Source organism: Rhinatrema bivittatum, chromosome 2 (assembly GCF_901001135.1).
Source record: "Rhinatrema bivittatum chromosome 2, aRhiBiv1.1, whole genome shotgun sequence".
In the NCBI taxonomy this organism is placed as follows: Eukaryota; Metazoa; Chordata; class Amphibia; order Gymnophiona; family Rhinatrematidae; genus Rhinatrema; species Rhinatrema bivittatum.
In genome coordinates, this window is record NC_042616.1 from 664,281,650 (window position 1) to 665,435,082 (window position 1,153,433).

General features: G+C 43.8%; 6 protein-coding genes across 8 annotated transcripts; 1 reads left to right on the forward strand and 5 right to left on the reverse strand.

Annotated features, from left to right (window-relative positions):
* Positions 1-8,498: 8,498 nt before the first annotated feature.
* PRDM14 (PR/SET domain 14) lies at positions 8,499-46,115 on the reverse strand. Its single transcript, XM_029587193.1, has 8 exons — positions 45,869-46,115; positions 24,458-25,039; positions 24,152-24,205; positions 23,897-24,054; positions 23,123-23,399; positions 19,830-20,032; positions 9,704-9,805; positions 8,499-9,160 (listed from the first exon to the last, which is right to left on the reverse strand). Exons 1-8 carry the CDS (start codon positions 46,113-46,115, stop codon positions 8,933-8,935), a joined length of 1,851 nt encoding a protein of 616 aa, XP_029443053.1. The 3' UTR covers positions 8,499-8,932.
* Positions 46,116-67,163: 21,048 nt separating this feature from the next.
* NCOA2 (nuclear receptor coactivator 2) lies at positions 67,164-716,622 on the reverse strand. Its single transcript, XM_029591446.1, is given in 26 exon segments — positions 67,164-70,799; positions 99,761-99,850; positions 100,189-100,387; positions 113,817-113,994; positions 138,858-139,077; positions 158,535-158,612; positions 180,927-181,205; positions 191,463-191,628; positions 193,754-193,883; positions 196,042-196,257; positions 205,908-206,093; positions 221,929-222,139; positions 270,028-270,543; positions 270,545-271,295; positions 285,950-286,097; positions 303,583-303,723; positions 303,841-303,942; positions 310,111-310,299; positions 322,202-322,379; positions 340,093-340,193; positions 412,563-412,735; positions 463,083-463,187; positions 490,703-490,823; positions 582,886-583,032; positions 613,371-613,465; positions 716,486-716,622. Coding segments are annotated over 22 exon segments (4,350 nt in total). The 5' UTR covers positions 463,169-463,187; positions 490,703-490,823; positions 582,886-583,032; positions 613,371-613,465; positions 716,486-716,622; the 3' UTR covers positions 67,164-70,787.
* Positions 716,623-869,965: 153,343 nt separating this feature from the next.
* On the reverse strand, positions 869,966-977,636 carry TRAM1 (translocation associated membrane protein 1). Its single transcript, XM_029591447.1, has 11 exons — positions 977,386-977,636; positions 944,239-944,302; positions 940,794-940,912; positions 939,159-939,275; positions 937,239-937,297; positions 934,394-934,478; positions 913,973-914,043; positions 907,010-907,114; positions 898,195-898,338; positions 883,449-883,606; positions 869,966-872,120 (listed from the first exon to the last, which is right to left on the reverse strand). Exons 1-11 carry the CDS (start codon positions 977,509-977,511, stop codon positions 872,047-872,049), a joined length of 1,122 nt encoding a protein of 373 aa, XP_029447307.1. The 5' UTR covers positions 977,512-977,636; the 3' UTR covers positions 869,966-872,046.
* Positions 977,637-1,025,606: 47,970 nt separating this feature from the next.
* Positions 1,025,607-1,082,308, reverse strand: LACTB2 (lactamase beta 2). 3 transcript variants are annotated; one of them, XR_003854841.1, is made up of 9 exons: positions 1,082,051-1,082,308; positions 1,081,618-1,081,677; positions 1,070,057-1,070,220; positions 1,061,179-1,061,305; positions 1,054,935-1,055,113; positions 1,046,668-1,046,816; positions 1,038,725-1,038,806; positions 1,025,848-1,025,967; positions 1,025,629-1,025,730 (listed from the first exon to the last, which is right to left on the reverse strand). XR_003854841.1 is itself a non-coding variant. In XM_029591448.1 (8 exons), the coding sequence occupies exons 1-8, from the start codon at positions 1,082,170-1,082,172 to the stop codon at positions 1,025,924-1,025,926; spliced, it is 927 nt and encodes a 308-aa protein (XP_029447308.1). In that variant the 5' UTR covers positions 1,082,173-1,082,308; the 3' UTR covers positions 1,025,607-1,025,923. The 3 variants fall into 3 exon arrangements, 2 of the variants coding, with proteins under 2 accessions (XP_029447308.1, XP_029447309.1); XM_029591448.1 differs by having other exon boundaries at positions 1,025,607-1,025,967; XM_029591449.1 differs by lacking the exon at positions 1,081,618-1,081,677 and having other exon boundaries at positions 1,025,610-1,025,967; positions 1,082,051-1,082,306.
* An 18,201-nt stretch (positions 1,082,309-1,100,509) lies between these two features.
* NOP10 (NOP10 ribonucleoprotein) lies at positions 1,100,510-1,102,855 on the reverse strand. Its single transcript, XM_029591450.1, has 2 exons — positions 1,102,698-1,102,855; positions 1,100,510-1,101,567 (listed from the first exon to the last, which is right to left on the reverse strand). The coding sequence occupies exons 1-2, from the start codon at positions 1,102,749-1,102,751 to the stop codon at positions 1,101,427-1,101,429; spliced, it is 195 nt and encodes a 64-aa protein (XP_029447310.1). The 5' UTR covers positions 1,102,752-1,102,855; the 3' UTR covers positions 1,100,510-1,101,426.
* A 13,888-nt stretch (positions 1,102,856-1,116,743) lies between these two features.
* Positions 1,116,744-1,149,203, forward strand: XKR9 (XK related 9). Its single transcript, XM_029591451.1, has 4 exons — positions 1,116,744-1,116,833; positions 1,138,988-1,140,012; positions 1,145,588-1,145,820; positions 1,148,372-1,149,203. Exons 2-4 carry the CDS (start codon positions 1,139,741-1,139,743, stop codon positions 1,149,004-1,149,006), a joined length of 1,140 nt encoding a protein of 379 aa, XP_029447311.1. The 5' UTR covers positions 1,116,744-1,116,833; positions 1,138,988-1,139,740; the 3' UTR covers positions 1,149,007-1,149,203.
* Positions 1,149,204-1,153,433: the final 4,230 nt, after the last annotated feature.

Genomic DNA, 1,153,433 nt, shown 5'->3' on the forward strand with positions numbered 1-1,153,433 from the left:
AGTCTCTTCCTTCTGCACGTAGGCTTCCTTTGCTTTCCACATTTTTAAACTTACCTTTTTAATCAGGTAAAAAAAAAAAAAAAAGACTCGCTCCCGAGGCAGGATCTGGCTGTTCTGCCAGTATTTTGGTTAGAAGACCCGTTTTAGGCCCTCGGCATTGGGGAGCTTGGCTGCTTTCATTCGAGTTGAAACGCGGCTTTTAAGCATAAATTGCTGCCAGCGCCGGAAAGTGAATAGGGGCGAGGATGAGCGACTTCTCACATTAGAGCAGAGGAAATCTGTCACAATAGCAGGTTAAGAACTGTAAGAAAGCCCCCTGCTAATTGATATGCAGATAGAAGAGAGAGAGAGAGAGAGAGAGCTCCCTGAAGTCCATCCATGCGGCTGAAAGATGCTTGTATCTTCCTACAAAATGCTGGCTGTTATTATTAGTATTAGTATTATTAAATTACAATGACACCCGTTAAATAGGTAGGGGTGTAAAGCAGATTAGCGTTCTGATTTGGTTTTGATGACTATAAATAGTCACCTTTGCCCTTCACTGGTAAAGCCATTAGGCGTTGACCTTTGACTGGCTCCTTGCTATAAGTCTTGGAAAGAATGCGGCCGATCAATACTAATAAAGGTAAATATCATGCAGTTAATGAGGCTGCCGAAGGACGAGATCGTTGCACCCGCCCTTCGGTTTATCTGCTCTGCAGTCAGCGCGCACTTGGCGCAGGGTGAGATGTAGGCAGCACCCTATCGCCTTAGGTACGAAGGGCCACAGTGGCGTTTAGCTAGCAGAGGCGGGGGCCGAATGCATCAGCCGTGATCCGCGGTCCACTGGGATCCAGCTTTAATCAAGAGCCACAAAAACCCCGAGTGCCAACCATCTGCCACCGGCTGAGAAGTCATCTGCTCTTAATCCTTTCAAGTAATACAAATAGATCGCTTTACTGAAGCCACGGCGGATCGCTTGATGTCTTCGGGTTTGCTGTGTTAGTTAAGTCTTTCCATTTAAATGTATTGTTATTTTATGGCGGGGGAGGGGCGGGGGAGGGGCGGGGGCGAGGGGGTTAATGATGCAATCCGCCCAGTTTGAGGTTGGGGTTTTTTTTTGTTTTGTTTTGTTTTTTGTTAGATCAGCAGAATATAAAGATGAAACAAATAGAAAGCTCTTAATAAAATACACTGTAGAGCAAATTTTGAGTCCGTGCCTTCCAATCGAGCGGTTGTATTTTCTACCACCAACATATTTCCACCCCCGCCACCCATTTGAACGTCTATCGTGACTTTTGTAGAACCTCACACCGCATCCAGCTATGCCCCTGTAGAAATGTTTAAATGATATTATGGAAGGAGAAGGAGCGTCTATCTGCGAAGTCTGTCAGTCCAGACACTGAGTGACAGCCCAACCCGTTTGGTTTTTTGGTTGTTGGTTTTTTTTAGTCGTGCTTTGGGTTATTTTGTGTTACTTCTTAGGATGCCGTGGATATTTGGGGAACAGCACGTGCTACAGTGGAAGGGAGGCGGCAGTAGACGTGCGGCTTTCTCCGGGTCCCTTCAGACCTGTGAATTTTAGAGCTGGAAAGCAGTGGCACAGATGGACCGGGCGCCCGACCTAAATCTGGGTTCGTGCTTCTTTTATCCTAGCAGAGCCTCCCATCCGCAGTATCAAATAGTTATAGTCGACCAGGTTCCTCGGGGATTTGTAATTCCAACTTAATTCTTTTTTTTTAAATATTAATTAATTTGGATATCTTAATTAATAATACAATTAAAAAAACAAACCGTGATTGTTGAAGCTCTCTCCTCCCAGCTGTAGGGAAGGATTTACCGCGGAGAGCTTCCTTGTCATCCTGAAACACCGAATTTCAGCCCAGTTGGAAGCAGTGTGGGCTTTCTGCCTGCCAGCGTGGTGCCATGTGCCCGGTTTGCTTTCTGCTGGATCATGCAGTGATGACAAAAGCACCTTCACTGTAAGATTGGTACTCGTGATTTGGTAATACTGGTGGCGCGCTATTGTTAAATATATTCTTCCAATATCGACATAACTGCGGATCTTACTCTGTTCTGTGTCAATAGATTTTTCTTATAAGTTTTAATACTATGGGAGATTAAAAAAAAAGAATGACCAAGCAGGCCTTTAAAGAGCTGCCTTGCCGCCTCCACTCTTCAGTTATTTGTGCTATATTTGTGTTAATGCGATGCTTGCCTGGGAAGTGGGCAACCAGGCGAAGCTTTTAAAAGCGATAATTCTGCTTCCGAAATAAAACAGAACTCAGAAAAGTGTGGGAATCTTAAATCATTTGTTTAAACTACGAACTGAATTATCTAAGGAAGATGTAACGAAGCCTTAAGCTGCGTTTGTTAATGACGGCTTACAGCTTTCTGGAGGACCGATTGAAAATCGGGTCGGGCAAATCGCAAGCAGAGACGGCGACGACGACGACCCCCGAGCAGCGCAAGCCGGAATGGGCCGAGGAGAGTCGTTTGGACCGGAAAGCAACCTGCGATTGTCGTTTCTCGTCTCCGCCCCACCAGAACTGTATCGTCTAACAAGGACATTCAAATCCAGAGCAATGCTGATAAACGAAGCCCAAAGTTAAAGAACGTAGGACAGAAAACGAATCTTTCTTAAAACGCTCTTCATAGGAGCAGGGCAATCAATGAACGGCTAAAGGGGCAATAGAAGCCCTGGCTACGTGAATTTAGCGTTAAGCCAAGGACTGGGGAAACCGAGCCTGCCACAATAGTAAGGACTCTCCTTAGTGGTAGGGGAAGGGTTCCCTTTACGCGCATTAACAGGTTTAAAAAGTCCTACAAATACTAAGTCAAAATTACGCTGATTTTTTCACCATTTTTCTGTTGGGAAAAGAATTGACGAAAATAAGCACAGACCACATCAACCTATACGTTCAAGTAATAATTCGACTTTTTTTTTTTTGCCTACTCTGTCTTTATTGCTGGCCAAATGCTTTGGAGAGTATTAGGCGCAGGGACTTTATAGCCAGGTAGGTAATGGTTTCACAGAGGGTGAAACCGAAAAACCTCACACATTCATTGAGGGACGTCTCAGTGGGAAATGCTGAAACCGATACGGCAGCCATAAGTCTAGTTTAATGCTGTCTTCAAGTTTTATGATGCATTAGACGGTGAAAGGGCGGAGGGGGGGGGGGGGGAGAGCGCCTGTCCATTTACTTTGGGAGAGATTGTTATTGAATGAAGCCTTTAATGGGGGCGTTTATGATCGCACTCAGCTAAGAGCTCCGAGCCCGGCTTTCTCTGCACCTTGACAGCTATTAGAGAATCGATACAGGTAATAATCTGTCCGCCAGTGCGCAGCACTCCTGCGCGCCGCGGTAAGGTAGGGCTGGAATGGAAGCTGACAGGGAGAGTCTGGGGGCCAAACACGTGGAGAAGCGAAGCGCCTCCGGGGAAGGCCCTCCTAGCCCCGTCAGCACTGGTTTCAGATCGGATCAAGAACCAAGGCCCCCGAGGAGGAGAAAAGAAAAAAAAAAAAAAAGCCATCAAACGAAAGGAGCCCACATACAGGACAGAGCAGAGGGGACATTTCTCTTACCACCTGCCGGACAATTCGTTCATCCCCCTCGGCGAAGTGTCCAATAAGTGTCCGGGAATTAAGGGCAGGGCTCGTGTCTTCTATATAGCGCTGTGATGTTGGGTTCGTTTAAAAGCGCGCACCCCCCCCCCCCCCCCCCCCCCCCCCCCCCAGTATTCAGCTAAAATGGGGAAGGAGTAATTATTATAGGATGCGGGGGGTTAGATCGATACTCAAACTTCGTAGCCCTTCCATGATTTGTAATTATTTTTTAAGATTCAGATAAATTCAGATACACAAGATTGCTCATTAATAAGGATTAGAAAAAAAAAAAAAAAGCATTACAAAAAAAAATCCACCAAATAAAGCTTTTCGTGCCGCAGTGGAGAAATGGCACCACCTTTTTGGAAGGCTGTAATGGGGCACTGGCTTCCCCCGCCCGGCCCCCTCAGGTGAGAGAGAAGGCAGGGGGGGGGGGGGCACCAGCGGACCGGGACAGGCAGCCACAAAAGGGCTGGGGAGCGAGCGCACTTTTAACTAGACGACTCCCTGTGCCCCCTTATTTTCAATAACGGATCGAAGGAGAAAGGGAAACTGGGACCTTATCGTCACCACGAATGCAAGCTTTTCCTCTTTCCAAGTACTCGTCTGCCCTGTGACGGATCCACGGTCTCCGTCCGGGATTCAGCAGCTTTTCAAATTTCATAGCTCCGGGAATACATTTGAAAGGAGAAGGGCGAACTGTTCTTTTGGTTCTTTCATCGTCTGCACGGAGAAAATCAAACGCCCTCAGCCTCGCAGCTCTGTGTGTGTGGTGCCTGGGGGACTAGAAGCAGATAAAATAAGGCAAGTCCGGCAGGCTTCGGCTTGATTTCTTTAAAAGACCTGGACTGAACCTAATTTGAAAACCTGCTTGAGTAAAGGGTGCAGGGAGTATAAGAAAGAAGGACCTTATGTTTAGATTTATGAGCCCATTAATTCAGACACGAAGGTAGCAGATACACAAACAAGGAATATTAAATACCCTTTGCACACCTATGTAAAATATAACACCCAGCCTGCATTAACATATCTACTTTCCTTTACTTTTTCTGGAAAACACAATTCCAGAGTTATCTGGAGCAGCTGCACCTTCCAGGGCCTCGGCAGTCTGTACAAGTGCACATTAAAGTAATTGGATTCCGAGTCGGTGGTTCCTGAAATCCCTGTATGCACGCGGATTTCAGGTTCTCCCCGGAATCGCTGTATGCACGCGGATTTCAGGTCCCCGTCCCCCCCCGGAATCCCTGTATGCACGCGAATTTCAGGTTCTCCCCCGGAATCGCTGTATGCACACGGGTTTCAGGTTCTCCCCCGGAATCGCTGTATGCACGCGGATTTCAGGTGTCCCCCCCCCCCCGGAATGCCTGTATGCACGCGAATTTCAGGTGTCCGCCCCCCCCCCCCCCGGAATTCCTGTATGCACGCGAATTTCAGGTTCTCCCCCGGAATCGCTGTATGCACACAGATTTCAGGTTCTCCCCCGGAATCGCTGTATGCACGCGGATTTCAGGTTCTCCCCCCCAGAATCGCTGTATGCACACAGATTTCAGGTTCTCCCCCGGAATCGCTGTATGCACGCGGATTTCAGGTTCTCCCCCCGGAATCCCTGTATGCACGCGGATTTCAGGTCCCCCCCCCCCGGAATCGCTGTATGCACGCGGATTTCAGGTTCTCCCCCGGAATCGCTGTATGCAAGCGGATTTCAGGTTCTCCCCCAGGAATCGCTGTATGCAAGCGGATTTCAGGTCCCGTCCCCCCCCCCCCCCCGGAATCGCTGTATGCACGCGGATTTCAGGTTCTCCCCCGGAATCGCTGTATGCACACGGGTTTCAGGTTCTCCCCCGGAATCGCTGTATGCAAGCGGATTTCAGGTTCTCCCCCAGGAATCCCTGTATGCACGCGGATTTCAGCCCCCCCCCCCCCGGAATCGCTGTATGCACGCGGATTTCAGGTTCTCCCCCCCCCCCCCCGGAATCGCTGTATGCACGCGGATTTCAGGTTCTCCCCCTCGGAATCGCTGTATGCACGCGGATTTCAGCCCCCCCCCCCCCCGGAATCGCTGTATGCACGCGGATTTCAGGTTCTCCCCCCCGGAATCGCTGTATGCACGCGGATTTCAGGTTCTCCCCCCGTATGTATTTTTGTTTTACCGGCGGCACGCAGCGCCTTCAGCTCGGTGCCCTGCCGTAAAAGCCAATCTGACTGAGATGTCCAGAGGTGACGGGGAGGGCCGGCTCGATCGATGAGCCGTGCTTCACTGCGGGCTGCGCGGGTGGTGCAATCGATGGAGGGGCAGCAGATGGCACCGGCGGGGGCCTTCTCATTACTGCAGCCCCATTGTCATTCACTTTCCGCCCCTTTCCCTGGTCTCCTGCCCCCCGCCGTGTAAACCTGACCACTCGCCCTGCTGCGGCTCCTGAGAGCCCCTCCCGCTTCACATGCAGGAGTCCGACGGACAGCTTTGCTTTCTTAGACGGACAAAAACCAGGCGTCTCAGCTCCCCTCCCGGGCCCTGGATGGAGCCGCGGCACTCGCAGGGCCATCGGAAGGCTTCGGACCCAAAGGATTAAAACGGGAGCAAATGCAGCGGGAGAAAGAGACCCAAGTCTGCCACAGACCGGATCTCTTTTGGCACCGATTTCGTTCGGCTCTTCCGATTTTCGGAGCTGCAGCAGAGCAGCCTGGAATGTGAGCCCGGGGCCATTACCTTATTGTGACGAGTAATTGAGCAAAGCTCGTCCCCTGTGGCCTAACAGCTGGGCCACAATCCCGGAAGGACGAGAAGAAGATGCTTTTTTTGTTTTGTTTGTTTTTTTTACAGTTAGGTCCCTCATGAATATTCTCTCTCTTTAATAAGCCAACGGCGATCCTGCTTTCATGCAAGGGACCTGTCACATTTACAGAGCTCCTTCGCCCTCTCCCCGGCAGGACCAGGCGGCCTTCCTCGGCAGATTGCTCAAAGAGCCCGCCACGAAGGCGAGGAGAGCCCTCCCCCACCTTGGCCAGGCGCACTCCCCCCCCCTCTCCATCCCACGCTGCAAAGCCCCCGCGTGATTGCACCTCGGACATAAGGGCGGCTGCAATCCCTTCCGCAGGGAGCACTCGCTTATCTTTTTCTCTTTAAGGCTGAGGGCACTGCTTCCTTATACCGCTCCCTCCCCTTTTAGGACCCCTCGGGGAGGACATAACCTTGTGGGGGAGGGGAGATTGCTGCCCTAATTGGACTGAAACTCGCCAAGAAACATTTGCCCAGCCCCGTAGAAATGCGGAAAGAGGCCATTTTAGCAGATCTGGGATTGAAGAATAGACTTAGTTTTTGGGTAATTGCCAGGTTCTTAACTTCTTATGGCCTGGATTGGCCACTGTTGGAAACAGGATGCTGGGCTTGATGGACCCTTGGTCTGACCCAGTATGGCATGTTCTTATGTTCTTAATAGAATGGAATAGGCGTTCATCAAATGCTTGCTCCGACAGCAGAGCCGGGTTGTGCGCTCTTTTAAAACACAGTTTTACAGGTCCCCTAAGAATGAGGGCTTTAAAAAAAAGGCACTTTAAGGCTCCATTTCCCACACATTTTACCCACATACACAGAAAGAGAAAAGGGGACCCTTAGGAGGGGTCCGGCAACTCTAATTATAAACCCCACCATCCCGTGGCCTTTATTTGCGCGTCCCTGGTATCTCACTACAAAGCCTTAGCAGAGAGCAGACTTCCCAGGTGCAGGGTGAAAAGGCAGGCAAATACAGAAACCAAGAGCCAGCAAACGTGGGGGAAAGCGCCTTCCACCTTCACTGCTTGGAAAAGGTTCCCAGATCAAGAGAGGTGACTTACAGAGAAACCCCACCAAAAGATAGGAAATAACCAAGAAACAGTCCGGCCCCGGGGTCCCGCCATCCATTACTGTCACTCGCAGGCTGGGCTCGGCTCCGGTTCCTTAGCTTGACCGAAAGAGACTGACTGCGGAGCAACTCCGGATACGGAGACGGCTGGCGAAGCAAGACGCGTGCGAACAGGTCTGAGAGCCCTTCCCATGCAGGTGACCTCCGACTTTCAGATCGGCATTTTACAAACATACGAGGCAAAAAACAAACAAAAACCCCACAACCAAACAATTCAGGAGAAAAAACTACTTCTGAACAGCAAATCAAGGCAGCTCCATATTATCAATCACAGAAAGTACTAAAGCTTCTGCACCGTAAACTGCCCTTTAACTATTCCAGGAACTAAACTGGAGAAGTTTGCAGTAGAAGGGATGGGATGGCCTCGACAGCGGCAACATTAGGTTTCCGCTTGCTGACCGCGCCCGAAACGTTCGCAGCTCGCATCGCCCGGAAAGATTATTATCGCCTCTCGCGTGCTCTGCGCTCTCCAGACCTGCATCTCGCTCTCCTTTTTCCTGTAATATCTCTGGTAGGTGGCGATGTGTCAGGCAGCCTGAAAGCCACAGGTGCTCGCCCAGAGCGCCTCAGTCTGTGTGGCCCTCCCTCAGCCCAGAGTCTTTTCTGATGGAGATACCCGCCGATTATTTGAATTGTAAGAACAGATTCGTGTGGCTCGGACCAGCTCCTCGCTTTATATAACTCTGAAATCGGAGGGAATGGGGGACCCTTAAGAAATAGGACTTTTAAAATCCTTCCTTTACTTCTAGCTAGAAATGAAATAGCCCCTTTGATTTTTTTTCTGGGATTTCGCGCGTGATGATTTCCCTTCTCGGTTGTGAGTAAATGTTAAATGTGGCGCTGGCTCTGCTCGCCTCCCCCCCGAAGGGCAGCTCCGAGGCTGTGGTCACTGCAGTGAGAAGTGACTTATAGGGTCAGCAAATCATTCCTGGCACCTTGCATGGGCAAAGAAAGGAGAACCAGAGAGTCTCGGCTGAATCAGCAATAAAACAAACCACAACAAACTGGAGTCCTCTCATTTTTATAGAATATTTAGGTATATATTATAGTCGAGACATTTACATTTAAAACATCCGGCGGACTTGAAAGGTAACAACTACTTTTTTTTGTTTGTTTGTTTGTTAATGATATTTAATGAAATTAGAGAGCGGGGAGACCAAAAGTGGGGATTGCTCCCACGGATTCGCTAAAATGCGGTAAAGGTTTAAGAAAGCTTGAATAATCCCCACTGAAAAAGAGAAGAGACCTGCGGTAAATGGACCTTGCAGCTTCCCGCACCTTAGCGAGTCCGGTAGGGACAATGCCGCAGAACGCTCAGATTCTCGCACAATTCTATGGCAGACTTCCTTCAAAGCCACTCAGCAGGACTGCTTCGGCACCGACTGCAGCACACTCTCAGGCGAAGGCATTCGGCGCCCGGGTGAATCCACGGGCCGAGGGAGGCCGGCTACATCCCCGCGTGGAGCTGCATGTGGTACCGGAACTCCTCCAGCTCCGGGAAGCTTTTGCAGCAGAGGCTGCAGGCCAGGCCCTGGTCCTTGGCGTGGGTGCGGCGCACGTGACTGTCGTGGGCGGCGTGGGAGGCGAAGGCTTTGCCGCAGTGCTTGCACTTGAAGGGCTTCTCCCCGGAGTGCTGGCGGATGTGAGTGCGCAGGATGCTGGAGGCGGTGAAGGCCTGCAGGGGGGGGGTGAGAAAGAGCATCTTTGCAGGCCACCTACTCCGCACCCAACAGGCACCCTCCCACCGCGTTCTGCTGCACCGAGGACGACGTGAAGAAGAGCGGACGTCTCGGCATGCAGCTTCCTGCTAACACAAATCCCTCCCTTTCGAACCTGTAGCATGCATTATTTGGAAAGGCTGATATAGGAAGACACAATAAGAAGTCAGAAGTGGTCTCTTCCGCACGTTCGCCAGTTTGTGATCATGGCAGCTTACGTGTGCATTGGATTTTTTTTGTTGTTGGTTCAACTCTAAAATGGTTGCATTCCAGTGATGATCAGAAAATATTAGGGAGCAATTTTTAGCAAACATTGTACCTGATTCACTAAGGGGTTTTTCCCATAAAAACAAAATGGGAGAGATGCCTTAATGAATCTGGCCCACTGGAAGCACTTTCATGGGTAACATATTCGAAAAGGCGGCCAAAGACATGCAAGGCAACGCATCGGGTCAGCCTGGCAGAAATGATCTTTCTTAGGGAGAGCGAGATTCACTTACCTTGTTACAGTAGACACATTTGTAAGGCCTTTCTCCGGAGTGCACTCTCATGTGTTTATTCAGACTGGAAGACTGGGAGAAGCTCTTCCCACATACCGAACACTAAAAAGAAGACATTCTTTATAGCAAATTATCAAAAAGTGTTACATTTGTACCATGACTAAACCAGCAAAGGATGATAGCAAACATGAAACAGCTCTTCATTTATATAAAGGCCTGCTACTAATTATGATGCCATGTTTTTTTTAAGTTTTTAATGTGAATGTATTTCATATTGCATAGAAAAGTACATCTACACAGTTAAAAGAAACCTTAACGTATTAGTGGAGTAATTGATAGGATTGATTCTAATCAGATTGCAAACTAGTACACATCTCTTATACAGGGACTCCACATTTCTCCTAAAAAAAAATAATAATAATAATAAGTTTTGTCCCACACTTTTGAGTAGCCAGTCAAAAACGTTGTAGGGAAAGAGGAAATCGGAAATAAAATTGCACTTTCGTATCTTGTCTTGTATTTTCATTGCTAAACAGGTTTTATTGTGAATAAATTGGTCATAGCCACAAACTGAAAGCACGTACAAAATGCAGCCCATGGAAGACTGAGGGCACGAACTCAATTCCGGGAGAATCCGGTTTCTTAGGTAGAATCAGGCAGCTTGTGGGGCGGGGCCTTTGAAAGGGGTGGGCAAGAAGGGCAACTGCCCTGAAAGCCAAGCTGGAGGAAGGGGTGACGGACTGCTCTTTTGAGTCAGCCTGTGACCAGTGAATCTGAAAGGGAATAGGAACACCTAACGCAATCCTTGCCTAGAGGACATTCTATCCAGCAGCCACCCTGCTCAAAGGGCTTATTCAGCAATAGATAGGGAGCCAGCTGCTTAGGTGCACCTGAAGTGACAGATCTAAGGTTTATTACTTTTTATATCTAATTAAACACACTTATATTTTTGACGGCCTAGATCCTCACCAAACATGAGATCAGGTCAAGCATGGACGAAACAGTAGCAGTAGTAATCATTTTTTTGCTTCAGGCCCTAATCTGTTCTAATTGGTCCCTCATGTTCTCCCATGTTGACAGGCCATGCTTGGATGTTCTTAATTTCTAAACTGAAAACAGCAAACTAGTTTGAAGGGCATCCTCTTTTAGTGATCGTCCCCTAATTTGGGCTTTCGGGTACTGTGGCCTCATGATTAGTTAAATCTCAGCAGAATGTATCTTAATTAGGTCTGGCAGCATTCAGTCTGGTGTAACAAACTGGAGGAGACCTTCTTTGCTTTTAAACTTTATTAGCTAGGGTGAGAGAACAAAGTAGCAATGTCATCTTTGTGCGACTTTCCTCACTCCAAATGACGTCAAATCTTCACCAAGGTGTATTGTGCTGTTCGTACATCTCATTCTACATGAGAAACTGGCCCCTAAACTATAAACCACCACCACCTCATCTCGACCTATTAGATGGCCCTCCTATAGAGATATAAATAGGTGCACACAGGGAGGGGCTCCCCAGAGGCTCTCTCTCTCCCTCTCTCTCCCTCCCTCTCTCTCTCTCTCCCTCTCCACACAGCCTAACACCATTTTGAAGGATGACCTGGATAGATTGTAATTAACTGCCCTTACAACATACATTCCTTTATGTGCACGATGTACTAAGCACAAAATGGGGGAAAGCCTTTATACCTGGCTGTAGGTGAGGCAACATTCCCACAAATATTCTGGTAAACAGGAGCATTTCTAGCAGGTTCTCTGGGCTTTTGTCAGGAGGCCTAGCATAGGGGGCTTAAATAAAATACTAGGGGCCTGGTTTACAATGCCTTAGCGCTGATGCTAAATTGAGTTCCAGGACCAGCTTTTTCTGCACCCCGGTCAGATATTCAGAATTAGCCCATTTCCCCCACCCCCAACTTATCAATGGCAGGTCCAGCACAGTTCTTTCTTCTGTGGCACCTTCCCTCCCTCCCTGCCGAGCAGCATTCCCTCTCCTCATCTCTCTCAGCCCCTGCTCAGAAGCATTGCCTTTGACCACATGCCTATTGCCCAGCAATCACTCCCTTTATCTCCCTCCCCAGCATCTGTACCCCTCTCCCTACAATGGCTGCTCCAATACCTCAGGACTAGTCATGATCAAGGCCTTCAGGCAGTGGCAATGCAGGAATACACTCAGAGCGGGTGCTCACTAGCCCTGCGGGCCAATGGCCCCCCTCCCCTCCTCTCAAATGGACTTCCTTTTACTAAGGAAACCTGTGCAAGAGGCAGGGCCACTGCAGGGCCCTAAGCACCCAATGGCTCAGAGGTTGGATTCTGAGTTTCTGGCATAACTCACACCTCGCACCCCTTCCCCCAGCCCGGCAGTGAATCAAGGACTCGATGTCCAGCTAATATTGTTAACCCTGGAAATCAAGCTTTATTTACAAAAGGCCACAATATTGCAATCTAATTGCACCTCTTCCTATCAAGATGCACCAAACAAGTGGGCTTCATATGCTTCATATTGCTAAAAGAGCACACGCTTGTTGAGTCTTTTTTGTGGTTCCAAATTTACTGCTTCTGAAAAGCACATGCCAAGCTGGTCACCAAGGTCAAGCAAATGCCTTTCATCTCTCTTCCATACCTGAGTTTGCACTCCACTCAGGCAGGGGGGAAGGGGGGGCCTATTTCCGAACCTATCTCCATAAGGCGAGGCTCATGACAGCACTATACATAATACCTGCTCCTTTTAAGTAGTGCTTTACTAGTGCTCTATATTAAAAAAAAAAAAGTTGTAAATAGCTGAAATATAAATTTTAGCACCGAGGCACATTGTATTTTTCACTGTGTCTTTCTTCATTTTGTTAATGAATTTCTGTGAATCTCAACATTTTTCATCCATTCTGTAACCACAGAAGAAATCTTCAGTAAATAATGTCATGGGACAGTATTTAGCAACCAACCAAGATGTGCTTCACGAATGTCGGTAAATAAAAGTTAATAAATAAATAAATAAATAAATGATGCCCTGTTCATTGTCCTAAAATGAGGAATACTCAATGAGGAAGAGAATTTGAAATGAGAGAGTAACTTTAAACTAGCTTGGCACATTGATAACATAGAGAAGAAGACAAAGCTTTACCACTACCAAACGAGTAACAAGTGTGCTCATTTCACCACGCTGCACTCTTACCTAAAGCCATCCATATATTTGGAAAAATCAGAACACTATATGCTAAATGGACCAATGTAGAGGATTCTTAAATATGAATTTAACTTTAAAAAAATGCAGTGAATTGTAGATGCACAAGGAAATATCTGAGATGTATCTGGATTCACAATTTTAAGAAATTCTGAAAAAATTATTATCAATTATTTTGTTTGCAAATATTACAGACCAGAGAAAACTATGAACCAGGAAAGAAAATTTAAAAAAATAGAATAAATAAATTCTCTGCCATTCTTTCCTAATCCCGAAAAATATGTAAGCATATATTGGGCACATGATAGCAGACACAAAAAGGGTTAGATTAGAAATGGGATTGAAACTTATTTTAAGCCAACCCTTGTTTGTGTTTGATCTTCAAAACTATTTTAAAATAATATTCCTCTCTTCACTTTTACCATTACATCATCTGTATCCCTAGGTCACTCTGTGATGATCTGCTGAAAGGAGCAGAACTCTCCAAAGCTGGTAACAAATGATTGCTATTTCAGTTGAAAGGCATCACCTACATTTTTTCTTGTATGTGTTTTAAAAAAAAAAAAAAGGCTACTACCAAATAAATTGTTTTTAGCAAGGCAACAGTCTCTCTCGCTTCTTTTTCTTCTAACAAAACTGACACTAGCCATTGTGTTCTGAAAACTGGTCCAAGCCCAGTTTAGTTTTCAAGGTAATCAAGCCATCATAGTTCTTAGATCATTATGTATGCAAATACTTATGATTAATATTCACTGTGAATATACTGAGAACCAGAGCCCTCAGTCTCACTCCTCAAAAACCCCTGAACAGAAATACACCTTCTCCCAGCCAATGTACTCTTCTTACAGCCTTTAAATCGTTTTCAAAGTAATTTCTAATTACAAGGTGAAATAAAGCTACTTACCTGCTTTTTTATTTTACAAAATAAGAATTACACAGTTGTTTGCTTCACTTTTTGCAGCCTCCCTAGAAGTACTAAACCCTTAGCTACTGCAAATTTACATAAACCCTTTATATTCTGGTAGGTTTGCATTGGAATCTATATTGCCCTGCATTCATTTGCTAATTTTAATTAAGGCACTGGGCGAGCTGACCCCATTTACCAGGTTCTGGTTACCCTTAATAATTTTAGCTTTAATTTAGATACAAATGTTATTAGCCTCCTCTTTCTGCCAGATGTACTCAAGGGTTTTTCCCATTTTGTGTCAATGAGAAAATGCATGATAGACTTGCTGCAACTTCTTGCAAATATTACTGGTGATACTGTCTGCAAATGCCAGTCCTGCTCATCCTTTGCAAGCGAAGATCTTGTTAATTGCTGAGGCCCGGGCTGCATTCAGGATATGCAATATTATCATAGGACAATCTACCTCAAGATGAAAACTTGGATCTTGCAAAATGTACTGAAAATTGCCTAGAAGTCGCCTGGCAGCTAAAATAAATAAATGCTTTGCAGACACTAGACATACGAACTTAAAATATACAAGAAAGAATGAAGCAAGCAAACCTTTTTGACGATTTCTAAAGCTAGGTGCAGGTTTGAAAATCAAATGATCCTCACAGGGCATTTCTCAGTTTTCAGCGCTGTCCCGATGTCTTCTTAGAGTTCCGCGTGATTGTTATAAAATGTGTAACTGCTCTCAAATGCAGTGTGAAAAGTCTAATGCCAATCACGTTTTCTTACAGGCAATATCGTTTAAGTCTCCAAGTATAACGAAATAGCGTTCCACACAAAACCTAGTTCCACCATCCTGATAGACTGAAATTATGCGCCGTTCCCACTATCTTAATTTATCTCATTCACTAAAATCCGCCTACTTCTGTTCAATGTAATTTCATTTTCTAATTCTTTTTTTTTTTACATTTCAGTTACGGTGTTTTGCCTTCTTTCAGTCTAACGTGCTAGATTTATCAGCGTTTCCTGTAATAACTGCATTTAGAAACAAAAACGTTCTATATTTTTCAGACGATCTTAAAACCATGAATCCAGACACAGGTTTTTACAGAGCCCATTCTCCCATGCATTCAGTCTGTCCTGCACGTTTACCTCATTCCTTCCCAGCCTACCTCCTTTCTCCTATCTAATGAGTCCCTCCCTCCCTCCTGTAACCTGCCACTGATTTCCCCCTCTCTTTCGCCAGCTCCTGGGGCTGGAGCCTGTGCGGCCCATTTTGGAGCCCTTTTTCCGTATGGAAATGAAGGCACCTAGCGCAGGAGGGGGAGGGCCGCGTTAATGCCGACGCTAAGCCCCGAGCGTGGCCACTAACAGGCTGTGAATGAGCCCCGTCAGGGCCTTTATTATACTGCGGTGCATTGTACTCCGGGTCATATGGAAAGGGCCTGCTCTCCCCGGCCCTGAAAAGCGCCAAAGCAAGAGGAGGAGGGAAAGAAAAGGGGCAGAAGTGAGGGATTAATGGAGCCTAATGTGCTCCAGGGCAGGGAGATTAGCACAAGCAAACAAAAAAAGGCCATCAGGGAAATAGTGATACAAACCACCGGGCAATTAGCTGAGAAAGATGTAAATAATGCTGCTGATATGTCTGGGAGCAGGTTCGCATCCTGCGCGCGCACGGGCTGCAGGGACTGGGAGGATTTATTTATTTGCAGGCCCTTCTGGAAGAATTCGGGAGGGGAGGATACGGGGATTTTGAAGTCATAGGGCTCCCTGCGGTTCTTCGGTGTATATATTTTGATAGCATTATATATTGTTTTGAACTTTTAGCTCAGCAAGCCATAGGGGTTTTTTTGTTTGTTTTATTTTGATAGGGGTGGGGTTTATTTATTTATTTATTGGGGGAGGGGCTGGCAATCTCCTCCTGCCTGCCAGCTCAATCAGGACCAGGGCTGGGATCCAGCACCCCCATCCCTCATTTGTAACTACCAAATAGGTTTTCCTCTCCCCACTCACTTGCAGTCCGGTGACTGGCAAGAGTCCTCCTATCGGGACCCTAAATACAGTCACTAGGTGACCCCCATGGGACAGTGACTGGGTCTGGCACAGCACTGGCACCGAGGCATCGGCTCTCCTCGGTTTTATTTACTTAGATTTAGATTTCACCGTTCAGCCACTTCAAAACGGATGACGTTCAGGTGTCCCCAGGGGGCTCACAATCTAATGGAGGATGAAGTGACCTGCCCAAGGTCACAAGGAGCGGCAGAGGGGATTCGAACCACAAGGCTACTCCTCCGCTCAGGTGCTGGTTTTAATATTCACCAGCTGATTACATCTTCAGATTTTAATTGGAGGGAGGTTCATTTTAGGCCTTTGATCAGCTATTCTTCAAATTAATGTTATTATTATAACACTCGGGGGGGGGGGGAGGGATAATATGGATTTGTTAGGACAGAGAAGCTAAAAATGCTGAAGCTGGCAACTGCTGCTTTAGCTACAAATGTGTTGCATTATATAGTTGCAGCATTTTAAGTTAAAAAAAATTTTAAGCTTAAGGCAAACAACATTTTAAAAGATAGAAAAATGTTTCAAAACAAGTCAGATGTGCACAGTCTGCTGAGGGCTCCGGGTTCACAGTGCTACCCTCGTTCTGCCAAACCTAACATTAAATCAGAACTCAGCCTCCTGGTACGGTCAGGATTCTTTGCTATATGAAAACCTGCCAGCCAGGGAAAAGAGTTCTAAAAAAAAAAAAAAAAAAAGCAATTCATTTCCAGAAATTGCGTTCGGGACAATTCAGACAAGCTGTGAATTAGATCTCTGCTGACAGGGACACATCCGGGAACGAATTTTATTCTCTGCCTCCATGGAGAATGATTCAGTCATCCAACTGACAGGTTTTACCTAAGGTTTAAAAACAGAGCCTCCCTCCAGTGAGCCACTGTGCCTGAATTGCACATCCCTCTGCTGCTAACTTATTCCCAGCCAGCAATGCACACAGGATCAAATAGTATCTTAAGATGAAAATCAGTCAGCAAAAAAAGGAGATTGAGGGGAGACGCTCACTCAAAGATCATGCAAACACAGCAAGTTTAACGTCTTACAATTAAATCATACACGAGGGGCTGTAAGGTTGACAAAAACGAATGACAAAAAAAATAAACGTAAAGATGCAACTAAAGCATGTACAAAGTGCATAGGTAGGAAATATGACAGGAGGGCAGGAAACCAAAACCACCCAGAAATATAACTGCAATTTACAACACGTAGGAATGGCAAACAACAAAAACAAAATATCAAAATGCATGATGTCGAATGCAAAACGTTGGCAATATAGATAAAGTGGGGGGAAATTCAATAAAGCCAGCCCTCCCTTGCAGCGGTAATAATAAATTAATCAGGTGCCGTAGTTTGGGGAACTCGGTAGGAAGCTCTCACACATGTTCTGCCAGCGCGCTAGCCTGGCTCCAGCGGTTTGCCCATGGGGGTCTCCATTTTGCACAGATGCCAACAGTTTGGCCCAGAGAGGAGAAGTCCCCTCATTTAAAGGAAGCAACTGGATAATGCCAGAACCAAAATACGGTAAGAAATCTTTAGCCAGCTGAACCATGGAATTGATACAACTAGCGAAAAAAGGGCAGAAAAAAATCGCTATTAGTTAGACAAGATTTGTATGAGAAATTTTTTTTCCTAAAATGATTATTTTCGGTTTGGGGCTTGATCTATACATTTTCTTTTACATTGTTTTGTTTTCTAGCGTTAATACAGCTATACCTAAACCTGAAAGCGCAGTTGCTATAGGTTGAACGTTTCTGGAGAAAATGTGTAGACAGAGAGAATACATCATTGTTTTATATAACTAGAAAACAAGGAGATACTGAGCAGTGATACAATTTAAAGTGCTCACCTCATAATAGAAAAAGAAGAGTCTCATATGAGATTCTTCTTTTTGTATATATATGAGATTCTTCTTGTATATATATGAGTTAATATTAATTGTTTTTAGGGAAAAAAACACACAAAAAAAGAGCTGCTGAAACATTTTTGTTATTTTATGTTTACAGACCATCTTACTTGATCAAGTTCAGTCTGAAGTAGTTTAAAATAAAACACATCAGTAGCAGTAGATCATCATAATAAACACAGCAATAAAAATACGAATACATCAGTTAAAATGCAATATTACATTAACAATCAAGCCCTCTCCTACTAATCAGGCTGCAAACAAGTCATATACAGAAATACTATTAACAAGAAACATCCCAGCTGTATTTTCCCTGGACACCAGTTTTTTTTGTGTTTTGTTTTTTTTTGTTTTTATCAGAGACTTAGAGCTACTCCTCCCTGCAATCTCTTATGGACCTGGGACAAACGATTCGGATCTGTGCTAAAATTCAGACCACTGGGTAAAATGTCAGCTCTGGAGCCAGGACAGTCTTCCTACAGAGTCTTCCAGACAATGGGTACATTTCGTCAGTGTATTGCCTTGAGATTTTCTACACCTTACATATATTATTGCTATGCTATTGCCCTTTTTTTTTTTTTTTTTTTACATCAGGTTTCACTAGTTTGGGGTTTTTTGCATATATTTTTTATATATTATTTGGGTTGAATCCATTTCCTATATTTTGTAAACTGCTATATGAGTCTTTTAGGTTTTTTTGTGCTGCTATCGTATTGCTTATGCACTCTTTACAAGCTTAGATGCATCTTTGCCTTATTGTATGAGTTTGTTGCAACCCGGTAAACTTGCTGTTTTTATTATCTGTGCGCAAGTGCCTGCCGCCATCTCATTTCCTGAATTCATGCCCTAGAAACACTAGATTATTTATGCCTAATACTGGGGTGATCCATCAAACCTCATGGAACTCATCTAGCAGCGGTGCTAATGGCTTAATACTGGTGCTAACTTTTTTAATGCTATTATTTATCAATAGTTGGTGCTGAGATTAGGGAAGGATTTGCTAAAATTTATAAATTACCTGCAATTTGCAACTGCTTGCCCAGAACATTCATTATATTAAGCAGGGGAAGGCAGGACACGTAGTTAATGAAGGCAGGTTTTAAATAGAAATGGGTGGAACCAGCTCTAAACATTGAATGATAGTATTTCTGAAATCTCAGAGCTGCCCCCTTTTGTGCTCCAAAATACCACTGCTACAAAGCAGGGGCAAACTCCATTCACAACTGATTTGGAAGCCTTCCTCAATTTTGAAATTAATTTATCAAAAGTGCGATGCTGGCCTCAGAGGCCTGTCCACCTGGAGACAGTTGTGCTGGAAGTTCCTGTCTATCTGTCTGTCCGCATGACCTTCCCTGGGGGCAGAGACCCAGACCTGCTCAATTTAAGCAGAGCTGAATTGCCCAGTGCTTCATTAGTGTGAGATGATACATTGATTCCAATTAAATTACGCACATGGAGGCAGTGCAGGGCTAGTTCGCGCTAGCATGAACAGCACCAATAAGAAGTATGCAGAAAATCTTAGACGCAGATGAGCATACTATCTGCCCAACAGAAAGATTTTTAAAAATGAGGTTCAAGTGTGCCAAGGACTTTCCAGCACTGAATCTTTTACAGAGGGAAAAAAATGCCCGCCCATCCGACTTTAAAAGGCAGCAGTTTACAGAGTAATTAAAGAGGTCGATGCACTAAAGTGCACAGAATTTATCAAAGTCCACTTCTGGGTGTGAGTTGGTATTAGAGATACAATTTTCACTTTTTATGTGCAAAGAAAACAGTGCACTTTTTTTTTTGTTTGCAAGTTTACTCTTGCAAAATTGTATGCAAATTCGAAGTTAATGAGCTGCTGCCCGCCATGCAAAATCAGGCAAGGCCAGCTCATTTAATTAGGTCGGCAGCATGCAAAAGGACCTTGACAGGCAGCTTTTGCAAAGGCACTCGAGCCCCTCTAGAACCCTTTGACTCGGAAAACTCACGTCTTTTGTGGGAAATTTGGGGCACTTCAGTACATCGGCCCCCTACACAACTCATTGAAAGATACAAATCTTCAATGAAAGCATTATCTAAATCACCGGAGATTGACATGAGGACAGCGTGTGATTACCTTGTGGGGCCTGTGCTTCTCGTGGACGTGCAGGATGTGAATGCGCAGCCGGTCCCTCTTTTCGAAGGAGCGATTACAGAGGTGGCAGGGGAACTTCCGGTCTCCCTGATCGACACAGCGGGTGTACTTGAGGTGTTTATCCCGGTAATACTTGTACGCAAACACTTTGCCACAGCGCTCACATTTATAACCTTCTCCCGATTCTGTGAAACACGAGGAGGGGGGAGAACACCATTAAAACGCTTCAGAGAGGAGATCGGAAAAGCGGGCACCCCCCCTGGATCTGACACCTCCTCCGGGGCTGCCCGCCGGCAGATTTAGTGCAACACATCCCAACCTTAGACCTCCTCCACACCAGGATGCACGATGGAGTCTTCCCTCTGGGAGGGTTTTCAACCAAAGCGCATACTCTTATTGAATATATACAGGGAGAGATTGTTATCTAGTGACAGGAGAATCCCAAATCACCTACACTCAGCTTCCTCAACACCTATTCTCAGGACTATTACAATATTTATTTATTTATTTATTTTTAGATTTTTATATACCGGTGTTCCTATATGAAATAAAGATCACATCGGTTTACATTGAAACAGAACATGAAAATTGCCAAAAGGCATTACATAGAACAAGGTTATGAAACTTGGAACAGTGTACATAAGTTCAAAATTTAACAATAACGTTGTAACATTGATGACCAAAAGATAAAGGAGAAAAAAAAAATTATTATTACAATAATCTTATTTAAAAAAAAATACACCTGCCCCTTACTGAACGGGGGAAACTGGTAGAAGAGCATGCACATTTTATACGCACAACTCTAGGCACCTTATTCTTCATATATATTGACATAGGGACTTTAAAAAAAAAACCAAACTAACAACCCTGTTCTGTCCTGGGATTCTCCAAAGCTTTCTTCACGAAAAGGCAACTGAAAAATACGGTGCATTCTCTCCGATGTAATACGTCTGGGAATTACAGGAACAAAAAAAGAATTCAATCAGAGCACCAGGGCGAACTACCATGCACTGAGCTGGACTGCAGGGACACAGTCCAGGTTACAATCATATTTTGAAAATAAGTTTGGGAGAAAGCTTTAGCAAAGAGAGAACATTTTAAATTCCACCTGGAAAATTAATGTTTAAGTAGCAAAATGGTTTCCATTGATATATATATATTTACATTCTTAATCATTTCATCTATCTTCACTATTTGAAAATGTTAATTGCTTGCATCTATCGTGCTGCAACACAAGCATTTCGTTCTGTTCATTAAGGAAAATTGATTGTTGTCTTAAATGAGCAGAAACAGTATATGCCCTGCAATACACATATAAAGTAAATTATAAATAAGCAATCTTTATGGCATGCCACTAAGACAAAATTTAAATACTTTACAGAATTGGAATGGATCAGCGTATACTAAGTGCTTTCCCTGAATTTTCACAAATTGCACGTAACGCGCCACCATGCTACAGTTTGCGATATTTTTTATCCATTTCGATTTTCTTGTGCAGCAAGAAATCGATTTCAAAATAGTCAATATATAAAAGGTAAGCACTGATTCTTAATTGTATCCAAAAACATTTTATAAAAACTGTACCTACAGAACTGCTGCTTGCTTACGTTGTAATTTTATAGAATGAATCCATTTTTTCAACGAGATGTATTAGAGGTTGTTCTAATTTCTTTTACACATTGGAAGAGAGAGATGCTATTTTTTTTCTATGGGGGCTGACACATTAGTTTGAATAAGCTTCCTTCTGAATACTCTCTATCAAAAGCCATATGTCAAATGGAAGGGCGAACCGATAAGAAATGAGCTGGTTTATTCCGTCACCCGGCAGTTTTCTGTTCCTTTTCTAAGCATTCCTCGCTTAAACGATCCTCATCTTCTTTACCAGCAGAACCAGATGCCTCTGCTGTTGCACATTATGGCTTTCCCGGCTGACAAAAATGATATAGCGCTTTTGTTAAGGGAGATCTTTCAATCCACCTACTGTTCTCTCCCTAGGAAAATGTACAGACCCCCCCCCCCCCCCAAAAAAAAAAAAACAAACCCCCAACACAAAACAGATAAACCCGGGACTAATGAAAGGCAAAGTGAGAACTACAGAGCAAAGATGTCGCCAAAACTTGTTTCAGAGCTGCCGTTTAAGGTACAAGTTTTTGTACTACCCTCAGGCGAAAAGTTGTTGAACTAAAACATAGGGCGCTAAAGGTTCCCAAATTTCAATTTTGGTCTATTAGGGACTTAACATTAAATAATGCTAACATCCTCATATTTTACACACCTAGAAGGTTTTAGTTTTATCTAATAAATGCATGCATGACATACAAGTGGCTTTTAGCAATCGAATCCTATAGGCGAACGGGCGAGGGCTCTAATGACAGCATCTCTGTGATCAGGGCTCGGTCTATCTCTGACACCTCTGAGATCAGGGCTCGGGCTATCTCTGACACCTCTGAGATCAGGGCTCGATCTGTCTCTCTGACATCTCTGAGATCTGGGCTCGGTCTATCTCTGACACCTCTGAGATCGGGGCTCGGTCTGTCTCTGACACCTCTGAGATCTGGGCTCGGTCTATCTCTGACCCCTCTGAGATCAGGGCTCGGTCTATCTCTCTGACATCTCTGAGATCTGGGCTCGGTCTATCTCTGACATCTCTGAGATCGGGGCTCGGTCTATCTCTGACACCTCTGAGATCGGGGCTCGGTCTATCTCTGACCCCTCTGAGATCAGGGCTCGGTCTATCTCTCTGACATCTCTGAGATCTGGGCTCGGTCTATCTCTGACATCTCTGAGATCTGGGCTCGGTCTATCTCTGACATCTCTGAGATCGGGGCTCGGTCTATCTCTGACACCTCTGAGATCGGGGCTCGGTCTATCTCTGACATCTCTGAGATCAGGGCTCGGTCTATCTCTGACCCCTCTGAGATCAGGGCTCGGTCTATCTCTCTGACATCTCTGAGATCGGGGCTCGGTCTATCTCTGACATCTGAGATCAGGGCTCGGTCTATCTCTGACCCCTCTGAGATCGGGGCTCGGGCTATCTCTGACACCTCTGAGATCGGGGCTCGGTCTATCTCTGACACCTCTGAGATCGGGGCTCGGTCTGTCTCTAACATCTCTGAGATCAGGGCTCGGTCTATCTCTGACACCTCTGAGATCGGGGCTCGGTCTGTCTCTAACATCTCTGAGATCAGGGCTCGGTCTATCTCTCCCCGGGCGGGTTTGCCCCCTGCTGCCTCCCCCCTGGCAAACTTCTCGGAGGATAGGCGAGGCGCAGGGACCACTACCTTCCGACTGGGGCTGGCTGCTCTTCCCCGCCGCCGCTCTCTTCAGGCTGATGGGGATCCCCAGAAACTGCTGGTAGCAGTCCCCGTACCACACCAGCAGCTCCTGGTTCGGCCCGATCTCTTTGCAGCTTTCGTAATAGATTTGGCCCTCGCACTGAATCGCCGTCAGGTTCTGCTCCTCCGGAAATCGGGCGCAGTTCACCAAAGCCATCCAGTTGCCCGAAGCTCCTCTGCCGTCTATGAAATGGCTCAGTTGACCATCTTCGAAAATCTTAAAAGGCAAACGGAGAGAGAGGGAGGGAAATAGTACAAAACGTTTGTTCCAGTGACTATAAAAGTGCCCTTAGGAGCGCTTCAAACCGGATGCCTCCTTGCAGATGGGCTACTTCCATCTTTCCTTTTACAGATACTTCAGATTTCAAGGGATTGGTATTTATTTTATTTATTTATTAAAGGCTTTTCTATACCGAATTTCTTGATACAAATCAAATCAACTCGGTTTACATCAAACAATTAGGAACTATAACCAGCGTTTTCAGCGTTTTTCAAGTTTTTTCAGCGTTTGCAAGTAAAGCAGAACGAAAATACGGAGTATATATGCCCTGGTATTTGTAAATTGTGGATGCTATTCTTTAATTGCTTTACAATTTTTTTTTTTTTACTTGTGGTATCAGTGTAATTATTATAATATTTGGAAAAAAAAATTATAATTTGAAAAAGAAAAAAAAATCCCACGGAAATGCGAAACGCTAGCCAGTAAGTAAGTACCTCCCACATTAAAGAATTGTCATCGTAGGTCTTAATTTCACTCGTGTTCACCACTCTGCCTCCAAACGGTCCAAAGATGACTCCCTTGGGGATGATGTTCGTGCAGAAGACGCCGGAGTGAGCGGCATCGCCGAATGAGGTCCGCACCACGGACAAACCTAAAGGGGGGGGAGAGAGAAGGCGAGGAGTCTGTGAAGCGGCTCCGTAATATTCCCCAGGGATCCCCTGCCCCCGACCCCCGGCGCCGTCACCCACCTTCCGGCAGCTGGAGCGAGTCCCTGTCCAGCAGCTGGGCCTGCGGATCGGACCCTGCAAGACACAACACTCCTCCCCGTTAGGCGCTGCCTCCTCTCCCTTTCGGAAGGGCAAAGACCTCATGACCCCAAAACGAGTAACCGAAAAGAAAAAGAAACGAAAAGGACTGAACGAGCGCAGAGGCTCCCGAACTGCCCGCATGCACATCTCTCCCTGTAACCCCCCCCCCCCCTTTCTTTCGTCTCTGTCGTTTAGGAACGAGACGTTGCCTCTGGCCCCACTCGGCCTCCCACTCCTGCCGGCGGCTGCGGGCGCTACCTGCGGGGATCCTCAGGCCCGAGACGGCGTGGCTGGCGGGGTCCCGGCCGCTCCGGGCCTGGATGGAGCCGAACAGCGCCGTGTGGAGGTCTCCCTCGGTGAAGCGGTAGGGCCGGGGGGGCGGCGCCGCCTCCAGGCTCAGGGGCCCGGCCTTGCCCTTCCGGGGAGACCTGGGGGCGCCGGCGGACCTCCCGCCGGCCGGGCTGCCGGGGGGCCCCGCGGCCGCGTCGCCCGGGCTGGGGAAGGCGAAGGGAGCCGGAGGCGGCGCCTTGCTGTACAGGGGCAGCGAGCCCGGGAAGACGCCGTAGAAGGCTTCGCTGGGGCCCAGATAGGCAGGGGCCGGGCTGGCGAAGCCGAAGGGCCCCAGAGGCGGGGAGCCGGGGAGCAGCCGTCCGAGAGGATGGAGAGGGCGCAGCACGCGGGGGCCTCCCGCCGCTTCCAGGCACTGTCCGTGGGGGAGAAGGGCCGCGTAATAGGCGGGGGTCCTCAGGGGGTCCTTGGGGCTGGCGTCGCCCGGCAGGGACAAAGCCATCGTCAGGCGCGGGGCATTCACCGGGAAGGCGGAGAAGGCTGGGGAAAAGAAAAACAACAACACACACAAGGATCAGAAAACCTGCGCCGGAGCAAAGGTATTTACAAGAAATCATTTCACCGGGGCAGTAGTGCATAGGGCAGGCTATGTTCGCAAAAGAGGGGGGTGACCAGGGAATGAAGGTCTCACCGCATGCTGATCATCTCTTCAACTCATTTTCATTCCGCGTTTTAGAAAGGCTAAGGCTGCTCTTTGGCTCCTTTTTGCACCGATCGGTATTTTCAGTAAGATCACGGGGATTCTGACTACAGAGCGCAACTTCCACGCGGGTATGAGATGATCCCCAGTGTCCTGGAGCGATATTGTGAACCCAAGCCCTTTATATGAGGTGCACGTATGTGTGTGTGTGTGTGTGTGTGTGTGTGTAAAGGCGATAGACACTTCCCCGTGCTTAGTGATCAGTTACGCGTGCCCACATCTTAAGGTGAAGCAGCTGAGGGCTGGCAGGCAGGTTCCATCAGGTCACCTCAGTCATTTCCAACGCGTTTCTGGCAGGTTTGCCAAATCAAGGTTTGCAGCGCGGGTCCCAAGCTTTATCAGTAAGTGCAAGGTGGCTTCCTGCGCCACTGCGCTCTCGGAGAAAGCTTCTCCTTGAGATGCAGCAATTAAGCGATTGAGTTTACAACACAAACAAAACGCCAGCGCCCGAGGCCATTTCGCTAAATCAGTCAAGAAGCGAAACAAAGGGGCAGAGGGGGGGAAGACAACAGCTGAAATCTCCGGGAAATGTGCAGCGATTTGCAGCTCCATCTTCCTTAAACGCTGCAGCTCGCCCTCCTCAGGAGCCCCTTCGGGCTGGGCAAGTGGCTCCCAAGCACGAAGAAGCCCCCTTGGCAAGCGGGAAAGGGCCCCCCCCCCCCCCAGGCTGTTCAGATTGAACGAGTCACCCCCAGGTATGAGATTAGGAGAAAACCGAGCCGTCCTTGGGCAACTCCGACCCTCCCAGAAATAAACCGAAGTTGCCTTTCTCGCTCCCTCTCGCTAGAAAGAGAAATCAGCATAACCCGAACGAAAAAAAAAAAAGAAAACGAATTTCCCGCAAGGGAAATATGAAAAAAAAAAGGTCCAAAATCTTCTAGGTAGCCTCGAAAACCTGCCTCCCTAGACCACAAGCAAACAAAAAAAAGTTAAGTTTAATGGATCTCAAGCCCTGCCCTTTTAAAATAACTTTTTTTCTAATGAAGCAAAACCAGTCTGAAGCATTGGGCTGGCGAGGGAGCCGCTTAAATCCCAATGAATCTGCTCTCTAATGGCCGGGATCAATAGGCAGCAGTAAGTGAAACAAAACAAGGTCGTGACACGTCGCGGGGAGAACATGGGGTCAGCGGCAAAGGTCAGCCCCGAGGAAGCCCTCGCCCCGCAGGGCCCGCTCACCCTTAGGTCCGGAGCCGCTCTCCCGATCGCTGCTGGGCTCCCCCCGTCTCCTCCATTTGGCCGGGGGCAGGATGCGGCTGGGGGGGGGGGGGGGTCTGCGCGTGTTCGCGGGCGCGCTAGGAAGCAGATGGCGCTCCAAGGAGAGTCCGCGCCGGCTGCCCTCAGAGCCGCCCTCCTCCCCTCCTCCCAGCAGCAGCTATTATTGGCCAGCGATCGGCTCGTCCCTCGGTGCCACTGGGGACCTCGCCTGCGAACCTGCTTTCCTGCTACCTGGGTGCGTGCAGTCGCCTTTCCAGGACTTGGGGAGAAACCGACTTTCCGCGCAGAACGATCCCGGACCTCCTTCCCGTTATTAAATACGACCTGGCCCTTCCTTTCAAGCCGGAGCCCAGAGCGCTCGCCAGTTCTGCGACTTTGTGTAGCCCAACCTCTGGCCCTGCCATTTCGGGGCAGGACCTGCGTGCATGGGGGTTTTTTTTTTTGCAGGACAAAGGGAAGAAAACACGATGAGGTTCTCTTTTGTAGGTTTGTTTTTTTTTGCTTATTGTTTTACTACGGTGTGATAATCCAAAGAGTTAACAATTTCCCTTTTTTTTTTTTTTGGAAAGGAACATATACACTATTTGGGAAATCTTTTGCAAATGGGTACAACAAATAAACATTACCAGTACCACTTAATACGTTTAGTCATTTGTAAGCGGCTCACTCGTATTGGGAATAGGCAAATGAAGGTGAAGATAACAAGAAAACGTGCCTTTGCCTCCCAACGTGTTACCCTTTTCCAAAGAGCATACGAAACATAACAACCGAGGCAAAAAACAAAACCCCAACCTTCAGTTTCTTTGGCCTTTATTATCCGAATATTAGCTTTACCCCCGATGTGATACGGTGCGGTTACCCCCATATGCATCAAATAACTCTTAAGATAACCCGAAAAGTGCAAGCCCCCGCCTCATTATCCAAGGGAGCCCCGGCCCGGCAGGGGGCGCTCCGGAGCCAGGGCGGCCGCGGTCACCTCCTCAGCCTCCAGCTCGTCCTTTCCTTACCCTTTCGGTGGCTTTCAGGAAGGGGGAACTGCTGAGTCCACTAAAGCAACGAAATCCAAGGGCAAGTGGGAGTCGGTCAGAAGGAAGCGCTCTGAGGAGGGGAGGAGGAGGAGGCACTGATTTCCGTTATTGTGCACTGGGGACGCTGCCAGGCGGGGCTGCCTTTTCAGTTTTACTCGCAATAATAGGTAGGCGGCCACAATTAAAGAATTTAGCACATTAAAACGTTTCGAAAGACTGTGAAAGAAAAGCTTTCAAGGGCCCAAAAAAAAAAATAGACGTTATTATTATTTGGGAGCAAAGTCCTCAAAATATTTTTCAAGATCTTGTTATCTGGGCTTGCAAACGAGTGGGAAGACTTTCGGATCTGCGGATCCCATTGATTTTCTGCCCCACATTTAAACGAAAGGAAGCTCCTTTTAACGGGTAAAGGGAGTATAATTATCTATTTGGACTTTTAAATCCGATTGTAGAAGTTTGAGAGCCCCCCAGATCACGCTTTGTACATACACTGATGCGATGGCCACACTACCGGGAGGATACAATTACCAGAGGGGGGGGGGGAATATCTTTTCTTTTAATTTCTAGGCAAGATAAAAGTGGTGCATGGTTTCCACCTCCAGCTCCAGCAGCGATGCTCGGGGCTCAGGTCCCTGGGAAGACAGTCGGGCATCGCCGGGCTGTGAAAGGGGACAGCACTGTCACACCCTGCCGGCCCCCACCTCAGACGCTGCCCCAGAACCACTGCCAGGATCTTCCTGCTCATCGATCCCACTTCTGCCATTGGAAGAAACCGATATCAGACCCTTCTTTGAAGGAAGAACGCCAGATATTTTTAATCTCTTTGGAAAACAAACACCAAAACTCGTTCATTTTTTTATTTTATTTTTTTTTACTTTCATCCTTTCTTCTGCCTTTTAACGAATTCATTAAATTAGAGGTGGTTTATATGAGAAACAAATAAACACAAAAGACCCTCTCATTGCAATTTACTTCCCTTCGTCATAGTATAAGATTCTCCTACCCTGGCTATTATTTTACACCTCCTGTTCTGGACTGCACTGCCAGATTCTTCTGTATTAAAAAGTTCATCACGCACAGAGGTGGAATATGTAAAAGGACCCCGCAGAGAAGCTGCCTGCAATCTGGCGGGGGGGTTGGGTCTTTCTTTGTTTTAATCTTAATTTTAAATTTTTTTTAAAAATGTTAAGACGTTCCAAGTCTTAATAAAGGAACAAATAAACATTGGAAAAGAGCATCTACACAGATCAAAATACAACCCGTAAAAAGAGGGTCGTGCACCATCTTGCACAGAAAAAGGGCACAAATATAAGACGGGAGAATCCAAGTCGCAACAAGAAAACAGATTATTAACCAAACAACAATATCCAGGAACCAAGCAAAGTAGAAAAAAAAACCGACCTTTTGCGCACCACGAATTCTAAATAAAACAGCAGAAGAGAAACCCTCAAAAGAGAAGAGAGTGAGCGGACTAATGCAGTAAGGGATTAACATCAGACCTCCAGCGGAGAAACAGATGGAAGTGCCGGAAATAGACTCATCACTGTCTCGAGTTTTTATTAAGCAAAAAACAACAATAACAACAACAACAAAAAAAATGAAGTATTTAACTGGTTAGGGACTACAATACGTTTAGCGGGAAATAAGTCGTCTCCATCTAGCTTTAGCGACCCTGAAACATTCGGGAATACTTTCTCCTGATATCTAAGAAAAGATTCACATTTAGTCTGAAAATATTTTTCACATATGAAATCTCATTGGACAGTTAAGGGAGAGGTGGCATTTTAGGGATTTGTGTAATATCTCTTTTTTCTTCCTTCTTTTTATTTACGGTTGAGTTGACTAAATAATCACCTTTAACACGGGAGCATAATCCCTCTTTAGCTATGTCAAAAGCTTTTTATAAATACCGATGACACATTTCCAAATGTGGGAGAAATTAATTATCTTTACGTTCTTAATTTAACATCAGTTTGTTTTTTTTTTTGCTTTAAGCATTATCATTATCTGGAATTAGAAAGTTTTACTCCTCTGGATACTCCGATTCTTCAGGCGTTGCTGATTGCTGGAGTTTCCTTCTGATTGTACATTTCAGCGTAAATACCGTAACATTTTCCAATCCAGTTATCTCCCAAGGTGTCCCATGAGGTCGCTATTGAGGGAACGAGCGCCTTGTGAGCCTGCTCCATTGCCACTCTAAAAATCTTCTTAGCTGCCCTAGCTGCTCGCAATTTTCAAAGGGATTTGTGCAGGTTAGAAGCGTTGTACTTGCGTCAGTTGCTTCGCTGATAATCATCCTCCCCGTATGTAGATAAAATAGCAAGCATAGTGCATAAAGCGCCTACTTTTACCCGGCGCGGGGTTAGGTTAGGGGTGCAGGGTTTTGGCTAGAAAGAGTATCCACCGAACAAAGCAGGTGCAAATCTTAGCCGATCTTTTCTCCTGGGACTATTTTCCAAGTGAATTTACATGCCTGATTTTCCCTTTGAATATCGGCGCAATGACCGTGGCTAAAATGTACCCGAGGACTTTGCAGGGTTGCGGGCAGTCTGAAAATACCTTCCCCAGAACAGGGAATGGCAGAGATTCCCTTGCAGAGTAAGCTGGAGATTGCAAGACCTTTCCTGGGAGCAAGCAGGATCAGAAAGAGCTACTCCCATCATTTCTGGTTTGATGAACCATGCAGAAGACTTGTTTTCAAAAGTACTTCCCCCTCCCACACCCAAACAATAAAGTTAGTAACTGGTTATATGTTTTGAAAGATTTTCCATATTGTGTTACTATGGAGTACTTTGTCCAAAATTCAAGATTCTGAAAAATAAATATCTTTTTACCCCAAGTGGAGTAGGTTAGAGTCCTAGTTTATTGAATTGCTTTGTTTAATCCCCTCCAGCCATTTACATTGATCTGTAGCATTTCTCTTCACTTGTCACTAAGGATTCTGTTCTCCTGCAGACGCTCAGGGTTATTTTCCACAAATCGGAGATGTTTGTTCTTTTTTATTTCCTTTCTTCACTGTAGTTCTATATCTTTTCCTCCCTTCTCTCTCTAAAACCTCCACTCTTTCTTCTGTCCTTCCTCCCATCCATTTGTTTCCCTTATCCCTCCCTCTACACTTCTCCTGCTCTCCTTATCCCTTCTTTCACCAACTCTACATCCTCATTTTTTCCATCTGACCTCTTCTTCCTTACTTGATCCACCTGTCCCAGTATTTCCCACATGCCCGCTTGCTCACTCAGGACCTGATTCACGAAGAGCTTTTCCTATGGACACTAGGGATGTGAATCGTTTTTTGACGATTTAAAACAATCGTCAGATTTTTTTAAATCGTCAAAAATCGTTAGAGTCGTGATACAATAGAAATTCCCCCGATTTATCGTGAAAAATCGTAAATCGGGGGAGGGGGGAGGGCGGCGTGGGCCTCACTAAAAAAAATTAGTGATGTGAATTGGAATCGGAACGATTCCAATTCACATCTCGTAACGATCAGATTTCCCCCAGCCGAACCCGATCGTTAAAACGATCGGGCACATGATTCACATCCCTAATGGACACAAAATGGGAAAAAAACCTTAATGAATCTGGCCCTCAGTTTGATCCATGTTCCCTCCCCCGACCTGTTAACTTGAACTCACAGCTCTCTACTCTATACCCTCTATTGCCAGCTCAATCTCCACTCCAGCCTCTTCCTGCCCAACCAGCTTGATCACTTGTCCCTCCCCACTCCCCCCACCGAGTCAGCTTGATCCCCATTTCCTTCTACCCTTATTTCCAATAGCAGTTCGATTCTGGCTCACTCAGGGCTAGGGTTGCCCTCTGGTTCCAGACTTTCAGGATAGCATGATCCAGTCCAGATTATGCCCCACTGCCCTGCAGAGTCCTGTATTCTTGTTTTTCATAAGAAATGCAGTAAGAAAACCAGACCATAAGAACATAAGAACTTGCCATGCTGGGTCAGACCAAGGGTCCATCAAGCCCAGCATCCTGTTTCCAACAGAGGCCAAACCAGGCCACAAGAACCTGGCAATTACCCAAACACTAAGAAGAGCCCATGCTACTGATGTAATTAATAGCAGTGGCTATTCCCTAAGTAAACTTGATTAATAGCAGTTAATGAACTTCTCCTCCTTTTTAAAACACAGCTACACTAACTGCACTAACCACATCCTCTGGCAACAAATTCCAGAGCTTAATTGTGCGTTGAGTAAAAAAGAACTTTCTCCGATTAGTTTTAAATGTGCCACATGCTAACTTCATGGAGTGCCCCCCTAGTCTTTCTATTATCTGAAAGAGTAAATAACCGATTCACATCTACCCGTTCTAGACCTCTCATGATTTTAAACATATCATATCCCCCCTCAGTCGTCTCTTCTCCAAGCTGAACAGTCCTAATTCTTTAGTCTTTCCTCATAGGGGAGCTGTTCCATCCCCTTTATCATTTTGGTCGCCCTTCTCTGTACCTTCTCCATCGCAATTATATATTTTTTGAGATGCGGTGACCAGAGTTGTACACAGTATTCAAGGTGCGGTCTCACCATGGAGCGATACAGAAGCATTATGACATTTTCCATTTTATTCACTATTCCCTTCCTAATAATTCCTAACATTCTGTTTGCTTTTTTGACTGCCGCAGCACACTGAACCGACGATTTCAATGTACAGGGTGGCCCATGGAAAAGTAGCCCGCCTCCAATACCAGTGCATTGGAGGCAGGCTACTTTACCATAGGCCACCCTATATTATCTACTATGATGCCTAGATCTCTTTCCTGGGTGGTAGCTCCTAATATGGAACCTAATATCATGTAACTATAGCATGGGTTATTTTTCCCTATCAGGCAGATTCAAAAAAACCTGCGGAAGAGCTGGCGCTCCGTGTTCAGCATTCACTCTCCTGATGCGCACCCAGGCACCTCTCCTGGGCACGCAATTCTGTATTTAAATTAGGGCCCGCACTAATAAGGAGGCACTAGGGACACTAGCACATCCCTAGTACCTCTTTATTAGCGGAAGCAGCGGCTGTCAGAAGGTCTTAATTTTACGGACATCAGCAAAATTGAGCGTCTATTTTCAAACCCACTGGCTGGTGGGCAGATTTTGTTTTTTTTTTTTTTAAGAAGTTTTGGGGGGTTTTTTTATGTTTGGGGCGTCCGACTTAATATCACTATTCTGAACACTTACCTGGTGCTGTCTATGCTTAATGCTTGCCTTTGGGCAGGGGTTAATTTCTGAGAGTAAAATGTGCAGCTTGGCCGCACATTTTACTTTCAGTATCCCGGGCGACTAACTAATAGGCTCATCAACATGCATTTGCATGTGATGAGCACTATTAGTTTTCATGAGTTTGGACGCGTGTTTTGAAGGCGCTATTACCCCTTACAGTATAAGGGGTAATAGACACGTGTCGAAAACACGTGGCTGAGCACGCCATACTGAATCGGCCTGTATATGCATTACCTTGTACTTATCCACATTAAACGTCATCTGCCATTTGGATGCCCAATTTTCCAGTCTCACAAGGTCCTCCTGCAATCTGCTTGTGATTTAACTACTCTGAATAATTTTGTATCATCTGCAAATTTGTTGATTTGTTTCGACATAGGAAAACCGAATTAAGATTGAACACCACATTGGGCAATCACCTCCCTCTCCAGGCCCTGGCAGCAGACTAAGGGCAATCATTGTGCAGCTGCCCAAGTATTGTGGACGTTAAGATACTTGAGGCCCGAGTGAGGGTCGAAGTCACCCACCTTATTAGAACCAACAGGTAATGTACATTGGGTTTTATGCAGGTTTGTATGTAGACTGCTTTTTGCTGGTGGACAATAAAGAGAAAGTACCTCATGAGAGACTCTCGAGGACATTAAAAAGTCATTTGATAGGAGGCAGTTGTGGATTGAAAACTGGTTAAAAGATAAAAGAACAGAGTAGGGCTAAATGGCCAAATGTTTCAATGGAGAAAAGTGAATAGTGGATCTGTACTTGGACCACTGCTTTTTAAACATATTCATAAATGACCTAGGTATGGGAACAACGAGTGAGGTGATCAGATTTGCTAATGATACAAAATTATTCAGAGCTGTTAAAACACAAGAGGATTGTGAGAAACTGCAACAGAACCTTGTGAGACTGGGAGACTGGGCATCGAAATGGCAGAGGACATTTAATGTAGACAAGTGCAAACTAATGCAAGTAGGGAAGAGCAACCCAAATTATAATTACACAATGCAAGGCTCCACTTTGGGAGTCACCACCCAGGAAAAGGATCTAAGTCTTATCGCGGATATATGCTGAAATGCTTTGCTCAATGTGTGGCGGTAGCCGCCAAGAAAGCAAATAGAATGCTAGAAATTATTGGGAAAGGAATGGAGAATAAAACAGAGATTATCATAATGCTTCTTTATCGCTCCATAGTGCAACCTCGTCTTGAGTATTGTGTGCAGTTCTGGTCACATCATCTCAAAAAAGATATAACAGAATTAGAAAAGGTACAGAGAAGAGCAACTAAAATGATAAAGTCACTGGCATGATTCCCCTACGAGGAAAGACTAAAGAGGTTAGGGCTCTTCAGTTTGGAGAAGAGCCAGCTGAGGGGAAAATCCACAATGAATATGCATGAAGAAATAGATTTGCATACACTGCCTCTATTGTATCCAAATCTATCTTTTGCATATTCATTATAGATGGGCCAAAAACCAGGCCTGTTTGTGGCTCTTGAGGACTGAAGTTGGCCACCCTGGACTGGTGCAAGACATTGAAGCCAGAGAGTTACAAGACTCTAGATAACATGGCATCACAAAGGGAAAATCTTGCCAAACAAACTTTAATTGATTTTTTTGGAAAAAGGCATTACTGGATATTTAAAAGAATTGGGGCATTTTGATAATAAAATTCAACAATAACAAACATAGAAACATAGAAATGACGGCAGAAGAAGACCAAACGGCCCATCCAGTCTGCCCAGCAAGCTTCACACTTTTTTTCGTCTCATACTTATCTGTTTCTCTTGGCTCTTAGTAAACTTTTGGTTCTATTTCCCTTCCACCCACACCATTAATGTAGAGAGCAGTATTGGAACTGCATCTAAGTGAAATATCTAGCTTAATTAGTTAGGGGTAGTAACCGCCGCAATAAGCAAGCTACACCCATGCTTATTTGTTTACCCAGACTATGTAATTCAATCCTTGTTGGTTGTTCTCTGTATATAGATCCACTAATCTTCATTCCCCCTGCCGTTGAAGCAGAGAGCTATGCTGGATATGCGTGAAGTATCGGACTTCCCTCTTTCACTTTCTCTCCCCCCCCCCACCCCTCCATGAACAATCCTGTAAAAACGGAGGACCCTAGTTTACTGAGTCCCTACTGACCTTATGGGAAGAAGTTTGCAAATCAGCACCAAACACACTAAAAGAGCCACTGATCAGTGATCTGCTGCCAGTGTCTTATCAAGAAGCTCTCACCAGCTCTGTTCCACTTGAGGAACGTCTTACAAAATTATTTAGCCCTCCACTACCCCTCTCAATGTAACAAAAAATAAATTGTACATAGAACATACCATAAATCAACACTGAAAATTACATACCAGTCATGGCATTCTTGGCAAATTATGAAATCTTTTGTACGTGAGCTTTTGAAACCACAGAGGTCCCTTCTTCAGATGTCTCCTCAGAGACACTCACTCTAGAAGTAGGGACATATGAGGTTGGGAAGGGGTGAGACTTGAGGGAATATAGCAGAACAGAAAACAATTGCTCTGCTCCCTTCTCAAGTCTCTTCCCTTCCTGTTTTCTCTCCAAACACTGCCTACAGAGTCTGCTCCAGTCTAACCTTTCCATCCTGTGGAGACTGGGGTGGGGGGAGGAGGGGGAATGCTGAAGCAGACACTGCAATTACTCTGCTCCCTTTTCCAGTTCCTCCCATCATGTTCCCTGCAGGCTGCCTGGCTGGAACAATTAACAGAACCGCTGTTTTCAGCTGCTTGAGATTCAGAGCATTGACCAATAGATTTAAGGCATGAGCACTATGTGCTCATAATTAACAACATCCCAGTTTTTTGGCAAGATGACCAAAGGAGGAGTTGAGAGAAGTGCAGTGACAGTCTATCTGGATTTCAGTAAACACAGAAGAGTGGTGAGCAAGGTAGCCAGAATGGAAGCTGGAAGAAATATTACAAACTAGAAGAAAAGTTGGTTAACAACCAACAGGACTCAGAGTGGTTTAATGGTGTTCCACTAGTGAAGGGAAAGTATCCAGTTGGGTGTCACAAGGATCAATGATAGACCCAGTCTTTTTCAGGTAAGTGTGTTTGTTATCAGAGATCAAAATTTGCAACAGAGTGGACTGCACAGAAGAGACAGAGAAGCTGAAAGGTTATTTTAAACAATTGGAAGAATAGTCAAAGTTTTTTTGTGTGTGGAAAAAAATGCTTCTTTACACCTTGACTGCTTCCTCAAACTGAACCCCACGAACATTAGCATGGCTGGGCTAAATAGCATGCTGCGCATCCCGTCCGAGCTCAGCCTGGGCCTGCTCACCTTGTCCATGCTCCGACGGGTCCCGGGCCATCCTCCCCCTCTGCTGCTGCTAGCTCGCCTCGGCGTCCCGCAGTGGCGACCACCGGGCCTTCCTCCGCTCACCAGGCCTCCGTGGCATTGGCCCCATCCCTAGGCACGCATGCGCGGATTGCTGGCCTCTTAAAGGGCCAAGGGTGGGTCCCAGCTCTGCGGCGTGCCCTGATTGATAGGAATACTTAAGAAGTGGTCAGACACCACTTCCTCACTTTGGCAATCAGGTCGTACACTCCGGTGTCTCTAGTTTGACTTCCAGCGTCTCTTGTTCCAGTGTCTCCTGTTCCTTCGTCTCTTCATCCCTGGTAGTACCCTTCGGACTGCTCTCACGATACTGACCTCTGCCTGACTACTCCTGATTGTTGCCCGGACCTGACCTCTGCCTGTTCTTTGACTACTCTTGCTACCTGGAACTTGACTTCTGTCTGACCACTACTCTGATCGCTGCCTGGAACTTGACCTCTACCTGTCCACTGACTTCTCCTGATCACTGCCTGGAACTTGACCTCTGCCTGACCTGACTACTTCTGGATTGACTAAAGGTACTGACCCCCTGCTTCGGTTGACTATTCTGGACTGATACTCTGGGCTTATTTATTTATTTATTTATTTAAAACATTTATATACTGTTTCACCAAATACATGAAATGACCGAAGCGGTTTACAATACATTTCTAAAAAATAAAATTAGCTATAAACTAACTTCCCCAAGTAAATTAAAATAAATTAAAAAATTATAAATTATAATAGAATAAAAATTACATTAAACTCATGATCAATTTTTTCAAAATAAAAATATAGTGACTTTAACCATTAATTTATAAACAAGATAAAAGAGAAGATAATAGTCCAACACTTTCTAAGCATAGATGATTGAGCAAAAATAATGTTTAGAAATCAAGGTCTAACTTATAATGGGATCTAGATTTCCAAAAGCTTCTTTAAAGAAGTGCGTTTTTAAAGCTTTTTTGTTCTGAATTTGTCTCAGAGGGTCAGGTAAGGCATTCCACATTAAAGGCCCTGCGACGGAAAACGCCCTTTGCCTAGTGACATTTAAGGCAGTCTTTTTTATTGCCGGAACTTCTAGCAGATTTTTTCCTGCGGACCTGAGGTCCCTAGATGGTTTATACATTCGTAGTTCTGAGCAGAGCCAAACCGAATCAATACTATTTAGTAATGAGTGAATCAATGTTAAAATTTATTCTATATTGATCCTTGCTATCCACTCGGACTCTCTGTTCGGCCTCCTGTGATCTTTGGACATTCTTCTTTAAACATCGACTGCGCACCCTTGTTCATGGTGGGCACTACCCTGCGCTTCCTCTCTAGGAGATCCTGCGAGGCCCACCTAAGACCAGGCAGCCCAGGTAACCAAAGGTTCAACCTTAGGGAACACTGGGTTGCTATTGGTGAAGCTCCAGCTAGCCTCTGTCTCCTCCTGTGCTCCGTCTCCTGGTGGCAGGCGCTCTCCGGGTTCGACTGGAGGGCCGTACCAATCCTGCACCAGGCCAAGGGTCCACCTCCAGCGCAACAGGTTGCCAAGGCCATGGACCCGGCGGACAGGTTGCCAAGGCCATGGACCCCGCCTTGCAGACCATTCCTGGTCTAGCCGTTCATGTCTGAGAACAACAGCAAACTGTGGAGAGACTACGGTCTCAGCTACAGGATTCTGTTAAGGCCAATTCAGGAGGTTGGGCTCAAGCCCCGCCTCCATGGGCATTACTGGCCCTTCCAGCTCCACCCCGTTTCAATGGGGATCTGCGCCTTTGCAAAGGCTTCATCTATCAATGCTTTATGCAATTCGCCCTGCAGCCTGCATTGTTTCCAAGTGAGACCACCAAGATTACCTTCATCCTCTCAAGCCTTGAAGGGAAGGCCCTGGCATGGGCTTCCCCACTTTGGGAGCGTTCTGATGATATCCTCTGTCATCTCTCCCACTTCATGACCATTTTTAAGCGGACCTGCTAGGATCCCAGCCGTTAGGCGGTTGCGGGTAATCAGCTTCACCACCTCCGTCAAGTCTCACATTCGCTCACCGAATTCACAGTGGAATTTAGGACACTAACCACAGAATTGGGGTGCAAGAGGACTGCCTATGGGCAATCTATCTGGATGGCTTGTCTCCTGCCCTCAAGGACGAGCTGGCTACTCGTGAGATTCCCACATTTCTGGATAACCTGATTTCCCTGGTTGGCAAGATTGATCACTGCTTATGTCAGCGACACCAGGAGGTAAAGGTCTCCCGACCACCTGCCTCTCGCCCAGTTCATGCTATGAGTCCTCAGTTGAAGGCCTTACCAGCACCTTCTCCATCACCAGAGGAGCCGATGCAGATCAATCGTGGGCGCTTGTCTCCTGAAGAACACCTTTGTTGCAAGAAGCAAGGCCTTTGCCTGTACTGTGGTGGTTCCGGACATCTTCTGCAATCCTGCCCCGTTCGTCCAGGAAACTGCAGAGCCTGAGCCTGGCGGGTGTCCCGAGCTTGGGCGCTACTGTTACTGGCCCTCAATTGTTACTCCCTGTGTCCCTCTCCAGGGAAGCACGCTCCTTTGCCGCAACCGCCTTCATTATGGACGATATCGTCACACTACTCCAGATCCCTCTTCAATCTCTGGAGATACACCTCCGCATAGCATCAATCCAGGGAGAGCACCTCCCCGGATGCATTACTCATCGCACCTTGGCTTTCACCTCTCCATGTGAACCCTCCATGAAGAGGAGATCTCTTTGTATGTCTTAAAGCGTTCTACGCATCCGGTAATCCTAGGACTTCCTTGGCTCCAGGTACATGGACCCCAATTTGACTGGCAATCCCTGCAGTTAATTCAGTGGGGACCCCAGTGCCAGAATCTCTGTCTGCAACAGGTATCCCCAGCGGTCACTGTTCTGAACTTTACAACATTTACCAGGTTACCTGCTCTGTATTCTGACTTCCAAGATGTGTTCTCCAAACAAAATGCTGACATCCTGCCTCCACTCCGTGAATTCAATTGCCCCATTGAGCTCCTACTAGGTACCACACCTCCCAAGGGCAGAACCTACCCTCTCTCCCTGCCTGAGACTCAAGCAATGTCTGAGTACACTAAGGAGAATCTGAATAAAGGTTTCATAAGACCCTCCGATTCTCCGGCAGGAGCCAGATTCTTCTTCGTGAAGAAGGATGGCAGTTTACGTCCTTGCATCAACTACCGTGGGCTAAACGCTGTGACTCACAAGGATCATTACCCTCTGCCACTCATTAGCAAACTCTTCAATCACCTACAAGGAGCTCAGATCTTTACAAAATTAGATCTCCAAGGGGCATACAATCTGGTACGGATCCAGCCAGAGGATATCTGGAAGACCGCTTTCAATACTAGGGATGGCCACTACGAGTACGTAGTTATGCCTTTTGGACTTTGTAACATCCCTGTGGTCTTTCAGCATTTGATGAATGAGATCTTCCAGTACCTACTCTATTCATTTGCGTAGTATATCTAGACGATATACTGATCTTTTCCAAAGACCTGAAGTCCCACCGCTCACATGTTCAAACAGTCCTCCAACACCTCAGAGACAATCGTCTCTATGCAAAATTAGAGAAGTGTATCTTCGAACAGCCTCATCTTCCATTTCTGGGCTATATTATCTCCAATCATGGTTTCATCATGGACCCTGAGAAACTCCAAGGCATTCAAGACTGACCTGAGCCAGTAGGCATCTGCACCTTACAAAGATTCCTTGGATTTACAAATTACTACAGGAACTTCATCGCTAACTACTCCACGCTAGCCGCTCCACTCATGGCCATGACTAGGAAAGGTAGTACTCTTCAAGTTTGGAGTCCCAAAGCTCAAGCTGCTTTCTACGCCTTGAAAGAGGCCTTCTGCACTGGATCCTGTCTACGACACCCAGATCCCAACCGCCCCTTCATCGAAGTGGACGTCTCCGCCATGGGGCAGGGGCAGTCCTGAGCCAGTATTCCTCCAAGGGGGTCTTGATACCTTGCTCCTTCTACTCACACAAATTTTCCCCCGCAGAGCAGAATTACACGATTGGGGACTGTGAACTCCTAGCTGTAAAATTGGCCCTTCAAGAATGGCACCTCTGGTTAGAAGGAGCACAGCATAAATTCATGATCTTTACAGATCCTAAGAACCTCGAACACTTAAAAAAGGCCCAGCTATTGAACCCCAGACAGGCCCGCTGGGCGCTGTTCTTTGAACGTTTTAACTTTGAACTCTGCTACCGTCCAGCAGCAAAGAACACTCAAGTGGATGCTCTCTCCCGCTCTCTCGAGCCAGAAGATATGCCCGAAACTCCTAGGCACATCATCAAACCAGCTTGCATAACCCTCGCAATTCCCAACACAGTACCAGCTGGGAAGATGATGGTCCCACGCCATCTAACGTCCTCCGCTGGGCCCATGACTCAAAGTTGGCAGGCCATCCTGGCCAGGCTTGGACCCTTGAGATGTTAAGAAGACATTACTGGTGGCCCAGCATGGTTAAGGACTCCCGCAGTTATGTAGACTCCTGCCCCATCTGTGCTCAGCAGAATCCTCCAAAGGGTCGACCTTGGGGACTCCTCCAACCTCTTCCGGCACCCACTGAACCCTGGTCAAGCATCTCTACTGACTTCATCATTGACCTGCCCCCGTCAAAGGGCAACACAGTTATCTGGGTAATTATCGACCGCTTTTTGAAAATGAGCCACTTCATTCCACTATAGAGTCTCCCCTTGGCTCCTGAATTAGCAAGACTCTTCCTAAACAATGTATTCCGCTTACACGGACTGCCAGAGAGATTGTTTCAGATCGCAGACCGCAATTTGCTGCCAAATTCTGGAAATCCTTGTGTAGAAAGTTTGATATCACCCTGAACCTGACATCGGCCTATCACCCTCAAGCGAATGGCCAAGCCGAAAGGATGAACTGCTCACTGAAGACATTCCCAAGATCCTACGTCAATGATGAACAGGATAACTGGGATGACCTCTTGCCCTGGGCTGAGTTATCCAAATACTCATGTCGCCTCTGCCACCGACATCTCGCCCTTCTCTGTGGTCTTTTGCCTCCAGCCACGCCTGCCCCTTCCTGTGCCGCTTTCAATACCCTCACCCGCGGCTCAGTCCACAGCACAGACAATACGAACTTATGGAACCAAGTCAAGGAGAGACTAACTCACGCAGCAGAAAGTGCCAAACGATTCACGGATGCTCATCGTCGCACCGCACCCTTGTTCCGACCTGGCCAGAAGGTTTGGTTTAGCACTAAGTACATAAAACTCCATCTTCCATCCCAACATTTTGCCCCCAAATACATCGGGCCATACCCGATCCTCAGATGTATAGGGGCAGTAACTTATCAACTACAGCTACCTCAAAACATGGGCATCCACAACACATTTCATGTGTCCCTCCTGAAGCCTCTGGTATTGTCGTGGCCCACCAGACGTCCACCTGCTCCATCGCAAGTCTCCGCAGATCCTGACGCTACCCTCCAGGTAAGAGAGGTCCTCGACGTCCATCAGCGTCGAGGCCGTTGGGAATATCTTTTTGCCTGGGAGGGATTTGGGGCTGAAGAGAACTCTTGGGAACCCTCACATAACATCATCGATAAGAACTTGTTGCGGGACTTCCACCAGGCACATCCAGACAAGCCACGACCGAGAAGGGGGAGGCCTAGGGGGGGGGGGGATACTGTTGCGTGTCCCATCCGCGCTTGGGTCTGCTCACCTTCTCCATGCTCCAACGGGTCCCGGGCTGTCCTCCCCCGCTGCTGCTGCCAGCTCGACTCAGACTTGGTGTCCCGCGGTGGCAACCGCCGGGCCTTCCTCCGCTCACCAGGCCTCACGGCGGGGCTCGGCATCAGCCCCGCCCCTAGGCGTGCGCGGACTGCCCGGCCTCTTAAAGGGCAAGAGCGGGTCCCAGCTCCGTGGCACGCCCTGATTGATAGGCGTACTTAAGGAAGTGGTCAGACACCACTTCTTCGCCTTGGCAAGCGGGTCGTACACTCCGGTGTCTCTAGTTTGCCTTCCAGTGCCTCTTGTTCCACTGTCTCCTGTTCCAGTATCTCCTGTTCCTTTGTCTCTTCATCCCTGGTAGTACCCTTAGGACTGATCTCACGGTACTTACCTCTGCCTGCTCTCTGACTACTTCTGATTGCTGCCCAGACCTGACCTCTGCCGTTCTCTGACTACTCCTGATCGCTGCCTGGAACTGACCTCTGCCTGACCACTGACTACTCTTGATCGCTGCCTGGAACTTGACCTCTGCCTGTCCACTGACTTCTCCTGATCGCTGCCTGGAACGTGACCTCTGCCTGACCTGACTACTTCTGGATTGACTAAAGGTACTGACCCCTGCTTCGGCTGACCATTCTGGACAGATACTCTGGGCTTCAACCTCGCTATCCACTTGGACTCTCTGTTCTGGCCTCCTGTGACCTTTGGACATTCTCCTTTGAACATTGACCACGCACCCTTGTTCATAGTGGGCACTTCCCTGTGCTTCCTCTCTAAAAGATTGTTCGAGGCCCACCTAAGACCAGGCGGCCCGGGTAACCAAAGGCTCAACCTGAGGGAACCCCGGGTTGCTATTGGTGAAGCTCCAGCTAACCTCTGTCTCCTCCTGTGCTCCACCTCCTGGTGGCAGGCACTCTCCGGGTCCGACCGGAGGGCTGTACCAACCCTGCACCGGGGCAAGGGTCCACCTCCATGCAACATAGCATTGATGCAGCCAATCTAGGACCTCCAGCTGAGAACTAAGAGGGATGGTTGGCTTCTTACCAAGTGTGTTCTAAGGACAGGGACAATGATATTTAGTGGCCAGAATGAGAGGGTCTGCCACAATCTCCCCCCGCCCCCCAAAAAAAAACAATTGATCTGAGGAAGGACCCTTAATCACGAACATTTCACAGGTTACAGAAAACATACATTAGTAAGCAGATGAAATAAATCTTGCCACTAGGAGGAACTCTTCTCCTGTGGAGGCTATGGCCTGCATAACCTGAAGACTTGGAGTCTTACTTACAGACCCAGACCCAGATAGAAACATTGGAATTTCTTGCCAGAGGATGTAGTTAGTGCAGTTAGTGTAGCTGGGTTTAAAAAAGGTTTGGATAAGTTCTTGAAGGAGAAGTCCATTAACTGCTATTAATCAAGTTGACTTAGGGAATGGTCTCTGCTATTACTGGCATCAGTAACATGGAATCTTCTTGATGTTTGGGTACTTGCCAGGTTCTTGTGGCCTGGTTTGGCCTCTGTTGGAAACAGGATGCTGTGCTTGATGGACCCTTGGTCTGACCCAGCATGGCAATTTCTTATGTTCTTCTGTTAACCATTGGGCCCAAATTTCTGTGGTTACTCTGAAATAAGGCCAGCATTGCCTCTCCTGGGGATATGTGGGTGCTGCTACTACCCAGAAGTGAGGTAGAAGGCTCTCCCCATCCTTTGGATTAAACATAAATTCAGCAAATATCATATTAATAGCTGTGTGTCTAATCACCATCCCTGCAATGAAAATCCATTAGATAATCTTTTGTTCAAAATGTCACCCAGTAATACAGGTGCATCACCAGAAGGGGACACTATTCTTCTCTTCCTAAGCTCAGATTCTATTAGCTTAGGAATTCTATGAGCTTAGGAAGAGAAGACACTATTCTTCTCTTCCTAAGCTCAGATGCCTAAGCACTTTTTCTTCCGCTGCCTAAGCTATTTAATATATGTATATTAGTTTCTTTAAATCTATGGTAACCCTCAGCTACCCTCCCCCCCCCCCCCCCCACCTTCCAACCCCCCTTCCAAACCCCTTCCAATCCCTCATTCCTACCCCCTCCCTCGGAATACCTTATTACCCCAAAAAGCCAACTCTTATCAGTTCTTACCAGTTTTGACACGTTACTCCCCATGCTTAAGCTGTATCCAAGTTTTTCTCTCCCCCTGTTCTATGTAAGAAAACTTTGTCATTGTTTTTTATGGTTGCAATGTAAACCGGAGTGATAATTAACTCAGTTATTTGAACTTCGGTATAGAAAAGTTATAAATAAATAAATAAATAAATAACTATTCAAAATAGAATACATTGGAATACCTTATCCTCAAATAGAAATTACTTTTCTTAAAGTTTTCCTCTCCTTAATCTCCTTTTCTTTAAATTCCTTTCCATCACATAGAGTGATGGGATCTGAATAAAACTGGGACACCGGTTTTTATTTCCTTTTTCCAGAGTAATTCTCTTGCAAATAAATACTTAATTAATGTGAGCGGTGTCTAAACTTATTAGGAGAGTCCACCTAAAAGGGAAAACAATGGTTAATCACAGAAGTGAAATAAATAAATCAGCCTTTTAATGAAGTTTTAAAGAGAGAGAGAGAAAAAATTAAATATGTCAGATCAGTAATGTAGAAATTGCATTCAGATTGGCATAACAATTTCTCTGATGAGAATATATGTACTTTATAAGTCCCTTTCCCCAAGGGCTGATATAGTTCATTACTGTAGAACCTTTCTTCTTGAAGGAAAAGCTGTCTCAGTAGAAGACAATCCACCTTCTCCAGAGGGAGTGGCAATCTTCACCCTCCCATGGAGGGCAAGCGAATAGTCTCTGTACACAGGATCAGCAGCAGAGGGATCTGTGACTAAAACTGCCACCTGCTGTCAGGATGCCCTGCAACAAAGCAGAAGACAAACACAGCAAAGAGAACGAAAAACAGCAGTCCCTTTGACAACTGGAACACAGGAACAGTCTTTGTTTATGTAGTTACACCCCCTCCTCTTAGGGTTATCAGATCTTCACTTGAAGCATCTTCCTTCTTGGGTAACCTTCTCCGTTCATAAGGTTTTGGGCTGGATTTTTTTTTTTTTTTTTAGCAGTCACTTTGGAAGCAAACTGTTAATTGAATAGGGTTTTTGATCCTAATTTTTCAGGGAGTAGATTACCACATGCCTGAAGATATTATGGCCAAGCTGCAGGTTGGATATCCTCTGGTCCAGAGCCCATTTGTAGACAGGGTGCTCCTGTATACCATGAGGGGTCATGGAATAATTTAAAATCGCTCTGTCAGCGAACTCGGCAATCCATGCATCCTAATTCTCGTCTACAAAGTTCGTACATATACTGGAACGTAGGGATATTGCAATCCAAAGATTCCCTGGACCCTCCGGTCAATGATTTGTTGGGTCTGTGAAAATCTGTTTATATTCGGTTATTCTCTAGGACTGGTCTTGAACTGCTAAGGGTAAAGGCTGATCCAGAAGGTCCCCTTCAGTAGATACATTGGGGGGTTCCCATGGATTTAAGCCCTCCAGCACAGTCATTCTTCTTTCCACTGAGTCCTGTGTCTCACCACTTGGGATGGACTCCGCTTCACTACTGATGCCTGAGCTGGAGGGTTGGGATGGCAACTCCATGACCATCCATCAAAACTCCCGAAAGGTTTTTGGACTCCTCACCATGAGATTATATTTTGTCATCACTATGCCATACAGCTCCTCAGCTTGATCTGGAATGATCACTGTGGCCCATTCTCTCCGCTCCATCTGGTATGCATGTGACACTAGCCACTATTGGCCTATTGATGCCGAACTGATCGAAACCATATTTATCTTATTATCATTGCCCTTAGCCAACTAGGGTGGAAGTGCTGGCCTAAGGTGGCGAGGGGTTGGCAGCCAAGCAGGTTCAGACTCCGCTGACTTAGTTATCCGCCAAACTTGCCCAATCACCAATAAGATCATGGTTTCTTCCAACTCACATTGCTCCTGGGCCTCCATTTGCTCGGCTCAAGATAGAGTACCAGGATCTCCGCTAGCCCCTCCCACTGGGAGGGTCTTCAATGATGGTTTCCACCACTACGTTTGGGGTGTCTCCACTTGCAAGGGCCTGGCCCCAAACCGTCTCAGGCTTCACAGCAGGGGCCACTTCAGTTACTGCCAACACCATAGGCGAGGGAGGCTTCTCGGATGATACCAGTTTAGGCTGCAGTTTGCTACTCCTGCTGTCTGACCCCTCCAGGGAAACTGGACCCTTCTGCTGCAGCAGTGCCAGACAGTGAAATGCACTCGGCATGGATGGCCCAGACTGCTATCCCACTGTAAAGCCAGAGCCTACCAAGATATCTTGGAACAGGGGCCCTTTTGCAGCAGTACAATGCATTAAGATATGCTCTGGATGTTGAATGGCACTGCAGTCATTGCACTTGATAGCTAGAATTGCTCCAGTACTGGTGAACGACATCCTTAGGCCGGCTCGGTATTATATGGGTCTTGCTACTTATGTCAGGTCAAAGTACTGAGCTGGCCCACATATTGGGATGACCGTTTTGCTCACCCACTGTCCACCAGCAGTCTGGATTGCATAGGCTTCCTCCATTGGAGATTGGGAGGGCTGAAATTGCTGGAAATCAAAAGCTTTTGAGTTGGCTTTTTGGCCATTCTGTTCAACGAATGTAGCTGCTTTACGCACTGCTTCGCTAATGTGTTTAACTTTGAATATTCAACTTTTGAAATTACAAATCGGAATATCCATGAGTTTCTTTACTAAATAGTGCTAGTTGTTGAGGATTGAACCTTGATCGCTCGCTTGGCTATTTGGTTGACTAGGAGTCACGGCCTTTACTTGCAATCGCATGGGACCAGGTCTGGATATTAAAATTTATTGATTAGTAATAATAAATTAAAGTCCATTATCCAGAAGTGTGATTGATGGTACATTTTTTCCACCCCATATAGGTAGGTGTCCTCAATTCAGGCTTCTGGGTAGAGCCCATGGTGATTTTAACTGAGCAAACTCTACCAGCGGCTGTGCAGGAATCCTTTGGAGTATCCCCAGATTTACTGCAAAAAATCTACCTTTAGACATCTTCTGCTTGGACACCCAGCCTGTCTTGGATCCTTGGGAGGAAATCCGGATGGGATCTCCTGATTCTTGTTCTTCCTTCCTTTATTTTAATTGTTCCTTTCATCTTTGATTGTTCTTTTTCCCTGGGGACTTTTCTTGGGGAAAAGTTGGAGGGATCAGGCAAACTCTCTGCTCTGAAATCCCAGTGGCAAAGGGGAATCAAAAAACCTCCCCACTCTGCTAAAGTCCAAAAAAATACTTTAAATCTTAAACCGGATATCTTTTCTGCCTTCACTGTCTCTCGCAGCAGGATCCATCACTGGTGCTTGCCCACCTAGAGATTAGAGTGGGCCCACCGGTCTTTGGTTCTCTGGTGAGAACCCTTTTTTCCCTGAAGGGTATCAGGCTTACAAATCTATCTCTCTACAAATTATAAGGAGGACCCTCAGGCAGGAAGTGCACTGAGAGGTATCACTTCTAAAATAAACTCCTTTGGTTGAAGCTGGGAGGCCCCACCAGAGTGTGGAAAAAATGCATCTTTACTCCTTGACTGCATCCTCAAACTGAAACCCATGTACATTAGCAAGGCTGGGCTAAATAGCATTGAGGCATCCAATCCAGATCTTCCAGATGGGACAGACTAAGAGGAATGGATGGCTTCTCTCTGACAGGTCGATGCAATAAAGTGCGTCCAGCCGAGTGCATAGGTTAACACGCAACTGGACGCATGTCTTGGATGCGCTAGACTAGCACCCGATGCAATAAGGGGATTAACTTGTCCAAAATGCACGCCCAAACAATTGCTTAGTCGATAGCGTTCATCATATGTAAATTTCATGCAGATGAAGCTATTGCTATTACCCCTCATGAAGGAAATCCTCGGCACCCAATGCACACTTGTTAACGTACCAAACTTAACTTCAGCCCTGGAACCGGCGTTAAGTCATTCTGCTAGTGACAGTATCACAGGTTTCCTTGAACCTCTCTGCATTCAGGATAAGCAATGAGGAAAATGACCCAGAGGAGAAAGGGCTGAACATTACCATCCCACTACGCCTGCTGATGCATGGCAGTATCCTAGAAAAGAAACGAGAAACAGTTAAGAGTACAGGAAGAAAACAGTGCTCAGGTCACTATCTCCAGAAGGCTCCAGCCCCAAAAGGATCACTACAATCACTGGATCTACTGATGCGGTCTTCACTGCAGGATAAAACGGATGCTTGTATTGAGCGTCCATTGCATGGGTGCACAGTCATATCTCCTGGGCAGCCGATGCATTTGAGCGCTAGGGACACACACTTTTCCCCTAGTACACCCGCTTTAATGTGGCAGCTCATTTTAATATAGCATTGGGCGCCCAGGAAAGGTGGCTGTGCATGCGTTAGGAAAATGGTTTCTCAATATAAGCGCCCATTTTATCGTGTGTCTTATTGCATCGGCCCCTTAGTGTGTTCTAAGGACAGGCACAATGACATCTAGTGGCCAGACGAGAAGGGTCTTCCACAGGATGTAGAAGTGCAAGTGATAAAAGCTAAAGGACCAGCCATGCTTAGTGTAGCAAAGGCTGCAAAAACAGTTTAGCCATCTACCTCCTCTGAATCAGAGGTAGAAGAATCTCCCTTGAAAGGATATCCTGAAGCAGAAATGGGAAAGGCGTTAGCTGAAGAGTCTGTATTAGGAGGATTAGTTAGTAGTGTGTTAACCTCCACTTCAGTGATGGAAGAAAGAGAGGCAGGAGCTAATATTCGTGAAGGAGAGCAGGCTACATTGACAGTGCAGGGACAGAGGATGAGCGCATCCTCTGCCACAGTTTCCCAGGGTCCATCTGTCTCCACCGCCACTTCAGTGCTAGCATCATCCACCCCCAAGGATGCAGATAGAGGCAAGGGATCACAACGGAAGTCTGTGATCTGGAGGCATTTTCAAATGAGGAGGGATCCATGCTTTGCTCGTTGTAACTACTGCACAAAGGAGAGCAGCTGAGGCAAGGAAGTGGCCCATTTAAGCAATTCTGGGAGGAAGCATCACATGAAGAAGCAGCCTGCCCTTCGATATGCAGCTGGGGATGGTAAGAACATAAGAACATAAGAAAATGCCATACTGGGTCAGACCAAGGGTCCATCAAGCCCAGCATCCTGTTTCCAACAGTGGCCAATCCAGGCCATAAGAACCTGGCAAGTACCTGGCAAGTACCCAGGTAGTTTGCAGTACCCCTTCTGCAAGCTAGAGGGCACTATTTGAAAAGGGGATGAGTGTCCCTCAAGCTGCCTCCAGGTCTTCGGCTCCTTCTCCCAGTCAGGTGGCAGGCCAGCAGCAGCAGCAGCCGTCCCCAGCTGTACCTAGGAAGCATTAGCCCACAATGGAGGAAATGGGGAGGTGTTCAGTGGCAAGGTCACAGGGAAAGAGGCAGGGAGGCAGCATCCAACATGGTGACCAGGAGCACTGGCGAGATGATCGCTTTAGCTGATCAGCCCCTGCAGGTAGTGGAGAACTTGGGTTTCAGGCATTTGCAGCACGTGTTAGCAGCAAACTATTGTGTGCCCTCCGGGACCACTGTCAGCAGAAAGGTCATCCCCAGTTTGTACAAGCTTTGCCGTAGTTGCCTGCAGGCGCTGCTGGCAAAGGCACAGGGGAGCAGTGTGCATTTTACAAGCGACATCTGGACATCCACAAATGCTTCACACTCCTTCCTCTCTCTGATAGCACAATTGTGGGACCTGACTGAGGGAGGAGCAGGCAGCAGCTCCAGAGGGGCTGTAGCAAAAGGGCACAGGTGGGCTTTGCTGCACACTCACCTAGCAGGCAGTGCCCATACCTCTGCCAATATTTTAAGAGCCATTAGAGAAATGCTGGAAGGCTGGAAGCTGTGTCAGAGAGCCAGAAGTCTAAATGCAGGGTTTTGTTTGTCACTGACAATGGCTCTAATATGGTAAAGGCGGTATCTAAAGGGGTATATCAGGGTGTACAATACTTGCTCAAACCCTGCACCTAGCAGTGAAGGCGGTCCTTGGGCTGGGGTCCAGGGCGCCACAGAACGTCTACATGCATGGTTTACTAGAGAATTGTAGGAAAATAGCTGGGCACTTCCACTGAAGTGTGAAAGCAGGGGAGCTTCTCCGTGAAAAGCAGGAGGAATCAGAGATGCCTCACAAGCGCCTCATTATAGATGTGGGCACCCGCTGGAATGCTACCTGCATGATGCTGCAGAGGTTAGCGGAGCAGCAGACACTCCTGCATGAGCTGTCTCGGGAAACAGAAATAGGTGTGCAGTCTCCCCCTTCCCCAAAAGTTTCTCCAATTCCTTACAAAAATGAATCCCTCTTCCCTGTACCATCGTGTCAGCCACACATTGAAACTCTGGAGCTCTGCCTGCCTCTGGGGGATGGATACGTGGAACAGGGAGCATGTCAGAGAATGCCACCCTGGAAGTTCTGGATTTCAGCTTTCTACCTAAAATCCTAAATTTGGCTTCAGAAAATCCACAATGAATAGGCATGAGATAGATTTGCATGCCTCTACAGAATGCAAATCTTTCATTCATGTTCATTGCTGATATCTTAAAAATCAAACCGGTTTGTGGGTCTTGAGGACTGGAGTTGTCCATCCCCGTTATATACATTTAATTAAAGCAACGCTACCTGGTTTTTGTTTTTTTAAATTGTTTTCTGAGTTATATGTATTATCCTCCTTTTCTAACTATTCTTCACTCAAGTAGATTATAGTAAGTGCTACAAATTGGATAATATGAGGTACAGGATAAATGGGTAAGAACTATAATACAATAACAAAGGTAAGCATGCAATAAATAAGACTTGACATACAATAATGTAGGTAGACAAGGGTACAGTCACAAATGGGGGGAAAGATATATATAGGCACTTGTCAAGGTTACAGGGACCACCTTTATGAAAAGAGTAATGTCTGTTAATTCTTCCTCAGTAAGTAGGGGAATCCAGACAGAAACCTCTGACCTAGGATTTCGCTTCTCTCTTTGACATACACAGATGTCCAATACAGAAATTAGGAGAAAAGTTCAAGTCCCCAACTTCATAAGCTGTTCAAAACGTATGCTTTATTTGCTTAAGAGAGATAACATCGCAGTGGGTGGTCTGATATGGACCATGTTTCGTTAAACTGTGTCGGACACAAATGTGGCCCAATAGACAAAACCTCAGCAAAGAACATAGTATAAAGTACATAATGGAGGCCCTCACTTGCCAAGGAAACAGCAAGCATGGGTTTACTGCCAGCAGAGAAAAACAAGAATATAAAAAGGTCTAACACATCCGTGGAGAAATTGCAAAAAGCAAGGCAGAGTAAACATTGCACACCGGAGCAGATACACAAAGAAAATGTACTGGATAGCATTCAGAAACCAAAAGAAATAACTCGGTATAATGCTGTCATAAAGGCTTATGCACAGTCTTCAATTGTTCAGAGAAAGCGGGTCTAACAAAAGCAATAAAGGCTTTAAAAGACAATCATAAATGAAAACAGATAAGTATTAATATAGGGAGAGCAGTATAGAATGTAACACTTGTATAGTAAATAGAGCAACTTAGAATATTGAAGGAGATAGAATTCTGAATTCTTATCACCACGGGCAAGAAGGAAAGAAATGAAGGATATTGCCATGTAAAACAAAGAAGCAATAACTACAAAAGGGATTAGATTATGAAAAAGAGTTTTGCCCTGGACATAAGAAAGAAGCCAAACTAACAGAGGAGTCATACTTGCCTCAGAGAAGCTTTAAAATGGTGATATCTAAATAGAAAATAATGTGGAAAAAATGTTTAATACTACGGGCACAAGCGAGTGAGTCCGAGAGAGGTTATACTGTCTGAAACAACAATACTGTAAAAGCCGGGAAAAACATGCTTACCTCAGAGAAGCCTCTCTCGGACTCACTCGCATGTGTCCAAGATAGTAAACATTTTTTCACGTTATTATGGAACATGGCATGCTGCAGGTGGAAGTGTCAGGCCACAGTAGCTGTGTTTGGAGCAAGGCAGACTTATGCATGATAAGCTCCACCATATCCACTGAGGAAGGCCTCAGTGGATATGGTGGAGCATGGCATGCCACAACTGGAAGTGTCAGGCCACTGTGGTTATCTTTAAGTGTGGCCCAACTGGCAGTGCTGGGGACACAGCAGGACTCAGCATTGATGTGTTGTGACCCTCAGAATGGCTTCTTGGGCCTGGGCGGGAGCAGCAGTGTGTTTCTGGAAGTGTGGCCTAACTGACTCTGTTGAGCACACACCAGGAGATGCAGCCTCTGGATTTTTCTGGAATCTGGATGTAGGCCTATGCCCCTTTGCTGCCTGGCAGGCAGATAGGCATAGCAGCTACAGGACCATTAAATTCATTTCATTTGTCTTGCCATTCACATGGCAAATCTGAAAACCCAAGCAAAGGCAGATTAATTTTCAGGAACAGTAGCTTTTCCATCAAATGCAGTGACAGCCTGCAGTGAGGAGGGCTTATGATGTCCCCTGTCATTGAAAACACTCTTTCGCTGGGCATACTCGGTGGACAAGAGAGATAGCGCTGAGCAACTCTTGCTAGGTCTGGCTAGACTCTGGACTTGTGGGCCCAACATGCCAGCACATCTGTGTCCATATCATCGATGGTCTCTGCAAGATGGCATGGTCACTGAGATTTGAGCTGCTGTCTCCTTTGCTTGTTTCGGATATGTGTCTTTCTTCCCAGCTGCTTTTCTGATCACCTGGGACAGAAGTGAGAAATGTTTTCGTTTTAAAGTGGAGAAGGTTGTGCTAGGTGTTGATGACAGGGTGCTGCTCTGACTTGCACTACTGTCTGACCAGCTCAAAAATGCTGTTTCTTCCTCTGCTACATCCCTCCTCTGCCTCAACCTCTGGTGCTCTGGTTGAAAGACCGCTGTCGGCATGCTCTTCATATGTGTCAGTTTGTTGGCCTGCAGTGTGAGTCTTCCTTTCACACGTGGATCATCCAATGTAGTGAGCATGTATATGGGATTTTTGGTCAGCGGTCCTAGTCTCTGTCATCTGTTTTTTCAAAGCCATTGACAGCGTAGCACCTCGGCTCTCATCCCCTCTTCCTGTTAAAAGTTCTCTAACTTTTCTAACAGGATGTTTACTATGGGGATGACACCTCCCATGCTGGGACTTGTGGCATTCAGCTCCTCTGTGGCATCCTTAAAGGGCTTCAGAATTTTCACAAGTGTCTCATGACTGAGCCATCATGATGCTTGGTGGGGGTGTGGTACTTTATGTCCGGGAGGGTATAGAGTCCAACAGGATAAAGATCGTACAAGAGACTAAATGCTCAGTAGAATCTATATGGGTAGAAATCCCATGGGTAAGAGTATAGTGATAGAAGTATACTACCGTCCACCTGGACAAAATGGTCAGACAGATGAAATGCTAAGAGAAATCAGGGAAGCTAACCAATTTGGCAGTACAGTAATAATGGGAGATTTCAATTACTCCAATATTGACTGGGTAAATGTTACATTAGGACGTGCTAGAGACAAAGTTCCTGGATGTAATAAACTACTGATTCATGGAGAAATTGGTTCAGAAACCAACAAGAGAGGGAGCTATTTTAGATTTAATTCTTAGTGGAACGCAGAATTTGGTGAGAGAGGTAACGGTGGTGGGGCCACTTGACAATAGTGATCATAACATGATCAAATTTAAACTAATAACTGGAAGGGGGGCAATAAGTAAATCTACAGTTCTAACACTAAATTTTCAAAAGGGAAACTGAAAAATGAGGAAAATAGGAAAAAACTGAAAGGTGCAGCTGCAAAGGTTAAAAATGTTCAACAGGCATGGACATTGTTTAAAAATACAATCCTAGATACGCATTCCAGAAGTATTCCACACATTAAGAAAGGTGGAAGGAAGGCAAAACGATTACCGTCATGGTTAAAAGGTGAGGTGAAAGAGGATATTTTAGCCAAAAAAAATCCTTCAAAAATTGGAAGAAGGATCTATCTGAAGAAAATAGGAAAAAGCATAAGCATTGTCAAGTTAAGTGTAAAACATTGATAAGACAGGTGAAGAGCGAATTTGAGATGAAGCTGGCCGCAGAGGCAAAAACTCATAATAAAAACTTTAAAAAATATATCTAAAGCAAGAAACGTGTGAGGGAGTCAGTTGGCCCTTTAGATGACCGAGGAGTTAAAGGGGCTCTTAGAGAAGATAAGGCCATTATAGAAAGACTAAATTAATTCTTTGCTTATGTGTTTACTACTGAGAATGGTTTTCACAGGTGATGAGTCAGATGAACTGAACCAAATCACTATGAACCTGGAAGATGTAGTAGGCCAGATTGACAAATTAAAGAGTAGCAAATCACCTGCACCAGATGGTATGCATCCTAGGGTTCTGAAGGAACTAAAAAATGAAATTTCAGATCTATTAGTTAAAATTTGTAACCTATCATTAAAATCATCCATTGTACCTGAAGACTGGAGGATAGCTAATGTAACCCCAATATTTGAAAAGGGCTCCAGGGGCGATCCGGGAAGCTATAAACCAGTGAGCCTGACTTCAGTGCCGGGAAAAATAATGGAAACTATTCTAAAGATCAAAATCACAGAGCATATAGAAAGACATGGTTTAATGGAACACAGTCAACATGGATTTACCCAAAGGAAGTCTTGCCTCCCAAATCTGCTTCATTTTTTTGAAGGGGTTAATAAACATGTGGATAAAGGTGAACCGGTAAATGTGGTGTAGTTGGATTTTCAGAGGGCATTTGACAAAGTCCCTCATGAGAGGCTTCTAAGAAAACTAAAAAGTCATGGGATAGGAGGTGATGTCTTTTTGTGGATTACAAACTGGTTAAAAGACAGGAAACAGAGAGTAGGATTAAATGGTCAATTTTCTAAGAGAAAAAGGGTAAACAGTGGAGGGCCTCAGGGATCTGTACTTGGACTGTGCTTTTCAATATATTTATAAATAATCTGGAAAGAAATATGATGAGTGAGGTCATCAAATTTGCAGATGATACAAAATTATTCAGAGTAGTTAAATCACAAGCAGATTGTGATACATTGCAAGAGGACCTTGCGAGACTGGAAGATTGGGCATCCAAATGGCAGATGAAATTTAACGTGGACAAGTGCAAGGTGTTACATATAAGGAAAAATAACCCTTGCTGTAGTTACACAATGTTAATTTCCATATTAGGAGCTACCACCCAGGAAAAAGATCTAGGCATCATAGTGGATAATACTTTGAAATAGTTCAGTGTGCTGCAGCAGTCAAAAAAATAAACAGAATGTTAGGAATTATTAGGAAGGGAATGGTTAATAAAACAGAAAATGTTCTAATGCCTCTGTATCGCTCCATGGTGAGACCGCACCTTGAATACTGTGTGCAATTCTGGTCGCAGCTCAAAAAAGATATAGTTGTGATGGAGAAGGTACAGAGAAGCGCAACCAAAATGATAGAGATGGAATAGCTCCCCTATGAGGAAAGGCTGAAGAGGTTAGGGCTGTTCAGCTTGGAGAAGAGATAGCTGTGGGGGGGATATGATAGAGGTCTTTAAAATCATGAGAGGTCTTGAATGAGTAGATGTGAATTGGTTATTTACACTTTTAGATACTAGAAGGACTGGGGGGCACTCCATGAAGTTAGCAAATAGCACATTTAAGACTAATCGAAGAAAATTCTTTCACTCAACGCAAAATTAAGCTCTGGAATTTGTTGGCAGAGGATGTGGTTAGTGCAGTTAGTGAGCGGAGTTTAAAAAAGGTTTGGATAAGTTCTTGAAGGAGAAGTCCATTAACTGCTATTAATCAAGGTGACAGGGAATGGCCTCTGCTATTATTGGCATCAGCAGCATGGGATCTTCTTAGTGTTTGGGTACTTGCCAAGTTCTTGTGGCCTACTTTGGCCTCTGTTGGAAACAGGATCCTGGGCTTGATGGACCCTTGGTCTGACCCAGCATGGCAATTTCTTAGGTTATGTTCTTGTCGCTCTTGAGGACTGGAGTTGGTTACCCCTAGTATATACCTACAAACAAAATAAATATATATGCATGTGTGGTGTCTAACATAGTAAATGACGGCCAATAAATATCATAACAGTCTAGTCAGCATAGCAAGGTGTTCAGGGTTGTAACTGCCACACTGTGCAAGTATCGCCCTCAACATTTTGCTCAGGATTATAACTGCCACTCCTTGCAGATTACTCCCATACAGAAAAGCTACCTCAGTTTCTTTAGTGCGGTGGTGTACACTGATGGTCCTTGAGGGCCACAAATGGGTCAGGTTTTCAGGATATCTCAAATGAATATACATGAAATAGATTTGCATACAACTGAGGTAGTGTGCATGCACATCTATCATGACTCTTTATTAGGGACATCTTGAAAACCTGCTTTGATTGTGGCCCTTAAGGTCTAGAAATGAATACCACTTTACTAGTGCTTTATTTCCACCCACTTGCCACATGTGCTTAACCCACGTCCTTTTGAAATCAGTCACTGTTTTTAATATTAGAGAGAGATTTATATGGTTAGGTAAAAATGAAAAAAGAACAACAAATATAATTCCACTCAGTCAAGAAACAAGTAAGCTGATATTCTGAAGAATCTAGTTGCTATTACCTTAAGGCTATTAGGGTCTGCTTATTGTAACCTGTACTTTTAATTTATCTAGTTTATGTTTTATTTGAGCAACTGTTAAGCTATTTTGGGCTTTGTTGTAATTCACATGATTAACTACTTAGTCTATTTTTATTTGATTAGTGTTTTTAACTATTGACTGTATTTACTGATTATTTACTTTGTAAACTGCTTGGTCAATTTGTTTGGACATGTGGTATATCAAATCAAATAAACAAACTTGCCATTGCCACCACTTCTTGGGTGGATAAGTAGATCTTTCACCCCCCTGACTTTTGCAATCCAATTCATCTAAAGCACAACAGAATACAAATGAAGAAAAGAAATATTTTAATCTTCCACTGAAATACATTTTAACATTGAAACTAAAAACTAAACACGGTTTTTGTATGGCATCTCTCTCCTAAGACCAAAGCACGAGTGGCAGTTTTAGACAATGCTCACAACACATTGATTTCTTCTCCTTGGTGTATAAATTGCAGCATTAACACATAACTGCAAGTGCATTGCTTGCCCTTCTTAACATATCATGGGGGGAAGTCACTTGGCCATTGGATCCATGCCACATAATGCACAAGAGACAAGTTGTTATGGCCAAGACCAGCACTACTTTCCATGGCTTAATGCACAATATAGCAATAGATTATAGAACAGGAGTAACCATTCTTGGTTCTTGATGGGATGGCTGGAAAGTTGCCACAATCCAAAGAAATCAAACATTCCCCATAACCATGATGTCAGAGCATTGCACAATGATAATCAAGTCTCATCTCAGTGCTCCATCAACATCATTTAAGAAATCTTTTTCATGAACTTTCAAGTCAGTTTCAAAATATGAATTTACAAGCAGCTTCATAGCAGTAAAATAATTATGGATTTCGCCAAACCTTTCAATATGCTGCAAAATTAAAAAAATAAAATACTCTAAACAAAAGAATAACCTCACACATCAGATAATTAAAGGCATGAAGTGAGGAGCACCTGAAGTGTACTTGCATCATGACACAAATACCCCAGAGTGCAATAAGCATTGAGATTTATTTTACTGCTATTAATGATAGATGTAATTATTTATGGCTCAGGAAAATGCATTACAAAATGCTGCACATTTTGACACTGGTCTGTCTGAAGAATAAACAAGTTTGGGCAGCAATTAAGTTTACCTGACCCAGTGAATCTCTCATAGTATGTGATCTATGATTTTGTACAGTTACATAAAATGCACCTAGTCAATCTGTGTACCCTGGCCTAAAAAATACGTATGTACACAAAAAGCAATAGTCCCCAAAACAAAATCAAGGCGTGGATAACAACCATTACAAAAAACATAATCCTCCTCAACATTACTTTAAATAAACATAGCTTAGATCTTCATAATAGGCATCAAATCAGAATAATGTAATTAAACTTTTAAATGTCGTTGGCCTTATATATAATCATCGGTCTGTGAAATTGTCCCACATTTTTAGTTTTTATCTTTGTAATTAAAATATATTGTCTTGAATCAAAAATAGTTCAGCAACTTATCTTATGTGAAGTCGGTGATATCAGGGGATAGCCACTGCAGAATAGTAGTTACTTGAAAGATGCCCGTATTCTCCTAGCCCAACATGGGTCCATGTTTTGAACCAAATTTTTTCTTCAGGGTGCTGTTTTCTTCAGGGTGCTGTTGTTCAGGGCCTGCAACATGCAAATGCATGTTGATGGCCCTATTAGTCATTCCCGCGCGATACAGTAAGTAAAATGTGTAGCCAAGCCGCACATTTTACTTTAAGAAATTAGCGCCTACCCAAAGGTAGGCGTTAATTTCTGCCAGCGCTGGGGAAGTGCACAGAAAAGCAGTAAAAACTGATTTTCTGTGCAACCTCTGACTTAATATCATGGCGATATTAAGTTGGAGGTCACAAAAGTTAAAAATAAAAAAAAAAAATTTAAAATGGGCCCGCGGCTCGCGGGTTGAAAACCGGACGCTCAATATTGCTGGCGTCCGATTTCCGAACCCGTGGCTGTCAGTGGGTTTGAGAACCAACACCAGCAAAATTGAGCATCGGCTGTCAAACTCGCTGACAGCCACCGCTCCTGTCAAAAAAGAGGCCCTAGGGACACGCTAGTGTCCCTAGCGCCTCTTTTTACCGCGGGCCCTAATTTAAATAAACTTACTGAATCGCGTGCACAGGAGAGTGGCCTGTGCGCTCGCCTGCTCTCCCGTGATTTTTACTGTATCGGCCAGTAGGATAATAGAAGGACTAGGGGCACTCCATGAAGTTAGCAAGTAGCACATTTAAAACTAATCTGAGAAAATCTTTTTTCACTCAACGCACAACTAAGTTCTGGAATTTGTTGCCAGAGGATATGGTTAGTGTAGCTGGGTTTAAAAAAAGGTTCTTGGAGGAGAAGTCCATTAACTGCTATTAATCAAGTTGACTTAGGGGTAGATTTTTTTAAAAAGCGCGTTCGCGTACTTTTGTTCGCGCACCAGGCGCAAACAAAAGTACGCTGGATTTTATAAGATACGCGCGTAGCCGCGCGTATCTTCTAAAATCCTGGATCGGCGCGCGCAAGGCTGCCGATTTTGGGCAGCCGGCGCGCGCCGAGCCCCGCAGCCTGTCTCCGTTCCCTCCGAGGCCGCTCCGAAATCGGAGCGGCCTCGGAGGGAACTCTCTTTCGCCCTCCCCTCACCATCCCCTCCCTTCCCCTACCTAACCCACCCCCCCGGCCCTATCTAACCCCCCCCCCTACCTTTATCCACGGATTTACGCCTCCCGAATGGATTTACGTGAGCAGGGCTTTTAAAATCCGCCCGATAGGGAATAGCCACTGCTATTACAGGCATCAGTAGCATGGGATCTACTTAATGGTTGGGTACTTGCCAGGTACTTGTAGCCTGGATTGGCCACTGTTGGAAACAGGATGTTGGGCTTGATGGACCCTTGGTCTGACCCAGTATGGCAATTTCTTCTGTTCTTATGTTTTAGTAACAGTCAAAATTCTGAACAGAAGGGAGTACCCAGATAGAAACTTCCTAAAATGTGATCTGAATATGCTGCTTTTTTTTTTTTTTTTTTTAGGAGGAAGCAGTTATATCTTAAAGAAAGTGTATTCAGAAGCAACTTTATTTTTAAAGACATACAGAGGAATACTGAAAGTTTATTAAAATCAGCAGTCAATCTAAATACACAGCTAAACTTATTTATGAAAATATGGTTACTTTATTATGTCAAAATTGTAGTTAAAATTGATTCCTTAAGCTTACAATTTCAGAGTAATTAACTATCACATTGTAAAGTACTAGTATTGTGATTGCTGCTTTAATATAGAGTTGACCCAGGAGAACTAAGTTTGTGATCATAAGTTCACATAGTCCTGGCAGAATTTGGAATGTGTAGCACTGTAAGAAAAGATGAGTGATCAGACAAAACACATCCGTTATTTTTAATTTTAATTTAATTTAAAAAACATTTCTATACCGTTGCTAAGTTAAATATCGTTGCAACGGTTTACATGTAGGCACATATTTAATGTAGGTAAAAGTGTACTATAGTATATTCTAACAGGTGCCGTCAAAGGTTCGGTTACAGTATATCATTAGACATAGTCATTTAGCGAAGTAGTTCATGACCAATTGTACCAAGGTACTTACACTGGTAGTTTTATCACACGTAGTATTTTTAATGTGTTTCAAATTAAACTATTATGCATCACAGAATAGCACAATCCTTAAACAAACCATAGCAATAAGGGAAATAATAGAATGGTCCTATTCAAAATTTTGCATACCCTTGAATGTTTGGGCTGATAATATACACTCACATTGACACGCACAGATTGAGGTGGCAATGAAGGATAGGTATCCACACCTGTACCTTGTTTGATTGTACTTAGTGTCTGGTATAAATAGTCAACAAGTGTCTTAGCTCTTGAGAAACCCTTGTTCATTTTATCCAGGGCTTCACTGACTTTGGTGATTACTTAAGCTTGGGGAAAGCAAAAGAACTGTCAAAAGATCTGCAAGCAAAAGTAGTTCAGCTTTATAAATCAGGAAAAGGATATAAAAAGATATCCAAAGATTTGAAAAATAAACTCTGATCAAGAAGTGGAAAATTATGGGCTCTGTTAAAAACAAGCCATAGGTCAACTAGATCAAGAAAGATTTCAGACACAACTGCCAGGAAATATTGTTGGGATGCAAAGAAACACCCACAAGCAATAGCTACTGAAATATAAGCTTTTCTGAAACAAAGTGGTGTGGATGTTTCAGCATGCACAGTAAGGAGATACTTAAACAAAAATAGACTGCATCGCAGACTTGCCAGGAAAAAATCCATTGTTGCACCAACGCCACAAAACAGTCTGCTTACAATATGCCAAACAGCACCTAGAGAAGCTCAAAACTTCTGGAACAAAATAATTTAGAGGGATGAGATCAAAATTGAACTTTATGGTGACAACGATAAGCGTTATGTTTGGAGAAGGGTCAACAAGGCAATTTAGGGCCTCATTTTCCAATATCGCATGGGTAATATGTCCTGAAAGGTGTATCGCAGTGCATGACATTTCCGGACAGCCTATTTCAGGAGAGAGAGAGAGAGAGAGAGAGAGAACCTTACTATAGTGCCTATGCCCTAGACAGGTATTTGTATCCCTATGGGAGGGCCACCTACTAACTCGGGGTGGGGATTAGGTATGAGCGTCGGGGGTTGGGGGCGACTTTCGCATTCCACATGAGACGTACAGAAAGAACAGTGGTCTCTAGTGAAGATTTGCTGGCCGGAGTGAGGACGCTCACTCCAAGAAGAGGTTTGGGCAATGTTCACTCATTGGGCAATGTTCACTCATTGCCCAAACCTCTTCTTTGAGTGAGCGTCCTCACTCCGACGGCCAGCAAATCTTCACTAGAGACCACTGTTCTTTCTGTACGTCTCATGTGGAATGCGAAAGTCGCCCCCAACCCCCGACGCTCATACCTAATCCCCACCCCGAGTTAGTAGGTGGCCCTCCCATAGGGATACAAATACCTGTCTAGGGCATAGGCACTATAGTAAGGCTCTCTCTCTCTCTCTTTCTCTCTCTCTCTCTCAATAGGCTGTCTGGAAATGTCGTGCACCACAATAAACCTTTACTGCCCGCTAGCGCAGTATGTAACGCAAATGAAACGGTTGCGCCCGTAATGTCCATTGCACCCTGAGCATGCAAAGGCAGGCCAACAGAGTGACATGGACAGGGGCAGCCCTGTGACTCAACAGATGAAGCAGCAGGCAACCAGGAACCTGTTGACCTCTACACACTGCTCTAGCCAGCGAGGACAGGGCAAAAGCCTGATCGCAGGGCAAGAACACCATGGCCTGACTTGTGTCCAATCTGACTCCTATAAAGTCCAGATGGGGAGATGGGCAGAGGTGCTTTTGACCAGTCAGTCGTCCAAGTAGGGGAACAATGTACCTCCTGAGGTCCGCAGCCACTGCTGCCAGGCACTTGAAGAACCGAGGGGCTGATGCCAAACCAAATGGCAGTACTCGATATTGGTAATGAGCCTGCCCCCACCACAAAGTGAAGATACTTCTTGTGGTTTGGGAAGATCGCAATGTGGGCGTAGGCATCCTTGAGATCGAGCGAGCAGAGCCAGTCTCTTTTTCTGAGGAGCAGGATCAGGGTTCCCAGAGAGACTATTTTGCATTTTTCCCTCTGAAGGAATTTGTTCAAGGCTCTGAGATCAAGAATGGGGCATAATGCCCTAGTTCTCTTTCGTATCAGGAAATACCTCAAGTAGAACCCTCGGCTCTGTTGGTGGAGGGGGAACGGGTTCCACTGCTCCTGCCATTAGAAGGGCGGAGAGCTCTGTCTGTCTGAAGTATTTCCAGCGGAGTGGACAAACCCCACAATGGACATGGGGGAAAGTCCGCTGGGACATCCCTGAAATTCAGCCAATACCCCTGGTGCATGATTGCAAGAATCCACCCGTCTGACGTGATGTGCGGCCAGTAGTGGGTGAAGTGAAGCAGCCTGCCTCCTACAGAGGGGCATTCTGCCAGGAGTATGGCGGACTGAATAAAGTTCCCTCCCCTCCAGTCAAAACCCCTGGTGGGGGTCTGCAAGGGGGCTGGCTGGAGCCTGGGTGTGCATAGTGGTGAGAATGACCCTGGACCAGCTCGAGGGGTCCAAGTCCAGGAGGTGGGAGGGTAATACTTCCTTTGCCAAAAGAAGATTTTCTCAAGCTTTGATGAGAGGCTTTCCTGACGGAGGATGGTGGATCGGAAGTACTAGCCAATAACTGTTGAAGGGTCTTATGGTGATCCTTCAATCGGGTTACTGCATCTCTGACCTTGTCCCCGAACAGATTCTATGCTGTCAAGGGCAAATCAGCTAGCTTCTCCTGGACTCCAGATGAAGGTTCGGAGCCAGGCCATCCTAAAGGCACCAATGCCCACTGCAGCCTCCCTAGCTGCTGTTTCAAAAACATCGTAGGTAGACCTCATTTTGTGTTTTCCCACCTCCAGACGCTGTTGTACCACAGCAGAGAACGCCTCCTGCTGCTGCAACCACTCCGCCAGTTCCTGGACCTGTTTCCACATGTTCCAATTGTATTGCATCATATACAATTGGTAGGAGGTGATGTGGGCAATAAGCATAGCGCCCTGAAACACCTTCCTACCGAGGGCATCCAGCTCCCTTTGATCTCAGCCCGGAGGGGCGGAGGCATGCGTGTGGGAGCGCTTGGCTTCTTTGAGAGCGGACTGCCTCAACACCTATTGGTGAGGGAAATGTTGCCTCTCAAATCCCAAAGCCTGTTGAACCAAATAGATGGTGTCTGCCTTCATAATGACTGAAGGAACTGACATCAGATGTTCCCAAATCCTCAAGAGATGTTCCTTGAAGATCTCATGGACTGGGACGCCACCACCTTCTTTGGTGCATTGACAAACTGGGGAACTTCCAGCATCTTGTGTCACGCATCCTCCTCCATGAGGAGTTGGAAGGGAATGGCTTCGGCCATGGCCCAGACAAATACTGCAAAGGAGAGGTCCTCTGGAGGAGACCTGCATCTCTCATCTGGTGACGAAGGCTCCAAGAGAAGGTCACCAGAGTCCTCAGGAGTCCGAAGTATCTCCCCAGGGGTCACAGGGGCTCTCTTCCTCGCTGAGGTCCCTAGGGGGCCTGCTCGGGTGGACCCTGTCAGAGCTGCTCGGTGGCTTCGAGGGCAGCAAAGGCACTGATGGTAGGGAGATTCCCAATGTCCCAGGCACAGGCTTGGGGAACCATGGCTGCAGGACCAAAGGACCCGAAGGTGCCTGTGGCTGCAGCACATCTTTCTCCTTGGAGGACCCAATAATGGGAATTGCTCTGGAAGAGGAAATTGGTAGTCGCTGGGGAACCAAGAATCCCCTGGGCACCGGCTGTGTAGGAAGGTCACTAAGGAGGACATCCAGATGCTTTAGAAGAGGCGACAACAGAGAAGGTGCAGGCTTTGGCACCGGTATAGAGGCTGGTGCTGGGGGGCAGTTCAGTCCCCTCAAGGGCTTGGATCACCACACTCTGTACCCTACAGTCCAACTCCAGAGAAGCCAGGAATGATGGAGGGGGAGGATGCAGCTTCACCGGAACCTCGAGGAGGCTCGGTGCCCGGCCCTGATATCAGTGGGGAATGCCTGGGACTCGCGGGTTTATCAGAGGATGGGGCCTCTGCACCATGGGGTTGCTTCAGTGGTGGCATGGCAGCATCCAATGCCGCACCAGATCTGGAGCCGTTGCCGACAGTGCTTTTAGGATTTCCCACGATGCTTGGCCTGCTCCTTCCCCGGCACAGAGGACGATGAAGATCCTGATGCTTTCGAGAGCATCAGTGTTGGAGAGGGCCTATCACAGGCTCCTCTTTCTTGGGACAATCCTGCTGGGGTTATAGAGAGGGACAACGTATTTATGGGCACCCTTTGGCCCCCGGGTGTCGATGTTCCCTATGCCGGTGTGGGTGGAGTAGACTTTTTAGAACCAAAAAGCTTCTCCATTTTGTCCAGCCAAGCACAACTGTCTTTGGGGGTCATCTGATCACACCGCTGACACCCTTGAACGTTGTGTTGCCCCCAGACAGAGGATATAGATCTTTTGCGGATCAGTAATCGACGTGGTCCACAGGCACCGTGGGCACCACCGAAAACCGAACGTCATGAAAAATAACCGGTGAGCAGTCGATGGCCAGTGGCCACCAAGAAGCAGCACGTCAGGAATTGACCACAAGAAGGCAAAAAGAAAAACCTACTATGCACTGATCGTAGACGGAGGACCCATCGCTGAAAAAACAAGAAATTCTAAATGAGAAAACTTTTGAAGAGCAGAGCTCCAAAATCGTGAGGCAACTAACACCATGGAAAAAAAGAAACTGAAGAGGAGACTCCCCATATGTGAGGACTACCATCCTTCTTGTCCTAGGAGAAAATTTTTTTTATGTGGGTGGGTGGACAGAAGGGCTCACTGCTCAGCCCACTGTACTCGGGAAGTTTAGCTCCTGCTCTGAACTAGGAGTTAAATTTCTTCTTGTAAAAGGAGTACAAACGTGTCTGTCTTTTAGCATGCCTTCTTGCAATACAGGGTAATAAATTCATTGCTAATAAGTTCATTACCCTGCAATCTGCATGCAGACATGCTAATCTTAGCACAGTTTACTACTCCTTTACTTCATGTTTTTTTAATGCTAAAACTGCAGTTTCATACTGGGAATGTGTTAGCGCTGAAAAGCTCAAGCTAAAATGGGAGTAAAAAGCCACACTAGAGTCAGTGCAGCATATTACGTCCCTTAGATTGAACTGGCATCACAGCTTGAGTTTGCTTTATGCACACCCAGATACTGATAATGTTCTCAGAGTGACTTTGCAAGTATGAAAAGGAATAATGAACCTCTTGCGTATTTACTTGAGAAAAATAATGCATTCCATCTCATGAAGAAGGGCCTCCCTTAAATTACTTATCACATATTCGTTATCTGCCCATCTCTGTTCAGGATCCTGAAGATCATCTTTTCAAACTAACAGGCATTTATCAAATTGCATTATGGCATTTTCACATGCGTTAACGTGTTTTCGCTTGCGAAAAATACCTTAACGCATGCGAAAATGCCTTAACGCACATGATAAGCACCATAATGCATGGCACAATGCAAATTATTAAAAGGGGAGGAGTTCAGGGTGGAATTTCCGAAAAAGTGGGCTGGCTTCGCACTTTGTGAAGCCATAACGCATAGTTTTAACGCCAAAAATAACTACACTTTTTTCAATTGTGTTAAGCTGTGCGATATTGTGTTATGCCCATAACACAATTTGTGATTTTTTTTCACAAATTCTGTTTTGGGCATTTTTAGGCGGGGGGAGGGTCAGAGATGTGGGAAGAGAGCGGGGGAAAGGAGAGAGATGAGGGAGGAGGGACAGGAGGGAGAGGGGCGGGAAAGAGATGTTACCCAGTTAGAGTACACCAAGCTAGGGTGAGAGAACATTGTACAAATCTCAACTTTATGTGAGTTTCCTCACACTGAATGACATCAAATCTTCACCAGAGTGTACTGTTCTGTTCGTATGTCTCACTCTGCATGTAAAAGTGGCCCCTAACCCCTACAGGTACCTAAACCTCACCTCAAGTTACTAGGTGGGCCTCATATAGAGATATAAATAGCTGACTACTACAAGGGCCTTGTAAGTCTCAGTCTCTCTCTCTCTCCACCCCTCCCCCCGGTGGTGAAATGAGCACTTTGCAGCTAGGAAAATGCAATTATGTAGGAATTATTGTAATGTGTGAAAAGTTAACGCACTTAGTGGTAATACTTATGCATAAGAACATAAGAAATTGCCATGCTGGGTCAGACCAAGGGCCCATCAAACCCAGTATCCTGTTTCCAACAGAGGCCAAACCAGGCCACAAGAACCTGGCAATTACCCAAACACCAAGAAGATCCCATGCTACTGATGCAATTAATAGCAGTGGCTATTCCCTAAATCAACTTGATTAATAGCAGTTAATGGAATTCTCCTCCAAGAACTTATCCAAACCTTTTTTGAACCCAGCTACACTAACAGCACTAACCACATCCTCTGGCAACAAATTCCAGAGCTTAATTGTATGTTGAGTGAAAAAGAATTTTCTACGATTAGTCTTAAATGTGCTACTTACTAACTTCATGGAATGCTCCCTACTCCTTCTATTATTCGAAAGTGTAAATAACTGATTCACATCTACTCGTTCAAGAGCTCTCATGATCTTAAAGACCTCTATCATATCCCCTCAGTTCAAGCCATTCATAATGGCTCCAACACATGCCTTGCTTCCTATGTCCCTGTTCAGATGTGCATGATCTCCCCTCAATTGGTTACTTTAATGGAAAAGTTTCCACATTTTTTCTTCCTAGATGTAAAAAAAATGTTAAACTGAAATGCCAATTTTGTCTGTCTTTATCTGTGAAACAGGAGAATCCAGAGCTCTAATACACAATTTTTCTAAAAGAGAGACTCAATTGTGGCGAGTCTAGCACACCAGTTGCTGCTAGCAGGGGAAAGAGAAATGTGAATTTGCGTGGGAGGCACTAATTACTAGATTCATCTTCCAGTTGTTCTTCATTTACAGATACTGAAAAGAAACAGAATAAACAAAGGTACCACACACAGTAAAATCTCCAAAGCCATGTAAAACCCGTAGGCATTAAATTTATTAAATGATGCAACAGAATTCTTTATTTACAATAGCATTATTTAACATCAAAGAAGCAATAGCATCAGCAAAGCAATATTAACTTGCATAAATGTATTTAAAATTTCTCTGAATATATCTACCTTTGCATAAACTGCTCACACTATAGAAATACAAACATCAATGCAGGTGAACAAGGAGATGTTCAGAATGAACTCTGTTTTGAAAATAAATCACAACCTGCAGTACTGTAAGCTTTCTCCTGAAGAACCATAGTTTATATATTGCTTAATTTTACCCTTGTATAATCTTTTCATTTACACACATTTCAGATGCAACTTCATGAGGAACAACTGTACAAATAAAACTCACAACTGATCAAAAACAAGTAAAGGACAGTTTAATGTTTAAGGAAATGTGTCCATCACCTTTATGCAACAGTAAGTTAAGTGATGGTTGCACTTATTCCAAAATTGTACACAATTCACTATACAAATATAATACATCAGACAGCTAGTAGGAATATACAAGACTTAAAAACAGATCTAAGGCATTATGCTAAGTTTTAGCATTTTGAGGTTCTTGCACATAACTTTACCTATACTAAAACTGAAAAAGGATTTTTTTTTAGTCTTCAAAGAAACACCAGGGAGAGAAATCTAATTAAAATCAATATAGGAACTCTGTGCAGAGAACGAGTATGCTCTGAGATGGCAAATTACCATACGTATATTAGAAAACTTGTTAAATTCATACCAACAAGTAATGGCTTAAAGTTGCATTTTAAAACTGATTGTGTATCTTTGGGTTCTGCAAGTGAAACTATGCCACAAGTTTCATACATTAAGCCCATATGAATTCTGTTTTTAAAATTACAGATTTTAAATTTCTATTATACAAACTGCAAAATCACTGCTTCCAGTTAACATGGATCAAAGGGACTACTGATGATGGTGGTAAAGGGGTTGGGGAAGCAAATTTCAAACTTTTGGAGTACAAATTAATGAACAGCTCATTCCATTTTTGCTTAAAGTTACCACACTATAAAAATATTAAAATGGGGGGAGGCGCCCTCAAACACAGTTTAGGTATGTATGTTTCACATTATACATCTTTCACATTTTGCAATATAATGAGAATGCTGATTATTTGTTCTAGTAACAAATCGCAATAAAAAGTTCACTAACAATTTACTGTTACAGGAGGTGGAAATTACTGACAGCAAAGGGAGCTATCTAGACTAGTTTTTGTACTGATCAATATGATCGGAAAACTCCTTCACCCCTCTTTTTGGATTCACTGGCTTGATACAATTTGCAATACGGTTGGCCCCTCTCACTCAGTGTCCCACTTATAAAACTGTTTAAAGCACTAACTGAAAACATCAGAAGAGCTTTTCCATCTTTCATATGGGATCAATGTAAAATATTTGATTTCTAATCTGGTAACACGAATATAAATATGCTATATTAGATATGAGTTGACAGACCATAAATCCAACTGGTACAAACAGTTAAAAAAACAGACACTACCTTTGTGTAAAATCAAATTCCCCTACAATGAATATAATTTTATAAATAAAATGTACAGCATGTCCAATGAAAGCAGATCATATGAAAATTGAGGTTATCAGCTGATGAGATACTTGTGGAAGTAGGATGATGATTCCACTGACTGAGTACATCCATTTGCGATACACAAGTGATGGTCGATGACAAATACTTTTTATCATCTTGTGCCACAATGTTTCTCCTTGAAGGATGCGTCTTTGTGTGGATGTCTGTGATTTTCTGCGCCAAACCCATTAAAATCAGGGGCATTTTGAGCAGTCTTTAGCACGGGTGTATGTGCACATGTCATATAAATGCCTACATCAGACACAAAGTAATTTTAAATTTAACCCTGTGGCAAACGAACAATCAAACCACAAGGGGGAAAAGTTGCTCCCTAAGATATGGCTAATAACATTTTATAAAATGGCTTGATACACAAACTTTTGACAAGAACAAGAAAATGCACTGAGCAATATAGAGAGTAATAGCCAATTAAAACTCATTCACATTTTGTATGTACTGCGCATTACTCACAAACTGATAGTAGTCAGTAAAAGACTCCAACTACAGTGGCTAAGAAGAACTACCACAAAATGACCTGCCTAGAAACATTAAGTTCTTCTACATTTCATTAAAGAGAACGCACAAAGGAAAACTTGGGTTTCTATAGTAGTAGCAGCAGCAGATCACAGAAATTAAATAAATGACTTATGAGCAGGATTGCAATATTGAGAAACAAAACTTTAAGCCTACGAATAAGGTCTACTCAAGGCATTGTGATCCTTTAAAAAACCCTGTCAGGATACATACTACTGTGAAGATATCTAACTTAATACTGAAGTACCTCATTTTGAATAATCTCCATAAACTTACCTGAAACAACAAAATGTACACAAGTAGAATGTGCATGTTGTCAACTTAAATTATTGCTTCTTTACATAGAAACTGAATTATGCCTTATAAAACTGCCTTAGATTTATACTGCCAGTAAAAAGAAAAAAAGGAGGGTGGGCAACTGTAGTGACATCTGCAATTAATCTCTCAGCAAATCAACACCTGACTATTCTGTTTTTTTTTTGTTTTTCCCAATTTGGGGGATAGGAGATGAAAGGTGAACAGAAATGACTTGCATTGAAGTAGGTGCAATTATTTTTTCTGAGAATGTCTTGATTCTGCTGCAATTTTCTGCCATTTAAGTGCATGGAGGATCAGAACCTGCACAAACTGAACAGTTTCTTCAACAGAGGATTGCCTGCAGTTTCCACCTTTACATTACACAGAAAGCCAAATGGGGAACTCCAGGGCAGCCAAATCAAATCGACTTATTGAGGCAGCCAATTTCACCAAATTGAAACTAATATAGCCTGTTCTCTAAAACCATGATTTGTGTCAACTCAGTTTTTATGAGGTAAAACAATAAATGTCTTACTTACAGGTTATCTCAGTCTGTTTTATTATTTGAAACCCACTGAAAAGTAATTTGTATAGCTTTCTACACAATAATTCTGCTTACCTGATATCACATTGATCCTTTTCAGCCCTCATTGTCTACATCGCCCCCATAACGTCCATCAACTACTCCACCCCCCCAAAAAAAACAATTATATTTATAGGTTTTTGTTTAGAACCCTGTTCATACAAAACTGAAACCTCTCAAACCAAATTTTATAGGCAAAAAACAAGGTTAGAAACCAATGTCAGTCAGCGAACAGAAACAGAACAAGAATGGGGTTTTCCTTCAATACAAACATTTAAATACATTCATCTCACATGGTTTATGAAACTGCCTGTCCGCATTTACTTTGCAGGAAAGATCTAAGTTGCACTAAGGTGAATGCAGTGAACAAACTGAACAATTGTCTCCAGACTGTCAGAAGAGGCTGCTCCCTCCAGCAAAAACTGGGTTTGCTTCTATTCTGTCAGGCAGAGAGGACTATCCACAGAGTCGGGCTTTCTGTAGCCGAGGCGTCTGCTCAAAACATGCCAGCGCACTTCTTCAGACTGGAAATGCTTCAAACTGGTAGGCATGGTCAGGTCAAGAAAGACATCAGCAATTTTCAGCATCAGCAGTATTTCTAGAAAAGCAGGGAGACAGCACACAATTAACTTCACTGAGAAGCTAAGACATATTGGTGAAAACAATACACTTGCACACCACTTCAAACAGGAAAAACTCCATGTTTGAAAATGTACAAATTACCAAAACAGAATGCTGTAAATAGGTTTCCTTTTCTTCCAAGCAAATCTATGCTTTCCTGCCCCCCCACACTTACAAAGCAACGAGGCAGAAATGATATCTCTGTAATACAAATGATTGTTTAAATATAGAAACTTTTGGGATTACAGTGGTCCTATAATTCCTGAAAAAAAGCTTACATTTTATAAAAGTATATCCATACCTAATTCATTAGCCTTTGGTTTTCCATTATTTAAAGATTTTAAAGTCAAAAAGATAATCCATTCTGATGATTCTTGCTTTTAAAAGAACTGAGTGCTCACAATTTTACTTTGCTATCCAAAGTTAGTTAAAATCAAATTTGCTGCACTAATGGCTAGGTAATTAATTATTCATCCAACTAGTTACAACAATACTGTAAGATTGTAAATCAAGGAAACTCTCTACTTAGAAAGTGACAGAAAACCTTCCATGTTCTAGTCACTCTGGAAATGAGTTTTATTGTTAAATATTTATATCATCGCCATGAGCCTTAAAAGCATCATTTCTTAACATATCAAAGCCCTGTGCAAATGTAACATGCAACACATTAAGAAATATTCAAAAGTGAGGTTAGATTTGTAAATATTCTAAGATTTTACCTATAGGAAAGTTTCAATAAAATGCAGCTTACTCCTTGGGCAGTTACTGATTACAGTTAGGCTAGAGTAATCAATCCCAGTTTTTGCTTCCTTCACAGCATGAAGGACTTCAGGTTAGTATGGAAACATCACAGCACCAGAATAGCTTACTTTCACTGTAAAAATATTTAGCTAAAATCCTAATGCCTACCTTTTCCTAAATACAAAATGTGAAAAGCTGCATTTAACATGGGCGTGGAGCTAGCAATAGATACAACCTCTTAGAAACTGAACTGCACTGAAAGTACTGAATATGTAAGCAAAGTTCTATAAATTAAGTTGCTAATTATTAATCCATTTAAAAATGTATGTGGTGGTCAGGAACTTTACCTGCTACTCACCTATGTCCTAGTAGAGAGCCACATTTTAAAATGTGTTAAAATAAGACTTGTGACATTACTGGTACTTGCAACTTTTATTAAATTACTGCACTATTTGCAATATTTTGATAAGGCAAAAAAATCCAACATTTACCTCATACATATTGCTTTAATACTCCACATGGTTTATTTATTTTTTGTCAGGCAAACATGTCTTTGTTCTATCTACAGGGATGACGAAATTTATCTTTGACAGCTTACCAACAGGCCGATACAGTACAGTGCGCTCCAACGGAGGGCACAGTTAGCCTGCTATTGGATGCGCGTTTTCCTCCCCTTACTGAATAAGGTACTGAATAAGGGGTAAGGGAAAACGCGCGTCCAACCCGCGGTACCTAATAGTGCCCTCAACATGCAAATGCATGTTGAGGGCACTAATAGGTATGCGCGCGGGATACAGAAAGTAAAATGTGCAGCCAAGCCGCACATTTTACTTTCAGAAATTAGCGCGACCCAAAGGTAGGCGCTAGCTTCTGCCGGCACCGGGAAAGTGCACAGAAAAGCAGTAAAAACTGCTTTTCTGTGCACCCTCCGACTTAATATCATGGCGATATTAAGTTGGAGGTCCCGAAGAGTAAAAAAAAAGTTAAAAAAAAAAATTTTGAATTCGGCCCGCGACTGTCGGGCCAAAAACCGGATGCTCAATTTTGCCGGCATCCAGTTTCCAAGCCCGTGGCTGTCAGCGGGCTCGAGAACCGACACCGGCAAAATTGAGCATCAGCTGTCAAACCTGCTGACAGCCGCCGCTCTGGGCTAAAAGGAGGCGCTAGGGACGCGCTAGTGTCCCTAGCGCCTCCTTTTCCCCGTTTCTACCGCACCAACTCATTTGAATACTGAATCACGCGCACCGGCGAGGGGCTGGTGCGCGCGCCGGGAGAGCGGGTGTTCATGCGCTCTCCCGCGGACTTTACTGAATCGGCCTGTAAACTGGTCTCCAGAAGAAAGTTTTGGATTTCCCACACTTGGGAGACATTGCCTGCATTTCTTATGGTACTAAATGCTGAAGCACTCTATATTAACATCCCTCAACAATACGTCCTTTCAGAAAAAGCAGAGGCTCTGGACACCAGGATTTGTCGTGGAGTTCCGACATATGCTTTGATTAAAATAGCAGACATTTCTTTTAACAAAATACTTCTTTGCTTTTGATTATAAATATTTTCAACTAATTAAGGAAATGGCTATGGGGTCAATGAAGGCTCCTGATTTAGCTAACTTAAAGATAGCAGCTTTTGAAAAGAAACATCTACAATCTAATCCTTGTGCTTCAGATCTCCGATTATGCAAAACATATATACATATCTTCATTTTATGACCAGGCTTATTTGCTGAAATACATTTTTTTGCATTGTTGATTGACTACTAGAAATACTCATTTACATTTTACAAACATGTTGTTTTTCATTGTATAAGTTGTCTTGCTTTATTGATTAGGAAAACACCAGGAATCTTTCATTTGAAGCTGTCCTAAAACATTTAAAGAAATCCTACCAACTGAACAGTTTTTATGATTCAGACACATCTGTTCCACCGATGACATTTTTTTTTAGCACAAGCCCAAACATTATACCATTATTTTCAATGGAGAGATTTCACCCTGTACTGTATTATGTGGGCTTTTAAATGTGACCTCCACATTCAATGAGAATAGAGAAATTACTTACCTGATAATTTCGTTTTCCTTAGTGTAGACAGATGGACTCAGGACCAATGGGTATAGTGTGCTCCTGTTAGCAATTGGAGACGGAGTCAGATTTCAATCTGACGTCAGCACTACATATACCCGTGCAGGAAGCTCTGCTCTTCAGTATTCTTCTTGAAAAGCAATTGTGGATATATGTGTGTTTGGATAACTTGATTAACTTGGTTAACTTGATTAACTTTGAACTGGTTGATGTGATTTTCAGCTGGAAACCGCCAGTGAACTCAACCAAGAAACACAGACACCCGGCAACTATGCCGGTGCCCAGAGGGCTCGGAGCAAGGTGTCAATTACTGCCCTTGAGTATCTGCTCTTCTTCAGGCGAGTCCTCTCAATGGCCAGACCATAAGAGAGAATCGAGTTGGGTCTTTGTGAAGGATCGGTCTTTGCTGGAGCAGGTCCCTGTGTGGAGGTAGACACAGGGGATTCCCCACCAGAGGTCTTCGCATGTCTGCGTACCACGGCCTTCTTGGCCAGTCCAGGGCCACTAGAAGTACTAGCTCTCTGTGGTGTTCTATCTTGCGGATGATCCCACCCAGTAGTGGCCATGGCGGAAAGGCGTACAGCGGGTCTTCCTGTGGCCAGTTTTGGACGAGGGCTTCGATCCCCTGGGATTGAGGGTCTTGTCTGCGACTGAAGAACTTGGGTGTTGGACCGGGTTGCCAGAAGATCCATGGCTGTGGTTCCCCAGCGGTCTGGGTCTAGACTTTCTCTGCTGAGGTAATCCGCAGTGATGTCTTTTCCCATGATGTGGGCGGCCGAGATCCCTTGCAGGTTGCTTCCGCCCATGTAATTAGGACGTCTATCTCCATGGGCACCTGTTGGCTTCTGGTTTCTCCCTGGCGGTTGATGTAGGCCACTGTTGTAGTGTTGTCCTACATGAATCTGACAGCTTCTCCTCAGAGTCTGTGATTGAATTGTAGGCAGGCTAGTCTGACTGCCCGGGTGTCCAGTCTGTTGATGTTCTATCCTGGCTCTTCCTTGTCCCATTGCCCCATGGCCATCAGTTCCTGACAGTGGGCTTCCCACCCTCGCAGGCTCGCATCCATGTCAGTGGGGATAGACTTACTCCCTTGCTCAGATGGTTTTCTTGTAGCCACCATAGGAGCTGGGTCCGTACCTCCACTGGCAACTGGAGGCGAACGGGGTAGTCCTGGGACATCGGGTTCCATCATGACAGTAGGGAGCTTTGTAGTGGTCGCATGTGGGCCCTTGCCCATGGTACGACTTCTAGGGTTGATGTCATGAGTCCGAGGACTTGTAGGTAGTCCCATACCGTGGGGCAAGCACCATTCAACAGTTTTCTTAACTGGTCCATCAATTTCCTTCTCCTTGTAGGGGGAAGAATGACCTTGTCTTGTTGGGTGTCGAATCGGACACCCAGGTATTCCAAAGATTGGGAGGGCTGCAGACAGCTTTTGGTTGCGTAGACGACCCATCCAAGGTTCTCCAGGAGGTTCTTGACTCTGGTGGTCATGTGATGACTTTCCTCTGGGGATTTTGCCCTGATCAGCCAATCGTCCAAATATGGGTGAACGAGGATTCCTTCTTTCCTCAGTGTCGCCGCCACTACGACCATGATTTTGGTGAACATCCGAGGGGCTGTAGCTAGCCCGAAGGGTAGCGCTCTGAACTGGCAGTGATGGTCCAGGATTGCGAAGCATAGGAAGCGCTGATGATCGTGATGGACCGGAATGTGCAGGTAGGCTTCTGACAGGTCTAGGAAAGTCAAAGATTTTCTCCCGGCTGTACCGCCCTTATGACCGAGCATAGGGTTTCCATGCGGGAGTGTGGTACCCTCAGGTAGCGGTTGACCGACTTGAGGTCCAGTATGGGCCGGTATGTTCCCTCTTTCTTGGGGACGATAAAATAGATGGAATAGTGTCCAGTATTCCGCTGGTGTGCGGGCACCAGTGTTATGGCCTTTAAGGCGAGTAATTTGGTTAGTGTGGTTTCCATTGCCGTCCTCTTGGAGGAGGAATGGCAGTGAGATTTCACAAATTTGTCTGAAGGGATGCTGTGGAAATCCAGAAAGTATCCCTTTCGAATGATGGTTAGGACCCATTTGTCTGACGTTTTCTCGACCCATCTTTGGTAGAATCGAGCAAGCCTGCCCCCTATGGCTTCTTCCTGTGGATGGGTCTGTTGATTCTCATTGTGGGGTGCGGCTGAGGCCTGGACCTGAGCCGGCTACCCTCTTGTTGTTTGTTCCGAAAGGACTGGCCCCTGCCTTGGGGGTAAAGGTGCTTGGTATGTATTCTTGTACGGTCTGAAACGCTGTGATCCTCTGCCCCTGGATGTCCGGGGGAGAGGGGCGCTGGCTTCTCTAGATCTTGTCCTCCGGTAACCGAGGAACTGGAGATTCGCCCCATTTGTTGGCTAACTTCTCCAGTTCGCTGCTGAACAGGAGGGTTCCTTTAAACGGCATTCTCGTGAGTTTCGTCTTGGACGTTGCGTCAGCTGACCAGCTTCGGAGCCAGAGTTGCCTTCTGGCTGCCACAATGGATGAGATTCCCCTGGCTGAAGTGCACACCAGATCGGAGGTTGCATCCGTGAGGAAGGATATTGCTGGTTCTAATGTTTCGACGGGCATAGTTGTGTTCCTGGCCTGTGACAAGCTTGCATGTGTCACTACGGCACAGCAGACAGCGATCTGCAGTGACACAGCTGCTGCCTCAAATGACTGTTTAAGGATGGACTCTTGACGTCTGTCTTGAGCATCCTTGAGTGCCTTTCCCTCCTTCGACTGGAATGGTGGTGCGCTTTGTGACTGCGCAGAACATGGTGTCCACTTTGGGGAACTCCAGGAGATCTTTGGCTGAGGGTTCCAGTGGATATAGGGCTTCTAGGGCCCTTCCTCCCTTGAAACTGGCCTCCGGGGCATTCCATTCCAGGTCGATCAGCTGTTGTACGGCTTGCAGCAATGGGAAATGGCATGAGGCCTGACAGAGCCCGACCAGAAGAGGGTTCATCTTTGGCTCCGCTGAGGCGCTTGTGTCTGGGATGGCCAGCTCCCTCAGACTCCCAGACACGAGGTCTGGTAGTTAGTCTTTGGAGAAGAAATGCATCATGGTTTCGTATAGTTCCGCTCCTGGAGGGATTTCCCCTTCCTCCAGGGAGTCTTGATCTTCCTCCGAGGTGTCCATTTCGCCTAAGGTAAGGCTTTTGTCTGGAGGAGGCACGTCTCTGGGAGGCTGAGAAGGGCCTGGGAGGTTAGGGTCCTCTAGTGGAAGCTGTGGCATCGGTGGCACCGATTATGCCTGGACGAAGGTTTGCAGACCCTTAAAGAATTCCACCTAGGAAAAGGTTCCTGGGTCTATATTGAACCCAGCGGCATTCCCGGAAGGCCCCGTCTGGAAGGTCGAGCTGGGGATAGAGAGGTCCAAGGTACTATCAGTGGATCCGGATTCCTGTACTGGCTGGGGGGGACCTTGCCCTGGTTCTCCCAGAGCCGTCTCGCACTGTAGGCACAGGGCAGTGGCCTCTTCATGCTGCGCAGCTCTTATGTGGCAGGCTGGGCAGAGGGCTTGTGCTTTGGCTTTCTTGGCTGGTGGTGCCATGGTTTGTGCATGTAGAGGCATTCAAACCCAGTCTATCCGTTTATATGCGCGCGCCGGGAGTTTAGATATGTGCTCCGGGTGTGCCGAGGGTGTGCGTGTAGGCAGCGAAGATATGCGTGCAGGCTGGTCTGTGCGCTTACGGGGATGCGTTATATGCCTGGCACCCTCGTGCGCCTCGCTGTGCGCACGGCACCTATGCGCACGGCTCAGTTAGGCAGACAGTACAGCGATCAAGGGGGGGAATGGCGCCGGTGACCAAGCGATTAAGATGGCGACCCCCCCCCGGAGGGTCTCCACGTGGGAGGATGGGCGATCTGTGCGGCTATCCGAGCCTCAGAGATCAGAGACTTAAGGTTTTCTACCTTACCTTGTCTCGGCGCTTCCCGGTCTCGTGCTGGGCGGCTCCGGCTGTGGGGGGGAAAGGAAAATAGCTTCACCGTCGCACTCGGTCTTGCACCTGCTGCCTCTCAGCCGCTCCCTCCTGGGGGCTAAGTCCACGCTGGGAACCGGCTGCCAGACCGAGGCTTACCTCTGAGGGATCTCGGAAATCACCTCAGGAATTCTGGACTGGGGAGGGTCCCTTCGGTATCACTGCAGGAGAGCAGGGCTCATCTTATAGAGGTAAGATTTTGGAATTTTCTTTCTTCTTTTTGGTTTGGATTTTCTAACGCTGTGCAAGCATGTGTAGAGTCCCAAACTGCTATGGAGACAGAGAAATACTGAAGAGCAGAGCTTCCTGCAGGGGTATATGTAGTGCTGACATCAGACTGAAATCTGACTCAGTCTCCAACTGCTATCAGGAGCACACTATACCCATTGGTCCTGAGTCCATCTGCTACACGCTAGGAAATACTGTCATATCCCCTCTCATCTCTTTTCCAAACTGAAGAGCCCTAACCTATATAGCCTCTCCTCATAGAGTTCCATCCTCTATCATTTTTCTTGCTATCCTTTGCACTTTTTCTAGTTCTGCTAAGTCTTTTTTGAGATGGGGTGACCACAACTGCATATAATATTCAAGATGTGGTCACACTACGTATCAATATAGACACAACATATTTTCCATTTTATTCTCCTTTTTGGATCACTCCTAACATTTTATATGCTTTTTTATTGCCGCCTCTGAGCTGAGAATTTCAACATATTGTCCACAATAACTCCAACAACCTTTTCCTGGGCGGAGACTCCTAATGTGGAACCCAGTACTGGGTATCTGTGGGTAGGATTATTTTTCCCTATGTGCATCACTTTGCAATTGTCCACATTAATTTCATCTGCATTAGACATCCAGTTCCCCAATCTAAAAAGGTCCTCCCAACCATCAGCTTCCATTTTGATCAATTTAAATAACTTTGTGTCATATACAAATTTGATAACCTCTCTCATTACTTTTCCAGATCATTTATGTCTATATTATACAGCTCCAGTCTCAGTACTGATTGATCCCTGGAGCATTCCACTATTCTTCTCTCTCTATAGGGAAAACTAACCATTGAGTTCCACTCTCCGTTTCCTAACTTTTAACTTAGTGATATTCACTTTTAGTCACTGAGGGCTGCAAATGACTCATGCTTTCAGGATATTTTTAGTAAATATGCATGAGATAAATTTACAAACAATTGAGGTGGGATACATGCAAATTTATCTCATACAAATTCATTAAGGAAAAAAACAGATCCATTTGCATCTCTCAAGGACTGAAATACCAGTCCTAGTTATTGTTTAACCAGTTACCTACCACAGTAGGATTCTGCCTACCTCGCAAATTTATAATTTCTTGAGTTCTCCCATAAGGGAATTTGTCAAATACTTTCTGCAAATCTAGATTCACTATATCAACCAGCTCATTTTTATCTACATTATTTTTTTATTTATTAGAGATGTGAATCGTGTGCCAGATCGTCTTAACGATCAGATTCGGCTGGGGGGGGGGGGGGGGGAAATCTGATTGTTAAGATATGTGAATTGGAATCGTTTCCGATTCCAATTCACATCGCAAATTTTTTTTTTAGGGAGGCCCGTGCCGCTAAAAAAAACCAAACCCACCCGACCCTTTAAATCGACCCCACCCTCCCGACCCCCCCAAAACCTTTTAAAATTACCTGGTGGTCCAGGGGGGCCTCGGGGAGAGATCCAGGGGGGCCTCGGAGAGAGGAGAGATCCAGGGGGGCCTCGGGGAGAGATTTCCCGTTCCCAGGCATCAGCTGTTCTAAAAAAAATGGCGCCGATGCCCCTTTGCCCTTACCATGTGACAGGGTATCTGTGCTATTGGCTGGCCCCTGTCACATGGTAGGAGCACTGGATGGCTGGCGCCATCTTTAAAGATGGCGCCGGCCAATGGCACGGATACCCTGTCACATGGTAAGGGCAAAGGGGCATCGGCGCCATTTTCTTTTAGAACAGCTGATGCCTGGGAACAGGAAATCTCTCCCAGAGGCCCCCCTGGATCTCTCCTCTCCCCGAGGCCCCCCTGGATCTCTCCCCGAGGCCCCCTAAGGCCCCCCTGGACCAGGTAATTTTAAAAGGTTTTGGGAGGGTGGGTGGGGTCGATTTAAAGGGTCGAGTGGGTTTTTTTTTTTTTTTAGCGGCGTGGGCCTCCCTAAAAAAAAAGGGTCGGGAGGGTGGGGGAGGCTAAGGGGGGTCGATTTAAAGGGTCGGGTGTTTTTTTTTTTTTTTTTTTAATCGGGCCATCGGCGCCATTTTAATTAGTGGCAGCCAAAATGGTGCCGATGGCCCGAGAGCGGGAGATGGCGCCGGGACCCCCCCACTGGACCACCAGGTAATTTAACATTTTGGGGGGGTTCGGGAGGGTAAGTAATTGGTTTTAAAGGGTCGGGGTGGGTTTAGGGGTTGTTTTGGTGTGCCGGTTTTCCCGCCCTCCCCCAAATAATTCCCGTGCCCTATTTAACGATACAATACAAATGCCCCTGACGATAAATCGGGGGCATTTGTATTGTATCGTGCACTCTAACGATTTAGGACGATTTTAAAATTATCTGATGATAATTTTAATCGTTCAAAAACGATTCACATCCCTATTATTTATACATTCAAAAAATTCTAAGAGATGCATATTTAGAGGCATTTAGCTGGATAACGATTATCCGGCTAAATGACAACTTTTTAATATTTCTTCTACTTATCTGGCTAAATTTTAGATGGATTACTCATTATCCATTTAAGATTTAGCCAGTTAATGTAAGGGCATTTCTGGAAGGAGTTAAATTAACCAGCTACATTTTATTTTAATTTTATTTATTGGTAAACTATAACTGGCTAAATTAGTTGAGTAACTTTAGGCCTGCCCCAGAGCAGGCCTAGTTATCCAAGTCTTGTGGCTGAATAGTCTGGCACTTAACCGGATATCTTAAAAAGTTATCCGGTTAAGTGGCACTCACATAGTTGCCAGCCTGATTTCTACCACCCCCCCCCCCCCCCCCCAATTACAAATGTGTAAAACCCCTGCTGGCAAAGGACCTCCCCACCAATCCCTGTGAATGAAAACAAATAAATTATTGGCACCATCCCTCCCTCTCCATCTCCAGTAAATAGTTAAAAAAAAATTATATATATATATAGCCTCCTCACCTCACCCCCAAGTCCGCCTGCCAACCCAGTACTTCACTGTAGCCTCTTTTTGAGGCTCCCCCCGTATGCTGTGATCTTGGGTACTTCCAAATTGGATTGGTGTGGAGGTGAGGCCAAACGGCAGCACTCTGTACTGAAAAAGCCTGGAGCCCACTAGGAAGCGGAGATAACTCCGATGACTTCGTGAGACCCTGATGTGTGCCTATGTATCTTTGAGATCAAGGGAGCAAAGCCAGTCTCCCCATTGCAAGGGAGACCATCTTGAGAAAACGATTGAGAGTCCTGAAATCCAAAATGAGACAGAGTCCACGGGTCTTCTTTGGAATCAGGAAATATCGGGAGTAAAACCCTGCCCCTGCTGCCCTCGAGGAACTGGCTCAACTGCTCTGGAAAGGACAAGGGCGGAGAGCTCGGAAAGAAGGACCTCCTGGTGGAGAGACTGACTCCAGGAGGAGCACGGTGGAGTGTCCTTGGGCACACTCATGAAGTTCAAGCGATACCCTCGGTGAAAGAAGGGGAGAGCCTACTGATCCAACGTGATCACTAACCAGTGATGCAGAAAGAGGTACAGACAGCCCTCCACTGATGGATACGGCTCTGAGGGCATGAAGACTAGACTTATACTCCCTCCCCACCAGTCAAAACCATGTAGCAGGGCCTGGCTGAGGCGCTGGCTAGGGTTTAGGCATCCGTAGCTGCCTGGGGCAGCCCCCTGAAGGGGACCCGCTGCAAGCATCCGCATGAAACCTGAGGCTAGTACTTCCTCTGGTGGTAAAAGGATCGTCAGATCCCTTGCCTCGCTGACCTTCTGGCCAAGGACGGAGGGTCTGATGCCCTAGCGGAAAGATGCTGGAGGGTCTCATGATGGTCCTTCAACTGACTACGGTATCTTAGACCTTATCCCCAAAGATGTTCTTTCCTGTACAGGGGAGGTCCGCAAGTCTATCTTGGACATCCGGCTGGAGATCCTAGGCTCGGAGCCAGGCCATCTGTGGGCCCTGATGCCCACTATAGCCACTCGGGCAGACATCTCAAACACATCGTATGGATTGTACCTCATGCTTCCCATATTTGAAGCCCTGTTGGACGAGTGTCAAGAATGCATCCTGCTGCTGTTGAGGGAGGCGTTCCGCCAGCTCCTGGATCTTCTTCCAGAGGTTCTGGGAGTACTGTGACATAGATAACTGGTAGGAGGCGATACGGGCTATTAACATCACCCCCTAGTACACCTTCCTACCAAGCGCGTCCCATTCGCTATGGTCGCGGCCCAGAGGGGCGGAGGCATGGATCCAGGAATGCTTTGCCTTCTTGAGGGCGAACTCTACCACCACAGACTGGTGGGGGATCTGATGATGCTCATTCCCAAGGGACTTTTGGACCAGATAAACAGCATCGGCCTTCCTGTTTACTGGGAACACAGAGATGGGGTTCTCCCAAATACAAAAGGAGCAACTCCTTGAAGATGTTGTGCACGGGCACAATGCTCCAGTTTGGAGCATCCACAAACTGGAGCAGTGTTGTTTGTAAGGTTTTGGGTGGATCCTTGGACACTGTGGCAGATGACCACGCCCACAGGGGGAAGTCCCGTGAGGGGCCACAGGTCAGGCTCAGCTTTAGGACACACAGCACAGAATTATCTTTTATTATACAGAGTTGTGAAGCCACCAGAGGTGGCAGTAGTGAGTAGAGATGAAGCCTGGCTGGGCTTGTAGTCCCTCAGGACACTGGAACAGTGATCCCTCAATGGCTGTGCTGTAGTGGAGAGAAACTGAGATAGTGAGTACAGTGGAGCATACACAGGGTTCTGGTATGGAGCCTCGTTGGTAGATTACTCACACAGCGGTTTCTCTTGAAAGATAACACAGAAGCTGGAATAGAGGCAGGCCCTCGAGGAGCGAGTACCTGGTTCCAGGGAACAGCTCTGAGAGAATCGAGATAGTAACTCACTGATGGTGTAGGCAGCGGGTTCTTCCAAGCAGAAGTGAGCTTGGGCAGCGAGTCCGGGAACATGGGCCCTCGAGGAGCGAGGACCGGTTCCAGACAGCGACCTGAAAGAAAAGAGAGGCCCCCAAGGAGCAGGTACCCCAATAGAGCAAGCCCAATTAAGGAGAGGCAGAGTAGCTAGGTACGGAGAGCGAATCCCATCCGTAAGGAGTCCCTTGCTAACTCGATTAGCTAGCAAACAAAGTAGGCTTTTGTATCTGGAATGTGTGACGACATCACAGGGGGACGCCCCTGAGGTTCGCACCAAAGAAGAAATAAGAAGCAGGGCTACGCGGTTTGCGTGCCCTATGGCAGCTGAACAACATGGCGGGATGCAGCGCCCAAGCCGGACCGGGGACGCCGGAGAGGACGGCAGGCAGACGTCCATCGACTGCGGGAGGAGTCGCCAAAGAGGTAAGGAGGGCGGAGTGGAGACGTCAAGCAGTGACGATCATAACAAGCATCTCCAGCATGTGGTGCTTAGCATCCTCTTCTGTGAGCAGCTGAAACGGAATAGACTCTGCCATGGTGCGTATGAACCCTGCAAAGGTCAGGTCCTCAGGAGGGGACCGAGGCTTCTCCTCCGGGGCAGATGGTTCCAAAAGAACATCCTCCAAAACATCAGAGGAGGACTCGGAAGTATCGTCACCCCATGGGTCGCACAAGGCTTCTTCCTCATAAGATCACTAGGGGACATGAGCGGAGGACCCGGGAACATCGGGGGAACCGAAGGCACCCAAGGCATCGACGGCAGCGAGGCACCCAAAGGGTCCAGTGCTGGAGCCGGTAGCGGCAAGATAGGTACAAGAGACCCCAAAGGCCCTGGAAGCACTGGGCCTTCCTCCTCAGAGGAGCCTGGAATCTGTATAGCCCCCGAGGGGAGAGGCACCGAAAGCTGCTGGGGACCGAGGAACCCCCGGGCACTGGCTGCATAGGGAGGATGCTGAGTAATACATCGAGGCGTTCCAGCAGCGGTGCCAGGATTGAGGGCGAGGGCATCAGAGGAGGTGCAGATGGGGCCTGCGGCTCGATGCCCTTAAGGGTGCAGAGCACTGCTGATTGCACCCTATGAGCCAGCTCCTCCTTGAAAGCCGCTGTAGGCAGGACAGGTGGAGGAGGAACAGGCACCACAGAGTCACCCTCGGAACGAGGGGAACCGGTGGCCGGCACAGACATGGGGGATCAGTGGGGAGCGTCTTGGACTCCCAGGAACACCCAAGGCCAAAGCCTGGACTCCGCGGGGCCGCTTCGGGGGCAGCACAGCCGATGCAGGCACTGACCCGAACCGGAGTCATGCTCTGATGACAATTGGTGACTGTGCTTCCTGGATCTCCTGGTGCTTGGCCCAGTCTTTTCCGGCGCCGAGGAAGGCAATTTGTCCAATGTCCTGTAGTGGGAGGACACCAACAGCGGTCAATACCTGGCTCCCCTCTTGAGAAAAGGAGCCAGAGCAGGGGTGGATACTCAAGGCTCGGTGTCCATAGATTCACCTCGACCCCATGGTGTCGACACGGCGGATGCCAGTGTGAAGGGTCCCGACTTTTTGGGGCTGAACAGCTTCTCCATTTTGTCAAGACGTGTACGACGACCCTTGGAAGTCATCTAGTTGCAGAGATGGCAACCCCGGACATTGTGTGATGCCCTCAGGCAGAGAATACAAACTTCCTGTGGATCAGTTAAAAACATGGTCTGCGGGCACTGGAGGCACTGCCGGAAACCGGAGGAAGCCAAGCTGTGCGGGCGGTGACAGACGGACACAGATGGTGAAAAACTGACGGAACCGACCGCAAAGGAGGTAACTTACCGCGCTGCCCCACTGACTGGGTGGGGGGGGGGGGGAATGGAAGAAGGGGGACCCCCATGCAAGGTGATGAAAAAAAAAATCACAAGAAACTGCAAAAAAAACCTCAGAAAACAGAGCAGAGCTCCACTACCATGAGGCAACTGCACTGCGGAAAGAAAGAGATTGAAGGGGGACCCTGCATGGATAGTGGCATGCTGGGCCTTCTCAGTGTGCCAGTCAAAGTTCCAGAAACTTTGACAGAAGTTTTCCGTGCTGGGCTCCATCTGATGATGTCACCCATATGTGAGGACTACTATCCTGCTTGTCCTAGGAGAATGTTTCTGTAGCTTGGATGTATTCCTATGTAGGTGCAGGCCTCCTTGAGGTCACGAAAAGATAGAACAGTGCCTAGTGAAATCATCAACTTTTCCTTTTTAAGGAACGTTTTGAGGTCTCTCAGATCAAGGATGGGTTTAAATCCTCTTCATTTCTTGGAAACCAGAGAATGTCTGTATTCTCTTTCTGTGTGGGATAGGTACCACTGTGCAGACTTACAAAAGGAAGGAATCTTCCAACTTACGTAGGTCCTAGTGTAGAGAGAGCCTGAATGCCATTTCAGGCAGACAATTGGGACAAATTTCTAAAACTGAAAATCTGTTAATATCCCTTACAATCTGGACCAATTTAGTGTAAACACTTCTGCTGTCTATGGGGATATGTATCTACTGTTCAACTCAATGTATGCAATAATCATATCTCTGTTTAAAGCATCACTACAGATAAAACTGTGGTGGCCCCTATAGGGGATTAAACATCCTCAAAAGCTGTGTGGAGATGTTACTCAAAGCCTTGTGCATGGCTCCTGGAAGACGAGAAGCACTTCATCAAACGATGGGAGGCCCAGGAATCCTTCAGGCATGGCTAATTTGGAACATTGGCAACCTCCACAATTGAGCCACTGGTGTGTCAAATGCATTAATGCCTCCATTTGAGGGTCTTTTTCCCATTTCAACTTATATACCATGTCCTTTGAGGTCCCTCTGGTTGCTCAAGGAGGATTGGATTTTATCCTGGCTCCTGAAAAGAGGACCACTTTGAAGAGACATGGCCACTAGCTTGACTGTGGCTGGCTCCTTGGGCTTTGCAGCAAGCTTTGAACGGAATCCACTGAGAATAAGCAAGTATGAATGCAGCAGAGGTGGGCAAACTATGGCCCAAGGGAAGTTCCAATCTGGATGGAAGTGATATCATCAGGCCAGAGGTAATGTGGCCTAGGGGTGGGGGGAGAGTACTCCCCACACTCCTGCTCCTCAGATTCTTAAGCATAGGTAGAATGTGAAGAGACTCTTATTGGACTTCAGACAGGACCAGGCCCTGTACCCAAATTTTTCCTATGTCTGGAATAGAGTCTATCCTGCCGGGGATCAAACTATTCATTATCTCTTTGCATATGCATGTTATTAAATTTAATTGGTTTATTTCTTGATTTTATCTTATTATGGTTTTTATTTTGTTCTTCTACCTTATTTTTTTATTCTAATTTGACATTAGTTTCATGTTATATGGTTTATTATGGTTTTATTTTACTATTTTTTATTGCACTCTCTTATTTGATGTGTATTTTTAATAGGAGCTCTTCACTTTGATCAATATGGAAAAGCAAGTTATATATTTGTTAAATAAAATAAATGAACCTGGCCTTGAGGTAGGAAACCTTTGAGGGCTTCTTTCTTATTGAGATATTCTTGCAAGTTTATTGTTAAGTTCAATAATGATTGTTTAGTTTTTCATGTTCTGAAATAGTTAAAAACCTTCATTTACTCTAAGAGACAAATGGTATCACTGTGGTCCCTTAAAGTGGTGCCCATTTAGTTACTTGTAGCAATCTGCATGATGATCTCTGAAGGACATCTACTGTGAGCACTCTGGATAACTTGTGAAACCAATGACTTGATTCTTGGCCAAGGTTAGAAAAACTGAAAATGTAAAATCAAAAGGAAACGAAATCTTCACAGTAGAACATGATTGTACAACAATGATAACTGCTAAAACCAGAAAGAGGGGAAAAATCAACAGCAGGAAGATCCTGGGAAGGTCCTAAGTAGGGGCATGCCAGCTTTTTAAAAATGTAGTTATACAGCTTCATTTTAACATTAAAATGGGCAGCAGCTGAAAAAGTATTGAAATATATGAAAAATCTCAGAAATTTGAAAAACAAATAAAACTAAAACATACAAGGGGTGTGTGTGTGTGTGGGGGGGAACCAACAGAAAACAATCCTAACTCTACATACCTATAACAAGTATTCTCCACAGACAGGAGAAATCAGCCACACAAGTGGGTGAGTCATCTGATCGCACAGAGATGGAAAAACTCCCTCAGAGCTTAGAAAATCCAAGGCGGCTATCTGAGCATGCAAGGGGATTCCGCATGTTAAACTTCAGCTCTAGAGGGGAAGGTGGGATTGCGTGGCTGATTTGTCCTTTGTACAAAGAACACCTATTATAAATAAGCAACTTTGATATCCTGCTTGTCCATGGAGAAAGCAATCAGTCACACAAATGAGGACTCACAAGCTGATGGTTGCATTTATTTGATATATGTTTTAAAATCAGCAGTGGAATTGCAATTCATACTTTGACAAAGGCTGGAGGGAGAGTTGAAAGAATTAGTTAAATAAGCTAACGAGAACTACTTAGCCAAAACTGCTACACAGCTCATCATTGCCATGAAGCATTTTCTAGGTAAATGAGCAATGAAAGTATGGATAGAAGAGCAGGTGTCAGCCTTGCAGATTTCTTCTAGGGAAGCAGAACCAAAATGGGCTAAAGGAACAGCTGTAATCCTTTATTAGCATGTGCTCTAGGAAAATATATTGGTAATAAAATGGACTGATTCAAGTGAAAGTGACAGACCACTTTTGATAGAAATTTAGGGTGAGTTTTCAAAACTACTCTGATGTTGAAAATTTGGTGGGGGGGATTAGTATGAGAATAGCACTTGTAACTGCAGACATAAGAACAAAACCTTCCAAGAAAGAAATGTTTAGTTCTGTTGTGGCTAGAGGCTCAAAGGATAATTTCCTAAGATGAGCAAGAACTTTATTTAGAACTCAAGGAGTAGGAGGATCTTTAACTGAAGAACAACGATGATTTAGTCCTTTCATGAATTTGGCAGCTGGTTAAGTGGTTGAGAAATAGGAATTCCTTCTGACTTTTGGTGGTTTGCTTCTATAGCACTAAAGTAAACTATGACTGACTTAGTTTTTAATCCCCGTTCAGAAAGGCCTAAAAGAAGCAGGAGGGGAAAAGGACAATGAAAGGGGTCATGAATGATGTGTGTGCACCAGATAGAAAATCTTTTTCATTTAAAGTTATAAGTTCTTCTAGTGGAGCATTTTCTTGATGCTGGAATAACCGTACTCATTTCCGGAGATAACTGCATAAAAAGAGACTAGCTGACTTAAAATCCAAGCAGTCAGAGTCAAAAGATTGAAGGTTCAGATGGAGATTTCCATTGTGCTGAATGATCAGGGAAGGGAACCAAAGTTGACATGACCAAAAAGGGCTTACATCATTAGTCCATTTTCTCTTATTTTTGGAATCATTCTGGTTATGAAAATAAATGAGGGAAACGCATAAAGTTGACCTTGATGCTACGGGTTTGAAAAAACAGTTGCTAGACTGTTTCTTGCTAGTCTTTTGGAACAATAAGTGGAAACCTTGTTCTTGAATGGGGCTACATTTGTGGAGTTCCCCAAGGCTGAAAAAATTATTTGCCTATACATTTGTCCAATGACCATTCATGGGACTGTAGCTGGCTACTTAATGTGGTGGCTATCTGGTTTTGGTTTCCAGAAGGATAGACAGCTAGCTATCAGACATCTTTTGAGAAATTGCCCATTTCCAAATCTTGCAGGTTTTTTGATAAAGATTGAGAGCGCCAGTTCCTCCTCCTTACTTGGTTGTCCATTTGAATTAATACCATATTCCCTATTAAAGCATTGACCATTGCTCTCAGCTGTAATTGTTTTATATAAAGAATCATTCCTGTGGAGACCAAGTTCCCAGAGAATGAAGGATGTTTAGATGGGCTCCCCATCCTTGATCGGAGGCATCCGTGGTTATCATAAGCTGAAACTGAAGTTAAAAAAAAACAAAAAACCCCCAAACACAAATTGGCTCCTCAACAGGTTTGAAGGATTCATCCTCCAGATTAGAGATGGGATGAGGATATTGGAAATATGTACCTTGTATGATAGCGGTTGCGAATGCTGGTTCCAATTGAATTTTAAGTGCCAATGAGCTTGTCACATGTAGAAATGTGCAAATGGTACAACTTGAACTGCTGCTGTCATATGGCTTGTCATGAAGCAGAGGGCTGAAACTTTGGTTTGTTTGGAAAGCATTAGGACTATTTTGGTTAGATCATGTATTCTCTGTGAAGGAGAAATCTCTTTCCCTGTGTGATATCCAGGCAGCTCCTATGAAATCTAGTATATATGCTGGTTGCACATTGGATTTTGGGAAACTGATGATGAATCCTATGGCTTGAAGGATGTTCATTGTACAGAGAGTAGAGGTATGTGCTTCCTGAAGGATTGTTAGACATCAATTAATTGTCCAAGTAAAGAAATACACACATTTTTCTTCCTTAAATGAGCAGTGACTACAGTGAGGCATTTTGAGAACAAATACTAGAAACTAGTAATGTTTATTGGGTATGGGGAAATATTGAAATTTCTTGTTAGCCTTGTGGATTGAAATATGAATGTACACATCTTTGAAGTACACAGTGATCAGCCAGTTATTCATTTCTAAATGAGGGAGAAAAATGGTTCCTGAACCTTTCTTTAGGTGATTACTGAGACTTCTGAGGTCCACAATGGGATGGAAACTACCCATTTTCTTCAGAATGAGAAGTACTTGGAATAGAAATCTCTGTTTCTTTGTTATATTGGGACTGGTTCCACCAAATTTGCTGCAAGGAGGGTTGACAACTCTTGTTGAGATATATCTACCTTCATGATGCGAATCCCTGAGGGATTGTTTGGAAGCAAGGTTTTGAAATTTGAATATCATCATACCTGGTACATGATTCTTAATGTTGTTATCAAAGAACATACCTGGCTGAAACATTCATGCCTTCCCCACTTAGAAGGTTGTTCACATTGTTGAAAGCTTTTGTTGAGATTAGATTTTGCTTGCATTTGCTGGAGTGGTTTGATTTGTGCTCTTTCCCTAGCACAAGGTCTGGCCTGCTTTGCTGCAGTTAGATATGAGGATATTTGTGCGGTTGCCAGCCTCGAGGCAGCCTTGAAATTTTGACTGCCCCCGGTCTGGCTCCCGTGTTTTATTCTTTTATTACTTTTCACAACTTTTTTATTTTTCTTATCTATGTTTTTTCGCCTTTTCTGTGCCTTCACAGTCCATTGCTTAGATCCCCCGTGGTGCGGATAGACCCGTGAACTATTGTATTTAATTTCACTTATCTTATTAGCAATTGCCGCTATCGCTGCCGATATTCGGGTCTACGTCCGTCTGCCTCGAGGCTGGCAACCGCACAAATATCCACATAACAAGAAGTTTCCTTGTTATGTAGCGTGTTAGAGCATTTTAGCACAAGGCAACGAGGTTGGTTATTGTGCAGTTAGATATGAGGCTGCTGAAAAGAACAGGCTTGGTACCTTCTTCGTGAATAGAAATACTGCCTCCTGTAATGTTGAGGTTGATTTTTTTCTACTTGTAGATGACTGTTCTGCTGTAATAGGGTAAAGTGTATGGCACAGTAATCTTTAATGACATCTGCTGTTTCTTTCACCTTTTCTTCCAAGAGATTATCTATTGGACATGGAGTATCAGCCAGTTTTTGTGATCATCATCATGAAGATGGATGCTTGAAAACCTGCTAGCCTTCTGGCTCCTATATCTATCACAAACGTCCTGGAGGAAGTATATCATATTAAGAAATTAAGAATTGCCATACAGGGTCAGACCAAGGTCCACTGAGCTCAAAATTCCATCTCCAACAGTGACCAATCCTAGTCGCAAGAACCTGGCAGACCCCATAAAATAGATCTAATTCTTGTGACTCACTCCCAGGAACAGCAATAGCTTTCTTTAGTCTAACTGGCTAATAATGTGTTATGGATCCAGAAAATAGCAAGGAAGGTGATCTATTGTTGTTACCCTCACGGCGTTGATAGATTCAAAAGAGTCCTTAAAATCGCTTTATTGTAATAGAGACAAGTTGCACAAAAACTGCCCGACTCTGGCTGAATTTCGCCCCCTTATAAGGGGTTGCTTCAGGGGCTGTATGCGTAAAATACTCTTCGACTAATGGATTTCTTGCTCAGTATAAAACGTTACTCAAACATATGTGCTGAACAGATGGAAAATGTGTGGTCCTTAAGCAGTGAAGCATGTGACCTTTTTATGCACGATGTTAAGATATTTTTCTCCGATCTCCAAAACATGTATCAGGAACTTGATCAAACCCCTATTTAAACCACACTATGTTAGTAACCTTGATCATGTCCTTTGGGAACAAATTTCACAGCTTGATAGTGCGCTGAATTAAAAAGTACTTTTTATCATCTGTTTGGAATCTACTGGTTGTTAGTTTCATGGAGTGTCCCCTTATTTTATTATAAATTGAATGGTTAAATAACCATCCTTTCTTTTACCCATGCCATGATTTTATAAACTTCTATCATGTCCCCTCTCAGCAGTCTCTTTTTCAGGCTGAAGAGCCCTAGCCTGCATAGCCTCTTATCATAGGAGAGATGTTCCTTCCCCTTTATCATTTTTGTTGACCTCCTCTGCACCTTTTCTATTTCATTAATGTTTTTCTTGAAATGGGTACGACCAGAACTGCACACAAGGTGTGGTCGTACAATGGCTCAATACAGAGGCAATATGGTATTTTCCATTGTGTTCTTCGTTTGTTTTCAAATCATTCATTTTGACTGCTGCCGAACATTTGAACGTATTGTCCACAAAGACTCCAAAGTCCTTTTCCAGCATCGAGTACCAATAGTTGGATTATTTTTCCCTGTGTTCATCACTTTAAACTTTTCCACATTCTGCTATTGAGTTGCCCAATCTCACAAGGTCCTTCAGCTGTTCCTCGCAATCTGCTGCTGTTTAACTTTGAATAACTTTGTCATCTGTAAATTTGATCACCTCGCTCGTTATTCCCTTTTCTAGATCATTTATGAATATGTCAAACAGCACAAGTCCCAATACCAATCTCTGTGGTACTCCTCTTGGTAAACTAACTATTTAGTCCTATCTTCTGTTTCCAACCTTTTAACCAGTTACCAGTGCACAATAGAACACTGTCTCCTACCCCATGATTTTGTAATTTCCCCGAGTAGTCTCTCATGGAAGACTTTGTCAAATGCCTTCTGAAAATCCAAATATGTTATATCAACCAGCTCACTTTTATGTATATGTTTATTCATTGTAAACTAATCAAATTGGATGCTTTCCACATAGTAACATAGTAAATGATGGCAAAAAAGACCCAATGGTCCATCCAGTCTGCTTTTCTTTTTTTTTAAGGGTAGTAACTGCTGCTGTGTGTAGGTTACCCTAGTTAATACAGATTATCTACCTTTTTCTTCATTTCCATTGTTTGCTGTGTCTTGTAATATTAGAGTAAAATGATCCACTGCATTATAGGAAGTTGATGGGTCAAATCTTCCAGCTTTTGCAAAGAACTGTACATATATTGAATTATGTATAGCTGATGGCCAACTATTCTGTATGTTAACATAGCTGACTGGAAAATCCTTTTTGCCATACTGTCTGATAATTTAGCATCCTTACTGGAAGGCGTACTGGAATGATTTTTGGTATGCTTTGCTTTCTTTAAAACTGTTTCCATCACCACCAATTGTGGGAGTGGCACTTTTTGATAACCAGAACAGGGTTGCACCTGGTACTTAAAATCTCACTTCTTTGCTACTACAGGTAATGGTGTTTGTCACATTCTAGTTTGGAGTTCCTATAAAACTCTAAGCACTGAATTACAACTACTTGTTTAGGGGCTTGGATATATTTTAGGATTCCAAATAAACCTTTTCTCGGTTTTGTTGCCTACTGTAAAGTAAATAGAATGGCCTTAGCCATCTTTCGGAGAAAAGCTGGATATGACATCTCCTTTAGTGGAGATGTACTTCTGGGAGGTTGGGGGGGGGCAGGGGTGGATGGAAGCCCATCATCATCTGATGTTGCCCTATCCTTGAAGGAGTGTGAACTTTGAGACCTAAAATGTGAATCAGGATGAATGACATCTTGTTTGGCTTGATTTGTTGGAGCAGTAGATTGCATTTCAGATTTTTGGCCCGGGTACTCCAACTGACATGAAGGAGGTAGATATCCAGCAATGCTAGTGAAATAATTTTTGACAGTCAAGCCATGTTTTTTGCACAAAAATGTGGTGTTCCACCCTAGAAGGAGGAATCCCATAACAGAGCTATGTGATTCTGGAACTAAAACTGTCATATTTTGCTTTGATTCCAAAGGAATTAAGGTTTTGATTAATCAGTGCTGATATCTTGGTCTTGGTGCTGAGAAGTTGAAGGTGCAGACAAGGATATGGTTCCTTTACTTGCCAATGGTGCCAATGAGACTTTGGCACCAAGATGCAGGGGCGTTTCGATCTTCTCTGCTGAGGCATTATCAGTGTGGACAGGGCTCGTCTTGGTAACCATCTGTTTTATAATGACGTGCGCACAGCCTCTCTCTGATAGAGGGAGAATGATACGTGCACCAAGATTTTGTCAAGTCATCGTGCTTAGCATGATCAGGCTCTGGCCTTTCTGTTTTTAGGCACTGGTACCTCAGCTGGTGATTTTTATTTTTGCTAGCCTAGGTGGTTGAGAAGAACTGAAATATTCTTGTACGTAGTTGAAGACAGAAGTAGTGGAGATCTGCCAGAGATATTTTGTAAGAACATCTGGGACATCTTTTGAAGCCTGTTTTTTTTTGTCTGCCATTGAAGAGTTTAAGCTAAATCAAATTTAATTTTTACAATTTCAGAGAAAAAGTTTTTTTTTTCCCGGCAAGAGTTGTCAAAAACAAGAAAAAAAAACCCCAAACCACCGGTTAGCAAACTTTTGATTAGTGGCTAAATAGAGAACAAAACAGGTCCTTTCATGCTAATGGAAGGAAAAAGACTGAGGAGACTTGAGTGGCAGCTGTGAGGGAATCCCTGTGCATGCTCAAAAAAACCTCAATTTTTCTGAGCTCTGAGAAAGATTTTCTGTCTGCACCACTGGATTATCTCGCCTATCTGTGTTGTTGATTACTATCCTGATTGTCCACAGAGAAAAAAACATCTCCAACTTTCAAATGATAACCCCTCCTCTCAAACCTTGGACTGGCACCAGCAGCACTTAAACACAAACGAATTTTAGTGACTCGGTATATGGCGAAAGCACATCACAAATAGATGCAGCAGTAATGAGGATGTATGCATTTCTTTTCTTCTATGTTGTTCTAAGGCTTGAGGGCTAGCTGCAGTGTAAATGTTCTGTTTGTGTTTGGTGAAGCATCATTGGACTATATATTTATTTATTTATTTATTATTTAGGGATTTTATATACCGATTTTCTTGATACAGATCAAATCAACTCGGTTTACATAGGACGATAGTACATTAACAGTAACTTGTCAAACCTCAAAAGAGGAGACAGATTAGGAGCAGAAGGTAAAAGTTACATTATAACAAGGGTGAATAACTTGGAATTGGAAATGAAGAGACAGATAATCAAAGTAGAGAGATATAACAGAGAGAAGGGGGTTGAAGCCAACCTCAGGAGAATAACTCTAGCATTATAACATAATTATATGACATTCTGCTAGTTATTGAAGTACAGCTGATTGAATAATATCTTAGTAGAATATAGTCTAGGAGACAGGAAAGGCTCTACCGAAAAGCCAAGTCTTCAGTTTCTTTTTAAAATTTATGAGGCAGGTTTCCTGTCGGAGGTCTGGGGGTAGTGTATTCCAAATGGTGGGGCCTGCTGTTGAAAAAGCCCGGTCCCTGATTGTTAATCTTTGTACCAATTTGATTGAGGGAACATGAAGGGATCCCTTATAGGCATCTCTCAAAGGTCTAGCTGAAGAGTGTAATTTGAGAGGGTGTAGTAGGTCTAGTGGAGTCTGGTGGTGGATGTTTTTATGAATAATGGTAAGGAATTTGTGAACAATTCTAAAATTAACTGGAAGCCAATGTAGGTCTTTTAGAATGGGCGTGATGTGATCTCTGCGCTTAGTGTTGGTCAAAATCCTTGCAGCTGCGTTTTGGAGTAGTTGCAAAGGTTTTAATGTAATAGCTGGTAGACCTTGCAGGATCGAGTTACAATAATCGACCTTAGAGAACAGGATTGCTTGGAGTACAGTCCTGAAGTCATGGTGATATAGGAGAGGCTTGAGTTTTTTAAGCACCTGTAACTTGTAGAAGCATTCTTTTATAGTATAATTTATAAACTTCTTCAAGCTCAGATGATTGTCAATTATAACTCCAAGATCTCTAGCATGAGTGATGTGGGAGATAGTGTGCATTTGTTGTAAGTGTAGACTATTTTCAGGGGTGATAAGCAGGAGTTCAGTCTTAGCAGTATTTAACACCAGGTTGAGGCTAGTAAGGAGATGGTTAATAGTTTGAAGGTGAGATTCCCATAATTTGATTGCTGAGTCCAAAGAGTCTGTTATAGGAATCAAAACTTGGACATCGTCTGCGTATACGTAGAATTTCAAATTTAGCGACGAGAGGAAATGGCAGAGAGGGAGGAGATAAATATTAAATAGGGTGGGAGATAAAGAGGAGCCCTGGGGGACTCCATGTGGGGAATTAGTATAAGGAGATTCCATATTATTGATTTTAACTTTATAACCTCGATTACTGAGGAATGAGTCGAACCATCTGAAGACAGATCCTGAGATTCCTATGTCAGATAGCCGGTTTAATAATATAGCATGGTTGACTGTATCGAAGGCTGCGGAGATATCAAGGAGTGCAAGCAGGAAGGAGCATCCTTTGTCAATTCCCAGGTATACTTGATCAAGGAGTGATATGATTCCGTACAATGTTCTTTCCGAAATCCATATTGTGAAGGATGAAGGATATTATTTTCCTCCAAGTAATTTGATAGTTGATTATTTACTACTTTCTCCATGATTTTGGCTATAAATGGCAAATTAGAAATTGGTCGATAATTTTTTAGATCATCTGGGTCCAAGTTTGGTTTTTTGAGGATAGGTTTGAGAGTTGCTAGTTTGAGAGTGTCTGGGAAGATACCTTGTGAAAATGAGCAGTTAATAATGTCTGCTAGGTATTTGGAGATGGAGTCTGGTATTAGAAGCAGTAATTTAGATGGGATATAATCTTGTGGATGAGAAGAGGGTTTCATTCTTTTGAGGATAGTTTCCACCTCTGTAGAATAGGTGGGTTCGAATGTTTCCAATGCTGTGAATGAGTTGGGGCGGTAGAGGGGATCTAAAGAAGTTGTGATAGGATTGGAGGGTAATCTAGCCAAGGTATTAGCAATTTTACTCTGGAAGAAGATGGCCAGTTCATTGGCCTTTGATTGGGCTACATCATCAGGAATTGGTGCTGAAGTAATCTTAGTGAGGTCTGAAAAATAAGCGAAAAGGGCCTTTGCATCGAAGAACATATCATGAATACGGTGGGCGTAAAAGTCTCTTTTGGTTCGCAGTGTCATGGTTCTGTAATGATGGAGAGCTGCTTTGTAGATGGCTAGAGATTGAGGATTGGGGGAGTTTCGCCATCTCTTTTCCTTCTGTCTTAGGCTTTGTTTTAATGTGCGAAGCTCTAAAGAGAACCATGGTTGTTTATGTTTCTGAGATGGATTGATATTCTTTGATGATAGAGGGCATAGATTATTTGCTATGGTTTCAGTGATATTTTGCCAAGAAAATATAGCTGCGTTAGGTTCGAAAGATCCAAATTGGGTAGTTCTTTGCATAAAGAATTGTCAAGGGCTTCTGAAGGACAAGATTTCCTATAGTGCAGTGTTGTTGGTGGTAGGGGTGCAAGAGATCCTGTCGTCATTTTAAAAGTGGAGGTGATCCATGGTACTGGAAGGTAGGAAGGGGATGAGAGTTGTATGAGGCTATTATTTGTAAAGATAAGATCAAGGGTGTGACCCCCTTTATGAGTGGGTTGGGTGATAATTTGGGTAAAGCCCATGGCTGAGAGTGAGGAAAGGAGAGCTTCACAATTAGATGATTGAGGCCTGACGTCAATGTGTAGATTAAAGTCCCCAAGGATAATGGAAGGAGTATCCAAGGTCAAGTATTTAGCTATGATTTCCACTAAAGGCGATACATCAAGGTTTAGCACCCCCGGAGGGGCATAAATGAGGAGGATCTGGAGAGTTTTTGATTTGAACAGGCCTGCCTCCAGTTTAGATGATGAATTGATGGGTTGTTGGGTGAGATTAAGATCTTTTTTGGCTGCTAAGAGGAGTCCTCCTTTTTTCTTTTGTCGAGGTATTGAAAAGACGTCGTATATCTGGGTGGGAAGTTGATTTATTAAGACTGTGTCTGTCGGCTTCGGCCAAGTCTCTGTGATCGCACAGATGTCTGGTTTGGAATCAAGCAGGTAGTCATGTAGGATATGGGTTTTTTTGGTAATTGATTGCGCATTGAATACAGTTAGAGAGAATAAGGCTAGCCCAAGGAATTGGGTAAGTGGGGAGATCATGACTGGAATGAGGTTTCTATATGGTTTGAATTGGTATTGCATTGGAAATTTCATCTTAGAAGAGGGACTGTGGTATAGGATAGGTATTGTGTATCTTTGCATCATAGGTAGAATGGGATTAACGTCGTCAAATGTTGGCATTTAGTGGGCGGGTCTATGTGCAGCGAATCAGGGAGGTGTGCTGGCAACACTGACTGTGCGATCGCGGTTTCAGACTCGCCGGGGGAGGGGATTAAAGGCCTTACCCCGACGGGTCTGGGCGCCGATCGCGCAGGCCTCCCTCACAAAAGCTGTAGTAGAAACGGCAGCAGCGACGGCGAAGGCTTATGGTGGAAGGACGCGGCGCCGTAGTGCAGGTCAATTTAAAAACCTTCTTGGCTCCCTAATTGGCTGGAGCTGAACTGGAGCTCAGGAGAAGCTGGCGTGATTAGCGCAGGTGTAGAGTAAGAATTGGGTGGGGCTATCTAGCAGTAGATTGAGAGGTTCTGTATCGGGTGGATAACGATTGATGTATGATGGTGGCTGTAATTTGCTGTATGAGGTCTGAGGCTTCGTAAAGTTGCTGAAGACACTGTTGTGCTGATAGAGATTAGAATAGATAGTCGGCTGAGGAGGAACCGAAGATCCTGGGGTAGACTCGGGGCTCCCTCGGGGCTGAGCCGAAGGGGCGAGACAAAGGGGCAAGCCCCTTTGTTGCGCTCCTTCGGCGCGCGGCGCCTGAGAAGGAGTAATTTAAATGTCCCTCTCAGCCTCTGATTGGGCGAGGGCAGCTTCTTTGTTTTTTTCAGGTAGGCGGGACTTAGAGCCGCGTTGAAAGGGCGGCACGGCTGGCGGCTGAGCGGCTAGGCAGCGAGATCGGTGGCCGGAATCGCCGGGGGCAAGGGGGAGATGACTGGCCTTACCCCGACGGGTCCGGGCGCCGATAGTGCAGGCCTCCCTCCTTGTAGCAACAGAAGCGGCAGCGGCAGCAGCAGTAGCAGCGATGGAAGCTGAGAATGAGATAGTCGCAGCGCCTGAGAAGCAGTAATTTAAATGTCCCTCTCAGCCTCTGATTGGGCGAGGGCAGCTTCTTTGTTTTTTTCAGGTAGGCGGGACTTAGAGCCGCGTTGAAAGGGCGGCACGGCTGGCGGCTGAGCGGCTAGGCAGCGAGATCGGTGGCCGGAATCGCCGGGGGCAAGGGGGAGATGACTGGCCTTACCCCGACGGGTCCGGGCGCCGATAGCGCAGGCCTCCCTCCTTGTAGCAACAGAAGCGGCAGCGGCAGCAGCAGTAGCAGCGATGGAAGCTGAGAATGAGATATATATACACCTATATACATGCCAGTAGTGTTTAGGACAGCTGCATTACAAGGGCAGTGGCAAGAAAGGAGGTGAGACACAAACTGCCACTAGATGGTGTATTAGGGTTTGCAAATAAAAGGTTTTTCCTGCTCTCCCTTTATATTTAAACCCTACTGCAATCTGAAGGGGAAAATGAAGGTAACAATTTTAAAGCACAAAAGCAAAAAAAACAAACCCAAAACAAAGCAAAACCCACACTAATGTAATGTAGCTTTTCAAGATTATTGCTCTATACAACTCACTATATATATAAACAATGTGGGCTAACTTCCAATGTCTGGATTTTACCATGTATAGAAAGGATTGAAGAAAAATTAATGCTATTTTAAATTGGCTACCACACATATTGAGTTTGCCAATTATAAAGACAGCCACAGACCTCTGCTTTGAAGTTCAAAAATTAAATTTGCAGTGAGAAAGCTTTGCTCTTACATTTACCCACCTTCTCAAAAACAGCCCTGCACCAAAAGTCTTAACCTGGGTTACAGGTTATAGGCAAGGAGGGTAATTCAGCTCCAAGTGGGTTCTAATTACTTCATTAGTTTTACGAATGTGTGAAGTCACCTCTGTCCCATTATTCTTCTTAGGACAACATATAAGGTAATAACCTGAATAATTTATGAGACTTTTGCTCTAAACACAAGCCAATAAAATGTGGAAAAACATTTAGAAAGCATTAAACATAAAATGGATTAAGTAAGCAGCAGCTGCCAAATAAATCACTGACAAGGCTTTGGCTTTAGCAAGACTTGCGCTACTTTCCAGCAGGAAAATAAACCATACAAATCTCACAAACTTAATTAACCTATACGGAGGTTAGAAAGAGACTATACAAAAAGGGACAATATAAAAAGTATCAGGTTTTAACACCATCACTTGAGAATTTTAACTCTTATTGTCTCATTTCAAGACTGGACCTAAAAGCCACTTTGCAGAAATGACAATGGTTTTAATAGTCCCATGCTACGGACTCAAAAATTAACAGTAATATAGTTTTCTCAAGGCACACTCAATAACGAAATGCTTTTATACAGACTGGTCTTCAAAATACACACAGCCATTAATTCTTTTTTCTTTTGTTTTCAGATTTCATGCCTACTTCTTACCCGTGATGCATCGCCCTCTTGCTTAATCATTTCCATACCAGACAGTTGGTTTGGAAAGAGGTTGCCTCCCCTTACAGCAGGATCATTAACCTAATGATGACAAAATTCAGACACAAACAAATTTAAAAGATGAACAAATACCATTTCAAATATTTACACAAAAGGTTTCCTCACTCCACTTTCAAGACAAAAACCTGTCTATGCAATTAGCATTTTTTTCCAAATCCATTTATACAGACATCATAAACCAAATAATATTTTCAATTTAGCGGCATGTAAGCATGACAGTCTTGATAAGGCAGACAACTGTATTTTAAATTTTTCTTAAGTGCCTGCTGAACATTAAGAAAGCCCCAATGGCTTGTAAGGCCATTCCTTACTGTAAGATTTGCAAATGTTTTACTTTTAGATTTTCTTCAGTCTCTCACCTGCTCAGGACCTATAGAGGACAATCCTGATGTAGGCACAGAGGTCACTGAGGTCATGCTGATCTGTCCTGCCATCTGATTCATGTTGTTCATTCCACTCGCGTTGGTTGCCATAGACACACTGATGTTCATATTGTTATTGTACATGCTGGTGCTTGCTTGCTGCCCAAAATGTGGTGGAGAGTGCTGTGAAAACATGCTGTTGGATGAAAAGATTAAGTAAAAGCATTAAAGGCACCAGCACTGAATCTTTTCTACATAAAACTTTCTTCCATATAAGAACATATGAAGTGCCATGCTGAGTCACACACAGGTCCATCGAGCCCAGCGTCCTGTCTCTGAAAGTAGCCAGGCAGGGTCATAAGTACTTGGCAGATCCCAAATAATTGATCTATTTCACTCCTAGGGATAAGTGATAGTTTTCCCAAATCTATCTAGCTAATAACTGTTTATGTACTTTTCTTTCAGGAACTCGTCCAATCCTCTTTTGAATCCCACCTACGTCATTTACCTTGACCACATCCTCTGGTGAGCACAGTGAAAAAATACTTTATGATTTGTTTTTAAATCTGCTTGTTGCTAGTTTCATGTCCTAGCATTTTTTTTTTATTTTATTTATATTAAACCTTTCAGCTATTTCAAAGCAGATTAATTCAGGTTTTGAAAGGGTAAATAACCATTCCACATCATTTAATTATATCCTCTCTTACTTGTCTCTTTCCAAACTAAAGAGCCTAATCTGTTTAGCTTTTCTCCAAAAGGGAGCTTTTCCAATCTCTATCATTTTCATCGCCCATCTCTGTATCTTTTCTATGTTTGTTATGTCTTTTTTGAGATGGGGCAACCAGTACTGCAAACAATGCTCAGTTTTGATCTCTATTCCTTTCCAAATAATTTCCAATGTTCTACTTGCCATTTTGATTGCTGTCTCACACTGAGCTGTCCACAAGGACTCCAAGGACCTTTTCCTGGATGATACACCTAATACTGAACCCAGCATTGTGTACCTGTAGTTGGGATTATTTTTCCCTATGTATATTACTTTGCATTTATCCACATTAAATTGCATCTGTCATTTAGATATCCAGTCTCACAAGGTTCTTCTGCAGATCCTCACAATCCGCTGCTGTTTAAATGACGTGAGACAATTTTTTCTCATCTACAAATATTCACTCACTGCTCCTTTTTCAAGATAATTTACGAATGTGCTAAATAGCACAGATCCGGAGGGAAGTGACATCAGCCTTCTAGTATGGACGCTTGAAGCGTTAGCTCCCTTCACACTTTATATAATCATTAAAAATCAGTGACACATTGTGGTGCTTGAAGCGGCGAAAACTGTAGCAAAACTCTATTAAAGGGTTTATCATGACCTCCAGGAAAAAAGCAATTGATTTAAAATCATTTTCTTACAAGGCCAGCGGCTCCCGATCTGCGGCCCTGCGCGAAGAACCGGATTCAGAGGCAGGCAAGATGGAGAATGCAGGCGTACTGCAACCCCATGAGGCTAGCAATGCGACCGAGACCGGAACGCCAGAGACAGACGGGGAACCCACCAAAGAGGACTTTCGATTGTGGTTTCAGGAGATTAAATGCGATATCAAATCGATCAAGACAGATATGCAGGCAGCATTAGCGGAGTTCCGATCAGAGATGGGGGACTTTGGACGCAAAGTAGAAGACGTGGAAAATATCGTGGAAGGCCAGGTCATGGAAAATTCGCGATTAAAATCTGAAATATCGACGCTTCAGAGTAAAAATGAAGAGATTTTGCTTAAAATTAGAAGATATTGAAAACCGATCACGGCGCTCTAATATTAGAATAAGGGGAGTGCTAGAGTCGGAGGCTTACGCTGATGCAGCCGAGGTGGTAAAAAACTTTGCCGTGCGGTGCTTAGTGCTGGATCTGATTGTGCAGGGGATCGGGACGAGGATATTGAGCTGGACTGGGCTCACAGGGCCTTGGGAACCCCGAGAAATAATGCACCGCGTGATATCATTGCTTGTGTCCATCATTACAGACAAAAAGAGGAGAATATGCAGAAAGCCTGCCAAATGGGCATTATCAAATGGGAAGGGCACAAAGTGGCCCTGTATAAAATGATTTAGCTGCTGCCACTCTACAAAAACGACGAGAACTTCAAACTGTGACTGCACTTCTTCGTAAAGAAAATATCATATATAGATGGCTGTATGCCAGTGGATTAGCCTTCACAGTGGAAGGTGCAACACATCGGATCAAAAAGATGGAGGATGCTGAATCCATATTGGCTGAGGTGGGATTAACATTGCCAGATGAAGAAAATATTGCGTCACAATCCACCGGGACTGATCGTCCAAGATGGCAGAGAGCGGGAAAATCGGGCTCTAGACTCTGCCGTAAATCTCTGGATCCAAATGTGACGAGAGCGGGAGTTGAGTGAAGCCTGAGGAGTACCCTCTTATCTGGCACAGATTTATCTATCTTTTGGTTGGTCGTCTAACAGATTCCTGGAAAATTGGATGTTGCATTTACTGTTTTAAAGTTACAGTTTAGACGCTGACATATGTATATGTAAACTTAGTCGCTGATATGGTTTTCACTAGTTCTGTTTGTAGTGAGGGGAGAGGGAGGTTGATGGCTTCTTGGAGAAGTACTACTGATGTATCAGAGGTGGGCTTTCAGGGCATGAGGGGTTGGGAGAGGAAGGAGGGAAATTAGGAGGCAGGGGGGAGGGAGGGAGCTGGGAACAGAGGGGAGACTCAAGTCTATTGAACTACAAGGGAGCCTAATATTACAGTCAAACGGTAAAGCGGTCGGGGGGGGGGGGGGGGGGAGAGCTACAGTATGGGAGTAATAGAGCCGCCAGGGTGAACCTTAGACGTCTGGATGTCGATTAAAGTGATTTCCCTTAATGTCAAGGGTTTAAATACGCCGCTCAAAAGGAAATTAATGTTTAAGGAAGCCCTTTTTTTAAAGGCTTCCATCATCTTTTTGCAGGAAACTCACCTGAGAAAAAAGTATGAGAGATTGTTAAACTCTTCCCATTATCCACAGGTGTTCGCAGCGAGTACACCTAAACATAAATATACTGGAGTCGGGATTTTATTCTCTAGAGATTTAATGGTGCAAGTAGACACTATTCATAGAGATGAGGAGGGGAGGTTTTTGATTGTTTCGGTGTACATTAATAAGGTTCTGTACACACTGGTAAATGTGTATAGTCCGAATACGTTACAGAGGGAGATATTTCAGAGAATGGATGTGATACTATTACAATGTAAGAGTGGTATTGTGATCATGGGGGGGGGGGGGGGAGGATTTTAACATGGTCAGAGACTCAACACTAGATTGCTCTAAAGGGGGTGGTTATTACTCAAAATTAGATAGAAGAGCTCTTAAGAGCTTCATTAACAAGTGGAATGCGGTGGACATATGGCGGGAAAGAAACCCTGCTGGTTGAGATTTCTCATTTTACTCTGCAGCTCATGACACATATACTAGAATTGATCTCCTTTTAATTGATAACACGCTGGTGAGCAGTACCTCAGATGTAGGTATAGGCAATATAGCAAGGTCTGATCATGCACCAGTCTGGGGGGAATTTAATAGCTTGAGATTAGATTGTGGGCGCAGGTTCTGGAAACTCAATGTCTCAATAATAAAAGATAAAGAGGTAGAGGTACAACTACGTACGGCTATTAGAGAATATTTAATAATACAGCAGATACGACCCCAGTGGTATTATGGGACTGTTTGAAGGCTGTCATATGGGGAAGGGCTATTGCGATAGCTGCTCACAAAAAGAAAGAGAAAGCTCAAAAACATGAGAGGCTAAGGGAGCAGTTGGCAAAAGCAGAACTGGCTCATAAACAGGCTCCCCCAGGGCCGTTGTTAAAGGAATTGGGAGATATTCGCTATCAAATTCGCATGTTGGAAGCAGAGGAGCTGGCGTATACTTTAGATTTAGCTAAACAAACATATTATGAACACGGCAACAAGGCCGGGAAATTATTAGTGCATAAGATAAAGGCTAGAACATCACAAACACAGATCACTAAAATTCGGGCGGGCGATGGGTTCCTGATTGTAGACGGTGACGGGATTAGAGCTCAATTCAATCAGTTTTTTGCTGAACTCTATGCACGAGAGGAGGGAGTAACTGAGGAGGATATAATTAAATATCTAGATGAAGTACAGCTGCCTAGTTTAGATCATGATATATCAGAAGGGATGAGTCAACCTTTTACCTCTGCAGAAGTGTTAGCAGCAATTACTGAGCTGAAGCCAGGGAAGGCCCCAGGAATCGATGGGTATACCCCGCTTTTCTATAAAAAGTTTAAAGACTTATTAGTAGTGCCACTAGTTAACATGTTCAATATGCTAAGGTGTGGTGGCCATCTGATGAGTGCCGCAAATGTTGCTGGCGTTACTATACTGCCTATACCTGGAAAGGATCCCAAACAGTGTAGTTCTTATCGCCCTATTTCACTTAATATCGACCTGAAAATATTAGCCAAAATTTTGGCTACTAGATTGAAAGTGGTAATTACATCTTTAATTCATGACGATCAGGCAGGCTTTATGCCGGGCAGAATGGCTGGGGATAATATTTGAAAGGTGATTAACATTATTCATTATGCTCGGAAGAACACTATTGTGTCCCTGTTATTTGGGGTAGACGCAGAAAAAGCATTTGATAGGGTGCATTGGCCCTTTCTTTTTCAGGTCATGCGAAAAGTTGGATTGGGGGGTGGTTTTCTTCAATGGTTACAAGAACTTTATCGAGAGCCTGCTGCTTGCATAAAGGTGAATGGGGGATATTCTGACAATTTTAGAGTGCAACAGGGAACGAGGCAAGGATGCCCATTGTCACCATTGTTTGCCATATGCTTAGAACCTTTGGCAGAAAAAATTAGGGCAGCGGGAGAGATTATGGGTGTCCGGATTCGAGATAGGAACTATAAGATCTCTCTATATGCCGATGATGTGCTTTTTACTCCGACTAAACCAGAGTATTAGGCCTATTGTAAAGTGTGTTGGGTTTGGGCTTGGAGCTTAGAAAGCCATCAATAAACAACTATAATTACAATTAGTAAGCCTCCCATATCAAAACTGCATTAACTGCCAGTTCTCAAACAGTAAAAATCCTACACATGAAAATGCAACACTGCAAATATTACACCAGGCCCTAACACACCAATGCACTTCCTATTAAGAAAACAAAACAAGGCAGGCTGCTATAGATCCCTACACAGAAACTACACAACATACCTCACTTCCATCACACATCAGAACACAGATAGGCCCTCAAAAACAGAATAAAGTGACTATAAGGTATAAAGTGCAGTTGCTTACCTGTAACAGGTGTTCTCCTAGGACAGCAGGATGTTAGACCTCACATGTGTGTGACATAATTCAATGGAGCCAGGCACGGAAAACTTTTGTCAAAGTTTCTAGAACTTTGACTGGCAGTCTGAGCATGCCCAGCCTGCTGCTATCCGTGCATCCACGCGAGGTCCCCCTTCAGTCTCGTAATATAGCAAAAAATACGAGCGAGAAAAATAACATAAACTGAAGGTGAACCCAACATCGTGGGGAGGCGGGCGGGATTCCTGAGGTCTAACATCCTGCTGTCCTAGGAGAACACTTGTTACAGGTAAGCAACTGCGCTTTCTCCTAGGACAAGCAGGATGGTAGTACTCACATGTGGGTGATTACAGAGCTCCAGACTGCCTCATAGTAGCCAAACAAGGTGCCAATAGGCCCAACACAACTGCGGCACTGTGGGAAAACAAGGGCGCTCTGGTCCCACAGAGAGCACGATGAAAGATAGTTGGATTCAGGACTGGAATAGATTGCGCAGGACAGACTGGCCAAAAGTGCTGACCTGGCGACTATCTCTATCAAGACAGTAGTGAGCCACGAAAGTGTGGAGAGAACTCCAGGTCACGGCCCTGCAGATTTCAGTGATAGGGACTGCACGCAGATGGGCCACTGACGCCGCCATAGCCCGCACAGAGTGAGCTTTCACCCTGCCAGCCAGCTGAAGGCCTGCCTGCTCGTAGCAGAAGGCAATGCAATCCACTAGTCAGTTGGACAAGGTTTGCTTCCCAATTGCTGCTCCCTGCCTATTGGGGTTAAAAGACACAAAGAGCTTGGTGGAATGCCTATGGGTCGCTGTACGGTCCAAGTAGAAAGCGAGTGCCTGCTTGCAGTCCAGGGTGTGGAGAGCACATTCTCCCGTGTGGGAATGAGGCTGTGGGAAGGATGATTGACTGGTTGATGTGGAAAGCAGTCACCACCTTCGGCAGAAGTTTTGGATGCTTGCGCAGCACCACATGATCATGGAAGAATTTTGTGTAGGGAGCGTACATAACCAGGGCCTGGATTTCACTGACCCTAGTAGCAGAAGTGATCGCCACCAGGAGGAACATGACTTTCCAGGTGAGGAACTTCATAAGAACATAAGAAATTGCCATGCTGGGTCAGACCAAGGGTCCATCAAGCCCAGCATCCTGTTTCCAACAGAGGCCAAAACCAGGCCACAAGAACCTGGCAATTACCCAAACACTAAGAAGATCCCATGCTATTGATGCAATTAATAGCAGTGGCTATTCCCAAAGTAAAATTGATTAATAGCCATTAATGGACTTCTCCTCCAAGAACTTATCCAAACCTTTTTTGAACCCAGCTACACTAACTGCACTAACCACATCCTCTGGCAACAAATTCCAGAGCTTTATTGTGCGTTGAGTGAAAAAGAATTTTCTCAGATTAGTCTTAAATGTGCTACTTGATAACTTCATGGAATGCTCCCTAGTCCTTCTATTATTCGAAACTTCAGGTTACAGGATACAGGTTACAGGATTTGAGAGGCTCGAACAGATGCCGCATGAGCCTCACCAGGACAACGTTGAGATCCCATGGGGGTTGCTGGTGGGCGAAGCGGGAGCTTCAGCTGAACCAGGCCCCGCATGAAACGCCAGACCAGCGGCTGGACTGAGATGGGCGCACCGGCAACACCCTGATGGTAGATGCTGAGGGTGCTGAGGTGTACTCGGACTGAGCTAGTTTAGAGGCCAGACTTGGACAGGTGCCAAAGGTGGGGGGAGTGGACAGGAGAAAGGGTCCAGTCCGTGGCAGCTGCACCAGGTGGAGAATGCTTCCACTTTGAGCTGAAATATTTTCGGGTGGAAAGTTTCCAGGATTTAATCAAGACCCTGGAGACACCACCCAAGAGCTGCAAGGCCTGGAGGATCATGTGCTCAACTTCCACATCGTGAGGGCCAGGGCCTAGAGGGTGCCCTGGTTCTGTGATAGGAGGTTGGGAGCCACCCCCAGCAGAACCGGTGCACTCACAGACAGGTCCTGGAGCAGAGGAAACCACATCTGCCTTGGCCAGGAGGGTGCCACCAGGATCATGGTTCCTCCGTCCTCTTGCAGTTTTGTCAGAGTCCTCGAGAGGAACAGGATAGGGGGTACGTGTACACGACACCTTGTCCCCAGCGAAGGGAGAATGTGTCGCAGGCCGAATGGCCCTTACCCGGAATCAGGGAGCAGAATATGCTCACCTTGTGATTGTGGGGAGAGGCAAACAGGTCCATGTCTGGCATGCCCCAACGAAATAAGTCGGCTGCCACTGCCGGGTTCAGGTACCACTTGTATGGCTGGAGGGACTGGCTGATGTGGTCCGCCAGCGTGTTGAAGTAACCCGGCACTTAGGTGGCCCGTAGATACATCCCTCTGGAAAGGGCCCAATCCCAGATCTGTATAGCTTCCTGGCAGAGGAGGAAGGAGCCCATGCCGCCCTGCTTGTTGATGTACCACATCCCCACTTGGGTTGTCCGTTCTGATGAGGACAACCTTGGAGGACAGCCTGTCCTGGAAGGCCCACAAGGCGTACTGTATTGCCTGCAGCTCCAGGAATTTTATCTGGCAGCGGGCTTTGGCCACAGTCCAAACGCCCTGGGCATGCAGGCCGTCCATGTGGGCTCCCCACCTGAGGTGAGGCATCGGTGGTGAGGGTTATTTGGGGCGGTGTGGGCTGAAACGAGATCCTGGTTTCCAGATTGGGCAGGGCTCCCACCAGGTCAGGGAGAGGCGCAGAGGGTCTGTGACTGCCACTAGTGCCTCTAGAGTTTGGGATGCTTGCCACCACTGGGACCGCAAGGCCCATTGAGGGTCCCTCATGCGGAGGCAGGCCAAGGGGGTTACGTCGACCAAGGCCCCCATATGGCCCAGCAGGCGGAGCAGTAGATGGGCTGGCACCCTCTTTCTGTTGCAAATGAGGGTGGCCAGCGAGGAGAGGACATCCGCTCGATCCTTGGGCAGGAAAGCCTTTGCCTGTGTTGTATCCAACCTGGTGCCGATCACGTATAGCCATGGAGATGGATTGAGTTGTGACTTGGGGAAGTTGATAACTAATCCCAATGTCTGCAAGGTCTGAACCGTCAAGGCCAGAGCATTCAGGGCCCTGGAGTGAGAGTTGTTCTGGATCAGCCAGTTGTCCAGATACAGAAAAACATGGACTGAGCAACGCCTGTGGTAGGCAGCCACCACCGCCAAGCATTTCATGAAGACGCGTGGGGCTGAAGGCAGCCCAAAGAGCAGCACTTTGTACTGAAAATGTGCCATCCCCACCAGAAAGCGGAGGTACTTCCTGCAGTTGGGGACAATTGCAATATGGGCGTAAGCCTCCTTTAAGTCGAGGGAACAGAGCCAGTCTCCTCTTCGGAGGAGTGGGATCAGCGTGCCCAGAAAGACCATTTTGAATTTCTCTTTCATGAGAAATCGGTTTAACGCCCTGAGGTCGAGGATGGGGCACAAGCCGCCATTCCTCTTCGGAGTGAGGAAGTACCTCGAGTAGAAGCCGTGGCCCCACTGATAGCGAGGGACCGGTTCTACCACGTGCGCTGCTAAGAGGGCGGAAAGTTCTGACCGAAGGACGACCTGACAGGTGGGCATACCCCACGATGGACATGGGGGAGTGGTGTCTGGGAGCCTGCTGAAGTTCAGGTGGTAGCCCTGGCGGACAATGGAGAGGACCCAACGGTCCGAAGTGATCACCTCCCAGCAGCGGGTGAAACAAAGAAGCCTGCCATCAACTGGGAGATCGACCGCCAGGGGAACTGGCGTTTGGCTCATGCCCCCTCACCGCCAATCAAAAGCTGACGGACGGGGCCTGTTGGGCTCTTGGAACTCGCTGCTGCCGGCCACGGCCTCTAGGGCTGGACAGAGGCAGCTGGAGGAAAGTACTTCCTTGGCCAGTAGAAGGTCTTCAGAGGGGCTGGTGGAGAGTTGCTGAAGAGTATCATGCTGATCTTTCAACTGCTAGACTGCATGCAGTGCAACAATGGAAAAACGGAAACATCACCATGCCTCATAAAACAATATACCGTATTTGCCGGCGTATAGGACGCACTTTTTCCCCTCAAAATAGGAGAAAAATAAGGAGTGCGTCTTATGTGCCGGTAATCAAAATTAACAGCATCTGGTGGTGGTGGGGGGAGTGATGCGGTGGCGTGGGGAGCGAGGGTGCGCTGCCCAATTGGCTGGTGCTGAGTTAAAGGCGCTTGCCGAAGCGCGGCTTCCCCAATCAAAAACAACAGCAAGCCCCTTTAACTCACCGGACGCTGTTAGTAATTTTGATTACCGGCTCAAAATTACTAACAGCGTCGGGGGGGAGGGGAGGGGAGGGGAAGTGCGCACTTCGGCAAGCCCCCTTTGCCCAGCACCGGCTAATTGGGTGGCGTGCCACCGCGACACTCCCCCCCCCTCTCTACCGGATGCTGTTAGTAATTTTGATTACCGGCTCAAAATTACTAACAGCGTCCGGTGGGGTGGGGGAGTGTTTTGCAAGAAAGACTATCAACATTTCAAGAGTGTTTTACTGGGCAACCACAATCAACTCTACCAAAGGCCGTTTCCTCGGGCATGAAGGTATATTAAAGGATGTAAAAAAACCAACACATTTTAATAGTAAGTAACTATTTTGATTACTGGCTCAAAATTACTAACAGCATCCGGTGGGAGTGTCATGGTGGCGTCGGGGAGTGTTACCGGTGCATAGGACCTGCAGAATCGCTTCCCGATTATTTTTTTCCTTAAAAATATGTATTAAAAAGGGGGTGCGTCTTATACGCCACTGCGTCCTATGCGCCGGCAAATATGGTAATCATGAAATATAACACATAACATTAAAACCATACTAATAAAAAAATATTTCAAGAAAGCTGATGAACTGAATAATATTCTATAATTAAATTCATATAAAAATTAAAAATAAACTCCCCAAAACCAATAAAATATTTCAAAACAGCAGACATATCAAACATCCAATAATCATTAAAACAAATAAGGAAACAAAATGTTCAACTTTCCATATCTGGGACCTTTTGATTTCCAGTTACCCCGAAATTGCCCTGGATTAGTGGGGGAAGGGGAGCCACAGAATAAGTTTGTCCAGTCTCTCTCATATATATATCTACATATTTACATTTATTAGGATTTGTGGATTGCCTTACACAGAAAGGCCTACGTGATGAACAGAATAACCTACATAATCATCAAAACACATATACAAAATCATGAAAACTTAAAAATAACTAAAAACATAGAATAAAAATTTAAAACATAGAAATAAATAACATTAAAACAACACACTTTCTAATACACACATGTTCATTCTCATTTCCACTCAGATACATAGAAATGGCAGAAAAGGACCAAATGATCCACCCAGTCTGCCCAGCAAGCTTATGCCAGTATCTGCTGCACTGTGCAGGTTAACCCATGTTTATCAGTTTCTCAGACCGTAAAAGTCAGGGCCCTCAGATGTTGTTTGAATCCAATTTCCCTTAACCGTTGCCATGGAAGCAAAGAGCAATGCTGGAGTTGCTTCAAAATATCAAGCTTTGTGATAAGGGTAGGTCTATTGAACAGGCTCTTTAGTGGACCCACCAGCACATCTCTGAGCTCCCTCAGTATCCTGGGATGTACGTCATCCGGCCCCCATGGCCTTGTACAGTTTCAGTTTTCCTAGCTCTTCCCATACATTCTCTTCTGTAAATGGCGTTTTGTCTACTCCATCCCCATCCACAGTCTTGTCAACTAGCTACGGTCCTTTCTCCGGGATCTTCTTTAGTGAACACCGAACTGAAGTATTGGTTTAATATTTCGGCCATTTCTTCGTCTCTCTCTACACACATTGATCTTTGTCACCTTTCAATTTCACTATACCACTTTGGACCTTTCTCTGATATATCCGAAAAATGTTTTGTCACCTCTCTTTACCTCTTTGGCAATCCTTTCTTCTGCCTGACTTTGTGGTTTCTTGATTTCTTTCTTCATCTCCCTCAGTTTCATCAGATATTCTTCCCTGTGTTCCTTTTTTTGGGATCCTTTATATTTCTTGAATGCTGTTCTTTTTGCTTTTATTTTATCAGCCACCTCCTTTGAGAACCAGATCGGTTTCTCATTTCTCTTACTTTTGTTTACTTTTCTAACATATAGATGTGTTGCCTTTGTAATTGCTCCTTTCAGTTTGGCCCACTGCTGTTCCATCTCTCTCATTTTCTCCCAGTCTTCTAGTTCTATCTCCAGGTACGTCCCCATTTTGACAAAGTCTGTATTTTTGAAATTTAAAACTCAGGATAAGGAGAGGTCACATGAAGACCCATTTGCGATATCAAACCATACCGTTTGATGATCACTGGTGCCTAGGTGGGCACCCACCCAGACATTAGAGATTATTCCCATTACAGAGCACTACTAGGTTGAGTATAACTCCCTCACTCGTGGGTTCCATTAACATTAGTTTGAACAGAACCTCTTGCACGGCATCCACTATCTCTCTACTTCTGGTCTTTCCCACTTTTTGGATGTCTTTGACCAGATCTCTCTCTAGTTCTTCCATTTGAATCGGAGGCCTGTAAACTACTCCAGTAAAAATGGATGTACCATCATCTCACGTGCTTAGTCATATGCACACTCTCACACGTGCTCTATCACACACAAACATGCCTGCTCTCACACACATGCTCACATACATTTATTTGATTTATTTAAAAGTATTTATCTCCTACTTTCCCATAGTTCGGAGTGTGTTACAAAAACAAACAATTAAACAAGCATTACATCATTAAAAATAAAACCAGCTTACATTTTCCAGTAAAAGCACAAAATATATTGCAAGAAAACAAGAAAAACAGAACCTCTACTGGGGAAGTTAATCACTGATTCTAGAGAAGTCAGGCCACTAAAATTAAACCTATGTCATGTGACCATCAAATGATAAACTTAAACACACACCTCTTTACATTTTCTTAAACATTTTTGGGTCCTTTGTACATTTTTGCTCACCCCACATATTTACTTACCCCTCTCTTCCCTTCTCACTCACTCCTTCCCTTCCATTCCATGACTTTCACTTATCCCCTTCCCCTCCCATGCTATTTCCACTTATTCCACCCACCGTGTTTCTTCTGTCTTCCTGCCTGTGGGGCATGGGATCCCTGTGGGTACATTGTAATTCTGTACTGCCAGCATGGGGTTCATCTTTATGGCTACTGAGCCAGGGATCCCCGCAGAAACATTATAATTTTGCGCCAACATCCTTAGTGTCTTTTTTTCTGCCCATGGGGCCTGGGATCCCGATGGGCATTTTATTTGCGGCCTCTTCTTTCTGCTTGTGAGCATGGATGCAGGGTGAGGTGGTCACCACAGAAGTGTTTTGGGGGGAACTTTTTGCCACCCCAAATTCTGTGGCCCAGGGCAGCCATCTCACCCTGCCTAATGATAGAATCATAGAATCACTCCTGAATAAAACAAATATAGCACATCACCTCTGCTAACACCATTCTTACCATAAAGCATATTATGGGGATACTTTATAACAGCAGGGACAACGAGGCTTGTGAAGATTGAGGGAAGGATGGATGGTGCAAAACACTGACAGATTCTGGAGGATAACCTATTCCAGTCTGCCACAGATCTGGGACTGGGGAGAAGATTATCTTTCAGCAAGACAATGATCCTAAGCACATATCAAAGTAACACTGGAGTGGCTCAGCAAGAGGAAAGTGAATGTCCAAGTGGCACAGTCAAAGCCTAGGCCTGAATCCATGGCAAGACTAGAAGACTGAAGTCCACAGATTATCCCCAGCCAAGCTGAAAGATATCGAGCTCACGTCACCATCCTGCTGTACAAAGTTGATAAGACACTTATCCCTAAACAACTCCTGGCTATTACTGCTGCAAAAGGGATTTCTACAAAGTAATGAATCAAGGTGTGTGAAGACTGATGCAATCAAGACTTTTTGTTTGATTATTCTTAATTACTTCTGGAATATTTATGTAATTGTTGGGTAGGTCAGTGAAACAAACTCTTACTTTATTTTGATTTGCATTTTTTTTTTTTAGACAGCAGTGTGAAAAATGTGCAAGAGTGTGAAGATTTTTTTTACAAGACACTGCATATATGCAGAAGAGAGAGGGAACAATTCCAGAAAAAAAAATGACAATATCAGCTGCTCAGATAATTAAAAAGTCAAAATTAATGCTATTAAATGAAAAGAAAACAAAGTTGTATTCTAAAATAATTTATACAGAACACCAGTTAATGATTTTTTTTTTTAAACACACATACCTGTTTCCACCCATATTCCCTTGTGCCCAGCCATTCATCTCTGTTGACGACTGGTAGGCAGGGTTGGCCTGAGATTGCTGTAACATGGGGCTCTGGGTAAGAGCCATTCTGGGGGACATCAGTTGCCCCTGAGGAGTTGTAGCCCCAGTAAAACCTGTGTCAGGTTGCTGACTTATTCCTACAAAATAATGAAAAAAGAAGGGTCATAACTATAAATTCACTGCATTTCAAAAAAGCAATTTCTGCTCAAAAAGTTTAAATGTAATTATTTTTTACCTATCAAAAACACAACTTTGATGAAATGTGTATAATATGACAAGATTTCAGGAGGAAAAAAAAAAAAAAAAGACAGCAGTCACAAAAGATCGACACTGAATGTCAAATTCTTAGTTTAGTATCCATGACAAATAAGCTGCACATTAAAGTATCAGAGTGGCAAAAAATTATATTACTTTAATCTACACTGAAGCAATATTCACTTTCCAGCTGTCTCCATAGAAATAAAAGTTAAAGCTGCAGGTGATACTTTTTTATTGGGACATCTTACTTCATCTGAGGTTCACTTTTGACAGCTATGCTTCATTCATCAGGACCGCTCAGTTTTTACTAAGGAAGATGTAAAATGTAGGTTGGGTTATAACACTGACAGCAATATTCAGCAATCCAGCAAGCAGACAAGTTATCTGGCTAAAGTTAGTCAGATAAATTGTCCTGCTGAATAATCTCACCTAAAGTTATCCGACTACATGTAGCATGTACATGTAGCCGGACAACTTTAAAACCTAACTGGCTATGTCTGAATATAAAAGGTAAGGTTTTAAAGTTATCCAGCTGCGTATGGCCAGATAACTTGCCAATATAACCCTAGAACTCTATTCTCATACGTAAAAGACCTGACCAGTCCTACTGAAACTCCCACATCAAACAACTCTTCTAATTGCGATACAATTGCTCAATATTTTAAAGAATAAACATAATAAAAAACATAGCTCCCCTGACTCTAACCAAATTGTACTACCAAGCAATCCTAAGGACCATTTATTTATTTATTTATTTATTTTAGAGTTTTTCTATACCGGCATTCGTGATTAAAAATCACATCATGCTGGTTTACATAAAACGAGGGGGTGTGACCTCCTTTGACACAGTTTCATCCCTTGAAATCGAAGGTATAATTAAAAAAATGAACCCAGCTGCCCACCCAAATGACCATATTCCAACTAAACTATTAAGAACAATCACCAATATAGAATCTAAACCTACTGCTGATATAATTAACTTGTCCATAACCAAAGCTAATGTCCCACACACTTTAAAATCCGCAATAGTAAAACCGATCACAAAAAACCACAAGCAAACTCATACGATCTCTCAAACCTAAGACCCATTTCTAATTTACCTTGTATATCAAAAATTCTAGAGAAAGTAATTAATAATCAACTAACAGATTATCTGGAAAAACATAGTACCCTGTACCCAGCACAACACGGATCTAGAAAATATTTTAGTACAGCCCTCCCCCTCCTGAAAACAAATACCAATAATTGCTGAGGCAGTTCCCGATCCCCTCACCCAAAATATGAGAGAGAGAGAGAAGTGGCTAGTGCCCCAAGGCCAGTCCCCCTCCCCCTTTCCCCATCTTTTTCAAAATTTAAATCGTGATTCCTCCTGTCTCCCTTTCTACCTACGCAGAAACCCTCTTTCCATCCTTCCCGCCCGCCTCCTCCCCTGGATAACCAAAACCCTAGCCAGGAGCGGGATCCCATCTTACCCATTCCTCACACTTCCAGCACAACCCTGCTAGTTTGTACCTCCAGCATTGCTGTGCCAAGAGCAGGTAAGATAAGATCTCACACCTGGCTGGGATTTTGGTGTTCTGAGGAGTTGGAAGAGAGGTTGTGGGTGGAGAGGGAAGCAGGAGGGATCACAATTTTAATAAAAAGTAGCAAGGAGAGGGGACTAGATGTTGCTATGTATTTTTTTATTTGGTGGATTTTGTGGGGGGATGGGTTGTGGAAGAGGAGAAAAATTTGGCTCTGCTACAGTAATTACTGGTACTTATCTTCTAAAGATTTCTGCCCTGTTTTGTTTTTTTTTAAATTCCCGTTCATTGTGAATTAACTGAGTATCTTTTGAATATATCCACTTATATGCTCTGAGGCAGGCTTAAAGTCATCTAGCTAACAACTTAAGACATGGCTCTTCCTCCAAGCCTTCCCCTAACTTTCAAAACCAGCAATTTCTCTACCAGATCGGACACTGCTTCCTGACTATGCGCCCCTCCAAGTTTAGGCGTTATATTTACGCCTATTTTGTCTTTGTCTTATTTGCACTATCTAGTTTATTCAGTTATGCTGTCCTTTATCTCTGACTATCTTAACTCCCAAGTTAAATCCCCCTTGTTATATGTAACTTTCACCTCTTGTTAAATGGTTGTTTAAGTTATACCCCTTGTTACATGTAAACCGATCTGATATGAATCATTTTCATGAAGGTCGGTATAGAAAAATGTTAAATAAACAAACTTATTTTCAGATGTATCCAGCTAAGTTAACCAAATAACTTTACCTGTTCCAGAAAACCCTCAGAATGCTCTTTTATCAGGCTAAAATCTACCCAGATAGGGGCCCCGATATTCAAAAAGTTGGCATTTAATCGGATAACTTGGGAGTTATCCAGCTAAATGCCTTTGAAAAATGACCCCACTATTTCTAAACTGGTGTGGTACAGCAGAGTCTGATGTGTTGCAGCAGGGGCACTCGGGTCAATGCTTTTCCCCTCCTTTCTGCCATCAGGGAGAGAGAAGCACTGCATGCCTGGTCTGTCAACTCCTCCACCAGCTTCAACCTGAAGTTTGAAAACATGAACCCCCCATCTACATTGTGTGTTAAAACACTAGAGAAGCAGGTAGAAGAGGCAGATACAGGTAAGCAGTACTACTCTTGCCCTGCTGGAAGAAGACAGGGGGACAAATGGGAGAGAAATATACAAGTGCAAGTGTGGAGGGGCGCACTCATCCCCATAAACCAGCTGGCCATGATGGTGGCACATTTGTCATTAGCAAGGAGCCAACTTTACTGAGAGCATGATAATTCCTCAAAAAAATGCAAAAGCACTGGCAATTTATTTGATGCAATTCGAACATTCCTCTCTGCTGCAACGGCAGTAGGAAAAGAGGAAGTGGATTGAAACAGCAATCAATGAGGACCTGACCTTTACTGTCTGGTGAACGGATAAGCATGGGGGTAACCTGCACGGAGGAGCAATTACTACCCTTAACAGAAGGCATGGGATTACTACCTTTAACCAATAAGCCTTGAAGCTTTGGATGTAACTGCAAAGTGTGTGTGTGTGTATAAAGAGGAATTGGATTCAGAAACAACCGTGAGCCCTGACTTTTTTTTACAGTTTTGGGGTGCTGATGCGCAGACACAAGGGAAAAAACACAGGACTGCTTCTATGGCCAAGTTCATAAGCAAAGCATATCAAGCAGCACTGTCTGAATTTTTAAGAAGGCTCATCACCCAGTAAAGCCCTTAAGAGAAACATGGGGGTAACCTGTACAGCGTGGCAGATACTAACATAAGAAGTTTGCTGGGCAGACTGGATGGGCCATTTGATCCTTTTCTGCCATCACCTATGTTACTATATATTACTGTGAATATTTAAAACTACATTTCCTGGCATTATCATAGTCAAGTAATCTGAGAGCAATGAAAATGATGCTGCAAAATATGGTTTGGGGTGCCATGAAGATCAAGCAAACTTAAAAAAGTGTGCTGTAAAACAGAAAAGGTTGAGAAGTACTGGATCACAACAATAATGTTTTCAAAGCTGTAAAAAGTTATAAAGTAATAGGATGTGTGGGGGTGATGCATCCATAGAGCTCTACTAAATATGAAAGAAGGCACTAACAAACATCCAAATACTAACTACAATAAACAGCAGAACTAGGGATGCTGCTCATTACTAGCACTTTGAAATTAAAGATCAAAGGGACACAGTTGATGCCCAATGCAGAAAGCAGAGTAGCCAACCAGTAACAGGTATTTTTCAAAGACAACAGGATAACAGTTCTCACACGAGTGATGGAACCCAGAACAGAAATTTGATTTCAAAGTTTCTAGAAACTTTGCGTGTACCTGACTGGACATATGGAGCATACCATACTGCTACACATCCATCTGAGGGCTCCTCGAGTCTATAATTTAGCTCAGACATGTAAATGGAATGACATCTGCTGTTCTTTGGATAAAGCCGACAAAGTAAAGGTCCTCTGAAGAACATTTTCTTGGAAGGGAGACCCGTTAACCCTTCCTGGTCAGAGAAGTCTTCAGATCCAAAGCCACACCCACAGGAATTTTCCAAGAACAACTGGCAGGTCAAGGTTGTGGACTTGGATCTTTGATCTTGAAAGGCTAGCAGACAAGGCCTCAGAAAGGGAAGTGCTTGTCTGTTGGGCACTAGACCCTGATGAGCTCCTGCATCTCAAGAAAATCACCAGCAATAACCAATATGAATTCCCCTTTGAGAGCCAATATTGGTGCCATTCTGCTGGGCATCAACAGGGACTCCAGTATTGGCTGAACATCTGTCTACAGGATGCTCTGCATGTTTCAGTCCAAGGCCTCCTTGATTTTCCTATCCAGCTTCTCTTCAAACACTGCCGAGGCCAACATGGTCTGGAAAGCAGGAGGGAGCTCATGTCTTTCATGGATACAAAGGTGTATTGGTGGCTGACATCTGGACCTTTGGAGATAGAAACAATTCCTGAGATTGCACTGAGGATGGGCTCTCCTTATCATGGGAATGTTTTAAGGGGATTCAAGGCTGCTGTCAGAATGTTTCCGCTCCCAGCATTGTACATAGATGGAGATGGATGTCTATGCTTCTTGGCCTTCATCCAATGTATGTTATCAGAGCTCTGCGAAACCAGAACTGAATAAGCTGAACCCTTCATTCTCTTCAGGTGGGAGAGGACAAACAATGGTCCTTCCTGGTGCTTGATGCCTTCCTGATGTTGAGACACAGTCAGTCAATCCAGCTTCTGAGCCCTTTGATGTGCTGGACTTATACATGCCAAAGTGCTTTTCCTTAAGGTCTAGACAGAATCAACGTCCCAGTAGGAGACATAATCATGCAGAAGGGACACCCCTGGATGTCATGGTCAGCCCTTAGGCAAAGGACATATCTATCATGGGGATCTGTGACAGACATGAACCTCTATTATATGGCACACTTACTAAAACCACTAGCCTTCTTCTCTGATAAGGACATTGGTCAAAAATAAGCACAGCAAAACTGACATCACCTTGATGCACTGATGCACCATGTGGCCACCAATAAAGAAAGAAAACTTCAAAACCAAGACTGAAACAAGGGAAGAATTAAGACTGAAAGATGTATATTGCACTCTCAGGAAACTGAAGGTTCCCTAACAGCAGGAGAGGCAAAAAATTGTGACCTGTGGGCTTCATAGAAAAGATTAGACTGAAGCGGCAACAACGTTTCTAGAAACTTTGAAATCAAATTTCCATGACAAGCTCCATCTTATGTCACCCATATGTGAGGACTGCCACCCTCCTTGTTCTCAGATAATTTATGCTGTTAAGCAGACAGAGCTTTAAAATCTTGACAGCATCCCATCGCTCCAGGAATGTAGTATACAGCTACCATGAATGTACCACAATAATACATCCTGTGGGTGTCTCTCAGTCCCCATATGAAATTTCTCAATGTTTAATTCCACTTGCTATTTTTAAGAATATAATCTTCCATTAATGTTCATGGAAACCTGACTTAAATGACTGACTTTTTTTATGGGTACTGTCACTGCTCGTAAAGGATGGCATCCGAAAGATGTTATAAGCTGTTTTCTACAATGCTTTTTAACCATAACACTCTACCTCACATTTATTTTATTTATTTATTTATTTATTAATTTCTATACCGGCTTTCACGACCAAAGGTTGCATCAAGTCGGTTTACATTTAACAAGTCGTGTAATAAACATAGAACTAGGGTAATTGAACTGGTGCAGAAAATAATAGTTACAATGAACAAGGAAATTACCAACTGGGATAGGAGGAAAAAAAGAGAAAAGGGACAGGAATATTTACATAGTAAAACGCATTTACAGTGAATATTTACATAGTATGCAATAAAGGATCTTTTAATTTTAAACATGCAAAGACATTCATGCCTTTATTTAAAAAGAGAACTACAATCCTTAAGACTGCAAAGCCTCCTATTCACATAGAAAGAGAAAACAGTAGGGTCATGCTTAACTCAAATTAAGTCAGAACAGACAGAATATGTCAGGCTCCCTTTTTCTCCTCCAAACTGTGCTGGCACTAAGTATGAGTAGACTAAGTAATTGCTTAGGGCACTGAGAGGTTCAAGGGTACCCTTGATTCACTTTTCATTTTCCTGTGGACCTCCACCAATGTTCCGTCTAATTTTTGACGGGCTATGTGTGCAAACATTTTCTTTTGTACAACTTTTTATAAGCCGAACTAAAATGTGTGTGCTACGAAATAAGTGTGTCCAATCAAGAATAGTTAAAAAAGATATATCAGATTTCAAATGTTTTATTTAACTGTTTTAATGAAAATAATTCTCCATTATTGATAATGAAGCAAGAACAGAATAAGTCATACTTTGCTACTGCTGCAAAATTCCTATTTTATATGGCTAGACACATTGTAAAGTACAAAACCCACTGCTACTGCCAGACATTTGGTGAATACTCTGGGAGCTGAGGAAAGGCCAAAAGGTACTGGTAGTACCTGGAATCCACCTGGAAGCACAGGAACCGCCAACATGAGGGGTAATATTGGAATATGGGTATAGGCATCTTTGAGATCTAACAAACACATCCAATCATTCTCCTGTATGAATGGGAGGACTAATTACAGGGAAGTCATCTTGAATTTCTCCTTCCGAAGGTATTTGTTTAGGGAGCATAAGTCCAGAATAGGCCGGAGACCCCCTGAGTGCTTCAGAATAAGGAAGTATTGGGAGTAGTAGCCTGAGTTGATTTAGTGTTTGGGTACCAATTGGATGGCCCGTTGAAGTAAGGTCTGAATCTCTTGTTCCAGAAGAGGTAATTGAGAAACATCCTTTAACTGGCCGATGTAATGAGGAAGGAAAGGTTGGGAGAGGAAATTCAGATGACCCACTGATCTGAAGTGATGCAGCTCCACTGTGAAGAAAAAAGCTGTATCCTGCCCCCGACTGGTAAGTGAGGCTGTGACTGGGTTTTCTTCAAAAAGACTGTGGAGGCTTTGGAAGAGATGGTTGGGAGGGCTTCTATTGTTTTCTGTCTCTCTGGCGTCCTCTAGGCTGAGCCAGCTGAGACTGTGAATGTGGCTGCTGAAAAGGCTGGAACTGTTAAGACCTGAAGGTTGAGAAACTCTTGTATGGTTTCCTTTGGTAATAAGGTTTGTGATACTGTTGGTAAAAACGCCTTGCTGTCGTCTGAGAATCTGAAGCTACCGACAAGGATAGAACTGCCACATTCTGCTCCTTTAATTGGACTACTGTGTCTTTGAGCTTGTTGCCGAACAGGTTATCCCCCACGCAGGGCAGATTGGCTAGCTTGTCATGAATGTCCTCCCTGATGGAGCTAGAATGTAGCCAGGCTATTCTTCGAGCAGCGATAGTGGAAGTCCAGAAAGATGTTTCAAAGGACTCCAATCACCCTGAATAAATGCCGCAAGTCCTTCCTCCTCGCAAAATGGTTGAGGAGTAGTTGGCCTGTCTCTGAACGTAAAAAGGACTATAATTATTGCAGGGACTTGTACAGTATTGCACCATATAAAACTGGTGCTATTGTATCCGGGAAATCAACATCGCACTCTGGAAGGTCTTTTTAGCGTAGTCATCCAGGAGCCTGTGCTCCTTTAGTGGAGGAGTGGATGCATGCAGTTTAGATTTAAACTAGTTGATGGGGGTGACAGTAAGACATTAGAATGTCACCCCCCAAATCCAATGAAAAAGAACAAAGTGGATAACAAAAGTCAGCCAAATAAGTCACAAAGAAAGTTCAAGAAAAGCATTAACCTGTACCAGAATAGCTGGAAAGCTATTAGCACAAATGCTCATAGTTTGGGCAATAAAATCCCAGACCTGCAAGCCCTAATGGTGGAGGCGGACTTGGACATTGTTGCTGTCACAGAGACATGGTTCACGGATTCACATGATTGGGATACTGCCATACCGGGATATAACTTATTAAGGAACGACAGAAAGGACAGAAAAGAGGGAGGAGTGGCTCTTTATGTCAAAAACAATATCCAAGCATCCGAACTGCAAGGAAGATGGGGCAAAGAAGAAGCTTTATGGGCCGTCCTATAAAAAGATGATGGGACATCCGTTTTTATTGGCGTGGTTTACAGGCCTCCAAATCAAATGGAAGTACTAGACAGAGATGTGGTTGAAGACATCCAAAAGATGGGTAAGAAGGGCGAAGTGGTGATTGCTGGAGATTTTAATCTGCCCGATTTAAACTGGAGAATCCCTTCTGCGGAAATTAACAATAGTAGAGAGATAGTGGATGCCCTGCAAGGGGCTCTGTTCAAACAAATGGTAATGGAGCCTACGAGGGAGGGAGCTGTGCTCACTAATGGAGATAATGTCTCTAATGTTCGGGTGGGTGCCCACCTCAGCACCAGTGATGATCAAATGGTATGGTTTCATATCACTAACAAAATACGGAGAAGTCGCACAAAGACCCGGATTTTGAGTTTCAAAAACATGGACTTTGTTGAAATGGGGAAGTACCTGGAAGAACTAGAAGGCTGGGAGAAAATGAGAGATGTGGAACAACAGTGGGCCAAACTAAAAGGAGCAATTACTGAAGCGACTAATATATATGTTAGAAAAGTAAAGAAAAGCAAGAAAAGAATGAAACCTATTTGGTTCACAAAGGAGGTGGCTGATAAAATAAAAGATAAAAGAACAGCGTTTAAGAAATATAAAAGATCCCAAAGGGAGAATCACAAGGAAGAATATCTGGTAAAACTGAGGGAGACAAAGAAAGAAATCAAGAAAGCGAAGAGTCAAGCGGAAAAAAGGATTGCCAAAGAGGTAAAGCGAGGTGACAAAACATTTTTCAGATACATCAGTGAAAGGAGAAAAGTCCAAAATGGTATAGTGAAACTGAAAGGTGAAAAAGATCAATGGTGGAAACAGATGAAGAAATGGCAGAAATATTAAATGAATACTTCGTTCAGGGCTCACTAAAGAAGACCCCGGAGAAGGACCATCACTAGTTAACAAGAAACTGTAGGGGAATGGAATGGAGAAACTCAGTTTACAGAAGAGAATGTATGGGAAGAGCTAAGAAAACTGAAAGTGGACAAAGCCATGGGGCCTGATGAGGTTCATCCCAGGATACTGAGGGAGCTCAGAGATATGCTGGCGGCTCCGCTGCGTGACCTGTTAAATAGATCCCTGGAAACGGGAGTGGTGCCAAGTGATTGGAGAAGAGCAGCGGTGGTCCCTCTTCACAAGAGTGGGAGCAGAGAGGAGGCTGGAAACTACAGGCTGGTTAGCCTCACCTCGGTGGTGGGAAAAGTATTGGCGTCACTGCTGAAGGAAAGAATAGTGAACTATCTACAAGCAGCAGAATTGCTGGACCAGAGGCAACATGGTTTCACCAAGGGAAGGTTCTGTCAGATGAATCTGATCGACTTTTTTGATTGGGTGACTAAGGAATTGGATCGAGGAAGAGTGCTCAATGTCATCTACTTGGATTTTAGCAAAGCTTTTGATATGGCCCCACACAGGAGGCTTGTGAATAAAATGAGAAGCTTGGGAGTGAGTGCCAAGGTGGTGGCCTGGATAGCAAACTGGTTGAAGGACAGAAGACAATGTGTGATGGTAAATGGAACTTACTCGGAAGAGAGAGCGGTGATGAGCGGAGTGTCGCAAGGGTCGGTGTTGGGACCGGTCCTGTTCAATATCTTTGTGAGCGACATCGCGGACAGGATAGAAGGTAAGGTTTGTCTATTTGTGGATGATACTAAGATCTGCAACAGAGTGGACACGCCGGAAGGAGTGGAGAGAATGAGACGGGATTTAAGGAAGCTGAAAGACTGATCAAAGATATGGCATCGGAGGTTCAATGCCAAAAAGTGCAGAGTCATACATATGGGGTGTGGAAATCCGAAAGAAATGTATTCGATGGGGGGTGATGGGCTGATGTGCATGGAGCAGGAGAGAGACTTTGGGGTGATAGTGTCTATCTATCACTTTCGAATAATAGAAGTACTAGGGGGCATTCCATGAGGTTAGCAAGTAACACATTTAAGACTAATCAGAGAAAATTCTTTTTCACTCAACGCACAATAAAGCTCTGGAATTTGTTGCCAGAGGATGTGGTTAGTACAGTTAGTGTAACTGGGTTCAAAAAAGGTTTGGATAAGTTCTTGGAGGAGAAATCCATTAACGGCTATTAATCGAGTTTACTTAGGGAATAGCCACTGCTATTAATTGCATCAGTAGCATGGGATCTTTAGTGTTGGGTAATTGCCAGGTTCTTGTGCCCTGGTTTGGCCTCTGTTGGAAACAGGATGCTGGGCTTGATGGACCCTTGGTCTGAGCCAGCATGGCAATTTCTTATGTTCTTATGAAGTCGGTGAAACAATGTGACAAGGCGATAGCTAAAGCCAGAAGAATGCTGGGCTGCATAGAGAGGAATATTGAGTAAGAAAAGGGAAGTGATTATCCCCTTGTACAGGTCCTTGGTGAGGCCTCACCTGGAGTACTGTGCTCAGTTCTGGAGACAGTATCTCCGAAGGGACAGAGACAGGATGGAGGTGGTCCAGAGAAGGGCAACCAAAAAGGTGGATGGTCTTCATCGAATGACTTATGAGGAGAGATTGAAGAATTTAAATATGTATATCCTGGAGGAAAGGAGGAGCAGGGGTGATATGATACAGACTTTCAGATACTTGAAAGGTTTTAATGATCCAAAGTCAACGACAAACCTTTTCCATTGGAAAAAAATCAGCAGAACCAGGGGTCATGATTTAAAACTCCAGGGAGGAAGACTCAGAGCCAATGTCAGGAAGTATTTCTTCACGGAGAGGGTGGTGGATGCCTGGAACCCCCTTCCAGAGGAAGTGGTAAAGACCAAAACTGGGAAGGATTTCAAAGGGGCGTGGGATAAACACTGTGGATCCATAAAGTCTAGAGGATGTGAATGAAGAGAAGAGGCATGGGGGTGGCTTGCGGGAATGATAGCTACTACCTGGTGATTAATACCCTTATTCAATAAACATACACACAGTTAATGCGACTCCAACATTGCTCAATGCTTCAAAGGCAAGAGGAAATGTGGAAAAAAGGATTTGCATTCACAAAAAAGCGGGGGAGTGGCTTGCTTGTTGCGGCAGTTACTACCCCAAACCAAATAAGCCTGATACTTCACTTTCAATGCATATTCAGTGTAGTTTTCTGCTTCAACAGCAGGGGGGAATGAAGATAAGAGGATTTACATTCAGACAACAACCAACAAGGACTAAATTGCATAGTCTGGGTAAACAAATAAGCGTGGGTGTAGCTTGCTTGTTACGGCGGTTACTACCCCGAACCAATTAAACTTGATACTTCACTTTGATGCAGCTCCAGCACTGCTCTCTACATCAGTGGTGGGGGTGGAAGGTAACTAGAACCAAAAAGTTACTAATAAGGGACAAGAGTAACAGATATGTATGAGAAAAAATAAGTGTGAAATCTTGCTGGGCAGATTGGATGGGCCGTTTGGTCTTCTTCTGCCGTCATTTCTATGTTTATATGATTTTTTCACCCGCTTCATTGCCAACTCTACTACCACTGATGCATGTGGGAGCTGGATGACTCCATAAGTGGCAGACTTCTATAATCTGAATTTTAAATCCAGCTTTCTAGAAACTGGTAGAATGGAATGAGGGGACTCCCACATTTTAGACTGTACGGAATCAGGCACCTTATGAGACGATAGAGCTGACAACTTGGCTGGAAGTCTAGGATTTTTAGGATGCCAAACACCACCTCCAGAGGGTCAGGCAACTTTCGGACTTCCACCCCTAACATGTTACCCTTGCTTCTCCACACACCATGAATAGGGTATTCTGGAAGAGAAGAAAGGGCCGGAGGCTCTTCTGGGGGATTGGAAGGAATACCCTGTTAGGGGAACAGTCCCGTGGAGAGTCTGGAGGAACTGACTGAGGTAACTGCAGCCAAATGTCCTACTGCTCATCCTGAGCTGGTGATGGTGGTGCCTCCAGAAAGAGGGGAGTGCTGTCTGCAATCCCATCTTCATTTGGACCTGGGAGATGCGGAGGCGAGACCTCTGGATGTAAAGGTGAAAACAGGTTCTTGATAATGGAGGAGATCTGCTCCATGGCCTGTTGGGAGCAACCGGCATGTACATCTGCAGGAGGCTTCTGATGTGGCGGTGCCACTCGAGGAGACTGAGAATATCTTCCCTGAGGGTGTACTACCACAGACAAAATGTTTGACGAGGGCTGACTATCCCAGAATCCTTCTTCCAATGCAGGACATTTATCTCTTGGAGAGAGTTCTTCCTGAAGGATGAAACAATGAAGGTGCGAATGGGAGGATAATCCTGAATAAACCGAACGGGTTTCCTAAGAGGAGGTTGACCTGGAGCTGATGGAGATAGGCTTAGGAGGAGAAACCCAAGGGGGTTGCAACAATATATCCGGGATGGGGTCTACATTGCGCGCAGAATGAGACACATGTTTTTCTTATGTTTATGTGGGCTCTGGTCCTTTGAGAGTCGCTTTTCTTAGTTGCGACAGTGGGACCAGGTGTACCTTCCCCTCTTGACGACGTATGCATCAATGAGTCTATTCGGTGCATTGAGGAGGTCCCATGTGTCACGTCTGCGTCAATGCTCCGTGCATTGTAGGGCGAAGCGTAATTTGCAACGATACTTCCCGCGTCAGCTTCTGTTTCAAGGACTGCGCCGATGTGTCATGCATCGAGGAACTAGTGCCGTGGTTTTTGTCCAACGCTTTTTTGGATGTCTGCGTGGACGCATCCTGGAGGTGCGGGTCCAGGTTTTGGGCTTCTTTGGTGCAAAAGCGACCTCAAGCCCTGTCGGAGCTGGATGCTTCGTCTTAGGTCGTGGCTCCACTGATGAAGACGTCCTGGTCATATTATGGGGAACGGTCTTAGGTCCCAGGGATGACCGTATGGAGCACCTCAGTGAGGGAGCATAACTTCCTGAGGCTGAAGAGGCCCTTTCCCTGCTCTCTGCCTCTGTGCCCTCGGAGACATGCAGCCGCAGTCTCTGCACAATGTCTGGTCGTGGTCCAAGCTGAGGTAGAGTTAGTAGTAGTTGTGATAGTCAGTAACAGACATGATATGCCTGCACTGACAATACTTAAAACTGGGCTTTTTTGATGACATCTTGGAGCACTGAAAAGTGCCATTTTGGGAATCGCTAGCATGAAAATTGAGAAAGAAGATGAAATATGAGGGAACACGGTGGAGAAAGAAAACACACATCCGTGTCTGAGCGCGGAGAAAAACGAATTGAGGAGACAGATGACCTGCTACACGTGGGAAGTGCCACACAGGTGCAGCAAAACAAAACTATTTTGGAGAAAGGAATTTCCATGAGAGCGCCATCAATGACATCACCCAAATAGCATTGCTAATTCAGCCTGCTTATCGATGGAAAAAAACAGTATCTGAATTCAAGAAAGCATAGGATAAAGACAGGGGGATCTCTAAGCAAGTGATGAGAGTTATAATGCTAAATTAAATGGATGGATAGACAGACTGGATGAGTCATATGGTCTTTTTCTGCTGTCATGTTTCTATGTAAGCATGCCACGGCTTAGCAATGTGTCTTTCAGTGAGCCAGAAAGAGGATCTGCTTCTGCTGTGGTGGGCCCAGGTGGGGAGCCTCTTACTCTGAGGCAGAAGTGGACATGGGAGGAGCTACTCCAGTGTTCCACAACCCAGGAACCCTGCCTTCCTCAGGCCTCAGCTTGCGAGCAGTTCCTGCTACTGCTGCATCCCTACCCATGGACAGAGATCACAGTTCTTGCGCTCCTGGACGAAAAGAAGTGGTGTGGTAGGGGGAGGGGAATGACCAAAATGGAGAAAGAGGATAAGGAATTGGAGGGTAGAGAGGAATGAGTTGGGTAATGGAGAATAAAGGCAAAAAGTGTATAAAAGGTAATAAGCAAATCAGAACATGAGAAAATAAAAAGGACGAGCAAACTAAGAAAAATACAAAAATAAGAAAAATTAATAAGAACAGTAAAAAAAAACCAAACCAAAAATACCCCCAAAAAAAACAACCCAAAGTTTGAGAGTAGGGTTGGATGAAATTTTTCTTAAATCCTAAAAATTTTGGTTGGCACTTAAGTTCTTTGAAAACTTTCCAGCCTTTACCATTGTGGTGTATGGCCTGTGTGTCTGGTGTGGTATGCAGTGTGTATTTCTATTTTTGTCTGGTATACTTTATTCTGTGTGTGTAGTCTTTGTCTCTGTATTTTAATGTTGTCTGCCTGCCTTTGTCTCTCTGTGTTTCAGTGTGGTGTGTCTGCCTGTGTCTATCTGTGATGTCTATCTGAGGGTGGTATGTCTTTCTATATTTTTCTGTCTAGATGTGGTATGTCTTGTCTCTGTCCCTTTCTGGTGTGTCAGTGTATTTGTCTCTTTCTGGGTATGAGGTAACTGTATGCGTGTGTGTGTGGACTCTGCATCTTTCTGGGTATCTATTTCACTTTTTGTAGGTCTGGGTGTGGCATGTCTGTGTCTGTATGGGTATGTGTATGAAGTATCTGTTTTTCTCTGGGTCTGCCTCAGTATGGGGTGTCTGCCTCTCCATGCCTGTGTATGTGTGAGCTTGTTCCTTTCAGCAACTTGAAGAGAAACAAAACAGGGGGGCTTTGAGCCACTGGTTGGTAGTGTAGCTGGCTGGTGAAAACCCTTCATGTACGGGAACCCATCTTGCGGGTCTCCAAACAATAGCATGAATAGAAAGGGAGCTGTGGCTCATAGTTTGCTCACCCCTGTCTTAGTGCACAAAGAATTTTTATTATATTGTTTCAGGACAGGCAGAAGCAGTCAACTTCTGTCACACGCAGAAAAGAAGGGATTTCCTACAATATCACAGTATCTTTTACATTTGTAATTATTTCTCTAGTCCATACACAGGTAGTCATCCTTTACCATACTAATTAGCACACCAAATCAGGTGGTACCCTCAAATACACATTACCTCTGGTGCCAACATTTAAATATGCCAGCATAACTTCAGCATGACAGCACTGCAGTGATTTATGGGAGACTGCAGTTGTTGGATTGAGATGGCCACCTTCTTGTCCCTATTCTTCTGCTCTTTCAGTTTTGGATTTGTCACACGAGGTATCAGAACATGATTAAAATACACAGGGATCCAAATTCAGCTGCGATCTAACTGAGCAAATTAGACGAATAAACTTGGTTAAGATATTCAGCGGTGTGGTCATGTCGCTGAATATACTTGGCTATCTAATAGTTACTGGATAAGTTTATCCGGCTAACATTAGACCAACTGAATAGCAGGTCTAACTTATCCAGCTAACTTAGCCGGATAATGCAAAATTTCAGCACTTAAATGGCTTAAGTTAGCTGGAAAAGAATCTCTGTCCTGCCTCTCACTTATCCAGATAACCTTTTAGCCAGACAAAGCAGACTGCTTACCTGTAACAAGTGTTCTCCTAGGACAGCAGGATGTTAGTCCTCACACATGGGCGACATCATTGGATGGAGCCAGACATGGAACTTTGATCTCAAAGAATCTAAAGCTTTCAGCATACACAACTGAGCATGTGCAGCTGTAGTCATCACCCTGCCCCCTAGGCAGAATCCCTCAGTCTCTTTTTTTTGTGTGGAGCCGTGTGATCGAGGAACCCGTGTACTCACAGTATTCAGCTTTGCTCTTTTCTCACAGTTTTTGTAAGTGATTTTCTAGAGCTGCAGCTGTTTTCTTCCCTTTTCTTTTAAAAGTAGTTTTATTCTTCTATTTTTCCACTTCTTTCCAACTGTCTGCTGGCCGCATGGTGGGTTTTCTCCCGTGCAACCTGGCAGTCTGTTGCTTTAAAAAAAAAAGAAATAAAACCTGCTCCTGCAGTTTTTGTATCTGTGTCCTCTTCTTGCTCTGTCTGTTTTTTCTCTTTTTCCATGGTGCTAACAGGACTGACTTATGCAGTCTGTTGGGGATTCGTGTAGGCCCCTGAGCCTGGGGACTTGCCTGAATTCTGCCTGGGCTGGGGTTCCATGGTGGTTCACCAATCGATTGGCATCGATGGATTCAGACGGTTGAAGGATCGAGAACCATGCCTTTCTAGTGGGGGGAGAGCTCATCCTCCCCACATCTCAAGGAGCTAGTCTCCATAAGCGGGAGCCCTAGTTCACGTTGCCTCCCCTCCTGCTCACCAGCCTTGGCAATGCAATCTCCCTGGGAGAGAGGGTGAGCGCGGAGCCTGGGCTAGCAGCTTACTGCCGCACTTCGGTGCCATGCCTATGAACGGTTGCCCATGAACAGCTATGACCAGCGCACCGTTAGTCCAACGCATAGATGTTGGGATCACATCGGCGACCAGGCTCATCTTTGGGTTCCATGGTCACCCTTGTTGCCATCGAGATGCGTGACCACCCACGATGCCATAGTGGCCTTGTATGCCATCAGCATTGGTGGAACTGGAGTCTCGCTGCACCGGCCTGGGCATCGAGGGGGCGGAGTACAGCACAAGTTGACGACTTGGTTGCCTTGAGGCTGCACTGCCATTGGTGACGTGGTGCACTCAGTGCTGCAATCCCCTGGTATGGCACACTCATGCCCTCGATGCACTAGATGTCACAGAGCCTTTGGTGCTCTCGATGCCAAGGTGCCCTCACTGAACTCAATGCTGTGGTTATCACGGTACCATTGATGCCCGTGGGGGTCCTCAATGCCATCGATGCCCTTGATCAATCAAGTTGCATGCATGGCCATCTTTGGGGCTGTCAAGGTCGAAGTGGTGGCAGGCCCTCGATGTTGTCGAGGTGCATGGCATCGATGCTGTAGCAGCACTTGATGCTGTGGCCCCCCACTAGGTTGTTGAGGTACACAGCCTGAGTGCCAGCATTACCTCAATGCCATCACAATGTGGTGCTGCTCCAATGCCATTGCTGCCCTCGAGATCATCGAGATGTCTCTACGGTGGTGCCACTTTCAGGCCACGGATGCCTCTCATTGCTGCCTCGACTATGTTGAGCTCCACTGACCAAGCACCAGGTTTCTCCACTGAGCATCCTTGTTACCCCTGAGGCCATCGACCACTAGGGCTCTCTGAAGCCCTCGTGTGAACCTTTGGTCCTCGGGTGGCAAGGTGTTTTGGCCTCTTACAGATCGAGCATAGGGGTAGCCATCTACTCACACCCTGGTGAACTGGTGCATCCATATGCACTGGTCCAGTGCCCTCAAGGCTCCTGGGTATGTCCACTATGGAGCATAGCGAAGCTCAGAGCTGTCCCTTCAGCCGATGATCCCAGCACTGGAGGCCCCACCAGGATTCGCACACCATCAATGTTAATGGGCGCTAGCGAGGCTCTCGTCAGCGCTATTTACAAGACTGACTGGCTGTGTGATCTAAATCTTCTCCATTTCAAGCTATAGGACTTTCTGGTAGAAGGTTTCCTAGAAGCCACTAGCACCTAGGAGACACTGTCCGAGAGGGCCAAGGGTTGAAGGATTAGGCGCTCAACATCCAAGCCATCATGTCCAGTGCCAGGAGGTTCAGATGGCACAAAGTGCCATGGTTCTGCTTGATCAGATCAGGCGCGGTCCCCAGCCAGATTGGGGGCCTGATCAACAGGTCCCACAGTAGAGGGAACCAGGCCTGTCGGGACCAAAAAGGTGCCACGAGGATCATGGTCCCTCTGTTCTGTTGAAGCTTCAGCAGGGTCTTCAGGAGGAGCAGGAGAGGAGGATACACATACAGCAGACCTCTTCCCCAGTGGAGGGAGAAGGCGTCACAGGCGAAATGCCGCACCCTGATGGACAGGGGGCAGAAACTGCTCACCTTGTGATTGTGTGGGGAGGCGAAGAGGTCCACATCTGGTGTCCCCCACTGACGAAACAGTTCAGTCGCTATTTCTGGGTTGACGGATCATTCGTGTGGCTGGAAGGAGTGGCTCAGCTGGTCTGCCAGCACATTCAGAGCCCAGGCAGTTACATCGCGCGCAACGACATCCCCTGCAACACGACCTAGGTCCATATTTGCACTGCCTCACGACAGAAGAGGAACGAGCCCGTGCCTCCCTGTTTGTTGATATACCACATTGCCACCTGGTTGTCTGTCTGGATCAGGAATGTTTTGTGAGACAACCAGTTTCTGAATGCCCGAAGCTCCAGAAAGTTTATTTGACAGGGGGCTTTGTGAGCGGTCCAGAGACCCTGCATGTGGAGAGCATCCACATGGGCTCCCCAACTCTGAGGAGAGGCATCGCTAGTAAGGATCACTTGAGGAGGAGCAGATTGGAAGAGAATCCCCCGCTCCAAATTGGATAGGTGTTCCCACCAGGACAGAGATGCCCGCAGAGGTTCCGTGGCTGCAATGCAAGTCTCAAGGTCATGAGAGGCCTGTTGCCACTGTGACCATAAGGTCCACTGAGCCCTCCACATACACAAATGGATGAGAGGGGGATAACATGGACGGAAGCCGCCATGTGGCCCAGCAAACGTAGCAGAAGATGAGCAGTCACCTGCTGGTTGCTGCGGACGGTGGCCACCAGCAAGGCGAGGGCAAGAGCACGATTGTGTGGCAAAAATGCCTTCGCCTGCACCATGTCCAGTCTGGTGCCTATGAAATCCAGCTGAGGAGACAGGCAGAGCTGAGACTTTGGATAGTTGATCACAAATCCCAAGGCTTGTAGAACCAGCACTGTCAGGGCTAGAGAACTTAGCGTCCCTGCGTGAGTATTGCGCTTGATTAACCAGTCGTCTAGGTACGGGAAGACATGCGCTGATCGATGCCTGAGATATGCAGCCACACCACTAGGCGTTTGGTGAAGACATGAGGGGCTGAGGCAATATCGTGTAGTGATAGTGAGCCTTCCCCACCACAAAGCAGAGGTATTTTCTGTGGCCAGGGAAATTGGCTATGTGAGCATAAGCTTCTTCAGATCGAGGGAGCAGAGCCAGTCTCCTCTTTTGAGGAGGGGAATCAATTACCCAGAGAGATCATCTTGAACTTTTCTCTTGAGAAAAACTTGTTCAATGCCCTGAGGTCGAGGATGGGGCATAAGCTGCCGTTCTTTTTCGGAATTAGGAAATATCTCGAATAGAACCCTCGGCCCTGCTGGGGGCTAGGGACTGGCCCTACCGCACCTGTAGTGAGAAGGGCGGAGAGTTCTCACTACAGGTGCATGATGGACGTGTAAGAGAGGTCCCTGGAAGCTGTCTGAACTTGAGACGATACCCCTGACAGATTATGGTAAGAATCCATCAGTGACATCCTCCCACCGATGGGCGAATCCAATGAGCCTGCCTTCCACTGGGGGATCCGGCGTCAGGGGTGTGCTCAACCGACTTGTGCTCGTGCTCCCTTGCCGCCAGTCAAAAACCCCTAGCTGGGGCTTGCTGGGGGGCCGGCTGGGGCCTGGGTGCTTGCTGCTAGTGGGGGTGGCCCCTGGAGCTAGCACGTGGCGTGGGAGCCCAGGAGACCGGAGGATAATACTTCATCTGCCTGTAGAAGGACTTCTGGGATCCTGGTGTGGAAGATCTCCTGGCCGAGGAGGGGGCGTCGGAAGCACTAGCAGAAAACTGTTGAAGGGTGTCATGGTAGTCCTTCAATTGTGCTACCACATCCCGGACCTTATCCCCAAACAGGTTGTCACCTGCGTAGGGGAGGTTGGCCAGTTTCTCTTGCACCTCTGGGTGGAGATCAGAAGCTCTGAGCCAGGCCATCCTATGGGCGCCGATACACACGGCAGCTACACAGGCTGCAGTTTCAAAGACATCATATGTGGAGCGCACCTTGTGCTTGCCAGCCTCGAAGCCCTGCAGGACAATAGCGGAGAGTGCTTCCTGCTGCTGCAAGGTCTCCGCAAGATCTTGGACTCGCTTCCATAGGTTCCGGTTGTACAGAATCATGTAAAACTGGTAGGCGGCAATCTGGGCGATAAGCATGGTGCCCTGGAAGACCTTGCAGCTGAAGGCATCGAGCTCCCTATGTTCTTGCCCTGGAGGGGCCGAGGCGCGAGTATGGGAGCACCTGGCTTTCTTGAGGATGGGGCTCTACAACCACCAACTGGTGGGGGAGGTGCTGCTTTTCGAACCCCACAGCTTGCTGCACCAAATAGTTGGCATTTGCCTTCCTATTTACAGGAGAGAGAGAGAGATCGGGTGCTCCCACAGCCGAAGGAGGAGGTCCTTAAAGATGTTGTGGATGGGAACCACCACGATCTCCTTAGGAGTGTTGACAAACTGGAGTACTTCCAGCATCTTATGTCGCGCATCCTCCTCCATGAGGAGTTGGAAGGGGATAACCTTGGCCATGGCTCTGACAAATCTTGCAGATCTTTGGGGGGAGACAGATGCCTTTCTTCCGGCAGGGAAGGCTCAGAGGGGGTCGTCTGAGTAAATGAAAGAAGATTCTGTGGAATCATCCCTCCCCATGGGTCCGTAAGGCCCTCCCTCCTCACTAGGGCCAGCGCGATGTGGGCAAGGTCTGTGGGGGATATCAGCCCTGGGCTCTGATGGCATTGAAGGCCTTGAGGGCACTGCAGGAATCGACGGTTCCCCTGGCATCAAGGGGACCGGAGGCCGCGGGAGACCGGAAGGACCCGTAGAGGCTCGGGGAACCAAAGTCTTGGGAACGCGGCACTGGTTGCATTTCCTCCTCGGAGGACCCGAGGACTGTGATCGCACTGGTGGGGAGCATCGGTGGCCATTGGGGGATTGAAGGCCCTCGGGCAATGGTTGCGTCTGTAAGGTGCCTAAAAGGACGTCTAGACGCTCAAGCAAGGGTGCTAAGATACCGGTGCCCGATGGCGGAGGCTCGGCACCAGTATGGGGGCCGGTGGCAGGGCCGGTTCGACGCTCTGAGCACTGCGGAATGAACCCTGCAGTCCAACTCCTCCTGTAAGTCCAGTGAAACCAGGACTGAAGGAGGGGGACAAGGCATCATCGGCTCTTCCTCGGGTCTCCAAGGTGGCACAGTGCCCGACACAGATATCCATGGGGAACGCCTGGCACATCAGAGGATGGGGACTCTGATGGCTGGGATCATTTCGGTGGCGGTATGGCCGCCGCTAGTACCTCACTGGCACCGGAGCCATGCGCAGACAGCGATTGGTGTCTATGCTTGCGGGAGGATCCCGATGTTAGGGACATCGGTGAGATCATAGAGGATTGGTCACCATCCCCGCGATCATTTGAGGAAGTGGAGAGAGAAGTAGCGAGGGGGAGTGTATCAAGGGGCTCTCTGCGACCTCTAGGTGTCGATGACTCCGATACAGGAGTGGATGGAGCAGATTGGAAGAACAAAAACTTTCTCCATCTTATCAAGATGTGCACGACAGCCCTTGGGGGTTAACTGATCACACAAGCGACAGCCCCAGATGTCGTGCAAGGCCCCCAGGCACAGGATATAAACCTCATGCGGATCCATGATGGACATGGTCTGCGGCCACTGGGGCCACCAGCTAAAACCAGTTGCCATAAAAATTGGCCACCAAGCAGTTGGTGACTGGAAGTCACCGAAAGGCGAGATGTCGGGAATTGACCGCAAAGAAGCAAAAAAAAAAAAAACCCGGCAATTTTACCTACCACGCCGAGAAGGCACCGACCGAAGAGGGACCCGACGCCAGAAATGGGAAATCAACACTTTTTAGCAAAAAAAAAAAAAAAAAAAAAAAAAAAAAAAAATCGAAGAAAAAGTGGAGCTCCACAAACCATGTGGCAACTGCACCATGGAAAAGAAGAGACTGAAGGGGTCCTCTCGTGGACACGCGGATAGTAGAATGCTTAGTGTGTTGATCAAAACTTCTAGAAACTTTGACAAAAGTTTTCTGTGCCAGGCTCCATCAGATGATGTCACCCATTTGTGAGGACTACCATCCTGCTTGTCCTAGGAGAATACTCTTAGCCCTAGATTCATCAAAATGCTATAAATATAGCGGAAATAGCGCTTATGATAGAAAAGGGGGCAAGGTTAGGTTAATTTCCCTGCTACTGCATCAGGAATTTCCACATCGCGCGATACATTTATCACTTCCGCATCACTAGCTGATTAATCAAGAGAAAGAGAGACACTGTCCCTCTATAGGGACCAATATGTCACACTATTTATACCACTGTAAGAGGGGGCACATTAACCCAGGGTGAGGGGTAGGTTTTGGGGGGCAGTTTTACATACACAGAGGAACAAACAGCAAAGGTGCCATCAGTGAATATTTTCTGTCATTTGCAATCAAGCTAGATAGAGAGTACAGTGTACAAATCAACTCCTCACCTTTCATCACCCCAAATGATAGAAAATCTTCACTGATGGCACCTTTGTTTTTTGTACCTCTGACTAGGTATGTAAAACTGTCCCCAAAACCTACCCCTCACCCAGAGTTAATAGTGCCCCCCTCTTACAGTGGTATAAATGGTAGAGTGACATATTGTTCCCTATAGAGTCTCTCTCTCTCCCTCTTTCGAACCACTATTTGCGATAAATCCTTTTTGGTTGGTAAGGCACAGGTGTAGTTATTTCCTGCGTTAATGCCCTAACGCGAAATGATAAATGATCCTGTTAATTTGGACACTGAAAAATCTAATGTATTTCACGTTTAGGGATTTTGCATAACTTTCCTTTTAAAATACGTATTTGCTTTGGTATTCAGTCTATATGTAATGAAAAATTCCAGTATTTACAAATGGAAAATTCTCCATAAACGAGTTGATTTTTATCCTGATCAAAATTCAAAGCCTGTCAAGAATATATATATATATATATATTAGTGAACAAAACAGCAAAAAATATGAGCAATAAATTGTTCAAAAAATAAACAAATATCAAGTATCGAAAAAAAGGAACACTAATGAAACAGTATTATATAACAGCCATTAAAAAAATATATTTGTATCAAAACATTTTTTTTTTAAACTGGTGCTAACCAGACTACATGAAACTGTTCCAATATTGTGAAAGCAGAAAAATCACAAAAAATGTTTATACATCAAAACTTTTCAAAATATCAGATACATCAGTTTAGGATCTGAATTTAAACAGCATTTTAAAGAACACAAAACACAAGACTACTAAAAGTAGGAGATCAAACAAAGTAAATCCAATATTGTGAGTCTGTCAAATGTGGATGATGAACAAGAAACAATGGCGATCTGGTTTTAGACAAAGTGACAAATCTTCAAAGAAAACTCTGACAAAGGTCTTTTTGTTTCATCAGGGGATAAGCTTTTGATCAAGTTATCCATGTCAAAAAATCTACATTGGCCAAATTAGCAGTCAAGACACGGATAATACCACATAAAAGTTGTATTCGTACTTGGAAAACTGATGCCCCTATAGTTTAATACTGGCTGGCCTGTTCCCATTCTGAAGCAGATTTAAAATTCTTTGTTATGTATCGCCTACACAATACCTGTGGCGGAAATGTTTCATTATGGTTGCGCCGTCGGGAGCAACGTTTTATTTTTGAATGGCAGACCTTAATGCCTCAAGGATTGAATTCTGTTATTGATTGAGAGGCTTTTTTTTTTTTTTTTTTATAAAGGTTTATGAAAAACAGCTTTTTATCAACCTTTACTCCATGAGCCACAGATGTCAATGTTCTGCAAGAGCTCGGTGTGAGAGTGTATATCTAGATTATCCTCCTCTCTTTAATTGTAAACATGTTATTTGGATGCTGAGGATATTTAAAAAAGCATTTGCCCAAGCCTAGTTGGCCTTGGTTTGAGTTCCCACTCAGTTTGATAGCGGGAAGACAGGTGTTTTTCCCCCCCCCCCATGGGTATTTAAAGATCAAAGAGCCCGAGCCCAGCCAGCCTCAGTTCGGGTTCCTGCATAGTTTCTACAGCAGGAGGAAGGCTGTGGTAAGCTCCGTTCTGGTAACTTTCCTTTTCCCTTCATTGTTACAAAACAATTTTGTTGAGTTATGTTTCTATTTCTATCATTCTCCAGATATATATTTAAGCAAGCCTATGTTAAAATTGCAAAAATACCTGTAATAGAGGAAGTGAATGTACTGCTTATACTGACGCTGTAAGTAACTAATTGAGATATGTTATTCTTACGTTCATTTATAATTTTCTCTCTTTTCTGCAACATGTTCTGTTTTTTTTTATATGATTCCTGTTTGGTTTTTTTTTTTTTTTTTAATAGAGGATAATGTGATCAAAAGCTTATCCCCTGATGAAGCCTCTCTGGGCGAAACAAAAATACCTTTGTCAGAGGATTTTCTTTGAAGATTTGTCACTTTGAAGTTCCGTGTTAGTGTTGCTTCTAAAACCAGATCGCCATTGTTTCTTGTTCATCGTCCACATTTGACAGACTCACAGTACTGGATTTACTTCGTTTGATCTCCTACTTTGTTTAGTAGTCTTGTGTTCTTTAAAATGCTGTTTAAACTCAGATCCTAAAGTGATATATCTGATATTCTGAAACATTTCATTGTATAAACATTTTTTTGTGATTTTTCTGCTTTCACAATATTAGAACAGTTTTCATGTAGTCTGGTTAGCATCAGTTTAAAAAATTTTTTTTTTTATAGAAATACATACATTTCTTTTAATGGTTTCATTAGTGTTCCTTTTTCTCGGTTCTTGATATTTTTTTATATATATATCTGAGTGAGGAAACTGGAAGATATTGTGCTGAATTTGGGAACTCATGACAGGCTCAAATTGTCCTCTCATATTCCCCATCATTCCCTGGTTAGTCATCTGGGAGCTGTGAGAGAGGAGCTGTGACCCAAGACTGGGAAACACTGGGGAGAAAGAATTGGTGAGAGGTGGTGAGGATGTAAGTCCAGTACCGTAGTTTGGAGGAAATGGAAACTGCTGTGCATTTGCCTGTGGAATCCGAGGGCTACTCATTGTTGCAGATATGCCACCAGAGGCCACCATGCTTGGTGACATATTCAATCCTTGTCCTTGCATCATCAGTGCTCTCTGCTGCTGCAACTGTCTCTGCCGCAGGTGCTGATTCAGAATCTCCCTCTGTCTTTGTGCCAACATCTGTGCATTGATAGGCCCCTGTTGGTTCAAAGGCAAGAGGTCAAAAGGTTCAAAAACAACAGTTTCAGAATTACATAGCCTTAAACACCAACATGGCAAAGCAATATCTGCTACACTGACAGTGTATGTGGGTTAAATTTGAAAAACTGGAAATTCTTCTAAAGAAGGATCATAAAATGTAAACAGAAATAGTGCATAAATGACATCAGGACTGTTCTTCCAATGATGTTTCTGTAGTCTCTGTTCTGCTTCTGCTATATCCTGTATTCCCTCTGTCCCTACAAAGGCCTTTGATTCACTGTCCGGGCTTCTTCAGGGAAAAATATTGCTCATAGCTATTCTTGCGTTGATACCATGGATCGTATTTCGTGACAAGAACTCGGTCTCTAATTGTTGATTCTTTATATGTCGATTTGCCAATTCAGTGTCTCAAGACTTCAACTGTTAACAGCTTGCTAAATGCAGCATAATCATCTGTGAATTTCCAATGTCTTCTTAGCGCGTTGGAAACCGTTTCAAGTCTCTTTGCTGGAATTGTCCAGCAAACATCATTGGAACAGTCCTGTGAAACTACATAGTATCCTTTCTTGTGGACTGTGATTCAACTATATTCCCTTTTTAATGAAGGTAACTTCCATGTGAGTCATTTGCAATTCACAAAGTATCTTTCTTGAAGTCCAGCTCTATTGCAAGTGTGTCATTGTTTCATTACAAGCACTCTGTATATATTTTGGCAATGTTTTATGTAGATTTCCATACATGTTATAAATTCATAACACTACAGAGAGTTTAGAAGCGGTGTGAACAAGGAATGACTGACTAGGGCAATTGATAAATATATGTGTGTGTTGTGCCAATTTTATTTTTAGAATTATTTTTTTGAATAGCTTTGATATTCTTTCCCATTGTGTAATAAAGTTTACAACATTAAGCATCTTTCAAATAATTTAACACATTAGTGATGTTATTTACCCTATTTTAGGGTTCTCTGACAGATATATCTATATATATTAAATCATACCACTTTTCCAAGCTGAAGAGCCCTAACCTGTTTAGCCTTTCTTCATAAAGGGGGCATTTCATTCCCTTTATCATTTTTGTTGCCCATCTCTGGGCCTTTTTGAGTTCTACTGTATCATTTTTGAGATGGAACAACCAGCACTACTGATTTATAAAGAGGGATTATTCTTTGTTTTATTCTACATTCCTTTTCAAATAATTCCTAACATTGTTTCCTATTTTGATCATCGCTTAGGTTTTCAACACATTTTCCACAATGATTCTAAGATCCTTTTCTTGCATGGTGACTCAATATAGAGCCCAGCCTTGTGTACTTATAGTTAAGATTATTCTTTCCTTTTGCACATCACTTTGCACTTGCCCACGTTAAATTTTTTTCTGCTATTTAGATCCACATTTTCTAGTCTGGCAAAGTCCTTCTGAAGTTCTTCTGTATTGGCTTGCATTTTAACTTTGAATAATTTTGCATCATCTGGAAATCTAACCACCTCATTCATAACTCCCTTTTCCATATCATATATGTAAATATTAAACAGCACTAGTCCCAGTACAAATCCCTGGGGCACTCCACTATTCACCTCTCTGCATTTGCAAAACAGCTCATTTAGTCCAACTCTGTGTTTTCCTGTCTTTTAACCAATAGTAGGATACTGCCTCCTAACTTTTTTGTTCCAAGATTTGTTCCATGTAAACTGCCACCCAGCAGTAGTTATCACTGTTAACTGTGAACCGGAGTGATATGTATTGTATACAGGAACTCCGGTATATAAAAACCATAAATAAATAAATAAATAAATAAATAAATAAACTTGTGACTTTTTAATTTCCCTCTTACAAGGGACTTTCTTAAATGCATCTGAAAATCCATATGCACTGTATCAACTGGCTTGCCCCTGTCTATATGTTACATCATCAAGAAATAGTAATAGATTCGTGAAGCAAAACTTCCCCCTTTACTGAATCGGTGTTGGCTCTTCCCAATTAAACCATTTCTATCCATATATCCAGAAACTGTATCATAAAGAATACCTTGATATTTTGCATAGCACCAATGTCAGACTTAGTGGCCTACAGTTTCCCACATCAACCCTAGAGTTCTTTTTAAAATTGGCATTACATTGGCCACCCTCCAGCTTTCCGGGATAGTGGCCAATTTGCTAGTAGCAGGTCTGTAATTTCTTTTAGAAATTCTTTTAGAGCTTGATGATTTGTTAATCTTCAGTTTGTCAAGTTGCTCTATTACATGTTTCAGTTACACAATTATTTGCTTAATTTCTTTGAATCATCATCTTTAAAGATCATTGCTGGGGTGGGTATCTCCCAAACATTCTCGATAAAAATGGAAGCAAAAATCTCATTTAGTTTTTCTGCTATGGTCTTGTCCTCCCTGAGTGCCCCTTTTTGTCCCAGGGTAATCAAGCAATTGACTCCCTCATAGGTTTTATGCCTTTTTTTTTTAATTTATAATTTTATTCAGATTTTAAAACAAATTTATGACATTTGCAAAAAATCAAGAAATTCACTTCAGTACAGAAAAACATAGGAAAAAAACCAGAACTCAACATATTATAATTCAGGAAATTTATAAACAAATTATATTATAGGAAAAATGTATATAAATATACCAAATGAGACTTTTATCTTTTGTTTTACAGTTACTCAACCCTGCTCTTTGTCCGTCAAAAATACCTCAAGATGGGTAGGATCTAGAAATATAAATTTATTTTTTTGAAAGACAATTAGGCACTTGCACGGGAATTTCAAATAAAAAGATGCTCCCAACGCTAGAGCCCTAGATTTTAATAGCAGAAATTGTTTTCGCCGTAACTGGGTACTCCGTGTGACATCAGGAAATATTTGGACTTTACGTCCACAAAAAAGAAAATCTTTATTTCTAAAGAATTTTTGCAAGATTAAACTCTTATCCTGTTCTCTACACAGAGATACTACCAGTGTGGCTCTGCATGGGATATCATCAATCGATGCCTCAAGGAATGAGGTTAAATTTGGTGATTCCCGTTGCATAGTGTCTAATTCTTCTACCCCCTCTTGAGGTTGAATTTTGGATTTAGGAATATAATATAACTTTGAAATACTTCTTTCATCAATATTTGTAATTGACAACATTTCATTCAGATATTTTTTCAATAACTCAAATGCTGATAGCAGTCTGGACATTGGAAAATTCAGGAACCTTAGGTTTCTTGCTCTATTTTCATTCTCTAGCAATTCTAACTGTCGGTGAATAATCAAACTATCTTTAACAAACGCATTGTTAGCTCCTTGTAAAGATGTTATCTGGGTGTTAATAACCCCAATATTTTCTTCATTCATATTCAGTCTAATTACCTGCTGTTCTATCTTGTTATTAATCACAACTATATCATCTTTAAATTGCTTAGTAGAATTATCTAAGGTTTTCTTGACTTCCATTAATACTTTCCAAATATCACTTAAAGTAATATTTTGAGGTTCTGATACTTCGTTATCAATATTTCCCCCAGGTATCTCTTCCTGAGGTATCAAGACTTCCTGACTATCCTGCATACCAGCATTCTCCATTAATCTATTATTACCCATATTCACTGAGGCTCCAGTCCCAAATACCAACCTTTGTTGGTCAGAGTCTGAAGTCTCACTGGGCTTCAGGGATGTCTGTAATATGGCAGGACTCTCTGGTGACCCTGATGAGAAAGAAATTTCTGGAATAGAATGTCTCTCAAACTGTCCCATTCTCCTTACCACATGGGAGTCCATCGGGCCTCTGGCTGTTATGACTCCTGGAGATGAAGTGACGAACTTTGTCTTTCTCTTCTTACCCATAAGGGATATCAAGTTAGACAAATAAAACTTCAGAAGGGGCGCGCCCCTTTGGCGTGCGGCTTCGGCAGCGCGTCGGCGGCTGTGCGCCGCAGCTCTTCCGGTTTTGTAGGGAGTCCCGTCGCCGCTGGATGAAGTCAGCGGGGGTCGGCTCGAGGTGAGATGTTCTCTGTGCTCCCAGGGCTCCCTGAATTCCAACAAGGTTCCCTTTGCAGTCCTTCGTGCCTCCTCTCTCACAAGAGGTTAGTCTCTCCAACTCCTCCGAGAAAACGCCGCAGCTCTTCCGGTTTTGTAGGGAGTCCCGTTGCCGCTGGATGAGGGGGTCGGCTCGAGGTGAGATGTTCTCTGCGCTCCCAGGGCTCCCTGAATTCCAACAGGGTTCCCTTTGCAGTCCTTCGTGCCTCCTCTCTCACAAGAGGTTAGTCTCTCCAACTCCTCCGAGAAAACGCCGCAGCTCTTCCGGTTTTGTAGGGAGTCCCGTTGCCGCTGGATGACGTCAGCGGGGGTCGGCTCGAGGTGAGATGTTCTCTGCGCTCCCAGGGCTCCCTGAATTTCAACAGGGTTCCCTTTGCAGTCCTTCGTGCCTCCTCTCTCACAAGAGGTTAGTCTCTCCAACTCCTCCATGGTTTTATGCTTTTGATGTACTTGAAAATGTTTTTATTATTAGTTTTTGCCTCAATGTCAAGTTTCTTTTCAAATTCTTTCTTGGCCTGCCTTATTGTTTTAAACTTACCTTGCTAATTTTTATGTTCTTTCCTATTCTCATTTGAATCTGCCTTCCATTTTTTAAAATATGCTTTTATTTAATAACCTTTCACCTCACTAGTTTACCATGTTGGCAGTCATTTAGTCTTTCTTCAACATTTTTAAATGTGTAGTATATATATTTTATCTTTGCTTCCAAGATGATTTTTTAAACAATCTCCATACCTCATACAAACCTTTAGCCTTCGAACCTGCTTTTAGGTTTGGGTTTTGTTTTTTTTTAAATAACTGCTCTCTTCATTTTACCATAGTCTTTCTTTTTAAAGTTAAGTGATACTGCAGTCATTTTACTTGATATCCCTTGCTCAGTGAATATGTAAAATCTGATTGCATTATGACCACTTTTGCCAAGCAGTTCCACTACAATTATCCTTTGCACAAAGTCCTGTTTTCCAATGAAGCGGTCATTAATGGTATTTAGAAATGTACCTCCTTATGTGTCTTGCAAAACATTTACCCAATCAATAATGGGGTTGGGGGTAACTGAAAACTCCATTATTGTGTTGCCAATTTATTAATTTGTTTAATCTGTTAGCATTTCTTAGTCTCTCTCTATTTTGGTCAGTCAGGTGATAGTATATTCCCATTGCTATATCTTCCCTGTCACACATGGAATTTCTATCCATAAAGATACCAGAGTGCAGTTTCCTCCAGAACTTGTATCTTGCTTTACTCTATGCCATCCTTAACATATGGTGCCATCCATCTACCAATTTTGTCTGCCTTGTCACTTTGATACACTGTGTAATTTCAGTATCCCATTGGTTATCCTCTTTCTATCAGATCTCTGAGATGCTAAATATCTTCATTTAGTGTCAGACATGCTAACTCTCCAATCTTTTTTAGACTTCTAGTATTTGCACACAGATAATTAAAAGTATGCTTTCGATTTCTAATGACACCCTGATTATAAGCAGTTGATACTAGTAATTTAGAATCATTTGTATTTGCTCAGGTTTAAATCCATCTGAGCAGCTTCAGCCACATCCTCTCTATATGAATACTCAACTTTCCTTTTTGACAGTATCTTTAGGAGATACATCACTCCGACCACATCTGCGCTCCCTCATAATCTAGTTTAAAGCTGCTCTATCTCCTTTCCAAATGGCTAATGCCAGCAGCCTGATTCCACCCTACTTAAGGTGGAGCCCATCCCATAGCAACAGAATTCCCCATCTCAAAATGTTCCCACTTTCTAACAAATCTAAAACCTCTTCCCAACACCACTGCCTCCATACACACATTCCAGAGGTCAGCCTGCCTCTAGGGTCCTGTGTATGGAACAGGGAACATTTCTGATACTGCAAACCTGGAGGTTCTAAATTTAAAATCTTAAATTTGGCTTCCAGAACATCCCTCCTGTACTTTCCTATGTTATTGGTATCCACATGTATCATGATGCCTGTTAAGGTGGAGCCCTCCCCAACATTTTAAAAAATCCTATGTAGGTGATGCGTAGGGGCCACCACCTTTGTACCAAGCATTTCATTTCTACAATTCTAGTGTGAAATGTGGAGAACTTAGAGGCCCCTGAGTTGCTTATATTTTTCACTACTTACATGAAATGTTTTTACTAATTCAAATCCAAAATACCACTAAATATATGACAATACAATGGAGAGGCAAAGCAGTAGCTTACATATAACAGGTGTTCTTCGAGGACATTAGGATGTCAGTCCTCAAATATGGGTGACCACCTGTGGAGCCTGGCACAAAAAACATGTCAAAGTTTCTAGAACTTTGACTAAGCCTCTCTGAGCGTGCATCATACTACGTGTCCATGCGGGGTCCCTTCAGTCTTATAACGTAGAATTCTAAGAAAAAATATCATGAAGAAGAGACCCAACTCAATGGAGAGGCGGTAAGGTCTCATGAGGACTGCTATCCTCTGAGAACAGCTGTTACAGATAAACAATATTGCTTTCTCCGAGGACAAGCAGGATAGTAGTCCTCACAAATGGGCAAATCCCTAGCTACAGATGGCCCCCCAACAAAAAAGGAACAACAATAGGTGCCAAAGGGTATCAACAATGTTTTTGTTGGCAACAGGCCGTTTTTGTATATTTATATACACCCACCTTGCAGCTGACCGCACGATATTTGGTAAGCGTGACTTGTGTTTTGCTCTGCACACCACATGGGACAGGTTGACCCTGCCGGAGCCTTTGGCGGGTCTGCTGCACCCTGTCTGTCGAGCTTGGACATGACTCCTGAAACTACTGTGGGTCCCTCATGGGTGCACGTACTTCCTACCTCTGCAGGGGAACCCTGATTTCTTTCCAGGCTCTACTTCTATAGTTTTTCAGCAGTGGGCGGCTAGGGGGATTACTCAGTTGGGTCACATCTTCGACGACACGGGACACCTCTTTACTTTTCAAAAGCTGGTTGAGCTTTATGGCATACAGAATTCACATGTGTTCTCTTATCTGCAACTTTCCCATTACGTTAAATCTTTGCCGAAGGATAGTCTGCTGCCAGCTGGGTTTCACACAATAGTCGACTGCTTCCAATTAGAAAGGGTACAAGTTCCCTCCCTCTCCTATTATTACAATAAACTGCAGAGTGTAATCTTCCAGAGTCTGTGTTCGGTCTTGGCAGAATGTTGGAACAGGGAGGGGGCATTTCATGTTACTGCCATCCAATTGGGAGCTTGTTTTAGTCGCATTGCGAGAGTCTCTCTTAATTCTTACTACCGAGAGATGCAATTTAAATTTCTCTGGCGGGCACATGTATCCACACAAGTGGCGTTTTATTCTAAATTGACACCGGTGGCAACTTGTGGGAAATGTAATAGGGAGGTGGGCACTCTTTCGCATTTGTTTTGGGGATGCCCTGTGATTCAGCGTTTCTGGAGACGCATTATATATATTTGGCTGGTCTACTAGGGACTTCTCTGACCGCCTCTCCACTTTTAATCCTGTTTGAATGTATCCCTATCCTACGTATTAGAGACGTAGGCTCACGTTTGTTTATGAAAGCTGGTCTTGTAGGAAAGAAACTGATCCTTCTGCATTGGAAAGAAATGACGACGCCTTCTTATTGGGCCTGGAGGAATCAGTTACATCGTCTGATGCAGATGGAGCAGATGTCGGCCCGTGCCTCTCCAAGTCATCGCCGCAAGTTCTTACAGATCTGGGACCCTTATATTCAGACATTACCACACAAGGCGAGGAGTTTGATTCTAAATGACTGATGACTATTACTAATCGTTATTGGCCAATGAGTCGCTGAGATTTCCGATCTTTCTTCACAGTATGTATATGTTTTCTTTGGGGTGGGTGGGGGGGGAGGGGAGGGGAGTTCTGGGGGGGAGTCGCAGCTTGTACTTTTGGGTATTGATTTGCGGTCTGTTACATCTTCCAGCTGTTGAGTGCTGAAGAATCCCTGGGCTCAATATGCTGTTTTGTATTTGTTGATATGTTTCTAAAGCAATAAAAATTGTTAAACAAAGTGCGAGGTGGAGGTTGGCTAAAAGGGAGTTAATGGTGGCAAGGCAGGATTCCCAGTATTGCAGGGAATCTTTGAGTGTAGTTTGAATGGGGATGAGAATTTGAGCATCATCAGCATACAGGAAAAAGTTCAGACCAAGGTCAGAGAGAAGGTGGCAGAGGGGCAGAAGGTAGATAGAAGGTAGAAGGTAGACCAACACCTCAATTAGATCGCCTCACGGACATTGGTATTACTGGGACGGCACACAGATGGTTCAAGTCTTTCCTTAGTAATAGATGCTTTAAGGTCAAAATTAACAACAAAGAATCCCACTCTGTCAGCTCCTCTCTGGGAGTTCCACAAGGTTCGTCCCTCTCTCCAACTCTCAACAACATTTACCTTCTTCCGCTCTGCCAGCTTCTAGCAAATCTTAATCTAACACACTAAATATACGCTGACGACGTGCAGGTACTAATCCCTATCAAGGAATCCCTTTCCAAAACCCTCAGCTTCTGGAACACTTGCCTTCAATCAATCAACCACCTCCTCTCCAGCCTTAACCTAGTCCTTAACACCAATAAGATGGAGATCCTTATCATATCACATTATGACAAGTATGGTCTAAACAAAATACCAATCTCTTCTCAAATTAATATCTCCCCACATGTCAGAGACCTTGGTGTTATTCTTGATAAACAATTCAACCTAAAAAATTTATCAATACAACCGCAAAAGACTGTTTCTTCAAACTTCAAGTACTGAAAAAGTTGAAACCCCTCCTCAATTTCCATGATTACCGCACGGTGCTTCAATCCATCATCTTTTCAAAAATCGACTACTGTAATTCGCTCCTATTAGGTCTTCCAGCAAACACTATCAGACCCCTGCAGATGGTACAGAATTCTGCCGCTAGGATCCTGTCCAATACCAACAGAAGAGAGCACATCACGCCCATACTTTGCAACCTACATTGGCTTCCCATCAAATTTAGAATTCTCTACAAAGTCTTTATGATAATCTACAAAGCCATGCACAATCTAACACCTCTTGATCTTAACTTACCTCTACGTCTCCATGAATCCTCCAGACCGATTAGATCTGCTTACAAAGGCACTCTCTATGCCCCCCCCGTAAAGAAAGTCTTAAGGAAACATGCCCTATTCATTGCTGGGCCCTCTCAATGGAATGTTCTTCCACCAGATCTCCGGCAAGAACCATGCCCACTGACATTAAAAAAAACAAACTCAAAACCTGGCTATTCAAACAAGCCTATCCAAAACCAGACGAACATTATCATTACCATACTATTTCTAACAAGCTTACCCATAACCAGACGAACATTACCATTAACATAACACTACGAACATTTCCATGACCATCCTTCACAGGCTTATTATTATTGTACATATATTTATTTATATTTATTTTAAAGTTTTCTGGTGTTGATTTATAGTTTTTTGCTTAATCGTCTCTTCGTTCGCTAAGTGTCTCTCTTGTTAACAGCTAACACTATCCCCAGTATTATCCACTGTTTTCCCAGTTCCATGTAACCCTAGTTCTATGTAATGCTTGTTGTAATATTGTGTTACACTGTAAACCGATATGATATGTATCTTGACACATGAATGTTGGCATAGAAAAGCGCAAAATAAATAAATAAATAGATATTGAAAAGCGTGGAAGATAGGGAAGATCATTGGGGGACCCCTTGTGTCAGAGGGATGTGGGAGGATTTGCATTTGTCAAGTTGTACTAAATATTTTCTGTGGGTGAGATAAGAGGAGAACCAAGATAGGGCAGTGTCAGCGATACCTATCTCTGCCAACCAGGAAAGAAGGATTTGGTGGTTGACAGAGTCAAAGGCTGCAGAAATATCAAGGATGGCAAGGAGATATGATTTCCCTTGGTCCAAGCCTATGAGGATGGTGTCAGTGATTGCTAAGAGGAGGTTTTCGGTATTTCGACCTTTCCGGAAGCCAATTTGCGATGGGTGGAGGATATTGTGGTCCTCGAGGAAGTCAGTGAGTTGCATGTTGACTACCTTCTCAAGGATCTTGGAGATGAAAGGCAGGTTGAAGATAGGCCTGTAGAGACTGCTGAAAGGGGATATGATAGAGGTCTTTAAGATCATGAGAGGTCTTGAACGAGTAGATGTGACTCGGTTATTTTCACTTTCGAATAATAGAAGGATTAGGGGGCATTCCATGAAGTTAGCAAGTAGCACATTTAAGACTAATCGGAGAAAATTTTTTTTCACTCAACGCACAATAAAGCTCTGGAATTTGTTGCCAGAGGATGTGGTTAGTGCAGTTAGTGTAGCTGGGTTCAAAAAAGGTTTGCATAAGTTCTTGGAGGAGAAGTCCATTAATGGCTATTAATCAATTTTACTTAGGGAATAGCCACTGCTATTAATTGCATCAGTAGCATGGGATCTTCTTAGTGTTTGGGTACTTGCCAGGTTCTTGTGGCCTGGTTTTGGCCTCTGTTGGAAACAGGATGCTGGGCTTGATGGACTCTTGGTCCATCAAGCCCAGCATGGCAATTTCTTATGTTCTTAAAAACGGTGAAAAACTTACCGGAGTACTGCGGCCTGAGAAAAGTTAGAGGAGGGACCCCTGTGGGGCAATCTAATTCTAATTAACTCCGTGAGGAAAATTCCTGTCAGGAATCTCTTCAGAGCTCCTAAACCGCGAGGCTACTGCTGCGCGGAAAAAAGAAGACTGAAGGGGGACCCCTGCTGGCTGCAGGGTTGGTGCCATGCTGGGCATGCCCAGTAGGGGCCAGTCAAAGTTCTGGAAACTTTGACAGAAGATTTCTGTGATTGGGCTCCATCCTGATGATGTCACCCATATGTGGGGACTACCATCCTGCTTGTCCTGTGAGAAACTATTTACCCAACACTCCCACAACCAAAAAACACTAAACTTAACTATACTGAGAACTCAGACTACCCACAGGAAACATCTCACACTCACACCCTTCTGAATAGCCATTAAACAACTCTATTTTAATTCCCCTTCTCCCAACTTCTCCCACACGTAACTTTGTGTGGAAGAAGTTGGGAGAAGAGGAATTATTCAACCTCTCGGTGGGAATAAAATTGAGATTAAAAGGTAGTCTCAACAAGACACCTTGAAACCCAAATAAGCAACCCATCCCGTCTAACCCTTCCCTGACAATACCCACCCCCTCCCCATCCCCTTACACTTAGAACTTAAGACCCCCAGCCACTTAAAAGTGCACATTCTGTCCATCTGAAAGTAAAGAAAATTGTGAAGCAGTTTAGACTTCACCAGAGGGAAAAAAGGCAGCGTCATTTTTTATATATACAATTGCCACGAAATCTGGCCATTGTTGATGGACAAACCTCTGCTAGCAGAGATGGATACAACACGCCTGCAGGTTCATCATCAGCAGGAAGAACAGCCCTAGGATCACAACTATGTTTATTTTAAGCCACTGGCTCAAACACAAACCAGAGTGTCCGAATTGCCATTCACACTGGAAATGGTGAATGGCATCTTTTGTCAATCCACCCTCTCCAATTAATCCTACTGCTCTAAAGCAGTTCTCCTCAAGCATTCCTCCAGCCTCTCCAGCATTCAGCACCCAGCATTCATCCAGCCACTCCAGAATCCAGCACCCAGCATTCAACCAGCATCCAGCACCCAGCATTCATCCAGCCACTCCAGAATCCAGCATTCAACCAGCCACTCCAGCATCCAGCTCCCAGAATCCAGCATCCAACCAGCCACTCCAGCATCCAGCACCCAGCATTCATCCAGCCACCCCAGAATCCAGCACCCAGCAGTCATCCAGCCTCGCCAGTTAATCAACATGATACAAACCTTCCCTTTCCCTATCATCCCGCACTCATCCCTCAACAGAGTTAATTCACTCTTTCCCAAGATACAACGCTCTAAGAGATCCCTGATCCCCATCATGATCTCCCCTCTAACCCAATTCCTAGGCCTATCCTTAATCACACTAACCCTCCTCAACTCCCAATCTCTATCTAAAAAATCTCACTTGCTCAACGACTACCTACTGGACACCCAACCGGACCTGTGTGCTATAACTGAAACATGGTTAAAAAACACGGACACCCCACTAATCAACCAATTACAGACACAAATTTACGACTTTTTCTCCATCTCTAGAACAAAAAAAAGAGGGGGAGGATTATTGCTAGCTGCCAAAAAAGAACTTGGACTAACCCAGCATGCAATTAAAACCTCAACTAAACTTGAAATCGGACTATTCAAATCCAATCAACACCAAATCTGCCTCATCTACGCCCCGCCTGGGCTCCTAGACTCCGACCCATCACCCCTCATAGAACTTATAGCCAAACACATCAATACCAACTCACCAGCGATCCTGCTAGGAGATTTCAACATTCATGTGGACTCTCCATCTCCCTCAGCCAACTGCGAAGCCTTCCTCTCATCCTTCATGGCCATGGGCTTTAAACAAATTATTAACAAATCCACGCACAAAGCAGGACACACACTAGATTTAATATTTACGAATGATCCGATCTCGACCACTGCTCCTCCTACTTGCACCCCCATCCCTTGGTCAGATCACTCAATTATAGAAACGGAAATATCCATAAAGAAAAAACCCACCAACATCATCACCAAATCCACGATCCAATTTAGAAAAACATGCTCCATGGAAACTCTCAGCAACACGCTCACCAAGGAACTAACTAACCTGGACCTCACAAATGCGGACACCGCCATGAACTCCTGGCTAACCATCACCCACGCAGCTGCTGATAAAATATGCCCCTTGACATAAAAAAATATCGATCCTGCCCGTAATAACAATAAACCCTGGTTCTCATCAGAATTAAGAACACAAACAAAACCTTCAACATAAAGAACAACAATGGCGGAAGAACCCCACTAATACTGCACGGGCCTCCTACAAAACCATGATGAGCTACTATAGGACCAATATTCTTCGTACAAAAAGAGACTTCTACGCCATAAAAATACACGGCTTCATATACGACCCAAAAACACTCTTCTCATATGTTGCCACACTCACCACCCCTATTCCTCCTATCATCCCGGAAGAAGAAGCACAAAACAAATCCACCGAGCTGGCAGTCTTCTTCGACAACAAAATAAAAAATCTACTTACCCCGCTAACATCCTACAACCCCATTCCTAACCCCATTCACATCTCCCAGCATCCACCGGACCAAAACCACGCCCCATCGAAACACAAACGGTCCCTAGAATCTTTTGATACCACATCATCCCTGGAAATAGAATCTATCATCAAGAAAATGAAGCCCTCATCGCACCCAATAGACCAAATCCCGACCAAACTCCTTCTTACAATTCCTAGCATCATCGCCAAACCTTTGGCCGACATCATAAACTGTTCACTCACAAACGGAACAGTCCCAGACGCTTTGAAAACAGCCTCGCTGAAACCTTTACTAAAAAAACCCAACCTGGACCCATCTAATCCCACAAATTTTCGCCCTATCGCTAACCTACCTTTCATAGCCAAGCTAATGGAAAAACTGGTCAACACTAGACTCACAGACTACCTCGAATCCCACGACATCCTATATCCATCGCAATTCGGTTTCAGGAAACGCAGAAATACAGAAACTCTCCTACTCTCATTAACTGACAACATCCTGTTGGGTCTCGACAAAGGTCAATCATACCTTCTAGCTCTGCTAGACATCTCGGCAGCGTTCGACACAGTGAACCACACAATCCTCATCAACCGTCTGATGGAAATAGGTATCTCAGGTGCTGAACTCCTCTGGTTAAAATCCTTTCTAAGCGACATACTACAAAGTAAAAAATAACCAACAAAGAGTCTCACCCTGTAGCTGCCAAACAAGGAGTTCCCCAGGGTTCCTCGCTCTCGCCGACACTATTCAACATATATCTTCTCCCCCTATGCCAACTCCTCGATAACCTCAACCTCACACACTTCATCTATGTGGACGATGTGCAGATCCTAATCCCCATCAAGGAACCCGTCTCCGACACTCTAAACTACTGGAATAGCTGCCTCCACGCCATCAACCTCCTTCTCACAAATCTCTGCCTCGTTCTCAATACCTCCAAAACCGAACTGCTAGTCATTTCCCCTAATAACATGCTAGCCATCAATAGTAACACACCCCTAGTAAATCAAGTGAGAGACCTTGAAGCCTTCCTAGACTCCAGAATGAACTTTAAAAAATTCATCAACACCACCACCAAAGAAGGCTTTTACAAACTACAGGTATTAAAACAGCTAAGACCTCTCCTTCACTTTCACGACTACCGTTCAGTCCTTCAAGCCATACTATTCTCAAAGATTGACTATTGTAATGCGCTGTTACTTGGTCTCCCGGCCTCTTCTACCAAACCTCTTCAAATGCTGCAAAACGCTGCAGCCAGGATCCTCACAAACTCCCGCCGCATGGACCACATCACCCCGATTCTAAAAATACTTCACTGGCTACCCATTCGCTACAGAATTCTCTTCAAGACACTTACTATTATCCACAAAACCTTATTTCAAGAATCCTCGCTCCAACTCACCATACCCCTCAAACCACACTCCTCGGCAAGACCCACCAGATCTGCATATAGAGATTCCCTCCAGGTTCCCCCCAAAAAATCCGTTCTTCACAACTCTATTGAAAAACGAGCACTATCAATTGCGGGTCCGCATCACTGGAACTCCCTCCCGCCAGATCTCCGCCAGGAACATTGCCATTTCACGTTCAGAAAAAAATTAAAAACTTGGCTGTTCGCCCAAGCATACCCCTGAAAAAGCCTCAGGGTCACCCACACAGTCGCATACCCCACGGGTGCATCCATTTCCGCAACTCAAAGGAACTGTTTCTCGACTAATTGCACTATCTTATAACTTGTTTAATTCATATACACTATGTAAATTTTGTACATAATTCTTACATTGTAAGCACCCTCTCCTGCTTATGCCCTTCTCTCCAGTTAGAATTTGTTTTAACCTTTCTTTTCTCTAACAGCCTAGTTCCACTTTCCCTGTTATAATGTAACTTTTTGCTTTCTCTGTTAACTGGGTTCCCCCTAGTTTATTGTAAACTGGTACGATAAGACCTGGTCTTGAGCATCGGTATATTAAAAAGAATTTAAATAAATAAAAATAAATAAATGGTGTCCGTATATAACTTCATTTGCACTGATACTCATGCAATTGTAAAATTGAGATGAGCATGACCACAAGGCATTAAAAATGGCCGTTCTTCCAAAGAAGTTGCAGCACCGCGTACATAGCGCATTTGCCTCCAGAGCATCATTATGAGCAACACTCCTGCAACAACAATCTCAATTAGCAGAAGAATTGGTGGAGCAAATGTGAGGCCAAACAATCGGATAGGGAAGAATAAACTTAGGGAAAAAAGTCAATATCCAAAACATGTCTAGCCATCTATTTGGGACCCACCCAAAAGCAAGCAGATTGGGGAGTTCCAGACAAATTTAGGCACTAGAAACAGATTGCTCTTGTAGGTAAATGTAGGCCGCTGTTTGCAGTCGTGTTACTCAAGGGTGTGCTTCAATGATGATTCTTGAGACCTCTGGTAGTATGGATTTGAGCAGTTTATCCGCATCAGTAACAGTAAGGCAGACTGTAGTTTTATTATTTATTGTGACTTGCAGATGGGCTGGGTAGATGATAGCATACCAAACTCCCAGGTTTTGGAGCTCACGTTTCACCGCATGGAATGTCTGCCACTGCCTCTGTCTTAGTAATTCTAAAGAGAACTCCTGAAAAATCATTTTTTTAAAAATTGCTTTCAAATGACAGATTTCCAGTAGATCGAGCAGCATTCAAAACACACTGCTTGTCTGGAAAATAATGCAGCTGCACTATCATTGCATGAGGTTGACCTCCTTGCACCAGAGCAGGAGCAAGTGAGCAGCGCACTCGGTCTATTTTAGGCTGTCCATTGTCACAGGCCAGACCCAGCAGCTTGGGAAGTCATTTTGAGGCAAACGAAATGGGATCATATCCTTCAGTTCTTTCAGGCAAACCAACAATCCGTATATTATTCCTCCTGGAGTGATTTTCTAGGTTATCAGTTTTGGTTGAAGCAGCTGCATGTATATGGTCCAAATTATCAAGTTTGGTTCTCACGACAGTCAATGAATCTTCAAGTTCAGAGACCCTGCTTTCTACCTTGTCAAGTCGAGACAAGCTCTCTTTTACTATTTTCACCATCTGCGCTATTTTTTCCCACTATGCCCAGCCTCGTATCAAGTCTCTTTGTTAATTTGGCCACAAAAGCCTCCAAAAGATTAGAAGCTGGGTTTGCACCATCTGCCACTTCCATGATGGAGGCATCAAGCTCTTCATCTGAAGGCATGGCGCCTGCCCTATACTCCAAATCCAGGACTCTGGATTTAAGTGCTTTTCGCATTTTAGAACTGTGTGCTGCCCATAACTCAGGAATAGAGCTTTGGCCCAGTTTTTTATTCATCAAGATATCCACTAACTGCAGCTGGAATATCAGTTCTGAAACAGGTCCAACAGGAGCTCCGCTACACACAGCCACTCTCACTCAGGGCATAACTAAGTCTACGCTTGGTCTTTTTGAAAACAGATTCGACCACTACTGATTAGTGTGGCAGCTGGAACTTGTCGAGTATTGGAGCCTTCTGGACGAGGTAGACTGTCCGCCTTCTTATTGACGAAAGCAGAGTGAGGTTTCTCCCACATCCTCATCAGTAACTTCATAAGGACCTCCTGTACTGGGACTGCCATGATATCCTTAGAAGGCTCCACGTACTGGAGAATATCAAGCATCTAGTATCAGGTATCCTCCTGTGTGTAAATTAAAAAGAATGGCTTCAGCCAATAGCTGGACAAAACCTGCAAAGAATAAGTCTTACAGAGGAGACTTCCTTCTGGCAGAGGAGAAGGGTCAATGGGGGGGGGGGGGGGAGGGTGGAGTGGGGGGCATCCAATGCCTTACCTTCCAGAGTCTCAGAGGAGTAAAGGGGTCTTCCTCACTGTCAGACAGGGAATGGATCCCATGGCCAGTGGTATAGGAATCAGAGCAACTGGCTGGGACTCTGAGGCATTCCCCATCCTCGGGGGAGCTTCTACCTCCGAGGAACCTTGGACGACCACAGGATTAGTGGGCAGTGGTGACAGTGCCCTGCTGGGTATTGGTACCACAGCAGCCATGGTGCTGGTAGGACACCGATGAGCGCCTGAAGGGCGCTGAGCAGTGGCTAAAGGAGCAACTGTGCTGGGCCTGGTACCGTCAGTGCTCCAACACCAAGACCCTGCAGCACCTTTCTCCATGGCAAGCTGTGCTCGTTTCTCCAGCTGCTTCTTGAAGATCACCGATGCCATCACTGACTGGCAGCCAGAAGGAAAGACTAGATCCACTTTGTAACCGAGAAAAAGATTGGTAGCTGACATTTGGATAACTGCAAGCTGTGGCAAACCCCTGGGAATCATGGAGGACTGGTACACCTCACCACTGGGTCACTTCGGGGGCTTTTCTGACAAAGCTGGAACATCCCCGTGCCCTGTACCATGCATTGACAGGGACAGATACCGATGCTCCTTTGGCTTTCCTTGATGCTTGGTATGGTACTTCCCCGGTGCTGATGAAGAAGATGAACCTTATGCTGACTTTGGCCTGGAGGAGCTGGCAATGGGCCTGTTTCCGGATTCCCTGACAGCCATTGGTGTGGCTCTGAGAACCCTTGATGTCAATACCTCCGATGCTGATGGATTGGTCTTCCAGAGCCTGAAGATTTGGTCCATCTACTCCAAACGTTCCAGGCGTCCTTTGGGAGTCATCTGTGCACATTTGCAGCAACCCTAGATATCATACAATTCCTCCCAGCAGAGGACACATCTATCATGGAAATCTCTGATAGACATGGTCCTTGCGCACGGAGGGCATCTCTGGAACCCGATGATATTGCATTGTGAAACAAAAGGGATATGAGATCAAAATTGATGCGGCAGCCCTTGATGGCCTGCAGGCATGAGAGCACTGCTGCCCCGGTAAAAAGAACACAAAAGGAAACATTAAAATGTTGAAAAACCTATCTAAGGATGTTTAGAAGGGAAATTGAGGGACCCTGCGTCAATGAGTGCAATCCTGATGGTACTTGATGTGCACAAATCACTCAGAAAAAAACCTCTAAAATAGGGGAAACTGAGAGACTCACAATTACCGCAAACCATTGGGCTCCGCGGAAAAAGAAAGAAAGACTGAAGGGTCCCCACATGGTAAAATGCATGCTTCGGCATGCTCAGAGAGGCTCAGTCAAAGTTCAAGAAACAGATACCATTCAGGGCTTCCCACCCCTGCACTGGGGACTCCACAGCCAGTCAAGTTTTCAGGCTATCCACAATGAATATGCATGAGATAAATTTGCATGTACTGAGACTTCATGATATGCAAATTTATCTCATGCGTATTCATTGCAGTTATCCTTAAAATCTGACTGGCTGTGGAGTCACCAGGAGAAGTTTGCGAAACCCTGACATAAGTTTTCCGTGCTGAGATCCAATGATGTCACCCATATATGAGGACTGCCATCCTGCTTGTCTTCGAAGAATAAAGTTTATTCTAACAAAGAAAAGGAGCGGCATCATTTGCCACAAATGTCTGTTACCCCTATTGAGAACAGGTACAATTTAGCTCCCTACATTCCACCAGGACTTACTTGATATAAGTATAAGGAAAATGAAAGAAAATAAATCAGAGTAGTATGACATGAAAAGCAAGGCAAAGTCTACATTATGTTCAGCTTGTTTAGCCAATTATTTCCAAAGGACTTATCTTTAACCAATCGTTAAATTTACAGCATGCTACACCAATATCTTTTAAGTCAGATGTAACCTCAGCTTTGAAGTCTACAAACCTTGAAGATGTAACCGTTAGTTCTTGTAGATTTAAACATTATTCTGAAGATGTAAACTTAGATTTTGAAGACTGTAATCTGTAAGCATTTGTATTTATTGTAAGAATTTGTATTTATTATTTAGCTATTTACATTGATCTGTTACCACTTGGTCCTGTTCTCTCCTTTACCTCAAGTTCTAAGTTCCTACAAAGTTAGCCTTGTTGTTTTATACCCACTTGTTTGATGTAATTTTCCAATATTGGTTCTGTGTAAACCGAAGTGGTATGTACTAGTACATGAACTCCGGTATATAAAAGCCTTTAAATAAATAAATAAATCTTATGGGCTTCATATTTGTAAACTTCCATTTAATTATAAATGGAGACACAGTGGTAACTGGGAGGTAAACTGCATTTCCATTTCATCCTTGTTAAGTGCAAGGGGGACTTGCACTACCATCCCTTAACGTCAGGTATTTAACAACAGCAAACTGCAAATTGATTTCAATAGTATAATGAATATAAAAAGTATTTACGGTACCTGTTCCCTCACCTGGGTTGGTACTCCAGGTCTTAGCGACAGATTCATATTTGAAACATTATTTAACTGATTTATTAGTGGCTGGCGATTCTAAAGAAAACAAGACAAATTGACATGGCATCAGGTAATCTGAAAAAGAAAGCAATGTTACTGAAAACTGATTGTTCCTCTATCAAACAGCTGATTCAAGTGAAGAGTGATCTTCTTGTGACTGTCTTCTTCTATACTAAAAAAAGGAGAAATAGTAAAGAACCCTAAATATAAATAAAATATAAGCATACAGAGGAACTACTAAAACAATAACCAAAGCAAATAAAAAAACCCTCAATTACAAGCCAGAGAACAGATCTACATTCAACATGCCCCAGAAATTAAATTATATATCTTAATCAGCAAAGACTAGGGGAATGGTACACCTGAACTTCCACACTGATCAACTAACTGGGCACTGTAGATCAGGAATGTGTATTATCAATGTTGGAATATAGACTTCCCCCAGCATATCCATCTGACTCATAAAGCAGGCCATACTCTAATTTCATTTTTGCTAATGACTGATGTTTTATTTCTCACAGTTCTATTAAAAGGATACCATTTTATTGGTCTGATGATTTTTTTTTTGTTTGTACCTCAGATGTAAAAGGTCTTTCCTTTGTGACTACTAACTGCTCCTTTAAGAGAAGAAATCTGAAGGATTTGAATCAGATAATTTAGCTGTTAATTTTCCCCACAAACTTTGCTGAGCTCCCACTGGTCTTACAGATGTTACTGTGGAATGCTGTGAAAGGGGAGGTGTTGCTGCTAGGTGATTTTAATCTTCCAAATGCTGATTGGGGCATCCCAATTACAGTATCTTCCAGAAGCAAAGAGATCCTGGATTCTCTGTAAGAAGAACTGTTCTGTCAACTGGTATCAGAACTCAAATGGGAGGGGGCTATACTAAACCTGGTGCTTGCCAACAGAGACAATATTTCTGATGTTTTATTTATTTATTTATTTTTATATGCCGACATTCGACATTAGTTGGGAACCAGATAATAGTTCAACATTAGGGCGCAAGAGATTAAGATTCATTTTAAGGCAAGGGTCCTAGACTCCAGGAAAACTACGTTTTTCAAAATAGGGGAGTACCTCCAGGAGTAGTTAGTTGGTTGGAAAATCTAGGGGAAGTAGAAAGGCAGTAGGAAAAACTAAAAGGAGATATAAGGGAAACTCTTTTTTGTTAGAAATGTAAATAAAGGGAAGAGATAAAAAAAAAAACCCCACCATATTGGTTTTCTAAAGGAGTAGCTGAAAAGGTAAGGGAGCAAAAGTTAGCATTCATAAATTATAAGAGATCACAGAAAGAGGAAGACAGGTGACAATATCCGGAAAAATTAAGAGAAACTGGGAAAGTGGTCAGGAATGCGAAAATTCAAATAGAAGAAAAAATAGCAAATATGGTAAAATAGGGGGTCAAGACTTTTTTTTTTTTTTTTAGATGTGTTAGTGGATAGAAGGAAGTGTAAAAGTGGCATTGTGAGACTCAAAGATGAAGGGAAGGAATATGTAGAGGCTGATGATGAAAATGCAAAAATTGATTAACAAATATTTCTGTTCGGTGTTCACTGTGGAAGGACCACATAAAAAAAAAAAAAACACCACACAAGACTGGATGTGAGGTAAACCTCAATCGATTTTCAGAATAGTTTGTTTATGAGGAGCTAACTAAACAATGTAGATAAAGTGATGGGGTCGGTTGGGATACATCCAAGGGGTCCTAAGAGATGTCCTAGCAGCCCTACTGGCTGACCTTTTCAATGCTTCCTTAGAGTCTGGGGTAGTTCCGGAGGACTGGAAAAGGGCGGATGTGGTTCCTATTCATAAAAGTGGAAGTAAGGAGGAGTCTGGGAGCTACAGGCCAGTTAGTCTGAGCTCTGTGGTGAGTAAACTAATGGAATTGCTGCTAAGAAAGAGGATAGTGCAATTTTTGGAATCCAATGGATAGAAAGGTTCGTGGCAGCATGGTTTTACCAGAGGTAACTCTTTTCAAATGAATCTGATCAATTTTTTTGATCAGGTGACCAGAGAATTGGATCAAGGGATAGTCCTAGATGTAGTATACTTGGATTACAGCAAGGCCCTTGACACAGTTCTGCACAGAAGACTTATAAACAAATTGTGCACCCTTAGTATGGATTCTTGAGTGACTGTGTCAGAAACTTATTGAGTGGGAGGCGACAAAGGGTAGTGGTAAATGGAGTGTTCTCTGAGGAGAGGATTGTTACTAGCGATGTGCCTCAGGAATCAGTCCTTGCACTGGTTCTTTTCAAAAGTTTTGTGAGCGACATAATGGAAGGGTTGTCTGGAAAGGTTTGTCTTTTTGCAAATGATACCAAAATCTGTAATAGGGTGGGGACAGCCAAGGAGTGGAAAACATGAGGAGGGAATCTAGCGAAGGTTGAGGAATGATCTAAGAACTGGCAGCTAAAATTTAATGCTAAAATAAAATGCAGAGTAATGCATTTAGGATGCAAAAACCCAACGGAAAGGTAACGTATTGGAGATGAAATTCTTCTAAGCACAAAGGAAGAATGGGATCTGGTGGTAACTGTATCTCATGATTTTAAGGTGGCCAAACAGGTGCACAAAGTGACAGTAAAGGCCAAACTCTTGGTTGAATAGGGAGAGGAATGGTCAGCAGAAAAAAGGGGGTGATATCGCCCCTGTATAAGTCCCTAGTGAAATCTCACTTGGAATACTATGTATAAACAGGATGGAGTTGATCCAGAGGGTGGCTGCTAAAATGGACCATAGTATTCATTCTAAAGCATATGGAGTTAGAAAAAGATCTAAACATGTATACCTTGGAAGAAAGGTGAGATATGATAGAGACATTCAAATATCTAAAGGTTTCCATGCACAGGAGATGAGTCTTTTTCAATGAAAATGAGGCTCTAGAAATAGGGGTCATGAGATAAGGTTGAAAGAGGGTAGACTCAGGAGTAATCCTTAGGAAATACGTCTTTACAGAGAGGGTGGTGGATGTGTAGAACAGCCTCCCAGTGGAAATGGTTGAGACAAAAACAGTATCTGAATTCAAGAATAATTACAGGGGATCTCTAAGGAAGTGATGAGAATTATAGTACTGAATTGACTGGACGGATGGGCAGACTTGATGGGCCATCGGTCTTTTTCTGCAATCATGTTTCTATGGCTGCCAGCATGGTTTAATGGTAAAGTTCTGGAGGTAGTTAAAGCTAAAATGACATCAGTCACAAAATGGAAAGCAGACCCAAATGATGAAAATAGGAAAGAACATATGCTCTGCAAGTTAAATATAAAACTGAACAAAGACAGGCCAAGAAAGATTTTGAGAAGTTTGCCAGTGAGGAAAAAACTAACAATAAAACCTTTTTCAAGTGCATTGAAGCAAAAAGCCCATAAGGGAGTCAGATGGTTCATTAGATAACTGAGGGACAAAAGGGGTGCTCTGGGAGGACAAGGATATAGCAGAAACACTGAATGAATTCTTTGCCTTGGTTACATATCCACACCTGAAACATTCTTTCATGATTAGGTAGGAGAGTCACAATATAAGAGGGGCCTGTTTTATTTTTATGCTTTAAATATTTAATATTGATTTTGTTGTTCTATGTTTATATTATTTTTTAAATGTTTCAGATTCTGTAAGAAGTAAAATGAATGTTTATGTTTAATTGTACTCTGCACAAGACAGGAAATTCCTGGATGTAGTGGAATATAAATTATTTAAATAAATAAATGGCAGAGATTCTGAGCAACTATTTATTTATTTATTTAAAAATATTTCTATACCGTCTTTTCAAACTAGTTTGATCAAGACGGTTTACAAGAGACAAATTATAAAGGAAAAATTAACCAGAAATTAAATTTAAATCAAATAAAATAAAAATTATAAAATAAAATAAATTAAAATCAAATTAACAACAGAAGTTAAAAAAGATAATAGAAAGAATAAAAATACATTATATCATTATAATCCCTACTCTTATAAATAAAATATACTAATTTTAACAAAAACAAGTAAAAACTAAAACAAATATCTCTGATAGTGGAGGATATAATAGTTCAGACTGACATACTAAAGAGTAACAAATCACTAGGACCAGATGGCACCCACCACCAGAATTCTAAAAGACCTAAAACATGAAACTGCTATCATGTTACAAGTAATCTGTTAAAACAGCCACAATACCTGAAACCTGGAAGGTGGCCAATGTGATACCAATTTTTAAAAAGGTCTCTAAGGGTGATCCAGGAAAAGCAAGTTTGCTTACCGTAAACGGTGTTTCCGTAGATAGCAGGATGAATTAGCCATGCTGTCATGGGATCTGTCAATCAGGTCTGGGAGGCGGAGCTTGTCAAAGCACAGATCAGAGCTTTGTTCTCTGCGGCTGTGCGTGTGTTCCCGCGCAGGAAAGTAACAGAATCTCCTCAGTCTGTGATTAAGCTGTATTGTAGTCAAAGACTTGGTGACTGCCATGGAGGAGGGTGGGTCAGCATGGCTAATTCATCCTATCTACGGAAACACCGTTTACGGTAAGAAAACTTGCTTTTTCCCGTCGATAGCAGGGCTGAATTAGCCATGCTGTCATGGGAGTCCCAAGCTCCCAATCACGTTGTTTCTGATATGTATGTTTGTATGTGATCATTAACAGTGTGGCAGTCACCATGGATAGGAGGATAGAGATTGCAGTATTGCTTGTCCTATATCTTCGCAGCAGTGGCTGCTTGTTGATCAAGGCAGTAATGAGATGTGAAGGTATGCAGCGATGACCATGTAGCTGCCTTACAAATGTCTATGGGTTGCCATTCTTTAGGTGTGCCAATGAGGCTGCTACTGCTCTGACTTGGTGAGCTTTAAGTTCTGAATATAGCTGTAAATTCTGTTTATCGTAACAGAATTTGATGCACTGTGCTATCCAGCTGGAGATGGTGCGTTTAGCCACTGGTAATCCAGGTGCCTTTGGGTCAAAGGAGACAAAGAGTTGAGAAACACGGGAGTCTGAGTTTGTCCTTTCTTTGTAGTATGCTAAAGCTCTTTTGCAATCTAGTGTGTGCAGTAGTTTTTCCCTATCATTTGCATGAGGTTAGGGAAAAAGGTGGGTAATTCCATGATCTGATTGAGATGGAATTGAGAAACCACTTTTGGTAGGAAGGATGGGTGAGTTCTGAGAACTACCTTTTGAAATTGCAAATATGGAGAATAATGGACCAAGACCTGTAATTCACTAACTCTTCGTGCCGATGTTACTGCAACAAGGAATACAACTTTCCATGTGAGGTATTTAATATGTGCCGAGTCCATGGGTTCAAACGGAAAAAGCATGAGCTGTTCCAGAACTATATTGAGGTTCCATGGAAGTGGAGGCTTAGAGATTGGAGGACGAAGGTGAGTTAGTCCCTTAATGAAACGAGATAGTAATGGGTGATTGGATATAGGAATATTGTTAACTGGTCTATGATATGCCCCTATAGCACTGAGATGAACTCTGATGGATGATGTTGCTAGACCAGCTGTGTATAGTGTACGAAGATAGTCTATAAGTAGTTCAGGTGAGCAGTCCAACGGTGGTACACCTTTGGAAATGCACCAGGTAGAGTAACGTTTCCATTTATAGCTATAATTTTTCCTCGTTGAGAGTTTCCTGGATTCTAACAAGATGAATTGTGCCGAAGTGGAAATTCTCTGTTCTGTTAGAAGGAGCCTCTCATTCTCCATGCTGTCAAGTGGAGAGATGAGTGTAGTGGGTGTAGAAGCGTCCCTTGATCTTGGCAGAGAAGATCTTGGCAATTCGGTAACCGAATTGGATCCATGATGGATAGTCGGAGAAGGAAACTGTACCATGGTTGCCTCGGCCAGGCCAATGAGTATCAGTTGAGCTTTGTCTGCTATGCACTTTTGAATTGTCCTCGTTATGAGTGGTATGGGAGGAAAGGCGTACAGGAGACCTGTCGTCCACGGGATGAGGAAGGCATCTTGAGCGATCCTGAATTGGCTTGGTCTTATCGAGCAGAAATTGGGAACTTGAGCATTGATCTCCATTGCAAAGAGATCTATCGAAGGTGTCCCCCAGTGCATGAATATGTCTTGGGCTATTTCTGTATTGAGTGCCCATTCATGAGGATGAAATATGCGGCTTAGCCTGTCCACTCTTGTGTTTGCAACTCCTGGTAGGTAAGTTGCTTGGAGATGTATGCAATTTCTGTGAGCATGTTCGAAGATTGTCAGGGTCTCCTTGCAAAGGGACCATGAACCGGACCCTCCTTGTTTGTTGATGTAAAACATCGCCACTTGATTGTCCATGTAGATCATTACCCTGCGTCCTTTCAGGTGGTCTTGGAGCACTTGTAATGCATTCCGAATTGCTCTGAGTTCCAATAAATTTATTTGCAAGTTTTGTTCCGAGATTGTCCATAACCCTTGTGTTTCGTAAATCTCGAGATGTGCACCCCAGCCCTTGTGAGACGCATCTGTGGTTAATACTGCGTTGTGAGGAGGGGAACTGAACAATGCTCCCTTGGATAGGGTGGAGTCTAGGAGCCACCATGTTAAATCTTTTCTCATTTCGGCGGTCAACGATATCTTCTGTGTCAATGGTTGCGAGTGCTGTTTCCATTGACGTTTCAAGCCCCACTGCAGTCTGTTCTTTCCTTGCATGGAAAGAACAGACTGAGGAGATTCCGTTACTTTCCTGCATGGGAACACACATGCAGCCGCAGAGAACAAAGCTCTGATCTCTGCTTTGACAAGCTCCGCCTCCCAGACCTGACTGACAGATCCCATGACAGCATGGCTAATTCAGCCCTGCTATCGACGGGAAAACTACAGACAGATATACCTGATGTTGGTGTCAGGCAAAATGGTAAAAACTATTCTTAAAACAAAATCATTGGCCATATAGAGAGACATGGCTTAATGGGGGAAGAATCAACATAGTTTTAGCAAAGGGAAGTCTTATCAGAGTTTTTTTGAAGGCATAAACAAATATGTAAAAATGAGCCAGTTATAGTGTATTTGGATTTTCAGAAGGCATTTGACAAAGCACCCCCCATGACAGACTCCATGGAAAATTAAAAAGTCATGAAATAAGAGGCAATGTCCTATAGCGGATTGGTAACTGGTTAAAAGAAACAAGAGGGTAGGACTAAATGATCAGTTTTCAAATAGAGAAAGATCATTACTCAAGTACCACAGGGATCTGTGCTAGAACCTGTGTGGTTTAACATATTCATAAATGATCTGGAAAAGGGAATGATAAATGAGGATCAAATTTGCAGATGATACAAAATTGTTCAAAGTTGTTAAAGCAGCAGCAGCAGATTGAAATGTACTACAGAGGGATCTTGTGAGATTCGCAGCCGAATAGTAGATGAAATTTAATGTGGGAAAACTGCAAAATGATACACATAAGAAAAAGTAATCCCAACTACAGGCACACAATGCTGGGTTTTGTATTAGGAAATCACCATCCAAGAAAAGGACCTTGGAGTCCTTTTCGTTAATACATTGAAATCCTTGGCTCAGTGTGCAGCAGCAGTCAAAAAAACAAATAGGAATGATCTGAAAAGGAATGGAGGATAAAAGCAAGTTTTTGTACCGTAAACGGTATTTTCTGTAGATAGCAGGATGAATTAGCCATGCTGTCTGGAAGCGCCCCTGGCGGCTTGATGAGGGAACTTCTCTCAGAACATTGAAAGACGTGCTTCTGCACACATGTGCGGTACTTTCCCGCGCATCTGCCTGCATCGCCTCAGTTTGTGAGAAAGCAGAGTTGCTTACCTGTAACAGGTGTTCTCCCAGGACAGCAGAATGTAGTCCTCACATATGGTGTGATGTCGTCAGATGGAGCCCTGTCACGGAACACTTTTGTCAAAGTTTCTAGAATTTTGACTGGCACACTGAGCATGCCCAGCATGCCATAATCCCTGTGGCCAAAATGTGCGAGCGAAAAATAAAATAATAAAACGATTTTGGACCCAACTCCGCAGGGTGGCAAGTGAGTTTCATTAGGACTTCATCCTGCTTTCCTGGGAGAACACCTGCTACAGGTAAGCAACTCTGCTTTCTCCCAGGACAAGCAGGATGGTAGTCCTCACATGTGGGTGATTAGCACGCTAAAGGCTGACTCATATTTGTTTTGACCAACAGCGTAGAACTTGTGCAACAGGCACAACTGGTGTATTGTTGGTAAAAATGAGGCAGCCTGAAAATCACAGCAGGTGGATGTGGAAGGAGTTGGGATTATACTGAAATAAGTTCTTCAAGACGGATTGGCCAAAGGCAGAGTCTTGATGTCCTTCCTTGTCCAAGCAGTAATGTCTGCAAATGTGTGTAGAGGTGTCTATGTTGCAGCTTTACAGATCTCAGCAAGTGGGACTGAATGATAGTGTGCTACTGACATTGCCATGGCCCTTACTGAGTATGCCTTCACTAGTCCCTGAAGGGGAAGGCCTGCTTTCTCATAGCGGAATTTGATATAGTCTGCTAGCCAGTAGGAGAGAGTTTGTTTGCCCACTGCAACTCCCGGTTTGTTTTTAATCGAAAGAAACAAAGAGTTGGGTGGCTTTCCTATGGACTGCAGTGCGGTCTAGGTAAAATGCAAGTGCACGTTTACAGTCCAAGGTGAGAGTGAGGCCTTGGGAAAAAGGTGGGCAAGACTATAGACTGATTCAGGTGAAAATCTGTTACCATCTTGGGAAGGAACTTAGGGAGAGCACAGAGGACCACTCGGTCATGGAGGAACCTTGTATAGGGTGAGTAGGTGACAAGGGCTTGTAACTTACTGTCCCTTCGAGCAGATGTAATGGCTACTAGGAAAAGAACTTTCCATGTAAGAAATTTAACATCGCAGGAGTGCAAAGGGAGGCGCATGAGTCTTGCAAGTACTACATTTAGGTCCCATTCAGTAACTGGTGGCCGTAGAGAGGGCTTAAGTTGAAGTAAGCCCCTCATGAACCGACTCACAAGGGGGTTGCGCTGTTATTGGGGCATCTCCTACTCCCTTGTGGTACGCTGAGATGGCACTGAGGTGTACCCTTACCGAGGAAGTCTGGAGACCAGAGTCTGAAAGGTGCCAGAGATAGTCTAATAGAGATGGAGTGGGGCAGGAAAAGGGGTCGATACCTTTTTGCGTGCACCACATGGTAAATCTATTCCACTTAGAAAGATAGGATTTTCGTTTGGAAGGTTTTTGTGAAGCTACAAGCACTTGAGAGACCTTAGTTGAAAGATTGAGCAGTTGTAGGATCAGGCTTTCAACATCCAGGCTGTGAGGGATAGGGTCTGAAGGTTCAGGTGGCGTAACATGCCATGGTTCTGAGTTATGATATTGGGCACTGTGGCCAGGGGAATTGGTTCTCGGATGGAGAGGTCGAGAAGCATGGGAAACCATACTTGTCGAGGCCAATAAGGGGCTGAGTATCATTGATCCTTTATTCTGTTGTAGCTTCATGAGAGTTTTGGCTATCAGTGGTATTGGAGGATATGTTTTCCAGGGGTGAGTGAAGGCGTCCATGGCTAACGTGTTTTGTTGCCTGTGCAGGGAGCAGAAACTGTCCACTTTGTGATTCAGTTCAGATGCAACGAGGTCGATGGTTGGTTGACCCCAGCATTGGAAGATTTTGCTCGCTACACCGGGATCCAGAGACCACTCGTGGGGATGGAAACCGACTGAGGCGATCTGCTACTACGTTCTGTATGCCCGCCAGATACGTGGCCCGGAGATGCTTGGAGTGTGCAAGGGCCCAGGCCCAGATCTGCACAGCTTCTTGGTAGAGGAGGTAAGAGCCTGTGCCTCCCTGTTTGTTCAAGTACCACATTGCAACCGTATTGTTTGTCTGTATGAGAACAGTCTTGTGTGAAAGGCAGTCCTGGAATGCATATAGAGCACAACGTATGGCTCGAAGCTCTAAGAAGTTGATTTGAAACTTTGCTTCGAGTTGTGTCCAAGTCCCTTGAGTTTGAACGTTGTTCACATGAGCTCCCCAACCCAAGTTGGATGTGGCCGTGGTTAAGGTCACTTGAGGAATTGGTTGCTGGAAGTGTAGACCTGTCTGCAATTTGGATTTGTTTGTCCACCAGAGAAGTGACAGACCAGTTGGTCAGTTACATGGATCTGGGATGAAAGAAGCTGAGTGGCTTGGAGCCACTGAGATTTCAAAGTCCATTGAGTTATTCTCATGGCTAACCTGGCCATAGGAGGGACGTGTACCATGGAAGCCATGTGGCCCAGCAATATGAGGAATTGATGGGCTGAGGCTGCTTTGTATGTGCGCAGAGATTTAGCCAACTTGGAGAGTATGTCCGCGGGGTCGTTGAGCAGGAAGGCCTTTGCAACTGTGGTGTCCAAATCTGCTCCAATGAAGGTAAGGAGGTAAGATGGATTCAGGTGGGATTTCTGGTAATTCATCAGAAATCCTAGCAAGTGTAGAAGATTCATAGTGAGCTTTAGAGAGTTGAGAGCTCCTTGCTTGGACCGACTCTTTATTAGCCAGTAATCCAGGTAAGGAAACATGTGTACGGTGTTTCTGCGTAGATGTGCGGCAGCCACTGCTAGGCACTTTGTAAACACTCGATGTGCTGAGGCCAGACCGAATGGCAGAACTCGATATTGAAAATGCTTATGACCCACTATGAAGCGCAGGTATTTGCGGTGATGGGGGAATATGGCGATATGACATCCTGAATTTTTCTTTTTGAAGAAATTTGTTGAGATTGAGGAGGTCTAGGATGGGGCGGAGACCGCCCAATATGTTTGGAATCAGAAAATAATGTGAGTAGAACCCTCTGCCCCTCTGTGTCAGGGGGATGGCTTCTATGGCCCTGGTTCGCAGAAGGGTGGAAAGTTCTGACTCTAGAAGCAATGTGTGGTCTTTTCGGGCCCACAGTGGATTGGGTGGAGAGTCCGGGGGTACTGTGAGGAAGTTTAGACGGTAACCCTGGGCTATGATGGATATTACCCATTGATCCGTTATGGAGGCACCAGTTGTTTTTGAAGTGGTGCAATCGGCCTCCTATGGGTATTTCTGGGTTTGGGTTCATGGACGAGTGGCCGCTGTTCTCTGGAAATGCATCAAATTCTGGAGGCTGGACCAGCTTGTGGGGCTGGCTGTGCTCTGGGTGCTTTGGGCTGGCGTGTATGTCTTTTCTGAGGGGCTCTGGCTGGTCTCGCTCTAGATGCAGGAGGATAGTATTTGCGTGAGCGGTAGAATGGTCTTCTGGGGTCCCTTCTCATGCTTTTGTGGGATGAGGAGGGAGCGTCTTTCGTGACTAGAAAATTGACATAGGGTCTCGTGTGGTCTTTCAACTGAGTCACTGCATCTTGTATTTTATCACCAAAGAGATTGTCTCCAGTGCACGGGAGATCAGCAAGCTTGTCTTGGACCTCAGGTCTTAAATCAGAAGCTTTTAGCCAGGCCCATCTTCTAGCACTGATTCCTGTTGCTGACAACCAGTAAGCAGTCTTGAAGGAGTCATATGCCACTTTTACTTCATACTTCGAGGCCCTTGTGGATAATGGGAGTCAGGCTTTCTTGTTGTTGTTGAGGCAAGGAGTCTGCGAAATCTTGGACTTGTTTCCAAAGGTTTCTTTGGTACTGGGTCATATATAGCTGGTAGGCGACTATATGGGATACCAACATGGAGCCTTGGAAAATTTTCCGACCCAGTCCATCTAAGAACTTCTGGCCCTTACCAGGAGGAGCTGAGGAATGCGGACATAATCGTTTTGCCTTTTTCTGTGCAGACTCCACCACAACAGACTGATGAGGCAGTTGTGGTTTTTGAAAGCCTGGAGCATGTTAAACTAGATATGTTGCATCTGTTTTCCTGTTTACTGGTGGAACAGTGCCAAGATGCTCCCATAGGCGGTGTAGGAGATTCAACAGGACTTCATGCACTGGAATGGCCATAATTTCCTTGGGGGCATCAACAAACTGCAGAACCTCCAAGGTCTTGTGACACGTGTCCTCCTCCGTCACTAGATTGAAGGGGATGTTTCAGACATTTCCTTGATAAAGTTGGCAAAAGAAAGGGTCTTCGGGAGGAGACCGCCGTCTTTCCTCTGGAGGAGAAGGCTCAGAGCAAGTCCTCTGATGTAGAGGTATCTGTATCCACATCCTCCCATGGGTCACAGGGAGTCTCATGTCGAGATCCGGAAGGAGCGAGAATGTCCAACACTCCAGAGTATGTTGGCATCGATGGAAGGGGAATGGTGGACATTTAGGGCCCGAGAGCCCCGATGGACCTTGAAAGGTTCCGGCATCGATGGACCTGGAGATGGAGTTGGACTGGAAGCAATGTCGTCATCCTCCGAGGAGCCCAGAATGGGTATCGGGAGCTGCAGAGTTCTCGATGGCAGTCTCTGTGCTGATGGAAGGGCTGAGTCGGGAAAGCACCGATGAGGGAATTGAGTCGGTCCAGCAATGGTGCAAACATCGATGGTTCTGGGGTCAGTGCCGGTATGGGGGCCGGCATCAATGGCAGTTGCAGGTTTCGGAAGGCATCGGGGACTGCCTGGCGGACAAAGTTGTCTAGTTCCTCCCTGAAAGCTGGTGTGGATAGCGCAGCTACAGGGGGAAGCAGGCTAGGTGTTACTGGCTCTTCCACAGGAGTTTATGGAGGAACAGTACCCGGCAACAATGTCAGTGGGGAACGCCTCGGGGTCTTGGGTGCAGACGAGGATGTGGGCTCCTCTTCGAAGGCGACTCGATGGCCATTGATGCCGCTGTGATGTTGGTGCCGGCACTGGCAGTGGAATTGCTTCTGTGCCAGTGGCAATGTTTCTCTCGGTGCTCGGTCCGGTCTTTCCCCGGCACAGAGGATGACGCTACTGATGCCCTGGATGGCGTCTGACAGACAGTCACAGTCTCCTTGCCACTTCCAGCAAGACTTGTCGGTGGAAGGACCTTTACTCGCCGGTGATGACTGTGCAGAAGTCGATGGAGTTAACTTTGATTTGAAGAGTGTCTCCATCTTATCCAGATGGGCACGTCTGCCTTTTGGAGTCATTTGGGCGCATTCGGGACACCGACGGACATCATGTGACGAGCCCAGGCACAGAACACACACAGTGTGAGGATCCATGATGGACGTTGTTCGCGGACACTCTGGACACATTCTAAACCCAGTTGCCATGTCGGTAAAAAGGGTGCGAAACGGTTGGTGGCCTGCGGGAACCAAATGGTAAGGCGGCAGGAACCAACCAGAGACACGGGAAAAGTACTCACTGAGCATCGGAGGAAACCTATACAATGGGAGACCCTTGCCAGGGAACTTTTAGAGAAGTAAAACTTCAAGTTTTTCCGTGAGGAAAAAAGGTGAGAGAAATCTCATAGTTCCTAACCCATGAGGCAAACTGCAGCGCGGAAAAAAAAAAAAAAAAAAAGAGTCTGAAGGGAGACCCCTGTGGCCACAGGGATTATGGCATGCTAGGCATGCTCAGTGTGCCAGTCAAAGTTCTAGAAACTTTGACAAAAGTGTTCCGTGACAGGGCTCCGTCTGATGACGTCACCCCACATGTGAGGACTATCATCCTGCTTGCCCTGGGAAAAAGCACAGGGGCGGATTTTAAAACGAGCGCGAATAGCCTACTTTTGTTTGCGCTCCAGGCGCAAACAAAAGTACGCTGGATTTTAGTAGATACGCGCGGAGCCGCGCGTATCCGCTAAAATCCTGGATCGGCGCGCGCAAGGCTATCGATTTCGTATAGCCGGTGCGCGCCGAGCCGCGCAGCCTACCCCCGTTCCCTCCAAGGCCGCTCCGAAATCGGAGCGGCCTCGGAGGGAACTTTCCTTTGCCCTCCCCTCACCTTCCCCTCCCTTCCCCTACCTAACCCACCCGCCCGGCCCTGTCTAAACCCCCCCCTTACCTTTGTCGGGGGATTTACGCCTCCCAGAGGGAGGCGTAAATCCCCGCACGCGAGCGGGCCTCCTGCGCGCCGGGCCGCGACCTGGGGGCGGGTACGGAGGGCACGGCCACTCCCCCGGACCGCCCCGGGCCGTAGCCACGCCCCCGTACCCGCCCCCAAAACGCTGCCGACACGCCCCCGAAACGCCGCAACGACCGGGCCCGCCCCCCGACACGCCCCCGACACGCCCCCCTCGGAGAACCCCGGGACTTATGCGAGTCCCGGGGCTCTGCGCGCGCCGGGAGGCCTATGTAAAATAGGCTTCCCGGCGCGCAGGGCCCTGCTCGCGTAAATCCGCCCGGTTTTGGGCGGATTTACGCGAGCAGGGCTCTGAAAATCCGCCCCATAGAGCATAGGGCAGTGGTAGTTGCTGGAAGGTAGAGCAGGCAGAAGATAGAACTGTCCAAGGAGGAGGGTGGGGACGCATGGCTAATTCATCCTGCTATCTACGGAAAACAGTTTACTGTAAGAAAACTTGTTTTTTTTCCCCATAGATAAGCAGGCTGAATTAGCCATGGTGTCTGGGAGTCCCTAGCTCAGAAATGAGCAGGTAGATTGTGGATGCTCGTAAGGGAGTAGGATCTGCTGTGCAGCGTGCCCCGGAGGTTGTGGACAGTTCAAGAGTTGGTAGAATAACGTAATATCTCCTGCCCCATAGATGCGTCGGTACTGACATATTGATGGAGGTAGTAATGAGATGTGAATGTATGCAATGAAGACCATGTAGCTGCTTTGCAGATGTCCTGAATTGGCACTTGTTGCAGATGTGCAATTGACGCAGCGACCACCCTCAGCTGATGTGCTTTGACTTTGGAAGGCAGCTTTTCGCACAGCCGAAAAGCAGAACTTGATGCACTGGGTTAACCAATTTGCTAAGGTACATTTAGTTACTGGAAGTCCCGGAACATTCAGGTTGTAGGACAGAAAGAGTTGAGAATGTCTGGTGGGTGTACTAGTCCTTTGCAAAAGAGCGTTGGCCTACTACAAGCAATCTAAGGTATGCAGCAGGGCTTATCGGCTGGAGGCATGCGGATGTGGGAAAAAAGGTTGGCAAAGTTATGGTTTGGTTGAGATGGAACGCTGAGATCACCTTCAGTAGGAGGGATGGGTGTGTTCGAAGGGTGACCTTGTCATGGCAGAATTGAAGATAGGGCGTGTGATGGACCAGCGCTTGAAGCTCACTGATCCTCCGCACCAAAGTTATTGCTCCTAGAAAGAGGACCTTCCACGTGAGAAATTTCAATGAGGATGACTGCATTGGCTCAAACGGTGGATGCATCAGCACCTCCAGGATTACGTTTAGGATCCATGGGACTGCTGGGTGTGTAACCGTAGGGCATAGTTGCAAAGCCCCTTTCATGTACTGAGAGATGAAGGGGTGCGTGGAAATACAGGCACCCTGAACAGAGGGGTGATAGGCCGTAATAGTGCTGAGGTGTAGTCTGATGGACAAGATTGCTAGTTCCAACATATACAAGGAGTGCAAGCGTTCCGGACAACACTGAAAAGGGTCCAGGGATGCAGATATACATCAGCGGCAAAATCGCGTCCACTTAGCTGCATAATTCCTCTGCGTGGACGGTCTGTGTGAGGAAATAATAATATCCTGTACCTCCAGTGAAATGGGCAGATGGCTCAATACCTCCCTTTCAATCTCCATGCCGTCAAATGGAGGGACTCCTGTTTGGGATGAAGAAGCATCCTGTCTTCTTGTGTTAGGTCATCCGGTATGCGAGGAAGAAGGATTGATGGTTGAAAGGAGAGGTGCACGAGGTAGGCATACCACGGCTGTCTGGGCCACGCCGGTGCTATGAGGATAAGATCTGACTCCTCTGCGATGCATTTTTTGTAACACCTGTGCGATAAGTGGAATCGGGGAGCACGCATACATCAACGATCCCTCCCAGTGAAACAGAAAGGCATCTTGAGCCACTTGCTGGGAGCTGGGGTACAGGGAACAGAATACCAGTAACTTCACATTTTGTTTGGTGGTGAAGAGATCTATCATCGGAAGTTCCCACCTGTGGAAGAGGGAGGACACCACTTCTGGATGCAGCTCCCACTCGTGGGGATTAAAGATTCTGCTGAGCCGGTCTGCTTCCATGTTTCTTACTCCGGGTAGATAAGTGGCTTGCAATTGATGGACTGAGTCAGCACCCACTCCAGAATGAGCACTGACTCCCTGCAAAGCAGTTTGGAACCTGACCCGCCTTCCTTGTTGATGTAGAACATGGCTACCTGATTGTCCATGTAAATCATGACGGTTTTGTGTTGAAGAAGGCGAACAAAGGCATGGACTGCATATCGAATAGCTCAGAGTTCCAACAGATTGATTTGAAAACGTTTTTCTGAGGGAGACCAAAGGCCTTGGTTCTTGAAGTGTACTACATGAGCTGCCCAACCCTTGGTGGAAACATCCATGGTTAGGACTAGCTGGTAAGATGGAGTTCAGAAAGTTGCTCCAGATTGGAGAAATTCCTGGTCGCAGCCACCAGTTGAGGTCTGACAATATCGGGCGAGTTAGATTCATCGTCCTTGACATGGGATGGGATTGTTGGGACCACTGGGACTTCAGTCCCCACTGAAGTTGGCACATATAAAGACGTATGTATGGGACCTTATACATGGCCGCTGCCAGGTGAACTAGCAACGTGAGAACTTGGCGTGCTGTGGGGCAGGAAAGGCTCTTTAAAGTCGAAACGAGCTCCCAGAAGGTGCAAATCCTGTCTTCAGGAAGGAAGGCTTTGTATAGGTTCTTACTGATGATGGCGCCTATGAGAGGGGTCCAGATGAGAATTCTCGTAATTGATGATAAATCCCAGCTGCTCCAAGCAGGTTATTGTCTGAAGTTGGTATGTGTGCAGACATTCTGGGCTTGGGGCGATGAGAAGCCAGTCATCCGGGCAGAGAAAGAGCTTTAGTCCTCTTTTCCGAAGATAGGCCATAGGCCTCAGCCTATGGCCTATCTTTTCCGAAGATAGGCCATAGGCTGAGGATAGGCCGAATGGCAGCACTCTGTATTGGAAGTGTCTAGTGTTGACCTGAAAACAAAGGTAGTGCCAGGAAGAGGGGTGCATTGGTATGTGGGCATAGGCATCCTTGAGGTCCAAGGAACACATCCAGTCATTGGGTTGCAGAAAAGGCAAAATAGTTTTGAGGGAAGTCATCTTGAACTTCTCCCGGCAAATGAAGCGATTGAGGACATGCAAGTCCAGAATAGGTCATTGTTCCACACATTTCTTGGGAATAAGAAAGAATTGGGAGCTGAACCCTTAGAATTGTTACTGCAGAGGCACCACCTGAATGGCCCACTGGTGGAGTAGTAAATGAACTTCCTGCAAGAGGAGGGGAAAGTCCTGCACACCCTTGGGGGAAGGAGCTAGGTGTGGTAACGCGAGCTTGGACTTGAAGTTTAGGTGGTAACAATTCTGGACAATGTTCAGAACCCAAACGGTCTATATGTGCCCATGCCTGAGCGCAGGAAGCTAGATGGCTGCCCAACTTCCTGTAGCTGTGGCCAGGTGCTTTTAAAAAGATTGCTGAGGCTTCTGTCCCGTGCTCTGCACCAGTTTCTGCAGGTGCTGGGTGTGACTACAATTTCTCTGCTGGGGCTGTTGTTGCTGTGGTCTTTGTGGTTGGTACGAGGGCCTATATGATGAAAAAAAGGCCTGTAGGACTGCCTGGGATAGAACGGCTTCCGGAAGGTGGAGTAGTATCGCTTTGGCAGTGACTGTTCCGTTGGAGACGTGAAAAAGGACACTACTACACTTTGCTCTTTTAACTGGGAAACCATTTCCCGAAGCTTGTCCGCCAGCTTCTTGTGAACATCCATACGAATGGCACTCACTCGCAGCCAGGCTATCCTTTTGGCTGTAATGGCTGTGGCGGAAGTCCAAGCCGACGTGTCAAAACCCTTCATAGATTGTGCGAAGCAGATGTTGGAGCCTTTCTTCCATGTCAGTAATGCCCCATCTCTGGGGTCAATTTACCTGCACCTTGGTCTTCCTCTGACTTCAGGATCTGAAGGCATTCATAGAGATACTGGGTAATGTATAATTGATGCTACTGAATTTTTGCATTCAGCATCGATCCCTGGAATACCTTTTTCCCCCCAAAGTCATCTAGGTAACGGTTATCTTTACCTGGAGGGGAGCTGGGAGTACAGTCTGGTCTTTCTGGCTCGCTTCATGGTGGATTCCACCACCACAGATCCATGCGGCAACTGGACTAGGCCATAGTGGAATGACTTTCTCTTTCTAAACTTGAGCTCTGTCGTTCTAGAAGTGACAGGCGCTGAGAACGGAGATTCCCATGCCCTGTCCATAACTGCGACCAGGACTGAATGTGCAGGCAGGGAAGTGAGCTCCGCCGGTACGTCAAAAATCTTGAGTAAGACATGAACTTTATCCCTAGGGTCCAGTAGTTTTTTGGTCTCCCAGCTGAGGACGGCGCTCACTTTCTCTACAAATCTGGAGTAGGACAGATCTTCTGGTGGTGACGTGGTTTCCGGGGGATCCTCAGGGGGATCTGAGGGTATGCCTGTCGAAGACCCAGGAGAGGGGGGAGGAATACGCAGGTTTGCATATAGCGTCCACCTCCTAGGGTCCAGAGTCCTCAACATCGGAGAGGGTCAAGAGTGTTGGTGGAGCCCTAGAATGGTGCAAGCTGCTCTCTCTCATTGAGTCATGTGGCGCATGGCGCTGATGCGTCGGGTGTGTCAAAGTGTAGTGGTAGAACTTGGCTTTTCCCGGCAGAGTCGGCGTTGAAAATGGGTGCTTCGGCGCCGGCTGCATCAAAAGCTTTGCTGCGTGCTTCGGTGCCCCTTGTGTCGATGATTTGGAGGCTCGCTTCGGCGCCACAGGATCCGATCCAGTGGCCCTATGCTTCGTACGATACTTAGCATTGAGAGACTTGCTGCGGGCAATGTGATGTGTCAGGATCAGCGGTGTGGCCCTGCATGTGTCTCTGGCCGGTGGCTCCAAGATCAACGCACTCTATGCAAGAGGGCTGGCACATGTTCCCGGTGCTGAGGCCTGACCTCTTCTCCCCTGCCCAGTCCTTCGGGGATATGGCCCAGTGCGACTTATTGGAGGAAGGTTGCAGAGAGGATGCTCGTCTCTGGCCATCTAGCCTTTTGGGCTCCCGTTCTGGAGAAGAGTGTGCCGATCTCTGGGAGGAGCCTGAAATCTGTGAATTTTTCAGCTCCATAATTCTAATAGCCCACTGACGCTTGGGCCCAGGGGGACATCCTGTTGCCAGTCCCAGCAGGATGCCTGGTCCTGGTCTGGCCCTAGGCAGCAATAGACACCGATGGACATGATTTTGCCGCATTGGCAAAATTTAAACCCAGGAGCTTTAGGAGCCATGATAGCACTGAAAAGTGCTGTTGCGGGTTTGTCTAGGTAAAGAAAAGAGAGATGAAAAAAGAAAACTATTAGAAGAGGCAAGACAGAGAAGAACCCACGACCATTTCTGCACGGGAAAGCAAAAAACTGAGGCGTTGCAGGCAGACATGTAGGAAGGTACTGCGCAGGTGTGCAGAAGCATATCTTTCAACGTTCTAAGAGAAGTTCCTGCATTGAGCCACCAGGGATCGCTCCCAGACAGCATGACTATTTCAGCCTGCTTATCTGCAGGAAAAAACAGAAAATATATTGCCTCTGTATCCAGCCATGGTGCGATCACCCCTTGAGTACTATGTGCAGTTCTGGTCACCCTCTTCTAATAGTGGAACTATAAAGATGCAAAGGAGGATGATAAAAATGATAAAGGGACTAGAACAGCTTTCCTATGATGAGCTGGCTGAGAATGGACTGAGAATGGACATGATAGCAGTTTATAAAATCATGAATGGGGTAGAATGGGTAAATAAAGGACGGTTATTTACTCTTTCAAAAAATACTAAAACAAAAGGATATGTCATGAAACTAGCAACCAGCAGATTCAAAACAAATTATAGAAAGTACTTTTTCACTCAACACAATCTAGCTATTGAATCTGCTGTCGGAAGATGTCAATGAGATCAGCACAGTGGGGTTTAAAAGAGGCTTGAGCAAGCTCCTGAAAGAAAAGTCCATAATATATTAGTCAGGAAGACTAAAAAATGCTAACACTATCCCCAGGAATAATAGGAAACAGATCTAATTTATCTACTTTATGGGCTCTGCCAGGTACTTTCTACCTGGATTGGCCACTATCAGAGAAAGGATGCTGGGCTTGATGGAACTTGGTCTGATCCAGCATGGCATTTCTTATGAGGTCAGACAGAATGCATCCGAGGGTATTAAGGGAACTCAGACAAATTCAAGTAGCTCTGCTATCTGACTTCTTCTATACTGTTTAGAGTTGGGAATGGTTCCAGAGGACTGGAGACAAGCAGAGGTGATTCCTCTTCACAAAAGTGGAAGTAAGAAAGCAGCTGGGAACCACACAACATTTAATCCAAACCCTGTGATGAGTAAATTAATGGAATTTCAGCTAATACAAAGGATAGTGCAGTTTCTGGAATACAATGAATTACAAGATCTGAGGTAGTATGGGTTTACAAGAGGCACGTGATGTCAGACAAATCTGATCAATTTCTTTGATTGGGTGACTAGAGAGTTGGATCAGAGGAGAATGCTAGATGTAATGTACTTTGATTTCGGTAAAACCAGTGACAGTTTCACATAGATGCCTTATAAATAAACTGAATGCCATCAGTATGGGCCTTAAAATGACTGACTGGGTTAGAAACTGGCTGAGTGGAAGGTAAACAAAAGTAGTGTATAAATGACGATAGAGAGTCACCAGTGGTGTGCCACAGGGATCAGTCCTCTAGATCTGTAACATTTTTATAAGTGATATTGTGGAATGATTATCAGGAAAGAGTTTTCTTCTTGCAGATGATACTAAAATATGCAACAAAGTAGAAACCCAAGGTGGTGTGGAAAACATGAAAAAGGATCTAGCGAAGCTTGATCAATGGTCTTGAGTCCAGCAGCTAAAATGTAATGCTAAAATCTGCAAAATTGTGCATTTGGGCTGCAGAAACCAAAGAGAGTGGTAAAGTAGAGGGGTGAAATTCTTCATATATACTAAAAAGAGCAGGATATATGGGTGATACATCTGATGATCTCAAGGTGGTCACACAGGAGGATAAGTTGATGACAAAAGCCAGAAAGATGCTTGGGTGGACAGGGAGAGGAATGGTCAGCAGAAAAAAAAGAAAAGATGACATTGCTCCTGTCTAAGTCCCTGGTGAGACCTCATTTGGAATACTGTGTACAATTTTGGAGACTGCATCTTCAAAAGAATATAAACCGAATGGAGTGAGTCCAGAAGAGACAACTAAATAGTCAGTGGTCTTCATTATATGGCAACAGATTTAGAGATATAAACATATATAGCTTAGAGGAAAGGTGGGATAGGGAAGATATGATGGACACATTTAAATACTTCCAAGGTGTCAATGCACAGTAGATACGCCTCTTTCAATGGGAAGATGACTCTGGAATGAGGGATCATATGAGTAAGGTCAAAGGGAGTAGACTTAGAAGCAATCTAATAAAATAGTTATGTACAGAAATGGTGATGGAATAGTCTCCCATTGAAGGGAATAGTCTCCCAGTGAAGGGGGCACTGAATCTAAATTCAAGAAAGCACGGGACAAGCAGACAGTATCTTTGACGGAGTGGCAAGGATTGCAGAGCTGAGTAGTTGGTGAGCATGGTTTATCTGCCATCATGTTTTATGTTTGCATGTAAACTATGACACTAGTTTTTAAAAATATGCTAAATATACTACATTTTTTTTTAAATAAAAGAAAAAAAGACTGAAATATGTAGCACAATATTAACTAAACATTAGCACTTTTCTTGAGAAGAACTCTTCTGGTCTATATGTCATCTCAATGACAACATATGGACAAGCCACTTCCTTTCCTTTTTTTTTCTATAACCTTCACAACATTTACTTTTACTGTCTACACATGAATTTTCAAAATATTGCTCTAAGGAGCAAAACCAAAGTATTTTTCTTAACTTACAGCATGAATTTCCTGGGATTTTGTCCAAACATCTACTTTTTTAAACTGCTTTTTAAATCTTAAATCCTGGCTCTTCCTGATCATAGTCTTGGAGATTTTAACAATCTTTTCTATATTTCCTGAAGCCTCTTGTTTTGTCTGTGTGTCTTGATTAGATTCTAAGTCCCACAGCTGAAGCACTGTTTCTTATGTGTATCTGTACAGAGCTTGTCGAGTAGTGCTATAGATATAATAAATAGTAATAATAAGATTTTGTATGTTAAAAACCTATTAGTGACACCTGTATATTCACACCCAAGAAATGTATCTGCGGCAACTCATATGTTCTACAGAAATATTTCAAATAAAAATATATTTGCTAAGACAAAACCAGATGAAACAGTGTTCAGCACGTGCCATAGTCAATGGAATACTAAGAGGTATGATACTAATAAAATAATACAGTACCTGCTGTGCTTGGAGTCTATGTTGGAGTTGCAGTCGCAGCTGATTGGGTGCATTCTGCACCATACCTGTGGGTCGGAGACCAGGCCTGGGCTGCATACGTATCATTGCATAAGTGCGGCGTTGCTCCAATGAGTGAATATTTGGATCCTGCATGGGAGGGTAACTCCCCTGCGTCATTGGAGCCTGAGATGTATATGGCTGATTAAAGACTGGTGCTTTCTGCTCCATTATAATACTGGATTCCTGACTTGGGAAAGGTTCAGGTTCTACACCTTGGCTCTGGAGGAGCAGGGGGGTAAGAAGAAAGAAAGAATAAAATTAGACACTATGCAAATTGATATACAGTATGATCTTATTAAAGGTGTTATCTCTACAGCTTACCACCTCCTACAGAGAGCTCTTTAAGCTCATTCCTTTGTGAGTATTATTTAAGAAAGCATCACATCTGTGTGACAGGCTGCTTAAGGTATAATTTGTTTTTGAGGAAAGATTATTGTATTTTAAAATGTTAAATTTTATTTTATTATGTTTCTAAAATTTTGTAATTATATGCTATTACTAATATGCTATTATTCTATGCTATTTTGTAATGCTGTTATACTTGTAAGTCACTATATTTTTATGAGAAGAGTGTTGTTTAAAACTGAATAAAACAGAATAAATACCTGGCATTTTTAGAAAGCTTAAGGGGCAGCCCTGTTACTGAAGAGCTGTTCAGTAAACCATTGCACAGAATCTGTATTGGAGTGTAATGTGCAGAGGGGAGTGGAACATTATAGCCATGACCTTTGCTGGTACTAGTGCTATGACACAAGGAAGAGAATAGATGACAGGGTCTGGGAATGCAAAATACTGCATAGGAACAGGTAGATAATTGTGCACAGAAATGGAAGAATGACTTAGTGAATGGAAGATGGTTAAATATTTGTTATGGTTGTTAGGTGGCAAACATTTGATATTTGCAATTTTACCTAAAACTGAGCTATCAGTTCACTTCCAGCCAGAGTTTAATTTGTAGATAAAAAGGAAATGGAACTGTGGAGGGGATGAGATGGATGGAGCAGAGGCCAGGTCTGACTTATGCAAAGGGACGGAACCAGGGCCAGGTGTGAAATCTCTCTTATACATCCCCCAAATCAAAGCCATGTGGCTGCTCTTGTCACAGGCTGAGCTGCTCCAACACTGTTTTTCTTTGGGTCCTCCAAGGGCTGGGGGGCCATAAATGATCCATGCAACTACTGGCTCTGTTCTGTTTCCTTAGGGGAGCCAGATCTGATGTACACTGCCGGCTCTGGTTCGCTTTCTCAGGTCCTAGAATGCCATCCAGGTTGTTCTGCCAGAAATTAAGCTCTTGGTAATGGATACAAAAAAAGGTTAAATTAGCATATGTTTGAAAGTTGTGAGCAGTACTGCCATTCATCAAGGCCAGGTTGAAGCCTTGACAATTGGCATTACTGCTCACAACTTTCAAACTTTTACTAATTCAAACCTTTTTGGTATGTTCTTTGCTCTGCAGCGTTTGTTTCAATATCACCCCTTTCCCTTCTGTTTTCTGCAATACGGGAAGAGAAGTGGAGGGGGGAGAGGGGGAATGAGAGGAGTGGCTGGATTAGAGAGGTCAGAATGGCTGCTGTCTTCTCTGTGTGCTTCATACTTAGCCCCTCCTCTTCTCTTCCCTGTAGGCTGCCCGAAGCAGAACACCTCTGCTGCTCTGCCTCTTAAGCCTGAAAAGAAGTGCTGGAACTGTGGTTCCATCTCATTCCCCCTGCTTCTAGCCCTCAGCAGCAACAAAGATACCCTGCCTTAACTTAAGACATTAGAATACTGCTAATAGGACTCATACTGAATTGTTCCTGAAATTCAGTAGAGTACAGTGAAGCACTTTTTGAACAGTATTTTAATTTTTATATAGTGATCATGTATGCAGAACAGTCATAAAAAGGCTCTTACATTATATATTAAATTCTTGCCTATAGAATACATGGTTTTCTTACATTAAAAAACTCTTTAACCCATAAAATTTCTTTGGAAATTAGCTGTTGTGCAATTTAGAAAGGTGGGATTGGTATGTGCTGAACCCAAGCAATTAAATGAAAACTTCATGGAAGCATGAAATATTGGTATATTAATTACAAACTAATTCATACTTTTCATAAAAAAAAAAAAAAGTTTTACTTCATGAGAAGAAAGTACTATTTTAATTAATCTACATTAGATTCACAGTGCATGAATATATCACTAACCAGAAGACCACAATTATCCCAAGGAGTATATCAACGATAAAGCAAAAATCGAACCCAGGAAAATCCACAATGTGTCACAACTAGTAGATGACAATCCCAGAGACCTTCATATAACAGAGACTGAAACGTTCGCTACAGGACTGTTCCAATGTATTTATGGAACTTAGGTGTCCTTTACTTTATATAGGTAGAACCTCAATACCCTTTAAAATAAGGATGCGAGAACATAGAAGCCGCTTAAAAACTAAAAGAGAAGAGGCACCTATGGTAAGACACTGTTTGGATTACCATCACACTTTTGAAAATTATCTTGGACGATAATAGACTATTGTGCAAGTTCACAATGTGGGAGACATTCCCCATTTAAATCGCTTAGAACACGGATGGATTTATAAATTTAAACACCATATCACCAAATGGTATGAATAAAGCCATCAATTGGTACTCGTTAATCTGAAGCACTTTGTATGAACATTGAAGAAATTATCAACTAAATACCACATTACCAATAATGTGTACTGTTTTAAATAATTTTGTAAGATCCATATTTTATTGCCTCAGAGTTTTGCTTGCTCTGACATATATGTACGTGTGGTTTTCTTATTGGTTAATTTTCGCATCCTTCATTTTTCAAACCTGGTTTCATGCCTTTAAAAGACGGGAGCTATGATGTCAAGATGCTCTATGCAGTCTGATGGGATATATTTTGTGAATAACCACTGGGTTATATATGTTATAATACTGCGAGTTTCTTTTGTTTAAATTTTATTGATTTATAAGATGATCATGTCTTGGGACTGACATTTTTTCGCAGTATTTACCCGATGCCCCTGATGAAGCCTCAAACGCACGGTGTATTGAGCGATTTCTCGGGTTTTAAAATATACGTTTCTTCATGCTCTCATCTCTCACAGAATTTGCAAACTTCAGTTGAAGGACTTTAAAAGATAAGTGCACACTTTTAAATTCAATGTATGTTTCTTAACTTCACAATATGGTTTGGAAAGGAAAATATTTACAAAAAATTATTTCCTAGTTATGAGACCAATGATTAAAACAGAAGAGACATCCTAAGAAACACTTAGCGTTCCATAAATACATTGGAATAGCCCTGTAGCAAACATTTCAGTCTCTGTTATATGCAAGTCACTAGGATGTCATCTACTAGGTGTGACACTGTGGATTTTCCTGGGTTCGATTTTTGCTTTATCAGTGCATGAATATATACAAGCAATTAATTTTGTCAGTGTTAAAAACTGTTGTGAAATGTGTTCATGTTACACTAACTTGTGAAATATTAAACTGCTCAAGTGAACAACAGTTTCTAATAATCATTACTAGCCAATATTAGTTTGTGTCCAAATGCCAAAAAGAAGAGCCAGATCACAATAATTTTCCATAAGCTGCTGTGCAAACAGAAAACAACTACCGGTAACTGCCAATATTCCCATCAATCTGCGCAGGGACCTCTGATTGCCTGGTAATGTTCTAACAGTCTTGCAGTTTCAACTGCACAGGACCCCTTGCCTTACTGAATCTGCTGGCCACACACGGTTCAAACTGTAAGATGGCTGGAATGGTGCCAGGACATTAGACTGCAGTTGGAGGCCCCCAAGTAGGTTAGCATGAATATTGTTAAACAAAGCCCTAACAGCATGCAACATTTACATTTGAAAGCTCAAGATAAGCATTTATGTAAGAAGCTATAGGTTAAGAGAATATGATCACTTATTTTTAACCTTAAGCATGCAAAGACCACATGTTCATTTAGTCATGCATGGACAGCAGAAAAATTACTACAAATGAATGATGAGTAATTATTTCTCTTCTCACTGCTAGGCTAGATCTGAACTGGCAGCTCTGGAAAATGAAATCATCAATTGTATTACAGTTCTATATAAGGATACAGGTGGGAGTTATGACAAAGCTATTTTAACACTCAGAAAAGGAAAAAAGAAAAGTTTCATGATTCTGCATTATTCCTTTGGTGGTTACAAATGTTAGGAATACAGAACAGATCGGGTACACTTTATCTGTTGGCAGTGGCTCGCACACAATTTTACAAATTTAAGTTTAATCAGTATGATGCCCAGAGATCCTACTGTATAAAACAATCCTAACAAAAAAAAATGTTAGGAGGAGGAAAAGTATAAAATTATTTTCTTTGTGATTTGAGGATTAATGCTAGGTTACTCTTGCCTTATCCTAAGAGGTGCTCAGAGTCCTTGAGAAGCCAGACATGGAGCTATGTCCTCCTGCAGTGACTGCCTGATGGCTTTTGTGATTTTCGGCTTGCATACCACCCAAAAGCAAGCTTTAAATCATGAAAAAAAACTCAGGTTAAAAGGATTCTTCTGTACAGGGTATAAAACACTATAGGAGTATATTCTATAATGGAGAATTGGAACCTTAGATGATAGTTTTATTGAAATGCCTTGTTAAAATTTTAACTTTTAAGGTAAACATTTCCAGAACTAACAAATGGAGAAATTACTACTTACCTGATAATTTCTTTTTCTTAGAACAGACAGGCGAATCTGAAACCAGTGGGTTGTGCACCTCTACCAGCAGATGGAGACGGAGCAAAGCTGACATCACAGTATGTATATCCCTGCAGTGACATCAGCCTGCCAGTATTTGCTCAAAAGCCAACTGTGAACAAACTAACAAAACTTGATTATTAGCAGCACTTAGCCAACAGGAAAACACTGAGCTCAGACAGAGTATAACACCACTAATCTCGGGACTGGATTGACACTTACCAGTATTCCCTGGAACACACAGCCACGTAGGAGGCTATGAAGTTGGATTCACCCGTCTTTACTAAGGAAAAGGAAATTATCAGGTAAATAGTAATTTCTCCTCTCTTAGCATACAGACAGGTGAATCCAAAACCAGTGGGATATACCAAAGCCGCTCCCGAACAGAGCGGAAGGTTGCCCGCAGCCAGTCAAAATTTCACACGTGAAGGCTGCGTCTCCTGGGCCTGCACATCCAGGTGATAATGCCTGGAAAAGGTGTGTAAAGAGGACCACGTTTCAGCTCGGCAAATGTTGACGGGAGACAACAATCTAACCTCCATCCATGACACTGTCTGAGTCCTAGTTGAATGAGTCCTAACCTGACTAGGCAACAGGTGTGAAGCATTCACATATGTAGCTGTGACTACTTTCTCAATCTAATGGGCTATTGTAGCCCGTGACGCTGGTTCACAATTCTTACTCTCACCATGGAGCATAAATAGCAGGTCCATCTACCTGAGAGGTTCAGAAACCTCTAAATACCTCACGATATGCCTCTTGAAATCCAAGGGCCATAACAGGCGATATTCCTCTGCATCTCTTTCCCTATCCAGAGACAGCAAGGAAATAGGCTGATTCAAGTGAAAATCCGAGACCACTTTTGGCAAACAAGAACGAACAGTACGTAGCTGTATCGCCCCTGGAGTCACTTGTAGAAACAGCTCCCGGCAAGACAATGCCTGTAGTTCAGCTACTCAATGAGTAGAACAAATTGCCACAAGAAACACTGTTTTTAAGGTCAGTAACCTCAAAGAAATGCTATGTATCGGTCAAAAAATAGGGCCCGCTAAAAAATCCAAAACTAGATTAAGACTCTACAAGGGCACCGGTAACCGCAAGGGAGAACAAAGGTGCTGCTCTCCATTCAAGAAATGGGCCACATCTGGATGAGCCGACAAGGACCCACCATGCAACTGACCTTGAAAATAGGCATGCGCCGCCACCTGTACCTTTAAGGAATTAAGGGCCAACGCTTTACTTAATTCATCATACAAAAATTCCAAAATGAGCGGGATCTTACACGAACGAGGAAGAACCCCTCAATCTTCACACCAAACCCACACGTAGGCTACGGAAGTGGAGAACTTTCTCGCTCGTAGCAAGGTGGCAATTACAGCAGCAGAATATCCACGCTTCAGCAACCAAGCCCTCTTAAGAGCCATACCATAATACAAAATTGATTGGATCTTTGTGAAGAACAGGCCCCTGCCTTAGCACATCCCTGTGCACCGGAAACCGGAGGTGAGATTCCAACAGAAGCCTTCGCAGATCTGCCAACGACGGTCTCCTGGGTCAATCTGGTGCTACCAGAAGCACCATCCCCCAATGACTCTCGATCCTCCGAATCATTCTGCCTAACATGGGCCACGGGGGAAAAGCAAAGTGCAGCTTGCCCTCCGGCCACTCCTGCACAAACCATTGAAGCCCACGGATTTTGGATCTCTCCTGCAACTGAAGAATCAAGGAACCTTCACATTGCGAGAAGTCACCAGCAGGTCCAGAAACGGAAGGCTCCATCGATCAACTATTAGCTGAAACGCCTTGCTTGACAATTCCCATTCTCCTGGATCCAGACTTTGTCTGCTGAGAAAGTCTGCTCTCACATTGTCTTTTCCTGCAGTGTGTGAGGCTGAGATCTCCTGAAGATGCACTTCCACTTATTCTATAAGTTGGGCTATTTCCTGCGACACTTGCTGGCTCTTGGTTCCTTACGATTAATGTATGCCACTGTTGTTGCATTTTTTGACATTAGCCGGATAGCTCAACTCTGCAATGTGTCGAACTGCAAGCATGCCAACCCGACCGCACGGGCTTACAGCCAACTGATGTTCTAGATAGACTCTTCTGCACTCCAGCGCCCTTGTGCTGTCAGTTCCTGACAGTGAGCTCCCCAACCCTGGAGACTCACATCTGTCATACCAGCCAGTCCGGTGTTCTTAGGGAACACCGGACTGGCTGGTATGATTTGCTTTTAACCACTACTGTAACTGAGAAAGACCTCCATCGGCATGTGAAGCCGAATCGAATAATCTTGAAACTGTGGGCTCCAATGAGACAGCAGTGTGCTGAAGAGGACGCATATGCACCCTTGCCCACGGCATCACCTCCAGGGTCACCGCCAGCAATTCAAGCACCTGAAGATTGGGCCACACTGTTGGGCATATTGTGTTGGTTAATAGATGCACCTGCGCCATCAGCTTCTGAATACGGCTCTCTGGCAGGAACACCCTGCCCTGTTTCACATCGAACTGAACCCTGAGATACTCCAGTGACTGTGATATCTGAAGATTGCTCTTGGCCAGGTTCATAGATCCAACCTAGCTCCTGCAACAAGGAGATCACCTTGTGTGAGACCCAGAGGCTCTCTTCCAGACTCTTGGCTTGAATCAGCCAGTCATCCCATCTTTTCTCAACTCCGCCACCACCACCATAACCTTGGAAAAGGTTCTGGACACGCTGGCCAAACCAAAGGTTGTGCTCGAAACCGATAATGATGTCCCAAAATTGCGTAACGCAGAAATCATTAATGCTCTAGCCGGATGGGAACCTGCAGGTACGCCTTGGAAAGATCCATAGTCATCAAGAACTCCCCCGACTATACTTCCATTATCACTGAGCGCAAGGTTTCCATGCGAAAATGAGTCACATGCAAATGATGGTTGACTCCTTTAAAATCCAGGTTGGGACGAAAAGAGCCCTCCTTCTTGGGCACCTCGAAATAAATAGAATATCAGCCCGTATTTTCTTGAGACGTGGGCACTGGAATCACAGCCCGCAAGCTGAAGAGTCACAACAACGTAAAATCCACTGACTGTCTTCTTCTGTGGAGAGCTGCAGGGACACACCATGAACACATCCCGTGGCACTCTGCGAAACTCCAGTGCATAGCCATCCTTTATCATCTCCGGCATCCACTGGTCTGTCATGATCTCGACCCATCTCCGATAAAAAAGAGAGGTGACCTATCTCCTGATCCGGAGATGGGTCGGCACACCTTCACTGGGAGGCTTGGGGTTCTCCACTACCTGAGCCTGTACCCCTTTTGGGCTGCCAGGGATGAAAGCACTGAGATCTATCCAATGGTCAAGTCCTTTGAAAAATCTCTTCTCTGTATGGTCGAAAACGTCTGAACCCCCAGATGACCTCTCGTGCTGAAGAATCGCAGCGCCTTTTTCTTATCATCTGGTAATCAAGGAACCGGGGACTCACCCCACTTATTGGCCATTTTCTCCAGCTCACTCCCAAACAAGAGCGAGCCTTTAAAGGGCAACTTCATAACACCAGACCTTTGAGGTTGTATCGGCCCATCAATTTCTCAGCCATAGCTGATGCCTGGCCGCTATTTCCGAAGTTACTCCTTTCGCCGAAGTGCAGACCAAATCACAGCCCACATCTACCAAAAAAGTGGCTGCTGGTTCCATAATTGCCCTGGAATTTTCACCAGATTCACCAATCTCCTGAGAGAGCAATAAACAAGAGCGAGCCACCAGGGAACAACAGGAAGCTATCTACAAATTTATTGCCATTGCTTCAAAGACTTGCATCCTTCTATCCTGTGCATCCTTCAACGCCACTCCCCCCTTCTACGGGAATAGTCATCTGCTTGGTAACAGCACACACAAGTGCATCCACCTTTGGAAAATGTAATTGCTATCTCGCAACTAGATCCAGGAGGTACAATCCTTCCAAGACTCGACCCCCTTTAAAATTAGCTTCTGGGGCACTCCATTGAAGATCAATTAATTCAAGAATGGCCTCCATAACAAGGAAGAAGCATAAGGCTTTACACAAGGAAATCAAAATGGGGTCTTTCCTTGGCTCAGACATGGATTCTGCCCTAGGTACTCCTAGCATCTTCAATGTCTGGGAAATCAGAGCCAGTAACTCATCTCTATGAAAGAACCTCAACATAGTTCTATAGGGCTCCAATCCTGGAGGAATTTCCCCATCCTCCAAGGCGTAAAGATCAGTCTCATCATCCGTGCCATCTGGGTCCCTGTTGGGAAGACTGGCTACAGGTGTATCCCGATGCTTACCTGCAGCACCCGGCATGTGGGATTTCATTGCTTGCGACCCTGACTTGTTAAGATTGGCTGGGGACTGTGCCTGAAGGTAGAAGTGCAGTCCTTGAAAAGGTTCTACCCAAGAAAAGGCAGAAGGATCCATGCCAAAACCAGGGGGCAACTGTCCTATGCCCACTGAACTAATCCGTTAGGGGAGCACCATAGTTAGGCGACCCTCCTGGCAACTTTTTTTCCATTCCTGCACCAGGCTGGGAAGAACCAGGCTTAGTAAAATTAGAAGGAGGTAATTCTCCCTGAGCCTCCAAACAGCGCTGACACAAATTCAAGGGAACGCCAGGTTGAGAATCCCGAATATGAGAAGCAAAATATAAGGCATGGTGCTTAGATTTCTTCGCTATGGGCGCCATCAGTCTGTCAATATGCCCTAACAAGCGCCTGGCAATAGTGCACCCAAAAATTAGGTGTGCACAGATAAGGTGCACAACACTGTGCCTATATAAAAGTGTCCAAACTGAGCTCCCCAGGACGCTCAGATAATGCACGCAAAAAGGTGCGTGCATGTGCACACAAATGGGCACTCTGGTAGGTGCTCCTATGCGCCCAAATATGCACACAAACAAATGCACAAAAAGCCACACAGTCAGGCACAAAAGGACAATTTGACGGAACTGAACAGTGCAGTTTGCGGTGCATTAAAAATGCTCGAAAACATTGCCACGGCCTACCATGCAGTGAACCAGACAAGCCTTGGAGTGGGGAAGGGCTGCTCAATCCGCCAGGCTGCCTCCATCCCCTGAACTCCACTGGAGGCGGGAAACAATCATCGAATCGCACGCTGAGCATGGAGACCGTGGGGGGGAGGGGAGGAAACCCTATTCAACACCTCTTTTCTTTACCTTTAATACTCTTTACTTGAGCTCAGTCCATCCCAGCTGAGTACAAGGTTGGTCTCTGGCTGCAGGGGGAGAGGGCATAAACTTCACCCCCATGCTCGGCTTCCTGCACCCATTTGGCCTTTCAGTTGTTTTTTTTTTTTTTTTTTTACAGCTAAGTCCACGCCAGTCTGAAAAAACAGCTACCGGACCAAGGCACTCATCTGAGGGACCACGGAAATCACCTCAAGAATGCTTAGCTGAGGGAGGGACCTTAAGGTATCACCATAGGAGAGCGGAGCGAATTAATTTCCTCCTTCTTTTCTCCTTCTAAAACTTGAAGCAATCCCGAGTAGGGGGATGAACGTCCATCATCTGCTGAAGATGGAGAATACCTGCAAGCTGATGTCACTGCAGGAGTATATATATACTGTGATGTCAGCTTTGCTCCGTCTCCATCTGCTGGTAGAGATGCATAACCCACTGCTTTGGAGTCACCTGTCTGTACGCTAAGAAACAGTAGCTTTCCACTTCTGAATACATTTGGCTCTGCTTTAAATAACCATTTCTTTAGAAGAACTCATTATGTGCATACCTGGCTGACAAGTTCTGGTATGCCTAGAGCTCGATCAATTTCTTCAAGGCCATCAAAGTTCCTTAGTGCCAAGTAGAGCTGATCCAGTAGAGTTCCCTCATCACTTGGGGACTCTGACTGAGGATGCTGGCAAAGCAAATCCTCTGGAGACTTGCCAAAGCCTGGCCTAAGGGAAGACAAACGTAATTCTAGTAAAAAGCACTGCATGGTTAATTTTATCTGCTCATGTTACAGTCCGAGAGAATAAGCACTAGTGAAAGGGGTTTAGAATGCGAAATTTATTTTAATATTATTAAATAATGTTATTTTCTTTCTACATAAAGAGTCAAGGAATCACTTCTGTCTAAATGCCACATCAGAACACAAATCATACTGGAGGTCATTTGATATCAACTGGACCAAAGGCATTTAGCAACTAAACCCAGCAAGGTGATTAAGCTAAGAATAGTAACATACAATAGAAAAATGAAACATTTCTGTATGTCAATTGCAAGCCAGATTTAATGGTGTTTGCTTGCGCAATTTTAGATTTTACTGCAGTGGTTTAAAAACAATTTGAAATCTATTTAAACTTTTAACATTTTTAAAAACTTCATTTAGTCCCACTTTCTGATAGTAAAATCACCCTAATAGAAAGCATTATGGAATAAATGCCCAGGCAATTTTCAGAGGATAAAGTTTGCTATCAGAGATAGTATTCTTTAAATGTATCTCTTTCTGTGTACCTAAAGGGAAATGTGGAAATTGCTGAGCAGAGGCAAGAATTGCTCTGTATCACAGGTACACACATTAAACATTTTGTGTTCGAAACTCTCCTATACTGTACAAGTGTTTCACAAGATCATTTGTCAGACAGGAAATTTATGCTTAACTGTATTAGCAATGGCTTCTAACAATGTGAACAGTCCCTGCACAAAATTCTAACAAATTTAAAAACAGATGAACAACATAATTGTAAATGTTTACTCACGTGACCTCCTAAACCCCTGAAACTCCATAAGTAATAATGGATTTCAAGACAACACTACCGTTTTTTAAAAATATTAATTACTACCAGAAAGAAGTGCTTTGGCTTGAATATTTTTGTAGCAGCAAATCCAAAGTAGTACTACAGTATGCAGAGCATTGGGAAGAGAATAAATTCTTGAAGACTGCAGCAAGGTTTCATGTACTGTTTACACGTAATTCAAATGATGTGTGTGAATGCCACCCTTTGCTAAATACATGGACTGTATCACTCAGTATTTGAAACTCTACTTGTTGACGATTTAAATATATTACTCAGTCTCACAGATGAGACTGCTTGTTTCAGATGCTGAAAGACAAAAAGAACTGAGGTGTACCAACTCACTCATCGGCAATTAAGCTCCATCTGCAAATTTGACTAGAACAGACAGAACACTAAAGAGAATCCTCCAAGGCAGATAAAAAAAAAAGAAAATCAGAATATGCAAGGCAATTCAGATCACAATAACATTAGACTTTACCGTGGGACTACATTTTTCAGCTTTTACTGTTTAAGCAGAGACTAAAATATACAGGACTCTTTGCTACTCATATTTTTGCAGTTTTTCCTTACCTCACTCCTTCCCCTCTCCTAACCAAAAAACCTGTGGCAGTTGTCAGCCACACCAAGGAAAATTACTACACCTCAACTCAACTCAATAAAGCTTAATGATCTGTAAAGTACTAACACATGGGCAGAAGACATACAAAATAACTGAATGAACTCTATTCCATCTTTCATCCTATTTGTCCACTAAAACAACCATTGCTTAACTCTGTCTTACACATGTAAAAGCATCCCAAAATGTTACATTGAAGATTTGCCTAAAGCTTCAAGCATTATTTGCTGTCTGCCATGAAATGGTCCTTCTGAGTTGGAGTATGCAACCTTTTATGGTATTCAGCAGGATTATCTAATGGCCACAAAACTTTCTGACCTACAGAGAGGGGACTGACTTTGAACTGCCTCTGTATGTAGTATAACAAAATAAGGACAGAATGGAAAAGCACACAGATACACAAACATTTATATTTTCTTCCATTCTGACTGAAGCCCCCAAAACACAGAAGCTTCTATTTGAGCACCAAGCATAAAGCGTAAAGCAGGAATTCACTTCCTAGTGAAATATATATTGTGGAACAAAATAACCTGTCTTGTGCTTGGGAATCACAGTACACCTCTCTGAAGATCAGTTGTGCTGAGAAACATCCTGATAGATTTTAGAATGCATTTTTAGTTTCTCTGCCAGTACATGCTGAACTGCTGGTGTAATGCTACAACTTACCTGCTCTGATTACCAAATGAAGCTTGGTCAATAGGCAACATACTCTCAGGCCATGGAGCAGTCTGGTTTGGTGGGGCCTGCTGCTGGTTATACTGAGGTCCTCCTAGATTTATGTCCAATTCAGATGGCCCTAGATTCAAAATAAAACAAATGCACAATGCTTGTGACAGGGCATCCTCACCAGTATGGCAGCTGAAGTATTTTTTGGGTTTGGTTTGTTTTTTTTTTAAATAATATGTTTGGGGTTTTTTTTCATAACAAAAATTTGACATTTATCAGGTTCTATGAACAGTATATTCTCTAAATCCATATTACAGTAGAGGTAAGTAAACTGTTGTTGTCTGTTAATTAATAGGGGTTTCAGTGTTACTATTACTAATTTAGCTAATGGGACATGTCCATTATCATTGCCTTTATCTCCATTCTTATAGATATCACTTGAATTTCAAAAACATTAACATTAATAGCAATAATACCTGAGGTTAAGAATGCAAAGCTTGCTAACTTACCAACAATTATAACCTGAGGTCAATCACATAAGACTAAATTTACCACACTAAAATCATCCCCAGCAACATACTATGATTCAAACTCCAATTTAACACCCCAGAAGATAAATGTCATTCAATAACCCCTCCCTCCCTTCCTCCTCTCCCCTGGCCTTTTCCTGTCGCTTGTCCATCATGAACTCCTGATGAAAGGTTATTTTCCTACTACAGCAGATCAGTACCATTTAACCAAAAACATCAATGTAACTGAAAACAGCAATATACCCAAAAACAACAGTCTGTGGGCAGACTGTACTGGGTGGACTGTTATGGATATTCTAAGCTAAATATGGATGCCCTGGATATCAATACAGAGTCCGTAAGTTAGTGTTCAATTTTTTTTTAATCTATCCTCATTAATCACAATAGCACATCAACCCTTATTTCCACCAAGCCTAGATAAAAGTATTTTCCAGAAATGGCAGAGTCTGGGTCTTACCTATATCTACCAGCTATTTGATCCCTGTACAGGCCAACTTCTAAATTTACCCTAGTTACAGAAATCTTTTCAGCTAGCTAATTGAGATTTTTTTCTCTTTATTTCAAGTACACCATTTCAGAAGGGGTAATACGCCTCAACTGATGGACTTGACCTCTACACAAAGGATCAGAACAGTTCTACAAGTGGAAAAAGCCCATACTCCCTATATTTCTGCTTTGGTAAAAGCATTGATCACGCTTACGGAAACACAACAATTGGAGACAGAATACTTAAAATGGACAGAATGGTCACTCTTTACATTTCCCTTTAATACCTTCAAAACACTTTTTACCACTATAGCTACACTTTCAGATAATGTCATTTTGAAAGAATCCTATTACAAATTTCTCTGGCAAATAATATACATCACACCACATCGGGCCTACCAGATGAAGATTGCCCCTTCCCAACTCTGTCAGAAATGCAAATTAAGTGGGAATACTTTCGTTCATTGTTTTTGGGAATGCCCAGTAATCTCAAAATTCTGGGGACAAATTCAATTACACACCAATTTTTACACACCAAATTACCGCGACATCCCCACTTGTGGTTTTTTGGGTCCAACTACTCTTTAGATCTTACCCTACCATCCGCAAAAAATGCTATTTATTCATAAGGCGGGTCTGATAGAGAGTTATTTTATCCAAATGGTTAGGAGAGCAAGCCCCAGATTATGAAAATTGGTTCCAAAAAATGCTTCATCTTTGTGCCATGGAGCATGTAATTGCTTAGAGTGCATCCTTTAAAAAATATGCGACCCACTAAGAGGTATGGGCTGCATTCTTAAAATATATCTCCCCTACAACCAATACGTTGCCCCAAGCTCTGTGAACAACATCCTTTAAGATAATGTCTCCTCTCAGAATGCTTTGCTAAGATCAACAGATGCTTAAATAAAGCCCCATTTATCTTTCTTACTATCCTTGCCCTGGTCAGTGAGCAGTGCTTCTCAACAATCTCTCTCAAAAATCTATCTTAAAAAAAAAAAAAAAAAAAGTATTTTTTGGTTTTATCCTAATTTTCTTCTTCCCCTCTTCAGTGCAAACTAGAGCCTTGATAGCATTCACACTGAATCTTTCACCTCCAGGTCCTGAGCATTCTATCTTCGCAACATGCCCATTCCTTATCGGCCCTAACACTAACAGTGCTACATCACAGCCATGTGGCCACACATCGTCATTTCAATTAACTTTTGAATGTCAAAATTATTACCCAACCAAGAGACAGCAGAGTAAGGACTACAGCTGTATGCGACTTACCCATATTCATGACCTGAGACTGTGACACCTGTCTGAGGCTCGGCTGGCTGTTGAGTCTCATGGGAATGCTGGCTGTAGGATTGCGGATCATGCCGATTTGAACAGACCTGTTCAAGGCATTGGTTGTAGTAGTGCAGGTTACTCTGACTGCAGAACCCTGGGGGCCCCAATCTCCTGTTGGCATGACAGGTCGAGGGGCATTACCACCAATCATTCCTGAACAGAAGTCAGAAAGATTTCTTTATGAACATCGCCTTATAATATTTCATCTTTCCTTTCGTCTTTAGAAATAAACTGTTTATCCGGTTTTAGAAAAGTGACTACAACTATCTAATCATGTATGTATTTTTGCAGATTCCTATTTGCTACTAACCCATGCAGGACTGATGATTATTACTAAATTTGAATTACTATGATCTGTAGCTCTCTGACAATGCAAAGAAACTGTTAGGTGTGAGCAGTCCCCTATGTAGTCTGCAACAGGTGCTGGAAGCACTCACATAACAGACTTCCTTCCTCAGGAAATGATTCATTTTTGCCAGCATATCTGTCAATGCTTTACTTTCAAAGGTTGTGGCAATTCATCTTACTAGACTGCAAAATTCTAAAGTTACAACTGTAGTAAATGTTCCATGGTTTTGTAAACATTTGTTATATAATTTCATGTTTTCTGATAACTTCTGAAAGGACTAAAGGTTCAATTATGTTGGTGGGCAACTTAGAACTATTACTAGTCAGAGGAAAATTACTCACAGGAACTTTCCAGTGTTCATTACGGTTAAAAGGGGGAAGTCCTACACATTCCACTGTAAACATCCAATTACAACAGTTCATGGACACCTAAAATGTTTTGCTACAGGTACTGAATTACACTGCTAAACTTTACAGCAGAACATTTATAAGGGGAGAGGTTAATCAAAGACCATGCCAACTTCAGATCCTTCTGATCTGAGACAGCTCCTCTCCTCCCACAACATATCATCCTGATAACTGCGCTTCTCATATTTTTGCATTAGGTCATTAATGGCAATAAACATTTGTAAAAGCACATGTACAACTATCAGCATTTTGCTATAACTGTTCAATTTTGTATAATTGCCGTATATTTTGGTACTGAGGACATGAGACACTTTTGGCTGTTGCACAATGTCTTGCTTAGCTTTTATTCATGTTACTAATTCTTAGGTCATGTAAGCATAACAACCATGCTTTTATTTTTGGGTTGCTGTTTGTGTGTCCTGTTAGGTAAAACTCTTATCGTGTATAAGCAAAGCTGTGAAGACCATAGCTAAACCTGTGTGTGACGAATTTAAGCAGTAATGATAATGGCCACTCAGAGCTACCTGTAAAACACCAACAAATTCTACATTTATAGGTGCAATATAATAAAGATTTTTTTTTAATTTTAAGAAGTATCATGGGGACAGGTTCCTCCACAGCTGCAGCAAGTAGAATAATGCAACACCTGTTCCTTTTCATATGCTGACACCGTATCAGGAAGACAGACAGGCGCCATGTGAGCTGAGCAAGTTGATCAGATGAATGACCTGATGCTTCATAATTATTAAACCTTATTAGTAGCAGGAGTAGTCACCTAGTGGTGAGGGCATTGGGCTACGAACCCAGAGAAAACAGGTTCAAATTCCACCGTCGCATCTTGTGACCTCAGACAAGTCACTTTACCCTCCATTGCCTCAGGTACAAACTTACAGGCTGATGTAAATACAGTGCGCTCAGCTGAGTGCACTGGTTAACCCATGGTTGGACGCACATTTTGGATGTGCGTCCACAACCTCTTATGCTATAAGGGGATTAGCGCGTCCAAAACGCGTGTCCACAACCCCATATGCTATAAGGGGATTAGCACGTCCAAAAGGCATGTCCAACTCCCCACGAAGCAAATAGCGCTCATTACACATTTTTACTTTCCAAAATTAACGCCTGCCCTGGAGCAGGCATTCATTTTTGAGCAGCCCAAAAAGTGTACAGAAAATACTGCTTTTCTGTATTTCCTCCAACTTCATATCATGGCGATATAAAGTTGGAGGAACAAAAAAGAGAATGTTTAAAAAAAAATTTTTTTAAACGTGTGCTGGCGGTCAGGTTAGGAATAGGGATACTCAATTAACGAGTGCACAATTTCTCCTAGTGCCTCCTTTTCCCCGTGGCAGCTGATTTAAATAGTAAATCGGGAGCCCCAGAGAAGTCGATTGGCATGCTTTAGGAGAGTGGGCACTCAATCATAAGTGCCTGTTTTCCCACACACCGATACTGCATCGGCCTGATAGACTGTAAGCCCTTTGGGAATAGGGAAATACCTACAAATAACAATGTAATCCGCTTTGAAGAACCAAGAAATCTGCAGCCAACACAGATGGCGCAGAAAGGCCAAAAATCTAAAGTAAAAAACCCCACCACAAACCATACACTAACCATCACCTAATCCTTCAAAAACAATCAGAGTATTTGTTTTTGAAAGCAAATATTGATTAGTAGAGGTAATCAGGAGCATCATTTATTTCTCTTATTTATATTGGTCTTCCCAAGAAGCACTTACGCGCAGTACAGTTGTTACAGCATGCTGCTGCACGTGTTCTATGTGGTGCCAGCCATACAGCTCACAGAACTCCGGTGCTTATAGGACTGCACTGGTTTACTATAGCCCAGAGATCTCAATTTAAGGTAGTGGTATTTGAACATAAGAAGTTACATGGAGAAAATTCTTGTACTTTGGCCAAAATATTAAAAAAAAAAAATGTTCCCAGTCAGACTCTGAGGTCATAAGATGCCAATCTTTTAGAGGTATTGCCTTTGTGGGACTATAAATTACAGAATGCATTACCTAAGAATTTGTGGTGTCTTAAGGACATTAAGATTTTCAGGAAGCAAGTTAAGACGTTTTAATACTGCTTTAATATGTAATTGATGTTTAATTGTGTATGATTGTTTTCAACTGTTTTGTTTATGAATGTTATATCGTTCTCCATGTCAATCATGTTTTGGAGATCATGATTACAAATCATGTTAAAAAAATGCTGTTTAAACAAATGGATTTATATTTTGAGATGACGTGGAATAGAGAGTGATATCAAGTGGTATACTTTTTTGTAATTTCATCTATGGTCATTGCATGAATAAAAATTTTACTAGCAAATAAGCTGTCATAACATTACTAGAATTGTTTTCTATAAGGGATGTCTCCTATTTTTTTCACTAGGAATCACATTTTTACAAATTTTCACAAAACACCGTTTTTATGATTGTATTGTGTTAGCAACTGATATAAGTGACATTTGCCAAAAAGTTTATGAGAACCCTTAAACTTCAAATTATTTTATTATAATTGGTTTTGAACGATTAGTACGTTGCTGAAGTTTTTGGTTTGTATTGTTTTTAACTTTAGAGATCTGGCTATTCATCTTTGTTTTGATTAGCAGCAGGATAATGCCTCCTGCAACAAGACTTCAACTTCTGTGAGATTATGGGAGAGGAAAATAAATGAAGGACAGCATGGAAAGTGGTACTCCTTCAAATCAGATCTATGTAGGACTTTAGGCACCAGCTCTGTGGGTGCTTGAGCACTCCCAATTAGAGATGTGAATCGGAACCGGAATCGGTTCGGATTCCGGTTCAGATTCACATGTGGGTTTTTTCCCATCGGGCCCGATCGCATTTTGTTTATCGGCTGCCCAGCTGATAAACAAAAAATCCACCCCGACAAATTAACCCCTTAGCTTCCCCCACCCTCCCGACCCCTCTAAAACCTTTTTACAGGTACCTGGTGGTCCAGTGGGGGTCCCGGGAGCGATCTCCCGCTCCGGGCCGTCCTCCGGCTACCGGGCCGTCCTTTGCCCTTGCCTTGTGACAGGGTATCCGTGCCATTGGCCGGATCCTGTCACATGGTAGGAGCACTGGATGGCCGGCGCCATCTTGTGCTCCTACCATGTGACAGGGGCTGACCAATGGCACCGGTAGCCCCTGTGACATAGTAAGGGCAAGGCTATCGGCGCCATTTTGGTTCCTGGCACCCGACGGCACGAGTGCAGGAGATCGCTCCCGGACCCCCGCTGGACCCCCAGGGACTTTTGGCCAGCTTGGGGGGGCCTCCTGACGCCCACAAGACTTGCCAAAAGTCCAGCGTAGGTCCGGGAGCGACCTCCTGCACTTGGGCCGTATTGCCAGTATTCAAAATGGCGCCGGCGCTAGCCTTTACCCTCAAAGGGTCGGGGTGGGTTTAGGGGTTATTTTTGTGTGCCGTTTTTCCCGCCCTCCCCCAAAATGATAAGGGAAGCCCCACAATCAATATCGTGGGGTTTTCCTATTGTTTTGGGAGAGCCCCCGATTTCTGACGATTTTGAAAATATCGACGATATTTTCAATCGTCCGAAGCCCGATTCACATCCCTACTCCCAATGTCTCCTGCACTCCTGCATATTGGGAGTTGAGAGCTCCATGCTGCAGTGTCATGGGGGTGGGGTGGGGAGGAGTGACAGAAAGGAAGCGCTTCAGTCTTACAGCTACTGGTCTTGACTCCCCCTGCAGCCTATTAGCTGGCTGTGGAATATCTGGAAGAGGAAGAGCAGAACTAAGGGGGGTGGAGAGGGTGGGAAGAGGAGCTGACAGTGGAGCTGTGGGAGAGGGAGAGGAATAGACAGGCAAAAAGGGGCTTGGAGATGAGCTGAGAGAGGGGACATGGGCTGTGAGAAGGGGAAAGGAGATGAGAGACTAGAGAAGGTTATACAAGCTGGGAGGACACAAGCTGTGAAAAGAGGAGCTGGAGTGAGTAGTTAAGTGAAGAGAATATAAGAGGAAAAGAAAGAGCTAAAGAGGACTAGGGAAGGAGCTACGTAGGTCAAACAGGAGTGGGATAATAGGGGAGGTAAACTAAGAGAATGGTTGTGAGAAGAGGGGGATCATGGTGGAGGGAATAGGTATGGAGGGGTGAGGGATGAAAGAGGAGGTTTGAGAAGATGAGTTGTGGAAAGACCAGCAGTGGATAGAAAGATATACTGTACATTTAGAATAAAAATAACAAAAATGATAAAGAAATGAGAGTAAGACCAGGAAAGAAATAAGGAGGCAGAGAGAAGATTAAGAAAAAGCCAAGAGCAAGCAGAGATTTGGATTTTGTAAATCCCTTAGTACCGAAATCCTTTTACTATCACTCACTGAGATGTGGACTAGATGCTGGAAACAACTATGTTCTGATTATATTAGATATTTCTTCTGTGTTCATACTGTTGACCATCAAATTCTGATATACTGGTTAAGAGGAATCAGTATATCAGGAATTGGTTCCATTAACTTCTTCATGATCGACAGCAACAGGTTGTTTCCGGCACATCTCAATCCCCCTGGGCTCTGTTATTAACCAGTGTCCCACAGAGTTCGGCCTTGTCAGCCGTACATTTTAAATTTTTATCTGACACCCATTTACAAAATAAGTTCTATACAGATATTACGTTTTGTTGTTTTTTTGGGTCACCATGATTAATATGAGATCTTGTATGTCTGCCATTCAATAAAGGCTTAAATTCAACAAATTAGCCCTAAATTTAGCAAAAACAGAGGTTCTTGTGTTGTAATGTGGGAATCAATTGTTCCTAGTTTACTGTTGATCTAAAATCAGAAGATACAAATTGCCTCGAAGCTTGGGGTGATTTTGGATCCTGAACCCAATTTCGATATGTTTATCAAATCTATTATAAAATCTGGCTTTTAAAAGTTACGGGTTTAAGCATAATTTAAATCCTGTGTTATCTTATGACTTTTGTTCTGTGGTTCAGGCATTAATTTTACTGCTCTTGGACTATTGTAATTGCCTTTATTTAGGCTTACTGAATTATAAACATAGTTACAGAATTCAGCTGCCAGACTGATATCAGGTCAGAAAATGAAAGAACATATTACACTGGTCTTGAATGTACCTATATCATCTAGGGTTTCTTACATTGTACCTATATCATCCAGGGTTTCTTACATTGACATTAGTTCGTAAGTTACTTTCAGTGGATTCATTTCCATGGGCTAATGCTCCTTCATATCTATGATCAGACACGGGCCTTGCGTTCATCACTGAGAGAACTGCTAGAGGTTCCATCTATATGGCATCTTACCTGTCTGAAACTCATGAAAAGGCATTCTCAGTTGCAGGCTCTACTATGCGGAATTCCATGCCAAAAGAATTGCAACTGACAAGCTTTACAAATCGTTGAAGGCACTGTTTAAAACATATTTGTTTAAGCTGACTTTTGATTAATTAGCAGACAGCCTTATTTTAACTGGACTTCTGCTTTCTGCCTGCTTCAGACTGTGTTCTCTCTAGTAGTTTACTAATCGCATGATTTATCCATCTCTTTTTTTGTATTTGTATATTGTTGTATCTAATTATGCATGCTCTTATTGTTCACCACCAAGGGCTCTCTCATAGATGGTATATAAATAAAGGCAAATAAATAAATAGAGGACACATTCAAACTACAGACACAAGGATTGGAAATTTAATTTGTTTGAAAATTCCTGTGCTAGCTAAGATAGGCCCAGGGTGGGAAACAGGTGGTATTTGCCTATTTCTTCAAACCCTGCAATCACCGGAATAAATAAGGTATTTTATTGGAAGGATGGGATGTGGAGGGAGGAGATCATGGTGGCATGCAATGCCATGGGTTGAAAATTTGTCATAAAAATACCTACCCCTTGGCAGCTCCAATATTCAGAGGGACTATAGTCAGGGCTTGAAATGAGGGGAAATAAAGGGGGGGAACACCATTGCCCTTGTTCACAGAAATTAAAAAGAATATTCCCCTCTTATACCCTACAGGAGAGCAGTTATTTTGGGGATTTCAAGTAGTGAATAAAAGTACTACACGAAACTGTGTCCCAAGAATTAGGGAGATGTTGACCACTGAGTTTGTCAGGGTTCTGGATATGAAGGTGCCAGAGAGTTTTATGTGGATTCTTCAGGCATGGGACTAGCTCTGGCCTGGAATCAGAGCGTGCTAAGAGAAGAACTGCAAGAGGTGGGGAAGCCGGAGCAATTCCTGAAAACAAAGATGTGCCTAGGCTCAGGAAGGGCAGAGCGAAAAAGAGATCCAAGCCTGTGGAGGAGCAGAAATCACAAATTGAAAGGCAAGCTGAACCTGTCAACGAATGGAAGCCTAACATGCTGAGGAGAGGTGAGGGGTGGGAAGCGGTGAAGGACTGAGTGAACTAAGCCTGCAGACGATCTGGCTAAGGAAGGGTGAAGAGGAATCTACTAGGGATGGGAAGAAGAATTGGGAGGGGAACAAAGAAGGATGGGTCAAAGGGAAATGGGGAACAGAGCAGCCTAAGGGGATGTAAGGAATGAATGGAGCAGGTAAAGTATTTAAACACCTTGCCAGCAAATGTAAAAGAATGTATTCCTATGCAGAAAAGGCAGAATTAAAAATGTGTAGTGGGAGTAAAGAGGGGAGGAGTAAGAGGATATGATGGGGAGAAAAGGAAGATTAGATGAATGTGAGTGAAAAAGGGGGAGGGGGAGAAACTGTGGTGTAGATGAGCTGTAAGGGGTGGAGAAGAAAATTTAGGGGAGAAGACTGGTGAGGATGAGCTGGGGATAGGGCAAAGAATGACTGATGGGACTTTGAGTGCTCTCTTAGCTTATATTTTGACCACATGAGTTTTTCCCATGTCTGCATCACCTGTTGTCTCTGGACATTTAAATACAGGCTGGCCAGTCACATTCAAGATTCACTGTTTCGTTTTTTCTTTTTTGCTGGAGGCACTCATTTTCAAAAGTTGCCTCTTATGTTAGGGACCTATGTAGTTGGAATTCCAGTACTCTCAAAATGTGGCAGAACAGAGACTTTGGGTCACATAGTCACGTTTCTAAATCTCAAATTCTTTTTAATGAATATGTGACATTGCTGAACTTTAGAAGAATAAAGAAGAGCTTCCCAAACTTTTATCCAATGTCACCCCATTTTAGTAATTGAAAATTCACATGGCCCCAAAGGATGACCAAAATAAAATTGCATGGGTCTTGTCCCCCTGCGACAATACATTTTCATCTTCACTGCATTCCAGCTAATCTTCTTTTTCAACCTTCACCCTCTCTAGTCATTCCTCGCTCTCAACTTTCATCTCCCCTCCCCTCCAGCATATACTCCCTCTCTCAACCATCATGCCTTGTTGATATCCTTCTGCTACTAAGGTAAGTATTTTTAGCCCCTGCTACACTAACTTTTGGAATGAGACCTCCTGCTTTAGGTGTAAGATACACAGCTCCTTTGTCATAATTCTTACAATTAAATCATTAGCGAACAGCTGGGAAGAGACTGGGGGAGACTCCTGAAGAGGAGTAGCACATGTACACCCACAACCCCTCCTCCACTCTTTAGCCATGTAGGGGATCCCTGTGCTCTTCAGCCATGGTAGGAAACTTCTCTTCCCCTACTGCTGAATCTGAAGTCTCCCTCCAACTCTAGTAAACATCTGGTCCATGTCAGTTTAGGATGGCAGTTAACAGGTGTGTTGGGACACACTGGTGCGATACAAGGTCCTGGGAGGAGTGTTGTGGGGCCAGCAGGAGGCTGCTCTCATCATCAGCCTGGGTAGAAGTTGGCTGATTTCTCCTTTAACAGGCATGACAGGAGACTGCTCTTGCTTCCTTCTCCTCCTAACCTAGTGGGAGGCTGTGCCCTTCTCCTTTACCCAGATTAGAATGAGACATCGCCATCTCCTGTACTTATGGGCCCAATAGGACACCAATTTGATCATTCCTCTTCACCTCGTGGTGCCTGAAAGCAGGAGTATGAGGGAGAGAGGTGTGTGCAGAGGGGCTTCTTGGGGTTTCCATTCCAGTTTTTGACTCCACATTTGCAATCCGTTCTCTTTTATTCTGTATTTGGTGAAGATCAATCTATGTGTTCTATGTCTGTGTATCAGGGATTTGTATCACTCTTATTTGTTTTCTCAATAGGATATGTATTAGTATTGCACTGCTGCCTTTTCATAGAAAGGGTTAATGCTGTTTGAGTCTTTGGAGTTAGTACTGCTATGGTGTGGCAGGTTTGCTACACAAGTGCTGAGTGTTTTTTTTCTTTTTTTTAGATTTTGTATTTTACAGTTGCCTGGTAGGAGGGAGAGTTTGTGGTACTGTTATGGAGATAACAACAAAATATCTTTTTTGTATGGAGAGTTGTATGGGGAAACGACCTAGTTCTACTCTGCCACCATAGTTAGGGGGTGGGGGATTCCTGTGGATGCAGAGTATATACACGGTGAGGCATAATTACCGGATCCTAGCACCAAATGGCGAAACTTTGTTAATATGCATGCATTCAAGCTAAAGGCGGACACTTCGAACAAACTGAGCCAGTAGTTTAGAACGTTGTTGTTGCTTATAACAGTCTACAAGGCGTTTCTGCTAAATTTGATCAATTTTTGTCTTTTTGTTCAAAGGGTATACAATAAAAACCAAAGGGGTCCGGTAATTATGCCTCACCATATAGTATGTTTATATTTAACCCTGTGATAATCATGGGTTCAATGTGTCTGGATGGTCAGCATCATCTTTCAGGTGTGTCCTGATAGAAAGTTTGAGAACCACAGATTCAAGTCAGTCAGTCAACTGGTCCCTGGCACCATAAATGTTGAGAAACACTGTTTACAGAGTTTCCTATTGCTTTGTTTTATTTTTGTTTAATCCACCAATTTTTTTCTTACATTTATTACGTCAGGTGGTGATTTTTCCCTAGAAGTGCTAAGATTTCATGTTCTGCAGCAGATCAGTTCTGTAAAGTCTCCAGGATTGGGAATTTAGAAACTTGAAACAAAGAGTTAAAAACAAATAAATAAATAAATAAAGCACTGTCATTTCTTACCCGTGCTGCCACTGCCTAAATTTCCTTGAGCTCCCATCGCTCCTGGCTGAGGTGCGGCTGAATAGGGACTGCCACTCTGTAAAGATGGAAACGGTCCTGTGCTGCTCTGGTTTTGCAAACTGATATCTAATGGTAAATTCTGGTTTGGTAATCGGCCCAGTTGCCCTACTTGAGGGCTATTAAAAGCTGATGAGAAAAAGCAAAGAAAAGGAAGAACAATGGAAATCAAAATATATTTTAAAGATATACAAATTGACTAGAGGTGCCTACATTTTTGCACACAACTGTTTATTAGAGATCATATAAATCTGTCTCAAACTTTCCTTTAAACAAGACAAGCTGAGGATATCTATGCTTGTAGCAACACAAATTAGGTACATTTCCCCTTCCTCCAATCCCCCTCCCAACATTTTCCTGTCTCCCCAAACCTCTAAACCCTTCCCAATCTCCCCTTACCCCATCCTCCAATTCCTTCTGTCCTACTCCCTTCTCCCCTATACCTACTGCCAATATTTTTGTACCAGCAAGTTGCTAGAAGTAAAGTAAGCATTTATCATAATAAACTCAGCAAAAACACACATACAAAAACAGTACAGATTCCAGGACTTACAAATATTATGAATAAATACTCCTATAAAGAGTTGTGTCAAAGCAAAAAACTGAAAAACAAGGAGCATCCCAATGCCTACCAGACCACAAAATTCAAAGGAATCTAAACATAATATACAGGAAAAACCAAGTCCATATTCAGCCACCGTGCTGCTCAGCTAGTTAGCCGAATAAACGTATCTGGTTAACAGCCTATATATTTAGCAGCACAGCTGCACATTGAATATATCTGGCTATCTGGACAAGTTTATCCGGCTAACTTTAGGACAGTTTTATAGGCCGACCGAAGTAAGCTGAATACGTTATCTGGCTCTCTCAACTCCTCCCAGTTATGCTCCCTAAAATGCATGGCTAAATTCTAGTGGGATAACTTATTATCCAGCTAGATTTTAGCCAGATAAGTGTTCAAATCTTCATTTAGCTGGATAATTTCAGAGTTATCTGGCTAATTGCTTAGGCATTTGGACCTCCTGAATATCAGAACAAAACTAGTGGAAAGAAGGGCACATAATTCAACCTCTCCAAATCAAAGGGTAGGTCTCAGAAGCAACAGAGTGGGAGGTGGGGAACTTAGTAACAGAAGCGTTTTCGATAATTTTATTACACAAAAAAGTGGTTAACTGTCAGGATTTGAAAAATCTCTTTCACAATGCAATTTCAACAAAAATAAAAATCAGAGCTCCTAAGGAAGTAATTTTCAAAAGGTTTTATGTGGGTAAATGAACTTTTGAAAATTGCTATGATATATGCTACTTTTACGTGTATAAATCCTTTTGAAAAGTTTCTTCTGAATCTCATAAAAATTATTTTTCTGTATTGATTTAGCAACATCTGGAAACATCCATATTTTACAATTCAAGAATATATCTTTATACCTGAAAACATCTTAAGAACCCATTTTTTTTATTAGGATCTAGGACTTAGGGAATAGCTACTGCTATTACTGGCATCAGTAGCATGGGATATACTTAGTGTTTGGGTATTTGCCAGGTACTTGTACCCTGGATTGGCCACTGTTGGAAAAAGGATGCTTGGCTTGATGGACCTTTAGTCTGACCCAGTATGGAAATTTATGTTCGTATCTATTACATTTTTTATTTTTTTTATTTTTTTTTATTTATATTCCACTTTTCACAGTGCTTCAAAGTGGATTACATTCAGGTACTGTAGATATTTTCCTATCCCCAGAGGGCTTACAATCTAACAGGTCGATACAGTTATGCCGCGTTAGAAAGAGTGCGGCAGTGCCAGGCGCACCCTCGTTCCCCGCACGCACAGTTCTCTTCACCTACCGCTCGATACTCTCTTCAAATTGTATGCAAATGCATGCCGCGGCTGCGAAGCGTTAGGCAAGCGTTAGGCCCGCGCAACCCATTTTACTGTATAGAGCGCCTATACAGTATCCTGGGTGCGCGGGCCTAACGCTTCATGGCCACGCTGGTATCTGTCATTTCAAATGACATTTGAAATGACAGGTACCAGGAAGTGGACAGTTATGTTCTCCGATGCTCAGCAAACTTTCCCCCAGCCCCCACTCACCTGCCCTGGCCGCGTCCGGTCTCCGGTGCAGCCCCAGTCCTGTCCCCTCCTCCCGAAGCAAAAAAAAACAAAACCGAAAAAGTAGCAAGAGAGCGAAGGGAGAGACGGGCAATTCTAGGCTCTGGCCTGCTAGTCCCTTCTCCTCTCCTCCCGAAGCAGGGCGCGAAAAGAAGCCTTGCTCCGGGAGGAGGGGGTGGGGGCAGTTTAAAGCGACGAAGCGACTTACTTTTGCAGCCCCCCCCGTACATCGGCGACGACCGCGGCTCCAGCCTCCAGCTGTCAGACAGACGCATCGCACGTGGGAAAGCGGCCCCTATGCGTGCAATTGGCTGCTCAAGACGTGACGTCACGACGTTTGGCGTCATGACGTTTGGCGTCACGGCATGTGATGTCACGTCTTGAGCAGCCAATTGCACGCATAGGGGCCGCTTTCCCACGTGCGATGAGTCTGTCTGACAGCTGGAGGCAGGAACCGCGGTCGTCGCCGATGTCCGGAGGGGGGGGCTGCGGCGCAAGGAGAGAAGGCGCAACTTACTCTAGCCAGCCCCCACTTCGGCAGCTCCCCTTCGGCAGCCCCCCTACGGCGGAGACGGCAGTGTAAAGCGAGATGGACCTTCGGCGGAGACGGCACTGTAAAGCGAGACAGACCGCGGCGCAAGGAGAGGAGGAGAGAGAAGATGCAACTTACTCCAGCCAGCCCTCCTCCGGACAGCGGCTCCTCTGCCTCGCAGCTGCCGGCAAAGATAGGCCCCTCGTGCAATTTGACCTCAAGGCGTGACGTCGCATGCTGTGACGCCAAACGTCGTGACGTCACGCCTTGAGGTCAAATTGCACGAGGGGCCTACCCATTCGGGCGTCTATCTTCGCCGGCAGCTGGGAGGCAGAGGAGCCGCTGTCCGGAGGAGGGCTGGCTGGAGTAAGTTGCGTCTTCTCTCTCCTCGCGCCGCGATCTGTCTCGCTTTACAGTGCCATCTCTGCCGAAGGTCCGTCTCGCTTTACACTGCCGTCTCCACCGAAGGGGAGCTGCCGAAGGGGAGCCGCATTGGATTTTTTTTTTCGCTTTTTTTTTGCTTCGGGAGGAGGGAGAGGACTGGGGCTACCCCGGAGACCGGCACCCATGGACGCGACCAGGGCAGGTGAGCGGGGGCTGGGGGAAAGTTTGCCGCTTACCCTTACTCCTGCCTCTAACGCAGGGGTAGGGGATAAACTAACAGGTTAAACGCGCGGCAAATCGGCAGGGAAAAAAAGCGATAGTCGGAGCGTGCGTCACAGTATCGGAGGGAATAGCTAATTCGTTCATTTACACATCATTTACATGCTGCGTGCGGGAAAGGTTACGGGTCGGTTTCAAGAAGCGCTAAGGACGCGTGAAACTGGAGACTGTATCGCAGGATCGCCTTACGTGTCCCAATTGTGCGCCCACAGCGAGTTAATCTCCAACCGCACCTTACAGTATCGAGCTGTAAGTTTGTACCTGAGGTAATGGAGGGTAAAGTGACTTGCCCAAGGTCACAAGGAGCGACAGCAGTACTCGAACGCTGGTCTCCTGGTTTGTAGCCCACTGCTCTAATCACTAGCCTACTCCTCCGCAAAATTAAAGCAAAATTTAAAATTAAAGTGGATGGCATTGATGTTCCCTCTAATTTTTGGCAGGCTATGTGCGCAAACATTTTCTTTCGTTCAACTTTTTATAAGCTGAGTTCAAATTTGAGCGCCATAAGCCAAGTGTGTCTGAGCAATAATAGTGCAAATATTGGATTTCAAAAGTTTTATTTAAACATTTCAATGAAAAACACATTCAGCTTCTCTTAACTGCATGGAAAATTTCTGTGCACATAGCAGAATACTTTTCAGCGATAAACGATTCCTTTAAGGTTGCTGTAGATTGCTACACAGAATCTATATGGTATCAGAACACTTCAGTTACATCTGCAGAACATGGCCAGATCCTCACCAAATACAGAAAAGAGAGCATAAAACAAACAGAAATGCACAGACAAAAAAATAAACTGGAAGCTGCAACAAGAAAGACACTTTATACAGTGCAGCAATGGAAAAACAAACATTACCATTCCTCATAAAACATCAAACAATAAAAGCAAGGAATACAAATCAACAATAAGAGTAAAACCATGCTATTTAAAAGAAAGCAGAGTTGCTTACCTAAAATAGGTGTTCTCTGAGGACAGCAGGATGTTAGTCCTCACACACATGGGTGACATCATCAGATGGCACCCCGATGCAGAAAACTTATGTCAAAGTTTCTAGAACTTTGACTAGGCACACTGAGCATGCCCTAAACCATGCATCCACACGGGATCCCCTCTCCTGCCTTGTATCAGAATTATAATTAAAATGAAAAATAGGAGAAACCCAACTCTGTGGGGTGGCAACTGAGTTTTGTGAGGACTAATATTATGCTGCCCTCGGAGAAACCTGTTACAGGTAAGCAACTCTACTTTCTCCGAGGACAAGCAGGATGGTAGTACTCACACATGGGTGAATCCCTAACTACAGGGCACTCCCCAACACAAAATGGGACCAGCTGACACCTAGCCAGGTGCCATCGGGCACAATAGTGCTATTGGTAACAGAGGGGGAGACAGCCTGAACCCAAACAACGGGCCCTAGGTAGGGAAAGTTGGGTTCTACACCTCAAACAGGTTCCGGAGGACAGACTGGCCGAACCTACTGTCACGTCGGCCATCCCTTTCCAGACAGTAATGAGATGCGAATGTGTGGAGAAAACTCCACGTTGCAGCCTTGCAGATCTCCTCAATGGGAACTGCTCGCAAGTGGGCCACTGAAGTTGCCATGACTCTGACACAATGAGTCTTGACATGATCCCAAAGATGCAGTCCCGACTGGGCATAACAGAAGGAGATGCAATCTGCTAGCCAACTGGACAGTATCTGTTTGGCAACTGCAACTCCCAATCTATTCCTGTCAAAAGAAATAAAAAGTTGGGTGGACTGTCTATGGGCTTCTGACCGCATGAGGTAGAAGGCTAAGACTTGCTTGCAGTCCAACTGTGCAGTGCATGTTCGCCTTGGTGCAAATGGGGTCTGGGAAAGAATTTTGGCAGGACGATGGACTGGATAAGATAGAAGTCTGTCACCACCTTAGGCAGGAACTTAGGGTGCATACATAAGACCATTCTGTGTTGATAAAATTTAGTATAAGGTGGATAAGTCACTAAGGCCTGGAGCTCACTGACCTTGTGAGGAGGAGCCTGCCACCAAAAATATGGCCTTCCAGGTCAGGTACTTCAGGTCACAGGTGCACAGCTCAAAAGGAGCTTTCAGAAGCTGAACTAACACTATGATGAGGTCCCAAGACACAGTGGGAGGCCTTAGGGGAGATTTCAATTAAAGCAGGCCTCACATGAATCGTACAACTATAGGCTGTAAAGAGGATGGGCATACAGTCTACACTTGCTAAAATGCGCCAATTGCACTCATATGAACTCTGATGGAATTGATCTTTAAGCTAGCTGGGCACCACTGCAACCTCAAGGTCCACTGGGCTCTATGCCTGTGTAAGCATGCCAAGGGAGTGACATGGACGGTTGCGGCCATATGGCCAAACAGCCTCAACATGTGGTAAGCTGATACCTGCTGACTCTGATGAATCTTTGCCACGATGGCGAGGAAGGCAGGCCTTGGGCTGAGCAGTGTCTAGCAGGGCTCCTATGAAGTCCAACTGAAGTGACAGGCTGAGATGGGACTTTGGGTAGTTGAGAAGGAACCCTAGGGACTCCAAAACCTGGATGGTCAAATGCATGGACCGGATGGCCCCTGCCCGATATGTGCTCTTGACCAGCCAACTGTCCAGATAACGGAAACATGCACTCCCAGCCTGCAGAGGTGTGCCGCTACCATGGCCAAGCATTTTGTGACGATCCATTGGGGCTGATGCTAGCCCGAATGGCAACACCTGCTACCAGAAGTGCAGGTTTCCCACCACAAGTTGGAGATACTTCCTATGACTAGGAATGATCTCGATGTGAAGGTATACATCCTTTAGATCGAGAGAGCATAGCCAGTCCCCTTTTTGTAAAGCAGGCATCAAGGTGCCCAGGGAAAACATTTTGAACTTTTCTTTTTTTAAATAAATTTGTTTAAGGCCCTCAGGTCTAAGATGTGATTTCCTCCTCTTCGCTTTGGAATCAGGAAGTACTTAGAGTAGTATCCCCGCCCTCTTTGTCCTAGTGGTATGGGCTTAACCACCCTGGCAGTTAAGAGGGAGGAGAGCTCTGCTAGTAGTAACTCCTGATGCGCTACCGGCCCCCAAAATGGGAACAGAGGGCAATTTGGTGGGACTCCCAATACATTCAACTAGGTTATACTGGGCCACTGGTCCGCAAAGAACTGCAGCCTGTCCCTGACCAGAGGGTCCACCTTCTCAGGTATTGGCAACCAGCTTACGCTCCCTACGACCTAGTCAAAAGCCCATCCCTGGAGTTGACTGAGGATCCGGTGGGGGCTTGGGGGGCTCTCTGCTGCCTGGGATGGCCACGGGAGCCCGGATGGTGTGGACAGGAGCAAGGAAGCGGAGGATAGTACTTCCTTTAGCAAAATAAAAGACTTCCTGGGTCCCTGTCCTGCCAGCTTCCTAGAAGAGGATGGGTTCGGAGTGCTGGTGGAGAGTTGGAGGGTTTCATGATGGCCCTGAAGTTAGCCCACAGTGTTTCTTATCATATTTCCAAGGAGATTCTCCCCAGTACACATCACATTAGTGAGTTGTTCTTGTATCTCTGGTCGGAGATCCAAGGCCTGCAGCCATGCCATTCTGCGGATACCGATTCCTGCTGCAGAGACTCTCGATGCTGTCTTGAAAACATCGTAGGTCACTTAGATCTTGTAGTTTCTGCTCTTCAGGCCCTTATGCAGCAGTGACATGAGGGTGTCCTGCTGCTATTGAGGCAGCTGCTCAGCCACCTCCAGCATCTGCTTACAGGTGTCCCATGAATACTGGCTCATGCAGAGCTGGTAGGCAGCAATGCGGGCAATGAGCACCACCAACTGGTGAGGCAGGTGATACTTATTGAATCCAGCAGCCTTCTGGACAAGGTAGACCTCCGTCTGCCTTCTTGTTAACAGGAGGCACTGTGAGGGGGTGTTCCCATATCCTCAGCAGCAGCTCCTTAAGGATCTCGTGAACCAGGACCACCATGATCTCCTTAGGAGGCTCCATGAAATGGAGGATCTCAAGCATTTTGTGTCTGGCATCTTCCTTCAATAAAAACTTGAAATGGGATGGCTTCTGCCATCACATTCACAAACCCTGCGAAGATCAGGTGGAGACTTCCTTCATTCTCTGGAAGAGAAAGATCTGATGGGAGACCTTCGGAGCAGGACTCCAAAGCATCATCCCCCAGGGGTCATAAGGTTCCCTCATCCTCACTGTAAGCAACAGGGGATGGGTCCCTAGGTGCTTGGCCTTCATCCAGAGGTGCAAGCAGCAGTAAATCTAGATGAGGGGCAGCAGTTCTCGGATTGTCTGCCGGTCTCAGTGGAGCTTCTTCCTTGGAGGAATTGGCGACAACCACCGTATCAGTAGGGGAAGGCTTTGGTGCCCCGACGCTGTCCTGGGAACTGACACCAGCTGGGTTGGTAATGCACCGATTAGCATGTTCAGCTTCTCCAGAAGCGGTACGAGGACCGGCGGCATCGGGTCTGGTGCAGATGCAGCACCTGTTCCACTGCTAGCTGGACTCTGTGCTCCAGCTCCTCCTCAAATGCTGCTGATACCAACACCGATTGGGAGGAAGGAGGGGTGGCCAGATCCTCTTTGTACCTACGAGATGAATCTATGACTGGCATCAGGACTGGTGGAGACTGTCTCGGATCACCGGCACCGATAGAGGACTGGCACTCCTCGCCAGGGGGTCACTTCGGGGGCATTGCGGCATGAGCCGGTGCCTCCCCATGCATCGATGGGGACCAGTGCCAATGCTTCTTTGGCTTCCCTTGTTGCTCAGCCAGATCCTTTCCCGGTGCTGATGACGAGGAACCAGACGTCCTCGGCCTGGAGGAGATCGAGGGTGGTTGGTCTCCTGCACCCCTATCCACTGATGGCATCAATGGAACTGACAGTCCTGCTGATGTTGATTGCTTAGTGTCCATCAGTTCGGTTCCTTGGTCCTTCAATGCCGATTCTGCCAATGCCTCTGACTTCTTCGACTCGAAGCAGACGTCCCTTTAGGGTCATCTGGGCGCATAAACAGCAACCCCAGATGTCATGTGATGCCTCCAGGCAGAGGACACACCTCATGCGGATCAGTGATGGACAAGGTTATCTGGCACCGGGGGCATCACCGAAAACCAGACGTGGACGGCGAGCACTGATGCACCACCGCCACAGGGAATCGACCGCAAAAGGAAACTTATCAGAAGCACCAAAACCCCTGACTAGGAGTACTACAGGAAGACACCAAGAGGGACCCGGGGACGGAACAGCTTGGAAAAAAACCCCAAAAACTACGAGAAGAAAATGTTTCCACAAGGCCAAAAAACAACCCAACTGAGCTCACTCAAACCATGGGGCTTACAGCTCTGTGGAAAGAGAGAGACTGGAGAGGGCACGTTCAGTGTACCTGGTCAAAGTTCTAGAAACTTTGGCATAGGTTCTCCACATCGGAGCTCCATCTGATGATGTCACCCATGTTTGAGAACTATTAACTTGCTTGTCCTCGGAGAACAAATATCCCCAAAAATAAATAGAATATCCAATTAAAAACTCAAAAATTTCCCCATGGAAATGCGTGGTATAATGTATGCTCGAGCAAGCTCAGAGAGGCTCAGTCAAAGCTCTAGAAACTTTGACATAAGCTTTCCGTGCCAGGCTGCATCAGATGGTGACACCCATGGTGAGGACTGCCATCCCGTTTGTCCTCAGAGAAAAAGAAAACATCATTCATAATAATAAAACCATACTAATAAAAATGTTTATACATTTCCCAAAATACCAATATAATATTTCAAAAATAGTCACATCAAATAACACCCAATAATGAAACTAATAAGGATTTAAAAATCTCCATACCTCTCCATACCTGGGAATTTTTTTTTTTTTTTTTACAGCTATTATGACTTTAGGAAGGATTGGAGAGAGCGGGGAGGCACACAAATGTTTTTTACGCACAAACACACACACACACACAACACTCTCTGATTACCTCGAAGATCACAATATACTGTACCCCATCCAATACGGGTTCTGCAAGGCATTAAGTACTGAATCCTTACTCCTTTCGCTAACAGACCACCTCATCATGGGCTTGGACAAAGGACAATCTTTTTTATTAATTCTCCTTGACCTGTCGGCGGCTTTCGACACTGTTAATCACGCCATCCTCCTCAACCGTCTATCGGACATTGGAATAACAGGCACGGCATTCACATGTTCAAAACATTCCTCTATAACAGAGGTTACAAAGTCAAAATCAATAATAAAGAATCCCCTCACTTCAGTTCTTCACTAGGAGTTCCTCAAGGTTCCTCCCTGTCCCCAACTCCCGTCAACATTTACCTCCTTCCTCTTTGCCAGCTCTTAACTAACCTTCAACTAAAACATTTCCTATATGCTGACGACGTACAAATCTTGATCCCCATCAAAGAATCAATCACTAAAACACTTAAACACTGGGAAAACTGCCTCCAAGAGATCAACCAACTTCTCACAAATTTAAACCTGATACTAAACTCTGCTAAGACTGAACTCCTTCTCATCTCCCCGGAAAACAGTACTACCCCACAAAGTGCACCAACTAACACCATTGTTAACCAAGCAAAAGACCTAGGAGTAATAATAGACAACCGCCTGAATTTAAAAACATTCATTAACAACACAACCAAGAACTGCTTCTATAAGCTGCAGGTTCTAAAAAGAATTAAACCTCTCCTCCACTTTCAAGACTTCAGAACAGTCCTCCAAGCCGTAATATTCTCCAAGATAGATTATTACAATTCTATCTTGCTAGGTCTCCCTTCCTCATCCATCAAACCTCTTCAGATGCTCCAGAATGCAGCAGCCAGAATCCTGACAAACTCCAGAAGAAGAGACCACATCTCCCCTATTCTCAGAAATTTACACTGGCTACCAATACACTTCAGAATTCTACACAAGTCCATCACCATCATCCATAAAACCATCCACTCCCAAGTCCCTCTTGACCTCCAAATCCCCCTCAGACTTCACACTTCATCAAGACCTATCAGAGAAGCCTACAAAGGTTCCTTGCCTGTTCCCCCATCTAAATGCACTCATCTTGCTTTCAGAAATCGGGCCTTTTTCACAGCGGGACCATATCTATAAAACACCTTACCCCCTGATCTCAGACTACAACCTTGTTTACTAACTTTTAGAAAAAGGCTTAAAACTTGGCTATTTAAACAAGCCTTTCCCGATTCTAACTGACTCTCCACAACAACAACTATTAAGAAAACTACTAAGAGACCTTTCAGCACTATGTAAATAGTTTTTTACTGTAAGTTACTCCTACTCGTTTCATTCCTTCTCCAGTTCCAACTACCCTGTTTTATGGTAACTTTTTGTTCCTTTCCACTTGTTATTTGCTTTAAATAAATAAATAAATAAATTAAAAAAAAAAACTTCTTTCTCCCCTGTGCGCACAACACACGCACACACACTCTCCCCCCCCCCAGGGCTTTTCTCTCTCCTGGGCCTTTTCATCTATGCCCTGCAATCCTCTGTTACTGTCCTCAGCCATCTAATTCGTGATCTTTGTCCACCTTGGGACGGACCCCACTGGGCCTCAGTTGTGGTCTTTGGCTGCTGCGAGATGGGATCTGCAGCAGGCTGCCAGGCTCTTCCCCCTGCCAACCTATCACAGTGAAGGTTTAAGAGATAGGTTATTATATGTTCCATTCTGAGCTCATATTCTGCAGTTTTACACCTTTGGAGGTCCTGGAGATACTCATGCCTCCTGCTGGCTCAAAGGACAGGACACGCCTGCATGCACAGAAGTTACAGGGACCTTTTGTGAATTTTAATTAAAAAGAAGACAGATTTCCCACTGCTTCTGCGCCTCATGTGGTTGTTTGCTTGGGAATCAGGCAGGCTACATAGCTAGTCTGTGCAGGCAGGCAGCATAATGGGCCACTGGCAGCAGGAGTGTGGATAGGTTGTGTTCATGCTGGTTTGCTGTGTGTGCTTCCTTGGCTTCCCTTGGTACTCGACCCGGGCTTTCCCCAATGCGGAGATCGAAGAAGACGAACCTGATGTCCTTGACCTGGAGTAGACCAACAAGGGTCAGTTCCCAGCGCCCCTAACCACCAACGGCACCAATGGAGGAGAGGGCCCCGCTAGCGTCTATGGCTTGGTGTCCATCCATGCGGCTCCATGGTCCTTCAGCGTTGACGTCACAGATGCAGATATCTTCAAACTCCAGACACTAAAAAAACTCAAACCCCTTCTCCAAGAGCACGATTTCCGAACAGTCCTTCAATCAATTATCTTCACAAAACTTGACTACTGCAACTCCCTCCTCCTTGGCCTACCAGAAACCCACATCAAACCCCTCCAAGTGCTACAGAACGCCGCCGCCAGAATCATCTCTAACAACAAAAAATCCCCCCACATCACACCCACTCTCAAAGAACTCCACTGGCTACCCATTACACAAAGAATCCAGTATAAAACCCTCACCCTCATGCACAAAAAAATAAACAACAACAATATGAACTGGCTAAACAACGGAATACAACCTTACCCTACTCAAAGAACTCTCAGATCCACCAACACTGGCCTCCTAGCCGTACACAATCTCAAATCTGCACACCTCAACGTCACCCGCAAACGAGCCATAACAATAGCGGGCCCCACCTTATGGAACTCCCTCCCCACCTGTCTCAGAAATGAACCTTCATTGCAAGTCTTCAAAAAACACCTCAAAACATGGCTGTTCCTAAAAGCTTTCCCACCTGACACGTAACCTACCCAAATGCAACTGCAACACACCACGCCCCCTACACAAGCATCTCGCACTACCATCTTCCCTCCCTTGCACCACCTTCCTCCCACCTATCCCCCCCTCCCCCCTTTCAACCCTCCTTGCCAACCTTAACCTTAAAATATCCTCATCAACAAGTCATTTATGTACATATGTTATATACTATATCAAATGTTCCATGTAATCCTGTTATTTCTGTTACAATTCGTTATATTTTATTACAATGTTATAATTTATTATATTTATTACAATGTTATAATGTAAAATAGGGCTGTTACTACCCTATTCTTTTAGTTATCTGGAAACCGATGTGATATCTCGATCGAACGTCGGTATATAAAATAAATAAATAAATAAATAAATAAATAAATAAATATCTCGTACTTTCTCGCCCCGAAGAGCTTCTCCATGTTGTCGAGGCAAGCGTGACATCCTTTCGGGGTCATCTGGTCGCACATGTGGCATCCCCAAACGTTGAACCATGACCTCAAGCACAAGATGCATGCCTCATGTGGGTCCATGATGGACATGGTCCTTGGGCACTGAGGGCATCGACGAAAACCCGACGAGGCCATGGCGAGACGAACTCAAAGGGGCTACGACGACACCAGAGGCGGTGGGCGACCGACACCGGTGGGCACTGAGGCACCGCCACCAAGGGGGAATGGAGAAAAAGGAAGCTTACTAAACCGATGAAAAACCTGACTGGAAGCAATGGGGAATCAAAGAGGGACCAGCTATTGAGAAAAACGTGAGATAAACTGAAACAGATTAGTGAAATGTTTTCCAACACTTTTTTTTTTTTTTTTAAAGAAACACAAGCTCAGAAACCTTGATGCAAAAGCTCCGCAGAAAAAAAAAGAGACTGAAGACGGACCCCAAGTGGGCATGTGGATTAGGGCATGCTCAGTGTGCCTAGTCAAAGTTCCAGAAACTCTGATATAAGTTTTCTGTGCTGGGCTCCATCCAATGATGTCACCCATGTGTGAGGACTACCATCCTGCTTGTTCTAGGAGAAACGCATGTATGATATAAAATGGCTGTGTCCTTTGGCTTGAGCTGGCATATGTGTGCCCGCATGCCAGTATCAAAGTTACCATCTAATGTAGATTCTTCATGTTGCTCAGATATATGATGGCAGAAAAAGACAGTATGGTCCACTGTCCATCTGTGCAATTAATTTAGCATTATAATTCTCATCACTTCCTTAGAGATCCCCTGTATTTATCCCATGTTTTCTTGATTTCAAGTACTGTTATTGACTCCACCACCTCCACTGGGAGGCTGTTCCATGCATCTACCACCTTTTCTGTAAAGAAATATTTCTATTATTCCTGAGTCTACCCCCTTTCAACCTCATAACATGACCCCTTGTTCTAGAGTTTCCTTTTCTTTGAAAAAGGCTCACCTCCTATGCATGGAAACGTTTGAGATATTTGAAAGTCACTTATCACATCTCCCCTATCACACCTTTGCTCCAGGGTGTATATGATTACATCTTAAGTCTATCCCCGTATGCTTTAGAACAAAAATCACTGACCATTTATTAGCCACCCTCTGGACGGACTCCACTCTTAATATCCTTTTGAAGGTGCAGTCTGCAGAACTGAACACAGTATTCCAATTGAGCTCTTACCATGGATATATACAGGGGCAATATCACATCCTTTTTTCTGCTATCTTTCCTCTCCCTATGCAGCCAAACATCTTTCTGGCTTTTACCATCACTTTATCCACCTGTTTGGCCACTTTAACACAAGATCCCGCTTTTCCTTTATGCTTTGAAGAATTTCACCACCAATACTGTATCTTTCCCTTGGTTTTTTGCAGCCTAAATGCATTACTCTGCATTTTTTAGCAATAAATTTTAGCTGCCAGACCTTAGACCATTCCTCGAGCTTCACTAGATCCCTTCTCATGTTTTTCACACCTTCCTGGCTGTCCACCCTGTTACAGAGTTTGGTATCACTGGCAAAAAGACAAACCTTTTCAGACAATCCTTCCACTGTATTGCTCACAAAAATATTTCAAAAGAACCAGACCAAAGGCAGATTCTTGAGGCACACCACTAGTAACAACCCCCTCCCCTCAGAGAAAACTATTTACCACTACCCTTTGTCTTCCACTCAGCCAGTTTCTAACCCAGTCAGTCACTCTAGGATTCATACCAAGGGTGCTCAATTTATTTATAAGTCTTTCGAACGGAACAGCATCAAAGGCCTTGCTGAAATCCAAGTACACTCTCCCTTGATCCAATTTTCTGGTCACCCAATCAGAGAAATTGATCAGATTCATTTGACAAGATTTACCTTTGGTAAAGCCATCCTGCCTTGGACCTTGCAATCCACTGGATTCCAAAAATTGGACTATCCTCTGTTTTAACAGCGATTCCATTAGTTTGCTCATCACAGAGGTCAGACTAACCGGTCTGTGGTTCCCAGCCTCCTCCTTATGTCCACTTTTATGAGTAGGAATATGAATCTGTTCAGAAAGGGACTTCTCAATTCCTAAAATATTTTCATACTTTTTCAAAATTACAGGCTTAAGACCTCACCAAAACTGGTAGAAAAGCTTTCTGAAGGACTTGTCTACCTCCTTCAGTGTCAAACTTGAAACACACTGGAATTCAGGAACCAATACATCAGTCCAAATACCAACCTCCTCTGCAGACACTAGTCACCATGATGCCGCCTAGCACTGTTCGATCACCAGTGGGTCCACTCTTTCCCCAAGCTTTCCACCTGGTCCCACTGCACATTCAATTCCACAATATATGCTTAAATAGGATTCTCCCTCCACCTGCTGTTCGAATTGCCATAAATCATCCAGGTGTTACAAAGCAGTGGGACTGCCAAAATCACTTACCATAGCTGGTATGGTTGGGGAAGGAGGGACAGGACTTGAATCTCCAGACTCAGAGCGATTTCAAAGTCCAGAGAGGCTGGCAGACAGCAGTTACTTACCTATAACTGGTATTCTCCAAGGACAGGAGGATGCCAGTCCTCACATGTTGGTGACATCATTTGATGAAGCCCAGCATAGAAAACTTGTCAAAGTTTCTAGAACTTTGACTGAGCCTCACTGAGCATGCTCATGGCATGCATTATACCACACAGGTACTTTGCCAACCTCAATTTTCAAAGGGAATCCTGCAAGTATTCTTTAACAAGCTACCCAGGCAGCTTAAAAATTGACCCCCGAAGAACAGAAAAGGGGGGGGGGGGGGGGGGGAGGAGATACTTTCTGTAATATTCTGCCCTGGCTAAATTAGCAGGTATCTTAGTCTAACACTTCAGAAGCAGCCTTGACAAGAAAGTTTATTCCTGTATACAGTACTACTGTCACAGAGAAAGAAAAAATTGTAAACTGGGGAAGTAATTGTTACAATATTATTTGAATGCATGTACGTTTACAATAATTACCATTAACAACATGAACTGAGACAAATGGCAAACCATTTCTTCTGTTAATAAGGTGGTGGTAGACTAACCACTCTCAAAACAGTCACACATGGTGAATGCACAACTGGCATACCCAAACATGACACCTAACTAATAATAAGCTGCCTTCTAATATGCATACAATTACTTTGGTTTACCCAGTATGTGTTTTTGTTTATACATCCATAATTTATTAATCAAGTTTAAGCAAGTATCCAACTAAGAAGGCAGGAAATAATGAATAGAACTATATTATTATCATTATGTCACCCAGAGTCTTTCAAATAGTGTCTAATCAGAAAATGTTATCCATCATTAGGCCAGCAGATGGTGCTGTACCACAAAAAAACACAACTGCGCAGCATGCACCTTTTCTTAAAACTTTTGGCTAGTCAAGGGGACATATATCTTGGATATTTTGCGACTACAAGCAACATAGATATGGGGTTACACTTACTGCTCTGTGGTATTCGCAGTGCTGGTTTCTGAGGTGCGACAGGAGGGTTGGGATTGCTTTCACCAGTGAGTTGCAGAAGGTCATTTATGATGGCTTGTTTGTCAACAGATCCAGTTGTGGCTCCTGGCCTTGTATCTGGGAAAAGCTGTGGTAACTGACTGTTTTGTAAATCATCCAGAATCTCTTCCAAGTTATCCAGTTCACTGCCAGGCTGTACTCAGCAACAACACAAATCAGAAAGGCACAATTTGTATCTTAATGCATGCATTCAACATTGCACCTTCACAGCAAGAGCCTAGAGTAAGAGACTGGTGTACAATGATTCCTTCTGTTCTCAACAAAGTGCTCAGTAAAGGGCAATAAGACACTTATGTTCGGTCCCATTACAACATGGACAATATAGGTAAGATCAAACATCTCTGGACAGTACTAAAACACAAAAGCCAGTTCTTAAGTCAAACATGCAATGTAAATGCCTGACCAAAATCTGATCACAAAATTTCCAGAAAACACAAGGAACAACTGAATAGAAAGCTGATGTAAAATCCTTTTCAATTTTAATTAGAAACCCTTGGATGAAAGGTAAACAAACAAAAATCCTTAAAGGTATATAACCCTCTGCAGCTCATATAGATTACACCAATGCTCACAATATAATTAGAAAATACCACATAATTTTTCTCTTATGGAAAAAGTAAACCATCGGCCACAGTCCTAAGTGTGTTTTCATATTTTGTGCCTGTGAGGTAAAAAAAAAAAATTAATTGGCAAATTTTGCCCTCAATATTTGAATGCCTGGGTTATTGCTTTTGCAATTGAAGTTGATTTCTCCCATTTTTAACAGTTTCATCCATTAGAATGGCATCCAGAGTTAGAAACGCCTTCACCAACTAAGGCCTGGAGAAAACTCACCTCTGAGACTAGTCTTCAGTGTTGCTGTTGTGCCATGGTAGTATAGGCATGCACTTTTCCTCCCTTGAGAGGGGAGGTAGCTACCTGTACTACCATGGCTCATCTCTGTAATACACCAAACATTTAACTGAGATAATTTATGATCAATTGTATACTCAGTGAAACAGCCCATTGTTAGGTGCTGTTTGTGTCTCCCAAAGCAGTTTTATGTAAATGTTCTGAATATGACTTCCATAGTGACTGTGTACACAGTGCTATGCAAAACTGTAACAATCATCCCTGGCCTCGCGAATTGTAGTGTCCTAGAAAGAGCCCTAATCCACAATCCCCAGGTGAGGAGTGTCAATAAAATGGTTGGGCTAAATGAGTTGAGGGGAGGATATGAAAAAAGGGAAAAAAAGCTCTGGATAGTTACGAATAAAGGTTTGTGGACCACATAGCCCAACAGAGGTTAGTTCTGACAGAGCTAGAAAGTCCAGGGAGTAGGATGAAACTGTTGGGCCAAAAATATAAAAAATAAAATGAAACTAGTAACTTGGGGGAGAAAAAATTCCCTTATGTCTGCAGAGGCAAACCTGTTGGAACAAATGCTGCTGGGATAACAAGAGGAAGAGATGTTAGCTATTAGGTAGAGAGGCCTAATGTGGGAGAGGGAAGTAGAGGAAAAAATGAATGACTCTCACCCTACAAAAACTAGCAAAGCGGAAATCAAGCCGAAAGAAACCCAACTACAGCAAAGAAATGTTTATTTGAAATTGTAAACCACTTAGTACAATATGTTTGCTTTAGGTGGTCTATACAAATTTTTAATAAATAAAAATAAACTATTTCAATTTTTCCATTCTTGTAAGAATTGTTCTTAAAATTACCACTTAAGGAAAGCACTGGGGAAAAAGGACAACCAAAGCCTGCTCCTTATTAAATCTTTCTTCTCATAGAAGAAATTACCACCAGGAAACTATTCTGATTTATTAAGAAATAAGCCAACATATCAAAAGGTAGCTTTTCTGGTATCTTCAAAACCAATTTAAACTTCAACTTGATGATAAACTTCTAACCTGGTTTAGACAATTTAATTGCACTCAAAAACTTATACCATATGGCAGGAAAGCAATTCTTTTCCACCTGTTGGACCATATATTGTTGACTGAACAGCTACTTACATCCTTGATGTGGCTATTTTTATGCTTTTATCGAGACTAAACAAAAATTTAAAGATAGATTCAAAGAGGTTTTAGTGGCAGAAATACTTTAATGGCAATTATGTCTACAGTCCCTAGATCTGGCCCTGTCTGTGGAGAACACACATGGGTCTTTGAATCTACTGAAAAACTTGAGAACCTTTCTGTTGACACAAAATACGCCCCACCATGTACTTATGGAGAAGATAACTTCCTGGTTTAAGGCCTGTTCTCATGGTTGCAGGTAGTGTTCCCTGCTGCCGGCACACTTGCAAATTCATCTTCCTTGCTAATCAACCTGTGAATAAAATTAAGAAGGTTCCTTTCAGCCCATAACAGGGTCTTCATGGTCTCCATCATGGGACTCCTCCTACTTTCTCGTTCAAGTAAATTACTGCTATAAAATTGTCTGATTTTATGCAAATGTTCATTTGGGGTCCTTTACAGGAAGGTTAGTAGAGAATTCACCACAGTTCCCACTACCACAATATTCATATGCAGGATTCTCTCTTCCTAATACTAGTCCTGAGTTAAAAGTTCTAGCATAATGGTTAATCATCTGAACAAGCTTATATGTACCAAAATAAACAGTCAATTTTTGCTGTCAAAGATCTTTTTTCTCTCCAAGTTGTCATTCCAAGAGTATCAGGAAAGAGACCAGAAAGCTTCTTAGAACAGCTGAAAACTCTGTTGTAAACCCGCTCAATGGTTTTTATCGCTTTAGCAATAGATGCGGTCAGTGAGAATGTTCTGCCAGGTAACCAAACCTGAAGCTTTTTTGAACTTGTTTCCTTTCCCTTCTAGGAAAAGTGGAAGATGGAGGCTAATGATAGACCTGATACGATACTTATTTTTTAAAATGAAATTACCATTGGATGCTATGTTTTTATACGGAGTTTGGCCCACAGTACTATCCCTATTGTTGCCACTGTTAAGTCTAATAGACATAGGCATCATTCTGCTGTTAATCTTTGATATCTTGTGTATCTGCCCTCCTTTATTGAATAAGTCACATCATCCTTAGGCAGTGTAATTATATTCCTCTGCATGACAAAACTTGTCCCAGATGAGACAGTTGGGAAAAGGATGTATCCTAATTGTTTATCCAACAAGGATTTTACCACACACGCTCTTGTCTCTACTACTGCCCCAAATAATGTTTCTTTGTATCATCCAGAAAGAATACAAAGATTCCTTGTTCCAAAAGTGCTGCCAATAGGGAAGAGCTTCCCAAACCATGGGTCGGGATCCCAAATGGGTAACAAAACCTTCAGCTGGGATTGCAAATGCTTCAAATGGCAGCACTTTAGACACCAGCCGCATTAGTAGTGGAAGTCAGCAAGGGGCCTGCGAGCAAGCACACAATCACAGGCCCTGCAGTGGCTCTGCTTTCGCAATAGTTTCTGTGGTAACAGGAAGATTTGTGCAAGGAGGGATCGAAGCAACTGCAGGACCTGTGAGTTTGCGCTGGCTCACAAACCTCATACTAACTTTCATTACTAATGCTGATGCTTACAGATCACCATTGGGCTTAGGACCAGCCATGAGGAGAGGAAAGGGCTGGTCCTAATCTCAACAATGCCACTCTTTGTACGCACATTGAACCTAGCCAAGAGAAAAATGTTGCTCTGTCATCAGCCTACCCTCTCTCTTCTCATCAGTTTTCATCCATCTTTACCACAAGGCCCAAACGAAAATATTGCCAGTGACCCTGGCCAGGGGCATGTTTAGAGAAAGGGCTGTCTGAAGGGAGGGATCAGATGCAAGATGGTTTGAAGGTTGGATCAGCTGGAGAGGGATTGGCTATGGAGGATGAGAGAGAATGAAAGACGATTGACTGGCAATGTAATAGAGGAGCTGGGGGGGGTGAGAGGGGATCAGGGGGATGTGCAAGAAGGGTTAGAAGGAAGGAAGGGAGAATGGGAGATAAGAGGAGATGGGGATGAAGTTAGAGGAAGATGACGGCAGATTATCAAATTCGGGGTTATAAAATGGTCTTGGGAGTGGTAGGATTAGCTGGGGGATAAAAAAGGGCTGAAGGAGGTAAGGAGGAGTGGGTTGGAGAGGAGAGAGAAGTTGTGGTATATGAGAGCATCAGCTGGAGGCATGGAAGTTGAGAGAATGGACGGAGGTTGAGATAGGAGATCAGCTGAAATGCAGTGAGTGTGAGAATGGAGTCATTGTTGGGGGGGGGGGGGGGGGGGGTTGCACCCATTCAAATTTGTTTTGTAGTCCTCTGGGGTCATGTGAATTTTCAAGTGCTAATATGAACATAAAACATAAGAAATTGCCATGCTAGGTCAGACCAAGGGTCCATCAAGCCAATCATCCCGTTTCCAACAGAGGCCAAACCAGGCCACAAGAACCTGGCAAGTACCCAAACACTAAGAAGATCCCATGCTACTGATGCAATTAATAGCAGTGGCTATTCCCTAAGTCAACTTGATTAATAGCAGTTAATGGACTTCTCCTCCAAGAACTTATCCAAACCTTTTTTGAACCCAGCTACACTAACTGCACTAACCACATCCTCTGGCCTCAAATTCCAGAGCTTTATTGTGCATTGAGTGAAAAAAATGTGCTACTTGCTAACTTCATGGAATGCCCCCTAGTCCTTCTATTATTCGAAAATGTAAATAACCGAGTCACATCTACTCGTTCAAGACCTCTCATGATCTTAAAGACCTCTATCATATCCCCCCTCAGCCGTCTCTTCTCCAAGCTGAACAGCCCTAACCTCTTCAGCCTTTCCTCATAGGGGAGCTGTTCCATCCCCTTTATCATTTTGGTTGCCCTTCTCTGTACCATCTCTATCGCAACTATATCTTTTTTCAAGCTGCGGTCTCACCATGGAGCGATACAGAGGCATTATGAGATTTTCTGTTTTATTAACCATTCCCTTCCTAATAATTCCTAACATTCTGTTCGCTTTTTTGACTGCTGCAGCACATTGAGGAGACGATTTTAAAGTATTATCCACTAAGATGACTAGATCTTTTCCCTGGGTGGTAGTTCCTAATATGGAACCTAACATCATGTAACTACAGCAAGGGTTATTTTTCCCTATATGCAACACCTTGCACTTGTCCACATTAAATTTCATCTGCCATTTGGATGCCCAATTTTCCAGTCTTGCAAGGTCCTCCTGTAATGTATCACAGTCCGCTTGTGATTTAACTACTCTGAATAATTTTATATCATCCGCAAATTTGATAACCTCACTTATCGTATTCCTTTCCAGATCATTTATATATATATATTGAAAAGCACCGGTCCAAGTACAGATCCCTGAGGCACTCCACTGTTTACCCTTTTCCACTGAGAAAACTGACCATTTAATTCTACTCTTTGTTTCCTGTCTTTTAACCAGTTTGTAATCCACGAAAGGACATCGCGTCCTATCCCATGACTTTTTAGTTTTCGTAGAAGCCTCTCATGAGGGACTTTGTCAAACGCCTTCTGAAAATCCAAATACACTACATCTACCGGTTCACCTTTATCCACATGTTTATTAACCCCTTCAAAAAAAAAAATGAATTAGATTTGTTAGGCAAGACTTCCCTTGGGTAAATCCATGTTGACTGTGTTCCATTAAACCATGTCTTTCTATATGCGCTACGATTTTGATCTTGAGAATAGTTTCCACTATTTTTCCCGGCACTGAAGTCAGGCTCACTGGTCTATAGTTACCCGGATCGCCTCTGGTGCCTTTTTTAAATATTGGGGTTACATAGGCCACCCTCCAGTCTTCAGGTACACTGGATGATTTTAATGATAGATTACAAATTTTAACTAATAGATCAGAAATTTCATTTTTGAGTTCCTTCAGTACCCTAGGATGCATACCATCTGGTCCAGGTAATTTGCTACTCTTTAGTTTATCAATCTGGCCTACTACATCTTCCAGGTTCACAGAGATTTCGTTCAGTTCGTCTGACTCATCACCCCTGAAAACCATCTCCGGAACTGGTATCTCCCCAACATCCTCATTAGTAAACACTGAAGCAAAGAATTCATTTAGTCTTTCTGCAATGGCCTTATCTTCCCTAAGAGCCCCTTTAACCCCTCGGTCATCTAATGGTCCAACCGACTCCCTCACAGGTTTCTTGCTTCGGATATATTTAAATAGGTTTTTGCCTCTATGGCCAACTTCATTTCAAATTCTCCCTTCGCCTGTCTTATCAATGTTTTACACTTAACTTGACAATGCTTATGTTTTATCCTATTTTCTTCAGATGGATCCTTCTTCCAATTTTTGAAGGACGTTTTTTTGGCTAAAATAGCCTCTTTCACCTCACCTTTTAACCATGACGGTAATCGTTTTGCCTTCTTTCCACCTTTCTTAATGTGTGGAATACATATGGACTTCGCCTCTAGAATTGTATTTTTAAACAATGTCCAAGCCTGTTGAACACTTTTAACCTTTGCAGCTGCACCTTTCAGTTTTTTTCTGTTTTCCTCATCTTATCAAAGTTTCCATTTTGAAAGTTTAGTGTTAGAGCTGCATACTTATTGTCCCCCTTCCAGCTATTAGTTTAAATTTGATCATGTTATGATCACTGTTGCCAAGTGGCCCCACCACCATTACCTCTCTCACCAAATCCTGCGTTCCACTAAGAATTAAATCTAAAATAGCTCCCTCTCTTGTTGGTTCCTGAACCAATTGCTCCATGAAGCAATCATTTATTACATCCAGGAACTGTATGTCTCTAGCAAGCCTGATGTTACTGTGTTCAGTTCTGGACACCGTATCTCCAAAGAGACAGAGACAAGATGGAGGTGGTCCAGAGAAGGGCGACCAAAAAGGTGGATGGTCTTCATCAAATGACTTATGAGGAGAGATTGAAGAATCTAAATATGTACACCCTGGAGGAAAGGAGGAGCAGAGATGATATGATACACACTTTCAGGTACTTGAAAGGTTTTAATGATCCAAAGACAACGACAAACCTTTTCCGTCAGAAAAAAATCAGCAGAACCAGGGGGTCATGATTTGAAGCTCCAGGGAGGAAGACTCAGAACCAATGTCAGGAAGTATTTCTTCACGGAGAGGGTGGTGGATGCCTGGAATGCCCTTCCGGAGGAAGTGAAGACCAGAACTGTGAAGGACTTCAAAGGGGCGTGGGATAAACACTGTGGATCCATCAAGTCTAGAGGACGTGAATGAAGAGTGGGTGGCTCGCGGGAATGACGGCTACTACCTGTAGATAATACCCTTATTCAATAAACACACACGGTTAATGCGACTCCAACATTGCTCTAAGCTTCAACGGCAAGAGGAAATGTGGAAAAAAGGATTTGCATTCACAAAAAAGCCTGGAGTAGCTTGCTTGTTATGGCGGTTACTACCCCAAAACAAATAAGCCTGATACTTCACTTTCAATGCATATCCAGCATAGCTCTCTGCTTCAACGGCAGGGGAGAAAGACTGATACTTCACGAATATCCAGCATTGCTTTCTGCTTCAACAGCAGGGGAGAAAGTCTGATACTTTACTTTCAATGCATATTCAGCATAGCTCTCTGCTTCAACGGCAGGGGGAATGGAGAAAAGTGGATCTATATACAGACAACAACCAACAAGGACTGAATTACATAGTCTGGGTAAACAAATAAGCATGGGTGTAGCTTGCTTATTGCGGCGGTTACTACCCCTAACTAATTAAGCTAGATATTTCACTTACATGCAGTTCCAACACTGCTCTCTACATTAATGGTGGGGGTGGAAGGGAAATAGAACCAAAAGGTTACTAAGAGCCAAGAGTAACATAAGTATGAGAAAAAAAAAGTGCGAGACTGGATGGGCCGTTTGGTCTTCTTCTGCCGTCATTTCTAATTTTCTATGTTTGTTACCCAGTCAAATTGGGGTAATTGAAATCTCCCATTATTATTGCACTGCCAAATTGGTTTGCTTCCCTGATTTCTTTTAGCATTTCATCATCTGCTGATCATTTTGTCCAGATGAACGGTAGTATACTCCTATCACTATACTCTTACCCAACACACATGGGATTTCTACCCATATAGATTCTACTGAGCATTTAGTCTCTTGTATGATCTTTATCCTGTTGGACTCTATACCCTCCCGGACATAAAGTGCCACACCCCCACCAAGTTGATCCTCCCTATCATTGCGATATAATTTATACCCTGATATAGCACTGTCCCATTGGTTATCCTCCTTCCACCAAGTCTCTGTGTGATGCCAATTATGTCAATCTCATCATTTGCTGCTATACACTCTAACTCTCCCATCTTCGACTTCTGGCATTGGCATACAGACATTTCAAAGTGTGTTCTTTGTTTGCCTGATTGACAAACTGAAGAGTAGTAAATCACCTGGACCGGATGGTATACACCCCAGAGTGCTGAAGGAACTGAAAAATGAAATTTCAGACCTATTAGTAAAAATTTGTAACTTATCACTAAAATCATCCATTGTACCTGAAGACTGGAGGATAGCAAATGTAACCCCAATATTTAAAAAGGGCTCCAGGGGTGATCCGGGAAACTACAGACCGGTTAGCCTCACTTCAGTGCCAGGAAAAATAGTGGAAAGTGTTCTAAACATCAAAATCATAGAACATATAGAAAGACATGGTTTAATGGAACAAAGTCAGCATGGCTTTACCCAAGGCAAGTCTTGCCTCACAAATCTGCTTCACTTTTTTGAAGGAGTTAATAAACATGTGGATAAAGGTGAACCGGTAGATATAGTATACTTGGATTTTCAGAAGGCGTTTGACAAAGTTCCTCATGAGAGGCTTCTAGGAAAAGTAAAAAGTCATGGGATAGGTGGCGATGTCCTTTCGTGGATTGCAAACTGGCTAAAAGACAGGAAACAGAGAGTAGGATTAAATGGACAATTTTCTCAGTGGAAGGGAGTGGACAGTGGAGTGCCTCAGGGATCTGTATTGGGACCCTTACTTTTCAATATATTTATAAATGATCTGGAAAGAAATACGACGAGTGAGATAATCAAATTTGCAGATGACACAAAATTGTTCAGAGTAGTTAAAGCACAAGCAGATTGTGATAAATTGCAGGAAGACCTTGTGAGGCTGGAAAATTGGGCATCCAAATGGCAGATGAAATTTAATGTGGATAAGTGCAAGGTAATGCATATAGGGAAAAATAACCCATGCTATAATTACACAATGTTAGGTTCCATATTAGGTGCTACAACCCAAGAAAGAGATCTAGGTGTCATAGTGGATAACAGATTGAAATCGTCGGTTCAGTGTGCTGCGGCAGTCAAAAAAGCAAACAGAATGTTGGGAATTATTAGAAAGGGAATGGTGAATAAAACGGAAAATGTCATAATGCCTCTGTATCGCTCCATGGTGAGACCACACCTTGAATACTGTGTACAGTTCTGGTCGCCGCATCTCAAAAAAGATATAATTGCGATGGAGAAGGTACAGAGAAGGGCTACCAAAATGATAAGGGGAATGGAACAGCTTCCCTACGAGGAAAGACTAAAGAGGTTAGGACTTTTCAGCTTGGAGAAGAGACAACTGAGGGGGGATATGATAGAGGTGTTTAAAATCATGAGAGGTCTAGAACGGGTAGATGTGAATCGGTTATTTACTCTTTCGGATAGTAGAAAGACCAGGGGGCATTCCATGAAGTTAGCATGGGGCACATTTAAAACTAATCGGAGAAAGTTCTTTTTTACTCAACGCACAATTAAACTCTGGAATTTGTTACCAGGGGATGTGGTCAGTGCAGTTAGTATAGCTGTGTTTAAAAAAGGATTGGATAAGTTCTTGGAGGAGAAGTCCATTACCTGCTATTAAGTTCACTTAGAGAATAGCCACTGCCATTAGCAACAGTAACATGGAATAGACTTAGTTTTTGGGTACTTGCCAGGTTCTTATGACCTGGATTGGCCACTGTTGGAAACAGGATGCTGGGCTTGATGGACCCTTGGTCTGACCCAGTATGGCATTTTCTTATGTTCTTATGTTCTTATGCTTTAACAACCTGCTTTTTGGTTGTTTGGGATAATTCGGAAATCATTAGATTTGGTGATTTTTTACATATAGGCATATGGACTATGCTTTTAATGGAACCTCTCTGTTTCATTAGTATCCTTCAAGGATACATTTCTCCGAACCATGCACTGCTGAGTGACTGTCGGCTTTCCCCCCTTGTTCTAGTTTAAAAGCTGCTCTATCTCCTTTTGAAAGTTAGTGCCAGCAGCTTGGTTCCACTCTGGTTAAGGTGGAGACCATCCTTTCGGAAAAGTCTCCCCTTTCCCCAAAAGTTTCCCCAGTTCCTTACAAAGCTGAATCCCTCTTCTCTGCACCATCATCTCATCCACGCATTGAAACTCTGGAGCTCTGCCTGCCTCTGGGGACCTGCACGTGGAACAGGAAGCATTTCAGAGAATGCTACCCTGGCGGTTTGGATTTCAGCTTCCTACCTAGAATCCTAAATTTGTTTTCCAGAACCTCTCTCCCACATTTTCCTATGTTGTTGGTGCCCACATGTACCACGTCAGCTGGCTCCTCCCCAGCACTGTCTATAATCCTATCTAGGTGACGCGTGAGGTCTGCCACCTTCGCACCAGGCAGGCAAGTTACCAGGCGGTCCTCACGTCTACCAGCCACCCTGCTATCTAGATTTCTAATAATTGAATCACTAACTATGATGGCCGGCCTAACCCTTCCCTCCATGGCAGTAGCCCTGGGAGACTTGTCCTCAGTGCGAGGGACAATACATCACCTGGAGAGCAGGTCCTTGCTATAGGATCAGTTCCTGCTACACCAGGGTGATGTTCTCCTACTGGGAAGCCCTGCACTATGGTAGAGTGACTAGCAACTTTATGAAAACCCTTGAAGCCAATGGCAGGTTAAACAATGGATCTCTACTAAAAATGCTGACTCATCCATCATAAAATACAGATACTCCTGGTGACAGCAAGTGATAGCAGTATGGAGATAAGCATTCTGTACATCCAAGCAGCACAGACAATCTTTCAATCCAATAACCTGGATAATCAAAGACAGGGATCTGATCTGAAAAATTTTCTGCATCACATATTTGTTCAGTCTCTTGATATTCAACAAAAATGAGTGAACATCCTCCTCTGGCATTCCATCTCCCACCCAGGGATTCTTTGGCACAATTAAATTATTTGAATAGACACCTGAAAACCTATTACTGGATTATAGAAATCACTGAAGCTATGTCTAACAGATGCCTTTGTCTTCTACAGGACTCTTCCTTCTAATCGCTTGGGACTCTGGAGCAAAACAATTCTTTTGGTCTGGGCAAAAGCCAAACTATTATATAAATGTGCTTTACTGAAATTAACATCCAGTTGTCTACTATTGATGCTGTCCAGACTGTTAAGTATCACTGAAGTTGTGAAGTTGTCTCCCCATCTCCAGCCTCTGCTATTGTCTCAGGATAACAATAAAAATGTTTTTTGAAAAGAGCTTTCCTAGCTCCTGTTTATTTCCTCTTCCTTTAATTCTTTGAGGATAGGAGCTATGAGGCTCAGAACTTGTAGGAGAGGGCTTCTCAAATCTCCCCTGGTGATCTCACTGTCAGTCTGGATTTCAGGTTACCTACATTAAATATGCATGAGATAAATTTGTATTTACTGAGTCTCTAATGCATGCATATTTATCTCATGCATATTCATTGTGGGTATCCTGAAAGCCAAACTGGCTGCAGGGCTCACCAGGAAAGGTTTGAGTAGCCCTGCTATAGGATTTATAGGTTGCACTGGCTCCCAATTAAATGGAAGGTCAAGTTTAAAGTTCTTACAATGATTTTTATGGTATTAAATTCTGAGGCACTTTAGTTCTTTATTACAGATGTATACACCAAACCGAGCACTGCGCTCCTGTATTAAAAACTTATTAGAATTACTATCTTTAAAGATGATGTGCCTTTGTGAACTGAGAGAAAGAATGTTCTCTGTAATAGGTCCTAAGTTATGGAATTTCCTCCCAGAGAAGCTGAAGGCCATAACATATATAAAAATTTTCAGGAAAACGTTAATGACATATTTGTTTACTGAGGGTTTTGCCTTGCTCAGAAAAAATAAAATAGTAGTGTCATGCCTAAAGTGTCAGCTATTTAGTAGATACCGATTAGAAGAATGTTAAAAGTATAAAAATGAATGCAGGTCTCTAATATTACATATCAGATTGGTATACTCGCCCAATGGGAAAAATGTAATTTGGTTTGCTTTAAATGTTTTGTGTTTGTTTTACTTGTAAGTTTTCAGCTTGTGTGTGTATGATTGTAACTCTTAAGATATTAGATAAGCGAGTCATAAATATTTTAAAATAAATACATCTTTATGTAGACCCTCAGAGGGTCTTTAAGGAAAATACTTAAGGCACCTTTCCTATGACATGTAAGCCTTACTCTGCCAGATCTTTTATGAAATTATCCAGATGCGAGCCAAATAGATGTTCCCCTTCAAGTGCACCTCAGAGGAAAAGTCAACCAGTCTCTGTTTTACCTAGAAGGCCCTCCTGGGAAAAGCATCACAAGCCAGCTCATTAGCTGACATTAGGACAAAGTTAAAGGCCATGCTTACTAAGAATATGGCTACTTGTTAGAGTCATGGAATGCCACAATGTCATTCCCTGCCACGAGGCCCTCTCTTTCCAGATGCTAAGTCCATTTCACAAAAGCTCTGGGGCTCACATTCTGACGACAGTATAACCTATGACTCCATTAAGCTCAAATTCTTTTTTTGAGCAGATTCATTTGCCTCTCCAAGCTATTTTTCAGGGATGCTGATTTATCAGTGGGAATAGCTGTATACTTTCATAATCCCGATACAGTGCTATCCACTTTAGGGACTAAATCCCTCTGGTTCATCTCTTCCTTTGATAACCTGATCAGCTTGGAAAGACATTTTGGAATGATTTCTTTGCTATTGCTTCTCTATCATCTTTCCTACTGTACAATGAATAGGGAAACATCTTCCTCAGAATAGGATCTGTCTTGTTCTCCTTTGGCATCTTTGATTCCAACACAAGGACAGATGAGATTTTTTTTTTTTTTTGCTTACAGCCTGATCTTTGATTCTGTGAATAAATAAGTCTTTTCTGTGACCACCTCCTCTTCAGAGTTGGAGGGCAGCTTCTTGGAGGATAGATTCCTTTCTAGTCAGAGTCCAAAGCTGTGAGGACTCTAGGGAAGTGAACAAAGACTTAGCTCATTAAAGGTATCATCTAGGCATCACTCTGCCTCCCCAAGAGGGGTTTCATTTGCCATCTTTCTTTCTGGCATCCAGGATTCTCTCTTCAGTCTTTGTATCTGCTCCCTCACATATCCGGCATATTGATCCAACACATCATTTTTTCACAATCTAGGAAAGAATAACTTCTATCTTCCTTTTTGTTACTTCTGATTTCTTCTTGGCAGATCAACACGGAGCTCCCTTAAAATCAGATGATGGCTGATATCCTGATATTGGATATTCTATTTCTTATTCCCTGATGGTCTTTTACCTTAGGAGGGAACTCTGCACAAGCTAGTTACCACCTGCTGTTTCAGGTCTTGAGCTTCAGTCAGTGGCCCTTTGATTTTTTCCACCTAGTTTCAAGATTATGGGAAACCCAGGTAATGAAAACTACTGAAGTCAAGCAATCATGTAGCCATTTTAAGTCTCTCATTCCAGTTTTCTCCATCAGACTGACTCATTACAAGGTCACAACTGTTCTTCAAACAGGTCTTGACTACACTGTCTCTATCATGTGAATGGTGGCAGCAGCTTGAACAAATGGCTTTTGCATGCCAGACTAGGAGAGGAGCAGCAGCAGAAGGAAACCTAAGGGGAAAGAGGTATCATTGGAACTCTAAGACTAACATTGGTCTGCTGAGCCACTGGAAAGCAGTGTACCCTACATAGGACAGACTAGCAAAGCAGCAAATACCTATATCCTAATTTTAAAAGGGTTTTGTCAGGGTGGACAAAATGGAAATGACTGACATTGTTGCACCATAGTCTGAAACCAATGAAGCAACGAAAATGTTAGTAAGGCTCAGCAACAGCTCATAAGAAACTGGCTTAGGAGGAAAATGACAAACTGGAGATTCAAACAAAGGCCTAAAACAGTAAGTGTCATTTTCCTTTGGAACATACATGGAACTTTTGGAAACCTCTTGCAAGCTTCATCTTCCTCTATGGTGCAGCAACAGAGCTGCCAGATCAGGAGTAACATAGCATATCCAGTGGAGTGGAGATCAGCGAGGCTGTCCAAGGAGGTAGGCAGGTTAGCATGGCTAGCTCAATCTGCTATCTACAGAAAACACCGTTTACAGTAAGCAAACTTGTTTTTTTCCTGTCAACAGCAGGTGAATTAGCCATGCTGTCTGGGAGTCCCCAGCTTAGGGCTGTGTCCGCACATGTACGCACACTGAAGTAGGGAGTGGCAACCCCTTGCAGTCGAAGACAATTCTTGTGTGCTCCTAGACAATTTTTGTGTGTCTTGTGGACAGTCTCGCTGTTTTGTGGAATAGGCCAACATTGCTAAACCTAGCACTGTGTCTGAAGATGCCTGCTTGTCAAGACAGTAGTGTGATGTGAAGGTATGCAGAGATGACCACATAGCTGCCTTACAAATGTCCAGCAATGGTACTATGTGGAGATGCACAACTGAAGCAGCAACTGCCTGTACTTGGTGCACTTTGACTGTGTTACGAAGTAGCAAAAAGGAATACAGAGTCCTCTTTGCCACTGGTAGGCCCATGAGCACTCAGACTGAAAGACACAGAGTTGAGAAGTTCTTTTGTCTATATGTGTCCTCTGGCTGTAGTAAGCTAAAGCTCTTTTACATCTAAGGTGTGAAGACGTCATTCCCTTTCATTGCTATGTGGCTTTGGGAAGAACGCTGGCAACATGATGGTTTAATTCAGATGGAAAGCAGAGATCACCTTAGGTATGTGGGAGGGGTGAGTAAGTAAGGTCACCTTGTCGTGGTGAAACTGCAAATTCTTTGGTTGTGAACTAGGGCCTAAAGCTCGCTGACCCATCTTGCCGAAGTTATAGCAAGCAGGAATACTACTTTCCAGGTCAGATATTTCATGTGGCTGCTGACCATGGGTTTGAAGGGTGGTAGCATGAGCTGCTCCAGAACCAGGTTAAGGTCCCAAGGGACCAGAGGTTTGGCTACTGGTAGTCTCAGTCTCAAGATTCCTTTCATGAAGTGAGAAATCAGGGGATGGTTCGATACCAGGTCACTGAATGGGTGATGATACGCTGCAATAGCGTTCACATGAACACTGGCAGAGGTCATCGCCAAGTAACGTTTCAGGCGAGCAAGAGAATGGGTCTTTCCCCTTGTTCTGACACAAGGTGGTGTAACGGTGCCACTTGCCCTGATAGTTTTTCCTTGTGGAAAACTTCTGCGATGATATTAAAATGTCTTGGATATCTATCAATTATCGTAGATGGTTCAATACTCTCCTTTCAATCTCCAAGTAGTGAGATGGAGCGAGGCGTGCATGGGGTGCAGCAATGTTCTCCCCTCCTGAGACAGTAGATCCGCACTGTTTCCTAATGATAGGAGTGATGGATAGCCCAACTAGTTATACATACCAAGGCTGTCCTGGCCATGCCGGAGCAATGAGGGTCAGGTCTGCGACATCCGCAATACATTTTTGTATGGTTCGAGAAATGAGTGGTATCAGAGGGTAAGCATATAGAAGTCTCCTTGCCAAGGGATGAGGAATGCATACTTTGCAAATCACTTGTGGAAGGTTCGAGCACAACGCTCGAACCTTCCTGTTGTGCACTGTTGCGAAGAGGTCCATGCAAGGGAGACCCCACGCTGTGAAGAGACCGTCTGCCACCCTTTGATTTAGAGCCCATTTGTCTGGGTGGAATACCTTGCTGAGTCGGTTGGCTTCAGTGTTTGCAATCCTCAGTAGATAGGTCGATTGCAGGAAGACAGAATTGCTTACCTGTAACAGGTGTTCTCCTAGGACAGCAGGATGTTAGTCTTCACACATCAGTGACATCATTGGATGGAGCCCGACAAGGCAAACTTATGTCAAAGTTTCTAGATACTTTGACCAGTACACTGAGCATGCCCAGCATGCCAATATCCACGTGTGGTCCCTCTTCAGTCTCATAAAATAGAATTACGAAAAAAATAAAACAAACATAGGAGAAACCCAACTCCGTAGGGTGGCAGACTGGTTTCATGAGAACTAACATCCTGCTGTCCTAGAACACCACCTGTTAAAGGTAAGCAACTCTGCTTTCTTCTAGGACAAGCAGGATGGTAGTCCTCACACATGGGTGAATCCCTAGCTATAGGCTGTCTCTGAAGACCAACCATCAGGCACCTAACTATGTGCCAATGGGCACAACAGTGGTGCTGCTTGAAATAGAGGGAGAGAGCCTGAACCCAAAAAAAGGGCCGCAGGTATGAAGAGTTGAGTTTTACAGCTGAAAGATTCTGGAGGACAGATTGGCCAAAGCTGCTGTCGCGTCGGCCATCTCTGTCAAGGCAGTAATGAGAGCAAAAGCGAAGACAGAACTCCACGTCGCAGTCTTGCAGATCTAGTCCATGGGAATTGCTCTCAAGTGGGCCACCGAAGTTGTCATGGCTCTGACAGAATGGCCCCCAAGCTGCAGTCCCAACTGAGCATAGTAGGAGATGCAATCTGCCAACCAGTTGCACAGTGTCTGCTTAGTAAAAGCAACTCCCAATCTGTTTTGGTCAAAAGAGATGAAGAGTTGCGCAGATTGCCTATAGCCTGCTCCAAGTAGAAGGTTAAGGCTTTCTTGCAAGCCAGACTGTGCAGAGCCCTTTCGCCTTGGTGCACATGAGGCGTGGGAAAAAAGGTGGGCAGGACGACTGACTAGTTAAGATGGCAGGAATTTAGGGTGCATATGCAGAACCATCCTATCATGGAAGAACTTTGTGTAGGGTGGGTATGTCACTAAGGCCTGAAGCTCACTGACTCTGCACACTGACGTGACCACAATCAAAAACATGACTTTCCAGGTCAGGTACTTGAGGTCATAAGAACACAGTGGCTCAAAAATAGTTTTCATGAGCTGAGCCAACACTACATTGAGGTCCCAGGACACAGTGGGAGGCCAAAGTGGAGGCTTCGGCTGAAGCAGGCCCTGCATAAAGCGTCCCACAATGAGTTGCACAGAGATGGGTGAACCATCCACACTCTGGTGATAGGCTCCGATTGCACTCAAGTGCACCCTAACAGAGTTGGTCTTTAAACAGTCAGAAAAGTGCAGGAGGTAATCAAGCAGCTTCAGTGTAGAGTAGGAGAACAGATTCAAGCTGCAGTGCTCACAGACAGAAAACCTCTTACACTTCAGGCCATAAGACTTCCTAGTGGAAGGCTTCCTGGAGGCCACCAGGATTTGAGACACAGAGAGGTCGAGGGCTGCAGAATCAACCTCTCAACAACCAGGCCATCAGGGACAAGACCTGGAGGTTGGGATGGTGCAGTGTCCCCTGATCCTGTGTGATGAGGTCTGGGGAAGTCCCCAGACTGATTTGTTTCTGGAGGGAAAGATCCCTCAAGAGCAGGAACCAGATCTGCCTCGGCCAACAAGGAGCTATAAGGATCATAATTCCTCCATCCTGTCGAAGCTTCAGTACAGTTTTCTGCACCGGGGAAGTGGAGCATACCCGTACAGAAGGCCCTTGCTCCAATGATGGGCAAAGGCATCTGAGGCTGGCTTGCTGTCCACCCTGTACAGGAGCATAACTGATCTACTTTCCTGTTACAGGGGGATGTGAACAGATCCACGTCCAGGGTCCCCCAGACGTGGAAGATCCAATCCGCCACTTCCTGATTCAGGAACCACTTGGGGTCATGGAAGGCTCGCCACATTCTCCATCCTGGCCAGGTACATGACTCAGAGCAGCATACCCTGAGACAGTGCCCAAGACCAGATCTGAAAGGCTTTCGTGAAGCCACCAGGACCCAGGCTACGTCCTCCAAAAGGTCCAGGGGCTGCAGGATCAACCTTTCAACATCCAGGCTGTGAGAATCAGGGCACGGAGGTTGGGATGTGTAGCCTGCCCTGATCCTGGGAGAGAAGGTCCAGGGCCGATCCCAGTGGACAGTTTCTGTGGAAGCGGGAACCAAATCTGCGTTGGCCAATGCGGGACAACAAGGATCACGGATCCCCGGTCCTGGTGAAGCTTCAGGACAGTCTTCGTCACCAATGGAAGAGGCGGATAGGCATATAGGAGGCCTGTCCCTCACTGGACGGCAAAGGCATCCGTGGGTGGCACGCCATCCGACCGGGACAGTCAGCAGTACCGAGGAACTTTCGCATTGCTGGGGTAGGCGAACAGGTCCATGTCCAGAGTCTCCCAGAAATGGAAGATCTGCTATCTCCTATTTCAGGGACCACTCGTGGGGCCAGAAGATGAGACTCAGCCAGTCCGCTAGGGTGTTTTCCTCGCCTGCCAAGTATACGGCCTGGAGAAACATCCCATGCGCCAGCGCCCAGCTCCAGATTTGTATTGCTTCCTGACAAAGGAGGAAGGATCTGGTACCCCACTGCTTGTTGATATACCACATGGTCACCTGATTGTCTGTTCGAACGAGGATGACCTTGTTGGCCAAGCACTCTCAGAAGGCCCACCAGGCATACCAGATCACCCTCAGTTCCAAGAGGTTTATCTGAAACTATGCCTCCTGCTCGGTCCAGAAACCCTGGGTGCAAAGGCCATCGATATAGGCTCCCCATCCCAAGTAGGATGCATCTATGGTAAGCACAACCTGAGGTGAGGGTACTCGGAAGGGAATACCCTGCTCCAGGTTGAGGGGAGATGTTCACCAAGTCAGGGAGGTCCTGAGTGAGAGGGACACCTGGATGCGAATCTGAAGGCCCTGACGCCACTGGGAACACAGGGTCCACTGGGTTCAGCGCATATTAAACTGGCAAAGGGAGTGACATGTACAGTCACGGCCATGTGTCCTAGAAGCTGCAAGATATGCCACACTGAAACCATCCGGCTCTGTTGCACAGTAGGAAGGACTTTGCCTGTGTCGCATCCAGCAAGGCCCCGATGAAAGCCAGCCATGACAATGGGTGGAGATTTGACTTTGCGTAGTTCATTAAAAACCCCAGGTGCTCCAGGAACTGAATGATACTGTGAAGTGCCCACAGCATCCTGGCTTGTGTGTCCCTTTGGACCAGCCAGTAGTCCAGATATGGAAACACCTGGACCCCTAGCTGGTGCAAGTAAACCCCCACCAAGGCTAGGCATTTTGTGAAAACCCATGGTGCAGCGGTGAGGCCGAACAGAAGCACATGGTACTGAAAATGCTAGAGCCCAACCACAAAGTGAAGGTACCTCCTGTGACTTGGGAGGATTGCGATGTGAGCGTACACATCTTTTAGGTCGAGGAAGTAAAGCCAGTCCCCCTGGTTTAACAAAGGAATTATGGTGCCCAAGGATACCATTTTAAACTTTTCCTTTTTTAGGAATCTGTTCAAGGCCCACAAATCCAGAATGAGACTGAGGCCTCCTGTTTCTTTGGAATCAGGAAGTAATGGGAGTAAAACCCCCAACCCTGCTGCTCCTGAGGAACAGGTTCCACCACTCTGGCTGTCAGAAGGGCCAAGAGCTCCTCTCGAAGCAGTTCTGGATGTGACTAGACCCCACTGCGGGCTTGGGTGAAAATCTGGTGGAGTCTCCACGAGATTCAGCCCATAGCCACGCCGGATGATGGACAGGACCCACTGATCTATCACTGCTGGTCACCAGTCCACGTAAAAGCGGAGCCGGCCCCCCCGACTGTTGGGGCCCCGAACACCAGAAGAGGAGATTGGCCCCCTTGCTGCCAGTCAAAACCCCATAGCAGAGCTGGCCTGGGGGGCTGGTTGTGGGCAGGGGTCTGAAGTGGGGAGTCGGAGGGAAATAATTCCTTGGCCTATAAAAAAGGCTTCCTTGGCCCAGTCTGGGATGATTTGTGGAAAAGGCTGGTGAGGCCGAGGCACCAGTGGACTAGTGCTGAAGGGTCTCATGGTGGTCCTTCAGCTGCGTGATTGCCTTCTTTAACGTCACCAAAAACATTATCGCCAGTGCAAGACAGATCATCCAGCTGGTCCTGTACCTCAGGGTGAAGGTCTGAGGCCCGAAGCCAGACCAGACGGCAGGCAGAAATACCCGCCCACTGCTACATGCCCCTCTGTCTCGAAGATGTCATAGGTCGCATGCACCTCATGCTTACTACATTCAAGGCCCTGCTAGACAAGCACCATAAGGATCTCCTGAGGCTGCTGATCCAGGTCATCCGCTACCTCCTGGACTTACTTCCAGAGGTTGTGGGTATATTGGGTCATTTATAGGAGGAAGAAGGCGATATGGGCTACCAACATGTAGCCCTGATACACCCTCCTACCCATGGCATCCCATGCTTGGCTGTCCTTACCCGGAGGGGCTAACGCATGGGTTTTTCATAGTTTCGCCTTCTTGAGCGGTGACTCAACCACCACCGACTGGTGGGGGAGCTGGCTCTTTTCAAAGCCCCACCCACCTGTTGCATGAGGTACACCCCATCCGCCTTCCAGTTAACCAGGGTGACGGAGAGGGGTTGTTCCCAGAGCCAGAGGAGCAAATCCCAGAAAATCTTGTGCACTGGCACCGCCAAGACCTCCCTTTGGGACGTCGATGAACTGGGGGATCTCAAGCATTTTATGGTGGGCATCCTCTTCCGTCATGAGCTGGAAATGAATAGCCTCGTCCATCGCACGGACGAACTCAGCGAAGGTCAAGTCCTCTGGTAGAGAACGCCTGTGGTCCTTCGAAGGGGAAGGATATAATGGAAGGTCATCGGAGTCCACTGATGAAGCATCAGATGTATCCTGACCCCAGAGGTCGTAAGGGACTTCAGGCACTTTGAGACCACCCGGGGGGGGGGGGGGGGTTGTGGGCCCCCAAGGACTGGGCCCTAGTCCAGGGAGCGCCGGATGTGGTGCCAAGGGTCCTTGAGGTGCAGAGGGCACTGACGAGCCCTCATCACTTGAAGAATCCCCCACGAGGACTAACTTGGACACCTTGCATTTCAGTGCCCGGTGAGTCACCAAGGGATTGCAAGGTGCTGGCATCAACTGCATTGGGAGGACACCAAGGAGAACATCAGATCTTTCAGACAATTGAAGACCAAGGTCTGAATTTTGAAACTGGCACAATATAGAGTTGGCAGCCAGTGTAGGTTTTTCTGGATTGGGGAGATATGATTAAATTTTTGTATGTTCATGATCATGCATTTGGGACCAGACCAGCATTTGGGAGTAGACATTAGCCATTTTTTTGCAGTTCTTCCTGTGAGAGGTAGATACAAGCTATCTGAAATTATTTGCTTATTTATATCCTTCAGCCTCTCCTCATAAGTCTTTCACTGCTGACCCCCTCACCATTTTGGTTGCTCTTCTTTGGACCGCTTCTATCCTGACTTTATCCTTTTTGAGATATGGGCACCAGTATTGAACACAGTATTCTAGGTGTGGCCTCATCAAGGACCTGTACAAGGGGATTATCACCTCTTCTCCAGGATCATCTTTAGTGAAAACCGAACTGAAGCATTTGTTTGATATTTTGGCCATTTCTTTGTCTCTCTCTACACATTGATCTTGTCTGATTTTTTAATATTTTGTGTCTTGCGTGTGGTGAGGGGCGGGGGGGATGGGGGGGTGGGCGCGGTATATTGGGGCTGAAAAAGAAAAAAAGTTCCCTAAATTTTATCAGTGTGTCTAGGGGGAGGGGCTCTTTGTAGATTATATTGGTCTAAAGACCAGCATTTGAGATCAAACCTTAGCCATTGTTTGCAGTTCTTCCTGTGAGAGGCAGCTACAAATTTTTTTTCCTGCAACAAATCTCAACTGATAGAACAAGACAAGTGACAAACAGAGCCCTACCTTCCCCAACTTCTCAGCATCCTGTGCATCAATCCCCACTCCCAAAAAGATGTCAGACACCCAGGATTCAAAAACCCAGGAAATATTGGATAACAGTGGGCTCTGACAGAATCAGGCCTGTGATGAAGAGACACTCACTCTCCCCCACTGTTACCCCTACATATTGCTTTTTTTTTTTTTTGGAGAATGAAGAAACCTCATCAATAGATATTGAAGTGATTTCTAAAAGTGATGTCACCCAATGCACCCAGAAGCCCTGCAACAGAATAAAATGTCAAAAGAAAGCTGCTTCTGCAGGGAGATTCAGTAATTAGAAAAACCAATTTGGGAGAACATTTTGATGATGACAACAGTTAAAGGCCTTCCAGGATCCTCAGCTAGTAGAAATGCAAAACAGATAGTCCAAGTCACTGAAGAAGAAATTAGCAACTTTGATATCAGTGTTATCATCCTGTAATATAATGTGTTATCAGCACTGTAATATAATTGTATTATACCAACAGTTAACAAAATTCATCTCATGGCAATTGTTCTTCGATTATTAATGCAATAACCCAAGATGTGGTCTCATTAGCTTAATGTGATACAATATAATATATAGCGATGTAATTTGGTAATGTAATATAGTTTTGGGTAATCTACCCACCTATCTTCTCTCTCTAGGTCTTCCTATCTTTCCTTCCTCTTTCCGGTTCCTTTGAAACCCCTGTTAGATGTAACTTTTATTTTTTCCGGTCCTTCACTTAAGTTGTTACCCCTGTTGAATGTAAACCGATGTGATATTCATTTGAATGTCGGTATATAAAAGTTATAAATAAATAAATAAATAAATAAATAAATAAATCTGGGGTCCAATGACCTCAACAGATATGGTATCCATGAAGTGCAAAAAGATTTCCAAAATCTAGGAAAGATAAGACACACTGCAAAGACTATTACCTTTTCGGAAGTATTACCTATTCATAAAAAGAGAAATGACAAGCTATGCCATATAGATAATTTCAATTCCTGGCTCAAAACCTGGTGTGCAAAAAATGGTTTAGGATATATTGAAGGCTAGGGTCGTGTATGGAGCAGTAAAAGGCTATATGGTAAGGATTGCCTCTATTTGTCTGCAGCAGGAAGGAGGATAAGTGAGAAATTCAGATCATACATTATCAGACATTTCAACTAAAGAATGCGGGTGGCAGGAGATGGCCAATGAAAGTGACATGTCACTGCCAAGCAATACAGTAAGTGGGATGAGAAAATAAAATCAATCAGCTCAAAAAAGCAGACAAGAAAAAGCAATAAATCAAGGGAGAAAAATTGGAAAGCTATGATTGAAAATGCTAGTAGTTTGGGCAATAAAATCCCAGACCTGCAGGACCTAATGGAAGAGATGGACTTGGGACACTGTTGCTGTTACAGAGACATGGTTCACAGATTCTCATGATTGGGAAATGGCCATACCGGTCTATAACTTATTAAGAAAGGACACAGAGAACAGAAAGGGCAGAGGAATAGCTCTTTATGTCAAAAACAATATCCAAGCAACTGAACTGCAAGGAAGGTGGGATAGAGAAGAAGCATTAGGGGACGGTCCTAAAAAAAAAAAAAAAAAAGAAAAAAAAAAAGATAGTACATCCATTTTTACTGGAGTGGTTTACAGGCCTCCAAATCAAACAGAAGAACTAGACAGAGATCTGGTCGAAGACATCCAAAAGGTGGGAAAGAAGAGAGAAGTGTTGATTGTTGGAGATTTTTATATGCTGGACGTAGACTGGAGAATCCCTTCTGCAAAATCTACCAGAAGTAGAGAGACAGTGGTTGCACCTGCAAGGGGCTCTGTTCAAAAAATATGGTAATGGAACCCACAAGGGAGGGAGTTATACTCGACCTAGTACACACTAATGGGGATAAAGTCTCTAATGAAAATAATATCCTCACCTCAAACCAATTTGGCTTTCGTAAGACTAAGAATACCGAATCGTTATTAACATCTTTATCAGACACTATCATCTTCAACCTTGAAAAGGGCCAACCTTGCCTCCTCGCTCTCCTGGATCTCTCATCAGCGTTTGATACCGTAAACCACACGTGCCTCCTGCAACGACTAATAGACATCGGCATTTCAGGAGCAGCTTTTAACTGGTTCAAATCATTTTTGGAGAACAGATCATACAAGGTCAAGATAAATAACAAAGAGTCCCACACCATCGAATCCAAGAGGGGGGGTACCACAAGGATCATCCCTCTCTCCGACTTTTCAATATTTATCTGCTCCCGCTATGTCAACTACTCACTAACCTTAAGCTAAGACATTACCTATACGCGGATGATATTCAAATCCTCATCCCTATAGAAGACTCCCTACACAAAGCCATATCATACTGGAATAAATGTCTGTCTGCTATCAACAATCTAACTCACCAGCCTCAACTTGGTCCTAAACAAAAACAAAACCAAAATCCTCATTATAGCACCGGAAAACTATACCCCCCCTTCACATTCTAACACTAATCAACATCCGGACACCACCGGGCACTTCATCACGCAACAAGTTAAAGACCTGGGAGTCATCATAGACAGCAGACTCAATCTCAACAAATTCGTCAACAACACAACAAAAGAATGTTTCTTTAAACTTCAAACATTAAAGAAACTTAAACCACTCCTCCTATACAGGGACTTCCGCATGGTTTTACAAGTCATCATACTCCCAAAATTAGACTACTGTAACTCTCTCCTCCTAGGCCTACCAGCATGCACCACCAAACCACTTCAGATGGTCCTGAACGCCTCAGCAAGAATTCTCTCAAATGCCAAGAAAAGAGATCATATCACCCCAATCCTCCACCACCTCCACTGGCTTCCAATTAAATACAGGATCCAATTCAAGTCTCTAACGATGATACATAAGGCCTTATACAACATCGCGCCTCTCAACTTAACATTTCAAATTCAACTACACACATCCGTGAAACCTACCAGAAGCGCTTATCAGAACAGACTAATCACACAACCAGCGAAATCCGCTCTAAGGAAACGTGCACTGTCGACAGCGGGCCCTTCACTTTGGAACTCGCTCCCTCCAGACCTGCGTCTAGAACCATGCCACACTACATTTAAAAAGAAACTTAAGACTTGGTTGTTCAAACTAGCTTTCCCCTAGAACCAAGAACAGGAAAAAAGTCTTTTCACTCCCACAATGATACTTTTCAGTTCTATTTTATTCTTCCTTATTCAATTAGAGATTCACATATTCATGCTGACTACATACAGTCTACATACATATACTCATGTGGACTTACATATCTCCATGTTATTTATTGATTTATTAACCGCATGTTTATTAACGGTTTAATAGTATTTACTATTTGCTTACTTCTATTAATTTGTTTCAAAGTAAAAACTTGTTTACTTCGTTTGTTTAAATGTAAAAACTTGTTTACGTCTTTTGCTCAATGTAAAACTTCGTTTTTTAATCCTGTTCTATGTAAACCGCTAAATGTAGCGATTGTTACTGTTCCATGTAAACCGGGGTGATATGTATATTATACAGGAACCTCCGGTATATAAATTATTTAAATAAAATAAATAAATAAATAATGTCAGGGAGAGTGCCCACCTCAGCATCAGTGATCAAACTGTATGGTTTGATATCGCAAATAGGATACACAGATGTCACATGAAGACTCAAGTTTTGAATTTCAAAATACAGAATGTTCAAATGGGGACATACCTGGAGGTAGAACTAGAAGACTGGGAGAAAATGTTAGAAAAGTAAACAAAAGTAAGAGAAATAAGAAACCGATATGGTTCTCGAAGGAGGTGTCTGATAAAATAAAAGCAAAAAGAACAGCATTCAAGAAATATAAAGGATCCCAACAAGAGGAAGAATATCTGGTGAAACTGAGGGAGATGAAAAAAAAATCAAGCAAGCAAAAAGTCAGTGGAAGAAAAGATTGCTAAAGAGGTAAACAAGGTGACAAAACATTTTTCAGATATATCAAAGTGGTATTGTGAAATAGAAAGCGGACAAAGATCAATGTGTAGAGAGAGACAAAGAAATGGCCAAAATATTAAACAAATGCTTCAGTTCGAATGGTGTAAAATTTGCCACGTTACAAGGGCGCATTGACTGCGCAGGAAATTTTTTGCATGGCGGGGGATTAGCTAATAGCCTCATCTACATGTACTTTACATGTAATGAGTACTATTAGCTATATGGTCGATTGGACGAGTTTCGCATCGCGGGTTATGGACGCGCATCCCATCGCTTCTTGAGCTGTGCGCTGGTCGCAGAACAAGGTATTGTATCGGCCTGATTGTTTGCCCTACAGGCTTTTCCAAACAGTGTGCAACTCCTGTAAAGTATTGACTTGCTTGCTTCATATAGTGTTATTCCTTAGTCTTATTTTTATTATCAAAGTGTTTATGTATATATTCACACACACGTATGTATGTATGTATGGAATATAAGGATTTATTATAATCTCACCTCCTTGTCTGAATTTCTCTCCAGCTGTCTGTGCTATCATTTTACTTAGCTAGATCGATGTGATGCATTTTGTGGGGTTTTGATAAGAATCAGCTACTTTTCTTAAAATCATAACGGTGATAATGAGGGGAAAAAAGGCTTTTTCAGAAACCCCAAACACTAACACTATCTCAGGAATGAATATTTAACATTTAAGACAGAAGAAAAATAAGGAGCTCTCAACTTAGCTGGCAGTTAATACAAAATAAATTCTTATATAAAACTAAATATTGCTAATTGTTCTGCTTTAGCCATCGGAAATGATCAAGCTGGACAGTCTGATTGAAATGTGTTTTCCCACAGTTTACATCTATATGCAACATAAGCTTAGGACAGAAAAGCAGTACTCAAATTATTTGCATTATATGGCTTCCATATGTGCAACTGCTGCCCCCCCACAGATATGTTATATTATTTGGTGTCCTTTTACAAAAGCACTATACACTACAGTTGAGCAAAGTAGCCTAGATGGTACATATCCAAGGTAATGATAGCTAGATAAAGCCAGATATGAGACAGGAGATGTTATGGAAAAGCTAAGTTAAAGAAATAAGCTTTTAGCCTAGAACAGACAACGAGGTAAGAGGGGGAGCAAATTCAGAATCTCGATAGGCAATCCATTACAGAGGATATAAGGAGAAAATAATTGTGAATGAAAGACAGTGCTCGATTAGTGCATGGAGTGTTAAGGAACATGTGATTATTTAAGTGCAGTGGGGTAGATGAACAGCAAGACAGAAACTGACAGATAAGACAGGGGGGCAAGCTATATGCTAGCATAAGGATTTTGAATTGACATGGGTATTTAACAGGTAGTAGGATGCAAAGAAGGGAGAAATAAGACTGTTGGAAAGGAAGATGAGAAGCAGAGTTTGGCAGAAATTGGAGGGGAGAAAGATAATCAGAAATATCAGCAAGAAATCCATTACAATAGTCTAATACATGAAAGCAGCAGTGAAAGTGAAAAAGGGGCAGATTTCTTGAATGATGTGGAGCTTGTACCGAAGTGCTCTGGGAATAATGGATAAGTAACTTTAGTAAGGAGAACCAGCTACCTGCTAAATGGCCTCTAGTCATGTACATAGCTTAAGGTAAAAATGTAACTGCTATCATTTTTCAGTATCAACATTTTATCTCATATTTGACTATCTGGTCCAGCTAGCACAGAAAAAGCCATCTAACATTAACAGTAATATCATGGATGACAAAAATATACTGCAGTCGGTTTTATTCTCCATCATGTACTATTTCCTCATTGGCTATCATATTTTTAAAGAAATGATTCTATGTACATTTGTCCTGATAAAGTTGTAAGCTCCGTAAAGTGGGGACTGTCCCTTATTTGTAGAACAATGTATACGTCTATTAGCACTTTAGAAATAAGTAGAAAGAAAGGGTTTCTGATCAAACCTTGCAGTCAGTCTCAAAATATCCCTTTAAAGATACATGTTACACAGCAAAACTTAAAACTATAAATAAGCAATATATGAACCTCTTCTCAGCAAACTGCTTCAGCAGTTTTTAAACATCTATGAATAATGGCATAACTAGCAAGGTTGGATTTCTATCTCCCTAAGGAGCAGGATCTTTAGTGCTTTCCACCCCTGCCGACGGGACAGATGACATGTTCGAGCTTGGGATCCCCCAAAACTTACTATGGATTACCATTTAATATGTTTATCATTGTTAAAATAAGCTTACCTACCCACATCTAATTCTTGGTGCTCCTAGGTGCATGTCTGAAGGGAATTCTGGCCCTGACACATTTAACTATTTAATCAAGATCTTTCTCCGTTGCTCAGCACTATATTTAAGTTCTGAATCTTTCATCAGATTAGCATGTGTAAATAAAATGAATTTGGAACTTTAATGAAATCAGTGATAAACTAATAATTATTTGTCAGTTTAAAAGTTGTACAGCTTCTGGGATATAATTTACAAGAAAATAAGGATTTTAATATAGCACAGTACTATTAATTCTGGTGCAACAGAACACACAGAACTGCTGCTGCCCACACAAGGCAGGATCTGTATAAAATCAAAGTTCACACAACCCTCCCCCCTTAGTAAAAATGAGGCACTAAATGGGGAGGTGAGTGGCTCTACAGAAAGTACTGTCAACAGCAAATAGCAATACTATAAATACATCTATTTATATACAGTTATATGGGGAGGGAAGCTTATTTTTAATGTGATAAGTAGTACATATTTTGATATACTCCTGTCCAGGTGACAATTTATATGCAGTGCCATTCAAAGTGAATCTCATTTATTTATAAAACGAGTAGCATCGAAAACATCTGCTTGCTTACTGTTTGCTCATTCTGTGATCATCATGTATTTTTAACACAAAGTTAATGGTATATAATTTTTCTATGTTCACTGTGTCCCTCATATAAACCCCTTCACATGAAGCAGCATATCCTAGTGACACAAATACAATGTCCATTATGCGGGATAAAGTAACATACTCAGACTAATCCTCCATGTCCACTCCGATTGGCAGGAATTGCTGCAGTAGCTATAGCTGCCTTATTTCAATTAAATCACCTCCATAGCGCCCACAATCCCTGCAAACTCAAGATAGAACTGAACTTCAGATACAGAACTGGGCCCCAATATTTTTCTTTTTAACATCTATGTATCATTGTATAGACAGTGCTATCAAGTGTAGGTCAGTTTGCCTCTAAATTGTTGGGTCATAAAAGTGTCCCAAGGATCCAAGAAGTGTGTTTAGCTTGATGTTTTGATTCCTAGAAGGAAGCAGCCACTATGGGATCCTGTCACGGATTTGTGATTTGGATTGGCCACTGTTGGAAACAGGATACTGGGCTTGATGGACCTTTGGTCTGATCCATTATGACAAATCTTATGTACTTGTGCACTGTTTAAATTTGTAGGTTACAGAAATGGTGATAGAAAGAGTAGCACATGCAGAGGATATGTAGGCTTTCAATTATAGAATTGAGTCCATTATAACCAGAACCCCTACTTTCCTGCAGAAGATTTTTTAAGATTGTCTCAAAAGTGCACAATTTGGAATAAAGATTCATATTTGACAAAATTGCAAAAACAATTATACAAAAACTTTCACATTGGTTTTAAATATTTAAACTATACACAAATACAAAATATACCAAGTATAAAATCAGCTATTTATCAAGACATAAGTTACAGACAAATGTCACATCTGTTTTGAATTGAAATACGGTGCAACCATTTCTTTTTATATTTTTCTTGACACAGTTGTGAGAATATGAGCTTATGTAAACAGAAAACGCCATCAGCATGAGTTTATTATGCTGTTAATTACACAGAAACATGTTTGTGTATATTTGGACATAAGGTAACTGATTCAAAAAGAGTTGACTTAGAACAAATGAGAAACGTGTCAGCAGCAGTGTCAGTCATCAAGGCTTCTATGAATTGAAATTAATGCCCTTTCTGCCAACTGCTAGACACCAGCATTTCCAACCAGTAACTTCCAAAACACATCTAGGTCTTTGTAGCTGGTATATGGTTAGCCACATATGCAGATGAAAGAACATTTGTAAAAATATAGAAATTCTAATAAAGGGGGGAGGGGGAGGTGTCTGATTCTGCAAAATCATGCGGCAACACCCCAGTTCCCTCCTAGTCCGCTCCTTAATTCCCAACCCCCTACCTAACCTCCTTTCCCCTATCCTGCCCTCCCCCACTCTCCATATCCTAAGTACCTCAGGTTTTTTTGTTGTACCTTTTGCTCCTGCCAAGGAGCAGGAGCAAGTTGCGTGCACTGGCACCCTGCAAATGGCCGCTGTGCCAGGCACCTCTAGCCCGCCTGGGCCCCCCCCCCGGATCGCCCCATTTTAAAGCCCCAGCATTTAAGTGTGCCGGAGTTTCAAAATCTACCCCTATATTTATAAATGTTCTGGAAAAGAATACGAGTGAGGTAATCAGATGTGCAGATGATACAAAATTATTTAGAGCAGTTAAATTATTTATTATTTTTTATATACCGACATTCGATCTGAGATATCACATCGGTTTACATTCAGGTACTGTGGATTATGCTAAATTGAGGGAGGACCTTGTGGGACTGGAAGATTGGGCATCCGAATGGCAGATGAAGTTTAATGTGGACAAGTGCAAGGTGTTGCATATAGGGAAAAATAAACCATTCTGTAGTTACACGATGTTAGGTTCCATATTAGTGGCTACCACCCAGGAAAAAGGTCTAGGCGTCATAGTGGATAATACATTGAAATCGTCTGTTCAGTGTGCTGTGGCAGTCAAAAAAGCAAACAGAATGTTAGGAATTATTAGAAAGGGAATGGTGAATAAACTGGAAAATGTCAAAGCCTTTGTATCGCTCCATGGTGAGACTGCATCTTGAGTACTGTGTACAATTCTGGTCACCGCATCTCAAAAAAGATATAGTTGCACTGGAGAAGGTACAGAGAAAGGTGACCAAAATGATAAAGGGGATGGAACGGCTCCTCTATGAGGAAAGGCTAAAGAAGTTAGGACTGTTCAGCTTGGAGAAGAGGCGGCTGAGGAGGGATATAATAGTGGTGTTTAAAATCATGAGAGGTCTAGAATGGGTAAATGTGAATCAGTTATTTATTCTTTCGGATAATAAAAGGACTAGGGGGCACTCCATGAAGTTAGCTTGTGGCACATTTAAAACTAATCGGAGAAAATTATTTCATTCAATCCACAATTAAGCTCTGGAATTTGTTGCCAAAGGATGTGGTTAGTGCAGTTAGTGTAGCTAGGTTTAAAGAAGGTTTGGATAAATTCTTGGAGAAGTCTTTAACCAAGTTGACTTAAGAAATAGCCCCTGCTATTACTGGCATCAGTAGCATGGGATTAGTGTTTGAATACTTTCCAGGTACTTGTAGCCTGGAGTGGTCACAGCTGGAAACAGGATGCTGAGCTTGATGCCCATTGGTCTGACCCAGTATGGCAATTTCTTATATTCTTATGACTTGATGGTGGAACCATGTATTAAAATGCTTAGACACATTTAACGATGTTTATTTTTTTACCATGGCAGAAGATTATAATCAATAGCCTACAAGAATGTGAAGACATAGCATAGGAGATCAGATTACAATTAGAATCAATGAAGAGAAAGTATGATAGAAAAGTGAACCAACAGGAACACAGAATCAGTATACACAACTCACCCCCCTTAAAATGAGTTGAATAAAGTTGTCAGTAAAAATTGTTAATGTACGCCTGTTTTACAAGATTTTATAAATGTGATACTGTAAACCGCTTAGAATTTTGAAGAAAAGGTAGCTAACATTTTAAATAAATCTTTCATGGTACACAATTTTTGTGTTTAAATGGACACATGGAGATTTATACAAGTATTTTATGAATTGTGAGGCAGGTGTTGCACAGTTTATAAAATATCGTGCATTTATGTCCTGAAAGTATGCAGATATATTGTAATAAACCTGTATATTTTCAATGCCAGAAAATAGTTTCTCTATGTATGAATGTAAAAACATATAATCTAATAATCCAGATTTAAATGTGGAGAGGGCATTCATTTTACTTCACAGGTATTTTATAAATTACGCATGGATACTATTCTGAAAATACTTACTTCCAAGAATATTTGAATTTAGCAATTTGCTGATACCTCCACCAGCTCACCTAGACCCTCTAGCACTTCACCCTGAACCACCAGTTCACCTAGTCCTCCCACCCAAAACCCGGAGACAAAGTCTAATTTTAAATGTGCGAGTTCAGTAGCAGGTGGAATTTTTTTTTTTTTTTTTTTTTTTTTTTAACAAGTCTGGTAATTAAGCGCCTTAATGCTTCTTACAAAAAAGCAACTTGCTTGCATACTTCTGATCTCCACTCTAGAAAGTTCCTAGTCCGTCACTTTTCTCGATCCAGTAAAATGTATGTGCCAAACTACAAAAGGGCACGCACACTCTTGAGATTTATAAAATAGCATATATGCATGTACATGCTATTGACTTGTCTACATACTATTTTTACATGTGAAACACTTTTAAAAATTCACTTCATTCTGTGTGTTGTGATCTTGCAAAGGTTCATTCTTTTGGGGTTAATGTCACCAAATGGGCTAGTCTTTGTGCATATCATGACAGAAATGAAACTCGCTCATAAGACAGGGTATATTGGATATTATCTCAATCTCTCAAATTTACTTCTATTGCCTTTCTTAACACTTGCACTGTACTAGAGATAGCCTCCTTCTGGAGTTCACACAATGTAACATGTATAATCAACACATCAAGATGCACTTGGAACTTTTTTTTTTTATCAAGCTAGTAGCACCCAATATAATTGGGACATATTTCTGTATTTTTCTGCCACATTACCTTGGTCTCAGATTGCATTTTTTGTGCTTGAGGATCTCCACATGTTTCACAGAGTAGTCACTTGATACTGATACTTCTATTATCAATGCTGTTCTTATGGTTTATTCTTTACCACAATATCTGTTTTTCCTGCTTTGAATTTTTGTCAAGTTCTGGAAATACCTCTCAGGTATTTCCAGATTTCTGGCAGGGCCAGGCCGGCACAGAATAGGAAACACCGGTCAGTAATAATTCAACTCAGATAGGAGGCCCTAATCTTGGATTCAGCAGGAACAAGTGGAACTGGAGTTTGAATGTAGGACAGGAACTGGAATCAGAAGGCAGTTTACAAGGTTAGAATAGGTACTAGAAGCAGGCTGGAAATGCAGGTCAGCAAACCAGGCTACAAGTAATAGCAGAACTAGTAAACACTAGAACCAGCAGAACTGCAGGAAAGCACTGAAAGACCTGAACAACAAGACTATAGTGATAGACTGGAACCCAAGTCTTGACACAAAGAGTCTGCAGATTTGAGGTTTAGTATGTAGCAAATCCAACAGCAAGAGGGCGAGTCGGTCTTTGGGTTGCCGTGAACAACTTCCTGTTCCTCTGCAATCTCTTTTGACTGAGCTCTAGCCAATTTCTGACACCTAGAGGTGTGACTGTGCAGGCTACCTGAAGCAATCTTCTTCTTTCCTGCTTCCCCTTGCTTCAGGTTCCCAGTTGATTTGAGGGTTAGGCCTATGCCAAAGTGTCATCCTACAGCTTTTAATTGGTTGAAATAGGAACATTCCATGCGATCATAACTTCACTCACTACAATTCTGTCAAGGCCATGAGTCCAGTGCTTTTCTGGTATAGTGATGAGCCAATCCACCCAATTATGACAGTCACAGTTGTGAGCCCTTGTGCTGAGGTTGACTCAACCTAGAAGACGAATCCACTAGGCCCACGCCAACAACTGGCGGACTCGCCCTTGGCTGGGACTGAGCTGGACCTTCATGTATTCCAGCCTCTTTCTCCACAGGTTGAACCCTTGGGTTTCAAGGGCCGGCAGGATTTAGACAACTGTCCCTGAGGGCAGTCAAAGAGAGAATCCAGAGGCTGGCTGAGGTCAGGGTAGGCAGCAATTAGATAATTACCAGGTTCAGACAAATGGTCAGGGCAGGCAGGCAATGAACAAGACATAGTTAGGGTCCATAGCAGAGGTCAAGACCAAGCAGTCAGATAGGCGTCCAGGGCAGGGCATGGCAGGGAGCAGGAATGAAGCAAGGATGGAACAGGAACAAGGTTGGAGTGAGGCAGGATCAGGAACAAGGCTGGAGTAGCAACATGCACTGTAAGGATTGAGGAAGTCCTGTTGCTGAAGCACTGAAGTGGAGCGCAGCTGGGGTTTAAATACCCAGCCATGCTATCAGAGGCATGCTGGCTGGGCTTTCCCACTATGGGGCCTTGAAGTCCGAGTGAGCGTGAGCATGTGCGTGCCTAGTGAGAGGCATAGCATGATAAGTCTGGGGTACAATGATGGTGTCCCTGCCATGCAGGAGACTTTGGCAGCATCTGGGGCCTTGGCAGTGCTTGGGGTAAGTGTTTGGGGTAATAGTGTTTTCCATGAAGAAATTTGAACTGAATTTTAGTGAACGTAAACTGTTTAGGCCTTTTCTAAATGTATTAGTGGAATTTTAGAAATCTGGAAACTCTCTGATGGATGGTGGTATGCTGCTATAGCACTTAAATGTACTCTAATGTAATTAATTTTCAAAGCTGATTTGGAAAGCTGAAGGAGGTATTGAAGCAATGTCAAAGTTCCACAAGAAAATTGGTCTTGATAATCCTCTTTACATCATACTAAAAATCTTCTCCATTTAAATGCATAAGAACATCTTGTTGCTAGCAACACTGTTAATTTCAGCAGATAAACTGTTTAGTTTTCAGCAACTGGCATTAAACATCTAGGCAGTTAATGTTAGTGATCAAAAGTTGGGGTGAAGAAGTATAGTCTTGTAAAGAGATAGTAATTATGAGAAAATTGTTAAATCGGCTGTAAAACTGATAGTCTGTGCAGTCAAGGGATTCATGGTTCATATGGCCAGTATAGTGCTATAAAAATCAACCTTGCTATGCCTTGTCTCCGTTTTAGAACGAACTGTCTTGCCAATGAGAGGCCATCAGTGGAAATGTGTACATTAGTCTTATTGACCACAAAACTGCCAATGCATCCAATGCTAATGGCCTTGGGATTTGGTCTTTTGGAGCAGTAGAATGGAACAGAGATGTGAATAGATCCAGTTGAGGAACTCCCCAATTTTAAAAGATGGTCAGGAGAATATTGTTGAGAAGCTCCATCTCGTGAGATTGCAGTCACCGACTTAATGAGTCTGCTGTAATGTTGGAATTCTCTACAATGTGAATGGTGGTGAGATGTTTTTTTTTTATTACCCAAGTCCAATATTTTTAAAGTTTCTCAAAATAATGTTTGAGACCCCAGAGACCCTATTCTTCCTTTATGTAGTACACTGTTACAATGCTTTCAGTTTGAATCTGGAGAAACTTGCACTTTATAGAAGTTTTGAAACCGAAGAATGCCTTGTAAATAGCCTTAAGTTCCAATACATGCGGACTACTCTTGTTATTCCAACTTCCTTGACGTCATATGTTGTTCATGCGGATTCCCTGCGCTTGAGTGGATGCATCTGTCATTAATGATATTTAATATAGGGGGGAGCAAAGACATTTTTTTCCCTAAGGAGATTGCTTGAGCGAGTCCACCATTGCTGCAATATGGAAAGTTGATGAGAAATTGGCACTCTGATTTAGGGATTGCATTCGCTGGTTCTAGTGACTTGATGCCACTGTGGTATCCTCATGCATAGTCTCATATACAGAGTTACATGTACTGTTGCTGCCATATAACCTAGAAGTACCATGAACCTTTTAGTAGAGACTGAGTTTTGAATTTCAACAAATCACACCAAAGATTGCAGGCTGGACATCCTTGGAGTAGGTAGAAAAGCCTTTCCCAACTGCGTATTCAGAATTGCTCCTATAAACTCTAGATGAAGAGAAGGTTGTAGTAGAGACTTTTTGTAGTTTCTGATGAATCCTAGGGAAAGGATAATTTGGACTATCACCACTGTGGAAGTTTTGGTATCTTTGGGTGATCTGCTGGATATTAGCCAGTGATCTAAGAGGGTAAAAACTAATACATTGTTTTGCCTCTGGTAAGCTGCCATTTCTGGTAGTCATTTTGTGAAAACTATTCGGACTGCTGAGACACCAAAGGGTAAGACTTTGTACAGGTAGTGATAATTTTTTTAATAAAGTAAACACCACAAGGAAAATCCAAAACTAGATTGCTCATCGTAGATATTGCATCAGCAAGCCTGTCGGCGTGTCCTTTAAAACAACAGGACCGCCCGGACTGCTACATCATTTGCAATTATTATCTTTTCAATTTTTTAAGTATTATTTTCAATATGCATATAAAAGATGAATTCCAAAACTGTGATAGAGACTCAGAAAGATAAATTTCAATCATTGGTGATCCAGACTCTACAATGGCTGATGTTTCGCAACACGCTTCTTCAGGAGCCTTGTGATCAGTATGATTACATTCCCATTCACCAATAGTAATTTCCTTTAAATGGACTGCAGGTAAGACTCAAACATCTTCTAATCAGAAGATACAATATCTACGACAAGCAATCTAGTTTTGGATTTTCTTTGGGTTGTTTACATAGTAATTGGAAATATCCTCGGCTCTTGATTTGGATTATAGTGATAATTGCTTACCATAAACATTAAGAATTTGTTGCCGGTGGATGTGTTAACAGCTGTTAGTGTAGCTGGGTTTTAAAAAAGTTTGGACAAGTTCCTGGGATAAACATCATGGAATCTATCAACCTTTTGGGATCCTGCAAGGGACTTGTGACTTGGATTGGCCATTGTTGGAAACAGGATACTGGGCTTGATGAACCTTTTGTCTGATGTACTATGGCAAATCTTATGTCAAGTTTTGCTATTAAAAGTTGTGTGCATAAAACATTAATTAAGAGCATAAAATTTGTATTCATAGGTTTTACACACACTAAAGACAAGTAAATCCTGAGAACAAGAATCTGACAATACAAGCTCCAGGTTCAGCCCCATAGACTAGCGGTTCTCAACTTGTTTGTCTCCAAGCACATGCAGGTGTGTTGCCACATTTCCCGGTTCCTGGCTGGCCCAGCTGTTCCTCCTGCTCCAGCGAAATGGAACTCTTCCTCCGCCCGGGCAGAATGCAGCAGGAGAGCTGCAGTCAGTGGCACTCACAGCATGGACTCCTCTTCCCACCCCCTCAGCTCGGAAGAGGAAGTGAAGTGCAGCGGCTGGCACGCGCGAGAAGAAGAGACCCTGGTTAGGTAAAGTCTCTGCAGAATGGGCCCGAAAAAATATCAACAGTGCCAGCCCGAAGAAAGTCAGCAGCGTCGGCCCAAAGCACAACGAGGAGCAATGTCAGCCCCCGCGGCCGAAGGGACTCCTTTCTCGAGGCCACGAGGGCTGGAAGAGGAGGCTGTTGCTGCTGCTAGTTCAGTGGGGAGAGAGTGAGTGAGTAACCATATGTATGTGTTTATGTGTGACATGTATGCAAGTTTGTGCTTAAGAACCTGTTTGTGTGATTAAGAGTATGTAAGTGTGATTGAGAACCTGAATGTGTAAGTGAGAGCATGTATATGTATGATTAAGAGCCTGTGTGTATAAGAAAGAAAGCATGGGCGTAATTTTGTGATTGAGAGCCTATGTAAGTGAACAAGCGAGCATGTGCTGACAGAAAGAAAGGAGAAATTTGCAAACAATCCCCCTTCCTCCTAATTCACAACAATCTCAGGGCACTTGGAAATCAAACATTTCCAGGTATGGAGAACAGAGCATTTTTTAATCCTTATTACTTTTAATTATTGGGTCTTTGTGTCTGCTGTTTTGAAATATTTTATTGGTGTCTAGAAATTTTTTATATCAGTTTTTAAATATTGGATATTCCATTCATGAGCTGTTTTGAAATAATCTGTTCTTTTTATTAGTATGGTTTTATTGCTATTGATTTTATATTTCTTGCTTTATTTTATGAGGACTGGTGATTTCTCTTTTTCCTTTGTTGCACTGCATACAGAGACTCTAGCTTGTTGCGGTTCCAGTTCAGTTTTTGTCTGCATGTTTCTATTTATGCTTTATTTATTTATAATTTTTATATACCGATGTTCCTGTATAGAATACATATCGCACCGGTTTACAGAGAACTGAACTGTCGCCTCAGGGACGGATACATTGAAACAATGGTTGAAACTGAAACTTACAGAGAACCCAGTGGAATGCAATTCAAAACATGATTAGCAAAAAGATTAGCTTTATGGTCTCTTTATTCTTTGTTAGGTGAGGGTCTGCCCATGTGATTGAGGTGAGGTATTATGCTGCATGTAGTTTCTGGGTAGGGCTCTTTAGCAGCCTGGCTTGTTCCATTTTCCTAATAGGAGGAGTTTTAAGACCTGGTGTAATATTTTCATTGTTGCCTTTTCTTAGGTAAGGTGGTACTGTGTGAGTGCTGGAAGTTGGTGCTGTACTGGTATGGGAGGTTTACTATTTATATAATTTATGTTCAGAGAGAGTACTCTTATTTTTCCCTTGTGTCATTCTTAAAGTAATACGGAACCTTTTTGTTTTTCTGTCGTAGATTGTTATGAGCAGTGTGTCACGCATGTGAGAACCATCTGTCAGGTATATCCCAACCAAAAAAAAATTTGAGAACTACTGCCTTGGACTAACATTTCCCTGAAAAGCTTTCTTTAACCTTTAACCAGGAGTTAAACTTCCAGTGTTAAGAAAATAATGAGTTAAGACTACGTACCTCTCTGCTTTGGGAAATAGCTTAAGGCATTGATTAACATGCAATATGCATAGAGGAGCGCTGTTGTGCACATACCTTGTGTGTGCAGAACTCGTTGCTACACTGACAAAGTTCTACAAAAAGTATTCACAGAATCACCTGCTGACGTGCATACAGCCTAGTGCACCTTATTACACTGGGGCTACAGTTTGAAACTTTTATGAAATATGGCGATTGTACTGCCACCTCATGGTTAAGAACATAAGAACATGCCATACTGGGTCAGACCAAGGGTCCATCAAGCCCAGCATCCTGTTTCCAACAGTGGCCAATCCAGGCCATAAGAACCTGGCAAGTACCCAAAAACTAAGTCTATTCCATGTTACCGTTGCTAGTAATAGCAGTGGCTATTTTCTAAGTCAACTCAATTAATAGCAGGTAATGGACTTCTCCTCCAAGAACTTATCCAATCCTTTTTTAAACCCAGCTACACTAACTGCACTAACCACATCCTCTGGCAACAAATTCCAGAGTTTAATTGTGCTTTGAGTGAAAAAGAACTTTCTCCGATTAGTTTTAAATGTGCCACACGCTAACTTCATGGAGTGCCCCCTAGTCTTTCTATTATTCGAAAGAGTAAATAACCAATTCACATCTATCCGTTCTACATCTCTCATGATTTTAAACACCTCTATCATATCCCCTCTCAGCCGTCTCTTCTCCAAGCTGAAAAGTCCTAACCTCTTTAGTCTTTCCTCATAGGGGAGCTGTTCCATTCCCCTTATCATTTTGGTAGCCCTTCTCTGTGTTGTTTTTTTTAGAATTTGTAAGCCTTGAAATATGAGTAAAAATAGTCTGAGAAGCTAGTATAATTTGAAATTATTGTATAGGTTATGCTTAGGGACTCGTTTCCTGCATTTTCGCTGCCACAGTCACATCAACTGTGGCACCATTTTCACTCCCTATAGCCCTCTGCTGCTGCTTTTCAGCTACCTGTTGTTGGTCTAGGCCTTCCCTGTTCCCAGCGATGGGGGCTGCTACATCCTAGCTAGTTCTTCCTTCTGCACAACTGGACTATCCTGTGATATTTACTAGCCTAGAGTATTTTGGATGCTGGCAGAACATAGCTCAAAGTTCCTAAATAGAGCAGTATGGCACCTGCACAATTGGTGTGGGACCAGGGAAGGCAATACTTCAGGCAGTATACAAGGAGATATGGGGTGGGAGGGGACGTGAACAGGAATTTGAAAACAGAACAAAGTTGGAGTTGCATGAAGGGAGGAAATGCATGGGAGAACAGAGAGGGAGATTGAGAAAGATTTATGAATGAAAAAGGGAGGGAGAAGGTAAGAATTACTGAATTGTTAGCAATTTTTGAAGTGATCCAACTTTGGTTTTCTGCTTTGGAGATTGTGGCACAAACAGATTTTCTATTCTTGACAGATTGCAGAGTATGAAATGGGTACAAGTTTTGAATTAAAAGTATCTATGATTGAAACATTCTCATCTCCAAGAATGGCACATTTTTTTTCTCAAAGAAAAAAAATGAGTTTAAATACTTAGCTGTGTCTGCTTAGATGAGTAAGATGGTGAAAACAAAGAAATAGCATGTTTAGTCTCAGCATTCAATGATTACTACTTTCAAGCCCAGGACTGATAGATGGTTACAATTTGCTGACATATAGAAGAGATACAATCTCTACTGTAGTGTATTTAGAGAAAAGTTGCGATAAGGTCTCCCACCCAATACAAAATTAAATGTCAAAGTCACTCTTCCAGGCAAAAATGCCAGGTTCAAATTAATGTACAGTAATAACAAGAAAGAAACACAGATCAATACAATTTCTTAAATAGACACTACTGATTAACTTACCTACTTCCTCAAACAAAATCCTGCTTTGGTTGTTTAACATAAAACATCTCAATATTTATTTAAACAAATTTAAATCGGAGAAGGGAAAAAATAGTTTACCCCTTGATATCTGGCAGACGTCTGCCTCCAAAATAGTGTAGCAGTTATTAAGAAATGTACAGCACTTCTAAGACTTTCTAGTTTGTCTGCCTCCCACTTTAGTGTCTTAGATAGTGAAGTTCAACATGGCTTTATCAAACTTTCAACACCTGATCACAGCTATATACTGTTATTGAATTTAGCATTTGTGTACCACAAAGAGACAAAAAGAAAACTACCCCCACTGGAATCCACTCAAATTTTCATTACATGATACCTAATAAAATGTTTCAGTAACTGAAGTTACTTACAGTGAAGTTGCTGCCAGTGAATCTGAAGCAAGTGAATGGAAAGAGCAATATATTTTATATTATTCCATCGACTGAAAAGTGTTAAGGAAAACATGTAAGTGATGCTCTGCAAAACTGTGTCCTGTAAACTATGGGCTAATTAACATTCCCACCCCCTACTCCCTGAAATCAAACTGTTTGGACTGGCTGAAATGAGTTTCTTCCACAAGTAAACTACTTCAATTTAATACATTTGATCCAATTCAATTTAAATAGAAACACAGAAATGAAGACAGAAAAGGACCAAATGATCCACCCAGTCTGCCCAGGAAGCTATTGTCAGTATCTGCTGCACTGAGCAGGTTACTCCCATGCTTCAGTTTACTAAACCGTAAAAGTCAGGGCCCTCGGATGCTGTTTGAATCCAATTACCCTTAATCATTGCTATGAAAGCAGAGAGCAATGTTGGAGTTGCATCAAAAGTATCATGTTTAGTGATTAAGGGTAGTAAGCACTAGGGATGTGAATCGTTTTTTGACGATTTAAAATATCGTCCGATATATTTTAAATCGTCAAAAATTGTTAGAGGCGATATTTAATAGGAATTCCCCCGATTTATCGTCAAAAATCGTAAATCGGGGGAAGGGGGAGGGCGGGAAAACCGGCACACTAAAACATCCCTAAAACCCACCCCGAACCTTTAAAATAAATCCCCCACCCTCCCGAACCCCCCCAAAATGTCTTAAATTACCTGGAGTCCAGTGGGGGGGTCCCGTTGTGATCTTCCACTCTCGGGCCACGGGTGCGTTGATAGAAATGGCGCCGGCGCTACCTTTGCCCTGTCATATGACAGGGCAAAGGTAGCACCGGCGCCATTTTGCTTCCTGTCCCCCGACGTCACGAGCGTAGGAGATCGCTCCCGGACCCCCGCTGGACCCCCAGGGACTTTTGGCCAGCTTGGGGGGGCCTCCTGACCCCCACAAGACTTGCCAAAAGTCCAGCGGGGGTCCGGGAACGACCTCCTGCACTCGAATCGTGTTGCCGTACGGCCGGCGCCATTTTGCAAAATGGCGCCGGCCCCCGCTGGACCCCCGCTGGACTTTTGGCAAGTCTTGTGGAGGTCAGGAGGCCCCCCCCCAAGCTGGCCAAAAGTCCCTGGGGGTGCAGCGGGGGTCCGGGAACGACCTCCTGCACTCGAATCGTGTTGCCGTATGGCCGGCGCCATTACAGCAATATGGCGCCCGCCGTACGGCAACACGATTCGAGTGCAGGAGGTCGTTCCCGGACCCCCGCTGGACTTTTGGCAAGTCTTGTGGGGGTCAGGAGGCCCCCCCAAGCTGGCCAAAAGTCCCTGGGGGTCCAGCAGGGGTCTGGGAGCGACCTCCTACACTCGTGACGTCGGGGGACAGGAAGCAAAATGGCGCCGGCGCTACCTTTGCCCTGTCATATGACAGGGCAAAGGTAGCGCCGGTGCCATTTCTATCAACGCACCCGTGGCCCGAGAGTGGAAGATCACAACGGGACCCCCCACTGGACCCCAGGTAATTTAAGACATTTTGGGGGGGGTTCGGGAGGGTGGGGGATTTATTTTAAAGGGTTGGGGTGGGTTTTAGGGATGTTTTAGTGTGCTGGTTTTCCCGCCCTCCCCCAATTTACGATTTACACGATATTTAAAAAAACAAAACCGCGACGATCCGATTCCCTCCCCCCCCAGCCGAAATCGATCGTTAAGACGATCGATCACACGATTCACATCTCTAGTAAGCACCACTCTGGTTGGTTGCTGTCTGAATCCAATTCCCCTTTTCTCACTGCTGCTGAAGCAGAGAGCAATGATGGAGTTGCATTAACACTATCATGGCTTAATTGCTAAGGGTAGCAACTGCCACACCAGCAAGTTACCCCCAGTTACTCCCATGCACTCTTTTCTTTATTTCCAACCTCTAGCCTTTAGGGATCCACAGGAGTTGATTTTCAAAGGTGTGCGCATCCATGTGCACGGGGTTTCTGGTGCTCGCAAATGGATGCGCCAATTTTATAACATACGTGTGCATGTTATAAAATCTATGGGCTGCACACACATGCGCCCCGGATTTTATAAATCTGTGTGCACATGTACACGGTGCACAGGGGGGCCAAATTTTGTAAGAGTACGTGCAGCGACACAATTGGGCCTCCCTGAGTTCATTACCAGTCTGCTCTAATTAAGGAGTGGACTGGGAGGGAACTTCCCCACCCCCCTACCTAACCTTAACTCCCTTTTCCCTCTCTACCCCGACCCCAAATTCCTAATTAACTACCCTTAATTTTGTAATTTTAATTTTTTTTTTTTACTTACTACTCCTTGGGAGCAGAAGAAATGTACGTGTGCCTGCTGGCGCGAGAGTCTTTGGGACAGGACCTGTACATGGACCTGTACAATGGCATTATCACCTCTTTTTTTCTTACGGTTATTTTTCTCTCTATGCAGCCCAGCATTTTTCTGGCTTTAGGTATCACCTTGTCATACTGTTTCACCATCTTTAGATCATCAGACATTATAAAACCAAGGTCCCCATAAAGCTCTGGTGGATTGCCTCACCCCGATGCATGACTCAACTTCTTGGCACTGAATCCCAACTGCCAAATCTTCAAACACTCAAGTTTTCTTAAATCACTTTTCATTCTCTCTACTCCTTCAGATGTTTCCACTCTGTTGCAGATCTTAGAATCATCTGCAAAGACAAACTTTACCTTCTATCCCTTCCGCCAGGTCGCTAACAAAGATATTGAACAGAATCAGTCCCAAAATTGATCCCTATGGCACTCCACTTAACACCGTTCTTCATTCAGAATAGGTTCCATTTACCATTACACACTGTCTTCTATCCATTAACCAGTTTGCAAACAATGCTACTACCTTGGCACCCACTCCCCAAGCTTCTCATTTTATTCACGAGTCTCCTATGTGGGACTGTATCAATAGCTTTTCTAAAATCCAAGTAACTCACATTGAGCGCTCTTCCCTGATCCAATTCTCTAGTCACCCAAACAAAAAAAAAAAATCAATCATATTTGTCTGACAGGACTTTACCCTGATGAATCCATGCTGTCTTGGGTCCAGCAACCCACCAGATTGTAGATAATTCACTATCCTTTCCTTCAGCAGAGTCTCCATTAAATTTCCCACTACTGAGGTGAGGCTAACTAACCTGTAGTTTCCAGCCTCCGCTCTGCTCCCTCTCTTGTGAAGCGGGACCAGCATTGCTCTTCTCCAATCTTGTGGCACCACTCCTGTTTCCAGGGATCTATTAAACAGTTCCTTCAGCGGACCCACCACCACATCTCTTGAGCTCCCTCAGAATTCTCTGATGTACCTCATCCAGCCCCATGGCCTTGTCCACTTTCAGTTTTCCTAGCTCTTCCCATACATTCTCACCAGTAAATGGAATTTTGTCTACTCCACCCCCATTCCAGAGTCTTGTTAATTAGCGACGGTCCTTCTCCAGTGTCTTCTTTAGTGAATACCGAACTAAAGTATTAATATTTCCACCATTTCTTTGTCTATCTCCACACACTGATCTTTGTCACCTTTCAATTTCGGACTTTTCTCCTTTCACTGACATAAGTTTTGTCACCTTGCTTTACCTCTGTGGCAATCCTTTCTTCCCCCTTTTTGCTTTCTTCGTCTCCCTCAGTTTCACCAAATATTCTTCCCAGTGTTCCCCTTTTTGGGATCCTTTATATTTCTTCAACTCTGTTCTTTTTGCTTTTATTTTATTCGCCACCTCCTTTGAGAACCAGATTGGTTTCTTATTTCTCTTACTTTTGTTTACTTTTCTAACATATAGATATGTTATCTTTGTAATTGCTCCTTTTAGTTTGGCCCACTGTTATTCCACCTGTCTCATTTTCTCCCAGTCTCCTACTTCTACCTCCAGGTACATTCCCATTTTGACAAAGTCCGTATTTTTGAAATTCAAAACTCTGGTCTTCGTGTGACTTCTCTGTATCCTTTCTGCAATATCAAACCATACCGTTTGATGATCATTGGTGCTGGGGAGGGCACGCACCAGGACTTTTGAGACATTATCCCCGTTAGTGAGCACTAGGTTGAGTACAACTCCCTCCCTCATGAGTTCCATTACCATTTGTTTGAAAAGAGCCCTTTGCAGGGCATCTACTCTCTCTCTACTTTTTTTTTTTTGTCAAAATACTTTTTTTTAACAGGGAAAAGCATCACACATGTACCTGTGAAAGTCAGTAGCATAATAAAGGATAACAGTAACAGTCTATACTACAAGAAAAAAATGATAACAGGCAGAACTCCCGCATTTGGTGCATCCCTCCCCCTCTCTCTACTTCTGATAGATTCTACAGAAGGGATTCTCCAGTCTACGTCCGGCAGATTAAAATTTCCAACAATCAACACTTCTCTCTTCTTTCTCACCTTTTGGATGTCTTTGACCAGCTAGTTCTTCCATTTGAGTCTGTGGTCTGTAAATCACTCCAGTAAATATGGATGCACCATCACCTTTTCTTAGGGCAGCCCATAATACTTCCTCTCTACCCACATTCCTTGTACTTCAGTTGCTTGGATATTGTTTTTGACATAAAGAGCTACTCCTCCCCCTTTTCTGTCCTCTCTGTCTTTCCTTAACAAGTTACTTACTTACTTATTTACTTTATATACTGACATTCGATTTGACATATCACATTGGTTTACATTCAGGTACTGTAGTATTTTCCTATCCCCAGAGGGTTTACAATCTAAGTTTGTACCTGAGGCAATGGAGGGTAAAGTGACTTGCCCATGGTCACAAGGAGTGACAGCGGGACTTGAACCCTGGTCTCCTGGTTCGTAGCCCACTGCTCTAACCACTAGGCTATTCCTCCTCCCAAAGTTATAGCCCAGTATGGCCGTATCCCAATCATGAGAATCCGTGAACCATGTCTCTGTAACAACAACAATGTCCAAGTCCGCCTCGACCGTTAGGGCCTGCAGGTCTGGGATTTTATTGCCTAAACTATAAGCATTTGTAGTCATAGCTTTCCAATTTTTCTCCCTTAATTTTTGCTTTCCAAGACACCTTTTCTGCTTCTTTCAGCTGATTGATTTTATTTTCTCCTTCCACTTCCTGTATTGCTTGGAGATGGCATGTCAATTTCATTGACCATCTCCTGCCACCCCCATTCTTTAGTTTAAATGTCTGATAATATGTGATCTGAATTTCTCACTTAGCATCCTCCTTCCTGCTACAGATAAATACAGGCAATCCTTACCATATAGCCTTTTACTGCTCCATACACGACCTCAGCCTACAATGTACCCAAAACCAGTTTCTGTACACCAGGTTTTGAGCCAGGAATTGAAATTATCTATATGACATAGCTTCTCGTTTCCCTTTCCATGAAAAGGCAATAGTCTTTGCAGTGTGTCTTATCTTTCCTAGAGTTTGGAAATTTTTGTACTTCATGGATACCATTTCTATTGAGGCCATTGGTCCCCAGATGGAAAACAGAGATATCAAAATTCCTACTTTCTTCTTCAATGACTTGGACTATTTGTTTTGCATTTCTACTAGCTGAGGATCCTGGAAGACATTTACCTGTTGTGTCACCATCAAAATGTGCTCCTAAATTGGTCCCTCTGATGAGATATTGGACGGTTCAAGGAAGAAGAGGTTAATTGAAACCTGAACAATTCTCTCCCTTAGATGAATCAGCTCCATTTTAATTGGAGACAGCTGAAGGCAAAAGGGACCTTTGATTCTCCAAATGATAGGCCTTGGGACATAAGCACCACAATTGTTGCATTGGATCAAAGACATTTTGTTAAATTTTCACTAATTCCTTAAAGTCATATAGATAAGGTAAAATGTAGGCTTTAGCAAAGATTTTTAATAGGTATTTGAAATAAAAATTAAAAGTATTAGTGTTAGCCAATAAAGATTAATAGGTAGAATATGAAAACCAATGTTTACAAGCAATATGACAGTTTAAATTACTATTATCTGAGCTGTAAGGAACTACTATGTAATGGGAGATGAAGTAATTGAAGCTAATTATCCAGGAGTCCAGGGAAGACTATATAAGAAAAGTAAACTCAGGGGTGGGTGGGTAGAGGGGTAGGGAGGGAGAGATCTAAACAGTTGAGATTACTTGCAGGAAAACCAAAAATTTTTTTTTCAGATACATTGAGCTGCCTCTCACAGGAAGAACTAAAAACAATGGATAATGTATGCTCCCAAATGCTGGTCTCTAGACCAATGAAATCTACAGAGAGCCCCTCCCCCTAGACACACTGGTAAAAAAATTATGAATTTTTTAAAATTCAGTCCAAATACACACTTTAGGACTTTTGTTCACAAGTAAAATACTCCCCCCCCCCAAGGCACAAAATATTACAATATTAAACTGTAAAAGTTCACTTAGCAAATTCAGGAAGCCTTGTAACTCCAGGAATACCTAAGACCCCATTTCAAAGAAAAAGAAATCATAAGTGAATAAGTCACCGAAGAGATCACATATCATTCACAAGTCCAAATACAAAAATTTGAGAAGAAAACCAAAAATATATTAGTGCAATTTTAGGACCTAAACAAAAGATAGAAGCTCTTTCTTTATTCTCCTCTTCTAATCCTACAGCTTCACTGAGGTATACCTATTGTAGACAAGCTAAGCCATTCCCATCATTAGGTCATAAGAGAATCAAAAGCCTAAGAGACTAAAAATGCACAGCACACTTTCCTTATAACCATAAAGTGCCAGAGTTGTTGCCATATAGGAGACTTTGGTTCAGCTGCATTGCAGAGCTATAAAATGCCTTCAAAGAAAAGCAAAAGCATAAAGCAGAGGTTACTCTTACGACAAATAACCTATTACTCGCTGGCACAAAAACCAGTACCGGTCACTTATTGACAGAACCAGTTACTTGCACTAAGGTGTGTCTCGTCATTCTCATCTAAGTTGCGACAAAGATTACCAAATGCAATGTACTAAAGACAGCTTAAATTAAAGGTTAAACTAGGAGAGAATGATTAGGTAATCCACTATCACGTAAACTATCATCTGTAAAACTAACACTGATGTGTGTGCTGTCAGTATTTGGGGGTCTGAAGGAGAAAAAAATATTCATTACATGTATACAAGGTCACACTAAGATTTAACCTCTCAGATTTCCTACCTGTTCATTAGGCTCAAAGCTTGGCTCTTGCTTCTCTGTTTTTATAGATGTTAATTTTATGCTGCTGGGAGGCTCATTCTTACTGTCCAACCGCTCCAATTTTGGAGCAATATCTGATAAACTAATATCTTTAGTATCATCTTTATCCAGTAAGTAGCGAAGTAGTGCATTTTCTTTCTTCTTGGGACTCACTGGTTCCTGTTTAATAATCACTTCTGAACCAGAAGCTGTGCTGTTGGACTCCTGAATCAACTCTTTGCCTGTAGCCTCAGCTGTAAGTTTAGCCAAGTCCACAGGAGAATTGCTGTCCTGCAAGAGTTTGTGCAAAATTTTATGCTTCTCCTTGAGAGAGGATCCATGTGCTGAAGTGGACATAGCACTGAGTGCCAGGCCTCCTGTGGAGTCCTTGTTAATATCGCCCATTGAACTGGGTAAGGATGAAGGTTCCATCTGATCAGATTTTGTTGTAAGCAGTTGTAAGAGCTTAGTTTGCCCTTTGTTGTCAAGCAATCTGTTTCTGTCCATCAGTTCTCTCACCAGTACCAATCTGGGCCATGCTGTTATTACTATCTTTCTGTTCCCCTAAAGGGCAATTGCTTTCTGTTTGTCCAGCTGTGCCTTCCATGTGATCCCCATATAGTCCAAAACACTCCTTAGAGTCCAGGCTTCCCATTTTGCTCAACACTGGAGGATTCATGTTACTAGGGGAATTTTGTAAATTACTCATTTTTAGGTCTGGTGAAGCCAATGCTGGCCCTAAGGGAACTTCACTAAGAGCCTGAAGTGCATTTAGGGAACTATTAGCATAACTATGGCTATTTCCTGTGCTGCTGCAAACTCCGACAGGTGAATGCAAGCTTCCTGCAGGAGAAAATGGACTTGGTGGGATACGGGGACTTCCTGCGACTCCTGGACTCACACGATGCCTTGGAGAAAGCATAGAGTTTGGCTGCCCTGGATTCATACCAGGGCTACTCTGTGAAGGGCTGTTCATTTTGACTGCATAGTTACTACCCTGAGGAGTGGCTGCCTGCATGCTTGACACATGGTTCATTCCTCCTGAGCCACCAAACCTGTTTGCTGGCATGCCCATTTGTTCCTTTGGGCCATTTATGGCAAAATGTATATTGCTACTTATGGTCGTATCCTGACCAGGGTTTCCACTGCACACAGCCTGATGGGCAGGGCTGCCGGATCTAATTGGATTTAATTGCTTCCCCATTGCCAGTCCAGTTAAATCTTGATTCACTCCACACACATTCTGCTCTCTATATAAAAAAAAGGAAACAAAATAAAAAAATCAGCATTGAGTTATGGATGGAAATGCTCAAGAAGTTATTGTATTCAAAACTAAAAAGAGAAAACCAGAAAAACAGTTTAACTGCAGAATTTTACAGCTCTGTTCTATAAATGAAAATAATGAAACCCATCTACAACTCTCAACATGATTATATATGCACATTTTCAGCAGCTTTGGGTAAGAGCTAAATCCTAGTTAAAACTTCTATCAAGGAAACAATTACATTATTTAATCCATGTATATAGTAATGACAAAGTATGATGATTTCCTACAAATCTTCCTAAAGAACAGAATAAAACATAAGCTGCATAAACCTGAAACTTTCAATGAGTAATAAAGGGACAATCATAAATAAAAGTTAAATAATTTAGTTTCTTCATCAATGCGATGAAATATATTACACGGTTTATTTTAAGTAATGACAAAGAACCCCAGAAGATCTGTGTTACTTAATACAATAATTAAACAACATATTGGGCTTAATAACTGAGAGTGGATTCAACTTCCAAAAGAAACCAAACAAATATGCATTTATAGTGTTGGCCACTGATTAATCACCAGACAAAATAAATTTCACAAATTGTTATGCAACAGTTGGTAATGGAAAAGGTTACAGGTTACATTATATGCTGGGTCTATTATAACTTATGGCTAGATTTCCAGCTTGTTGACAAGAATGCCTATTCAGATATGGCCAGGCTCTAAGCTGTCATCTCTTTTTCCTGCGGCAGCCTGGACAGAAAATGGAGTTGTGTTTGTTTTCCTCCATTAAACTGTTTCAAAAACTTAAAAAAAAAAAAAAGTTTTCTTTAATGTCATGGATTCTCAGACCCTGAAATCAGGAATGGCTGTGATGTCACTCAAAAAGACAAAAAATAGTAAAAGAAAATAGATCGACCTTTAGGAATTACAGGCAGGAGTGCTACCCAATCAGAACATGCTAGAGACACTCAGATCAAGAGAACAGTATTTTCCAACCTGGGAGAACATAAAAGCTTTGAAAGAAGGCAGAGAGTTGTTCCCACACTGCAGAAGGAGCAGTGATCGGATTCAAGAACAGCCCTCCAAGTCCTCAGCAGAGGCCCATTACTAGGAGCCAACAAGATGAGAATTAGAAGCCAAGATGTCCAAATTTTAGATTCTTTATTGAGGAAATATCTTTTCTGCTGGTCAGTACAGCATTCAGGGCAGATGAGGGAGACAGTTTTCTCCCCCACACTCCTGTTTATTAGGAGGAGTGGTGGGGGTGAAAGGGAAATAGAACCTAAGGTTACTAAGAGCCAAGAGAAACAGATAAGTATGAGAAAAAAGAAGTGTGAAGCTTGCTGGGCAGACTGGATGGGCCGATTGGTCTTCTTCTGCAGTCATTTTCTATGTTTCTATGAAAGATAAAGTTTGTATCAATACTGTCCTGAAATTGCAGTGAACAGAGTTGGAGGATATGTTTTGCCGAGTTACTAAGACACTGTTCTCTCTCTTCTGTCATCTGTTAAGAAAGCAAAGCTACTGTATGTGATCCAGCCTAAGAATACAAGTGATCTGTTCCAGCCCAATTCAGTGTCTGCACCTTGCTCACACAAATTTTGGGTTTTTTCTGCCTATTTGGCAGACTCTGAAGATATACATTCTGTACTATATTACAATACTTGGCACCAGGGGCAGCGGAATGCTTTTCTGATTGGGCAGGCCATGCAAACTGCTCCATCTTCACCCCAACATGGTGGGGAGAAGATGGTGGCAGGAAGAAAGGAAGGGGGCTGATGGGAGAGTAACAAAGGCTCAGTAGCCCCAACAATTACTCCCTCACAAAAACAATAATAAAGGCTCAGTGGCCCAAACATAATTACCCACCCACCTGTATTAGTGTACAATTCTGTGTATAATTTTGTGTTTTATGAGAGAAAAATGCTGTCATATTTTGTGTTGATTGAAAAACATACTGAGAAAACATTTCTTGCTTATAGTCTTCCCCCTTACTATTACAGAAAGTACAAGGTCAGTACATAACTTGCTAGGGAGTACATCTTACTACCTCCACAAACAGCCCATAGCCCTTCCTTCACAATATCCCACAGTTCGCCTCCTTCTTCACACACAGCCCATGCCACCCCTTGAGCACAAACTGTCGATAAGACAATAAAAAGTAGAAGGCCACTACTTACTTAGAGCTAGTTAGCATATTGAGAGTTAAAGCATGATCTTGACTGGCTATATCGATCAAGCATAGCATAAATCTACAGAAAGCTGAAGCTAAAAAACATCTGGTATATACCCAGATTAGTTTCAGTAAAAATTTTTATTGAGAAGTATATTATAGAATTATATATAGTATTTGCAGGTACTTTTATAGTGAGTTAAGAGTAGTGTTTCTACCTGAATTATTATATGATTGCTTCATTTATACTAATGCAGATATTTTGATTAAAGATTATATATTAAGTTTAAAGAATATTTAATGTAGTAGTCAAATAACATTCATGAGAAACAGGGAATATGAACAAAACAAAAAATTGACCATTTTAGAATTGTCCAAAGAATATATGCAGTAAGTATTTTGGCAATATTTCAGGAAAGTAAGACAAAGAAGTCCCTTCTGAGCAGGTGTAATCCAAGAGGTATATAACTTCACTACATGGCAGAATCTACAAATTCCTGTCAGGAGTACACAGAATAGCACGACCAGCTTGACAGAGACTCAGAATTCCCTGTGCAATCCAGCCTTCTACAAGAGAAACGATCGATTACCGACTGAGAAGTTTTTGGAAGGCACTTTTCAGGACGGTGGTAACTTTTGCTAGGCCTCTGTATATACTTATACCTTATCAGTTGGGGAATTTACTCTTGCTTATTCTGATATATTGTATATATTTTGTTTTATTTGTCTCAGGTGTTCATAAGCACCCGTTTTGTTCATAAATTATAAAGAAAATATAGCTTTCCATTGTTTTCCACAAGACATAGTGCTGTTATTTTCCTAGTTTGTTTGCATAATGCAGACTACAAAGCAAATGCCACATACCATGGCAGAACCCACTACAACCCCCCCCCCCCCCCCCCCAACACACAAGAAAAATTACAAAAAGGCTTGGCAGACATAACATCCAGCCTCCACACTATCAGGTCTCTCTTCTCTCCCTTCAGCCCCCTCCCTCTTTCTTTCTTTCTGGCCCAGACACTTCCTCCTGTTATCAGCCCTCTCCTATCCCCTCTTCAGCACTCCACCTATCCCCCCCCCCCCCCCCCCCCCTTGCTCTCACATCCTGCCCCATCCTCTCCAGTCCCCAATCTCTCCTCTTCCTTCAGCATTCCCTTTTCTTTTCCTCTACTTCTATCTAGTCCTCCTCTTCTCTCTGACCTCACCCCTCTCCCTCCGGCCCCCACCCCCTGCTTCCCAGGTTTCCAGCTCTCCCAGTGCTCCCAATACATTTACCTCACGACTCTCCCCTCCTCCCAAGTCTCTTAGAAACACTAAGAAGCAGCAAGAGAGGCAATGCAGGACTGGCAGCCGCACTGCAAGAGGGGCTAGGTCGAGTGGCGTCAACAGTTGCAAGAAAGGGCAGGTCTGCAGAAGCTGCAACTAAAGGAAGAGAGGGCAGGCCCAATGGTACAAAGCAAGGCAGATCCATGAGGCAGGAAGCAATAGTATTTTTAAGACAATTATTTGGGGTGGGGGATAGCAAACTAAGGGCCTCATTTTCCAAGCCGCGCGCATGCGAAAAGTCCCTTATCCCGTGCGATACCGGGATGGGGGCAGAGTCGGCCCCGGAAGAGGAGGAGTTGGGGCGTCACCGGGGCAGACTCTGCGCCGACGCCACGGACAGCGAAAAGGTAGGTGCCTTTTCGCTCCCAATAGCTACACCTCCTATGGTGGTGCTATTGGGTGCGAAACCGGCAGCGATCGCAGGCCTGCCCCACGTTTCGGCCCCCCGCCCCTCATCTTCTAAAGTATTGCAGGCCTGCGATACTTTAGAAAATGAGGCCCTATGTATGGAGAGGGGACAAGCCAAAAAGTGACATCCACAAATCAGTCATCCCCACAGCAAGGTACCCCCCCTCCTAAATTTGCTATAAAAGACATATCCCAAGGATCTTCTGCACAACTTAAAAAACAAAACAAAACAGGCCATCTTCCCAGAAAAAACTTCAGTTAAAATTATTTCATATCCTCATTCAACCAGTTCGTCAATATGGATACAAGCATAAAGTCTGGAGTTTATGCATAAAGGGACAGACCAGTTCTGTAATACAATTCACATCCATAGAAATTTCCACTGCAATCGATGTACAAGTCATTATAAAAAATAAATTTTTCTTTTCTGATATAACTGCAATAACAGTAACACAAATGATTTCCACAACAAGACACTTTGGAGCCAATGTAATAAAACCTGTGCTAACAACAGTGTTAAATTTTAGCACCAATTTTTAGTAACACATGCGTTAAAAATCCACAGGCCTACTCAATGCTATAAACTAATGTATGCAAATCAAAATGGAGCTAAAAAAATCTGTGGTAAACCCACAAAGTGCGCAAAAAACAGCGTTAAAACAGATATGTAGAAAAATGTGGTAAAAAAGGTAGCAAAAATTGGTGCTAGTAGGAGAAATGCTGGAGACTTCCCTATTGGTTGAAAGAAGTGACCTAAGCTAACCTGTGCTGTGATCAGTGACACACAGTTGTCCATCTGTTTTCTTGAACATGCCTCCATGATTAGAAATAAAAGGCAGTTTCTTCCAGGGCCATTTTGTCAGTGCTGGATGGTGTTAGTTGAGCTCTGGACTAGGCATTAGAAGTTTTCTTGGTGTAGGAGTGGTGGTTGTGCTTTGTGATTGCTGAGTGGTGTCTTTTGTGCTGCTTCCCATCCTTTAGTCTTTTGTCTGTGTTCTTCAATGAATCTTTTGAATGCATCTGATTGCTTTTGTGTTTAGATTCCAGAAAGAGCAAAGTGGATGTTTGTAGCTGTGGAAGGAATGAAGTGTGACAGAGGGGGTACAAGTGGGGGGAGTGGATCAGCGTGATAAGCAGACCAGTGGTGACAGAGAGGATAGGAGGAGTGTACTGCATAAATTGGTTGCATGTAGTCAGGGAGGGGTGATGGGGTGGGAAGAGAGCATGAGTGAGCTAGCAGGGACAGTTGGGAGGGGGGAGAAAAGAAGGCAGGTGGAGGGGAACTGGTGCTAAAAGTCACATTCAGATAGGTAGGGACCCAATCTAGGCATCATCAGAGAGCAATGAGCAGGCAGGATCCAGCAGCTGGAGGAGAAGCGGTGTTAACAAGATGTGCGCTTCACGGAGGATCTTCTGATGCAACGGGTCTACAAGAAGCACAGACCAATCTTCAGGCAGATGACATCCTCAAAGATTAAGAGAAACATTTGGGACAGCATTGCCAAGGACATCTGCAGTCTGTGAGGGTCTAACCAAAAGATGGACCATCTGAAGCATCGATGGTGGGACACTAGGGCAGCTGTCAAGGCCAAGGTGGCACAGATAGAGAGATCCAAGTACCAGATGGGAGGAGGCCCACCATGTGATGTGCAGTTTACTCCAATGGAGGAGCAGGCCCGGGAGACTCTTAAAAAGGACTACTTTACTGATGTCCTTATTGGCCACACAGTTACAGAGGGTGCAGAAGGAACAGGTGAGTAAGGCAGAGAATGTATCTTCAGGGTGAAAAGGCTGTGGGGGGGGGGGGGGGGATGAAAGAAGGATGTAATAATAGTTGGCTCAGATATGTTTTTTCTTCTCTTCTTTTGCCAGGTGACTGTCGGTTGATGGCCACAAAAGGGCCTGCCACCAGAGAACCAGTTAACTCTGGATCCACCACCTCCGGTGAGGACAGACAGTTAAGCTCCACATCACATGGCCAGACACATCCATGTTAGATATCCTGGATGCTCTAACAACACCAGGCTCCAGCATGGGTGTTTCTACAGGTGCCACTATGGTCAGTGGTAGAGCTCGAAATCACAACATTCTCCCAACAATAGAAAGAAACACCACTCTTCGGTGTTGACCCAATGTCAGAACAGGTCACGGTAGAACAGCTTGCAAGGCAGGAACTGAAAGCCAGTATTGATGGCGGGATGGCAATAAAATAGGAGTGAATGCGGAAGGAGATGCGATGGAAACAGAGATAGTCCAGACAGTCTGAAAGGGAGAACAATGCCGCAGCCAATGTTGATATCAGCTGAAGACTCGACTCATCCATATGGGAAATGAACATAATCCTTATCTATGAGATCAGGCTCATGTTCTCCCAGGAAACAAGCTCTTCATCTCAAACTACTGAACACATTAGCCACCAAAATAGACCCAAGAAGTGGCAACCAATGACAAAGGTCATATCCTCGAGGCAAGTTTCCACCATGTTGAACTGTTCCAGTTTTTGAACCTGACCCTATGCTGTAACTCTGATGACTCTAACTGGACCCATCCCAAACCCATACCATAAGAACATAAGAAATTGCCATGCTGGGTCAGACCAAGGGTCCATCAAGCCCAGCATCCTGTTTCCAACAGAAGCCAAACGAGGCCACAGAACCTGACAAATACTCAAACACCAAGAAGATCCCATGCTACTGATGCCAGTAATAGCAGAGGCCATAACCTAAGTCAACTTGATTAATAGCAGTTAATGGACTTCTCCAAAAACTTATCCAAACCTTTTTTAAACCCAGCTACACTAACTGCACTAACCACATCTTCTAGCAACAAATTCCAGAGCTTAATTGTGCATTGAGTGAAAAAGAATTTTCTCTGATTAGTCTTAAATGTGCTACTTGCTAACTTCATGGCGTGCCCCCTAGTCCTTCAATTATCCGAAAGTGTAAATAACTGATTCACATCTACTCATTCAAGACCTCTCATGATTTTAAAGACCTCAGCCATCTCTTCTCCAAGCTGAACAGCCCTAACCTCTTCAGCCTTTCCTCAAAGGGGAGCTGTTCCATCCCCTTTATCATTTTGGTTGTCCTTCTCTGTATCTTCTCCATTGCAACTATATCTATTTTGAGATGCGGCGACCAGAACTGTACACAGTATTCAAGGTGTGGTCTCACCATGGAGTGATACAAAGGCATTATGACATTTTCCCTTCCTAATAATTCCTAACATTGTTTGCTTTTATGACTGCTGTAGCACACTGAGCTGATGATTTCAAAGTATTATCCACTGTGATGCCTAGATCTTTTCCTGGGTGGTAGCTCCTAATATGGAACCTAACATCGTGTAACTACAGTAAGGGTTATTTTTCCCTATATGCAACACCTTGCACTTGTCCACATTAAATTTCATCTGCTATTTGGATGCCTAATCTTCCAGTCTCGCAAGGTCCTCCTGTAATGTATCACAATCCACTTGTGATTTAACTACTCTGAATAATTTTGTATCATCCACGAATTTGATAACCTCACTTGTCGTATTCCTTTCCAGATCATTTATAAATATATTGAAAAGCACCGGTCCAAGTACAGATCCCTGAGGCACTCCACTGTTTACCCTTTTCCACTGAGAAAATTGACCATTTAATCCTACTCTCTGTTTCCTGTCTTTTAACCAGTTTGTAATCCATGAAAGGACATCACCTCCTATCCCATGACTTTTTAGTTTTCTTAGAAGCCTCATGAGGGACCAATGACTCTCCCGCAGTCAACTATCATGCTGGACCAGTAATGACTCTCTCTCTCTCTCTGTTCTATTCTGTGACAGCTATGTGCCAGCCACTCTTCAGTCTGTATTCCTGGGTGCAAACAGGAATACATCAACAGTCTGTTGCCATGCTGGACCATCAACGACAGCCTCAAGAACCACCTCCCATGGGAATAGCAACACAACCACAGTCTTCTGCCACACTGGCCCACCAGTGATGGTCTCTGAACTCCAGTGCATTGTCTTCTTAGGACTGCATGGTGGGAGAGGCTTTATTTTCCTATGGTACTTTATTGTCACTCATCTCCTGCAGTATGCAGAAATGGTGGCTATGCTCCTGCTTTACCTGCCGGTGCAGATGTTTCTTCCACTCATCTCAGCCATCGTAGGATTGCCATAGACACTAGTCTCATCTCTTTCCGTGAGTATTTACACTTCAGCAATCCACAGCTCAAGTCTTGCTGGTTTCCCAATGGGCGCTGGACAGCTTCATACTTATTTTTCTCACTTTTTTTCTCTTTTCCCTTTCTTTTACACATGGGTGCATAATTGCCATTTGTTGCTGCAGTATGTGGAAATGGTGGTTGCACTTCTGTTCTTCTTTCCAGCACAGATACTTCTCCCACTTGGACGCCTCGTCTCTACGCGGATGCTTTCTCCAGTTGGACACTTCATCTCTGCTATCATTGGGTCTGTCCCAGACATTCAATTCCTCTCCTCCCATGAGTATTTACACAGCGACATTACCAGGTACTCTAGGCTTCTGATTTATATTTCTCACTTTCTTTTTCCTTCTTTTTACAGGTGGATGCATCTTCATCATCAGCGATCATGCAGCCTACAGAAATAGTGGTTCTGTTCCTGCTTGCTCATTGCCACCATTTTGCTAAAACGGTGTATCAGACAAAATTTGGATGCTTTGTCTGCTTTACCAGGCTATCTTCAGTTTATGTATTTGATTGCATTTATGGTCTTTCGCTGCATGTGTTACCTTTCATATGCTCGGTTTCCCAGGCTGGCAGCGTGGCTCTTGAAAGGTTACTGGACTCTTGCTGAATATGCAACCTTGAATTTTAAGCAATTGCTTTGAATTCAATCTTAAATTTTTTACCTCTATAATTAGTTTTGAAGTGAAATAAACAATCTAAATATGTTTCTTGCATCATTTTTTTTTTTCCGGTGAGTGGCCAAGTGGGTCATGGGCACCATAGGTTGCGTGCCTCCTTGGTCCAGAGATTTCCAAGAATGCTCCAGGGGCATCATAAGCCTTGCCTCCGAGGGCCAGAGATTCCCATACATGTCTGGGAAATCCTGGACCAATGATGTAGAGCCTGTTCTAAAAGAGGGGGGTGAAAGTGAAAGTGACATGGGTGCAACTGATAGCACCCATTACATTCGGCATGTCTGTTATATCAAACGAAGTGCGCTTCATTTTCTGCTGCTCTAAGCTACTATGGGTACTTAGCCCTCAGTACCTGGCTGAAATGCCTTGAAATACCGGCCACTACAGCCACTGTATTCTGGAAAAAGCCAGTGGCAAGAAAATGCAATGTAGCGAGAAGCTTGCCCAAGCCTGGAATGGTATGTCCACACTTGGTTGGAGAATCAATATCATCCTTGATTTCCTCATAGACTGAAAAATTGCCCTGAAACTTAGTCTATATATCCGCACCATATTAGTCTCCAGTAAACACATCTGTGTTGTCTTCAGGTGAAGTATCGCTGCCTGCGTGCCCTTCTGAGAACGGCCTGAGCCAGGACAGACTGCTCCTTTCGGACCTTCCTTCTGATACTCATTCTTTGGCCCACCCATAAAATATACCAAAGCATAAAAATAAAATGGATGGAATCCATGTTTGCCACAGAAAAGCCCAGAGAAGCACTTAACACACAGCACCACAATGGACTAAAATGGCCAGACATACCCTGCCCTCACATAGGTGTTAAATTTCCCAGATATTTTATACAAATTGTGGTTGATTATATTTCTGATTTATAGATTGTATTTTTGTAAGAATGTATTTTAATGTTTGCAGATGCTCCATTTTTGTTTTAAGCTCTAGATTAGTTTTTGTAAACTGCTTTAAGTAGATCTAGAAATACAATAAATAATGGGAAAAAGGGATCATGACTTTTATTACTCCTCCTCCTAAATATTTCTATAGTGCTATCTGATGTGCGTAGCGCTATACAAACACCACACAAGAGATTCTCTGCTCAATACAGCTTGCAATCTAATCAAAACAAACATACAGGGCAACAAACAATTGTTAAAAACTTTTAGTCCTACACAGATGCACAGTAAAACTGACCTCCCACTGTAGGATTTCTCCTCTTCTTATGATTACCATAGTCTCTCTCCCAATAATGCATTTTTTTTTTCAGAGCTAGATTTCTAGGCCTGAAATGGTCTACTAGCAGAAGAGTTGGAGGTCCAGCATCACTTTGTCAGATTTTAGGCATGCTTGGGACAGTGGTGAGAAAGGAATTAAGAGGGGGGTAGGCTAGCAAGTTGGTGTTGGGTTGCATAAGAGAATAAGCATGGACATACATCTAAATTGGATGAATATCTATTGTGCAAACTGAATGGACCATTTGGTTTATATCTTATCATTCATTTACCCCATGCTATTCTTTTCTTAAGGTATTTTGAGAGAATTGAATTTGCAATCCTGGACTCTTTGCATTTTGTAATCTATCTCCATCACCACTCTTTAGTCCCAAAAAATCTTAAAAGTACATTTTCAAAGGTCTGTGCATGCAAATACTGGGATTTACGTGTGTGGCCAGGGCTTGCACGCACAAGCATATTACTTCTGCCCCAGAGGAGCAGTAAGTACTGAAATAAAGAATTTGGGTTAGTTAGGTTAGGTTTAGGGGTCGGGGAGGAGAAGGGAAGAGGGAGGAAAGTTAGGTGGGGGATAGGGAAGTTTCCATCCAGTCTACTCCTTAATTGGAGCAGACTGGGAGGGAACTGGGGAAGGCCCAATTGTGTTGCCATGTGTATTTACCGCAAATCCCCCCCACCCGTGCGTGCTGCCTGCACAGCCATCGGATTTTAAAAATGCACAGGCATGTTATAAAATCAGCGCGTCCATGTGCTTTTAAAACAGACCCCTTAGTTTTCAATTTGCACCAGAAAAAACAAAAACTTAACACTAATGCATACATTTTTCATATTTATCAGAAATCTTTTGTTTTTCTAAATTAGGTTTCAAATCATGTTTTCAATAATATTTGGTACATTTTAAATAAAAACAAGCAGTATAACCAGCTTGAGCATTTGTTTTTTAAATTCTGACAATGAAAACAGCATAGTTTATGCAGTCAACTGGAACTGGAAAGCAGCCATGTCTAAATAGTCTAGCCCAGTGCTTCTCATTCGCTGGTCCACAGACTTTACACAGTCTCATGGCTGCATCTGTGCTGGTCCGTGAAGCAGTGGTGACTCCAGGATAGAGAAGCTGAAAATAATTTAAAAAAAAAAAAAAAAATCATTGCTCTCCCCCCTTCCCGCCCCACCTCAGTCAGTTACTCATCCAAAGAGAGTCCATCATTCTTCTCCCACAGACTTTTTTTTTTTTTTTTTTAAAGTTGGCCACTGACTAATTAGAGAGAAAGCTACAGAATCTTAAAGAATGCAGGACACTGTCAGTCTGTGCTCCGATTTCAGGCCAAAGATGAAAGCAGCAAGCATGGGGGGGGGGCCAGTTGGTGGGATGCCATCCTCCTGCTCCTCTCCCCCTTCTGTGCTGGTCACATCAACACAGGAGAGAGAAGAGTGGGAGAAGGAACAGATTAGACTGAAGCACTCTGCCACTGGCCACACACTCGTGATGGCTGGGCTGGGGAAGGAGATGAAAGTTAAAGAGGCCCAGAAAGTAGATAGGAATAGTAAGCAGCTTTCAATCAAGCTGGAGGGGCATGGGGGAGGCAGTTAGAAAGTGGAGACAGGGAGGGCTGCGGTTAAGCAGAAAGTGAGGACTCAGTCAAGAGGGAGCTGAAGGCAGGCAGAGTGGGAACTCAAGAAGGGAAACAGAAAGGAGAGACTAAGTTGCTGGGAGGAAGAGTGGGGACTCGGGGACTCAGTTGATGGGGGCATAGTGGGGACTTGGGGATGATGGAAACAATAGGGACATGGGAAAGTGGGGCTCAGGGGCAGATGATTAGTGGGAGGGGAACACTTGGGACTGAAGGATTGGGTTGGAGGTATAAGTGAGGATGACAGAGCAGATAATCAAGGATAAGGGTGCGGAGTGGGGGCTATGAGTGAAGAGTGAGAGACGGGGATGTGATTATGCTGGTAAGATATGATGGGGGATGAAGAACGGGGAAGGGCTGCTGAAAGAGTGAAAAATGGGGCATGGGAGGGGCTAGTGAATGAGTAAGAGGTGAGAAGAATAGGAAGGCTGAGGGAGGTGTGAAAGGGGAAATTGGTAAGCTAGTCCTGGTACTGCATGCTACCATCTTTAACTTGACACTCTCCCCTGCATATGTGATCCATCTTGCTCTCCTTTCCCCTAACCAAAGCTCCCTCCCCTCACTCTCCTTCTCCTGTTTGATTCTCCCTCCCTCACATTCCCTTCAATTCCCTTAGGAGTTCCTTCTTAGTTCCCCTTCTGCAGCTTCATGCCCCGATGGGATAAACAGAGATCAAGATGAACAGGTGGAAAGGAAAGAGAAAAAGTAGGGAGGGGGGGGGGGGAGAGTGATAGAGCAAGGGAAAGAGTCAGAAGAAGAGCGGGAAAGGAATGAAGCATTCACTGAAGAGACAAAGCAAGAAGAGCGAGCACTGAAACGGATAATAAAAAGGAAAGAGAACAAAGACAGCAGAGAAGTAGGGTAATTGCCAGGTTCTTGTGGCCTGGTTTGGCCTCTGTTGGAAACAGGATGCTGGGCTTGATGGACCCTTGGTCTGACCCAGCATGGCAATTTCTTATGTTCTTAGAATAATGACTGAGTAAAGAAGAAACCAGTGCAGAATATAAAATGTGAGACACCAAAGGTGGGAAAACAGCTTTAGTTTCTGAAAGAGAACATAAATTAACCAGTAGAAACATATTATGGTCTATATGTACATTCCACAGACAGAATTTTTGTTCTTAAAATGCTGAATTTACTGATTTGGTTCATCCCGGTGTCTATTTACCTTGTGTGCATGACATATCCCAGAAGGGTTAAATTAGGTCACTAACATTTTGTTATAGGGAAACTTAAAGAAGGCTTAGGTGTTGGAAAACAGCACTGATAGTTTGTTGTTAAAACTTGTGTGATATTGTCACCGTGAGCTGAATGGAACTGATCCTTTGCTGTAACTCCACCTCAGTTCTTCAGTCACAGAACTCAAAGGGGACTTCTCCACACCCTAGATTGGCAAGTGTACCTGATTTGCCCATCAAAAATCTTGTAACCTTAAGGAAAGGAAAGGGTGTGAGCAGAAGGTTGGGAAAAGGTTGGAAAAAGGAAGAGAAGTGAGAGAGCAATTTTTTTTTTTTTTTAAAGAATACTGGTGTCCAACTGGTTGCATATTTGCCCCAATAGAGTTGATCCAGTGCAGGATTTATCCTTTTGCATGCAGGGAGTTTTAGTTCTGATTTCCATATTGTATTCCCTAAAAATGTAAGAGTACAAGTCACTGCATGCTTTAAGGTAAACCTTGAACCTTGTTAGACATATGGAGCCAGGAGGCAATCTTAACAGGAAGGGTTTGTTTTCAGTTTTTAAGAGAATACTGGTGGGTGGGTAGGGAAGTGCGCTTCATTCATTTTTATAAATATTTTTTAAAATTGGCTAGCTACCTTCTTAAAATGATGTGGACTACCTGCAGGATGGCTGACCCATGAGATTGAAAAGTAATAGGTTAGAGAAAGGAAGACATCTTCCACACCGACTTCCTTCCCAACTTTTTAATGATTTTCAAGGGAGGAGCCCCCTCAGCCCTGCTCATCAGCCAGTCCATGTAATTTAAGGATGGCAGCAAGCCGGTCTTTGGCATACAAAAGGTCGAGAAACACTGCTATAGAACACTGCTAAGGCAAAGTATTAATGAATTTAGCATCGGTTCTTACTGCTGACAAACTGCAACTCCACGAGTCTTTAATAATTTTTTTTATCTATAGGTGTGGCATTAATATCAGGCTTACAGACTGAGCCATTTTAAAAACAATGCCAGGGTTAAAGCCCAATCCAGGGTGAAAAAAATTCAACACTCATCTTAAAAGTGACATTCTGACATGGTTAAACCTTGCCAGTGACCTTTGTAACTGGAAATTTCTGTCAGAGAGAATACATACAAAAAATAAAGATCAAGAACTCAAACTGAGATTCATCAAATCCCTAAAATTGAAAGACAGACCAGCAGTAAATTTATCAACATTTTATTTATTTATTGACAATATTTGCAATCTGCCATTTTACCAGACAAGCTGCCCAGGCAGATAACAAAAGTAGCTGAAAATGAAAGCGTATGGAACCACAGTCCCCCACTAGGGACTGGTTCCAATTAAGAAAGAAATACAAAACAGTAGAAGAGTACCACCTGGCCAAAAGACTTACTTTCTTTGACTAATTGAACTGCTTTCCAAATTCTTAGCTTGTTTTGAATTACCTAAAATGTCTGAATTAAAAAAAAAACAAACCCCCAACACATTTTAAATTAATTTGTAACTTTGAAAATGGGCTATGGGTTTGACTGGTGCAAAATAAATTTGGACTCTGGAAGGTGCCCAAAAAGATCCAAAAGAACAACTATCTCAAAAGCAAATATGAGGGTAGTACTCAACTAAAAAAATGTTTGGAATAGCCCCAAAAATATATTCTCACCACCCTCAAACTAATTGGCAAAGTCCAATTCACCCACATGTATAAGTTCATTTTATTATTAAATCAAAGCAAGAACTGAAGAGATATATTCTTGTATCTCCGATTTAATGCACAAGAAAGTCACTTTTCAAACAGACATGAATAATTACCTTTGAAGCATATGTAATGATATTACAAGCTGAGGTTCCTTAGTAGTCTGAGAGCGGATGAGCTTGCTCTTCGTTTGGGCAGCAACTATAGTACCATCGGACAAAGAAAAGCGGTAGACAGGACTGAATGCCAGCCCCTGCCTCAACACTGTAAGCAGAAGCCAGGAGAAAGAACATTTACAAACAGTAAAAGTACAATGCACACACATTTTCAAACTACCTATAGGACGGCCTTCAGAAATGCAGCATGCAGACTTAACGAGAGACATCATAAAAGTGGCCCAATAATATAGGACTGATGGTAAGTTTTGGAAAAAGTTTTCTCCACCTTGCTTCATTTGTGAACATTCATTCCTTTTTTTTTTTTAAAGACTATTTTTTGAGTTTCTAATGGCATATAACATTAAACAGTAATCTCAATAACCACCTAACATCCAGTGCTCTACGCCCTATGCCCCCTCCACCCTCTATTTAGAAAATCTTTCCCAAAAGAGGCAAAACCTATCACCATCTTCACAGATTATCACTTGGAGTCGTATGAAGCATATCTCGCTTGAAGAGAAGCAGGCAAGAATTTGTGAACATTCTTTTTACATGAGTTAAGTGACAGTACACATCCAGAGATGTAAGCATTTTTGCTACTGGAAAACAGAATTAGTTTTCAAAAGCATTGCCTTAATTTTTTTTCAACAGCTATATCAAAAGGAATTTCTCTTACTTGCTAATATTGTTAGTCTCTTGCTGCATTGGTATTTTGGGGCCCTTAAGGAAACAGCACTCCCTGCTGGCTGAGCAGACCAACACTAGTCTCAGAAAGAATTCCTAGGATGCCTCCTTCCTCCCATCTTCCCTTTTGCTGCTCCGCCTCCCTCATTCTGAGCATTTCTCAATACTGTAGCTATAAGAATACTGCAGAACACCGCAAAGTTTGAAAATGAGCAGAAACACATTACTTATACCGTCCACTCCATCTTATACACTTACCTTTACCAGGGAGAGCTTGGTCTAGATAGGCACAAGACTAACAGAAAGAGAATTAGCAATAAGAGAAACTCCTTGTTATCTCTGTCAGTCTATGCCATATAGAAAAGCTCCACTTGAGTTAAATACAGCTTGCAGAACTCTTACAAAACTATATCCTTTGATGCTCACCCGCCAATATGATTACTACTAAAAGTAATAATCTCTGATCAAGTCAATTACTCCTTAGAACAGGAAACACAAAAGGAACTTGAAAGAGAAAGAAAAATGTGAAACGTTTATCACTTTCCCTGACACAAGCAAAATGTCTTTTTTGCTTTTAAGGGGATGGTATTTAATCATAACCAAATATTGAATAAGTAGTTTTCTGGGTCAAATCAAATGCTGAATTCACCTTAGGAATCAAACTTTGAACTTTCCTTAAAAACACTATCACTAAGGAAATGAAAAAAGAAAGAAGAGGATTACAGGGCCGGCAGCTTGCTGACTCCTCTCACACTGAACAGACTGCCACTATAAAAACGATTTTGATTTGTGAAAAATAAGGAAACTGAAGGCAACAGTACAAGTAGCTTCGTTAGTCTATGAAAATTTAGATTAAAACTCAAACTTGCTAAAAGACTGCTAAAATGACAATTATTCAGTTGCCCTTAATACCTTTATATCATTTTGGTAGGAAAATAATTTCCTCCCTTCAGTAGACCTTTCTATGCCAACAGTACTACACACGTATCCTTAACATACCTTATTTTAGGCCTTTGCCAAGACCACCAAACCAAAATATTATTTATTGGATTTAATATACTGCCTGGATTTATCCAGGTGGTTCACAATAAAAACATATATGAAATCAGTTCCAAAGTACAAAAAGACAAAGGCATACAATAGATTTCAAGAAGGCAAAAATATTCCCAGCCAACACCTGAAAGCAAATTTTCTCCAAATGATAGAGAAAAGACAACTGAGGGGGGGAGGGGGGGATATGACAGAGGTCTACAAAACCTTGAAAGGACTTGGAACAGTTAATGTGGAAACAGTTATTTACTCTTTTGGATAATACAAGGACTAGGGGCACTCCATGAAGTTAGCAAAACAAATCAGAAAAATTATTTTTCATTCAATGAACAATTAAGCTCTATAATTCATTGCCAGAGGATGTGGTTAAGGCAGCTAGTGTAGCTGGTTTAAAAAAGGTTTGAGTAAGTTCCTGGAGAAGTCATAAACTGCCTATTAATCAATAGGGAACAAACCTACTTGTTGCCGGCATTAGTAGCATGGGATCTATTTAATGGATGAGTTCTTGCCACGTACTTCTGACTTGGATTGGCCACTATTGGAGACAGATTACTGGACTTGATGGACCCTTGGTCTGACCCAAGATGGCATATCTTATGTTCTTATTATAAAAGTGGCTGTGTAAAGCTTTTTTTTTTTTTAAACGTTAGTTAACCTTTTCAATACTCTGTGGGATTAGCATTTTTTCCTTTAGGAAAGCTGCTCAACTTCCAAGCCATCAGAAAAAGTGAATGTGAATTGGCTGATCATCTCTTTCTTGAAAGAAAATCCAAATGTCGATGACCTTTCAATCAGCTTTGTAAACCACCACCTTCTTATTTATTTTATTTATTTGTGTATTTTTGTATACCGAAGTTTGGTGCAAGCCTTCACTCCAGTTTACAAATGTAACAACTTCTTACAATGCATGTTATAACAATTAAAACAGATAAACTTTATTAACATTTAACTTTACTAACATTAACATATAACTTTACTGATGGTAACATGGTGATATTTCGTTTTACTGATGGTGGGATGGTCATATTTAACTTTACTAACTGGCAAGGTAACTATTGGTTACTGTTCGACAATGGTAATATACATTTGTCTGAATTTTTTGGTGCAGAGGTTTATCATCTTGACGTGTAGGGTTGTTGAGGATTTTGTTAACCGATGCCTTCTTTGTAGGTTTGTTGAAATAGCCATGTTTTAAGTTGTTTTTTGAATAATTTCGTGTCATTTGTAACCTTAGGTTTTCAGGTAAAGAGTTCCATAGGCGAGGTCCGGCTATTGAAGCTGCTCTTTCTCTAATTGTAGTGAGACAAGTAGTTGTTACTGATGGGATGGCGAGCAGAGCTTTATTAGTTGATGTGGTGTTGCGTTGTGGGATATGTTTTTGGAATATAGTATTTAAACATTCTTTTTCACTGTTATTTATGTTTTTGTGTATTTATGTTTTTGACCTCTAAAGTACAATTACTTTGGATTGATGCATTTTACCTCATTACCTTTCCCACCATAATTTTTAACAGCAAGTTGCTCCACAATTTTTTTATTTTTTCTAATTGTAGAAAGTGTACATCTTCCAAACAGGAACAATTTAAACAAACACAACTGATGATTTTTATATAACAGTGTGTACTGATAAAATCAGTGCTCTGACGTACCTGTTGAATGTGTTTGGAGCATGGATTTTTGTATTTTTGTATACCGAAGTTTGGTCTTTTAGCAGATAAGCTGTTTCCTTAACCTTTTGATCACTTATTGCCTATACAAGTGGCATCCACCAATTTAATGTGGATAAATAAACAACCTCTCACAGACGATGCTTTTAGCCAAGCTAGTCTTTTGGATTCTATGGCTATGGGAGAAGATCTTGATGTACTCTCAAATACATCATCAGAAGCTCTTAAAAGATGTCTGGCACATTCTTCAGCTTCATTTGTGTGTGTGTGAAAAACTAGTCTTGTGAATCTGATCGAAGACAGGATGATGCATTGTCAAGGAAAAAGGTATTGTTCCTGGTCTTGAAGCAGGGTCTGCTTAGTTCGGGGCTGTCTTGTGCCTAGAGCCAGAGGCTGATTCTAAGAGCTAATTTCAGATAGCCTGCTGTATGGCTCCACCCATAAGGATCAGGATTGGTCCTCAGGGGATGCAAAAAAAGTGCTGAAACACCTGGAAGGTATTCTCAGCATTTAGACAACTAGGAAGCCAAAGGAAAGTTTGGGATTTCGGAGGAAGACCCATGAGCTCTTCACCTGGTGAGTATTACTGTTAAAACACTCAGAAGGTGTAAATTATCTCTCTCAATATATGAACATAGAAATAATAATTAAAGGAATTATAATATCAAAACATGCAGTATCAATATTACATTTTTGTACAAATTTTAATTTATAACAATCACGTGGTATATAGCATATACAAAATACGCTATGTATAGTAATTTTAAAATAATTTTAAACATTATCTAAAGTCCTCAAATGTCTCATTCATCCAATCCCTCATATATACCACCAATCACACGGCCCAACAATCAAAACACCCCACTCTTTAAAATAGATACACACACATAATGAATGTACATAGCAAATAAGTTAAAATGAATCACAAATTGTGCAAAACCATCAATGATGAATATCATTATTCTCATCAACCCAACACACAGATTTTCCTCTGTATATACAACTTGGATCTTCTATGTTTCAATCCCATACACTATCGGGCCTCACTCAGATCAAACCCCCTCAAGAGCATTCTAATCTTAAATATCAAAATTGCTCCAATATGAGGGCAATTTTCAAAACCATTTATCCAGGTAGATTAGATTACCTCAAAATTACCCTTTTTTGCATGGTTACAAGTACATACAGATTTCCTTGGTGGGCATACTTTAGCTGGGTTAAAAAGACATACTTGTCACTGTTTCAGTCTGAGAAAGTGTGCATTATTTTTCCTCCACTAGACTGCCCACACAAATATCAGGTGCAAGCTATGCAAGCAGTTTAGCATGCATATTTCATGGATGATAATTTTCAAAAGGGAAGAATATGGATGGTTTCCCTTTGAGAAATGTCTACAAGTATGCAGGCTAAAAACATCTTGCACACTGCAGGCAACACAGGATATTCAGAATTGCAAACTATATGTATTTGAAGTTAAAAAGTCTTGCTCATTAGTGCCAACAGGTCAAGGAGTATGCCCATTTTGCTACTTCCACACGGAAGAAATCAGAAAAGGCATATGAAGTAAGTCCTCAAATGCCAGGGAATAAAATGAGAAATTACTACTTACCTGATAATTTCACTTTCCTTAATAAAGACACATGGGTTCAGGTCAGATGGGTTATGCACCTCTACTAGCAGATGGAGACAGAAAACTGACATCAGAGTATATATACCCCTGCAGCGACAACAGCCTGCCAGCATTCTCTTGCAACAAAACTAACAAAAACTTGATTAAAAACAGATAATCATTTCAATACTCAGCCAACATGAAACATTAAACTCAAACAAGAAATACATTAACAATAGACTAGGGCCTGGAGTACCACTTACCAGTAACCCCTGGAACACGAAGTCACCCAGGACTACACAAATATATGGTAGCCAAGGGCGGGAAGCTGAACCCATTTGTCTATATTAAGGAAAGTGAAATTATCAGGTAAGTAGTAATTTCTCGTTTCCTAGCACATAGACAGATGGGTTCAGGATTGGTGGGATGTACCAAAGCTATTCCACAATCAACTAGTGATTCCCTCACTCCCACAGGCCAAATTATCCTCCACCAGGAACAGAGCCCTTTCCATTATTGGCCCAAAACTTTGGAATTCACTACCTCATTTCCTCACCAATCAAGAAAACTTAAAATCCTTCAAAAAAGACCTAAAATCCTGGCTACTCAGCCAATCTTTTAAAGTCTGCACTCAATGAACTTATAGTATATTAACATAGCCTGATATCTTTCAATATCTCCTTCAATCAATCTCCCTGTTTCAAGATGCAGATGTCCTCTGTTTTCAAGGTTCCCAGAGATCTATGTTCACCTACTCAGGGTTTCCACTCTGTGTTATCCTGTTATTCTCATTCTCCTTGTTATGTCTGTTCATTATTGTTAATTTTTGATATTTTTAAATTTCAAACATCGTTCTATGTAACACGTTGTTCTGTATGTAAACCGGAGTGAAGGCAACTCTGCTATACCTTGGTATATAAAAAATGCTACATAAATAGGGTGGTGCCTGTGGTCCAGTCAAAACTGCCCATGCAAAGGCTGCATCCTCCTGGGCCTGCACATCCAGATAATACCTGGAAAAGGTGTGTAAGGAGGACCACATCGCAGCTCGGCAAATGTTGACGGGAGACAACAATCTAACCTCCACCCATGACACTGCCTGAGCCCTAGTGGAATGAGCCCCAACCTGAGTAGGCAACATATGGGGCCACATATGCTGCCGTGACCACCTTCTTAATCCAGCAAGCTATTGTAGCACGTGAAACCGGCTCATCCTGTTTACCTCCACCATGAAGGACAAAAGGCGATCCGTCTTTCGGAAAGGTTTTGAAGCCTCCAGATACCTCAGGACATGTTTCTCGACATCCAAGGGGCACAACAGGCAATATTCCTCCGCATCTCTTTCCTTATCCAGAGACAAGGAAACGGACTGATTAAAATGAAAATCTAAGACCACTTTAGGCAAGAAAGAAGGAACAGTACACAGTTGAATCACCCCTGGAGTCACCTGAAGGAGCGGTTCCTGACAAGACAAGGCCCGCAGCTTGGAAAATCAATGCATAGAACATATCGCCACTAGTAAGCGCAAGGAAAGGGAGCGCATCAGTCGAAACGTAGGACCTGCCAAAAAGTCCAAAAGCAGATTCAGAATCCTCAAGGGCACTGGTAACTGCAAGGGAGGACGAAGATGTTTCACCCCTCTCAAGAAACAGGCCTCTTTAGGATGAAAAAAGGATTCACCATTCACCTGAGCCCTGAAACAGGCAAGAGCTACTAACTGTACATTCAAGGAATTAAGGGCCAACACCCTTTATTCAACCCATCCTGCAAAAATTCCAAAATGAGCGTGATCCTAACTGAACAAGGAAGCACTCCTCGATCCTCACACCAAGCCTCAAACATTCACCAAACCTGTACATAGGCTAAGGAAGTGAAGAATGTTCATGCTTGTAGCAAGGTGGCAATCACCGCAGAATATCCGCGCTTCAACAAAGGCCACACCATAAGAAAAAACTGAGTTAGATCTTCGTGAAAGACAGGCTCCTGCTGCAACAGATTCCTATGTGCTGAAAGATGAAGAGGGAGTCTACCGGGAATCTTTGCAGATCAGCACACCATGGTCTCCTGGACCAATCCAGTACCACCAAAAGCACCACCCCCCTATGGCCTTAAACCCTCTGACCTATTCTGCCCACCATGGGCCATGGAGGAAAGGCATACAGCAGCTTGTCCTCTGGCCAGTTCTGCACAAGAGCTTTGATACCCAAGGACTTTGGATCTCTCCTGTGGCTGAAGAATCGAGGAACCTTCGCATTGCGAGAAGTTGCCAGCAGGTCTAGGAATGGAAGCCCCAGCAATCCACTATCAGCTGAAATGCCTCAACCAACAATACCCATTCTCCTGGATCCAGACTTTCCCTGCTGAGCAAGTCTGCTCTTACATTGTCTTTTCCTGCAATGTGTGAGGTCGAGATCTCCTGGAGATGCACTTAACATAAGAAATTGCCCATTCCGTAAGTTGGTCTATTTCCTGAGACACTTGCTGGCTCTTGGTTCCTCCCTGCCAAATGATTTAAGCTACTGTCGTTGCATTGTCCGACATTACTTGGACTGCTCAATCCTGCAGCCTGCTGCTGAACCGCAAGCATGGCAACTGGACTGCCCGGGCTTCCAGCTGATTGATGTTCCAGACAGACTCCTCAAAATTCCAGTGATCCTGTGCCAATACTTCCTGACAGTGTGTTCCCTAATCCTGGAGGCTCGCATACATCATAAGAACCAACCAGTCCGGTGATTTCAGCGAATCTCCCTTTCTCAGATGATATGTGGGATTAAAGATATCCAGAGTGAAAAGGTATTATTTAATAATTTGTAATTCAACACGTCAACTTTGAAGCCAATGGAGAAGAGGATTGGAGTGATATGATCTTGCATATAGAAACCAGCCAAATGTAGGCAGCTGAATTTTAAAGGATTTGAAGTGCTCTAAGGGTACATGCAGGAAGGCCAATAAAAAAGGAGTTCCAATAATTCCTGAGAGGATTAAAGTCTGAAGCACTGCTTGAAAATCACTAGGCTCTAACAGAAGTTTCAGGCAATGTATATGTAATTTGAAGAAACCTGTTTATAAGGTTCTTAATGCATGAACAAACTGAGTTCAATATGAACGTGAGATTGCATATTTGAGACAAAATAGATAATGCATATGCTTCAAACTCAAATATAGAAGTATCAAAAAGAGAATGTACTTAAGATGATTATTTCAGTATTATCTATATTTAAATGTCAGCCTGTTGTGATATAACCAACTCTTCATTGATGACAAATGGAAATTAATTATATTTAAATGTTGCAGATGAGGATGCACACCCAAGTATGAAAAACTGATAAACATCTGCATACACTTTGCAATTTACCCCTAAGCCAGCAAGTACTTTACATAGTGGGGCTAAATATATATTAAACAGAGTGGCTGAAAGAAAACAGCCTTGAGGGTCTCCAGTCACAAAAGGGTACCAAGAGGATGTAATATGAGCAATTCGCCTTTGCTGACTGCGACCTGTCAAAAAAGAACTAAACCAGTTTAATATCATACTAGCTATCCCGATATCTTACAGTCATGACAACATCTGATGATTCAAGGTGCCAAAAATGGTTAAGATGTCTGAAACAGGGATTCCCAAACCTGTCCTGAAACTGAATTATATGCAAATTTATCTCATGCATAATAAAAGGGTTTCAGTATTAAAAAAATTTCCTGAACCTAAACTGTTGTTGATCAAGAATCAAGTGATCAGTGTCAAAAGCCATTCTGAAAACAAAGTATATCACATTTATTTTATGATTAAGATATTTTATTTCCCATCCACTTCATTGTTCCTTTCTATTCTGCCTCCATCTTTTTTTTATGTTGTCTCTTAGCCTCAGCTACTCTGCCTTGCTTATCCCTGCTCACTACCAAATAAGCTCAGACAACAATAATCCTATGCAGCTTGACTCTTTGCAAATGTGACTGTAGTCTGCTAGGTAAAACTGAAAACCCAAAACTTTACAGAAGCAAAAGCTGACAGTTACTTGACAGACTATAATCATTTACATGAGATGAAAACAAATGAATACCCATGTCTGACTGGCAAGTAACTCAATGGGGGTCAGAGTGCCCTAGACATTAATTCATTTTTATGAGACTAAGTGTGGGGATAGCATGTTTGTGATTAGGGTAGCAGTAAATGGAGTTTTCTCTGAGGAGGGGGGTTGATACTTGCAGTGTGCCTCAGGGATCAGTCCTTGGACCAGTTATTTTCAATACTTTTGTGAGCGACATAATGGAAGGGTTGTCGGGAAAGATTAGATTTTTGGCCGGTGATACCAAAATCTGTCACAGTGTGGACAGCGAAGAAGGAATGGAAAACGCAAGGAGGGATCTAGCAAAGTTTGAGGAATGGTCTAAAGATTTTTTTTTTTTTTTTAAATATGAACTTTTATTGACCATGGACAAAGTATCACTTGTGATCTCCAAATCTGTACAATGCACAATTTCAATAGTGGTCAGGTCATTTTATACTTATGTAATAGACATGTTCAAGTAACAACATAATAATCATGTTCATTTCACCACAGGTATCCCCACCCTCCCTGTCTCTCCAGAAGATACCCTTAGACATGAGACAATAAAGAAAATCAATTATGAAATCATCCTAAAGCCTGGTGTTTGCTTGCCTATAGTGATAGGGGTTACTCTATTTAGCCTGGTGAACCCTGAGCTTGAAACATAGAAACATAGAAACATAGAAATGACGGCAGAAGAAGACCAAACGGCCCATCCAGTCTGCCCAGCAAGCTTCACACATTTTTTTCTCTCATACTTATCTGTTTCTCTTAGCTCTTGGTTCTATTTCCCTTCCACCCCCACCATTGAAATATCTAGCTTGATTAGTTAGGGGTAGTAACCGTCGCAATAAGCAAGCTACACCCATGCTTATTTGTTTTACCCCGACTATGTTATACAGTCCTTATTGGTTGTTTTTCTTCTCCCCTGCTGTTGAAGCAGGGAGCTATGCTGGATATGCATCGAAAGTGAAGTATCAGACACATTTGGTTTGGGGTAGTAACCGCCGTAACAAGCCAGCTACTCCCCGCTTTGTGAGTGCGAACCCTTTTTTCTTCTCCCCTGCCGTTGAAGCAGAGAACTATGCTGTATATGCATTGAAGGTGACGCATCAGGCTTATTTGGTTTGGGGTAGTAACCGCCGTAACAAGCCAGCTACTTATTTAGTTTGGGGTAGTAACCGCCGTAACAAGCCAGCTACTCCCCTCTTTGTAACCACTTGCTCAAGGGTTGCCATACTGCATGAAATACATGCAATCTATCCTGTCTCATTGCAGTCAGATATGCCATACGATAATGTGTATGGAGTCTGTGGATCACTACCGGTAAAGAGGGTGGGTCAGGTTGCTTCCAAGCATTCGCCAACTCACATCTAGCGGCTATATATACCTGCGTGCAAAGGTTTGGATCGGCTTGGCTTAACAGAACCTGCTGGGGATTCATTGGCACCTCTTCCCCTACTAAATTAGTCAGCCACCCTCGAATCTTTTCCGAGAAGGAAAGTACCTTTGGACAACACCACCAAATATGTATATAAGATCCTTCCTGCCCACAGTTCCTCCAATACTTGTCTGTTATGGTGGGAAACATATTATGTAGTTTAACCGGGGTCAAGTGCCAGCGATATAATACTTGTGATTTTCAGAAGGCGTTTGACAAAGTTCCTCATGAGAGGCTTCTAGGAAAAGTAAAAAGTCATGGGATAGGTGGCGATGTCCTTTCGTGGATTGCAAACTGGCTAAAAGACAGAAAACAGAGTAGGATTAAATGGATAATTTTCTCAGTGGAAGGGAGTAGACAGTGGAGTGCCTCAGGGATCTGTATTGGGACCCTTACTTTTCAATATATTTATAAATGATCTGGAAAGAAATACGACGAGTGAGATAATCAAATTTGTAGATGACACAAAATTGTTCAGAGTGGTTAAATCACAAGCAGATTGTGATAAATTGCAGGAAGACCTTGTGAGACTGGAAAATTGGGCATCCAAATGGCAGATGAAATTTAATGTGGATAAGTGCAAGGTGATGCATATAGGGAAAAATAACCCATGCTATAATTACACAATGTTGGGTTCCATATTAGGTGCTACAACCCAAGAAAGAGATCTAGGTGTCATAACACATTGAAATCGTCGGTTCAGTGTGCTGTGGCACTCAAAAAAGCAAACAGAATGTTGGGAATTATTAGAAAGGGAATGGTGAATAAAACGGAAAATGTCATAATGCCTCTGTATCGCTCCATGGTGAGACCGCACCTTGAATACTGTGTACAATTCTGGTCGCCGCATCTCAAAAAAGATATAATTGCGATGGAGAAGGTACAGAGAAGGGCAACCAAAATGTTAAGGGGAATGGAACAGCTTCCCTATGAGGAAAGGCTAAAGAGGTTAGGACTTTTCAGCTTGGAGAAGAGACGGCTGAGGGGGGGATATGATAGAGGTGTTTAAAATCATGAGAGGTCTAGAACGGGTAGATATGAATCAGTTATTTACTCTTTCGGATAATAGAAAGACTAGGGGGCACTCCATGAAGTTAGCGTGTGGCACATTTAAAACTAATCGGAGAAAGTTATTTTTCACTCAACGCACAATTAAACTCTGGAATTTGTTGCCAGAGGATGTGGTTAGTGTGGTTAGTATAGCTGTGTTTAAAAAAGAATTGGATAAGTTCTTGGAGAAGTCCATTACCTGCTATTAATTGAGTTGACTTAGAAAATAGCCACTGCTATTACTAGCAACGGTAACATGGAATAGACTTAGTTTTTGGGCACTTGCCAGGTTCTTATGGCCTGGATTGGCCACTGTTGGAAACAGGATACTGGGCTTGATGGACCCTTGGTCTGATCCAGTATGGCATGTTCTTATGTTCTTATGGATCGGCTGCCCAATGAGGAAAGGCTAAAGAAGTTAGGGCTGTTCCGTTTGGAGAAGAGACGACTGAGAGGGATGTGACAAAAGTCTACAATATCATGAAAGGACTTGAACAAGTTAATGTAAATCGGTTATTTACTCTCAGATAATAGAAGGACCAGGGGGCACTCCATGAAGTTAGCAAGTAGCTCATTTAAAACAAATTGAATAAAATTATTTTTCACTCAGCGCATAGTTAAGCTCTGGAATTCATTGCCAGAGGATGTGGTTATGGCAATTACTGTAACAGGGTTTAAAAAGGGTATGGATAAGTTCCTAGAGGAAAAATCCATAAATTGCTATTAATAAGCAATAGTAGCTTGAGATCTATTTAAGGTTTGGGTACTTGCCAGATACTTGTGACTTGGATTGGTTACTGTTGGAAACAGGATAATGGGCTTGATGGACCCTTGGCATATCTTATGTTCAGAGTGGCTTTCCTGTAACAGGTATTCTTCGGGAACAGCAGGATGTTAGGTTTTACACAACTGATATCATTGGATAGAGTGAGAGTCTGGAATTTTGATCTCAAAGATTTTAGAACTTTAAAACATGCCCTACTGAGCATGTGCAGCTGTAGTCATCACCCTGCCCCCTAGGCAGAGACTCTCAGTCTATGATATAGCTAACACAAGGAGAAACCAACTCCATGGGGAGGCGGGTGGATTTCGTGAGGACTAACATTCTGCATGTGCAGTACGTTTACAGTGCACATGCCCTACTGAGCATGTGCACTGTAAACGTACTGCACATGCTCAGTAGGGCATGTTTTAAAGTTCTAAAATCTTTGAGATCAAAATTCCAGACTCTCACTCTATCCAATGATATCAGTCGTGTTGCAGGTAAGCAACTCTGCTTTCTCCGAGGAAAAGCAGGATAGTAGTCCTCATACATGGGTGAATTCCAAGCTATAGGCTGTCCGAGTAGGACAAAGCAGGAAACTGCCGCTGCTGTCCTATGGTCCTGGCCTACATGGAGATGCACAGATTCAAAGAACTGAGGCTCCAATTCAGCGATAATCTGCAAGGGATGGAGCCCCAGGACTTCCACACAAAGGGGATTTGTGACCCAGGAGGGATCGAAAGATATATCCCTCCTTCTGAGGAAGGAGAAGACTCCCAACGCTACCAACTGGTGTCTACTCCCCTAAGGGCTCGACCAGAATCACAGTCCTAAGTTAGTCCTGTGGCTGCAACGCACAGCCTGTTGTGCTCACCATGAGGGAAACACACACACACTCACACACACATACAGTAGAGGGCAACTGGAAAAATAGAGCCCTCCACTGTAAACGTACTCTGACTAGTACTCATACTCCCATCCCACGGATGTTGGCCACCTACAAACCCAGTTGCCATGCTTGTGGGTAGAATCCCACAGTAGAGCAAGGACCGAGCACCACATGTTAGAGTCACTGGCTGCATGCTACCAAAAACCAATAACAAAGTGTGTGATAATGCCTTCCTCACCAATGCTCTCCAGCACTTTGTGGTACAGAACTGATAAGGAAGCTGATACCTTGACATGACAATGGCAGAACCCTGGCATGGCTGAGTACTGCACAGACAGGGAGAATGCCACCTGCCATCAGAAGATACCTTGCCGTACCAATCCACGCATGTTGCATTCCACTGTCACAGTAATCCCCAATGGAGTGAATAGAAACAATGTGATGACTGTGTCCCTAGTACCACTGGGGCTACAGTTATGGCATTGTGGCGAGTGGAGTTTCATGGCGTCGTCCTCTCCAGTACCTAATACCGCTCCAAGAGGTTGGATACAGCCCTTGAAATTGTGTTGGGAATGGTTCACCACCGGCTCCCTCATGGAACAGCAGTAGAGAAGTCCATGGCAACCAACAGTGCCCATGGTGCTCTGCAGTCATGTCTTGCTGCATCCAACCGTGTTCACTGATGCTCACTGATGTGACGGTACCCGTGGGGCCAATCGCGCTCTTCGCTCACCAACAATGGATCACATCAAAGGCATCAAACGACGCTGTACACCCAGGGCTTCGACGGCACTTGCCTGTGTCTTGATCAGTTTGACGTTAAATAGCGCCATCCCCTGCTCCTGTGGACATAGACAGCCTGCCAGCACCAACAGAGACCACAATACCCGAAGGCATCAATGAACCGATGGTAACCAAGGATGCCAGGGCGCCTGCAACCCCAACATGGCCCCAACACATCTCATTGCCTGAAGGAACCGATGACTGCCACCACCATCGACAGTTCCCCTTGGCTCACCAATCTGTCTGAGGGCATCATTGCTGTGAGCTTGATAGCTGACAACAGCCTCGCTAGCGCTCATTAGCACCCATGTTGCATGAATCCAGGTGGGACTTCTGATGGTCCACGATCCCAGTGGCTCAGGCCCCCGAGATAGTCAGTATCCATGCTGCACGATAGCTATAGGCCAGTGATGGGACAGCAGAATGCCCCTCGGTGCCCCTGTCAGGGCAAGGCAAGGAGCCTGGAGGGCACTAGACCACTCTGGATGCCTTGGTTTCCCGGGGTGCCTTGAGTGGACAGCGATCTAGGCGCTTGATCTGGCCAAGGCCGAAATCTCTGTTGCACGAGGGCTTTAGTGGCACTCAAAGGTTCTCAAAGTCAACAGCCTCAAGATTGACCAGGACAGAGCGGCAACAAGCCCAATGGCCTCCATTGTGGCCCCACATCTCGATGGCATCGAGAGTGTTGATGGTATCAAGGCAGTTCCGCACAGCAATGGCACCGAGGCCACGCACTTCGATGTTATCAAGAGTGGCTGCGGCATCAAGGCCACGCACCATGACTGCATCGAGGGAGGCCGCATCGAGGGTGTCAATGCTCCCGCCATTATGCTTCGATAGCATCAAGAGGGACCATGGCACATGATGGCAGTTCTGGTTCCTGACACTAGAGGTTGGTGATTCTAGTTTGCCACATTGAGGTCCAAGTCGCTCGATGCCACCGGTGCACTGAGATGAAGCCTATGGCACAGAAGGCTCTTATGGCATCGAGGGTGGTCACGAACTTAGACGGCATCCAGCATGACTATGGCGCTCAATGGCAGTCCTGGTCCCTGATGCGGTCCAGACATTGATGCATCAGATCAATGGTGCACTGGTCACAGATGTGCATGGGCAACCATCACTGGGCATGGCACCAATGGTGCAGCAGCAAGCTGCTTGCCCAGGCTCCTGCTCACCCATTCTCTCTCAAGGAGACTGCACTGCTATCACAGGCAAGCAGGAGGGGAGCTAAGTCATCCAGGGCTCCTTCCAGTGCAGACTAGTTTCTTTGAATGTGGGGAGGATGAGCTCTCCCGGCCACAGGGAATGCTGTGGTTCTCGATCTCTTCACTGTCTGAACCTCCACTGATGCCAATCAATCGATGAAACATGAAACTCCTGCCGGGTATTTATTTATTTAAATATTTTATATGCCGACATTCCATGTCAAGATCACCACGGTTTACAAAATAATATTCATAATAGAAAGTCAAAATTAAAACAAAATAAACTAAACTAATACAAATTAAACTTATTAAAATATAGCAAATAATACAATAAAAATATCAACTAATACATAATGATTAAAAAAAATCATCACATTTCATCACATCTTTTCCTTCATGTTTCTAATCTCATCATTCCTACTTCAATACTTCTCTCTCTCACCTTTGAACAGGATCATATGCATTTTTAAACAGCCATGTGTTTCATCTCACATTTGAATCTCCTTACACAACATCTCAGGTAGTGAGTTCCCCTTAAATCTCCATACAAACCATAGCCTATAATAGGTTTAATACAACATCCATGATCCATGAGAATCAAACTGGGGGAAAAAAAAAGTCTTATTCAATATAAGCACATCAGGGCTGCAAGAAGGGGCACACAAAGGGGCCTGATCTTTGTGCACGCCTTTGGCATGTGCCTAGCGGTGCGCAGCACCTACATCACCGCACACCCCTTAAGCCCAGAGCCCAGGAAGTGATGTTAAAGTGGGCAGGTCCTCAGTCCTACCGGGCAGGGATGGCAGATGGTCCGGTAGGCAGCAACAGATGTCAGTACCGGCAAGATGGTAAGCCGGGAAGCCCCAGGTGTAATTCAGGCAGATAGATGAGATGCTGTAATACCTACGGCGTTGTTGCACGCCACTTAAGCTCAGCGGCCTACACGGATCAACCACGGACTGCATTCAGTCAGTCCTGCCAGCACCTGACAAAGGTACAAAAACAGACAGAGCAAGAAGAGAACACAGATACTAATCTGCAAGTGCAGTATTTATTTAATAAGGGATAGTAATAGACTGCCAGACTGCATAGCGGCTAAGGCCCACCATGCAGCTGGCAGACAGTGGAAAGAAGAGGAAAAAGGAAAAGAAAACTACCATATGGGAAAGGAAGGAAAAACAGCTGCAGCTCTAGAAAAAAATCACTTACAAAAACTGTGAGGAGAGAGAAAAGCTGAATACTGTGACAGACACGGCTCCCGCGACCACACGGCTCCATGAAAAATAAGAGACTGAGGGTCTCTGCTTAGGGGGCAGGGTGATGACTACAGCTGCATATTCTCATGTTTGAAAGTTCTAGAACCTTTGATATCAAAGTTCCGGATCCGGGTTCCATCTGATGTCACCCATGTGTGAGGACTACCATTCTGCCTTCCTTCGGAGAAAATATTTCTTTACTCAACACATAATTAAGCTCTGAAATTCGTTGCCAGAGGATATGATGAAATGTAGCTGCATTTAAAAAAGGTTTGGACAAGTTCCTGGAGGAAAAGTTCATAAATCAATATTAAAGTAGAGTTACAGAAATCCACTACTTATCTTTGGGATGAGCAGCATGGAATCTATTTACCCCTTTTGATCCTCCCTTAACATTATTAATCACAAAAGATATCTGATGTGAAGACAATCTTTTATAGTTAACTCTGTAAATACACTTTGTAATAGTGTCATTTGAGAGACATGTAGGATAAGGGTACTAAGTCTGATACTATTACAAAATGCCTTTGCAGTGTTGGCAATAAAAGATAGTCCCACAAAAGCTACATGATGTGGAGGCAGAGGAGAAGAAAGAGGTTTACTGCAAATCTCATTGCTTCAATTTAAAGCAATAGCCAAGAACAAATTCTGTGCTCTGCTACCAGACTTGGATTCGTCAATAGGCACATTAGGCCTATGCCTGGGTTGGAAAAAAAACTGGGAACAGCAGGCTGGCTCAAAATTTGCTGCTTTCCAGCTGTGTTGAATCTCACTCAGAGAGCAGCCCTTTGCTTCCTGATCCAGCCCCGCTCCTTCCCTTCCAGGCAATATGCAGGGAACAGGAGGGGGGGGAAGCTTAAATTAGACATAGCAGAGAAGCCCGGTAGGAAAACTACTTTATTTTTTAAAATGCAAAATAAAAAAATGGGAATGTTTGTCAATGATCTTCAGAATTTTCAAATTTTTGCTACATAATCTACCCCTGAGCTGCCCAGGAAACTGTGGAGCAGTGCCTTTGAATGTCTACTCCCTGTTCTCACCAGTGAGATGTAATGCCAACAGAAGTTAGTAAACAAAGGAGGTAGTGAAAGCATGAGCAATATCCTTAAGTCTTAAAAAGAGGTCAAAGAAGAATGAAATTCTACCTTCTTGATGATGTCTCTTGGCAAAGGATAGCTCTCCTTCATGCTGTGCATGAAATTTTTGAATACATCTTCGAACTAAATCCTCCCAGCCTGGTTTCATTGCTGTTCTCATGGTGGTTGTATCCAAAGAAGTAATCTTCCCTAGAATTATAAAGGTCAATTATGTTCTGTGTTATAGGGACTATTATACAGACCAGCAGTTAATCTCAGTATCTCTGATTAAAAAATACTGACTTCCCCCCTTATTCTTTAAAATACCTTGCAAGTCCTGGCGAGTACTGAAGCTCTCAGATGATGGAAGAAGAGTCCTTTCTTTCATTGGAACTCGTCTCGCTACACAGATCAAGCAAGACTGCAGATCTTAAAATGAGAATTTTAGACTTAATATATCAGGTACCGTTCTGAGTCAGGAAATATGAAACATTTAAAATAAATGCACAAAAGAGGCAATTAATTTCTTATTCAAAAAGAGAGGTAATAAATAAAAAATAAATATGTCATAGCAAAAAACAGATTGGTTCAAAAATGCCAATTAATGTAGTCAAAATAGACTCAGGCATACTATTTTTTTTAATGATAAACCTGCAAAAGGGTCCAATATTTCGTGTTCTTCTATTTCAATATTACATTACTATTTCAATATTACATTACTAAAAAAAAAAAAGATATATATATATATATATATATATATATAATTTTATTTTGCCATATGGTTTCTGCAGAATAGTATGATTTAGTACATCAAAGGACATTTAAGAGCCAATTAATCCATACAAAGGAAAACTCGTTCTCAGCTATTTTATGCAACAGTGTTTCTCAAGTGTATCCTGGAGTACTCCCTAGCCAGTCAATTTTCAGGATATCCACAATGAATATATGTGAAATAGATCAACTTGCACTGCTTCCATTGGGGTAGATTTTCAAAGGGTTACGCGTGTAACCCCTGAAAACCTACCCCTGCGCTCGCTGAGCCTATTTTGCATAGGCTCGGCGGCGCACGCAAGCTCCGGGGCTTTAGAAAATGAGCAGATTGGGGGCGTGGCCGGGGGCGTTCCCAAGTCCTCTGGCACACTGGCGTGCCGGAGGTTCGCGTGCCGGCAGCCCATCGGCAGACGTAACTCCATTGAATAAGGTGGGGGGGGGGATTTAGATAGGGCCGGGGAGTGGGTTTGATAGGGGAAGAGAGGGAAAGGTGGGGGGGAATGGAGAAAGCCATCGGGGCTCCCCTTGGGCTAGGCGCGTGCAAGGTGCACAAGGATGCACTCCCTTGCGCGTGCCGACCCTGGATTTTCTAACATGCGCACGGCAGCGCACGCATGTTATAAAATCGGGTGTACATTTGTGCGCGTCGGGTAGCATGCACAAATGTACCCCCCACGCGTAAAATTTAAAATCGGCCCCATTGTATGCAAATCTATCTTACACATATTACGTGGATATCCTGAAAATCAGACTCCAGGACCAGCTTGAGAAGCACTGTTTTGCAGCGCTTGAAAAGACAAACTTTCTGGCATTTTCTAGAAATCAATTCAAGCTCTGTAAAACCCTTTTATCAGACCAGTGTAAACATTCTGATATATAAGTTCATATAGCTTCACAAGAAATATGCCAAACAAAACTTTCTCAGAAAGAACAGAATTCCGTTATATCAGGGGGTCTCCAAACTACAGGCCACATCAGCCCATGGACAGATTTTAACTAGCCTGCTAAGTCTCACCAGAATCGAAGTACCTGCGGCCCCTAATATGCCTCTGATTGCACACCTTCTGCTTGTAGCAGTTTCCATCTCCTGGCAGCTTCTGTCCCAGACGCATGATCTTTCTCCCTTCCCCTCCTGACTGCCTGCGACTGGTCTGCACAAGTGATGCTATAAAGAAGAGCTGCTGAAGGTAGGAGATGAGGGAAGGAGGAGAGGATATATACTGGTCTTGAGCAACACGTGCAGCAGGAACTGGCAAGAGGCTGAAAGAAGCCGCCACTGCTAGATCATGCCACTAAAAGGAACCACAAATGCTGCTGCCACTGCTCCCATGAGGTGTCACCACTCCTGCTGAGCGGGGTTACCATCCCCAAGAGGTATCACCACCCTAACTGTTGAGAGGAGGTGCTGCAGCCACTGAAGAGGAAGGGAGGAAACATACAGCCTACGGGAAACCGCTGAGGAGGATGTGCTGCCACTAAGAGTAAGAGGAGCACAGAAGGAGGGAGAGAAGTGCAGCAGGAGACACTGCAGGCAGGATAATGGCATAAATCAGGCTGCTGGGAATGGAATAAAAAGAGATGTCACTGCTACTAATAGGATCCGTGGTCGCTTATGAGGGGGGGGGGAGGGGAGAGAGTAAGAGGTGAAAGAGGAAGGGTGAGAGGGAAGGGAAAGCAGCACACATATATACATACCCACCTCTACACTTCAGGGGACAGATGTAGGGGAGGGGAAGGGAAGATGAGGGAGGGGAGGTGGGTAAAGTTCCCAGGGATGCCATTTCCAAGAAATCGAAATATATTATTACTGACACTATCTGCCTCCTACTCGCTACTCTCTCAGCATTTCAAATCAATGCAAGGGACAGACATCCTGCTCCTTCTACCCTACCCAGCAAACTTTGAGGCCCCTCCCTGCATTTAGCAAGCAAACTCTGAGGGCCCTCCCAGCTTAATGAGCAAACTCCTTCACCTTCCAGCCCCTCTTGAAGGCCAATACAGAACGGTGCGCTGGGCCGAGCATACCGTTAGCCCCCGTTTGGACGCGTGTTTTTGATGCGCTATTATTAACCCTTATACAGTAAGGGATAATAGCACGTGGAAAACGCGCGGCCAACCTCCCCGAAAGAAATAGCGCTCATCACATGCAAATGCATATTGATGAGCCTATTAGGTATTCACCCACAATACAGAAAGCAAAATGTGTGACCAAGCCACACATTTTGTGTGGCTTGGTCACACAAAGGCAGGAGTTAATTTCAGACGGCACCGGGCAAGTGTACAGAAAAGCAGAAAAAACTGCTTTTGTACACCTGACGACTTAATATCATAGCGATATTAAGTCGGAGGCCCCAAAAATAAAAAAAATAAAAATCTTAAAAAAATAAAATAATCTGCCCACAGGTTGGAAAACGGACGCTCAATTTTGCCAGCGTCCGTGTTCCGAACCCATGGCTGTCAGCGGGTTCAACAACAGACACCGGTAAAATTAAGCGTCGGCTGTCAGACCCACTGACAGCCGCCGCTTCCGCAAATAAGGAGATACTAGTGTCCCTAGCTCCTCCTTATTAGCACGGCCCTAATTTAAATACTGAATTGTGCGCCCAGGAGAGTGGCCTGGGTGCGCGCTAGGAGAAAGGGCGCTCGTCTCGGAGCACCAGCTCTCCCGCGCAGTTTACTGTATGGGCCTGGTGATTTGAAATGTCTTATGTGGCTCTTCCCTTGAAAAGGTTGGGGACCCCTGCATTATATGAAACTGCCCCTTCTGAACAAGGAACTTAAACCTATTTAGTAAAATTAAAAGTTGGTTCAATAAAAGGTGCTACAAATCCTGACATATGGATTCTTCAGGCTAACAGCCCTTCAGTCATCTTTAGCTGTTTGTAAATCTGACATTTCTTGGAGCTTCCATAGTTTAATCAAATTAATGTCTTAAATGTTGAACTGGCTAGTGCACCTTCAGAAACAACAATGAGATGACCAAGTAAATGGAAATAACTATATCCTTCTAGCATCATTCCTGCCCATGACCCTTCTGTAAAGAAGAGTTCTCTTCTCCTCAACACAGATTATGTTCAAAGTGAAAAATGGTACAGCAACAAAGTGATTAGAAAAAATGTCTATGTAAAAAAAAAAAAAAAAAAAAAAAGACATGAAGAACAAAAATGTATATTTGTTTTGTCTTGTGATGTCTCATGATACAATGTTTATTCAAACTGCTATAGTGTTATGATAAAAGCAAAGACTTGAAAATCTAACTTGGCCATTAGCAGGAGCTGTTGTGTATACCATAACCATTTGTAACCCTTACCTGGGGTGTTTGGTCCCAAGGGCACACAATCACATTTATAACCTCTGGGGTTGCTCTGGCTAGCTGACTCTTTATCCCTGTGGGGGGGGGGGGGGGGGGGGGGAGACTCTTGTCTATGGCCCAGACAGTGAGAAAGAACTTTAGTGTGTCTCTTGCGTGTTTTTGTAGCTGTGGCATCCCCTGGAAGGAGATGCTGTGAATAAACAAACAGGACCAGATGCTGGGTGTTAAATAATAATTTACTGATTGGTTTAGGACAAATAATTGGTTTAGGACAAATTGGTTTAGGTCAAATTGGTTTAGGTCAAATTGGTTTAGGTCAAATTGGTTTAGGACAAATTGGTTTAGGACTTTTTGTATATAGTTTTGGTGATATGTATATAGTGATTTTGCTGTTCTCAATTTTATGTAAGGGCCCTGCCCAAAAGTTAACCTGTTTGCAATGTTATATGTAAGGGTTCTGCCCAATGGTTCCTGTTTAACTGTAAACCGATACGATGTGTGAACGGTTATCGGTATAAAAAAAGACATTAAATAAATAAAATAATAAATAAAATAAAAGTCCATCTTTAAATACTTGTGCAGTTAGAGATGATGTCTTTACAGAAAGACTGTTTCACTATGGGTAGTTGTCCTTTTCTTTCAGCACACTAGATGAGCTCCCCATGGTGGTATAAATTGTGCATTTAGAGCTCCCCAGTGGTTTATCCGGAATTCCTATGTCAGAGGGGTCCCCCTAGTAGCAGAGTAAAATCCTACCTTACAGTCCAGCGTCTGCCCTAAGACCCAGCCCTCTGCCCTGGTCCCAAATTAGCAGAGATCAGTTGGGGTCTCCTCACTCTTCTTTGACTCTGTTAGGTGGCTCTGAAAGGGTGACACCTCAGGATGAAAAGTCTTTGGGAGGGAACCTGCTGATCCAGCCAGGCTCCCAGTGAAGAGAGGTGGCTTAAATCCTCTCCACAACAAAAAAAATGTAGTTTCCTTCTTGAAGAAACTGGATACATTTTGGCCATCAAAAATCTCACTCAGAAAAATCTGTCACCGGTCTTGCTGAACTAAATACTTAGGGATCCTCTGGCAGGTTGTGCACAGAGACCAATCTCCTATTAAAAAAAAAAAAAAAAAAGAGGGGGGGGGGGGGGGCCTGACAAGACAGGAGGCCTCAGCAGGGAGGAAAACACTCTACATCTTGCTTCTCTGGTGTCTGCTCTAAAATGAACCTAGCCACACCTTAAACCACAAAATGGCTGGCTATACAGCGCATGAGTAACCAATCCCAGCTCTCCTCAGTGGGAAGAGAGGGCGAGGGAGATGGATAGCTCTCAAGTAGTTTAGGCAAAGGAAATGGAACTAGGGAGATTTAGTGGCAGACTGGTGGGTCCGGCCACACCATAAAACCCAAAATAAGAAACGATTTTTTGTGATCAGTTTTTCAATGCTGAGCGCTTTGCAATATATGGTCATATGTACGCTCTTGTAAGTAGATTTTCAGGCGCATAGCAATTTCATGACTCATAAGATGGAAAAATGTTTGCCCAACTCTGCTTGGTAAAATATTGTCAAAGTTGTGATATGTAAATAACTATGTCAGTCTAGGATTTGTACTGTTGACATAACCCTTGAACAGCAGAACAGTTCTGCTGTGTAAACATTCTTTTCCTGCTTACCAGAGAAGATCCACACCAGTGTTTCCCAACTTCTTCAAACCTAAGGCACACCTACGTTAACAAAAATGTGGTGAGGCCCATCAGCCTTAATGGAGCAAGCAGCACAGATGTGAAGACTCAAATGGGAAGCACTGAAAGCCCTACCAGTCTCTTCCAAAATTTAAAACAAAGGAAAAGAGGGTGCGGAGAAGGAGAAGGGAAAAAATTGGTGTGGTGAGGGCAACCAGATTGGCTTCTGCATGCGACTGCCAAAGCTCCTCCACTGCTACTGCTCACCGTCATCAGTGATTTACATCTTGTGCTCAGTTTCATTCTCCCCTTGTTATTCAGCTGGGGATAAAATAGAGGCTGGAAGGACTCCAAGCAGAGCTCAGGAGGGGGAAGAGAAGGGGGTGCCGAGTGCAATGTGTACGCTGCATAAAGTGGGGCATGGCTGACCATTAATTCCAATTAATTCGTACTGTAGCAAGAAATGAGAGGCATGTTCTCAGAAAGGAGCTCCTGCGTATTTAAGAGCACCATTGGTGCCTCCTTTTGCTGCGAGGTGCTGAGGGCAGAACACAAGCGCTAGTCTGGATCCGAGCAATAGGCAATGGTGACTTTTCCATGGCACAGTATCGATCAGTGTTTCTCAACCAATGTAGAAGACCTGACTTATAAATATAAATACACTATAAAATACCTCTGTTAATGAACAAACTCCTGAGGCATACTATAGCAGAGGTACAGTATGCACACGAATGCACTAAGAGCGGGATTAAAACAGATTAAAGGCAATGGAAAAGGCTTCCTCAAGAAGAATCCAAAAGAGGATGAAATGTAAAATTTATCTTGTGCATTAGGGCTTACCTTCACCTTCTTCTTTAATGGACTTTGGTTGAGAAACAGCAAAGCACTGCATAGATTCATACTTCTGATGCGCTTCTGGGTTATCATGGCCATCTTCATCAGAATTCATTATTGGTTTTACCAGCATCCGACAATTGAATGTATGGCTATTCCGCCTAGGAGCTTCCCCGGACCAATGTCCTCCATTCACTAAGTACAACAAAAATGAAGATACAGTGAAAATCAGAGATGCAATTCTATGACTGTGACTGAACCAAAAGACAAGACAAAGATACAGAAAGAAAGTAAAATCTGCAACAGGTGTCATGGTGATTACTAGCAAAAATTGTTTTATACATCTTTATTTTGGCTAAACCAACCACCCAACATATCCTGAAGTTTTCTCAGTGGCCACAAAACAAACAAGGGAACATAGTTTTCCTAATTCTTCAAATTCCCTCCAATCAAGATAGCTACACCACAGCACAACCTCCAGCAGGCAAAAAAGAAACGCTGCTTTATCCAAAGTTTTAACAAAACTTTAAAGCGATTAGGCTGAGGACTGCTGAAGTTAAGTGGCAGCATCCTCAGTGTACAGATTAGCTATTATTAACAAAATAATAAACTACTGAAGAAAAACCAACAAGACAGACCAAGCGCAAAGTTGCCTGACAAATTTCTAGCACCTTGCTACAGACATTATTGTGTTAAGGGCCACCAGATAAAGAAACTAGGAAGCAAGTGACTTGGTGTGCACTGAACTTATGGCAGACATAAAATATACTTCCAGATTTGGAGACCTTAATAGCAAAGGCAGATTTTGATATTGTTGTTTTAGAGGTGAGATACTGATGCCAATAGCTGGGATGCAGCCATACCAAGCTATAATCTGTTCAGGAAGAAAAGGATAGTCAGAATGGGGGGGGGGGGGGAAATAGAAAGATGAAGGTTAAGAAATAGGAGAGAGGTAATAGAAAGATAGTTGGATAAAGAAGAATTTTTATTTAATAAAATTTATAAATCGCTTTCCAGATTTAAAAAACAAATCACTCAAAGCAATGTCATATACATATCAAAATACGGTAATCATAATACAAAAATAAAATGAAAACTAAACTCTAAAAATTAAAATAACTAAAACTGCTCATCCCTTCAATATAGCCAAATCTAATTCTGACCTGTAAATAGCCACCCTCCATTCCCTCTGCCTGTCTTCAACCCTCCTCCTAAACTCTCATAACAACTGTTAAACCGACAACCAACTTCTAATATTGACTCCACATACCTTGGATGTCATCAACAATGTCTTTAATTTCTTCCTAAAGGGCAACAAATCTTTCTCTTCTCTAACCTCTTAACGGTAATTCTATCACATTAATTGTAGTACTACAATGGAAAATATTCTATTTGGAAGCCTAATTTATCAAAACAATTTCACCAATAAGAGCTGTAATTGATGCTGATACTATGATCTTGATGATCTAGCTGAGCAATTCCCAAAACAATATATAAAAATTACAGATATCTTAGCAACAGGAAAGGAAGAGAAGGATGAAGAAAGAAGCAATCATAGAAGAGAAAATGGAAAGGAGAACAAAAATGAAGCTAGAAGACAGACAAGATGAGAGCAGAAAACCTTAAACAGCTGAGGAAGAGAAAAAAATTAATTTTATTCTTGCTTAAGCACTTGAATATGATTTTATGAACTACTAAATGTTATATTCCATATGCAATTTGCATTTTTTAAAATTATATCTGTAAATATTGACAAATAGTACTACTACTTGCTAATGCCATTTTCTGCATATACAGAAAGTATTCAGACCCCTTCGCTTTTTCACATTTTTTTATGTTACAGCCTTATTCTAAAATGGATATGTAATTTTTCTCTCTCCTCACTCTACATACGATACGACATAATGACAAAGCGATATCAGGTTTGTAGAAATTTGTGCAATTTGTTTTTAAATTAAACTGAAATCACGTTTACATAAGTATTCAGACTCTTTACTATGACTTTCAAAGTTGAGCTCAGGTGCATCCAGTTTCCATTGTTTGTCCTTGAGATGATCCTCCAACTTGAGGCACACAGCTGAACATTTTTTTAAAGGGGTTAATAAACATGTGGCTGAAGGTGAACCGGTAGATGTAGGGTTTTTCTTGGATTTTCAGAAGGCATCTGACAAAGTCTCCCATGAGAGGCTTCTAAGAAACTAAAAAGTCATGGGAAAGGACTTGACTTATTCCTTTTCCTTTGTTATCTATTGTTTACCAGAATTGTTACCTCAGTTTACCCTTGTTAAAATGTAAACCGATCTGATATGGTTATCTACTATGAAGGTCGGTATAAAAAACTGTTAAATAAATAAATAAATAAATAAATTCTCTGGTATGATGAAACCAAGATTGAACTCTTTGGCCTGAATACCAAGCATCATATCTGGAGGAAAACAAGCACCGCTCAATTCCTAGCAAATACCATCCCTACGGTGAAGCATGATGGTGGCACCATCATGCAGTGGGGATGTTTTTCAGCTGCAGGACCTGAGAGACGAGTCAGGATCAAGTTAAAGATGAACAGAGCAAAGTATAGAGACAATCTTCATGAAACCTGCTCCAGAGCACTTTGGACCTCAAACTGTAGCAACGATTCAGCTTCCAACATGATGACGACCTGAAGTACACAGTCAAGACCATGCAGGAGAGCTTCAGTTCTTGAGTGGCCCAGCCAGAGCCCGGACTTGAACCCAAAAGTCTCTGGAGAGACCTGAAAATAGCTCCCTCATTTAACCTTACAGAGCCTAAGAGGATCTGCAGAGAAGAATAGGAGAAAATCTCTCACTCTCCAGCTCCTCTATTACATTGGCAATCAACCTTCTTTTATCCTCTCTCATTCTCCACAGCCAATCCTGATCTGTTCCTTTCCTTAGTGACTGGAAGGGAGACAATATGTAAATCTACAACTCTAATGCTAAATTTTCAAAAGAGAAACTTTGATAAAATGAGGAAAATAGAAAAAAACTGAAAGCTGCAGCTGCAAAGGTTAAAAGTACACAAGTGTGGAAACTATTTAAAAATACCATCTTAGAAGCACAGTCCAGATATATTCCATGCATTAAGAAATGTGGAAGGAAGGCAAATGATTACTGGCATAGTGAGGGGAGTTGAGATGAAAGAGGCTATTTGAGCCAAAAATAAAAAACATTCTTCAAAAGCTGGAAGGATTCATCTGAAGAAAATAGGAAAAAGCATAAGCACTGTCAAATTAAGTGTAAAACATTGATAAGACTCGCTAAGAGAGAATTTAAGTCCAGCTGGCCATAGAGGCAAACACTCATAGTAAAAACCTTTTAAAATATATCCAAAGTAGGAAACCTGCGAGGGAATCTGTTGGACCGTGAGATGACAGAGGGCTTAAAGGGGCACTTAGGGACGATAAGGCCATTGCAGAGACTAAATGAATTCTTTGCTTCGGTGTTTACCGAGAAGGGTGCTGGGGAGATACCTGACATTTTTCAAGGTTGATGATTCAGATGAACTGACCCAAATCACAGTGATCCTGGAAGATGTAGTAGGCCAGATTGACAAACTGAAGATTAGTAAATCACCTGGACAGATGGTATACATTTACAAGAAATTTGTAATCTATCATTAAAATCATCCATTGTACCTGAAGACTGGAAGGTGGCCAACGTAACCCCAATATATAAAAAGGGCTTCAGAGATGATGCAGAAAACTATAGACCGGTGAGCCTTACCAGAGCCGGGAAAAATAGTGGAAACTATTCTAAAGATCAAAATCACAGAGCACACTGAAAGACATGATATATTGTAACACAGCCAGCATGTATTTTCCCAAGAGAAGTCTTGCCCCAAAATCTGCTTCGTTTTCTTGAAGAGGTTAATAAACATGTGGATAAAGGTTAACCGGTAGATGTAGTGTATTTGGATTTTCAGAAGGCATTTGAAAAAGTCCCTCATGAGAGGCTTCTATGAACTAAAAAGTCATGGGATAGGAGGTGATGTCCTTTTGTGGATTACAAACTGGCTAAAAGACAGGAAAGAGTAGAATTAAATGGTCTGGTTTCACAGTGGAAAAAGGTAAACAATGGAGTGCCTCAGGGATCTGTACTTGGACCAGTGCTTTTCAATATATTTATAAATGATCTGGAAATGGATATGATGAGTGAGGTGATCAAATTTTGAGATGATACAAAATTATTCAGCATAGATAAATCACATGCGGATTATGATAAATTGCAGGAGGACCTTGCGAGACTGGAAGGTTGGGCATCCAAATGGCGGATAAAATTTAATGTAGACAAGTGCAAGGTGATGTATATAAGGAAAAATAACCCATGCTGTAGTTACACAATCTCACGTTCCATATTAGAAGCTACCACCCAGGAAAAAGATCTAGATATCATGGTGATTAGTACATTGAAATAGCCAGCTCAGTGTGCTGCGGTTGTTAAAAAAGTAAACAATATGAGGAATTATTAGGAAGGTAACTGAATAAAATGAAGAATGTCATAATGCCTCTGTATTGTTCCATGGTGAGAGTTGAGACCGCACATTGAGTACTGTGTCACCGCATCTCAAAGAAAAAAAATAGAGTTGCACTGGAGAAGGTACAGAGAAGGGCAACCAAAATGTTAAAGGGTATGGAACGACTCCCCTATGAGGAAAGGCTAAAGAGACAGCTGAGGGGGGATAAGATAGAGGTTTTTAAAATCATGAGAGGTCTAGAACGGGTAAATGTGAATTGGTTATTTACTCTTTCGGATAATAGGATTAGGGGGCACTCCATGAAGTTAGCAAGTAGCACATTTAAAACAAATCAGAGAAAATTCTTTCACTCAATGCACAAGTAAGCTCTGGAATGTGTTGCCAGAGTATGTGGTTAGGTTAGTTAGTGTAGCTGGGTTTAAAAAAGGTTTGGAAAAATTCCTGGAGGAGAAGTCCATTATCTGCTATTAATCAAGTTGTCTTAGGGAATAGCCACTGCGTGCATTAGTAGCATGGGATCTACTTAAATGTTTGGGTACTTGTAACCTGGACTGGCCACTGTTGGAAACAGGATCTGGGCTTGATGGACCCTCGTTCTGACCCACTATGGCAATTTATGTTCTTTTTACAATTTCTTTCGGTTCTTGTTTTAGCCAAGGTTACAGATGGGAGAAAGCATCTCTCAAGGAAAGGAGGGAGGGTTTGTATGATTGAACTGCTGTCTTCAGAAAATAACTAGTATAGCTAAGTATCATCTGGTCACACAGACGACACCCAACGACATCGTGTGAGGCCCCCAGGCAGAGAATGCAAACCTCATGCGGATCCGTGATGGACATGGTCCGTGGGCAGTGGGGGAACCGATGAAAACTGGTTGACGCCATGAAAAAACACCCAGTGTGCAGACAATGACCGGTGGTCATTGTGACATGAATAGTCTGGAATCGAACGCAAAGTTGAAAAAAGGTAAAAAAACAAAAAACAAACAAAAAACCCCTACCACACCAAGAAGGCACAGACCACGAAGGAGGACCCGAGGAGGAAAACACTGGGAAAGACCCAATACTGGTAGAGAAAATAAGAAAAGAAAGGAGCTTCACGAACCGCGAGGCAACTGCACCTCGGAAAAGAAGAGACGAAGGGGGACCTTGCGTAGACTCGCGGATAGCAGCATGCTGGGCATGCTCAGTGTGCTGCTCAAAGCGTCTAGAAACTTTGACAAAACTTTTCCGTGCCAGGCTCCATCTGATGTCACCCACATGTGTGGACTACCATCCTGCTTGACCTACGAGAATACCAGTTACAAATAAGCAACTTTGCTTCCTCCATGACAAGGTAGGATAAAGTGTCTCACATGTGGTAAAACCCAAGTTAAAGGCTGTCTTGTCATCTACCTTTCGCAAGACAACCTGCCAGGTTGCAGGAGAAGTTTTAATCACCTATTTTAAAATAGGTCAGTCACTTCTCAAAAATCTAACTTACTGTCCAAACAGGAGTTAGCTTCTAGGCAATAGTGGGATGCATTAGCATGCAGTGAAATCCACATGGCTGCCTTACGTGGAAGTAGCCATTGCTCTGACCAGATGAGCATGTGCAAGGCCGTGCAATGAGAGGCCTGCTTTTTGATGATGGGTATTCAATCAGTGATCCAGTTAGCTACTATATGTTCATTAATAGGCTTTCCCGCTCTATTCGAGACATAGGATACAAAGAGCTATGTGGATGTTCTGATTTCTTTTGTCCTATCCCAACAGAACAAAGATCTTTTACAATCCAATGTATAACATGCCACCTATCCTGCCAGCATATATGATTTAGGAATAACAGATGGAAAGGAGAATTTCCTGATTTAAATGAAAATTTTGAGTACCTTCGGCAAAATTTTAGATTTTAGTTAAGCCTACCATTTTGGAAAACAACCTTGTGTATGGAAAGTAGGTGGAATAGTGCTTGGAATTCACATATCCTCTTTGATGAACTGACCAAAAGGTTGTTTGAATGGTGATTCTATTAGATGCTAGATGACCATACCGAGATTTTTTGAAATGGTGGGCAACCTTTATGGTAGCTTTCAATGTAACAATTCCTTCATTAAACCATTTTCCCTGTCATCTGGTCATAGCAGGTTGTTAGGTCATTGAAATGAGCTCGCACAGAATTTGTTTTTACCCAGAATTCATTAAGTAACTAATCTAGCTCACTGCTTCTCAAACCTGTCCTAGGGATCCCACAGGTTTTCCAGATATCCACAATGAATATGCATGAGATACAGTGACTTGCAAAAGTATTCAAATCTCTAAGAAGTCAGCAGATTGCAAATGACAATTACACAAATTGTTCCAGGTAGTATGTTTATTGCAATCCAGTATGCTCTTAAAGTACATTTTCAAAGTCACAATTCATTATTTCTTTGTATTTGTTTTATAAAATAAAATTAAAAACTGAAACATGCTCCTTGCATAATAATTCAACCCCTTCATACTAGTACTTGGTAAAACCACCTTTTGCTGCAATAACAGCTTTAAGTCTATTGGGATACATTTCTACCAGCTTTGCACACTGTTTGGAAGTGATTTTTGCCCGTTCTTCCAGGCTCGTTCTTCCAGGATCTTCAGATTGGTTGGACGACGCTTATGGACTGCAATTTTCAAATAATGCCACAGATTCTCGATTGGATTGAGATCTGGACTTTGACTTGGCAATTATAAAACTTGCAGTATCTCCCTATATGTTGCATCATCCTTCAAATTTAACAAAATACCCAGTTCCTGCTGAGGAATAGCATCCTCACAACATGATGTTGCCATGCCATACTTCACTGTTGGGATCGTGTTTGCTGAGGAACGGGCAGTATTAGGCTTGCGCCACACAGCGTATTTTAAATTTTGGCTAGAAAACTCCATTTTTGTCTCATCTGACCACAAAAGCTTATCCCACATTTTAGCTGGGACACTCCGGTTGCTGACTTATGTCATGATGGCTAGAGCCAAATTGATTCTGCTGCAGATAGCTGACGGAAACCACACTTGTTTGGACCATGCTGGGGCCAAAAGGACCATGGTTCCACAGTTCTGCTTTGCCTTCACTAGGGTCCTGTACACAGCCTAGGATCAGCAGTGTGAGGAAGCAGGAGCTTCACATGTGACACAGAAACCAGAAAAGACAAGACCATTAGCTATGCTAGCAGATAGAGGAAGTTTTGATAACAGTTCATAGGGAACAATGGTTTAAAAAGGGAAAAGAAAACTTAATGAGTTTCCCAGGGGACCCTAAAACCAGACACACCAGGAAGCACAAGACTGCTGGGAAATGTAGTCTGGGAACCTTTTGCAGAGGACCAATTAGAATGAAAGCAATCACTCAGACAGCTTGCGTTAATATGTACAGGACACAAATGAGGCAAATTTATATTCACTGAGGCTGTTAGCTTGTGGTTATAAGTGAACGTTCTATCCAGGTAGAGAAGGAAAGGCAGAAAGAGAGAGAGAAACAAAGCCAGAAGGAGAGCCTACATGATGGAAATGGGGAAAGTAGTAAGGCCTCATGTCCAAACTGGAGAAGCTGGACAATCTGGACAGTAGTCCTGCTGCTATAACCCAACTAGATGAAGTAGTTCGCTACATGCAAAAAGATCCTTGAGCTATAATCCAAGGACTTCAAGAAGGGCTGCTTACAGAGCCTGAGGAGATTACAGCAGGGGCCAAATATTAGCAGAAAATCCACAGGACCCTGTTTTTGAACGGTGGGCTTTCACTTTCGAAAAAGGCGATGACAAAGGGCTAACATTGTTGTTGGCATAAAAAAAAAAAGCATCAAAGATAAGGGCCCCCACTATCAAGTCTTCACAAAATTCAACCAATCAGAATCTCAGCAATGAAGACCTGAGTTACACAGACACAGGTTCAGGGATGACTCTGTAGGAGACTGGCCTGCCTTGCCTCAACTGTGCCATACCGGCAGCAGGCCCGCCCCCCCCCCCCCCCCCCTGCATCCAACTATGGCGTAGACCATTGACTCTGACTTAACTTTATAAATCTCTCTGGTTGTATAAAAAGTGATTTTGATCTCCAAGGGATGGTACTTAAAGGTGCCCCCCCTTTTTGGAGGGGGAAGTCTGTAAGGAACCATAGAGTCTTAAACTGCTGACCTTGGGAATGGCAAGCTGAAGCCTTCCTGGATGAGCTTTGCTTATAGTGGAAAATTGAAGAAACAGTAGTGTTGCTACTTTCTAGGTATTGTGGGCAGGGTTACATGTTCAGTCAGAGGCTCACTGGCCTAAAGGTAGTCCCACCCTAACAGCTCAGCTGTTTTAAGTTCTAGCAAGCAAAGATCTCTCTGCTGGCCCAATGTTCTTCCTTATTCCACAATATCAGGAATCAAATAGTACCACCAGTATATTTTAAACACCTCGCAAATGTGCAAAACCAAATATATGTAGGCCCCTTACTTTAAGGGTCTGTATTGTGCAACAGACTCTATTGTTGTATAGGGTCACCTTGCTTTAATTTAGATTTTTATCAATTGTCCATTTTTGTTAAGGTTTTTTCTATTATAGTAAAATTACACAACTCCAGGGAGGGGGACACAAATACTCATCTACTCCATGGTAGTTCACCCCTAGTTCACTGGGTGAACTACCATGGAGTAGATGAGTATTTGTGTCCCCCTCCCTGGAGTTGTGTAATTTTACTATAATAGAAAAAACCTTAACAAAAATGGACAATTGATAAAAATCTAAATTAAAGCAAGGTGACCCTATACAACAATAGAGTCTGTTGCACAATACAGACCCTTAAAGTAAGGGGCCTACATATATTTGGTTTTGCACATTTGCGAGGTGTTTAAAATATACTGGTGGTACTATTTGATTCCTGATATTGTTGTTAGACAATTCAGTACACTGGAATACAGTGGTTTTGGGTGAATTGGTTGTGATAGACTTCCTTATTCCACTACATGCAAATTTTTAGAAGTGCCATTTATTATTGATGTTAATGTGCTGAATTCAAATATGGCAATTAAACCTGCCATTTGGCTATTGTTTCCATGATATTTTACATTTTACATCTATGTCTATTGTGTAGCTAGTACACAGAGAGTAGAGTCTGAACATAAACTGTAAACTTACATCCTTTTGTGTATTTATGGTTGCATAATATTTCACTTGTCTTGTTTATGTAACTTTACAAATTAAATCATAAAAAGGATTATGGAAATAAAATGTACTATAAAACAAAAGGCCCAAAACTATTACATGTGCTTGTGTATACACACACAAGCCAAAAAGAACAGAGCAGCCACTGAATAAGGACTAAACTTGTTTGGTATTCATTAAATGAAACATCTCTTGTCACTCCAACAGTAGTGTGCAAGCATTAATGGACTCTATTTGCCCTGATACAGTTTTTCTATTGCTGCAATGCTCTGGTGAAATCACTCACCATGCTGATTGCTTGCAACTACTCTGCACTTTGGTGGAAAAAAATCTAGATGAGTGTGCAAAAAATATATTTTTAGTGACATGTTCCAGCCAAAGCTTTTGTATGCTTTGAGGAGGTTTCCCATCATCACCTTGTAGTTGTTTGCCTTGTTTCCAAGAATATTTGTTACCATTAATTGGAAGGCTTTCCATTCTGTCTTTTCCTTGACACACAATGTACAGTTAAATGCATCATCTTGAAGAAGTTCATGAATCTAAGGGCCAACAAAGACCCTTCTTTTATCTTAGCTTCACATAACCTTGGAAATTTACCACCAGGTACTTGAAGGCTGCTTTATTTTTATCCATTGTTGTGCCCAAAAAGCAAGTACTGTCCAAATCCAGTCATAGATTTATTCATTCATAGATTCAGTCAAAGATGTATACTAGTGATTTCTGGTTTAATATGTGATCCTTTCCCTTCACTTACCCTCCACAATTCTCAAGTCAAAAGTCATATATACTGACCCAATAGTCTATCTTGAGAATTAAAGCCAATCAACAATTTTAAGCACCATTTTCATTCTCGGTGACCCATATTTAGCAAAGTTTGACTACATTCATTTTGGAAGCATTTTGACTGTAGACCAGTGTTCTTAAGGCTGGGTCTGAAAAGCTGCTTGCAATTTTATCAAGCTGTTTGGGTCATTCTTTGCATGCATTTAGGTTCCAGATGCTAAATTTTAGGTGCCTGGGTAAATTGGCACCCAGGAATTTTCCAACTGACTTAGGGCTTCAGAAAATCTCTATTTTGTGTTGATGGAGAAAATGTTTAGTACATATGGCCTTAGTTAGAAGCTAGTTGAGTACTAGGCAACCAGGAGTAGTAGTAAATGGTGTTTACCCCAAATAAAGGGGTTCATCAGTGAAGCACTGAAGGGATCAATCTATTCAATATTTCCCTAAGTGATAATTGCAGAAGGTTTATTTAGGAAACCTTCAGGACAATTTATTTTTCGCAGATCTTCAACCTAGTGGACATCCTGGATGGACTAGAATTAAATGAGCAGTGATCTAGTGTTTGGTTACTTAACCTTTTAGATCCTGCTCATTGAAGGAATTATTTACTGATGCCCCTTTTCACATATCTTAGTTAACTAGACCCAAGTATGGTATAAAAAAAATTTGCAAGTAATTAAAAGTATATGAAAAAATGTTCCACTTGTGGAACGTTGGGACCTGAACAGTTAATAGTTTAAAAAAAAAAAAGTGTACTGTCATGCATTTGGGAAATTCAAGAGAGCAATATATGATTTTGGGAAGGGGGAGCTGATGTGTAAACAGAAGGATCTCATCATATCTGATGATCTTAAGGATGCAGAAGTGTAACAAGGCAGTGGCAGAAGAATGCAAGTGTACAAAGGAAGAAGTAGTTTCCAAATAATGTCTTTGTACAAATCATTAGTAAAACCTCATCTGGAATATCATGCACAGTACTGGATGCCTCATCTCTGAAAGGACAGATTTTTTTTTGTACTTTATTTATATTCCACTTTTTGGCACTTCAGAGCATGCAGAGAAGGGATACCAAAATGGTGCAGAATTCCTGCACCATAATGTCCTATGAAGGGGAATATAAATAAATATTATTTTAAAAGGAGACTAGGGGGAATATGACAAAAACATTTAACCACAAAAGTTTAAAAAATAAGTGGCAAGCATTTTGAGTTGCACAGAAGTTCTACCATAAGGTATCATGATGTGAGAACCATGATTTAAATTTACAAACATGGCTGGAAAAATATTTTGAAAACTTAGAGATTAACTCTTCTTCAGTGTGGCCTGCTCAAGGGCTTGGCCTGAGCATAGCAGTAGCAATGTCCTCTTTCAGGCCTGGTTTAGCGCCTGTCAGGCCTGAGGGCAGATACAAATTTTAGGCATCCAGGATTTTTTTTAGTCTTCTTCATGACTAACATTACTTCCTGTGAAAAATGAGGGTGTTAAGTGGATACATGTTTATTTCTATGACATGAATATCAAGAATAAAGTACAGTGGTACCTGTCACCTAAAGAAGAATCATTTGGAAAAATGTATTTAAGTGCATTTGATTACCCATTTTTGCATTACAATTCATAACAGAAGGTACAAGTAACTTAAATTAGTAGTTATTTAAAATACTTTACCTAAAGACTTTGGCAGCAGGGTTCTGATAAACTCATTATGGTCGCCAACGTGCAGTATGCTGTATACACTGGTATTCATAAGCTCTTCTTGATTATACCTCAGGTACTGTGTCACATTTTCAGAAACAAACACAACATTGCCTTCTAAGTTCACCACAAAAAAGAATCCATCCAGTGCCTATAGCGAAGAAAACATGGAATAAAATACTGAGTTTTACTATTAAAAAACACAGTAGCAGAAAAATATACTTTTTCAAAGAAAATCCCACCACTCCAAACTTGATTTTTCTCTCAAACCCTCCTTTTATATACTTAGTCATATTTATAAGTAATTCTGGGCATCCTACCAATTTCATGAAATGCAATTTCTGTGCACCTGCTTCAAACACTGCTCTATTACCACCTACTTTATTCTATGTCTAAAATTCATGCACTCAACACTCATTGTTGGTTCTCAGTATAATCTTTCAAAAATACCCTTCCTTTCGAACCCAGGACTTTGATTGAGATCACTTTAAAGGTAAACTGACATCATCCACCAAGAAACTACTGTCTACACTTGCCATGCCCTACCCTGTCCTCCCTAAATCCCCTTCTTCAATCTTAATCCTATTAGATGTTGACACCTCTCTTCTGCTCCTCCTCACTATGTGCCCCTGGATCCCATTCCCTCCATCTGCTCTCATTCTCTATCATAAGTTTCTCCCTGTGATCCTTTGCTTAAAATGTTAGCACTCTTCTTTAGATTTAAAAAAAGTACAAATATTTTTCTTTCCAATTATCTCAACTTCTTGAAGGAGACATTTAGACTTACCTGATAATTTCCTTTCCTTTATTTTTGCTATACCAGTACAGAACAATTGGGTTTAGTCCTTCATCCGGTTGATGGAGGCAGAGAACATTTTTTTCTATCCTGTGAAATCACTAATGTGTGTGGTGCAGTGACAGTAAAAGCCAGCATTCCCATGACAAAGCAGATTTTAAAACATAACAAAATGCCAGCTTTTTTCTTTTTATAGAAAAGGCTCTCTTTCAAATTGTTACATTAAAAGACTATATAATTTATATCTTTCTTGTTTTAATTTTCACATTTACTAGAAAATCTCTATATTCTTTAAAGGAAAGGTTTCTGGATTGGTGCAGCAGAAATAAAGGAAAGGAAATTATCAGCTAAGTCTAAATTTCTCCTTTCTCTGCTTTCTGTTTCACCAATCCAGAACGACTGGGAAATACCAAAACTTAATTATTCTGGGTTGGAAGATACAGAACACTTGCTTTATAAGCAGTGGTTTTGTTTTTTTTCATGAAAACATCCCATCTGTAATGTTTTGTAATCTGGACCATGTGGCCACTTTATAAATCTTTGCTAGATATACAGCTCCTTTTTATACCCAAGAGGATGACTGTTTGAGTTGAATGGGCTATGATTTTAATAGATCCTGATTTTCTTTTAATGTATGTGCTATTCTTTTCGACTCCTTTGTCCAACTTGCTATAATTGGTTTGGCTGTCACCTAAACTTTTTATACTCCTTCAAAATAAATGCACAGTTTATCTAAATTTCTGTAAAAAAAAAATAAATAATTGACACCTCTAAATATCTCAGTAATATTTTGATTATTTCTAAGTAAAAGTAGAGTTCACTTCTGGTTAAGTAGAATAAGTTGGATTAATAGAATGTGTACTGGAAGATTAATTTTAAAACATCTTGCTAATGGTTTTGACACTAGAATAATTGTTCTTAAGGTAAGAACTTTAATCATCTTTTTAATAGGAGCAAAAGGCACAATTACTGAAGTCTTCATGAACAAATCGCCTTTAGGATTTGTTTTAGACTCTCAGTAAGAGTTTCTATTGTCTTTGCCTTTGTGACATAATATTACTGATACTTGCATCCAAATTTAGTTCTCCACTTAAATCCCTTTACTAGTCCCATTTTGTAGAGATGATAAAATTGCAGGAATATCTGCATGGCTAGGAGAGTTTGATGAAGCTTTGCAAAATGATTCAAAAGAATGCCAAAACATGAATAGATGCTAAGGAAGTGAACTTTTAAAACTATATTTTAATATTTTGCTTACAATAGGAACAATAGCAAAGAAAACAACAAACCTTTATTAAACCACTTATCTAGCGTTACATTGTAGGACAAAATTGGCATTATAATGATAATGTGCCTTGGATTAGAAGATCTCTGGCTTCTAGACATTTTAGAGGTTGATCAAACCTCAATTTCATTAGATGTGCAAAAGACGGCCAACTGAGCCAAACTGTTGCCAAAGACCCTTAGTTTTTTGTTTTTTTTTGTTTGTCAAATTAGGTCCCATCAAGGGGCCATGGAGGGAAATAACATGTGTCAAGTTCCCTTTTAGCCAAGTCTGGAATAGTTTAACTATCCCCTCGAGGCCTTATGCCTTGCTTCTGCAGGAATAAAATATCTTTGTTTTGCTAATTGGGATTAGGATTGATATACTTCCTAAAAAAAAGATGCACCTGCTCCCCTGTATAGAGAAGATTTTGGTTCTGGAAATCAGCTTGTAAATTCTAACCTCACTCAATATGAAGTGCAGGAAATAATGGTTTGTGACACTAGATATCTCCCGACTGCAGGTTCATTTAGGTTTATTTATTTATTTATATACCAGCTACTAATAATAAACTATTGCAGCACCTTGCTCGATTATACACGTTTCACCAGTAGCATTATCACACTTTTTTTTTTTTTGCTTTACTCTTCAGATGCAGGAAAAAAGTGATATAACACTAAAACTCAGTGCTCTATTCTCAATTCTGATATTTGAACATGATCCTTTTATATGAGATCACTTAACTTTCACAAATGACCTTCCCTGTCTCACAAGTTTGAAACAGTTATTACTAAAATCCATTGTCAAGGATCTAGATGATTACTCTTTTTTAAACCCATTATAACAGCCTTGTCTTCAAAGGAAAAGTAAAGATGAGATAATACTTGTGATTTTGAAAACAAAGGTTCCTGCGTAACAGAATAGAGCTCTGGAGACTTATGTGAGCTCTGGACCTAGGTATCAAACATATAAATGCTGCCTACTAGATCAATAATTGCATATAATCCCAAGCACTTGGTAATTCCTTTTTCTTTTTTTTTAATATTTAGAAATAATTATCAACTGTTTGGAGAATACATAAGCATTTTACTTAAGTAATGAACTGAACTTGTAAGTAGGCTTTTTGTTTTGTTTTTTTAGGAAGATATGCTTTTTGATACCAGGATTCCTTAGTGTAGTAATGATGCTCTGATTAAACAGTTATCCAGGTATCGATTCTTTTCTTAGACATGCTGCTAAAAACCCCATTACGTCAGTGAATGTTCTGTGTGTGCTCTGAACTGGAAATTTTTCCCAGTTATCCCCTAATGAAGAAATCTCTTAAGACTTTCTATTACTGGAATATGGAAATATATGTTAGATCTAGCTAACTTTAAAAAATGTTTCCTTTCTGCTCTGTCAGTATTAATGAGAAATTACTACTTACCTGATAATTTCCTTTTCTTTAGGAGAGTCAGATGAATCCAGAACAAGTGGGTTATGCATCCCTACCAGCAGATGGAGACAGAGCAAACTGACGTCACAGTATATATACCCCTGCAGTGACGATAGCCTGCCAGTATTTTCTTCAAAAGCAATTGTGGACAGACTAGCAAAAAACGTGATTAAAAACAAATAACCATTGCAATACTCAGCCAACAGGCAACACTGTGCTCAGACAAGAATGCAATAACACTAGCCTAGGGACTGGAGTAACACGTAGGCAGAACAAGTAGGATATACCCAAGTTACTCCCAAACAGGGAGAGAGCCCTAGTGGAATGAGCTCTAACCTGACTAGGTAGCTACTTCCCAGTATCCACATATGCAGCCGAGACTACCTCCTTAATCCAGTGAGGTATTGCAGCCCACGAGGCTGGCTCTCCCTGCCTAGTACCTCTTTGAAGGACAAACAGGTGATCCGACTTCCGAAAAGGCTCACAAAGGTTGGTCTTCTATAGAGTCCAAAACGCCTGGATCCTCAAGCACGACCTGTCATGTTAAAGGAGAACTACGTCTTCTTTTTATCCTCCGGCAAACGAAGAACCGGAAATTTGCACCACTTATTGGCCATTTCCTCCAACTTGCTCCCAAATAAAAGTAAGCCGTTAAAGGGAAATTTAGTGAGGTTAGCCATGGAGGTCGCATTGGCTGACCAATTTCTCAACCATAACTGATGCCTGGTTGCTACTATAGAAGCCACCTCTCTGGCTGAAGTGAGGACCAAATCACAGCCTGCATCTGCCAAGAAGGCAGAGGCTGGTTCCATAACTGCCCTGGAGAATATCCCAGAGTCATTAACCTCCTGGGAGAGAAGCAAACAAGAGCGAGCCACCAAGGAACAACAAGAAGTGATCTGCAAGGTCATTGCCACTGCTTCAAATGCTTGCTTAAGGATAGACAATCTTTTTATCATGAGCATCTTTCAAGGCCGCTCCTCTTTCTACGAGAATAGTGGTCCTCTTGGAGACTGCACACACACACAAACACACACACGTGCGTCTACCTTTGGAAAACGTAAGCACGCTCTTACCACTGGATCCAGAGGGTGCAGGACTTCCAAAACCTGACCCCCTTTGAAATTAGCCTCTGGGACACACCTCACTCAAGATCAATCAGTTCTTGAATGGCCTCCATTACAGGAAAAATACACAAGGCTTTACGCAAGGAAACCAAGATGGGATTTCTCTTCGGCTAAGACCCGGAATCTGCCCCAAGATCCCTGAGCATTTCCAAGGTCTGGGAGACCAGAGATGATAGTTCATCTCTATGAAAGAACTGTAGCATAGTTCTATATGGTTCTAATCCTGGAGGAATTTCACCATCCTCAAGAGAGTCAGGATCAACACCACCATCCATGCCATCCGGATCTCTATCAAGAAGTCCTGATGCTGTTCTAGGAGTACTCCAGTGCTTAACAGAATGTCCAGGCAAGCTTCCTACCTGTGCCTCTGCTCTGGGAGCATTGGACAGGGTTGAAGACTGCGCCCGAAGAAAAGTTTACAACCCCTGGAAAAATTCTACCCATGAAAAAGTAGAAGTATCTAAACCAGGAGGCACCTGAGGCGAATTCACTGAGCTACCATCTCCTGCTGAGAAATCAGTTAGGGCAGGTCCAAATTTAGGCACCCTACCTGAGTCGTCTTTACCCAGACCTACATCTGACTGGGAAGAACCAAGTTTAGTGAAATCAGAAAAAGATATTCTCCCTGAGCCTCCAAACAGTACTGGCACAAGTTAGCGGGAACTCCTGGCTGAGATGCCCTAATATGACAGGCAAAGAGAAAGGTACTTAGGCTTCTTAGGTATAGGCGCCATTATGGCCAACAGTATGCTGAGCAGCAGCCAGAGGCATGCATCTAGCTGGTTTTTTTGTTTTTGTTTTTTTTAAATATATGTACTTACAACTTAGGCGCCCAAAAATTAGACGTCTCAACCCTTAGGCAACCCACACCTAGGCGCCTAACTAGGCAGCAAAGCGTCCTAAAGATAAGCGCCCCAAAAAACAAGCACACAGTACATCTTGTGCATACAGGTAAGTGTGCGGCCACTACGGCACCACGCAACTTGGACACTCAGACTATAAGGCCCAACTGCGCGTCCAAAAACTTGGCGCACAACCTGGGCGCACAGCTAGAATCACTTGCCGAACCGACAATTCTGTAGAGGGCAGCCTGACAAAGCGCGCAAAATGCTGTTGCGCCCTATCACACGGCACGCAGTGAAAAAGGAGGCTGCTCAACCCGCCAAGCTCTAACTTCTGCCCATGACACTGCCTGAGCTGTAGTGGAATGAGCCCTAACCTTAGGTAACTGCTTCCCAGTATCCACATCCACGGAGTGGGACGAACGTCGAAATGGCACACCAAGCACGGAGACTAGGAAAAGGAAGAAGCCCTACTCAACAAAAGCCTCCTAAGTCTCTATATATTACTTTTTTTTTTTTTTTTTTTTAACTTACCAAGCTCAGCCTCACCTGGCTGCGGGAGGAGAGGGCATGTGCTTTCACTGCCGTGCTCGACTTCATGTACCCGCTGCCTTTCAGCTGCTTAAGCAGCTAAGTCCACACCGGCTGAACATTAACTACCCGACCAAGGCACTCATCTGAGGGTCCACGGAAATCAGTCACCTCAGGAAATCTCAACTGGGGGAGAGACCATTTGATTTCACCACAGGAGGGCAGGGTGAATTTTCCTTAATTCTCCTTTCTCAAAATGAAGCAATCCCAAATAGGGAGACGCATGTCCACCATCTGCTGGAGACGGAAAATACTGGCAGGTTGATGTCACTGCAGGGATATATTTACTGTGACATTGGTTTGCTCTGTCTCCATCTGCTAGTAGAGGTGCATAACCTACTTGTTCTGGATTCATCTGACTGGATGCTAGGAAATGGCAAGTTTTAATTAAAAAATATGGGGCAAATCATCTTAGTTCACTCTCCTTCTAAATTCAGAATTGAGTCTGCATGTTCTGTTTATTGTTGGAGTCACAAAGAATACTGAATAAATTCTAAATGTTTATTCCTTGACATAATATTTTCAACCTAGTAATTTGCTTATTGTAGTTAGTACTGCTGCTTTTTGGTTTTTGTCATGTTCAGAACATGGTGATACCTGTAATTCTTTTATAATGGAGAAACTAGCTCTAGGGCATAGCTGTATTGTAAGAAATCCTGGAACATCTAGGTCCTCCACTATATCTCTCAGATTCTCTTTTTGTGGAAGCCAATTAGTGGCTGCCCTTAAAAATATTACAAAGAGTGATTCCTCTTAACCACATATCTAAAGTGCCTGAATGTAATCTGCTTTGAAATGCTCTGCCTTTCAGATTATTTTTAAGGGCAGCCACTAATTGGCTTCCACAAAAAGAGGATCTGAGAGATATGATGGAGGACCTAGATGTTTCAAGAGTTGATTTTTCTACTTTTTGAAAAGTTATCTTTTGAACTTTGGATCTTAAAGGTTGAGAAGTATAATGAATTATTGGTCTGTAACTTCTGGAATCATGGTATAATATAAGAACATAAGATATGCCATACTGGGTCAGACCAAGGGTCCATCAAGCCCAGCATCCTGTTTCCAACAGTGGCCAATCCAAGTCACAAGTACCTGGCAAGTACCCAAACATTAAATAGATCCCAAATTTATGGATTTTTCCTCTAGGAATTTATCCACACCTTTTTTAAATCCAGTTACACTAACTGCCATAATTACATCCTCTGGCAATGAATTCAGGAGCATAACTATGCGCTGAGTGAAAAAGAATTTTCTTCAACAGTAGTGCAAGTAGAGTCAATACTGTGACCAAGTACTTCCTTGTCTATGTCAACATGCCAAAGCCATGTTGCCCACAAAGAATCATATCTTCTGGCACAGGCTATAAAGAAAGCAGTAGGGTAGACAGACTCCTAGCCTAATCTCTATGACACACTGTCATACAACCTGCTGAGGAAATGGTCAAAAGTTTGCTGTCATATTTGACACACAAGCCCACTGTCTGGCTAGACCTAACCAGAGTGACTCGTAATACTATCTATCCTACACAAAAACCAGTGTGCCTCGTGAACACTAGGACTTTTCCTAGTCTCTTCTATGACAGGGGACACTGTGAGCTCTCATTGCACAAAGTTGTCACTACAGTTGATGGAAAATTTGTTCCTAAAAAATCAATCTGCCTTTGCGCAGACTTCCAAACTTGCCAATTTGAAGGCCTTGTTGCTACTCTGCCTGCCTGTTTGCAGTGCAGGCAGTACAGGGGCCTGACAGCATACACTTCTTTTGCCTTCCATACCCCAATTACCACCATAAAGGCCTTACTGAATTAAATCCATTTCTTCTGACAGCTAGACCCCAAATACTACTACAGGGGACATGAATTCTCTAAAAGCAAAAAATGGTCCCTAAGACTAACTTTTGTTTTTTATTTTTAATTTTAGTTCTTCAAAAATCAGCTAGCCTAGCCATAAAACATCTCTAGCTCCTCCCCAAAAGCTATTAAAACTAAAGCAACCCTTATAAGGTCATTTCGAATGTCACACTAGCACGCAGCTACCTTTTTCAGCTGGATCAGATCCTCTTAGTTGAAAAGCTTCTTAATTTTGAAGAAGTGCTTATAAGACATAGCTCAAACAGGTAGCCACTTGCTCTGCTAAAATAAGTGGAGAGAAATCATACTTAAATAATTTATTTCCTTATTCAATCCTCAAGATAGATGTTTTCTCCCAGAAGGATAATTGATTTAATGGCCACAGTAGGAGCCACTGTATTAACTTGTAGCTTTTAAATAAATGATTTAAGAAGTCTAACAAAGCGAGCTTAGAGATATATCTCTTACCTGAAACAAGTTTCTGGCAAATTGTCCTTTCAATGAAAGAATAATCACTAATTCCCATTGTAGAGGAAAAGGTTTTTGAAGCATACGTATATCTTTTATACTCACAATTAGGGCTCTATAATAATCTATATTCTGCCAGCAGTAAGGAAGAATGCTGTAAGCACTTCTTTATTTATTGCAGGAAATTTGTTTTCCTCAAAAAAGGTCCCATTTCTACCATGGATACAAAACTGTTCTCTTCATATTCCTCTTCAATGTCTGCATTAGAAAGATCTATTGTACAAATAGCAGGAACATTTGTTTGTTTTTTAATAATTTCCCTTGTAAGACTTTAAAGCTCTTATGAGGTTACATAGATACCATGCTAAATGCTCCTGAGGACTCCTTTTTACAGCAAATAAAGAATCTAATCCTTTATCCCGCTTACAAAGCGCAGAAAGCTAATGAAGGTATTTGAAAATGTCTTTGAACAAATACTAGTGGAAAGGATGTTTTCATAGAAGACTGATCCCATTTTCATAAAGTTCTGGTTTCAAAAACAGACATGATGTTACTGAATGCTCTTTAGCATTCAAAGGAGTTATGTAGTCCTCTTAATATTGAGAAATAAACAGTAGTGAAAAATTAAAAGATTCTTAGAGGACTTTCTTCCTCTTTTCCCTAATATATAAATATGTAATTGTTTTATATATATATATATATCTATATTGTAAGTCTATGTATGTATGTATATATATATATATACACACATACACACACGCGCGCATATACATACGCATATATATGTGTGCGTATAATATGTTGATGCCACCAAAAAAAAACAAACCCTCGATGGGAATGGAAGCATATCTAAATTCAAGTCTGGCTCACTACTCAGTAAAATTTACAGGTGTATGGCCTAATCAAACTGAATGTCTCAGATAAAATTAACCTTTTTCTGTTTCTTTCCAATTCAAATCACACACCAGACCAATAAGATATATACAGTAGTGTATTTTACCCCCTAAAAAAGTCAGCAGATTTATGAGGATTACAAATGACTCGCAGATTGTTCTAGACAATATGTTTATTGCAAACCAGTATGCTCTTAAAGTTAATTTTCAAAGTCACAATTCACTATTTCTCTGCATTTTTTGTAAAATTAATTAAAGACTTAAAAATTCTGCTTGAGTAAGTATTCAACCCCTGTGGAAGCTCCAGATGAAAGATATTGCCCTAAACAATTTGCTTACAACTGGCCTCTACCTGGGGATCATTAAAACAGGTTAGCTTTTCTGGATTTAAAAGAAACCTATCAGTACCATTGGTCAGGCTGTGAATCTGAAGGAAAGCTGTGAAAATGAAGACCAAAGAGCATTCTAAGGAAATTAAAGATTAAAGTTATATACATGCACAAGATAAGAAAAGGCTACAAAATAACATCCAAGTGCTTGGATATCCCAGTGAGCACTGTTGGATCAACTGAGGAAATAGAAGCTATTTCATACCATCCAGACTCTGCCTAAACATGGCTGCCTTCAAAATTTAGCTTCAGAGCTGAAGGAGACTTGTAACTGAAGCCACAGGGGCCAATGCAATACCGTGTGCAGCGACTAGCACATGGCTTAACACGCGATTGGACGCGCATCCATAACCCCTGATGCAAAACGTGCATCCATATCACAGAGTAGCTAATAGCGCTCATCACATGTAAATTCCATGTAGATAAGGCTATTAGCTAATTCCCACGATGCAAAAAGTTTCCCACACGGCCAATGTACCCATCGCAATGCGGCAAATTTTACACCAGCCCGGGGATGGCCTAAAGGTATGCCACGCTCAAGGGCACATTGAAAAAAAAAAGAAAAATCCTGCTTTCTGTGATTCCTCCTAATAGTATCATCATGATACTAAGTAGTACTATAGAAGGAAACATCAATCACTATAATTGATGTTAGATAAATAGTCTAAATGTAAAGGAAATCATACTAAACCTCTAAAAGTGATTAAAACACTGAGGAGGGATGGAGGTGTTTTTGACCCTCAGAAAATCTTGCACCATTATGCTTTTCTCTCTCTATTGGTTACCAATTGTTGAAAAAGCTATAAGTTATTAGCTGTCTTCCATTCCAGAGGAAGTAACAGTCCAACATTATCTTTTTCACATGGTCAAGATTTGAGATCTTCTCATGGCTGCTTATTGATAGTGGCTTCAGCTCAGATTTGGCTGAAACGTTATGCAAAGTGAGCTTTCTCAATTGTGGCCCTGCAGATTATGGAATAGTTTACTAGTTTCAGTTGGGGCTGAGTTAAATTAACAGAAACTCTGCAAGCAGGCCAACTGCACATTTCCTCTCTAAGGTGAAACAAATAAAAATGAGGTTGGGTGGTACTATTTTTTTTTTGGTAGGATTAGTATGTTTTAGTTTTTTAATTTTTTTAAATGTATTTTTATGTTTTATTTGCAGTTTATGACTATTTTTTAAATGCTTTAATTTTTCTTATACTGGATTATGCAGTATATGTGTTAAATAAATATGAATAGGGGACTACTATTTTTCTTTTTTCATCAAAAATACTATATACTTCCTTGATAAAAAAAAATGGATCTATCTCATATCTAATCATGCTGAGATTTCTTTAAATTGAAAAGAAGTATGTCTTCCTCACCTGATTTGTTGCTTTAGTTCCAGGCTTCTGGAAGATCTGGATTTGATAGATCAAGTTAAATGAAAAATATTCCACTATTGCCTTGTTAATGATCCATGTGATATTTCACCCACTATTAAATGGGAAGCTTTTTAAGTAACTCTAAGGGGACTGCATATAACGTCTTAATGCAGTAAAGAATAAGTTATGGAAGGAGGAAATTCAAAATTTGGAAAGCAAAATGAAGAGGGAAATGCACATATAGAGAACTAAAACATTCACAAGAAAGTACACACTATTATTGTAACTTTAGAAGCTAAAACACTTAACATAATACCATTTGTAGTCAACAAGCAGGCAAATTAATTTACCTGGAGAAAGCTAGCTACTGTTCATAGTAAGTGGGCCCATTAGCATAATATTTAAAAGCAAGAAGGAACAGGAAAATTCAAGCTGTAAAATCATCACAATTTATAAGGACAAAAGAATTCAACAGTACTATATAAATTTCTGGGCAGCATTTATTAATCAGAAACTATATGTAATTTTCAGCATCTCAATACATTTCTTCTTTCACTGGATTAATCCCAGATAAATCAGGAGGATGAAAGTAAATTTGACTCTACAATTACACAGAAGTAAATTCAAGAAGTCATTAAATCTCCAACTCCTTGTTAATCACTGGGCCTGGACAGTTTTAGTGTGGAAGTTTATTAATCAAGTCTTATGTAGCAAACTGACTTCAAAACAACCATGTGAAGATTTTGTTCACAGAATACAGCCAAGGGTGTCTTAGTTGTGGCTGTGATTATAGAATTGGAGAAGTTAGGTAAAGACCCACTGTTTACTTAAAATTACAGGTCAATGAACAAATATGGCCAGAAAAATATATGCTAAAATATTAGCTCAAACAATAGTCATGAGATGAGTAATCCACATTTTTTTTTCTTAACAGGGTTAGATAATGCAAGGCTATTTTGTAATATTCTACAATAAGTGAAAAAGGTGGTGGTTCCGATTGCAGCAATTTCATTAGAAGCTGAAAAGGGCTTTGATTGGATGGAATGGAAGGTGAAACAAAAGCAGCCAGAGAGCTAGAAGGAAAGAACAGCACGTATTTCTGTGTAGTGGGTCAGAGGGATGACCTGAGTCTCGAAGTTTGGCAGCTGGAAAGGCGGGCCAGGGTAATGAAGCAAAGGAACCCACTTCCAAGAGAGTGAGTACCTAAACAGCCTGGAGAAAGAGTGCCACAAATTCCTGGAAGAACTGGACGAGTTGCTGGCAGAGATGTCCCGTCAGGTGACTTAAGTCATGGCAACAGTTTGAGATTGGTGCTGCAGGTGGTTCTGAGGAAGACCCTGTAGTGTACCCAAACACTATTGGGAGTCCAGAGACTGCACTCGTGAGACACTTATAGAAGGGGGCTGTGAAGAACTGAGAGAGAGAGGTCACAGAGAGCCCTGGGAAGGGTGACACAAACTGCCCAGGAAAGGGCAGTATTGAGAAGTTGGAAGTCTGTGCTACAGGAGGTCCTGATGAAGACCCTTGTAGGGTGCCCAAACACTACTGGGTCCAGAAACAGCTCTTGTGAAAAGCTCAGAGAGGACATGAAAAGGCCAGCGAGAGAGGAGATGAAGGACCAAATGTGTGGTGCTGCAGAGACCCCAGCAAGTGAGCCTGCAGAGGAGCCAGCGACCAGAGCAGGCAAGTGGGCAGAGAGCATTGAGGGGATACCAGAGGAATCACGATGGAGGCACCACAGCCAGTCCAAGAAGTTCTGCTGGGAGGACTTTCAGCCTGCAGCCAGCAAAGACACTTGATTAAAGGACTGGGGATGCAGGTGGTACATTGAGTGGTAGCATGGTCTACGATTACCCTGGGAGACAGGGCAACCCAACCCCAAGTCTAACTGGTGGGTGGCCAGATAAGAGGGGCTGGGGAGATGAGGCATTCCCCTGTATGGGATCCAGGGGGAGTGAAGAAACTCAGACCAACAGATCCAATCTGAGGAGAGGTATGTGAGACAGTGCCACTATTTTCCCCTTTAAACAGGTGCAGGACCAGGCTAGGTGCCTGGTCCCCTTTAATTCCTCTAGTGAAAGACAGCTCGATGGACGTAGCCTATCAGGGGAGGAACAAGAGCTGGGACCCAGGTGGGGAAAATCATACCAGGCCCAGGTCTCCACGAGGAAGACAGTTCCTGTTTCAATATTGCTGTCCAAACACTCAGCTGTAATGAAGCTGTATGAGTACTGAGGGAAGCAATACTAACTGTAAGTAACTGTAGTACACTGTCCTGAAGGTAAAGGCAGTCTATAATATGTATGTGTTAAAGTGGCAAATAAAGATAAAATGTTTTATGAATGGCTGGAGTCAGTTCAGATTTGTGTCAGGGAATCACTGCTTCATCTCAGAGGCAGCCTTATAGATATCCTGAATAGATGCTGATAGTATGTGTGGTTTTGTTGCTGTAGTTATTCACACTCAGTGCCGTATAATATTTACTGAGAGAATTGCCTCCCCCCACAACGGGAGACAAACAATGACAGATGCATTGTAAGAGCCAGTTTGATAGTGTGCTTAAAATCTTGAAATCCTTGTCTGCAGCTTTTAAATAATAAAAGTAATATTGAAGTTTTCCTGAAGGACTTTATTCTATTCAAATAGAAAAGTAAAGTTCTTCTACAGTCTAGTGTATGTAGAACTTGGTGTGTTAATGATGAATGCGGTTTTGGGAAAAAAAAACTTCAAAGAACAATAAATTGTTCCTTTCAGTTTCTAACAAATTTCCTCTTTTTATCATAATCTCCCTTTTAATATTTAAATGCTATTGCAGTCATTTTCCTTAGTATTACATGTTCATGGAAAGGTGAAGGAAAGACTCTGCCAATTAGATAACTTCAATTTCTGGCTCAAAAAAGGGTGTAAAGAAAGTGGTTTTGGATACATTGTGATTGAGGGCATGTATAGAGCAATAGAAGATTATATGGTAAAGATGGTCTACATTTTTCCTTGGCATGAAAGAGGATGCTAAGTGAGAAATTCAGATCATACATTATCAGTCATTTAAACTAAAGACTGTGGGTGACAGCCGGTGACCAATAAAATTGGCATGTCATCCCCAAGCGATACAAGAAGGAAAATAAAATCAATCAGCTCAAAAAAACTGAAAATATGACTAGGAAGAGCAACAAAACAAGAGAGAAAAGTTAGAAAGCTATGACCACAAATGCTCGTAGTCTGGGCAATAAAATCCCAGACCTGCAGGCCCTAACGGTGGAGGCGGGCTTGGATATTGTTGCTGTTACAGAGATGGTTCACAGAGACTCCTGACTGGGAAACAGTCATGCCAATCATGCCATTCTTAGGGAAGGACAGAGGATAAAAAAGGGAGACAAGTAGCTCTTTATGTCAAAAAAATATACAAGCAACTAAAAAGCAAGGGACAAGGGGTAGGGAAGAAGCATTATGGGCTGTCCTAAAAAAAGAAGATGGTGCCTTCCATTTATATCAGTGGGAGGTAACGTATCGAAGGTATTTTTCGAAAGCCAAAAGTTAGACCTCTCACCTCTAAGACAGGGGTAGAATGCACTGTTCAACCGGAGTAGTTCGATTCCTGAAACCTTTCCACTATCCGGATGAGAACAGAGCATAATTTGCGACCTATGAAGTCTTCATGGTGACCGGAAGATTCACTGGTGGCCGCCTAGGTGCACACTAGGGCCAACATGGCAACCAGGTGCAGGAGAAACCAGCAAAAGTGACCCAGCTAGCCCATGTTGCTCAACTGAGACATGCGAATCAAAAGCTGTAGCATTGCCCCGGTCAAAGCTATGTACCAAAGAGGTAATGCATCCAGGAGGTTCCTCCCTAAAAGGGCATCCAGAGTGTAAGCCATTGAGAGAGAAAGCTCATAAGGGTCCTATCCTCTTCTGAAAAAGGAAGGTACCTTGGAATTCACCCCAAAATGGAGTGAATAGGATTGTATTCTCGGCCAAGACCTCCCAGCGCACCCGCAGCACCTGAAGGAACTGTCACAGCCTTCGCTGTGAGGAAAACAAAGCTGAATGCGAGGCCACACGGTTTCACGGAAAAAAAGACTGAAGGACTCTGCCTGAGAGTCATAGAGAAGGCTAGAGCTGAACATGCTCAGAGAGAATGCTGTAAGCTCTAGAATCTTTGAGATCAAAGTTCTATGAAGGCTTCCATTGGATGATGTCACCCATGTGCCCTTTTTAAATATTGGGGTTACATTAGCCACCCTCCCAAGTCTTCAGGTACAATGGATGATTTTAATAATAGGTTACAAATTTTAATTAATAGATCTGAAATTTCATTTTTTAGTTCCTTCAGAACCCTGGGGTATATACCATCCAGTCCAAGTGATTTCCTACTCATCAGTTTGTCAATCAGGCCTACCATGATTTGGTTCAGTCCATCTGAATCATTACCCATGAAAACCTTCTCTGGAATGGTATCTCCCCAACATCCTCTTCAGTAGACACTGAAGCAAAGAAATTTAATCTCAATCTATTCTATGATTTGTCTGCCTAAATAAGGTCACTGATAGTCAAAGGCTTATGATCTACCCATTAGCCATTTGCTCTTTTCTTCTACTTTGTAAACACAATGGCTTTAAAAAAAAAAAAAAAAAGGATGAGGAAGACTTGATTCAGCAGATACAAAGAAGATAATTAACCCTAATGAACAGTTGACAGTCATAATATTTATTTATTTATTTCACATTTTTCTATACCGAGCTTCATGGTTGAATACCATATCAGATCGGTTTACATCGAACGAGGGATAGAAACTTGTAACCAAAAAACAGAACAATAAGTTATAATCAGAAAGAGAGCAAGAAAGTTACATTGAACAAGGACTATAAACTTGGAGGCTTTACAGCTTGGAAGTAAATAGAGTAAAAAAAGGCCCGAGCAGGGCCGTAACTTAAAACACAAAAGTCATAATGAGCTCAGTTCGAGCAAGATAGTTTAATTGCGGAGGTATTGGATAAGAGGCATCTCACGGAGAGGCATGGTTCCATGGCTCGTGAGTAGGATGGTAGATTATTGTGTGTCTGAAGGATCCGAGAAGGCTAGTCGGAACAGCCAAGTCTTAAGTTTTTTTTTAAAAGTTGGTAGGCATGGTTCCAACCTGAGTTCTGTGGGAAGGCTATTCCAAATGTTTGGACCTGCTAGAGAAAAGGCTCGGACCCTGGTCGAAACTAGGCGAATGGTTTTGGTTGGAGGGGATTGTAACTCTCCTTTGTGGATTTCTCTAATCGGTCTGTTGGATGTATGGAGTTTGAGGGGAAATTCAAGGTCAAGATGAAAATAGTTATGGATGGACTTGTGTATCAGGGTGAGAGATTTGTGAAGGACTCTGTGGTAGACTGGAAACCAGTGAAGGTTTCGGAGAGTGGGGGTAATATGATCTCTTCGGTTGGTACTGGTTAAGATTCTGGCAGCAGCATTCTGTATCATTTGAAGAGGTTTGGTGGTTGAGCTGGGTAGGCCAGTAAGAAGAGCGCTGCAATAATCTATTTTTGAAAAAATTAGGGATTGCAGAACAGTTCTAAAGTCGTGGAGATATAGGAGAGGTTTGAGTCTTCTCAACACCTGTAGCCTGTGGAAACAATCTTTGGTAGTCGAATTGATCATAGCCTTTAGATTAAGGCGGTTGTCTAGAATTACTCCCAGATCTCTTACTTGAGTGTGGGTGAGATGGAGATTGTGATGGGTTTGTGGAGGATGGATGTCTGGGTTGGAAGAGATAAATAGAAATTCAGTCTTAGCGGAGTTGAGGACCAAATTTAGATTATTGAGGAGATTGTTTATAGATTGAAGGCAAGTTTTCCAAAGTGAGAGAGCTTTAGTGATGGATTCTGTAATGGGAAGCAGAATCTGAACATCGTCAGCATAGATATAATGGATGAGATTGAGACTTGTTAACAGATTACAAAGGGGGAGGAGGTAAATATTGAAAAGGGTGGGAGAAAGGGAATATGGAACCTTGAGGGTAAAAATAATTTAATTCTTGGCCAAAGGCTAGAAAAAAATAGTTTGAATGCTGCAAAAACTATGGAGCTGACTAAGAAGATATCTTATTGGGCAGAATTAAAAAAAACAAAAAAACAGAGCAATTCCAGAGCTGTGGTCCCACGGAAGGCCTGTGTATAAGAAATAAATAAATTTAAATAAATTTAAATAAATAAAATAAATAAATAAAGGCTTTGTTTTTAATTGGGAAAACTCTGTAAAGTTCATTCCACTCTGCACCATGCATGATCACTGATCTATTTATCTGACTGGTGATCTTGCTGGTCTCCAGAGAAAATATAAAAGAGTTACTACATTTAACAAAGCACAGCATGAATAGTGAAAGCAGCATAATGGAAAGGTTAAAAACATCACTTACTCCAATGTATTAAAACTCCAGACAGCAGGACAACCCTGCAAAGAACTAAGTAGAACTATTCTCAACATTTTGTGCTTTTTGCACAGCCCTCAAGCAACAGGGAGGGCACATTTCCTGTCTGCTCTCAAGTACTGGCCTACTCCCTACTGTACTGAGAAAAGTACTGACATTTTAATTGTTTCATCAAGCCATTTTTGCCAACTTTTGTGTGGGTCTAGTCTAGTAAGTAAATCCAGCCATACAGTGAGCAAAGCTCAGTGAGGACTGTGATGATCTGAGGTTTGCTTGGATATATTTGTTAACTAAACTGTAAGTAAATGTGACATACCATAAAACAGGCTATTTGATTCTCAAGGTCCTTGTTCACCTGGTGACACCACCAGTGGCTATTCTACATGACAAGTATTAACTTAATGATAACAATTCTCCTACAGTGGCCTTTACCTCCAGCATCATTGGTCCAAGTGCATCCTTGTCAATGACACTCTGGCCTGTTGATGATACATCAGCTTTTTGCACTTCTTCACTGGCTGATGCAGCTTTTTCTACAAAATAAAACCAAGAAGAATTAAGAAGAAAAAAAGGAAAGTGGTGGAACTCAGAACATAAAAACTGAGGTACTAGAAAACATTACAAAATAAAGAATCAAATAACCATTCAGTGATAAATACAATAAATAAATCAGAAAGCACAAAGAACAAAATAATGATCACAAAAAATTAGCAAGATAAAAGAACCAGTTTAAAAGAAAAAATGAAGTCCTAATGGCTATGTTTTGGTGGAAAATGCCTGCTTCAGTGGAGACCTTTAAAATAATACTAATACAATGAGTTGTTCTCAGTTCCAAATAACGCATTATCCTGATTATGACAATTCAAATACTGCCCATCGATGTTCCAAGGAATATACCAAAGGGCTAATGTAATTTCTCATAAGGTGGAATATTCACAGAATTGGACATAAGTAGGACCAAGGATCACACAACCAACAAACTCCCTATCTACTCATCAGTAAAAGTTGCAAAGCAGCAGCTATACTTGTTGACCGGAGCAGCAGATACACTTGTTGACGGTCCTTGTGTGGGTCTGACTATCAAATCTGGTCAATATAAAGCACAGCAGGAGGTATACCACCACCAAAACATCAATGAACTTCCCCTTTACTGCCTAGTGGGAATTGGAAAGGTACCACAATAGCAGCTTTATTTGTTGAAGGTCCTAGACAGACTATCAGTGTCTTTTCGTTTCTCAAGTAAATACTTTACATGGTAGCAGGGTTTCTTAGGTCTATAAAATTAAATAAAGATGTATTATAATGTAATAAGAAAAATGTTTCATGGGTGCACCAAACTAATAGCACAAAAAAACAACACATGATGGATGCATAAAGAACACAACATGGAACAGGGTTTCGTACAAAGATTTTATATCAGTCACCAAAACAGATTAGAATTACCCAAACACAAATATAAGATTTTTGTATGATATCCTATAATCAAATGTTATTCTTTATTAACCATACACATAATCATGGATATTTATGCAACAAGTTTGATGAACCCTTGAGACACTGTTTTCATAGCCTTGATGTGGGTGCTGTGGTGGTTCAATGAAAATAAGAATGCTTAAAAGCCACTAGCTGTAAAATGCTATAAAATAATATAAACCTTAGACCTAAAAAAATAAGGTACCTTATGGTGAGGCAGAGTGCCATGCAAGACACTAGCATAAACTCCCTCTCAAATATACTACTGATAAGAACATAAGAAATTGCCATGCTGGGTCAGACCAAGGGTCCATCAAGCCCAGCATCCTGTTTCCAACAGAGGCCAAAACCAGGCCACAAGAACCTGGCAATTACCCAAATACTAAGAAGATCCCATGCTACTGATCCAATTAATAGCAGTGGGTATTCCCTAAGTAAAATTGATTAATAGCCATTAATGGACTTCTCCTCCAAGAACTTATCCAAACCTTTTTTGAACCCAGCTACACTAACTGCACTAACCACATCCTCTGGCAACAAATTCCAGAGCTTTATTGTGCGTTGAGTGAAAAAGAATTTTCTCCAGTTAGTCTTAAATGTGTTACTTGCTAACTTCATGGAATGCCCCCTAGTCCTTCTATTATTCGAAAGTGTAAATAACCGAGTCACATCTACTCGTTCGAGACCTCTCATGATCTTAAAGACCTCTATCATATCCCCCCTCAGCCGTCTCTTCTCCAAGCTAAACAGCCCTAACCTCTTCAGCCTTTCCTCATAGGGGAGCTGTTCCACCCCCTTTATCATTTTGGTTGTCCTTCTCTGTACCTTCTCCATCGCAACTATATCTTTTTTGAAATGCGGCGACCAGAACTGTAGACAGTATTCAAGGTGCGGTCTCACCATGGAGCGATATAGAGGCATGATGACATTTTCCGTTCTATTAACCATTCCCTTCTTAATAATTCTTAACATTCTATTTGCTTTTTTGACTGCTGCAGCACACTGAGCCGACGATTTTAAAGTATTGTCCACTATGATGCCTAGATCTTTTTCCTGGGTGGTAGCTCCTAATATGGAACCTAACATCGTGTAACTACAGCAAGGGTTATTTTTCCCTATATGTAACACCTTGCACTTGTCCACATTAAATTTCATCTGCCATTTGGATGCCCAATCTTCCAGTCTTGCAAGGTCCTCCTGTAATGTATCACAGTCTGCTTGTGATTTAACTACTCTGAATAATTTTGTATCATCCGCAATTTTGATAACCTCACTCGTCGTATTCCTTTCCAGATCATTTATATATATATTGAAAAGCACTGGTCCAAGTACAGATCCCTGAGGCACTCCACTGTTTACCCTTTTCCACTGAGAAAATTGACCATTTAATCCTACTCTCTGTTTCCTGTCTTTTAACCAGTTTGTAATCCACGAAAGGACATCGCCTCCTGTCCCATGACTTTTTAGTTTTCGTAGAAGCCTCTCAAGAGGGACTTTGTCAAATGCCGTCTGAAAATCCAAATACACTACATCTACCAGTTCACATTTATCCACATGTTTATTAACCCCTTCAAAAAAAATGAAGCAGATTTGTTAGGCAAGACTTCCCTTGGGTAAATCCATGTTGAATGTGTCCCATTAAATCATGTCTACAGTTACCCGTATCGCCCCTGGATGCTTTTTTAAATATTGGGGTTACATTGGCCACCCTCCAGTCTTCAGGTACAATGGATGATTTTTTTTTTATAACTATTTTTAATGGGAATCAATTGAAAAACTGGATGATTTTAATGATAGGTTACAAATTTTAACTAATAGATCAGAAATTTCATTTTTGAGTTCCTTCAGAACCCTAGGATGCATACCATCTGGTCCAGGTGATTTGCTATTCTTTAGTTTGTCAATCTGGCCTACTACATCTTCTAGGTTCACAGTGATTTCGTTCAGTTCGTCTGACTCATCACCCCTGAAAAACCATCTCCGGAACTGGTATCTCCCCAACATCCTCATTTGTAAACACGGAGGCAAATAATTCATTTAGTCTTTCTGCAATGGCCTTATCTTCCCTAAGAGCCCCTTTAACCCCTCTGTCATCTAATGGACCAACCAACTCCCTCACAGGTTTCTTGCTTTGGATATATTTTAAAAAGTTTTTATTCTGAGTTTTTGCCTCTATGGCCAACTTCATTTCAAATTCTCTCTTCCCTGTCTTATCAATGTTTTACACTTACCTTGACAATGCTTATGTTTTATCCTATTTTCTTCAGATGGATCCTTCTTCCAATTTTTGAAGGAATTTTTTTTCGCTAAAATAGCCTCTTTCACCTCACCTTTTAACCATGATGGTAATCGTTTTGCCTTCCTTCCACCTTTCTTAATGTGCAGAATACATATGGACTGCGCCTCTAGGATTGTATTTTTAAACAATGTCCATGCCAGTTGAACACTTAACCTTTGCAGCTGCACCTTTTTCTAACTATTTTCCTCATTTTATCAACATTTCCCTTTTTAAAATTTAGTGTTAGAGCTGCAGATTTACTTATTGCCCCCTTCCAGTTATTAGTTTAAATTTGATCATGTTATGATCACTGTTGCCAAGTTGCCCCACCACATTTACTTCTCTCACCAAATCTTGCGATCCACTAAGAATTAAATCTAAAATAGCTCCCTCTCTTGTTGGTTCTTGAACCAATTGCTCCATGAAGCAATCATTTATTACATCCAGGAACTTTATGTCTCTAGCAAGTCCTGATGTTACATTTACCCAGTCAATATTGGGGTAATTGAAATCTCCCATTATTATTGCACTGCCAAATTGATTTGCTTCCCTGATTTCTCTTAGCATTTCATCATCTGTCTGACCATTTTGTCCAGGTGGACGGTAGTATACTCCCTATGACTATACTCTTACCCAACACACATGGGATTTCTACCCATATAGATTCTACTGAGCATTTAATCTCTTGTATGATCGTTATCCTTTATCTTTATCCTGTTGGACTCCATACCCTCCCGGACATAAAGTGCCACACCCCCTCCAAGTTGATCCCCCACCATTATATAGAATTTCAATTGTATACTTCCAACCCCTAAACTAGGTTACATAATTGCCAACATTTCTATGACTGGCTATTGTAAACAAATAATCTGAATGGCTGTTTGGTAATTTGCTTTCATTCTCCATGTTAAGAAAGGTGGAAGGAAGGCAAAACGATTACCGGAATGGTTAAAAGATGAGGTGAAAGAAGCTATTTTAGCCAAAAGATCTTCATTCAAAAATTGGAAGAAGGATACAACAGAAGAAAATAGGATAAGAATAAGCGTTGGCAAGTTAAATGTAAGCACTGCTGATAAATGGTAATATTGATGACAAAATTGTTATAAGATTACAGTAAATTGTGAATGTCAATGCTATAAAAATGAACTCATAGGGTTCCCTATGTATGTTGTCAAGTTAAATGTAAGACATTGATAAGACAGGCTAAGAGAGAATTTGAAAAGAAGTTGGCCATAGAGGCAAAACTCACAGTAAAAATGTTTTAAAATATATCCGAAGCAGAAAGCCTGTGAGGGAGTCAGACCATTAGATGATCGAGGGGTTAAAGGGGCACAGAAAGATTAAATGATTTCTTTGCTTCAGTGTTTACTGAAGAGGATGTTGGGGAGATACCCATACCAGAGAAGGTTTTCATGGCTAATGATTCAGATGTACTGAACCAAATCACAGTGATCCTAGAAGATGTGGTAGGCCTGATTGACAAACTGAAGAGTAGTAAATCACCTGGATCGGATGGTATACACCCCAGGGTTCTGAAGGAACTCAAAAATGAAATTTCAGACCTATTGGTAAAAATTTGTAACCTATTATTAAAATCATCCACTGTACCTTAAGACTGGAGGGTGGCTAATGTAACCCCAATATTTAAAAAGGGTTCCAGGGGCGATCTGGGAAACTACAGACCAGTTAGCCTGACTTTAGTGCCAGGAAAAACAGTGGAAAGTGTTCTAAATATCAAAATCACAGAACATATAGAAAGACATGGTTTAATGGAACAAAGTTTAATGGAACAAAGTCAGCCTCATAAAGTCTTGCCTCACAAATCTGTTTCACTTTTTTTGAAGGGGTTAATAAACATGTAGATAAAGGTGAACTGGTAGATGTAGTGTATTTGAATTTTCAGAAGGCTTTTGACAAAGTTCCTCATGAGAGGCTTCTAGGAAAAGTAAAAAGTCATGGGATAGGTGGCGATGTCCTTTGGTGGATTACAAACTGGCTAAAAGATAGGAAACAGAGTAGGATTAAATGGATAATTTTCTCAGTGGAAGGGAGTGGGCAGTGGAGTACCTCAGGGATCTATATTGGGACCCGCACTTTTCAATATATTTATAAATGATCTGGAAAGAAATAAGACGCGTGAATTAATCATATTTGCAGATGATACAAAATTATTCAGAGTAGTTAAATCACAAGACCACCTTGTGAAACTGGAAAATTGGGCATCCAAATGGCAGATGAAATTTAATGTGGATAAGTGCAAGGTGATGCATACAGGGAAAAATAACCCATGCTATAGTTACACAATGTTAGATTCCATAGTAGGAGCTACCACCCAAGAAAGAGATCTAGTCGTCATAGTGGATAACACATTGAAATAGTCGGTTCAGTGTGCTGCAGCAGTCTAAAAAGCAAACAATGTTGGGAATTATTAGAAAGGGAATAGTGAATAAAACAGAAAATGTTATGCCTCTGTATCGCTCCATAGTGAGACCGCACCTTGAATACTGTGTACAATTCTGGTCGCCATATGTCAAAAAAATATAGTTGCGATGGAGAAGGTACAGAGAAGGGTGACCAAAATGAGAAAGGGAATGGAACAGCTCCCCTATGAGGAAAGAGGTTAGGACTTTTCAGCTTGAGGAAGAGATGGCTGAGGGGGGATATGATAGAGGTGGTTAAAATCATGAGAGGTCTAGAACGGGTAAATGTAAATTGGTTATTTACTCTTTAAGATAATAGAAAGACTAGGGGGCATTCTATTATGTTAGCATGCGGCACATTTAAAACTAATCGGAGAAAGTTCTTTTTCACTCAACACACTATTAAATTCTGGAATTTGTTGCCAGAGGATGTAGTTAGTACAGTTAGTATAGCTGTGTTTAAAAAAGGATTGGATAAGTTCTTGGAGGAGAAGTACATTACGTGCTATTAATTAAGTTGACTTAGAAATAGCCACTGCTATTACTAGCAACAGTAACATGGAATAGACCGTTTTGGGGTACTTGCCAGGTTCTTATGGTCTGGATTGGAAACAGCATGCTGAGCTTGATGGACCCTCGGTCTGACCCAGAATGGCATGTTATGTTAAATGTTTTCTTGGAATTTGCCAGCATTAGCAACCTTGTGTTTGTTCCTCGAATATTTTCTAGAATCTTAGATGGAATGTCTATTGGCCTTGTCCTTGCTCCAGATATGTTTTTACAATCTTAGATGGACCATAACCTCATATTAGTTCAAAACATTCTAGAAACTTGTAGATTAGCATCATTAACTAGCTCAGAGCGGCTGTCAATATAAACTACTACACTGTAACACAAATATGTTACAATGCTATACTTGCTAGCAATTGTAAAGGCTGCTTATGAAAAATTAATAACTTAGGATCTCAGGAATGACTTCTTGTGCGACATGTCAAAAAGTGTTTAACTGTGACTAAGGGCCTATGAGCACCCACATCAGTGACACTTTCCTGCTTTTTCTTTCTGTGGTTGATTAATAATGTAATTTAAAAAAAAAAGCAGCTTTACCTTCACATTACAGGATGTACTAAGGCAAAAAAAAATATATTTTGTAAGGATTATACAAGAAAAAACCTAACCCATCCATCATGACCCCAAGGTTATAATCATTGATCCCAGCCTTTTTTTGAAAAAAAATCTTCTTTACTACAAAGTGCTAAATAATCCAAGTGCTAGATTGCAAAAATGTATATGATGTATACTTCACAAATCAAAATAGAAGTTCAGTCATTAATAAGAATCCATGGCCATCAGAAGTATGTGGAAAGTATTACCACTAAATAATAACCCAATATAGTTAGCGTTTTGACTGGTGTCTGCTTCCAGGGGTCCTTTTACTTTAATTTAGCATTTCCCAACTGCTGTACCACATGATGCACTGAGAGTAGCACCTGAGCTCCAGCTCAATTTCTATTAAAAAGGAAAAAAAAAATTCTTAAATCATTGGTGAGCTCTTTCAAAAGCAAAAATGAGTGGCAAAGACTCACAAAAGCATTCAATACCTAATATGTGGGCAATAAGCAAGTTTAATATGAAAAATCTGAAAGAAAAGCTGCATTGGACAGCACTTGAGGCTTCAGCTTTAGACGATGACGAGTATTCAGACTCAGGTACTAACAGCTTCAGGCAATACCTTTAAAACATATTTTGATTCCTTTTCTGAAAAAAATGGCTAGTAACATTGGTGGGAAAAGGTGGCGAACTTAGTAGCATCGGTATGCGAGAAAGAGGAATACCTGATTAGTATCAACAGCAGAGTAACCAATTTCAAATATGCTTATACTACAGACAGAAAATTAAAAAACTGGAAAAAACAGTTAAGGCGCTAGAAGAGAAGTCAGAGGACCTTGAAAATAGAAGCCACTGCAATAATTTAAGAATAGTTGGTCTCCCTGAGGCAGTAGAGGGCAAAGACACTGCGACCTTCATGACAAAATGACCAGCATTACTAGACATGGATGTTAAGGCGGACATAAGAACATAAGAAGTTGCCATGCTGGGTCAGACTGAGGGTCCGTCAAGTCCAGCATCCTGTTTCCAATAGTGGCCAATCCAGGTTTCAAGTACCTGGCAAGTACCCAAATATTAAATAGATCCCATGATACCAATGCAAGTAATATCAGTAGCTATTCCCCAAGTCAACTTGATTAACAGCAGTTTAAGTTCTCCTCCAGGAACTTATCCATCCCCCTTTTTAAACCCAGCTACACTAACTGCCATAACCACATCCTCCACCAATGAATTCCAGAGTTTAATTGTGCATTAAGTAAAAAAGAATTTTCTGATTTGTTTAAATGTGCTGTTTGCTAACTTCATGGAGTGCCCCCTAGGCCTTTAATATCTGAAAGAGTAAATAGATTCACAATTACCCGTTCAAGTCCTCATGATTTTATAGACCTCTATATCTACTCCTTTTCTAAAAGCTGAGCAGCCCTAACCTCTTTATCTTTTCCTCATAGGGGAGTTGTTCCATCCCTTTATCATTTTTGTCACCCTTCTCTGTACCTTCTCCTGTGCAACTATAAAATCAAAGTAGACATAGCTCATTGATCTTTGGTCCCCTCGCCTGGACCAAAGACAAGCCTACATGCAATTACTGCCCGACTGCACAATTTTGCAGATAAGCAAAGGATATTCGAAGTGGCTAGAAAGATAAAGGATATTTAGTTTCAGATGACCAAGGTATTTATTTTTTTTCTGATGTCTCTGCAGAAGTACAGAATCATCAACAAGGATTTATTGCAATGAAGCATAAGCTACGAGATTGGGGCATTCAGTCTGTCATGCATTATGCTCCCTCCAAGATGTGCACAAATTGTTTTTTGTGAGAACTACAATTTTTTTAAAACCAACAATTTCTAAGTGCCAGTATTAGAACTGCATTTCTGTATATAGCACAAAGAAAAAGTTATGTGAGCAAGCATGTAAAAGCTGTGAGCGATGCCCTGAAATGTATGAGCAATTGCTCACACACTCATTTCAGAGGGAAATATGCCATGCAATACCCTTCCAAACTCCTGTTATTGGGCTTGGGGGTCTGTAGTGACTTTCAATCCCCAGAAGTCAAGGAATTCAGAAGCTCTAATCCCTCTTCTGCGGAGAGCTGCAGGGTGACACCATGAAAACATCCCAAACTCCAGAACACAGCCATCTCTTATCACCTCCAGACCCCACTGGTTTGACGTGATCTCGATCCACCTGATTCGGTGGGGGGCACCACCACTCGAGCCCATGCCCCATCTGGGCTGCCTGGGACAAAGGACTGAGACCTACCCAAAGGTGAAGCCCTATGAGAAGTTGTTCCTCTGAAGGGTTGAAAATGTTTGAAAACCCCTAGCACCAGGTATCACACAGAACAAGCGTAGCGCCTGCTTTTCATCTTCTGGTAACCGAGGAACCTGGGACTCACCCCACCTATTGGCCAATTTTTTTTTCACTCCCAAACCATAGTGATCCTTAAAAAGCCATTTCATAAGATTAGGCTTTGGATTGTCTCAGCACCAATTTGTCAGCCATAGCTGATGCTCAAACCTGCTTAGCTTCCAAGATGAGATGAGATCATGCTCATCCAGGGTGGTGAGGCCATAGGGCACTGTCCTGAATTCAAACCAGACACATCAACTCCCTGACAGAGAGCAAGCAAGAGCGATTCACCAGAAAGCTGCAAGAGGCCATCTGAAATTCATCGCCTGCTTAAGGATAACCTCAATTCTCCTATCCTACACCTCCTTCAAGCTGCTCACCCTTTGACAAGGATAGTCACCCTCTTGGTGATAGTACACTATTTATTTATTTATTTATTTTTAGATTTTTATATACCGGTGTTCCTATATGAAATAAAGATCACATCGGTTTACATTGAAACAGAACATGAAAATTGCCAAAAGGCATTACATAGAACAAGGTTATGAAACTTGGAACAGTGTACATAAGTTCAAAATTTAACAATAACGTTGTAACATTGATGACCAAAAGATAAAGGAGAAAAAAAAAAAGACTTAAACAATTAAGTTGACAGGTCTTATTGAGCATAAAAATTATAACATATAAGTGAGAAAGTCTCAAGTGTCCTGCAGCAAGAGATTAGATACCGAAGTAGGTAGTGGTATGGAAAATGGGGGTTTGTGAAGAAGATATGTTCTTGCTGGTTGGAGGGGAAAAAATGATGATCATGGTCCTGGAAAAGCTTGGCTAAAGAGCCAGGTTTTAAGTTTTTTTTTGAATGAAGAGTGGCAGAACTCAAGCCGAATGTCTGGTGGGAGCGCATTCCATTGAATGGGGCCTGCTGTAGATATGGCACGTTTATGATGCGAGGATTTTGTTGAAGGTACATAGAGTGTGCCTTTATATGCTCCTCTGATGGGTCTAGAGGAGGAGTGAGGGCGTAGCTGGTTACATAATTGAAGAGGAGAGATATTGTGAATGGATTTATGAATTACGGTGAGTACTTTATATAGGATCCTTTGCTTTATAGGCAGCCAGTGGAGGAGCTTGAGAATGGGGGTGATGTGATCTCTTTTATTCGTATTGGTAAGGATTCTGGCTGCAGAGTTCTGTAGCATTTGGAGGGGTTTGATGGATGAATATGGAAGGCCAAAGAGAAGCGAATTGCAATAGTCGACTTTTGATAGAATAATGGCTTGTAGGACCATCCGAAAATCGTTGAAATAAAGAAGAGGCTTCAATTTTTTTAAGACTTGTAACTTATAAAAACAGTCTTTGGTGGTTGTGCTTATGAATTTTTTAAAATTGAGCTGATTGTCTAGCATGATACCTAGATCTCGAACATGTGGTGAGTGATTTAATATGGGAGTGGATGAGTTGAGTAGGTCAGCTGGGTTTAGAAGTTTGATGTTGATGTCTTGATTGATGATTAGGATCTCAGTTTTGTTGTTGTTAAGAATGAGGCAAAGGCTGGAGAGAAGATGATTGATCTGTTGCAAACAATTGTTCCAGTGAGCCAAGGTTTTTTGTAAGGATTCTGAGATTGGGATGAGTATCTGGATGTCATCCGCGTAGAGATAGTGAGTTAGGTTTAGTTTAGTAAGTAGATGACATAGAGGTAAGAGGTAAATGTTGAAGAGGGTAGGGGAAAGGGAGGAACCCTGAGGGACCCCCCGGTTGGAAGGGATCGGTTGTGATTCTTTGTTGTTAATCTTTACTTTGAATTGTCTATTTGCTAGGAAGGATTTGAACCAGCTGAAGACTGTTCCTTTAATGCCTATATCTGCCAGACATTTTAATAGAGATGAATGGTTGACAGTGTCAAAGGCGCATCCACTTTCAGAAAGCACAACTGCTCTCTCTCTCTCTCTCTGCCGGGCCCAGGGGGTACAGCACTACCAAGGCTCATCCCCTTCTAAAATTAACTTCCAAGGCACCTGATTCAAGATCAATCAATTCTTGAATATCATCCATAATGCTTTACTTAAAGACCCTACATGGGATTCTTGTTTGGCTTCAGCACCCGGCACCCCCAGCATCTTCATGGCCTGGGCGATCCGAGCCAGCAACTCATCTCTATAAAAGAAATGCAACATTGAGCTATACAGCTCCAACCCTGGAGGAATTTCCCATCCTCCAGGGAGTAAGAGCCGCTTTCACCATCCGTGCCACCTGGGTCTCTATCAGTGTGACCTGCAGCAGGTGTAAATGTACTACGACGCTTACCAACAGCACCAGGTGGGCGGGGATTAGCAGTTTAAGATCCTGAACTCTTAGGCCTATCACATTGGTGACTGAGCAAAACCTGCGAACAGGGCCTAGCCAAACGGCTGCTCAACCCACCAAGCTGTTTTAGAGGCAGACTAACATCGCCGCAATCCATACCAAAACCAGGGGGCGTCGGTCCTGTACCCTCACTGAAAAGCCTTCCCTTGCTGACGATCTAGTTAGGGGAGCCCCAAAACCAGGCAAAACCTCTGACAGGATCCACTCCAGTCCCCTTCCCACATCATGTTAGGAAGGGCGGGCTCAGTAAAAGCAGCCGGAGAAAACACTCCCTGGGCCTCCAAGCAGCTTTGACAAGTTTGGGGGGGGGGGGGGGGGGGGAGGAATACCAAGCTGAAATGCCTGAATATGGCAAGTAGCACTCCTGTAATTAACCTGTTTAAGCCTCCATGTATAGACCTGTAAATAGCCTGTTACAGTTTTTTAATGCTTTAATTTCAACCCCTCCTGCTCTATGTATATTCCTCCCTGTTTCCCCTCCCCGTTGATTGTAATTTCAGCCTTCTAGTTGCTATGTGAACCGGTTTGATGTATGTTTACTAATGCCGGTATATAAAAGTTTCAAATAAATAAATAAATAAATAAATAAAGGTAAACACCCGCTAGCAGCACGCTCCCAAAGTGTCTGACCATTGTACGCCCAGCTGAGCGCTCACATAAGCGAGCATGAAAGGACACCCAAAAACAAGGCTTGTCCAATAAGTGTCCAAAATGTAGGTGCAAACATGCGGTCCAGGTAGGCGTCCATCTGAGCGCCCATCCAAACCCACCTAAGTGTCCACCTAAGCACACACCTAGGTGCGCAAGCGCGAAAAGACTTCGGACACTGTTTCGCAGCAGACTTGTGTACAGAAAAGCGCAAACGCCACCACGGTCTACCACATGGCGTCTAAGCAAAGCCCGAGAGCAGGACGTAGCCAAAAGGTTGCTCAAGCTGCCACGACTCCCCCAGCTCCTTTGGATGCGGGAATGGACGTTGAATCGGCATGCCAAGGCTCGGAGACCAGAAAGGGAATGGACTTTTTTTTTTTTTTTTTTTTTTTTTAACACTCCTTACCTGAGCTCAGCCCATCCCAGCTGAGTATACACTCTCTCTGGCTGTGGGGGGGGGGGGGGGGGGGGGAGGGGGAGAGGGGGGGGAGAGGGCAAAGGCCTTAACCACCACGCTCGGCTTCCTGCACCCACTAGCCTCTCAGCTGTTCTCTCTCTACAGCTAAGTCCATGCCAGAAAATTAGCTACCAAACTGAGGCACTCGTCTAAGAGAGAGATCCACAGATATCACCCTCAGGAGAAGTTGACTGAGGGAGGGACCGTAAGGTATCACCACAGAAGAGCGAGAAATTAATTTCCTTCTTCTTTACTCCTTTCAAGTTCTAGGTTTTTTTTTTTTTTTTTTTTTTTTTTTTTAAAGCAATCCCCAGTAGGGAAATGCACATCCACCTGCTTGAAAAAGAGAATACTGGAGAGCTGATGTCAGTACAGAGATATATATACCGGCACATCAGCTTTGCTCTATCTCCATCAGCTGATAGAGGTGCATAACCCACTGGTATAGATAAACCTGTTAATGCTAAGAAATAGGTTAACTGGCCAGCCTTCAATCTGACAACACAGGAACTGAAAAGGTATTTTAGACACATTCCAGAGATTACGAAGAATGTAGTGTTACAGAAAACATAGTACAAGTTTTTGGACAAATATTTATCTCAAGATAGAGCATATAAAGCAGAGTTATGTGATTTAAATTTGTGTCTTAAATGTGGTGAAGAGGTATGTAGTTATGTATATGGGTTCTGGGAATGTCCTAAAACTAAACAATTTTGGAAAGAAGTAGCAGTATTTTGCTCTAAATTACTTAAGGTATCATTCAGGATCTGCCCGATGTTTTGGCTCTTTGGAATACATGATGATAACTGGATGAAATTAAACATTAAGCAGTGATTATTCTTGGATAAAGGAGTTAACTGCCAAGAAAATTTTAGCCACATGGATAGTAAAGGAAAAGCCTCTCTTAAAAAGTTTTATATCTTGGTTACTTGCAGTTCCTCAGGCACTGAGTTCCACAGTAAAGGGCCTGCTTCTGATATGGCATGGTCCCTCACGTCCCCAAATGAGCATGGTTTACTGTACGGACTACCAGGAATCCTCTCTTTGCAGATCATATAAGTGCAGTATCACTCCCAACCATAGTATCTCTGTATTAGTCACTATTTTGTGAATTACTGTCAAGACTTTATACTGAATCCTATTTGAAATAGGCAACCAATGAAACTTGAACAGAATAGGTGTAATATAATTGTAAGTGGAACAACTGGTCAAAACACAAGCAGCTGAGTTTTCTAATAACCGAAGTGCTTTGAGGGTGCTACTATTGAGACTAAGCATTAGAGAGTTACAGTAATCAATTCCCAAAAAATGAGGGTCTGAAGTACAGTCCAAAAGTCATCTGGTTCTAATAATGGTTTAGTCATCATAATGTATGTAACTTGTTACATTCTTTTTATTAAATTGCAAATATTAACATTCATTTATAATTTATTATCTAGGAGCATTCCCAGGTCACAAAGCTGCTGTAAAGCTGTTATTTTATGCCCATGAAGTTGAAGCTGGGGTAACTCCATAACATTTGAACTCCTGATCAGGTAGATTTGTTTTAGTTTTTGAGATATGTAATGCTAATCTATTGTAGAATAACCATTTCCTTATTACTGTTAAGTATATTGCCAACTCTTTATATGTAGCTGAAATGGAACTATTGATTGGAATTAAGAATTCAATGTCCACTGCATATATATGAAAATTTAAACCTAACCCTCCAAGGAACACACAGTAGTAATAAATATATGTTAAAGTGTGGGACAACCATCTTGATTTTGTTATGACCGCGTCCACTTGTCTTGTACTGCCCCTGCTTCCCTCTCCGGGTCTGCTCGTGGCGGTGGCTAGTCTCCACCACCGTGTATCTCCTAGTTCCTCATGGCGGCCGGGACGCTGCCGCCATCCACATCAAGTCTGGGCCTTCCTAGGCGTGCGTGCACCACCGGGCCCTCTTTTGACGTTGCTACGGCAGGAAGCTCAGGGGCGTCCCTGACTGATGACATCACTAAGTCAGGGCTCTTAAGCACCGCCTTTGCGCCCTACTAGCCGACTTGGCAACGAGTTCCATTGCTACTCTACTAGCTCCTGTCTCCTCAGACCCTGCTTGGACTCTGGACCCTGGTTCAGGTACCTCGGGGGCCTGAGTGCGCCTGGTCTCCTGGCTTCACCCGCTCCTCGAGCTAGCCCTGCGCCTCCCAGGAATTCTTCCGCCAGCTTCCTGCTCCTCTGAGTTGCCTCAGGGAACGCTCTCACCACTTGGGAGACCTATCTCCGCACTTCCCCGCTCCTTGGGGCAGAGCCTACGTTCCACATCAGAGACCATCCGGGCTTCCCCACTTCTCAGGATTGCCTACGACATTAACTGGAGACCAGACTCTGGTTTCCCCACTCCGCGGGTTAGCCTACGTCATTGCATCAGTACCTTCCTCGCTACGCAGCTCCACCCCTCGGAGTTGCCTCTGCAATATACCTCCTGCTCTTCTGGCCTTGCGCTTCCCACTCCTCGGGCCTGCCTAGCGCCACCCTCAGGTCTTCGCCCAGGTACTGCTCTCCACTCCAACCTGCTTACTGTGAGGTCCCTCACTGCTGCGCCTCTCACCCGCTCCTCGGGGCCCCCACAGATTCTCTCCCAGAGCTCCAGCTGTACACGACCTCACCTCCCGACGGTGTGAACTTGTGGGGTTCCTCCCCATAGGCAGTAACAACTCTCACCTCGAGCCAAGGGTCCATGAAACCCGCAAACCATAACAGATTGCCAAGTCCATGGACCCGGCAGAAGTCTCAGCCCTCCAGGCCATCCCCGGCCTGGCACAAAGAATCAGTTAACAGCAAAAATTCCTGGAGTCTCTGGCAGCAGCCATTGACAACTTGAGCACTCGTTTAGACGCTACTGTGACTGCCGCCACGACGTCTATCAAGCTCAATACCTCTACACCGATTCCCCAGCCTACTGTGCCTTGCCGGCACCTCCACGCTTTTCAGGGAACCCTTTTATGTGCAGGGGTTTCTTGAACCAATGCAATATGCACTTCTGTCTGCAACCAGTGTACTTTCCAGATGTGATCACCAAGACTACCTACATCCTTTCCCTTTTGGATGCTAAGGCCTTGGCCTGGGCGTCACCTCTCTGGAACGTGCTGATCCAGTCCTTCGAGATTTCTCGGGGTTCCTGGCTCTATTCCGTTCCTTTTTCGAAGATCTAGGTCGAAGAGCTGTTTCCGGGTCATCAGTCCTCCATCTCCAACAAGACTCTCGCTCATTAATGGACTATGTTCTTGAGTTCAGAACACTTTCTCCGGAACTTCACTGGGACTCAGACTGTTTACGTTCCATCTTCCTTGAAGGTTTCAGCCCTTGGATTAAAGATGAGTTGGCGGCTCACGAATTGCCCACATCATTGGATTCCTTGATAGACCTTACTGGACGTATCGACCGCCTTCTGGAGTCCCGAGCAGCTCAGAAGTCCACCTCAGGCTCGTCCCGAATTCTACGTTCTTCTTCACCCAGAATGAACACTACTCTGAATAAAGCAGAGGAAGAACCTATGCAGATGGGCCGGAGCAGACTTTCTTCCAAGGAACGTCGTCGCCGCCAGAAATCCGGTCTCTGCCTATACTGTGGCCAACCCGGACATGCCATAGTCTAGTGTCCAGTCTGTCCAGAAAACTCCCAGGCCTAGGTTCTGCTGGAGGACTACTCCTAGGCCTGACTTCACCATCTCCTCCACTGACTGTCCCCGTTTCCATTAAAATGGATAACCAAGAGTTCCACACTCTGGCGTTGGTGGACTCCGGGGCTGGTGGGAACTTTATATTAAAACAACTAACAGAACATCTACAGATCCCCACCAGCCATTCCCCTGTGTCTTCATTACTCATCCATTCATGGAGAACCTCTTCCTGACGAGGTTACCCACACCACGGCCCCATTCAGCTTCGCATCGGGACCCTGCATGTTGAAACCATTTCTTTCCACATACTGGACAAAGCCATTCATCCTGTGGTCCTGGGACTGCCGTGGCTGTAGCAACACACTCCGCAATTTGACTGGGCTACACTATAGCTCTCTCGTTGGGGTTCCTCCTGTTATGAGAACTGCCCAGAGTCCGTCTCGCCTCTGCCTTGCATGACAACCTTGCTCTCTCTTCTCGGCCTTCCACCGCAATACGCTTCAATACGATGTGTTCTCGAAGAAGGCCGTGGATACTCTACATCCACACAGCTCATATGATTGCGCAATCAATTTGCTGCCCAACACAGAGCCTCCTCGGGGTAGGATTTATCCCCGTCGCAGACTGAGACCCAAACCATGTCTGAGTACATCCGCGAGAATCTGGCCAAAGGCTTCATTCGGCCCTCTAAGTCTCCCGCAGGTGTGGGATTTTTCTTTGTAGGGAAAAAAGATAGCTCCCTTCATCCCTGCATCGATTACAGAGACCTAAATGAAATCACTTTAAAGGACCACTACCCACTGCCTCTGATCTTGGAGCTTTTTGATAGACATCAAGCAGCAAAAATCTTCTCCAAATTGGACCTCCGGGGAGCCTACAATCTGGTCCGGATTTGCAAAGGCGAAGACCGCCTTTAACACGTATGACTGTCACTTTGAATTCCTTGTGATGCCATTTGGCCTATGCAATGCACCCACGGTATTTCAGAACCTGATGAGCAAGGTTTTCAGAGATATGCTTTACCAGTGCGTAGTCGTGTACCTCAACAACATTCTCATTTTCTTGCAAGTTCTTCCAAGCCTTCGCCAGGATGTCTCTCAAGTTCTCCTACGTCTGCGGGTCAACCAACTTTTCACCAAACGTGAGAAGTGCTCCTTTGAGCAAGAGACCGTTACTTTCCTTGGCTATGTGGTATCCAGCCAAGGGTTCAGCATGGACCCTCAGAAATTGAAGAGCATCCATGACTGGCCTCAGATTACGGGGCTCAAGGCCCTTCATAGATTCCTTGGCTTCGCCAATTACTATCGCTCTTTTAGCCACCATTATTCTACTACCCTGAATGTGCCACTCATGGCCATGACTTGCAAGGGGGCCAACCCCTCTCAGTGCTCGCTCAAAGCCATGACCGCCTTGCAAGATTTTAAAGTCGCTTTTCTCAAGGAACCATGATTCCACCATCCGGACCTTAAATGGCCATTTGTAGTGGGGGTCGACACCTAAGACCTTGGAGTAGGAGTCGTTATGAGCCAATACTCAACTACCCACACTCTACACCCGTGTTCATTTTTTTCCCGGCGCTTGTCTCCAGCAGAACGTAATTACGCCATTGGGGATAAACAGTTACTGGCCATCAAGCTGGCATTTGAAGAATGGCGACCTTGGCTCGAGGGAGCCCAACACCAGATCACCGTATACATGGATCACGAAAACCTTGAGTATTTACATCATGCTCAACGTTTAAATCATAGTCAGGCCCGTTGGTCCCTCTGTTTACCAGATTCAATTTCCTGCTGCGTTACCGCCCAGCCAATAAAAATGGTCGCGCCGATGATCTCTCCCAATCCTTCATCACAAAGGACGTATCGGATACCTCAGAGCACATAATAGACCCTGCCAAGGTCATTCTGTCCGCTACCTTTCCAGTCCCACCGGGGAAGATTGTGGTCCCTTGCCAACTACGATGGAGGGTTCTTCGATGGGCTCACGACTCTGACTGCAGGACATCCGGGCCAGTCCAGAACTCTCTATACTCCAGTGATATTATTGGTGGCCCACTATAAGACGGACACCCAAGCTTACGTAGAGTCCTGTCCCACGTGTGCCCATCATAAGCCTCCTGCAGGAAGACCGTGGGGACTCTTGCAACTGCTCCCCATTCCGAACGAGCCACGGACCCACATTGCGACGGACTTTATAGTGGATCTGCCAGTCTCCAAAGGTAACACCACCATATGGGTCACTGTTGACAGTTTTTCTAAAATGGCCCACTTCGTGGCTCTACCAGGTCTCCCCTTCTGCACCACAGCTTGCTAAACTGTTCATCCGGCACGTGTTCTGGCTCCACGATCTCCCCAAGCATATCCTCTCGGACCGTGGAGTTCAATTCACTGCATGCTTTTGGAGATCTCTCTGCAAGAAATTCGACATTGCATTAGATTTCACCTTGGCTTACCATCCGCAAGCCAATGGACAGAGGACTAATAGAACCTTAAAGAAATTCTTGTGGGCCTACAGGATGATTGGGCTGACCTCCTTCTATGGGCAGAATTTGCTCTAAACTCTCATCAGTCTGCCTCCAACGGTTCATCTCCTTTCCAGGTAATCTATGGACGCCAGCCCTTGCCACCACTATCGCTTCCTCTATCCATGGCCTCACCAGCAGCACAAACTGCCACTCAAGAATTGCATCAATTGTGGCCCAAAACCCAACAGCTGCTCAAGAAGGCTGCCCAGAGATCGAAGAGGTTCTTCAATGCTCATCATCGCGAAGCACCCCCATTCAAACCTGGGGATAAAATGTGGCTCAGCCCCAGGTTCATCCAACTCAAACTGCCTTCAGATCGCTTCGCTCCTAGGTATATTGGCCCCTTCCTTGTGCTCTGCCGCCTGGGGCCTGTTACTTACAAACTCCAGCTGCCTTCCTCACTTATGATACACAGCGCCTTCCACGTTTCTCTACTAAAACCATTGGTGTTCTCCAGATACTCCCAAAAAAAAAAAAAAAAAAAAAAACAAAACCACAGGAACCTCAACCACTGTCCAGGAAAGCGAACACCACTTATCAAGTCCGAGACATCCTGGACGCTAGAAAGCATGGGAGAAAGTGGGAATATCTTCTGTCATGGGAGGGCTTTGGCCCTGAGGAGAACAGTTGGGAACCTGCCACCAATATCCTAGAGAAAGACAGTTCCATGCCTCGTATCCTCATAAATCCAAACCCACGGGGGGGGGGGGGGGGGGGGGGGGGGGGGCGCAGGGCACTATTATGACCGGTCGCAGACTGCTGCAACCGCGTCCACGTCTTCTACTGCTCTGCTTCCCTCTCCGGTCTGCTCGCGGCGGTGGCTTGTCTCTGCCACCAAGTATCTCCTGGTTCTTCATGGCGGCCGGGACGCCGCTGCCATCCAAGCCAACTCTGCCACCGGGCCCTCTGTTGAAGTTGCTACGGTGGGAACCTCAGGGCATCCCTGACTGATGACATCACTGTCAGGGTTCTTAAGCACCGCCTTCGCCCACTACTAGCTGACTTGGCAACGAGTTCCATCGCTACTCTACTAGCTCATCTCCTTGGACCTGCGTTGAATGCCTCGGACCCTGCTTGGACTCTGGTTCAGGTACCCGCTCCTCAGGGGCCTGTGTGCGCTATCTCTGGAAACCTGGTCTCCTAGCTTCCTCTTTGCTTCCCAGGAATTCTACCGCCGGCTTCCTGCTCCTCTGAGTTGCCTCAGGGAACGCTCTCACCGCTTGGGAGACCTATCTCCGCACTTTTCCGCTCCTCGGGGCAGTGTCTACGTTCCACATCAGAGACAGTCTGTGCTTCCCCGCTCCTTGGAGCGGTGCCTACGTCATTACTTGGAGAGCAGACTGACTTCCCCACTCCGCGGGTTAGCCTACATCATTGCATCAGTACCTTCCTTGCTACGCAGCTCCACCTCTCGGGGTTGCTTCTGCAATATACCTCCTGCTCTTCCGGCCTCGCGCTTCCTGCTCCTTTGGCCTGCCTAGTGCAACCTTCTCAGATGTCTTCGCCCAGGTACTGCTCTCCACTCCAACCTTACTGTGGGGTCCCTCACTGAGACTCTCACCTGCTCCTCTGGGCCTCTCAACAGATTCTCTCCCAGAGCTCCAGCTGTACCCGACCTCGCCTCCCAATGGTGTGAACCTGTGGGGCTCCTTCCCACAGGCAGGAACAACTCTCACCTCGGGCCAAGGGTCCACAAAACCCACAAACCATAAGAGAGTTTGGTCCAATTTGAGGTTCTAGGTCCTATTTGGATTTGTTGTGACCGATCAGATATGAAACTATTAAATTAATTTAATACAGATCACATAAAGCTGAACTCTTCAAGATACTTCATTAAAAAATTATTAATGGTATCAAAAGCAGTTGAGATGTCAATATGTACCAATACCTAATCTTGGCCCCTGACAAAACGTGCCAAACTGTATCAAACATAGTTAACTTTTCCATTATACGATTCTTTCTAAAGCCAAATTGGTTTGAATTAAGAAAGGAGTTATCTTCTAAGTACTCAGTTAGTTGTTTATGAATGACATTTTCCATTACTTTTGTAATTGAGAATGGGATGAAGATGCAGTTCGGGGGTCACAGGAAGTAGCAGCCTGTATGCAAAGCCTTTGATGCTGTTTCCTATCATTTCCTAAGCACAGGTGTAAGACCTTTTGGCTCTGATCACATCGGGAGATTCTGTCTAGATGTGCTAAGTGGCACGCAGATATCTAGCACTGTGATGGGCGTGCCACAGGAAGCAAAGCAAAGCAAAGAGGGAACAGGAAGTGATGCCATGGGGGGACAGGGAAGAAGTACTGGTGTGGGAAAGATGGGAACTGTATAAAGTTGTGCTCCGCAGGAAAGCATTTGCTTGGCATCTTTTTTATGCTACTTTGCTGGCAGCAGGCAGAGACTAGATCCCAGTACTTACAGAACTCTTTGTACTTTATTTGCTTTTAAACAAGGTTTCTGTAGTTTTTCCTTTTACTCCTCTTGATAATTAAAGTTCTTTTCTTGTAGGAAGACTTCCTAAGTTGTTATTTCAGAAAAAACAGATTAAAATAATAAGAGGCAGTGAAGTTATCTGTCTGTAACTTGATTCGGCCTTAGGATCAACATAATGATTTTTTAAAATTGGTCTTAAATGGATGCCTTTTTAACAGACTCTGGGAGGATACCTTCGGTCAATGAGATATTTACAATTTTCGTCACATGGGGTGATATATTTTCCCAAATACTTTTTAATGCGGACGTAGAAGTAGGATTCCATGTGCATTGTGCTGGATTTAGCTTAGCAATTATTGCTGAATCTCTATTGCTGTTATTGGGGAGAAGAATTCCCAACATGATACAACCTCATGATTAATAATGAGTAGTAATTTCATTAAAGGGGAAACATCACATAAGTTATCCACTAACGAAAAATTGCAGAAATTTCTCACATTCTGATACTGAAGAGAAAAGCTAATTTTTCTAGCATTCCATTTGAGAATTGGTTGACCAATTGCTCATTTAACTAAGTAACAAGTGATCATCTCAAATGCACACTAAAACATTAAGTGATTGAAAGCTTTAAATTGAGGATTCATACCTATGATCTCCAAATAACTAGAATCCCTAAGAGGAGCTAGAATCCTAGGAACAAGATACCTACAAAAATCTTACTATGTCACATTACAATGACAGTTTGAGTGTAAAGTCTCCACAGAAACTGTACCACAACATCAAAACCAGCAGGAGAAATATGATTTGCTGAATGCCCCTTACAATCTGGTCAACAACTTTAAAACAAATAAAATTCAATATCAAAATTCAATTTAGTTTGTGTTTTGCAACTCATACCAGCTCGGTTTATTGGTTGAAAATAAATTTTATTTTATTTATTTAAAATATTTATTTATTTATTTATTTCATATCTATTTATTTATTTATTCCATATCACTATGTAACTAGATATGTTTTAACCACTGTAACCTCCTCCATTTCCCCTGCCCCTTTGGTTATGCTGTTAAAAATGTTAAAAATGTTTCGATGTAAACTGCCTCTCCGAGGCATCAGTTTTATTTCCATGTAAACCGGTGTGATATGTATATTATACAGGAACATCGGTATATAAAAACTAAAAATAAATAAATAAATAAATAAATAAAAGATTTATAACCTTCATGCTCCAATGTTCATGGCAGGAAACAAGTAAAATCATTCAAAAATTGATTTCTCAAATATAAATTCAGATACTGAATAGTACACATGCATTAACATGGAAGGATTTTTTTCAGTGACTGACCTTATTTTCCACACACAAGACTATTTTACTCTAGGATTAGTCAGTCTGACTTCCATCATTGGTCTTTTTCAATAAGAGCACATATATTGGGCACATGTTAGCAGACACAAAAAGGAGTTGAATTTAATAAAGAATAATCTTCATTTATGTTCAGATTTTGTTCTGGAATGGCCTACAAAACTCCATTCATATGCATTTACTCCAGAAGCAGAATAAGTTATGGTGACATTAATATACACTTACTCCTTGTTCTCTCTGTGTATGAAGGAGAGTCTAGCATGATATTGCTCTTAGATGAGTATTAACAGCATGTGTAAAAACAGTAGTAATTTGTGTTGTGAGAAAGTAATTTAAAATTTATATCAAATCAAAATTTTATCTACAGGGAAAAGAGGAATATAAATAAAATAAAAATAAATTTACATCATAGTTCATATTCAGTCACTAGAAAAAAAAATCTGAGAAACACTATAATGCCAGCTTCTAAATGTATCCAACCGAAATGCTGTAACAGTTTAAAAAAAAAATCCATTCTCTCCCTCTTTCATGTGTATGTCCTGAGAATCAGTGAAGAAATAACTATACAAAACAGATTTTTACTGTCTTTTTTTTTTTTTTTTTAAGTTGTCAGCCGGTGAACTTTCTATTTAACAAACACACAACTATCACAAATGTTTTTCAGCATAAGAAATGCTGTGAAATGTTTTTACTTTAAGGCGATTTCAAAATCAAATACTGCCATCCTGTTTTGGAACTACAGAGGTAAGAATTCTAAAATGGAGGTGGCATCCAGTAAAGTAAAATACAAATCTTTTTGCAGTATTGCGCACAGCTTAGAGAAGGGGTGCTCAAACCGGTCCAACGGGCCCCCAGCCAGTCAGGTTTTCAGGATATCTCTAATGAATATGCATGAGATTTATTTGCATGCAATACTCCTGTATATGCAAAATATTTCTCACGCATATTCATTAGGGGGCCCATAGGACCAGTTTGAGCACACCTGGCTTAGAGAACAAAACCTATTAGAACTGATCTGTGTTATGTAAAACAAAAAAAAAAGTCCTTGTTGCATTTGACTAGATGCACAATAGGAACAGGAACAAAATTAAACCAACTAAAAATGCCATACTGTGACATTTCAGCAGATTGACATCTCCCTCCTTTTCCATCTCATTTCAATCTCAAAGTGATTTCAAATATCATATAATGCACAGTTTACTGGGACTTGAAGTGTGATTTTATACTATAATTTTTGTAATCAAAACAATACAGCAATTTTGATTTGTTCTTCTGCAGTCCATATCATGATCTCATTCCTGGTCAAAGTCAGCAATATTTTACATATTTAAAAGTAATATTTTTCTTAGTACATTATTCTAACTCAGGGGTTTGCAGTTAAAGCTAGATGGGGATTCTTTTTCAAGACAGTTTATATGACTTTTTAAAGCTAAAATAGATGATGAAATGGAATAGCTATGAATGGCTCTAGATGAAATAACAGGTTTGAAGCATAACTTTCAGCAGTTTGCTTTTTATATTGCAATCCTTTTTTCTCCAATTGCAAAAGGATCAGACATACAGAACAGTGGTTCTCAAACTGGAACATATCTAGGGGTGGGATGAGGTAGGTACAGCTAGCAATACCTTAGCAGTAGAACTACAGGAGGCAACCAGACATTCTATCTCCTCTTATGAAGTTCAAAGGGCAAAGATTCAGAAGCAACATTGAAAAAATATTTTTTCATGGAAATAACAGCATAAGAACATAAGGCTGCTATAGTGGGTCAGACCAAGGGTCCATCAAGCCCAGCATCCTATTTCCAACAGTGGCCAAGTCAGGTCACAAGTACCTGGCAGGATCTCAAGGGTGAGTCCAAGCAGCTTATCCCAAGAATAAGCAATGGATTTCTGCAACTCTACCTTAATAATGCTTAATGGACTTTTCCTCCAGGAACTTGTCCAAACCTTTTTTAAATGCAGCTAAACTAATCGCTTTTACCACATCCAGAACTTAATTATGCATTTAGTAAAAAAATATTTTCTCATTAGTTTTAAAGGTATTAAAACTTCATTGAGTGACCACTGGTCTTTGTATTTTTTAAAAGAGTATACAACTGATTAACATTTACTCTCCTCCTCAGTCATGTCTTCTCCAAGCTGAAGAGTCCTAACCTCTTTAGCCTTTCTTCATAGGGGAATTGTTCCACACTTTTATCATCTTGGTCGTCCTTCTCTGTACCTCTTCTAATTCTGCTATATCTTTCTTGAGATGTGGTGACCAGAACTGAATGCAATACTCAAGATGAGGTTGTACCATGGAGTGATACAGAGGCATTATGATATTCTATTTTATTACAGGTAAGTAACTGCGCTATCTACTACAACAGCATTTAACTTTCAAGAAGGTGACTATGCTAAAATGAGGAAAATGGTTAGGGAAACAGTGAAAGAAACAAATGCAGAAGGTTAAGAGTTTAGCAAATGATCCTAATAATCCCTAATATTCTATTGCTTTCTTGGCTGCTGTTGCAAACTGAGCAGAAGATTTCAACAACTTCAACGACAACACCTAGATCTTTTTCCTGAGTGGCGACTCCTAGTGTGGAATCTTGCTTTTTGTAGTTATAATTTGGGTTAGTATTCCCTAAGTGCATCACTTTGCACTTGACGGCATTACATTTCATTTGCCATTTCTATCCCCAGTCTCCAGTTTTGCAATGCTTTCTTGCAATTTCTCAAAATCCTCTTGTGATTTGACAACTTTGAATAATGTTGTGTCATCAGCAAATTTGATCACCTCACTTGTTCCCTTTTCCAGGTCATTTATAAATATATTAAAAAGCAGAGGTCCCAGAACAGATCTCTCCACTATTCTCCTTTTTCTATTGGGAAAATTTACCATTTATTCCTATTCTCTGTTTTCTATCTTTTAACCAATTGGCAAGCCATAATAGGACACTGCCCTCTATCCCATGACTTTTTAATTTCCTAAGAAGTCTCTCATGAGGGATTTTGTCAAATGCTTTTTGGAAATCCAGATACACTACATCAAATGGAACACCTTTATCCACGTTTATTTATGCCCTCAAAAAAATGTAGCAAATTTGTGAGACAAGACCTCTTTGGCTAAATGCATGTTGGCTTTATCCTATTAAACTATGCTTAGCTATATGTTTAGCAAAATGGTAGAAACTGACGTCAGACCCACTGCTCAGTAATTTCCTGGATCACCCCTTGATCCCTTTTTAAAAATTAGTATTACATTGGCATCCCTCCAGTCATTAGGTACCAAAGATATTATTGACAGTTTACAATTTCCCATAGCAGGTCTGCAATTTCATTTCTCAGCTCTTTCAGCACTCTGGAAGGTATGCAATCTGGTCCAGATGATTTGCTACTCTTTAGTTTGTCAATGTGCCCTAGTACATCTTCCAGGTGAATACCGAAGCAAATAATTCATTTAGTCTCTCTGCTATGGCTTTGTCATCCTTATGTGCTCCTTTTATCCCTTGATCATCTAATAATCCAACTGACTCCCTCGCAGGCTTTTTACCTGGAATGTACCTGAAAAAGTTTTTATTATGAGTTTTTGCTTCCACAGCAAGCTTCTTTTCAAACTCTTTGCCTTTCTTATCAATGCTTTGCATCTGACTTGCTAGTGCTTATGCTGTTTCCTGTTTTTTTCATTCGGATCCCTTTTCCATTTCTTGAAAGATGTACTTTTAGATATTATAGCCTCTCTCACCTCACCTTTCAACCATGCCGGTAGTCTATGCCTTCTTTCCACCTTTTCCAAAGCGTGAAATACATCTGTACTGTGTTTCCAAGATGGTATTTTTAAACATCCACAGAGGTAAACTCTTAACCTTTTGCATTTGTTTCTTTCAGTGTTTCCCTAACCATTTTCCTCATTTTAGCATAGTCACCTTCTTGAAAGTTAAATACTGTCGTAGTAGATAGCGCAGTTACTTACCTGTAACAGGTGTTCTAGGACAGCAGGATGTTAGTCCTCACATGTGGGTGACATCATCCGATGAAGCCCGGCATACAAAACTTTTGTCAAAGTTTCTAGAAGCTTTGACCAGCAGACTGAGCATGCCCAGCCTGCTACTATCCATGCGAGGTCCCCCTTCAGTCTCGTAACATAGCAAAAATGAGCGAAAAAAAATAAAACAAGCCGGAGATGACCCCAACATCGTGGGGAAGTGGACGGGATTCCTGAGGACTAACATCTTGCTGTCCTGTTACAGGTAAGCAACTGCGCTTTCTCCTAGGTCAAGCAGGATGGTAGTCCTCACATGTGGGTGAATACCGAGCTTCAGACTGCCCCATTCAACTGAAGAGGCCAACAGCAGCCAAAGGTGCCAACGGGCACAACACAACTGCGGCGCTGTGGGCAAACTAGGGATGGTCTGGTTCCACAAGAGGCACAAAGCAGGAACAGTTGGGTGCAGGTCTAGAAAAGATTGCATAGAACTGACTAACCAAAGGCACTGTCCTGGTGTCCATCTCTGTCGAGGCAGTAATCTCGAGAACAGGGACTGCATGTAAATGAGCCACTGATGTTGCCATAGCCTGCACAGAGTGAGCCTTCACTCTGCTGGCTAGCTGAAGGCCTGCTTGCGCGTAGCAGAAGGCAATGCAATCTGCCAGCCAGTTTGACACCCACTGTTACCCCCAGCCAGTTAGAATCGAAAGACACAAAGAGCTGGGTGGACTGTCTGTGGCCCACAGTACAATCCAGGTAAAAGCCAGGGTGGGAATGAGGCCTTGAAAAAAATGTGGGCAGAACGATGGACTGGTTTAGATGGAAAGCAGTTACGACCTTGGGCAAACATTTCGGATGTGTATGCAGGACCACACGATCATGGAAAAATTTCATGTATGGTGCGCGTATGTAACCAATGCCTGAAGTTCATTGATTCTACGAGCAGAAGTAATCGCCACAAGAAATATGACTTTCCAGGTGAGGAACATCAGGTTGCAGGAACGCAGCAGCTCAAAGGGAGGTTGCATGAGCTGTGCAAGGACAACGTTGAGGTCCCAGGATGCAATAGAGGGCCATAGTCAGCTGGAGGAGACCCTCATGAAACGGCTCACTAAGGGTTGGGACCAGAACACGCAGGCCAGAGACACCTCGATGGTACACACTAACCGCGCTGAGGTGCATCCTGACTGAGCTGGTCTGAAGCCCAGACTCTGACAGATGCCACAGGCAGTCCAACAGCTGGGGAAGGGGGCAGGAGAAAGGATGTAGATCCTGTCCCACACACCAAAAAGGAAAACCATTTCCACTTTAAGCTGTAGGACTTCCTGGTGGAAAGTTTCCGAGACTCCACCAGGACCTGAGAAACAAGTCCGAGAGCTGCAAGGGCTGTAGGACTTTGCACTGAACATCCAAGTCGTGAGGGCTATTTCCCAGAGGTTCGGATGCGCAGCGTGCCCCGATTCTGCGATATGAGATCCAGCGCTGTTCCCAGCCAGATGGGTGTCCGCATCGACAGGCTCTTCAGGAGCGGGAACCAAACCTGCCAGGGCAAATATGGTGCCACGAGAATCATGGTCCCTCTGTCCTGTTGAAGCTTTAGCAGAGTCTTGGAGAGGAGCGGGGGTGGGGGGTGGATGATATGCATACAGCAGGCCCTTCCCCAGTGGAGGGAGAAGGCATCGCAGGCTGGATGGCCGTCCTCCCTATCAGGGAGCAAAAATTGCTCACTTTGTCATTGAGAGGGGAGGCAAAACAACCTCTGGCGTGCCCCACAGGCGGAAAATCCAGGCCGCCACCTCTAGTTGAGGGACCACCTCGGGCGGTCTGCCAGCATGTTGAGGTGACCTGGCAGGTAGGTTGCTCTCAGCAACATCCCTTAACTCAGAGACCAGGCCCACAGTTGCACTGCCTCTTGGCAGAGGAGGAATGAGCCCGTGCTTCCCTGCTTGTTGATGTACCACATCGCAACCTGAACTGTCCGTCCGGATAAGTACTGTCTTGTACAACAACTGGTCCCTGAAAGCCTAGAGGGTGTACTGCATTGCCCGAAGCTCCAGAAAGTTTATCTGGCAGAGGGCTTCGGTGGCGGTCCAAAGGCCCTGCGTATGGAGACCGCCGATGTGGGCTCCCCATCCCTGGGGAGAAGCATCGGTGGTAAGGATCATTTGTGGCACAGTGGGCTTGAAGAGAAGTCCCCTTTGCAAATTGGTAAGGTTTTCCCACCAAGACAGACACACTCGTAGGGGATCCATGACCATGACTGGAACCTCGAGAGCTTGGGATGCCTGTTGCCACTGGGACCATAAGGTCCACTGGGCGCATCTCATATACAGACAGGCCATAGGAGTCACATGAATGGAGGCCGCCATCATGTGGCCCATAAGGCAGAGTAGCAGGTGGGCTAGTAGCCTCCGTTGCAGGCGAGGGCGGCCAACAAGGCAAGGGCGATCGCCCGATCCCTGGTCAGGAAAGCTTTCGCTTGTGTTGAGTCCAACCTGGCGTCGATGAAGTCTAGTTGAGGAGATGGACAGAGGTACGACTTGGAGAAGTTGATAATGAACCCCCGCAGCCTGTAGGGTCTGCACCGTCAAGGCTAGGGCTTGCAGGGCTCCGGAGTGAGACTCGCTCCTGATGAGCCAGTCATCCAGGTATGGGAGCACATGGACCGAACAACGCCTGAGGTAGGCAGCCACCACCACTAAGCATTTGGTGAAGACGCGGGGGGGCTGTTGCCAGCCCGAAGGGTAGCACTCTGTACTGCTAGTGTGTGGCCCCCATCACTAAGCGGAGGTACTTGCGATGGTTGGGGACAATTGCAATATGTGCATAAGCCTCCTTGAGATTGAGGGATCAAAGCTAGTGTCCTCTTCAGAGGAGTGGGATCAGCATGCCCAGAGAGACCATCTTGATTTTTTTCTCTTACAAGAAACTTTTTCAATGTCCAGAGGTCAAGAATGGGGTGCAAGCAAGGGCTGGAAGACTATGCACTCAACGTACAAGCCGTGCAGCCACTGGCCCTGCTGACAGATACTGGTTCCACCACACCTGCTGTAAGAAGGGCGGAGAGTTCTGTCTGAAGAGCGACCAGATGGGCGGAAGAACCCCATGATGAAAACAGGGGAGAGGTCTCCAGGAGTCTGCTGAAGTGCAGACAGTACCCATGGCGGACAATGGAGAGGACCCAGCGGTCCAATGTCAACACTTCCCAGTAGCGGGTGAATCGCAGGAGTCTGCCTCTGGCTGGGGGGTCCACCGCTAGGGGTACGGCCTACTGACTGATGCTCCCTCACCGCCAGTCAAAACCCCATAGTCAGGGCTGGCTGGGGTGCTGGTTGGGGCCTTGTCGCTTGCTGCTGGCAAGAGCTGCCCCATCCTGAAGTGCTTTCTGGGCAATGATGGGCCTTCTGAAGTACTGGCTGACAGTTGTTGAAGGGTATTATGGTGATCCTACAACTGTGCCATCGCATCACAAACCTTATCTCCAAAAAGGTTTTCACCCGTACAGGGGTGGTCGGCCAACCTGTCCTGGACTTCCGGTCAGAGGCTCAGAACCACACCATCCTCCTGACGCCGATGCCCACAGCAGCCAAGCGGGCCACGGTTTCAAACACATGTGGAAGGTACCTAGAGTTTCCCGGTCTCAAGACCCAAGAAAACAATATCAGAGAGGGCCTCCTGCTATTACTGGGGGAGGCCCTCCACGAAATCCGGACTCGCTTCCAGAGATTTCGATTGCACTGGGTGATATAGAACTGGTAGGTGGCGATACGAGCCACCAGCATGGCACCATGGACGATCCTTCTGCCTAGGGCATCCAGCTCCCTATGCTCACATCCTGGGGGAGCAGAGGCATGGCTACTGGAGTGCCATGCCTCTGCAGACTCCACAACCACAGACTGGTGAGGCAGCTGTCTTTTATCGAACCCCAGGGCCTGATGCACCAAATAGGTGGCATCGGCATGTCTGTTCACTGGGGAGATCGAAATGGGGTGTTCCCACATGCAGAGGAGAGATCTTTGACGATATCGTGGATAGGAACTGCCACCATTTCCTTAGGAGCGTCAATGAACTGGAGAACTTCCAGCATCTTATGACGTGCATCATCCTCCATCAGAAGCTGAAAAGGAATGTCTTCAGCCATAGCCCTAACAAAGCCCACAAAGGACAAATCCTCGGGTGGCGACCAGGACCGTTCCTCCAGAAGATAAGGATCTGAGAGAGGATCATCGGAATAATCTGAGGACAAGTCCGTGGAATCGTCACCCTATGGATCATAAGGCCCTTCCTTCTCACTAGGATCAACATGCCAAGGGTGAGGTCCGCGAGGGGCATCGGTACTGTGCCCCGAAGGTTTCGGAGGCCTCGAGGGCATCGCAGGCATCAACAGTTCCCCTGGCATTGAGGAGACCAGAGGCAACAGAATGCCAGAAGTGCCCGGCACTGGCTCGGGGAACCGCAGAGTGGGAAACGCGGTACCGGTCATGTCTCCCTTCTTGGAGGACCCGAGAACCAGGATGGCTCCGGTGGAGAGCATTGGTGGCCCCTGGGGAACAGACAGTCCCCCGGTAATGGTTGCTTCGGGAGGGCAAGTAAGAGACCTAGCTGCTCCAGCAGGGGTGCCACCACAGATGGCGAAGGCTCGGGCACCGGCAACTCTATGCTCTGGAGGGCTTTAAGCACCGCAGACTGCACCCTGTGGTCCAGCTCCTCCTGGAAGTTCAGGGTGGCCAGGACTGAAGGAGGTGGACGAGGCATCACCGGCTCTTCCTCAGGCCTCCGAGGTGGTACTCAGCACCAGTATCTGTGGGGAACACCAGAGGATGGGGGCTCCAATGGCCAGTGTCACTTTGGTGGCGGCTCAGCAGCTGCCGATGCCCCCCCCAAAACTGGTGCCGCACGAAGGCGACCAGTGTCAGTGCTTCCGTGACTTCTGTTGGTGGTAGGCCCAGTCTTTCCCTGGCACTGAGGAGGTAGAGGATCTCGATGCTCGGGAGACTGGTGAGACCAGCAAGGGTTGATCACAGTCCCCTCGATCCTCAGAGGTACTTGCAAGGGGAAGAGCCAGAGGAAGAGTGTCCGAAGGCTCCCCGCGAGCTTGGGGTGTCGAAGGAACCGACGCAGGGGTAGAGGAAGAAGATTTCGGGGACTTGAAAAACTTCTCCATTTTATCGAGGCATGCCCGACGCCCTTTGGGGGGGTCATCTGATTGCACAGATGGCAAAGGATACAGACCTCATACGGATCCGTGATAAGACATGGTCCGCGGGCACTGGCAAAAAATGGACAACGCCATGGGAGAAAAACCCCATGTGCAGTCAATGGCCAGCAGTCACAGCGAGGCGATAGTTGGGCACAGACTGCAAAAACAGATGAAAATGTAGCGAAAACCTACCTCGCTGAGGTGGAATCGACCACGAAGAGGAATCAGACAAGGAAAAATGAACTTAATCGCTAGAAAATAAGAAACTTGGTAGAGCTCCACAATCATGAGGCAACTGCACCGCGGAAAAGAAGAGCCTGAAGGGGGAACCTTGCGTGGACGCGCGGATAGTAGCAGGCTAGGCTTGCTCAGTCTGCTGGTCAATAAATGTTTTCCTTGCTGGGCTCCATCGGTTAATGTCACCCACATGTGAGGACTACCATTCTGCTTGTCCTAGGAGAATTCTTTTTTGCACTCCATCCAGTTATTAAGTAAACATTTATAATGTTCTGATCACTATTGCCAAGTGGCACCAACACTATTACCTCACACACCAAACCATGTTCCACTAAGGACTAGGTCTAAAATGGTTTCCCTCTTGTTGGTTCTTGTACTAGATGTCCATGAAGCAGTCATTTATTTTATCTAGGAACTCTAGAATGTCTAATGTAGCATTCACTCAGTCAATACTGGGGTAAGTAAAATCACCCATTATTACTGTGCTGCTGATTGTGTTAGCTTCCCTAATTTCTTTTAGCAAAAAGGGTGGTGGATGTTTTCAATGGCCTTTTACTGGAGGTAGTGAAGACAAAATAAAAATAAAAGTTCCCTAACTGTGACAAAGTTAAGGAACAGACAGAAAAACAAGGGTATATGGCATTTGCAACAGGAAGAATTTCAGCAGACTAGATGAGCCTTGCAGTCCTTATCTGAGCAGTGAGGGGTCAGAGCCAAGAAAAGCCATCTGCCCCCTTCCACATCCCACCCATAAAGAGAAGCCAGGGATAAACAAAGGCTGGAAAGTCTCAAAGGATAATACTCACGTGGGAACATGAAGGAGGTGGTGTGTGTAATTTATTTATTTATTTGTTGAGTTTTATATACTGTCATTCGGTGAAGCCATCATAACGGTTTACAAAATTTAAATTGTAATTCTCTTAATAATTGTGCCAAAGTATAACAAGGTGTATCTTAAACAGAGGGTAAACATTTCAAGTCCAGAAAGTATCATTATGAGGAAGGAGGGGGTTTGTTTGGTTCTGGTTGAAGACGAGTTAATGTGTGAGCTGCACAAACCGGGATCAGACTATCCATTCCCTGCATGCTGCCCTTTAACTTTTAACTCCCACATTCCAGGAGCTAATGTTGTAGCTAGGAAGGAAAGACATATGTGACAACATATGCACTCAGAAAATGATTCTTGCACATTTACAAGTTAACACTGTTGTCCTCTTGTTGCTGCAAGTTGCTGAGAGCAGAATCCAGTTGCTTACTTGGACCTAAGTATCAGCCAGTGGTGACTTTTCCATGAAACACCTGATCAAGTCTGGTTGGAACACACTATTCTAAAACAGTGGAGGAGTAAGAGCTAAGTGGAGCCTTCTCTCTCTACTCACATCATTCAGTCCATGAAAGCAAGAGGAGCCAGAAAGGAAAGGAGCCCAAGGGAGAAGTCACCTGTCCCTACTGCTACCAAAGGAGGCAGAGAGGTTAGCCAAACACCTGCCACACAACTACCAAAAGAGAGAGAAGATAGAAAAGAGGGAAACCATGATCCTCAAAGGAGTGAGAAGCTAGAGAGATGAGCCATCTTCCCTCCACCACCATTCATCCACCACCATTCATCCTTTCTTTCACACTTTTCCAGCTAGACTTTCTAGTATAAAAGAACGGCCATTCATCATTGCTGGATCAACAATATGGAACACCATGCCCTCTGAATTACGCCAGGAAATTTGTCACAAAAAATTTAAACAAAACCTTAAAACCTGGCTATTTAAAAAAGCCTACTATTAATGATCTGAGTCCTATACCATTCTTCACCATTTCCACAGTCTCTTATATTTCGATTACATTCTTTTAATACAAAGTTATACATGGTTTTGTATTTGTTCAGTTTCTATGTTATTTTGTAAAGCACAATGCTGAATTATTGTTTTAATGTAAACCAAGGTGATGTTACTTACGTACCCCGGTATATAAAAATCTGCAAATAAATAAATAATAAATAAATAATAAACACTTCAAAGTATGTTACAGCAGATTAGAAATTCACAATGTATAGTTATGAAGTAATAGAAAGCTTAAAAATATTAATAGAATAAAATAGTAAAAAAGAGAGAACCCATACAAAACCACCAGAAAAATATTATATAAAGTTCTGTATTCCTTTCAGTAAGACTGGTCAATTAAGGTGATTAAAATTAAATTATACTGGAGGGGTAGCCTAGTGGTCAGAGCCGCAGGCAACGAACAAGGAGGCCAGGGTTCAAATCCCACTGTCGCTCCTTGTGACCTTAGGCAAGTCACTTTACCTTCCATTGCCTCAGTTACAAACTTACGGGCCGATACGTGTTTTATACCTTTCTCTAGGTCTGTTATTATACAATAATTGTAACTGTTGCTTGCAAACTGTTATTTTTAAGATCCAGTATACCTGCTTTTCTATTATTGTATAGCTGTTCTTTAATAATCTGGTTAATATTGGCACAGAAGTGCTGAGGGGGTCCTTTAATAGGTAAGAACTAGAAGTTTCCTAAGGTGTCCAGTTAAGGCCAGTTTGGGTGTGGCAGAGAAGGTAAATAGTGACCTGGCTGGGCATTGCAGACTACTTGAGGCAGTCCCAGAGAGGTTCCTTCTTCTGTTCCTGTGCAGATAAGACTCTTAAATTTCTTCTGGGGGATAAAGACTCTTAAATTTCTGGGGTGCTCTTCTGAGGGAAAAAAGAAAAAAACCAAAAAAAACCCCTGCTTGTTTTCTTTCACTATTCTTCTAATTGCTTTGTGCTGCACTAAAATCTGGGCTCTCTGAGCAGTAGAACTTCTGTGTTTTATACCTTTCTCTAGGTCTGTTATTATACAATAATTGTAACTGTTGCTTGCAAACTGTTATTTTTAAGATCCAGTATACCTGCTTTTCTATTATTGTATAGCTGTTCTTTAATAATCTGGTTAATATTGGCACAGAAGTGCTGAGGGGGTCCTTTAATAGCTAAAGGACTAATAAAGTTCCAGAAAGTGTCCTGCTTGTCCCAGGTTCAACTGTTTCCCTCCCACCCTACCCCTCTACCCACCCACCCCTGGGATTAGATTACTAATATAGACTGTCTAAATTAGCATTAGCAACAAGATCAATTAGTAAGTTAACAGCTAAGGACATACCAATCCAAAACTTAACCAATATGAGAACTATCCAATGCAACTGTTGTAGAGCCTTTATTCTGAGGGAAAGCATCTGGAGACTTGGAGCTTGCCCGATCTGTGCACAGCTCTCTTCTTTGAAAACGGAGCTGACTGAGGTTAAAGCTCAATTAGCTTCAATTAAAAGAATTACACCCATATTGCATTACTCAGAAAATAATTCCCCAACACCAAAGAATAACCAGGAGTCAAGAAAAAGAAATACAGTAGACTCAGGTAGGATAACACATGTGTCCCACAGTCACCCATTCTTGACAGATGGGAAGCCAACAAGTATACCCCCCCACTCAATCAGTTCATCAAGTAAATCATTAAAAAACAGGATCACAGTGGGCTCTGGTAGAATTAGACCTGTAACAAGGAGACACACACAGTATCAAATACAACAAGAACATAAAGCCCTCCCTATATTAACTGAAGAAATTCTAGAGAAAAACATTGAGATGGATAACTCTGTCATCAATGGCACAACTGTAAAAGGAACAAGTAAAGTGAATAACAAATCTCAACTAAAGTCTCATAAGGAGTACAGGAAAAGCAATAACCGTAAAGAGAGTACCTGGAAAGCTATGACTACAAATGCTCATAGTTGGGAAATAAAATCCCAGATCTGCAGGCCCTAATGACAGAGGCAGAACTGGACATCGTTGCTATCACAGAGACATGGTTCACAGAATCTCATGATTGGGATACGGCAATACCAGGCTATAATTTGTTAAGGAAGGACAGAGTGGATAGAAAAGGGGGAGGTGTGGCTCTTTATGTCAGAAATAATATCCAAGCATCTGAGCTGCAAGGAAGTTGGGGCAAGGAAGAAGCACTATGGGTAGACCTAAAAACAGATGATGGAGCATCCATTTATATTGGAGTGGTTTACAGGCCTCCAAACCAAAAGGAAGAGCTGGACAGAGATCTGGTTGAAGACATCCATAAGATAGGTAAGAAAGGGGAAGTGGTGATCATTGGTGACTTTAATATGCCAGATGTAGACTGGAAAATCCCATCTGCAGAATCTAAAAACAGTAGAGCAATACTGGATGCCATGCAAGTATCTTTGTTCAAACAAATGGTATTGGAACCCACGAGAGAAGGAACTATTCTCGACTTAGTGCTCAATAATGGAGAAATCGTCTCTGATGTCAAGGTGGGCGCCCACCTCAGCACCAGTGATCATCAAACGGTATGGTTTAATATCACTAAAGAATATGGAAAAGGAGCACAAAGACCAGAGTTTTACAGTTCAAAAACACAGACTTTGAGGAAATGGGGAAGTACCTAGAGGAAGAACTAAATGGATGGGAAAATGAGAGAGATGTGGATCAACAGTGGACCAATCTAAAAGGAGCAATCGCCAAGGCAACTGCTCTATATGTTAGAAATGTAAAGAAAGCAAAAGAAAGATGAAACCTATCTGGTTCTCAAAGGAGGTGGCTGACAAAATTAAAGCTAAAAGAACTGCATACAAGAAATACAAAAGATCCCAAAGGAAGGAGCACAAAGAAGAATATTTGTATCAACTGAGGGAGACAAAGAAATTAATCAAGTTGGCAAAAAGTCAAGCAGAAGAGAGGATTGCCAAGGAGATAAAATATGGTGACAAAACATTTTTCAGATACATCAGCGAAAAGAGAAAGGTCCAAAGTGGTATAGTGAAATTGAAAGGTGGAAATGATCAATGTGTGGAGGGAGACGAAGAAATGGCAGAAATATTAAACAAATACTTCAGCTCTGTGTTCACTAAAGAAGACCCTGGAGAAGGACCATCTCTACACAACAAGAAACTGGAGGGAAGCGGAACAGAGGAAAATCCATTTACAGTAGATAATGTATGGGAAGAGCTAAAGATCTGAAAGTGGACAAAGCCATGGGCCTGATGGATTCATCCAAGGATATTGAGGGAGCTCAGAGATGTGCTGGCGGGACCCGCTGTGCGACCTGTTTCAATAGATCCCTAGAAACGGGAGTGGTGCCGAGTGATTGGAGAAGAGCGGTGGTGGTCCCGCTTCACAAGAGTGGGAACAGAGAGGAGGCTGGTAACTACAGACCGGTTAGCCTCACTTCAGTGGTGGGAAAAGTAATGGAGTCACTGTTGAAAGAGAGAATAGTGAACTATCTACAGTCCGGAGAATTGATGGACCAGAGGCAGCATGGATTCACCAGAGGAAGATCCTGTCAGACAAATCTGATTGACTTTTTTGACTGGGTAACCAAGGAATTGGATAGAGGAAGAGCGCTCGATATCATATACTTGGATTTCAGCAAAGCTTTTGATACGGTTCCGCACAGGAGACTGGTGAATAAAACGAGAAGCTTGGGAGTGAGTGCCGAGGTGGTGACCTGGATTGCAAATTGGTTGACGGACAGAAGACAATGTGTGATGGTAAATGAAACCTTCTCTGAAGAGAGAGCGGTTTTAAGTGGTGTACCGCAAGGATCGGTGTTGGGGACCGGTCCTGTTCAATATCTTTGTGAGCGACATTGCGGACGGGATAGAAGGTAAGGTTTGTCTTTTTGCGGATGACACTAAGATCTGCAACAGAGTGGACACGCCGGAAGGAGTGGAGAGAATGAGACGGGATCTAAGGAAACTGGAAGAGTGGTCGAAGATATGGCAGCTGAGATTCAATGCCAAGAAGTGCAAAGTCATGCATATGGGGAGTGGAAATCCAAATGAACTGTATTCAATGGGGGGGGAAAGGCTGATGTGCACGGAGCAGGAGAGGGACCTTGGGGTGATGGTGTCTAATGATCTGAAGTCGGCGAAACAATGCGACAAGGCGATAGCTAAAGCCAGAAGAATGCTGGGCTGCATAGAGAGAGGAATATCGAGTAAGAAAAGGGAAGTGATTATTCCCTTGTACAGGTCCTTGGTGAGGCCTCACCTGGAGTACTGTGTTCAGTTCTGGAGACCGTACCTTCAAAAAGACAAAGACAAGATGGAGGCGGTACAGAGAAGGGCGACCAGGAAGGTGGAGGATCTTCATCGGATGACGTACAAGGAGAGATTGAAGAATCTAAATATGTACACCCTGGAGGAAAGGAGGAGCAGAGGTGATATGATACAGACTTTCAGATACTTGAAAGGTGTTAATGATCAAAAGACAACGACAAACCTTTTCCTAAGGAAAAAAATCAGCAGAACCAGGGGTCACGATTTGAAGCTCCAGGGAGGAAGATTCAGAACCAATGTCAGGAAGTATTTCTTCACGGAGAGGGTGGTGGATGCCTGGAATGCCCTTCCGGAGGATGTGGTGAAGACCAGAACTGTGAAGGACTTCAAAGGGGCGTGGGATAAACACTGTGGATCCATAAAGTCAAGAGGCTGCCAATGAAGAGTGGGTGACTCGCCAGAATGATGGCTACTGCCTGGAGTCAATACCCTTATTAAATAAACATACACAGGCTTGACTCCAACATCGCTCTAAGCTTCAACAGCAAGAGGAAATGTGAAAAAAAGGATTCACACTCACAAAGAGGGGAGTAGCTGGCTTGTTACGGCGGTTACTACCCCCAAATCAAATAAGCCCTGATACTTCACTTTCAATGCATATACAGCATAGTTCTCTGATTCAACGGCAGGGGAGAAGAAAAGAGGGTTCGCACTCACAAAGCGGGGAGTAGCTGGCTTGTTACGGCGGTTACTACCCCAAACCAATGGGCCTGATACTTCACTTCGATGCACATCCAGCATGGCTCTCTGCTTCAACACGGCATGGGAGAAGACTTATACGTCACGCATATCCAGCATAGCTCCCTGCTTCAACGGCAGGGGCGAAGAAAAAACAACCAATAAGGGCTAATAACATAGTCTGGGTAAAACAAATAAGCATGGGTGCAGCTTGCTTATTGCGGCGGCTACTACCCCAAACTAATCAAGCTAGATATTTCACTTGGATGCAGCTCCATCACTGCTCTCTACATTAAAGGTGGGGATGGAAGGGAAATAGAACCAAGAGCTAAGAGAAACAGATAAGTATGAGAGAAAATATGTGTGAAGCTTGCTGGGCAGACTAGATGGGCCATTTGGTCTTCTTCTGCCGTCATTTCTATGTTTCTATGTTTCTATGATACAGTAAGGACACGTAAGAAAAAGTGCGGCAGTGCCAGGCGCCCGCTCGTTTGCCGCATGCACATCTTGGTTCACAAGCCACTCGATTCAGTATTCAAATTAGATGCAAATCCAAGCGGCGTCCAAAGCATGTCAATGAAGCGGTAGGCGTTCGCAATCCATTTTACTGTATAGAGCGGTATGCAGCGCCTATACAGTATCCAGGGTGCGCTGGTACCTGTCATTTGAAATGTCATTCCACCAGGTAAGTGGATGGTTCTTTTCTACAGACCCCACTGCCTTGAGGTCGCGGCGTCCGTTCATGGACCTTCCCACCTGTATCCGGGCGTCCATGATCGGAGACCCCACTGCCTTGAGCAGCCGGACATCCAAGGTCGCGGCTTGGACGGCCGGCCGGCACTCAAGGCAGCGGGGTCTCTGATCATGGACGCCCGGATACAGGCAGGAAGGTCCATGAACGGACGCCGCAACCTTGGACATACAGTTTAACCCTAGCCTGGCGGCTCCTATCTCTCCGGCGTCCGTGTCTCTGCTGGACCCCGAAGCCTCAGGAAGCCTAGCGGACGCCCATCTCTCTGGCATCCGTAGAGGCGTCCATGTCCTGAGCCTCAGAGACGTACAGTTTAACCCTAGCCTGGCGGCTCCCATCTCTCTGGCGTCCGTAGAGGCGTCCATGTCCGGAGCCTCAGAGACGCCCAGAGATGGATGGTACAGTTGAACTGAAACAGAACACATACCTCCTCCGGTCTTGCTGCTGGGTTCTCCGGTCGGATGGGTTTTCCTGGCTGCTGGGCTCCCTTGTTCGCCTCTCCAATCTGCCAAGCATTTCTCAGTCGAGCATTTCTCATTCTGCTTCTCAACAGAATGAAAAATATCGCCAGAGCCAGTATATACAAGTTGTCCATGGTGCTGTCCAATACGAAGCTGACTGAACACCACACTAACGCCAGGGACAGGGTAGGCAGTAAATATTTAGGTTAAAGACGCGGTAAATAAGCTGGTTAACAGGGCGATAATTTGGACGCACGTTACTGTATCGGAGGGAATAGCTAATCCGATTATTAACATATCATATACATGCGGCAGGCGGAAACGGATACGCGTCCTTTTCGGCAAGCGGTAAGGATGCGTAAAAGCCGATGCTGAATTGTGGGTATGCCTTACGCGTCCAAAGCGGGTTAAAAGCCGGGTAACCACGTCCGCGCTTTACTGTATTGGCCCATTAGATTGTAAGCCCTCTGGGGATAGGGAAATACCTACAGTACCTGAATGTAATCCGCTTTGAAGTGCAGAAAAAATAAAAGTGCAAGAAGCGGAATACAAAAATCTAAATAAATAATAAAGCAGAGTTGCTTACCTGTAAGCAGGATGTTAGTGACATCATCAGATGAAGTCCCGATGCAGAAAACTTATCAAACTTTCTAGAACTTTGACTATGTACACCAAGCATGCCCAGCATTCCCTATACCACGTGTCCACGTGGGTTCCCTCTCCAATCTTGTAACAGAATTATGATTAAAGAAAAAAAATAGGAGAAACCCAACTCAGAGAGGTGGCGGGCAGGTTTTGTAAGGACTACCATCCTGCTGTCCTCGAAAAACACCTGTGACAGATAAGCAACTCTATTTTCTCTGAGGACAAGCAGGATGGTAGTCCTCACATATGGATCAATACCTAGCTCCAGGCTGCTCCCAACACAAAAGAGGACCAACAGACACCTAACTTACAGGTCAATACAGTAAAGTGCGGCCGCGGTTACCCTGCTCCTAACCCACTTTCTACCCACTTTTCGGCCGCGTTAGCCCTTCCTGTGATACACAATCCCCTTTAACCTACTCTTACCGCGTCCTTAAATCACCGGGTAACCCCTTCCGCCCACGGCATGTACATTACATGTAAACGATCGAATTAGCTATTCCCTCCCATACAGTAACGCGCACCCCGACTATCGCTTTTTTACCCTGCCGTTTTGCCGCGCATTTAACCTGCTAACTTACTGCCTACCCTTACCCCTGCGTTAGAGGCAGCGGTAAGGGTAGGCGGCAAACTTTCCCCCAGCTCCCGCTTACCTGCCCTGGCCGCGTCCATGGGTGCTGGTCTCCGGGGCAGCCCCAGTCCTCTCCCCTCCTCCCAAAGCAACGAAAGCGGAAAAAAGCGAGAAAAAAAAAAAAGCAAAAAAAAAAAGTAGCGAGAGAGAGGGGAGAGAGGACGGGCAATCCTACACTCGGGATTGCCAGTCCTCTCTCCCCTCCTCCAGAAGCAAGGCACGAAAAGCAGCCTTGCTTTTCGGGAGGAGGGGGAGAGGACTGGCAGTGAAAAGCAACAAAGCGACTTACTTTTTTTGCAGCCCCCCCCCTCCGGAGACGGACATCGGCGACGAGGGACCACGGCTCCCCTCCCCTGCCTCCAGCTGCCCGCGAAGATAGATGCATCGCACGGGCGAAAGCGGCCCCTGTGCGTGCAGTTGGGCCGCTCAAGATGTGACATCACGACGTTTGGCGTCACGGTTTGTGACGTCACGTCTTGAGCGGCCAATTGCACGCACAGGGGCCGCTTTCGCCCGTGCGATGCATCTATCTTCGTGGGCAGCTGGAGGGCAGGGGAGGGGAGCCGTGGTCCCTCGTCGCCGATGTCCGTCTCCGGAGGGGGGGGGGGGGGGCTGCAAAAAAAGTAAGTCGCTTCGTTGCTTTTCACTGCCAGTCCTCTCTCCCCTCCTCCCGAAAAGCAAGGCTGCTTTTCGTGCCTTGCTTCGGGAGGAGGGGAGAGAGGACTGGCAATCCCGAGCGTAGGAGAACCGTCCACTTCCTGGTACCTGTCATTTCAAATGACAGATACCAGCGTGTCTGTGAAGTGTTAGGCCAGCGCACCCAGGATACTGTATAGCGCTCTATACAGTAAAATGGGTTGCGCGGACCTAACGCTTCACGGACGCTTCTTAGACGCAGCTTGCATTTGAAAGCTATTTACATACAGTATCGAGCGGTAGGTGAGCTGGACTGTGCGTGCGGCAATGCGCATGACACTAACGCAGCTCTCCCTACTGCTCCTTACTGTTTCGGCCCGTAGGTGTCAACAGGCATAACAGTGGTACCGTTGGTAACCGAGTGAGAGAAAGCCTGAAACCAAACAACAGGCCCTTGGTCGGGAAAAGTTGGGTTCTATACCTCAAACATGTTCAGAAGGACAGACTGGCCGAACCTAGTATCGAGTCTGCCATCGTTATCCAAACAGTAATGAGATGTGAATGTGTGGAGAGAACTCCAAGTCGCAGCCTTGTACATCTCCTCTACGGGAAACTGCTCGCAAGTGGGACGACACTGCCATGTCTCTGACAGAATGAGCCTTGACATGACCCCCAAGATACAGTTCCGCCTGGGCAAAACAGAAGAAGATGCAAACTGCTAGCCAAATGGATAGTGTCTGTTAGGAATAGGTTGGGCTTTGCCATTGCCAATGAAAAGAAATTAAAAGTTGGGTGGACCGTCTATGGGCTTCTGTCCGCTCCAGATAAAAGGTTAAGGCTCGCTTGAGGTCCAAACTGTGCAGTGTTCCTTCACCTTGATGCAAATGGGGCCTGGGAAAGAATGTTGGCAGGATGATTGACTAAGTAAGATGGAAGTCCATCACCACCTTAGGCAGGAACTTAGGGTGCATAAATAAGCCCACCCTGTCATAATCAAACAGTGTAAGTCACTAAGGCCTGGAGCTCACTGACCCTGCGCACTGAAGAGAACACCACCAAAAATATAACCTTTCGAGTCAGGTACTTCCTGTCACAGATGTGCAGCAGCTAAAAAGGAGCTTTCATCAGCTGTGCTAACACCAAATTAAGGTCACAAGAGACAGCGGGAGGCCTTAGGGACGGCTTTAATTGAAGATGAACTCTAATGGAGTTGATTTTCAAGCCACCCTCTAATAGGTGTAGAAGGTACTCAAGCAGTTTTTGTGTGGGGCAGGAGAACCGATCTAGGGCCTTCTGCTCATATCACATGGAAACCTCCACTTCAGTCCATAGGACTTTCTAGTGGAAGGCTTTCTAGACGCCACCAGGACCAGAGACATCTTCTGAAAGATCCAGAAGCTGCAGAATCAATCTCTCAACATCCAGGCTGTGAGCGACAGGGCCTGGAGGTTGGCATGTCGCAGCATGCCCCAATCTTGTGTGATGAGATCTGTGGAAGTCCCCATACTGATCGGTTTCTGGATGACTCCTGCAGGAGTGGAAACCAGACCTGTCTCAGTCAATGAGAGGCTATGAGGATCATAGTCCCCCTGTCCTTGCGAAGCTTTAAGAGAGTATTTGCCACTAAGGGAATCTGAGGATACGCGTACAGAAGACCATTGCCCCAATGACGGGCAAGGGCCTCCAAGGATGGTTTGCTATCTGACCTGTTCATGGAACAGAACCAAGGTACCTTATTGTTGTAAGGGGGGGGGGGGGTGCAAACAGATCTACGTCCGGACTCCCCCAGAGGCAGATATCAGATTCATTACCCCATGATCCAGGGACCACTTGCTGGATCTGAAGCCTTGACTCAGCCTGTCTGCTACCACATTCTCCGTCCTGGCCAGGTACATGGCCCTGAGCTCCATCCCGTGGGACAAGGCCCAAGACCAGATTTGGACCTCTTCCTGACACAGGACTTACGACCCTGTGTCTCCCTCCTTGTTGACATACCACATGGCTACCTCATATGATACCCTAACTAAATACAGAAAACATCTGGCTTTTTACAAGCAACTTATCCTTAAGGTTAAGAAAGAATACTACAGCAATAAAATAGAAAAGTTTGCTAACAATCCATGAACATTATTCTCAATAGTTTCAAATCTAACCAATGAAACAAGAATGACCACAAAATCTACCTGAATCTAAATGTAACGAAATTGCCAATTTTTTCAGTGACAAAATTACTAACTTGAGAAGCAAACTTCCTAACACTACCAATCAAGAAATCAAAATGCAAAAAAGATGTTAACCAATGGTCATCATTTACTGAGATATCTGAGATGGAATTGGAATACATGCTAAAAAACACAAACTGGCACCACATAAAATTGACTCTATATCAACATTTGAACTTAAGAAAACAGCTAAAACAGTCTGCCCTACATTAGCAAAGATCATAAACCCATCTCTAGAAGAAGGAAAAATGCCAGATATACTGAAAGGGGCAATTATAAAACCAATCATAAAGAAAAAAAAACTGTGATCCCCTGGTCCTGAACAACTACTGCCCAGTGTCAAATCTTCCCTTAATAGCGAAACTAATAGAAAAAACAGTACAGAAACATCTAGCTGAACACCTAGATAATAACATACTGTATCTATCTCAACATGGATTTAGAAAACACTACAGCACTGAGACACTACTTCTCTCACTAACAGATAACATTCTAAGAGGTTTTGACAACGGTAAACACTACATTCTAATAATGCTAGATTTATCAGCAGCCTTTGACACAGTAAATCATAAAATTCTACTAAAAAGATTAGAAGAAATCGGATTACACAGCAAAACACTAAACTGGTTCAGTTCATACCTAAATAATAGGTTCTTTCAGGTTCATATCAACAACGTATTATCAGAAAAAGTCAATCTCAAAACTGGAGATCCGCAGGGATCAGCCCTATCTGCAACCCTCTTTAACATATACATGCTGCCCTTATGCCATCTGCTAGCAGGACTAGGAATCTTACATTACATTTATGCAGACGATATCCAACTAATTCTCCCAATCGAGGATAAATTAGAGAAAACATTAAACCTAGCTAACATGTACGTAGACATTATAAAACTCTTCCTGAACCAAATGGAACTTGTGATTAATATTGAAAAAACTGAATTTCTACACTTAGAACGGAAAAATATTGAAATCATCCAAACTCCAATAATCCTCAAAAACAAACAGAAAATTGAACTAGCTGAAAAGGTACGTAACCTTGGAATAATAATGGACCCAGAAATCAATCTAAAACAACACATATCACTAAAAGTAAAAGAGGGATATGCAAAACTAATGATACTTAGAAAACTAAAACCACTACTAACACTAGCTGATTTCAGAACAATACTTCAAGCACTAGTTTTCTCCAGCACAGACTACTGTAACGCCCTTTTCCTAGGACTCCCGAATACAACAATAAGGCCACTGCAAATACTTCAAAACACAGCAGCTAGAAAACTAACCTGAAAAAGGAGGGACCGACCATATAACTGAAACCCTGGTGGAATTACACTGGCTACCTATTGAACACAGAATTAAATACAAAGCCCTATGTATAATACATAAACTAACACATGATGAAAAAGCAGACTGGCTAAACACAGCATTACGAGTACACGTCCCACACAGAAACCTTCGATCGGCAAATAAAGCTCTCTTAACCATTCCTTCAGTTAAAACAGCAAGACTAACCCAAGTGAGGGAAAGGGCCGTATCTTTAGCAGGCCCTGCACTTTGGAACACAATGCCTCTAGAGATCAGATTACAGAGAGATCTCAAAACCTTTAAGAAAAGTTAAAAACCATGGCTTTTTAACAGGCATTTTATAGAGAGACTGGAGAACAGAAAACATACAGGAATAGACAGGAGAGCAACGGCGCGAAGCACTATTCCAAAATTGTGCAGTACAATAACGTAGAAACTCTACATCACAATCGTAATTGTAAACACTGTGAATATGAATTTTAACTGTGAATAATACCCTAGAGGTATGATTGGTCATGACCTACTTCACTAAACAATTGATTATCTTTAACGAAATATTGTAACCGAACATCTTGTGGCACCTATTAAAATGTACTTTAGAATGCACCTACCTACATCAACTTATGTGCCTTCATGTAAACTGTTGTGATGGTATTTGACTTAGCGACGGTACAGGAAAGATTTTAAATAAATAAATTGTCAGTTTGGATCAGGACAACTTTGGACAGCCAGTCTCTAAAAGCCCATATCACATACCTGACTGCCTGAAGCTCCAGGAAGTTGATTTGACAACAGCATTCCTGAGTGGACCAGAGAACCCTAGGTTCTAATTCCATCTACATGAGCTCCCCACCCAGGGTGAATGCATCCATGGTTAGGACAACTTGGTAGAAGACTTTAAAAAGAGATCCCCCGTCCCAGATTTGAAAGTACCAGCCCCACCAGGACAATAAGCCCCAGAAAGACGGGGTGAATCTGATGTAATCCTGGAAGCTCTAAGTGGCGTCGTGCCACTGCGATCTCAAGGACAATTGGGCTCTGCGCACATATAAATCTGCCAAGGGAGTGACATGGATGGTTACGGGCATATGGCCCAACAGCCTCAACATGTGCCAGACTGACACCTGCTGGCTCTGTTGGATATCTGCTGTGATGGTCGACAAAGTGACAGCCCTCTGGGAAGGCAAGAAGGCCTTAGCCTGAGCCATGTCTAGCAAGGATCCCATGAAGCCCAATTGAAATGATGGGCTGAGATAGGACAATAGGTAGTTGAGAATGAACCCTAGTGACTCCTGATGATCAAAGTACATGAACCTGGCAGCCCCTGCCTTAGACTTGCTCTTGACCAGCCAATTGACAAGATACGGGGAAACGTGCACTCCCAACCTGTTGAGGTGCACTGCCACCACGGCCAGGCATTTTGTGAAGACCCATGGGGATGAAGCAAGTTCAAATAACACCTGGTACTGGAAGTATTGCTTTCCCATCACAAATCAGAGATACTTCCTGTGACCAGTGAAGATCTCGATATGAATAATTGCATCCTTTAGGTCGAGGGAGCATAGTCATTCCCCTTTTTGCAAAAGGGAGATCAAGGTGGCTAGGGAAACTATCTTGAACTTTTCTTTTCTTAGAAACTTGTTCAAGGCCCTTAGGTCTAGGATTGGACAGAGTCCTGTTCTCTTTGGAATCAAGACATACCTGGAGTAGAATCCCTGCCCTCTTTGCCCTAGTAGTACAGCTCGACTGCTCTGACCGTTAAGAGGGAAAACCGTTCCATTAGTTGTAACTCCTGAGGTGCTAATGGCCCCCAAGATGGGCACAGAGGGCAATTTGGTGGGACATCCAACAGATTCAATTGATACCCTTGACGACGATGGATAGAACCCACTGGTCCGATGTTATACTGGGCCACAGGTTCGCAAAGAACCGCAGCCTGCCTCCAACCAAAGGGTCTATCTTCCTGGGTACGGGCAACTGACCTACGGTCCTTACAACCCAATCAAAACCCCGTCCTCTGAGGAGCAGTCTGAGGCTTGGGGGTTCTCTGCTGCCTAGGACGGCCGTGGAAGCACTCATGGTGTGGATAAGAGCAAGGGGGCAGAAGATAGTACTTCCTTTGGTAAAAGACTTCCATGGCCCCTGTCTCACTGGCCTCCTAGAAGAGGACGGATCTTGAGTTCTGGTTGAGAGTTGTTGGAGGGTTTCATGGTGGTCCCAAAGTTGGGCCACAGCATCCTTCACCCTATCTTCAAAGAGATTCTCCCTACTACATGGCAAATCAGCGAGTCCAACCTGTACCTCTGGTCAGAGATCTGAGGCCCGCAGCCATGCCATTCTGCGAGCGCCAATTCTCACTGCAGAGACTCTCGATGCCATCTCAAAAACATTGTAGGTCACACAGATCTCATGTTTTCTGCCCTCCAGGCCCTTATGCACCAGCAACATGAGGGTGTCCTGTTGCTGTTAAGGCAGCTGCTCAGCCACCTCCTGCACCTGCTTCCAGATACCCCGTGAGTACTGGCTCAAATAGAGCTGGTAAGCAGCAATGCAGGCAATGAGCATGGCACCTTGAAATACCTTCCTCCCAAGAGAGTCATCGCTCTTTGGTCCTTCCCCAGGGATGCCGAGAAATGAGACCAAGAGTGCTTGGCCCCTTGAGGGCGGACTCAACTACCACTAACTTGTGGGGCAGTTGACACTTGTCAAATCCGGCCTGCCTTCTTATTAACAGGAGGCACTGTGAGGGGGTGTTCCCATATCCTCAGCAGCAGCTCCTTAAGGATCTTGTGAACCAGGACCGCCACTATATCTACTTAGGAGACTCCATGAACTGGGGGAGCTCAAACATTTTGTGCCTGGCATCCACCTCTTAATAACTGAAAAGGGATGGCTTCCACTATCACCCTCACAAAACCTGTGACCTTTAAGTCTTCAGGTGGAGACTTCCTTCAATCCTCTGGAGGAAAAGGGTCTAAAGGGAGACCCTCTGAGCACACCGAAATGGAGTCCCAACAGGGGTCATAGGGCTCCTCATCCTCCCTGTAAGCCACAAGGGAAGGGTCCCCTAGGTGCTTGGTCTTTGTCCAGAGGTGCAGGCACTGGTAAAACTGGATTGGGGGCGGTGGGCCTCGGCACCTCTGTCGGCCTTGGTGGAGCTTCCTCCTCCTCAGAACCGGCAACTACCACTGTAATCGATAGGGGGTGGCCTCGGTGCCCCACCAAGCACAGATGTTGTCCTGGGAGCAGACAGCAGCTGGATCGGTAATGCACCAATGAGCACATTGAACTTTTCCAGAAGAGGTATGAGAACGAGCAGCACCAGGTCCGGTGCCACAGGACTAAAGCCCTGCAGTGCCCGATCCACAAAAGATGGACTCTGCGTTGCAGCTTCTCCTCTAACATTGCCGATGCTAACACCAATGGGAGGAAGGAGGGTTGGCAGATCTTCAGCCCTCGAGGTGGATCAGTGACTGGCAACAGGACCGGTGGAGACTGTCATGGACCACCAGCACCGACTGAGGATTGGCACTCCTCGCTGTGGAGTCACCTCAGGGGCATCATGGTAAAAGCTGGTGTATCCCCTCGCCTGGCACCATGCATCAAATGGGGACTGGTGCTGATGCTTCTTAGGCTTCCCCTCAATGCTCAGCCCAGTCCTTCCCCAGTGCCGAGACCGATAACAAGGAACTAGACATCCTCTGTCAACAACGGTCGGTCTCCTGAATCCCTATTTGCGAACAGCATCGACAAAACTGATGGTCCCACCAAATTCGATGGCTCGGTGTCCATTGGTGCGGCTCCTTGGTCCTTCGATGCTGATGCCAATGGCTCGGACTTCTTCGACCCGAAGAGCTGCACCATCTTGTCAAATCGAAGTCGATATCCCTTCAGGGTCATCTGGGCAATTAAACACAATCCCGGATGTCATGCAATGTCCCCAGGCAGAGAACGCATATCTCATGTGGATCTGTGATGGACGTGGTCCTCTGGCACCGCCGAAAACTGGACGTGGCCATGTTGGATGAAACAAAAGGGGCACGAACCAAAAGGGCAGCGATGGCTGGTGGGCACCGACAAAGGGACTCACCATAAATCACCAAAAACCCTGACTAGGAGAAGGCTACAGAGAGAGGGACCTGGTGGCAGAACGACAAAGAAAAACTAGAGAAAAATGCAAGAAAGTTTTCCACAAGGCCAAAAAACAGCCAAAGTGAGCTCACCCACACCGCGAGGCTTACAGCTTCGCAGAAAAGAAGAGATTGGAGAGGGACTTCATGTGGACACGTGGTATAGGTCATGTTGGGCATGCTCAGTGTGCCTAGTCAAAGTTCTATAAACTCTGACATAAGTTTTCAACATCAGGGCTCCATCTGATGTCACCCATGTGTGAGGACTACCATCCTGCTTGTCCTCAGAGAATGTATTATATTTTACAAAATATAAATAGGTTTGGTGCCCATGTGAAGCTATTTGGTCATGGTGTGCGGGGGGGGGGGGGGGGGGGGGGGTGTTTCCCATATGGTGAAAACTTGGCACTCAAATCATTCACTGGCCACCTTCCCCTGTCTCAGGATAAAAGAACAGCCTAGTGGTTACAGCAGCAGGTTGAAACCCAGGGAAACCAGAGTTCAAATCCCACTGTTCCCTCTGATTGTCCTTGTTACTTTGAGCAAGTTACTTCAGCCTCCATTGTCTCAGGAATAAACTTAAGACTGTAAGCCTTCTGGGGCAGGGATCTACCAACTGTACCTAAATTAGTAGCTCACCTTGAACTCTGAATTGGAAAAGCAATTTCTTTTTTAAATCCACCCTGCACACAATAGGCGATAGTGAGAAAAAACAAAATCAACATTCACCACATTTTTTTTTTTTTTTTTTTTTTAATAGCTGATATGTTGAAATAAACACACACATACATAGAGATTTTCTGGGGTAAAAATGTACTTCTCTTCACTGTCAGATATAGTTTAGTGACAGCTAAGATGATGCAAATGTACATGTAAACAACAACTGTCCAGGGAGGAAGTCAAGATGACAAAGCATCACAACAGGATATTTACAGTGCATTCAGAAAGTATTCAGACCCCATCACTTTTTCCACATATTAATTTTAGAATGAGGCTATAATTTAATATGTATTTTTGCCTTCCTCAATATACACACACAATTCCTCATAATGAAAAGTGAAATCAGGTTTGTAGAAATTTGAGAAAATTAATTTAAAAAGAAATCCTTTCTAAATGAGGCCTGTTTAGGTTTGAGAAAAATATCTAAGCTGACAAGCAGGTTTCTTTTGTAGTATTAATAATTAGAGTACTAGTATCTTAGATTAATAACCTTCTTGCATCTTTATTAAATTCTAAGGTTCAAAACAGTTAGGTTTTTTTTCCTCATTAGCTTAATATCAAATTTACCATAACCATATTTCAGGAATTAATCAAATCTTTAATAGGCAATTTTTAGAACCTTCTATTCAGATATATTAAAACACAGCATTTATACTGTCCGAATTGGAATCTAAGGGTTTATATACCACAAAACTTATTCCACTAAAGTAAAGCATGATTTCAGTTTACAAAATTCATCATGTACAAGACATTTCAGCATTTCAAAAAGGTTTTATGGGGTAAAGCCACAGACAATTATACATCTGCAGCAAACTAAAATTAGAAAAATTGCCATATGGCTCCTTCAAACCAGCAGCACATTCTTACTCATTAGGACGCATTCTGCTAAAATAAAAACAAGACTCTTCCTGCATGCCCCAAATGTGTTTATCTTTTCGACATTAGTGCACTATATATAATCAGGCTGCTGAAATCTCCAGCAGTTCATATTTAAAAAGCACAGCTGCACTTTTTCCCAGTTTATGTTTACTCATGGTGAGCAGGCTGTAAGCAATGTCTTGCCTTGCTCCCTTCCTGACATAGCCTCATTGTTACCAAATCAGTTTTCCCTTTAACAGGATGAACCTTGCAGGATTTCACCAATCACAGTACAAGCTTATTAGACCTTTTTTTCTGTTTTAGTTTTGAGAAGGAAACAGTCTTTGTTTCACTTTCACCAATGGCATGAATTGCTAAAATAGCATGGGACATTGATGAATAAGCTATAGCATAAGTAGGCAGGACTGTCAGCATGCCTCCCAGTCACCCTTAAATTACACAAAAGCCTAGATGATATTAAATAAGGCCACAGTTTACGGAATACAACAAGGAATCTGAGCCAAAACAAGAATACAAATCAAACTGATAGTCCACCCCCCCTGGGTTCTCAAAATGACTCACTGCCACAACCCAGTAGTGAGTCATCTCACGTCCACCATTACACTGGCCTCACCACTGGTGGTCAACAATCCACTAGTCCTCCTTGCCATGCCCCAGCAGAGAGCATCATCATAACGGCTGCGAACCTCGCATACCGCCTGGCACATTGTTTAACAGTTCTCCCAGCTATACATACCACTGTGCCGAACTCCACATACCAAAAGGTAACCATATTCCATTTACATAAGTTAGGCTCGGGTCTACTGCCACAATACACGCAAAGAGAATAGAAACAAATTGGGAAGTAGGGTGGGAGGACATCTTGAAGCCACAGAGGACAGAGTGAGCAAATCTGTCACTCATGCTCCAGGAAATGGCCTAGCCCTCCCCACTGAGACTCACTTCAAATGAGCCAACAGGATCCCCTCCACCATCCTGCCTATCCTGACTCCCATAACCATCTGAACATATATCCCTGGAAATTAGAACACAATGGTCTCCCATTCCAGAATGCATACCCTACCACCATGTTACTAGCAGCAGGGTAAGACTTCACTTCCCTGCCTTCAATATAGACTTGGCAACCCTGAGCTTAGTTACTTAATGGAGAGCAGCCAGTAGACTGAACTAACACTTTCAGTACCACCCTTCACAAATTACTACTTCTTCAGTTAAAAATATATTGGTTTATTTAGCATCTTAAAAACATTTAACCTATCAAGTTGTATTAACATTGCAGTTCTTAAAGTATGTTTTAAAACATTTCATTAATATGCCCATTTGTGTATGCATATATTTTGTCAATGCGGATTTAAAAACCTTCAAAATAAAGTATGCAGTGTCTCAATCATGGGCCTTATTCAGGGCTTAAATTAACAGTCATCTCTGCAGCCTACTCTTGGTGGAGACCTGTAAAAAGGAGAATTTTGCTGTAATAATGGAAAAAGCCAAGGCTTCTGCTGGTTCTGAAAAATATTTAGTTTGTGACAAGGACACGAGAAAAAGTCGAAGCACCAGAAGACCAACAAACAATGAGGACAGAAGAGAAACAGAAGGGATCCTGGAAGGGAGGAAAGGCAAGCATCATGACAATGCTTCCTAAGATGACCGACTGTTGAACCAGCAGATAACCCTGTATCCTACACTGTATTGAAGGGTAAGGACGTAAGAGAACTTTTTAAAACTGTTTCTAATAGTCAAAATGTATTTATTTATTTTTAACAAACCTATGATTCAAGTTACCAAATATATAACCTAGTACTATAAAATATTACTTTACCCTCAGTCTCAAAGTTGTGGTCATTTTGTTGAAGTTCTATAAATAATTTCAAATTAAACAAACAATTCCGATAACAGAATGGGAATAGCAGTTCCACTGCATATAGATAAAGACCTAAAACAAAGTGTGATGATATTGAAGAATGAGAATATAATTACCTAGTAAAGGTTTTATTTCCATTCTGCCATCATTTGAGATCTTTAAAATTCTCATATTCCAAGAAATATGATAATATTGAAACTGAAGAAATTTAATAATTTAAAAAACAAACAAACAAATTGCTATAGCAGAAGTGTGATTGCTTATTAATGGTGTGATTTATGAAGGGTTTTCTTCTACTCTATGCTCATAGGAAAACCCTTCATAAATCAGAACCTAAAAGTTGCCTTAATGCTACATAAGGCGAGTAGTAGTAGTTATGCTACCTCTAACATACCGTGTCATTCATCAAAATGCATGTATTATTTTCCGCTATGCAAGATGAGTATGTAAATTTTGAAAATTCAGTCAAAGGGGAGGAGTTTGGGCAGGGTTTATGAAAATGAAGGGTGTTTAAACACTGCCCGAACCAGCATTTGCAATATTTATCGCACTTGCCTTTTCAGGAAGGGAGAGGAAGAGGGAAGGAGTAGAAAGAGCACACACCTCTGGGGTGGCACATTTGTCATCTATTTATACCACTGTAGGAGGGTCAACTAGTAACTCGAGGTGACGTTTTGGTGGTGGTCTAGGGTTTGGGGGCCAGTTTTACATGCACAGAAGCATGAACAGCACAATACATATCAGTGAACATTTGATGTGATTTGGATGAGGAAAGGTACACAAAATTGAGATTTCTACAATGTACTCTTGCCCTAGCTTGATGCACTCTCTACCTAGGTGCTATCCAGCTAGGGTGAGAGTACCTCCCACAGTGGTATAAATAGTTGACTAATATGAGAGCTTTATAAAGAATCTCTCTCTCTCACGATAAATTTAACTTCAATACTGGAGTAAGTGAAATCACCCATTACTACTGTGCTGCTGATTTTGTTAGCTAACCTAATTTCTTTTAGCATTTCATTGTCTGTTCATTCTGGCCAGGTGTACTATTTTATTCCCTTTTTCACCTGGAATTTCTATCCATAAAGATTCAACATTGCATTTTATTTCTTTCAGAACTTTTAACCTGTTTGAAACAATGTTCTCTTTAACATATAGTGCCATCCTTCCACCAATTTGATTCATCCTGTCATTTCGATATAATTTGTCCCATTGGTTATCCTCCTTCCACTAGGTCTCTGAGATGCCAATTATATCTACCTCTTCATCCAGTGCTATACACTTTAACTCTCCCATCTTATTTTTTTATTTTTTAACATTTCAAAGTAAGAGTCTTGTTTGGAATAACACCCTGCTCATCATATGACAGGGGTAATTTTGAATCTTTCTGCATTATACTTACGTGCACCTGCGCGCCCCCCCCCCCCCCCTCCTTTTTGGCATTTTTTTGCTACCTCTCTACTGGGATGCCCAATTTTCCCTGTTCTCATCGTATTCTTCAAAGATACATCATTCCAAACCACACGCTTCTGAGCAACTATCGGCTTTCCCCCATCATCTAGTTTAAAAGCTGAGCTATCTCCTTCTTAAAGGTTAGTGCCAGCAGCCTGGTTCCACTCTGGCTGAGGTGGAGCCCATCCTTTCAGAAAAGCCCCCCTCCCTAAAATGATACCCAGGTTCCTAACAAATCTAAACCCCTCTTCCTTGTACCATCGTCTCATCCACACATTGTGACTTTGGACCTCTTCCTGCCTCTGGGGTGCTGTACATGGAACGGGGAGCATTTCTGAGAATGCTACCCTGAAGGGGCTGGCTTTCTACCTAAAACCCTAAATTTGGCTTCCAGAACCTCCCTCCTGCACTTTCCTATGCATTGGTACCCACATGTACCAGCACTATCTAAAATCCTATGAATGTGATATGTGAAGTCCGGCACCTTCACACCAGGCAAAAAAGTTACCAGGCGATCCTCATGCTCACCAGCCCCCTCAGCTATTAACCTTCCTAATAACTGAATCACCAACTTTAACAGCCATCCTAACTCTTCCCTCCTAGGTAGGGATTGGGAAGTCAGTGTTATTGCCTAAGGGTGATACTTGGTGAATGGATTCAAAGCCCATGATTTCCCGAATAAGCCCTGTGCAATAACCAGACTAGGTATAGTGGGAACAAGAGAAATATCAAATAGGGGAAAAAATCCCAATAGTTGTGAATTTAGGCTCATACAGTTGTATGCAAAAATTAAGGCAACTCTAATCAAACTTAGGTATCAATGAATCTCAATCTCTAAGCGAACAGAAATTGACACAACCTCTGCATGGTAGAAAGTTACACATAATGAGATATCAATCACAAAAATTGGCCTAAAACACACCAGGTGTACTCCAGAAACCTTATAGTATTGATACAAAGATATAAATAGATTCCACTGGTTTAACTTTTGTATTATTTCAAATAGCCACACATTTAAATCACTTAGACATTTATAGTTTAGTTTGTAGGACCCCTATACCAGGAGTTTGTCTATCAATCAAATCCCAATTGGTCAAGGTCACATTACTTTATTTATAACTCAAATATTTTTTTTTATATTTACTTCAATTTTTGTAAAGGTCATTTATAACCAAATACTGCCAAGCCTTAGGGTATTTCAATATTGGTAATCCATCTCTCATGGGGAAATCCAGAATAGAAAATAGTATCTATGCAACACAGTTACTTCCTCTGTATATTTACCAAATTTTAATGATACTTATCTCACAGAAGACAATATTCAAGTGTGAAAAAGTCTCAACATGATCACGTTTCAAACCCAAAGGTCCTGCTTCAGGGGAATTGTCCACTGCAAATTTTATATCTCCAAGGCAAATCTTCCCTTCATGGCACAAAAATGGCTTCTCTAAATCTTTCCGCGGTCTGAACTCAGACTCGCAAATTCAAAAACATGGCAAACCCACGGAGTCTTTTATCCTATCTCCGGAAATGATGTAACTTCTCTAGCAAGTCACAATCAGGTCGTCTCTGCCCTGCTACGCTACTATACCAAAATAATGGAGCATCTCGAGCAGTCTTCCAACAGGTCATTGCTCCTCAATCAAACATGTGACCTTGTTCTCCTTCCTGCAGAAATTTCAAAACAAGTCATCTATGCTCCACTGCAACAATATATGAAACATCCCAACAGTCTTCAACCAGGTCGTCCTTAATAACTCGAACGTCATCTCTGTTCTGCCGTAGGAATATCCAAAAACATCTCGAATGGTCTTCAAACAAGTCTTCTTTACTCAATCAAAAATCTTCTCTGTTCTAACAAAGCAGTATCCAAAAACGCCTCAAATAGTCTTAAGAAGAGATCGCAAAAATATATCAAACCAACCTTATAAAGTCATCTCTGCTCACACGCAATATATGAAACATCCCAACAGTCTTCAACCAGGTCGTCCTTAATAACTCGAACGTCATCTCTGTTCTGCCGTAGGAATATCCAAAAACATCTCGAATGGTCTTCAAACAAGTCTTCTTTACTCAATCAAAAATCTTCTCTGTTCTAACACAGCAGTATCCAAAAACGCCTCAAATAGTCTTAAGAAGAGATCGCAAAAATATATCAACAAACCAACCTTATAAAGTCATCTCTGCTCACACGCAATATATGAAACATCCCAAAACAGTCTTCAACCAGGTCCTCTTTAATCACGAAGCCATCTCTGTTCTAACGTAGAAATATCCGAAGTGCCTCGTGTAGTCTTCAATCAAGTCCTCTTTACTCGATCAAAAAATCATCTCTGCTCTAACAGTGTCCACACCGTGTTATACTTGATCACAAAAATTATATAGACAAAAATCCCAAGATTGTCGAAAAACTAGCCATTCTTGAACCAAAATGTTGCATTAAATAATTCTGTGGAGATTTATATCTTTCTTTAATGGAATCCTATGTATTTCAACACGACATTGTAAAAAAAAAAAAAAAGTCAACTCTCTGCTCTACATAGCATTGTAAAAAACAGAGTCATCTCTCGGCTCTGCATCCAGTTCATTTAAATGTTACCATCAGAGCAACAATCCCAATTTAAAGAGTTAACAATCTGGTATATCTTGCTGTAAAACCAGATCACACATTAGAACCAATAATGCAACAAGTATCTGCTCATCCTTATCCAAATAACAGCTTAGTTCAAATTAATGAATACCAGTTGATCTTTTCAATGTGAAAATCCAGAAATGTTCTCGTTTATTTAAACGTGCTTGGATGTCCCCTCCTCTCGTTCCCAGTTGAATTTGTTCCAAAACAGACCATTTAAGATCCATAAAACCATGAATGGCTTGTAAACAGTGTTGTACTAGAGGTGCTGTTAATTTGGACATTTTAATACAGCTTCTATGTTCAATCAATCTGGTGCGAATTTTCCTCTTCGTCCTCCCTATATACACAAGATCACAGGGCATTGTATCACATATATAACGCAGTCAGAATCACATGTAGTGGATGCTACCAAATCCACTGTAATATCCACGTTAGGAGACTTCCACTGATGTCCGGTCATAGTTTGGGCACACATGTCACACTTCCCACAGCTATAATGTCCCCCATTTTTCGGTCTTGACGGTGTCGCATCAAATGTGGATCTAACAACAAGATCTCTGATGTTCTGTGCTCGCGAATATACATATCTTGGTACAAACTGAAACACCTTATGTAATGCCAGTACTTGCCAATGGGATTTAATAATCTTGACAACTTCATTAGTGTACGCAGAATACTTCATTACACATGTCAAATTCTGGCAAAATTGTTTCTGTTTATATTGAAGAAGCAAATCTCTATTCGCAAACCGAGCCAGTTTATAGGCTTTTTATCACAGATTTAGGATACCCCTTCTGGGAAATCGTATACTTAAATTGGATGCTTGTTGGCAAAACTCTCCTTCACTTGAACAGATCCTTCGCAGTCTCAAGAACTGAGAAATCGGTAAACCATCCTTCAATTTTCTGGGATGATAGCTTGAATAACGTAGGAAATGATTCCGATCATTCTCCTTCCTATATAGAGTCATCCCAATTTTATGACCTTCACGTATCAACAGGATATCTAAAAAAGCAATGGAACGTTGGTGATATTGTGCAATAAACTGTAGGTGTGAATTCTGTAAATTCAACCATTGTAAAAAGGTTTTTAAATCTTCTTCTGAAGCTGTCCAAATGCACAATACATCGTCAATGTAACGTTTCCACAATGCAATTTTATTGAACCACTGCAATGGATACAAATACTGTTTCTCAAAATGAGCCACATATATATTGGCAATAACTGGGGCAACCGTTGCCCCCATCGCCACACACTGTATCTGAAGAAAAAACGTATCATCAAACTTGAAAATTTTTTATAAAGCACCAACTTCATCAACCATTAAAAAAACCCCAAAAACTAGTAGGAACTTTATGTGGACAGGGTCGAGATTGAAAAATTTCACACAATAGCTCAAAACACTTCCTCGTGTGGAATGTTGGTATATAGCGACGAGATGTCCAACGTAACGAACCAACAATCTTCAGGTAAAGCTGGTAACTCTTGTAAAAGACATAGCACATGGGAAGTATCCTGGAGAAACGAAGGAGCTTCTTTCACATATGGTTTGAGAAAAAAATCAAGGTAATCAGACAAGGGTTCCAAAACCAAACCCTTCCCTGCCACTATAGGACGTCCTGGAGGTGATGACATTTCCTTATGGATTTTAGGCAATGTATATAACACAGGAAGTACCGGATGTGTTCTTTTTAATGCCCTAGCTTCCCGTAAGGTTAAAAATCCTTTAGAGAGACCCACCATAACTATTTCTTGAATCTCAATTTGTAATTCCTCAGTCGGATCTGTTGTCAACTTCCAATAATATTTAGGATCTTCCAATTGTCTAAGGATTTCAGCTACATAATCGGCAGTATCTTGTATTACAATTGCACAGCCCTTATCGGCGGGTTTCACAATCACATCACGATTTTCCCCCAACTGTTTTAAAGCACAATACTGATTAAAAGTCCATTCTGGGGAAGAATTATTTCTCTCTTAAACCTGAATCTTCCAACAATGAAACATCTTTTAACACCAACTGCGTAAAAGTTGAAATAGCTGGATCTACTGGTCCAGGTGGAATCCATGTGGATCTAGGAGTGACAATAGAATCACCAAGAGAACATATCTGAGAGTCTTCAAAGAATAGCTTCAATTGTAACCATCTAAAGAAACGATGCAAGTCAATCTGTACTTGAAAAGGATTGTACTTAAAGAAAGTAAAAATAAAATTTTCATAATGTGTATAAAACTGCAAAATTCCAAAAGAAATATTCTAAATTTCTAAAGTTAAACATGACATGTCTAGAAGTGATGTTAAACATTGGTAGGACAATTTAATATCTATAGCTATCGAGCTCTATACCTCTCTCTATAGATATATAGGTACAAGAGAGAGAGAGCGGGAGGGAGAGAGAAAAAAACGGTATAGAGATTGATAGCTATAGATATTAAATCTTTCCACCAACATTTAACAACCCTTTCAGTTTGGCGGTTATAAGTCCATGATGAAGATGCTAAAATAAGTGGATGATTAGAGAAATCTTTAGCTATTAAAGCTACAGATGTTTATCACAATGTTGAATTAAGTGTATAATTGATTTTTTAGGACAAGAAATGATTGACCATTCTCCTGAAAAAGGAGACTAATTTGAAACACGGATATCAGATGATAGAAAAGAACTTATAGATCAAGACATTTTTATATAATAAGCAGCTCTATGAACTGAGAGCAACATCTTTCGGAAAGGACATTTTGCAGGTAAGTGCTATTACAATAAGTTAGATTTTGTTCACCCAAAAAAACCCCAATTAGATAGAATATTGGGCCTCTGACCTATGGACAAGTGATTGTATATAAGACTGAAGGTATTTAAAGGCAAGAGCCATTCTGACTATACCTAGTATGATGGTCATGCGTAGGTTTTTCAATAGAATTGAGGCGTGTGGGATATTACACTGTTTGATATCTGCTTTTCCTCTCTTCGTAAAACATAATGTATTTCAATTTGAAGATGAAACAGGACTACAGCATAGTACAGAACACCTCCCTTCTCTCTCACTCCACCCAAATGCAATTCTGTTACTCCCTAACTTCATCTCTGATTCTACCCTCCAGATCCTGAAGCCTCCCTTTCTACCTCTCCCTTCTTCCCATATCCTGGAATCCACCCAACCCCTAACCCTCCCCCTTTCCCAGAACCCTCCTTTTCTCTTACTCTACCTCCCCATCCCAAATTCTTGATACCCCCCCCCCCCCCTCATCTTCTCCATTTGCCACCCTCTCCCCATCCCTAGGCCTCACGCTTCTCCCAAATCCTTAGTCCTCTCACCTTCCCTTCAAACCATTCCAGATCTTCCTTTCCCCATCCGAAATATTCTCCTTGTACTGATGCTTCATATCCCTTTTCCGCACTCAAAAATAAATTATAGACACATGCAAGCCTGAAAAACTATTTTTAATGCAAATAAAAAAAAAATGGAAATGTTTGTTAATATGCTTCAGAGTTTTCGATTTCCAGCTACAGAATCTGTGGAACTGTTTCTTAGACATTCTCCTCCATGTTATCTGTCCTTCCAAAAATGTGGTGGGGAGAGGGTGTGCGTGCAAACAGCACCAATAGTACAGCAAAAATCTAAATTCTTCACTGTTGGGGAGGGAATGGAATAGAATATAGGATAGGGAGGGGATGACAGAAGATCAGCTGGAAGTTATAAGAAGGACATGGGGTGAGATTGAATCAGCTGGGGGGGGGGGATACAAAAAGAGCTGCAAGACGAGGTAAGAGAGAAGGGATGATATAAGATGATCAGCTGGAGGGGCAGTGGTTGAGAGAGGGTATCTCCTGGAGAGGAGGAGGTCATCTGAAGGAGGTGGATGTTAAGAGAAAGAATCAGCTGGAGTGCAGTGAGGGGAGTGGAATGATTGCTGGAGGGGGGATTGCAATCCTAATTTGTTTAGGTTGATTTGTGAGGTCATGTGAATTTTTAAGTGCTAAAATGAGGTCACACTGGCTAAAGGTTTAGGAAGCCCTGCCCTAAGTAGTTGCTCTCCCTCTCATCTAACCACAAATCCTCAATCTCTCTCTCCATCTACCCTTACCTTCCTGCTGCGCTTTTACTTCCTGGGCTGCTTCTAATCCCAATAGGCTGCTACTATATTTTATTTATTTATATACCGGGGCACGTAGCAAAACATCACCTCGGTTCACAGTGTAACATAACATAGCAAATAGCTTTACAATGAATATAAATAACGGTTCACAATATAAAATGATATAGTAACAGGCTTTACAATAGATTATTATCTGCTTGTAAACTATATACAAGAGACTGAAAATTAACTATATACAAGGGAGGAGGCAGTCAAAGTTGACTGATAACATGGGCAACAGTAAAGGTTTGGGGAGGAGGGGGGGGTGGCGGAGAGGTAGGGTGAGCTGAAGGGAATATGGAATGTTAACATGGGAAACAGTAGAGGTTAGGGGAGGAGGGGGTGGCGGAGAGGTAGTGTGAGCAGAAGGGAATATGGAAGAGGGAGGAGGAGGGAGAAGAGAAGGTGGGTAGATGCGGGAAGTGTATTAGTAAGTTTGGATCAGGTAGGGGGGTAGAGTTGTAGATGTGGATGGTAGTCAATTAGTCGGGGTATGCTCGTTTGAAGAGCCATGTTTTAAGATTCTGTTTGAATTTTTTGTGGCATGGTTCCAGGCGTAGGTGGGGGGGCATATTATTCCAGTGGGAGGTTCCTGCCATGATGAAAGAGCGTTCTCTAAAAGAATATTATTATATCTATATTATATCCCTTGCAGCCTCCCAAGTCAGTTCAATGTATGTTGCTTGTGCTCACCTTACCTCCCCCCCCCCCCTCCCAAATGCAGGCGCGTTCATGTGCATGCCCCCTTTCCCATCTCATTGCCCCCCTTTAGTTTGTGTACTCCTGATTTAAGGAAAATCAAACAAGATCACATACAGATGAATTTAGATTTAGGCAAGTGGGAAATTGCAAACAGTTAAGTAATATCTGGAACTCAGGCATGGAACTCCCTGCCTGTCCACATGCGCCTTGAACCCTGTGCAATCAAATTCAAAAAGAAACTAAAAACTTTTCTGTTCAACCATGCCTACACAGAATAGCCTCTTAGTCCGTAGCCCGCCCCCCCCCCCTCCAGTTGACCGCCCTCCCCTTATTCCAAGGAGAAACTCAATGTAAATTGTAAATTGTAAATTTATTATCCTCTTGTTATGACTTACTTGTTTTCTTTCCTTCCTACTGCTTCTTGGTTACCCCCTCGCCCAGTTACTCTCCCTGTTGAAATGTACTTTCCAAGCTTTCAGTTATTATGTGAACCGGTATGATGTCCCCACAATTACCGGTATATAAAAGTTTCTAAATAAATAAATAAATAAATAATATCGGTTTGGTTAAAGTTTTAAATTGGTTCACTTCATTTCTATAGGAGAAAAAGCAGCAAGTGCAGATGAGAGCATGTTCTTCATCATGGCATACTGTTCAGTTGGGAATTCCACAAGGATCAGCTTTCTCTTTGGAATTTAATATATTTTAGCACCATCAGGAGATTTTTTTTAAAGCAACTGGGGCTTTTATATTTCATTTATGTGATGATATTCATTCTTTCTTTCTCCTTTGCAATGGTGATGGTAATGTTCCATGAGCTTTATTCATGCATGTTGCAGATTCTGCACTGGCTCGTCAGGCATGGTCTTTTATTGAATTTGCAAAAAACAAAACTGTTATGGGTGAGCGACCCTGACAAGAGCTGTGCTCATATTAATATTGACAGATTCAATCTGCCAATGTTAAACGAAGCTAGAAGCCTTTCAGTAATATCGATTCTGGTCTCACAATGAAATCTCTCCTTAACATGTTGCACAAATGTCATTTTATAAATTGAAACTGTTCAAGCCAATAAACATTTTCTTCCTATAGCACTATTTAGATTGTTTTACAGCTTTGTGCCTAGGGCACTTAGATTACTGTAAATCTGTGGATGGGTCTCCCAAATAATCATCTTTGTATATTGCAACTGGTTCAACACACAGTTGCCAGACTGCTTAGTGGGTGTTAACTTTAATGAGCACATCTCACCTGTACTGACAGATTTAGACTTGTTGCCAGCTCATTGGAGAACTCAATTTAAACTATTAGTCTTAACCCACAAGTTATTATATTCTAAACAATTCTGCTTGGTGTACAACTTTGATTTTTTTTTAATAATCCCCACTGGACAGTTTTTGGGTTTTTTTAATTGTAAGGACAAAGAATTCAAGATGTTTTAATAAATAATAAAAACTTAAGAAAACCATAGAGTGAAAAGAATTGCAAATCAAGTGAAATCAATCTGAATGAAATCAAGTTTTCAAATTTCACAGACTTGTATTCTGCTCAAGAGGATCTCATAAAGAAAGGCACATTGACTGCACCATCAGACTCTGTCTCATGTCTTTAACCAAGGAATGCCACCAAATTGATAATCATTGGTCCAGCAGAACCTAATTAATTTTTTTGAAACAATATTTATGTAAATGAACACTTTCTTATTGGAATAAGGCAAGGTCAAGTGAGAAGCTAACACTTATAACTCCAGACTGGTAAAATTCAAAAAAGTAGGAACTTTTCCAGTCAAGTGTGACAATGGCCCTTGATGGCAGTCTTAATCCCTGATGCAGTCATGACATCGACATGTCAGACTATTAGTGTGCTAGCACAGGTGTGCACAGGCAACTGTTACCGGGCATTGCATCAAAGATGTAGCAATGCTGCTTGCCAGGGCTCCTGCTCACCCTCTCTCACAAAGAGACTGCAGAACCAGCACTGGGAAGCAGGAGGGAATGCTACGTTATCCAGGGATTCTGCCGTGGCAATGTGGGGAGGATTATCTCTCCCCCACCACAGGAATGGTGCGGTCCTCATCCCTGCACTGTTCGAGCCTCCATCGATGCCAATTGATTGGTGAAACAACATGCAACTCCTGCCCGGGCAGAATTCAGGTGAGTCCCCAGGCTCAGTGACCTATGTGATCATTCAAGTCAGTCCTGACAGCACCAGACAAAGGCACAAAAGCAGACAGCACATGGAGAGGACACAAAAACTGTAGATGCAGTATTTTTTTTTTTATTAAGGAATAAAATTAGACTCTACTAGGCTTACAGCGACTAAGGCCCACCATGCAGCTGGCATAAAGTTGAAAAGAAGAGAAAATAAAACACAAAAACTGAAAGGAAAAGAAAAGAAAAGGAAAAAATTCCAGGCTGGAAATTTCCCACCAGGACAAAGAGTCACTCAATGCACAAGCTCTGGAATTTGTGAGGATGTGGTTAGGACAGCTAGTGTGGCTGGGTTTAAAAAAGGTTAGGATAAGTTCCTGAAGGAGAAGTTAATTAACTGCTATTAATCAAAATGATTTAGGGAACAGCCACTGCAATTACTGGCATTAGTAGCATGGGATCTAAATGTCTGGAAACAGGATGCTGGGCTTGATGGACCCTCAGTCTGACCGAGCATGGCAAGTCTTATGTTCTTACTCGGATGCAGTCCTGTAGATCCTGAGTGGCCTGAAGCCACTGGGATTGCAAAGTCCACTGGGTTCTTCACATGTGCATGAGTGTCAAAGTAACATGTACCGTTGCAGCCATGTGGCCCAACAGCCTCAACACATTCCATTCTGATACCTGAATCTCTAGTGCAATGGTCATAAGGGAGATGACCCACTGCCGCAGTAAGACCTTGGCCTAAGCCATATAGCAGGTCTCCTATTGAGGTGACACGCTGAGATGAGACTTGGGGTAGTTGATGACAAACCCTAGTGAATCCAACACCCAGATGTTCAAGCGCATGGACCCTTTAGCCCCTGCCCAAATGTGTTCTTGACCAGCCAATTGTCCAGATGAAGGAAAACAGGAAATCCCAGTCTGCAAAGGTATGCTGCCACTATGACCAGGCATTTTGTGTAAAGATCCATGGGGCAGTCGCTAGCCCAAACAGCAGAACGTAATTGTTGTTTTCCCACCATGAGTCAGTGATATTTACGGTAACTTTGGAAGATCCCGATGTGAGTATCTGCATCCTTTAGACTGAGAGAGCATAGCCAATCCCCTTATTGCACGAATGGGATCAAGATGCCCAAGGAAACCATCTGAACTTTTCTCTTTTCAGAAACTTGTTCACAGCTCTTAGGTCTAGGATAGGACGGAGTCCCCCTGTTTTCTTAGGAAGTACTGGGAGTAAATCCCCACCCCCTGCCCTGGTAGAACAGGCTTGACAGCTCTGGCCATTACAAGGGAGGAAACCATCAACAGAAGAACTTCCTGATGTGCTACCAGTCCCTACAAATGGACTCAGAGGGTAATTTGGTGGGGCACTCAAGTTTAATTTGTACCCTCTGTGAATGACAAGGAGGACCCACTAGTCTGAGGTTATACTGGGCTACCAGTTTGCATGGAACTGCAGCCTGCCCCCAAATGGAAGGTCATCTCCACAACTACAACAGTCTTAGCTACGCTCCCTTTGATCCAATCAAAACCTCATCCTTAGAATTGACTGAGGTACTGGCTGAGGCTCTGGAGTCCTCTGTTGCCTTGGAAAACTATGAGGAGCCAACCGCTTCCGATGGTACCAAGATGGAAGAGGATAACGTCTCTTCAGGCGGAAGAAAGATTTCCTGGGCCCAAATCTCAAAGGCCGCCTCAATGAGAAGGATGGGCCCTGTATACAAGCAGAAAACTGTTACGAGTGTTGTATTGTGGTCACGAATTTGAACCAATGCATCCTTCAACTTATCTCTGAAGAGATTCTCTCCTGTGACTGTGTTGTGTCCGTCGGTTCCCGACGCCCTCTCTCCGCCCTCCTCACCTCTTTGGCGCCTCCCTCTTCGCCCGCAGGATGATTGGCTGTCGCAGCGTTCCTCTGCCAAGGTCCTCCGGTGTCTCCAGACCGGCTCCACGCTGCTAACCGCCATGTTTCCAGGAGGTCTAGGGGCATGCACGTGGCGCGACCCCAACTAAAGTACCAGTGATGGCGCGAACCTCGGGGGCGTCCCCCGAAGATGACGTCAACCACGACGGATATTTAAGGTCTTAGAATTTGCTAACACGTCAAGTTAGCAAGGGGTTTTTCTACCTAAGCTACTCTGCCTCCTCGGACTAACTAGGGGTACCTGCTCCTAGGGAGCCTCACTCTCTCTCTTACTTTGTAGATTGCAGTCTGGAACCAGTACTCGCTCCTCGAGGGCCCTTGTTCCAGGACTTCTTCGAATTCACTTCTGCCTGGAAGTCAGCACTGCCTACAACATCTGTGAGTTACCATCGCTCTCTCAGAGCTTTCCCTGGAACCAGGTACTCGTTCCTCGAGGGCCTATACATTCCAGCTCCTGGGCTTCTATGAGACATTGTGTGAGTCTTACCATCAGGTTCGGTACATGAACTCTGCTTACCCTGCCTACTCACTATATTTCAGTTTCTCTACAGCTCAGCCTCCAGGGATCGCTGTTCCAGCTTCTGAGGGACTACAGCCCAGCCAGGCATTCCAGCTCACTACTGCCACCTCTGGTGGTTCAGTATACTATCTAATAAAAGAACTAGTGTGTGTCTGTCTCCAGAGCATGACCGGTGGTCCCTGTCGGGGTCTTCCCCGAGGGCGTGGTCATCTGCCACTGGTCCAAGGATCCACCCACAACTATCCCAAACAATAACAAAACACTAAGACTGACATGTTATTTGTTTAATATGCTCCTTGTTATACCTTTTGCTTAATTGTTAAGAACTTTGATTTTGATGATTTTATTTTTGTAATCTCTTAGCCTCAGGTACAAAAATTTTAGATTGTAAGCCCTTTTAGGGGATAGTGAATTACCTATTGTACCTTATTGTAAACCGATGTGATATCTCTTTTTGAAATGAACATCGGTATATAAAAAAAAATCGTAAATAAATAAATAAATAAATAAAAATGTCAACAAGTCTTTCCTGCACCTCTTGATGGAGATTCGAGGCCTGCAGTCAGCCAAGTCTGGGGCCTATCCCTGCAGCACAGACCCTCGTTGCAGTCTCAAAAACATCGTAGGTCCAACAGACTCTTTTTTGCTGAGCTCTAGACCCTTGAGCATGCGCGACTGCAGAAATCGGCTGCTACTGAAGCAGCTGCTCGGCCAACTCCTATATCTGCTTCAGGATATGCCATATATACTGGCCCATGAAGAGCTGGTTAACAGCTATGCAGGAGATGAGCATAGCACCCTGAAACACTTTCTTCCCAAGAGTATCCATGGCTCTCTTATCCTTCCCTGGGGGTGCCGAACAATGATTCTGAAGGCCCTTGGCATTCTTGAGAGCGGATTCGACCACAACCGTTTGATGTGTTAGCTCTTGCTTGCTGAATACCTTTTGGATGAGATATATCGCCCACCTTATCATTCATGGGAGCCACAGAAAGGGGGTTTTCCTACATCCTCATCAGCAACTCCAGAAGGATCTTGGGTACTTGGAGTACCACAATCTCCTTTGGAGGTTCCATGTACTGAAGAATATACAGCATTTTTTTTTTTCATTTATAGTTTATTGAAATTTCTTCATCGTTTTACAGAAAAGAAATAAGACATATTGATTCACATCAGGAAAGATACCAACAAAAATACCTAGGTAACAACCTAAAAAATTATGTGAATAACAATAAACAGCCCTCATAAAAGGGGAACCTCAACAAGCAATAATATACATAGGAAAATTTTTATAATTATTTATGAATAATTAGGAGCATGCCTACTTTAAACACCAGTTATTTTCCCCATACTAGGTGAGTGGCCTCCTCAGCTTATCCACCTTTATCCACAAGAAAAGATTCCAAATGAGTAGGATCCAGAAACACAAATTTGTTTCTTTGATAGGTAATTAAACATTTGCACGGGAATTTGAGATAAAAGGTGGCCCCCAAGGATATCACCCTCTGTCTCAAATCCAAAAACTGTTTCCTCCTCAGTTGGGTGTCCTTGGAAACATCTGGAAATACTTGTATTTTCTGACCACAATACATAATCTCTTTATTTTTAAAATAATTCTGTAGAACCAGATTTTTTTCGCTCTCCAGACTAAACGTTACTAATAATGTAGCCCTTGTTTGAATATCATCATTAGACGATTCTAGAAAATCTAGACAATCCATCCCACCCTCAGAACTCGCTACGTCTCTCTTTTTAACTGGTAGGTAAATATACAGCATTTTATGCCAGGTATCATCCTCTGCTTGGAAAGTAAAGATGGCATTTGCTATCAACCTGACAAAGCCTGCAGAGAGGTCTTCCAGAGACTTCCTTCTGCCATCGGGAGATGGGTCAGAGGGGAGGCCATCTCATGCAGTGGAATCCAAAGCACCTGAGGAGCCTTCCCCTCCAGGGGTTATAGGGACTCTTATCCTCATTGTCATAAATAGGGGACAGGTCCTGAGGCAATCTGTCCCAGGCCAGTTGTATGAAAATAGATTTGGCTGGCCGAGTGGGACTGGACCCCAAGACTGCCCTTATCGCTATGGAAGCTTCCTCCTCTGAGGAACTGTGGACAACCACTGGACCAGTAGGTGGCAGCTTCGATATCCCCCACCCCAGGCACAGACACCAGTGAAGGTGTTGACAGCTCTCCAATGAGCCATGCAAGGATTTAAGCAATGGCTCAAGAAGGGATTGTGCCGGGTCCAGTGCAGTTGGTGCTCCAACACTGAAAACCTGCATTGGCTTCTCCCCTGCCTGCTGGACTTGCCTCTCCAGCTCCTCCTCAAAGATCATGGACATCAAGACTTATTGGGATACAGGAGGCGTGGCCAGATCCTCTTTGGAACCCTTGGGAATCATAGAGGACTGGCTATCCTCACCAGGGTTTTGCTTTGGAAGCATCACAGCCAAGACTGGTGCAACCCCATGCCCGGCACCATGCATCAATGAGCACCAATACCAATGCTTCTTCGGCTTCCCAAGATACACTTATCAGTCTTTCCCCGGTGCCAAGGCCGAAGATGACGAACCCGATGTCTTTGACCTAGAATAGGTGGATGATGCCCAGTTCTGGGATCCCTGGAAGCCCTCGATGCCATCTGAACTGATTGTCCCACCAATGTAGATAGTTCAATGGTCATCAGTGCAGCTCAGAGGTCCCTCAATGTCAATGCCTCTGATGCAGATGTCAATGGATCGGTCTTCCCGGGCCCAAACAGCTGTTCTAACTCGTCCAACCAAGCCAGACATCCTTTTGGGGGTCATCTGTGCGCACTTGCCACAACCCCGGCAGAGGATACATCTATTATGGGGAATTGTGATAGACATAGTCTTCGCATACCGAGGGCATCGCCTGAACCCCGATGACATGTTGTCGTGAAAGAAAAGGGACGCAATGTTGAAATAGATGGTAGCGGCCATTGACAGCCGGTGGGCACAGAGTGCATCGCTGGCCCCAGGGAATCAAATGCGAAAGGAAAATTACCAAAACACCAAAAAACCTGACAGGGAGAACTGGGGCAGGGGGGACCCCACATTGATCACGCAATCCCAAAGTGCAAAAACAAATGCAAAAATTGGAAGAAAAACGTCCCCTTAAGGAGAAAAAGTTGAAAGACTAACTTCACCATGAGACACAGGGCTCCGCGGAAAAGAAAAGACAGAGGGGACCCCATGTGAACGCGTAGTATATTGCATGCCAGAGAATGCTCAGAGAGGATCAGTTCTAGAAACTTTGACATAAGTTTTCCACCTGAGGCAGCATGGATTCACCATTGATGTTTTTGATTGGGTGACTATAGAACTGGATCAGGGAAGAACGCTGGATGTCATTTACTTGGATTTTAGTAAAGCTTTTGACATGGCCCCACATATGAGACTTCTAAACAAAAGGAGAAGCTTAGGAATGGGTGCCAAGGTAGTAGCGTGGATTGCAAACTGAGACATCGTATATTGGTAAATGGGACTCTGAAGAAAGAAAAGTGTTAAGCGGAGTGCCTCAGGGATCGGTTTTGGGACCAATTCTGTTCAACATCTTTGTGAGCAACCTGTTGGAAGGTAAAGTTTGTCTATTTGCGGATGATACTAAGATCTGCAACATAGTGGATATGTCTGAAGGAGTCGAGAGAATGAAAAGTGATTTAAGAAAGTTTGAAGAGTGGTCGAAAATTCTGCAACTGGGATTCAATGCCAAGAAGGGCAGAGTCACGCATCTTGGGTGTGGCAATCCAAAAGAGCTTTATGTGATGGGCAGTGAAAGACTAATGCACACCGACAGAGAGGGCCCTTGTGTTATAGCGTCTGATGATGTGAAGGCGGGAAAGCAATGTGACAAGGCGACAGCGAAGGCCTGGGTTGCATAGAGAGAGGAATAACCAGTAAGAAAAAAAAAAAAGGAGGTGATATTGCCCTTGTACAGGTCCTTGATAAGGCCTCACCTGGAGTACTGCATATCTCAAAAAGGATAGAGACAGGATAGAGGCAGTCCAAAGAAGAGCGACTTAAATGGTAAAGGGTCAGCATTGGAAGAGTTATGAGGAGAGGCTGAAGGATATGAATATGTATACCCTGGAAGAGAGGAGGTGCAGGGGAGATATGATACAGACCTACAAGCAAACCTTTTCCATTGGAAAGAAATCAGTAGAACTAGAGGTCATGAAATGAAACTCCAGGGAGGATGACTCAGGAAATATTTCTTCACGGAGAGTGTGGTGAATGCCTGGAATGCCCTTCCGCAAGAGGTAGTGAAGATGAAAACAGTGAAGGAATTCAAAGGGGTATGGGATAAACACTGTGGATCCCTAAAGGCTAGAAGATGGAAATAATGAAAAAAAGAGCCCATGGGGGTAACTGGAGGTAACTTGCTGGTGTGACAGTTGCTACCCTTAACAAATAAGCCTTTGTACTGTTAATGCAATTCCATCATTGCTCTCTGCTTCAACGTAGGTGGTAAAAAGGAACTGGATTCAAACAGCATCTGAGGGCCCTAACTTTTACAGTTTGGGAAAATGATAAGCATGAGAGTAACCTGCACAGTGCAGCAGATACTGTAAGCATGCTGGGCAGGCTAGGTGGATCATTTGGTCCTTCTCTGCCAACATTTCTTTGTTTCTATGTTGGGCTCTATCGGATGATGTCTCCCATATGTGAGGACTGCCATCCTGCTAGTCCTTGGAGAAAATTAAAATATTGTTTTGTGTTTTTTGGTTTGTTTTTTTTGAGGAGTCTCGCTCTCTGGTTTCTTTTCAACCCAAAGCACCCTTCCCTGTGGAATCCCCAGACCCCTCAGGGTACTGGGGATTACTTTCAGGGACTCAACCAGGAACACCCTGGGAGTACTGAGGAAATCAATTAAAAAACTGTTCATCCAGGAGCAACCAGAGCCCTAGCAGGTTGAGGCAGAACCAAGACTCTGGAAACTAACGTCCTCACATGTCCACAGTTGCTGGAGACAAAGACTATTGGTATTGGCCAGGACCACGCCTCTTTTATAGCCCAGAATGAGATCACAAAAAAGAGGTGTGACCTGTCCCCATCAGCTGTGGAGGACAGAAATCCCATACATGAATATTGGTCTAGTAGGAAGTTAAGGAATGGTCAATACCCACTGAAAAGTCACCAGAAATAGATAATTAATGAGCCCATAAGGATGTGAAGGTGCCTGAAGAGAGTCTCAGCATTCTTTAAGTGAACATCTCCATAATTAACCTGTCTTTCTAACTATGATCACAGCAACTCAAGCAACAAGAACTGGAAAGACTCGGAGGTCTGGCTGAAAACATACTGCATACAGAAGAGGCAGAAAACTTCAGAACATGGGGGCATCAGCAGTCCCACAGAACATATTCTGTCAACGGACCAAATTGAAACTGAAGGGCAGACAAGTTCAGTGGAACATGGATGATCTCCCCCTCTGTCCCTCTCTGCACCAGCAAAAATACTTTCTAAGAAACCTGTAAAAGAGTTACATAGCTATAGCTAAATAGTCCATCGGGGTAGCTTCTGACGTTTTCAGATCCAAGCTTTACTTGCCAGTTACTAATGAACCATCAATTTGCATCACTTCTCTCGAGTGTGTGTAGATTATTTTCTGCAAGAACTACATTTGTAGGGGAATTTAGCCTCCAGATATAAGTCCTTTGAGTTTGCTGCTGTCATGATTCAACTATATTTTGCACATCACACCATTTAATCATATCACTATCATTAAAAAGTAAAATAAAAACTAAAAGCAAAGTGAAAGTGAGCAAGAATTAGACAGCAAAAATGTTTTAAAAATATTTAAATCTTACCTTGTTCTTTTATTTGACGTATTTGCTTCACAGTTTCTTTCAAGATTGCACATTTGTCAGGTTTAAAGTTAAAATTGTCAATGTCGTTAAAATTAACAAAAATAAGCTCCGCAAGTTCCTCTATGTATTTATTCTCCTGCTCACGATTCCGTTTTTCAGTGCTTCTTTTGGGGCTATAAAAAGAATGAAAAACATTTTCTTGGACTTCTCTGAATATTTCATATTGACAGATGCTTAATGTATTATTATTATTTTATTATTATTATTAATTATTTTTGTTATACCGAGTTTCATGACTAATATCACATCAACCCGGTTTACAGCTAACAATGTGTGTAGGGTAAAGCGTAACATAATAAACAAATTTCCCAATTGAAACTTTAAATACAGTAAAACAATAAGGATGTGAGAAAGTTACAATAAAACAGGGAAAATTAACTAGGATCAGAAAAGGGGGGGAGAAAGTGAATAAAGAGATATTTACAAATCAGACAGTTTCATCAAGTAACATAATTGTATAGCAAAGTGAGTACATATCAGCCAGTTGCATCAAGTAACATAGTTGTGAGTAAATGAGACAACGTGAGTAAATATGACTGTGGATAGATATGACGCAGTAAATAAATATAGCCAAGTGAATAAATATGACACCCAAGTGAATAGATATGACACAGTTGTGAGTGATGATAATATTGTGCTGAGTATAAGTTTGTGGTTGGTGGATTCTTATTTTGATCCAATTTTTGAATACATTTGTGCTGAAGGGTGGAGGTTTTAATCAAGGCCTGGGAATGCTTTTTTGAAAAGCCAAGTTTTTAGTCTTTTCCTAAATGTTAGAGTGCATGGTTCTTGTCTCAAGTCAGGTGGGATAGAGTTCCATAGTGTTGGACCTGCTGAAGAAAAAGCTCTGAGACTCAATGATTTATGTTGGTAGGTTTTGGCATGAGGAATTTGGAGTGACTCTTTGTAGTATTCCCTGATGGGTCTGGCGGATGTGTGTTTTTTAAGTGGTATTTGTAGGTCGAGTTGAGTGTGTTGGTTGATAGCCTTGTGGATGATATTGATAGTTTTGTACATGATTCTGTAGTGGATCGGTAACCAATGAAGGTCTTTGAGGATCGTGAGATGTGGTCGATTTTCCTGGAGTTTGTAAGGACTCTGGCTGCTGAGTTCTGAACCATTTGTAGAGGCTTGGTGTAGGAAGCTGGGAGGCCTAGTAGTAGTGAGTTGCAATAATCTAGTTTGGAAAAGATTATTGCTTGCAAGATTGTTCTAAAGTCCTGAGCGTGGAAAAGTGGTTTAATTCTTTTCAGAATATGTAATTTGTGGAAGCAATCTTTGGTGGTCTGTTTAATGAATGGTTTGAGGTTAAGCCGGTTGTCTAAGCGGGCTCCTAGGTCTCTTACGTGGGTTGTTTGAAGGAGGGCTGGTGGGTTTGGATGTGTGTTGTTGTTTTCCGGTGATATGAGCAGGTATTCCGTTTTCGAAGCATTGAGGACGAGGTTTAAGCTGGTGAGGAGATGTTTGATATCTAATAAGCAACTATCCCAGTATTCCATTGTTTTTGAGATTGATTCTTTTATGGGGATCACGATCTGTACGTCGTCTGCGAAAAGGAAGTGTTTCAGGCTTAGTTTTGAGAGAAGTTGACATAGGGGAAGCAGGTAGACATTAGTGTGGGTGAAAGTGATGAACCTTGTGGCACCCCACGGTTGGAAGGGTGATATTGGGATTCTGTATTGTGAATTTTGACTCTATATCCTCTGTTTTCTAGAAATGTTTTAAACCAGTTTAGTGTAGCACCTGACAATCCAATGTTTGCCAGTTGTTTTAGAAGAAGGACATGGTTGATAGTGTCGAAGGCTGCCGAGAAGTCAAGGAGGATTAGTAAAAATGCTTGGCCTTTATCAATTCCAGAGAGGAGGAAGTCCATGAGTGAGAGAAGTAGCGTTTCGGTGCTTGCTGCTTTGCGAAAGCCATATTGGTTTGGAGACAGAATACTGTGGTCTTCTAAGTAGTTGGATAGTTGAGTGTTTACCAATTTTTCCATAATTTTGGCTATGAATGGGAGGTTGGAAATGGGGCGGAAGTTATTAGGATCATCAGCATTTAGATTTGGTTTTTTTAGGAGTGGTTTGATTGAGGCAGTTTTTAGGTCATCTGGGTAGATACCATGTGACAGGGAGCAGTTTATGATGTCTGCTAGTGTTTTTGCTATAGTGTCAGGGATGAGAAGAAGCATTTTGGAAGGGATTTGATCAAATGGATGTGATGACGGTTTCATTCTCTTCAGCACCGATTGTATTTCTGTGATTGTAATGTGTTCGAACGCGTTGAACTGAATGTCTTTGTTTTGGGGGAGATATAAGTTATCTGGAGAGGCATTGTTAGGTATCAGCTGATTGAGGAGGTCAGATATTTTTTTGTTGAAATGAAGAGCCAGTTCATCTGCTTTAGTCTGAGCTAGTTCGGGTGGGATATCTGGAATGATAGGTTTGGTGAGACTGGAAACGAAGGCGAATAAAGCTTTTGAGTCAAAGATGAGGTGGTGAACCTTAAGGGCATAGTAGTCTCTTTTGGTTTTCAGCGTAGTACTTTTGTATAGATGGAGTGAGCGTTTATAATCAGAGAGTGAGGCCGGTGAAGGGGCTTTGCGCCATTTTCTTTCTTTCTGCCGAAGTAGTTTGAGTTTTCGCAGCTCCTCCTTAAACCAGGGTTGTCTTTTGGATGCATTTGAAGTCTGTATTTTGGTTGTCAGAGGGCAAAGAGTGTTAGCTATAGATTTTGTTATTTTGGACCAGGATTGGAGTGCAGAGTTGGGTGTAGAAACATCGATGAGTGGTAGATCTGTATTTAGTAGTTTGTTGAGGTGTTCCGAGGTGCATGGTTTTCTGTATTGGAAAGAAGGTCTTGAGTCGAGATTAGAGTCTGATCGTGGTACAGAAAAGCTGGTGGAGATTAGAGAGTGGTCTGACCATGGGACTTTTTTGCAATTTGGTTGTTTTGTTAGAGAAATACCGGAGTTTGTAAAGAAGAGATCGAGTGTGTGGCCTCCTTTGTGAGTGGGTTTGTTGATTTGTTGACTGAAACCCATCGCTGACAATGCGGTGAGGAAGGCTTCACAGTTTGTTGAAAGGGGGACTTTGTCAACATGTAAGTTGAAGTCGCCCAGGATTATAGCAGGGGAGTCAAGATTAAGATGCAAAGTTATGGTTTCGAGAATAGGGGAGGCGTCTGATTCTAGCAAGCCTGGAGGGGCATAGACTAGAAGGATTTGGAGATATTCTGATTTGAACAATCCTAGTTCTAGTTTGGTAGCTGTGTTGATCGGGTAGTGTGTGAACCTTAGGGATTTTTTAGCAGCTAAGAAGATACCCCCTCCTCTTTTTTTTTGTCTAGGGATGGAGAAGAAATCGTAAGTTTGTGTTGGTAGTTGGTTAATGAGGGTGATGTCGGTGTGTTTGAGCCATGTTTCTGTTATGGCGCAAAAGTCTGGGGTTGTGTCCTGCAGTATGTCGTTAAGTATAAGAGTTTTATTGGTGAGCGATTGGTCATTAAATAGGATGATGGTGAATAGGGTGAGACCTAGGAATTGTGTGGTGGGGGAAATCATTTATTTATTTAAGTTTTTTATATACCAACATTCAAGACAGTGGTCCCATCATGCTGGTTCACAAGAAACAGGGGTGAAATTATAATAAACTTTACCATGATTCATGGTAATTAATCATGATTGGAATGAGTGATTTGTAGGTGCGTGGTCGGTAGTGCATAGTTGCTAGAGGCTGGATCGGTGCTGGATGATTGCTGTTGGAGGTTATATGGGTGCTGGGAGCTGGATGAGTGTTGCTGGAGGCTGGTTGGGAGTTGGAGGCTGGATGAGTGCTGTTGTAGTCTGGATGGGTACTGCTGGAGGTTGGATGGGTGCTGTTGACTGGTTGAGTGCAGCTGGATGAGTGCTGGAGGCTAGATGGGTGCAGCTGGATGAGTGCTGGAGGCTAGATGGGTGCAGCTGGATGAGTGTTGGAGGCTAGATGGGTGCAGCTGGATGAGTGCTGTAGACTGGTTGAGTGCAGTTATAGTCTGGATGGGTGCTGCTGGGGGCTGTAAGGATGGCACGCTAATGAAGGCTGAATGATGCCCGTATGCCTCTGGATGTGTCGTCTTGACCTTGGAGGTTTTTGATTGAGTGCTGGAGGTACTGGCGTATATTTTCCGTGGCTGATAATGAGTGTGTAGCGGCCCTGGCTCTGGGTCGCTCAAGGGGCGCGCTAAGGGGCAGACCCCTTAGGTCGCGCTCCTTCGGGCGCGCGACGCCGGGGGCGCGACGCCTCCGAGATGCGCCGGAGTTTAAAGGGGGCAGTAGCCGCCCTCTGATAGGCCTGATGCCTGCTTAGGGGCGCGGCTCACTCATGGGCTAAACTGATTCACATCAGTTATTAACTTACTGTCTTCACTTTAGTGGGCAAACTCAATAGAGTCAAACTCTCAGTTTCCTTTAGCAGCTCAGCAGTACATTTTGTCAAAAGTTAGAAAATTATGTGGCAAATTTTCTGAAATCCTACATATTTACAAATTTACAATAATGTAAATTTTATTTTACTTTATATAAATAAAGCAAGTTTGTTTGCTGTAAATGGTGTTTTCTATAGATAGTAGGATAAATTAACCATGACATTTGGGAGATGCCATCCAGCAGCACTGAATAGATTCGTCTCTCCTAGCTAATAGAGCTTTTAGGTCTACCGAACATGTGCAAGAACTCTCATACAGGCATTGCCTTGTGAGCCTCTTTAGTTGATATAAGAACTAATTCCAGTTATATAGTAAACTCTTCAGGGAGGCGGGCAGATATTTAGCATAGCTAAGTCATCCTTATATCTATAAAAGCACCATTTACGGTAAGAAAACTTGCTTTTTATATTGATAAGCAGGCTGAATTAGCCATGACGTGGGAAATTTCAAGCTGTGGGTTGCAGCGGAGCATTACTGAGTAAGCAACTCGGACCCCATTCAGGAGAGTAGACTACTGGGAGAACAGACTAGTTAAAAACTACTTGTTTGAATTTACCATTAGTCCTTGAGAGATTGTCCAGACAGTAATGGAACATAAAGGTTTGAACTGACAACCAAGTTGCAAGCTTTGCAGATATCTTCAAGAGGTACCTGTTGCAGATGCACAACGAAGAGGCCACAGCTCTAACTTGATGAGTTTTCACAGAGTCTGCAATCTGAAGGCCTGTGACTGTGTAGCTGTGCTGAATGCAGTCTGCTATCCTGTTAGACAATGTACATTTGATGACTGATATACCAAGCTAGTAGGATGATTGCCAAGTTGTGAAGCTTGACAATGTGCCTGAGTTCTTTTCTTGTAATAGGCCAAGGCTCTTTTGCAACCCAAAGTATGAAGGGTTTTCTCCCCTTCATGCGCATGTACCCTCAAAAGAAAAAAGAAAATGGTAATATGGTGAATTGATCAATACAGAAAACCGAAGCAGCTTGAGAGAAACTTTGGGTGAATGTGGAGTACCATTCTATTATGGAAGAACTGCACGTATGGTGGATAGTGAACCAGTACCTGGAGTTCGCTGACTCTTCCGGCTGATGTTACTGCCACAAGAAAAACTACTTTCCATGTTAAGAATTTAAGAGAAGCCAATTCTAATTGTTCAGTAGGTGGCTTCATCAATTGAGAGGGGGCAACATTCAGGAACCACAGTAGTGGAGGTTTCTGCACCAGAGATTTAGCATACCATAAGCATATCATAAATCTCAACAGCAATAGTTTAATTGAGATGGATTTATTGTCAACTAAATCATGGCAAACCAATATCGCGCAGAGATGTACTTTTACAGAAGATGTAGCAAGACCTCATTCAGAAAGGAAGAGCAAGTAGGTTAGTTGGTGTTTGGACTCACAGTAGAACAGGTTCAAATAATTTTGATGACATCATATGGAAAATGTATTCCATTTAAAAGCCATAGGCTTTTCTATATGGCTTTTGTCCAAAACTATTATGCCTTCAATCTCTTTGGATAAAGACAGAATAGCAATTACTAAGTGCTCAACATCCAATACATCAGGTTGAGGAGTGAAAAGTTTGGATGGAATAGAGTTCTGTCTTGCATTAATTTGGCAGGTCTGTTCCACATATGGATGGGAGGACTGCTAGAAAGTTATACAAGATATGTAAACCACATCTATCTGGGCCACGCTGGAGCTACGAGGATCAGCCGAGCTCAATCCTGTAGCACTTTCTGCACTGTTCTAGTGATCAATGGTATCTGTGAAAAAGCATACATGCCCAACTGGGCAGGAGAGTATCCTGAGCTAACCTGAGTTTGCTGGGCAGAACTGAGCAAAATGTCTCCAGGTTTCTGTTCTGGATCAAAGGTGAATAGGTAGACCATTGATAGACCTCATAAGTTGAATAGTGTGTTGACTGCTGTTTGTAAAGAGATTACTCATGCAAATAGAAAACTCTGCTGAGATGATCTGCCAGCATGATGGAGATTGCTGGAAGATAGGTGGCTAGTAGGACAGCTTGATTCATGCTTTCCCACTGCCAAAAATTCCAGCAGAGATTCCATGAGCCTGTGCCTCCCCTTTTGCTTACAATACAACATGGTGACTTGGTTGTTCATTTTAATTAAAAAGCTCTTCCCTGGGGGAAGTCATCAATTCAAATTTATCACTATTAGTACCAGCAGAATTATCTGAAAGTGACTTTCTTCGAGAGACCAAATCCCTTGGGATCTGAATGATCCCTGTGTAGGTGCTCAATCCTTTTGGGGAGATGTCAGTTGCTAAGGTTACTTGGTGGGGAGAGCGAAAAGAGGAGCATCTAAGTATGCGGGGGTTCAACCACCAGCGTAGTTCCTGTTTCAAGTCTCTGCAGACTTGTAGTGTGGTTAAGGGTTGAGTCAGCTGGTCCTATTGACAGCGCAGACCCCACTGCAGATGATAGATACAGAGTTAGGTTCTGAAGTGATAAATTTTATTTTCCGATTCAATTTCTCAAAATTCACCAGAAAGCAGAGCTGCTTACCTGTAACAGGTGTTCTCCAAGAACAGCAAGATATAAGTCCTCACACATGGGTGACATCATCAGATGGAGCCTGGCATGCCACTATCCACATGGAGTCCTTCTCCAGTCTTATAACAAAGTTTGTGAAAAATAAAATAAACCAAAAGAAAACCAACTCAGAGGGGTGGCGGGTGAGTTTCGTGAGAACTAACATCCTGCGTCCTTGGAAAACACCTGTTTCAGGTAAGCAACTCTGCTTTCTCCAAGGACAAGCAGGATGGTAGTCCTCACACATGGGTGATTAAGTAGCTACAGGTTGCTCCCAATATAGGCAGCATAGAACAGGTACCAACATGCACAATTAAAGCTGCTAGATGCAGGGGAGCAAGCCTGCACCCAAAGAAAGGGCCCAAGGCAGGAAGTGTTGGGTTTCCATGACTGAAAAAGATTATGAAGGATTGACTGACTGACCAAAATGACGGTCACATCGTCCATCCTTGTCCAGACAATAATGACAGGCGAACGTATGAAGGGAACTCCAGATTGCCGCCCTACATATCTCGTGAATGGAGATGGCACGCAAGTGAGCCACCAAAACTGACATGGCTCAAACAGAATGAGCTTTGATGTGACCTTCAAGCTGCAAGCCCGCTTGAACGTAGCAAAAGGAAATACAGTCTACTAGCCAGTGAGATAAGGTCTGCATAGACACTGCGACTCCCAATCTGTTTTTGTCAAAGGAAACAAAAAGCTGAGTGGAAAGGTGGTGAGGTGCTGTCTGTTCCAGGTAAAAGGCCAGGGCCCTTTTACAATCCAGAGTATGCAGTGCACGTTCACCCTGGTGAGCATGCAGCCTTGGAAAAAAGGAAGGCAACACAATGGACTTAATGAGATGGAATTCTGTGACCACCTTCGGAAAGAACTTCAGGTGAGTACTCAAGACTACCTTATGATAAAGCTTTGTATAAGGGGGGTACGACACCAGAGCCTGCAGATCACTGACCCTGTGCGCTGAAGTAACTGCCACCAAGATTACGACCTTCCAGGACAAGTATTTCAGATCGCAAGACAGCAGGGGCTCAAATGGAATCTTTATGAGCTGGGACAAGACTACATGAGGTCCCAAGAGACCGCTGGGGGCCAAGTAGGAGGCTTAAGTTGCAACAAGCCCTGCACAAACCGCCCCACTAGCAGATAGGTATAAATGGAAGCACCATTTCTCCCCTGGTGATCTGCTCCAATGACATTAACGTGAATCCTCACCAAAGTTATTCACAAGCCCGACTCAGAGAGGTGCAACAGGTAGTCCAAAAGCTGCGGTGGGGAACAAGAGAAGGGATCCAGACCGCACCCAACTCACCAAGCTGAAAACGTTTCATTTTAGATTGTAGTATTTTCTCGTGGAAGGTTTCCTGGACTCCAAGAGGACTCGGGACACACTTTCTGAGAGGTCCAGTGCCTGTACGGTCACCTGGTCAACATCCAAGCCGTGAGAGACAGGGCTTGGCAGCTGGGATGGTGGAGTCTGCCCTGGTCCTGAGAGATCAGGTCCAGAGCAGTCCCAACCAGATAAGAGGGCGCGAAGCCACCTCCCATAGAAGACGGAACCAGACCTGGCGAGGCCAAAAGGGTACAACCAGGATCATGGTTCCTCAGTTCACTTGGAGCTTTTGGAGGAGAATTTTCAAGATTAGTGGAAGGGGAGGATAAGCGTACAGCAGGCCAGTGCCCCAATGACATGAGAAGGTATCCGACACTGATTCCCTGTTCATCCGTCCCAGTAAGCAGAATCGATCTACCTTCTTGTTCTCTGGGGAAGCGAATAGATCAATGTCCGGGGTCCCCCATAGGCAAAAGACGTGGTTCACTACCTCGATTCAGGGACCACTCATGTGGTTGGAAGGCCAGACTCAAAGAATCCACCAAGACGTTGCCCGTCCCATGGAGATACATGGCCAGGAGGAAGATGATGTTCTCGAGGGCCCATGACCAGATTTGGATTGCTTCTTGGCAGAGAAGGTACAACCCCATCCCTCCCTGCTTGTTCAGATACCACATCGCCACCTGATTGTCAGTCTGAACCAGGACCACTTTTGTTGCATAGGTGCTCCCTGAACGTTTTTGGGGCATAACGGTTTGTCCGTAACACTAGGAAATTTATCTGGGAATACTTTTCCTGCAGGGTCCAAACACCTTGAATGTGAAGATCTGCAACATGTGCCCCCCAAACCATGTGAGATACATCTGTGGTGAGGACGATATGGAGCTGTAGGGACCCAGAAGGGCATCCCTCGCTCCAGATTGGATAGGGTTTCCCACCACACCAGGGACTGCCGAAGAGGAGTGATCAGGACACAACCCCGAAGATCCTGGGTGGCTTGACACCACTGGGAATGTAACGTCCACTGCACTCTGCGCATGTGAAGCTGAGTGAACGGAGTGATATGCACTGTCTCTGCCATATATCCGAGAAGTCTCAGAAACTGGTGCGCCAAGACATGGGGGGGCACCCGGAGACTACTCGAACAAGGGTAGCAAGGGTCTCTACCCTGCCTCGAGGCAGAAAAACCTTCTTCTGGACAGTGTCCAGCCTGGCCCTGATGAAGTCCAGGTGCAATGAGGGCTGGAGATGTGATTTCTGATAGTTGATCAGAAATCCTAGGTTTTCCAAGGCACGTATGGTGGACTGAAAAGAATGCAGCACTCACTGCCTGGAGTCGCTTTGATAAGCCAATTGTTGAGATAAGGGAAGACATGTACTCCTTGCCTCCAAAGATAGGCCCCCACTACCACTAGGCGAAGATGCAAGGCCAAAAGGCAGTACACGCAATACTGGTAATGCACTTCCTCTACCAGGAACCATATACCTTCGATCCGCCGGAGAAATGGGGATATGAGAGTATGCGTCTTTGAGATTGAGGGAGCAGAGCCAGTCCCCAGCTTTGAGGTGGGGGATCAAAGTGCCCAACAAGATCATCTTGAACTTTTCTCTGACAAGAAACTGGTTTAAAACCCTCAGGTCCAGAATGGGGTGAAGGCCACCAGTTTTCTTGGGAATCAGGAAATACCTGAAGTAGAACCCGTCTCCCTGTTGGCCTGACAGAACTGGTTTGACCGCTAGAGCTGTTAAGAGAGCAGAGTTCTACTCATAGAATTTGATGATTCTCTACTCCTCACCACCAGCAATTCAGGAGGGGGGGGGTGTTTAGAGTGGGGGTCATTGGAAATGCAATCTGTACCTGTGTCTCACGATAGACAGGACCCAGTGGTCCAAGGAAAACTGACGTCCATCGTTCTGCAAATAGCTGTAGGCAGCCCCCCACGGGGGGGGGGGGGGGGGGTGTCGGCATCTTGGGGTACAATTGGCTGGCTCAAACCCCCTGGCCACCAGTCAAAAATCCCACAACGGGATTTTGTGGTGGGGCTGGAGCTGGACGGAGCGTACAAGGTTATCATGCCTCTGTCTTGCCGGTGCCTGCTGAAGTCTCGACCTAGAGGCCGATGGGTAGTATTTGCGTGGCTGGTAAAAAGGCCATCTAGTATACTGCCTCAGAAGCTTTTTACTGGAGGGCTGAGTGTCCGAAGTGCTGGCTGACAACTGCTGAAGGGTTTCATGATAGTCCTTCTTGGCAACCGCCTCTAATCTTGTCCCCGAACAGGTTCTCCCCTGTACAGGGCACGTCTGCTAGATGGTCCTGCACCTCGGGGCGCAGGTCAGAAGCACGAAGCCCCAAATACCTGCTGCGGCAACTCTCATAGCTGTTTCAAACATGTCATACATTGAGCGGACTTTGTGTTTATCACAGTCCAGGCCATGATAAACTATTTTCTGGAAGTTCTCCTGAAATTGTTGCGGGAGGCGTTCTCCAACTCCTGGGCTTGTTTCCAGAGGTTTCTGGTGTACTGCCCCATATAGAGTTGCTAGCAAGCAATCCTAGCAGCCAACATAGAGCCCTGGAATACCTGGCGTCCCAGAGCATCCAGAGCTCTGTGCTCCCAGCCCAAGGGGGGGGGGAGGGGGCTGAGGCATGAATCCGAAGTCTCTTTGCCTTCTTTAAGGCCAATTCCACCACTACTGAGTGGCGAGGCAGCTGACGGCACTCAAACCCTGTGGTGGGCTGGACCAGATAGACTGCGTCTGTCTTCCGGTTTATCGGAGGAATGGAAATGGGGTGTTCCCAGAGTCGGGCAACTAGCTCTATAAATAATGTCATGAACTGGAACAGCCACCACTTCTTTTGGAGCATCAAGGAATTAGAGGGTCTCCAACATCATGTGACAGGAATCCTGCTCTGTCAATAGCTGGAAAGGCACAGACTCTGCCATGGCCTTAACAAAATCAGCAAAAGAAAGACCCTCTGGAGGAGATTTCTGCCTCTCCTCCAGTGGAGAGGGTTCTGAAGGTGTGATTCTTCAGTGGAGGAAAATGATGCCTCCCCTTCCCAGGGATCATTGGGGACTTCCCCCTCACTTCGAATGTCTGGAGATGTGGGGGGTGGAGGTCCCATTTGTGCCCTGGGCCTTGAGCCAGAGGGCCTCAGAGCACCGATGGGATCCCCGGCCGCGTGGGCACCGATGGATCCATCGGCCTCAGGAGCACCGGAAGCATTGGACCAGATGGGGGCCGGGAGTCCCAGAGGTTGTCAGGGTGTTGTGTGCAGCTGAGGCACTGTCGACCCCGATGGACCTTCTTCATCCGAAGAGTCGCTCAACAGGATGGGAACCGGTGGCGGCAGCATCGATAGCTCCCCTTGGCAGTGAAGGGGTTTGGAGCATTAGAGCCGGCTACATCGGTAAGACATCAAGCAGCAGGTCCAGCCACTTCAAGAGAGGCGCAAGCATCAATGGAGTCGGCTCTTGCGGTGGAGGCGGTACTGGAGGAACTGGAGGCTCGATGCCCTGCAGGGCCTGGCTGACCGCCAACCGCATGCACCACTCCAGCTCCTCCTCAAAAGCTGCCGAGGATAGAACAGCTTCAGGAGGGGGAGGCAGCTGAATCGTATTGACGAGACATGGGAAGGAACCAAACCCTGCACTGGTATCTGTGGGGACTGCTACGAGTCCTCGGGAAGACTGAAGAGTAGCACCTCCTCCACATGAGACCACTGCAGGGGAGGCACAGACGCTTTCGATGCCTTCCCATGGTCTGACTTCAAAGAGGATGAGCAGTGTCTGTGTTTCCTCAACTTTTCTTGGTGCTCACTTCAGTCCTTCCTTGGGACCCATGGAAACAGGGAGGAACCAGATCTGGATCGACAAGAGTTGACCTCGCTCAGTTTCCTGCCCCTACCTTGGGATTAAGGATCAGTAGTGAAGGGGATACCGATGGGTCGATGCCAAGACTCCCTTCCTTTGCGATGTGTAAGTCCCAGGCGCCAAATCAGGCTTTAGTGCCAAACAACTTTTCCATTTTGTCTAACCATGCCCAACGAAGGGTCATCTGGGCACAAAGATCGCAACCATGGACATTGTGTGACACCCCCAGGCAGAGGACACAGACCTTTTGAGGGTCTGTGATGGACATGGTCCGGGGGCACGGGGGGACATCGGCAAAAGCCAGATGACGCCATATCAAAAATAACGCGGCATGCGGTCGATGGCCGGTGGCCACCGGAGGCAACACCATCAGTAATCAACCACGAGGTGCCAGAAAACTTACCAAGCGATGAGAAAAAACCCTGAAAAGCAGAGGGACCCAGTGGAACACGGGAAGAAGAAAAAACAAATTAATTCTCACAGAAAAGTGCGAGCTCCATAGCCGTGAGGCTTCAGCTTCATGGAAAAAGAGACTGGAGAGGGACCCCATGTGGATGAGTAGATAGTGACATGCTGGGCATGCTCAGTGTCAAAGTTTCTAGAAACTTTGACCAAAAGGTTTTCCGTGCCGGGCTACATCTGATGATGTCACCCATATGTGAGGAGTACCATCCTGCTTGTCCTTGGAACAAATCCTACTTCTGCAGAAGCTGTACTGTCTTTTAAAGGAAGAACACATGCATTCTCAGGAGTCTGTTGTGACCAGCCAGTCATCCACGTACGGGAAGACTTGGACTCCATGTCATCATAAGTACGATGCTACTACAGCCAAGCATTTGGTGAAGACTCCTGGAGCTGGCAACAGGCCAAAGGGAAATATCCTGTTTTGGTAATGGGAAGAATCTACCTTGAAACAAAGGTAGTGCCAGTGGGAGGGATGAATGGGTATGTGTGCACAGGCATCTTTATATCGCGAGCACACATCCATTCTCCCTTCTAGATATAGCGAAGGATCGTTCTGAGGGAATTCATTTTTAATCTCTCTGGAGTAGCCGTTTGTTCATGCTTTTCAAATCCAGAATGGGTCTCAACTACCCCTTCCTTCTGATTTTTGGGGAACGAGAAAATAGCAGGAGTAGAATCCCTGATCATGTTGGAGTGCAAGGACTGGCTCTATCATTCGTTGCTGAAGTGATTTAACTTCCAGACGGAGTTGTCTTAAGTGAGAAAGATCTGAATTGAGGGTCGAACAATGAGGAAGAGATGGTAACCAGGAGAAACGCAAAAGGTATTCAGACTCAACCCTTGGTCATCTGATGTCACTCCTCCAGGAAGGCCTGGATTCTGCCTTCTACTGGAGATAGCAAGTTTTGAGCATTCGGAAGGATCAAAAATTAGGCCTGGGTTTTGGTGGGGCGTGCAGAGTCATCTTTGGTTGTTGGCATTCTCGTGGATGAGCACAAGCTAGAAGTTGCTGCTGTTGCTGAGACAGAAGAGGCGAGAGCTAGTATCTTTGATATGGCCAGATTGGGCATCACTGGAAGCATGGCTTCTTGTACCAGTAGAAAGAGTCTCTAAGAAGACAGCTACTTGAATCCAGTGGAAAGGTTCTAAAATGCAACATTCTATTCTTTTATTTGAGCAACTGTTTCCCTAAACTGCTCTCCAAAGAAGTGCTTCCATAGACAAGGCACATCTGCCAACTTTTCATGAACATTGTTGTGAATGCTGCTGGCTCTTAACCGGTCATGCATTGAGCTCCAATGGAGACAGTTGAGGTATGCAATATGGCATCAAACAATTCATAGATTGAGTGAAGGAGATGTTGTATGCCCTCTTCCACATCTAGAAATGGTTTAGGATAAAAATTTGTCTTCAGTTGGTTGAAGGAAAGGTTTTATTTTTTGTATGCAGTCATATATATATATTGCACCATATAAAACTGATGAGCAGAGATATAAGCAGTTAGCACTGAGCTCTCTTTCCAAAGTTGTCAAGTAGCCTAGGGTCATTCCCTGGCAACAAATTTGAATAAATCCTTACTTTTTTTGCCTTTTTTTTTTTAGGGCAGATTCTAGGACATCAGAATGAGGTAATTGGACTAGTACAAAACCAGGTGATTTCTGAACTCTCTACCTGAGATCCAACTTCCTTGCTGTAGGAAAATAAGAAATAGGGTTTTCCCTACATTCTTATCTATAGTTGATGCAGAATACTGTGAACTGGGAGAGCTGCTGGTTCTGATGAAGTATCCAAAATTTGAAGTACAAAGACCTTTGTCTAGAAGTCTTTATCCTTTCACATATTAATTCAGACTACTTTTCTCAAATTTTCTATAAAATTTCGAATAAATAAGGTCTTCCAGTGGAGAAATGTTCTCGAGGATCCGGAAGCAGGTCAGAAGGTAATCCTGTCCAACTTTCTTTGGAACCCAAGGGAATGGGAACACTAATTCAGGACCCCAAGAATGAAGATGGTGAATTGGGAAGGTCTCCTTGCTGTCCCTGAGGGGAGTAGCCTTAGTCTGAAACCTCTGAATGGATTGACTCAACTACAATCTAGCAAAATGATGAAGAATCTCTCAAAAGGTGTGCTGATGTGTTTACTCTAATAGGGAAAACTGGGACGCCAGCCTGTGGGATTACCACAGCAATCCTGGAGAGGAGAGGATGGATAGTACCTTCTGTTTCCTTAACCAAAGAGATACAAATTTTTCACCAGGTCCATTATTTGGACAAGTGACTGACGTGGGGGTTGGAACATCTTCTTCAGAGACAAGAATGGGCTCCTGTTCTTGAATAGGAGGCCTGTTGGAGGTAAGTGAAACTAGAGAACATATACTGAGACCAATATTCATTAGGCTGTTTGGCGGACAAGTTATCCTGAATATTCAGTAGAAAAACACGTCCCACTATATAAACTGATTAAACTTATCCAGCTAGCCTTAGCTGATCAAGTTTAAACATATCAGGATATTCTCTTGAATATCACCCATTATGTATAAAGTTTTTTGGGTATGGCAAGCGAGATAACACTTAACTGGTTATATTCAAAAGAATATACCTGGATAAGTAGCATTTCGGTGGGGGGGGGGGGACCTCAGCCGATTTTCAACTAAAACAGATTACTTTATCCAGCTTTGAGTGGCCAGATAGCTTAACAGGCTATATTCAAAATAACATATCTTGTTAAGTAGTGTTTCTGAACTAAGTTGTCAGTCTACATAGATTTTCAATATTGACCCCACTGAGACTGGTATTTCCAATTGTAAACCATGTGCTATGAGCCTAGAAGGGGTAAGGGCTCTGGTAATAGGTGAGGGCAGAGGCAGCATACCACCCTCTGCACCTGTTCTTGGTCGACCGGAATAATGTGTTAACAACTCTGTATGATGCCTATAGTCCAGGGCTCAATGGGTCAAACAATGCACTAATGGTGTCAATGCTTTTAAATTTGATGGTGCTCGTTAGCCTTTCAAAAAGCATGCTTCAGTTGCATTGACTATCTTTGCTTCAAATGCATCAATGAAGTCTGTGCAGAGAGGGAATGCAGTGATGTCACTGGAACTGCTTGCACTGAAAGCACATCGGGACCATATGACTGTACATCATGCACCGATGAGCCATACATTAGCAATGCCGATGCACTGTGAGCCACAGAATTTGATGCAGCATATGACAACGGCGTTAATAGGGATGGTAACAATGCACCGTGCATCGATGGTACTAATACACCATGTTATGAAGACTTGTTTGTTTGGTGTCAGTTGATCAGACAGCCCCGCAAAATGCCTCCTCTTTTCTCAATGTAGAGCAGACAACAGCATTCGACCCCAAGGCTTCAGCCTGCTTCACCATGGGGGAGAGTTATTGAAGAGATTCTGCTCAACTTTCTTCCCAGTGAGGCAGACAATTATGCATTGTGGGGTAAACGATCAGACTGCAACATCTCAGATGCAACAGTTTGTTTGTAGTCTCTGGATCAATGAGTGCATGGGAACATTCATCCGCAGCCATAACAATTTACCTGGTTGTGATCCATACCAAAACACTGGTACCATAGAGCATGCCCTTCTGTGAGAGACATTACCTTATGCATATGCATATTCTTGCCTGACATCTTGAGGCACAAATTTTTCCTTTTCTTTTTTTTTTTAAATATATGTAGCACTGAAAAGTGCCATGGGTGCTGCAAAAGTGGGCCCTTCACTTTGGAACTCACTCCCTCCAGACCTGCGTCTGGAACCATGCCACACTACATTTAAAAAGAAACTTAAGACTTGGTTGTTCAAACTAGCTTTCCCCTAGAACCAAGAACAGGACAAAAGTCTTTTCACTCCCACAATGATTTTTTTCAGATCTATCTTATTCTTCCTTATTCAATTAGAGATTCATATATTCATGCTGTCTACATACAGTCTACATACATATACTCATGTGGACTTACATATCTCCATGTTATTTATTGATTTATTAACCGCATGTTTATTAACGGTTTAATAGTATTCACTATTTGCTTACTTCTATTAATTTGTTTCAAAGTAAAAACTTGTTTACTTCGTTTGTTTCAATGTAAAAACTTGTTTACGTCTTTTGCTCAATGTAAAACTTCGTTATTTAATCCTGTTCTATGTAATCCGCTAAATGTAGCGATTGTTACTGTTCTATGTAAACCGGGGTGATATGTATATTATACAGGAACCTCCGGTATATAAATTATTTAAATAAATAAATAAATAAATAAATAAATAAAAGCAGCGAGGCAACTGAAAAGAAGTATAACAAAGAAAAAAATTTTTTTAGAATTTTGTAGAAATTATAAAGAGTGAGTACACGTCTGTGCTTTGCTTGGATAAAAAAATGATTGAGGTGGCTCAAGAGAACGCCTGGGTGGAAATTTCCACCCATGCTCGGTAGAGCTAAAAGCTCTACTAGTTAGGATATCGCCCACATTTCATGGCTAATTGAGTCTGCTTATCATTGGAAAAAGTATTTTCCAACTGCTTGTGTGCCTTTATTTTGCTATTTTGAGGGCAGAAGAAGGAAATGATTTTAGTGATTGATGGAGGGAAAAAAGAACCAGGATAGGATCTTGGGGATGGGGAAGAGAGGGAAGAATGGAGAAAAGATAGAGAAAGGGGTATCAGGGTAGGAGAGCAAGATATCCTATCTCTCACATAATCCCCTTATCCTTGTGTATCCTACTGCATCTCTCAGCTGCCCACTATGTCAATCCCTTTCACTCCCTCTCCTCTCCCAGCTGGTCCCCTTCATATACCACAAAGCCCCTCTTCTCACCCCTTACCAATTCCACCTCCTACCATTTCTCCATCTCCCTGCTGGTTCTCATTTTCTCAATCTCCCTTCCCATGTCAATTCCCCTTGCAACAATCTGGGTCAGAAGGCGGTAATAGTGAGCAGAGGTGCTTTCTAACAGTGTCGTCATCCTCTGCTGCCTAGGGCTTGACTGTCACTTTGAACTATGTATCTTACATGGTTGAAACTGGCAGTTGGGCTCCAGGCAGCAGAGTAGGAAGAGAAGCATGTAGAGGGAGAAGGAGACTGTATACACCCATACTTGACCAGCCACTTGCTGCTTCCTGGACTCACATCTTAATCGCCAGTGATTCTGTAGATGATCACATTATTCCACAAGGGCTGGATTTTGTGGCCTTTGCTGTGACTAGAGAACTAAAGGAGATTGGTGACCCTGAATACTGTTACTTAATTGGTTAGGCTGAAAGGAAACCATCAAGTCCAACCTGACTGTCTTAACAGATCTCTCAATATGATAAAACCAAAACACACATCAAAACTGTGTCTATAATCACTTCTGCAAGAAAGAAGAAAATTCACTACTGATCCTAAATACTATTAGTTCAGAAAACAAAATAGCTTACCTGTAATAGATATATTTTGATGACAGCAGTGCAATGATTAATTCCCCACAGTATGAAATGGGGAAAACATGAAAAACTCAACACAGATTCCACCCGATTTTAATAATGCAATAATTCTTAATGTTTAATGCACTCCTAATACAATAATTATGTTAAATGCGTAAGGACCTTCATAACCAGGAATGAAACATCGCAAAGCTTATCTAGCAGCTAACATGTTGCCTCGCCCATCTCTTGTGCAATCATCAGTCCTGTATATGTGAAAAAAAAATTTTGAAACATTTTTATGCATTTAAAAATCTTATACATCATACATTTCACTGTTTAAGTTCAATATCTCAATCCAATCCACATCACCATTTTATGTGATATATGCTAATCTAACAAAGCCTTATTGGATCCTCATCCATTATGTGCTGTGAATAAAGTTAAGTTTATTTGGCCCTTACAAGCACTCTTATGATTGGTTACAAGGAGTTTTTGAACAGCAGCCATTCCATTCCAACAGTGATGTTAGATGCACGTGACCAAGAATTGTATCCCCTGAGGAAGGAAGCATATCTTCTAAAACCCAGACTGAGTAGGGCACTCAGAGAAGGTCAGCGAGTGATTAGCTGACTTAAGGAAGAGCGTTTCTGAAGTTCATGTTTAGCAACATTCATCAGATTAAGAAGTCTAAAATAAGTACTTAAAGTTGTGATGTTTATTTTATTTATTTATTTAACAACTTTTTAATATACCGACGTTCGTATGGCACATCACGCCGGTTTACAGGTAACTCAAAGAAGGAGGAATTACAATGAACAGGGGGCAGGGGATGGGAGCAGGCCAAAAAGACGAGAGGGGTATGGGAGATAGGAGAAGAGAGGGAAAAAATGGTAGCGTGATTAGATTGGGATATTGAACTTGAACAGTGAAATTAAGTATGTGAAGAACAAGATTTTTAAATGCATAAAAGATATTTAAAAAAATTTTTTCACATATACAGGACCGATGATTGCACAAGAGCTGGGCGAGGCAACATGTTAGTTGCTAGATAAGCTTTGCGATGTTTCAGCCCTGGATATGAAGATCCTTATACATTTACGTTCATGGAACCTTATCTTAAAGTTTTCAATGATTAGACAGATCTGCAAGCAATTGTTAAATAAAAAGAAGGATATGATGATCTAATCAATTTTCAAGTTTCAATCATTGAAAAATTTAAGATAAGTTTCCATGAACTTACATAGCGCTATACCATTCTTTATGGCTTAATCGTATACTGCTCATCGTCTCCACTTTCTATTAGCTGATCCTTATACATTTAACATAATTATTGTATCGGGATTACATTATTATTGCATTATTAAAATCGGGTGGAATCCATGTTAAATTGTGAGCAGTACAATGATTAACATGCATAGGTCATGTGGCTCCATCTTGTGTCAGAGTAGAGAATGTTTAGAGATTTTTAGACATATGCAATTAATTCCTGGCAGCCAGTTTATCATTCAGCTAAGATTACATAAAATAGTATACAGACCAAGTCATCAAGGAAAGCTGAGTGGGTTAAGTAGCTCATTGCACTGCTATGATCAGAGAACACCTATTACAGATGCGCAATTTCACTTTCTCTGATGACAAGCAGACACAATGGAGCCATCCACATGGGAATCCAAGGCGAACGATTATCTTTGAATAAAAAGGGAAAGACAGCATGAATGAGTAAACATGAAAAACAATTTTGTGGAAGCAGCTTCCAATTTTCTCTTTTTTTTTTTCCAAGAACCAAGAAGGAACAGGAAGTTTCATGCAGAACTAATGGAGACTACTTCCTGGAACACTTGCACATCAGCGCACATACGTAGATCCAAAAAAAATATCCTTGCCAGGATCCCCCTGGCATCACTGAAAATCTGGTGTGGATAAGACATTAAGGACAAACATTATTTGGTAGGGGAATGTGGGGAACACACAGCTATAGTGATCTCATAACATAAGCTAAAAACAGACCTAAGGGAGAAAGGAGTTGAACTATATACCACCAACATGCTTTGAAAGATGGACAGTCAAATTCCTAGCAAATTCAATCAAGACCATAATGACCTGAATACCGTGTCATAGCTCCTTTACATACCAGGTTCTGTATACAAACAAGACATGTTTATAGGTTCTCTTTATACATGATAAAGGATAGCCCTATTCCTGAAATTTATTGACCATGGTGACAGACTGTTTATCTCCAGGTCAAGTTTAGGAACCACTGCTCTAGATCAGATAAAAATATTAAACTAATGATCTCAGCAAAGCTCTATGGGATCCCACTTAGTCACATTAGTCCCATTAGAATATGTGTCATTAACTTTGACCCTTTGTAGCCTCCCCTGTAACTAGCTTGTAACCCACTTAGAAACTATAACCTTAAATCCTATGTTTGCTAGCCTACATTGGAGGCAACTAACTTGAGGACGTCACGTTCTGGTCTTCCAAGTTTATATACAACTTCAAATCAATCTTTCATTTGATATATGAAAAAATGTTTGATTTTTTCTACTATTCTGACCTTGCATTAGGAACAATGAAAGCATGATTGAAAACCATGCTTGCTGTGACATTTCACTGCAAGGATAGCTCATGGAAACTATAAAGCAAAACTGCTTACCTGTATAGGATCTTGCCCATGGACAAGATAAATCAGCCACACATGCAGAACATATGATGAAAATGAAGATGAAAAGCAAGTTTGTTTCCATAAGCAGTGCTCTCTGTTGACAACAGGTTTAATTAGCCATGACATGTGAGTGATGTCATCTGATGCATCAAATTGATCCTTCTCTTTTAGCTCACATAGTTTTTGCTCTACTGAACTTGAGTTCCCATATGGGCGTTGCCATGTGAGCCTCTTTAAAGCTAACTTTAGCTAGGAAAGCATGGCTTATTCAAACTGCTATCTATAGAGAACACCGCTTACAGTAAGCAAACTTGCTTTCTTAAGTCTACAAGCAGGGCTGAATTATCCATGACATGTGGGGAGTCCTAAGCTAAGGGTTGCAATGGAGCACTTACTAAAAAAAGCAACCCAGACCCCACTGTGGAGAGTAAACTATTGGGTAAACAAACTATGCAAATCTACTTGCCCAAATTTTCTGTCAATTCTTAAAAGATTTTCTAGATAATAAAGGTATGTGAAAACGATCAATGACGAACAAGTAATAGCTTTCCAGATGTCAATAGATACGGCTTGCAGATGAATCAGTGATGCAGCCATGGCTCTAACTAGATGAGCCTTAACAGACTCTGTGATATGTAGGCCAGCAAGTGCATAACAATGCCAGATACAGCCTGCTAGCCAACTAGACAATGCAACTGCTATGCACAGTCTGTTAGGATCATAAGAGATTAATAGTTGTGAGTCCAATAATGTCGCTGAATTCTCCTTCAGGAGTAAGTTAAGAGTCTCTTATAGTCCTAGGCGTCATGGGCTAGAGGGGTGAGCCTTAGGACTGCTGCTGGGTTGACGCTACTTGGGCAGCTAAGACTAGCAGGCCGATTCAGTACAGTGCGCTCTGGCGGAGCACACTGTTAACCCACATTTGGACGCGCATTTTCAACGCTAGCTTTACTCCTTATTCAGTAAGTGGTGTCATAGTGGTGTCCCGACGAACACTGCGAAACACCATTGCAAATCCTTCTTGTATCACCTCCAGGACCCATTGATCAGATGTGATTTCGACCCACCTTTGATAGGAGAGAGAGGCATATCTCCTGCTCCTGGGGATGGGTTGGCAAACCTTCATTGGGAGGATCAGGAGATTCCACTACCCGAGCCTGCACCCCTTCTAGGTTGTCTGGGACAAAAGGACAGAGACCAACCGAAGGGTCGAGTCGTCTGAAACATTGCTCCTCTATAGGGTCGAAAACTCTTGGATCCCCTAGTACGACTTCTCATCTTAAAGGAGCGTAGCGTATGCTTCTTATCCTCAAGCAAACGAGGAACCAGTTATTCGCCCCACTTACTGACTAGTTTCTCCAACTCACTCCCAAATAAGAGCGAGTCTTTAAAGGGCAATTTGAGGAGGTTAGCTTTGGAGGTCCATCAGCTGACCAATTTCTCAGCCATAACGGACACCTGGCTGCTATTACTGAAGCTACCCTTCTGGCTGAAGTGCAGAATGCCAAGAAGGCAGCTGTGGGCTCCATAACTGCCCTGGAGTTTACCACAGAGTCATCAACCTCCTGGGAAAATAGTAAACAAGAGCTAACCACAAAGGAATAACAAGAAGTGATTTGCAACATCATTGGCACTGCTTCAAATGCTTGTTTAAGAACAGTCTCAATCCTTCAATCATGAACATCCTTCAAGGCTGCACCTCCTTCCATGGGAATAGATGTCTGTTTGGAGACTGCACACATAAGTGCATCTACCTTTGGAAAACAAACACTCTCTTACCACAGTATCCACAGAGTACAGGCCCTCCAAAATCTGACCCCCTTTTAAAATAGCCTCTAATGAGCCTCACTCAAGATCAATCAATTATTTAATGGCTTCCATCATAGGGAAAAAAACAAGAGGCTTTACGCAAGGAAACCAAAATGGGATTTTTCTTTGGCTCAGACACGGAATCTGCCCCAGGAACCCAAGCATTTTCAAGGTCTGGGAAATCAAAACTGGCAGTTAATTTCTATGGAAGAACCATAGTAAAGTCCTATTTGGTTCTAATCCTGGAGGAATTTCACCATCCTCTAGAGAGTCAGGGTAGGCCTCATCATCCATGCCATCCGGATCTCTATCGGGCAGTCCCGCTGTTGATCTAGGTGTATCCTAGCGCTTAACAGTTACTCCAGGCAAGGTTCCCTCCTGCGATTCTGCCCTGGGAGCATTGGGCAGGGCTGAGGACTGTATTGAAGAAAGGATTGCAATCCCTGGAAAATTTCTACCCATGAAATTGTAGAAGTATCCATACCAAAACCAGGAGGTACCTGAGGCATACTCACTGAGCTACCCTCCCCTGCTGAAGAACCAGTTAGGGGAGTTCAAAAATTAGGCACCCCACGTGACACCTTTACCCAGGCCCTCATCCAGCTGGGAAGAACCAGACTTAGTGAAATCAGAGGAAAACAATTCTCCCTGAACCTCAAAACAGCGTTGGCACAAGTTAGCGGGCACTCCAGGCTGAGATGCCCAAATATGACAAGCTCAAACTCTAAAACAGAGAACTCGGCACAAATTTAATGCCCGTAAATTTTCAAATAATTTTTATTCACAAAAATTTTTTAAATATTTTTAACTAGAACCTACATGTGCTAACAAACTTCATACATTAAAAACCATCAACGACACATTAACACTCTATACCCATTCATACCATTCATTCATATAAAATCACCCCAATGCCTATGGGGCATATCATAAACAATTTAAATATATAACTATACCACCCAATGTTAACATGCCCAACACATAACAATTATTCTAAATAAGATACAGATAAATCATACAGAAATTTATATATTGGCTAAACGCCTACATACAAAATGTGTGGATTTGACAATCATGTATTGTGTATATGATGGACATATATTCTCGTTGTTATACACTCTGAATGTGTGTTCTCGTTGTTATACACCCGACAGGATATCTGTTTCACCCGAAAATTGGGCTTCCTCAGGGGACGTGATATATTATACTAAGGGCACTATCATGCCATCATCGTCTCAATCCCATCTCCTTGGTGTGTAAACTCATAACATACATGGCAGCAACTAATAAAATTATTAATTGCACATGATCCCGGTCTCTGTATCCTATGAAAAATATGACAAGCAGCACAAAGAGAAAGGCGCTTAGGTTTCTTAGATATAGGCGCCATTTGGCCGACAGTGTGCTGAGCGGCGAACAAAGGTGTGCATCCAGCTGATTATTTTCACTTTTTTTTTTTTTTTTTTAGGAAGTCCATAAAATCTAGGTGTCCAACCTAGGCGTCCAAAAAAATTAGGTGTTCAACTCTTAGGAGTTTCACACCTAGGCATTTCAATACCTAAGCACCCAAAATTTAGGAGTCCCTAGGATAGGTATCGCAAAACATTTAAGCACACAGCAATGCTCAACTTGTGCACGCAGGAAAGCATGTGGCCATTAAGAGCACCGCTTAGCTTGGACACACAAAACTAGGCCCAACAAAGCATCCAAAAACTGGACGCAAAACCTGGATGCACAGCTAGACACACACACTGAACCGACAAATCCGCAGAGGGCAGCCTACAGAAAGCGCGCAAAACCCTGTTGAGGCCTACCATGCTGCGCGCAGTGAAAAAGCCTCAGAGCGAGGCCTAGCCTTCAGAGGCTGCTCACGTCCTCGACATCCCATGGAGCAGGACAAACGTCGGAACGGCACACCAAGCATGGAGAGCAGGAGAAGTAGGAAGCCCTACACCAAAACACACAACTTGTCTGTCTTTTTTTTTTTTTTTTTTTTTAACTTGCCTGAGCTCAGCCCTACCTGGCTGAGTATAGAGAATGTCTCCGGCTGCAGGGGGAGGGCATATGCCATCACCACTGCTCTCTGCTTCCTGTACCCCCTGCCTTTCAGCTGTTTGATCAGCTAAATCCAGACAGGCTGAAAAGCCAGCTACCAGACCAAGGTTCTCAACTGAGGGACCATGGAAATCACATCAGGAATTCTCAAATGGGGGAGGAACCTTTTGGTATCACTGCAGGAAAACGGGGAAAACTTATTTTCTTTATTCCTCCTTTTTTTCCCCCAAATCAAAGCATTCCCCAGTAGGGAATGCACATCCACCATCTGCTGCAGATGGAGAATACTAGCAAGCTGATGTCACTGCAAGGGTGTATATACTGTGACATCAGTTTGCTTCCGTATCCATCTGCTGGTAGAGGTGCATAACCCACTTGTTCTGGATTCATCTGATTGGAACACAAAGAAATTTTCTTTCCAGATCATTTATAAATATATTGAAAAGCACCAGTCCAAATACAGATCCCTGAGGCACTCCACTGTTTACCCTTTTCCACTAAGAAAATTGACCATTTAATCCTATTCTCTGTTTCCTGTCTTTTAACCAGTTTGTAATCCACAAAAGGACATCGCCTCCTATCCCATGACTTTTTAGTTTTCTTAGAAGCCTCTCATGAGGGACTTTGTCAAACACCTTCTGAAAATCAAAATACACTACATCTACCAGTTCACCTTTATCCACATGTTTTATTAACCCCTTCAAAAAAATGAAGCAGATTTGTGAGGCAAAACTTCCCTTGGGTAAATCCATGATGACTGTGTTCCAATAAACTATGTCTTTCTATATGCTCTGTGATTTTGATCTTTAGAATAGTTTCCACTATTTTTCCCAGCACTAAAGTCAGGCTCACTGGTCCTATAGCGTCCCGATCGCCCCGGAGCCCTTTTTAAATATTGGGGTTACATTAGCCACCCTCCAGTCTTCAAGTACAATGGATGATTTTAATGATAGGTTACTAATTTTAACTAATAGATCTGAAATTTCATTTTTGAGTTCCTTCAGAACCCTAGGATGTATACCATCCGGTCCAAGTGATTTCCTACAGTTTTTCAATCTGGCCTACTACATCTTCCAGGTTCACAGTGATTTGGTTCAGTTCATCTGACTCATCACCTTTGAAAACCATCTCTGAAACGGATATCTCCAAAACATCCTCATTAGTAAACACAGAAACAAAGAATTAATTTAGTCTTTCTGCAATGCCCTTATCTTCCCTAAGAGCCCCTTAATAATATGGATAGCATGACATTTTCTTTGAAACCAATGTTTGCAGTGTTTGAAACAAAACATTCTGAAAGATTAATCAAAGGACAATGTACTTTAATTTACTTCTATCAAACCCAAATATGTGCACTGTCGCTCAAAAAGCGAGGATGTTTACCTGTAATAGATATTCTCTGAAGACAGCAGTTCATCGATCATACAAGAGCAGCATCATGACTGCACCAACTAAAATGTAATTTCCAGAAATTTCTGAAAATTCCTCGAGCTCTATGATCATACATATCAGCTCCCACATACCCATGAGCAAGTATGCTGGAATTCTGTAATTAAACTAATGAACTCAACTACAGAAGAGGAGGGGGGAGGATTTGTGTGACTGATTACTGCTGTCTTCAGTGGTTTCCAACCAAAGAAAAGGGAAAAATAATATAAGAACATGGCCAATAGCACAGCACAACTGTTTTTGGCAAGCTTCAATTCTTTAACAAAAGACAATCCAAAAATTTTAAAAATTGGTTCTGGAGTTGGGCTCTAATCCTCTAAAAGACCCTGAAGAATAGACTGGATAATAAGCAGCAGGTAGTGGGAGATGAATGTGTGGACTAAATTCTATGATGCAGTCTTACATCTCTCAATAAGGTTGACCTAAGGTGGACCACCAAAAGAGCCATGGTTATGACATTATGAACCTTGACATGCCCTTCTAAAGTCAAGCATGCCTTGGCATGAGTTAAGGATATGCACTCATTAAATTCTCTTCAACATAGCAATCAAGCTTGAGGAAAAAGAAAATAAAAAAACAAGATTAATTTCTAAAGCCCATCACTGATTATAGATAAACCTGGATGTCTCCATCTCCCACTTCTGGGAGTGAGCAACATGGAATGGCCTTTCTGAATAGGACCTGTTGGGTACTTCCAACTGACCTTGAGTAGCCAATGTCCTATATGGAATGCTAGGCTTAATGGTCTAACTCAGGGGTTTCCAACATTTTTGGAAGCGTGGACCCCTTTTCAACCTCTAAAATTTTCACAGACCCCACATGCTTTTTTTTTGTCAATGTTTTATTGTAAATCAACAAATCCACACAATAAATCATTAGTACAATAATTAAAACAAGTAAAGAAGACTTCCATCTCAGCATATAATCGTAACCATTGTACATAGAACTGAAGTTCACAGATTCTGTAATTAACAACGCTAACACCCCCACCCACATGCTTCCTTTTCATTTTTGCTTGCAGTTATATGCTATATATAGAAAAAGTATTAATGTAATAAATTAGTTATATGCCCACCAGGCTCATTCATAATATATAAAACATTAAATGATTACTGATTTAAATGGAATACATATAATTGCAAAGCACAGCAGTAAATGTGCAAGAATGTACTTATATTCAATAACCTGCATAGTGAAACTACAAGCAACCACACAGCTGGATCTGTAGCAACTGGGGGAATGGACTGGTGGAGGGAGGTAGAGAGAAAAAAACAGACTGATGGAGATGGACTGACAAGGATGGACTGGTAGAGAGAGAGAGAGAGAGACTGGCAAGAAAGAGTGGTGGATGAAAAGAGTCTGGTGACGATGGACTGGTAGAAGGAAAGAATCTGGTGGAGGGAGACAGACTGGTAGAAATGTAAGAGAGATAAGTTGGTGGGGATGGACTGGTAGAGGGAGATAGAGGGAGGAGCTGGTAGAGAGGGAGAAAGACTGGTCGGGATGTACTTGCAGGATGGACAGATGGAGAGAGAGAGGGGGGGGGTCTGGTTAGAATGGACCATGAAGAAGAGAGAGAGAGATTGGCGGGGAAGAAGAGATGTTTGAGACAGGGCCACCACTAAACAGGAGATGTGGAGCGAGATTTGGTGCAGATATCCCTCAATCACCCCCCACCCCCCCCCCCCCCCAAATATGGTATTTTTTATTTTAAAGACAATCTGTGTCAGGGAAACCACCCTGTTAGTTTGATCTTGATGGGGGTCAAATGGCTCTATCCACACCTGCCAGTTACCAAATTCCATACAAGCAGAGATAGGACACCCCAATTCCTCAAGCAAGAGGCAACACTACATTTTGCACCATTGTCACAAAGTGCTGGGCATGTATGTCAGTGGCATCTCTAGACAGAAGAACCTTCTAAGTAACTAAGAAAACCATGGCCAGTTTCAACCATCTAAAAAAACTACTACCAAAATTATTCAAGTTCATTAATCAATAAAAATTCTTCTGTATAGGAGTGGGACAGAATCCCAATATAAAAGCGGCACTTAAATTTCTATGGCACTCATAATTCATTGAAACTCCCCCACAAAGGATACAGAGCAGAACAAGGGCACTTCCGCTTACAATTCACCATAAAAAAATATCAAATTTTGGTGGCATCTCATTACCACCACCCTAACCTCCTTCCACTACCAGAAACATCGTATAAAACAAAATCCTGCAAAAAATGTACTTGGGACCTATACGAAACCTGCCATACTATAATACCATAAGACTCAAACATTAACAATCCTACCTATAAAAAGGCAATACTGCAAATATTACAGGAGATCCTAAAACATCAATACACCTCCGGTTAGGAAAACTGAACAAGTCCAGCTGCTGTAGGTCCCTGATATAGAAATTACATTCTAGAAGAATACCTCACCAAAGTCAAATGTAAAACACAGACAGACCCTTGCCAAATACAAAATAGATACTATAAAATACAAATGTACAGAAAAAACTGAGCTGGAAACCACAGTGCAACAATGGAAAAACAAAAACATCATTCCTCAAAAAAAAAAAAAAAAAAAAATCACACAAGAAATATAAGATATCAATAGTAGTAAAACCATACTAATAAAAAGAATATTTAAAAACTGATATACAAAATATCCAATAATTACAAACAAATGATTTTTAAATTTGTCAAATACCAATAAAATATTTCAACACATCAAATATTATAATAGCCAACAATTACAACATAAGGATTTAAAAGTTCCCCACTCTCCGTATCTGGAAACTTTTGATTTTCAGTTGCCCTGAGATTGCTATGGATTAGGAAGGGGGCGCACAATCTTTCTCCTCTCATACACACACACACACATTCACTCACTCACACACACCTCAGGACACACGTTCTCAGATCCACACATGCTCTCATATCCACATGTTCTCACAGACACAAGTGCTCTCTCTCATACATGCTCTCACACTTGCCCTCAGACATGCTCTCTCATATATACACATGCCCTCAGACACACAGGCCTCTTGTTTACACAGGCTTTCACACGGGCCTTTTCCTCTATTTCCTGCAGTCTGCAGTGGGGGGGGGGGGGTCTAGTGGCCACCTCCTGTCTCATGCTGCCAGCTGGTTGGGATGCAGAGGTGGCGGCCCCGCAGATTTATCAGTCTTCAGCCACCAGCAGGATGGGTGAGCTGGCAGCCTGTCGTGCTTCAATCTTCAGCTGCTGGCGGGATTCTGTGTGCCGGTAGCCACTTGTGCCTTCTTCCATCTTCAGCCGCCGGCAGCCCTGCTTCCTCCTTCCGTCTTCTTTGGCTGTGATGCACTGGCGGCCTACCGAGCCTCTTCTTTCACAGCGCGGGCTTTCTTTTCTGTACACTTCCTTTGGACCTCCGTTATGGTCTGACCCCTATGTGACCACAGACCATATGTTGTGAACCATTGGTGTAACCCATAATGGCATTTCTTTCAGAAAAATGTTGAAAGGATCTAATTTTAATTTAATTTATTATTTTTATACAGCTTTTGTGGCTGGTTCGCCATTTCAATGCAGATTACATAATCAATGATTAGGTTCAAATAGAAGCACTGTATTAAATTGCATCAAACTAAACTTGCATGTATTGTGGTGTGTCAACAGCAGATGAAAACAAAGACAACTTATTTTTAATTCAGCAATTATTTACATCTAGGTGTCCATAATCAGATTAGAAGCATTATGTTTAGGCAAGTAAATCAGTGATAGCTTGTATCAAATGAGTTGATACTGAATCCTTGCAGTTTGTATGTATTTTACTGTGATACTATTAACTCACGTAAAACCTACATGTATTGATGAGGATAACGTGTTACCCTACACTGTATTAAACTGTTGGGTAAATAGCCATGTTTTTAGTTGGCATTGGAAATCCATGTAGTCACTGATTTCTTGTATGTATGTGGGGAGAGGGGAGTGCTGCTACTCCTGCGAAGGTTCTGCTTCTGGTTTTATGTGGTCAGATATTTTATAGTTGGAGCCGCAAGGTTTTTTTTGGCTTGAGCGACATTCTCATGAGTAATATTTTTTCCTTCTCACATACGTGGAGCCAATTTATTTATTTATTTATTGTTTTTGTTATACCGGCTTTCATGACAGGTATCACATCAAACCGGTTTACATTTAACAGGGTGTGCAATATACAGCGAACTCAGAGAACTATAACAAGTGCAAGGTTGGAGGAATTTACAGTTACAATAAAACAGGGAAGTAAACAACTGGGAGCGGAAGAGAGAGAAGCAAAAGGGAGATTGACAGCAAATTATTTACAGTGTTGCAATTATTTACAATGTGGTAGAGTTGATATAGAGCATGTGATTGATTATAACGTGATGGTGATGTCAGGTGAAAGAATTGTTTTTATTTAGACCCATTTGTTATATTCAAATTGATAACACCATAATCCATCTGAAGACTTTTGTAAAAGACCTTGGAATATGGATAGATAATGATTTGAACTTCAAAAAGTGTATAACAATGAAAACAAAAGAAGGCTTCCACAAGCTTCATATTCTAAAACACCTTAAACCTCTTTTATTCCCACAAGACTTCAGAACTGACCTACAATCTCTAATCTTCTCAAGTCTTGATTACTGCAACTCACTCTTCATTGGCCTCCCCAAATCAACATTAAAACCACTTCAATTGTTGCAGAATGCAGCAGCCAGAGTTCTCACCGGCAAAAAGAAATCTGACCACATCACTCCGGTTCTGAAGAATCTTCACTGGTTGCCGATCGATCAAAGGATTATATACAAGACCTTAACATTACTTCATAATGAAATACACAAAGCTGACAACAATGCCCTCTACCACTTGATCCAACTTCACATAACGCCTCGCTTAACAAGAAATTCCAACAATATCAAATTAGTCATCCCCTCTTTACTCTCTGCCAAACTATCTAACACCAGAAATAGAGCCTTCTCAATTGCAGGACCAAAAGCATGGAACTCTTTGCCAAACTATCTATCCTCTCTTAATGACTGCAAATCTTTCAAAAAAGAACTCAAAACATGGTTATTTAGACAAACTTTCATAGATGGCATTGGATAAACCATCTCTCTCATATCCAGGTCCTCATCCCCACTGATCTTCCTTTCTTTTCTACTCTCTCCGGATATATACTTTATATCCCACCATTCCTCCCCACCCCCCCATATTTTATAGTATATCTTTTTAACTCTTTTCAATTTGTAAATGGAACATTAACTCTCTTTCAATGTAAATTAACATCGCTATATTACATCTCATATCATAACAACCTTCAAGTGCCTCTCTTGATAACTGACTTACGTTATTCTTCTTGTCTTCCTGTTAATAATCTATATCCGAGACTGAAATGTATCCAGTTTTTGTAAACTTATTAATAAGTTAACACACAGAAATGTTATATGTACTAAGTTGTTTGTTTAATGTAAACCGGAGTGAAGGCAATATGCTATACTTCGGTATAGAAAAGAATCTAAATTAAATAAATAAATAAATAAATGTAGGGATCAGTTGAAGTCTGGATAAGCTTTTTTAGAAAGCCATGTTTTCAGCCTTTTCCAATATTTTCCAATGTTCTTCAGGGATCCAAATATGGGCACTGGGTCTTTGAAATTGATGCGAACAATATGGAAGATTAAGATGAGTGAGACGCTCTCATTTTCTGCAGTCCATGACAGTTCTGGAAGCTGCATTTTGGATTGTCTGCAGTTTGGTGACTTTTTTTTTAGGTAGCCTGTATAGATGGGGTTGCAATAGTCTAGATGCGTCAACACTACTGCCTGCATGACTGTTTTGAAGTCACTGGTTTATGTATTTGTTTATGTTCCGTCATTCCATCTGCGAGTAAAGAAAGATTCAAACTATGGTGAACGCAGCGGGAAGGTCAAGGAGGATCAGGAGACCTGATTTTCTGTGATCTATCAGTAGTCTATCAGTAGTCACATATCATTCAGTAAAGAAACAAAAACAGTTCCTGTGCTATATCTTGTATGTAATCTTGTGGGACCTAGATTGTGGAAGACAGACATTACCTTAGGATGTGTGCAGTGTCCCACTCTATGATAAAACTTAGTAAAAGGTGAATATATTATTTAGGCCTAGACCTCTGAATCTGCAGGCTAAAATGACAGCCACCAAAAGTGAGACCATCCAGATCAGGTACTTCATTCTCCAGGAAGTTACAGACTCATAAAAGGTTTTCATCATCTGTATTATAAAGCTACACTGAGGTCCCATGACACAGAAGAATGTTTGAGGCTTCAAAAAAGAAAGTCTCACATGAATCTTACAACAAACTGATACAAAAAGCATTCTGCAAAGTGGTTTGTGCAAATTGTAATAAAGTGTACCGCAACTGAATTAACAAGAGTCCAGAATGAAATGTGTGGGGCAGAAAGGGATCTAAGGCCTTGCCTCTACACCAGACAGCAAACTCCTCTGGTTGCAATCGTAAGACCTTAGAAGCCAGAATAGACATTGAACCAGGGACAGCACAGGCACAAAATTACCTCACTCAACATCCAAGCCATGAGGGCTAGGAATTGAAAGTTGGTATGAAGTCACGTTCTCTAGTTCTGATATATTAAATTTGGTAAAACATCCAACTTGAATGGTTTACTGAGGGAAGATTCCTGAAGAATTGGAAACCAAATCTAACTCAGCCAAAAGAAGTTTTAACAATCTCTTCTCTTGCCCCTTCTGACTTTTATTAAGGTATTTGCCATTAGGTGTGTCCAAGGATATATGTACAGAAGTCCTAACACCCAGTGAAGGAATAAGGCATCTGATGTTTGGCTGTTTTCTGCTCTCTTTCTGAAGTGGAAAGCAAGTTTGCTTACCGTAAACAGTGTTTTCTATAGATACCAGGATGAATTACCATGATAAGTGGGTGACATCATCCAGCAGCACCGAATGGATTCATCTGTCCAAGCTAGTAGAGCTTTGAACTCTACTAACCATGTGCAGGAACTCTCTTGTGCAGGTGTTGCCTCAATAGCCTCCTGTCTGTTACAGAGCTAACCAGCCTTGTAGTCGACTCTCCAGAGAGAAGGATGGGTATCTCAAGGCTAATTCATCCTATCTACAGAAAACACAAGTTACGGTAAGCAAACTTGCTTTTTCCATCAATAAGCAGCCTGAATCAGCCACGATATGTGCGGAGTCCCAAACTGAGGGTTGTGGCAAAGTGTTACTGAAAAACAACCCTGACTCCACCATGAAAAGTAGATTACTGTATGTCCATTATGCAACACTGCCTGCCCAAAGGTACTGTCCAAAGTTGATTGCTTGTCCAGATAGTAGTGGGATGTAAAAGGTATGCACAGATAACCAAGTGGCAGCCTTGCATATGTCTTTGAGAGGTACTTTACGTAAGTGGGCAATGGAGGTAACCATAGCTCTGACTTGATTATCTTTCACTGGATTGGTAAGATCAAGTCCTTCTAATATGTAACAGTACTGAATGCCTTCAGCTATCTGAATGGACAAAATACACTTCAATACCAGCCCAACCAGTTGATTAGGATCAAAGGAGATGAAGAGCTGTGAAGCCTGATAATGAGCCTAAGTTCTCCCCTTATAGTAAACCAGAGCTCAATTACAGTGCAAGGTATGGAGGTTCTTTTCACCCTCTTGAGTATGTGGCCGAGGAAAACACGGTGGCAATACTGTGGACTGATTAAAGTGCAAAGAAGATACTACTTTCTGCAGAAATATTGGATGGGTACAAAAGATTGATTTATTGTTAAACAATTGCATGCAGGGAGAATAATGGATGACAGCTTATAACTCACTCTGCACACCAAGGTCATAGCCACTAAGGACTTGACCGGATAAATCTGAATCTGTTATTTACTCTTTTGGATAATACAAGGACTAGGGGCACTCCATAAAGTTAGCAAGTAACTCATTTAACACAATTGGAGAAAATTATTTTTTACTCAACGCATAATTAAGCTCTGGAATTCATTGCCACAGGATGTAGTTATAGCAGTTAGTGAAGCTGGGGTTTAAAAAGGTTTGGATAAGTTCCTAGAGCAGAAGTCCATAAACTGCTATAAATAAGGATTAGTAGCCTGGGATTTATTCATTTAAACTGATTTGTACCCCCTACAAGAATTTCGGTATATAAAACTGCTGCTAAATAAATTTAATGTTTGGGTATTTGCCAGGTACTTGTGACTTCGTTGGCCACTGCTGGACACAAGATACTGGGCTTGATGAACCCTTGGTCTGACCCACTATGGCATTTCTTATGTTCTTATGTTGGTTTTTTCCTTAAGCAGTTTCTGAATTCTCCTAGTTATAAGTGATAGGGGAGGAAGTGTACAAGATGCTTTGTCCCCAGTCTATTAAGCTGGCATCCTGAGCAATTCATAGTTTGCTGGAAAGAATGCAGCAAAATTGAGCGAGTTTCCTATTGTACTCCATTGTAAACATATCCATCTATCGACAAACCCCATAAATTGATCATTGATTGAGTGACCATTCGTGAGGCTGGAACACTCTGAGGCAGTCCACTAATGCATTGGATATCCCAGGAAGTTATGTGGCTTAAAGGTAGCATGATGATCTATTACCCACTGCCAGATTTCCAGTGTCTTGACAAAACTGCCAAGAGCCGGTTCCTCCCTGCTTGTTGACATAAAACATGGCAACTTAATTGTCAGTTTGCACCCAGATGCTTTTCTCTTGCAAGAGACGTGTTAACACGTGAAGAACGTTCTTGATCTCTGTGAGTTTGAGGACTGATTTGAAGCTGGCTCTCTTTGAGAGACCAGGTGCCCTGAGTCCAAAAGGACATGGATATGCTCCCCAACCTTTGGTGGAAGCATCCATTGCTAGGGTGAATTGGTAGGGAAAAGGTCAAAGAAGGGCTCCCATCTTGAATGACATTAGAAAGGAACCACTAGCGGAGCTCCCTCTTCATTGGCTAAGAGATTGAGATTACCATGGCCAGGGGCCGAGTGAAGTAATCCCATTGATTGCGCAAGGCCCCACTGAAAAAAAGCAGATGTGAAGGAGAGTCAAGGGGACTATGTCAATAGCCACCTCCACATGGCAGAGGACAACGAATATCTGACAGGCTGTGCAGCACTGAATCGACAGATGTAATTGAATTAAGCATTGTAGCGTGTTAACTCTGTCGGAGAGCAGGAATGCCTTTTCTTTTAAGGAATCTATCCATGCTCTGATGAGCTGGATTCATTGGGTGTTACGCTCTCCTCCTCCAGAGGGGAGGAGTTAGCAATCTGTTATCGCTCACCCCACCAGGAGGGCGGAGTTAGCAATCTGTTCTGCTTTTCTCCTGAAAGGGGGAGGAGTTAGCAATCTGTCATGATCTGCTCCTCCAGAGGGGAGGAGTTAGCTATCTGTAGTGCTTACCCCGCCAGGAGGGCGGAGTTAGTAATCTGTTAGCGAACTGCTGTTAGATGCTCCTGTAAGGGAAGGAGGTAGCAATCTGTATGGATCAACTCCCCAGGGAAGAGGAGTTGGTAATCTGTTCAAGGATACTCTTCTGAGGAGAGAAGCTAACAATATATTGTACTTCGCTACTGAGATAGCAGTCTATCATGCCTCCGCTACAGAGTAGTAATCTGTTATATATAGGCTGCTGGCAAGTCCCATAGAAAGAGAAGGTAGCTATCTATATAATACTTCCGTAAGCGGTGTTAGTGGTCGGTAGTGGTTGGCTCACACAGAGTGACAGTGTAAGGAATGACCACTTGGAGGAAATGGTGAATCCCTGGGCCGATGGCAGATGACAGCGCCCCCAGGAGGAGATCCTGAGAGGAACCACCAGTTAGGCTACACAAATAGTTTTTTATTAGGCTGGAAGCTGAACCACCAGTGGTGGCAGTAGTGAGTCGATGTGTCCGGTAGGGCTGAAGTCCTTCTGATACTGGAATATAATCTCTGGATCGCTGAGCTGTAGAGAGAGACTAGGAGTAGACAGGATATACTGGATACAAGATGATACACTCACAATAGTACATGTCTGCAATGGTCTCTATGCCATAGAGAGTCTTCAGTACATTCAGGAACAGGAGCCGTAGGTGAGCACTAGTTCCTATAAACAGTCAGTAATAAGAACTCACAATAGCTGTATATGAAATGGCTTCTAGAGTAGAAGAGAGTCTGTAAAGGATTCTAGGAACATGGGCCCTCGTGGAGCAGTACCGGTTCCTATCTGCAATCTCGATCTCCGTACCTGCGATAACGTCTTGGACGGAAGGGAGTCTTCAGAGCTACAGGAATGTAGGCCCTCGTGGAGCGAGTACCGATTCCTATCTACAATAGAACTCACTGTGTTCGCGTCTGCAATCGCTTCCAAGCAATGAGGCATCTTCTGAGTATTCAGGGACATAGGCCCTCGAGGAGAGAGTACCGGATCCCGTCTTGGCAATCTGAAATCAAGAAGAGAGAGCGGACCTCCCGTGGAGCGGGTACTCCTGGTAAGTTTGAAAAGGCCGAGCAGTGGAGAAGGATTCCCCTTGCTGACTCGGATCATTGTTGCAAGTATCGTGGACTGCCGAAGCAAGTTCTGTTGGAGTTCCTTGCTAACTCGTTAGAGGTTAGCAAACAAAGACCTTTTAAAGTGAAAATGGATGTCGTCACTTCGGGGGGATGCCCCCGAGGTTCGTGCCTCGCTGGTACAAAGTCTCGAGCGTGCGCGCCCTTACGTCGTCAGGAACATGGCAGATCCGTAGCGTCAAGCCAGCCCGGGGACACCGGGGACCAAGAGGCAGGGAGAAGCCGCCGAGTAGACTTCCCTAAGTTGATCAGGAAATCAGGAGTCTGCAGCAAATTGTTATGGTTTAGCGGTGTCTGGGTGGATTCTTGGGTACTGTAGCAGATGACCATGCCCATGGGGAGGAGCCCTATGGGGAGCCACAGTACTGGGCTAGACTCAGAATGCACAAACACAGAATTAGATCTTTTATTGTACAGCTTAATGTATACCACCAGAGGTGGCAATAGTGAGATGATCCAGATGTGTAAGTCTCGGGACCCTCGGCAGAGGGAACCCGTCTCACCACGATGATATAGGGAGATTCTGGTGTCGGTTTCCCAGCAAGGCAATGCTGTCGATGAGACAGACAGAGTTAGATTACTCACTAGATGGTAGCTGTAGGTTGGCAATTCCACCAAGCAGAAGTAGATGGTACAGGCACCGAGGCAGAGAGAGCAGGCCCTTGAGGAGCGAGTACCTGATCCCAGTAAGGCACTTGAAATAAAGCAGAGGGCCCCCGAGGAGCGGGTACCCAGGTAGAGGTTACCCCGAAGGGCAGAGAGAGAGCTTCCAGCAGCAGCACGGAAGTGGCAGGGTAGCTTAGACCGGAGGAGCCCAATCCTTGCTAACTCAGTGAGCTAGCAAACAAGTACAGGCTATATACCCAGATGGCATGACATCAATTGAGTGGGATGCCCTCGAGGTTCGCGCCATAGCTGGAATAAAGACATGGGTGGCGCACACACCCTAGTAGGCCCTTGGGAGGAACATGGCAGGAGGCAATGCCACAGCCGTTCCGGGGACGCCGGAGAGGGTGGCTTGCAGACATGGCGGTAGCCATCTTCCCAAGGTAAGCGGGAGGAGCCAAGAAAAAGGTGAGGCATAAGGGGTGAAGCTGTCTGACCCCGACGGACGCAACACAAATGTTATCATGGTGTGAAGAGCTTGCAATACTTCCTCCTGGGAAGATGCTGTTATAAATCAATTGTCCAGAATATCTGGATGCCCTGACACCTCAGATGAGCCATCACCACTGCAAGGAACTTAATGAAGGTCCTAGTAGCAATCGATAGGCCAAACAGGAATACTTTGTACTGGTAATGAGCAGAATCCAGCTTAACACAAAGGCAACACCAAAAAGAGGAGTGGATGGGGATGTGTACATAGACATCCTTGAGATCCAGTGAACATATCCAATCTCCTGCTTGAACAAAGGGGAGTATGGTGCTAAGGGAATTCATCTTGAACTCCCAATGGAGGTAGCTGTTAAGGTGTCAAGTCAAGAATGTGCTGCAACCCATCCTATTTTGTGGGAATGAGGAAATATTGGGAAAAGACTTGCCTGGTCTTGCAAAGTCGGGATCTTCTCTATGGCTCACTGGAGAAGAATTTGAAAATCCATGTGAAACAGAGGGAGTTGAGACTAATCCGAAGTGAAGGCACAAGAGACAGAATAAGAGGAATTTGGGGAAAATGTATATGGTAACCATATTGCACAAAGACAGTGATTAGCCATCTGGTTCCTGAAACTTTTAGATTGTAACGAATTGCTCTTAGCTCCAGAAAGTTAATATTTATTTTATTTATTTATTTAAAGACTTTTATATACCGAAGATCATGTACTAGTACATATCGCTTCGGTTTACAGATAACCAGCATTAGAATTACCATATACATGGTGTACATAGAACAGTAAACAATCAACAGTGCACAGTTAATAAAAATGGTATACATTAAACACGGAAATATTATGAATTAGGCATTGGAATTTTTACAGAGAACAATTAATGAATGGGTATGCATTGAACATGACGTAATATACAAGTGAAACATTAATGTGTATGGTGCATTATAGGTAGTCTGGTACTTTATAATTAGCATGGGAATTTAAGTGAAGGCTTTGGTGAAGAGCCAGGTTTTCAGATTCTTCTTGAATGTCCGCATTCTTTCACTGAAGGGACCAGGTGCTTTGAATGTGAAACCCATCCAGATGGGCCACCCAGCCCAGGTTGGATACATCTGTGCTTAAGACAAATAAGGATAAACTGGAAGGGCATGTCCTTGGTCAAATTGGAATGGGAAAGCCACCTGGAGAGAGAATGCCAGATGTTTCCCAGATTACTGATGCATTTCTGAAGTCCCCGAGTGGCCAGATTCCACTGGAACTTTCAAGACCATTGTGATTGCCTGATATGAAAATGTGCCATGAAGAGAACCTGTACTGCTGAGGCCATGAGACCCAATATTCTTAACATGTTCTACGCTGATGTCCACTGACTCCACATCACTTCCACCGGTGTGGACATTAAGTCCAAGACTCTGCTGGCAGGGCAGAAAGCTACAGCCTGAATCGTGTCTAGTAAAGCTCCTATGAATTCCAATTTAGGTGACAGGCTCAGGTGAGACTGTGCAATTTATAATGAACCCTAGTAACTCCAGCACTCTGATGCTGCTTAGCATGCATTTCTCTGCCACTGCACAAGAAATGCCCTTCCTCAGCCAATTGTCCAGAAAAGGAAAAACATGCCACTCCCCACCCCACTCCCACCAGCTTGTGCAAAACTTGTCTTGCATACAGCAAGACATTTTGTGAATGTTTTTGGAGTGGATGCCAGGCCAAAAGCAAGGACACTATATTAGAGGTGGTGTTTCCTTACTAAAAATAAGATACATTCCCATCACAGAAAGTATCTCTATATGTGCAAAAGAACATAACCAATCTCCATTGTTTAGCAGGCACAGTAAGGAGCCCATGGAAAACATTTTGAACATCTCCACCATGAGGTACTTGTTAAGGGTCCTTGTACTTCGACAGCCCCTGGAGCTGTCCAACCTATTCATAGGCTTCAGCCACAAAATTTGTCAAACCAGAACCACCACAACCTCCTAAGGTGGCTCCACGAACTGGAGCATCTCAAACATTTCATGCCTTGCATCCTCCTCAGTCAGCAAGTGAAATGGGTTGTCTTTGTCATTACGCCCACAAACCCTGTGAAGGTTAAGTCCTCAGATAGAGTTCCTTCTTTCTTCTTAAGCAGAAGGGTCTGAGGGAAGACCCTCAGAGCCCTCGGATGAAGATTCTGATGTATCCTCTCCCCGGGGGTCATAGAGACCTTCTGACACTGTAAACCTCAGGGATGAGACCATAGGCACTCGCTTTTGTCCAGAAGTGCAGGCATTGGCAAAGCTGGACAGGGAGGGGGGGGGGGAGTGCTACAGGCCTCTGTCTCTCTGCTGGCCTAAATGAAGCTTCCTCCTGTATCCGTAGGGAGAGGCGTTGGTGCCCCACCAGGCACCGATGCAAACTTTGTCAGTAATGCACCGATGTGCGCTTTGAGCTTCTCCACCTGCGGTTCCAGGACAGATTGTACTGACTCCTGTGTCTTTGCAGCACCCTTTCTGACAACTGGACTCCCCGCTCCAGCTCCTCCAACGATGCTGATGCCAACACAGACTGGGAGGAAGAAAGGGTGGCAAGATCTTCTTGGACCCACAAGGAGGATCAATGACTGATGGAAACTGTCTCGGACCCCAGGCATAGATGAAGGACTGGCGCTCCTCGCCACAGGGTCGCTTCAGGGGCATTGCGGCATGAGCGTCCCCTTACATCGAGGACTGGCACCAATGCTTCTTCGGCTTCTCTCAATGCTTGGCCCAGTCCTTTCTCTGTGCCAAGGCCAATGATGAGGAACCAGATGTCCTCGACCTGGAGGAGATCGATGGTGGTCGGTCTTCTGTGCCCCTATCTGCCAGCGTGACTAACAGAACCAAAGGTTCCGCTGATGTCGATGGCACGGTGTACATCAGTGCGGCTCCAAGGTCCATCGATGCCAATGCCACTGATACTGTTGGCTCAGTCTTCTTCAACCCAAAGAGCTGTTCTATCTTGTCAAGCCGAAGCAGACATCCCTTCAGGGTCATTTGTGTGCATAAGCGGCAACAATGGATGTCATGCAATGCCACCAGGCAGAGGATACATATCTCATGAGGGTCCATAATGGACATGAATCTTCCAGCACTGGGAGTATCGCTGAAAAGCAGATGTGGCCATGACAGGATGAAATAAAAGGGCCGCAAAATCAAAACAGATGGCGGTGGGCGTTGATGGCCAATGGGCACCGAAGCACCGCCACCATGGTTGGGGGGGGGGGGGGAACTGACCACAAAAGGAAACTTACCTGAAGCACCGAAAACCTGGACGAGGAACACTATGGGAAAGCAATGAGAGGGCTTTGAAACTGCTAATGAAATTTGTGAAAAACACGAAAAAAAGCTAATTTTCCACAAGGACGACAAAAAAAAAAAAAAAACCCCCGCCAAAGTGAGCTCACTCACACTGTGATGCTTACAGCTACATGGAAAAAGTTAGTGGAGAGGGACCCTACGTGGACGCATGGTTTAGGGCATTTTGTGTATGCTCACTGTGCCAAGTCAAAGTTCAAAAAACTTTGACATAAGTTTTCCATGTCAGGGCTACATCTGATGATGTCACCCAAGTGTGAGGACTACAATCATGCCTGTCCTCTGAGAAAATCTTTATTAGTAAGACATATTATGGAGCAATGTAGAACCCCATAGAGTAAGGCACATGCATAGATGCGGATCTGAAACTATACATCACCTCCTCCAAGCCTGCACACCAATGGGTTAATTTCTTTATAAGCATAACATTTTTCCACTGGTTATTACTACATTCATGTAAGTCATATGATTTCTTGTAAGTTGAGCCCAGAAAGTAGAAGCAACTCTTAATACTAAACTTCGACACATTTTAGCACTCTGGCTGACCTTTGACATACTTTAGCATTTTAACAGTCTTGGCTAGTTCCACAGGTTTGGTAAGTCCACTTATGATGCTATTATATTTCTGCTTCTTCACCGCCAATTGGTTTAAACTTACAGAGAACTCTCTGAAGCAACCTTATAATCCACAATGAACATTTTCTGACCACGGTCTGGGTGCTTATAAGCTGATAGTCTTATCAGACATCACTGAAAAATGACAAGGTGAAATCAAAAGAAGAAGTGACCGCCTCAAGAAAGAAGAATTATGTTAAAAAATAAGATATAAAAAAAAAGAGGGATGGTTGTCAAGAAGCCTGGTGAAATGGACCTGCTGAAGCTAGGATACTGAAAAACAGAAGACATGAAAATTCTAGCTGAACCTTAGGGAATGAATGCAAAATTCACCAAGGCATGCTAAAGTAGAAATTACAGCACAATTTAAAATGAAAAAAAATTACACAGTAACAGATCAAGAAAAGCATCCAAAGCTTATCTTTGAAGACTAAGAATGAAGCACAGTATGTGTGCGATATGCGAAAACTGTTGTGCATGCTCAGTAGAACTCTAGTATTTTCCTAGAAACTCTGGAAATCATGTTCTAGTCGACATCATGAAGCTGATGAGATCCATATGCGTAAATGTTACATGTGCTTGTCTTTAAAGAAAATAGCAATCCAAGAGCACAAACTGATCTAGGAGTAGCAGAGGCCTAGTGGTTAGAGCAATGGGCTAGGAACCAGGGAAACCTAGGGGAAAAAAATCTGCTTCTCCCACCAACACTCTTGTAATCGTAGGCAAGTAATTTTATCTTTCATTGCCTCAAATGCCCACTTAGACTGCAAGCTCTCCAGGGAAGTGATTTATTTTACCTGAATATTACTATTGTACTATGCTGCATACATCAAGAATTGCTGTAGGAAAATCCCAATTCTTGCTAATAAGGACAAGCAGCTAAAATGGACCCTCCAACATCTGCAAATATGGGCACTGGCCTATGTGGGCTATATACAGCTAAATGAAGAAAAAAAATCCCGATAGATTTATTGGCCCTTTCTAGCCTAAGTGGTGGCTACAAGAGGCCAAATGCAACATTAGGACAATCTGATACTATGGGAATTGGTACTGAAATAACATTGGGACCTCTATTTATGGTCATAAGTCCCTATCTGGGATCAGAGCCTTGTCAAACCTGGACAATTATCATTTGTTACACTGACCACTTGCTGAACTGTGCCAGCAAACAAAGGACTGGCAAAAAAAGAGTGAGAAGATTTGCTAATTAAAAGCTTTAAATTATGCATTCACCTGACTGTGCATGAAGCTGCTCAATTATAAATAGGTGAGCCCTTGAAAAGGCTGTCAGCACTCATGGCCACCAACGTCATCCGATCATTACCCATCAACTAGAAGGAGGCGGTCCATCCGAGTGCTGTTGCCTCCACCCTGGCTAGGCTTCCTGCACCCACTGGGAGAGAAAAGACCAGTCCCCTCCCAGGTGTCCCTGAGTAGAGGGCACTAAGCGCACCTTGCTGATAGAAACTGAAAAAGTGAAGCCCTTCTCAGCTCGGGACATCCTGGTCTGAGGAACAGACACTGCTGCCTCAGACTCTGGGGTCCCAGTAACAGAGAGACTAGCCTGTTGAAGATCCAGAGAGATGGTTCAGAGCAAGTCCTATATGTTAAGAACCGTAACTTTTATTCCCTAGTCTGTAGGGCAAGAAGTGAGCGCTCATTAGCATTCTATACTTGCAAGTCACTGCTAGAGAGATGAGAGACTTGCATTAATTGTAATCTGATAAGCACTGGATGTTAAATAGGCTTTTATAACTATTGTTTTTATTATGGACTTTGTCCCTAGTTGCCTGTGTGCTTCCTGATCAAATGTTAAGCTTAGCCCTGTGTAACAAACACATAAAAGGAGACTTTTTGTTTTCTTCAGATATTTTGAGTAATTTTTGTAAGAAATGAACAGGAGAGTCGCTGGTAAATAGTAGGTACATACGTAAAGAAAGGTGGAGTAGGAACTCATAGCTCTTCTCCCTACAGTGCTACCAAAAAAATAAGTAAATAAGTACCTAATATTCCAGGTTTTGCTCAATTATTCTACTGTGGAAAAGAATGACTATTCAATCATTTTAACAAATAGGCCCAAGCATAGAAGACCAATGGAGAAATTACTTACCTGATAATTTCATTTTCCTTAGTGTAGACAGATGGACTCAGAACCAATGGGTATAGTGTACTCGTGCTAGCAGTTGGAGACGGATCAGATTTCAATCTGACGTCAGCCCCTAGTACATATACCCCTGCAGGAAGTGCAGATCCTCAGTATTCTTCCTTGCAAAGCATTGTGGATATATGTTTGACTGACCGGTTGGTTAATTTGATTAACTTGTATAACTTTGTAACTATATAAACGTTATAACTTGATTAACTGGATTAATTTGAACTGGTCGATTGAGTATAGCTGGAGACCGCCAGGGAGCTCAACCGGAAAGCGTAGACACCCAGCCGGGTGGAGACCTAGGTAAACGAAAAGGAGGCTTACCCTTGAATAATTTGCAATACCATGCGTGACGGCAGCCAAGGGCGGGCTGCTGAGTCCATCTGTCTACACTAAGGAAAACGAAATTATCAGGTAAGTAATTTCTCCATTTCCTAGCGTGTAGCAGATGGACTCAGAACCAATGGGATGTATAAAAGCTACTTCCGAACCGGGTGGGAGGCTGCCTGTGACCCACTCAGTATTGCCCTTGCAAATGCCGTGTCCTCCCAGGCCTGAACATCCAGACGGTAGAATCTGGAGAAGGTATTGATGGAGAACCATGTCGCCGCCCTGCAAATCTCGGCGGGTGACATCATTCTTGTTTCTGCCCAGAATGCTGCCTGGCCTCTGGTCGAATGGGCCTTGATCTGTAGAGGCGAAGGTTTCCCTGCTTCTACGTAGGCCGCCTTGATGACTTCCTTGATCCATCGGGCTATGGTTGCCCGTGAGGCTGCTTCCCCTAGCCTTTTCCCGCTGTGAAGGACGAAAAGGGTGGTCCGTCTTCCGTACGGGTTCTGACATTTCCAGGTATCTGGAAAGGATTCTGCCAACGTTGAGGTGACGCAGACTACGGGCTTCTTCCGAATTCTTCAGGGCTCCCGCCGACGGGAGCGAGATGGTCCAGTTCAGATGGAAGTGGGAGACCACTTTGGGAAGGAATGACTGTACTGTGCGCAGTTGGATGGATCCCGGAGTGAACCTAAGAAAGGGTTCAAGGCTAGACAGCGCTTGTAGTTCAGATATGCGTCGCGCTGAACAAACTGCCAGTAGGAAGACAATCTTCAGGGTCAGCTGATGGAGTGATAGACCTCGAAGAGGTCTGAAGGTGGTTCCCGATAGTAAGTCCAAGACGAGGTTGAGATTCCACAGAGGTACCGGCCACTTCAGAGGTGGACGAATGTGTTTGACTCCTTTCAGGAAACGTGACACATCCGGGTGAGAGGCTAGGCTATCGCTCTCGCCCCTGGTGCCGAAGCATGCCAGTGCTGCCACCTGTACCTTGATGGAGTTGAGGGACAGTCCTTTTTGGAGTCTGCTCTGTAGGAACTCCAGCATCACGGGAACTTTAAGTGAACATGTCTTGATGTCGTGATCTTTGCACCATGCTTCAAATATTCTCCAGATCCTTATGTATGTTAACGATGTGGAGAACTTGCGTGCTCGGAGGAGGGTGTCTATTACCGCCCCCGAGTATCCGCTCTTCTTTAGGCGAGCCCTCTCAATAGCCAGACCGTAAGAGAATTGAGCTGGGTCCTCGTGGAAGATCGGACCCTGTTGTAGCAGTCCCCGAGAGGGGGCAGGGGTAGAGGATTCCCTGCCAGCAGTCTTCTCGGCCAATCCGGGGCCACCAGAAGAACTAGTCCCTTGTGTAGCTGTATCTTGTGAATGATTGCGCCTAAGAGGGGCCACGGTGGGAAGGCGTATAATAGGGTCCCCCGTGGCCAGGCCTGCACCAGGGCATCGATCCCTTGAGATTGTAGATCCCGCTTGCGGCTGAAATATCTGGGTACTTGGGCGTTTGTTCTGTTCGCCAGAAGGTCCATTTCCTGTGTTCCCCACCGGTTTACTATCATCCGGAAGGCTGCGGGAGACAGCTTCCATTCTCCTGGGTCTAGACTTTCTCTGCTGAGGAAGTTCACTGTGATGTTGTCCTTCCCGGCGATGTGGGTGGCGGAGATCTCCTGTAGATTTGCTTCCACCCATGCCATCAGTGGGTTTATCTCCAGTGACACCTGTTGGCTTCTGGTTCCCCCTTGTCTGTTGATGTAGGCAACCGTTGTGGCGTTGTCGGACATCACCCTGACCGCTTTGCCTCGGAGTCTTTGGACAAACCGCAGGCAAGCGAGTCTGACTGCCCGCGCTTCTAGGCGATTGATGTTCCATCCTGACTCTTCTGTGTTCCACTGCCCTTGGGCGGTTAATTCTTCGCAGTGTACTCCCCATCCCCGTAGGCTGGCATGTGTAGTTAGCAGAGTCCAGGTTGGGGATGATAGTCTTGAGCCTCTGTTCATGTGGCTGGGCTGCAGCCACCAGTGTAGTTTGGTCCGAACTGTGCCCGGGAGGGCTAAGCGTACGGTGTAGTTGTGCGACCGTGGGTTCCAACAGGACAGCAGTGAGTGTTGTAGAGGCCTCATGTGGGCCCTCGCCCAGGGGACCACGTCCAGTGTGGATGCCATCAACCCTAGGGCCTGCAGGTAATCCCATGCCGAGGGTCACTCATCAAGGATTGCAACCGGTTCCACAGTTTTGATCTCCTTGTGGGAGTCAGGCTGACTGACTTCCTTGGTGTCGAAGTGGACCCCCAGGTACTCCAACGATTGTGAGGGCTGCAGGGAACTCTTGTTTGTGTTGACCACCCATCAGAGGCTCTCCAATAGAGACTTGACTCTGCTGGTTGATTGGATGCTTTCCTCTGGTGACTTTGCCCTGATCAGCCAGTCGTCCAAGTAAGGATGTACGAGGACTTCTTCCTTCTGCAGTATTGCCGCCACTACCACTATCACCTTGGTGAATGTCCGTGGTGCTGTGGCTAGCCCGAAGGGTAGGGCCCGGAACTGGTAGTGATGGCCCAGGATCTTGAAACGTAGGTAACGCTGGTGTTCCTGATGAATTGGGATGTGCAGGTACGCCTCTGACAGGTCCAGGGAGGTGAGGAACTCTCCTGGCTGTATTGCCTTTATTACGGATCTCAGGGTTTCCATGCGGAAGCAGGGGACCTTCAGGTATCGGTTTACGGATTTGAGGTCCAGGATTGGTCGGAACGTTCCCTCTTTCTTGGGAATGAGAAAATATATGGAATAATGACCAGAGTTTATCTCCTGAGGAGGTACCGGAGTTATGGCCTCGAGGTTCAGTAGCCTGGCCAGTGTAACTTCCACTGCCGCCTTTTTGGTGGGGTCGTGGCAGGAGGACTCCACAAACTTGTCCGGGGGGTGCGTATGAAGTCCAGGTAGTACCCTTCCCGGATGATGGCTAGGACCCACTTGTCCGAAGTTATCTCGACCCATCTTTGGTAGAATAGGGCCAGTCTGCCCCCTATGGCTTCCCTTGGATGGGTCGGCTGATTCTCATTGTGGAGCGCGGCCGGGCCCTGAGCCCGAGCTGTTTCCCCCTCTTGTTGTGCTTGTTCCAAAAGGACTGGTTCCTGCCCGGAGGGCGGGACGCCTGGTAGCTGCTCCTGTATGGGTTGAAGCGCTGCGAGCTTCTGCCCCTGGAGGCCCTGGAAGGCTGTCGCTGGGCTCTCCTTGACTTGTCTTCCGGAAGGCGCGGTACTGGGGATTCGCCCCATTTGCCCGCCATCTTTTCTAAATCGCTGCCGAACAGAAGTGTTCCTTTGAAGGGCATTCTTGTGAGGCGTGTTTTGGAAGATGGGTCGGCCGACCAGCTTCTGAGCCAGAGCTGTCTCCTGGCCGCCACCGCCAATGATACTCCTCTGGCTGCTGTGCGTACGAGGTCTGAGGCTGCGTCCGTTAGAAAAGATAGCGCTGGGTCCAGGATATCTCCCGGGGTGCCGTTCCTGGCCTGGGATAAGCAGGCATGTGTCACCACAGTGCAGCAGGCCGCAATCTGAAGAGACATAGCGGCCACATCAAATGACTGTTTAAACATGGCTTCTAGCCGCCGGTCATGCGTGTCCTTGAGTGCTGCTCCTCCCTCTACCGGAATGGCGGTGCGCTTGGAGACTGCGCAGACCATGGCATCCACTCTAGGACAAGCGAGCATGTCTTTGGTTGCTGGATCCAGGGGGTACAAGCTGGCCAAGGCCCGCCCCCCTTTAAAAGCAGACTCTGGGGTGTTCCATTCCAGGTCAATTAGCTGTTGAGCGGCTTGCAAGAGCGAGAAATGACGGGAGGTCTGTCGAAGACCTTCCAGAAATGGGTTCTCCTCGGAATCCCCCTGGGTTTCTGAATCCGGAATAGCCAGTTCCGCCAGGCATTGGGAGACCAGATCCGGGAGCTCCTCCCTTGTGAAGAACCGTCTCATGGTTCGGTGGGGTTCTGTCCCCGGGGGGAGTTCTCCTTCTTCTAGGAGTTCAACTTCTTCTTCTGAGATGTCCGTACCCCTGAAGGTGGGACTACTTGGTGGTAAAAGCCTATGCCTAGGTCTTGAGGGGCCTGGCGCATAGGGGTCCTCCTGCGACGTATGTGGTTGGTCCGCCCGGGAATCCGTTTGCATTCGGACAAAGGCGTGAATCCCCTTGAAGAGTTCCACCCAAGAAATAGACGAGGGGTCCACATTGAGTGGCACTGTTCCTTGGGAGCCTCCAGTTGAGAGGGAGTCCCGTTGGGGGTTGCTAGCTCCAGGGAGCCCCCTGAAGAGCTAGTCCCCAGCCCTGGGCGAGACTGAGCCTGTGGTGGAGCTCCCAGGGCCTCCTCGCATTGGGCGCATAAGGCATCGGCTTCCTGGCTCTGGGCGGCCCTGAGGTGGCATGCTGAGCAGAGGCCTAGGGATTTTACTTCCGTTATTGGAGGTGTCGAAGTTGCCTGCGCGTACATGTTTCGCTCCGGAGCGCCTGGACGCGTGCGCGCTTATCTGTGCGCTTAGCCGGGGTTTGTGCGCGTATCTAAGCGCTTAACCCGGGATGTGCGCGTGGGTAGTCGAGTGCGCGTAGTCCGTGCGACTGGGACTTGCGCGCGCCGCTTATGCGTCCAAGGGTTCTTGTGCGTATAACTTACGCGCAGAAGTAGGTTTGTGCGCACGGTAAATTTTGTGCGCTCGGCCGGGCGGCGATGTGAACGGCGAGAATTAGGCCAAGATGGCGACTACCTCGGAGGGTCTCCACGTGGGAAGGCCCTTGGAAATGCCGGGGTCTGGCCCTGCTAGGGCGAATCAACCCGGTGGCGCTGGCTTCGGCCAATAGCCTGCGTTCGTCCTCAATCCTCGGAGACCGGCACAAGTCAAGATTTCTACCTTACCTTATCTTTGGCGCTTCCCGGTCTCGACCCGGGCAGTCTCCAGCTGCGGGGGGAGAGGGCAACTACCTTCACCGCCACTTTTAAGGGTGCACCCGCTCTCCTCTCGCTCGGGGGCTGTAAGTCCTCGCCGCGATTCGGCCGCCGGACCGAGGCTGCCTCTATGCCGCGCCCGATCCTTCGGGGGCTAGGTCCCGCCGCGATTCGGCCGCCAGACCGAGGCTCACCTCCGAGGGATCACGGAAATCACCTCAGGAATCTCGACTGGGGGAGGGACCCGAGGGTATCACCTCAGGAGAGCGGGGCTCGTCTTCAATAGAATTTTCTTCTTTAAATTTGGTTCCAACGCTCAGAGAGTGTGCAGATAGCTCCTAACTGCTATGGAGACGGAAAATACTGAGGATCTGCACTTCATGCAGGGGTATATGTACTAGGGGCTGACGTCAGATTGAAATCTGATCCGTCTCCAGCTGCTAGCACGAGTACACTATATCCATTGGGGCGGATTTTCAGACTCCGCGAATAGGCCTACTTTTGTTTGCGCTCCAGGCGCAAACAAAAGTACGCTGGATTTTAGTAGATACGCGCGGAGCCGCGGTATCTGCTAAAAACCTGGATCGGCGCGCGCAAGGCTATCGATTTTGTATAGCCGGCGCGCGCCAAGCCGCGCAGCCTACCCCCGTTCCCTCCAAGGCCACTCCGAAATCGGAGCGGCCTCGGAGGGAACTTCCTTTTGCCCTCTCCTCACCTTCCCCTCCCTTCCCCTACCTAACCCACCCACCCGGCCCTGTCTAAGCCCCCCCCTTACCTTTGTCGGGGGATTTACGCCTCCCAGAGGGAGGCGTAAATCCCCGCGCGTCAGCGGGCCTCCTGCGCGCCGGGACGCGTCCTGGGGGCGGGTCCGGAGGGCGCGGCCACGCCCCCGGGCCGCCCCGGGCCGTAACCACGCCTTCGGGTCCGCCCCCGAAACGCTCCCGGCACGCCCCCTAAACGCCGCGCGGTTCGGGCCCGCCCCCCAACACGCCCCCCTCGGAGAACCCCGGGACTTACGCGAGTCCCGGGGCTCTGCGCGCGCCGGTGAGCCTATGTAAAATAGGCTCACCGGCGCGCAGGGCCCTGCTCGCCTAAATCCGCCCGGTTTTGGGCGGATTTAGGCGAGCAGGGCTCTGAAAATCCGCCCCATTGGTTCTGAGTCCATCTGCTACACGCTAGGAAAAGTGCAGTTTGGCATCAATCAAGGTTCAATGAAATGAAAATGAAAATGAAAGGTACAATGAAAAAACATGAGGAAGGATGCTTTACAATCAATACATCTGCATTGTTAGTTAAAACAGTTTTAAAAGTAATCTTACCTAGGTCCAAGCTGTTCAGGACATTCTTTTCGCTTTCTTGACTCTGCCCTAGATGGGTCAGAGGAATTTTCACCCAATCCACTCATCTTGACTACATATCAGCAACTGGCAGAAAAATAGGATGCTGGTTAATAAACAAGACAACACAAGTAAACACTGCTAGGTAAAAGACAGACTAACAAAAGACTGAAACTGTGACTAATGCAAATAAGAAACAGAATAGTGAAGTCATCTCAGAGTAGGTACAGCCAAAAGCAATCTTCATCTTTTGGGACTAGGGCAGTGATTAGTGCACCAAACTGATTGGCTTCTCAAGATTCTTTAAAACAGTAGTACCATAAGGACTATAGTACCATTACCCTAATCCGCAGAACAATCAGTTTTGCTAACAGAAATGTATCAGCCAATCATAACATGAGCCTGAAAGTTATTATGGATAGGAAATGCTTCTTTAGCATGAAGCAAGTTATGGCTAAAAAACTAAAGTACAATTATGAAAACAGTTCAATGGAATCATATTACCTGCATCATGTGCTTTGTTTAAAAAACATCTGAAGAACTCTCCAGTAAACATTTTGATTACATGTAAGATACAGGGAATCTTCAAAGACTCTCAGTGCAAAGCTGTTGGAATCCATCCAATTTTTACTAATAGCTTAATTATGCTCACCTGAACAAGAATGAAGCCCTGTATGACTAATACAAGTCAAAGCAAAAGATGTCCTAAATTCCAAAACAATGGTGGTCTTAAAATGATTGGGGTCACAAATGACACTGGAACAACTGCTTAGTATTAGCAAATATTTTCTTCATCGCTGTTAACTCCACAAAAAAGGGAGAGAATCATGGGTTGGGTCCACTGAGCTACTGTTATATCATGATCATAGGAGATAATCTCATTGTCTCTGACAAGCAGACACAATGAAGGTACTCTCATAGAACTAGCTGGGAAAGGACAGGCCTTCAAATAAAAAAGCATCAACAATTATTTTATTTAAGCAGAGAAACCACTACTTTATCATTTTATCTTCTTATTTAAGAAAATGAAAATACAAACAGTACAGAAGTCAGGAAAAAAAGAAGAACTGGGAAACAAACAGAAAACGGCTCTAGGAGGGTGGGAATAAGGCTTAATCTTGGAGAAAGACAATGAATGTACTCTACTTTGAAGTGACAACCAGTCATAAAATGAATATAAATCAGAAATTAAATTAAACTATATCATTGATAAACCAAACAAGTATTAGTATGGAGGTAAAAATGCTTGACGAATATAGGGACTGAATGCCACATTTCAGTTGTGCATCTCTTCTACAAAGGCTAAACTTTAACGGCAAGAGGAATTCTTCATCACACCACAAGATACAATTTGCGCAGAATCCTCACCCCTGCTATATTTGGAAAGTTGACATGAATCAATGAGAGAAAGCAGCTTCCAGGGTCGTCAAATCTATATCATTCTCTTGCCAATCTGTCAATTATTCCCCTACCCCAAACCCAGGGATGGCAATCTTCAGTCAGAGTGCTACAAACAGGCCAGATTTTCAGAATATCTACAATGAATATGCATGAGAAAGAGTTAGATTTGCATACAACGGAGGCAGTGCATCCATCTCATGCATATTCATTGTGGAAATCCTGAAAACCTGGCCTGTTTGTGGCACTCGAGGACTTTCGCCATCCCTGCCCTAACCCTTTGTTCAAACACTCACAGCTATGATAATGCTTTCTGCACTATTTATTTAAAATCCCTTCTAGTCCGCTACGTCCTAATATCTGTCCAGAATGGATTACAAAATTAGTCATAAAATCATTACAATACTACATGGCTCTCTGCTGGTATGAGTTATGTTGTGTCTATACTCGAAGCCCCCAGTTTACTTCAGCAGATTTTTCAAAATTCGGTGGCAACTGTGTGGCAAATTTGCATAATTCTGCACAAAGATTCATATATATGACTATGCAAAAGAGTGAAAATTTTCTTGAAAACCATTCATATTTTTAAACATTTAAACTATATACAAATAAAAAAATGTATCAAGCAAAGAAATGAATTTATCAACTTAAGACATACAAGTTACAAATATAAAAAGGATTGCACTATTTTCTTGAAAACGTCCTTGTCAGCTTTAGATTATATGAGCTCATTTATGCTAAAAATGTGCTCAATATCAACAGTTTGTCATGCTATTACACAAAGATATATGTGCATATATTGGCATATAGTAATATACATAAAAAGGGGTTAAATTACTTGGCAGTAGTGCCAGCTCTCAAAGCTTTAAGGAACTGAAATGAATGCCCTCTGCAATCTATGACATATAGTACCAGCAATTGCAGACCTCCAAAAACACATCCAGGTCTTGGTAGCTGGCGTATGATTTACTACACATACAGGTGAAAGAACCTTTGTATAAAGATGAAATTTTCTAAAGGGACATCACTCCATCCAGGAATTATATCAAAATCATCTTTTGTTTGCTTTAAATAATCTTTGAGTGATCAAACATTCTAACTGCTTTCTCTGTCCACTCTATTCTTCCCCTCTTGTTCCCTTCAGGAAAGGAGAAATGGAGGGAAAACCGGAAGAGAAGGCCTAGATTAAGGAACAGAGTGCTTCTTTTATCTGCTTCAGCCTCAACATCACCACCCTCCACCTCTGCAGGCTAGTTGCGAGAGGAAGAGCTGGAGTATAGCCAAGACTTAAAGCAGCCATCCTGTAACTCTTTTCAAATTATTGAACTAAGGGATGGGAAAGCTTCAGAAATGCCGATTGTGTGGCAGGTTATCAACTATGCAGCAATGAGCTAATTATGTTGCTTCTCCCGGTGACTGCACAATTGTGAGAGCCTAGGCACACTGCCAGAAGAAAGCAGCTGTTCCAGTGGTGGTAACAACAATATTAAGCATAGGAACAAGGTGCGGAGGGAAGATAGACATGTAAATCAATAACCAATATTGTCTTTCCATTAATAGATCAAGGGGGTTCACATTAATAAACATGAGGAAATGATTCATTACAAGGCAATGAAATGCAATGTGAAAATGCAGTACAATATAAAAGACAATATCAATAAAAATACAAAAGTAATTTCCAAGGAAGAGCAATACAGTATAATAAACATGAGCCCAATATTCAGCAGCGAGGAGTCCAGCTAAGTTAGCCAGATAAATTTATCTGGCTAATTTATACCAGATTTTCAGTGGCATTATCTGCATTATTCAACTTATCTATCTGAATAAGTTTGGCCTACCCCTGGAGATAGAGAAGACAGACTAGCAAGAACAAACTGGGGAGGGGAGTCAGATACTATGGGGCGGATTTTAAAACCCCTGCGCGCGTAAATCTGGCAGGATTTATGCGTGCAGGGCCCTTGCGCGCTGGCGCGCCTATTTTGCTTAGGCCGCCGGCGCGTGTAAGTCCCGGGGCTTTCGAAACGGGGAGGGAGGGGGCGTGTCTGGGGGCGTTCCCTAAACGACGCGGCGTTTCGGGGGCGGGCCCGGGGGGCGTGGCGCCGGCCCGGGGGCGTGGTCGAGGCCTCCGGACCATGCCCCCGGGACTGGAGGACGGAGCGGGGCTGCCGGCGACGCGTGCAAAGTTAAGGGGGGAGTTTAGATAGGGCCGGGGGGGGGGGAAGGTGGGGGGAGGGCGAAGAAAAGTTCCCTCCGAGGCCGCTCCGATGGGCTCGGCGCGCGCAGGTTGCACAAATGCGCACCCCCTTGCGCGCGCCGACCCCGGATTTTATAAGATACGCGCGGCTACGCGTATTGTTTTAAAATCCGCCCCTATGTGTTGGGGGGTGAAGAGAAAGGAGCTTGAGAGGGTGGGGAAGAGTATGTGGAGGGAGGAACATAATATGTTGTGGGGAAAGAGGAAGTATGCAAGAATGTAAAGAGGTGAGAAGAAAGCAAGAGATCACAAAGTAGGGGGATGAACTAGGGAAAGAGCACGAGAGTGGGGAGATGAGTGATTAAGAAGTACTGGTACAGAAGAGTTATCTACTGCCTTGTAGTTAGGACTTGAGGTTTTTCAGGATTTACATTTGGTAAACCACAGAGACAAGTGGCAACTGCTGGCATTTACATAAGCAATCATGAAATACTACTGTGAATACTGGCAGCTGCAAAATGCTGGCACTACCCACAGATCCTCAGGCTTTGCAGATTGCCAAATTAAAACCCCAAAATCCCAACCACTCTAGTTATAATCTATTATAGTGTTCCTGGGAAACTTCTGTACCAAAAACTTAACTATTCTACATAGAAAAATATTTTTCTATTATAGTTTAAATTATTGCTTAAATATATCAAGTATATTGTATTATATTCACAAAAACTATGCACTTAAATATGATACTTAGAAATGTTATTTATTTAGTTTTTGTAAAGAATTCCCCCAGAAGTAGTCTTATCAGTCAATGCTGCAACATCCAAACAGCATGGGCTCTGACACAGTCTCCCCTACCCACCACCCCATCAAGGACAAAATAAGAAATGAAACTGATTAGCAAAGTAGAATTTTAGCATTTTTCACAGGAACTCCAGGTTCATTGGTGTCAAAAAAACAAAAAGCTGGAAGGACTTTGTAATGGTACTTCAAACCAAAGATGACAGTTCTATTGCAATCTAGTTTAAGAAGCACAGATTCTCCCATCTGAGCATGAGGGCAAGGGAAAAAAATGGAAACATGATTAAGGGGAAAGCCCAACTCTATCTCAGGAAGAAGCTTAAGATAAGCACAAAGCACCAAACAGCCTGTTCCAATGAAAGCTGAAGTAAGGTCACAGCCCCCAGTTTCCTGCAGCAATTATATGGCAAATTTGCATAATTTTGCTTATTTACATGTATTACTATGCAAGGAAAGTCATTTTTTTTTTAAATTTATATTTTATTGAATTTTTCATTATTACAAGAAAACAAAACAATATGAATCTTACAGATAAAGATACACAAATAAGAAATTTTTTAGACAATTATATCAATATTCAGAAGAATACAAGGAAATTCTACCATATATCTGTAATCAAATTGAATAAATCCCAAAGAAATCTGTAGGGAGACCAAGGGGAAACTAGAGCAATACTCCTAAGAAATGTTTATATCAATTGAATGCCAAAAATTAACCAAATAAAGAGTGGCACCATACATTTTTTTTTCCAACTACTATTCAGAGTTTCTCTAGGATTGAGAATAAGAATCTAAATACACACGTAATTGCTCAGGTTCATTGAAAACATACTTTGCCTCTCTGAAATTTACTATACATCTACATGGAAAACGTAAAAAATACTTTGCTCCACGCTCTATAGCTTCCTCCCTCATGCAAAGAACTTTTTTCTTTTCAACTGGGAACTTTTTGAAATATCTGGGAAAATCTATATTGTATATCCATAGAATTTCAGTTTCTGATATCTAAAATATGATCTTAGCACTTTATCTCTATCAATTACACTTGCAAATTGAATCAAAAGTGTTGCTCTAGTTTTTATTTCAGATTCTCTAGAAATTCAGTAAGATTTAAATCCAGATTCGCATCTTCATCTAGTTGATTCACATCTTGATTATTCCTCTTATCCATTAAAATACGTTGAGGCAGATAATAGATCCTCAATAGTAATGGTAGATTATCTTGGGAGTATTTCAAAATGTTTATCAAATAACTTGAGAATAAATCTTTCGCCGTCATCATCCTGGTCTTCGGGAAGTTTAATATTCTCAGGTTAGCTCTTTTTATCTGGTTTTCAAGCAGTTCCATTCTACTCTCTTGCATTTTCTCCGATGTTATCAAATTCACTTGAATTTTAGCCATATTATCTACTTTACCCTCCATCAGGGTTATACGTTTTGCTAATTTTTCATTCTGCTCCTCCATTTTCTGAGACTTCAATATTGCTTCTTGTACTGACAGTTAGTGCATTTATAGATTTCTGCATTGAAAACAGAATATTCCTGATTTCACCCAAGGAAGGAGCTAATGTGGGAGTAGAGCAAGTAAGCAGTAACGATCCATTCTCACTTCCTACCTCTGCTACTGCGCCTTCTTCTCGTTGATCTGTGCGGCGTGCGGTTTCCTCTCCTAACTTGCTGGAGCTCGGTGATACCGGGCTCTCCGAAGAAGCAGAATTGTCATCTGCTCTTCTCTGCAAGTTAGGGGTATGTAGTTCTTAGAATAGGAACAACTCTCCACCCGCAGGAGGTTCGGGCGTTGTTGGAGCCCCCGGGCTCAAAGTTGTTTCTAAAGTCTGGGAGCCTGGCAGCTGCTCATTACCGGCTCCAGCGACTCCTCCCCCGGGGTTCCTCGATGGCATCTTAGTAAAAGCTGCAACTATACTCGGCTGTCGATTATCTTCAATAGTAGGTAAACCTTCTCTTACTTTAGCTTTTCTTTTTGTGTGCGGCATATTATTCAGGCAAGAAAGTCCAAGGAAATTACACAGAAAAGCAAGAAACCTTTGACAAGTCGTGAGCTGCTGCTTTCACGTCCTCATTGAGCGGCGGCCATCTTGGTCTCCTCTCAAAGAAAGTCAATTTTTAATTTTAAAAAAGTATGAAAAATTTTCAAACAGGCAGTGCTGACTGCAAAACTTTCATCTACTGGTAGTAAGTTGAACTTGCTGGGGACTGCTATTTTGGTTGCTTCATATTCATATAAAAAGGGGAAACATCTAGAGCAGAGCTTTCCAAACTTTTCATGTTGGTGACACACTTTTTAGACAAACATAATTTCGTGACACAGTAATTCAGTCTACCAGCAAACCAGAAGTTAAAGGTTAAACGAACAAAATGTATTTCAACAATTTATGTATGTTTCCTTAAATATATACATAAATAAAATGTTTCACAACACAACCTATCTCATAATAAATATTTGCAGGCTTCCACTTCCTCCATGCTGATCTCGTACATTGTGAGATCGGCATAGAGAAAGTGCTACTCTTGCACATTCCCAAAGATTACATGTGCCAATCAAACACATAATCAGGTTCTCATTCTCACACGCTATCTCACACATTCTCACACACACAGGCTCTCACTCACATGCAATCTCACACATCCACAGCTCTCACTCTCACATGCCTCTCTCTCATACATACATACTGTCTCTCTCGTGCACATGCTGTCTCACTCTCACACACACAGGCTCTCTCACTCCTACATGCTCTCTTGCTCAAGCACAGGCTCTCACTGGCACATGCTGTCCCTCTGCACGGGTTGCCGAAGGATGGGCTCTTCAGAGGCCCTGATCTTCCCTGGCTGTGACATGGGATCTGCAGCGGCCCTGCTATCGGGTTTCCTCCTCTTCTCGGGCTGCCGCGACGTGGGATCCGCAGCGGCCCTGCTATCGGGTTTCCTCCTCTTCTCGGGCTGCCGCGACATGGGATCCGCAATGGCCCATTAATGCTGCTCTTCTTCTGTACGCAGCAGATGCTCCTCCTCCTTCCTGCCTACGCGGCTCCGGCAACGTTTTTCTTCCAGGGCTGCACAGGCAGGAAGGAGGAGGAGTGAACGTGACCCTTTTCTTCGGGCCGTGGTGATGTAAGCTCCAGCACTGCCCGCCGATCTTCCTGCTATAGTTCCCTGCTTCCGCCGGCCCTGTGGACCGGGCGACACACCTCCACACTACAGGCGACACACTAATGTGTCCCGACACACACTTTGGAAAGCTCTGATCTAGAGGGTGTGAATTTTCAGTTTAGCTTTCTAAGACATAGTTGTGTTTTTCCTTTTTGCTCTCCTCATTTTAGTAATTCCTTTTTTGGAAGTACGAAAGAGTTGTCTTCAGTTAGTATTTTTATTGAAGGAAGTTTCTATCTATCCTTCCCTTCTATTATTTTTGTTGGGGGAGAAAATTGGAGTTTCTAGTGGAATCTTTCACCTAGCGATTAACAAGAGGAATGGAGCTCCATCCATTCCTGGGAGTGGGAAATGATCAAGAAGCAAGGGGAGAAGCAAGGAGAAAAATGGCATCCCACCAATTACCATCCAATACATATACTGTATCTATAATGCCTTGCTCTGGGATCCCACACAGACACTCATGTGCTACTCTGTAGACGTGCGTATAAAACCCAGGGCACTCCCAGATGACATCAGCTAGCCTGGATATTTAAATGCCTGGCTCGCCCTTCACAACACCTCACAACAGGTCCCCTGCCCTGCGTCTGCTTGCAAAATGAGTTGCTTCATGTCCTGCCCAGTTCTTTTGTCTCCTCCTTACTGTGCTCCTGTCCTTCTGCCTTGTCTCTGCTCATATTCCTGTCTCTCCTCGGTCTCTTTCTCTCAGCCCTCCTCTTCACTGTTACTTCAGACCGGATCCTGACCTCGCCTGCAGTGACTTCGGAACTAATCTCAACCATGTCTTGCTTGCCGCCTGCCATGACCTCAGCCCAGACCTTGACCATGCTCTGCTAGCCTCCTGTCCAGCTCTGAGCCAGTCTCACCTTGGCCTTCAGCCCACCATGATAAGGGTAAGCTACCTCACAGTACCCCTCTTCTCATTGGTCCAAGGGTCCAATTCTACCCACATTACAATATCATTCTGACATTCAAGGAGGAAGAGGAGGAGAGAGGTACTCTAAAGGCACTACCAGGATTAAAGGACAGAAGAGGAGAGTGAAGTTGAGTTTCAAGACAGAGTTAAAGTATGGAGAAACAGAAAAATGATTTTGGATCAACTATCCTCCAGTATTACCATGAGTTAGAGCAGGGGTAGCCAACTCCAGTCCTCAAGAGTCACAAACAGGCCTGGTTTTCGGGATATCCACAATGAATATGCATGAGATAGATTTGCATACAATCGGAGCAGTACATGCAAATCTATCTCATATATACTCATACACTGTGAATACCAACACTCATCCCCATTTAAAATTTAAGATTAGCTTCCGGGATGCTCCACTCAAGATCAATCGATTCTTGAATAGCATTCATAAGACTTTATGTAAGGAATCTAAATGGGATTCTTATTTGGCTCAGACATGGAATCAACACCCAGCATCTTCAGTGCCTGGGTGATCTGAGCCAGCAACTCATCTCCATGAAAACACAACATTGTTCTACATGGCTCCAACTCCAGAGGAATTTCCCATACTCCAGGGAATAAGGGTTGCCTTCATCATCTGTGCCACCTGGATCCCTTTCATCATGAACCACAGCAGGTGTAGACGTACTCCAACGCTTACCCTCGGCACCAGGGATGCGCAGTCTGTTATCCTGAACTCTTAGGTCTACCACGTCGGCGACTGAGCAAAAACCTGCGAGTAGGGCCTAGTCAAAAGGCTGTTCAACCCACCAAGCTGTTTCACAGCAGACGTGCACACAGAAATGTGCACAAACACCACCACGTCTATACCAAAACCAGAGGACAACACTCCTGCGCCCTCTAAGTAGCCTTGCCCCCACTGACGAACCAGTTAGGGGAACCCCAAAACCAGGCAAATCCTTTGACAGGTCCCCCTCATGTCCCATTCCTGCATGATGCTGGGAAGGGTGGGCTCAGTTAAAGCAGCCAGAGATAACTCTCCCTGAGCCTCCAACTAATGCTGATACAAGTTAGGGGGAACACCAAGCTGAGATGCCTGAATATGGCAAGCAGCAAAAAAAGGTAAATACCTGTTAGCAGCACACTCCTAAAGCATCGACAATTGTGCACCCACAACTAGCAAGCATGAACAGAGCACCCAAAAAATAAAGGTCTGCCCAATAGGCGTCCAAAATATAGACGCCCAAATCGTGGTCCAGGTAGGCACCCACTTATGCGCCCATCCAGGCGCACAAGCAGATGTCAGACACTGTTTCGCAGCAGACTTGTGCACAGAAAAGCATGTGAATGCCGCCACGGCGTACCAGGCATCTTCTAAGCAAATGCTGCGAGCGGAGCCTAGCCAAAAGGCTGCTCAGTCCATCAAGCTGCCACTTTACCTGAACTCAGCCTGTCCCAGTCGAGTATAGAGTGTCTCCAACTGTGGAAAGGGCAAAGGCCTTTACCGCCACGCTCGGCTTCCTGCACCCGCTAGACTCACAGCCGTTTCTCTCTACAGCTGTCCACATCGGAAAACCAGCTACCGGACAGAGGCACTCTACTGAGGGAGGGATCCGCAGATAACACCTCAGGAAAACTCGACTGAGGGCACAACCATCACAGGAGAGCAGGGTGAATTAATTTCCTTTTCTCCTTTCATTTTTTAAATTTTTTTTTTAAAGCAAAACCCAGTAGAAAAATGCACATCCACCATCTGCTAAAGATGGAGATTACTGGCAGGCTGATGTCAGTGCAGGGGTATATATACCATGACGTCAGCTTTGCTCAGTCTCCATCTACTGGTACAGGTGCATAACCCACTGGTGTTGATTAACCAGTCTGAATGCAAAGAAAGCAATAGTGCCAATAGTGAGGGTTAAACTGGATTGTTATATATTGATATGATGAGTATTTCCTGTTAATTGGGAGGGAGTGTTTTGTCAGCTGTGAGGTGGGAGGGTGAGGTTAGCTTTGGTACAGCCTATTCCCCTTTCTACTAAGAGTACAGAAGGTAGGCTGTATTAGGGATCTAATTTACTAGGTTTAATATTATCTTACTTGATTTGTGTCATGTTTATATATGAATTATGTTTATAATGATGTATATTTTCTATGTAATACTTATTGAGTACAGGTTTTTACCTGTAAAAAAAAAAAAAGATCCAAACAAAATTAAATTCTAGACTTTGGCCACTGAACTGTATGAATCATTCTGGAAAAGACCATGGCCCAACTTGATATAGCATGTTATCAACAGATGTGGCAGTGAAATAAATAGAATGTTGATATAGGTTGAGCAAAGACTATTATCCCCAGCAGGCTAAATGATAAAACTGATTGGTTATCTTGAATGTGAAATTTGGATTAATTTCACCAATGGCTGAGGTTTTTGGGACCGCTGGTTGAATTCCCTCATTTGAATATATTTACATTGGACTGGGATTTGGTTAACATGTGACTCTGTGGGATAATATGGCATTCTAGCCATGAGAATTTTTCCATATACTTCAATTTTTGATATATATTATTTTGTTTGTATTTTAAAGTGATTTTTCATTTGTTATGTATATGTTTTGTGATTTAGTTAGAGCATGTTTACAATCCTAAAGAGGGCTGTTGGAGAAAATCCTTGCTGTTTGAAAAAACTCCGAGGATTTGTTTATATTCCCATGGTAGTGATCCTGGGATTTTTCCTCGTGTAGTGTTAGTATACAAGAGAGCAGAAAGCAAATGTTGCTTACCTATAACAGGTGTTCTCACAGGACAGCAGGATGTTAGTCCTCACATATGGGTGACATCATCAGGATGGAGCCCAATCACGGAAAACTTCTGTCAAAGTTTCCAGAACTTTGACTGGCCCCTACTGGGCATGCCCAGCATGGCACTAACCCTGCAACCAGCAGGGGTCCCCATTCAGTCTTATTTGAAAGCTACAGGCAGTGCCGAAAATAACAAAATGTTACGAACCCAACACCGTGGGGCGGCGGGCAGGTTTCGTGAGGACTAACATCCTGCTGTCCTGTGAGAACACTTGTTACAGGTAAGCAACATTTGCATTCTCACAGGACAAGCAGGATGGTAGTCCTCACATATGAGTGAGTACTGAGCTGAGGATGCCCGAACATGCACCAAATGTACCCAACGGCATGCAACAGACACAACAACTGGGGTAGAATTTTGTAGAGGGCATCCTGAACCCCACCGGGCAGGCGGAAGGGTGTTGGCACGTCACGTTGGAAATAAGTTATGCAGGACAGACTGGCCGAAGATGGAATCTTGTCTTCCGGCTTTGTCGAAGCAATAGTGGGCTGCAAAAGTGTGGAGAGATCACCAGGTGGCAGCCCTGCAAATGTCAGGAAGTGGCACAGATCGTAGGGTGTGCTACTGAATAGAGATGTGCAATCGTTTATCACGAACTAGGCAATTACAACGAAATTGCCTAGTTCGTCGTGTTTCGGGGGCCCCGAAACCCGAAAAGGATTTTCACCGAACTTCGGGGAAAATCCGTTTTTCGGGTTTGCATGGGGAGAGAGGCAAATTTTTTTTTTTCAATTTAAAAACCACCCCAAACCACCCCAAACATTAAGATAACCTATAATACAACCACCACCCCCCCCCATTTCGATCCCTCCCCAAGACTTACCAACATCCCTGGTGGTCCAGCGGGGTCCCGGGTGCCATTTGTTCCTCCGTGCACATGTGCGCCATTGTCAGCCTTGCTCAAAATGGTGCCGAACAGCCTCTGAACTACTATGTCACAGGGGCTACCGGCACCATTGGTCAGCCCCTGTCACATGGTAGGAGAACAAACCAATGGCGCCGAAAGCCCCTGTGACATAGTATTGGCAAAGGCTATCGGCGCCATTTTGATTTCTGGCAGCCGACAACGAAATCGCTCCCGGACCCCCGCTGGACCCCCAGGGATTATTGGCAAGCCTTGGGGGGGGGGGTCAGGGGCCCTGGGGGTCCAGCGGGGGTCCGGGAGCGATTTCGTTGTCGGCTGCCAGGAATCAAAATGGCGCCGATAGCCTTTGCCAATACTATGTCACAGGGACTTTCGGCGCCATTGGTCGGTTCTCCTACCATGTGACAGGGGCTGACCAATGGCGCCGGTAGCCCCTGTGACATAGTAGTTAAGAGGCTGTTCGGCACCATTTTGAGCAAGGCTGACAATGGCGCACATGTGCACGGAGGAACAAATGGCACCCAGAACCCCGCTGGACCACCAGGGATGTTGGTAAGTCTTGGGGAGGGATCGGGATGGGGGGGGGAGTTTGTATGTAATGTACGGAAATGAATTTAAATGCTTGGGGTGGGGGGTTTTTTAGCTTCGTTTCCCGCTTCGTTTTTTGGCCCGGTTTCGGTTTTCCTCGTTACGTTTTTCAAAAAAACTTAACGAGAAAAACTGAATTTTACCACGAAGTATTGGAGTCAAAAAACGACCCGGTAGTAAAAAACGAAGCACATCTCTACTACTGAAGTCGCCATGGCCCTCACAGAGTGTGCTTTAACACGGTCTTGAAAAGGAATGCCTGCTTGCTGGTAGCAAAGAGATATGCAGTCCGCCAACCAGGAAGAGAGAATCTGCTTACCCACAGCTTGCCCTAATTTGTTGGGATGGAAAGAGACGAATAACTGAGTGCTCTTCCTGTGGGCAACTGTACGGTCTAGATAGAAAGCTAGAGCCCGTTTACAGTCAAGGGTATGCAGAGCCTGTTCCCCTGGATTGGAACGGGGCATGGGAAAAAAGGTAGGTAGTATGATGAATTGATTAATGTGAAACTCCGAAACTACCTTGGGTAAAAACTTAGGGTGAGTGCGGAGTACCGCCCGGTCCTGCAGGAGTTTAGTGTAAGGCAGATAGGTAACTAGGGCATGTAACTCACTAACCCTGCGAGCTGAAGTGATAGCTAATAGGAAAATCACTTTCCATGTGAGATATTTTAGGTCACAGGAGTGAAGAGGCTCGAATGGTGGTTTCATGAGCCGACCAAGAACCAGGTTAAGGTCCCAAGAAGGGGCCGGAGGACGTAAAGGTGGCTTGATATGGAGCAAGCCCTTTAAAAATTGTGTTACGAGGGGTTGTACTGATATAGGGACAGCCAACACCTTTATGGAAGGAGGCTACCGCACTGAAATGCATTCTAATGGAAGAGGTTTTTAGACCTGACTGACAGATGCCAGAGATAGTCCAAAAACCTTGAGATTGGACAGGAAAAGGGATCAAGGGACTGCGAAGTGCACCATGATGTGTATCTTTTCCATTTATAGGAATAAGATTTTCTTGTGGAAGGCTTCCGTGAAGCAATCAGGACACGAGAAACCGAATCTGAAAGGTTAAGTGGTTGAAGGATTAACCTTTCAACATCCATGCCGTCAGGAACAAGGACTGAAGATTGGGATGGCATAGGCATCCGTCGTTTTGAGTGATCAGATGCGGGTCCATTCCCAAGGGAATGTGCCTGCGGATGGAGAGATCCTGGAATATGGGAAACCGCACTTGGCATTGCCAGTGAGGTGCTATCAGGATCATGGTTCCCTTGTCCTGACGTAGCTTCACAAGAGTCTTCGAAAGAAGAAGAAGTGGAGGGAATGCATAGAGCAGACCGGTTGCCCACGAGAGGAAGAATGCATCTCTGGGCTGAGAGCGCTCACTCCGAATGAGGGAGCAGAAATTGTCGACTTTGTGGTTCTGAGGGACGCAAAGAGGTCTGTCTGGGGATAACCCCATTGTTGGAAGATGAAGTCCGCTACCGAGGGGCTGAGAGACCACTCGTGCGGTTGGAAGACACGACTCAGTATGTCTGCCAAGACATTGTCCACTCCCGGCAAGTAGGTGGCCCTGAGGTACATCGAGTGGGATAGGGCTTCCGCCCAAATCTGTGCAGCTTCCTGACACAGACGGAAGGAGCCTGTGCCTCCCTGCTTGTTGATGTAACACATGGCCACCTGGTTGTCCGTCTGAATCAGGATGATGTGATTTGATAGGCGTTCCTGAAAAGCCCTAAGAGCATATCGCATTGCTCGAAGTTCCAGGAAGTTTATTTGATGTTTGGCTTCCTCTGGAGACCAAGACCCTTGTGTCTGTAGATTGTCCACATGGGCTCCCCACCCGAGGTTGGAAGCGTCGGTGGTGAGGATGAGTTGAGGATCTGGCACTTGTAAGGGCAGTCTCTGGAGGAGATTGTTGTGATTTTTCCACCAGGCGAGAGGACAGACTGAGTGAATCGGTGATGTGGACAATGGTTGACAGAGGCTGAACAGCTTGAATCCATTGTGACCTCAGAGTCCAATGCATGAACCTCATGGCCAGGCGGGCCCATTGGTGTGACATGGACTGAGGACGCCATGTGTCCTAAAAGGACGAGGAATTGGCGAGCTGTTGCTGTATGCTGAGACTGCAACTGGTGAGCGAGACACACGAGAGTTAGCGCTCGTTGTTGAAGTAGAAAGGCTTTTGCCTGTAAGGTGTCCAAGTCTGCCCAAATGAACGACAAGGTTTGAGATGGGACTAAATAGGATTTCTCGTAATTGACGAGAAATCCTAGAGAAATTAGAGTGTGTAGGGTCAAATTGAGGGACGACCGAGCGGCTTGCTGGGTTGGAGCCCTGATTAACCAGTCGTCGAAATAGGGGTAGACGTGAACACCTTCTTTCCTGAGAAAAGCTGCGACAACCACGAGATATTTAGTAAAGACTCGTGGTGCCGATTCTAGGCCAAACAGAAGAACGCGGTATTGATAGTGCTTTGGGCCTACTAAAAAACCTGAGGTACTTGCGATGAGATGGAGTTCTCGCAATGTGTGTGTATGCTTCCTGAAGGTCCAGAGAGCAGAGCCAGTCTCCTCTTGGCAGAAGAGGTAGAAGCGAGCCCAAGGTTACCATCTTGAACTTTTCTCGCTGTAGGTACTTGTTGAGAGCACGTAGGTCCAAAATTGGACGAACTCCCCCGGATTTTTGGGGGGGATCAAAAAGTATCGGGAATAGAACCCTAGGCCTTGCTGCTAGAGAGGGATGGGTTCTACTGCTCTTAACTGGAGAAGAAGGGAAACCTCCTGCTCCAGAAGGAAAGAATGGTCGGATACTCTCCATGCTTGCAGAGGTGGTGAGTCCGGTGGAAGAGCAAGAAAGTTCAGGTGGTAACCCTGAGCAATGATTGCTAGCACCCATTGGTCGGTTGTGATTGATTGCCACATGCCGTGAAAGTGGCACAATCGACCTCCCACTGGTATGCTTGGCAGAGGAATCAGGCTGCTGCTCTCCAATTTAAAGTCAAAAACCTGAAGCAGGTCCCGGCTGGGGAGCTGCTTGCGGCTTTTGCTTTCGGGCCTGGCGAGGCTGAGGTTTTTGAGAAGGCCTCATAGTTCGGGACCTTGCTGGTAGAGGATAGTACTTCCTTGGACGGAAGAATGACTTCTTAAAAGTCCTTCCTAAAGGTCTGTCTTGAGGTGAAGTCGGAAGGTATCGATGAGAGCTGTTTAAGGGTCTCATGATAGTCCTTTAATTCAGCCACTATTTGCTGGATCTGTTCACCGAACAGATTGTCTCCTACACATGGCAGGTCAGACAGCCTGTCTTGTACTTCTGGGCGAAGGTCAGAAGATTTGAGCCAGGCCCATCGTCTTGCCGAAATGACAGCTGCAGACACTCTAGTAGAGGTGTCTAAGATATCGTAAGCTGTTCTTATCTCATGCTTTCCTGCCTCAAACCCCTTGTTGACAAGGATTTGAAGCTGTTGTTGGAATTGGTCAGGCAGGGTTTCAGAGAAGTCCTGTATCTGCTTGAAAATGACCCTATTGTATTGGGTCATATACAGCTGGTAAGCAGCAATTCTGGAGATGAGCATGGCCCCTTGGAACACTCGTCGACCAATATTGTCTAGGAACTTGTGTTCCTTAACAGGAGGGGTAGATGAGTGAGGCTTCATCCTTTTTGCTTTGAGTCGAAATCCACCACCACTGAGTGGTGGTCGAGCTGAGATTTTTGAAAGCCGAGGGCTGATTGTACTAAATAGGTAGTGTCAGCTTTTCTATGGACTGGGGCAACGGATCCAGGGTTTTCCCAGTTCTTATGAGGAGGTCAAGAAGAACTTGATGAATGGGAATAGAAGTGATCACTTTAGGGGCATCCAGGAATTGGAGGAGCTCCATCATCTGGTGCCTATCATCCTGCTCCGTCTGAAGCTGAAAAGGGACCAACTCAGACATTTCCTTCACAAAATTAATGAAAGAAAGGTCCTCTGGGGGAGAACGCTTTCTACTTTCAGCAGGAGAGGGAGGTGAAGGTAAGTCATCTGTGTCTGTGGAAGTATCATCACCCCAGGTGTCATAAGGATCAGCAGACTGACCTGTAGGACGAGAAGGGGGTTGGATACCCGAAGGCCCCGGCTGAGGCTCCGAGAAAATAGAAGGAATCGCCGGGGGCACCGTGGACGGCTTGGAAGGCATCGGTGCCGGTATCGAAGGCATCGATGGCGCCAATGTGCGTATCGCCCCCGATGAATGAATCAGTGGCAAGGGACGAATTGGCATCGATGGCTGAGGCAGTACTCCCGAAGGAGAAATGCGGAACGGTGTTTCTCCTACCGATGAAGCTGTCAACGGGGAGCGCACCGGAGCCATCGGAGACCCGGGAATCACCGGTGGAAGGGCGGTCATGAGCGCCTCCATCCGGGATAGCAGTGGTGCCAGCGCTAATGTCATCAGGTCGGTGACCAGTTCCACTCTCTGTGCCGGAGGAACCTGGAGTCGTTGCATTCCCTTGTCGATGGCCGATGGCCTCCTGGACCAGCCAGTCCAGTTCTTCCCGGAGACCTGGAGCAAGCAGCCCCGGCTCAGTGACGGAAGAGGGAGGCGGAGGCACAGTCGGAGGGACCACCTTTACAGGCAGAATTGCGACTCCCAAACCCCAATCAGGTGAGGGTGGCCTCGATGTCCTGGTCACAGGAATGGTCGGTGCCATTCCTGGACGGGGCTTCTTCGATGGTGGCTTGGACGGTGGCGAGGTCGAGGATGTCGCTCCCTCGACGGTCCGAGACTTACGATGCTGATGGCGATGTTTCTCCCTACGATCCCCTTGATCTTGAAGGGGAAAAATGGGAGTCGATGGCCGTGAAGACGTCGATGGCGGACGGTCACCGGACGGTGGTCGATGCTGGTGTGACTTTGACTGTACGGGTTCCGATGATGTCGATGCGATGGACGGCGTCGGGATGTGAGCACGGAAGAGAAGTCCCATCTTCTCCATTCAGGCTTTGCGACCTTTTGGTGTCATGAGGACACATTTGGTGCAAGTCAGGACATCATGCTCACGGCCTAAACACATTACACAGACCCTATGAGGGTCTGTGATAGACATTGTACGAGTACAGTCTGGGCACCGACAAAACCCCGACGCCATGGCCATTGAAAAAAATCAAGCCGCGGTACGGTCGACGGCCAGTAGGCCGCGAGAGCCAAACTCGACGGTAATCGACGAAAGACGGTCAAAAACTTACCGGAGTACCGTGGCCTGAGAAAAGTTAGAGGGACCACCCCTGTGGGGCAATTTCAGTTTAATTAACTCCGTGAAGAAAATTCCTGTCAGGAATCTCTTCAGAGCTCCTAAACCGCGAGGCTACTGCTGCGGGGAAAAAAGAAGACTGAAGGGGGTCCCCCTGCTGGCTGCAGGGTTAGTGCCATGCTGGGCATGCCCAGTAGGGGGCAGTCAAAGTTCTAGAAACTTTGACAGAAGTTTTCCGTGATTGGGCTCCATCCTGATGATGTCACCCATATGTGAGGACTACCATCCTGCTTGTCCTGTGAGAAAAGATATTGTCTGGTGTATGATAGATATGATGCTCACTGAAGGAAAAAAAAAAAACATAGAACTGCTTCTACGGCTAAGTCCATAAGCAAAGCACGTCACGCAGCACTGACTGATACATGGGGGTAACCGGCATAGTGTGGCACATATTACCCTGGGAAGCTTGCTGGGCAGACTGGATGGACGATTGGTCCTTTTCTGCCATCATTTCTATGTTTCTATATGTTTCTATGGTGTTTTTGGAGAAGAAGCTTGTGATTCAGCAACTGCTGAGTGATATGAAGAACAGAAGATTTTATCCACACCAATATTAACTTTTTCATTTGAGAGGTTGCCTGGATTTTGTGCAATAAAATGATAAGTGATAAAATGAAGAGAGGATTTGGTTCACATTAACAGCATTATCTTCTATTATATGAAAAGACTTCCTTTTATGCAATAAAATTTATGACTCTTCTGGTAGTTCGGTGGAGAAATCTGAATATTTTGAGAGATTATGTTTTTTGAAAAAAGTTTTGAAATGTATTCATCTAAGTTTAATAAGTGAATGATTTATGATATTGAATTTTTGTACCTTCACAGATTTTTGTTAAGTTTTTAATGAGATTCATAAATTGTATTTTTTCCCTTAAAGAAGCTGTAAATAAGTGAATCATGTTGGGAATGAATGTTTTAAAAGATACTGTGCGTTTGTTTTTGTGGATGTTGAGTCTTGTATATGAATTTTAAATCTGTGAATGGTTTATAATGTTTTACAATATTTTAATGGAAATATACGGTATAGGTAATTTGTATATTTATTTATTTATTTATTTATATACCGAGATCTCTTTCTTGGGTTGCAGCACCTAATATGGAACCCAACATTGTGTAATTATAGCATGGGTTATTTTTCCCTATATGCATCACCTTGCACTTATCCACATTAAATTTCATCTGCCATTTGGATGCCCAATTTTCCAATCTCACAAGGTCTTCCTGCAATTTATCACAATCTGCTTGTGATTTAACTACTCTGAACAATTTTGTGTCATCTGCAAATTTGATGATCTCACTCGTCGTATTTCTTTCCAGATCATTTATAAATATATTGAAAAGTAAGGGTCCCAATACAGATCCCTGAGGCACTCCACTGTCCACTGCCTTCCACTGAGAAAATTGCCCATTTAATCCTACTCTCTGTTTCCTGTCTTTTAGCCAGTTTGCAATCCATGAAAGGACATCGCCACCTATCCAATGACTTTTTACTTTTCCTAGAAGCCTCTCATGAGGAACTTTGTCAAACGCCTTCTGAAAATCCAAGTATACTATATCTACCGGTTCACCTTTATCCACATGTTTATTAACTCCTTCACAAAAGTGAAGCAGATTTGTGAGGCAAGACTTGCCCTGGGTAAAGCCATGCTGACTTTGTTCCATTAAACCATGTCTTTCTATATGTTCTGTGATTTTGATGTTTAGAACACTTTCCACTATTTTTCCTGGCACTGAAGTCAGGCTAACCGGTCTGTAGTTTCCTGGATCGCCCCTGGAACCCTTCTTAAATATTGGGGTTACATTTGCTATCCTCCAGTCTTCAGGTACAATGGATGATTTTAATGGTAAGTTACAAATTTTTACTAATAGGTCTGAAATTTCATTTTTTAGTTCCTTCAGAACTCTGGGGTGTATACCATCCGGTCCAGGTGATTTACTACTCTTCAGTTTGTCAATCAGGCCTACCACATCTTCTAGGTTCACCGTGATTTGATTCAGTCCATCTGAATCATTACCCATGAAAACCTTCTCCATTACGGGTACCTCCCCAACATCCTCTTCAGTAAACACCGAAGCAAAGAAATCAATTAATCTTTCCGCGATGGCCTTATCTTCTCTAAGTGCCCCTTTAACTCCTCGATCATCTAACAGTCCAACTGACTCCCTCACAGGCTTTCTGCTTCAGATATATTTTTAAAAGTTTTTACTGTGAGTTTTTGCCTCTACAGCCAACTTCTTTTCAAATTCTCTCTTAGCCTGTCTTATCAATGTCTTACTTTTAACTTGCCAATATTTATGCTGTATCCTATTTTCTTCTGTTGGATCCTTCTTCCAATTTTTGAATGAAGATCTTTTGGCTAAAATAGCTTCTTTCACCTCCCCTTTTAACCATGCCGGTAATCGTTTTGCCTTCTTTCCACCTTTGTTAATGTGTGGAATACATCTGGACTGTGCTTCTAGAATGGTTTTTTTTTTTTTTTTAACAATGACCACGCCTCTTGGACATTTTTTTACTTTTGTAGCTGCTCCTTTCAGTTTTTTTCTAACAATTTTTCTCATTTTATCAAAGTTTCCCTTTTGAAAGTTTAGCACGAGAGCCTTAGATTTGCACACTGTTCCTTTTCAAGTCATTAAATCAAATTTGATCATATTATGATCACTATTGCCAAGTGGCCCCACCACTGTTACCTCTCTCACCAAGTCCTGTGCTCCACTGAGAATTAGATCTAAAATTGCTCCCTCTCTCGTCGGTTCCTGAAACAATTGCTCCATAAAGCTATCATTTATTCCATCCAGGAACGTTATCTCTCTAGCGTGACCCGACGATACATTTACCCAGTCTATATTGGGGTAATTGAAGTCTCCCATTATTACTGCACTACCAATTTGGTTAGCTTCCCTCCTCAATAATAAAAGGATGAACCCGCCATGCAAAAATGTTTTCATGTTATAGTAAATATTTCTGTCTCACAGGCCGATACAGTACAGTGCGCTCCAGTGGAGCGCACAACCAGCATTTGGACGCGAGTTTTTGACGCGCTAGCTTTACCCCTTATTCAGTAAAGGGTAATAGCGCATAGAAAATGCGTGTCGAAACCCCCCCCCCCCCCCCGAAACTAATAGCGCCCACAATGCAAATGCATGTTGATGGCCCTATTAGTCATTCCACCAGGCACTCCCCTTTGTGTAACCCATTGAGCCTCCTTTTCATTTTTAAACTTCTATGTTTCTTCCTCTTTTGTTTTATCTTTCTCCATGTTTTTCTTAGGTTTTTTATCCCTTGTTAACAATTTCCTTGTTATAAATATGCAATGTATTAGACAAAGGAAACATTTTGCCTGCATAGAGGGGCAGCCCACTACCATCGGGCACAAAAAAAAAAACTACATCTTGTGAGAAAAAGACACAAAAAAATAGTAAAAATGAACTGAGATGTTAAAAGAGAAAATCAGCGATGTGAAGACCCGCCCCCCCCCCCCCCGACGTCATGACGACCAGCCAGCGGCGACCCGATTAACGGCTCGATTACACCAGGTGTCGCGCGACGAAGGGGTTTTCCCCTTTGTGCTCCCCTTCGTGCTAACCTTTGTGCTCCTTCTAATATAATTCTATTTATGTTTATGTTAATGTTAATAATTTAACTTTTATTAATGTTATTTAGCTTTTTGCTTTGTTTAAAATTATTTCATTATTGACATTTAAATGTATTAGACTAAGGAATTTTACTTCCTGCTTATTCTGTTTCATTGTAAACCGGTTTGATTTGCATTTTATGCAGGAAAATCGGTATAAAAAAAAACTAAAAATAAATAAATAAATCTTCTGTTTTAATGAAAACCGGTATGATTTGTATATTATACAAGAATGTCGGTATATAAAAATAAATAAATAAATTCCCGTGCGATACAGTAAGCCGCACATTTTACTTTAAGAAATTAGCGCCTACCCAAAGGTAGGCGTTAATTTCTGCCAGCGCCAGGGAAGTGCACAGAAAAAATTATTTTCTGTGCACACTCCGACCTAATATCATGGCGATATTAAGTCGGAGGTCCCAAAAGTTAAAAAAAGTTAAAAATAATTAAAAAAAAAATTTTTTGAAAATCAGCCCGCAGCTTGAAAACCGGACGCTCAATTTTGCCGGCATCTGGTTTCCGAACCCATGGCTGTCAGCGGGCTCGAGAACAGACGACGGCAAACATCGGCTGTCAAACTCACTGACAGCCGCCGCTCTTGTCCAAAAAGAGGCGCTAGGGACACGCTAGTGTCCCTAGCACCTCTTTTTACCACAGGCCCTATTTTAAATATTTTGTTTTACTGTATCGCGAGCACAGCACACTGCTCGCCCGCTCTCCCACAAACTTTACTGTATCGGCCTGATAATGCTTCAATGTACAGTAAAGCAAAGTTGCTTACCTGTAACAGGTGTTCTCTGTGAACAGCAGGACAAAACATCCTAACAATTAGGTGACAATCTGACAGAACGGACACAGACATGCTGGCTCTATGCTCAGAAAATGTATTTATTTATTTAGAGGCTTTTCTATACCGATATTAGTGGGAACATCATATCGGTTTACATCCAAACTGAAGATGGAAATTACAAAATACGGGGAATGGGGATGGGGGAACAGAGACTAAGAAGCTAAAAAAAAAAGGTAGCTAACGGAAGGCAGAGTGAGAAAGGCACAAAACTGTGGAGAAAGACTAACATGATTGCATCATAAGATAATGAAGTCATAGCAACAATAAACGGCAGAGTAAATAATGTGATTACATGATTACATGGTAATGTCTTAGCAAGAGTATACATGAATTAGAGGGAAGGATAAGGAGGGAGTAGAGGGCGGGGGGATCCTACTCTGAGTATACCTGTTTAAAAAGCCAGGTCTTTAATTTGTTTTTTAATTTGCTGGTGCAGGGCTCAAGGCGGAGGTTCACAGGTAGTGTGTTCCATCGGGCGGGGCCTGCAATAGACAGGGCTCTATCTCTAGTGGAGGATAGGTGTGCCTTTTTGAGGGAAGGGATATGGAGCATGCCGTTGCGACTCGTTCGAGTGGGACGACTGGATTGTATGAAGTGAAATGGCTCGTCAAGCCAGTTAGAATTGTGTGAGTAAATAGATTTATGAATAATGGTAAGGGCTTTGAAGAGGATGCGTGAAGGGATGGGGAGCCAATGAAGATCTTTGAGGATAGGGGTGATGTGATCAGATTTGCGGGCATGGGTGATGGTTCTAGCTACAGCATTCTATAGCATTTGGAGTGGTCTTATGGTGGAGTAGGGGAGGCCATGGAAAAGGGAGTTACAAGTCAAGTTTGGATGAGAGGGTTGCCTGGATGACTGTGCGAAGGTCGTGGGTGTGGAGAAGCAGTTTGAGCTTTTTCATGACATTGAGCTTGTAGAAACCTTCCTTTAGGACTTTGTTGATGTGTTTTTTCATATTTAGAGATTGGTCAATTAGTACACCAAGGTCTCGTACACAGGGTTGAGAGGGAATGGTATTGAAGGCTGGGTCACTTGAGAGTGGATGCTTAGGGCTTTGATGGTTGGATATAAGAAGCAGCTCGGTCTTGGATGAGTTCAGGGAAAGGTGGAAATTTGCGAGTAAGGTGTGTATGGAGTTTAAACTTTTCTCCCAGAATTTTAGTGTTTCTGAGATAGAGTCTTGTATTGGGATGATGATTTGAACATCATCAGCATAGATGTAAAATTTGAGGCCCAGGTCGGTTAGGAGGTGGCAGAGAGGAAGAAAGTATATATTAAATAGTGGAGGAGAGGGATGAGCCTTGTGGGACTCCTTGGGTGAGGGAGTGGCGAGAGGATTCTGAGTTGCCTATTTTGACAGAGAATTTTCTGTTAGCAAGGTATGATGTAAACCAAAGGAGGGCTGAGCCTGAAATGCCAATGTCGGAGAGTCGAGATAGAAGTAGGTTGTGACTTATTGTGTCGAACGCTACAGAGATGTCGAGGAGGGCGAGGATATAGCTGTGGGTAGGGCAGAGAGAATGAGTAAGAGGGTTTCAGTATTTAGGTGTTTAAGAAAACCAAATTGAGCAGGGTGGAGAATGTTGTTATTGTCAAGGTAGTCCGTAAGTTGTGAGTTGACCACCTTTTTCCATGATTTTAGCGATAAAAGGAAGATTGGAAATGGGGCGGTAATGGGCGGGGTCTTTTGGGTCCAAGGAGGGTTTCTTGATGAGGGGTTTAACAACTTCATGCTTGAGGGTGTCGGGGACTGTGCCAAGGGATATGGAGCAGTTGATGATGTCGGCTAAGGGTTTAGCGATGGTGTTGGGGATGGTTAGGAGTGCTTTTGTGGGGATGGTGTCTGTAGGGTGGGATGCTGGTTTAATTTTTTTAAGGATAGATTCAATTTCTTTGGCGGACATGAGGTCGAGGGAGTTTAGATTAGCATTGGCGATGGTCGGGATGATGGGCATGGTGGGTGAGGTGGCGGGGAATCTTTGGAGGATGTTTGCTATTTTATTATGGAAAAATAGGACAAGTTCTTCACATTTACTGGTGGCTTCGTTGTCAGAGATGGCAGGCGGGGAAGACTTAGTGATGTCAGATACATAAGAGAAAAGTGCTTTAGGGTGTACATGTATTGGTGAATTTTGGAAGCATAGAAGTCACGTTTCATTTTAAGAATGGCAAGTCTGTATATGTGCAGACTGGATTTGTACATGGCTGCTACTTGCAAGGAGGGGTTCTTGCCCCAGTTTCTCTCAGTCTGAGGTTGTTTTTCATAGTCTTTAATTCTGATGTGTACCAAGGATTTCTATTTTTTGGTGTAGGGTGTAGGTCTCGGTTGGTGAGAGGACATAGTTCGTTTGCTATGTCGAGTTTGTTCCATGAGTTGAGGGCAACTTCAGGGGAGGTGCAGTCAAGTTTGGATAGGGAGTTGGAGAGTGCTGCGATTAGGTCCTCAGAAGGGCACGGTTTTCTGAAGGTGATGGTGTTACTGTGGGAAGAAGTTCTGGTGTTCAAGGCATTTATGGTTAGCTGGGCCTTAATGAGGACATGATCTGACCAGGGTACTGGGGTGCAGGAGGGGGAAGTTAGGAGAGCAGATGCTTGAGTTTACAAATATGAGGTCTAATGTATGTCCGGCTTTATGAGTAGGGGCAGAGATGAGTTGGCTAAAGCCTATGACCTGAAGTGAGCTAAGGAGGGTATCGCAAGAGGAGGAGAGTGGGATGGAGTCAACATGGAGATTGAAGCCTCCGAGTATGACAGCTGGAATTTCGATATTAATGTTTTCAGATAAGAATTCTATTAGAGGGGATGGGTTGTGCTCTAGGAGGCCGGGGGGGGGGGGGGGGGGGGGTTTTAGACAAGGCAGATTTGGATTTCCAGTGATTTGAACAGGCCAAGTTCAAATTTGGATGGGGTGTCAATGCTTGTGTGTCTGAGTTTTAAGATGCTTTTTTACTGCTAGGAGGAGGCCTCCACCTCTTTTTTTGGGTCTGGGTATGGTGAATATGTCATAGAAGGAGGTAGGGAGCTGATTTAATAGGACAAGGTCAGAGTCCTTGAGCCAGGTTTCTGTGACTGCCCAGATGTCAGGCTTGCAGTCTATCAGGAGCTCGTTGAGTATGGGGGGTTTTTTTGGATAGGGATTGCGCGTTAAACAGTGCAAACAGTTAAAGAGTGCTGTGAGTCCTAATAGCTGAGTCAGAGGGGAGGTGAGGATGGGGAGGAGGGATTTACGCTGAGCTGGCAGATTGGTATGGGGGACAAAGAGGAGATTACGGGATGGGTGGTGAATACGGGGGATGGGGAAGTTTAACATGATGGTGCAAGACTGGAGGCAGAGAGAGGAGTTTGGGGGGTGGGGTGAAGAGTGGAGGGGGTATTGTCACTTAGAAGGAAATATTTCAATGGGGGAGTAGTTACAGTGTATAGCTGAGTATCTCTGGGTAGTACAATATTCAATGTAAAGAGTAGGGTAATGCAGCATATAATTACAACATATAGAGCTCGAAGTATGGTAATAACAATGGAGACCGTATGCTCTGATAGTCAATGTTTTTGATAGATTGCTGTCTCTGGGTAGGAACCAACACCGTAGAGCGATGACGTTGGTGCTTGCAGTCACCTGAGTTCGGGGGGGGGGGGGGGGGCGGGGCGGGGCGGGCACAAAGTGGATGCCCGAAGGGGCGCACTAAGAGGCAGGCCCATTAGGTCGCGTGCCTTCATGTGCGCGACGCCCGGCACGCGGCGCCATGGAAGGGCGCTGGAATTTAAAGGTCCTTACTTGGCAGGCCCCTGCAGGCTTGCGATTGGCTGGCTGGTCTGTATGGGGCGCGGTTTCGGGCCTCCACGCGGTTTCCCCGGTAGGCGGGCGGGCGGCGGAGGGGGTTCTTGCCCTGATTAGGCTGCGCCAACCATACGAGACCCTGCGCAGCATGCGTGGGAGTTCCCACCAGCCCATCATGAGGCTGACTGCACCATAGTTCACAGCTTCTCAGGTGTTCTGTAAACAAAACTACTGTTGGGACTGTGGCAATGCAGACTAACACAGATGTTAATATAAAAAAAAAAAAAAAAAAGATTAGAAATATTAGCTTTTAGAGCACTGTCTTTTCCTTTAAGTGTAGTACTTACTTCATCACAGAGCAACATCTATGGGCAGAATGCAGATTGAATAAATACTGGGGCTCTAAAGGGAGGTATGAACCATACTAGGATATTCGGGTTAACAGATGAAGGGAAGTGCAGGAATAGGAATAGTGGGAAGCCTTGGGTAGCTGTGAATGAGGCTTATAACTTCACAGCCCTAGCTGAGGCAGGCCCCAATTGAATTGAAAGGTCAAAGTAGTAAGTGAATGTTGCTGGGGTAGAAAAAACATTGCCACCTCGATTGTGTAAAATATAAACTGTATTGTAGGGTTTTTTTAATGTTTTATTTATTTATTTTAGACAGGTTGTATTACTTCTAGGCTTTGGGGGGTTTGTTTCTTTAACTAATAACTTTTTAGTTACAGACTTATACTTCAAATATAAGCATGCAGGATCGATTAAAGCTGAATACTTTTTACAGTAAATCCCCCCGAGACCAGTCTTCGGTTCCATCTGTATGCTTTCACATATCAGTGTGATGTCTACACAGAAAATGAGTGAAGATCAGTAAAGCAGTACACTCTAATTTACTTAACTTCATTAAAAAGGTATCAAATGTTTAAACACATAATTCACAAAAGACTAGATCAATCTTAATGGATTATTTTTGTAGACTACAACTTTAAAGTAAGGGGTCACAGTCTCAGGAAAACAGAACCTTCAAAATCTAAATGTGCATTTTCTGCTTTTCTAAAATGACCCTGCAAATCACCATTAATAAAATTGGATAGCTTGCCAATCCCAGTCTCCTAAATTTCACATTTGAATTCTGACTTGAAGAGAATTTTAGCTCTTAAAAGCTAGCCAAGAAATATAAATTAATCTAATCCAATAAAAAGGTATCACCTGATTAAACAAAATACATATCTATATACTTTTTTTTATTGTTAACTTTTAGTTCTGTAAAACTCACAAGTTGTCTCAAAACTGGCTACAGTGAAGCAGCTCTGACTAGGTGAGCATTCTTCCTGGGTAGGAGTCCATATCCTTCTAAACACACATTTCCAGTTTAGATGAGCCAAACTGCCCTTCACCTGTACATATATAAAAAAAAAAAAAAGTAAAACATACTCTTGGTCAAAAGAATTGTTAATCTATATGACAATTTTCAGTTTTGATTTGGGATCCTATCCACAAAGTATCAAGACATCAATGGGGGACATGAGAATTCTGACAGGGATGGGAGGGGGATATTTTATTCAGATCCACACAGATGTATGAACTGCAGACATATGCACATTGAGGAAAGTAGGCTCCATTAATTCTGGATGAAACTTCTTGTCACTTGGTAACAATATTGCTATTTCTACATTTTCTTTAGGTATTTACATTATTTTCAGTTGCACGATGCTGGAGGTACCATAGGAACCAAATACAACTTGCTGTCTCATGCTTCTTACAGCATCAGGTTTTTTTACAATCTCCAAAATTCTTACTCACAAGGCACGTCTGCTTCCTTCCAATCAATGAAATTAACTAAAAATTTAACAACCATTTTTATATGAATTGGTAGCAGTCAATGGGTACACTCTCGTATACTTTGAAACATTATAACTGAAGTCTAGAACATTTTCCTAGTTAATATTGATATTTTTAATACACTAACAAGGTTGCACAGACTTTTGGCTTGTGTGTACATCCTTCAGACCATCCCCCATCTTGTGTCATACCCTAGCTAAACTATGGATGGCTTTGATAACATACAATTCAAATAGAAATGACAGTAAAGCAAATACCAAAGGCATTTTTAAACAATGTAGCAAAGACCAAAAGCATTTTTAAATAATTTAACCAGGACTGTTCAAATCAGTGCAGTTTTCATGATCACGGATCTGGTGCAGCATTATAATGACACTGACAGCTGCATTGCCATTTACTAATACCAAAACAAATGCATAAGTGAGTATTATAGCTTAACCTTTTTTTTTTTTTTTTAAAACGAATGTTCATTAAATGGGTTTCATATAGGACTAGAAAGTTTGGTACTTTACCAAAGAATCTGAAAACATTATTCTTAGTTTATGCCTCAGTAAGCTTTGCAAACAACTTTTACCATTAAATTATTATATCAGCAAATGGGAATTACTCCTGTCCTTTACAAGGCAAGGCACAAGTTCTAACACAAAGACAGGCAGTGCAGCAACTCCTGCATTCCAACAGTTTCCTTGAATACATTATTGCAAAATATAAAATACTTTAAAACATTTTCACATAAAACAAGTACCAAGTTACTTGAAAGGGAAAATAAAATAGCTTCCCATTTACTAGTTTGTTTTACTTTTACTTCAATATTAAAAGTTGCTAGCAACAAACCAGATATATCCTGAAATTAAAATCTAAAAATGCTCGCAAAAGCAGTTGAAGAGGTGTGCATGAACTGGCCGTACCTCACTTCTGGGTAGCACTGTTTTGTATGTACTCTCCATATATGCATAGCAACAAACCTACAACAAATCCTATCGCCATTAAATACGTAGTTTTACTATAATATTTTTCCCTATATTTAAAAAGAAGAAAAAAAAAAAAACCAGCTCACCCTGTCCGTCGGGCTGTCCTGCTGGCGGCCTGCGGTGGGAGGGGAGCTTGACGTCCAAACGTGCTGATGTCGTAAGCGTGCCGGCCTGCCAATGGCCGCCGCGCCAATTGGTGGGAGGGGCGCATGACGTCAAAGACGTACTTCTCCGCTCCCCACAGTAAAACGATAAAGGCCATCCCCTTCTCTAGACTCACGTGTAGTAGGGGCATACTCATAGAATTCCGATCGTCTCTTAGTTGCAAACAACTTGCTGAGCAGTATGAAGTTCGTAGCACTGTATGGTGCCCCGGCGGGCAGCCATACCTCCGCGGACACCACAAGTCTGTTATGAAAGGGGACGTGTATATGTGAACACAGTTGTAGATAAGGCTCCGGGACGCCAGTGTGGGCATGGAGCAGCAATAGTGAGCTCGTTACCGTACAAGCATAACTCTCAGCCACAGAAATAGTAGAAAAGGGCCCTGCTTCTCCCTGTCATACTCTGAAGTGATGTCTTCCTTCCCTTTTCCATATATAAGTATTGGAATTCCTTCTGGCGTTGTCCTGTGATAATTAGGTATCTATGTAATTGCCTATTAAATTATTAATGTATGTTTTACTGTCTCTCCCCTCCTCCCATTCACACCATTGGAAATAGTATTGCTCTTTATGTTGCTGTTCTACAATGATTTTGTATAGTTGTACATGAAAGATTTAATGTAATTCTGACGCCTATAGCACGTTTAATGTTCTCGCTGGAAAGCAGTGAAACAAAGGATGATACTAAATTAATGATAAGATACACACAAGCACAAAACCTGCCACCGCAGAATCAGGGACCTTCATTGTCAGTTTCTATTTTATATATAGAGAGAGCGAGAGAAGGATTTGATTAAAGTATCTAGCTCTGCTTATAAATTGTGAATCCCTACTCTAGGCCCTTAATCAGCATAGCTCTTGCTATTTCCATCATTCAGAGGGCTAGATGAAAATTTTAACTACTTCATCTCCCCTTTTCAGCTCTTGCAGGGTAGCTCCTCTCCTTAATTTAAAAGGTGTCTTGCCTCTTCCTTCCCTCGGAGACTACAGCCGCAGTTTGTGCTCACCCCTCCCATTATCCCATTCTCACTCCTGTGGGAGGCTATATTCAGTATATGCCTGTTCAGCAGTGGCCTATTTTCCCAAAGGCCTCGGTGGGGAGGTTCCGTAGAACAGCTCTAATGGTTACTCCAGCCTCCTTCCCTAGGAGCTCTGCTGATCCTGCTCCAGTAGTAGACCAATCTCCTTCTTCCACTGGTAGTTTTCCTTCTTTCACCTACAGTATGGATAGGTGGGGCATAGCTACATATACATGCTACTCCTGCCTATTTTTGCTACACCTACAATCCTGACCCAATGCCTGTGCATGGCCCACTATTCGCATGCTGGAGGAGGTAATGCTATCAAAGCACACAAGCCTGCAGTTATATTTTTAATAAAATGAAAGTCATTTAAATTAACTCTCTCTTTCACAAAAATCTGGAAATTTATAGGTGAAAATCAGTTTAAACTGAAAACGAAGGAGCCTAATCACACAACACACAAAAACAGAGGTAACGATCACTATACACGCTAAGAAAAAATCCTTAAGTATCACATGATCAATCAGAAATCAAAAAAATAACAGATACAAAAATAGCCCCAATAGTATTAGGTGGCACTGGCCTAATTAAAAAAAGAACTTCAGGTGCATCTTGACATGTTGCCTGTCCAGATATCATCTTATGAACTCCACAATGTGCATGAGCAGTGAATTTGAGAAATTAATATCATTCTAAAACATAGCCTGGCTTAGGGATGATGTTCATTCTTGTCAAGGTATATGCAAAATCAACCCCTTTGGAGATATTACCCCAAAATTCTACTCTCTTATTACAAAGGTGAACCAGAAAGCTTAATTCCGCAAATGTGAAGTTTTGTCAAGACACTTACTTTTACGCCTCCTTAGGACCTATATATGGCCTAGAGTTAAAATAATTCAGTGGCATGTTTTTTCTATTACAAGGAGGACATAAAAACTTTTAATAAATAAAATCCTAGCAAAAAAGCAGCCCCCAACCTACCTGAAAATTAACTGATATAATGAAATGCAACCATTGCAGCCCTTCTAAATTCCTCACAATTTAGAGTGTATTCTGACCACTGCCACTGATGCATGTATGCTGTTATACTTAGTAGCAAACATTCATCAGATCACTCCCTTATTTTAGTCACCCAAGACAAAATTAAGCACAGAGAACTAGATTCAAATTAGTTGGTCCAGCTAAGTTTGTCATTGAGCCTGACAAACTACGAGATTTAAAAATCCTACCAAGGAGAGAGCCAATGATTTATGCAGATAAGTTTTTAACTACATAAAACTTATCTGATAAATCAGATATTCCAGGATGGGGCTAACTTATATGGATAAAGCCAATATTCAGCATTATTCTGGATAAGTTATATTGAGTCTAGTCATGGCACTGACCAGTCCTAAAGTGATATGAATAAACTTATCCAGATAATTTGGTTTTAACTGGATATATTTAGTGGCACAATTGCACCACTGAATAACAAACTGGATACCTGAATAAGTTTATCCAGACAGTCCGCAGCTGAATACAGACCTCACAATCAGGCCGATACAGTAACCTGCCCTTGGATGCGCGTTTTCCCTTACCCCTTATTCAGTAAGGGGCGGAAAACGGGCATCCAACCCACGGCACCTAATAGCACCCTCAACTTGCAAATGCATGTTGATGGCCCTATTAGGTATGCCCGCGCGATACAGAAAGTAAAATGTGCAGCCAAGCCGCACATTTTACTTTCAGAAATTAGCGCCTACCTTTCTGCCGGCACCGGGAAAGTGCACAGAAAAGCAGTAAAAACTGCTTTTCTGTGCACCCTCCGACAATATCATGGCGATAAGTCGGAGGTCCCGAAGGGTAAAAAAAGGAAAAAAAAAAAAAAAGAAAAAACATTTTTAAATGGGCCGGCGGCTGTCGGGCCAAAACCGGACGCTCAATTTTGCCGGCGTATGGTTTCTGAGCCCGTGGCTGTCAGCGGGCTCGAGAACCGATGCCGGAAAAATTTAGCGTTGGCTGTCAAACCCGCTGACAGCCGCTGCTCCAGGTCAAAAGGAGGCGCCAGGGACGCACTAGTGTCCCTAGCGCCTCCTATTGCCCGTTTCTACCGCACCACCTAATTTAAATACTGCATCGCACGCACAGGCGAGTGGCCTGTGCGCCCACCGGGAGAGCAGGGGTTCGTCCGCTCTCCCGCGGACTTTACTGAATCGGCCCGAATCTAAATATGTAGGGGAGGAGTATTCTGCAGAATAGGTATTTTCACTCACACCTTTAAGCTTTTGTAACTTCTCCAGAAGTCCTCCTTGCCTCTCCCCAAATGAAAAGTATTGCTCAGGAGACTGGTATTCTTGGGTTGTTTTTAGATATATGAAAAAGCTAGATCCAGTTTTTAAAAAGGAGCATCTTACTGGCTCTTGCATGCATCAGTTCACATGCCAGTTGATGCGGCTTATGAAATCTTTCAGAATTTATTTTTTAAATTATGTACAACAAATCAGACAATGGAGTCTGAATCCTTCCAAGTCATCTTCACTACTTATGTGTACAATAGTCACAGTTCACAATCATCTACTTCTACTTGGTTAATTGCTCCTATGTGTGACAGATGAGAAAAGCCAATGAAGTAAAAATATCAGAACATTAGGTTCAAATCAAGTCAACCAAACACCTTTTACAAATTTCTCGCCTGTTGACATTTTTCAATTCTAGTTTGATTTTACTCCTTTTTCTGCAATATTCAAGACAATTACAGTGCACATCCCAATTAACTACTATGCTATAGAACATCCCAGCAACAGTGCACAAGAGAATTTCATGTAAAAGCTATTAGAGGGGTGCAATAGTAGTTTAGTTTATTGCTATTATAACACCTTTCCAAACACATCAAAAGTAGCTTACAATAAAAACATTCTCAATAAAAAGTACAAAAAATAACTATCATGCATCACAAAATCAGATAAACAGAAAAAAACCAACAGGTTTAAAACTGTAAAATCAACTAATAAAATAAAAAACTACATGTTAAGTCTGAATTCCAAGGTTAAATTTATTTTCTGAACTTGCTGTTATTCTATTCAAAAACCAAACAAAACTTGGGATCTCATTCCACGATAAAAGTGTTTTTATAAAAAAAAGATGAATGATAAGAGGACTCAAGCCTAATTTCAGAAGATGGCAAGAACTTGCTGCTAAGAAGATCGCAAAGATCTCAGTGGGGCATAAAGTGGCAACAAATTAGCCAAATAGTATAGCTGACCAATAAGTAGAGCTTTGAAAAAGCACAGTTGCTTAACTGTAACAGGTGTTCTCCTAGGACAGCAAGATGTTAGTCCTCACATGTGGGTGACATCATCCGATGGAGCCCGGCATGGAAAACTTTTGTCAAAGTTTCTAGAAGCTTTGGCCAGCACACTGAGCATGCCCAGCATGCCACTATTTGCAAGTCCATGCAAGGTCCCCCTTCAGTCTCGTAACATAGCTAAGACAAGAGCGAAAAAATAAAACACCAAACTGGAAGGAGAACCCAACTTCATGGGGGAGGCGGGCAGGATTCCTGAGGACTAACATCCTGCTGTCTTAGGAGAACATCTGTTACAGGTAAGCAACTGCGCTTTCTCCTAGCATAAGCAGGATGGGTAAGTACCAAGCTCCAGACTGTTCTTGTCAACAGCAACCGAGCAAGGTGCCAATGGGCACAACAACTGTGCCGACAGAGAAATGTCTGGATCCCACAATAGGCACGAATAAGAAGAGTTGGGTTCAGGTCTGGAACAGGTTGTGCAGAAAGGATTGACTGAAGGCGCTGTCCTTACCATCCTTGACCAGGCAGTAATGAGCCGCAAACGTGTGAAGAGAACTCCAGGTTGCAGCTCGACAAATTAGGACAATGGGGACTGCCCGCAGATAAGCCACAGATGTCACCATAGCCTGCACAAAAAGTGCCTTTACTCTTGCCGGCTAGTTGAAGGCCTGCCTGTACATAGCAAAAAGCAATGCAGTCCGCTAACCAGTTAGACAAGGTCTGTTTACCCAGCGCTGTTCCCAGCCTGTTGGTGTCAAAGGACACAAAGAACCGTGTGGACTGCCTGTGGCCGGCTGTGCAATCTAAATAGAAAGCCATGGCCCTCTTACAGTCCAGGGACTGGAGAGCTCTCTCCCCGGGATGGGAATAAGGCCTCGGAAAGAAAGTGGGTAAAAACGATTGACTGACTGAGGTGGAAATCGGTCACCACCTTGAGCAGAAACTTAGGATGCGTACGCAAGACCACACGATGATGGAAGAAAGTCGTGTACATAACCAGGGCCTGAAGCTCACTGACTCTTCAAGCCAAAGTAATCACCATCAGGAATATCACAGGATTGTAGTGGCTCAAAGGGAGGGCACATGAGCTGTGCCAGGACAATGTTGAGGTCCCAGGACGCAACAGGATGCCAGAGAGGGGGCTTCAGTTGGAGGAGGCCCCGCATGAAGCGGCCTACTAACAGCTGCACCGAAACAGATGACCCAGCAACACCCCGATGAGAGTGCAAAGATGAACCCTGACTGAGCTGGTTTGAAGCCCAGACTCACAAAGGTGCCACAGGTAGTCCAACAGCTAGGGAAGGGGGCAGGAGAAAAGATCTAAGCCAAGCCCCTCACACCAGACAGAAAATCTTTTCCACTTTAGGCTGTAGAACTTCCAGGTGGAAGGCTTCCGAGATGCCACCAGCACCTGGGAGACGATCTGAAAGAGGCAAGGGCTGGACGACTATGCGCTCAACATCCAAGCCATCAGAGCCAATGCTCGGAGGTAGGGGTGGCGCAGAGTGCCCCAATTCTGTGAGATGAGGTCAGGCGCCATCCCCAACAGGATGGGAGCCCGCACCAAAAGGTCCTGCAGAAGCAGGAACCAAACATGCCAGAGCCAGAAGGGTGCCACAAGAATCATGGACCTCTGTCCTGTTGAAGTTTCTAGCAGCATCTTCAAGAGGAGCGGTAGAGGTAGGTACTCATTCAGCAGACCCCTCCCCCAGCAGAGAGAGAAGGTATTTTTTCAGCATTTAAACTGGGTGGTATTACGTACAGCCATGACAGCAAGGTCTGACTGATAGAAGTTGGAAAGCAGGCTGTTTTTTCAGGCTTCTGATTTATCACCTTAATGTAAGCATTTTACATGTTTTTATTCTTAGTTGACATGGGGTTATTGGTTTAGTGGTTATCCTTTTTATCTATGAGAGGTCCTTTTAAGTGATGTTTAACTTGTTTCTCTGTTTTTAGAAGTTATGTACTATAAGGACTTAATGAGCTGGGATCTTTTAAGTTGTTTGCCTGTCGTGTTGTACCAAGCATACAGTTTTCTTCTTACTGTTAGTGCAACTATCAAATTCTCTGAAAAATTTTCATGATTGCATTTTTCTATTAAGATTTTATTAAATATTTATGTTCTGTATAGATGTCAGTGTTTAAGGTAACAAGGGACTCCCCCTGAAGAAGCCAAGTGGCAAAACTGGGATCCTTGTAGAGGTCTACGAGAGTGAATAAATTAAGCTACACCATGTTATATTATTTCATGTATATTCCTGCAGCCATATACAATCCCCTGTTGCCTTTGCAATTGTTTGTAGGTGACTCAATTGGATCTGCAAAAGAAGGGGAGAGACAGAGCATGGGCAGACCTATGACTCGACAGACATACTCCCTCTCCTATCTTTAGATTGGGGGTGAGCCCTGCTGGAGCCCTCCCCACATCCAGGTATGTGGTCACTGTGCCTGTGAGGGGAATGACTCTCACCATTGTAGCAACTACTATGACTGTGGTAGTATCGCGTGCACGCACACTCTGGGAACACACATTGGGTGCAATGCTTCCCAGGAGTGTGGTAACGAAGCCAAACCACTTTAGAGATCGTGTTCTCTCCTATAATCATTTGGGGGCGAACCAGGCTCGCCATGGTGCCCATGGTGATTTGGGCGATGGGGATAAGGGTAACACCTTGAGGAGCTGGAACCGTTCCAGCACAGAGTCCCAGCTGATCATCAACCGTGGTGGTTCCTATAAGCCCCAGAAGAACTAGAACCGCTCTGACATCGGGAAACCATTGCTTGTTGCCCGTGGCAGCGCCTGCATCCCCTGAAAGAGCAGGAACCACTTCGCTGCCACGACACAACTGATTGCGCCTCGTGGTGGAACCTGAAGCCTCTAGAGTACGTGAAGCTGCTTCACCTCCAGAACCTATTAGGCTACCGCTTGTAATGGGGCCCATACCCTCAGGAGAGCAGCAGCCACTTTGCCTATGGGACCGAGCTGATGTCTGCTCGGACCATGACTGCAAACTTGATCATGAAAGCAATTATTTGCTCCATTGGAACTGCTATGAGGCCTACCCATGACTAGGCATGCAGCCTCTACCACGGGTACTGTCGGGGATGGCTCCTAGAAGGCTGGTTGGTCAGAGGCCAGCCCCTTACATGTGTGGGGAAGATCCACTCTGGCAATGAGTGCTGAAGCCTCCCACTACCCCACTCTCCCCAAGAATCAGCATCTTGCTGTAGCTCCAACACAGGAAAAAGGGGCAGGGGGGGCCAAGGCCTTTGAATGGCAACCCCTGTGCCAGCCCTCTTCTACCTCAGAGGGGGGGAGGTGCAGTCTCCTGCTCTACGGGCCATCCCCCGCTCTACCTAGTTGACCCTAGCATCAGGCCCCCTGCAGGTCCATAACAGCCACTTGCTCCATGGGGTTAGGGTTGTGGCACTTCTGCCCCACCTCTACCTCCCCAGCGGGGGCACCTCTTTCTAACAGGGGGGCCGTGCCAGGTGTGAGGGCATGATAGGCACGTGCTGCAGCAGATGACCTACAGGACATTTGCTTTGAGGGTCACAGTGGTGGGGCTGGGTACTCGCGTACTGGGCTGCTCCACTAGGTTATGTCCTCTCGCATGCTGCTTCTTTGAAGTGTTCGGCAAGATAGGGTCCGAATGCAGAGGTTTATTTTATTAAAATGTTTGTTTTGTTTTATTATAATTATTTTTTTTTAAATAGCTGGCACCTATAAAGGGAGGCAGGCAGCTAGGAGCTATGCCCAAATTGGGAGGCCACCCTCTGTATTTAAAAAAAAAACAAACAAAAAAAAACAAAACCACACAACACGTTTTGCTTAGTTTACATATCCTTGGCAGAATTTGTAAGATGGGTAGAATGTTAAGAAAACATAAGTGATCAGACAAAACGTCTTATTTTTAATGTTTCAAATTAAACTATTATGCATCATCATTAAACCATAGCAATAAGAGAAATAAAATGGTCCTGTTCAAAACTTTGCATATGTTTTTAATATCATGTATTTCCCCCTTTTATTTCAATGACAGTTTACAATCTTTTGTGATAGTTGTGAATTAGGCCCTTTATTTCTTATGAGGTAAAGCAACCCATTTCTCTTGGCAAAAAACCTCCAAATCCTGTAAATTCTTTGGTTGTCCAGCACGAACTGCATGTTTGAGTTCTCCTCAAAGTGGCTCAATGATGTTGAGGTCAGGAGACTGGGATGGTCAGTCCAGAACCTTCACTTTCTTCTGCTGGAGCCACAATCTTGGCATTACATTTCAGATTGTTGTCATGTTGGAAAGTCCAAGTGTGCCCCATGTGCAGCTTCCTGGCTGATAAATACAAATTCTCCTCCAGTGTTTTCTGATAAGATGCCGCATTCATCCTGCCATCAATTTTGACTAAATTCCCTGTGCGGCTGTAGCTCACACAGCCCCCAAAACAGCAGAGATAAACTGCCATGCTTCACAGTCAGGATGGTGTGCTTCTCTCAGTGTTTATAATCGCGACCTTAAAGTTCAATTTTGGTCTCATCACTCCAAATTATTTTGTTCCAGAAGTTTTGAGGCACCTAGGGGTGATGTTTGGCATATTATAAGCAAGCTTTTGTGTGGCACGTGTGCAGCAGTGGCTTTTTTCTGGCAGCTTTACAATGCAGCCCATTTTTGTTGAAGTATCTCCTTATTGTGCATGCTGATTCACCCATATCACTGTTTCAGAGAAGCTTGTAGGTTTTTCTTTGCATCCTAAAAAATTTCTCTCACAATTAAGACTGAAATCTTTCTTGGTCTACCTTGGTATTAACAGAACCCATAATTTTCCACTTCTTGATCAGAGTTTTAACATTACTGATTGGCATTTTCAAATCTTTGGATATCTTTTTATATCCTTTTCCTGATTTATAAAGCTGAGCTACTTTTGCTCACATATCTTTTGACAGTTCTTTTGCTTTCCCCATGCTTCCAAAAGTCAGTGCAGCCCTGGATGAAATGACAAGTGCTAAGAAACTCATTGACTATTTATACACAGACATTAATTACAATCAAACAAGGCACAGGTCTGGATACCCTACCCTTCACTGCTCTCTCAACTTCAGGCAAATACAATAAGAATCGTGGGAGAATGGGCGCTCCGTGTTGAGCGCCCGCTCTCCTGGGCTCGCGATTCTTTATTTAAATGAGGGGTCGCACTAATAAGGAGGCGCTAGGGACAATAGAACGTCCCTAGCGCAGAGGTGGCTGTCAGCGGGTCCCGACAACAGATACTCTATTTTATCGGTGTTGGTTTCCGAACCCACTGATTATAGGTTAGGAAAACAAATGCCAGTAAAATTGAGTATGTTTTTCTAACCCGCTGACCTATGGGCAGATTTTTTTTTTATGTTTGGATCCTCCAACTTAATATTGCTAGGATATTATGTCGGAGGGTGTACAGAAAAGCAGTTTTTTTCTGCTTTTCTGTACACTTTTCTGGGTTGCTCAGAATTCTGAGAGTAAAATGTGCGGCTAGGCCGCACATTTTACTCTCAGTATCCTGGGCGACTAACTAATAGCCTCATCAACATGCATTTGCATGTGATGAGCGCTACTAGTTTTCGGGGGAGGGGGGGAGGGATTGGCTGTGCATTTTCAATGCACTAAACCACTTACAGTATAAGGAGTAATAGACGTGCATCAAACACGTGGCCAATAGGGTACTAAATGGTGCGCTCAGTCAAGCACACCATTCTGTATCTGCCTGCTTGTGTGTGTCAATGAGAGTGTTTATCAGCCCAGTCCTTCAAGGTTATGTAAACATTTGAACAGGACCATTTTATTATTTCCTTTATTGCTATAGTTTAATGTTTGTATTATTCTGTGATGCATAATAGCTTTAATTTGAAATATTAAAAGTAACAGATATATGTTTTGTCTGATCACTCATGTTTTCTTAAAATGCTACAGATCTTACAAATTCGGGATATTTAATAAGAATACTGCTGAAATGGGGGGGCGCTCTAGCGCTGGGATCAAAATGGCCGTCTAAGCGAACTCCTCCGCTCCAGTTTCTCTAACAAACTGAAGGAATCTGCTCTGTCATAATCTCCAGCGCATAAATTTGGTCTCAATCGCTCCATAACCTCTTTGTGCTAAATGGCAGCCAGCAAAGCCGGTAAAATAGAGGCAGCCTTCGCGGCGGCGGCCGGAACGAAAAGGTCTAAGGCTGATCCTCCGTCACCAAGCAAGGCCCCACCGGCGAAAGTCATGGCCTCAACGGATGTCGTCCTCACTGAACTGAGGCAACTTAAAGACTTGATCAACATTAATATCGATGCCACTAATGCGATTCGAGGGGAATTACTAGCGGTTTCCAACCAACTTGAAACTTACCGCACTCGGTTGGATGATGTGGAAACCCAAGTTGCTTCGTTATTACTGAATTCCACCTCCGTTCCTCAGATGACGCAGAATATGGAACACATGCGAAATTCTTTGGAGGATTTATCCAACCGGAACCGCCGCAATAATGTGCGGATTCTTGGGATCGCGGAAGGCGAGGAAGGTAATGACATAAGTGGATTTATTAGTAAACTGCTTACCTCCAGCCTCCAACTTGATTTTCAATATCCTGTAGAGATTGAAAGGGCCCATAGAGTGCCTGCAAGGCCTCTTCCAAATTCTAAATATCCGCGACCTATTATTTTTAAATTGCTGCGTCATCCGCAAGTCCTCCAAATCCTGGCGGCTGCCAGAAATCAAGCGCCGGTTCAATATAAGGGCCATAACGTGCTCTTTGTACCCGATTTCGCCAAAGAAACTGCTACGAGGCGTAAGGCCTTTCTCGCTTTGCGACCGAGACTGCAGCGTGTGGGCGCGAAATATGGTCTCTTATACCCCGCACAAATGCGGGTTACCCACCAGAATCATACGAAGATCTACCAACAACCTCAGGATCTAGAGGCTTTTCTTCAATCCGTGGATAATGGACACGACATGATTACTTGATGTGACAATAATTGGGATGCCTTACATGGCAAGATATGATGGCTTCTGGATTTTTCCAAAGAGCGCGGACTGATCATATTCTAAGCTGGAATACTATCTCATTGCTGTGTGTTTATTTTCTTCAATGACTGGTTTCTTATTACGCATCCAAAGGAGCGGAACTGTTTGCTGCGATGGTCAGTGATCCGCCTAGACACCCATCACTAGTCCCCAGAGGGACTTCTCGAATAGCACGGTTAGTGCTAGCTGTACTTGATTTCCTTTGACCTTCCCTTTTTTTTTTCTATTTCTCCTCTATCCTTATCCTCTCTCACTCTCCTTCTCTTTTGCTGCTTTATTTTTTCATTTTCTTATCTTTCTGAATCTTTCCATCTCTCCTTTTTTTCCTCTCTCTCTCTCTGTCTCGTCAGTCTACTACCTTCTCCTCCTCTCTCTGTGCGCGTTCTTCTTTTTTCTTTACTATTTTCTTCTATTTGACCAGCGAGGTTTTCATAGGGGTATCATTTTAATTTTTTTTAATTGATACTCACCACTTCACTATGTCTACTGCCAAAACCTCCTTTACTGTGGTTTCATTAAACGTTCAAAGTCTCTCACATCCCATCAAAAGGAAGAAGATTCTTACCTACTTGAATTCTTTGCGTGCGGACATTGCCCTCATACAAGAAACCCGCTTGACATCTCATGAATCCCTTAAATTAAAGAGGCACTGGGTGGGCCAAATATCCTTTAGCTCTGCAGTCCATAAAAAGCGTGGTACAGCTATTCTTATCCATAAAAGCTTGGATGCAACGATTATTCAGCAATCAGCAGATATTGATGGTAGGTGGAATTTCATTCAAGTCTCTATCAACAAAGTGGTATACACCATCCTTAATCTGTATGCTCCGAACCAAGATGATCCTACATTTTTTCATACCACGTTTTCCCAGGTCCTTGCGTACGATTCTACTCAGACTATCATCGGTGGCGATTTCAACCAGACCCTAGATCCTTTCATGGATCGGAAGTCAACGGCACGCCTATCTGTTTCCAAATCAAGCAAAGCTCTCAACCATCTCATGTCGACATTGGGACTTTCGGACCCTTGGCGTCTTCATCATCCGAGAGATCAGGAATACACCTTTTTTTCTGCTCCGCACTCTTCCTACTCTCGTATAGACTTTTTTCTAGCCTCACATTGCTTAATCCCTCAAGTACTCTCCACGGACATTGCTCCTATTTTGGTTTCCGATCATGCTGCAATCATCCTTCAATGTAATTTACTGTCTCCAATCATCACCGATAAAATGTGGAGATTCAACTCTTCGCTATTGGCGGATTCAACCTTTGTGGAATGCATTCGAGATCAAACCAACGAATACTTCTCTAACAATGCTTCGCCCGATATTTCATTATCCACCCTCTGGGAGGCATATAAAGCTACCATTAGAGGCGCTATCATCAGCTATTCAGCATATAAGCGGAGAACTGACCGAGCGGACATGGATCGCCTTCAAGCTTCTATAGTGTTACTGGAAGCTGAGCATATTCAGCGCCCGACTAGTGCTTCTTTAGCTGCGGTGTTAAAAGCCAAGTTTCAATACAACCAACTCCTCAGTGCTTCGGTCCGCCTCTCTACTTTTCATACTAAGGCTACATATTATGCTGAGAATAACAAGTGCGGCCACCTTCTAGCTTCTTATTTAAAGAAGAGAGCGGAGAAAAAGCGCATTACTAAAATTCTATCTGCCTCCGGGCAAGTTCTTACGCAAGACGAAGACATTCTACATGCATTCCGGGACTTTTATGCTCAGTTATATCAGAATGAAGTCCAAGCGTCGGAGGAAGATCTTCATTCCTTTTTCTCCACACTTAATCATCCAACCTTATCGACGCAACAACTTCAAGATCTTGAGTCTCCAATAACTTCACAGGAAATAGAACTTGCTATTAAAGCCCTCCCTGGCGGAAAAGCTCCTGGTCCGGATGGCTTTAATGCGGACTTCTATAAATCGTTTCGCAAGGAACTTATACCCCATCTTCAACAGTATTATTCGATTGCACCGGATCAACCAAATCTTTTTTCTTCTTTCTCTGCCGCATGTATTGTAGTTCTTCCAAAGCCGGGTAGAAATGCAGCTGAAGTTGGCAACTATAGGCCTATATCCTTACTGAATACGGATTACAAAATTTTTACTAAAATATTAGCTACACGCTTATCCCGTATTATGCCTACCTTAATTCATCCAGATCAATCAGGATTTATTAAGAATAGGCTCATAGCGAATAACACCAGGCTTTTTTTCCATATCCATGAAGCGGTTTTTTCTGCCCCCTCCCCGGTCATTGCTGTCTCTCTCGACGCAGAAAAGGCTTTCGACCGTGTGGAGTGGTCCTTTCTTTTTGCCACTCTAAAACGATTTGGTTTTGGCCCCAATTTTATTTCATGGATCAACCTTTTGTATTATTCTCCCACGGCCTTTTTGTATCTCAATAATCGTCGATCCCCTCCTTTCTCCTTACATAGGGGTACACGCCAAGGATGCCCTCTCTCCCCGCTGCTTTTCAACCTGGCTTTGGAACCCCTTCTTAGTGCCATTCGACAGAACTCGCTCATCAAAGGTATACAAATTGGTTCTAATGAATATAAGTTGTCAGCTTATGCAGACGATGTCTTACTCTTTCTCTCTCAACCTGACCTTTCCCTTCCAAATTTACTCCAACAAATTGAGGCCTACTCTGACCTTTCCGGTTATAAGATCAACTGGCACAAAACTGAACTCCTCCCTCTTAACACACTCGGCTCTCTGGTGGATCTCACTAACTCTGTCATAAACAAAGTTCCCCCAAGTCTCAAATATTTGGGTATTTCCTTTTACTCCGACCCTCACTTAACAATTGCTAAAGCTGAAACTCTTATTATCCAAGGGATCAAAGACCTTACCATTCAATGGTCGCCCCTCCATCTTACATGGTGGGGAAGATTAGATACTATAAAAATGGTGGTTGCCCCTAAAATAACTTATGTTCTCTCGATGATTCCCATTTTTTTTTCCTGCAATTTTTACAAGCAGATCGATAGACTACTAACCTCCTTTTTATGGAGAAATAAGACTCCCAGGATTGCTCTGTCTAAACTCAAGCTGGTTAAGGCTGAAGGTGGTGTAAATTTCCCGAATTTTTATGCATACCATCAAGCTTTCATGCTACAACAAGCTCATCATCATTTCTTTCCTTCTCCAACCACGGGAAGTCAGCCCAGATGGTTGGATTTGGAACCAGTGTCTCCTTTTCCCCTCACATGCCTCCCAGGGATGCAATTATCCAAACGATTGGCATCTAATTCTATACTACGCTCGCTACATAAAGCGTACTCCCTTTTTGACTCCACCCGCCCTACACATAAGTGTTCATGGAGTTTTTCTACCATGGCCCCCATTTGGCGGAATTCTAAATTGCTTTGTGTTAATCACCCTCTCAACTGGCCGTTATGGCAGACCAAAGGCATATGGTTCTTGGCCTCCATACTAGAAGATGCTACCATACGCTCGTTTGCTCAGCTCACGGAGCAATATGGGCTGCCATCTTCTCAATTCTTTGCATGGCTTCAATTACGTAACATTGTAGCTGCCTCCCCCTACTCCTCCGTATCGCTCACTTCTTCCCCATACCTATTACAGGTATACCAGGAACATGGTCTTCAAGGACACTTAGCATCCAAATTATATAAACTTATTGTTTCTGCAGAGCATAATGTCCTTCGCACTGGGCTCCACCCCATTTGGACTAAGGAGATTGATGCTCCAATCAGTCCAGATATTTGGAAGCGCCTTTGGTCTGTCACTACCCGCATCACCCTATCCACCAGCTTGACACAATCTTCCTTTTTCCTACTACATAGAGCCCTTTGGACACCCTGGCGGCTACATAGGGCTGGTTTACTTGCATCACACAACTGCTGGTCTTGCTCCACACCCCGAGTGACTCTTGAACATATGATTTTTTCATGTTCTTATGTCCGCACGTTTTGGCTCCAAGTTTGGTCTACGATTACTTCTATTCTTTCTTTCTCACATCCACTTACGTATGCTGTATTGTTTTTTTCGGGGTTCCAACCCATCTATTCCACTTTCCCTGCCCCACAGGAAATTGTTGGATTTTTTGCTTACCATTGCTATTCACACGATACTGTCCAACTGGAAGCGCAGTGATCTATTATCGCAGGCTTGGTGGTGGAACTCTGTTTGTATGTACTATAAATATGAGAAAGCTATGGCCATTAAATGTAACCGTATGGCCTCCTGGGCTCAGGTTTGGAAACCACTTGAGGATTATGTAACCTCTCTACCTTGATGAATGTATGTATGACGGTTTCCTTATTTTGACCATTTATATTCTTCCTAGCTAGTTCTTTATCTGTCCCTAATCTCGACTCTTCTTTTCCCTCTGTTCTTTTTTCTCCTTTATCCTGTCTATTTCTGCCTCCTCCTCTTTCTCCTCTATTCTCTTCCCTCTCTCTCTTCCTTTATTTCTTCTTTTGGTTTCCTCCTTATGTTCAGTTTCAGTAAGGATGATTAGGATCATGTATGTCTATATTGTTTCCACAGGAGGTATCGTTCCTACAAGAGGTAATTTAATTTTACTTATTTTTGTCTGGCACATTGTATGTATTATATATCTTATATCTGATTCCCACAATCGGATTCCTCCTGCTCCATCCGAGAGGTGTTATGACTGTTTCTCTGCAGCGACCTGTCTGAATTTCTTTCTGGAACTTCCCTTGTTTTATATTTCTTTGTTTCTATTTTGCAAAATGTTTAATAAAATCCTTTAAACATATAAAAGAATACTGCTGAAATGATGCAGTTGAAGGCAGCAAGGCTGTGGGGGGAAGGGGCCGAGAAGGACGCAAAGTAGTCTGCTAGCCAGGAAGCGTTTCGAAAAGGGACGAGGCATGAGTTCCTCTCCCCTTTTAGAATGCCATGCAGCCCCCCCACCATGCGACCGACCAATGTAAAGTGACATCAGGCCGGCCACATGGTGACATCACTGCAGATGGCCCGAAACTCCTTCCACCCAGGAAATCAGCCACTGCACCTCCACGTCAGTTCAAACACCTGATGTCACGGTGTGTTGCGCAGCTCGCCAGTAGAGGCCTGGAAGGAAGCGCGAGGCCACAAGGAACAGGCGCAATGTGTGGGGGGGAATAGGGAAGATGGAAGAGACAATCCCCCACCTCCCTTCATCCACTCAGCAGGAGCAATGGAATTCTCAGATTATGGGTAAACCACGGGAGGGGGGCGGGGGGGAGTCAGAGGAGCCACTGGGTGCCTGTTGCAAGCAGCACCCGAGCATCTGGCTCACCTGGCTGCCACCTTATCAGAAAAACCATTTCATAGCATTAAGCACCTCAATCTTTTCAGTAATTGCAAAACTAAGTAGCAGCTTTGGCACAATCCTGCAGATACAGAGGAAGGAATTCAGGAGCACGGTTCTCAAGAGGATTTAAATACAAGCTGCAGCATGATTTAAAAAAATAAAATAAAGTTGGTAACCTTTTCCTCTTTCTGCACTCCCCAAAAAGTATATATTGTCATTTTTCTGAAATAGCATCATATGCTTCCAATTTCTGCACTTTGGAAAAAAAAATAGCTCTATGACCTGGAGAGAATATCTCTCTCAACCACAGATCTAAGAGCAGTTTCCACTGAGCTGACTGGTCTAAAACCCTAGAGTGGCCATGCTCCACTTCCCAACATCTGGTGCAGGAATCGCATTACTGACTGGCAAGCATGAACTGCAAGAGAAGTGGGAGGAGTAAAACAATGCAGAAAGAAAGAGGGAGTGATAGGATAGAATAGGGATGAATTAACATAGGGGCAGAGTGTGCAGGAAGAAAAGAAAGAAAATAATCTAAGGGGAAGAGATAGGGCACTGGTTCAACCAGAATATCGTCCCATTCACTCTTTCCGATTTTTACCCACATGTCAAAGTGCATTACATAGTTACACATTTCTAAACCTCTTCAACCAGCCCCCTACATACCAGTTTAAAGTAACCTTTCCAGCAATAATGGCAATATAGGCTATATCTTTCGGTGGCTGGGACAGCAGCAATGGGCACCCCACTCATTGTCAACACATAGCCTGCTTCACCAGACCAGACCAAGACCAAGACAAAGGAAGTTGCCCTAATATGCCAAACTATTTTTCTATTTTTATGAAGCAGGAGTTTTTCTTACTTGACCTTCACTGAACATTTTCACACCAAAATACACTATTCAAGTCAATGTATTAAGCACTTATTGTACACACCAAAATAATCTTGACTTCAATATAAATCCAATATATGCAGCAATTATATTTCAACCATATTGAATAGCATTTCTCCTATAAAGACTAACATTTAAAACTTCTGCTCAACATATGGTTGCCAAAACTCACTTTTTACCTTCAATTCAATAGCTGTCTTAGCAACACAGGCAGGAAATCATTAAACGAAACAAAAAAAAAGTTTCAAACTTTTGCTAAACTGTTTAATGGCAACACAAAACAAGGGAATGTTGAGCGGCTAATTAAAATCCCGAAAGACATGCTGATACAGTTTCATGACTACCTTCCCATATGCAGAGTGTAACATTATCAGAATTGCTGTGACAGAGCAAGAGCCAGACCGTATTTTAAATCCTGTCATCTGTAGATGCTTTACACAGCAGTGCTTACTGCTGCTCGGTCAAAAGTTTACAGTATCTGTATTTGCTCATAACCAATCCTAAAACAGCCATTTGCCCTGTGTATAGTCTCAAAAACATGACAAACAGTCTTTGAGTGGAGTGGAGTTAGCAGATAGCACATTTAAGACTAATCGGAGAAAATTCTTTCACTCAACACACAATAAAGCTCTGGAATTTGTTGCCAGAGGTTGTGGTTAGTGCAGTTAGTGCAGCTGGGTTCAAAAAAGGTTTGGATAAGTTCTTGGAGAAGAAGTCCATTAACTGCTATTAATCAAGTTTACTTAGGGAATAGCCACTGCTATTAATTGCATCAGTAGCATGGGATCTTCTTAGTGTTTGGGTAATTGCCAGGTTCTTGTGGCCTGGCCTCTGTTGGAAACAGGATGCTGGGCTTGATGGACCCTTGGTCTGACCCAGGATGGTAATTTCTTATGTTCTTAACCTAGTGCTCAGAGCAATGGACTACAAACCACTAAAACTTGGGTTCAAATCCCACGGTCATTCCTTGTGACCTTGGCCAAATCAATTTACCCTGCATTGCCTCAGTTACAAAACAGATTGCAAGCCCTCTGGGGATAGGGAAATTCCTAGAGTGTCTGAACGTAATCCATGTTGAATATAAGTCAGAAACGAAAATACCATTACAGCCCATCCACACCAACTGTTCAGTTTTATAATCCCTACCACTCCAAGATCCTTCACGTTTATCCCATGATTTGAGGCAGCACCCATAGTGTCCCCTAGTGAGCATGTGCAGGAGGTGCTGGGAGGGCATGCCCAGTACAGTGAAGGATAAGTTGCTGAGCCAGCAGGAAGAGGATGTGCCCCTTAGATCTGGGATCAGGAGCTCCAGGTTCTATCAGAGTGGGAGCTCCAGACCTCTTTCTGGGAGAGGGTAGGCAGACTTCTAGGACGTGCCTAAGCATCTGTGAAGGTGGGCAGATTTCTGGGAGCTGCCTAGTGTGTAACTTACTGAGAATGGAGAACAGGCAGATTTCTGGGAAGTGCCAGATTAGCTGAGACAAGAAAGTAGTCTGTGTTTGCAACTGTTTCCCAATCCTGATTGTGTTGCGTGTGGCACTGTAAATAAACACACTGAAGTTACAGCAGAGTCTGAGTGTGATTCCTCTGGCTTTATCCAAGTCTTTGACCACTTGAGTGCACATATTTATTTTATTTAGGCGTTCTATATACTGTCGCTCCAAAAGAAGATTACAGCGGTTTACAAAATCTGTATGTATATTCATGGTCAACATTCACATACCGGGACAGCATTCATATTCTGGGTCATCACAACAGCAAATACAAATCCAAGTTCATATTCATACATTTCTAGGTCAGCATAACAGCAAGTATAAATTCTAATTCTCCTAAAGGTACGGATTACATCGTTCAGTTCTTATTTATTGCTTCACTGACAATATCTCTGGTATTGACATTAAGTTATATGCATTTATAAAGAGCCATGTTTTCAGTTCATGCTTGAAGCTCTTTTCTGTTATCTGATGCAGTGACTCTGGGAGGGAGTTCCACAACTTGAGACCCCCTATGAAAAACATTCGGTCTCTTATTTGTGTTAGGTGAATGGTTCTGTATTGAAAGCACTTTTAGAAGTCCTTTGTTTTGTGATCTTAGGGCTCTCTGCGGAGTGTACGGTTGAAGTGTCGCTCCTATTAAGCATGGGTTAATATTGATTATATTGAACATTATAGTTAATACTTTATAGTGAATTCTGGAGTTTACAGGAAGCCAGTGCAGTGCTGCCGGTGAGGAGGTGATGTGGTCAAATTTCCTTGTCCCTAGTAAGAGTCTTGCAAAGGCATTTTGAAGTAACTGTAATGGATTTAGGAGACCTGAAGGTAGACCAAGTAATAGAGAGTAAAAGTATTCTTAAGTTTGAGAATATTAGTGTTTGTAAGACAGTGCGGAAATCTTGTATTGTTAGTATTGGTTTCAGTCGTAATATTCTCAAAATTGTAAGGTGGCAAAAGCAAAAAAAAGTGTCCCTGACTGGCCGGCTCCCTCAACCCTCAAACATCCACATTCCCAGAGGAGTGGCAGATAATGTCAGTGATAATTTTTCTAGGAATCTGGCAACCCAGCTACACTTTCAGGAACCCTTCCACCTATCTCCCATGTTTCCCCAGCATCTGTGCACCGGGGAAGTGGGAGGGGGATATATATGTGTGGTGCCCTAGGTGATCCTTACAGCCTTGCTCCCACTCCCCCATACACAATTAAAAATTATGTCTTAATAACAGCGCTTACATGAAAAAGTATATCAAAGTAGAGTCTTCTGAGGAAAAACATCACTTACAAAAATGTGTATATATTTACATGCAGCCAAAAAATGCTTCAAAAAAGACATTTGGAATTCATATGGTATTAGGCCTACTGTAATACATTTTAGGTGTGGGCTTGATCCTTAGAGAGCCATAAGTAAATTGAATTACAATATAGTAAACCTCCAATTCCAAAACAGCGCTAATTGTCAGCCTTCAAAACAGCAACACCTGCTATTAGGAAACGGAACAAGCCAAGCTGCTATAGATCCCTACACACTAACAGAATGCAGACAGATCTTCACCAAATGCAGAATAAAAAGAGACCATGAAGCATAAATAGAAACCCAGACAAAAACTGAGAAGGAAACTGCATCAAGACAGACACTGAATATAGTGCAATAATGGAAAAACTGAAATATTACCATTCCTCACAAACATTAAACAATAAAATCAAGAATATAAAACAATCATAACAGTAAAATCATACTAATAAAAAGAATAAATATTTTTAAAACAGGTGACAAACAGAACATCTAATAATTAAACTTTTAAAAATTTAAAAAAACACCAATAAAATATTTCAGATTGCAGACCCATAAAATAACATCCAAAAATTAAAACTAATAAAGATTAAATATATTCCTCACTCTCCATACCTGGGAACTTTAGGTTTCAGTCACCCTGAGATTATCATGGTCTTGGGGGAAAGAGACCCACAAACTATCTCTTCTCTCTCATAGGCACACATACTAACATGGACATGCTCTCTTTCAAGCACGCTCCTTTCCTCTCACACTTTCATGCATTCTCTCCCTCCCCCTCTCCTACTCACACACATGCTCCCTCTCATGCACTCCCCTCCCCTCCTACTCACACACATGCTCTCTCTCTCAAGCCCCATCACCCTCTCTCTCCTACTCACAAATATGGCACTCTCTCATGCACTCCCTTCTCTCTTATTCACACAAACACACACACTATCTCACTCATACACACACACACTCACACCAGGGTCTCTCTCTCACCTTCCTTCCACTACCAGCTGGATGGGCTTTATTTCTTTGGCTACCAGCCCTCTCTTTCTCTATCTCCTTCTTTGGCCCCACCAGGCCTCCCCTCTCTTCTTTCACTGCTATGTGCCCCCAGTAATGCGAGGCCTAATTCTGTCTTCCCTACTCACTTATGCCCTCTTTCCCTTTCCTACCCCACCCCCTCATCCAATGTTCTTCTTCTTGTCTGTCTGCTTGGCGGAAGAGAGAGCACCACAGACGCATGGATCTTCTTTTTCTCTCCCTCCACTCACCCCTCATATTCCCAACCCTCTCATTTACTCCCTTCACCTCGCTTCCATACTTTCTCTCTCATTTGTCGTGTTCCCCTCCCTTGGGTCTTCTTTCGCTGGCGGGGCCTGGCCGTCCCACCAGTGACTCTTCTCCGGGCTGGGCCTAATGATTTTCTTTTGTTGGCAGAGCCTGGCCTCCCCATCAGTGACTCTTCTTTGGAGCGCCCTGACATCAGAGGCGCTCAAGTGCTGGTGGGGAGGCCAGGTCCCGCCTGCCAAACGAGCATCGGGGCCGCTCCGAAGTTGGGACCTGGCCTCCCCGCCAGCACTGAGCGCCTCTGGTGTGGGATGAACTCTTTCTGCCCCGGCGACACATGCACATGAATCGTGCCTCACTTCCTGCAAGGGTACGGGGGGGGGGGGGGGGGGAGGCATTGCTGCTGTGCACAGGGTATTAGGCACCCTAGGCAAACCTTACAGCCTGGCGTCCTCCCCCCATCTCCCCATACACAATTTTAAATTATGCATTTATAACATATTTTACATGAAAAGTGACATTGAGGTAAAATTAATATACATGTTGTGATAATTTCATGCACTGTTGTGATGCCAACAAGAAAACTTTGCATCTTGGAATTCATATGGCATCATACCTATTATGATATATTTCGGCATGGTCCTCCCGTATCAACACATTACTATCTGCCAACACTCAAAGAATAACAACCCTACCTGAAAAAGAAGACCACAAATATTACACCAGAATCTAAAATAGCAATACACCTCCTATCAGGAAAACAGAACAGGCCAAGCTACTACAGATCCCTACAGAGAAACCACATGTTAAAAGAATGCTTCATCTCAGTCTTTGCATGCAGAACACAAACCCTCACCAAATACAGAATAAAGCCACATAAAGTATAAATAGAAATGTGCAGACAAAAACTGAACTGTAAAATGCATCACGCCAGACTCTATAAGTGCAACAATGGAAAAACAAAAAGTTAATCATTTCTCATGAAACAATCAATAAAATCAAGATATATAAATTAATCATAATTATAAAATCATACTAATAAAATAATTTCAAAACAGCTGATGAATATGCAATAATTAAAGACTCGTGCAAAATTTGAAAGCTTTACCAAACACCAATAAAATATTTCAAACAGCAGACACATACTACCCAATAATTAAAATGGTGGTCAATTAAGAAAAATGAACTTAAAAAGCCACCTTTACTTACCCTCTCCAGCAGTTCTCCTACTCCTTTCCCTTGCAGGCCACACCAGAAGCAGTAGTAGCTGCTGAAGCTATCCTCACGGTCCTCTTCCTTAGGGACCACAACCAGTATCTCTCTCTCTCTCTCATACACACACAAGCACACACATACCAGTCATCTCCCTGATCAGTCTCTCTCACACATACATACATCACCTCTCTGGCCAGTCTCTCTCAATCACACAATGCTCTCGCTTTCTCTTACTTACACACAGGCTTTCAATCTCACAGCTACAAGCCAGCCAAAAATATGCTCCATCTCTCTCTCTCACATACATGAAGCACCATTCCTCTCTCACACACACACAGAAGCACCCTTCTGATCTCAAATACATATACACACAAAGGCCCCCAGCTGAACAGCTCATCTCCGCTGGCGGCTAGCAGCACCAATTTTCATTTCTTTGGCCCCACCGGCCTGGTCTGCGGCGGCTGTCAGCGACAGTCTTCTTTTCTTCGGCCCCGCCGGCTGCAAGTAGCATGCGACACACCAGTTGATAATTGCTGGCCTAGGTCCTGCAGCTGCCACCAGTGTTGGGAATCGGGACAAACTTTTTTCACAATTCTGAGCAGGTCCGATGGAAGCAGTAAGTGGCTGCTGGGTCACGCCTAAACCTGTGGCACCCTAGGCGATCGCCTAGTGCTTCCACCGGCCCTGGTTGTGCAGCTATCCTGCTCGTGCTGCAGGGCTCGTCACTGAAACAGCCATGCAGCATCCCTCAATGTGAGCAGGAGCAGAGGAGGCCACGTGATCAGCTAGACTGGCCCACCGGGGGAAGCCCGATCCCCCAATAGGCCAATCCGCCCCTGATTGGATTCCAGAAACTATCTTCTGTTTTATCAGCAATTCCATTAATTTGCTCACCTCAGTGGTCAGATTAATAGGCCTGTGGTTCCCAGCCTCCTCGTTTCTTTAACTTTTGTGAACAGGAACTACAACTACTCCAACCTCTAAAGAACATTAAAAACTCAGCCATTGGTACTGCCAGAACTTAGTTCCAGTAAAACTCTCATGCAGCCTCACTGCTTTATCAACTTCAAGTTTAGGGCCAGATTTACTAATTCTGTGTCTATGGGAAAAATGCTTAGTAAATAAGGGCTTAAGTTAGCTCTTCAAATATACAGTTTTCTAAAAACTGATTTACTTCACTTTTACTCCTATTTGTGTTCATTTTATATGTTCCTGCTCCTGGCCCTTCCATAGTTACACAGAACAGAAATTTCTTAAGCAATTTTTCTCTCTCATCAACCTCTACATATTATTCTTCTTCATCTCAGTCTCCCAATGCCACTTCTATACTTCCTCATATCACTAACACATCTAAATCCTCCCGTTTTATTATATTTGCTTTTTTTTTCCCATTTGCGTTTCTGCATTCCTGCCTTTCTAAGCTCCTCTTAACTTTTCCAGATATTGTTGCCTGTTTTCCTCTTTCTGCAATCCCTTGTAACTATAAACAACATTTTTCCCTTACCTTTTCAGCTACTACTTTAGAAAACCATAGCAGCCTCTCGCTCTTGAAAGCAGTTTTTGTATTATACAGTCATGTGACTGCAGAGGGAGAAAAATACATTTATAGCATCTGTTAAAAAAAAAATTACTTGTGATGAAGCTAGTAATTATCACTGCCAATTTCAGGAAAAAAATGTATTTACCGTATTTTTCGCTCCATAAGACGCACCTAGGATTCAGAGGGGGAAAATTAAAAAAAAAAAAAAAAAAAAATTTGTGCTAAACCAGCTCTGTCCCTGGGCGTCTGTGCGTCTTATGGAGCAAATTAGGGGAGTGCATAACATTTTTTTTTCTTCCCATTTTGTTTTCGGGTCTGGGGAGGGCCATTTCGGTCCATTCCCCAGATCAGAAAACTCTTGTCTTTCTAATTCTGTGGGAACCCCCCCCCCCCCCAAAAAAAAAAACAAAACAACCCATCCCAACACTTTAAATTAATTAACAACCCCCACCCTCCTGACCCCCCAAAACCTGCCAAATTAATTAAATACAACCCCCCACCATCCTGACCCCTCCCCAAGATCTTCCAAATTAATTTACTACAGCCCCCCACCCAATCAAAATGGTGCCGACGGCCCTTTGCCCTTACTATGTCACAGGGGCTACCACTGGCATTGGTCAACCCCAGTGACATAGTAAGGGGCAAAGGGCCATCGGTGCCATTTTGATTGCTGGCAGCCGACGGCCCAAATCCAGGAGATTGCTCCCGGACCCCCGCTGGACCACCAGGGACTTATGGCAGGTCTTGGGGGGGTTCAGGAGGGTTCAGGGGAAAAAAAGTGCATCTTATGGAGCAAAAAATACGGTATATTTTTTCTTCCATATTCAAGCCCCTTTGGATTTAAAAGCTTTTTATATTTCACTATCACTTAAAAGAAATACTATAGTGATTCTGACTTTTAAGCAATGGGATTGATGGAAAAAAGGAAGTCCATCACCCATGTTGCAGATCCAGCATAAACTTAGTACAAAGACACACAAGATATTTACTCTCACACTGGTTCCTAGCCATCACAATGCAAGCACTTATGCACTGTCTACCAAAATAAGGATTAACTACTTCAAATGCCTTGACAGTAAATTGTCTCATTACAAGGTGCCGCAAATTTAACACAAAGATTTAAGAAATCGCTCACACAAATATTAACTCAGAATAGTAAGAATTGTAAATAAAGAGGATTTTCATGTTAAAATGAAAATCAAATAAGAAAGGTCACTCCCTCCAATTAACTTTCCCTCCCAACCACCTGTATGGGTCTTTAAAATTGAAATATTTAAAATTCTATTTTTAAAAGCAGATGCTGTCCCCTAGATTTTCCCAACCAGCTAATAACTCTTAGAAATACTCCCCCATTTTAACAAAGTTAGTTTTCCTGAAGTCTAGGACCCTTACCTTTTAATGAACCTTCATTTCCTGCACTCTAATACTGAAACACACCATCCAATGATCATTGGAACCCAGATGATCATCCCCTAAACTTCAAAGATACTATCCCTCTTTGGTAAGTACCAGGTCCAATAATCACCCCCTCTCATGTGAAGCCCATTACCAGTTGACAGAATGGTTTTCCGTGCAGAGAATCCAGAATATTCCGCTTCTAGAAGACACCACACAACTGGGCTGACCCAGTCAACATCTGACAGATTGAAATTCCCTAGCAATAGCACTTTCCCTTTCATAGCAATCCTGTGAAAGCCTCTATGAAATCTCTACCCATTTCTTCTGTCTGAGATGAAGGTCTGTATATTACATCAATATAAATAGATGTTCCAGTTCCTCTTTCCAGATTAACCCACAGTGCCTCCCCCTCCTTACCTCATAAACCCTGCAAATCTGATTTAATGTTTTGTTTTTTACATACAGTGCCACATCTCCTCCCTTCCTTTCCAGTCCTTCCTGAATAGATTGAAGCCTGATGTAACTATATCCCAGTCATGGTTTTCTGTTTACCTTGTCTCTGTTAGCCACTACATCTAATTCAGCTTCTTCCAATACTCTCTCTAGATGTGGGACTTCATTTCCCATACTATGAACATTAGTGTCCATAGCTTTCCAGACATTGCCGCTGTTTCCCATTTCTATATTAGTATTTAACTCTTTACTTACCTTGGGGTTTTGTTCACCCATCCCCAATGATCCTAGTTTGTGACAGTTCAGTGCCACTGAATGACATCACCCACATGTAATGTAATTCAGCCCTACTTAACAGACAGAAAATGTTTAGATAAGTCAGGAGGAAGGTAAGGGCGTGGGGTTTGGGACCAGGAAGGCAGCACTTTTTTTTTAAACCAACTTTGGCTGCCTTAAGGGACGGGAGAGGAGGTTCTCACTAGATGACCCCCCCCCCCACACACACACACACACACACACACCTATTTCACTACTACTGTGGGGTGGGGAGGGGTAACTACATGGGCCGCATAGGCCTTTTAAAAGATGGCAATACCCGGATATGAGACTGCCATTGTGTAAGGCCACTTCACCGCAGTATCTTTCCTTGTAGTAATTTATCACTGGGAAAAGTTCTTATTTATTTATTTATTTATAATTTTTATATATCGAAGTTCTTGTAGGGACTACAAATCACTCCGGTTTACATAAAAACAATGAACTGCCCAACAGAGAGCGGAGCTTTACATAGAACCGTAGAACATATGGAACAATATAACTGGATGACAATTTAAAATAAATATTATAGTTTAACTGGTAATAAATAAAAAAAATTATATTATTTAATATAAGCAGTATAACTATTTAACGTAGAAATAAAGGCATATTAACAATGCCAAATATATATATATAAAATAAAATGAATTTTTGAACTCAAAGATAGTTGTCCAGTTGCAGAGTCTTAAAAGTAGGACTTTGTACGGTACGGTGTTCTGTGATATTTATTAAATTGAGGTACCAAGTACCGTCGATTAGTGAATGTTATTTTTCTCTCTGCGGAAACTATTGTGGTTTAAGTAAATCTACTCAGATCATAAACCTACTGGAGAAGGAAAATAACTAACTATTGTACCTCACTGTAATTAGCCTTGAGCTCTAGTTTGAAAGACAAGTAATTTAAATCCAAATCCAAACTGTCTACTTCAGCGGTGTGCAAGAGCTACAAACCAGTTTTATTTCCAGGACATCATATACAAATTAACCTTATTTTTAAACCAAAGGTATGCAAATATATCTAATGAGTATTCACTGTGATCACTGGAAGCTGTCAAAGAAACAGTTTAGTACAGAGCTCTTTCCAGGTTAAAAATATGATTCTGTGAACCCACTCCCCTCCCGTATCCCCAGAAAATGCTGGGGTAGTGAAGCAGCAGCATGTGGACGAACACTGCTGACTGGCTAACAACGTGTTGTCAGACCATGTCTTACAGAGTGGCTGGGGAATGAGAATCATGGCAGACAGGAGCTTTCTTTGCCAGTGTAAGCAATACTGCTGAGACAAGAGTGGGGTAAATACAATGCCTGCCCCAGGCACCACGCCAAGAATGATACTCCTGCTTTTTTCTAGGCACAGAGTGCTAACAGCAGCAGGGCATGGGAGTTACATATGTACAGAAACTTAGCCTTATGCTGTGGACATCAGCAGTAGAGGGTGAGGGAAAACAGAAAGAGATAGAGAGAAATGCTACTAGGTGGGGGAAAGAGAGGGGTGATGCTTGCTGTGGTGAGGGAAGTGAGAAGCAAAAATAGAAAGTGAGAAAACAAAATTAGCTTATTACCACCAGAAATACTTCAGAACGTTGGCACAATATTTTTTTTCTGAATGTAATTTTCTCCTTTTTTGTTTAGGAGCAGCTATTTACTTAGTTATTTTACATACCGTCGTTCCAAGAGCAGATCACAACAGTTTACAAAAGTAACATTCATCTTTGGGTCATTACATAAATTGGTGTAACAATTTGGTGTAACACAATTTTGGTAAAACATACATTGGTACTATACATACTGTACTTTGACATGAAACATTTTGTAAGATAAATACATTGCAGTACATAGTGGGGCGGATTTTCATACTCCGCGAATAGGCCTACTTTTGTTTGCGCTCCAGGCGCAAACAAAAGTACGCTGGATTTTAGTAGATACGCGCGGAGCCGCGCGTATCTGCTAAAAACCTGGATCGGCGCGCGCAAGGCTATCGATTTTGTATAGCCGGCGTGCGCCGAGCCGCGCAGCCTACCCCCGTTCCCTCCGAGGCCGCTCTGAAATCGGAGCGGCCTCGGAGGGAACTTCCTTTTGCCCTCCCCTCACCTTACCCTCCCTTCCCCTACCTAACCCACCCACCCGGCCCTGTCTAAGCCCCCCCTTACCTTTGTCGGGGGATTTACGCCTCCCTCTGGGAGGCGTAAATCCCCGCGCGTCAGCGGGCCTCCTGCGCGCCGGGACGCGACCTGGGGGCGGGTCCGGAGGGCGCGGCCACGCCCCCGGGCCACAGCCACGCCCCCGGGCCCGCCCCCGGAACGCTCCCGACACGCCCCGAAAACGCCGCGCGGTTCGGGCCCGCCCCCCGAAACGCCCCCTCCGAAAACCCCGGGACTTACGTGAGTCCCGGGGCTCTGTGCGCGCCGGTAGGCCTATGTAAAATAGGCTTACCGGCGCGCAGGGCCCTGCTTGCCTAAATCCGCCCGGTTTTGGGCGGATTTAGGCTAGCAGGGCTCTGAAAATCCGCCCCAGTTCTTTTACTTCGCGACTGAGGAGGGGTACAAGGATTAGTAGGGTTGGGTTTCTGTTTAGTAGTATAGACGGTCGTAAAGAGTAGTCAAAAGCTGCTTAGTCCTCTCGTTACTTGGTATTGTTTTTGTTGTTGATATTGTTGCTTCTTCATTCGGTTAGCATGTAAGTTAGATTATAAGCGGTTTTAAATAACCATGTTTTTAATTCACATTTGAATGTCTTTTGGTGGGACCAGTCGAATTGTCTCTGGTATTCAGTTCCATAGTTTAGGTCCTGCTATGGAAATCCTGCGATCGCTTATTCGCTTTAGGTGTTTGCTCCAGGATGAAGGTACAGTTAATAGTCCTTTGTTTTGTGACCTAAGGGTTCGCTGCGATGCATACCAATAGGCAGGAGTAGTTTTGGTAGCAACAAACCAATTTTGTTGTTTTCTATTGGAGAAATTACTTACCTGATAATTTCATTTTCCTTAGTGTAGACAGATGGACTCAGGACCAATGGGTATAGTGTGCTCCTGATAGCAGCTGGAGACTGATTCAAATTTCAATCTGACGACAGCACTACATATACCCGTGCACGAGGCTCTGATCCTCAGTTTTCTCCTCGAAAAGCAATTATGGATATATGTGTGTTTGGATAATTTTGATTAATTTGGTTAACTTGATACTTGATTATTCGGATTGGTTGACGTGGTTTCTAGCTGGAGACCACCAGGGCACTCAACCGAGAAGCGCCGACACCTGGTAATATGGGTGCCTGAACTAGAGATAAGGGCTGGCTTACCCATGGCTTGTCTTGCACTGGGGGGGGGGGGGGAGGTTTCCCCCGAGGATTCTTGATTGCGAGGCAACCATGGGCGGGGTGCTGAGTCCATCTGTCTACACTAAGGAAAATGAAATTTTCAAGTAAGTAATTTCTCCATTTCCTAGCGTGTAGCAGATGGACTCAGGACCAATGGGATGTACAAAAGCTACTCCTGAACCGGGTGGGAGGCTGCCCGTGGCCCATTTAGTACTGCCCTTGCGAAATGCTGTGTCCTCCTTGGCCTGAACATCCAGGCGATAGAATCTCAAGAAGGTGTGGATGGAGGACCACGTTGCCGCCCGACAGATCTCTGCGGGTGACAGCTTCTTGGTTTCTGCCCAGAACACTGCCTGGGCCCTTGTGGAATGGGCCTTGACTTGCAGAGATGGAGGCTTGCCTGCCTCTACGTAGGCCGCCTTGATTACTTCTTTGATCCAGCGGGCAATGGTTGCCCACGAGGCTGCTTCCCCTCGCTATGAAGAATGAACAGATGGTCCGTCTTTCGTACAGGTTCCGGTCTTTCCAGGTATCGAACCAGGAGTCTGCCAACATTCAGGTGGCGAAGAAGGCATGAGTCTTCAGAGTCCTTATGCTCGTCTGGAGATGGCAGCGAGATGGTTTGGTTTAGATGGAAGTGAGAAACCACCTTTGGAAGGAAGGCGGGTACAGTGCGCAGCTGTATGGATCCCGGCATGAATCTGAGGAACGGCTCCCAGCATGATAGTGCTTGAAGTTCGGAGATTCGACGGGCTAAGCAGATTGCCACGAGGAACGCCGTCTTCAAGGTCCGGAGCCATAGGGACAGGCCGCGAGTTGGTCTGAACGAAGCTCCTGCTAGGAAGTCTAACACTAGATTGAGATTCCATAGGGGTATCGGCCACTTTAGAGGTGGCCAATTTGCTTGACCCCTTTTAAGAAGCGGGAGATGTCTGGGTGGGCCGCTAGGCTGGTGCCATCCACCCTGGATCTGAAGCTGGCCAGGGCAGCTAGTTGCACCTTGATGGAGTTGAGGGACAACCCTTTGTTCACGCCGTCCTGCAGAAATTCCAGGATCATGGGGATTTTGACTGTCCATGGAAGGATGTCGCGGTCCTCACACCAGGCTTCGAATATTCTCCATACTCGTATATATGTTAAGGAGGTGGAGAACTTGCGCGCTCGGAGCAGCGTATCAATCTCTCTTTTTCAGGCGAGTCCTCTCAATGGCCAGACTGTAGGCGAGAATCTCATTGGGTTTTCGTGGAGGATCAGTCCTTGCTGGAGTAGATCCCTGTGTGGAGGTAGGCGTAGAGGGTTTCCCACCAGAAGTCTTTGCATGTCCATGTACCACAGTCTTCTTGGCCAGTCTGGGGCCACTAGAAGCACCAGCCCTCTGTGGGGTTCTCTCTTGCGTATAATTCTGCCCAGTAGTGGCCACGGAGGGAGGGCACACAGTAGGTCCTCCTGAGGCCAGGTCTGGATGAAGGCGTCGATTCCCTGGGACAGCAGTTCCTGTCTTCGGCTGAAGAACTTGGGAACCCGGGTGCTGGACCCGGTTGCCAGGAGATCCATGGCTGGGGTTCCCCAGTGGTTTATTATCCGCTGGAAGGCTGCTGTAGACAGACAGAGTCCATTCCCCTGGATTCGGACTCTCTCTGCTGAGGTAGTCTGCAGTGACGTTGTCTTTTCCCGCGATGTGAGCGGCTGATATCCCTTGTAGGTTTGATTCTGCTGGCTTCTGGTTCCCCCCTGGCTACTATAACTTCCTATGACATTTCTCTAATCTACTGTACCTGTCAAAGTATTTGTAAACCGATGTGATATATAAATCGAACACCGGTATATAAAAACAAACAAATAAATAAATCTAATTTCTAAAAGCCTTTTAATATTCATAACTGCCCATAGCTCCAGTATGTTTATGTGAAACCTCTTCTCTTGGAGAGACCAGAGGTCCTGTATGTAAAGTCCTTGCAAGAGAGTCCCTCAACCCAGGCTGAATGCATCTGTGGTTAGCAAAATTTGAGAAGGTGGGATTTGCAATGGTAAATTCAAAGTCAAAATGGAATAGGAGCACCACAAAGACAGAGTCTGAGATTTTCTATGACATACTTTATTTCACTTCACAAGTAGCTTGATGCCACTGGAATTTTAGGGTCCATTGGCCATGACTCATATTTAGGGACCTTAGTTTTGAGTATTTTATTTTGCCTGGAATTTCAATGTTAGAACACATAGGAGAAAAATCATTGGCAAAGCCATGCTTCCACAGATTTTTTTGCTCTAGCAGTTATAAGAACATGCCATACTGGGTCAGACCAAAGGTCCATCAAGCCCAGCATCCTGTTTCCAACAGTGGCCAATCCAAGTCACAAGTACCCAAACATTAAATAGATCTCAAGTTACTATTGCTTATTAATTAATAGCAGTTTATGGATTTGTTTCTCTAGGAACTTATCCAAACCTTTCTAAAACCCAGTTACACTAACTGCTGAAACCACATCCTCTGGTAATGAATTTCAGAGCTTAATTATGCACGGAGTGAAAAATAATTTTCTTCAATTTGTTTTGTCTTAAATGAGCTACTTGCTAACTCCATGAAGTTCTCCCTAGTCCTATTATGAGAGAATACATTAACAAGTTAATGTAAATCGGTTAAGTCTTTTCATGATTTTGAGGCCTCTATCCCATCTCAATAGTCTTTTCCCCAAACTAAAAAGCCCTAACTTCTTTAGCCTTTCCATGCCCCTTATTTTGGTCACCCTTCTATGCACTCTCCAGTGCAACTATATCCTTACCTCCACAAGGGAACGAGCCCTATCTATTGCTGGACCTACTCTCTGGAACTCTCTACCCCCCAACCTCAGGCTCGAGACCTGCATCTCCAAATTCAGAGCCAATCTAAAAACCTGGCTATTCAAACATGCCTACCAAGATTAATTTCTTCCCACCTGGCTATTCAAACATGCCTATCAAGAATAACTTCCCTATTCACCCTTGAAATCAACTTATCCCCCCCGCAATCTCACCATGAACCTTTGTACAAAGTTTTCTTTGTTTTCACAAATATTATGCTTATCTTGAACTGTTGTGGCACTCTCCTTTCTGAGTAGCCTGTTTGCTATGTACTTCCTAATCTGCGTTCTCTCAGTTCCTATTTCTCCATCCCCACCACCCTGTTTTATGTAATTTCCAAGCTTTATGTTTTTGTTGATGTAAACCGATATGATGTCCCCACTAATATCGGTATAGAATTTCAAATAAATAAATAAATAAAAATCTTTTTTTGAAATGTGGTAACCAGAATTGCACAAAGTATTCAAGGTGTGGTCTCACCATGGGACAATACAAAGGCATTTTACAACCACATTTTTATTTGCCATTCCCTTCCTAATAATTCCTAACATTGTTTGCTTTTTTGACCACCGACAATTTCAATGTATTATCCACTATGACGCCTAGATCTCTTTCCTGGGTGGTAACTCCTAAGATAGAACCTAACATTTCGTAACTACAGCAAGGGTTATTTTTCCAGAATTTATTTTGTTATAACTTTGAAAATCCCAGGCAAAATAAAATAAAAACTGAAATTGAAGGTCCCTTCTTATTTTGGAAACATGCCATGAGAGTTACAGGCACTGCAGAAAAATTGATATCTGATTTTTAATTACTTCTTCCATTACAGTTATGTCACTGTCCCAGTCCTTTAAAACCAGATAAAGCCAGTCTCCCTTGTTTATAAAGGGAATAATGCAGCCCAAATGTTTCTACCTTCAACTTCTCCCTTTTCTGGTGGTATTTCAAGGCTACAGACTTGTAGTATTTCTTTCAGAGAATTTAGTAATGCAGGATGAATACTTTTGGGGGAATTCTACACAAAAACATGTTTAAAATTTCATACATAAAAATTTAAAATTTTTGCAAAATTCTGCAGACTTTGTCCAACCACATTATAGAGAAAAAATAATTCACATGCAGAATTTTTAGATTTATGCATCTCTCTAAGCACAAGACATGCCCCTTCCCCCTCCGCCTCCTGCTAAGCTCTCACTATCTCTCCACTTATCCTCAAACCAGGCTCCACCACCACCCATGCCAGGCTAAAATCTCATCTCTATCTGCCTGCCCTCTCCCAAACCCCCAAGTTCTCTCCCCTTTCTGCCCTCCAGGATGTGAGCATTAAAAAAAAAAAAAACAAAAAAAAAAACCCCTCCAAAACAAAAGCTACACCACAGAAGCAGTCCACCTTCTGAACTAACTAGTCCCCTGTGAGAAAAGGGAGCAGCCGCCAATGTCAGGATCCACTGATGAGTAAGCCAGGGAGCAGGGGTGGGGCACAGGTGTGCCAGATCAGCTGGGGCACCATTCAACAAAATGGTCTATCACCAGTCCAATATACTGTTTACTGCTTTGGGGGGGGGGGGGGGGGGAGAAGCAGGAAACAAGGCATCAGCAAACAGAGAAGGCTCTGCAGCTGGCCCAAAAAAAAAAAAAAACTGTAGTGGGCTAAAAGCTTCCTTCCTCTCAGAACACTGTTGGTAATACAATACCTCCCTCCTCTTCCAGCCCATGTGAACTAGTGTTTTTGCTACCTCCTTGTACCCCCAAATTCCCCCCAGGTACTTATTACAAAAACTTTATGCAATTATAAATGTTCAGTAGATAAAGCTCATTTTCCTTACTCCAGTAATAAGTCAATAAGATCTTTGCAAATCTCCTATCAATATTTCCATCTCCCCACAGTTTATCAAAGGAAATGTAAATTTAAATATATTTCACTAATGTTCAGTGAAAGCAGTTTAAAGGGGAGCAGTCTGACAACAAAGCTCAAATCCTCTTTATGGGAAACCTAAACCAGAGCCTGTTATAACCATTTTTTGATTTCTCATTTGCAAAAAAACTAAGACCACCACAGACATTCTTACAGAGTTTCTAACATGGTTGAATGGCCTCTATGATGTCTTTCTCAGGAAAGATATTTGAAAGGAGACTGCAAACTGAATTCTTGCATGCTGGAAATAAGCTGGCAAAAACCTTAAGAATCAACAAAATGAGAACAAGACAGGTCATCTCAGTTCCTACCTGCTGCAAACTCCTATGATACACTACTGATGACATCAACCTACTTAGTGGTGAAGGAGGTATATGATCATCAGACACCAGAAGAAGGCATTCTAATGATTAATATAAAAAAAAAAAAAAAAAAAAAAAAAAAAAAATCGCAAATTCACTACGATCCAATCCAGCAACGCTAAGCTGAAAATAACAAACCAAACAGATTGACACAAGGCTACTGGTGTAATCATGCGAGACTGTCCACTGTTCCAGTTTATATCATATAAATATCAAATATCAAATTGTTAAGATGTAATTTCCTTTCATTCTTCAAATTGTTGTACTGTAAACCGATGTGATGTGCAAACGAACGTCAGTATATAAAAATGTTAAATAAATAGGTAAATAAATAAATAGCTTTCATTTCAGCTATTCTTTTATTTTTCTTGGGAATTTCAATATTTTCACAAATCAATGTAAATGACCTTTTCACTGATTTATTTTGGTTATAACATTAAATTTCTCAAGAAAAATTTTAAAATCTGAAAAATAGGATTCTTACATATATAAAACGATTCTAAAAATAAGAGGATACCACAATCAGTCTTGTACAGTCCACATGGTGAATGAGATTTTGCTTACTGAATTGGTCAATTTTGAACTTAACACAATTTTTTTTTTGTTTTTTTTTTAAATAAGAACACATTTATTTTTATCTACCCAATGTGGTATGTCTTTCCAGAAATCTTGTGTCCTTTCAGTTGTTATAGCCCTGGCGTTTCTGGTGTTGTCTGTTTTATTTGTAAAAGATTTAAAAAAAAAAAAAAAAAAAGTAAACAAGGGGCTGGCCTGGTGCTTGGTTTCAATTGGGCTACTTATTTAGTGTTTGGATGTTACTATTCTATTATGTATCTAATTATTTTATTTAATGATTTTTCTTTGTTTTGATTTCACTATTGTACATATGCCTTTGGGTATTGATGTTCTATACACTGACTTGTGTTTTGTAAACTTTTTTTTTTTTTTTAATCTGTTTTTATCCTGTGATATTTTGATAATGCTTTACTTGTATCTCACCTTGACTACTGTCAGTGATAAACGGGTAGATTTTAAAAGGGCTACGCATGCACCCATAAACACTTATCTCGCCACATGCAGAGATACGAGCTATTTTAGAAACTATACATGTAAGTTAGAAAATACTCTTCACACATGTATATCTGCGCACATATCTTACACACACTTGGAGGGAGAGACTCTTTATCAGGCTCAGTCTGATACTTTATACATGGACCATTGTAAGGAAGCACTTTGATTTGGGGTGAGTGGTATTATAGACATTCGGCGGTATCCATTGTAAAATTGACTTCATTAAAGAATTTCAGACCTTATAAGTGATGAAAAGGAGTTGATTTGTAAAATGCAGGTAGCACAGACTACAGTGTACAAATCAACTCCTCTTGTTAGAATTTTCATCATTTATAAGGTCTAAAATTCTTTAATGTCAATTTTACAATGGATACCGCTGAATGTCTATAATACCACCCCCAACCCACCTCCTAAAAAACTTACCCCAAATCAAATTTTCCCCTTTCAATGGTCCATATATAGAGTATCAGACTGAGCCTGATAAAGAGTCTCTCTTGATATTCACCGGACTCCAGCGCCTAACAAGGAGCTGTAGCAAAGTGATGCGTGCCGGCCGAGGAAAATTTGGGGTAACGTGTGTCAGTGCTGGCCCTGCCTCTGGAACCTCCATACCCTTGCCCCTTTTCCACCTACTTTATCTGAGCCCGTGTACATTAATGTACACACCCCCTTCCTGGCTAATAAAAATTTGCATAGCTTCCACACGGCCCTTTTAAGTGCGTATGTGGCTGTTTTTGTGCACACAAGGCTTTTAAAATCTACCTCAGTGTGCAGCAAATATTGAAATACATTATTAAAGAAAGATTATTTGCATGGAGTTATATGATTATATAAATTAGAACACTGATCTTATTGTGACCTAGGACAATTTTGTTCAGATTACCCCAAAAGGCTTGATCAATCTATTTGGTTCAATATTTCAATTTCTGAGTTGCTCATTGGAAACAAGATTTGTCCTGGGATGTGTTGCTGGAAACTTATTAGTTTGCTACAAAAAAAAAAAATAATAATAAAATAAAAAAAGTTCTTGATCAGTTAGCATTTTCTGCATTTCTTGTGATTCTACTGTACTCTTTGTTTCTTGATTATGGAAATAGCCTATAAAGCCAAAAAACACAGGACATCTGTACAGCATCAACCTCACTGATGCCATCCAAATACCATTTTATGAAAACTACATTTATCTCAGGTTTTCTAACACTCCTGCCAATCTAGTCTGAGATTTTATGGCTGCAGAATACATTAGGATAAAAAGATATAAAAAACAGAATGCAATAGGATAAAGATATAAAAATAGCAAGACAGCAAGGAACTATGCTTACAACCCTGAAACTTTGGACCACCACAATATTTCACAAATGTACAAAACAGCAAAACTTCATATCAAAGCATATAAAACTGGCAATTTAATTATTTTTTTGTATCTTTACAATGTTCCCCCTGAACCCCTAAGAGCAGTCAAATTTGTATTTTACCTTGCACAGAATGTAATCAGTCTGGTTCATACTGTGAATTATATCATTTGTGGCATTGTAGTTAATAAAAAACTATTGACATGAGTTGGGAGGTAAGTAATGACTTATTAATATGGCTACTCGCAGAGGTTCAAGATATTAATTGAAGAAAGGTTTGGAGAAAGACTGCTGATCGTTGGCAAGGGTACATATGAGAATGAGTAGATGTATCATTTATAGAAGAGCATGTTTGTGTGGAACCAGCAAAACTGAAAGATAAAGCCATGGGGCCAAATGGGATGTATTCTTGGACATTAAGGTCACTCAATAGGTTCTGGAAGATCCACTGAAGGACCTGTTCAGAAGATCTTTGGAGAAAGATGTTCTACAGTTCTGGAAAAGGGCACATGTGGTCCCTCTTTGTAAAAGTAGTTATAGGAAGGAGGTTGGAAACTACTGTCTACATAGTCTTACCTTGAAGGTAGAAAAATTAGGAGAAGTTCTACTGAAGGAAATGTGAGGCAGCCTGGTTTTACTTAGAACCAGATCATGTCAAACATATCTGATTTTTTTGGATTGAGTGACTAGAGAATTAGATCAAGGGCATGTGATTTCAGCAAAACATTTGTCATCCCACATAGAAAGACTAAAGAGGTTAGGACTTTTCAGCTTGGAGAAGAGAGACGGCTGAAGGGGATATGATAGAGCTGTTTAAAATCATGAGAGGTCTAGAACGGATAAATGTGAATTGGTTATTTACTCTTTCGAAGAATAGAAAAACTAGGGGGCACTCCATGAAGTTAGCATGTGGCACATTTAAAACTAATCAGAGAAAGTTCTTTTTCACTCAATGCACAATTAAACTCTGGAATTTGTTGCCAGAGGATGTGGTTAGTGCAGTTAGTATAGCTGTGTTTAAAAAAGAATTGGATAAGTTCTTTGAGGAGAAGTCCATTACCTGCTTAGAAAATAGCCACTGTTATTACTAGTTACGGTAACATGGAATAGACTTAGATTTTGGGTACTTGCCAGGTTCTTATGGCCTGGATTGGCCACTGTTGGAAACAGGATGCTGGGCTTGATGGTCCCTTGGTCTGACCCAGTATGGCATGTTCTTATGTTCTTAAGCTCATTAATAAACTGAGCAGCCTTTGGGAGGAGGAAATGCCCACGGTGGTGGACTGAATTAGAAACTGTTAGAGCGATAGGCAGAGGGGTAATGGTATATGGAATTCACTTGGAGAAGCAAGAGATGATTAGTGAAGTTCCTCAAGAATTGCTCCTGGGGCTGGTTCTGTACAGTCTTTGTGAGTAATTTTGCAAAGTGGTCAAATGGAAGTTTGCCTTTTAGCAGATCACCCCAAGATATGCAACATAGTGGATGCTGCTGATGGAGCAGACAGATTATTATCTGGAATTCACTCCCTACAGACCTTCGCCTTGAATCCTGCCATAATACATTCAAAAAGAAACTAAAGACTTGGTTCTTCACACAAGCTTTCCCGGAGAACTAAGAGCAGGTTGAGCTAATACTATTTCAGTTTAGCCTTTGACCAGACTCACTTGTTGCCCATAGTCCTTGAAGAGCATCATTGAATCTTAATCAACCCCGATGGTTTACTGTAACCTCTCCTCTAATCTTTATGTTATCTGTTAAAAATGTTAAATGTATTTATAATGTTATTTAAAGGTTAATTGTTATTTGTTATAATGTAAGCCGCCCACGTGGCGACAGTTTTTTACTTCACTGTACACCGGTGTGATATGTATTTTATACAGGAACGTCGGTTTATAAAAACTAAAAATAAATAAATAAATAAATTATTAAGTGATTAAGTACTTAGCAATTAAGATTCAATGCAGAAAAACTACTGTCATTATTTCCACCACATTTATGTTGCACCTTCCAAAACAATCTCAAAGCGATTTGCAATTCAAATCAGAGGGAATCACCACTCAAGCCCAAAGGGTCTCCAACTCTGAAGGAAAGCTCTGGAAATAATGTTCTATGTTGGCACCAGTAATAGCATCACCCATCTCTGTGACTAGGCAAACTGTCTTTAGGTAAACTGGGTTTTAACAAAATTGATAAATTCAATATTAAATACTTATATGCCAATGATATCTTCTCTCTTAGTCATTAGGCAAAAGCAAAAAGTTGAGTATTACAGAATTTCATATATTGCCTCAATGCTATTATACCTTGGATGGGGATGATGTCAATGAAAATTAATTTGACCAAAACCGAGTATTATTAGTGTAGTGTAACCTGATTCTCAGGAACTAAAGTTCATTTACCAAATAGGGTTGTTGTCACCTTACAGATTCCAGTTCATAATTTGGGAGTCACGGTAGACAGCTGATTTTTGGTCATATATTCTTATGCTTTTTAGGATTTTTTAGTGGGGGTGTTATCTAATCATGTTTCAACCCTGCTTGTTTTTTTTCGATTTGTTTTTTTTCTTTCCTTTTTAGTGGCCAGTTATATTATTGTTATATTACAGTTTTTATCTTCTGTTTAGTTTTATTGGTGACATTTAATTGGTGACATTATTTAATTCTTCGACAAACTGGTGTGTAATAAATTAACAAATCTAGATATTATGATTATGAAAGGACTTGAACATATCTAGTAGTTTCAGAAAACTGAGATAACTAATCAGACTCTTAGAAGAAATAATCATGAAATCCACTAAACCAAGTCACAGGCAGTTTGCATAGCCCAGTCAAAATATAACGCCAATCTTATGCAGTCGTCATAAAATAAACTCCCCAAATGATGAAGGTGCTAGGCTGATACTTGAGCTTCTAACAGTGAAAATATGGCTCTTAAGGGAAAGGGAGGAGTCCAAGGTTTCTAGCCAAAACTCACAAAAAGAAAAACAGCAATTCCAAAACAACCAAGACAGACTATCACATCACAGTAGAAAATGATTTCAGTTTAAACAAAAAATAAAAGCCAAATACAAACCAGCTTTCAAGCAGATCAAGTTTGTTACCATAAACAAGTGTTTTCCATAGCTAGCAGGATGAATTGGCCATTACGTGTGGGCGAAGTCACCCAGCAGCACTGAGCAGACCCCTCTCTCAGATAGTAGGGCTTTTTCTCTATTAAGCATGTGCAGGAGTTACAGTATGAGCATTGCCTAGGGAGCCTATATCAGCACTAAATCTAGCCATGTAATCAACTTTACAAGGAGGAAGGTAGGTATTCATGGCTAATTCATCCTGCTATCTATGGACCACACTGTTTACAGAAAGCAAACTTGCTTTTTCCCTTGATAAGCAGGCTGAATTAGCCATTACTTATAGGGAGTCTTAAACTGAGGGCTGCAGTGGAGCATTAGTTGAATTAGCAATCCAGACCCCACCGTGAAAAGTAGAACAGACCACTGAATACTGCTTTTTCAATATTACTATCATTCTTTCAGATGCCATGTAGTATACTGATCATAGATGAGCTAATGATGTAGCCACAGCTCTCTCTAAAAGAGCCAAAAGTCAGTGTGATGACTTCGAAGCTGCTAGCATACAATAGCGAGTAATACGAGGGTAAGTCAGTAAGAAAGTCACAAACATACATGGGATTAATATTCATGAAATTTATTTAAATGCAAAAGATGAATTATTTACTATGAAATATACAGAATATAGTCACAAACAGTTTTTCTGGAAAAACCAACTACTTTTCAACGTAATCGCTGTGAACATTTATACATTTGTCCCAGCGTTTGAAAAGTCCGTCAAAACTTTCTGCGTAAAAGTCTTTTGGCTGGCATCACTCTTGTTCCACTTCTTCATTGCTGGTGAAATGTTTACCACCGAGATGGCTTTTCAGTTTGCCAAACAAGTGAAAATCACTGGGTGCCAAACAAGTGAAAATCACTGGGTGCCAAATCCGGACTGTATAGTGGATGTTCAAGAACTTCCCAGTGCAGGTTCGCAATTGTCTGATGAGTCTCATTCGAAGTGTGTGATCTGGCATTATCGTGAAGAATCAGCACTCCTCTTTTTTCCAGATCTGGGTGTTTTCTACGAATAGCTCCTTTAAGCTTTAATAGAGTAGCACAGTAGGAAGCCGAATTAACAGATTCACCACGCTTCTGAAAACTGGTTAAGAGTATCCCATCTCGGTCCCAAAACACAGTCAACATCACCTTTCCTGCAGAAGGCACAAGCTTGAACTTTCTTGGTGTCGGACTCGTCACCAGTAACAATACGTGCCATCATTGATTCACCTTCGTTTGCATAACGGCAGAGATTTTCCAAACAGACACCCATCCGGTTGTTTTTATTGTCTTCGGTCAGCTGTTTGGGAACCCATCTTGTACAGACTTTGCGAAAGTTCAATGCATCGTGCACTAAGGAATATGCTAATCCATGAGAACACCCAATTTCTTTGGCAACTTCGTCAATTGTTACCCTCCGGTTAGCGCGAACCATCTCTTCAACCTGCTTCACAGTTGCCTCTGTCGCAATCTCTACAGGTCGACCAGGTCTGGTTTTGTCATTCACATTGGCACGTCCTTGTGCAAATTTATCGGTCCAGTTATAAATTGCTTTACGCGAGACACATTTCTCTCCATATACTGGATACATTTCTTTATGAATGTCTTTTGCCACTAAGCCCTTAGCCCATAAAAATCGGACAACAGCACGTTGTTCTTCGACCATACAATCTGTCAACACGGCAGCCATTTTCCTTGTGTACACAGCCCCTGCGCATGCACAGTTTAAATAACTATTTATGTACATAAGCACTTCTAAGGTGCTGCCATCTATGGAATATGACAACATTACAGATATGTGTTTTATTACCTTAGTAGAGAGATTTGTGACTTACTGACTTACCCTCGTATATTGTGGAATGTAGTTGCAAAATATACATTTAAACACTGCTATTATACCAATACATTATAAAGAGACAAACAGCAGCAAAGACCTGCAAACTGGCTGAGTTTCTCTCTTATAGTGAGGCAAGGCGGTCTGCAACCCAAGATGCAAACAACTGACTCTTTCTACATGCATGTGAACTCAAAGAAAGAAAAAAAACAAACAAAGAATGTTGGTACAGGATGGCTTTGACTAATATGGAAAAAATGACAGAACTTTGTCAAAATTGCAGAGAAGCACCCCAGTGTGGAAGAGATAATATAACAAGAGAACAACAGACCAAAGATCGAAGATCTCCAGTGTTCTAGCTGAGGTTACTGTTACAAGAAACAGAAGTTTTTCATTTAAAAACTTCTAAGTAAAATGGACACCAGGCGTTGAACTATGATTTAATAAAACACGATATTTAAATACAATGAAAAATGGAGTGAAACTATTGGAGGTCTACTATGCCATCATTTGTTCACAAAATTAGATAGTGAATAAGCAAAGATTGACTTGATATGAATCTGAACCTAATGTAATCGCAAAACAGATAAATTTCCACTCATAACGTAGTAAGACCTGGTTCAGAAGAGAGAGAGCAGCAGTTTAGTAGATGTATAGGTATACACCATAGGGATGCAAGGCATATTACTTTATTCTCGTCTAAGACAGAAGACTCCTCTAACATGATGAATTTCTCATAGAAAGTAGTAAGTCTTAAAATCTTTGGGTGAGGACAGATCTACAATGACTGAGCTTCCAATCTGCCAGCTATCAAACTAATGGGTAGTAGATTCAAATGACAAGACTTCCCCTTCATCATGAGTTAAGGATGGATCTTAATTGCAGAAGAATCACAGGACTGCAGGATAATTGTATCCAGCTTCCAAGCTAAACCTGCGTGGTCACCTTCAGGATTCAAAAGGCTCATTGTACAAGCATTTTCTGAATTGTTTTGGCAGCAGAATCGGCAAACAAGTAATTGGAAATCTGCAATATAGATTAGTAGAAATAAGTCTTGGACCAGGCCAAAATCACTGGGAAGAATGGAGCAGAAGTGTACCATTTTCCAGCTAATAGGAATAGGGAATATGATCAATAAAAGTCCTCAGAAGCTGAGGTGGCTACTGGTTGCTAAACACTGAAGTGACCACTGAAGGGGATCAGAAAACCTTGCTTAACTGATGTGTGTGTGTGTGTTTTGGAGATCACTGGAAGATATGCTGCATGCAGGACAGTTGGATTTTGTGTGCATGCCCTTTCCTATATTTGATTCATTCTTAGCTTCTTTGCACTTTGCAAAAACTGATAGAGCGTACTTGATCACACGGCTAGAAGGCCGATTCAAAACTGACATTCTGTAAGAGACCAATAATTGTGGGTGATTTTTGAGACTGGTTACCAGTGGCATTGGCGAAGAGGTAACCTAAGTGGAACTTCAGTTTGAAGTTTAACAGGACCTAGGCACCAGCACAGTTCCCAATCTATTGGAGTGGAAATTCCCAGGAAGGTGGACTAATTGGTTCCACTGGGAATAATGACTGTACTACAAATGATGTATATGACTGCAAAATGGAAGAACTATGTAGACAGATTTCCCAATGCAATGGAAGATAATAAAAAATGTTGTTGCTGAAGGGTCGAAGAATACCTTGTAATTCCTTGCTCATGCTAACAGGAAAAAGACTCTCCCCGTAGAAAAAGAAATATTGCATGGCAGAAGAAATTTGTTTCTTGGAACGGAATCAGAATAAATTCCTACAATTTACCAGAGAGTATAATGGGTACCATAAATGAATCTTATGCTCTTCTTCTTTACTATTATTTTATTTGTTTGTTTATTTGCGGGGAGGATATCCTGCCCAGCCGGGATTTGGTGGCTATACCCAATTATGTAGGTATGGGAAGAAGTGGATCAATGGACAACACAGATGCGCTGCTTCGATAACTAGGCATATGGTAAAACTCCTGGTATTGCCAATGGGCCAAAGAGGAGTACTTTGCATCAATACTGGAAATATTTGCTACACAGTGGGAGTAAGATAAAAAGGAGGGATGAATGTAAAGCTATACACAAGTTCCTCTAGGCGGAAAATGCATGTTCATCCTCCATTCTGGAAGAATGGGAAGAGTATGTTGAGTGATTTAAATTTAAATATCTTGGCGTATACCTAGCCTGCAAGAAGCAGCAATTGCTGCTACCCTTAAAATAAAAAAACTAAAATCATTGGGCTGATTGGATGGAAACGTTTGATCTTTATCTGCTGTCACAAGAACATAAGAACATGCCATACTGGGTCAGACCAAGGGTCCATCAAGCCTAGCATCCTGTTTCCAACAGTGGCCAATCCAGGCCATAAGAACCTGGCAAGTACCCAAAAACAAAGTCTATTTCATGTTACTGTTGCTAGTAATAGCAGTGGCTATTTTCTAAGTCAACTTAATTAATAGCAGGTAATTGACTTCTCCTCCAAGTACTTATCTAATCCTTTTTTAAAACACAGCTATACTAACTGCACTAACCACATCCTCTGGCAACAAATTCCAGAGTTTAATTGTGCGTTGAGTAAAAAAGAACTTTCTCCGATTAGTTTTAAATGTACCACATGCTAACTTCATGGAATGCCCCCTAGTCCTTCTATTATCCGAAAGAGTAAATAACCGATTCACATCTACCCGTTCTAGACCTCTCATGATTTTAAACACCTCTATCATATCCCCCCTCAGCCATCTCTTCTCCAAGCTGAAAAGTCCTAACCTCTTTAGCCTTTCCTTATATGGGAGCTGTTCCATTCCCCTTATCATTTTGGTAGCCCTTCTCTGTACCTTCTCCATCACAATTATATCTTTTTTGAGATGCGGAGACCAGAATTTTACACAGTATTCAAGGTGTGGTCTCACCATGGAGCGATACAGAGGTATTATGACATTTTCCGTTTTATTCACCATTCCCCTTCTAATAATTCCCAACACTGTTTGCTTTTTTTGACTGTGCAGCACACTGAACTGACGATTTCAATGTGTTATCCACTATGATGCCTATATCTCTTTCTTGGGTTGTAGCACTTAATATGGAACCTAACATTGTGTAACTATAGCATGAGTTATTTTTCCCTATATGCATCACCTTGCACTTATCCACATTAAATTTCATCTGCCACTTTGATGCCCAATTTTCCAGTCTCACAGGGTCTTCCTGCAATTTATCACAATCTGCTTGTGATTTATCTACTCTGAACAATTTTGTACCATCTGTTCACTATGTTACGATATGTTACTAAGGGTGTCAACCTTGTAAATATCATGGGGAGAAAGAAGAATCAGAGGTGGCACTCTTGCTCAGAATGATTGGAAGCAGAAGGTTCTATTGTCGTCAATGAGCAGAAAATGCATCTCTAGGTAGAGTTGCATGAAAAAGCCTAAACATGATCAATGAGGGAGCAACTATAATCAAGATAAGCACAAATGGTAGCAGAGGCTACCCAACTGCAAACCTAGTGAGCTTTGTTGACTGCAAGGAAGGTGTGGATTCTTCTCCCAATCTGAGCAGCTGTAGTTTGATTTTGTACGGGATTTTAAAAAAATACATCTTTGTCCACGTACGGGCTGCAACTTCTGTTTAGTTAACAGCTGCTTACAGCTAACACCCTACGATGAAACATTAACATCTGTAATATGGTTGTTCTGTAACTCAAGCAATCCATTTTCCGAGGTCTTGTCAGAAGATTTTTTGGACCAGAAACATTCACTAAGCTGTTGCAGAAGTCCTCAGTAAAGATGGCATTAATGAAGCCATATGCAAACATAGTTGCAAGCAGTAAAAGTAGTCAATATAGTATTGAAAAGTTTGTAGATGAATGGGGTAAAAAAAAAAAAAGTGCATGTTCGCTTTTGTATCCAGGAAGACTTGGTTACATGGAATAGACTTAGTTTTTGGGTACTTGCCAGGTTCTTATGGCCTGGATTGGCCACTGTTGGAAACAGGATGCTGGGCTTGATGGACCCTTGGTCTGACCCAGTATGGCATTTTCTTATGTTCTTATGAAGGAATGCACTGCTACCCTCCAGAGGCTGATGAAAGGGTTCAACTGGTGTGCAAGTAGGGACTGTGTATAGTCCATGAGAATCATATCTGTGCACTCAATATGGAGCACTAGTGGATAGAAACCCATTCATTTGCCATGGCAGCTTTCTATCTCAACCCTTATTTTTTTCAATTAACTGATGGAGGAAGCAGATGCACTCTCACAAAATTCACACTTCTGAACCTCAAGTTTAGGATCTAAACTGTTACAGCCAGCATTGTGCACTGGAAAGACTGTTGATCTGGGTCATGTGTCCTGATGTTAAAGGATAGCAGGGCCATTTGCTCAACAGAATAGGAGCATTAAATCTGAGTGCCTTCCCTAATGTATTCAGGAAACTATAAGGAAAGGTTTTCTAACGTGAAAGATTCCCAGACGGTGTGAAAAGGGATCTCTTCCAATTCCCATACAGGCATAGAGATGAAGGAACACCAAGCCAAAATGCAAATAAGGGAGACAGAATGTGTCACCTCAGTGTGGCAAAATCCTAGACCTTTCACTGAGAGGCTCCATTGCCAGCAAGTACTAGCAGGGAAATCCAACAATCCATCCGAAGAGGAGACACTGGCAATCTCCTCGCCCTATATGTAAATTATGGGCCTATTGAATACTAGGGATGTGCATTCGTTTGCAAAGATCCACCGGCGCAGTTTTGATTACTGGCAGCCGACGGTCCCAGAGGGGGAGATCACGCCTGGGACCCTCGCTGGACCACCAGGGACTTTCAGCAAGTCGTGGGGGGGGGGGGTGGGGGGGGGCAAGTGCCGACCCCCCCCCAAAAAAAATTGCCCAACCCCCCTCCCCCACCCCAAGACTTGCTGAAAGTCCCTGGTGGTCCAGCGGGGGTCCCAGGCGTGATCTCCCCCTCTGGGACCGTCGGCTGCCAGTAATCAAAACTGTGCCGATGGCCCTTTGCCCTTACCATATGACAGGGGCTACTGGGGCCATTGGTCGGCCCCTGTCACATGGTAGGAGCAATGGATGGCCCGCGTGGGCCATCCATTGCTCCTACCAGGAAACAACTTTTTTTTTCAAAACTAAATTCCATTCCATACAAGGCAGGAAAGTATCGGTACATTCGCTGCCCACAGCTGCACTGGAGGTGCCAGCCACTAGAAGTTTGTTGGCAGTAGCTGCCAGGATTTGCATGGACTGTGGCATCTGCTGTATATTAGCCCGTATCTAATGTGTCAGACTGTGTCAGCCATGCGCCAGTCAGACTTGGCACAGTGGCACCAGCAGCAACATGGCACTTCTAAGAACATAAGAACATGCCATATTGGGTCAGACTAAGGGTCTATCAAGCCGAGCATCCTGTTTCCAACAGTGGCCAATCCAGAGTATAAGAACCTGGCAAGTACCCAAAAACTAAGTCTATCCCATGCTACTAATGCTAGTAATAGCAATGGCTATTTTATAAGTAAACTTGATTAATAGCATGTAATGGACGTCTCCAAGAACTTATCCAAACCTTTTTTAAACCCAGCTACACTAACTGCACCCCCTGGCAACAAATTCCAGAGTTTAATTGTGTGTTGAGTGAAAAAGAACTTTCTCCAATTAGTTATAAAATGTGCTACATGCTAACTTGATGGCGTGCCCTCTAGTCCTTCTATTATCCGAAAGAGTAAATAACGGATTCACATTTACCCGTTCTAGACTGCTCATGATTTTAAACACCTCTATAACATCCCCCCTGACATCTTCGCCAAGCTGAAACTGCTGGAACTTGGTGCACCAAAGATATCAGCATCAACCAAAACATGCTGTCTCAGCCACATGAGTCAGAGCTTGTCATCTCAGCCACACTGACAGACTCTCATCAACTACGCTGGTGGAACTTGCAACAATCATGCTTGTCAGGTACTTTCTGGAAAGGCACCATTAGAATCTCCCCAGCCATGTGCTACTTTTTCACATTTCCATGAACAACAACTTTGGATGATGCAAAACAAGAAGCTAGTTCTTCTTTTTCCTGTAGGATCCTCAAGGTCCCAGCAGACAGCCAGAGGGGGAAACAAAATAAGAGTGCTATGAAAAGGCTGCTAGAGCCAAAAAAAAAAAAGAAGTAGAACAACGGTTGGTCTTTATTATGTTCTGACATCAAACTTTTTGCCTCTATTTTACAATACAGCACTGGAAAACAATGTTGAGGCAACATTTTAGAAAAGAAATAGGCAAGAAAAAATAAAGACTTCCAGTAATGGCTGCCCGCTGAGAAGTCACAGGAGGGTGGTGCTCCTGAGGGACAGCATGAAATCTGCCTGATTTTTTACATTACATCACTTCTCTTTTTGTTTTAATTATTTTTTTCCTAAGAGATGTTTGGTAGAAGATTAAGACACTTATGGTGAGGTTGGTTGAAGTACAATGGTACGTCTGTGAAAGCTTACCACGTGCTGCATGTTAAGCCTATGCTGCTCACAGCAAAATAGCAGCAGAGGCAGACTTGTCACTTGTGGAGATATAGTTAAGGAGCAAAAGCTCTATCATCTGAAAGAATTCACTCACATGTAATGACCAATTCATCCTGCTATGAATATCTGTGCTACTGGAGAACAGTCTTATCAAGTTACAGTCTTCTTTAGAGAACATTCAAGAGAGAGTTGATAGAAATAATATTAAGATTATAGATACTAAGAAATGTGTAGGGGTGTAACATGCACTCTGTGATAAGCCCCAATGGTGCCAAGATACACTGACTAAGGCCTATATTTTCTAAAACACTGCGGCGGTGGCGTGAATCGTGCGGTGCAGCGGGGGGGGGGGCAGGCCTGCGATAGCCAGCAGCGATCTCACCTCCGCGGTGCGATCACTGCCGGCTTTCGCACCCAATAGCGCCATCGTAAAAGGTGGTGCTATTGGGCGCGAAATAGGAAGCAAAAAGGCTCCTTAACTTTTCGCTGTCCACGCTGTCTTTGCGGCGTCCGCCACGACTCCTCCTCTTCCAGGGCAGACACCGCCCCGACTCCGTCCCTTTTTAGCTATCACACATGAAAAGGGACTTTTCTCTTTGCTGGAGGCAACAAGAACCCGGGATATATCGTCAGACAGAGACAAGGGCTGCAAGCCTAACCATTCAACATCCAGGACATCAGAGACAACACAACCTTCCTTGATCCTGCGTGGAGGAGTAGCCTAATGGAAAGGCAGCTGGCTTTAAACCAGGGAGACTAGTGTTTCAAATCCCATGCTGCTCCTTGTGGCGTTACCCTCCATTGCCTCAGGTACAAACTTAATACTTTGAGCCCTCTTGGGACATAGAAATAACTACAGCTCCAAATGTAATCTGCTTTAAGTGCTGAAAAGCAGAATATAAATAAAACAGTTCCCGCCCTCTTCACAATCCAGTGGAAGCACTGAGAGGAGAGGATTGCCTTGCTGGTGGCTGGAAAGAATCAGTAAGTACTGCTGGGATAAATTTTTAAAACTTAAAAGTATTGGGGAGAACTAAACTATTGGGGTATATTATTTAGTGTGTTTCTGACTACCTATTTAAAATAAAATACACAAAATCAGGCAACAAACAACAATCATTAGTTTCTGCTGTCTTCTGTTTTTATCTAATGCGATACATACGATTGGATGATTTTATTTTTACTGATTGTATATCGTGAAAACGTATGCCGATTTGTTCTTGAGTGCCTTGGTTTTTCTGTATGTTTCACATGTTTTAAATAAAGGAAAAATAAAGATAAATATGAAGATATAAACTGAAAAAATGGAGAGAGGTACATGTCTGTGCTAGAGCATGGACAAAGCAGAGTTGCTTACCTGTAACAGGTGTTCTCCCAGGACAGCAGGATGTTAGTCCTCACATATGGGCGACATCATCAGATGGAGCCCTGTCACAGAATACTTTTGTCAAAGTTTCTAGAACTTTGACTGGCACACTGAGCATGCCCAGCATGCCACTAACCCTGTGGCAACACAGGGTCCCCCTTCAGTTCTTGTTTGTAGCAAAAAGTACGAGCGAAAAATAAAAGAAAACTGTATCGAACCCAACTCCGTGGAGTGGCGGGCGGGTTTCGTGAGGACTAACATCCTGCTGTCCTGGAAGAACACCTGTTACAGGTAAGCAACTCTGCTTTCTCAAAGGACAAGCAGGATAGTAGTCCTCACATATGGGTGAATAGCAAACTACAGGCTGACTCATAATGAGCAGGCCAAGCAGCACACATGTGCAACAGGCACAACAACTGGGGTGCTGTTGGCAATGAAGCAGCCTCAAATTCACAGCAGGTCGAGGTAGGACGAGTTGGGTTTCTACACTAGGAATAAATTCCTTAGGACAAACTGGCCAAAGACAGAGTCTTGTTATCCAGCCTTGTCTAGACAGTAGTGAGCTGCGAAGGTGTGGAGAGAGCTCCATGTCGCAGCCCTGTAGATGTCGGCAATTGGTACTGAACGGTTGTGTGCTACTGATATTGCCATGGCCCTGATTGCGCCTTCACATGTCCCTGAAGTGGAAAGCCAGCGCACGCTTACAGTCCAAGGTGTGCAGAGCTCGCTCACCTGGATGAGCGTGAGGCCGTAGAAAGAAAGTGGGCAAGACTATAGACTGATTTAAGTGGAAATCAGTTACCACCTTAGGAAGGAATTTAAGGCGAGTTCAGAGAACCACCCAGTCATGGAGGAACCTTGGGTACAGTGAGTAGGTCACAAGGGCCCGTAACTCACTTACCCTGCGCATAGATGTGATTGCTACTAGGAAAATTACTTTCCATGTAAGATATCAGAGTTCGCAAGAGTGCAGTGGCTCAAAAGGAGGACGCATGAGCCATGCAAGTACTACGTTGAGGTCCCATGCCACAATCTGTGGTCGTAGAGGCGGCTTAAGCTGCATTAAGCCTCTCATGAATCAACTAACAAGGGGTTGAGCCATTATCGGGGCATCCCCTACTCCCTGATGGTAAGTAGAGATGGCACTGAGGTGTACTCATATGGAGGAAATCTGTAGGCCAGATTCCAAGAGATGCCAGAGATAATCCAAGAGTGCTGGTGTGGAGCAAGAAAAGGGGTTAAGGTCCTTCTGTGTGCATCACACAGTAAACCTCTTCCATTTAGAGCAGTAAGACTTCCACGAGGAAGGCTTTCATGAAGCTACGAGGACTTGAGAGACGCCATTAGAAAGGTTGAGGGGCTATAGTATCAACCTTTCAACACCCAGGCTGTCAGGGATAGGGTCTGGAGGTTCGGGTGGCGCAACCTCCCATACTTCTGTGTTATGAGGCTTTGTGCTGTGCCCAGGCGAATGGGTTCCTGGACAGAGAGGTTGAGAAGTATGGGAAACCAGACTTGTCTAGGTCAATACGAGGCTATGAGTATCATTAACCTTTTAGATCCTGTTCATTGAAGGAATTATTTCCTGATGCCCCTTTTTACATATGTTAGTTAACTAGACCCAAATATGGTATAAAAAATTTGCAAGTAATTAAAAGTATATGAAAAAATGTTCCACTTGTGGAACATTGGTACCTAAAAGGTTAAGCCTCTGTCCTGTTGTAGCTTCACGAGAGTCTTGCTGATTAGTGGAATCAGAGGGTATGCATATAGCAGATCTGTGTTTCAGGGGCAGGCGAAGACATGCATGGTTGGTGCTCTTCGGTCCCTGTGCAGGGAGCAGAAGCATTCCACTTTGCAGTTCTGATAGGATGCAAAGAGGTCAATGTTCGGCTGACCCCCCGGTGGAAGATTCTACTCGCAACAGAGAGATCCAGAGACCACTCGTGGGGTTGGAAACTTCGGCTGAGGCGGTTCACCACTGCATTCTGTGTGCCTGCCAGATAAGTGGCTCACAGTAGTATTGAGTGTGACAGGGCCCAGGCCCAAATCTGTGCCGCCTCTTGGCAGAGCAGGTAAGAGCCCATGCCCCCTTGTTTGTTCAGGTACCACATTGCAACTTGGTTGTCTGTTTGAATCAAGAGGCAGTCCATGAATGCATAAAGGGCGTACCGCATCGCTCGAAGCTCTAGGAAGTTGATCTGATAGGTCGCTTCAGCTTTTGTCCAAGTTCCTTGGGTTTGAAGGCTTTCGACGTGGGCTCCCCAACCTGGGGAGCCCATGTCGAAGGCTGGTTGCTGGAAGGGAAGACCTGTTTGTAAGTTGGCCTTGCAAGTCCACCTGGCAAGTGACAGACGAAGCTGGGTTGTTATGTGGACAAGGGACAAAAGCAGCTGAGTGGCTTGGTGCCACTGAGAATTTAGAGTCCATTGTGTCACTCTCATGGCTAGACGTGACATTGGGGTGATGGACTGTTGACGCCATGTGGCCGAGTAATGTGAGCAATTGGCGAGCCGAGGCTGTTCGTCGACCGCGGATAAAGCTGGCATGATTGGATAGTATGGTTGCACGGTCGTTGGGTAAGAACCCTTTGGTCACTTTGGTGTCTAGATCTGCTCCTATAAAGGAGAGATGGTGAGACTGTGTCAAGTGGGATTTTAAGTAGTTGATCAGAATTCTCAATGATTGTAGAAGTTTTGTGGTAAGGTCGAGGGAGTCAAAGGCTCCCTGCCTGGACTGGTTTTTTTGAGCCAGTCTTCGAGATATGGAAAGACGTGAACGCCCTTGCGGTGCAGCTGTGCAGCCACGACTGCCAGGCACTTTGGAAACACTCGTGGCACTGAAGCTAGGCCGAATGGCAGTACCTTGTATTGATAGTGTCTGTGACCCACTACAAATCGCAGATATTTGCGATGAGGAGGGAAGATGGCAATATGGGCGTAAGCGTCCTGAAAGTCCAGAGAGCAGAGCCAATCCCCCTGCTGTAGGAGGGGGAAGCATGGTGCCTAGGGATACCATTCTGAACCATTCTTTGTGAAGAAATGTGTTCAGGGCATGGAGATCTAGAATAGGCCGGAGGCTGCCAGTCTTTTTTGGAATTAGAAAATAGCGGGAGTAGAACTCTCTCCCTTGAGTCGAGGGAACTGGTTTTACAGCCTGGCTGACAGAAGGGTCGAGAGCTCTGACTTGATAAGACCTGTGTGATCGTCCCAGCTCCAGGCTGGAATGGGCGGGGAGTCCGGGGGTATAGCTGATAAATTTAGACGGTAACCATGGGTTATTATGGAGAGTACCCATTGGTCCGTTGTAATTTGGTGCCAATTGGTTACGAAGTGGCATAGGCAGCCTCCCACTGGTAAGTCAGGTCGTGGGATCAGGGTGGGGTGGCTGCTGCTCTCTGGAAAGAAGTCAAAACCTAGTCGCAGCACCAGCCTGTGGGGCTTGTTGCGCCCTAGGAGTTCTTGTTTGACGTGCTTGTCCTCTCTGAGAGGCCCGAGCTAGACGAGCACGAGACGCAGGAGGATAGTACTTATGTGGTCTATAAAATTGCTTTCTGGTGTCTCTTCCTGTGCTCCTACAGGCTACGGAGGGTGCTTCTGAGGTGACCGTTGACAATTGACGTAGGGTCTCATGATGGTCCTTCATCCGGGCCACTGTGCCTTGAATTTTATCCCCGAAAAGGTTTTCACCTGTACATGGGAGATCAGCTAGTTTATCCTGCACCTCGGGATGTAGGTCTGAGGCTTTGAGCCAGGCCCAGCATCTAGCACTGATGCCTGCTGCTGAAACTCTAGATGCTGTTTCAAAAGAGTCATAAGCAGCTCTCACCTCGTGCTTACCGGCCTCCAATCCTTTCTGTAGGGTGGAGGTTAAGGTCTCTTGATGTTGTTGAGATAGGGTGTCTGTGAAATCCTGGACTTTTTCCAGAGATTTCTGTTATATTGGGTCATGTACAGTTGATACGCAGCTATTCGTGCGATTAACATGGATCCTTGAAAGAGTCTGCGCCCCAGTGCATCCAAAGCCTTTTGTTCCTTACCAGGAGAAGAGAGGAGTGTGGACGGGGGTCTTTTAGCCTTCTTTTGGGCTGATTCCACTACCACAGAATGGTGTGGCAATTGGCTTTTTTGAAATCCTGGAGCTTGCTGAACCAGGTACGTAGCAACAGTTTTTCTATTTATTGGTGGCATGGTATCCGGATGATCCCACAGGCAGTGCAAAAGATCCAGGAGAACCTCATGGACTGGTATTGACATTATCTCCTTTGGAGCATCTATAAATTGTAAGACCTCCAACATTTTGTGACAAGCATCCTCCTCTGACACTAATGGAAATGGGATGGTTTCAGACATTTCTTTGACAAAGCTGGCAAAGGAGAGGTCTTCTGGAGGAGAGTGACGTCTTTCCTCCGGGGGAGAAGGCTCAGAGCAGCTTCTCGGAAGTTTGAGAGGAATGGTCCGAGTATGCATCCTCCCACAGATCATAGGGAGGTTCTTCTTCTCCCGGTGGACTTCCTAAGGGAGGAAGAGTACTAGAGCCGAGAGTACGAGAAGGCATCGATGGATGACAAGGTAACATTGATGGAAGTTGCCCCGGCATCAATGGCACCGAGGCGGTTGAGGTGCACTTAGGCACCAATAGCCCAGATGGCCCTGGAACGAGTTCCGGCATCGGGCAGGGAGTCTCCTCTTCATCCTCAGAGGAATCCGGTATGGGGATCGGTACCTGCGGAGGTTTCAGTGGCCGACTGTGCCAGCGTATCCGATGGCATGGGTTGAGTCGGCAGGGCACCGATGATCATGTCTAGGCGCTCAAGCAGCAGTGTGAACATCGAGGGTGCAGGTGCCAGTATGGGGGCCAGTGCCGGTGGCAACTGGAAGCCCCAAAGGGCATTCAGCACTGACTGTTGGACTAGTTTGTCCCACTCCTCCCTAAAGGCTGGTGTGGAAAACACTGCGCCAGGGGTAGGGGGCAGGCTAGGCGTTACTGTAGTCTCCACAGGGATCTGTGGAGGCTCAGTACCTGGCACTGATGTCTGTGGGGAATGCCTCAGGGTCCTAGGTCCAGGGGGAGAATGGGGCCTCCTCTCCCTGGGCCCTCTTCACAGGCAGCTCGATGGAAGTTGATGCCGCTGCAGTATTGGTGCTGGCACCGGGCGGGGACGCACGTCTGTGCTGGTGACTGTTTCCCTCTGTGCTCGGTCCAGTCCTTCTCCGGCACCAAGGATGATGCCAATGCCTTAGATGGAGGGGCAGTGATGGACGGTCACCCGCTCCCGCTGTTCCTGGTGCTGCGTCTCAGACGTCGATGGACGTCCTCTGGCCTGTGCAACTTGAACTGGAGTCGACGGAGCAGAATGTTTTGACCGAAACAGGTGCTCCCTCTTGTCCAGTCGAGTCTGTGGCCTTTGGGAGTTATTTGTGCACAACTGGGGCACCGATGGAGGGGCCTAAGCACAAAACACATACATTGTGCGGGTCCGTTATGGACATGGTCCTCGGACACTCTGGGCACTTTCTAAAACCGGTCGCCACTTCAAAAAATTGATGGGCGAGCAGTCTGTGACCACTGGGAACCGACCGCAACTGCGGTTAAGACACTTACCGAGCGTTGGAGGGAACGGAGCGCTATGGGGGACCCAGGTGAGGGTGAATTAGGAAGATAAACAATTTTTTCCGTGAGGAAAAATGTGAGAAATTTTTCAGAGCTCCTAAACCGCGAGGCAACTTGCTGCGAGGAGGAAAAAAAAAAAAGCCTGAAGGGGGACCCCGTGTGGCCACAGGGTTAGTGGCATGCTCAGTATATGCTAGTCAAAATTCTAGAAACTTTGACAAAAGTATTCCATGTCAGGGCTCCATCTAATGTCACCCATGTGTGAGAGGACTACCATCCTGCTTGTCCTGGGAGAAAAAAAAATTACTGAAGAGGCTCACAGGGCAACACCTGGACAGGAATTCCTGCACATGCTCATTGGAGCAAAATATCATCTGAGAGAGGTCCCCTTCTGTGCCACTGGATGACATCACCCACATATGATGGCTAATTCAGCCTGCTTATCAACAGAAACATCCATTTCAAAGAAAAAACTAATACCACAACTAAATAGAAAAAAAAAACCCAAAAACAAAAACATTTTACATTAAAATAAATGCAAAAAAATGTCATTTGAACTTGTTATATTTCATATTATATACTTACTGCTCCAAATCACTTTCATATTAGCTCAGAATGGATATTTCACAATGTAAAGATCCCAGATTTAAAAAAAAAAAAAAAAAAAGAATCTAGCAGAATATACATTTCCTAATTTCCATTACCTTATGTTGTCATTAACTAATCAGGCACATGGTTTTACTGTAAACATGAACATTTCATCTATTGTACTTAACCAAAACAGTTAAAAAAAAAACAAACCACAAAACTGGTATAGCCAGTCTGTCAGCTTCTGAGCTACTGTTATTAATTTCACATGATACTTAAGAGTACCAAGAACAAGGAAAGCAAAAACTGTAAAATAAATTTACTAGGAAAGGTCTCAGTGAGTTTCTTTTTGCTACCTAAAGCGCAGTTGCTTACCTGTAACAGGTGTTCTCCTAGGACAGCAGGATGTTAGTCCTCACAGATGGGTGACATCATCAGATGGAGCCCAGCATGGAAAACTTTTGTCAAAGTTTCTAGAACTTTGTCTGGCACACTGAGCAGGCCACTATCCACTTGTCCAAGCGAGGTCCCCCTACACAAGTCCATCACCATCCTACACAAGTCCTACACAAGTCCTACACAAGTCCTACACAAGTCCATCACCATCATCCACAAATACATCCACTCACAGGCCCCTCTCAACCTCCAAATCCCCCTCAGAATGCACTCATCATCCAGACCTATCAGAGACGCCTACAAAGGCTCCCTGACCGTTCCTCCAACTAAATCTACACTCCATAAGGCTCTCAGAGACCGGGCCTTCTCTACAGCGGGCCCCTCTCTTTGGAATACCTTACCACCGGACCTTAGACTTGAACCCTGCTTACCAACATTCAAAAAAAAACTTAAGACTTGGCTATTCAGGCAAGCCTTTCCGGAGTCAAATATCCATTGAGAGACCTCACTGCACAATGTTAATATCCATAAAGAGACATCACTGCACAATGTAAATAAGTTACCTCTGTAAATTTTTACGCTACTATCCTTATTTCCTTCCTCTCCCAGTTCTACAACCTTGTTTTATTGTAACTTTTGCTTCCGTTGCACTTGTTAAAAGAACAGTTTTTGCACCCCCTGTTATATGTAAACCGGCATGATATGATCTTATCATGAATGCCGGTATAGAAAAACCTTAAATAAATAAATAAATAAATAAAATAAAATAAATAGTCTCCTAATATAGAAAAGTCACGAGCAAAAAAAAAACAAACACAAACCACAGGAGACCCCAACTCCATGAGGACTAACATCCTGCTGTCCTAGGAGAACACCTGTTACAGGTAAGCAACTGCACTTTCTCCTAAGACAAGCAGGATGGTAGTCCTCACAGATGGATGAATACCAAGCTCCAGGCAGATCCCATCAACAACCAAGACCAACAGGCACCGAACAAGGTGCCAACAGGCACAACTTTGGTGCTGTTGGTCAAATAGGGAGATAGCCTGGTCCCAAGCAAGGGGCCTTAGGTAGGAAGAGTTAGGTTTAAGCCTGGAAGAGGTTGCATAGGACAGATTGGCCGAAGCTGACTTGTCGACCATCCTTGCTCAAGCAATAAGGGGGTGGCGAACATGTGCAGGGAGCTCCACATCACAGCCCTGCAGATTTTGGTGATGGGAACCATCCATAAGTGGGACACAGACTCCGCCATAGCCCTCACAGAGTGAGCTTTAACTCTGCCTCCCAGCTGAAGGCCCGACTGCGCATTCAAAAATGAGATGGCGTCTGCTAGCCAATTGGATAAGGTCTGTTTACCCACCACAACCCCCATTCTATTCTTATCGGAAGATATGAATAGCTGGGTGGACTGCCTGTGGCCTGCTGTGCGTTCTAAATAGAAGGCCAGACCTCTTTAGCAATCCAACGTATGTAGAGCTCATTCTCCCTGGTGAGAATGGGGCCTTGGAAAAAAAAAGTGGGCAACACAATGAACTGATTGATGTGAAAATCAGTCACTACTTTAGGCAGGAACTTGGGATACATACGCAGGACCACACAATCCCGAAAGAACTTTGTGTAGGGTGAGTCCATAACCAAGGCCTAAAGCTCACTTACCCTACAAGCTGAAGTAACTACCACCAGGAAAATGACTTTCCAAGTGAGGAATTTCAGCTCACAGGAGCACATAGGCTCAAAAGAACACATGAGCTGCACCAACACAATGTTGAGATCCCAGGACACAACAGGGGACCACAGAGGGGGCTTTAACTGAAGCAGACCCTGCATAAAGCAACTAACTATAGGCTGAACAGGGAGGTGTGCCAGCGACACTGCAATGGTAAGCACTGACTGCACTCGAACCCTGACTGAGGTGGTTTTGAGCCCAGCCTTGGAGAGGTGCCACAAGTAGTCCAGAAACCTTGGAACGGGGCAAGTGAATGGATCCAAGCCATTTCCCCTTGCACCAGATGGAGAACCTCTTCCACTGCAACCTGTAAGACTTCCTGATGGAAGGTCGTCTGACAAATCCAGGGACTGGAGGACTAAGCACTCAACATCCAGGCAATCAGGGCTAGCGCTCAGAGGTACGAATGGCGCAGTGCGCCCCAATCCTGTGTTATCAGATCGGGTGCAATCCCTAGACTGATGGGATCTCTGATAGACAGGTTCCCAAAGGACAGGGAACCAGACTTGTCTGGGCCAGTATGGGGCCACCAGGATTATGGTCCCCTGGTCCTACTGGAGCTTCAGAAGAGTTCTCATGAGCAGTGGACTAGGAGCATATGCCTATAGGAGGCCTGTGCCCTAATGAAGGGCAATGGTGTCGAAGGTTGGGCGTGCGTGCGTCCGTCCTGAAAAGGGAGCAAAAATTGCTCATCTTGCAGTTGTATGGGGAGGCAAAGAGATCCACATCCAGAATTTCCCATAAGTGGAAAATCCAGGCTGCCACTGCCAGATTTAATGGCCATTCGTGCAGTTGAAAAGAGCAGTTTAAAAGAGCAGCTCAGGCGGTCCGCTAGAACGTTTAGCGTTCCAGCCAAGTATGTCACTTGCAGAGACAGAGCCCAAGACCAGATCTGCACAGCCTCTTGACAGAGGAAGTATGATCCTGTGCCCCCCTTTTTGTTGATGTCAGGACGGACATTGCCACCTGTCTGTCCAAACCAGGTCTACTTTGCAGGACAAGTGGTCTCAAAACCGCCTAAAGAGTGTAGTGAATCGCTTGAAATTCCAGGAAGTTTATCGGGTGCAGAGCTTCCTGAACTGTCCAGCAACCCTGCGTGTGGAGGTCGTCTACATGGGCTCCCCAATCATGGGAGGAAGCATCAGTGGTAGACCTACTTGAAGCGAGGCAGCTTGAAAAGGAATCCCCTGTTTCAGAATGGAGAGATTTTCCCACCAGGCCAGGGAGATCCTAAGAGGCTGAGTGATGGAGACTGTGCTCCGAGGTCCTGGGATACCGGTTGCCATTGCATGTGCAAAACGCAGTGGATACTACAGTTGCAGAGGTGGGCAGATGGGTGACATGGACAGAGCCTGCCACATGGCCCAGCAAACTAAGCAGCAGATGGGCGGTTACTTGCTGACTGCTACTCAAAGTCGCCAGCAAGGACAGGGCGAGAGCCCAATCGTGGAGCAAAAACATCTTTGCTTGAGTCGTGTCCAGTCTGGCTCCTATGAAGTCCAGCTGGGGGGACGGACAGGTGGGACTTTGGATAGTTGATAACAAACCCTAGAGACTGCGGCACCTGTACGGTAAGGGTCAAAGTGTTCACCGCCCTCTCACGGGAGGCGCTCTTGACCAACCAGTCGTCTAGGTAAGGGAACATATGTACCCCCTGATGCCTGAGGTGCGCTGCCACGAACTTTGTGAACACCCAAGGGGCTGAGGCCAAGCCAAATGGCAGTACCTGCTCCTGGTTGTGAGCCTGTTCCACCACAAAGCGGAGAAAATTCCTGTGGTTTGGGAAGATCACAATGTGGGGATAAGCCTCCTTGAGATCGAGGGAACAGAGCCAAATTCCTTTTCTGAGGAGTGGGATGAGTGTTCCCAGAGAGACCATTTTGAACTTTTCCCTTTGAAGGAATTTATTCAAGGCTCTGAGGTCGAGGTTGAGAATGAGACATAGGCCCCCAGTTCTTTGCTATCAGGAAATACCTCAAATAGAACCCTCGGCCTTGCCATCAGGAGAGCGGAAAGCTCTGTCAAAAGTATTTCCTGTGAGGCTGAGGAACCCCACAATGGACATGGGGGAAAATCCGCTGGGACTTCTCTGAAATTCAGACGATACCCTTGGCAAACAATGGTGAGCACCCACCAGTCAGACGTGATGAGTGGCCAGCAGTGGGCAAAACAAAGAAGCCTGACCCCTACCGGGGGATCGTGCACCAGGGGTATGGCTGGTTGACCCATGCTCCCTCTCCTCCAGTCAAAAGCCCGTAACCGGGGCTTGCTGCGGAGCTGGCTGGGTTTTGGGGGTTCGCTGCTGACTAGAGCGACCCCTGGAACCAGCATGGGATGTGCATGCCTGGAAGCAGGAGGGTAATATTTTCTCTGCCCATAAAAACTTCCTGAAACTTGGCTGGGAGGATTTCCTGGCAGAAGACAGCAGATCAGAAGAGCTGTTGAAGGGTTTCATGGTGATCCTTCAATTGAGCTATCGCATCTCTGACCTTATATCCCTGAAGAGATTCTCTCCTGTACAGGGGAGGTCTGCCAACTTCTCCTATACCTCTGGACGAAGGTCTGAGGTGCAAAGCTAGGCCATCCTATGGGCACCGATCTCCACTGCGGCCACTCTGACAGCAGTTTCGAAAACATCATAGGTGGATCTGAACAACTGCAAAGAATGACTCCTGTTAATGCTGTGGCAGGCATTCAGCAAGTTATTGGACTTGTTTTCACAGGTTCCGGTTGTAGTGGTAGGAGGCGATACAAGTGCTGAGCATAGCACCCGGAAAGACTTTCCTACCCAAGGCATCCAACTCCCTGTGCTCCTGGCCCAGAGGGGCGGAGGCATGGGTGCGGGAACGCTTGGCCTTTTAAGAGCAGACTCCACTACCACCAACTGGTGAGGGAGGTGGTGTTATTCGAAACCTAAGGCTTCCTGTACCAAATAGGTGGCATCCACCTTCTTATTCACATGAGGAATCGATATCAGGCGATCCCACATCCTAAGGAGGAGCTCCTTGAGATAATGGCTCCTTGACATCTTCCTTTGGGGCATCAATGAACTGGAGCACTTTCAGCATCTTATGGAGGGCATCTTCCTCTGAGAAGTTGGAAGGGGATGGCTTCAGCTATGGCCCAAACAAATCCCATAAAAGGAGAGATCCTCCGGAGGAGACAGACACCTTTCTTCTGGTGGCAAGGGCTCCAAGAGAAGATCACCAGAAGCTTCAGAGAAGGGCTCAGAGGAGTCATCTCCCCAAGGGTCATATGGGTCTTCTTCCTCACTAAGGTCCCCAGGGGGCCTGCTTGGGAGAGGCCTGTCCAAATGCCGAGGCCTGGGCACTGAAGGCCCTGGAGGCACCAAGGGCACCGGGAGCCCTATTGGCAGCAATGGCGCTGATGGCCGTGAGAGACTATGTCCTGGCCACCGGCTCCGGGAACTGTGGTCTCGGGACCAAAGGACCAGATGACAGACAGCCGCCGAGTGTCATTCTCCTTGGAGGACCCGGTGATGAGAATCTGTCCCAAGGAGGGCATTGGAGGCCGTTGGAGAACTGAAGAGCCCCTGGGCATCAGTTGTGTCGTAAGGACACACTTCCAAACACTCAAGCAGGGGCATCAAGAGAGATAAGCACAGGCTCCGGTGCTGTATAGGGGCCGGTGCCAGTGGCGGTTCGATGCCCCGCAAGGCTCAGAGTACCGCACTCTGCACTCCAACTCCTCCTGGAAGCCCAGTGAAACCAGGACTGATTGAGGGGGATGAAGCATCACCAGAGCCTCCACAGGAGGCTCATGCCCAGCACTGCTAACAGTGGGGAATGCCTGGGACTCCCGGGCCTGTTGGAGGATGGGGCCTCCTTGCCACGAGGTCTCTTCGGTGGCGGCACGGCTACCGCTGGTGCTGCACCGTAACCAGAACTGTGCACCAACAGCGACTGGTGTCTATGCTTGCGGGACTTCAAGATGCTCAATCTAGTCTTTCCTCGGCACAGAGGAAGCCGAGGATCCCGAAGTCCTGGAGAGCACCGAAATCAGCGAGGGTCAATCACCAGGTCCTCGCTCCTTGGAAGAACTCACTGGGGGCGTGGAAAGGGGCAGAGTATCCATCGGTTCCCTTTGACCCCTGGGCATCGGAGACTCCAAAGCTGGTGTGGATGGAGTAGACTTCTTTGGCCCAAACTTTTCTCCATTTTAAGGCAGAGCACGAAGGCCTTTGGGGGTCATTTGATTGCACAGTTGACACCCTTGGATGTCATGTGATGCTCCCAGGGAGAGGATGCAGACCCGTGATGGACATAGTCTGCGGGCACGGGGGGATACCAACGAAAACCAGACGCCATAAAAGTAAGCCGAACAGTCAATTGCCAGTAGCCATCTCGTAGCAACATGCCAGGAATCGACCGGAAAGAAGGTAGAGGTAGTAAAAATACCTACTGAGCCGGGAAAAACACTGACCGGAGAAGGGGGACCTGACGTAAGACAGGCAAAAAATGTTATATTTAAGCACAAAAGATACTTGTAGAGCAGAGCTCCAAAAACCACAAGGCAACTGTCACTGTAGAAAAAGACTGAATGGGTACTTCAAATGGACTCGCAGATAGTGGCATGCTGGGCATGCTCAGTGGGACAGTCAAAGTTCTAGAAACTAACGGGCATGCTCAGTGTTCCAGAAACTTTGACAAAAGTTTTCTGTGCCGGGCTCCATCTGATGATGTCACCCATGTGAAAGGAAGGACTACCATCCTGCTTGACCTAGGAGAAATCATGTTTACTTTCACTCCAGGTAGAACTCCTACAACCACTGCCACTGATGGAATCTTTTTGATCAAGGAAGAAGATGTTACATTAAGTAGACGCAGCTACTGCTGACACCAGCAACATAGCAAAACCTTTAGCAGTACTTGGATTTTTTTTTTTTGTTGTTGCAGTATGGTCAAGCACTCCCTTTTATCACTATACAATCCTCCCCATTTTTCTGATCTCCCTCCCAGCTGCTATTTACTATTCCTTCCCTTAAAATCTCATGACCCTAGCCCATGGAATAATCCCCTTCTTTCAATCCAAATTTCTCTTTTTTCCTTGAAAGAAACCTTCATTTCTTCTTCCCAGACATCCTAATGATTTTGAAAGTCCTGTGTGCCAACTCAACTGAATTGACCTTACGGTTTGTTTTCACCTCCCTGTAAACACAATGCCTTGGCTAAAATGACAGTGACATGCCACCATTTTATTAAGAGGTTCTCAATATCTCTACTCCACTTATTGGAACAATTACCATACAAACTTAACAGAAGCTCCCAAGAGCCCTCTCTAGCACAGCACTGGCTAAAGCATTACACAAACATTTTCTCTCTTGGCATGCAACTTGCATTTCAATCTCATAAATCATGCAAACAATTAGTGCCCCAGTGCTCTCTCTCTGTATCTGATGTTTACATGTCACCTCTAGATTTGGGCAGAAATCTATCATGGAAACCTGACATTCTTGGAAACTAAAAGACACCTTTTTCTTTTTTCTATTCCATTGCTTCCCAATAAAATGGTTCTGAAAGCTCATGTACAAAATTACATAATTTTCAAGATGGTGCAATTAAGGGACTACACCGTGGGGAAAAAAAGAAAGTCGCCCCAATTACAAATACTGTGTCAAATAAGGCATCAGAATATTATCAAACATGAGCGCTAAAATTGTGGATATGTGGTTATTTGTATGTAAATTTGAGACTTTTTAAAGTAACTTTATTTTTCCTGTGCTGCATGGAAAAAAACACTAAGCAAAATTATAGAACCTGATGGAAAACTACGTTGTTTAGGAGCAGTGTTCTCTTTACGGTGTACATCTTTCTCCCAAGCAAGCATGCTACAGCAGTTCCATGGTTTCAACTTCTCAGGGCAAGCAACAATGAGGCCCCATACAGTTTAAACCACAGAACTGCTACAGTGTGCCTGGCTAGGAGAAAGGTATTGATTGGTACTCTATGCAACACAGAGCACATTGTTCAAGGGACTGACAGGGTTATTCTTTCACATTTAGACCACCAGTCAAACCTAGATCAGATTGGCAAACAAGTTTCAGGGTTGAGGCAGGTCGGTAAAGCAGCATTAAGAAATTTGCATTGCCATTCTGTGCCGTAACTGAACCACAGACAAAAAGCAAGACTTAAGATTTCCATTACTCTTTATTGGGCACATTTAATGAACACCAACTTCACTAGCAAAGTGTACACAAGGCTTAATATGCATTATCTATGTATGCATACATATTTATGCCACAGACTGCTAGGCTCATCTAGACTGCACATTTTCCTAGTTACTGCTAAATGACACATGCTACTTAAATCTAAAAAAACTTTGACATTTTCATGTCGGGGGGGGGGGGGGGGAAGGAGTCAAGATGGCGGCATAGCGAGGTTGAGCGGTGGAGCTGTCTGATTTTCTTGACTGAAATTTCCTAAAATATGCCTCCAAAACAAAAGGGGAAGATCCGGGTTTATCCCTTGGTAGCTCTCCCCTCTCCTATTCAACTGGAGATTACCCGCTTTATGTCCTCACCAGCATTTTCTCCAGGGGCTGAGGAGCCTGATGTGTGGGGTGGTGTGGGAGCGTCACCCGTGCCGGCAGAGGAGGCATCCCTGAGTCCGGACCTTTGACCACCGGCGCAGAGAATAGTCGTTAAGAACCCCTCTGGGGCTCTCCGATTCTCACCGCTGGAACCAGGCACTTTGTCAGCGTTTTCCCGAGCGTGTGAAAGCGGGGCACGCCTTGACGGCCAGCCCCTGGAAGTCGGGGAGATTGGTCTGGACAGTGCAGGAGTAGGGGGTATTTTTACCCAAGTTAACAACAGTGTTGGCGACAGCGGTAAGTTTTTTAAAATCCCTTCTCGGCCCGCAGTTGTAACATTGGGGGCCCTGTGGGACCTTGTGGTTGGTTTTGGAACTAACCTTAATAATCTCTATATTAAAACAGATCATTACACTACTAAATTTCAGAAAAACTTTCAAGATATAGAAAATCAGGTTAATTTGATGTCTTACAGAATTTCTAAATCTGAAGGAAATATTAAGCAAGTACAGGACTAAAACAGCAACAGTGAAAGACCGAGAGGCTATGGCCAGACAGACAGAATATCTGGAGAACATCAGACATCTTAACCTGAGGATTCTTAATTTTCCAAGGGTAGTTGGAGAGATCCCATTTACTAATCTGAAAAAATTTCTTCAAGAGGTCTTGGATTTTCCTATGGACTCAGTACCATCAATAAACACATGCTTCTTTTTACCTAAGCCCAAAACGCCAAATATACCAGCAGATAAATCATTTTGAAATGGCATAGCTAATTTTCTTGAAAACTCTTCTAATGAGGTTATTGATAGAGGAACACTGTTAGTTTCTTTTATGGATGTAAATGCTGTGATGAAAAATTACTTTAGGAAATATCAAATTACTTTTTATGCCTCATCTGTAAAAATATTTCTTGATTTAGCTTCGATAACCCAAAATAGGCGTAAAGGATTTATAGCTATTCGTCAAGAGGTTGATGCTTTAGGATTTTCCTTCATGTTGCGTTTTCCATGTAAACGTATCATAAAAAAAAGGAGAAGAGTGTTATTTTTTTCACACCTGAACAGCTAAAAATGTTTGTAGAGTCCCAAAAACTTCTTACTTTGTCCCCATCACCTTCATAATTTAAATTAGTATTGCTGGAAGTCTATGTTAAGTCATTAAACCTTAAACTCTGGAATTTGTTGCCAGAGAATGTGGTTAGTGCAGTTAGTGTAGCTGTGTTTAAAAAAGGACTGGATAAGTTCTTGGAGGAGAAGTCCATTACCTGCTATTAATTGAGTTGACTTAGAAAATAGCCACTGCTATTACTAGCAACAGTAACATGGAATAGACTTAGTTTTTGGGTACTTGCCAGGTTCTTGTGGCCTGGTTTGGCCTCCGTTGGAAACAGCATGCTGGGCTTGATGGATCCTTGGTCCATCAAGCCCAGCTCTCATGTCATATTTCCATTTGTATATCTCCCTGTAATTTCCTTTCTCCCCTCCCAAAAGTAGTGTGTTCTGTTAACTAAGTGGAAGTGTTCTTGTTATAATATTTGAATTTAACTTACATATTTGTAATAATTGTATTTCCCATGAATTTCGATACAAAATAATGTTTGTTTGTAAAAATCTCAAATAAATAATTCAAAATAAATAAATTAAATAAATAAAAACTTTACTAATGCAGTGATGAAGCAAAGGATCATCCGTGCTTGTCCCATGCATCTGCTGCTTTCTTTGTGAAGCAAACCTTTTTTTTTTTTTGCATCACTCCCATTCACTTATGTCAAGATCTCTTGCTCCAGAGCTTCCTTTCAACAAAAAAATGCTTATCCTTTGTGCTGAATTTATACCTTTGAGATATTTAAAGTTTCCATCCAGTCATTTCTATTATTCATAGACAAACAGGAGTTAACAATATTATTACCTGCATTAAACTGCAGAGTACATCTATATCTGCATACAGATATGTACACACATATATACTAGTATAGACTGCAGTGGACATGTGCCTCTTACAAGAGGTCTATATATATACAAATTGTGGGTACTGGATGTGGACTGGAGTTGCATGAGCAAGTGAACGCAAGCATGAGGGAGCTCTATGTGCGCAAATGCATGAGTGTGTATAGGGAAGTGTCCCCCATGGTCTGTCTCCCCCCTTCTCCCCAGTCTCTCTTGCCATGCCATTTTTCCCTACATCTTTCTTTCATCTCCCACCTCACCCAGCCATTGCAGCTCCTCTGCTAAAGTAGAGCACTCTGCCTGCTGCACCCCCATTCAATGTCTCCTATTCAGTTCATGGGGCTTGGCTTGCTCTGGAGACATGCCACACATTCTCTATCAATCCCGCCCACTTCAGCAAGTAGAGCCTGGACTCCCTGTAACTCAAATGCCTCCAGTGCCACCTCTTGTTCTGGCTCACAAGGCCTGAGACATCCCAACCCCCAAGACTAGCTGTACAGATCACCCATCTTTGCCTGTTCAGCACATGGGGTATGGGCTCCAACCTACCATATTACTCAATTCCTCAGTGCTCTTTATATTTGTCAGACTGCAATCTACACATAGTGCTCCATATTGCATGCAGGTCATCCCAACTGACACGCACCTATTGCACAAAACTATTTTTTTTTCTTTTTTATAATGGTAGGATAGAGTCTGCAAGGGTAAGCATGCCCTGTCCTTGAGGACCACGAATAGATCTGGTTTTCATGATATTCACAATGAATGTTCAACAGGTATATCAGCAGACATCTGATCAATAAAAGTTTGCATATTTTGGTTACCCTGAAAACCACATCTAGCTATAGCTCTTGACAGACTAAAGTTAAATGAATACCCCTTCGTGTAGTTGATACCTGCTCACACAACATAAGCACCATATGCAAGTTACTAAAAAGCAACACAAGAACAATAAGCACCTGGTACAAAACCATTTGCTTTGTAGGAAATAACTTTCCCCTTAGAAGGCATCTTCAAGAGCCACAAATGGGTCTGGTTTTCATGATATCCCCAATGGATATGCAATGACTTGCATGCACTGCCATCTATTATGTGCAAATATATCTCATGTATGGTCAGTAGGGATATCCTAAAAATCAGGCCCATTTCTGGCTCGAGTATATAAAAGTTATAAATAAATAAAATAAATAAATAAGATGGCAGCCCCCTTGCAAAGGGGGCTGCCATCGCGCATGTTCACTCTTTCCCCGCAATATTTTTTCCCGACAATTCTTCCGCAAGAAAAAAATATCACGGGGAACCTGTCGCCATATTTTTTCACGACAGGAACATTTTACACATTTTCAATCTTTCCCAAGCTCAGAGCATGGGAAAGATTGAAAATGTGTAAAATGTTGATGAAAGGAAGTAGTTCACTGGACTTTGGATAGTCTGTTTTGATTGAATTTACAATGACTTGAATGCAGAATAGTGGTTTAATTGGCAAACGTTCAAAACTTGTGAGCAGCAGTGTGATTTGTTAACGCTTCAAAAAATGAAGTCATTCACTAAGCAGTGATATTTTATTATGGTGGGGGATTACTGTGATATTTCATTCCTGTCGTGAGAAAATATGGCGGCAGATTCCCCGTGATATTTATTTCTTGCGGAAGAATAGTCAGGAAAAAATATTGCGGGGAAAGGGTGAACATGTGCGATGGCAGCCCCCTTTGCATAGGGCTGCCATCTTCTAAAAAGGAAGCAACTGGACCTCATGAGGAGAGAAGCACCTCCCAGGACACCAAGGCCGCCCGACGCAGACATCATCAGTGCGCCAGGGGCCTTTCAAAAGGAGGCGCCCTGCGGCATGCCAAAGCTGCACGCCAAAGGGACACTCCCGCTTATATAGATAATATTTTTTTTTAACTCCATATTTATAAAAGTAAGGATGGGGAGAAGAGAAAAGGGAGGGTATCTCATGGATTCCTGAAATCAGATCTCCTCCCCCTAATCCAGTTACCCAAGTTAGATTAAACTAGGGTGATATCCTTGTTCATTCTTCTAGTAAAGACCCCTCTTATCAAATGGAAAATTCTGACTGTTTGCTGGAGTTATGCTTGGGACAGTGAAGTGATAGGAATATCACCACCCCAGTTCCACTTCTTACCCCAGTCTCGGTAGTGTGGCTGGAGGAGAAATTGATGGGACTAACACCACGTCTATATTTGGGAAAAAGTTTCCCCTAAAGATATTTAGAAGGTAGTTGTTGGAATTGACTCTAAGCTATCTAATTCGGTCTCAGTTATCCCAGGACACTACCAACAAACTGCAAGATGTGGACACTAGACTCTCACTAACAAAATCTAAAGTTGTTAATCACTCTACATCTATTGCCAACTTACAGTCAGTCCCTCTACTAGATAAATGAAGCTTGACCGATGTGCTGCAAATGCGTAGTAGAGAGCAGCTCTACCGCGCATGCGCGGGCGAGCACGTCGGTCAGAGCTCGCCTGTAACAAAAATGGCGCTGGGAGGAGCAGTAGCGGCAGCACGCGCGAGGGAGGGAGGGACCTCCCCCGGAATCTTCCGTCTGCGCCACCCGAAGGGGTTGTGAACGAGCTGAGAGGGGAGGGGAGAATGAGGGGGAGAAGGAGAATGAGGGGAGAATGAAGGGGAGAGGAGAATGAAGGGGGAGGGGGTGAATGAAGGGGGAGGGAAATGGACCAAAAAATTTGTTTTAATATAGCCCGTTGTTACGGGCTTAACTGCTAGTCAGATATAATTTACGCTTGTTAAATTTTCCATGTTCTCGTCTGATTTCAGGTGAAATATGTGGTTGATATATTACAGTTTAAGCCTGATGAAAAATTTCCTATATCTGATAAAAATAAATTCCTGCACTAGGAGAGGGAAATAAAGATTTTACATTCTATTCATAGTCCTGATCTTTCACTATTTTTGCAGTCCTGATCATATCTTCACTAGGTTTACCTTTGTGGTATCCTTTGCACTGACTGCTGGTAAGATTTTCTTCAGGCAGTAGTTCAAATATGAAGATGTATTTTCTGGTCAGAGAATACAAGTATTCTGAAATGTTTCTAGGGAAATCCAGTTAAAGAGGAAGCAGTTAAAATCTAGGGCTTTGTCATTGGGAGCTTTATTTTATCTTAAGTAACAATACACTTACAAGGGAATTTAGCAGAAAAACAAGTTTGTATTTGTTGATCCTCCCCATTAGGAGACTTTTGTTTTATTTATTTATAATTTTTATATACCGACATTCGATCAGAGATATCACATCGGTTTACATTCAGGTACTGTAGGTATTTCCCTATCCCAGTGGGCTTACAATCTAAGTTTTGTACCTGAGGCAATGGAGGATAAAGTGACTTGCCCATGGTCGCTAAGTGCCATATTTAGTTTGTTACTTAGAGGGAGAAAGGGTTAGTTCAGGTGTTGGTTTCAATATATATAGGATTTTTATAAGGTGACTATATAACAGAGGGAGTATATACACATTTTAGACAAATTTCCCTTAGTATAGGCTAGGTACCTCAAGATTTCGGTATAAGATCTGTATTGTTTCAATAATTTTCTTTGAGCAACTCCAAAAATATGGACTGTAATTTTTTTCAAGATGTGGTTACAATATTGTGTTGGGGCAGGGCTACATCCATTCACTTCTATGGGATGGGATGAGCGGAGTTTGGGGCAGGAGTGGGCTTGGCTTAGACCAGAAGTGAACGCTGATTGAGTGATACCAATTTTAAGTGACAGTGTACTTTTGTGATCTGTATTTTTGTCATTCCTGTTTTATTTCAGATATTTTTGTAAATATGAACTCAAAAATTTTTTTTTTTTTTAAATATGCTATGTTGATTATTTTAGGGCATAAAATTTTTGAATTTGAATCCAATTCAATATATAGTTTTAAATTAGTTTCAACTTCCCAAACACTTTACTTCTATCCTACAGACACCAAATGACCTGGAACAATTTAATGAGGTAGATCATTCTGATATACTATGAAATATAAATCATCATCCTATAAATATGAGCTAGCAAAAAAACAGTACATGCTTTGAAACTAATGACAATCCACATATAAAACAAGGCAAGAATATAACATTGAAGAGTTATTTGAATTTAGCTCTGTAAATGTGATTTTCCTTATTGTGTCTTAAAAGTCCAAAGGGGTGTATTCTTATGCACGTGAAACAAAAGAAAGTGAAAAGAAATGCAGAGAACGTCTCTAGTCCAGAACACAGTATATAACAGACAAGAGGACAGCATCACGTCAAATCATAAAGGAACAATAGAACATAGATGTATGCTAATGTTTGGCAACCTGGATGCAGGCTAAAAGAACATAACATAAGAAAGCTGTGATTGATCTGACCAAGGTCCATCAAGCTGTCCACCCATCCTGTCTGACAGTGACCAGTCCAGGTCACAAGTACCCAGCAGATACTAAATGATAAAGACTTATCATTATCCAGTCCAAAAAAAATGCTTATCAGATAGTTAGAATATATTAATAATTAATAGTGTATATCATCTTTAAACTTGCTCACTCTGCTTTGAACAATATGAACTAGCACCTACTCAGTACCTTCACAACGTGGATTTGTTTTTACACTTTAATACATTTTATTTTTGGCCCTACCTCTTTTTCCCTGCTTCTTTGGAACCAGCCTCTACTGAGCTACAGCACCATAAGCCTTCATTCTCAACTACCCTGTGTTTTTACTCTGCTATAGCCCACCCCTACTCCCTACATATCTCAGTCACTGCAGTAATGGCCCTTGGCCAGGGGCCACAGACTCTATACACCCTAAGTCCAGCCAGTGAGGTGCCACCATCGAGCAATGGCTGAGGCCACCTCCTAATAGGGGCTGCAAATAATATTGCTATGGTACTCCCAGCCCTGGCTGAACCAAGGAATAAAAGACCTTACCTGGTAATCAAACCCTGGTCCTCTGTATGTTTACATACAACACTGCCATCTAGTTGGCTTACAACTTGGAATTCAGTGCATCTGTTTTTGTTAAAGCCTTTAAATATACATATACATCCATCTGAAGCCTGAATTCACCTTCCCAGTTTTATCTGTAATGCACTGCCTATGTAAGGTACCTTACCAGTCCCCAAAATAAACCATTAGCCTTGCAAAGGCATCATCCCTCTCAACTACTTTTCTATTAAAGTTAAAAAAGCACTTTATTTCAGTATTTTATAAAACATTCTTATCGCATGGAGAATGGCCATCTGATTGAAGTTTTATTCTATAAACATAATACTGAATATGAGTTCTCTTGAAAGAACAAAACATGTTTTGTTTTTGATGATATAATAAAACAGAGTTACTTACCTGTAATAGGTGCTCTCCCAGGACAGCAGGATGTAGTCCTCACATATGGGTGACGTCAGACGGAGCCCTATTACGGAACACCTAATAGACCTGAGCACCACAGAGCATGCCTAGCATGCTATGATCCCTGTATCCACAGGGGTCTCCCTTCAGTCTCGTTTGTAGCAAAAAGCACGAGCGAAAAATAATAAACATAAGCGGACCCAACTCCAAGGGGTGGCGAGTGGGTTTTGTGAGGACTACATCCTGCTGTCCTGGGAGAACACTTGTTACAGGTAAGCAACTCTGCTTTCTCTCAGGACAAGCAGGATGGTAGTTCTCACATACGGGTGATTAGCAAGCTACAGGCTGACTCATATTACAACAGGCCAATAGCAGACAACTCGCGCAGCAGGCACAATAATTAGGGTGCTATTGGCAATGATGAGGCAGCCTGAAATCACAGCAGGTGGTTGTGGAAGGAATTGGGGATTATACTGGAACAAAAGTTTTCCAAGACAGATTGGCCAAAGGCAGAGTCTTGACGGACTTCCTTATCTAAGCAGTAGAGGGCTGCAAATGTGTGAAGAAAGCTCCATGTTGCAGCCTAGCAGATGTTGGCAATTGGCACTGAACAATAGTGTGCTACTGATGTTGCCATGGCCCTTACAAAATGTGCTTGCACTCACACCTGGAGAAGGTGGCCTGCTTTCTCATAGCTGAATTCAATAATCTGCTAGCTAGTTGGAGAGAGTTTGTTTGCCCACTGGAACTCGCAGCTTGTCTTTGTCAAAGAAGCAGAGTTGGGTGGATTTCCTATGAAGTGCAGTGCGGTCTAGATAGAATGCAAGTGCACACTTACAGTCCAAGGTGTGCAACACCCTCTCGCCCTGGTGAGAATGAGGCCTTGGGAAAGAGTGGGCAGACTATAGACTGAGTAAAGTGAGAGGCTATGTCCAACTGAAGAAGAAATTTAGGGTGAGTACGGAGCACCAGTCAGTCACGGAGGAACCTAGTGTCGGGTGAGTATGCAACAAGGGCTTCTAACGCACTGACCCTTTTAAGCAGAGGTGATGGCTACGAGGAAAAGAATTTTCCATGTTAGAATTTTAATGTTATAGAAATGCAAAGACTCAAAAGGGGAACGTATGAGCCTTTTAAGTACTACATTTAGGCCCCATTCCAAAACTGGTGATTGTAGAAGAGGCTTAATTTGTAGAAAACCCATGATAAGCCAACTCATAAGGGGTTGAGCCGTTAACAGGGCATCCCCTACTCTCCCTGGTGGTACGCTGAGATGGAACTGAGGTGTACCCGTGCGGAGGATGTCTGGGGATCAGAATCCGAAAGGTATCCTAGATAGCCTAATAGAGATTGAGTGGGGCAGGAAAAAGGGGCAAATACCTTTTTGCGCACGCCATTTGGTAAATCTTGCCCATTTCGAATGGTAAGCTTTACGTGTGGAAGGTTTTCGTGAAGCTACAAATTTCTGAGAATATCAGCGAGTCGTGTTATGAGATTGACCTATGGGCAGGCAAATTGGTTCCTGGAGTGATAGGTTGAGAAGTATGGGGAAGCATACTTGTCAAGGCCAGTGCAGGGTTATGAGAATCATTGAAGACCTGTCCTGCTGTTGCTCACAAGAGTTTTGGCTATGAGCGGTATCGGAAGAGATGCATATAGGTGGCCTTTGTTGCAGGGGCGAGCAAAGGCGTCCATGGCTAACACATTTCGATGCCTGTGTAGGGAACAGAATCTGTCCACTTTGTGGTTCAATTCGGATGCAAAGAGGTCGATGGTTGGTTGACCTCAGCGCTAGAAGATTTTGCTCGCTATACATGGATTCAGAGACCACTTGTGAGGATGGAGACATCGATTGAGATGGTCTGCTAGTACATTCGGTATGCCTGTTAGATAAGAGATGAATGGTGTGCAAGGGCCCAGGCCCAGAACTGCGTGGCTTCCTGGCAGAGCAGATAAGAGCCTGCCGCTCCTGTTTGTTCGAATACCACATTGCCACTATATTGTCTGACTGTATCCACGAAGTTTTGTGTGAGAGGCAGTGTTTGAAGGCATAAAGGGCATAATGCATGGCTCGAAGATCCAGGAAGTTGATCTGAGACTTTTCATGCAGCGGAGTCGACGCATTTTGGGTTTGGAGGGTGTTGAGCTCTCCAACCCAAATAGGATGTGACCGTGGCCAAGATCATCTGAGGATTTGGTTACTGGATCAGTGATATGGATCAGGGATGAAAGCGGCTGAGCGGCTTAGAGCACTGACATTTTAAAATCCACTGAGTTTTTCTCATGGCTAGTCTGGCCATAGGAGTGACATGGATCATGGAAAACATGTGGCTCAGCAATGGAAGAACTGATGGGCTGAGGCTATGTTGCATGCTCGCAGAGATATGGACAATTTGATAGGATGTCTCTGCGGTTGTTGCCAGGAAGGCCATTGCAATGTAGTGCCCAGATCTGTTTCCTATGGGATTTATGATAGTTGATCAGAAATCTCAGCCAAATTTAGTAGATTTATAATGAGTCTTAGAGAATTTAGAGCTTCTTGTTTGGATTGACTCCTTATAGGCAGTTGTTCAGGTAAGGAAACGCGTGAATGCTGTTGTTCTTTGTAGATGAGCAGTCACTGCTAGGCATTTGGTGAAATACATAAATTGTCGAAGCTAGTTCAAATGGCAGAATTGGTATTGAAAATGTTGTTGACTCACTATGAAGCGTATAGAAAGTCCAGAGAATAGAGGCAACCCCTTGTTGTAGTAAGGGAAGCATGGTGCCACGAGACACCATTCTGAACTTTTCTTTCTGAAGACATTTGTTGAGATTTCTGAGGTCCAGGATGGGCGGAGGTCGCCGGTTTTCTTTGAAAGTAGGAAACAGTGGGATTAAAATACTCTGTCTTATTGTGTCTGGGGAACGGTATCCCGAGCCCTGGTCCTCAGTGGGATGGACCGTTCTGTTCTCTGGCAAGGTTGAAAAATCCAGGAGCCTGCCTGACTGGCGGAGCTGGCGTGATCTGGATATCAGTTGGTCTCACGCGGGAGTGTGAGTGGTAAAAGGTCCTTCTAGCATCCCTCTTTGCTGTGCAAGAAACGTAGAAAGCTATTGCAGGATTTCGCGGTGCTCTTGCAATTGAGCCACTGTCTGCTGGACCTTGTGCACGAAGAGATTATCTGCGGTGCATAGCAGATCAGCTAGTTTTATCTTGGACTTCAGGCCGTAAATCAGAGGCCGTAAGCCAGGTTACCATCTAGTACGGAATCCTGTTGCTGGCAATGGGAGGACGTTTCGAAGCAATCACATGCTGCTCAAATTTCATGTGGATGGCAGAGAGGTTCCCTTGGTCTTGTGTCATACATAGCTGGTAAATAGCAATATGTTACACCAATATGGTTCTTGGAAGATGTTACGACCTAGACCCTCCCGAAAGCTTCTGGTTCTTTTTAGTGACCAGGTCGAAAGGGATGGTTTCAGACGCATCCTTTACTTAGGTCTCGATGTCGAAGCAGGATTAGAATGCCCATCACCCTTCACGGATCCCGGGATAGGTATAGGGGTCCATGGAGGCTCAGGAGGACTATTCGGCATCCATGGCTTAGGCTGTTGTTGGTAGGTGCCACAATGAGGCAGTGCGAATATCGATGGCTCTGGTGTTAATAGATTCCGGAAGGCATCGAAGACAGCCTGACGGACAAGGACGTCCAGATCCTCCCTGGAAGCTGGTATAGGTAGCGCAGCTACAGGAGGAGACAGGCTAGGCATTACTGGCACTTCCACATGAATCTGTGGTGGCTGGGTACCCGGCACCGGTGTCGGTGGGGAACACCTCGGTGCAGAGGAGCATGGAGATTCTCGTACCCGGGCCTGCTTCACAACTGGCTCAATGGACACTGATGCCAGTGCAGTATCAGTGCCAGCACCGAACGCGGAACCACATTGGTGCTGGCAACAATGTTTCCCTCGGTGCTCGGCCCAGTTATTCGCCAACACAGAGGAAACTGCCATTGATGTCCAGAATGGTGCTGGTGACGGTCAGTTACCATGGCAGTGACGATTCCCATGGTGCTCGGCCCGGTCATTCTCCAGCACCAAGGAAGATGCCCTCGCTATCCCAGATGGTATTGGTGACGGATGGTTACCATGCCTCTACTGCTCCTGGCATTTCTCGCCCAAGGATTACACGAGGCTCTGGTTAAGAACCCGAAGTATGGAGCGTTTTCCTTAAATCGAGGGCACTGATGGCAGCATCACCAAGTGGGGCATCAACAGAGGCCGCAACGGGAACCGTGGATGTCCCAATCCCTGTAAACCCAGTGGAAGATCGCAGCAAGGACACTCGCGGGGATCGTGGGCGGACCGAGGGTGATAGACATAGGGAGAAAAAAGGGCCGCAATTCGGTTGGTAACCCGGGGGAACTGATAGTGAGGTGACAGGAACCGACCGGTTAACAGGGCACAGTACTCACCGAGCGTCAATGAAATGTACACGAAGGGAGACCTGTGTAGGGAAATTATTTGTGAAGTAAAACTTCAAGTGTTTCCGTGAGGAAATGTTGTGAGAAAAATCTCATAGATCTCCTAAACGCGAAGCAAACTGCAGCGTGGATAAAAAAAAAAAAAAAAGAGACTGAAGGGAGACCCCTGTGGACACAGGGATCATGGCATGCTGGGCATGTTCAGTGTGCCAGTCAAAGTATTCTGTAATAGGGCTCCGCCTGATGATGTCACCCATATGTGAGGACTACCATCCTGCTTGTCCTGGGAGAAAGATATACCCATATCTTTGGGAGCTATACTTAGGGCACTGTCCAAGATTAGTAAAATGCTCATAGATGACACATGTTTACAATGCAGGTGCAAAACCAAAAATATACAGTGCCAGCCTTTCAGTAGGATGTGCTGGGCAGTCACCTGGAGTGCTGTGAGCTGAGGGGCACCTTGGCATTGCCAGTAATGGCAATTGTGAAGAAGAGCCAATGGGAGTCAATTTTCTCCCAAGGCCCCAGAAACTGCGTTGCAACAGCAGGCTTAAGCAACATTAAGCAATATTTGCTACTGTGCAACAGAGTCCAAGTAAAGTAAAACAGGGGAGTCAAGCAGAAGCATAAAATATTAATTCTTCTTTGTCATGTAATATTTACTCACGTCTTTTTTAAGACTAACCAACACAATGTGTTAAAATGGAACTAATAATACAACCTACATAATGTAACTCAACTATATAAAAAATAAAATAAAAATCCCTACCCTAACTTAGCCCTCCACAACCCATTAAGGAGCTGCGAGCAATAAACGTACCGTATTTTCCGGCGTATAAGACGACTGGGCGTATAAGACGACCCCCAACTTTTCCAGTTAAAATATAGAGTCTGGGATATACTCGCCGTATAAGACTACCCTTCTATGTCACTACATAACCATACTGTATGTGGTACCCAGTATACAACAACCAGCCAATCACGGCAAGTGATGTACCTTACCGGCGATTGGCTGGTTGTTGTATACAAATCCTGCTTGGATTGGTCAGCTCTCCCTGCCTGCCCAGCCCTCCCTGTCTCCAAGACTATCAGAGCGGTAACGCATCCCTCTGGCCCACCCTTGTATCCTATTACCGGTACCTCCTTCTCTGCCTCTCAGATCTCACTCCTGAGGACTGCAGTGAAGCGGCGCAGACGTGCATGTGCAAGATCTGAGAGGCAGAGAAGGAAGTACCGGTAATAGAGATGTGAATTGGAACCGGAATCGGTTCTGATTCCGGTTCAGATGCACATCGTGTTTTGTTTTTTTCGTCTGGCCCGATCGGGTTTTTTGTTTTTTTTAAATCGGCTGCGCCCGAGCCGATAAACAAAAAACCCACCCCGACCCTTTAAAACTAATCCCTCAGCTTCCCCCACCCTCCTGACCCCCCCCAAGACCTGCCAAATTAATTAAATACAACCCCCACCCTCCTGACCCCTCCAAGACCTGCCAAATTAATTAAATACAACCCCCCACCCTCCTGACCCCTCCACAAGATCTGCCAAATTAGTTTTCTTCAACCCCCCACCCTCCTGACCCCTCCAAGACCTGCCAAAAGTCCCCGGTGGTCCAGCGGGAGTCCAGGAGCAGTCCGGGAGCGATCTCCTGGACTTGGGCTGTCGGCTGCCAGCAATCAAAATGGCGCCGACGGCCCTTTGCCCTTACTACCGTGTTTCCCTGATAGTAAGACACCCCTGATAGTAAGACGTAGTGGGAATTTTAGGGGGGTCGGCTAATGTAACACATCCCCCGAAAGTAAGACGTAGTAAAGTAAAAGGTAGCCACGGCATAGCGTGGAGGAGGAATGTGGCGCCGGCTTCATTGAATTGTGTAGCAGAGCAGGAGGTCACATGGGCACAGCCAATGAGAGCTGTCAGAGACATAGCGTCATGTGTCTCCGGCAGCTCTCATTGGATGTGCCCCGCGCGATCTCCCGCACTGATATCGCGCTGTCTGCGAAGACACAGGATAGAGAGGTACGGTAGCTGTTGCAGCGGTGAGATATCGCCATACAGTACTTGTTCTGTGTCCTGTGTGCATAGCAGGGGGTAATATTGCCCCCTGTTGTTCACATAACACCTATAGTATATTGCCTATGTCCCCTGTTCGCATAACACATATACTATCCCTGTTTGGGATACTGTATGAGGCTGTAACCCTATGGGAGACTGTGATATGGAACCATAAGCAGTGCTTTTACCGTATGCTATATTTTTGCCCCTAGACATGAGCGCTTCCGGTTCCAGTGGTAAAAGGAAGAGCTACACCGTTAAAACCAAATTCGACTTTTTTTCCAATATAAGACATACCCTGAAATTAAGACATAGTGGGACTTTTGGGGGTAAAAAGAAAGTAAGACGCTGTCTTATTTTCGGGGAAACACGGTATGTCACTAGGGTCGACCAATGGCAGCGGTAGCCCCTGTGACATGGTAAGGGCAAAGGGCCGTCGGCGCCATTTTGATTGCTGGCAGCCGACGGCCCAAGTCCGCTCCCGGACCGCTCCTGGACTCCCGCTGGACCACCGGGGACTTTTGGCAGGTCTTGGGGGGGTCAGGAGGGTGGGGGGTTGTAGTAAATTAATTTGGCAGGTCTGGGGGGGTCAGGAGGGTGGGGAGGTTTTGTTAGATTTTTTTTTTTTTTTTTATATTCGCTCCATAAGACGCAGACATTTTTCCCCCCACTTTTGGGGGAAAAAAGTGCGTCTTTTGGAGCAAAAAAATACGGTAATTATTCACCCTATAAGACGACCCCCAGCGTATAAGACGACCCCCGACTTTTGAGAAGATTTTCAGGGGTTAAAAACTCGTCTTATACGCCGGAAAATACGGTGCATTCCCTCTCATATCAAACAACCATCAGCATAATTCTGACTTTCTTCTCACTCTCACTAGGGTGCTTCAGAGCATGTAAAGAAATGTTATTTACACTGCAAACCTTTTACAGAAGTTGGATCAGAGTTACAAGCTTCTCCATGATAAAATAAAAAAAAAAAGATATGCAAATTACAGGACAGGACTGGCTAAACATGCTAAGCTTTATGAACATACTGAAACTGTAAATGTAAACAAATTATCAGCCATTGCAGCATGGTATATGGAGGGTCAGACACACACCAAGAACAAATGGGAGAAAAACAGCAAAAAGCTTTTTAAAATGCAAAACATCACAATTCTTATTTAAAAATGAAGATATTCTTTCAAAAACAATTTCTTTATCTTGATTGAATCCTTTTAGTATACTGAAATAACATGCCTGCGTATACATTCATTTCAGTAGACTTCCCTGTAAAACAAGTTGGAAAGATTCCAGTCCCTAAGGAACCACATGGAAAGGTGCTGGTACTTTCCTGGCAGGCAAAGAACCAAACTCCCCCTTTTCCCAATCAGTGGGACATTATTGCCTTGGACTGTGACAGGCCCTCAACCTCAACCACCCCAGCACACCACCCCATCAATCTGGTAGAAGGATTCACCTTTACCTGTTCCCAGCTGCGCTGCCTCTCTCCTGACCTTCTACTAACTGCCTCCCACATATGCAGCTAGGAAGACAGCCAGGAAGGACCTGGACATAAGGTGTTCAGTCAGCTTGAGTGTATGTACTAAAATTTGTGGGCAGCCAGGTCATGGGGGGACCAAACTTGAGAACTACTTTTGTGTGTGTGGGGGGGGTGTCACAGATGGCAATTTGGCCACACCCAATTCATTGTGATTAGAACCTAAGCTAAATAGAAGGTTGCTCCTCATTGTTCTTTCAGAAAACAAGGCCTTTAGAAGAAAAAAAAAAAAAAAAAGGAATCTGAGAAGCAGAGAAAGTCTGGTCTTAATGAACAAGCAGCTTCTTCTCTATGGTGTCAATCACCTTGTTTACAAGTAAGCACAAAATAAAAGTAGAATATAAATCAATTGAACAGACAGAAACTTGAGTAGTAGTTTACTCACTTCCACTTCCCCATCAAAACCAGTGGGGGAAGGGGGGTCATAATACTAGGCATATTTATGGCGATTCTTTTTTCAAAAAGGTTTCCTATAGGTTTGTGTGTATAAAATATATAGGGAGGAGCAGATAAAATTGTTTTGTGTTCAAGTTGCTCTATAGATAGCAGGATGAATTAGCCAAAACACACAGGATAACATCATTTGGCACTGAATGGCGCCATCTCTCTAGCTCCACTAAACTTTGGTATATAAAAGCCTACAAATCAATAAACAAACAGCTCCATAAAAGTTTAACTGAGCATGCGTGGAGATTCTCACACGCATGCTGCCTCATAAACCCCTCAGTCTATTGCAGAGCTTAGCTTTAGCAAGGTAGTAGACTCTCCAGGGAGGAGAGTGGGATATAAGTATTGTACCCCACCACAAACTTTGGACATGAATGGGTAATAAATCTTTTAAATAAATAAATATGGCTAATTCATTCTGCTATGTAGAACTGTTTACAGGTAAACAAACTTACTTTATCAAAACGCAGGGCTGAATTAGCCATGAGACATGGAGTCCCAGGCTAAGAGTAGCACAATGCTGGGGAAAAAAAAACCCCAGCCCCACCAGCACAGAGTAGACTACCAATTAAACAGACTGCACAAAATTACTTGCTCGGTACTACTGTCACTTTTTGTTAGATTGTCCAGACAGTAGTGAGATGTGAAGGTATGTACAGATGAGCTAGTCGCAACTTTGCAAATGCCTCAATGGATGTAGCTTTGAGGTGAGCCACAGAGGCTGCCATAGCTCTAACCTGATGAGCCTTGACAGAGTAATCCGTAGGCCAGCCAGAACATAAGTGTGCAATACAGTCCACTAGATACTTGGACAAAAGTTCTTTTGGCAATTGCCACTCTCAGTCCATTAAGATCAAAGGACACAAACAGGTTAAACATAAATCAGGCTTCTCAGCTTTCTCAAGTAATAGGCTTTCACAGTCTAAGGAATGAAAAGTTTTTTCTCCTTTATGCATATGCAACCTTTGGTAGAAAGTGGTCAGAACAATAGTCCAATTAATGTGAAAAGCAGAAACCACTTATGAAAGAAACCAAGTGTGTATGCAACACCACTCTATTGTGGAATAACTGAAGTTATGTTGAATAAGAGACTAGGGCTTATAATTTACTGATTTCTAGTAGACACAGTTACTACCAAACAAGTAACTTGTATGTGAGGAATTTCAGGGAAGCAGACTCGAGGTTCAAAAGGAGGCTTCATTAGCTGTGCTAAGACAACACTGAGATCCCAAAGTCACTGGAGGTTTCACATGCCATAAGCTCTTCATAAAATTTCAATACCAAAGGGTAACAAAAGATTGGTTTTCCTTCCATCTGTGAATGATAGGCTACAATAGCACTAAGGTATACTTTCATTGACAATGTGCTGAACCCCGATGAAGACAGAGCAAGCAGGTACTAAAGCAAATCTTTAGGGCTGCAAATAAAAGGATCCAAGGTACTTGACTGACACCAAGAGGAAAATCTTTTCCACTTGAACCCATACAATTGTCTGGTTGATGCATTTCTAGCTGCAATAAAGATATCCTCTTTTGTAGGAACAAAGGATTCTATCGAGCGCTCAACATGCCCACCATTAGGCTCAGCGAGGAAAGATTTGGATGGCACAGATTACCTTCCTCTTGCGTCAGAAGTAACACTGCTGTTCCCAGAGTAGTTGGAGGCTGCTGAATGATACAGAAGCTGCATCTATCTCAGCAACACTGGGGCAATGAGAATTATCCTTGCTTGATCCTTGAGCACTTTCTGGATCGATCTTGCTACTAGCAGAACTGGCAGAAATGCAATTAGAATATCTACATCCCACCAGAGCAGAAAAGCATCTGGAGATGATCTGTACTTGCTTGGAAGTATGGAGCAAAATCTCTCTATTTTCCTGTTGCTCACCTCAGAGAGCAAGTCAATCAAACCCACAGGTCGAACATGCCCATCACTCAATGATCCAGGGGCAACTCATGTGGTCAGAGGACTGTGCTGAAGCAATTTCCTAAACCATTGGAAATTCCCGGCAAGTACATCACCTGAAGGTGAATTCTATGATTAAGTGATCATTCCCAAATCCTGAGGGACTCCTTACAGAGGACCCAGGATCCAATGCCTCCTTGTTCATTGATGTAGAATATCACAACTTGATTATCCATCTGGATTAAGATTCTCTTTCCCATCAGATGAAAGCAAACACCTTTAGTTCATAGTCATTGGTCCACAGCTCTATGAGGTTGATTTGATAAGAGTCTTTTGGTTAGAGACCAAGATCCTCAACAAAGTGAAGCATGTAAGTTCCCCACCCTTTGGTGGAGACATGTGTCACAAGAATCACCTAGTGGGCTTGAAGAGGAAGGCACACCTCCAGGAGTGACAGGCTCAGCCATTAACCAAGGGACTCCCTCATTTTAAGGGTCATAGAAACTTCTTGGGATAGGGGTTGAAGCAGCTGATTCCACTGGGAGTGAAGACCCCATTCCAGACTTCATGTTTAGACGTTTCATCAGAACCACATGAACCACCACAGTGGCTACAGTGTGGCCCAGAACAACTAGGACTGATCTGGCAGGGGTTGTCATTCCTTAAGAGGCCAAGGACCAAATTTTGCAAGCGTACCATCCTCTCTTCTGAGAGTAACACGCTCTCTTTGACCAAATCTAATCATTCCTCAACGACTGGCTTGAGGCATGACTTGGTGAAGCTGACTGAAAAAGATAGATGGTCTTCCATAAGGACTCTAGCACTTCCCTTGGTGACGGTCCTATTACTAGGCGATCATTCAGGTATGGAAACACATACATCCATGCAATGAAGATATGCTGCCACTACAGTCGGGCATTTCATTAACACCCCTGAGCTGAGAAGTCAAATGGGAGAGCCTTGCATCTTCTATACTAGTGCGCTGTCAGTTTGGAAGTGTTCCCAGCAATTGGGAACCCAACTTCTCTGCCGGATAAGCTATCCCTGGCCATTGGGGAGTCCCACCACGAGGAAACTGAAGAGGAGTCTCTCCCTTCCTTTCATATATCCCCTCTGAGTGACAAGGCGGTGGCTAAGGCCAGAGGAATGCTGGGCTGTATTCAAAGAGGCATAACCAGCAGAAAAAGAAAGTGATAATGCCATTGTATAGATCCTTGGTGAGGCCTCATCTGATATCTGTGTTCAGTTCTGGACATCTTATCTCAAAAAGGATAAGGACTGAATGGAAGTAATCCAAAGGAAAATGACCAAAACGGTGTGGGGTCTGTATGGAACACCATATGAGAGACAAAAGACCTTAATATGTATACTCTGGAAGACAGAAGAGACAGGGGTAATATAAAATAGAGCTTCAAATACCTGAAAGGAAGTAATGTGCAAAAATCAAAATCTTTTCAAGTGGAAAGAAGTTACAAAACTAGAGGTCATGATATGAAACTCCAAAGGGGAAGAATCAAAAACAATGGGGCGGATTTTAAGAGCCCTGCTCGCCGGTGCACCTATGTTCAATAGGCCTACCGGCGCGTGCAGAGCCCCGGGACTCGCGTAAGTCCCGGGATTTTCCGAGGGGGGCGTGTCGGGGGCGTGGTTTCGGCCAGGAGCGGTCCGGGAGCGTGGCCGCGCCCTCCGGAACTGCCCCTGGGTTGCGTCTGGGCGCGCCAGCAGCCCGCTGGCACACGGGGATTTACTTCTCCCTCCGGGAGGCGTAAATCTCCCAACAAAGGTAGGGGGGGGGTTTAGACAGGGCCGGGGGGGGGGGGGTGGGTTAGGTAGAGGAAGGGAGGGGAAGGTGAGGGGAGGGCGATAGCGAATTCCCTCCGAGGCCACTCCGATTTCGGAGCGGCCTTGGAGGGAACGGCGGCAGGCTGCGCAGCTTGGCGCGCGCCGGCTACACGGAATAGGCAGCCTTGCGCGCGCCGATCCAGGATTTTAGCGGCTACGTGCGTATCTACTAAAATCCCGCATACTTTTGTTTGCGCCTGGAGCGCCAACAAAAGTACACGAACGCGCCGTTTTTGAAAATCTACCCCAATGTTAGTAAATATTTCTTCATGGAAAGGGTGATGGATGTATAGAATGCCTTCCCAGAAGAGGTGATGAAGACAAACTTGGTAATGGAATTCAAAAGGACATGGGACAAATACAGAAGATCCCTGCAGGCCAGATAATGGAAATGAACAAACGGGGCATCTTTACTATTACACCTAAAATTCACAATTCTACTTGAGGAATAGCAGTTGCTAATACCCTTTAAAAAAAAAAATTATTTAAAAAGCAAAAATTTGCTGGGCAGACTGGATGGACAATTTTGGTGTCTCTGTCATCATTCACTATGTTAAATCAAGTTTTAAGATATTAAAATTGTACTTTTCTTCATTTCACATTAAAATATATCCTCAGCTGAACTGCATTAAGAAAGCTAAAGCTAAGGTACTTACATGCGTTTGTATGTGAGATTACTGCACTTGACTCAAGATATTTGGGATTCTAAGCTAAGATAGCAAAAGAAAAGTAAATTGAACATGTATGTATTTCTACCCCAAACTTTGCCAATGGCCAACATTCTTACTTGCAGCTCGAGTGCTCATCTTGTTGGGACCTGTGGGAAAGGCAGTGCACTTGAGTGGGGTAAGAAAATATACTACTACTACTAATCACTTCTATAGCACTGCTGTATGAACCACCTTTGCAAAACACCAGAGAATATTAGTTTGCTGAATGTTTGTCAAGAGAAGAAAAATTATGGAGGCGTGGTAAAATGTTTTATATTCCTAACTTAATACAGAATTTCTCATTGTCAAGTAATTTGATAATTGAGAGGGATAATTATGTAAAACCGTTAAAGCTTCAAACACTCCTCAAATACTTAAATTTGCAGAATTCTCATTCTATACATGGGTACGTTGTGTTTGATGTACGTAACATATGCCAGATTATTTTACTCAGGTGAGGAGGGAAGCTAGTTTCAGCAACTGAAAAAGAAACAAAAAACTGAGGCTTTGAGTCGTTGGCTGTCATTTGGCAGCTGGTGCAAGTACTGGTGAGACTTGATAAAGGGCTTTTTTTTTTTTTTTTTCCAATGACATCAGGCCAGGAACCCAGCCAGGACAACCAGGATACCCCTACTTCCCTCCTCCTGCTGACTCCTATTCCTCTCCTCCAAACCATCTACTTTACTCTTCCTGCTCACTTTCCACCATTCGTCCTCTTATATATATATATATATAGGGCCATACCTGCCCAATTCAGAGAGAGCTGGGGCTGCCAGAGGTTAATAAGAAATGTTAGTCCTAATATAAACACTAGCTTGTTGGGAAGGCTGCAGTAGCAGAATTGACTGGCAGATGGATATGTCTGGCAGTCTACGTTCTGTAATAATTACAGGTCAGCAAGGAAATGCAGGTGTTCACATAGCCAGGTCCATCTGGCAAGTTACACAGCAGACCTAAGAGGCTCTATAATAATGGTAGCTACTCAGATCAGGTTGTGATGATAGAATCAAACTAGCAGCTGAGCCAGTCTGAAGTCTGCAAATTCTAACAACTAGAAGCCCAAACAGAAAAGCAGGTGCTCATATAGTTGGGTTTGTCTGGCAGGCTATGCAGGGGAATCTAGAAAGCCAGATGTTTGGTATTGCTGGCTATTTAGATTATTACACGGAGCTTTGTGGTTAAGCATGGAAAAGATTGGTACTGGCAGGAGTTAATTGGGCTCTCATAGGTTCTTCTACACCAGTGTATCTTAGGCTGTCCAAGATTACCCTTTAGTCAAGTCTGTTTTTCAGGATACCAACAATGAATATGAAAAAGAAACATGATGCCATTCAGCTTTACAATTCCTACCACTGCTTCATAGATCCTCTGTTTATTCTATGCTTTCTTGAATTCATATACTGTCCTTGTCTCTACCACCTCCACAAGGAAGCTGGTCCATACATTCACTACCCTTTCTGTAAAGAAATATTTTCTTACATTACTCTTGAGCCTACCTCCTTTCATCACCTCTCCAGTGCATATTCATTGTGGCTATCCTGAAAACCAGACTGGCTAGGGAGTAATCCAGGACCAGCTTGAACATAGTTCTAACCAAGACATAAAGAAACTGTCTTCAGTAAGAAGAGGTTTTACAGGTGGTTGCATACTGATTGGCACCTGGGATGTATCTCAGTAGTGTAAAAAGAGTAACTGGATACACAGGATGGGTCAGTTGGTCTTTCTGCCATGATTTCCCTATGTGGGTGTCTTAAGGGCTGTACAAAATATATTACCTTTTGCAGGGACTGTCTGGTTTTCTTTAGGAATGTGCTCTTTAACAGCCAATCATCCACTAAACAAGACTTCTGCTACTTTCCAGCTTGGATGCTATGAGAAGGGAATTTGATGCTGAGCAGAGATTTGAATTGGTTTTGTTGGACATCTCAACCACTTGATACTTTATCAAATCCTTATTTATCAGATGAGCGTGTGTGGTTATCTCAGTTGGTTTAAATCCTACCTCTGATCGCAATGGGTGATTATCAGGAGCAATTATTCTTCATAGAATCCCATTCCCAAAGGGGTTCTACAAGGGTTCGGCTTTGTCAGCATCATTATTTAACATCTATACAAGTCATTTATCTGTAAACAATTGGTCAGATGCTGTGCGAGATACAGTCTATATACTGACTATATTCAGTTTTTTATTCTGTTGGGCTCTACATGGGCTGAAACATCAGATATGCTAAACATCTGTTTATCTGCCATTAAACAATGGCTAAATCATAAGCTTTAATTGAATTTCTCTAAAACAGCATTAACACTGATATAATTCCTTCTATATTGCACATTGAGATTTCAATTGTTCCCCTAGTTAAAATCTTAGCATTCTTATAGACTTAAATCTGACTTTTTGTCAGTTTAAGTCGGTGGTCTGAGCCGATTTCTTTAAAATGCGGCTGCTTCAGGGTCTGAAGCCACTGCCTAATGCCCCTGATTTTCACTTAGTTGTAAAAGCTTTGATATTGCTTCTTCTAGATTACTGTAATTCAATTTATTTAGGGCTTCCTGCTTATGTCTTGAAGAATCTTCAGATTCTCCTAAACGCTGCATCTCAAATGAACTCAGGATGAACTATGAGACAATATCACAACCATGCTCTATGATCTGCATTGGCTGCCAATCCAATGCCAAGTAAAAATTAAAAACCACTTTACTAATGCACTAATGCTTGGATTGGATTATCTTCCATGGGCTAATGCAATGCTCTGCATTCATAATCGAACTCAGTTGCTTCACTCATCACAGCACGGACTGTTGGATATGCTTTCAGTGCAGATGGCTTAACTGGCTGAAACTAAGGAGGAAGTTGCTTCAGTACCTGCTCCTATTTCTTAGAACTCTCTACCTAAAAGTTTCCATTTGACTACCAATTCAAAGACTTAAATCCATGCTAAAAATATGTTTGTTTCAGCAGGCATTCACCTAATTTTGACTGCAGCTGCCGAGCTGGAATAGACTTACTGTGTCTTTTTACGTTGAGGTTGTCAGTTATGCATTAATTTTTGTTTCTTGGATTGTGTACGTTTTAGCATGTACACAGCTTAGGGCCTTCAGTAGTAAACAGCCTATAAATGCTTGAATAACAAAAATTAGAGGAATTTGCTATGCAGAGAAGAGATGTGTGTGTATGCTACCTTCAAGTTTAGGGAACATAACTAGTCCTTTGCACCTATCAGGGTAGAATGGAATGAATCAAGTTTACCTTGAATTTTTCTCAAAACAAACATTTGTTCAGATCACTTAGGTCCAATATGGGTCTCAAACCTCCCGACTTAGGAATTAAAAAAAATACCTGGAACAGAAACCCCCTTGTTAATTTCCTCCTGAAGGACCACTTATACTGCCCTGTACCAGAAGAAGGAATTCACTGCCTTCTGTAACAAAATCGTTCTTGTCCTATTCTGACTAATGTGACCATCTGGCAGAATCTAGTGTAAATGTAGATGATAACCATTGCTCACAATTTGCACGCGTCAACTGTCTTGGATAATGAGCGTTCATGCCTATTTAAAAGTGTTTATATACCACCACCCCACCACCCCTTGAACCACCTCAGATGGGACAGAAAATACTGTAAAAAAGTTAGGCTGAATGGTTATATATTATGTCATAGAACACAGTACACAATTTGGTAAAAGCAAAACTTAGTTTACTAAATATAATGAATAATTGGTAGAAAACTGTATAAACAGCAAAGAATATCAACAGTAAATATCAGCAATAATCACACAGCAGCATAATAAGCATTACATAGATTAATCAAGGTGAATAATTATTGCAACAAAAGAAAGGACTAAACAAAAAATTTTTTTTACAAAAGAATACTTCCCTCATATGTCTTCCTAACTACGAGTCAATGTATTCTGTGAAACGGAAGACTTGCAAGCTCGGAAAACCCACAAATTAACTTTTCGTTCTCTGTCTGTGGCTCATTCAAAGATTCACTATTGCACGCAGCTTTTTATCTCTCATTCTCTCTAGATGTTTAGATTTGCATCCATAGCTCTGACAATAGCCAGGCCATTTACAGCTCATTAAATTATGCCAATTAAAGATCCTGGTACTGCCTGTCAGGCAGTGCTTTATTCCCATAAAGGTTCAAACACAGGCCTTTAGCAGGCTTATCTCTTAGAACAAATGAGTTCTTCTTGCTCTTATATTAATGCCAGTTACTGCGCGAGGAAAAAAAAAAACAGTTGCAATTTAAAAAGTCTTATGCTGAGCTATGCTATATAATCCAGCACTTGCAGACACGGGATTAAAGTCAGACGGGCTAATGCAATTCAGTACGCTCACACGAGCACACTGTTTAACCCGCTGTCTGACACGGAATTAATGAGATAGCGCTCATCACATGCAAATGCATGTGAATGAGGCTATTATTCATTCACTCCGCATTAAAAAAAATGTGTCTCAGGCGCACATTTATTGCTCAGATATTAACGCCTGCCTGGAGCAGGTGTTAATAGCTGAGCATATGTAAAAGTAGTACTTCTTCAGAAAAAAAAAACCCTCGGCAGACTGCCAAATTATTGAAGACCAATGCCGGTAAACTCTGCATCAGTTTTCATAATCAGCCGTCTGCATTTGCAATGCATATAACTTTGCTTGTGAACATCGCTGATGGTGTGAGGGCTCGGAAGCCATGAGTTGTCAACACGCCCGACATGGGTCAATGTTTCGAACGCTTGCCGTTCTTTATCAAGGGCTAGAGATCAGCATTGTATTTGTAGTCCTTCGGGATTAAAGAATTCAACAATGGCGCTTCCGCGTTCGTGGAAACGTTCTTGGCCCTTTTCAGAGCATACTCAACTACCACACTGGTATGGTAACAGACTCATCAAATCCCTTAGCTGTCTGAACACTATACTTCATGTGTGCCTTCTTACTAATAAGGAATACCAAGTGTAAGGCTTCCCACCACCTCTCTCTTACCTCCTGAAAGAGAGTAGACAGGTACTGCCACCAGTTCAAAGGACATCCAGTTATTTGAGGAGACTGAAGAAGTACCTGGCTCACCCTCAACCTGCAACTTAAAGGGAATAGTCTTGCCACCCTCTTACCTCAAAATCTGTATAAACTGCTAGGTCTCTGGGGAACACCAGAAAGCTCCAGGCTGGAGTCTCATACTTTGGGGCACTGTCCAGTAGAATCAGTCTCAAGCAGCAGAGAATAGCCCTCTGTTTTCTGTCCCTTCTTTCCCAGGCAGTCTACAAAGAACAGGACAGGAGAAGTGAGCCTAGCGCAGACAAAGCAAAGAGACACTGCTCCCTATACAGCCCCTCCCTTCCTGACATTCAGAAACAAAAGGGGAAGGTGTGAGAATGGAGTAGATACTAGAACAAGTTTTCCTTCTGCTGCCCTCCTTCCCCCTTTCCCACTCCCCCCTCAAAAAGGCAGCATATGGGAGGAGGGTGTTGGAACGGGGGGGGGGGGGGGGGGGGAGGGGGGGAGGGGGGGAGGGGGGGTCTCTGCTCTGTGTCAGCTCCAGGCCCTCCTCTTTTCCTTCCAAGTGCTGCTTGCTGCCAGTAGGTATGAGAGAGGGGGGTAGGGCTGGAGCAGAAACAGCCCCAGGCCATAGTTTGACTTCTGCAAGTTATTTGTGGGGAAGAAAAGAAGCTGAATGTTGAAAGTGGAGTTAGAGGAGGTGATTATTGGGGAGATGGAGGGAGAATGCTGGGTGGAGTGGAATATAAATAAAGGTAGATTGGATTGGGTGAAGGAGAATGCTTGGGTAGGAGGGAGAGAGAGAAAAGTTGAGAGAAGATTTATTTATATTTATTTAAACAGTTTTATATACCGTTGAATAGACAAAAAGTCCATCTCTACTGTTCACATTTTATACATCAATTAACATAGAGAAAGGAAAAAAAAATACAATTTCTCATAAATGTAAAAAACCCTAAAAAATAATTATTTATAGAAAAGTAAGAACTTCTAAAAATTACGTGTCTAGATTTAAATTATAAAATATCCCAAGAATATATAAAATTAAAAGTTAAATTAAGACATCAAAAACTAAAAACAAAAATTAGAAAATGTAAGTAAAAACAGAATAAAAGTAAACGACTTTCTAGAGAGTCCCAAAGATTACTACCATTTACTCAGCTACGAAAGCTTGATGGAATAACCAAGTTTTTAGATCTTTCCTAAATTTCTTCTTATCTTGCTGTAGTCTCAGATCCGTGGGCATTTCATTCCAGTATTTAGGGCCCGCAATTGATAACGCTCGCTCCCTGACTTCACATAAATGGGCCGATTTAATGTTCGGGATCAAGAGGAGACCTTTATTTAATGATCTCAAATTGCGTTGCGGTACATGTAATCTTATTGCTGTATTTAGCCAGTCTATCATTTCCCCATACAGAATCTTGTGAATGTTACATAAAACTTTAAAAATTATCCTCTGTTCGATCGGGAGCCAATGTAATTCTCTCAAGATCGGAGTGATATGGTCCCTCTTTCTTGTGTTTGTTAATATACGTGCAGCAGTATTTTGCAAAATCTGTAAAGGCCGCAAAGTACTTCTTGGCAGACCCAGCAACATTGCGTTACAGTAGTCTAATCCTGAGAATATCAATGCCTGTAGCACTGTTCTAAAGTTCTTTTGGGAAAGCAAAGGTTTGAGACGTCTCAGCATCATTAATTTACAGTAACCTTCCCTAACTTTCTTTGTGATGTGTGCTTGCCCATTAAATTCTGTATCAATATAAAAAACTAAATTTCTTGCAACATTTACTACTTCAATCCTATTATCATTATTTAAACTTGACTTTGTTCCATCATGTCTCATTTTCCTATCTAAAATGATAAAAAACTGTTTTCTCTAAATTCAAAATTAATTTCAATTGTGTTAACACTTGTCTAATTATTTCTAAATACATTTTTATCAGTTTACAAGTCTCAACAACATCTTTCTCAATAGGAAACAAAATCTGAATATCGTCAGCATACACAAAATAAATTAAATTAAGGCCCGTTAGCAGATGGCACAGGGGAAGATGGCACAGGGGAAGATGGAAGAGAAAGTTGGCATACACACACCACCCTCCAAATCCACTCCAATCTCAGGGTGACCAGAACCCAAACGTTCCCAGGCATGGCCATCCTTTGAACAAAAACTAGGAAAGAAGAGACTTATTCCTAGCCTCTAGTAGTAATGGCCCTGATGAGAGACCAGTGGAGTATTTCTAGTCCTAACAAAGTCTTCCTAACAAAGGTTTAGAGAAGGGTAACTAAAATGATAAAGGGGAGGGAACAATTCCCCTATGAAAAAAGGCTAAAAAGGTTAGAACTCTTCAGCTTGAAGAAGAGATCACTGAGGGGAGATATGACAGAGGACTATAAAATAATGAGTGGAATGGAACAAGTAAAGCAGGGTTGCTTACCCTAAATGGTGTTTTCTGTAGCTAGCAGGATGAATTGGCCATGCTGTCTGAGATGTCCTTCCAGCGGCCCGAGGCAAGAATTTCTCTCCAGATATACAGAGCTCTGCTCTGTGCGCCTGCGTGGCAGTTACTACATGACTGCCTGCATCGCCTCAGTTGCTGAGAAAGCATGGACAAGCAGCGAACAGCAAAAAATAATAAAAGCAATAGAAAGGATAAGAAACTGTCCAGGGGGGAGGGCAGGGACACATGGCTAATTCATCCTGCTATCTATGGAAAACAATGTTTACAGTAAGCAAACTTGCTTTTTATCCCCATCGATAAGCAGGCTGAATTAGCCAAGCTGTCTGGGAGTCCCCAGCTAGGGGAGATGAAGCATACTGTTTGCCCTGTCGTGAGGTGGCAGTCCTTGCCGTCATATTGCCGATACTCAGTGTGCAGAGAATCCCGTTCATTGGTGGACAGCTCTATGTACCAGTGGCAAAATGCAGTATCTCCTGCCCTACAGCTGCATTCAATCTGGCTTGTTGTTGAAGGCATTAATAAGACATGAAGGTATATAGCGAGGACCAAGTCGCCGCTTTACATACATCTTGAACTGGCACGTTGTGAAGATAGGCTATGGATGTTGCCGTGGCTCTGAGCTGATGTCCCTCAAGTGAAGGCATTCCGGCTGAGATGAGTAGCAAAAATGAATACACTGGGTTAAAACAGTTGGCTAACATTATTCTGGCGCCTTCAGTCCAAAACATTTGGACTGAAGGCGCCAGAGTTACAAATGTCGGTTAGATGAATGAGTTCTCCGTTTATAGTATGCTACGGCTCTTTTGCAATCCAGAGTATGAAGCAGCTTTCCCTGTTGCATGCATACGGTTTGGGAAAGGAAGTTGGTATAGTTATTGTCTGGTTCAGATGAAAATTTGAGACCACCTTCAGAAGGAAAGCCGGAAGGGTCTGCAAGGTGACCTTGTCATGGTAGAATTGCAAATACGGCGGATAGCAGTCTAGCACTTGAAGCTCACTAACTTGCCTCGTCAAGGTTATTGCTACTAGAAACACCTTCCACGTGACGAATTTCATATAAGAGTTTACATTGATTTAAAGGGCAGAAACATAAGTGATTCCAATACTAGGTTGGATGTCCCAAGGAATCTCTGGGCTTGAGACTGGAGGATGGAGTTTCAGAGTGCCTCTCATGCAACAAGGCACCAAGGGATGCATGGATATGGAATTTCCTTGAATGGAAAGATGATATGCCGCTATGACGTGGAGGTATATCCTGATGGATGATACTGCAAGGGCAGACGAGTATAGCAAATGCAGGTACTCTAGCAATTGTTCCAGTGAAGATCCAAAGGGGGAGATTGATGCTTATGTGCAACAATGCAGGTATCTGTGCCATTTACCCGCATAAAAGTTTCCTTGTGGATGGCTTTCTGGAGGATATGAGAATGTTCTGAATTTCCATCGGGAGAAAGAGATGACTCAACACTTAAGAACATAAGAAAATGCCATACTGGGTCAGACCAAGGGTCCATCAAGCCCAGCATCCTGTTTCCAACAGTGGCCAATCCAGGCCATAAGAACCTGGCAAGTACCCAAAAACTAAGTCTATTCCATGTAACCATTGCTAATGGCAGTGGCTATTCTCTAAGTGAACTTAATAGCAGGTAATGGACTTCTCCTCCAAGAACTTATCCAATCCTTTTTTAAACACAGCTATACTAACTGCACGAACCACATTCTCTGCCAACAAATTCCAGAGTTTAATTGTGCGTTGAGTACAAAAGAACTTTCTCAGATTAGTTTTAAATGTGCCCCATGCTAACTTCATTGCCCCCTAGTCTTTCTACTATCCGAAAGAGTAAATAACCGATTCACATCTACCCGTTCTAGACCTCTCATGATTTTAAACACCTGTATCATATCCCCCCTCAGTCGTCTCTTCTCCAAGCTGAAAAGTCCTAACCTCTTTAGTCTTTCCTCATAGGGGGGTTGTTCCATTCCCCTTATCATTTTGGTAGCCCTTCCCTTTCAATCTCCAGGCCATCAAATGCAGAGTCCTGCATGGGATGAAGGAGTGTGCCATCCTCTTCCGTCAGGAGGCTCGCTCTGCTTCATAGAGGGATTGGCAGCTGAATGGAGAGATGAATGAGATAGGCATACCTTGATTCTCTGGGCCATGCCAGTGCTATGAGAATGAGTTCTAACCTTTCCACGATGCATTTCTAAATTACTTGACCTATCAGTGGTATCGGAGGGCTTCTTTCCCACGAAAGTAGGAATGCATCCCAAGTGAATTTTCGATCGCTTGGGTAAAGAGAACAAACCTTCGGCAGCTTCGTGTTGGACTGTCACAAAAAGGTCCATGCAGAGTACCCCCCACCTCTTGAACAGAGTGTGTTACATCCGGATACAGCACCCCCTCGTGGGGATTAAAGATTCTGCTGACCCTGACAGCTTCTTTTTTTTTTTTTTTTTTTATTTATAGTTTAAGCATTTAAATACAGACAGCTGCAAACAAGTCACATCTTACATGGATTGTATGTACTACAAATGAATTTGCCGATATACATGTAATTTGACAGCAGCATAAAATAAAATGCTTGGTATTTCCGATTTTTGTACGTTTCTTACTCCCAAGTCCCTCCTCTCCCCCCCTTCCCATCCCTGTTAACCTTGGAATAAACATAAAACAGAGATAAACAAAACTAAATGGCAAAATAAGTGGATATACATGGTAAATGCTGCAGGTTTACTGTACATGGAGGCAATGATAATAAGTAATAATGCCCCTGCAAAGAGACAGTTAGGAGAACAAGTACTGGAACAGCTTCTACAGATTGTGAGCATCTATTACCCGAGACCACTAATAGCTTATGGCGCCTTAATCGCCTGTTCCTGCCGCCAGATGTCAAAACAGGACCATTGGAGTTGGTGCTTCTTAAGAGTTTTCCGTCTGATAGCTGTTAAATGATTGAGATACCAGACTTTTGTCAAGCATTTGAGTACCCGGGCTCGCGACGGCACCTCCTTCTGCCGCCACAGCACTGCAATCTCAGCCCTACCCGCTTGGGCGATCTGCTGTATCAAATAAGTGTTCTGATCACAAAGCTCAGTAGGGTATATGTTGACCCTGACAGCTTCTGTGTTCTTGATCCCAGACAGGTAGTTCTCTTGCAACTGAATGGCATGCCAAAGTGCCCACTCCAGGATCAGCACCAATTCCCTGCAAAGTGTCTTAGAACCAGACCCGCCTTCTTTGTTTAAATAAAACATGGCCACCTGATTATCTACATGGACAATTACTCTTTTCATGTTTAGTAGATAGAAGAAGGTATAGATGGTGTTCCTTACCGCTCTCAATTCCAGAAGGTTGATTTGGAGAGTCCTTTCTCTGGGAGACCTAAGCCCTTTCGTTTTTAAGTGCAGTACATGTGTCCCCTAGCCCCTCGTGGATGTGTCAGTTGTCATAACTACCTGATGCACTGGGTTCCAAAATGGTGCCCCCGACTCTAGAGTCATGGGGGATAGCTACCAATTCAAGTCTGAGATAATTGGCTGAGTAATGACTACCCGCAATGATATCAGGGAGTCATGCTGAGACCACAGAGATTTGAGATTCCACTGGAGCAGACACATGTGGAGGAATGTATGGGGGGGACTAACATATTACTGCTTCCATGTCCCAAGACACTGAGAACCTGGCGAGCTGTGGGTTGGCAACTGGTTCCGCAACATGAAGGCTGGGCCACAAAAGGTTTGAATTATGTCTGCTGATAGAAAAGCTTTGCAAATTTTGGTGTTTATAATCACCCCTATGACATGAAGGATTTGAGAGGGTTGAGATTAGACATCTCATAATTGATGATGAAACCTAAATTCTCCAGGCAGGCTATTGTTTGTTTGATGTCAGCGGAACAATTTGAAATTCGAGGCCACTAACAGCCAATTGTCCAGGTGGGAAAAGATCTTTATCCCCTTCTTGCATAGGTGGGCCACAGCTACTGTTAAAGATTTTGTGAATACTCTGGGTGCTATCGATAGGCCAAATGGAAGGACCTTGTACTGGTAGTGTTGAGTGTTCATTTGAAAACAAAAGCAGCACCAGAATGTGGTAATAGGCATCCTTGAGATCCAAGGAGCACATCCAGTTGTTGGGTTGCAGGAAAAGCAGAATGGACTTTAGAGAAATCATCTTGATTTTTCTCATAGAATGAATTTATTGAGGGCTCAGAGGTCCAAAATGGGCTGCAACCCTCCGCTCTTTTTGGGAATGAGGAAGTATTGGGTATAAAATCCCTGATTTTGATGACGTTGAGGTACCATTTGGATCGTCCATTGTTTGAGCAATGTCTGTACTTCCTGTTGGAGAAACATATTGTCCAATTTTCCCTGAAAGGATGGAATAAGGTGGGGCCACGTCAGAACCCTTCGAAAATTCAGTCTGTATCCATTCCGCATGATGCTGAGAACCCAACGATCTGATGTTATGGGGGTCCAGGCCTGGTAAAAAGAAAAGAGCCTGTCACCAATTGCAGACTGTAGCCGCAGCAGAGTAAACTTCAAAAAGATTGTTGTGATTTTTGGTTGTTTTGGGGTTGCTTTTGAAGACGCTGATTTCTGGTGCATCCCCGAGTCTGAGTCTATTGCCTCTGTGGTTGATAGGGTGGGGATCAGTAGGATGCAAAGGGCCCAAATGAGCATCTTTGGTAGAAGGGTTTTTATACGTCAGATAGATCTGTCTGGCGGAAGCCTGCTCTACATATGATGTGAAGGAAGAGACTGCAGCACAGTGTTCCTTGAGCTGTGAAACCGTCTCCCAAAGTTTATCCCCGAACAAGTTGTCCACTTTACAAGGGAGATCTGTCAATTTCTCATGGACATCATCGCGGATTGCATGGACCTTAGCCAGGCCATTCTCCTGGTTACTATTGATGCTGCAGACATACTAGCAGATATCTCAAATGCTTCATAAATGGTGGCGTAAGCCCTTCTCCATATCTGCTATGACCTGAGCTCGTGGCTGGTCATCAGTGGACTGATCAACTCCCGTTTTCAACCCCTGAAGGCACTTGATATAGAATTGATGCTGTTGTAAATTGGCATTGAGCATTGCACTCTGGAATACTTTCTTCTCACAATCATCCAGGTATTTGCTATCTTTACCCAGGGGTGTGTTTGAGTACAATCTAGTCTTTTTGGCTCGTTTCATGGCTAAGTCTACCACCACAAACCCATGATGCAATTGGACTGGTCCATAATGAGAGGACTTACACATCCTAAACTTCAGGTCCAACTTCCGAGAAGTAGGTGGAGTGGAAAAAGGCAACTCCCATGATTTGTCCATGACTGTTCCCAGGATCGCAAGTGAAGGGAGTGCAGTTGGCTCCGATGGAACAAAGATCTTAAAAAGAATTCCATGTAACTGCAACCTGGGATCTGGCAACTTTTTGATCTCTACCTTCAAAAAGGTCCCCACCTTCTCAACAAATTAGAATAAGACAGGCCTTCTGGAGGTGAGGATGGTTCCAGTGGCTACTCTGGGGGGCGGGGGGGCGCGTCCAATGGTATACCCAAGGACAAACCTGGTGAGGATTGAGAAGAGTATACAGGCTTTCACCCGGGTGTTGGGGCTGCAGGGCTTAGATCACCAATTGCATATTCGTCTGCCTCAATGTCCTGTGGGGGAGAAGAGGAAATGGAGCGTGATAAGACTTCCTCCGATGGGCTAGAGGGTGGTACAGGTTGTTGATCTGTCTGAAGAATCACAAAGAAGGCATGAAGGATTCCAGTTATCTGCAACATGGCTTGAGAGGCTGCACCTTTTATTTGAGTGTGAGTAGAAAAAGTTTTCTTCTTCACAGAGGCGGAGAAACTTCCCTTCTGGTCCCTGAGCTAATAACCCTCAGTCTTGGAAGGAGGGACTGCTGCCAGCAAAATGAACGAATCAGGGTCTCTCACCTGTTGAGAGCAGTCCCTGTCTTTGTAGTGCGTTTTCCATCTTTTTATTAACAGTTCTTGGAGCTGAGGCAGCTGCCTCTTGCATTCAGAGACCATGGAAAGCCCTATATGGACACTGCCTCCAGCAGAGTAGGAAGAAAAGCCTCCCAAGACACACAGGATGTCCACATCCGGTCCCGAAATCCTCGAGCTCACTCGGGGTGAAGACTATTTGAGGGTCTTGTTATCAGTGGGCCTGAGAGCTTCCATTCCTGTGTGTGCTTGGCTGAAACGCTTGTTTTTTCTGCATCGAATACTTCAGCTCATGGTGGCGGGATTTGTCCTTCACCTTTCACATCGGAGGGGACTTCTCCATCGATACATGCAACGATGCAATCTGTTTCAGTGTTGCCTCATGCGACGCATGCTTGTGACTCTCTCTGTTGGGCACATTGTGCTGCTCCAGATCGTGTGCCGATCTGAATGCTGCTCTGGCTTCAATGCACTCCCGCCGACGGGTGCGGTGCACGGCAACTCATCACCTTTTGGACCATTTTGTTTGAAGCAGTCTAGCTTTTGTGGGATTTATTACCCTCGCCCTTACCTCCCAGCTCTCTGGGATCTCCAATAATTATGTTCACTTCTGCACCGCTGGTTTCTTGGGCACCCGACCCAGAGAAGATTGAGTGGAGCGATGTGTTAGGGCATATGAGCCCTTTTCCAGCTCCTGGAGCTTGGCAATCTTTTTGGCCCATTGTCTAAGCCCTCAGAGACTTCTTTCCACAGTCGCAGTAGGATGTCTGATCATGGTCTGGCCCCAGGCACAAGTAGAAATAGTTATGTCAGTCTGTGGCAGACATACCCTTGGCCACATTGGTGATATTTGAAGCCTGGGGTCTTCTGAACCATGGTAGCACTTAAAAGTTCTTTTGTGGGTTTACCAAAGTGAAGATGAAGAAAAATGAAGAATGAAGCACGAGGAGAGAAGATCCGCGTCTGGTAGCTGCGCAGGAAAAAAACAGAACTGAGGCAATGCAGGCAGTCACACGGGAACCGCAACGCAGGTGCGCAGAGCAGAACTCTGTATATCCAGAGAGAAGTTCCCGCCTCGGACTGCCCAGAGGACGCCCCAGACATCATGGCTAATTCAGCTTGCTTAATGACAGGAAAGACATCAATCAGCAGGGGAGTAGCTTGCTTGTTACGGCGGTTACTACCCCGAATCAAATAAGCCTGATACTTCACTTTCAATGCACATCCAGCATAGCTCTCTCCTTCAACGGCAGGGAAAATGAAGAAAAGATGATTTATATCAGCATCAACCAACAAGGAATCAATTACATAGTCTGGGTAAACAAATAAGCATGGGTGTAGCTTGCTTGTTACGGTGGCTACTACCCCGAATCAATTAAGCATGATACTTGACTTGGAATAAGTATCCAGCGCAGCTCACTGCTTCAGCAACAGAGGTAATTAAGTAAAGAGGATTTTTATTCAGACAACCAACAATGGCTGAATTGCACATGCAAGGTAAACAAACGGGAGTAGCTTGCTTATTACAGCAGTTACTACCCCAAACCAATTAGGTAGATACTTCATTTAGATGCAGCTCCAGCACTGCTGTCTGCATCGATGGTGGGGGTGGATGGGAATTGGAACTGAAAAGTTACCAATAAGGGCCCTGACCTCAGCAGTCAGAGTAACAGATTATGAAAACAAATAGGTGTGAAAGCTTGCTGGGCAGACTGGATGGGCCGTTTGGTCTTCTTCTGCTGTCACTTCTATGTTTCTATGTAAGTTCTTTACTCTTTCGAAAAGTACAAAAACAATTCATTTATTAGGTAATACATTTAAAACTAATAAGAGAAAATATTTTTTTTACTCAATGCATAATTATGCTCTGGAATTCATTGCCAGAGGATATGGTGAAAGCTATTAGAGTAACTGCATTTAAAAACTGTTTGTTTCTGGAAGAAGCGTTCATTAACCATTATTAATGTAGAATTGCAGAAATCTACCTCTTATTCTTGGGATAAGCAGCTTGGGCTATCTATCCCTTGGGATCCTGCCAGGTACTTGTGACCTGGCTTGGCCACAGGTGGAAACAGAATACTGGGCTTGATGGACTTTTGGTCTGACCCAGTATGGCAAATCTTATGTTCTTATGTCTTGACAGAAATCAAGGATTTCTCAGACAATGACACCTCTAAGAATATTTGTTTTAGGTGATATGAGACCAATTCAATCCTGGAGTTTAAGACCTCTGTGATCAAAACTCAGTCTTATGGACTTCAGGGCCAAAGTGAGATTGAGGGACAGAAAAGGCTTTCCAATCCAAATTATTCAATTCAAACTCAGCAGGGATGGCACCAAGACAACCTCATATTATTGAACCTGTGTGACAAAGGGATGGCTCTAAGAGGACAGCAGCTCAATAAGATGCTGTGCATACACTTCAATAATCCTGTCTATTTCCATTTCAAAAAGTGCTGATAGTACCAGGGTAAAATCTGTAGGGGAATAAACATCTTCATGGTTCTCTGGAGGTCACACTCAAAGGTTCCCACATAAAACCACTGAAGACCAACTGGAAATCAGAGCTCATCTTGAGGTTCAGTCACTGAACAGTTCATAACCACCTGCCTGACCAGTCTCACTGAGGCATACACATTTAAAGATCCACAACAATGGTTTTTGGTCTCTGAGGCTTGGCATCGACTCTTTAGTTTTCTCCTCAAAAGTTCAGAGTCTTTGCCTAAGAAAGACGCACCTTGAACTGGCTCAGCAGAAATCAAAGAGGATGATTATAAAAAAATAATAATAATAATAATAAAAATTTTAGAAATGCCATCACCTAACCAGGGCAATTTTATGGGGTTCTGTCAGAAGAGTCAGAAAAAAAAGGAACAACAACTTCTTAAGTTCTGTGAGGACTGCAGAAAATGTGTTGACAGTTTTGCAGAACAAAATCAAACTGATGGGGAGCCCTGAGGCTGCTGTCAGTGCAAGAACTACCATGCATGTGCATTGAAAAGCTTTTGCCTCTACAAAAAGCTCTGGAAGAAACATGTCGATTCAACAGCAACAGAATCGGGTGATTGACTTAACTGTGAACATTTTCTTTCAGAAAAAAGCAACTCCCAAATGTAAACTAATATGTAGGTTGATGGAATGAAATAGTTAAGGATATAAAGTATATCACAAACTATGGGGGAAGATATCTTCAAAAGAATACGGTTAATACTGATGCAACTAAAAACAAACATACATTCGTAAGATCCTTAAATAAGGTAGTAGATTTTTTTTTTTGTTACTAAGGGCATATTGCCTACACAGAGCATTACCTGCAAATTAAAATAAGTTTGCTTACTGTAAACTGTGTTTTCCGTAGATAGCAGGATGAATTAGCCATGCTGTGTAATTCAACGGCACAGGGATGGAGCGGTCTCTTCAAGCTAGCAGAGCTTTGCTCTACTGGGCATGTGTGGTAGCCCCCGCATGATTGCTGATGGTCATTTCTCATTCATTCCAAAGCGAAGAAAGATGTCCAGGGAGGAAGGTGGGTTAGTATGACTAATTCATCCTAACTATGGAAAACACTTTTTACAGTAAGCAAACCTGTTTTCCCCTCCATCGATATACAGGCTAAATTAAACATGTCTGGGGAGTCCCAAGCTGAGGGTTGCTCAAAGCACACTTCTTTTTTCTGCAACCTGGCCTTCTGCGTGGACAGCCTTATTTCTCTGCCATTTGTTTTAGGGACTGCTTAGCCCACAGCACTGTCTGAGGCCGTTAGTTTGTCCAGACAATAGTGAGATGTGATGGTATGGATTGAAGACCATGTTGATACCTTGCAGACATCTTCAATCAGTACATTGTGAAGGTGGGCAATTGAGGCTGCTGTGACATTTATCTGGTGCACCATTATGAAACTCTGCAATGACAAGAAATTGGAAGAACAGCAGTACTGTATGTAACAGGTGATGCAGTTGGCCAAAGTCCTCTCTGATATTGTCACTCCCAGTTTATTGGGATTGTAAAAAACTAATTGGAACGATTGCCTATAGCCTTGAGTTTTGCGTTACATTATGCCAATGCCCTCTTGCAAGCCAATGTGTGAAGAGCCTTTTCTCCATGTTTGTGTGGTTTAGGATAAAAGTTGGGTAGTATAAGTTATTGATTGAAGAGAAAAGCTGATACGACTTGGCAATAATGATCATAATATGATCAAATGTAAACTAATAACTGGAAGAGGGACAATAAGTAAATCTACACCTCTAACACTAAATTTTCGAAACTGAAAATGAGGAAAATATAGTTAGAAAAAACTGAAAGATGCAGCTGCAAAGGTAAAAAGTGTTCAACAGGCATGGACATTGTTTAAAAATATAATCCTAGCCTTGCAGTCCAGATGTATTCTACGCATTAAAAAAAGGCGGAAGGAAGGTAAAATGATTATTGGCATGGTTAAAAGGTGAGGTGAAAGAGACTATTTTAGCCAAAAAAAACAACATCCTTCAAAAATTGGAAGAAGGATCCATCTGAAGAAAATAGGAAAAAGCATAAGCATTTTCAAGTTAAGTGTAAAACACTGATACGACAGGCGAAGAGAGAATTTGAAATGAAGATGGACATAGAGGCAAAAACTCAAAATAAAAACTTTAAGTATATCCGAAGCAAGAAACCTGTGAGGGAGTCTGTTAGACCGTTAGATGACCAAGGGGTTAAAGGGGCTCTTTGGGAAGATAGAGGTCATTGCAGAAAGACTAAATGAATTCTTTACTTCTGTGTTTACTAATGAGAATGTTGGAGAGATACCAGTTCCGGAGATGGTTTTCAAGGGTGATGAGTCAGATGAACTGAACCAAGTCACCGTGAACCTGGATGATGTAGTAGGCCAGATTGACAAACTAAAAAAAAAGAGTAGCAAATCACCTGGACCGGATGGTAAGCATCCTAGGGTTCTGAAGAAACTAAAAAATGAAATTTCAGATCTATTAGTTAAAATCTGTAACCTATCATTAAAATCATTCATTGTACCTGAAGGCTGGAGGATGGCCAATGTAACCAATATTTAAAGAGGGCTCTAGGGGCGATGCGGGAAGCTACAGACCAGTGAGCCTGACTTCAGTGCCGGAAACAATAGTGGAAACTATTCTCAAGATCAAAATCACAGAGCATATAGAAAGACATGGTTTAACGGAACACAGTCAACATGGATTTACCCAAGGGAAGTCTTGCCTCACAAATCTGCTTTTTTTTTTTTTTTTGAAGCGTTTGATAAATGTGGATAAAGGTGAATCGGTAGATGTAGTGTATTTGGATTTTCAGAAGGCATTTGACAAAGTCTCATGGGATAAGAGGCGATGTCCTTTCGTGAATTACAAACTGGTTAAAAGACAGGAAACAGACTAGGATTAAATGGTCAATTTTCTCAGTGGAAAAGGATAAACAGTGGAGTGCCTCAGGGCTCTGTACTTGGACCAGTGGTTTTCAATATATTTATAAACGATCTGGAAAGGACTACAACGTGTGAGGTAATCAAATTTGCAGATAATACAAAATTATTCAGAGTAGTTAAATCACAAGCGGATTGTGATACATTGCAGAGGACCTTGCGAGACTGGAAGACTGGGCATCTAAATGGCAGATGAATTTTAATGTGGACAAGTGCAAGGTGTTGCATATAGGGAAAAATAACCCATGCTATAGTTACACAATGTTAGGTTCCATATCAGGATCTACCACCCAGGAAAAAGATCTAGGCATCATAGTGGATACAAAGAGACATCAAAACCTTCAGAAAACATTTAAAAACATGGTTATTCAAACAGGCATACAACAAAGAGAAAGGAGAGTAGAACACTGGGAAAAAGAAAAGTGATTGGCAGCACACCCTAAACACACTACCCAAATCAACACGGGTACATATTCTATTTTAATCTCAAATGTCTAGAATAAGATGACAGATTCTCTTTTATTCCCGCTCAAAATAAACGGACATAACATAACACATCCAATTATGAGTTTTTTATTACTACTTTGTTACCGTAAAGTCTTGGCACATGTATAATGATAGAATTCATAATCTGTTCCAATATTAATATTTGTGCCTTATTGTAAACAGTTATGATGGTACCTAACTTAGTGACAGTATAGAAAAGTTTTTAAGTAAATAAATACTTTGAAATAGTCGGCTCAGTGTGCTGCAGCAGTCAAAAAAGCAAACAATGTTAGAAATTAGGAAGGGAACTGTTAATAAAATGGAAAATGTCATAATCCCTCTGTATCGTTCCATGGTGAGACCACACCTTGAATACTGTGTTCAATTCTGGTTGCCACATCTCAAAAAAGATATAGTTGCGATGGAGAAGGTACAGAGAAGGGTGACCAAAATGATAAAGGGGATGGAACAGCTCCCCTATGAGGAAAGGCTGAAGAGGTTAGGATTTTTCAGCTTGGAGAAGAGACGGCTGAGGGGGGATATGATAGTCTTTAAAATCATGAGAGATCTTGAATGAGTAGATGTGAATCAGTTATTTATACTTTTGGATAATAGAAGGACTAGAGGGCACTCCATGAAGTTAGCAAGTAGCACATTTAAGACTAATTGGAGAAAATTCTCTCTCACTCAATGCACAATTAAGCTCTGGAATTTTTTGCCAGAGGATGTGGTTAGTGCAGTTAGTGTAGCTAGGTTTAAAAAAAGTTTGGATAAGTTCTCGGAGAAGTCCATTAACTGCTATTATTTATTTATTTATTTATTTCTTTTGTATACCGACATTCGATCGAGATATCACATCGGTTTCCAGAAAACAGGTTGAATAGAGCCGGAACTGCCCTATTTTACATTGTAACAAGCGAACAGTTGATTAAATAAATATAAGGAACATTGTAACATATGAATAAAATTAAAATTAAATATTAGATGTGGGTATATAGAAGTGGCATATAGCCTATATACAATATGTACAATATGACTTGGTAATGAGTAGGGTGGGGGACAGGGAAGTTAATTTAGGGAATGGCCTCTGCTATTACTGGCATCAGTAGAAAAGGATCTTCTTAATGTTTGGGTACTTGCCAGGTTCTTGTGGCCTGGTTTGGCTTCTGTTGGAAACAGGATGCTGGGCTTGATGGACCCTTGGTCTGACCCAGCATGGCAATTTATGTTTTTACTTTTGGCAGAAATCTTAGATGGGCACAAAGAACCACCTTATCATAGGAAACTGCAGATAGGGTAGAAAATGAACTAAAGCCTGACACTACAGCAACAAGAAATACTACATTCCATGTTAGTAACTTTAGCAAGGACATCTCCATAGGCTCAAATGTTTACTTTATTAAAGCTTTCAAGACTACATTAGTCCCATGGTATTGCAGCTTTTTGTATTGATGGGCAAAATTGATTAAGGCCTTTCATAAATCAAGAGATCAGAGGACGCGTTGATATAACTATTCCATTGTCGCGATTGTGATATGTTGCGACAACACTCAACTGTACTCTGAGGAAGCAGCCAGTCCCAACTGGGAGAGGTGGTGCAAGTATGAAAGCAATTGTTGAGGTCCACACGAAAAGGGGTCGAGAGGTTTAATAACCATGCACCAGTTTGAATAACTGTTCCATTTGAAAAAATAATTACATCTAATGTAAAGTTTCCTGGTGGAAATGAGAATGTCTTCTGTCATCCAGTAAACTCCAATGCACTTGATTCGTGTCTTCAACATCCATGCTGTGAGGTATAGGGATGCTTGAAGGGAGTGGAGTAGGGATCCTTCCTCTTGGGTCAAAAGCCCTGGAGTGTCTAGGGACCTTGGGACCTCTGTTGAATAGGTGTACATGATATGCATACCATGGTTGTCTTGGCCATGCAGGGACTATTAAAATCATCCTTTTTGTCCTAAAAGCACTTTTGCACTGTCCTAGAGATTAGCAGATTTGGGGGAAAGGCACAGACTAGCCCCTTTGATTAAGGCAGCAGGACGGTGTCATAGGTTACTCTGTTGTGACTAGGACAGAGTGAGCAAAAAACATTTTCAGTTTTGAGTTCTGTTGTGAAGAGGTCTATCCACGGCTGACACCAGGTGTGAAAAATGTTGGCAGCCACTTGTTGATTGAGGGACCCCTCATAGGGATGAAAAATTCTGCTTAGCCTGTCTTTTGCATTTGCTATCACTGGCAAGTATATGGCCTAAAGACAGATAGAGTGACTGACTGCCCAGTCCCAAATCTGAACCGCTTCCCTGCAGACTGTCCATAAGCTGGCACCTCCTTGTTTGTTTATGCAGGACATGGCTCCCTGATTGTCGTGTGAATCATGATGTACTTATCTTGCAACATATGATGGAAGTAAGAAGAGCGTTTCAAATTGCTCTCAACTCCAATAGGTTGATTTGGAAGGCTCTGAGTTGGACCATAGACATTGCGTCAAAGTGTAAGACATGAGCCCCCCAACCTTGCAATGAATCATCTGTTGTGAGGATTAGCTGATGGGGAATTGACTGGAGAGGGGAACCTGTCTCTAAAATGTTTGGTTTCAGCCACCAAGCAATGTCTCGCTTCATTGAAGCGGTCAGAAAAATCTTGGTGGATAGGGATTGAGTCCATTGATCCTCGAGTCTCCATTGTAAGCATCATGAGAAATCGGGTTTTGGGAACCACATGAATAGCTGCTGCCATATGTTCCAGTAATACTGACACGCGACGAACCATTGTCGAAGACCACCAAGAAAGTTCACTTACAAGTTTTCTGAGCACATGAGCTCTGTCAAGTGGGAGGGTAGGCTTTTGATTGAATTGTATTTATTCTTGTTCCTATGAATTGTAAAACCTGTGTTGGTTGGAACGCAATTTTTCATAGTTTATTAGAAAACCTAATTGTTCCATCTCTTGTGGGGAAACTATGAGCCAGTCATCCAATTCAGGAAATATGCCTTCTTAAAGGTGATGTGCCACAGTCACTGCCAGACACATTGTGAAGATTCTGGGGGCAGATGAGATTAAAAACAGAAGAACATTGTACTGGTAATGAGAGGCTCCTATCTTGAATGGAGGAACTGCCAACAAGAGGGATACACTGGGATGTGAGTATATGCATTCTTGAGACCAAGGGAGTACATCCAATTGTTGGGCTGGATGAATAGAAGGATCATGCTTAGAGATGTCTTTTTGAATTTTTCTCTCTGTATGTGTTTACGTTTTCTGAAATCCAAAATAGGACAGCCCCCCTGATTTTTTTTTTTTTGGGGGGGGGGGGGAGATAAGAAAATACTGGGAATACCATCCCTTGTGGTCAGCCTGGGGCAGTAACTGGAAGGCCCTTTGAGTCAGCAGTTTCTGGGCTTCTTCTTGTAGGAGAGGCAGATGAGCAGGGTCTGCAGGGTACCAGATAGAGAGTAGTCTGACATTGGATGAAATATAGATGGTAACCTTATCAAATGTTCATAGGACCGAACCACTGGTCTGTCATTATGCAGGACCATGCTCTGATGAATTGCTGGATTCTGCCGCCGATCTGAATGGTAGACTGTGGCAGCTGAGAGAGCAAAAACTCTGCTGCAATTTTGTAGATTTTTTATTTTTTTTTTAGACTTTTGGTCTCTGAAATCTCTGTTGAAATGCCTGGCCCAGTTGACAAGTTTGTTGGTAAGATGGTTGGCAATAAGATGGGAATTGTTTATACGACTTCAGAGTGTAATAAAGACATTTATATTGTAGATAAAAGTGTCCTGGTGTTCTCTGGAGCCTGGTCGAAGTAGTTAGTGATTGCTCTGCTGCTTTTTGCTCTTTGATTTGAGAAACAGTTTCCCTGAGTTTGTCTCTGAAGACATTATCACCTAAGCAAGGGAGGTCCACTAGCTTCTTATGTACATCCTCTCCTAAGTCACTAGCTCTCAGATATACTGATTTGCAGGCAGAGGTGTCAAACTTTGTAAACAGAGCGGAGGTGGTAATTGAGCCCTTCCTCTAGGTCACAAAGAGGCTAAGGCATTATTTCCTCCCCGTTTCTGATCGAATGTATGGTTTCAACTTTTGTACACATTCATATAAATATTACACAATATAGAATTGGTGCTGCTAGATTCTTGAGGCAAGCATCGCTCCCTGAAATACCTTATGCCTGAAGTAATCCAGGAGCTTGTGGGTCTTTTCTGGAAGGTACACTGGAGTGGAGTCTGGATTTTTTCGCATTCTTCATTGCAGACTCCACCATCACAGAGGCATGTGATAATCTGACTATTCCATGTCCTGGGGACTCTCTCATACAGAACTTTAAATCTATTTTCAGAGATATTTCAAGTCCAAAAAAAAGGGGGGACTTCCAGGCTTTCATCAGGACTAAATCTAGCACGGCATGTGAAGGAAGCGCTGTGGGCACCACTGCAATATCTAGGATTTTTAAATATCCACAACACCTCCGAACATGGAATCTTCTGGCTTACATGTTTAGTGTTGATCCCAGTTTCTTCACAAAATGTGAATATGTGAGATCTTCCGGCGGGGAAGATCAGAAAAGGATACCTGTTGAGCTACTCTGAATGCCCCAGTGCCTATTCAGATTGAATATCCAATCTCAGTGAGGGGAATGGAGTGGTCTGCATTCCTCTACCAGAACAGAGGATGAAGGAGCTCTCTCCGGTGTTGGCGATTTGGGAGCTTTGTATGGAGACGTCAGTTCTGAGTAGCAAAATGGAACTTCTTTTTCTGATGGTGGACAATTTGGGTGCATCGGCAGGAAGGCTAGAGATTGCATCTGAGAATATACGTAGAAAAAAAATTCCATAGGATGCTAGTGATTTGATCCATTGCCTGGTTCGTCCAGGAACTTGGAGGTAGAGGGAGTTCCATTCCCTCCAGCATGGACCTCTGCTGATGATCTTTAGAAGGCGGCTGCAGGTATCAGAGTTGGATCCGCAGAGGGTTGTCTTCTAGTGTAACAGGAGGATCGATGAAGATATAGGTTGGAATGCCAAAGTAAGGGTTCCAGCCAGGTCAACTTGTCTCTCAGGTATAACTCCTCCTGAAGGTATGAAGAATCCCTTTTTCTTTTGGGATGCTGCAGAGAGCCCTGAATAAGCCTCTTTCCTGCTCTGAGAGTATTCTGAGGAAGCAGATTGAGAATGGAGAGGAGATGACTGGGGTCCCATCATGAAGTGGTTCTGGCAGGCAGCGTTGCATGAGTTTCATCCTTCAATGCATTGTGAGTCTCGTGTCTACCTCTCCTGGCTTGCATGCCTTGGTGCGCCCTGTATGGAAAGCCTCAAAGTGTTGTGCTGTTGAGCGCTGGGAGCTGGTTTGTTTGGTGCATTATGTGACGTGTCTTGGTGCTACATGTTCCCTTTGCTTCGGCACGTCATGTCTCTTGCTTGGACATGTCATGCATCGAGAGCTTCAATGCGTCATGCAGCACACTAAAGCAACCTTTGTCATGTGAATTGATACACCAGACTTAGACAGCCTGCATAGCTTGATTTTAGCCACAGTTTGTACCATGGATTTCCTCGGCACCGATGTAGGCTCCGATATCAAGATGATTACATCTGGAAGGTCCGTGAACGCAGCCTGATGTTAAGGGTAATCAACTCTGCTTTCTCAAAAGCAGAAGCAGGATGGTAGTCCTCACACATGGGTGAATCCCTTGCTACAGGCTGATTCCCAACACAAAAAGGAGCCAGACACCCAACTAGGAGCCAACAGGCATAACACCCATGCTGATGGTAACAGAGGGGGAGTCAGCCTGAAACCAATCAATGAGCCTTAGATGGGGAGAGTTGGGTTCTACCCCTCAAACAGGTTCTGAAAGACAGACTAGCCGAACCTAGTGTCACGTCAGCCATCCTTATCCAGACAGTAATGAGATGTGAATATGTGGAGAGAACTCCATATCGCAGCCTTGCAGATCTCCTCCACGGGAACTGCTTGCAAGACGCGGTCTTGGTACTGACAGAATTAGCCTTGGCAAGACCCTCAAGATGCCACCTGGGCATAACAGAAGGAGATGCCATCTGCTAGCCAATTAGATAGTGTCTGTTTGGCAATGACACCAACTACCCCATTCTTATCAAAAGAAACAAAAAGCTGGGCGGACTACCTATGGGCTTGTGTCTGCTCCAGATAGAAGGCTAAGGCTTGCTTGCAGTACAAATTGTGCAGTGCTCATTTGCCTTGGTGCAAATAAGGCCTGGGAAAGAATACTGGCAGGATGATTGACTGGTTAAGATGGAAATCCTTCACCACCTTAGGCAGGAACTTAAGCGTGTGTATGCAAGACCACCTAGTCATGATAAAACTTAGTATAAGGTGGATAAGTCAACAGCTGGAGCTTGCTGACTCTGCACGCTGAAAATACCACCACCAAAAATATGACCTTCCAAGTCATGTACTTCAGGTCACAGGAGCACAGCAGCTCAAAGGCAGCTTTAATCAGCTGAGCTAACACCATGCTGAGGTCTCAAGACACAGTGGGAAGCCTTAGGGAAGACTTCAATTGAAGCAGGCCCCACATGAAACATACAACTATAGGCTGTACAGAGACAAACATACCATCTACACCAAGGTGGTATGCATCAACTGCACTAAGATGGAGTTGGTTTTCAAGTCAGCTTCCGATAGTTGTAGAACGTAGTCAAACAGTTTTTGTGTGGGGAGGGAGAATTGATCTAGGGCCTTCTGTGCAGACCACACGGAAAGCCTCCTCCACTTCAGTCCATAGGACTTTCTAATGGAAGGCTTTCTAGAAGCCACCAGGACCTGCGACATCATCCGAAAGATCAAGTGGCTGCAGAATTAACTTCTCAACATCCAGGCTGTGAGTGACAGGGTCTGGAGGTTGGGATGCCGCAGCCTGCCTTGGTCTTGCGTGATGAGACGTGGGGAAGTCCCCAGCTTGATCTGACTCCGGATGGACAACTCCCATAGGAGTGGAAACCAGACCTGTCTCGGCCAATGAGAGGGTATGAAGATCATAGCTCCCTGTCCTCACAAAGCTTCAAGAGTCAGCGCCACTAAGGGAATCTGAGGATATGCATATAGAAGACCCTTGCTCCAATGAAGGCTGAGCAGCGGCTGCTGACTGACCTGTACAGGGAGCAGAACCAAGGCACCTTCCTGTTGCAGGGGGAATCGAACAGATTTATGTCTGGGCTCCCCCAAAGGCAGAATATCCGATTCGCTACCCCCTGGGTCCAGGGATCACTCGTGGAGTTTGAAGGCTCAACTCAGTCTGTCTGCTACCATGATTCCATCCTGGCCAGGTACATGGCCCTGAGCACAATCCTGCAGGATAGGGCCCATAACCATGTCTGGACTGCTTCCTGACATAGGAGGTACAATCCCCTGCATGTTGACATACCACATGGCTACCTGGTTGTCGGTCTGGATCAGGCCAACTTTGTTGGACAATCTATCTCTGAAAGCCCATAGCACATACAACTTCCTGGAGCTTCGGGCGATCAGGTATTTGACAAGAGCGTTCCTAAGCGAACCAGAGACCCTGGGTACCGAGCCCATCTACATGAGCTCCCCACCCCAGGGCAGATGCATCTGTGTTTAATACAATTTGAGTAGGGAGAATCTGACTAGAAAGCCCCCGTTCCAGATTTGAAACTGCCACAAGGTGACTCTGAATGAATCCTTGCGGCTCCGAGTGGCCTGGATCCACTGCAACCTCAGGGTCCATTGACCCTGAGGTTGCAAGGAAGTGACATGGATGGTTGAGGCCATATGGCCCAACAGCCTCAACATGTGCCAGGCTGACACCTGATGGCTCTGTTGAATCTCTGCCACAATGGCAGTCATCACGGTGACAGCCCTCTAGTGAGGCAGAAAGGCCCTGGCCTGAGTGTGTCTCGCAAGGCTCCTATGAAACCCAATTGAGGTGACAGGCTGAGATGGGACTTTGGGTAGTTGAGAATGAACTCTAGCTGAATAATCAAGTGCATGGACCTGACGGCCCCAGTCAGATGTTCTCTTGACTAGCCAATTGCCCAAATATGGGAAAATGTGCACTCCCAGCCTGTGGAAGTGCGCTGCCACCACAGCCAGGCATTTTGTGGAGACCCTTGGGGGCGGACGTGAGCCCAAACAGCAACACCAGGTATTGGAAAGGCTGATTTCCCTCCACAAATCGGATACACTTCCTGTGACGAGAAGATCTCAATAAGAACTTCTGCATACTTTAGGTTGAGGGAGCATAGCCAGTCCCCTTTTTATAAAAAGGGGATAAAGGTGCCCAGGGAAACCATCTTGAACTTTTCTTTTCTTAGGAACCTGTTCAAGGCATTTAGATCTAGGATGAGATGGAGCCCTCCTATTCTCTTTGGAATCAGGAAGTACCTGGAGTAGAATCCCCATCCCTTTTTGTCCTGGTGGTACGGGCTCAACTGCTCTTGCTGTTAAGAGGGAGGAGAGTTCCACTAGCAATAAATTCTGATGTGCTACCGGCCCCCAATATGGGCACGGAGGGCAATTTGATGGGACAGCCAATAGATTCTATTGCTACCCTTGGTGGAGCATAGACAGAACCCCCTTGTCCAAGGTTATACTGGGCCACTGGTTCGCAAGGAACCGCAGCCTGCCCCCTGACCAGAAGATCCATCGTCCCAGGAATGGGCAACTGGCTTATGCTCCCTACGACCCAGTCAAAACCCCATTTCCAGAGTTGACAGATGAGCTGGCAGGGGTTTGGGGCTCTCTACTGCCTAGGATAGCCATGGAAGGCCCACTGGTGTTGATGAGAGTGAGGAGGCAGAGAATAGTATTTCCTTTGGCAAAAGAAAGATTTCCTTGGTCCTGGTCTCGCCTGCCTACTGGATGAGAAGGATGGTCCAGAGTACTAGCGGAGAGTTGTTGGAGGGTCTCATGGTGATCCCAAAGTTGAACCACAGCATCCCTATCTCTGAAGAGATTCTCCCCATTCATGGCATGTCAGCTAGTCATTACTATACTTCTAGTCTGAGATCCAAGGCCTGCAGCCATGCCATTCTGTGGGTGCCAATTCCCGCTGCAGATACTTTTGATGCCGTCTCAAAAACTTCATAGGTTGCATGGACCTCATGTTTTCCGCACTCCGGGCCCTTATGAACCAGCAACAACAGGGTGGCCTGCTGCTGTAGAAGCCGCTGCTCAGCCAATTCCTGCACCTGCTTCCAGATGTCCCATGAGTACTGGCTCATGTAGAGCTGGTAGGCAGCAATGTGGGTATTAAGCATGGCGCCTTGAAATACTTTCTTCCCAAGAGCATACATCGCTCTATGATTGTTCCCTGGGGGGTGCCCAGCAATGAGTCCAAGCTCGCTTGGCCCTTGAATGCAGATACAACCACCACCAAATTCATCAGCCTTCTGGACGAGGTAAGCCCCGTCTGCCTTCTTATTGATGGGAGACACTGAGAGGGTGTTCTCATATCCTAAGCAGCAACTCCTTAAGGATCTCATGTACTGGGATTGCCACGAGCTAGAAGATCTCAACCATTTTGTGCCTGGCATTCTTCTCCATCAGTAACTGAAAAGGGATGGCTTCTGCCATCACCCTCACAAACCCTGCGAAGGTCAAGTCCTCAGGCGGAGACTTCCTTCGCTCCTCTGGAGAAGGGTCTGAAGGGAGGCCCTCTGAGCCCTTGGAGAAAGACTCCAATATGTCATTCTTCCAGGGGTCATAGGGTTCCTCATCCTCACTGAAGGAGACAGGGATGGGTCCCTAGGTGCTTGGCATATGTCCTGAAGTGCAGGAAGGGGCAGCAGCCCTCTGTTTCCACCGGCCTCTGTGGAGCTTCCTCTGAGGAGGAACCAACGACAACTACTTAAATAGTATGGGGAGGCCTCGGTGCCTTGTCAGGCATCAAGGTTATCCCAAGAACAGACACCAGCTGGGTTGGTAATGCACCACTAAGTACGTTGAGCTTCTCCAGAAGCAGTACGAGGACGGGCAGCACCGGGTCCAATGCAGTCTGTGCCACAGGACCAAAGCACTGCAGCTCCACTACTAACTGCACTTGATGCTCCAGCTCCTTCTCGAATATTGCCAATGCCAAGACCAACTAGGAGGAAGGAGGGGTAGCCAGATCTTCAGACCCTCGAGGTGGATCGGTGACTGGCATCAGGACTGGTTGAGACAGTCATGGACCCACAGCACTGATGGAGGATTGGCACTCCTTGCCAAGGAGCCGCTTCAGGGGCATTTTGGCAAAAGCAGGTAGCATCCCCATGCCTGGCATAGTGCATCAACGAGGACTAGTGCCAGTGTTGCTTCGGCTTTCTTTGGTGCTCAGCCTGGTCCTACCCCAGTGCAGAGGCAGATGACAAGGAACCTAACATCAGCCTGGAGGTCCCGCCGATGGCTTGGTGTCCATCTGTGCAGCTCCTTGGTCCTTTGATGCAGATGGCTTGGACTTCGACTCGAAGAGCTGCTCCATCTTGTCGAGTCAAAAGTAGACATCCCTTCAGGGTCATCTGCACACTTAAGTAGCAACCGCAGACGCAATGTGATGCCCCTAGGCAGAGTACACATCTCATGCAGATCTGTAATGGATATGGTCCTCTGGCACCAGGGGCATCACCGAAAACCAGACAGATCCATGACAGATGAAACAAAAGGGCACCAACTGAAAACAAATGGCAGCAATGGTCGGCGAGCACAGATGCACCGCCACTAGGGGGAATCAACTTACCCAAATTGCCGAAAATCCTGACTAGGAGACACTACAAGAGGGCACTGAGAGGGACCCAGCAATGGAACAATTTGGAAAACTTTGGTTTTTTTCAAGGCCAAAAGACAGCCATAATGAGCTCACTCACACTGCGATGCTTACAGCTCTGCAGTGAGTCTGGAGAGGGACCCCATGTGGACACATGGTATAGTGTGCCTAGTTAAAGTTCTAGAAACTTTGATATAAGTTTTCCGCATCAGGGCTCCATCTGATGTCACCCACGTGTAAGGACTACCTACACCTGCTTATCCTCTGAGAATGTAAATTCTCCAATATTTTCTGATAAGATGCTGTATTCATCCTGCAATCAATTTTGACTAAATTATCTGTGCCGCTGTTGCTCACTCACCCCCAAAACAGCAGAGAACCACCTCCATGCTTCACAGCAGGGATAGTGTGCTTCTCTTCATTGGCTTTGACGACTCCTCTCCAAACATAGCATTTTATGACTATAAAGTTAAATTTTGGTTTCATCACTATTTTGATTCCAGAAGTTTGAGGCACATCTAGGTGCCGTTTGGCTGCTTTGGTGCAGCAATGGCTTTTTTTCTGGCAACTCTACCATACAGCCCATTTTTGATCAAGTATCTCTTTATTGTTCATGCTGAAACAACCACAATATTTTGTTTCAGAGAAGCCTGTATTTCAGTAGATGTTGCTTGAGGGGTTTTTGTTTGCATCCCGACAAATTTTCCTGGCAGTTGGATCTGTTTCCACTTCTTGATCAGAGTTTGAAAAGTACTGTTTGCCATTTTAAAATCTTTGGATAGCTTTTTATATCTTTTTCCTGATTTATAAAATTGAACTACTTTTGCTTGCAGATCCTTTGACAGCTTGCTTTCCCCATGCTTCAGTAACCACCAAAGTCAGAGTAGCCCTAGATGAAATGCACAAAGGTTTCTCAAGAGCTAAGAAAGGGCTAAGAAACTCATTGACTATTTATACACAGACACTAAATTGCAATCAAACAAGGCAGAGGTGTGGATACCTACCCTTCATTGCTATCTCAACCTGTGTATGTCAACTTGAATGTTTATCTGTCCAAAAATTCAAGGATATGCAAACTTTTGAACAGGGCCATTTTATTATTTCCTTTATTGCTATGGTTTGGTAATGATTGACCTATTCTGTGATACATATTTAATGTTTCAAATTAATCTAACAGATGCGTTTTTTCTGATCACTAATATTTTCTTAAAATGCTATACATCTTAAAGTCTGCCAGAGGTATGTAAACTTGTGATCACAACTGTATCTTTATAGAATGGAGGCAGTGCATACAAACCTCTTTCATGCATATCTGTTATAGCTATCCTGAAAACCAGAACTGTTTGTGGTTCTTGAGCCCCAGAGTTGGCCACCCCCTGCAGTAGTGCACATATGTGCACTGCAGGACACTTAAACCATATTTGATGGAACATACCTTACATTCTTATTAGAGTTATAGCCAGAGCTCCTGGTTTCCTGCAGCAGATATTTCTAGATTTTGTAGCAATTATATGGAAAGTCTGCATAAAGATTTATACCTTTGATTATGAAAACAAGTCCATTTTTTAAACTATTCATGGTTTTTAAAACAATATACAAATAAACGTACCAAGTACAAAAAAAACAATATATCAAGTTACATACTTAACTTTGTACAATTTCAATTTAAAACAAAAAAAGTGACATTTCAATCATCCTTTTTAAATTTTCATGAAAGTCCTTGCCATCTTTTGGAGAATATAAACTTTATGCTAAAAATGTCTTCAACATCTAGTTTGTCATATTAATTAAATAGAAAAATGTGCAAACGTTTATTAGGCACATGGTAATAAACATACAAGGGGGTTGAATTAACAAGTTTAAAACTCGTTATCCATAGTGCCAGTCATTAAAATTTCTTTGACCTGAAAGTAATGCCCTCTCCACCAGCAGCTGCAGACTTCCAAAAAACACATCCAAGTGTTTGTAGTTAGAATATGATTGACTACATATATAGATGCAAGAACCTTTCTATAAAGATGAAGTTCTTCTAAAGCAGACCTGGGCAAGGGGCGGCCCGCGGGCTGAATCCGGCCCGCCTACGGTCTGTGACCGGCCCGCCCACTGCTGAGAGCAGACGGAGAATGAGGCACGCTGCCTTCCCTCTGCAAGGGAAGGCAGCGTGCCTCATTCTCCGCTCCCTCGCTCCCCGATTGGCCGGCCAATCGGGGAGCAGAGAATGAACTGTTTTTTTTACAGCGTTCGGTGGGGGGGGAGGGAGTGACTCGAGCGAAGACACGCTGCCCGATTGGCCGGTGCTGGGCAAGGCTTGCCCAGCACTGGCCAATCGGGCAGCGTGTCTTCGCTCGAGTTTCTTTCCTACCTACCTACCAGTTCCGCCTTTCGTGGTCTTTTTCAGGGGTCCCCAACCACCGGTCCGCGGGAGTTTTTTGCCGGTCCACGGCGCACGCTCCCGGTCTCTCCCGCTGCCGTTGCCGCTGGGCTGTCAGCACGTTCAAGCCCAGTGGGAACGGCAGCAGTGTTAGAAGCTGTGGTACCCGCGGCTGGCCTTTTCTTCTTCCCGCGCCTGCACCCCCCCTCCCGTGACCCGGAACAGGAAGTGATACACGGAGCGGTGCGCGGGAAGGAGAAAGAGCCGTGCCGCGTCGGCTGCAGCGTCGGTCCCCGAGCAATTGAAGCAGCCAGTAATCGAGAAAGGAGTCAGCAGCATGAACCTCCCGCGGCCGATGGGATTCTTCTTTCTTGGCCTTCGGGGGCTGCTGCAGCTCCCATTTGTGCTCCGGTGGGGGGGAGAGGAAGTGAGAAAGAGAGAGAAGCAGCCAGCCAGCCTGTGTGTGATTGACTGGTCAGAGAGCTGATGTGTGTGTGTGTATGTGAGAGACAATGAAAGTGATTGCTCAGGGAGATGACTGATGTGTATGTGAGAGTGTGAGACATTAGTCAGGGAGGTGACTGATGTGTGTGTGTGTGTGTGTGTGTGTGTGTGTGAGAGAGAAAAAGCATGGAAGTGAGAAGTCTGGGTATGTGGGAAAGCATGAGCGTAAGAAGCCTGGTGTTGTGGGAGTGAGAAACCTGGGTGAGTGTGCATGCATGAGAGAGAGAGACTGCTTGGTAAGGTGACGGTGTGTGTGAGAGAAAAAGACTGGTGTGTGTGAATGTGAGAGAATGTGATTCAGGGAATGAGAAGCCTGTGCACGTGGAGAGTGAGCATGGAAATGAGAGAGACTGGTGTGTGTGTAACAAGAGAAAGTGATTCAGGGAATGAGAAGCCTGTGCATGTGAAGAGAGTGAGCATGAGAGTGAGAAACCTGGGTGTGTGTGAGACAGTATGGGAGGGAGAAGCCTGTATATCTGAAAGAGAACTTGGGAGTGGGAAGCCTGTGTGTGTGTATGCATGAGTGAGATCAGGTGACTGGTGTGTGTGTGTGTGTGAGAGAGAGAGAGAAATAAAGTGATTATGGGAATGAGAAGCCTGTGCATGTGAAGAGTGAGCATGGGAGTGAGAAACCTGGGTGTGTGTGAGGCACATCATGGGAGGGAGAAGCCTGTATATCTGAAAGAACATGGGAGTGAGAGACTGGTGAGTGTGTGTGTGTGTGTGTGTGTGTGTGAGTGTGAGTGTGTGTGTGAGAGAGAAAGAAAGTGATTATGGGAATGAGAAGCCTGTGCATGTGGAGAGAACAAGCATGGGAGTGAGAGACTGGTGAGTGAGTGTGTGGGTGTGTGTGTGTGTGAGAGAGAGAGACAGAGAAAGTGATTATGAGAGTGAGAAGCCCATATATGTAAGAAGAACACGGGAGTGGGAAGCCTGTGTGTGTGTGTGTGTATGGCATGAGAGAAACTGTTCAGGAAGGTGACTGGTGTGTGTGTGCCAAAGACTGTTTGGGAGATGATTGGTGTGTGAGAGACAGAAACTGGTCATGGGGGCATGACTGGTATGGTGTGTGTGTGAGAGACATGGGCACTAAGGAAGAGGACCATAAGTATAGAGCTTAGCTTCTACTGCTGCTTCTGGTGCGTGCCACGGCCTGCAGGGAAGGGGAGTAGGAGAGCTGCTGGAGGGGGTAAGTAAAGATGGCTTTAAGTTTATTTTTCTTGACTGCCATTTTAATTGTGTGATGTCTGCTTTTTTGAAATATTTTATTGGTGTTTGGAGAATGTTTAATAGTTTTTATGAGTTTTTAATTGTTGGATGTTATTCTGTTCATAGCTGTTTTGAAACATTTATTCTGCTTATTAGTATAGTTTTACAATTATTTCTGTGTGGGGATCTATAGCTGCTTGCTATTCTGTTTTCCTAATAAGAGGTGTATTGGTTTTTAGGACCTGATTTAATATTTGTGGTGTTGCCTTTTCATAGATAGGGTTGCTCCTGTTTTGTATTCCATAATACAGGTGTAACTGTGTGTGGATTAGTTTATGTGCATTACTACAGATCCTGGGAGTATGTTAGGTCGGTTCTGTGTCTGTTACCGAGATGAGATATTTTGCTAGCATGTAAGCGTTTGTATCGGTCTTATTTGTTGTGTTTTCTCAGAGGACATGCATTGGTGGTAAACTGCTGTCTTTTCATAAGTAGGGCTATTGAGAACTGAGTTAATTATATTAGTCCGGCCCTCTAAAACCATCCCAATTTCTCATGCGGCCCCATGGGAAAATTAATTGCCCACCCCTGTTCTAAAGGGATATCATTACATCCAGGAATTATATCAAAATCATCTTTAGTTTGATTTTTAGAGATCTTTGAGGTATCAAACATTCTGACTACTTTCTCTGTTTACTCCAACTATAACCCCTCCTCCTGTTCCTTTCAGAACAGGAGAGGGGGGTGGGGGGGGGGAGAGTAACAGGGGAGGGGCCTGGATTAGGGCGCAGAGTCCCATTTTCAACTGCTCCAGCCTCACCCCTCCTGGTGTTGCCTGCAAGCCATTTGCTGCAGAGGAGCTGGAGTAAGAGCACAGAAATAGCTGAGAATGAAGGCAGGCACACAGCTGCTTTCTTCAAATGAAAGAATTAAGAGGTGGGGAAGCTTCAGCCAGGAATGTTAATTGTACAGTAGGTTAATTATGCGGAAACAAGCTAATTATGCAGTTTCTCCCGTGGCTGCACACTCAAGAGCTTAGGGGCACTGACTGGCCTTAGCCTATGTGTATTTAAAGAGGTTGGCTCTAAAAGATCTCTATAGCATAATAGAATACTAGATCATGCCACATCTTGAAAAAGGAGACTACCACTTTCTCCTCAATCTGGGTTACGAATGATGGGTATCAAGCTAAAAGGGACTACAGATCTTTACTAACCCATATCTAGGAACACACAGTGAATATTGTTCTGGCTGAAGTCTACAAGAGACAAAAGAAACATTCAACATTCAATTTTTAAATAAAGGACATGAAGAAAAATAAATTATTAGCTGAATGCTATTTAAATCTCATTCTTTCCTGATCCTTATGTTAAAATTAATGCAAAACTATGATGGTCAATCTTAAGATATAACTTTGAAGAAAAAAAAAAATCACCTACCAGAGCCGATCGTTAGTTGACAACCTCTCTTTATCACTACATCTTGTACTTTTATAGGCAGTTTCTGATTCAGAGGCATGCAATGGTCAAAACACCTGAGTGGAGCATAAAAAGACTTATTATAATATGAAGTAAGCACTCATCTCCTACAATGAAATCCAAGCAGTGGAGCTACTCAGACAATAAATTGAACAAATGGAAGATGAACAAGATGAAGTAGGTAAAACAATTGAAATAGTAAAGAATTCAACTAAAAATCATCAGCAGCAGTGTTTCCCCAACCACACTGTCTATCATCACACCTAATCTGATGTGCCATGGAATAAAAGATAGTCACCACTACCTGATGTTCCGGTCAAGAACAGTACCTGAGCTCTGTTCTCAGGAATAAGAGAACCAAACTGGTGACTCTTAAAAATACAGACGCTCCTTTCAGAGTATGGGTAGCGTGCTTCTCATTAGACACGGAGTGGGGGAATTAATAGGCAGCATATACCCAGGTCCAACTTTGTACAGTACACACAGCACCTCCTCTTCAGTCCTTCCAGCTTCTCTTAGCTCTAGGCCAAGTGAGATGAGCAGAGCACGCATGCACCGAGCACCAGATGTGGCTCACACTGGCAGACCGATGCAGAAAGGTGCGTTCAGCTCAACACACTTTCTTGCCTACACATTTTCCTTGCACAAAACTTACTGCCAATGCAGTAAGAAGTTTTACATGCAGAAAAAGTGTGTCCCTAAATGGGAGTAGCGCTTAGCGCCCTCACGTGGAAATCCCTGGAAATTACAGAGAGACTGTGTTTGTCAGCATACCTTTAGCAACACTGAAAATGTAACAACTGGGCCAGAGCAGGAATTAAGCTTCCAGCGTTACTAAAAAAAAAAAAATGTAAAAAGTCAGGAACAATCCAGTGGCAGCAGCTGTTGCCACTTACCCTAACTATGGCCTTGCCTCCCTACCACCTTTCCCAAGTTAAGATGTATGTTAGGTTTGCATGGGGTTTTTTTGTTTTGGTTTTTTTTAAACTCCCAATGCAATTGCATATTATTAGCTTACTACATCAGGAGTTTAAAATTTTAACCCGAGTGTTAAAACCATGTGCTGAAATCAAGTGCATGTTTTAACACTCATCTACCTGCGTTAGCTTGACACTTTTGGAAGCAGCAGCAGTGAAGCTCTGGCAGCCACATATGGCAGCCAAGTTAACTAACCAAGCCAACTGGCTGCACCACCTGGATTTCTGCTTACTCCTACACATAAAAAGAAGCGGGAGTCCCAAAGTGGGGAGGTCTATTCAAAACAAGAAACTCAGGGGATGGGTTAGAGAGAAAAGTCCATACATGATGCAGAGCTGATAAGAAAGGAACAGGAACATCTTCATTCTGAAGATCTGGAGCATGTCAGCACCTTGCTCATCTTAAAAAGACAGATGAGGGAGATCACGTGATGTGGTGGGCTTGAGAAGCTGCGGCTTTCGGGGCTCTGGCTGCTACCCCTCCTGAACGCTATTTGCACCTGAGCTAACTCCGGATTTTCTCCTCGAGAGGTCGCTGCATACTATCAGGACCCTTCCCGACCTAGAATTGTGTGGGGGGGAGCTCTCTTATGGCGTCTAAACCTGCGCGGAAAGATAGAGACAGACCTCGGATCGGGGCATCCAAGATGGCCGCCTCCCCGAAAATGTCTGAGCCGCCTGAAGACAGTTCTCTGGAAGACAAGATCTCCCACGCGGTTGTCAATGCCCTCGATATGCGGCTCCATCAGATTTCTGAGCAAATCGCTGAAGTTCGAGCCTCGTTTGTGGAAATGGACGGCCGGGTGGAGAAAGTGGAGGGACGTGTGGGCCTCGCGGAGGACGACATAAACGCCTTGGAGGGTCGGGTTCTAGTGCTGGAAAAACAAGCTAAGGCTGACGCAGAGAAGATAGACGATCTCGAGAACCGCTCGCGACGGAATAATTTGCGATTTGTAGGAGTTCCCGAGTCCCTGCCTGACCTTGAATTGCCGCATCTCCTGGAGGCCTGGCTTCTGGGGTTTGTCCCGTCTCTCGCCTCGCCTTCGGGGGGCCTACTGGAGCGGGCTCACAGGGTGGGCAAGAAAATGGCCGGTGACGGAACGCACAGACCCCGTGTGATTTTGACACGCTTCTTACACTTTGCTCACAAGGAATTGGTCCTGCAGCATTACCGGAAAAAGAGGGAGTTTTTCTATGAATCGCATCGCATCCTTGTTTTTCAAGATTTCTCCCCACGCATTTCTTTGCTGCGCAAAGCTTTTAACGGAGTCTGCAGTGAACTGGTCAATAAGAAATATCGATTTGCGCTGCTGTATCCCGCGCGGCTCCGTATCTCTCACCAGGGTCAATATAAGTATTTTACTTCGCCTGCTGAAGCTCAGTCCTTTGTGGCACCTCTTTCATCACTGGATGTATCGGAACCATCTTGAAATACTGTCTCTCGGACGCCTTGTATAGTGTACTTGTCTTTTCGAGGAGTGCATCTTGCTGCAGTGGTTTGAGGAGTTTCCCCTCCGTTTTTTGACATGCCTTAGTAGCCATTGACATGCCTTAGTAGCCGTACTATGGTTTTTCTTTTTTTTTTTTTTTTAAATTCAGCTGGTGGTGACAATCTGGACGTGGGGGATGTCTCTAATCATACGTTCTGGGCTGGTGCTCCGAGGGTTATTGCATCCGGGATTTCCTGGACCCTCTCTTGGAGGCCGATTTTTCTTTTTATATATTCTCCCCAGGGAGTATCTAGAGAGGAAGTTTTGGCGATTAAGGTTTCCCTTACTCGGAGGGCTACAATGCTGCAGCGCATGATTTCCGAGTTTGCTCTACTTCTGTTAATCCAGTTATATGTTCGGTGGGGTGGCAGCCTTACACATGGTTACACCTGTGTGATCTCTGACCCGCGTTAGGGTCCCTAGTTCTACTTGTGGGGTCAGTTTTTGCCCCGGGACTTTTTGGTTTAGTTGCGAGATGGGGGGTTTTTGGGTTCCCCTGTTTTTTCTCTTTTTCCTCAGGTGGGGGGTGGGGGGGGGTGGGGTGGGGGGGGTGTTCTTATTGTTTTTGTTTATTTTCTTGGCTATAGTTTTAAGGAGTGTATGGGGATACATGGCAGAGAACCTCAGGGGATCTTGGTTGCTAGAATGTCTATCGGGATATGTGACTTCATTTTTTCTATGTGCTAATGCTTTTTTGCTCCAGCAGAGGGAGAATGTTGAGATGTTGCTGCACAGTCCTTTTTTCTGTCTGGATTTATGGCGGTGGAGATAGTGACGTGGAATGTGGCTGGTTTGGGCACCCCCGTCAAGCGGGAAAAAGTGCTGACGCGGCTGGCTCGATTACATGCCCAAGTCGCTTTTCTCCAAGAGACCCATATGCTTGAACAGGAGGTTCGCAAGTTACGCAAGAAGTGGGTGGGACAAGTGTTTTTTGCCACAGGGACATCTAAGAGTAGAGGGGTAGCTATTCTGATACACAAAGCTACCTCTTTTCAAGTACAGAGTCAATTGGCAGACCCTCAAGGTAGATTTCTTATTGTGAAGGGCGTTCTAATGGGTTCCCCAATCACTTTGGTGTCTGTTTATGCCCCCAATTCGTATGACCATGAATTTTATACCACTTTGCTTTCCCATCTCACACAAATGGGAGATTCCCCTATGGTACTTGGGGGAGATTTCAATTTTGCTATTGACCCTCAGTTAGATAGACAACCGCCCAGGGGGGGCCATACGGTGAGTCTCAACAAGGGTCCCAATTTTCTTTGTAAACACCTTCAATTATTGGATCTTTGGCGGGTTTTACACCCTGAAGAGCGTGACTTCACTCACCTGGCTAGGGCACATGCTGCCCGGTCTCGGATTGACTTTTTGTTAATTTCTGAGTCCCTTTTTTCTCGGTTTACCAAATCTTCTATCGCTCCCTTATTGATATCCGACCACTGTCCGGTTGTAGGCACTCTTGGCCAGAGGGCTGGAGGGTCCTCATCCCAGTGGCGCTTACCAGCTTTTTTGGCTACTGACCCAGAGTTCCCGGAGTATCTTCTAAAGAGATGGCGCGAATTTCTACAGGACAATCGGCAACATCTCGCTCAACCGATTCTGTTGTGGGAAACTGCAAAATGTGTTCTACGTGGAGATATTATCAGCTATGTCAGCTTCAAAAAGAAACAGCTTGATGCAGATCTTATTTCTTTAGAAAGGCGAATGAGGGGGTTGAAGCGTCAACTTAATGTACAGGAGGATGCCAATACACTAGCTCAATATAAGGAGACTCGTACTGCTCTTAATACTATATTACATGAGCGAGCAAAACGGAAACTAAGGGCCCAGCAATTTTTCTTATTTCGGTTTGGAAATAAGACGGGGCGCTTGCTTGCGTCACTTTTGAAAACGCAAAATTCTGCTAAATTTATTGCCAACTTAAAAGATTCAGCAGGGATTATTAAATCCACTTCTTCGGATATAGCGGACATTTTTTCTGATTATTATTGTAAATTGTATTCCGAGGATAAAGTGGATGCTGTGACCATCGCGGACTTTTTACGGGAGCTCCCTTTACCGAGCTTGTCCGAGGATCAGCAGGCAAGGTTACAGCGCCCAATTGAAGTCTCGGAGATCTGTGAAGCGATTCGGTCGCTACCTGCTAATAAGGCTCCAGGTCCCGATGGACTGACCTCTGTTTTTTATAAAGCATTGAGGGAGGAGATTTCTCCTATTCTCTGTAATGTTTTTGAAACTATGACAGACCAACAAGAAATGCCCAGCTCCATGAGGGTGGCCACTATTGTGGTCCTTCCTAAGGGCGGACGCGACCCTTTATTGGCATCCTCCTACAGACCAATTTCATTGTTAAACTTAGATATCAAAATTTTTGCGAAAATTCTGGCCAATCGCCTGAAACCCATTTTGCCTCTGCTAGTCTCCTCGGACCAGGTGGGGTTTGTAGCGGGGAGACGGTCCACAGTTAACATGCACAAAGTCTTAGCTGCTTTGGAGTGCTGTCACGCGCAGAATGTTGTGGACCCCCTTTTGGTCGCATGTGACGCTGAAAAAGCGTTTGATCGGGTAGCGTGGCCCTTTCTTAAACAGGTTTTGATCAAATTGGGGTTTGTGGGGAGAATTTTCGAGTATATCACCCTATTGTATACCAACCCCTCTGCTCGAATCCTGGTGAATGGCCAACTTTCTGGGGAGTTTTATCTACAGAGAGGCACTAGACAGGGTTGCCCCTTATCCCCCCTGTTGTTTATTTTGACAGTGGAACCCTTAGTGTACAAGCTAAAGTTGGATTCTGCAGTTACGGGTATAGCGGTTAATGGGCAGACCTTTCTTACCTTGCTCTTTGCGGATGATATCTTGCTTTTGCTGTCCCATGCTCGTAGAGCCCTCCCGGCTGCTATAGATATTTTTCATTCCTATCAGCGGGTTTCGGGGTTTAAATTAAACTTAGACAAGACTGAGGCCTTAGACTTGGGGGACGATTTGCGGGACAGGTGGCCCGATCTCCCGGTCAAATGGGCTGCACCAACCATTAAGTACTTAGGTATTCTCATCCATCCTAACCCTAAGAAGTGGTATGGCTTGAATGTGACCCCGACTATAGAGAAAGCTGCAAAAACATTGGCGGGCTGGCAGAATCTCCCTCTTTCCCTTCAGGGGCGCATTGCGGTCATTAAAATGGTAATCGCTCCGCAGGTCTTATATAAATTGCTTATGTTACCGTTTCTATTTCTCTCTAAAGATAACAAGAGAATACAGTCTGTCATTCGTAAATTTATTTGGAATAATAAGCGTCCTCGCTTGCCATATTCCACGATGTCAGCCCAGAGACATCATGGGGGTTATGGTCTTCCGGATTTTGTTTTATATTCATGGGCCGCCAACTTAAGGTTTTTGGGGGACTGGCTTTTGGGCACCCAGGAATATACTGACCCTAAGTTAATATGGGCCTTATGCTCCCCATATGAACCTTCTTATGTCCTCCATGCTTTAGCCCCTCAGCCATCGCAGCCCTATATGGGACATAGATTGGTCCTTACCATGAGGAAACTTTGGGGGTTCACCAGGAAACTTTTGGGATTACCTAGGCATGTTTCCCCGCACCTTTCCCTGAGATGCTCTTTACCGGACTCACACCAAATGTTACTGGCTCGCCATGGCTTTAATATCTCCTCGTTGTGGCACTTGCAGGAAGTTATGGACTCCGCATCTGGACAGATTTATACTTTTACGCAGTGCCAGGAGAAGCTTGGTTTTCAACCTTCTCATTTTCTTCTTTATGGCCACTTGAAGGCTGCTGTGTCTGCTTCCATGCAAGGTTCTGCCGGCTCTGATATTACCAATGATACCTATGATTCTTTGGTGGAGTGTTTTAAATCTCGGAAGGGATCCCTGTCCTGCTTATATCAATTCTATCATACTATTGTTCCGCACTCTGTATACCATATTCTGCTTCCTAAGTGGTCTAGAGATTGTGGGGAGACTTTAGAAGAACGAATGTTAAGAGACTGTTATCTTTCAATTGTTAAAATTACTAATAACATTGGTCTCCGTGAGTTGCAACAGAGAATTTTTCATCGTATTGTGTATTCTCCAGCGAGGGCTCATCTGATGGGATGTGCCCCCTCGCCGAGCTGTTTAAAGTGTGCTCATTCCCCTGCCTCATTAATTCATTGTTTGTGGGACTGCCCAAAGATTGCTGTATTTTGGGAAGATGTTCGTGGCTACTTGAGTGCGATACTACAGGAGACAGTTCTGTGGTCGTGCTCGTTCTGTCTCTTGAACAATGATGTCGGGGACGTTAGTCTCAATGTGGACAATATTGGGTTTGTGTCTAAGGCATGCCTAATAGCAAAGAAATGTATTCTTTTAAAGTGGATTAATGAGAATCCTCCGACAGCAGCTGAGTGGAAGGCCTTATTGACTGAGTTATATCAACTGGAATATGGCTCCTTATACAAAACGTTCAGGCCTCGCAGAAAAAGTGACTTTCGAGCGATCTGGGGACCGTATTACGCGACTCTTGCTTCTACTGTTAAAGCTTTAGCACCTCTAGTAGAACTAAATATGACTTGACGGTCCGGAAATGCCTTGGGTACAAGCCCCTACGTAGGGGCCTGGGTGTCTCTATTTCTCTATCTCTTTGTTTCTGATGTTTACCACACTCCTGGGGGCTGACTTGCTTATCTTTCTGTACATGGCACTATTCCTGATATGAGGTGAGGTTGTCGGCACACCTGACCGGTATTTCATCTTTCCCCGAGTTATGATATCCCGGTCTAGCTGTGTATGAGGTTCTCTGCCGGGGGGGGGGGGGGGGGGGGGAAGGAGTGGGATGGGTGCTGGTCTGTTTTGTTCTTTTTTGTTAAATTGGGTTGGTGTTTTTTGTTAATTTGGATGGGGATGGAAAATTGAAACGCTGGTGGCATGTACGGCCTATATGACTGCTTTAGATTGTTGTTCTTTGTATTTTTCATGCCATAATAAAGAAATTTTGAAAAAAAAAAAAAAAGACAGATGATAGTGAGACTCCTCTATGCACTATAGTGGAGACAAATTGTGGCTTAAGTCAAATAAAAAGTCTTCTGGATAACATGCAGAAGTGCTGATAGCCCACAACTTGAACTTCATCCTCCAGTGACAGAGGAGCCATGGAGAGGGAGGAAGGGAAGGAAAATGTCAGGGTTAACAACTGGGAGAAAAAAAATGAGTAGCAGTTAGAGAGAGACATGCATACAGACAGCATGAAGATACCTATAAGTGCGAGTATGTATGTGTATCTATTATATAAAACCATATCCACTTAAAAGCTGGCGGTGCATGGGAGCCACCAGAGTATCCTGCGATGACACAGGCACATCAGTTAATTTCAAAGATCATTGACAAGCTCTTTCTGAGCTTCTCTAGTTCTTTTGGCCATATGAGTCTTCTACATGTCTGCACCACCTGCTCTTAACAAAATTTTTTTTGTTAACGTAGATGTGCCTTGGGTTTGAAAAGGTTTATGAAACTGATCAAGAGGGCTGCCCCTTAATTTTTCACTGCTATTTATGCTCAAATCACTTTTACTGATTTTTGCCATTTTGTATGCATAACTCTAAACATCAAATCAATGGTGGTGCAGTTTTTCTGCACACCATTTAATATACAACAACAAAACCTCATACCCCCAGCTAATCCCCTCTCCCCCTCCCCACCGCAGACTCAATACTCTGATTAGGGAAATCTCCACCAATTCTACCTGGCTAATATGTAACACATAGCTCCATACTGAACAATTTTTCATAGACTAAGTACCTTATGTGGCTGACTTTGCAAGTACGAATCCCAAATCTTTAAAAACACGCACTTCTTCAGCGTCGCATCTATAATTTCAGTATACTTTTACATAAGGCACATTTGATGCAAACCATTTCTCTACTAGTTCATGCACGGCACCTCTGGGAGCAGCCAGTTCTTAAGAATGACTGCTTTTGCCAACAGCACCTTTCTCCCCCATAGTTTGGTGTATGGATCTGAGGTTTGCTACTCCCTCCTAATTCATCAAAAATTAAAAAACTGAGCCTCCAAGGATAATTTTACCTTGGTGACTGGTTGAATATATGTTTATATTGTCCTCCAAGTTTGGTAGCACTGGGCACATCCAAAATTAGTGCCCCAGTGTACCATCTATCTGCTGACACTTACTACAAAGTTTTGATGACGTCTTCATGTGGCAAGCAGGGGTTTGGGAATAAAAACACTGCATAAGAAATTTATATTGTGTTTCTTGCAGAGATACATTCGTGGTTAGAGTGCAGATTCTTGCAAAACATATCTAATAAGGGGCCATGTCTGTTCCCAATTCCTCCTACCTTGCCTCTAGCTGTTTGGTAAAATCTGGGGATTTCTCCCTTTTCTTCATACTTTTATATAAATAGGAGATGCTTCTTTTTGGTGGCTCTTCCAGGTCAAAGAGTTGTAATAAAAACCCTTTGTTCTCACTTTGCAATTCCATCTTATCCAAAGATGAGATACAGTGTCTCAACCGCAGATAGGCAAAAAAAAATTCAGAGACAGAAAACTGTGGTATCTCTGTGGAAGACACTGGCACTGTTTTTGGGCTCAGCACATCTGAGATAATTTGCACCCCTTTAGCCTCCTTCTCTAAAAAGATATGTGATCTTACTCCTGGAGGAAAATCTCTGTTCCCAATTACCAGCACAAAAAAAAATAAAATAAAGTGATATTTTACTACTAAGATTGCACGATTGGCAGAATTAGTACATTGCTGTAGCAGAATTGGCCAATGCAACCTAGGGGCATGGAGAATCTCTCTCAGCTCACAGGGATAAAAGCATCGCCCTTTCCATATCCAGGGAGTATAAAAGGTTGAACACATGATCCAAACACCCACATGGCAAAGCAAACTTTCCATGTAAGTTTTTAAATCTGGAAAGCCCATGCCTCCCCTTTCCCATGGCCTCATTAGCGTTCCTATGGCTACCCTATGGTTTCTTGAGATGCGGCAGGAATTGACGGATAAGCTGCTCTCATTTTATCCAGTTTTTCTTCAAGCATACAGGCAGCATCTAAAATTAATAGGCCATTCAGAAAATACTCACACAGCCCATCCGGATAACGTTACTTGTTTTACTGAGCAGAAGTTGAAAGTTCACCGCATGTAACTAAGAGGAATCCCTATGTAATTGAACTAAATATTTGAAGGGATCTCATGCCCATGATGCAGGAAATTTACTCCACATGTCTATCACAGAACTTGCGCTATGAATAGGGCCATAGACTTAGCAGAATTTGAGGTGTATGGAGGGATGGTGGGACTGTCTTAATCTAGTTAACAGAAGTTAATAGATCATCGGCCAAAGCTGCCAATTTAAACTGTTAAGTACCATACCCATTTATCAGTATTCCTTGTATGGCCTCATTTTCCAGAATTCTCCTTTACAATGGCTCGAGAGAAAGGATAATAAGAAACTGTGACAAACAGAACCCCCTGTTGGGTGCCCCTCTAATTCAAAAACTGAGGATTGCTCCCCATTCACTAACACCGAGGCCATAGGCTTATTATAAAGGAGTTACACCACCTCCAGAATAAAACCCTCTATACCCACAACCTTAAGAGTCACCCACATAAGACCAATCTATGTGTTCAAAAGATTTCTCTACATTGAAGCTTAAACACCTCAGAGGAAAGATTCCACCCCCTTACTACTCTCAATAGACTATAATTCTGCGACGACTGTATGCTAAGCTACAGACCGGCACAAATCCAATTTGTTCATGTCCTACAAGCGAGGGACTCACCCAGGAGAGATGATCTGATATTACCTTTGCCAGCAGCTTGATGTCAAAAGTTAAGCAATGAGATTGGTCTGTACAACCCCGGAAGAGTGGGATCCTGTCCAGGTTTAGGCAACACAGTTATTAAAGCCACATTTGTGGCCAATGTTAAGTACCGCCCCTTTATAAACACCATAAACATTTTTCTCCCAAGGACCCCAGCAAAATAGGGGATATCAATTTGTAAAACTCTGCAGGGAACTCTTTCACTGCTATTTAAGATGTTTATTACCCACCTATCAGCCAATCTGGGCAGGTTATAAAGAAATAATCATAAAATTATATAAAAGACATACTAGACAATTCTGTATAGCAGTAAACATCCAATCTGGAGCAAATCTAAACTAACCAGAAATAATACTGAAATAAAATAACTAATGAAACTAATATAAATACAGCCTAGTGTACAAAAAAAATACAAACTTCCCTGAAACTTAGTTCAATAAACAAGTCTTAATTCCTCATAAAATCTCTGATGTTCACTAGTATTAATATAACAATCACTATGTTAGTAAATCAAGGTACATCCTACTATATGGCCTAAGATACTCTACTCGAGCTTGTGACAATTTGAGTTATAAACAGCAATGTTTTGAAATTTTTTCTATATACTTTATTCAAAAAAAATAAGCCAAAATTTCGAGTGAGACATTTTATCACTTAACCACAAAAAGGGACAATTTTAATGTTGCTCTTTTAACATTAAAATATTACTGCTTATGCCAGTTTATTTTCTATTGTAAAACTGGATATGATATGTACAAATTACATCAAACCTCTTACATGATCATTATCTTAGATAATCCCAAATAGCAGTTTATATGGGCAACTACTGAAATATTTTTAAGATATAACTTGGTGGAAACATTTTAAATGCCTAAATTTTTGCACTTGGTGCCACAATGGGCCCAGGCAAAGCTACTGTGGCCCAGGACTTTCCTTCACATCCCAATCAAGGAGGTAGTAGCCACAAAAACTATTATGGTCTGGGAAACCAGGGATAATGAAAAAGAATATTATGCCCCACAAATCTGGAGAGATTTCTGGGCAAACCTAACATCCAGCTGTTAAATGTATTAATTATGTGTTATAAATATCAGTTAGTTCTGTCAAAATATTTTATATATGTAAATATTTTGTTTACAAATAAACTAGTTACCCTGCTATATCGTAGGGTGGGTGGAAGGTAAAAAAAAGCTGGAAGGGACAGGAGAAAGGAGACAGGGAAGAAAAGGGGTAAGTGTAGTTAAAGGAAAGTGAGAGGGAAAAGGCTGAGGGGACACAGGACAGCAAAAAAGATTGAAAATTAACAAGAGCAACAAAAACAAAAAAAGGCACAAAACTACCAAAAATAAAAAATAAAATAAAATGGTAAAACATTTTTCTCCAGCTCCTAAAACTTTTTGCTAGCATTTAAAATGTTTCCACCCCTGCCTCTCAGTATATAATCAATGTAACTTCATAAGATGGCTAGCAATAGCTTTCGTTTCCAGAAATCAGACTGATATCCCTTGATCTCAAATATCTGTTGGTCTATAAGGAATTCAGGGGCAGCTCAAGGCAATCTGCTAGGATAAGGGATGAGATGGAGGTCTCCCTCATTCCAAGGTGCAGTGCAGTTCAAATCACCAAGAGGATTAAGTGGGAGGAGGATAGGGCCAGATTTAAAATTATGGTGCCCATAGGCAGAGAGCCAGATGGGATATTTTCTCCCCAGAAATCAGACAGCAGCAGCAGAAGTCCCAGTTTTTGGGTGCTTTCAGAATTTTGCACCCAAGGCATATGTTACCTATACCTAAATCCATAACATTACCAGGGTAAGGGTCTTGCAGTCTGGCCCTTTTGGTGATTTGTAATGCTGGAATGGGGAGGCAGGGACAGGGTTCCCAGAGGAGTGATAATATTTCTAGGACATGGGCAACTTTGTCGCACTGTTGGGAACCCCACACCTGCCCCCTGGGGATATGCGAGCTGGATGAATGGTGGGGAGTCTGTGTGTGGTATATTCTCTTAGGCAGTGGTTCTCAACCTTTTTCCCCATCATGACACACCTGACAGACCACGCTCACACATGAGACACACTGCTCATTACAATTCATGGCGGAAATAAAAAATAAAGGCCCAGTATTATTTTTATTGTTAAGAATGACACAAGAGAAAGATACATAGTGTCTTAACAGAAAAGCAAGTTTGCTTACCGTAAACTGTGTTTTCCGTAGATAGCAGATGAATTAGCCATGCTGTCTGGGTACGTCCTCCGTGCCACTAGGTGGCAGAGCTCTCTAAGATCTCCCAAAGTCTTTTGGTGAGGTGTTCCTCCCTGCATACCGGCCGTGACAAAGATGAAATGCAATGCCGAACTGTCCGGGGAGGCAGGCAGGTCAGCATGGCTAATTCATCTGCTATCTATGGAAAATACCGTTTATGGTAAGCAAACTTGCTTTTTTCCCCATAGATAAGCAGCTGAATTAGCCATGCTGTCTGGGAGTCCCCAGCTTAAGTATTGAGCGTGTGGTTTATATGAGTACTTATATGTAATTGAATGCTCAATACTACATAATAGGCAGACAGTTCCTATAAGTGAGTTGAAGAAGACGTGCTCTTGACTAGGATTATCTGCTCCAACTCTGCATAGTCTTTCATCTGTACAGGAAGTGATTATCCCCTTGTACAGGTCCTTGGTGAGGCCTCACCTGGAGTACTGTGTTCAGTTCTGGAGTCCGTATCTACAAAGAGACAAAGCCAAGATGGAAGCGGTACAGAGAAGGGCGACCAGGAAGGTGGAGGATCTTCATCGGATGACGTACGAGGAGAGATTGAAGAATCTAAATATGTACACCCTGGAGGAAAGGAGGAGCAGGGGTGATATGATTCAGACTTTCAGATACTTGAAAAACTTTAATGATCCAAAGACAACGACAAACCTTTTCCGTAGGAAAAAAATCAGCAGAACCAGAGGTCACGAGCTGAGGCTCCGGGGAGGAAGACTAAGAACCAATGTCAGGAAGTATTTCTTCACGGAAAGGGTGGTGGATGCCTGGAATGCCCTTCCGGAGGAAGTGGTGAAGTCTAAAACTGTGAAGGACTTCAAAGGGGCGTGGGATAAACACTGTGGATCCATCAAGTCTAGTGGGCATAAATAGAGAGGAGGCAGCAAACACTGCACGGAGCGGCAGTAGCCACTGAGGCATTCACGGAGCGGGATGCCAGTGGCCAGTGGTTGGTGTTCCACCTTCACGGAGCGGAAGGATGGAGGGCTGCCATCTCAAAAAATAAAAAAAAAAACAAACAAGCAAACAAAACAGGGGTGGGTAAGGGGCAGGGGTGTGGCCTGCTGGTTGCGGCGGTTGCTACCCCTGATTAAGCTGGATGTTCACTAGGATGGCGCTGCTCTCTGCATTGGTGGAGGGGTGGAAGGGAATTGGGGCCGGAGGGTGCTGGAAGCCAATAGAGATGGGTGGGAGGGAGAAAAAAAGGGGGGAAAAAAATGGATAAACTGCGTAGCTTGCTGGGCAGAGTGGATGGGCCATTGGTCTTCTTCTGCCGTCACTTCTATGTTTCTATGTCTGTTTGTCTAAACAATAATACGATGTGAAAGTGTGCAGTGATAACCATGTGGCTACTTTACAGATATCTGAGATAGATACATGGTGAAGATGTGCGACAGAGGCAGCCATTGCTCGCACTTGATGGGCTTTGGGTGTGGAGGATAAGGTTTCAGAACGATTTTGGTAGCAGAAACGGATGCAGTTAGAAATCCAGGATGATAAAGTTCATTTGGAAACGGGAAGTCCTGGAGCGTTTGGATTGAAATGTTGTGAATGTCTGTTGGTAGACAGTTTGTTTCTTGTAATAATCAAATGCACGTTTGCAGTCCAATGTACCCCAAACCGCACTCGCTGTCATTTGCGTGTGGTTTGGGGTAGAAAGTTGGTAATGTTATGGTCTGATTTAAGTGAAAGGTAGAGACCACTTTTGGAAGGAAATTAGGATGTGTACGTAGTGTCACCTTGTCGTGGTAGAATTCAAGATAAGGTGGGTAGTATACCAGTGCTTGAAGTTCACTGATTCACCTTGCAGATGTAAGGGCGACTAAAAATAGCACCTTCCAGGATAGGTATCTAAGATGGCAGCTGTCCATTGGTTCGAAAAGTGGTAACATGAGCTGTTCCAGAACTGGGTTGACATCCCATGGCACTGGTGGTTTCTTTAAGGGTGGTCGTAGATGTAGAACACCCTTCATAAAGCAAGAAATAAAAGTAGGACAGGCTATGGATTCCCTGTTTAGAGGAGTGTGGTAAGCTATCGCACTAAGGTGAACACGAAGAGAGGCAGTGGCCAGTCCCCGAGTATAAAGTAGATGGAGATAACTTAGAAGACGTTCCGGTGGACACGTTAGTGCAGGGGTGGGCACTTCCGGTCCTCGAGGGCCACAAACCAGCCTGTTTTTCAGGATATCCCTAATGAATATGCATGAGAGAGATTTGCATGCACTCTGCCTCGGTTGTATGCAAATCTATGTCATGCATATTCATTAGGATATCCTAAAACCTCAACAGGTTTGTGGCCCTCGAGGACTGGAATTGCCCAACCCTGCGTTAGTGGGTCTGCATTCGTTGAGGAACATCAGGATACGTAATGTGCCCATTTGCATTGGTAGTTTTGTCGTGTTGATGGTTTCCTGGATGCGATTAAAATATCCTCCAGTTGAGGTGAAATGTTCAGATTTTGGAACGTGACCCTTTCAATCTCCATGCAGTGAGATTCAGTGATGCATGTACTGGATGGAGCATTGATCCTCGTTGTTGGGTGTGGAGGGTGGAGGCATTCCCTAGAGGTATCGGTTTGCAAATTGATAGCTGAATTAGGTAGCTGTACCACGATTGATGTGGTCATGCTGGAACAATGAGGATCAGATCCAAACTGTCCTCAATGCACCTCTGAATTGTGCGTGAAATCAGTGGAATAGAAGGGAACGCATAAAGGAGGTCCTGAGACTAGTCCAAGAGGAATGCATCTTGTATCAGTCGGTGTGTGCTGGAGGTATACTGAGCAGAACAGATCGAGTTTCTTGTTGTGCTCTGTTGCAAAGAAGTCTACTCTGGGGAGACCCCAAAGGGGGAAGAGTTGATCGGCGACACTTTGATCGAGCTCCCACTTGTGTGGGTGAAAGATTCTGCTTAAATTTGTCTGCTCTGGAATTGTGGATTCTGGGCAGATATGTGGCTTGTAAGGAGATTCCATTGGAGTGGGCCCAGTCCAGAATCTGTATTGCTTCTTTGCAAAGGTTCCATGAACCGGACCCTCCTTGTTTGTTGATGTAGATCATTGCTACTTGATTGTCTGTATGGGTCATTACGACGTGGTGTAGCAGGGTGTGTTGGAAAGCCTGGAGGGCATTCTTGATAGCTCTCAATTCTAGAAGATTTATGAGACAATTGCGTTTGTGGGTGGACCACAATCCTTGAGTTTGTAGGTTGGAAAAATGGGCTCCCCAGTCTTTGGGCGAGGCTTCTGTGGTGAGAATCAGTTGATGTCCTAGGGGTCTGAGCAGTGAGCCCTCTGTCAATGCCGATGGGGTTAGCCACCAGTGGAGGTCTACTTTCATGTTGGATGTTAGTTTTAAAGGGGTTGATAATGGACTTAAGAATTGAGACCATTGGGTTTTTAGGCCCCATTGTAGATGACGGATGTGTAGCCTCGTGTGTGGAGCCACGTAGATGCATGCTGCCACGTAAGGTTAAAACTTGATGGGCCAAAGTTCTCACAGTTGGTAAGAGACGTTGGGCCAGTGTGGTGAGAGCTAATACATGAGGTTGCAGCAGGAAAGCTCTGTCTTGAATGATGTCTATAGAAGACCCTATAAAGTCTAGTGTTTGTGTTGGTTGAAGGTACAACTTTTCGTAATTTATGAGAAGACCTAGATTGTCTAGGCAGTTTATTGTTTGAACTAAATTGTTCCATAGAAGGGTTGGATTGGGGGCAACTAATAGCCAGTCGTCGAGATAGGGAAATATTTGAATCCCTGTCGACGTAAGTGTGCCACCACTACTGCTAGACATTGTGAATACTCTGGGTGCAGAGGAGAGACCGAACAGAAGAACTTTGTACTGGAAATGTCTCATGTCCGCCTGAAAACAGAGGTAAGTCCAAGAATTGGGATGCATTGGTATATGGGCATATGCGTCTTTCAGATCTATGGAGCATATCCAGTCTCCCGGTTGTAGGAAGGGAAGAATGGATTTGAGAAGTCATTTTGAATTTCTTCTTCATTATAAATTTGTTGAGGGAATATAGGTCTAGAATAGGGCAGAGTCCCCCCGATTTTTTGGGGATGAGAAGTATTGTGAATAGAATCCCTTCTGGTATTGGGATGGAGGCAACTCCCATATGCAGTGATGATGGAGTAGCTGGTGTACTTCCTGAAGAATTTCCCGATGAACTCCCTGGTGCTTGGGTGCTACTGAATGTGGTAGTGATGGAAGGGATATAAAATTTTTGGAAGGCTGGCTGCCGCAGCGTCTTTCGGCCATCCTCATCCGGCGTCCCCAGAGCGGCCCGACGCTGCAATCCGTCATGTTGACCTGATGCCTAGGGGCGCGCGTGCAGCCCCACCTCAAGTACCAGAAGTGGCGCGAACCTCAGGGGCGTCCCCCTGAGATGACGTCATCCGCTTCAGATATTTAAAGGTCTCTGAATTGCTAACAACTCGAGTTAACAAGGAATGGCAATGGTCTCGCTAAGACTTTCCAAGCTACTCTGCCTCCTTGGACTTACCAGGGGTATCCGCTCCTCGGGGGCCTCGCTCTCTCTTTCTTTGTAGATTGCAGTCTGGAACCTGTACTCGCTCGAGGGCCCTCGTTCCTGGACTTCTTCGGAATTCACTTCTGCCTGGAAGTCATCGCTGCCTACTACATCTGTGAGTTACCATGGCTCTCTCAGAGTCTCGCTCCTTGAGGGCCTACTTCATTCCAGCTCCTGGGCTTCTATGAGACATTGTGTGAGTGTTACCATCAGATTCTGTCCATGAAATCTGCATACCCTGCCTACTCACTATATTTCAGTTTCTCTACAGCTCAGCCTCCAGGAATCGCTGTTCCAGTATCTGAGGGACTACAGCCCAGCCGGGCATTCCAGCTCACTACTGCCACCTCTGGTGGTTCAGTATACTGTCTTAATAAAAGAAGTAGTGTGTGTCTGTCTCCTAACTCTGAGTCTGACCGGTGGTCCCTCTCGGGATCTTCCCCCGAGGGCGTGGTCATCTGCCAGAGACCCAAGGATCCACCCACAACTCTCCTAAATAATAACAAGCAGTGATTCCAAAACTGGATGTGAAGGGAGTGCCGTAGGTTCAGCAGGAGTATCAAAGATTTTAAGGACGCCAAACATCTCGTCTGGGGTCCGGTATCTTTTTGGCTTCCACGCCCAACCGGAGACCCATGTTTCCAGAAATTGTGAGTATGTGAGATCCTCTGGTGGAGAGACTGGCTCCGGTGGTAACTCTTGCGGGTCGGACAGGTACCTCGTTGAAGATCCTGGAGAGGAAGATGAAGAGTCAAATCGGTAGAGACAAAGGGGCTCTAGGTAGCATTTTTGGTGTTGGTCCCAGTTGAGGGGATAAGGGCATTTCTTCCGGTTCAGCCGGAACAGGTTGATTTTGCTTCTCAACAGATTCCAGAAATTGAGATAAGATGCTAGTAATTTATGAGATAGTATCAGAAGCCGAAGTTGAGGTTTTGGCTTTGTTTGATGATGTAATGGTAATATAGCTGCTTTGAGGATATCAGCGTCTGAACCTTTTGGGTGGCCCACATCCATTGGCGAGTAAGTCGTTTTGGGGTGAAGTGGCTCTTGCAGACCTGAACTTCCGCGATGAGAGGTCGTAGATAGCCCGGAGAAAACTTCCGAAGAAGAAGAAGAAAAAAAAAAAAAAAAAGAGTTGGATCTCCGTGGGGGAGACTGACTTTCTTCTAGGATTAGTATTAAAGGTGAAGGACTCCTTTTGTGACCTGTAGGATGTTTGTGTTTTATGCCTGATTGAGTCGGAAGCGTTGGTTGTAACAGTTGCGCACCATGTTGCTTCGGCATCGACGCAATGTCCTGAGTGCGTCGATGCGTCTGTTTCTACGATGCGTTCATGCGTAGGGGGTGCATCATCATCAGGCAATTTTCTCAGCTCTTTGGTGCTGTGCCCATGAGGACATGCGGCCGCAGTCCCGACAATTAGCCTGGTCATATCTAGGACCTAGGCATAAATAACAAAATTGATGCCTGTCACGGACATGATTTTTCCACATTCACAAAACTTAAACCATGGTCTAGGCATATTAAGTGAAGTGTAGTATTTCCTTGTCAGTTTTTCAACAATTTTGTCAGGTTTTTTCCTCAGAATTATTCTTTCCTCACAGAGAGAGCTCTGCGTGCATTCAGTTGCGCGGAAAAAAAACGGACTGAGGAGCCTTGAGGAGATACGACTGGTATGCAGGGAGGAACACCTCACCAAAAGAAAGACTTTGGGTGATCTTAGAGAGCTCCGCCACCTAGTGGCACGGAGGTTGTACCCAGAAAGCATGGTTAATTCAGCTGCTTATCTATGGGAAACATTGCATAAATAGTAAACATCCCACACCAAAACAGCACCAATTTCTAGTACTCAAACAGTAAACACCTTACTTAAGAAAAGGCAACACTGAAAATATTACACCAGGCCTTAAGACATCAATACATTTCCTATTAGGAAAATGGACCAAGTCAGGCTGCTATAGAGCCCTACACAGAAACTACAAGCCAGCAGAAAACCTCACCTGAATCACATGTGCTGACCCTCACCTAACAAAGATTCGATACTTGTATTGAGAATGTCGGTATATAAAAATCCGAAATAAATAAATAAATAAATAAAGACCAAAACGCATAAATAGAAGCATGCAAACAAAAACTGAATTGGAAACTGCAACAAGCCAGGGTCTCTGTGTGCAGTATAACAAAGGAAAAAGAGAAACATCACCAGTCCTTATAAAACAAATCAAGAAATATGAAATCAATAGCAGTAAAATCATACTAACAAAAAGAACAGATTTCGAAACAGCTGATGAATGGAATATCCAATAATTAAAAACTCGTATCAAAAATTTCTAGATACCAATAAAATATTTCAAAATAGACACAAAGGCCCAATAATGAAAAATAAAAAAAAGTGTTATGACTTGGAAGTGGACCCTTGGTCCGGCGATGAACGTTCTCAGGTATGCAGAACAAAAGTCCCACCATCGGAAGGCGAGGCTAATCCAGAGGATCACAGGAGGTGATAGATGGAAATCTGGATGCAGGCGCCTCCAGCAGGTTGTGGGATCAGTAGCTGGCGCCTCCAGCAGGTCGCGGGATTGTTAAGCACAGTTCAAAGATCAATGCCAAGGGAGCGTCCGCAGCCAGTCCAGAGATCCAGAACCAAAGAATTTTCTGCAGCCGGTCCAGGGGTCAAGAGCCAGAATATACCACAGCCAGTCCAGGGGTCGAGAGCCAGAGAAGGAACAGCAGCCAGTCCAGGAAGCAGGCACGGAGGGTCAAAAAGCAGGAACAAACTCAGGAACAAACCACGAGAGCCAAGAAGCCAAGGCAAGGTCTGAAGGCTCAGACCTTGCCTTAAATAGTTCCCCGATGATGGAGCCTACAGGAAGGAACCCAACCTACTTCCTGTAGAGGCTCCTTTAAATCCTGGTTACTGCCGCCCGCGCGGCCCTAGGGAACTTCAGGGGGCAGGGCTAGCCGCGCGGAGAGGATGCCGCGGCCATGTTGGAGGTGGCAGCCACTGCCGCGGAAAAGACCCACCGACACCAGCCTCAGCGTCGGCAGTTGGCCCCACCGCTCCGGTGAGTGACCAGCCCCTGTCGCAGTTTGCTGCGGCCATAACAAAAGGATGCAAAAAATGTTTTGTTCTGCATACCTGAGAACGTTTGATATCCAGGTGCCCTGAGATTGTTTTGAATTAGCAGGAGGAGGGATGGTTTGCTTGCAACTTTCTCCTCTCTCTCACACTGGCTCTCAATCACTCACATATATACACATGCTTTTTCTCTCTCACTTATATAGGCTCTTAATTACACATTTACACACATGCTGTCTTGCCTTTTCATGCTTACATATACAGGCTTTCAATCACACACATACATGCTGTCTTTCTTTCACACACAGACACTCATTCACATGCTTTCTCTCATTTACACACAGGCTCTCAATCACATACTCCCTCACCTAAACCAGCTCTCAATCACAGACACACGTTCTCTCTCTTACTTATACACACAGGCTCTTAAATCATACATACACATGATCTCTCTCTCTCTCACACACACACGCATACTCTTTCACACAAAAAGGTTTTCAATCACAAACTTACACATACAGGTTCTCAGTCATACACTTCCATTCATGTTATCACTCACACACAGGCTCTCAATCACACACATACTCTCATTCACATATACAGGCTCTCAATCATACATGCTGTCTCACTCACACAGCACCTCAAACACATGTGCTTGCTCATTCACTCACTCTCCCCCCTCCCCCCCGAACTAGCGACAGCAGCAGCCTCCTCCACTTCCAACCCTAAATGCAGTAGCAACCTCTCACTTTCAGCCCTCACGGAGAAAGGAGTCCCATTGGCCATGGGGGTTGACGTTTTTCATTTTTCTCCGAGCCACGCTGCTCATTCCTCAGGCTACACCTCTCTTCTTCTTCGGGCCGACGCTGCACGCACTAGCATGGTCTCTTCTTCCTGCGCACGCAGCCACTGCTCACCACTTCTGGGCCAAGGAGGGGGCAGGAAGAATGGAGCATGCCGGTGCCACTGACTCCAGCTGTCCTGCCGCGTTCCATCTGGGCAATCAGCGTTTTAAGCCCGGGCGGAGGACTATTTCGCTCGGATAGGGGGAGCAGCTGGGACAGCGGGGGACCAGGAAGTGTGGCGACACACTTGCGTGTGCTTGGCAGCACACCAGTTGAGAACCGCTGCTCTTAGGACTGGTGCAAGGTTATCAGGTACCCTAGCTGAACTTTATAGCCTCTCTCTACCCTCTTGTCCCCACACACACAATTAGAAATTATACATTTATTTTTTCATTTTAAAATTTATTAACCACTTTCCCTACCCAAGGAGATTTAAAGAACAGTCTTCTGAATTAAAAATATCACTTACAACATGTATATTATATTTAAATGTAGTGCTCTGGTAACAAACCAGAAAAACCTGCAAACCCCCCCCCCCCTTACACACACACACACACACACCAACCCACCCACCCATTATTCTCTCTAAGCTTAGTGCATGAGTGATCATACATTTTGTAGCATCGCTCACAGGTTTTACATGGTCACTCACATGCTTATTTTTCTGTGTGTTAATTACAGAAATGAAATGCTAATACTGGCACTCAAAATAAAAAAAAATTGTGCTCACATGAAAAAATATTTGTACACTCCTACTCACTCTTTGGAACCCATGTGGTATTAGGCCTATTGTAAAGCACATTAGGCGTGGACTTGGCACTCAGAAAACTGTGATTAGTCTGAACTACAATTACAATATTGTAAACCTTCAATACCATAACTGCCAGCACTCAAACAGTAACACCCTTACCTATGAAAACTCAACACTGCAAATATTACACAAGGCCCTAAAATACCAATGCACTTCCTATTAGGAAATAGAACATGCCAGGCTGCTGTAGATCCCTACAAAGAAACTACAAACTCATAGAATCTCTCTCCTTGGTCACAAATGCAGAACAAAGACAATCACCAAATAGAGAATAGAGCAGAGGTGGCCAACTCCAAACCTCAGAAGCCACAAACAGGTCGGGTTTTCAAATTTTCAGGATATCCAAAATGAATATGCATAAGATTTACATATAATAAATACATTGTGGTCTCCTGAAAAATCAGGACTGTTTGTGGCTCTCGAGGACCAGAGCTGGCCACCCCGTCAAAATATAAATAGATCAAAAAGATCCCCCAAACATCTGGCATCGGACGTTAAACAATGAGGTAGATTTGAAAAGCCTTGCACATGCAAAAACAGCCACATACATACTTAAGTGGGCCACGCGGGAGCTAAGCAAATTTTAAATACCTGGAAAGGGCGATGAAAAATTCTCAAAAGGAGTTGATATGTACACTGCAGTCTTTGCTAGCTGCATTGTACAAATTAACTCCTTTTCATCACTTATAAGGTCTAAAAATTTTTACTGATGTAAATTTTACAATGAATACCTCTAAATGTGTCTGTAATACCCCCCCCCCCACCAACTCCAACCCACCCCCAAAGTGCCCCCTTACAATGGTCCATATATTGAGTGTCAGGCTGAGCCTTATAAAGAGGCTTGCTTGCTTGTCCTCTCTCTCCCCCAGTACATAAGAACATGCCATACTTGGTCAGCCCAAGGGTCCGTCAAGCCCAGCATCCTGTTTCCAACAGTGGCCAATCCAGGTCATAAGAACCTGGCAAGTACTCAAAAACTAAGTCTATTCCATGTTACTGTTGCCAGTAATAGCAGTGGCTATTTTCTAAGTCAACTTAATTAACAGCAGGTAATGGACTTCTCCTCCAAGAACTTATCCAATCCTTTTTTAAACCCAGCTACACTAACTGAGCCAACCACATCCTCTGGCAACAAATTCCAGAGTTTAATAGTGCGTTGAGTGAAAAAGAAATTTCTTTTTAGTTTTAAATGTGCCACATGCTAACTTCATGGCGTGCCCCCTAGTCTATTATCTGAAAAAGTAAATAACCGATTCACATCTACCCGTTCTAGACTTCTCATGATTTTAAACATTTCTATCATAGCCCCCCTCAGCCGTCTCTTCTCCAAGCTGAAAAGTCCTAACCTCTTAGTCTTTCCTCATAGGGGAGCTGTTCCATCCCCTTTATCATTTTGGTCACCCTTCTCTGTACCTTCTCCATCACAATTATATCTTTTTTGAGATGTGTACAATTCTGGTCGCCGCAGTATTCAAGGTGCAGTCTCACCATGGAGCGATACAGAGGCATTATGACATTTTCCATTTTATTCACCATTCCCTAATAATTCCCAACATTCTGTTTGCTTTTTTGACTGCCACAGCACACTGAACCGACGATTTCAGTGTGTTATCCACTATTTATTTATTAGATTTTATATACCGGGGTTCCTGTATGGGATACAGATCACCTCGGTTTACAGTAAACTAACTTCGCTCATGGGCTGTACATAGAACAATGGAAAACAAGAACAGTAGAAAACGTCGCTCGCAGGCGGAGCAAATTAACAGAAGAAACAAGAATTGACACAAGCTGGTACAACGGGTACAATTGGTGCAACTGCTAGGGAGGAATACAAGAACTGGTCCAGTTAGTATCTAAAAATGAGAGGAAATATAGCAGAGGGCAGGTATTAGAGTTGGATGTAAAGTACAGAAAACAACTGTGAGACCAGACTAGGGAATCGCAACGAGGAAATGGAGGAGGGGATACTACAAGAGAAAGGCAACAAAAGACAGATGAAGGTGAAGTAGAGAAGCTTCATAGAGACTGATGGGATAATCATCACAGACACCCAGATGAGGGAAGAATGGGGAGGGGCATGGCTGTTAAAACAGTCCGGGTCAGAGATTAGGTGTCAGGGAAGGCTTGGGTGAAGAGCCAAGTCTTCAATTTTTTTTTGAAAGTTGGGAGAGCGTTCCATTGGTGAGGGCCTGCTGTAGATAAAGCTAGTTTCCTTCTTGAAGTTTTCGCTGGTGGGGCATACAGTGTGCCTTTGTATGCGGATCTGATGGGATGCTTAGCGAGAGTGGAGCGAGGTTGTGCGTCGCTTTGTGAATAATTGTGAGAACTTTGAAAAGAATTCTGAATTTGACGGGCAGCCAGTGAAGGGAACGTAAGATCAGGGTGATGTGGTCTCTTTTATTGGAGTTGGTGAGGATTCTAGCAGTGCATTCTGTACCATCTGAAGAGGTTTGATGGAGTTAGCTGGGATACCAAGCAGGAGGGAGTTACAGTAATCTATCTTAGATAGAATGATAGATTGTAGCACAAGGCGGAAATCGTTGAAATGAAGCAGAAGTTTAAGGTTTCTGAGGACTTGCGTTTATGAAAACATTCCTTTGTGGTGTTATTTATACATTTTTTTAGGTTAAGTTGGTTGTCTAGCCAGGTTCCTAGGTCCTTGATGGCGGATGAAGGGTTGAAGTTAGTGGTTGCAGGTTGAGAGGAGCTTGGAGGGTTGAGCCGGATAGTGGTGTCGTCCTGCGATATGATGAGCATCTCTGTTTTATTGGAGTTGAGAACTAGGTTAAGACTGGAGAGTAGGGTCCTTGATTGATTGTAGACACACATTCCAATGAGAAAGGGTTTTATGAAGGGACTCTGCCCTTAGGATGAGAATTTGAACATCATCCACGTATAGGTAGTGAGTTACTTAAGATTGGTGAGTAGTTGACAGAGTGGGAGAAGGTATATATTGAACAGAGTTGGAGAGAGGGAGGAACCTTGGGGGACTCCTTGGTCAGAGAGGACAGGTGCCTAGATCTCTTTCTTGGGTGGTAGCACCTAATATGGAATCTAACATTGTGTAACTATAGCATGGGTTATTTTTCCCTATATGCATCACCTTGCACTTAACACATTTATGCATAAAGCTGCAGCCATACGCACGTAAAAATTATTTTATAACCTACACATATACTTTATAAAATAGCGTGTATGCTTGCACGCGGCAAGATATGCCTGTTTATGGGCGCGCGCAGCCCTTTTAAAGTCTATCCACATATGTTTGTAACATTACCATGATTGCATGTATTATGTTTCTCATATCTTTGGTGCACCATCAATTTTTAATCATGTGTCATGGCTGGCAGATATAACTTAATTGGCATTCCAATTGAAAAGTTTTTATATGCAATTAAAAAGGTTATACAAACATCTACTTATCTTTGCAGGTTTCTCTCATACTGGTACAGTGTTTCGAATATATCTGCATCCAGGGAGAAACCTTGAATGCCAGCTTTTACATCACAACACATATCCTAATATGTTCTTAAGTATATATCAATATATAAAGCATCTTGAAATTCAGAGACAACATTCATGTAATCATTTGAGAACAGACTTGTTCATATCAGCAGAAAAGCTTAACTATATTATTGACTGCTTTCATAGCAGAGCAGCAGCACTGACCACTGTCGCAGGAGATCATTTCAAACTTTGATATGGTGATGATGTTATAGTTAGTGAGGTTTGGGTGGACCCTTGGACACTGTGGCAGCTGACCACACCCACGCTGGGCTAGTATTCCCCAGGGCGCTGGAACAGCGGCTCCTCCGGTAGTAGTGCTGTAGTGGAGAGAACTGAGATAATGAGTACAATAGAACATTCACAGAGTCCCAAATATGGAGAAGCCCCGAGACAGGAAGAGCTGGCCCTCGAGGAGTGAGTACCAGATCCCTGGAGGCAGAGAAAATTGTTGGCAAAGTACTCACACAGCGGTTCCATGTAAGAGATGGCACTGGCGCTGGAACGGAGGCAGGCCCTCGAGGAGCAAATACCTGCTTCCAGGGAGACAGCTCTGAGGAGTGGATGGTAGTAGTACTCACTGATGGTGTATGTAGCAAATTCTTCCAAGTAGAAGAGGAGATAGATGCAGGCAGCAGGTCAGGGAACATGGGCCCTCGAGGAGCGAGTACCGGTTACCTGATAGCGACCTGAAAGAAGCAAAGAGGCCCCCGAGGAGCGGGTACCCCGTTAGCAGAAAGAGTCCAATGGAAATTGGAAGGCAGAGTAGCTGGGTACGGAGAGCGAATCCCATCTGTAGAATCCCCTTGCTAACTCAACGGCTAGCAATAAACTGTAGGCTTAAAGATCCGGGCAGCGTGACATCATCACGGGGGGACACCCCTGAGGAACGCACCAATGAGGAAATAAGAATGAGGCAAGTGCCCTAAGGTACCTGAAGAACATGGTGGGAGGCAGCACCCAAGCCGGTCCGGGGACACCGGAGAGGATGACAGGCAGACGCCGTGGCAGCCAGGCGTCCGTCAAGAACAGGAGGAGCCGCAAGAAAGGAAAGGTAGGTGGAGTGAAGCCGTCGGGAAGTGACGGTTGCAACAGATGACAGCGAGAATGCTCTCTAATTCTCGTGATATTTTGCTACTGACATGTGTCCTTATCAAAAAACTGAACTGCACAGAATACAATTCTTGTGAGAAGGTGCAGACTGCATCTGAACCAGACTATGGGAATGACTAGTTTTGTTTTATTTTTTTTACGTGCGTGGATTATTATTAACACTATTAAAGTCAATGTCATATAAAAACTTAATTTAAACACCAGCTGGAAAGATGACAGAAAAAACTAGAATAGCATGATATTTAAATATGTCAACTGTATGTAAGTCACATTAAATCCATCACAATTAATGAGCGAATGGTATGCCAATACTTAATATACAAACTTTACAAAGCATACCAGTTTTTTGGGTTTTTTTGTGCCCTGAAGGAGACTCCTCCTTTTAAATCTTTTTAAGACAGTGGTCCATGCTGCTGCTCTGGTACGAAAGCAGCTGCTGATATGAAGAAGCCCGTTTTTCAACAATTACGGAGTGGTGCCTTCTTTGAGTTTCAAGATGCTTTATATATTGGTATATTCTGATGAACGGTAGGATGTGTGCTGTGGTGTAGAAATCTGGTACTCAAGGTTTCTCCTTTGTCATTGATGCAGACATCTGAAACGCTATATCAGCGTCAGCATATGAGAGAAACCTGAAAAGGTAAATAAATTCATATTTAGACTCTTAATTGCATATGAAAACTTCCCAAAAAAGTAACTGGAATGCCAATTTAGTTACATTTGTCATGTGATTAAAAATTGATGGTGCATCAAAGATATGAGACATGTGTAATCAGTGCCTGAGTTGATAGTCATGTGTTATAAAAATTTAATTTGATGTCCAATGCCAGATGTGATGGGGATCTTGTTGATTTGTTGACTGGAATGTCCCTCTTTTGGATCTATTGATCTGGGCAAAGTATAAATAGAAACATGCAAACAAAACTGAACTGGAAACAGCAACAAGTAAGACTGTGTGCAGTGCTACAACAGAAAAAAAACATTACCATTCATCATAACATCACAATAAAATCAAGAAATATAATCATAACAAACCATATTAATAAGAATATTTGAAAAATGCTGAACAGAACCTCCAATAATTAAACTAAATTTTTTTTAAAACCCATAAAATATTTTAAACCACCAGATACAAAAATAATGAAAACTAAAAAAGCATTTAAAATAATTTTAAAAAATAAAAATTCTGTGCCCTCCATGCCTGGGAACTTTTGATTTCCAGTTACCCTGAGATTGCTGTGGATTAGTGGGGATGGCAGGGGAAGGGTTGCGCACAAACTCTGTCCTCTCTCTCATACATGCCCCCCGAAACACTTACTCACTCTTCTCCCCATCTGGAGAAGCAAAGACGGCCAGATCCTGGCTATTTCATATACAAAAACTTTTAAAATAAATAAATAAGTGGCAGCAGGCTCTGCCATCAGCCCATGTGACTGATGGGATGACCCCTTTTTTCCTTGTGGGGCACTACTTCCATAGGGCAAGAATAAAAAATAAAATTATTTATTCTCTGCCTTTCAGGCTCTTCAGCCATCACAATTGATCCAACCATCTAAGCCCTACAGGATATCCCTGTCTCATTCCACTAATGTTAGTTCTTCATCCCAAGTAACTTGCTACTAAATAGCACCATCATAGAACTTGCCTGCTAAATAATGGAATCACAAATGTTGCTTGCAAAGATACCTTTAGTAAGACAACTTACAGTTTATACCTGGCAGGATCCCAAGGGATAGATAGATTCCATGCTGCTTCTCCCAGGGATAAGAAGTGGATGCTGCTGCTGCTTTAAACCATAATGCCTTATAGACAAGTTTCACTGTACTAGGACTATTTCTAGCTCCAACAAAACAATCCACTTTATCCTCCAGGATAACTCAGAGGTTCCCTAATTTGAAGGAGTCTATTTTTTCCTTTTGTCAGGTTACCAAGTTTATATGAAACCAAGATGGTGCAGAAATCTAACCGGTATGTGCCACTAGAAAACTGAAATATCTTCTGTGTTGTTGGAGAAAGCATAGATGAGATGGTAAAAAATAGTATATCAAGGGGAGGATACAGATGATAAAAATAAGCAGGTTAGAAAGGGCTGGGAAAGCCCCATCAAGCACAGAGTCCTCTTCTGGTCCTACAGGCATGTGCAATAAAAAGAGTCCCAGCCACTCTGCACTTGATGGTATGGAGAAGAGGAAAAGGCAATTGCACAGGCTACTGAGGAAATACATTGGGGTCTGGGGGTTTTAAGGAAGCAGCCAGCAAGAAATAGCATAATTTATTACCCCTAGAAGGATCAATCCTACCCCACCCTAGAGGCAGTTAGCACCTCTCCATTTTCACATACTTATGGTAGAAACCACTTTACAACAACCCTGAATACTCTCTTGAAACCAGAAAAGACTGTATACCACACCTCTTAATAAACACAATTTATTTTGGTTTAAATTAAATTAATCTAATAGACCAACCCAGGGATGAGGGGTAAAAAAAAAAGAAGAGGTTATAACTGGGAGAAAGGAAGAACTGGTGGAAGATTAGAGGAAAAAGAAGGAGAAAGACAGAATCCTTCTCTCCCCGACCCCTGATCCTACCTACCCCCCCCCCCCCCCCCCCCCCCCCCCCAAATGATCTTCCACTCTAACCAGGTCTCAGAGGGGTGGAGGCCTGGAGGACAAAATCTAGAGACTTATGGGATCTGAGAAGCTTGATATTTATTTTCTCTTTCTAGGGTAGGAATATTTGGTGTGCACATTTCTTACCTAGGGCATGAAATCTTTCCAGATTTAACAGTGTCCTCCCCCTACCATGTGTACTACTTAGAGACAGAGACAATTTAAATATTCTTCCAAAGCTGTTGCCCTTGTTTTCTTCAGCCCAGTTAATACAAAAGCATCTCTTAGCTGCTCTGCCAGTCACATACTCAAACAATCAAGGCCTTGTTAGCACAACAGTAGATTTTAAAGCTCAGTTATCAAATCAAATTAATGATGCAAAGAACTGATTGTAGGCCACTAAAGTGAATTGTGATATAGCAATTAAATTAATCCCAGTGACAAAGACAGAGTATGTGATTGCTCATCAGTTCTTTTACACATAGCAATTTCACAGAAGCCAATTAACATGAAAAATTTACTGTTTAGAACAAAAATTATATTTTTAGCTTCACTTTGGTGAAAGCGGAAAGCCATACGATAAAGAAAAAAAAATCCTTCATTCTGTTCTTCATAGTTATGCAGAGTAGTGTCAACCTCAAAGAGACGCATTTACTATTTTTCATGATTTTTCAAAATTCAGTAACTTCATTTCGATGAAAAATGAAAATTCTGAACAAAATACCATCACTAGATTCGGAGGGGTAGCAGCAAGTTTGCTAAGGGCTCACCATAGATCTCAAGATAATATCACTCAAGTGTCATGGCTAATTTATCTGACAGCGGCGGCAGACCAATCTCCCAAAACAGGCCAATGCAATATTGGCGCGTGTTAAACGGGCATTCATGATTGAGCACCTGCTCCCTTAACGCATGCCGATCCACCTCTCCGGGGCACCCAATGCAAAGTGCAAATGGGCTGCATTGTAAAAAGGAGGCGCTAAGAGAAATTGCTCGCCCCAGCACCTCCTCAGTAGTGGGCGCCCAGGAGAGGTGGCTGTTAGCTGGTTAGGAAAACGGAAGCTCAATTAACGAGCGTCCACTTACTTTGACTTAATATCACCACGATATTAAGTCTGAGGAAGAACAGAAAAGCATTATTTTCTGCTCTTCTGTACAATTTTGGAAAAGCCCAAATAGTAACACCTTCTCAGGGCAGACAATTTTGGCGAGTAAAAAATGTGCATGTCAGGCACGTCTCTCTCTCACGATACCTAGTTCTACAGCTTCCTTTACAACAGACAAGGTTTGAAGTACGTGTATCATTAAAACCTTTTAGGTATCTGAAGGTCTGTATCATATCTCCCCTGCACCTCCTCTCTGCCTGGGTATACATATTTAGATCTTTCAGCCTCTCCTTATAAATCTTCTGATACCATTTTGGGTGCCCTTCTCTGGATCACCTCCATCTTGTGACTATCCTTTTTGAGATAGAGTCTCCAGAACTGAACACAGAACTCCAGGTGAGACCTCACCAAGGACACTGTCACCTTTTTCTTACTGGTTATTCTTCTCACTAAGCAACCCAGAATCCTTCTGACTTTAGCTATTGCCTTGTCACATTGCTTTGCTGCCTTCAGATCGCAAGATCCCTATCCTGGTCCGTGTACATTAGTCTTTCGCTCCCCACTGTATACAGCTCTTTTGGTTTACTGCACCCCAGACATAGGACACTGCACTTCTTGGAATTGAATCCCAGCTGCCAAATCTTTTGACCACTCAAGCTTTCTTAAATCACTTTCCATTCTCTCTACTCCTCCAGGCATATCCACTGTTGCAGATCTTCGTAACATCCGAAAACTTACTTTACATCTTCTATCCCTTCTGCAATGTGGCTCATGAGGATATTATGTGCTAATATCCATTGCTCCTTTTTGTTTCGTTTTACTTTACTGTCTCTGTTTGTATAGGATGGCCTGTGCTAATAAGGTTTTTTTCTGTTTAAGATGGCTCTAAGTCCAAGGTTGCCCACATCGTTTCCTGAATTGGATCTTCATTAAAGGCTGTTCATAGCCATTTCAGGATGCCTAACTTTCACTTCAGAGTAGGTTCCATTTACCATTATATGCAGTCTCCTGTTAGCCAGTTTGTAATCCACTCCACCACCTTGGCGCCCCACTCACAAGCTTATCATTTTATTTGTGAGACTCATACATGGGATTGTATCAAAAACTGCTGAAATCCAAGCAAATCATAAATGCTCGTCCTTGATCCAGTTCTCTTATCACCCAATCAAAAAAAAACAAAAAAACCCCATATCTGATTTGTCTGACAACACCTTACACTGGTGAATCCTTGCTGCCATAGTTCTCTATCTTCTCCTTCAGTGATCTCCACTCATTTTCCCATCACCAAGGTGAGACTAACCCAGAGTGTAGTTTTCAGCCTCCTCTCTGCTATCACTCGTGAAACAGAACCACAACTGCTCTTCTTCAATCTTGTGGCATCATTCCTGTTTCCAGGGATCTACTGAACCATTCTTTCAGTAGACTCCCAGCACATCTCCAAGCTTCCTTAGTATCCTGGGATGTACCTCATCCAGCCCCATGGCCTTGTCCACTTTCAGATTTCCTAGTTCTTCCCATACATTTTCTTCTGTAAATGGGGTTGCATGTACCCCATTCCCATCCATTGTTTTGTCAACCAGCAATGGTCCTTCTCCATGGTCTTCTTTAGTGCAAAACTGAAGTATTTAATATTTCAGCAGTTTCTTCACCTTTGTCCTTTATTATACCACCTTAGGCCTTCTTCCCTTCTCTAATATATCTGAAAAATGTTGTGTCACCTCACTTTACCAATCCTTTCTTCCACTTGATCTTTTGCTTTCCTGATTTTTCTTAGTCTCTCTCAGCTTCACCAGGTATTCTTCCCAGTGTTCATCTTTTTGGTATTCTTTGTACTTCCTGAACTCTGCTCTTTTTGCCTTTATTTTTTCAGCCACTTCCTTTGATAACCAGATCAGTTTCTTTTTCTTATTTTAGTTTACTTTTCTATACATATAGATTTGTTGCCAATATCAGGAGTACTCAAATTGGTCCTACGGGCCCCCCCAGCCAGTTGGGTTTTCAGAATATCCCTAATGAATATGCTCCTTTTAAATTTTGCCCACTGTTCTACCCCACCCATTGTTTGCCTAGTCTTCTAGTACTTCCTCCAGGTATGGCCCCATTTTGACAAGATCTGTACTTTTGAAATTCAGAACTTGGATGTTTGAACAGTTTCCCTCTTTCATTGCTTTGATATCAAACCGTACCATCTTGATGATCACTGATACTCAAGTGAGCACCTAACCGACGTGATGACTAGAGATCATAGCATAGCATATGACCTATAGGGGAGCTCTCTTCTGTGGTTTTGGCTTACTTGGGACAGGACCGTGCACCAGTATGAACATGTGGTCAGGGCTGTTAGGATTCTATAGAACTACCTTTACCATCACCCCCCCCCCCCTTTACTCAACGTCTAGCTTCAGGGTATTCTGACCCTTCATTGTATCCGTGAAGGTGAACATTTCTTTAATAGTACCCCATCTAACGGCACAGGCTCATTTTAATTACAACTGTGGCTAAAACTCTTACCTTGTAGGGTAATTCTCTTAATCTGGCTGTCCTGTCTCCTATAGGTTTCCACCTTCAAAATTACCACTCCTACTATATTTGTCTTTGCTTCCTCTTTAAAAACAAAACACTTTGAAACCACTTTTCTTATTTAATCTTTGTAAAGCTCTTGATATAACCCACACTAGTGATATCAATAAGAACATTTCCATTCTAAGTCTCCATAATTAAGTATTTATTAAACTTGGAGAATAGTTTCAGCATTTAATACAGTCTTTGGCTTTCCCAAACAATATACATGTTCAGTCTTTTAAACATTACAAACAGAAAGCACTCACTAATTATTACTTAATTACTAACTATGCTTCTAGTTCTCTGTGGTTTCCATGTAACATTCTCCTCTTCCAATCATCAATTAGACAAAAGCAAGGCTTCTAACTAAATTATTCCCCCTTCTACCTACATTAGGGAAAAAGAGTTACAGCTGACAAATCTGAGACATGTCTTCAGTGATTTACAGATGTTCACTGCACAAGCTTTCCTACTGCAGCTTCCCCAACACTGCATCTATGGAATTACCAGTTTTCCTTTTCTCAAGACTATCACACTTGATCCTTTTAAACTTCCAAAGATTCACACTAACATTCACTATCTATAGGCATTATTCCCTCCTGCCAGTAGCTACATTTTTCAAGTGGATTTTAGTATCTTCACAGAAACAAACAAACTACAATCTCTCTTAGTAATAGGTGTTGAGCTTTTCCCATTCTTTCAACTGTGCTGTCTACTCTGTTCAACTTAATTAGCCCTAAAATATTTTACGACAATAAGGTAGCTTTTAAAAAAACACAGTCCAACCTTTCTAGCATTTTAGAGTTCCCAATATTGCCCAGCTCAATTTAAACTGCACTTTCACTCTGTTAGTCATACTCTCACACACGGTTTATATTAAGTCCATCTTTGTCCCACACTCAATTTAAAAAAGCCCTGATTCAGTATTAGAATACATTCTGTGTTAATGGCAATCAAAGGGACTTAGTTTAAATGCTGATGAGGTCCATAAATCAGCTCTGCCTCATCAGCAGCAATAGCAGCAGAGTGTTTCTCCATATTGGAGCTGTTCTTCCTTTCCTCTGCCTTTTCTGTCAGTAAAACTCTTATACTGCTTAAGAGCCTATAGCAGCTAAGCTGCAGATTCATCATGCTTCAGCTGATTGCTGTTGATCTGCCAGATGCTAGTTCTCTGGAATTCTGGGCAATGTAGTCCCAGTGGTAACCATCTTAGCTTTTTTTTTTAATAGCTCCTATCTACCTATGCTTTATAAAAAATTTTAAGTACAGGGACTCTCTAAAATACTAACATATGCATTATACCCAAACATTAAAAAGACTCTCTCCTTTTATGAGCAATAGGCCAAGTATCACACCCTCCCGCATGAGTTCCATTTACATTTGTTTGAGCAGAGCCACTTGCAGGGCATCTATTCTCTCTCTACTTCTTGCAGATTCTGCAGAAGGGATACTCCAATCCATATTCGGCAGATAAACATCTTCAAAAATCCAACTTTTCCTCTTTCCCACCTTTTGGATTTCTTTGCCCAGATCTCTATTCAGTTATTATGTTTGAGTCAGAGGCCTGTAGATCACACCAATGTAAATGGAAGCACCATCTTACTTTTCTTTTTCTTTTGAAGGACAGCCCATAATGCATTTTGCATAGCCCATGTCCAGTGCATTTCGGTTGCTTGGATATTGTTTTTAACAAAGAGCTACTTCTCCCCCTTTTCTATCCTGCCTTCAGTTATAACCCAGAATGTTAAATCATCTTACCTGATAATTTTCTTTCCTTGTCTAATGCTAGCCCAGTTACTCTTGAGGTATATTCCTTTTCTGTTTCCGGTGGAGACAGAGACCACACCTCAATTTTGCATGCGACATCAGATCCACCATAAGAGGGGTATGGTTGTAGGCAATCTTCAGTAGACTATTGCCAGACTGAACTATGCCCAGCCAATTTGAAGACCACAGACCAGAATTAGTAAATTAAGATAAGAACAAAGGGGAAACTGTGGTGAGAGGACTTCATCAACTAAGATCCAGATTACCTCCTGGACAAGTCTGAAATTGATTTACAGTGAATCAACAATTATGAACATGACTTATCATTTCATTTTTTTTCCCCAACTCTTGAAGGTGCTTAAGATCCCACCTTCCCCCTGGGGTGGGACAGGCTGCTAAGGAAAATATTTTATACTTGAAAGCACTCATTTGGCTAGCCATTGGGGGGGGGGGGGGGGGAACTAGACTGGTCTAGCAGTAGTCAAGGAAAGAAAATTATCAGGTAAGCTATAATTTAACACTCCTTATCTTACTGCTAGACCAGTTACTCTTGGGATGTATCAAAGATTTTAATCTGGGAGGGGGAGGACTGTGACTGCAGCCTTCAATACCCCGGTACCAAAGGTTGTATCTGTGTAAGCCACTACATCCAGTCTATAGTGTTTACTGAATGAGTATAGGGATAACCATAATGAGTAATGAGTATAGGGATAACCATAATGAGTATAATGAGTATAGGGATAACCAAGTGGCCGCTTTACAAAAGTCCTCTAGGGACACCCTAGAAATCTTGCTCAAGAAGCCACTTAAGCTCTAGTTGAGGGCACCCGCAGCCCCACTAGAATTGGTTTATCTTTCAGCAGGTGTGCTGAACAGATGGCCTCTTTGATCCATCTAGCCAGGACAGCTTTTGGAAGCTGCCTCTCCTTTCCATGGACCCATGAACAGAATGAAAAGTCTGACTTCCTGAAAGCATTAGTAGCTTTCAGGTATTTAAGTAAAGTTTATCTGACATCCAGGAAATGTAGCTCTCTTTCTTTCCCTGTCCCAGCTTTTTCAAAGGCTGGTAAGGTAATAGTTTGGTTCAAATGAAAAGTGGACACTACTTTCAATAGGACACTCCATGAAACAACCAGCAGATTCCAAACAAATTTTAGAAAGTGCACCGAGTAAAAAGGTACTATCAGGCTATGGAATCTGTTGCTGGAGGAAATTATCAAGAGGACTAGCACAGCAGGGTTTAAAAGAGGTTTAAAGTTCCTGGAGGAAAAGACCATAACACACTATTAGCCAGGCAGACTAAAGAAAGCTATTGCTATTCTCAGGAGTGAGTAAAAGAAAACAGATCTACTTATGGGATCTGACAGGTACATACAACCTGGATTGGTCATTGTCACTAGACAGGATGCTAAGCCCAACGGATCTTTGTCTGACCAAACATAGCAATTCTTATCAAAGTCTTCACCAAACCTGCCACTTGGTCTATGGGATGTTGTGTCCTTTGACTGGGAACTGGAGGAAGAACATCTTCCGAAACCAGTATAGGTTTATCCTGCAGAGCAGCTCCCTTTGGACTCCAGAAAGTAGCCCCTTCATAGAGCAACTAAGCTGGGGGGGGGGGGGGGTAAGGAGTACATGGAAACCAGAGTCAACATGTTCCCAAAGCCTCAATGGAGATGCTGCCCTGGAAAAAGGAAGAGGGCGCCCTGCTCTTTTTTTTTTTTTTTTAATGAAATCAGAGCTGGGGTGCAAAGCCCCAATATGAAGAACAGCCAAGTCAGCTGCACAGAGGTTGTCTCTTCAAATCATGTTGAGGGTTCAGGTGCAGAGGCCCAGAGCTACCAAGCTCGATGCACCAACGGTAACGAGCTGTGATGAATTAACTCATCAACACCAAGAACGCCAAGGTGGAGCCTGATCTTTGACATCACCACCAGCTCCAGCACGTGACACTTCTTTAGTCACCACAGAACCTTGCAGGGCTCAAGGACTCTTCCGTGCTTTAGTGCCTTTCACAACCATGATGAAGTAAGAGGCTCAAGGGCCTGTACTGCAGAAGAGGGAGCATCTACTTAAAGTCTGCACTGGTGCTGCTTTGGGATGCTCCCCTTCAGAGGGCTTGACCATGGCTCTTTAGTGACCTATGGAACTGCTCCATTTTCGTGACTCTGGACCTCAGCCATTGGCAACATCTGACAACAGTGGTAAATATTTGGTGCAGTGTGGTCTGGCCCTAAACAGACATTGGTATCAAAATGTCAGCCATTAGAGATAGACATTTTCCTGCCACAGACAATCCTTAAAAACCACTGGAAGCTGTCTTCTTGAGGCAGATATGCTGATGTTTTTATCTTTTCATTACTACATAAAAAAAGAAAAATACAAGAATAAACTAATAAGAAAAAATGCACACAAAAAAATTATAGGTGATTTCTGTTCATCGTAAATTTTCAATTTGTATATAGTTTACATGTTTAAAATCAATGTGAAAGGCTTTCAAAAAATGAATTTTTGGCATCATGAGAGGTGTGAACCTTTATGCAAGATGATTCAAATTTACCATATAATTTCTGAAGAATACTGAAAAATCTACCATTGAATTTTGAAAAATTTGCAATGGGAAACTTATGTGGACTAAATCTAGAAAGGATCCAAAACAGACATATGTAGAAACATACTGCCTTGCAAGGCATCTTTTAAGCATGTTCATTTACGACACCCCATATATTGTCAAAACAAAATTCATTTATGCTATTAAATAGTAAACAAACACTTAAGATTCTGATTTCAATAAGTTTCGGAAAACAAAAAAAATTTTGGATTTAAAAGTGACTTACAGTCCTCTTCACAAGATAACAGTTTAGAATGTCAGAAATCTGCCTGTCCCTTCCTACTTTTTGGCATAAAGATCAGAGAGAAAAAAACACTGTACAAAAGACCTCAATCACTCATTTTGATAGTGTTTAAAAAAAAAATTAAAAGAAAAAAAAAAAAAGATTTAGGTGTTTAAAAAATGCTGAACAGCGAAGAAAACAAAGATGATTGGTGTCAAAGGGATTCTTTATTAGAGCTGTGCCCGACTCTGGCTGAGTTTCGCTCTTGTGAGAGCTGCCTCAGGAGCTACAACCAACAAAATTAAATAGAATAGAGTAACAGTAAAACACACATACATGTAGAAGACAAATTAACATACATTATATATATATATATATATAAATGACTGGTGTGTATCAAAACTCAATATGTTTGAATACATATAAGGGTGATCGCTTAACTTAAAAAACATACAATTTGCACACTTAATTTAAAAACTCAAATGAGTAAATTAAGAGGCACCACTATATGAGTCAATGATTAACCAGTGTATATCATGAATAGGCTTATTTTGTATTAATATTACATGTGTGTGAACAGCACATTGGACATAGATGCATAGCAGGAGAAGAGAGTGCAATCATACTGAGGTACCTGTACTGATAAGTTCTTATGTTCAAACTCCTTCAATTGGAAACATCAGAAAATTGGACAAGGCTAAAAGAGAAACTGAATATGAAACCAGAGTATGTACATATGTTAAAGTTCAAAAGTGAATGCATACCAAAAAAGTGGATAAAAAATTAAACAAACATGGCGTTTATACTAAAAACTGCATATGAATAAAAACAGAAAATTGAAATAGAAAATACTAGTAAAAAATAAAATTAAAGTAAAAATTAAAATGAAAATTAAAGGGTAAAATAACCAATTAAAATTACCAATTAAAAATTACAAAGTGACCCATTGTCTACCACATAGTGGACAGATTTAGGATGTTGATATGTATTGAGGTATAAATCCCAGCTGGTTTTTTACCTTGAAAAGTCCATGTCAACAGTGTCTAAAATCTTCTCTATATTTGCTGCACCGAATGTCTGAGACCCAACACTGTCATTGCATATTATTTATCTCAAGAGCAGTGTCAGATTCACAATGAGAAATTATCGAACCTGAAAAAGACACGTTGTATCAGATGGCTGCTTAGTCATGTAGTATAACCGTGTTGGCGCTGCGGTTACTATGAGTGTTAAAATCTATGGGGTACATTTTTTTAAAAAGCACGAGCATGTACTTTTGTTCACGCACCAGGCACAAACAAAAGTACACCGGATTTCAATAGATACGTGCGTATCTTTTAAAATCAGGGGTTGGCGCGCGCGCGCAAGGGAGTGCACATTTGTGCACCTTGCATGCGCCGAGCCTTGCGCGCGCTGCCCGGAACTTTCCTTCCGCCTCCCCCCACCTAACCCACCCCCCCCCAGCCCTATCTAAACCCCCCCACCTTTATCACAAAAGTTACGCCTGCTCGAAGCAGGTGTAACTCGTGCATGCCTGAGGCCCGCTGGCGCACCATCACCCAACCCGGGGGCTGGTCCGGAGGCCTCAGCCACGCCCCCCAGAACACCCGAACGCCGCCCCCGACACACACCCCCTAGCAAAGCCCCAGGACTTAGGCTCGGCGCACGCAGGGGGGGGGGGGTTAAGGGTTACATATGTAACCCTTTTAAGATCCGCCCCACGTGAAGATTTGAGATAAAAAGTAACTATCAAAATTAAAACGGAATCTATAAAAAATGGCTGTATCAGTGATGGAAAAAATATATTTGAGTTTGATGGGGCTTCTATTTAGAGTGGGAGCTGACAGGAAAAATTCAATGTTTATATTCACCTCTCCGATGGCTGATGCGAGAACACTTTCATATTAGAAAAACTGTTTTAAAATGGCAGGAAACTATGAAGGTCAATTCTACATCATTCTGAATATATAAATACTGAAAACTCCGACTAAAAAAATGTGAATTTTTACCTGCAACGCATAGCAGAGGGAATTTCGCAAGTATAAACAACTGGGGTATTTAAATATCATTCTCGCACTGTTATTTGAAAAAGGAACCACGCCAAAAAACAATCGTCTTTTAACATGCTCACTAACTCATTTATGAACACACTACTGCAGTCTGTAAATGTGTTGTCCAGCAATCTGAAACGGCGCGGTAAACACGGTTAATAAATAAATAAAAAATAAAAACTGTAAAATAACAGGAATTACTCGATACAATTCCATAACTTCATAAAAATAAAAGGATACCAAGCAGGCGTAACTTTGCGCGCGTCGGCCAGCTGCCCCGCTCCGTGGTCCGGTCCCGGGGGCTGTTCCGGAGGCCGCTGCCACACCCCCGGAACGCCCCCGGGATGAAACCACGCCCACATCGCCCCCCCCCCCCCCGAAACGCCGCTTCATCCCGCCACGCCCCCCGACAGGAAGCCCCGGGACTTAGGCGCGCCAGCGTGCGAGGGCCCTGCGCGCGTAAATCCTTCCGGATTTACGCGCGCAGGGTTTTTAAAATCCGCCCCTTTGATTGCACTCTCTTCTCCTGCTATGCATCTATGTCCAATGTGCTGTTCACACACATGTAATATTAATACAAAATAAGCCTATTCATGATATACACTGGTTAATCATTGACTCATATAGTGGTGCCTCTTAATTTACTCATTTGAGTTTTTAAATTAAGTGTGCAAATTGTATGTTTTTTAAGTTAAGTGAACACCCTTATATGTATTCAAACATATTGAGTTTTGATACACAGTCATTTTTATATATATATATATGTATGTTAATTTGTCTTCTACATGTATGTGTGTTTTACTGTTACTCTATTCTATTTAATTTTGTTGGTTGTAGCCCCTGAGGTAGCTCTCACAAGAGCGAAACTCGGGCAGAGTCGGGCACCATTCTAATAAAGAATCCCTTTGACACCGATCATCTTTGTTTTCTTTGCTGTTCAGCATTATTGATCGGCTTCTGCTTTGTTTTTTGGGTGTTTAAAAAATGTACACAAGAGAAATCTCCATGGGACAGAGATTGCCTTGTTTTGGAGCACAAAATAATATTGTTAAATACTTCCAGATAGTCCATTACCAAAACTCGGGAATTTCACAGAACTAAGGGCCTTAATCTATACCTCATTTGCAGTTAATAATCTAGGCAAGCTCATTTTTAAATTACTACTAATTTTCAAATCTATTCTAAATGAGATTTTCAAAGCAAAAAAAACAAGTAAAATAAAAGAATGCTGTACTTGTGATTTTGTTGAATCGAAAGGACAAAAACCGCTAGGGATTAACAGAAGCTGGGGAGCAACTCAGATAAGGTGCCCGATACCCACATAATGCTGCAGCCTATGCATTTCCTGGGCACCCAATACAGAATTCATGTCTGATAGAGTCTACTATACTTCCAACAACAGCAAAACTGATATTTAAGTTTGTATACAATTTACAGCCGTGGGAAAATGAAAAATAACACTCGTCAATACCTTCCTTTTATCTGAAGATTAATACCTAGGGGAAAAAAAGCATTTCAGTTTATAGACATACACTATTGTAAGAGTGTAATGCGTTAACTAAAATCAAAATACTGAACTGATATTTGACAGCATCTTCAAAGTTTGCAATATCTACTCCTACCTTAGAAATATATATTTGCTGGATCCTATGTCCTCTCCCTGACAAATATATCAAAAAAAAAAATTCCAGAAAAAACAGCACCAGCTACACTAAAACCCACTACTGACTGATTTCATGCCTTTTTTTCAAGCAATTTAAGGCAGCAGTAGATTGAAATTCAAAACTGATTACATTCTTCAAAATATCAGCTTTCCTACTTCTTGGCTCCCTTGCTGCTTTTAGTCATGTAGCTATTCTTTTCATTTTCCTAATTTAGTCCTGGGGGATTTCTGTGCAGAATATTTTAAAGTGCTGCGTATTATATTTATCAAAATAATGCAACCACTGCCTGAATAGTAGTTAATTTAAAAATTCAAAAGAGAAAAAAAATGTTAATGAAAAATGCAAAATTTAAGTTTTTGATGCAGAATTCCCCAAGGAGCACATAACAAGGGCTTATGTTTTTGGTAATTTCACATTACCAATCCAAGAGCCCAAGCGGAGCTCCAAACTGCAGATTTCTTCCAACTACCCATATATGCAGCAAATGAAAGAAGCTGGTGCTATCTTCAGCTCCTCTTGGTAACAGATTACCATATTAAAATCCTTGAAAATCAGAAGCTTTAACTGTTAGGTAGTAGACTGCTCTCCCCCTTACACACTCTTACTCTCCATTCTCTCTCCTACTCCCGTATTTCCTCTAGGGCAGTGTTCCCAAGAAATCCTGAAAACCTGCCTGGTTATCAGTTAGTCCTGGGGGAATTCTGCACTACTGCGGAGCACACAGAATTTGTGCAGAATTCCCCCCCCCCCACACACAGAACTGTCAAATTCTGCGCAGAAAATGGCAGAGGAGACCCCAGCATGCCGCGAATGGAGTGCATGAATAGGAAGGCCCAGGCGCGCCGTTCGCAGCTAAGATGAAGGCCCCCCGTGTGCCACAGGACGCACTCCACTCACAGTGAAGATGAAAGTCCCCTTGAGTGAATGTGTGTGTGTGTGCGAGGAGAGGGGAGGGGAAGGTGCGAGAGAGAGCATGGGAGGTGGGGGGGGGGGGGAATGCTTGAGTGAGCGTGCCAGAGAGAGTGAGCTTATATGAGGAGATTGTAAAAGAGAGAGAGAGAGAGAGAGATTGGGAACGTGTGTATGAAAAAGGGATCATGTGTATGTGAAAGTATTGTGTATGTGTGAGACAGAGCCTGCATGAAGGGGTGATTGAGAGAGAGACATAGGTAGCCTGTGTGAGGATGTATGTGTGAGAGAGAAAGGGAGCTTGTGTGGGTGTGTATGCAAGAGAGAGGGCCCTGTATGAGGGGATGCGTGTGTGCGAGGGAATGAGGGAACCTGTATGAGGGTGTGTGTATGTGTACTGGAGAGAGGGAGCATGTGTGAGAGAGGGAGAGCATGTGTGGGAGAGAGGGAGGGACAGAGGGAGCCTGTGGAAAAGGCAGTACTGATAACTGAGATCAAACTCTGGGACTGGCAATTGAGAGGAAGGGGTTGAGCCTAAAGGTGGAGGAGTTGGGGCCTGAGAGGGCAAAGTAGCCAGGGGAGTAGGGCGAGCAAGTGGAAGGGACAATCTTACACTGAATTTCTAGGGAAAGTCTGCATCTCTAAGTAATAACTTTTTTCTGAATTAATTTAAAATGTAATTTCTTAAAGACTCATGTAAATTGTGTTATTTTGACCAATATAAAGTTTGCAGAATTTTAAGTTTTTGTGCACAGAATTCCCCCCAGGAGTAATCTGCAATGAGTATGCACAGGACAGATTTGCATACACTGGGCTCCCATCTATCTTGTGCATATTCATTGTGATAATCCTGAAAATACGGATTGGTTAAGATGTTCTTCCATGAGAGGGTTGGGAACACCGCTCTGGGGAGACACCCACTGGAGTGCATTGGGTCACTGGTGGATAGGTAAGGGCTGAAGGATTTCAGCTCCGGGAAGGTGGGAGACATTCAGAACTATGCTGGAGATTCACCTAAATTTTGCTGGAGATCTTCTGTGGGTGCGAGAGACCAAGACACATTATACAGCCTGGTAGATGCTGAGACCAAACACCCACCACTTCCATTAAAAATAGAAAAACTGCAAATACCTACCAAACACACTAGAACCATGCAGGCGCAGACTGCAAACCCACAGACAGGACAGCAAAATACATACTGCAAGGAGCAGAACCCAGCAAAACCTCAGACCAAAGAACAGGCTGGTACTGGATCAGTACACAGAGGATAGGGGCTCCCCTTTCACTTCCAATCCTCAGTGGGTATGGCAGAAGATGCAGTAATCCTCCCCTCCCCCACCCTGCAACTATTCTAGAGCTCATCTGTCCCAGCCATAGTAAGACCCTTGGGAGTGTCTCTTCTTCCTCCTCCTCCTAGCCAGGTTCAAAAGTCAGGTGTCAGCAAGCCATTGCCCTGCCTCCTGAGCAGTCCCACGAGTACTGTTATGAGCGTTCAGGGCAATGCTCAGTGCAGCAAGATGGCTGTTTCTGCAGTCTTGCAATGGTTCCACCTCATTCATGGTTTGTGAAGCCAACTCACAGAAGCATACAATGAAAAGAGCTGTCTCCTATATTCTGCACAGACACAGGTAAATTCTGTGCTGGAGAGGAATTCTTTACTCATCCTTTACATTTTTAAACTTGTGTAGTAAAAGTTATTTACCTATCATGATAGCCTGCACATCCTGTTTTAAAAGCTCTGCTTTTTAAACCCATGTGTAGCTGTTCATGCTGGACTCATTAAATGCCAAAGTGATAACTGTATGGCGAGCTAAGGGAGGTCAGCACAACAGTATTCAATTTATTCAGACTCAAACAGATGTGACTTTTTATGAGGATTCAAAAAAAATAAAAACCATGTGCGCTCAAAAATTAAATAATCCGAATGAAAGAGAGGAAATCGTCATTATCAGTCAAAACTATGTAGATCGATTTTTTAGTAGCACTGCTACTTTCTGAAGCGTTTCCTCACACGCGCCTGAGAGCATTTTCCTGTCTAAAGAGCTTACTGCTACATTCTCTCTACTGGACCCTGTGAGTGGTTACCTTTCACTATCTGAAACAACCTAACATGCCAGCTCTTTTCTACTGTGATGTTGTGCATGTTGCAGACTCAGTTTAACACAGAATCCACAGGAGAACCCTTTTCACTGCAGTCTTTGGCATTATCCCATCATGTGATTCAATCTGAACAGGCATATTGCTGTTTGATGGAGCCATCTCTGTCATTCCTTAGGAATCACATCTGTTCCAGTCACAGTGCAAGGATATAAAACGTACTGGCAGAGGAGGTAGAAGGGAGTTACAGTTAGAAACTAATGCTCACAACGTAATAGGGCTTTTTGTTTCATGGTGAAATTACAATAGGTAAGATTTGCATCTGGTTAGAATTTCAGACACCAATGGATCTCTATTCACCTAAGTACAATAAGATGTTATACCAGACTATTTTATTGCAGAAATTCACAGCAACTTAAATCTGCTATTTTAGCAGGATTCATTAAAATTAAATAAGCAAAAAGCACCATAAATCTGATGAACTTATGACTTGTAAAGCGAGTTATGGCATCTAAAATAATTTGGCATTAGGCTTTTTCCTCTGCAGGCAAGTGTTATTGTTTGTAAGGTTTTGGGTGGACCCTTGGACACTGTGGCAGATGACCACACCCATGGGGGGGGTCAGGCTCAGCTTTAGGACACACAACACAGAATTATCTTTTATTAAACAGAGTTGAGAGACCACCAGAGGTGGCAGTAGTGAGTAGAGATGAAGCCCGGCTGGGCTTGTAGTCCCTCAGGACACTGGAACAGCGATCCCTCAATAGCTGTGCTGTAGTGGAGAGAAACTGAGACAGTGAGTACTGTGGAGCATACACAGGGTTCTGGTATAGAGCCTCGATGTTTGATTACTCACACAGCGGTTTCTCCCGGAAGGTAACACAGAAGCTGGAATGGAGGCAGGCCCTCGAGGAGCGAGTACCTGGTTCCAGGGAACAGCTGAGAGAATATAGATGGTAACTCACTGATGGTGTAGGCAGCGGTTTCTTCCAAGCAGAAGTGAGCGCAGGCAGCGAGTCCGGGAACATGGGCCCTCGAGAAGCGAGTACCAGTTCCAGACAGAGACCTGAAAGAAAAGAGGCCCCCGAGGAGCGGGTACCCTGATAGAATAAGTCCAATTAAGGAGAGGCAGAGTAACTAGGTACGGAGAGTGAATCCCATCCGAAAGGAGTCCCTTGCTAACTCGTTTAGCTAGCAGAGTAGGCTTTTGTATCCGGGATGCATGACATCATCACAGGGGAACGCCCCTGAGGTTCGCGCCAAAGAAAGAATAAGAAGCAGGGCTGCGCGGCGTGCGCGCCCTATGGTAGCTGAACAACATGGCAAGATGCAGCGCCTAACCCGGACCGGGGACGCCGGAGAGGACGGCAGGCAGACGCTGCAGCAGCCAGACGTCCATGAACCGCGGGAGGAGTTGCCAAAGAGGTAAGGAGGGCGGAGTGGAGACGTCGGGCAGCGACAGTCATAACAGCAAGGAAAATGAGATACCTGGCACTCAGGATTTCACCCCGGGATTCAGAATTTGCATCAATTGCAGGGTCTCAGGGGAAACAAAATCGCAGAGCCTCTCTATATACAGCTCAGTTACTCCCCTTCCTCAGTAAACAGGAAAAGTTGGGCGAGCCTAGAGTAGGCACTGCAAGCAGCATGTTAAGAGAAACTAGAGAGGGGCTACAATATACACAAAACAATCTGTAGCTGCGATTCACTCAGCTAAGGGTAGAGCAAGGATGCATAAATCATGGAGCTGAGACTTAAAAGGGGAGAGGGAGCAAAGAGTACTGGGGTCAGAGAGAGATGAAGGGAAAAGTATGCTGGGTCATCTGGTTGGGGGGGGGGAAGAGAACAGGTGATGATGGGTGGGAGAAAAAGAAAAATTGTGGATTAGTTGGGTGGGAGGGGGCAGTAGAAGAGAGAAAGCTGATACATATTATTCCATTCCTTCCCCCTCCCTCCCCTCCACCCTCTGCTAAACAGCAATCTTATGGTGACCACAACTTAAGTTTCCAGATATGAAAATGCAGTATATAGCATTTAAACACTGAAGTCCTATACATGCCTACACTGGTCAACAGCTGAGAGGTCATGTGGTGGTGATGCTCCATTCAGGCCTGCTTAATATCTGGGGGGGTTTTTTTTGTTTTTGTATCTTTGATGCAGATCTCAGCTGGTTTTAAGAATAATCTAATATACAAGTTTCTGGACTGAGTACTATTGAGGGCATAAACACTACAGCGGTATGAAGAAGCGAGTGCATGGAGTAATTTGATGATGTGGCGGTTATTACCCTTAACCAACATGACTTGATACTGTTGTTGCAACTCAAATTGCTCTCTGCTTCAACAGTAGGGGGAAAGGGGGAATTGGATTCATTCAGCAACCGAGGGCCCAGACTTTTACGGTCTGGGGAAACAAAAATGAGGGTAAACTTGCTGACGTGGCGATTACCACCCTTAATCAATAAGACTGATATTTTGATGCAACTGAAAACATTGCTCTCTGCTTCAAAAGCAAGGCATAAGAGGAAATTTGATTCAACAGCAATCAACAAGGGCTAGTGTGGGGAAACTGATAAGCATAGGGGGGGGGGGGGGTAATAGGGAATTGGATTCAAAACAGCAACCAACAAGGGCCCTGACTTATGGTCTGGGAAACAGAAAAGCATGGGGTAACCTACAAGGCACAGCAGATACTACCATAAGCTTACTGGGTAGACTGGATGGACTACTTGGTGCTTTTCTGCTGTCATTACTATGTTTCTATTAAATCCTGTGTTCCACTAAGGACTAGAGCTAAAATAGGTTCCCCGTTTGTTTGTTCTTGTACCTTCTGCTCCATGGAGCAGTTATTTATTTCATCTAGGAACTTTACTTCTCTAGAATGTCTTGTGCTGCTGATTTTGTTAGCTTCCCTAATTTCTTTTAGCATTTCGTTGTCTGTTAGTTCAGTCTGACCAGATAGACTGTAACACACCCCCACTACTATTTTATTTCTTTTTTCACCTGGAAGTTCTATCCATAAAGATTCAACATTGCATTTTGTTTCCTGCAGAACTTTTATCCTGTTTGACTCAATGCTCTCTAACACGTAGTGCCACCCCTCCACCAATTTGATATAATTTGCACCCTGGTATCAGTGTCCCATTGGTTATCCTCTTTCCACCAGATCTCGGACATGCTAGTTTTATTTTTTATTTATCTATTGAGTTTTATATACCGTTCGGTTTAGCCATCACAACGGTTTACAAAGTTTCGATGATTAACAGAGTGTTCAAAAATTCATAAGCTTGTTAACATAGTTATCTTAGTCATTATAAACATAGTTTGGTTGTAAATTGTACAGGTTAAGTTATGTGTTTTGGACTGTTATATCTACCTCTTCATCCAGTGCTATATACTCACTCTCCCATGCTTATGGATGGAACACAAGATCAAGAAAACCGTGAAAGAAGCACACAGCTAGCCTTCCTGAAGTCATGAGACCCCATGATCTTTTACAGCTAATGGAAACTTTGGGCCTTTTGCTGTAAACAGAGGCTATAGTGGTGGAGCACATCGTGTAAAAGAAAATGTGACGCAATCAAGGCTTAGGATTGTGAGAACACTAAATTTTGCTGACAAAGTTAAAGTAATACTAGCATACAAAAAGAAAGGTACTGTATTTGACATTAACTTTCAATGTGGCGTGCACGGGCACACATGTACACGCATTCATCGACCTACACCCAGGGACGTGACTATTTTATAACATATCTGTATGTGTTATAAAATAGCTTGACTGCGTGGACACATGCATGCAATTTTAAGTGGACGCCCACCTGTGTGTGCAAATGCTGCTTCTACCATATAAGTGGAAGGATTTTAAAAGCCATGTGTGCCAATGCCATTGGCCATTTTCCTAGTTCATTCCCAGTTAAGGAGTTAGGACTTCCCCCATTAGCCCCGACCTTTAAAACCTCTCTGATCTGCCTAGAATTTGTTTTATAACTTACATGTCATCCATAGCGGAAGTTACACAGCAGGGGACCCCAGCACTCACCAGTGCACATAAGTATTTACGCGCAAATTTTGGTTACAATCCCAGAATGCCCATGCCCTGCCCGTTTTGGTTTTTTTAAACTTTTCATTTTTGCATGCCATGGCAAGTACGCATGTATCCTGCGTCTTTTAAAGTTCACTCGGCACATGTGAGCTTGACATTCATGCAACTCCTAACTGATGAACATGACTGGCTTTTAAAATTCACCTTTTACAATGGCAGTAGTTATTACTGTTATTCAGTAATTATTCGGCAAAAGGCTCTGAAAATTGAAGAGTTACGACTGTTTGCACAGAATTGCACTGCAAAAGAATTAAAATGTGATCTTCTGTTACTTATCAAGCTCAGAGTGGCAGGAGATCAGAAAGCTTTAGTGACTCAGTTGAAAGAACAAATTGACCAATTCACAGAAAGTGTGCCCAAGTAAAGGAGAACTTGGAGATCAGCTTCAATTCTTGCATCATGTGAAGATTGCAAGAGAGGTTACACAGATATTATGAACGTCTGTTGACTTTGGTAGTATATTTTTTTGAAACCAGGTTTACTGGTGAAAGTTTATATATTTCTTAGCATTCGGACAGGTTAATCCACACTAGTGGGTTATGCATTTCTACCAGCAGATGGAGACTGAGCAAAGCTGACATCAAGGTATATATATATATATATACCCCTGCACCGGCATCAACCTGTCAGTATTCTCCATCTCCAGCAGGGAGATGTACGTCCACCCTCTGTGGAGACTGAGAATACTGGGAGCTGATGCCGGAGCAGGGGTATATATACTGTGACATCAGCTTTGTTCAGTCTCCATCTGCTGGTAGAGATATAGATAATGAAGGAGAAATGAAGAAAATTGGTTTGCCCCGCTCTCCTGTGGTGATCCATTACGGCCCCTCAGTTGAGTTTGTGTGAGGTGATATCTGCGGATCCCTCCCTCAGACAAGTGCCTTAGTATGGTAGCCAGTTTTCCAGCATGGAGTTAGCTGTAAAAAAAAAAAAAAAAACCCAAAGACACACACCACACCCCACAAACAAAGCTGAGAGGCTAGCGGGTGCAGAAAGCCAAGAGTGGCAGTGAAGGTCTTTGCCCTCTCCCACCCCCTGCAGCCGGAGACTGACTCTATACTCCGTCGGGAAGGACTGAGTTGAAGTATGGAGTAAAAAAGAGGAAGGAAGGAGTGAGGTTTTCCATTCCCTTCTGGCCTTTGAGCCTTGGTGCACAGATCCAACATCCATTCCCACCTCCGAGGGAGCTGGGAGAGTCACAACATCTTGGTGGATTGAGCAGCCTTTTTGGCTAGGCCCCACTTTTAAGCTTTGCATAGACAGGTCATATGAATTTGGGCACTTGTGTGTGCTCAAGTCTGCTGTGAAATACAGTCTGTTCAGGTTTGCTCACCCAGGTGTAGACGCTTAGGTGGGCGCTCAGGGGGATGCCCACCTGGATCGCATGTTGTGCGCCTATAATTTTTGGGCACATGGAAACCTTACACTTGCTGTTAACAGCAGTACAGTCGGGGGAGTTTATTAAGTCTCTGGGTTGTCAGAGGAGTATCTACATATTCCCATCCGACTGGAGCATCAACAGTTTTCTGCGTTTTGCTATTTTGGGAGAGACTCACTTTTTGAGCGCTACCCTTCCATTTGGACACCATGCCCAGAATCTTCTCTAATGTCATGGTGCTGGTATCGACAATGTTGAGAAAGAATGGCATATTATTCCACCTGTTCTTCATTGATTGATTAATTCGGGCCAAGATCTATGAAAGTTTTCAGGCCCCACACAAGGTGATCTCCTTACTGCAGGGACTAGCTTGGATGGTGAACTTGGCCAAGAGCAAACTGCAGCCATCCCAGACACTGGAGTATCTAGGTGTTCATTTTTGATACGAAGCAAGACAGGTGTCCCTGACTGGGGTCTGCCTTCAGAACTGATGGTGCAGGTGTGATTACTGACAGAAGCAATACACCTGGCAGTGTGGTCTTACCTACAGGTGCACAGGTTGATGGCAGCCACCCGAGAGGTGGTTCTGTGGATAAGGGAGCATTTGCATCCTCTTCAGCACACACTGCTTATGCAGTGTGTGCTGAAGAGGATCAGAACTGCTTGATACAATTTCAATTATTGGTGGAGATCAACTTCTGACTGCAGTGGTGGTCACAAGTAGATCATCTAATAATGGGTGTTCTCCCATGAACACTAGACTGGCTACTATGCACAATGGACACAAGCCTCCAGGGTTGGGAGGCTCACTGTTAAGAGCTGAAAGCACAGGGGTGCTGCAGTACAGAGGAGTAACTCTGGAGCATTATTCGGCTGGAAGCCCATGCAGTTTAGTTGACACATCCTGGTGATTCAGCAGTCGCTTACAGGGTCGGGCAGTCCAAATAATGTGACAATGGCTAACATCGATAGACAGGGAGGAACCAAGAGCCAGCAAGTATCACAGGAAAAAAATAGCCTAACTCATGAAATGGGCTGAAGTACATCTTCAAAAGATCTCAGCCTTGCACACTGCAGGAAAAGAATGTAAAAGCCAACTTTCTCAGCAGAAAGAGTCTGTATCCAGGAGAAAGAGAATGGTACAATGAAGTGTTCTAGCTCAGTGGGCCGCAGGGACCTCCCATTTCTAGGCTTGCTGGCGACAACACACAATGCGAAGTTTCCTCACTTCTTCAGTTCCAAGAGACATCTGAAGTTTTCCAGCACTGATGCCCTCGTGCAGGAGGACATCAATGCCTTTTCCCTGTAGCCCATGTTGGGCAAAATGATTTGAGGATTCAAGGCTCATGTGGGGTTGATACTTCTGGTGGTGCCAGATTAACCCAGACGGCTATGATATGAAGATTTGTAGAGGCTTCTGGTGGAATATCCTCTCAGATTACTGGTCCAAAAGGGATCTGCTATAGCAGAGACCTAATCTTCTCGAAGGTCAGACTTCATTTTTGTCTTAGAACTTGGCCCTTGAGAAGGCTCAGTTGCTGAAGCCACTGCTGTGTTGTCTACCTTGCTTCAAGCACGACAGTTATTCATGGCCTTAGCCTATGTTTTAGGCTTGGTATGAGGAACAAGGGGTTCTTCCTCATTCAGTTAAAATCCCGCTCAGTTTTTTTTTTTCAAGCTGGGTTGTGTAAGGAATTGGCCCCTAATTCCTTGAAGGTACAAGTGATGGCTCGGGCTTCTTCCGAGGTCCACTGAATGGTGAACCCTTGATCGGCCCATCTAGTTGTGGCATGGCCTTGAAAGGGATGAAGCATCTTTGTGCCCCCCCCTGTGGTTGCTGGTGCCCTTGTAGTGTCTTAATCTGGTTCTGGAATTCTGGCAAATCCCACTTTTTGACCACTGCATAGACTCTTCCCGGGGTTACTTTTTAGAGGGCGATGTTCTACGGCTCTGTCTTGCTGGGAACAGTCCACGTGTGAACCGTTCTGTGCTTTTTGCCAAAGGTGGTCTTGGATTTTCATTAGAATCAATCAATCAATTCTTGACTTGGGCAGGGAGAGAGAAATGGATGAATATCATCTGTTTCGGACCTTGGGTGTTAAGCGGCATATCTTGAGGTCTTAGAGATTTCTCAGCTTCTCAGGAAGACAGACCAAATGTTTATACTCTACAGTGGGAGTAAACCGGGTGAGCCGGCGTTGCAGGCTACGATAGCCCACTGGATTAAGAAGTTTTTCACGGTCCCACATGTGGATGCTAAGCAGCAGTTCCCTAGTGAGGTTAGCTCTCATTCCACTAGAGCACAGGCACTGTCATGGGCAGAGATTAGATGGTCGTCTCCCATGAAGATTTGGTGAGCTGTGACATGATTTTTCTTACACAGCTTCCAGGTATTATTGCCTGAATGTGCAAGCCTGGGAGAACTGAGCCTTCGCATGTGTGGTGTTGATCTGACGGTGGGCAGCCTCACATCCTGTTCAAGTGTAGCTTTAGCACATCCCACTGGTGTGGATTAACCTGTCTAAATGCTATAAAGGAGAAAGTACTACTTACCTGAATTTCCTTTTCTTTAGTGAGAACAGGTTAATCCAACTTTTCGCCCTTAGCTGCCAGATGGTGGCGCTATTGGCCTCCTGAGTGGTTTCAGTTGCAGGGATTACTGGCAAGTGTCAGATCCAGTCCCTAGATTAGTGATATTACATTACTTATCTGGCCTCAATGTTTTTTCTGTTAACTGAGTGTTGGAAAGATTGTCTTAATGCTAATAATCATGTATTCTTTGGTTGTCTTTTGCAGAGAATACAGGCAAGCTGATACTGGTGCAGAGATATATATACCGTGATGTCAGCTTTGCTCCATCTCCATCTAGCCTCACTAAAGAAAAGGAAATCAAGTAAGTAGTAATTTCTCCTTTTGTTGCATCACTTATCTTATACCTAAATATTTCTACAATCTGCCATTTTTGGAGCTATGTAGTACAGTCATTTGGAGCTCTTACCTCTTATAGAAAGAAAGAATATGCAGCTTTGCTGATTTGGAGTTTTGTTTTTAGGAGCTCTATATTGGGTCAGCAGTTGGACTTTTGCTATCATTTTATTGGATCTACTTGGTATAAATAGGCTTGCCAACCTTTCTTTGGTTAAGGAGAATACTGAAATCAGTTTCAAGACTTTTTTTGTATCATGTGGAACACCTATGAATTATTTTGATAATATAAAATCATTGTCAACTATGCTTTGTAAATTATTTTAACATATTTAAAAGACACATACTGACCTGAGAAATTTTATATATTTTTTGGTACATCATATTACAGTTTCTTATTTCTGTGGACTGTCATCTTGGACTTGGAGTGTTGCTTACCACTCATTTTTACTGCCTGTTCTTACATTTTAAGGCACTCTGTAAAGATTAGCAACCATTTGATGTTGGGAACTCTGTAAAAATCAGACATCTTGATTAGAGCTTTATTGAAATTGCTTAGATAAAACAAAAAAATTATTTTATTTAACAAATTTCTAGTCCACATGAGCCAATGTTCTTGGTGGGTAACAAAGTAAGAACTGTGATATGCTGCTCTTAAGGAAGAATCCACAAGGCAAAAATTCTGTCCAACTCGGACTGGGCATCCTCTGGAAAGTTAACCTCACAATAACAAAGATAAAGAACTGCACTTCACAGATTACGGTTCATTCTTAAGCATAATCAAGACCCATGTAAGTTTTATCCAACAAGAATTCCCAGCCCAAAGGCTTTCTATCTGATAAATGGTTGGTTTAACGCAAAGTCATAAAACAAGCAATACTTTTTCTCTCTCTCTCTCTAAACCAGTTATAAAATGTCCAATCTGCACTTGAAACAATAAAACAAAAGTTAAACAGTTCCACTCATTCACAGTTCCGCTGCAACTTTAAGTGGTAACTACTGAAACACCTCTACTCTTGGTAGCCTCAGACACATCAACTACCAAACTCCCACAACTAACTGTAAAACAGGAATTATCCTTCTCAGACCTGCACGGGAAAGAACAGTTCTCTCCTTTTAATACTGCAAGGCTGCCAGGCCCTCAATATATTTATTCCATATCTTCTACCTCTGAATGGGGAAGTATATCTTGTGGTTCAGCAGCTCAGCTCCAGGTCTGTTATGTGGCTGCCTATGGGGCCAAGGCAGTAATTTTCGTGGAAAGCGGGCGCTGACTTTTCAGCACCTGCTTTCTTAATGCACGCATGGCACCCGCAAAGGGGGCGCCATGCAATATGTAAATTAGGGGGTACGCTAGAAGGAGGCACTAGGGTCACTTGCGCGACCTTAGCACCTCCTTGCTAACACGACCCGCCGCGGCTGCCGGTTATGAAGACCGATGCCGGTAAACTCGGTCCAGTATCCCGTTTCCAACAATGGTCAATCCAGGTCACAAGTACCTAGCAGGATCCCAAATAGATAGATCCCACGCTGCTTATGCTCAGGGATAAGCAGTGACTTTTCCTAAGTCTACCTGGTTAATAACTATTTATGGACTTTTCTTCCAAGAACTTGTCCAAACATCTATTAAACACAGCTAGAATAACCAACTTTACCACAACCTCTGGCAATGAAGTCTAGAGCTTAACTGTGCATTGAGTGGAAAAAAAAACCTTCTCCTGTTTTGACTTCATGGAGTGTCCCCTAGGTTTTCTGAAAGATTAAATTGATTTGCATTTACCATCCCTCTCCACTCATGATTTTATAGACAATTGTATCTCTCTTCAGCCATCTCTTTTCCAAGCTGAAAAGCTGTAGCCTCTTTAGCCTTTCCTCATAATGGGAGCCACTTATTTTAGCTTTCCTAAAGGAAAGATCCCTCACTGATGCAGAACAGAAAAAGTTAAAAAGGGATTGGGAGGGTCATTGTCTTTATTTTTATTTTAATCAAATTAGATTGTGATCAACTTGTTGCATAGAGATTTGGGGTATTTTTCTACCACAAACAGACTCAGAAAGCCTACCTTTTTTTTTTTTTTTTTTTTTTTTTTTTTTTTTTTTAAAGTTTATGCAAGTTTTTCAATAACTGTTTCTCAAGAAGTTTTTCTCAAAGGCAAGGCATCAAACAAAAAAAGTTACATAAGAAAGGTAAACAATTCAGATACTCCATCAGAAGTCCACATTTGCATTTTTACTTTACGATACACTAGTTTGGACCTCTGAGGAAGGCCATCTGGTAACTGCTGAAACCATGGCTATGTAGGTATTCTGAAAGCGGGAGTATGTCATATGCAGGCGTATTTTAGAGATCTTCCGTTTGAGAAGTTTTCATATAAGTAAAAATTATATCATGAGGTAGAGGTGATTTTTTCAAACTGAGAATAGCCCAAGAAAGTTTATGCATTTATATGTGTGTGTTTTGGAAAATAGAAATAGTAACTAAATTAAATTGGAGAAAAAAAAAACAAACTTAGTATATTATTAAATTTGATGTGCATCCCAATGATTGTACCTGAAGCCCACAGAACAAGAAACTGGATTACTGCCTTAAAGTACACACTAATTTCTAATACTAAGTTCCACAATACCTTTGTTATATTTTTTTTGTTAAAAAAAAAAAAAAAAAAAAAGTTTCTAAGTTACTAATGTTTGCCTTCTACTGATAACTTGTCAAATCACACAGGGCTAGATTTTAAAAGCCCTGCGCGCGTAAATCCTCCTGGATTTACACGCGCAGGGCACTCGTGCGCCTATTTTGCATAGGCTGCCGGCACGCGCAAAGCCCTGGGACGCGCATAAGTCCCGGGGCTTCGTAAAAGGGGCGGGAGGGGGCGGGCTGGGAGGATGGTCCCGAGTCCCCTGGCACTGTGGCCTGTGCCGGGGGATGCCGAGGCACCGCGCGCAAGTTACGCCTGCTTCAAGCAGGCGTAACTTGCCCAACAAAGGTGGAGGGGGGGGGGGGGATGCGGAAGGAAAGTTCCCTCCGAGGCCGCGCGGCTCGGCGCGTGCAGGCTGCCGATTTTGCACAGCCTTGTGCGCGCCAACCCCGGATTTTATAGGCTACGCGCGTATGTTTTTAAGATCTACCTCACAGTGAACTAGAAAGATATAATAAACCAAAAATAGACAAATTAAAGAGTAACACAATCACCAAGACCAGACAGTAATGGTAAATGTTCATTAGTTATATCGATTTTCAAGGAGATTTCAAAATGGTGTACAATATTATAAACATTTAGAATAATAATGTAATACACACAGTTAACATACCAAGTTTTAAAGGTACAATAAAATCCATTAAATAATATATAACTAATAATAAACACAGGCTTAAAATAACAAAAAACCCACTAATAACCTTAAAATATGTAGAAGCAAGAGAATGCATTTAAAAATTCTTTTGCTATCAAATTTAGTCCTCAGTCTGAATAAGTTTAAATCATTGGAATACTTGGTTAGATAGCCAGGTCTTAAGCATCTTCCTGAATTTCAAAAGTTGAATCTCAGAACAAAATAAGAACACAAGGAATTCCAAATTAGCGGAGCCAGTTACCGAAAAGTAGAATCTCTGTTACCCTTTAAAATAAAATTTCTTTTCGCGAGGGAAGTCTGAATAATTCTCTCAGGGAGGATCTTAAAGCCCTAGTTGGTTTATCCAGGGTAAAAGATTAGCAACATAAATCAGGTCTGCTCCTAGAGAGGACTTTGAAAGTAAGGTAAAACACTTTACAACTGCCAGTGCAGTTGATGTAATAACAAACATGATCAAATCTTGATGTGCCATATACCATTCTTCCTGCAGTATTTTGTAGAAGCTGGATACACTTCAAATTGTTCTTGGTAATATCCAAATATAATGGTACATAATCCAGCATTCAGAAAAGTTCAAAATTGAAGTTACAGATTTACTACTACTAATCTAACTTCTCATTCAAATTAGCTACAGTAAGTGTTGAAGGGTAGCCAATTAATGCCTTTTTTTTTTTTTTTTTTTTTTTTTTTTAAAGGGCCCTAGGGTGATCCAGGAAACTACAGAGTGGTGAGCTTGATGTCAGTCCCAGGCAGAGAACATGCATTTAGCATAGGGAAGACTTGCCTTACAAATCTGTTACATCTTCAAAAAACATTTTAGTTAACATGTTGATAAGGGTGAATCAGATAATACAGTATATTTGGAATTTCAGAAGATGTTTGTCAAAGTCCCTCATGAGGAAGTTAGAGAGTCATGAGACAGGCAATATCCTACAGTGGACTGATAACTGGCTAAAGGATAAGAAGATTAAGACTGGTCATTTCTCTCAATGAAGAAAAATACTAATAAATGTAAGCAACACCTCTAATATATCAAATGAAATGAAAAAAAGTTTAAGAAGCACTAGCAGAAATCCTAAAATGTTGATCTGAAGTGCCTCTTGCCCACAATGGGCTTCAAGCAGATATCAGATAGCAGCCCCATTGTTTAAATGATTTACTGATTCCCTCTCTTTTGAAAATTAGTTATGAAAATAACAAAATGAATGCTTATTAAAAAAAAAAAAATACAAAAACCAATGTCAAGCTTCTCTTTGCTGGTAATTATTTTACTTTATTTATAAATGATCTGGAAAAAGGAGCGTTGAGAGTGAGGTGATCAAATTTGTAGATAACACAAAATTACTCAAAGCTGTTAGACCAAGAAATTACAAGATGGGAAACTGGTCATCTAAATAGCAGATAAAACTTAATGGGAATAAATACAAAGTAATACATATAGGGAAGAATAATCCAAAACTATAGCTACACAATGTTGGGCATCACCATCCAGGAAAAATGATCTTAGAATATTAGGCTTTCACAACATTGTCCACTGACTCCATTAGGAAAGTAATAGAAAATAGAGGCATTATGATATTCTCTGTAACAATCAGAGGCATGACTGCACCTCGAGTATTGTGTGCAGTTCAAGTCGTTCCAACTAAAAAAGAAAGGATATGAAGAACTACAAGGTTGACCAAAATGATAGAGGAGATAGAACAGTTCCCCTATGAGAAAAGGCTAAACAGAGGAGGGCCTTTAGCTTGGAGAAGAGATGGCTGAGAGGAAATATGATAGAGGTCTATCAAATCATGAGAGGGGTGGAACAGGTAAACAAGGAATGATCACCCTTTCCAATATCACTAGGATGAGGGGGACACTCCATGAAGTTAATAGGTAGCACATTTAAAACAAATCAAATAAAGTTTTTTTTCATTCAATGCACAAGTGAGCTGTGTAATTTGTTACAGGAGGATATGGTAAAGGTAGTTAGCACAGCTAGGTTTAAAAGGGTTTAGACAAGTTTCTGAAGGAGAAGTCAATAAGCCATGTACACTTGGGAAAACCTCTGTTGATCCCTAGTTAAGTGTAAAAAGGCTTGGATCTATTCTATAGGATCCTACCGGATACTAGTGACCTGTTGGATATGGGATGCTGGACTTCATGAACCTTTGATCTAACCCAGTATGGCATTTCTTATGTTTCTAGATTACTTGTCATTTTTCCTTCATCTTTGTTTTCTAGTATGAAGCAGCCAATATTGGTAATATATGACTGACCATGTTCCATTTTACCACCAAGTGACAAGCCTAGAGCATTTAAAAAGTAGACTAAGATCAACTTTAAATTCTGATAAAAATTTCTGTGAGCTAAGCGTCATTATTAATGATATACCTGACGTTTCTTCAGATTTGTAGTGGACCGCATGAAAGGCAATTAAGTGAAATGAACTGTTTATGTAGCAATAAAAAAAAAAAGAGAAGACCATACACACTTCATAAGCAGTTGGCTGCCTTGAAATATCATCATATTAAAACTGTCAGTTGAGGTAAAAAATTAATTTTTTTTCAGAAGAATAAAAAAATGTGTTACATCATAAAGCCCTTAGATCTATTTACAGTTATAGCAGCCAATTTTTTCATTATAGTAATAAAGGTAGTCAACTTTTAGCTAGATTGGTAAAAATGCTAAACCTAAAGAGTCTTTAAAAGAACAAGCATGGTATTCAGCATATAAGAAAATAACATTTTTTAAAGATTACATGTAGCTTTGTTCATCCAATCAGTATCTGAAACATTATAACATATGTACAATTGTTCCCTTCAGAAAGTGCTCTTTCCATCTGCTAATCAAGTATTACTTTACAGTATTTCGAAAAAAGGAAAGAACACTATGTCCTGAGTCATACCAACTCATTTCTCTGGTTAAATATGTATATAAAATTACTGGCAGCTATCACAGCTAAAAGACCAAGGGGCCGATGTAATAAGACCCCTGCTGATTTTTTTTGGCATGCATAGTAAAAAAAAAAAAAAAAAAAAAAGTGGCAGCATGGGATGTAATAAACAGCCACGTATGCTAATTAGATACATGTATAAAATCCACATACACCAAATACACGAGCTATAATGCATGCAGTAATGCATATTCATACCTGTATGTAGTAAATCATGCAGATACCCGGGATGGATTCTCGAAAAAATGAATAAAAATTAGTGGTCCAGAAGTTGATGTGAAGGTGGGTGGAGCAATATCTAACCCCTTCATGATTGGCCTCAGATTGCCAGCGAGAGCATGAAATACAGATCATGCCTCATCGAGAAGCTGCCTTTTCTCTACCAGTTTCGTCCGCTGCGGGTTAGCCAAGCAGCGGACAGAACTCTTCACCAGCGCTTTCACTTAACTTCTGCCCTGACCCAGGTACTAAAAACCAACAATAAACCCTCACTGTTAGCACAGCTCCCTGCATTACCCATGATTAGATAATTGCATCTTTTCCATGCCATTAGTATGCACTAGCGGAGAACCTGCAGTGGGGGTTTTTAAAAACAGGTTTATGTGCCAGTTTTTTTCAGCACTGAATGCATATTACATCTTCTATGAAACTAGCATGGGAAAAAACATGTGCAGAAACCCACGGCAGGTTTAGTCTGCTTATTACATCGGCCCCTAACTGTGGCTATCCCATTTTTAGTAACACCAGGTCAAATGGGATTTGTGAAAATTTAAAAATATTACCTGCCCTATGACAAGTATTCCGCAAGGCTTAAACTTATTTGAAAGATAAAAAAGGATTGATTACTAGCTTAAATACAGAAAATGTTTTTTATAAGGTTCAATAATCCTATGTTTTGGGAACTAGGTCGAGACAGCTTTCAAGGACCTTTTACTCAGTGGTTACAGCTTTTATAAAAATAGTGCATTCAGAAACTACTCAGACCCCTTCACTTTTTCCACATTTTGTTACATTACAAATAAACTTATTCTAAAATGGATAACATGCATTTTTTCCCCTCCTCACTCTACACAAAATACCCCATAATGACTAAGTGAAATCAAGTTTGTAGAAATTTGTGCAAATAAAAAACTGAAATATCACATTTACATAAGTATTCAGACCCTTTGCTATATCACTCAAAAGTTGAGCATAGGTGCATCCAGTTTCCATTGATCATCCTTGAGATGTTTCTCCAATTTGACTGGAGTCTACCTGTGGTAAATTCAATTGATTGGATATTATTTGGAAAGGCACACACCTGTCTATACAAGGTCCCACAGCTGACAGTGCATATCAGAGCAAAATCAAAGCCATGAAGTTGAAGGAACCTTCTTGTAGACCTCCAGGACAGAGTTGTGTCGAGCTACAGATCTGGAGGAAAGGGTCAAAAAAAAAAAATAGCTGCAGCATTGAAGGTCCTGAAGAATACAGTGACCTCCATCATTCTTAAATGGAATACATTTGGAACCACCCAGACACTTCCTAGAGCTGGCTGGCCGGCCACCCAAACTGAACAATCAGGGGAGAAGAACCTTGGTGAGGGAAGTGACCAAGAACCTGATGGTCACTCTGACATAGCTCCAGAATTCCACTATGGAGATGGGAGAACCTTCCAGAATGACAACCATCTCTGCAGCACTCTACCAATCAGACTTTTTATGGTAGAGTGGCCAGATGGAAGCCACGCCTCAGTAAAAGGCACACAGTCCATTTGCAGTTTGCCAAAAGGCACTTTATACTCTCAGAGCATGAGAAGCAAGATTCGCCGGTCTGATGAAACCTGAACAACTGTCATGTCTGGAGGAAACCAGGCATCTCATCGCCTAGCAAATACCATCCCTATGATGAAGCATGGTGGCAGCAGCATTGTGCTTTGGGGATTGTTTTCAGCTGCAGGAACTAAGAGATTAGTCAGGATTGCAGGAAAGATGAATGGAGCAATGGATGAAAACCTACTCTAGAGCGCTCTAGACCTCAGACTGGGGTGGCGATTCACCTGCCAACAGGACAGTGATCCTCAGCACAATTCTGTGAATGTACTTGAGTGGCCCAGCCAGAGCTCAGACTTGAACCTGATCAAACATCTCTGGAAAGACCTGAAAACAGCTGTACACATATTCTCCACATCCAACTTGACAGAGCTTGAGAGGATCTGCTGAGAACAATGGGAGAAAATCCTCAAATCCAGGTGTGCCAAGATTGTAGCATCATATTCAAGAGGCCTTGAGGCTGTAATCACTGCAAATAAATGCCTCAGGGAGTTTTTTTGTTTTTGTTTTTTTTTTAATTTGCACAAATTTCTACAAACCTGATTTCGATTTGTCATTATGGGATACTGTGGGTAACTGAGGAAGGGAAAAACATCTTTTTAGAATAAGGCTGTAACAAAATATGGAAAATTGAAGGGTCTGAAGATTTTCTGAATTGCACTGCACTTGTCCACAAGCAAGAGTTATAAATGGTGAGGTTATTTTTTTTGAGCTTCTGAATAGTACTAGATAAGTATACCCACTTTTCTCCCTTTTGTATATTTTGCCTACTAAATTCTTAGTAATCAAAATCAGATCTCTCTGTAATTAAAATTCTATATTTAAGGAGGCAACACCACAAGATTTGTATGTTTACTTATAACATGCTGTTTTATTGGTAATCCCCAAGCTTTGTTAATTTTTATTCTGAACCTATTTGAAAGTTTAGAGAATTTTTCTGATCTCAAAATTAAATTTTGGTAAATCAGAAGCTAGTGAATACTCAGCTAGAGTAGCAAGGAGTTTTTCACATGCTTAATCCCATATTAAATATTTAGAAGTGTATATTCTACATAACCTGACTTCTCTATATAGATTAAATAATGTTGACCACTTTTATAATATTTAACATATTTCTATACCGGACTTCATGAAAGGGATTCATATCAGGCCGGTTTACATGGAACTTGGGGATAAACAAGTGTAACCAAACAAGAAAGTCGAAGCAAAGTTACATATAACAGGGAGATAGAACTTGGGGGCTATAGTAGCCAGGAAGTAGACAGAAAGGAAATTTAATTACAAGTAAATATATGATGGGATATGGGATTAGAAAACGTCCCTTTCCTTGGGCCGAGTCTGTAGTGATATTTTTGAATTAGGGGAAGGCTTGGAGGAAAAGCCACGTCTTAAGTTTTCTTCAAAAGGTAAGAAGGCAGGGTTCCAGTCTTAGGTCAGTCGGCAGTTTGTTCCAGAGGACTGGGCCTGCTGTGGAGAAGGAACGTTCTTTGGTGGATGTTAGACGGGTGGATTTAGTTGGTGGAACTTGTAGGGTTCCTTTATATGCTTCTCTGATGGGTCTTTCCGAAGAGTGGAGTTTGAAAGGAGTCTGAAGGTCTAGTGTGAGCTGTTTGTGGATGGTTTTGTGGATTATAGTGAGTGCTTTATGTAGAATTCTGTATTTTATTGGCAGCCAGTGTAGGTTTCGGAGGATGGGGGTGATGTGAGCACGTCGGTTGGTGTTGGTTAAGATTCTGGCTGCTGCGTTCTGGAGCATTTGTAGAGGTTTTGTAGCTGAGATGGGGAGCCCCAGGAGTAAAGCATTACATTATTCAAGAGCAATTAAAGGCTTGGTCCAAACTGGTAAGTGTGCCCTATTTAAATTGGTGCCCATGACTAAACTGCTCTATAGGTTGCAGATGCTTCCACGATGGTCAACAGCTACAGAAGTAAGACGACTACATTCTATGTTCATCCAATTTATATGGCGAGCTAATGGCACAAAAATTGGTTTTAAATCTTGAGAGAACACTAAAGAATGTTGGACTAAATATGCCAGATTTTAGATTCTATAATATTGTATTTCAGATTGGTTTCTGCTGGGAGTGGCTGGTAATTATATTCCAGGTTTGATTGAAGCTCAGACAGCTTCATTATCACTGATTAGCATTTTGCATAAAAATTAAAAAGGATTCATCCAATCCTTGTTCACCGATATACTGTTCTTTTATTAAGATCAGATATACAGGCATAGAGGTCCTTAGGCAAATGATGGGGTATTCCTTTTGATATTTCTGATTTTCTGCCCTTGACTGGCAGTGTGGATTTTGTTCCAGGACAAAAAAGTAATATAGTCTTTCATGATTGGAAATCTAAAGGGATAACATTTCTGCTCTGTATTGTAGAGCTCAAGACACCATGTTCATTTGAGCAGTTGAAAACACAATATGGATGTCTCAATCATTTCTATACATGTTTGCAGGACTGACATTACATCTGGCAAATAAAGCAACAGGTTTCTGCCTTGTTTCAACCAGACTCACTAGAAGATATGGTATGGTTTGTGTGGAGAAAAGCAATAAGCTTTCAAGTTGGTATAAGCTGAGATCTATAAAATGTTTTCCTGAACTGTTATTGAAATTTTGATCTGCTGGAATGAAGAAATGGGATCCGGTATAATAGTCATTGATTTGATGCAGTTATCAGTGTTTATAACATTTTAATATACCGGTAAGCCAAAATTTCAAAAGATGAAATGTAAGATGTTACATCATAGTTATACTGACAGAGTTAAGACTCAAAATAGGCACCATTACCACTGATGTATGTGTCAAATGTAACAGTGAAAAAGGAACCTTTGTACATAATGCTAGTACAAAATTATGGCTTTTGGGGTAAGGTAATCTGTTACTGAACAGGTCACAAAATGTTACATTGTTTTTTTTATAGTGAACTGCTATTATTGGGATCAACTTCTTGGTCGACTATGTTGTCCAAGAATTTGATGAAGTTTGTATTTTGAGGTACTGTGGCAAGGAGATACCACTACCTAATTGGACATCTGTTGGTACCAAATCCTAAGAGATGCAATTAGGTTTGCTGTTATGTATGCATGGAAGAAAGTTGCCAAAGACTATCCAAGAGCATGGAAATGTTTTCATTATGTATTGCTGGCTCACCTGAGTGACTGTAAAATGGAATTATGGATCATTTGTCAAGGTCTAGAGTTGATGTGGATGGCACATACATGGTTGAATATCTATTTATGAGCTATTATAGCAACTATTTATGTTTTATTAAAAACTAATATAATAAAATGTTCATTGCATAGCTATTATAATTCTGCTTTGTTTTGAATTGCTTTTTATGTAATTGTTCTTGTGTTGTATTTCATTATAAATAAAATTTAAAAAAAAGTTCCATGTTTATTTAAATACATGGCTTACAATATTTTTGGTTCTTAATAAACTTCATTTTCATGCTATTTTATCTTTAATTACCAAAAGCCATGGTGTGACTAGTGATGGGTAAAAAAACAGTGTGAATCTCATGACACCTATCCTTTGGGCATTACACTGGCTCCCAGTAGAGCAGTCTCTATTTAAATATTAATGTCAAGATCTTAAAATGTCTCATTGTGTCAAACCATTGTTTTCCTGCTATGGCTCTATGTTATGGAACGCAGTTCCACTAGAAATTAATTTTGAATTGAATTCCAGGACTTTCTAGAAATAAAAGTTAAAGCATGGCTGTTCCAGCAAGAGATTACATAAGCTTAAGCATGAGCAGTCTTGGAGTGGACATGGATGGCAGAAGGGTTCATAGAATTTACATTGCAGTGAAGGTGCTGGTGGTGGTGAACAGGTGGTTGAGCTTTGTTTTTAATATTATTAGATTTTGTATTATATTATTCATTCTGTAACCTGCTCAGGATATTTTTTGCTCTATGTAGCAGGAAAGAGAGTTTAAATTATAAAACGAGATGAGAGAGAATATATTTACTTTTTCAATTGATTTTGCTTTAAGTAGCAAGGACTACAATCTGGTAACAGAAGACAAAAAACTATTTTCCTATTGAAAAAAGAACCGCTAAGCCCTCTCTCTCGCTCCACCTTTGTCATCTCCCTCTGACTTGTAGCACAGGCCATCATTATGCCCCTTTTGGATTATTGTTAACTCTGTACACTGGCCTTCCTGCTTCAACACTATGAGCAATGCAGCTTTTGCAGAATGCTGCCGCACGGCCAATTTCAGGCAAATCTATGTCTGCACATATCTCTCTCTGATTCTTCGAGAGCTGCACTGGCTCTCAGTATGATGGAGCGTCACATATAAAAGTTGCCTCCTTAGTCCACAAGATGTTGTTATCTTTTGATTCTTGCCCATGGATGAATGCACTATTGCAAATAATCCAACCCATTTGTGCAATCCTCTCAGAGGGATTAGAAGTTCCCAATATGAAACATGCTAGACTGGTGGAGATGCAAGTTTGTACCTTTCGGTAGCAGCACCAGAAATCTGGAATTCCCTGCAGTTTGAGCTGCAGATGGAAGGCGGCCTCAAAACTTTCAAAGGACTATTAAAAACCATTTGTTTCACCTTGCTTTTTCCTTCCAAGCACGGGTTGTAATATTTAATCTTTTGTTTTATCATCATTTTATGAATGTTCTTTTGTCCACCACCTTGAGCCATTGGTTTTTGGTGATATAAACATTTTTCATAAATAAAAAAAAAAGTAAATGAATAATTTTTTTTAAACCAAAACTGATAATTTATGGTGCCCAACTATATCATGAACTACCAAATACCAGCTAAATATTTCAAACTGTTTACATACAAATCATATATCCATCTGTGACCAAATTATTTTGTTCCAAAAGGCATGGGTGTTGTACTTGAAAAATAGACACAATTAGCCCTCACTGAACTGGATGCTAATTTTTCAAACCTAAATTCTTTAAAACAAACTTTTAATCACCCATTAGGGAATATACCCCTAATGCTTTTCACATCACACTTTCAATACAGGACCAGGGACAATTCTAGAACAGACAGAAATATCCACATGTAACAGTAAATCACCTTGATAAATAGTTATGAGGAATCTTCATCTAATACATGAAACCTGTAGGATCTGACCAAAGCAGCTCATTCATAGGGACAACACATGTTCTTATGTCAAAAAAAAAAAACAAAAAAAAAAAACCAGGAAAGACACACCACCTTACTGCACAGAAATTTTAATAGCTAAATGTGGTTTCTCAATCTGGATAGTGACAGTATAGTCATGTTAATCAGTACACAGTATACTCTGAACTAAAAGAATGAGAACTCTAGATTTCAATGCAAGGCTACTAGTTGCTTCCATAGTAACAGCAAGAGTATTGTTTGTGTCAAACTCACTTTATTCAATACATGTGAGGACTGGAGGGCCTATGGCAGCTCAAATCCAGCAAATTCAACTCCTGGTACTTTAAATGCTGAATAAGATTCTACTCTGCTCTTCAAAATTTGCATTTACACAAAGGATGCGATAAGAATGGGGGATGGGGGTTGGGAACAGCTGCATCGTGTGCCCTTTAGTGCAGAGCCTCACAGAAAAAAAAAAACAAAAAACCCACAACTCCAGCATTTTAAACACAATAGGATCAACAGATTTAAAAAAAAAAGAAAGAAAAATCACAGTGTCACAGTACTGGTTTGGGGGGGGGAGGGGAGGAAGAGGTATAAAAACGTTATACTGCAACTAATAAAAGAACACCATATCTACGCTTCTGAAGTTTTTCCTGGCAATAATATTCAATATGAGGGCTCTTAATTGTGGAATTCACTTCCATTAGATTTGCATTTGGAAAAGAATTATTTGAAATTTAGGAAACTGCCTGTTTATTTGCCAAGATGTTTGTGGATTAATATGTCATTTTAGAGTTTTTTAGTTTATTACTTTGGGTTTCTTTTTATTAGATTTTATTAAGAGTTAGACTTTTATGCACAGGCTTTGGGTTTTTCTGTGTGTTATTTTGGTTTTTTTAATGTGTATTTCTTTTGTTATTACAATTTAAATATTTATTGATTTAATTAAAAAAAAAAAAAAAAGAAAGAATTGAGTGACACCTTATGGACAAGAGTCCATTTCATCCTCGAAAGCTCATGCTTTAAGAAAATTAGTTTGCGAAAGGTGTCACTCGACTCCTGTCTTTCTTGCTACCCCAGACTAAACAACTAGCCCTCTGAAGATTATCGATTTAAGTTGGTATATTAATAAGGAATACCATTACCTTGGTCTTGTATAGACTATTCTTCTGACTAGACACCAGTATCTTTTGAGCAGCTCCTTCATGCTATAGGAAGTTTTAATATTTTTTTCTACTACAGTCTCCATGTTTCTCACCTATTCTCTGCTGTGTCCACAGACGTTTTGACTAGTACAAAGAAACAAAAAGTAAATAAAACTTTTTTTTTTCTTAAAACACATGAGAACAGAGGCACAACAGTAAATCCCTACAGCAGTGTACCCCCATATGCATCACACAGCTTCCAATATAACCCCCATCTGATCTTTAAAACTTGTCAATTTTGCAATTAAGGCAATAACATGTATCTGCTCCCACCAGTGAGCAATAGTAGGAGCTGACTTCCATTTAGTCTCTATTACAAATCTAGCTGCAAGTAACATAAGCTGGACCAGTTTTTTCATATTTCTACCAATTGTCACCCACCAGCCCAGCAATTAGATGAAATGTTACCTCCATCTGTTCCACCAACCGCTGAACTCTTATCCAGAAGGCCTGTACCACTGGGCATTCCACCACACATGTAAATACGATCCCACATGCCCATAGCCTCTCCAGAGAGGGAATGAATTAAAATTTATGAAGGGGGGGGGGGGAAGAGGGGACATCTATATGTATATAAAATTAATGTAACCTCTAATTCAGTCCTACGGGTGCACAGTGAGGACCTATGAATATTACAAATTCTTCTACCTTCTGCAGCTTAAAGCACTATAGATCAACCACCCACAGATTCCCTTCTCTCATTGAAGGTTCACACTCCAAGGCAATCTGAATGAGAGCCCTGTGTAACACTGAACTAGCTTTACGATACATTGGGCCAGGTAGCAAAACCAGTTCTATCAGAGTAGGGTTTACCCAAGCCCACCCTTCAACCCTATGCTTATCCAGCTCACCAGCAATCTTATAATAAGAATGCATCTGCTCCAACACCTCAATTTCATCCTGGAGGTCGGCAAAAGATTGATAGCCCTTCCTCATATAAGTGACCTAAACATCTCAGGTCTGCCTCCCACCACTGCTTAGCATCCACACTAAAAGTGTGAACAGAAAGCGCAGGATTACACCACAAAGGAGAAACAGTTGGGCCACTCCTTCCCTCTCCCAGACCCATAATTCTACTCATAAGACACTCAGACCCGTATCATGCAAGCAATAAGAATACTCCTTAAGCTTGCGCTTCACCCTCCCAGGCATAACAGGGACTGAAGAATCAATGACGCAAGATCTACCCCCCAGCCAATTCAACCTCTAATGAGTACTATGGAGTAGATCTTTATATAACCATGTAAAGAACAAAAGAAATTGTCATGCTGGGTCAGACCAAGGGTCCATCAAGCCCAGCATCCTGGTTCCAAACAGAGGCCAAAACAGGCCACAAGAACCTGGCAAGCACCAAAACATTAAGAAGATCCCATGCTACTGATGCCAGTAATAGCAGAAGCCATTCCCTACGTCAACTTGATTAATAGCAGTTAGTTAGTGTACTTCTCCAAGTACTTATCCAAACCTTTTTTAAACTCAGCTACACTAACTGCACTAACCACATCCTTTGGCAACAAATTCCAGAGCTTAATTGTGCACTGAGTGAAAAAGAATTTTCTCCGATTAGTCTTAAAATGTGCTACTTGCTAACTTTACCTCCTAGTCCTCCTACTTTCCGAAAGTATAAATAGCCAATTCACATCTACTCGTTCAAGAGCTCTCATTATTTTAAAGACCTCTAATCATATCCTCCACCCACCCCCCTAACAACCTAGCAGCCCAAAACTAAGCTTGCAAATTCTGGAAGGCCATGCCTCCCCTATCTTTAGGTCATAGAGTTCTCATGTTAACCCTTGAAGACTTACCCTCCCAGAGAAACCGCAAGAGCACCCCATTTACCTTACTGAGAAAAACTAATCGGGCAAAAAGCAAAGCACACGTTGAAACAAGTAACATTCATTCTTCCCGTCCATGAAATATAGTGCCTCTTCCATTCCATTAAGTCCTTCTGAATCTTAGTAAATACTGGAGCATAGTTTAACTTATATAAATCACTTGCTGAACAAAGGATACAGATACCCAAACACTTTTGACAGGGATACAGACATGCAGGAACCAATGGGAAATATTTTGGACTTATGATAGTTTGGAAGGGTGGCGGGTTAACAAAATCTGCATAAGTGAGATCCCGATTATTTAAGATGAGAGAGTCAAAAAGGACATCGTCCACATACAAAGAAAGGTTTCCTGCCCCCCACCCAGAACCCTTGCATAAAGATATCAGCTCGTATCTTGCTTGCCAACACCTCAACAGCAAGAACAAAAAGCAGTGGTGACATTGGGCAACCCCGCCGCGTGCCCTTCTGGATAAGAAAGTATTCTGACAAAGAACCATTGGCGAGTACCCGCACCCTTGACCTTGCATACAAAGCTCTCACCCATTGACAAAACTGGTCTGGGAGTCCAAACTTCAACACTGCAAATAAATATGGCCAGCCCAACCTGTCAAAAGCTCTCTCTATGTCCAGGCTTACAAACAAGCCCTGGAAGTCTATCTTGTTGTACCAACAAGATAATATCAAAGAATCGCCTTGTATTATTGATGGCAGAGAGCCCCCCTTAACAACCCCTGTCAGGTCCACTCCCACCAAATCCTTTATACAAATCTCTAATCTCAACTGCAGCTCCTTAGCAAGGATTTTGATATCCACATTTAGGAGAGATAGCTTGGTAAGCTTCAGCTCCAACCTATCCCATCTTGGTTTAGAGATCAATAATATCTGGCAACCTTACAGAACATAAGAACATAAGAAGATGCCATACTGGGTCAGACCAAGGGTCCATCAAGCCCAGCATCCTGTTTCCAACAGTGGCCAATCCAGGCCATAAGAACCTGGCAAGTACCCAAAACCTAAATCTATTCCATGTTACCATTGCTAATGGCAGTGGCTATTCTCTAAGTGAATTTAATAGCAGGTAATGGACTTCTCCTCCAAGAACTTATCCAATCCTTTGTTAAACACCGCTATACTAACTGCACTAACCACATCCTCTGGCAACAAATTCCAGAGTTTAATTGTGCGTTGAGTAAAAAAGAACTTTCTCAGATTAGTTTTAAATGTGCCCCATAGTCTTTCTACTATCCGAAAAAGTAAATAACAGATTCACATCTACCCGTTCTAGACCTCTCATAATTTTAAACATCTCTATCATATCCCCCCTCAGCCGTCTCTTATCCAAGCTGAAAAGTCCTAACCTCTTTAATCTTTCCTCATAGGGGAGCTGTTCCATTCCCCTTATCATTTTGGTAGCCCTTCTCTGTATCTTCTCCATCACAATTATATCTTTTTTGAGATGCGGCGACCAGAATTGTACACAGTATTCAAGGTGCGGTCTCACCATGGAGCGATACAGAGGCTTTATGACATTTTCCGTTTTATTCACCATTCCCTTTCTAATAATTCCCAACATTGTTTGCTTTTTTGACTGCCGCAGCACACTGAACCGACGATGTCAATGTGTTATCCACTATGACGCCTAGATCTCTTTCTTGGGTTGCAGCACCTAATATGGAACCCAACATTGTGTAATTATAGCATGGGTTATTTTTCCCTATATGCATCACCTTGCACTTATCCACATTAAATTTCATCTGCAATTTTGATGCCCAATTTTCCAGTCTTACAAGGTCTTCCTGCAATTTATCACAATCTGCTTGTGATTTAACTACTCTGAACAATTTTGTGTCATCTGCAAATTTGATTATCTCACTCGTCGTATTTCTTTCCAGATCATTTATAAATATATTGAAAAGTAAGGGTCCCAATACAGATCCCTGAGGCACTCCACTGTCCACTCCCTTCCACTGAGAAAATTGTCCATTTAATCCTACTCTGTTTCCTGTCTTTTAGCCAGTTTGCAATCCACGAAAGGACATCACCACCTATCCCATGACTTTTTAGTTTTCCTAGAAGCCTCTCATGAGGAACGTTGTCAAACGCCTTCTGAAAATACAAGTATACTACATCTACCGGTTCACCTTTATCCAAGTGTTTATTAACTCCTTCAAAAAAGTGAAGCAATTTGTGAGGCAAGACTTGCCTTGAGTAAAGGCATGCTGAGTTTGTTCCATTAAATCATGTCTTTCTATATGTTCTGTGATTTTAATGTTTAGAACACTTTCCACTATTTTTCCTGGCACTGAAGTCAGGCTAACCGGTCTGTAGTTTCCCGGATCTCCCCTGGAGCTCTTTTTAAATATTGGGGTTACATTTGCTATCCTCCAGTCTTCAGGTACAATGGATGATTTAATGATAGGTTACAAGTTTTTACTAATAGGTCTGAAATTTCATTTTTTAGTTCCTTCAGAACTCTAGGGTGTATACCATCTGGTCCAGGTGATTTACTACTCTTCAGTTTGTCAATCAAGCCTACCACATCATCTAGGTTCACCGTGATTCGATTCAGTCCATCTGAATCATTACCCATGAAAACCTTCTCCATTACGGGTATCTCCCCAACATCCTCTTCGGTAAAAACCTAAGCAAAGAAATCATTTAATCTTTCTGCGATGGCCTTATCTTCTCTAAGTGCCCCTTTAACCCCTCGATCATCTAACGGTCCAACTGACTCCTTCACAGGCTTTCTGTTTCGGATACCACATCTGGGGGAAACGCTGAAGATAATGAAAAACAATTTCAATGGTCCAACCACTTCCGGTAGAAAGAATTTATAAAATTCTATGGGATATCTGTCTGGACTTTTCCCACTGGGTAGCCTCTGCATCACAATTTATAGTTTGTTTAAAAAAAAAAAAAAAAACACACCCACCACTCTCTTTATTATAGTGAGACAAACAGAGCACTTGGCAATGGAACTTAAAGTGTGCAATATAGAACTTCAGATGCTCAAAACATAACTAGACAGCATATCAGCTGACTTGCAGAAGGACATCACTGATCCTAAAGCAGTTTGTAGTTCTAGTATAGTTATAGGTACTGCCAGCCCATCCCTCCATTTATTTGTCAGCTTGGACAATTGCACCCCACTTAAACTTCTGCAACTCTTCTTTCCCCACAAGCTCATCCTCCGAGTATAAGTGGGCAAAAGGGATTTACATCTCTCATTAATCTCTTTAAAAGAATAGGTAATGGTCCCATCTTCCTTTCTGCCTTCGTTCTGCTTTTTTTTTTTTGTGTTCTAAAGTGAGCCAACATTGCTCCTGTTTTGTTACCATGCTCATATAACCTTTGTTGTGCATACCATAATGACCACTCTACATCCTCAAACTGTAGTCCTTTAAGGTCTGCACAACACGTTCTATAAATCTGAAATGAACCTGTGCATTTATGTGCTCACTCCAATTGACATTTTCTTTTCCAATAATTGCTCCCTCCTCTTCCTCTCAGCATGGGAAGCAAAACGTATCTTCCCTCTCCATACAGTTTTCACAGATTCCCAAAGAAGGGCTAGGGAATAATCACTGCTATAATGAATTACAAAAATTCTTTGGTCACCTCTCGTATCATATTTCAAAAGGTTTTTGCCTAAGCAAAGCAGCACTAAGATTCCAACTGCGGCCACGTGTGGCATAGCATACAAGGGCAGAAGAATAGGACTATGATCTGAAATAAAGCTAAGTAGAATATCTGCCATCCCCAACATATGCATTAAGGTTCCTGAGCACAAAAAAAAAAAAAAAAACCCCACAACCACATACCCCACACAATACAGTTTTATAAGATCTTATGTCACGGGGAACAGCATGTATAATCTTTCCCAAAAGGGTTCTGTGCTCTCCAAAAATCCGCCATTCCCAGGTGCTTCAAATCTGAGAGCTCTGGCCAATCCCACAGATTAACCCGCCAAGGTTCTATCCAAATCCACATATTCCAGTTAGCACCCATAAATTCAAACACACCTCCATAAAACACTTGCTAAGAAACATTAGAACTGTGTACACAAGCAATTACAAATCCCTGCCCATGAAGTAAACATTCCAGCATGACCAGCCTCCTCTCCGGATCCTGGTATACTTTATCCACTCTCATAGGGAGTGGCCTATGTACTAAAATACAAACTCTTCTACTTTTAAGAGTTGTAGGAAGCATATTCTACTCTCCCCACCCAGTCCTGGACCAGTTTATCATGCTCCTTGTCAGCAAGATGAGTTTCCTGCAGAAGAGCAACTTACACACACCCCCTCCCCCCTTCCTTTTGCGATAAAAGGCATAGAAAACTAGGATAACAGAGACCCCATACATTATGAGAAATTACATTAATTGGAAGATTAGCCATACTCTCATATCAATTTGCTTATACAAAATGCCAAAAAGAGGGGAAAAAAAGAAGAGAAATATTCCCACATATCACATCCAATCCCACTTGCCTCAAGGCTGTAATGCATGCCCAACATTTTATAAAGAACATCTAACCCAACTACTGACTCACCACCCTCAATTCATTTCCCCAACTGAACCCCCAAAACCAACCATAAAGGACAGCAATCCCACAGAGACCGAACCCCAGACCGAAGAGAGTCGCTAGCCTCACATACCCCAGACACTCCATCTCGTCCCCTAATCAGAAGCAGAAACAGGTGGAGGTACTCCCGAGACTCATGTTCTTCAATAGCCAATCCCCAAACCCACCCACCCAGACCCCTAGCTCCCATTCTAAAACCCATACCCCCAAACTGTCCCAATCTCCCAAAAAAAAAGTCCACAAGCCCAAATCATTTTGTGACAAAATCCACCTCTCCTGCCTTATACAGGTTGCTAAGCCACCTTCACGGTCATCAAACACTTAGACATCACATAGCCGGCAGTCCAGCAAGGTATCTGCGACCACAACCCACCATCAGATACGTTCTCTCTCAGGAGGCCAGCAGGAGATTCATCCCTCACATGCCCAGCTAAACAGAGTGTGGGCCCACTCATAGCTAGCTGAAGGACATGTGCAAGAAAAACCATCCTACAAATACCCCATTTACCCACCTCCCAAATCCATTCAATCCATATCCCTTGATCCACCCCTGTAGAACCCAGCCCCCCGACCCATACCCCATATTTTATATATCTGAATAAATAAAGATTAAAAAAAAATACCTCCCGCCCTAAACCCCGTTACAAGTTATAAAGAGGAACACCGTTCTAATATGTTCCCTGAAGCCACTACAACCACATAAATATAAGAAGAAAATACACCAAAAAAAAAAAAAAGCAAGCTATTCAGGGTACTGCATCTGGAACCTCTTCTCTGATCTTCTATAAAAAGGCCTAAACTTCCTTCACTGATCCAAACACTCTAGACTTACCAGCATGGATCACCCTTAACCAAGCAGGATATGGCATTGTGTATGCCAGGCCCTTTCTGTTACAGCTCACATTTCACCTCCGAATACTCCAGCAAAATAATCTTGGAAAATACATTTGCTGTGTCCCATGTATTTCCATTCTTTTTGCTGTCTGCTTGCCTCTACCATTCGATATTTATCGCAAAAATTAGGTACACAAAATAAGCGCTCATGGTATCCCATTTTCCTTTGGCGGCAGTGCCAAGACCCTATGGGCCCGTCCAGTTTAATCGGAGAGGTTCAGAAGTGCCGGTATCCAAGTTAACAAAAACTTCATGGCATCTGCACCTTCAGCCTTTTCAGGGAGACCTACGATCCTCAGGTTATTCCTTCTATTTCTGTTTTCTAAGTCGTCCTGTTTTTCCTGCAAGCGTTTATGTGCTCGCTCCAGAAACTCTAGGCACTGCTTTGTGGCAGTCAGTGAAAACTACAACTTCTCCACTCTTTCAGTAATGTTATCAAGGCACGCCTTTGTTTCTCCCACAATGGAAGCCAGCTGGGTCACCTGGTCAACTACCAATGCTAGCTTGGCATCGATGCTGGTATGTATTTTTTCTCCAAGCGGACATCGCCATTTTCACTAAGTGAGCAATATCCACAGGAAGGCCCTCCCCATCTGCCATGTTCTCATCGGATGCTTGCTCCTCACTGCAGGCCACTTTCTCAGAGGCTGATCTACAGCAAGTTCTCTTCGCTAGGCGGTTCTGTTCCCCCCAGAGCAATTTCTTAGCTGTTTTAATCAGCCATTCAAGGGTCTGGTAAATATATTAGGAACGGGGATAGGGATCTCAGCAAAAAGACAAAGGGTCAGGAGCAGTAGAGATCAACATCTGTTCAGCCCAGATGCATGACGTGACCCCTATACAAGTATGTTGTATTAGCATGAAAAGCATTACGACCCACCTTTTTGTTTTATTAATGGTTAGTTTTTGGGGCGGTGGGGCTTATTTTTGTTTACAGGAACCTTTCTGCTTTGCTCCTTGTCATAATATGAAACAGAAAATAAGACAGAAGATAAAAACTAAGACCCATCTAAGTTTGCTCAATTCACTTCCTGCTGCACTGTCAACCAGTGGTTCTCAATCTTGCCTAGAGGTATATCTAACTGGTCTGGTTTTCAAGATATTCCTAATAGTAACATAGTAAATGGCAGCAGGTAAAGACCAAAATGGAACACCCATTCTGCTCAGCAAGATGTTTATGGTTTAAATGTCAATCCATGCAAGCTCCATCCAAGCAGGTGATGGCCAGATAGCCCCTCCCAACTTACTTTATTCATTCATTGATTTTCAATATATTTATAAATGATCTGGAAAGAAATAAGACGAGTGAGATAATCAAATCTGCAGATGACACAAAATTGTTCAGAGTAGTTAAATCACAAGCAGATTGTGATAAATTGCAGGAAGACCTTGTGAGACTGGAAAATTGGGCATCCAAATGGCAGATGAAATTTAATGTGGATAAGTGCAAGGTGATGCATATAGGGAAAAATAACCCATGCTATAATTACACAATGTTGGGTTCCATATTAGGTGCTACAACCCAAGAAAGAGATCTAGGTGTCACTCCTCCCCCGCACCTCCAATAGACCCACCCGCCCAGCCCTCCAAGGAACCTTACGTGCCCAACCCATCAAAACTTTGAAACTCTCCTCTACTATAAGCAGAGCTTTTTCCCCTCGCCGGCCCCACCATATGGAACTCCTTGCCTCATGATATACGCCTGGAGACATACACACCCAAATTAAAAAAAAAAAAAAAAAACTGAAAACCTGGCTTTTCCAGCAAGCCTACCCCTTGTCACCCCCCACTACTTCAAATCCTCTGTAATTTCCATCGATCTATGTCCAAGAATGCCTTATGTCCGCTGATTTTTGTACTTGTACATTGCCTCTTATGTTTATAGTTTGTGGTATCTATTTATTCATTTATTGATATTGCTTTACCTAGCCAGTATTATCCCTCTCCCTGTTTAGTGTATTTATTCGGTTATATATAAGGGCTCTGCCCAAAAGTAATTGTATTTTTCTGTTATATGTAAGGGCCCCGCCCAAAAGTTATTGTTCTTTGTGAACCGATGCGATGTACGAACGGATATAGGTATAGAAGAGACTTTAAATAATTAATTAATTAATTAATTAATTAAGTGAATAACACATTGAAATAGTCGGTACAGTGTGCTGCGGCAGTCAAAAAAGCAAACAGAATGTTGGGAATTATTAGAAAGGGAATGGTGAATAAAAGGGAAAGTGTCATAATGCCTCTGTATCGCTCCATGGTGAGACCGCACCTTGAATACTGTGTACAATTCTGGTCGCCGCATCTCAAAAAAGATATAATTGCGATGGAGAAGGTACAGAGAAGGGCTACCAAAATGATAAGGGGAATGGAACAGCTCCCCTATGAGGAAAGACTAAAGAGGTTAGGACTTTTCAGCTTGGAGAAGAGACTGAGGGGGGATATGATAGAGGTGTTTAAAATCATGAGAGGTCTAGAACGGGTAGATGTGAATCGGTTATTTACTCTTTCGGATAGTAGAAAGACTAGGGGACATCCATGAAGTTAGCATGGGGCACATTTAAAACTAATCGGAGAAAGTTATTTTTTACTCAACGCACAATTAAACTCTGGAATTTGTTGCCAGAGGATGTGGTTAGTGCAGTTAGTATAGCTGTGTTTAAAAAAGGATTGGATAAGTTCTTGGAGGAGAAGTCCATTACCTGCTATTAAGTTCACTTAGAGAATAGCCACTGCCATTAGCAATGCTAACATGGAATAGACTTAGTTTTTGGGTACTTGCCAGGTTCTTATGGCCTGGACTGGCCACTGTTGGAAACAGGATGCTGGGCTTGATGGACCCTTGGTCTGACCCAGTATGGCATTTTCTTATGTTCTTATTCCTTCTAGCATTGCAGAGAGGGCATGCTTTGCCCATCATGTGTGAATCTGATCAAAATTTAATTGATGTAAAAACAGCCAAACAACTAAACAATGTTACTATAAGATATGCCCTGATAGATCCCTTGAATGCCCCACTGGCTGGCTGTAACTGCTGTTCCATGCAAGTTATCCAAAGCAGAATGCTACATCAAAAGTTACTGTAATTCTTCATTTCCATTCTCTAGCCACTATGGCACATCTGTGTTTATCCCACTCCCTTCTATTTCTACCACCTTTCCCATCTTCATCACACCTTCCAAGGAGGGCATTCATCACCCTTTATGCAAAAAAGCATTTCCTGACATTGATCCTTAGTCTATTCCCTTGAAAAATCATATCTTTTATTATTCATAAATAAATCATGGCATTACAACCATGATACTGACTTAAATACAATTTGTCTGGAAATTTTCACCTACATTCAGAGGGCCCGTCCCAATTGACAAGAAGGAGGAGTGCTTATTTTACATAAGCAACTTAAAAGGTGCCATTTATGTAGTTTCTCCTACCAACATTTTTTTTATTTAATTGTTTTTATATACCAATAACCATATTCACATCGTATCGGTTTACATAGAACGCATAATAAATGATAGAGAAAATACATTGAACAATTTGGTTACATGGCAAACAGAGAAAGGTGAATAACTTTATATGCACAGCGAACAAAACTGTGGATATAGGTATATATATATAGATATATATATACACACACATTTACATACACACACATATACATACACACAGTACAATATATACAATGTTTGGTTAAAAATTTTGGTAACAGGCATGCTTAAAGTGCGGTGTATATCATTAAAACTAGCTAGTAGACGGCTGTTGAAATAAAATGTGTAAAGGAATAAGGCTTGGTGACAAGGCATGTTCAGAGAAAAGTTTATAACTAAAGTAGAGCATAGGTGGCTGGGAGTAATGGTAGGTATTATGGGTAGGCTAGCTTGAAAAGCCAAGTTTTCAATTTTTTTTTTAAATTTGTGTGTGCAGAGTTCCATGCGTAGGGCAGGAGACAGAGTTCCAGTTGATGGGTCCTGCTATTGAGAGTGCTCTGTCCCTTAGTTGAAGCCATAGTAATAAAAAGGTACACGAACAGACAATTGAGGTGGTATATTCACCATAGAATCAAAAAGCAGAGGATTTTAATCATTTATTATTAGTTTATGTACTTTAAATGCCTGCTAAAGTAAGTTATTAGTTGGTGATTTCAAATATACATATTGAGGCAGAGTTTGTGAATTCTTATCTATGTTGCAGACACTTGACTATAAACAACTAATTGACAGTATGACCCATATGACATATGCTGGAGCTAATCTTGACTCCTTCGAACCCACGACCACCCTGGAGATCGAAGGTTTATTAAAGAGATCGAAACCTTCTACCCACCCCCCGACAAAACTGCTTTTACTGATTCCGGACACCATATCCAAACCCTTGGCAGACATCATAAACTGCTCCTTCTCACAAGGAATTTACCCAGATAGGCTAAAGTCCGCTTCCCTCAGACCCCTGTTGAAGAAATCGAACCTTGACCCGGGAGAACTCACCAACTTCCGTCCAATCTCCAACCTCCCTTTCATTGCCAAACTTATGGAAAAATTGGTCAATCAACTCTCAGACTACCTAGAAGACCACAAAATTCTCTATCCCTCTCAATACGCCTTCCGCAAAGCTCCAAGTACAGAAACACTCCTCATCTCCCTCACAGACCGTATCATCCTGGGCCTAGACAAAGGCCACTGATATCTGCTAGTACTTCGACATTTCTGCTGCATTTGACACTGTAAATCACTCCATCCTTCTAAACCGCCTTTCTGACATCGGTATATCAGGAACGGTCTTCTGCCGGTTCAAGTCCTTCCTCAGCAATAGAAGCTACAAAGTTAAAATTACCAACAAAGAATCCCCAAGCATCAAATCACTAGGAGTATCCCAAGGCTCATCACTGTCTCCCACCCTCTTCAACATCTACCTCCTACCCCTATGTCAGCTGCTAACAAATCTAAAATTAACTCATTATCTCTATGCCGACGACGTTCAGATCCTGATCCCCATAAAAGAATCCTTAACGAAAACTCTTAAATTCTGGGAAAACTGCCTCCACTCTATCAACCTCCTCCTCACCAGTCTAAACCTTGTCCTCAATTCAGCCAGCCTCCGCTCCCTCTCTCCAACACCATGGTCACCCAAGTAAGAGACCTCGGAGCGATTCTCGACAACCGTCTGAATCTTAACAAAATTCATCAACCATACAACCAAAGACTGTTTCTACAAATTGCAAGTTCTAAAAAGACTCTAACCACTCCTCCATTTCCACGATTTCAGGACAGTCCTCCCTCCAGGCAACACTTTTCGCCAAGTTAGACTACTGCAACGCACTCCTACTGGGTCTCCCTGCCTCCAAAACCAAACCTCTTCAGATGATTCAGGATGCGGCAGCCAGAATCCTGACAAACACTAACCGCAGAGAACACATCACTCCCATCCTCAGGAATCTGCACTGGCTCCCAATAAGTTATAGAATATTGCACAAGACCCTTACCATCATCCACAAATCCATTCATAATCAGCTCCCTCTCGACCTTCAGGTCCCATTGAAACTCCACACAGTTTCAAGACCCATCAGAGAAGCCTACAAAGGTACCCTACACACCCCCACAACCAAATCCACCCGTCGCACAGCCACCAGAGAACGGGCCTTCTCGACAGCGGGACCAGTCATCTGGAATGCCACACTCCCCCCGGATCTTAGAATGGAACCCTGCCACTTGACATTTAGGAAAAATCTTAAGACCTGGCTCTTTCAACAAGCATTCCCGTAATCAACTACCCCCCCCTCCCTCCCTCCTGTCTCAACTTCACCCCCCCCCCCCCCCCCCCCCCTCCCATTCCCTGCCCCTGCTTGTTCAGTCCAGGTTTCTTCATGAATGCCAGTATGTCAGACCTCACCTTTCATGACTCAAGATCCCTCCTATTTACATTTGTTAACTTGACCTTTGGTTAATCTTTTCTGGTTTCCTCTTTTAGTCGTAGCCCTAGCTACATCATACCCCAAGTTCACTTGACCCTGTTTTATTGTAACTTTATCTATCCCGCTGCTACCTCGTTATCTGTTCTTGTTAATGTTCTTAGTGATTTTATTTCCCTTTGTTCCTTGTAAACCGATCTGATCGAGATCATGAAAGTCTGTATAGAAACGAGTTAAATAATAATAATAATAATGCTGGACATATATTGGACCTATTAATATGCCAACAAGAATAGCTTCACAATATCACTGATATTTTGGTGCAGCAGGTGCTAAGGTCCAATCATAGCTTAATCAAGTTTAATGTTTCTGCCCAAGTGTTAAAAGAAGAATTCCACAAGAATGAGAGAGATAAATGCATCCACGAGTGGAGGTAGATAAATTTGTAACGTATTGGAACACTAAAGTTAAAGGCAGGGATTGGGATACAAGACCTCTGGAGGAATCAATAGATTACTAGCATCATTCCCTAGAGGTAGCACATAAGAGTAGCACCACAGGAATCTAAATGGGTACATTAAAACCAGAAAAGCACCATTTTCTACCTCTGACAGAAAAAAAGAACATTTAAATCAGAGAAAATGGAGAAGAAGAAAAAAAAAAGTGTCTATGCTCCCTCTTTAAAGACTAAGTATCAGTTAAGAGACCATGTGAATCAGTGAGCCTAGTTAGTCACAGTCACTAGAGCTCTGGGTGCCACCCCTCTAATTTGTACATTTGACGCCATTTGTACATTGTTATACCTGTTCAATTTGCCTGTATATAGAATGGTTTAATACATTTCAGTTTATAAATTTCTCGGTTATACTGTGATCTAACTGTATTAAGTTGTTAAACTGTAAACCGGGGTGAAGGCTGATTGTTATACCTCGGTATATAAAAATTTCCAAATAAATATACAGAGATAACTGCATTGCCACGAATCTGGTACTGCTGGAGAGCAAAGGTATTAAGTAATCGTTGGGGAGCAATTTGAGCATGAAGCATGCACTCAGATCCCTGCATCATGACCTCAAGATTGTCTTTCCATGCCAGAGACAGAGAAAAGCATAGATTCCAAGATGGCCACTGACGCGAGTCATTGGCAGATTTTTCACCGGATGGACAATTAACCGGCTGACTAAGGCGATGGTTGCAGCATTAGATCAAAAATTTGAAAGTATCTCAAACCATTTTCTGGAACTTAGACTCCATCCAAGATATCGGCCGCCGTGCTGAATCAGCAGAGGGCCGCATATCCATCGTAGAGGATGACACACCAGCGCTTACCACGCAGCTAGTCCAACTGGAAGACAAACTCAAGGCAGCAGAGGAGAAGGCCGAATATCCAGAAAACAGATCTCTGCGAAACAATCTCCGGTTCCTGGGCCTCCCAGAAGAAAATTGCAGAAAGGGACCTGGTCGATGTGCTGGAGCAATGGCTGCCCACAGAGCTGGATTTACCGGTGTTGCAAGGGGCCTTAACGATCGAGCATGTCCACAGGCTTGGGCCCAAAAAGAAAGAAGATCGTCCCCACCTAGTGATAGCAAGATTCTTGAATGAATGATGCAATCGGGTGCCGCCCCCTCCCCCCCCCCCCAAGAACCCCCCCTTTTTTTCTTATGTTCATGAAATAGCAAGACCAACAAAACATTACCAAAAGCGAACAATAATTACATAATCAAATAGATCAGAGTAATTGTTATGTGGGTAATAGTCACAGCCTTCAGTAGCCATACAAAAAAAGAGACAAAAATATTACCCCATTGACCTTATTCTTTTTAGAGCATATGCTTGTGATGTCTTCCTCAAATATAGAGAGAAGAAAAAGAAAGAGAAAAGTCTCCTGGACTCGTTAAGTCTTTGGTAACGAATATATATATATATATTTTTTTTTAGCATAATTCAAGAATCTCGCTATCACCAGGTGAGGACAATCTTCTTCTTTCTTTATATGGTGTTAACTGCATTTAAGCACAGAAGAGCTATAACATATCGAACACATACATTTTTTATTTTAAGACTTTTCCACCACAGTAGCGGCTCAAAACGGGTCTTTTCGTCTATTTGCAGTGACTTAGTAAACGGAAGCCGATTCGCACTATTCTTCCCAGCTAAATTAAAAATTTGGAAAGATGGCAAAGTGTTTCTTTGTGACTCTCCAGATCAAGCTCATGAACTCCTGCATGGAAAGCCTTCGTTGCCAAAGACTTAACGAGTCAGAACGAGTCCAGGAGACTTTTCTCTCTTTTTCTTCTCTCTCTATTTGAGGAAGACATCACAAGCATGCTCTCTAAAAAGAATAAGGTCAATGGGGTAATATTTTTTCTCTGTTTTGTATGGCTACTGAAGGCTGTGACTATTATCCACATGACAATTACTCTGATCTATTTCATTATGTAATTATTGTTCGCTTTTGGTAATGTTTTTTTGGTCTTGCTATTTCATGAACACAAGAAAGAAAAAAAAGGGGGGGGGGTTCTTGGGAAAAAAAAGGGGGGGCAGCACCCGATTGCATCATTCATGGATCTCGTCCCATAGTATGTGAGGAAAAATAGAAGATAGAATCAACAGATTGTGGGCTATAAGGAATTTGGGGTAGGTGGAAATTAGGGTTAAGGGAAGAGGGAGCTTCTGAGACTGACAAGGAGGAACATTGGCAGTAGAGACTAGCCTGTGTTATATAGTTTCAACTAGCAACCTTCTATTAAAACAGGGCTAACATTTCTTGATGTAATGGGATATCAGCACCGCAACAGCATAAATCGATGGCTCAGGCTTGGGGGGGGGGGGGGGGGGCAAATCAATAAGTATAGAACTAGTAGCTTTCTGCTGGGACTGGCTAGCCCTTCTTTAGAATATCAGAATATCAGATGGGGAGTACAAGGTGGTTTTCTTGGAATGTAGGGGGTATAGGATTTTATATAAATAGATGTCTACTAGCTCTACAACTTCCTTCCTTTTCCTCTAGGATGTACTCAGTAAGGTCCTTCACTCTCATCTCATAAGGCTTTGGTGCAGACACTGCACCATTTTAGTTGCCTCTCTTTGGACCACTTCGATCCTCTCTCTATCCTTTTTGAGATATGGCCTCCACAAGCTATATTTGCATACCATGGAGACCCAGTATATGCAAATCTGCCTCATGCATTTTCATTAGTATCCTGAAAACAAGACTGGTTCATTTATCTCCAAGACTGGGTTCAGAACTACTACACAGAGACTGGCTTTCCCTTTACTTTTTTGCAACTAAGCATCTTGTATGCTTATCCTATGCCTTCTTCAATTCTTTTACAACTTTTGCCTCCATCCCCTTTACTGGGAATCAGATCCCTACAACTACTCTTTCCGTGCAGAAATATTTTTTTATATTTCTCCAGAGTCTATTCCCTTAGAGCCTCATATCCAGTTCTAGATGGAAAAAAAAACAGAACATTTGCCCTGTGCATTATTTATTCCTTTCAGATATTTTAATGTCTATCGAATCATTTCCTCCATGGGATCAGTAGCTGGGTACTAGCCCCCACCTCATCCCACCCATATCATACAGGTTCTCAATTTCAATCAAAGAGGTCAAGAACAAGACATCCTCAGCTCACAATCTGTCTTAGTCAAAAGGCCATAAAAGAATCAGAAAATATTACAGGTTTAGGAAATCCTCTTAGTTAACCAGAGAGTTGCTGATGCTCTGATCTGCATCAGAATTGCAAGCAGGTATCACACTAACACAGATAATGAATAAACAGCTGAACAGTAAACTCCGAAAAAGAATATCATCTGAAACAAGAGTCTCTGGCCAAAACAGGTGTACTCATTTCCATGGGGAAAAATCTCTTAGAGCAAAAACGAAAGATGACATGGGAATAAGATAATAAGTGAAATAAGAACCAGAGAACAAGCAAGCTGATATTTGAAACTGGGGACTGAATGGCTCAGTAGATTGGCACAGAATTAAAAAGCCTTCAACTCTATCTCACCAGGTCAAAGCTGAGGTTGGCAGAAGAAGAAAATCATTACCATCTGAAAGCTGCTTGATGGCCTATGTAAAGTAAACGTATAAAATTGGTTCTTGTGTCAATTATATAATTCTTGGAATATTTCATCATATTTATTCCAACTTTTCCCATTACCTTTGTACCATCAGAACTTATGGACAGAGAACACAACATACTGTTGCTTAGATATTAAAACTATTTCAACTGTTTGTAAAGACATACAAGTCTTTGATTTTACTTCCATTATCCTTATTCTTCTATAGCACTGAAAGAATTAAGGTAAGAGACTGCATCATTTGTTAGTTATTTCCCCCATATGCTCATGAAAGGACATATGCCCCCTATCCCTCCACCATCACCACCACCACTGCCAACCTTTGGAACACAAAAACACAACCCACACACCACAACTTGAGAAAAGGTTGCGGAAAACCCTTTGCCAAACTTGGAACTACTTAAAAGAACTATTTTGCAGGCCAAAGGCACAAAGCCAAACTTGCATAATTCCAAATATATGTCAGCAGGGTAGAAGTATTTCACACCTACCCTCTGCCTAGCTTCAAATCATTTTGGAAGTCAGCTAGAACAGTCTCAGGAGCCAGCACAGTAGAGAACAGTGTTCACTTGTATTCTCAAAGTGACAGGAAAATAGAAACAGCTAGAAAACACACACCAAAATTAATGGAGGAAAAGAAAGTGTTTGTGGTTGAAGTTACAAAATTTACAACTAGTAAGATTTATGTTTGACTAAAGGAAAGGAAATTATCTGGTAAGTATAAATTTCACCTTCCTTTTCATCCTGCAGACCAGTCCACACCTGCGAGATGTACCCAAGCAATAACTAATAATTTGGTTGGGCTGAGGTCTTAAAGGCCCCCCAACATTATTTTGCTAAACTTCAGATACTCTTCTACCTGCAGATCTAGCCTGTATTGATTTGTGAAAGTACCCAAGGAGGACCATGTGGCTGCCCTCAAATATCCCAAGGCCTTGCAGCCCTACTCTCCACCCATAAGGTTGCTTGAGCTCTAGTAGAGCGGGCGCATAAGACCCTTGGGGCCTGCTTCCCCTAAGCAATATATGCCGCCACTATTGCTTCCCTAATCCAGAGTGCAATTGAGGACTTAGCTGCCTGGCCCCTTCTCTGGCCTTCCAACAGAACAAAATCTGTCTGACCTCCTAAATTCAATGGTGACCTTTAAAATAGTATAGCAGCATTCTTCGGACATCTAGCAGATGAGGGCTGCCCCCTGCCTGCCCCCCGCCCCCCTCTGTCCTCTGCCCCCCCTGTCCTCCTCAGAGCTGGTAAAATAATCTTCTGATTTGCGTGAAATTCTGACAGCACTTTTGGTAAGAAAGATGGAACAGGACGAATAACTATCCTGTCCCTGTGAAAATAGACAGATAGGGCTCCCTACAGGACAAAGCCTGGATCTCAGACACCCTTCAGGCTGAGCATATCACCACTAGAAATACTGCCTTTAAAGTGAGGTCCTTTAACGTTGCTCCTGTAAGTGGCGCAAATGGCGTCTTGGACAAGGCCTTAAGGATCACATTAAGATCCCATGTGGGTATTTCCTGGTGCTTCAGAGGCTGCATGCATTTTACTGCCCTCAAAAAAAGTGTTATGTCAAGGTGAGCCCCTTGCACCTAGCCCCTAAAACAGGCTAGTGCTGATACCTGCACTTTGATAGAGAGAGGGTTAGCCCTAAACTCTACACCATCCTGCAGGAACTCAAGATTTCCTTGGTTTTCGCTGTTTCTGAGGAGACTGTTCTTCCCTTGCACCACTCCTCAAAAGCTTTCCAGACTCTACCATACACCCAGAAGGTAGAGTGTCTCCTAGATCTTAACAAGGTGGCTACTACAGCCCTTGAATAGCCTTTTTTCTCTAACCTGTCCCTCTCAAGACTCTCTTGAGCGGGACAAGTTATATTACAGGCTGTAAGATAACAATCTGACTTTCCCCACTTGACTGGGCCCTGCCTGAGCAGGTTCTTGTCTTTCGCTAGCTTTTTGGTGCATCCCTGCTCAGTCTCATTAGATCCGCATACCACAACCTTCTGGGCCAGTCTGAGGCCACAAGAATGATCTGCTGCTTTCCTCAGTACTCTCGCTAGCAAGGGCCATGGCGGAAATACGTACAGCAGCTGGTCCACCAGTCACGGTTGGACTAGGGCATCTACATCTTTTGATCCCTGTCGCCTGCTGAAACGTTTTTCTGCCTTGGCATTCCTTCCCGTTGCCATCAAATCCCATTCTGGCCTTCCCCACCTCCCTACCACACCTGAAAACACTTCTTCCACTAATTCTCATTCTCCATGGTCTAGTGCATGCCTGCTGAGGTAGCCTGCCTGTGTTCTCTCCTTTCCTGCTATGTATATGGCTGTTAACCCCGCCAGGTTCTTTTCTGTCCGGCTCATTAGCTTCTTCCTCTAACTGCCAACTTTACGTCTCTCCTTGCCTATTTATATATGACACTGCTGTCAGAAAGGATTCTTTCTGGCTTCGCTCTGACCCTGGGGCTTAGGTATTTGGAGCTGAGAGCAGTAAGGCTGGCACTCATTCTGAAGCCTCTCACCTCGAGGGCTCTGTTCACCCTTTTCGAGTCTAATACCAGGAAAAACGCCCCTTCTTTTTTGGGTACTACAAAGTATAGGGAGTAACAACTTGTGCCCATCTCTGGGACTGAAACTGGTACTATCACTTCTAGTGTCACCAGCTTGTCTAGGACCAATCTGATTGTTTCTCTTTTCTCCTGTGATCTGCAGGGGGACTCCAAAAAGAACTCTGGAACTGTGGTAGCCAACTCCAGTGAGCCCGCTAGGTGGATCACCTCCAGGACCCACCTGTCCCTGGTGAGACTCAGGCCCACGCCTTGAAAAAATAGTGTTAAGCAACCACCCACTGCAGGAGATTGGGGGTGGGCCCCTCGCCCATCATTTAGCCACTTTAACCCCACCCCCAGAACTCTGGGGGCTTTATCTCTAACCTGTCTCGGCTGGGGCCTAACTCCCTGACACTCTCTCTTGCCTAAACCCTCTAAATTCCTTTGATCTTTTGTTTTAAGAGGCCTTAAGAGACTTTTGGGCCTATCCTCCGGGAGGATCTGCGGTTTTTAATGTACCAGGCTCTTCATTAAGGCATTTAAGTCTTCCCCAAAGAGGAGACTCCCTTTGAAAGGCAAGCTGTTTAGCCTTGCTTTTGAGGGTGCATCCGCCACCCAATGTCTGAGCCACAAAAACCTCCTTGCCACCTCCAACACAGATGCCATTTGTTTGGCTGAGGTTCTAATGAGATCATACAGTGTGTGTCCACCACTCTAACCTGGCCATCCTATCTCCTGGGCTCTCTCCTATCCCTAACATTTCTTCCTGGAGCTGCTGGAGCCATTTGACCAATGCCCTGGCTACATAGCCCCCACATACCACTGCTTGTAAGGACAAACTGGCCGTCTCAAATGCTTTCTTCAGAAAGGATTCTACCTTTCTATCCTGTGCATCTCTTAAGGAAGCACCCCCTTCCACCAGTTTAGTTGTCTTTGTTGACACTGCTGCCACTGGGGCATCTACCTTTGGGACTTTTAGTAACCTATCTACCTTCCCCTGTTGCAATGGATAGAGGGAGGTCATTAAGGATCTTGCCTTCAGGGCTGAATCAGGACGTGACCCAGACTCCCTCAGTCATCTCCTCTATAACAGGATGGAGGGGAAAGGCTTTTGTTAGTCTCCTTATACCTCTCAGTATTGGGTCCCTTTGCACACTCATTTCCTCATATTCCTTGCCCGACTCCTGCAGGCTTAAAAGCTTACATAACTTTTACTATGAGGAGGCTCAGTTCTTCCTTCCTAAGACAATCTTACTGCTACATCTCCCTCTTCAGTTCCCTCCTCCTCCATGGGAGCTTCCTCAGAGTTCCAAATCCCCTGCATCACTCTCCCAACCACCAGAGAAGGACAGGAGCCCTGGCAGGGGAGTTCCCTCTGTCCTAGCTTTCTTTAAACCTGGCATGTGTTGGGAGCCTAAGGGGGAACCTTCTAACGTAGCCACTTTATAGGCCTGGTGCATTAGCAAGATAAATTCTAAGGAAAACTCAGTTTCCTGAGCTGTACCTTGCCTTCTTCCCTCTACGGTGTCTTTCTCTCTCTCAGGGCCTGCCTGCACCTCGGCTGCATCCCCCCCCATGATGGGACCTCTGTCCAATCAAGCTGCTCTCAAGGCTAACTCTGAAAACTGCATCGGCGGCGCATCTGCTTGCAGCCTGGAAACCCCCCCCCCCCCCCCTTCATCTTCTCTGTGTTTTCCGGCAAGTCACAGCCATCAGAGCAGGGGCAAAAAGGAGCCCCCCTATTGTCCCACATTGCATGCATTTACAGCCCCTCTCAGCCATGCATCTTGCCGCTGAAGGGGGAGAAGCCTATGCTTCTGCTGCTGTGGCTAAGGATGCCAAACCATTCCTACGAGCGTGTGCCTTCCCTCCTGGAACTGCCCTCTGCAGGCTGCAGCTTGCTGAGGACTAACTCCAGGGATTTTTGTTCCCCCCAGAATCTTAACTACTTTGTCCTATTTACTACTTTTTTTTTAATATATATAGTTCCTAGCTATCCCAAAATACTTTCCCCTTAACCGGAGGCAGAAAATTACTGAGGAACCTCCTAACTATCCCAGAACATATAGGGTGAGTGACGTAAGAAAAAAAAAAAAGTGAAAAAAAAGTTCCTTGCCTCCACCTACTGTGAAGCAGGGGAATCCCACAGGTGTGGCCTGGTCTGCAGGTCGAAAAGGAATGAAGTTTTTTCTTTTTGCCAGCTCAACTATTACAGAGTTGTGAGGAAGCTAAACCAATTCACTACCTGGCAAGGTTTCAACTTAAATTTTAAGTCCACTTTTCAAGCCGCTGTGGACCCTGAATGAGGTGATTCCCATTTCTTTAGAAGTACTGCATACAACACCGCATGGGATAGCGGAATTGAGGATTCTGCAGGAATATCCAATATAATGAATAGACCCATTACCTCTGCTCAAAGATCCGGCTCCTTTCTGACTTCTAGTTTTAGCACCACTCCCAACGTTTCTACAAACCTGGAATACGTTAAGTCCTCCAGAGATGAAGTATATTCTGGTGGTTCCTCTGGAGTAATCAGAAGGAGAAGCATCTGAAAGCAGGAAAAGCGATGGGGAGACAGGTGGTGAATGCTCCCATGGACTTGGTAGAAGAGGCAGATCTTCAGGACTTTCTAAAAGATGAAGACAGAGGAAGTAGTGGAAGTGCTCCCAGCATTTGTTTTTCCTTCAGTGGAAGTACTAGATAGGCCAGCAAAAAAGACGGGGGTGGTATTTGTGGGAAGAGAGATTAGTGAAGATTCCCTATTTCTATAATTTGTTCCACAGCTTGCTGTGAGCATTGCCCTGAGCATTACCCTGGTGACTCTAGTGGGGCATCCTCTTCCAGTATTAATACTTGGTCCGGATCCAAACTCTGTAATGAGATGGGTATGACCGAGGTAATTGGATCAGGGTCTGTAAAACAGAAGCCTTGCTGCCACATATTGGATGCCAACATAGGTCTTGGTACAGTGGCAGAAAAAAGGAAGATGTACATTGAGTACGTAACCAGAGGCATCCTGGGAGGCAGAATGGCTGCTCTTAAAATGACCTGCGAGAGTTCTCAGAGTATGAAGAACATGCTCGGGAACAAGGTCTTATGGAATTGGGTTTGAAACCTTCCCTGCTTCCATGTCTGGATTTCTATTCCATTGTGACTTTCTTTTTTGTTACAGTGCCTTGCATAATCTTCGATGTGCCAGAAGCTTAGATTGCCATAATGAAATGCTATGCACCCGTGATTTGCTGTGCTTTGATAATGCACCAAAGCATTGTGTGATTTATTTTTTCTTTAGCACCTGCTTTTTGTTATGAGCTCCAGGACTGATGGTAGGGCACTTGGAAGCTTTGAGTCTAATGTGCCATAGTAGGCCCCACATGTTCTGTACAGCATTTAGCATGTTGGTCTGCGGCATCCTAGGTGAAGCATGGCACTTATTACCATTGGTGCTATGGGAGCTGCTGGCGTTCCTTTGTAGGCAGTTTATCTTCTCAGGCCTCGGATGCTGAGTCCATGTGGACATGCAGCCGCAGTCATGGTCCGGGTCCACTCAGATATGGCAGCTGATGAGGCCATCAGAAATGGACATAATGTGTCCACAGGGACAGTACTTGTAGCCTGCCGAGGTCCTTGTGAAGTGCGGCTGAAAAAAAAAAGACTGACGAGATCTCCAACTGTTGTTAACTTGGGAATACCCGCGCATGCTCAGCACACAAAAAACTATCTAACTTGAGAGAATTCCGCAACCTGCTGCCTGATAACATCACCAATGGAGCATGGCTAAATCAGCCTGCTTATCAATGAAAAAAAAAAAACCAAACACATACCTATACTTCATTTAAAAGTATTTACAGGATTATATACGTCAACTTAAGGAAGGACATGAAAACAGTGTTTATGTTTTTCAACTGTGCCCTATTGTAAATGCTCACATGATTATTTTTAGTAGGGTAAGAGATGCCAGGCTCACAATCTACCTTCCAAGTTTGTACCCAACAAGTCATATTTTACGCAAGTTATAATGACCCCAGGCAGACAGTTAAATTTTAGCACTTTCAGCATTGGTTGCAAAATGCATAAGGAAAAAAAAAAAAAAGAAAAGAAAAGTGAAACCGTCTGGTTTCTTTAACTGTTAAGTTTGTTTTAACATTAAAAGCAGCCTTTCCAGCACCATCCATCATCACAGCAACCACAAGACAGCCCCCAGACCTCAAAAAGCTGTCCCATCAACACTCAGCATAGGAGAAAAAGAAAGATTACTAAAAGAGGAAGCAACAGAAGCAAGAAAGAGGTACATTTAGCTTATTTTCAATTTGTTAACTGTATTGGTCCAAGTGATATCCAAAAATCACCTCATCTTATAATTATGATCTAAGAACCTCCTGCCAAAGGCTGCCATTCAAGAGCCCTGGCGGCACACATCCCGAAAAGCTGAAGAAAACTGCAGCTGAAGCATGCCCATATGGGCCCGGATAGAAGGGGACACTCTTACGTTCTAGGCCAATCTAGTAGTACTATTCCTCAAACAGTAAACACTGTAGCATGCGACTGCTGGAATACATTTATATCTGCTCATTACATCAGCAAAAACTAGCAGTAAATAAGGATCAAAAGACCCATTTAATCTGCCTCAGTTGATCTCTCATTTTTCCTTCACATAAGGGGACCTCATCCATGCTCTGTCTCTAATGTGATATGGATGCGGTGCTGGTAAAGCACACCAGACGTTAAGACAAAAAAATTAACCTACATTGACCAGAAAAATCATGAAGGGGGGGGGGGGGGGGGGGGGAAGAAGCATTTTTCAGGACCAGCTCACTGCATCAATGACCTTTATGATCAGGATACTAAAAGGGAAAATCAAAACTATTCAAGAATATAAGGCATTCAAAATTAAAGTGATCAGATGTTTCATAACAAACATAAAAAAAGAAAACAACTTAATAGGAACATGGGTTTTGTCACATATCACAAAAGCCAATGAAATGTTAGTCCAATTACAAAAAAAAAAACCCCAACCACATTTCTTGACCTTTTTTCCACACCACATCTTCCTATCCCATGCTTTCTTGAATTCTGTTACTGCTTTTCTCTCTACCAACTCCACTGGGCGCATTCCATGCACCCACTACTCTTTTACATGCCTTGCCTTTGGCTCTACATTAACAACTTCTGCCTCCTTAGCGTTTCTTTATTATGCTGCCACCTTGTGTCATTTTGAAATATTGCACAGCTTAGATTCTCTCCATATTGTAGTGCTCTTTTTTTCTGATTGGTTTCTGTTTAAAGGTTTCTGAGCTCTCTTTTGGATCTGTTCCTGTTTTTGCTCTGTTTCTCTGTGTTCTCTCCCCTCTTCCTACTGGTCCCTTGACCAAAAGCAGCCTTTTTATGAAGTTTCAGTTGGAAAAATGTTTTTGACAAGCTATCAGGTCTCTTGGATCTTATTTGAGCTCCTAGAAGCATCGCTCTCTAACCTATATCTATTTCCCATCCACTACTAATTCCCACTGTTCACTAGTAGCTACAATTTCTACTTCAGCTACTGCAGCTGATTACGGAGTTCCAGAGACTAACAGCTGCATCAGGTGCTGTCTGTATGGCTATTCTTAATGCAATTCACAGTGAGTGTTGAATTATTTCTTCATTCTAATAAATGTTTGGCATTCAAAAACTGAGCTCTCCGATATTTGGAAATTGGGAAAAAGTTTAACAATTCAAGCAAAGGCAAATGATTTGTTAGAACAGTACAGTGTTGATTTATGACACCATAGCAGTTTTTAGCATCATTCCAAAGTCAGCTTCCTAATTACACGCTAGACCCAACATAACAGGTGATTGGGTCCAAAAATTTGAACTGCATAATAAGTAAACCCACATTATAGAGAGAGAGTTAAAATTCCACTGCCACTTAGCTAGATAAGTCACAAAAACATAAGACTTGCCATACTGAATCAGACCAAGGGTCCACCAAGCCCAGTATCCTGTTTCTAACAGTGGCCAATCCAGATCACAAGTACCTGGCAAGATCCCAAAGGGTAGACAGATTTTTTGCTGCTTATCCCAGGGTTAAGAAGTGGATTTTTGCAATTCCACTTTAATGGTTTATGGACTATTCCTCCAGGAACTTGACCAAACCTTTTTTTTAAATGCAGCTACACTAACAGCTTTCACCACATCCCTCTGGCAATGAATTCCAGAGCTTAAATTACACATTGAGAAAATAGGTTTTTTTTACTCACTTTTAAAATGTACAACTTATTAACTTCCATTCTGTGTCCCCTAATAAAGGTCAGATAGCACATGTGGGTCTTGAACCAACAGTAAACCATTGAAAACGATAAAGGAACCACTGAGCTACAGCCTCTCCTTATTTCTCTAACCCAGACTCAAACCCACACCCCCTTGGGACATGGAGAACAGCCCTGGGCCATGCTCTCTTAGCCAGCTAACGGGTCGATACTCTAAGGCCGCGGTAGAAAGAGTGCGGCAGTGTCAGGCGCACCCTCGTTCCCCGCACGCACAGTTCTCTTCACCTACCGCTCGATACTCTCTTCAAATTGCATGCAAATGCATGCCGCGGCTGCGAAGCCTTAGGCCCGCGCAACCCATTTTACTGTATAGAGCGCCTACACAGTATCCGGCTCCCTCTGCCTGGATGAATGCACGCCCATCCGGCCGCCTTGAGCGCCGAAATCGGGAGGAGAGGAGAAGGGACTACCGTAGCAGGCCCGAGCCTTGCTACTTTTTCGGTTTTTTTTTTTTTTTTGCTTCGGGAGGAGGGGACAGGACTGGGGCTGCACCAGAGACCGGACGGGGCCAGGGCAGGTAAGCAATGTTTTTACACTTTATTCCCGATTTAATTTTCAAACACTACACTAACACCACACTAACACCAAGTAGAGAGTAGCGGTAAACTAACAGGTTAAGGACGCGGCAAAATAGCGGGTTACAAAGGAGATAATCTGAGCGCGCGCGTCACAGTATCGGAGGGGAATAGCTAATTCCTTCATTATACAGCTAATTCGTTCATTTACATATCATATACATGCTGCGTGCGGAAAGGGTTATGCGTCTGTTTTAAGAAGTGCTAAGGACGCGTGAAACTGGAGACTGTATCCCTGAATCGCCTTACGCGTCCGAATTGTGCGCTCCCAGCACATTACAGACGGGAAATCTTCAACCGCACGTTACAGTATCGACCTGTAAGTAGCATTGAATATTTATCCAATTTGAAATTGGAAGACATCCTTTGACCATGTTATAAGCGATCTCTCATTAAATTGGGTCTCCAATGTACTTTACAAAAACACACCAAAAAAAAAAAAAAAAAAAAGTGCTTTTCCCCTGGCATCCATCCCACATGATCATATTCCTTTACACGTCTCCTCTGACTAAATGTTTCCTAATGCAAGCTCTTTAAAAAAAAAAAAAACCCCACCTCAGTGACAGCAAGCAGTCTCTTATCAATCCAAGCTTGAGTAAATGAAAAATTGATATTTGTGTTTAAGAATTGAATTATGAACGCTTATGAAGGATGTGCAGACAGTCAGCAGCTAAGGCTGAAGCCTCAGTTTACACTAGTGCCAACAAGTTTAAAACTTGTATTAACTCAACGCCTGTGTGATTTGTTCTTACATTCAGAGAGAAGACAATTCATAGTAAATAATTTGGAAATGTGAGTAAATCAGCTGTCACTTCATTTGAATAGACAATGGGGTTTATGTTTTCCTAACACTTTTTGTTTTCAGGGTTTGCAAATTCTTATTCATGAAGTGCAAAACCTTGAAGTACTACTGGATTCTAAACTTTCGTTTACATCACATATTAAACCACTAGTTAAGACATCCTATTGGAAGTTAAAAAGTGCTACGATGTCTAAAACCTTATCTTGATTTTTCTAATTTTCATATGGTTTTACAGGTTTTATTCATTTTCGAAGCTGTATTATTCTAGATCCCTATTTTTAGGATTGCCAAAATACATTTTATGATCCTTGCAGACAATTCAGAATTCTGCAAGGATGCTAACAAGTACCTCAAGTTTGATAACATTTCCCCAGTCCTAAGATCACTTCATTGGCTACCGATAAAATTCAGAATTCAATACAAGTTCCTAGTTTTAATATACAATGCCCTAAGTTATGATGCTCCTGTCTTTAATAGAGATGTGCATTCATTTTTGCCGAATTAGAAAATTTCAACGAAATTGTCCAATTCGGCATATTTCGGGGAGCCTGAAAAACAATCGGGATTTTCCTGTTTTTTCGCTAAAATTCATTTTTCAGATTAGTGTGCACTAACAGGAGTTAGTGCGCGCTAACTCCCTGTTAGCGCGCAGTAACAAAAAGTAACAAAATCTAATGTTTTTTGTTAGTGCGCGCTAACGGGGAGTTAGCACGCACTAACTCCAAAAATGATTTTGTGAAAAAAAAAATAAAAAGACCCGAACCGCAAAAAAAAAAAAAACAAAACCACAACATTTCCTGCAGCGGCCGAAAAACGAAGAACGACACGAACACAAAAAACGATTCACATCTCTAGGCTTTAACACTGTTAAAGATCATCCACTGCCCAGTTAGAAACTTAAAGATCTGAAGGACAATATCTCAGATATTCCTAATCATATAATTATATGGCTAGTAGATTCTCGAGCTAAACTATTATTTGTAGCAGAAGCTGAGCTGTGGAACAAACTACTTTTAACACTACGTAAGCAGGAACATCCTAAGATTTTTAAGAAACAGCATAACAGTATTTTTATTTTATAAGGGCAGATGTCAGTTTTTTTAATTTTAAGCTTCTCTCTTAAGAGTTAACATTTGTTTTGAATATGATTTACTTTTTAATATGACTTTATGTGGGGGGTTTTGTAAGTTGTGATGATGATGTATGTTTTTATTGAAAGCCACTCAGAATTAAGTGATGCAGCAAATTATTTTATTTAAAAAATTAATATGGGGTTGTATTTTATTTTGTATACTTGTTTTATTTCATGTGATGGAATTATATTATTGTATTTCATAGTTATTATGAGTATTGATTTTATTGGAACTATTTTTTGGAGGACTCCTCAAACAACGTAATAAGTTGGGGAACTTTGTTGGTCTCTCTTCATTCTACTGCCGATGTTAATATAGTGATGAAAACATACTTTAGTAAATTTCCAATTTCTTACCAACAAAAACAAATTAAGGTTTTTCCAGATCTAGCTTATTCTACTCAGGTGAGACGGAAAGCCTTCTTGGCATTCCGTCCAGATGTGATATCATTAGGTTTATCATTTCAGTTACGGTATCCCTGTAAATGTATAATCAAAAGACAGGATGATGTTTTTATCTTTTTTGTTCCCGACTAACTAAAGAATTTTTTGAACCAGATTAGACAGCCCTCATTGACCCCAGCTACCAGTTAAGAAGAGAATGAGAAGGTTTAGGATATGCTAATTGTGTTCTAGAATTAGATTACTTGAGAAATTCTCCCATTTGTTTAGAACTAAAAAACCCCTCCATTTGATTGATAGTTAATGGATCTCCTTTTTTTCTTTAATGTGTGTAATATGTTTATTAACTTACTGATATTTCAATTATACAATTTGATGGATGTATAAATAATGAAACTGATAAATAAAGAATATAAAAAAAAAAAAAAAAGAAAGATGGTTGTCAACCATGTTGGTCATACCAATGCATTTGAAAAGATGAAGAAGATGTATTCCTATGCATATGTTTTTGCACACCTTTGAATTTCACACACTAGAGCACTGGTTTTTAACCCAGTTATGAGGTAGTGCCTCTATGTTACTCCTTAAACTGGTGAAAAACCAGGCTAGGTGCCTGGTCCCCTTTAATTCCCCTGGTGAGAGAAAGTTCTGAGGGTGGGGATAGTCAGACCAGGCCCAGGTCTTCAAGAGGAAGGCAGCTTCTGTAGAATATTGCTGTCCAAACACTGAGCTGTGAGTACTGAGGGAGAACTGAACACTGAACTGTAACTGAATAAACTGTTCTGAAGGGAAGTAAGAACATAAGAACTTGCCATACTGGGTCAGACCAAGGGTCCATCAAGCCCAGCATCCTGTTTCCAACAGTGGTCAATCCACGCCATAAGAACCTGGCAATTACCCAAAAACTAAGTCTATGCCATGTTACTGTTGCTAGTAATAGCAGTAGCTATTTTCTAAGTCAACTTAATTAATAGCAGGTAATGGACTTCTCCTCCAAGAACTTATCCAATCCTTTTTTAAACTGCACTAACCACATCTTCTGGCAACAAATTCCAGAGTTTAATTGTGTGTTGAGTGAAAAAGAAATTTCTTTTTAGTTTTAAATGTGCCACATGCTAACTTCATGGAGTGCCCCCTAGTCTTTCTATTATTCGAAAGAGTAAATAACCGATTCACATCTACCCGTTCTAGACCTCTCATGATTTTAAACACCTCTATCATATCCCCCCTCAGCCGTCTCTTCTCCAAGCTGAAAAGTCCTAACCTCTTTAGTCTTTCCTTATAGAAGAGCTGTTCCATTCCCTTTATCATTTTGGTCGCCCTTCTCTGTACCTTCTCCATCGCAATTATATCTTTGAGATGCGGCGACCAGAACTGTACACAATATTCAAGGTGAGGTCTCACCATGGAGCGATACAGAGGCATTATGACATTTTCCGTTTTATTCACCATTCCATACAGTCTACTGTTTGTTTGTGAAGCTGAATAAAGATAAAGTGTTTTAAGAAAAACTGGATGGACTCCAGCCGTCATTGGGGGATGATCGCTCAGACCCACATATGGTGTTATGCATGGGATTTTTTTCTCTAAACCTAGTACAAAAGGAAAAACCTAGCATCCAAAGAAAAGGCTCTGTTTGGAGTACAGAGAGTTGTAAAGAGGACCTATGATTCTAAATGTACAGAACACAAGGGGCCTGTGGCTCTAAAACAGAGGAATAAGAGCTGGGATGCAGGTGGGGATAGTCAGACCAGGCCACGGTCTCCAGGACGAAGGCAGCTGCTATAGAATATTGCTGTCCAAACACCAAGCTGTGCTGAAGCTAAGCTGGGAGTACTGAGGGACGCAGTACTGAACCATGCTTGAGTACACTGTTCTGGAGGGAAGGACACTGTTTGTGATTCTGAATAAAAATAGAGTATTTTAAGACAGGCTGGAAAAGGTCCAGGTTTGTGACAGGGATTACCGCTTGGTCCCACACCAGTCCTCAGGAAACACCTAACCAGTCAGGTTTTCAGAATATCTGTAATAAATATAGTGGCTTGCAAAAATATTCAACCCCCTAAAAATTCAGCAATTTTGTGTGGATTATAAATAACACAGATTTATTGTAAACAAGTTTGCTCTTAAAAGTACATTTTCAAAGTTACAATTTATTATTTCTCTGCATTTTTTGTAAAAAAAAAAAAAAAGTTTTAACTGAAAAATGCTACTTGCATAAGTATTCAACCCCTGTGCTGTGAAAACTCCTACACAGATGAAACATTTTCCTTACAATTAGCCTCTATCTGTGAATAATTAAAAAAAAAAAAAAGCCCACACTACACAGACACTGCCTAGACAAGGCCATTCTTCAAAAGTCAGCATCAGAGCAAAAAGGAGATTTGTGAAGGAAGCCACAGAGAGGCTAACAATCACTTTAAAGGAGCTATAGTGGCAGAGAATGGAAAGGAGGTGCGCACCAGTCAACCATATCAAGAGCACTGCATACAAACTGTCCTGCATGGGAAGATGGCTAGAAAGAAGCCATTACAGAAGAAAAAAAAAAAAAACACATTGAAGCACATCTGGAGTTTGACAGAAAGTATCAGAGGGACCCAGCTAAGATGTGGGATAAGGTTTTGTGGTCAGATTCCAAAATGCTGTGTGTGGTTCAAACCAAACATTGCCCATTCCTCAGCAAACGCCATCCCAATAGTAAAGTATGGGGGTGGCAGCATCATGTTATGAGGTTGCTTTTCCTCAGCAAAAACTGGACATGTTAAAACTGAAGGACAGATGGATGGTGCAACATACAGGGAGATACTGCAAGACAATGTGCTTCAGTCTGGTAAAAATATTAGAATTTGGGAGAAAGTTCACCTTTCAGTAGGACAATGATCCCAACCACAAGGCCAAAGCAAATCAGGAGTGGCTCAACAAAAAGCTGAATGTTCTGCAATGGCCAAGTCAAAGTTCAGATCTCAATCCAATTGAGAATCTATGGTACTATTTGAAAATTGCAGTCCATAAGTGTCATCCAACCAACCTAGAGCAAATCTGCCAGGAAGAATGGGCAAAAATTACTCCCAAACAGTGTGCAAAGCTGGTAGAAACTTACCCCAACAGACAAAGCTGTTATTGCAACAAAAGGTGGTTCTGCCAAGTACTAGTCTGAAGGGTTTCAATATTTATGCAAGCAGCATTTTCACTCTTTAATTTTATTTTACAAAAAAATGTAGAAAGTAAATTGTGACTTTGAAAATTTACTTTAAGAGCATTCCAGTTAGCAACAAAATATTGTCATCAGATTTGTAATCCAAACAAATCTGACTTTTTAGGGGTCAAATACTTTTGCAAGTTATATATATATATATATATATACACACACACATATACACACACACACACACACACACATACATACATATATACTGAAGGTAGTGGATGCAAATCTGCACCATTTTAAAGTTATCATGAAAATTGGTTAATCAAAAATAATTACCACATTACAATTAGGGATATCCTGAAAATCCAGATGTCTGGGTGTGTTCTCAGGATTGGCATCAGAAAAACTGTACTAGAGACCAATGTGAGGGCACTGTTCATAACCATGCAATTTCTACAATTCAAAATCTGAGATGATCACCACCAACTGGATTTTCTAGAAAGGAGGTACAGAGTCCATCTGCATGTACACAAATGTCACAGCTGACAACACACATCTTTCACCATGCTTCTCCATATGTTCCAGTTGTTTTCAGCAATGTATTAAAAAGGGACTTGGTTCTGTCACTAAAAAACATTTTCAAGGCTTACCGAAGACAAAATAGGATAATGCCCTGCACTGGAGAATAAAACAGATGAGGCAACATATCGGAGCAGACAACTGTAAGTAAAATAACTCAGGATCAGCTTTTTTTGTCATGCGGTAATTAAATCTGTAAGAAGGAAAGACTATGTACTGGAAAGAGGTCTGATTTCATATCATATCTCTGTCCAGCAGTAGACTATGAAAGCATAAAACCACCAAAAAAAAAAAAAAAAATCTCCATCCACCCCATCCTCAGAGCAGACTAACCAAGCTATTATGTGCATCTTTTTTCATTTCATTTTCCCGCTCCCCCTCCACATTTCATAATCCTCTCCTTAACTTAAAAATATTTACATGGCAAGTATAACACTTATTCTTCACACAGATCATATTATTTACTCAATTTTACTATGATTATTTTTAAAAACAGTTCTCTGTAAAGTGCTCAAGTTGCTTTATTTGTTATATGTAAATCGATCTGATGTGCCAACGAATGTTGGTATAGAAAACTTTAAAAAATAAATAAAATCTTTTTGCATTTGATAAACTTGGAAAGCATCTTTAGTTATCACTGTGTTTTAGAATTTAAGATAAAATCTGTTCTTCACAGACATGAAAAATTACTTTACGTTTATTTTAATCATAACTTAGTATAGTCTCCTTTATTTATTGACTATTATTGCTCTGTAATATGTTATGTGTTTTTGTAATTCCACCCTGAGATTTTAGGAAGGGCAGTTGATAAATCCAAATAAATATAAATTCTCTCCATAACTAGTGTCAATGGAATTTGTCATCTTTGTAATTCCAGTCCGATGACAGTACCCTGTATGAATTCCAACACAGCACGAGAACAGATCTTCTGACAGTGAGCCAACCGTATCACCAACAAAGAAAATCAGCAAAGGAATTTCTTCACTCAAGCAGCTGCATAGTCTCTTCACAAATGGAAAAAAGCTTGTTCATCAAGAGCGGTGTAAAGATCCAACACACATTTAACAAGTAAGTACAGTATCATACACACTCCAAGCAATGACAAAAAGCAAACCTCAAGACCATTGTTAATTACGAACGTCTTCTTCAGACTTTTGAGTTAAGTGTGAACAAAACCAGGTACATACAGCATCTTGTCTCCAACCGTGGCCAATCCAGGTAACCTGGAAGTACCCACTTCTGAGGATAATAAGCCCCACTTCTGCCTAGCTACTATTTGTTAATGAACCTGCCCTCCAGAAATTTTATCCAAACTTTTTAAAATCCAGCTCTATTAACCCTGACTAGTGACTACATTCTCTAACAAATTCCAAGGCTTAATTGTGCACAGAGTGTCAGAAAAAAAATTCAGTCTCTTAAATTTGTTTTAAGTCTACTACCAGTTAATTTCTTGGCATTTCCAACTTAGTGCTGATATTATTTGAAAGAGTAAACAATTCCTCATTTGTTCCACAGAACATTTTATAAACCTCTATTGCACCCTAAATTCTTTATTCCATCTTGAAAAGCACTAACCCAATTTTGGAAAGGCTTTGTTGACCTTCTCAGCACCTTTCCTAGTTTTGTTTTGTTTTTGTTTGTTTGTTTTTTTAAACATGGAACGAACAAAATTGCACACCATATTCAAGGTGTTACTGTACCATGGATTTATACATAAGAATTATGACAACTGCAGCTTTTTTTACTCCTCTCAGAAAATTCTCAACATTCTATTTACATTTTACCACTGCTGCACACCGTGCTGAATATGTTACTGTAGTATGCACAATGACATCAATGTCTTTTTTCCCTCGAGTGGTAACTGCCAATGTAGAACCCTGCATTATGTATATATATATATATATATAATTAGTATTATTTTTCTCTCTGTGCATCACTTTAATCTTGTCCACCTTAAATTTCACCTGCCATTTATATGACCAGTTATTACAAGGTTCTCCTGCATTTCATCACAGTTTACTTCACTTCTCTCACGCAGTCTTATTACATTACATTTTATGACGCTGCTGCCAGACTACACTAGGCTTGCTCTAAAACAGATGCACGTCATTATAAATCATTCAATATCAATCACTTTGTATATAAAGGAAACGAGTATGTCAAGTTTATATTATAGAACCTTCAAAGCCATGGACCCCCCTTGCCTTTTATTCTTTAAGTTCAGGCAGCCACCTCAATAAACTGTTATATAATGACTGCTTTACAATCCAGATTAAGCCACACCTATAGTGTCTGCTCCTCCCCTCACTACCAAGTAAATCCTCACGTGCTGCATCATGTGCAAAGGCATCACTCGCATACAATCGGACTCTCTTACAGACCAAACCAACAATAAACGTAAAGTAAACAAACAATCACAGGACTTCTACATATTTTTGCAGCCCAGGAACGTCACCCAGAAGTATCACCATAAATCTGCAATTCCCTAGCGCATGTTAAACGGATTTCAAGGAACATACCCAAAGTAGCAACCTGTCAAAGGCCGAATGTTTCCAGCACCCGGGAAGTGCATGTCCCGCCTCCAAAAAGCTAAATGAAATGTTTACTTAGGTGCCAAGTAATCTGACTGGCTAGAAAAAGGGCTGCAATCATCCTGTTTGGATGATTCAGTTGTTTAGTATGTTTACATCAACTTGTGTCGATCATTAAACACACACGTTAAGAACCCTTAAAACAAAAATGTAATTTAGCATAACAATCCCAAACGACTATGGGTTCACTACAAGAGTAAGAGTTAAAACCTTAAATAGATTAGTTTGCTTTGCTACCTCTCGCTTTTCTTATTTCGTATTTGTTCCTGGAATATGCACGTTCTTAAATTGTCACTTTTTTTTTTTTAAGACAAACTAAAATAAATAATAATAATAATAATCCCTCTCCCTGTTTTGGGAACTCATTCCCCGGGATCTGTGTGTGTGTGAGGGGGGCACTTGCTACAGCGGAGCAGAGGAGAGCAGCGTCCCGGTGTATTAGATCCCTGACCCTGACACCGGCTTCCCAAACTTTCCGTGCCAAGTCATTTCCTGCAGGAAGGGAAACCGAAATCGCCCGGATAGGGAGCGAGAGAAGGATTTTGGCGGAGTGCGTTCACTGCAGGCTCCTGGGAAAGAGGAAGCGGATCCGAGCCAAGAGCTCGCACACCCACCTCGCGCCTGCTCCCCGGACGGAGCACGCAAACTTTGGCCAGCTGCAGCCCGGCCCGTGCGGAAGATCCGAGGCCAGGCCTGTGCTGGGGAAGGGGGCAGGGGGAACCCTTACACCGGCCCTCTCTCGCCACCGCGAAGGACAGGGGGAGTCGGGGCTCGCCCGCCCAGGACACGCACCTGAGAGCTGCAGGGTCAGGGCCGCCGAGACACGGGACTAGCGCGGCGCTCGGGCCCGTGAGCTGCGTCCGCCATGTTCCGTGTAATAGCAGCTTGTTTATCTCGGCGAAGAACCGCCCAGAACCCGCCTACGTCACAGCCGCCCGGCACCTCCCCCCCCCAACACTCGCACGCTCCTTCCGTGGCTGCCGCTCCGACCCCCCTCACGCGCTCTCGACCCGCTCAGCGCCGCCCCACTCCAGACCTTCGCACTCAGAGATGTCCCTCCCCCTATCTTTCCACACTTACACTTTCTGTCACTCCTCCCTCTCATACGCACTCACCGCGGCTCCTCACGATTCGTTCTCCGCACCCCTCCCCTTATCACTCATTGCTGCTGCAGCTCCTCCTCCTCCTCATACTCACCGTCTCCCCGCACCCTCACTCACAGCTCTCGTACTGCATCTCTTCCTCTTACTCCCCCACTTACCATACTCCACTTAGCTGGAAAATTCCCTCAGCCAGTGTGCACATCCTAAGCTTTCGGGCACCTGGGAGAGAAACTCTGATATGGCAAGAGACTCCATTCATTGTTGATCAAATCAAGTACTTCGAGGGCAGACGCAACCAGCTAGCTAGAGAGCCTACCATGGACGTATAATGGAAGGATCTGGCTAGTAAACAGACTACCCTTCTCAGCCAGGTATATAGCCATGGAGAGACATGATGCTATTCCAGAGGGGGCCAGGGAGGCCCTTAAAAAGTGTTTGGGGCAGGGCTGGTCAGTGGCGTAGCCAGAATTGATTTTTTGGGTGGGCACAAGGTTAACATAGGTGGGCACAAGGCATGCAGGTCTTCTAGTTGTTTTCTTACTGATAAATAATGCCATATACTGCACCTTAGAATGGCTTTCTAAGTAGTTTGCAACAGCCATTATGTGTCATGTATGAAACTTTAAAATAATTTACTTCAATTATTTCAAGTATAGAAAACAATCAAATCCAATCATATAATAAAACAAAAATTAATGTATTCTTTCATGAACCATCTTTGCAGAAACCCAGAAATCTTCATAAATACAATAAAATATAATTAATCATCAGAACAGGTGCAGCGCAGAGCTAGGGCAATTCACATTACAAGTAACATGAAAAAAAAAATTCAAATTCTGGTGTAATCTCAGCAAAAAATAACCCTCCACTGCTATTTTGTGAAGTAACAAACTCTTGCAAAGAAAGAGGCATCTGGAACCTTGCCAAACAATCACAGCACTGACTCTCAGGATTCAAACAGCAATCTTATGAAAAAGCAGCAATGCAAATACTACACCAGGCCCTAGAACATTAATACATCACCTACGGGAATAACAGAACAGGCTGGACTACTACTACAGAGAAACTATATGCTAGAAATACTCATTTCTGTCACAAACAGGCAAAACTGAGACCGACCCTTACCTAATATAGAAATAAGAGACTATAAATTAGAAACAGAAACATGTAGATCAGTGGTTCTCAACCTTTTTTTGGCCGGGACACACCTGACAAATGGTTCTCATATGCGTGACACACTGAACATGTGACCATCACGGGGCTAAGTGTAAACATGCACTCTGCATCCACAGGAATCCCCTCAACCCTCAGCAATGAGTGCAGAGCAGATCTAGGGCATAACCCGTACAACTCACCATACAAAAAAAAGATATTCTGGTTCTGATGACATCTCAGTAAAAGCAAAACAAACTCCCTTTACTACCAGGCACAATAGCCTTCCTTATTAAAAGACAGTAATTTACCACTAATGCATATCCTATTGAGAAAACACATCAAATAAGATTGATACAAATGCCTACATGCTAGTAAAATACCTCACTTTGGTCACACACCCAGAACTGACCTTCACCAAGTACAGAAAAAACACAAATTATAAATATGGAGACAGAAACTGGAACGGAAAACCAAAAAAGCCACTCTGCATACAGTGCGAACCTGGAGAAATGGAAAGAGAAATATAGCACCTAAAAGACTCAGGATTTGCAATAATGCACACAAACTAACCTGCACAAAGTTACACCTGTATTACGGAACACACGCAAACAGTAACAACCCTATCTAAGAAATACAACTATTAAACCAGGCCCTAAACACTAATACATTTCCTATTGGGAAAACAGAATAAGCCAAGCTGCTACAGAGCCCCACACAGAAATCATTGTAAAGTTATACCCAAAATGTTACAAAGCAGCTGCTGAACAAAATAATATTCAATTAAATACTCATAAAAATTATTAAAACATATCCAAATATCAATAAAATATTTCAAAACAGCAGACATCGCATAATACCCAATAATTAAAATGGCAGTCAATCAAGAAAAATAAATTTAAAAAGCCACCTGTACTTACCTTCTCCATCAACTCTCCTACTCCTTTCCCTTCCAGGCCAATAGCACTAACCAGAAGCAGCAAGGGCTGCTGAAGCTCTGTCCTCAATCTTCTTCCTTAGCACCCACAACCAGTCACTCACAACACACACACCCCCAATTAGACCCCACGACCAGTCTCGGTCTCTTTCACACCAGTCATCTTCCTGACCAGTTTCTCTCTCACACACAGAAACACATCACCTCCCTGACCAGTCTCGCTCTCTCAATCACACTCATGTTCTCTTATATACAAGCTCTCAATCACACACAAAAGCTCTTACACCCATTCACACCAGCTCTCACCCAGGCTTCCATTCACACCCCTACACACAAGCTCTCACCCAAGCACCCATTCACACCCAATGACACAAGCTCTCACCCAGGTACCCATTCACACCCACAGACACAAGCTCTCACCCAAGTACCCATTCACACCCACAGACACAAGCTCTCCCCCAGGCACCCATTCACACCCACAGACACAAGCTCTCACCCAGGCATCCATTCACACCCACAGACAAAAGCTCTCACCCAGATATCCATTCACACCCACAGACACAAGCTTTCACCCATGCATCCAATCACACCCTCAGACACAAGCTTTCACCCAGGCACCCATTCACACCCTCAGACACAAGCTCTCACCCAGGCACCCATTCACACCCTCAGAAACAAGCTCTCACCCAGGCACCCATTCACACCCACAGACACAAGCTCTCACCCAGACATCCATTCACACCCACAGACACAAGCTTTCACCCATGCATCCAATCACACCCTCAGACACAAGCTCTCACCCAGGCACCCATTCACACCCACAGACACAAGCTCTCACCCAGGCACCCATTCACACCCACAGACACAAGCTTTCACCCAGGCATTCATTCACACCCTCAGACACAAGCTGTCACCCAGACATCCATTCACACCCACAGACACAAGCTTTCACCCATGCATCCAATCACACCCTCAGACACAAGCTTTCACCCATGCATCCAATCACACCCTCAGACACAAGCTCTCACCCAGGCATTTATTCACACCCTCAGACACAAGCTCTCACCCAGGCATTCATTCACACCCTCAGACACAAGCTCTCACCCAGGCATTCATTCACACCCTCAGACACAAGCTCTCACCCAGGCCCCCATTCACACACAAGCTCTCACCCAGGCCCCCATTCACACACAGACACAACAGCTCTCACCAAAAATAACTTCTTCCTTCATTGCAGGGATGGGCTCCGGTTCCGCCGTTGCTTTAATCCGGCAGGCCTTCTTTTTTCGGCGCCACGAGGATAGGCGCCTCAGTCAGAGGTCGGGTTTTCCTCTTCACCGCTACGGGGCTGGGCTCCCGTAGCGACCTTGCACCGTCGGGGTCGGGTTTTCCTCTTCACCGCTACGGGGCTGGGCTCCCGTAGCGGCCTTGCACCGTCGGGGTCGGGTTTTCCTCTTCACCGCTACGGGGATGGGCTCCCGTAGCGGCCTTGCACCGTCGGGGTCGGGTTTTCCTCTTCACCGCTACGGGGATGGGCTCCCGTAGCGGCCTTGCACCGTCAGGGTCGGGTTTTCCTCTTCACCGCTGCGGGGATGGGCTCCCGTAGCGGCCTTGCACCGTCGGGGTCGGGTTTTCCTCTTCACCGCTACGGGGATGGGCTCCCGTAGCGGCCTTGCACCGTCGGGGTCGGGTTTTCCTCTTCACCGCTACGGGGATGGGCTCCCGTAGCGGCCTTGCACCGTCGGGGTCGGGTTTTCCTCTTCACCGCTACGGGGATGGGCTCCCGTAGCGGCCTTGCACCGTCGGGGTTGGGTTTTCCTCTTCACCGCTACGGGGATGGGCTCCCGTAGCGGCCTTGCACCATCGGGGTTGGGTTTTCCTCTTCACCGCTACGGGGATGGGCTCCACACACACACACATATATATATAAATGCTTTCTCTCACAGACTCCCTCACACACTCAGGCTCTCACTCTCATATGCTCTCCCCCCCCCCCCCCCCAAGCTCACATTCTCTGCAGACACACATACAAGCTCTCACTTTCTCACCCCTCCCCAGGCTTATATTCTTATGCACACACAGACGCACATCCAGGCACCCATTCTCATCCACACACACACAAACCCATTCTCCCATTCTCACCCACACATACACACATTTAAGGTCCCATTCTCACCCACACATACACACTTTCAAGCACCCATTCTTACCCACATATTCAAGCTTCCATTCTCACCCACACACACAAACCCAGGCTCCCATTCTCACCCATATATATATACACATTCAAGCTTCCATCCTCACCCACATATTCAAGCTTCCATTCTCACCCACATATTCAAGCTTCCATTCTCACCCACACACACAAACCCAGGCTCCCATTCTCACCCATATATACACACATTCAAGCTTCCATCCTCACCCATATATACACACATTCAAGCTTCCAACCTCACCCACATATTCAAGCTTCCATCCTCACCCACACACATTCAAGACTCCATTCTCACTCCCATACACACCCAGGGTCCGATTTTCACCCACACACACACAACAAGGCTCCCATTCTCATCCTCACATACACATTCAAGCCTGTGCACAGTTTCCGCTTCCTCCCCCCAGAGCAGGAAGATCAGCTGGCCTCTCCTGCTGCCACTGGCCTCCTGCTATCTTCGGGCCGTATGGCCGACCGATCTTCCTGTTGGGGGGGGGGGGGGGCGGGGAGGAGAGCGGAAGCGCCGCGCACAGTTTCCGCTTCCTCCCCCCAGAGCAGGAAGATCAGCTGGCCTCTCCTGCTGCCACTGGCCTCCTGCGTACAGCCGACCGATCTTCCTGCTCTGGGGGGAGGAAGCGGAAACTGTGAGCGGCGCTTCCGCTCTCCTCCCCGCCCCCCCCCCCCCAAACAGGAAGATCGGTTGGCCATACGGCCGGAAGATAGCAGGAGAGGCCAGCTGATCTTCCTGCTTTGGGGGGAGGAAGTGGAAACTGTGCGCGGCGCTTCCGCTCCCCCCCCTCCCCCCGCAAACAGGAAGATCGGTTGGCCATATGGTTGTAGGACCGCTTCCCCACGTGTGCCGTGATGGCGTGCCAAGCACGGGTTCTCCTCTTCACTGTCGCGGGGATGGGATCCCGCGACAGCCTTGCAGTTCTGGTGTCAGTTGGGTGGGCCTGGGTCTAAATTGGGTGGGCAGCTGCCCACCCAGGCCCACCCGTGGCTACGCCACTGGGGCTGGTGCTACCTGATGTGCAAATTGTGTATTTGCATAGAGTGGAAAACCCAGGAGAGCAATATCTAGGCAGGTAGCTATGTAGCATAGCTCAGTACTAGCCAGTAGGAGCGCCAAGTAGAGGCAGAGCATCAGCATAGCATGTCTTCTTATGTACTGCAGCCATCCCCACAGCTAATAGGAAGGCTGAGCGACTGCATCAGGGACAGGCTATGAGTGGTGGCCACAGCATTGAGGAACCAGCTTGCTGGCAAGTGCATGGCTTGGGAAGACCCAGGCTCATGGATTCAAATCCCATCAACCCTAACAGGCAAATAGAATGTTAGGAATTATTTGGAAAGAAATACAGAACAAAACAGAATAACCTGCTTCCCACTCTTCTTCCTGGATTCCCCTAGGCGCGGGGCGCGCCTCTCCTTGCCTTTTAAAGGGCCAGCCAGGTGTGGCCCCTGCAAGCTCCTCCCCGGGCGTAGTCCTCTTCAGCCCTACAAAAGGGCTAGGCGTTCAGTCCAGCTTTGCCTTCGCAAGGAGTTAGACGCTCCTGGATGATCTTGTCCTTCGCTCCAGGAGTCCTCGCTATTCATTCTATCACTTCTTCAAGGTCTTGTGTTCTTCATTGGAGCTCCTTGTCTTGTCCTGATGTCCATGATCCAGTCCAGATGTTCATTTTCTTTTCCTGATGTCCACGGTCAGTCTTGATGTCCGTCTTTCAGTTCCTGTAGTCCATGATCCAGTCCAGATGTCCGTCTTCTAGTTCCTGTAGTCTGTGATTCAGTCCAGATGTCCGTTTTCCGTTCCCGATGTCTGTGATCCAGTCCATATGTCTGTCTTCCTGATGTCCGTAATCCAGTCCAGATGTCCTGAACCCCCTGGTTCCTCGTCGCTACCTTTCCTGGTGTGCCATGTTGTGGTCCGCGACCAGCCCCACGGGCGGGCTGAATAGGGCGCCTTGTGGCACATTGCCTTCCCTACTACCGCAGTACAAGCCTCCAGGAGACTTACGCTTGAATCCTTGTCCCTGGTCCACCGAGTTCCTTGTGCCTGCTCTGTCCATGCTAAACACTCTGCCGGAACCTGTACCGTACCAGCGTGGTTCATGACCAGCCACTGGTGGCTGTGTAGGGCGCGCCCCGGTGCAGGCCTCTACAGTTTCTACAACATGCTCTTCTCAGTTATTCCATTATCTCGTCTAGAGTCTATGTTGGGTCCAGCATGGTCCATGACCAGCCCCGCAGGTGTGCTGTGTAGGGTGCGCTGTGTCACAGTCTCAACCCAGCTTTCGATCCTGACTCCGTGTCTTCAGAACCTCACTCCTGACTCCGTGTCTTCAGAACCTCGCTCCTTCTCTTCATCCAAGTACCCACGTCTTCGCCTGAGTCTTCGTCCAAGTACCCACGTCTTCACCTGAATCTTCGTCTGAATCTCCATGTTCCGGTCTTCGGTTGCCCCTGGCCTCCATCCGGCCTGCCACTTCTTGCCGTTACCCAGTGGTAGGTCCGAAAGGGCTTGGAATGGTCGGAGGACTGTTCAAAGACCACCATTGCGTTGTTGGTTTTCCCAGAGCGTGCAGGTCCGGTGAAGGGTCAGTGCCTTCAGTCTAGCCTTGCTCCTGTCCAACCCTGCTCGGGCATGCCTTGCCTGCCTCGGCACTTCTTTGGAGTCCCTTTGGGGTCGAGCCGTGATCCAAGAACACACAATCCCCTGTTAGTGGAACCGCTCTCCTAGCGCTTCCTAACAATAACTAGTGTGGAAAGGTCAAATGCTCACATATGTCTAAACCACAAGCTATGCAAGTTCAGATTTATCTGGATAAATGCCAGTTTATCTGGATAAGTAGGACTTTTCAGACTTATCTGGCTTTGTAGACCTGCTGCAGGAAAGGTGCTACTTAGCCGAATAAATTTGGAAAATAGCTGAATAAGTGTGTACAACATATACCCAGGTATTTGTACTTCCAATTTTACAAAGATATAGCATGTAGATTTTTATTGCATTAATTTAGTGCTTTTACATGCATAAATCAGGGTGTTTTATAGGGATGTGAATCGTTTTTTGACGATTTAAAATACTGACCGGAAATAAAAAATCGGATCACATCACCCCAGTATTAAAAAGTCTACACTGGCTACCAATCATTCAGAGAATAGAATACAAAACCCTGACGATCATCCACGACGCAGTACACAATACAGATAACTCCGCAGTCAGTAAAATGTTCCACCCCCACAAACCTCAACGGAACACCAGAACTTCTGACAAACGACTTCTCGAAATACCCACATATCCCATGGCAAAGCTTACGAACACCAGAAATAGAGCTCTCTCCATAGCTGGGCCAAAACTCTGGAATGCCCTACCATGCTACCTCACCAATATCATCGATAATAAATCATTCAAAAAAGAACTGAAAACCTGGATCTTCAGCCAGACTTTCAATGATGATTTAAGCAAATTACAATTGTGATGCCTTAAGCCTCCACCTCCTTCTCCCCTCTTCTCTTTTCCGCAGATATTTACCCCTTCCTCCTCCCACTGCCTCCCCCTCTATCCCCCCGACCCCTACCTCCCACCCATTCCCCCCCCCTTCTTTCCTTCATTTCCCACTCATACTTTCTTGTATTTGGAGCATGAGTTTGTATATACCTTCCTCGTTTTTCGTTTCTATATTCATTTTCGTTATTTGGCTTAAACTATTTTAGTTATTTCCTGTTACAACCTGCTCCATGACCTGTTATATGCATATACTTTTGTTTCACTACTTGTTCTATGTATCATTGTTTCATTTCAATGTAAACCGGGGTGAAGGCATGCGCTAAACCTCGGTATATAAAAGCTTCAAATAAATAAATAAATAAATCTCTGTCTTGGAGATCATTCCTCTGGTTTATCCTGTCTCTTGACCTGCCCAGCATTGCAATACTTTGGACTGTTCTCTCAGACCCCTCTCCTCAGGGCACCTCACAGTATTGCCTCAGTGCAGGTGTCTGCGATCGCATGGCTGTGACGCAGACAACTCGTCTTCACCTCCTTGCTCCTGGGCCACAGCCGTGGTCCAGTTGCTGTGTTTCCATCTCACCTTGCTTCCCGATGGTGGGGCTCAACCCCACAGGGAGAGTCAACTCCCACCTCGGGCCAAGGGTCCACGAAACCTACAAAACCTAACATTAAAAAGGCAAGACTGAAGAGGGAATAATCCTTAGCGAGAAAAATAGGGTTTCTAGTAGGGATGTGAATTGTTTTTTGACGATTTAAAATATTGTCCGATATATTTTAAATCGTCAAAAATCATTAGAGCCGCGATACAATAACAATTCCCCCGATTTATCGTCAAAAAATCGTAAATCGGGGGAAGGGGGAGGGCGGGATTTTGCGCAAAATGGCGCCGGCCGTACGGCAACACGATTCGACTGCAGGAGGTCGTTCCGGACCCCCGCTGGACTTTTGGCAAGTCTTGTGGGGGTCAGGAGGCCCCCCCAAGCTGGCCAAAAGTCCCTGGGGGTCCAGCGGGGGTCCGGGAGCGATCTCCTACGCTCCTGACGTTGGGGGACAAAAAAACAAAATGGCGCCGGCGCTACCTTTGACCTGTCATATGACAGGTCAAAGATAGCGCCGACACCATTTCTACAACGCACGGAGGTCCGAGAGTAAAAGATCACACCGGGACCCTTCCTCTGGACCCCAGGTAATTTAAGGCATTTTGGGGGGGTTCGGGAGGGTGGGGGATTTATTTTAAAGGGTCGGGGTGGGTTTTAGGGTTGTTTTAGTGTGCCGGTTTTCCCGCCCTCCTCCTTCCCCTCCCCCCCCACTGGACCCCAGGTAATTTAAGGCATTTTGGGGGGGTTCGGGAGGGTGGGGGATTTATTTTAAAGGGTCGGGGTGGGTTTTAGGGATGTTTTAGTGTGCCGGTTTTCGATTTACATGATTTACACGATATTTAAAAAACCCAAACTGCGACGATCCGATTCCCTCCCCCTCCCAGCCGAAATCGATCGTTAAGACGATCGATCACACGATTCACATCTCTAGTTTCTAGAAGTTATGCATAAAGCTAAATGCTTCCCTACAGTTTATCGATCCTTCAGAAGTCCAGGGAGGAGCCTAAGTTGCTCCAGATAGTAGGAATAGAGAAATCCTTTTGATTATGTCATAAAAAATGGTGCAAACATGCAAATAAGGTAGGGGCACTACTGGCCAGGATAAGAAATTGCCATGCTGGGTCAGACCAAGGGTCCATCAAGCCCAGCATCCTGTTTCCAACAGAAGCCAAAACCAGGCCACAAGAACCTGGCAATTACCCAAACACTAAGAAGATCCCATGCTACTGATGCAATTAATAGCGATGGCTATTCACTAAGTAAAATTGATTAATAGCCATTAATGGACTTCTCCTCCAAGAACCTATCCAAACCTTTTTTGAACCCAGCTACACTAACTGCACTAACCACATCCTCTGGCAACAAATTCAGGAAGAGAGTGATCTAGACGAGCCACAGCATTCTCTCAAGACTGTCATGGGGTGCCTGGCTAGGGTTAGGATACACCCCCACAAGTGTGGTATAGAACTGCAGGACTGGACAAGGGCTGGTCTTCTGTTTTGCCAACCTCCTCCCCTGCAGGTTGAGCCATTGGTTCTGGGAACCAGTAGGGCTTAGATGAATGACCTGGACAAGGTGGGATAGGCTGGACAAGAAGGGCAGGTACAAGCTAAACTGAGGTCTGTCACAAGCTGGACATTGTGGGCAGAGACAGACTGAAAGCAGAGGTCTGGATAGGGCAGGGAGCTGAGGACTGGATACTGGAACAGGCTGGAAAAGACTGGACAGGATACTAAACAGGGACTAAGACTGGATACAGACACGAGCTTGGACAGGATGCTGAGGAGGGACTGGGACTGTATATGGACACAGGCTTGGATACTGAGTAGAGACTAGAACTGGATAGAGACTGGATACTAGGAACTGGACTGGACAGGGCAAGATAAGACCAGACAAGGGCAGGGTTAGACAAGACAGACTAAACAAGACAACACAACAAAGACCACTGAGGCTTGAAGGCATCAATACCGAAGGTCCATAAGCCGTTAAGTATAAGGCCCAGAGGTCACTAGGTGAGTAAGCCTGAGTAAACCACAAAGCAAGGTCTAAGGTAAGAGAAGGCCTGGAGGCTACAAGGCAAGGTAAGGCCTTAGAGCAAGGTACAAGGAGACAAAAGGCCCAGAGACCACAAGGCAAGGTAACGCCTGAGTAGGCCGCAAGACAAGGAGCAAGATACAAGAAGGCCCAGAGGCCACAAGGCTTGGAGCAAAGTAAGAGCTGCCAAGCCACAGAGCCAAGGGTGACTCCATGAAGAGGCATCTAGATTCTGGCAAGGCAGGGTTAAATGGGGCTGGAGCTTGGGAGAGGTGCGAGCAGTGAGGCAGAGCTTGGCAAGGTTAGAGATGAAGCTCCCTGAAAACCCCTGGTGGAGAGGAGGCTGCACCATAGGCTGAGGTGGCCAGTGAGGAGATGGCTTGGGTATCTAGAAACAGAGCTCACTGGAGGCCACTGCTTTTGGAGAGGTGTCATAACGGATAGGATCAGGGCACAGAGAGGGTGCACAGAAGGCAAAACCATGACAAAGACAATGAGAGATTTCTTATAAGTTGGAGCCCATCAATACTTCTTTTAAAGGTTTCTTTGAAACTTTATGTGCTAGTCAGGAAGAGTACACTTTGAACAATATAAATAACCACCTTAGTAGTATTACCTTTCAGAAAAACCAAGAAGGTCAAGTGGAAGGACTAGCAGTTCCTATTACTTTAGTTGAAGTCTTAAAAGCTATGGCTGGGTTGCCTAACAGTAGGTGCTTGGGACCGGATGTTTTTCATCTGGATTTTTATGTGTTTTTCTTAGGAACTGGGTTCTTCATTACTGAAGGCCTTCAAGCATCTGCAGTAATTCCCTGAGACATACAATGCTCTGATAGATGTGACTATTGTGCTGAAACATGAAAAGGGACAGAATAGTTAAAATCCTGTGTTTAACTGCCCTATTTCACTTCTCAATGTGGTATCAAGACATTAGCTAGAGGTCTTTAACTCCGGCTGGTGCCCATGTTGGAATACTTGATAGGGGCAGATCAGGATTTATGAAAGGGAGGTTATCTACTACTAAAATTCATCATTTGTTTGACTTAAAGTCTCTGGCCAAGATAACTGGTTTGGTGTTTGTTCTTGATGCTGAGAAGACTTTCAATCACCTGCGATGGTCCTTTTTTTTCAAGGTATTAGAAAAAATTGGTATCCCAATTCAATTTAGTGCTTGGATACAGACAGTCAGGACCAGAGTCCTGACTAATGGCTATGGTTCTGATCTTTTTTTCATTGCCAGTGGTACTCAGGAGGGATGTCTCCTCTCACCTTTATTATTTAATGGCGATAGAGGTGCTGGCATTCTTGTCCAACTGTGATGGGGTTCAGAGCAGAATGGATTGAGCATGTTATTTCATTGTTTGCAAATTTTATCAAATTTCCAAAACTCTGGCCCTGTATGGTACACTTTTGGCATACAAAGTCAACTTACACATCCAAAGTGTTCCCCATTGGTACTGCCACAGTTAAGGATGTCCCAAACTGTTTCTCTCAATTTAAGAAAGTGGGTACAGGCATTGTTTGCTTGGGCATCAGTATTCCTAGGGATCCTAGAGAGCTATATAGGCTTATCTATGCACTTGTGGTCAGTGGAACTGATGGTGAAACTTCTAAATCATAGCTACACGAACCCCCTCTTTCATACTAAATTTTACGCAAATGCTTCATGACTGTGCTGGAGGGGATGTGTAATGGAGGGCTCCTTTATGTATATGTGGTGGTCTTGCCCTGAGGCATCTCATTTTTGGGGGAAGGATAAGACAGAGATATCACTTATTTTCATGTAGATAAGCAGCTGAATTAGCCATGCTGTCTGGGTACATCCTCTGTGCCACTAGATGGCGGAGCTCTCTAAGTATGGTTAAGTCTTTCAGCTAGGTACTCCATCTTGTATATCACTTGCTCTGCCTGAGGTACCTCAGCCTAAATTCTTCCGCGCAGCGGAGTGTGCAGAGCTCTCTACTTCTCATATAAAAAAAAAAAAGCTGCATCGACAGATCTCATCTCAAGGACAAAAAAAAGAGCTTCTTCATGAGCTTTGCCCTTAGGAGATTTTATTTTTATTTAAACATTTTTTATTTAAACATTTTTATATACCAGCATTAGTTGTGGACATCATGCCGGTTTACATCAAAACTGGTAAAGTATGGAAGTTACATTTTAACAGGGAATTAGAAACTGGGAGGAGGGTAAATAATTAAATAGGATAGACGAGAAATAACAGTAACATTAACATTAACATGGTTCCTCGGTGTGAACGAGGAGAGAGGATAACAACATATGGTTCCTCAGAATGAGGAAGATGGAACAGACGCAATGTGGTCTATTTTTTATTGGAGGAGGTGTGAGTTTTTACTCTGGGTAGGCATGTTTGAACAACCATGTTTTCAATTTCTTTTTGAAGTTGTTCATACATGGTTCAAGGCGTAGGTCAGGCGGCAGTGTGTTCCAGTGAGTGGGACCTGCTATGGAAAGAGCACGGTCATGTGTAGAGGTGAGATGGGCTGCTTTAAGGGAGGGCACAACTAGGGTGCCTTTATTGGTCGTTCTAGTCGGTCGATTGGACTGGGTGGTTGTGAAGGGTAGGTCTAGCCAGTTGGAGTTGTGGGTGTAAATTGCTTTATGCATTATGGTGAGTGTTTTGTAGATAATACGAGAGGCTATGGGGAGCCAGTGTAGGTCTCTGAGTATAGGGGTAATGTGGTCGTATTTACGAGAGTTTGCAATGAGTCTCGCTGTGGCATGTTGTAACATTTGTAGAGGTTTGATGGAAGAGTAAGGGAGTCCTAGAAGAAGAGCATTACAGTAGTCTAATTTGGATGATATGGTGGCCTGTATGACTGTACGAAAGTCTTGGGTGTGAAGAAGGGGTCTGAGTTTTTTAAGTACGTTGAGTTTGAAAAAACAGGCTTTGAGGATGGAGTTTATGTAGTTCTTCATGCTTAGTTGGTGGTCAAGGAGAACTCCAAGGTCTCTCACGGCTGGTTGTGTTGAGAGGAGGTGGAGTTTGGAGGTACCAGATGGCGGAGGTGCAGGGGCAGCGTGAGGTGAGATGAGTAGAAGTTCAGTTTTGTTCGTGTTGAGGGCGAGGTGTAGGTTGGTGAGCAGGGAGTTGATGGCTGTAAGGCATTTCTCCCAATGTTCTAGTCCGTCAGAGATGGAGTTCTGGATGGGGATGATGATCTGAACATCATCAGCGTAGAGGTAAAATTTGAGATGGAGATCAGAGAGGAGTTGGCAGACGGGGGTGATATAAATATTGAAAAGGGTGGATGAGAGAGAGAGATGAGCCTTGGGGGACTCCCTGTTGGAGGGGTTGTGGTGTGGATGTGGAGTTCCCGATTTTGACTGAGAACTTTCTGTTTGAGAGGAAGGATTTAAACCAGAAAAGGGCTAGGTCTGAGATTCCAATGAGTTCCAGGCGAGTTATTAGATGGTGGTGGCTGATAGTGTCGAAGGCTGATGAAATGTCGAGGAGGGCAAGGAGGTAGCTATGGCCTTGACCCATGCCTCTGAGGAGGTGGTCGGAAAGGGAGAGCAGAAGGGATTCAGTGTTGAAGTGTTTCCTAAAACCAAATTGTGCTGGGTGAAGGATCTGGTGGTCTTCTAGATAGTTCATGAGTTGGAAGTTAACCACTCTTTCCAAAAGCTTGGCAATGAAGGGGAGGTTGGATATTGGGCGGAAGTTAGCAGGGTCTTTGGAGTCGAGCGAAGGTTTCTTAAGGAGGGGTTTGACCACTGCGTGTTTGAGTGCATCTGGAACAGATCCGTGTCCAATCGAGCAGTTGATAATATCTGCTACGGCTTTAGCTATTGTATTGGGTATAGTTAGAAGTGCTTTGGAGGGTATAAGGTCTTCAGGGTGGTAAGAGGGTTTGAGTTTTTTGAAAATGGTTTGGATTTCTATGGTGGAGGTGAAGTCAAGGGTGGGCATTGAGGGTTGAGTTTCTATGGTGGAGGTAAAGTTAAGAGTAGGCATTAAGGGTTGGGAGGGGGAAGGGGGTTGGGAGGGGGAAGAGGGAATGGTCAGGGTAGGTGTGAGACTGTTCGAAGAAGGGGGGAATCTCTTTAGGAGCGTTGCAATTTTGTTGAAGAAGAACTTGGCTAGTTCCTCGCATTTGGCGGAGTCATCGAATTCAGGTGTAGTGGGAGGGATAGGAGTCGTGAGGCCAGAGACGTAGGAAAAGAGTGTTTTGGGGTTGAATCTGTAGTCATGGATTTTTTTTAGCGTAATAATCTTGTTTGTGTTTTTGGGTGGAGAGTCTGTAGCTGTGGAGAACTTATTTGTATGCTGCGGAGTTCTGCGGGGTTTGGTCTTTACGCCATTGTCTTTCCTTTTGCCTAAGATTAGATTTTAGGGTTCTCAGTTCTGTGGTGTACCATGGGTTGGTGGGATTTGGGGAGTTTCTTATAACTTTTTTGGAGACTGGACAGAGTTTATTGGCGATGTCTCGTGTGATGTTATTCCAGGATGCTAGGGCTGAGTCTGGGTCAGAGCAGTTTAGATTGGATAGTGCGGTGGTTAGAGCATTTGCTAGGTCCGCACTGGGGCAGGGTTTATTGTAAGTTATGGTCTTACTGTTATTATTGTTGTTAGGGGGAGTGGTGTTGATAGAGAAGAGACCTTCTATCAGAAAGTGGTCAGACCATGGTATAGGGGTGGAGGATGGTTGGTTGGTGGCACGTACGGCTGAATTGACAAATATTAGATCTAGAGTGTGTCCCGCTTTGTGGGTGGGAGAGGTTATGGTTTTATTCATATCTCGGGGCATTCCCCTCCCCCTTCTCACAGCTGACTGCTACATTTCTCTTGTCTCCTCGGTCACCCTCCCGTTTTTTCCGGGATGGCACAGAGTAGAGACTGGGGGAGGGCCGCTCTTGCAGCCGCTGATACACTCACCGGTCTGCTGAGAGACAGGGCGCCAAAATCATAGCCTGAGTCGGAGGCTATCGCCACGGCGCTGACACATCAAACTGTGCCGGCGCACCAACGTATTCAGTCAACTTCAGTGCGCCGGAGCATTGACACGCACACTAGAGGCGCCGGGACTATTAATGCAGCTGAAGCACTGCCGGGAGTATCGATGAATCAGCCGAAGTGCCGTGATCATTATTCAGTGTGCCGGAGCACCAAAGACATCGACGCATGCGCAGACTGCACCGATGTACCGGCGCATCGATGCATGCGTGGGGTGCTTCAACACATGGAAACACAGGCTGGCACGTCGACACATTGATGTGCATGCAGTCGCGCCAACGGATCACACCATGCGCGCAGATGCGCTGGATCAGTGCTGCAGACGCGCCGTGACATGCCTACAACTAAGGCCACCCTGCTCTGTGTTCACACAGGAACATGGACACGAGCAACGGAGGCCGGGCACACCACATATCGACCATCGCTTGGATGCTGGTCGAGCCATAGCGCAGGCGCGGAGTGCGCCATGGCATTGGGCGCAGGAACCGGTCGAGCCAATGCATGAGCGCAGGTACAGAATTCGCAAAAAAGAAAAAGGAACATCTTAGACAGCGCTGCGGCATGCTATTCTGCACACCAACCGCCTGCTAAAATCATGGCATTAGCAGAAAAATAAATAAATAAAATGCAGAGTCAGTCAAGTATGCGACAGGGTGCCCATGCGTCGGATTGCCTCTCAGCTACGGGGTCGCGTGCCTACTCATCGCCAGTACCTACAAATGTGCATTAGCGACTAAATAAATAAATAATAAAAAGAGAAGAAGAATGGAGTGCGCCCAATGCCATGGCGCACTCTGCACCCGCGCCGATGCTGCGGCTCCACCAGCGTCCAAGCGATGGCCGATATGTGGCGTGCCCGGCCTCCGTTGCTCGTGTCCATGTTCCTGTGTGAGCACAGAGCAGGGTGGCCTTAGTTGTAGGTAGGACACGGCGCGTCTGCAGCGCTGATCCCATTATAAGCCTCCATCTCGCTAACCATCGTGACTACATACTAATCAACAACAGGCGTAAAAACAGCGGACTACGCCGCCTCGCCAAACGCTGCAACCGCTGAATCTTCAATGTATATATATCTAAAAAAAAAAACAATCGGAACAAGGGCAGGAACGTCTTGAGCGCCAAGTGATCCGCTCAGGCCTCCAGATGATTGACACGGTTTCGTGTCAGTGTAATACTAGGCATTCCACGGCTTTCTTGCGGTGCCTACAGAACCGATCCCTTACTACAAAAATCCACTTGACTGCCTTAACGTAGTACTTCCCAAAAAAAAAATTCTCATTTTGGTCGCTCCCTGGTGGTTCAGTCGCCAATGTAAATGGCTCGTAAATCCAGGCCACACTGTAAATAGTGAGTCACTGGATGACTTTCCACAAAGAAAAAAAAAAAAGGAAGCATAGACCATTGCATCTAAAATGCTCGAGGCCTCCCTTCAAACCATTGCGCATATCTTGCGTAGGCTACGAAAAAATCAATTTCCATAGGTTTTGCTGTCTCTTTTCAGACTTCAACAAATGCCTAGACAACCGGACGTCTTCCATGGTTGCGTTTGACCGCCATAAGAGACGTGGTTCCCGACATAGGGAAGCTTACCATACAGTCTTTACCAACATCAATTCACTGAACAGTTCACAAGGCTTACGAGACAGAAAACATCAACCTTTTTCATTAACATCTCATCAACGTCCATCTATAGAACGACGTTACTCTTCAGTCTCAGCCCACTGCCGAGCATTACAAAAAAAAAAAAAGTGGACTTTAAGCCTCATTCCCATTATAAGCCTCTGTCTTGCTAACCATCGTGACTACATACTAATCAACAACAGGCGTAAAAACAGCGGACTACATTGCCTCGCCAAACGCTGCAACCACCAAATCCTCAACGTATATATATCTAAAAAAAAAAACAATCGGAGCAAGGGCAGGAACGTCTTGAGCGCCAGGTGAACCGCTCAGGCCTCCAGATGATTGATGTGCCATTGAGATTGGACTGGAGACCATTGCCCTTGGGTAGACTGATTCTGGCACACTGCCACCTGTGCACATACTTCTGATGAGTGACGCAGGGGACCCAACCTCCTTCCAACCTGGAAGCTCATCACTTTGGATCGTTGAGTCTTCTCCATTATAGAACACCATTCCTCTCTTCATTTCTCAACCTTACCAGGTAGTTGCACAGAAACAACGTGTCTCCAATCAAATTCCATACTGAAGGAAATTAGTGCTCTTCTCCAGAATCGCTGCATTCAGAGAGTACTCTACCACAGATCTATCGGGGATTCTATTCTCAATATTTCCTAATTCCCAATAGGTCAGGAGGCCTACGTCCCATCCTAGACCTCCATTCACTCAACAAAAATCTCTACAAAGAAAAGTTCAAGGACTTCCTGCAAGTTCATTCTTCCATTTCTATGACCCAAGGATTGGATGTGTTCCCTGAATTTGAAGGATGCACATACAAATGCATCCGGATTCCTGGTCCTACCTTTTTTCCAGGCGGACATCTGCCCCCAAGGTCTTCACAAAAGGTCTGGCAGTAGCACTGGTGCATCTTCGTCGTAAAGGGGTGCAAATTTTCCCTGTCTAGACGATGGGCTCTTCATAGCACCAAATCAGACTCTCCTACAGCACAATCTACTACGAACTATTTTCCTGCCTAGACAATCTAGGCCTCCCAGTAATTTACGAAACATTACATTTTAAACCAACACAAACTCTACAATTCATGTGAGCAAATATCGACACAATTCAGGAGATTGAATGTCAGGTATTAAGTCACCTCGCATTACCGGGTCATATAGAGGACGTGCTTATTGCTTCCAGAAATCCTTCCACAAGACGTAATTACAAAGGCAAATGGCAGCGTTATTCACAGTGATGCAAGCATCGAAAACTTAACTCTTTCTCGTCAGAGGTGATAGAGATTCTACACTACCTGCACCACCTCTACCAATCTGGTCTCGCTACTTCATCTGTTCATGTCCATATCAGTGCGATTGCGGCATTCCATCACACTGACCAGGGGCTTCCAATTTCGCACCACCCTCTAATCTCCAGATTCATGCGTGGACTGCTACATATGCGACCACCAATGATGAAACCTCCGGCTCCGGGACTTAACATCGTTCTGGAACAGTTAATGCTATTTCCATTTGAATCCCTTGACCCTTCACATATCAAATATCTAATCTGGAAAACAGTATTCTTGGTAGCAGTTACGTCAGCATGGAGAGTCAGCGAATTACAAGCCTTAGTTCACTACCCTCCATACCTCGAATTCTTCCATGATAAAGTAACCCTTCAACCTCATCCAACCTTCTTACTTAAGGTGGTATGTGCATTCCATTTGAATCAAACGATCACTCTACCAATCTTCAAACCGAAGCCACACTTGCATTCACTGGATTGCAAACGGGCTCTAGTTTACTATAAACAGAGAATGGATTCTCAGACTAGACCTTCTCAGCTCTTCCTTTTCTTCAATCCCAATACTCCTGGACAACCCGTTTTAAAAAGAACAATCGCCAACCGGTTGTCCCAATGCATCCAATTTTGTTACAACAAACGATCCCAGAAATTGGATACTAAACCTAAAGCGCATCAAATTAGAGCCACGGCCGCATTGGTGGCACACCTCAAAAAAGCACCATTACTAGACATTTGCAAGGCAGCAACATGGTCCTCCTTACACACATTCACGTTGCACTACTGCTTACAACAACAGTCAACCTCAGATGCTGCACTTGGTTCAGCAGTCTTGTCAAACCTCCAACACTGATAAGACTGTCTACCATCATAGGAATGGATGTCCTGAACTTCCCACAAACACTAGCAGGACACCATCCATAGCTTGGGACTCCCATACAGTATGGCTAAATCAGCCTGCTATCAATGGGAAAAAGCAAGTTTGCTTACCGTAAACAGTGTTTCCGTAGATAGTAGATGATTTAGCCATGCATTCCCACCCTCCTCCCTAGACAGTCAAAAAAAAAAAAGCAGTTTGCCTCTTCATTCTATCTTGGATACAAAGAGACTGAGGAGGAGATGGCTGATTCGCACGGGAACACACCACGCAGGTGCATTGAGTTCAAACTCTGTGACTCACTGAGGGAAGCTCCGCCTACGAAGGTCGCGATGCGCTCCCATACAGCATGGCTAAATCATCTGCTATCTATGGAAATACCATTTCCGGTAAGCAATCTTACTTCTCCATGAAACTAGCAACTGTTATGATCGACGGGGGCCGACCCCCATCACTGACCACACTTACCGGCTGCGATGGCCACGGCTGGGAGCAGGCAACCCGGTCCCTACATCGTGGCTATTTCAACTCCCCACAGCCTCCTCGGACAGCCACAGGTGACGGCAGTATCAGCTTCCCTCATCACTCCCCGCGCTGCCTTCTTCAATGTCAAAGCCAGCAGGGAGCTGTCAGCATGGCTCCTGCAAGGCCAGCTTCAATCCCAGCCAAACACGGGCACTCAGCTCCTCCCCCTTCTTAAAGTAACCGTGGCAGGAAGTCTACTTGAACCACTTCCTGTTCTGGACTACTTAAGGAGGCTTCTGAGGTTGCTCCAGTGCCTTGCAATAGGTCCTGCCTGGTATATCGTCTGCCTCGCTTGCCTGCCTTTGATCCTGTTTGGATACTGGACTTTGCCTTGCCTGCCGCCTGCCTTTCACCCTGCTTGGATACTGGACTTCGTCTCATTGCTGCCTCGATTCCGGACTTTCTATCCCACTCCCCTGCTGGTAACCTGGGCTGCCAGTCCTGAGGTCCATCTCCCGCCGACGAGGAACCGTTATAAGCCTTTATACCTTGTCATTGCCGCCCAAGGGTTCACCGATTCGTTGAATCGTAACAGCAACTGACAAATTTAAAACAAATCATAGAAAGTACTTTTTCACTCAGACATTCAAGCTATATAATATAATCTGTTTCCAGAGGACATGATAAAGACAGCCAACATAATGGGGTTCATAAGAGGATTGTTTGTTTATTTAATTAATGTATTTATTTCAATATCATTTATCAATTGTGACAATTCACAAATCAAAGTATACATAAATTTGCACATTAAAGCCAAACTTGATAGACAAGTAAAAAGCAGCTGCAGTTCCTGAAAGACAGGTCTATAACCAGTTAATAATTCAGGTCGATTTGGGAAAGTCAGTACTTATACCTGGGAGTGAAATATAAGAAATAGATCAGCTATTGGGGATCAAATTGTGACCTGGGCTGGCTAATGTGGAAGACAAAATGCTGTGCTTGATGAACTTTGGTCTGACTCAGCATGGCACTTCCCATGTTCGAACCTTTGTTACTGAAACAGTGAGACATGCTATAAGTATTTTATTAAACTTTTTTTTTTTTTTTAGGGAGAGGGAAGGAAGGGCGTGTGGCTTTTCAGTCTATTTATTTAAAAACGTATAATCCTAGGTACATAACAAAAATACACATAATAAAAGCACATTATATAAAATAATAAAATTAAATAAAAACATAAATAAACAGTAAAAATCCATAAGATGTCATAAAAAAAAATAACAATGAATAAAATAAAACATGACGCAAAACCTTATAATACTTGGGACACCTCTGCATAAACCATCCACATATAGAACCTCATTAAAACAGTTGCGCATATTCTTAATGCTATTCTAGTTATTACTCAAAGGACTAAATAAATGTGCTTTCAGGATCTTATGAAATCTAATAATTGATGTTTCATTCCTTATGTCATCATAGGATGTGGTTAGTACAGTTAGTGTAGCTGGGTTCAAAAAAGGTTTGGATAAGTTCTTGGAGGAGAAGTCTATTAATGGCTATTAATCAAGTTTACTTAGGGAATAGCAACTGCTATTAATTACATCAGTAGCATGGGATCTTCTTAGTGTTTGGGTAATTGCCAGGTTCTTGTGGCCTGGTTTAGCTTCTGTTGGAAACAGGATGCTGGGCTTGATGGACCCTTGGTCTGACCCAGGATGGCAATTTCTTATGTTCTTAGGCAATATATTTCATAAAGACTGCCCAGCCATATAAAATAATCTATCCTTAGACTCATCCATCTTCACCTGATGAAATAAGAGTACAATCAACAAGTTTTGTGAGACATATCTTAGAGAATAAACTGGTTGATAAACTTTTAAAAGGGAATTAAAATGTGTTGGGGTAAAACTATGGATAGCTTTAAAAGTTAAAAGATTAAACTTAAATGACTTGCCAATTATTGGGCAACCAAATCAGGCTGGCTAAGACTGGTGCAATATGGTCTCGAGCTCTAGCACCAGATACAACATGAGCAGCAGCATTTTGAAAGTAGACTTTAGCAATCCAAGGTAAAGCACGTTACAATAATCAATCACAGATACAAGCAAGGCATGGGTCACTGTCTGCAAATCTGATTCTGCCAAAAATGGTTTATGGTGTCTAATCAGATGGAGTCTATAAAAACAATTCACAACATTCCTGATCCAGGACCAGATTTAAGATTGTGGCACCCATAGGCAGAGGGCCATGGCAGAGCCAGTTTGAAGCTGTACCGGCAAGCAGAAGCAGTTTCCTCTATGGCATGGATATTTGGTGCCTTCAAAATTTAGCATGCCTATGCCTAAATCTAGGTGTTACACGGGTTGGCTGCCCTGCCCAGCATCCGATCCCACTTACTTTCGCCACAACACGGCCAACGAGATTTCAGGCTCAGTGGTTGTGGTCGGGGCCTGGCTGTGGCGCAGTCGATGCGATTCTGGGTCGGGGTTTGCCGCAGTTGCCCTGCCTCTCCTCGTCCTGCAGCCAACCTGCCTCTCCTTCAGTCGGTGGCGCAGCAGGACGCCCCGGGCTGTCTTGGTGGTGCCTGCGGATCCTAGGTGCACACGCTATTTTTCTTTAAATTAAAGGGCCAGTGGCAAGTATCTTCATGGCCCCTTGGATGACATCATAGTGCAGGGACTAAATAAGGATAGTCCCTGTACTCTCCTAGTGCCTTGGCAATGAGACTCCTGGGCTTCCTAGGTTTCCTGAGCTTCCTAAGGTTCTTGAGATTCCTGAGCTTCCTCAGTTTCATGATTTCCTGTTCCATCCTGTTCCTCAGACTGATACCTGCCTCAACCTTTGCCTGGACAATGACCATGATATCGCCATCTACCTCGACCTGTGCCTAGACACCGACCACAAGTATTGCCGCCTGCCTCGACCCTTGCCTGGACATCGACCACAGAGACCCCACATAAGTTCAGCCGGCCCCAGTACCCAAGAGCTCAACCTAAGGGGAAAGTGGGCTGGTAGTGGTGAAGTTCCAGCAGGGTCTCTGCACTTCTCCAGCTTCGCCTGCTGACGTGGGGCTCCCCGCCACAGGTAGAAACTACTTCTCCTCAGTCCAAGGGTCCACGTTCAGAACAGATTGCCAAGGCCATGGATCCGACAGAGGCTCTTCTGGGTCTAGCTCAGAAGATTCTGGAACAGCAAAGGGTTCTGGAGATACTAGTGGCATCCATGGAGCATCTCAGTGCCCATCTTGACTCTGTGGTACCTGCTGCAGCAGGTGAAACCTCATTCACGCTGAGTCTTCTGATACCAAGTGCTCGGTCATTTCGCTTCCTGCTCCTCCTCGTTATGCTGGGGATCCGCTGCAATGTCGGGGATTCCTTAACCAGTGCAACATGCACTTTTGCCTCCAGTCTGCGCTGTTCCCTGACAGCGTTACGAAGACTACTTTCATTTTGTCCTTACTTGAGGGTAAGGCTCTAGCTTGGGCTTCCCCCCTGTGGGAACGCTTGGACCCCATTCTCCAGGATCTTCTCCGATTCCTGGACCTTTTTCGGACAGTCTTCGAAGAACCAGGTTGTTTGGCGGCTTCCGGATCTGAACTCCTGCGTATCCACCAGGGTAGGCACTCCCTGGCAGATTTTACGGTCAAATTTTGTTCACTGGCTTCTGAACTCCATTGGAGAGAGGACTGCCTTCGGTCTATCTTTTTGGATGGATTAGCACCCAGAATCAAGGATGAGTTGGTGGCCTGTGAACTTCCGGCCTCTCTGGATGCTCTTATCGAGTTAACAGGTAGGATCGACTGACACCTGCAGGAAAGAGCCCATGAGCTACAAGGCCCGAACAGGCTGTCAGCCATCCCCGACATTCTTCTCCTGCCTCACGTCCATCTTTTTCTCCAAAAAAACAGACGGAAGAATCCATGCAGTTGGGTCATGGTCGCTTGACTCCTGAGAAACATCAGAGGCGTCAATGGGCTGAACTCTGTCTGTATTTTGGAGAACCCGGTCATCTAAATCGCTCACTGCCCTGTCTGACCGGTAAACTTTCAGGCCTAGGACTCACCAGGGTATTGATCCTAGGTCTGACTTCACCTGTTCCCCCATTAACATTGCCAGTAACGCTCTCCATGGGAGGTCATGACTTCTACACCTTAACCTTGGTAGACTCCAGAGCTTGGGGGGAAATTCCTGATGCAAGATCTTGTGGAGCAGTTGTTAATTCCTACTCGTTCTTATCCAGTACCATTGACTCTCTCCTCCATTCATGGGGATCCTTTCCTGGGGAAGATCACACACATTACCACTCTGCTGAAATTTTGTGTGAATTCGCACCACCTGGAACATCTTGTTTTTTATGTCATTCGGAAGACCATTCATCCGGTGGTGCTCGGCACTCCCTGCTACAATTGCACAAACCCCAGTTTGATTGGACCTCGCTACAGCTGATCCAATGGGGCCCTGGTTGCCAGAAGACCTGCTTGAAGAAGCCTGTTGCTCTACCATGCCTTTCCACCACTTTGGTTCCTGACGGCTTACCTCCACAATACTTCCAGTTTGCAGACGTCTTCTCCAAGAAAGTTGTGGATGCGCTGCTCCCACATTGGAAGTAGGACTGTGCCATCAATCTGGTGCCGGGTTCCACACCTCCCCGAGGATGGGTCTGCCCCTTGCCCCTACCAGAGACCCGCGATATGTCTGAATACTTAAAGGAAAATCTACAAAAGGGATTCATTCGACAGTATATGGCAGGAGACAGCTTCTTCTTTAAGGGCAAGAAGAACTGTACCCTTCATCTATGTACTGATTATCGTGGTCTGAATGCAATCACCATAAAAAAAATCGGTACCCACTACCGCTCATAGTAGAGTTGTTTGATCGCTTATAAGAGGCAAAAATATTTTCCAAGCTGGATCTCTGTGGAGCCTACAATTTGGTCCTGATACATGAAGGTTACGAATGGAAGACAGCGTCCGGGAGACGATGTGATGCTTTATGTTTGGGATGGCATAGAGTCCAACAGGATAAACATCCTGCATGAGACTAAATGCACAATCAAACTTTATGGGTAGAAATCTCTTGTCTGTTGGGGAAGAGTATAGTGATAGGAGTATACTCCCATCCACCTGGCCAGGATGGTGAGACAGACAGTGAAATGCTAAGAGAAATTAGGGAAGCTAACCAAATTGGTAGTGCAGTAATAATGGGTGATTTCAATTACCCCAATTTTGACTGGGTAAATGTCTCATTGGGACATGCTAGAGAGATAAATTTCCTGGATGGAATAAATGACAGTTTTATGGAGCAATTGGTTCAGGAACCGATGAGAAAAGGAGCAATTTTAGATCTAATTCTCGGTGGCGCACAGGATTTTGTGAGAGAGATAACGGTGGTGGAGCCGCTTGGCAATAGTGATCATAATATGATCAAATTTGAATTAATGACTGGAAGGGGAACAATAAGCAAATGTTATTGTTTGTAAGGTTTTGGGTGGACCCTTAGACACTGTGGCAGATGACCATGCCCACGGGGGAAGTCCTGTGAGGGGCCACAGGTCAGGTTCAACTTTAGGACACCACAACACAGAATTATCTTTTATTAAACAGAGTTGAGAAGCCACCAGAGGTGGCAGTAGTGAGTAGAGATGAAGCCCGGCTGGGCTTGTAGTCCCTCAGGACACTGGAACAGAGAACCCTCAATAGCTGTGCTGTAGTGAAGAGAAACTGAGATAGAGAGTGCAGTGGAGCATACACAAGGTTCTGGTATAGAGCCTCATTGATTGATTACTCACACAGCGGTTTCTCCCGGAAGGTAACACAGAAGCTGGAATAGAGGCAGGCCCTCGAGGAGCGAGTACCTGGTTCCAGGGAACAGCTGAGAGAATATAGATGGTAACTCGCTGATGGTGTAGGCAGCGGTTTCTTCAAAGCAGAAGTGAGCGCAGGCAGCGAGTCCGGGAACATGGGCCCTTGAGGAGCGAGTACCAGTTCCAGACAGAGACCTGAAAGAAAAGAGAGAGGCCCCCGAGGAGCGGGTACCCCGATAGAGTAAGTCCAATTAAGGAGAGGTAGAGTAGCTAGGTACGGAGAGCGAATCCCATCCATAAGGAGTCCCTTGCTAAGTCGATTAGCTAGCAAACAGAGTAGGTTTTTGTATCCGGGATGCGTGATGTCATCACAGGGGGACGCCCCTGAGGTTCGCGCCAAAGAAGGAATAAGAAGCAGGGCTGCGTGGTGCGTGCGCGCCCTGTGGCAGCCATGTTGTTTCAGAAAAAATCAGAGATACATGAGCATATGTCTTAATACATAATTATCAAAAATAATTAATCAACAATAATAATCAATGAGGAAATACTCCAAATATTTTAACATAAACCCTTAGATTAATCATTTACTCATGCCCCCCACAATAAAGGTAATAGAGGTATAGAGGGGGGATTGAAACATCAGGAACAATGAAACTTAATACAAAAGAAACAGGCTTTACGTATCCGAACCTTATTTTTAACTATGTATCTTCAGAGACTAGATTGTAACTATGGGTTGGGTAGTTATGTTCCTAGCGTTTATAAAAGACTTTCAGGCCGATACAGTACAGTGCGCTCCGGCTGAACGCACTGTTAACCCGCGATTGGACACGCGTTTTTGATGCGCTAGTTTTACCCCTTATTCAGTAAGGGGGTAATAGCGCGTCGCAAACACGCGTCCAACCACCCCCGAACCTAATAGCGCCCGCAACATGCAAATGTATGTTGATGGCCCTATTAGGTATTCCCGCGTGATTCAGAAAGCAAAATGTGCAGCCAAGCAGCACATTTTACTTTCAGAAATTAGCGCCTACCCAAAGGTAGGCGTTAATTTCTCCGGGCACCGGGAAACTGCACAGAAAAGCAGTTTTTACTGCTTTTCTGTGCACCCTCCAACTTAATATCATGGCAATATTAAGTCGGAGGTCCTGAAAGTTAAAAAAAAAATTGAAATCGGCCCGGGGCTCGCGGGTTGAAAACCGGATGCTCAATTTTGCCGGCGTCCGGTCTCCGAACCCGTGGCTGTCAGCGGGTTTGAGAACCAACGTCGGCAAAATTGAGCGTCGGCTGTCAAACCCGCTGACAGCCGCCGCTCCTGTCCAAAAAGAGGCGCTAGGGACGTGCTAGTGTCCCTAGCGCCTCTTTTTGCCACGGGCCTTCATTTGAATACAGATTCACGTGGACAGGAGAGTGGCCTGTGCATGTACCGGGAGAGCGGGCGTTCGCCCACTCTCCCGCGACTTTTACTGTATCAGCCTGTTTAATTGCTAAGTAGAGCCTGTCTTCATTACTTTGTTGCCTTCGCAAGGAGCCAGTCCTCCTTAGAACTTCTCTTCATTCCAGCTTCTCCTAGGCACTATATTCTTCGTTGGAATTCCATGTCTTCGTCATGGTCTCTCGTCTGACCCTGTGTCTCCATCTTGTCAGTCCCAGATGTCCTGATGTTCTTGTCATCCTTCTCTTCAAATCTCCTGATGTCCTAGATGTCTCGTCCTTCAGATCCCCTGAAGTCCAGATGTCCTGTTCTCCTGATCTTCTTTTATCCAGATGTCCTTCTTCTTGGCAGCGCAAGCCTCTGGAAGATCCAAGCTTCAGGTTCCAAGCTCCGAGTTCCTTCCACCGAGTCCCATCTTCGTGTTCCTTGCTCTGAGTCTTGGATCCTGAGGTCCTACTCCGGACAAGATCCGCAAGGATGAAATTCCCTCCTGCTCCAGAGTGTTATTGTTTGTAAGGTTTTGGGTGGACCCTTGGACACTGTGTCAGCTGGCCATACCCAGGGGGGAAAGTCCCGTGAGGGGCCACAGGTCAGGCTCAGCTTTGGGGACACACAACACAGAGTTATATCTTTTATTAGACAGAGTTGAGAAGCCACCAGAGGTGGCAGTAGTGAGTAGAGATGAAGCCCGGCTGGGCTAGGGTTCCTCAGGACACTGGAAAAGCGATCCCTCAATAGCTGTGCTGTAGTGGAGAGAAACTGAGACAGTGAATACTGTGGAGCATACACAGGGTTCTGGTATAGAGCCTCATTGGTAAAGTTACTCACACAGCGGTTTCTCCCGGAAGGTAACACAGAAGCTGGAATGGAGGCAGGCCCTCGAGGAGCGAGTACCTGGTTCCAGGGAACAGCTCTCAGGAAATAAAGTTAGTAACTCACTGATGATGTAAGCAGCGGTTTCTTCCAAGCAGAAGCGATAAGTTCAGGCAGCGAGTCAGGGAACATGAGCAAGTACCGTTTCCTGATAGTGACCTGAAAGAAATGAGAGAGGCCCCCGAGGAGCGGGTACCCCATTAGGATAAAGTCCAAAAATTGGAGAGGCAGAGTAGCTAGGTACGGAGAGCGAATCCCATCCATAAGGAGTTCCCTTGCTAACTCGATTAGCTAGCAAAAAGTGTAGGCTTTCGTATCCGGGATGTGTGACGTCATCACAGTGGGACGCCCCTGAGGTTCAGGCCAAAGAGAGAATAAGAAGCAGGGCCACGCGGCGCGCGCACCCTATGGTACCTGGACAACATGGCGGGATACAGCGCCCAAGCTGGACCGGGGACGCCGGAGAGGATGGCAGGCAGATGCCGCAGCAGCCAGACGTCCATCAACTGCGGGAGGAGTTGCAAAAAACGTAAGGTGGGCGGAGTGGAGATGTTGGGCAGCGACAGTTGTAACAGTACCCCCCTTCAAAGGGTGTCTCCTCTGCGGGTACCAGGTTTTGGCTTCAAAGGATGCACAAAATAAAATTGATGGAGCATCTCTTTATCAAGGATATTAGCCTAAGGCTCCCAAGAGTTTTCTTCGGGGCCGAAACCTTCCCAAGAAAGAAGGTATTCTAATGTTTTGCCTCGTCTTCCGGCATCAAGAATGGCTTCGACTTTATATTCTAGGTCATCTTCTGCATTGATGGCAGGTGGTTCCTGAGTCTTGTAAGAGAATTCACTGAGTATGAGAGGTTTCAAGAGTGAAACGTGAAAAGCGTTGTGGATGTTTAATCCGGGTGGTAGCTTCAGACTGTAAGTGATGTTACCAAGATGTCAGAGGATTGGAAATGGTCTAAAGTAGTGAGGAGCAAATTGAGTAGAGGGTAACCGCAGTCTGAGATGTTTGGTGGATAACCAGACTTTGTCACCAGGTTTGAAGACAGGCGCTTGAGAATGGTAAGTGTCATAAAACTTCGTAGCTCGGTCATTCGCTTTAACTAGCATGTCTTTTGTCTGAGTCCACAGATTATGGATTTCATCAGCAGTAGATTGAGCTGCTGGGGATGTCACTGAGAGCTTCAGTGGAAGTGGCGGTGTTTGTGAACGTCATATACCACTTCAAAAGGTGTTGATTCAGTTGATGTTGCTGGATGAGAATTGATGGCGAATTCAGCCCAAGATAACAGTTCAGCCAAGTTATTCTGACGGCAACTCATGTAGGCTCGAATGAACTGTTTTAAGGTTCTATTCATCCATTCTGTTTGGCCATTTGATTGCGGATGATAGGCTGAAGTGTAGTCTAGAGAGATGTCGAATAGCTTGCAGAAGGCCCTCCAGAATCTTGCCGTGAATTGGGATCCTCGGTCTGAGACTATATGTTTTGGTAGGTCGTGAAGGCGAAAAATGTGCGATATGAAGAGCTTAGCAAGCTCCAAGGCTGAAGGTAAGCCAGGCAGCACCACGAAATGGGCCATCTTGCTGAAGTGATTGACTGTTACCCAGATGGTTTTCATTCCTCCAGAAAGGGGTAAATTGACTACAAAGTCAGTAGCAATGTGTGACCAGGGCTGTTCTGGAACTGGCAGCGGTTGCAGCAAAGCGGGTTTGTGTTTGGCACAGTTGGTACAAGATGCCATGTAGGATAGTGTATCTTTTTTGATAGTAGGCCACCAATAGAACTTCTGGATTTTGAGCAGGGTGTGGCGTTGACCAGGATGGCCAGCCAGCTTGGAATAGTGCACCCAAAAGAGCACTTTCTTCCTGAGGTGTTTAGGCACGATGGTTTTACCAGCGGGCACAGAATGTGTAGTCGCCAAGATGACTTTCTTCAGGTCAATTATGTGCTGAGGATCTTCAGGCACATCCTCCGAGAGAAAGGAGCGTGACAAAGCATCGGCTCTGATATTCCTGTCTCTGGGGCGATATTTAAGCACAAAGTCAAAGCGATTGAAGAATAAGGACCATCTAGCTTTTCTGTGGCTAAGACGTTGTGCATGGTGGAGATACTCTAAATTTTTATTGTCCGTGAATACGGTTATTTGATGTTGAGTGCCTTCGAGCCAAGGCCACCATTCCTCGAATGCTAGCTTAATAGCCAAGAGCTCTTTATCTCAGATCCCATAGTTCTTTTCTGCTGGGGAGAAACATTGTGAGAAGAAAGAGCAGGGACGTAAGGATTTGGAGTCTCCAGTTTGGCTCAATACAGCCCCCACACCGACATCCGAAGTGTCAACTTCTACGATGAATGGCTTGTTGGGGTCAGGATGATGCACGCATGGTTCCATAGAAAAGGCAGTCTTTAATTTCTCAAAAGTGGAAATGGCCTCCGCAGACCATTTTGAAGCGTTGGCACCCTTGCGTGTCATTGCGGTCAAGGGCACTGTTAAAGAAGAGTAGTTCTTTATAAAGCTTCTATAATAGTTGGTAAACCCCAAAAATTGTCTCAGGGCCTTCAGGCTGGTAGGTTGGGACCAATTTTTAATACTCTCTAGTTTTCGAGGGTCCATCTGGAAGCCATCTTTAGGCACGATATAGCCAAGAAAAGGCACCGAGTCTTTATGAAATTCGCACTTGGATAGTTTGGTGTAGAGCCGGTGTTCACGGAGTCGGCGTAGTACTTGCTTGACATCCTCTAGATGAGTGGGCAAATCCTGAGAAAATATCAGGATATCATCCAGGTATACAACAGGTACAACAGGTCCCGCAAGATGTTGTTCATCATGTTCTGAAATACAGCGGGTGTGAAGGGCATTACTAAATACTCAAAATGGCCGTCTCGAGTGTTGAAGGCTGTTTTTCCATTCGTCGCCACTGCAAAATGCGAACTAAGTTGTAGGCCCCCTTCAGGTCAAGTTTTGAGAATATTTTGGGCCCCCTGAAGCCGGTCAAACAGCTCTGAGATTAAAGGCAGGGGGTAGCGGTCTTTAATCGTGATCTCGTTCAGACCTCGGAAATCGATACAAGGACATAAGGTACCTTACTTCTTCCCCACAAAGAAGAAGCCTGCACCGGCTGGAGACTTCGATGGTCTAATAAACCCCTTCTGTAAATTCTCCTCGATGTATTCAGACATACCTTGTTCTCAATCACTGAGAGTGGATAACCACATCCTTTAGGACAGTGGTCCCCAACCCTGTCCTGGGGACTCCCCAGCCAGTCGGATTTTCAGGATATCCACAATGAACATGGATGAGAGAAAATGTGCATGTTATGGAGGTAGTGCATGCAAATTTTCTCTCATGCATATTCATTGTGGATATCCTGAATACCCAACTGGTTGGTGGGCCCCCAGGACAGGGTTGGGGACCACTGCTTTAGGAGGTTCAGTATTGGGTTTCAGTCTTATGGCACAGTCATAGGACCTATGCGCAGGAAGAATGTCAGCAGCTTCTTTGGAAAACACATCACTAAAAGATGCATATTGAGGCAGCAGTCTGTTACGCTCTCCTTCTCCAAAGGGGAGGAGCTAGCAATATGTTACGCTCGCCTCCTCCAGAGGGGAGGAGTTAGCAATCTGCTGTAGCTCACTTCGCCAGGAGGGTGGAGTTGGCAAACTGTTCTGCTGTGCTTCTGAAAGGGGAAGTAGTGAGATGACATGACCTGCTCCTCCAGAGGGGAGGAGTTAGCTATTTGTAATTCTGTTAGCGAACTGCTGTTAGATACTTCTGTAAGGAAAGGAAGTAGCAAGCTGTATCAATCTGCTAAGGAGTAGCAATCTGTTATGGATCAACTCTCCAAGGAAGAGGAGTTGGCAATAGGTATATAGTACTTCATTATGAGATAGCAATCTATCATGCCCCCCCCCCCTCCCGCTACGGAGTAGCAATCTGTATATATATATAAACTGCTGGCAAGTCTCAGAGAAAGAGGAGTAGCTGTCTATATAATACTTCCGTGAGCGGAGTCAGTGTTCTGTAGTGGTTGGCTCCCACAAGGTGACAATAGTGAACGGAATGACTACTTGGAGGAAATGGTGAATCCCTGGGCCGATGGCAGATGACAGCACCCCCAGGAGGAGATCCTGAGAGGAACCACCAGCTAGGCTAGAATATGAGATAAACACAATAGTTCTTTTATTAGACTGGAAGCTGGACCACCAGAGGTGGCAGTAGTGAGTCGCTGTGTCCGGCAAGGCTGAAGTCCTTCTGATACTGGAATACAATCTCTGGGTCGCTGAGCTGTAGAGAGAGACTAGAAGTAGTAAGTAGACAGGGTATACTGGATACAAGATGGTACACTCACAATAGTAGATGTCTGCAGTGGTCTCTATGCCACAGAGAGTCTTCAGTATATTCGGGAACAGGAGCCATAGGCGAGCACTGGTTCCCACAAACAGTCTGTAATAAGAACTCACAATTTCTGTCTATGAAATGGCTTCTAGAGTAAAAGACAGTCTGTATAAGATTCTAGGAACATGGGCCCTCGTGGAGCGAGTACCAGTTCCTATCTGTAATCTTGCCAATGTAACTCTTGATCTCTGTACCTGCGATAATGTCGTGGACGGAAGGGAGTCTTCAGAGCAATAGGAATGTTGGCCCTCGTGAAGGGAGTACCGATTCCTATGTAATAGAACTCACTGTGTTCACATCCGTGATCGCTTCCAGGAAATGAGTCTTCTGAGTGTTCTGGCAATCTGAAATCACGAAGAGAGAGCGGAGCCCCCGTGGAGCGGGTACTCCTGGTAAGTTTGAAAAGGCCGAGCCGGGGAACTCGTCCCAACTGCTAACTCGGATTGTTGTTGCAAGTATCGTGGACTGCTGAAGCAAGTCCCGTTGGAGTTCCTTGCTAACTTGTTAGAGGTTAGCAAACAAAGACCTTTTAAAGTGCAGATGGATGATGTCACTACAGGGGGACGCCCCTGAGGTTCGTGCCCTTGCTGGTACAAAGTCTGGAGTGCGCGTGCGCCCTTACGTCATCGGGAATATGGCAGATCCGTAGCTTCAGGCCAGCCCTGGGGAACCGGGACCAAGAGGCGGAGAGAAGCCGCGGCTGCACTGTCCGTCAGAGCTGAAGGGAGTCGCATCCCAGGTAGAGAGGGTGGAGCGAGGGGCGAGAAGAGGCATGAATGCAACACAGTCCCAGCATCGCTGGAGTTGTAGGCATGCAGATGACAGGACAATCTCCTTAAAGCACTTTCCATGACAACCTGTGCCCCAACAGGATAGTTCCAAGGAAGCCCAGTCGAATCGGGGTTGGTGCGACTGCAACCAGGGTAACCCCAGGACGATAGGGTGCATGGCCTTCTCTAACACAAAGAAGGGAATTGACTCTGTATGGAGAGCTCCAGTGCAAAGGGTTACCGGTTCGGTTTGGCAAGTCACATCACCCGGTAAGGGCTCCCCATGGATGGAAGATCGGAGTAGTGGAACCTTCAAAGTGACGAGGGGAATCCTCAAATGTTCCACTAGGCGTCGAAGAATAAAGTTGCCTCCTGCCCCTGAATCCACCAGAGCAAGAGTTTGAAACTCAGACGGTCCGCAGATCAAGGAGACTGGGAGAGAGAGCAGAGGACAGGGCATAGTAAGGCCTAAGAACAGTCCTCCTACAGGACTTAGGCCCATCCATTTCCCAGATGAATTGGGCATGTTGGGACATCGTGACCAGCCTGTCCACAATACATACACAGACCATGCCTCTTCCGAAGTCTTCTCTCTGTAGAAGTCAAATGACTGTGACCATGTTGCATCAGTTCATCTCCACCGGCAACAGGAATTACAGGAACCATCTGAGGTGCAGGTTTAGCACTAGCCTCCTTCAGACCTGGTCCTCTATTAGGCCGGAGTTCTTTCACCTTATCACGAAGCCAGTGGTCGATTCTAGTTGCCAAAGCCACTAGTTCATCCAGCGAGTCAGGTGTTTCACGAGCGGCCAGCTCGTCTTTCAAGCGAGTATCCAGGCCTCTGAAGAAGAGAGTTTTCAGGCATTTGGGGTCCCAGCAGAGTTCTGTAGCAAGAGTCTTGAACTCTATCGCAAAATCAGCCAGTGGTCGGTTGCCTTGCTTCAGGACCACCAGAGCAGAACCTGCAATGGTCACTCGGGCAGGATCACCAAAAATGGATTTAAATAAGTCCAGTATATCCGAAGCAAGAAACCTGTGAGGGAGTCAGTTGGACCATTAGATGACAGAGGGGTTAAAGGAGCTCTTAGGGAAGATAAGGCCATTGCAGAAAGACGAAATGAATTCTTTGCAACCGTGTTTACTAATGAGGATGTTGGGGAGATACCTGTTCCGGAGATGGTTTTCAGGGGTGATGAATCAGACGAACTGAATTAAATCACTGTGAACCTGGAAGATGTAGTAGGCCAGATTGACAAACTAAAGAGTAGCAAATCACCTGGACCGGATGGTATGCATCCTAGGGTACTGAAGGAATTAAAAAATGAAATTTCTGATCTATTAGTTAAAATTTGTAACCTATCATTAAAATCATCCATTGTACTTGAAGACTGGAGGGTGGCCACTGTAACCCCAATATTTAAAAAAGGCTCCAGGGGCGATCCGGGTAACTATAGACCAGTGAGCCTGTCTTCAGTGCCGGGAAAAATAGTGGAAACTATTCTCAAGATCAAAATCGTAGAGCATATAGAAAGACATGGTTTAATGGAACACAGCCAACATGGATTTACCCAAGGGAAGTATTGCCTAACAAATCTGCTTCATTTTTTTGAAGGCGTTAATAAGCATGTGGATAAAGGTGAACCAGTAGATGTAGTGTATTTGGATTTTCAGAAGGTATTTGACAAAGTCCCTCATGAGAAGCTTCTAAGAAAACTAAAAAGTCATGGGATAGGAGGCGATGTCATTTTGTGGATTACAAACTGGTTAAAAGACAGGAAACAGAGAGTAGGACTAAATGGTCAATTTTCTCAGTGGAAAAGGGTAAACAGTGGAGTGCCTCAGGGATCTGTACTTGGACTGGTGCTTTTCAATATATATATATAAATGAACTGGAAAGGAATACGACGAGTGAGGTTATCAAATTTGCGGATGATACAAAATTATTCAGAGTAGTTAAATTTTCCAGTCTTGCAGGAGGACCTTGCAAGACTGGAAGATTGGGCATCCAAATGGCAGATGAAATTTAATGTGGACAAGTGCAAGGTGTTGCATATAGGGGAAAAAAACTCCTTGCTGTAGTTACATGATGTTAGGTTTCATATTAGGAGCTACCACCCAGGAAAAAGGTCTAGGCATCATAGTGGATAATACTTTAAAATCGTCGGCTCAGTGTGCTGCAGCAGTCAAAAAAGCAAACAGAATGTTAGGATTTATTAGGAAGGGAATATTTAATAAAATGAAAAATGTCATAATGCCTCTATATCGCTCCATGGTGAGATCGCACCTGGAATACTGTGTACAATTCTGGTCGCCGCATCTCAAAAAAAATAAAGTTGCGATGGAGAAGGTACAGAGAAGGACAACCAAAATGATAAAGGGGATGGAACAGCTCCCTTATGAAGAAAGGCTGAAGTGGTTAGGGCTGTTCAGCTTGGAGAAGAGATGGCTGAGGGGGGATATGATAGAGGTCTTTAAGATCATGAGAGGTCTTGAACGAGTAGACGTGAATCGGTTATTTACACTTTCGAATAATAGGACTAGGGGGCATTCCATGAAGTTAGCAAGAAGCACATTTAAGACTAATCAGAGAAAATTCTTTTTCACTCAACGCACAATAAAGCTCTGGAATTTGTTGCCAGAGGATGTGGTTAGTGCAGTTAGTGTAGCTGGGTTCAAAAAAGGTTTGGATAAGTTCTTGGAGGAGAAGTCCATTAACGGCTATTAATCAAATTTACTTAGGGAATAGCCACTGATATTAATTGCATGAGTGGCATGGGATCTTCTTAGTGTTTGGGTAATTGCTAGGTTATTGTGGACTGGTTTGGCATCTGTTGGAAACAGGATGCTGGGCTTGATGAACCCTTGGTCTGACCCAGCATGGCAATTTCTTATGTTCGTATGTTCAGAAATTCGTCAATATCCTGCAAAATAGGATCCTTGCATTTCCACAGTGTTGAAGTCCAAGACAAGGCTCTTCCATCAAGATAAGATAGAATGTTAAGTAGTCTTGGCAAAAGCTGTGGGGAAGTGAGAAGGCTGTAATGCAAAATGCATGCAGCACTGGACTAGAAAGCCCCTGGTTCTCTGAATCTCTCCCGAGAAACGAACTGGAGCAGCCAGCGGTACAGTAGTCTTTAAAGTTACTTCAGGTAACTGACCTTCATTACTGGAAGTAGTGCCTTGGGTCTTCTGCGCATGCAGCTGATGGAACGCTGAAGTGAGTTTCTCCAACGCGTCTTGCTGTTCAGCAATGCGCCAGGCAAGGCACGGAATGGCCTGCAGGGCATTGAGCTGTGCCGGATCCATGGAGTTAGCAATCTGTTATTGTTTGTAAGGTTTTGGGTGGACCCTTGGACACTGTGGCAGCTGGCCATACCCACGGGGGAAAGTCCCGTGAGGGGCCACAGGTCAGGCTCAGCTTTGGGGACACACAACACAGAGTTATATCTTTTATTAGACAGAGTTGAGAAGCCACCAGAGGTGGCAGTAGTGAGTAGAGATGAAGCCTGGCTGGGCTAGGATTCCTCAGGATACAGCGATTCCCTCTTTGGCTGTGCTGTAGTGGAGAAAGCTGAGATAGTGAGTACAGTGGAGCATACACAGTGTTCTGGTATAGAGCCTCGTTGGTAAAGTTACTTACACAGCGGTTTCTCCCGGAAGGTGACACAGAAGCTGGAATAGTGGCAGGCCCTCGAGGAGCGAGTACTTGGTTCCAGGGAACAGCTCTTAGGAAATAAAGTTGGTAACTCACTGATGATGTAGGCAGCGGTTTCTTCCAAGCAGAAGCGATAAGTTCAGGCAGCGAGTCAGGGAACATGGGCCCTCAAGGAGCTAGTACCGGTTCCTGATAGTGACCTGAAAGAAATGAGAGAGGCCCCTGAGGAGTGGGTACCCCGTTAGGATAAAGTCCAAAAGTTGAAGAGGCAGAGTAGCTAGGTACGGAGAGTGAATCCCATCCATAAGGAGTTCCCTTGCTAACTCGATTAGCTAGCAAAAATTGTAGGCTTTTGTATCCGGGATGCGTGACATCATCACAGGGGGACACCCCTGAGGTTCGCGCCAAAGAGAGAATAAGAAGCAGGGCCACGCGGCGCGCGCACCCTATGGTACCTGGACAACATGGCAGGATACAGCGCCCAAGCTGGACCGGGGACGCCGGAGAGGATGGCAGGCAGATGCCGCAGCAGCCAGACGTCCATCAACCGCGGGAGGAGTTGCAAAGGTAAGGTGGGCGGAGTGGAGACGTCGGGCAGCGACAGTCGTAACACAGTCGACCAAGGCCAGCGTATCAAATGTACCTCCGGAGTAGACAATGGTAACCGGTACGGTGCATGTGGAGGCAGAACTTGTATTACCTAGGGTCAGCTCCCTGATGATCTCTAGGTTCTGGCATTTCCCGGCCACTCACCACATTGAGCTAGGAAGTGCCCCTTGTTGCCGCAGTATAGACACAGGCCCTGGGCGCGGGGGCGCCTCCTCTCTTCTTGCGAGATCGGACCACCACGCCTCAACTGCATGGGTTCTGCTCCATGGGCGCTGGTGGAAGCAGAGGACGAGGGCACCAGCCGAGGAAACATCGAACCCGAATTACCGGTTCTACGGTCAGGCCTCCCTTCCCGGGACCATTGTTGGATTCGGCGGTCAACCCTTCCTGCCAGGTCGATCAAACTGTTGAGATCCTCCGGGAGGGCCCTTGCCACTAACTCATCCTTGAGACGTGAGGACATTCCTTCCAGCAATATGCCGTGGAGACTGTTGTCCCTCCAGTCTAGTTCAGTGGCTAGTGTGTGGAACTCGACCGCGTGCTCTGCAAGGGAACGGGAGCCTTGGTGCAATTGGAGTAGCTCGGCAACCGCTGTGGACTTGCGGGCGGGCTCATAAAAAATGTGTCGAAATGCAGACACAAACTGTTGCAGGTTTCCAAGGATGGGGTCATTACGTTCCCATTTCGGGGAGGCCCAGGCCAGGGGCTTCCCATATAGCAAGGACACAATGTAACTGGTTTTCACCAGGTCCGTCGGAAACCGAGAAGGTAGTAGAGTGAAACATATATAGCACTGGTTGAGGAACCCGCGGCACTGCTTCGCTTCCCCTGAATATCTGGGCGGCACTGGCAGTTGAGTAGAGGTCGTAGAACCAGGACTGGGCATAGAAACCAGTGCTGGAGGTGCTGCCAAAGATGTGGCATCCAAACGGTTAGCCAGCCTCTCTACTGTTGCCGTCAGGACATCTAGGCAGTGTTGCTGTTGTTGCAGCCATTGGATGACCTGAAGGACAGCCAGGTCCGCCGGGTCCATGGCCTTGCAAACTGTTGGATTCATGGACCCTTGAGCTGGCTGGGATAGATGATGATGCACTGTGGGAAGGCCCCCAGTGGATGTCGAAGCCGGGAGGCAGCACAAGGCAGGAGACCAGAGGGATCTTCACCACTGGAAGCCCGAGGGCCCCCAGGAAGAGTCCTCACCCACACCACTTGGACTTATGTGCGGTCTCCTGTGGACAAGTGTCTGAATAGGAATTCCAGGGTATTGAAGAGAGGAGAAGCTGGAGCCAGGAGGCCAACCAGAACTTCACCACTGGAAGCCCGCGGTCCCCCCAGGCAGAGCCCATGAGAACCCGAGCGGCTTGGACTTAGGCAAGACCCCCTGGACGGTGCAGAACAGGATACCGGAGGATGAGAAGAAGTCGGAAGTCAGGAACCGAAGCCGAAGTCAGAAGCCAGTGGACGGAAGCCAAAGTCAGAAGCCAGTGGATGAGCTGAAGTCAGAAGCCAGTGGACGGAAGCTGAAGTCAGAAGCAAAGTCAGAACCCAGGAATAGCAACTAGCAACGCAGGAAGAGTGAACCACATTGCAGGGCCAGGAGTGGAACTAGTTGCAGGGTTTAAATACCCTGAGAGCGTCTGACGTCACCCCAGGGCGGTGCTGTTCTTTCCCGCGCTGGCCCCTTTAAATGTTGAGCCCCTGCGCGCGCGCACGCGTGCCTAGGGGCGGGGCCAGCCACGGAGCATCGGTGGCGTCTCCCTCAAGGAGGGAGCACTGTGGGCAGGTGCCAGGCAGGCTCATACAGGCCGCAAAGACGCCACAGCGGCCTGGACCGTCCCCCGAGGTAGGTGGAGGAGGGACCAGGGCATGGCCCGGGACCACAACAAGTAAGTGTAGTTTGAAACATACTCGCACGAAGTACATTTCCAGTTTTTCCAATTATTCCCAGTCAATCTCGAGGTCATCCAGACCCCTCTCGTTCTTCATCCTGCACGCCACCAAGTTGACCCAGACCCCTCACCCTGTCGTGTTAGGCCTAAAATGTGATTTCTGCAGACTTGCTGCTCATCAGGAGCAGCAGTAAATATATGCGGCTAACAAGCCACTGCATGCTGTGGCCTCCAGTTTTAAAATACAGATTTACATACATAACTATTAGCTCCACCTCAGAATGTCCATGCTCCACCCATGCCCTGCCCCTTTTCTGCCCCCTTTTTAGTTAGCTTGCAAACGTGCACATATTTGCATAATTAGCAGCTTTAAAAATCTGTGTTCCTCACGTGTGGCCGACATACTCGTGTATATTGGCCTTTCAGCATGAGCAACATCTTTAAATTCAGCCCTTAGTGGATAGCAAGCCTATCTCCACCCACTCACTCGTATTCTGCTTTATGAAAGGTCTCTGGCACATGAAACCCCCGGTTCCATGGGACCTCAATGTAATTCTCTATCAATTGATTAAACTTCCTTTCAAACCACTGGAAATGATTTATTTGAAGTTCTTGACTTGGAAAGTGCTTTTCCTTATTGCTGTCACCTTGGCAATAAGGGCTAGTGAACAAGTTCTTGTCTAATACCCTCCATATGTACAATTCTAACACAACCGGGTGATCCTCCGAACTTGCCCCAAATTCCTGCCAAAAATGCTCTAAGCTTTTGATATCATTCAATCTATTGTATTACCTATTTTCTTCCCAAGATCCCATACGTATGTTGGGGAGAAAGCCCTTCATACTCTAGACTGCAAACGGGCCTTAGCATATTACAAATGATGTACTCAATTTTATTGTTAATCAAACCAGTTCTTTGTCTCTTACAACCTAATCACCTTGGAGTAGTGGTTACAATGCTAACTTTATACAGTTGGATAGCAGAGTGCATTTATCGGTATTATACCTTCAGCTTACAAACTCGGTCTAAGTTCAACAAGTATGAGCCGTGGCTTCCTCTATTGCACACCTCCTTGAGGTGCCCATTGAAGATATCTGCAAAGCTACAATGTAGTCTTCCATCCACACCTTCACATCTCATTGCTCTCTTGATAACACATCAAGAACTGACATCGGATTTGGACAAGCAGTTTTGCAAAACCTGTTCCCGCTGTAGTCCATTCTCCATGGTGGAATCTGCAACCCTCAGCTTGGAACTCTCCAAATCTGTATTGGTATTTATATACCATCATACACCGAAGCCCAAGGTGGTTTACAAGTAAAAACATGTACAATAAAACTTAACAAAGCACAACAAAATGCACGCATAAATAATATGTTTTGAGCATTATTTTAAAAGTTTTTGTACAGCTTGTCAGGCGTAATGACATGGGAATTGAATTCCAAAGTTTTGGAGCTGCCACCTAGAATGCTTGCTCTCATGTCTCCACTAAGTGGGCCTGATGGGCTGTTGGAACACTTAACAACTCTCTCTCAGAGGAGTGCAGGGCCCAACAAGGGTTGTACATCCGCAAAAGTGTATTGACCCAGTGAAAAGAATTAATCAAAAGGAGTTTGTGAACTAGCAATAGTGTTTTATACATAACTCATGAATGGACTGGCAGCCAGTGTAGCTCCTTGAGCACAGGGGAAATGTGGTTGTGCATAGAATGGGCTGTTATCAGCCTTGCCATGGCATTTTGTAGCATCTGCAATGCCCTCAATATGTAATTGCTAATTCAGCCTTATCAACAGAAAAAGTAATTCTGCTTACTTGAAATGGTGTTTTCCATAGATAGCAGAATGAATTAGCCATGGAATACCTAACCACCTCCCTAGAGAATCAATTACACAGATAGCTTAGCTCTGTTACTGATAGAGGAGATTCATAAGACAACACCTATGTGGGAATTCCCACACATGCTCAGTAGAGCTCAAAGCTCTACAGCTTGGAGAGACAAGTCCTTTAGATGCTGCCAGATGACATCATCTATATATATATATTTTTTTTATAATTTAATCTTTATTGCTTTTTGCATTAGTTACATTTTTCAATGTATATCATATTTCAATCAGGTGACATATGAATAAGGAAATAGAAATAACTTATAAAGGAAAGAAATAATAATATCACCTGGTCATATGTACATTGAAATAACAAATTTAAGAAATGTTAGGAGACCAAGGGTGAATATAGCAGATAATAAAAGGAAATCTTGAACCATCAAACAAAAAATAGCTAATTCACTGTGAGTAACACCAACAATACACCTATTTCCAACTACCTTAGGATTCTCCTTAGGATTGCGATGAGGATTCTAAATAAGTACGCAGTTGCTCTGGATCTGAAAATACATACTTTGCATCACCACCGTATAATAGGCAACAACAAGGAAATCGTAACATAAAACGAGCTCCTCTCTCTACTACCTCCTTCCTCATTTCTAAAACCTTTTTCTGTTTTATTTGTGTCATTCTAGCAATATCTGGAAAAATGCGAATAGGATGGCCAAAGAACTTCATTTTTTGAAATCTAAAGTACTGTTTCAGAAAATTATCTCTTTCCAATCTTGATGCAAACTGGACCAGTAGTGTAGCTCTCAAAGCAATGTCCATTTCAAATTATTTTTCCAGAAAATCAGTTATATCCAAAGTTTCTTCCCCTTGTTTTTCTTGTTTGAAATTTTCATTCTCAGCAGATCGTTGTATCTGTTAATACACTGTTGTTATTACTGGAATTTTTTCCATCGGATACTTTAATATGTTCACAAAATAACTCTTCAATAAATCCATAGGAGATTGTAATTTAGTTTTGGGAAAGTTCAAAAAACGCAAATTTGCTCTCTTAGCTTGATTCTCTTGAAACTCCATTTTGTTCTCAGTCTTTCCGACTTTATAAGATTTACTTGTACTTCCATTTTTTTCACTTTCCCTTCCAAAATTAAAGTTCTTTTGTCAACCGACACTAAAGTTTCTTCCACCATATTTGTTTTATTCTTAGCTTCTTTCACTGTTAAAGTTAAGGTATTGATAGATTTCTGTATTACAATTAAAATATTCTTTATTTCCTCCAAGGACGGAACGAGAGCAGAGGTAGTATTAAGAAGAGAAAAATCACTCATCGCTACTCCTACCTCCACAAGGCCTTCACCACTTTTCTTTAGATCTTCCGGGCGGTGTTGAGCCATTTTCTCATGATCCCTGGAACCCGCGGAACCTAATCCCATCGGGTTCACCAAGGAGCGTTCATCTTCTCCTCTCAGGGTATCATTTTTTATAAACAGAGACTTCTCAAATAAATCCATATTTGATGTTCTTGTTGGTGATTCCGGAGCCGTTGGATATCCCGGGCTCGGCAGCTGCTCCATGCCTGCCCCAGCGACATGAGCTTCCGGGTCACTAGTCGGCGTTCTTGTGAAAGCAGCTTCGATCTTTGTCTGTCGCAAGGAATCTGGAGTAGAAGTAAGCTCTCGCACCCGAGCTTTCCTCTTAGTATGTGGCATGTTCAGGATAGGCTCAAAGGAAATTGTTCTTGAGGTCTAGCTCGAAGAAATATTCAAAGACTGAGAGCCGCTAACCGCATGTCCTCACAGCTCAGCGGCCATCTTGGTCTCCAGACATCATCTATATCTAATGGCTAATTCATCCTGTCTATGGAAAACACCATTTACAGTAAGCAAACATGCTTTACTGCTAACTTAGGAGAAAGTTAAAATCTCATTTACAAAAAAATTTCAAGCTGTCTTGATACAATAAAACAAAAATCCAAGTGCCTTATCCTTTTCACTCCAACTTCAAACGATAATAAATTTCAAATTAAACTTCTAATGTTTTAATTTTATAGGAAAATGGTATCCGAGCAAGTGTGTGCTAGAGCTATTAATCTACTATCTCCTGCCTGCAATGGGATTCAAACTGTATCAGTATATAGCAACAATTTTCAAATCATTTACCAAATCCTTTTATATGATATCAAAATAATAATTTAAAAAAACATTTATTAGACTCATTTAATAAACTCTTATCTACTGAAAACTTATCTGATATGTCTCTCAAAAAAAAAGTGTCACTGTAGTGTGCTGACATAATGTTGACCCGACATGGTCCATGTTTCGGTATACCCAATACCTTATTATTTTGAGATAATATAAAAAAAAGGGGGTTGGTAAACGATTTGAAAATTGGTCCTATATGCTGATACAGTTTGACGCCCTATGTAATTTGTCTTGTTTCTACACTTGTAATTAATTTATGACTGTACCATTGTAACCCACCAGGAACATTGGAGGGTGCGGATAATAAATCCTTTTAAATAAATAAATCACTATATAATACTGAGGTCCCCATACTTTACAAGAGAAGGGCCACATAGGATATTTCAAATTACTGTGATGGGAGGGGGGGCTGGAAAGCCCCTCTCAAGTTGTTTGCTGAGAAGGGTTTGAAGGTTGGGTTATCTGGCCCTTTCTATGATTTGAAATACTGGGGACGTGGGGAGACAGGGCTTCCAGAGATTTAGAGGTGTAACAGAGTGAATTTCTAGATTTCTCCAAAGTTGACAACCCTGCCTCTCCCCTTCCCCAATATCTGCCCTCTTAGGGAACTAGGAGGCAGGGAGGGCAGATGAATGGCAGGATGGTGTGTTTGTGTGGTGCACTCTCACTCGCACATCCCCATGCACTCTTTCTTCCTCTCTATTTCCTTCCCTTTTCCCTCTACCCCTACCTCTTCTCCCTTTTTCCCTCCTCACACTCCCCTCACACTCCCAGGGCGATACACTCAACCTCGGTATCTGGGTTATAAGAATGAGCATTTCGGCAATATGCATCCTTAAGAGACGATATCCATGTTCCCTTTTCAATCGCTCCAAAGAGATGGTGGTGCAGTTGGAAATTACAGGAACCACCATCCTTACCTGGCTGTTCCTGACAGGCCCATAAAACCCACAGTTCAGTACCGCTAGTGCCTTCCACCCCCACTCCCCCACAGTCTGCATTGCCCTTCACAGCAGCCAAAATCTCCTTCTGGCTGTGCTGCAGCCTCTCTCCCTGTCTTTGACCATCCTTTCTCGCCCCCCCCAAATAACAATCAGCAATCTCCTCCAAATAAGAATCAGCATTCTCAATGACCCTATTTTTTGAACCCTGTACATAGCCTTTTTCTTATTGTTATTGTTGTTCATCCCCCTCTCCTAACTTATGACACCCCCAGTTGAATTTTCCAACTAAACTTTATAGTTTATTATTTATTTTTTATTTTTGTTGATTGTTCTTTGTTCTTTGTAAAGGCCATGCCTATCTATACCTTGGTTAAAAGTTACCTGTAAACCGACACGATGTGCAAACGGTTGTCGGTATATAAAACCTTTAAAATAAAATAAATAAATAAATAAATGTGGCTCCAGCTGTACAAGCAGCATTAATGCCACAAATGCATAATTTATTTATTTTATTTAAAAACTTTTCTATACCGTCGTTTAGTGATATACCATCACAACCGTTTACAAATAGGCACATAAGTTCGAAATGGATTTTACTTTAACCAGAGGGTGCTGCAGTTGTTCAGATACATGATTCGATATTATAAGCTATATGTAAAGTGTATTAAAATTCTCTTTATGAGCTAAGCGTAGATGCGGTATACTGTAATTCTTTAACTTAATACTTGTGTGATAAAATAAAAAAAAACACACATATGTTCTCAGGTGACTTTTGCCTGTGTGTATAAGTCCTGTGTGTATAATCAGTGGTGGCCTTGCACCGGGCTGCTTCGCCTATGCTGCTCTGATGTGCTGCTACTTGCACTTCTGATTTGAAGTATCTGAGTTGGCGGGAGCAGCAGAATGCTCCCATTACTGCCACTGCAGACCAGATCAAGCTCTTTCTGCTGTTGTTGCCAGTGGCCAGATGAAATTCATTCAAGGGCTGCTCCATCCCTCAGGCCACAGTTGGGGACCCCTATTTTAAAGGAACTTGCTGATTCCTAGAAGTGGAAACTTTCTGTCTCTGAAACTGATGCTATTAATTCCATCAAGAATCAAAACTTTATCATTTTTCTATGTCACAAAAAGTGTTGTCACACAGATTTCATGATTGCTTGTTTGCAGTTTAAACTAATCTTGACTTTTTGGTTTGTAGCTAACAAAAATGTTACCATTTGTTCTTATGCCTCTGATGCCATAAGAAGTCCTTCCTTAGTGCCTTTACAAGTGGCACTATATACAAATGCCAATACATAGGACCCAATACACTAAAGGCTTTCTCCTCTATCGTGTTTACCGGGAAAATTCTTAATAGATAAGGCTCTTAATTTCCTTTTTTGTGCTAATGTAGCACTTTGGTTCAAAACATTTTTTCAGGTCCTATTGCATAATTGTTGCACAATTAAAGTTGGCACTTATTTTATTTACTTCAGAAGGAATTGACCACACTGAACTTTGGACATACCAGCTACAGGTTGTAACAGATGTTACAGCCAAATCCCTCCAACTTGCAGCTATCTCTGACAAAAAGAATATTGGTAAGTGCTTTGAATGACATTCAAATCTAAAACTTGATTTTGAAAACCACCAGTAAAAAGTACATTTAGGAGTGAATTTTTGAAAAGCATATATACATATAAAACACCATTTTACACATGTATATAGACTTTTGATAATTACCCTGGGAGTTGTATGTACAAAAGTACATGTGGAAGCAATTTCACACGTACTTTTGTATGTACTTGAAAGAAGCATTCCATGGGAGGAGTCAGGGTGAGGAAACCTTTTACGAGTGTACTTTCTAAAATAGAAAGTACGCACATAAATGTACACGTGTACATTGCAGGTGTAAATGTTCGTGAGTACGCTGTGCAAGTGTTCACACATACCCACTAATTTTCAAAGTAGATTTATGCACATAAGCCCACTTTGAAAGTTATGGCTGAAGTCCGTGTATACTTTGTATCTGTGGACTTCAGCCCTAAGTGCTACGTTATAAAAATTGGTTCTCTAAAAGCAGGAACAACTGGTCATTTTGAATCTTAGAATACTCATGCCTCCAACTAACAGAAAACTAACTCAAGAGCTAGATTCAACTGGAAACATACTGTAAGTCCCTTACATGAATTTTCATTGTGATTAAGGATAGAGATAGAATTAAAAAAGGATTTTGTAGGTTCCTCGGCAGAGGGGGTGTGGACAGTTGATTCACCAAGCCCTTCTTTGCTATTCATATTTTCATCAAGGTTTGTGTTTTTTAACAGCATTAAGAGTGTAAGAACAGAATACAAGCTAAACACAGATAAGATAAAAGGAATATAAATATAGTAGGTAAGACATTTCCATTCTCTAGAGAGCCTAAATCGAGAGGATGTGTGCACAAGTCAAGCTTGCACATGCCTACCAAATTTCAAAAGCCACCCAGGTGCGTGCATGTCTCCCGCTGTGCACACATCTCACTTGATTTCAAACAGGGGCATGGTGTGGGTGGAGCATGAGTGTTTCTGGGCGTGGCCAAGAGATGAGTGCATACTTATTTACGTGCCATGGCACACGCCCAGGTCCACTGCCACGTAAGTTTACTTCTGCTATGGAAGAAGTGTAAGTTGTAAAAACAAAAAAAACCCAAAACTGCTGTTTTGGAGGGGTTTAAAGGGTCTGGGGTGCAGAGAGTGCAGGCTATTAAACCAAGAGGTTTTGGAGGACCTAATTCATAACTGGGCGAACTGATAAACAAATTGGTGAAATTGGCAATAGTGTGGATGCACACCATTTTAAAATACCCTGACTTACATGGTAGAAGTAGGATTTTTGCGGCTAGGCATGCGACCACTTAAAATTGTACGCACAAGTGCACATGCCCAGTGTATTTTATAACATGCACGCATATGTGTGCACATATTATAAAATCACTGCATCCCTGGGCACGCGCCAATGTGTGCCTGTGCACTAGTTTGAAAGTTACCATCTTACAGTGTAAGTGAGAAGAAAAGTAGATCTCCAGATCACGTGGCTTGCAAATGCTGACAGGAGTAGTGAAATGATTCAACGCAGTAGATGGAGCACATGGAATTTATATATTTAAAAAAAAAAAAAAAAATCCCACCTGCCCCAAATAAGAATCCAATATGATAAAGGCAGATGGGAATTGCCGCCTGTTGTGTGTCAAATAGGGGAAAGTTTAATAGAGGATAATAGAAATCGTCTCTAAAACAGTGTACCTTTAGGGAAAATGTAAAGATTAAAGCAGAGAGAAGGATACTAGGCAGTTTTTTCTAGTATAACTTGGCATGCTTTCCAGCATAGACCTAATACACCTTAACCTCTTATACTAATATGTCACAAGTAGAGACTGACAAACATACCACATTTTGTAGTAGTTTGGATATATGTGCAGTCACCCACTAAAGCACTAAGCAGAGAAAAGAAAACTAAGTTCACTATAACTTAACCGATATTATTCATAGTGGGGCAGATTTTAAAAGGGTTACGTGCGTAACTGCGAATACCCACTCCTGCGCGCGCCGAGCCTATTTTGCATAGGCCCGGCGATGCGCGCAAGCCCCGGGACGCGCGTATGTCCCGGGCCTTGATAAAAGGGGCGGAGAAGTCCGGGGGCGGGAGCACATGTTATAAATCAGGCGTAGATTTGTGCGTGCTGGGTTGCGCGCACAAATCTACGCCCGTGCGTACCTCTTAAAATCCGGCCCACTGTGTGCGGTTTTGCTCACATTTGTGTGCTAAATTCCTTGTTACATCAGGAGTAAAGTTGTATGCACAAAAATGTGTACACAGCTGTGTGCTAACATATTGTCCAACCGACTACACCTTTTTTTACATCCGGGTATCTGTTATCTGTTTGTCATGGTCCGTAGGCGTACCCTGCCAAGAGAAGAATCTGTGGAAATTTTCTAACATCTTTGTTGTGATTCCTTCAGATAAATAGATTTCTATATGGTGTTTGAATACATGTGGAGGTGTTCCATTCAGTTGTTTTAATTGCAAATGAAAAATATTAAAAAAGAGCTTGCAGTGAGTTCACCATGGTGGATGATTATAACTAATTGCTCTGTCTAATTCAAATATATGACAAATCCTGGCATTTTTTCTACAATATTATGTTTATCGCGTTTAGAAAGAAACCTGTAATACATAGCCATTGAGCCTTTTTGGACACCTATAGTTGTAGCAATAATTGAAAGATATTTGGTCCTCACTTTTTTCTCTGTTATACATGATTATTTTAGTGAGGTTTGTCATTAGAACTTCTCTGTTTCTTTTTTTGCATTTTGGCTAATTTTATTGCCAATTTATAATGGGGTTTTCTCCATTTACAGTCAAGTTGCCGACCTTGTTTCTTTAGGCCAGCATGACACCATGCTGATTGTTTTCTAGAAGGATCAATCAGCACAGATTTCTCTGGTGCAACTATATCTAAAGTCCTCTCGAAACTCTGATTCCACAAGTCAAATTCTGTGAAACATATGTAGCCCCGCCTCAGGAGGTATGTCATACCCCAGTGGGGCCAGAAACTTATTTGTAGCTCTTTGGGGTAAGGATCTTGGCAAGTTCTTTCACTGGACTCTTTCCCCAGAGCACGAATCCTTTGTGTTGTGGGGGGAAGAGTTGGCATCTAGGGCCCAAGTGCTAAGGATGATTTCCTTCCTGTGTAATATCCCTGGGAGCGGGGTATTCCCCTTCACTGTGTGTGCTGTGTCAAAAACCATGCAGGATGCACTATGTTAGGGTCCAAAATAAAGCTTTACTGTTCAAAAGTTAGATGAATTATAGCACAATAAATATGATTCCAGCTCCACAGCCTCTCTCTCTTTTAAGAACATAAGAACACAAGAAAATGCCATACTGGGTCAGACCAAGGATCCATCAAGCCCAGCATCCTGTTTCCAACAGTGGCCAATCCAGGCCATAAGAACCTGGCAAGTACCCAAAAACTAAGTCTATTCCATGTTACCATTGCTAATGGCAGTGGCTATTCTCTATGTGAACTTAATAGCAGGTAATGTACTTCTCCTCCAAGAACTTATCCAATCCTTTTTTAAACACAGCTATACTAACTGCACTAACCACATCCTCTGGCAACAAATTCCAGAGTTTAATTGTGCGTTGAGTAAAAAAGAACTTTCTCTGATTAGTTTTAAATGTGCCCCATGCTAACTTCATGGAGTGCCCCCTAGTCTTTCTACTATCCGAAAGAGTAAATAACCAATTCACATCTACCCATTCTAGACTTCTCATGATTTTAAACACCTCTATCATATCCCCCCTCAGTCGTCTCTTCTCCAAGCTGAAAAGTCCTAACCTCTTTAGTCTTTCCTCATAGGGGAGTTGTTCCATTCCCCTTATCATTTTGGTAGCCCTTCTCTGTACCTTCTCCATTGCAATTATATCTTTTTTGAGATGCGGCGACCAGAATTGTACACAGTATTCAAGGTGCGGTCTCACCATGGAGCGAAACAGAGGCATTATGACATTTTCCGTTTTATTCATCATTCCGTTTCTAATAATTCCCAACATTCTGTTTGCTTTTTTGACTGCCGCAGCACACTGTACCGACGATTTCAATGTGTTATCCACTATGACACCTAGATCTCTTTCTTGGGTTGTAGCACCTAATATGGAACCCAACATTGTGTAATTATAGCATGGGTTATTTTTCCCTATATGCATCACCTTGCACTTATCCACATTAAATTTCATCTGCCATTTGGATGCCCAATTTTCCAGTCTCACAAGGTCTTCCTGCAATTTATCACAATCTGCTTGTGATTTAACTACTCTGAACAATTTTGTGTCATCTGCAAATTTGATTATCTCACTCGTCGTATTTCTTTCCAGATCATTTATAAATATATTGAAAAGTAAGGGTCCCAATACAGATCCCTGAGGCACTCCACTGTCCACTCCCTTCCACTGAGAAAATTGCCCATTTAATCCTACTCTCTGTTTCCTGTCTTTTAGCCAGTTTGCAATCCACGAAAGGACATTGTTTCAGTCTTTTCCTCTATCTGTGCAGGAATCTTTCAAGTAGGAGAGAGCTGTTATAAAGCTCCTCAGGGAGACGGCCATTCGCAGACGCCTCAAAGGGAGGGGTTGAATTTGAATGGCAAACTCCCCACAGATGCTAAATATACTACCTGGCATTTCTCAGGGCTTAATGGTAAAATAGTTCTTGGGTACATATAGACCACTAGCTAGTGTCAAATTTTGATAATTGATCTTCATAGCTGGTTTACTAGTCAGTGAGGTCATGATTGAAAAAATGATTAAATGATGATCAGACCATGAAACAAAGTTTCCTCAGAAACTATTAGCAATAATATTGTTTCAATGTATAACAAAAATCTAACCAATAGTGTGACCTCCCACACGAGTAGGGAAAGTAATTCTCAGAAAAATGGATGTCATCCATAAAATCCAAAAATAATTGCCTTTGTACCACTCACTACAGTGTCAACCTGAATATTAAAATCCCCCCACAACAATCCAACGTCCAGGCTTCACCTGTACCCCTCCCCCTCCCCCTCCCCCTCTTCACACCCTTTCCCCATCCCGAATCTTTTACCCAACCTTTCAGCCCTTTTTTTATTACTGGTCTCTATATCTGTCCCAAGCATGCTTAAATTCTGTAACAGTACTGACATCCATCACCTCCACTGATAAATTATTCCAGGCATCCACCACCCTCTCAATAAGGAAGTATTTCATTTTATTTACTCTGAACCATCCTCCTAGTTTTTTTCCTCCTGTGAGTACATTTGGACAGGCCTGGATTTGCCAATAGGCATATTAAGCCTGAGTCTAGGGAGGCAAAAATATCAGGCGCAGCACGCAGACTGAAAATTTGCTACCTACCAGCTGTGTTTAATCTCTTTCAGCAGAGAACAGCCTTCTGCTTCCTACTCCAGTCCCTCCCCTCCCAGTACAAGAGAACAGGAGGGGAGGGATGAAGCTGAAAGGTACAGAGCAAAGAAAAATTGCTCTACTCTATAATTTCCCCTTCCTTCATGTCCTGGAGGAGAAAGGTGGCATCCGAGCACACAGCAGGGAGCAAAGAAAATCCAATCTGCTCCCAAATATAGTCCCTTTTGTTCTCTCATTCAAAGATTTGAGGGAAGGAGGTGAACCTGAAGCAGATAAACATACCTGGGAACTTTTGAATGACAGTACACCTTGAGATTGTTGTGGATTGGGGAGGGGGATTATGTGCATAGACTCTCCTATACACACAGACACACACACATACATATATTTACTCTCACATACATACATATACACACTTATTCTTCCACACACACTTGCTCGTATTCTCTCATAAAAAAAACTCTCACATGCATTCTAATCAAATTCTCTGCCTCTTTCACACACATGCCCACACATACTCTCATTTTTCTCCTTCTCCCAGACACACATACACACACAAACACACTGTCACTCACTCACTCTCACGTACATGCTCAGTCATCCTCTCTACCCATGCTGAATCCACCAGGAACAGCAGCTTCCTCCTCCTCCTCTTTTTTGGCAAGCCGGGTAGCAGCAGTTTTCTCCACCTCTTCTTCTGTATCTGCGGTACAGCAACAGCTTCCTCCTCCTTTTTCGTTCCATGGGGCGATGCAGAAGCCTCTTCTTTTTTCAGGTTGCGAGGCAATGCAGCAACATTCCCCTTTGGGTCCATGCAACCAAAAGGAAACCTCTTGCGGCCGCAAGTGCTGCTACCTTCACTGCTTCCTCATTCCAGCCAGCAAGGCCAGACACTTCTCCTTTTACCGGCCTCAACTGACTCTTCTCCTCCTCGTTCTCTCCCATAAAGCCACTTGGACCTCATGAGGCACTTCCTCAGCCCTCCTGGAGTTTTCCCATATTGACCCAGAGACCCGACAATTCATTTAGAATTCCGGAGTCTCCGGGCCAAATCTGGAGGGTTCCCAGGTATGCAGATAGAGCAGAGCAAAGAAGGTCATGCTCTGTTGCCCTTTTGCCAGGAGGAGGATGGGGGCACCAGCATCAACAGAGCCTAGGGGCGGCAAAATCCCAAATCCTTCACTGCATTTGGAGTGTTTTAAGTCTCTCTATGTAGGGTTTGTGTTGCAGGTCTTGTGCCATTTAAACAGCCTTTACTGCTTCCAGTCTCATAAAAAAAAAAAAAGAGAGAGAGAGAAATCCTCCAATGAGACTGTTCTGCAGTTTTGCTGAAGTCCTAAGGCACAGTTGTTACATAATTCCAGTGTTGTAGGTAAAGGTGACTCAATGATTAGTCATTACTCAACAAAAAGCAAAAAGAATAGAAAGAAAGACCTGGGCAGAGAGAGACTGCATTGCAGCACTAATGACCTCCTTCCTTTAAAGTCAGCAATATTTCCACATAACAGAAAAAGGTCTGGCTGCTGTTCATTCAGTTTAATTGGAACAGTGTTAGATGGCAAGACAATAATTGCAGAATGCTCAATGTCAGGCACTGGAAAGGGTTTGAAATGCGGCGTGCAAGAAACAAAATAGGAGGGCTTTGCTAGCAATTATGCAAATACAGATATTTTCTAGCACAAACTGCTAATCAAAGAAAAAAGATAATTAGCAATAATTGCTAATCAAATTCCTAAAACTAATTTATGCCTTGTAGTATTTTGACTGCTGTCCCTGTGTACTAAGTGCTGCTCATATATCTACACTTCTGAGGAAAAGAGCCCTGCAAGGTTCTTGTTCATCCATTAATAAAGCCTATTAAAAAGGAAATGGAATTTATCGGTCAAGATATTTCAGACATTCCTGAAGTGGGTTTTCTTAATATCCTCCTTGTAGAAGTTATGTAAACTGACTGAAGATGCATTTCCGCCAGTCAGAGATGACTTGTGAATGGAAAGGGAGCAGACTGGGCTGGTCCAGTGGTTCAAGGGACAAGTACTGCATGCTGCCATGTGGAAAGTTTTGGAGTTGATCACGGAGTTGATCCTTCTGCTCCCCAGGTTAGCTGGATCTTGGGATACTGCAGAGGCTGGGGGGCATGGGGGTGTGTGTGAAGGAGTCATTTGTTTAATGACACTTGGTGGCTCGATTAAAGGCCCATAAGAACATAAGAAATTGCCATACTGGATCAGACCAAGTGTCCAACAAGCCAGTATCCTGTTTTCAACTGTGGCCAATCCAGGTTACAAGTACCTGGCAAATACCCAAACACTAAGGGGCGGATTTTCAGAGCCCTGCTCGCGTAAATCCGCCCAAAACCGGGCGGATTTACGCGAGCAGGGCCCTGCGCGCCGGGAAGCCTATTTTACATAGGCCTCCCGGCGCGCGCAGAGCCCCGGGACTCGCGTAAGTCCCGGGGTTCTCCGAGGGGGGCGTGTCGGGGGGCGGGCCCGGTCGTCGCGGCGTTTCGGGGGCGTGTCGGCAGCGTTTTGGGGGCGGGTACGGGGGCGTGGCTACGGCCCGGGGGGCGTGGCCGCGCCCTCCGTACCCGCCCCCAGGTCGCGGACCGGCGCGCAGGAGGCCCGCTGGCGCGCGGGGATTTACGCCTCCCTCCGGGAGGCGTAAATCCCCCGACAAAGGTAGGATGGGGGTTTAGACAGGGCCGGGCGGGTGGGTTAGGTAGGGGAAGGGAGGGGAAGGTGAGGGGAGGGCAAAGGAAAGTTCCCTTCTAGGCCGCTCCGATTTCGGAGCGGCCTAGGAGGGAACGGGGGTAGGCTGCACGGCTCGGCGCGCGCAGGCTATACGAAATCGATAGCCTTGCGCGCGCCGATCCAGGATTTTAGCCGATACGCGCGACTACGCGCGTATCTACTAAAATCCAGCGTACTTTTGTTTGCGCCTGGAGCGCAAACAAAAGTAGGCTGTTCGCGCTCGTCTGAAAATCTACCCCTAAGTAGATCCCATGCTGCTGATGCGGGTAATAGTAGTGGCTAATCCCTATGACAACTTGATTAATAGCAGTTAATGAACTTCTCCTCCAAGAACTTATCCAAACCTTTTTTAAACCCAGTTACACTAACAGGCTTTTGGACGTGCGTTTTCGACGCGCTAGCTTTACCCCTTATTCAGTAAGGGGTAATAGTGCGTCGAAAACGCTCATCCAACCCAAAGGTAGGCGTTAATTTCTGCTGGCACCAGGAAAGTGTACAGAAAAGCAGTAAAAACTGCTTTTCTGTACACCTTCTGACTTAATATCATGGCGATATTAAGTCGGAGGTCCCAAAAGTAAAAAATAATAATAATAAAAAAAATTTTAAATTGGCCCGCGGCTCACGGGTTGAAAACCGGACACTCAATTTTGCTGGTGTCCGGTTTCCGAACCTGTGGCTGTCAGCGGGTTTGAGAACCGATGCCGGCAAAATTGAGCGTCAGCTGTCAAACTCGCTGACAGCTGCCGCTCCTGTCCCTAGTGCCTCTTTTTACCGCGGGCCCTAATTTGAATATTTTTTTTTTTAACCCATGCTGCTGATGCGGGTAATAGTAGTGGCTAATCCCTATGACAACTTGATTAATAGCAGTTAATGAACTTCTCCTCCAAGAACTTATCCAAACCTTTTTTAAACCCAGTTACACTAACAGGCTTTTGGACGTGCGTTTTCGACGCGCTAGCTTTACCCCTTATTCAGTAAGGGGTAATAGTGCGTCGAAAACGCTCATCCAACCCAAAGGTAGGCGTTAATTTCTGCTGGCACCGGGAAAGTGTACAGAAAAGCAGTAAAAACTGCTTTTCTGTACACCTTCTGACTTAATATCATGGCGATATTAAGTCGGAGGTCCCAAAAGTAAAAAATAATAATAATTAAAAAAATTTTAAATTGGCCCGCGGCTCACGGGTTGAAAACCGGACACTCAATTTTGCTGGTGTCCGGTTTCCGAACCTGTGGCTGTCAGCGGGTTTGAGAACCGATGCCGGCAAAATTGAGCGTCAGCTGTCAAACTCGCTGACAGCTGCCGCTCCTGTCCCTAGTGCCTCTTTTTACCGCGGGCCCTAATTTGAATATTTTTTTTTTTTACTGAATAACGCGCACAGGAGAGTGGCCTGTGCACGCGCCAGGAGAGCGGGCGCTTACCCGCTCTCCCGCAACTTTTACTGTATCGGCCTATAACTGTATTAACCACATCCTCTGGCAACAAATTCCAGAGCTTAATTGTGCACTGAATGAAAAAAAAACCTTTCTCCGATTAGTCTTAAATGTGCTACTTGCTAACTTCATGGAGTGACCCCTTAGTCCTTCTATTATCTGAAAGAGTAAATAACCAATTCAAACCTAACTGTTCTAGCCCTCTCATGATTTTAAAGACCTCTATCATATCCAACTCAGTCGTTTCTTCTCCAAGCTGAACAGTCCTAACCTCTTTAGCCTTTCCATCCCCTTTATCATTTTGGTCTCCCTTCTCTGTGCCTTCTCCAGTGCAACTATATCTTTTTTGAGATGTAGCAACCAGAATTTTAAACAGTATTCAAGGTGTGGTCTCACCATGGAGCGATACAGAGGCATTATGACATTTTTCATTTTATTAACCATTCCCTTCCTAATAATTCTTAACATTCTGTTTGCTTTTTTGACTGCTGCAGCACACTGAGCCAAGGATTTCAATGTATTATCCACTATGATGCCTAGATCTTTTTTCTGGGTGGCAATACCTAATATGGAACCTAACATTGTGTAACTACAGCCCATGATTGTTCTAGAAGGTGCCCTGGTGCATGGCCTCTGACACAGGACCATCACTATAATGATAAGGTTGAGGTGTGGGGGATATAAAATAGAGAAGAGGTACCCAGATAGTTTTGAAAGAAGGTGCATGGTGCCATTTCCCAGTCCTAGTTCTGATTCAGCTGAAAGCCCAAAAGAGCAGGTGGAAACTGCCAGGTCACAAAATCATTACAATCAGCAAGCCTCCTGATTTGACTTAAAAGATTTCAGTAAATGTTGGAAGTGTGTGATGAGCCATGTGCTTTTTGTCAGCATGTGTGATTTTCTATATGTGCTTTACTTAGTTTATGTATTTTTTAAATTCACTGTCAGGCCGATACAGTAAAAAATGCGGGAGAGTGGATGTTCTGTGTTGAGCACCAACTCTCCCGATGTACGCCCAGTCATCTCTCCTGGGTGCGCAATTCTGCATTTAAATGAGGGGTCGGGCTAATAAGGAGGTGCTAGGGACAATAGCGTGTCCCTAATGCCTCCTTATTAATGGTAGAGATGGCTATCAGCAGTCCCAACAACCGATACTCTATTTTTGAACTCGCTGACAGCCACGGGTTAGAAAAACGGACACTGTAAAACTGAGTGTCCATTTTGCTAACTGCTGACCGGCGAGCAGATTTTTTTAAACTTTTTTTTTTTAAGTTTTAGTTCTTCCAACTTAATATTGCTAGGATATTAAGTCAGAGGGTGTACAGAAAAGCAGTATTTTCTGCTTTTCTGTACACTTTACCAGATTGCTCAGAAATTAACGCCTGCCCTTGGGTAGGCGTTAATTTCTGAGTGTAAAATGTGCGGCTTGGCCACACATTTTACTTTCAGTATCCCGGGGATTAACTAATAACCTCATCAACATGCATTTGCATGTGATAAGCGCTATTAATTTTCAGGGGGGGTGGCCGCATGTTTTCAAGGCGCTAAACCCCTTACTGTATAAGGGGTAATAGATGCACGTTGAAAACGTGCGGCCAATTGCAGGTTAAATGGTGCGCTTGGCTGAGCATGCCTTACTGTTTCGGCCTGTGTGAATTTTATGCTTTTGTAAAATACCATTCCAACAGTATTGAAAGCAAATAGCTTTAATCCACAAAACCAGAGTCACTGAAAGTAGGAGCTTATTCCCCACAATATCTTTCCTGGGAGACAGGCTTATGGGGTGGAAAGATTATTCAGGTTTTTATTTGGGGGGTGGGGGAGTGGTTGGCTGGGTATTTCCCTCTTTCTCCTTTTTCTTCAATTTCATTCAGAACCAGATATGAGATTCTGGTACCATGAGCCTTCTTTTACAGCTACCCTAGGATTTCTTCCCAATTGTATATTCCCCTACTCCCAACATACCTAGTCCTAGGACTGAGAACTATGCACCAGAACTCCTTCCAGAACACCATATGTTGGATTCTAAATCCAATCACCAGGTTTGCCCTTGACAATGACCTTGACTTCCTCCAATCCGACTCTTTCCCATCCACCTCCCTTCCCTAACCAGAGGCTGTGGACACTGCTTCTGCACCATCCCCAGCTGACTTGGGATGTGGAAGATTCAACTTGGGGATCAAACTGGGGGCCTATCAGATGGCAGCACACAGCTCTATTACTGAGCTGGCTTGGTTGTTCAACCTGGTTTGCCAATGATTGATGCTAAAAATGTAATTCCGAATGTTACTTTAACATTGCTTAGTGTAAAAAAATATGAAGTACATTATCTAAACTAATTGATTAAAGAAAAGATATTGCAGAGTGGTTGGTTGGAAAGGTTTATCTTTTTTGCATAGAGATGATACAAAGATATGCAAAAGTAGGGGACATTCCAGATATAGAAAATGAGATGGACAAAATAAAATATATTATTAAAAAAAAGTATTCAGATCATCACTTTGTTGGTGATTTGGAGGCGGAAAAAGGACCTAAAGTCCATGCGTTGTTTTGTGCCCATTGGTACACTAGTTTCATTCTTCTCTCTGCATTTTATTCCTCAAGGATTTAACCTGGGGTGGGGTCCCTGTTCTTCCCAATTTACAGTATTTTTCGGACTATAAGGCGCACCGGATTATAAGGTGCATTATCAAAAAGTGCCTGCTAATGCATCCTGGTTCATATATAAGCCGCACCGGATTATACTGCTGGAGCACAGAAACTCCGCGGGGATCCTGCGCAAGGAGCTGTACGCAGTGGGTGGGCGGCCGCCCTGGGTGCCGGGTCTAAGGCTCAGAGCCTTTTTTTTTAATCGGTTGCGCCCTTTAAACTACGGTACCGGTACTTTTTTATTATCCCCCATATGCCCCCGGGGGCAGATCGGCAGGCGCTGATGCTGGCTCCCTGCCGCAAGTAACAAGGAGGCGGGTTCTGGCTGCCGCGGAACGCAGCTTGATGTCAGTATCTCCGGCCACATGGATGGTTGAAAGCGCTGCATGCGCTGATGCTCCTCCTCCTTCCTGCCTGTGCGTCCCCGGAAGTAAACGTTGCCGGAGCCACGTGGGCAGGAAGGAGGGGAAGCATCAGCGCATGCAGCGCTTTCAACCATCCATGTGGCCGGAGATGCCGACATCAAGCTGCGTTCCACGGCAGCCAGAACCCGCCTCCTTGTTACTTGCGGCAGGGAGCCACGAGTCTTCATCCTTGTCTTCAGCGGCATGGAGCCGCCACCGCTGGGGCCTGACTGTGGCCTGGGTGGCCCCTGAAGGAGTCCTTGCGGCAGGGACGCAGCGGCCCGAGAAGACGAAGAGGCCCGGTGAGTGAGAGACTGAGTATGAATGATTGTATGAGACACAGCATGTGACAGTGAGAGCCAGTGTGTGTGTGAGAGAGAGAGAAAAGCATGTGAGAATGAGAACCTGTTTGTTTGAGGGAGAAGATGGAGAGAAAAGAAACAGAAAAAAAATTCATATATAAGGCGCACCGGACTATAAGGCGCACTTCCGATTTCTGAGAAAATTGTAGGTTTTTATGTGCGCCTTATAGTCCGAAAAATACGGTAAAGAAATCTATGCATCTTCTTATCTCTTCTTTTCAGAAGCTTCTACAATTTGTTTCTTATAACATCAATTTTCTGGCATTCTCTCACTCCACCACCTCAGTTTCTCTTCGGTTTTCTTAGATTAAAGGTAGGGCAGGGGAAGCAGTTATCTAGGGCCCAGGCCTAGAAGAGGGGCCCATAAAGAGCCAGAGTAAGGATAAAGGCAATGGGAATAAGGAGGGCCATATCTGGAGCACCGCTCAGGCATCCTTAATTTGTCCCTGAGCTCTTACCATGCCTATCAGTTTCCTCTTCTTAGATGCAGCCACACTTTCTTTCAGACTTTGTGTGTTTTGATGATTTCTAGAGGAGATAGGAGGACTATCAATAGAATCTTGCATAAGCAAAACCAGCAGACCTGCATGTGGGACTTGGGGCTTACAATGTACACCAGATCTTAGATCAAGGTGTAACAACTGCAGGTACAAGGAAATGGAAAAGAACTAGGACAGCATAACCTTAACCAGTCCTGCAAGGTGAATTACTCAGCACAGGTGAACATAGCTCAAGTTCCTATTTCACAATATGAAGACCAGTATAAAACAGTATTAATTAAATTGGGTTGAAGAATGTAAGAGACTGAGGTGATATGATTTACTCATTTAGAAAAGGAGACCACCTAACATAGAAAAGGAGACCACCTAACATAAAATAACCAGGTTTTCGTCCTTTATCTGATGGGCACTGATACATTGAAAGGGACATAAGTGGGCTCATGTGAGCCCCTTTTTTTTAAGTGGCTCCAAAGCATACTGCATCTGTGAACTCTGCAGGTCTGGAAGGGTTCCCACTTACTTACTTAATTTATTTATTTAGAATTCTTATATACCGACATTCTTGAAAGAAGATATCAAATCAAATTGGTTTCCATTAAAACTGAACTATCGCAGCTGTGGCGTTACATTGAAACAAGTTAACACAGGCTTCCCAGGCTGCTGACCTTATCCAGCCTAAGGTCAGCAGCCTGGGAAAATAAAGCCAGTATAGCACCAGCAATAGTGTTGAGACAACTGGGAGAGGGCAGGCAGGAAGTGCTTCTCTCCCCAATATTGTTACACCTGGATATTCCCACTGCGTACATGCTGTCAGCAAGAGTTTACAAGGGAGCCAATATGCAAAGGAAGCAGTCGGATCAGCAGCAAAGCAGAGTAGTGCTTGTCTGTCTTCACAGTCAGGCCGATGCAATATCGTGCGCTGAGCCTAGCACACAGGTTAACGAGCACTTGGACACGCATTTTGGACATGTATCCATAACTCATGATGCAATAAAGGGATCAGTGTGTCCAAAATACATGTCCAAACTTGCGTGTAGCTAATAGCGCTCATCGCATGTAAATTCCATGTAGATGATACTTTTAGCTATTACCCTGCAATGCAAAAAATCCACATGCACCAAAGGCGCACTTTTTAACCTGTCAAATTTTTATGCCTGCAGACACAGTCTACTGCGTGTCAATGACTCAACTTAAAAACAAAAAAACCTTATTTTCTGTGGTTAGTACTGTTACAATACTAAGTAGGAAGAACCACAGAAAGCAGCACCATGCAAAAAAAATTCTTGAGGTAAAAAAAAGAAATTTGGGGCACACAATATACACCCACAAAATAAACGCTCAGGGCCGTGTATATTGTGCGTACATATTGTGCCAGTAAATTAGCTGCTGTGGGTTAAAACAGACACTCGTAAATTGAACATCTGTTTTGGTAACCTGCACACACAGTGCACTTAATATAAATGTATTCACTGCTTCACTTACTGCCGATTGGTCCATTCACTGTCACTTGTCAGTGAAAAGAACCAATCAGGGACATCCCTGCCGGTGGGGTTGGGGATGGGGAGGGACCTCTGGCCAGGCTACAACCACTTCTCCTGGGTGCCTGATGCAGAGCACTAGGGATGCACAAATTATCCATTGTGCATCCCTTTTAGCGCAGCAGCTCATTTGTGTATTGCATCAAGTGCCCAGGAGAGGTGGATGTGGGCACATTCAAAAAACATGCATCCACTTTGGATGCACGTTTTTTTAAGTGCATGATATTGCATTGGCCTGACTGTGTTTTATATGTTTTCCTTACTGCACTGCCACTCTGTGTCCTGTTGTAATATTGTTTAACTTAGATTTTCTACAGGGCGTAAGACTTTTGCTCTAATAGGTTATTAGAGCTGCTGTTTAATTGTTCTGAACTTCCTGATTGGACATTTTTTTTCCCTCAGTGTATTTCTCTCTTTTTAATTGGTTCCTTTAATCCAAAGAAGCCTGGGACAGTTTATTGCTTGGAGGGATTTTCAGTTGAAAAGGACCCTCAGCAAGCTAGCTGCTCTTTCTGTATCCTTTATCCACAAACTCCTGAGAAAAGGCATTGTTCTTTACCACACATTTGAAGTTTGAACTCCAGCTTCTATCATAGTTGCCCTTTTGCTTTATATAAACTCAATTAAAACATCAGAGAAATTCATCACAGCTGTGACAATTCCATTTGTGCAGTTAATCCTGAATCCAATTCTTCATGAGCGTTTTATAATTTATTGTTCTAATAAATGTTTTAGAAGTTAAGTACGGAGTCCATCTGATTACCTAAAGTTGGATGAAAGGGTTAACTGGCTGTCCAGCAGCATAATTAAGGACAAAACGTGGAAACAGCTCAAGTGAACTGCCTAGGCTTTCCTATAGAGTAAAATGAGGAAGCTTCTAGCAGTGAGAAATTACAGGGGAAGTGATTTCTGTTTCAGTGATAGGGTTCATCCCCCAAAAGATGGGTCAGTAGGGGAGCTGGAATTTGGAGTTGGAAGAGATATCTTTCAGGGAGCAGTGGGAGGCAGTCAGTTTGGGGTTGTGGCTTTCCAAGACTTTTGGAAGAAAAAGGGTTATTTTCCTCTCTTCTCTACCTAAAGGTTGGAGTGGATTCCAGGCTCAGGAAATTTCCTATGCCAAGTTCTAAGGGATAGAAGAGTTCTTACAGGATATTCTCCAGCAAGGTTCTGTGCTGCTATCTGTCAGGCCGATTCAGTAAACTGCGCGGGAGAGCTGGCGCTCCGAGGCGAGCGCCCGCTCTCCCAACGTGCGCCCAGGCCACTCTCCTGGGCACGCGATTCAGTATGCAAATGAGGGCCCACGGTAAAAAGGAGGCATTAGGGACTAGCGCGTCCCTAGCACCCCTTATTGGCAAAAGCGGCAGCTGTCAGCGGGTTTGATAGCCGACGCTTAATTTTACCGGCGTCGGTTGTCAAACCCGCTGACAGCCACGGGTTCGGAACACGGACACCAGTTAAACTGAGCATCCGTCTTCCAACCCGCATCCATCTTCCAGTCGCTATGATGTTAAGTCGGAGGGTGTACAGAAAAGCAGTTTTTTCTGCTTTTCTGTACACTTTCCTGGTGCCGGCCGAAATTAACTCCTGCCTTTGGGCAAGCGTTAATTTCTGAGAGTAAAATGTGCAGCTTGGCTGCACATTTTACTTTCTGTATCGAGCGGGACTAACTAATAGGCTCATCAACATGCATTTGCATGTTGAGTACGCTATTAATTTCGGGGGAGTTGGACGCGCGTTTTCCACGCGCTATTACCCCTGACTGTATAAGGGGTAATAATAACACGTCAAAAACGCGTGTCCAAACGGGGGCTAACGGTGCGCTCGGCCTGAGCGCATCATACTGAATCGGCCTGTGTGAGTGGGAGAAGTGGATTATCCTAGATCCAGGGGGTTCTAAGGCAGTAGGTACCTCTTAGAGAGCTGGGAAAGATCCCCTGAGTCCTGCCCAACTTCTCAAACGGTTTGAGGGGAATTGCTTTCTGCCCTTTATATATCTGCACTGTTTTGCCTTTCATAGTTCTAGACCTTGTTTTTCTCATCTTCAGTAAAGTTAATTTTCTTTGGAACTGAATGTGAGCCCCTTGGGTCTTGTAGGATATCCTGTACCCCATAACAGAATCTTGTTTCCAGATGCTGCATCAGGTCAAGGAGTGGCTCAGCAGTTTCTGAAGTGTGACTTCTTGTGAAAGGAGCGTTACACTTGCATATTCGAACAACATCATCCATAACTCATTCTACGTTGCTCTTGAAAGATAGTGACAAATATTTTAAGTTATTCCAATAAAAGCTTGTTTTTGACCTTTTTTTTTTCTATGTATCCAAATAGATATATAGAATTAAAGGTCAACAAACAAGTCGTAGTTGATATCTTTTTATTGTACTAACTTAATACATCTGTGACAAGCTTTTGAGTTGTATTAAGTTAGACAAATAAAAAGGTATCACCTACGACTTGTTTGTTGCTCTTTAATTCCCTATAATCAAAGTGGACTAGTATGACAACCGCAATTCTTTACCCAGATGTTTTATGGATGTAAACTATGTACCCCACCCTGAACTTTAAAGTCTGCATGATATAAATACTTTTTAATAAATAAATAAAATAAGCACAGGAATCACACTACTTTAATAACAAAGGGCAAGGAAGGCTGCTCCTCATGCGGAGGACCTGGATTTGATTCCCGGCTCAGGTGTTCTGGTACTTAGGCTGGCCTGGGTTTTGGGGATGCTGCAGAGTCAGTGCTCACATCCTCTGTAAGGGAGGGTGTTCCCCCATCATTATATAGTGGTGACACCTAGTGGCCAGAATTAGAGACCATGACTGCGGGGTTCCGGAAAGAGTCCTATTGCGTGGTCTGGCCGAGGAATGTTGCTGCAATGAGTGGCTAAACGAGTTGGGAGGGAACATAAAACAGGAGAAAAATCCAAGAGTAACTGTGAGTAAAGGCTCACGCCACTGTAACCCGGTAGAAGCCAATTCTGATTAGACAAGAACAGGAAAAACATTGGGCAGAAAAAAAAAAAAAAAGCAAAGGAAAAGAGAGCTGAGAACATTGGAGGCACAATGTACGGACATGTACTGCAGAGTTTAGTGCAGTTCAGAACCGTGATGTTCTAGCACCAGTGTCCCTGTATCATTCAAACTGTAACAAAGAGAGAACCTACACAGGACTAAAAGGAAAGAAAATAATTTTAGTAAAAAAAAAAAAAAGGCTCTTGAAGTTAGCAGGAAAAGAAATAATGTTTTTTTTACACAATCGACCAGACATAGTATCCAGGTTTCTCATAGGTATATAAAGGCAGAAGCCCATATCGTAGGACCCTTAACTGTATTTCCATAAGTCAATTTTGTGGACGCCCAGCGTCTTTCTTCATCATGTTCAATTTCCTCTCAGAGACAAGCTGCAAATTGGGTTTATAGTTTATTTTAGTATTTCCTGCCATCAAATTACATGGATAAGAAATCCTACATTTTAGAGTCATTATTCCATTTCTACCAAAACAAAATGATGCAGGCGACCTTTCAGCAGCACACTATCACGCAGTATCACAGTCTGTCAAATTTGTCACATAAACAAGATCTACAATAAGCATTTCTGTTTTCTGTCTCCTGCAGTAAGAAAGGGTTTTAAAGTAAACAGCACATTTACACCCATTCACGTAAAGTGAGCATTTTAAACAGGAAAAATGGGCTAACAGCTTTCAAATGGACAAAGCAAGCAACAGTGAAAATGTAATCTGGACTTGATTTCCTAACAATTTGATTTAACATAAAATGAGGTAGAGGGGCATTGTGGGAAAAGATAGCGACAAAAAGAAAGAGATAACATAAGGTTTGCTTCTATTTTGGGCTGCAAGGAACTGAATTATTTCTGTGCATGAAAGTCGAATCATGAGCTCTTTTGTGACTATGAAGTCATATTTTCTGACAAACCAAGATCAGGCTGCCATTAGGGATATTCACATTTGCTGAGAAAAAAATACCAAGAAGGTAGGTAAATAGGTAAAAAAGAAATAAATAAGAAGAGCAAACAGAACATAGTATATCATTGATAGTTTTCTGTTTCCAGCATAGCTATTGTATAGAATAGCTTAGGGATCATTTTGATAAATTTCACTATTATTGGCCTTGTCATACTTGCCCTCAATAGTTTAATCTGCAACAAAATTTAAAATGTGTACAGATCTGTTGCATTTCTAACTCTCACCATAACCAAACAATAAACAAATCAATAATAACAGGAGCATCTCACACAGCCATCACAAAGAATTATACCTTAGTTATCTCTTTAGTCTTTCTTCTTCAGTGCCCAATTACACCATAAAACGTTGGCAAAAATCACTCAGCTATAGGTTTGATGTCTTGACTCTACGTTTGTGCTTGATAAACACATTGGGGCGGATTTTAAAAGGGTTACGCGCGTATCCCTTTTAAACCTGCTCCTGTGTGCGCTGAGCCTATTTTGCATAGGCCCGGCGACCCGTGCAAGTCCCGGGGTGCACGTATGTCCTGGGGCTTGAAAAAAGGGGCGGGGAGTGGGCGGGGCAGTCCAGGGGTGGGGCGGGATCAAGGTCTTTGGCACAGCAGCTGTGCTGGGGGATTGCGTGCCGGTATTCGGCTGGCTTGCACAACCTACGCCTGCCCGGAGGCAGGCACAACATATGAAACAAAGATCGGGGGGGTTTAGATAGGACTGGGGGGTGGGTTAGGTAGGGGAAGGGAGGGGAAGGGAAGGGAGGGGAAGGTGGGGGGCAGAGGGAACGGGGAAAGCCATCGGGGCTCCCCTATGCCTCGGCGCGCACAAGTTGCGCGCACAAATCTACGCCCGCGCGTACGTCTTAAAATATGGCCCATTATAAATTGCCTTTTACTGTATAGTAGAAGGCTTTCATTATTAAAAAAAAAAAATCCCATTTATAAAGAAATTTGTCTCAATGGCTTTTTTCAGAACTGTCTACTCTGTAACCTTTTTTGGATACAACCTCCCAAATACTGAAGGACTGAACTCTTTCTTTTTTCCATACAAAATAATACGTAGTCTTCCTTGGGAAGTTACTTATAATATGAAGTTTGTTTCTGATGTTAAATTGTATTTATGATGATTTCATTGGATATCAGTCTAGATATGGCTTGATGACAATTAATACAACAGCATAAGCCTGTTCTCTTTGTTAGATGTTACAAAACTGGTTTGCCGCTGCATCTTTATGGACTTGGAATAGTACTGCATTTCAGTGGTTTAAATGTTCTCCTGAGGAAGCCTTTTGGAATGAAACATTTTGGGAGATTACTCCACTGACGCTGTTACTGATGAACAATCTTTGAGAGAAGAATTAACTGAGGAAAATAACTTCTGCTAAGACCTGGGATAAGCTGGTTTCTGCAGATTAGATTATGTGCTATTTTTAATTGACTTTATTTTTTTATTTGTTATTTTCATATATGGAAAGACACTTTTGATATATTTTTATCACTGGACTTTATTTTGCCATCTTTATTCATTATTTATTGTTAGTTTGATTTGTTTATATTTAAAGTTTGCGTTACATGCAATAGAGTAAATGAGAAACACAAGACTGTTCACTATTTACCTCTTTCCCCTCTATCAAATCCTTCATGCCTAAATCCAGTTGCTCTCCCTTCTCTGCACACAGCACTGACAGCAAAAGCCATTGCTAGCCTTTAAAAAAAATGTTTTTGTAGTAAGGGGGAGGAGCTGTAAGATAAACTATATGTACAAAATAACACACAGTTTGTAACATGTATTGCTAGCAGATGTAAGAACATAAGAACATCAGAATTTGCCATACTGGGTCAGACCCAGGGTCTATCAAGTCCAGTATCCTGTTTCCAACAGTGGCCAATTCAGGTTATAAATACCTGGCAAGATCCCAAACAGTGAATAGATCCCATCTGATATCGTGCAGTGATAAGTAGTAGCTATTTCTTCAGTCTGCTTGGTTAATAAGAGTTTGATTTCTCTTCCAGGAACTTGTCCAAAACCTTTTTTTAAACCCAACTATGCTAACTGAGATAACCACATCCTCTGGTAATGAATTCCAGGGCTTAATTTTGTGTTGAGTGAAAAACAATTTTCTCCGAATTTGTTTTAAATGTGCTACTTACTAACTTCATAGAGTGTCCCCTTGTCTTGATATATTTTGAAAGCATAAATAATTAATTTACATTTACTCATTCTAGTCCACTCATGATTTTATAGACCTATATCATATCCCCCCTCAACCATGTCTTCTCCAAGCTGAATTTCTACATCCCAAATGCATGATTTTGTTTTTTTAAACTTTGTTTTAATTAAATCATAGTTGCTGTATTTTTTGACCATTTTTCCAATTTTTTAAGTAATCTTTCATCTTATCTATTGGTTCTGGTATGTACATGCTTTTCCAAAACACATTCTACTATGTTCACATAAGCTTCTATTCTTTGAAATTCAGGGCATGCAGAATAGGTTTTGCACAGAAACAAATCTGCACAGGTCTGAAAGGAACATCTGTGGAGTTGGCCCAAGTATTTTTTTGCAATATGAGAAAAAATACCATGGACCAAATATCTCCATATATTCTGCAATTTATGTAGCTTACCAATATTGTAGAACTGAGGCTATATAATAGAGCTAAATGAAAAATGATAGGCTATTTACATGAGACTCCTGCAACTTCTGTTGATATGATGAGAAAGTGACTGTGCATTTTTTCTGAAAAATCTCTGTCAAAGAAAATATTTAAAAAAGCGATACAATCAGAGTAGCAATACTAGAGGTGATTTTCATGTGCATTCAAAAGAGAAGTAACTGTAAGAGGGCAGGAAAAAGAAGGAAAGTGTGAAGGGACTGAGGGGAGGAGAGTGAGATGATCCAGAAGGGAAGCAAAGAGGGGAGGGTGACTCATATAATGCACGCAGTCACTCATGCCGCACTCAGTTATCCATGCAGACAAAGGAGTCCGCCTCCATCCACACCCTGGTCCCTAACAACTGGAGCAGAGTCTGGCACTCTTGCCTCCACCCCACCCTAACCCCGACCTCTGCCCCTCAATTGGCCCTCGGTACAAGCAAGAGCCACTAACGTGACCCACTGCAAAAAAAAAAAGGTTTGTCCTGTTCTATACTAGAACTCCTTCCAGGACCCAGCAATCATGAGCCCTAACTCTCGCCAATAGATGTTACAGTTTTGGGACTCCCTCTCCTCCACCTCTGCAGTATCTCTAGCCCCGACCAGTCCAGGGAGTAGAAGACCTGAACTTGGAATTGTACCCTGCCACTAAACCAGCCATGCTATAGAATAAATATCTTTCTGAAGATTGTGTGAATGTGTTTCTGAAATTGTTTTGGCATCAGGTGTTGATTACAAGACATGGCACTGCAGGTATCTAAGAAAGAAGACCTACAAGAGTTGATAAATATATTATATATAACCTGTAATGTATATTTGCATTGTTGGTGTGTCTTTGAGGGGACTGCTCAGATTGTAGCACTGAAGAGCAGAAAGGGTTGATTATAGATATTGATTGTTAACAGTGGAAAAGAGGGAAAAAATCTTCTCACCTAACAGTAGGCTGCTTCTAGAGGTGGGGATGATCCTAATCAATAGCAGCCATATAGTCTTGTGACTAGCAGGGGCATTTGCCAGTCTCTTTTCAGGTTATTTCCTGTCCAGAAGGGCTACAAGCTAAATATATGTTACTGCCTTAAATCAAGGGTCCATCAAGCCCAGTATCCTGTTTCCAACAGTGGCCAATCCAAGTTATAAGTACCTGGCAAGTACCCATTACCAAACATTAGATAAATCACAAACTACTATTGCTTATTAATTAACATTTATTTATTTATTTTATTTATTTATTTATTAGTTTTTATATACCGCCGCTCATCAAAGATATCACGTCGGTGTACATAGAACAAAAATACGCAATTGCGTGTACATATAACAGAATAAAAGTAGCTGAAATCCAAATTACATTAAAACAGTATAATACGGTATCAAGAACAACTTATTTAAACTAATAATAGATAATAAAATATAGTAAAAAATAACTGTAATAGCATAACTTAATCTAATATCAAGGCAAAAAATGGAGGGAAGAGAGGGGTGGGGAGCAATTTGGAACGGGAAGGAAAAGAAAGGGTCAGGAGGGAAAGGGTTAAATACATATATACAGAAGGCAAAATAAGAGGTTATAAGAATGGTAACAGAAGTAGAAGGAATGAGCAGAAAAGGGCATGGATGAAGTAAAAGTTAAGGGTAACAGAATAGGGAAAAGACAGAGCGATAGATTAGGTAAAGATGGAGTAATAGATTAAGGAAAAGATAAGTTAAAGATGGGGTAATAGATAAGGGAGAAGATGGAAAAGTTGACAGACTAAAAAAGGGAGTGATAAGAGTTAAGAGTTAAGAAAGATCGTGTGGGTTAGTATAATGTTGGGAACAAGAGAGTTAGGGGGGAACAGGTAAGAATCAAGTATAGGCTTTAGTAAAAAGCCATGTCTTGAGCTTTTGCTTGAAAGTCTTAGAGGACGGTTCAAGGCGTAAGTCAGTGGGCATAGCATTCCATAGTATAGGGCCAGCTATGGAAATGGCACGAGCTTTGGTGGATACATATTTAAATAGTTTAGGTGAAGGGGTTTGTAGTGTAGCAATATAGGGATTTCTAATTGGCCTATTAGAATTATAGAATTGAAAGGTGTTGGCGGGCCAGTTCATTTCTGGGTTGTGGAGGGATTTGTGAATGAGTGATAATATCTTGTATTGTATACGATAGTGGACAGGGAGCCAATGTAGTTTCTTAAGTATGGGGGTAATGTGTTCCCTTGTAGGTGTATTGGTGAGGATGCGAGCTGCCGTATTTTGCAAGATTTGAAGTGGGTTTATGGAATTTTTAGGCAGACCTAATAGTAACGCGTTACAATAGTCAATTTTCGAGAAGACCAAAGATTGTAACACAGTACGAAAATCAGTGAAGTGAAGTAGAGGTTTAAGTTTTTTCAGTGTATAGATCTTAAAGAAACATTCCTTAAGGGTAGCATTAATAAATTTTTTGAGGGACAATTGATCATCTAATAGTACTCCTAGATCTCGGACTTGTTGAGAAAAATGTGTGTGTGGTGGAATAATATTTATTGAGGGAGTAGCGTGTAGGGGGGTGGGAGGTGAAATAACCATAAGTTCTGTTTTTGTGGAGTTAAGGGCAAGTTGGATAGAGTTTAGGAGGTTGTTAATTGAAGTGAGTGTGGATTGCCAGATTTCAAGAGTTTTTGGAATGGAATCAGTAATGGGAATAAGAATTTGTACATCGTCAGCGTACAAAAAGTGAGGTAACTTGAGGTTTGAGAGGAGTTGGCAGAGGGGTAGGAGGTAGACATTAAATAGGGTGGATGATAGTGAGGAGCCTTGGGGGACTCCCTGCGCAATGAGGATTTCTTTAGATTCATGGTTGCCAACTTTGACTCTGTAATGTCTGTCGCTGAGGTAGGACCTAAACCATTTGTGGGCATGTTCAGTTATACCAATATCGGAGAGGCGCTCAAGGAGGATCTGATGATTTACAGTATCAAACGCAGCAGAAATATCCAATAAGATTAGGAGATGGGATAGTCCTTTATCTAAGCTTTTGATTAGGTAATTAGAGAGAGAGAGAAGAAGGGTTTCTGTACTGTGTAATTTACGAAATCCGTATTGCGACGGAGACAGGATTTCATGTTCATCCAGGTAGTTACTAAGTTGGCAGTTAATAGTTTTTTCTAAAATTTTTGCAATGAACGGGAGATTAGAGATAGGACGGTAATTGGTAAGATCCGCTGGGTCAAGCTTGGGTTTTTTTAGTGTGGGCTTGAGGATGGCTTGTTTTAATGGGAAAGGTACTATGCCAGAGTCAATTAAAGCATTGATGATCTTTGAAATAGAGGGGGCTATTATATCAGGTATGGTGAGTAAATGCTTCGTCGGGATGGTGTCAGAGGGGTGGGATGATGGTCTAGCTTTTTTGAGTATGGATTCTATTTCCGTGGTAGAGGTATGTTCAAACATTGTAAGTTTGGTAGAGAGTTTGCTAAGTTGCACGGTGCAACTATTTTGCGGAGTGTGGGAGATGGTAGGAAAGCGTGTCATGATTTTGTTAACTTTATCATGGAAGTATGTCGGTCGGCAGGACTAGGCCCAACCCTGGTGGACTCCTCCCCGGATCGAGTCGCTCGGCAGGAGGGGCTGTATTGAGGCAGCGAGGAGCGGCTGGAAGCTGCTGGCCGAGAAGAAGAAGGCAGCGTAAAGGTAAGATCCCCGCGTGGCCGGGGCGGGGCCCACGGTGGTAGGGCGAGAGTTAAGGGCCTTACCCCGATGGGCTCGAGCGCCGGCTGCGCGGGCCTCTCTCCCAGCTCCTACTCAGGTCCGAAGATGGTTTCTTCACGGCCGGTCGTATTGTATGAAAAGGGCGCCTGGTAGCGTGTCGGCCCTTTAAATCCTCTGCCGGCGCGCTCGGGTGATGTCAGCGGCGCGACTTCGAAGATCGGAGGCAGAGGCGGCATCGGTCGGTCGGCAGGACTAGGCCCAACCCTGGTGGACTCCTCCCCGGATCGAGTCGCTCGGCAGGAGGGGCTGTATTGAGGCAGCGAGGAGCGGCTGGAAGCTGCTGGCCGAGAAGAAGAAGGCAGCGTAAAGGTAAGATCCCCGCGTGGCTGGGGCGGGGCCCACGGTGGTAGGGCGAGAGTTAAGGGCCTTACCCCGATGGGCTCGAGCGCCGGCTGCGCGGGCCTCTCTCCCAGCTCCTACTCGGGTCCGAAGATGGTTTCTTCACGGCCGGTCGTATTGTATGAAAAGGGCGCCTGGTAGCGTGTCGGCACTTTAAATCCTCTGCCGGCGCGCTCGGGTGACGTCAGCGGCGCGACTTCGAAGATTGGAGGCAGAGGCGGCGTCGGTCGGTCGGCAGGACTAGGCCCAACCCTGGTGGACTCCTCCCCGGATCGAGTCGCTCGGCAGGAGGGGCTGTATTGAGGCAGCGAGGAGCGGCTGGAAGCTGCTGGCCGAGAAGAAGAAGGCAGCGTAAAGGTAAGATCCCCGCGTGGCCGGGGCGGGGCCCACAGTGGTAGGGCGAGAGTTAAGGGCCTTACCCCGATGGGCTCGAGCGCCGGCTGCGCGGGCCTCTCTCCCAGCTCCTACTCGGGTCCGAAGATGGTTTCTTCACGGCCGGTCGTATTGTTTATCATGTTTATCATGGAAGTATTCAGCCAATTGTTCGCATTTATTTTTAGCCTCTTCATCAGGAATGAGATTAGGGGTAAGGTTAGTGAGTGAAGTGACGTAATCAAATAGGGCTTTTGGGTTGAATTGGTATTGGTGTATTTTAGAGGCATAGAAATTCTTTTTAGCTAAGTTGATTTCATTATTGTAATTGTATAAAGATGTCTTGTATCGCGCCAGGAGAGTAGGGGAGGGGTCTTTGCGCCAGTTTTTTTCACTTTTTCTAAGGGCTTGTTTCCGTTCTTTTAGTATGGTATTGTACCATGGTTTTTTTGCATTTTTTTGGGAGGATAGTTGTTTAGTAATAAAGGGGCAGATGTTGTCAGCGACTGATTGTGTATGCTCATTCCATGATGCAAGGGCTGTATCAGCATTACTAAAGTTAAGGTTGTTAAGGGCATGTGACAGTGCGGTCGTGAGCTCATCTTTGTTACATGATTTACGAATTTGTAAAGTTGTGGATATAACAGGCAAAGGAGGGGGCCTGTTAAGTGTGTTGGTGGTTCTTATAATGTAGTGGTCAGACCAGGGAATAGGTGAACATGTTAGGGATTCTGTGGTAATATGCTGGTTGGTGAATATGAGGTCAAGTGTGTGACCCGCTTTGTGGGTAGGAGCATTCATAGTTTGCTTGAATCCTAGAGATTTCATGGCTTCGAGGAAGGAGGAGCAGCTTGGTGTGAGCGGGACATTATCCACATGCACATCCACATTATCCACATTATCCACATCCACATAATAGAAGCTTATGGATTTTTCCACTAGGAGCTTATCCAAACCTAACTGCTATAACCACATCCTTTGGCAATGAATTCCAGAGTTTAACTATGCACTGAGTGAAAAAGAATTTTCTTCGATTTGTTTTAAATAGGCTACTTCCTATCTTCATGGAATCCCCCCTGATCCTTCTATTATCTGAGAGAGTAAATAACCGATTTACATTAACTAGTTCAAATAATTTCATGATTTTGTACACTTCTATCATATTCCCCCTCAGACATCTCTTTTCGAAACTGAACAGCCCTAACTTCTTTAGCCTTTCCACATCTTCCAGGTTAACCATGATTTGGTTCAGTTCACCTGAATCATCACCCATGAATTCCTTCTCTAGAATGGGTATCACTCCAACATCCTCTTCAGTAAACACTGAAGCAAAGAAATCATTTACTCTTTCCACAATGGCCTTATCTTCCCTACATGCCCCTTTAACTCCTTGATCATCTAACGGTCTAACTGACTCCCTCGCAGGCTTTCTGCTTCGGATATATTTTTTAAAATTTTATTGTGAGTTTTTGCCTCTATGGCCAACTTATTTTCAAATTCTCTCTTAGCCTGCCTTATCAATGTCTTACATTTAACTTGCCAATGCTTATGGTTTATCCTATTTTCTTCTGATGGATCCTTCTTCCAATTTTTGAATGAAGATCTTTTGGATAAAATAGCATCTTTCACCTCACTTTTTAACCATGCCGGTAATTGTTTTGCCTTCCTTTCACCTTTCTTAATGGGTGGAATACATCTGGACTGTGCTTCTAGGATGGTATTTTTTAACAATGTCCATCCCTGTTGCACACTCTTTACCTTTGTAGCCGCATCTTTCAGTTTTTTTCTATTTTTCTCATTTTATCAAAGTTTCCCTTTTGAAAGTTTAGCACTAGAACCATGGATTTACTTACTGCCCCCCTTCCATTCATTAATTCAAATTTGATCATACTATGATCACTATTGCCAAGCAGCCCCACCATCATTAACTCTCTCACCAAATCCTATGCTTCACTGAGAAATAGATCTAAAATTGTTCCCTCTCTTATCAGTTCCTGAACCAATTGCCTCATAAAACTATCTTTTATTCCATCCAGGAACTTTATCTCTCTAGCATGCCCTAATGTTTCACTTACCCAGTCAATATTGGGGTAATTGAAATTTCCCATTTTTACTGCACTACCAGTTTGGTTAGCTTCCCTAATTTCTCTTAGCATTTCACTGTCTGTATCACCATTTTGCCCAAGTGGACGATAGTATACTCCTATCACTACACTCTTCCCCAATACACAAGTGATTTCTACCCATAAAGATTCAATTGTGCATTTAGACTCATGCATGATGTTTATCCTCTTGGACTCTATGCCATCCTGGACAAAGTGCCACCCTGCCACCAAGATGCTCCTCTCTGTCATCTTGATATGATTTGTACCCTGATATAGCACTATCCCATTAATTATCCTCTTTCCACCATATTTCCGAGATGCCAATTAAGGAGTATATTTTCCACTTTGTGCACATGCGCTTCCTGGCACACACACATGGACGTGCCAGTTTTCCACCATGTGTGCACCAGTGTGCGCATGGTGGAAAATCCGTAGGCCGTGCGCACATGTGAGCTAGATTTTATAATCCAATTAAGGAGCAAACTGGGGGGGAACCTCCCTATTCCCCTACCTAACCTCCCTTCCCCTTCCCCTCTCTTCCCCACCCCCTAAAGCAGAGATGGCAAACTCCAGTCCTCGAGGGCCACAAACAGGCCAGGTTTTCAGGATTTCCACAATGAATATGCATGAGAAAGATCTGCATGCACTGCCTCCACTGGATGCAAATCTTTCTCATGCATGCTCCTTGTGGATATCCTGACAACCTGGCCTGTTCGCAGCCCTCGAGGACTGGAGTTCGCCATCCCTGCCGTAAACCCTACTTTTTTCTTTTTTTCTTCTTTGTTACACAACTTACTTCAGCTCTCGAGCTGAAGTAAGTTGCGTGCGCCGGAAACTGAGTCTTCAGGACAGCGAACAATGGCGCTTTCCGGCCTATCCCCCACCTTGCCTCGCCCCACCCAGAATATGCCCCCAGTCCTCCCCTTCTAAGAGGCCCGGCACTTATTCGCATGCCAGTGTTTAGGAGCATGGCCGGGCCTCTTTGAAAATTCACGCGGTGCGCACAAGGCCCGGCCATGTGCATAAATGCTGGGATTTTCCATTGGTGTGCGGGCAGTTGAAAATCTACCCTTAAGTCTATGTCATCATTCACTGCTATACCTCTAATTCTCCCATCTTACTTCTTAGACTTCTGGCATTAGCATACAAACATTTCAAAGTTTGTTTTTTGTTTGTATTTTCATTCTGCTTTTTAATTGATAGGGATAAGTTAGAATTTTTTAGCTCAGATGAGTTTTTAGTTACAGGCACTTGGACTACTTTTCTTATTATTGGAACCTCTCTGTTGGGATGCCCTAACTCTAATGCTACATTAGTATCCTTTGAAGATACCTCCCTCCGAACCATGCACTGTTGAGTGTCAGCTTTCCCCTCTGTTCTAGTTTAAATGCTCTATCTCCTTTTTAAAGGTTAGCACCAGCAGCCTGGTTCCACCTTGGTTGAGGTGGAGCCCACCCCTTCAGAAAAGTCGCCCCCTTCCACAAAAGGTTCCCCAGTTCCTTACAAAACTGAATCTGATTTGTGCAATGTTCTCTCAACCTAGCTTGATGGACTCTGTACCTGGGTAACATCAAGCTAGGATGAGAGAACATTGCACAAATCTCATCTTTGGGTGAGTTTCCTCACTCCGAAGTTCATCAAATCTTCACAAGAGAGCACTGTTCTGTTCGTATATCTCACTTTGAATGTCAAAGTGGCCCCTAACCCCTACACTAATACCTAAACCTCACCTCGAGTGACTAGGTGGGCCTCCCATAGAGATATAAATACCAGTCTAGTGTGAGGGCATTATGGCTAGTCTCTCTCTCTTTCTCCCCCCCCCTGGTGGTTGTATATAGGAAATGCATCAATTCTGACAATTTGTGCTTTGCATAGGTATTATTGCAATAAACTGCCTATTACCATAAAACATACCCCTTTTCCTATCACATGCGATATTTAGTGCATTTTGATAAATTCAGGCCTAAGAGCCTAAATTTGGCTTCCAGAATCTCCCTCCCAAATTTTCTTATGTCGTTTGTGCCCACATGTGCCATGACAGCTTGCTCCTCCCCAGCACAGTCTAAAATCCTATCTAGGTGATGAGTGAGATCCACCACCTTTGCACCAGGTAGGCATGTTACCAGACGATCCTCATGCCCACCAGCCACCCAGCTGTCTACATTCCTAATAACTGAATCACCAACTATGATGGCCTACCTAACCCTTCCCTCCTGGGCAGTAACCCTGGGAGACACATCCTCGGTGCGAGAGGACAATGCACCACCTAGAGAACAAGTCCTTGCTACAGGATCATTTCCTGCTGCACCAGATTGATTTGCATATTTGGTGTGTCCTTGAGGGGAGTGCTCAGATTGCAGCACTGAAGGGCAGAAAGTGTGGATTATAGATATTGTTTGTTAGCAGTGCTTCAAGAGAGCATTTAAAAAACCCTCACTTAAGTATTCAGAGGGTCTGAGAAAAATCCCTATAACTCCATGTAAGCTAAAATTATAGTAGCGAATATCAACTGTTTAATTCCCTCCCATCCTACCCTTCTACCCACCCACCTCAGGGTTTGTTCTTCTAATATAGTCTGGCTGGCATACATAATTGGTAACAAGATAATTTGGTAATTCTTTAGGTGTTCTCTATCAAATCAAATGAGCAAAATGAAGACTATTCAATATAACAATTGTGGAGCCTTTTTCTTGAGGCAAACCATCTGGAAACTTAGGGCTTGCCCCATTTGTTCAGAACTCTCTTCCATGAAAAAGGAGTTGGATTACCTTAAAACTGAATTAGCTACAATAAAAAAAAATAATTAGCAACCACCAAGGAATCCTCACTCACTTTACAATGTTCAATAATCGTTTCCCCGTTACCAAAGAAAATTTTGAAACCCAGAAAAAAGTGGTTTACAGTGGGCTCAGGTAGGATAAGACCTGTGACCCAAATTGTGCAGCCCATATGTCCTCCCCCACTTTCACAGAGCATACAGAAACCCAGAATAAATTAATTACAGTGGGCTTTGGTAGAGTAAGACATGTGATATAGAGACACCCATTCTCTCAAGTGACACAAGCATAAAATGCCTTCTCTGCATTGGATAATGAAGAAGCTTTAGCAGTGGAGATTGAAGTGGTATCTGAAAGGAAAGAAGAAGCCCAATGCATGCAGAAATTCCATAATTCAACCCAAAAACCATAAGAAAAAACTCATTGTGCTAGGTGACTCAGTCATTAGAGGCAATAATTTGGGAACTATTTTTTAGGGCAACACTATAGTTAAAAGTCTTCCAGGATCATCAGCTGATATAAATGCTTTTCAGATAGTCAATAGAGATGTGAATCGTGTCCTCGATCGTCTTAACGATCGATTTCGGCTGGGAGGGGGAGGGAATCATATTGTTGCCGTTTGGGTGTGTAAACTATCATGAAAATCGTTAAAATCATGAGCCGACACACTAAAACCCCCTAAAACCCACCCCCGACCCTTTAAATTAAATCCCCCACCCTCCCGAACCCTCCCCCCCAAATGCTTTAAATAACCTGGGGATCCAGCGGTGGTCCAGAACGGCGGCGGTCCGGAAATGGCCCCCTCAATTGAATCCTGTTGTCTTCAGCCGGCGCCATTTTGCAAAATGGCCGCCGCAAAATGGCGGCGGCCATAGACAAAAACGATTCGACGCAGGAGGTCGTTCTGGACCCCTGCTGGACTTTTGGCAAGTCTTGTGGGGGTCAGGAGGCCCCCCCAAGCTGGCCAAAAGTTCCTGGGAGTCAAGCGGGGTTCAGGAAGCGATTTCTTGCCGCGAATCGTTTTCCGTACGGAAAATGGCGCCGGCAGGAGATCGACTGCAGGAGGTTGTTCAGCGGCGGTCCGGAACCCCCGCTGAACGACCTCCGACTAGACACTGTAATCAACACGGCTGCATTGTATTGCAACTAAGTCGTCAAACTTACTAGCATAACCAAGTAAAAAGCGTTACTTAAAATATTAATATTGTAAATTTTTCTTTTTTAATTTTGATGCAAAAAATAATTACTATACAAACTTTATAGTCATATAACGCTATGACAAATAACACAACTGTGGGATTAAATTGTGACATCGAAGCCAATGGGATTAAAAGCCGATATTACTTACACTCCCAAAACGAAAGGAATACCAACATAAAATTGTTAATGTTACCTTGTAACGCAGAGATTTACCAAAAGCAAAAGTTGCTGCTTGTAGTATGTAGAATCATGTATTCTCTTTGACTTTGTTTATATAGGTTTTTCAAAACAAACGCGCGAAGGGTAGTGACGTCATATCCTCCGAACCATGTCAATCATATCCATCTAAATCAAAGCCAAATACATATATAAAAATATTTTGGCTTAATTACTAAAATACATCTAGTCTTGATGAATACATAGCAAAAAATATAAATAAAGAGGGAAACCACTCCAGTTAGTGAGGGAAACCACTCCAGTTAGTGAGATACTTTTAAAAAAAACGCTACATTGTGGCCATTACTGCTGGGTGACTAGAGAATTGGATTGAGGAAGAGCACTCGACGTCATCTACTTGGATTTCAGCAAAGCTTTTGATACTAGGAGGCTTGTGAACAAAATGAGAAGCTTTGGAGTGAGTACCAAGGTGGGGACATGGATTACAAACTGGTTGACTGATAGGAGACATCATGTAATGGTAAATGGAACCTACTCTGAAGAGAGAGCCATGTTAAGTGGAGTCCACAGGGATTGGTACTGGGACTGATGTGAGTGACATTGCAGAAGGGATCGAAGGTAAAGTTTGTCTGTTTGCGGATGATACCAAGATCTGCAACAGAGTGGACACACCTGAAAGAGTGGAGAGAATGAAAAGTGATTTATGAAAGCTTGAAGATTTGGCAGCCGGGATTCAATGCCAAGAAGTGTAGAATCATGCATCTGGGATGTGGTAATCCAAAAGAGATGTATGTGATAGCAGGTAAAAGGCTGATATGCATGGACCAAGAGCTGGATCTTGGGGTGATAGTCTCTGGTGATCTGAAGATGGTGAAGCAATGTGACAAGGCAATATCTAAAGCCAGAAGAATGCTAGGCTGCCTAGAGAGAGGAATAACCAGTAAGAAAATGGAGTTGGTGATGCCCTTGAACAGGTCCTTGGTGAGGCCTTACCTGGGATACTGTATTCAGTTCTGGAGCCCTTATCTCAAAAGGGATAGAGACAGGATGGAGGTGGTCCAGAGAAGGGCTACCAAACTGATGTGGGGTCTGTATCAGAAAACCTATGAGGAGAGACTGAAGGATATGAATATGTATACCCTAGAAGAGAGGAGGCGCAGGGGTGATATGATAGAGATCTTCAGATTCCTGAAAGATTTTAATTTATTTATTTATTTATTTAAGTTTTTTATATACCAACATTCAAGACGGTGGTCCCATCATGCTGGTTCACAAGAAACAGGGGTGAAACTTTACCATTTAACAAAAGTGCAGAAAAGCAGTTACATAAAACAAGGGAAGACAATAACTTGGAATGAGAAGGGAAATGAAGATTAGATAGTAAAATATAAGTATAAATAACATTTTGAAAGGTGGCTGTTAACGCTAATACTAGCGGAGCTTGTTGTGTGAAGGGAGATTAGATGGGGTTGGAGTTAGGAAAGGCCTGCTTGAACAGCCACGTTTTGAGTCTTATCTTGAATGTTAAGATGTTGGGTTCCATTCTAAGATCCGGGGGAATGGAGTTCCATAATGTTGGACCGGCTGTGGAGAATGCCCGATCTCTAAGCGTGATGTGTCTGGTAGTCTTGGCTGGAGGTACTTGAAGTGATCCTTTGTAAGCATCTCTTGTCGGTCTTGTGGAATGGTGTAATCGGAGGGGAATGTGGAGATCGATTGGGGCTAATTGATGGATGTTTTTGAAAATGGTGAGAATGGCCTTGTAGATTATTCTGAAGTGGATGGGCAGCCAATGGAGGTCCATCAAGATAGGTGTTATGTGTTCTCTTCTCCTGGTGTTGGTGAGTATACGGGCGGAGGCATTTTGTACCATTTGTAATGGTTTGGTGTGTGATGAAGGGAGACCAAGCATGATGGTGTTGCAATAGTCCAGCTTTGCGAAAATGATTGATTGTAGGATCGTTCTGAAGTCATGTGTGTGGAAGAGAGGTCGTATTCTTTTCAGCACTTGGAGCTTGTAAAAGCAGTCTCTGGTGGTTTTGTTGATGTTAGCTTTCAGATTTAGGTGATTGTCAATTTGAACTCCTAGATCTCTCACTTGTGTAGTGCTTGGTACGGTAGGATGAGTGTATGTGATGGAGCTGTTTTCTGGAGTGATGAGTAGAAGTTCCGTTTTTGATGAATTTAGTATCAGGTTGAGACTTGTAAGAAGTTGTTTGATGTTTTGGAGGCAGGATTCCCAGTGCAACATTGTTTTTGCGAGCGATTCTTCGATGGGGATCAGGATCTGAATATCGTCAGCGTAGAGAAAATGTTTGAGATTGAGGTCAGTGAGAAGTTTACATAAGGGTAACAGATAAATGTTAAACAAGGTAGGAGACAGGGATGAGCCCTGAGGGACTCCTACGGCTGCGGGGTGTAGAGAGGATTCTTTATTATGAATCTTGACCTTATAACCTCTGTTGCTAAGGAAGGTTCTGAACCATGATAGGGCAGTGCCTGAAATACCTATGGCTGATAATTGGTTGATGAGAAGGGAGTGATTGACCGTATCAAATGCAGACGAGAGGTCAAGTAGTATCAGAAGGAAGGCTTGTCCTTTGTCTAATCCTAGGATGATGTGGTCAGTCATAGAGATGAGGAGGGCTTCCGTGCTTAAGGTTTTACGGAATCCGTATTGTGATGGAAATAGAAGGTTGTTGTCTTCAATGTGGTTTGAGAGTTGTGAGTTTACCAGTTTTTCCATTATCTTGGCTATGAATGGGAGGTTCGCTATCGGTCTGAAATTGTTAGGATCGTTTGGGTCGAGATTTGGTTTTTTGAGAAGGGGTTTGAGTGAGGCAAGTTTGAGGTTGTCCGGGTAGAGTCCTTGTGTGAGGGAGCAATTTATGATGTCTGCCAAGGATTTGGAGATAGATTCTGGAATTGCTAGTAGTAGTTTGGTTGGGATGTGATCCGAGGGGTGAGAGGATGGTTTCATTTTCCTAAGAATTCCTTGGATCTCAGCGGATGAAATTGTGTCAAGTTCTTCTAACCGAGTGTAGTTGCTTGAGGGTTGAGGAGTAGTTAATGGAACAGTGGGGTTCGTGGGGAGCTGCGATAGGAGAGTATTGATTTTGTTGTTGAAGAAAAGAGCTAGTTCTTCTGCTTTTGATTGAGCTTGGTCATGTGTAATCTCAGGTTGGTTTACTTGTGTGAGGTTGGCTACATAGCTGAAGAGGGCTTTGGCATCGAAAATAAGGTCGTGTATCTTCGAGGCGTAGTAGTCCCTCTTGGATCTTAGGGTGCTTGATTTGTATTGATGCAGAGATGATTTGTAGATTGAAAGGGTGATGGTTCCTGGGTTTTTGCGCCATTTAGCCTCATTTTGTCTTAGTTGGAGTTTGAGCTTTCTTAATTCTGCTGAGAACCATGGCTGTCTTTTGGAGGAATTCTGGTGTGGTTTTTTTGTAATAAGCGGGCATAGCTTGTTGGCTATAGTTTCGGTGATTGTGTTCCATGATTGAAGTGCTGCGTTCGGATCAGTAAGGTCCAGTTGGTGGAGTAGCGGAGATAGGTGATTATTAAGGTCATCAGGGGAGCAAGTTTTCCTGTATTTGAAGGAGGGCAAAGGAATGCAAGCCGGGTTGGTATCTTTAATAGAGAAAGAAGTAGTTATGAGATAGTGATCTGACCACGGGACCTTTGTGCAATTAGGTGTAGAAACTGACTTGATTGCAGCGTTAACGAAGATCAGGTCTAATGTGTGGCCGGCTTTGTGGGTGGGTTTATTAACTATTTGGGTGAAGCCTAGCGCTGTGAGAGCAGTGAGGAGAGTTTCACAGTTAGGTGATGGAGTAGGGTTATCAACGTGCATGTTGAAATCCCCTAGAATGATGGCTGGCGAGTCAAAGTTGATGAGGGAAGAGGTTAATTCAACCAGTGGTGAGGCATCTGATTCCAAGAGTCCTGGGGGGGCATATACGAGAAGGATTTGTAGCTTGTCTGAGGTGAAGAAGCCGAATTCAAGTTTTGAGTTGGGATTGGATTGCTGTAGCGAGAATCTGAGGTCCTTTTTAGTTGCTAAAAGAATGCCTCCTCCCTTTTTTTTATGACGAGGTAGCGAGAAGAAGTCGTACGCCTCTGTAGGTAGTTGATTAATTATTGCTGTGTCTGCTGGTTTTAACCATGTTTCCGTAATTGCACATATTTCCGGTTTTACATCGATGAGGTAGTCATTCAATATTACAGACTTTTTTGTAAGGGATTGAGCATTGAAGAGGCTTAAAGAGAAAAGGGTGAGGCCTAGAAGTTGTGTGGAAGGAGAGACTAAAATTGAAGAGAGGGATTTGAGGTTGTGTTGTTGGGCATGTCGGACATAAGTTCTTTTAGGTGGAGTATTATGTTGGAGAATTGGAATTGTGAAAAATGGGGCCATTTGTGGGGTCTGTGTTGTATGAATGTTTATGGCTTGCTGGAGGGGCTGGACGCTTGCTGGACGAATGCTGGAGCGGCTGGTCGCTTGCTGGACAAATGCTGGAGCGGCTGGTCGCTTGCTGGACGAATGCTGGAGCGGCTGGTCGCTTGCTGGACAAATGCTGGAGCGGCTGGTCGCTTGCTGGACGAATGCTGGAGCGGCTGGTCGCTTGCTGGACAAATGCTGGAGCGGCTGGTCGCTTGCTGGACGAATGCTGGAGCGGCTGGTCGCTTGCTGGACAAATGCTGGAGCGGCTGGTCGCTTGCTGGACGAATGCTGGAGAGGTGGACTTTTATTCCCTATGGCAGAAACGGTAAATCTGTGTCTTTGCTGGTTGTTGCCTTTGTTGAAGATTTAGGTTGTTCCGCGAGTAAGGCACAGGGCCTCCTCGGGGCTCTACGAAGGGGCGAGACAAAGGGGCAGGCCCCTTTGTCGCGCTCCTTCGGCGCGCGACGCTCGGCGCGCGGCGCCTGGCTGGGTCCAGATTTAAAGCCCCTCAAGGGCTGGCTCCTATTGGAGGAGCTGGAGCGGTGGGCGGGGCTCCCGTTTTTCGGCGCGGTTTTTGTAAAGACTTTTCTCTTGCAGGTCAAAGAAGAAGAGCTGTGCTTACGGATTTAGCCGCGCTAGTCTTCGCCGAGCTCTCCCCGGGTGGGGAGCGAGAAGCCCAGGCCTTCCCCCGGCGGGGCTCGGCGCCGATAGCGCAGGCCTTCCACCGATCGCGGCTGAAGAGAAAAGGGAAATGGCGCCGGCTGGGTCCAGATTTAAAGCCCCTCAAGGGCTGGCTCCTATTGGAGGAGCTGGAGCGGTGGGGCGGGGCTCCCGTTTTTCGGCGCGGTTTTTTGTAAAGACTTTTCTCTTGCAGGTCAAAGAAGAAGAGCTGTGCTTACGGATTTAGCCGCGCTAGTCTTCGCCGAGCTCTCCCCGGGTGGGGAGCGAGAAGCCCAGGCCTTCCCCCGGCGGGGCTCGGCGCCGATAGCGCAGGCCTTCCACCGATCGCGGCTGAAGAGAAAAGGGAAATGGCGCCGGCTGGGTCCAGATTTAAAGCCCCTCAAGGGCTGGCTCCTATTGGAGGAGCTGGAGCGGTGGGCGGGGCTCCCGTTTTTCGGCGCGGTTTTTTGTAAAGACTTTTCTCTTGCAGGTCAAAGAAGAAGAGCTGTGCTTACGGATTTAGCCGCGCTAGTCTTCGCCGAGCTCTCCCCGGGTGGGGAGCGAGAAGCCCAGGCCTTCCCCCGGCGGGGCTCGGCGCCGATAGCGCAGGCCTTCCACCGATCGCGGCTGAAGAGAAAAGGGAAATGGCGCCGGCTGGGTCCAGATTTAAAGCCCCTCAAGGGCTGGCTCCTATTGGAGGAGCTGGAGCGGTGGGCGGGGCTCCCGTTTTTCGGCGCGGTTTTTTGTAAAGACTTTTCTCTTGCAGGTCAAAGAAGAAGAGCTGTGCTTACGGATTTAGCCGCGCTAGTCTTCGCCGAGCTCTCCCCGGGTGGGGAGCGAGAAGCCCAGGCCTTCCCCCGGCGGGGCTCGGCGCCGATAGCGCAGGCCTTCCACCGATCGCGGCTGAAGAGAAAAGGGAAATGGCGCCGGCTGGGTCCAGATTTAAAGCCCCTCAAGGGCTGGCTCCTATTGGAGGAGCTGGAGCGGTGGGCGGGGCTCCCGTTTTTCGGCGCGGTTTTTTGTAAAGACTTTTCTCTTGCAGGTCAAAGAAGAAGAGCTGTGCTTACGGATTTAGCCGCGCTAGTCTTCGCCGAGCTCTCCCCGGGTGGGGAGCGAGAAGCCCAGGCCTTCCCCCGGCGGGGCTCGGCGCCGATAGCGCAGGCCTTCCACCGATCGCGGCTGAAGAGAAAAGGGAAATGGCGCCGGCTGGGTCCAGATTTAAAGCCCCTCAAGGGCTGGCTCCTATTGGAGGAGCTGGAGCGGTGGGCGGGGCTCCCGTTTTTCGGCGCGGTTTTTTGTAAAGACTTTTCTCTTGCAGGTCAAAGAAGAAGAGCTGTGCTTACGGATTTAGCCGCGCTAGTCTTCGCCGAGCTCTCCCCGGGTGGGGAGCGAGAAGCCCAGGCCTTCCCCCGGCGGGGCTCGGCGCCGATAGCGCAGGCCTTCCACCGATCGCGGCTGAAGAGAAAAGGGAAATGGCGCCGGCTGGGTCCAGATTTAAAGCCCCTCAAGGGCTGGCTCCTATTGGAGGAGCTGGAGCGGTGGGCGGGGCTCCCGTTTTTCCGCGCGGTTTTTTGTAAAGACTTTTCTCTTGCAGGTCAAAGAAGAAGAGCTGTGCTTACGGATTTAGCCGCGCTAGTCTTCGCCGAGCTCTCCCCGGGTGGGGAGCGAGAAGCCCAGGCCTTCCCCCGGCGGGGCTCGGCGCCGATAGCGCAGGCCTTCCACCGATCGCGGCTGAAGAGAAAACATCAAACATCAAACCTTTTCCAATGGAAAAGGTTTGATGTTCATTTTGTGGCCCCTAGCAGATCTAGGGGCCACAAAATGAAACTCCAGGAAGGATGTCTCAGAACCAATGTCAGAAAATATTTCTTCATGGAGAGAGAGTGGTGGATGCCTGGAATGCCCTTCCAGAGGAGGTGGTGAAAACCAAAATAGTGAAAGAATTCAAAAGGGCATGGGATAAACACTGTGGATCTCTAAATGCTATAGGATGGAAATGAAGAAAAGAGTGCATGGAGTAACTTGCTGGTGCGGCAGTCACTATCCTTAACCAATAAGTCTTGATATTGTTGATGCAACTCCGTCGTTGCTCTCTGCTTCAATGGCAGGGGGAAAGGGGGAATTGGAATCATATAGCGACCAATGAGGGCCCTGACTTTTATGGTCTGGGGAAACAAGTATGGGGTAACTTGCTGATGCGGCAGTTACTACCCTTAACCAATAAGACTGATAATTTGATGCAACTCAAACATTGCTCTCTCTCTGCTTCAATGGCATGGCATAACGGGGAATTGGATTCAAACAGCAACCAATGAGTGCCCTGACTTTATGGTATGGGAAACTGATAAGCATAGGGTAACCTACACAGTGCAGTAGATACTACCTTAATCTTGCTGGGCAGACTGGATGGACCATTTGGTCCTTTTCTGCTGCCATTTCTATGTTTCTATATGTGTCTATGGAAGGAGCTTGAACACAAAGAAAAAAATTATGATAATCAGCAAAAAGAATTCCAAGGCTATGGAAATGGAATGAAATTGGAATGTATGAATATAAATATTTAGGTAGTTGGATCATACAAGAAGGAAAATTATAAAAATAACAAGAAGAATTGGAAATGCAAAGGAAAACATTTTGGGGGCTGTAAGGAGTTTTGTAAATTGAAAGCTAAAATGAACACTAATGAGTGCATGCTCTTCACCATAGCAGAATACAGAAATAAAATTGTTATATCTGTTGGTCGCAGACGGCTGCGACCGTGCTTACTTACATCCTGCACTGTTCTCCAGCCCTCCCCGGGCCTGCTCGTGGCACAGGCCAATCTCTACCACTGCGTTCCCCATGGCTCCTCATAGCAGCCGAGATGCTGCCATCTACGTCATCTCCGGGCCTTCCTAGGCGTGTGCACTCGCCACTGGGCCCTCTTTTGAAGCCTGTTCGGCGGGAACCTTGGGGGCGTCCCTGTTTGATGATGTCATCAGATCAAGGTGCTTAAGCTCCACCTTCGCCTTCAGCTAGCCGACTTGGCAACAAGTTCCGTACATCTCTACTAGCTCCTGCTCCATGTTCCTGTGGCTACACTATTGGACTCCGTTGGACTTTTGACTCTGTCTGGTACCCGCTCCTCGGGGGCCTGTGGGTGCTCTCTATGGGGACCGTGTCCTGGCCTCCCCCGCTCCGCGGGCTGGCCCTGCACTTCCTGAAGTCCTACTCTGCAAGGCTCGCCGCTCCTCGGGGCTGCTCCCTGGAACACCTTTACCACTCAGGAGTTTACTCTAGTGCTTCCCTGTTCCTCGGGGTTGTGTCTACATGCTGTGTTGGACTGTCAGCGCTTCCCCGCTCCTTGGGGCTGCGTCCTCATACTTACAAGAGACTCTCAGCACCGTCCCGCTCCTCGGGGCTGTGTCCTTGTGTTTCACTGTGACAGTCCACTCCTCCCCGCTCCTCGGGGTCGCGCTTACATGCTACTAGACTGCCAGCACTTCCCCGCTCCTCGGGGCTGTGCTTCTCTATCATACTGAGACTGTCTGTGCTCCCCGCTCCTCGGGTTTCTACCTACGTCATCATCGGAGACCTGACTCGGGCTTCCCTATTCCACGGGTTGGCCTACGTCACTACAGCTGCACCTCCCTCGCTCCGCAGCTCTGCCCCTCGGGGGTGTCTCTCCAGTATACCTCCTGCACACCATCTCAAGCCTTCCCACTCTGTGGCCTGCCTGATGCCTTCCCCCTCGGGGGGTCTCAGTCCAGGTATTATCTTCAGCCTGCTTGTCTACTGGGGAATTCCTCCTGACTCCTCGGGACCTCTCTACAGTCTCACCCAGAGCTCCCTGCTGTGCCTGACCTCGCCTCCCGACAGTGTGGGCCTGTGGGCTCCTCCCCACAGCCGGTAACAACTCATACCTCGGGCCAAGGGTCCACATGCCCACAAACCATAACTTAAAATACAGGTGTTTGAAATGCGGTATTATAGAGTTCTAAAGATTAGCTGGAAGAACATGGTCTCAAATGAAAGGGTGCATGAGTTGATGGGAAATGGAAGATTCTTCATAGAAGATCTGGTGAAAAGGAAAAAGATTTGTCAGTCATATACTCGGAGGTTCTTGAGCCATATGAACTAATCCAGTACTGAAGGATAGAGGGCAAAAGAAAAAAAGGAAAGCAGAAAACAGTCTAGGGCAATAACATTTAAAAAATAGTCAAAATGTAGAACCATGGGCAAAATAAAGAGGAGAACTGATCACAGAGGGAACAAGTGAACATAGTTGCCAGCCTTTATATTGAAGATGTTACTTGATTAAAATGAGGATGATGATTATGTTGATTATAAGTCTAATTTAGAACAACCTACACAGCTAGAAATAGAGGCAACTGTAGTGCTTACAGGTAGAACAAGGGTCACTAACAGAAATTCTTGGATCCAGGAAAGACAAATTAACCAAGTCCTTTCCCACACACTCCAGTCTCTCCTATATCAAACTCTTTCTTTACCAAGGTCCTCCGGTCACGCCCTCTTACTGTTTATTCCCCCCCCCCCCCCCACCCCCTGCCCCCATGATCCTGCCACACACTTACTCCCTTCCCTTCTGGTTCATTTCCGTTCCAAAGCAGCAGAGCAAACCTGCTCGTGCCGCTATCACACAAGCGACTGAAGACAATCCGCTGTCTGAAGCAATAGATGAGATGGCGCCCTACCCCAACTGGCATGGTGCACGTCATATCCCCCTTGGAGTTTTGCTGAGTAAGATTCTCCTGGAGTCTGGCCCTTTTGATGATTTGAAATGCTGGGGAAGGGGGGGATGCAGGGGTCAGGATTCCCAGAGGTGTGGCAGATAAAGCGTCGGTGATGATATTTCTGGGAAGCTAGCAAGCCTGCCAAAGTCCCAGGAACCCTACCACCTGCATCCATGCTTCTTCCTCCTGGGGAAATAGGAGATGAGAGAATGGTGGTGGTGGTGGTGTCTGTGTGTGTGTGGGGGGGGGGGGTGGGTGTCTGTGTGTGTCACACTCAGGGCCAACGCAAGGGTATTAGGCTCCCTAGGTGAACTTTACAACCACGTGCCTGCTACCTCAAACTCTCAATTAAAAATGATGAATTTATAATATTATATTTTACATAAAAAATACATTCAAAGTATAGTCATTTGAAGTAAAAATATCATAACAACATATATATTACATTTACACACATTGCTGTGATGCCAACCAGAAAACCCTGCAAAGAAGCAAAAAAGACACTTGCAATCCATATGGTAGTAGGCCTATTGTAATGCATGTTGGGTGTGGGCTTGGTCCTCAGAAAGCCCTGAGTAAACAGAATTACAATTACAATATAGTAAACCTCCCATGTTAAAACAGCACTAATTGCCAACACTTAAACAACACTACCTATGAAAAGGCAACACTGGAAATATTACACCATGCCCTAAAACACCAGTCTGCCCCTGGTTAGGAAAACAGAATAAGCTCGGCTGCTGTATATCCCTATACAGAAATTACATGCTATCAGAATATCTCACCTTGACCACAAATGCAGAACACAGATAGCCCCTCACTAAATATGGAATAAAGAGACAAAAAAATATAAATAGAAATGTGCAGACAAAAACTAAACTGGAAACTACAAAAAGCCAAACTCTATGTAGTGCAGCAATGGGAAAACAGAAACATTATATTCTTCATGAAACATCCAACAATAAAGTCAAGAAATATAAATCATTAATAGTAAAAGCATACTACTACTACTAATAATAATAATAAATATTTCAAAACAGCCGATGAATAGAATACCTTTTAAAAATTTTTTTCAAATACCAACAAAACATTTCAAAACAGCACCACAAATAACACCAATTATTAAAATTAATAAGAAATAGAAAAAAATCTTTTGCTTTCTATACCTGGAAACTTTTGATTTCCAGGTGCTCTGAAAGTATCATGGATTACCGAGGGGAGGGAGGGCTGTTGTCCACAAACTTTCTCCTCTCTTTCATGTACATTCATACGCTCATTCACACACACGTGTTCTCACAGATGCTCATTCACACATACATACTCAATGACACACACATTTTTTCTCGCACTCTCCCTCTGGAGGCACAAGCTGCATCAACCTCCTTCTTCAGCTCCCGTGGACGACAGGACTATTCCTTCTTCAGGCTGTGAGGGCATATGCTGCTCTGCCTCCATTGCCTCCTCCTTTTGGCCCACGTGACCAATGCTGCTCTTCCTCCTGTTCTTTAGGCAACATAGGCCGACACTGCAGCCTGCTCCTTCTGGTGGTGGCAATAATGGCATTTTCTTCCACTCGTGCAGGTCCAAACGACTTCACTTCCACTTTCGGGCCCAATGGGCAGAAAGAAGGAGATGTCATTGCCACTGACCCCAGAACTGTGGCGCCTAGTGCTGCTATTCATCTTGGGTACACTACCTCGAACTCAGAGCACCCTAAACAATCTTGCTCTCTCTCTCTACTTCTTTATCCTCTCCCTTTTCCTTTTCCTCTCACTCCATTCTTCCACCACACATACAGCCCCCTTTTACCTCCCCTTTCACCTCCCTCACACCCCTCTTCCCTTTCCCATTCCCTCCCCTCTCACTCATACCCTCTTCCCTTTACATCCTTTTTCACTCCTTCCCCTTCCCTTTCCTCATCCTTTTCATTCCCTTCCCATCCCATCCCCTCTCCTTTCTCTTTCCTCTCCTCTCACTCACACCCACCCCTTCCTTTCCTATCTCCTTCTCTCCCCTTTTACTCACACCCAACTCTTTCCCTTCTCATCCTCTCTCCTTCCCCTCCTCTCTCACACTCACTTCTCTTCCCCTCTCCTTTCCTCGCTTCTGACTCACATGTCCTTCCCCTCTTGCTCACGCCTCCTTCCCTTTCCACCACACCCCCTTGCCTTCCCTTTCACTATCCTTCAGGCCCTTCCCCTTTTCTTTCTTACCTCTCTCACATTATTCCTCTTCCCTTATCTTCTTCCTTCTACTGGCATGTTATTTACTGCATAGTGCGCTGATATTCTGCTAGAGGGAGTGGGGACCCTGCCAGCCCTTTGGTAAAGCAAACCAATGAGTTCTCTTCATCCTGCTGGTGTTGGGGGGCGAGGGGAACCCCCACCTACATGTCAATCAAGGGTGCTACGTGGATTGTCTTCATCCTGCCGTCACATCAATCTAGCATGGCGCATAGGCGGTCTTCATCCTGCCAATATGATGGGTGGGACTCCCACTGGCTTATCCATAAAGCATGCTGCATGGGCCCACAATCTTGCTGGCAGGCCATAGTTTGGGGGTCTTTGATCTTTACGGAATGTGAGGTGGCTGCTAAAGGGGGTATTTCGGGAGGGTCACTTGCTGCCAGCCCCAAATTTTGCTGCCTGAGATGACTGGCTCATCCTGCACTATCACTAATATCAGACAGTGTATTAGCACGGGGACTGTAAATTAATGCATATTCAGGGGTCGATGTAATAAGACCTGCAGTAAAATTGGCACTATCAGCGTGTATTTTTTCAGCACGCATGGCAAAAGCAGACGCCTCCACAGGTTGTAATAAGGGGATAGCAGGCAAATTATCCGTCATCAACCGCGTGGGAGCTATAATGGCAGATGCCGGTGAGCGGGGGAAACGCAGCAGTGATTTGGAAGGGGCTACAAAAGCATTCAGCATTTCTGACATGTGCCTGTTCCCTCTCCGACCTCTCCTCTGGCTTCTGCTGCTTAATTTTTCAACCTCCAGACAGGCGCTCACACTTAACTCCTGCCTTGATCCAGGCGCTAAAATACCTGCTTAATAAAACCCACACTAATGCCAGCGCAGCTCTCTGCACTGCCCATGAATTGCTTCCTTTGCATGCCATTAGCACGGACTCGCGATAAACCAGCTGTGGCTTTTTGAGCGGGTTTGTGTGTGCGTTTTTTCCATGGTAACCACATTATTACATACATGCATAATATTAACATGGGTGAGCACGCAAAAATCCATGGCAGGTTTACCGCAGCTTATTATATCAAACCAACTTATTATTAAATTATTATTATTTATTATTTATTATTAAATTATTATTATTTAACTTATTAAATCAAACCAACAATTATATACCAACGAAACATATCAAACACGTAACCACAAGGGACCGCGCTTTCTCCATAGCGGGAATCAACTTATGGAACAAGATGCCCACTGACCTACGTCTGGAACCCTGCCATAAGAAATTCAAACAAGGCCTCAAAACGTGGTTATTTGAACTAGCGTTCACACAATGATATCCATTTAACTATAATGCCATTTTCCCTCCTCTAACTCCTTCTTCACCCAATCTGCCCACCCCATTCCCCCCCCCCCGTTCACCATAATACATAAAACCATTCACAAACAACTCACCCTAGACCTACAGGCTCCACTCAAACGCCATGCCTCAGACAGGCCCATCAGAGAGGCATATAAAGGAATGCTGCAAGTCCCACCTACCAAGTCCACCCGGCTAACAACCACCAAAGAACGTTCCTTCTCTACAGCAGGACCAGTCCTCTGGAACAAACTACCGACTGATCTAAGACTGGAACCATGCCTCCACACCTTCCGAAGGAAACTTAAGACGTGGCTTTTCCTCCAAGCCTTCCCCTAACACAAATTAACTCGTCATACCCAGATCAAGGAACTTAATATCTATTAATTTCATAACATATTAGTTGATAATTACCTAGTTAATCTCTATCGCTCTTACTCCTACTTCACTTATTCCTAGCTACACTAGCTCCCAAGTTCAATACCCCTGTTTATTGTAACTTTGATTTTTCGACCTTTCTTATTTATGTTTACTTGGTTTTATTTTTACTTCTGGTTTCCCCTGTTCCATGTAAACCGGCCTGATATGAATCCCATTCATGAAGGCCGGTATAGAAATGTTTTAAATAAATAAATAAAATTAGCTTTATATAACAGAAATGTCCCTGTGCAATATAGATCTTGTTTTCTTTCTCAGCACCGTTATTGTATTATATGCTATATGGTTGTAGGGTTTGTTTTGTAAAGTTATATTTAAGTACTTCAATATATTATTTATATGTTAAATACTAATAGATGGTCCACGGTCTGTACAGCCTGTTTTCCGTCAATCCTGTTAATTGTAATTTTTTTCTAATTAATAACTGCTAAGAATGTCAATTGTAAAGCCTGTTGCTAAGTTACTGTTAAATGTAAACCGCGGTGATGTATATCTTTACGTACTGCGGTATATAAAAAAATCCTTAAATAAATAAATAAATATCGGCCCCTCAGAGTCCCAGCAGTGGACTCTCCTCCTCTGGTGGGAGTTTCAAGCCATGGGTTAGGGGACTTACAGTCCCCATGCTCACATCCTGAGGCCAATATACGAAAATGTGCAGAATTGCACACCCTGTTTCAGGTGTAGTGTGTGCTAATTTACTAGCAGGACATACATGCAATAAAACCTAATAGCAAAATAGCATGTGTAGTTTTGCTACTGAAAATTTCACAAAACCTTTAACTGCTCCTAATTGAGGTGTAAATTATTTTATGTGGAATTGCATTTGCGAAGAGTTTTTCATGCTTAAATATACATTCAAAGCTAAAGAGTTGCAATGCATAATTTTGCAACACAGTCACTCGTTATCTATGAATTTAAATTACATTTTGCAAGTTTAAAACTATGCACGAAAAATAGCTGTTTGTGAAGCAAATAGTCACATTTTGCATGCTAAAGGGCCAAATAGTGCATGTTATCCTATTTAAGACATAATATTTGTCCTTACAGTCTGTAATGCGGCCTTTGTGCAATTCTGCGAACTTTAGTACATCAGCCTTATTACTGCTGCTGCTGTACTCTTTCAGAACAGACATAAACTGTGAGGTATGGGAAGGAACTGGAGGCATGAATGGGAGAGAGGAGATGGAGGTTGACTTTTTTTTTTTTTTTTTTTTGGTGGGCGAGCCTGAATTAGCAACCCTAGCTGGGCCACTTAAATTTCAAGGCCTGGGAAGACATTTATTTGAAATATTTGTTTCCTGCCTATCAGCCATACTTGGCGGGTTAAAAATTTAACAATGCCTAAAATCTACATAATAGAACAAAACATGACAAATCATCATTGACAGCACAGCAGTTAATCTATCCAAACCCAATAAAATGGCCTACCTGACAGATGTCTGAATTGAATGGCAAATAGCATAAAGGAAGTTCTCCTAAGAACTTACAGGCAGCAGTAGCTTGGGATAAGTTTGTGAGTAGCCCTGGCTGAACCCAGGACAAACGAATGGGTGAATCTCTCCCCTATCCCTTCTTCTCCAAGTATAGCCATTCCTCAGGCCATGAGTCTCCTAAAGGTTTTGCTTACTTTACATGTTTATTTTGTGCCTTTTATATCTAAATTCATTACCTGGAGAAAAATGTAGCAAAACAAGTAAACTACTGAGTACACCTTAAGTGTCAGGTTAAGGATTCATTTCTAAACAGAGCAAGGAAAAACAAAAACAGCACTTATAGAAGTATATTTTTATTCTCTGTAATCTCTTCGAGGCTTCTTGTGGGAAACTTTCACCATTTAAGTAAACTGTTAGGATGTTTTGTTTTTTTTTGGTAGACTATTCTATGAAATTACACTGCATGCAATGCTTATCAGAATAACTATGCATAAATGCATTTTTGTTGAACTGGAGACTCCTGTGTATTTCAGAAACAGGTCTTGGAGGGTAGTGGAGAGAGGAGGGAGGAGGAATCTGAAGCAGCACTTCATGTTAGCCAATATTTCCTAAATTAAAATCCTAAGTAGCATTTAAATATATCAGCTTGAGGAACACTCTGACTCATTTTGCTAAGTGGGTACAGGCACAAAGATTTGGACTCTTTTCAATAAACCACAGTGAGAGCCAAAACTGCATGTTGTATTACTGTGGCTTACTCCTTGGTGTGACATGCGATCCACTCAGGGGAGCAAAGTGATTGTACATTCAGCAGTTAAACAGGAAAGATTCCTTAGTGACAAGTGAAATACAGTTAACATATGCTATGTTTTCACCCCTCCCACACCATTCTTACAGTTTCAGAGCAAAACTGAAGGAAAAGTAGGACAGACCAAGAAATTGCAGAGCTTGCTAATTTAAATATATGACAATTTTACGGTGATATTTTTGCTCTTTACTTAGCGATCTTTCTAGCTAGAATTAGATTTTAAGGGAGGGCAAGAGGGCAGGCAAAAGAGCATTGCTCGGACAATCCTCTAGCTGGGAATTGAAAGTTACAGCATACATTAGTATCTGACTGCTAACACATCTCTCTTTCCACCATGTGCATCCCTTTGATTTTTAAAAGAGACAACAAATGGGGCTAAAAAGACCTCAGATCAGGCTATTCTTAACGGTTTACATTCTTTTTGTTGAAACTCTACTTAGTTTCCTCATTCCCCACCGGCTAGGCCAAGCCAATCTGAAGGAGGTGTGGGATGAGAGTCAGTTCTGTAGCACTGTCAGGCAACTTGCATTGAAGGAAATCTCTCCAACATACTTCAGAGCCAAGTAAGGTCACTGCATCACTTCACTTCTGTGTGGAGGGAGTAAGAGAATTACTCAGTTATTAAAAATTAAAAAAACACTTAAAAATAAATTAGTCCTGTCTAGGTGCACCATGGGACTCTCTTTGCCTTTTCTTTTGTAAGCAAAGAGACACTAATTCCCCATGCATGGGAGAGGGACAGTTTTAATGGAAGCTCTCTGAGCACTTAGGCACTTTCTTATATTCAGTTTTTCAGACATTAGGAACATTCACTGGAAGTATAAATCTAAGCGCATTAGAGCCTAATGAACAATGTAGTGAACATAATTAGCAATAAAAATAACACTAATTATAGGTCCTAGAGGTGTGAGAAGTGCTAGATGTGCTGTCATCAGGGTGTGGTGGAGACCGTCAGCTTATTGAACAAAACTACTGAACTAGAAACCACAGAACATATTTAGCAAAAGAAGAAAGCAAACAGGACTACTCAATGCCAAATAGTCATTATTTGGATCTATATAGACTTCTTGCATTCAAACCAATTCCATCATGATTTATAGTTAAACATTCATGAAAATTATGCACAGCTACATCTGGAGTGGATGGCATGCAGACAGCAAATCATCTTTCCAAAGGAAGAGGGGATAGAGAACAAGATTATATTTTATTATATCAAATTTAAGATAGGTAAAGCGAGACACAGGGAGATAGAGTGATTTGTCCAAAGTAATACAAAATGATAGAGATGGTGATGGAAGTGGAGATGAGGTGAAGGGGGTACTAGACATGCATCACAGAACCTCTCCTGACCTGGAGTTCAATAGATTAATGATGTCTGAAGCACAGATGATCTTGGGCCATTCATTTTTGGAGACAATATAAATGCTAACATCTATGTAGGCTTTCAATCCCTGCAAACCAAAAGGGAAATGCAAATATGTTACATGTTCCTGCTTGCAGGTCTGCCCTACAAGCAACTGCACTCACCCTGGGACTGGGGGCCTTGCTGTGGCGAGATACAGCCAGGATCGCTGCTTCTGGATTTCCCCTAGGCACAAGTGTGCCTGAAGTTCATTCTCTTAAAGGCAGGAAAAGGTTGCAGTGTCCTTGGATGATGTCATGACTCTTCGCCCTTTAAAAGGGCCTCTCCAATGTTCTTCTTTGCCTCAGCAAAGGTCAGCAAAGTCTGTCATCAGCCGCAGCCTTGTCTTCAGCTTCAGTCTCTGCAACAGTCCTCGTCTTCAGCCTTGCTCAATATCTGTCTTCGGCTCCAGCCTTCACCCAAGCCTGCTTTGTCTTCAGCCAAAGCCTGTCCTGTCTTTGGCTACAGTCTTCAGTCTGTCTTCGTGTTCAGCCTCAGCTACAGTCTTTGGCCTGCTATTCAGCTTTGTCCATAATTACAGATTTCTAGACTTTCTCCTAGTCTGGCCCATGCGAAGACTCCTTTACCTGTCATTGGTGCAAACCTTGGGACGCTGCCCCCGAGGTTGCAACAATTGTGCCATGGCAAGAGGGACTCATGCTCATGCTCGCAACAGATTGCTGAGGCCATGAGTTCACTGAACGCATCTCCGCAATGGGCCATCACTGTTTTGGTCACCAAGATGCAGGAGTAAAAAATGAATTGAATGGTCTCTTGAACTGGTTCATGCAACAGGCCCAGCAGCAACTTGGCCCAAGTAAATGTCTTACTACAGACCTTGTCTCAGTGCTTGGATATGATACAAGCCTAATGTCTGAGTCCTATCCCAGTACTGGCTTTGGTGAACTCTGAGCCGGTACCCATCTGGACCGTGGAATCCATTTCCTCAACATTTGCAAAATGCTTTTCGAGTTACAACTGGCCATTTTATTTTCTGATTATGTTAAGATTACATATATCCTTTCCTTACAGAAGAACATAAGAGCATAAGAACATGCCATACTGGGTCAGACCAAGGGCCCATCAAGCCCAGCATCCTGTTTCCAACAGTGGCCAATCCAGGCCATAAGAACCTGGCAAGTACCCCAAAAACTAAGTCTATTCCATGTTACTGCACTTATCACCTATTTAAATAGATCTAATATTTCAGGAACAAGCTCAAGAGAGGAAGGCCTCCCTTTGGACTATCCCTATGGGCTCTCAGCCTTTGACTCCCATGGAGCCTGCTCCAGAGCCAGTGAGGGTCATTGTATTGAAGAACCCTTGCAATTAGGCAGAATATAACATTTGGTAGATGAAAAACAAAGGCAAAGACTATAAATCTCTGCCTTTACTGTGCAGCGCAAGGACAGTTTGTTAGCTGTTGTCCCGAGAGAACAGACACCCCTGTAAAGAGAAGGCTATTTGGGAGGGCAGTTTTTCACCACCCTGTGTCCTCCCCATAATTAATGATACCAGTGTCCTTCACCTTCAGAAAACACTCAGTTCAAACTGAAGCCTTAGTAGATTGTGTAATTGTGTTTGGGTAATTGCCAGGTTCTTGTGGCCTGGTTTGGCCTCTGTTGGAAACAGGATGCTGGGCTTGATGGACCCTTGGTCTGACCCAGCATGGCAATTTCTTATGTTCTTAGATTCCAGAGCGGGGAGCAACTTTATTCTGACATCACTGTTATGTCAGTATAGATGTCGTACTACCAGGTTGACCACTCCTTTTGTTATTTCTTCCTTCTACAGAGAAGCCTTACCTGGTCACGTGACCATGACTACCTTGCAGATTGGGTCCCACCAAGAAACTATCCAGTTCTATGTGCTACCTAAGGCATCTAGCCTTCTTGTACTTGGATTTTGCTGGCTCAGACTTCATTAACCATCCATTGACTGGAGAACCTTGCAGATCAACTAATGGGGGTCCATCCTGCCAAGAGCATTGCGCTGCCTCATTCTTATCTCCAGGCGCTCCACTCCAGACCACCTTGTCTGAAATACCAGATCTGCCGCTCCAGTAAACATCCTGTTCCAGCCTAAGTTCTAAGACACAACCAGAAACCCTAGCATTTTGCAATACTGCTGACCGCTCAAAACCTCTGACATCTGTCATCATGGAGGTAGAAACCACTGCTAAGCCTGCAGGGGCTGTCCTCATTCAACATGATGATCTTGGAACCTACAAATAACATCTTTGTCCCTTCGAAGGATCCTTGTCTGTAGAACAGGATCAGTCCGCAAATACTTGTTCAGTTCAGTCTGGACATAATGTTGAAACCCCCCGAGTCCCTGATGGTAAAGATGTACCTTCAACATCTCCACATAAGCCAAAGAAAAGAGGTTTGGGGAGGGGGCTTAGAGGAAGGGGAACTGTTACGTTTTTCTGCTTGTGGGAAGGACCTGCAAGTGGTGCACTCACCCCAGGATCACCGGGTCTCACTGCAGCAGGATGCCGCCAAGCGACAAAGTGCAGCGGGACGTCACCAGAATCGCTGCCTCTGGACTTCCCCTAGGTGTGCTTGCCTGAAGTTCATTCTCTTAGAGGGCCCACAGTGGAAAAAGGCTACAGCACCCTTGGATGACGTTGTGACTCTTCACCCTATAAAAGACCTTCCCGTTGTTCTTCTTTGCCTCAGCAAAGGTCGTTCAAGTCTGTCTTCAGCTGCAGACTTGTCTTCAGCTTCAGCCTCAGCCTCTGTCACAGTCCTTGTCTTCAGCCTCAGTCTCTGACATAAGTTTCAGCTTCAGCCTTGCTCCACGCCTGTCCTCAGCTCCATGTCTGTTTCCAGCTCCAGCCTTCATCCAAGCATGCTTTGTCTTCAACCACAGTCTTCAGTCTGTCTCCATCTTCAGCCTCAGCCACAGTCTTTGGCCTGACCTTTAGCTTTGTCTATAATTACAGATTTCCGGACTTTCTCCTGGACTGGCTCATGCAAAGACTCCTTTGCCCGTCAACAGCGCAAACCTGAGGGCCCTGCCTCAAGGTTGCGTCAATTGCGCCATGGTAAGAGGAGCTCATGCTTGCAACAAAATTTATGGAAAGATACTTAGGAAATATTTGAAAAAATGACCATGGAAGAGGTTAAATATGACAAAGATGCTTCTTCTCACATAACTCCACAATTCAATGGCACACAAGTTGACAATTGATGAGCAAACCTGTGAAGAAACGAGATACTGGCAGTATCAGTGGTTATTTGATTTGCTGTGCAGAATCCCATATTTTAATTCATTGTTTTTTTCTTCCAGCCTTCAAGATTCAATTTTCTTTTTCTTCTCTCTAGTTCACTGATGCCCCCTGTGCTGCATATCACCTGTATCAGCTATGGAAAACCTGATGTAGTGTGTACACAATTCTTATCAATTGTAACAGGAATTTATTTTAATTTTTTAATACAGTAAGGCCCTCTGCTTATCCAGAAGTCAGCATATTCTACATCTGTTGACTAGATGGGTCTAATGGTCTTCATCTGCTGTCATATTCTATGATAGTAGTAGGAACATGATTGGGATATTCAAACAACCCAACCTTCACTGCCTCAAAAGCAGAGGCCAGGGGAGAGGTGACAAATACAAAACAAAGGGTGGAGAAAGGGAGCCTGCCTAGCAATTATGCTGTCCAAGGGATGGATGAGTTGGAACCAGCAGGCTACAAATCCTCAGAAACCAACTTGGTTGATGTTGGCAAGTTGGTGGTGACCAGATACTGTACAGCAAGACACTGGGTTCTAGGAAGCTGGATGTTCATGCAACAGCCTCACTAGTTTTGGTAGACATCTGGAATGTTATATGGCTTGGTGATAGGACAGTGAAGGAAGAGGGCTGAGTGTTGGATTAAGTATGGAATCTTGTTTGGTCAATTTACAAAGAATTATAGATAAACCTAGGAACACTTCTGCTCATGGTCTTGTAGGCTGGAAAGAGGCAAAGGTATTGGTCTATGTAGGCTAGAAGGAGGCACTGTCATTGCCTGTATGGGCTGGAAGTTGGTGGAGGCATTGGCTTGTATAGCCAGAATAAGGTACAGGCATTGACCATGTGGGCCAGAAAGAAGAGGATGTATCATCCTGTATGGTTGGAAGGAGTCAAAGTTTTAAAGAAGATTTGATGACTGAATTGACTTGCATGGGCTGGAGGAAAGAGTAAGCAGCCATGGCAGTTGGTGAACTAACCCAGCCTTAAAGATGGGGGCAGGGGAGGAAAAAAGAAAAGAGTGGTTGGTTTGTTGTTGGCCTGGGAATGGGAGAAGTTCTGGGTTTGGCCTAGGAGTAGGGGAAGTGCTGGAGTTGGGCTTGGGATGGGAGAAAGGGAAGAGCGCTGGGTTGGGGTTGGAGGTGGGCCTGGGGAGTACTGGGGTTAGGTTTGAACCTAAGATTGGGGGAAGGAAAGAATTCTGGGACATGGGGCAGGGTGGAGGGAGTTTTCTGATTCTTCCTAGAGTGGAAGAGATAAGGGAAGGGAGAGAAAAAGAGAATGCAAGAAAGAGAGAATGTGTGAGCAAAATTCTGCATGGGGATGGGATGAGGATAATGTTCATCCTTCCCACCAGTTCAAACCAATCTCAGGGTAATCAGAACTCAAAAGCTCCCAGGTATGATGGTATAGCACCGATGAGGAAGCAAAGAAAAATTGACTTGGATAAGGAGTAATGTTCTGGAAGTGGTTAGAGCAGCCTACTGTGAACTAGAGAAGTCAGGGTTCACATCTCCCTAACACTCCTTATGACCTTGGACACACTTCATTCTCCATTTTTCTCAGGTACAAACTTACAGGGTCATTCTTTTTTCTATGATGTGCCAGTATCGTATGTGGTACGGCCCTACTGCACGCAATGCCAGCCGCACTGTGATGGTAAGAACCTAAGAACATAAGAACATGCCATGTGGTGACCAGAATTGTACACAGTATTCAAGGTGCGGTCTCACTAGACTAGAGGCATTATGACATTTTCCGTTTTATTCACTATTCCCTTTCTAATAATTCCCAACATTGTTTGCTTTTTTGACTGCCGCAGCACACTGAACCGACAATTTCAATGTGTTATCCTCTATGACGCCTAGACCTCTTTTTTGGGTTGTAGCACCTAATATGGAACTTAACATTGTGTAACTATAGCATGAGCTATTTTGCATTTATCCACATTAAATTTCATCTGCCACTTCGATGCCCAATTTTCTAATTAGTGGAAGGGGAGGCATGGGGTTTGGGTGGAGTTATCTCCCGGCAGTGCTGCGAGCAATAATGTTTTTCACATTTTCACCAGCAGCACCGTGGGAAATAACTACAACTTTTCCCGTGGTGCTATGAGGGCGATAATGTGCGGTGCGGCCGCACTGTGGCGGGTAAAACCGCATCACTGCAATGCGGCCGGCTGCCCACTATTTCCCTGCCCCTTTTTTTTCATGCCTCATCATTCTGCTATAAATATAGCAGAATGATGAATCTAGGGGTGAGAGACCAATGTCATGTAAGGGTTGTGGACCCTTGGCCCGAGATGGTGTTAGCGAAACCTGTTGAGGGTAAAGTCCACAGGTCCCCACTGTCGGGAGGCGAGACCGGATGGGAAGCAGAGGCCAGCAGGAGCTTCACCAGTACCAGCCCACGTTCCCCACAGGTTGAGCCCTTGGGTGCCGAGTCCAGCTGGTCTTAGGTGGGCCTCTGCATGGCTGGTCCCGAGAGCAGCCAGAGGATGGCGGTGTCAGGTCTTGGCCCAAAGGTGGAAGAGGAGTCAGGTCCAGTCCAAGGTCAGAGGCAGGCGGCTGTAGACAGGATCCAGTCTGTTCCATGGTCGAGGCAGGAAGCGAGAGTCGAGGGTCAAATCCGGTTCGAGGTCAAAAGCCAGCAAGAGCAGATGAAGGAGTCAGACCAGGGACCCCCAGTGGGCCCGGGACGTCCAAAGCTGAAGGCTGACTAACACCCCAGAGAGACAAGGAGTCTGCTGAAGCTGAAGACTAGAAACAGGAATACCTGGAGAGGAGAACGCAGAGAGGGAATCTTCAAAGAAGTACACTGAGACAGGAACCAAGAAACAGGCACCTGGGACCTTATTGCCAAGTTGGTTTGCTGGTCTGGGGAGCTCCCTTAAATTTGCCAGCGGATCTAATGTCATCGTAGGGGCTGGACCCGGGTTTTCCCGCCGCTGGCCCTTTAAAAGGGGCAGACTGGCACGCGCATGCGCCTAGGGAGGGCCCAGAAGAGACCAGCAACCAGAAGCGTCTTGGCCTCCCCGTGGACCTCGGGAGGCCCGAAGCAGGGGCGGAGTGCAGCAGCAGCGGCTCACCACCCCTGTGAGGGTGTGGGACCAGGGTCAGCTGCCGGGCGGCGGGTAAGAGGAGCCGACTGCAGGTTGCCGCAGCAGGCAAGTATAACAGTCACAAAACCTACGCAAAAATGGGAGTGCTGATTTTACCTATTGCACGTGTTTAAAACATGTGCCCCCTCGATGCAGTAAACTAAATGTATGCAAATAAAAATGGTGTAAAAATACATGTTAAGTCCAAAAATTGTGCTAAAACTGGAATTAAAACTGAAATTCAGAAAACCACAGGAAAAATGTCAGGAAAAAAGGCGCTAAGTTTGAAAAATGCGGCCGTGTTCTCTATTGGTTGTTAGACGTGACCTATGCAAACCTGGGATGTGATTGGTGGTGCCTAGATGACCATCAGTTTTCTTGGCTCCTCCTCCTTGGGAAATAAAAGGCAGCTTCTTCCAGGACCATTTTGTCTGGGTGGTGTTAGGCGAGCTCTCGACTAGGCATTGGAGGTTGGAGGTTTTCTAGATGTAAGAGTTGGTGATGGTTGTTCAATTGTGATTGGTGTCTTTGTGCTGCATGTTTTTGTCTTGCTGTTTCCCATCCTTTTTTCCTTTTATTTGTGTTCTTTAATGGATCTCTTGAGGGAACCTCTGATTGGCATGGGTGGCACTGGAGGGTGAGTGCTTTCACAAGTGGGAGGTGAGTCTCGAAAGACAGCATGTGCTTTGGCCCACACTGGCTTCCAGCAGGGACCGGAGATCTTGATATGTTGCTGGATAAGCTGGTCCTGGATAGCATCTGGGGATGACAGAAGTACTGGCTGCCATCCTGGCACTCTGTCATGCAATCAGACTGAGTATGTGATATCTGCATTATCAGAATTTATCATTTTCTGGCCCATTTCCACACTGTCCTGACTGTTTACCAGCCTTCTATGCAGAATAACATCAAAAGCTGTGCTGAAGTCTGGATAAATAACATCTACTGCACTTTATTAAAGAATTCGGGCATATTAGTCTGATGGAATCTTACCTTTGGGAAACTGTTTTGTTTGGAGTCCATTTATTTGAAACCTTTATCTTTATTCGCATTTTTATACTGCTCTCTGCTGTAGCTCAGAGCGGTTTACATCATAAAACATTTACAATGTTAAAAGAAAAACAAATAAAAACTATTAATAAAAGCAATTATAAAAACATAAAAATCTAATAATAAAACCAGTGAACAATACAAGAACATATGTTTGAAATAAACATCAAAAAAGACAGTAAAAGATAACACAAGAAAAACAAAAGGAAACTAAGGGACCGAGTTCCCCCCATCTCTCTCTGCAAAAACAAAACTCAATGCTGCTGAAATTAAAAAATCGATACCCCCCTTTCCCTATGCTCCTCACCCCCTCTCGATGCTTCTTACTTTCTCCCTGGGATTTGTGGGTATTTCCCTGCCAAGAGGGTTTATAATCTGTTTGTACCTAAGGCAATAGAGGCTGAAGAGACTTGTCCAAGGTCACTAGAGTCAGTGGGACTTGAACCTTGGTTTCCAGCATGCTGTGCAAGGATGGGCAATCATACAGCATCACCTCTGTGTTATCTGCTCTTCATTGGCTGCCTGGCCGATGGCAAATTCAATTCAAGCTAGCAGGGTTAGTACACAAGCTGCTGTACAGTGATTCCACGCCTTGGATCAATGCCGTCAGGCGAATATGTAAACCCTCAAGCTCAGAGCTAGCACCAGCTTTTTCTGCATCCAGGGAAGATATACAGAACCCCCTGCTCTGACACAGTGCTTTCTCCTTTAGCAGCCAAGGCACAGCTATCCTTACAGTGGTGGCAGCCTCAGCAAAGCACCCATCTTTCCCTCCATCCTACCCAGCAGCCCCCTCTTTCTCTTCTCCCATCCCATGCCCAGCAATCCCTTTTTTTTCTTCCCCTCCATCCTTCTCTCCCCCACTCCACTCTGTGCCCTTAATCCTATTTCTCTCCCACAACTTACCCTGCATCCCCCAATCCACTCTGTGACCTGAGTCGTCCTCATTCTCCCTCCTCCACTCCTTGCCTCCACCCTCCCCTACCACTTGCCCTAGGTCTTCCTCTCCCCCACCCCACCCCTTTCACCCTCATTCACCTCCTGCCCAGCAGCAGCAACCCCCTCTCTCTTTTTGCCCTCCCAATCTACTGCTCAGAATCAGCCCCTTCTTTGCTCTTTACCCCTGCCAAGCGGCAGCCCACTCCCTTTTCCCTGTTTCCGTCTCTCCTCCTTCCTATTACTCCTCAGGCTGCAATGCTGTAGATCTTTCTGCACTGGCAGCAGCAGCAACAGCTGCAGAAACTTAAAATCAGCCCAGGGCCAGTGAGCCACGAGCCAGCTTATGCACTGCGGTATCCTTAGGGGCCTTCGTTTTCAGGCAAAGAAGAGTGAGGGGGTTTCCCCACTGAATATGAGAGAGGGGGAGGAAGAGGCCTTATCAATGTCTCTGGGTGTCATGCCTGCCATGAACGATGCAGCCCCCCCCCCTCCCTCTTTTTGTCTCTCCCTGCTCCATGTCCCTCCTCACTTTCTTTTCCCACTCTATATCCCTCTGTCTGTCTCTCCTTCTCCCCCTGCCTTATGCCACCTGGCTCTCCCACCTGTGCCTCACATCCCCCCTTCTCTCCATCCCTTTGTCCCATGTTATCCACTATCTTTCCTCTGCCTTGCTCTGTCTCCCCAGCCCCGTGCTCCTCTCTCTCTTTACGCATGTTCACCCCCATCCCTCTATCTCTTCTCTGCCTCATGGGCTCCTGCTTTTAACCCCATGCTCTGAGTTCCTCCTTCTCTCTCTCTTCCACATCACCCTGTCTCTCTCACCCAGCCCCACCTCATGTCCCTCCTCTCTCTCTCCCCCTCTCTGCTCATTCTTTTCTGTCACTTCCCCCTCTGCCCAGGGTACCCGTTTCTCTCTCCTTTCCTCTCTTCCATGCCTTGCATCCACACCTCTCTCTATTTCTCTCTCTCATTCTTCCCTCTCCCCCATCACCTGCATATTGCAGAGCCCTGCTCTCCTTTTATCCAAAGCTTGCCTCCTCCTTCTACCAGCTGTGGCTCTGGCATAGTGACAGCGCTTTCTCTGACAGCGGTAGCTCTGGAAGAGATGTTTTTTCTTCAGCAGCAGGTACAGCTTTCCTACAGCAACAGCAACAACCGTTCCTCCTGGACGCAGCTCTCGCTTCGTCTGCAGGTGGTTTCAGCAGCTGCAATGCACACAGCATATGTGACTGGGCTGGTAGATCGCACTAGCTTTTATGTGCATAACTAGTTTTGAAAATTAGCCCCTGGCAGTGCACTGTCGACTTCGTTAATTTTCCTTCAGTATGAATCACAGCGCCGTGTAAACTCCATGCAAGTACTGAACCCATACATATAAAGCATGAGTATAGCTAAATGCTGGGTTTGACGGACCCTCCGAGTGACCCAGTATGGAAATTTCTATGTTCTTAAAAAAATAAATGTACAAAGACTGAAGAAATAAAATGTATTAGGGAAAACTTGCAAATCAGCATAAAAGGGGACACAAATGAACTAGAAAAAAGTGATATGTTGGGGAGTCTGTCAGGAGTTGCAGCTTTTAAACATGTCATGTAGTTGCAGTGAAATAAACAACACCACATAATGTTTTAACAAGATCCATTGCAACATTCACTCTCAGGCTGGCAACCAGTAAACAAGCAGAGTAAACATTCAAGGGCCAGTAACTCAGCTCAACAGAAGCTACCGCTGTAATTTAACAGTATCAGAAAGGTTTTCAGGATATCCCTGATGAACACGCATGAGATAGATTTGCTTGCACGCTTCCTCCATTGTGTCTATCTGATGCATATTCAATAGAAATATCCAGCAAACCTGACCTGTTTGTGGCCCTCGAAGCCTGCTATATACACTGAGGAATATAATACTAGTATATCTTAAGCCAGAATTTTTAGGATATCTACAGTGAATATGCATGAGGCATATTTGCATACAATGGAGGCAGGGCAAGCAAATAATTGTCATGCATATTCATTGTGGATACCCTAAAAACCCAGAGCATTTTGGTGCCAGAATAGGCAGGTATATTTTCATCCTTTATGCACCCACGCTTCTCTCTTCCCCTCTCCTTCATTCTGATCCTCAGTTCCCTTTCCCTCTCTTACCTCTTCTGGATGGTAGGAGGAAGTAGGTTTTTCATCCCTATCTATCGGGCCGATACAGTACAGTGCGCTCCAGAGTGCACTGTTAACCCGCCATTGGACACGCGTTTTCCCTTACCCCTTATTCAGTAAGGGGCCTAAAACGCGCGTCCAACCCACTGCACCTAATAGCGCCCTCAACATGCAAATGCATGTTGATGGCCCTATTAGGTATTCCCATGCGATTCAGAAAGGAAAATGTGAAGCCAAGCCGCACATTTTACTTTCAGAAATTAGCACCACCCAAAGGTAGGCGCTAATTCCTTCGGGCACCGGGAAAGTGCACAGAAAAGCAGTAAAAACTGCTCTTCTGTGCACCCTCCGACTTAATATCATTGCGATATTAAGTCGGAGGTCCCGAAGGGTAAAAAAAGTAAATAAAAAAAAATTTTTTGAAGTCAGCCCGCGGCTGTTGGGTCGAAAACTGGACGCTCAATTTTGCCAGCGTCCAGTTTCTGAGCCCGTGGCTGTCAGCGGGCTTGAGAACTGACGCAGGCAAAATTGAGCATCGGCTATCAAACCCGCTGACAGCCGCCGCTCCAGGCCAAAAGGAGGCGCTAGGGATGCGCTAGTGTCCCTAGCGACTCCTTTTGCCTGTTTCTGCCGCCGGGCCTCATTTAAATACAGAATCGCGTGCACAGGCGAGTGGCCTGTGCGCGCACCAGGAGAGCGGACTTTAATGAATCGGCCCGTATGTTTGCATTTAAGCTATTCTTCTGTCCTCAAGAAGCTTAGAATCTTAAGCAACTGCCCCTTTCACCTACCCTTGTTTACAGCCCTGTGAAAATCCAACTGGTTTGCAGCCCTTAAGGACCAAATTTGGGGTCCTCTATCATAAGCAATAAAAAATAGTATATTTATCACTGCTGAGTTACCATGAGGATTGCTTGATAATGGTCCTGCCTGGTGTGAAAGTAGCGGAAGGGGAAGGGAGGGGAAGGTGAGGGGGAGGGCAAAAGAAAGTTCCCTCCGAGGCCGCTCAGATTTCGGAGCGGCCTCGGAGGGAATGGAGGTAGGCTGCGCGGCTCGGCGTGCGCCAGCTATACAGAATCCATAGCCTTGCGCGCGCCGATCCCGGATTTTAGTGGATACGCGCGGCTCCGCGCGTATCTACTAAAATCCAGCGTACTTTTGCTTGCGCCTGATGCGCCAGCAAAAGTAGGCCAAATCGCGCGGTTTGAAAATCTACCCCTAAGCTTTTAGTTAATTCTCCTACATTATGCTAGTGGGGTTCTGTTTTATTTAAGTGTTTTATTTTATTTGTACTATACCATTTTTGTTATATTATGTTTATCTTAAGTGTATTTTATGAGCATTCTTTGTACTCTGCATTAAACGTAACTGGATAATTATGGAATACAAGAAGGACTTTGCCAATCTGGTGAACTGGGGAGCTACTGCAGTAGCATAGAACTTTTAGAAGGGAGAATATGATAGAATGAGAAAATTAGAAAAAAAAAAATAAAAGGAGCAGTTACAAAGGTTAAAAGTTCACATGAGCCATGGACATTGTTTAAAAATACTGTCTTGGAAGCCCAAAGGAAATGTATCCCATGCATTGAAAAAGTCATAGGAAGATCAAACGATTGCCAGCATAATTTAATAATGAGCTGAAAGAGTTAAAACCAAAAGGACATTGTTAAAAAATGGAAAGCAGACCCAAATGAAGAAAATAGGCAAGAGCATAAGTACTGGCAAGTTGGTTATAAAACAGTAGGAAGATAGGCCAAGAGAGAATCTGAAAAGAAGTGTGGCAGAGTGGCAACATTTAATAACATCATTTTCAAGTACATTTGAAAGATAAAGCCTGTGAGGGAATCTGTTGGGCTGCTAGATACTCAGGGAGGAGAAGGAAATAGCAGAAAAACTGAGAAGGATGTTAGGACATTTTCAGGCTAGAAATATTCTTTGAAAGTAACTTATCTGACTCAGAATTTCTGAGAATTTAAAACAAATCTTTTTGATAATAAAGAATGTAAAACATCAAATTGACAAACTAAAGAGTAACAAATCACAAGGACTAGATGGTATCTATCTCCTTGGACCAGTGGCAGGTGGCCATGCTCTCGGGGGGAAATCCTGAGTGGGGCCACTGGTCAGGCTTAGTGTAGGATACAGACACACACTAGTTCTTTTATTAGACAAGAGATGGATCATGGAGAATCGTTTACCTGTAGATTGAAGTCTCCTAAGATTATCGTTGTCTCTGGTGTAAGGAATTCTTTTGTGAAAAGTTTAAGGGTGAGCAGTCCTTTTGTAATAGGCCTGGAGGGCAATATACCAATCCAATATTAATTTGCTTTGATTTTAAGATGGCTACTTCATAGGGAGAGTAGATTTCAATTTTCTTTAGTGTTAATTTGAGTTCCTTTCTGCAGATTATTAGTAAGTCACATCCTTTTCATTTTTGGCATGGTACGTGGAATAGATTGCAATTAGGATGCAATAATTGGTTTAGTAATACATTGTCTGTGTTATTTAGCCATGTTTCAGTTATGCAGAATATTGTTATTGGTCATTAATAAAATCATTGATGAGTTGGATTTTCCTTGAAATTGATTGCGCATTTAGTAGAAGCAGTATAAACAGTAGGCCTGATCTGATGTTTAGGATTTTGGGATTTCCTGTTTGTTGTACTGTTGTTTTAGTCATGTTTAGTTTTTTGTATTTGTTGTATATTAGGTCACTGTTTTTCCCTTGTCCTGTTATTGGTTGTATTCTTATTTTTAATTCTATGTTTGGTTGTGATATTTGGAGCAACAGGCAGAGCACTGTAGGTCAATTCGGTGGTTATGTCTTTAAGTTAACCACTGTCGTAGCGGTGAGGACCTTAAGCAGTATACAGAGTGGTCAAGGTCAGATAGTCACTTGTGGGTTCCTTGTCCCTCCTTGCAGGGGGGTGCATTGTCCGTCCCCCCCCCCCCCACCACACACACTTACACAGGTGGTGCATTGTCCCCCCACTCACACACACTTACACAAGATGGCTCCTACCATGTGACAGGGGCCGACCAATGGCACCGGTAGCCCCTGTGACATAGTAAGGGCAAAGGCTATTGGCGCCATTTTGAATACTGGCAGCCATCGGCCTGAGTGCAGGATATGGCTCCAGGACCCCCACTGGACCACCAGGGACTTTTGGCAAGTCTTGGGGAGATCAGAAGGGTGGGGGTTTATTCGTTAGTGATACATTGTATTCGTGGGGGTTTGCCCATGAATACAACGAATATGGCATATACATTGTAGATTGCCAATACATTGCAAACGAATGCACACCCCTACACTATAGTTAAAAGCCTTCCAGGATCATCAGCTGGTAGAATTTCTATTCAGATAGCCAATGAAATCCAAGAAGAAAATAAGGATGCTGAAGATGATATTATTATCCATCTGGGAACCAATGACCTTGCTAGAAACAACATCCAAGTGGTACAGAGAGATTTCCAGTCTCTAGCGAAGCAGATTAGTCACATGGTGAAAACTATTGCCTTTTCAGAAGTGTTACTTATTACTTGGTGTAAGAAACAAAGTTTTCAATATATTGGAGGCTGGGACCATGTATGGAACAGTAAAAGGTGCTTCGTCACAGATGGCTTACATCTGTCTGTGGCAGAAAAAAGGATCCTAAGAGATAAATTCAAATCCTATGTCATAGCACAGACCACCTGGTCTCTAATATTTCTACCCCTTCTAAAAGAGAACAAAGGTAAGTCAGGAAAAATATCTTGATGTAGTTGTAAGATATACCAATGACGTCTAATGCTTGCTGATATTAAATGAGATTTTTCTGAATGCTTGTTCATCTAAAAAAAAAGGGAAAAGAAAAAGAGAAAAAAAAAGAAAAAAAATTGTGAATGAGACCCGTGATTATACAAAATTTTTAAGATGGTGATTTAATGTACCTTTGGAACTACAGGGTACATTAAGCAAGAACTGTCTTTACTAAATGTGAGTAAACAGCAAGTTGCCACCCCTGTTGTCTAGTTTAACAAAATGAGCTCTGAGCCTATTACAGGTTTTCATGGGGCATGTAATGATTGTGAAATGTGTGCACAAACAAACTCTGGCATATTTTGGCAACATCCACATACTGGGATACAATACAAAAAAAGAAAAATCACTGATTGTACTTCTAGCAATGTTGTCTATTTACTACAGTGCCCTTGTCCATTCCTGTATATAGGACATACAAGCAGAGCAGTAAAGATTCGTCTGAGAGAACATAGAAGCAGGAGTAACACTCTCTATCTGGAAGCTCCGATGGTTAAACACTGCATTGAATATGCCCATACTTTTCAACAGTTGCGATGGACAGTGTTGGATCAAATAATTGTTTCAGATAGGGGAGGTGATCTACATAACAAGTTAAATTATTGCAAACAAAAGTGGATTTTCAAATTATCATCGTATGGCCCTTCAGGCATGAATGAATCAGTGGATTGGTTAACTCTAATCTAACGTCACAGGTTTGCATTTTTTCTATTGGTAGACAAGCCTGTTTGGTCTTTAGTTTTGTGATTGGCTGATAGCGATATCCCATGATAGGGTTTAAATAGAGCCCGGGAAAAACAAGATGGAAGATCGTACTTGGGAAATGCTGTAGCGAGACTAAAATGAGCAGAATGATTTGAAAATTTGTGGAGAGTATATAGCAGTTTATCTCTGCCTTTTTTGGTTTTCACAGATATAAAGGGCAGTAATTATATGTTTTTTCACTTTAGTAAATTTAAAGAAAGAGTGTCAGCTCCTGATGAAGTAGCCGACGAAACACGAGGCAGGAGACTCTACTTGGCATTCTTAGCATTCATCTGTTTCCGCTCAACTCTCAGCTTGCAGCTTTCAGCAAAAAATTGATAAGATAAGTTGCTAGAAATAGCGTTAAAACGCTTAGCAATTTGCTACCATGTTGATTTAACAAAGAGAAAATCTTAAAGTATAAGAATAACAAGGAACTGTGTGTGCTTTTGAAAAAATTAACGCTTGTTCATCTCAAAAAAAAAAAGGGAAAAGAGAAAGAAAAAAAGAAAAAAATTGTGAATGAAATCCATGATTATACAAAATTTTTAAGATGGTGAATTTGGAACTACAGGGTACATTAAGCAAGAACTATCTTTACTAAGTGTGAGTAAATAGCAAGTTGCCTCCACTAAACTATATATGAGGTCTCTGTTCACAATATATAAATATTATATACAACAGTTTCCATCTATATGATGTTGTTTAGCATTAAGTAAAAACAAAATCCAAGCAATTGAACTGCAAGGAATGTGGGGTAGAGAAGAAGCATTATGGGCCGTACGAAAAAAAAGATGATATCTAGAAAAATTATATCTCACTGAAAAAATTTGGATGTACCCAGACATAACCAGAAATACACAAATTAGAAGGAAAAACTTTCTTCAGATGAGCTCAGAAGTTAAACAACTAGGAGCTCAGATGATAGTTTACTTTCCATGTAAATGTATTGTAAAATATTTAAATGAACGTTATGTTTTCTTAGAACCATTGGAACTTAAAAAGTTTTTGGAATCAAGAGTAAAAATTAACACTCCTCCCAATTAACTGGTCACTGGATTATAGAAATATGGCACTTAAATATACCTATTTCTTATAGAGTAATAATTTCTTGTACATTTGCTCCAGTTAATAGAAACTTGGGCCTTCCTTTTCCTTATAAAAAAAGGTATATGTATATGCGATTCGGATTATTTTTCTTTTTAATTCTGTTAAAATTGATTAAGGATTTATAATCTATATACGTATCCTTTCAGTGACAAGGTGATTATTGTCTAAAAATGTATAAACCTTATAAATAAAGAAAAAAAAAAAAAAGATGATGGTGCATCCATTTTTATAGGCCTCCAATTCAAATGGAAGAATTTGACAGAGATCTGGTCAAAGACATCCAAAAGGTGGGAAAGAAGGGCAAAGTGTTAATTTTTGGTGATTTTAATCTGCAGGACATAGACTGGAGAATCCCTTCTGCACAATCTAACAGAAGTAGAGAGATAGTGGATGCCCTGCAAGGGGCTCTCTTCAAACAAATGGTAATGGAACCCACAAGGGAGGGAGTTATACTCGACCTAGTGCTCACTAATGGGGATAATGTCTCTGATGTCTGGGTGGGTGCCCACCTCAGCACCAGTGATCATCAAACGGTATGGTTTGATATCACAAATAGGATATGGAGAAGTCACAAGAAGACCTGAGTTTGGAATTTCAAAAATATGGGCTTTGTTGAAATGGGGAAGTATCTGGAGGTAGAACTAGAAGACTAAGATAAAATGAGAGAGGTGGAACAACAGTGGATCAAACTAAAAGGTGCAATTACAAAGGCAACAAATCTATATGTTAGAAAAGTAAACAAAAGCAAGAGAAATAAGAAACCTATCTGGTTTTCAAAGGAGGTGGCTGAAAAAATAAAAGCAAAAAGAACAGCATTCAAGAAACAAAAAGGATCCCAAAAAGAGGAATACAAGGAAGAATATCTGGTGAAACTGAGGGAGACAAAGAAAGTAATCAAGAAAGCAAAAAGTCCTGCGGAAGAAAAGATTGCTAAAGAGGTAAAGTGAGGTGACAAAACATTTTTCAAATACATCAGAGAAAGTAGAAAGGTCTGATGTTGTATAGTGCAATTGAAAGGTGAAAAGGATCAATGTTTGGAGAGAGACGAAGAAATGGCAAACATATTAAACAAAAGCTTCAGTTTGGTGTTCTCTAAAGAATACCCTGGAGAAGGACTGTCGCTAGTTAGCAAGACAGTGGATGGGGGTGGAGTTGACGAAACTCTGTTTACAGAAGAGAATGTATGGGAAGATCTAGGAAAATTGAAAGTGGACAAAGCCATGGGGCCTGATGAGGTTCATCCCAGGTTACTGAGGGAGCTCAGAGATGTGCTGGTGAGTCTGCTGCATGACCTGTTCAATAGATCCCTGGAAATGGGAGTGGTGCCGAGTGATTGCAGAAGAGTGGTGGTAGTCCTGCTTCACAAGAGTGGGAGCAGAAAGGAGGCCGGAAACTACAGGCCGGTTAGCCTCACCTCGGTGGCGGAAAAAGTAATGGAGACTCTGCTGAAGAAAAGTCAGGAGGATTTCTGGACCCTAGGCAGCATGGATTCACAAGGGAAGGTCCTGTCAGACAAATCTTATTGATTTTTTTGAATGGGTGACTAAAGAATTGGATCAAGGAAGAGCACTCAGTGTGATCTACTTGGATTTATTTATTTTAAAACTCTTATATACTGCTTAATCAAAGAGGGTAGGCTTAGCAGTTTACAAATTAAACATACATAATAAAACTTTTGATACAGTCCCACATAGGAGGCTTGTGAATAAAATGAGAAGCTTGGGAGTGCGTGCCAAGGTGGTGGCATGGATTCCAAACTGGTTGATGGATAAAAGGCAGCATGTGATGGTAAATGGAACCTACTCTGAAGAGAGAACGGTGTTAAGCAGAGTACCACAAGGATCGGTGTTGGGACCGGTCCTGTTCAATATCTTTGTGAGCGACACTGCAGAAGGGATAGAAGGTAAAATTTGTCTTTTTGTGGATGATACTAAGATCTGCAACAGAGTAGACACGCAAGAAGGAGTAGCGAGAATGAGACATGATTTAAGGAAACTTGAACAGTGGTTGGAGATATGGCATCTGGGATTCAATGCCAGAGTCATGCATCTGGGGTGTGGTAATCCAAAAGAGCTGTATGTGATGGGGGGTTAAGAGCTGTTGTGCACAGAGCAAGAGAGGGACCTTGGGGTGATAGTGTCTAGTGATCTGAAGACAACGAAGCAATGTGACAAGTCGATAGGTAAAGCCAAAAGAATGCTAGGTTGCATAGAGACAGCAATAACCAATAAGAAAAAGGATGTGATAATCCCTTTGTACAGGTCCTTGGTGAGGTCTCACCTGAAGTACTGTGTTCAGTTCTGGAGACTGTATCTTAAAAGGGACAGGATGGAGGAGGTCCAGAGAAGGGCGACAAAAATGGTGGGGTCTCCATCAAATGACTTTTAAGGAGAGGTTGAAGGACCTAAATATGTATATCCTGGAGGAGAAGAGGGAAGATATGATACAGACCTTCAGATATCTGAAATGTTTTAATGATGCACATTCATCAAACCTTCTCCATTGGAAAGAAACCAATAGAACTAGGGGTCCTGAAATGAAACTCCAAGGAGGTCAACTCAGAACCAATGTCAGGAAATATTTCTTCTCGGAGAGAGTGGTGAATGCGAAATCAATGAAGGACTTCAAAGGGGCATGGGATAAACACGGTGGAGCCCTAAATGCTAGAAGATGGAAATAAAGAAAAGAGTGCATGGGGGTAACTGGGGGTAACTTGCTGGTGTGGCAGTTGCTACCCTTAACAAATAAGCCTTGGTACTGTTAATGCAACTCCATTATTGCTCTCTGCTTCAACGGCAGTGAGAAAAGGGGAATTGGATTCAGACTTCAAACAAGGGCCCCGACTTTTACGGTTTGGGGGATAAATAAATATAGGGGTAACTTGCTGATGCGGCTTTTACTATCCTTAATCACTAAGCCTGATACTTTTGATGCAACTCCAACATGGCTCTCTGCTTCTATGGCAAGGGTTAAGTGAAACTGGATTCAAATACATCCAAGGGCCCTGTATTTTACGGGATGAGAAACTGATATGCATGGGGATAAACTGCACAGTGCAGCAGATAATGGCATAAGCATAAGCTTGCTGGGCAGACTGGGTGAATCATTTGGTACTTTTCTACCATCATTTCTATGTTTCTAGGGTGCCTAATACTCTGGCATCAGCCTGGCTACCCTGGCTCCACCTTGTAAGAAAGCAGAATTTGATTTGGAGCTATTGTGTCATGGGCTAGGCTCTCCTCAGTCTTGGCTGCAGCAGTGACACTTATAGTGTTGGCCATGGCTTAATTTTCTTTTTCTTAAGCCCTGGAGGTTGCAGCCAGTATGGATCACTTCTAGTCTCACTTCCCTAGGAGTAGGTAGGCAAAGCAGAGCCTAGAAAACCATAAAAGCAGCAGACTGTGTAACACACCGTCAATGAGAACATGCTGGCGTGAAGGCCCTGAGAAGTGGAGTAAGCTATTGTCAGAAAGGGAAGAGGATGAGCAATGTTAGTGAGACTTCTGAGATGGCTGGGTTGAGTTTTGAGAAGGGCAACTGGCTGAGGAAACTGTGAGTCTTTTAGAGAATGCGTGCCAAGAAAGGGTAAGAATGGGAATGGGAGAGGGCTGCTACAGATTGAGGAAGGGCTGGCAATAAGCATCAACTTCTACATAATGATGCAGCAGTGCCAGGCAGAGGGGCAGTCCCTGAGCACAAGAGAAATAGCACCACAGCAAATGCGTGCATCTGAATCACTGGCTGGCAGTGTGGTTGTCTCATTACTTACACTGGAATCCAGGATATACAGTGTAAGAGATGTGGGGGGCTCAATTAATTTCATGGATGGAAGGGTGTCACTGTAGGTCACTCTGCTCAACCCTAGTCTAGGATGTGCTCTACTTAGTTTTTTAGGAAAAATGTGAAATTTTATTGGAGATTTTTTTTGTCTCAATTCTGCCAGCCTCCAGATGTACCTTTCAGTGATTAGCTTGGTGTGCTTTTGGGAGCTGTTGAAGCACATGCTGTTGAGGATGTGGACCCTTGAGCCGGAGCGAGAGGTGATGACTGCCGAGGGGCAACCCTCAATGGAACTAGTCTCTGGGAGGTGGCATAGGCGAAGCGGAGGACTCACAAGGACTGGTTCCAGAGAATCAGGCAGGTTGACCCTCCGAGGAGTGGATAGTCTATGAATGCAGGAAAGCCCCCGAGCAGCGAGATAGGAACCGATCTTCATGAAGAGGCAGAATGGAGTCCGGGCAGGTAGCGAAGAGGCGAAACGAAGTCCAGGCAGAAGGTTCGAGGCAGGCAGCAAAGATGCAGAATGAAGATACAGGCCACAGGTCAGGAAGGGCAGCAGACAAGCGAAGATGAGGAGACGAGCCGAGGTCAAATCAGGAGATCAAGCCGAGGAATGGATCCAGGGAAGGAGGCAGGAACACAGACGCACAGGAACACAGAGGCACCGAAGCAAGGAACGCAGTGTTACAGTTTTGAGGTGTTGGAGTGGATTCTTGGGTACTGCGGCGATGGCCACGGCCATGGGGAGGAGTCCCGTGAGGAACCGCAGTACTAGGCTACACTCTATACACACAGACACAGAAGATTTGTATTTATTATACAGCTTGGTGATACTGCCCAGGAGGTGGCAGCAGTGAGGTAACCCAGTAGAAGTAGTCCAGGGGTCCTCAGCAGAGGAGACCAGTCCCACACTTGAATAGCTGGTAGGCAGCGCAAGGTAGTAGAGGAAGTCTCGGATGCAGGCTCCCAGCGCTGAGCTGTAGGTGAGACAGACTGACAAGGTTAGATTACCCACTGAAGTAGATAGCTGTATTGATGGAGATCCTGGTACGCAGTCGTAGTTGAATTATAGGCACTGGTTCTGTAAGCAGTAGAGATGTGAATCGTGTCCTCAATCGTCTTTAACGATCGATTTCGGCTGGGAGGGGGAGGGAATCGTATCGTCGCCGTTTGGGTGTTTAGAGTATCGTGAAAATCGTGAAAATCGTGAACCGGCACACTAAAACCCCCTAAAACCCACCCGACCCTTTAAATTAAATCCCCCACCCTCCCGAACCCCCCCCCAAATGCCTTAAATTACCTGGGGGTCCAGCGGCGGTCCGTAGCTAAATTGGGGGAAGGGGGAGGGCAGGAAAACCGGCACACTAAAACACCCTAAAACCCACCCCCGACCCTTTAAATTAAATCCCCCACCCTCCCGAACCCCCCCCCCCAAATGCCTTAAATTACCTGGGGGTCCAGCGGCGGTCCGTAGCTAAATCGGGGGAAGGGGGAGGGCAGGAAAACCGGCACACTAAAACACCCTAAAACCCACCCCCGACCCTTTAAATTAAATCCCCCACCCTCCCGAACCCCCCCCCCCCAAATGCCTTAAATTACCTGGGGGTCCAGCGGCGGTCCGGAACGGTCTCCTGCAATTGAATCGTGTTGTCTTCAGCCGGCGCCATTCTGCGCCGCCATTTTGCAAAATGGCGGCGCAAAATGGCGGCGGCCATAGACCAACACGATTCGACTGCAGGAGGTCGTTCCGGACCCCCGCTGGACTTTTGGCAAGTCTTGTGGGGGTCAGGAGGCCCCCCCAAGCTGGCCAAAAGTCCCTGGGGGTCCAGCGGGGGTCCGGGAGCGATTTCCTGCCGCGAATCGTTTTCCGTACGGAAAATGGCGCCGGCAGGAGATCGACTGCAGGAGGTCGTTCAGCCGGGGTCCGGAACCCCCGCTGAACGACCTCCTGCAGTCGATCTCCTGCCGGCGCCATTTTCCGTACGGAAAACGATTCGCGGCAGGAAATCGCTCCCGGACCCCCGCTGGACCCCCAGGGACTTTTGGCCAGCTTGGGGGGGCCTCCTGACCCCCACAAGACTTGCCAAAAGTCCAGCGGGGGTCCGGAACGACCTCCTGCAGTCGAATCGTGTTGGTCTATGGCCGCCGCCATTTTGCGCCGCCATTTTGCAAAATGGCGGCGCAGAATGGCGCCGGCTGAAGACAACACGATTCAATTGCAGGAGACCGTTCCGGACCGCCGCTGGACCCCCAGGTAATTTAAGGCATTTGGGGGGGGGTTCGGGAGGGTGGGGGATTTAATTTAAAGGGTCGGGGGTGGGTTTTAGGGTGTTTTAGTGTGCCGGTTTTCCTGCCCTCCCCCTTCCCCCGATTTACGATTTTTTGATGATAAATCGGAGGAATTGGTATTGTATCGTGGCCCTAATGATTTTTGACGATTTAAAATATATCGGACGATATTTTAAATCGTCAAAAAACGATTCACATCCCTAGTAAGCAGAGTTACTTCACCCATTAAGGGCTCTCCATGAACAGAGGACAAAAGTAGCAGAGACGTCATGGTAGTCGTGGGGATCCGGAAATGTTCCACTAGAAAATGAATTTCAAAATGAAATTTCCCCCTGCCCCAGAATCCACTAAGGCAAGGGCCTGGTATTCTAGAGGTCCGCAGAATAAAGATACTGAAAGAGGAGTGGAGGAGAGGGTGCAGTTAGACCTAAGAAGAGTCCTCCCACAGGACTTAGGTCTGCCATTTTCCCAGACATATAGGGCATGTTTGTACAGCATGCCCAGCTTGTCCACAATACATGCATAGTCCCAACCTCTTTCGTGTTCTTCTCTCTTTAGAAGTCAAATGACTGCGGCCCAATTGCATTGGCTCTTCTTCACCAGCAACAGGACCTGAGAGTCTCTCCCTGAAGTGGTTTTCTGGGACTCTTGACCTCTTGAATCTTGTTGCGAAGTCGGTGATCAATCCTTGTTGCCAACTTCATCAGATCTGCTAAGGTCTCAGGCATCTCTGGAGCCGCCAGCTCATCTTTTAACCAGGAGTTCAGGCCTTCAAAGAAGAGGGTTTTCAGGCATCTAGGGTCCCAATGTAATTCAGAAGCCAACGTCTTGAATTCAATGGCGAAGTCTGGTAAAGGTTTATTACCTTGTTTTAGATGAACCAATGTTGATCCTGCTGTCGAGTACTGGGCAGGGTCATCAAATACAGATTTGAACAGTTCACGAAACCCGGCAAGATCATTCAGGATAGGATTGCACTCCCACAGCAGTGAGGCCCAAGCCAGTGCTCTTCCGTCCAGATAAGACAGGATATAGGTGGTCTTGGCATATGCTGTAGGAAAATGATTAGGTTGCAGAGAAAAGTGCATGCAACATTGATTGATAAATCCTCTACATTTCCAAACTTCACCCGAGAAGCGTGTTGGAGCAGATAGAGGCACAGTAGTCTTGACCGTCACTTCTGGCGGTGTAACATCTTTACCTGTGGTAGTCGGTGTATTCATCTGTGCGTGTAACTGGTTAAAGGCAACAGTCAAGTTATCCAGTGAATTCTGTTGTTCGGAGATTCGCTGGGCCAGGCCTGGAACGGCCTGCAAGGCGGTGAGTTGAGCTGAATCCATGAAGTTAGCAATCTGTTATGGTTTTGAGGTGTTGGAGTGGAGCCCCATGAGGAACCGCAGTACTAGGCTACACTATACACGCAGACATAGAAGATTTGTATTTATTATATAGCTTGGTGATACTGCCCAGGTGGTGGCAACAGTGAGGTAACCCAGTAGAAGTAGTCCAGAGGTCCTCAGCAGAGGCGAGCAGTCCCACACTTGACTAGCTGGTAGGCAGCACAAGGTAGCAGAGGAAGTCTCGGATGCAGGCTCTCAGCGCTGAGCTGTAGGTGAGACAGACTGACAAGGTTAGATTACTCACTAAAGTAGATAGCTTAATTGATGGAGATCCTGGCAGGCAGAAGTTGAATTATAGGCAGCAAGGCCGGGAGAGCAGGCCCTCGAGGAGTGAGTACCCGGTATCCCAGATAGGTATCTGAAAGAAAGCATAAGGGCCCCCGAGGAGCGGGTACCCAAGTTAGAGGTGACAGACCCTGGAGGGCAGAGAGAGCTTCCAGCGGCAGCAAGGAAGCGGCAGAGCACCTTAGACTGGAGGCAGTCCATTCCATTCACGATCCTTGCTAACTCAGTTTGTTAACAAACAAAGGGCAGGCTAAATACACGGATGGCATAATGTCTCTCGAGGGGGGACACCCCCGAGGTTCCCGCTATGACGTGGATAAAGACGTGGGTGGCATGTGCACACGCACCCTAGGAGGTCCTCAGGAGAAACATGGCGAACACCGTCGCCGTTGCCGTTCCAGGGATGCCGGAGAGAGAGGCATGAAGACGCGGCAGCAGCCATCCTCCCAAGGCTTGAGGAGAGAGAAGGAAGAAAGGTGAGGCACAGAGGTCGAAGCCATCTGAGACCGAAGGACGCAACACGCAGCACAAGGCACAAGGGTAAGACAGCCTGAGAGCAACAGAGGGGATCTGTTGTGAAGGCACTGAGGAAGTGCAGCTGCAGGGTTTAAATACCCCTTGGGGCCGACGTCATCTTCCGGGGCCAGGCAGACTCTCCCGTCATGGCCCCTTTAAGATGCGGGTCTCCCGCGCACAAGCATCAGGGGAGTCCCCGATGCAGGCTGGAAGGATGGCCAATGTAACCCCAATATTTAAAAAAGGCTCCAGAGGCGATCCGGGTAACTATAACCCCTCCATCAACAAATCCCATGTCGGATGATCTCACTAATATCTCCTAATGATCTCCTCCCCCACTCCCCCCCTCCACTCTTCACCGCTCTCCGCTCCGCACTATCCCCTTAACATGCTACTCTAATGATGCAGTGATCCATTACTCCCGCCGTCCGTTCCTCCTTGCCCCTCCCTCCTTTACTCCCTCCGTCCTCCCACCTTGACATACATATCTCTCTGCCTTACAATCTTGTTTTCAGAAAGTTGTTTCTCAGTTTCTTGTTGCTGTTAAAGTGTTGTTGACCATGATGCGTCCCTTGTTCAAGAGATTATGATTAGTTCTAATATATTCCTCTAACAGTTCGATGTAATTTTTGACATAATATGTTCCATTTCTTGTTTGATGTAACAACTTATTCTACTGTAAACCGGGGTGAAGGCTAACTGCTAAACCTCGGTATATAAAAGCTCCGAAATAAATAAATAAATAAATAAATAAATATAGACCTGTGAGCCTGATTTCGGTTTCCTCTATTTTTCCCGGCACTATTCTCAAGATTAAAATCATAGAGAATATAGAAAGACATGGTTTAATGGAGCACAGTCAACATAGATTTACCCAAGGGAAGTCTTGCCTAATAAATCTGCTTCATTTTTTTGAAGGGGTTAATAAACATGTGGATAAAGGTGAACCGGTAAATGTAGTGTATTTGGATTTTCAGAAGGCGATTGACAAAGTCCCTCATGAGAGGCTTCTACGAAAACTAAAAAGGCATGGGATAGGAGGCAATGTCCTTTCGTGGATTACTAACTGGTTAAAAGACAGGAAACAGAGAATAGGATTAAATGGTCAATTTTCTCAGTGGAAAAGGGTAAACAGTGGAGTGCCTCAGGGATCTGTACTTGGACCGGTGCTTTTCAATATATATGTAAATGATCTGGAAAGGAATACGACGAGTGAGGTTATCAAATTTGCGGATGATACAAAATTATTCAGAGTAGTTAAATCACAAGCGGACTGTGATACATTACAGGAGAACCTTGCAAGACTGGAAGATTGGGCATCCAAATGAAGGATGAAATTTAATGTGGATAAGTGCAAAGTATTGCATATAGGGAAAAATAATCCTTGTTGTAGTTACACGATGTTAGGTTCCATGTTAGGAGCTACCAACCAGGAAAAAGATCTAGGCATCATAGTGGATAATACTTTAAAATCGTTGGCTCAATGTGCTGCAGCAGTCAAAAAAGCATAGAATTTTAGGAATTATTAGGAAGGGAATGGTAAATAAAACAGAAAATGTCATAATGCCTCTATATTGCTCCATGGTGAGACCGCACCTTGAATACTGTGTACAATTCTGGTCGCCACATCTCAAAAAAAGATATAGTTGCGATGGAGAAGGTACAGAGAAGGGCAACCAAAATGATAAAGGGGATGGATCAGCTCCCCTCTGAGGAAAGGCTGAAGAGGTTAGGGCTGTTCAGCTTGGAGAAGAGACGGCTGAGGGGGGATATAATAGAGGTCTTTAAGATCATGAGAGGTCTTGAACGAGTAGATGTGAGTTGGTTATTTACACTTTCGAATAATAGAAGGACTAGGGGGCATTCCATTAAGTTAGCAAGTAACACATTTAAGACTAATCAGACAAAATTCTTTTTCACTCAACGCACAATAAAGCTCTGGAATTTGTTGCCAGAGGATGTGGTTAGTGCAGTTAGTGTAGCTGGGTTCAAAAAAGGTTTGGATAAGTTCTTGGAGAAGTCCATTAACTGCTATTAATCAAGTTTACTTAGGGAATAGCCACTGCTATTAATTGCATCAGTAGAATGGGATCTTCTTGGTATTTGGGTAATTGCCAGGTTCTTGTGGCCTGGTTTGGCATCTGTTGGAAATAGGATGCTGGGCTTGATGGACACTTGGTCTGAACCAGCATGGCAATTTCTTATGATCTTACGCTGTCTGGGCTGCATTGACCAGCATTCGCAGCCTGCCACGGAGGCAGGGCCGTCGCACCGGGGAATCGCTGAAGGTAGGGGGGGGACTAGCCGGTCACGGCCAGGCGCCACAACACATGCTGCACAGAAAGTGCACAAATGAGTTACAGATACCCCGTGGGGCAGTTTTGAAAAAAATCCCCGGGGCTAATATTTGCCCGAATCTGCCCTTGGTTATGCTATTTAACCTTCTATCCACATGAATATTCCCTGGATTAACTCAATCCTGAGAATCCATGCCCCAGTTTGATCAATACGTTCCCCTAGGCATCCCATCTCCCTATGTAGTGCATTTGTTAGAGCCACATGACAGAGCATTCTCTAGTGCAGGCCCCATCATTTGGAATGCACTCCCAACACAGGTTTGCAAAGCTGGAATAGCTAAAGAGTTGATGAAAGCCCTTAAAACTATTTAATTTATTTATTGAAGCGTTTGGAACATCAGATTAATATTGTATAGTGGTACCAGAAATGCTTAACTATGTTTGACCTGTAAACATACATTATAACTTATGCATGTCTTATTGACCTCTATTTTTTGATTATGTATGTTTTTATATAGTTACCTGCCCCGAACCTTGGAGAGCATGGGCTATTAATATTTCACACAAATAAATAAATAAGACAGACAGATAATGCAAGGCCTGCTAGTGGAAGCATCAGTATAATCAATCAGTAGCTCTATCCTGCTACTGGGAACAGAAGGCACTATAGTCACTTAGCTCTTCCTCTGAAAGACAGATACAATTTCCAAGAAGATCAATGCACAGGAAGGAAAAAATGGATCATATCATGCTTTTCTAGATAAGGTATTTGGGAAGACTACTTCTTGGTCACTGAACTTTAATCTACTTTGTTTTTGCTTTTTTTTTTTTTTGCAACACATTTAGTTTCTCTGCCAACAAATTATACTGGCCACAGCTAAGCTGATTTTTCAAATATTTTAGAAGCAACCAAACCATATTTTAGCTAACATTTAGCTCCACCAAGTGGTTAAGAATGGAAGTCTGCATTGTTAAAGAAAAGTTGCCCTGGTTTTCTTGCTTTATGATTCTATAGCAAAACTCTTTTAGAAGCACGTGATGAGAAGCTGATTACTTGCTATAGGTCTTTGGGTAAGCACTCCTTTATTATTATCATCGCCAATATCCTAGAAAGAATTGTCAACAAACAACTCTCTGAGTTTCTGGACAATAACAACATCCTCTCCACAGCTCAACTAGGATTTCGTAAAGCTAGAAATACAGAATCTCTCCTTATTTCTCTGTCAGATACCATCCTCATGAACCTGGAAAAAAAAACGGCCCTGTCTTCTCATCCTCCTAGATTTATTGGCCGCATTCGACACAGTGAACCATCAGTGTCTCATTGACAGGCTAGCGGAGATCGGCATCAAAAATACCGTACTAAACTGTTTCAAGTCCTTCCTTCAAAATAGGCATTACAAAGTTAAGATTAACAGCAAAGAATCCCCCCCTTTCATCTCTTCCCTAGGAGTTCCTCAAGGTTCATCCCTATCCCCGACACTATTCAATATCTATCTTCTCCCCCTTTGCAATCTACTCTCTGAGCTGAAACTTACATATTACCTTTATGCAGACGATGTCCAAATCCTGATACCAATCACTGACTGACTGCAAAAAGCTCTTCTCCTTTGGAATGCCTGTCTCATCCACATCAACATCCTCCTCTCAAAGCTCAATTTGTTACTCAACACCGACAAAACTGAATACATCCTAATCACACATAGTGGCAGTGTACCACTAAACTACGTTCAACAACCAATGTCCCCTACTTTCTTTCCCAAGGTAAGAAACCTCAGGGTAATCAGAGACAGCCAATTGAACTTCTCTGGCTTCATCAACAACACAGTAAAGGAGTGTTATTTCAAACTCCAAGTTCTAAAACGCCTAAGACCCCTCCTCCATTTCCACGATTTTAGGTCAGTTTTGCAAGCCATTATATTTTCCAAAATTGACTATTGCAATTCACTCCTTCACGGCCTGCCTGATATCTCACTCAAACCGCTCCAGCTACTACAGAATGCCATGGCCAGGATCCTCACAAAATCCAACAAGACTGCTAAACTGGATGCCACAGGTCATCGATGGTTAGCATCCCTCTCCCTGTACAACTTTGACATCGGATACAAATCTGGTAAAGCCAATATAGATGCTGACGGGTTGTCTAGGAGACCACATGATCCTGAAGAAGATGATGAAGAATTTTTGAAATATGAGGAGAGGGTTGCCAAGATGCTATCTCGTGTGAAGACAGATCTAGAAGGAATGGACACTCTATCTAAGGTAATATGTAAGGCGGCATTCCAGAAGCATGATGTCTCTATTTTGACACATATTTCAGAAGATTCGGGAGACTACGACACTCCCATTACACCTCATTCTACTTCCAAGTTTGAGTGCAGCCCTGGTGCCTTGGTGGAAATCTTACCTGCAGGAGGAGATGCTGTTCCAGATGATTTTGATGACCCGGACCTGTGGCCTGGACAACCCACCCTACCTGGGTTTACCTTGGGTGACTGGAGAGTGTTCCAGAGGGAAGATCCATGTTTATCCCGAGTCATAATGATGCTGGAGAGAGGTGAGAAATTTGAAGATCGAGACAGGAATCGGGAGCATCCAGAATTGCGATTATTCTTCAGAGAATGGCAAAAACTATGTCTTCAAGAGGGAGTACTTTTCAGAAAAGTGATGAGGAGTGGAGGACCACACCAACAACTTGTGATTCCAAGAAAATATCGTCAGAGAGCTCTGGAGGGGGTACATGATGAAACTGGCCATCTGGGTTGTGAACGGACCTTGGACTTAGCACGTGCACGTTTTTATTGGCCGAGAATGGCACATGGGGTAGAGCAATGGGTGAAGACATGCGAAAGATGTGTGCGGAGAAAAGCTAGAGCAGAAAAAGCAGCCCCCTTGGTAAATATAAAAGCTTACGCCCCCATGGAGCTAGTTTGCATTGACTTCCTTACCTTAGAGCCTGACGACAAGGATACACGAAATGTTTTGGTAGTCACGGATCACTTTACTAAGTATGCTCAGGCATATCCCACTAGAGATCAGACTGCAAGAACTGTTGCTGTTACCCTGTGGGAGAATTTCATCTGCCACTATGGATTTCCAAAACGAATCCATAGTGACCAAGGAGCCAATTTTGAATCTGAACTCATTTCAGAGCTATGTAGAATAGCAGGCACTAAATCCAGAACCACTCCATATCACCCTCGAGGAAATCCAGTAGAACGCTTCAATAGAACCTTAATAGAAATGTTGGGTACATTAGAGGATAAGCGTAAGGAACATTGGAGAAAATATGTTCGGCCACTAGTACATGCCTATAATTGTACTCGGAATGACAGTACTGGAATTTCTCCGTTTTTTCTCATGTTTGGAAGAGAACCTCGACTTCCAATAGACTTATGCTTCGGCATCAGTCCAGTGGGTCATAACGCTAAAACTCATCACCAATATGTACGAGAGTTACGTCAGAGGTTGAAGTATGCATACGAGCTGGCTACTCAGGAAGCTGAGAAACATCAACTAGCCAACAAACGCAGATGGGATGCGAAAGTAATGCCATCCTCAGTGGAAGAGGGTGATAGAGTATTGGTCAAGAATGTGAAGTTGAGGGGCAAGCACAAATTGGCTGATCGGTGGGAGTCTTCAGTGTATATTGTGGTAAAACAAATTGAAGGTATACCAGTCTATGTGGTGAAGCCAGAAACAGGGGATGGACCCGAAAGGACGTTACACAGGGATCTACTGCGCCCCTGTGGATTTATTTCTGGAAGAGAAGAGGCTGATATTCACTGTGAACCATTCAATAGTACCAAGCAATTGATGAAAAAGCAGAAGGAGGATGCTGAGGATAGTATGGATGGCTCTATCATGGAGAGCGGAAGTTCAGATCCAGCTGAACTGGAAGAGAGTCCAATTACTGGTGAAATTCAGTCAAATGGAACATTAAATCCTAATGCGGAGGAGTTTCATCCAGAGTCATGGGAAGAGGATCCTGTGGAAGTTAGTATACCAGTAAATCATAACAATTCATGCGATTTGAACAGCTCAGTCAATGAAGAACAGCGTGCATCCTCCTCGGGGAAGAGGAAAACTCTTGATGAATCAATGACCAAAATAGGACTTCTACCGTTACCTCAAAGATCGCAGAGACCAAGGAGACTGCCTAGTAGATTCGATGACTTTGAAGTGCAATTGCCCAAGGGGTTGCACAGCCACAACATATTGAGACAGTCATATTCAAGGAATCCATTGGAGACGTGTATATCCATGCAGCAACTAAGTAGTATGATGCAAGAGATATTGAGCAAACAAACAGAGTTAATATATAAGCTGTGGACATAAATACCTGCCGGGGACGTCAGGTTTTAGGAGGGGACCATGTAACATACCTCTAGGAACTAGGGCAGAGAAATGTTGAATCATCATTGTGACATGAAAAGACTGACAATAGAGTGCTGTCTCTTTAAGAGCTGAGGGGGGGGAAAGGAGATTCAAAATTTGATTGTATTGAGTGTGTGCGAACAGATCACTGCTCAGCTTGAACAGAGTTCCTGCCCTGCTCTGAACTAATAAATATTATCTGTGCTGATTAAGGTGAGCAGCCCTCTATAATTGTATTCATGTGTAATGTATTTATGTTAGTTAACATTGTTTTGAGATGTATTGAAGTTGTTTTTTACTTTACCTAAAGAGATTCAAAATTTGATTGTATTGAGTGTGTGCGAACAGATCACTGCTCAGCTTGAACAGAGTTCCTGCCCTGCTCTGAACTAATAAATATTATCTGTGCTGATTAAGGTTCTCTTTTCTGGAACCCTGCTGTGGACGACTTGGGAGTAATTGAACTGTGCCCTGTCAGGATTTGAAGCTCTTCTTTTGGATAGAGGCTGCTGTATTGTGGATTTGGCAGTTGAAGCAAAGAGCAGTACTGACGCCCTCTTCAGCTCTAAATTCAAATGGACACACAGTAGGATACAATCTGGGACTTTGTTCAGAGACTGCTTAAGGTCGGGTGCTATATCACATGCTGATTCTGGTTGAAATACTTAACATGAGTTTATGACAAAGTTGAGTTTTCTCTTGTACTATATACATGTGTTTATATGATAAATGCAGATGCTTAGGAAGTGAACAGATTTATTTCAGTCATTCATTCCAGTAAAGATAAAACTGTTACTCACTAAAGAGCGTGTGGATTCATTTCTGATACTGGGTTGGGAATCAAAGTGCAGGTTTCAGACACAAGGAGTCATAAAGAAAATTGAACTTTAAGGGTTACACTTGCATAACTTATTTCTGCTCCAGAGGACTGGCAAGTAATAAAATAAAAAATTTAGGGAAAGGTAGGTTACATTTAGGAGGTGGGGAGAAAGTGTAGGGAAGGGAGTAGGGAAGTTCCCTCCCAGTCCGTTCCTTAATTGCAATGGACTTGGAGGTAACTGGGGAAGGCCTAATTGTGTCGCCGCATGTATTTTATGAAAGTTTGCTCCCTCTGCGCATTCTGCTGGCACATTCATGCATATTATAAAATCGATGCATCCATGTGCGCGTGCCAGGAATCACGTGCACACTGCTTTGAAAATCTATCCCTTAGTTCCTCTCTAGGAAGAGATAGAAGTTCTTTTCTAAGATAGCAGAGGGAGTCTAGAGAGTTCTGCTCTGGAGGCTGAAGTGAGGGAGCTAAAGCAGCTAGAGGTGCTCTATCCTATCTGTGAATGGAACTAAATAAAATTCTGACATACCCAAATCAGGGTATAGCCAGAACTGAAGTTTAAGATAGTAACATAGTAATGATGGCAGAAAAGGACGAGATGGCCCATCCACGCTGCCCAGCAAGCTTCTTATGGTAGTATCTGCCACTCCATGCAGGATACCCTCATGTTTCCCTCATGGATTGTAATTACCGTTCCGTGCAGTTACCCCCAAGCCTTATAAGGGTAGTAATATTTACAATCAATCAAAACCAAGCAACTGTCAAACCCATAAATTACTGTTAGCTACATTTTTACTGGGTGAGGAGCCTTCTTGATAATTCAGACAATGCTGCTTGATGTTGCTTTGGGACTTGGCCATAGATGCTTTTTCCCTTATGTCTGCATGTCAGTACCCCAGATCATAAAAGTCAGGGCCTATGTTAGTCGTTGTCTGTATCCGGTTCCCTTCCCTCGACTGCCATAGCTGGGAGTGATGTTACAGTTGCATCAAAAACATCAAGGCTATTGATTGAGGGTAGTAATCTCTAGCGATGTGAATCAGTTCTGGAATCGTTTCCGGAATTGTGTTCGAACTAGAACCGTGGGAAATCTTTGTTTCTGGCGGGACTGTTTTTTTTTTTCAGCTGTCCTGAGCCGAAAAAAACAAAACACAAAAACCCACCCCGACCATTTAGAATCCCCCTCCACCCCCCAAACTTTTCTAAAGTACCTGGTGGGGGGTAGAATTTTATGCCAGATTAACTTTGTTTAATGGAGGACTATAGAGCATTTAAGAGGGCATTATAGACCTGGCTCTTTAGAGATGTATTTAAAGATCAGCATTTTATTTGGCAGATTTAGAAAGGAGTAGGCAATACAGAACATGAAAGACCTTTATAGAGATGAACAAAAAGTTGAGATTAACATTAATTCTCAAATATCAGTCCAGTTCTCTTATCGTTTGGAGGGGGGGGCGGGAAGAAAGGGCACACAAAAACAACCCCCAAACCCACCCTGACCCTTTAAATCTCATTATTTAGAATCCTCCACCCTCCTGACCCCCAAAAAACTTTTCTAAAGTACCTGGTGGTCCAGCGGGGGTCCCGGGAGCAATCTCCCGCTCTCGGGCCATCGGCTGCCACTAATCAAAATGGCGCCGATGGCCCTTTGCCCTTAGCATGTGACAGGGGCTATCGTTGCCATTGGCCAGCCCCTGTCACATGGTAGGAGCAATGGGCAGCCCTATCATCACATGGGCGGCCCTACCATGTGACAGGGGCCAGCCAATGGTAACGATAGCCCCTGTCACATGGTAAGGGCAAAGGGCCATCGGTGCCATTTTGATTAGTGGCAGCCGACGGCCCGAGAGCGGGTGATCGCTCCCGGGACCCTCGCTGGACCACCAGGTACTTTAGAAAAGTTTTTTGGGGGTCGGGAGGGTGGAGGATGGAGGATTCTAAATAATGAGATTTAAAGGTTCAGGGTGGGTTTGGGGGTTGTTTTTGTGTGCCCTTTCTTCCCGCCCCCCTCCAAACAATAAGAGAACCCCATGAAAATTTCATGGGGTTTTCCTATCACTTTCGGGGACCCCCCGATTCCTGACAGTTGAGAAAATATCGTACGATATTTTCATCCGTCAGAAAAACGATTCACATCCCTAGTAAGCTCCATCCCTTCTGTTAAGGGTAGTAACTGCCATTCCGTGTAGGTTACCCCCATGCACCCACTTCTTCATTTCCATCCTTTAGCCTTTAGGCATCCACAGTGTTCATCCCATGCCCCTTTGAATTTGATGACTATTTTCTTCACCACCTCCTCCGGAACAGCATTCCAAGCATCCACCACCCTCTCTGTGAAGAAATATTTCTTGACATTGGTTCTGAGTCATCCACACTGGAGTTTCATTTTGTGACCCCTAGTTCTGTTTCCTTTCTGATGGAAAAGGTTATTTATTTAAATTTCTATACCGTTTATCATAAATCTAAATGGTTTACATTTTTGCACATATAATTACTTTACATAAATAAAAAACAATACAAATAATCAAAACATTAAAATTACAATATAAAAATTAGTCATCCAATAATACAAATTAAAATAAACACATTTTACTGATATTTGAGAATTAATGTTAATGTCAACTTTTTGTTCATCTCTATAAAGGTCTTTCATGTTCTATATTGCCTACTCCTTTCTAAATCTGCTAAATAAAATGCTGCTCTTTAAATGCATCTCTAAAGAGCCAGGTCTATAATTCCCTCTTAAATGCTCTATAGTTCCCCATTAAACAAAGTTCATCTGGCATAAAATTCCGAATTAGAGCTAAATCAGTGGCAGGCCCTCGATCATGCACTTCCCCCTTAGATGCACTTGCAAAACCAAATGAAAGCATTCACCTTCTAAATGGCATAATATACACAATTTATAATATCAACATTGCACAATTTTCTTAATATGTTCTTTCATGGATAACCTAGAGTCAATCTGCAGCCCCAAGTCCCACACTGCTCTAAACAATGTAATTTCTGATCCGTCAAATGAAAAAACGGCAGATTTTCATTCAAATTTCCCCTAGATAATATCAAAATTTCTGATTTGTTGACATTAAGCACCAAACAATTGTGAAATAGCCATGTTTTTATTGTCTGTAGATAAATAGTTAGTTCTCTTAAGGCTAACACTGAATCTTATTTTTCCAGCCTCCTTTCTGCTACCACCATTGTGAAGAGGGACCACAACCGCACTTCTCCAATCTTGCAGCACCACTCCGATTTCCTGGGATCTATTGAACAGGTTTTTCAGCGGACCTGCCAGAACATCTCTGAGCCCCCTCAATATCCTGGGATGCACCTCATCCAGCCCCATGGTCTTGCCAACTTTCATTTTACTTAGCTCATCTCATACATTCTTTTCTGTAAATGGAGTTTCATCTATCCTATCCCCATCTATGGTCTTGTAAACCCAGCAATGGTCCTTCTCCAGGGTCTTCTTTAGTGAACACCAAACTGAAATATTTGTTTAACATTTACACCATTTTTTTTTTTTAATCTCTCTCTACATATTGCTCCTAGTCACCTTTCAGTTTCACTATAAAACTTCGGGCCTTCCTTCTTTCTCTGATATATCTGAAAAACGTTTTGTCACTTCACTTTTCCTCTTTGACAATCCTTTCTTCCACTTGACCTTTTGCTTTCCTGATTTCTTTCTTCAACTTCCTCAGCTTTGCCAGATATTCTTCCCTGTGTTCCTCATTTTGGGATACTTTATACTTCTTGAATGTTGTTCTTTTTGCCTTTATTTTGTCAGCCACCTCCTTTGAGAACCAGATCGGTTTCTTTTTCCTCTTACTTTTGATTACTTTTTTAACATACAGGCCGATACAGTAAAGCGCGGCCGTGGTTACCCTGTTTTTAACCCGTTTTGTACGCACATTTTGGACGCGAATGTCTAACCCGCAATTCAGTATCCGGTTTTACGCATCCTTACCGCTTACTGAAATCGACGCGTATCCCTTTCCACCCGCCGCATGTATATGATATGTTAATGATCGGATTAGCTATTCCCTCCGATACAGTAACGTGCGCCCAGATTATCGCCTTTTTAACCAGCTATTTTGCCGCGTCTTTAACCTGAAAATTTACCGCCTACCCTGACCCTGGCATTAGTGTGGCGTTAGTGTGGTGAACTTAGCCGCCCAGTCCCAAACCAACCCAATCCACAGAAAAAAATGAGAACTTAGCCGCCCAGTCCCAAACCAACTCAATCCACAGAAAAAATGCTTCTCACACAAGGGGGAAAAAAGTAACCCAACCTGGCACCATGATGCTTAACCTCAGAGTACTTCACTTCCGTAGGGAAGAACGGACACAGTTTCTGAGGGCTCCTCTGGCCTTCTCGTGGGCCTGGGCTCCTTGTCGCCGCTGACTTGCAGTGAGCACGAGCTCCTGTATCAGGCCCTATCCCTACACACCCTACGCCGTGACCTCTGACATCCAGCCGGGCGCTCAGGTCACGGCGTGCGTTCATGCACCTTCCCGCTGCCTTGAGCATCCAACTTGGACATCCAGGCGGGCGCTCATGGCAGCGGGAAGATACATGAATTCACGCCACACCCTGACCGGCTACGACAGCAAGCCCAGCAGCAACCGGTACAGCGGCATCGGCATGGGCTTCAACCAGCGGCACGTCGGCCCTCGCTCCAGCTACTCAGACTCGCACTACGGGGCCCCGGGCGACCCCGAGGCTGACTATGCCGGCCTGCCACAGGCCAATCCATGCTCCAGCCTGTGCGGCCAGTCCCTGGTACTGGAGAAGGAGCTGGTGCTGCACATGAAGAAAGAGTATTTTGGTGAGTAACTAGTGTGTGGTACTTGCTTCAGTGCCGACAGACGTTCATGGGCCTTCCCCCTGCCTTGAGCGCCCAGGCTGGACGTCCAAGCTGCGACCTCGGACGTCCGGCTTGGATGTCCAGCCGGGCGCTCAAGGCAGCGGGTCTGTAGGAGAACCATCCACTTTCCTGGTGGAATGACATTTCAAATGACATTTCAAATGACAGGTACCAGCGATACTGTATAGGCACTGTATACCGCTCTATACAGGATACTGTATAGGCGCTGTATACCGTTCAATACAGTAAAATGGATTGCGCACGCCTACCGCTTCATGGACGCGCTTTGGACGCCGCTTGCATTTGCATCTCATTTGAATACTGTAGAGCGGTATGTGAACCAAATTGTGCGCACGGCAAACGAGGATGCGCCTGGCACTGCCGCACTCTTTCTTACGCGCCCTTACTGTATCGTCCTGATATAGATTTGTTGCCTTTGTAATAGTTCCTTTTAGTTTGGTCCACTGTTCCACCTCTCTCATTTTCTCCCAGTCTTCTAGTTCTACCTCCAGATAATTCCCCATTTCAACAAAGTCCGTATTTTTGAAATTCAAAACTCAGGTCTTCATGTAACTTCTCTGTGTCCTGTTCGCAACAGGAAACAATACCTTCTGTTGATCACTGATGGTCAGGTGGGCATCTACCTGGACATTAGAAACATTATCCCCATCAGTGAGGACTAGGTCGAGTATCACACCCTCCCTCATGGGTTCTATTACTTTTTGTTTGAGCAGAGCTCTTTGAAGGACATTCACTATCTCTCTACTTCTTGTAGATTCTGCAGAAGGGATATTCCAATCCACATCTGGCAGATTAAAATCTCCAATTAGCAACACTTCTCCCTTCTTTCCCACCTTTTGGATGTGTTTGATCAGATCTCTGTCCAGTTCTTCTGTTTGAGGAGTCGTCCTGTAGATCACACCAGTAAAAATAGAAGCACCATCTTATTTTCTTAGGATGGTACATAATGCTTCTTCTCTACCCTATGTCTCTTTCAATTCAGTTGCTTGAATATTGTTTTTGACATAAAGAGCTACTCTTCTACCTATTCTGTCCTCTCTGTCCTTCCTAAACAAGTTATAACCCGAAACGGCCATATTCCAATCATGAGAATTAATGAACCAAGTTTCCGTAACAGCAACAATGTCTAAGTCTGCCTCCAGCATTAGGGCCTACAGATATTGGAATTTATTGGCCAGACTATGAGCATTTGAGGTCTTAGCTTTCTAGCTGCTATTCCTAGTCACCTTTTCTGCTTTCTTGAACAGATTGATTTTGTTATTCTCTTTTCCCACTTCCTGTATTTCTTGGGAATGACCATCACCTCCTGCCATTTCCTCCCCCCCCCCCCCTCCCCGCTCTCTACTTTACATGCCTGAAAATGCATGATCTGAATTTCTCATGTAGCATCTTATTTCCTGCCTCAGAGTTTTCAAACTTAGCCAATTAGGAGTTAAGTTAAAAAGCAGCTCAGCCCTCAGTCAGAACACTGATGCTTTGATCTGTATCTCTACTTAGATTTTTTTATTTCCTTGGTTCAATACCTCTTGCTGTGGAACTGAGTAAACACCACATCCACAAGTCTGAAAAGTACAGTCCTGTATTTCTCTTAAAAACTAAAATAACTAGCAAAGATAAAACCACCTAGACAACAAATGTAAGAATCCATCAACACATAAGACAAAACAAACAGCAGCAGAAATAAATTACTATCTAATGGAAATTTTGTTTTTGGGTTTTTTTGGGAGGGAGGGGGGGGGGGGAGTTAATCAGCCCTACAACAGACAAAAAGCAATACCAGAATAAAATAATATCTATTGGCAAAACAATAATCCAGCCATACATAAGAACATAATCAAGATAGAAATAAAACAATATATTGGGGAAAAAATAAAGAAAAAGTTAAATTAAATTAGAGTTTTCAAACCTAGCAAATTAGGAGTCAGAAATAAGGAAAGTAGCTCTGCCCTCATCCAGAACACTGGTGCTTTGATCTGTAGCTCTACCTAGATTTTATTATTTCCTTGGTTCAATACCCCTTGCTGTGTAACTGAGTACATACCACAAAGTCTGCTAGCTACAGCCCTATATTTCTCTTAAAAACACAAAGGGGATTAATATAATAGCTAGCAAAGATAATACCACCTAGACAACAAATGTAAGAATCCAGCAACCTACAAGACAATATAAGCAGAAGCAGAAATGGTCATACTAACATTTGATGTATGTTATATATTTGCCTATAAAGCCATAAGTTGGATTATTGTTTTGTCATAAAATATTGTTTATTCTGCTGCTGCTTTTTGCCTGATGTGGGGCTGATTAACTCCCCTCCCCCCAAAAAAGTTCTTCTCCATTAGATAGTGCTTTATTCCTGCTTCTGCTTATTTTGTCTTGTGTGTTTCTAGATTCTTACATTTGTCGTCTAGGTGGTATTATCTTTGCTAGTTATTATAATTCCCTGTGTATGAGTATAATGAGAAATTACTACTTACCTGAAAATCTCCTTTTCTTTAGGACAGTCAGATGAATCCAGAACAAGTGGGTTATGCACCTCTACCAACAGAAGGAGACAGAGCAAACTGACTTCATAGTATTTATACCCCTGCAGTGACATCAGCCTGCCAGCATTCTCTTCAAAAGCAACTGTGGGCAGACTAGCAAAACTTGATTAAAAACAGATAAACATTTCAATACTCAGCCAACAGGCAATACTGAGCTCAGACAAGAATGTATTAACACTAGTCTAGGGACTGAACTAGTACTTACCAGTAATCTCTGTAACACGTGGCTGCGCAGGAGGACCACACAACAATCATTTAGCAGCCAAGGGAGGGAAGCTGGATTCATCTGACTGTCCTAAAGAAAAGGAAATTATCAGGTAAGCAGAAATTTCTCATTTCTTAGAGTCCAGTCAGGTGAATCCAGAACAAGCAGGATGTACCCAAGCTATTTCCGAATAGGGCGGGAGGTTGCCTGCGGTCCAGTCAAAACCACACGTGGAAAGGTTTCATCCTCCCGGGCTTGCTCATCCAGATGATAATACCTGGAAAAGATGTGTAATGAGGACCACATCACAGCTCGCAAATGTCGATGGGAAACAATTTCACTTCCACCCATGAAACTGCCTGAGCCCTAGTGGAATGAGCCCTAAATGACTAGGTAACTGCTTCCCAGCATCAACGTATGCAGCCATAACTACCTCCTTAATCCAGCAAGCTATGGTGGCCTGTGAGGCTGGCTCCCCTGCATAGTACTGCCATGGAGGACAAACAGGCGATCCATCTTCCATAAGGCTTAGTGACCTCCAGATATCTGACAATATGTCTCTTGACATCCAAGGATCGCAACAGATGTTACAACTCTACATCTTTCTCTCTGTCCAGAGATGGAGTCAGTGACCACCTTTGGTAAAAAAGGAACAGTACGCAGCTGTACCATCCCTGGAGTCACCCGGAGGAAGGGCTCCTGGCAAGACAAGGCCTGCAGTTCAGAAACCCTATGCGCAGAACAAATTGCCCCAAGAAAAAAAACATTTTCAAGGTCAGTAACTGCAAGGACAGGGTATGCAGCAGATTAAACATAGGGCCCACCAAGAAATGCAACACCAAATTAAGTCTCCATAAGGGCACCGGAAACCAAAAAGGAGGACAAGGATATTTCACCCCTTACACATCAGAATGGGCCACATCAGAATGAGCAGACAAGGAATCTCCATTCACCTAGCCCCTGAATTTAGGCGAAGGCCACTACCTTTACCTTTAAGCAATTGAGGGCCAAGCCTTTATCCAAACCATCCTGCAAAAATTCCAAAATGAACAGGATTTTGGCCGAACCAGAACAGCACCTCGATCTTCACACCAGGGCTCAAACACCTGCCAAACCCACATTTAGGCCAAGAAAGTGGATAACTTTCTAGCTCTTAGCAAGGTGGAAAACACTGCCGCTGAGTATCCACGTTTCAGCAAGCAAGCCCTTTCAATAGCCATACTGGAAGACAAAATCGTGTCGGAACTTCGTGAAGAACAACTCCCTTTCATAACATGTTCCTGTGCACCAGAAGTCAAAGGGGCAAGTCCATCAGGAGCTGCCACAGATTTGCATCCCACGGTGTCCTAGGCCAATCCAGACCAACCAAGAGCATTCCTATGTGGCGTTCGATTTTTTTTTTTTTTTTTTTAAATCAAGCTGCCCAACATGGGCCATGGAGGAAAGGCATACAGAAACTTGTCTTCCGGCCACTTCTGCATTGATCCCCATTGACTTCGGATCTCTCCTGCGACTGAACAATCGCGGAACTTTCACATTTTGAGCAGTCACCAACAGGTCTAGGAACAGGAGACCCCAGTGATCCAGAATCAGCTGAAACACCTCGTCTGACAATACCCATTCTACTGAGTCCAGACTCTCCCTATTTACATTGTCTTTTTCTGCTATATGCGAGGCTGAGATCATCTGGAGATGCACTTCTGCCCACTTCATAAGTTGATCTATTTTCTGCGACACTCAATGACTCTCGATTCCTCCCTACCAATTGATGCAAGCCACAGTCATTGCATTGTCTGACATTATTTGGACTGCTCGACCCTGCAGCCTGTCGCCAAACTACAAACATGCCAGCCAGACTGCCCTGGCTTCCAAATGATTGATGTTCTAGAGAGACTCTTCTGTATCCTAGCACAAGGTGCCATTAGCTCTTGACAGTAAGCTTTTCAATCATGGAGGCTCACATCTGTCATTCTTGCTAGCCAGTCTGGAGGTGCTAGAGAAATTCCCTTCCTTAGATGATCCGGCTGTAGCCACCACTGCAGTCAGGAGGAGGCCTCCATCAGCAGATGGAGCTGAATCGAACAATCTAGAGACTGCTGATTCCACCAAGACAACTGAGCACTGAAGAGGACGCATGTGCGCTCTCGCCCACAGTACCACTTCCAGGGTTGCCACCATTAAACCTAGTACCTGCAGGTAGGACCATACAGTTGGGTGCAGAGAGTTCATCAATAGACGTGGCTGTGCCATCAACTTCTGAATATGAGCTTCTAGCAGGAAACCTTGCCCTGCTTCAGGTCAAACCGAACCCCCACTTTGGGGATCAACAGGCAGCTCTCTTCCAGTGACTTGGCTTGAATCAGCCAGTCACCCAAATACAGGTGTACTAGGATTCCATCCATTCTCAATTCTACCGCAACTACCATTATTACACCTTGGAAAGGGTCCTGGGAGCAGTGGCCAGACCAAAAGGCAGTGCCCGAAACTGATAATGGCATCCCAGGACCATGTACCTCAGAAAGCATTGATGCTCTAGTCAAATAGGAATGTGAAGATACACTTCAAACAGGTCCAAAGAGGTCAGAAATTCCTCTGAATGCACAGTCAATGTCACTGAGCGCAAGGTCTCCATGTGAAAATGCGTCATCTGCAGATGACAGTTGATACCTTTGAAATCCAGAATGGGACAAAAGTATCCCTCTTTCTTGGGTACAACGAAATAAACTGCATATCGCCCCCTATTTTCTTGAGACGTGCACCAGAATCATAGCCCTTAAACTGAGGAGCCTTGCCAATATATCCTCCACTGCCTGCTTCTTCTACGAGGAATTCTGTGAACTTCCAGTGCATATCCTTTTTGTATCACCTCCAGAGCCCATTGATCCGAGGTGATTTCAACCCACCTCTAATAGGGGGTTGCCTCTCTGTCTTCTAGCTCCTGTTTCCAGGGGCGGGTCATCAAACCTTCATTGGGTTGCTCAGGAGGATCCACTAATTGACCCTCTATAGGGTTGAAAACACTTGGATCCCCCTAGCATGCTAAAAGAGTGTGGCGTCTGCTTCTTATCCTCAGGTAATCGATGAACCAATGATTCACCCTACTTACCAGCCATTTCTTTCCCAACTCGCTGCCAAAGAAAAGTGAGCCTTTAAGGGGCAATTTCATAAGGTTAGTCTTGGAGGTGGCATCAGCTGACAAATTTCTCAACCATAACAGACACCTAGCCACTATTACCAAAGCCACTCTGGTTGAAGTACGCACCAAATCACAGCCTGCATCTGCCAAAAAGGCGGCCGCTGGCTCCATAATTGCCCTGGAATTCACCCTAGAGTCAGCAACCTCTTGAGAGAGAAGTAAGCAAGAGCAAGCCACCAGGGAACAAGAAGCTATTTGCAAAGCCACTGCCACTGCTTCAAACGCCTGCTTAAGAATAGTTTCAATTCTTCAAAAATGATCTTCAAGGCCACTCCTTCCACAGGAATAGTGTTCCACTTGGAGACTGCAAACACAAGTGCATCTACTTGCAAAAAATGCTCTTTTACCACTGGATAGAAGGGGTACAGGCCTTCCAAAATCTAACCCCCTTTGAAACTAGCCTCTGGGGTGCCCCACTCAAGAACAATTCTTGAATGGCCTTCATCATTGCTTTACGCAAGGGAACCAAAATGGGATTTCTCTTTGGCTCAGACACTGAATCTGCCCCAGGAACCCCAAGCATTTTCAAGGTCTGGGAAAAGAGAGCTGGTAGTTCATCTCTATGAAAGAATAGTCTAGTCCAGGAGGAATGTCACCATCCTCAAGAGTCAGGATCGGCGTTACAATTTGTGTCATCCAAATCTCTATTGGACAGTCCTGTTCTAGGAGGACTCCGGCGCTTTACAGCAGGTCTAAGCAAGGTTCCTCCCTGCGACTTTGCACTGGGAACATTATGTAGGGCTGAGGACTGCATCTGAAGAAAAGATTGCTATCCCTGGAAAATTCTACCAGGAAGTACCTGAGGAGCACTCATTGAGCTACCGTCTCCTGCTGACGAATCAGTTAGGGAAAGTCCAAAATCAGGTGCCCACCTGAATCGTCTTTACCCAGACCTACATCCAGCTGGGAAGAACTAGGCCTAGTGAAATCAGAGGAAGATAAATCTCCCTGAGCCTCCAAACAGCACTGGCACAAGTCAGCAGGCACTCCTGGCTGAGGTGCCTGAATATGATAGGCAGTACAAAGAGAAAGGCGCTTAGGTTTCTTAGATATAGGTGCATTAGGCCAGCAATGTGCTGATCAGCACCCTCCGGCATGCATCTAGCTGCTTTGGGTTTTTTTTTTGGGTTTTTTTAAGCACTCACTCCCAACCCACCTCAGACTTGAACCTTGCATCACCAAATTCAGAGCCCAGCTCAAAACCTGGCTATTCAAACAAGCCTTTCCCCAACACCCTTGATGAATATTGAATTGTGATGGATCATGACCTGAATCTGACTATGACATTATAGTTCACTTGTTGTTTGTTCCTATGCTTCTCTGCTCTCCTATTGGTTTTTTTGTACCCCTTACCCTTCCCCTGTTACTTGTAATTTCCGTTGCTTTTGTTCCATGTAAACCGAGGTGATGTTTCGACTAACATCGGTATAGAAGACTTTTTAAATAAATAAAATAAATAAATAAAATAAAGATGACCAAAATTCTAGACATCCAAAAATTTTAGGCATCCAGCTCTTTGCTGTCTCACTCCTAGGCATGCAAAAAACTTAAGCACGCCGCAAAGCTAAACTTGTGTGCACAGGTAAGTGGACGGCCATGTAAGACGCCACTCAACTTAGGTGCACAGACTACTAGGCCTGCCTAAGCATTCAAAAACTGGACACACAACTTGTACACATAGCTAGATGCACACGCCGAACTGACAATCCTGTAGAGGGCAACCTAAAGAAAGTGCGCAAAACGCTGTTGAGGCCTACCACGCGTTGCGCAGCAAAAAAGCCTGAGTAGGGCCTAGCTTACAGAGGCTGCTCAACCCGCCAGGCTGCCCACATCCCTCAACCTCCCACAGAACGGGACGGACATTGGAACAGCACACGAAGCACAGAGACCGGGGGAGGAGGAAGCCCTACCCAAAAACACCCTCCATCTCTGTATTTTTATATTTTTTTTCTATTTTTTAAAAACATACATGAGCTCAGCCTTACCTGGCTGAGTCCAGAGATGGTCTTCAGCTGCAGGGGGAGAGGCCAAGTGCTGTCACTGCCATGCTCAGCTTCCTGCACCCGTTGCCTCTCAGCTGTTTAAACAGCTATGTCCATACCAGCTGAAATCCAGCTACCGGACCAAGGCACACATCTGAGGGACCATGGAAATCACCTCAGGAATTCTCAACTGGGGGAGGGACCATATGGTATCACCACAGGAGAGTGGGCCAAATTAATTTTCCTTATTTCTCCTTTACAAATCAAAGCAATCCCCAGTGGGGAGATGCACGTCCACTATCTGTTGGAGAAGAATACTGGCAGGCTGATGTCACTGCAGGGGTTTATATACTGTGACCTCAGTTTCTCCATCTCCATCTGTTGGTAGAGGTGCATAACCCACTTGTTCTGGTTCATCTGACTGGACACTAAGAAATTCTCTTGTGTATGCAAATTTCTCTCATGCATTTTCCTTATGGCAATACTGAAAACCTGACTGTATAGATGTATCTCCAGGACAGGATTGAGAAACAATTATACTCCGCTGTTCCCTATCCATAATTACTGAAAAGTCTTTGCTTTAAAGCAATGCTTCTCAGGGCACACCTAACCAATCAGGTTTTCAGGATCTCCACAGTGAATATGCATGAGATAGATTTGCATGCTTCCTAGATGTGCCCCAAGGAATGGATTGAGAAGCATTTGCTCTAAAGTAGAGGAGCAGATCAAGAGGAATAAAGAAACCATTTATTGCAGTTGACCATGAATTGATGTAAATAGACTGTTTATTCTGTTCTAAATACTTGACAGCTATTTAGCTCTTATTTGAAAGGAACCAGGACCTGAATTATTTTGTTTCTTCCAGTGAAGGCTCTTGATGAGTATTCTTCTCCCAACCAAGAAGAACCCCTGTTCCTGTCATGCATGGTTGCTTCCTATAAATAGCAGCTACACTATGTTTTATTGAACCTGCCCTGGTGGGAAGTAACCTGCACTAATTCACATTTGTTTGCGCCATCAGTAAGCAGCTTTGTGCCTTCAAAGGACCAAGTCTAACTTATTGAACACTTCAAGAGTCTCTTAATGTGAATCTAAATTTATTTTTATTGTTAAAACTATTGTAAAAAAGGATATAAAGTCCATTTGAAATTAGAATCACAGTTTAAGGTGCATAAGCAAAACAGGGCTAACATTCTTTAAAACTGAAAGCATTTTATTAAATAGCATCCTTTAGAATGCTGCCTTGGGTTTTTTTTGTTTTTTTAAAATAAATTTAAGGCCCTGCAGCCAAGAGTTAACAACACACTATGAAAAACCAGAATAACTGAAAGAAAAGGAAACATGAAAAAGCCATACTGCATAAAGGCAAGTGCAAACAATCACAGCTGATGAAGCAAGCAGTAAAGGCACCGATATTACTTTTGCAAGGATAAGAATTATACTGCCCAAAAGGGCTGCGTCAGGGGGCACATGAACAAGTTTACAGGCTTCACCGATTCTAAGAAATGCAGGAATATTGGGATCTCTCCCTTTCATGGGATACTGTTCAGCTCTGTATTTGTATTAGTAGGATGCAGCTTCCCTTGCTAGATTCCCTTTTACCGTTATACCAAATGCCCAGGGTTTTTCCTAAATTCTCCCCTTTAGATTGTGGTCTCCTGTAAATACTTAATGTGATGATTTCAGGTCTTCCTTTTCTTTTTTCTTTTCTATACATTAACGTTTTCCTTTGGCAAGTTTATGCTTGTTATGTAAATTAAGATGCAAAGAAATAAAAAGTTAATACAAGTCTACACCCTCACCTCCTCAGTCCACTACTGGGTCTGGCAGGTTGATAGGGGTGGGGGAGCAGCTGGACAGTCAATAACAAAATCTGCGTGGGTCATGTGAGCCTTTGTAACAGAGTGGGAGGGGATGTACCTAGCTCCCAAACTTTTGGGCCGATACAGTAAGGACGTGTATAAAACAATGCGGTAGTGCCGGGCGCCCGCTTGTTTGCCTCGCGCATATTTTGGTTCATATACCGCTCAATTTAGTATTCAAATTAGACGCAAATCCAAGCGGCGTCCAAAGTGCGTCAATGACGCGGTAGGCGCTCGCAATCCATTTTACTGTATAGAGCGGTATGCAGCGCCTATACAGTATCCAGGGTGCGCTGGTACCTGTCATTACAAATGTCATTTGAAATGTCATTCCACCAGGAAAGTGGATGGTTCTTTTCAACAGACCCCACTGTCTTGAGCGTCCCGCCAGACGTCCAAGCCGCCACCTTGGACGTCCGGGCGCTCAAGGCAGCGTTGCCTCCGATCATAGACGCCCGGATATTTATCAGACCCCGTATGATGGCAAAGAAAAAAAATTGATTGTTTTCCTTCACACTATTGAAATTGAAAGGATTTACGCAAGCTTTTTCCCCAATGTGGAACTCAAATTGGACACAGAGTCAACCCCAAGAGAAGAACTGTGGTACCTTAACAAGTTGAAATGATAAAATCACTTTAAAAACATTTTACATTGAAACTGATAAAACAAGCCGCGAGCTTGGACATCCGGCCGGGCGCTCATGGCAGTGGTGCCTCCGACCATGGATGCCCGGATACAGGCGGGAAGGTCCATGAACGGAAGTCGCGACCTCGGACGTCCAACCTTCCCGCCTGTATCCGCTTGTAGGCAGTCCTGCTGCTCCGCAAGGTTTCGCTTGACTTCCGCCCTCCGCTAAAGTGAGGGACAGAAATTTCTGCGGCAGCCAAACTTCCCTACCCCTTATTCGGATGTGAAACACAAGGCAGAGTTGTCTTTCTTCTTTTTGTTTAATGATATGGAACGATGAAATATTCGGTGGAATAAATGTTATTAGAAAGAAAGAAAAAAAAAGCCTTTGCAAATGACATCTGTACCAGAATGGTGCTTGAGAGCCTGCCCTGTCTAGTCCTACAGTAATACCAAGGAAGGGTTCCCACGGTAACCCAAAGCGAGCGAGCCGGGGGGGGGGGGAGAGTTTTGCCTCTCTGCAAGCCATTTCGGGAGTGCTGCGATCACCTCTCCTGACTTTCCTTTTGTTCTGGGGGGCCAAGCTGAAGCTGCTGTCGCTGTTGAAGTTGCAGCCCATTAAAGTGGATCCGTCCTCGCTCTCTGCGGTGCCGGAGCGCGCGGGCGGCCCCCACCAAGGGGAGGTGACAGTTGGTGGAGGTGGGGGGGGGGGGGGTGCTGCCCTCTCGCGAGCGCCGCTGAGGAGAGCCTGCCGAAAAGAAGCTCCGATCCTCCCGCCCAGCCACCGCCGGAGCTTCACTTCGCAGCTCGCCGGAGAAAGCTTTTTCTTCACTTCTGATTTTACCGAAAGACTTTTTTTTTTTTTGGTCTCCTCAGGATTTAGTTTTGTAATTAGCAACTTCTGCAAGACTTTGAAACCGATCAGCTAAGGGGAATATTTCTTTTTTTTAAGTTGGGATCAGATATATTTACATTTTGCATTACTCTCCAGCAGACCCCCGTCGTGCGCTGTGGATAATTTTGGATGAAGCCTGAAGAGTCCTTTCATATATGATCTGTGTCTGACGCCTAAATAAATGGCAGTGCCGTTTGCTTTCGCCTGAAACCTGTCCGGTACGAAGCTGACTGAACACCACACTAACGCCAGGGACAGGGTAGGCGGGAAATATTCAGGTTAAAGACGCAGTAAATGAGCTGGTTAACAGGGCAATCATTTGGACGCACGTTACTGTATCGGAGGGAATAGCTAATCCGATCATTTACATGCGGCGGGCGGAAAGGGATACGCGTCCTTTTTGGCAAGCGGTAAGGACGCGTAAAAGCCGATACTGAATCGCGGGTACGCCTTGCGCGTCCAAAGCGGGTTAAAAACCGGGTAACCAGGGCCATGCTTTACTGTAGCGGCCCGTTTGTGCTGGGTCTCTTCCCACCATCCACTGAAGATGTGCTAATATACTGACAGGCAGGATGCAGAGGGAAAAAGGGCTTTTTTTTATTGAAACTAGGAGCAAAATTGGGCTCCAACTAAGGAAACAAAGGAATCAACGGTATGAAAGATAGTATTGATAGGGCTATGAAAAGAAAAGGAATACAAGAAATGTCCAAATATTACCTCAGGCAGCAAAAGAACTGATAAAGAAACAGGAATAGGAAAGTATTTAAATGCTGGTACAAATTTAATGAGCTTTAATAATTAAATGAGAATCAGTCTAACTGAACATGGAAATGTATGCTGTGTTATTAGGGCTCTAGAAGCATAAATCTGATTCTTATGTAACATTCAGAAAATATTTTGTTGCTAAAAGGGGACTTATGCTGTGTATCAGGCCGATTCAGTAAAAGTCGTGGGAGAGCGCCCACTCTCCTGGGTGCAGGATTCAGGGGGGAAGAACATGCAAATTAGGGCCCGTGGTAAAAAGAGGCGCTAGGGACACTGGCGCATCCCCAGCGTCTCCTTTTTGACAGGAGCAGCAGCTGTCAGCGGGTTTGACAGGCGACGCTCAATTTTGCCAGCGTCTGTTCTCGAACCCGCTGACAGCTACAGGTTCGGAAAATGGACGCCAGCTAAATTGAGCGTCCGTTTTCCGAACCACGGGCTGCCGGTCGATTCAAATTTTTTTTTTTTTTTTTTAATTTTGGGGCCTCCGACTTAATATCGCTATAATATTAAGTTGGAGAGTGTACAGAAAAGCAGATTTTTCTGCTTTTCTGTACACTTCCCCAGTGCCGGCCGAAATTAACGCCTTTGGCTGGCGTTACTTTCTGTATCGCGCGGGAATAACTAATAGGGCCATCAACATGCATTTGCATGTTGATGGCCCTATTAGTTTCGGGGGGGGGGGGGGGGGGGGTTGGACGCATGTTTTTGACGCGCTATTACCCCTTACTGAATAAGGGGTAAAGCTAGCGCATCGAAAACACACGTCCAAACCCGGGCTAACAGTATGGGGGCACTGTACTGAAACAGCCCATATGTTGGTTAAAACAAAATTAAATGCAGCCTTAATTGTAATGAACATTAATAGAGGGCAGAAGTAGTTTTTGAGATGGCCGATCTGGATCTGGAAAAGCAGCTCATATTCAGGACCCCTGCCGAATCTGTCATTCGTAGGAAAACCAGCAATATGCTAATATTCTGGCCTATTACCTCTCCTCTCAGACCCATGCCCCACTGCAACCTCACTGCTTCATCTTACTCCTTCCTCCCTTCCCTCCCACCAGACCGTTGTACTCTCTCACTACTGCAGCCCCTCTCCCCCAACACTTCCTACCACATACTCTGGGCTGCTGCATTCTCCTGCCTTTCTTGTGGGATCATGAAATGTGAAGAAGGGGGTTGCTGTCCCCCTTCATAAAAACAGTAATAAGGAGGTTAAAAATTACAAGCCTGTTAGCCTCACTTCGTACGTGGGTAAATTTATGGTGAAGATAGAGATCAGAATATAGGAAATGCCAGCTTGTAAGTTTTCAATATGTCACAAAACCACCAGAGGTAGAAAAAGCAGCACAAATTCCTGCTGCTCCTCTGCCAAGGCTGGGTCTGCATGGTTTGAAGTACAACGCGCACAGCCACACACCATGCAGAGAACAGTGGTGATAAAACTACCATCAAATAAAATCATACAATGTAGAGGCTGAAATATTCACTATTTTATTTTTATGGGTATTACAGATGTTGGATGTTTTGTTGAGTGTTATGACTGCTGTACATCACCTTGGACGATTTATTTAGAATTGGTAAGGCAGTTCATAAATAAAGCTTTTAAGTAAAATAAGACAATATGCAGCAGTGAGAAACTAGTGGAACCTTGCAGCTAGATGATTCGCTGTAGCTCTGATACAGTCGTTCAAATTCCAGAACACCCAAGCAAAAATTTTGGAAAGAGTCCCTCCATGGCTCCTTTCCAGGAAGTGAATGTCCCCCCTCTCCCTTCCAAAATTGAGAGAGAGCAAGAGGCAAGGAGATGCTAAACCAAAGATCCAGCTCTTCTCAACATTTGGAGCCAGCTTGTGAGCCTCTGCACCCTAAACAGAAGAAATGTCTGATCCAATCCCTTTCAAAATGCAGAAACTCAAGGGCCAGTGCAAGAGCACTTATCTTCAGGGCATTAGCCCTGTACATCAATGCCTCATGCCTCTACTACTTCTATACTTTACTCCCATATTCTCTCCCTCCTAACTTCTTCCAATTCCTCCCCTACCTCTAGCTCTCCTTACCCTTTTTATTTTGGTTGATCCAGTGGCAGCAGCAATAGAAGGAAAAGTCAATGCAGGCTCCATCTCTCACAGATGTGTATTTGATAACAGGAAACTCATGTGGGAACAGAGGGCAGGGGCTGAGCACCGAGTGACTTTCTCTCCTAATGAGAAATTAGCTGTTGTGAGGTGGCAGGCAATCAGACCTCCTCCTTTCTTACCCTTTCACCACCACCACCCCTCCCCCCTACCAGCACTATAGGGGGCTGTTTTATGTGGTATTTGCACCCCTTTACATGTGGTCTCAAAAGTTTTATTGGCTTAACTATCCAAAAATGTTGTATATAACCGGCTAGAACTCAATGACTGAAATCCAACAAAGAAATATGTTCTATGTACAATTTATTATTATTTTTTATTATAAGCAGTGATGGGGGTGAAGGGTTAAATCATTTTAGGCAAATAAGTTTCTCATCAAGTGCAGCAGAGTGAGAACCTGTTCTTAGGACCTTGGCAACACATCACAGATTGTCGTAACATGACTGCCTACTACTTTCAAATTAGGAATGTGAAAACTGTCGTTTTGCCAACAAAATCTTAAATATTTGCACAGACTTAGATAAATCATGTATCCATACAAATGAACCAACTTATGAAGCCACTAGTACCTCATTTTCAAGAAGTCTCTAGTGACCAGATTATAGAGACCCTCTCCCATCTCAAATCATTCTCTAGCTCACTGGATCCTTGCCTTGTTAAACTTATTAAAACAGCCAGACTGGGTCGGTCTTGCTGGATTGCTCAATTTATAAATCTCTGAAGGTATAAAGCCAACCTCGCTCTAAAAAAACCCCCAACACAACCCACTAATTATCCACTCGAAGAAAATCTCCCTAGATTCCAATCTTACATTTTTAGGCCTATATTAAATACCCCATTTCTAGCCAAAGTTATCAAAAAGGTTGCTTTTCATCAACTCCAGTCTCTGGTAGAGGAAGGGCAAGTTCTGGACAAATGGCAGTCAGGTTTCAGAAGAGGCCATAATGGGCAGTTCTCCTAGCCCTATTATATGATTTATTTCCAGAGCTCTAGCTGGTGGAACGTATCTTGATTTCTCAGTCACCTCTGGTACTACTGACCATAACATTCTAAGAAGTCTCTCAGACATTGGCATTGAGGGTACAGCCCTAAAATGGTTGCACTCATTTCTAACTGAGAATGTAGGGTGCTTTGGTTAAGTCTTGCAGTACTCAATCCTTTCACCAACCCTGTTCACATCTACCTTAAACTGCTAATTGAAGTCATCAGAAAATTTGAGCTTCAATACTTTGTCTACACAGAACATTTTTATCACTAGGAGCTGATATAGAAACAGCCATTAGAAGACCAGCAGTTGAGATCTGGAAATGGGCCACTCTTAATAAACAAAACCCCAACACAACAGAGATATTGATTATTAGGTATGACCCCAGAGCTCCATGAAGAGGTAAAGTTGGTATTGAATAGTCTGTTTCTGTTACTGTCTGAGGTCTGAACCCTTGGTGTCCTCAGATACCAAAATGAACATGAAATCTCAGTTTGCCTCAGCTGCAAGGAATGCATTCCTCCACCTTCAGCACCTAAAGCCACTCAGATATGCATATTTGCCCTATATTGATTAATTACTGCAACACAGCCTTGGTGGGTCTCCCATTAAAATATTGTTAGTACAGAACACTGTAGCACAGATACTGACTGTAGCAATAGGGACATAAATCCAGTCCTCATGAACCAACCCTGGCTTCTAGTCTTCTACCAGGCTGCACGGCCTTTAAAATCCCTGTGTGACCAAAGACCACTAATTGAATGAGCACCAGTCTCAGTACAAACCTTGTTACAGACTGAGATCCAAAAATAAGGCTTCCTGTTGCTAAAGATACCAGGCTGATTAGAATCTATAAAGCAGTGTTTTCCATTTTAGCCTATGTGAATACATGGAAATAAAGATTAACAAATTAAAAACATATTTAAGGTGATACCTTTTTATTAGACTAGCTTAATACATTTCTTGATTAGCTTTCAGGAGCTAATACTCAATTCCTCAAATCAGAATACGAGGAACAGAAGATAATATTTACCAAATAATATAAGTGAATTAAAAGGCATTTATGGGATCCAGAGGTGATCTGGGAAATTACAGACCAGTGAGCCTGACTTCAGTGCCAGGAAAAATCATGGAAACTATTATAAATAAAATCACAGAACATAGACAGATATGATTTAATGACACACAGCCAGCATGGATTTACCCAAGGAAAGTCTTGTCTCACAAATCTCCTACATTTTTTTTTGGAGGGGGGGGAAATAAGCATAAGAATAAAGGTGAAGCGGTAGATATAGTATACTTGGATTTTCAGAAGACATTTGACAAAGTCCCTCATGAGAGGCTTCTAAGAAAACTAAAATGTCATGGGATAGGAGGAGATGTCCTTTTGTGGCTTGCAAACTGGTTAAAAGACAGGAAACAGAATAGGAGTAAATGGTTAATTTTCACAATGAAAAAAGGTAAACAGTGGAGTGCCTCAGGGATCTGTACTTGGACATGAGATTTTAATATATTTATAAATGATCTGGAAAGAGGTATGATGAATGAGGTGATCAAATTTGCAGATGACACAAAATTATTCAGAATAGTTAAATCATAAGCGGATTGTGATAAATTGCAGGAGGATCTTAAGAGACTGGAAGATTGGGTGTCCACATGGCAAATAAAATATGTGGACAAGTGCAAGGTGATGAATATAGGGAAAAGTAACCCATGCTGTAGTTACATGATGCTAGGTTCCATTTTAGGAGTTACCACCTAAGAAAAAGATCTGGACATCATAGTTATTAGATTGAAATCATTAGCTCAGTAGCAAACAATGGGGGTCATTTACTAAGCATTTTTCCCATGGACACAGAATGGGAGAAATGACCCTCAATGTTAGGAATTATTAGGAAGGGAATGGCAAATAAAATGGAGGTCATAATGCCTCTGTATTGCTCAATGCTTAGACCGCACCTTGAATTCTGTGTTCAGTTCTGGTCACCGCATCTCAAGATATAGATGTACTAGAGAAGGTACAGAGCAGGGCAACCAAAAAGATAAAGGACATGGAATGGCTCACCTATGAGGAAAGGCTAAAGAGGTTAGGGCTGTTCAGCTTGGAGGAGATGGCTGAGGTGGGATATGATAGAGGTTTACAAAATCATGAGAGGACTGGAACGGGTAAATGTGAAACAGTTATTTACTAGGGGGCACTCCATAAAGTTAGCAAGTAGCACATTTAAAACAAAATTGAAGACCTTTTTTTTTTCACTCAACACACAATTAAGCTCTGGCATATATTGCCAGAGGATGTGGTTAAGGCAGTTAATGTAGCTGGCTTTAAAAAAGGTTTAGATAAATTCCTGGAAGAGAAGTCCATAAACTACTAATAACCAATAGGGAACAGCCACTGCTTGTTGCCAGCTTTGGTAGCATGGGATCTATTTAATGTTTGGGTACTTACAGGGACTTGTCACTTGGATTGGCCACTGCTGGAGACAGGATCCTGGGCTTGATGGAACCTTGGTCTGACCCAATATGGCATACCTTATATGTTCTTATGGACAGTATGAATGGGAAGGCAATGCATGAAGGGAGAGTTTGTTGGGTGAACAGAAGGTAACAGGCAGCATTAACTGTAGAGACTTTGTTGTGAGTTTCAAAACATATGATCATTTTAACTTCAAAGGTCTTATATTTGTGATTGTTTTATATTTTCCTATGATTATCCTGATCATAAGGTAAAGGATACAGAGGTCTGGTTCCAAAAGGCGCTGCCCCACAGAGATGGCCTCTTAGTCATCATGTGGCTATGAATTGTGTGGTTGTTCAAATTGATGCTTGTTGGTAACATCTGGCCTACCTCAGCCATGGAGCATGCTTCCTTACATTTTCTACATTGAACCTACACTCCATGAGAGAAACACAACTTCTTTCCCATGTGGGTGATAGTAGGGGGTCATGTGAAATGTGCTAGCAAACCTTGTAGCATGGTACAGAGCAGGGCCATGTGGCAGAACCTGTAAACAAACTCTTTCCAGTCAGGTCATTAACACATGAATGTTTTGTCACCTGATATAAAGGTGGCTCTTTTATCAAGTTTACCCATATTAGTTAACTTCCATGGAAGCTCTAACTAGGGTGCTGTATACTCTCGGGGCTCTACTGACCCATTCCATATAATTATTAGCATGGTACTCCTGTAGCTGTGGTTGTTTTTTTTATTATACTTTCACCCCATCATCCCAGTGTTTTGGCCTTATCTGTATCCCATGATGCCTTGATTCTACTATTTTACTATAGTACCCACGTCTTATGCCTTCTGCTGTTTATGCACCTTATGATGAGTATTTTGGTGGTAAAGCACATCACAAATTCTTGAAATACATGTATAATTAGTAAAAAAAAAAAGGCATTGCTCTGTTCTTGCCAATTCTATGTTCCATCCTAACACTTTAAAACAAATTATATTTTTGTGATTTCCTTTGGTGGGGGGGGGAGGAAGATTGCTCTGTTCATTGGTTCTCTACCTTCCATCTGGCTGCAGTAAGTGTTAGTAATAGATTAGAGAGCTTACATTCATGTCAGCAGCAGCATTCCATGTTGGACACAGAGACTAGCAAGCATGACATGCCCGTTCTTTGTACACAGATTTGCTGTTTCATCCATATTTCCAGATCTTGACCATTTTCTAATGTTATTGTCCCAGACTATTATCTTTTTTTCAATTCTTTTGCTTCACACTATACTTAAAGTCTGGCACCCATGACCGCAGGTCTGCTTGGAACTACCGTACTTGAGCAAAGGGGCTCCAGCAGAATGACATTCAGCAGCAGATTACTCTTACCCCCCAACTGAAGCTAGGAGCCATGCACCCAAGCATAAGGAGTTCTTAAAACACACACACCAGCTAAATAGATACAGTTTTAAGCAAAGGGATAACTCCTACGAGGAACAAAAAAGCATGGTTTTTAATAGAAGGACAAAGGAAAATGCTGTTTACGACTAGTGCCGTAGAAAAACAATTCTTGCCTCTGGAGGCCAACAACTTAAAATGATGATCTTTGAGAAGTACTAGCCTTCTGAATTAAAAATCTTCAAAGAATATTACCAGCAGCCCCCCCCCCCCCCCCATGGCAAAACCCAAATATGAGCACATGTAGATACTTCCTACAACTCTAAGAAATAAATTCCAGCATGCAAGCAATTACTAAGGCCTGATTTTAAAACTCAAAAATAAAAGCGCAAAGAAGCATTCATGAGATCAAAACTAAAAAAATAAAAATTCTAACATAAGAATTATGACATTATCTAAACTCAAATGCAAGCATAAAATTTAAAACAGTTAACTGTGTTTGCTAACAAATCTTAATTTTGTGTTGGATTATTTGGAAAGTGCAAACAGCTCAGACTAAGTCAAATATTGTGTTACAATGTGCTGCCCACTACAAGAGACTGCAGTTATAGTCCATTTTGCTTTATTCACAAAGCAAATTTATCCCATGTATGAGGCCAAGTAAGTGTTCCCCTCTGTAAAGAAAACCCATGTCAGGTCATAGTGCAGTAGTCAAAAAAGAAAATAGAATATTAGGAAAGGAATGGAAGAATAAAACAGAATATCATCATATCTCTGCATCACTATGTGGTAACCACACCTAGAGTACTGTGTGCAGTTCTGGTCATCACAGTTCACAAAAAGATATAGTGGTACAGAGAAAAAGCAACCAAAATGATAAAGAGAATGGAACAACTCTTCTTTGAAGAAATGTTAAAGAGGTTAGAACCCTTCAGTTTGGAGAAGACAGCTGAGAGGAGATACGAGGCCTATAACATCATGCATGGTAGAACAGGTAAAAGTGAATCAATTGTTTACTCTTTCAAAAAAATAAAAATACTAGAGGACACTCCATGCAGTTACTAAACAGCACCTTTAAAACAAAATCGGTGAAAATATTTCACAATGTACAATTAAGCTCTGGAATTCATTGCCAGAGGATGTGGCAAAGGCAGTTAGTGTAGCTGGGTTTAAGAAAGGTATGGATAAGTTCCAGAAGAAAAGTTCTTGAACTGTTAGTAACCAGGAAGGACTTCGGGAAAACCACTGCTTATCCCTGGATGTTAGCAGCATGGGATCTAGTTACTGTTTGGGATCCTGCCAGGTACTTATGACCTGACTTGGCCACTGCTGGAAACAGGATACTGGGCTTGCTGGTCCTTTGGTCTGACCCAATATGGCAGCTCTTATGTTCATGGTCTGATGTGAACACAGTGCCACCAGAGGTCCTTCCACTGACCAGCACTGAGTAAAACGCCCCATTTCATTTTAGTGCTTTCATAATTTTCTTACCCTGGGAGCCTGGAAACAATTTTGCTTCTTTTATAACTTTTTTCCTCTGCCCCAGACGTGCTAGGATACCTGGGCAAGTCAGTGAATTACCCGCACTGGCTCCAAGGTCTGGAGGGAAAAATCTTCTGTGGGAATGCTCTGACAGTGCTTGCTGTCAGGGGTCCCATCAGTATGACAGCAGCTATCTTCTCCTCCTCCCTGGGCATGAATGTGTCACCGCAGCAGATGCAAACTAGTTTTAAATTGCAAAACGGAGAGGCTTTGGTTAAAGTGGCTTGAAAAGCATTCCGAGATAGCAGCACCATACAAATCCCAATTATTACTTTCAAGGCTAGTGAAATTGGCTTTTTTGTTGTTGTTGATGCTTAAGTAAATCAAAATGATTTAAAAATAACTTAGAAAGTTCTTTTATTTCTACTTGTGCAAAATAAACTTTACAGAATTGCTAGTAGAAATAAACCGAATAATGCACGACACAGAAAAGTAAAAAAAAAAAATAAAAAAAAAAATTATATATATATTTTGGTGCGATATCCTTTTTCATTTGTCCAATACAGAGTGTAACCAGAGGTCAGAATGACATTTACAATTTGCCTTACACAATATAATACTCCAGTTGTTGAGTAAAAACTGAAGGTCTAACTTGCTAGTGTACAGTGGGTATTTTGTTGGTTACCGGGAATGTGGTAGAGGAACAAGTTATAAACTAATACAAATATGGCAAAAAAAAAAAAAAGTAATCCAGAGCTGCGACATATTTAACTCTGAACACCACTACTAAAACTAACTTTTTATGCATAGTAAAAATGTATAAAACTGGTCCCATAAAAGAAAAAAAAAATTAACTAAAGCAATGATACTTTGCTCCCAAAGGCCTTTACAGCTATCAAAGTAACAGCCCAGGACACCCACAGATTAATTTTTCAAAAGCTGTCAAAGCTTTCATTAGTAAAGATATAAATATATATTATTTTTATCCAAAATATATATATGTCATATATAGAGAACCATGTCTTATGTTTCACAACAAATGATGGAGGAAAAGCAACAGTTCTGACATAATGGGTGTCCAGGCAAATTGTTGAAAAGGATCCCTAATGGCCACATCCTCTCAATGTCCATCCAATCCACACATCGGTATTTCTAATACGGGGGAGAAATCATTCCAACATCATGAATCATGTAGGTAAAGTGTGGCGGTGTCCAATAAGTCGTCCATGTTGTAAATAGCAAGTTTATCCGTAGGTTTATACTGTGCAAGAAGCCTCAGCATCCCATTACTTGTGAACTAAAAAGGGCAGCTCACATCAGACCATTTTGTCTTTATGATATATAGATATACATATATATTTTTTTTTCTCTCAATGTGTGTAATACATACACAAACAGTAATATATATATATATATATATATATATATATATATATTTTAAACACACATTGAGAGAAATAGGTCACCAGCTTTAAAATATTTAAGGCATTCAGATGGAGAGCATTTGCTTCTTTACAGACAAGTATTTTTTTGTGTGTTCAAGTTGATTCATCCTGATGGCATTTGCTTTAGGCCGATTAAAAAAAACATTTACACACAACATGCAGGCAGCAGAATGCAATTTTCCCCATATTGCCCTGCCAATATGTCCTGCTCTGGAGGGATCACTGCTAGGGGTTCTCCATGCCTGTTCAATTCTTGACTTCTCCGCTGGGACTAGAACGAAGGGGGCTAATCTAAGTCAACTGTGAGAATATGGTTTTATAGTGATGTGGACACCTCCACTGGGAGCTAGAGACTAATCAAGCCACTTCGCATGGACCATACACTGGCTTCTCAGATAAGCTTTGGTCACTACTAATCAGTCAGCTTCAAATGGTGACCTCCAGCTGAAAGGCTCTGGCTTGACCATGCCACTCCACTAATCCAGCCACTGCTTTTTTTTTTAATAAAAGTAAAGCCATTGTTGCTAAAGGCAACAGCTGACATTTATGCTGTAAATACTACTCATAAAACATTTTTAGTGGTTGTGGGGTTCAGATTCTTTGATTGTTAACTACTGATAGAAAGCTAAACATCTAAAATAAATCCAAATATCTGACATATTTCAATTACATTTCATTGCACATGTCACCGTGAGCAGGAACTTGAAAACTTAATGTTGTAGAACATGATAGATCACTGAAAAAACAACTAGAAGGAACCACATAGTTCCTCACCTACCCTAAGAAGTGTGGGGAGGATTGTTTTTTCAGCATTTCTAACTATTCAAAGTTAATTAAAAAAAAAAAAAAAAAAAAAAAGGGGGGTCTTGGTCCCCAGTGTGGTTTTTGTTTTTGGACAAAAAAATTACATGAAATATAGAAGAATCAAGACATGGGCTGTATTTCTTGTGTAACAGCAAGACCTTGTGTGCTGAAGGGCTTTTCTAGAAAGAAGCAAATTTCTTTGGGAACATCAGAGATTGTATATCATTTTTGCTTATGAGGATTTTTCTTTCTTGTTACGAGGTGAGTCTGCTCCATTTGATGTCACAGTTCCATTTATCCCATTTTCTGAAACAAGAAATAGCTTAGTCAATAAAATGTATTTTTTTACACGCATTATCAAAGGCAGATGACTTAATGTGGACAAGTGCAAGGTGTTGCATAAAGGGAAAAATAACCCTTGCTGTAGTTACACAATGTTAGGTTCCATATTAGGGGCTATCACCCAGGAAAGAGATCTAGACATCATAGTGGATAATACTTTAAAATCAGCTCAGTGTGCTACAGCAGTCAAAAAAGCAAACAATGTTGGGAATTATTAGCAAGGGAATGGTTAATAAAACGGAAAATGTCATAATGCCTCTGTATCGCTCCATGGTGAGACCACACCTTGAATACTGTGTACAATTCTGGTCGCCGCATCTCAAAAAAGATATAGCTGCGATGGAGAAGGTACAGAGAAGGGCAACCAAAATGATAAAGGGGATGGAACAGCTCCCCTATAAGGAAAGGCTGAAGAGGTTAGGGCCGTTCAGCTTGGAGAAGAGACGGCTGAGGGGGGATATGATAGAGGTCTTTAAGATCATGAGAGGTCTTGAATGAGTAGATGTGCCTCTGTTATTTACACATTCGAATAATAGAAGGACTAGGGGGCATTCCATGAAGTTAGCACGTAGCACATTTAAGACTAATCAGAGAAAATTCTTTTTCACTCAACGTACAATAAAGCTCTGGAATGTGTTGCCAGAGGATGTGGTTAGTGCAGTTAGTGTAGCTGGGTTCAAAAAAGGTTTGGATAAGTTCTTGGAGGAAAAGTCCATTAACGGCTATTAATCAAGTTTACTTAGGGAATAGCCACTGCTATTAATTGCATCAGTAGCATGGGATCTTCTTAGTGTTTGGATAATTGCCAGGTTCTTACGGCCTGGATTGGCCTCTGTTGGAAACAGGATGCTGGGCTTGATGGACCCTTGGTCTGACCCAGCATGGCAATTTCTTATGTTCTAATCACAATGAAGACGTATCAGTAACTTACTAAATTTTATCCAAGAGACCCTCGTCTCTGGTTCTGTAGTTCTGCCTTTTGCCACCTGGGTTTGTGGCTAGGACCTAATTTACATACACAATGGGCAAAGCTCAACCTAAGTCAGTGGTTTCCAACCTTTTTTTTTTCTTTAGCAGGACAGGATTCACTTCATTGTAGCACACACCACAAGCTTCCCCATCATCACTTTCTCTTCTCTATCTCCACATCCTTCCCTCTCCCCCCATTCCTTGGCACTATTATTTTATCTTCCTCCAGCTTCTCCCACAGCATCACCACCATCTTCTCCTCCCTTCCCCCACTCCCCAGCATTGTCATCTTCTTTTCTCTCTGCCTTGCTATCTTCACCTTCCCGCTCCTGCCCACTCACCCCCCCATAATCGTCACTTTCCCTCTCCCCCAAGCCCGGGTATCACCATCCCTTCCCCTCCTGGCACCCTGATAAGCCCATCCACTCTAACATCATCTGGGTGCTGGGTCTGCAGGCACCGTGGGACACCAGCAGGCCCTGAAAAATCTAACCTGCCTTCTGGAACTGCTCCTTAGCTTTTAAACATCATGGAACAGCCTTTAATCATCCTAGAAGCTTACACCAGATTAATATTAAACCAGCTGCCTTACTACTACTAACAATGTCTGCCTTCTCCCTTATAATGTTAAACATACAGTATTAAAAAAAAAATTTGCACCATGTTGTGAATATATCGATTCCATCTATTCGTATGAATCTCTTGTAATCTCGCCTCTTCAGTGATAAACATCTGCTTAGTATATACAGTCTACCTGAACATCTTGTCCCACAATGTATCACCTTTGATAAAAGTTCTATCTACTTTAAAATTGGACCTAAATAACACCGCTGTCCTTGGAGACTCTGCATACAGCCCATGGCTGGCCTGGGGTGGGAGCAATAATGTTAACCTTCCAACTCACAGAGAGGGCCACATGTTAAATCTTATTATTAACCCTGATCTGCCGACAGCACACAAAAGTTCCATGATCTGATCATTTTCTGATCTCTTGCAACTGTTTATTGAAACCTCAAACTAGCCAAACTAATGATCGGCCCTTCTATGCGGTAAAGAGAGGTCATTTTGATATTGTTCACTTCAAAGATTTGCTGCTTCCTAAAATAGCTGCTTTCCAAGTTTGTGATGTTGATCAGGCTGTCAAATCCTACCATAATTTAATACAGGCTGTTGCTGATAAAGAAGCACCGGTTAAAATTGTTTTCCTAAAGCATAGTAAGTACACCCATTGGTACACATCTTGAAAAGCCATGAAACAGGTGTTTAAGACACTTGGAACAGAGATGGCAGAGACAAGCATCTGCAATAACAAACAGCCTATTTACTGCAATTATCAACATACTGTAATAAATTGATTGCGACTGAAAAGCAATATTACTCCAGTAGAATACATACAGTTGGAAATAATTTTTTCATATTGTCAAATCATTAACTGCCTCATCTAAATGGGTGGGCACACCTGACAGATGTAATCAATTTTCTGATTTCTTAATTAATAAGATTTAAATGACAAGTGAAAGCTTCATATCCAGCTCAACTAATTTAACAGAAAATATTGCTCTAGATCAGTGGTTCTCAACCTTTTTTCTGTCGGGACACACCTGACAGATGGTTCTCACATGCGTGACACACTGACCCATGATCGTCACAGGGCTAGATGTAAATGTACAGTTTGCATCCACGGGAACCCCCCTGATCCACAATAATGGATGTAAAGCAGAATTATGACATTCCCCATTCAACTCATCTACAAAAAAGATATTCTGGTTCTGGTGTCATCTCAGTAACAGCAACTCAAACTCCTTCTACTTTCAGGCTCAATAGCCCTACTTATGAAAAGACAGCAGTTTACCACCAATGCATGTCCTCTTGAGAAAACGCAACAAATAAGACTGATAAAACACTTACATGCTAGTAAAATATCTCTGTAACAGACACAGAACCGACCTAACATACTCCCAGGATCTGTAGTAATGCACATAAACTAATCCACACACAGTTACACCTGTATTATGGAATACACTCAAACAGGAGCAACCCTATCTATGAAAAGGCAACACTATAAATATTAAAATCAGGCCCTAAAAACCAATACTCCTCTTATTAGGAAAACAGAACTAACAAGCAGCTATAGATCCCCACACAGAAATAATTGTAAAACTATACTAATAAGCAGAATAAATGTTTCACAACAACTATGAACAGAATAACATCCAACAATTAAAAACTCATAAAAACTATTAAAAATACTCCAAACACCAATAAAATATTTCAAAAAAAGCAGACACATCACATAATATTAAATAATTAAAATGGCAGTCAATCAAGAAAAATAAACTTAAAAAGCCACCTTTACTTACCCCCTCCAGCAGCTGTCCTACTCCTCTTCCATGCAGGCTGTAGCACACACCAGAAGCAGCAGTAGTGGCTAAGCTCTATACTCATGGTCCTCTTCCTTAGGGCCCATGTCTCTCACACACACACACCATACCAGTCATGCCCCCATGACCAGTTTCTGTCTCTCACACACCAATCATCTCCCAGTCTTTGACAAACACACCAGTCACCTTCCTGAACAGTTTCTCTCATGCCATACACACACACACAGGCTTCCCACTCCCGTGTTCCACTTACATATATGGGCTTCTCACTCTCATAATCACTTTCTCTTTCTCACATACACTCACCAGTCTCTCACTCCCATGCTTGTTCTCTCCACATGCACAGGCTTCTCATTCCCATAATCACTTTCTTTCTCTCACACATACACACACACCAGTCACCTGATCTCTCTCATGCATACACACACACAGGCTTCCCACTCCCATGTTCTCTTTCAGATATACAGGCTTCTCACTCCCGTGCTGTATCTCACACACTCCCATGCTCACTCTTCACATGCACAGGCTTCTTATTCCCATAATCACTTTCTTTCTCTCTCTCACATACACACAAACACACACCAGTCACTTGATCTCTCTCATGCATATACACACACACATAGGCTTCCCACTCTCATGTTCTCTTTCAGATATACAGGCTTCTCACTCCCATGCTGTGTCTCACACACACACAGGTTTCTCACTCCCATGCCCACTCTTCACCTGCACAGGCTTTTCATTCCCATAATCACTTTCTCTCTCTCACACATACACACACACCCGTCACCTGATCTCTCTCATGCATACACACACACAGGCTTCCCACTCCCATGTTCTCTTTCAGATATACAGGCTTCTCACTCCCGTGCTGTATCTCACACACTCCCATGCTCACTCTTCACATGCACAGGCTTCTTATTCCCACATACACATACACACACACCCGTCACCTGATCTCTCTCATGCATGCATACACACACATACACAGGCTTCCCACTTCCATGTTCTGTCTTACATACACAGGCTTCTCCCTCCCATGCTGTGTCTCACACACACCCAGGTTCTCACTCCCATGCTCACTCTCTTCACATGCACAGGCTTCTCATTCCCATAATCACTTTCTCTGTTACACACACATACACACACACCAGTCTCTCTCTCTCATTTCCATGCTCGCTCTCCACGTGCACAGGCTTCTCATTCCCTGAATCACATTCTCTCTCTCACATTCACATACACACCAGTCACACCGTCACCTTACCAACCAGTCTCTCTCATATACATGCACACACACAGGCTTCCCACTCCCATGCTTTCTCACATACCCAGATTTCTCACCATGCTTTTTCTCTCTCTCTCTCTCTCTCACACACACACAAACACACATCCCTGACTGTCTCACATACACATCAGTCATCTCCTTGAGCAGTCACTTTCATTGTCTCTCACATATACACATACATCAGCTCTCTGACCAGTTTCTCTCAATCACACACATACTCTCGATCAAATACATTCTCTCACTTACACACAGGCTCTCAATCACACACAGGCTGGCTGGCTGCTTCTCTCTCTTTCTGTCACTCACTTCCTCTCTCTCTCCCTCCCCCCCCCCCCCCCCCCCAACGGTAGCTGCTCCTCCTCCTCCAGCCCCCGCAGGCCAATAAGGAAGAATTCCATCGATCGCGGGAGGCTCCTGCTGCTCTCTCCTCTCCCGATTACCGTCTGCTGCAATAGCTTGGGGGCCGATGCTGCAGCGGCCGCTGCTACTTCATCACGCGGCACGGCCTTTCTTCTTCCCGCGCACCGCGTATCACTTCCTGGTCCGGGGGGGGGAATGCAGGCGCGGGAAGAAGAAAAGGCCAGCCGCGGATGCCACAGATTTTTTTTTTTTTTGCACCGCTGCCGTTGCCGCTGGGCTTGAACGTGCTGATAGCCCGGCGGCAACGGCAGCGGTGCAAAAAAAAAAAAATCTGTGGCATCCGCGGCTGGCCTTTTCTTCTTCCCGCGCCTGCATTCCCCCCCCCCCGGACCAGGAAGTGGTGCGCGGGAAGAAGAAAGGCCGTGCCGCGTGATAAACTAGCAGCGGCCGCTGCTAGTTTATCACGCGGCACGGCCTTTCTTCTTCCCGCGCCTGCATCCCCCCCCCACCCCGGACCCGGAACAGGAAGTGGTGCGCGGGAAGAAGAAAGGCCGTGCCGCGTGAGAAAGGCCGTGCCTGCTAGTTTATCACGCGGCACGGCCTTTCTTCTTCCCGCGCATCACTTCCTGTTCCGGGTCCGGGGGGGGGGGGGGGGATGCAGGCGCGGGAAGAAGAAAAGGGCAGCCGCGGATGCCACAGCTTTTTTTTTTTTTTTTGCACCGCTGCCGTTCCCGCTGGGCTTGAACGTGCTGATAGCCCGGCGGCAACGGCAGCAGGGAAGAACGAGCAGCGGGAGGGACCGGGAGCCACGCGACACACCTGCCGGTGCTTGGCGACACACTGGTGTGTCGCGACGCACCGGTTGAGAACCGCTGCTCTAGATTATCCCCTTTGGTAAAACTTCAATTCCATTTCAAGCAGCAAAATCTCCTGTATCACTGTGAGAATGCATTCATCGTTTCCACGGAAACTTTTTTCCCATTGGGACACTTCTCCCTTCACTGAAACAAGTCTCAATTAGACCTATACTGAAAAAGGCTAATGTTGACCCATCAATCTTATTCAACTATGTTCCAATCTCATCTTTGTCCTTCTTCGCTAAGGTGATAGAAGCAGCAGTATTGGAACAGTTTACTGATTTCTTAACAGAAAAGATCAATCCTTCACCTGTTTGGCTTCAAGACAGCATTTAGTACCAATAATCTTCTCCTGTCCAACTTTGATACTATAATAAGGGGTTTTGATTATGAATGTCAATTACGCGATGGTTCTGCGAGGCACACGTTACCACTGAATACTTATCTCAAGGCTGCAGTCTGTTGGTATTGCTGGTATGGTCCTTCAATAGTATTCTTCACACCTCTCCCACCATTCACAACAAATTAGAATAAGAAATGCTGTCGCAGACTGGTAGCCAGTTACTACCAGAGTGCCATAAAGTTCATCCTTGACAGCAATGATATTCACAACATACCGTAGTAATGATGGCAGAAAAGACCAAATGGTCAATCCAGTCTGTCCTGCAACTTTCTGGTAGCAACTGCTGCCCTGTGCAGATTACCCCCATGTTTCTAACAAGGGCAGTAATATTTACAATCAAAAACCAAGCAACTCTGAAACCCATAACAAAATTACTGCTAGCAACATGTTTATGGGGACGAGCAGCTTTCCTGATAATTCAGACAATGTTGCTTGCAGTGCTTTGCTTTTAGACTTGGCCATAGAAGCTGTCCTGTGCGTATCCGTACCCCAGACCGTAAACGTTTAGGCCTGGCACTGGCTGCTGTCTGAATCCAATCCTCCTTTTCCCCCCACTGTCAAAGCAGAAAGCCATGTTGCATATACACCAAAAACATTAAGGTTAATTGGTCAATTCTGTCACTCCACGCTGGTTACCCCCATACAAACTTTACTTCATTTCCAACCTCTAGCCTTTAGAGGTCTGCAGTGTTTATCCCATGCACTTTGAATTCATTTACTGTTTGCGTCCTCACCACCTCTTCCAAAAGAGCATTGTAAGCATCTACCACTTTTTCCATGAAGAAAGATTTGCTGATGTTGGTTCAGTCGTCCCCCATAGTTTCATTTCATGACATCTAGTTCTACAGGTTCCTTTCTAACAGAAAATGGTCAAAGTTTGTGCATCATTAAAACCTTTCAGGTATCTGAAGGTCTGTATCTTATTTCCCCTGCAGATCCTCTTTTCCAGGGTATACGTATTCAGATCCTTCAGCCTCTCCTCATAAATCCTCCAATACAGTCCCCCCCACCCCATTTTAGTCACTTTTTAATTTAAATTTTTTTTTTTTTTAATTTTAGTCTGGACTGCTTCTGTCCTGTTTATATTCTTTTTGAGATATGAGCACTGAACTCAGTACTCCAGATGAGGCCTTACCAAGGACCTGTACAAGGGCATTATCACCTTTTGCATACTGGTTATTTTTTCTCTATGCAGCCCAGCATTCTTCTGGCTTAAGCTATTGCCTTGATACACAGCTTCAGAGTCTTCAGATCACCAGACATTATTACCCCAAGGTCCCTCTCCCCATCCGTGCACATTAGTTTTTCACCCCCGATCACATACAGTTCTTTTGGAATACCACACCCCAGATGCATGACTCTGCACTTCTTGGTATACATCTAATCTATATATCTATATCACTCCACTCGGCAAGGTCTATGGGAGCAATTTAAAATCGAAAGCTGACTGCAAGTTTTGCACCTCTACCATCTGCTGGAGACTGAGAATGCTGAACAACTGAAGCTAGTACATAGTTTTATGTACCAGCAATACAATAAAGCTTTTGCTTTGTCTACATCTGCTGGTCTGGGAGAAAAATCCAATCACCTGGACTGGTCTGAGGGACAATAAGAAAACAATCAATCATTCTATAAGCTGTATATTTTAAGGAGGTTGAAGCCATTCCTTGAACCTTGTGATTTTTGCTTTGTATTATGATCTCTATTCTAAATAGTCTGTATTATTGTAATTCATTGAATCTTGGGTTAACAACTTGCTCTATTCAGGCCCTGCAAATAGTCCAGAATTTGGCAGCAAAAATACTAGCAAGTACAAAATGCATTTCCATTACACTCCTTTTCTGATGTCATTGCACTGGTTCTGATACAATGTCGTATTGAGTTTAAACTTGTGTCTTTGATACACAAACTATTACTCTGGATTAACACCAATCTTACAAATCTACAGGCCAACTAGACTGCTGTGTTTGGTAAACAAATTTCTCCTTGAAATTACATCTTATAACTAGGGATACAGATTTCTCAGTTGAATTCTATAAATCAGAGACCTGCATTGCCAGCATCACTCTGTATGACCATCTGCTCAAAAACTTTCAAGAAAGCTCTAAAGACTTACTTATTCAGTCAGGCATTTAAAATAACCCAAGCTCTGACCCAAGAAAAGATCCAAGCAACAGGCGTTGTGATGAAATGGCTTTTGAGTGATGCAATTTAAGCTGTGTGTTCATTTTCTTTTATATTTGTTTTTATTATGTACGTACCCAATTGCAATCCGCCTTGGGCATATCATTTGTGAATGTGGAAAATCAATCTTTTAAAATCAAATTTGTTTTCCCTCCACCCCCTGGCATTACCTTCTCCTCCCCACTTCCTGGCATCATAATCTGTCCATCTCTCTCCCCAACCCTCTGGCATCCTCACCTTCCCTTCCCACTCACGCCTCACCCTGTGGCACACACAGCTGTCCCTTTTTCCCCTCCATGTCCTGGAATAGCAGACATCCGTGAGAAGGCTTATCTAATGCTGCCTCTTTCGCCTTTGTCGTGTCCTTCTGTAACTGGAATTGCATGGGGTTAGCAGGTCTGGCAAGAGTGCAGGGCCCTGTGCAGTTTTTATTGAAGAGGAGGGGAAGCAGGAGCAGCTGTAAATAAGTCTGCTCTCTGCACGGAAAGAGAAAATGAAGACCTGAAGCTGTGGCACCCCTGACCTTCAGTCACAGCGCAGCAGTTGGGAAGTGCTGATTTAAGTGAGGGTCCTTGTGGTAGCAGCAAATCTAACTGCTGGGTTCCTGTATACTGGAAGCAAGATGGCCCAGCTAAATGCAAGAACATGTAGTTTGCATTTTAGATTACTTGCCTTTTCCACAGTCAAGCTCATTTCCCTGCCCAAGAGGACTTACAATCTGAGTTGTACCTGAGGCAATGGATAGTGAAGTGTCTTGCCCAAGGTGCCAAGGAGCGTTTGTGGAAGCAGCAGGCTTTGAAGCCTAGCTTCCCTGGTTTCAGCCTACTGCTCTAAACACTAGGCTAACTCCTCCACTCATCTTGAAGGGCAATTATACTGTTGCTAAAGTCTGCTGATAATTGGTTTAAGAAACAAAATACAAAAAAACATAGAATTACATTTTTTTTTTTTAAAATGGTTACATCATTATGAGGGCTTCTGCAATGGGATAATACTTACTGGAGCTTTGTCGACTGGCTGAAAGAAATGTTCCACCTTTTAATACATATGCTGTTGTACTGTTTCCCAGTACTGCAGAAGTGTATATATTTATTTTTTAACAGAATAATTATATGCAGACGCAGTGTTCCCAGCCCTCCTCCAAAAAGGGAGACCCAATCAGCCCTTGTTCAAGAGTGACTCCTAGTGAGCCAAGCTTCGGGTGTGTATGTACACCGGGCTCTGTGACCCTAATCAGGAACTGCCACTGCTGGTTGGGTTAAAATGAGAACCCTTCCCTCCAGTAACTGAATGAAGGGTCATAGCTGTAGCCAAAGTTGGGATAAGCTGCAACTGAACTGGAAGTTTAAAGGAAGAGGAGGAAATTATTAGGGGGAGAGCAGGAGAGATGACAACTGTTTAATAAAGGCTTTCCGAGTCATTTGTTAAGTATGCATTTTTAGTTTCCTCTCAAAAACAACTTTTACCATTTAAGTTCTCTGGCGATATCGCCTTCTCTTTCCAGTACTATTTCTCACAAAGGCGAGAACTACATTAACTATGTGTAACATGGAGTAAAGATTCTTCTCATGTTCTGGGTACAGTTTTCTGCCTGGCCAAACCAGAGCCTTTAATACCCAGAACACGAGGGGCCTACAAATAAATGTACTGTTGGCAGAACCTGATTCTCCTGGTAATACCACATTGCTAGTTTGTATTCCAAGTGAATACCCAACAAGCAGACATAAAGGCAGGATATCATTGCTCAGCAGCCACACAAAACTGTCTCCTCAGCATGCCTCTCAATATGGCACAGAATGAAACTGGAAGAGAAATGACATGTTTCATACTCTGAACATATGCGTGTAAGCCTTCACAGCTTTCCTGAATGATAAATCACCTCATTAAGTGACAAAGGCTGAGAACTGAGATTCTACAGTAAGTTACTCCCCCCTTGGTAACTCTCTAGCTAGTCTGAGGCCCACTGCCAGTGAACATAAGACTGGTTTATTTCCTGGCAGTTAGCAGCTCAAATGCAAAATAAAAAAAGGTGAGAGGCAGATTTCAAATTCAGTAGCTTAAAATGTGCCAAACTGCAAAGTAGTTCACCTTCCCCCAAACACCAAGAAATTCAGGTGTATTTGTTAAAAAATAAATGAGAGATAACTACAATACACTGCCCTATCTTCAAATGCCTGCATTCTCAACCTAACACAAATTAAGCATAGTTGATGGCAGATCCTTAGTGCTGCACTGTTTGCTCTACCAGTGTCTCTGCCAAGTATGTACCAGCTTTCGAATCCTGTCTCAAGGTGTGGGCTTTTTTTTTTTTTTTCAAAAAGAAATTAAAAACATTGCTTTTTCAACAAGCCTACTTCCCCTCTACACCCTCCACCTGACGCACGAAAATCTTTTGTCTATATGAATGTTGACGCTATTGTACATATGACTGTTGACGCTATTGTCGCTATTGTAAATATACTGTACATTACTTTTATTAATATTGTTTAACTTGTCCATTGTAATATGTTACTATACTTTACTGTTTATTTTTAGTTTCTGTTCCATGTAAAGGCATCGCCTACTAGTTCTGAGTTAAATGTACACCGATACGATGTGCAAACGGCTATCGGTATATAATAATATAATAAATAAAAAAAAAGAAAAATGTAAATTATATATGACTAAAGCATTCTGGGATACATGTGTCTACTTTTCCGCAAGAGGCTTGGAAACTTTGCATTAAGTTGTTGGCTAACAATCTTGCAAGCAAATAAACAGCTTGCCCTAAGTGGCATTACAAATACATGGCTAAAGTAGACTATCCGCTCATCAAGCCTCTTCAGTTTTTCTAATTTACACTGGGTTTATACGCACCTTTTTCCTTTTTAGTGGGCTTACTTTTCACGGATACAGATTTCTTCTTCAGGGCCTGGGACGGAGAAGAGTGTTCTCTCCATCTTCTCAGCTGGAAATTAATGAACTTCCACATCATGAAAGCCTGTGTGGCACAGATAGATGCCAGTACGCTGATCCTGCAGACAGATATTACAGCAGCGATAGCTCAGTGTAGCTGCAGAAGCAAAGGTCTTCTAAAAGGAAGGCAAAGCACATTCTTCACAGCATGCCTGTTGCATTGTGTTTTTCTGGGAGAAAAACTTGCACCATGTTTTTGGGTTTCAAGAACCCAAAAACTCTTACATAAAAAAAAAAACTGCCTTGGATTTCTTTGGATATGGTTTGTGTTTTATGGGAATGCTTTAAAAATACATAAACATTAAACCATAAAAAAATGTAAAAAAAAAAAATTCTGCCCTGATTCAATGGCCCTGTGTTATAATTAGTGGCAGAAAGCAGAGACCTGCTGGCATCACAGGCTTACATAGATTGATGGCTGCCTCATGTTTCTACTGAAGAGATACTCCACATGAAATGCTGTGACCCAACACTACATATACACATTAGACAAGTCAATGATTCTGTAGTATGTGAATTTTGTATAATTTGTTGTTTTTGTTTATTGCTTTGGGAGATAGTTTCTATCAGTAAAGCAATTCATAAATGCTATTAAAATAAATAAAAAATAGTAAAGCTACCAAGTACAGGGGAACCCTTGGAGAATAAATGGCTGTTTTTCATAACCCTTATCCCACTATGTCAAAGGAAGGCAACTTTTTTCATAATTTATGTTAGAAACAAGAACCCCACTCTCACACTGCACCAATATTAATTCAACGTGGACTTATAGCAATAAACAATTATAAATTATGTGCATTTTTATAGTGGATCCTCTTAATTCAATAGTATGGGAAACTCACAAATTTGCTTATGGCACCCCAGCAAGTTTGTTTATTACAAACAGGGTTCTCTGTAGACAGAAGAATGAATTAGCCATGCCATACGAGCAATGTCACTTGACAGCACCTAATGGACCCATCTCTCTAGTTCAGCAGATGTTTTATTGAGCATGAACAGAGGTTCCTGCCTCGTGAGCCCTTCAGGATATTGTAGAGCTTAGATTTAGCTAGCTGACTCTCCGGGGAGGCAGGTAGATAATATGCATGGCTAATTTATCTTGTTGTCTACAAAGAACCCCATTTACAGTAAGCAAACTTGCTTTCTCCGTTGGCAAGCAGAGCCGAATTAACAATGACATGGGCAGTCCCAAGCTAAGAGTTGCATTCGGATCAATACTGAAAAAAGCAACCCAACTCCACCAGAGGACAGTGGACTACTAGGTGAACAGGTTGTACAAAACTGCTTGCCCAAGACTACTGGTCACTTTGTGATAAATTGTTCAAACATTAGTGGGACACAAAGGTACACACAGATGACCAATTCACAACTTTGCAAATGCCTTCAATAAAGGCAGCCCCTAAGGTGGGCCATGGCTCTCACTTGATGAACCTTAATAGAGTCCATAATCTGTAAATTAGCCAGCACATGCAATATGAGTCCTTCTCAAATAAAGCAGAGCTACTTACCTGTCACATTGGTGACATCATTGGATGGAGCCCGGCATGGAACTTTGATCTCAAAGAATCTAGAACTTTCAAATATGCCCTACTGAGCATGTGCTGCTATAGTCATCACCCTGCCCCCTAGGCAGAGTCCCTCAGTCCATAATACGGCTAATACATAGAGAAACCAACTCCCAGGAGAGGCGGGGGGTTTTATGAGGACTAACATTCTGCTGTCCTCTGAGAAAACCTGATACAGGTAAGCAACTGCGCTTTCTCCAAGGACAAGCAGGATGGTAAGTCCTCACAAAAATGGGTGAATCCCAAGCTATAGCCTGTCCGAGCAGGACAAAGCAGGAAACTACACCATGCTAAAAGCACTACCTCTCTCTCCCTTTTGCCTGTGAGGCAGCTGACCCACAAAGGGGTTTAGGAGGGAAAAGAATTAGGTTTTACAAAGAGAAAAACCATAAAAAAAGACAGACACAAAACCCCTTTGCATAGCAGATGAGCTTAAGGCAGGGGAGTGATGCGAGTGCCAACAAGAAACATACGCCGCATCATGGAAAACATAAGCAGGGTTTCAGATCAGTAAACCCTGACAGTAGGTCTAGAACCTCCTGGATACAGGAAAAATTCTAGAGATGTAAACAAGAAAGGGACTCTTGGACGAAGACCGCAACAGTTTTCTTCAGTGTTACAACCAAAAAACAAACTGGGGCTCGAGAACTACCTAGAAAAACTGCAGTCCACCGACATCCAAGAACAGAATGTCTCTGCAGAAATGTACCCATGTTTGGCTAATAGGCATAATGGGCAGAAACCCCAAGCAACACTTGGAAGAATAATCAGCAACAACGCCAGGGTCTGCAAAAAACCCTACGTTCCAAAGCAGCAGACATAGCTGACCAGCAGGATAGCATGAAGAGTTTCAGGGGAAGAAAGGCAATCTCTGAATGGGATCGCTAGCTCAAACCCCTGAGCAGGAAGGCCTGAAACTCACCCAACACTGCATCTTGTCAAGGGCAGGGCTATCTATCCTGTCTACAGGATAGTTCAAGTGAGCAAGACGACACTTTGAGCAACCTAGTGAAGTGAGAAAAGCTAAAAGGCAGTATTGACCAGAGCTTGGCAAAAATATAGGGAAAAAGTGGTGTCTCTTTCCCTGCAGGTATATGCTAAGGTATACCACAAATACCTTAGCTTTCCCCCTCCCTCCCATGAGATTCAAACTGGAAGTTGGAAGGAGCGAAGAATCCAAGGAGGCAGACCGCTGGGGTAAGCAGAAGTCGCTAGGCCAGTGATGGCCAACCTTTTGCGCTCAGTGTGTCAAAATTCATAAAAAAACGAGCATAACTCGGGTGGTGTGTCACTTCTAGAAAAATCCATAATTTTGTGATATTTGTAGCTCTAATTAATAACAAAATGTTATAATTTTAATATATGTACTGTATTTATTAATAAAGCAAAAACAAATAATTCTTTACCTTAACTGCTTAGTGACTTTTTTGTTGCTGAATTTCATTGGCTAAATCTTCAATTAAAACACTCTCTCCCCCTCCACCCCCCACAAACTCTTACTCCCCTGGATTTTCTCATACACACTCATGCTCAAACACACACACACACACAACACACTGAACCCCAGGCAGGCTCCCATTCATTTTCACACCACTCCTGCTCCATCCTCCAGGCAGGCACCAATTCAATCTCACACACACAGACCCCCAGGCAGGCACCCATGCATTCACACACATACACCCCCAGGCAGGCACCCATTCATACACATGCACACACTAAAGGCAGAGACCCCCTCTCTTTCTTTTGCCAGCAACCTCAGAACCTCTCTCATTCCTCTGCTGCCACTGTCACTGCTGCCGCATGGCTATTGGGGAGGTGCCGATTGCTGCTACTGGCACTGAAGCCCATTCTGCTGCCTCCTCTATGCAGGCACCGTGGGCTTCCACTTTCTCCATGCTGATCTTGTACATTGCGAGATATGCATAGAGAAATTGCTATTCTTTATTTATAGTTTTTTTATATACCGCGGCACGTAATGCACATCACCTCAGTTTACAGCAAACAGTAATTCAGCCATAGGCTTTACAATAAACATAAGTGGAAAGGCAAATGCTTGTTTAAAAGATAACTAGGAATATAAATATCATATACATGTGTGTAACAAAGATAACTGAAATAATTAACTTAAAGTCTGTCCTGTAGGGAAATTTTTTTTTTTGGGAATAATACGGGTAGGGAAGGGAGTCGGGGGGGGGGGAAGGCAAGGTAGGGGGGAGGAATCAGGAGGAGGTTGAGCAGCAATGTATGTAATTTGCATGAGTCCCATCCTTCAAGGGTAGGCTTTTTTAAACAGCCATGTTTTTAGGTTATGTTTAAATTTTCGGTGGCAAGGTTCCTGGCGCAGCTCCGAGGGCGTACTGTTCCATATTGTGGTTCCTGCTATGATGAGTGAGCGCTCTTTTGTAGATGCATGTTCAGTTAGTTTAGGAGAAGGGATCGGCAGTCTGGCCTGATGTTGGGATCTGATTGGACGGGTTTTTTTTTATTCTTGCACATTCCCAAAGATTACATGTGCCAATCACTAAAAAGTAATTTATTTTTTTTTACCTTTGCTGTCTGATCTTAGTTTTCTAATTGGTTGATCACAGGCTTTTTTTTCCACCTTACCTTTCTTATTTTTTTTGCCAATTCCTTTTATATTGTCTTTTTTTCTGTTTCTTCTCTCTCCATCTTCTTCCCTCAAACACACAGTCGGGTTCTCATTCTCACATGCATTTCTCTCTCTCACACACACACACAGGCTCTCACTGTCACATGCTCTCTCTCATACAATCATTCATACACAGAGTCTCTCACTGGCACATGCTGTCACACACACAAGCTCTCTCTCACTCCCACATGCTGTCTTGCTCAAGCACAGGCTCTCACTGTCACATGCTCTGTCATACAATCATTCATAACACACAGGTTCTCACTGTCACATGATGTCTCCTCTCTCACACACACAGAGGCTCTCACATGCTGTCTCTGCAAACATTCAGGTCCTCACTCTCACACACAATCTCTCAACTCATCTCCATACACGCGCGCACACACACTCTCACCTCTGGGCCTCCTCTTCTCGGGTCGCCGCAGGATGGGCTCTGCAGTGGCCCTAATCTTCTCGGGCCGCAGCGGCCCTGCTACCGGGCCTCTTCCTCTTCTCGGGCCGCTGCGATTTGGGATTCGCAGCTGCCCATAAGCGCAAGCGCTGCTTCTCTTCTGCACGCGCTGATGCTTCTCCTCCTTCCTGCCCATGCGGCTCCTTCCTGCCCATGCGGCTCCGGCAACGTTTACTGCCGGAGCCGCACAGGCAGGAAGGAGGAGCATCAGTGCGTTTAAATGCGATCTTTTTCTTCGGGCTGTGGCGACATGAGCCTCACCACGGCCCTGCCTATCTACCTGTCGCTGCGCCGCATGAGCCTCCCTGCGCCCGGGGGCATTAGGGGAAGGGGGAAGGGGGATATTAAAAAACTAATTTTAAAGGGTCAGCACAGCCGATAAAAAAAAAAAATTTCCCCGATAGTCCACGAAACGCTGCACGTGTCAGCAAAAACGTCTCAGCATGTCAAAGGATAGCCATCACTGCGCTAGGCTGTATAACAACCCCAAGCAAATAACTCACTGCCGATTCTAGTAAGGAGTTACCCACCGAGATACAGCCCTCGGTTTGCTTGGAACAGCAGAAACAGAGAGTGAATTCCACACGGAAGAAATCCAGAAACATTCCACTAAGAGACAGGAAAAGCTGGGGTGCCATAAGTGCAAACCCCTGTTGAACAGGATTTCTTCACAGGCTTGGAAACTCTAAGGGTACCAGGGTAGGGCAAGGGCGATCTCGGAACAGATTGCCAATGATAGCATATACTTCCCCCAAAGAAGCACACGGTCCAGTAAATGGAACAATTGTTGCATGAACCAGGACTTCCCTGTCCGCAGACAGGGTTATCCCTAAAATGGGGAAGTATAGCTTGCAAGCCACTGCAACCAAAGAGCAGCACCTCTATTGCAGGGTCCCTCATTCTCCAACGCCCTCAGCCATGGAAATAGCAATAGGTTGAAAGGCATACTCACCAATTAGATGGATTAGAAACCTCCTCATTGACGGGCTGATTCAGTAAAGTCCGTGAGAGAGCGGACGAACACCCGCTCTCCCGGCGCACGCACAGGCCACTCTCCTGTGTGCGCGATTCTGTATTTAAATGAGGCCCAGCGGTAAAAACGGGCAAAAGGAGGCACTAGGGACACTAGCGCGTCCCTAGCACCTCCTTTTGGACCGGAGCGGCGGCTGCCAGCGGGTTTGACAGCTGACGCTCAATTTTGCCAGCGGTTCGAGCCCATTGACAGCCATGGGCTCGGAAACCGGACGCCGGCAAAATTGAGCATCCGTTTTTCGACCCGACAGATGCCGGCCGACTTAAAAATTGTTTTTCTTTACTTTTGGAAAGTTTCGGAACCTCCGACTTAATATCACCATGATATTAAGTCAGAGGGTGCCCAGAAAAGCAGTTTTTACTGCATTTCTGTGCACTTTCCCGGTGCCCAAAGAAATTAGCGCCTACCTTTGGGTAGGCACTAATTTCTGAAAGCAAAATGTGCGGCTTGGCTGCACATTTTGCTTTGTGAATCGCGCGGGAATACCTAATAGGGCCATTAACATGCATTTGCATGTTGCGGGCGCTATTAAGTTCGGCGGATTGGACGCGCGTTTTCGGCCCCTTACTGAATAAGGGGTGAGGGAAAACGCGCGTCCAGTGGCGGGTTAACAGTGCACTCTGGAGTGCACTGTACTGTATCGGCCTGTGAGGTAGGCTCCTGCAGGCGAGAATGACTGGCAATAGTGGTCCTTATTAAAAAAAAACAAAGAAAAACACACCCATCAAGCTTAGCAGGTATCAACGGTGACGCCTAGACTCAGGGCCGGTGGAAGCACTAGGCGAACTAGGCCTGGGCCTAGGGCGCAGAGTATTAGGGGGCGCCACGAGCAGTGGTATCCCGAGGGGAGCAAATGCCCCCGGGCGCAGGGAGGCTCATGCGGCTGGTAGTGGACCTCATCCCACTGGCGGCTGAGCAGCGACACGCATATAGCAGGCAGATCGGCAGGGCTGTGGTGGAGCTCACGTCACCATGGCCCAAAGAAAAAAGTCGCTTTTAAACGTGCAGGTCCTCCTCCTCCTTCCTGCACGGCCCCGGAAGAAAACGATGCTGGAGCCGCGCGGGGCAGGAAGGAGGAGCATCAGCTGTGTGCTGGATACACACAGCAAGAAGATCGGTAGGGCCATGGTGGAGTACGGCCCGACGAAAAAGGTCACGTTTAAACGTGCAGGTGCTCCTCCGCCTTCCTGCCTGCTCAGCCCCAGAAGAAAACGCTGCCAAAGCCGCGCGGGCAGGAAGGAGGAGGAGGAGCATCAGCGCGTGCAGAAGAGGAGCAGCGCTTACAGTCCGCCGTGAATCCCAAGTCGCAGCGGTCCAAGAAGAGGAGGAGGCCCGGTAGCAGGGCTTCTGCGGATGCCACATTGCGGCAGGCGGCCTGAGAAGATCAGGGCCACTGCAAAGCCCATCCTGCAGCAATCTGTGAAGAAGCGGCCCAGAGGTGAGAGAGAGTCTGAGGGCCTGTAGAGTGTGTATGTATGAGATGAGTTGAGAGACTGTGTGGGAGTGAGGACCTGAATGTTTGCAGAGACAGCATGTGAGAAGCCTCTGTGTGTGTGAGAGAGACAGCATGTGCCAGTGAGAGCCTGTGCTTGAGCAAGACAGCATATGTTGTGTGAGAGACTCAGACAGCATGTGCCAGAGAGAGAGAGTGTGTGTGTATGTGTGAGAGAAAGCATGTGAGAATGAGAATCTGACTGTGTGTTTGAGGGAAGAAGATGGAGAGAAAAGAAATAGAAAAAAAGACAATAGAAAAGGAATTGGCAAAAATATAAGAAAGAGAAGGTGGAAAAAAAAAGCCTTTGACCAACTGATTAGAAAACTAAGATCAGACAGCAAAGGTAAACAAAAAAAAAATACTTTTTAGTGAATGACACATGTAATCTTTGGGAATGTGCAAGAGTAGCACTTTCTCTATGGGAATCTCACATTGTATGAGATCAGCATGGAGGAAGTGGAAACCCACGGGTCCTGCACAGAGGAGACAGCAGAATGGTCTTCAGTGCCAATAGCAGCCATCGGCACCTCCCCAATAGCCATGCGGCAGCAGTGACAGTGGCAGCAGAGGAATGAGAGAGGTTCCGAGATTACTGGCAAAAGAAAGAAAGGGGGGTCTGCCTTTAGTGTGTGCATGTGTATGAATGCGACTCTGCCTGGGGGATGAGGAGGGAGTGGTGTGAAAATGACTGGGAGCTTGCCTGTGTGCGCGCGTGTGTATATGATTGGGAGCTTGCCTGGGTGTGTGTGTTTGTGTGTATGTGAGGGAGCCAGTGAGTGTGAGAGCATGAGTGTGTATGAGAAAATCCAGGGGAGTAAGAGTTTGTGTGTGTGTGTGTGTGGGGGGGGGAGGGGGAGAGAGTGTCTTACAGCCTGAGAGTGTGTCAGTGTCTGTGAGAGCTAGAGGATACGGTGGATATAAGAGCATGAATGTGTATGTATGTGACAGTGTATGTGTGAGAGAGAATGGACATGTGAGTATGTGTAAGAGAGAGAGGATAACCTCCTAATCCTCGACAATATCAGGGTGCCTGGAAATCAAGAGCTCCCATAGAAGAGGAGGACAGCAGGGGCTTTTTAAAATCCTTATTAGTTTTAATTATTGAATGTATTTGATATATGTGCTGTTTTGAAATATTTTATTGGTGTTTGGGAAACTGTAAAAAATGTATATTATTTTAATTAATAGAAATTCTATTTATCAGTAGTTTTAAAATATTCTTTTATTATGGTTTTACTATTATAACTGATGTTTTATGTTTCTTGATTTTATTTGTTTTATGAGGAAAGGTGGTTCTGTTTTTCCATTGTTAATACTCAGAGTCTGGCTTCTTGGAGTTTCCATTTCAGTTTTTGTCTAATTTGTGCTCCTTTATTTTGTATTCTGTATTTGGTGAGAGTCTGTCTCAGCTCTGTGTGTGTGACCATGATGAGAGATTCTGCTAGCATATAGTGTCTGTATAGGGATCTATAGCAATCGGGTTTGTTTTGATTCTTCAGTAGGTGGTGTATTGGTATTCTAGGACCCTTGCTTTTTCACAGGTAGGGTTATTGTTGTTTGAGTCCTTGGTATTACTGTTATGTTACGATGGGATTGCAGTATAGATTTTGAGTGTCTTTTTTGCGGGGTTTTATGTTAGTTCACAATGTGTCTGGCAGTGGAAGGTGTTTGTGCTGCTGTTACTGTGAGGTGACACTAGAATTTGAAAATATCTTTTAGTATGATGAGCTGTAAGGGAAACATCCAAGCTCCATTGTTTGGGGGAATTTCAGTGGATGCACAGTTACAGAACGGGAGGTGCAGGATTTATATTGACATTCTGTCCCTTCCTATATATTCCAGACTTCACTCTCATAGCCATATAGAATTAGTTGAATGAGGCTATCCAATAATTTTATAGTAGTTTTACTAGAAGGATGAAACTGGGCAGCTTTTTAAAATTACGCAGAAGACCCTTTGGTCTTTTTTATTAACACTTTTTTTTTGTAACCAATTTTAAAGCAGGATCCATTCTATAGAGGTGGATGTGATGAAGAAATGTCATTTTGGCTCTCCCACCCAAAAAAAATTCTTCTGTCTAGAGATGCCACTGATTTTCTGTGACCTTAAGCATTAGTACAAGAAGGATTAAGGGGGCGATGCTGGAGAGGCACACACATGCATTAGCCCCCGGGCGCTGGAGACCCTTGGTACGCCACTGGGTGCGAACCATATGGAGCCGCAAGCGGCGGCAAAGAGGAGTGGAGATCTGGCGGGCTGCGAGCAGTGCCCAACCTGCTCACAACCCAGAAAACCCCACAGTCGGTGGGCGTGATCGAGAACAATGTAGGAGTCGGAGCAGAGACCGGGGGGGGGGGGAGCGCAGGGGAAGGCTCGCCTAGGGCACCTAATCCCCTTGCACCGGCCCTGCCTAGACTGTAGAAACCCCTAATTTTCACCAGAGAGCTACTCTGGAAAGACTCCCTCACAAAACAGACCTGCTGTGCCTTAAGACGACCTAAGGAGAGTGCTACCGCTCGACTGGCTCTCGGATCCCATGAGGAACCGAGAGTGACTGCCAGTCAGAAGCAGTGTCATGCCTTCTCCGGGAAAACAGAACGAGGGACACCCCTTGCAGGGGTGGACAACCAGGAATTCATAAGAGTTGCCCTGGAACCCAGTCGAATCCCCCTTCCTGAAGGGGAATCCCCTTAGGATTTGACCAGGAATGCAGTCCTAGGTCAGTCCTGTGGTTGTGGCGCAGAACCTGTAGTGCTCGCCATGAGGAAAACACACACATACCTATACCGTAGAGGGCAACTGGAGAATAAAGCCTTCTGCTGTAAAAACACGCTGACCAGTACTCAAAATGCGGTATCCCATCCTATGGATGGCGGCATACCTATGACCCCATTTGCTGTGCTTGTGGGTAGAATCCCATGGTACAGCAAGGATTGAACACCACATGCTAGAGTCTGTGATTGCGTGCTGCCAAAAAGCAAATCAGAGAGTATGGCGCCATCCTTGCCAGAGGCTGCATCCTCCCACGCCTGCACATCCAGGTGGTAAAACCTGGAAAGAATGTGTAAGGAGGAACACGTCTCAGCTCAGCAAATCGACAGGTGACAATTGAAGCTCCGCCCATGACACTGCCTGAGCTCTATTGGAATGAGTCCTAACCTGTTTAGGCAATGGCTACTCAGCATCCACATATGCAGCAGTGATAACATCCTTAACCCAATAGGCTAATGTAGCCTGCTATGCCGACTCATCCTGATTATCTCCACCATGAAGAACAAACAGGCAATCAATCTTCCTGACAGATTTTAATAACCTCCAATACTGCATCAGATGCCTCTAGACTTCTATTATCGCAACAGATAATATTCAACCACATCTCTCTCTCCTTGTCCAGCATTGGCAGGGAAATTGATTGGTTCAAATGAAAATCTGGCAAAAAAGGATAGCACAGTCAGAAGCTAGATCACCCCCAGAGTCACCCTCAGGAACGGTTCCTGGCAAGGAAGAGCCAGCAGTTTGGACCCAATGAGCGGAACAATTCACCACGAGAACCACCACTTCAAGCCTAACCTCAAGGAGAGGCTTTGCAGAGGCTGGAAAGTGGAATTTGCCAAAATTCTAGAACTGGATTAAGGCTCCACGAGGGCACTGGCAAGCACAAGGGAGGACGAAGAAGCCTCATGCCCTACAAAACCAGGTCACATCCAGATGGACTGACACGAGTCCGCCATTCACCTGATCCTTGAAAACAGGCAAGAGCCATTACCTGAACCTTCAAGGGCCCACCCTGTGAATTCCAAAATGAGTGGGATCTTAACTGAACAAGGAAGCATGCTTCCTTCCTCCCACCAAGCCTCCTATTCTCTCCAAACCCAAACAATCTAAAGAGGGGAGAACTTTTGTGCTCAAAGCAAAGTGGAATCACAGCAGTGGAGATTCCATGCTTCAGCAACTGAGCCCTTTCAAGCACCACACTGAAAAACAAAATTGAGATGGACCTACACGAAGAATAAGTCCCTGCGGACCGGTAACCAAAACAAAGAGTCAGTCAGAAGCCTCCGCAAATCTTGAACCACAAGAAGCACCAGTCCCATGTGTCCTTCAATCTTCCAATCACTCTGCCCAACATGGACATGGGAAAAGGCATACCGAAGCTGGTCTTCCAGCCACTTCTGCTTGAGATCGTTGATGCCCAAGGACTTCAGATATCCCCTCGACTGAAAAATGGGAGGAACCTTCACAATGAGCTATGTCGCTGTAGGCCCTAGTGACCCACTATGAACTCGAATGCTTTGACTGACAACTCCCATTCTCCTGGGGGGGAGATAGCTCTTATATTCTATTTTCTCACAATGTGGGAGGTGGAGATTTCCTGAAGATGTAGTTATGCTCATTCCAACAGCTGGATTATTACCTGTAACACCTGTTAGCTCTTGGTGCCTTCCTGGCGATTGATGCATGTCACTATTGTTGTGGTGGCTGACATTACTCAGAGCGCTTGGCCCTGCTAGCAGTCGAACAGCAAACATGCCAACTGTACAGCACATGCTTCCAGATGAATATAGTAAGCAGTGCAAATCGCAAGGCACTTAAGCAGCATGCTTACAACCAATGTCTGATAATTGTGCGTCCAACTGCTCATCCTGTACAAGGCAAGTTCAGACAGGACGCCCAAAATGAGCTCCCTGCACACGGGACTGGTAACGCTAAGGAAAACGCACCCAAGCGAGGGGGGGGGGAGGGGGGAAAAGATGTGGGACAATGTTAAGTCAACAGTGGTACCTACAGGTTGACTATGAGAACCAGGGTTAAGCTTTCCGGTATTTCGCTGTTGGCCCCTAGGGGCTGAAAGAACTGTTATACCTGATGTTGTACATTGCAGACCTTCAATGTAATGTAATGTTCTCCTTTTTTTTTCATTCTGTAATGTCTGTTACCTTATATCATGCTGCTGTTGTATGTTTATGGTTACAATTGAAAAAAAACAAAACAAAACAAAAAAAAAAAAAAAAAGAAAAAGGTGCTTGAAAACCAAACACTTCCTTCCTCGGATCTTAATCCTTCTGATGGTTGATTCCCAACAGAAGTTTGCTGTAAAACTTTAAAGAAGCACTTGAAGGACTTTTTATTTAGAGAAGCTTTTAAGATATTACAATAACTTCAATAAAGCTAGACTGTTAAAATTACTCAAAATCCTGATGTGCTTCTTTGGCTATTACAGATGAAAACATGACGCTCTAGCAATGGTTAATTTTGTATTTTTAAATTTGGTTTTAATTATGTTGTGTTATGTTAGTTTTTTGGAATAATTATGAATGGCTCTATGTAAGCTGCTTAGGATCCTGGCTATTGTGGCCTATACCTTTTTTTAAATAAAACTTAGAACAGCAGTCTTCTGGTGGGGACGAATATTCCGGCAAGTCAGGTAAAGTGTCAGATGAAATTCCAGCTGTGCCTTCCTCTAACTCCACAGGAGTGGAACACTATCCCAAGACCCCAATTATCACAGAGTGCCTGAGGTAGGGATCTCTGGTGTCTCGGAGGGGACAAACAGAGGATGATGGAAGATTAGCTGATCTAGCTAAACCTTTTTAGTCATCCTCTGACTCATAGCAGGGGGAAGGTCTATCTGAAAACTGAGGGTTAGTTTCCAAAGTTGGCAGCTCCTGTTCAAGTAAGCACTGGCACAGAGGAAGGAAGAGTACCAGACTGTGGAAATAACTTTCCCATTTTAGATAGGAGAGGTTGCCAGGCCCCTTTCCTTATCACCAGTAATTTGGGAGGCAAAGAAAGTCTTCACTAACTCAGTGATTTGGTCCACTGACTATTGTATTCTTTGGGTCAGAGCTGGAGAAGTTATCTTCCACAGAAACTCAAATCAGTTCCTTCTCACATTTTTGAGTCAAAGTGCTCTGCATTATTTGCTGGGCTCCTTGCCAGAGCTCCTGATGTCTGAGATGGAGTTACCTTAATCAGTGACCACCCAGATAGCAATGGCACTGTGGAAGGGATTGGTGCTGGAGTTTCCAGCTGTAGCTTTGGTGGAGCCTTGGAGTACTCCATGCAGAGGCCACTGTGTCCTGGATGGGTTACGGTCCAGAGAGAAGGGGCAAGACATTGTCAAGTGTATCTCTTCTGAATCGTGAGGGAAGATAGTGCCTGCATTTGACCTAGAACTCCATTGGCACCGAGACACTGAACTACTTTGATGTCAAAGTTGACCAGTCTTTATTGGTGTTAAAGCATTAGAGAACTTCAAAACTGAAAGTGGTGCTGTGTTACTGGAGCTGAGATTCCTTATCTTCTTTGGACAGGGCTCATAGGATTCATTTATGTGCTGATGACCACACTGTCTCCGGTACACAGCATTTCCATGTCTTACTCAACCCTAAATTTATGGCAGATCCGGAACATGAAACTAGGGAAAGGGGGGGGGGGGGGGGGAGTACAAGGAGGAGTCTGAGGATGTCCTGATATAGGACTAGGTTTAACCAGGCTCATGAGGGTGTTTCTCCTTTAAAATGTCTTACAGAGTTCTTCCACCTTTCAGGCCCGGTTTCGTTGACATCTGGGGGGCAACACAACCTCAGTTGTAGTGGTTGGTCATATCATGGTTCGGGCCCAGGTACTTGAAGCAGATGTCATGTACATCTGTGATGGACATCCAGCAGTCCCTAAAACCACTGAAGATCTGCTTCTTGGATCCCCTGGATATGGGGACACACCTAAAGTGATTTATTTATTTTTTTTAGTAGCACTGAAAATGCTAATGAAGGGGCTGCTGAAAACTGCAATGAGAATCAAAATTAGCAAAAAATATCAAAAGTGTAAAGCATTCAAATGATAGCTTGGACAAAATCAGACTAAGGGGCTCATGAGGCAGTGCGCATATGGGGGAGCTTCTGTACATGCTCAGTAAAACTTTTACTGAGCTAGAAAGATGGGTCCCATTCAGTACCGTCAGATGACATCAACCACATACCATGGTTAATTCAGCCCTGCTTGTTGACAGAGAACAATTAATGCCCAAGGTAGTATTTCTCAACTCTTTCTTGGAGCCACACCTAATCAGTCAGGTTTTCAGGACTGCCATAATGAATATGCATGAGAGACTTGCTTACTCAGGCTCTGTAATGTATGCAAATCTATCTCATGCATATTCATGATGGCATTCCTGAAATCCCAACTGGATAGATATGCCACCAGTAGAGAACTGGGAAACACTAGCTCAAGGATTACCATGAAAGAAGGGTGCATATATTATAAAGAGAATCCACTGTGATTAAGATAAAAACAGGTGAAAATTTTTACAAAGTATGCTGGACCTGAAATAGCTACTGCTTATGATTCCTGCATGATACTAGAGAGATTCCTCCTTTGTAAAGACTAGAACCTAGGCAGATAACGGCATCCGGAAACTCGCACCAGCATGTCCACTGTATCTCTATGGTACCTGATAGGCAACACGTTGAAGTTTCCGGTACTGAAATCCAGAGCTTGATTATCTGCTCGAGCAAGACCAAAGCCAACAGTAAGGACGGACAGAATCAAAGTGAGAAGTCTTCCCAAGACAAACAGAACAGCCCACACTGAAAACCTGTAAGAAAAAATAAAAAAAAGATTGAATTCAATCAACTGCATATTTACAACTTTAGTAAGGAATAAACTATTTAGCCAACAAAAGCTGCAGAAAGAACTCATTTGAGTTTCCCAGAATGCGAATAAAATGGCAGGATCGTTGACATACTGAAGCATGCTCATAACAGCACAGAGCCAATAAAGCACCAGTCTGACTGCTGAATGTGCTTTGAATGGAAGATTGGGCCAGAATGCCTTAAAATGAAAACCTTCCACTTTCTAAATATAATTTTTTAGGGCAATAAGAAAGGACACTGGCATACAGAATAAGTCTCGTGTCACCTGTTGCTTGTGTTCATTTTGGGAGTTAAGAGGTATACGCATACAAAAATCACAAACAGTACTGGTACAGAGCCATTGCCCAGTGTCCATACCATTCAATACATACACACTTATCTAATATTCAACCTTATTCTTACAGAAGAATAAAGCTTTATTTCAGCACTTTTCAAGTCCATGTATCTCTCACCCATTCTTCCACTTTATAAAAAATAGGGAACACACACACACATATATATATGATATGATTCATCCTTGGGTATTTCTTCTACACGTGTCTGGAAGTTTCTTTTCATTCAATGTATTTTTCCCACATAGATTTTCTCCAGTCATATTCTTGGAGTCAAAAAGCAGCCTCTACATAAAAGTTTACATTCCACATGCTCTTTTAAGTTTACTACAAAGAGAGATGCAGGACGAACATGACTAATGTGTTTTTTGCAACCAACTTTAAGAAAATCAGAGCAAGTAATAAAGATATGGGTCAAAGCTGGTCAACTTCACACTGCAAACCTCCTTCCCAAACATCTTAAAGTCAACAACCTGGAACCTCACAAAACTACATTACAAACTTACATAAAATGCCTACCAGTCCTAAAGCCTGACTGCTTTAGTTACCATGTATTGCTTTTAAGCAAAGGAAATGCTGCCAGAGGAATCACACTGGAAATTGGGGGAAGTTCCTCGGCTTTATTTTTACATTTGAAATCTTGTTAAAACCGATCACACAAGCATTTTCCAATACATAACTGTACTTTATTATAGTTTATTCGATATGTTCCATGTTCCATGTATGTTCCATGTAAACCGCCTTCCCGGCGATAGTTTTCTCTGTTAATTGTGAACCGGAGTGATATGTATTGTATACAGGAACTTCCGGTATATAAAAACCTAAAAATAAATAAATAAATAAATAACAAGAGACAACAGGGGTCCTGCTGTGGTTTAGGCCTCAACTTACACAGGTTTAACTTGTGTTTGAGGAGCAGCAATGTTCAGCTTCCAATCATCCATTCCTAGCAGCTGGCTGCTGGTAGGTTTACCAGAGCGCTTTCACTGCGACACACACTGATCTCAACTGAACCACAGTTAAACCTTCAACTGTGCTTCCCAAATTTTTATTCAGAGACCTCATGAGCTTTTTCATGATTTTAGACAGACGTTAACCGAAACAGCAACCTCCACTTCCCCCACCAAAAGCTGGGAAGCAGTGGTGACAGCAGCAGTCAGCATGTGGTCTGCAAGTCAGTGCACATGCTCGCGGATCCTGGACCTTCACACAAATTTCCTAACAGGAAGCCCATGCAGGAGGTGGGGCCAATGTTCTCCTTAAGATGTGCATGTATGCAGCCATACAATCCTCCAGCAGCTGCACATGCTTCAGACCTTGTCACACAGACTGCTATGCTGGCAAAACGACATGTCCTGCCATTGCCTACTGTTCTGCGCCATCCATGCTGGCATTGTGAACATGGATTGGCACTTCCTGCTTGCTGATCTCATGCAGGGAAAAGGGAGGTAAAAAATTAGGGGAGAGATGGAGAGAAATGTGGAAGGATGGGAAAGCAAGCATTATAAGGATGAGGGATAGGAAGTGGTAATGTAGAGGAACAGAAGGGTAGGAGAAAGCTGAAAGATTAAGAAAAATAAGATTGCCATACTGGGTCCATCAAACTCAGTATCCTGTTTCCAACAGAGGCCAATCCAGATCACAAGCACCTGGCAGGATCCCAAAGGGTAGACAGATTCCAAGCTGCTTATCTCAGGGATAAGCAGTGGATTTCTGCAACCACTATAATAATGGCATATGGACTTTTCCCTCCAGGAACTTGTCCAAACCCGTTTTTAAATGCTACATTAACAGCTTTCACCACATCCTCTGGCAACAAATTCCAGAGCTTAATTATATATTGAGTAAAAAACATTCTCTTAGTTTTAGGGGTACAACTTTGTAACTTCAACGTGTGTCTGTACTTTTTGAAAGAGTAAACAGATTCATGTTTATTTGTTCTACTCCACGCATTTTATAGATCTCTATCATTATCTCCCCCTCAGCCACCTCGTCTCCCAGCTGAAGAGTCCTAGTCTCTTTAGTCTTTCCTCATAAGAAAATTGTTCCATCCCCTTTATCATTTTGGGCGTCCTTTTCTGAACCTTTTCTAATTCTGCTATATCTTTTTTAAGATGTGGAGACCAGAACTGCATACAAAATTCAAGACAAGATCACACCATGGAGCGATAGAGAGGCATTATGAGAATTTTATGTTTTTTCTTGGCTGCAGCTGCGCAGAAGATTTCAACATGTTAGCTACGGCGACGCTTAGATCCTTTTCCTGAATAGTGACGGCTAATATGAAACTTTGTAATGTGTAGCCAATATTTTGGGCTTCTCTTCCCTACCTGCATCACTTTGCACTTGTTCACATTAAATTTCATTTGCCATTTGCATGCCCAGTATCCCAGTTTTCAAATTCCTCTTGCAATTTCTCATAATCCTCTTGTGATTTAACAACTTTGAACAATTTTGTGTCATTGGCAAATTTGATCACCTCACTCACTGTTCCCATTTCCAGGTCAATTATAAATAAATTAAAAAGCAGTGGTCCCAAAACTCCACCATTTACCTTTTTCCACTGAGAAAGTTTACCATTTAGACCTACTTTTTATCTTTTAACTAGCTCCCAATCCAAAGAGGATACTGGCCCCTATCCAAAGACTTTTTTAATTTCCTGAGGGACTTTGTTAAATGCTTTCTGAAAATCCAGATACACTATATCAAATGGCTCACCTTTATCCACACATTTAATTACATCCCCAAAACCAGTAGCAGATTGGTGAGGTAAGACTTGCCTTGGCTAAATCCATCTTGGCTTTGTCCCTTTAAACTATGCATAAGAACATAAGTTGCCATACTGGGTCAGATCGAGGATCCATCAAGCCCTGCATCCTATCTATATATACAGCAATTTTTTTCTTTATGATAGTTTACACCATTTTGCCTGGCATAGATGTCAAACTCACTGGTCTGTAGTCCCCTGGACCCCTTTTTAAAAATTGGTGTTACATTGGCAACCTTCCAGTCTTCAGGTACCACAGATTATTTTAATGATAGTTTACAAATTACCCTAATCAGTTTTGCAATTTTGTTTTTCAGTTCTTTCGGCATGCTGGGATGTATACCATCCGGTCCAGGTGATTTGCTACTCTTTAATTTGTCAATTTGCCCTAGTAACTTCCAAGTTCCTCTGGCTTTAAATATCACTTCTGGCATAGGTATCTGCCTTAGATCTTCCTCAGTGAAGACCAAAGCAAAGAATTCATTTATTCTTTCTACTATTGCCTTGTCATCCCTAAGTGCCCCTTTTACCCCTTGATCATCTAATGGTCTGACTCCCTTGCAGGCTTTTGACTTCAAATGTACCTGAAAAAGTTTATTATGAGTTTTTGCTTCCACAGCAAGCTACTTTACAAATTCTCTTTGCCATCCTTATTAATGCTTTGCATCTAACTTGCCAGTGCTTATGCTGTTTCCTGTTTTCTTCATTCAGAACTTTTTCATTTCTTGATAGATGTTTTTAGCTATTAAAGCCCCTCTCAACTCACCTTAGCTATGGAGGAGTGAGAAATAATAGCAGTGAAGGGAAGAGATATTAAAGCAGAGAAAAGAAAGCTAGAGAAAGAAGTATTCTGGATCCCTATAAACAGCTAATGATGGGGACCCCTCTTCCTCAATCCATTTCCCATACATACACATCCCTTATTTTTTTCTGGAGGAACATTGGGTGGGACCTGTGAATATGTGCTGAATACTGCTGCTGAATGGAATGGAGGTCCAAAGGAAGGAACCACCTACTGCCTGGCACAATGTTATGCTCATTTACAAAAATGAGTGAGTTCAAGAAGCACACTAACTTCAATCTTGCCCTTTTTTTGATGTAAGCAACCGTTGTTGCGTTGTCAGACATTACTCAAATTGCTTTGCCTCGGAGTCTGTGGTTGAATTGTAGGCACGCTAGTCTGACTGCTCGAGCTTCCAGGCGTTTATATTCCATTTCTCCTCTTCCTTGTTCCATTGTCCCTGGGCCATCAGTTCCTGACAATGGGCTCCCCACACTCGCAGGCTCGCGTCCATGGTGAGCAAGGTCCAGTTCGGTGGGGATAGGCTTACTCCTTTGCTTAGGTGGTCTTCCTGTAGCCACCACTGGAGCTGAGAACATACCTCTGCTGGTAGTTGGAGGCAAATTGAGTACTCCTGGGACAGTGGGTTCCCACCGTGACAGTAAAGATCGCTGGAGCAGTCGCATGTGGGCCCTTGCCCACGGGACGACCTCCAGGGTTGATGCCATGAAGATAGTCCCATATCTTGGGACGTGCATTAGTCATCAATTGTCTTAACTGTTCCACCAGTTTCCTTCTCCTTGGAGGAGGGGGGGGAAGACTTTGTTCTGTTTGGTGTCGAAACAGGCCCCCAGATACTCTAGAGATTGAGAGGGCTGTAGACTGCTCTTGCTCGTGTTCACGACCACAGTTCCTGCAGTAGACTCTGCTGGTCACCTGTCAGCTCTCTTCCGAAGACTTTGCCCTGATCAGCCAGTCGTCCAGGTAAGGGTGAAAGTTCTGGGGGCGGTTTCTAGACCGAAGGGTAGCGCTCAGAATTGGTAATGACGACCCAGTATCGCAAAGCGCAGGAAGCGCTGGTGATCCTGATGGACTGGGATGTGAAGACGTAGGTAGGCTTCGGAGAGGTCCAGGGAGGTTAAGAACTCTCCCGGTTGTACTACCATCATTACGGCGCGAAGAGTTTCCATGTGGAAGTGTAGTACCCGCAGATGATGGTTGACATTCTTGAGATCCAAGATGGGTTGGAAAGATCCTTCCTTCTTGAGAAAGATAAAATATATAGAATACATAGAATAGCGCCCCGTATTTTGTTGGGGCGTGGGAACCGGAGTTATAGCCTTCAGACTGAGTAGCCTTGTTAGAGTGGTTTCTATTGCTAGTCTTGCTGTGGAAGTGGCAGTGTGACATAAAATTTGTCGCGAGGGATGCTGCGGAGCTCCAGAGAGTAACCTTCTTGAACGATGTTTAGTGTCCACTTGTCCAACGTTATCTTGACCCATCTTTGGTAAGAAGAGGGCAAGTCCACCCCCTATCTCCTCTTCCTGTGGATGGGTTGGCTCATTAGCATGGCTGAAGCCTGCCCCCGGGCCTGCTTCCCTCTTGGTTTGTTGGTTCCGAAAGGGCTGGGACCTTTCGGAAGGACGAGGTGCCTCAAACTGTGGTGTCTAAAGCGCTGCAAGCATCTGCCCTTGGTTTTTCTGGGGGAGGGATGCCGAGATCTTTTATTCCTATCTTCTGGTAGCCGCGGCACTGGGGATTTGCCCCATATGCTGGCTAGCTTCTCCAATTCGCTTCCGAACAAGAGAGATCCTTTAAAGGGCATTCTTGTGAGATTCGCTTTAGATGTCACATCCTCAGACCAATTCCATAGCCGTCTTCTGGCTGCCACTACCGAGGCTACGCCCCTGGCTGAGGTGCGCCCTCCATGTCTGAGCTTGCGTCCATCAGGAAGGCTACTGCAGGTTCCTTCGTCTTACTGGTATACGTTCGACTTATTTGCCTCTCTCGAGAGGAGCAAGCATGAATGTGCCCACCAGCTTACAGCAGGAAGCAATCTCCAGTGTCATCGCTATTGCATTGAAAGCCTGCTTAAGGATGGATTCCAATCGTCTGGCCTCAGTATCCTTCAATGCAGCCCCTCCTTCAACGGGAATCTTTGTTCGCTTTGAGACAGCACAGACCATGGCGTCCACTTTCAGGAAACGCAGGCGTTCCTTGGTCACTGGTTCTAGAGAGTATAGGGCTTCCAAGGCCCAACCTCCTTTGAAGCTGGCCTCTGGAGCATCCCATACCAGGTCAATGAGTTCCTGGATGGCTTCCATCATTGGGAAGTAACATGAGGCTTTACGAAGGGACACCAGGATGGGGTTCTTCTTTGGTTCTGCTATCGGGTCCATGCCTGGAATACTCAGTCTTCAGAGTCTGGGAAACAAGGGCTAGTAGTTCATCCTTGTGGAAGAAGTGAGGTATGGCTCAGTATGGTTCCAGGCCTGGAGGAATTTCTCCTTCTTCCAGGGAGCCGCCATCATCATCTGAGGTGTCTGGGTCCCTGTCAGGAAAATTCTTGGTTAGGCGAGGCATGTCTCGAGGCATCTGAGCAGGGCTGGGAGGATCTTGTGCTTCCGGCAGGGGTTGAGCCCGGGGCGCAGCCGGAGTTGATTGCGCCTGAACGAAGGCTTGCAGCCCTTGGAAAAATTCTAACCAGGAGAAGGTCCCTGGGTCCATGTTAATCCCAGGGGGAGTCAGTGTAGGAGCCCCTGAGTTGCCCTCTTGTGGAGAAGCTATCTCAGAAATGCATAGATCCGGGGAACTATCGTCTATAGTAGTTCCAGACCCATCCCCAGACAGTGAGGTACCAGGCTTTGGTTCCCCCTGGGCTTCCTCGCAATGCTGGCACAGGCAGGACTCCAGTTCAGGATGCGCGACTCTTATGTGGCAGGCTGTGCAAAGAGAATGCCTTCTGGCCTTCTTGGGTGCCAGTGCCATTGAGTCTAGCTTTAATGCTCGCGTGTAATTGTAAACGCGGCTGTGCGCTCTGTTGTGCACTCCGCTGTGCTGGAAGCGCACAAGTTAGGCGCATCAGCCGCCTGGCCTGCCCTGTGCGTACCGCCGGTCGAGAAGGAAAGATGGTGCCAACGCCCCCCCCCCCACGTAAGATGGCACCCCCGAGAGTCTCCACATGGACCCCTGCACTGGATCGGGGCCTAAGCCAACCAGGGCTGCTCAACCCGATCGGTGCTCCCTTTTTACCTCGCCAGAAAAGAAATCGAATCAGGATGGCAATCTGAGGCTCGGAGACCTGAATTTAAAGTTTTCTGCTTACCTGGTCTTGGCGCTTACCAATCAAATGCCGGGACGGTCTCCAACTGAGGGGGGAGAGGGCTTGACCTTCACCGCCGCGCTCGGTTGTGTACCTGCTGCCCTTTCAGCCACTCTGGGGTCTAAGTCCACGTCGGGAACCGGCTACCGGACCAAGGCACACCTCTGAGGGATATCGGAATTCACCTCAGGAATTCTCAACTGGGGGAGGGACCCTTAGGTTTCACCGCAGGAGAGCGGGGCTCAATCTTCTTTAAGGTAAATTTTTTTCTTTCTTCTTTGCTGTAATTCTTAACACTATTCTAGTGTGTGAGATATTGTCCGCATCTGCTAGGAGACGGAGAGATACTGAAGAGCTGAAGTTACTGCAGGGGTATATCTAGCAAGACGTCAGCTTTGAAATCTGACTCCGTCTCCCATCTGCTAGCAGAAGAGCACTATACCCATTGGTCCTGAGTCCAACTAGCTACAAGCTAGGAAATTCTTAATTTACTTTGCACTCAAAACAAAAAAAAGTTAAGACTCCATTTTTATTCTGTGTTATATTTCACTTCTTCAGAGACATTAACATCACACATTTAAATAGAAAAGGTTTGGTACTAACCATTACAACCTACAAACACACATTTATATATATATATATGTGAACTAAACGAAAACTCAAGGACATTTAAAGGAAGGGAGGAAGGGATGTCAGCACTATATAGGTTCTACTTATAATCAGAATAACCAAGGGAACCTAGGAAGACTAAAAATAAGCACTAGAACAGTGGTATTCACAGACTATCCTAAAGGCCACAAATGGGTTAAGTTTTCAGGATATCCCCAACATGCTTGATATAGATATGCATGCACACATACCACCTCAACTGTATGTAAATCTCACCATGCATATTCATTAGGGATATCCTGAAAACCTGACCCATATTTTGATCCTTGAAGACTGAAAGTGAATGCCACTGCACTAGCACAACTAATTTAGAGCAGTCTACATAAGAGGTTCCCAGACCTGTCCTGGGATATTCCCAACCAGTCAAGTTTTCAAGATATCCACAATGAACTTGCATGAGATAAATCTGCATTCAACGGAGGCAGTCATGCAAATCACTCATGTATATTCATGGAGGATGTCCTATTAAACCCACATGGCTGGGCTCCCTTTAGGACAGATTTGGGAACCACTGGTTTAATTGGTATAGCTGCTGTTAAGCTTGCATTTTACAATCACAATCAAACCTCAAAGTTTGGAAAGAAAAGCGAAGCTACAGTCAATGCTTGACCTGAACCCCATCACTGACCGTCGAGCTCTGACCTTGGGGATATCTTGGATGCTTGAGACAAAAATAGCAAAGTACTGATTAGTAAACATTTGGCAGGTTGTGGGCTGCAGGGGCAGGGCAGTACAGACTTACCCTTTCTGCCGGTTTTCATCACTAAAGTAAAAGAGGCGGGACACATGGAAAAGAAACTCAACGAAGTAATGCAGCACCAGAAGTACAAGGCCAAGGCGGTTCAGACTAATGAATAAAAAGCAATTATAAAGTTACTGTATAAAATTCATATAAATGTCAATTTTCAAAAAGTGCAGATCTCCTTAGCTGACCAAATGTTGCTCAGCCAAATCAAGCTGGTTTAATCTTCTCACTGGTGCCCCCGCCCCACCTTAAGTCTCCCAAAGATAAAAGTTCAGTGGGAGGCCCCCCAACAACCTCTCTACCTTGATTCTCCCCACTCTCTTACCTGAATATAAAAGGTCAGTGGGGAGGCCACCAGGCCCACGTGATCCCCCATCCCTCAAGAAGCGATTCCTCCCTCCCAACCCTACCCACTCACCCCTCAGAAGCCCCCCCCAAAACCATGCCAAGAAGTTACAGTTTTATCTCCAGGTTTGGCATCATTGTTAGTGCAACAATGGTTGCCAAACGTGGAGAAAGCATCCTCCTCCTGGCTTAGGGAGGGTCAGAAGGGAAGACCACAGAAGGACTGTCAGCTTCCCACCTGCCTTTTACCTTGGCGAGGAGGTAGGGATGCTCTGCTTAGCCAGATTTAGGCCTGCTATTGTAGCACTTAGATCTGGCCATCCAATTTACGTGGCCAGCATCAAAACTCAAGAGTTAGCAAATGTTGCTTACCTGATGTAACAGGTGTTCTCACAGGACAGCAGGATGTTAGTCCTCACAAATGGGTGACATCGAGGATGGAGCCCACCACGGAAAACTTCTGTCAAAGTTTAAACAGAACTTTGACTGGCCCCTACTGGGCATGCCCAGCAAGGCACTGACCCTGCAGCCAGCAGGGGTCTCCCTTCAGTCTGATTCTCAAAGCTACAGGCAGTGCCTAGAAAGTAAAAATAAAACGAACCCAACACCGCGGGGAGGCGGGCGGGTTTCGTGAGGACTAACATCCTGCTGTCCTGTGAGAACACCTGTTACATCAGGTAAGCAACATTTGCTTTCTCACAGGACAAGCAGGATGGTTGTCCTCACAAATGGGTGAGTACCGAGCTGAGGATGTCCCGACTTGCACCAAATGTACCCAACGGTGTGCAGCAGGCACAACAACTGAGGAAAAATTTGGGAAAGGGCATCCGCACCCTACCGGGAAGGTGGAAGGGTGTTGGTACATCACGTTGGAAAAAGGTTACGCAAGACAGATTGGCCGAAGATGGAGTCCTGTCTTCCAGCTTTGTCCAAACAATAGTGGGCTGCAAAGGTATGGAGAGAACTCCAGGTTGCAGCCCTGCAGATGTCAGGAAGCGGCACCGATCGAAGGTGTGCCACTGATGTCGCCATGGCCCTCACAGAGTGTGCTTTCACACGGTCTTGAAAGGGAATGCCAGCTTGCTGATAGCAAAAAGAAATGCAGTCCGCCAACCAGGAGGAAAGAGCCTGCTTACCCACAGGATGTCCTAACTTGTTAGGATGAAAAGAGACAAATAATTGAGTGCTCTTCCTGTGAGCAACTGTACGGTCTAGATAAAAAGCTAGAGCTCGTTTGCAGTCTAGGGTATGCAGAGTCTGTTCCCCGGAGTTGGAGTGGGGCCTGGGAAAAAAGATAGGTAGTATGATGGATTGATTAATATGAAACTCAGAAACTACCTTAGGTAAAAATATAGGGTGAGTGCGGAGTACCGCCCGGTCCTGCAGGAGCTTAGTGTAAGGCGGATAGGTAACTAGGGCCTGCAATTCACTAACCCTGCGAGCTGAAGTGATAGCCAAAAGGAATAACACTTTCCATGTGAGATACTTTAACTCACAGGAGTGCAGAGGTTCGAAAGGAGGTTTCATTAGACGACCAAGAACCAGGTTAAGGTCCCAAGATGGGGCCGGAGGACGTAAGGGTGGCTTCAGATGGAGCAAGCCTTTAAGAAAACGTGTTACTAGGGGTTGTACTGAAATAGGGACACCCTGTACACCTTTATGGAAGGCGGCTACCGCACTGACATGCATTCTGATAGAAGAGGTTTTAAGACCTGATTCAGAGAGATGCCATAAATAGTCCAAGAATTTGGAGATCGGACAGGAAAGGGGATCAAGGGACTGAGAAGTGCACCATGATGTGTACCTTTTCCATTTGTATGAGTAAGACTTTCTTGTGGAAGGCTTTCGTGAAGCTATCAGGACCCGAGAAACGGAATCTGAAAGGTTGAAAGGCTGAAGGACTAACCTTTCAACATCCATGCCGTCAGGGACAAGGCTTGGAGGTTGGGATGGAGGAGGCATCCGTCGTTTTGAGTGAGCAGATGCGGGTCCTTTCCCAGAGGAATGTGCCTGCGGATGGAGAGATCCTGGAGTATTGGAAACCATACTTGGCGTGGCCAGTAAGGTGCTATCAGGATCATGGTTCCTCCGTCCTGGCGTAGCTTCACGAGAGTCTTTGACACAAGAGGAAGTGGAGGGAATGCATAGAGCAGACCGGTTGTCCACCTGAGGGAGAATGCATCCCTCGGCCGAGAGTGCTGGCTCCGAATGAGAGAGCAGTAATCGTCCACTTTGTGGTTCTGAGGGGACGCAAAGAGGTCTATGCGGGGAGAACCCCACTTGTGAAACAGAGAGGTCGCTACCAGAGGATCGAGTGACCACTCGTGCGGTTGGAAGACACGGCTCAGCTGGTCTGCCAATACATTGTCTACTCCCGGCAGGTAAGTGGCCCTGAGGTACATGGAGTGGGAGAGGGCTTCCGCCCAGATCTGCGCAGCTTCCTGACACAGAAGGAAGGAGCCTGTGCCTCCCTGCTTGTTTATGTACCACATGGCCACTTGGTTGTCCGTCTGGATTAAGATTATCTGATGAAAGAGATGATCTTTGAAAGTGCGGAGCGCATAGCGGATTGCTCGAAGTTCCAGGAAATTGATCTGGTGTTCGGCTTCCTCTTTGGACCATAACCCTTGGGTTTGAAAGTCGTCCACATGGGCTCCCCAACCGATGTGAGAAGCGTCGGTGGTTAGGATTACTTGCGGATCCGGTGGAAGAAAGGGTAAGCCCTGAAGGAGGTTGACCTGAGTCGTCCACCAGGTTAAGGATAGGCGCAGCGCTTGTGTGACTGTGACTATGGAGGACAGAGGCTGAAAAGCTTGAATCCATTGGTGTCGTAGAGTCCATTGTGTTACTCTCATGGCAAGTCGGGTCATGGGAGTGACTTGAACCGAGGATGCCATGTGCCCTAGGAGAATGAGGAACTGGCGAGCCGTGGCAGTGTTCTGAGACTGGAGCTGGCGAGCCAGGGACATTAGGGTGTGGACCCTCTGAAGAGGAAGGTAAGCCTTTGCCTGTAAGGTGTCCAAGTCTGCCCCAATGAAGGATAAGGTTTGAGACGGGACTAAGCAAGATTTCTCGTAATTGACGAGAAACCCTAAGGAAAGGAGTGTTTGAATTGTCAATTTTAGGGAGGATTGAGCTATCTGTTGGGTGGAGGCCCTGATTAGCCAATCGTCCAGGTATGGGTAGACGTGGACACCTTCCTTCCTGAGGAATGCTGCTACCACTACGAGACATTTGGTAAAGACTCGTGGGGCAGAAGCTAGACCGAAAGGGAGGACACGGTATTGATAATGGTCGTGGCCAACTAGAAACCGCAGATATTTGCGATGGGATTGTGTGATCGCAATGTGGGTATAAGCGTCCTTGAGGTCGAGAGAGCACAGCCAATCCCCTCTTTGTAGCAGAGGGAGCAGCGCGCCTAGGGTTACCATTTTGAACTTCTCTTTTTGAAGGTATTTGTTGAGGGCTCGAAGGTCCAAAATGGGACGTAGTCCCCCTGATTTCTTTGGTATTAGGAAGTATCTGGAATAGAATCCCTTGCCTCGTTGAGAGGGAGGAACGGGTTCTATAGCATTTGATTGCAGAAGAAGGGATACTTCCTGTTGTAATTGAGCCAAATGAGTGGATAGACTCCACGCTTGAAGAGGCGGGGAGTCTGCCGGAAGAGTTATGAAGTTGAGGTGGTAACCCTGTGCGATAATTGTTAGCACCCACTGATCTGAGGTGATCTGCAACCAAGGTTGTAGAAAATGGTACAGTCGACCTCCTACAGGGATGTCCGGAAGAGGGGTTTGGCATGTGTTCCCTACAGGGGAGTCAAAGGCCAGCCGCAGGCCCCGGAGGAGGGGCTACAGTAGGCCTTTGTTTCCTAGGCTGACGCGGCTGAGGCCTAGTAGAGGATCGAGCTGGACGAGGCCTGGCCGATGGAGGGTAATAACGGCGTGGTCGAAAGAATGACTTCTTAGAGTCTTTCTTTTGCGGTTGCTTGGAGGTCAGCTCAGGTGGGACAGATGAGAGTTGTTTCAACGTCTCATGGTGGTCTTTCAACTCCGCCACAATCTGCTGAATTTGCTCTCCAAACAAATTATCGCCTAAGCAGGGTAAATCAGCAAGACGATCCTGAACCTCTGGGCGAAGGTTGGATGATTTTAACCAAGCCCAACGTCTGGCTGAGATGGCTGTGGCTGAAACCTTTGTGGAAGCATCGAATATGTCGTAGGCAGTCCTAATCTCGTGCTTCCCTGCCTCGAATCCCTTGTGAAGAAGGGCTTGAAGCTGCGGTTGGTATTGGTCTGGTAACGTGTCAGCATAGTCTTGCATCTGCTTAAGGATGGCTCTGTTGTACTGAGTCATATAAAGTTGATATGAAGCTATGCGTGAAATCAACATAGCTCCATGATAGACTTTCCGTCCAACACTATCTAGGAACTTGTTGTCCCTGGTAGGTGGGGTAGAAGAGTGTGGCTTAAGACGCTTGGCCTTCTTCTGCGCGGACTCAACCACAACAGAGCGATGATCCAGTTGAGGTTTTTGGAAACCTGGTGCTGACTGAACAAGGTAGGTGGAGTCAGCTTTTTTGTTAACTGGGGACACTGATGAAGGAGATTCCCAGTTTTTCTTGAGCAGATCCAAAAACACCTGGTGTATAGGGATGGAAGCGATGATTTTTGGAGCATCCAGAAATTGAAGGAGTTCCATCATCTGGTGTCTGTCATCAGCTTCAGATTGTAGTTGAAAAGGTACAACTTCTGACATCTCTTTCACAAAGTTAATGAAAGATAGATCCTCAGGAGGAGATCTTTTTCTACTCTCTGTAGGAGATGGAGGCGAAGGCAAATCCGTGTCAGAAGATGTATCATCATCATCACCCCAGGTATCGTAGGGATCAAGTGGGGTTTGTAACCCTGATGGACCTGGCTGAGGTTCTAAAGGCATCGATGGAAACCGAGGTGGAATCAGTGCCGTAGGTGGAACCAGAAATGGCATCGATGGCTTCGGTGCTGTCGATGGAATCGGTGCCTGGCGTGGAATGGATGGAACCGAAGGATATATCGGTGGAGATATACCAGAAGGCACCGATGGAACCACCCCGGAAGGGGGAATCCGGAACGGTGTTTCTCCTGCCGATGAAAATCCAGTCGGAGACGGTGGTGTTGTCGATGGCACTGGAATCACCGATGGAAGGGCCGTCATGAGCGCCTCCATGCGGCTCAGTAGCGGTGCTAGCGCTTGTATCAACGGCTCGGTGGTCGGTTCCCTCCTCGGTGGCGAAGCCGGTGCCGGTGTCGGTGCCGGGGACGGCACTGGAACCGGTGCCGGAGACGGTGCCGATGGAGGTTGCAATTTCTTCATCGCTTTCTCGATGGCCTCCTGGACCAGCCGGTCCAGTTCTGCCCGGAGACCAGGGGTAACCATACCCGGCTCGACGGGAGAGGGAGGCTGAGGCAGGGCCGGAGGGACCACCGTAGCCGGTGGGATCACGGCCCCCGCACCCCGGGAGGGTGAGGGTTTCCTCGATGCCTGCGAACGAGACGTGGAGGGTGTCCGGTCTGTTCGCGGCTTCTTTGTCGGTGGCTCGGCTTGAGCAGAGGTCGATGGCTGTGGATCCTCGACAGGCCGAGATTTGTGCCGTCGATAGCGGTGCTTTTCCTTCCGATCCCCTCGCCCATCCGGGGAAGGGACGGGAGTCGACGGCCGAGAAGCGATCGATGGCGGACGGTCACCGGAGGGTTGGCGATGATGGTACAACTTCGACGGTGCCGGTTCCGATGACGTCGATGCTATCGATGGCGTTGGGGTGGGTGCATGGAAAAGGAGCCCCATCTTCTCCATCCTGGCTTTGCGACCCTTGGGTGTCATTAAGGCACATTTGGTGCAAGTCAGGACATCATGCTCACTACCCAAACACATCACACAAACCCTGTGGGGGTCTGTGATGGACATAGTCCGGGTACAATCCGGACAACGGCGGAACCCCGTTGCCATGGCCTGAAGCCAAAATTTAGGCTGGGGATCGGTAAGTGCCAACAGGCCTCAAGGGCCAAATTCGACGGTAGTCGATGGAAAAAAGGCAAAAACTTACCGGGTTCCGTAAGATGACTAAAAATTTGTCGAAGGGAGACCCCTGAGGGGCAAATTTTCTTAGGAAATTAACTTCCAAATTCCTGTCAGGAACGTGGTTAGAGAGCTCCTTTCACCGCGTGGCAACTGCTGCGCGGAAAAAAGAAGACTGAAGGGAGACCCCTGCTGGCTGCAGGGTCAGTGCCTTGCTGGGCATGCCCAGTAGGGGCCAGTCAAAGTTCTGTTTAAACTTTGACAGAAGTTTTCTGTGGTGGGCTCCATCCTCGATGTCACCCATTTGTGAGGACAACCATCCTGCTTGTCCTGTGAGAAAGACAATTTACTCCCTGATTTAATCCCACCCTAGTCCCAACTAGAATTTGGCAAGTTAAAAATTAGCTACCTTGCCAAATTTAGGGAACTAAATTCAGTCACTAAGCTGGGTCAACTTTCAAAGGCTTTAATCTAGTTGGCCAAGCTCTTAGCCACCTAGATCCTTTCAAAACTTGACCCCCACGGCAATCCTATACAAACAGTGGTTTAAAATTGACTTACTTCAACAGGTAAGCTCCAGCAACATGAAACAAGTAGAGTCCAATGTAGATAAGCTGACGTGGGATATCTTCCTGTTAAAGAGAGACAGCAATCACTGCATACTCATGGGGAAATTTCTAAGATGCTTGGGACTGAGGTTTGAGTGTCAGATCCCAAACATTTATCAGTATAAGGCAATACTGCAGGCAGCAGTTGGCCTGTGAAGACACTTTGCTTTCCTGTCTGTCCCAGGGTGAAGAAAAGCTTTGCCTTAAGTACTACACATTTTTTATATTTTTAAATACACAAAGGCATGAACAAAGAATTATACAAGGATATCAGTCATTTATGTAACGAAATCAAATAGAAACAAGACTATGAAGGCAGATAGTGATAAGGCCCATCCAGTCTGCCCATTTTCATTCCTGCCTGAATGATATATACCCCAGTAGATCTTTGGCTTTCCCCCTCCCTTCTACACAACTAGGGATCCTCTGTGCCCATGCTTTCTTGAAATCTACTACTGTTATTTTTTATATCCAGCACCTGCACTGGGAATTTATTCTTTGCATCCATCACACTTTTCATGAAGAAAAGTTTCCTGATGTTGTTCCTGTGTCTACACCCTTGGAGCCTCCTTATACATGACCTCTTGTTCTAGAGCAGCAGTTCCCAACTTGTGGTCCACGGATCCTTAATGTAAGCCAGACTTTAACAGGGTGTCCGCAAACTGCTAAGAAGAGGCCTAACAGGCTGCCAAGGACCCCCATCCCTCAGCAGCAACAAAAGAGAAGGACTCTCTCTCACCGGAGGCAGAAGACTGAAGGAGACCTTGGGATCACCAGCGCACCTCATCCTGCTGGCCGTTGAATGAAGCAAGCCTTGGGACCACCGGCAGCCTGAGTGAGTTATGGGGACCCTCTGACTCTCCCAGATTCCAGGTAAAAGAAAGAGAGCAGCCTGAGAGAGAGGATGTGAATGTATATGTAAGAGAGAGAGTGTGTGTATGTGTGTATAAGAAGGAATATGTTTATGTGAGCAAGAGAATGTACATGTGCAGGAGAGAGGGAGCACTTGTGTGTGCGCGAGTGAGAATAAACGTGAGCATGTGGGTGCATACGAAAGAGAGAGAGGAGAAAGTGTGTGCATCACTTCCGAATCCACGACAATGTCAGGGTGGCTGGAAATCAAAAGTTCCCAGGTATGGAGAGTGGGGAATTTTTAAATCACTATTAGTTTTTAATTGTTAGCTGTTATTTGATGTCTGATGTTTTGAAATATTTTGAGAAATTTAAATTTAAAAATTTATATGAGCTATAAATTATTGGATGTTGTATATGTCAAGTTGTTTTGAAATATTTTTATTGGTATGGTTTTACTATTATTGATGTTTTATATTTCTTGATTATATTATTTGATTTATGAGTAATGGTGATATTTCTGTTTTCCCATTGTTGCAACACATACAGAGTCTGGCTTCTTGGGGTTTCTAGTTCAGTTTATGACTTCATGTTTGTGTTGCTGTTTCTGAGGAGAGATGGTCGTCAGTTTGGAGACGGCACAAACAAGTGCGTCCACTTTTGGGGAAAACGCAACCGCTCTCTCGCCACTGGATCCAGGAGGTACAGGCCTTCCAAGACTTGACCCCCTTTGAAATTAGTCTCCGGGGCACCCCACTCAAGTTCAATCAGTTCTTGAATGGCCTCCATAACAAGGAAAGAAAAAGAAAAAAAAAGAGGCTTTATGCAAAGAAACCAAAATGGGATTTTTCTTGGGCTCAGACATGGAATCAGCCCCAGGAACTCCCAGCATCTTTAATGTCTGGGAAATCAGAGCCAGGAACTCATCTCTATGAAAGAACCGCAACATAGTCCTTTATGGTTCTAATCCCAGAGGAATTTCCCCATCCTCCAGAGAGTAAAGGATCAGCTTCATCATCTGTGCCATCCGGACTCCTATCAGGAAGGCCGGCTGCAGATCTAGGTATACTTCGGCACTTAGCCACAGAACTAGTCGTGCGGGAGGTCACCACCTGCAACTCTAATCTGGCAAGAATTGTCGGGGCACAGGACTGCAATCCTTGAAAAACATTCCACCCAAGAAAAGGCAGAAGGATCCATGTCAAAACCAGAAGGCACCTTGTGCTGTCCCCACTGAGCTACCTTCCCCCGCTGATGAAGCGGTTAAGGGAGTTTCAAGGTCAGGTGCCCCTTCTGACACGTCTTTTCAGGATATCCCTAATGAATATGCATGGAGAGATTTACATACAGTTGAGGTGGTATGTGTGCATGCATATCTATATCAAGCTTGTTGGGGATATCCTGAAAACGTAACCCATTTGTGGCCTTTAGGATAGTCCTGTGAATACCACTGTTCTAGTGCATATTCCTCAGGCTGGGAAGAAGCAGGCTTAGTAAAATCAGACATAGGCAATTCTCCCTGAGCCTCTAAGCAGCACTAGCACAAGTTAGAAGGAATGCCAGACTAGGGGTCGAAGGAGTCAGAGAGAGAGGAGGACCGCTGAACACACCAGGTGACGGCAATCACATTAAAGAACTGTGACTTTTTTGCCGTGTGACATCATTGCCTGCGACCGGGCTTAAAACCCCGCGAGAAGCGGCGCTTAGTCGCCGCCGGCGCGGCTTAGACCGCCATAGTGTTGAAATTTATGTGGAATATATGGGGCGGAAAAGAAAGGCCAAGGCCTATACCTCCTCCCCTCTCACTCCTAAGCTCGGACCGATGGACGCTCATTTGAGTCGGCTCAATATGCCACGAGAGGATGGAAATAGAGACTTATTTGAAGTCTCATTAAGTCCTGGCACAGGACCCATACCTTCACAACCCCCAGGGTCAGCGACCCTGGATAGTTCCAGTGGAAGTAAGTCTGCTAATGTAAGTGGAGAGGAAGTCCTACCCGATGAGGTAGGTCATGGATCTCCACAAACTTTGTCTTCTTTACATCAAGAAGTAGATAATGGCATAACAACGCCATTACAAGTAAGCATTCAACCAGTGGATGTGGATGCTTCCAAAGTGACATTAGGGGATTTGTGGAGGATGTTATTAAAACTTGACTAACGTTTCTCAAATGAACTCCTCACTTTCAAAGATGGTGAATTCTAATAAAGCTGAAATTACTGAACAAGGGAAAAAATTGGTAGAGATAGAGACTAAAGTGAATACTTTAACAACTAATGTTCAAAACATACAAACTGTGGAAACTATGCGAATTTCTGATAATGTGATGTTACACAATGAAATAGAGAACTTAGAAAATATGTTACGAATTAAGAATCTGCGATTTGTTAATTTCCCATATACTAGGTTAATGTCTCCATTTGAAATGTTTATTAAATATGTGAAAGAAAATTTGGCTTATAAAGATGAAGAAATTCCAGCCATTTCAAAGATTTATTATTTTCCCTTGAAGAAAGTTGAGAAACCTGGGGAATTTGTTGATTTACAGTCCCCAGGTATATCAACATTTCTGGAAGACTCTTTAGATGTGATACACAAAAGGACAACATTATTGGTGTCCTTTGTTCAAGAAAGAGATAAGGAGTTCATATTTGAGAAATCCCTAAAAAATCGTGAGATATTATTTTGTGGGCAAAAGGTATTTTCTTTTCCAGATGTCTCTAAGGCTACACAAAGCCGTAGAAAACATTTTCTTATTTGAAAGCTAAAACATTGGAGATTGGGGCAACCTTTTATTTAAAGTTCCCCTGCCGATGTTTTGTTAATTATCAGGGAAAAAAAATTATCTTTACATTACCAGAGCATATGAAAAATTTTTTGAGGGATAAGGAATTAGAAAAGTTGAATCAGATTCAAATAACAGATGTGGGCTAAGAATTAATAGAGACCTTACTCTCTCTCTGAATTATATTTGGTTTTTCTGTTTGAATGTTATGTTGGAAGGCCCCCCTCTTATTGTATAAAATCAGCCAATTTAGGAATTTATTGGTATTTTGAATATTTGTAAATTATTATGTGGTATGATTTTATTTACTTTTTATAAGTTTGGAAAATTCCTGAATACATGGATTGTATTTGAAAACTCAATAAAGTATAAATTATAAAAAAAAAAAAAAAGAAGGAATGCTAGACTGAGTTGCCTAAATATGACAGGCAGCACAGAGAGTAAGGTGCTTAGGTTTCATAGCTACTGGCGCCAGTCTGTCAGCACGCTTAACAGGCGACTGAAAGGTGGGCGTCCAGCTGAATTTTTGCTGCAAAAAAATATGCATCCAAAATTTCGACGTTCAACCCTGTGCTTGATGAGCACCCAAAAACAGAGTGCCCTCAATGCAGACCAGATTGTGCATACACGCAAGTGTTCCTAAATCAGACGCCTCCACCAAATGAATGCCCAAGTGGGCATCCATGCGCTTGCACTGAAGAGGGTAGCCCAATGAGCAGGAATACTCGCAAAAACATTGCTGCAGCCTACCACGCAGTGTACAGAGAAAAGCCTAAGAGTGGGGCCTAGTCCAAAAGGACTGCTCAACCCGCCAGGCTGTCCATATCCCTTAAATTCCCTCTGGGACGGGAACAAACGTCGGATTGGTGCCCAGAGCACGGAGACCAGAGGAAGGAGAAAGCCCTACAAAAAAAACAAACCACTCTCCTGTTTTGTTTTTATTTAAGCTTTACCTGAGCTCAGCCCAGCTGAGTACAGAGTCGGTCTCCGGCTGCAGGGGGAGCGGGCATACATAGTCACCGCTGCACTTGGCTTATGATCCCGCTGCCTTTCAGCTGTTTCAGTCAAGTCCTTGCCAGCTAAAAAAAATCTAGCTACCGGACCACAGCACTCAGAGGGACCATGGAAATCATCTCAGGAATTCTCAATTGGGGGAGGGACCATTTGGTATCACTGTAGGAGAGTGGTGCAAATTGGGTTTCCTTCTCTTTCTCCTACTAAAACTTGAAGCAACCCTGAGTAGGGGGTGCACGTCCATCTGCTGAAAATGGAGAATACCTGCAAGCTGATGTCACTGCAGGAGTATATATATACAGTGATGTTAGCTTTGCTCAGTCTCCATCTGCTGGTAGAGGTGCAAAACCCACTGGTACTGGATTCATCTGTCTGGCACTAAGCAACATAGGATTTTCCAATGGTCTATCAAGCACAGTATTCTGTTTCCAACAGTGACCAATCCAGGTTACAAGTACCTGGTAGGATCACAAAAGGTTGATAGATTCCATGCTGCTTATCCCAGTCCATAATGGTTTATGGACTTTTCTTACAGGAACTTGTCCAAACCTATCCCAGCTGCACTAATAGCTTTAACCACATCCTCCAGCAACAAATTCCAGAAGTCAGTTATGCATTGGGTGAAAGAATTTTCTCCAATTTGTTTTGAATTTGCTACTTATTAAAGTTATGAAGTGCCCACTACTCTGAACTTTTTGCAAGAGTAAACAACCGAGTTGAAATTGCCCATTCTACTCGTTTTATACACCTCTTTCATAATCTCCCCTCAACTGGCTCTTTTGATGCTGAAGAGCTCCAACATTTTTAGCCTTTCCTCATAGCAAAATCATTCCATTCCCATTATTTTGGTTGCCCTTCTCTGTACTTTTTCCAATTCCGCTATATGTTTCTGAAATGCAGTAACCAAAATTGCACGCAATACTCAAGGAGCAGTTGCACCATGGAGCAATACAGAGGCTTTATCATATTCTCCATCGCTTTCCTAATAATTTCTATTTGCTGTTTTGGCCACCGTCGCACACAGAGCAGAGGATTTCAACATCATATCCACAATGATACCTAGATCCTATTCCTGGGTGGTAGTTTGCTATGTTGAACCTTGCATCATGTAGCTATAATTTGATTGCTCTTCCCTATATGCAGCACTTTGCATTTGTCTACATTAAACGTAAATTGGATGCCCATTCTCACAGTCTCACAAGATTCTCTTGCAATTTCTCACAATCTCTTGAGATTTAACAAACTTTGAATAATTTTGTATCAGCAAATGTAATCAACTCACTCATTTCCATCTCTGAGTCACTTACAAATATATTAAAAAGCAGTGGTCTCAGTACAGATCCCTGGGACACTCCATAAATCACCTTTCTCCATTGAAAAAACTGACCATTTCAGTTTTGCTCTCTGTTTTCTATCTTTTAAACAATTTTCAATAGACAATAGAACATTGCCTTCTAGCCCATGACTTTTTAATTTCCTCAAGAATCAGACCAGCAAATGCTTTCCGATAATCAAGATATACTATAATCAACTGGCTCACTTTTATCCATGTTTATTCACACCTTCAAAAGTAGCAGATTGGTGAGGCAAGACTACTTTGCCTAAATCAATGTTGGCTTTCTCCTATTAAACTATGACTATATGCTCAGTAATTTGGTTCTTTAGAATAGTTTCAACCATTTTTTTTCCAGAATTTGTCAGGCTCACCAGTCTGTAGTTTCCTGGATCACTCCTGGAATCTATTTTAAAAGCTGGCATTATGTTGGCCACCCTCCAATCTTCAGGTACTATAGCTGATTTTAATGATAGTTTACAGATTACTAATAGTATGTCTGCAATTTTATTTTTCAATTCTTTCGGCATTTTGGGATAAATACTACCTGATCCAGCTGATTTCCTTTTCTTTAGTTTGTCAATCTATCCTAGCACATCTTCCAGGTTCACTGAGATTTGTTTCATTCCTCTGACTCATCACCTTTAAATATCACTTCTAGCACAAGTACCTGCCTCACCCCTTCCTCTGTAAAGACTGAAGCAAAAATACGAAATGTGATCTCTCTACTATGGCCTTGTCCTCCTCTTAGCAGTCCTTTTACCCATTGATCATCTAATGGTCCAACTCCCTCACAGGCTTTTTGATCAAATGTACCTGAAAGTTTTTATGAGTTTTTTACTTTCACAGAAAGCTTCTTTTGCTATTTATGCTGTTTCCTGTTTTCTCATTTGGATCCCTTTTCCATTTTTTGAAAGATGTTCTTTAGCCTAGAATAGCCTCTCTCACCTTACCTTTTAATGATGCAGACAGCTGTTTGGCTTTCTTTCCAATGCATGGAATACATCTGGTCTGGGTTTCCAAGACTGTAATTTTAAACGTCCATGCCTGATGTAAACTCTTAACCTGTCAAGTTTTTCCTAACCATTTTCCTCATTTTATCATACACCCTTTGTCATACACCCTTTATCATACACCCTTTGAAAGTTAAATGCTATCCAGTAGATTTCCTTCATGTCCTCCCTCCAGTTATCAAGTCAAATTTGATCATGTTGTGATCACTATTGCTAAGTGGCCCCAACAGCATTATCTCTCACAACAAATCATGTGTTCCACAGGTCTAAAATAGCTCCCCCTCTTGTCTGCTCTTGTGCCAGCTGCTCTATGAAGCAGTCATTTATTTCATCTGGCAACTTTACTTCCATGGCATTTTCTGGTGTGACATTTACCCATTCAATACTGGAGTAATTGAACTTATTATTGTGTTTCTAATTTTGTTAGTTTCTTTAATTTGTTAGCATTTAATTGTCTGTCTATTCCTTCTGGCTAGGTGGACCGTAATAAACTGCCACTGCTATTCTATTCCCCTTATCACATGGAATTCCCATTCATAAAGATTCTACAATGCATTTTGTTCATCCTGCAGAAATTGTATCCTGCTTGACTCTACTCTAACATAAGAACATAAGAAATTGTCATGCTGGGTCAGACCAAGGATCCATCAAGCCCAGCATCCTGCTTCCAACAGAGGCCAAACCAGGCCACAAGAACCTGGCAATTACCCAAACACCAAGAAAATCCCATGCTACTGATGCAATTAACAGCAGTGGCTATTCCCTAAGTAAACTTGATTAATAGCTGTTAATGGACTTCTCCTCCAAGAACTTATCCAAACCTTTTTTGAATACAGCTACACTAAGTGCACTAACCACATCCTCTGGCAACAAATTCCAAAGCTTTATTGTGCATTGAGTGAAAAAGAATTTTCTCCAATTAGTCTTAAATGTGTTACTTGCTAACTTTATGGAATGCCCCCTAGTCCTTCTATTATTCGAATGTGTAAATAACCGATTCACATCTACTCGTTCAAGACCTCTCATGATCTTAAAGACCTCTATCATATCCCCCCTCAGCCGTCTCTTCTCCAAGCTGAACAGCCCTAACCTCTTCAGCCTTTACTCATAGGGGAGCTGTTCCATCCCCTTTATCATTTTGGTTCCCTTCTCTGTACCTTCTCCATCACAACTATATCTTTGAGATGCGGCGACCAGAATTGCCCACAGTATTCAAGGTGCGGTCTCACCATGAAGCGATACAGAGGCATTATGACATTTTCCGTATTATTAACCATTCCCTTCATAATAATTCTTAACATTCTGTTTGCTGCAGCACACTAAGCTGACAAATTTAAAGTATTCTCCACTATAATGCCTAGATCTTTTTCCTGGGTGGTAGTTCCTAATATGGAACTTAACATCATGTAACTACTGCAAGGGTTATTTTTCCCTGAGATCCCTGAGACACTCCACTGTTTACCCTTTTCCTCTGAGAAAATTGACCATGTAATCCTACTCTGTGTTTCCTGTCTTTTAACCAGTTTGTTATCCACAAAAGGATATCTCCTCCTATCCCATGATTTTTTAGTTTCCTTAGAAGCCTCTCATGAGGGACTTTGTCAAATGCCTTCTGAAAATCCAAACACACTACATCTACCGGTTCACCTTTATCCATATGTTTATTAACCTCTTCAATAAAATGAAGCAGATTTGTTAGGCAAGACTTCCCTTGGGTAAATCCATGTTGACTGTGTTCCATTAAACCATGTCTTTCTATATGCTCTACAATTTTGATCTTGAGAATAGTTTCCACTATTTTTCCCGGCACTGAAGTCAGGCTCACTGGTCTATAGTTACCTGGATTGCCTCTGGTGCCTTTTTTAAATATTGGGGTTACATTGGCCACCCTCCAGTCTTCAGGAACAATGGATGATTTTAATGATAGGTTACAAATTTTAACTAATAGATCAGAATAGATCAGAAATTTTCATTTTTTAGTTCCTTCAGTACCCTAGGATGCATACCATCCAGTCCAGGTGATTTGCCACTTTTTAGTTTGTCAATCTGGCCTACTACATCTTCCAGGTTCACAGTGATTTCGTTCAATTCGTCTGACTCATCACCCCTGGAAACCATCTCCGGAACTGGTATCTCCCAACGTCCCAAACACAGAAGCAAAGAATTCATTTAGTCTTTCTGCAATGGACTTATCTTCCCTAAGAGCCCCTTTAACCCTTCGGTCATCTAATGATCCAACTGACTCCCTCACAGGTTTCTTGCTTCGGATATATTTTTAAAAGTTTTTATTATGAGTTTTTGCCTCTATGGCCAACTTCATTTCAAATTTTCTCTTCACCTGTCTTATCAATGTTTTACACTTAACTTGGCAATGCTTACGTTTTATCCTATTTTCTTCAGATGGATCCTTCTTCCAATTTTTGAAGGATTTTTTTTGGCTAAAATAGCCTCTCCTTCACCTCACCTTTTAACCATGACGGTAATAGCTTTGCCTTCCTTCCACCTTTCTTAATGTGTGGAATACATATGGACTGTGCCTCTAGGATTGTATTTTTAAACAATGTCCAAGCCTGTTGAACACTTAACCTTTCCAGCTGCACCTTTCAGTTTTTTTCTAACTATTTTCTTCATTTTATCAAAGTTTCCCTTTTGAAAATTTAGTGTTAGAGCTACAGATTTACTTATTGTCCCCCTTCCAGTTATTGGTTTAAATTTGATCATGCTATGATCACTGTTGCCAAGTGGCCCCACCACCGTTACCTCTCTCACCAAATCCTGCATTCCACTAAGAATTAAATCTAAAATAGCTCCCTCTCTTGTTGGTTCCTGAACCAATTGCTCCTTGAAGCAGTCTTTTATTACATCCAGGAACTTTGTCTCTAGCAAGTCCTGATGTTAAATTTACCCAGTCAATATTGGGGTAATTGAAATCTCCCATTATTATTGCACTGCCAAATTGGTTAGCTTCCCTGATTTCTCTTAGCATTTCATCCTCTGTCTGACCATTTTGTCCAGGTGGACGGTAGTATACGCCTATCACTATACTCTTACCCAACACACATGGGATTTCTACCCATATAGATTCTACTGAGCATTTAGTCTCTTGTATGATCTTTATCCTGTTGGACTCTATACCCTCCCGGACATAAAGTGCCACACCCCCACCAAATTGATCCTCCCTATCATTGTGATATAATTTGTACCCTGATATAGCATTGTCCCATTGGTTATCCTCCTTCCACCAAGTCTCTGTGATGCCAATTATTTCAATCTCATCATTTGCTGCTATACACTCTAACTCTCCCATCTTACTTCTTAAACTTCTGGCATTGGCATACAGACATTTCAAAGTGCCAGCCTTCCACCGAACCATCTTATTGGTATCAGTGCATTCCACTGGTCTCTGAGATGTCCATTATATCTACCTCTTCATTCAGTGCTATGCATTCTAGTTTTCCCTTTTTTTTTTTTTAAAGACTTCTAGCATTGTATTAACAACCTGCTTAACAGGGTAATTTGAAATCTTTCTTCTGTCTGCTCTTTATGTAAAGTAGCATTTATTTTAGCCTCTCTATTGTGATGTCTTAACTTCCTTGGTTTTGTTAGTATCCTTCAAATTCCAAACCATGTACTTTTGAGTGGCTGATGGCTTTTTCCCATCATCTAGTTTAAAAGCTGCTCTCCTTTTTAAAGGTTAGTGACAGCAACCTGGTTCTATTCTGGTTAAGATGGAGCCTATCCTGCTAGAACAGGTTCTCCCTTCCCCATATCCTAAAATATCTAAAACCCTCTTCCCTGCACCATTGTCTCATCCATGTATTGAGACTCCAAAGCTCAGCCTGCTTCTGAGTTTCTGTGTATGGAACAGGGAGCATTTCTGAGAATACAACTGTGAAGGTTCTGGATTTCAGTTTTCAACCTAAAAGCCTAAATTTAGCCTCCAGAACCTCCCTTCTCCACCTTCCTATGTAACTGGTATCCACATGTACCACAACAGATGGCTCCTCCCTAGCACCTTCCTATGTAACTGGTATCCAACATGTACCACAACAGATGGCTCCTCCCTAGCACTCTCTAAAACCTTATCTAAGTGGCACATGAGTTCCACTACCTTCGCACCAGATAGACAAGTCACCAATCAATCCTCACGCCCACCAGCCACTCAGTAATTTACATTTTATATGATCGAATCGCCCACAATAATGACCCATTCTAATCCTTCCCTTCTAGGCACAGGAACCTGGAGAGACATCCTCTGTGTGAGAGGATAAAACATCTCGTGGAGGGCAGGTGCTAGCTACAGGATCACTTCCTGCCACACCAAGTCTCCTAGGTGACCTTGCTACTCCAAAGCAGCACAAGCACTGCTTGACTGGAGCTGGGACTGCTCTACTATTTACTTGATGGTCTCCTCTACAGACTGCTCTGTCTGCCTCAGCTTCTCTAAGTTGCCAGTTTGGCCTCCAGAGATTAGGCTTGCTCTCAGAGCCAGGAGCTCTTTGCACCAGGTGCACACATACAACACCTCACCAACAGGCAGGTAATCATATGTGTGACACCTGTACAACAGACTGGAGAGTCCCCAACTTGCTGTTGGATTTCTGTCTGCATCTTAATTTTATTAAGAGCTAAACTTTTAAAACTGATTATGGAGTAGGTATGTTTCTCAGTTTAATGGGTAATTAAATTTAGTGTCTTAAAATCAAAGGTTTTTAAATTGATAACATGTTAGTTTGTGAATGACCAACAAGAAGACTACAATTAGTCACTAAAATCACCAACTCCTCATGCCATCTATTCCTTCAGGAAATCAATAGTATGGGAAGACAAAAGAAAAAAAGGCAAAAGGCTAAAAAAAAAAGGCAATTATATGTAGCAAACTGAAATAAAGGAAAATTAAATTTTACCTGCTAATTTTCATTCCTGATGTACCATGGGACCAGTCCAGACTGCTGGGTTTTGCCTCCCGTCCAGCAGATGGAGAGAGAAAAACTTGTAGAGCACCCCCTATTAGACAGGTGTGCCACCTGCATCTCCTCAGTATAAACAGTCTCAAAGCAGATAACTAGTAACATTGTAGACTAACTTGGCAGATCAACAAGACAAACAGGTAATTATGGAAGTAAGTCCAACTTTGAGAAACGTGAATATAGAAAAGAGTAACATGACGTCTTCTTCTGATACCTTCGGCTATCAGAGTACTAGAGCAGACTCATGGAAAAAAAAAAAAACTGAGCGATGAACCCTCGTTCTGGGAGGACATCCTGACCGATCCGTGGTACTACAGGAATGAAAATTAGTAGGTAAGAACCAATTTTCCTTTCCTTGTACATACCCGGATCAGTCCAGACTGCTGGGATGTACCAAAGCTTCCCTATACAGGGTGGGACCCTAAGAGTCCTGTCGAATGACTCCGCTGCCAAAATTGTTAACGTCCAGAGCCTAGACGTCCAATCGATGACGAGCAAAGGTATGCAACGTCTTCTAGGTCGCCACCCTGCAGATTTCCTGCGGCGAGACCAACTGACACTCAGCCCATGAAGCGGCCTGAGAACGCAGGGAATGTGCTTTCAGCCCCAGGGATAGGCCTGCCTCTGCAGATGTAAACAGATGAAATAGCCTCTTTCAACCATCGGACAATAATCGCCTTGGACGCATGTTGGCCCTTCTTTATGCCATTCCACAAGACAAATAAATGATCGGAAACCCTGAAGGAATTTGTGACCTCCAAATAGTGCAGAACTCAGCGGACGTCTAAGCGCTTCAACTCCTGAGCATGCGGCACGTCTGCTTCTAAATTCGAAAACGCCGGAAGCTCCACCGATTGGTTCATGTGGAAAGAGGAGACCACCTTTGGTAAAAAAGACTGAACCGTCCTAAGAGAGACCCCAGAATCTGAGATACGCAGAAAAGGTTCCCTGCAAGAAAGGGCCTGAAGCCCACTCTATGAGCTGAACATATAGCCACCAGAAATACAGTCTTTAACGTGAGATTTTTTAAGATAGTCCGCTTCAGAGGCTCAAAGGTAGCTTCACACAAGACGCTGAGCACCAGATTAAGGTTCCACGATGGACAAAAGGAACGGACTGGGGGATGGAGATGCATCGCACTCCGAAGGAAGCGGACGACATCCGGATGTGACGCCAGAGACATACCATGCACCTTACCCAGGAGACACCCCAAAGCCACCACCTGGACTCGCAGGGAATTGAAAGACAACCCTTTGGCTAAGCCCCTTGCAAAAACGCCAGCACCTGAGCGATGGAAGTCTGACAGGGAAAAATGCCCCGATCCTTACACCAGGATTCAAACACCTTCCAAACCATAAGTTAGCGAGGTAGAAGGCTGTCGCGCCTGGAGAAGAGTAGTAATCATGTCCTCCTGATAACCTTTCTCAACTGCTGCCTTTCAAAAGCCAGGCCGCTAGACAAAAGTGATCCACCTGATTGAAAAATATAGGGCTCTGATGTAGAAGATTGGGAAGATGACCTAACCGCAGAGAACAGACCACTGCGAGATTGACAAGGTCTGCGAACCACGGGCAGAGGCCACTCCGGAGCTACCAGGATTACTTTCCCTGCATGGATCTCCATCCGGCGAATCATCTTGCCGACCAATGGCCACAGTGGGAAGGCATAGAGAAGAACCATGGTCGCCCATGGCAGCACCAAAGCGTCGACTCCCTCTGCACCATGTTCCCTTCTGCGACTGAAGAATTGAGGGGTCTTGGCATTCCTTTGAGTTGCCATCAGATCTAGATATGGTGGACCCCATATTCGAATCACGACTTCGTCGGAAAGTTCCCACTCCTCTGGGTCGATTTCTGCCGACTCAGATAATCCGCCTGCACGTTGTTGGTGCTCGCAATGTGTGATGCTGCCAGAAGGGCGAGATGTTTTTCCGCCCAAACCATGAGTTGCTCTGCCTCGGTGGCCATCAGCTGACTCTTGGTACCGCCCTGCTGATGTAGACCACCATCGTTGCATTGTCTGACAGGACTCAGACAGCCCGATTGCGCACCAACGGTAGAAACTTTTGCAGTGCCAAGTGAACTGCCCTTGTTTCCAGGTGATTGATCGAGCAGCTCATCTCCAAGGACCACTGGCCTTGCACAGCTCGCGACTGACAGACTGCTCCCCAACCGGAGAGGCTGGCATCCGTTGTCACTAGCATCCATTGAGGGACCTCGAGGTTCACCCCGTGCTGCAAGTGCTCTGGAATCAGCCACCAGTCAAGACTGAATGTGGCGGACTCTATGAGCGGTGAGGGGGCCTGAAACTCCTCAGACTTCGGGTCCCAACAGGAAAGTAACGCTCTCTGTAGAGGTCGCATATTAGCAAACGCCCATGGCACCAATTCCACGGTGGATGCCATGGAACAGAGGACCTGCAAATAGTCCCAGGCCTTGGGGAGAGGAAGAGACAAAAGCCGTCTGATCTGCTGCATCAGCTTGAAGATCCGATCATCCTGAGGAAATACCTTCCCTACACGGGTGTCGAACCTGGCTTCCAAGAAGTCTAGTTCCTGAGATGGGAGAAGGCTGCTTTTGGCCTGATTAATGACCCATCCCAAGGACTCCAGGAGATTCACGACTGTCGACTGCAGCCTCGCAGAGAACTTGACTTTGCGCAAATAAGACAGTCGTCCAGATATGGGTGAACCAACACACCCTCCCTTCCATAGGGCTGCTGCCACAACCACCATCTCTCCTTGGTGAACGTGCAAGGCGCTGTCACCAAGCCAAACGGCAGGGTACTGAATTGAAAATGCTGGTCGAGGATCTTGAACCGAAGGAACTTCTGGTGGTCTTTGTGGATGGCTATGTGCAAATACGCTTCCTTCAAGTCCAGGGAAGCCAAGAATTCACCTAGGCACCATCCGGAAGCGTGGAATCTTGAGGGCTCGGTTCACCTTCTTCAAGTCTAGGATTGGTCAAAAAGAACCTTCCTTTTTTGGGACGATGAAATAGATGGAGTATCATCCCGTTGTCCATTCCGCCCTGGGGACCGGGACAATAGCCTCCAGAGAGACCAACCGGTCGAGGGTCTGTCAGACATTGCATGCTTTTAAGCGGGAGCCACAAGGAGAGAGACTAGGAAAAGATCTCGGAGAGGCCAAGCAAATTCCAATGCGAAGCCTCTCTTTATGATAGTTAGAACCCATTGGTCGGAAGTTATCTTGACCCATTCCTCGTAGAAGTCAGCCATCCATCCACCCATCCGGGGAACCGAGGGCCGGCTGCATCTCATTGGGTGAACTTGGTTCCGGGCGTCTCAGAGCTGGCACAGTCGCGGGTGGGTCTGCAGCCGCGAAAGGAAGGAGACCAAGACTGCGCTCTGCCCCGTGGACTGTCGCTGACCGGTAACAGGAGCTCTGCTGTCCCTGAAAACTAGAACTGGTCTGCGAGAAAGGTCTTGAAGGTCGAGGCTTGTCCTCCCGAAGCCTATGAACCTTGTTCTCCCCAAGGACTTAATCAACTATTCCAGGTCCTCCCCAAAGAGAAATTTGCCCTTGAAAGGTAACGAACTCAGTTGAGCCTTGGAGGATATATTAGCTGACCAGTTGCGTAGCCACAGGAGCCTTCTTGCCGAAATCGCCGACGCCATGGTTCTGGAAGACGTACGGAGGTCATATAAGGCATCAGTTCCATATGCCAAGCGCTCCGCCTGAGCGGATTCCTGAGGTGGGAGGCCCTGGGAAGTCAGCAATTGTTAGACCCAGCGAAGGCTCGCCCGGAGCATAAAACTATTGCTAAAGGCCGCTCGGATCCCCAGCGCCGAGACATCAAACTTTGTTTCAGAAGAACCTCAAACTGTGTGTCCTGGAAGTCCTTAAGGGCTGCCGCCCCGGCAACTGGGATCGTGGTCCTCTTCGTGACTGCCGACACAGAGGCATCCACCTTGGCAGACCGAAAAACCTCCAAGACCTCCCCCCTCAGGCAAGGGATATAATTTGTCCATTGCCCTCCCCACTCTGAGGCCCACCTCCGGAACATCCCATTCGTGGGTCATCAACTGCTGAAGCATGGGGTGAAGAGGAAAAGTCTTGTATGGATCCCGTAATCCTGCCAGGACTGGGTCCACGGAATACAGAGGGAGAGTTTCTTGTGGAAGATCCACGCCATTCCACCAGGACCCATGGGATAAGTGGGTCTAATTCCTCTCGATGAAACAGGCGAATCACCTTTGGATCATCGCCCTCTAATGGCATCCGTTTTTCTATATCCTCCTTTCGGTCACCTCCCGGAAGGGCCAGGAGACCCAACAGCACATCCAAAGCACCAGTGGCTGCCACTGCCGGGCTGGAGGCCCCGTCTCCCGGGAGGGACAAGCCCCGCATCTTTTTGACCCGGAGCGACCTCTGGGACTCCTGACGAAGGGGAGCCTTCCACGGTGGACCCTCCGGTCTCCCCTGCAGGGTGACTCCTGGCTGCTGGCTCTGAGTAGCTAAAAATGCTTTGTGCATCAAAAGCACAAAGTCCAAGGAAAATGCTGAAGGACCACTCCCCTCCTCCACTGGGGGATTGGGCCCTTCATCCCATCTATCCAGTGAGGGATCCTAGATTTCCTCTGGGCTGCCGGGAACTGGTGACAGATCAGGTGGGAGCTCCCCTCCCCACAATGCTGTTTTCTGTGCTGCAGCAAAGGTTTCCAAGATGGCCGCCATTCCTGCACTCAGCGGGAATGGATTGGCCTGAACGTCCTGATCTGCTGCCCATTTGCCAGCTCCTCGGGGCTTTGACAGCCACTCCGAGGGATCTTCTCCTCCTGGAAGGCAGCGCATGCAGAGCCCAGAGCAGGAGAGCCGCATAGCAGACTCCCCGCAGGCCACACATCGCGTCGGCCGCAGCATTGGTAGGCGAGGGGGGGGGACCCTGAAGGAAAACATGCCGTCAGGCAGAGAAGTCCACTCGCAGGACAGACACTGCTACCACTGCCCCACTGAACGCTTCCTGCACTACAGGTCCGTCCGATTAACAAACGTACCACCTAGTCCTCTTTCCTGCGTTGGTTCTTCTATTTTTTTTTTTTTGTCTGTATCCAACTGCTACCGAAGACGACTGACAGGCTGCTCTTTTTTTTTTTTTTTTTTAATTCGGACTGTGGGTAAGTGGTGGGGAGAGACCGGACTACCGATATCCCCCCAGATGCCTTACCATTCGGGAGCCCCGCGGGGTCACCAACCCCAGCTTCTCACTGGGACCTGCCTACCTCCTGGGAAGTTTTTTTTGTTTGTCCTGAGATCTGCTAGTCTGCCTCTCAATTTTCCTTTTTTTTTTTTCACCTTTGTCAACACCTCCAGAAAAAAAGGTGTTGCACCACCTCCATCTACTGGAGACAGAGAAATACTGAGGAGATGCAGGTGGCACACCGGTCTAATAGAGGGTGCTCTACAAGTTTTTTTCAGTCTCCATCTGCTGGAAGGGAGGCAAAACCCAGCAGTCTGGACGTACAGGGAACTAGACATTTAGGTAGCAAGCTCCTTATAGGGGTTATTAAACACCATAAGAGACTGAACTGAACTCCATGTATACAATAGAAAATTAGAATCATGGGTAGTTTGCAGGATATCCACTTATTCCTTTAAAAATCACTTTTCTATTACCTTCTAGAAATGTGCTTACAAAATGCTGCCAAATATCAGCAAAGTTTACCATTTTATCCTCCTGAGCCCCAACATATATCAATATTGTCCATAAATCATCAATCTATTCCATGGAAGTATCTCTGGTGCCATATTCCACAGCTTAATTTAACATGGCACATTTTCCCCTCACTAAAATCAATAAACCATTTTTGTGCTCTTGAGGCTTTTTGAGATGGATCATGTTTTTCCTTAAGTGTGCTCTTAACTGTCGCTGAGACGACTTTAATTATCACCAATGTTTGACAAATAGTGGACAGAATAGGTTAATCAAACTACATTCTAGAAAGCAATGAAGTAAGTTAGCCTGTACTGCACCACATTTACTGTAATATCACTATTATACCTGCTCTTTTAGGGTTGATGTCGTATTCAAAACTTCTGCTCAGATATGACACCCTTTATTAATTCAGCATTGCGGATTTAATAGCGTATTGAAAATATCTGCTGAATATTTATTCAGAGATTACCTAACCTGTTTATTCTTACCATTTGTTTGCTTTATCTCTCTGCTTCTTTCCTAAAAAATTTAGGAATGCCCAATACAGATATTCTATATAACCATAAGAATTTTGTCATGCTGTTCACTGCAGAGTTATCTTAATTAAAGAAAGGGAAAGAATGTTTAACGATCTTATCTGAAGGTCCCCCTGTCAGCCCAAACTTTTGCTTAAGTTGTTTAAAGTCTATTAATGTTGCAGTGTAACTACAAGTTTTCACATCTGTTTCTGGTCACTTTAATATACTATTACGTAAAACTAGAGGTATTGCTCTGCACTAGGAAACTGAAGTCCTCACCAAAAGGGACAAAAGGAGAAATTCTAGGGTTTGTCCGAAAAGATGCCATCAGTACTAGCCTAAACTTTTTTTTTTTAACCGCTAAAGGGATCCTTCCCAAAGAGAAGTACATCCAGTGGTCATTTCTTTTTCTATTTCCGATACTGCAAATTAAGGTGAAACTTTCAGACAATCAAAAGCCAATTTCAGCCGTGTTACACCTTTTTCAATTTGGAAGAGAGAATCCTCCCCTTGTGTACTGGGCAGCTTAAATTTTGGTTCCAGAAAAACAAAGAATTAGACCAGTGTCTTAATATCAGAATTTTTTAAGACAGAAACAAGAGGTAGCATTTACAGAGAATATATGCAGTTGGGTAAACCAGCCATTTTAAATGGAAAACATTTTTCACATTAAAAGAAAAGGGAGTTTTTTCCAGAATGTGTTTTCCATAATTTCTTTTAGGCAATGTGTTAAGTTATCCCTATATTAATCCCTAGGGCCATGTGATAGGAAAATCTGCAACTATTTAATTTAATCCTTTACCTATTTACCCAGGTCTTCCATGCCTGGGGAGGGAGGTATCATCAACAAGGGTGACACCTGGTGGTCAGATTTAGACTACATGATACAGGGTTCTGGAAGGAGCTCTGGTGTATAGTTCCTGGCCTCAGTTTGCCTCCCAGAGCTGCAATTTCCAGATTAGGAACAGTATAAGGGGGGGGGGGGGGGGGGGGAAATCCCCAGGCAGCTGTGAAGGAAGGATCATGATGCCAGGATTCCTTCTCTGGTTCTGACTGAGCAGGAACAAGGAAAAAGGAGGAACTGCCAGGCCAAAATAAATTAAAAAAAAAAAGCAAGCCACACAACCAAAAAAGCAGAAACACACAAAACAAAGCAGCTCATCACAGCCAGGAATGGTCAAAGGAAGGGATGAATGTTTTTATTGCTCTGGACCTAGTCAAGATGTCATCAACTATATGACAATGGCCACATGGATAAAACCAAAATTTAGTATTTTAGTGTGGCACTCAAGCTACTCACATTGTCCATAGTATATCATTTAATGGTGGCTGATGTGATATGAACAGGGCAGGCAAAATCAATTGTTCTGCAGGAACCAGGGGAATATGCCCCCTCCATAGCCTTTCCCCCTCCTAAAAGAGTCCCGCATTCCCATCCAGCTCTTGCAGTCTCAGATTGTCTGGACAGACGTTAGGAGAATTCTAACGAGTTACACTTCCCTTTCCTCACAGCTAAACCAGTTTGAAGAAAGGAAGTCAATCCATCACCAAGGCCTGGGCCTCAAATTCTTCCTGTGCAAGTAGTCAAATCTCTTCCGTGTGTCTGTACAGCACTGAATATGTCTAGTACCACTACAGAAATTATAAATAGTAGTAAGTCTATGCCTTAGTGGATATAAGGTCGAGGAAGCCTCTGCACAGATGTAGCTTTCACAGGTTAGTCCTCCCTGGCTATTTAAATTGTGGACCTGTTGTAAACATAACTTGACAGAACACAAGCAATTAGGAGATGGAAAGCAGTTGAACATTTTTTAAAAAGTCAGCCCACTGGATGCCCTGGAAAGGGCACCTGTCAGAAAGTTTCACAGCATAGTTTCTTGGTACAGAAATGCAGAAGTTAAGACACATGAGACTAAATGAATAACCTGCCATCCCTTACCAGCTGTCACTGAACACATTTGATTACACAAATCCCAACTCTAGTCAGGTTAACATGCGCATTAAGGGACCTACAGAAAGATACCTTTTCCCGTTCATCCATTTTTACAATGCATAGCATGGATTCCTCTGCATCCTTTGCTCCCGTGCTCAGTAACGCTCAATAACGCCTAAGCAGTAGTTCAGATTGCATCACATTAGGACAGGGCTAGCCCCTCCTTTTTTCAGTTGCTGGTGAAAAGCTGGCTTTGGCCAATCCCCTGAAACTGGCTTACCTTTTTGGTTTTCTGGAAATACAGTTCTGGCAAAGCATGTGCCCAATATGCCAGCTGAGATACGTAGAAAAACTTCATCTGAAATCTGAAGAAAGAATAAAATAAGATATTTTCTCCTCCCTGCATATTATTAGTATTTACATTAAACTTTAAAAAGGACAATATTTATAACTTCTGTCATATTTCATACACATTTATTAAACTCAAAATACAGACAAAACAGCACAACTCTCTTATAGAGTGCACACTACAACTGACATACTAAATGAAGTCCAGTTGTGTGTATTATCAGGTGGGATGTGTCAAATGTGTTTTAACGTAAACCGGTATGATTTGTATTTTACAAAAGAATGTCGGTATATAAAAATTAAAAAATAATAAATAATAAATATTGTAAAAAATTTAAGTAGCTACATGAGCTGTTGGAAAGCATTGTGCCGGAGAACTTTTGGAAAGCAGTGCTTACCAAAATGGACGCCTACAGATTGAAAAGCACGTGCTATTGAAGTGCACGCTTACAGATTAGCGGTGGTGATATTTTATGAATGAACCTTCTGAAGCAGGCTCTTTTCTGAACGAAACTAAAACTTTGAACTGGAGCATATGATTTTGAATGAACCTGAGTGTTTCTCCAAGCATCCTTAGTTTTGACTTAGGACTGACACCAATCGTTCCGCAGTAAGAACAGTGAGTTGTGAACTGGCTTTTTCATCCTTTGTTTATTTTTGTTGTTATTTTTGCCATTTTTGTATACATATCTAACACAAAACTCCAGTACCACTAAAACAAATGAATATGAAAAGGACTGAATGATTAATACAGAGAGGTCTAGAACGGGTAGATGTGAATCGGTTATTTACTCTTTCGGATAATAGAAAGACTAGGGGGCACTCCATGAAGTTAGCATGGGGCACATTTAAAACTAATCGGAGAAAGTTCTTTTTTACTCAATGCACAATTAAACTCTGGAATTTGTTGTCAGAGGATGTGGTTAGTGCAGTTAGTGTAGCTGGGTTTTAAAAAAGGATTGGATACGTTCTTGGATTAGAAGTCCATTACCTGCTATTAATTAAGTTGACTTAGAAAATAGCTACTGCTATTACTAGCAATGGTAACATGGAATAGACTTAGTTTTTGGGTACTTGCCAGGTTTTTATGGCCTGGATTGGCCACTGTAGAAAACAGGATGCTGGGCTTGATGGACCCTTGGTCTGTTTTATGTTCTTAATACAGAATAGCATTAGCAGCTATAAAACTGTGGATTCCATTATGATACTATCACCGTTCAGCTTTAACAAGCTCCATAGTACATTCTAGAATTTGAACAGGGCAACAATTCCTGAACAAGTGACTGAACCATTTCACAAGAGTTAAGGGGCAAGACTCCATATCTGTATTAGAAAAAAATTGAACTGGCAGGTCACATTTGTTGTTTTCCATCTTTTTTTCCCGGTTCTGTTGGTGCCACCTGCTGGCCTGAAGAGGGCACATCTCCCAACACCTTACATTTTGGCTCCCAGGAGGGTTCCCGTCAGCAAATGGCAGGCTGCAATGAGGCCAGAAATAGATTCCTGTCTTACTGCAGCTATGACACCTGCAGCTCAGAAGCTCCAAAGGAGGCGACAGTGAAATGGGAATCATAATAGGGAAGGCTGAAGCTTTGATGTCAGGCGCAAATGTCAACAAGCTTCAAATATATGCTCCTTCAGCCCTTTTTTTATGTTACCATGTGCTCAATATGGAGTAGGTTTTACAAGAAGCGCACATGGACACAATCGAGCCTCCCCCAGTTCCCTCCCGCCCAACCTAAACTCCCTCCCTCTTCCCCACCCCCTAAACCCTTCCCAGCAACTTGTGGTTTTTTTATTTTTTTTTATTTTACTACTTACTGCTTCCCTGGAGTGGAAGTGGTTTGCATGCGCCAGCCGGCCTCCGTCCCGGCCCTCCCAGACCATGCCCCCCCCCCCCCAGCCCGCCCCTTTTTCAGGGCCCGGCACTTGTGCGTGTGGCCAAGCCCTTTTGAAAATGCGCGCAGAGGGCCCGGCCCCCCAGCATAAGTGCTGATTAAGCTCGTGGCAGTTTTAAAATTCAGCCTTATATCAGCACATTTTTTTTCAGGGAAGGGATGAGAGTGAATGAGGAAAAATGCATGGCGTAGGTGGGAAGATGGGCATTAGAGCGCATAAGAAAAAGAGTAAGACCTCCCTCCCTTCAAAAAAATACAAACAGACAGAGAAAGAACAACTAAGATGGAGAGGAATAAAGGGAAAAAAAGCCAAGAGACTAAGGCTGGAAAAATATTTTGTCATCTTCTGTTGGTTTAAAATTTACTACAGTTTTTCATTCATTTCAACGTACAATTGTTTTTCTGCAACAGTCCCTGCTGTACAAAACTGACAAAGTACAACACTGCCTGGTTAGAAGTACTCACTATCTCCCAGAGGCTCCTGGCAGGAATGTATCACCCCATGATGACAGGGACTCCAGAGATGTGAACAGAAGTCTCACTTTAATCAGCTGCTACATATTCCTTAGGCCAGAGCGTCCCAAACTTCTCTTAGGGAACTCACAGCCAAAGATTTCAAGAGATCCATAATGAATATGAATGAGAAACCTGTACGCACCGAATCTCCAATGTACCCAAATATAATTGCATGTTATGAATCTCCTGAAATGATACCTGGCTGTGGGGTGGCCAGGATAGCTTAGGAAAGCGCAAGCTTTAAAAACTAACACAGTTTGTGTGAATAATTATTCCAAATTATTTGCCCTCAGATTTAATGCAGACATCCAGATTTCTATTCTTTTCACATGTACTCTAAACAACAACAAAAAAGTCACTTACGAAACCAGCGTGTGGGGGTAGTCCTTCCACAAAGTCGTTAAATCTGATGCATAGTTCTCCTGAAAGACAGGAAAGCACCGAGCCTGATTACACGAGTGTGGCATCTGCAGCACAGTACCCTCTTTTCCTTACAAAGAAAAAGGGGGGGAAAAAAAGGCTTCAGGGGCATGGTTTCAACTCCCAGATTGTACTTTTATTGTGTCCTGAGCTTGCTCGCTGCTGTCAGTGAGAGTTATATAGTCATCCGTCCAGCCAATTCCTCATAGGGGCTACCAAGCCTCGCTCAACTGCTGCATTCCATTAAGTAAGATTGAGAAACAAACATGCCAGCAAGAGGCCAGTCAAAACCCCCTTGACATATATACTCAAACACGCACATATGCAGGAGGAGGTAAAACCCGACAGATAATTGAGGCATGGCTGGAAAAGATAAAACGATCTTTAACGGCAGAAGGAGGGAGGGAGAAGACCACAGCGAGCAAGACCTGTAATAATACAAATGGGCAAACTGGATGGACCATGTACTATATTTCTCTGATGCTATTTTCGTTACATGAGCAATCTTTTGAGAACAATCTCATCAGAAATGTATACTGCACTTCCCTCAGCCTCATACTGCTCGTTATTGAGCAAATGCTCCAAAAGCACATGTACTAACCATCTGTCAATGTAAGATTGACCTGACTTCCAGACTCTCAAAATAGATCCCAAAATCATTTGTGGTTTATGCAGTTGTTGATAAAAATAGGAAATGGAATGACGAGTCGGTCTTCCACATCAAACATCTCTGAAAGCCATTTCCTATTTTCATTGTCCCAGTCTGATACCCGAAGCGATTGAATAATGTCTAGCTTGCAGAAAAGCCAATAAATAAATGTTTTTTATCCAACTCGTAACTGGTCATCATCTCCGGAAAGGATTTACTACATCTCTTGTTTATTTAGAAATTTTTATATACCGATGAATGTTGGGAAAATCTCATCGGTTCACAATAAACAAAATGCAGCTACAAGAGCTTTACAGTGAAACAAAGAACAAAGTGCATAAAAGTAACAGAAAGGATAATAGATCAAAACGTACGAGAATAAACTAAAGAAAGGTAGAATACATTTTTGAATGACAAGTCATTCAAAAATTGTGCATTCTAACCCCTAGGCTATCCCACATAGCTAAGGTTTGACTAGATTCTCCCGGTAAAAAATCCCTGTTCCCCCTCAATGTTAAAAATGGAGAGAGTACTTTTCAGCTACAAGGAAGAGCATAACTGTCGCCCTGCCCAAACCAATGGGACTAATAAAGGACTGAAGCTTTTCTTCACACTTGATTCTCCGGGGAGAAAAACAGATGGAGGCCAAAAATAGTAAGCAGACGAAAGAACAGACTAAATTGCCTTGGCACTCCTTACATGGATTTCTCCTGCAAATAGAAAGCTGCTTGCCTCTAACTAGCCCTTTCAATTGTTGGTTCACATGGCTGTCCAAGTCTTGCCAAACTGCAGAAGTGAAAGTGCTGTACCTGGGATTTGTTAGCTGGAACTATCCCTCCTCTAATAAATCTATAGCCGAGAAAAGCAGATAGGTCCTCTCTCCCTTTAAGTGCCTACAGCTCCCCAAAGTTTGGCAATCACATCTCCAGCTGCTTCAAAGAAATACAGGCCCACACATACACAACACAATGGTATGATAGCGTAAGTCTCTCTTCAGGCAGAAGCAAGGCTAAAGAGAGATCAAGTTTGTGTTCCACCTTTCTTTTAAGAGAATGAAAAGCAGATTCATATAGTACAAGCATCACATTTTGACCATTATAACCAAGATCTTCTCTACAAGGGATGTTCTGATCGTGACTTCTTGTCTTCACATTACACATTAGTAACTAGACTAGGTGCTAAGAATGCAGGTAGAAAGTGAACTGTATACTTACAGAGATAAGAAGGCTTGTTCCCCAAATGCAAGAGAAAAGGTAGAAGGCACTTAGCTGTCCGGATTCATTGAACTTGCTGTGTTTTGTCTTAGAAAAATGCATTCGTCTATTAATTTTCTGAAATGGAAATCATTCATGTTACTTGTAATTGAAAGAACAAAACCCAACAGATATCACCATCCAAATGCTACAAATGACTGGGATTTCCTAAGTGCTCTTTTCCAAACTAGCTGGCTTCTTTCTTGGTGTCCTACAAGGCCTTGCTCATTTTCCCACTGGGCTGGCATCATATCTGCTCTTTGGCGTTACCCTACACTGCAGTCTTAAAACTAAGCATCTAGAAACATCAAGCCAGTAAGTCGGACCGTTTCCCTCAACCTAGTCCAGTAGCCTCACCTAACAGGCCCAGTTTAAAGGATATTCACAATAAGCACGCATGCGGTATTTGCATATAACGCAGGCTCAATATAAGAAATATAAACAATGCCTTGAACAGACTGGGCTAAGTGGCCAAGTTTTAAAAAAGGCAACCAACCCAGCTCTGAGAACTTAACCCATCTGCCTTTCTGTCCAAAGGCCAAGTACGGTATCAACCTTCTAGGCATACAACTAACATCCCCATGCTGGCTGCCTATTTCTAGTTGCACTGAAATCTCGAATATTTACTTTTATACTGTCTGGTATTTTAATAGTGTACTGGTCCTGAAGAAAACGGGAGTCTTTGTAGGGTGAGATTCCTGTTAAAAGTTCCAACAAAAGATTGCAGATCATGAGCTTTCCAGACCACACAGATCCGACAGGTCTGATGAGGCTTGGGAAGCTGCAAAACCCACGTAATATTTTCACACACCATTCACTCAAGCATGACTTCCTTTATCAAGACAGCAATGCTATTGTCTCCCTCAAATTTTTAAATCTCTTCTGCCTCATGGTTTAACAGCAGGGGTCTTGATCTAGAGATATGCGAAACGGCGGTCACTGGTTCCTCTGCAGGCCTTTCTGAAGGAGCCAGTTCTGTGGCGGCAATAACCCGTAGTCAGGAACCGAGCCATTGTGCACTCTACTTTCAAGCCCCACTGTACAGAAGCCAAGAAGGGCTGGGGCCAGGAAGCAAAGTCCATACACTGGCTCAGTTCTTGGCTGTGTTTCCTCACCACCAAAGGGCCTAGGACTGACTCCCCCCTAAATCTGCAACCGCCACTCTCTTCATTCCTCTTACCAGCTGAAAGCTGGTATTTACCCAAAGTAGATCAAATTCCCACAAGGAAACCAATCCTGTAGTGTCCCCCCCTTAAAGGTTGCAACTGCCACTCCATGCAGGTTGTCACAGGAAATACAATGCAGCCATATCACTGCTGCCTTGGGCAGCAACTGTCACTTAATGAAGGTTGCCCAGTGCCTTCATTACCATTCCCTCGCCACTAGGGATCCTATGTTTATATTCCATGCTTTTTTAATGTCTGTCACTTTTTTTTAATGTCATCACCTGTCCTTCAAGAGGGTATGCCAGGCATCCACTACCCTCTCATGAAAAAAATACCTCCTGACACTACTCCTGAACCTACCCCTTGGAGCTTTATTCTGTGGCACTATCTTCCCATGAGCTGTACGAGTTTGTGTATTTCCTATACTTACATCCAGTACGTACTCTTGAATGACAGCATGCAGGATTATGGCTACCAGCATGTAGAAGAAAGCAGTGGCCAAATCTTTGATACCATGGTGATAGAAGGTGATGGGGTCAGCTGTCTCTTCTGAAAAACCAAACCAAAACCAAATGTGCAATAAAGCAAAATCAATAAATACAGTTTTACAGAGAAGTATTCTTGGCCAGATCATACATAAGGAAATGCTACAGCACTTCTGAAAATTCAGATTATATATTTCCAGCTCCACACTCACCGACTCAGACCATCCCATAGGCTTCCAGGTCTTTCCTGCTATACTCCCACTACTGAGCTGAGAACTGCATATTATTTTCCTGCACTCTGGTGTGGTACAAGGTTCTCCTCTCTGCCACTTCCTGCCTTCATATTTCTTAAAAGCTGTATAACCAAAGGTTTGTTACTTCACCCTTCTCAGTCTCCATTCCCCCAAAACATTATGGTTTTAAACCATCTACCCACTCCTTTCATTAAGCTCTTCAAACGCCACCTCTGGTCTATGATTTGCACCTGTCCTATTTTCTTCTGTTTTCCAGAGCTGAGAAGCCTGAAAACTGCTATTCTGATACTTAATGAAAGATTTAGGGAGCTGTATTTTACCTCATTTATGTGTATGCAAATCAACAAAAAAAAGGGGCAGGGGGTGTTCACAACAACCAAATATATGAACATAGCCAAAGACTCCATTAAGCCAACAGAATAAGCTCCAGTCTCCAATATATCCAAAGGCAGAAAAAGCTAAACCACCTGTGCCTCAAACACAAACAAGCTGGGCTGTTCACTTGGGCACCTCAATTGGTGAAATGGCTTCCGTGATGAACGCTTTATTTACTAAACACATAGTGAATGCAGCAGTAATGTACTCAGTCAGCCCTCACCTGACCAAAAAGAATTTAAACACCTTTATTGAAATTTCAATACCCTTAAATTTCTATACCAAAACCTGTCTCAGCCGAGCAGCTCATGGCCGGAAAGTATTTAAATTACAGTTTAACCATCAGCAAAGGCACGGATCTTTGAAACATGCAATGATTATGACCACCTCCCTGGCATGATGCTTTTATAAGAGATATTAGAAAATGATTCTGGTGAATTATATATATATGCTCTTGCATTTTTACAGCATGCTTTTCTGGTCCTAACCTTGCATTAAGATGGAACAGCTTCTGATTATTAATGCAGTTTGAATGCACTGTTTGTATTCTAGTTTAAGAGTCTGCCGTGATGTGTGTTCAAAATGGAGTGAAGGGAATTATTATACGGACAGCCCCTTGACGAGACCAATGTGATAAGTGTGCATCCTTTTTCTGTTTACCCTACATGACACAGCAATGACGATAGTCCAAGCAGAGGAGGGTATCAGTAAAGAGAGCTAAAGATTTCTGAGCTAAAGTGCTGGGACCCTCTTTGGATGTCAGAAACCAAGGAAGACTTGCACGCATGGCTCAGAATCACTATTAATGTGTCAGCTGGCTGAATACTCTACAAGCAACCAATGCATCACAAAATCTGTTGTGATGCAATAAAGGATTAGAGAAAACTATTAAATATTTAAAAAAATCCATGCTCATGAAGCTTGGGGCTATTTATTTAAAATCCTTCAATTCCACTACTTTACCATAAAATTGTTACTAACCGGACAAGATAGAGCTAAAAACATAAAACTTCTTACACGAATGAATAAAATAAATGCAGAAGGAGTTTAGGAGGCAGACTAAAACAAAAAGAAAATGCTTCAATAAATAGAACAGCTTTTAATCTCTTCTAAAGGACGGTATATCTGTCTCTTGTCTGAGACACAGTGGTAGGGGCATTCCACAACGGAGGACCTGCAGATCTGGGTAGATCACAGCCGATAGTCCTCAAGTGGCAAAGTGGAAGCTTACTGCTATCATTTGTCAGTCGGCACATTTAATATCAGCTGACGCCTGCCCACTGGCGCAGTAAAAAAATAGCTGTGGTGCGAAGTTGCAAGAGAATATTCACAAGCTGAAGCACAAGAGAAAAGAGAGATCCATGGATAGGGCATGAGCCATGGCTCCTTATGTCATGGAGAGACTGCCACCGTAAGATGAGTTAAAAGGGTCACCAAGCTCGCTACGAAGGATACCTTCATAAAGCTAGAAAGTTTGGTGTGAATGGGAACCCTTCCTCCGATTTTAGGACAAACAGGTCAACACTGATGAAATCAAAGAACAGACGCCAATATTCAAAATGGTTTGTCTGGCTAAGTTTGGAGACTTAGCTGGACAAATCTGGGGGGGGGGGGGGGTTAAATATGCTTCTCCACTGTCCTTATAAGTAACTACCCAGGCTAAAGCTTATCCTGAATAAAAATTAATAAAAGGAGGATTTTTAGGGGTGGGAAGCTTAAACTTAGTCAGGTAGCACTGAATATCAATACTATCCGGCTGTTTTATCTGCTGAGAACAAATCTAAAGTTATTTGGAAAAGTGTACCCAGATAACTTTAGCCTGAACCAGCTATATTAAAAACAGCCTGTTAAACTGAGGGAACACCAAATCTGCATGAGCCTGCAGACCCAATTCTTAGTCCATTAAATTCGCAAATTTCTGTCAGCCAGAGTGCCTAAATCTGCCCTCTCTCCCTCCCCCCAAAAGGTTTTTAATAAAGGTGTGGGCCGATGGCCTGAGAAGCCTGCTCAGCAGCCTCACCCCTCCCCAGGGCCCCTCAAAACCCCATGCCGCCAGGAACGCAGTACGGTTGTACCTCTCCCAGTTATGCCCAGCAGTGCTGTCAGAGTATTATACTGGGCACGACAGGGAGCGGCACGACCATATCATGCTCCCAGAAGCACAGGGCTTGGCTGGAGAGGCTCTTTGAGCCAATAAGCCCTCAACTTTATAAAATCCTTTGGGTTCAGGGGCCATGCCAGACAGAGGGGTTTTTTTTAGCAGGATGAGGAATCAGTCCTACAGGCCAACAAGGACTTTTTTTTTTTTTCTAAATTTCTGCATTTCCCTGGTTAAGTTTAAAGTTATCCGAATACGTATATATGGATAACTTCATACTCATCTAGAGGCAGCTGTAGACTTTTCTGAAAACCGACCCCACAAAGTTCATCATAGGCAATGAGTTTTACAGGCTGCATTGCTTTAGAATCTAAATTACTCTGAGCTACAACTCAAGCAACGTGTACTCCAGTGATCGAGAACAGGAGGAAGGAGGGTTCATAAAGGAACACTGCTGCTAATAATTTCATTTTACTGAGGTTTACTTGTCAAATCGCAAATCGGGAACACATCGGCCAAGTCAAGAGGCTTCAATTCTTCATTGTAGCCTGGAAGCCAGAATGGTACCAAACTGATATCTCTGATTTCTGAAAATGTACTCTGTGCTTAAGTAATCTCATGCTTACATTCTTTCAGTACTTCAGAGCCCTACAAAGAGCTTACCTGTAGCAGGAATTGTAACGTTGTACTGAAGCGTAACAAAAGGGACAGCTATTTTTGCTGAAATCTTGGGGATGCGTGGAAAAAAAAAAAAGAGAAAAAGTTAAAAAGATGAGACAAGAACAATGTTTTCTTTATCTGCTCATTTTGCTTTTTTTTTTTTTTTTTTTTTTTTAATACCCTGCCTTGCTATGCAATCTACAGTATATGCTTACATTACAAAAGAACAGCTTACAAGAAATCCCAAAAAGATATATTAGTTTGGCACTTAGAAAGCACAATTCAACTAGAAGCAGCAAAACGAAAACAAAAATAGTCCTGCTCCACAGATCTTTGTAGTTCGAACATGTACAGCATGTCATGGCAAGTCTGGCGCGCTGCTACTTTTGCACTTTTATTGAGCCACACTAAATAAATAAAATCCAATGTAGTATCCCCACAGGTCAACCACACAGTGCACTGGAGAGAGGCTGTGATATGCACTTGGGGAGGGGGGGGGGAGGACAAACCCAAAACTATGTAAGCGAGAGATCTAAAAATGCAGAAAGAAAACAGAATCAAACTGAGATCATTAGATACTTTTACAATTTACTTCATAAACTGCAACTCTGCAAGCTGAAGAGCAAAACTATAAACAGCAATTAAGAGAGGAAGGAGAAACATCAGAAAACACTTTTTTTTTTAGCGTTACAGATTTTGTATTGGTGAGCGAGAGAAGGCAGGCAGAATTTCAGCATGTGCGATGCAACGTTCCACAGCACATAGCCCTGCCTCAAGGACAGGGCAGCAGAGTACAGATCGCTTAACATATGCCTTGAACTGTCCCCTATGGGGGGGAAAGATGTTAGACAAACAGCTGGTTAATATATAACCAAGCCCAAGCACGTTTACCAAGATCAGGGCACATATTAATTGTAGACATCTAGAAAACCACACTTGTTTGTGTCCCTTGAGGACTGGAGTTGAAAGCCCCTCCTTGACTATGACACTTTTGCACACAAATGATAAGGTCTGATTCAATAAGAATTTCCTTCTCTTCTGTCCCTAGCAATCAACACATTTTATTCCACAGTGACCTGCTCATGTGGTCTTGGGAGTTACCAGTCAGGTGAGTATCCTTATTCTCGCATTACTAAGATTAGGCACCTAGTTACACGTGATGCCAGTGCATAGACCTCATATCTTCAGAAGGACCAATCCCTTCTGATTCCTTTACCATGTCAGGACTAAACCTATTCAGTCCCACCTTCACAATGACCCTCCACCTGTAACAGGGAAGAAGGGAAGTGGGGGAGAGGGGACTGAGGAACAAGACTGCAACTGCTGGGGACCGGGAGGCTGGGTGAGGATAGAGGACTGGGAGCATAACTGCTGGGGACTGTAGGGACTAGATGGGGAGTCTGGGGAGCATGACTGATGGGGACTGAAGGGGTCTAGGTGGGGAGAGGAAGCTGGGAAGCACAGCTACTGGGAATTTGGGGTCTGGGTGGGGAGGGTAGACTGAGGACCATGAATGCTGGGAGATGGGGAGAGAGGACTGGGGAGCATGACTGGGAGGAGGAGCTGTGGAACAAGACTGCTGGAGACTAGGGTCTGGGTGGGGAGAGAGGATTGGGGGGCTTGAAGTGAGAGGGGCAGGGCTGTGGAACAAGATTGCTGGGGACTGAGGGGGGGTGCTGGGTGAATAGAGGGGACTGAGGAGCATGACTGCAGGGGCTGGGGAACAAGATGCTCTGTGTGAGCATTTGTGTGTGTGAGAGGCAGAAAGAGGAAGTGTGAGTGAAATCATTTATTTATTTCTTTAGGTGTTTTATATATCATCGTTCCAAAATTAGATCACAACGGTTTACAAGATCAGCTTTCAGTTACTGGGTCAACAATCCCTTTCTGTTTCAATGTTCGGATTCTAGGTCAATATAACATTAAATATATTTCTAGGTCATATTTATACATAATCTGATTCATCTCAACAGCAGTTGTGTATTCTGAGTCGATACAACATAGAGTACTAGGTAATTAGGATGCTTTAATGTGGAATTATAACCAATGATTACCATTACATTATCCTTCGTGCTTAAATTGGTATATATAGAATAGTGCTTAGTACTTATTGCTCAATCTGTTAGTGTAGTCAAAGGTTCTGACCGTGATGTTATTGGCATTTTGGAATTTTACATTAGATCATATGCCTAAAGAGCCATATTTTCAGTTCTCAACTCACTCTCCTTTATCTGGTGCAGAAACTCTGGAAGAAAGTTCAATAGTTTAGGACCCGTTATAGAAAACATTCTGACTCTTATTTGTGTGTTCTGTGTTGTTGACGTCTTTAGAAGTCCCTTGTATATTCCTGTAAATAGTCCGTTGCAGTTTTTATTTATTGCTTTAATTCCTCCACCTCCTGCTCTTTGTATACTCCTCCTTGTTCGCCCTCCCTGTTCATTGTAATTTCTACCTTTAAAGTTACATTGTAAACCGGTATGATGTATGCATACTAATACCGGTATATAAAAGTTTTTAAATAAATAAATAAATCTTAGTGCTCTGAGGGGTGTATGGTTGAACAGTTACGCCTATTAAACATGGATTAATGTTGCTGATAATATTAAAAATGAGGGTTAATACTTTATAATGAATTCTGGATTGTAAGGGAAGCCAGTGCAGTCCTATCAGTGAGGGGGTAATGTGGTTAAATTTCCTTGTCCCTAGTAAGAGAGTCTAGCTGAAGCATTTTGTAGTAACTGTAGAGGTTTTAGTAGTCCTGCAGGTAGGCCTAGTAGTAGAGCAGTAATCTAAAGTTTGAAAATATTAAAGTTTGTAAAACAGTGCAGAACTCTTGTGTTGTTAGCAATGGTTTCAGCTGGTGTAGTATTCTCAACTTGGTGTAAGCAAATTTAATTAATTTGCTTATATGCTGTTTCATTGAAAAGTTCTCAATCTGTATTCCTAGATCTCTGACTTGACCTGAGATTGTAATGTTAAAATTTCCTAGGTTTAAGATTGGCAGTTTGATTATCGTGGAATTTCTCCTTAACCACATAATTTCAGGTTTTTTTTTGCGTTTAGGGTTAGTTTCAGCTGACATAGTTTGTGTTGTATTGCCTTCATGTAGGTGGACAGGGCTGAAGCAGTTTTTTCAAATGATTTGTCGAATGGTATATAAAATTCTATATCGTCGGCATACAGGAAGAAGTTGATTCCTGGTTCCGCTAGTAATGTACATAGGGGTATCATATATATGCCGAATAATGTAGCAGAGACTACTGACCCTTGGGGGAAACGCCCAAGGCTGGCAGAAGCAATAGGCAAGCTAGGCCTGGGCCTAGGGCAGCAACCATTAGGGGTGCCACGGCTCGTGATCTAATGAGGCAGGGTGAGGCAGCTGCTTTAGGTGGTAGAATTTGAAGGAGCAAAATGTACCCCTTCAAAATTCTGCCCAGCCCCCCCCCCCCCCCCAATCATGCCACCCTCATGACCCCCTCCCCCCCCCAAGATTCACGAAAACCCCTGGTGGTCAAGCAGGGGGCCCAGGAACGATCTGCCACTCCCAGGCCATCAGCTGCCACTAACCAAAATGGCGCTGGTGGCCTCTAGCCCCTACTATGTGACGGGGCTACCAGTACCATTGGCTGGCCCGTGTCACATGGCAGGGGCAATGGATGACGTTTGAGTGTTATAAAATACGATATCCACATTCGCGTGTGTGGCAGGTGGCATCCTCTGCGTGCAGGGGGGAGGGAAATTTTAAGAACATGCCATACTGGGTCAGACCAAGGGTCCATCAAGCCCAGCATCCTGTTTCCAACAGTGGCCAATCCAGGCCATAAGAACCTGGCAAGTACCCAAAAGCTAAGTCTGTTCCATGTTACTGTTGCTAGTTGTAACTGCGCTTCGGCCTTCTTGTTATACGGTTTTTTTACTAAGTTAACCCCTAAGTTTGATGTAAACCGGCCTGATATGACGCCTGTCATGAAGTTCTGCATAGAAAAATGTTAAATAAAGAAAGAAATAAATAAATAATAGCAGTAGCTATTTTCTATGTCAACTTAATTAATAGCAGGTAATGGACTTCTAATCCAAGAACGTATCCAATCCTTTTTTAAACACAGCTACACTAACTGCACTAACCACATCCTCTGGCAACAAATTCCAGAGTTTAATTGTGCGTTGAGTGAAAAAGAACTTTTTCCAATTACTTTTAAATGTGCCACATGCTAACTTCATAGAGTGCCCCCTAGTCTTTCTATTATCCGAAAGAGTAAATAACAGATTCCCAATTGCTTGTTCTAGACCTCACATGATTTTAAACACCTCTATCATATCCCGCCTCAGCAGTCTCTTCTCCAAGCTGAAAAGTCCTAACCTCTTTAGCCTTTCCTGACAGGGAATCTTTTCCATTCTTTATTATTTTGGTCGCCCTTCTCTGTACCTTCTCCATCACAACTATTTATTTATTTAGTGATTTTTATATACCGCGGCACGTATAGATATACATCACCTCGGTTTACAGTAAACAATAAATTAGCAAAAGGCTTTACATATAACAGGATTTACAGAGTGTAAACAAATGAAAGTAACAGGCTTTACATAAATAACTATCTTTTTTGAGATGCAGCAACTACTATTGTACACAGTATTGAAGGTGCAGTCTCACCATGGAGCGATAAAGAGGCATTATGACATTTTCCGTTTTATTCACCAATCCTTGCTAATAATTCCCATCATTCTGTTTGCTTTTTTGACTGCCGCAGCACACTGAACAGATGATTTCAATGTGTTATCCACTATGATGCCTAGGTCTCTTTCTTGGGTTGTAGCACCTAATATGGAACCTAACATTGTGTAACTATAGCATGGGTTATTTTTCCCTATATGCATCACCTTGCACTTATCCACATTAAATTTCATCTGCCATTTTGATGCCCAATTTTCCAGTCTCACAAGGTCTTCCTGCAATTTATCACAATCTGCTTGTGATTTAACTGCTCTGAAGAATTTTGTATCTGCAAATTTGATTACCTCACTCGTATTTCTTTCCAGATCATTTATAAATATATTGAAAAGGATGGGATCCCAATACAGATCCCTGAGGCACTCCACTGCCCACTCCCTTCCACTGAGAAAATTGTCCATTTAATCCTACTCTCTGTTTCCTGTCTTTTAGCCAGTTTGTAATCCACGAATGGACATCGCCACCTATCCCATGACTTTTTACTTTTCCTAGAAGCTTCTCATGAGGAACTTTGTCAAACGCCTTCTGAAAATCCAAGTACACTACATCTACCGGTACACCTTTATCCACATATTTATTAACTCCTTCAAAAACGTGAAGCAGATTTGTGAGGCAAGACTTGCCTTGGGTAAAGCCATGCTGACTTTGTTCCCTTAAACCATGTCTTTCTATATGTTCTGTGATTTTGACGCTTAGAATACTTTCCACTATTTTTCCTGGCACTGAAGTCAGGCTAACCGGTCTGTAGTTTCCTGGATCGCCCCTGGAGCCCTTTTTAAATATTGGGGTTACATTTGCTATCCTCCAGTCTTCAGGTACAATGGATGACTTTAATGATAGGTTACAAATTTTTACTAATAGGTCTGAAATTTCATTTTTTAGTTCCTTCAGACCCCTGGGGTGTATACCATCCAGTCAAGGTGATTTACTACTCTTCAATTTGTCAATCAGGCCTACCACATCTTCTAGGTTCACCGTGTTTGATTCAGTCCATCTGAATCATTGCCCATGAAAACCTTCTCCGGTATGGGTACTTCCCCAACATCCTCTTCAGTAAACACCGAAGCAAAGAAATCATTTAATCTTTCCGTGATGGCCTTATCTTTTCTAAGTGCCTCTTTAACCCCTCGATCATCTAACGGTCCAACTGACTCCCTCACAGGCTTTCTGCTTCGGATATATTTTAAAACGTTTTTACTGTGAGTTTTTGCCTCTACGGCCAACTTCTTTTCAAATTCTCTCTTAGCCTGTCTTATCAATGTCTTACATTTAACTTGCCAACGCTTATGCATTATCCTATTTTCTTCTGTTGGATCCTTCTTCCAATTTTTGAATGAAGATCTTTTGGCTAAAATAGCTTCTTTCACCTCCCCTTTTAACCATGCCGGTAATCGTTTTGCCTTCTTTCCACCTTTCTTAATGTGTGGAATACATCTGGACTGTACTTCTAGGATGGTATATATATATATTTTTAAACAATGACCACGCCTCTTGCACACTTTTTACCTTTTTAGCTGCTTTCAGTTATTTTCTAACTATTTTTCTCATTTTATCAAAGTTTCCCTTTTGAAAGTTTATCACAAGAGCCTTGGATTTGCTTACTGTCCCCCGTCCAGTGGCAATGCAAGTAGGGCTTCTCCAGTCCCTCCCAGTCCACTCCAATTAAGGTGCGGACTGAGAGGGAATTTCCCTATACCCCTAATTAACCTTCCTACCCTTTTCCCTCTCCTCTCCTCTCCTCCCCAAACCCTAATCCTTTCCTAGCTATAATAATTTTTTTGTTTTTTTACCTTGCTGCTCTGAAGGAGCAGCAGTAGACTCCGCGCGCCAGCTGGCTGCAATTGCGAGCTGTCCCAGCCTGCTCCCCCACCCTTTCTGAAAGGCCTGGCACTTCAGTGCGTACTGGGGTTTACATGCGTGCCTGGGCCAGTTGTAAAATGCGCACGGTGCGTGAAGGCTCAGCCATGGGTGTAAACCCTGAAATTTACACATGTAGCCCTTAGAAAATGTACTTGCTTGTCTAGTAATGATGTGGCACATTCAATGCAGGAGTTTTGTAAAGTTGTGGTTATTTGAGATGTTGTGGATGGGTCCTTGACTGTTTCGAATAGTTCTATGTTCATCTGAGCTTGTGTGTGTGTGTGTGTGTGAGAGAAAGGATAAAGTTTGTGTTGCCCCCTGATCCATGACAATATCAGGGTGACCAGAAATCAAAATTCCCATGTATGGAGAGCAGGAAATATTTTTTTTAAATTCTTATACGTTTCATTGTTGGAAGGTTGATGCGTCTGCTCTTTTGAAATATATTGGTGTTTTGGGAAATTTATAAGCATTTTTATGAAGTTAAAATTACTGAATCTTCTATTCATCAGCTGTCTTGAAATATTTTTTTATTTCTATTTGAAATTTTTTTTTTTATTGTGAGCAACAATTGACCATTGTAACAATTAACAATCAGTATATACAAAGCAAAGTCATTTTCTTTTTGACAATCAAACCTAACCTATTCCCTTGATATCTCACCCTTTCCTGCATCAAGAACACCTTTGCCTGTTCAGTACTGAACAGGACTCCTAGGCAGACCAACTTTTGGGATAGGCTTAAATTGCTTTTGGGCTCGTTCATTATCCACCCTAATGCCTTGAGGGCGGCCCTCGTGCTCTTTGTGAAGCTTCTGCTCTCCTCCTCTGACTGGGCTCTGAACAGCCAGTCATCTAAATATGGGTGCATTGGGATCCCTTCCCTTCTTAATGCTGCTGCCACCAGCACCACTTTCGTGAAGTTCCTTGGTGCCGTGGCTAGCCCAAACGGTAGTGCTTTGAACTGATAATGGTTCCCCAGTACCACAAATCTCAAATACTTCCAAAGTGCCTCTCTGATGGGAATGTGTAAATAGGCTTCTGCCAGATCTAAGGCAGTCAGGAATTCCCCTTTCCTGACCACCCCTATGACTGAGCTCAAGGTTTCCATGCTGAACCTTTGGATTCTGAGAACTTTGTTTACCCTTTTCAAATCTAGTACTGGGCAAAGTGTTTCTTCTTTCTTAGGAACTACAAAAAATAGGGAGTAACATCCTGTTCCCCATCTCTGCCACTGGTACCGGTGCTATCACTTTCAATGCTATCAGTTTGTCTAAGGTTACCCTGATCGCTTTCCCCTTTTCCTGAAGCCTGCATGGTGAGTTTAGAAAGAATTCTGGTATCAGGGTGGCCGGCTCTAGGGCATACCCTAGGCAGATCACCTCCAGGACTCACATGTCCCTGGTGACTTGGACCCACTCCTTGAAAAACAGTGTTAGGCAATCGCTCTCTGGGGGACATTTGGAGGAGTATGTCCACAAACCATCACTTAGCCACCTTAAATCACCCAGGGGCTCTAGGGACTTTATTTCTGACCCAAGCCTGGGCCACCCAAAATAGCAGCCTTTGTTGTGGTCTAAAACTCTGTTCAACCTATCAGCCAAAACTCTTGCTAGAATTTTAAGGTCTAGGTTGATAAGAGAAATGGGCCTGTATGATCCACAGAGTCATCTCACGACCAGACTTAGTTATAACAGTTATACCTGCTAATTTAGATCCTTTTAAAAATGATGCCCTGCACGTAATATAATTAAACATTGCAGCCGGGAAGGAGCCAATATGAGAGAAAAGTTTATAATAGCTATCCATCTGGTCCCAGGGACTTGCCAATTTTCAATAATTTAATAACTTGTATCAATGACCTCCTCAGAAATAGTATCATCTCTGCCGTATAATTGTGAGTAAAACTAAGAAAAACAGCATCTAGTATCAGATGAAGTTGTAGCCATATTGCCTCCTGGTGTTTTAATCTTAGCAATAGGACTGAGTAATTAGGGATTTCAATTGGTGGGCTAGATACCTTCCCGCTTTGTTTCCCCCTTCAAAATGAGCTTTGTCTGGTTAATTCTAGCTGATGAGCAATAACTTCAGAACCCAATGAGCTACACTCATCCTGAGCAATGTTTAATTTCTTAAGTATCAATGGCGATGAAGTAGATTTATGGACATGGGGTAAGGCAGCAATGTTTTCCAAGATACCTCTCTTAATTTTCTCTTTTTGTAGGCAGCATGGGAGATCATTATTCCATAAATCACCGCTTTGGAACACGGTACCACACCATCACTGGTGAAATATTATCTTGGCTGTTAACTCGAAAATACTCCCGTATTCTATCTGCCATGCTGTCACAGAAAAATGAATCGCTTAATAAAATCATTTAAACGCCAGTATCACTTTCCTGTATCAGTTGTTGAGCAGGTTGTTGCCTATCCCCACATCCAAAATCCAATTTATTATCCCTTTATCTGTCAGAAAATAGTCAATGTGAATAGGGTCCATGTGATCCAGAAAAAGAAAATTTCTGTATGATGGATGGTGCTGATGCCATAATATCTTTCCATCAGTAAGGTTAAGGTGCTCCTCACTCCTTTCAATCCCTGAGTAATAGAGTTGGATCTGGATACAAAATATCTATTAGGCAACTCCCTAGACACAATCAACTATTCATATCTTTTTGTCAACTGAGTTTCCTGCAACACTGCTATGGAGACTATCGAAAGACAATTCTTGAAATAAAAGCTGCTGCCTTATGGGAGTGTTGAGACCCTTAACATTAAGGGAGAGAATACGAAAAGATGACTTGGAAATTCCCTCTCCATCTATCCCCTCACACTCTCAGACACTGCTCCATATAAACTACCAAATGAACTGCCTTCAGAGTACACAAACTACTCCCCTTTATAGCTCCATTTTCCTTTCCCACTATGATTTCCTGAAACGTCCCACCGCACCCACATACCAAACACATGATCTGCCAACAACCCTAAGCAGATCCCGCCGCTTCATGCCAAGAGAGCTCACCAATCCAACATGGACCCCAATAAGCCCCCCCCCATATAACAGAAACATATCACTTTTCAAGCATCTTCTTATATACTGAACTTCTACAGTCGCCAACACAAGGCTGAAAGAAGAAAAAAAAAATAAACCCAAAATATAATACTGCAATAAGTTTCAGCAATATGCACAGGAATACTAGTCCAGGAAATTTTTATGAAGATTTGTCATGCTTCAACAAGGATCAGATGTGGAAGGCCGACTCACTCAACTGGCACCTCAGTCTCCTGCCTCCTTTACCGATCTACTGCCATCTTGGAAACATCTCCTTGCTAGCTGTATTTACTATTTTGCGAACCGAGAAGATAACTGGTAGGCCAATCTTCTTAATATTTCTATGGCTTCGGTGATTGTTTTAATCTTGTGGGATATCCCCTTGAGCACAAAAAACAGCCCCAATGGAAAGGTCCAGGTATCCTTAACATGCTCAGCTCACCCACTTTCCTCAATTCATGGCGCTTTTGAAAATAATGGGGGCCAAATAAGCAAAAACAGAAGTTTCATTTCCTTCCCACATCCACTCGTTTTTTTTACATGTGGCCTCAGATCTGGTCCATCATAAAGATGTGGAAACAAGAAATAATGTCCCTTGCTTTATCATCAGGTTTGGGCTCTAAAGCCCTAAGAGCATGTTCCACTTTAATCTCAGGGTCAACCAGGTCTTCCACTTTGATGCAATTAGCATGAGACTGTAATAGAAACTTGCATATGGAAATAACCACAGACCTACAGTCCTTGTAGGCGGGGGTCTCTGGCATCCCCCTAAACCGCAAATTGCAGCACCTGGTCCTGTTCTTCAGGTCCTCTAATTTATCAGCCAATTGAAACCTGCTCAGACTGCATCTCCTTCTGTTTGGTAAGGTGATTCAAAGACTTGGCCCAGTCCTCCGCTCGCATGTCCAACTCATCAATGCGACTGACCAGTATGGCCTCATCTTCCCTCAGATCTGCCATCATTGCCAGCAGTTCCTGCTTGTGGATCTTCATATCATTGCGTAGACTTTGGAACTATTCCCGAAATTCCTCCCTGGAAGGTAAGTCACCAGACCCAGACCTCATTCCTGTTGCTGACAACTGAAATTCCACTTCTTCCTCTGCGCGGCTTTTCAGGGCAAAAATCGGCATTATCCTCGGCCAATTCCAAAGCATGTTTACTGAATGAAAACTGCTTCAGGTCTGCCATTTTTCGCTTAGCTGCCACCCTCATAATGAATACTCTCGATATGAGGCAAAAAAATAGTTCATTCAAAAACGGATGCCAAATTACAAGGTGGATTGAAATTGAGAGACAGGAGCTCTAGATAAAGCATCCATCTTAGTCGATGACGTTGCTTCCCCCCAAATATTTATTCTTTTTATTAGTATAGTTTTATTATTATGATATTTTATATTTCTTGATTTTATTGTAGGTTGGTCTTGCAGTGCGACCAAGGGAAAGTATTCTGCTACCAAGTAGTTTCTGAGTAGGGGTCTATAGCAGTTTGGCTTGTTCTATTTTCAATAGGAGGTGTATTGATTTTCTAAGGCCTGTTGAAACATTTGTAGTGCTGCTCTTTCCTGGGTATGGTGGTAACTGAGTCCTGGGAGTTAGGTTTTGATGTGGCAGATTTGTTTCTTGGGGTAAACTGTGTATTCTTCTCAAATCTATAAGTTACAAACAAACTGAATGTTTAAACGCATCATTACATCTTCATACACCACAAAGGAACCTTCGCTCAGCAAATAAAGGACTTTTGTCAAAACCATCAATCAGAACGGCACATTTATTTGAAGTAAGAACGAGCTCTCTCAATCACAGGTCCCAAATTATGGAACTCTTTACCAGATGAACTAAGGTTACAAAAGGACATCAAATATTTAAAAAAAAAAAATCTGAAAATATTACTATTCAGAAACACATGAAATATTGGCAAAGAATTGATAGTCTTGTTTGATGAGTCCCTTGCTAGCCTGTTCTTCCCTCTTAATTTCATTGTTTTACTTTTTATTTTATTTACTTAACATATTTATATTACTGATTATATAAAAGAAAATACATTACAATGTATTGTGTTCTGAAACATTGTCAACGTCGGTGGCTTCTGTCAAGAAACTGAAGCGGTTTTTCTAGCCAAAAGACATCTGGGCTATAAATCTTAAGATAAGTTATTGTCGGGACAATAATGGTTTTCATTGCCATCATAACAAACGGTTTATCTGTTTCATGTTCTTGTCGGGTGGCACTATTCAAAACTGTTCCAGTTTATTAACAATTTGCATTACCGGAAGCCCGATGGTTCTGAGTTTAAGTCAGCGCAATTTAAAGTTGCAGCAGAGGTTTCAATTTATGGTTAACCAAGAAACTGCAGCAATTGAAATTATACAGCTCTTGTGCACTAGTACTACCAGAAACCTATGGTTCTAAGTTGAAGTTAGTGCAATCCGAGTTGCGATACAGATCTTAAATTTCCGGTTAACCAAGAAATCGCAGCAATTGAAGTTATGTAGCTTTAATGCACCAAGTATTTCTTGAAAGATACATAATTTTATGAAAAATCAGAAAAATACAGGATAAGATTACAGACCAGTGATTGTACCAACACGGCTATAAAAAATTTTCTGCTGATTGACAGAATTATTTTGCCAGTGCTGAGGTCTAATCTTTTCCTTACAAAAATATTTATAAAATCTACAAAAAAGTTGATGAATAATAATAAATAAATTTTTAGTCAGTATTGAAATAAAGTAAGAATTTTAATTAAAGACAGCAACTTTTGAAATTCTATGACTTATTTGGGTGCCGATACAAGCAATATTAACTAGTTGATTTTTTGATTTGACTTCTAGGGTGGCATCCAGAAGACTCTTTTAGCTCCGGAACTAGGCAGTAGATTTAACATCCAAGTCACGCCTCTGCAAGCTACCCTAGTTTTGGCAACTACTATTCAGAAGGGACCCAAAAAAAGAAAAAATTGGTAAAGGGATCTGGGTGAATCCAAGCCCCAAAGATTCCTTGAGGAAAGAGGTTAGTCAAGCATGCAAGGACTTAGATAGCTTATCAAGTACCAACACAAAGCAACAGGGCTGGCATCCCCACCCAAGACACATCGTAAAGCCATTCCTTTTGTAGGACCACGAAGCCTAGGGTAGACCCACCTGTGGCAATAGGATGTAGTCATACTCCACAGCCACCACCAGCTGGCCTTCAGGCAATAATACCAATAGGTTACTGTCATTACACAAAGTGGATCCAGATTGCTACAGACCAGTGGGGTCCTGAAAAACATTTCAAGAGGGTACATGCCTGAGTGCATCTCCCCAATACCAAAAGCCTTTATAAATTTCCCTTTACATGTCTCAACTCAAAAGAGGCAGTAAGAGCTATTTTGCAAAGATTAAGGACCTGAGTCCATAGTCCCAGTCCCTTCCCAGGAAAGGGAGCAGGGACCCTACTCATTTTATTGTGTAATCCTACAGGAGGATGGTACTTTCCATTCCGCTCTAGATTTAAATGGAGTCAACCAGTACACAAGAATTCGCCACTTCAGGATGGAGACACTCCATTCAGTGTAACTGGCAGTAAGAAAAGGACAATTTCTGTCATCATTGGATCTGGCAGAGCCCTATCAGAACTGCTCACCAAAAGTCATCTTCATTTTTGCATCCTAGGCCATCATTACCAATTCCAGGCCTTACCTTTTGGGCCTTTACCAAGGTCATGACAATAGTGGTGGCAGTTCTACACAAACAAGGAATAAATGATACATCCCTATTTGGACTTGCTCATCAGGGCAAAAACCATCCAGGAGAGCCAATGGGCTTCGGTCACAGTGGTACAACTTCTAGAAAGACTGGACTGGGTGGTAAACTATGCAAACAGTAACTTAGAATCTTTTCAATCCCCAAAGTTCTTAGGCATTCTCTTTGATATGGTAGAAGGATGCATGACCTCGCCTCCAAGAGGGTCACCCAATTAATAGAGCAAGTAAGGATAATCTATAGGGGTAGACCTACAGCCACCTGACTGGATCACTCTAAGCACAGATACCAGCTTCAGCAGATGGGGAGCACGTTGCCAGAACCATTTGACCCAAGGGAGTTGATCGGAGATAGAAGCCTGATGAGCAATAAGCAAATTAAGGGTCATCAGACTAGTAGTTCAGGCCTTTCTACCAAGAATAAAGGGGAAGATAATTTGTGTTTTCTCAGACAGTGCCACAGCAGTAGTTTATGTAAATAAGAATGGGGCACTTTCAGCCCCAGGCTTGCAGATAAAACAGGAGGAATCCTCATTTGGGCAGAGCGGAACCTGCTCCAGTTGTCAGCTACTTAGGGAATCGATGGTCTACGTGGCAACTAGATTTAAGGGGGGGGGGGGGGGGGAGAAGATTCTTGAAGCCTTGAGATGTCTTCCCCCATTCCTAACCCACTTTGTTCTTTTTACCTCTTGTACCAATCCTCGGGCAGTAAGGCTACCAAAAAAAAATAAGCTGCTGACTGGAAGTGAGGCAGTCTATGGCAGACAAGCCATCACTGCTAGCAGCAGTGATTCCCCACAGGGGTGAGTACCAGGGTTGCTGTAGGGAAGGGAAGCCCAGAATATGCCACTGGTACAAGGCATCATTTGAAGCTGTGTGAGAAAGCAGACAGGTGTGGCAAAGGTTTAAAAAAAAAAAATGCTATGGGGCTGGAGATGTATTTTCTGTGGGAGCAGAAAGCTGCCCACAATGGCAGGCTCCATCTGGCCCAGCCTGTGACACAGAAATAGGATGGGCCTTTCCTGAAAGGCCCCTGGAGGATCCCCTAACGGAAGAGGAAGCACCGCATGGGAGAGCTGAAACAGTTGCTCTCCAAGGAGCAGCAACTGCTTTTGGGTCAAACGGGGCCTCTGCCTCCCTTACGGGAAGAGGGCTTGGAGGGAAGGACCAAACAGCAGGGTGGCCCCTGGGAACACTCCCCAGGCTAGAAGTAAGCATGGAACCCATTGGGGGTTGCCCCAAGGGCTTCTCACCTGAATTTGTCCTCGTTATGTAGCAGGCTTTCTGCACTATGCAGAAGCTGGGACCTGCACCAGGCTCAGGGCCTCTGTCCCAGGAGTGGAATGAGCCAAGAAAAAGAGGTGCCCAAAAAGCTTCAGGGTGCCCCAAGTACAGGGCCTTCTCTTTTTGCTACTCCCATAAAAGAATCTGGTGAGGAAGGGTGGTCGGTTCTAGATTCAGAACCAAACAGGTTTTTATCCTTGCAGGATGAGAGGCAGCTCTCATCATAAGAGGAAAACTCAGCTGTTAGAGCTCCCAGCCTTAATTGTGGCATTAAATTAAAATATCTCAAGCACAAACTTCACGGTCTGTGCAGGAGACCCCATCTTGCAAGGGGTAAGAAAGCAGTCAAGGGCCTTCCCTTTGAATGACACCCTACACAAATGGGGTTAACAGCATGGGACTCTCCATTAGGAGGCCTCAAAGAGGAAGGAAGCACAGTCCTAAAAGGAACCGCAGGATTGGAAGATAAAAGCTTGCTTGAATCCAGATTCTAATCACAGGATCTATGGCGATTCAGGTATCAATTTGCAGGGGATACATTGCATGAGCAGTCTTGCACTGGAATCAGCAGCACCCCAAAACAAGGAAACTGCATGCCTAGAGTCAGCAGTTGCCTGATAAGTACATTATTTGACCTGATCAGGCTATCTACAAGGTCAGTAGTCACAGGCATAGCGATCAAGAGACTCCTTTGGATACATGGTTGGGTGGCAGACTCTGTATCCAAAGTCTGCTTATGTAAGCTTCCCTTTAAGGGGAGGGGGAGGCTATTATTTGGAGTAGAACTGGAGAGGTTAGTCAGAAAGCTGGGAAGAGTGAAAGCTCCAAAGACTCTCAGAGGATGGCAGCAGGCAAGTCATATGAGGGCTCAGATGCCAACATCTTAGATAGCGCAAGACCAAAGCAGCAGGGCCCTGGGCGCCAAGAGACCAAGAACATAAACCCTCCTGCAGTTGCAAGGGGCAACTGCCCCCCCAACAATAATATGCAGGGGGCCTCTCAAGTAATCCTACCAAGGTATTGTGGAGTGGGCCGTGGAGATAATTTCAAGGGGATATGCACCAAGTCACAAGTCAAAAGAGAAGTGGTCAAGGCAACCTTAAAGAAGTTGCAGGCCTTAGCAGCCATAGCTCCGGTTCTGCCCCAAGAGAAGGGGCAGGGAGCATATTCCATTTATTTTGTAGTGCCATAGATAGATGGCACTTTTCTTCTGTGCTGGATTTAAAATGGGTCAACAGATGTACCTCATTTCTGAATGGAGATCCTTCGCTCGGTCATGGTGAACATAAGAAAAGGGGAATTTTTGAACATGGTGGAGGCTTACCCCCACAACCCCAAGAGACCCAGGTTTCAAAGATTTTTTTTTTTTTTAATTTAATGTTTATTGTTTTTCAAATTATTAACAAAGAACACTTTGTAAGGAAATACAGAAAACAAATTCAAGGAAAAGGATATCAACATATCACATCTCCCATATATAATCCAATTATATGGTGAGGAAAAACATTTTCTGTATTACACTGGAAATTATGGGGGGAGGAAAACAGAAAATACAAGGAGATAAAAGGAAATAACTATAACATTGCTGCTGACAGGAACCCTATTATTACCCCCAATAATACCTGGTTATGTCCTTCCTTCTAGAAACTGTCTCAACTGTTCGGGTAGGAAAAAGATATAGGTGTTTCCTACATATTTTATAACTCATTTGCAGGGAAATCATAAGAGGAAAGTCGCGCCTTTGGCTAACACCTCAGGCTGCATATCTATGAACATTTTCCTCCGTTGCTGGGTGGCCCTAGAAAGGTCTGGATAGACCCTAACTGTGGCCCCCATAAAGGGAGTATTAATGTTTTGAAAATAAGCTTTCATAACAGCTGCTCTCTCTGGGTCAGAAAAGAAAGACACAAACAAAACTGCTCTCTCAGTCACTTCCAAGGCTGAATTTTCTAGATATTCCGTGAGGTTTTCCAAATCTACCCTGTTTTCACCCACAGGTAATTGTGTTGTAACACTTTTAACTGGCAAAAACATAACTTTCTTTGTAGAGGGGTGCAATTCCACAGGGATTTTTAGAACCTCAGTCATATATCTTTTAAAAGTTATTAATACTGGTTCACCCATTACTCTGGGAAAATTCACCAATCTAACATTCAAATGTCTTAGGTAATTCTCAATAGACTCCAATCTTCTTTGCGATGATAATCGATCTCTCATTAAAGTCATATTTAAATCTTGAACCTGTTTCATTTTCACATTTATTTCTTGGATAGCCACATTATTATGATTGGTATTCTCTCTCTGGTCTTTCTCTACCAACTCCAGTCTTTTGACCATTGTTCCCATCTGCTGAGACTGGTCTCTTAGAGCATAGGCATTAACCATCATTAAGTCCCAAAGGGACTCCAAAGTTATCTCCGCCGGTTTCACAAACTCCCAAGGCATTGGAGCCACAGTTCCTACCTCCTCCCGTCTAGACCTCTGGTCTGATGCTCCTGGTGGTGTACTTCCCTCGCCGAGATTTCTCCCTCCTTGGGTCTCCCACTCCTGACGCGATATAGGTTGGGCTGAGGCTCCAGCCTCTGCTCCTAAAACGCTGGGTGTTCCTCCACCTTGAACTCCTCCGACCAAGCTTGGGTCAGTGTGTACAATACCTCCAGCGTCTAGAAGTGGAGAGCTACACAGCGGGCCTCGGGGATCCGGAGGACTCAGTGTGATTTCGCCAGGTGATAATCTCGCTCCTCCCGAGATTGCCACAGCGGCGCTTGGTTCCCCCGATCTAGTTCCTGGGATCGCGAAGTCGGTGATTATTCGCTGTCCTGAGATGCAAGGTGAGTCCGGAGGATATATCCTCACCTTGCCCTTTCTTGAGACAAAATAAGATTTTACCAGGAAAAACAAAACTTATTTCAAGAGAACGCTCAGAGCTGCAAGACTCAGCGTCCTTCAGCAGCGGCCATCTTGACTCCTCCCCCCTGCCCCCGGTTTCAAAGATTTTATTAAACTTAATATACTGCATGTAACAAATTATGAGCAGTTTACTGTAGAAAATAACCATAAAATGCAAATAAACAAATTACACAAGCAAATTCACAAGTTATCCAGCAGTTTACAATAGATAATCATGAAATATCAAATTATTCAAGCAAAGTCAGTATAAAAGTTGGACAAAAAAATCAAAATTTTATCTTTGCATTTTGGGCCACCATTTTCAGTTATAGGCCCTTCCCTTTGGACCCTTAATAGCACTAAGGATCTTCACCAAGATCATGGCAGTAGTAGCAGCAGCACTGCACAAGCAGGGGATGCAGATATGTCCATATCTAGACGACTGGTTCATCAAAACAAAAATCCCATAGGAAAATCGACAGGCCTCAGCAACAGTGATTGAGCTCTTGGAAAAGTTGGGCTGGGTGGTAAAACTATACAAAAAGCAATTTGGTACCCTCACAAACCTTGAAGTTCTTAGAAGCTCTGTTCAACACAGAAAGAAGTCCAGTATCTCCTCCGCCACCCCTAGAGGGTGGATAAGTTGATGAGTGAGATGGTTTCACTCACTAAACCCACCAAGAATATAGGATTATCTACAGTTACTGTGACTTATGAGGGCAACCACAGAAGTTGTTCATAGACAAGAGCACAAATGCATCTATTGCAACAGGTGCTATTAGCCCATTGGTTCCCAGCCTCTTGAGACTAAAAATGCCCATAAGTATCCCAGGAGGTGGTAGAGAGTTTGGATTGGTGAATGACATGCCATCTCACAAAAGGAGTGGACTTTGTTGCCAGAGGATGTGGTTAGTGCGGTTAGTATAGCTGTGTTTAAAAAAGGATTGGATAAGTTCTTGGAGGAGAAGTCCATTACCTGCTATTAAGTTCACCTAGAGAATAGTCACTGCCATTAGCAATGGTAACATGGAATAGACTTAGTTTTTGGGTACTTGCCAGGTTCTTGTGGCCTGGATTGGCCACTGTTGGAAGCAGGATGCTGGGCTTGATGGACCCTTGGTCTGACCCAGTATGGCATTTTATTATGTTCTTATGACTTATCTACCATACTGGGTTATGCTGAGGAGCTAGCTGTCAGGGCCAGGTGGCCAAGGCACCTGGTCAAAAAAGAGGCACTGTGGCCAATCAACTGGCTGGAATTAAGAGCTATCAGCCTGGAGTTGCAGGCTTTTCAATTTCAATTAAGAGGAAAATCAGTTGGAATATTTTCAGAAAGCATTACAGCAGTGGCATACATAAACAGGGGGAACTCACAGCCTCAGCCTGGCAGACAAGTGGGATACTCAAGGACAGGAGTTCTACATGCATTTCCACCTTGGCTGCCGACAGGCAAGGTGATTAAAGCAGAAGTACCCTTCCAAAGTGATGATAGCAGCTCTGGACTGGCCAAAGCAGCCCTGGTATGCAGACCTAATCAGGCTTCTAGTGGTATTGATATACAAATTACTATATTAAAGGCAGACATTGTTCAGATATTAGACTTTCTACAGAGGGGCTCAGATAAAGGGCTAGCCCTCAACTCACTGAAAGTACAGGTGGTAACTATCTAATGCTGCAGGGTTGTTAAAGGCACCTGGGTGGCTGCCCATCCAAATGTTGTACACTTCCTACAGGGGGAAAAGAGGATCTGGCTGCCCTTCCAGCTGATCTTTCCCCAATGGGACTTCAATATGGTCCTGAAGGCATTAGAGGTCCCACCTTTTGAGATCTGGAAGGAAACATTTAAAGATCTGTCCTTAAAAACCATCTTCCTGAGAGCAATCTGCTTCGCTAGGTGCAACTCAAAATTATATGCACTCTTCTGCAGATAGCTCTACGGAGAAAATACTATTTACCTGATAATTTTGTTTTCCTTAGTGTAGACATATGGACTCAGGACCAGTGGGTTATGCACTTCTGCTAGCAGATGGAGATGGAGCAAGCTGATGCCACAGTATATAATACTCCTGCAGTGACATCAGCCTACCAGTATTCTCTTCAAAAGCAACTGTGAAGAGACTAGCAAAAAACTTGATTAAAAAGTCAACCATTACTGTCCTCAACCAACAGAAAACACTTAACTCAGGTAATGAATGTATGTACCCCAATCTAGGGACTGGATGACCACTTACCAGTAAACTCCTGGAACACATAGCCCTACAGGAGGACCATTAAACCAACAATGCGGCAACCAAGGGCAGGAAGCTGAGTCCATCTGTCTACAATAAGGAAAACGAAATTATCAGGTAAGTAGTAATTTCTCCTTTCCCAGTGTGTAGACAGATGGACTCAGGATGTACCAAAGCTTCTCCCGACTAGGGTGGGAGTCTGCGCCATCCCAGGCCTGCACATCCAGATGATAATACCTGGAAAAAGTGTAAAAGAAGGACCATGTCGCAGCCCAGCAAATGTCGACGGGCGACAATCTAACCTCCGCCCATGACACTGCCCGAGCCCTAGTAGAATGAGCCCTAACCTGAATAGGCAATGGCTTTTCAGCCTCCACATATGTGGCCATAATAACCTCCTTAATTCATCGAACTATTGTAGACCGTGATGCTGGTTCACCCTGCTTCCTTCAAGGAATTAAGGGCCAACCCTTTATTTAACCCATCCTGCAAAAATTCCAAAATGAGCAGGATCTTCCCTGAATGAGGAAGAACACCTCAATCCACACACCAAACCCGCACATAGGTTGAGGAAGTGGAGAACTTCCAAGCACATAGCAAGGTGGCGATCACCGCAGAAGAATAATCACGCTTCAACAAGGGAGCCCTTTCAAGGGCCATACCATAAGACAAAAATTGAGTCAGATCTTCATGAAGGACAGGGCCCTGCTGCAACAGATTCTTGTGCGGCAGAAGATGAAGAGGAGTCTCTTCCACGAGGCTTTGCAGATCCACATACCATGGACTTCTGGGCCAATCCGGCGCCTCCTGGAGCAACCCCCCATCTTGGCCTTCGATCCTGTGAACTTTCCTGCCCAACATGAACCACGAGGGAAAGGCATACAGCAGCTTGTCTACTGGCCAGACTTGTACGAGAGCATCGATATCAAAGGACTTCAAAAATCTCTCCTGCGACTGAAGAAGCGAGGAACCTTCACACTGCAAGAAGTCACCAACAGGTCTAGGAACAGAAGGCCTTAGCGATCCACTATCAGCTGAAATGCCTCGTCGACAACACACATTGTCCCAGGTCCAGACTCTCCCAGCTGAGAAAGTCTGCTTTTACACTGTCTTTTCCTGCAATGTGAGAGGTCGAGTTCACCTAGAGAAACCCTTCCGCCCATTCCATAAGTCTATTTCCAGCGACACTTGCTGGCTCTTGGCTCCTCCCTGCCGACTGATGTAAGCCACTACTGTTTCATTGTCCAACATTATTCGGACTACTTGACCCTGCAGTCTGTCACTGAACTGCAAGCATGCCAACCAGAAAGCCTTGGCTTCCAGGCAACTGATGTTCCAGCGAGACTCTTCTGTGTTCCAGTACCCTTGCGCAGTTAGTTCCTACAGTACTCTCCCCAATCCTTGAGACTTGCATCTGTCATATCAACCAGTCTGGCAATGTCAGGGAAACTCCCTTTCTCAGATGAACCTCCTGCAACCACCACTGCAGGTGAGAGCAGATTTCCATCGTCAAGTGGAGCTGAACCAAACAGTCCTGTGACTGTGGGGTCCAACAAGATAGCAGAGCGTGCTTAAGAGGATGCATATGCGCTCGTGCCCACGGCACCACTTCCAGGGTTGTCGCCATCAGAATACCTGAATATAGGGCCACACTGTCGAGCATATAATGTTCACCAAAAGATGTACCTGAGACATCAACTTCTGAATCTGAGCTTCTGGCAGGAAAACTTTGCTCTGTCAAATCGAACACCTAGGTACTCCCAATGATTGAGAAGGCTGAAGATTGCTCTTGGGGCTAGGTTTACTACCCAACTAAGTTCCTGCATCAAGGAGATCACCTTGCGGGTCACCAGGCAGCTCTCTTTCAGAGACTTGGCTCGAATCATCCAGTTGCCCAAATATGGGTGTACTAGGATACCATCCTCTCTCAACTCTGCTGTCACCATCACCATAACCTTGGAAAAAGTTCTGGGAGCAGTGGCTAGATCAAAAGGCATCACCCGAAACTGTTAATAGCACCCCAGCAATGTGAAACGCAGAAAACGCTGGTGCTCCAACCAGATGGGAATATGGAGGTAGGCCTCTGACAAATACCAAGAGGTCAGAAATTCCCCTAACTGCACATCCATCATCACAGAGTGCAAAGTTTCCATGCGAAAATGAGTCATCACCAATGATTGTCGACTCCTTTGATGGGAGTCAGTCTAGGATGGGATGAAAGGAGCCCTCCTTTTTGGGCACAACAAAATAAATGGAATATCGCCCCATACTTTCCTGAGACGTAGGCACTGGAACTACAGCCCTCAGACTGAGGAGCCTTGACAAGGTAGATTCTACTCCCTGGATCATCTGCGGGGAGTGGCAAAAAGACACCAAGAACACATCCTGAGGAACACTGAAATTCCAACGAATATCCTTCTTGTATCATCTCCAGGACCCATCGATCCAATGTGATTTTGACCCACCTCTAATAAGAGAGAGAGACATCCCCCTATTTCTTGTCTCTGGGGGTGGATCAGCAAACCTTCATTGTGAGGCTCAGGAAGATCCGGCCCCCTGAGCCCGCACCTCTCTTGGGTTGTCTTGTACAAAAAGACCGAGAACTGCCGAAAGGCCAAACCTCTGTAGGGATGAAACCACTTAGAACCCCTAAGATGACCCCTTGTACCAAAGGGGCACTGCAACTGCTTCTTATCCTTCGGCAACTGAGGAACTGGGAATTTGCCTCACTTACTAGCCAGTTTCTCCAACTCCAAAACCAGAAGGTACTGGGGTCCACTGAGCTGCCACCTCCTGCGGAGGAACCAGTCAAGACGGTGCCAAAGTCTGGCATACCTCCAGACAAATCCTTAACCAAACCATCATCAGGCTGGGAGGAACCAGGCTTAGCAAAGTCAGAGGAAGACAATTCTCCCTGAGCCTCTAAGCAGCTCTGACATGTTAAAGGGCACTCCAGGCTGAGATGCCCGAATATGACAGGCAACACCGAGAGAAAGGTGCTTAGGTTTCTTGTTCACCGGCACCATTAGTTCATCAGTTGACCGAGAATGTGTGTCCATCCGACTTGTGCTGAAAAATTTCAAGTGCACAAATTTTAGGCTCACAAAAATTAGGCACCCAAGGGTAAGTGCCAAAAAAAACAAATGCACAAACAGTGTGCCAAAATCTAGGTGCACAATTCGTATGCAGAGCCGGATGCACCGCACACACCAACGTTTCTGAAGAGGGCAATTGAACTCGCACAGAAGTGCATGAAAATGCAGCTGCAGCCTACCACGCGGTGTGCAGGAAAAAGACTAACAGTGGGGCCTAACCCACCTGGGCTGCTCAGTTCCCTTAACCCCCATGGGAGTAAATGTCGGAACAGCATGCCGAACACGGAGACTGGAGAAGTCCTACAAAACTCCTCTACACTGACTTTTTTTTTTTTTTTTTTTTTTAAATGGTCTCCGGCTGCAGGGGGTGAGGTCATCTGCTGTCACCATTGCGCTTGGTTTCCTGCACCCGTTGCCATTAAGCTATACAATCAGCTAAGTCCACGCTGGTGGAAAATCAGCTACCAGACCAAGGTACACATCTGAAGGACCAAGGAAATCACCTTAGGAATTCTCAACTGGGGAGGGACCATCTGGTATCAACAAAGAGAGCGGGTTTGTTTTTTTTTCTCCTTCTAAAATCTGAAGAAATCCCCATAGGGAGATGCACGTCCACCATCTGCTGGATATGGAGAATACTGGTGGGTTGATGTCACTGCAGGACTATATGTGTGTACACTGTGTATATATATATGTATATATACTGTGACGTCAGCTTGCTCCTTCTCCAACTGCTGGCAGAGGTGCATATACCACTAGTCCTGAGTCCATCTGTCTACATGCTAGGAAATTAAAGATTCTCACATGTGGTGATATCACTAAACTGGTATCCTCACTTCTACTGAAGGTGGTGTCTTCCTTCCAAATAAACTAAGCAGTGATTCTGCCAGCATTTGTAAGAAAGGAATGGAAAGGACAGAGACCATCAACCTACTAGATGTGCATCGTGTGGTATTATGCTACCTGAAGATGACTAACGCATTCAAAATGTCTTACAGTATCTCGGATGGGAGAGATGGCCTCCAAGGCTACAATAGCAAAATGGATTAAGATGGCCACCCACTCAGCATATATTCTCAATGATAAGCTCTGCCATGAGAACCCAGGTGACCTCCTGGTCAGAAGTGTCAGTCTCCCCAGTAAGAACCAGCAGGGCTGCCATTTGGTCATACTTGAAGTCATTAACTTTTGCTGCTTTACTGGGTTTAATGATAAGGTTAAATTATTCTTACTTGATAATTTAACCTTCCTTTTCTGCTAGATCAGTCCTTTACACTGGGGAGATAACCCCTAGATAGGGAGGGAGGAAGATAGAGCTCCTTTGAGAACCCTTGACCCAAAGACTGCTTCCTCCTTCACTTGAACATCTAGCCTGTAGTACTTGGAGAATGAGTTCAGGGATCAAATTCAAAGAATGTGAAGTCTACGGTGCAGGATTCCTCATCATTCTATATTCCAGAGGACTGATTTGCTAAATCAAAAAGCATCCAATTCAACCTTAACATATTGTTCTTACAATTTTTTTTTTATATATATTTAATCTTTATTAATTTTTCACAAATGACTTACATCATGAAAACAGGAAAATGTTCCACAACACTGTAACCAATATAGAAATTAACACAATAACATTATTACTGCTGGTACATATTCCATAATTGGGGGGAGATTCAATTAGAAATTACCAGAATATTCATCAATTTTAACTAAAAGGAAGCAAAATTTTTTTCTCTTTATTTTAATCATACAAGTAAACATTATTTAAAGAGGAGGGAGGTGTATTATTTTTACTGAACATGCTCTCCTTATACTTCCACTTGAGTTTTATCTATCAAAAAGGTTTCTAAATGTGTAGGGTCCAAAAATCCAAATCTCTTCCCTTTATAATTAATACAGCATAAACAGGGAAACTTCAAACAAAAGGTTGCGCCCATTGCTAGTACGCGTGCTTTCAAAGATAGGAAATATTTTCTTCCAAGTTGTGTGGCCCTAGCCACATCAGGAAACATCTGCAGCTTATGGCCGCAGAATAAGAAATTTTTAGATCTAAAGAACCTTTTGAATAGATTTTCCTTGTCTTGCTCCGCTACAAAAGCTATAAAAAGGGTAGCCCTTTTATTTATAATATCTAACGATTCTTCCAAGAAGGTCGAAACTCCTGGAGAAGATGGAAGCTCTCCATTTTCCTTCTGAAAACCAGTATTACTAGCTGGTTTTTTTCCAAATAATAAATTTTTGAAACTTTAGGTATTTCTTCATCTTGATATTGCAATATTTCCTTCAAAAATTTCTTAAACATCTCCCATGGGGATAATAGGCGAGTAATCGGGAAATTTAATATTCTCATGTTCCTAGATCTAAATAAATTTTCTACATATTCAACGTCTTTATGCATCATAAGACTATCCTTTATAAAAACATTCTCGGAGTTCTGGATTAATTGGATCATAGTTATATCTCTTTCATGTTTATCCACCTTTTTTTCTTGTTCATTGATTAAACCCCTATTAATATTAATAGCTGCCACCAACGATTCATTCATTTTAATCACATTATTATCAAGTTTAGATATCATCCTACCAAGATCCACCATAGTAACATTATCCGGTACAATCACCAGACTAATATTACTCTCTATGTGAATTGGAGGATTTAACAACATAACATTACTACTAGAAGCAATAACACTACAATCCCGGTGAGGTACAGACTATCTACAGCTGTACCTCCCTGGGTTAATCCTATCAGTTCACATAATGTTCCAGGAGATGTTAACACCTTCGGTTGTGGTGGTGGAGTATGTCCTTCGCCAGGACTGAGGGAGATTAAGGACATATCTCCCACACTGTCCTCTCTTGGCGTTTCCAACACCCTTAAAACGTGTTGGTCCATAGGGCCTGTGCGTTGTAGTTGCACTGGTGAGGAGGTAGTAATAACTCTCGCCTTCCGTTTTTTCCCCATGAAGATAACACTGCAAAGAGATTTGCCGGCCCCCGGCCTATTCCGGTCTAAGTCGGTCCAAGCCGCGCGCCCCTTTGGAGCGCGCGGCTTAGGTGACGCGCCGGCGGCAGCAGGGCGCCGCTCTTCCGCCGATTTTGTAGTCAGAAGGGGTCCTCAGCTGACGTCACTCAGCTGGGCTTTGGCTTGCCTGCACGATCTCTCCCGTAGCAGCTGAGTGCAGGTAAAGACAGTCAGGCTTTGCCTGCTTCAGATTTCACTCTCACAGCAGTCCGGTCGGCACCTCAGGGGGGGGTCAAGTCCCTCCTCCCTTCTCCGTAGTGGCTGGATGCAGGTAAAGACAGTCAGGCTTTGCCTGCTTCAGATTTCACACTCACAGCAGTCCGGTCGGCACCTCAGGGGGGGGCAAGTCCCTCCTCCCTTCTCCTTCGCTTGCTCCCCCTTGTTCTTACAATTTTAAAGTCCAAATTAGTTTTCAAATTTCACTTCATTCTTTGAAAAGTTTAGGGGGAAAAAAACCCCCACAACAAAATACTGGCTAACTATGATTACACACAAATTGCACCAGGTTCCCAAACAAGGAATAAGTTTTCAAATAAATATGCAGATTGTTTAGAAGCCTAGCATCTGTAGTCATGATGGTTAGCAACATTAGTTACACATTTACGAATTTTCAAAATACCCGCAATTGTGCATCTAGGTACCTTAAGACATCGAATTTTAGATGGCCATCTAAGTGGACAGACCAGATTTTTCAAAAGAGGACAACTAAAAGTGATGTTATTTTTTAGTATAATCCTATACCAAATATTAAAAAAAAAAAAAAATTCTATATAAGAAGGTGTCTTGACTAAGTGTTTCTAATAATTTACACCCAGTTTCAATTTAAAAAAGAAAAAAAACATGAAATGTTTGGCTATATAGGATTATTAGAAGTTCCATCACAAATGTTTACTCATTTGGCAGAGATACGTGATCATGCCTTTTCCATAGCTGATCCTATAGCATGGAATGCTCTTGCGTAAGTGCCTTTCGTCTGACACAGCTCAGATTAAAAAGGATGTTGCAATCTTGTTCCTTCAAATGTTTGATCTTAGGAATTAGCACTCTTAATTTTTTTTTTTAGCAGGGAGCTCAAGTCATTGTGTATTTATTTAAAATGTTTGTTTGCCATTTGTAATTGTGGTTCTTCTTTTATGTTTGTTTTACGTTAACTCTCTTCAGTCTGGATTTGGAGAAAGTAACAAAACAAACTTAACTAAAGATAAATCTGAATCTCTCAGGTGTCTTATTACTTCTATCACAGCCTCTATTTTGGCCAGTTATTGGTTGATAATAACCATATTGTTTCATTTGAATACTAATCCATGGGCAGAATTTTTAGTTACACATTAATTCAAACCTTTACGCTGGATACAACAGAGGGATACTCCTTATGGGCTGTCATTATCCTGATATTTTCATTCCATTTGTGCTTTCGCACACTGGTTCACTGCTATTATATTACTTTGTCATTACTTGGATTCAACTCTGATTCATCACAGTTTGATGTCATGTTCAGAATCTGAGAATGCCAGTGCTTGGGAGAGGCTAGATCTTGTTTCTGTTTGTTTTAGTTCTGGAATGCCTTGTACACTGGACATAAGGGCATGAAAAAATTAACTGGATTTAAAAACTGTCAGACAATACAGTGGCTTGCAAAGGTATTGGGCCCCCTAAAAAATAAATAAATATAAATAAGCAGATGTGAGGATTACAAAGGACACACAGATTATTCCCGACAGTATGTTGTTAATTGAAAAGCAGTATGCTCAAATTTTCAAAGTCACAATTCATTATTTCTCTGCATTTTATGAAAAATAAAATGAAAAACTGAAAAATGCTGCTTGCATAAGTATTCAGACTAGTACTTGGTAGCACCACCTTTTGCTGCAATAACAGCTTTAAGTCTGTTGGGGTAAGTTTCTAACAGCTTTACACAATTTGGGAGTGATTTCTGCTCATTCTTCCTGGCAGATTTGCTCCAGGTTGTTCGGATGACACTTAAGGACTGCAATTTTAAGAACATAAGAGCATGCCATACTGGGTCAGACCAAGGGTCCATCAAGCCCAGCATCCTGTTTCCAACAGTGGCCAATTGTTATGGTTATTGATGTTTGGGTGGATCCTTGGACACTGTGGCAGCTGACCACGCCCACTGGGGGGGGGGGGCAGTCCCGTGAGGGACCACCGTGTCAGGCCAGACTCTGGACACCCAAACACAGATTTGAATCTTTTATTAAACAGTTTTGGAAACCACTAGAGGTGGCAGTAGTGAGTAGAAGATGTTGAGCCCGGCTGGGCAGGTCTCCCACAGAACGCTGGAACAGCGAATCCTCTGCTAGGCTGTGCTGTACTGGAAAGAGACAGAGTTATGAGTACACGATAAGAAGCATTCAGAGTCCCAAGTAGAATTAGGAGAAGCTCAGAGACAGGGAGAACAGGCCCTCGAGGAGCGAGTACCTGGTTCCAGTGAAGCAGTACTGTGGAACAGATGGTAGTTGTACTCACAGATGGAAACTGTTAGTGAAATCTTCCAAGTAGAAGGGTTTGAAGATGCAGGCAGCGACTCAGGGAACATGGGCCCTCGAGGAGCGAGTACCAGTCTCCTGATAGCACCTGAAAGAAGCAGAAGAGGCCCCCCCAAGGAGTGGGTACCCCGTTAGCAACCCCGAAGGGTGTAAGAGTTCCAGATAACACTGGAGTGGCAGAGCAGCTTTGGAACGGAGAGCAAATCCCATCCATAGTTACCGTTGCTAACTCGATGAGCTAGCAAATACTGTAGGCTTAAATATCCATGCAGTGTGACGTCATATCAGGGGGACGCCCTGAGGTTCGCGCCAACGTGGAAATAAAGATGAGGGCGGCGTGCGCACATGCCCTAAGGTACCTTGGAGGAGCATGGCGGGAGGCAGCACCAAAGCCGGTCCGGGGACATCGGAGAGGACGGCAGATGCCGCGGCAGCCAGTAGTCCGAGATGAGCGGGAGGAGCCGCAAGTAGTGAGAGGTAGGCGGGGCGAAGCCGACAAGACCCATAGTCGCAACACCAATCTAAGCCACGAGTACCTGGCAAGTACCCAAACATTAAATAGATTAGTCCTGGGGGAATTCTGCGCTACTGTGGAGCGCAGAATTTCCCCCCTATGCAGATTTGCCAAATTCTGCATAGAAAATGGCAGAGGAGACCCCGGCATGCCGCAAACGGAGAGCGCAAAGATGAAGGCCCCAGCGCACCGAAGAAGGCAGCCCCCGTGTGAATGGAGTGTGCTCCGCTTGCGGCGAAGATGAAGGCACCGGTGAGAGTGAATATGTTTGTGTGAGAGGAGAGAGAGCAGGGAGGTGAGCGCTTGAGTATGTGTGCGAGAGAGAGGGAGCCTATATGAGGAGATTGTGAAGGAGTGTGTGTGTGTCAGAGACTGGGAACGCATGTGTATGAAAAAGGGAATCGTGTGTATGTGAGGGTGCTAGCCTGTGTATGTGTGAGAAAGAGCCTGTGTGAAGGGCTGCATGAGAAAGGGAGACATAGGGAGCCTGTGCGAGGCTGTATGTGTGAGAGAGAAAGTGAACTTGTGTGGGTGTGTATGCAAGAGGGGATGTGTGTGTATAGAGAGAGGGAGCATGTGTGTGAGAGAGGAAGGGACAGAGGGAGCCTGTGTGAGGGGCAGTACTGAGAATGGGGTCAAACTCTGGGACTGGCCATAGAGTGGAAGGGGTTGAGCCTAGAGCTGGAGGGGAGAGATACTGGCAGGTGAAGGAGTTGGGGCCTGAGAGCGCAAAGTGGCCAGGAGAATAGGGAGAGCAAGTGGAAGGGACACTCTTACAGTGAATTTCTAGGGAAATTCTGCATCTCTAAGTAATAACTTTCTGTATTAATTTAAAATGTAATTTTAAATTAGTGCTATGCTTAGTGCTATGGCATGGTTGGCACTGCCTAGTGGGTGAGCCCGCTTGGCCCACATCAACAGTTGACAGATGCACCCTGCGGTGGGACAGGATGGAGCTTCGCCTATACCAGCTGCCTCCCCCGCAGGTTGGGCCTATGGGTGGCCGGCAGGACTTAAGTGGGTCCCTAAGTCTTCCCTGACCATACCTGAATCACAACCTATATACTCAAAGAATGTAGCCACTTCGATTCTGTAAATAATTATTAATTTATGATGTTAACCTTCTTCTGCTTTTTTCGCTCTTGTCCCAGTTCCATTACCCCTGTTTCATTGTAACTGCTACTCCTCTGCACTAGATTCAGTTATTGTACTTTTTGCACACCCTGTTCGAATGTAAACCGGCATGATGTGATTTTATCATGAATGCCGGTATATAAAAACCCTAAATAAATAATTAAAGACTGTCATGTAAATTGTGTTATTTTGCCCAATATAAAGTTTGCAGAATTTTAAGTTTTTATGCGCAGAATCCCCCCAGCTATTTCTTATCAATTAAGTTTGCAGAATTTTAAGTTTTTATGCGCAGAATTCTCCCAGCTATTTCTTATCAATTAACAGTTTATGGATATTTCCTCCAGGAACTTATCCAAACCTTTTTTAAACCCAGTTACACTAACTGCTGTAACCACATCCTCTGGCAATGAATTCCAGAGCCTAACTATACGCTGAGTGAAAAATAATTTTCTTCAATTTGTTTTAAATGAGCTACTTGCTAACTTCATGGAGTGCACCCTAGTGCTATTATCCGAGAGAGTAAATAACCAATTTACATTAACTTGTTCAAGTCCTTTCACATAGTGCCACAGATTCTGGATTGGATTGAGATCTGGACTTTGACTTGGCCATTGTTGAACATTCACCTTTTTTGTTGTTCAACCACTCCTGTGTTGCTTTTGCTTTGTGCATGGGATCATTGTCCTGATAAAAGGTGAACTTTCTCCCATTTTAGTTTTTTAGCAGACTGAAGCAGGTTGTCTTGCAGAATCTCCATATATGTTGCACCATCCATCCGGTCCTTCCATTTTAACAAGATGCCCAGTCCCTGCTGAGGAAGAGCATCCTCACACTTTACTGCTGGGATGGTGTTTGCTGAGGAATGGGCAATTTTAGGTCTGCACCACACAGTATTTTGAATTTAGGCCAAAAAGCTCCATTTTTTTGTCTCATCATCTGTCCATAAAACCTTATCCCACATTTTAGCTGGGTCGCTATGATGCTTTCTGAAGCACTTCAGATATGCTTTGATGGGGTTTTTCTTCCATAATAGTTTTTTTCTAGCCATCCTGCCATGAGGGCCAGTTGTATGCATGGCTAACTGGTGCACCTCCCCCGCCAGTCTTAGCCACTCAACTCTGTAGCTCCTTCAAAGTGATTGGCTTCCCTCACAAGTCTCCTTCTTGCTCTTATGCTGACTTTTGAGGGGTGGCCTTGTCTAGGCACTGTCTGGATGGTATGATGCAGCTTCCATTTCCTCACAATTGATCCAACAGTGCTCACTTGGATATTTTATAACCTTTTCCTGTCTTATGCATGTCTATAATTTTATCTTTAATTTCCTTAGGATGCTATTTGGTATTCATTTTCACAGCTTTCCTTTAGATTCAGTCTGACCACTGGTACTGAAATTAGGGGGTCTTCTATCCAGAAAAGCTGACTTTTTTATTTTAAAAAATCACAGGTAGAGACCAATTGTTAAGGCAATATCTTCCACAGCACAGGGGTGAATAATTATGCAAGCAGCATTTTTCAGTTCTTAAATTTTATTTTACAAAGAATGCAAAGAAATAATGAATTGTGACTGAAAATTTAAGAGCATACTGGTTTGCAATAAACATACTGTCTGGAACAATCTGTTTTTCCTTTGTAATCTACTCAAATCTGCTGACTTTTTAGGGAGTTGAATACTTTTGCAAGACACTGTATATGAATAATCCAATAAAACCTGACAGCTGAACCACATTACCAGGCATTTTGTGTTACAATTTTAGTTGTGTGGGTTGCACAATATATCTTTTTGCTGTTCGTATACAGTAGAGTGAAAGATGTAAGTAAAAGTGAGTGCTGTCTATAAGAATATATCCTAGCTGCCAGCCTCAGCTGTTTTAGGATATCACTCCTTACTGATGGCTGTTCTTGTTTTCTATACCAACCCAGGTAGATAGAACATTCTATACTGAATCCAATATTCAGTTCCCACAGCCTCATATTTCCCTGCAAAAGTTTGTAAAAATCCAAACAGCTATTGAAAGTGCCCATGTGCTTTCCATTTATTCCTGTGGGCAGCGGAACAGAAGCAAAACAATGTACATACCTTTGAAAACAATTTCAAAGGCACAGTGGGCAAAGCCCCTTTTAAACGTGGATAAAAACACAGGCACATTTTCACCCTGAAGGACTTAGCCAGTTAACTCAGTAGACAGCTGGCCAGATCCCTTGGAAACTTGACTTCAGAATATTCACACCTCTGACTGATAACAAATGAAATTAAATCCAATATTATATTCATTAACAACAAAACTTATACAGTTATACAGTTGTAACTCATTCTGTTATATTTGTCATGCAGATTTCCCAGTTAAGTTTTGTTTTTCTTTGTAGAGTGTTGCATCTTCCTAACACTAAAAAACATGACCCTATACGATCTGGCGTGTAGGTTAACTTTTTACATTCAAGACAGTTACAAAACAAAAACAACAACAACAAAAAAAAAAAGGCACACACAACTCATTTTTCGATTCTATTAGAATATCAAAACAAAGTAATATTTTTAGAAGAGAAAATCTAACAGTTAACTTTACGACTGTCAATTAGATGAGAGGCTGGCAGTACCTTTACTAACATAAATTCGGCCCACTGATAAAGGTACTGCCTGCCTCCCTTACAAACAACACTACTGGTAGCAGGTACACGTCACCCTTGCTGTTTCCCACCTGCAGCCCCGCCCCCCCCCGGCCTCAGCGCCCCCTGGGAATCGTAGTTCTTTCGTACGTACAGACCCCCACCGCGGACAGGCAACAGGAAACACGTCTCCCAGGAGTGCTCGCATGGCATCTCCATCCCGTACAGCCACGTCTCCCGCACCTAAAGCCTGGGGATGGCGAACAGTCGCCTTTCACGCACCAAATCCGGGGGGGGGGGGCCTCGACAGCCGCGGAGAAAGAGAATCCCGACAGGTTATAGCGCCTCCTTCACCGCATCCATACACAACAAGCAGCGCACGCAGGCACCAAGTATCGTCCTCACAAACACAGCCACAGAGGCAGAAACTCTAAAGGCCATCTCCCCCCAACCCCCGGCACAGAGACAAGGAAGGAAGCGAAGGCACTCACCTCGAACATGAGTGCCAGCAGGAAAAGCATGGCCAGGCAGGACACGATATCCGCATGGTTCTGCAGCACGAACTCCTGGCTCAGTACCGGCGGGTTCTTGTTAGCTCTGCGGCCCCGAAGGCCCATGGCGACAGCGGAATAAGAGAAGCAGGAAGCAACGGGAGGAGTAGACAGCGCACCGCCGAAGCACCACGTCTGCAACTGGCAGCGCCGGCCCCAGTGCCCAGACGCGGAGGGAGGCGGGGGCCGCGCATGCGCCGAACCTACCTCTGCTGCGGCTTTCTGAGCTCCAGCGCCATCTGCTGGTTGGAGGCTGAGCAGCATCAGACGCGGCACCTCTGTCTTTTACTACTCAGACTCCTGTTTTGTAAAACAGCCTTATTTAATTAAGACTTTTCCCATTTTGTGCCTATGGAAAACAGCTGAAATAAAGAAGGTTCTCAGGCTCGTGTTTTGTTCTCATCCGCCTAGATTCTACACTATACTTTTGCTTTTTAGAATGATGTACTACGTGCTAATACTGGGAAAACTCTTGTAAGCATGCATTTAGCGAGAATACTTCGGATCTATTATATTTGGTTTACGAGAGAGATTGGCTCCTCTGGCGGTTTCTTCACATGATTTTTATTTATTTATTTCTTTATTTAAAGTTTTTTATATACCGACATTCGTTAAGAAAACATCACATCGGTTTCCATACAACGTGAAATCAGCTAACGAGGCTTTACAGTGTAACTGATAATAGAACTGGGGGGAGGGGAACGGAAGGAGGGGGGAGGGTAAACAGAGGCTTTGGTGAACAGTCAGTAAATGCGAACCAAAATTAGATACATATATACAAATTATATACAAAGTATGAGGAGGAGCAGTGGGGGGAGGGGAGCGTGAGGAGGCTAAGGCTGAGGGTGTAGGAGGGTGGGGATGAAAGGAAAAGAAAGGGAGGTGTAATGGGGCAGAGGGGGGGAATATAGCAGGGTGAGGGAAAGCGGAGCATTGAGTACAAATAAGAGGGGGAAAGGAGGGCGGGGGTGTGAGAGGGGAAGTGGGGCGGTGAAGGGATCATGCATAGGCGTGTGTGAACAGCCAAGTCTTAAGTTTCTGTCTGAATTTCTTAGGGCAAGTCTTGAGGCGTAGCTGGGTAGGCATTGTGTTCCATAGGGAAGGTCCCGCTAGTGATAGGGAGCGTTGTTTGGTGGCTGTTAGTTGAGAGAGTTTGGGAGAGGGTGTGTGTATAGTTGCTAGATATAGCGTTCTGGTGTCTGTGAACCATAGCATGTCTGGATTGTGGATGGCTTTGTATATGAGCGTAAGAGTCTTAAATTGTATTCTAGAGGAGATGGGGAGCCAGTGGAGTTGCTTGAGCATGGGGTTAAGTGCTAGGTTTGTTGTATATTGTCCTACTCGTGCCTACAGGTCCATTCACTTTAGGGCCTCGATTACTAAGCATTTTTCCCATATTAGACACAGAACATGAGAAAAGCTTTAGTAAATCAGGCCCTAAGCTGGAGGTACCCTGTTCGCGAGCCATGTACTTAGCAGCGATAGGCAAGCGGGCTTTTTAAGAGGGCTGCTCTTTCTTTTTGCTCACTGTCATTGAGCTGCTACTGTCTTTGGCACACAAACATTCAGAAAAGCACTAAAACAATTTGTCAGTGTGCCTTCGATTTAGGGGCCTAAATTCATGCAGACTGGTCCCATATGTCTCTAGTAATGTACTGGTTGTCCAATTATAAATGTCCATGGTCTTGATTTTATGATTATTTTGTTAATCATTGTGAAATTTGGAGCATGCAGGTTATAAAATCTTACACTTACAGAAGAATTATAGCAAAAGCAGCTTAATTGCATTTTACTAGCTGAGAATATCAGAATTGTCACATGCATACAAATGTTAAGCATGCTACAGAAAAAAATATTACTGAAAATCACTAAGCATGTATATTTTTTTGGCCCTGCAATTTCCTCCTGCTCCTTTTGAGTTCCAGCTCAATTAGAAGTGGCTGTCCAGGATTTTTACCCCCGCTTTTTTCATATCCTCCTTGCTCAACCCAGCCCTAGTCCCAATCAAACCACAGCTCCAGGCACAGCTTGGCTAGTATGGACCCCAAGTCTGGCCTCTGAGCAGTGACTGAGAATCCCTCCCCACCATAGAGTCCTGTGAACACTGCCTGGGCAACATCACCACTGTTAAGTTTGCCCATGGATCAGAAGCCTGACTCTGCAATTTATTTATTTAGTAAGCATTTCATAGTCCACCTAAAGGTAGGCTCAAGATGGATTACATAAAGTAAAAGGCATTGAGTACATAAGATACGATATACATACATGCATGATACAGTGCAACATTGCTACTGAGTTACTAAGCCAGTCATAAATCTTTTTTTTATGTGGTGACAGAGCACCCAGCTACATTTTCCATAGGTACTTAACAGGAAAAAATCCTTTTGAAGAAGGCTTTCAGTTTTAAAACCCGAGTCCATTCTTCTAGCTGTTCTTGCTATATCAGTACTACTACTACTACCACCACTGTTCTTGCTATATCAGTACTACTACTACTACCACTACTTCTTATCACTTCTATACAGAGCTTAATTTCTGGAGGAATAGCCTGGAACACAGTCTGGCACTTCTTTTCAGACAAACAGGCAGTTCAGCAGGGGAGGTCTGCTTCAGTTCCTTCCATCCAGGCAGCCTACTGGGAGACAAGGTAAGTGGGTGAACCTGAAGCAGACTGAGAAGAGAACAGCCATTCTGTTCTCTAATCCATTTCTCCTCTCCTGTTCTGTAGGGAATATGCAGAGAAGGGTCATCCTGAAGCAGACACTTTAGTGCAAAGAACAAACACAAAAAGGGGTTGAATTAGCACTTGTCAGCAATAGTGCCATTTGTCAACTTCAACCTTAACCTTGATGAATGGCACTGCTGCTCTCAAGTTTCAAACTTGGGCTAAGTTAATTCAACCCCTTTTTGTGTTTGTTGCCTAGGATGTAATTTTTTGCAGAACAACCCAAAACAATGTTCTGCCACCTTTTTTCCCAAAACCAAAAGTAGTAGAGTACAGCTGGCAGTATAAACCAATTCTGTTTTTCCCATGAGAACAGCAGAGCCAGTAGCAGTATATATTACTTCTGGCCCTCCAGCCACAGGAGCAAGCAGAGCAGAGAGTGTTGGACCTGCTTATCCTGAAGCAGGGGCAACCTGTTACGATGCTGCTCGCGGAGCCCATCCTGCGAGCAGCCTCTTGCTGCCGTGCCATGCCTGTCGGGCCGGTGGCTGATCTCCCTTTCTCCTCCTTGTGGCCTAGGCTGCCCCGGACCGCTGCTCCTTGCAGCCCGACACTGCTGTATGCGGCAGGAGGGGCTGCTGTTGTTCTTTGTGGCACAGAAGTTGCCACCGGGATGTCTAGGCGGCAGGAGTACCGCCACCATCTTCACAGCAGGAATGCCACCGACACCACTGGGTCTTTGCATAGGCGCACGCGCCTCCTTTCAGCATTTAAAGGGCCAGCGGCGGGAAAAGCCCCACGGCCCCAACGGATAACCTCATCAGTCTTTGTCTTGTCCAGCCCTATAAAAGGACTCAGCTTGTTCTCCTCGGGCCCTTTGCATGGATCCTCACAGTGGTCTGTGCTTCCTTCGCCATGCAAGGTTCTCCGTGGTCTCCATCTGATTTGATGGTCTTCACCTGTGCGGGTAGGTCCAGTGGAGGTCTGCGCCTGCCTTGTTCCAGTTCCACAATGTTCCACGTCTTGATCCTGGTCCAGCCCTGTCCCAGCTCTTTCCAGTGCTTGGACACTCTCACCTCCCACGATGTGTCTTGGGGCTCCTCCCTGAACCGTGCCATGGTCCAAGGGCTCACATCCCTCTAGAGCAAGCAAACGCACCCCCGCACTTGCAACACAACCACATGGTCTGGATTTTTGTGTTATTTCCCAGCACAATAAAGGAGGTTGTGAGGGAAAACAGCCACAGTTGAAGACAAATTTGATAACCTCACTCGTCTGGAAAGGAATACGACGAGTAAGGTTATCAAATTTGTGTGGATGATACAAAATTATTCAGAATAGTTAAATCACAAGTGGATTGTGATACATTACAGGAGGAACTTGCAAGACTGGAAGATTGGGCATCCAAATGGCAGATGAAATTTAATGTGGAGAAGTGCAAGGTGTTGCATATAGGGAAAAATAACCCTTGCTGTAGTTACACAATGTAAGGTTCCATACTAGGAGCTACCACCCAGGAAAAAGATCTAGGCATCATAGTGGATAATATTTTGAAATCGTCAGCTCAGTGTGATGCAGCAGTCAAAAAAGCAAACAATGTTAGGAATTATTAGGAAGGGAATGTTAAGAACATAAGAACTTGCCATGCTGGGTCAGACCAAGGGTCCATCAAGCCCAGCATCCTGTTTCCAACAGAGGCCAAAACCAGGCCACAAGAACCTGGCAATTACCCAAACACTAAGAAGAACCCATGCTACTGATGAAATTAATAGCAGTGGCTATTCCCTAAGTATAATTGATTAATAGCCATTAATGGACTTCTCCTCCAAGAACTTATCCATACCTTTTTTGAACCGAGCTACACTAACTGCACTAACCACCTCCTCTGGCAACAAATTCCAGAGCTTTATTGTGCGTTGAGTGAAAAAGAATTTTCTCCGATTAGTCTTAAATGTGTTACTTGCTAACTTCATGGAATGCCCCCTAGTCCTTCTATTAAACAGAAAATGTCATAATGCCTCTGTATCGCTTCATGGTGAGACAGCACCATGAATACTGTGTTCAATTCTGGTCGCTGCATCTCAAAAAAAGATATAGTTGTGAAGGCGAAGGTACAGAGAAGGGCAACCAAAATGATAAAGGGGATGGAACAGCTCCCCTATGAGAAAAGGCTGAAGAGGTTAGGGCTGTTCAGCTTGGAGAAGAGACGGCTGAGGGGGGATATGATTGAGGTCTTTAAGATCATGAGAGGAACGAGTAGATGTGAGTCGGTTATTTACACTTTCGGATAATAGAAGGACTAGGGCATTCCATGAAGTTAGCAAGTAGCACATTTAAGACTAATCAGAGAAAATTCTTTTTCACTCAATGCACAGTTAAGCTCTGGAATTTGTTGCCAGAGGATGTGGTTAGTGCAGTTAATGTAGCTGGGTTCAAAAAAGATTTGGATATGCTCTTGGAGAAGTCCATTAACTGCTATTAATCAAGTTTACTTAGGGAATAGCCACTGCTATTAATTGTATCAGTAGCATGGGATCTTCTTGGCATTTGGGTACTTGCCAGGTTCTTGTGGCCTGATTTGGCCTCTGTTGGAAACAGGATGCTGGGCTTGATGGACCCTTGGTCTGACCCAGCATGGCAATTTCTTATATTCTTATGAATGGATGCCTATCAACCCCACTGCTTCTGCCGCTACCAGTGTGTTGGTTTACTTGCCCCACTACTGCTTAGTGTGTTGGCTTCCTGGGCATTGTCATCTCTGCCACTGGGGACCACATTGGGTGAAAAGGAAGGTGCAAGAGAGCAAGGGGATGTGGGTGGCGATGAAGGAAAGAAGAGTGACAATGGGGGAGAAGAAAGGGGAAAAGCAAGAGGATATGGGAGGGCAGAAGTGTGAGTAAGCAGATTGGAGGGGGTATGGGAAGTGGGGAAGAGAGGAAATGAGTGAGGGGATGAAGTGTGAGTGAGATGATCAGATTTGGGGGGGGGGCAGTCTGTGAGTGAAGCAATTGAAATATTGGGGAAAAGTGTAAATGACAGAAGGGGATAGAAGTGGGTGAGTAAAGAGAGCATGCAGTGCAGTTCTCTTCCTTCTTCCCCCAAAGAGGCAAAGAACAAGTCACTCTTTTGAATTATAGATCTTCCCAGTCCAAGGAGGCTGAGGAAAGCAAGCAGTATATGTCAGCCTGCTCTCATTCCCCAAGACAGAGGAAAGCCAACTGATTTAGGCTCAAAGAAGAAGCCTGTGTCTTACTGGCTAAGAAGGAGAGGAGGAGAGTTGCTGGAGAGGGTAATTTTCTGGGGGGAAAGGGGCTTGATGATTACCAGGGATTTGGGGCCCTTGGATTACTGGGGGATTAATGGGTGGAGGGGGACTGGGAATGGAGGACCAGGATCCTCAGGAGGAGAAGAAGGGTAGAGAGAAAGGGCCCCATTCTACCCTCCTCCTCCTCACTCCAGTGATCCTTCATCCTCAGCCGCCCCCCCAAGTGCTCAACCCCCCCAGCTGTTTTTCACCCGCCAGTGCTCATCAAGTGAAGAATGGTTGGGATTGGGAATTGGGGAAAGAGAATCACTGGGATAAGGAGGAGGAAAAGTGTGTCCATGTGTGTGTGTGTGTGTGTGTGGGAGAGGGAGAGGGTTTGCACCTGGCTGTGGCCCTGCTCTCTCATACAGGTCTCAACTGCCCCTGCTCCCTGCCCATCCTCTGTTCCAAAGTTCCACTTTCTTTTTGTCTACAAATTAAGCCCTGCTTATATATATTTTCAAAGCACACCTAAAAGCTCACCAGTCATCACTATGGCATATTTCTGATTAAATTTATTCTACTCAACCAGAAAAAAGCACAGGAGAAGGCACAATTTCAAGCTACAGAAGATTAAATATCTTCCAGAGATCAGACCTCCAACAAGTTCTCTCTTCCTCCCTCCCCAACAATTGATTCAGGGGATACGGGATCAAACATTCTGTATCCTAAACAGATCCCATAGGGTGAAGAACTTTAAATGTTATGTCAAGTATGTTTGCTTACCTGTAAAGAAGGTTATCCATAAACTGCGGGGTGAATTAGCTATTACATCTCGGTGTCATATTCTGCTGGCACAGAATGGACCCACTTCTCAAAGTTTAATAAAAAAAAGTCTTACTACGCATGCAGGGTGATTCCAGTGCATGCATTCTCATGCTGTGTTCGCTGATGTTTTGTTGGTGTTCCACTTGCTCACTTTACTACCTCTCATTCGAGAATATGGGGAATTTTCTGGATTTAAACTTAACATGGATAAATCGGAGGCCATGACATAACCTGACAATCTTAAGGGAGACTGGGTTGAGAACTTCCCATTGAATTGGGCGGAAGGCTCTTTTCGATCCCTTTGAGCTTGGACCAGTTATATGTTCTTTTTTTATTTATGCTATTTTCAAGAATAAATACAAACATTTGTTACAGTATTCAGATATTGTAATTATTTTAACATTCAAATATTAACTAAGGGAAAAAATTACATCTGATAATCAAAGGCAATATTCAGAAGGATATAGAAAAATATAAGCGGATTTAAGGAAAAAGAAAAGTAGGATAATTCCTTCTTTCTGTAACTATTGAAAATTGAGAATGTATCTGGATATTTTAACTTTGCCTCAAGTCCCAATTCTGCAGATTATTGGGTGTGGGAATCGAGAAAAGCTCGAAGTTGAGATATTTTAAAAAATACATATTTTTGATTTTGATATACAATTTCACATTTGCATGGAAATTTTAATAACATTTTCCCTCCTATAGCATCAACCTCTGTTCTCATGTTAATACATTTTTTTCTCCTATCTTGCTTTACTTTAGAAAAATCAGGATAAATCCAAATTTTATCACCGTGAAACAAGGATAGTCAGTTCTGCATAAAAAGTCTGAGAACTGTTTCTCTATCTGAGGCAAAAGAAAACGAGACATGTAATACAGATCTATTCGTTATTAAAGTATCAATATTAGATTCAATAATTTCAGAGAAATTTAATTGTCCTTCACCTGACTTATTCCCTACAACTGCATTATTTTTTTATGAAACATAATAAATCTTAGATAGTACTGGTAACGTTTGCGAAGGCATTTTTAATATTTGTATAAGATACTCTTTAAACATTTCATAAGCATATATTAAATCATGCTTTGGGAAGTTAATAATTCTGAGATTTAGTTACTTTAATGTATTCTCTATCCCCTCCAGTTTCTTATCATATACAATCTCAGCTCTAGCAAACCTTTGCTGCCAGTTCTCTAAATTGCTCAATCTTGTCCCCATCTGCTCAATACTATCTTTATTATTTTTCAGGGAAGCTTCGACAATATTAAAATGTTGATTGGAATCTACAGTCAATTTAGACAAATTAATAATTGCCCCTTCTAAAGATTTTATTGCTGTCCACAAATACTTTAAGGTAATTTCTGGGGGGGTCATCCAAAGTCACAACTCCTTTTGCTCCACCAGATTCCACCTCTCCCACTGCAGCTTGGGCTTCTTCTCCATTTCCTTCAAGTAATGTTCCAATTTTTAGAAAATCTGTAGGTAAATAATGAGGTGGGGAGGAATATTTGGTGTCTCAGGGCTCAAAGATGTTTCAGCCAGTGGGTCTGATATCCGCTCCAAATCAGACCCCTCAGCGGCCAGTTCCTCTGGCTTCTGACCAGATGACGGAGTGAAAAAGACCGGTATCCGCAATTGAGAAGACTCTACTAAGGGAGAGGATGACACCATCTCCCTAATTTTGGCCTTCGGTTTAGTGTGAGGCATTTTTATTAACTTACTTATAAATAGTCCAGCAGCCAGCTACTTCTACTCAACTCTCAAATTAACTCTCTCTAGTCCTTCTGAAAGAAGGCCGAGAACTAAGGAGATTAATGAAGAATTTTAAAGTTACTCATATTTCAGTCGCAAAAAAGCCTCAATCCAGTTTTAATTTGCTAACAGTCTCATCAAAGCCGCGCGCCCCTTAGGCACGCGCGGTGTTGGCAGCACACCGGCGTCGACTGCATGCCGCAGGGGGGCTTGTTTTAAGACCTCAACCGGTCCCCACCCTGATGACGTCAGCAACAGGAAGTAGGTAGTTGCAGCCCTGATTGGGCCGGAGGAACTCCTCCTTACCCTCTGCTGGCTTCAGGGAAATAGGTAATATTGAAGAAATGCTCCCTCATTCCTCGACCTCCGGACCAGTTATATGTTCTTAACCTTTGTCCTCTGCTTACTGGTATCAAGGATAGATTAGCTGTATGGAAGAATCTTCCCTTATCTCTGGGAGGCCAGGTGAGCCTCTATTTTTTGTGTAAATATTTTTATTAACCATGAAACAAATAACATCAGCTTTGCTTCGCACATCAAATTGCCTTGTAGGGCGAGAACAATGCAATAGTCAACTAGTGCTTATAACAGAACCAATACAGCATGAACAAAACAAACAACTGTAGCTGGCTAACCAATGTTTGTCAATAAAAGTCAATAAAGCCAGATGGTATATCACTGAGCAGTGTCGTGGTTATTTTTGTGATGTCGATACCCACTGTTCCCCTCCTCCCCTCCCCCTTAGAGCTTCTGTCTGTCCAATCTGCATGCCCGGTGTCTTTTTTTTTTTTTTTGGTTTTTCATGCCATATAGCAGATGCTTCCAACCCGGTGGATGCTGGCCAAACGCAGGAGGCTAGTTCGAGTACAGGTGGTCAGTAACTTCCGACGGCAATGTAGATATATATGGTCCCCAAATTAAGTCCATGTGTGCAAAATGCTTATCCGACATATGCTTTGCTGTCAAATATTCCATATGTAAGAGTTTTTGAAATGGTTTCTTCCATGCCCCCACCAAGGCAGGGTTAGGCTCAGTCCATTGGGATAATATGGCCGCTTTAGCAATCAATATAATTTTATCAAATAAACATAATTGTGGGTCTTCCAACTGCTCACGAAGGTCATCAAATAAACTGAAGGGCCATATGCGGGGTTCCAATAGTATTGATGTATGCCATATTTAGTTAACCAAAAGTTGCAGAGTGTGCCAGAGATGTTGCACCCTCTGACACGCCCAGAAGCAATGATAGTAATCCGGGGTGGGATAAGTGCATCTCATACATTTCCGGTCTGGGATTACCCCCATCCGATGAGCTCGCAGTTGAAAATAGAACGCTTGGTGAAGAAATTGTTATTGTTTGTCCCGCAATGTGACATTCTCTATTGTCTCAGGGATTCTTTGAAAGCAATACTTTAAGTCTGTTGAAGTTAATAAGGGTGTAGAATATAAGTTCCATTTAGGTAGAAGGGAATCAAACGCAGACAAGGTTCGGAGGCTCAGCAGTGCCTGGTAAAACTGCAAGCAGGAGAGGCGTTTCCCATCTAGTCCTTGTAGGAAGGCTCCAAGTCAGAAAGAAATGTACAATGTAGAGTGTTTTCGTTCAAGATCCAACAGAAAATGCCTGAGCTGTAAGTAACCATAAAAGTCCATGTTGGGAAGATTGTATTTATCTTGAAGTTCCTGGAAACTGAACATGTAACAAGGCGTGGCTTCCGCGTGAACACACTGGGAAAGAGTCCGAAGCCCCAGAGCATTCCAGTGGTGGAATAGAGTTTGGTGTAAGCTGGGCTCAAAAGACGGACAACCAGCAATCGGCATAAACACTGTACATTCCGGAGATAGTTGTTGCAGCTTACACACTGACCTCCAAACTCGATCACACTGTTGCGAATATCAGAGGGCAGGGAAGCCTCAGATGCATGCAGCGTTGCACTAGGGGAATAAGGCGTCAACCATTGTTTATAGTAAGTTAATGGTGAGTAGGACTCACCATTGGTGTCAAAAATCCAATCACGGATGTGCCGTAGTAAACTTGCCTGGTTATAAGTTTCTAAATTCGGGCAGTTTAGACCCCCCCCCCCCCCCGCCCTTTTTTGATCTCATCAATGTTTCTAGTGGGATACGTGCTTTCTTCCCCCCCATAAGTACTGCCGTAGTTCCTTATTAATAAGGCAGACATCTTGCTTCTTTAGACAGATTGGTAACATACTAAATACATATAACTAACGTGACATTTCCATCATCTTTAATAAAAGTATTTTTCCAGAGAGAAAAAGAAGTAAACTACTCCAAGCTTTTAAATTATGCTACAGTTTTGTTTCCAGGGGTGTGTCATTTAAACTGTATAGATCCTGCAGTGTAGCAGGAACAAAAATACCTAGGTATTTAAGATGAGAATCCACCCATTTTTAGGGAAAAAGCCCGGGCCAGGATTTTTTCAATGATCCAAGGATATCTAACACCTCGGACTTGTCAGTATTGATTTTTAATCCTCCAAAACTCCCAAAAGAGGTTTGTATTTGGAGAATTCGTTGTAGGGATGTAACCGGGTTGTTTAAGAATATTAACATATCAGCAGCAAAAGCAGCCACCTTAAAACTTGCTTGTTTAAAAGAAAACCCTTGTATTTCTGTTGACTCCGCAATTTTTCTAAGTAAAGGGTCTAAGGCCAAAATATACAAAATAGGGGACAAAGGGCAACCCTGCCTTACCCCTCTCTGTATGCGGAAGGCTGCGGAGACTGTATCATTTACTAACAGGTGAGACTCTGGTCTATGGTATAAAGCAGCAATGGCCTTGATTATAAAGCCAGAAAAACCATATCTGCTCAGTACCGAAAACATGTAATCCCACGAAACACGGTCGAAGGCTTTTTCTGAGTCAAAGCCCACGACCATCGCTGCTGGCCCTGCTGCCTTGAGATTTCGATCGCAGAGATCAAACGAATAATATGTACCCCGGCATTCCTAGATTTCACAAAACCTGCTTTATTGGAGGAAATGAGGGATGGTATAACCGCTCCCATGCGTAACGCTAACACCCTGGCGAATAGTTTTAAGTCCTTATTTAGCAGGGAAATTGGTCGGTATGAGGTGACCATCAGCGGATCTTTCCCAGGTTTAGGCAATATGCTGATATGAGCCTTAGTAAAAGCCGGGGGAAATACCCCTGTTTCACATGCATTGTTATAAAAAGAGATCAAGGGTCCAAGGATAAGTGTACCTAAGATTTTATAGTTCTCCGCTGTTATACCGTCTGGGCCCAGGGATTTATTATTCTTACTAGATTTAATGACCCTCATCAATTCCTCTTCTGTAATGGGTTTATTGAGGAACTCCCGCTGTAATTCGGTTAAAGTAGGTATGGTTAGTCCTTTGAAAAAAACCTCTTCCTCATGGCTTCCTCCTGTTCTATCTTCTGTATATAAGGCATCATAAAATAAACGAAAAGTCTCGCCTATGTCCTGTGAAGATGTTACAATTTTCCTATCTACTGTTTGCATCCTCCCAATGAAAGTTTTTTTCCTTTTTATAGCTACCATGCGTGCGAAAAGCTTCGCCATCCCTAAAGAAAAAATGCTCAGACTGCCTTAGCACCTTTTGTGCTCGTACGTGCAGATGAGAATTGAGAGTATTCATACAAGACCAATAGGAAGCTTTATTTGCAGAAGGTGGACGTTCTGCCAAGTGTTTTTTAGCTTGTTGTAGTTTAGATTCTAACAGGAGAATTTGCGCATTGAGTTGTTTATTGTTATTAATGTTGTAGGCAATAATGGCCCCTCTCAAAACTGCTTTTCTAGCTTCCCAATATATTGTGGGATCCTGACATTGTGATTTATTATGTCTTTCATATTCCTCCCATTTTTCTTTTAAATACTCATGAAATCTTTTATCATTATTAAGATGACTTGGAAATCTCCAATTTTTGGGGAGGGAGCGATCAGCTGAAAACCAGATGTCCGCCCACACCGGGGCATGGTCTGCAATTACTATACTTCCTATGTCAGCTTCCTCTACCCTAGCAAATAGTTTTTCATCTAAAAGAACAATCAATTCTAGACATTGTACCATGTGCACGGGAGACATGTGAATATTCTCTAACACCCGGGTGCAATGTACACCAAATGTCGAGCAGTTTCAATGTTTCACAGAGATATGTTACTCCCGCTCTATGCTTATAGCCAAGTGGGAGCTGTGATTTATCTAGGCTGGCATCATGTATGCTGTCGAGATCTTCAGTTAGTATCAATTCCCCTTGTGAATGTATCAGCAGGAGGTTGGTAAGTTGAGTAAAGAATAATCTTCTGTCCAGCCAAAAAGCCTAGAAGTATCACATATCTGCCCTGATCATCCTTTATCTCGGTGGTTACTGTCAGAGGGGTAATTTCTGTGAACCAAGACTGCTACTCCTCCCTTCTTCCCCTTAGCTGGTGAGAAGTAACAGGCCGCCGCCCACTCTCTACATAGCTTCGCACTTTCCTTCTCATCTAAATGGGTCTCTTGTATGCACGCAATATTGAACCTGAGTCTCTGGAGGTGTTGGAACATTTTTTTACGTTTGATGGGGGAACCAAGCCCGTCGATGTTCCAGGAAATACATCTGTACTTAACCCCCATCGTCTGGGCTATGGGACTTATATAAAAATAATAGAAAGAATAGAGATATAGAGGAACCAGACTCCCAGATGATTTCGTCCCCCTTCTAGTTTACTCCTGCTTGACCTTTGAGTAATTTCCTGTACACATGTGCAATCTGCATAATTCATCCTAAAATCACTAAACATCGATAGAGATCCACAGTCCAAAGCTCTAACCCTCACTGTCCCTCCCAACCCCCATCATAGCCCATATCCCTTCTGGGCAGACCTCGTGAGTCTGTCTGGGAGATCATTAGAAGATGTGATCGGGCTGCACGGCCCCACCCGCCTCCATTTTGTTGCAGTACCTTGCTTACAATATATCCTAGTACATGTGGTCAGTGAGTAAGAGAGTCCAGAAACGCTTTAGCTGTATCAGGGGAATCGTATGTAATCCATTTGCCATCATAGTTAACTCGGAGTTTGGCTGGGAAGTGTAGAGAAAACTGGATATTTTTGTCCACCAATGCGCTGCACACTGGAACAAATGCTCAGCTTTGCTGAATAACCAGGCGCTAACCTGACCGTAGAATTTTGAAATTTCAGGTTTTCCGGCTTTCAGGCTGCTTGAAGTATGAGTTGCTTGTGATGGAAATCCGGTACTTTAGCAATAACTTGATGTTACCCAGGTAGAGAGTCCATCAAGCTAGGTTGAGAGAACATTGCACAAATCTCATCTTTGAGTGAGTTTCCTCTCTCCGAGGGTCATCAAATCTTCACAAGAGACCACTGTTCTGTTCGTACGTCTCACTTTGAATGTCAAAGTGGCCCCTAACCCCCTACACTAATACCTAAACTTCACCTCGAGTTACTAGATGGGCCTCCCATAGGGATATAAATACCTATCTAGGGAGCAGGCACTATGGCTAGGCTCGCTCTCTCTCTCTCCCTCCCCCCCTACAGATGGCTAGGCTGGTGCTCCCCTTAAACTATCATTGTAGCTAAAATTGGCATTAAAGCCATGCGATAGGACTTCCCAAAATTGTAAACCCAGCCCACTCCCACCCCTAATGCCTCTTTTTCGGATTTGCATCGCACCTTACGATATGGTGCTATCGCATGCATTAAAGGCGTTTTCACATGCCTTAACGGGACTTTTTCGCATGCGATAAGCCCTTAACGCATGCGAAAACGCCTTAGCGCATTTTGATAAATGAGAGGGTTAGATGATTTTTCTTATTTCCAACTGTGCCATTATACTAACTCCCTAAAATCTGCAGATTTAGTCTCTTCACTAATAGATAAAATAGATACCTTTTTTTGTGTGGCAAGGAGGAAACTCTCTTTATCTCAGATTAATAAAGAACTGCAGCAATTTAGTGGGGTGGATGCATTCCCTTTGGGATGTTGGAGAATGGAGGGTGGGTTTTTAATAGATTGCAATCCTTTGGCAGCTTGTTTTCAGGCTGTGTGGATTTTATCTACTAATAGTTACTTAAGAGAAATGTTTTTTTTCCCAGCAAGTGGCTTTTAAGGCACAAATGTCATCTCAGTACTGTGTCTGAAATGTGACTTAGAAATGAGTTCCCTTGCTCAAGTTTTCTGGAGATCCTCTATTATTTCTCATTTTTGGAAGAAAATATTATCTTATATAAATAACCTGTTGGGATGTGATTTGCCTTTGCAGCCTGAAATAATACTATTTGAAATGCATTTATTCACATATATTGGGAAGCCAGATGAGAGGATTCTTGCAAGGAAATTATTGGCTCAGGGGAAGTGCTCGATCTTGCTGGTTTGGAAGGAAAACAGCTCTCCTTCTTACTGGCAATGGTGCAGTGCAATACATTCCATGATGTATATGGAGTCTTTGGCAGCTCATTCGTCTTTCAGATCCAAGACCAGATCTTTGGGAGTATGGGATTTGTATATCCAAAATCTTTCAAGTAGAGCTAGGAGCTTAATTTTGAAAACTTTGTAGAGAACATTGGTTACACACACACACTTGGAGGCAGACTTATGGGGGAGGGAGCAGGGTGAGGGACTGGTGGGATAGGAAGGATTGGGGGGTTTATGAGTAGGGTTAGATGTGCAAGAACAAAGGCGTCTGACTGGTTTGGTGAAATTTAATTTAATTGGTAGGTGGTTGGTTGGTTGGGATGGAGGTAACCAGGAAGTTTATATTTACACTTGCTTGAACAGTCTTGTTCTAGCGCTGGTTTGTTAATGTCTGAGTTAATATGACTACTATTGTATACGATTCTATGTGTCTGTGACAATCCCAGATGTATCCCTTTCTCCTGGATTTGTTTTCATTCTTGAAGATAATAAAATATATTTAAACATAAATAAGCATACTCATTTTTTTCATTACCATTAATAATAATTCTTTATTTGCCATATATTTCTTTCCTTAGATAAATTATTGCAAGCAAGAAAATACAAAACAGCTGTCAACGCATTCAGGATGCACTTCTATCAGATAAGTATTATCTTGTAAAGCTATCTTATGACTATATTACTTTTCAGAAGTTAATTTTTTATTCCTATGCCAATTAAGAATTGATTCTTTATGTTCTTTTTCTTGTTTTTCAGGTCAACATAAGTTCTCCTTTTTGAATTCAGGTAAGTAACTTTTGTTTTACGTATAGTCTTTTCTTTTCTTTTTGTCTTTCTTTCTTTCCTGTCTCTTACTTTCTTTCCTTTTGCCTTCATAACTTCTTGATGTGTGTTTATATGCTCAGGCCTGGCTATAGTTACCAATGTTCTTTTCTTTATAATGACAAAATGTATCTGTAGTAGGGATGTGAATCGTTTTTTGACGATTTAAAATATCGTCCGATATATTTTAAATCGTCAAAAATCGTTAGGGCCACGATACAATACCAATTCCCCCGATTTATCATCAAAAAATCGTAAATCGGGGGAAGGGGGAGGGCAGGAAAACCGGCACACTAAAACCCCCTAAAACCCACCCCTGACCCTTTAAATTAAATCCCCCACCCTCCCGAACCCCATCCCAAATGCCTTAAATTACCTGGGGGTCCAGCGGTGGTCCGGAACAGCCTCCTGCAATTGAATCGTGTTGTCTTCAGCCGGCGCCATTCTGCGCCGCCATTTTGCAAAATGGCGGCGCAAAATGGCGGCGGCCATAGACCAACACGATTCGACTGCAGGAGGTCGTTCCGGACCCCCGCTGGACTTTTGGCAAGTCTTGTGGGGGTCAGGAGGCCCCCCCAAGCTGGCCAAAAGTCCCTGGGGGTCCAGCGGGGGTCCGGGAGCGATCTCCTGCCGCGAATCGTTTTCCGTACGGAAAATGGCGCCGGCCATATGCGTATGACGGCGCCATTTTCCGTATGGAAAATGGCGCCGGCAGGAGATCGACTGCAGGAGGTCGTTCAGCCGGGGTTCTGGTCTATGGTCGTTCAGCCGGGGTTCCGGTCTACGGCCGCCGCCATTTTGCAAAATGGCGGCGCAGAATGGCGCCGGCTGAAGACAACACGATTCAATTGCAGGAGACCGTTCCGGACCGCCGCTGGACCCCAAGGTAATTTAAGGCATTTGGGGGGGGGGGGTTCGGGAGGGTGGGGGATTTAATTTAAAGGGTCGGGGTGGGTTTTAGGGTGTTTTAGTGTGTCGGTTTTCCTGCCCTCCCCCTTCCCCCGATTTAGCTACAGACCGCCGCTGGACCCCCAGGTAATTTAAGGCATTTGGGGGGGGGGGGATTTAATTTAAAGGGTCGGGGGTGGGTTTTAGTGTGCCGGTTTTCCTACCCTCCCCCTTCCCCCGATTTAGCTACGGACCGCCGCTGGACCCCCAGGTAATTTAAGGCATTTGGGGGGGTTCGGGAGGGTGGGGGATTTAATTTAAAGGGTCGGGGGTGGGTTTTAGGGGGTTTTAGTGTGCCGGTTCATGATTTTAACGATTTTCACGATACTCTAAACACCCAAATGGCGACGATACGATTCCCTCCCCCTCCCAGACGAAATCGATCGTTAAGACGATCGAGGACACGATTCACATCTCTAATCTGTAGTTTCTTTCTCCTTCTGTTGGTGCTGGCCAGTTCTTCTTTCTTCTTCTCCTTTTTCTTCTTGTGGTTTCCTATTCACCCTACTAACTAAAACTTTAAATAAACCAACAAAGAAAACTAACTCCCTCCAACTGCTCCAGGTTCTTCTGCAGACTTTGCCTCCTTTGTTTTATTTTTACTGTATGTTTCTTACTAATGAAAAATCAAAAGATAATTGAGACGTCCCTATTTCCTTTTCTTGAAAGAACAGTTAACTCTGTTAGCGCTCAGTCTCTCACTCTTTCTATGTGCAAGTTCTTCCGGTATAATTTGTTGAGGATGGAATGGGTTTAGACAGAATCTTTCCTAAAGATAGTGGGTTTCTCCTTAGTCTCCATATAACCGTTTTGGCATTTAAATATATCTCCCCACTTTGTTTTAAATGTAGCTATGGGTTATTTTGAATAGTTCCTTGTAACTAAACACTGAATTGTCTTTAGTATTCAAGCATTCAGTGTTCAACATCAATAATAGTTATTCACACTTGGGTAGATTTTACAAATTTGCACACAAGCGTACTTTTGTTTGTGCACCAGGCGCAAATAAGAGTACACAGGATTTTAATAGATTCGCGCGTAGCCGCGCATATCTGTTAAAATCTGGGATCGGCGTTCGCAAGGCTGTGCAAAATCGGCAGCCTGCAGTGCCGAGCCGCGCAGCCTGCCTCCATTCCCTCCGAGGCTGCTCCGAAATTGGAGTGGCCTCGGATGGAACTATCCTTCCGACCCCCGCACCATCCCCTCCCTTCCCCTACCTAACCCACCCCCCAGCCCTACCTAACCCCCCCCCCTACCTTTGTTGCACAAGTTACGCCTGCCCGAGGCAGGCATAACTTGTGCAACAGAGCCTTTTCAATAGCAGGCCCATCGATCTGGAACAGTATCCCATCAAACCTCAGACTGGAGCCATGCCTTTTAACTTTCAGAAAAGGACTTAAGACCTGGCTCTTTCAACAAGCCTTCCCTGAACCAGACAATCAATAGTTGGCCTTCATTGCTACTCGGTCTGGCACTCCTTTTTTCAATGAAGGAATAAATGGACTCTGAGTCATTAAGGTTAAAACACCGTCTAAGTTTTTAACTTGTACTTTCTATGGTAAAATTTCTTTTACCGGCCTATCTTCCTTCCAGCTTGTTGCAAGCTTCCAAGTTCTCTCCCCTTGTTGATTGTAATTTTTGACTTATTCCTACTTATTGTTATCTTTCGTTTACGTGGATTTGTTACTCTTGTTGTTTTTCCCTTTTGTTAATCTGTAAACCGATCCGATATGGTAATTTACTATGAAGGTCGGTATAAAAAACTGTTAAATAAATAAAATAAATAACTTGCACACGCTGGGCCAGGTGCCGGCACGCGATTCCCAGGCCTGGAAGCCGTTTCGGAGGCCTCGGCCATGCCCCCGGACCGGAACCACGCCCACGGCCCCACCCCAAATGACGCGCCACCACGACACGCTCCCTGACATGGGACTTACGCGCATCCTGGGGCTTGCGTGCGCCGCCGAGCCGACTCAACATAGGCTCGGCGCGCGCAGGGGGAACTTCGGGCAGGTTTTCAGGGGGTACGAGAGTATCTTACACGCGTACACCTTTGAAAATCTGGCCCACTCTGTTTCTATTTCTAAAAACATGCTGTGATAATACGTGGTACAGCAATAGAATTTACTTTCAAACTTTTCTGCCTAGCTTCTTACCTTAGCTGGAACCCACACTAATAATCTCTCATAACATGCACACTTTTATCCTATTGTAACTATTCTTTCGTTTCATACAATGTTTTTAAACTTTGACTAGGCCTGAAACAGAGAACCTTTGAAGCACCTCTGCTTTCTCAGACTTCAGGCTTGCTCCTGCTCAATTCTATAACTGACTTTGAGTTTTCTAAGCTTAGAATATCCCTGCTCTTGCTGATGTCATCCTAAGAAATAGTACTGAGTGCAGTCCATCTGGTATCTTTAATTTTTGCTCTTGGGACAATTTCTAATTTGGGTTTATTATTTTTAACATTAGAAAATGTTTGGTATCTTTCTTACTGGTTATTATGATCTTTATTCTCCATTTAGATCCTGCGCTGCAGCTCAGAATAGTAAAGGTGCACCTGCCCCATCACTGGTCCCTAGGGAAGCAGTTGTCAAGGCTCCATGACCATGGCTTTGCTTCATCATCTGGTTGCTATGGGAATCCCTGTTTGTTTTTTTTTAGATGTTGGGGAGTGGACCAACCTAATTAGGGACGTCCGGGTGGTACCAAGTTACTTTAAAATTAAATTCTCCACTAAATTTATGCATTTAATAGACTCATGTTCTATACAATTATTCCCTATATTTATTCCTGGCTTTTCTTGTACTTTTTATTCCTTAAATATCTGTACAATTTGCTATAAATATTTCTCCCTTAAAAACTATAATTTTTAAATTATCATTTATGGCTAAGCAAGTGTTTTAAGATAGCAGCTTTTTTGTTTTTTAAGGCTTTGTTTTGTTTTTTAAAGTTATTTTTGTCCCTAAATGAGTAGGGCTCCCGGAGGGGTAATTTATACCTTTTGGGGCTGGGGAGATAGTGTCAGACAGGTGGCCAGAGTCCATTTACTTGGCCACCACCGTTGTTTCCCTTAAATTTTTCTTAGTTTCCTAAATTTTATAAAAAATGGATAGCACCCCAGAAAAAAAACTGCGGGTACCCACTGACATCATTGTTGACGACAGCAAGAGCGTAGCCTACTCAGAAGCCATATCGGGGGCATCCCTTAAACCCTCTGATGCTAATCACAGCATTTTTATTATTTTTTTATTTTTAAATTAAAATAGTGGCAGAGGCAAACCACTCATCCAGGCAGCAGAAGTAGCAATCCTGGCTTTTAAGGAAGTGGCCCGACTTTCTTGAGACAGGCTCTTCTCTCAAGTTCTCTTCTGTTTGGGGCTCTATTCGTGGGAAGAGGATGCTGCTGGCAGTGGTTGCGATTTCCATCACACCTGACTGCTGCTGGTCAGGTGATTCCTCCTGCTCCAGCTTTCCAATGCTTGTGGCCTCAGCTGTGCTCCTCTTCTGAGTCACCGTTCCCTCTTTCTCTTCTCTGGCGGTAGGGTCTGGCGATCTGACTTCTGGCTTCCCTCTCAGGCCCCTCCTCATCTGATCCAGCAGCTCCTTCTCTTACAGCCGTGACAGATTTTTTTCTTGGCGGCTCCTTATTTTATTTATTTTTTTGTTGTGGCTTGGGCCTAACATTAGGAGGACCAGTTTCCATGGCAGTCTGTTGCACTGCTCTGGCTCTCCTTCAGGTGCCCTCTCAACGCCGCCCCTGTTCCTTTGCTCTGACGCCACCCTGCCCATTTCAGTTCTCACAGCTCAATGCCACTGCAGTCTCCGTAGCCACGAGTCTCCAGCATGACACTGCCTGTCACTACTCGATTCTTGCTTTTTCTTTATATTGGTTGTTTCTCCTAGGTAGTGTCTTCTAAAATTAAGTTGGGGGAAATTATTAGCACTCACCACAGCTCTTCTCTCTCACATGAGCCTGGCCTCACCCTCCGTGCTGCTGCTACTACTGCTGTGAAACACTGGGTCCTGGGAACTTCAGGTAAGCCTTTTTTATTATTATGATAACCTATTTACAATAGACATCTGGCATCCACAGATGCAGGCCTTGAAGCTGCTGATAGCAGCCTTATTCGTAGGCTTTTCCCTAGATATCTCAAACTTGTCTTTTTTTTTTTTTTAAAAAGCACTTAAAGTGCTGTTGAGTGTTGGGTTCGGGGGTTCGCAGGCTGTCCTCGCGAACTGCCGTCCTTACCTTCAAGATCAAGCTGGCCATACTGCTGCCCGATGCGGCAAAACACTACTGACTTGCCACCAGACACCATGCAGCAGCGAGCTGCCAGCTGCCATGCACCGCGCCTCTTCTTAGGCACGTGCGCACCCATCATCCCACTTAAAGGGCCTGCAGCAGGAAAAGCTCCACAGTGCCTCCTCACATGCTAAGCCCTATATAGGGCCTCCTTTACCTCGCTGCCTCAGCAACAGGTCCAGCTACTTATTAGTGTGTGTTGCTCCTGTCTTCATCTCAGCTTATTCCAGTCTTCGTTTGCCCTGTTTCCTCCAGTCTTTATCTCAGTTCGTTACAGTTTTTGTTGCCCTGCATGTTCCAGTCTTCTTCTTCCCAGCTTGTCTCAGCCTTTTCCAACCCTCTTCCTCCTCTTTGGATAGATTCATAGTTTCGACCCTTGTCTGTACTTTGACTACAACTGATCATCACCTGCCTACAACCTTAGCCTGGCCTTTGACCACATCTCCAGTCAACATCAGAGACCCTCACATAAGTCCTGCTGGCCCCAGCACCCAAAGGCTCAACCCGAGGTGAATGTGGACTGGCCAAAGTGAAGCCCCTGACTAATCTCTGCATTGCCTGGGTTCACCTGCTGATGGTGAGAACCTGCAAGTCTCCTCCCTGCAGGTAGCGCCAATCTCACCTCAGCCTAAAGGTCCACAGACACAACGATTTGCTGAGGCCATACACTCAGCGGACTTGACCTTGCTCCAAGCCATTCCTGGCATTGCTCACAGGTTACAGGACCAACAGGGTGTTCTGGCATTCTTGACTGCAGCAATAGGTTGCCTATCCACACGCTTGAATGCCCTGACCACACTGGTCACACTGCTTCTGCCTGTAGTGGCACCGCTGCCTCCCACAGTGCCCAGTCGGCCTGTTCCTCAGCTGCTAGCTCCTCCCCAGTTTGCAGGGGATCCCAAATGGTGCCAGGGATTCCTCAGTCAGTGCAGGATTCACTTTCAGCTGCAGGCTCCACTGTTCCCAGATGATCACGCCAAGACTACTAACTTTCTTTCTCTACATGATGGAACAGCGCTGGCCTGAAGGGACTCCATTCTTCTCGACCTCCAGCAGTTCATGGAATATTTTTGCTCTGTCTTTGAGGAATCAGTTCAAGCAACTGTAATGGCCTCCGATCTATTCCGTCTTTGCCAAGGCTCCCGAATCTTAAGTGAGTATTTGGTGAAATTTAGAACCCTGGCCTTGGAATTGAATTGGTGAGAGGACAGCCTGGTTACCATTTTTCTGAAAGGGTTCTCAGGGAAGATTAATGATGAGCTTGCCTGAGAGCTCCCTACCTCATTGGAGGCCCTCATTGCCTTAACTGGTAAAATAGATAGATGCTTGTAGGAAAGGCTTCGGGAGATTTGTCTGACATGCAGAAGCGCCTCCTTGGCATCTCGCTTCCAACGCCCATTCTCATCAGCTACTGCCATGCCCGTGGCCTCCATTCCTCTTTCAGAGGAGCCAATGCAGTTGGGCTGCAGTGATTCCATTGCAGGCAAAAGGACATCTGTCTCTACTGTGCGGCTTGGGGCCCTCTCTTGGCTCACTGTCCCGAGAGGCTAGGATACATCAATGCCTAGGATTGTTTGGGGAGATTGCTGTAGGCCCTTGCCTTCTCTTGCTGGCCACACTGGAACTGAGCCCAATGTGTTTTTCTACCCAGGCTTTCGTGGACTCTGGCTCCAGAGGATACTTCATTTTACAAGACCTGGTTAACCAGCTGCAAATATCCACTGTCCAGACGATGCCTTCACTCGTCATTTCCTCAGTCTATGGGGACACACTCCCAGGTCAGGTTACCTGGTCCACTGTGCCCTTAATCTTACACGTTGGCCTCTTGAACTTTGAGAACATCAGCCTTCACTTTATCTTTTTTTTTGTTTTGATTTGATTTTTTGTTTTGATATTCTGTTTTTGATGTATTTATTGCACCCCTGTTTATTTGTAAACCAGCATGATGTGATCATTTCATGAATGCCGGTATATAAAAACCTTAAATAAATAAATAAATAAATCTTCAGAGCCATTAATCCTTCTATGGCTCCAACAGCAACACCTTAATTGGGCCACCCTGGAGCTCACCCACTGAGGGCATGGATGCACAGACTTCTGCGTGTTATCTGTAGCGCCGTCTTGCCCTGTGACCATGGCTTCCACACTTTCAGGACTTCCCACCTCAATATGCGGATTACAAAGATATATTTTCCAAGAAGAGTGCCGAGATCCTGCCTCCTCACTGTATGTATGACTGATGCATCGAGTTCATTCCTGGAGGCATGTTTCCCCGGGGCTGAGTTTATCCCCTGTCTCCGCCAGAAACTCAGGCCATGTTGGCCTACATCCATGAGAATCTGGCCCGTGGAGTCTTTGGCCTTCCTCTTCTCCAGTGAGGGCTGGTTTCTTCATTGCAAAGAAAGACTGAACTCTCAGATCATGCATAGACTACCATGGCCTAAATATTATTACTAAGAAAGTCCGATACATTCTGCCTTTAATAACTGAGCTCTTTGACTGTTTACAGGGCATCAAGAATTTTATGAAACTGGATCTTAGGGGTGCGTCAAGGCTGGCGATGAATGGAAGACTGCTTTCAATACCTGTGACGGGTACTTCAAGTATTTGGTCATGTCCTTCGGGCATTGCAACGCCACAGCGGTCTTTCAGAAAATGGTTAATGAGAACTTTCACAATCTGCTGTATACCTGTGTGGTTGTATACCTGGATGACATACTGATTTTTTCTCCAACCTGGAGCTCCCATTGTAGAGATGTTTGCATCATCCTGCAGTGCCTGTGGGAGAATAACTTGTACGCAAAACTGGAGAAATATCTTTTTGAGCAAGAGGAACTCCCCTTCCTCGGGAATATAGTTGTTACGCTTGGACTCCGGTCAGGAGGCGTGAACACCACCCAGCAGGGTGGCTCCAGGTGGAGAGAGACAGGAAGCTAGAAACAGTGTCTGGTACCAGGCTGGGTCAAGGCAGGCAGCAATAAGCAGTGTCTAGTTCAGGCTGGGTCAGAGCAGGCGGCAAGGAGCAGAGTCTAAGTTCAGGCTGGGTCAGGGCAGGCGGCAATGAGCAGAGTCTAAGTTCAGGCTGGGTCAGGGCACAGTAAGCAGGGCAAGGCAGGTCAGAAGGCCCGTAGGCCACACACACACAGAAGGCCCGTAGGCCACACACCATAAGCGGGGCAAGGCAGGTCAGAAGGCCCGTAGGCCACACACACACACAGAAGGCCCGTAGGCCACACACCATAAGCGGGGCAAGGCAGGTCAGAAGGCCCGTAGGCTCCACACACACAGACAGAAGGCCCGTAGGCCACAGACCATAAGCAGAGCAGGGCAGGTCAGAAGGCCCGTAGGCCACACACCATAAGTAGAGCAGGCAGGTCAGAAGGCGCGTAGGCCACACATACACAGAAGGCCTGTAGGCCACACACCGTAAGCAGAGCAGGCAGGTCAGAAGGCCCGTAGGCCACACACACACAGAAGGCCCGTAGGCCACACACCATAAGCGGGGCAAGGCAGGTCAGAAGGCCCGTAGGCTCCACACACACAGACAGAAGGCCCGTAGGCCACACACCATAAGCAGAGCAGGGCAGGTCAGAAGGCCCGTAGGCCAGGTGAGAACAACGAGGAAGGAGGCCCGAAGGCCGCGCAAGGCAAGGAAAGGCCCGAAGGCCGCGCAAGGCAAGGAAAGGCCCGAAGGCCGCGCAAGGCAAGGAAAGGCCCGAAGGCCGCGCAAGGCTAGAGCAGGGAGCCCAGGTGAGCTCGATGCCGAAGCACCGAGGCAACTGTCAGGCAGGGTTATAAGGACACACCCAGAGCACAGAGTGGACAGATAAGATGGACTGGGCCTGTCCGGAAAGCCAGCACTAGAGGGACCCCTGGTGGTGAGGTGGTTGCACTGCAGCCAAAACTGTAACAGTACCCCCTCCTCAAGGCCTCCCCCTCCTCCTGGGTCCCATCTTAGCAGGGGGTACTCAAAGATGAGATCTGGCCCCTCCGAGGGCAACAACAGCTGGAGCCATTCAACAGGCTCAGATGGCTGAGTTAGAAAGTCTGTTAGTGGTACCGGTTTGAGCCCCTCCGGGGGTGGCAGCAGGACCGGTTTAGCAGGCTCTTCTCGGGGTAGTGCAGCAGGTTCGGGCCCCTCTCGGGATGAAACAGCAGGCTGGAACACCTCTCCGGGCATTGTAGCAGGATCGGACCCCTCTCCGGGCATTGTAGCAGGATCGGACCCCTCTCGGGGCGATGCAGCAGGCTTGGCCCCCTCCTGGGGCGATGCAGCAGGCTTGGCCCCCTCCTGGGGCGATGCAGCAGGCTTGGCCCCCTCCTGGGGCGATGCAGCAGGCTTGGCCCCCTCCTGGGGCGATGCAGCAGGCTTGGCCCCCTCTTGGGGCGATGCAGCAGGCTTGGCCCCCTCTTGGGGCGATGCAGCAGGCTTGGCCCCCTCTTGGGGCGATGCAGCAGGCTTGGCCCCCTCCTGGGGTGATGCAGCAGGCTTGGCCCCCTCTTGGGGTGATGCAGCAGGCTTGGCCCCCTCTTGGGGCGATGCAGCAGGCTTGGCCCCCTCCTGGGGTGATGCAGCAGGCTTGGCCCCCTCTTGGGGCGAGGTAGCAGGCTTGGCCCCCTCTTGGGGTATTGCAGCAGGCTTGGCCCCCTCTTGGAGCGATGTAGCAGGCTTGGCCCCCTCCTGGGGTGATGCAGCAGGCTTGGCCCCCCCCTGGGGTGATGAAACAGGCTCAGATGCAGAGCAGCAAGGTTTGAAGCAGTGCACATAGAAGACTCAAGTAGCACTGCTGTGGGCTTGATACCTCGAGCCACACTCTGAGGCTCCTTATTTTGTTTCTGGAGGAGCAGTTTAGAGAAGGCACAGGCAGTTCTAGGACGTCTAGGGAATGTGCTCGTTAGTGTCTCAACAGCAGCTGTGGGCAGCAGAGCCCTGCTAGAGTTAATCAACTCTCTCCGTTTGAGAGAAACCTGTTCCTGAGGCTCTAGCACTGGTGTCACAGAAGCCTTCTTGGCCAGGTAAGTCCTGGGTTTTTCTATCCACAAACTGCCAGCAAAAATGTCTGTTTTAGTTGAGCCAGAAACAGAATACTGGTTAGGAGAGCTGACAGCTTTTTTTAATGGCACAGCTGGTCCTAGAGCAGAACACCGGGGGCAGGGTTTGCCTGGTGGTAACAAACACGGAAGACAGGAGCATTTCCACCACCCTGGTTTAGGAGCCAGACAGTTCAAACATTCCTGATAGACAGAGACATTTTTCTTGTTGCAATTATTGCATGACCAGTGTTCCTGACCAACAAGTTCACAGGCTAGACAGTTCTGATAGCTTGGATAATTCAAAGTTTGACAGGAATTGCAGGTATAAAACTTTAAAGAAGGAGGCATCTTGAATTAGTGAAAAAGTTGACTCACCGGCAGGCCACAGACCATCTCTTCCCCTGGAAAATTTGATGGCTTCGGCATACTGTTACGCTTGGACTCCGGTCAGGAGGCGTGAACACCACCCAGCAGGGTGGCTCCAGGTGGAGAGAGACAGGAAGCTAGAAACAGTGTCTGGTACCAGGCTGGGTCAAGGCAGGCAGCAATAAGCAGTGTCTAGTTCAGCTGGGTCAGAGCAGGCGGCAAGGAGCAGAGTCTAAGTTCAGGCTGGGTCAGGGCAGGCGGCAATGAGCAGAGTCTAAGTTCAGGCTGGGTCAGGGCAGGCGGCAATGAGCAGAGTCTAAGTTCAGGCTGGGTCAGGGCACAGTAAGCAGGGCAAGGCAGGTCAGAAGGCCCGTAGGCCACACACACACAGAAGGCCCGTAGGCCACACACACACAGAAGGCCCGTAGGCCACACACCATAAGCGGGGCAAGGCAGGTAAGAAGGCCCGTAGGCCACACACACACACAGAAGGCCCGTAGGCCACACACCATAAGCGGGGCAAGGCAGGTCAGAAGGCCCGTAGGCTCCACACACACAGACAGAAGGCCCGTAGGCCACACACCATAAGCAGAGCAGGGCAGGTCAGAAGGCCCGTAGGCCACACACACACAGAAGGCCCGTAGGCCACACACCATAAGTAGAGCAGGCAGGTCAGAAGGCCCGTAGGCCACACATACACAGAAGGCCCGTAGGCCACACACCGTAAGCAGAGCAGGCAGGTCAGAAGGCCCGTAGGCCACACACACACAGAAGGCCCGTAGGCCACACACCATAAGCGGGGCAAGGCAGGTCAGAAGGCCCGTAGGCTCCACACACACAGACAGAAGGCCCGTAGGCCACACACCATAAGCAGAGCAGGGCAGGTCAGAAGGCCCGTAGGCCAGGTGAGAACAACGAGGAAGGAGGCCCGAAGGCCGCGCAAGGCAAGGAAAGGCCCGAAGGCCGCGCAAGGCAAGGAAAGGCCCGAAGGCCGCGCAAGGCTAGAGCAGGGAGCCCAGGTGAGCTCGATGCCGAAGCACCGAGGCAACTGTCAGGCAGGGTTATAAGGACACACCCAGAGCACAGAGTGGACAGATAAGATGGACTGGGCCTGTCCGGAAAGCCAGCACTAGAGGGACCCCTGGTGGTGAGGCGGTTGCACTGCAGCCAAAACTGTAACAATAGTTTTGTGAGATGGATTTCTGATGGACCTAGCCAAGGGAAAAGCCACCTGGTGGGGCTCCGAGCTTACAAAGGTTCCTGATAATTTATTCCTAACTACTTCTCATAAGAACATGCCATACTGGGTCAGATCAAGGGTCCATCAAGCCCAGCATCCTGTTTCCAACAGTGGCAAATCCAGGCCATAAGAAGGTAAGAAAATGCCATACTGGGTCAGACCAAGGGTCCATCAAGTCCAGCATCCTGTTTCCAACTGTAGCCAATCCAGGCCATAAGAACCTGGCAAGTACCCAGAAACTAAGTCTATTCCATGTTACCATTGCTAATGGCAGTGGCTATTCTCTAAGTTAACTTAATAGCAGGTAATGGACTTCTCCTCCAAGAACTTATCCAATCCTTTTTTAAACACCGCTATACTAACTGCACTAACCACATCCTCTGGCAACAAATTCCAGAGTTTAATTGTGCGTTGAGTAAAAAAGAACTTTCTCCGATTAGTTTTAAATGTGCCCCATACTAACTTCATGGAGTGCCCCCTAGTCATTCTACTATCCGAAAGAGTAAATAACTGATTCACATCTACCCAGTCTAGACCTCTCATAATTTTAAACATCTCTATCATATCCCCCCTCAGCTGTCTCTTCTCCAAGCTGAAATGTTCTAACCTCTTTAGTCTTTCCTCATAGGGGAGCTGTTTCATTCCCCTTATCATTTTGGTAGCCCTTCTCTGTACCTTCTCCATCGCAATTATATCTTTTTTGAGATGCGGCGACCAGAATTGTACACAGTATTCAAGGTGCGGTCTCACCATGGAGCGATACAGAGGCATTATGACATTTTCCGTTTTATTCACCATTCTCTTTCTAATAATTCCCAACATTCTGTTTGCTTTTTTGACTGCCGCAGCACACTGAACCGACGATTTCAATGTGTTATCCACTATGACGCCGAGATCTCTTTCTTGGGTTGTAGCACATAATATGGAACCCAACATTGTATAATTATAGCATGGGTTATTTTTCCCTATATGCATCACCTTGCACTTATCCACATTAAATTTCATCTGCCATTTCGATGCCCAATTTTCCAGTCTCACAAGGTCTTCCTGCAATTTATCACAATCTGCTTGTGATTTAACTACTCTGAACAATTTTGTGTCATCTGCAAATTTGATTATCTCACTCGTCGTATTTCTTTTCAGATCATTTATAAATATATTGAAAAGTAAGGGTCCCAATACAGATCCCTGAGGCACTCCACTGTCCACTCCCTTCCACTGAGAAAATTGTCCATTTAATCCTACTCTCTGTTTCCTGTCTTTTAGCCAGTTTGCAATCCACGAAAGGACATCGCCACCTATCCCATGACTTTTTACTTTTCCTAGAAGCCTCTCATGAGTAACTTTGTCAAACGCCTTCTGAAAATCCAAGTATACTACATCTACCGGTTCACCTTTATCCACGTGTTTATTAACTCCTTCAAAAAAGTGAAGCAGATTTGTGAGGCAAGACTTGCCCTGGGTAAAGCCATGCTGACTTTGTTCCATTAAACCATGTCTTTCTATATGTCCTGTGATTTTGATGTTTAGAACAGTTTCCACCATTTTTCCTGGCACTGAAGTCAGGCTAACCGGTCTGTAGTTTCCCGGATCATCCCTGGAGCCCTTTTTAAATATTGGGGTTACATTTGCTATCCTCCAGTCTTCAGGTACAATGGATGACTTTAATGATAGGTTACAAATTTTTACTAATAGGTCTGAAATTTCATTTTTTAGTTCCTTCAGAAATCTGGGGTGTATACCATCCGGTCCAGGTGATTTACTACTCTTCAGTTTGTCAATCAGGCCCACCACATCTTCTAGGTTCACCGTGATTTGATTCAGTCCATCTGAATCATTACCCATGAAAACCTTCTCCATTACGGGTACCTCCCCAACATCCTCTTCAGTAAACACCGAAGCAATCATTTAATCTTTCCGTGATGGCCTTATCTTCTCTAAGTGCCCCTGTAATCCCTCGATCATCTAACGGTCCAACTGACTCCCTCACAGGCTTTCTGCTTCGGATATATTTAAAAAAGTTTTTACTGTGAGTTTTTGCCTCTACAGCCAACTTCTTTTCAAATTCTCTCTTAGCCTGTCTTATCAATGTCTTACATTTAACTTGCCAACATTTATGCTTTATCCTATTTTCTTCTGTTGGATCCTTTTTCCAATTTTTGAATGAAGATCTTTTGGCTAAAATAGCTTCTTTCACCTCCCTTTTAACCATGCCGGTAATCGTTTTGCCTTCTTTCCACCTTATTAATGTGTGGAATATCTAGACTGTGCTTCTAGAATGGTATTTTTTAACAATGACCACGCCTCTTGGACATTTTTTACTTTTGTAGCTGCTCCTTTCAGTTTTTTTTAAACAATTTTTTTCATTTTATCAAAGTTTCCCTTTTGAAAGTTTAGCACAAGAGCCTTGGATTTGCACACTGTTCCTCTTCCAGTCATTAAATCAAATTTGATCATATTATGATCACTATTGCCAAGTGGCCCCACCGCCATTACCTCTCTCACCAAGTCCTGTGCTCCACTGAGAATTAGATCTAAAATTGCTCCCTCTCTCGTTGGTTCCTGAACCAATTGCTCCATAAAGCTATCATTTATTCCATCCAGGAACGTTATCTCTCTAGCGTGTCCCGATGATACATTTACCCAGTCAATATTGGGGTAATTGAAGTCTCCTATTATTACTGCACTACCAATTTGGTTAGCTTCCCTAATTTCTCTTAGCATTTCACTGTCCGTCTCACCATCTTGACCAGGTGGACGGTAGTATACACCTATCACTATAGTCTTCCCCGACACACAAGGGATTTCTACCCATAAATATTCAATTTTGTATTTAGTCTCATGCAGGATGTTTATCCTGTTGGACTCTAAGCCATCCCGGACATAAAGCGCCACACCTCCTCCCGGGTGCTCCTCTCTGTCATTGCGATATAATTTGTACCCCGGTATAGCACTGTCCCATTGGTTATCCTCTTTCCACCATGTCTCTGAGATGCCAATTAAGTCTATGTCATCATTCACTGCTATACATTCTAATTCTCCCATCTTACTTCTTAGACTTCTGGCATTAGCATACAAATATTTCAAAGTTTGTTTTTTGTTTGTATTTTTATTCTTCTTTTTAATTGATAGGGATAAGTTCGAATTTTTTTTTAGCTCTGGTGAGTTTTTAGTTACAGGCACTTGGACTGCTTTTCTTATTATTGGAACCTCACTGTTGGGATGCCCTAATTCTAATGCATCATTAGTATCCTTTGAAGATACCTCTCTCCGAACCATGCGCTGCTGAGCGACTGTCGGCTTTCCCCTTTGTTCTAGTTTAAAAGCTGCTCTCTCTCATTTTTAAAGGCTAGCGCCAGCAGTCTGGTTCCACCCTGGTTAAGGTGGAGCTCATCCCTTCGGAAGAGACTCCCCCTTCCCCAAAAGGTTCCCCAGTCTATTCCTGGCAAGTCTCTTTCTGGCAAGTACCCAAAAACTATTCCATGCTACTGTTGCTAGAAATAGCAGTGGCTATTTTCTAAGTCAACTTAATTAATAGCAGGTAATGGACTTCTCCTCCAAGAACTTATCCAATCTTTTTTTAAACACAGCTACACTAACTGCACTAACCATATCCTCTGGCAACAAATTCCAGAGTTTAATTGTGTGTTGAGTGAAAAAAAACGTTCTCCAATTAGTTTTAAATGTACCATATGCTAACTTCATGGAGTGCCCCCTAATCTTTCTATTATCCAAAAGAGTAAATAACCAATTCACATCTACCCATTCTAGACCTCTCATGATTTTAAACACCTCTATCATATGCCCCCTCAGCCGTCTCTTCTCCAAGCTGAAAAGTCCTAACCTCTTTAGTTTTTCCTCATAGGGGAGCTGTTCCATTCCCCTTATCTGTACCTTCTCCATCTAACTCACCGATTCTGCAAATAAATGGAAAGGTTACAAGGAACAAATAAGGTTCCTTGTAAGGTAATTTAGTTCGCAGGAGCATAGTGTAAGCACGGAATTGTGGTGCTATGCCATGAGCGGTGGCTGTAGAAGAAGCTGAAGCTGAGATACGCTTGTTCTAAGCAACTCACCAAGGGTTGAACTGTTCGGGGCATCCCTTATACCTTTATGAAATATAGAAAAATGGCACTAAAGTGAATCCGAGTTCAAGGGGTGCCATAAAAGCATAATAGGTGCGATGTGTAAACGAAGGGATTAAGCTCTTCGGTGTGCAGCACATTTATTTATTTTATTTATTTATTTTTAATTTTTATATACCGACATTCTTACATCCGATGTAAATCATACTGGTTTACATTAAACAGAATAGCAGGAAATAAATTTCCATAGTCTAATACATGGTAAACTTTTCCATTTAGAGCGGTAAGAATTTCATATGGAAGGCTTCTGAGAAGCTAAGAGGACTTGAGATGGCACTATAGGGATGGAAAGTAAACTTGCAGCTGGTTAAAAGAGGCCATGAATATCATGGAGCTTTCATCCTGGTGTAGCTTCACGAGAGTCTTGCTATCAGCGGCATTTGAGAGTACGCATATAGCAGACCTATGTTTCAGGGACGGGCGAAGGCAACCATAGAAGGTTCTCTTCGGTCCCTGTGTTGGGAACAGAAGCATCCATTCTGCAATTTAGGCTGGATGCAAGAACCAATGGTCAGTTGACGGCATTGGTGAAGAATTCTGCTTGCAACAGAGGGATCCAAGGATCACTTTTGGGGCTGGAAACGTTGGCTGAGTCGGTTTTCCAGTGCATTTACTGTGTGTGCCAGAAAGTGGTGTGCAGTACAATGAAATGCCAGATGGCCAAGGCTCAAAGTTGTGTAGTCTTCTGGCGGAGTCGAGAAGAGCTCAAGCTGCCTTGTGTGATCACGCATTAGAATGTAACGTGGTGGTCTACAAGAATAAAGACTACCTTGTTGGAGAGGCATTCCATGAATGCATAGAGGACGTCCTGACTCTACCGAAACTCCAGGAAGTGGAAATGACAGGTCATTCCGGGTCATATCTAAGTTCCTTGAGGTTGAAGGCCTGTGACCAGGCACTCCAACGTAGGATGGAGATGTCCGCAGTTTAGGCCACCCAAGGGGTTGATTGCTGTAAGGGTAGACCTGTTTGTAAATTGGTCTTGTGTGTCCATGGATCAAAGTCTACGAAGTGGACTGGTTCAGTGGATAAGGGACATAGCATCTGAGTGGCTTGATGTCACTGAGACTAAAATCCATTATGTCAGGCTTCTGGCTAATTGTGCCAGTGGGGTGAGATGAACTGTTGATGTTATGTGGTTGTCCCTCAACTGCGGATAGTTCTGCCTCGTGGAAACCTTCTAAATTACAGCTACCATCTAGTGAGTAATCTAATTCTCAGTCTGTCTCATCTACAGCATTGCCGTGCTGGGAACCTTACATCGGAATCTCCCTATATCACCATGGTGAGACGGGTCCCCTCTGCCAAGGGTCCCTGGACTGCTGCTACAGGATCTGCTCACTACTGCCACCTCTGGTTGCTTACAACTGCTGTACAATAAAAGACAATTCAGTGTTTGTACATCCAGAGTCTAGCCCAGTACTGTGGCTCCCCACGGGGCTCCTCCCCATGGGCGTGGTCACTTTCCACAGTACCCAAGAATCCACTCAAACACCTCAAAACCATAACACTTTTTTGAAAGCCTGGGGCTTGTTGCACCAGGTACGTAGCATCTGTCTTCCTGTTGACTGGTGGTACAGTACCTGGATGGTCCCAGAGGTGGTGTAGAAGATCAAGAAGTACCTCGTGTACTGGTATCGCCATTATCTCTTTTGGAGGATCCACAAATTGTAGAACCTCCAACATCTGGTGACGAGCGTCTGCCTCCATAACTAATGGAAAGGGAATAGTTTCAGATATCTCCTTGACAAAGCTGGCAAAGGAGAGGTCTTCAGGAGGAGAACGTTGCCTTTCTTCCGGGGGTGAGGGCTCTGAGAGCAATTCCTCGGAATTATTGGGTATTATTTGATGTATGTGTTTTGAAATATTTTATTGGGTGTTTGGAAACATTTTATATGAGTTTTTAACTATTTGATATTATTCTATTAGCTATTTTGAATTATTCTTTTTATTGGTATGATTGTTTATTTGGTCTTCTTACTGTGCCATGAGGTATACTTGTCACTATAAACACCTTCCCCTCCTCCCCAGCCAAGGAGTTCCATGAGGATCCCCAGCCAGTCCCCACGTCTGATAAGCACAAGCAATGTGGCCCTGTTTTAAAAAAAAAATGTGTTCGCTCCTATGCAATGGTATGTGCTGTGTGCAGGCAGTGGGCCCACACCACCGCAACTTAAGTGCATGAGCAAGAAGCATGCACAGCTTATACCATTTACATTTATTAAAATGTATGAATTGCCTAACACTAAAAATAGGTCTAGGCAATGTACAAGATAACATACATGTAAGTATAACAAAACATAATAAATATAATGAAGTAACAAAAATAAAATATACAATACATAATAAAAGTCGAGTAACCAAATAAAATAGTTAAAAAATGGCAAACTACAAATAATAAAACACTAAAAATAAGCTGACTGTAACAGAAAGGTCTTTTAAAAGCTCTCTAAAACTTTTGATTGAATCACACTGATATAGCTCCATTGGTAAAGTGTTACAGAGAACTGGACCTGCAATTGAAAAAGTGCACTCCCGAGTAATATGTAAACACACAACTTCGGGGGACGGAACATCTAATAAGCCCCGCTGAGAGGATCGTAGATTTTGTGAGGGCTGGTAAAATTTTAAAATAGCATTAGCCCATGGACAAGTTTGATCATTAATCAATTTAAAATCGTCATAGCAATTTTATATTTAATTCTTTCACCAATTGAAAGCCAATGTAACTCAATCAAAACTGGGATGATATGGTCAAATCATTTCAAACCATTAATTAAGTGTGCTGAGGAATTTAACAAAAGCTGTAATAGTCGAAGTGATGCATACGGAAGGCCAACATAAAGACTGTTACAGTAGTCGATAATTGGAATTATTGAGGCTTGCAGTACGGTGAGAAATTTGGAGGCGTGTAAAGGTTTCCTTAGACCTGAAATAACATGTAGCCTAAAGAATCCTTGTTTGATTACTAGAGTGACTTGTGGACAAAATGACAAGGTGCTATCTAAAACACCACCAAGGTTTTAGACTTGACTCTTGATTTGAAACTTTGAACTATCCAACGGAATAGTTTTCTCAGTGAAAATAGAGTGAGAACTATAAGCAGCAAGAAACTCAGTGTTTGACATATTTAACGAAAGCTTATTATGAATTAACCAAGTTTTAACAACAGAAAAGCATATATTAAAATATTCAAGAGTTTCACTCCAAGAGGAGCGAATACACAGAACAAACTGAATATGATCAGCATATACTTAGTAGCAATCTGACAAATTAGAAAGAATTTTGCAAATTGGTGTTAGATAAATGTTGAACAAAGTAGAAGAAAGAACAGATCCCTGAGAAACACCAGTTTTTATATGAAAAACAGAAAAAAATTCATTGTTGAATTTAATGTGTTGAGAGCGATCAGAGGTAGGAGCAAAACCAAGTCAGAACTGTTTCTGTTAACCCAAATTTTTGTAACCCAAAAAGAAGGATGTCATGATCGATGGTGTCGAAAGCGAATGAGATGTCAAAAGAAACAAGGAGAAATTGTTGACCATTGTCAATTCCTCTCCTTAAAGTGTAGGTAAGTGAAAGTAAAAGAAGTTCTGTAATCATGGCACATTTGAATCCACATTGGTGGGGGTCAAGTAAATCAAATTTTTCCAAGTGGTCAGTCAATTGACAGAGTACTGAGGTCTCAAGTATCTTTGAAAAAAAAGGTAAGGACGAAATAGGTCTATAGTTGTTAGGATCTGAGGGATCCAAATTAGCTTTCTGGAGACATGGATGAACAACAGCCTTCTTCAAATTTGTAGGTACAATGCCCTCAGTCAAAGACAAATTAATGAGATGAGTAAATGTGGGAGATAAAATGTCCTTTACAACCCTGAAGAGAGCATTAGGGTAATGACTGGATGGGCATATAGTGTCCTTTGAATTAGAGATAAATTAGCTTACCTTACTAACTGACACAGAGTTGAAAGTGTCCCAGACAGTTGAAGTCTAAGACACAGCATTCACATGCCATTTGGGATCCGTAGAAAAATTTGAACAAACTTTTTCTGTTTTTAAATTAAAATGAATCCGAAATAATTCCGCTGACTATTTATCCCAGAACTCTGATTAAAGATAGAATTAGTTAAGTCATTTAGCAATGGCAAAAAGGGCTTTAGAATTGTAGCCAATCTTTCAAATTTGCTGGGAGTAAATACTCTTTCTTATGCATCTGCAGTTAATGATTGGTATATTTTTAATAACGATCAAACTCGGCTAGCAAATTCTGAGGAAGGAAATGTTCGCCAATCACATTCTGATTTTCTTAATGTTAGATGAGATGATTTAATCAATGTAGTGATCCATGGTTGTCAGTTTACTTTGTGATTGGAGAAAATTTTTAAAGGAGCAGTTTTGTTTAGAATAGAGCCCAGAGTGGAATCCCAAAAGTAATGTAGGAAAAGCTGGCCCTGATTGTATGCATGGAGATAGAGTCCTGTTTTTATTTTTTTTTTAGTGAAATCAATTGAGAAATCAGGGCTACATCTCCATACATGCAATGGGATAAAACCAGGATTGGCTTAGCCCTGTCCCTTTCGACACTGAACAACAGTCATCATACTTAGAGACTTTTTCATAATCTATGACCTTACTAACAGTTAATGTAGCAGTGTAAATATCTGGCCAGTTCTATATTATCTTACCCCTGGTGGTCTCACCTGGCAAATTGTATTTCCAGATAACACGGAATGAATTATTTGATCTTAGTATCTATGAGTGCTCCTATACTGATAGGTGAAAATGCCACGATACGATAAGATGAAAAATACCTACACAGAAAGACTGTTGCTTCCTGTACATTTAAACAGGTGATGTTAATTCTGAAGGTCGAGAGTGAATAGGATAAGATATTATACTAAACTAAATGGTATTACAAAGCCAAAAACAACCCCTTTAATAAATGCAGATAACTTCTGATAACACATGACCTGCCTTAAGCAAAAAATGGATAACACTTTAAACACCTGAACATTTTTTTGGCAATGCTAAAATAAAATTCTGTTCGCTGGGCAGTAAACAACACTGCAAGAACCTAACTAGCTAGATTTCCCAACATACACTGCTCAGAGCAGGTTGTTTTTTTTTTACTTGGAAAAGCAGTTTATACATCTGTAAATTAAAAGTCAAAAGTGTCACTTTGTTGGTTTCTAGACTGAGACTTATTCCTGGGTCTTCTCTTTTATTTTTTGTCTATGCCTCGATTTATTTAAATGAATAAAGGCAGGAGCAGCTAAATAGGAAGAGTTTTCAAAATGTTATAAGCACTAATATTTAATGTAGAGTAGTAGGGTTATCACCTCCCTCAGATCAGCCTGACGATGAGTTCAGTCCTTAGTTGTTTTCTCCTAGGACAAGCAGAATGGTAGTCCTCACACACGGGTGACAACATCGGATGGAGACTGGCACGGAACTTTGATCTCAAAAGAATCTAGAGATTTCAACATGCATGTACAGCTGTAGTCGTCATCACTCTGCCCCCCCCTAGGCAGAGTCCCTCAGTCTCTTTTTCCGTGGAGCCTTATGGTTGCAGGAGCAGTGTGCTCAACTTATTCAGCTTTGCTCTCTTTCTCTAAAGTTTATGTAAGTGATTTTTTTCTAGAGCTGTAGCTGTTTTCTTTCCTTTACTTATGGTAGTTTTCCTTTCTTGCTCTTTTTCCTCTCTCGGCCAGCCGCATGGCGGGCCTTAGTTCCTATGCAGTCTGGCAGTCTATTTCTTCCTTTAAAAAAAAAAAAAAATTATACTGCACCTGTAGTTACGTTTCTGCGTCCTCTCCCTGCTCTGTTTTTGTACCTTTTGTCCAGTGCTGGCAGGTCTGACCGTATGGGTGATATGTGTAGCCCACTGAGCCTGGGGACCTTTTTTGATGCACTTGAGGCCTCGGTGCCATCAATGTGATGTTGCCATTAATGCTGCGGTAGCATTGGTGCAAGCAGTACCATCAATGCCACGGTGCCCTCGATGCCATGATGGCCACGGTGCCCTTGATGGCCATGGTGCCCGTGCTGATCACGGGGTCGAGGCCCTCAATTTCATTGAGGTGCGTGCATGGCCACCCATGATGCTGTTGGGATATGTGGCCTCGATGCCACAGCAGCCCTTGAGGCAGTCGAGGTATGTGGCCTCAATGCCACAGCAACCATTGATGCATGGCCTTATTGCTGCGGCCGCCTTTGAGGCCGCCACAGTGAGTGGTCGTGCTGCCATTGCAAGGCACAGCCTTGATGCCATTGCAATATGGAGCTGCCTCAATATCATTGACACATTCTCTGCCATCAGGGTGCGAGGCCATCATGGAGGCAATCAGGCGTGTTGGCCATCGATACCTTTCGTTGTTGCTCTTGGCTATATTGAGTACCACCACCAAGGCGCTAAGATCGCCACTGGGCACTCTATAGTTGTCCTTGAGGCATCTTCTGCTGGAACTCTTGAGGGCCCACGAGTGCCACTGAAGCCTTTGGATGAGAGGGATTTCTGCCTTGGATGGATTGCGCGCCTATCATGGGCCATGGATGCCAGTGATCTCAGGGGCCCTGAGCCATTTGGATCGACCTAGTGGTGCTATCATCAGCCCTAGCTGCGGACGAGATGCCATCGAGCTCACCGCATCTATGCCCTCTGACAAATAATTGAATCAAGAGGGACAGTCGATGGTGTTGGCTGTCATTGGTTCCTTTGGGCATTATTGTGCTATGTTGGGGCTGCAGAGCCTCTGCCTGCAGACACCCCTGGCATCCCTGGTACTGCTGGTCCATCGATATCTTTGGGCATTTGGTGCTCTATCAGATGCTGCTGGGTGGTGGAGGTCCGTGGGTGCCTGTGGTCCTGGGGATGGCGCTACATACAGTCGATCTGATCCTGATTCAGTCAAGCGCCAAAGCACTGGGTATCGAGTCCGGTGCCCTTATTGTGCCTTTTGTTGGTACGCACGATAGCACTATGGGCCCTATGGGCACTGTCACAACCGAGGGCACCAATGGAAGTGGTTGGATGCTGTGGGACATAACCCCAGGACTCCATGGACACTATCGGTCACCATTGACTTCACTGCTATCATTCCTTAAGCCATTTCTGACGCAGTTGCAAGGGCTGTGTCCAGCCTCTTGGAGTGCTCTCAGAAGGAGACACCATGAAATGCCACCTGCCACAATGCCATGCCCAGTGCACCAGTGGTCCTGGGAACATTGTTGTCACACTGTTCCTCTTCACGCCACTGTGAGTTACTGTGATGATGAAGTGCAGCATGTGAGGTCGAGTACAGCATCTACTCCGTGTACCTCTGGCGGTGACAGGTAGCATTCTCTCTGTCTCATGATCTTGGCCTCCTCATCAGATCTGCACTGCAAAGTGCTGGTAAGCACTGGCAGAGAAGGCGTCATTACACACTGTTCTTTGCCTTTTGGGCTTGTTTTCCAGTTGCCCTACGCTGTATGGGTGTATCTGTATGTATGTGTTTCCCTTGTGGCGAGCACAACTGGTTGTGCGTCACAGTCCCAGGACTATCTAGATCTGTGTTCCTGATTGGACTCTAAAGGGAGTGGAGGAGGTTAGTGTCGGGAGTCCTCCCTTGGAAGAGGAATATGTCTCTCGACCCCTCCCATGTCCCAGACCCCTTTTGTGGGGAAGCCCCTGAGGTTTCGTCCTTGGCATGTTTATCTCTGAGCTGGAGTCTCAATTCTTGAATTGGACTGCCTCTGCTGTTCCCTGGCCAGGGCCAGGGAACAGCAGAGGCAGTCGTTGGACTTATTGCATGCCTGCAGGGCTGAGGCCACAAAATTTGTGCATCCATTATTGCATACAATCTTTGGTTCCTGGTTAAGCAAATAGTATTTGTGGCTGAACCTTCAATGATACACATCGCAGTCTCATATATCCTAACAGTGTTTTGAGGATACAAATTGAATGAAGCGATCTTCACACTTGTTGCTGCACGGCATAACTACATGTTTTAAAGAAGAGATTTATGCTTAACCAGGAACCAAAGATTGTATGCAATAGTGGATGCACAAATTTTGTGGCTTCAGCCCTGCAGGCATGCAATAAGTCCTGCTCACATTTATTGCCCCCAAGGCAGCTCTCGACCAAAGAGCGAAACTCGTCCAGAGTCTCTCAAATTTTAATAAAGGGCTTTTTTCCATATACCGATCTTCGCTATCTTTACTGCTATACAGCTAACTGGATCGGCTTCCGAAGACCACCAGGTCTTCACCCCCTCCCCCGGAAACCATGGCCAGTGCAAGAGTATTAGATGCCCTAGGCAAACCTTATACCCTTGCATCCCACCCCCACAGTTAAAATATGCATTCATAACAACAGATTTTACATGAAAAAGAATATTCAAAGTACAGTCATCTGAGATAAAAAATATCAACATGCATATTATATTTATATGCACTGCTATGGTGCAACCAGAAAACCCTGCAAAAAAAAAAAGACACTTAGAACCCATATGGCATTAGGACTACTGTAATATGTGTTGGGTGTGGGCTTGACCTTCAGAGAGCTATGAGTAAATTACAATTAAAAAATATAAGCCTCCCATTCCAAACAGAACTGCCAGCACTTAAAAAGGAAGAACCCTATCAATGAGAAAGCAGCACTGCAAATATTACACTAAGCCCTAAAACAACAATATACCTCCTATTAGGAAAACAGAACAAACCAAACTGCTATAGATCCCTAATCTCTCTAGATGTCATTCCACCCAGAGCACCAACCTCTGCGCCTTGCTTTTGGTTCCGCCCTGCCGATTTATATATGCTACTGTTGTCGCATTGTCCGATAGAACTCGAACCAGACGATTTCGTAGTAACGGCAGAAAACTCCTTCAAGGCCAAGCGAACCGCCCTGGTCTCTAGACAGTTGATAGACCACACAGACTGTCACATGGACCAGGTTCTCTGAACCGAATGGGACTGACAAACTGCTCCCCATCCAGAGAAACTGGCATCGGTAGTAACCACCATCCACTCAGGAACTTCGAGGTCCACTCTCCGACAGATTGGAAGTCTGAAGCCACCATGACAGCCTGTCTCTCGGCAAATCCTCGAGAGGTAAGAGGATATGATATTTTTCAGATACTGGCTTCCAGCAGGACAGCAATGCCATCTGTAGTGGTCTCATATGAGAAAATGCCCAGGGAACCAAATCCAGCATGGAGGCCATCAAGCCGAGTACCTGTAAGTAGTCCCAGACCTTGGTTACCTGCAACTGCAAAAATCGGCAGATCTGGGCCTGAAGTTTCAAGATTCGATCTTGACAGAGAAAGACTCTGACTATAAGAGTATCAAACCGAGCTCCTAAATACTTCAAAGTTTGTGCTGGTGATAGCTGACTTTTGTCGTGATTCACTACCCAACCTAGAGACTGTAGGACTTCGAGAACTCGATGAACTGACTTGCAGCATAGAGACTCTGACTTGGCTCTGATCAATCAATCATCCAAATATGGGTGAACTAGAATACCCTCCTTTCAAAGGAAAGCTGCCACCACCACCATCACCTTGGTGAAAGTCCGCGGAGCCATGGCGAGACCAAACGGAAGAACCTGAAACTGAAAATGTTGACCCAGAATCATGAAGTGGAGAAAACACTGAGAGTCCTGATGGATGGGAATATGTAGATAAGCCTCCATGAGATCCAAGGAAGCCAGGAATTCTCCTTTGCATACAACCGCTATGACCGACCTGAGGGTTTCCATCCTGAAGCGTGGCACCTTGAGTTTTGCATTGACCTTCTTTAAATCGAGTATCTGCCAAAATGAGCCCTCCTTTTTGGGGACCAGAAAATAAATGGAGTATTTCTCCTGATGGAGCTCCGCTCTGGGAACTGGTACTACTACACTTAACCAAGATAACCAGTCTAGAGTCAGTTGTACCGCCGCCCGCTTGACTGGATAGCTGCATGGGGAAATTAGAAAAAGTTCCCATACGGGACGAGCAAATTCTAAAATGTAACCGTTTCTTATCACATTGAGAACCCACTGGTCCTGATTGATCTTGGCCCACTTGTCGTAAAAGTGCCATAAGCAACCTCCTATAACAGGAATGATGGAGTGGACCAGCCTGGCATCATTGGGTAGACTTACCTTCTGCTGAGGAGCCACCTGAAGATCCCCTAAAGGACCTTCTGGCTCCATGAAAGGATTGTCTCCATGCTTGCCCCCGTGAAAAATACTGTCTTTGCGGTCCCGGCATACCACGGGTAGGCTGTGATCTTCTGTCAGACCGAAAACGAGACTTTGATTGAAAAAATCTTACCCTTAGGTTTATCCTTGGGTAACCTGAGGACTTTATTGTCTCCAAGAGATTAGATCAGCTGCTCTAGATCCTCGCCAAACAAGAACTTACCTTTGAAATGATGTCAATTGTGCCTTAGAGGAAACATCCGCCGCCCAATTGTGAAGCCAAAGCAACCTTCGGGCGGCCACAGCTGATGCTATTACTCTGGAGGAAGTACGCACCAAATCATAGGGGGCATCCACACCGTAAGTCGCAGCTGCTTCCACCCGCTCAGCCATATCTGCATCCACACCTGATTGAGACCAATTACCTTGAAGCTGCTGTACCCACCGGAGACAAGCACGTGGCAAGAAACTTGAACAAAGGCTGCACGCAAACCCAGGGTTGCCACCTCAAAACTCCTTTTAAGGTGTAACTCAATCTTACGATCTTGTACATCTTTTAAAGCATCTGAACCAATAACTGGAATCGTGATGCGCTTAGTTACAGCACACACCGGCGCATCTACTTTCGGGAGAGAAAAAAATTCTAAATCTTGTTCTGGTAGAGGGTAAAGTTTCCCCATGGCTCTGCCAACCTTTAAACCAGAATCAGAAGTCCCCCATTCCTCTTCTACTAACTTCCTAACAGACTTGTCGTAAGGGAAAGAAGTTGGAGGATCTTGGATGTGACCTAGTACCAGGTCCTCGCCGTCCAAATCCTGGTTCTCCTGAGGCATTTTAACCCCCAAGAACCTGGTAAGCCAAGGGAAGCAAAACCTCCAGCTCTTCCCTTTTAAAAAGGTGGACAAACTTAGGATCCTCTGCCTCATGAATAAAAGAGACCGGGTCATCCCCTTGACCCGCATCCTCGGTAGCTAGAGTAACTGGAGCCACTAGGGGAGCTTGGCCAGACCCTGAACCAGTACCACCAGCAGCTATGATAGCGTCGTCCAGATCAACCGCCCCAGCTGCATCACCCTGCAGGTGAAAAATCAAGCCCTGTGCTGAGGGAACCCTATTATCAGGCATAGGAGACCTCCTGGGACCCCCCGAAGGACCCTCAGTGGGCTGGACTGGTGGAATCTGCGGCTGTGTAATCCCCCAAGCCGCTTTCTGTCTGGTCATATAGGCATCATGAAGTAACAAAACAAAGTCTGTGGAGAAAAGCCTCCCTGCACCCAAACCAGCATGGTCTGGTTGAAAAACAGGCAAACCAGAGCTTTCCTCCCCTTCTAGCCCTCCCTGCTCATTCCCCAACCCAGAACGGGCCGGAAACAGAGATGAGGACCCTCCCCCGCTCCCCCGGCGATGTGGGAACTGCCGCAGCAAAATCCAAAATGGCTGCCGTTCCCGCGCCGGCGGGGTGAGTTAACAAAGAAGTTGCAGCCAATCCAAAAGACAATGATACTCAACGCTGGGTAGTGGGAGAAGGAGCCACAGACGAACCCTCCCCACCGTCAGGCACAGTTAGCGCATAACCTATTAAGCCGGGAAGAATCAGAGCTGCATGAATGGCATGCCCTGCCGCGAGCCATAAGGTAGAGATATAATTAAAATCCTTTCTCTGAAGGTATTCACCACGAGAGAAGAAAAGGTCCCCCAAACAAACAGCCAGAGCCCCACAAAAATCTCCTAAGGGGAGGAAGTCACTCGCCTGTAGAGCATGCTCTGGTGGGTGCAAATAGGTTTTTTTTTTCAAATTAGCTTTAGTTAAAAATGAACAATCTGCCCTGAAAAATAGGCAAAAATAGCCAAACATTCTTGTAAAAAAGTATTGTAAAGAGCCCGCAGTCGCCTCAGGGGCCTCGTGAAGGGAGGGATCTGGACAACCAGATTTACACCTCAAGGGCACCAAGACCAAGCACACACAAGGTACCAACCCCTGGCTCTGCCGCCTCAACCGGACAGGGAAGAACCCTAAGGATTTTAAAATAAAATAAAAGAAACCCCCAGGGAGGAAGGCTCAAAAGAAAAAAATTAGCTGAAAAAAATTAGTCAACTGCAGAACTGCAGGATTAACAGCCTCTGCCATCTGCTGGAGACAGAGAAATACTGATGAGCTACAGGTGGCACGGTTGCTTAGATACGGTGTCAGCGAGGTTTTTTTCTCTGTCTCCATCTGCTGATAGGGGGAGATGAACCCAGGTGTCTGGACTGATCTGGGCATGTACAGGGAAGACATGTTAAGCCTCTTATCTGGCTAAATTATAGCTAGATGTGCTGTTATCTGGCTATAATTGAGCCAGATATAAAAGGAGCATTTTGTGGGTGCTCCAGAGAGGGGTCTCATTATCCAGCTAACTTAGCCACATAACTTTAGACCTGCTCGGAAGCAGGTCTAAAGTTATCTGGCCTCGTGGGGCAGTATAACTTTAGACTTAACTGGATATATTTAAAAAAGAATACATCCAGTTAAGTAAGGTTCCATTTAAAATGCAAAGACCTCACATCGCGGTCTGTCCACCGCCTCCCTCCCACCCAAGTTGCAAAGGCCCTATGGGGCTGAACTTGCCCACTCCCTCGCCCCAAAATGGCCCATTTAATGTTAACAAAAAATTATCGGGGCCGGGAGTCTTCCCTCCTTTACCCCCTTATTCATACTTCCCCTTATACTTAAAAAATGAAATCCCGCGGGCTCCAGATTCCCCCCCAACACTTTCCTTTCTACGCTCCTCCCCCACCCCCATACCTTTATTAGAAGTTGGTCTCCAGGATCACGGTAGCCTCCTACTGCTATCCGGGACCGGCGCTTCCGCTTACACCTCTGCCCTTGCTAGGTAACTAGGATGGAGGCTTCCCATCATAGCTGGCTAGCAAGTGCTGTGTTACGTGTGCCGTCCGCGGCAAACCCGCGGCATGGCCCTCTCACCTTTCTACAAGGACTCTAGTCTGTGGTTCCTCCTCACTGGCAGCAGTGGGCCGCCAGCTCTGTCCTTGGGCCTCCCCCAGCGCCTCTGGCCCTGCAACAGTCTCCAGCCTTCCTGGTCCTGATGCCACTACTCTTCAGTCCTCTCTGCGTGGCCCGCGGAGACGCCACCACTCGCGCCGCGCCCCTCCCTAGGCGCGCGCATCACTGATCCTTATGTAGGGACCGCGGCGGGAACCTAGCCGCGGCCCCGGATGATGAAGTCAAACTATTCACAGTATTTAAGCTCAGGCTCCGCTCCATCGCGTTGCCTTTGCAACAGGTCTCCTCGCTGGTCGAGTACTTGTTACTACTAAGAGATTTGTCTTTTCCCTGTGTTCCTGTTCCTTGTCGTTCCTGGTTCCTGTTTCCTTGTTCCTGTTCTGCTTCGGATTGACTACACAGACTTTGCTTCGCCCGACCACGCTCCAGCCTATCTCCAGGCCCAGACCTCCGCTTCACCCGACTACGCTATTGACTATCTCCCTGATCAGACCTCAGCTTTGCTGGATTATGCTATTGACTATCTCCGTGATCAGACCTAGCTTTGCTTGGATACGCTATTGACTATCTCCATGATCAGACCTCAGCTTTGCTCGACTATGCTATTGACTATCTCCATGATCAGACCTTAGCCTTGCTTGCCATTGCCTCTGGATTGCTGCCAGCCCTGACTCAAGCCTACCATTGGATGCCTCTTCTGTCTACTTCCTGGACATGGATTCATCAGGCTTCAGCCTACCTTTGCTCGAGTGCCCTCTGTCTGCCTTCGTTCCATTGGCGCCCAAGTTTCCAGGACATTATCCAGTCGAAAGTAGAACTGTACTATTCCTTGCCTGCTGTCTCTAGGCTGAACCTACTTCTCCTGCACATATACGCAGAGGCACACCTAAGTCCTGCTGGCCCCGGCACCCAAAGGCTCAACCCACGGGGAACGAGGTCTGGTATAGGTGAAGCTCCAGCGGCCTCTGCCTTTCAGCCCACTCCATCTGCCGATGGTTGCGTCAACCCCATCTCGGCCCAAGGATCCACCTCCAACGCAACACGCTGGTCCTGGATCGCGATAGGAGGCGCCCATGATCATATAGCTGGTTAAGTCTAAAGTTATACGGCTAACTATAGCTGAATAACTTTATACATAACTGGTGATATTCAAAAGAATATCTGGTTATGTTTAAAGTTATGCGGCTATGGTTACTCGGATAACTTTAATTGGGGATATTCAGTGAAACCTTTATCCCACTGAATATCCAGGACAAGTTATCCGGTTTACTTTAGCCGGATAAGTTGTCTACTAAGCTTTCCTGCTAAATATGCCGTCATTTCTATGTTTCTATGTCCCCCACATCATTTTGCTTTTGTCTTCCAGAAGCCAAAAAAGTCAGATATTTAGTTTTGCTTCATGCTGGTCAAAGTCTGGAACTTAGCACTGCCACAAACATGTCATTTTCATGATCCTATAAGGGAGTGAATTTGACACTTTAAATTTTTAGCAATATTCCCCCATTTGTAAATATTAGGTAGAGTTTACAAAACTTTAGGTAAAATAATTTTCAAAGCGCTACTGCTACTTTTCCCAGAGCTTTTAAAAACTGCTTAGGCATGTCTTAATATCTATTTGCCCCTAAAGAACATACAATACATCTATTTTATTCTCTTGTAAGCATGCATTTCCTTTTATTCACAATAGCAGGTTCCCTCTCTCACACTTATTCGCTCACATCTTACACACCAATAAGTGCACTGTCTTTTACAAAATATCAGTAGTGTAGCATCACAACAAATGTTTGAGGCAGTACGTAGACACAGGACTGTAGGAATATCGCAGCATATATGCATACAGCACATTAACATTTGCACCCATGGCACATCCACAATCACAAAACTCACAGAACATATTGCTGGGCCAATTGTTTGGATTGAAATGGCCCAAGATGCTGACAGTTTGGCCAGACTCACATACATCTCAACTCAGAAATTCAGACTTTTGAATACGAGTGAAACTGCATTTCCCATAATTGTTGCTGCTTTTGTGGATCAGGATTTATGGAAATGATTCAAAGGCAGCAATTATTAACATTGTTTATCATGCTTTTGTGGAAAGTGCAGTGTTAGCAAACAAAGAATAGTTTGACTTTGGGATTTTCAGTGAGAATCAGTAAAATCACAATACACTAAAAAAGTCATTTTCCAACTGCTCACATTCCTACAGAGTCCATGGGTATTTTTTACCCCCAGATTTACACTTTGAAAATTATTCCAGGAAAACTACCCACACACATTTACACCAGCTAATTTGTGAGGAAAGAAGTTCTGAGGAAAAAAAATATGTACATGAAATCTCCAAAATGTGTGCTTACGTGCAAGCCTCTCCCCCACCTCACCCCCGAGGTTGTCTCGCCTCAGTGCAGTTAAAGTTACTTGTGTAGTGACGATGCATGCAGAAGCTTACCTGCACATGAGGCGAGCAGTTTCCTAAAAGCCCATTTTCATGGGTAAAACACTGGTTTACCCACAGATATGGCTTTTAAAATTTCCCGATCCAAAAATCACAAACACAGAAGCAACTCCTCCCCAAATATAACAAAAATTAGAAAAAACGGAAAGGGAAACAATTCTCCCAAAAAAATTAATTAAAATGTTTTTTTTTGTTTTTAAAGAAAACAAGTAATCTTTCGAGGAGAGACGGTATCAGGATAAGGTGCCTATTTTTAATCCACTGTCTCTTGCCCGCAATGGGCCTTAGGGAGTATCAGCCCCACCGGCACTACAATTATAATCATCTACCTTCTCCCTCTTAGAATATTTTTATTACTAATATCTATACCTTTATTTCTCGTTCACCAATTACAAAAACCACATCTCTTTGTTGACAAGCTAATTATTTCCTCATATAACTCCCTTACCCATAACCCACATTAAAAATACCAAATACTAGCTCCAATCATCAGACATAATCATAAGGGTAAGGGAGATATATGAGGAAATAGTTAGGTTGTCAACAAAGATATGTGGTTTTTGTAATTAGCGAACGAGAAATAAAGGTATAGATATTAGTAATAAAAATATTCTATTAGGGAGACGGTAGATGATTATAATTGTAGTGCCGGTGGGGCTGATACTGCCTAAGGCCCATTGCGGGCGAGAGACAGTGGATTAAAAATAGGCACCTTGTCCTGATACCGTCTCTCCTCAAAAGATTACATGTTTTCTTTAAAAACAAAAAAAACATTTTAATTAATTTTTTTGGGAGAATTATTGTTTCCCTCTCCATTTTTTCTAATTTTTGTTTTAAAATTATCCTCTATAAAATAAAATTAATTTTTGGAATTAAGAAAACATTACAGTATGGTTATTTTTATTTTCTGACCAAACGAAGGTCTAGTTTTAAAAATGCTTCTAACACTTTTATGTAGTATGCCTGTGCAAATGGAAAGTGTTGAATCAATCTCTGTAACAAAGGTAAGTTGCTTGTTCTTTGTTTTGCTAAGAACAAAGTTCATTTAGCTGCTTGAGTGCTGCACAGGTTTTGTTCTTTGAAATTCATAAATTGCTTTTCCATTTGATGGTGGGCTCTCTTTCTTGTACTGTGGAAAGAAAAACATTAAAACGGCACAAATGTGATTATATAAAATGTACAGGATCAGCGGATAACAAGCTGTGTGTACATTTCTTTCTTTAGTAGAAAAACTTGCTTATTATAGAAATATGGCTACTGACCAATTGCAGAACAGTTTTCAGAATATGTGATGTCATCACAAAGTACTCTGAACTCCCTGTTTTGCTATACATAACAAAGGTTAAAAAAAACCCCCACAATGATTCTAAGTGTAGGTGGTGTTGGAGGTACATGAAAAGTGAGCTGGAGAGTTACTGGGTGCTTTACTATCTGTGACAGAAAGCTAGATGAAACTGAATTAATGGTTAAAAATTTGTTTGAGGTTGAGGGCAGACAGATGAAGATTTTATAGGGTAGTTTCCCAGTTGGGACAAAGTTCAACATGAAGGGGCTGATGTAATAAGCTGTGTTGACCCTAGCATGGGCTTTTCAATACTAATATAAGCCCAATATGTAACAAGGGTGTTAGCACTGAAAAAAAATACTCAGTAAAACAGGAGTAAAAAGCCAATGCAAAATTTGCCAGGCTATATAATTTGATTACGTATGCAAGCAAACATGCTCACATATGTAAAACTGCACAAGTTCGGACTTACCCAGATAAGTAGAATCACTTATTCCGTTAAGTATTCCGATCACTTATTCAGCTAAGTAGCAGCAAAGCCGCTACTTAGCTGGATAAGTCTGAAAAGCATTGTCCATTGAAATAGTGCTTTTGAGACTTATTCAACTAAATAAAATAGCCAGATAAATAGGGTTTTTTCAGACATAAGTCAGATAGCCGGATAAGTCTAAAAAGCGCTACATATCCAGCTAAATTAGATAGCTTTTAGATGTATCCGGCTATCTGACTCAGTTGGACAGGTAATACATTTTCAGAATTATCCGTCTACGTAGAGCTATTTTTTTTGTTTGTTTTAAAGACTTATCCGGCTATTTTACATAGCTGGATCAGTCTGAAAAGCATTACTCAGATGGACAAGCAGTGCTTTTCAGATTAATCCAGTTAAATAAGGCTAATGAAGTTAGGGCTGTTCAGTTTTGAGAAGAGACGACTCAGAGGAGATATGATAGAGGTCTACAAAATCATGAAAGGACTTGAAAAAGTTAATGTAATTCAGTTATTTGCTCTCTCAGATAATAGAAGGAGTAGGGGGTACTCCATGAAGTTAGCAAGTAGCTCATTTAAAATAAATCGAAGAAAATTCTTTTTCACTCAGCATATAGTTAAGCTCTGGAATTCTTTGCCAGAGGATGTGACAGCAGTTAGTGTAACTGAGTTTAAAAAAGGTTTGGATATGTTCCTAGAGGAAAAATCCATAAACTGCTATTAATTAATAAGAAATAGTAGCTTGAGATTTATTTAATGTTTGGGTACTTGCCAGGTACTTGTGATTTGGATTGGCCACTGTTGGAAACAAGATACTGGGCTTGATGGACCCTTGGTCTGACCTAGTATGGCAATTCTTATGTTCTTATGTGATCTGTCATAATGGCAGTTCAAGCAGGGAATACCTTGTGTCTCTGGATCTGACGGAGGCATATGTGCATTTCCCCATTCGCCGGGAACATCAATGGGTCCTTCGGTTTGCCATTCTAGATCGTCATTACCAGTTTCAGGTCTTGCCTTTCGGGCTGGCCATGGCACCTAGGACCTTTTCCAAGGTCATGGTGCCCTTATCTGGGCAACTGGTTGATTCGAACCAAGACAGTGAAGAGAGTCTTTGTGCTTCTTGCAAGGTGGTTGGTACTACAGGAACTAGGCTGAGTGTTGATCATGGTCAACAGCAATTTGCAGCTGACTCAGACTCGGGAGTATCTTGGAGTTTACTTCAATATAAAGCAGGGCAGAGTGTTTCTGCCAGAGACTCAAATCCAAAGGTTGATGGCTCGAGTTCAAACCTTGATGAGAACGTTTTGCCCGAGTGTGTTGTCTTACCTACAGTTCTTGGGGTTGATGGCTGCCACTTTGGAAGTAGTTCCCTGGGCAAGGGCACATATGTGACCTCTTCAGTGCATGTTGCTTTCCCGCTGGAACCCGCAGTTGTAGAACTATGCAGTGAGGTTGCTCCTACCATTTGGAGGGGAGATCTCAGTTGAACTGGTGGTCACAGGTGGATCATCTCAGGAAGGGAGTTTCCTTGGAGATGCCGGATTGGTTGGTACTCACGACAAATACAGACTTGGGGGGGGGGGGCTCACTGTCAGGAGTTGATGGTGCAAGGTCACTGTTCTGCAGAGGAGCAGCAGTAGAACATCAACAGGTTGGAAGCATGGGCGGTTCAGTTAGTGTGCTTGCAGTTCTCTGAGCGTCTAGAGGTTTGGGCTGTCTGAATAATGTCAGCCAATGTGGAAATGGTGACTTTCATCAATCATCAGGGTGGAAGTTGGCAGACGAAGCCTTTCGGACCTAGACCTGTTGGCAACATTCAACAAGTTTCCATGCTTTTTCAGTCACAGATGGGACCCCAAAGTGCTGCCCCCAAAGTGCGGCCCCCTGCTGTATGCGTTTCCACCCTTGCCTCTGATAAGCAGATTGCAAGTCAATGCAACACCACCCTTTTTGTGGTTTCGGATTGGGCTCGGAGGCTGTGGTATGCTTATCTCCAGAGACTGCTGGTGGGCAGTCCCCTCAGGCTTCCGTCTTGGAAGGATCTATTGTGGCAGGGGTCCATTCTACATGAGGATCTGGATCGATTTTGTCTTAAAGTTTGGCCATCAAAAGGGCTTGGTTGTTGAAGCGGGGTTATTCGCTTGCTGTAATTACCACCTTACTTCGGGCCAGAAAATATTTCTACTTCTCTAGCCTATGTTAGAGGTGGAGTGTTTTTGAGGCCTAATCTTCTTAGAGTAAGTTCTCAACATTTCAAAATGGATATTCCTTAAATTTTGGAATTTTTACAGGATGGCTTGCATAAGGGGTTGACCCTTATCACCCTGAAAGTTCAAGTTGCAACTCTTGCTTGTTATAGAGGGAAAGGCAATGGAGGGCCTTTGTCTTCCCATCCTGGCATATCCTGTTTTTTGAAGGTAGTTAAGCATCTTTGCCCCCTCGCTACAGGCTTCTGGTGCATCTGTGGGACCTTGCTTACTCCTGGAGTTCTCGGCAGGTCCAACTTTTTAGCCGCTGTGTGCTCTTTCATTGTGATTGCTTACCTTGAAGACAGTTTTTTTTCTGGTAGCAATCGGTTTGGCATGTCTGGTCTCTGAGCTGTAGGCTGCTTCTAGCAGTGAGCCTTCTCTGCGTATGACTTCGGGAGTGGTACAACTTTGGACTGTGCCCTCATTTTTTGCCAAAAGTGATTTGGAGAATCATATTTACATGATTTGTAAATATGTAAAGCTTGATTATTTATGGCTGCTTTTGGTTTGCAGGTTATTTGAGGCTTCCATTTAAAATCTAATCTTTTTCATATGCTGTTAGAATTTTTTAAAAATTTTTTACAGTGCTAGGATTGTTTAATCTTTGGTATTTTATGTTTATTGTAATTTTGTTGGCTTTCTTGTTTAACATGTTTGTAATTATTTACTGGCTTGTACACCGCTTTAAGCCTTTTGAGATAAGTGGTTTATAAATATAAATAACCTAGAAACCAATGAGAAGTATTTTGTGGGAACCAGAAAAATATGATATGAATAAGGTAAGTGTAAGAAAAGAAAATGGATAGCAAGATGACAATGCTGGGTTGTCATGTGGATAATACATTGAAATCCTCAGCTCAGTGTGCAGCAGTGGTCAAAAAAGCAAACAGAATATTAGGAAGGATCCAAAAAGGAATGGATAATTAAACAGAAAATATCATACTACCTCTGTATCAATCCATGGGGTAACTTCACTTTGATTAAGTACTGTGTGCCGTTCTGGTCGCCACTTCTCAAAAATGATATAGCAGAACCAGAAAAGGAGCAGAGGAGAACGACAAAAATAAGAGGAATGAAATGATTCTTCTATGATGAAGAGCTATGCAGTGTAGGGCTCTTCAGTTTAGAAAAGAGATGGCTGAGAGGGGGCACGATAGTTTATAAAATCACGAATGGGAAGGAACAGGTATATTAAAGATGATTATTTACCCGACATGCCCACCCCAAAAAACCCTGGGACTTCGCGAGTCCCGGGGCTCTGCGCGCGCCGGCGGCCTATGGAAAATAGGCGCGCAAGGCCCTGCTCGCGTAAATCCGGGCGGATTTACGCGAGCAGGGCTTTTAAAATCCGCCCGAAAGTGTTTTTTCAATCAACACATAATCAAGCTGTAGAATCTGTTGCCAGAGGACTTGGTCATGACGACTAGCATAGTGGATTGGACAAGTTCCAACAGGAAGAATTCATAAAACATTACACTGGGGAACACAATTTTTGTTGAGTTAGATCTGACACTTGTTTTTGACTAACTTTTGACATCTGAATCCAAAAATAACCCCAGTTTTTCTCTATCACATCAACTTTTTAAGGTACAGAATACCCTCCCTTTATCCCAAAAATCATAAAAAATGTACATAAAGCAAATAAAAGAAAAAATTACCTAAATATACTGTTTATTTAGAGTTATTTTATTCATACAAAGGCTATATATTGCTAATGTAAGTCAAATTGTGTATAAGTAGTAAAGTTCTGCTATTAAACAAATATTAAGGTAAAAATTTATGCCTATAACTTTTCTGGCAGTGTTCAATCTGTGGACAATCTCGCCTGATGCTCCAACAATAGTCAGCCATCATATGTACATCCCATCATTTCCCCATTCATCCTTAAATAAACCTATTCCCCTCTGCTTTCTCTCCATGAACATTGTATAAAGTTCTCTGTATGTTTTTCACAAATTTTTATGCTTATTTTGGACCGTTGCGGCACTCTTCTCAAGTTGCCCGTTCCTATATACTTCCTATCCTGCGTTCTCACAGTTCCTTTTACTCCTTCCCCACGACCCTGTTTTATGTAATTTCCAACCTTTTGTTTTTGATGTAAACCGATATGATGTTCCCACTAATATCGGTATAGAAACTTACATAAATAAATAAATAAATAAATCTACCCTGATACCGTGCCTCCATGACCTTCAAATCTTGGTGGAATCGTTCACATTGCTCATCAGTGACTGCATCAAGGTTTTTCGGGAAGTCAGCAAGATGGCTATGCAGAAAATGCACCTTGATGCTCATGTTGCAATGAAGCATTTTGAAGCGATTCAAGAGTTTCTGGACAATTTTGGTGTAATTCTGTGCTCGAGTATTTCCAAGAAAGTCCTTGACAAGGTTTTTGAATGACAACCAAGCATTCTTTTGGAGTTACAACAATTCTGGCACTTACCGCAAAGTGCAAAAAAGTTATCGCAGTTTGCGGAAATACCTATGCGAAGTGCTAAGATAGCGCACTTTGCGATAAACAGCTTGTTACCATAAAACATGCCCCTTTTCCTATCACATGAGATATTTAGTGCATTTTGATAAATCCAGGCCTAAGATAGGCTGTAGAGAAAAAACTTGACGTAATAGAAGAAAACTGCAGTTTTGAAATCAGCATGCCTATTTAAGTCTAAAACAGCTGAAAAATCGAACTCAACAGGAATTATGTTAAAAATTGTTCCCCAGTGATTTGCCAGGTAGACTTGGGAAAGCCATAGGAAAAATGGTTCTTACCTGCTCATTTTTGTTCCTGTAGTTTCACGGATCAGTCCAGACTGCTGGGTTTTGCCTCCTTTCAAGCAGATGGAGACAGAGAAAAACTTGTAGAGCACCCCTTATTAGCCTGGTGTGCTACCTGCATCTCCTCAGTATAAACAGTATCGAAGCAGAAAACGATAAACATTGCAGATCAAGCAAAAGACAAAACAGGAAATTGTCGAAATAAGCACAAAACTGGCTAACGAAAAAGCCAAATGCAGAATAAGAAGAAAAATGTAGCCTTCTTCTGTTTTCTTCAGCAAAAAACAATCAGAGCGGACTCTCAAGAAAAAACTGAGTGATAAACCTCCTTAAAGGGAGGGTGTCTGGACTGATCCGTGGTACTACAGGTACGAAAATTAGCAGCTAAGAACCAATTTTCCTTTCCCTGTACATACCCGGATCAGTCCAGACTGCTGGGATGTACCAAAGCATCCCTATGCAGGGTGGGACGATGAGAGTCCTGCTCGAATAACACCGCTGCTAAAGCTGTTGATGTCTGGAGCCTGGACGTCCAAATGGTAGCGACGAGCAAAAAAGTGTGTAAAGTCTTCCAGGTCGCTGCCCTGCAGATTTCTTGCGGCAAAACTAGCTGACACTCAGCGCATGAAGTGGCTTGAGAGTGCAAAGAGTGCGCCTTCTACCCCTCAGGGATAGGCCGACCATGACAAATGTAAGCAGAAGAAATAGCCTCTTTCAACCATTGGGCAATGGTCACCTTGGATGCTTGGTGTCCCTTTGGGGTGTCTCCTAGGCAAGGTTCATAGTAGGACTCTGGCGTCGCATCTGGATGTGGTGCACTTTCCTTGGGGGGGGGGGGGGGGGGCAAAGCATTTGAATCCTCCGGTCCATCCTGTTTGTCCATCCTGGAGCCTTAATTTAGTGCTTAGGGTCTTGTGTGAAGCCCCTTTTGAAACCCTTAAGTGGGCTACTTTAAAGGACCTCACCCTGAAGACAGTGTTTTTGGTGGCTATTTGCTCAGCTCGGAGGGAGTCTGAGCTTCAAGCCCTTTCTTGCAGGGAGCCTTTTTTGCGCATTTCTGATTCTGGGGGTCTCTTAAGACAGTTCCATTCTTTTTACCAAAGGTGGTCTCATCCTTCAATTTGAATCAGTCTGTGAAACTTCCAGCCTTTTCTCATATCGCTCCAAAGGTACCGCACGCTAGGGAGTTGAAGCGTTTCGAAACGCTTCAACTCCCTAGCGTGCAGTACCTCTTCAACTCCGCTTCAACTCCCTAGCGTGCGGTACCTCTGGAGCGATATGAGAAAAGGCTGGAAGTTTCACAGACTGATTCAAATGGAAGGACGAGACCACCTTTGGTAAAAAGGATGGAACTGTCTTAAGAGACCCCCAGAATCAGAAATGCGCAAAAAAGGCTCCCTGCAAGAAAGGGCTTGAAGCTCAGACTCCCTCCGAGCTGAGCAAATAGCCACCAAAAACACTGTCTTCAGGGTGAGGTCCTTTAAAGTAGCCCACTTAAGGGTTTCAAAAGGGGCTTCACACAAGACCCTAAGCACTAAATTAAGGCTCCAGGATGGACAAACAGGATGGACCGGAGGATTCAAATGCTTTGCCCTCCCCCAAAGAAAGTGCACCACATCCGGATGTCGGACAGGATTCGTACAGCTCGGTTGTGTACTGTTGGTAGAAAGAGCTGTAGCGCCAAATGAACTGCTCTTGTTTCCAGGCGATTGATAGACCAGTTCACCTCCTCTGACGACCATTGTCTTTGGACTGCTCATGACTGACAGACTGCTCCCCAATCGGAGAGACTAGCATCCGTAGTCACTACCACCCACCGAGGAACCTCGAGGTCCACTCCATGACCCAAGTGTTCCGGAATCAGCCACCAGCCAAGACTGGATCTGGCAGACTCTGTGAGTGGTAATGGGACCTGAAACTCCTCTGACTTCGGATTCCAACGGGAGAGTAACGCTCTCTGTAATGGTCTCATATGAGCAAACGCCCATGGGACTAACTCCAGAGTGGATGCCATGGAACCGATGACCTGCAAATAGTCCCAGACCTTGGAGAGAGGAAGTGACAAAAGATGCCGGACCTGCTGCATCAATTTGAAGATCCAGTCTGCCTGGTGGAACACCTTCCCCATAGGGGTGTCAAACATGGCTCCCAAGAAGTCCAGCACCTGAGACGGGAGAAGGTTGCTCTGCATCCATGAAAGGAATGGGGCCAAGACTGAGACCTCGCCGAGGCCTGCCTCTGGCCTGCGCCCGGAGCTCTGCTCTGACGGAACCGCCTTTGGCCGTGAAACTGAGAGCAAACCGGTAGAAATCATTTAGGCCCTTTTGGCTTGTCCTAGGGGAGCTTATGCACCTTATCTCCTCCGAGCTGCTTTATCAGCAGCTCCAGGTCCTCCCCAAACAGTAGTTTGCCCTTAACGGGGAGCGCTCCAAGCTGAGCCTTAAACAAAAACATCCGCCAACCAGTTTTAAAACCACAAAAGTATCCTAGCCGAGACCGCAGACACTATCATCCAGGAAGAGGTGTGAATAAGATCGTATAAAGCATTAGCCTCATAAGCTACCGCTGCCTCTAAGTGTTCCACCTGCTCAGACTTCTGGGGTGAGAGATCCCTGGCAATCTGCAACTGCTGCACCCATCTGAGGCTTGCACGAAGCATAAAACTGCTGCATACTGCTGCCCGGATGCTTAGAGCAGAAACTTCAAAAATCTTCTTAATGTGCAGTTCGAGCTTCCTATCCTGGAGATCTTTTAGGGCCACTGCTCCCGCTACTAGTATGGTGGTCCTTTAAGTAACTACTGATACAAACGTATCCACTTTAGGTACCCTTAAAAGCTCCAGAGTTTCTTCAGGCAAGGAATAAAGCTTATCCATGGCTCTACTAACTTTGAGTCCGGTTTCAGGAGTATCCCACTCCCTATCAGCTGCTTAACCATGCTATGGAAGGGGAAGTCCTGGCCAGACCCCGCAAACCTGCCATGACCGGGTCCACCGTATCCTGGTTCGGTTCTTCTGCTAGGACATGTAGGATCAAAGGAACCAGCTCTTTCTGTTGGAATAAGCGCACCACCTTCAGATCATCCCCTTCCACGGAAGGAATCTTTCCAGACTCCTTTTAGTAGGGGGGATGGCATGAGGATCATCAACCGCTGATCTGCCCTGGTCAGAGTCCTCTAAGGAAAGGTCCTCTGTGATACATCGTACCACTGGACCCTGAACTTTCTGGACCCTCGTAGCCCCCGGCGTCTCTGAGCGCCTGGGCACTTTCTTGGGTGGCCCATCAAAAAGCATATGTTTGGAAGAAGTCCTCTTCCTGTGTTTACTGGCCAAATTTGCTTGGTGTAATAAGAGAATGAAGTCAGAAGAAAAATAAGAGGGACCTCCCCCCGAGAACCCCTTTCAGAGGATCAGGATCCTCCCCCGACTGGTCTCCCAAGGCCTCCCAGGCCTTCTCGGGGCTCAAATCAGCCAGTGACAGCACTGGGGGGAGATCTGCTCCCCCTGCCACTATCTCTGCAACTGCCTTGAATGTTTTCAAAATGGCCACCATTTCTGCGCTTAGCAGGAACAGGTCGACCTCCTCTTCTGGAAAAGCCGGCACCTGATCGGGGCTGCGCTGCTTCACTGATGCCGCCATGAACTCCCACGAAGAGCCCTCCCCCCTGGGGAAACAGCGGGAACATCAATCGGCCTGAACAAGTTGGGAGAGATGCTCTCCACAATGCGAGCAGCGGCTCGAGCCAGGCATAGCGTGGCCTGATGAAGACTGGGCAGAAGGTGCCACAAACAGCAGGAAAACAGGAGTGGGACACTGAAGAAAAAACTAAAATTAGCCTCAAATCACTACCTTTCACCTTACCCTGAGATCAAGCAAGCAGCCCCAACACCAGCATGCCTCAGCTATCAACCACCTTTAACCAACTCTCTTTTTTTTTTTTTTTAAACTTTATTACAAGGAAATTTAAAAAAACCCAAATACTTTCCTGAAGACAAGGTGGCAGAGGTTGCTCAGAAATCCTCGCTGGAGGAGAGGGAGCTGGACCACCAGCTATCACTCCTGGCACCCAGAAAGTGCAAATTTGGGGTTCCCAACCCCTGCTCGTCCTCTACCTACTACCAGGGGGTTGATCCTACCAGGATCTGACAACCTCCTGGGAGGATAAACGTTCTCTCTCTTTTTTTCCCCTCCCTTGGGTTCAGAACCGCAGGTTTTGTACCACTTCCATCTGATAGAGACGGAGAAATACTGAGGAGGTGCAAGTGGCACACCGGGTTATGAGGTGGTGCTTGTGAAACTTTCTCTGTCTCCATCTGCTGGAAGGGAGGCAAAACCCAGGAGTCTGGACTGATTTGGGTATGTACAGGGAGAAAATAATTCTAGCAATGTGCGTACTCTTTAGGGCTCCAAGACAGAGTACAGAACAGTAGGTTAGTCAAGGGGGCACAAAGGGAAGATTTTAAAGGACACTCTTCCCTAGTAAATATTTCAGATTCCATCAAATAAGAACACAAAATGAAACTAATTCTTGAGAAGAAGGTCTTCCCTATGGAATCTACTTAAAAAACAAAGTTAGCATGGGCCTGCCCAATGACTGAGAGCACTGGTGTTGTGCTGCTGAAACGAGTGCAGCTCCTGCAATCCAGTTTGTACCAGCAGCAGCAGTTCTAGTGACATTGCCCTGTTTCCAAGAGTACAAGGGAATAAGCTAGAATCATTTGCAGGGCTCCCACCATTTGTTGCTGGAGAACAGCTTTCATCTAAAATGTACTATCTAGCCAAGAAGGGACTTTCTAAGTCCTGGAATAATTAGTATCTTCACTTAGGGCCTGATTTAGTAAGTACAGATAGCCTTTGGGATCTCCATTAGTTGGCTCTAGTGCAGGGGTTCCCAATCTTTTGGGGAGTAAGGATCCTATTCAACCTCTCAAAATTTTGTTAGCCACCACAGGCTTCTGTTTAATTTTTATGTTCAGTTAAATGCCATAAAAAAAAAAGATTATGTAATAACAAATATGCAATCCAGAATCTTTTGTAATGTATAAAACGTAATATTAAAGAAAGGTTTCTGATATAAATTGTTCCCTCTTGCCCTCCCTCTACAGACCTTTAATTAGTGCTATTCCCCCTCTCTACCATGGCCCCTTTCCAAGTGTGTTCCCCCCTTTGACCCCTTCTCTAGTTCCCTCCCTCCTGCACTCTTCTCCTGCCCTGCTTCCCTCCACCCAGAGTCCCTTCCTGAGTGCTCTCCTTCTTGTCCTTTCCCCTCTGCAGCCCCTTCTTTGGTTCTGTCCCTCCTGCCCTCACCCATTACCCCTACCCCTGAGTGCTCACCCTCCTGCTCTTTCCCCTTCCCAAGTGTCTTCCCTCATGCCCTGCTCGCCCCCACCCATGGTTTCTTCCCATCCTCTCCCTCCTGAGCCCCCTTCCCTCAACATGGCCATACTATTCCTTCAGTGCAGTTTTTCTTCCTCACTGTCAGAAGAGCAGGGCAGCCAGAGCACATGTAGCAGTGGCCAGAAATGCTCCTCTGGGTCATCACCCTGCTTGCTGGTGCCTCTGGACATGTGGAACAGTGACTGTTGAAGGTGCTGGTGGCAGTGTGCTTTCCCTCCTCCTCCTCTCAGTACAGCTTCAGGGACTTGGTTATGGCAACTAGGAGTATTCATCCCCACCTCCTCTCCATCCTGGTTTGGGCTTCTTGAGGCTTTGATCTTCCTTTTATCAGCATGGGATCAGGCAGTGGGATTAGGCAGCACCAGCCGTAGAACAGAACTCCTCAGAGGTGAGGTCAGCCTGCTCTTTTTCTCAGCAATTGAACTTTAGCTGCCTCCCTTTTGGCAAACTCCCTGTGATAGTTTCATGGTCCTCTGGGAGTCCATAGACCCCAAGTTGGGTACCACTGCTGTAGTCAAAGACCTGGGGTAGAGAATGCAGGAATGGAGCAGACCACTTGCTACAGCATCTCTGCGTGGTGGTTGCAGTGGTATGCTCCTGCCAGTGAAGTGCAGGTGGGGTTAGAGATCAGTTTGGCTTTTTTTTTTTTTTAACAGCTGGAAGAGAAGGAACTGTTGGTTGGTTCCCCTGTTCCTGGTGAGCTAGGCCTTACATCCCTGACTGCACAGGATAAGGAGTCCACAACCTGGCTGGAGAGGCTGTCTCAGGTGTTTTGCAATTTTCTAAAGAATCTTGATTTTTTTTTTGGAGGTTTCTTAGAACCTTATTCCTGGCTGAGGGAGAAAAATCCTCTGACCTAGGAAGGATAAGAAGAGAAAGCTTGCTAATTCCAACCTATACCCAGTAGTTGGACAATGGGGATTCTGCTGAGAGAGTTTGTTTTGAATATTTTTGTGAGTTTTTGTTTTTTGATTTGGGAGAAAGATTTTGTCACCCTTTCTACCAAGGAGTAGGGAAAGGAGAGCAGTCTGAAACATTCCACCATACAATCTAGAAATGAGAACGGAGAGAAAGAGGATTTCATCTGCAGACTCACTGAAGTCTCTGCCTTGGAAAAAGAAAAGAAGATTGGGAGATGGGAGATTTGGCGAAGAACTGGACTTCAAGTTTTTTAGGGAAGGGAGTTCTAGGAGACCCTTGCCCATCTGGGATTCTTATCTATCCATGTCCTAGAGGCTAGGCATCCTCGGACCCTAATACTAAAGGGACACATTCGCAGATAAAGAGAAGTCTTGGAAAAACTGAGTTAAGACATGGATGGAGCAAAGGACAGATGTATATAGTGGTAAAGGATTATTATTTAAGATCTGCATTGATACAGTTAAGCTTGGAACACCCATCCAGAGTGTCCAGCCTGGATATTCAGCACCAGCTTACACATATGAAGAATTCATTCCCAGGGCTGTTGGGACTGTGCAGGGATTTAGCCTTGGGACTGAGTATGACCCCTGCCTTCTTCATCAAATACCAGAAGAGGGTCTACATAAACGTTTACCCTTGTAGACAAAGGATGGGAGAAAATCCTTGTGAATCAGTCCCTGAGTGCATGCCAAATAGTTATTTACCAAAACAACTAATACAGGCCATTTATAAGTACATTTATCCCAGTAATCAGGAGAAAATACTTACATATTTTGCCTTCTTTTTTTAACTTCTGTAAGTGATGAGTGAGATTAATTTCTGCTGCTTTATGTAGATATTCTGGAGTATCCTAGAAAATAAAAGAAATGAAAAATTGACACTGAAAAGTAATTATATATACACACACATACATTTCTTTATAAAGTGATTCAAAACAAACTAACCACCTTTTTTTTTGTTTTAGAAAATTTCAGTAAAAGGAATATTTGCATACTGGGATCTATGGCTAGCAGAGAGACAGGAAGGAAAGAGATGTCATTATTCACTTGAGGACAAATAACCTGGCGGGGGACCAACTCAAATGTAGCACAAATGGATAAAAGGGAATTAGAGGAAGATCTTAAGCAGCTGACAAGAAAAGTGGCCTGTATATGGCAAGGGTTAAGATAGGTTATGCTACACAAGGAACTTCAATGAATGACTGAAAAGCTAATATAATGAATAGGGGAGGGATTAGGATTTCTTGGGAACCGGGTTTCAGCTGGAGTGATAAAATACTGTATTGCAGTGATAGTATATGTCTATTTGAGAAGGAAATCATGGACCTAGGTGAACATGAAGCTAGATGGTTATGGCAGATGGAAGCAGCCACTTTCAACCAACAAGTGAAACAAGTAGAGAAATGTACAAAAGGTGGGAATCCTAGAAAGTCACCTACAATAGTTTGAGTATCATGACTGAGATAAATCTATCCCAGGCTATAAGATGTTTGGGAGAAACAAGGCAGAAAGGATAAAGGAAAAGTACTTTATGTAAAAAATGTACTTTTTTTTTTAATACATAAAATACTGAAATGCGGAGTTACAGGAAAAGGAAGCAATACAGTGAGTTATTACAGAAAGGAGAAATGGCACTTTCACATTCACTGGTGGTATCTAATGACCTCCAGCACAGGCAGATGAGTTGAATGGAGATTTTGTGAAAGATATCCATAAAACTACAATAAAAGGGAAATGTTGCTGATGGGAAATTTTAACCTGCCAGATATTCACTGGAACAGTCATCTGTAAAAATAGTTTGAAGTTGGGAGATTCTGAATTCTCTTAAGCAACTCAACTCGCGAAACAATCTACAAGGGGATAATACTAGAATTCATACTTATGAGGAAAATACTTCCAGTGTCACAACAGATAGTCACCTGAGGTCCAGTAGTCACGTGTGATTTAAAATAAAGACAGAGAGGGGTCACATAAACATAAGGATCTAGGACTACAGAGTATCAGCTCTGTAAGATGGGGATAACTTTAAGGAGGCACTAGTAGAGTGGGAAGATCTAGGTGGAGTAGAAAGGTGGACTAAAATAAAAGGAGTCATTGTAAATGTAATAAACCTGTATATTTGGAAAGTAAATAAAAGCAAGAGGGAAATGATCAGTATGATTTTCAAAACATGTGGCTAAAGAAAAGGCCAAAAAGAACAGCATTCAAAACTTATTAGGGGTCTTGGAAAGTGGAGGACATGGGAAAATATCCGGAAAAGCTGAGAGAAGCAGGGTAGATAGGCCAGAAAAGGCGAAAAAAATTGCTATGGCAGTAAAGCAAGGTGTTGGCTTTTCCCCCTATATATTAGTGAAAATAGGAAATTCAGACTGAGAATTGAAAAAGAGGAATATGTATAGGTGACAAGGAAAGCAGAAAAACTGAACAAATATATTTATTGAATGTTCTCTGAAGAAGAGGGTGTAATGGAAATTGACCTTTGCATTGTGGCATGGTGGATGCAGACTCTTGATGCAACCTAGGAAGCGAACCTCCTAGGCCCATGCTGACAGCTGATGAACACGCCCTAGGGTGGGACAAGGCTGGACATTCACCTATACCAGCCCCGTTTTCTGCCAGTTGAGCCCTTGGTTTCCAGGGGCCGGCAGGACTTAGGCCAGAGTCCCATAGAGCAGTTGCAAGAGAATAAGTCCACGGGCCAAGGTCAGGGCAGTCAGCAGTCAGGCAGATACCAGTGTCAGGCCTAGGGTCCGGGCTAGCAGACAGCAAGGCATAGTTGAAGTCTGAAGCAGAGGTCAGTGGCAGGCGGTAGACAAGAGAGTAGTCCAGGTGGTCAGCAGAGGTCAATACTGGGTAGGCAGACGAGGAACCGTGATGAAGCAAGGCAGGGCAAGACAGACTGGAGAGAGCAAATCTGACTGGACGAGGCTGGATAGGCAAGGTAGGCTGAAACAAGTCAGGATGAGAAACGCTAGAAGGAGCAGCAACTTGTGCATAGGATGGAAGGGAAAAGCGCAGACTGGAGCCCCAAGTCCTGCCAGGACCGGATCCATATGCGTAAGCAGAGTGGCCGTAAGAGAATCTGCCAGGGGCCCCTCGATCCCTAACTCCTGAAGAACGAAGGGAATGAGGGGCTCCAGTTCTTCCCACTGAAATAGCCGTAGCACCCAGGGGTCAACCTCCTCCGGGGGGGGGGGGGGGGCCCGTTTCCGCCAGCTCCGCATCTGGATCCTGGACAGGAGCAACCAGAAGGGCACTCTGGCGGGCCCCTGAGGATACGGAGCCTTGGGGGCCAGTGGAGGGGCATCCGCGGAATCTTGGCCGGGAGGGAATGTGAGGAAGGGTCCTCCTCCTCCTGCAAGCTGGCCAGATAAGATTTGTGCAATAAAAGCACAAACTCTGAAGTAAAACGTGGCCTGGACTTGCAGGAAGGGAGTGGGGGTGGGGGGGGGGGTGGGGGTCAGGGACCAGGGACCAAATTCTGGACTGATCCGTGGTACTACAGGAACGAAAATTAACAGGTAAGAACTAATTTTCCTTTGTAACATCCCTGCAGTCTCATGAGGAACTTTGTCAAATGTCTTCTGAAAATCCAAATACACTACATCTACTGGTTCACCTTTATAAGAAAATTATTCCTTACCTGCTAATTTTCGTTCCTGTAGTACCATGGATCAGTCCAGACAGTGGGTTATATCCCCCATCCAGCAGATGGAGTCAGAACAGAGTTTGAGAGCGTCAGCATATAGAGTAGTGCACCCTCTGCTGGAGCTCAGTATTACGCATAGCAAAGCCCAAAAGCAAAACACAACATTTTGGATCCAGATCCGTCCCCAAAAAGGAACAGAGAAAGATATAAGTAAACAAAACGGTCAACGGGACCACCAACAGTCAACTTGTGAGGAGCTGTGAACAGTAACAATAATCAGAGACAAACAGAATGAAAGTTACCTGGAAGAATCCGAGCAGGACCTAATGAAACCCCTAGTGGCGGGAGTCTGGACTGATCCATGGTACAACAGGAACGAAAATTAGCAGGTAAGGAATAATTTTCTTTTCCCTGTACGTACCTGGATCAGTCCAGACAGTGGGATGTATGCAAGCTTCCCTAAACCGGGTGGGGTCCTGAGAGACCTGCTCGGAGAACTTGATCGCCAAAAGAACCCGTGTACTGAGGCACCAGATGTAGTCTGTAATGTCTGGAAAAAGTGTGCAACGACTTCCACGTCGCCGCACGGCAGATTTCCTGGGAGGAAACGGAGCGAGATTCCGCCCAGGACGCTGCTTGGGATCGCGTGGAATGAGCCGACACGCTGCGAGGCGGCACTCGCCCCGCCGCAATGTAAGCCGATGAGATGGCGTCCTTTATCCAGCGCGCAATAGTCGTCTTGGATGCCTGAGAACCTCTCCTCGGTCCTGACCAGAGGACAAACAAATGATCGGATACCCGGAAGTCATTGGTAACCTCCAGGTAACGGAGCAGCACACGCTTGACGTCCAGGAGCCGGAGAGACTGGGGTTCCTCTGGAGCGAACGCTGGAAGCTCCACCGTTTGATTGACGTGGAAGGCCGAGACCACCTTTGGTAGGAAGGATGGCACCGTACGAAGGGAAACCCCGGAGTCGGAGAAACGCAGATAAGGGTCCCGGCAGGACAAGGCTTGGAGCTCTGAGATCCGGCGAGCAGAAGAGATGGCTACCAGGAAAACAGTCTTGAGGGTCAGGTCCTTGAGGGAGGACCCCCTCAGGGGTTCAAAAGGAGGGCCCAACAGCGTTCGCAGCACCAAGTTGAGGCTCCAAGAAGGGAAAGGATCCCTGACCGGTGGCCGTAGGTGTTTGGCACCCTTCAGAAAACGTGCGATATCCGGCTGAAGGGGTAGAGAGCAGTCCTTCTGTACCAAGACATTCCAGGCCGCCACCTGAACCCGGAGCGAATTATAGGCGAGACCCTTATCCAGACCATCCTGTAGGAAATGAAGGATCAGCGGGACAGTTGCCTCCATGGTTTGGACCCCGTGGTCGGAGCACCAGGCTTCGAAGACCTTCCAAACTCGAACGTAAGCGACGGAGGTCGAAGGCTTGCGGGAACGAAGCATCGTTGAGATCACTGTCTCCGGGTAGCCTCTGTGGCTGAGACGACGCCGTTCAAAAGCCAGGCCGCAAGACAGAAGAGTTCTGCCTGCTCGAAAAATACCGGCCCCTGACGCAGAAGATGAGGAAGATGGGACAGGCGAAGTGGGCCGTCCACCGTCATCTGAAGTAGATCTGCGAACCATGGCCGACGGGGCCATTCCAGGGCGACGAGAATTACAGTCCCTCGATGATGTTCCAACCTGCGGAGAACCTTGCCGACCAGAGGCCAAGGAGGAAACACATAGAGCAGTTGATCCGACGCCACGGAAGGGCGAGGGCATCCACCCCCTCCGCGCCGCGCTCTCTTCTGCGGCTGAAGAAGCGTGGAGCCTTGGCGTTGAGAAAGGTCGCCATTAGATCGAGGCGTGGAGTTCCCCAACGACGATGAGATGCATTGCCTCGTCGGAGAGAGCCCACTCGCCGGGGTCTAGCTGTTGACGACTCAGGAAGTCCGCCTGAACGTTGTCCACCCCGGCGATGTGAGAGGCCGCTATCCGGACGAGATTGCTCTCCGCCCACTCCATCAGGGGAGTTGACTCGAGGGAGACATGCTTGCTTCTTGTCCCCCCTTGACGATTGATGTAGGCCACGGTGGTGGCGTTGTCCGAGAGGATCCTCACCTCTCTGTGTCGCACCAGGGGAAGAAAACGCTGGAGAGCGAAACGCACGGCTCTCGTTTCCAGGCGATTGATCGGCCACTTTGCCTCCTCTGGCGTCCAAGTCCCCTGCGTGGCGCTTCTTTCGCAGACGGCACCCCATCCCGCGAGGCTGGCATCGGTGGTCACCACCACCCAATTGGGAACCTCGAGCGAGACTCCCCGAGCCAGATGCGAGGGGACAAGCCACCAATCCAGGCTTTTCCTGGCTAATGGTGGAAGCGGCAGGATCACCTGATACTCCTGGGAGACTGGTTTCCAACGGGATAGCAGGGACGCCTGCAGTGGACGCAGGTGTGCAAACACCCAGGGTACCATGTCGATGGTGGAGGCCATTACTCCCAGGAGCTGCAGATAATTCCAGGCGGTTGGTTCTTCCAAAGCCGAAAACCGAGACACGTGCTCCCTCAGGGCTTGCGCCTTGTCCTGGCGCAGGAACACCATACCCTGCCGGGTATTGAAGCTCGCTCCTAAGAAATCCAGGTGTTGCGAGGGCACAAGGGAACTCTTTGGAAGGTTCACCACCCAGCCCAGAGAGCGTAGGAATTGTACTACTCTGGCCACTGAGGTCTGACCATGTGAGAAGGACTTCGCTCGAATCAGCCAGTCGTCTAGGTACGGATGTACTAGGATACCCTCCTTGCGGAGGGCCGCCGCCACCACTACCATGATCTTTGTGAAGGTCCGAGGTGCGGTCGCCAAACCGAAGGGAAGCGCCTTGAACTGAAAGTGTTGACCGAGAATCTTGAAGCGAAGATACCGCCGGTGAGCCGGCAGGATGGGAATGTGCAAGTATGCTTCCGAGAGATCCAGTGAAGCGAGGAATTCTCCCTTGTGCACTGTGGCAATCACTGATCGAAGAGTCTCCATGCGGAACCGGCTGACCCTGAGGGCCTTGTTTACCTCCTTCAAGTCCAGGATGGGCCAAAAGGAACCGTCCTTTTTGGGAACGATGAAGTAAATGGAATATTGGCCCAAGCCCACCTCGTCGAAGGGGACGGAAACGATGGCCCCTATTTCCTGCAGTCGGTCTAGTGTTTGTTGAACCGCTATCCTCTTGAGATCCGAACCGCAGGGGGAGAAGATGAACCGGTCCCTCGGGGGGTGGACAAACTCCAAGGCGTAACCGTCTCTTATGGTGTCCAGCACCCACTGGTCCATGGAGATAACTGCCCACTCCTCGTAGAAGTCCATGAGGCGGCCTCCGATCCGGGGAGGTGAGAAGTGGGCTCCTTTGGCATCATTGGGAGGACTTTGTGGGCGGATTTCCCTGCCCTGGACCCTCTCTCGCGGGCCTCCGCCCATGAAAGGAACGAGACCAAGGCTGGGATCTTGTCGGCTGTGTCCGGGAACCGGACTGCCGGTAAGACCTATAATGTCGCTGTGCCCTGGCCCTGGTTCTACCGGAAGAAAATGACCTGAAGGAACGCTGTCTATCCTCCGGCAGCCGATGCACCGAATTTTCCCCCAGTGACTTGATGATCTGATCCAGGTCCTCTCCAAATAAAAACTTCCCCCGAAAGGGGAGGGAGCCAAGGCTCGACTTGGAGGAAGCATCCGCCGCCCAGTTGCGAAGCCACAAGAGCAGGTCGGGCTGCTACAACCGAAACCATGGACCGCGCCATTACGTGAAAGAGATCATACAAGGCGTCCGCCCCGTATGCTATGGCAGATTCCAGACGGTCCGCCTGGGCAGCCTCTTCGGGGGGCAATTCCTGCAGGAGAAAAAGAAAGAAATAACCAAAAATGAAGAAACCCTGTCAATCTGGGGGAGCTAGTGGATCCCCCCACTCACATCTGCTGGAGTCAGAAGAATACTGAGCTCCAGCAGAGGGTGCACTACTCTATATGCTGACGCTCTCAAACTCTGTTCTGACTCCATCTGCTGGACGGGACTGATCCAGGTACGTACAGGGAAAAGGAGCGTGTTTAGGATAATTTTAGAGTTACCGCTTCTGGTAAACTTTTTGCACCCTACGATACTTCCTATTTCGCATCTCACGCTGAGAGCGAGCGAGCGAGAGACTATCTATAAGGCCTTCATAGTAGTCAAGTATTCATATGCCTATGGGAGGGCTAGCTAATAGCTCGAGGTGAAGTATTGGTGGTGGTTTAGGGCCAGTTTTACATGCAGACTATCAAGCTAGATTGAGGTAACATAGTACAAAATTTCATCTTTATGAGACTTTCCTCATTCCAAATGATATCAAATCTTCACAGAGGTGTACTGTGCTGTTCGTATGTCTCACTATGCATGAAAACCTGGCTCCTAAACCACCAACACCTCACCTAAAGCTATTAGCTGCCCCTCCTATAGGCATATAAATAGGTGCATACAGTGAAGGCCTCCCCAAAGACTCTCTCTCTTCCTCTCCCCTCCCAAGCCCAGAAATGGCCGAAATGCAATTAAAAAAATTGACTGTGAATTGTGTTATGGCCATTTCGGTCATATCACACAGCTTAATGCCAGGAAAAAACATGTGGTTATTTCCGGCATTAAAACTGTGTAATATTGCCCCTCATTTTCATAACTCCTGCCCAAATTCCTCCCTAATCCCGCCTCTTCCCAAAATTTACAATCATGCCGTGTGCTACTGCTATTATTGCATGCGTAATGGCATTAATGCGTTATCGCCATAACGCATTTTGATGAATGACCATGTAAGCCGGATAAGGCTGAAAATGGGTACTTATATGACTAGAGGTTAGGTGTATAAGTAGATCCATCCAAGAACACCTTGTCCCACCCCTCACTTATCCAGCTGTTTAGTCAGATAAACAGTTAGCCAGCTAAATGGCAACCAGTCAACACTGACAAATTTTCAGACAGTGACACTTAGCTGGCTCAGTTGGAACTCAACCAGCTAAGTGGTGCTGAATATCGACCTTATAGTTTCTGAATGCTGTATAAGAAAACGAATTACCTTGTAGACAATTTTTACAAGTTCCATAGATGTGAGAGATGTCCCTTGATTGTCCTGGAAAGCATTTAGTATCTGTTCTTCACGTGCATTTCTGTGAGAAATATACTCTTGAATTTTAGCTTCAGCATCAAGGATCACAGGGCCATGCCCTAAACATAAGCACATGGAAAGAAAACTATCATATTATGCCAGTTACTGAACTGTCAGAATACTCAGCTGACTAGAATGTACTCGTTTTTAATCTCCTCTCCACTATGTCCGTGAGTTTGTGGAAAAATGTATGTGTTTGTCCCTCTAATAACATTTCTGATTGGTGTCCTATCCATAACAAATTTTTAGGAGATGTTGGGGGGGAGGGGGAGGAAGGAGAGTGGGAAGGAGTGGGGTTTTTTTTGGTTTTTTTCTGGATCAGCGCATAAGTGCAGATTGTAGATATCTGCATGTGCGGGTCCCAGAAAAATGGCTCCTTTAATTCTGAACTGAACTTCTTGTCTTGTCACATTATTACTGAATTAGACAAAAGAATGAGCAAATCTAATGAAGAAAATCAATTGATTTTGAAAGATGAAATATAGAAAACGGCGGTTTAAAAAGTATTAGTAAACAAATTGCTTTGGGCTTTATTTTCAAAATTATGCAGTTGTGCATAAAAGTCCTTAGTTATGAACCTAATTTTAGATACATGAAATATAGAGTGACTTTTCAAAGATTACTAGATTACATAAGAACATAAGAATTACCATATTGGGTCAGACCAAGGGTCCATCAAGCCCAGGATCCTATTTCCAGCATTGGCCAATCCAGGCTACAAGGACCTGGCAGAATCTTAAACAATAAATAGATCCCATTCTGTGAACACCCAGGGATAAGTAGTGGTTTTTCCCCAAGTCTATCTGGCTAACAACAGTTTAGAATTTCCCCTCCAAGAAGTTGTCCCAACCATTTTTAAACCCAGCTATGCTAACTGCCTTTACCACATTCTCCGGCAGTGAATTCCAGTGCTACTTACTAACTTCATGGAGCGTCCCCTAGATTTCTAATTTTTGGAAAGCGTAAATAACAGATTTGCATTTACCTGTTCTATTCCACAAATTATTTTTTACTCTATCATATCCCCACCCCTCAACTGTCTCTGCTTATTAGATCAAATTGTTGATAATAGAATACTTCAATGACATATTGATAGGTGACTGGACATAGGAGCTATAAATTCCTCTGTTTGTGTTTCACAATTTTCATGGAAGTCCTTTGAGATGGAACTCCTTGGTGGAATAAGATGGACGGCAGTGTCCTAATGGAAGTTTTTTTTCCTCTGTTTTACCCCTGAAGCAGTGGATACCATGAAACGTGATCACATTGGGTATCTGAAAAGGACCCAATTTCTGCATAAGGAAGTACTGTGTTTTTTACTACATTAAAAATAAAATATACCAATTTTCCTTTCCCTGATTGTACCTGGATCAGTCCAGACTCCTGGGATGTACCAAAGCTCCCTAATTAGGGTGGGACCTGGAGAGTCCTGCTTGCAAGACACTCTCGCCAAATGACCGAGTCTATGGATCCCCTACATCTATATGATAGTGCCTCACAAAAGAATGCAGTGACTTCCAAGTCGCCGCTCTACAAATTTCCTGTGGCGAAACCAGCTAAGCCTCCACCCACGAGGCTGCTCGCGACCTTGTAGAGTGAGCCCGCAAACCTTCAGGTACCTGACTTCCCTTGAGAATGTATGCCGACCCAATAACCTCCTTGAGCCACCTCGCAATGGTAGCCTTAGAAGCCTGAGTACCTTTCTTCGCACCACTCCATAAAAAGAAGAGATGGTCAGACTTCCTAAAATCATTAGTCACCTTGAGATATCTCAACAAAGCTCTGCGGACATCCAACAGTTTAAGCTCCTGCGCATGAGACGCAGAAGAATCCAGTTCCGGGCAACACTCAGGTATACCTCGTAGACAAGCAAGAGCCGCTACCTGAACTCTGAGGGAACTGAAAGCTAGGCCCTTGACTAAGCCCTCTTGCAGAAAAGATAAAATCTGAGATACCGAAGACCTTAAGGCCTGCACTCCTTTATCTATACACCAGGCCTCAAAAACCTTCCAGACCCAGATATACATCAATGAAGTAGACTTCCATCTAGCCTGAAGCAATGACCACCTCTGGGTACCTTCTTTGTCTCAAACGCCACCTCTCAAAAGCCAAGCCACTAGAGAAAAGCGATCGGCCTGGGTCTGAAAGTATAGGGCCCTGACGAAGAAGACGCGGGAGATGGCTGAAGCGTAACAGTCCATCCATTGCCAAGTTGATCAGATCTACGAACCTTGGCTAACGTGGCTATTAATACTATTTCACCTGGGTGTCTCTCTATATCCAACGCAAAACCTTGCCTACCAGAGGCTGGGGGGAATACATAAAGCAGCACCCCCAGAGACCAGGGCAGAGCCAGAGCGTCGACTCCCTTGGCCCCATACTCTCGTCTGCGGCTGTAAAAACAAACTGCTTTTGCACTGAGATGAGTCGCCATTAGATCCACATGGGGATAGCCCCCCCTCTCTCGGATGAGCTGCATCGCTGTCTCGGACAACTCCCATGCCCCTGGATTCAGCACCTTGCGACTTAGGAAGTCCGCTTTAACGTTCTCAACCCCAGCGAAGTGAGACGCCGCTATCTGGACCAAGTATTGTTGTGCCCAAAAAATTAACTCCCGCACCTCCTGGGCCACCACTCGACTCTTGGTACCTCCCTGATGATTGATATATGCTATGGTTGTTGCATTGTCCGACAAGACCCTCACCAACTGCCCTCGAACTAAAGGTAGAAAGGCAAGTAAAGCTAACCTCACTGCCCTGGTCTCTAAGCGATTGATAGACCAAGAGGCTTCTTCTGCTGACCGAGTGCCCTGGGCCAACTGTTGCTGGCATACTGCTCCCCAACTAGAAAGACTAGCATCGGTAGTAAGAATTACCCAATCCAGGACCTCCAGATCGACACCACATACTAGACTGGACTTTAGCAGCCACCAAGACAGAATGTCCCATGCATAACCCTTAAGAGGCATAGGCCAATGAAATTCCTCCAATAATGGATTTCACTGTGCCAACACAGCCTTCTGTAGCAGTCTCATATGTGCAAAGGCCCATGGTATCAACTCCAGCGTTGAAGCCATCAAACCCGGAACCTGAAAAAATCCAGGGCTCTGGTCACCTGCAACATCAACAAGCGCCGAACTTGCCTCTGTAACTTGCACACTCTCTCCTCCATTAGAAACACCTTGCTTTTCATCGTGTCGAACTGAGCTCCCAGATAGTTGAGAGTCTGAGATGGAATTAGGTGGCTCTTTGCCAAATTCACCACCCAGCCTAGAGATTGCAGAGTATGAACCACCTTCTGCACCGTGGTGCAACAATCATTCTCTGACTTTGCCCTGCTGATCCAGTCATCTAGATAAGGTTGTATCAAACCCCCCTCGCACCATAGAGCCACCGCCACCACCACCACCTTGGTGAAAGTGCATGGAGCCGTGGCCAGCCTGAAACTGGAAATGCTGACCCAATACCATAAATCTCAGATAACGCTGGTGGATCCTGATGAATGGGGATATGCAGATACGCCTCCATCAGGCCCAAAGAAACCAAGAACTCCTGTTTGTGCATCGCCACAATTACCGACCGCAAAGTCTCTATTCGAAATCTTGGAACCTTTAAACACCACATTTACCCATTTCAAGTCCAGAATCAGGCAGAAAGTGCCTTCTTTCTTTGGAACCACGAAGTAAATGGAATATCGACCTTTGCCCCATTCGTCCAGAGGAACCGGAATCACAGCCCCTTATCTCTGCAACCTATATAAAGTCTCCCATACTGCCCAACGCTTTTCTAACAACCTGCAGGAGGAGACTAGAAACAGGTCGCGAACAGGACGAGCAAATTCTACTGTGTAACCGTCTCTTATTACGCTGAGGATCCACTGATCCCGACTGATCTTGGCCCACTCCCCGTAAAATCGTCCTAGATGACCCCCTATACAGGGAATGATAGAGTGGACCAGCCTCGCCTCATCGTGAAGATTTAGCCCCCACAGCCCCACCTTCTGTGGAAGCTGAAAGGGCCTTTGACTGCCTCGAAAGGACTGCCCCCAGGACTGATCGAGGAGTAAATGGCTTCTGCAAAGTTGGGGCTTCTCTCACATGACAAGATCTTCTGCCTTCCCGAAACTGCAAATGAGACTGAAAAGACCGCTTGCTCTTAGGCTTGTCCTCCAGCAACTTGTGCACCTTATTCTCACCCAGCTGTTTCATCAAGTGTTCTAGGTCCTCCCCAAACAAAACACATCCCTTAAAAGCAACAAACCCAATTGAGACTTATTCAACAGATCCGCTGACCAGTTATGCAGCGACAATAACTGTTTGGCTGTTACTGCGGATCCCATAATACGAGACAAAGTTCTCACCAAATCATACAAAGCATCCACCACATACGCAACAGACTCTTTCAAGCACTCAACCTTAGCCGCCTCGTCACCAGACTTTGCCTGCCTGTCCTGAAGCTGTGCAGCACAGGCAAGCTCTTTGCATGAAGCTGGAGCAGATGGCAGCCTGCAGACTCATGGCCGACACCTCAAAGATCCCTTTGATGTGGATCTCCAGCTTCTGATCCTGAACATTTTTCAAAGCGGCGGAATCTGCGACAGGGATAGTCTTATTTGTGACTGCCAAAACTGCAGCGTCCACTTTTGGAAGCGAAAAAAGCTCCAACATCTGTTTAGATAAGAAATAAAAGCTTTGACATCGCCCTTCCCACTCTCAAGCCAGAATCGGGAGCTCCCCCATCGCCATCTTTTTAACAGCCCATCCAGGACCAGATCCTCCCCTTCCATGTTTGAGACTTCCTGAGGGACCTTTAGCCCAAGCTCCTCTAGAACATGAGGGATCAAAGGACCTAATTGCCCCCTCCGGAACAAGCAGAGAATCTTGGGGTCATCCTCCTCAGAGATTAGAATATCCTCCAGATCATCCCCCAGAATCATGCCGACTGCGTCTGGATCAGCACCCTGGTCCAATGACAGCACCGCCCCCGAATCCCTGGGGGCTTCCTGTGACTCAACTGAGCCACCTGAGACCTCACCAGCCCGAACAGGACCCAGTAAACGCTGCACCATGGCAGGCCGGTTACCACAGGACTGATTATGTCTAGAAGCCAAGCCCTGACTCACCGGGAATGGAGACTGGGATCGCAGCTCTGCCTACTGTGTCAAATAAGCCTCATGAAGCAGCAGGACAAACATTAGCCGAAAAAGAGCAAGGAGCCATTGAAAAATGTGTGGTCTGAGTCCTAGCGCACCCAAAATTAAGCAGATTTAAACCAGCTTCCTCATCTGTCCCCCCTTGCCCCTCCATGGCACCCAGGTGGACTGAGGAAAGCTTCAGGGGAAAATCCCCCTCCGTTGGCACGGGTAAAGCCACATGAGCATCCAAAATGGCTGCTGTTCCCACACCAATAAGAGAACGAAAGCCCAGCATGCACAGACCTCGCCATCGCGGGAGAGTTGGCAGCCTGCTTCCTTCGCGTAGCGGCTGCTGGGGACTCAGAAGATCCTTCTCCCTCCAAAACACACGCCGCACAAAGTCCTAGGCGGCTTAAATATGCTGGCACCGTGCCACACCGAGCCACTTAGACGTCAGACCATAACAGACATCGGAAAAAAAGCCCCCCTGCCGAGCTTGCTGCAAAGAACGGAAGGAGCAAAGAGAGCCCATCCTTCGTTGCCGACAATCGCATAAAGGGAGGAGAGCTGTCAATCAGAGCCCGACCTCGCAAACTGCTCCTGTTGCTCTTTTTTTTTTTTTAATCAACTTTAATTAGTTTGGCAATAAGCACCCTCTCATAAGGCTGAAAACAGAGCTGTCCAGCTCAGATCAGCCTAACAAAGAAGGAGAGGAAGGTGAAAACAAAAATGTCGAAAGCTTAAAAAAATGGGAGGCAAGCTGAGGAACCAAACACCAGCTGCCCTGAGCCAACAGCTGCCTAAGCAGCCTTGTGAAGGGGAGGGATCTGAACCACCAGATTTACACCCCATGGATCAACGGAGCGAGCATACAAAAAGGTCCCTGACCGCCAGCTCGTCCACCTCAACCAAACAGGGAAGGATCCCTCAGGACCCAGAACCCCTTGGGAGGAAGGCTCACAAAAATAAAAGTTCTAGCCAGACTGCAGAACTGCAGATTTTTGCAACAGCCACCATCTACTGGAGACAGAGAAATACTGAGAAACTGCAGGTAGCACCAGGGATTATGAAGCAGTGTCAGTGAAACTTTCTCTGTCTCCATCTGCTGGCAGGGATGCATAAACCAAGGAGTCTGGACTGACCTGGGTACGTAAAGGGAACTAAGATTTGCCATAGTGGGTCAAACCAAAAGGTCCATCAAGTCCAGAATCCTGTTTCCAAAAGTGGCTAATACAGGTCACAAATACCTGGCAGGATCCCAATGTTGGGATATGGCCATGTTGTTAGCTTTAAACTCAAGCCTTGAGCCAAAATGCCTGTATATCTGGCCTGTTGCTAACCAGTATGAGGGTCCTTTTCTCTAAATAATATTGTGAATTTAATATGTTTGCTACAAAATTTGGTAACAACCTCGCTGCATTTGTTGAAGTAATTTTCAAGAATTTTTTGATGTTTTTTTAATTTGTGGTTTTCAACTCTTACATCCAATTTGGGACTTTTTGTTTGGTGTAATCCATCTTTTTTTGGCCACAAATAAGTGGAGCAGCAACATTCTGGATTACATATTGCGATTCTCTTAACTAAGATCTTTGCTAATACTACATTGCAATTTAATAATGAGCCAGGCTTATAATTTCCACATCATCGTTTGGCTTATCTTCTCTCCTTATCATCAAAACCTGAGCTCCACTCAAAGTTTCTGGAAGATTTTCAGTATCTAAAATACTATTAAATACTTCCATTAGATACATAGTTATCAATTAAGAAGCTATGCATTCAGCAGAAGGCCATGCTTCTCAGCTTTTTTACCTAAAGCCAATTACTTCAGAGCTAGTTTCATTTCTTTTCTTGAAACATGGGGCATGTTCAGTCTTTAGATATATTCAAGAATCCCATATCTTGAGAGATTTTTGAGGCATATATTTTGTATTCAATATAACTGCCTTTTTTATTTACTCTCATTAAATGTTTCATTTTAACACATACTTTTCAATCTTATTCTACACTGTCAGCATCTCTACTTAAGCAGAGCCTCCTGCTATGATACACATACACATCAGTTAATTTAAAAACGTCTCTGGAACAATGCTTCATTGTCACAGGTCCATGTGGCTCTCTACTCAATCTCTCCCTTTGTTTAAGCTCAGAAAAGGGTCTGGTAGGGCTTTCAGTGCTTTCCTAGCTCTTTTTTGGACATGTGAGTCCTCTCCATCAGGCCAATACAGTAAAATCGTCAGGAGAGCCAGCGCTCCGAGACGAGCGCCCACTCCCCCAACGCGCCCAGGCCATTCTTCTGGGCGTGTGATCCAGTATTTAAATGAGAGCCCGTGGTAAAAAGAGGCTCTAGGGACACTAGCGCGTTCCTAGCGCCTTCTTTTTGACAGGAGCGGGGTTTGACAGCCGATGCTCAATTTTGCCAGCGTCAGTTCTCAAACCCGCTGACAGCCACAGGTTCGGAAAATGGATGCCGGCATAATTGAGTGTTCGTTTTCCGACCCGATTTAAAATTTTTTTTTTTTTAATTTAAATTTTTTTTTTTAAATTTTGGGGCCTCCGACTTAATATCGCTATGATATTAAGCCGGAGGGTGTACAGAAAAGCAGTTTTTTCTGCTTTTCTGAACACTTCCCCGGCGTCGGCAGGCGTTAATTTTTGAAAGTAAAATTTGCGGCTTTGCTGCCCATTTTGCTTTCTGGATCGCGCAGGAATAACTAATAGGGCCATCAACATGCATTTGCATGTTGCGGGCGCTATTAGTTTTGGGGGGGTTGGCCGCGCATTTTCAACACGCTATTACCCCATACTGTATAAGGGGTAAAGCTAGTGCTTCAAAAACGTGTGGCCAAACCCGGGCTAACAGTGCGCTCCACCGGCGCGCACTGTACTGTATCGGCCTGCATGTTTGCACTACATGCTTCAGAGGTTGGTGTGCCACACATTTTTGTTAATGCAGGTGTGCCTTGAACCTGAAAAGGTTGGGCAACACTGCCCTCAAAGCCAGAAAGAAAGCGTATTAATTGACCTCAAGGAGAATAGCTACCAACCTGGATAGATTATATTGGCTTTAGTTCCCAGCAGTTTCTCTAATGATTTCATGTAGTCATACAGCTCCTCAAACACAGCTGTTCCTTCGCCGAGAATACAGTCTCCAGAAAATACAGCATTTTCTTCTAATAAAACCAAAGCCATATGGTCATCTGTATGCCCTGGTGTGTAGAGAACTCTGTTCAGGTTCAGATAAGGGAGAAGCAGAGCGCAATATATCACTTTATTTGCAGTAATCACCACCCATTCCATCTACAGGTGCTGTAAATAAAAGGTATATCCAGCTGGCCTGACCAGGGCATGACTTTTCTGGTCACCAGCTCACCACTGATGACCGGAAGGAAACAAAGACTCAAACAGTTGATGGCCATATCCTGCAGGAAAGCTGCAATAGTGCCTACTCTGATTTCTGCCATTACCGTATGTATCAGAAAGCTGATCAAACTTATTTTCCCTCTTTATCCCCTGTTCCTTCCAATAAATTGATCCTGGATTGAGCAAATGTGGCAGGTGAAAGTTTTTTGGCTAGTACAGTTGGACCCAAAATTTCAAGTCCTGGCCTTACATTTGTACGGTAATCTCCTGATAAAATGTTATAAATATTTCAAGCCTTACTGCTGCCTCAGTGGTCCAGTCTACCTGTGGTGTTCTGGCCTTGTTCCTGACTCATCTCTGTCTACTATAAGCCCTAAATCCTGCCTTTGCTGACCCCTGCTTGTTCCTGCCAACTGACATTTCTGGAACAGCCCCTTCCTGCTGGCCAGCTGCTGCCTATTGGAACCTAAGCAATGCTATGTTCTGATTGGGCTGCGTCGATCCAATAGCAGCCCCAAGGGTCATTCAACCTGAGATGTGAGACCAGGCTGAAGCAGTTACTACCTCTGTGCAGGAAAGAGATGCTCTTTTAAAGCCTGCAGCTAGCAAAGATCTGGAAGAAATAGCTGTAAATTCCTGCTGCTCATGAACTAAGAAGGTGAACTCAGGTCAATGCTGTCATGCCAAACACCTAAAATGGCAGCTGTTCCTGCCATGCTATCATTTAAGGTGGTGGAAAATGGCTGGTTCACTGACCCCACCAATGTGATCCCAAGGCCTGATATTTCAGTCAGTTACTTACTCCTTTCAGCTCTAGACAGCTGCGTCAAAACAATTCTCCTCCTCCCTATGCTTGCCTCTGTGTCCCAAATATTAACATAGGTAGCCTTTTTTCTAGTGCTCAGAAGAGCTGACATGACTTTGTAAATGAATCACACTTGTAAAAGAAACCTTCCAAAAAGAGAAACGGTTTGCATTCACCACGATTCCAGAGAAAAAAAAGTTCTGCCAGCCAGACTCCATAGGAAGGCTACTCTTAGCCACTCTAAAAAATAAAAATTATATTGAGAAGGAAGACTAAACTTTATAATCTACCGAAGGCAAAGACTGAAGGGCTGAAATCTTTTTCCTTTAGAAACAAGGAGGTTCACTAGAGAGGAGCTTCAGTCAGAGAGGGGAAGAGGGGTGAGGGAGGAAGAGGGAGAAACCAAAACTTGGAAGCCCCCTGGTCCAGGGCTCTGCTCAAATGAGGGAGGAAACACTTGGCTTTCACCATAGGAGCTGTCCTTCCTCTAATTTTCTTCATCTAGCCTACGAAGCTTCAGCTTAGAACATGGAAAGTCTGCCTACCATCTGCTAGAGACAGAGAATGGAGAAATTACTTACCTGATAATTTCGTTTTCTCCTTAGTGTAGACAGATGAACTCAGGACCAATGGGTATAGTATACTCCTGATAGCAGTTGGAGACGGATCAGATTTCAATCTGACGTCAGCCCCTAGTACATATACCCCTGCAGGAAGTGCAGCTCTTCAGTATTCTCCTCGAAAAGCATTGTGGATATATGTATGACTGAATAATTTGAATAACTTGATTAACTTTATAACTTGGTTAACTTAATTAATTTGAACCGGTTGAATTGGTTATAGCTGGAGATCGCCAGTACCCTCAACCGAGAAAAGTCGACACCCGGTAGGATGGGTGTCCTAGTTAGAGGAAAGCATGGCTTACTCGTGAATCACTCGCTCTCGGGTATGTCACCCGAGAATTCCATGAGTAACGGCAGCAGTGGGTGGGATGCTGAGTCCATCTGTCTACACTAAGGAAAACGAAATTATCAGGTAAGTAATTTCTCCATTTCCTAGCGTGTAGCAGATGGACTCAGGACCAATGGGATGTATAAAAGCTACTCCTGAACTGGGTGGGAGGCTGCCCGTGACCCACTTAGTACTGCCCTTGCAAATGCTGTGTCCTCCTGAGCCTGAATATCCAGGCGGTAAAACCTGGAGAAGGTGTGGATGGAGGACCATGTCGCCGCCCGGCAGATCTAGGCGGGTGACAGCATCTTGGTTTCCGCCCAGGACACTGCCTGGGCTCTAGTAGAATGGGCCTTGACTTGTAAAGGCGGTGGCTTGCCTGCTTCTAAGTAGGCTGCCTTGATGACTTCTTTGATCCAGCGGGCTAAGGTTGCTCGCGAGGCCACTTCTCCTTGCTTCTTCCCGCTGTGAAGGACAAACAGATGGTCTGTCTTTCGTACGGATTCCGACCTTTCCAGGTATCGGACTAGGAGTCTGCCGACGTTGAGATGGCGTAGGCTGCGAGACTCTTCCGAATTCTTATGCTCATCTGGTGATGGTTGTGAGATGGTTTGGTTGAGATGGTTGTGAGATATCACTTTGGGGAGGAACGACAGGACTGTGCATAACTGAATGGTTCCCGGGGTGAGTCTGAGGAACGGTTCCCGGCAGGACAGTGCTTGTAGTTCGGAGATACAATGGGCCAAACAGACTGCCACCAGGAAGACTGTCTTCAATGTTAAAAGTCGGAGAGACAGGCCGCGAAGAGGTCTGAAGGAAGTTCCTGCTAAGAAATGTAGGACCAGGTTGAGGTTCCATAGAGGCACCGGCCACTTTAGGGGTGGTCGGATCTGCTTGACTCCTTTCAGAAAGCAGGAGACATCCGGGTGAGAGGCTATGCTGCCGCTCTTGCTCTTGGTTCCGTAGCACGACAATGCGACCACCTGTACCTTGATGGAGTTGAGAGATAACCCCTTCTGTTGACCGTTCTGCAGGAATTCCAAAATCTCAGGAATTTTGACTGAGCATGGAACGATGTCGCAGTCCTTGCACCAGGCTTCGAATACGCTCCAAATCCTTATGTATTTAGGGATGTGGACAACTTGCATGCTCTGAGTAGGGTGTCAATTACTGCCCCCAAGTATCCGCTCTTCCTCAGGCGAGTCCTCTCAATGGCCAAACTGTAAGAGAGGGGGACGTGCTCTGGCAGCCATGTATCCTCTGGACCCAGCCGCCAAAGATCTCCCCTGGCATGTCCGAAAGTGGATGCCATGGTCTGCGTGGTCTCAAAGCACACTACTATCCCAGTGGAGGGAGGAGCAGCACTCAAGGATGCTCAAGACAGACATCTGGAATCTATCCTCAAACAGTCCTTTGACGTCTCCGCTATGTCTTTACAGATCGTGGCCTGCTGTGCCATGGTGACACGCGCCTGCTTATCACAGACCAGGAACAATACTCCTGAGGAGGCCCCGGAACCAGCAGTATCATTCCTCGCGGGTGCCGCTTCTGATCTGGTGTGCATCGCAGCTAGAGGAGTGTCATCCGCCATGGCAGCCAGAAGACAACTCTGGCTCCGAAACTGGTCGGCCGACGCATCCTCCAAAACGAGACTAACAAGGATGCCCTTTAAGGGAACCCTCCTGTTCGGAAGCGAACTAGAGAAACTAGCCAACAAATGGGGCGAATCCCCACTGCTGCGTCTACCGGAGGACAGGAATAAGAGAAACCAGCGACCCTTCCCCCGAGGATCACAACGCTTCAACCCATATAGAAGCGCATATCAAGCAGCCTGCCCTGCAAGCCGAAGCCAGTCCTTTCGGAACGTGCACAACAAAAGGGGAGCCAGCTCAGGACCAGGCCCCAGCTGCATCCCACAATGAAAATCAGCCGACCCGTCCAAAGGAAGAAGCCATAGCGGGCAGACTTGCTCTATTCTACCAAAGATGGGTCAAGATAACTTCGGATAAGTAGGTCCTATCCATCATTCGAGAGGGATATTATCTGGACTTCCACCACCTCCCTCCGGACAAGTTGTGGAATCCCCCTGCCACGATCCTTCCAAGAGGATAGCAGTGGAAGCTACACTGACCAGATTACTAGCCTTAGAGGCTATAACTCCGGTACCACCACAGCAAATACATATTGGTCATTATTCCATCTGTTTTATCGTTCCCAAGAAAGGAGGAACGTTCGGGCCCATCCTGGACATCAAGGCGGTCAACCGTCACCTGAAGATTCCTCGCTTCCGAATGGAAACCCTACACTCAGTAATACGGGCGATACAACCTGGAGGGTTCCTTATATCCCTGGATCTGTCGGAAGCCTACCTACACATTCCGATTCATCAAGAACATCAGCGTTTTCTACGCTTCACGATCCTGGACATTCCAGGTCAATTAGCTGCTGGACGGCTTGTAATAGTGGGAAATGACGGGAGGTCTGACGAGTCCCTCTAGTAGGGGGTTTGTCTTAGGTTCCCCTGAGGCACTTGTACCCGGGATAGCAAGCTCTTTTAAGATGTGTATGACCAGGTCTGGAAGCTCGTCCTTGGTGAAGAAGCATCTCATGGTTCGGTGGGGCTCTGACCCGGAGGGAGTTCCCCTTCTTCCTCCAGGGATTCTGAATCCTCATCTGAGTCGTCCGTGTCCCCGAAGGTGGGGCTTCTGGACGGTGGGATCACTTTCCTGGGTATCGAGGGTCCCCGGCCGTTGAGGTCCTCTGGTGGAGCTTGTGGCTGCATTATAGGAGGCTCCGGTTGCATGTGGACGAAGGTATGCAGACCTTTGAAGAATTCCATCCAGGAGATAGATGCTGGGTCTAGACTAAGGGGCGCTGTGTCCCTGGGGGAGGGGGGGGGGGGGCCCACTGTGCAATTCTAGGTCCAGCATACTGTTAGAGAGGCTGGAGCCCGGTACCGGCTGGGGAGGGCCATGAGATGGATCCCCTAGGGCCTCTTCACACTGTGAAGGGCCATGGCCTCCTCATGCTGTGCAGCTCTAATGTGGCATGCAGGGAAAGGCCCTGAGCTTTGCGTTTCTTTTCCTGTGGTGCCATGGCTTGTGCGTGTAAAATACAGTTATGCGCTCCAGTGCGTCAAAGTTGTGCGTGTAGATTTGGTGCGCACTCAGGAGATGTGCATGCTGTTGGGCGCACAGATCAAAGTTATGCACCAGGCACAGTAAGCGCGTGGCTGTGCGTGTCGCTTGTGCGCACGGTACTTGGGAGCGCGACGTTGTGCGCACAAAGTATTTGTGCGCACGGCTCGCCTCTGTGAGCATGGATCGGAACGGCGGACAGGGCAGCGAACAGGAACACGAACAATATGGCAACCACCTCGGAGGGTCTCCATGTGGGAGAATCCTCGGATCTAACCGGGGTCTTAGCCACCAGTGCCACCTGGGATCAACCCGGTGGCACTGGTCCCGGCTGGCGACCGGAGACGTTTAAATAGATTTCGACCTTATCTTGTCTCGGCGCTTCCCAGTCTCGTTCCGGGCAGTCTCCGGACACGCGGGGGGGGGGGGGGAAATACCTTCACCACCGCACTCGAAGTTGCACCTGCTGCCTCTCAGCCTCACCCGATGTCGGGGGCTAGGTCCCCGCCGAGGGTCAGCTGCCAGACCGAGGCTTACCTCCAAGGGATCGCGGAAGTCACCTCAACTGGGGGAGGGACCCAATGGGTGTCACTGCAGGAGAGTGGGGCTCATCTGTAGAGGTAAGATTTCGTCTTATTTCGATTTTCTTTGGTAAAATTACTCTAACGCTGTGCGAGCGTGCATAGAGTCCCTAACTGCTATGGAGACGGAAAATACTGAAGAGCTGCACTTCCTGCAGGGGTATATGTATTAGGGCTGACGTCAGATTGATAATCTCACTTGTCGTATTCCTTTCCAGATCATTTATAAAATATATTGAAAAGCACTGGTCCAAGTACAGATCCCTTTGGCACTCCACTGTTTACCCTTTTCCACTGAGAAAATTGATCATTTAATCCTACTCTCCGTTTCCTGTCTTTTAACCAGTTTGTAATCCACGAAAGGACATCGCCTCCTCTCCCATGACTTTTTAGTTTTCTTAGAAGCCTCTCATGAGGCAAAAGCACAGGAACAGAGCGGAAAGCTGAGTTTTACCTGAGGGTAGCTCCCTCTGTCTTTATTGTATCCCCATCTTTTACATATGTATACTTCTGCTCTCCTTTTCCAATAATCTCTTCAACATAAGGACTGCGTGGAAGTTTACTTATGCAAAACTTGGAATCTATTAAAAAAAGAAATTTAAAAAGAGAGACACAAAAGAGCAGGTCACATCCCAAACCACTCACAGCAAAGAAATGAAGCCCTGAATCTGTACCACTGTACAGCAATAACAGCAACACATTTCCCAGGAATGTTCTACTCAGTCACTTTAGATATAAGAAAATTATCATTACATTTCTCCATCTAAATTTAATTTCCTTTTGGATTTCTGGTCCTTTGGTGAAGCCAAAAGCAGGTTCTTTAGAAGACACTTGCCACACCTTCACAAGAAAATTTAAATATTTCTTCCAAAGTAAAAAAAAAAAATCCAAACATTTAGACAGGTTAAAGAATGATACTTCACAGTGTGATTTTTGATTTTCTGGTACATTTAAACTCTCAATATGCCTATGTGAAGAAAAAACTGCCAGAACTGTGCCCTATATCAGTGTTCTCAACATTTTTAATGGCAGGGACTGGTTGGCTGATCTCCTAAACTGATATGGATTGCCTGTCTGGTAGAATTAGGTGGAGGCTCCTGAAGAATAGGGAGGAGGAATTCCCTGATATGGCTGAAGAGCTTGGGGGGGTCCCCTCCATGGCTAAAGTGCAGTGAGAGGAGTACATACACTCCCTACTCCCTTCAGAAATCTCTCCGTCTCAAATAAGCCATTGCCTAATGTTTAATTACAAGCAGGCCAATGCAATATTTAAATTGGCTGCCGAGGTAAAAAAAGAGGCGCTAGAAGAAACTATGCGCTCCTAGTGCCTCCTCAGTAGCGGGCACCCAGGAGAGGTGACTGTCAGTGGGTTAGGAAAACAATGTTCAAATTTTACGAGCGTCCCTTTTCCTAACCTGATCGCTAACACTTTTTAAAAAAAAATTTTTTAATCGTTCTCCTTTTTATTCCTCGACTTAATATCGCCACGATATTAAGTCAGAGGAAATACAGAAAGGAAAATTGGTTTTTACTCTCTAATTTTCATTCCTGTAGTACCACAGATCAACCCAGACTCCTGGGTTTTGCCTCCTTTCCAGCAGATGGAGACAGAGAAAGTTTTGCTGACACTGCCACATAACCTAGTGTAAGGAAGGACCCACAAAGCAGGACGGTAAACGGTCTAGAATAGCCACGGATGTGAAACAACAAAGCAAGACTGAAGCCTTGCAAAGAGAATTTGATCAATTAATTATAACCAGCCCGACTCTGGCCAAAGTTTCGCTTTTTATGGCTGCATCAGGGGTTCTTGGTATTAGATAAATTGTAGAGTATATGTCCGGGCACCATATATGATGATGCAATGTATTCACTTGTTTGATCACTTGTGGTATGATTCAGTGACTAATCCTTCAAAGTTCTTTTGAAAGACTAACAGGTATTCTCCAAACAATGCTAGCGAAAGTAAAAGTTAAAGGCGAAACTTTGGCCAGAGTCAGGCTGGTTATAATTAATTGATTAAATTATCTTTCCAAGGCTTTGGTCTTGCTTTGTTTTTTCACATAACCTAGTGTGCCACCTGCAGTCCCTTCAGTATTGATCTGTACCCAAGCCAAGATACCACTGAAAATAACTACCAGTAACATAATCCCGTCACCCTAAATGAGCAGTAGGAAGAGGAACCTTATAATGGAAAAGTTTTTCCAACCTTCACAACGTGAGAAACCAAGTGCAGCCTATTTACAATAATAGATCGAGCGGACTCTCCAATTCCCCCCACCTAAACTGGGAAGGGCCTCTGGACTGATCTATGGTACTACAGGAATGAAAATTAGCAGGTAAAAACCAAATTTTCCTTTCCCTGTATGTACCCAGATCAGTCCAGACTTCTCGGATGTAACCAAGCTTCCCTAAACAGGGTGGGACTGCTGGAGCCCCACTCGAAATACACTTTCATCAAACCACATGGGCTCCAGGGCCTGGACATCCAAATGATAATGCCTGGCAAAAGCGTGCAATGACTTCCAATTAACCACCCTACAAATCTCTTGTGGCGATACCTGTTGACATTCGGCCCAGGATGCTGCTTGTGATCAAGTAAAATGAGCCCTTAACCCCTCAGGGATAGGACGACCTTGACAAATGTATGCTGAACCTATCGCTTCTTTCAACTACCGCGCTATGGTGGGACTTTGTAGCCTTATGTCCCTTTTTTGCACCACTCCATAGCACAAAAAGATGATCAGACATCTGGAAGCTATTAGTGACCCTGAGATATCACACCACCACCCGCTTTACATCCAAAAGTCATAACTCCCTCGCGTGAGGCATCGCTGCATCCAGGTTTGGAAAGGCCGGCAGTTCTACTGATTGATTCAAGTGAAACGACGATACCACTTTCGGAAGAAAGGAAGGAACCATACGCAATGAGACTCTGGAATCTGTAAATCTCAAAAAGGGATCCACACATGATAGAGCCTGAAGTTCTGAAATCCTTCTAGCGGAACAAACTGCCACCAAGAAAACAACCTTTAAGGTGATATCCTTCATAGTTGCCCTCCTAAGAGGCTCAAATGGAGCCACACACATGCCCTTGAGGACCAAGTTAAGGCTCCAGGAGGGACACAACTTCTGTACCGGAGGACGCAAATGCTTCACCCCCTCGGAGAAAAAATGCACCACATCAGGATGTGTAACTAAGGCTGCTCTCTGCACCTTACCTCGAAGATAGCCCAATGCCGCCACTTGAACTCTGAGGGAGTTAAAAGGCCAAACCTTTCACCAACCCTTGTTGTAAGAAGATCAAAATGTGTGCCACGGACGCTTGAATAGGATCAAAACCCTGCTCTGCACAACAATTCTGAAAAACTCTCCAGACCCTCACTTATAAGGATGTTGAAGTCTTTTTAGCTTGCAGCAGAGTGGAAATTACATCATCTGAATATCCTTTCCACCTTAAACACTCCCACCCAAAAGCCAAGCCGCAAGAAGAAGTGAACCGCCTGATCTGAAAATATGGGACCTTGGTGTAGAAGGTTTGGTAGATGGGTGAGATGCAACAGCCCGTCCACTGCTAGATTGACCAGATCCACAAGCCTTGGCCTCCGAGGTCACTCTGGCACCACTAGAATCACCTCTCCTGAATGAATTTCTATTTGCTGCAACACTTTGTCCATCAGCGGCCACGGCAAAAACACATACAGGAGAATACTTTGTGGCCATGGAAGCACCAAAGCATTGACCCTTCTGCTCAGCGTTCCCTTCAGCGACTGAAGAAGTGCAGTGCCTTGGCATTTCACTGAGTTGCCATCAAGTCCATGTGGGGCCTGTCCCATCTGCAATGGATAAGATGCATCGCTTCTTCCGATAACTCCTACTCCCCGGAATCCAGCTGCCTGCATATTGTCAATCTCTGCTTTGTGAGATGCTGCCAAAAACGTCAGATGCTGCTCCGCCCAGCAAACTAACTACTGAGCTTCCTGAGCCACCAGTCGACTCTTGGTACGAGTCTGTTGACTGATGTAAGCCACCATTGTCGTATTGTCTGACAAAATCCTGACTGGTTGACTGCACAAGAGAGGTAGAAAGGCATGCAACACGATCCTCACCGCTCTCGTCTCTAACCGATTGATAGACCACAATGCATCATGTGCTGACCACTGGCCCTGCGCCGACCGAGTCTGATATATAGCTCCCCAACCAGAGAGACTGGCATCTGTGGTAACTACTATCCAATTCAGAACCTCTAAGACCACTCTGTGACCTAAGTGGTCCTGTCCAAGCCACCACGAGAGACTGGACCATAAGAGATAGCGGCAGATAAAACTGCTCTGACAATGAACTCCACTGGGAAAGCAACGCTGACTGCAGAGGCCTCATGAGAGCAAATGCCCAAGGCACCAACTCCAAAGTTAAAACCATGGAACCGAGCACTTGAAAGTAATTCCAGATCCTGGGTACTGTACTGAGAATTTGCCTTTGCAACTTGCAAATGTGTTCCCTGGTGAGAAACACCTTCCCAATCTTAGCGTCAAAATGTGCCCACAGGAACTCCAACACCTGAGTAGGAGAAAGATGACTTTTGAACAGATTCACTACCCAACCCAGGGATCTCAACTGCTGTAGCACCAACACTACCGCCTGCCTGCAAAGAACCTCCAACTTCACCCAAATAAGCCAATCATCCAGATACAGGTGAACTAGAATGCCCTCCTTTCTGAGAGCTGCCACCACCATGACCATCACCTTGGTGAATGTTCTTGGAGAAGTTGCCAATCCAAACGGAAGAGTGCAAAATTGAAAGTGTGTCCCGAGGATCATGAATCTCAAGAACCTCTGATGATCTGGATGGATTGCTATGTGCAAGTATGCCTCGGTCAAATCCAGAGAAGCCAGGAACACCCCTTTGTGTACTGCAGCAATGACTGACTGCAGAGTCTCCATTCGAAAACGAGGACCTTTGAGAGCTATGTTACCTTTTTAGGTCCAACATCGGACGGAAGGTCCCCCCTTTTTTTTTGGAACCACAAAATAAATGGAATACCTTCCAGTCTCCTGCTCCTCTGCAGGAATGGGAACAATAGCTCCCAGCATCTGTACGTGGATGATGGTTTCCTGTACCACATGCCTTTTTTGTAACGGAAGTGCAAGGGGAGACCGTGAACAAGTCCTTTAGCGGACGAGCAAATTCTAAAGCGTAACCTTCTATTATCCAACTTAAGACCCACCAGTCCATCATGATCTTGGCCCACGCCTCGTAAAAAAGAGACAACCAACTCCCTATCGCTGGCTTCGAAGAGTGGACCGGTCTCGCTTCATTGGGTGGACTTGGCTCCACTGGCACCCTGGCCGGAACCATCTCTGTTCGGCTTTCGACCTTAAAAGGACTGGTTCTAGGACTCCCGACTCCCAGTACCTTGCCTCTGGGCTCCCCCCAAAGCCCTATTCTGATGAAAATGTCTATTCACCCTAAAGTGAGAATGCGTAGGAAAGGATCCTTTTTCCCCTTTCGGCTTATCCTCCGGCAATCTATGCCCTTTATTTTCCCCTAGATGTTTTATGAGCTCTTCCAAGTTCTCTCCAAAAAGCAGTTTTTTTTAAGGTAATACTCCTGAAACTTGGACCAAATGTCCGCCAACCAATTTCGTAAACAAAGGAGTCTCCTGGTTCTGGAGGAAGTCCTGATGAGGTCATATAATGCATTCACTCCATAGGCCACCACCACCACCTCTTGCTGCTCGGCCTGCTTTGCCTCTGAAGTAGACATCGCTTTTCCTGTCTGCAACTGCTGTACCCAACGCAGGCCTGCCTGCAGCATAAAACTGCTGCAAACCGCAGCGCGAATGCCTAAGGCAGACACCTCAAAAATCTTTTTGAGATGGACTTCCAGCTTCCTGTCCTGCATATCTTAACGCTGCAAAACCAGCCACTGGAATCGTTGTCTTCTTGGTGACCCCAGAGACCCGAGGCATCCAGCTTTGGAAGTCTTAAGAGCTCAAGCGTGTCCTCTGGTAAAGGATATAACTTATCCATCACTCTGCCAAATTTTAAGTCTGTCTCTGGAGCATCCTACTCCCTGACCACTAACTTCCTGACTGACTTATGGAAGGGGAAAGCTTTCTCTGGACCTCTTAAGCAATCCATGATTGGATCTACCTCCTCCTAATCACATTCTTCCCGTGGAACTTTAATCCTCAGCTCCTTAAGGACATAGGGGATCAGGGGTCACAACTCTTCCCTATGGAAACGACGAACCACCTTAGGATTGTCTCCCTCCACAGCTGGGGCTTGTCCCAGCCCTTCCTCCGTATCCTGTCCATCTGGAGAAAGCTCTATCTCAGAAGGGTTGCCCACTGGAGGATCCCCATCCTCAGAATCCTACGAGCCCACATCTGACTGAGTAGACCTACCAAGGTTTTGCTGAACCCTTGTCTGTGAAACTCTGGATCTCTTTCTCAGCTGTGAGCCCATTGACCCCTCACACCCGGAAACACACCGCCTCATGGATTTTCTGGCCAGGTATGCTTTATGCAACAATAAAACAAAATCTGATAAAGCTGCAGGATCACCAGAATCCTCCCCCAGGAGGTCCTGATCCTCCCCAAACTGAGACCCCCAGGCCCCCCAACCCTCCATGGGGCTCTGATCAACTGGGGACAGCTGAGGAGGGAGATTCCCCCCCCCCCCCCCCGCAGGCTTCAAAAGCAGCCATGAAGGAAGACAAAATGGCCTCTGCTTCCGTGCTAATCAGGAAGGGACCCACTGATGCAGTAGAATCGCTTGTGAGCCTTCCAGGTTCCCGCTGCTTCCCCGATGCTGCTGCTGACGTTCCCGAGCTGCTCTCTCTCCCAGAGAGGCAGCAGGAACAGAAACCGGCCCAGTACAGCCCACTGTTGCGTGGCATGTCTAAAGCCTGTCCGATCACATGTGTAGGCAGCCATCCAGAGGACTTCAGTAGGGGAAAAAAAAATCACTGTGAGCCGCTACCGCTGAGCCCCTGTAAGGCTGTCTCCCTGATCTGCACCCTGAGATGACACAGACCCAAAATGAGAAAAAAATTTTTTTTTAACAAACTTTAAAATGTTATCTCTCTCACAGAGAAGGGCAGCAGGCTCTGCAAGCTCCTCCTGGGGGAGAGGGAACTGGCAGCACCAGCTTTCTACCCCTGGTGGCAAAAGGACAGAGCTCTAAAAGGGTCCCCACTCCCCTGTTCGTCCACCTCAGTACCGGAAGGGATGGCCCCACCAGGACCTGCCAACCTCCCATGAGGAAATCTTCTTTAAACTTTTTATATCTATTCTTTTTTTTAAATTTCCAGACTTTAGGTTTTGCACATCTACCATCTGCTGGCCCCATGCCGAAATTGCATTGGCCTGCTTATGGTATAAGGAGTTGTGGATGCGCGTTCAAAACACATGTCCAACCATGGGTCAACCAGTGCGCTCACCTGAGCACACTGTATTGCATCAGCCTGAAGGATTGTAACAAAGGAACTGTGAGGGAGTGGAAAAAACCCCCAAACAAACCATATCTCTTCTTTCCAGAGGATTATTATTATTTATATTCCACCTTTCAGGAACTTCAAAGTGGATTACATTCCGCCACTATAGGTATTTCCCTATCCTCAGAGAGTTTACCATCTAACTGCTACCTGAGGCAATGGAGGGTGAAGTGACTTACCCAAGGTCACACGCAGCAGCAGGATTTGAACCCTGTCTTCCCTGGTTCACAATCCACTGCTCTAACCACTAGGCCAATCATCCAGAGGCTAAAAATACTTAACAGTGGTGGCATGGGCAGATGCTGCTCCTTTGAGAGACTTGCTGCTTCCAGCAGCCTTCGTGCCTGCCAGCTAGCAACTCCTTAAAATTTTTTTTGTGCAATGCTGTGGGACCTGGAGTGAGGCAAGTACCAGGACATTCTGACTTGGTGGTTTAGGGCAGAAGAGAATGTCCCACTCATGGCAGCAAGTACCTCTAGCACGGGTCCGGTTTCTCCTGCAATGATTGCTACTCTGCAGACCAGCAAAAACAGTGCCGATCTACAGATTGGTGGTTGAGAAACACTGCCCTGTAACATACTAGTTTTTGGACTGTAAAAAGAAATTTGTCTGTGGTGTTCAGATTTCTAAATTTCTTGATTTTATTGTCCACAGACCCGCTGAACCCAACAACACTGTTAACAAGGTCTATATCCAGTTTATTCATAAGTATTTTAATCAGTAATAGGCTAATCTAGGGTCTTATGGCAAGATCTAGAAAACTGCTGGGTGTGTTTAACAGAAACATCTACTGTGGAAAGACAGCAGGAACACAAAAGAGATGTAGTCCTATCCCTCTTAATAATGATTAAAAAAAAATTATATATATATAAAATGTTTTATATATATACACACACTTTACCTCTCCATATTCAGTAAACAATTGTAACAGGATTCCTGCACTTTTTAAAACTATACCTCCACCACAGGAAGAGGCCTTTTTTAAACTTAGATTGCAAGCCCTTTGAGTCAGGTATCTGAATGTAATATGCTTGGAAGTGGCTGACTAGTCATGAAATGCGGATATAAATTTAAAAAAAAAAAAAAATAATTTAACTTCCTTGCTTTTTTTGTCCAATTCATTCTATGATAACACTGGCTGGTTGCAACAAGTATTATTCTGGAACCTTACTGGCTCTGGGTTTACTTTTATCTCATTAAAAAGAGTGAATCAACATAGTGTGAAAGAGAAATCCAGCGTGCACATCAGAAGAAAATGGAGCTAGGATAGAGAAAACCAGCATGCGCATCAGAAGAAAATGGAGATAGGATAGGAAAAGCATTGAAATATAAGTCAGAAGCCCTAGGTTGTGTGTAAAAATCAAATCCCAATTCCACATAATGAAATGCTTGCCCATTCTGTGGCATGGCTTTACTTTGTGCTAAATCCAGATCTGTTTGGAATTGACTCTGAAAAATCTGGCATTCTCAGACTAAATCTGCTGAAGTCAGTTTCTGCAGGAAGTGGACTGGATTTGCTAGATTGCACAAATAATGCCCTTCCAAAGCATAGAATTTTGTGAAGGCTGAAATACCTTTCATTGGACCAATGTAGAACTTATGCAAAAATAATGTTGTGCATGGGCTTTTGAGACTACTTGGGTCCCTTTTAAGGGACATCCAGAGAAGGACCCTATGTGGTCTTGAAAGCTCATATATAATTCTTATACTGCTCCAGTGAAAGGGATCGCAGCCTACAGCTAATCCCGTTTTCCACAGGTCCAATACGGCAATTAGGACTCTGCATTCAAAGAAAGGGACAACAAACAGAGAAAAGGAATAAACCACTACCTACCACTTCCGATGCTTCTACATACATCTAAAATTCCTCCAGTATGATCCACGTGCCAGTGAGTCACTATAATTTCTTGGATGGTGGTGTTGAACTCAGTCAATGCCTGTTTTAAACAGTTGATGTATTCTGGTACAGCTGGCTCTCCTGTATCGATCAGAACTCTTCTACATAAAAAAACCCAAATATTTCATAGAGGATTTAGGTGAGCTAATAAGAACATAATTTAAAGGGGAAAATATAATCCCTAGACATGCTATCGAAACCATCTCATTCTGCAGTATGCATTTGCTGCAATTCTTCTATGGGCTTTTAAAAATGATGGAGTTCAAGAACATACAAATAAGGTATGGCTTTCTTCCAATTAAATTTCTTAGGAAAGAAAGCTGTTTTACATTAATCTGGCTCATTGTACCCAATGATTCTGGGGGAGAACAGTCAAACCTTTTTTTTTAAAAAGGTTAGAACCTCCTATCTCCTGTACTTCAATGCAAGCTATCCTAGTTCTACTCACCAGCTGCCAGGAAGCTCCTAGTCCTGCAACAATTAGCTGGGATGTAGCTGACCTAGCTACTATCATCAGGCATTATGTGCAGGAGATGGGGGATCCAAAGTGGCTGCTCTTCTGAGCCTTCATGCACATCACCACCAAAGACTTCCATTTTTCTACCACTTTCCTTATGCAGCTTAGGAGTAACAGCATAATCCCAAGACCAAGGGTGCAAGACAGTTCCCACCAAGACTGTTCCTGTGTCACACTCATGTTAACCAATATGTATTGCTGTGCTAAGAGCTCGTAAGCCCCCTTCCCTCCCAAAAGTTAAGGGCACCATCTCTGCAGTCCTCCTAGTGGTCTATTTTTTTTTCTTCTGAATTTGAAAGGGGCTTTCTTTTACCGGTTAACTTACTCAATCTTTCTCTACTGAAGTTCATCAAGAAAATGAGAAGGAAATTATTCACAGTGCATTCACTTTTCCATATATTATTTTTAAATAATCATCATCCCAAAAGAATGGAATTAAATATTAAAACAGCAGCATCTTTTCCCATAATTCACTTAGCAGTTAAAATACAAATCATTAAGGACCATGCTTTTCATTCTGATTTCTATTTCATTCCTCAGGAGAAACAAATGAAATTTCTGAAAGAGCTTCCTAGTGCTGTTTGCTTGCTGTCAGCTACCAGTGCAGGTGCCACCCTAATAATAAGGCAAGGATTTCCAGTGTCAAAATAACCCTAATGGCAACCTTAAACCTAACTGCCTACTGGTAGGAAAATCAACTAAAATTAAGACTCAAATGTGTGATTTATGTATAAGCAACAGGGATACAGAGCAAGAACTCTATTATTTAGGGACTCGATTTTTGAGATTAGGATGTGCTGGAATTTTAGTTACATTTGTGTTTCTTTTTGTTTTTCTTGTTATATGATATGTGCTATTATACTTTGTTTTTAAATTATCACAATTATGTATGTTTTATTATTGTAAGCCACTTATTTGTATTCTCTTCAAGCAGAATATCAAATGCAATAAGAATAGAAATGTAGCCTCAAGAACGTAACAATTAATTTTGGAAAATAGATATTTGAAAACAGAATGGACACAGTGCATAGGTTTACTCCCCCCCCCCAAAAAAAAAAAAAGCATAAAAATATAATTATGGCTTCTGTTTGAGGGGTTTATAATTTTTTTTTAAAGGTATTTAATATATTATGAAGAGACATAAAATCAGTATTTTAAGGCTTTCCCTCCCAGCAGCTTGTCCCCGCCACTCTCTCAAGCCTCCGCCCCTGTGCTCATTCTGATCTATCACCCCAGCTCCATGCTTGCTATCAGCAGAGCTATTGGGAGGATGCGAGGGGAGGCCCATCTTCCAATAAGAATTTTCACAGCTGAGGAGCCCTTAGAACAGAAAAGATGTTTTGGATCTAAGCCAAGAATGGAGATACAGACTGAGGGAAAAAGAAGACAATGTTTTTCAATTTAGCCAATAAACAGAAGTCTTAAACAAAACAAAACCTAATAAAAAAAGAGCTGGGAATAAGACCACCACAGAGGCCAAAGCAGGCATGTTATTTTGGCAGAGTCTCATAATTACCTCTCCTATTTTATTTACTAAAAATTGGAACTATCTTTCCCAAAATGCATTTTTTTACAAAACAGAAACACTACAATTAGTTTTCAGTACCTTTCCCTGCAGTCTTCCACCAGAATCATTCTATACTGCACTGCTCTGTACATAGCTAGCCCAATGGTTTTGTTCATAACTTCATTTTTAAGTTAGAAATATTCTATCATGAGTCAAACAGGTGCATAGCATGAGTCATGACTAGACTTCTTTCATAAAGGAAATACCAAGAAAAGAAAAGATAAACACCCATGAGACTTAAAAAATATGTAACTAAATTCAAAAATATGTAACTAAATTAATCATGCCAGTATGCTATACCAGGAGTAGGCAACTCCGGTCCAGTGCCACTCACAGGTCTGGTTTACAGGATATCCACAATGAATATGCATGAGATATCTGCAAGCACTGCTTCCACAATATGCAAATATATCTCATGCATATTCATTTCAGATATCCAGAAAACCAGAACAAGCTGTGGTATTCAAGCACTGGAGTTGCCTACCCCTGCACTATACAATAGTGTTACACAGCTGGGAGAAACTACAAGAAAAATTCATAAAGGTTGACAGATGGCTTCAGGTTAACATGGAGGGCAGAGTCACTTTTGTTTCATTCAGACCGGGTCTGGCTCAGCCTGGCCTTGATGACCTGGAGCCATATGGTAACCCAAAATCGTTCTATCATCTACCAAAAATAAAATGATGCCCAAAGAAAAATATTTTCTGCTGAAGAAACTGAGAGTACCACTTTGATTAAAAATGCTGCCAATGGCATGTGGGAGATCTGGTATTAATTCCTCAGGGTTGGGAATGTTAAGGGGCAGGGCAGCATTCACAGTCTGGGGGGTAGAGAAAGTCTCAGCTATTGCTCAATAGAAACACCTACTGACTGTTCACAATACAGTCAAGTGTGGGTTTTTCTTTTTTGTTGTTGTTTTTTTCTGCAATACTATAAAACATATTATCCTATGGAGGAAAAGCAAGGGATATCAAGAATTTTTTCACTAAAATAATTGGCAACCTTACATTTATTTTCCGAAAACAAGTGGAAACTAGGCATTTTATAAAGTTAAAAATGCATGTTACTTTCTTATTATACCACAACCAATCTTTGTTTTGTCCATGTGTCCTGACTAGATTATAAGCTGTCTCTTATGGGTATTTGTGCAGCACTGGGTACATCTGGTAACATTATACAAGCGACAAATAGAAGACAGAGCACATAGCCTTCTTTCATGTGCCTTCAATAAAAGTGAGGCTATCCATGACACGTGAACAGGCTTTTTCAAGTATTACCATGCTTCTCTGGAACCTGTTACCAAAAGAGATCCATCTAATAATAGATATTTAACAAAATCCCAGTTATTTCAACAGGCTTTTATGATTTATTGTATTATTGTTATTATGACAGGTTACAATGTTACCAGTTAAGATTAACTATTTATTTATGCTCTCTATGATTTTACCAGGTCCTTGCTGATTAGGGTAATTTATCTGTCAGATTACTAATGGAGAAATTACTCACCTGACAATTTCATTTTCCTTAGTGTAGGCAGATGGATTCAGGACCAGTGGGTTATGCTCCCTTGCCAGCAGATGGAGCAAGCTGACGTCACAGTATATATAACTCTGCAGTGACCCCAGCCTGCCAGTATTCTCTTCAAAAGCAACTGTGAAAAGACTAGTAAAAAAACTTTATTAAAAACAATCAACAAACACTGAACTCAAGTAAGAACATAGGTACCCCAAGCTAGGGACTGGAAGAACACCTACCAGTAATCCCTTGGAATTTGTATCTCCACAGGAGGACTATTGATGCAATCAGTTGGCAGCCGAGGGCGGGAAGCTGAGTTCATCTGTCTACACTAAGGAAAACGAAATTATCAGGTAAGTAATTTCTCCATTTCCTAGCGTGCAGACAGATGGACTCAGGACCAGTGGGATGTACCAAAGCTACTCCCGAACAGGGCGGGAGGCTGCCTGCGGTCCAGTCAACACCACACGTGCAAAGGCTGCGTCCTCTTGGGTCTGCACATCCAGATGATAAACCTGGAAAAGGTGTTTAAGGAGGACCACGTAGCAGCTTGGCAAATGTCGGCGGGAGATAACAACTTAACCTCCGCCCATGAAATTGAGCTCTAGTGGAATAAGCCCTAACCTGAGTAGGCAATGGCTTTTCAACATCCACATACGTGGCTGTGACTACCTCCTTAATCTAGCAAGCTATTGTAGCCATGAAGCTGGTTCACCCTGCTTTCTTCCACCACGAAGAACAAACAGAAGATCCAACTTTCAGAAAGGTTCAGAAACCTCCAGATACCACATGACAAGTCTTTTGACATCCAAGGAACGAAGGAGGCAATACTCCTCCGCATCAATAACTTATCCAGGGACAGCAAAGAAATGGACTGATTCAAATGAAACTTCGAGACCACCTTAGACAAGAAGGATGGAACAGTATGCAACTGCAATGCCCCTGGAGTCACCCGAAGGAACAGCTTCCAGCAAGACAAGGCCTGCAACTCAGAAATGCGATGTGCAGAACATATAGCAATCAGGAACACTGACTTCAGGGTCAATAACAGTAAGGAAAGGGCATGCAGCGGTTGAAACTTTAGGCCCGCTAAAAAGTCCAGCACCAGTTAAGACTCCACAAAGGAACTGGCAACTGCAAGGGAGGCCGAAGTTGCTTCAAGAAACAGGCCACATCAGGATGGTATGAAAAGAAGACACCACTTACCGAGCCTTTGAAACATGTAAGAGCCGCATCCCGAACCTTCAATGAATTAAGGGCCAATCCTTTATTCAAACCATCCTGCAAATAATCCATAATAAACAGGATCTTAACTGAACAAGGAAGAACACTGCGCTCCTTGCACCAGGCCTCAAACCCATACATATGCTAGAGAAGTGGAGAACTTCCTGTTGCGTCTGTCAGTCTTCGACGGCTTCGCCCCGTCTACACCTCTCTACTTGCAGCTCCTCCCGCTCACCTTGGATTGATGGCCGCCGCAGCGTCTGCTTGCCGACCTCTTCGGTGTCCCCGGACTGGCTATGGTGCTGCCTCCCGCCATTCTCCTTCAAGGTACCTCTAGGGCGTGCGCACACGCCGCCCTCATCTTTATTTCCACATTGGCACGAACCTCAGGGGTATCCCCCTGTTCTGACGTCATGACTCCGGGGTATATCTGCCTACTACATTTGCTAGCTCATTGAGTTAGCAACGGAATTCGTATGGATGGGATTCGCTCTCCGTTCCTAAGCTACTCTGCCATTCCAGCTCTACTGGAACTCTTACTACCCTTTGGGGTCACTAACGGGGTACCCGCTCCTCGGGGGCCTCTCTGCTTCTTTCAGGTGTTATCAGGAAACCGGTACTCGCTCCTCGAGGGCCCATGTTCCCTGTGTCGCTGCCTGCAACCTCTACCTTCTACTTGGAAGAACTAACTACAGTCATCATCTGTGAGTACAGAAAACATCTCTCTCTGCAGTACTGCTTCACAGGAATAGGGTACTCGCTCCTCGAGGGCCTGCCCTCTGCTCCGGTGCCAGACCTCTCGTCTAGTGGAATCTCTGCTACTGCTAGTGAGTACAACGCTACAGTCTCCCTGCTCTAAGGGATCAGGTACTCGCTCGAGGGCCTGCTCTCCCTGTCTCGGAGCTCTCCTATTCTATTTGGGACTCTGAATGCTATTTCTACTGTGTGCTCATAACTCTCAGTTTCTGTTCCACTACAGCACTGCCTACAGAGGATCTGCTGTTCCAGTGTCCTGTGAGAGGGCTCTACAACCACTACTCACTACTGCCACCTCTGGTGGCTTCATATACTGTTTAATAAAAGATTAAATCTGTGTTTGTCTGTCTGGAGTTTAGCCTGAAACTGTGGTCCCTCACGGGACTGCCCCCCGTGGGCGTGGTCAGTTGCCACAGTGTCCAAGGATCCACCCAAACACCCATAACCATAACACTTCCAAGTGCGGAGTAAGGTTGCAATCACTGCAGAAGAATATCCAGGATTCAACAGGCAAGCCCTCTCAAGGGACAAACTATAAGACAGAACAGAGCTGGATCCTTGTGAAGAACCGGCCCCTGCTATAACAGATCCATGTGCGTCGGAAGACAAAGGGAGTCCTCCACCAGGAGACTCACAAATCCGCATACCATGGATGCCTGGGCCAATCCAGAGCCACAAGGAATACTAGCCCCCAGTGGATTTCGATTCTGCAAATGACCCTGTCCAGCAAAGGCCACGAAGGAAAGGCATAAAGCAACTCGTCTCTGGCCAGACCTTTACGACAGCATTGATGCCCAGGGACTACGAATCTCTCCTGCAACTGAAGAATCAAGGAACCTTCACATTGCGAGAAGTCACCAGCAGGTCTAGGGATGGAAGGCCCCAGCGATCTACTATCAGCTGAAACGCCTTGGCGGACAACACCCATTCTCCGGGGTCCAGACTCTCCCTGCTGAGAAAGTCTGCTCATATGTTATCTTTTCCTGCGATGTGAGAGACCGAGATCATCTGAAGATGACCTTCCACCCATTCCATAAGTTGGTCTATTTCCTGAGACACTCGCTGGCTCTTGGTTCTTCCCTGGCAATTGATGTAGGCTACCATCATCGCGTTGTCCGACATCAAGCGGAACGCTTGACCTAGTAGGCTGTGGCTGAACTGCAAGCATGCCAACCTTACCACTCAGGCTTCCAGGTGATTGATGTTCTAGAGAGCCTCTTCGGCCGTCCAACATCCCATGGCCATCAGTTCCAGATAGTGAGCTCCCCAACCCTGAAGACTCACATCTGTTGTGAGCACCAACCAGTTCAGGGAGGACAAGGAAACATACTGTTGCGTCCGTCGCTGCTCGACGCCCTCATTCCGCCCTCTTTACCTCTGTGGCGACTCCCTCCAGGTTTGATGGATGGTTGGCTGCTGCGGAGTCTTCTTGCCGTCTCCCTCTGGCATCCCCAGACCGGCACGACGCTGCGGATCCGCCATGTTGCCTGATGACGTAGGACGCGCGCTCCGACTGATGTACCAGCAAGGGCGCGAACCTCGGGGGCGCCCCCTGAGTTGACGTCATCCACTTCCAATATAAAAGGTCTCAGTATTCGCTAACGAATCGAGTTAGCAAGGATTCGTCCAAGCTACTCTGCCTCCTCGGACTTACCAGGGGTACCCGCTCTTCGGGGGCCCCGCTCTCTTTTCGTTATTTCAGATTGCAGATAAGGAACCGGTACTCGCTCCTTGAGGGCCCATGTTCCTGAACACTCTGAAGATTCTCTACTGCCTGGAAGCTATCGCAGATACAGACATTTGTGAGTTACCATCGCTCTCTCAGAGCTTTCCCTGGAATCAGGTACTCGCTCCTCGAGGGCCTAACCCTTTCCACCTACTGAGCTTCTTTAAGACCTTATGGGAGTTGTCATCCATTTCTGGCTATGAAACAGCATACCCTGTCTACTCACTATCTATAAGTTTCTCTACAGCTCAGCAACCCTGGGATCGCTGTTCCAGTACCTGAGGGACTTCAGCCCTGCCGGGCATATCAGCTCACTACTGCCACCTCTGGTGGTTCTACTAACCTGTCTAATAAAAGAATTATCTGTGTCTGTCTCCATACCCAAGCCTAGCCGGAGGTCCCTTTCAGGATATCCTCCTGGGAGCCCAGTCATCTGCCATAGGCCCAAGGATCCACCTATCTACATTCCTCTACAGCTAAGTGTCCTCTCCAAGCACTCCACTGGTAACAGATGGCTACTCCTCCATCTACAGATTCATAACAGATTGCTACTCCGCAGTCTATACCATAATAGTTTGTTTACTCCCTTTACAGAAGCTGAGCATATCAGATTGCTAACTCCTCCTTCCACAGGAGCCAGTTCATACAGATTGCTACTCCTCACGGAGAACCGTAACAGATTACTAACTCCTCCCTTCTTGAGGAGTAGAGTGTACAGATTGTTAACTCCTCCTACCACAGGAGCCGAACCCTAACAGATTGCTAACTCCTCCCTCCACGGGAGCCTATTCCTAACACGTACGTTCTCAGTTGAGCCTCCTGCAACCATCACTGGAGATGAGAGCAGATTTCCATTGGCAAGTGGAGCTGAACTGAATAGTCCTGAGACAGCAGTGAGTGCTGAAGAGGACGCATATGTGTCCTCACCCATGGTACCACTTTCAGGGTTGCTGCCATCAAGTCAAGCACCTGTAGATAGCTCCGCATGTTCGAGCGGATAGTGTTCACCAAGTGACGCACCTGAGACATCAACATTTGGATCTGTGCGTCTCGTAGAAAAATCTTGCCCAGCCTCGTGTCGAAATGAACTCCCAGATACTCCAATGACTAAGAAGGCTGGAGACTGCTCTTAGCCAGGTTCACCACCCAACTGAGCTCCTGCAGCAAGGAAATTACCTTACTGGTACCAGACTACTCTCTGCCAAAGACTTGCCCCACATCAGCCAGTCGCCCAAGAATGGGTGTACCAGGATCTCATCTTTTCTCAAAGCTGCTACCACAGCCACCATAACCTTGGAAAATGTGCTAGGGGCAGCGGCCAGAACAAAGGGCAGCGCCCAAAACTGATAATGGTGACCCAGCACCTTAAAGCTCCAAACAGATGGAATATGAAGGTAAGCCTTGGACAGATCCAGAAAGGTGAGAAACTACCCTGATTGTATGGCCATTATCACATATTGTAATGTTTCTATGCGAAAACAAGTCTCCTGCAGATGATTGTTGACACTCTTGAGGTCCAGGATGGGATGAAAGGAACATTCGTTCTTGGGCACATCAAAATAAATGGAATAGTGCCCCGTATTTTTGTGAGACTCAGGCATGGAAACCACAGCCCTCAGCCGGAGGAGCCTCAGAAGCACCATGCTTGCTTCTTCTGTATGGAGTGGCAAAGAGACACCTTGAACATGTCCAGAGGATGCTGCGAAATTCAAGCGCACAGCTTTCCCATATCACTTCCAAGACCCATTGATCCAATGTGATCTTGACCCACCTCTGATAAAAGAGAGATAGGTGTCCCCCTATCTCCTCCTCCCGAAAGTGTGTCGGCAAACCTTCACTGGGAAGCTCGGGATGGTCCGCCACCTGAGCCTACTCCTCTCTTGGGCTGTCGGGGATGAAAGGACTGAGACTTACCAAAAGGCAGAGTCCTCTGAAAGGTCAGACTTCTGTTGGGACGAAAACGCTTGGAACCCTTGAGACCCCTCATAGAAAAGGGGCACTGCAACTGATTCTTATCCTCCGGTAACTGGGGAACTGGAGATTCACCCCACTTACTGGCCAGCTTTTCCAACTCGCTCCCACACAAAAGTTGAGCCTTTAAAGGGCATTTTTGTAAGATTAGCCTTGGAGGCTGTGTCAGCTTACCAATTCCGCAACCACAGCTGACATCTGGCTGCCACTACTGAAAGCCACTCCTCTGGCCAAGATATAGACCAAATCACAGCCCGTGTCTGCCAAAAAAGTGGCAGCGGATTCCATAACTGCTCTGGAATTCACCCCTGAATAATCCACCTCCTGAGAGAGAAGCAGAGAAGAACATGCCACAAGAACGGAACAGGAAGAAATCTGCAAGGTCATCACCACTGCGTCAAAGGCCTGCTTAAGGATAGATTCAATCTGCCTATCTTGCACATCCTTCAAGGCCGCTCCTCCCTCCATAGGATTAGTTGTCAGTTTAGATACAGCACAGACAAGAGCATCCAGCTCTCTCTGGATCCAGAGTGTATAGGCCTTCCAATGCCCGATTCCCTTTGAAATTTGCCTCCGGGGCGTCTCATTCAAGATCAATCAATTCTTGAATGGCATCTATAACTGGAAAAACGCAAGAGGCTTTACGCAAGTATACCAAAATGGGATTCTTCCTCGGCTCCGACATAGAATCCGCTCCAGGCACTCCCAGCATCATCAATATCTGGGAAATCAAGGCCAGAAGTTCATCTCTATGAAAGAACCATAACAAGGTGTGATACGGCTCCAAACCAGGAGGAATTTCACCTTCTTCCAAGGAATCAGGATCCGCCTCATTATCCATACCATCCGGGTCTTCACTGGGGATACCCATGGGAAACCGAGGTTTGCCACGGCTCTTAACTATAGGATTGGAAGCGGGATGGGCCTCCAGCTGAGGGTCCTACCTGACTGGAGTGGGCAAAGTGGAGGACTGCGCCTGAACAAAGGCTTGTAAACCTTGAAAAAAAACTCCACCCAAGAAAAAGCAGCCAGATCCAGACCAAGCCCAGAAGGTATTGAAGCAGGCCCAACTGACCTGCCCTCTCCTGTGGAGGAGCCAGTCAATGGAGTACCAAGATCTGGCGCACTTCCAGCTAAAACCGTAAGAAGGCTATCATCAGAATGAGAGGATCCAGGCTTAGCAAAGTCCAAGGAAGACAACTCTCCCTGAGCATCCGAACAGCATTGACATATCGGAAGACAGGCAACACAAAGAGAAAGGCGCTTAGGCTTCTTGTTTACCGGAGCCTTGAGCAGCGCTAACTGTGCGTTCAAACGGCTCTTGCTTAAAAAAGTTGCACGCACAAATTATAGATGCCCAGCAATAAGCACAGCAAGACACAGGCACTACTAGGGCACCCCACTAGAGCGTATCACCATGCTCAAAAAAGTTACGCGCACCAAAGTCGTGCCTAGCGCGGTGCGCAAATGTGAGCATAGCCGCTGCACCATGCACACTGATGTCCTGCAGAGGGCAGGAAAGTATGCACAAGAACGTGTGAAAACACCGCCACAGCCTACCACGTGGCGCGTGGAGAAAAGCCTACTGCAGGTCCTAGCCCACCTGAGCTGCTCAACACACCAGACTGCCCAGTTCCCCTAATCCCAACGGGAGCGGGAACATCGGGACGCCACGCCAAGCACAGACACCGAAGGAAGGCCTAAAAACCCTGTCTCTGTAGGTAAAAATTCTTTTTTTTTTTTTAAACTTACCGGAACTCAGCGCTTAATGGCTGAGAACAAAGATGGTCTCCGGCTGTGGGGGGAGAGGGCATCTGCCATCACCGCTGTGCTTGGCCTTCTGCACCTGCTGCCTTTCAACTGTACAAGCAGCTATGTCCATGCTGGGAACCAGCTACCGGACCAAGGCACACCTCTGAGAGATCATGGAAATCATCTCAGGAATTCTCAACTGTGGAAGCGACCTTTAGGTATCACCACAGGAGTGTGGGGCTTTTGTTTCTCAATATAAATTTCTCCTTTCAAAATTCACAGCAATCCCCATAGGCTGCTGGAGACAGAGAATACTGGCAGGCTGGAGTCACTGCAGGTGTATATATACTGTGAGGACATTTCCATCTGCTGGCAGGGAATCATAACCCACTGGTCCTGTGTCCATCTGTCTACATGCTAGGAAACATTTATTTTTATATTTTTCTTTTACTGTATTTTATTGAACTTACTGCAAAGTTATGTTTATTCGGTTACATGCTGCATCTGTTATTCCTTGTCTTGAGCATACACTGGAAAGGCGAGCGAGATGTTAAAACAATTGTAATAATATATTCAGAAGTCTGGGCTTCAATTTAGAGATTTTTCATGTCAGCAAATTTCCAAAGGAACTAAAACGACTGCAAACGGTTTTCCAAAAATAGTCTTAACGTTTGACTGTTTTAGGTTCCTATCACGGTAGAACAGCTTCCAATATGAATTTAAGAATTTTCTTTTTACTTTACTTCCAAAACTGAGGCAGATGACTCAGCAGTTCTATCGTTATCACTGCGCAGCCTCGCTAGCGCTCATAACGGCGCAATAATAAGCTATTATTATATCACGTCAAGACTTCCTGCCGCCGCTGATGACGTTAACGAGACGCGGAGCTCTCGCGCTCTTTACCTCCGTCCCGTCCCCACCAGGTACGTGTTGGTGCCTTGTAGGGTCATGGGACCCGGGTTGCAGCCCAGCACTCGCACCACCCTTGAGCTCAGCCGCTCAATCCGCGCCAGAACGGCTGTCATGTCCGCTCCACCCGAGCTTTAGGAAGGGCGAAGCTCAGCTAAGGTAGTCAGTTGCAGTACGTAAGAGGTGCACCGCTCGTCCACCTCATCTGAAGAGGCGTTTTCGAGATCGCCGGGCGGAGCAGCCGAGCGCAGGTCACGTGCTTTGTATGTCAACGGCCTGACATCATCGAGAGCGAGGCTGACTGCTGTCAAGTTTTAGTGGCTGGATTTTGGGGTAACCGAGAGAAATCGAAAACATTCTGCCCCAAGAATTGAACAGTAGTCTAGTTCTGGCCATAGAAGAGAAGATGCCGTTCAAAAATGGCTAATTTTAGGATTTCAGGTTGAATGTCAGTCTGTTTCTCAATATATGTTTTCTCTGCTATTAGTGTGAACTGGGCTTTGCCTGCCATTGTCACCAAGAAATGAATTTTATATCGTTGCGCCTTTTGGATGGAATAGATTGCCTCAGTCGATCAGAGATTTATGCAGACTTACAGATGTATCATGTCCCTGCTTTAGCCATATTGTGTGAGATTCATTAGATCAGAGCGTCTCAACCTATTTTATATTGGGGCACACTTTCAAGTATGCTTGATCCTCGTGGCACATAGAAAAACATTTTACATTGTCTCATATATTCATACCTGTTGGTCAGTGGACATGTGACTATGAAAATGGCAGGAAATGTACTTTTAACTAAATTGAGCAGCACTACCTTCCTTGCCCAAGGGCCAGCCCTAACAGCACGTTCTCTCTCTAAACCCAACCCCTCTCAAGATCTAATCCCAATCTTCTCTCCAACACCAAGTATTCCTTTTAAGGATTGGTTTTCTATGTGCAAACATTTTTGGTAACATTACCCTATGAACACTACTTTCTTTGATGCAAAAACCCTATCACTTTTATGCCCCCAACAACCCAATCCCAAAAGGGAACATTGCTTAAAATACAGCAGAGAAAATAAAATGTGTATGAAAAAATATTTTCAGCAATAACATTCAAAACTGCTTTTTGTATGCAGGTGAAATTAATAAAGAGCAAACCTTTGTTAAAATAGAAATGAAGAAAGGATGACCATAATGCTGTAAAAGCCAATGATGAAAAGTGCCATCATTTTCATAGCAAGAATTAAGGTTACACAACACAGACCCTCACCAAAACTCAATAAAAAGGCCATAAAGTATAAATAGAAATGTGCTAACAAAAAATGAACTGGAAACTACAAGCCTCATTATGCAGTGCAATAATGGAAAAACAGAAACATCATTCCTCACAAAATATCAAGCAATAAAATAAAAAAATTCATAATATTAAAATCATACTAATAAAAAAAAAAAAATGTTAAAACAGCCAACAAACATCCAAAGGAAAAGGTTTTTCATTGTCTTTGGATCATTAAAACCTTTCAAGTATCTGAAAGTCTGTATCATATCACCTCTGCTGCTCCTTTCCTCCAGGTTGTACATATTTAGATTCTTCAATCTCTCCTCATAGGTGAAGGGTCTTCATCAAATGACTTATGAGGAGAGATTGAAGAATCTAAATATGTACACCCTGGAGGAAAGGAGGAGCAGAGGTGATATGTTACAGACTTTCAGATACTTGAAAGGTTTTAATGATCCAAAGACAATGACAAACCTTTTCCGTTGGAAAAAAAATCAGCAGAACCAGGGGTCACGATTTGAAGCTCCAGGGAGGAAGACTCAGAACCAATGTCAGGAAGTATTTCTTCACGGAGAGGGAGGTGGATGCCTGGAACACCCTTCCGGAGGAAGTGGTGAAGACCAAAACTGTGAAGGATTTCAAAGGGGCGTGGGATAAATACTGTGGACCATAAAGTCTAGAGGATGTGAATGAAGTGAAGAGGCATGGGGGTGGCTTGCGGGAATGACAGCTACTACGTGGAAAGTAATACCCTTATTCAATAAACATACTGTTAATGCGACTCCAGCATTGCTTTATGCTTTAACGGCAAGAGGAAATGTGGAAAAAAGGATTTGCATTCACAAAAAAGCGGGGGAGTAGATTGCTTGTTGCGGCGGTTACTACCCCAAACCAAATAAGACTGATACTTCACTTTCAATGCATATCCAGCATAGCTCTCTGCTTCAACGGCAGGGGGGAAAGAGGAAAAGAGGATTTACATTCAGGCAACAACCAACAAGGACTGAATTACATGGGTGTAGCTTGCTTGTTACGGCGGTTACTACCCCGAATCAATTAAGCCTGATACTTCACTTGGAATACATATCCAGCGCAGCTCACTGCTTCAACGGCAGGGGGGAATAAAGAAAAGAGGATTTATATTCAGACAACAACCAACAAGGACTGAATTGCACAGGCTGGGTAAACAAACAAGCGTGGAAGTAGCTTGCTTATTGTGGCAGTTACTACCCCTAACCAATTAAGCTAGATACTTAGATGCAGCTCCAGCACTGCTCTCTACATCAGTGGCAGGGGTGGAAGGTAACTAGAACCAAAAAGGGCCAAGAGTAATAAGGGCCAAGAGTAACAGATAAGTATGAGAAAAAAAAATTAAGTGTGAAAGCTTGCTGGGCAGACTGGATGGGCCATTTGGTCTCCTTCTGCCGTCATTTCTATGTTTCTATAATTAAAAAATCTTATCAATTTCCTGAGATCTTTTTATTTCCAGTCACCCTGAGGTTGTCGTGGATTGAGAGAGGGAGGGAACACACACCCGCACGCATACACACCTATGCTCTCACACACACTCCTCTCACACATACAGGCGCTCCCTCATAGATAACATTCAGGCCGATATGTATCTATGAGGGAGCGCGATTCAGTAAACCAAAATATTTAAATTAGGGCCCGCGGTAAAAAGAGGCGCTAGGGACACTAGCACGTCCCTAGCACCTCTTTTTTGACAGGAGCAGCGGCTGTCAGCGGATTTGACAGCCGACACTCAATTTTACCAGCATCGGTTCTCGAGCCCGCTGATAGCCACGGGTTCGGAAACCGGACGCCAGCAAAATTGAGTGTCCGGTTTTCAACCCGCGAGCCACTTTTAATTTTTTTTTTTTACTTTTTTTAACTTTTGGGACCTCCGACTTAATATCACCATGATATTAAGTCGGAGGGTGCACAGAAAAACAGTTTTTACTGCTTTTCTGTGCACTTCCCCGGTGCCGGCAGAAATTAACGCCTACCTTTGGGTAGGCGCTAATTTCTTAAAGTAAAATGTGCGGCTTGGCTGCACATTTTTCTTACAGTATCGCATGGGAATGACTAATAGGGCCATCAACATGCATTTGCATGTTGCGGGCGATATTAGACTCGGGGGGGGGGGGGGGGTGTTTGGACGCGCATTTTCAACGTGCTATTACCCCTTACTGAATAAGGGGTAAAGCTAGCTTATCGAAAACGTGCATCCAAATGCTGGTTAACTGTACTGTATCGGCCTGATTATGCGTGACACAGGCACACAAACACAGGCTCTCACATAGGCACATAACATTAGCAGGCTCCCAGTCTCTCACACACAGGCATACCACAAGCAGGCTCCCAATCTCTTTCTCTCATACAGGCACGCACAGGCTCCCAATTTCTCTCGCAGGCACACACATAAGCAGGCTCCCAATCCCTCTCTCTCTCTCACTCACACATACTCTCCTATTTGTTCTTGCATGCTTTCTCTCTTCCTCCTTGGACCCATGCAGCATTACTCACATGCACACACACATAAACAAGCTTTTATGCATGCTATTGCTCACACCCCCTAAACTTTCTCACATGCTGTTGCTCACAAACACACATTTGGACAAATACTGTGCACATACACACAGAATCTCTTGCATACGCTATTGTTCACACTAACACAAGCTCACACACTCTCTCTCCACCCTGAATGTGCATTTTGCTGGCAGCAGCATTCTTTTCTCTTTGGCCCTGCCGCAGCCATCTCTCTTCCACCCCATGGATTGACCTTCTCTCTGGCTGCACAGCTTGGGCGCAACCGGGAGCCTTCTTTTTTCAGCCATGTGGCCCAGGCCCATTCAGCAGCCTTCTTTCTTTGGCTCGGGCACAGCTGGGATTGAAAAAAAAATAGTGGGGCCATTGAGACTCTGGGCACTATGCTTGAAACTTGGGGCATGGGCCCTGTTTGCCTGGTGCTAATGATGCCCCTGCTGCAGTGCAACACTACAGTAGAGAAAGGGGGGAGGGGAGGGAGACTACTGCAGCACAGCATGGATCTTGCTGCGGCACACCAGTTGAAAAGCTGTACCCTAGATATCTGAACTCCACTGTCTCCTCTTTTCTATTTTCCTCATCTTTTAAAGATTTTTTCTTTGCTTTTATTTTTCATTTTAGTCTGTTGCTGTCTTGTAGCATGTCTCCACCTTTTTCCTTCTCCCTTATACCAATATGCTGTCTTATTTCATTTCTCTCCTTCATTCTTATTTCTTCTCTCCTTCCCCATACTTCCTTCCCTCTCTCCCTGTTGGCTCTTCCTTCTGTTTCCTCAATGCTGTTCCTAGCCCTTGCTTCTTCAGCCCGTCTGCTCCCTTCTCTCATTACCACTCTCCCTTCCCAACCTCTTCCCCCTTTTTTTCATGTCGATTGGACTAAAGCTGGTCTAACTCTGACTCCCGATGATGAAGGCCAGCTGAGCTCCTCCTGATGTCAGCAACCCAGGTAGAAAAGGTATAGCACTTACATACCACTGAGGCAGTTCCTGAAATTAGCAGCTCAACAAGGATCTCAAGAAGCCATCAGAAATCATAGGAAAGAAAGTGTGTCCTATCCTGCTGATATGGCCCATTGTACATGCATTTCTTTATCTGCCAGTAGACTATTGGGGGAAATGAAAGCACAGATTTGAAGAAAAAAAACACACTTTTGTACCTTCTGTGATAGTTCCCAACAATTTTCATTGAGCTTGGCTACCACTGGTTCCTGCATAATATTGTGCTCCTCTAGTGGAATATTTTATAGTGGAGTATCTTGAATCCAGTAGGATGTATGAACTAAAGCATCATGGTTTTACCTGAGAAAGATCATGTCAAACATATCTGATCAATTTCTTTGACTGGATAACCAAAAAAATAAGGTTGGACAGGGCCATATTTAGGATGTTGGCCTCCATAGGCAGAGTGTCATGCAGCAATACTTCTTTCAAGCTATGCCAGCATATAACTCTAAAGCAAGAAGAAGGATCTTCTTTGGCCTGGATATTGGGTGCCTTCAAAACTTGGCACCCTAGACAGTTGCCTATGCTTAAATCTAGGCCTGGGTCGAGGCAAGCACTGGGTGTGGTATACTTGAATTTTAGTAAAGCTTATGACACTTGCCCCATAAAATAACAAATAAACTGAGCAGCCTAGAGGTGGGGCCGAAGATGGTTAACTGGGTTAGAAAAAGGTTGACCAATAAACAACAGAATTGTGGTAAATGGAGTTTATGCCTAGGAACGAGAGGGTTATATGTGAAGTGATTCAGGAATCTGTCCTAGATCCAGTTTTGTTCAATATTTTCATAAGTGATATTGCAGAGGGATTAGCAGCATAGGTTTGTCACAGAGGCGGTGGTTCTCAAAATAGGTCAGATGGATCCTTTGGGAGCGTAAGATGTTTGGTTTTACACAACTTTGTGTTGCAATTTGAGTTAATTTTACCTTTTTGTGTGTGAGGAGGAGGCAGGGAAAAGTATTACAGAGAAAAATAAGGTGAGGGCAACAACCTAAAATTTTTGAGAAACACTGCCTAAGTGAAAGGGGAGATAAAGACATTTGAATACTTCAAAGTTTAATAAATAATGCACAAGAAGCCAATGCATTTCAAACTCCTGGGGGAATTCTGCACCAAAAAAATTAATTCTGCAGACATTTGTAAAAAAAACAAAACACAACAAAAAAACCCAATATAACAGCTGTCTGAGAAATTAATTAATAATAGATAATTATTATTACTCAGAGAATTTTAAACATTTTAAATAGAATTCCCCCAGGAATATGTCATAAGATCCAGCCCTTCACCGCCCTCCCCCAGTTCTACCCTCCCTAGTTTAACCCTCTTAGTTCTCTTTCTGCTTCCCAGGTTCATGTCCCACCCCTAGCTCTCTTTCCTCCTCAAATGTTCAAACCTACCCCATCTCCAACTCTCCCCCCTCCCCCAGACTCCAGGGCAGTTAAAGAAACTCACAAACCTCCAAGCAGGCCAGCAGAGAGCACTGGAAGGCTTCTACAATCCTAATCTTGTTTGTTGCTGGAGAATGGGGGGAGGAGGAGGCACCTATACCAGACCCATCAAGAAACAGTGGGGGGCTGTTTAAGATGGTATCCTGACCAGATGTGTGTAACTTGAGCTCCTGCGCTTTTTCTCATTTTGAACATTTTCTTGGTGTTCTCCTTTTCCCTTGGAGCTATGGGGAAGGGAAGAGAAGAGGGGCTGTTAGATCTTACCCCTCTGCAGGAGCAACTTGGTAAACCACCACGCCAGAGTTTTCACCAGTGCTGTCTTTGCCAATTTCAACTGCTGACTTGGCTGGAGGGGCTGTCGGCCTGTCGATTGCTGAGGTTTCACTCATCCCGGTCGATTGGTCATCACCGTGCGCTCCTGGATTCGCCGTTTGAGCGGGAGCAGAGTCGCCAGAGCAGGTTTGGATTTCCGGTGCTACTTGAGTGCCATTGAACGGTGTTCGTGTGCCTGCCGCTGCTGGGGGACTGCAGCGGGAAGCGGTAGTGCAGTATCAGCCTTTCCAGGAGTCAGGAAGTTTGAGGGCACGGTTCCTGGCATTTGGGAAGCGGGTGAAATCTCTCCACTGGACAAGGTCCTTGATGCTGACTCACAGGAGTTTCGAGATGTTATCACCTCTCTTCAGCTTAGACATGCATTAATTAAACCTAATCAAGTGTCTGTTGATAGTTTGTGGGGCGTTTTAGATTCTGTTGAGAAGTTATTTTCATCTTTGGTCACAGTTACATTGGACATTCATTCAAAATGTTTGAACCAAGATCTTCGGATGTCAGCTTGTGAAGCAAGAATCTCTAACCTGGAGACTTCTTTCTCCATGGTAAAAGTCATCCAAGCTAAACAAGTAATGGATTCTACCCTGGTTTTACGAAAACTTGAATATTTGGAGAACATTCAAAGAATTTGAATCTTATGTATTTTTAGTTTTCCTCAAGTACCACTACTTTTCCCTATTGATATGTTTAAACCATACATGAGTTTTGCATATCCAGGAGTCTGCCAATCCCCGATTCAAAAAAGTTTCTATTTACCATTGATTAAGAAGAACTTGGACAGAAAACAGCAAGATGTTTCCTTGAATTTAACTGAGTTTCTAGAGAATTCTGCTTTACAATCTCATAATAGCGCCATCTTGCTGATTTCTTTTGTTTTTACAAGATAGAGATAATATTCTTCATCTGTTCTTCCATAATTGTGAAGTTTTATTCAAAGGGGAGAAAATATGACTTTTTCCAGATCTAACTAGGGCAACCCAGGAGCGAAGAAGAAAATTTCTTGTCATGCGATCAATAATGTAAGCCTTGGGGGCTTCCTGTGTTGTTAGACATCCATGTAAATGCATTATTGTATTAAATGCAATTAGATATGTTTTCTTTGACCTTGTGCAATTGAAGGACTTTATCGATTCTAGTCACATTATATTCTGTCAACCTATTTATGGTGTGGCTCAATAAGAGTAGGCAGTGTTAGCTCTGGACACTGTCTATTTACTCAGTTTATTTCTTGAATTGTATAGTTGATTTGCCTTAAGACCATTTTCTTCTCCCCGATATATTTATGTTTATTTTGAGGAGATTGCTGATGTATTTCTTTTATTTTTACTGCAGTTACTGTTTTTGTTAGCAATATATCCTCTGCTTTTCTTTTCAAATATGTTTTATTTGAAATAATGTCAAACTTCAATAAAAAAAAAAAAAAAGCAGTGGCACCCAGTGGAGTTAAAAAAAAAAATACTGCATTTCTTGTCTGCCCATCTCCCCCCACCATGGACCCATGCAGACACCACTGCTGCCTCCTCCCCCATCAAATTCCGCACAGCAAGAAGAATATTCTGCCTGGGTGGGGAATTCTGCACAAATTCTGTATTCTACAGAATTTCCCCAAGAGCATTTACAGTGGAAAGGAATTCCTAGAAGTCATGATAAGAAGTTCCAATGGGGGTAGACTCAGAAGTAACATAATGACAAATTACTACTTAACTGATTATTTCCTTTTCTTTAGTGAAGACAGGTTAAACCACACCAGTGGGTTATGCACCTCTACCAGCAGATGAAGACGATGCAAAATATACATCACGGTATATATACCCCTGCACTGACATCAGCCCGACAGTATTCTCTGCAAAAGCCAACTATGAACAGACCAACAATATTTGATTATAGCTAGAACTATAGCTATAACAACCACTCAAGCACTCAGATAAGAGGGAACACTGAGCTCTGTCAGAAAGTATAAGATCATTAATCTAGTGACTGAAACTGACACCAGTCATGCCCCGAAACGCAGCCACTCAGGAGGACACTAACATCACAGACCAGCAGCCAAGGGCAGGAAGGTGGATTAAGTTGTCTTCGCTAAAGAAAAGGAAATTATCAGGTAAGTAGTAATTTCTCATTTCTTAGCATGCAGACGGGTTAATCCATACCAATGGGATGTACCAAAATTACTCCCACATAGGGACAGGAGGCTGCCCTTGGTCCAACCCACACTGAACACTCAAGGGCCATGTCGGTCTGCAAAACCAGGCAGCAATACCTGGAAAAGTATACAATGGAGAGTCATGTAGTTCGGCAAAACCTGATGGGAGACAACAATCGAATCCCCAGCCACGATGCTGCTTGCGCCCTAGTGGAATGAGCCCTAACCCGTCTAGGTAACGGCTGCTCAGTATTCACATATGTGACAGATAACTTCCTTAATCCAGCGGGTTATGGTAGCCCGCAATGCCAACTCACTCTGTTTACTGTCACTGTGGAGAACCAACAGGCGGTCACTGTTCTCAAGAGGTTTAAAACCTCCAGCTGCCTCTTTGAATCCAAGGTCCACAAGAGAGGATATTCATTCATATCTCTCTCTCTCCCTCCCTGTCTAGCATTGCGAGGAAACTGAATGATCCAACCGAAAGTTTGAGACCACTTTTAGTAAAAAAAAGGTGGAATAGACCGAAGTTGGCCCACCCCTGGAGACACCCATAGGAATGGTCCCGGGCTGAAGAGCCTGCAGCACAAAACTCCATATGCAGAACAATTGCCATGAGAACAACATCCTCAAACTTAGTAACCTCAAGGGAGACTACAAATTGGTCTACCTAGTAACCTCAAGGGAAACTACAAAACCAGATCATATCCGAATGGGTTGACAATGGTCTACCATTCACCTGATCCTGGAACTGGGCAAGATCTGCCACCTGTGCCTTCAAGGAGTTCGGGCCAAGCCCTTAAGTCAACGGTTCTCAACCAATGTGTCGCCAAGCACATGCAGGTGTGTCGCCACACTTCCCGGTCCCCTGCTGACCCAGCTATTCCCCCTGCCCCAGCGAAATAAGAAATCATCCTCTGCCTGGGCTTAAAATGCGGCAGGACAGCTGAAGTCAGCGGTGCCAGCATGGTTTCTTCTTCCTGCCCCCCCCCCCCCCCCCGCAGCCCGGAAGAGGAAGTGGTGTGCAGTGCCACGCACGCAGGAAGAAGAGACCATGGGGCTAGTGCGTGCATCGGCTCGAAGAAGAGCAGTGCGGCATGGAGCAAAAGAGGAACAACATCAGCCCCCATGGCGGATGGGATTCCTTTCTCGAGGCCGCGAGGGCTGGAAGTGGAGGAAGCTGCTGCCGCCGCTAAGGCAGGAATTGAAGGAGGCTGCTGCTATCACTAGTTTGGTGGGGAGAGAGTATGAGTGAGCAAGCATATGTGTTTGAGATCATGCTTTTATGTGTGTGAGCAAGCATGTATCTAAGTGAGTGATTGAAAACCTGTTTGTGTGAAAGTATGTGAGTGTGATTGAGAGCTTGTATGTGTGAGAGAGATCATGTGTATGTATGATTAAGAGCCTGTGTGTATAAATAAGAATCAGCATGTGTGTCTGTGTGTGACTGAGAGCCAGTGTAGGTGAGGGAGCATATGAGTATGTGATTGAGAGCCTGTGTGTAAGTGAGAGAAAGAGAGAGCATGTATGCAAGTGTGTGATTGGAAGCCTTTCTGTGTGTAAGTGTGAAAATACAGACAGCATGTGTGTGAATAAGAGCCTATATAAGTGAGAGAAAGAGCATGTGTATATGTGCATGACTGAGAGCCTATGTGTAAGTGAGATAGAAAGAGAGCATGTGTATATGTGTATGATTGAGAGCCAGTATGAGAGTGCTTGTGTATACAGAGAGAGGATAAAGTTGCAAGCAAACCATTCCTCCTCCTGTGAATTCAAAAAAACCTCAGAGCAACTGGATATCAAACGTTCCCAGGTATGCAGAGCAAAGCATTTTTTAATCATTATTTTTCATTTATGGGTCTTTGTGCAAGCTATTTTGAAATATTTTATTGGTATCCAGAAATTTTTTATATGAGTTTTTAATTATTGGATATTCCATGCATCAGCTATTTTGAAATCTGTTCTTTTTGTAAGTATGGTTTTACTGCTATTGATTTTATATTTCTTTATTTATCAAGTTTTATATATCGTCATTAAGAAATTTTCCATCATAATGGTTTACAAAGTGTTCAAAATCAATAAAGTAATCATAAGAAGAAAGATACAATAAATACATAATAATAAATATATTATAATTATATTACTTGAAAAAAAGCTCAAGAGTTGGAGATTATAGTATAAAAGAGAAATAAATATATATAAAAATAAACATGAATTAAAGATTAAAACAAAAATAAGAGCATAATTAAAAATAAATTAATATCAACTCTACTGTTCAATTGTTGCTGGATTTGTTCTTACTTAATGTTGATCGCTATATTACTAAATTTGTTCATATTCAATGTACGTCTTGTGAAAGAGCCATGTTTTAAACTCTTTTTTAAATTTTTGTGTGTTTTGTTGGAGTCTTAGCTTTTCTGGTAATTCATTCCATATTTTAGGACCAGCTATAGAAATCGCTCTGTTTCTCACTTGCGTCAGACTTGCTGTTTGTATCGTTGGAATAATGAGCAGTGCCTTGTTACTTGATCGCAAATTTCTTTGCAGTGTGTGTAATCTATTTGAGGCATTCAGTGGCTTCCCCATATAAAATTTTATGAATAATGCATAGAGTTTATACTCTATGCATTGGTTAATGGGTAGCCAATGGAGTTTGATCAGAACTGGTGTAATATGATCATATTTTCTTGTGTTTGTAAGGATCTGTGCTGCTGCATTCTGAAAAATTTGGAGGGGTCGAATAGTAGTTTGAGGAAGTCCAAGGAGTAGGGCATTGCAGTAGTCTATAATAATTGAAGTACTGTTCTAAAGCTATATTCATCCAGTTTTAGTTGTTTTAAAGTGTGCAATTTATTGTATCCATCTTTAAAGTTTATTAGTAATATGATTCTTTAAAGTCAGCTTGGAGTCTAGGGTTACTCTTAAATCTCTTGCATTATTATTTATTTGGAATTTGGTAATATTATCTTCGAGAAAGCAGTATTTAAGTTCAGTGAATCCTGGTCTCCTGTCCAATAAAATAATTTCTGTTTTTTCCACGTTTAGCATTAATTTCATATTTGTTACTAGTTTCTTGATTTGTTTTGAAGAGTGGTGAAGTTTCTCCTTTGTTACACTGCATAGTCTCTGACTTATTGCAGTTTCCAGTTCAGTTTTTGTTTGCATGTTTCTGTTTATGGTCTCTTTATTCTTTGTTAGGTAAGGGTCTGCACAAGTGACTGAGGTGAGGTATTCTGCTGGTGTGTAGTTTCTATGTAGGGCTCTATAGTAGCCTGGCTTGGTCTTTTTTCCTACTAGCAGGTGTATTGGTGTGTAAAGGCCTGGTGTAATATTTTCAGTGTTGCCTTTTCTTAGGAAAGGTGGTTACTGTTTGAGTGCTGGAAACTGGTGCTGTTTTGGTATAGGATGTTTACTGTTTATGCAATTTCTGTTCAGAGTACTTATCTTTCTCTTGTGTCAGTCTTAACAATGGAAATAATACTGGACCTTTATTTTTTATTTCCACAGTGTATTGTAATGAGCAGTGTGTCACACATGAGTGTGGTCTGTCAGGTGTGTCACGATGGGGAAAAGGTTGAGAACCACTGCCTTAAGTAACCCATCCTGTAAGAATTGCAAAATGAGCAGCACCTTAATTGAACGAGCAGCATGCCTCGTTCCTCACACCAAGCCTCAAATACACTCCAAACTCTAATGTAAGCTAAAGAAGTGGAAAACTTCCATGCTTGAAGCAAGGTAGAAAATATAGCAGTGTAAAATCCATGCTTCAGCAACTGAGCCCTTTCAAGGGCCAGGTATGGTAATAAGACAAAATCAAGCTGGAACTTTGTGAAGAACAAATCCCTGTCATAGCAGGTCCCTGTGGATCATAAATTGGAAGGAGAGTTCGCCAGGAACCTCCACAATTGTGAATACAATGGCCTCCAAGGCCAACCTTTAGCCATGAGCAGCACCAATCCTGTGTGTCCTTTGATCTTTCCAATCTCTCTGCTGAACAGGGGCCACAGGGAAAAAGGCATACGGAAGCTTGCCTTCTGGCCACTCCTGCATGAGATCTTCGATACCAAGGACTTCTGATCTCTACTGCGACGGAAAAAGCGAGGAACTTTCACACTGTGCAATATCGCCAGGAAGTCCATAAACAGATGACCCCAGAGGGCCCATGAGCTGGTACGCCTCGTCTGTCATCACCCAGACTCTCGATCCAGACTCTGCCTGCTGAGAAAATTGGCTCTTACATTGCCTTCTCTCGCAATGTGGAAGGCGGAGATCTCCTGAAGATGTACCTCTGCCCAGTCCCTGAGCTGGGCTATGTCCTGCTGACACTTGCTGGCCTTTGGTGCCTCCTTGGCAATTGATATAAACCAGTCATCATGTAGTTTGAAGTTACTTGGACCATGTGACCCTGCAAGTGGTTGATGAACCGCAAGCATGCCATCTGAACGGCACGCACTTCCAGAGAAGAGATGCCCCAGAGGGCATCTCTGTACTGCAGAGCCCCTACACTATTAACTCCTGACAGTTAGCTCTTTAACCCCGGAGGCTTGCATCCATTGTGTGTACCACCCAATCTGGGATCTGTAGGGAACATCCTCCCTTAGATCATCCACTTTCATCCACCTTTGCAGTTGGATGTTGATCTACACTGGTAAATGAAGCCAAATCGAGTAGTCCTGAAACTTCGTGCAAACAGGATGTACTGAAAAGGATGCATATTTGTCCTCACCTATGGAACTACCTCCAGGTTGACTGCCATCAAAACTAGCAATTGTAGGTAATAGCACAGTTTCGGGAGGAATACCTTTGTCAACAGCCACACCTGCGCCAGAAGTTTCTACATGTGTCAAAATGAACACCATAATAATTCAACATCTGAGATGGCTATAAGACTGCTCTTGGCCAGGAGAATATCTTAAATGAGGCCTGGTCTCTATTCCTGGCTCTTGGTCTGAATTAACCAAGCTAGATACAGGAGAACCAGAATGCCATCCTCTCTCAACCCTGCCGCTATCACCACACTGACCTTGGCAAGGTTCTGGATGTGGTGGCTAAACAGATAGGTAGCGCTCAAAACTGATAATATTGCCCCAAAACAGCAAACTGTGGAAAACCGCTGATGCTCCAGCCGAATGGGCATATGTAGATATGCCTCTGTGATCCAGAAACATAAGAAATTCCCCTGACTTTATTGCCATTTTCACTGAGCTTAAGGTTTCTATATGGAATCAAATTGCTTGCCAAATGACAATTGACCCCCTTTTGGTCCAGAATGAGGCGAGAGGAACTTTCCTTCTCGTAAATAATGAAAGAAATAGAATGACCTGTATCTTCTTGTGACTTGGGCAACGGAACCACAGCCCACTAGTTCAGGAGCCTTGACAACATAAACTCCATTGCCCGTCTCTTCTGCAGAGAGATACCGAGACACACCATTTGAAAATGTCCCTAGGGACGCAGAGAAGACTACAGAGCATAGCCTTCCCTTAACACTCCAGAACCCCCTGGTCTGACATGAACATGACCCACTGCCGATTAAAAAGAGAAAGGCGACCCTTTATCTCTTGCTCTATGAGATGGATCACAAACCTTCGCTGAGGGGGTCGGGAAGCACCTCCACCCGAGCCTGCGCCAAATCCGGACTGCCTGGCCAAAAGGACTCATTTATTGCTATCTTTCTTTGTGGTTCTTTTTTTTTTTTTTTTTTACACACTCATTCCCAAATAAGAATGATCCTTTAAGGGGCAACTCTGTAAGATTAAACTTTGAAATTGTATCAGCTGAACAACAGTTCAGCCACAGCTGCCTCCTGGCTGCTATCCCAGAAGCCATTCCTCTGGCAGAGGTACAAACCAGGTCCAATCTGCATCCGCCAAAAGGGCAGTAGCCAGTTCCATCACTGTCCTGGTATTCAACCAAACTCATCAACTTCCTGAGATCGGAACAGACAAGAGCGAGCCACCAGGAAGCAGTAAGAAGCTATCTGCATCCTTCAGTGCTGCTCCCCCTTCAACAGGAATGATTGTCCGCTTGGTGATAGCGCATTCCCATTTTAGAAAACGCAACTGCTCTCTCGCTGCTGGATCCAGGGGGTACAGCCCTACCAAGGTTCATCCCCCTCCAAAATCAGCTTCTGGAGCATCCCATTTAAGATCACAATGAGGAAGTACTTCTAACATCTTCAGTGTCAGGGCGAGAAGAGCCGGCAACTTGTCTCTATGCCCATCAGAGTGACCTGCAGCAGGCTGAGGCATACTCCGACGCTAACCCACAGCACAAGATCTGTGGGATTTTTTTTTAGGTTGGTTGGCTCTGCTGAATGTACCTGGAGAAAGGACTGCCGCTTTTGAAACAATTCCACCCAAGGATGGAAGGATCCATACCAAAACCTGGGGGTGCCAGACTGGAGTCCACCGAGTTGTCCTTCCCTGCTGAAATCCAGTTAGGGAGGCCTCAAAACCAAGCGAAAACTGACAGATCCCTTTCCGGACCCATTCCCGCATCCTGCTGGCCAGGCTCAGCAAAAACCAGTAGGAGACATTTCTCCCTGAGCCTTTGAACAGCGCTGACAAGATTAGAGGGAACTTCAGGCTGCAATGCAGCAGCGTAAATCACAAGGCACTTAGGCTTCTTTATTACCAATGCCTTGGATAAGACATCCACTTGCAACACACTTACAACAAGTGACTGATAATTGTGCATCTAACTATACATGCCTGTGCAAAGTGAATCTGTACAGTACACCCAAATTTAGGTCATCCAAATTTTTTAGGACGCCCAAGCATGTAATGTTCAAGAATGGGAGGCCTAAGTATGGGACACTTAACTGTATAAGCATGTTCTTCAGATGCTCAAAACTTGTACGCTCAACCATGCGGCCCAGAAGGATGCCCAGCCTGGATGTGCAAACGCGAACAGACAGTCACTACTTTGCAGCAGACCTACACATAAAGAGTGCACGAACACCATCATGGCCTACCATGCGGCAACTCAGAAAGCCTGAGAGCGGGGCCTAGCCCAAAAGGCTGCTCAACCTGCTAAAACTGCCGCGACTCCCCATCCCCCCCCCACAAGGAGGCAGAGGTTGGATCGGCCTGCTAAGGCTTGGAGACCAGAATAGGAGAAGGTGAGAAGAATTCCTAACATTATCTCTCTCTCATTTCACGCTTCTTCTTTATTTCTTCCTGAATTTAGCCCATCCCAGCCAAATACAGTCAGTCTCCCAGCTGCGGGGGAAGAGGACTAAAGCCTTTACTGCCACGCTCGGCTTCCTGCAACCACTAGCCTTTCAGCTGTTCTTTTCTGGCAGTTAAGTCCACGCTGGAAAATTGGCTACTGGACTACGGCCCTCGACTGAGGGAGGGATCATGAGATATCACCTCAGGAGAAACAACTGAGGGAGAAGCAATGCGTAAATCATCTCCTTCTTTCTCCTTTTTCTTAAACAATCCCCTGTAGGGAAATGCACATTCACCATCTGCTGGAGACAGAGAATACTGGCGGGCTGATGTTAGTGCAGGGGTAGGTATATTGGGTTGTCAGCTTTGTTCCATCTCCATCTACTGGGGGAGGTGCATAACCCATTGGTGTGGATTAACCTGTCTGAATGCTAAGAAAGGAAACATTTCTTCACAGGAAAGATAGTAGTTGCATGGAATGGTCTCAGTGGAGGTAATGGATTAAAAAACAGTAACGGAATTCAAGAAAGCCTGGGATAGTCATAGAAGATCCCTAGTTGCAAAGAAGTGAGGGAAAAATCAGCAATCAACTGGCATCCATGGCATTGCAGCAGGGAGAAAATTGAGCAGATCAGGTGGGCCTTTTTAAATTTATTTTATAACATTTATTAATCACTTTCCAATTGTATAATAAAATTTCCAAAGCAATGTAGCAACAAGAAGTTATACAAAAACATTAAAATAAACCAAAATTATAAAATAATGTAATAACCATCCCAGGATAGCAGCCCTAAAAAAAGGAACCCGCCTCCCCCCATTACAATGATTCCATATTAAAACTAGTACTTCATATATAGCTATCTGATTTTAAGATTATACGCCAACATCACCAACCCCTTGAGCCTAAGTAACTTTCCCAGGGAGTTAATTCGGAAGCTCCATTATCATCATCCAATTTTTTATTTTGCACCAAAATTTCATCAGGTCCATTTCTTCTCTAATTTCCAATGGAAGATTGTTCCACAATTTAGGGAAAAACATGGAAAAGGACCGGTTTTGAAATCTTACATAACGGAAACTTTTTACTGAAGGACGAGGCAGCTGTGAGCCATATTGGGAGCGAATAACTCTCAATGGGCATTTCCAGCAGATCCTATTCCGCAAATGAGGGGGTCCTTGTCCTCAAAGGATCTTAAATGCAAGGACCAAAAGTTTAAATTAGCATCTCAATTTAACAGGTAACCAATGTCATTTTGCCAACAGTGGTACCGCTGATTCTCACCTAGATCATCTCAGGACTAGCCTGGCCACCATATTTTGAACCACTTGGAGTTTCCAAATTAAGTGACCAGGAAGCCTCCAATATACAAGATCACAATAGTCTAGAACCACTATATCCAGTGCATAAACCACTGACGTCAGTGCTTTTAAATTAAAAAACATTTTCAGTTGTCGCACCATTCCCAATCTGCTCTATGTGGAACACAAAACAATTAATTTGGCTTTCCATGGACCACTCTGAGTTCAGCTTAATCCCAAGTGATTTAACTGTACTTCAAATTCAACTTGAAACATATCCTAAGCAGAACCCACATACAAAATCAAGTGTCATATTTATGCTAGTGGGGGGAAGGGAGCACGAGGAGGATCTCCTTTTGATAACACAACCAGTTGGGTGGGATCCCCCTCCAATGCTCCCACATGGGAGCACTTCTGCCACTGTAATGATGGAGCATGAGTTGGCAACCATCCTGCCTGCTCCCTTCTGACAGGCCCTGCTGGTGACAATGCGACTGAAGAATATAAATGATTTGAGTTGAAAAAAGAAGCCAATATTTTATTTAGTTGCTTTTAAATCCTAACCACTTCTCTACAATAAATGTATTTCTTACAAACTCGTTTGTCATATTTGTCTTGACTAGTTTGTAAGCTCCAGGGAGCAGGGACGGTCTCTTCTGTATTTGTTCAGCACTGCATCTGTCTAGTACCACTTTAAAAACGATTAGTAGCAGCAGCTAAAATCTTCCGCTAGCAAAAGAAGAGTTAAAAAAAAGTTTTGTCCTGATAATACTAGGTCAGTAGTTGGGGACAGTTGGGTTTTGTTTATCCTGAGATTAGTGAAGGGAAGGAGGAACATTTAGTTAGCATTTTCTGGTACACGTGGTAATGCCAAAAACATTGAAAGAAAGAATAAGATAATTTTCTGCAATATCTGCAGGGGAGGGGAATGTTCGATGCTGAGTGCTGAAAAGATTCCTCTTACAATCTACACTCTTTTGGTGGTTGTGTGGCTCAGAGGAGAGGAAACGTGAGAAGGCCACATCTACTAGATCGAGACAGTGTAATGCAAAAAACCCCCCCCAAGCAACCAATCTCTATTTTCACCTCCTTAAAAAATGTTTTACTCAATTTCAACCATTTTCTTTCATTTTTACATCTTGGCAATATCACCTTGACCGTCTTTCTAACATAAATATTATTTTGGGTGTGTGGTGGGGGCAGAAACACACGAGGGCTAGACCAAGAGACAAAGACCACAGGCTTCAAAACATTTTTACAAACTGTAGACTTTATTTTCTGACCTTTGTTTTTTTACTTTACAGGTGAAGTTTTTAAAAAATTGCATTTGGAAGTCAGGAGAAATACATCTTTTATAGAGCAAAACAGAAATAAAAGGAATGTTTGTACTTGGTATGACTTAAAGCCAGAGACATATTGATGCATTATTACTCTCCCCCCAGTCTAGAAACCCTGGCCTTCTTGGATCCTGCTGCTGGGCTAGGGATTTTAGTTGAACACTTGCTCAATGGTACTGGAAGCAGGAACCTTTGATGACTGAAGGAAACAGAGGCTATAATCTGTCCTTAAGTCCCTTCTATCCAAGCACATTAGCTGAGGCACCCCAGTCTACAGGGCACATACCTGCACATTTTGTGACCGGCAATGGGAAAAGCATGGGGGCAACTGATTATATATTACCTGGGGCCAGGATGAAACATGCACTGATACAGACCATCTGACCACCTGTGCGTGCAGCCTCAGCTGATGCTCTGTGATGAAAGCTTTCCAGCACATAGCGTTTATACGTGAGGAGAGGTCTGAGACCCAAGAAAGGAGCACATGAACACAGAGTCCTTTGAGACATGCTCTGCAGCAAGCATAAAATACATCCACCAGTGAAAACCCCATTTGATTTCCTCCTTACAACATCTGTGTTCAGGTAGGTTCCTTACGAGTCTAAGGTTTGCATTTAGAATTTGGAGGGGAGCTCATTCATGTCCACATGTATAGCTACATGATCCAAGGTGTGCACAGATCCTCTGTTGTGCTCTCTGATGGCATTATTTCAATTGCAGATGTGTGGTCATCTATATAGTAGAGTTGATGTGTTATCTGTGCAAGTAGAGGCCTGGGGGGGGGGGGGGGGGGGTGTCCCAGCTGCTGAATACAAGAAGATTCTGAGATCACAGGATGGGCTTGGGCTGCTGGGTTAGCAGCAAACCAAAGCGCTTCTTGATGATGATGCGGTGGCGGGAGTATTTGTCATCTGGGGAAAAGCGGGCTGGATGGGCTGAGCAGGTGGGCCGTCTATTGGGGTCCATTTTCTGTGAAGAGAGAAGAGGCAGCAATGAGAGAATTTAGGACCCCTTCAGGGAGACCTCCATACAAAGAAGATGCAGCAGAACACCAAAAGATGTGTGCCCTAGGATGCGTTCCACAACTGTCATCTTCAGAGAACAGATACTGTGAGGTACTACATAGCACTGTGTATATAATAGTGCCATAGAAATGGTAACTAGAAGTAACAGGAGCATTGCAAGGGGAAGGAAAGGAATGTGTGTACAAAAGTTGGAGACTTTACTTTTTCTGCAGAAGCGGACATTGAAATAACTTTTCACACTCCTATCCATGTATAACATTGTTTGGTTTCAATATTATGACTCATTTTTCCTTAAATATACTGAAGTTGGAAGTGGTTGGCATAGGTGCCAGCTCTGTGGATGCTTGAGCACCCCCAATATTAAGCAAAATCACTGTCCAGGGAGGGGTAATTTGAGTTTAACACCCCCAAACATTTTGAAAAGTTAGCTTTCATGGCTGTTGGTGGTGGAGCGAGTGGGAGAACAAAAAAAAAATCAATTTTAATTTTTATTCCTTATTATATATAAGTTAACTCAAGGCTGTGTACCTTCACTTGTCAAAAAAATCCCAATTCGATTCCAGATTCTGAATCGCTGTCCTTCAAAAGTCCCTCTCTAATGATCACTTAAAACATTTTGAATTTCAACAGTTAGCTATATAGATGCCTGATAAGTATGCAAATAATATGCAGCATCTTCCCCGTTTAGAGGTTGGTTAGTAGAAGAATATTTCTAATAGGACTGTCCTGAGCCTATCTATCTGAATCAGAGCAAGAACTCTCCCTGTTTGTCGGGGCATTGAGCCCCGGGAACCCAGGAGGCGGTAGATTGGGAGCATAAGTGAGAATTTATAAAATTCACTTTTTCTTTTGTTTCAGCTTATGTATATGTTCATCTCTGCATGTGTGTACATATACACACATGCAGAGATGATCCGAGTACACCTCATGCAGAGAGGGACGTATAGAGGACACTGGAGTCACACATTTCGTTTAGGTCTGAGAATCTCTCTGCGCGCGCATTACATCTGTGTATATACATCTATTTTTCGGAGTACATGTGTTTATAGATAGATACGTGTTTGGTCCTCTTACCTTCAGAGTATAGACTCTCTCACCCTGCTCGTTCAAGTAATACTGAAGGAACATGATGCCGCTAGAGCTACAGCAAATCTATCTCCCTCGATCGTCCCCTTCGTCTTCTGCTGTCTGCTTCCTGGAGCACAACCACTTCCTGTGTCATCTTGCTTTGCATTCTGGGAGTTGTAGTATCTCAAATCTGCTGTATTGATGAACACAGGCTGAAGTAGGAGTCAAAGGGACTTAAAAGGTTTTCTCTCCTGCCTCTCTCCGATCCTTGCTCCCAGTGCCACTCGAGCCCCTGCCTGATGTCTTAGCTGGAGATGAACCAGCGCACGGCCACAGAGCAAATGGCAATAATTAATAGTAATTGTCATGAACACAGGCTGACACTGATATTGGTAATTTCTGAACAGTAGAAATCTACTCCTGTGCTGTAACTTTTGCATCCAATAAAATTGATTTCTGGTTAAAAAAAACCAAATGAACTGATCCAGTCCTAATTTTACATCTGTTGTATGCTGTTGTGCACACAAAGCATGTATTCTGAGCATAGTATGATTTATGTGCACAAAAATGTTTCTGAATTAAAACATTTTTTTTTACATATAAATCTTATTTTGTGCACAAAACGTGTTCTGTCCAGTAAACAGATGGAAAGGCAGCTTCTCCTTTGACTGTCTGCTTTATTTTCCTGCAGTATCAGAGGCTGCATCTTGCTTGTGTATGCAAACTTCTCCACTCCACCTTTCGAGTTATAGTGTGTACATTATGCAAAAGGCTGAGTGTACATTTTAACTCGTTTGTGTGCTTTTTTTTTTTTAAAACTCGCAATACATTAGCATACCATTTGAGTACTGCATCAGAAGTTAATTTTTTTTTTTTTTACTGTTCGTTAAAAAACTATGTGCCTTTTTACATTGGGCCCTCAGGAGTAACCTGCAATGAATTTCTTTGTGCAGTAATACGGACATCTTGTGGTCAATCTGTGTATTACACATGCTATGAATTTCTGACAAGGCACTGCAAAGTGTAAGACTGACAGCACTGAGATCCAGATATCACACAGGTAGCAGAAGTGAAAGCTCACCCTTAGACACATTGTCTCCCATAGAGCATGGACAGCAGTGTCATCTTAATGTAAGCTTCCCCGCCCTTCCCCTAACTGCTCCATCACAGAACAGGTACAACATAGAGCACAGCAATACAGGCTTCTTATATTCCCAGTGTCTCACCAAAGAACAAAATTAATCCTGCAGCTGCATGGAGACTCCCACAGGTATCAAGCCAAACTTCCATCAGAATGGAGGCTTGAGGTTGCTGATTTTAGAAATACACGAGCCTTTGTTCACAACCTTCTTATAATATGTCCTTAAACTCTGGACAGCAAGAGTAGGGCTTTTGGCACCAAACAATACATAAATGAAGCATAAGGGAGCATCCTGGTGCAGTTTGTAGCAATTATACAAATAGAACTATATGTGCTGTGCTGACAGCCCTCTTAGGACTGTTACCGTTGAATATCCTAGGCTTTTGCTCTGCTGCCTGCCTGAACTCAAAATGGGGTAGCATGGGAGGATCTCACTGATCCATCTGACAAGAATCATTGTAGCTATTGAATCAGGTTGGGCCATCTTTGAGACTGACTAGAGAGATCAAATGAGCTGGGCTACAGCAGTGCCAAAAAAAAGGGAAACGGTCTTCATTGTCTCTGCAAAATGGAGGGGACCTGGAGGTTAAAGGAGTGAGGAGGAGAAGCAGCTATGATGGACAAATTCTTTAAGGGAGAGACTGAGAGACAGGATTATGACTAAGTTGAGTTGCATTACTAGTGCTGAAGAGTGAATGATTGACTGACAAACGAGCTCTGTATTAGCCATATGGGAGTTTTCAAGCTGCAATGAGGATAGAGGAAGCAAAGTGATGATTGGTAGGCAGGAGGTGGGAATACCATGGATGGGGGAATGGAGGCAGTGACGAATTTAGACTTTTGCTGCTCCTGGACATTGTAGGTACCACCACTAATGACCCAGTAGTGCATGTTGCTTCCCAGCATTTTTGTCTTCAGTCTTCGTCCAGCTTCTTCCATCTTCCGTTGCCCACTTTTTCCAGCCCTTGCCTGCCTCAGTCCTATCCGCCCCTCTCCATCTCCTTCGGACAGATACCCGGTTTGACCCCAGCTTGGCCCTTGGATTCACCTGTCCACCACTACCTCTGACCATTGCCTGGACCTCAGATTCACCTGACTGCCGCCTGCCTCTGAACATTACCTGGATCTCAGATACACCTAACCTCCACCTGACTACGACCTTAACTAACTACGGACTTTCTCTTCTGACATCAGCAGAGACCCCCACCTAAGTCATGCTGGCCCAGCACCCAAAGGATTAACCCGAGGGGAACGTGGGCTGGTATAGGTGAAGGTCCTGATGGGTCTCTGCTTCACCTGGGTCATCCTGCTGATGGCGAGAACCTGCAGGGCTTCTCCCTGTAGGTGGCATCAATCTTGCCTCGGCCCAACGGGCCACAGACACAAAAGAAGTGCTAGCGGGTCTGCTGAAGGACTTATTCAATATTTATTTATTTATTTATTTAGAATTCTTATATACCGACATTCTTGAAAGAAGATATCAAATCAAATTGGTTTCCATTGAAACTGAACAATCGCGGCTGTGGCGTTACATTGAAACAAGTAGTCAGAAACAGATAACATTATGAGTAACATTATAAGAAACATTATAAGTAAAAAGGTAAAAATCAACAAATCAAACAAACAAGTCTTCAAGACTAAACCCAATGTGAATGTGAAAGAGAACCAAGCAAATTTAGATTGAGCATCAGTGCTGTGGTGGTGTACTGATAGGCGAAATCTAAAAGCGTTTAAGGATGGGGAAGGTCGGGGAAGGTCAGGGGAGGGGAATAGATCTTTGGAAACAGGAGTGGTGCCACAAGATTGGAAAAGAGAGTGGTGCCACAAGATTGGAAAAGAGAGGTCGTGGTCCCGTTTCACAAAAGTGGTAGCAAAGAGGAAGCTAGAAACTACAGGCCAGTCAGCCTTACCTCGGTGGTGAGAAAATTAATGGAGACTCTGCTGAAGGAAAGAATAGTGAACTATTATCTAGTGTGTTGCAGGATCCGAGACAACATGGTTTTACCAGAGGATGCTCATAAGTAAAGAGACTTATGCAATGAAGTATTGATATATAACAAATAAATTGCACTCAAATAATCTTAATCACACCATCAAATAAGCTTTTTTAAAATTTAGGAGGAAAAGACTTCAGATGCCAAGTCTTGAAATCTCACAGACTTTTAAACACTGAATTCTGAGAGGATTTAATATCTATGATGGCAGTGTTGGATTATTATAAATGCTTCCGGATTTACAAACTTGCTTTCAATGAGCAATTTTGGTAGAATTTAATTAAAAATCACATTAAAATTTGGTAGATTTTGCCCAAGTCACCAAGTCTGTGAGATTTCACATCTGAAGTCTGTATCAGAGAATGCACATGTTAAAGAATTCTGACTGATTTTTTAGATTGGATGATTGCAGAATTAGATCAAGGAAGTGCACTCAATTTAGTATGCTTGGATTTCAGCAAAGCTTTTGATTATGGTTCCGTATAGGAAACTCATGAATAAAATTAGAAGCCTGGGAATGGGTCCCAACGTAGTGGAATGGAATACAAGTTGTTTGACTGATAAACAACAATGATTAATGGAATCTATTCTGGGCGGAGAGGCAATACTCCTAAATAGAAAATGATTGCTGGGCTAATAAGGGGTAAAGCTAGCACGTCAAAAACGTGCGTCCAAATGCCAGTTAACAGTGCGCTCCATCGGAGCGCACTGTACTGTATTGGCCTGATAGTGATTTTAACTCTGGTTTAGATAAAAAGTAAATTCTTCTGAATGGAACCTCCATCCCTGGTTGCAAGTTTATTGGGCAATCATGAACTCTGTAAAGTGGTAATATATCTGCATCCAATTTGTCAGATAGACCTGAGATTCTCTCAGGTAACTGTCCCACCTCTGCATTAGTTACTGTATAACACCTGAATATCTGTAGGTTCTCTTCTGTCTCATAGTCCTGTTCTAAATTGGGATGAGAATTCTGTTGGCAGAAGGTGCAGGTGAAGGACATCAGCTGCATATTCCACTGAACAAGTGGACTTTGATTTTCCAGCCATGGTAATCCCATGATGATTACAAAGTATGGGGCATGGATAAGATAAAAAAACATTAACTCCTAGTGGTCATGACTTGTCATTATCATCAGCACATTCTCTCGAATCACTAGACCTAATGACAAGGAGGTGTTATCAACAGTCTCAACTGCCATGCTCATCCCTTCTCTTGTAATGAAACCTTGTGTTGCTGAGCAAATATGAGGTCCATGAAACATGCTGCTGAATCAATCATGATGAAAGCTTGTAGATCCTCCCCTTTCCAAGTCAACTGGATTGGGATTGGCATATAGGAGGTTTGATTTCCCAGTAACATATTTGATTTGAGAGGGCTTTTCAATGCTTGTCGCCCACTCCTCCCCTCTACTAGCGACAAGACCATCCATTTTCCCCCTCAGTTGCTCAGATTAATTTCTAGCCTTTTGGGGCAGTTGACCCGACTGTATCCCATGAGCCCATAATAGAGGCAGAGGCCTTCTAATATGACATCTCTCCTTTTCCTCTATTTATAGCTGATGCCTCATGCCATGAATAATCATGGGATTGTCTAGAAAGTATTGTCTACCAAAAGGCAATGCACTTCTTTTGGAATCAGGGTCTTTTTGCCTCATCTCCTTGTTCCATTATGTCTAGCTTCTGTCAATTCAGACACAAAGAGTGAAAAGAGATATCAGGCATCCCAGAGGATCCAGCCATGCCAGCTCATCCTTTATGTGGCTTGCTAAACCCTATCTAAGTGAGCCCAGTTCAGTGGCTCATTGATGAAACTCTGCAGTACACTCTACCACTGTTTGTTGACCTTGGTGGAGATGTATAAAACTTTTCTCTACTAGCTGGACTTAATCTGGTTCTTCTAAGGTGGCCAAGAGATGATGGCTGCAAATTGGTTCACATAATCAAGAATCTGATTATTTTGCTCCAGCAGTAGGGTGGCCCAGGTTAAAGCCTTCTTTGAAAGTAGACTGATAATTAAGTCCACTTTGTTAGAATCATATTATAAATATGGCAGTTGGAACAAGAATTTACATTGCCCAAAGAAACCTTTGAACTCCATTTTTATTCTGTCAATTTTTTCTGGGAGTGACATTTGAGGCTCCATAAGTGAGTGGATGGACAGGAATAATTGTTTAGCTTGGACCAGGTTAGGTCATTGCAGGGTATTGACCCACTTCTGGAGGTTGTGGAGCTTGGTGTGGATTGCTTGAATGGTATGTAGTAAGTCTTTCAGGGTGTCAGATGTACTGGCAGCCTGTTCTATCCTAGCTTAGCCTTTGGTTTTGGGCTGGTACAAGCTGTCAGGGTAAGTCCGGTTGCTGGTGAATGATACAGTAGGAAAAGGAGTACCTGAAGAGGCTGGATTGCCAAAGGAAGGTTGAGCCAAGGCTAATAAAACTAGGCCTAGATTGGGAGTCATCTAGGCATGCAACTGTAACACTGGAGCTGGTGGTCGGGCATTAGACACAAGAGAATGTTCTCTTTTGCCAACATTGTCTTATCCATAGGCATAGCCAATGCAAGGAGCTTTTCATCATGTCCAAGGTGCCCAATCTTCCTTGGCAGACTGTAGCAGCTGATCTATGTGAAGTTAAAGGTAAAACCTACTTAGTGGTTATTGATTATTTCACTTGCTGGGCTGAAATTCTGCACTTATTATTTACTCTTACTAGTGCAGCAATAATTAAAAGACTAAAGATGCTCTTTGCTCAATTTGGATCACCCAAGATCCCAGTAACTGATAATGGACCACAGTTCAAGGCCCATTTGTTTTCAGACTTCTTAGCTCAGTGTTCACTATGTGATAATCTGCCTATATTTTTACCCAAGTAAATGGATTGATAGAAAGAGCGATAACCCAGGATCAGGAACCCAGGAGAAAGGCATGGAGCAGAAACACCAGAGCAGAACTGAAGAGCTGGATATAGAGTTGCAACACTGGAACAGGGCTGGATGAAGAGCAAGAACACTAGAGCAGGATTGTAGGGCTGGAGGTAGTGCAGGAACATGGCCAAATGAGCAGAAGTTCCATATTCCATGAGCAAAGGTGTGTCTCTCTTGCTCTCCTTATTTCTTATCACCAATTAGAGCACACTCTGTGCTGAACTAATAGGACCATCCAAGGGTATGTCTAACTTCCTGGTAAACAGAGGGTAAATATCCCCTGGCCTTTCCCTGACTATATTTTCTGTAGTTATTCTGCAGCTTCCCAGCATCTGCCTTCTAGGCCTCTAGTTCAAGTCTTGTCAACCCTGACAGCATTTTTGTAAGCTCTAAAGCAGATGATATCTGAAGCTCCCATATTGTTCTTCTTCAACTCTAACCTGCCAATGCTGGTGTGTGCTGATGCAAGTGGCTACAGAATTCAAGGAGCTTTGCTGCAATAACATGGCATTTTCAAGCTAGTAGCATTCTGTTCTTGCACTCTTACAGAGGCAGAGAGGCAATACTCCTAAATAGAAAATGATTGCTGGGCTAATGTCTGGGCTTCTGAAAGATTCTATTGGAATGCAAGTGTCTGCAAGAAAATGTCATCAAGGTACACCAAGACGCATATCTGCAGAAGGTCCCTGAAGACTTCATTCACAAAGTGTTGAAACACCATTGGGGCATTGGACAGCCCAAAGGGCTTGACGAGATACTCATAATGTCCATTTCTCATATTAAATGTGGTCTTCCACTCATCTCCCTGTCTGAATCGCACCAAGTTATTGTTGCGTCCGTCGCTCTTCGAAGGCTTCGCCCCGCCTATACCTCTCTACTCTCTACTCTCGGCTCTTCCCGCTTATCCTGGATTGTTGGCTGCCACGGTGTCCTCCTGCCGTTCTCTCCGGTGTCCTCGGAGCGGCTATGGCGCTGCCTCTCGCCATTCTCCTACAAGGTACTACTAGGGCGCATGCGCACGCCACCCTCTCTTTTGAACTCTGTTTGGCGCGAACCTCAGGGGCTTCCCCCTGTATTGTCGTCACAGCATCTGGGTATATCTGCCTTCGCTTTCTTCTTGCTCTCTGAGTTAGCAAGGAGGAGGAATACTTGGAGGGATACTTTCGGGAATCTTATGGATGGGATTCGCTCTCCGTACCTTTGCTACTCTGCCACTTCAGCTTCCGCTTGGAGTTTAACCGGGTACCCGCTCCTCGGGGGCCCTTCTGCTTTCTTTCAGGTACTGCCAGGAACCGGTACTCACTCCTTGAGGGCCCATGTTCCCTGACTTGCTGCCTGATAGCATTCAGCTTGGAGGCTAACACCTTCTACTACCATCAGTGAGTACAGTCACCTTTACTTCCACGAATCTGACACTGGCACTGGGCACTCACTTCTCGAGGGCCTGCGTCTGTGCTTCTGCTACTGCTCTGCGAGTACAACTACTAAGTCCAGACATCCTGAGCTACAGGGATCAGGCACTCGCTCCTCAAGAGTCTGCTCTCCCTGCCTCGGAGCTTCTCTCTACCAACATTTGACTCTGCAATATTCTACCTTGTACTCATTTCTCTGAGATTGCTTCCACAGTAGCACCAATCATCGGGAGACCTGCAGTTCCAGTACTACCGTGGGAGACCTGCCCCTGTGGGCTCTACCATACTACTCACTACTGCTACCTCTGGTGGCTATTTCACAAGTCTAAATAAAGATTAATTCATTGTGTGTGTCCTAAGAGTCTAGCCTGATACGTGGTCCGTCACGGGGCTGCCCTCGTGGACGTGGTCAGCTGCCACTGTGTCCAAGGATCCACCCCTAACATCACCAAATACTACAGATTGCTAATTCCATGGATCCGGCTCAGCTCAACTCCTTGCAGGCCATACCAGGCCTAGCCCAGCGCATTTCAGAACAGCAAAACGCCTTGGAGAGTCTGACTACTGCGCTTAATCTTCTGCACACACAGATGAATCAAGCTCCTACTTCAGGTAATGAAAGCCTTCCACCTGAAGTAACCATAAAGACTATTGTACCTCTGGCTGCTCCGGTACGCTTCTCTGGCGAGATTCGTAGAACCAGAAGCTTTTTGAATCAATGCTATATGCATTTCGCATTGCAACCCAGTCACTTCCCCACAGCTTATGCCAAGACTACTTACATTTTATCCTATTTAGATGGTAGGGCCCTGACTTGTGCTTCTTCGCTATGGGAACGTAAGGATCCTATCCTACATGATATTGATGGGTTTTTGGATTTATTTAAATCCGTTTTTGATGATCCTGCCTGGTATTCCATTGCCGGATCTTCCTTGGTGGACCTAAAACAAGGTAACCGACCACTGGCTGATTTCACTATTGAGTTTAAGACTCTTGCAGCCGAACTGCATTGGGACCCTAGATGCCTGAAAACTCTGTTCTTCATAGAGATGTGAATCGTGTCCTCGATCGTCTTAACGATCGATTTCGGCTGGGAGGGGGAGGGAATCGTATTGTTGCCGTTTGGGTGTTTAAAGTATCGTGAAAATCGTTAAAATCGTGAGCCGGCACACTAAAACACCCTAAAACCCACCCCCGACCCTTTAAATTAAATCCCCCACCCTCCCGAACCCCCCCAAAATGCCTTAAATTACCTGGGGGTCCAGCGGGGGTCCGGAACGGCCTCCTGAAATCGAATCGTGTTGTCTTCAGCCGGCGCCATTTTGCGCCGCCATTTTGCAAAATGGCGGTGCAAAATGGCGCCGGCCATAGACCAAGTCTTGTGGGGGTCAGGAGGCCCCCCCAAGCTGGCCAAAAGTCCCTGGGGGTCCAGCGGGGGTCCGGGAGCGATCTCCTGCCGCGAATCGTTTTTCCGTACGGAGCCTGTGAGCTGTTGGATTTGTAAGCTTTTGCAAAAGCTGAAGTACCAGTGAGGCAGAAGAGCTCATGGACTTTGCAATCACGCTAGAATTCGTTGTCATGAATGGATCTCATTTTACATTCTCAGATGCTCTGTCAACTCTGTCAACTCCCTAGTCTTGGGATTACCCTGGTTCCAGTAACATGGACTTACCATGGAATGGTCTACAAGGGGCGTCCAGGGGAAGATAATGAGGAGGAAGCATAGCAGGAGGGAAGAAAAAAGCTGGCAGAGTATGGAAACTGAAGAATCCTATCTATTTGCTCAAAAAGCAAAGTGGCATGTGCAGGGCCACTTCTGCATTTATCATATATACCAGAAAATAGTAAGTGATGCCCAGTTTCCACACTCTACCAGATTCTTCTTTCCTCCTGCTATGTTGCTGGAACCAGGGTAATCCCAAGACTAGGGAGTGAGCCCTTGTGCCACTGTTAAGTTTGCGCAGCCTATCTTGTGTGCACAAGATAAGCCTTAACAGGTGGTGGCTGAAGCACCATGGAAGAACTTCTGCCTAGCCAACCATCTTCCCCTTGGGTTGAGCCGATGGGTTCTGGTGGCTGGCAGGACTTTTCAGGTCCAAGTTGTAGGTGATGGTGAAAGGCTGGGTCGTGGCAAAAGGTGAGCAGAATGAAGCCGAGATTCCTTCCAAGGTAGAGCAGGCTGAAGATAAGCGGTCTGGTCTGAGGTCAAGGCAGGCTGAAGACAAGGTGACGTCTAGGTCCAGTCCAAGCTCAAGGCAGGCTGAAGACATGGCGAAGTCTGGGTCTGGTCTGAGGTCAAAGAAGGCTGAAGATAAACCAGAGGAAGAAGGCAGGAGCACGGGCAAGGAAAAGACAAGAACCGGGTGGAAGAAGGACCAGGAGCGAGATAGGAACAAATGAGGACCAGGCAGGAACACGGAGACAAGGAACCAGGGACGAGCAGGGGCAAGGAACCAGGAACGCTGAACAACTAGCACTGCAGTGAAGCAGGAGACCTGTTGTGAAGGTATCTGAGCAGAGAACAACTGGGGTTTAAATCCCCCCTGTAGTGATGCTTTCGGTTAGTGCTGCAGCAAGGTTTTCCCATCACGGAGCTTAGAAAGGGAGGCAATGTGTGCATATGCACCTAAGGAGATCTGCTGCGTTAGCATCTGGCGGGTGAGTGAGGCCGGCCACAGTGTGGCTGCCTTAGCCAGCCCAATATTATAGTTAAGTTTAAGAAGTCCTATAGCATGACCAAAAAACTATATAACTTGAAATTTAGTAATTTTTTAATATTTAGAAGACTCACTCTGTAGCTTAAGTAGCTTGTGCCTAAATCTAGAATTGACTATATCTCGTCATTTAGGACTTATCAATTGCAGGAAAAGATACAAACACAACGTTTGGTAGCTGGGCATTGGATGTCAGGTACAGAGGAATGTCCTCTTGCCAATACTGGCTCACCCCTAGGCCTAGCCAGCACAAGAAGCCTCTTCTCGCATCAAAGCTGCCCAACTGTCCTTGTCAGAAGGTGGCAGCTGACCTATGTAAAACCTACCTAGTGGTTGACTATTTCACTTGCTGGATTGAAATCCTGCACTTACTATTATGAATGCAGCAGTAACTGAAAGACTGAAGACTTGATTTGGATCTCTTGAGATTCTAGTAACTGATAATGAACCATAATTCCCCAGTTGTTTTCAGACTTCTTAGCTCAATATGTTGTCTGCCATGTAACGATGAATCCATAGTTTCCCCAACTGGTAGAAAGAGTGGTAGTCACTGTAAAACATTCCTGTGTTAACTGGATCCCTACCTTGTCCTTTTTGGCTTTCACACTATGCCAACAGAACCTACAAGGGAGAGTCAAGCTAAGCTGTTAATGGGCTGAATTCTCCACACTATCCTTTCTTCACTACCTGTGACACTTGTGTTGCAGTGGCCTGATTTCACTGTTGTGCAACAAAGTGACACAAAAGCTAAATGCAGCTATGAGACTTTGTACAACAGAAGTCATTCAACTAATGCTCATCTCAGGAGATCTGGTTTACCTCAGAACAGATGGCAAGAAACTTTGGGACAAGACAGCTTGTGGAGCATGACACATTATTTTTTTACTTGCTGCAGACCTCAGATGGCACATTCACCAGGCATAATCAACAACATATCCAGCCTATCACTGTCAAAGTAGATCTGCACTGTCTAGGAGACTGTATCAGATCCACCTCGATCCTTGGAGCCTGCACAAAGCAGTGATCTGCAAACGGTTGTGACTACCAGATCAGGCCAAATAGTAAAACCCATTGTTAGACTGGATTTCTAATCTGGAGGTGGTCAGCTGCGACAGAATAATCTCCATCTGTTATTGTTTCTAAGGATTTTGGGTGGATCCCTGGACCAGTGGCAGATGACCACGCCCATGGGAAGAAGTCCCGAGAGGGGCCACAGGTCAGGCTCAGCATTGGAGACACACACACACACTAGTTCTTTTATTAAACCAGAATTGAGAACCACCAGAGGTGGCAATAGTGAGCTGGAAAGTAGCCCGGTTGGGCTTGTAGTCCCTCAGGCTCTGGAATAGCGATCCCACAATGGTTGTGCTGAAATAGAGAGAACTGATATCGTGAGTTGTAGCAGGATATGCCGAGTTCAGGAATAGAGCCCTGTTGATAATGTACTCACGCAGTAGTCTCTCAGTGTGGAGCACAGGAGCTGGAGTAAAGGCAGGCCCTCGAGGAGCGAGTAGCTCGTTCCAGGGAATGGCTCTGAGAGAGAGAGAGAGAGTTGGTAACTCACAGGTGCTGTAGGCAGCGGTGTCTTCCTGGCAGAAGTGGAAATCAAGTAGCAAGTCCAGGAACATGGGCCCTCGAGGAGCGAGTACCGGTTCCAGACTGTGACCTGAAAGATAAAAGAGAAAGAGGTCCCCGAGGAGCGGGTACCCCAATAGAGAAAGTCCGAGGAGGCAGAGTTACAAGGTACGGAGAGTGAATCCCATCCGATGGAAAACCTTTGCTAACTCGATTAGCTGGCAATCACGTAGGCCTTTTATATCCTGGATGCATGACGTCATCACAGGGGCATGCCCCTGAGGTTCGCGCCACTGAAGGTACTTGAATCAGGGCTGTGCGGCACGCGAGCCCTAAGGCAGCTGAACAGCATGGTGGGAGGCAGCACCCAAGCCGGTCCGGGGACCCTGGAGAGGACGGCAGGCAGACACCGCGGCAGCCAAACGTCCGTCAACCGCAGGAGGAGACGCCAAAGAGGTAAGGAGGGCTGAGTGAAGACGTCGGGCAGCGACAGTCGTAACACCATCTACTTTAAGAGGTATGTGACAGTTTACTAGAGTTGTTCAGAAATGTTCATTTGTTTTGCAATGTTTGAAAATATTCACAACAGAAAAGGGGGAAGATATACCATAGAGTTTAATGTTCAGTGTATAATGTTCAACCAGAATAAAGTTGAGGCAGAGGTCATGGGGCAACAGACGGCACCCTGGGAAATTATAAAGAAGTTCACTGTTCCTGTTCAGACTGTGCGGTTAAGTCTGTCTAGGATGGAACCTAATTATACATAAATATCATGACATTCTGCTTCCCCACTGCACTGTACAGGTTATGGAGCATTAAATGCTCTGTGGTTTTGTCTCACTGAAGCCATCATATGCTGCCAAGTGTTTGTAGCCTCCACCTCAATCAGCTCTTGGGCACAGGGTCTTACTGGGAGCATCATGACCCAGGACAGGGCCCCATGACCCTCTGGGGGTTCCCACCCGGGGGGGGAAAGCTCTTCTCTTCAAGGCCCTTAGGGTTTTCTTCCTCATTGCTCACCAGCCCCATCACTGAAAAAAATCACTACACTTGACTCCAAAGCTGCAGTTCAAAAGAAAGTCTTTTATTGACATTGATTGCACGAAAACAAAATCCAAAATGATCTACCACCGGCTCGTGGTCCAAACAGTTCAGAAAACAGAGTCCAAAGCAAAAAGGAATATATATATTAAATCTCTCTCTGCTGCAAAATACTGCACCCCCTTAACAGGTAAGTTCTTTTGGAAAGGGACCCTCCTCTTCTGGCTCTTCCCCAGTAGTACTGAGATGCAGCTCTCCTGCCTTCTGTTTATGTTCCTTCTCTCACTTCTCAAATTCTGGTGAGCCTCTGGCAATTACTTTTTTCAGTCAGCAACACTATAGGAAATTCCTCTTGGCAGGCAGTTTGTCTTTGAATGCCTCTGAGGGCAGTCCTTTCTTTCTCCAGACCCCTTCAGTGCTCTCCTTGTCCAAAGAAATCCCTCCTCCTTGGACATCCAGAACGTAGAACTTGCACATCAGCACTTCTCAGAAACCCACTCCCTTGTGCTCCAAGACCCTGACCTTGGGCCCTGGCCGCCTTCCTTGGACAGAAGCTCTTCCTCTCCCCACACCCCACTGTTTTAGAGGGCAACTACTCTAGGTCCTTTTCCTATGGACGGGAAAGACCCCCACCAGCACCTCCCGAGTGGGAGAGGCACTGACCAACTCCAGTGCCTTTCCTGTGGGAAAGGCACAACTCTCACTGCATAACTCTCCCTGCACTCGTGGCCACAGGAATTTTATTAAACCTTAGAGTGCCTCCCACTGGGGAGTACCTACTTACACTGCTGCCATACTAGTAAGGGGCAATACTATTAGTAAGGGGCAAATTGGGACTCCCGAACATGTTATTTCTGCTTGGAGTGTTCATAAAATATAAGCACTGAAGGAAGCAATTTTTACATTGAGTTTTAGTACAATTAGCTGTTTATAAATTCTAATAAATAAAATGGTCTTTGCTCTCTCTCTCTTTAACTTAAAACATACTAGTATTGTATATAATCTCTTTCATTGAAAGTGAGGTGATTCGTAATGGTGTAACTTGCTCAACAATGAACTGAGAACATTTCTCATCACTGAACTTCAGGGCTATAGTAAAACAAGTCAGCTCATTCACACAGTACCTGCCAGTGCCAAACTAGATCAAGTGACTCATTTGTGGTTCAGGTTTCATTTTGTATTGTCATAAAGAATCTCTCAACCTTTATAGCCTCACCTGGTTACAAGAAATAATCCTATTGGCAAGAGGAACTAAACAAGGAAATCGCACGAAACCTGTTCATTCCCCAGAGCTTGTTGTGAACTTTTACAGTGAAACCATTCTTCTGTGGGCAGGCACAGGTAAGCCAGCATTTTTAACACTAGGAGCACCAAATAGGATTCAGCCAGCAGATGTTTAGCTTGTACAGTATTTTAAAACTATTGCCGATATTGCAGTACACTCAAAATGGAACTACTTTTTCACAGACAGGAAATGCTGTGTCTGTTTTGATTCATGGGGCGAGAACCTATAGAATGAAAGAGTAATACAGCTCGGTGCAAGGTGTGTGCTACTGCTGATGTTGACTTCCTTAAACAAGATTTGGGCTACCTTCCTTGAATATGACATTGAGAAAATGTAAGAGACACGTAGACCTGCTTGTTTTCTCTCCAATAAAAATGTCTTTGTTCAGCGATAAACTTTTACAATGAAACGAGTGTTTCTGAAATTCAAATTTCTCCTGTTCATCGAAGCCCGTGGAATTCAGGCTAGTACAATACATTCCAGTTCCCCAGCAGGAGGGGCAGTAAGGCAAGGACCCTAAATTATCCACCTAATGTGAGAATTCCAAAGTAACTACAGGATAGAGGAGGACAGAGGGTCTTGGCCTGTGAAGCACAGATATCAGGGAAGAAGAAGAGAAAAAAAATGAAGGCAACCCTAAATAAAAACAGAACTAAGAACAGGAAGCAGCAGACAATGTACTGCTTCATCACTCCTGCAATCATTTCAAGCGTTATTTTTTTTATTTGTGCAGCATTATACATAGATTACAAAATCCCCGCAAGAAATCAGTAAATGTATTTATGTGTGCACGAGTTTTAACAGCATGTTGACCAACTCTCCTTTTAGGTAATCATATAATCAAGCAACTAATTACATCAATTAGCTTATCAACTATGAATATTTCTGAAACTATGAATGTAAAAAATAAATAAATCTAAAAATACTAGAAAAACACATTTTCGCATTTATTGTTCAAATGGAACAATGAGCAGTGAAAATACATTTTTGCTTTATAAAATTAGAGCACAGCTGGCAAAGTGCATCTTACAGAATGATTTAATAGTTTGCTCTAATACACAGTTACAGAAAACCTTTGGCAGGCATTCTCTACGTGACCTTCCTGCTCACTTCTGTTGGCACATTCAGCACTATTTCTAACTGAAAATAAATGCAGTTTCACTGAATCTACCCAACCAATGACCTGATGGTTCTTTGCATTTAGCCCTGACACTCAAAACCATTCTCCATAGCCACCCTAATAAAACCACAAACCATCCATCGTACTTTCATGAAACTACCCACCTTCAGTCAAACATCTTTGAAAGAATCAGTCCAGGCCTCAGACATAGCTATCAGAATCAACCAAATACCTTTATTAAAAGATACAAAATCACAGCAATGTTGAAATAAAGAACGATGACAAATTGTTTCTAATCAAACTAATCAGAGGTTAAACAAGAGCAACTTTAAAAGAAAAATATACTCTAGGCAGATTGAATTATTTTCCAAGCACTGGGACCAGGAGGAGCAACTGGAGGACATGGTATAGGCTTAGGCCTCAGCACCAAGCCCAAGCCTTGGTTCTGGGCCTGGCCCGAACAAGGCCTCAGCACTAGACAGTTTTTTGGTCTGGAAAGTGCCATGTAGGGCTGCCAGAGGTTCATTTTTATAATGGATTCAGTTTTTTTTTTTCTTGTGTAATGTTTTTTTTTTTAGTTTGGCAAATAAACCAAACCAAAACATATATTAACCAAACCAAATGAAAAAATGAAACAAAAATTTTGGAGTGGCACATCCCTAGTGCAATATATGTTATCACTGTAATTTTATGTGTCAGTTGAGATTCTGTATTTACATTTATAATTTCACTGGGTCTGGATACCACATTGTACTCACATTATAGCAGAGAGAGTATAGTAAATATAACGAGTCCTTAATTACAGGGCAACTTAAAAAAGCACTATTGCGTTTGTGGACCCTTGGGCTGAGGCAAGATTGGCGCCTCCTGCAGGGAGGAGCCCTGCAGTTTCCTAGCATCGGCAGGCAAACCCGGTCGAAACAGAAGCCAAACTGGAGCTTCATCTATACCAGCCCTCATAAGAACATAAAAGCATAAGAAATGCCATACAGAGTCAGACCAAGGGTCTATCAAGCCCAGTATCCTGTTTCCAACAGTGGCCAATCCAAGTCACAAGTACCTGGAAGTACCCAAACATTAGATAGAACACAAGCTACTATTGCTTATTAATTACTGTCATAGCAGTTTATGGATTTAACCTCTAGGAACTTATCCAACCTTTTTAAACCCAGTAACACTAACTGCTGAAACCACATCCTCTGGCAATGAATTCCAGAGTTTAACTATGTACTGAGTGAAAAAGAATTTTCTTCAATTTGTTTTAAATGAGCTACTTGCTAACTTCATGGAGTGCCCCCTGGTCCTTCTATTATTTGAGAGAGTAACCGATTTACATTAACTTGTCCAAGTCCTTTCATGATTTTGTAGACTTCTATCATATCCCCCCTCAGTTATCTCTTTTCCAAACTGAACAGCCCTAACTTCTTTAGCCTTTCCTCATAGGGCAGCCATTCCATGCCCCATATCATTTTGGTCGCTCTTCTCTGCACTTTTTCCAGTGCAGTTATATCCGTTTTGAGATGCGGTGACCAGAATCGCATACAGTATTCTAGGTGCAGTCTCACCATGGAGCAATACAGAGCATTATAACATCCTCCGTTTTATTTTCCATCCCCTTCCTAATAATTCCTATCATTCTGTTTGCTTTTTTGATTGCCACAGCACACTGAGCCGATGATTTCAATGTATTATCCACTATGATGCCTAGATCTCTTTCCTAGGTGGTAACTCCTAAGATAGAATCTAATATTGTGTAACTACAGCAAGGGTTATTTTTGCCTATATGCATCACTTTGCACTTGTCCACATTAAATTACATCTGCCATTTGGAAGCCCAGTCTTCCAGTCTCACAAGGTCCTCCTGCAATTCATCACAATCTGCTTGAGATTTAACTACTCTTCATAATTTTGTGTCATCCGCAAATTTGATCACCTCACTCGCCATACTCCTTTCCAGATTATTATAAATATAGTAAAAAGCACCGGTCCAAGTACAGATCCCTGAGGCACTCCACTGTTTACCATTTTCCACTGTGAAAACTGAGCATTTAATCCTACTCTCTGTTTCCTGTCTTTTAACCAACTGCAAGCCACAAAAGGACATCACCTCCTATCCCATGATTTTAGTTTTCTTAAAAGCCTCATTCCCCTTGGGTTGAGCCTTTGGGTGCTGGGGCCGGCAGGTCTTAGGTGGGGTCCTCTGCTGATGATTGAGGGGTTCATCGTAGGTCACCTGATTGAAACAGATGGAGGTCAGGCTTAGCCAGAGCAAGCAATGATCAGTGGCAGGCAGCGGTCAAGTGTATCTGAAGGCAGGCCATGGTCAGTGGCAGACAGCAGTCAAATGTGACCAAGATCAGGCTGAGGTCAAACCAGATATCCATGCAATGGGAAAGGAGGGACGGATAGGCAGGGCAAGGAGGTGTGGAGAAGAACAGGCAGGCAATGAGGACAAAGCAGAAGAAATGAAGACAAGGACACTGGAACTGAACAACTGAAGACAAAGACGCTAGAACTGAAGCCACACGCATTACTCAAAGTACTGGGATCTTTTGCTGAAGTGCTGGAGCAGAGATCCTGAGGGCCTTTTATAAGCATAGCTGTGTGAGGTCATCAGGGCATGTCACCAGGCTTTTCCCACCACGGGCCCTTCAAATTTTGCAGCATCAGGCACATGTTCACCTAAGGAGGAGTGCGGCAGCATGGAGTTGGCGGCATCTGGCCGTGAGGCAAGTCAGTGGTGTGTTGCAACAAAGAGGAGTGGCATCATGCTCCAAAAATGGCCAGAGAGGTGTCACATGTCTGGGGGCCTGGCTAGAGAGGTGAGGGTGGCAGTTTGCGGGGTTAGCTTGCTGACCACTGAATGCAACATGGCCATTTTATATATGTGTGAATGTGTGTGTGTGCGGGACTTCATGTGGTGGTGTTGGGGGCGCTAGTAAACACTGAATGCCAACAGTAAGTAAGGGAAAAATCTTCAGTCTTTTATTATAACATATCTCATTAGGAGCAGTGCAGCTTATGAAACCATGCAAAGTAAACACCAGCTCAGCTCTTTTGAGCTTTTACACTCAAATACATCATCGCTTTAAACTTTCACTTCATTATGTTAATTTGTTTGTGTGCATACCATGTTCCAACTGGTTGGATTTATAATTTTATCTCATATATGCTAATATGACTGGATTCTTGTAAGTCATATGATTTCTTGTAAATTGAGCCTAAAAGGCAGAAATGTAACTTAATGCTGACCTTTAACATATTTGTCAACCTTTAACGTTTTTTAGCTATTCAACAGCCTTGATTATTTCTACAAGTCTGATCAATGCTGTAATTATTTTTTGTGCTGTAATTATTTTTTCACCACTATCAAACTAACCTGGCTTCGTAGAAAACCTCTCAAAGCACTCATACACGGGAGGGATGAGTATGAAGCATTTGGGGGGTGGGACACATATGGAAGAGTAAATGGGGGTGTGAGTGGAGGCTTGTACATGTGAGGGTGTGTTTGTATATGGGGGTACATAAGGAGGTAAGTGGGCATGTGGAGTAGTTTGGAGAAATGTACATGACAGGTTGTAGATGTGTCTGTGTGGGTCATAGTATATGAACATGGGCATATATATGGGTTTGCATGATGGAGGTTTGTGTATGCTAGGGAGTATGTGTTGGAAAAGTGCCTGGGAATGCCCATGTGGAAGGGTGCATGGGGTGGAATGTGTTGTATGGGGCAGGTTCATGCATATGGAGGGGGTGCATATGTGGGGGTGGAGGCCATGAAAGGATCTGTGTGGGTGGGCTGTATGCAGGGAAGATGGGTGTCTGGGGGAGGGAAGGTAGCATAGTTTCCCCTTGTACTCTCTACTTAAATTTCTTCCTTCTCTCCCTGTACCTTTACCTATCCCTCACCTTCGCTTCTTCTTTCCCATCCTCAAAGTCAGGTGCCAGTTGCTTTTTCTCCTTTGTCTGCTGGAGCTGGAGCTTTCTGCCAGCAGTGATCTTCAGTTTTGCTGGTGCAGCTCCTTCTTTGGATTGTGGGGTCTGGGCTCTACACCAACCCTGGTCCTCAATTTCTCCACCTCTACCACTTCTTCAGGATGCAGGGCTTGGGCTCCCTGCACTATCCCCTTTGGGATTGAGCTCAAAGTGGACATCTCCTGGAACATATTCCGCTGGTTCACGAAATATGTCTTCATACGCATTTATAAGTAGAAAGATCAGCAGTTGTCTTGGTGTTTAGCTTGACATTGATATTCTATGTTATTTAACTCAGCAGGGATAGTGAATGGGATCAGCCCTAGGTTTTCACGTGTTGAACCAGATAGCAACAGTTTCTGATTGGCTTTCATATTCTCAGACTTATGCTGCACTTTGTATGAAAAAGTCCCAAGGACATTATGAACTCTCCTGAATATAGTTTCAATTTGATGTTGCTCAGTGAGTGCCAACTTTTTCTTATTTTTCAGACATATGATATTACATGTTACCACAGAGGCCAGCTGACAGGATTGTTGTATAGTATTTAATCTGAAATTCACAAATCATTTATGTCCTTTTGTTCCAATAGTGCCTGAGCTTTCCTTTGAGAAAATCACATCAGAACTTAGTCTGCATTATCTGACTCTATCTCCCCCAACTTATGCAACTTACTCACTGTATTTTGCCTTTTACTCAATAGACACAATCTTGCAAAATGATTTGGGCTACCATATGACCTATATGTGTTTTCATATGTTGGACATTGTTCTTTCTTTTGCTTATGTACATTGTCACACTACCCTATATGGTGCAGATTTGGTTTCAGGTAGGTTATCCTGCTATAGCTTATGCAATAGCCGTCTATGCTTCATTGATACTTATCAGTTGTATTAACTTTGTCAGTCTGCCAGTCCTGTACCATAGTTCTCATATGCAAGTCAGTAAGCTCTCCAATGCAACATATTTCCATAGCTGTATTCAAATTTAAGTCGTGTTCTCTCAGAAGATGGCGATATGTGAATTCATTGGCTATGCCATGGACTGGTTTATCCTGGATCAGTTCATCATTCAGTGGGCATACTTACATATTGCTGCTTTCCCTCTCAAATGTGTGATAAAGTTGTCAGTGGATTCACCCTCCACTTATTTGCAGCAGTCAAATATGTATGATATCTTTCATATAATACAGTTTTTGCAGGCCTGAAATAGGCTTCCAATTCATCAAGGATGGCTTTTATATCCCTTCTCTGTTACTCTGTAAGGCTCAAATTGTTTTTATAAACATGGCAACATTCAGTGCCCAACACCCTCCTCAATATAGCTGTCTGCAATTCCGCTGACTTCTCATTTAAGCATGTGGCTAGAGATTAGTCCTCAAATTCTGCCCTGAAATTTTCCAAGTTGCTATTAAAGTCACCACTAACCTTCATGCCTTCGGGGGATGCTGTAGCAGCTGCTATGATGCAGAAATGCTCCTGTGCTTCAGCATCCTTAGGAGGTCACCTGCAATCCTAAACTGATCGATATCACTGTAAACCTTGCTTTCTGCTGAAGTACCTGAGATCACTGCACTCAGATGTAGAGAAGTAATGCAGCTTCAGATACTTTTGACACCATGTTTCATATGTAGAAATAAAGACAACTGAAAACTGCTAGTGAACAGGTGCCATGTTGTATTGTATTACCCGCATATTTCTGAGCAATACATATACGCTGAATAAGCGTCTTAATATTCAAACCTGAATATTAATATTTGAATATTAAGACGCTTATTCAGCGTATATGTATTGCTCAGAAATATGAGTGTTTAACACGTCTTAAAATTCTCTTCTATATGTGATTGTTTTTTTATACTGTTATTGTAATTATCACATACAGTACCAGTTCCATATATTTATAGTATTGTATTACCCAGCAGGCAACACACAAGAGTAAAGTAACAACAGCGACAGGAAGTAGAAAATTGTGAAATATAACAATCAGCCATAAGGTTGCATCAACATATAAGTTAACATCTGTGACAAGATGCAGAGAGAAAACAGAGGGGGGCCAGGCTGTAAGAGAGAGTGGAAGGAGGGGCAGGCCTCAGTGGGGGTGGAGCAAGTAGAAGTCTGTGTGATGGGGAGGACAGAGTGGAGAACCAAGGGATTCAGGGCTGGGGGGGGAGGGGGAAGAGGGGAGAGAGTGAAAAGGAAGGAAGGAAAGAGAGTAGAAAGTAGAAGAGATAGCCTTATGATCCACTTTTACAATGTACTCCTAGGGGAAATCTACACAGGGATAATAAAAATTCTGCATCTTTAAGTAATAACTTTTCTGTATTGAATTTTAAATTAACTCATCAAAGACCAGACTTTCTATTGTGTTATTTCAACAAATACAAAGTATGCAGAATTCATCTAGGAGTAAGTGCTCTGCAAAACTAACTTTTATTCTTGTATACTGTGAGGGTTGCTGGACTCTTCCATTGTGCAAACTGCTGAGAAGTTGGGCCAATGAAAAGCCCTCTGTATGTACAGTTCCTTAACATAATATGAAAGTGTGTAATAATAGAAGCACAATGTTCTTTTAAATCAATTCTGGGTTATGAGCACAACCTCTGGGTTCACATCCCTTCATAGGACCCCCAAAGACCTCAATTCATGGACATAAGCTGGTAAGGCTTCCTCTCCTGATGTTAGGCCTCTCTGAAAGTCCAAGATTCCATGTTGGGGGGGAGGGAGGGGACGTGACTTCCTAGGCCCTCAGTGTTCATTAATTAATTCAACATTTAAAGTCTCTTATGGACAGCAGTAATCATCATGCTGGAAGCAAGTAATGGTTTACAACTTAACTTTAACTGATTAAAGATGGAAAATTGATGAGTACAGCCAGTTACAAGTTTTTATTCTAAACAATCTATTTAAAGATTTAGTTCTAATAAATCTATGACTTTAAGCTTCCAATTAATTTATGATGTTATGTTATAATTATGTCAATTAATCCTTTTAGCTTTCATTCTTCCTTCCAGAATTTAGTGAGTAGGATGATATTCCCAATTTGGTTAACATAAGTGTAAGTCCCATTTGTCATACCTTAGTCCATTTGTTCAGGCATTATTTCTCCTTTCTCCTTAATTCCCTGTTTTTGTCTGGAGGTTACCTCCATACTCCTTTCTTCAATATCTAGATGATATGATCATGGTTAACACCGGATGGGTACCCCAAGATACCACCAAAGCCATCTTGCCCTGCTACCGCATGCTCCTACTTAGGGGCACATGCACGCCACTGGTCCCCACTTATTTGCTCTGTGGTGGGAACTGAAGCCTGGTCCTGGGTAATAACATCAACTCAGCTTGGTATTTAAAGCCTAACTGAGCTCTATGTAGATACCTCAGCGATGGGTCTCCTGCTTGCAGTGTGTGTTGCTGCTTCCTGTGTTCCTGCCTTGTCCAGCCTTGTCTTCCAGGCTTGCCTCATCCAGCCTTGTCCAGCCTTGTTTTCAAGCCTTCCTTTGTCCAGCCTTGCCTCATCCAGCCTTGTCTTCTAGTCTTGTCTCTCCTGCCGTTTCTTCTCCAGCTTTCCTTGTCCCACCAATCTCTTCCAGCCTTCCCCTGTCTTATTCATCTCATCTTGTATTTTCTCTGTGTTTTTGCCTATGAGGAAAGGCTAAAGAGGTTAGGACTGTTCAGCTTGGAGAAGAGACGGCTGAGGGGGGATATGATAGTCTTTAAAATCATGAGAGGTCTTGAATGAGTAATGTGAATTGGTTATTTACATTTTCAGATAATAGAAGGACTAGGAGACACTCCATGAAGTTAGCAAGTATCACATTTAAGACTAATCGGAGAAAATTCTTTTTCACTCAACGCACAATTAAGCTCTGGAATTTGTTGCCAGAGGATGTGGTTAATGCAGTTAGTGTAGCTGGGTTTAAAAAAGGTTTGGATAAGTTCTTGGAGGAGAAGTCTATTAACTGCTATTAATCAATTGACTTAGGGAATGGCCTCTGCTATTACTGGTATCAGTAGCATGGGATCTTTTTAGTGTTTGGGTACTTGCCAGGTTCTTGTGGCCTGGTTTGGCCTCTTTTGGAAACAGGATGCTGGGCTTGATGGACCCTTGGTCTGACCCAGCATGGCAATTTCTTATGTTCTTATGTTCTCTTCAGATCTTGACCCTTTGCTTGGACCTGACCCTTTGCTTGGACCTAACCACTTTTGCCAGCTGCCTGCCACCTATCTTGGCCTGTCTGATTCTGCCCTGACCCTGGTGTGACTCTGGACTGAAGTTCTCAACCATCACCCTAGGGATCCAACTAAGTCCTGCTGGCTGCCATAACCCAAGGGCTCAACCTGCGGGGGAGGCAGCTGGTAGAGGTGAAGCTCCAGACTGTACCAAACAGGGTGCATTAACCAGCTGCTGGCGTAGACCTCTTGGGTTTGCCCTCGAGGCTGCGTCAACTATGTCATAGCACAAAAGGCTCACACATACCCACTACTTCTCATAGATTGCTGAGGCCATGAGCTTCTGCTATCATCTGCTTAGCACACCAGCTTCAATAGCAGTAGGATAGGCTTAACATCATGGCTGGACATCTTCTGGGCATTGTGGCCTGGCCTGCCCCAGCTCATGCTTCGGCACTTGTTATGCGGCCTACTATTCCCATGTTCCACCTGCCTCTGCCTCTGAAGTATGATGGAGATTCACTCAAATGTAGAGGCTTTCTCAAGCAATATCATATGCAATTTGAATTGCAGGCACCCTTGTTCCAGACAGACCGAGTCAAAGTAACTTGTATTCTTTCCTTGTTGGGCTTGGGTCTCACCCCTTTGGGAAAGGAATGATCTGCTTTTGGGGGACCTGGCTTGCTTCCTGCAAGAATTCTGGCAAATATTTGATGAGCCCGGTTGCACAGTTTCCAAGGTGCCTGAATTCCTTGCTGGTGCTGGTGGTACATCTGTCTCAGACAGTTACCCCTGAGCTGCTGGGTCTGTCACTACAGTATACTGAGTTCGCAGATGTTTTCAGCAAACAGCAGGCAGAGGTCCTGCCTCTTGCTGCCACATCATTCCTATGACTATGTCATAGTCTTGGTCCCTGGCAAGGTTCCACACAGAGGTAGAGTATACAAACTCTCCAGCCCTGAAACAGAGGCTATGACCAAATATATTAAGGAAAACTTGGATAGAAGCTTCATTTGCCCTTCCTCACCTACAGTGTATCGATTCTTTTTTGTAGAGAAGAAGGACAGGTCGTTATGTCCCTGTATTGATTATCATGGTCTTAACTCTATTACTAAGAAGAATCACTATCCTCTTCCCTTGATCTCTGAGCTCTTTGACCACCTTTGGGGCATGCAAATATTTACCAAGCTGGATCTTTGGGGGGCATACAACCTTATCATAATCCGAGAGGGCGATGAGTGTAAGACCGCTTTTAATACCCATGATGGACACTGTGAGAACCTAGTGATGCCTTTTCGGTTGTGCAACGGCCTCGCAGTTTTCCAATTTATGGTAAACGAGATCTTTCAGGACTTTCTCTATTCCTATGTGATATTCCCATGGATATCTATGGATGATATTTTAGTCTTCTTGAGGTCACTGACGGAACATCGATATCATGTGAAGTGGAACATTGATATCATGTGAAGCAGATCATCCAGAGACTCTGTGAGCACCACCTCTATGCCAAGTTAGAGGAGGGTACCTTCAAGCAATAAGAACTGCCCTTTTTGGGATATATTATCTCTCGTCAAGTTGGACCCAGATAAAAGCCATACCGAGTGGCCCTGGTCCGAGAGATTCGCAAATTTCTATAGGCAGTTTGTCCATGATTACTTCTTCTTGGCGTTGCCACTCACAGTCTTAGGTCTATGTACCCACATATCACATTCTAGGCTACCCCTTTAATTATTCAAAATATTTATTCACGTTTTAAACATTCCCTATATTTATCCACGTCCTGTTGACGAGTTATTATTATTATTGTATATGTAATATCTAATTTATATTATTTATATTTATGTTATATGTTATATGCTACTCATATGTTAAGAAACGCTGTTTAATGTAATGCCCTATTGCGACAGTTTTGTTCTATGTAAACCGACCTGATTCGATACCTGTATTGAGAACGTCGGTATATAAAAATCCGAAATAAATAAATAAATAAATAAAAGAGGTTCATACACCAAGAACTGGACTGTGGATACTATTCAAGCCTTTGAGTATCTGAAAGAGGAGTTCACCCTTAATCCGTGCCTATACCACCATTCATCTTGGAGGTAGATGCGCCTATCCATGGGGTAGACACAGTCCTACAGTATAAAAGCAATGATACCCTGGTGATCTGCTCCCACTTTTCAAAGAAATTCTCCCTGGCAGAGAAAAATTATACCATTGAAGATCATGAGCTACTAGCGGTCAAGCTATTCTTGGAAGAATTGTGACACCTGCTGGAAGGAGCCAAGCACTCAGTAACTATCTATACGGATCACAAAAACCTGGAGCATCTAACACAAGTGTAAAGATTCAACCCCCGCCAAGCCCGCTGGTCATTGTTTTTTAATTGGTTTGATTTTGAATTGCGTTACTGTCCTGCTGAGAAGAACCAATGAGCAGATGCCCTCTCATGTTCCTTTGATACCAAGGGCTCTCTGGAATCTCCACAGCATAGCATTGACCCTGCAAAGATTATGGTTGCTGCCACATTTACAGTTCCTCTTGGGAAGACTGTGGTGCCCTGGTTCCTATGTCCAACACATCTTCCAGCTGCACGGGCTCCTCTTCTTTGACTGTGGAGTTCAGTTCACAGCCCGCTATTGGAAAGGCTTGAACAGGAAGTTTGGAATTACATTAGATTTCACTTCAGCTTACCACCCCCAGGGCAATGGACAAACCGAGCAAGGTTTGGGCCACCTTTCTTCCATGGGCTGAATTTTCCCATAAAAACCATGTAAATAGCTCTACAGGCTCATCACCCTTCCACATTGTGTTTGACCACCACCCTTATATACCCAGACCTGTCCTGATTTCTGACTCAATCCTAGCAGTTAACCTGCTGGGATAGGAACAACAGGAACTGTGGCAGAAGACACACCAGCTCTTAGAGCAAGCGGCAGAGCGTTTTAAAAAACATGCAGACAAGAGACATCACCCAGCGCCTCAACTTCATCCAGGAAGTTTTGTCTGGTTCAGACTAAAAATTTACAATTGAAGATACCATCTATGAAGTTCACTTCGCGATTTGTGGGCCCATTCCCCATTGAACAACAGCTGGGTCCTGTGGCTTACAAACTTAAACTACAGGGATTTTTTACAAATTCATGATGTCTTCCACATATCATTGTTGAAACCTGCCATTCTCTCTTGACCAGAGAGGCCGCCCCTACAGACCGTCGAGGTTGCTGCAGAAGAGGACATGACACTTGAGGTCCAAGAGATCTTAGATTCTCGAAGAGTCTGAAATCAACTGCAATATCTTATATCATGGAAGAACTATGGACGAGGAGAATTCTTAGGAGCTGCCTTCAGCCTGCAAGGCCCTCAACTCTTAGCTGAATTCCACAGGAGATGCCCTGGGAAGCCGAAGCCCAGAAGATTGGGGAGGAGGCATTGGAGGGGGGGGGGGGGTCCTGTTGTAATCGACAGCTTGTGGGTCAGCCCCTTGAGCCACCTTATTCACCCCAGGACACAGCGGACTTCCACATGGCAGGGATGCTGCCAATACCATCCTGCCCTGCTCCTGCATGCTCCTCCTTAAGCACATGTGTGCATCACTGGTTCCAACTTATAGGCTCCACAGTGGTAACAGAAGCCTGGCACCAGATGATGACATTAGTGCAGCTGGGTATTTAAAGCCCAGCCATGCTCTACGTTGATGCCTCAGCAATGGGTCTCCTCTTTGCAGTATGTATTGCTACTTCTTGCATTCCTGGTTCCTACCTTGTCCAGAGTTGTCTTCCAGCCTTGCGTCATCCAACCTTGCCCTAGCCAGCCTTGTTTTCTAGTCTTGGCTCCTCCTGCCAGGTCTTCTCCAGCATTCCTTGTCCCAAATAACTCTTCCAGTTTTGCCCAGTCTTATTCGTCTTGTCCTGTGTTTTCCTTGTGTCTTTGTTCACCCTTGGCTTGCTTCTTTGGATCTTGACCCTTTGCTGGGACCTGATCATGATTACCTGCTGCCTGGACCTGACCCCTTGCTTGGACATGACCACAATTGCCTGCCACCTGGTCCTGACCCTCCTTGCTTTGACCTGACCACTCTTGATAGTTGCCTCCCCCAAGATTGGCCTGTCTCTGACTCTGTTATCCAGTTTCCCACCCTGATCCTGGTGTATCTCTGGACTCTAGTTCTCACGACTGCCCTAGGGACATGACTAAGTCCTGCCAGTAACCAGATCCAAAGGGCTCAATCTGTAGGGAAGAGGGCTGGTAGAGGTGATACTTCAGACTGTCCCACTACAGGGCACATTCGCCAGCTACTGGCATAGTCCTCATGGGTTCACCACCGAGGCTGTGTCAACTATGCCGAAGCACAAAGGGTTCACATACCTGCTACCTCTCACAACATTTTTGTGTAGGGACCCTCTAGGTCCCCACTATCCATTTCATCCCTAGCTTAAGCATAGACTTGGATTAGGAAGGAGGTAGGAGCTGGCAGACTATCCCTTACAGGCATCTCCTGTGAGGCTGCCTGGATTGATCAGCCAGCCTGCATATGTTTAGGCAAGAAGGGAGATAGATGTGGCATTTTTCAGTGGCATTTTTGGTTGAGTTTCAGAGAAGCAGGAGAGGATTGAGGTGTTTCCCCATTTTTAAGCTCAGCCTGATACCAGAGAAAGAGGAAAATTCCTGGCCCAGTACCAAACTGGTCTGGCAGGGAGTATTTCTGGGAGTGGAGAAGAGTTAGAGAATCTGACTTTTTTGGGAAGAGTTTTTGTATTTGGATTTAGAAAAAATCACTCAACTGAGACTTTACTCATCTCATTAATGGACTCTATCCTATGTGGGTTTGATGATAATGAATCTTATTTTCTGGTGCTAATTGATTTAACAGCCACCTTCCACACTGTGGACCATACCCTGTTATGCCATCAGCTGAGAAAAATTGGAATTGACGGTATTGTTCTCAAATGGTTCTCATCCTTTCTATCTAATAGGACATTCCAAGTCAAACTGGACAATCACATATCTGATACCTTCCATACTGATACAGGTGTCCCTCGAAGTTCAGTACTCTCGGCAACACTATTCATTTATTTATATGCTCCCTTTATTTAATTACTGGCGGTTTTAGGAATTACCTTTTTTTTTATACACTGACAACATACAGTTCTACATCCCATTCACAAAATCATTTGAAAATACTGCATCGACTCTCTCAAAATATATGAAAGCATTACAACAAGAACTATCTTAACTAAAACTAACATTAAACACTAAAAAACTGAAATCATTTGGTTAAGGAGAAATTCCTCTATAGTTAAACCATCACCTCTAGACCTGGGTAATTTTCACATTACCCCCTCAGATCAAGTATGGGACTTAGGTTTCCAGATAGATGAAAACCTTACAATGAAAACGCACATACATAAGTTAATTAAAACAGGCTACGCCAAGCTACGCATATTATATCTGTTAAAACCATTACTAACATTCGACAATTTCTGAACTTTTTTAATTTTCTCAAACATAGACTACTGTAACTCCCTATTACTCTGCCTTCCTACAAGTCTATTAAAACCATTACAGTTATTACAAAATGCCTCAGCAAGACTTTTATTAGGAACAAAGAAATCTGATCACATTACACCCTCGCTGATATCACTGCATTGGCTGCTAGTACAATCCCGAATCTATTATAAAGTATTAACATTAATATTTAAAATCAGCCACACTGATAACCCTGGTCTGATAGGCATGACATTACAACCATGAATAAGAGGTGACTCTAAAGCAAAGATTTCCCAGTTGTGAGTATATCTGTGAGAGAAAGAGATGGAAAGACTATTCCCCTCCCATTTGCCCTTGGCCTTGTAGGTTTATCTTCCCTCCTACTGGAAAGGACCCAGGCACCCAGAGTCTATGGACTTGGGGAGAAAGAGAATGGGAGTTTGTGGCCCGGGACCCTGTGTACTCCTGTATTCAGGATATCCACCGAAAAGGGGGCTACATTTGCGTTTAGTTTTGGCCAGATGGAAAATAAATTGAGGGAGGTGGCTCAGGCTGTAGCAGTTTAGTAGGTTACATAGCTGCATGCCTGTGGCTTGATTAGCAAAGAAAATCTGAGGCCATTTCCCTTCAGTGCACATTGGGTTTCCAATATAACATTCAGCAAATACAAAATCCTCCGATATGCTGCTGTATATTGCATGTTGACTTATATTGCAGTTGGTGTTTTCCCCTTTTTTGGCAAATGGAGAAAAGCACAGATTCTACTGTGTGTGGTGTTGTGAATGGCTTTCCCCCTTTTGACAAATATCACTATATAATCAAATGCTGCATTTTCCTGTATAAATTTGATGTCAGATTTTAAGAAGTTCCTTTTAACTTCTGACTACAGCTAATGAAAACCATCTGACTGTTACAGACTGGCTTTGTGTTTGTGTGAGTGAGGAGTGAGAAGCACTGCTCGACAAGCTGCATGAAGGCTTGTGTTACATGCACAAACAGCTAGACTAGTTGTCAGAATTTGGATGCAGAGTAAAATGTGCCCTCTTATTTGGAGGCTAAGAGTGTCATTGTTTTTAATCCTTTTCACCCCTCTTAAAAACATAAGAAATGTCATGCTGGGTCAGACCAAGTTCCATCTAGCCCAGCATTCTACCTTTGACAGTGGCCAGTGTGGATAATAAGTACCCATCAGATCCTTAATAATTGATTTATTTCTTTATCACACCCCCAGGGATAAGCATTGGCTGTCCCAAATCTACCTAGCTAATAACTATTTATGGACTTTTCCTTTAGAAACGTATGCAGTCCTCTTTTGAACTCCACTATGTTAGTTGCCTTGACATATCTGCTTGTAACAGATTCCACAGTGTGATTGTTTGCTGAGTGAAAAAATATTCTATGTTTTACATCTGTCAGTTGTTAGTGTCATGGAATGTCCCCTCGTTCTAGTGCAGCGCACCCCCGATTCGTTGTGGGGCTGAATCTGAGGGTGTTACGTAATTCCCAGGGCCTATTGTTCTCTCTCAAAGGAAAACTAAACAGTCACTGGGGTGCTGGAGTTCCTCCAGCAGGGAGGAGGTTTACACCTCTGGAGCCCCTGGTGCAGAAATGGGACAACTCATGCAGTCTAATGCTCAAACACACGGGCCAGTGGGTACACTACTTACAGTGGCTGATCTGTTTTGAAGAATGATGCACTCTTACAAGAACAGCTGGAGACCAATATTGGAATTCCACTGAAAAAAACTTTACTTCAGCTTAAACAAGATAATCTAATAACATTGCAAAAAATCATAAATAGCAAAATAAAAATCATAACCAGAATAACTGTAGTTTCTTTATCCATGGTGCATATTCTAGTCACTCTTCTTTCTCCAACTGACCAAGTTTCCACTATCCCCCTCCCTTTAGAGCAGGGGTGGGCAAGTCCGGTCCTCGAGGGCTGCAAACCATTCGGGTTTTCAGGATACCCCTAATGAATATGCATGAAATAGATTTGCATACAACTGAGGCAAGGTGTGTATGCAGGTCTCTCTCATGCATATTCATTAAGGATATCCTGAAAACCCGACTGGTTTGCAGCCCTCGAGGACCGGAATTGCCCACCCCTGCTTTAGAGGGTGGGTTGATTGTCCTCATTAACATTCATACAACTGAGAGTAACCCTCAAAACCCGAAGTTGGTCCAAAAATAGATATGTCCAAAAAACTCTTCTAAATCACAGATCCCCAGGTCTTCTCTTATGCTGTTAACTGGGCACAAAGAAGAAAGAACCTCAAGAGCTCAGTCCTTCCAGAACTAGTCTTCACTGGATAGCAATAACAAAACTCTTCACTTCTCAAAAATCCCACAAAATTCCTCTCTTCTCATTACTCCCCAAACTCTTCACTTCTCAAAACTCTTGAGTCAATCTAGCAGAGAAGACTCTAGAGTAGACCCCCAGAGAAGAAAGATCCTTTGCACATGCTCAGGTGAAAATGTATATCCCGAGACACATCCCACATAAAGGTGGGGGTAAAGGCAAGGAAAATTGCTGGAAAAGCCAGGGCAAAAATAGTAGCAGGGGCTACGCTAGTGTTGTTTGAAAGGGTAAATAATCAATTCTAATTTACTTGTTTTATCCACTCATGTTTTATACATTTAAATCATATCCCCTCTCAGGCTTCTCAACAAAGGCTATTTCTGTTCATATAAACTCTTCCATAAAATAAAATGGAGAGGAGCCCAGTGTCAGCAGTGCTCAGATTATTTGGTAGCATGTGGAGGGGAAGGAAGAGGCCTAGTGGTTCGAGGAATGGGCTGTGAATCCACTTCTCTCACTGACATTCCTTGCAACCTTGGGCAAGTCACTATCTTCTGATGCCTCAAGGACTCACTTTGGTTGTAAGTTCTATGGAGCATGGATTTATCATACCTGAAAAAAATATTGTAAACCGCCTTGTGCTAAAATTGGAAAGGCAGTCTAAAAATACAAAATTTAGAGACACTAATATTCAGCACTGTTTGTCTGGCCTAGTCACTTTAAAACTAGTCCAAAATTAGCCAAATGTCGTCTCAAAAGTAGCCCCAAACTAGCTAAAAGTCACATGAGATTTAAAACCAGCTCAAAACTGGTCAAACTTTAAAAATAAAAAAAAATCATATTTTTATAAATATATTGATGAATCAGTTGGCAGTGAATGCTATGGATACTAGCTCCTGCTGTAACAAACAGAGAAACAATAGCTGCTCAGAGAAAAACATTTAAAGTAGAAAATGGTAAATTACTAATAGACTACTAATGATGGTTTAAAGGAAAATCATTTGACCCTAAATTTTACCAAGACAGAAGCTTTGTGGATAAGTAATTCTTGAATCTTACTTTAATGGGATCTTGCTTACTTCTGTTAATACCATTAGACTGCTTCAAGGGCAATGATGTCACTCTTTCTCTCTTTGACACACACACACACGCACGCACACACACACACACACACACACACACACACACACACCCATGGCTAGGCCACAAACAAGCCTGGGTGGGCCATGGCCCACCCGACACCAAATGAGATCTGGCCACCACCGACACCATCATCACGGTTGCTGAAGAAGAAAATCTCACCGAAGCAAGGCCGCCTCGGGAGCCCATCCCCATGGGGCAAAGAGGAAGTCTGGCCCCGCTGAAGCAAGGTCACCATGGGAGCCCATCCCCAAGGCAGTGAAGAAGGCCCACCGGAGTAAAGCTGCGGCAGGAGCCCAACCTTGCAGCAGTGGAAGAAGAGGTTTGGCGGTGATGCCCGGTTTGTGCATGTGAGAATGGGAGCCTGAGTGTTTGTGTGTGAAAGAATGGGAATCTGAGTGTGGGTGTTTGTGTGTGAAAGAATGAGAGCCTGAGTGTGGGTGTTTGTGTGAAAGAATGGGAGCCTGAGTACGTGAGAGCTTGTGTGTGTGGTAGAACATGTGAGAGCTTGTGAGTGTAAGAGAGTCTGTGAGAGAGGAAGAGAAGAAGATGGGGAGAGAGAAGTAACAGAAAGAGAAGAGTGACTCTGGAGAAAGAATTAGGAAAAGTCTGACAAGGGGAAAGTGAAAAAAAGAGATGGGGCCAACTGATTAGAAAAATAAAAAATCAGACAACAAAGGTAAAGAAAAAAATCATTTTGAGATTTTAGCAATTGGAATATGCCATCTTTGGGTATGTGCATTTATTATAATTTTGTATTTTGCTCTTTAGCTTTCCACTGTTTAGATTCTGGTTTCTCAGGCTTTCTATTTTGTTTTTGTTTGCATGTTTCTATTTCTAAATTGTAGTCCCTTGTTTCTGTATTAGGTTTGGGTCGGTCTGTGTTCTTCCTTTGTGTGACTGAAGTATAATATAGCTGCTAGGTTGTAGTTTGTCTGTAGGAATTTGAGGCACTCTGACTTATTCTGTTATCCCAGTAGGAGATATATTAATGTTCTAGGGCCTGGTGTAGTATTTGCATTGCTTCTTTTTCATAAGGTTGCTGTTATTTGAGCCATGAGAGCCAGTGCTGTTATGATACAGAATAGCAAGGTTCTAGGTGGGGTTTTTTTGCAGGGGTTTGTGTTACTACACAAAGAGGTAGATCTTAAAAAAGGATGCGTGCGCGTACTTTTGTTCGCGCAACCGGAGCAAACAAAAGTATGCCGGATTTTATAAGATACGCGCGTAGCCGCGTGTATCTTATAAAATCCGGGGTCGGCGTGCGCAAGGCTGCGCAAATTCGGCAGCCTGCGCATGCCGAGCCACGCAGCCTGCCTCCGTTCCCTCCGAGGCCGCTCCGAAATCGGAGCAGCCTTGGAGGGAACTTTCCTTCCACGTCCCCCCCCACCTTCCCCTCCCTTCCCCTATCTAACCCACCCCCCAGCCCTACCTAAATTCCCCCCCCTACCTTTGTTGTGCAAGTTACGCCTGCTTGAGGCAGGCGTAACTTGCGCGTGCCGCCTCGGCATCCCCCGGCACAGGCCGCAGTGCCGGGGGACTCGGGACCGCCCTCCTTCCCCGCCCCCGAACCATCACCATGCCCCCGGACCTGCTCCGGACCGCCCCCTGACCCTGGACACGCCCCCGGACACACCCATGGCCTGCCGACACGCCTCCAAACATGCCCTCTCCCGCCCCTTTTACGAAGCCCCGGGACTTATGCGCGTCCCAGGGCTTTGCGCGCGCTGGTGGCCTATGCAAAATAGGCGCGCCGGCGCGCGAGTGCCCTGCGCGCGTAAATCCAGCAGGATTTACGCGCGCAGGGCTTTTAAAATCTACCCCAAACTGTTTAGCAGTGGAGGGAGTCTTTTTCTTGGCTTAGGTGACTCCAGAATTTGTATATAGTATTTTTTCATGTTGGGTTGTAATGTGAACTGTTGTAGTTTTGCTCTGCACCTGCTCTTAAGATTATTTCTATTTTATTTTAGCCATGGTGATCTTTGCCTTTCTGGAAAGAGGATTTGTGAAAGAATACATTGATATTTGTTTTATGACATGATTGGACCTGATGTTTATGTGTTCTTTGCTTTTACCCGATATTCTTGTATATTTATCAATTACAGTTAAAATATTCTAAAATGTTTCACTAATTTTTTTGATTTTTAGACAGGACTCAAGGAAAGAGTTGTTTCATCTGTAAACTCATGATGCATAAGGGCTGTTGTAAACTACTTTGGAACCCATTGAAGTACAACTAGTAGGGTTTAGACCTGTATGGCTACAGTCTACCCTTGTTATCCTTGGGCCCACCCAAAAAATCAGTTCTGGTTATGCCACTGATACACACACACACACACACACACACACTCAGTCGCTCTCACCCTCGCTTGACAGGCACTGTCATATTCACAGATTTTCAGATTTAAGTGACATTTCACAGTAAAAAGTTTGTAATTTCTGTCTTTACTTGATAAATGGTTGATTTTTGTACTTGATAGATTTTTTATTTGTAAAAGTTTTTCAATAAAAAAATGGACTTTTTTATAGCAAGAGATGTGAATTTTTATGCAACATTATGCAGATTTGCCACATAATTGCTATAGATATTTGACAAATGGCCACAAAATCTTGAAAATCTGCCATAGCAAACTGGGGCTATGAGTATGTGCAAGTAATGGAGAGTATTTTAATAGTATGTTAAGACTGTTATATGTTTGATAATGTAACTTGCCTATAATGTTTTGTGTCAACTTAGGTGAGGATATAAAAAGTTACTAATAATAATAGTCAAAACATGTCTGAATCTCATGTAAAATTTCTTGTTTGTTTCTGTATGTGAAGTCGTTTTCCTGCTAAGAAAATTCCGGGTCATTCATCAAAATGTGTTATGGCGTTAATGCACACAATAATGTGTTAACACATGCATTAACGCCATAATGCATGCGTTATTGTTCATAACACATGGTGCGAATTGCAAATTTTTGGAGGGCGGGATCAGGGAGGAGTTTGGGCAGGATTTAGTAAAATGAGGAGTGCTATCGCACGGTTTTAATGCTGGAAATAATTACACCTTTTTTCCTGGCGTTAGGTTGTACAATATGCTTGAAATGGCCATAACACAATTGTGATACATTTTTTTGAATTGCATTTTGGCCATTTCTGGGCTTGGGCAGGGAGAAGGGAGAAGGAGTGGAGGAAGTGGGAGAGGGATAGGGAAAGGGAAAGGGAGAGAGCACTATGCTATCTCACCCTAGCTTGATGGTACTCTGATTATAGAGTCCATCAAGCTAGGGTGAGAGAACATAGTAGAAATTTCATCTTTGTGAGACTTTCCTCACTCCAAATGACATCAAATCTTCACCAAGGTGTACTGTGCTGTTCATACATCTCACTCTACATGAGAAACTGGCCCCTAAACCCTAAACCACCACCAACACCTCACCTCGACCTATTAGATGGCCCTCCTATAGAGATATAAATAGGTGCACACAGGGTGGGGCTCCCTCCCTCTCCCTCCTTAGTGCAGGATGCAAAAATACCACAGCACGCAGTAATACTGATGCGAAGTGGTAAGTTACCATATGGTATGATAATTCAAATATTTCCATAAACACACCCCTTTTTGTTATCGTGGGCATTATCAGTGCATTAGTAATACTTTTTGATGAATCTAGCTAAATTGTTTGAAAGAAGCTAACCCCTACATAGTTTGTGGAGGTATTAGATATTTCTTAATTCCTTTTCTTCTATTTATTTTCTTAATTCCTTTTAATACCTTGGGATTTATAAAAAGTTATGCAACAGTATGGGACATAGGAAAACAAAATTTGAAACGTGGTTTACAAAATTTGCAGCTATAGTATGTGATTCTTACCTCTAGCCAAATCATATGAATAATATTACTATTGAAGAATACTGCTATCAGAGCAATGAACATAATTATGTCTATTTTTTTGTTTTGTTATTCTTTTAAAACTAAAGCAATGTATTTTAAATCTCCACAGTGAAATGTATTTCTAATTTTTTCTTACAGGCGTTACCTCATGATGACTTAGACTGGGAAGTCCCTTGACACAGTCCATGAAGAAACACAAATCTTTTCATATACCTTACGCAGTACCTTTAACATAACTGGGCTTAACCATTGAGTTATAGCATTCTGTGCCTCCTCACCTCCAAAACAAACACAAAACCCTTAAAATTAAAGACTGAAGGCATGATATACCATGGTTTTGCCCTCATGGTATCTCTATGGGAAAATGTTGAGAAAGCAGGCCCTGAATTTTTCTTTTAAATGAAACTTACCAACCTCATAATACAGATAGATAAAATTTGGTTAGACAGTTTGTTAAAAAACAAAAAAAAGAAATCGATCACAGCCCTTATTCTGTAAAACTAGGATTTTTTTTTCCCATTGAGACAGAAAAGTACTTTTTAAATAAGGCACCATACTGTCTGACATGACAACCTTTCTTTCCCTGCAGTGTGAACAACACTTGACAGTGCTAGTTTTTTTTAAAACCTGGTCCTTCTTCAGGATTCATAGTCAGATCACTGTCATTTTGAGGCGATGTCTCAGGCTTGCAAATATAGTGCCTTTTTGACCCTTCATTTGTACTCTCTGGAAGTTTGTTATATAACATAAGAACATAAGATATGCCATACTGGGTCAGACCAGGTCAAAACCAAATTGGAAGTTGCAACACTGAAATATATGTAAGCAAGAATTCTTTTGGAGATGGTTAAAGAATTGAATAGCAAAGAGCTCCCCTAACCCTACTTCGTGATGACATTTACAAAATGGAATTTTGTGATAATGGCCTTTGGAATCATCACTTATTTATCTGACTTTGCAGCAGATCTCTGCATGGCTGTGAAGTATTTTTTGGATGGGCATTACATTTGGGGTGTGATAACAGTGGCCTTCATGCTGCTCTCAACAATAATAGTCCAGATTTTCAGCTATACTTGGTTCAAAGACGATTGTGAAAATGACAAACTTGACGTGCTCCCTTGGGTCTTTCTTGTTCACTTCTTTCAAGCCGGAATTTTTACAAGGTAGGTGGATTGTTTTCAAATTCTCATCGAAAGCTAAGCCTTTTTTTTTTTCTGATTCTTACATGATGGTTATCATTCTTAGGTCACTGAAGGGAATGCTGGTCTTGTCATATTCACTAGAAATCTTGCTATGAGTAAATACATAATTAAGGAAAGAGAAGCTGAAAAATAAAATCACCATTACATCCACTGTGCTCCATAAGTAAACAGGATCAATACAAATTACAAAGTTCCTACAACTAATAAATCTTGAATGTATAATTTACTTTCTAATGTGTTATGGCTGAATTTAATTTAACATGGTATCATAAGTCACACGTGCCATATAGTCAATACACCGGAGTTGGAAAAGATTTTGACTCCACTCAGCAGCAAAGTATAATCAGTTACCATTGTAAAGTTCAATAATAAGTGAATGTACAACAATCCATACAGCCATGGGCATTCACCAGTTCTATGTCTGTTTGCTGGGTATACAGCATAAACATATTAAATGGATTTAAACAAAGCATGTATACTTTTTAGTATGTTGGCACAACTCTCTGTTTTCTCTGTGGAAGAGTGAACATAATATGCAATACTTACTTCAAGGCTTCTTTCTTGTTACTGAAGCACTATTCTTTTCTAGAAGATATTTTGCTCATTGAAGAGTTAAATATATCTTTAGTTACAGTGTGAGGGGTTGTTTTTTTGTCCTGTTTCTACCTATTTCAGGGTATTGAGAGCAGGCAAGTGCACCACTATGGTGCCTGTGACCTTTTCTTGGCAGAATACTACAGATGTTTGCCATTACTAACTGAACTATATAGCACTGGTTGTACCCCATTCAGATACTAATTAGCTCTGACCCTGCTTAGCGTTCAGGATCTAACAAGGTCAGGCTTACCCAGGATTACATTAGTGGAAAAGGATGATAATCTATAGTAGATTCAGGATTCCAGAACTAAGAATGACACAGACATCTACTTATGCTCACTGTTTTATATCTAGAAAGATGACCTATTCTGATGTCATGAAAGAAAACAAGATCTAATTTTAATTCCTGTGTTTTTGGGTGTAGGAGGGAAGAGGGGTTGATTCACCTCTGGTGATTTTGACATCTAATGGGTGAGTAGTGGCCAAATGATGGATTTTTCCTATACTCTACTATGAGGAGGAGTGGTCCAGTGGTTAGAGGACCATGCTAAGAAGTAGGGAAGCCAGGGTTCAAGCCTGCTTCTTCCCCTGATGTCGTTTGTGAGCTTGGGCAAGTCATCTTTCCCTCCATTGCTCCAGGCCTAGATTTACTAAGCTGCTATAATGCACATTAAACATCTGTTATTATGCATTTAGCTTTATCAGGGGGGATATTTGTGATCTTGCACAGTATTTAGGCCCCAAACACAAACCTATTACAATTAGCTGCTTTGCATGCAATTTGCATACATGACGTTTGCAAATGCATGCACAGCAGATAATGAATACCTAATTATAAGTTAATAAAATAACATGGAGGACTTAGAAATAAAAATAAGCCCTGTTATTTTACTGTGTTTGAAGGTGGTGCAGCTATTTTACCGTGGGAGCATCAGGATGCTAGCACAGTCCTTGCTGCTCCTGTGGTAAAATTTAAAGGGCATCAAGGCCTGAAATGACATCCCCAGCACCTATCAAGGTGGTGCGGAGTAAGATTTCAAATCGCACTATGACACCCTGCCCCTTTCCCAGACCCCTCCTCTTTTTTCAAACCCCCTCCTTCATTCAAACAAAATCCCCTGCTTTTCAGAATCCCCCCCCCCCACAAGATGACATCCCCTGACCCCCCCCTCTGTTTACCCTTTTTCTAAAAGAGGCCAGAATCCAGGGTGCTTAGTGGGCTCCTCTCCATCTCCACTTAAATCAAAAAAGGACTTGGTGGTCTAGGGGAATCCTGGACCCCCACCCCAACTCCCCCAGAACTCCCATACCTTAAAAAAGCATCATTGGTGGGGTTGTGGAGGCCTAGAGTGCCTCCTAGCTGTGGGCCCAGTTGACATCATTTTAGTGTTGAATGGTCATTGCCCTTATCATTTCTTTTAGGGGGGGTTTCAGGCCATGTGGCCCTTTAAAATGATGGCGGCCCTGTGCAAAGTGGGCTGCTATTATGCGCTTTTGTAGCCTGTGCTGCATTCTTTTTTTTATCATGGAGTTTTTCCGTGCTAAAAATTAACATGTGTTATCACCGAGATATTTTGTTGGTGTGGGGGCAAAATATCATGTGATCTCACGATAAAATATTGTGGCTTGATAAATCTCCCTTAAATTGTAATCCCTCTCTGCAGCAGGGACCAGCCTACATGTAACCCCATCCCGGTGTGCTTGTCCTGCATGGGTGGGGCCATAAAAGAATTTATAAACTCTTCAAGGCAGGGACCCTGTACCCCTTTCCCCAGATTATGGATCTCTTTGGTTGGGGGGAAAAGTTTACTTTCAGGGTCCAGTGCAGGCGTGACTTCCACCTTACTGACATTTCCCTGGAAGAGAGGTAGTCTCTTAAATGTATGCTATGCGCAAAAAAACCACGCAGGACACACTGGGTTAGTGTCTAAAATCAAACTTTACCATTCTAACATTAGGAGAATAATGGCACAATAAATATGAATCCACTTTCTTTCTTTGGTTACAGTCTTTACCCTTTATCTGTGCAGGAATCTTTCAAACAGGCAAGGGATCCATCCAGCCTCCTGGGTTAGGTAAAGTGGTGGTCCCAGTGGGCAGGGTAACCCTAAGATGGTCCAGAAAAACCCTTCCCAAAAATGACCAAAATCCTGTCCTTGCACAGAGAGTAAATCCTCTCTGTCCCTAGGAGGTAAAGATGCTGGATGAGTGTCTTCCAAGATGTAAATAGGCTCTTACTCACAGTTAGTAGATTTTCCCTTTTGATACGACAGAGATCCCTGTTGGGAGGGATCTAATATACGACTGCAGCTTGAGGTGTTTCTCTGCTCCAGACAGGAAGGGCAAAAATCTTCCTGTTGGGCAATTAACCAAAAGTCTTTCTTGTCCCCGAAAAATACTAACACTGGAGTTGTTCCTTGCAGCAGGTCACAACCTCGGTGGCCAGGTCTTCCCTACACCTGGGCATCCCAAACACAGGGTTCCCCATTCCCTGAATCCAAAAAAGGCCCAGGTGTCCAGCAAGGCTCCTATTATGTAAAAGTCCAAATTTCCAAAGTATTCCCAGGACAACCACTCTGCACCTTGGGAGAAGAGTACCACAGTGGAACCCTTGACCCTTGCCGAGAAATCCCAGGCAGGATGGAGCCCAGGTCCCCAGGCAGGCCAAAAATACAACTGAGACAGAAATCTACAACCTTTCTCCAGAACTGCAAATTATACTGCCCCCCAGAGCTCTAAGCGGAGAGTTCCTATAAAACCTCTGAAGTGGGACGTCCATTCCAGTCCCCTCAAAGGGAGGGGATACACAAAGATGGATCCTCCCCTGATTATTCTTCACTAACTGCACTAACTGGTACAAGGATTTACCCAGGGCTTAAGAGTAACAGAACCGTAGGATCCATCACATACATACTATATCTAAATTGTAAATTGCTTGAGAACTCTCTTCCCCTCCCCCCCCTCCCCTCCTGCAGGCACTCTCTTCCTCTTCTCCTCCTTTCTCTCCCTCCACTCTTTCCCTTTCTCCCTCTCAGCACTCTCTCCCCATACTCCCCCTTTTTCTATCCCTACAGGTACTTGCTTCCTCTTCCTCCAGGCGCTCACTCCCCTGCCCCATCTCCCCCTTCCTCTAGGCATTTACTCCCTCTTTTCCTTCCACCTTTGCCTGTAATAGAAAAAAATACAGCATCAACAAACAAGTGGCCCATCAACACCACTGATCCTCCTTCTGATACTCCTCTCCTCACCTATGGCCTGGCAGCAGGAGCAATGTTTGATTTGATGTCATCCTCTACTGCCATGCGTGGCCAAATCATCTTGTGATATGAGCCACAAGATTGGCCCCCTGCAGACGATAATGTCAGATTAAGAGCTGCTCTTGTTGTTTGCTGGGGGAGGGGTGGTGATACTTTGAGTGAGGATCGGAGGGCCAGTGTTGCAATTAGGCTGCTTGGAAAATGCTGTGGGTTTGTTTGCTGCCGTGTTTTTTTTTTTGAGCCAAATCGGATGGCTGTCTGACTTACTGTGGGCTGGCAGGAATGTGGGAGATAGAAAAGAGAAACATGATCGCAGAAAAAGACCATATAGTCCACCTAGTCTGCCCATCTGCCTTTCACTTCCTTACAGATCCCCTGTATTTAGCCATGGAAACCTGAACTACCGAAGTGGAAAAATGCGTGTGTGTGTGTGTGTGTGTGGAGGGGGCTGCGGCATGACATTTTTTGGGTAGGGGCACTTGCCACCTCTTGTTCCTCCCTATAGTAATGCTTCTGCCTTCTAGTAGTATGTTGGTTTATAGTAGACTGTCCATTTGGAGATATTGCTGCACGCTCTGGAGGGTTGGTGGAAAAGAGAAGAAATGGGAAAAAAAACCTCGGATATAGGAGGTTTACAATTATACTAAGAAGCATGGATAATGAATGCACAGAAGAGAGAAGACAAACAATGTAACTGAGGGGCTGATGTATTACGGCGCACTCGGCAGAGTGCACTGTGTATCCCACAGTTCTGCACCCATTTTTTTGTGCATATACTTTACTGCCAATAAAGCGAGGAGTTTTCTGCACAATAAATGTGCACACAATAATGCACTGGCAGGTCAGCTTCCTCTCATGCAAATCCCATGCTAATGATGGCATTTGCTATTATCCCCCAATGCAGAGAGGAGCACACTTTATTTTAGCGCTAGAAGCTTAAATCCTAATCCTAAGTGGAGTAAAGTTTTAATTTATCATCAGTTATTTTAAGGTTCTGTATATGTTTTGTTTCAATTTTATGATTATGTATATCATGTTGTTCATCGCCTAGGCGATTCACAAATTTCAATAAATGTAAATGTAAAGTTTCCTAGTCTAATGTTAGTCAATGGGCTGAAGTGGAAGTTCTGGTGCTGGGACCTATAGTCGAGATTTTATGTGCCAAAAACATGCTTTGTTCACATAAAACATGTTTTCTGCACATAGAACATGATCTATGTGCACAAAAATTTTTTTCCATGCAGTAAGCATTTTTGTGCATAAGTTATATTTTATACGCTGAAAATGTGATTTGTACACATAAACCTTGTTTTCTATGCAGAAACAAGGTTTATGTGCACAATTCATATATGTATGCATACTAAGCATTTTCTTTACACACAGTTACAAGTTTGTGTGCAGTTTTTAACTCCTGATGTGTTAGCATACTAATGGTAAAGCCAGCTGAAGCATGGTGCATGCAGGTTTCTTTGTCCTATGGTGAGCATAGATATGGGGGACCCCCATCCCCAGATCCTGGAAGAAGAGAGTGTGGGCAAGGCTACAGCAAGAAAAGACAGAGACAGAAGCAAGATAACAGAATTTTTAGAATAAAACTGCAAACAATTTTAATGATGTAGTACTCAGATGTATACACTTTAAATGTTTGACTGTGTGCAATGTATTTTGTTTCATGTTGTAAGGTACTGGCTTGCTTTGAAATATGGATACCGGGCAGCAACATTTCAACCAAGCAGAGAGAGAGGATCGCATGACACTGTCAAGGATGTTCAAAGGTTGCAGCAGAAAGCTGCTTATGATGCTGTAGCTGATCTGAGCATGCTCAGACTATTTGACACTTTCCTGGAAAGCACTCCACAACTCATTCTACAGATTTACATCCTAATGGAACATGGGAAAATGAACCATTTTCAGTGTAGGTATTCTTTTTGGGTTTTGACGCAGATTTTATTCCACCGCCCATTCTTATACCCTCTGTAACTCAGTCATTGCAGAAATAGTCCTATGACCAGAGACTGCAGTTCTTTATGGACCCAGGTAACTGTGCACCCTGAGAATAGCCTGTCTTGCTGTTTTGTGATGGTTGAGATTCCCTCCATTCTCTTTGTTGTGAGCACTGCCTCTGCAGCAGCTCCTCCCAGGACAAGGAGGAGGAACTAGATCTGTGAATTGAACCTGGGTCTCCTGTAGGGCAGTGCTGCCACTGGGTCATCAGTTTGGGCCCAGTGTAGGTATTCAGAACTTGTCACTAGATGCAAACTGTAAAATGCCTATAAAATATATGAAGAAACACATTTCTGGATGGAAGTTAACAAAATAGTCATCTGAGACCCTGCTAATTAAAAAACAAATAACATTATGGTTTCTTATAAACTATATAGATGGTGGATTGCAATTAGAAACATGTCTGAGATCAGAACAAAATGTTTTATAAGCAGGAATATCTTCTTTTCAGTAACAGCAAATTCATAAGAGCCAGCCTTGGCACCTCTCAGATTAGGGAACCTGTGCTGAGTGTGGTGGTGAATGGTAATTATACAACATTCTGCCATACCATGTGCTATGATAGATTTGATATATACATGACATATTGTATGTTGTTTCCCTGAAAATGCTAAAATTATGGTAAAAAGTCAACAAAGTCTGAATTGGATCTGGTGAGCAGAAAATACTGGGAGATTGTGTCTGAGGCTCCAAAAAGGTAGATATCTACCATGGGGTAGATTTTCACAACCTAGGCAGCTAATTTAGATGCCTAGGTTGTGAATGCAAGGTATGTGCATAGGGTAGAAATTCATAATATAGACTTATCTGAACACCTAAGTTACATAACTTATGTATCTATTGATTGCCTGATTATACATCTATTAGGATTACGATCTTTATGAGTTATATCCTCAAGGTTTACTATTTCCTTTTCTAACTTTACTTGTTTTTGTTAAAATTAGTATATTTTATTTATAAGAGTAGGGATTATAATGATATAATGTATTTTTATTCTTTCTATTATCTTCTTTAACTTCTGTTGTTAATTTGATTTTAATTTATTTGATTTTATAATTTTTATTTTATTTGATTTAAATTTAATTTCTGGTTAATTTTTTCTTTATAATTTGTCTCTTGTAAACCGTCTTGATCAAACTAGTTTGAAAAGACGGTATAGAAATATTTTTAAACAAATAATAAATAAAATTCATCAAAATATTGCATGTGATAGGAAAAAGGGTGTGTTGTATGATAATGGCCTATTTATTACAATGTGGTTATCAGTGCTTTGCATAGGTATTACTACAAAGTATGTCAACTTTTCACACTTTGCAGTAATACCACAATTATTGCATTTCAGAGAGAGACAGGGAGAGAGAGTATCTATAAGTTGCTTGTAGTAGTTAGTTAGTTAGCTATTTATGCTACTATAGGAGGCCCACCTATTAACTCGAGGTGAGATTTAGGTAGTAGTGTAGGGGTTAGGGGCAACTTTGACAAGCAGAGTGAGATGTACGAACAGAACAGTACACTCTTGTGAAGATTTGATGTCTTTCGGAGTGAGGAAACTCACACAACGATGAGATTTGTACAATGTTCTCTCAACCTAGCTTGATGGACTCTATACCTGGATAACGTTAAGCTAGGTTGAGAGAACATTGTACAAATCTCATCGTTTTGTGAGTTTCCTCACTCCGAAAGACATCAAATCTTCACAAGCATGCATTGTTCTGTTCGTACGTCTCACTCTGCATGTCAAAGTGGCCCCTAACCCCTACACTACTACCTAAACCTCACCTCAAGTTAGGTGGGCCTCCTATAGCAGCATAATAACTAACTAACTAACTAACTAACTAACTAACTAGCTAGCTAGCTAGCTAGCTAGCATAAATACTGCTCACTATGTTGTTACCTTAAGAGGTGTTTTTTTTCTCTCTCTCTTTCTTTCTCTCTTCCCCAGCCTCCAAAACAGATATAGTTATTTATGGCTTTGCATATTGCAAAGCCAGCCCACTTTTACAAAATTCCGGCCCCCAATCCCTCCCCTTTTAAAAATTAAGCATCGCACCATGCACTATGGTGCTTTTCGCATGTGTTAAGGCATTTTTCGCATGAGTTGGAAAATGACCCTATTAGACAGATAACTTATCGAGCTAAACCTAAATATCGCCACATAGCCGGATAACTTATCTGGCTAAGTGGCACCATCCCATTATGCCCATTGCCCACCCACAAGTTATCTGGCTAAAAACGTAGCTGAATAAGTGACTTATCTGGCTAAGTGGCAGCCACTGAAGATAGCTGGATATTCAGCAGCTGCCACTTAGATGGATACATCTTAGTTATCTGGCTAAGTTCCTTTTGCATATCAAACTCTTTATGTCTTTAGTTCTTTTTATAAACACTCTTAGATAAGGGATACACACCTACTGGGTTTATTTTCCATAAGTAAGTAATGCATATTTTTCTGTTTTGTCCAGATGCATCCATTGTTACATCATTCTGCAGTATTGCCTGGTCCACTGTTGACTATCAGATGTCATTGCGAAACTCTTTGTCTGGCAAACAAGCAATCCATGTGGGCTTCCCAATGTTCATGTATCTCCTCTATAAACTTTTCACACTTACCTCATGGACAATAAGTGTTGCACTCTTTGGGCAGGGGAATGCCTATTGCTTCCTAGTTCTACTAATTCTTCTTTGGGTTCTGGGCACAGGTTGGACTTGGAGACAGAGTACAGAATTTTGTAACTCCAAAGGCATGGAGTATTTGTATAGGGTTCTTGTTGGAGTCATTCTTGTTTTCACATTTTTTAATATAAAGGGACAAAGGACAAAAATCCCCATGTCTGTTTATTACATTGGCCGAGTTTTTGTAACAGCGAGCATACTCTGGCTGTGCTGGTATTTGAAGCCATCGGTGACACAGCAACCGTATTTTCCACTGGCCAGTATTTTAGCAGTGCTGGGCCTGGGCCTGGGCATCATTTGTCTTATTCTTTACTATAGGTTTTTCCACCCTTCTGTGTTTTGCACAGAAAAGAAAGGTGTAGATGCCAATGATGGACTATCTACAGAAAAAAGCTGTAGAATAAAACATTTTATAATACTGTGAACTGTATAATACTGCATTATGTTCTTAGGGTGTTGGCATGTACCAAAAATGTGAGCCCAGAGTAATTTTAATTTAAAAAGTTAGCACTAAAGCTGCCTGGTGATTTGCTGGTTGGGGCTTACTCATACCTGAAATGAAACATTCAATAAAATACTTGCAAAGCCTAATTCAAGTCTGTAAGTTCTCTTTGGATGTTATTATTATGTTGTTTATTCTATGACAACCTGACCATGGTAGTAAACATAAATGATCCATGCAAAAAACAACAACAACAACAACAACAAAAATGATAGTATCAACTGAGGGATACTATAATGCATAGGATGCCAACTTGTCCTGTAAGACCCCCAGCCAGTCAGGTTTTCAGGATATCCAGAAAGAATATGCATGAGATAAAATTGGCATGCATTTTCATTATGGATATCCTGAAAACCTGACTGGCTGGGGTCCTCCAGGACAGGTTTGGGAACCACTGCTATAGTATATAATTGCTCAAGAGGATTATGTACCAGATAGAGAAAGTGTGTTTGAAGAACTGTGTTGTAAGACAGACCTGGAAACTACAATAGGATCTGAATAGAAGCTTCCAGCATTGCAAGAGAGGTTCTTCCAGAAATGTGGAGCAAAGAAAGAGAAAGCCCAAAGCCATCAAGTAGCCTGCCTTGTGCACAGAGGAAAAGGGGTTATGCAGTGTAGGCTGTGAGAGAGGGCATATTGTTGAATAAAATCAGAAAGGTGTGGAGATGCTAAAGCACTGATACATTTGAAGGTGAATATCAATAGTCTGAAAGCACAGCAATAGCTGAAAGGAAGCCAGTGACTGGAAGCCAAAGGAAAAAGACATGAGAAAAGCATAGTTGGTGATAAAGCAGTGTGGTAGTTGAGTTCTGTCATGATGTATCATTATGAGATCCATATTCAGTCACTGGCTGGATCGCAAAATTAGCCAGATAAACTTAGCTGGCTAACATTGGAGGGATATTCAGCTGTGCATTGGCACTTTTGAATAAAGATAGCTATTTTAAATATTAAATATATTTTGCTTTGTCATCTCAAGACTTTTTTTGTTATACTTTGGTGCACAGTTCCTACACGGGGTCTTTGAGGAGGCGATCCGGGCCCGTCCGGAATCGCCGCCCATAACATGGGCACGAGCAAGGGACGGAAGAGCAGAGGAGGGAGCTGGGGGGGGGGGGGGGGGGGGGGGGAAGGATTGAGCCGGCGGGGCGCCAATGGGAGGCAGCATCTTTTGAATGCTGCGCTCCCATTGGTGGTTAGGCAGGGCAGTAAGGGGAAAGAGCAGGGAGGTGGTCAGTTGAGATCCAGGCAGCGTAGCAAGCAGAGCATTTTCTGTGTGCTGCGTGTCTGAGTCCCAACTGCCTCGTGCGCTTGCTCCCGGCGAGTTTCGGCGTCCCCCTACATCATGCGGCGTTCCCGAGCGCAAGCTGCGCCTAAATCGCGGGCCCGGTCCTCCCGCGCGTCTTCTGCGGCGGCTGTTTCCCAGCGGCATTCCTCCACGGCGCCAACTTGCCCTTCGCCGGCTCCGGACCTGCAGCTGGCGGTGAGTCCCGCAGCCCCCCCTGCTCCTTACCCCCTCTCTTCCCCTCTCGTTCCTATTCCTGCCCCCGCCTGCCCCTCCCCCGTTCCCGCCGCCGTCGCTGCGGACTCTGGGGAAAGCGGACCGGAGCCGGACACTCCCCCTCCTGCCGTCAGCCCGGGCTCTCACTTCGGCCTTTTCTCGGCCCCACCTGCCCCTCCGGCACTGCTTCCTGCTGTTTGCGAGGCTCCGGCCTTGCCTGTCCTGCCCGCGTGGTCGGCTAGCCCCCCCCCTCCAGCGGCTGCCTTCCTTTCGGCCCTCCCAGCGCCATTGCTTCCCCCTTTGGCTTCGGGGCCTTGCCCCGTTTCATCTTCCCCGGCGGGGCGGCCACCCTCTGGCCGGGTTGCAGCCTCTCCCGCTGCACCCGGACCCGTCCTTGCCCGGGCACGCACCCGCACAGGCCGGTCCTGAGTGGGCCGGTCCCCCGCAGGAGCGGACCACGCGGTTAGTTATCATGGCGCAGCTCGGCGGCCTTTCCCGGCGCAACCCCCCGTGTCCTCTTCTCGGGGTAGGCGCCGCACCCCTTTTGTTCGCCCTACCCCCTCTGCCCCTGTTCCTCCGCTGCCTTGCCCCCCCACCACGCCCGCCCTGGCTGTCACGGCGGAGCTTATAGCCGAGGTTTTGAATCACTTGGCAAGGTCCGGGTACCGCTTCGTTTACGGCCCTGGCGACGGTGGTGTGGGCGGAGGCGCGGGCGTTGGCGGGTGGCCGCCCATGTCGGAGGGCTCGATGGGCGCCCCAATTTTCCCTGCTGCCACTGGCCCAGCTGCTGACTCTCCAGGCGCGCCGTGGCACCTGGAGCAGCCTCTGCCCGCGAGCGCAGCGCGGCGCGTGGGGGTCCCAAGGGGACATGGTGGGCGGAGTTTTTTCCCAGATGCTGCCGAGGATGATCTCCCTGGCCCGTCCAGCCGTGAAGCATGGAGGAACCGGGAGGCCCAGGGTGCCAGGAACATGGCTGAGCATTGTTCGGGGGACGGTGCAGGCGTGCAGCAGACTGAGGCCACGGAACAGCAGACGGAGGGTGCTCTCAGTGATCACGCCGATGTGGGTAAGGACGGGTCGCTGCGACGGGGGGGTCGCAGTAAGGGGAAGAGGCGGCGTTCTCGGGCCGAGTCCAGTGTTAGCTCTTCCTCCTCGGCTTCGAGTGTTAGTACGGCTCCGCATAGCCGGCGGGTTTCGCTAGGGGATGGTCCTAAATGTGAGGCGGGTCACCCAGCCGTGGCGCCCTTATCTGAATTGTGGGAGGAGGTCCCGTCCCGGCTGGTTAAGCGTATTCGCAAGCGCAAGTTTGTTAATATCTTCAAGCTCCTAGAAGGCAGACGGGGGGGGAAGAGGTTATCTAAGAAAGCAAAAAAACGTCTCAGGAAATCTGGTTCGGCCCCTCGCATTGCTAAAAACATCGTCAATTGGATGCGGGGGTTTTTACGGTTAGCCAGTGTAGTTAGTCACTTTGAGCCCTCCCAGTACGGTGCTTTGCTGTCCTACGCGGACAGCATTTTGGGCGCGTTCCGGGACTACGATGGTTGGGCCTGGCTCAACTATGACGAGGAATTCCGGGACAAAATGGCAGGAAAGAGCGCAGGGTTTGTGCGCACCAGTCAGCCGGGTACCGGAGCTCCCGTCCCTGTAGGCGCGGTGCCGGCCCCGGGGGCTGGTGGGTATTCCTTTCGAGCTGGGGGGGCGCGACCAGGTGGGGCTGGCTCCAAGGGTGCGGAGGGGGGGCAACGGACGTTTGTTGGCGCTACAACAAACTCACGTGCCTGTTTCCTCAGTGTAAGTTCCGACATGCTTGCGCCACCTGCGGCGGCGCGCACTCTGCCCTCAAGTGTTCGCAGGGGGTGGGAATCGGGGTCCCCAAGGGACCCAAATAGGTCCCTTTTACTTAGCAAGGCAGCCTCCCCTATTTTCGTTCCCGAGTTGATCGCGGGTTTGAGTGCTTATCCGGATAGGATAGCAGCCGCTCTCTTGCGGGACGGGTTTAGGGACGGTTTTCGTATCCCATATACGGGTCCGGGGCACGGGGGCAGGGCGAGAAATTCTACGTCCGTCTTTAACCTGGCCCCGGTGGCCAAGGCCAAATTGCAGGAGGAACTTGATTTGGGGCGTATAGTCGGCCCTTTTGCGGCTCGCCCATACGAGCGGATGCACTTATCCCCGTTGGCTGTCATTCCTAAAAAGGTAGCTGGTAAATTTCGCCTGATTCTGAATTTATCCCATCCGGCAGGGGGGTCAGTGAATGATTTTATTCCGAAAGCGGCGTGCGCGGTGAAGTATGCATCCTTTGACGAAGCGGTGGCGTTGGTGCGTATAGCTGGGCCGGGAGCGTTGATGGCGAAGGCTGACATTGAATCGGCCTTTCGCTTGCTGCCCATTCACCCGTCTTGTTTCCCGCTGTTGGGCTTCTCCTTTGAGGGTGGGTACTTCATTGATCGTTGCTTGCCGATGGGTTGCGCGGTGTCGTGTGCGTTTTTCGAGGCGTTCAGCACATTTATTCACTGGGCTACGATCCGGCATAATGGGTGCGCTGATTCGCTGCATTACCTAGATGACTTTTTCTTTGTTGGTCCTGGCGATTCGGATGCGTGTCAGCAGCAGTTATGTGGTTTTCTCCACACGGCCGCACGTTTTGGCGTCCCTATTGCGCAAGACAAGACGGAGGGTCCTGTCACCCGCCTCACGTTCCTGGGTATTGAGCTGGATACCGTGGCCATGGTTTGTCGTTTACCGTTAGATAAAGTGCACCAGCTGCGGACCTTGGTCCACACGGTGAAAGGGGCGGTCAAGGTTACCTTGCGTCAGTTACAATCATTGATTGGCTCCTTGAATTTTG

Bases quoted from the DNA above. Each gene is read 5' to 3' on its own strand.
- LACTB2 (XM_029591448.1), bottom strand. From the start codon at position 1,082,172: ATGACAGCCGTTCTGGCGCGGATTGAGCGGCTGAGCTCAAGGGTGGTG. The intron at 1,081,678-1,082,050 runs GTAAAGAGCGCG...TCGCCTTTCCAG, and splicing joins CTGGTGGGGACGGGACGGAG to TGTATGCTCAAGACAAGGAA. The intron at 1,055,114-1,061,178 runs GTAAAACTCAGC...GAACCTGAACAG, and splicing joins ACAGAGGGAGCTACCCTCAG to AGTTCTCTACACACCAGGGC.
- NOP10 (XM_029591450.1), bottom strand. From the start codon at position 1,102,751: ATGTTCCTTCAGTATTACTTGAACGAGCAGGGTGAGAGAGTCTATACT. The intron at 1,101,568-1,102,697 runs GTAAGAGGACCA...CTCTCTTCACAG, and splicing joins AGAGAGTCTATACTCTGAAG to AAAATGGACCCCAATAGACG.
- TRAM1 (XM_029591447.1), bottom strand. From the start codon at position 977,511: ATGGGCCTTCGGGGCCGCAGAGCTAACAAGAACCCGCCGGTACTGAGC. The intron at 914,044-934,393 runs GTAAGCCAGTTT...TCTCTTTAACAG, and splicing joins ATTTCCAGAAAACCAAAAAG to GAAGATATCCCACGTCAGCT. The intron at 883,607-898,194 runs GTACCATAGAGA...ATCTGTCTGCAG, and splicing joins TTCAACGTGTTGCCTATCAG to GATCAGCGTACTGGCATCTA.
- XKR9 (XM_029591451.1), top strand. From the start codon at position 1,139,741: ATGACATTTACAAAATGGAATTTTGTGATAATGGCCTTTGGAATCATC. The intron at 1,140,013-1,145,587 runs GTAGGTGGATTG...TCATGTTGTAAG, and splicing joins CAAGCCGGAATTTTTACAAG to GTACTGGCTTGCTTTGAAAT. The intron at 1,145,821-1,148,371 runs GTAGGTATTCTT...TGTTTTGTCCAG, and splicing joins GAAAATGAACCATTTTCAGT to ATGCATCCATTGTTACATCA.
- PRDM14 (XM_029587193.1), bottom strand. From the start codon at position 46,115: ATGCCGAGTGCATTTCACTGTCTGGCACTGCTGCAGCAGAAGGGTCCA. The intron at 25,040-45,868 runs GTGGGAGGGGCT...TCTTTTCCCCAG, and splicing joins CATCATTGAAGACCCTCCCA to CCTTCTCCGCCTTCCCGGTG. The intron at 9,806-19,829 runs GTAATCACACGC...TCTTCTTTTTAG, and splicing joins AGAAGCACAGGCCCCACAAG to TGTTCGGTATGTGGGAAGAG.